This window comes from Melanerpes formicivorus, unplaced genomic scaffold (genome assembly GCF_026170545.1).
Source record: "Melanerpes formicivorus ecotype bairdi unplaced genomic scaffold, bMelFor1.0.p_v2 SCAF_48, whole genome shotgun sequence".
Lineage (NCBI taxonomy): Eukaryota > Metazoa > Chordata > Aves > Piciformes > Picidae > Melanerpes > Melanerpes formicivorus.
In genome coordinates, this window is record NW_027142400.1 from 2,794,128 (window position 1) to 3,947,560 (window position 1,153,433).

General features: G+C 41.4%; 20 protein-coding genes, 3 long non-coding RNA genes and 1 other non-coding gene across 77 annotated transcripts; 15 read left to right on the forward strand and 9 right to left on the reverse strand.

Annotated features, from left to right (window-relative positions):
• Positions 1–9,233: 9,233 nt before the first annotated feature.
• On the forward strand, positions 9,234–14,437 carry LOC137452024 (uncharacterized). The gene is made up of 3 exons (XR_010989941.1): positions 9,234–9,310; positions 13,171–13,222; positions 14,312–14,437. It is a non-coding gene; the product is annotated as an uncharacterized lncRNA (long non-coding RNA).
• A 15,468-nt stretch (positions 14,438–29,905) lies between these two features.
• On the forward strand, positions 29,906–52,606 carry LBHD2 (LBH domain containing 2). The gene is made up of 5 exons (XM_068160186.1): positions 29,906–30,072; positions 39,885–39,994; positions 44,236–44,326; positions 48,079–48,271; positions 49,371–52,606. The coding sequence occupies exons 3-5, from the start codon at positions 44,237–44,239 to the stop codon at positions 49,445–49,447; spliced, it is 360 nt and encodes a 119-aa protein (XP_068016287.1). The 5' UTR covers positions 29,906–30,072; positions 39,885–39,994; position 44,236; the 3' UTR covers positions 49,448–52,606.
• Positions 52,607–116,550: 63,944 nt separating this feature from the next.
• EXOC3L4 (exocyst complex component 3 like 4) lies at positions 116,551–145,388 on the forward strand. Of its 2 annotated transcripts, XM_068160182.1 has the most exons (12): positions 116,551–116,902; positions 118,443–118,842; positions 121,072–121,723; positions 124,102–124,219; positions 125,248–125,373; positions 126,623–126,723; positions 129,000–129,095; positions 131,281–131,395; positions 134,272–134,394; positions 135,114–135,266; positions 136,219–136,340; positions 138,362–145,388. In XM_068160182.1, exons 2-12 carry the CDS (start codon positions 118,488–118,490, stop codon positions 138,522–138,524), a joined length of 2,124 nt encoding a protein of 707 aa, XP_068016283.1. In that variant the 5' UTR covers positions 116,551–116,902; positions 118,443–118,487; the 3' UTR covers positions 138,525–145,388. The 2 variants fall into 2 exon arrangements, with proteins under 2 accessions (XP_068016283.1, XP_068016282.1); XM_068160181.1 differs by lacking the exon at positions 138,362–145,388 and having other exon boundaries at positions 136,219–138,125.
• A 3,079-nt stretch (positions 145,389–148,467) lies between these two features.
• On the forward strand, positions 148,468–174,965 carry TNFAIP2 (TNF alpha induced protein 2). Of its 2 annotated transcripts, none has more exons than XM_068160175.1 (12): positions 148,468–148,830; positions 159,932–160,271; positions 163,213–163,837; positions 166,534–166,648; positions 167,835–167,960; positions 168,759–168,859; positions 168,949–169,047; positions 169,238–169,361; positions 170,335–170,457; positions 171,572–171,727; positions 172,824–172,945; positions 173,340–174,965. In XM_068160175.1, the coding sequence occupies exons 1-12, from the start codon at positions 148,771–148,773 to the stop codon at positions 173,479–173,481; spliced, it is 2,133 nt and encodes a 710-aa protein (XP_068016276.1). In that variant the 5' UTR covers positions 148,468–148,770; the 3' UTR covers positions 173,482–174,965. The 2 variants fall into 2 exon arrangements, with proteins under 2 accessions (XP_068016276.1, XP_068016277.1); XM_068160176.1 differs by lacking the exon at positions 148,468–148,830 and adding an exon at positions 154,821–154,907.
• Positions 174,966–200,776: 25,811 nt separating this feature from the next.
• LOC137452072 (uncharacterized) lies at positions 200,777–258,978 on the reverse strand. 3 transcript variants are annotated; one of them, XM_068160177.1, is made up of 18 exons: positions 258,807–258,978; positions 258,021–258,105; positions 255,940–256,081; positions 251,322–251,403; positions 248,931–249,035; positions 247,990–248,056; positions 224,557–224,870; positions 222,316–222,910; positions 220,559–220,676; positions 216,566–216,640; positions 214,280–214,380; positions 213,154–213,246; positions 211,693–211,825; positions 209,246–209,356; positions 207,630–207,785; positions 204,592–204,713; positions 202,944–203,120; positions 200,777–200,862 (listed from the first exon to the last, which is right to left on the reverse strand). In XM_068160177.1, the coding sequence occupies exons 4-17, from the start codon at positions 251,377–251,379 to the stop codon at positions 202,949–202,951; spliced, it is 2,220 nt and encodes a 739-aa protein (XP_068016278.1). In that variant the 5' UTR covers positions 251,380–251,403; positions 255,940–256,081; positions 258,021–258,105; positions 258,807–258,978; the 3' UTR covers positions 200,777–200,862; positions 202,944–202,948. The 3 variants fall into 3 exon arrangements, with proteins under 3 accessions (XP_068016278.1, XP_068016279.1, XP_068016280.1); XM_068160178.1 differs by lacking the exons at positions 251,322–251,403; positions 255,940–256,081; positions 258,021–258,105; positions 258,807–258,978 and adding an exon at positions 249,857–249,976; XM_068160179.1 differs by lacking the exons at positions 251,322–251,403; positions 255,940–256,081; positions 258,021–258,105; positions 258,807–258,978 and having other exon boundaries at positions 247,945–248,056; positions 248,931–248,948.
• A 217-nt stretch (positions 258,979–259,195) lies between these two features.
• Positions 259,196–266,746, forward strand: EIF5 (eukaryotic translation initiation factor 5). 3 transcript variants are annotated; one of them, XM_068160184.1, is made up of 12 exons: positions 259,196–259,265; positions 259,437–259,629; positions 261,653–261,932; positions 262,166–262,247; positions 262,477–262,649; positions 262,976–263,087; positions 263,768–263,907; positions 264,437–264,595; positions 264,775–264,936; positions 265,195–265,359; positions 265,588–265,722; positions 266,348–266,746. In XM_068160184.1, the coding sequence occupies exons 3-12, from the start codon at positions 261,861–261,863 to the stop codon at positions 266,435–266,437; spliced, it is 1,290 nt and encodes a 429-aa protein (XP_068016285.1). In that variant the 5' UTR covers positions 259,196–259,265; positions 259,437–259,629; positions 261,653–261,860; the 3' UTR covers positions 266,438–266,746. The 3 variants fall into 3 exon arrangements, with proteins under 3 accessions (XP_068016285.1, XP_068016284.1, XP_068016286.1); XM_068160183.1 differs by lacking the exon at positions 259,196–259,265 and having other exon boundaries at positions 259,353–259,629; XM_068160185.1 differs by lacking the exons at positions 259,196–259,265; positions 259,437–259,629 and adding an exon at positions 260,633–260,654.
• LOC137452113 (small nucleolar RNA SNORA28) lies at positions 263,441–263,564 on the forward strand. Its single transcript, XR_010989968.1, has one exon. It is a non-coding gene; the product is annotated as a small nucleolar RNA SNORA28 (small nucleolar RNA).
• An 18,374-nt stretch (positions 266,747–285,120) lies between the features above and the next one.
• On the reverse strand, positions 285,121–297,879 carry LOC137452020 (uncharacterized). The gene is made up of 4 exons (XM_068160076.1): positions 297,270–297,879; positions 297,029–297,147; positions 289,272–289,493; positions 285,121–285,793 (listed from the first exon to the last, which is right to left on the reverse strand). The coding sequence occupies exons 1-3, from the start codon at positions 297,877–297,879 to the stop codon at positions 289,311–289,313; spliced, it is 912 nt and encodes a 303-aa protein (XP_068016177.1). The 3' UTR covers positions 285,121–285,793; positions 289,272–289,310.
• A 71-nt stretch (positions 297,880–297,950) lies between these two features.
• On the forward strand, positions 297,951–357,121 carry MARK3 (microtubule affinity regulating kinase 3). 13 transcript variants are annotated; one of them, XM_068160187.1, is made up of 20 exons: positions 297,952–298,042; positions 305,914–305,952; positions 310,479–310,670; positions 316,128–316,181; positions 323,286–323,334; positions 324,111–324,176; positions 326,565–326,635; positions 331,973–332,029; positions 332,777–333,013; positions 333,097–333,216; positions 333,917–334,016; positions 334,311–334,423; positions 335,191–335,344; positions 336,793–337,010; positions 342,355–342,458; positions 347,037–347,201; positions 347,944–348,201; positions 349,718–349,744; positions 354,306–354,350; positions 356,565–357,121. In XM_068160187.1, the coding sequence occupies exons 1-20, from the start codon at positions 297,992–297,994 to the stop codon at positions 356,908–356,910; spliced, it is 2,466 nt and encodes an 821-aa protein (XP_068016288.1). In that variant the 5' UTR covers positions 297,952–297,991; the 3' UTR covers positions 356,911–357,121. The 13 variants fall into 13 exon arrangements, with proteins under 13 accessions (XP_068016291.1, XP_068016299.1, XP_068016288.1 ...); XM_068160192.1 differs by having other exon boundaries at positions 347,100–347,201; XM_068160199.1 differs by having other exon boundaries at positions 354,306–354,385; positions 356,565–356,648.
• A 21,684-nt stretch (positions 357,122–378,805) lies between these two features.
• On the forward strand, positions 378,806–436,007 carry TRMT61A (tRNA methyltransferase 61A). Of its 9 annotated transcripts, none has more exons than XR_010989959.1 (6): positions 393,505–393,586; positions 396,652–397,063; positions 406,466–406,732; positions 415,785–415,997; positions 429,907–429,992; positions 433,315–435,799. XR_010989959.1 is itself a non-coding variant. In XM_068160212.1 (6 exons), exons 2-5 carry the CDS (start codon positions 396,733–396,735, stop codon positions 429,946–429,948), a joined length of 759 nt encoding a protein of 252 aa, XP_068016313.1. In that variant the 5' UTR covers positions 393,505–393,586; positions 396,652–396,732; the 3' UTR covers positions 429,949–429,992; positions 433,315–435,799. The 9 variants fall into 9 exon arrangements, 7 of the variants coding, with proteins under 7 accessions (XP_068016309.1, XP_068016313.1, XP_068016314.1 ...); XR_010989960.1 differs by having other exon boundaries at positions 435,713–435,789; XM_068160212.1 differs by having other exon boundaries at positions 415,785–415,903.
• On the reverse strand, positions 380,960–388,988 carry CKB (creatine kinase B). Of its 2 annotated transcripts, none has more exons than XM_068160206.1 (8): positions 388,882–388,988; positions 387,091–387,278; positions 386,456–386,610; positions 385,454–385,586; positions 384,372–384,543; positions 382,808–382,931; positions 381,905–382,094; positions 380,960–381,325 (listed from the first exon to the last, which is right to left on the reverse strand). In XM_068160206.1, the coding sequence occupies exons 2-8, from the start codon at positions 387,266–387,268 to the stop codon at positions 381,147–381,149; spliced, it is 1,131 nt and encodes a 376-aa protein (XP_068016307.1). In that variant the 5' UTR covers positions 387,269–387,278; positions 388,882–388,988; the 3' UTR covers positions 380,960–381,146. The 2 variants fall into 2 exon arrangements, with proteins under 2 accessions (XP_068016307.1, XP_068016306.1); XM_068160205.1 differs by lacking the exon at positions 387,091–387,278 and adding an exon at positions 387,739–387,951 and having other exon boundaries at positions 388,882–388,987.
• A 16,258-nt stretch (positions 436,008–452,265) lies between the features above and the next one.
• Positions 452,266–483,588, forward strand: LOC137452082 (uncharacterized). Its single transcript, XR_010989962.1, has 6 exons — positions 452,266–453,584; positions 454,429–454,488; positions 455,660–455,708; positions 456,966–457,102; positions 474,548–474,767; positions 481,970–483,588. It is a non-coding gene; the product is annotated as an uncharacterized lncRNA (long non-coding RNA).
• Positions 483,589–485,657: 2,069 nt separating this feature from the next.
• Positions 485,658–491,041, reverse strand: BAG5 (BAG cochaperone 5). Of its 3 annotated transcripts, XM_068160203.1 has the most exons (3): positions 490,576–490,600; positions 489,333–490,317; positions 485,658–488,626 (listed from the first exon to the last, which is right to left on the reverse strand). In XM_068160203.1, the coding sequence occupies exons 2-3, from the start codon at positions 490,287–490,289 to the stop codon at positions 488,624–488,626; spliced, it is 960 nt and encodes a 319-aa protein (XP_068016304.1). In that variant the 5' UTR covers positions 490,290–490,317; positions 490,576–490,600; the 3' UTR covers positions 485,658–488,623. The 3 variants fall into 3 exon arrangements, with proteins under 3 accessions (XP_068016304.1, XP_068016302.1, XP_068016303.1); XM_068160201.1 differs by lacking the exon at positions 490,576–490,600 and adding an exon at positions 490,935–491,041 and having other exon boundaries at positions 485,658–490,317; XM_068160202.1 differs by lacking the exon at positions 490,576–490,600 and adding an exon at positions 490,892–490,990 and having other exon boundaries at positions 485,658–490,317.
• Positions 491,042–491,162: 121 nt separating this feature from the next.
• COA8 (cytochrome c oxidase assembly factor 8) lies at positions 491,163–498,574 on the forward strand. Its single transcript, XM_068160214.1, has 5 exons — positions 491,163–491,290; positions 491,991–492,188; positions 494,237–494,300; positions 496,217–496,307; positions 498,318–498,574. The coding sequence occupies exons 1-5, from the start codon at positions 491,180–491,182 to the stop codon at positions 498,421–498,423; spliced, it is 570 nt and encodes a 189-aa protein (XP_068016315.1). The 5' UTR covers positions 491,163–491,179; the 3' UTR covers positions 498,424–498,574.
• Positions 498,575–511,646: 13,072 nt separating this feature from the next.
• Positions 511,647–557,499, forward strand: KLC1 (kinesin light chain 1). 6 transcript variants are annotated; one of them, XM_068160227.1, is made up of 16 exons: positions 511,647–511,987; positions 528,548–528,809; positions 531,486–531,716; positions 533,776–533,854; positions 535,225–535,450; positions 535,927–536,014; positions 536,690–536,791; positions 537,464–537,637; positions 537,781–537,880; positions 538,700–538,749; positions 538,854–538,921; positions 540,228–540,336; positions 543,748–543,909; positions 549,172–549,302; positions 553,712–553,778; positions 555,127–557,499. In XM_068160227.1, the coding sequence occupies exons 2-16, from the start codon at positions 528,549–528,551 to the stop codon at positions 555,190–555,192; spliced, it is 1,914 nt and encodes a 637-aa protein (XP_068016328.1). In that variant the 5' UTR covers positions 511,647–511,987; position 528,548; the 3' UTR covers positions 555,193–557,499. The 6 variants fall into 6 exon arrangements, with proteins under 6 accessions (XP_068016328.1, XP_068016329.1, XP_068016331.1 ...); XM_068160228.1 differs by having other exon boundaries at positions 543,748–543,882; XM_068160230.1 differs by lacking the exon at positions 553,712–553,778 and having other exon boundaries at positions 511,648–511,987; positions 543,748–543,882.
• A 12-nt stretch (positions 557,500–557,511) lies between these two features.
• Positions 557,512–574,814, reverse strand: XRCC3 (X-ray repair cross complementing 3). Of its 3 annotated transcripts, XM_068160239.1 has the most exons (9): positions 574,535–574,810; positions 574,013–574,270; positions 573,183–573,265; positions 572,696–572,833; positions 571,626–571,838; positions 568,731–568,885; positions 566,955–567,167; positions 563,797–563,843; positions 557,512–562,771 (listed from the first exon to the last, which is right to left on the reverse strand). In XM_068160239.1, exons 3-9 carry the CDS (start codon positions 573,235–573,237, stop codon positions 562,549–562,551), a joined length of 1,044 nt encoding a protein of 347 aa, XP_068016340.1. In that variant the 5' UTR covers positions 573,238–573,265; positions 574,013–574,270; positions 574,535–574,810; the 3' UTR covers positions 557,512–562,548. The 3 variants fall into 3 exon arrangements, with proteins under 3 accessions (XP_068016340.1, XP_068016339.1, XP_068016341.1); XM_068160238.1 differs by lacking the exon at positions 573,183–573,265 and having other exon boundaries at positions 574,013–574,116; positions 574,535–574,814; XM_068160240.1 differs by lacking the exon at positions 572,696–572,833 and having other exon boundaries at positions 574,535–574,814.
• Positions 574,815–575,061: 247 nt separating this feature from the next.
• ZFYVE21 (zinc finger FYVE-type containing 21) lies at positions 575,062–589,358 on the forward strand. 2 transcript variants are annotated; one of them, XM_068160246.1, is made up of 8 exons: positions 575,062–575,262; positions 580,609–580,659; positions 581,783–581,951; positions 583,632–583,707; positions 584,443–584,534; positions 585,356–585,409; positions 586,798–586,940; positions 588,271–589,358. In XM_068160246.1, exons 1-8 carry the CDS (start codon positions 575,131–575,133, stop codon positions 588,304–588,306), a joined length of 753 nt encoding a protein of 250 aa, XP_068016347.1. In that variant the 5' UTR covers positions 575,062–575,130; the 3' UTR covers positions 588,307–589,358. The 2 variants fall into 2 exon arrangements, with proteins under 2 accessions (XP_068016347.1, XP_068016348.1); XM_068160247.1 differs by lacking the exon at positions 585,356–585,409.
• Positions 589,359–589,456: 98 nt separating this feature from the next.
• Positions 589,457–660,161, reverse strand: PPP1R13B (protein phosphatase 1 regulatory subunit 13B). 6 transcript variants are annotated; one of them, XM_068160223.1, is made up of 18 exons: positions 659,896–660,161; positions 634,404–634,551; positions 626,833–626,952; positions 625,704–625,771; positions 608,047–608,148; positions 606,953–607,127; positions 606,387–606,583; positions 604,537–604,677; positions 603,515–603,695; positions 601,695–601,850; positions 598,291–598,460; positions 597,002–597,503; positions 595,670–596,445; positions 594,015–594,152; positions 593,802–593,935; positions 592,896–593,062; positions 591,828–592,027; positions 589,457–590,942 (listed from the first exon to the last, which is right to left on the reverse strand). In XM_068160223.1, exons 1-18 carry the CDS (start codon positions 659,902–659,904, stop codon positions 590,901–590,903), a joined length of 3,426 nt encoding a protein of 1,141 aa, XP_068016324.1. In that variant the 5' UTR covers positions 659,905–660,161; the 3' UTR covers positions 589,457–590,900. The 6 variants fall into 6 exon arrangements, with proteins under 6 accessions (XP_068016324.1, XP_068016323.1, XP_068016322.1 ...); XM_068160222.1 differs by having other exon boundaries at positions 604,513–604,677; XM_068160221.1 differs by lacking the exon at positions 659,896–660,161 and adding an exon at positions 646,808–646,933 and having other exon boundaries at positions 604,513–604,677.
• TDRD9 (tudor domain containing 9) lies at positions 659,516–760,345 on the forward strand. 4 transcript variants are annotated; one of them, XR_010989964.1, is made up of 38 exons: positions 659,516–659,862; positions 699,067–699,176; positions 704,698–704,795; positions 705,316–705,537; positions 705,800–705,922; positions 708,202–708,282; positions 711,430–711,594; positions 716,272–716,375; positions 717,793–717,851; positions 720,179–720,233; positions 720,366–720,450; positions 721,130–721,187; positions 721,795–721,899; positions 723,066–723,163; positions 723,525–723,656; positions 724,352–724,514; positions 724,602–724,665; positions 725,205–725,268; positions 727,320–727,364; positions 728,289–728,342; positions 729,874–729,990; positions 730,545–730,652; positions 732,032–732,132; positions 732,880–733,047; positions 734,226–734,334; positions 735,649–735,861; positions 737,707–737,796; positions 739,688–739,948; positions 740,411–740,560; positions 741,582–741,652; positions 741,979–742,088; positions 742,257–742,353; positions 742,985–743,123; positions 744,177–744,286; positions 747,129–747,201; positions 755,027–755,259; positions 755,367–755,567; positions 760,263–760,345. XR_010989964.1 is itself a non-coding variant. In XM_068160219.1 (37 exons), exons 2-37 carry the CDS (start codon positions 678,021–678,023, stop codon positions 748,558–748,560), a joined length of 4,065 nt encoding a protein of 1,354 aa, XP_068016320.1. In that variant the 5' UTR covers positions 660,214–661,077; positions 676,943–678,020; the 3' UTR covers positions 748,561–749,281. The 4 variants fall into 4 exon arrangements, 1 of the variants encoding a protein (XP_068016320.1); XR_010989963.1 differs by lacking the exon at positions 659,516–659,862 and adding an exon at positions 660,212–661,077; XM_068160219.1 differs by lacking the exons at positions 659,516–659,862; positions 755,027–755,259; positions 755,367–755,567; positions 760,263–760,345 and adding exons at positions 660,214–661,077; positions 676,943–678,187; positions 748,465–749,281.
• Positions 685,393–689,555, reverse strand: RD3L (RD3 like). 4 transcript variants are annotated; one of them, XM_068160243.1, is made up of 4 exons: positions 689,215–689,555; positions 688,223–688,311; positions 687,289–687,589; positions 685,393–686,437 (listed from the first exon to the last, which is right to left on the reverse strand). In XM_068160243.1, the coding sequence occupies exons 1-4, from the start codon at positions 689,304–689,306 to the stop codon at positions 686,140–686,142; spliced, it is 780 nt and encodes a 259-aa protein (XP_068016344.1). In that variant the 5' UTR covers positions 689,307–689,555; the 3' UTR covers positions 685,393–686,139. The 4 variants fall into 4 exon arrangements, with proteins under 4 accessions (XP_068016344.1, XP_068016343.1, XP_068016346.1 ...); XM_068160242.1 differs by having other exon boundaries at positions 688,223–688,314; XM_068160245.1 differs by lacking the exon at positions 689,215–689,555 and adding an exon at positions 688,547–688,713.
• Positions 760,346–764,470: 4,125 nt separating the features above from the next.
• ASPG (asparaginase) lies at positions 764,471–811,918 on the forward strand. Of its 4 annotated transcripts, none has more exons than XM_068160236.1 (17): positions 764,471–764,597; positions 770,190–770,319; positions 774,409–774,520; positions 776,685–776,750; positions 777,200–777,325; positions 778,764–778,847; positions 779,910–780,036; positions 786,184–786,296; positions 787,822–788,007; positions 790,621–790,734; positions 793,836–793,955; positions 795,134–795,229; positions 796,109–796,272; positions 802,001–802,087; positions 809,426–809,525; positions 809,811–809,869; positions 811,502–811,918. In XM_068160236.1, exons 1-16 carry the CDS (start codon positions 764,582–764,584, stop codon positions 809,862–809,864), a joined length of 1,695 nt encoding a protein of 564 aa, XP_068016337.1. In that variant the 5' UTR covers positions 764,471–764,581; the 3' UTR covers positions 809,865–809,869; positions 811,502–811,918. The 4 variants fall into 4 exon arrangements, with proteins under 4 accessions (XP_068016337.1, XP_068016338.1, XP_068016335.1 ...); XM_068160237.1 differs by having other exon boundaries at positions 764,520–764,602; XM_068160234.1 differs by lacking the exon at positions 764,471–764,597 and adding an exon at positions 765,109–765,334.
• Positions 805,780–808,397, reverse strand: LOC137452093 (uncharacterized). Its single transcript, XR_010989966.1, has 2 exons — positions 808,276–808,397; positions 805,780–805,899 (listed from the first exon to the last, which is right to left on the reverse strand). It is a non-coding gene; the product is annotated as an uncharacterized lncRNA (long non-coding RNA).
• A 13,322-nt stretch (positions 811,919–825,240) lies between the features above and the next one.
• KIF26A (kinesin family member 26A) lies at positions 825,241–953,669 on the forward strand. 3 transcript variants are annotated; one of them, XM_068160216.1, is made up of 19 exons: positions 825,241–825,518; positions 825,673–827,983; positions 828,105–839,424; positions 840,019–840,108; positions 844,666–844,827; positions 847,231–847,461; positions 880,894–881,394; positions 899,225–899,391; positions 922,084–922,267; positions 937,046–937,255; positions 939,179–939,272; positions 939,747–940,009; positions 940,245–940,428; positions 940,729–940,888; positions 942,312–942,474; positions 943,423–946,804; positions 950,147–950,337; positions 951,230–951,380; positions 952,194–953,669. In XM_068160216.1, the coding sequence occupies exons 4-19, from the start codon at positions 840,073–840,075 to the stop codon at positions 952,367–952,369; spliced, it is 6,255 nt and encodes a 2,084-aa protein (XP_068016317.1). In that variant the 5' UTR covers positions 825,241–825,518; positions 825,673–827,983; positions 828,105–839,424; positions 840,019–840,072; the 3' UTR covers positions 952,370–953,669. The 3 variants fall into 3 exon arrangements, with proteins under 3 accessions (XP_068016317.1, XP_068016316.1, XP_068016319.1); XM_068160215.1 differs by lacking the exons at positions 825,241–825,518; positions 825,673–827,983; positions 828,105–839,424 and having other exon boundaries at positions 839,866–840,108; XM_068160218.1 differs by lacking the exons at positions 825,241–825,518; positions 825,673–827,983; positions 828,105–839,424; positions 840,019–840,108; positions 844,666–844,827 and adding an exon at positions 846,771–847,096.
• On the reverse strand, positions 845,120–846,602 carry LOC137452092 (galectin-3-like). The gene is made up of 2 exons (XM_068160248.1): positions 845,772–846,602; positions 845,120–845,145 (listed from the first exon to the last, which is right to left on the reverse strand). Exons 1-2 carry the CDS (start codon positions 846,105–846,107, stop codon positions 845,143–845,145), a joined length of 339 nt encoding a protein of 112 aa, XP_068016349.1. The 5' UTR covers positions 846,108–846,602; the 3' UTR covers positions 845,120–845,142.
• Positions 953,670–1,153,433: the final 199,764 nt, after the last annotated feature.

Here is a 1,153,433-nt window from a genome sequence, read left to right on the forward strand (position 1 = left end):
ACAAGATTTGTGCCTGGACACATGCCTATGCAACCTGATCTAGGCATACCATTCTATGGTTCTATGATAGTGACAGCAAAAGCAGCCTTCTCTTTCCCATCTCACAATGGCATGTGAGGAGAGATGAGAGGCACCCAGTCTCTGCTTAAGGAAGAAAGTGTTTGCACTTTTATGGCAATGGCTGGTGCTGTGCTGCCTGAGGTCTGCTGTCCACTGATGGTGGGTTTGGAAGGTTCATTGGAGAAAAAGGCTGTCACCAAGTGAGGAACAAAAAGTGCTGTTCAGCTCTCATCTCCTGCACTTCTTCAGGGCTTGATTATTTATTGAGGTGGCTGGAAAGGCATATTCATCCTGCCTTCAGTCCAGCTTCTTGCATCTTGTAACCTTTCAACTGGCTGAGCTGGAGGCCAAGTCTGGATGAGGTGTCCTGCTAAAAGATGGCACCTTTCTCTTGAGGGAGGAGATGGGGATCAAGAGAAAAGGAAGGCAGAATACAGAATTAACCAGGCTGGAAAAGACCTTTGAGATAATAAAGTCCAACCTATCACCCAACATCATCTAGTCAACTAAACCATGGCATTAAGTGCCTCATCCAGTCTCTTTTTAAACACCTCCAGTGATGGTGACTCCACCACCTCCCTGGACAGCCCATTCCAATGGCCAATCACTCTTTCTGTGAGAAATTTCTTCCTAACATCCAGCCTAAACCTCTCCCGGTGCAGCTTGAGACTGTGTCCTCTCATTCTGTCACAGGTTACCTGGGACAGAAGAGAGTCTAAGAACAAGAACGAAACTCAGAAACAAGAGGGAGAGAGAGGACTACCAGTTGGAATCAGTGGAGCTCCAACTGGGGAGGGATGATGAGCTAGTTGAGAGCATATGGGTCAAAATTAAAGGCAGGACAGGGGAAGGAGATATTACTGTGGGGGTCTCCTACAGGCCACCTGACCAGCAGATCCAAGCAGATGAGGCCCTCCATAGGCAAACAGAAGCGGCTTCCAGGTCACAAGCCCTGGTCCTCATGAGTGATTTCAACCACCCGGACATCTGCTGGAGGGACAACACAGCAAGGCACCAGCAATCCAGGATGTTCCTGGAATGCATAGAAGACAACGTCCTCCTCCAAATGGTAGAGGAACCAACAAGAAAAGGTGCTATGCTGGACCTTGTTCTCACCAACAGGGAAGGGCTGGTAAGCAATGTGAGGCTCATAGACGGCCTTGGCTGCAGTGACCATGAAGCAGTTGAATTTAATCTCCTCAGGGCAATCAGGAGGAAGTATTCCAAGCTCACGACCCTAGACTTTAGGCGTGCAGATTTTGATCGCTTCAGGGATCTGCTAGCCAAAGTGTCGTGGGACAAAGCCCTGGAGGGAAGAGGGACCCAGGACAGCTGGTCAGTATTCAAGGACCACCTCCTCTGTGTCCAGGAGCTCTGTATACCAACAAAGAGAAAAGCAGGTAAGAATGCTAGGAGGCCTGCCTGGATGGGCAAGGAGCTACTGAACACACTATTACTTAAAAGGAAACTCTACAGGCAGTGGAGAGAAGGACAGGTAGAACAGGGGGAATACAAGGAAGCTGCCCGAGCAGCAAGAGTCCTGGTTAGGAAAGCCAAAGCAGAGTTTGAATTGAATCTAGCCAGGGAGATTAAAGGGAACACTAAGAACTTTTACAGGTATATTAATGGGAAGAAGAAGACTAGGGAAGGTGTGGGCCCCCTCAGAAAGGAAAATGGTGACATGGTCACAAGTGATGAGGAAAAGGCTGAGGTACTTAATAACTTCTTTACCTCAGTCTTCACTGCAAGGGCCTCTAGCCACACTCCTGATGTTATGGAAGACAATGCCAGGGATGGGGAGGAAGAACTGCCCATTGTAAGTGCAGATCAGGTTCGTGATCATCTGAAGAACCTGAAAGTGTTCAAGTCCATGGGACCCGACGGGATACACCCACGGGTGCTGAGAGAACTGGCAGATGAGGTTGCTAAACCCCTCTCTATTATATTTCAAAAGTCATGGCAATCTGGTGAAGTCCCCACAGACTGGAAAAGGGGAAACATTGCCCCCATCTTCAAAAAGGGTTAGAAGGAGGAACCAGGGAACTACAGGCCAGTCAGTCTCACCTCTGTGCCTGGAAAGATCATGGAGCAGATCCTCCTGGAGTCACTACTCGCTCAAAAGAATAGTGAAGAGGTGATTGGGAACAGTCAGCATGGCTTTGCCAAGGGCAAATCCTGCCTGACCAACCTGGTGGCCTTCTATGAGCAGGTGACAAAATTAATAGATGAGGGGCGAGCAACTGATGTCGTTTACCTGGACCTGAGCAAAGCCTTCGACACTGTCCCGCACCACATCCTGGTCTCCAAACTGGTGACACATGGGTTTGATGGGTGGACCACTAGATGGATAAGGAACTGGCTTGATGGCCGCACCCAAAGAGTGGCTGTCAATGGCTCCATGTCCCAGTGGAGGCCAGTGACAAGCAGAGTCCCTCAGGGATCAGTCCTGGGACCTGTCTTATTCAACATCTTTGTCAATGACATGGACAGTGGCATTGAGTGCACCCTCAGCAAGTTTGCTGATGACACCAAGCTGTGTGGTGCAGCAGACACGCTGGAGGGAAGGGAGGCCATCCAGAGGGACCTTGACAGGCTGGAGAGGTGGGCATAAGCCAACCTCATGAAGTTCAATAAGAGCAAGTGCAGGGTCCTGCATCTGGGTCGAGGCAATCCCAGGCACAAATCCAGGCTGGGCAGTGACTGGCTGGAAAGCAGCCCTGAGGAGAGAGACTTGGGGGTGCTGATGGACAAAAAGCTCAACATGAGCTCTCAATGTGCTCTTGCAGCCCGCAAAGCCAATCAGATCCTGGGCTGCATCAGGAGAAGTGTGGCTAGCAGGTCGAGGGAGGTGATCCTCCCCCTCTACTCAGCCCTGGTGAGACCCCACCTGGAGTACTGTGTCCAGTTCTGGAGCCCCTATTACAAGAGGGACGTGGAGGTGCTGGAACGTGTCCAGAGAAGGGCCACGAGGATGATCAGAGGGCTGGAGCACCTCTCCTATGAGGACAGACTGAAGGAGTTGGGGCTGTTCAGTCTGGAGAAGAGAAGGCTCCGAGGTGACCTAATTGTGGCCTTCCAGTATCTGAAGGGGGCCTACAGGAAGGCTGGGGAAGGACTTCTCAGGATCTCAGGGAGTGATAGGACTAGGGGGAATGGAATGAAGCTGCAGGTGGGGAGATTCAGGCTAGATGTGAGGAGGAGGTTCTTCACCATGAGAGTGGTGAAACCCTGGAATGTGTTGTCCAGGGAGGTGGTCGAGGCCCAATCCCTGGAGGTGTTTAAGAGCAGGCTGGATGAGGCTCTGTCCAGCCTGATCTAGTGTAGGGTGTCCCTGCCCATGGCAGGGGGGTTGGAACTAGATGATGCTTGTGGTCCCTTCCAACCCTGAATGAAACTATGAAACTAAGAAAGAAAAGGAGGAGTAGGGAAAAGTGAAGTTGTGTGAACAGACAAAACAATGAAAACCTGAAGGAGGAGACCTGAAGTAGATAGATATTTTGCATTGACTTCCAAAGAGTTCAGGCCTTCTTCCTACTGACTCCCAGTGCTGGATATGCTTTAAATGACTGTCTGATCTTCCTCCTCTGCTCTCTGACTTGTCTTCTGCCACACATGGTTGTTCTTGTTGCACATGATCCATAGAGTCCTTGTGGTCACAGGTGTCTCTTGTCAGTGAGGTTGGCCTCGCAGGGCAGCAGAGTTCCAGGGAGCTGCAGAAATAAAACATCTTCCTCATCAGCATGATGGTGAGTTGGGGACATGCTTCTTGCCTGTGCTCTGTCCCATGCAGGCCCTGTTTAGTCAAGCCCAACTAGCTCATCCACCTTTTGCTCTGGATGAGCAGCTCAGCTCACTCCCTTCACTCTTTCCTTTTTCTCCTCTCCCAAAGGCTCAGTGGTCACCTACCCCCTTTGCTTTTATTCTTTTTCAGGCAAGTCTTAGGACAATCAGATAGCTGCTCCTTTCACAGCCCAGCTCACCTCTTCTGTCTTGCTCTCCATTTTGTTGCTGGCTATTTCTTTCAGACCCTGGCAATGTCACTTCACTAAATAATGTGCACAGTGGGAATAGCCACATTTGTGTTCTGGTCCTCATGCACAGGTACCTTTGCACTGGCTTTTGCTGTGGGAAGACATCACAGGGTCCATTGGGTAGACATACTTTAAGCTGCTCAGCACTCTTAATAAAATTTTGTCTCGGATTTTGGCTGGTCCCACAGGGTACATAAGACATATAAATCCCTTGTTATCTATTTCATGGGCTTAGAAATTTGGGCTATGGCTACACATCTGTGCACCACCTTGTACAGAGTTGGTCTGTGGTCTCTGGCACAGCTGGGCTAGAAAGTACAAAGCCCAGGGCACCTGGGTCCAGAGGGGTCAAGGTATTCCCAGGCATGCTGAGCTGGGTGGGACCAGCAACTTTCTAAGTTCTCCTGATGACCCACTGGTGTTTGTCTACTGACATTTTCTGCACAAGGACTTTGCTTCCCCATTGTGAGCTCTCTGCAGAGGAAATCTGCTTCCCACTGAATGCCTGGCATGCTGCAGTAGAACTGAGCTGGGGCTTCCTCTGTAGGAGAAGGGTTGTTTTTGGATAGCTTTGGAACAGCTGTGTTTTGCCCTTGAGTTAGGAATGCACACTTTATCAGTAACTAAGAGAAAGGAAAGGGAAAGTGTAGGGGAAGATTTGCCCTTGCTTGAGATAGAGAAGGCCATGTTTAATCTTTGACTTGGAAAAGAGTGTAAGCATCTTGTAACTGAGGAGAAAGACTTGGCAGAATTTGGTTGGATGTGCTGAAATACTGTTTTGCTATTTTAACCTATTGTATGACTTAAATACACACATGCCAATAGAGAATAACCAATTAAGATGTGACATATATGCCTTCTGAAAGAATATATAACCTTGCTGTATAACATAATGAATGTCTTTGCCTGGTAACATCTTGGCCTGGAAGCTGTGCTTGTAGTGCCTTTGGGGTGATCGGACACCAAACGCATATTACTACATTCCTCTAGACTCTTTTCAATGGATAATGAGTGAGGTCCATCTTACTGGGGAAATTCACCAGTCTTAATGATACCATTTGGAAATAGCCTTGCCTTTTTTACCAAAGACTTCAGACATTTCTAACAGAAGCAACCTCTGTTAAATTTTCTGAGCAAATGACATGTAAATAGTGATTCTTGCAGGGAAAGGACACGTGCTTTCCTCTTCAAAGTTTACTCTTTGTACCATAAGGCAAAGGAGCTCTTGGACAAATCTAGAACATTTAAGACACAGCTGTGGCCAGGCACATTTCCCCTTGCTAAACACACCAGAGAGCCCAGGGAAACCTGACCTGTGAGAAGGGAAAGGCACAATCATAATTTGCTGGTATCATTCCCCATACATTTTCAGTACTCAGTGATTTATGTTTCTGAATAAAGCACATCGAGCATATTGGATGGCTCAGTGGCTGTTCTACACCAAAACGCCTTCTAGCTCCTTTCTCACATACTGTCACTAAGTCTTATGGAGTATCTCACAAGTGGAAAATGAGGTGGAATTGAAATAAATTGTCCTGGAGGCAGCTGCAGGCTCATGGGTGTTTAACGTGTAAAAGTCTAGCAACCATCACTACACATACAAGATAACCATCTGCCAAAGGTTTGCTTTGCAAGCTCTATACGCTACTCCTATTGTTTTTGTTGTTATGAGGGCTCGAGGTGAGGAGGAAGTTCTTCACTGTGCGAGTCATTCGTCATTGGAACGGGCTGCCCAGGGAGGTGGTTGAGTCATTGTCCCTGGAGGCGTTCAAGGGGAGATTGGACGTGGCACTTGGTGCCATGGTCTAGTCATGGGGTCGGTGTTGATAGGTTGGACTCGATGATCCTCGAGGTCCTTTCCAACCTAAGTTATACTGTGATACTGTGATACTGTGGCTTAGATTCACATAGAAAATAGGATCTGTTTGAATCAGGCACCTTACCACAAGAGAATAAGAAATTGTCCTGCACTCAGCAGCTTGACAGATGAAGGAAGGAAGAAAAGAGAGGCACATGAAAGTTCACTGACCTCCCAGAGTTCCTACAGCAAAGCAGCAGACCGTAATTCACAGCCCCACATCTGCAGGTACGTCCTGAGCCACACACCAGCTCCATGTCCACGGTGAAGCTTTCAGTGCCATAGGTTGCCACTCTCCATTTCCATTTCAGAATGAGTTATGGCTGGAATAAAGGATACAGCTGGGACCAAAAGATGAAGACATATGAGAATAAAGAATAAAAGGAAGGAGTAAAGGAGGATAAGCACATTTTAAGACGATTTTGGGTCACAGGGATGAAAGGAAGGTGTCAGGTGACAGCAGTGCTGATAGTGGCCTTGCAGACCGCAGCATAGAAAAGATACCAAGAGAGACAGAAGAGGGGTGAAAGGGATGCAAAACAGGCACAGGGCCATGGCTAGTGAAGAATGAAGTAAAAGCTGGGATGCATTGAGTCAAGAAGGTCCAGAGGAGCTGTCAGACAGTCTGGGAACCAGGAAGAAGGTGGCAGCTCTATGAAATAGCTGCAAACCAAAGATTTAGATGATTTAGCTAGGTTGTGGTGTGTGTGAAGGATGCTACAGAAACAGGTAGGCTCAACACCATGGGACAAAGTGGAGCAGCAGGGGAAGGAAATGCAGCAGCATTGATAGTGACACAACTACGACAAACATTAGCTTGAGGGGGTGCAGGAAAGAGCAGATGAGTGACAACTATGGGTCATCTTTTTGCTTGGGAGACAGCACATCTGTCCTTAAAACTGGTGGTAAGGCATGAAAGCAAGAGCCTTAACTAAGCAGTTCCCTGTCATTGGGAGCATGAGCGTAGCTGTGAAGCTGAACACGTCATGAAAACCTCAAATTACTCGATTTAACCTTGCAGTCAGAACGATACACCTGGCCAAGCCACTGCTCCGTTTCTTACCCATCCCCGCAGCCCCTTGGGCTGAATGACGACCTGGGCTTGGGGCTGTCAGGCTCCCCGGGGCAGGGGCATCCTGGCAGGAACCGAAGTCGTGCATTTTGGGGAGGCCCACGAGAGGGAGCCAGGAGTACAGGGAAGGCGGCCGCTGCCCGCGGAGCCCCAGGCCCCCGCCCAGCGGCTGCGGTGCGATGCGGCTGCTGGGGGCGTCTGCGGGGGACGGCCTCACGCACATCACGCCATGCACGATCCGCACAGCTGGATTTCCCCCCCGAAGGGTTAATGAGACATTTACGCATCGTTTGATGCTCTCAGCCCCAGGTAAGAGCCGCAGGCAGCCTCGCTGACATCCCTGTGAGCACTCAGAATAAATTTAGTAAAGAGCCATGAATGGCAAGGCTAAACCTGAGGGAAGTGGCAAAGGTGGACACGCTCGCCCTTCTTCCTGCTGCTGCACTACTTCAGGTCTTCAGAGAAAGGGGACTTTGCCCTTGCAAAATGGTGCAGTCGCAGCCCAGCTGCTGTGGCCTCCATCCCTCTGAAGAGGCTATGGGCTGGGGATGGTCCCCTGAGCAGCTCCTATGCCAGATTCTTCTCCTTGCCTGGAATGGTGAAGGGAGGATAAAGGAGTGTGAGAAAACTCAGCACTGCTGGTATGGATGAAAGCTGTATTTTAATCACCCACTGAAGTCTTCACCTCTGCTGTGAACTACATGGGGTTTGGACTTGACCAGGGATGATCCTCTGAGCTCTAATCTCATTGATAAAGGTGAGCACATGCTTGTGCCAAGCCTCTGTTTAAGCACTTTTCTGAATCTGGGCTGCAGAGCTTGCAGCAGGATCTCTGGACCCAAGGGAGCTACATGCACTTATTTGAGGACCAGCCCTTGTATTGCTGGTCTGTGGGAGATGGGGTGCAGGCTTACAGAGCAGGGAGAACATCAGTACCTGTATGCCTCCCTGCAAGAGCTACAAAACTGCCTGCGCTGCAGCAGCTCAGCTGATCAGAATGAAGGAAACTCTTGAGGCTGCATTGGTAACCTAACTATAAAAATTGCTATTTTAAAAAGTGGCTACAGAGGCAAAATACAGCCTTACTGAAACACAAATTAGTATCAGGCTCTCTCCAGCAAGTGTTCAGGGGAAGCATACAGAGGCATACAGAGTTGTTATTACTCTCCTGAAGCTTCCTACCACACTGGGAAAAGCACAGACAGAGCTGGATAAATAATATATCATAATTTTCAAGTCCCAGAGAAGTGACTTGGAGGTAGTTCAAAAGTTCAATGAACTATCACTTCCCCTTGGGTTCTTTATTTCTCTTGCAAAGGATGCTATCAATCTCGATAACTCACTAGCTACCAAAAATAATAATAAGTAAAAGATCATTATGTTGAAATATGTGTTGCAAAGCAGCATAGCAATTTGGAAGATTAATTCAGTCCAGAAGGGGCAATAGCTGCTGGCCAGAGATGGGCTGGACATCAATTACTGCTCTCACTCATTAGTTCCATGGACAAGGATTGGGAAAACACCTGCAGTGCATGAATAATTCTCCTTGAGTTAATACGCTTTCATTCAGTGCTGATTAACTCTATTTATACGTCATCTATGGTGATGAGAGCAATGTGATTCATTCCTTTATTTCTGTAACTCCCTGATAAACTGCATTTATTTGCCACCTCTGACCCCCTCCACGTGCACACAGACAATTAATCCTTCTGAGCCCACGCTGCTGCTGCCATCCCAGGCCCTTCAGTAGCCATCAAACAGCTGCTTCTCATTTTTATTTCCTTCATTTAAAAGCAACTGCTAAAAAATTGTGGGTAAAGGGAGAAAACAGACTGAAATTTCCACTATGATGATGGAGAAGAGTGGGTATATCATGTGTACCTAATATCTGACTCTGTAGGGTGCTTGTCCTGTAGTGAAGCCTCAAAGTTTTAAAGAATAATGATCAAATGTGTTTGGCTTAGGTTATGCCTGGGTGACTGACAGCTGAAAGGCATGACCAGCTTGAAATCAAATGTCTCCATTGGTGTCACTGAGGACTAGCTTGTGTCATAGGATATATTTTTCCACTTTTATTTTTGAGATTTAGTTTATTTTTTATTTCTCAGCTCCTGCTCTTAGTTGGGACTACAGGGTTCATGACCTGGGGCTTACTCTTCCAATAGGCTCACTGAAGCACATCAAGGTGAAACATGGTCTTCTGTGGCTTGCAGGATGAAGTTTGCAGAGATCTCCAGTGTATGAAGTGTTCCAGCTTCTCCATCAGCACAACACTACCCAAACCCAATGGTAAAACATTTCTTAAGCTAGCACACAAAGTAAAAGTATCTGACTGTTTACAAGAAGTTGAGATGCTCTTTTGCTCCTTTACAAGTGGAGATGCATTGCCTAGTGGAAGTGCTAGCTGGTAAAATCCTTCACATGCACAACTGGAGCGCAGACATGTAATCTACCCCAGTCTGTGAACAAACTGAGGAAGGTTGACTTTGATTGTCAGAATCATTCTAGGAATGGCTTAGGTTTTGCTGAGCTAGTGGATGGCATCCATTTTCTTGGAAGCTCCCATCCAGATCTCTAAGTATTGCAGTGCTTGACTTTCCATTACAGCAGGCAAGAATCTTAAAACTGTAAATTATTACCCTGAGATAATTTCCCATCATAGTTACAGAATCCTGGAGCATTTTAGATTGGAAGGAACTGCCAGAGATCATTTGGTCCAAACCCCTGTTCAGAGCAAGAAAAACTTCAAGACTAAACCAGGTTACCCAGAGCCTTTCCCTGTTGAGCTTTGAAATTCTGTAAGGATGGGGATTGCACAGCCTCTGTACATGACCTACTCCAGCATTTGACCACCCTTGCCATGACTTTTTTTTCCCCCTTTGCATATAGTGTCTTATTTTTTACACTTTCTTCCACAACCCTTATCCAACACTTCAGACCTGTGGCATTTCCCATAAACTAAGCAGGAGAAAACTTGGCCTTTCTGTCCTGCCCTGCCCATGCTCCCCCTGCAGCACGAGCACATGTTTTTCTTTTGTGGGACAGGCTGGATTCCCTGTAGGAGATGAAGTACCTCCTCTAATACCTGATCCTCACTACTGAGCTATGAATCTTACTCCTCTGACTTTCTGAGGGCATGTTGCTCTTTTGCATTTTCCTTTGATCATTGTTTCAAAATCTTGGGGGGATTCAGCTGCCCACTCTGTTTATCTTGCTACCCTTTCTTCTCATTCAAGGTCTCTAAACACTTTTCTTAGAAATGAGATAAAAGCTTGCCCTGAGACCCTGACCCTTTTGTCTATTTTCCCAGTCCACCTAGATCTCCTCACTGGCCTTGTCATGCTTAAATGTCATCATACAGTTCATGTAGATGTTTAAGATAGCTTACTGTTCTGCCTCTCCCTGCCTTTCAAACCACATTTTTATTTCCAGCATATCTGAGATCTTTCCTTTTCTCTCTTTGAGACTTGTGCTCAGCAGCCCACTCTGCCCTGATGGCACTTCAGAGACAGGTCACCTTGGCCAAACCTTTGATGAAGAATTTGTTGTAAATGTCTGTGGTGGGTTGAGAGAGAAGGCCTAGCCTTCTCTCCCCCACAAAGAGGAAAAAAACACAGCTAACTCAGCCAGAGAAGCGGAAGGAATGCTATATTTTACAAGCAATGTGGAAAGTCAAGTTAGATATACAATATATACAGTATTTACAATATATATACAGAAATATACAGCAAAGAAAAAAAAAACCAAGAATACAGGAACGAAATTCCCTCCTCTGGACAGAGGAGGGTTCGCCCCCTGTATCCCCCTCTCTCCCCCTACCTCCCTTTTTTCCCAAAAAGGGCTAGAGAGGGAGAAAAGGTAATTAATAAGGATGAAATTTGGTTAGGTCTTAAAAGTGCATGCAGTATTAGTGATTAGTGCTTATCTGGTGTCCAAGGTCATTCTAGCTAGGAGCCAAGAAGCAGACAAGCTGGAAGGGAGAAGGAAAGGAGCGAACTGAGAAAAAACTCCAGCTGCACTAAAACTTAAAACTGCATTCTACCAATCTACCAATGAAATTCATTTAGAACATCAATGTTTTCATTGTCTTCACCAAAACATTCAGCCAGAGTGTCCCAGCACCGTCCCTTTCTTAAAGGCACAGCCTCAAACGGCCACAATGTCCCCCTGCCACTGATGGCTGTGGTGTCTCTGCCAATGCTTTTTGTCATCATCTGGTACCCACCAAATTATAACCAGAGAGTGGTGGAGGCTCATTGCACTTGGTGTGTGTGAGAGTTTGGGGGCAAGAGGGTCAGGGCTGACAAGGGTGGATTAAACCCACCTTTCATCACCATTGTGTCAGGGATGGGTGTTCAGCTTTAGAACTTGCTGGCTCCAGAGTTAGCATCTTTGCTTCCTCCCTATAAGCTAGAAGTAAAAAATATCCCCCTACTGCTGCTCCCACCCACCCCAAATCTAAGAGAACCCTTAAGATGCCCACTGGCAATTTGAGGAGAATAGGTTCAGGCTTTAGTCCTGTGGATCAGGATTGTTTTGCTATGACATGCTGCCTTTACCTGCTTTGGAGGCTGAATCAGAATATATCTGGTTGGAAGAGACCTCAATGATCATCCAGTCCAACCCTTAACCCACCACTGAAAGGTTGACACTAAACCATGTCCCTAAGGTGCACGCAGGCTGCTTAAACACCCCCAGGGATGGTGACTTCACCCCTGCCCCACGCAGATCATTCCAGTGTTTGATAACCTCTACAGTGAAGAAGTATTTCCTAATATCCAGCCTAAACCTCCCCTGGTGCAGCTTGAAACCATTTCCTCTAGTCTCGTCTCTTGCCATCAAGGGGAATAGGCTGGCCTCTTCCTTGCTCCAACCTCCCTTCAAGTAGCTGTAGAGAGTGAATATCTGAGTTAGTCTCCCTTTGACATCTCCTGACTGACCTCTTCAGTTTGAGCCCTCTTTCCTGAGACTTTTCTCAGTCATGAGCCATTGCAAGGCTCCCTAGAACTAGCCCTGGGAAAGATTAGCTCTGAGAAAAATGTTTCCTGCCATGGGATCTCAGCATTCCTCTCCCCATGGGCTCACAATGCTTGCTCAGGTTGCCTGCTCTTGATGTGGTACAGGCAAGGTCAGCAATGGGTGCAAGACCAGGTTTTGGTGGTTGAGACTGGGATCTGCCACTTATTCCTGCCCTGAGCTGCTCAGTGTCTCCTGATAGTGTGAAATATCCCCAGGTTAGCAAAATGAATATTGCATCTGGAGAGGTTTTCTGCCTCCAGAAGACCAGCAGGATGTCAAAGGCTTAAATAAGAAAGAAGGCAGGCCTTAAAATGAGCTTTTTTTTTTTCCCTGCTGTTGTGCTCTGGCATGACAGAGAGATATTTCAGGTGTAAGCAAGGTTGGATAACCATCAGCAGCACCTTGGGTGGCCAAGGGAACACCTATTGGTTGGACATGAAAGGCTTCATCAAACAGCACTTGGGAAAAATACTGTAATTTTGAAAAATTCACCTAATTTGCTTTACCCAAGCGTACTGTTGAAGGAAAGTCATCAGTGCTAAGAGGTGGTTAGATCTGAGAGGCGGCACAACCATCTGCAGATGGATGGACACTGGAGTCAGGCTGGATGGGGATTAATTGCTGTGAGCCCAAAAAATAACCATGAAGGAATAACACAGCTGCTGCAGTAGAAAACAAACCTCTTGGCTTCTCACACCACCCCACACACAGTGGCCGTCTGTCCTCCATCCATTCCAGCTCCCTGTGCCCACTGCCACAAGGCACATCCCAGAGCAGAGCCACAGTTAATGGAGAAGTGATTTGTCTCATAACTGCAGCTTTACACAGTGTGCTACTGTGGGTGTTACAAATTGCTAAGCAGATTTAAAGTGTTCTTTGAGTTGCAAACTGCAGTATTTCTCCACATAGTGATCATTATTCATCCTTTCCAAGATATTGTGGGCCTGATCCTGCAATCTGCACCCCTATTAAAGTCAATGTTGTGGGAGTACTGCCGGCGTACAGACAGCAGGAGTAAGACACAATTAATTTATCCATGAGAAAAAGCAGGGCAGAAAACTAAGTGGGTTTTTTTTTCCCTTTCTTTTTAATTCTCTCTCTTTTTTTTTTTTTTTCCTTCTTTTCTGCAGGCACTTTCAGAGACGTGTGTCTGGATGTGGGCTGTTGGCCAGTACCATACAGGTGTGCTCACAAGCTTCCTTCCTTCCTTCCAAATTCCTTCCAAATTCCTTCCTTCTGAATTCCTTCCTTCCTCAATCTGGGAAAAGCCTCTGACCCTCATTCACTTTCCTTTTCTGAGGAAGATAGCTCAGACCTCTTCTGAAGGAAAAGGCAACTCTCAGCAACTTTTCCCCTGTGTTGTCCCTGCCTGGAGATGGTGATGCTGAGGTGGTAAGCTACTGCTGCACTTCAGGGGGCACAAAATCCAGGAGAGCTGCCATGATGATCTGGGTTGTCCCACTAGTTCTTGTGTCACAGGAATGTGTCTTCTGCTGCAAGACATAGCAGCAGGCACAGGAAGGAGCTGTGACATCTGCTACCTCCATACGAGGATGGAGGCCTTGCAAAGTGCTTGGTTGATGGGGCAACAACAAGCCTTATGACATGAGGTGTTCATGGAAACACCATGTTGCTAAGCAAAAGAATATTGTGCTATGTACCAACTGGAGCATTTTTAGCTTGTGAAATTGCATGCCTTAAGGAGAATTATAACAACTGAGTGTAGAAGTCACAAATGCATGGTCTTGAGGCCAAGGATGAGCTAGAGTCATCCCACCAGGAGGAGGGTGTTTGTGGGTCTGACATTGGAATGCTTGTTGTCCTTAGCAATGGCTCCTGCTAGGCTTTGTATGGGAGCTTCACCATGCTGTGAAACCTCTGTCTCCTTGCCCTAGACCCCATCAGCACAAAGTGGTGCCTGGGCAAAAGTGACCATCTCCCCTTCACTTGTTTCTGAAACCTCTCTAGGATCTTTCCTGGAGTCACAGAAAGCCATGACAAATCTCCTGTCCCCTCCCAGGGAGCAGTGCCATCCAGGAACTTCTTAGGGAGTGAAAAGCTCTGTTAAAAGAATAAGGAAAAACAACTGGAAAAATTAGTTATTTCTCTGTCATGTGCATGTATAACAATGAACCTTGGGACTGAGGCCATGTTAGTCTTAATTACAGCTCTTTAAATATTTATCTAGCTTAATCTGTTCACCTTGCTCTTTAGTCCAACCTATCTGTGGGGCTGACCTTTCCCACTCAGCACCATTTGTGTACTTTACAGGCTTCTGGGAAGCGATTACTTTGCTTTAGCTGAGAGGAGGAAAACGCATCCTACCAGAAGAATAAACCCCAGGCAATATAAGTACAATGTTAAATAAAACCAAGAGGATATAAACAGTCTTCTCCCTCAAAGTCAAGTACGTGGATTCTTAGCTAATGCAAAATCAGAAGATTTCAGGAAAATTAGCCACCAGATAATCCCTGAAGAATCAGCAGACACAACCATGCTTATTTTCCTGTGTGACCTCCATCAAATTGGAAATGGTATCTTCATCAGTAACAGACCAGTACATTAACCCTGTCTTTCACCTCTCAATGTTTCATTACAGCAGGTCTATTTAGGTATAATGGGAATGGCTGGAAGATAGATGAGATTCTCATGGTTGCAATGTGGAATTAGCTGTGCAGCCAATCCCTTCTTTAGTCCTCACATTCAAGTCCTTCTTCAGATACCTTTCTTTCAACAGACCTAGCAATTCCAGGCTGATTTCCAAAGAACTACTCATAAGCTAGATGACTGAAAATATGAAATAATGTTGGCTAATACCCTCGAACCCTGGATCACTCCCACTTTCCATTCTGTATGCTGACTGTCTAGGGTGTAAGACCATGTAGGGACTGTCCCATAATGAGTCTGTGAGGAATTTGACAGTTTATGAGCATTCTACAACACCACTGCTGTAAAGAGAATCAGTATGCCCAGAAGCTCTGGGCAGCTCTGAGGATTTTGGTCACCTTGGCAATTTATCTGCAGAAAATTTCGCAGTGATTGATAAGCTGAGCAAAGAGTGACATCAATGTCTACCTGCAGACACTTCTGCCAGAGTGGTCTTGCCTTCCCAGAGCACTAGACTGGCTCCAGGAGGGCCACCCCTTTCCCATGGCTCATCCTGGCAGTGATTCTCCGGATGGAAAGCAAACATGCTGCTCTGGAGAAGCAGCCTCATCAGGCCCTTAGTGTTTCCATAGAGGAGCAGTGCAGCACTGCTAAATGAACACACTCCTCTCAAGCACTGGAAAATGCCACCAGAGAGCAGATAACATCCCTGATATTACAGGTGAGCTGTACAAATTATTCTGCCAGATAGTGATGGTGAGGTGGAAGATTTTCCCAGAACCACCCTGTTACCAAAGAGGAGCTAGACAAAAGTAATGCCAAGTATTATTTATTTATTTATTATTATTATTATTATTATTATTATTATTATTATTATTATTATTATTATTATTACTCAGAAATCCACCAGGGTCTGCCAAGATAGACATCTGCACTGTCCTCCCCGCACAGTCCTCCATCAGTGCCTCATTAGCAAAGGTAGCTGGTGATGGGTAACAATTTGAGCACTGTTCTCAAGTACCTGGAAAAAAGCTTCACTGAACATGGAATGTAGATATGTGTAAATACATATAAATTACATAAATTATATTTCAATATTTGGACAATATGTAAAACCTTTTTTTCTCCAGGTACTAGCTCTGTATTTTCTTAGCATTCAACCCTCTTTCTGTCTGTACATGCATTACCACTCAAAATAAAGTCATCCAAGACTTACAGGTTTGCAGCCTGCCACATCCACCCTGCAACTATTATCCATACTCTCTGCCTTTGCATACCATTCCTTCCTTCCTGCTGGTTTTCTCAGCCCCAGACATTCGCAGCAGTTCGCATGATGCAAGGTTCAGCACACCACCACCAAGTTGCTTAAATAATGAAGGGCGCTGCAAACCCAGTATGTGTATAGTAGTAATACATCCCAGGCAGAAAAAGTCTCCAGAAAAGGTTTTCTAACTCATTATTCCAGTAAGCTGATTAAGAAGGTGAACTATCAGTGGCGAGAGCTCCTGCAACCAAACTACAGAAGCTGACCAAGGTGTGTGCAGAATTTAGGGTAATGGGAAGTGCCTAGTAAGACTTCTGGGAAAGTCAGTTAATATGCATGATGCTTGTGTTGATCCATAGGTCCTTTGTAAGGGAAATCAAACCCCATATGCCACAGCACTTTCCTGCAAGGCAAAGATGCTCTCCTGGGAGAGACCTGTCTCTTTTCCACTTCTGCAGGCAAGAGAAGAGGAAGCCTGTCAGACACCAGCTCCTGGTATGGTCCTGGTACAACCACTGCCTCTTCAGACAAGACCTGTTTGGGGTCTGGGGAATTTATACCAAGGTAATATACTCCAGTTACCCAGGACTGCCCCATTCACTCTGACATCTGCTGTGGGGGACACATGCAGCACACTGCATGTGCATGTCATAGGGCTCTGTCCCTGGGGAAGCAGCCTGGGGAAGCATCACCTAGTTCTGAAAGGAACTGAAGAGTGGGAAGAAAGGAGGTGAATGGCATTCCTGAAATGTGGGAAAAGAAATATTTTATCATGGTTGCCTTGGAAACTGGGAATGGACAATAAGCTCTTAGAGGTTTTATCATTTCCCTTAGCACTTGTAGCACACAACCTGTGTGAAGAGGAGCATTATCATACACAAGGAAACTGACAGATAGCTGAATGGGAAAAAATGTATGAGAGAATCTGTGCCTCAGTCAACGGAACATATCCCAGCAGATGGGCTGCAGAGGCAACAGGAAGATAGCAATTCTTGAGGTGTTCCTAAAGGATATGAAGAAGGCACCTTGATAGGAGGGATTGTATGGGAAATAAAGAGGTAAATATCTGGGGAGACTGGATTTGTCAGAGAAGCCCATGCAACCCTGGGCACTCACATATTATTCTGGAGCTCTCATCACTGCCAGACCCACTTTAGAATAAACCAGGTTGGAAGAGACCGTCAAGATCATCGTGTCCAACCTATCATCCAACACACCTAATCAACTAAACCATGCAACCAAGCACCCTATCAAGTCTCCTCCTGAACACCTCCAGTGATGGTGACTCCACCACCTCCTTGGGCAGCCCATTCCAATGGGCAATCACCCTTTGGCACCTTTCTGTGGTCCTGTACGTCCTTAGTGTAAATGGCCATCTCTTTCACAGCTGTTTGTGCGCTTTCTCACTGCAGTCTTTGGTTTTTTATTGAACCCATGATGCATTACGTTTCTCACACTGATTTGTTGTGGTGCCTTTGAGTGGAAAAGGTCAAGCAGATCCAGCTCAACCCCTAAATGACAGATCATGCCCATACACCATCAATGCATAAACCAGGAAGACATTTCCTTGGTTACAATGCATTCATAGGCCAGATTCACTCTCTGTCCTCAGCACAACAAACATCCATTTTGTTGTGGTTGTGACTATTTTGGCCACTTTGCAATGGTGCTTTCCCCATCTCCCTAAAATTTTAAACTTTTGCTTCCTGCTCCCACTCACATTCCTGCTCCAATATTTCCTTCAGGATGTCTCTCTTCTTACCCATGTGCAAAAAAACCCTGCAGGCACTTATCACATGAGGCACATCATGATGAGAAATACCCACCCTTCTCATGAAGTACCACCTCCCTCCTATCCATCTTCCTGAAGTACATGCCAAAGGTTATCTGCAACCACCCTACACAAAGCTCACTAATTCTTCCTTCATGATTAAACCACTGAAAAAATGAGCTTCCTTGGTCTGGAAAACAGCTTACACTGAATCCAGATGTCCAGAACAAGAAGAGGAGCTATAATGTTCACATCCTCTCTAGAAGCAAGTAGTTCCTCTCCATCCCCATACCTAGATCAAATTTTGCAATAACACAGTGTCACAGACTTTCCACGTCACATTACTGTCAGTGAAATTTTTACAGTGATTGGGCAGCCTCTGCAAAGCCATAAAAAATATCTTTTCCTGCTGGCAAACACTAGGTATACATGTCTATCATTTACAACCCTTTAAAACCAGCACTTCTTACACATTTCCAAGCTTATGACACAATGGAGCAGAACCCTCCCCATTTCAATTCCCCATGACAACTTTTGATGTAGCTGATATCCCAAGCCCAGATGGTGAATTCCAGATCAGCAGTAAGATGCTAGAGGCATCCACTACTTGGACAGACCCATTCATGGCTACGCTTTTCTCTCTCTCTAATTGGACTTTGTCGTCCAAAAGCTTTGCCAGTGGCAGGGGCCATCCAGTTCTGCACCACTACCTGTGTCCTGCCAGTCATTGTGGTCTTCGTGAACCCTAAACCAAACATTTTGTGAAGTAAAACTCTTCACATAAGCACTCCACAAAGCATGATCTCATCTTCTTACAGTTCATTTCATACAGCTGTATCACCTCAGTATCCAATGTCTCAGGAAACCCCAGATGCAAATTCTTCTGCTTGCCTAACAACAAATGCATGCATATTAATAAATCTTGTAATCGTAGCACTTAGCAGAATGCCCTCCATCTGTGGCCCAATAGACATTTGCAAATGGTGCCAGTAACACTAATGGATGGCAGGAAAGGATGTGAATCATGAGAGTTTGGCAGTTTAATGTACTTACCCCTGATGACCAGTATTCCTGTAGTTTCAGCAAGGTGTCCTGCAATATACTGCCAGTAAATTTGTACAGCACAGAACAGACCAAAGAACTGCTGGATGTCAGGACACCACCCAAGTGGTGACCAAATAGTTCATGGATAAGGATTGTTAAGACAAGCATCTTAGACTATCATAATGAGGAGAGTGAACCAGGGAGTTTGATATAGTGCATACAGAAAAATACCACCCCTGAATAGACATGGCCAAAGATCTAAAAAAGTCAACATCTTTTCTAGCTGGGGCAAAGACATCCTTTGAAATTTAGAAAAATACATGAATACCAGAGAGGGAGAAAACTGCAACCTGTTTTCCTAATTGATAGCTGGGATTGAACCCATTGGTCATTGAGCTATATGACTGTGTTGTGACAGGCATACCATTTGCATCCACTCTTTCACAGTAAGAAGAAACATGCTTCAGCTGCCTTTCTGTAAGAGTGAGGCCTCTCCCTGACTATATTAATATACATAGTGGCCTACAGTGTGGCAACCCAAGGGAGTAGTGAATGGGACCTTTAACTGGCCTTCACGTCTATGTGGGAGCCCAGAGGGTGATAAGTGATGTTGTACCTCAGAACCGTGTGAAAAAGGGTGGGAGTTGGAGATAATGAAATGCTGTTGTGTTGAAGTGGACAACAAAAGCAGTTGAGGGAAAAAAATGCCTGTTAGAATAAAACAAAACAATGAACTCAAGGGTTGGTAGGCTGTGGGAAAGTAGCGTAAAGCAAAGTAAAGCATGTATGAACCTCTCAATAAGTAGCTACTGGGTCCACAGTTCAAGGCCATTCTGTCCCACTTGCGGCAGTGATCACCTCCTCACTGACTGTCTGTCAGTTTATATTTCATCTTCTGTGTTGAGACCAGCAGGCTCTGGAATCAACATACTGCATGCTCAGCAATAACAACATACAGTAAATACGATCTGAAGCAAAAGTTGGTAGAGAATTACTGTTCCTGGTAAACACTTGGGTTTTTTGCCTGATGCAGCACCAGGATAAATGGGCTGTTGTTAGGTTGAATTCTTTCCTTGTTACTAAGCAGGTCTTCCAGTAGCACTTGCAAAGATAAGGGGATCAGATCTCCAAATTCAGGGTGAAAGCTGATCGCTAGATCATGATGTTCCTTCCAAGGTATCAGGTAGTGGCCATTACTTCACACTATTGTGTTAGCTTGGAGACATATAAAATACCCTATTTTCTTCATTCCTAAGACTGAGATTGTTGCCATCCCATTAATATGCCCTTATTCTCTTTTCTTGCTTTTCTTCATTTGATGTGTAACTTTACACTTGGCTTTGCTTGACACTTTGCTGCATAACCTGTATCCCAAGAAGAGCACAAGTGACTGTGGGTCATATTTGTTTGGTAGTAAGTCTAACAGCTGATTGTCTTCCAAGGCTGGTTGGCATATAACAATTTCTATCTTGTAAATCTGAGGACTCCTCTTTCATCACATTGCTTTACAACAGAGATAAGTGTGTCCTGCAAACACATTTCTGGTCATCTGAATATTTTTCTGGATTCACTTTGACTGTGTTCCTTCCTTTTTCATGTTTGCTTTCCACAGTTATCATAAGGAACACATTTGCTGGTAGGAATACTCACCAAGTGTGAATTTGGCATGAAAACACATTTCAAACTCATAATAACATCCACTCACATCACAAAATAATTACAGAAAGTTACACTCACCCACTTGGGAACAGAAACATATCACATCATCAGAATATCAACATCTCCCAAGGAGCTGGCCACAAATGAGACACAGAAGCACAGATTATTCCAATAAATTATTTACCAAGTAAGTCTGAATAATAGCTCCATATGTAAATATTGTGAACTTTTCTCAGACAATCTATGAAGAGAATTTTTTTACCTGTGTTTCAGATGAATTATTCAGCCAAATATTTGGAAAATAAGTGATAACTAGAACTTCTGCTCTTAAAAAAAGTCCTTGTTTTAACCATCTAATCTTGTTAGTAAGTTGGCTTCTGACATAGGAATGAAGCAGAACAATTTCTTCCTGAAGAGCATTGACTATATCTCAGCAACATCCTTATTTAAATCTGGCAGAGTAGTCTTTGAATGCTAGTAACTTTCTTAAATGCTTCAGGTTTGTAAAGTTATGCCTAATATCCAGACACTACATCTCAACACTTGTGCTAAGATGCTCAAGGTCATCATTAACTTGTTTCTCAAAGAGATTCAAGAAATTAATGGAATGAGCTTCAACAAGGCCAAATGCCAGGTCCTGCACTTTGGTCACAACAATCCCAAGCAACACTACAGGCTTGGGGAAATGTAGCTGGAAAGCTGTCTGGCAGAAAGGGACCTGGGGATTCTAATTGACAAGCAACAGAATACGAGCAAGCAGTGTGCCCAGGTGACCAAGAAGTCCAATGGCATCCTGGCTTGTCTCAAAAGTTCTGTGTCTGGCAGGAGTATAGTGGTGATTGTCCCCTTGTACTCAGCTCTGGTGAGGCCACACCTCAAGTATTATGTCCAGTTTCGGGCACCTCAATACAAGAGAGATGTGGAGGTGCTGGAACAAGCACAGAGGAGGGCAATGAAGCTGGGGAAGGGCCTGGAGAATAAACCTTATGAAGAGCAATTGAAGGAGCTGGGGCTGTTTAGTTTGGAAAAGAGAAGGCTGAAGGGATACCTCATTGCTGTCTACAAATACCTGAAAGGACATTGTGGAGAGGCTGGTGCTGGTCTCTTCTCACAGGTAGTTAGTGATAGAACAAGTGGGAATGGCCTCAAGCTGTCACTGGGTAGATTTAGACTGGACATTAGGAAAAGAAATTTAATAGCAAGAGTGGTCAGATGCTGGAATGTGCTGCCCAGAGAGGTGGTTGCATCACCAACCCTAGATGTGTTTCAAGGTCATTTAGATGTGGTGCTTGGGAATATGGTTTAGGGGTGAACTTTGTAGAGTAGGGTTATTGGTTTGACTTGGTAATCCCAAAGGTCATTTCCAGCCTGAATATTTCTATGATTCTGTGATTAACAAAAAAGGTTCCTATGCAGCTTCATTTGTTTCTTTTGCTGGATCACTAACTATTTCCTTCTTTTTGCACCTCTCCTGAGTTATATCACAGCACCCCACTAAGGAAAAGATTAATACATCCTCTGTGTGTGTGTGTGTGTGATCTAGTGACTGTCTTTCAAAACCACATTGAAATGCTTCTACAAGAAAAGGAGCCTGCATCCCCCTTGAGCAACAAAGTCTGCCATCTGGTAGGTTTGTTCTTTATAGTCATTTAGAGGATATTAAATCTTCCTTTGTATGCAGAGAATTAGGTGGTGGAGGAACTTAGCATTCTGTTTAAGAAAAAGAAAAAGAAAAGGGAGAAAAAACAATTCAGAAAGTCATTGTGTCCAGAGAAGAATATTAGAGAGGCATTAAGTAGAAAGACAAAAGGCAAGCCAGCACCAGTTCCTTTGAAAGCAGTAAATCATTCCAACTGGGGTAGTTGGTTAAGTTCATTGTTAGTTGGGTAATTATCATACTTCATTAGAACTTAAGCTCCTAAACATATTTTGAAACAAAATATTTCAAAACAAAGAGACAGGAAGACCTAATAGTGTCAAGGGGAAATAATGGAAAAAATATGTTTCAATATAGCTTTAAGAAACCCATAACCTTCCATTTGCATAGCTAAATTAAGACTTTTCCAAACTGTTCTCTTTGGTCATTGAAGAAATGTTGAAGGTATCTGGCTCCTAAGGGAGAAAAATTCTCCAGACAACTCTTTTGGTTTACCTTGGGGTCTTTCAATGAGCCTCTAACCTGGAGACTAATGGAGCAGGCTAATGCTTACAAATCTGTTGTTTCACCAGATGCCAGGAGCATTTGTCTGGGTGGAGTGCCCCTTCTGTGAAGCTGTTTGCAGACTCTTCCAGCTGTAGGGATCAGGTAAATCCAAACAGAGAGTGAAGAGCTAGCAAATCTATGAGCATGCTGGAAATTCAGGCAAGTCATGCAAGGCCTGATAACCTAAGGCAAATGATATACAGTGATCAATTGTATGCTACTGACATTGTAAAGACATAGACCAGCAGCTTCCAAAACAGGCTTCACAACCCTAGAAGGTTTAATCAGAGCAGGCTAATTTTAATACTGATAACTGTGGTTGGCTTAGGCATTCTGTCTGTAAGTCAGAATTCAAGAAAAAGAAAAGTTGAGAACATTGAGCTAGACAGTACTGCAACAAATTGCAGAAAAGCCCTGAAATTGAAACCCATTCAGGCACCTGTACCAGTGAAGTGACCAGTGCCACACAGAGCAGCCCTGAGCTAATATTTCTAGAAAGGGGGGGAAAAGTGGTAGCAAACAGGAGTGTCATTTTGTGCCATATTGTTGCCTCACACTGCAAACTTACCCAGACTTGCAGGAGTCAGGTAGGCAGGACACAGTTACCTACCTGGGACTACATAATCACCTCAGGTCTATATGAGCTATATGAGAGTTAGAAATTCTAAAATGGGAATTCAACTGCTCTTGAGTTATGGCAAAGATAGAAGCAGCCCTCAGAAAGGCACTATACATCCAAGAATCCTTCATAAAATTACTATACATCCATATGTAGTGCTGACCCAGCACAGGGCATCACCTACCCACAATGTAGATACATGTAAGCCAGGTGGAAGTACCAGATGTATATTGGAGGAGCCTTTCAGCTGGCATCACTACCTGCAGGGAATAACAACCCTTTAGAAGCAGCAGATATCCAAACCCTCCACTATTCCCCTGGATTCACAGAGAGTTGATTCCACCAGACTCATGTGTCAGCAGGTCATAAAAAGTTTTAAGTTGCCTTTTCTTTTCCTGGTGCTCTGGAAGAAGTTGTACTAACAATGAGCCACTGCTTGACAGATCTGAATCCCAGGCTGTTGGGATACAGTGTGACTTCCAACATATTGCTTCCAGCCCCCACCACCCACGGGGAATGGCCTGGCAGGGAGAGCAGCACAGCCTGTTAGGAGGAGCCTCTAACAAAGAGATCCCTTATTGCCTGTGCTCAGCTTAAGGGCAGCACCCGCATCAGCAGCAAGGAAGCTACTTCAGCTTCTTGCAGGTCAAGAGTTCAGAAGCATGGTGATAACTTTATACAATGTTTTGTGCTATGTGGCCCAGACTAAAGGATGCATAATGAAAGGCACCACATCCAAAAAGAATGGAGGGGTTATTTTATCTTGAACTGTAGCTTCAAATCCATGCAGGAATATTAACCCTAGAGGGCTGAAGAAGGAAGAGAACATTAAAAGCCACCAACTGCTGTCATTGGACCTGGCTTCACTCCAAGGTCTGTCAGAGAATAGATTGATTAGAATATATGGTATCCTGGAAACCGTCGGCACCTTCAGCTGGTTATAAAACCATTTTAATTGTCTTGCTACCACCATGGCAACCATACTCTCAGCCACAGCTTCCAGGAGAGGAGATGGGCTGTTGAAGGACAATCTTGTGCCTATTGACCACACCTGATGATATGCAGTGATTCAGATGGGTAAAACCTTGCTCCAGTGTCAGAAGGGACCAAATTTGGAAAGAGAAACAAAGCCAGTACTGTAATGCATGGTAACTCATTATCATTGCCAACATTAAGCATAATAATTTAAACAAACCATTGGTATTACACATAGAGGCTTGTGTCATGGCAATTTCTTCAGGTCTTATCCCACAACAACCCCTGCAGTACTGCACACCCACGTGTGGGGTATGCAGGGCTATATTCCTGCACAGTAGCAACAGATGAAGATGTGTGGCCTCAGAAGTATATCATGAAGTGAAGCCTGAAGGGATAAGGAAACAGTGTAAGCTCTTTGGCCAAGGAAATAAAAGTGTTTTAATAAGAAGTCACTCTCCTCCTTCTGGTGAGTTTTTGATATTTACTATCAGAAAGCTTGGTGCTATTTTACATTATTTTCCCAGCCTGAAGCCCAGTCATGTGAAGCCTCTGTGATTCTCATGCTCAGTGCATGTTAATACACCTTGCCTTCTCTGGTTCAAGCAGCACCATGGCACAACAAGAATTTCTGCCTCAAGTGTACATGTATCAGGCAGGAGCTGGTCTCTTCTTCTGCTGCCTGATTTGTGTGAGAACTGAGTCTGCCCTTGTCCATCTTGCCCGCGCCTGCTCGGACTGAGGAACTGTGCAGCACAGTTTTTCTTCAGGATGTGTATCTGTGAGACTTTACATATTATAAAATGCTTCATTCAGTTGAATTCAACCAGAAGATTGAAGGACTGAGAATTTTCAGTCAGGACTGGGGTGATTAATTTTCTCAGAGCACTCACAAGGTGACCTGCACAGCTGACAACAAGGTACAATATCTCACAATTCACAGTGGGAGGTGTGTCCAGGAGGGACAGCAGCAGTCCACAAAAAGAAGAGAGGTTGGGGAAGAGGTATCAGATTCACAACATTAAATTCACAAGGTTAATGGTTAATGATGCCTTAGCATCATCCATGTTTATCTGATTCCTTTACTTCACCTGAGCCAGCGTGGCTGCCCCACCCCTGCTTCTGCTGTTACCCTGCAACAGAGGAAAAAGAGGAAAGGAAGAAAGAAAGGAAGAAAGAAAGGAAGAAAGAAAGAAGGAAAGAAAGAAGGAAGGAAGGAAGGAAGGAAGGAAGGAAGGAAGGAAGGAAGGAAGGAAGGAAGGAAGGAAGGAAGGAAGGAAGGAAGGAAGGAAGGAAGGAAGGAAGGAAGGAAGGAAGGAAGGAAGGAAGGAAGGAAGGAAGGAAGGAAGGAAGGAAGGAAGGAAGGAAGAAGAAAGAAGGAAAGAAAGAAAGAAAGAAAGAAAGAAAGAAAGAAAGAAAGAAAGAAAGAAAGAAAGAAAGAAAGAAAGAAAGAAAGAAAGAAAGAAAGAAAGAAAGAAAGAAAGAAAGAAAGAAAGAAAGAAAGAAAGAAAGAAAGAAAGAAAGAAAGAAAGAAAGAGAGAGAGAAAGGAAGAGGAAAGAAAAGGTTTCTTTTATCTTTAGCAAAAAGATTTATGGCAAGACACACAGTTGTATACATGCTGTGTGGATGGCCAGTTGCCACCACTCGGCTGATGCACCAACTGCATCTATGAGCAGATACAGAAACTGGACACATACAAGGGCAAGCACTTCTGTAGACATCCACCTTGCAGGAGCTGCATGCCTAACAATGCCTTTGACAATATAATGTCAGATTTTGGCAAAGGCTCAAGGCTGGGGCTTCTCTGATGCAGAAGTGCTGGCGTCGAGGGCTGGCACATGGTCCCTTCCCGATAAACTAGAGAGAGCACATGCGGCTGGTGTCACCCAGGACCTCAGCAATGGCACATCTGACCAAGCTTCCTGGTTCTATATAGGTCTTCATCTTGATTTAGTGTTCAGCAGAGTACCCTTCCCACACTAGTCTTACTCCAGGTCTGAAAATGGAAACCTCTTCTCTTGAAGCCAAGAATTATTTCTGTGATATTTGCTTAATAAAAGCACCTATCAATATCTGGGGTCTCCCAGAATAATTAATAATAAAATCAAATTCAGTCTGTGCAATGTTCAAATCGACTCCCCATGAATAACACTGGCTGACTGGCACTTACCCTGTTCATCATCTAAAAAACCTTTGCTGTCCAGCCTATTTTAGAAATCACAATGGACCAATATAGGGCTTCCAGGAGCCCACATGGAGGATATTCTCGCCACATCCTCTGCTTTCTCAACTGGTATTGTCGTAGGGTTGGGGGAAAGGCCGGGCCCTTTCCCCCCTGCTGTGAGTAGAGGGAAGAAAACTGAAAGGAAAAAAAAATGCACAGCCGGATTAGCAAAGGAGTGGGTGCTGTATATTTACAAAGCAGTTTAGGAAATGCAGGTTTATGTACAGAATTTACAGTATTTACAATATATACAGAAATATACAACAAAGTAGCACAGAAATGAGGGTTCCCTCCTCTGCTGAAAGGGGCTCCCCACCCCTGTATCCCCCTTCTCTCCCCTTTTTCCCCAGAGAGGGTTAGAAATAGAGAAAAAGAGAAACTGTTAATTAAAAAGCAGTTATGTGTTAGAATGTTAGAAGAGGCCTCACGCTTTATCTGCTTCAAGGTCAAGCCTGGCTGAAGGCCCAGAAAGCTGTGAGCCGCAAAGGGGAGAAAGCAAGACTGACCACAAAGCTGCTGTACTCCCAGTTCAAAAGGTGCTTTCTCCCAATCTACCAATGAAATTAGTTTAGATCTGTCTTACATTTACAAACATTCCGCCACAATGTTCCCTTCCTTAAAGGGACAGCCTCAAACGGTCACAGGTATCTAATCAATTTGCCTATGGAGAGAGGTGAATTCTTTACTTGAGACCTCAAAGGAGGCAAGTAAAACCCCAACACCCTCTTGGTGAACACCAGGTAGGTACTGGTTGCTTCATCTGGACACTTTCACTAGCTGTCACAGGCACATATTGAGCTGACAGAGGCATGGACTATATCACAAGTGTTCATGTGAGAAAAGAAGGGTCACATTTCCTCACCAGATACATGGTAGACACAGAGTGGAGGTATTGCTGTAAGAATACCATCATCTGGGGATTTCTCACAATTCAAAGGTACCTCAGCTATCCCCTCTGGCTGTCCACATTGTTCCTTATTATCCATGCTGCTCTATCTGGTAGTGTCCCAGCCAGCTGTTCTTAAATCAGTCTCAGATGGCAGTTGCCCAAAGCCCAGTGGCATCCAAAGAAGTGAAGAAAGCCCTCAGCTGAAGCCCGTCCCTTGAAGGCCCCAACATGCTGGTGGAGAAGAAGGACAGAAAGGCTTTGAGCTGTACTTGTTACCTAAAAGTCCCTCAGGAAGAGGCTCAACTGCCATGATGTATGTGATGAGCAGGAGCAAAGCCCCATTGCACTCTGCAGGACACCATGGTGGCTTAAGGCAGACAGCATGTCCCACAGTACCCACAGGGCTTGGTGCACCCTGTGTGTGCCAGCAGGGCACATCAACCACCCAGGACTGCACAGATCCTGTGGTGGAGACAGGAGCTTAGTCTTTCCTCCCTTGCAGCCACAAACCCAAAATACATAGTTTCCACAAAACTCATTATAGCTTTAAAACATCTTTTTTTAAACTGTATTTTTTTTCCTGACAGCAGTTGTCTTTTGCAGGAAAAAGTGCAGGCAGGAACCTGCTTTTGGGATGTGGAGAGTAGTAGTGGAAGCAGAGGGAAAGGTCCTTCAGTGGCACTACACTGACCCCACCAATCTCCTTGAAGACTTCTGGTGCCACTAGAAACAGAGGGCAGCAGCAGGAGTTTCTCTGTTTCACCCAGTGGAGCAGTTTGCTCAGCCCCATGGCTGAATCTGGTCATGTCCCAGCCATCCCTGCACTACCCCAGTGTCTCCCTAATATCACAGTGAGACCTTCTTTCTAAAGATTTCCTGCAATTCCCAGTGTTACTGGGAAGCTGGTTTCAACATCCAGCCTGTAAATCTACCCTCTACAGTTGCTCTGTCCTAAGACAATGACTCACTGTTATCAGACTGGGAATGAAAGTGCCAGAAACAACTGGCCAGCCCATTTGCCACATTGGAATTCATTCTGAGCACGCTGCTTCTCTGTGTACATATTGTATATATAGGCTCAAACCAAAAGCTACATTTTACACACACTTGCAAAAGGAGTGTGTAAAAAACACACAGTGCAGGAGCAGCTCCTGAAGGAGACCTGACATAACCAGTTCTTGGGTGGCTCTTGAGTTGGGGTCTGTGCCCATAACCCAGCAATGGAAAATATCCAGGTAGACACATGCTCTTTATAGGCTGTGCACAGATAGCTACATATACCATTTGGGAACAAATTGCTTTCACTCCCAAATGGGGTCACTGAGCGTGGGCACAGATCCCACTCATTCAGCATCCTGGGTGCATGAAAAGGTGAACACAACCATGCCAGCACTGTCTCACTGCACTAATTCAATTACCTTTCAGCATTGCCCACGGAAACAGTCAGGTGTCTTCCCTTAAATCAGCAGAAGCTCTTCACCAGCCAAACACGAATCACCCTGAAATGGAGGCTGAGCTCCTGGTTTCCTGACAACTCAGTGTTAGCCAGAGTAAAGGAAATCAAAGATGGGAACACACATTGCCTCCTCTTCCCTTGCCTGCTGCTGGCCCAGAAGAGGCTCTGGCACCCTTGGATTGTCTATGCACCCTGTGCCATCCATGTGTACTGGCACTGGTTTTGCAGGACATCATGTAAACTAAAGGCTAGAAGGGTCTCCCACAACCAATACCCATCTGCACTGTGGGGCTCTGCTGCTTCATCATTCCCTCACATGCTCAGACTGGAAGTGTCACTCTGTGGAAAGGCATCAAAGGGAAGGCTTGTTGTGGCAGCTGTGGTACATGTTCCTCTTCAGTCCTACTGCAGCTGGGGCTGAGCAAAGAGGGGACCCCAGGGGCTGCATCTTTGCCAGCTGAACCTGAAGTTGCAGTCACTGGGTGTGTGGAGGGAGGAAGGCAGGCCTCAGCCCCCTCACACTTGTGCTGGAGTTACTTCCCAGGGGGATGCACGTCAGTGGGAAGGATCACGGTCCTTTGTATAGCCTGTTTCAGGGCCACATCCCTCCATCACTGCTCTCCAGCCTTCTGCCACGAGAGTGCCTCACCCCACGGAGTGTATTTTCTGCCCCTTTCCTCAGATCACAGATAGCAGCAGAGCTGCAGGTGCTTCCCTGATAGCCTCTGTAGTGGGTTTGAGGCAAGCTCCTGCCAGCTCCCTGGCAGAGGAGGAGCCCCTCATCACATCCCTGGCACAGTCTACCTGCCAGCCCAGTGATCTCTCTGGACGAGGTGGTGATGGAATGCTGGCCGCAGGAGAGTGTGTCCCTGCCGCACAGAACTCACGCCGAGGTGGAGCACCCACCTCCTACAAAAGAATCAGAAAACGTTTGTGCCTCCTGAATTCAGCATTTTCTTAGCAGGGACTGCTGCGGGGGTTCGGGAGTCTCGAGTCAGGGGCTCCGCACTTACACGCGTGTCTGCGGAAAGTGCCGGGACCGCGACGGGGGCCGGCCTGGGGCGCGGCGGGGGGGTGTGCCATGCCGTGCCGTGCCAGGGGGGCCGTGGCTGAGCACCGCCCAGCCGGCTTTACCGGGGGAGTGGTTTCCCCGCGCCGGCAGCGGCGGGGCCGGTACGCGGGCTGGGAGGTGCCGCGGCGGCGGTGCCAGCGCCCGGCCCGGGAGGATGCGGACGCGCTGACGGAGCTGCCGGCTCCCCTCTGCCGCGGTGCATGGGAGGCGGGCGGCTGCCGCCTCGCCTCGCTTCGCCTGCCCCGCCGGTGAGCCGGGCCGGGGGGCGGGGGAGGTTCTCCGCCGAGCTCGGAGGAGGGGCGGGTGGCGGGGCGCGGCGGGCAAGGGGCGGCTGCCCCGGGCTGGCTTGTGGCTCCCGGCGGCAACCCGGGGAAGAGCCGCCACCTGTAAGTTCTCCGGCAGGGTGCTGCTTTCCGGGACAGAGCGCCGGTGGCGGAGGCGGCAGCTGGAGTCGGGCGAGGGTCGGTGTGGGGCGGACGAGGAGTGGGGCGAGAGCGGGAGCCGTCCGAGCGCCGTCCGGGAAACTAGGCTCCGTTCCGTGGAGCCGCGGGGGAAGGAAAGGCGGGACGCGTACCTCCGCCTTGGGTCCGTTCTCCAGACCCTTTTTTTTCTTCTTCTTCTACTTCCTTTTTTTTTTTTTTTTTTTTTTTTTTTTTTTTTTTTTTTTTAATTTTCAAACTGAGTAAAGGATATTGAGGAGAATTCACTGAAAAACGTGTTCTCCTTTGAAAAAGAACCACCCAAATTGTTCAGCAGCAGAAAGGACTGCGTGTAGGAATCCTGATGAATGAGCGCAGCGCTAAGGGAGACGCTGGTTTGCGGTCTGCGATCGCCTCGGACGGTCGTTTGTTGCGTTAATTTATTTTTTTTTTCCCAAGGCAACTTTTGAGGCAAGGAAGCGTGTAACAAAGCGCAAGTTTAAGACAATGCTTTTGCTTGCAGCCTAGCTGAACTGGGTAAACGAACACTAAAATCCTGCTTTTCCCATCACGTAGTAAATACCACACATACGATTAGCTGTAGCCAAAGAAAGAACCTACTTTGCTCTCTAAATGAAGACTATGTTTCATTCTGAGGAAGGGGTGTGAGTATTTCCCTGCTGCCAAATGAACATACCACAAAAATTTTCTTTTCATGTGAGACAGAGCTGTGTTTGTAGATCTCTGAATACGGCTACAGTTGCGGAAGCGAGTTAGGTTAGTCTGGACATAGCATTAACCCCTCAAGCTGCCCACAATAAATGATGTACAGAGAGAAATTTGCTTCCATTAATCTTTTCCTGACTGAGATCTTTACTGCAGTTTTGTAGTCAGTGGAGGAAAGGAAGCCCACCAGGATACAAGCTCAGATCTTACTGAAGGACCCAGAAGTTGGTGTTCACACCTGTCCCGTAGCTTGGCTCTCTGCACAATGCTTCCTTATGAGTCTGGAAATGAAGGTGAAGCAGGGAAATCTGCCTGCACACAACCAGGCTCCAGCCAGTGTTTTCCATCTCTTAGATTTAATGAGCAACAAATTTTCTGCCCAGAAAAGAATCCAGCTCACAGCTCAGGATTTTGATAATTAATATTCCATTTAAAAAACATGTTTTCAGAGTCAACATTGTGATTACAGAAAGAAAACAAGCAAATGGGGAATGGAGTGACCTGGTTTCCTTGCTTTCCCAATCTAGCCTGACAATTTGTTGATCAAGTTGAATTTCCTCTAATGTCTCTGGTATATTACTTTAGCAGAAGAAATGAGCGCACAGATAGTCACTACTTTCCTTCCCATCTCACAATGATCTCTTTGTATTAAGCAACAGGCTTTTGCACAGATCAGGTATCAACCCCACAGGCTGAAATTGCTCCTGCTCTCTTATTTATGAAATTATGCCTCTGTGTTTGAGCCTATTTAATCATATCTGTCTATTTTGGAGGGGTGGGTCAGAGAAGTCTTGATCCGAGGAGGATGCTATGTCATGCATGATAGGTGAAGCCCTGATGGGACTTAGAGGAGACCATCATCTGCCTCAGCAACAGCCCTTTACTCCTCAGAGGTGCACATTCTCTGAAAAAAATCTGTAATTAATCAATTCCTGTGTTTTCCATCTTCAAAAGAAGGCTGTATTGCAAACCTCTGGAAAACTGCAAACCAATAACAACCAGGTAGAATGAAAAAGTCTGGCTGATAGCAACAGGTTCCTAAAACCTTATTTCAGCCCTCTGTTTCAGGGTTTGTCCCTGCTTGATCGCAGGCCATTAGGGACTGGGATAACCTCTCCTTCACCGTTTGGGGAGAGTACGACCAGTACCATCCTCTGCAGAGCAGATACCAGTGGTGGGAGAAGCTGCAGTCCAACAGGACTGTTCTCTTCGGAGTGCATTGACCGATCCCACAGCATTTTGCCCCCTTGTCCTCAGAAGACTAGGAGAAAACAGCCCAATTCCAACTCCCCTGTGGAGACCACTGTCACATCTGCAAAATGTAACCTGAATTTCAGCTGATTTCTGTCTCTGATGTGCACATGCGTAAACTGCCTCTGTGCAAACATTTAGGAGACCTCTAGATCCGGAAGGTGCATGCTAATTGGTTGGCAGGAAGACTCATGTCCCTATTAATGCATATCTGCTTTCAGTGTTAATGACTCATTCCAAAGAAAACATACTGCATTTTTATTTTTTTAAATAATTTCTTTATTTTTAGCTGTGTGTTGTCCTCGCCCTCCATTGTGCCCATTCCTACTGCGATAGCACACAGTGTTCTCATATCCTCCATCTCAAGCTAGGGCAACTTTCCATACTTGGAAATTCAATTACGGTGATGGAGTTTTAATTCCTGGAGAAAACCAGCTGCATCGCTGGTGTTAGCTTGTGATGTGGTGACACCTGTGGTTGTGCTGTTAATTACCAAGAGGGAACATTAAAAGTCTTTTTCCACTGTCTTTGTTCTCCAAGGGGTGTCTGATGGGATTTTTGTTTGCCTTTTCTTTTTTTTTTTTTTTTTTTTTTTTTTAAAGAAAGTAAAAAGGGAAAAAAGATAATATAATACTTGTATTAGGTTGGCTTTATTAAATTCTTTGCTGAATACTCAACACTGCATCATGCTACAGCACTGGTAGCACTGCGTTCTAATTTCTCCAAAGTTACAAGGAAATAACTAGTTTATATTTTTAAGTAAATACTGTTCTACCTCCTGTACTTAACCTCTTATCCTAGTCTGTTACCTAAAAGTAAGCCCAGTGACACACTCTCAAGAGTGTTCTTTCACCATGACAGAAAGGCATCAGTCATTTTGCAATCCATTTCCCATGGGCTTTTTTGATGTAAGAATCACCTACTCTGTGTTGATGCTCTAAGGTCAGATTTTTCCCCCACCCATTTGCCCATGGGACTGTGACCTGAATTCAGGACCACCCACAGATATCTGGGGAGTACTGTACAGAAGCACAGGAACCCAATTTTAATCTGTCACCAATTTCCATGGGTGTTGTAAGGTGAGGGACAATTGTGGCATGAAGTATGAGGTATGCAAGAATCATCTTCTAGGAAAGAGCCCAGAAACAACCATTTCTTTCTGAGACCCTTTTTAATAACACTTACTCTGAATTAGTGGGACTGAAGTTCTTACTTGTAAGCTGCTGTTTTCATAAAGTTGTTTTGAAAAATCAAAACCAATGCAAGGTTTGCTGTTTGAGCAGAGCCTGAGAACACTCTCCTCAGCACATGCATTTCTGATCCCAAAAGCAAGTTCTTAGATGAGAGAGTGTTTGCACATCGAGTACCAGAAGAGATACCTCTGAAAACATTCAACAGCTTGTTGAGGCTTATCTCTGATTTTGCTGGGGCTGTTTTCTTAATGAGGTCCTTTTATATCAATTAGCTGCTGAATCTGATGTTGAAAAAAAAAAATCCAAACTTTCTCTTGGCACACAGTTCCATGAGGACTCTGTGGAGATTTCCATGATAGCAAGTTCTACTAGCATTCGGAGGAGCTGGCTTAGTCATTCTTCCCATCTGCTCTGATTCTTCCCCCCTCCACGGCTCTGCACATGCTTTCTGGCTGTATGCTCCTTATCCCTATCTCTGAGTATCCTGGCTGGCTGCCCCACTCTCCTCCCTTGCCATACTTATCCCTTGTGGCATCTTCTGCAAGGAAGCTCAGGTAGTTTAGTGCTGAGATCAAAGAGCTGAAATAAATGAGCTCCTCTAAAGCAGACAGGAAAAGAAAAAACCAAAATCCCACCCAGAAAGCATCCATAGCAAGCAGTGTTGCAAATATCATTTGCAAAAAACCTTGAAATAAATCACCCCTGAATCATGAGATTGCTTTAAAAATTATCATAGTTAAATACAGAGACATTTTAGTTCTTTTTTGCTTCTTCTTTGACCATTTATGAGTCAAGTTTCTAGCTCCTTGCTTTTGCAAACAGAGCCATTAAGAAGTTGAACAACGACAACTAACTGGAAGTTGAGGTTTGTGTGCAGTCATGGCACTCCAAAAGCTGGAGATATAAGAACAACGGCTCCCTGATGTCTTGCTGTGCAACAGCAGGCATCAAGGAGGCTGAGTTAGTGTGATCCACCAGAACCGTGCCCTTTGTGAGCCTGTTTCCTAATGTTGGTAGTCCACAGATGAGTGTTTGAGAAATTCCCAGGGTGATATTTACCCCAGTAGCTTCTTTGGAGCAAGAACAGTGAAAACTGCAGCTCGCTGTGAAGTTCATGGTGAGAGGCAGCACAGCCTGGAAATAGCAGCCTCCTACCCCTTTTCACTCTCCCAAACTACGTGCTGTGTCTCATGCTGAAATGCCTGCTCCTCCACATCGAGAGTCACTTAATCTTGCTGCTTCCTGAGAGAGATCGACGTCTTCTGCAGAGTGCACACTGTTGAGGAGAGGAAGGCAGCTTTGGCCTGCAGAGAGCAAAACTCAAGTACTGTGTGGGTGGCCAAAGACAAGAGCTTCTGAAATGAGGGAACGGAACAGATCTTTAATCTCCAGACTCTGACACATATCACACTTTTCTCAGTTGCTTAGGGAAGAGACTTGCATCCAAAAAAAGAAGTGGGAGGCTTAAATAGGAGTTCATACACGTACACATTTATCTTCTGTGGGTCCATGCAGTAATTTACATTTCTTGAGTCCCGTGGAACCCACGGCACTTCATAAAGTGCATCCATTACAAATGTGCAACCAGGGGAAACAAGGAAGCTGTCCAAGTTCCTATCCACAGTATCCTAAAGCTGAGCCCAGTAGGCAGTCACAGAAATTGGAGGCTGCAGAGTGTCTTTGAGGTAAGCACTTATTTTAGGTTCTGCTAAGGGGCTGAAGCTAGTGTCCCACCCTCAGCAGGGGCACTAGGCAAGGTCCTAGCTCTGAATGGTCCCTCACCTGTGTGGCCTGAATCACTACACTCCATCCTCCTAGGACTCTAACGTAAGATTGAGACAGAAGCACCTTGTCATGCAAAATGCCAACATTTCCTTGCAGGGGTGGGTCTTCTGGAGTCATGTAAGCAGCCCCTTCATGGCTTCATCCACCACAACGACCACAGCCCTTGTCCTAGATCACCCGCTCATTCATCCACCCTGGCCTAGCTGACAGCTCAATCTTCTGTAGCAAATTGGCCCATATAAGGCACCCTATGTTCTTCTGTGTGGAAAAAACAACTTGGACCTGTTTGGTTTTTGGGAATTGCTGTGCAGGGTTCACTGTAGCCCATCAAAATTTTCCACTTTTCAAAAATCAAGCAGTGGAGCATTGCTTCTCCTGCCTAACATCATTCTTATGCATTTTCTGTCCCAATTTCTCTTGTAATAAATAGCAGGGGTTTCTTTTTGTGGCACATACAAAGACTAGACTCCTTGAATGAAAAACAGTTTGCATTTATCCAGAGGCTTTAGTGGGGTGAAGCAAGGAGGGGGAACAGATGACCAAGGCTAAAGTCCTGGCTTGTTTGAGGCACCATCTGAAACCAGCGGGAACTGCATGTGCTTTGATTGCATGGGCAAGATCCCAAGGCTTGGTCTGTACACTCCTCATACATGTGAGGCTGAGCCCACAGAGTGATGTAGGGGACATCTGCCCAGCACAGTTTAAGTAGGGGGCTGGTAAAGCCCCTGAGATTGTCCCACTGAACAAGAAAGGCAGGGATCCCATCTCTGCAGTGCCACAAAAAATGATAAATTTGCATATGGAGCAGTGGTTCAAGGCCAATTTCTGCTGCTTATCTAAACTTATTTGTTAGAAGGTGCACACTCAATGTGGTGTTGTTAGGCTCATAATGTTTCCATGAGTGTTCAGTAGCAGAACGATTAACTCAGGAAGCCCAGGAGGACAGGAAGCTGTATTGCAGCGGACCTGGCACCCTGAGGTTGGTTCTCCTTCTGCCACCCAGTTATTTCCAGCACTGGGGCAGCTGGGAGAGGAAGGGTGATACTTTCAGAGTAGGAGGCATCTCTAAATAAAAGTGACCTGATGTTGTTGGAAGTGCTGCTGCTTCCTGAGGAGCTGTTCAGGGCTTGGCACCACTGAAATGTGGTGCTTCCTTATCAAGAGGCTGATCTGTGGGCTGCTAGGGTTGCAACTTATAGCTGATTCCTGTTTCTGTTTTGCTCAATGAAATGTGCTCACCTTAAAAACATCTACTTTGCAATTCACAGTGGATTTATTCCAAGGAAAGACCTTCACTACTGTGCATGGTGGAGTCCTCTTCAGACACCCAAGGAGAGACAGCCAGGCTAGGCTTCCCACACCCTCCAACTGTCTGGAACTGCTGCACAACATCCTGCTTCTGCTGCCTAGTACTGGTTGTCCACTCATGGGTGGGGAGGTTACCCCTCAGGACAGACCATGTCCTTGTGATGTAGAAACACATAATGTGTTGCAGATGCTTTCCAAGATTGGAGAGAAGCCTGAAGAGCACCTTTCAGTGCTGGGGTTTTGGCCTTTGTGAAGCAAAAGCACACCTTTGTGTAGAGTAGGAAGCTGAAGCCTCTTGATCTGGGGAAAGGGGCCACCACTGAAGTGTTGTTTGGTCTCGCTGGTGGAATGAGCTCTCTTACCATTCCCTTGGTTGTATCTCTGCACACTTTTCTTGGTGATATGTCCCCTAAAGAGAAAGGAGACCACCAGCTCATTGGAGTATCCTTAAATTAACTAGTCTTTCCTGGGAGGAGTAGCCAGGCTCTACAGGCACAGAAGAGGGGTTGGCTGGGCAGTCACAGTATCACAGTATAACTAAGGTTGGAAGGGACCTCGAGGATCATCGAGTCCAACCTATCAACACAGACCCCATGACTAGACCAGGGCACCAAGTGCCACGTCCAATCTCCTCTTGAACGCCTCCAGGGACGGTGACTCCACCACCTCCCTGGGCAGCCCATTCCAATGACGTATGACTCGCTCGGTGAAGGACTTTCTCCTCACCTCGAGTCTAAACCTCCCCTGGCACAGTCCCACTGATCTCTGATACTTGAGACTTCTTGGTCATTCTTAATAGCAGCATGGCTATGTTGCTACTCCTGGAGCCAGAGAAGAATCATAGAAACATAGAATAATTTAAGTTGGAAAAACCTTGAAGATCATAGAGTCCAATCATTAACCCTACCTCCTAAGTCCACCACTAAGCCTTATCCACATTTGCACAGCTTTTAAACAAATTCAGGGATGATAACTCAACCACCTTCATGAGCAGGCTGTTCCAATGCCTGTCAACCCTTTCAGTGAAAAAAATAATTGCCCTAATGCCCAGCCCAATGTGCTCCTCTGGTGCACCTTGAGGCCATTCCATCTTGTTCTATCACCAGTTACTTAAGAGAAGAGACCAACACCCACCTTACAACAATTCCTTTCAGGTAGTTGTAGAGAGCAAAAGGTCTCCCCTAAGAAGCTGGTTATCAAACTGAGGCAAAGGAGGGCAAGTATTTTGGGTGCAGAAGAAGGGTGGGTTGAGTTGGACTAATCAGTAAGGCAGAAAGGTGGGTAAAAGTACAAAGGGACAAGAGGCGATAAACAGAGAAAGGCTTTTCTGGTGTAATTCCCAGACTATTTCCACTGCAGTAAAGGATCGTTGCATGGTCTCAGTAGCCATGCCTTGGTTTTAAAAGGTTAAACAGTATGACAGAAGGAAGGATATTAGTTTATGCTTCCTCTAGTGTCGGCTAAAGAAGATAGCCACATCTATTAGGTAGAGTATTTCCTCTTCAGATAATTAATACATTCTGGTGGTTTGATACACTAGAAACATTGAATTCCTGAATTCTTCAGTAATCTTGACTGGGAAGAGATTGTTCTGGTTTTAAATATGGCTGTGGGGCTGGGAGAAAGGACATCTCCCACACTACAGTCCTTAAGTGATTTGGGTTTTTTACAACTTTCAAGTAGCTGAGCCCTAAGGGCTGACATCCCCTCTCAAACATTGTGTGCACCATAGAACAGAGCTGCCCAAAGCATTGGAGAGGAGATTGGTCTTGGGTCAGTTCAGTCTGCCTTCACTGAGACTGGAGAAGGGTTTCATTCATTTAGTACTGCATGAATCCTTTTGTACCACTAACTAAGCATCTGAAGATACATCCAAATAGCAAGTGACCTCACTTGGACTCCAACCAATGATCACGTGGTGCCTGGTTCATTATCTCTTACACCATTTTTTCTCTCATTGATAGATGACAATGAAATAACTGTTCTTATTACATCCAGTCTCTTCTAAAGGAGAGGTTGAAGGTAGACAAGCTCATGATGAATTTTCCTAGGTTTAATAGCAGTAGTTTTTTTAATGAGTTGTGGGATAAAAATCCTCTTCCCAGAGTATTGGATGACACAGTATCAGATGCTTTCTGGTTTCCAAACAAAAGAAAAGTACTGAATGTAGTAATGAATTTTCAAGGGACAAAACATCAGCCTCTCTGAAGTTGGTTTGGTCATTAGTTAGGAAGGAAAATTGCCAGACAAGAATTAAGCCTTCTGAATTGAATCCTGGAGATGGAGATGCGATTTCCTGCTTCCCTAATTTGCAATAAACATGGCCTGTGGCATAAGAAGAAACTCTAGAATGCAAAGCACAATTTTACCTCTGTCACTGTTTTTGAATAAAATCAGTGTGCACTTAATCCAGTGTTATAAATCTTGCTAGGAAGGCTTCCAGAGCAGGTAGATTTGTTTAATCACTTGGGCTGGAATCCAAACCACTGGAGGATATAAAAGATATACAGTGGTGCCATTCACTTCATTTAAAACACTTTTTTTCCCATCCAAGGAAATAGCTGTGGCTGGCACGAGTATGTATTTGGCAAGCTGTAGGGCTAAACAAATTTCTCAGAAAATCATCTTTGGCCAAGATACTGACTGTATTTCAGCATTGTAACTCCTCAAGCTCTTCAGCTAAAACTTTCTGACAGAGAAGTCATCAGAAATCAACGATTTACACTTTGAAATGGTGGGATCCTCCTCTCTGCTCATCAGGCTCCCTGTTCTGACACCAGTCAAACTATTACCTTCAGTTTAGAGCAGACCTTTGCAAATATCACATCTCCCCTGACTTCTGAAAAAAACATGCAGTGGGTGGTCCTGCTCTAGCCGGGGGCTTGGACTAGATGATCTTTTGAGATCCCTTCTAACCCCTAGCATTCTGTTGTTTCAGCATAGTTTGTCTTCTTTGCATTCACAAGCAGGAATCCTTTCCTTTGGTGTTTTGAACCATGTGTCACCAGGCATGCTCTTTCTGCCAAATAAGGGTATACCTTTTCTCATTTTTTTTTCTAATTTACTTTTCAACTATCATCAAAATTCCATTATGGGAGAATTTCTGCACATCCCAGTTTCAGCAGGTGTTATGTAGTTTACACCAGGAGTAAGACATAGGTGTTTCAGCTAAGAGCTTTGGGTGGTTGTGAAACATTAATTGCCTCAGTAATTCACAAGGTGCTCTATGAGCTGCCTCTTTAGTGAGATAAATCCCATCTGATATAGAAAATCTTACTGGCCTTTGTAGTAGTAGATTTATGCAGCAAGTTTTCAGCAGTGTTCTCACACTGGTCACTTTTATTGTGTGATCTGACTCTGTCATATTGTCTTTTTCAGTCGCTTTGTGGATTTGACAGAGACTTGGTTTTGCACGACACTTCATCGACGACGTGAACGCCTGCAGCAAGGACAGTTTTTGGAAGTGACATCCATTGATGTGATTGAAGGTAATCCACTCTCTCCTGTCATTTCCCTTTGTGTGTCATTTATCCCAGAGAGCCTCATGCAGAGGCCCAGGCATCCCCTTTTCTTCCCCATCCTGACTGGGGAGGTGAGAGCAGGATCAGGCCTCAGTTTGGTGCCTGTCTGAGCATCCTCAATACTACCTTGCTTCAGGTTAACAATTCTTCCTAGCCATGGCTCAGTCTGTCCCATAAAATGTAGTCTTGCTGCTCTTCTTAAGGAAATACTTGCTTGTGTTGCACAACATGCCTGCTTTCCATAGCCACATAATTGCTTCCCATTTTTGAATCCTGAAGCTTCATTCAAACACTGATTTGTCACCAGGAATTTCACAGGTCACTTTTGCCCTCTGTTCAAAACCTGAAATAAAAATCTATGCATTGTTTCTGAGCACTCTCTTATGGTAGGCAGTTTAGCACTTGTCAACCTACATATTGCTCTGTATGTCACTGACCTTGTTAGTGCCATCACAAAGATCAGAAAGTGAGCTGTGCATTTGCTCCATGTCCCTGGAAAATGTGCAGTTCTGGAACTGTAGTAATAGTGTGGTCCTGAAACTGTAGTAATTGCGTCTAAGATAATCTCCTCTAAGTGTAGTTTTCTCACAGAAAAGCAAGAACAGATTTTGCTTTCTTTTTTCCCTAATTGGTATATTTGCACATAATTAAACCTAGGGGAAGTAAATGCATCTCTTAATTCACTGCCACAAGAATTTTAAGGTTCAGAAGAGGTGACTCATCCACCAGAACAAAATTTATTCTTTGTTTGTAAGTGTTATTTATTGCCTTGTTTTGCATCACTATGGCTACTGTATGTCATTATTGATAACAGCATCTACCATACATAAATTGAATGCAAGACTGAATTTAAAAGAGATAACATTTCTTACAATAATTTGCTTGTGTCACTGACTTTTCTGTTGCGTCTTAGTATGCCTCATGTAAAAGTGGCTCAATATTTTTCCATCAGAACTGGCTGAAAAGTAAATCATTCTCCTCCATATAGAATAAAGCAGAATATAGGCTTTTAAAAAGCCCTAAGCACCCAGTAAACATCTTTTTTTGTTTTTTTGTTTTTTTTTTTTTCAATTGGATTCTGCAGTTTTATCAACACTTCAGTCAAGTCCTACAGGTGATTCTGAAATTTCAGGTGACCTGATTTGCAGCAGCATTCTCAATAATTTTATGTCTAGTTACTTTTAGTGCTAAACACTCGGTTAAGCTTGTTAGAAGCATCACTGCTTTCACAGCTCATATAGATTCTCCTGCTTTCCTTTACTGTTTCTGAGTGGAGACAGAACAATTAATCTATTCCAGTTAAAGCCCAATTCTTTTGCCAATTGCTTGGCCCCATGTTCTTTTCTGAGACACACAGAGTACAATCTCTTCTGCCATCCTATTCAATCAAAGCCTTAAGCTGCACAGATTTGGTGAAACGGCCTGGGCTTCAGCAGCTTGTGAGCTGATTCACTGAGGCATCTGCTGTAACTCTGACAGGACTGTCACCATTTCCGGAGCCAGAATCATTTGTCTTTGTCATTTAGAAATAATCTGCAGGGTGTAATGTGGTCTTAGGGAAGGACAGAGCCCATTATTGCTCAATAATAGAATTTCATGAGGTCTTCACAACATCTTTGAGCTCATATGACACATTTAACAGTCCATGTGTGGATGTATATCTCTAATGTCCTGTGGAACAAGGGCACCGAAGTGCTTTAAACACTTGGTTCATATTGAGAGGCTGCTAAAATAAACCAGCCAGCTGTAGATGACTGCAGTCTCCCACTGGCTAGCTGAGACCAACCCCCAGGACACACAGAAGTCAGACATGTCTTCTCTGGGGTAGCCAGGCCCAAGACCATAAATCCTGGCCCCCAAGTAATCCAAGATTATTTCTATCCAGGCACACTTTCCCATTTCCCTTTCTCTGCAGTCCAGGACAGCTGGGAATGGGGTACTGAATTCCAAAAAAGATCTGAAAAGAAAGACATTCCTCTTGGACTTGGTCAGAGCAGTAGGGGTCTGGGCTACTCCGGGTTCATGACTGGGTCTGGCTAACAGGCAGTGTCAAAACCCCCTAGATTAACTATTTCCAAAGAGCTGGGATGGAAAAGAGGGGTCCTGGTGTGTCCCAGTGTGGTTATTCACAGAGGCAGCACTGGAGGATCAGGGGGTATGCAAAAGGATCCCATAGGGACCAAGGCAGAGACTAGGACTGGGATGGGGGAAAAAAAAAATCAAGGTCTGCATGATGACCATGGAGGCAGCTTTGGGAGTGCTGCTTTCATTTTGGGCGAGGAAAGGTCCAAGGGTACAGCTCTGTGCTATTAAATGCTGTCTGGGATGACAAGGACAGCTGGCACAGCTGAGCCTATGGTCATATCTCTGGGAAAGGGTCTCCCATTTCCAGGTGCTTTCAACCATGGGTGCCCAGTGATATGACCCAGTGGATACGGAAGAAATAAAAGCATACGTAAAACAAAACAAAACAAAACAAAAAGTATTTTACTGATTAAGTGGTCTGTGGTGTCCTAATGTGATGTCCTTGTGGAGGGGTTCAGGTCCAAGCAAGGGCAGGGAGCTCTAAATTCTCTTCCTAGTAAGCAGAATCTGTCCCTCTTCTACTATGCCATAGCTCTGGGAAGAATCAAGCTGTGTAAACTAGGGGATGCCGAGATCAGAGGTTTGGTTCAGCCTCTTGCTGAGTTTCAGAGCCTGATTCTGTTCACCTGTTGTGTATGTGTGTGTAGCAGGAAGTGTGCTGTGCTGTTTAATTTGGGGCTGGTGCTTTGGGGTTGTTTCCTAAGCTGATGGATGCCTGTGGGGCCAGGTCCTGGCCCACAGCTGATCTCAAGTGTCTCCTGCACTCTTTGAAATCTGATGCAGTGTGAGTGAATGTCTCTATGACATCACACTGCTCTGTGCTAAAGATAATTAAAGTCATTGTAGAGGGGTTTGTAATAATTTCAGATATTGTAAAATTTAGTTCTGTGGGGTAGTTGGTAATGCAAGCCTGGAACAAGTTATCCTCAAGTTGTTTTAGTTTGTGTTTCACAGTCTTTACAAAGAAGCCTTTTGTGCATGAAGCGGGGCAAGAATTAATGGCAGCATTTAGTCATGCTTAAAGGGGTGCTTGCTGTGGCAGGTGGCAAGGCGATGTAATTGATGATGCCTACAGTGTGTCTGCTGCAGGAGCCTCTGGCAGCCAGTAGCTGCTGTACCTGACAAATAAGAGCTAGAGAGAGTGAAGTGCCTGGGGCCAAACCTTGCTAAAGCTGATGTATTCCCATCCAAAATGAACATGGCCCCTTCAGTCTGTAGGTCAGAGTGGCTCAGGCTCAGTTTGCCCCTATGTTCTTAATATGTATTATGAAGTTTTCAGGCATCCTCAAATTTTTCAGTCGCATGCTGTATCCATAAATCTCAAATGTGAGGGAAATCCTAACACTGTAGGGATGTGCAGCTACCCAGTTGCAGTGAGGACTGCAGCAGCTTCTCATCCTTCTGCTCCAGAGTGCTGCAGTGCCCAGTGGAACTATGACTAGCACTGTAGTGCCTCAAGTGACAAACAGCACAGGGAAATGCTTAATGGACACAGAAGTAGGTTAGGTTCCTAAGTTTCTGATTTCAATGAAATTTAGGTATGAAACCATCCCTGATGCATTTGAAAATCCCACTCAACACCTCTCTGGTAAGTAAAGACTACTGAAAATCTGGCCCTTAGATACAGATACAGCTGAGGTGTCTAGAATTAATAGTTGAAAGAGAAGTTCTGGGTCATGACTAAATGGAATAGACATCTGGGAAGAGCAAATATTGAAGACATTATGACGAGTCAGAATAGGAATTTAATTCAAAGCTGACATTTCCATGAGTAACTTTTTTTCAGTCAACAGATGTAATGTCTGAGTTCATATATCAGTAATAAACTAGTCACTGATAACATTGGAGGACTCACATATACCTGCTGATGCTTCTGGAGCTTCATGGGAGCCCTCTGTGCTGTCCTGCAGCGACAGCTGAGGTTAATGCTCTGTTCCGTGTCACATCAGTCAGCTGTAGCAGTTGGCTTGGAGAGCCAAGGAAAAGCTTCTTGGTGGGCTGTTTAAAAACTACAGTCTGTAACATGATTATTTTAAGAGTATGTAAAGCCAGTGTCTTTTGATAAATTAACTGTAGGCCCAAGCTCAAAGAAGAGTTTTCCCATTCTGCTTTAATATTTGCAGCATGACAGAGGTGATGAACACACGGGAACCAGTGATGGAAGAATTTGCACTCAGCCAGACTCCCGAGGAAGAAGGAGGCCCTTCAAGCCAGGTAATATTAGGAAAAATGGAAAGTATCCCAAGTTGCTTCTCAGAAACAATTTAATGCAACCAGTAACTATCATATATGTAAATGCTGAATTGCAGAACACAGTTGCCGGAAGAACAAGACCTGAAATACATGTTTGATCCTAGTTAGGTTTTATTTTAATAGGTAAGAGTTCTGGAAGGAAGGTTTTGTCAGTGTCTCTGGGGCATGGTAACAGTGAGTGATGCCTGGCCTCTGAAGAGTTGCAGGCAGAGGCTGTTTGTCATGAAAAGTTCAGACCTGAGCTACCATTGTGTGATGAAGACACCCAGCTAGTACTGTACCACAGCTTTTATACAGCCACCCCTGTATGGAACAAAGTTTCCTCAGGCTAAGAGCTCTGTTTTCGAAAGAGAGACCATTTAAAACAATTGTATCATTCACATAAATGGCTGTGACATCATAGCAGCACTGATCACAACCATTTGATGACAGAGGCAAGAGCATTTTCTGGCCTCAGATAGTCTCACACACCCAATCCTGTGCCCACCTGTAGTGGCCATTCCAGCAGGAGGGATCACAGTGTCCTGAGCCCACTTTGTGACAGCCCCTATGCCTTGGTCTGTGCTCTGTGGTTGTGGCTGTGACTCTCAATGTCACTGCTAGGGACAAACCACCTAAATATATACTGGTGGATCTGAACTGCTTCTAAACACAAAGTGTATTGTTCCAAGCAGACTACTCCACTGGCAGCCCTTTGCAGGTTAAAATCAAGCATTTGAAAGCCAGAGACGTCAGAACTGAAATTTTGCAAATTCCTTTCAGATCAATGTGCATGTAAAAATTTTTTATGCGATTAGAGAGTATACCATAGGCTTTCCCATGCCTCATCAACCACACAGGATAGATGTTTCTCACTCAGAGAGTACATTTTCCATATTCTTTTTCCTTCTTTTCACAGAGTCTCAGGGTTTGATTATTGTGTTATTGTACACTGCCCAAACTTTGTGCCAGCTCTGTCTCTACCTACCTGTTTAGGGTTGTTCTATTGTCTGCCTGACCATATAGCCCAGAGATTTCTTTTACCCGTCCTCTCTGGGAGAAGATAGTACCATCCACATTCTGGTAATGGCCACCTGAGGGGGGAAAAAAAAAAAAAAAGAAAAAAGATAAAAAGGCAAAAAGAAATGAGAAGTAACACAAAGTCATTGACGCAGTGGGAAAACTAGGTTTCTTCCAGCAACTTCCAAGCACTCTGGCCAGGAGACCGGTCCTTCTCTTCCTGCGCCTCCTGCCCACTCGTCACACACTCCAGCTTCCTCAGAAAAACACAGTGAGGCCCGACAGGCAGCTCTGCTTCCTGCCAGTCCTGACTCATTCCTGCAGGGACACGGTAAATACTGGGCTCCAGTGGAAAAACACATTGTGTGATTGGTGTGAGAAAAGACCGTATGAGAATGACACAAACAAAAATAGCCAAGCTGCGGCCACATAGGTGCCTTTCCTAAATTTTGTTGATGCCATAATGATCGACTCTTAGCACATTTTTAGATCAGTGTGTGTCATTTCCTAGGGCTTTAGAAAGCAGAAATTTTGTTGCGTTGGATGGCCAGTCCAGGGGGTGGCAGCAGGCTTGGGGACAAGATAGCTTATACACAGCCCTCTGCCACACAAGAAGGCTCAGAAACAGGCAGGGGTAGAGGTCACTGTGATCTGACTGTGCAGTCTTGACAGAAAATAAGGCATTTCTCCCACAATTTTATGGGTGTTTTCTGCCAGCTGAGCTGCAAGGCTCAATGAGCCAGGCTCCACCACAGATATGAAGAAGAGTGCACTGCTCCTTAGAGATGGTTCTGGACCTGTCCTGGCCAAAGAGATTTTACCTTGTCTCCTATTTGGCAATAGCAGGGTCCTGTTAGCAGCTTCTTAAGAATTCATCTCATTTCATACAGATGTTATGAAATGTCTTTCCAAATGATTAACACCACAGGAGGAGACTGTATAATGGGAAGCTGGGAGGCAACTTTTCTGATAGGCAACTTGAGCAGCATTGCTTGATCAGGGTGAGCTACACCCATGTGGGCACAGCTCAGGGAAGTGTTAGAAAGGTTTACCTTCAATGATTCACTTGGTTTAGTTGCACTGAAGGGGCTTTCTCACAAAATAAATGTCTTCCTAATTAATATACACTATTTTCCACCTTTGTTTATATTTGCAGAGAGTAATAACTCACTAAAACAATACCATGAGGAGCAACAGCATAAGAATGATAATTATTGTCCTTCTCTATCTCCTGAAGTCAGATACAGGTATTGCAGCAATGGTAAAAGTATGCTTGCTGCTTCCCAGACACATGGGAAGAGAGCTACCCTTCCCAAGGTCTTCCATCACCATGCTGGCTCTGATGCCAAGTAGGACAATCAAACCCTGAGCTTTTAGAGAAAGCAGCCCCTGGGATGCAGGAAGGTTTCAAAAGCCATGGAGCAAACACTTCCAGTGAGTTATGACACCTCCAAGTCCCTGGCAATGTCCTGGGGAATGTGTGCAACTTTTATGGTGGTTAGGGAATATCTGCCTGTGCTCATAGGAGGAGCTGTGCTGAGAGGCTCACATAACCAGCAGTGCTTAATCTAACCAGAGACCCTGATTCAGTGCTGAATGTGTTGCACATGTGTAAGGAGTTTCTCAGCAGCACACAGCAAACCTGTATCAGTGCCTGGAGCAAAATTGGGATGAGTCTTGCCCTCAATGCCTAGTTCAGACCCCTAATCTTCACCTGAGTTTATTATTACAAATAAAAACCAACCAACCAAAGCCAGAAAACCAACCAAACAAGCACAGGTGCTAAGAAAACAATGCACAAAACCAAAAACAAAGGAAAACTCAGCTAGCATGGAGAGATTAACAACCAGGTATATGAAAGTTTGAGAAGCCAGGAGATAAGTTTTCAGGGAAGCAACAAGAGTTTTTCTCATATGAATATTCTGAAGGAGCTGGAAACAAATAAACAAACAAAAAAACCCCACACAGCCCACCAACAATAAAAAAGCTATTAAAAATAAAGAAAATAAAAATCAAACCAGTGATGTTGAAAACAAGAAAGCACATTCATTTGTTACAATATCCTTCACTAGTCCAGCTTTAACCTCTAATCACTGCATAGTGTTTGACCTACAGCTTCAGTATGACAAATGAAAATAAATGCTGGCACCATCCTCTGTGTAAGGCTGATCTCTAGAGCTACCTGTTTTGCATGACTGCATCATAAAATACAGTGTTTCACATTACAGAAAATAGCTGTGCAGAATGGTGGCTTCTTGATAAGGAAACATGAATATTGCATCAGAGTAAAAAGACAGCAGCTGGAAGTGCCGCAGCAGCCCTTTAGCTTAGCAGTACAGCAATGACCTTTATGCTCTAAAACCCCACCAGAATAGAAACATGAGTGTTTGGCAACATTCTTGCTACACACCAGATCACACAAGTCAAGGAAAGTGTGGTCCCAACACACTGGCAAGCAAAGTTAGTTCTTTGCCCAGAAAAGGGGAGCCTGTGCAGAGGAGAGTGTGCTGAGACCCTAGCCCTTGGACAACAAGGAGCTAGTTTCAGCTGCTTTTGAAATCCTCCCTGTGCACCAGTTTGAAGAGGGATTTTAACGGACATGAGAGTGCCTGTCAAACACAGAAGAATGCTAAGATGGACTGTATAGTCTACTTGCTCTGAATATACATCCCCGGGCAAGGTTTTGACAGATATGTGCCCAAATGTCTCACCAGGCTTTTCCAGACTCACGTGAGAAGTACCCCAAGCTGTCCAAAAGACTGCCATCGATTGTGGTGGAGCCAACTGAGTCTGGAGAGGTGGAGAGCGGTGAGCTGCGCTGGCCTCCTGATGACCTGAAATCAGCAGAGGACAAGGGCCTTCATGGTGACCAAAGAGTCTGTGTCCAGCAGCAGATGGATCTGGAAGGTCTGAATGAGTAATTTTCATCCTCATTCCCCATAAGAAGATAGTTTCAGGTTGTGCCATGCACTGAAGTTGTGTACCAAAGAGCAGTAAGTGCCCAGAAACACCCACACTGGAGACAGAGTCCTGTGGACCAAAAATTTCCTGGTAGCTTTTAAGCTCATGGTATTTTCATCCACATCAGACTCAGTGCTGGCCACTTGCATGGCCAACAGGCAGTTTACTACACACTAGCAGCAGTTCACTCTGGAAAGCAATACACTATTCAATAGCATGTGTTTACCTACCTTTCTCCTAGCATAGAAGCAAAGTGTTAAACAGCTGCAAAAAGCATCACAGTGTCCCAGGAGTGCTTCAGTGTAGCAGGAGCTCACAAACATGTGGATGTGATTAGCAGTGTCACTGCGGGGTAAATGTGGCTAAAGATACGAGCTTGTTGCAAAGCCGCTCGCAGAGGAAATGCTCCACTGTGGAACTGGTTTATATATTTCTGATTCCAGTGGTTGTTTTTTGGTCTCAGCACTCTCCTTTTCTCTTATGGAATGACACGATTTCCATTTCAGTGTTCCAACATTTGCCACCCAAGCACCCAGACATAGCAGCCAGGATGGGGTGCAAGATGTACCTTCTTGTACCTTCAAAGAGGATATTCCAGTTGGCAGTTCTAGGTGGTGGCTATGACAGGGTTTGATCACTCAAGAAGAAATTAGTTATATCTATGACCTGACCTCCAACTAATGCATTATGGCCTCTGTGTTGCTTTTGTGCATTGATGTTAGGACTCATTATGTCTACAGGACAGAGAGATCTGAGCAGTTTCTCTAAGACAGCAAGCAGCCCTTCCACTACAGTGACTGCCCGTAGGGATCATCACCTCATCTCACTAATATCTGTCCTGAGGTCTCAAGTCCCCTGTAAAGCCAGACTGTGATGTGCTCAGAGTTCCCTACTCCATTTTAACTACTGGTTTGCAAGTAGAGCAAATTGTTCATGTCAGGTCTGATCGCCTTAACAGCTCAAATGCCTGGGGGAGCAGGGAATCAAAATGAAGGCTGTTGTACCTGTATGGAGAAATAAATACTTACAAGCCATTTCTTTGCAGATACTTTAGTGCACCCAGCTCAAGAAGTGGAAGGCAGTACAGATACGCTGGAAAGCAGAACTGAAGAGGACGAGTAGGGACTCCACAGCCCCAGAAGTGAAACTCATTGTGAATGTTGTTGGAAAGTTAACACACTCTGAAGACATGTCAAAGTAATCTGTATATAAATCTACAAGGGTTTTATTTAGTTAGTACCTAGTAAGAAGCATCTGGGCTTTAGAACTGTTCTTTTCAACATTTTGATTTTCAGGCTGGGATTCACATTATTTGTTTAATTTTTCCTTGGGAAACAATGGAATGTGTTAGGAAATATGAGATTATCAAGGGAAAAAACATCCTGATTTCAATTAGCACATTTCATTAGTTTTACCTTTTTCAAGCAAGGCTGCTTTCAGGTATCAACAGCAGGGCAAAATGGTTACATTTCTACAGGAAGAATGTCTTAAATCTAAAACCTTTCTTGTTTTTAGCCATTTAAAACTAGCACTGTGATATTAGGGATAATAGATGTAATATAATGTCACCATTTGATTTTTTAACTTTTGTATAGAGACAGAAGTGTAAGATTTGCCTCCAGGCTGCTGCCCCAGGGCAGCCCAGAGCAGCTCTCTCCCTTTGACCAACATGTGCAAATTTGGATGAACCAGCCTTTTCTTAGCCGCCTTTTCAGTGAGGATCATGCCTTTCAGAAATGTTTTCTCGCTGTACATTGACAAAGTGGATTGCTAGTGTTTGTGGAGTGAGGCTGTCTGTTGTAGGCTTGGTCAGGTGGATCGTGCTGTTAGTGCACTCTTCAGGCCCAGCTGTGGCATGGCGTGCGCTCCTCTCCCTTGAAGCCAACGAGATGGCTCCCGCTTCTGCCAGGGTTGGATTTGTCCCATCTTGTTAATAGAAATCATTGTGATAATTCTTTTGGTATGTTTTGTGTATAATGTAGGTGGAGAGGCCCAGCTGTTCCTCCCTTGACCTGAGCCAGGTGGTGGTTGGGGGTGTGTGATGTGAGCTCAAACCTCCCTCCATTTTGCCTGATGCCAGGTTCTCCCCTCTCAGCCAGCTGCAGTAGGAGGGGGCAGAGGAGGGCTGATATGGCAGGATGCAGAGCCGGTTCCCTCCTGCCCAAGTGGCATTGCTGGCAAGAGTACGTGTGCTATGGGGTATGATAAGCCCCTTTGGTTTGGTTTCATGGCCACCTCCTGGAGACCGCAGCTCATGGTGGGACAAGCTGTCTCTGGACACCTCAGGCCTCCAGTGGATTTTCCTTGGGGATCTGGGGGCTGTTTGGACAGGAGTGAACCCCTTCCTGCATGGGGACCTCCCAGAGATTAATTCCCATCATCACAGGAGAAGGAGCCATCTTGGCTCAAAACACTACTCTTTGGACAATGCTGGTGGAGATAGATGATCTGTGTACCCAGAAGGGTTTGACTGTGTCAGTAACCAGTGTCCCATAAGCTATGAAGTTGGCTTTCTCCATCTCTGCAGAGTTGGATGGGGTCTGTACTTCCAATTAATGTTGCAGCTGGAAGAAATTGCTTGCTGCAGGTAGAATGAAATAACAGCATTTCTACCAGTGTTAACTCCCAAGTTGACTTCCAAGTGCATTCTTTTCTCCAGTAATAATTTTCACTAACAGCAACTTTTAATTGTGTGATGGTGGATAAAATTTACTTGCCAGATGTATTAATACATTTATACCTTCTTAGCAACCAAATTTAATATATTTACTTACAAAGAATTCTGTGCAATGAATGTTTAACACAAAGGAAAGAAATTATTTTACTTCAAAGCAACGTTAATTTATGTACAAAACTATAGCTCATTGTTTAGGGTGTTTTGACCCTTTTTATAAGCAGTGTAGTATAGTATAATGTGACACTTAAACTATGCTCTCTCAACTTATGTAACAATCTGTTTTGCCTTCTTGATGTAGACTTTCTTACCTAACCCTGTCACAGTATTACTTTGTTGGATGAGTGGGATTCTGGTCAGAGCATTGGATTTCACTAGAGTAACTGAAGGTTTCAGGAGCACCCCCTAAATCTGGCTGCTTTCCCCATCCCCCCTTCAATGGTGACTGTTTTCTCTTAAAGCAAATGAAGCAAGGCCATGCTCAAGCTACATGTTTGGGTAGCATAGGAGCAGCGAGAGAAGGTTCCTGGCTCAGACCCATCTGCAACTGATCGTGGCAGGAGGAGAGCCTTGCTGGTAAGGCAGCCGGGCAGATGCAAGGTGTTCTTTAAGTGCTACTTCAGCACTGACCATCAAGAAGTTTTACAAAGCTCTTGGGGGAAACAATGACGATGATGACATTTTTTTAGCTATGTGATTTCCTTTCAATCTGCATCTGCCCAGCTTCACGAGGAATGACATTAGACATATCACTTAATTTGCTTTTCACTTTATAAAAGGAAAAACAGTTGTTTGAAACACTTCCCCCAATTTTATGTGCTTTCTATCTGCTTTCAGACACTCCCTGCCTTCCTGCTCTGGATGGCCCTTATGCTATTTCCACCTGAGGTCAATGGCACTTCCCTAAATAAGTTTCCCAAAGAAACAACAAGATTCTACATACACACTGGGAAAAAAAAACGCACAGCACTACTTTTTTCATCCTAGTGCAGCCCATACAGAAATGCCAGTTTTCCTCCTTCCAGCCTAATTACTCCCCTCTCTCCTTTTCTCTCTTTTGGGCTGCTCCCTTGAAGTATTTTACTTGAAGGAAATGGATGCTTCAAACTAAGGCTTTCTCCTAAAGCCGTGTGGCCTCAGTGTAACACCAGGCAAAGCCAAACTCCTCCTCCCATTTTTATTTTTTTGAACTTGGGCCAGAGGCCCTAAAATAGGAGAGCAAGAGAGAAAGTCGTTTTATACAAACAAGCCCTATTTATTTGACTTGCAGGTTTATGAACATCCACTTACTTTGTCTGTGTGCAAGTGTTGTCTCTAATAAACTCAATAGTTGTTTTGTATTTTTTTCTGGATTAAAAGCTTTGTAGAAACTAAAGAGAAAAAAAAAAAAGACATTCAGTCATATTTTTCTAGTCTAGCTTGTAGAATATTTCATGTAGTGCAGAAAGGAAGTTTTATGGAGTAAGATATTGTTGGATTTTGCTCTATTTCGGTTCTTTCTAATTTTGTAAAATGCCACCTGTACATAATACTCAACTAATGTATGTCCTGTAGATGTATTACACCATTTAGCCTATTAAATGCCTATACTGGACCAATTGGAAAAAGTGGTGTACCCACAGTGTCTTGATTTAAAAGAGCAAAAGGTTATTTGTGGTAGTGTGCACCTCCTGTCCTGCCACTAATACAGCTAACACAGGGGAAGGAACCCCATCATAAGCCTGCCTTTGCCCCTTGGCATGCAAATACTTGCAGTGGCCCACTATCCCACATGCTCCTTCAGAGGTAAATTCAGATTTATATCAATGGCAGTTGCCATCTCTGTCTCTTTCCTTCAAACCCTTCTTACATCAGACAGTTCAACACTCACTGCTTCTATCTTGGGATTTTCTTGGTGCTCTCTTTGGTGTGTCCCTTTCACCCTGGGTGGGACCTTGCATGCTGTGCTAGCAGCGAGCATTGCCCCTTTCAATGCAACGCACATTTGTAATATTTTCTGGAAAAGGTATGGTGGAGCCCAGCAGGAACTCATATTACTAGAAACCTATACTCCATGCAAGGAGAGAAGTATTATGTGGCAGAGAAGATGAGAGGCAGTGAGAGTCTTCCACTGAACAACTATTTCCCACCCCCCCAGATAGCAAATTACCAAGAAGCAAAGGATTAGGTAACTGGAGACTGAGACTCCCTCTTATTTTACCAGTTCAAAAGCAGCTCCTGATCACTAAGACAATCAGCACTGCAAAAAAACATTGTTTAGGATCAAAAGCCAGTTTCTTCCAGTCTGTCTGAGGACCTGTCTCTGCAGGGCTGTGCCTTGTGGGTAGTGGGAGATTTTCTGTATCCCAGGCTGGAGGCAATGAGCCCAGTGTTGGCACTGCAGCACTTGCACACATGATGCTTAATGTCACTCAGTACTGAAGTTTCCATGCACCAGGGATGGAAACTCTCATGTCCTGGCATGTATTATCACGAAGGTGGGGTGGCAGAGGAATTGACACTGCTTCCTCACCTCCCTAGGAGCCATCCCTTCCCTCTGGGGTTTTCCTGTGTGTTGTATGGCATCCAGACACGTATAGTTGCAAAGGGTGCTTCCCAATGGCTCAGGGGAAGCAATTTCAACTGATGCAAACTTTGTATCTGTGACAGATCTGTGCCGAGTCCTGGCTGTTCTCTTTCCTTGAGTCTTAAGGCAGAGGGATATTATCTGCAATTAATTGTATAGGATGAAGATGGGAACAGTGTTGTCCTGCTCCTAACATCTAAACTTAAATCCACTGGATCCTCAGGTTCATTTAATATTCTCCCACTGACATAGTATGAGACATTTTCATTTATATTTAATCAGACACCTGCTTTGTGGTTTTCTTTTAGATGTATTCTGCTCAAGATTCCTGTCTAAAGAGCAAATAACATTTCCAGTGGAATTAGTCTTTGTTTAAACCACTAGTAAGAGACAGAAACTGGCTTTTATGATGTTAAAGTGAAAAATGTCACATCTGAATCAGATTGACCCTAATCTGTGTGAATTCTTTCATGGAAAGAGGTGATCTCTGGCACCTACAGGGAGCCATGACTCCCATAACAAAGAGCACAAGCTTCATATTCACATTATAAAAGCTGTTACTCATATGCACTTCTTCCACTACAAATTAGAGCAGGGCATCTTTCTTCCCTTTGTCTTTGAAAATACATTGTGGCTTTAATTTCAGAGATATTAACCTTCCAAAGTTTCAATTTGTTCATTTTTTTGGAAACTAGGATTTTAACAAAATGTTTGTTTTTCTCTCTTCAAAACAAACAAAAAACCCCCAAACACAACAACTTGAAACATTAATATGTTGTGATTTTCCCTTAAGAACTCTGATAAAATATTTTCTTCCATTTTCTCCAACACTTTTACCATGAAGAGTCCAAAACTATCACATCTAACCTTCTAACCTTAGCAGACTTCCTTTCTGGAGACCCTCCCCAAGTCCAGCTAGGACAGTGGGCAGAAACAGGGGAGCAAGGGCCTCTAGGGCGGTGGGGTCACAGAGCAGAAGCTATTCTCCTTATGCTCGGCTTTCAAACCCCAGACCTTAGTGTGCTAAGAAGGACACAGATCTTTTCACCCTGCCTGACGACTCATGCCCACATGCCAAGGGAAATCTGTTTAAAATGCCTGTGATTGCAGTCACTCCAGCCATTAAATGGATGTTTGCAATCAAGCCAGCATTCAGCTTCAGCATGGCTCCTGGAGAGTGACAAATTCTCTTTATGAATTAGTCATTTAATTTACGGAACACAGGTTGGATATTGTCACCCACCCACATGTCCTCCATACCCTTGACAACTGTACCCCCACGCATTACTATTCAGTAGGCAATGAAGCCATATAAACCCCTGGGACTGAGATGCTGCTGGGACATGCAGTCTGTCCCAGGAGCTGAGGAAAGCTCCAGATACCACGGTGCTGGAAACCTAAGAATAATTTATTGTTGCTGTTAACTATTCACTGATGATGATTTGAACAGGAAGAAACAGCAGAGGCACCTATCTCATCAGCCCAGCCTTCTATTGGGTTAGCTCTTCAGGCTGGTAAGGTCTTGCAAGTACAGAAGTACAACTAAAACACAGGGGCAAACCAAAATAACCTGAACATGGGATGAAAAAACAGCAACTCTTATCTTGCTGATACAGATCTTTAACTCATAGCTTGGGAGTGCAAGAGGAAGCAATTAGTTGGTTTCCCCCCCCCCCCCCCAGACATATGACTGAGGCCGAACAAAGTGGACTGAACACAAAAATGGTCTCCACATAGCTGTGGTGTGCACTAGTTCTGGAAGCAGCGTGGTTTGTATAAATCTCAGATGTTCATGTCCATCCTGGTTTGGGTTAATCTGGCAATGTTTTGTCCTGGAGGTGCTGGGACAATGTCCCTTAGAGGGACAGGGACTAATCCCACTCCTGTGAAGGGTCCTTGCAGAGAGGGAAATGCAGCTCCTGGTACCTTTTCCACCATGAAGCCCTTAAGGTACCACAGGAATAAGCGGTCACTCCTACCATGCTGAAACCAAATTTGCTCTGCCAGTAGGAGCAAGGAAAAAAAAATAAAATAGATGGGGTTTGGAAGATTTGGTGCTTAAAGCCTAACTGGAAAACATGAGCAAAGGCAAAGCAGCTATTTGACTCCTGCTGGCCTCAGCACCTTCTTTCTAGCTCAGGGTCTCTCATTGGATCAAACTCAGACCTTTGGTTGCTTTAGCACAGGAGCACACCTCACATTGGGGCTGTGCCTTCCCAAGTGTGATCACAACTGAGAAGACACATCTGAATTCCCTAGTTCACATAGAGGCTAAGGTGCTGCTTCCTATTTATAGCCAGGCTGGGTTAAATAAAGTGCCTTATTCATCCCTGAGGTTTTAAACAAATTCCAGAGAGGACAAAGGGCCTTGTGTTTCTTTCCACACCCTTTTTTTTTCCCCTGGTTTGTACATGCAGAGCTAAGACTTGTTCCAAGAGTGATTTGAAATAAAATTACACAATTATTTGCTGGCTCAGCATGAACGACTGTCCTGCTAGAAGTCATCTGTGTGATTTTCATATGCATTCTGAAAAAAATAAGTCATTAAAATAATACACAGTTTTTACATGTGGCTACAAACCAGCATTCAGATCTACTGACAGAAATCCTCTAAACTTGCTGGCATTTCTCTGGGTTCACTACAGATGAGGGGTGAGTTTGGGTTCTAAGGGGAGGAGAAGAAAAAAAAGAATAAAATTAATTTTAAACCACTGCTTTATAGAAATATTCCACAATATATTGAAATAAGCAGAGCAAGAGACAGTGGTTATCACACTAAGCTGCTGTCCCAAGCTAAGCCAGCTCTCTGGGTCAGCACAGATTTTACTGCACTCTTCAGAGCTCTGGTTTCTAACAGCGTGTGTTCCCTTCTCACCATGCAGAGCTACAGTGTATTTGGGTGGCGGTGCTGCCGGAGGCGCTTCACTGTTAGAACAATGCAGCAAATTATGTTGCTTAGGTGCTTGCATTTCATTTCAGCAAATCATAAAGAACTGATTCAATTCACAAACAACCCAACCGTGTAACCAACTGCCTTGTTTTTGCAATAGGTGATTTTGTCATAACCCAGCAGCTGGCTCTGGTCGTGATAACGACAAACATAATTGAGTCAAAGCTTTCCTCCAAGTGATTAGATTTTAAACTCTGTAGGGTAGTAAATGCCTTTTAGTTGCCTTTTATTAGAAATACCTGTGCAGAGCCCATGGCAGCAGGTTGCAGTCTACAAGCAGAAAGGTCCCCTGCAGTGGGAGGAAACCAACAGAAGAGGCCTACAGTGCCTGTACACACACAGAGGGGTGCCTGCCCTGCTTTGGGGCAGCTGTTGGCATATCACCCCACTTCCAGCTGCTGCCTGCCCTGCTCCCCTCTGCAGCTCACCAAGGAGGGGCCTGCCAGCAGACACCAGCCATGTGGGGGAGCTGGTTTCTTCTGCATTCTCCATGACAGGTGCCCAGGGCCAAACTGAGAGTGGGCTGAGACCAAAGGAGGCAGGTAAAATGGTCCAAGAGCTGCCCAAAACATCTGCCCCAAAGAAAAACAAAAGCAACGTCTCTGCGTCTTTTCCTAGTTGCTCTTGGGTCTCCAGGAAAAGCATAGACAAATAAACTAATTTGTTCTTAAATGCTCAGATGCATTTATACAAAGACATAAAATGTTTCTGCCATGCAGAACTCTGCCAAGAGCTGTCCTTGTTGTTCCAGATTTACAATAAAAACTGTGTGCAAATAACCTAGGTTCACAGGATACAGAACTCCAGAGAGGACTTGGCTAAATCCAGCACACATCAAAAAGTATAGACAGGCTTGATAAAACACCGTGATGTGATCTTACAGAGTCTTAATAGATGGGTGTACACAGCATTAATGCTGGAAGCTATCTTTTGTAATTCGTTTGTAACATCTGCTGGGCAAAGGAGAGAACTAAGAGCATCTTGAGATGTAAATTAACCTGATCCACCAGCTCAGTGCCTGAACTGAAATAATTTGACCTCTTGTGCCTCAGTCTTAGAAAACTGGATGAATGACTGGTTCTCAAAATGAGAACCAGATGCTGCTACATTGGAGCAAAATCTTCCTACTTGTGGAACGATTCTTACTTGAGGAAAATACCACATGGAGCAGGTTTTTGTGCCTTGAACTCAACAGAATGAGAACTCTTAGAAGAAAGCATGACAGCAGGTGGAAGGATAAGGCCCATGAGCAGAACATAGATATCACTATATTGTGATCATGCCTGGAGTGTCCATAAACAACAGAGCTCCTGTAGCAACATGTGCTGTAGGTGATGCACTGCAGTAGGTAGGCTTGTAAGTACTGTACCACTGCAGAGCACTTAATTTACACAAGATAAACACACACAAACAGAAGTAGACATACTGGCACAGAGCATAGGATGCCAAACATTAAATGTTAAACATTGCCAGATTGACCACCACCTTTGCTCCAGAGAAAGATCTCAGAGGAAACTTTAAGAGCTCACACTCCACATTTACTGGATGTTCATGTTGATGTTTCAGGCTTTAGAAGGTACCACTATTTATTCTGGTTTACAGCATCACCTTCCTCTTCAGTTCCCTTTAATAAACCTCAAGATCATGACTAGAATTCACAAGTTGAATTTTATCAGGGCTATGCCAGCACTAATACAGAAAACTTGCACATACCAGTCTTTCTACAGACTACCAGGAACACATAACACTCTGTACGATTAGTTATTGGTAAACTGGATCTTCTCTGTGGATTTTTTAATTTTTTTTCATCTAGAAGATACCACTTGGGCTGCTACCAGCTTGAAGCAGAAGGCTGTGGACGTTCAACATACATGAAAAAGCAGGAGACTTTAAAGTCTAGTGTGAAAACAGCTAATGCAGATGCTCCGCTTCTGTCACAAAGGTATAAACCAACCCCAGCTGTGTCCATGAGGCTGGGCTGGGTCTGGTGTAGTTGTGCTGATGAACCTCCAACCCAATGTTTCTCTGAGACCATGCATGTACAGAAGTAATTCCTTTAACTTTGTAGACCTGCTTCTAGATGGGTTATACACAGAATCTTGGCATTTGGACTCTTACTGGAGCATACTTTCAAGTGGTTGTGGCCCTGTTCATCCGGTGTGCATTTTTGGTAGCTTTGCTGGGCCTCCACTGGGAACTTCCCTCACGTGTCTTCTTGGAGAAGTGAGGCAGCAAAAACAGAGGAAGGATTAAAAAACAGGATGGGATCCCTTACAGTATTGATGTGCTTCCCTCTTCTTTTTGGAAAAGTTTGCAATAGGGCACGTTAGCCCAAGCTGGCTTCTTCTGCACTGGAGTCTGGTAGATACGGCCTACAGCCTGGGATAGAAGTCAGTTAATATGCCCCATCTTTGCTAAGTAACTCATTTTCTGTCTTTAAATTCCTACATGACAAGCACACAAAGAGCATATTAAAAATTAATGCAAAAGGCCCTGAAGATTGGAGCTTTCTGAAAGGCATCCCACAGCAGGTCTTCGTTAGCACATGAGAGCAGATGGACACACTGCTGGGGGGCTGACAGCACATGCAACGCCTCTCCACACTTTCTTCCCCAGTCTAATGCCTCTGAACTTTGTAAGCGACCTCAAAACATCCATAAATAATTCAAAAGAAGATGGATTAACCAGTGGGGAGAGTGTCACTCTGCTGTGCTGTAGGAGTTCCTAGATTGCTGTTCTGGTTCTTGCTTCACCACAAAGCTAGGTGTAGCCACTTCATCTATCTGAACCAAAGTCACACAAGGAGATTTGAATATTCAGTCCCCAAAGTCTCAACCCCTCCACCTTTACGCTGTTGGGAATATCTCCCCTTCCTCAGTAAAGTGCTCTGCTACACACACCTGAGAGGTTCAAAGATATTCTCTTTGGCAGAGTCTAGTCCAGAAGGCAATGTCCTTACAGGACAGATTTTGTCTGCCTCTTCTTAGGGCAGGAGGAAGGTTGCTGGGCAGTTGTTAAGCATTCCCCACTAAAGGCATGGCATGGTGGTAATACTCTGGTTAAAAGCAGTGACACTCTTCTCATTCTCCACCCCCTTTTCACCCCAAACTTGAAAGCAGCAATTTATCTGCCTAGCACTTAAAAAATGTTTCAAACAAACAAACCAAAACCCACCCTACCAAGTAATACTTCTGATGCCTATACAATGTGACACTAAACATTGCTGTTTAACAAACAGGACAAGAATCATTGTATATGATGTAAGAGCAGAGTATAACAACAGTGGGTTTACTCGCAGGTTCTGGAGACAGTAACAGTTTGCACAAAATGCAGTGATGAGGCTGGCATGAGTTAGGAATTACATCTTCAAAACAAGGGGTGAAAACGTGTGTGTAGTTACCAGAAGCTGTTACTCTGCGGTCTTTGACTCTTCTCCTTTTTGACATTTGCTTTCATGTTGCATTTCTGGTGCTGACCTGAGCTTTATACACAAAAAAATAAAATAGCTCAAATATTCTACATTCCTATCAGCAGTTGCCTGATGTTGCTACACACCCATCTCTCCTCTCTAGGACACAGCTGCCTCTGTTGGACATAAACAGCCACGAGAGAGCTGAGGAGCCAAATATGCAGCTGTAGCAATGATCAGCTGCTGGCAGTAACCTTGCTGTCATCCCCAAACAAGTGTCAGTGCTCAGCCCTCTCCAACTGCCACCAAACCAATATCTACAAACTGAACTGCTGCTTTTTCACATCTCACAGGTACCTAACACTTTTCTGTTCTGTGTCCTTTCCATCCCCACCTGCTAAAGGGGCTGACACAATGGCAGCTCCCCATTGCCAGAGTCATTGACAGATGCTTGTGACACCCCTGAGACTCTTCTGGAGTTAGCTTGAACCCTGGCTCCAGATTACAGCACAGAGGGACAGACAGCAAATCTTGGCCAGAGCTACCAATGGGACATGCCTCTCATTTCTGTCATGCTGAGATTTGATTTATGTGGCATTCAGCCTCAGCACTGCCCAGTACCCTGCGTGATGCTGTGAGCTCTCCATCCCTCTGCTCTGTGGCAAGTCACCAGAGCTGCAAACTTGAACAACGTCTGACTGTTTTCTGAGCTTGCATCTAGCTTTGTGTTAACTCTGTATCTCCCTGAATAACCATCCACCATTTATCTCCCACAGCCTGTAGCATCATGGAAATTATTTCTTTTTTCTTATCAAACATTCAAAAGAGAGCCATTTTGCAGATTAAATTGTTTCCAGAACATCTAACAATCTCCACTTCCTTCAACTAAATGTTTTCAAATGGAGGAAAAAAAACAACCGACACAGCTTCGACTACTCACCATAGAAACTATAAACTAAAACAATTCTACTAGTGATTGCAGCTCAGCAGAGCATTTTAGTTAATAGGTTATTTGAGTAAGAGGGATATTTGCAAAACATCGCTGCTAATCCTGCCATTGCTGTATGTGGAAGGGCTCCAGTCAATTTCAGTGAAACTCCACCCATGCACAGTAGGCAGCAGAACAAGGGATACAATGAGCTCTTGCCTTTTATACCAAAATAACCTGTCAGCAGCCACGTTTCAGTGTAAACTAATCAGGAATAAACAGGGGATTTTTTTTCTCCATTGCAATGTAACTATTTTTCACTCTCTCTCCTAGCATAGTAGTTTAGGATTTGCTTTCACATCACCTATGTTGGATGACTATCACTGGCTGTGGGGGAACCAAGGTTGGCCGTAAGTCATGTGGTAAGCAGCCTCTTACACTGCCTCAGGCCAGTTTATCATGCTCTTCCCCTGGTCAGTGATGAGAAAACCTCTCTGACTTTCTTAGCACACATGCAAAATAATAGAAATCCTCCAAGCAGGATTTTTTAGCCTGCATCCTATTTGCAGCTGACTCTACTCTTACTCACCCCTGCTCATACAACTTCAAGTGCCACCAAACTCATGGCAGGTCTTTTGTGCACAGATAAGTGAAGTGATCTCGATTCCACAACAAAGAGCACATCCTTTGGACCAGATTCCTCTTTCTGAAGCAAGACATTCCATTTAGTGCAGGCTGACTTATACCTACTTGTCCTCTGTTTCCCATGAAAAGTCATAAGCTGAGTTTTAAAGGTAAAACTCTAAGTTAATCTATAGCCTGCATCAAGCTTTTCATCTTGGAAGAAGCAAAACCATAAATTTCCCATGCAAGTCCTTCAAAAGTCTTCCCAGTTTTGATTCATTGTGTTTGAAAGTCTTTCTGAGCCAGAAAACGCAGACCTCTCTGGGGTATTAATTTTGAAAGTTGAACAAAACACTGAGGTATCATTTAGAAAGTCTCTTCAACACTCCAGAAGATAAAAAAAACCAAATATGCAACTACGTATATTATATTCCTTCTGACTGAGCGACAGCAGCCTCTGCATCACACAGGCACAGGAATACTCCACAGGAGGCTAGAGTTTAGGAAAGCGAATGTTCAAGATACCAAGTACCTGCTCAAAGAAACTGAAACAGCTTTAACAAAACACATTGCATATTGGAGACACATGTATCAATCTGTGAATCTGTATCTGTGCAGATATTTGCAAAGGCTGGGTGGTCAAGATGCAAGGACCTCTGGGCTGTAGGGTTGTCAACTACAATTGTACAATTGCCTTACAAATGCAAGATTTAAAATGAGTGAATCTGGGTGTGGTGGATTAAAACTGCCACACTGGGCTTGCTAATTGCTTTCTGAAGCTGTGGAAGAGGAGAGGCACTGTGTTTTCAGTCATTTCTCTGCAGCGCAAAGATCTGAGAGCATCCTTTAGAAAATCCCCAAATGGAAATTTTCTGATAGTCTCATGATCCCAGGTGCTGTATTTTCAGAAAGAGAATGAGAGTGCATGATCTAGTGAGGAATAAACCCTATGTTAGTGATACCGCCTTGGAAGCCCGTGCTCCCACACCATTTCAAGTCTGCTCTGTGATGCTAGGGCAGTTCCTGGGTCCCTCTGTGCTAAACTGTACTAGGACTTCAGCTCAGGACCAGATTCCTGTGCAATCTGCAAAACAGCAGGCTCACCAAAGGAGTCATGGAAACTCCCTGGGAGGCACATGGGAAGATGTAGTGCTTGGGAAATGGGAGTCATTACAACCAGTCTGATTTGCATGGGGAAGACCAAACTATACTGCAGGAAATCTCAAGGAAGGCAGTGGTTCAAGTTTCACCTCTCCCAGTGACTTAGACACTGATGTTGAGGGATGTTTGCCTTTGCTGAAAGCTTTCCACCAGAAGTCCTCTTGGGGCCACCCCGGCATTTCTCTCCTCCCAGCACACAGAAGGGCATCCCTGACTGGCAGAGAAAGACATTTCAGGGCCATCTCTCCTCCAGGTTGGTTGAAAAGAACACAGCTCAGGAGCTACTCTCTGGGGAGATATGGGATTAAGGCAACATGAGACTCCAGGATTTCAACCCTTGCTCCACTGAATCCTCACTCCAAAATACTCTTTAATTAACATTTACCTTCCAGCTGGCTGCCCTAAGCAGTAGTCTACAGGATCTTTCTCTTTCCTTCTCTGATGAGCAGCTGTTTGATGTTGCATGCAAAGTGCAGGAGCCTTTTTGCTTTTTATTGTGTTGAAAATAAGCTGCAGCCTCACAACTCCCTAGTGCAATAACCTCTGAGGCAGAAAATGTGGTCAAATCTCCCACAAGATGTGAAAACTCCTGAGGTTTCCTCACATCCCACTGTGTGCATTGACAGCTGAGCCCCTGGGTTGGAAAGCACTAACTCCACCCTGATGCTGCCTCCTGGAGAAAATACTGAGCTGCTCAGACAGAACGGGGACCATGCCAGTGACCTTTTTCAACTAAGAAAAACTGCAGAATAATTTAGACTGGGAGGGATCTATAGACTATATGTGGTCCAACCCTTGTCAAATCATGGCCACCTTTACTGGTAGAGCAGGCTGCTCCTGGCTATGGCCCATTGAACCCTGAACATCCTCATGTATGGAATCACATCATCCTCTCTGGGCTCCTCCTCTCCTGCTTGACCACTCTTGGAGAAGTTTTTCTTCCTTAAGTCCTATCCCTTGCTACAATATGTCACTGTGACCTTCTGCCCTTTCACTACACACAGCTGAGAAAAAGGTTTTCTCTTCTTCATAACCATCAGCTGGTAATTGCAAGACAGGAAGAAGATCTCCCTTTAGACTTCTGAGGACTGGAAAGGTAGGCTTAATAAAAAGATGAACCATTGACCCAGAGTTGGTGCTCAGGACTTCTTGGCTTAGTGATTGGCGCCAACACCAGCCTCCTGGTGACAGTTAGTCAGAGGAACACAGTGCCAAAGTGTCCAGCTTCCACAGGAATAGCTCCTCTGTGTTCCTAGGGGTGGTCAGTTTCTCAGTGCTACCATCTGGACTCTTTAGAGTAGATTTTTTTCCTCATGTTGATCACCTGTCATGAAGATCCTGCTGGAAAATACAGGTGTTTCTTTGACACTAAATAACAATCTTAAAGAAATATGCTGGATGTGATAGGTGTGGAGTAGATGGTCTGCAAGGTCTTTGTGCTGAACCTCTTCAGCCATCAACAGGAGGTTATCAGTCTCCCTTTCTCTTACCTTTATCTGCCTTCTCCAGGCACCCTTTCAAGGATTTTGGGCCAGAACTGTCTCTCTTGAGTCCAGGCAGTTTTTAGTAAAAGGAAATTCTGGTCCTGTTTGGGACACAAACCATAGAAAGCCAGAAGTTGAGACTTCATTTCCATGGTTATTGCTGTAGCAGTGTTACTAAGGACTCACAAATCAATACACTTCACTTCCACCAGGCTTTTCATTGGTAAAGGAGGTGTTTCCACAACACAGATGTGGAGGGAGCCATGGAGACAGTGTGTGTAGGAGTGAAGCTCTGCAGGCACCTCAGATGATCCTTGTCACACCAACCACACTGTGCCTTGACATTGCTAAAAAGCAGTGGAGGATAATAGCTACTGATATTTATTTGTTGGGACAAGTACCCTCTTGTTTTAAAGCCCAGAACTCTGTGCACACCTATACAATACCCCAAATCATTGCAATATGTGAACTCAGATCAAATGGGTAATGCAAATATCCCTTTGTACTTGTTAAGAGGTTAAAGATCTCCCCTCCATACACCCACCCCTGTGTGCCTCTATACATCTGATATGGGATTATAAAACACTGCTGTTATTCCTGCGGGATTTGATTATTTAACATTGTACTGAGCAAAGTTGTCAGAGCAATCCTGAAGGACCAGAATAACTCTTTGTTTCTGAAGTGGTATTTGCAAAATGGGAGCTAAAACCAGCTATTGGCTGGTTGACTTGAAATATTGCTGACCTTTCAGCACACCCAGCAGAGTCAGTCAGCATAGAAATCCCTTTGTCCTGGGTGTGCAGAGTAAACCACCTTCCACTCGTCTCTTCCATTTGACTTTGTTAAACTTTGGTTTAGTCTCATTTGCTTTCAGTCCCCTTGGGTCATGTGTCGAAGGGGAAAGAGATGTCAGCCCCACCTGGGAAGATTGTAAGAGCATCTCCCCCCCTGCCCCATTTCTATGACTGGTTTAGGTGACCCAGAGCCAGTTAAAATTGTAAATGTCTTTTTGGTACTGTTTCCTCCTACACTCGTGGAGGCAAACCTGGAACTGAATGCCAGATGGGAGCCGGGAGATGATTCCCAGTTGGCCAGACTGTCCAGATTTCTGACCTATGTGCCTCCTTCTCCTCCCTGATTTGCTCTTCATACTGCTCAGGGCTTCGCTGGCCAACATACTAATACCTAATACCTCTGACGAGGTGAAGTATGTTATGTCTCAAATCTTAGGCCCATAAACCCCCAGTCCCTGCAACCAATGCTCCACTTCTGTTCCCCTTGTGGTTTAAAAGCCTCCCTTGACCAGAGGTAATTTTATGCTCTGTTTCATGTTGAACCTATAGTGCCATACAAAACAACAAGGATTTAAGAAAGTCCTGCATGGATCTCATGCCCTCTTGTCAGCCATGCAGATGACCATGAGAGAGGTCCCTCCAGCTCTTCTCTACTCAGTGTCTCCTGTCCACCATTACTCCTCACCATTCTCCCACCTCTCTAGATGAGAGAAAAAACCTGGAATGCACAGGAATTAAGGCACTTCACAATCAGGGGCCAACTGATTGTACAGAGACATCAAGAGGAAATTCAGGCAGTAGCTGGAGAAATAGAGTTCTTGTCCAGGGGTGTTGTAGGAATCCTGTAGGAATCCTGTCTACAAATCCTGGATGCAAATCACCTTGTGACTGTATCATGAACTGAGATGTGTCCCAACAAAGGATAAATATTGCTCACCAGACTGCAGCTGCCCAGGAAATAATGGGCAGATGCCACTGCTATTGATACTCTCTGGAATATACATAAGACAAGATCATCTCCACCCATCACGTACCCCGGAAAGGGAGGGTGGTGAGACAATGGATTCACCACCTGGCCCCAATGTGTATTATGTGTGTGGGTAGGTAAATGGAGAAGGAGAAGGTGGAGGCCCCCTCCTTCCTCCTGACCCCTGTACAAACCCAAGGAATACACAGGAAGATTTCCTGGGGGACAACACCTGGACACATACCTAAGGACTGAAAAACTGTATAAAAAGACTCAAGTGATACTGGCAGAGGAGAAGAAAGAAGACAACATCACACCTAGAAACATCACGGGGCAATGCAAAACAACTTGGACTCTGAAAACTCTCTCTCCACCTCTGACCAATGGTAATATAATCCCTTTCCTGCTCTCTCCCTCTTCTCCCTATTCTACTTTTTCCTCTCTCTCTCCCTCCTTCTGTTCTTTCCACTTTATTCTGTTAATAAATAGCCTCACTGTTGATATTTTGGTCTTGTTTGTGCCTCGAATTTCATAATATGGGAATATTCAAAAGAACTGAGTCTCTTTCCTTCTCTGGTCTGAGACAGGTGTTTTCCTGTCTTGACCCATGAGACCACCAGTGGGCAAGTCCAAGCATCAGGGAAGACCCTGTAAGGCTGACTATGTCACACTTAGAAAAAAAGCCTTGTGAGAAGCAGCTCCAACTTTTCCCTAACCACCTTTCCCTGATTTGCCACAGGGAACACTCCTCAGTTTAAAGGATACAAAATGATGTAAGATAGGACATGCAGTGAAAATCTCTTTGTTGGCCACGTTTGAAGGAAACATCTGCTTATGCTGCATCATGAGAGAAGCTCCAGCCAGCATAGACTGGACTCAGAGGTCTGGTAGTGTGCAGAAGTGTCTGCAGGGAACTGGGAGTGTAACGCTGCTTTGATGGTTTTGAGGTAACCATTCCTGCAGTGCACAGAGCTTGTGGAAAGGAAAGGCTCTTAAGGAATTCAGCTGTGAAATTCCTGCAAGTCTTTCATGTGCAAACTGTGATTATACTGAAGGTTCACACATCCAGCTCCATTTAGGGGAGTTTTCACAGAGAAAGGCAGTTACGATACAATGCACCCATCAAATTTCAAATCATTTTTGCAATCGTTTGATAAAAATGGGCCCAACAATTTTTTTGTTCATGCTTTCTTCTCAGAAACCACTTCTTTAGATTCACATTTTTACATGTACAGTAAATATCATATTACCTGTCTCAGAATGTTCTTAGTATTATATGTCAGTACAAACAGGGAAAGGCTACAAACTAAATGAAATGGGGGAAAGGGTCTTATAATCAGAAGCATCAGGCAAAAATCTTGAATAACAGTGAGCATTATCAAGACAGCCTGTAGCAGAACACTGATGGGCTTGTCTGAAGGCCATGTGGCCAGGAAAAATATTCCTAAATGTGCTATAAGAGTATGACAGAAACACCAAAAAGGAGGAACTTGAACATATTAATCAATTTTACTTATTTGGATAACATTCTTCCTGTAATACTAAAAGAAGTACAGAGGTTCTGGTCAGACACTGTGTAAAATATCTTACCATGAAGCTGCTGGGAAGGGACTAATCCTACTTTTAAATTAGCTTCTAATGGTGTTGGGATCAGACAGCAACAATCCCACTAGCCTATCTCAAATTTGGGTTTATGTAAAAGAGACAAAACCGGGAGAAAGAGAGCCTGAAAGCAGAAGGGGATTAGCATCTAATTTTTGAAACTCATCCAGTTTTATACCTAGTTTGATTCACATCAGTGAGGTGCATCACCGTGGCAAAGTTGCTACTCCTTGCCTGACACCTCTGCTGATACCATGACACCAATAGACATTCTTCTTGCAGAATGTGAGCAGCAATGTGCTGCAGATAGATAATTCATTACAAACTGGATCCTCCATTAACCCTTTCAAGTGTTTATACCAAATTCTTGCTTTACTGCTTTGGTGGCCAGTTGTCTTCAGGAATTATCCTCATCAGAATCTGGCTCAGACATCACTGATCCCAGATTTGACTTGCTTGTCTTTTGTTGCTTCACATCCTTATTTCATAATTCTTCAAAGACAAATGTATTCTGCCTGTAACAAGACCATCTGTAGGGGGTTAGCATACAAAGAGCAGATTACCGGAGAATCAAGAGCAAAGCCCGTTTGAGACACTTGAGCAAATTGCAGCTGAAGCAGATGGTATTTAAACAGAAAGTCTGGGTACAGTTAGGGAGGGAAGAGGGAAGCCACAGAGGACATGGAAGACAAACTGACAAGATCTTGTAGCCTTGGCAACACCTTCTCCTGATTGCCCACATCAAATGCAGAGGATAGAGTGCAAAGGAGGTCACTAATCAAGTGCCATCTTCATTTCTGCCACTCTGCTCTGAAGGGCCTTTCTCCTAGCCCATGGAGAAGTGGTGTGAATTTGCCTGGAGGATCAGTGAGCAGCTTAACTACCAGAATAAATAACTCAGGACCTCCAAGATGCTGCATAAAATCATGCCACTGGCAGAACAGAAATATAAATGACACTCGAAGTTTTCAGACACAACTGTGGTCAGGGAGGCCTTTATCTCTTCCCATTTTCTTTGCTCGCTCCCTGTCCCATGATGACACACCTTGGCAGCACACTGGTTCCTGGCCACCCACTGAGCTGGAAGCACCAGTGTTCACAGGTGGCCATGGGGCTGGGGAGCAGCTCACAGCACCAGTAGATGCAAAGAGGCTGTTGCCAGATTCACCGCTCCAAGCATCAACAGGCTGGAAAGCTGAAAGTAACAAACTGGAGTGAGCTTTGCCTTCAGCAATTACCTAGGGAGAGACAGAAATAGGCTGCTGTGGGTCTCAGCCTTATTACCTCCAAGAACATTCAAACATAGTGATATCCTCGGAGACATGGCCCCAAAACTCACACATAGCAAAGCAGAGAAAACCTCCCTCTGGTGCCTTTGGTACAACTGATGGTTGAGATGTAGAGCAAGCCCTTGGAAATCAGCTAAACTGAAGCCCAGAGAGAGCAGGTGTCCAGGAAAGGAGGCAGCACCCTTGCACTAACTTCAAAGATTTGCACACACCAAGCTATTCTTTTAGTAGTCTACAGAGAAAAGCAGAGGTTTCTAGAGAAGATCCATCTCATCTTTAAGCAGATGTTTAAAATGAAGGGAAACAAAGAGGCTCACTACAGGAGATACAAAGAAAACTACATGCAAAACTTGTGACATTGGGGGTCTTGAGAGATTTCCAAGAAAACTGAAAGAGCCACAGATATATTTTCTCTCTGCCCTCTCTTTTTTAATCACCTTGAGCATTACATGGAAAACCATTCATTTAGATGACAAAGACATGCCATTTTTAATTTGATGTCTTTAAACTTCAGAATAAAACTTACTGTATTGCCCGCCAACTTACCTAAAACGTGCAGCTTCAGTACTTTATCTGCAGAAGTGTTTCTAAGGCTTTTTCTGCTAAATAAAGCAGTGGATAAACAACTTGAACAGAAATGTAAGCAGTTCGTATTACCCTGGGGTTGTAGGAGGAGTAAATAAACAAGGAAGATCTACTGGAAGGGAAAGTGTTCAGGGGGGAATGGGTGAATAAGGAGCTGAAAAATCTGAAAGAAAAAATAAAATTGGTTGTTTTCACAGTCCTCCTGAGTTTACACAAATCAGTCAAAGGGAATGTGGATACAGGTTTTTCTTGCAGGCTGCAGTCTTGCAGGACTGAAAAACTTCTGGTCTGTTACTTCGTAGCCAGCACAAGTATAAACCTCTTGCATGAAATTTCCCCATACGCTTGTCTTTCCTCCTTCAGTGATTTCTGCCTTGATGTGCTCCTCTTCTCCCATAAGCAGCACTTTATTAGCAGCATAGGGAAGCACATTTTACATTCTGCAAGTCCCAAACAGGGAACCTTGGTTGGCATCAGAACTCTGATCTTCCCTGGCACTTTAGGCTCAGCTTCTAGGACTCTTCCACTGCTCAGTTTTGCATGTGCCTTACAGTGGCTGAGCGCACCTGCAGCCAACATCCCCCACTCACACTTCCGTATTACTTTGGTGCTGGTGCCATGCACAGCTTCAAACAAAGCCTTTAAATCTTTCCTAAGAGACAACGTGGTTACAAACAACTAATTTTCCCCCCTCCTATTATGGGCTATCGACACAGCTGTTCTTTTTCATCACTCAGCCTATGGAGCAGAAGTATAACTTCAACATGAGAAGAACGTTAATGAAATTTTCTCCTTACTAAACTGCTCTTCTATGTTAATGATGTGCAGTGTTAGATTTGAACAAGTGTCAGCACTCCCAGTGTCTGGAGCTTGAAAGATGAGAGGATCTCTCCACAGACAGAAAGGTGAGGGGGAGAATAGCATGGAAGCAGGGGCAGAGAAGGAGCAGCTGGGAACATTTCCTGGAGCCCAGGGCCCTGCTGTACACAGCTTTGAGCGGCTTAACACACAGGGAGGAACCCAGGAGTTGTGTGAGCAGACACAGTCCCTGTGTCCAGCCTGACTTGGGAGGTCGCCTTCCTCCCTCACAGCAGCAGCTTGGGGCTATGTGGAAATAGAATCAGGGTGTGAGCAATAGTGAAAAGGGGGTGTTAACATGAGGAGTTGAACACAGACCTCTGCCAAAGCAGCAAGCCAGGCAGCTTACCACTGATGGTTACTCCTGTAAGGCTGAACCACTGATATGTTCCTGTAGATGGAGAATCCAAGAGGCTCCATGCATCCCACTCTACCTTTACTTTCCCAGCAGCACCCTGACAGAGGGTATCCCGTCATTCCCTGGGCAACTCCACCACCATATCTAGTGCCACACCTGTGTCCCTGCCCCCAAAGCAGGGTGACACCCTGGATGCCCCAGAAGAAGTAGCAGGGCTGAGCTAGCAATGTTTTCTGGAGATCTTGTCAGACTTCTTATTTTTAAAAAAGTAAAATAATATTTCTCTCTGCCTACGTTGGGAGCATTCTGGGTGGGTTTGCAGCACTGCTTCTGGGAGAGTATCCAACGTCCTCTGCTGTGTTTGGAAAGGGTGGCTCCTACCCCATGGCCAGGCCTGCTGTTGATGACATTGGCAGCTGTGACAGATTTGGCCCATGGACCTTGCTGTCCTCATTGATTTTCATCCCACCTGTTGTGCTTTTTCCACCCAGCCTCCTCCCTCTAGGACAAAGACAAATGTCTCTCAAGCTGCTCCTTGCAGTTGCCTTCACTATTCCCTTCAGGAGCTTGTGCCACACACGCATTCCCGAGTCCTAGTAGAGCCCTGAAGCCACCATGGCCCCTGTTTTCCGGTGTGGCAGCCAGCCATGGGATGCAACCTGAAACCCCTACGGAAGCTCACGCCTGTTTCCATTGCTCTCTAGCCAGGAATTGCCTGTTTTCAGCAGCTTTCTGCACTGCAGTGCTGTGAAGGTCAAGAACAGCCTCTCCCCAGCCGAGGACTGGTCCAGGATCCCACATCTCTCTGGTTATAATAGTGTGAAAATACCATACATCCTGCCACCCCAAGGGAATGACACTGTGTCCAAGCAAGCATGTACAAGGTGTCCAAGCAAGCTCTGAGAACATCCACACCAGTGGCAGAAATGGCCTTGCCGTCTGACTGATCAGGGAGGTCCTGGCCACCTGTAGCTGCCCTTCATGGAATCCCAGCCTCAAGTCAGATGAATCTTCAAGGGACCCTCCTAGCCCTTTTCCCTACTCCAAGCTCTCCAAACAAATAAAAATTCAAGTCAGGTTTTGTGAGCATAATTGAAGAAGAACAGTTCGGCATAGAGCAGAATCAAAATGAGTCAAAATAAAAGTAAATGGTGTTTGCAATTCAGACTGCTGCTACAAAGACAGATTTTCTCCCAGGTTCCCCATCCCACCAGCTGTATCTCCCTGCTCAGAGACCAGTTCTCTCCCTCTCTCTCAATCATTTCCAAGGCCAAGCGCTGTGTCATCCCTGACCATAGAATCATAGAATTGTTTTGGGTGAAAAAGACCCTTAAGATCATTGAGCCCAACCATTATCTAACTCTACCAAGTCTGATGCTAAGCCACGTCCCTTAGCACCACATCTCTGTATCTTTTAAACACCTCCAGGAATGGATATTCAACCAACTCCAGACAAGTCTGTATTTCTCTGGGTCCTCCTTCCTACCCTTCTTGTAGATGGAGATCACATTTGCCAATCTCCACTCAACTGGGACCTCCCCAGCTAGCCAGGACTGCATACAAATGATAGAAAGTGGTTTGGTGAGCACTTCTGCCTGCTCTCTCCACACTCTTGGGTGTATGCCACATGGCCCCACAGACTCGTGCATGTCTTTGTGGTGCAGAGGGTCACTAGCCATCTCCTCTTGGATTATGGGGTCTTTATCCTGCTCCCCATCCCTATCTTCCAGCTCCAAGAACTGAGTGCCTACTGCTAAAAAACTAAGGCAAAGAAAGTATTGAATACCTCAGCTTTTTCCATATCCTCAGCCACTGCGTCTCACCTGCATCCAGCAAAGGACAGAGATACTCCTCAGTTCTCCCTTTGTTGCTAATATATTTTTAGAAGCATTTCTTTTTGTCTTCTAATTCTCTCCCTCCAGAGCCTCACCACTTTGTATTGCTCCTGAGTGGCCTGCCCATTCTTCCATAGACCTTAAACTCTTCTTTTTCTCCAAGCTGCAACCAAGTATCTCTATTCAGCCAGGCAGGCTGCCTTCCCCTCTGACTCATCTTTTGGCACATGATGACAGCCTGTTTCTCTGCCTTTAAGACTTTATTCTTGAAGAATGTCCACTCTTCATGGACAACTTGGCCTTTCAGGACTGCTGTACAAGGGACTCTGTCAACCAGTCTCTGAAACAGGCCAAAATCTGCCTGCTGGAAGTCCAAGATGGCAGTTTGCTGACCCTTCTGTTCACTTCTCCAACAACTGGGAATGCTATCGTTTTGTGATAGTTGCTCACACCAAGCCAAGAGAAGGCTTTCTTCTCTGTGTCATCCCTCACAGACTTTATAGCAATGTTACATTGCAACAGACAGCTCCTTGTGAAAAAAACATAAATCATTTGTCACATTTTTCCAGCATCCAAGCACAGATTTAGACTGATACCTACTGGTGGCTAAGCCCCCCTCACCAACATAATCAGTCACCTGTGCTAGTTGCTGCTTTGAAACCACCTAATTCTAAGACATCTGCATTTCTTATGATAGCAGTCCTTGCTACCTTATTTCCCTGGTTTGACACTCAAACCTATACCAATATATAGCCCTAAGAATCAGCACTGCTGTTTCCCTTATCTTAGGCAGCCATTTCTTGGCATCTTCCAGATGTGACCATAGCTGCTCCAAGCAGTTCAGTGCCCCCAGGCTCATTCCCATCTGTTGTCACAGATCTGACCTTCAGAATCATTCGAGTGGCTTAAAAAACTCTAGTTATCACTGAGTGTGATTCCAAAGTATGTTGAAGTTCTTCTTTTTGGTTTCTGTGCAGTTTGGAGAAGTACTTTATATTTTATACAATTCTGAGAGCTGGAAATTACTTTTTAATTTAAACAGAAGTGAAGCTTCTGCATCTAGTAACTGGGGTTTTAAGAAAGTAGTAAAGATGCACATCACAAGACTTCACAACACTCATTAGTAACAGCCATTTCCTGAGAATATCAAATAGTTGGGTAGCCAAAGGCCAGGTTACGAGATCTGTGTAAAGAAAGGGGAAGTTTAGGCTCGACGTGAAGAGAAAGTTCTTCACTGAGAGAGTCGTTCATCATTGGAATGTGCTGCCCAGGGAGGTGGTGGAGTTGCCATCCCTGGAGGTGTTCAAGAGGGGATTGGACGTGGCACTTGGTGCCATGGTCTAGTAGTCATGACGTCTTGGCTGACAGGTTGGACTTGAAGATCTTTGAGTTCTTTTCCAACCTTGTTGATTCTATGATTCTATGAAAGTGTCACCCTGCTCACAAAAACACATACATCTTTCACATGTGTGTGTGCCAGCTGGAAGGGTGCTTTTGTAAGGAGGATACTTACCCAGATTGCTCAACTGCTCAGGATTTGATTTCCAGCTCCTTAACAGATTTTTCCCTTGAGCTCAGGAAACTGGTGTTCAAACTCTCTGCTTCAGTTTCCCCATTTGAATGCTAAGGAAACTAGTAACCTCTCAAAAGAGAATTTAAAGCAATGTATTCTTGTATTTAAGCTTCCAAAGAACTTACAAAAGGTCCCAGAGAACTATAAATTACAAAACATTATTTTTCATATGAACTTTATCTTGAACCAAACTTTCCTCTTTGACTCACTGTCCTTAGTTGACATTGGCATATTCCATCCTCCATGCCTTAATTGCTTCAATATTTCATAACTACAAGACTTATAAAAATTAATTAAAATGTAAATTAAAAGATAACTTGTGGGCAGATTGCAATTACCATGATTTCATCTTCCACTGTTATCTGCTGTGGTACCAACAGGTCTGTGCAACAGGTGTGCCAATTAATAGCACGTAATAAAGATGTCTGCAGTCATTTACCTCTCTGTGGTTCAAGTTATTCCACAAATACCATCTTGTGCAATTAATATATGAGTACCTGTCCCAAGTGTCCAGCTCAATCAGATAGAGCTCTTCATTCAGCAAGAAAAGAAACATGCCTAAAGCAGTGGGCAAACCTCAAAGAAACCTTACAAGTTATTTTCTACATGGTAAGCAGGTGGCTGCAGAGATAGTTGAATGAAATAGCATAGTAAAAGTTTCATTTTGTCACCATGACTTCACCTCTTTCTAGATGAGAGTAGATTGGCCTTTCCATTATGTCTGTATATTTAGAGCTGTTGAGCTCAACATATCTTCAGGCTGAAATTACCAAGTATCAAAAAGAATGTCAGTAATTAGCTTGATTATATCAAATCTGAAAATAGAGTTGAGGGGATCATGTATTTTCTTGCTTACCTGGAAATGGAAAATAAAACACTACTAACAGGGAGATAAAAAAAAAAATCATCAGAGCATTTCCAATGACTCTGAAATAAGGGCAGTTTATCAACAGTCATCATAAAACCCAGCAGTCTTTTTTGGGAAAAAAAAAAAAAAAAAGGTGGTGGAAACTCAAGTTGTTAAGCGTCAGAAAATCCCAGGGCTTGTGATCTTCACTGTCTGACAAGCCAGAGAAACAGCCACAGCAACAGCAGCATGCCTTCAGCAGGAAAACAGCTGCAGCAAAGGAGACCATTTGCACACAGAGCTGGCTGGAGGCAATGCATAGGGGGTTTCTGGAGTCACTCACAACATGGGTGAAGCTGGAAGGGACCCCTGGCAATCATCTGTCTAATCCCCTGTGCAAGGCAGAATCACAAAAGTGGATTGTTTAGGGCTGTGCTTGATCCAGCTTTTAATATTTCCAAGGATGAAGACACCACAACCTCCCTGAGCAACCTCTTCTGATGCTCAGTCACAGTCAAAGCAGGGAGAAATAGACACCTTCTGTACAAGACATCTTTTGATAGAATACAGAGTTAAAATTTCCTGCTTGTGGGGTGTGGAGAAATGGAGGTTCTGAGTGCAACATGAGCACTGAAGGAAACACTGTCCTGGAGATGCAATAGTGAAACAGCAAGAGATTAAGGTATAGCTTTTGGTCACGTGACAGACTAAAGAAATAAGGAGGCACAACATGCAATAGAATGAAAACAGGTGGAATTACATTATTTTAGGGACCAGTGGTCTACTGGGACTGTGTTGGGCCCCTATTATAAATTCATCTGGCCATGGACAAGTAATGATAGCAGGCAGAGACATGCTGGAAGAGTCATTTCACTACGGGAGGCTCTACTGCCCCAGCAGCAGACTGGAAAGTAAGTGCAGCTGGTGATGATGTTTGTGACTGTCATGGCTCAGAAACCAATGAGGACTGCCAAGAGCCTGGCTGAGTTAAATCTTGCACAGGAAATAATAACACAGAGGTCTTTCAGGCACATAAATAACAAGAGAAAAAGGACCAAGCTGTTCTTATATGTGGTGAGAGCATGGTAAATTTAAAGTAAATGAAGTACCACCCCAAAACCAAGCAAATGTTTTGCTTGAGTGAGAATACTGATACTAAAAATAACAGAGAGGGTGGGCTAAGTAATGGGGATAAAGACAACAAAATGGAAATCATACCTAAAGTAAAAGCATAAATCTAAGACGCTGTTGTGTGAGTGTCAGTAAATGTAGTTGGAGGAATGGACAGCAAATAAGAACAAATACTCTCTGCTAGAGCCTTCTGGCATGTGAATTCTTTGTCCTAGTGTCAAGGCTTCTCAGGGAATTCAGGGCAGTCACACCTAACTAGGCAAGAGTAAATGTAGCACATACCTATCAGGATGGTAGTTTAAAAGGTTTTAGAACACATTCTGAAGAAAGGAGCAACTAAATACATGGATAGAATGGGATAAAAATTAAATGAAATTGTTTTGTTTAACACTGGGAGAAACTAACCTGACCTCTTCCATTTGTTTAAGATTTTTCAGCTATACATTTCATCAGGCTGGAGAACAGCAAAATATTCTGGCAGAATCACACAAAAAATACAGAAAATGTTTAGGGTTGACAGAAGTCAGCAAAAGAAAGTTGAGTTTTGCTGAAAGAGCACTTTCTTACAAACTGTGTCAATCCACCACAGAAACAATCCCAACTTCTAAAACTGCCTGCAACCAGATTCATCTTTGTTTATATTTCCTGTACTATCATAGTACAGCATCTTTGTATTACCCTGGATCCCACTTCCCAGGTTTGCAGGAAGATCTGAATAGAGGAAGATGTCTCTTTTGGGGTGTTTATCGAAGCACCTCCTGAATGAGAAGGTGAAAAGGGATCACATATGGATAGGCTCAGTCACATTTTTTTGAGAAGGGTGCAGAGGTCAGTACCAGTAATGTACTTCTTGAAAGATAAAGGCAACCAGTTTTCTTCCCTTGAGGGATATGAAGGACCTTGCAAAAGAAACCAGACAGGTCAGATGAAGTGGCACAACAAAGAGAAAGGCATAGGAAGGATGCCAAGAGTACGGCACACTCAAAGCACTGATGAGGTCCTAGCATGGCTAGATGTACCCTTTTGTAGAGATGTCTGAGTGCATCTGTCTCACACAGAAAGCCATGGTGCTGTCTGTGTATGCTGCCATTTCCCCAGTTCCTGCAGGCAAACAAGCCCATATTTGTAGGGATGCTGAAAATGTGGCCCTTAATTACCACCTTGAAAGATTAAAAAAAAGGGGGGGGGGGGTGAGGGGGAAAGGGCAGATACATGCTTAAGATTGCCTTTTACGCTGTGGTAGGGTCACTTAAAATCCTTAGTGTTGCTATGGTATGAAAATGTATTTAGTCCTACAGAGACGGGAAACAAAGGAAGAGTGTGCCTGAGATCTGACTGCTCATCAGAGGCACCTCTATGGGAAGCAGAACCAGACTGTGGAGATCTATCCCATCAGAAGAACTTGGTCAGGGCAAAGAAAGGGGGAGAGAGGGGAGAATATCAATGCTTTCCAACTTGTGAATGTGTTTATGCATAGCCATGCCAGAGCAGAACACCTCCGCTTCCTTCTCCACCTTTTAATGCATTTTGCTTTGATTCTTCCACTTGTGTCCCTGCACAAGAATGGCTCCATACACATCCTCAAAAAAACAAACCAAAAACCTAGAATTTTTGTTTTCACAGTTTTAGGGGTTTTTTTCTTCCATTCTCTAGCTTCTTCGAATTGAAGCTTTGAAAGGTTAGGTAGTGGAAAAAGGAAGATTTGGAAAGAATATTTGAACATTGTACTTTCCCTGGCAAGCAGATGGTGGAAAAGTTAAGGGGAGATGCTGATGAGAGTAGGGAGTGGAAAAGAAAAACCTGACTGAAAGGGGGAAAACAAATTATTTTGAAAATTGAGAAGTGAAGACAAGAATCAATATTTTCACATTTTCTGAAATTTCTCATTAAATTCCTGGTTTGCCAAAAAGATAAAAAAATAAACCTCCCATGACTTCCCTCCCTCTTCTCACAATAAATTATATTCCCACTGGGAAATATATCTATTGAGCCCAGGATGAAAACCAAAATAATCCTGGAGCACTGTGTCCAGGGCAAGTAGTGGGTGCAGTGGTGAGCTGGGCTGCTGCCATGCCCATAGGAGAGCTGGCTGGCACCACAGGGTGGTGCAGCCTGCAGCAGTACTCAATGACTGTTCTCAACTGTACTCAGTGATCAGTGATTCATTTTGAGACTGGAGATATTTACAGTCCAAAAGACATCTTTGCAGGGTCCTGCATCCCTCCGTATCTTTGTCACTAGTGTTAATAATGAGATAGATAAGATGTTTATTATATTCATAGCTTCAGCATGGGGCAGGCTGCTCCGTGCTGGATCACTAGTAAATTTAAATTAACCTCCAAAAAAATCAGAAAAAAACTCTGCAATAGAAGTAGCATGAAATTCAATAAGGACAAATTCAAAGTCTCAGCTGCAGGGAGGAACAGGCATTCATATTTATGGGAGGTAAGAAGACAGTTTGGTATCAACTGGGTAGGAAAGGACCTGAAAGTTTTAGTGGGTCACAACTTGTCTGTGAATTAACTTTGCTGTTGCAAAAAAAGAGTCAAAACTGTACTGTAGCATACAAACAGGATTGCTGCTGATAAGGCACATAAAGTAATTCTAGTTTGTCCAGCACTGGTAAGATTTTAGCTTGAGTTGCTGTGTTCAGTTTGGAGGCAATTTAAGAGGGTCATGAACTTGCTGAAGGGAGTTCAGAGGAGAAAACAGCTATCTGAGAAATGACCCAAAACCACAACTTGCAGGAGAAGGTCAGAATAAGTGGATCTGCTCTGCCTGGAGAAGAGAGGATGAGTTCAAAGGACATAAAGAAAAGAAAAAAATACATTTTTTTTTCTGTTTCTACTGTGGGTAGGACAAAAATAATGTCTGTAAATTACAGCAAGACAAATTCAGACAAACCCCACCAGAGCTGTGTGTTCGTAAAAGCAGCAAAGCACTGGAGGTGCTGAGCCAAGGTATAAGGGTCTTCATCTCTGGACATTTACAAAGAGATTTTGACAATTATTTTGAGAAATGACACAAGTATGTCACTGAAGATAACACATTCCACCCAGTTTCCTGTGATTTTTGTCACAGGTGTCACAGCAGTTCAGCAAGTGATGATTTTTTAAAATAGCTCGTGAAAGGCTTGGAGCTTCTTGAAGATGCCCAAACCTCCTCTCTTTTGGCAAACTTTTCCCACTGCCTCAAATTTCCACTGGCTTCAGTGAAATGAGGGCTTGCTGACTGCACTCTTGGACCACATCAATGACTGCTCATAGTCAAACGTCTAATTTATGTCCCAGCCACACTCAGAGGCTCTAGGGTAAAATGCTATTTTTAAAGCCACCATCCTGCCACACTGGAACATTTGCTCGGCAGTAGAGAGTGTGCTCGAAGAAATAATGAGTGTCTTTTTATCCAAGGACTATTATAGCTAATGTTTAAAGTTCACTAAAAAACATGTTTCTGCATATTTGTATGGAAGGTATATTTAAGGCAAACCTCCCTCAAACTTTACTCAATAAGCAAAGAGCACACAGCAATACTCTGCATTTGACATTTCAAAAAGCCTTCTGATGTTCTTTTCTTCTTTTAACAATGGGCCAATTTTCCCTTTCCTGGCTGCCAGCCTGCCCTCACTCTTTCTTTTAGCACCCCTTGAAATTACCTTGACCTCACCTCTAAGCAGTCTTTCACAGGACACTGAATTCAGACAGGGTGGGAGGTGCTGCTGATGGAGGAATGAAAGATCAGACATTAGCTTAGAGGTGAGAATATTATCAATGCTTGCTGCTTCCTGTAACGAAGGCCCTGCAGATCTGTGTGGCCACCATTAATATTGGTCACAGGCCTGTTGCTTTGCAGGGCTGCAAATCTCTGATGCTTTCTGCTGTAGTTCTCCACAAAGAACTGACTCACAGACTGTCATGTGGACACCTATATTTAGGAGGGGAAAGTAAATGCACCAGGTTCAGTCTAAGCCCCTTCCCAGACATCATCTTCATGACACAGCTTACTCTCTTGCTGTTTTACTGCTGACATGACAGAGACAGATGTTGACTGCTGCTGCCACACACTCATCCTCACTAGACTGGCGTTAGGAGACTCTCACAGCTGGAAAATAAGCAGTCTTCTCACTCAGAGGATTAAACACCACTAGGGAAAAGAAATATGAACCTCCTCCTGATAAAAATAGAAACATCATCTACACTGAGGAGCCCAAAACTGTGGGTGTGTCTGTGTTGGAGGAATCATGTTCCCAATTCAAGGGCTCAAGGCCAGAACAAATCTCTAGCTGTGGCTGTCTCGCTTCAGGCCAGGTCTGCTAAGAGTTTGTCACCTCCCAGGGACACCTGGGTGATGCAATAGACAATGGGCTTTGATACTAGGAGCAAACAGCTATGCTCTAGATTTAACTGCTTCAGTAGAGCATCACAACGAGGTCATCTGCTCATCAGTAAACACTGATGAGACTGAAAAAAAACTATTGGCTTCTTGAAAAAAAGGCATAGCCCTGAAGCTTGTGAAAGATTTCTCTTTCATTGTCACTGTGAATGAAAACTATGTTTATCTTTCTGACACTAACCACCACCAATCCAGCCCTGTCAGCTCAGTCCCACTCCACAAAGGTTTCCCTCTGGGGCAACCATCTCCACTGGCTCCTAGCCTAACTTTTGGGCCATGTCTATACTTGAAAGGGTGTTATCTGTAAGTGCAATCCCCATTCTTAAATATCTCAACTCACCCACAGTGTGTTAAGCTCGAACAGAAAAGTACATTCAACCTGGAATAAAACAGATGATGCATGAAAACAGATAGCTGCTATGGAAAAAATAGTTCTGAGTTTCTCCAAACAGACAAGTTTTGAGAATGCCACTGAGCTTGGAGAATGGCATATTCATGGAATGCTGTTCAGAACAGAGATCCAGCCCATATTCACTAGAGTGAAGAAAATTTGTTGGCCTGGGGAAGAAAGGCTCTGCACCCTGTCATCAGTAAGTGCATTTCTGAGAGCACTCTCTTGAAGGCAACTCCTACCTTGCCAGGGCTCAGAAAAATGGGTTATACAAAATTTTTCAACACCCTGGCTCTTCTGAATAATCATCTAGGGACATTTTGTACACACAAGTCCTACAGCTGGTTCACATGGGGTGCTTCCTCACCATCACACAGAGAAAAACATTCAGTGAACATGCTAATGAAAGCCTATATGCACCGTTTACCATGCATGAATGTTACCCAGGACGTGGCAGCCTCTCCTTCCCACTCTCTGCAGCATGAGCCATGGCTCCAAGCCCCAGTCCTAACCTTGCTGTGTGTTCTTACTCCATTTTTTTACAGGTCACAAGTGATTCTTACTGGGTGGTAAGATGAACAGCCACAGTGGAAGGTGCTCATCCTCATACAGCTCCTTCCATACCCCAAGGCAGTAGAGCAGGCTCCCTTTTCTCCAGTGCAAATCCCCACCATTTTGGCTGCAAGCATGTTCACATCAGCATCCCAGGCCTGTGAAACTCAGCGGCCTGTGTGCGATACTGTGGTCCCCTTATGATGTTGTAGATCCCCAAGTCCTTGTTGCTGCTTTCTCACCCAGTACTACAAATAATTTTTTTCCCTTCTGAATTTGCTAGTGCAAGCACAAGCCCTGTTATTTTGGTTTGTGTCTATGGCTACTTGCTGCACAAAAGGAAGGAAGAGGAAGGTCCTACCTCAGTGTGATGTATGGGCAAAGAGCTCATAGGAATTGCAAGAAGATGTGAGTGTGTCTGCTTATCACCTTCCAACTGATTCAAATGAGCAAGGAGGGTTGGAAAAGCACCTAAGTACACTGCTTCAGCTGGTCCTGCAACAGCAGTACACCAGCAGTGAGACCAAGGAATAACCATCTCCTTTCTAGGGAGAACCATCTGCACAATCAACTACCACTGTTTCTGTGTGACCTTTCAAGCCAGGTCAGCTCCAAAGTGTTTATCATTTTGCTCCTAAGAGACAAGTGCCAGCAGCTTGTACAGCCACTAGCAGTGTGATCTGTGCTGGGCCATGAAGCTATGGAAGATAGGAAGAAGTGAGGAGAGAGGAAGACAGACCTATAAATTCAGGCAAGATTTTCACAACTGCACACTTTGCCATTCTCTCAGCCCACATGAGGTGCTCAAGATGCAAAGATAAATACAGTCCAACCTGTACAGAGTCAGTAGTCTCACATACGTGGAGAAGGCAGAAGACCTTGAGAGATTGGTCAGACCCACATACAATGTGTTATGCGTGGCAGTGTCGTGCTATGGGTGACAGCAGAGATTCTATGAGGAGATTTGAACAATGAAATTCTCTGGCTTGATGAATCATTTTCTTTTCAGTAGATTGAGACAACACCCCACTCCAGAAAGCCCAGGTTAGGGCTGTGCAAATAGCTGACATTTTTTTGGCTTTAATCCCAAATAAAAATATTTTAAGAAATCAGAATCAGAACAACCTGGGGGAAAAAAACAACGCCATAAATCTGTTATTCTTTTGGGCTAAGTAGCCTGGTTTGAATCACCCATCCCTCTTTCTCTCCAGTGATAATACAGAAATATTTGTGTATGGTTGCATTCATTTTGAGAAACTTGAAGTGAGTCAAATATCTAAGAAAGAATTTTAGGGCATTCATTTTGATATGAAAAACAAATTTGAGAGCAAAACTTTTCTGAACCATTTTCCATCCTCATCAATTTGAGTAATATCAGTTAGATTATCAAAATACTGTCAGTAAAAAAGTATGCTTTCCAAAAATCCTTTTTGTCCTCATGGAAAAATCATGTATTGTTATTTTTTGTCAGTCTGATTTAGTGCTAGGAGTTATTTGCTGCTCTGTACGATGAAGCAGTTGATGAAGTGTATGATGAAGGGAAGTGGTTGAGTCACTGTCCCTGGAGGTATTTAAAAGACATGTAGATGTGCCAGTGTTAATGGTTGGACTCAAGGATCTTAAAGGTCTTTTCCAATGCAAACTATTCTATTAATACACAGCACAGCCATAGGTGTGGTTATTTTTATGAATACGATGCTGGTAACCTAGTATTTTTTTAATGTTATTAAAACAAATTTCAATCTTCCAGACAGCACCTTTTAATTAGCATTTACTAAAATGTGTTTATAGGTACTCCTCTAAAACATAATTGATTTTCACTTCCTCTAAAGAGCTGCAGGTATCATAAGCATGGGAAAAACCAAGCTGGTGATCAACTATGCCAAGGAAACAATGAAGCAAACTGCACCTACAACGCAGAAAAAAAAAGTCTAAAAAACAGGAACATTCTCCTAGTCTGAAATGACTCAGTTCTAGTCATACTGAAGTCGGAAACAGGAGAAATAAAACCCACTGATCTGTTCTGTAAAGATCTCCAAGGTCTCTCAAAGAGGAAAAAAAGTTCTATAGAACAGAATCGGATAGATGGAATGGAATGAAATGGAATGGAATGGACCAAGTTGGAAAAGACCTTCAAGATCATTGAGTCCAATCTATCACCCAACACCATCCAATCAACTAAACCATGGCACCAAGCGCCCTATCCAGTCTCTTCTTAAACACTCCCAATGATGGTGACTCCACCACCTCCCTGGGCAGTACATTCCAATGGGCAATCACTCATTCAGTGAAAAGCTTCTTCCTAACATCCAGCCTAAACCTCCCTTGGTGCAGCTTGAGACTGTGTCCTCTTGTTCTGGTGCTGGCTGCCTGGGAGAAGAGACCAACTCCCACCTGGCTACAACCTCCCTTCAGGTAGTTGTAGACAGCAATAAGGTCTCCCCTGAGCCTCCTCTTCTCCAGGCTAAGCAACCCCAGCTCCCTCAGCCTCTTCTCATAGGGCTTGTGCTCCAAACCCCTCACCAGCTTTGTTGCCCTTCTCTGGACACATTCCAGCAAGTCAACATCCTTCCTAAACTGAGGGGCCCAGAACTGGACATAGTACTCAAGATATGGCCTAACCAGTGCTGAGTACAGGGGCACAATGACTTCCCTGCTCCTGCTGGCCACACTGTTCCTGATGCAGGCCAGGATGCCATTTGCCTTCTTGGCCACCTGGGCACACTGCTGGCTCATGTTCAGCCTACTATCAACCAGTACCCCCAGGTCCCTCCCTGCCTGGCTGCTCTCCAGCCACTCTGACCCCAGCCTGTAACACTGCCTGGGGTTGCTGTGGCCTATGTGTACAGCCCAGCACTAGAAGCTGTTAACATTGTCTCCAGGGATGTGTCATTTCTGCCTCGTCAGCAAGCCCTTATACTCTCAGCAAGGCTTCCTTCTGTTGGAGTTTTGCAGCCTAGTATATTTTTCTTCCAAAACTCATCATATTCTGGTGTGGGAGACTGCTGTGGGGAGCACAAACAGCTTTATACCCTCCCCTAAAGCAGCATTTATGGTTCCTTTGCACTGGTATCATTTATGGATCCCTTGGGACTCCTAACTCCATCACCTTCCCTTCTCCTAGGCATTACTATTCCCCTTGGACATCTTGAAAGGTCTGTGCGCCTTCTCCCTTGGCACCAAAATTCCTTCCTGGATATAACTCACCTCACCTGGGACCTACACTCACACTCTGACCAGGCTTGGTTCATCACTTGCTGGTTTTGGGACTGTTGATGGACAGCTGTGGTGAGGGTACATCTTACCTGGGGCATCTCAGCTTAGCAGCTCCTCTCCCCTCAAAGACAGCCTGGCTCTGGCTGCTTCCTGACACAGGAAGCACATTATGAGTGCCTTTATGTGAGGAGACTACCCCACACAGCACCTGCATGCTTTGAATTACAGATAATCTTGAATTGCACAGAAAGAAGAAAAATATTTAGCAAAATTATGTAACTGAAGGTTTTAAAAAAGCCTGATGCCATCTGGTTGTGCTATTCTGAAGACCAAAACCTCCTCGAGTCTTTTTAAAGCCATCTATACTGTTTGCAAACTCAGCCAAAATTTTTACAAGATCTCGAATTCCCCGTGCTTGATTTACCTCTTGTCGCTGGATCTGGTGACGTACAAAGCAGCAAAAATATACACTCATGGCAAGCAGAGTATAGAGACAAAAGATACCGTCTATTCCAGCAAAGCAACACATATTTCTGTGTCTGTTATTAGTGTGGCTGTATGTGATTGGTTAACAAACTTTTCTCAAGATTCTTACTGGTTAGTGATAGCATTGCTATGGTTACTTGTTAAGCTAGCCCAGGTGGCTCCTTTATCTCATCTTGCAGTTTCTCATCCTTAAACATTCAGTCCAGGGACTTTCCAGATTCCCAGGGGAACACAGTGATGTTTTTGAGGTCGAACTCCTCATCAGAGCTCATCAGAGGGCCTACAGATTCATCATAGTTTCCCACAGCCTCTGGTGTTTTTTTAACCAACTTTGCCATACCTGGGCATACAGCTCCATTCCACACCTGCCATGTGCCTGACAAAAGCCCTGTCACATTCCTGAAATAGCAGGTACATGTCACCAGAACACTGCAGACAAGCAAGCAAACCAACCAACCAACCAACCACAAAAACCCCACAACCCAACACCCAAACAAAACCACACCACTGAAATACAAGCCCCTCAGACACTACAGATTAATCACTTCCCTCCACTGGCCATCAGGAGACAGATATTTTAATAGCCTGAGCTACAATGGAAACATCATTCCCTAGCTATTATGTTTGCTAAAGCAACTGGGAACTGCAGAGAGCCTGAAACAGCAGCCAGTCATGAACTTTCCCATTAAAGAGAGGATAACTCCATGCCATTTGCACCCAGCTGAAATGTCAGCATGGGAGGGAGTATTGCCCTGAAACAACTCCAGGCCAGCAGCTCCCCACCACAGGGATGGAGCCAAGTACCCAGCAGTGTGGCAAGATGCCAAGAGGTGAGGCTATCCAGCCTTCCCTAGATCAGCTACATATCATCGTTCTTACATCTGGTATTCAAATATCCCTACTCATCACTAACTTTACCAACAAATCCCCAGAAATCACCTCCCTCCAACTGCAAATGAATCTCAAAAGTTGTACATCAGTGACAGCAACTTCTGTGGAAGCCTTTAGCTTTCAATATTGGTTATGTCTCACTCTCCAGTATATTGAAGAAAATAAAGCAATGCTATCAAATGAACTCTGACATCACCTAGCCTGAACCTGAACCCTGCATCAGGGATGAAACACTCACCTGCTCTACTTTTGCATTTGCCAGCACAAATCTGAGCTAGTGACTACCATGGCCAACATACCATGGAAAGACTGTTTCCCTTCAACAGTTTTATGTGTATTGCCTTTCAGCCTCATTACATAAGGTTAATTACTGCCTGCCCTGATGAATTGTGGTCCTTACTCCTTTTCATGCTTGCCTTTGAGACAGGGACACAGGGTAGTCCACCACAGACCATCACACTTCCTCCATTGATGCTCACAGGGGCCCAGACCTGGAGGGAAACTTGGCCTGAAACAAAGCCTGGGACCACCCCATTTACCTCCAGGAGCCTGATTGATGTGCTCCTGCAGAAAGCATGGTCACAGAGCTGCTCTCTTAAGTTGTAGGTCAATGTTGAGAGCAAGTTATTTAATAGTGATGATACAGTCTAACTCTCTTGGAGTAGACTATTAGCTAATAATCACGACTCCGTATGTTTGTTCCTCCACTGGAAAAATTGAGAGTCAAATTAAAATGTGTCCCAGGTGCAGTTCTCTTTATTTATGGTGACTGAGTCAACAGTCTAGTTTTGTCAAGTACAGAAGAACAAAAAAAGACAATAACAACAGCAAAAAAAGCCCCAAAATAACAGCTTTCTAACAGCTTATAGATAACTAAATGGAGGCTGCTGTCACCCTGCCTCCCTCGCCATCCTTGGCCTCCGGCTGCGCAGGGCTGCCCACTTTGTCTAGGATATGTCTAGGGTCTGATAAGACTACCCAAGTGCACCATGAAGGAGATGGAGAAGATGCTAGGATGGATACCATAGGAATATCAGCTTCAGCCATCAGAAGTTGCACTCCATTACTGGGTCTGGGGTTCCAATCAGCTCTGTCCCTGATGGACAGCAGTATTTCTTCTGCTCTCTCAGCCACCTGAGGCTGTGACTAATTAATCTCTATGATGTTGTGATTACAGTCCCAGAGAAAAGCCCTGACACTTACTGTTCCCTGGATAAGGTTCCCACTAGCCTGGGCTTGACTTGCAAGCTGTGCTTGCTAGTCATGTTAGCCATCAAGTGACAGTACCTGGCTGCACCAGGCTCTTGGAAAGCAAAAAAGTTGCTCAGCACATCTGTCACCCCTACCAGCCTGTGGATAAAGATCAAAGACCTGCTTGATCACAGCCATTCTAAGTCTTGCAGTGTGGTATTTTTTCAGCCTCATTTTCCACATCTCCTAGGCATCCTAACCCCCCACTCACTGCACCCTCCTCACTACTGCTCAGAGAGCTGGGGGCAGCTATCTGCAGCAACATGCTGGTTTGTTTTCTCCTTGAGCTGTCACGGTTAACTGAGAAACTCAATAAAGTATAAACACTTCAAATTAATCTTCCAATGAAATGTTAGTTAGCCTCTGTCAACACTGAATTTAATCTACGTCTCATTTGGTCCCTTGCTAATCTAAGCACTGAGTTCTACCAGCTCCATCCTCATCCTCCCTTGGAGGTTACTCATCAAGGTGATGAACATGAGCCCTTGCAGCACTCACTGAAACTCTCCCATCACTGTGAGTGGTAGTTCCTTGTGCCTAGCCACTCTCATCTTGGCTGTTCCAGTCAGTCCTTGTTAGCCACTGGATTGGAGGCTCTTCAGTCAAAGTGAGTCAGAAAAACATTGCTCAGTGAATTGCAAGTTTAATATATTGTGCTGCTTTCAGTGAAAATGTGCTGGGTTAATGTCAAGAGTTCCAGAAAATAAATAAAATTTAACACAGCTTTATATTGGCATTTCCGGGGGGGGGGGGGGAATCTAAATGGCATTTTTACTTTGAAACTGACTGGTTCTTTTTCTTCTTGAAAAGAGAAAATCAACAGGTGGAGAACCACATGGTCAGACAGAAGATTCCCTCCTTCCATCTGTCTCCATATCACACAGTCATAGAATCATAGATTTGTTTAGGTTGGAAAGGACCTTTAAGATATTTTTTTAATACTTAAAACCCACAAATCTAACACTAGCAAGTCCACCACAAAACTATGTCTCTAAGCATCACACCTATATAGCTTTTAAATACCTCCAGGCATGGTGACTCCACCATTTCCCTGGGCAGCCTGTTCCAATGCTTGACAATGCTCTCAGTGAAGAACTTTTTTTCTAGCTGAACCACCCCAGCCTTTGTAGTACATCACCCTGTAAGAGGGAGAGGGGAGAATCTGAGCTACCCACTTTAGTTACAAAAAATAATAAAAAAAATCAAATACTAATAAGGCACTTAACATGGTTATGAAATACCAGCTTCCCAGAAAATTCCACACTACTGATAGTGACTATTAAAGTTCCGGATGAAGTTTCTTCTTCAGCCCAGGACAGAAACTCTGATTAAAGCCAGACAGCTGTGTGACAAACCTGCATTCGAGCTGCTGTCCTCCTGTGGGCATAGAAAATCCCCAGCATAACCAGGGTATTCTCTGCCCTGAACTGGCTCCTCTCAGAGCTTCCCAGTCACCTCTGTCTTTAAAGGGCCTTATTTTGTGTCAGAAGAGTATCACATTTGCATTCTGCTTTCAGGCTAGATCCAGTGCATGTGATCTTCATGGGCTGTAACCACTACATGCACTGATCCCCACTTGGTAAGGCACCATCATCTTTTCCACTTGTAATTAAGACAGACAAGCAGCAGTTAACAGTGCAGAGGTTAATGGGAATGCAATTCGCAATGCACTATGAGCAGCAAAATGGTGAGTGGATGGATGGATCCGTCATTTCCCCTCACCAAGCAGCCATTCTTAGTGAAGGTGTATGTGCAGTTTGATGCCATCTTCCCTTACATGCTTTGAATGCTTTGGTTTGGGCTCTGAGCAAGGTGCTCCAGCCAGAGCTATGTCTGAGTTGCATCCCTTCACAGTTGAGGAAGCAGGGATCCTCTCTCTATCAACTGACTGTACAAGGCAACCCTGCTCCTATATTTGACTCCTCACTCTGTCCTTCCCCTGCAGGTAGGACAGATCAGGAAACCCAGCCACACAAGGGCTGGATGCATCTGTACCGGAGCTGAACACAAAGGAAACACCATCTCACCACTCCAACTTGCTGTCTGGTTTATGCACCAGAGAATTGCATTAGCTCTCAGTCATCAGCACAGAATGCACCCCCTCCTCTTATTGTCCATCACAACCTTCCCCTCTTCATCTCCATCAGCTTTTAGAAGTGTTGACCTCCCTAAAACTCTCTTCTGTGCAATAAGCCTGAGCACAACTCTGCACCTGAAGGGAAGTCTCTATATTGGGTTGTGCTGACATATACAAACTACTTTCTTTAATTTAATTTACAAAAACAAGTCCACTCTGCATCAAGGTCCTCTTCACAAGTTACCACTCACCCAGTATCTACACCTCCAAACTATCAAGATTTGTTTGCAAACTATTCAGAAAGTCAAACAGAACAGGGCAAAGCTCCAGGACAGACTGACTGTCCTCCTAATGTAATTGTCAGCATAACTTCCAGAGATCAGTCAACACAGGAAGACAGCAGCCACCACCTTCAACCAGCAAACTGGAGCTTCAGAGAAAGTATTTCTGGAGAAGGGCTCTTTGGAGAGCCTTTGTGAAAGGGAAAAAATGACCTACCACTGGTGTAAGCTGTTAGTGAAGGGGATTTTTAGCCACTGCCTCCTAAAATAATGCTGTTTCTGTAAGAATCTGTGTGCTTAGCCTGCAGATTCTCAGAGTGGTGTCTGACTTGCCCTGGGACACATATGGGAGGTGTGAGAGGCTTGGCAGGCAGCTCTATTGTTCATGGAAAGGTTGCAGAAGTCAGGCTTGAAGCAGGTTTCACATAGCAAGACCATGATATTCCAGGGGGTTTTTGAGGAGAAAGGAGAAAAGTAGGAGATGCTGACATTTCATTTTCTATCAGTAGAAGCACTGTGAATTGGACATATACTCAAATCCAATATGAACCAGAACTGTATTCCCTTGCTTACCACATGCTGAAGCTTTAATTTTATTGCAGCACCTGATCAGGGTGTCTTGTTTGATGGATTCATGTCACTTTGTTAAGAATTAACTAGAAGCACTGGTATTTCTTGACCATCAGTCAAACTGTGCTTGTAGCAGCCCTGTGAGGGAACAGAAGACAAGAAGATTGGAAAGTCAATCCACAGATGTTCATCAGAGAATTCTCATGCAATAAAGCCTCCTTTAACATCCTTCAGGATGTCTAAAGACTGATAATGAGGAACAGTCAAATCCACCTCCCAAGTAAATCAGCTTTGAGTTGTCTAGGATTGTTTCTGTAGCTTCAGCTGAGCAGGGGCCAGATGTGCAGTATAAGTAAGATGCCAAAACTGCTACTCATTTGTGGCTGGCAAAGGTTGGAAAAAGGTAACAACCTTCCTGGAAGATGTGGTCTTTTAGGTAAAGAAATTTGGGTGGGAAAAAGAGCCTTTGTAGGTTTCCTCTGCCGTTTGGGGGCTGACATTGCCTACATACCAGTGGGACAGGATTTAACTTCTCATGCACGGTAGGAAGAAAAAACCCTGGTTGCTGCTAGTGGTGGGAACCTGCAGTGAAGTTTCCCAACTGATCAGCAGGTTTTAAGGAAAAGAGCTTCTAGACAGGAAAGCAAAGCAGTATAGGCTTTTATTCTTATTATTTTTTGAAGTAGTTTTACAATTTCCTGCCACCGTCTCTGGCCTGGTGTGTGCAGACTTCTGCCCTACAGACTGCTTGGTGACCCCACACCAGCCAGGATCTAACTGTAGAGAGCTTGCTCAGTTGCCCCAGCTGAGATCTCGCCCATGGGCTGGCCAGGAGCCCAGTCTGCAAGCCTTTTCCATTTCCTTCATACTAATTTTGTCCACAATGCAGCAAGGAGATCAGTTCCCAAGGCCTTGGTGCAGCCCATTTCACCCCAGTACAGCCTCTCCTCAATGCTGGCAAGTGACTGTGGAACAGATACTCTCTGCCTAACACCTCTGGGCAAGGTTTTGGGAAGCCTGGCCATGTTTTCCTTTGGAACATACTCTCCATATCCACAAATTACATGAGAAAAGCTACAAAATCAATGACTATGAGGCAGACCCAGAGTCTTCATGGTGGGTCAGTGGCATCACTGAAGAACAGTTCATCCTGAGCTTCAAAGACAGGATCTTGATCACTGCCAAACTCAGGAGCCTGGAAAAATCCCTGCTTTGGTGCCTGCCCTGAAGAACAGGGTCACCTTGAAGATAGCCTTGAAATTGCTTCTGCCAGAGAGCCACAAGGCTGGTGGGTAGAACATGTAGCAGAGTGCCTTGGTTGCCTCTGTGACAGTACATTTTCAGGAAATAGGGGAAGGGAAGCAATTGGACTCATGCCCTGTTCTGATTCTTTGTGTATGAGAGGCTGGAAGTATTTTGTTTTCTACTTTTTTCTTACTTAAAAAAAAATAAAAATCAAACATCAAATTGTGTTTTGGCAGAGGTCTCCTCAGAAGATCTAGAGAAGTGGAGTAGGAGGTTTTGCAGCTTCTGCTGAAAGAGGGAGAGGAGGAGGTGTTGAACTGCAAAGATTTTCTCTTCCAACTGTTGGTTAGGAGTGGAGTTAGATAAATGTTAGCTAAATACAGACTGCTTAAAACATTCTGTAGGAAAAGCAATTCTACTCAAAATTCATCAGCTTTTACATGCACTGTCATAATACTATTAGTTCTCCAGTGAAGAAAAAGCAAACAGGGTAGACAAGATCTGAACTGGTAATGTAAAAACAAGAAACAAAACAAGTTTTGCATCATCTTCATACAACAAAGCCCATTTGTCCTTGGCTTTGCACACTTTGCTACATCTTCCTCTTACCTTAAGAGAAAGGAGCATATGAGACTTGTACATAATCACAGTGCCTTGCCCTCCTTGTACTCCCAGTGCACAGGATCAGGGGGACTTTGACAGTGCCAGGGGTCTAGGAGGTGCAAGCACACAGGCCATGCAGAACTGGTTTCTCACACCTAGAAATGGAGATGAGCATTGGTCCTCTAGATGAAGAAGGTGGCTGATAACTCAGTCTCAGAGGACAGTTACCAGGTACGGGAAAGAGCATGCTGATGGACCACTTACTGGTTCTCTACTGGGTGGTTCTAACCAAACTGGTTTGGCCTGAAGTCTGGACCTCAGAGAGCAAGCTTGGAGCAATAGTCATTGTAGATAGGTTTCTAGAATGTACCTACAGAGATGCTAGCCAGAAAATCAACTTGAGTCATAGGCAAGATGGAGACAGCAGCAATCTGCTCAGCATGAGTGAGTGCAGACAGCCAAGAGTTGGTTTCATCAAACTGAACAACAAGAAAGTGATGAACCTCTAAGGCACCCTGTCTGGAGGAAGAGGGGACAAAGTTTTTGTTACAGCAAGGTTATCATGGCCAACATCTCACAGACAAGATGGGTGTGAAGTAAGGGTAGACAAGGATGAAATAAGTAACACCAGCAGGTCACAAAGAACTGTTTCATTCATTAGAAATAAAGGCAGAAACTTCACCAACAATCACTGGCAACATCTAAATTTTCTCCCCAAGAAAAGTTAAAAGTGAAACATGTAATACCAGGTAAATTTTCTCATAAAGAGCTCACGTGAACATACAAGGCAGCTCTGGACGATATTGCCAGGAACCCAAATGCTTTTTCTTGCCCCTCCCCCCCAGGAATTTTATAAAAACCAAACAAATAAAACTTCTAAGATCAACAAGAGAATTTGTACTTAGAGTGCTCAAATGACTTAGCCACATGGGATCCAGTTCTCAGTAATACTTGCCAGGCATGCAAATGTTAATATTGCAGAGCTTTGTGATTTCCTGAGGATAAGAGGTAAAAGGCAAAAATTATGTCAGAATACCATAAGATAACCCCTCACAAAAATAAACAGATCACTCTGGATAGTCTCACTAGTAAGAGGTGGGAGAAAAAGAGTGATGAAAAACATGTTCCAGACCAATCCTGCAAAAGATCAACAAGAAGAAAGAGCTGAACATTATTGACAAGTTTGCCCTGGAGCATGAGGTGGCAAGCACAAAATGGTATGCAAGATCCCTTCCAATCTTCAGAGACCTGCAGGTGAGCCAGTTGCAAGGAAAGTGGATCGATCAAAACCAACATGGAAATATTCTCTCTATCAAAGACAATGAAAACCTTTGAAGAGAATTTTAAATTCATTATGTTGAACAGATACTACTTGAAACAAAACTCAATTTTATCATCATAATTTGCACATTAATCACAAGCAAATACCACCTTAAGAGGTGAGTAAAGACCCACAGAGCAACACACCAAGGTAAAAATTCCTGCCATTTCCTTCCAGCAGCTTAAAAAAAAAAGACCACTTAAAAAAACAAAAAAAAAGCTTCAGAACAAAGCTGTATCTCCTTAGCTAGGCTGGGAAAGGAATCTACCCCCAAGACTGGGAAAAAAGAGGTTCAAAGTTTCCTCAGCAGATTTAAACTAGTGTAACAATCAGGATGATAGTATGCTGTTGCCTCTTCCAGGGCAATTCTTTTTGCACAACAGCACCAAGCAGAGCCCTCAACACTGTCAAAACAGGCTTCCAGTGCACTTGGGGTTTGTCCTAGTCTTTCATTGACCTTATTTTCCATATCATTTAAGCAAATGCAAGAACAACTGCCATCATGTATCCATCTTATGTTGGCTTTCAGAAAGTCTTTGACAGAACAGACTTTCCTTTGTAGATATTATCCAACACCAGAGCAGTCACACTGGGCCCATCTAGCCCTAGATCCTGGCTTCAACAGCAGCCAACAAGAGATAGAGTAACAAAAAAAAAGCCACATCTGGAATACGCATACAGTGATGTTTTATTTTTTCCCTAGATGCACTTCCCCACCCCAAACATCTGTGACTTAGGGTTTTATTGAGCCAGGAGACCATCATTGTATTTGATTGGCATCAGTGGATTTTCATTTTGCTTAACTACCTACTCTCTTTGTGAATCCTCATAAAATTCTGTCATCTACAACATCTCCTGGCAGTGTGATTCACAGCCAAACTACATAGTGTGGAAAACATTAACCTCTTTTACATTTTGAGCTCATCTCCTGCTAATTGTACTTGATGATTTTCAGTTCCTGTAAGGACAGAAAAACGGTAAGATCATCTCACACTCAACTTTTCCATTGCCTCATGATTTCATAGACCAATTCCCCCTGTTTCTCTCTTCCAGGATGAAGATTTGTGATCTGCTAGAACTATTTAGTTACCTAAACCTAGAGGATTCACACAGACACCAAATGTGATCTTCATTCATGAATTAAGAAGTGTTCAGTACTACCACTGAGTAACAAAATCAGATGTTTCTCCTTCCCTGAGCTGGAACCCATGCTCACTTCTCTGGAGAAATCTGCTTTTTTCATGGCAACTACAGTTCCAGGTCTGCACATTGTGGTTGGTGATCTGGGCTTATGTAGCAAACTGTATCTCCTGAGTGTTAAACAGGATGAGACAGCCTAGTTTGAACCAGCTAGCAGCAAATGAACCTTAAAATCAGAGGGGAAAAAAGTCAGAAGCAGAGTCCTTGTAAATTTCTGAAGCATTTATTTATGTAGGCAGTAGTTTTCCTAAATCTGATGGTTTCACCCATGGTGGACAGCAATTTCATATGCAGGATCAGCAGTGAAATTCCAGCACCCTCTGCACCAAGCTACAGCTCTTCAGCAATACTGCATTAAGCACAGGTCAGAGTCTTACAAGAGAGGTAAGTTCAGCCAACAGCAGTTAATCAGCTTTTTTCATGAATGCTTGCAGCAGATGTTTGGAATAAAATGGACAGACATAATGAAAACTGCTGAGATGTTACAGTGCACAAGTCCATCCACAGCTGTACAAGCAGCACAGGAGAGACTGTCTTACATATGACCTACAAAAGCTGAGCAACAGGGTCTCTAAGCAAACTCTGTTGTAGGCAACCCCCAACCAAAACCAACCAACCAACCAAACGAAAGGCTTCAGCAGTGATTTTATAAGGGAACAGTTTGAGAAAATTACAAGCATTTGTCCATTATGGAGCTGTCTGGTGGGGACACACTCTGCTTCCTGCACCTGGCAGGTGAGACGTGCATCAGAATGACTAGAAGTTGCATCAGAAGTTACCAGGAACATCAGAAACAAACTGATACCAAGTATCATGATCTCTGCAGTATGAGCAAGGCCCTTATAAACTGCCTGGATTTTCTGGCTTGGTATAGCCTTCTTAATATAGCTCTTGGGCTTCAAGATGCTCTAATGAAAAAGACACTGAGCTGTTCATGCAGCTGATCAAAAGATCTGATTTAGTTTTTTAAAATACATCAAATGTAACTTTCAAAATTGCATCTCTGCCTTTGGATTGGTGTATTGAAGTTACTTTGACTCTTGTCTCATGGTATGGGATTACATTTAGGAAAGCAAAGGGAGCCAAGTTTTAAAACATTTTCTATTGCAGGCTTATATAACTTCACAAGATAATATTGCTAGACAACTTCATGTAATAGTTTACAGACTTGTAAGTTCTTTAATAGCATTCCAAATTCATTGTCTGCTAATATCGCCTGACTTTGGAGGAGCCTTGCCAGTTTCCATCAGCCAGGAAATCTGTTCCTTGGGCTCATTCACAGAACATTTGGAGTGTCTTTGGCAAAACACTGGCTTGAGCAAGAGAGGAAGAAGTTACTCTGAAATAAACATCAAAAGTAAGTGTATAGATAGCAGTAAGCAAAATTGCAGGCTAATTTCATCTTTATGGAGACGTACAGGCACTAAAATATCCACAAGATGACATTTCAGCATCTTTATATCCTGACACAAAGCAAAATAGAAGGTCTTGTTTTTCCCTGCAAATGGTCTCAGAGCTGACTGAAGAACAGTGCCACTGGTCTGCTGCAGTGGCCTGAAGAGCACATTTTAAAAACAAAGGCTCCAACACAAAAAAAGTTGCTGTGGTGTTCTTTTATTCTTTCCCTGACTGGTAAGACTTTCCTTTAGAATAAGCACAGAAAGCATTTGATGGGAGGCTTCATAGCCACAGCGCAGTCAGAAACCTACTGTGGTCACAGCTCTGTTGTCACTTTGACAGGTATATGCTAGAGAGAGAAATAACTGCCTGAGATTCTACAGCAAAGCTGCTTGAAGGCAGTCCTCAAAGCCCAGTCATGGAAGCTTGGGGCCTCCTTAAATGATGGGACATGAAGAAGCCAGCAGACCCATCATATAGGCAGCAAAGGCACCCCTCACAGTGGCCATCATCTACAGCAACCTGCCAATTCAGGGATGCAACTCAGGCCCTGCCAGCTCCAAGCACTTCACCACTTCAGGAACTGCAGTTTCAGTAGTGTCAGCCCCAAGTGGTGCAACTGCCTGGTGGTCTCAGAAAATCAGCAGATTAAACAATTAAAGCAGGCTTCCAGTGCTCTTGCCTAACACTTCAGGTTACCACAGGGAAGATGCGCCCCATGCCAGAGAGGATCCTACTGGACCACTGCACCAGCACAACAGCATGTAGACCCAGTCCCAACTCAGGCTAATTATCTCACCCTAAGACCCTCTACTACAGCTATCCTCTTACATAGGGCTTTTTTATCAGCTTTGTGTACTCACCCCTATGCTCATCTTCTGTTCTCCTTCCCTCCGGCTTCTCCTGCCTCTCCAGAGAGTCAGAGGAACAGCTCCCACCAGAGAACAGGCAGGATCACAACTCACCTCACCCTAACATTACATCAAAGCACAAATTCGAGGCATCCAAGATGCACCTTGGTTGGTTTGATTTAGCAATACTGAACACAGCTGTAGAGAAAAGAGCAGTCCCAGCAATGACAGTAGTTAAGGTTAGCTCACATGTGGAAATTATTAGCTGGTCAGAAACATTTATTTACCATTTACTTACCAATTACCATTAACATAAATTGAAAGAAAATAACCCTAAGGAGATCTTAGTGACGCACAAAAAGTTGTGAAGAGGCTTCATCTGCTCTGTATCACTTCTCACCTTCCCAAAGTAATGTAGCTTTACTGATTCCTCTTCAGTGGGGCCCTTTGCTGCCCACTGTCGGTTACACAGTGGTGTTTCACAGATGCCCATGCAAAGAGAAGAGTGATTTCTTGCTGGGATGAAATGAGTGAAGTGAGGTATCCCTGCCCATGACAAGGGGCTTGGAACTGGATGATCTTTGAGGTCCCTTCCAACCCTGACAATGCTGGGATTTGGTGAGGTATGAAGCCCTCAGCAGGGCTGTTTCACCAGTCACCTGCACAGTACAAGTCCCTGCCAGTACAGTATATCAGCAGCCCATCTCCAACCTCAAGGAAGTGTGATATGTTGCTCACTCCCTCGCTTAGATATGTTGGGGCTTTGGGCACAAAGAGGTCACCCATGACCTCTTCCCTGCCCTGTGTGTGAGGGGGAAAAAATCAGCTAACAGAGTCATGGTTCCTTTTGTTTGCCTTCCCTGTCATCACTTTGAGTCACCACACCGAGCCCTGGCACCGAAGCTGGAGCACCAAGAAGTGCTCATGAGTGGCAGGAAGAGGGACCATGATGTACATGAGTCACGATTTTTCCCCCTTGTGTTACTACGTGATCTTCGCAAACAAAACACAGAACACGTTTTCCATCTCTCCTTTTCAAGTCCACATTTTTCTCGAGGAGGCCAAACTCACCTCACTGTGGACAGTGCGTGAAAGCTGCCCCCTATTTCCCATACCACTGCTGATGGTCCCTTGCTCCTGCTCTATGTGTGTCTGTTCCTCAGTGGGTAACAGCAGGATACCAGGAGACAGGAGTACCTTACAGACACTTCTGGGGATGAGCCAAATGTTAGAAGGTTTGAAACCCATGCAAGGCTGCAAATAGAGACTGATCACCATGGATTTACAAAGCTCAGCTAGAAACCCTGAGGCAACTCTCAGGGAACATTGCTTACTTCAAACTTTCTTCACAGACTGGATGAAGAAAGGGAAAAGGTTGTGCACTAGATGCTTTTGCTTTCTGCTAGCCTGTTTCTCCAGTACAGACAAAAAAAAACCAAACCAAACCAAAAGATAAAGTGACCTCTATAGGGAAGATATTTGCACTGAAGAGTATTTCTGAGTCACAGTGGCTCAAGGCTACTGGATCAGCTGCTGGACACTACTAACAGGAGTGGAGTTTACTCATTTAAAACTCACTCATGCTCTTTGGATTGCAAAGGCTGCACACCATCAGTAAGATGCAGCTGTGTTAAGGCAGTGGTAGTCTGGGACTGCAGGAAGGAGTGCAGGAAGATGTATCCTCCCTTGTAGCAGCTGGTGTGTCTGAGGAACTGGACAAACTCCTGCCCAGAATGGCTTTGAGTATCCCATGACTTCTCTGTTTTTGCAGTTTTGTTCATTTAGAGAAGGATGTAGCCTGCAGAAGCTGTGGATAGCACAAAGGGCTGGTATGTAATCTGTTTGGTTCTGCTTAGCTACACTGAATTAAAATCAGTACCCTTAAAGCAGCATAACTCACTTTTAAAGGCACACAGTAATTAAAAGTTTTCTCTCAAAATCATTTTCTCCTGTACATTAAAGGAAACATCTTCTGTCTCTACCAGCACAGGACTCAGGAGCAGAAAGTGAAGCCTGCTTCAGAAAGAAGCTCAGCTTCAAAACAAGCAAAAAAACTTTTAAAAATAGCGGGTTTTCATAGAGCAGGTGGCCGTATGGAACTGCTTGCTGCATGATGTTTTGGATGCTAGAAGTTTGCATGCATTCAAGAGGAAGATGGAGAAGTTCCTGGAAAGGAGCCTGCTGAGTGTTGGCTAAGTGCATGCTGCAAATCACGTTTAGCACAGGAAGCCCCTGAGCCGAAAATGTTTGGAGGCTGGAGGAGTATCTGATGTGTCTGTTTTCTTCTTACTTTCAGAGACAGGGTGCTCAGCTAAATGGGTCTATGATCAGACTGCTATTGTCAAATTTATGCTCTTTTAATACAAGCAGCTCCGATCCAAATCAAATTTACACCAGCATGACAGTGTCTGTTCTTTGAGACCAAAATAAACTATGTGGGACCTGTGCAAAGGAAGGACTGAGGGATGCAGGAATCTAAAATAAGAAACGCAAAGAGAAGACACCTCCTAGAAGCAGCCATGCCACAGAATGCAAAGCTTTTTCTGGATGATCTCCAGTTCTTTCTCTTTCCTCTTTGGTTCCTGTTGAGGACAGCTGCAACTCACCAGCTCCTGGATCAGGATGGTCACAGTTACTTCACCAGTCCCAGAATGAGACACATATGCAGGTTCATGAAAGTACAGAGAGCGGAGAAGCAACTCTTTTTTGAGCTGGGAGCTGCCATTCTTCCTTCTCACAGGCAGCCTTGTTTGTTTGCCCTTGAGTTTCAGCCCCAAGAGGAGGAGCAGAGGGGATATAGATGCTTGGAGTTCAACCATACAGATACTCCCCAGCCATATACATGGGCACAATAAAGCGTCAGTTTTTGTTTCCCTCTGTATTTTGAAAACGGCAAGAAGCAGGTTCCACCGCTTCTGTCTCTTGCCTTGTCCCTGTTTCCTAAACACTGAGTTCTCCCCACCTCTCCACTCCAAGGTAGTAGTGCACATACCCCCCCTTTGGAGACACAAAAGGGAACATCACTTGGCCAGTACCATTCTAAGGTTCTCTGTCCTGCCCAGAGAGGCTTAGGAGGAGTGGCAGAGCCTACTGGCAAATACCTGCGTGTGGGGAAGCATTCAGGAGTTCCTAGGGTTCCTGGCTATTCTGGGCAGCAGCACAATGTTCCTACCACAGGCACAGGGGAACCAATTTGCTCAGTTTTCAGACCTCCTCAGTTCTAAAGACCTTTCAAAACCCTCCAAAAAATAACAGTAATTACACGCAAACCATTGGACGTGAGGTGGACTAAGACAGCAAATGTGTACCCTGGTGTCAGAGTAGCACAGGTCTGTTCCTGCACCGCAGTGAGTGTCACCAAGGTCACCAAGTGCGAGTGAAGCATGAAATCCAGTTGGCAATAGGTAGTCAGTCACAAGAAAGCATCTTCCTGGGGGCTGTTGACATTATTATTCTAGAGCAAGGAACAAATCCTGTGTGTTAGTTACTTAGTAGCTGAAGTTACCATGCCAACTCATATGCTACCTTTTTTTTATTATTATTATTATTGCAAGAGTAGGCAGTGCTCCCTTGAGATCTCACAAAAGGGGAGGAAAAATGTCAAAGTGCCAAGAACATAATGGAATTTCTAGTCTCAACCTTCTTCCCCATAGATCTGTATTTCAGCATACATCCCTTTCCTTCTCATGACAGCAGCGAGGCTAAGCCAAGAGACTCACTGAATGGTAATTTAGTGGCCAGTCCACAATATTGTGGTGCTACACGTCAGTAATCCACAGCTCTCTTCCCCTGCTTTGCACAATTTTCAGGAAACTAATACAAAGAGCTGATGCCAAATGATTGCACAGCCTTCCTTCAATCTCTCCTTGACTTCCCTCCCTGCACTTATTTCTTTGTTCACTGTTTCTCTCCCATCTTTCCCTCTGTCCTGTCCTCTACTGGGAAGATTTTTGTCCCTGCTAGTTTTTTCTCTCTTATGTTTTCACTTGTTTTCCTCCACAAAATTATATTCTTGTCTCTTTCCCCACTCAGTGCTGCCCTTTTTCCATCACATCTTAGGCCCCCTTGCAGAGCATGGGCCTCACCCTCCAGGGGAACAGATGTGGGTGCTACCAGCATGGTGCTGGAAGTTAGTCCATACATGTAATAATTTCAGATAAGCACCAGTTTGGCATGAGGATAAGAAAGCCTTTGATTGTCAGAGCAGCTGTGCCAAACATTGCTGGAGGCAGAGCAGAAAGCTCTAAATTTAGTGCATTTTGATTTCTGACTTGGGACTAAAATCCATCTGGGTCCAAGAAGGGCAGGTGCTGTAGCCACTCCTGTGGAAAATCCAGTGACGTAGGACATATGAAAAGCAAGGGGCTGTGGGGAAGAGATTCAGAAGAAAATGAAACCACCAACTTCTTACCCCACTTTGGGAACCTGTGTTGGGTTGGTGTTTTGAGGAACAACAAGACTCTTGAAAGTCTATATAAAAATAAGTGCATTCATTTAAAAGCAGTCCTGCCTGGCACTGCCTCCTGGCACAGCCAGGAGTCCTTGGCACAGAACTCAAGTGGATTGGCACAGGAGCCACTTGTGCCCATACAGCAATGGTTGGTTGTGTCAACATTGTTGTTTGTTTGGAAGACACGTAGCAGTGACAGGGAGAGAATGCCTGGCATAGGCTATGCAGCTGCAGAAAGCAGGTATGGAAGACAGGGGTCATTGAGCTGCCCACCATGGTGGGATGAGAGGGTCTGGACATCTGCTGTTCCTGCAGCAAATGTGGGTAGGAAGACACCAGCTACCATTTATATCTTTTATTGTATGAAGACACTTGAATCCAGGGTTTATGTTCCCCCCATCAGAGCCACCTCTGCCTCCTAAGAAGGAGAAGCACAGATACTTGAACTAATTTTACACCTTATTTTCTTTAAAACATCCATGAGAACCAGAATTATTGGCCACAGACCTCTACACCAAGGAAATGTTCTCTGACAACTCACCTTGCATCACTTTACTTGGCTTATTTTTTCACATCCCTGGTCAGTTAAGTTCAAGGATCTGATATGAGTTGTGAATTGGTAGCTGGCTGCAGCCAGCACCAAACAGGATGCATTAGTTTGTCCTGGTCAACATCCAAGGCCAAGTTCTGCTTTTTATCTTATTTAACAATCTTGGCTATTGACCATTGTATTCAAATGTGGTCCAGCATAGTGACAACAGGCCATTCAGAGGTGCTCCTCATTTGTTCACAGACAATGCAGCAGGTACACACGAACAATTACTGTGATTCTAAGGTTATGCAATGGATGCTGACACAGCCTTTTGTGGTCAGATTTCACACACCTATTTGATTTTTCCTGTTACTACTGGACCCCACAAGATGTGAAAGCCTGACTAATGGGATTTCTCAGAAGTGCCCAGTGACCAACAACTCTGCTCCCACCAGTGCTGGTGGCCATGAGATAAATCCACGTCAACTTCACAGCACCTGCTCCACTCCAGATATAAGAAATAATTTAGAAGTATCGAGCTCAAGCAGAAGCAATCTTTAGACTCTGGTGATGTTGCTCACAGCAATGAGGACTATCCCCACGTATCAGTAATGCTGAAAGGTTGGAGAGATTGGAGGCTGTGATTCAAGAAATTACACCAGTGCAATTACCAGTTTGCACATAATGACCTGAATCATGGTTTGGGGGAGGGGGTGGGGGGTGTTTTCATCTTGGTGCAGAGCCAGAGCATGGTGGGTTGTACAGCGTGATGCAGTGTGTAGTAAGTCTGAAATTGAACTGCACTTGCACTGAATAAGTTGGAGCCCACAATCACAGCTTGATCAGAAGGTGAATTGCATTTCAGAGTATGATGCTCAAAAAACCCGAAGACATTTAACAGGGAAAATTGAAAAGACTTGTTGGTTATAGTCTTTCAATCTGATAAAAGTCAATAATATATTAAAAATAAGTATTTAATAGGTCAAAGTAGAGGAGATGACTGACAGTCCTCTGTGGTGTGGTACAGAGATAATCACCACAAGGCCAAATGTTTTTGAGTGTCAGTTTAGCAGATGAAACCAGGGAGAAAATTAAAATGCAGAAGATAAAATATGTGATAGCTGCAGAAGCAATACAAATTTGTCTTCATTGTTCATCCTCTGATCTTTTTTAGTAGGCTGGGAAAGACATTTATGTTTGGATTTAAAGTGTGATTTTTTTTCAGTCCCACTGCTATTTTGCAATCCTAGAGAGGGGGGAATTTATATACCTTAGCATCGTCTTCTCCCATCCCTATTCTCCCCTTCCAAGAAAACATCTCTCGAATGTCAGATTAGAAAGCAAATAACATGGAAAACTGGAGTAACGCCCCTGGGGTTTTGCTAATTCAAACACATTTATGTTTGCTTTTGGAGAGAATTGCTAGAAATGGCCTAAAATACAAATTTCTGCATAATAAAGAGCCAAACCTGACTCATACTGGTACTGCATGGTTCCAGCATGCCTGACAGACACTGACCTAGAAGGAAGGTGCCAGCCTCCCTTTCAGAGACTCCTCTGCTTTACAGCACCAGCAAAGCAGTCCCTGGTGCAAGGCTGGGCATCCCCTCTGGCTAGGTGACCTTGTACATATCTAGGAGAGGGTCTGGCTGGCCAAGGTGTACTTGTATGACAGGGGACACCAAAGAGCAATCCAAGCTGCCACCTCTTGCCATCCAGTTCTACCCAAAGATAGCTAAAAGCAAAACAGGCAGAGGGCCAGGAAAGATCAGGCAAAATTTGTGCAAAACACTTAAGAAAACCCCACCCAAAACTGAAAAATATAAAATCTAGTTGAGTCAAATATTGATTTCCCCCTCAGCCACAGATTGCTTGGCATGGCTGCTAGCTTGGGAAATCAGGCAGGAGGGATGCCCCATGGTGTAGTACCAGCCTGCTGTTGGTAGTGAAGCTCCTTCTGGGCTTGCTAAACTCCAAGGCGTCCATCCACGTGGCTATGGCAGAGTTCTGCAGCACTGCTCGTTGCGTGGGACAAGGGTTTGAAGCTGCTGCATGCCGAGGAGGGAGCTGATGCTTCCCTAAGGGAAGAAGGGAAAAAGTCTCCCTCTGGGAAGGGATGATAGTGACAGCCACAAGGAGCTAGGGCCTCACATGGGAGCTTTCTGCCTGTTTCTATGAAGCCCCATCTGCTGACTCCAAATTTGTGGTCTTTTGTTGTTCCCTTCCCAACCCCACCCCCCCCCCAGGTTATTTCTTTCTTGCAGTGGGAAAACCACCCAGTACTGGTGGCATTCAGAAGTAGCAAGGGTCCCAGGCTTCCAGGTAGGAACCAAGTCCCTAGGGGTGATGTGGGTGCTATGGCTACAGCAATGTGCTTGTCGAGGGCACAGGCACAACTGCAAAGTGAGGGGCTGGCTGCAGAGGGCAGTCTCCAGGCAGAAGTAATGCTCCCTGGAAAGCCCAGTTCTACAACGGCACAGCTGAAGCAGGCTGCACAGACACAGCATCGAGAGCTTCATCCATCTCCCTCATTTCCAACTAACGCCAGGCTTTCCACCACATCCTGAGCTCAACAGTGACAACTTTGGCTTTGTTCTAGGAGGGAAATGGTTTAGCACAAGGGCTAACCTACCTGCTCCCCCAACACAGAAGTGAGGGGAAAAGTCACACACACCTCAAGGTTGAGATAAAGAGATAAGGGCTTAATGTAACATACCATAATAACCTTAGTTACCTCAACTAATGATTTAATTAATCTAATAACACGATGCAGAAGCAGCACAGTGAAAGACAGTGGAAAAAAACCACAGCATAAAACAGAAACCCAAAACCAAACTCCCACCTGTTCTGCTGCTATGCCTGTAGAAAAGAGCCAACATCCAAGAACCTGCAAACCAGAAGCAGCAACTGGAACAGGAAGCCTACCATGCTGCAATCTGAACTTCAAGCCCCATAATACTTTGCTCCAGTTATGACTTTCATTTTTTGAAGCTGGCATGACTGCAGCATGGTGTGAATAACAACAGCAGATTCAACTCAATCCATGACAGAAGTGAACTGAATTTTTCTGCATGTCAAGACTATGCAGTGGCTTGTAGAGCATGTCACATCCTCAAACTTGTGCCAATGGTGTTAGAGCAAATTAAACCACAACTGCTGACAAAAAGGAAGAAAGGTGGGCAAGGTTTGGTAGTGCAAAATTATGTGGGTTGCTCAACCTCAGTTGTACCATGGTGTGTTTGGTGCTGCAAAAACCACAGAGCTATCACTCAGAGGAGTTTTCTGTGATCACAGGGACAGAGTCATGGCTGCATCACCATGACACTTGGCCCCACCTTGGCAGAGAGAGGTGAAAAGCAGGGTGCTGGGTTTTGTTCTTGGCAGTCATGTGACGACCAGGACAGCAGTAAGGTCTAGGTTGGCAGGACACAAGTACCTTGATAACTGTTGCCCTCTGAAATCTTTACATTGCCCTCTCCTGCCTCTGCATGTGCTGGATTTCATCTCCTTCTAGTGGGGTAGAGAAAAAAGCTGAGTCTTAAGTCTGGTACCATGATTTGCTTCCCTTTCTGCAAGATTTACGAGAATGGAAGTAAGAGGCTGGCTTTCAAACACAGGAGGAAAGTGTTTATCAGCATTATTCAGAGAATAAAGTAATTATTTTGTGCTTTAATTCTCATTCTACCAGCACTAGAGCACTGCAGAAGAAAGGAAGCAGAGATGAACATTAAAGGAGTGTGACATGCTCTCTGCAAGGGAGAAGAGAAGATGTGAAAGGGGATGTGATGGCTTGTTGTCCTTTGCTGTCACTCACATTGTGCACATGCATGAACACAACCATTGGTTTCAGTGCATGTGGACAGGTTACAATTACAGCATGCTCTGGAGTGACACAGTGGCACATGGAGATAAGTAAATACTAGGTAAATCTGAAGCCTTTTTTTAAAAAGTTCAAAGAAAGTGACTTTTGTCTCCCATGGTCCAGTTCTGCCTTACTGATTTTTGATGCTGGAGTAGACAGAGGCTGTGATGGCTCTGGCAGGCTTGAGTGCATGCCTCTTTACCATGTCTTTGCACCCACTTCTGCAAGAGCCCTGGTGTGGTGGTTTGAGGCTATGCCTTTAAAATTGAATTACAGATTTCAAACAGAAAAATAGAAAAACATAAATAAATCACTATTGGGTGTGAAAAGCATAACAAAAGATTACTTTAAACAAATTCATTGGATAAATGTCTGGGATAAGAGGAGCTGTACCATAACAATGCTTCCCTTTTCTCTTCTGATCTTGGCTGTTTTGCTTCACTCAGGAGAGAGAATATCTGTGCTTTGGCTGGCCTTGGCCAAGTCTAACCCACTGCTTCTCTCTCCAGTCCTTTCTCCCTTGGGACAGGGAGGTAGGGGGGAGCAGTGGAATGGCTTCCCTGGTCTCTTGACTCGGGAGGGGGGGGTTGTGTTGCTTGCATAAATACCTGTATAATATTTTGAACATAGTCATTGCATTCCATTGCAGAGCATAGATTTTGATTGTAAATACAGCTTTGTTTGCTTCTAACTGAGTTGGTCTGGCAAAGTTAATGCTGGGGGTGAATCTTCAACCCACCACACCTGGAGAGGAGGAGCAAAATCCACCAGCATATGTGAGCAATTCATTGCGTCCCTGTCACCACTTCAAGTCAAATTAAACTCTACAAAAAAGAAAATGGTGTTTTTACAGCAGCATTTGTTATGCTACTGTAATTAGCCCTCCATTATAGTCCTGCACACTGAAAGGTTTCAAAACAGGGCTACACAAATCCCTTTGGCCTGATAAAGGAATAAATAGTAGTGAACCAGACCCTTTGGAAAGGGCTGCAGGAAAACAGGACTGACAGATGGCTCTCAGGGCTGAGTGCTTTGGGGGTATTCATATTATACACCCAAATGACTTGACTGCAAGGGTGATGGCCAGCTAGGGTGTGAGCAAGAGTCATTCCCACTGACATCCTTGACAGCTGCTTGTGCTCCCGTGGCTTTGGGGTGGGGGTTCTGGAACCATTTCCTACTGGTCTCCAGTTTTCCATAAGGATTACATATTTAGTAAAATAAAGGACAAACCTCTACGAATTATTTACAATAGCATCATTAAATGGACTCTGTTCAACCAGAAGAGGTACTGGATGTTTTGCAGCTTTGGGAGTGACTGTTTTCAGAGCTTAATACAAGCTATGTCTTAACCAGTTCACTCTGAACAAAGCAACATCATGATTTCCATACTGGCCAGATGCAGACCCTGCAGAAAGGTCTAATCATATCACCATCACCACATACACAAAGTGATGTGCAGCTCACTACAAGTGATGAGCATTACTGTGAAGGTCAGATTAATCACTAGTCACCACAATTCTGTATGATTTTCAAGGGAAATCCCAGGTTGTCTCCATGATTCTCTGCCTTAAATATGTGTGTGGTTTCAACTATTTCAGTTACTTCAGTGGGTGCTGGAAAAGAGGGACTTCTTTCCAAATCAAGTTATTTGGTTCAGGAGTCTGACAACCTTCAATATCTTTGTTGCAGGACCCCTAACAGAGTGACCTGTCCTTCGAGGACTTCCAAGGCTGGGACTGATTACACCAGTGCTTGCACCGACCACAGCTAGAACAAAACCTGTCTGTCTTTATTCTTTCCTCATGGCCCTTTTGCTTTTAAGACTCAGTGATCCTCTCATTATTATCTACCACTGAGGCCAATGTACTTCACTTTATAGATTCAGATACCAGTGAAATATTTGCCTTAGAATATCTTTTACTAATGTCCTGCTCAATATCATGCTGTTTCTGTGGACTCAGTACATAAAGCCTAAGGACTGTTATCCAGGAATGCTGCTCTAGGTAAGTTTATAATGTATGACTCTAGACAGGACAACAAATTCTATTACAGAAATATTTGCAGTCATTTGAAGTCCATTCCAACCCTGACAATTCTATGATCCTGGAGGAGCGATCAATTCTCTTCCTACCTAGCCGGGGGGCCACCAGGCCCCCCGGCCTTTGTTGTCACCACCACCATCACCCAGTGTGCACCATGAAGACTCACCAGTGATGAGAGGAGGATCCCTCTGCCCAGATGGGCTCAGCTTAGGGCTTCTGCCTTTCCTGGTGAAGATTAAAAGGGAAGTGGGTGGGGAGGGCCAAGTGGCCACACCTGGGGTGGGAGGAGAGTCAAACAGAGCCCAGGTGCTCTGGGATTGAAGGGAAAGAAGGGGGAAATGGGGCAGGTGAGGGACTTTAAGGGTGTCATGTAATGATAGGACTAGGGGGAATGGAAAAAAATTAGAAATGGGTAGATTCAGATGGGATGTTAGGAATAAATTCTTCACCATGTGGGTGGTGAGACACTGGAATGGTTTGCCCAGGGAAGTGGTAGAAGCCTCATCCCTGCAGGTTTTTAAGGCCAAGCTGGATGTGGCTCTGGGCAACCTGATATAGTGGGAGGTGCCCCTGTCCATGGCAGGGGGGTTGGAACTAGACGATCCTTGAGGTTCCCTCCAACCCCAACAATTCTATGATTCTAAAACAATTTTACAGTTTAGGCTGGATGTTAGGAAGAAATCCTTCACAGAAAGAGTGATTGGCCATTGGAATGGGCTGCCCAGGGAGGTGGTGGAGTCACTGTCCCTGGAAGTCTTTACAATAAGACCAGATGAGGCACTTAGTGCCATGGTTTAGTTGATTAGATGGTGTTGGATGATAGGTTGGAATTGAAGATCATGAAGGTCTTTTCCAACCTGGTTAATTCTGTGATAATTCTGTGACCACCAGTGTGCACTTGCAGCCCAGAAAGCAAATCACATCCTGGGCTGCATCAAGAGAAGTATGGCCAGCAGTTGAGGGAGTTGATTCTCCCCCTCTACTCAGCTCTGGTAAGACCCCACCTGGAGTACTGCGTCCAGTTCCGGAGCCCCTATTACAAGAAAAATGTGGATGTGCTGGAACACGTCCAGAGAAGGGCCACAAGGATTAGCAGAGGACTGGAGCACCTCTCCTATGGAGACATACTGAGAGAGTTGGGGCTGTTCAGTCTGGAGAAGAGAAGGCTCCAAGGAGACCTTATTGTGGCCTTCCAGTATCTTAAGGGGCCTACAAGAAAGCTGGTGAGGGACTTTTTAGGGTCTCAGGTAGTGATAGGACTAAGGGGAATGGAAAGAAAATAGAAATGGGTAGATTCAGATTGGATGCTAAGAAGAAGCTCTTCACCATGAGGGTGGTGAGACACTGAAACAGTTTGCCCAGGAAGGTGGTAGAAGCCCCATCCCTGGAGGTTTTTAAGGCCAGGCTGGACATGGCTCTGAGCAACCTCATCTAGTGTGAGGTGCCCATGGCAGGGGGGTTGGAACTAGATGATCTTTGAGGTCCCTTCCAACCCTAACAATTCTATGACTATACATTAAAGAGTTTGGGGCAAATCAACCAAAGAGAGTGACCGGGTTCTGACGCTTGCCCTGACCGCAGCTCGGTTATAAACCTTTGTCTGCTTCTCATGAATGAGGCCCCTCTGCCATCACCAAACACCTATCCTTGTGGCAGCAGCGCATTGAGCAAATTATCTCCACACCAATGAGCCTCTGCAGACAATCATTGACACAATAGATTAGAGCAGTTTCAGTAGATTTATGGATTTAGGGTTTATGGAGTCATTGATATGTCAATTAAGCGCTGACTGTCGGAGCCTAACTCTTCAAGTGGAGTCATTATAATCTCTATACACATATAATGATTCCAGTGACAACGTCTTCAGTGAAACCTCAAAAGCACTTATTAGAAAAAAAAAAGAAAAGGGAAAAAAAAAAAGAAAGGTACAGAAATACCTATTTAAATAAGGTGCTAGTTTTCAGGCTTTCCCAGACACCAAAGGTAAGGAAAATTCAGCTTTCCAGAGGATGGATATTCAGGCTGCTTCTGAGATGTTCAGTAAAAGCTACTGTCCCCTTTTCTGGTGCATTGCCGTGTGGGCAATGCAAAGGGTGAAATGCAATGCACCCTCTGGCACCGGGAGAAAGCCACAGACTCAGTGTGTTGTGCAGATAAGAGCTAGCCTGAGCCTTTTCCCTTTCCACCAAACCAAGTGGGTTAGCCCCCTTTTGCAAATAGACCACTGGTTCCATCCCACTGAATCCCATGGAGTCACTCCATGGTGACGAGCCGTGGTGTCAGCCTAATGTTTTGGAAAAGTGTTGAGGGTGGAGGCACAATTATGTAAATAATCCATGATCAGTCATGCACAAAGTACTTCTGCTCTTTGAGGTCTGGTTTGGCAGCTCCTGTGATAAATGGGTTGAGAGCATCCTGCTTGGTAGGATAGCAGCTTCTTTCTGAAGTCAGTGAGCTGTGACATTTCAATCTCAAGTCTGCTCCTAGGGCTGAACTGATGGGCTCCATCCTGGTCTTGCTAATGCTCACTGCTCAAAGTCTTAAACATTTTTGTTATGCCAAGAAAGAAGAAAGCCATTGTGAGAGATCCACTCACACAGGCCTATTTCAGACCTTTTCTGAGAGGAAAGGATGGAAAACTTTGATGTTTGTCCTTCAAAGGCACTAGCAGCTGTCATGGAAAACCCTCCTGGCTCATCATTCTGCATTGAAATGAGCACTCACGTGTTTGTTTCCCAGAGTAATGTTTACTAATCCCAGTTGTCCCCTCCCATGGCTGTGCACAAACAGTGTAAGACACCATCACACACCCATCCCTGAGTCTGGAGCACCCTCTTCTCACGTCTTGTACTTTGAAGAAATCTATCTTCCAAATGCTTCAAATCAAGCCTAGGAACCAGTATTTCCCCTGCAAAAGCCAACCTACAAATCACAGCCTGCTTCTTTCCTGATAGCAGACTTTTCATCTTAGTGCTCAACTTTCCCCTACCTATCCCCTACCCCTAAAACCAAAAAGGAAAACATTGCAGGTGAAGCAATATTTCTCCTTTCACTGCAAACTGCCCTCAGGAGGCAATGGCTGCACAGGCAGATCCAGCCTCAGAGCATGCCTTTGCCTCATCCATCACTGATGATGCTGGTAAAAATATCAGGCTAGCTTCTATGCTGCAATAAATCATCGCAGCTCCAGGGTCTCCTCTGCCCACACAGGCTGAGACTTCAAGCCTACCACAGGGTGAGTGAAACCTGCAGAAACAGAGCAGATTGCAGCACAACCTGCCAAGGCCATGCCAGTTGGGATGCTGAGGCTAAAAGTGGGGATCCAGCATGGCTTTCTGCAGGTGCATCAGAGCTCTGTCCCCCATGGCCACAGGAGTGTCTTTTCCTCCTGGAAGTCTGAGATGGTGAAAAACTTGGGGCTGTGAGTGGTTTGTGGGACCTGCCCCTGCACTTCACCCCCATGATGGAGCAGTACACCTCTGTAGCTTTTTGCTATGTCCCATAGGTGTTACATGGAAGAAAAGAAACAGACAGTAAGACAATAAACAAGAGTAATAAACACAGAGAAGGGAAGAGAGAGCAAATAAACTCCAAACTACATATTCAAAAGGGTCAGGATGCAAAGCAGCAGTGTGAAAGCCTCACAGAGGTTAGTGGATACAGGGCTTTAGGGAGCTGCTGCCCAGCAACACCCCTGCAGATCTGAGCTGTGCATGTCCTTCCCATTATGGCCAAGGAAATCAGAAACCCCTTGAAATATTCTCATGGCAAGAGATCAACTAGCGTACCTCATCTATTTGACCCTCTCAGAGAGGGCAAACTGAATACCTGCATTTCATAGACAGAGAAACTAAGGCAGAGGGCACAGCAACCTGCTCTGGGGGTTGTACTGCTTTGCTATTTCAGCTAAACCCGGATTAAGCCAAAGAAACAGCAAGACAAGCAAAAAGAGGGCCTAAGAAATGGGAAAAGAACCCAGCCCCAGAGGGAGGCAGGGAGGGTAGGAGAAAGGAGGACAATGCCTTCTCCTTAGCCACAGGCAGAGAGGTATCTCTCCCTGCACAAGGCAGACAGGACAGGAACCCTGCACCTAAACCATTGCTCACAGATGCTTGTCCAAATCCATCCTGAAGATCTCAGGTGGTGCAGCTTCAAGAGGCAGAAACTCTTCCCATTGTAGACAAAGGGCAAGTTATCCCCATCCTCTTTCCCACAGCCATCTCCATAGCTGAAATGTGTGGCCCCTCTTAACTGAAACAATCACAGTGTGCTCAATTTCTCTTCAAAGTCCTTGGTTTTTAAAACTCTTAAAAGCTGATGTGACCCCCTGTGTGACTGTGGCATTTTCTGCATCTCCTCCATCCCACTTCAACCATATTTATAGCCATTTTTATGCACCTACAACTTGACAAAACTCCTTGCAAAAGCCACATGGAGAAGCGTGGAGGAATATCACTGGAGGACATCATTGCTGCAAGACTCAAAGCTCATCAAGGGTAACAAGAATTACACTTATCCTGCTTTCACAAGAAGCACCAAAATGTGGGAGACTCCTGCAGCTTTAGTCAGTCCTTACTTTCAGCTGCACTGAGATGACCAGACATTTCACACTGATCAGACCCTTCTCTTCTAATAAACATCAATGGAAAAACTTTGTTTTGAGGTGGATCAGTTGCAGTGTTACTCACATTTCACCCCTGCTACACCCCTGAGTTCTTGTATGAACTGTGCTGGAAGAAAGGGTAAACCAGCATGCAAATAGGAGCTGTCTTTGCAGCTCAGGCTGATTTTAGTGGGTTCCTGCGTGTGCTTCTGAAATATGGCATGTACTCAGGGCTCTACCTGCAAGCTGATATGCATCAACACAGCAAAAGCTGGAAAAAGTCCTGCCTCATGCAGGTCATGGTGAACAATTCTGCATGAGGATCCAGCAGGGACATCTCCACGTATACCTCCTCTGCAATGAAATGGGCCCCAGAGGTGAGCAAGTGGAGGTATCCCATTCTTGGAGAGAGTGGCAACAGTGCAAGAGCATATCATAGAATTATAGAATCAATAAGGTTGGAAAAGACCTCAAAGATCATCAGGTCCAACCTGTCACTCAAGACCTCATGACTACTAAACCATGGCACCAAGTGCCATGTCCAACCCCTTTTTGAACACCTCCAGGGACGGTGACTCCACCACCTCCCTGGGCAGCTTATTCCAATGGCTAACAGCTCTCTCTGTGAAGAACTTTCTCCTCACCCCAAGCCATGGCCATGGCAACCAGGAGAAAACATTCTGGACTTGAGGATGAATTTGTTGCAGCAAAGGAAAAAGCAGAATCCCTTTTCTCACAAACTGAGCATAATGAATACAGAATAAGGCTGGGTCACCGTGGAAACCCCTAAGGCCCTGAAGTTGTCACTTTTTCACACAGTGCAAGGAAAGCCATGCATGCTTGAAAGCCTGAGAGGCAAGAAGCCTCCATTCCACCCTAGTTTTAGCCTGGCTCTGCCAACACTTCCAGAAAAATACAGGTATTTAGGGTCAGGAAGATTGTACATTATTCTCTAATCCTTACTTTATGCCAGCAGCTCTGCATTCCCATCAGTCTGGCATCTGGATATCAGCAACTCCTTGCCACTAATTTCTATCAGTAATTGAACTAATCCTAAAAAGATAGAGAAAACCCTTTGACACTGCTGAACAATGACATTAGAGCCAGAGAAAGGAACTGAGGTCACACATCCAAGTTGTGGGGTACAAGTCTGGTTTTCCTTTAAAGCCAGGCTGCAAATTTCTCATTGAATTTGGTGAAATTTTGGGCTCCCCAGTTCAAGAGAGACAGAGATCTGCTGGAGAGTCCAAAGGAGAGCTACAAAGATGATTGCAGGACATGAACATCTCTCTTATGAACAAAGACTGAGAGAACTGGGGCTGTTCAGTCTTGAGAAGGCTGAGAGGGGATTTTATCAACTTCTGTAAGTGTCTGAGAGATGGGTGAAGGTGATGGTCTCTTTTTGGTGGTGCTCAGCGAGAGGACAAGAAACAATGGGTGCGAGCTGGAACACAGGAAGTTCCACCTCAACACAAGGAGCTGCTTCTTTATGGTGAGGGTGACGGAGCACTGGAACAGGCTGCCCAGAGAGCTTGTGGAGTTTCCTTCTAAGAAGACTTTCAAAACACATCTGGATGCATTCCTGTGCAGCCTGCCCTAAGTGATCCTACTTTGACAGGAAGGTTTGACTCGATCTCTGGAGGTCCCTTCTAACCCTTAACATTCTGTGATTCTGTGAATGCACCTTGCAAAAATTTTGCTACTCTATTGCAGCAGCCATTTGCCAAGAAATGCCTGAACACAGCTCTGAGGCACTGATGCTTTCACCTCTTACTTGTGATTAATTATCACATTTTTGCCTCCTTTTCTGTTTTCTCCTCCCTGGTTTGGTAATGCTGGTGGGAAGGTCCAAGTTCAACTTGTCCACTAGCCTGCTGCTAGCTCAAGGCTGAAAGCATCAATATTCAAATCCCCAGATAGTGATTAATCTGTTCTCATGACTGTGCCTGAAGATTCAAAAGACAATCAAGCTGGTGCTGCTGGGTGGAAGGTAATTTCATGGTGCTTCCTCCAGATGGCCAGATCTTTTCAGGAGCATGTGTTCCCATTGACAGCAGGGCTGAACAACCATACAGAGCATGGCAGGAACAACCGCAGGGAGCACCGCATGAACAGCCGCACAGCTCAGCCAGGATGCTGCGTGGCTGTTGCTGCCTCAGTGGGCGGATTAGCAAAGGCTGAACAGGCGACAATCCAAAGCATTGCTGGGGAAAAACAGTTGGAGGCCACCTACTGCAAGGATTGGCTTTTCTCTCCAGTTCACTTATTTGCTTCAAATTAAGAGCACGCTGGTGAGTTTTTCATCACAGGGCTGCACATTCCTAGAGGTAAAGGAGGAGCACTGTGGCCCTCTGATGCTTGCCAGGGCTGGCTTGGGGGATCCACAGCTCACTGGGGACAGAATGGTGTCCACCAGGTACCCACAACACTAAAGACCATGATCTTTTTACTGCAAAGCTCTCTGAATACTGACCAGCTCCACTGTGGTACTGCTGAAAAAAACATATACCTGATACTGCAGGGCTGTTAAAGGTGGAGTGTGAAGGACCAGGATTCTTGAACACTTTTCTCTGTGGGTGCTATGGAAAGTAGGCAGGGATAGATGTATTATAGCATTTTATTGAACTTCATCACAGGCAGTGTTTTGTTTTGGTTTGTTTTTTTCTTTAAAGCCCTCTCCTGGAGTAGGAGACCCTCAGGTTTCCTTTTTAAAGAAAATTAACCCTCACTACTAGGTTGAGGGTTATGACCTTCTAGCAAAATTGAAGGGACATGGTAAGCAACTGCACAAAATAGTAGATTTTTAAATTCACATGGCCTTATGGGGCCAGACTTCTGGAGTCACCATTGCCCTGATGGCATTTCCAGAAGCAGATGGGATCCATGAGAGCTGGTGTTGGGAGAGAGTACTAGAAGGGGCTGTGGGGAGAGAGGTGACTCAACTGTGGGGTGCATAGCTCCCCTGGGACTGCGTTTATTAGCACCCGAGCAGCACTGGTACTGGCTGTGTTTTGGGATAGCTGACAGCTGCCAAGGAGGTCCAGATCAGATCCCATCTACATTGGACTTGCTCCTGCTCTGGCTACACCTCAGCAGCAGAAAGCCTGTGAGACAGAGAAGGAAATTACTGACCAGGATGGAAAGAAGTTTAGTTGGACTTTGTGTCTGAAGGGGCTTTCCACACCTCAGTGTGTGCCTGAGTAAATAGGTCCCTCCCTTTGTCTCCACCGTCACCCTGACAGACCAGTAGAAGCCTTACTCATGGTTTTCCCCAGCATTGCAGGATGGTCTCTAGCTTAAACATGGCTTTGAAGAGCAAAAAATTCATCACTGGGCCAGTTGGCTGAGGGAGGCTTTAGGCAGGACACCACCCGCAACACCCAGACCTAAATGATGATTTGCCCAGTCCCATCTCGCCATCAGGGTATTTTCCCACCTGTCTGCACTGTTTCTCCTTCTTTTTCAGTTGGTCTTAATTATTCCCACCCCACACACTTTCCATTACCTGGATACAAAGTATCTCCTAGCCATAGGGAAGTTATGAACCTCTCTGTTGCGCTCTGTGCAGCACAAAGTCCAAATGCCACAGAACTTTATTGCATCAGTCTCCCGCTAAAGCCTCTGATCTCCCCTATCACAATGAGAGGTCACCTTCTGGCAGGCTTCTAAAGCAAGTGAATGTTGTTCATGGTATGGTGGCACTTCCTGATTTAGTCCTCTTACTTTACACCAGGGTCTTGGCCACCTCGGACTGCCCAGTGTGCCCAGCCAGACATCCTGGCTCATAGTTTTCTGGGCACCAGATGCTCCCCAGGGTTCAATTGCTTATATCATTCAGGGACAAGCCAAGTGCCTGTTGTCATTTAAACCTTCCAGATCCCTTTTTTTCCTCCTTTGCTTTGAGCTCCCTCCAAAGGGCACAAATGCCCCAGAAATGGAGGGATCCAGGGCCAGAATCTCCATGGAAATAAGTGTCCCCAGGGCAAAGCATGGAGCGGGGAGGTGAATATCTAAATATATAACCACAAGACACAGCACTCCCTGTCCCTCACCCACACATGGCAATCATTCCTGTAAGCAGGCCACCTGTGACCTCTGGAAATGGGGCAGAAAGGGGTGAGTTGCAGCTGTTCTCACGTGGCAGCACTGGGGCTACTTTTGAACCCCCCCACATCCAGATGCCAGCCCCTTTCTGGGGCTGGATCAGGTGCCAAAAACTTTCTCCTCCCAGCTGCCTTGGCCCAGCTCAGCCCAGCAGCTCACCCCATTGTTGAGTCTCTGGTCTGCAGAGTAAATATTTAACCTTAAATTCTTGGCACTTGTTCAGCATTTCTCCCCCACCTCTTCCTTTCTTCCAAAGTGCCCAGGTCTAATGAAAGTGAAACAGTGCTGCAGTCTCTCCTCGGAAGCAAACAGGCAAAGGCCTTGAGCAGGGGACACACACATCTTTTTTAGCACTTCCCACCACCCTTTTCCAGAGGACAAAGGAGGATGGAGAACAGCGCCATTCCTGGAAGGAAGCCCTCAGCCAATACAGGTGTGTGGAATGGTCCGCTAGTCAGCTGAAGCGGACAAACTCATCACGACCTCTGGCCTTCAGAGCTGCTCACCCAACACCACAGCTCCCTGAGATTCCCTGCGGCACCAAGCCTCTATCAGTTTCTGTGGATCACACCTGCATTATCCCAGCTTGCTGCAGAGAGGATCGATTCAGTCCGTACTGGGGTGTGTATTCCTTCTCTTGCCCTGCCTGTGGGCTCATGTCTTTTTGTCCTTCTTCTCTGGCTCCCTCCACTACACAGTTCAGCTCTTTAATAATTTCTGATGCTCCACTCTGGCCACAGAGCTCCTATGCAGGGTTTGAGCTAGTGACTAAGTGCACTTCCTACTGAAATCCCTGGAAAATTAGGTGCCCTTCTTTCCCTCCCATCCTCTGCATGGGCTGTGCTGGGGTGAGCTCCTGAGCAAGGCAATGAATGATTAAATAGTCCCCTGAGAGGGTGTGATGCAGGGTCTGAGCCCCACTGTGCAAGCAGCTCAGCAAACCCACAGGAAGTTCCCGCACTTCATAGCCTGTGAAGGAAACACGCACAAGGGAGCAAATCTCTGGCCAAACTCAGCTCAAGGGCAAATGAGATCTGTTTCCAGAGTGCCAACATGTCTGCTCACTGCAATCATATTTCAATCACTGGTTTCTGCGAGCTGGGCATACTTGAGATAGGTAGTTCCTGTCCTGGGTGTCCTCAAGCAAGAGTTGATTCTAATGATTTTAAATTATATAAATTGATCACTGAGCTGCCTTGAGCCTGCTGTGGGGAAGTGTGGCATTTCCCATCATCAGAGCTCTGCAATGTACAACATCTCTATGAGTTGGTTGTGTTAGCTGGTGACCTGGTGAGAGCCCTTTGCAAGGCATGGAAAGCAAAACCCCTATGCCAGCTCTCAGGGTAGGCTAGGGGGGAACTACTCTGTCTGCAGCAGGGCAGGAGCTGAGCAAGGCAGAGTTTGTGACTAAAGCCCAGAACAATGACAGGAGCACTTCTATTGAAATATGAAAACTTCTGCAGCAGACCCTGTAGCTCATGTAGGGGCTGTCTTGGCCCTCAAAATATCCATTCTCAGCAAGCCAGGATAGAGTCCTCTGAGGCAGAATGAGTAGTGTGAACTCTTACTGTACCATACAGCCTCCTGCACTGTAACCATGACAATTCAGAGTGCTGAGATTGTTGTGGGTTCGATGGTAGGGGCTAGAGCAGAGCTCAGTCACTCACCAAGGACCACTCACCCCTGGGCCACCTTCCAGCAGCAGTAGGTCAGGGACTGAGCAGGGCAGAAGCAGCAGCATGACTGAAAGTTGCCATATCCACATCAGAAAGTGGCAAGGTCTCAGTGAGACTCAGGAAAGGTTATCATTCCTACACGGCTGGAAATCTGCCTAGAAGAAACAAAAGCCAAAATGTACCTTGTTACCAATCAAAACTCTATGTTTACACAATTTTCAACATCTCTGATGTTTAGTGATTCCTTGACACCAGAGAAAAGCTCTCACTTGCCTCATTTACGCTGTTAAGTAGAGCTTTCCAGAGCTAAAACCAGACCGGAGCTCGGTGTCTGTGAGTAGAAACATTGTTTCAGGAGCTACAGGCTAGAACAAATTCCTCAGTCCTTGCATTAGGCCAGATTTTCAGCCCAGGGCTGACTTTGTCAATACAGTAACACCCTTTTAAGAACATCTCATCTAATTCTGCCAATTTATGCATTTCAGTGATTACCACCAACCTGCTTGTAAAGCCCGTTGTTGAAAGGCAAGATGAATGGAAATGCCGAGTTAGTCCCAAAGAGTGTGACCTCAGAACCAGTCTCTCAGACAAACAGTGCAAGTGAGGCAAAGATGGAGGTTCCTTCTGAACCGAGCAGCCCACCTTTCCATGGCAGAGGCATTGGGCTCATTGAAAGAGGTTTTAAAACAATGTTAAGCATTCGGAAATCAAAACGAAGTCTGAACAAAGAGGAAGGAAAGGAAGATACAGGCGCTTGGAAAGGAAAACGACTTTCTCTGCGATTCGCCAAGAACTCTGAGAACAAACCCACAATCTGCAATGGTGTGGAGGAGGTTGGTGAGAAGATAGAAGCAGCAGAGCCCATTCTAGGAAAACCTCTTTCAGGTAAGAAACAAAACCACCAGTGTCATTTGCTTGGCAGGTCATGTGTAACCTACAAGTAATTTGCACTTTGCATGTCTTGGGCCCAAGACAAACTCCTTGGGGTGTTACCCAGCCCAGCATAGGTAGGTTACCTGTTAATGACACAGTCTCAAGTTGTGCCAGGGGAGGTTCAGGCTGGATATGAGGAAGAAGTTCTTTATAGAGAGAGCAATTTGCCATTGGAATGGGCTGCCCAGGGAGGTGGTGGAGTCACCATCCTTGGAGATCTTCAAGAAAAGACTGGATGAGGCACTTAGTGCATGATTGGATAGGGCTGGGTGATAGGTTGGACTGGCTGATCTTGGAGGTCTCTTCCAGCCTGGTTGATTCTTTGATTCTATGCTGCTCTGTAGCCTCAACAGCATTAGTTTAACCATATCAACTACCTACCTATCAACCTGTCAGATGTGTCACCCATTATATCATTATCACCTGTCTGCTGAGCACAGTTTGGGAGCTGCTGTTCTGACAGTATCTAGTACTGTAATGTGGGCTATTCTTACACTATTGCCTGCATTGCACCTCTGAAGTTCTCAGTCTAATGGTTCCCAGACTGTTCTTGGTAAGTTGATGCAATGCTTTGATGTGGCAAAAAAAAATATGGTTTGGATGTGATCTGGTTTGGCATCTCTACCTTGGTTTCTAACTTAGAAACCACCTTGCCAAAATGCAGCTTCAGATACCTTGTTCTCTTACACTGACTTTCCAGCTGTTCTCACAACAATGGTTCTGAATATATTTGTTCTTTGTTTTCCTCATGCTTGTTACTCTTATGAGTTTTGTCAGTGTTATACAGATAGGTCTTAGTCAAATTATATTAACTATCTTCAGCATAGCTCTCACCTTTCCCTAAGTGTGGGCAGACTGCAATGACTTTGATCTTGATTTGGGTCCTGTTTTCCTCCACCTTCTCATGGCAGAGGAAGTACAATGAATCCACCAGGAGACATGGGTTGACCCTTCCTCAGCTTAAATTTCCAGAAAGGAATTCTTGATCTAGTGTATAGGATGTCATGGAGATCAGATAGATGGGCTGACATTACCTCACTGCTATAATTTGCTCTCATGGGCCATGAAGTTATTTACTGCTTTGCACTGATATATTGTGAGGCTGGTAACCTGGTTCTGAGACCATCTCATAAACATTATTAGTCCTTAAAGGTTCATTGATGAGGAGTGACAGGAAGCATTACCATAAGCCCTTTTCATGTCCTGCAATAAACAAACTGAAGAATTACACAATAAGGCCCATCCTGTGCCAAATAATTCCTGATTGGCCTAGACAAGATCAGCTCTGTCAGAAACACATCTCATCCTGAGATAAATATGGCAAGCAATGGAGACTCCATCATGTGCAAGATGAAGCTGCATAATGGTTAATTGCCTTTCAATTGTCTTCCTTCAGCTACCAGCTGGCTGATCTTGTATTGCTAAATTAAAGATCCATTTAGCACCCAATATCACCTCCCTGAATAATTATTCTAGATGGTGATTAAATGATGTTTTCTCACTTTGATAAACAGAACAGAATGTATTCCTTCAGTCTCTCACTGCAAGCACTTGTGCAAACACACGTTTTTTTACTGATTTATCTAGAAGAGATAAAATTAATTGGCACAATGGCCCTCCCTTCTGAATGCAGAAGACACTGTAGCTCCATAGAAGCACTCAGAGCTCTATGCACTGTATACTACATCAATAGTTTGATTATTCAGTGCATTTCTGTCTTCTTATGGATATTCTTACACTGCACAGCTTACTTGGTGCATACAGTATAAAATCTGTGTGCAGACAAGCCCAAGAGCATAAATTAAGGGCATCATATCTTCTTTGAGTGCTCTCAAATTTGTCCATATAATTTTATGTATGTATGTCCCAGAAGCAGTGGCAACATGTGCCTAAATGATGTTCATTCCTTTCTCCTCTTTTAATATTTGCCTCATGTCCAGCATAACAGTAGGATCTCCTGTTCAGAGCATCTGTTTTGATGCTGGAGATGATGAGAACTTTCTGGGGCTCCTCAAAAGCTAGCAGTGCTCTTGGATCTCCTCAACACACAGCAAATGCTCCTTACATTACTGGCAAATAGGCAGCAGTTCTTGAACCAGTAAGGCTTGGAAAAAGAAACAGGAAACTCAGTAGACCTCAGCCACTGCCCTGTCCCAATCTCTTTCTCCCTTCTCTCTGCAGTAATGGAAATCAATGAACTTATTCAGAAAAAGCAACTTTTAGAAGCATTTGCAAGCATCAAGTACTTGGAAGATGAGACTATCGCTGAACGAGATGCTGGGAAATATGTGGATAATCCACAGGAGTTTGTGCGGAAATCCAAGGATGTGGATTTGCTTTATAACTCCATCACAAACACAATACAGTCCATTGTGGTGGAAACACTGGAACAACCCACTGTAGAGGCTACCATGCTGACCTCCCTGGTGACTTTAATTGCCCATGAAGAAGCAGCTCATCCAAACACAGCCAGTGCTGCTGCTCCTGGATCAGATTTGCTTGGCAAGCCCAGGAAATGGAGGGAGGAGTGGAGGAAAGCTATCAATGAGAGTGCTAGAAAAAGAGTCCTGAGGGTACCCATGGCATTAAAGGAAGAAGACAGTTCTTGGCTCGATCTCCACTTAGGTTTCCTTCAGAAACACCTGAGTGAAGACTTAGTGAAAATCAAGTTCTCAGTAAAAAAGTGCTATCCAGAGGAGTACCAAGTGTGTGACACATATGTGGAGGCTTTTCACAAGGCCATAGCCTCACATTTGCAAGCTCTCTCCCACAGACTGATGGAATTCAATGAGCTCCACACCATGCTTGACTGGGTGGCCAACACCTACCTCAGGTAAGATGCTGCGCTTGCCATACTGCCTCAGTCTCCTTTGGAGAGTGGCATGGCCAGAGTGCTTTGAGTGCACCAGGCTATTGCCAGTTGTTTAAACAAGCAAGAGAGACGCAGTCACTTCTACAGTACAGCCAGATAGACAATCTATTAATAGGTGAGGACAAAGGTTTGTGGATAATGCACTTGCTGATTTTCATAGATTTAAACTCTCACATTTTCCCCTCCATCTCCCACTTGCTGTGCTCCAAGGTCAGGAAGCTCCTCCTAGCAGCTCTGGTAAACCTTTCTGCAAATATTTTGCTAGGTTAAGCAGCTGCTCAGTGACTTTTCCAGGCACAGGGAGGGACCTGTTGGGGAGTGCTGCTTTCTTCCTGTTTAATTAACTGTGATGTATTTGGAAACAGTCCACATTACCCACCATGCTCCAGGGTCAGAATCATCTCGAGGAGGTGCCAAGACATCGTCATGTGGAATTAGCCACATTAAAACAAAGGCTCCGGCAAAGACACACCTGTTAGTCAAATGGGAAGTCTGTAGTTTTTAGGATATCTTGATGCTCCCTTAAGTTCAGGGGTGACTAAAATGCTCTAGGAGTTGTGCAGGCATATCAACACCATCCTCAGGGCACCCTGAGTGTGTGGGAGTAAAGGTAGAAATTTCTTACAGCAGCAGTAAAAACTGTGCTGCTGGACATTGCCTCTTTTTACAGACAAAAAGAGATATCTAAGACAGGCACCTGTAGATGATCCGCCACCCATTGCCATTCTCCCTTGTGTGGCCATGCCAGTCTTATCTGGAGAGAAAGTCCTGCGTGTCCTCAGCCCTTGGGACCTCTCCTGCACCCCAACATTACAGGAGACTGGAGCAGAAACAGCTTTCAGCAGCCAGGTTCTGCACCAAAGAAAAGTGCCCCCATTGTATTTCTTTAACTTGCTGTGAAAGAGACTACTGAGAGCCTTCAGCCATTTTGGGCACCACTTACAATCACCTTGTTGGGTTGGGATGTTACCATTTATTTTTTCTATTCTAAAAAGGACTTCATCCCCTCTTGGAACCCATCTCAAAAATGAATTGTGTGACTCAAACTCATTATTGATGCTACAATTAAAACAAGTGAAAAATAAGAAAGTGAAGTGAATAAACTCCATGGGTATACCCTTGAGTTAGTCCTTTCAATCATGGAGAGTTTGTATTTCATTCTGTGGTGTCCTTTGAAATGATCAGCAGACCTCTGAAGCAGCTGGGCTGTGCAATGCTCTGAACATGCAGATATACCTTTCTGAGAGCTCTGAACTGTGACCGCAGGAACGTTAGCTCCGGGATGCTATCAGCAGGCTGAACTTTTTTCTGCTGAGCAGTCACTATGCACCAGCCTGACGTTTTACATGACAGTCCTCACTTGGATCCAAACCCAACCATGGGGCTTAGTGCTGGTTTGGCAATGGGAACCTTCTGTGGTATCAGACAAATGATCAGGCTGTGTGTAGGATGTTGCAGTTATGTTCCCTGATAATCAGGTGACTGCTTGCAACTTATGTCTAATGTTCATTAAGTGCATGAATATTTTCTGCTTTCTCCTCTCCACCTTCATGACCCTGAAAGATGCAGTGGATGAACATGGCTGATTGCAAGGGTAGCACATTCAGTTGTACAGGCTAATAACAGGTTTCTCACCCCAGAGGATAAACAAAAGCAGTCCCTCCCTTTCCCTGATTCCCTGCTAATCAGCAAGCCTGATTACACAGCAATCCAGAGGAAAGTGAGTGGTAAAGTCATGTATCAGCTGAGTGCACTTTGGAGTCAGACTCTGTAGCTGCATGTCCACCCACCACTTGCGTTTGCAGAGGAGTCACAGTTTTGCCATGGTCTGTGTCCTGGGTGTGGGAATGCCTTCCAGAGGCTGGTCTGCAAAGAACAGGACCTGCTCTGCTGCCTCTCCTTGCTGGAGATAACCCACAGGCTGACACAATGCCTGATGTGACACCAGAGAAGAGCCAAGGAGATCAGCTAACTCCAAAGCAGCACACTGCTACAGGAATTACCCTGAGAGGCATTTCACAAGCTCATAGTGAAATGAATCAGCTTCAGGCTGTTTATTTTTAAAAGTAAATTCTCGTAACACTTTTAATGTCCAAACAACTCAGAAGTCTCATGATTTCTAAGGTGGGCTGGAACTTCAGATCACTTTGATTTTGAATAATTAGGATTTTGAATAGCAAGGAAAGATTTTCTTGTTAAAGCTTGAAAACAAGCATCTCAATTTCAGCTTTAAGTATATTTATCACTGCTTAATAATTATGTAGCTCATGCCACATGAATATTCAATCAGTTTACTCACACTCTGAGGCAATATAATTTGTTGGTTTGAATCTTTCCAGTGAACTCTTTCTGGGTCACCCTGATCTCAAACCAGAAGTTAAGACAGAAAACCTGTCCCTGCTGCTAACACCCACTGATTGGGATAAACTGAAAAACAGCTACATTGTGTCTGCAAAGGTGAGAGTTTTGACCTTGTCCCCACACACCACCCATGGAAAGTACGGAAGCCCCAGGGCCTGGGCAGAGGTCTTAGATAGCTACATTATGATTTCTAGCCCAGGTGCCAAGTCCTGCCAGCACCGTGCAGAAGAGCCTTTAATCAAAAGGAAAAAAAGTCCTGAATGCCAGTTCAGGGACCAAAGCATGCTATGAGCCTGAACCTGGTGATCACAGAGCCAAAGGAACAGTATATGGTAGAAGCTTACAGAAAGATCATAACTGGGTTGCATCAGATTGAACTCATTGCAAAGCTAAATGTAAAGGCATTTTAGCTGCTACTTTCACAGTGTGTCATTTTCCACCTGAGGTTTGCCACAAGACAAGTTTGGGCATGTCCCCACCAGAGGACATCCCCATGGGTCAGCTCCTTCTAGGAAGTCCCTTCTACAGTGCTGTTTCTGCTGCCCTCAGCTGGGACTCTGAGTGAGACTGTGTGTTTTCCTGGCTCTTTGCTGCTCTCAGACATTTTCTTGAAAACCATTTCTTAAACAGGGCACCACTCAAGGTGACCTCAATGTACCCAGTTGAATAAAATGAAATCAGTATTGCTCCACTGTGCTGGTGAAAGATCATTTTGTTTCACCAGCAACAAGATTGATTTATCAGCCAGAACATAACAGTGCTGCCACCACTCAGGTGATTGTACTGCCAGACAGGACCAGTTTGATCTTTAATCCTGACCTTGTGCATTGCACATGCTGGTTGACTTTGTAATCAAGCAAACAGCTGACAATATTTCTCTGCCTTGAGTATGATTCCTTCTTGATTTGGGAGTACCTTGCCCCCACACAACACAGCTCTTGAATTTTCCCAAGACCCTCTGAAGACTGACAGGGCCTGGTGCAAGACCTTGGACTCTTCTTTCCTTCTCTCACCACACACACGAACCTTTCACACGTGCCAATGGAGCAAAACACAGCGAGCTGCATTGCTCGTTCTTGCTTCATTGTCCTCAGCTGCATATTTCCTTTCTGTTTAACATTTAGGGGACAATCAGAAGCTATTTTGAAAACATCCTGAGAATGGAGTCCACAGAGAAGTGGGAGAAGGAAGATCATCCAGAAGTGAAGGAAAATCTCTACTACTCCTCACTCTCCTTTGATATTCAAGCGGTATTTAATTAGCTGGGGCAAAGAGTGGGGGGCTTTGTGGCTCCAGGGAAACGGGATGGTTACCTTCTGAGGTGGAGGTACCGCCTCCTGCGATAATTTATGTTAGTCACGCACTGGCAGAATACATTATAGCAGAAAATGCCGTTTATTACAACTTCTAGCTCTCCCGCTTGCCTTCCAGCTGCAAATTAAACCTGCTGTCAATTGTGTCAGCGGCATAATAGGCAACTGTTTTAAAAGTCCTTTTAAATCTCTTTGATTAGAAAGAAAAAAAAAAGAAGGGTGGGGGGAGGTAGAAAGAAAAGGTTTGTTATAAAAAAACCTTTGGCTGAAAGAGCAACTTTGTCCCAGGGCTGCGGCAGCCATGGAAAGGCCGTAGGCTGTGACAGGCACTCCAGTTTAAACAGTACAAAAAATGAAAAGCTCCTACTAACTTTAGGGACTACAGTGTAATAAATCCAGGAGAGGTTTGGATTCATGCACCTTCTCAAAGAGTTGAGTCATTTCAATTAAATAATACCAACAAAAAAGAGAGGGAGACAGAAAGAAAGAAAATCAAGGAGTATTGCCTGCCACCATGACTCTTTTTCCATAGAGGAATATCACACATTATGTGATCACCGGGTAGGCAGGTCTGAATTGGATTAGCAAATGGGTAGGATGCCTCAGGAAGCACCAGAGTAGAACTCCAGCCTTCCCCTCTCTGGAGAGGCAGCTAAGGCTGTGGGAGTGGGAATTAGGGAGGAGCCTCAGTACTAGCAAGACTATAGGGTAATGCCTGATTCTCTGTGCAGCCCTGGTATCACTCTTGAGGAGGGATCTCGTGTGAGTCCCAGGGATGGTGCTTATAGCCACTCTTAGCCTGGAGATGTAGGAACAGCTCAGCTCCCATTGGGTCTCGGGTTGGGGATTTATGCCTCCTGCAAATCCCACCAAAAGAGGAAAATGGCACCAGGGCAGCTCTGGGCTCTAGTCAGCACCCCGTCTAACTCATGCTGGACAGCAGAAGGACACAGGGCCCTTAGGGATGAATGATTGTGTCACAAATCAGTTTGTGCCTCTTGGTCCATTCTGGATGATTATTTTTAAAGGTGCCAGAGATTAGTCAAAACTGCCTGGCAACAACTCAGCTATTTCCCCTTTTGCTAGAGGGACCATTTTTATTCACCAAAGACATGCAAGATCCTTGTGAAAGATGTTTTGCCCATGCTTATCTCATCCACTGGAGTTTTTTCATGCTCTTTTCTAGATCATCGGAGAGCACATGAAGATGTCTAGAGCAATCAGCAGAAGCTTGGAAATTAAAATGCTTGAGCTGTGCCTGGCAGAACTGCATGAATTCATACCAAGGTCACCACTGCTCCAGGCAGCACATTCCTTCCAAATGAATCTTACATTGGTAAAAAAGTAGGGAAAAGGTCCATGTACTGGGCCAGATGCTGGCACCAAGCAGGCACAAGCCTGCTTCTGGGAGAATTAAAGATCACAATAAGTCACATAGTGAGCAAGCTTCAAAATAGTGTGGAGGAAGCCACAAACAGATCTAGATAGGACATTTCAAAGTCCCAAAATTTGGGGTCAGAGTTCCAGGAAGGAGATGCTGGCTGGAAAGGGATGGGACCACTGTGGTCCCATCCATCCAGGACTTTTGTGGCATTGAAGGGTGATGCACCCACAAGGAAGCATCAGTTATGGACCACCTAGACCCTGCTTGCACAAAATGTCATCTAGTTGTGTTCTTCTGAGAGGGCTTTCTCCTGCATCCCTTGGCTATTGGCATAGAAATGACTGATGGGAGCCTCTCTGTTACACTCAGCAAAACATAAAGCTGGGCTGTCTTCTGAGTCTTTTTCAAATGTACCCAGTGTCTGAAGGACACAAGACCCTGCATCTTTGATGAAATATTGTGCTTGGTAGCTTGGTAGTCCCCACCAAGTTATGGTCTCAGATCTTACCCTGCATGACATGCTTTTGGTATGCTTCAGGGAAGACTTTTGGCTTGCAGAGGGTGCCAGCACGTGACATGCTGTCCAACGCCTCTGATGGGGCTGTGTTTTGGGAAGGGTTCATGGCTGTTTGCCTGAGCAACGATCTGCAGAAGAGAAAGGCTGCTCAGCGTTAATCAGCTCCAAGCAAGACTAAAAACAGTCTCAAGCTGTGCCAGGGGAGGTTTAAACTGGAGGTTAGGAAGAAGTTCTACACAGAGAGAGTGATTGCCCATTGGAATGGGCTGCCTGGAGAGGTGGTGGAGTCACCATCATTGGAGGTGTTCAGGAGGAGACTTGATGGGCTGCTTGGTGCCATGGTTTAGTTGTTTAGGTGGTGTTGGATGATAGGTTGGACACAATGATCTCGAAGGTCTCTTCCAACCTGGTCTGGTCTGGTCTGGTCTGGTCTATTCTATTCTATTCTATTCTATTCTATTCTATTCTATTCTATTCTATTCTAAAACCCATTTTGCATTAACATTTGAAGTTCCACACTTCTGGCAGGAGCTGAGCAGGGTGTTTGATAATAGACATTTTGCAGGAGGGTGGGGGGCCCAAATACTGCTTTCTCTGATCATGAACCAAGGGCATTGCAGGTATCCAAAGTGCACTAAAGGCAACACTTTCCCTTCTGAGCCCTCAGCTCTTGTAGACCAGAGATGTATAGCTGTCTGCCATACCCAGAGCAAGCAAGGTGGTTCAAACCAGCTATTTGACCTTGAAGTTTGTCTAGGTTTTTGAGGGAAAGACACTACTGATATTCTGGGGTTTGGGTTTTTTTTGGTGGTTTTTTTTTTCTTGGTTGTTTTGTTTGGGTTTCTTCAATTATTTTTTTCTTAGCTTTTTTTTTTCTTCCTCATCTTTCCTTGTGGGTTTATTTTATTTGTGTTAGTGTTTTTTAATTTTTTTTTTTCCTTTTTTATTTTTTTTTCCAGCAAAATGGGTGTAAAATGTCAGCTGGGGCAGTAAGGGCTCCCAGATGAAAATGTCACTGAAACTGAAGCTTTTTCTTAAATGAGACTGAGATGCAAGTGGCTGAGGCCAGCCTGAGTAGTTTTCTTTAGCTTGACAAAGAATGGGTCCACTAGGCAATGCCTGCCTGAGCAGTGCAGACCTCTCTGTAGAACACCTGCTACAGAGAAAACAGCTACCTAACACCAGGCTGAGAGTATGGAAGGGAAACATAGGTGTGCTCTCTCATTCCTATCTACCTTCTGTTGTAAAATCAACCAGCAGATTATTTATTTATTTATTTATTTATTTTTGGTAAGAGGGCACATATTACATTGTCCTAAAAGCCAGATAAATGAAGAACCAGATTGATGAGCCTGAGTACCACAGCCACAGTTAATCCCTCAGTATGAGGAACAGTCATGGATTCCACACACCAAGATCCCTGGTATGTCTCCAGACATGCTGCATGCCCATTCAGGCAAGCACACCCTAAACACATAATTATCTGCCATCTATTCCACTCTGATGCACATGCATGTTATGACAGCTGGGAAAAACATGTCCACGTACAGAAGGGATAAGTTGGGCCAGCCACCAGTGTCTCCTGCCATTGCAGTGCACACAGAAGATGAGCCATACTCAGTCCCTTCACCATTTGTGTTAACTGCTTGTCTTCTCCTACAGGTTTGGGAAGAAGTTTTCAGCATGGAGCACTGCCCAGGACAGCCCCATCTTTGCACCCTATTTTGCTGCCTACATCAACAGCTTCCATGATCTGGTGTAAGTCTACCACCTGCAAAATGAGCTGCAGTGTTGCTGGGGTATGGGAGGGAGAGAACATCTGGCTAAACTACCATAAAAACAATGACTAAGGTTTCCTGGGGTGCTCTGCTGGGAGGTCAGCCTCCAGTCCTTTCTCTCCTCATGGGGCAATCTTCCCTGAGAGAGGCACATAAAAGTCACAAGAGCAAAAAGAAAAAAGTGGGGTTGGATCTGGTGCTTGCATGAAAGCTTTGAATTAATTTTCAGGCCGTATTTTCAACCTCAGAGAAGAGGGGGTTGGTGGTGGGTTGTTGGTTTTTTTTTTTTCTTTTTTTCCCGTGTTTTTGTTTGGGGTTTGGGGTTTTTTTGGTTCTGGAGGTTAGCAGTATAAACCCAACAACACAGTTTGAAGGCTGCTTTTGGCACTGGGCTGGAGGGAACTCTTTGAAAACACTCAACCTGCAAATAAACTCCTGCCATCGCTGCTGGCAGCAGGAGCTTCTAGGGCTTTGCATGTGTTATGAATTAGTTATTTAAAGGCATGCACTGACAAGGTCTCTGATGAACAGATATGCCCACTGGCTCTGCCTGCCACAGAGTGCTTGCAGGAGAGAGGCACTCTCCCTGTATGCAGGACAATGCCAGTCAGTCTGTGTCCCAGCATCTGCTCCCTCAGCTTGGTGCTATGATGACTTTGCGCTTCCCACCCTACAGCTGCCCTTACAGCTGCAGCAGTGCTCCAGTGCCAGTGCCTGGAGGAACTGGTGCTGTTTGTACAGCATTTGCCCCCTTGGGACAATCTGCAGCCACATGAGGACACAGTCCATTGAAGCCCAGGAGCTCTTCAGCATCTGGGGTCATCCCTGCCGTGCAGATGCAGTGCTTTGGAGGCCAATCCAGCTAATCCACACAGGACTAACACCTGAAGTCTGGCTACCGAAAATCTTGGGTTGTTACCTCCGGCCCATGCAGCTGCATTGCAGCAGGGGTGCTACACGCCATACTATTACTCAGGGGATGCAGAGGGCTTCTCACAGGAGCTGATGGCGGCAGCAGCAGCGAGCACTACCGTCGGGAAGTCTCTAGATGGCACGATCTCTCCAGCAATGCTAACGTCGCTGGGAGCTGGCTTTCTCTGCCTCCTCCTGCCCCTGTGGAAAATTGCTCTTCACTGCCGGGGAATGGTGAAGGAGAAGCCATCGTCAGGCAGGGAGCTGGCAGGTGTCTGAGCGGTAGATTGGCTTCGCTGTGTTTGTTCCCGAGTCGAGTTAAACATTCATCAGCCTAGGGTAATGAGTTGCTGGGCAGAGGCAGATGACGTAACTGCATGATTTTGTGGATGCTGGACACAAACTTCAAATGTTCAGCAGGAGTTATGGACCTGAGCCCTCAGCCTGGGGCAAGAGGGATCCTGTTGTGTGTTTTGTACTGCTGCTCGGACAGCCTCAGACATATAAACTAGCTAGTGTACAGTGGCAGGAACTTGTTCTCTGTGATCAACAGTAGTGGATGTAGCACAACCAAGAACATTTTGGGACCACTAGCATTCTGGTGGTACTACTTTGGTTGCCCCTGGAACATGTTACAGCAGGGCAGGGATGGAAAGTGAGGAAAAAGCCAGAAACTTGCAATGCCCCATACATAATGCTGGTGATTTCATTAACTCGTCAGAAGTTGTATTTTCCTCATTAGTAAGAAGCCTTGCAGAAGCACACACCATTCCTAGGAAATTCCAGAGGTTTCCACCTCCATAGTTCACTGTACCAGCCCTTGCCAGTAGTTGCTGCATGGAGTGAGTCAGCTGGGCTCCAGGGGATGCAGAGTTGGCATCTTTGCCTTCTTTGGCTTTCACTCTCACACCATAAACCCCTCAGTGCTTCTCACTGGGTATCGTTCAGCAGAAGTGTCACTCAAGTGGAAAAGTAACCAGCCTATGCAACTGCTCCTTGTGGTTGAACTATCCCACCTGATAAGGAAATAGGTGATTTTTTAGTCACAGTTACTTGGTTGTGATTAATTTTCAGTATATAGGAATGTAAAATAAGTCATTACTTACACACATTAAATCCTTCCAAAAGGAAGTACTGGATACAGGAATTTCTTTTGGAAATATTGCCTAAGATGCCAATCTGGATAAAATGCTTAGAGCAGTGTAATGGCTTACAGTTTAACATTAACCTATTGGTGCCATCTCTCTCTTTAGGTCAGGGTTAAAAACAGTGTTTAAAGTCAACACTGGGGAACTGGAGAAGACTTTGGCAGGTTTGACAAGGAACTTCACGGATATCTTTTTAGATAAATTGAGAACAAAATCACAGGTAAGAGAATCTTGGCCACATTGAAACAAATGGTTTCAAGCTGCACCAGGGGAGGTTCAGACTGGATGCTAGGAAATATTTCTTTACAGAGAGATTTATCAAACATTGGAATGGACCGCAGTGGTGGAGTCACCATCCCTGGAGGTGTTTAAGCAGCATGTGGACCTGGTGCTTAGGGACATGGTTTAGGATTGACCCTAAACTCGGTCTAGGGTTGGACTGGATGTGATCTTTGAGGTCTCTTCCAACTATATGTTTTCTGTGATTCTGTGATTATTTTGTAAATATAAATATGTGCAGGACCACAGCAGTAGCTGAGGGCCATGGCCCTTCCCTTGTCTTGCCACCTGGGGCTCATTTTGCAGCACAAACATTATGGTCCCACCAGAATGCCTCCCACATGACATGTGTAGAAACTCTTCTTAACTCAGAGCAACACTTCCAGCATCCTGGGAGTTTTTCACTAGGAGCCATGATATACTGTCAAGCTGTTTACTTTAATACAATGGCAACCACAAGGAAAAGGTATTTAGTGACCTCCAGCTTCTCAGGCAAAGTAGTGGGGGTAAACCTTATGCATGGCAAAGCACCAGGGAAGTCAGCTGGACTCCACTGATGGGGCATTTTTCATTTTTACAAAACATTTGTATTCTTCAGGACTTTGATTTACTTAATCATAGATCTGCCATCACAATCTGTTATCAACCTCTTCAGACAGGACAGAATTCATTCTGCTAGAGGTGATTTTTCTAGGCTATTTCTATGGTGAAGAAAGACTGATTCTTTCAGCATGAAAATGCTGAAGTTCTGGTATCAGCTGATAAAGCTCTGGTATCAACTTCTGTTAAGAGGCATAAAAGACAACATATTGCAATGGAGTTTGTGATTTTGGGGTCCTGTAGATGGGACTTCCTGCTCTCAGCCAGCTGGGGGTCACTACCCTTAGCTGGTATAACATGGAGGAAATTAAGGCTTTGGACTCATCTCTTTTCACTCATCCCAATTCATTTTCTAAATGACCAAGCATAACTTTCAGAAACCAAGGCAGTCACTCAACTGCTCCAGTCTAAGCCAAGCCAGCCCGGCCAAGGGGACTTTCCAGTGACAGCAGATCTTGTCTGGGAGCTTAAGGAGCAGGCAAGGCAGGAGGCAAGCCAAGGCATTGAGCAATAGAGCTGAAATGCCATGAGAATTGAGAGCAGCTGAGGCAAAGCAGTTTCTAAACAGCCCTCCAGCAGGCTGGGAGCACAGCAGAAAGGCATGAGTTGGGGAAATAATTGGGAAGGAGATTGTCAGGAGCCTAAAGTGCAAAGGGAATGTGCCAGAGAAGAGATATTTTGAAAATGGCTGTTAGGAAAGTCTCTTCTGGGAGCAACCAGAAGCCTTTAGCAGATGCTGCGGTGTTCCTACGTGAAGGCACATTAGCTATAGAGACCCATCAAGGAAAGCAGCCCACTGAAGACACTTGGTCAGAGCACCTTGTACTCAGGGTAAGTGGGAAATGGTGCCATCACTCCCACATCATCAGTGACCATGAGGCATCAAGGTGGAAGCGCTCCTAGCTGCTATTCCACTACCACTACATCAGAGCAATTGAGCAGAAGGAAAATCCCAGTGAGACTTCAGGCAGACACATGGGTCTGGAGGTAGTACAGAACAGCTCACTGCAGGAGCTGTTAGCAAGAGGATCTTGATTCCCATGTAGAGGAGGCTGGAGAAGTGATGTATTACTGGGCTGATTTCCAACAGATTCACTACCAAATGATTGTCATGTCCATAGCTGATCCAAACCCATATAATGCTAGTGTACATGGTTCCACACCACAGCCTGTTCTACCCATGAGTTTCCTCTGGCTAACATTCACATTTGTTTATTCTTCCATACAGTGGTGATACATATTTATTTACCTAAAGAAATATAGCTGGTGGATTAGAAGGTGGCACAGAGCAAGGAAATGAGGTGTCCCAAGTAAGGCTTTAATGCTAAAGCATCTCCTGCTCAGGGAGTGATGCTTCTCCTGTTTGCACTGGGGCACCTGCCCAGAAAGCAGCCCACAGCCCACTCCATGCTTCTGGTACCTAATTTCTGGTATGTTTTCACACAGACTGGTTGTGCTGTCAGTTGTCTGTAATTTTCAGATCAAGCCTCCTGAGCAAGCATACAACTGAGTGCCTTTGGCTAGCACATCAGCTAGTCAGAACATTATGGGTGCCACCAGAGAGCCAAACATGAGCTAACAGTGTGCCCAGGTGACCAAGAAGGCCAATAATATCCTGGCTTTTATTCAGGAGCAGTGTGGCCAGCAGGAGTAGGGAAGTGATTACCCCCCTGTATGTGTGAGGTCACACCTTGTGTACTGTGTTCAGTTTCAGGCCCCTCACTACAAGAAGGACGTTTTGGTGCTGGAGCAGGTCCAGAAAAGGGCAATGAAGGTGGCGAAGGGTCTGAAGAACAAGCTTTATGAGGAGTAGCTGAGGAAACTGGGGTTGTTCAGTCTGGAGAAAAGAGGGCTGAAGAGAGACCTTATTGCTCTCTACAACTATCTGAAAGAAGGTTGTTGTGAGGTGGGGGTCAGTTTCTTTTCCCAAGTAACAAATGGTAGGACAAGAGGAAACGGCCTCAAGCTGCACCAGGGGAGGTTTAGATTGGACATCAGGAAAAAATTCTTCATCAATAGGGTTGTAAAGCATTAGAACAGACTGCCCAGGGGAGTGGCAGATTCACCATCCCTGGTGTAGATGTATTGCTTAGGGACATGGTTTAGTGGTGGCCTTGGCAGTGCTAGTTTATCAGTTGGACTTGATCTTAAAGGTCTTTTCCAACCTAAATGATTCTATGATTCCATTATTCTATCAGTGAATTGGTCTTTTTTTAGCCACTCTTTAAGAAAATCCTGACCAAGGACTGGATTTTGGCAACGGAAAGGCCAGACTCACTGGCATCAGCAGTCTCACAGTTCTCCAAGCACCTTCAGCACATGAGGCAGCCCAAGGGGCAGGTAAGTGGCTTGTCCCATGCCAGAGTGCAGTGATGGTGGGGGTGACCCACTGTCATCTGCAGGCTGTGGTTCAACCTGCAGACTCATCTCCAGCAGTGGGGGCTGTTTATAACTGTGAAGACAGCTGATGTGGGGGAGTTCAGCTATTACCGCACTTCCACATGAGAGTAAGCAATAGCTTTCCTTTCTGTAGTTTAGATACAGGAACTGTTTTCTTTAAAGAAGAACAAAAAAAACTTTGGTGAACATTACCACTGAACATTGCAATTCCATGAGTTGCAGGTTTATAAGCTCCTTTCACATCCTTGGAGTTGTGAAATAAATTGGTAGGAGACAGCAGCTATTGAAATCTACTTAAAATCTACAAACATCATCAAAACCTACTTTCAAAACAATTCTGAATGTTCCCCTCTGCTACTGAGGAGTCAAACTACCCACACAAAATAGTGGGCTATTGCAGGGTGAGGAGTCCTTCCATGACATTTCCTTGGGCACTGAGTTTGTTCTGTGCCACAGCAAGAGGCCGAGTCACTGGCTCACTGTGGCAGAGCTGTCCTGGGCAGTGCATGCTGATGGTGTCCTGTCTTCATGTATCTGCTTTATGCCCTTGATTGATACTAAAGACCCAAGCCCTTCCCACTAGCCTCTCTCACTGCTGTGGTCTTGCATAGAAACCACAGAAAAAACAGAAGGTTTGCCTCTTTTTTTTTTTTAACCAGGAGCTTCTACATGACATTCATAAGTATGTGGTGAGGGAATACATTGCACAGGTCATCAGACCCAGGCGGAAAATAAACAGGGAGACACGGCAGATAGTGAGCAACAAGATGAGCCAGGAAGCCAGAATCCTTAATGACATGTTCATTGATCAGGTAAGTGAGTACCCTCCTGGAACACCCTGGCTGCCCTTTTTCTGGAGGTGCAAGATCCCCACTTGGCTTTCTGGAGACAGAGATGTCAGGCTGTCAGAGATGGCAGGCTGTCAAAGATGGCAAGCCCCAAGAAATGTAGAAGTCCTTAAAAGAGAACAAGGAGATGGTACTGCAGGTTCATGGTGTGGACTTCCAGCTCGATGGCTGCTCTGCAGCACTGGATTTTATGTGCTCAGCTGGCAGCTCTCTGAGTGCAGTGCCTACGCTGTGGGATCACACTCATCCTGTTACAACTTCTTCCTGGGCCTGTTCTCTTGGGCCATAAAGATGCACCTTGCCTCCAAAAGATGCACCTTGCCTCCAAAAGATGCCTGCCCTCAGTAGAGGTCAGGGACAAGAGTCTGTTGAGAAGGTCCATTCAGGCACAAAGACTGCATACAGGAGGGTGATGGGGAGCAAATTCTGGATGATTGTGTGTTTTGTGACTACACAACATCAGTCTGGGGTTTTCAGGAAAGCCAAATCTAATTAATACATCAGATTTTGTAGAGAGTGAGGTGTCCAGGGCACTCAATCCCACCAAGGTGATTACCTCTCAGAGAAGAGGCAGACAAAATTATTAGGCAACAGGAAGGGAAGTCTCTGGCATCCAACCAGTGTGTCAGATCACAGCCAAAATGTCCTGCCCAGTGTCTGGCTCCTGAGGTGCTTGTGGGCATCAAGGAGCACAGAGTAAAGCTCCAGCAGAGCTACCAGGGGCAGGCTGCCATTGCCACCCAGTGCTGCTTCGGCCAGCACCCTGCTGACCCCCAGCAGCACCTTGCCTGCCACAGGACAGCTTGTCCTACACCAGTAAAGGCAGCCCTCTGTTGTGCTCCGTGCTGCAGGTGAAAAGGTATTTTGCAGATGCTGCACTCCCTGCTGAAATTCCCCTGTGCCTCCTCGTTCACAGGGCTCTGACTCTGGCTGGCTCCTTCCCGCCATACACCACATTGCCAATATCCTTGGGGAGGACAGAAGAGACAAGATCGAGGAGCACGTCAAGGAGCTGTGTGAGGATTATCCAGATATCAGGTACAGGCAATGGCAGGTGCCAGAACTGCTGAGCTCCATCCCAAATAGTGCCAGCTTGTGCTGTGCCTTCGCCAAGCTCTTCAGCTTCTCTGCTGGTAGCCACACAGCCACACAGTCAAGGTGCCAGCAACAGGAGAAATCCCACCGTATTTTTCTTTCTTTATGTCTGTATGCTTTCTCTTTTTTCCATGTCTGTTGGATCATATAATGTACACAAGTTACCTCAAAAGCCTTTTCATTTTAAAATTAAAAGAATAGAATAGAATAGAATAGAATAGAATAGAATAGAATAGAATAGAATAGAATAGAAGAATATAATATAGACATTTCAGTTGGAAAAGGTCCAGAGCAATCATCTAGTGCAACTGACCCCTCCAGGGCTGACCAAAAGCAGGCTTGGGTCACTGGCCACCTGTCCAGGAAGCCTGTTCCAGTGTTTGATTGTCTTTTTGGTCAAGAACTACTTCCTAAAGTCCATCATAAACCCTGTGTAATGCAGATTTGAACCATTGCTATGTGTCCCATCACTGGATACCATTTTATAATTGCAAATGAGCCTTGTTTCACTGTAAAGCTCCAGGCTGCTTTTTAGTGCATCACTAGTCTTAGCCCAGCTTGACAATTTGCAGGCTCCAGCTTTAGGGCAAATAGTTTGTCTCTGTTCCCAGATCTCAAAGTGCAGGAGACATTAACACAGTTCAGCTGCAGTTTCTGACAAGGTCTCAACACAGTCACTACATTTTGGAATAAATTACAAATTTGTTCTTTTGCACTTTCCTTTTGCTGTTCCAAAGCAGCATCTGCAAAATTTAAGGCTGCTGGAAATGTAAACAAATTGACTAGCTCTGTGTCTGGCTAAGCAGCTACATGTCAGAAGTTGCATTCTCTTCCACAGCCCTTCCACCAACCATTGAGAAGGAATATCTATGGTATAGCTTGCAAAAAATTGCATTTAATCAGAGTCATTTCAGAAAAAGGCACTGGGTTACACAGCTCCTGCTGGGTAACATTTGTACCACCAAAATAAACCCTATAGTAAGTAAATTGATCAGAACACTGGATCCTCAAATAATCATGAAAAAAACATCTTCTCAAAACTGAGGATAAAAAATGTCATAAGTATATTTGAGTGGATCAGATATGCTTCGGGCTTATCTGTGTGGGGAAATTCAAGACATGGTCTTGAAAAGGAGTGATTGTTCCTGAGTAATTAATTCCCTAGGTGAACACACCTATCGCACAAGGGGGGGGGGAAATGAAAACAATTAATCCCAGTGGCTTAGACTAATCTGATGAAGGAGGCAGTGCCTGTTCTGGGAAGGACTGGAGGAGGTAAATGGTGGATTGTCAGGCTTAGCTATTTCAAAACAAATTTCCAGGCTGTGGTTTGTGGAACTTTTTTATCATGAGCCTTGGATCACAGCCAGGTTTTTAGGCTCATCCTCTTGGTTGATCTAGTTCCTGACTTTCCATTATTGAGCAATATTATTTTTAACAATGACATTCAGAAAATGAAGCAGAACCTACTGGACCTGCATTGCTTCCTGAACAGGTCTCTGTTAATTCTTCCCCTGAGCTCTCAGAGACGTTGCTGAATTTGTACATACTGAGATTACAGGAACAGGGTATGTTTCCAAGTTGGCTTTCCTATCTCTAATCTAATTAGAGCCTGTCAGCTTCCTAAATATTAGCACTTCCATTACTCAGCTCAAAATAATCATTAAATAAAAGGTCTGCAGCCTCTCGGGAAAACTCGGAAAAGATGTCACGTGTGTGTGGAGATGGAGGAGGAAATTCCCCAAAGCACCAGCAGCAGGAGGGTGGTAGGAGCTAATGCCTGCTGGCTCTGTACCCTCGGGAGGCTGCAGACCAATACTCTGGTGGTTCCTCCAGCAGGGTGAGGGGAAATTCCCCAGCCCTTTGTGATGGGCTTGTTCTGTCTCTGGCATGGTTGTTGGTTGCTTACCTCTGAGCTGATTTTGCTTGCCAGGACTGTGCAAGATCTTATTTTGTTTCTGCAGCAAGAACCACATTCTTGCGGTCCTCGCGCTTCGGGGACTGGGGCACACCAGGAGAATGGCAATTTTCCGGCAAAGCTGCCACACACCGAAGAGTCCTGATGCTGGGGAGGGCAGTACACTCTTTGCTGAAATTGATGCCCCTGTGGTCATCAGCTGCTTCTAAACCAGAACCAGGTCAGCAGTGGGAATCCTCCTTCCTCCTATGGCATAATCCAAAATCTGCTACCCACACTTCTCTCCTCTACAAACACAGCTTTCTGACTGCTGTTGGAAAAGGAGTAGTTTTCTGAGCTTGCTACCCCAAGTCTAAAACCCAAAGGCAAAAGATGTGCCAGGACACCGACCTTGTGTGAGAGTTCCTAGGCAGCAACTCCAGCCCAGGCATTGTGCTTGTCCTATGTTCATACAGATTTTATTGCTAGGAGGCTGCACCGCTGTTTGGTCCAACAGTCACTTTCAGAGAACAGGGGGAAATGAAGAAGGAGTTTACCCAGTGCTATATTAAGGCTTGGACTGTGCATTGCATAATTACACAGCAGCAGAGTGAGAACCTCCTTCATAATTAGTATCCCTGAGCAACCAAGGAGCAGAGCTTGGGAAGGGATGTGGTAGCACTGAAGTCTTATTTCCTTTCCCGTGAATCAGCTGGCCACACTGGCATCACACAAGGTTACCGACATTGTGACCTGACCCCACCAACCACAACCTCTCTGAGGAGACCTTGGAGGATAACCAAATCCCACAGCTGGGACACAGTGCACAGACCACTGTACTCCAGAATGGACTCCGTAGCCCTGATGGTGCTCCAGCAGATTTTCCTCATTCCTGGACTGCCTTGCAAAATTCCTATTGGACCTGTTCATCCCATCATAGTGTCTGTGTGTGGGCAGACACATCTGAATCAGACATGCCATGTGTGAGGTGACTCCTCTGGGAAAAGGGCCATGGTGCCACTAGTCCATTTCCTTGTGTGCACAAACGTGTTTTAACAAGTCTGGTACAATTTGAAGGCAGTATGAAACCTAATGTGAGGTGGACAGTCATGGTGCTGCATCTTGAGTCCTTATCTGGTATAAACCAACATCATCCTGTTGACAGACACAGGGCACTACAAGTTTAATTCTGTGTGGGATCCAAAGCATTACATCCAGTTCCTGAAGGAGAGACTGCAAGAGACATCCAACAGCCTACAACCATGCAAATCTGATTTTATTTAATCCTATTTACCTGAAAGGTTGCCCTCCACAGGAATTCATCCAAGACTCTGTACAGATACATGGTTATGGTCTATCAATTAATGTGATAAATGTGGGCATGGTGTAGCTTTGTGCCCTAATTTCTCTGCTGCAGATCTTAGAGCATCAGCGGTGAGGCTTTTGCATTTCCTTTGCTCTAGTTTGTACCAGCATAATTTTCAGCCCAGGTGAGCAGCAGGCACTGATGACAGGCCAAGGGAGCTGTTCTGACGAACAAGAAATGCAGAGTGCACCTCCACAATCAAGATGATGTGTTTCTCTAAAGAGTACTTTGAAACATCAGGTATCAACTGAGAGCTGGAGGCAGGAAATCTTGGGAGGAATTTTCTGCCCTACATCTTTGCTCACTACAGCTGATGACAAGTCCTGCAAATCCTTGACATGGCAACTGTTTGTATTTGCTGAGGATAAGGAAAAGTAAAATACCACCTGTACCTCCCATTGTGTGTGCAAAGCTCAGGAGCACTTTGGAGCTCCCCATCCCTGTCCTGGGAATGTGGTGCAAGCAGGAAGCCCTGGACTACACCCCCATGGGCTTGTGAGCTCCATCCTCCATCCCAGTTGAAGGGAAGGGTGTCAGCACTGAGAGATTTACATTTAGTGTCAAAAGCATTGATGAAGTGTGGGAGATAAAAAGAGGCTTTCACCTTTTGCACCGGCCTAAGACATCTAAGACTGGATTTTCGGAGGTGTGCAGGATGTGAGGCACCAAAGCCTCGGCAGGAGTTTTTGTGCACCAGAAATTTCCCTCTGTCTGCATGCACCTCTGATCCAAGGCATCTTGGAAATTTTCCTGAGTGCATTAAAAGTACACTGGCTCCTCAATCTTGTTATTTTAGTGGCAGTCTCTCCAGAAAACAGCTGCCTTTACGCAGGCTCCAGCCACCTGGCCCTGGGGTTAGATAAGGCATTTCGTTTACATTTTCTAATACAGGCAAGTTCCTACCCTGAAGTCACAGAGGGAAGCTGGGCACAATGACTGCCTTGTGTCACAGCCTCTCCTGGGACACTCAGGTCCTGCAGCCTGGTAAACCTGTGAGCCCTCAGCAGGAACACAGCCTGCTTCCTCTAAGAACTGCTGCTGTCCTGCTGCTTGCCCTTTGGCAAACCAATTTAAGATCAAACCCCATTAGGGTGAGACTACAGTTCAGTCCCTATCCTGCCCCAGTGACCACACAAGCACAGAAGGAGCTCCAGGGCAGGTGGGGAGCAGGATCCCCTCCAAAAGTGGAGGGTGCTCCATCTGTGCTGTGAGAGCACCTGAGCAAGGAGAGAAGAAGGGCTGTGCTCTCAGTTGTGAGCTGCTGATGGCCAACTGTCCTCTGCAAAACACTCAGTCTTCATTAGGACCAAATTCCAAAGAAAGGCCTCCCAGGGCCTTTATTGTGGAATATGTTGCTCTTGTAGGGAAGTGCCAAGGAGCTCACTTATTACCCGTTATCTCTCTCTGTTGTTTCCCTGTGGTTTCCACCATCAGCCCTATTTCTACCCCAGCACAGAGTTACATTTCCCACCAGGAGATAGAGTTTACCAGGAGACACCCTGCAGGGCCCAAGCTACCAGTGCAGATCCATCCTCTGGTGAATAAGCCTTTCTCAAAAGTATCCAATGAAATGGAAAAGCCAAGCTCTCTCCAGATTTAGTTTCTCAGGGATGAACACTGCATTTCAGGGGGGAGGTGGGGGAACTGGCATAACTTCACAACATTGTGTGGGTGGTGACAGATATTTTATTTGTTTCAGAGGTCTCTGCTGTTTCACAATACCATTTGTTTCTAGTTTGGGAAGAAAAGCAGAGTTTCCAGTACTCTCTGTTAAAGGGAACCGAGCCTCCAGCCAGTGTAGCTCATGAGCTGGTGTTTACCATCTGAGACTGGCCTTTGGGTGCCATCATTTCAGCAATTTCACTTGGTGAAATTTCCTTTCCTGGAAGGAAAATACGGAAAAGAGGCTCACTCCAAGCAAGAAAGGAACAATTCCAAAACATTGCAGTGAAAGCACAGGAAATTGTCCATGAGCTGAGGATCCTAACCAATCAGTCAAAATATTCCACAAAAAACCCAAGTGCCTTCTAGTGCAGCAGTATTATAATGTTTCACTCCTTGCTGTGTGGTATCTTTCAACAAATTGCTCTCAACTAGGTTAAAATCTTGATGATGTTCAGTGAGAAGTGAACTGTAGTGTTACATCCACTTCATGAGCTGGGCAATGTGTCCAGATACTACCCATCAAACATGCCAGGGAAGAAAAGAATTGTCTGGACATTAGTATCTCAGAGGTGTTTGAAAAGTAAAGTTGCATTAGTTTTAGGCTTAAATACTTTGGTAATTATATATGACAGTTTTGCAAAGCACCAGTGTTTGGCAAACATTTATCTTCTGTATTTTGCATATTTCTCCATGAAGTCTTGTCATGGTTGAATTTCTTGCCCCAAAGCCAGTCCTTTTCATTCTCCAGGCACTGGGCAGATGCAGGAGCACTCTGCTCAGCATTTCTGTGATTTTGCTAACAATTACATGACATCCACACTGGGATTAGCTCACCTCTCCCATAAAACCTGTGCAAGAGATCAGTCAGATTGCTGGAGCATTTCTTGGATGTGACATGTTTCGGCTATTCACTATTGCAATAATAAGATAGTGTTGGGGAAAGGCAAAGACTGATAAAAATTAATGTGTGGAAAAAATTGTCTAACTTTTCAAGAACTAGTCACACAGTCACATAACTGTTTGCCTGAAGACACTGAGCAAACAAACTTTGTCTCTGTGTATTCATGTGTCATGCTCTGTACCCTCTGTCAGGGTACAGAGCACTGCAAGTACCCTCTAATACTCTTCCAGTGTAGCACTCTCCATTCACATCTGTAAATTCGTATCAAGTCAGTCAAATATATTATCCTAGAAAAGGGGCAACAGAAAGCAGAGAAACCTCCAGGAAAAGGAAGTTGAATATTTTTACTGCCCAAGTGAGATTCTCAGAATGCCTCTGTAAGAGTTTCTCTGTTGGCTGCACAGAGATTACACCTCCTGCTACATGAGGCAGAAAAAGTGAATGGCAGATCAACATGAGCATCTAAGTCCCAAGACATCTAATCAGGCATAGTTCATATTTGCCCATGCATGAAATTGTGTGTGGCAGCATGAGTAGGACTGTAGCCTGAACTCTGTAATGAGCATGGTGTTGAGGAGCTGCCATGGGCTTTATTACAGGACGCAAGATCATGCCTTGGTTCCCAGGACTGTGAGGTCACTGTCATCAGGCAAGGCAGAACTACTTTATTTTTCTTTTTTTTTTTTGAGAACAGTATTACCCAGTACAGGAAAAACAAATCAAGCTGGAAGGTAGAAAGGGGTGGCTATAGAACTTGCCAAGACATCCCCCATCTACACTCAGCCCCTTGAAAGAAGTTGGTGAACTGTAGCTGAGAGAAAGGTGCTGATAATCACAGAAAGCACAGAAAAAATGAATGGTCTTGCAAACTGCATCCACAGAGAAAGAGAGGTTTGCTTGACATTGCGGAGCAATGGTCTTCAACTTCTTTCTGTCTACAGACTAAAAAAGTACGTCCAGGGAAGGCACAGATCACAGATAGCCATCTTCCAGTCGGGTAAAAAAATTGCTGCAAAAGGCAAGGAACAATCTCTCCTCCATTTTCTGTGGAGTTCAGGCATAGAGAAATGAGCTTCTGCTACAGCATGCAGATGCAAGTAGAATGCAGAAAAACTGCCACTAGTGTTGATGGGGCAGAAGCTCCAAGGACAGAGTGGTGTCCATACTGTCAGTGGCATTTAGCAGCAGGCTAGGCAGATGACTGCAAGAGATGTGCCCTTCTAGGGCTGTAGTGATGTGGGGGACCATGGGGCCATAACCAGTCCCGGGGACTGTTTTACTTTCAGATGCCAGCCTGCAACAAGGGGCAGCATCCTCAGTGGTCCACAGTGCCAACAGCAAGACCAAGACCAGGGAGTTTCTCTTGCCTTCACACACACACCTCCAATAGCATTTTCTGCTGACACACATTACAGGTAATCCCAGAACTGAAATTAAAAAAAATTATATCAAAGTAATCATAAAAATTGGGTATCCTGAGCAAGGCACAGAAAGCTGGGGATTGTTTCCTGAGTGAGGGAACTCATAACTTCACTTTTTCCAAAACTGGGAAAAAAAATGTTTCCTGAAGGAACTCTGCCTTAAATAAAAGCTCACTGAGTAGATAAGAGGTAATCATGGAATTAGTCATCAAGGATTCATTGAGGAGAAAAGCCAAAAAAGCTGGTAGCTTTTGTCTCCAAAAGCGTGTCATTTGCACACTGTCATTTTCCCCTTGCAGTCCCAGTTAAAGTGCAAGAATGCATTACACATACTTTTATCTTGAGAGCTCTTTAAACAAACAGGCCTTGAGCCCTCCAAAGCAGTAGCAAAAGCACACAGTGCCGCTTTCCCACAAGGCTGAATCCACTCTGTGTGTTCTCGCTAAGCAGCCTTTAGTCATCCTCCTGAATAAAGACCATTGCCCAGCATGACATTTGTACTGTCTTCCAGCAGAGGCATGGAGAAAAATGACAGCCCAAGAGGCCAGGCTCCATTTGCCTGTGGTAACAAGCTCTCCCAGAAAGTTTGGGGAGGAGCTGTTATTCAGAGGCACAATTGACTGTGGTTGTTGAAGGATGCAGGAAATTCTTCTGCAGATGATGAACTGGGTCCTGGTGGCATACGGAGAAGGGGAAAGAGAAAATGGAAGGATGAAGTGAGGGAAAGCACTGAGAAATAATTTGTACTGCTCATCCCATATATCTCCTGCCCCTGACTGAGCCCACAGCCCTGCCTTCCACCCGTCTCTGCCCAGCAAGTGACGATGGCCCTGGGAGAAAGGAGGTACCCATACAGCTCTGGCCTTGCATCCCTGACTATCTCAGGAGTGCTTCTGGCCCTAAGAGTGGATATGCAGCTTTGTGGCATCACATGTGAAAAGCCTCTCTGCAGCTCTGTTTTATTTAGGAAGAAAAAAAAAAAGAACACCAGTCCTTTTCCTGGTTTTGTTAACCACATGGCTTTTGCTCGTTTCTTCACTACCAAATAGCACAGAGCCAAATTCAGCCCCAGCACAAGATAAGACAGATCCATGCACCAAGTTGTGGTCTAAATTTTAACCAACAGATGACTCTGTACGAGAAGAAAGAAAAAGAAAACTAACACAAACCCCAAAACAACCACCCTTGAGAGCTTTCAGTGCTGACCACTCTATCAGAGTAGCTTGCTGCACCTTCCCAGGCTGGGCATGACCTTGTCATGACAGCACCTGGCATTGTGGTGAAGACAATATGTGCCACTGAAAGAGAGCGCCTCCCAGGAGGCTCCATGGTGGAGTCCCATATGTGATGTGTCAGCACTGCCAACAGAGAAGGGACTGAACACACCATTTCCTCTGCATCTGGCCTCAACCCTTAGGTCTGGAATTTCTCATTTCTATCAAAATGCCTTTTGCAAGCGATTAAATACCGAAGCAGTACAACTTTGTTTCTTCTGAGTGAGTTAATGTTAAAAAAATACTCTTGTTTTTTTTTTTTTTGGCTTGTGACAGGGCCAGAATACTTGAATAGATGCCTAGTTTTGTTCTATTAAACATCCAGAGCAGGAGAAAATCCTGAGTTAACAGAACTGCCTAAGGAGAGGCAGGAAAACTCCCAGCAATATTGTTCAATTTTCCAGTGTTATTCGCAATCCATTGCAAATAACAACTGCTACATCTCCACAATCAGTTAACCTCAGGCATTTGTGTGTGGATTTAGATGCCATTGTTTCAGTCACGACAAGAAAAATGGATTGCCTTGTTGCTGTTATAGCTCTATTTCTGGGACAATGCTTGCATGGAGTGTACCAAATAGAATCCTCAAAGGAATACTGTTTTCCATAGTTTAAAAAAAAAAAAACAATCTTAATACTATACGTAGCAGCCCTTTCAACCTCTTACAAGTGAAGCTGCTTTTTCCTAACACAGGCAGAAGCCTGAAAGAGTTCAAAATGCACACAGAAGGACTTGCCTTTAAATACTCCCTTGATGTAGGCATTCCAATATGCAGTTTCCTATCCATCACTCATCTTTATTTACCTTAGAGCTGAGCCTCTGTACTGTGATGGGGGTGTTAGAAATACAACCACCTCATCTGATGCTGAAGTGATTTAGGAAGAATCCATTTTCTGGCCGCAGTGCTGCTGGGACAACTCCCAGGAGAGCAAATATGAACAAAGCAGCTTACCCAGACCAGTGGTGCAGGCGCTGCCAGGGCAAGAGGTGGGGGAGAAAAAAAGGTTATCACCCTGAAGAGTCAGCAGTATGTTTGTTGAGGAAAGTGGAATGTTTTGTTGCAAGGTCAGTGGGAATTTCAGTCAGGAGATCTGCAAATCTCATTCAGGAATATGCCGCTATTTACAAAGAGATGAAGAGCCTCTCTGTACTGCCAGTAAAGTCGATAGTAACAACTCTGTTGATTTCAACAGGGCAGGATAAGCAATGAGTTCCTTACTTAGTCAGAGGGTTTGAAACACAGGTTGTTGAGACGTCATAGCCAGTTGGATTTCCCCTGGAAACTTCCCTCTGTGCCACTCACCAAGCCTGAATTTGCTTGGACACACATGAATAACACATTAGGAGAGAGTTCAGGAACAGCAATGAGCCAACCCTGAGGACTCAAAAAGGAAGTCAAAACAGAACTTCTTGGTGTCTTGATATCAAAACCTCAAAAAGAAGCACTACTTTTGCAGCTTTCCTCAGTTTTTCCCTCAGTACTTTCCACCCCAAGCTGGTGGGGAGTTCATGGGCAGCCTTTCCTCTTGGGCAAAAAGAATTGGCCCTAGGCAGTAAGACATGGGGCAGGGAAGGTGCCTGGGCTGGGGGAGAACAACTGCAATGAAAAGACATCCTGATTAGTCTGGCCAGGTCTAAACATGATGCTGCTACCATCCTGAGGGCCAGCTGGGATTTGGTCCCATCCAGTGACCTTTGAGATCAGTGTTTCATTCCTTGATCTAAAATTAGGCCTCTCATCCTCTGCACACAAGCTGCGTGCCAGCCTGAATACAGCCATCAGTGTCTGTGGAGGACCAATGAGCTGGACAGTAGTGAGGACAGACATGCTTTGGCACCAGAATTTAAACATGGATGGGCACATTTCTCCCACACTCGTGGGCAGCAGGTATTTGAGAAACTCTGCTGACATGTCTGAGGCAGCTCTGGCTGCTGAAGAGCTGTTTTGGCAGGATCCAGCTGGCAGCTGAATGGTCTCTTCTTATAAGTAACAAGTGACAGGACAAGAGGAAATAGCCTCAATTTACACTGGATATTTAGACTGGATATTAGGAAAAATTTCTTCACCAAAAGGGTTGTCAAGCATTGGAACAGGCTGCCAAGGAAGTGGAGTCACCATCTCTGGAGGTATTTAAAAGATACATAGATGGGGTGCTTAGGGACATTGTTTAGTGGTGGACACATCAATGCTAGGTTAATGGTTGGACACACAGATTTTTGAAGGTCTTTTATAACCTAAACAATTCTGGGATTTCTTGCAGTTTAACTGGTGAGACAGTTTTCATTTTCATTCCCTCATCCCCTGGCTGTGCTGACCTCTGAGGGCATTTGACTCACAAGTGCCCCCATTTTAGTGACTTTGTGAGTAAAACAGCATGCATCTTGCAAGCATACACACACATGCTTATCTAGCTTTAAAGAGAACTGCTCCTTGTGGGTTTATGCTGCCCTTCTCAGCAGCTGTTAGGAAGCTGTAAGCACAGAAGCAGTGTTATATAAAGAAACAAAAGTAACCTGGGAAAAATGAAGAACTATAGGTAGGAAGTGCTGGAGTGTCTCAAAACCACAATGATAGGAACAACACTGCTTTTCTGTCAGAGGATCTCTGAGGCTTCTCCAAAGCAGCAGTTTCCCAGAACATCTGTGGTACAAGTCAGTTGTAACTCCCTGCTTTGTTTGCCCCAGCCCAAAGCTCCTGCAGGTCTGCTCCAAGTGTCATGTTCAGACCTGTCCCAGACTCAAGCCTGCTGCTGTGGCTCCACAGTATGCCCTCCATTTCAACATGGGAGTGGGATGGCAGGAAGCATGAGTTCCCAATACTCAGGAGTGAGCTGTACTGAGATAACTGAACTTCCACACCAGGAAAAAGCACTTCCAGTTTCCTCCAAGTAAAAAAAGCAAAAAGCTGCACCCTTCCCTGGAGGATGCCCATCAGTCTGCAAGCAGCTCCAAACACAAGCACAATACCTCCATTTTATGGGAAAGGGTGATTTAGCCCAGGCTATAAAGCCACTCAGCTGAAGCAGTACCCAGGGATAGCAAACTGGGAACATCCATCTGCCAGGGCTGTCAGGACAAGGGGACCTCGCTTCCAGCACATGATGTCAGCATGTCAGAGACAGATGGGCCCAGCCAGAAACCTCCAATATGGGCCTCTCCTCCAACCTTCATGTCAAGGGGAAGGTGGCAGAGCAACCTCAAAAATACACACCTCACACAAATCTCAGGCAGAGGGTGCCAGAGCAGCCTCAGAGATAGATGCCTCCTCCACCAGAAATATCATGGGGAAGGTGTCATCAACCTCATCTATGGACCACTCCTCAAGCAGAAATTTCAGGGTGGGGATGCAAACCACACTTGCATACAAGCCCTTTCTTTGACAAAGATTTAGGGTGTTCCTGTCAGATTTGAATCTCTGTTCATTCCTCAGACCTACAGGATTTATAATGCCAGTAGTCAAAATCATGAAAGCTCTGTATGCTTAATTCAGTTCAGATGTGGCTGGAGAGGACAAAACTGTCACCATGTGAGGTTTATTCGACTAGTAGCAAAATTCTTAAAAGAGGTTCATGCCTTTGAAGGTACCAAATAAGAGATTTGCTGCAGATTAAGCCTCCAACAGAAACCTTCTTTGACTAGACCTGGGTAAAACCCACATATTTTCACTACTTAGGGAGGAAGAGAAGGGAGCCAGAACTGAGAGAAGGATGAAGTCATGCTGCAGTGGCTGTTGCTGCTGAATGTGATTAATAAAGGTCATTCTGCCTGGCTTTCACATTTGCGTTCAGCAAAGCCTGGGCATATCAACACAAGCACAAGCACAGTCTTTTGCCTGCAGCAACAGGGTCCATGTTGGAAAAGATTTTGCAGAAGGAAGAGAACTTTTTGGATCTGAGAACACCAGTTTGGGTGAGTCCCTCTATACTTAAAAACATTCTATATTGTTTGGCATTAATATATTACTAGAATTAGCCAACTTGATGAATCAGCTCTTTGTCTACTGAAAAACAACCTTCACAAGGAGTTCTTTGCAGAAAAGCATAGTAGGCTTCAAAGATAGCAGAAATCTGTCCCTTGGTGTGCTCCTGTCACCATTTTGCAAGTCAAAGGGTATTGTACTTAAAACCATATAACTTAACACATATCTATGGACAAAGAATTAATATTATCAAGGGTTGTGGGGCACAAATGAAAATTAAATTCAGCCAGAGAAGTGGTTAATTAAATAAGACGAAAAATGAAAGGTTATATCCTGTCATCTTACAGGAAGTGTCTCAGGCTGACTAGAAGCAAGTTCCCGCAGCCTGAAAGGTTTTGGACTTATGTCCCACATCGTACTCACGAGATGAAGCTGGGCCCTAGGACGTCTAGAAGAAGCCCAGTTAGCTGTAACCTAGGAGATTCTTAGCTCATTGAGACTTAATTCCCAGTTCATTAAAAAAAATAATCCTGCATGAGGAAGCAAAACTGCACCCTAGTGATTTTGGGTATTGGCTGGGAGGAGAAGTTCTGAATTCTCCATCTCTGCTCACCACTTCGTATTTATGTGTTTCACATGAAGTAGCCATGACCTGTTGCAGGAACTTCTCCCACAGCTGATAATACTGTGTGACACAATCTACATGGTGAACTCAAATGCCCTCACCTCCCATTTCCCATGCTCTGCTCCTGCTCCTCGCAATTACTTTCTTATGTTCTTATGTCATAAGGCAAATATTTGGATATATCATCGCAGCTTTTCTGAGTCTGGTAGCTGCTGAAGAAAAAGAACTTGTTTCCATTATTTACAGTCACCAAGAATACTGGAGAGGAATCAATCAAGCGGAAGTAACATATTTTGGTGACCACATAATCCAAACAATCCTTTTGTGACCTAAGTGGTCTGAGTTAAAATGCTTGAGTCTAGAGCTGGATCCATCTTTAGATTTTCCACCAGCTGCTTGCCTGAGCTGCTGACCAGAGACAGTGACTTTTGAGCCGGCAAGTTCCTCCACAGCTTACTGAACTGCATATCCATCCATTCAAGGAGACAAGCAAGAGGCCCCGATGACCTAGCTGCCATTGCTCTGGCTTGCAGATCTGAGTTAGTCTTCAGAATTCTAATATTTTAGCCCTTTCACTGACCCTAAACTCCAGAAGTTTGGAGAGAGATGGATAAATATGGCTGGTGTGACCACTTGGTCTTTTACCCCGCATTTTAATGAGGTCCTGAAATTCTCCTGTGTTACCCCTTTATGCACATGCCCCTACTTCTATCAAAATATCCTACAGTGAGCAGAAACAAGAGGTATTTCTGTGCACATGAGTATACAACTACAACCAGCTCAAGGCACAGCAGATGGAGTCCCCATCACATGCTCCTTCATGTGCTTCCCCTAGTACTGCAGAGAAGTCAGTCACCATGGTTGGCAGCCTTCTCCAACCCCCTCCCTGAGGTGCTGCATACCTTGCCCTCCATCCCATGTGGAAAATCTGATGAAAATTACCTGACCCTGCTTTTCCAGTCCAACTGCACACTGAATGTACTGTGATACTGTGAAAGAAGAAAATAAAGCTTCCCTTCAAAATTAATTTCCCTATCACAGAATCACCAAAGTTGGAAGAGACCTCAAAGATCATCAAGTCCAACCTGTCACCACAGACCTCATGACTAAACCATAGCACCAAGTGCCACGTCCAATCCTCTCTTGAACACCTCCAGGGATGGTGACTCCATTACCTCCCTGGGCAGCCCATTCCAATGGCAAACAACTCTCTCAGTGAAGAACTTTCTCCTCACCTTGAGCCTAAACTTCCCTTGGTGCAGCTTGAGACTGTGTCCTCTTGTTCTGGTGCTGGCTGCCTGGGAGAAGAGACCAACCCCCTCCTGGCTACAACCACCCTTCAGGTAGTTGTAGAGATCAATTAGGTCTCCCCTGAGCCTCCTCTTCTCCAGGCTGAACAATCCCAGCTCCCTCAGCCTCTCCTTGTGCTGCTTGTGCTTGAGGCCTCTCATCAGCCTCATTGCCCAACAATATCTCTATCTCTTATCAATACCTCTTGTTTACAGTCTCTTCATTTTCACAGGTAAGACAAATTGTTCATTGTCTAGTGCAAAAGATCCACAACTTTTTTTTTTTTTTTTAATTAGAATTACATCCCTTTTGTAGGCTCCTACCTGGACAAATTTGGGTATTAGGACTGCTAGTGAGATAGTCTTCAATGCTCAGTATGGAAGAGGTGAATGATCCCTTGCAAGCTTGCTTTTCAAATTTAAGGAAGCATCTGCAAAATTAAGTGACAAGTCTCTGAAGTACCTCTTGCTTTTAAGTGTAGGCTGCAGAAAAGAAACATATCCTGTTGTCATGGTTTAACCCCACAAGGAAACTAAGACCCGCTCAAATGCTTGCTCACTTCCCTCCAGTGGGATGGAGGAGAGAACTGGAAGAATAAAAATGAGAAAACTTATGGGTTGAGATAGAGACAATATAATAGGTAAAGCAAAGCCATGCACACAAACAAAAAACAAGGAATTCATTGACTACTTTCCTTAGGGCAGGCAGGTGTTCAGCCATCTCCAGGAAAGCAGGGTTCCATCATGCATGACACTGACTTGGGAGGTCAAACACCATCATTCCAGATGGCCCACTCCCTCTTCCTTCTTCTTCCCCCAGCTTATTATGCTGAGTATAACGTTACGTGTGTGATATGGAATGTCCCTTTGGTCAGTTGGAGTCAGCTATCCCATCTGTGGGGTGGGGTGAGGAGCAGAATAAAGTTTGACCTAGTGTAAGCACTGCTCAGCAATAACAAAAACATCTCTGTGTTATCAACACTCTTTCCAGCACAACTCCAGAACATAGCTACTGTGCCTGGTAGCATACTAGCTGCTGTGAAGAAAATTAACTCTACAGCGGCCCAAACTAGCATACATGCATATTATGGAAGTTAAATACAAAAGAATGGATTTCTCAAACTCTTCTTAGATACCATAACCTATAAACATCAGTGTAATCCTACACAATACATTCTGAGTAGTTAAGAGCACAGAAAATATCCTGTGCAGCACTAGATATGCATCCCGGTATGATTTGGTTAGCCCCTAGCCAGTATTATATAACAAAACACAAGGTGTCTGTCTCAGAAATGAGGCTACACAGACATGCAATGGTGTGTTGATTTATCAGCAGGAAGTCAAAGTGCAGGTTTGGTTTGAGGTCACCCAAAGGATGACATCTAAGACTCATTTACAGGATGCCTCTTCTTCCCCTGTTTGATGGCAGAATTGCCCTGGTCTCACTGAAGTTAACTTACAGTAGCTAAAGACAAGACCCAGCAACAGATTTCACCATGAAAATCTACTTTGGATTCCACATAAATCATTTTGTATAGATGTTTATCCAAGAAAATAACCAAGGATGCCCACAGATTTGCATCTGCTTTTGCTAACACCAGCCATATCTGGTGAGCCCTCCCTTGGGCTCTCCCACATCACTTGTTGCAGGAGTCTCCTGTAAGTCAGGGACTCCTGTGGTAAACTAAGGATGAGGCATTGATCTCCTATAACAGTGGTGCTGCCAAATGCAAAGACTCTCGACATGTTTAAAGAGGGGTTTCAGTGGGTATGAAACACACATCACTGAACCTCTGCCCACTGCAGATTCTCATCAGCCCTGTGTCCCGCAGAGTTCACATAACCGTGAGAAGTACACAAGAACTTCCCTGCAGCCAGAACAGTGTCCTCTGCCTTCAGACAACCACAAATGCTATCTGCCCATCTATGTGCAGAGCTACTCTGTCTGTGTAACCCTCAGCCCACATCAGCCTCATCGGTGCCTCCCACATCCCTTTGCCTCCTCCACCAGAGGATCATTGGGTGCAGCATTGTAATGGGTTGGGGCAAGCCCCCTCCCCACCACAGGGCAGAAACAATGACTCAGACAAACGGATTGCAAAAGTGATGGAAAGTTTAAATAGAGAAACAATTTAAAAACAAACACCAACAAAAACTTTACAGAGAACCACAAGCACCGTGACAAAGAGAGAGATCCCAAAACATGGCCAAGAACATCCCAGCCCCACCTGGGGGTACACCCAAACCCCCCCCAGGGCTCTTTCCTCCTCCCCAACCCAGCCCTGGGCCTGGGCAGGCCCAAGGGAGGCGGCTCATGCCATTTTACCTAGGCTGCAGCTGGGGACGAAAGAGAAAGTGAAGACCCCGCATGGGCATTTTATAGGGGAGCAGGGCATTATGGGATTGGAATACCTGCCTGTGACCACCCCCTGGGCTGGGCCCACCCCTTGGGACCTCCCAGGTGTGGTCTCTGCAGTGGCATCTGGGCCAGCACCCAGCCTAAACCACCACAAGCATCAAACTCACCTCCAGCTACACTGTGCTGACCCCAAACCAGCTGCAACTGCAGAGGGCAAGCTTCGTGTCTCCCCTTCACAGTGCCATTGGAGGATGCAATGAGGCACAGATAAAGTACTGTACCTTCAGACTGACATGGCACCCAGCATTTCTGTCCTGTGAAAATGGCTGGTTTTGACCACTGTTTGTCAAGCACCAAGGGAACCCAAGCCTGGGGCAATTCCAGAGGGGGACCTTCCACCCTGCTCAGCTGCAGGCTGGCCTGACAAGCATCAGTGTTTTCCAGAGACCAGAAATCAGCAGCTTGCCCATTGGGGTGGCCCCTCTGTTTCTGCTTCCTGTTTTGGCAGGCACTGTTGCAGGGGAGGATTTTTACTCTGCTACTGTGGTCTTTCTGGAGAGAGAGTCCCAGAAAGGAAAGTAGCAGCCCTCAGTGGGCAGTTCACCTGCCAAAAGGCAAAGACTGGGGAGAAGCATCCTCCAGCACCAGGCCTTCTTAGCCAGGCACCTCCTTCTAGCATAAACGTTGGCCCCAGCCCACATTTGCTGCTGGGGGATGCCATCATGATGGGTCTGTAGCCCCCCCTGAAAGTTGTGCAGCCACAAGCAGCATCATGGAAACTCACAGTTCACACTCATCTTCAGGTGTCTGGAACTTTTTTAGAAAAAGAATAATATTGCATTAAACCACAGCTATCAGATACAAAACAGAAATCATCCCAGGCACTGGATCCTCCTGTCTGCTCCGTGGCAGCTTCCCAGGAAGGAGAGAGAAGGTAGGCTCTGCAGGACCACAACAGTTTGATTTTCTGCCTGCAGGACAGCTGGTCAGCCCAGGTGTCACCCATGTGTGTACAGATGTTGCTCCACATTGAGACTATCTAAGCAAGTGACAGCATAGCCCTGGCATCCTTCACAGACCATCTGCAGTGTCCCATACCCCACCCCAGACATCTCCTGGCTGTCCTCCAGCCACCCCTTGCTGTGGCTGCATCTGTTTCCCCAATGTAAGAGACTCACCAAGCCTCCACAGCCAGGGACACAGGTGCCTAGTAAAGGAGGGACAGAAATCAGGAAGCAAATGACCCTTCTGTAAGTGGAAGATAATGGGTTCAGAAACTTTTGGGTGGGGAAGGAAGCCTGAGTCTCGCAGTCCTAGGCAAGGACCTAGCCCACTACACTGAAGGTGCACTTCTCTGAGGAAACTACTTCACCCTGGGCACACCGCAGGACCCTGGTACTGCAGCTGTGCTTTGGGAACACACCTTAGCCCTGCCATCCGCCCGCGACACTGCCCTGCACAGGGAGCACAGCTTTGGGAGTCATCTGCTCCATCCTACTCCGCATGAGGCACCATCTAGAAACCCTCGGGGCAGTGAGGCCCCGTCCAACGGTCCTTGAGGCCACAGGGCGCTGGGGCTCAGCTCCCCTGAGGGACCACCCGGGGCAGACGCCACCACTGCCCACGCCATCCATGCCCGCCCACGGGAGGGCATTCTCGGAGAGAGGCGCACCGGACTTTCCCAGACGCCGGGGCTCCGCCTCCTGGCTCTTTATAGCCCGGCCGCCCAGGAGCTCCCCATCTGTCACACGCCGCCGCCGCCGCCCCTCGAGCCCGCCCGGGACCCGCCGCCGAGTAAGTGCTCCGTGCTGCCTGTCCGTGCTGCGAGCTCGGGACTTTCCCCTTCCCCGCAGGGCCGCTGTATGTCCCGCTTCTCCGCTCCTCCGCTCCTCCTGCTCTTCTGCCTGCCTCCCGGCTCACTCGTTGCAAGGCTAAGCGAGCGCGACGGCTATCGCTGTGTCTGAACGAGGGGAGCAGTGAGTGGAAGGTGCTAAAGGATGGATTCCTGGGCAGAGCAGCAGACTTCAGCCTCACCTTGTAATTACCAGAACAGAGACTGAATCTAACTGCTGCGGGAAGGACAGCAGCTCCAGGCACTTCCCAGGGCTAGGGACCGCAAGACTACGTGTCTGACAATTGCATTGTAACAGCCGAGTCCAATTTCTGTTGCTCATCTCAGATTTCAGGGCATGAACACGGGCTGTGAGCAGGAGTCACACCTCTACCCCCCAACCCCTTCCCCAAAATCCAGAGGCTGATCTTGGGCACCAAAGTATCCTACGCCCAGATCAGGCACTAAGATCCAGTTTCCCAATGACACTTCCCACCTCCTCCTCTGTCTCTGTTCAGAAGGAAGTGGTTTTCTCACAGATCACAGGAAAATAATTGGATTATGATTCACTTAGCCTAACTGCACTGGGAAACCATTATTTTAATGCCTGGATCCTGTGTGGAGTCAGGCGGCCTCTGTACCAGGGTCACTGTACCAACCTGGCACATTTCTGCATTGCCATTTTTGCTATTCTGTGACTATTTGTTTTTCCTGGTCAGGGAAGTCTCACTGCCCCTAGACCTGCCTTCTCCCAGAGCACCAAAGTGCCTGTCAAAATTCCCTTCTGTCCTTGGACACCTACCCTACATCCACCACCTCAGCACCTCAGGCACAAATTGGAGGCTTTAACCTCAGGGACAGGTGTTTAAAGTAGGATTTCTTCTTGAGGCTGCTGTGCAGTAAGGAGGAGACTTTCTCTGAGTATATGGCTAATTTAGAAGCTGTGGTCCCTCACCATCACACCTAAATTCAGAGCAGAAAACCTGAAGATACAGTCCTCAAGAGCTTTCAAAAACCTCCCCCATGAAGGAACTTCAGGACTTGCCAATTCTAGTAGCTTTGTCTTTTGCTGTTTGCAAAATTCTCACTAACAACAAGAGATGCCGGCTAACAGGACTGTTTTCAGTTGTGCTGCAGTAATTTAGGGGAAGCGGAATAGGAGTAGTTAGTAAATCTCTCTGGCATGCCATGAACAATCCCTTGCAGCATGAAAGCTCTTTCCTTTAAGGATGGAAAGGAGAAAACAGGAAGCTACTGTGCCCAGAGCCCAGGCTTTGTCCTTCTGTTCCATGGCTCTGCTCCAGGTGTTTCCTTTGTCCTTACTGCCCACTCCAGAAAAGCTCCAAGCTCCAGCTCAGGGGTGCGCATGCCATACAAAAAACTCACTGAATCCCTCGCCAGCCACCACTGTCCTAATGGTACAGGGCCTCTGTATAGGGTAGCAGAGGATGCTCTGCAAGCCATGCTGCTCTTCTGGTTGGAAACAAGACGCTAGCTGACCATGTCAAAAATATTTAGAACTGAATACTCCTCTGGCACAAACTATAGTGCCACATAATAATGATGATAGCAGTAAATTAGTAACAGTGATGAGTTGGGTTCTAGCTCAGATTTTGACCTTAAATCATTGCATTTTCCTTTACTTGAATTTGAGCTCTATGCCTGGGGAATGATTCAGCATTTCCCAAAGTACTTAACTGCTACAATAATTAGAAGCCTGATGGAGCTTTAGCAGGCTTTCATTTGTGAGTAGAACATGAGCATACAGGAGCAGCCCATGCCCATCTGAGCCAGAGTTGAGGACCAGTCCTGGTATAGCATTTCCTGCCCATGGCCACCAGCCATAACAAGTGACAACTCCTTTTATCTTAGGGTTTCTTGTTCAAATACTGGTTTACTGTAAACTCCTGGAGATACAAACGTCTGCAAAACAGCAGCAACAAACTGATAAACACTAGGCAAGCATTCAAGCTGGCCAAATGTGAGTGAGCATGGTAGCTACTGCCTTGGCAGCCTTACTCACATGCTCAACTCCTTTGGTGTTTATTAGTTCAAGATGGAAAAAGCACACCTTGAAATGCCCATATTGTCAACAGTTGTCATGCTGCTGGTGTGCAGCCCCTGGGCGAAAACATTGGAGCTGATTTTATCTTTCTTCTAATTCACCTGTGGGATATTTTTAGGCAAGTCTGGGGACACACTGCAGATGTTAGCTTTGTTCACTCTCCCAGGGGACCGCAGGGGCTCACTCAAGTTGCAGTCCCTGACAGCACATGCCCAGTTGCTTACTTCACTCCAGGGCATCACCAAGCCCTATGCCTGGCCCTTTCAGAGCATTAGTAGGACAAAGTTCTGCCAGAGATGAAAAACTACACTTTTAACCGGCCTCATCACTCCCTTATGGACTGTTTTGATACCTGATGCTGTTCTGATGGTTTTTAAAGATACATGACATTGATTTTAATATTGAAGAAGAAGTAAAACCATTTTGAAATTCACCTTTCTGATCATCATTCATCAAAATGAAAGATTCTGAAAGTCACTTTGGCCATAGGAAAGGGAGAGGTACTTTGTTTAGAAATAGGTTTTTAAAAGGGAACAAGAGCGAGATGAAAGGTCTCGGCTGAGTCTGTGCTTGAACAAACCGGAAAGAAGAGATTTGGCAGAATGAATCTAAACACAGCATCATATTAGGAAATGCTGGATAGGAAAATATCCCTGCAAAAAATTAGGAAAGTCCCAAACACTTTCAGAGAATCTCTGTTACTATGACTTCTTTTGTTTGTTTGTTTTGTAATGGAAATGTAGCAAAAAGAAACTCTTTTTCACTCTATTTAGGATTCTAGTGAAGTATCCTGACCAAAGTAGCCAGAGTAACTAGAAGTTTTCCTCCCTCCCCAGTAAGTGCACTTGAAGAAGAGGAAGGGGCACAGCTTCAGCCATGGCTCATTGCTGCCTGGCAGCTCTGGTCCCCCATGCAAGCCCTGGGGCATGAGGGCTCTGCTGAACAGTGACCCAAGGCAGCAACCTGGCACCTCTGACAGCCACCTTCGTCCATGGCAACACCTTAAGCTCAGCTTTGCACTTTGCCCTGTGTCACAGACCACCAATGCAGCTAAGAGCCAGCCAGATCATGCACACACCCCTCCCTTTCTCTCCCTCCTGAATGAGTTTTCCTCCTCATTGTGTTTTAAAAGCAATAGCTTTACTAATCCTGCACATGATCCAGCAGCCAAAGCAAGGAGAAAGAAAGTAATGCCAGGCTCTAACTACTCTCTATACCATCTAGCTGCTACCACTAGCTTCAAAGCCCTGGGAGTCAGCAGGAGGAATCACAATTAAAACAAAGCTTCTGTCTTCCAACCAGTTTGCCCAGAAATAACTATCACAGCTTTGTATCAGCATGATACATATCAACAGTATAAATGTAACAGGGGTATTTGAAGATCTCCACATTGTGGCCTTATACCTGAAGCAAAATTCTTCCTTTATTTAAGGCCTGATCCCTCTGCCCTTACACACTACAAGTAAGATTTTTTTTTCATGCAAATGTTGATAGAACAAGAATTGGAAACCATGAGTCATTTTGTTTATTTACAACAGTTATTAATTCATACAGTTATTATAATTATATATAGTTATGCAATTAAATCCATAGCAATCTACTAAATGATACTTTGTACATAAATAATTCTAAATGTGACTTTCTAAAGAAGATATGTTTCAATACCACATTTCTGTTGTTAATTATTTGTAGTGCAGGAGTGTTAATGGTGGAGCTGGGCTCTGGCAGGATAATATCTGTTCAAACAAGGCTAAACCACCCTGATCCTTGTGCCCTGTCACTATTTCCTCCTCAGACAGGTGAGATCAGCCTGGAAATGTGGCAGCACTGGCCACCAGCATCAGTTTCATTCAGCAGCTCTGGGGAAAATCTAGTTTGGTTAGACCCTGCTATCAGCACTTTCCTCCCTCCACCACCCCATTTCACTCATATTTCTTCCTGCACAAGTCATGACGTACACTACAGCCCCACATTTCAACCCTCCCCAAGTCACACTACAGTTGTAACAAGCTGCACTGAGCTCACCTTGTCTTGGGATGCCATAGTCAGCCTGGGACCATTTTAAAAATGAGATTACATAGATTGAGTGGGTTTGGAGGGTCTGAATGCATCCCCAAGCCATTGCAGGAATGCAGGCATCACAGAGAGCAACCAAACCCATTATTCTAACTGGGATTTTTGGGACTAAATGGATAAGACTCATGATGCTCATATCAGGAGATACTACTCTTCTTCCCACACTCCCATCCTTTCAACCAGGTTTTTACATCTGGTATTTCTGAACTCTCAGCTACCTTCTCTGGTAGGTGTCCTCAATAAAGCTAAGAATTTTACTCCTGACTTAAATGGGGACACAGTTAAACCACCAGGACTTTTGTTTAGCAAAGACAGATGTAATCATGACTTGGCAGACTCATCTCATTTTCATTCTGTACTTGCGAACTCAGTGTGCAGTAAGCTACATGGATGCTTCCACAGATTTGCAACCAGATGAGCAGAGATCAGCAAAAATCAGGCCCTGAGGAAGGTGTTTCATGGATGCTTTGAATAGGGCACAGGACTGTTGTCTCATCAAACCATGTCATTCATGTGCAGCACCAGTGCTCACATATGTACTTCCACAACATCCCATGGAAAAGCTTCCAGACAAGCTTGAGGTGTCATATCAGGCCATCTGAATCACTCTCAAAATCACCCATCAATTTTCTCTAAGTTATTTATTAAGGCAGAGAGCTGCTTCCATACTCTCAGGTACCTGAAGTGATGTTGCTCAGGATCTCTTCTACAAAGCTGTGCTTATACCAGATATGTGCAGTGTGCCTCACACTGCCCACACAGGGACAATTAATTTCAATTTTTGTTTGCCATGGCAGTTTTTATGCAAACTGTTATAACCTGAGCATTCTTTTCTGAAATTTACAGGCTAGAAGGAAAATGATGAAAATGCTGCCTTTTTTCCAAAGTGGTCCTATTGGAATACGCAGTGGATCAGAGGGTTGCATTGGTTCAAACACGCAGCTTGAAAACCCTTCAACATCAGTAGCTGCCTGTCCTGAACCTTCTGGAGACGAGATCTGGTCCAGGGACAAGGAGAAGATGAGTGAAAGGCCAGAGGCATCCTGCAGGCCTTCACGTGCATCTTCCATCACAAGCAATGGGAGCTGCATCTCGGCTGGGGACAGCCCTGAAAAAGGGAAGAAAGGCATAAAGGGAATCCTCACAAGTGCACTTAAGAAAATGAAAAAGAACAAGCCTCCCAGTGGTAAGTGCTCTTCTGTCCTCCTTGTACCACCTCATAGGCCATAGTTACCTCTAGAGGAGCAGTATAGGGTGGAAAATTGTCCCCTTGAGAAACAAGGGCCCTGTTTGATTGAAGTGACTTGGCCAAGGAGCCCAGGGAAGGATGGGAAGAGGAGGACATGACCCCATGTCCTAGTTGCCTGGTACCAACCACACACTCCTTGACAATGTGCCATTGCAGCTTTTCTGTCTAAAACAAAACCTACTTCTACCTCTTGTAGGGGCACAGAGATCTGTGGGTGGGTGAGGAACCAAGGAATCCCTCTCTGCTCTGTTGCTCCATGAAACCACCACCCTATGAAATCTATTTCCCCCCTAGAGACAGCAGTGAGCAGCACTCATGGGTCCCTCCCAGGAACATATGAATGTACAGGTCCTACAGTTGCAGGCACCTTGCAGGGTGCTTAGAGATACAGAATCATAGAATCAATAAGGTTGGAAAAGACCTCAGAGATCATCAAGTCCAACCTATCACCCAAAACCTCATGACTGACTAAACCATGGCATCAAGTGCCACGTCCAATCCTCTCTTGAACACCTCCAGGGATGGTGACTCCACCGCCTCCCTAGGCAGCACATTCCAATGGCAAACGACTCTCTCAGTGAAGAACTTTCTCCTCACCTTGAGCCTAAACTTCCCCTGGTGCAGCTTGAGACTGTGTGCTCTTGCTCTGGTGATGGTTGCCCAAGAGAAGAGGCAAACCCCCTCCTGGCTACAACCCCCTTTCAGGTAGTTGTAGAGAGCTATAAGGTCTCCCCTGAGCCTCCTCTTCTCCAGGCTAAACAATCCCAGCTCTCTCAGCCTCTCCTCGTAGCGCTTGTGCTCAAGCCTCTCACCAGCCTCATTGCCCTTCTCTGGACACATTCAAGTGTCTCAATATCCTTCTTAAATTGAGGGGCCCAGAACTGGACCCAGTACTCAAGGTATGGCCTAACCAAAGCAGAGTACAGGGGCACAATGACTTCCCTGCTCCTGCTGGCCACACTATTCCTGATACAGGCCAGGATGCCATTGGCCTTCTTGGCCACCTGGGCACACTGCTGGCTCATGTTCAGCTGGCTGTCAACCACTACCCCCAGGTCCCTTTCTGCCTGGCCTCTCTCCAGCCGCTTCAGCCCCAGCCTGTAGCTCTGCATGGGGTTGTTGCGACCAAAGTGCAGCACCCAGCACTTGGACTTGTTGAATGCCATCATGTTGGACTCTGCCCATCTGTCCAGCCTGTCAAGGTCCCTCTGCAGAGCCCTTCTACCCCCTAACAGATCAACACCTGCTCCCAACTTGGTGTTGTCTGCGAACTTACTAATGGTGGAGTCAATCCCCTCATCTAGATCATCAATAACGATGTTGAATAGGATTGGGCCCAGCACTGATCCTTGGGGAACACCACTAGTGACTGTCCACCAGTCAGAATATAGAAAGTACCTGCTCAAAGAAACCCAGAACCAGAGACAAAAGTGTCCTTTGGCACTTCGAAGGCTCACTTGCTACCTCTCATTACCTGGTTCATAAATGTAGCAAGCTGCATCTTAAAATAAGTTCATTTTCAAGTCCTGCCTCCTTGTCTGGGGGGCTCTTACAAAATCTCACTGGTTTAGTATAAACTATCTCATTTCCAGGCAGCCCCTTATCTGGCTAGTTGGCATCTCTCTCTCCATGTGTCACATTTTCCCAAACTGGTGAGTTTCCTTTTTGACCTGGAATTTCCTTGGCTAAATTAACTCAGTCTACTGAAAACAAGTCCTTCCTGCCTTTGTTCCTACTGCTTCATTGCCCCATCGTCAATGTGTTTTCTTTTTAATAAAACAGCCAGAACTTCTGAAAACATCCAGATGAGATACCACCAATTCCTGGTACAATATGCTGCTATTTTCCTATCTCAGCTGGGTAGTTCTCACTAGGCCATATCTGGGATCATACCTGACATTTTCACCATCGTGTCACCGTAATCTTTGCCAATTCTCCAGACATCTCACTTCCTTCTCCATCTCAAGCTGATTCCCATTCAACTTGCAGAAGAAAACCCTATTTGTTGCTAAGTAACCTTTGTTCTACTGAATTTGATTCTTAGAGTTTGTGCTATTATATTTCAGCCCTATTTTGAATTTACCATTCAAGTTATTCCATTGTTCCTTTATCATGCACCAAGCCCTGAGTTTCGATGTCTCTGAGCTTTGTGTAATCACCAGATTAGTACTCCCAGCTTTTGTGCCACAGTCTCTATGAAGAATATGAAGCAAGATGAGTTTCATGAATAATGAAAACTTTCTCCACCCAGGGTTTTCCATACAAACCTTACACACCTAACAAAAGTTTTCTGGGGACATCCCTTCTAAAGCTTAACTAACAATTTCCCAGATTGCCCCATATTAAGTAACTATCTGTATTTCAGATAATATAGGTCATGCCTATTTATCTTACTTGATAAATGTCTCCTCCAAAAAAATGTCACAGGTCAGACTGTGCCAACCTATTTCTGGAAAACCCATGTGGTATTTCCTCTAGCACTTCTCATTTAGCTACATCTTTCCATCTGCATTTTTCCTAAAGCCATGCTTCTGACCTGAGGTCATAGGAGAAGTGAGATAATAAATAAATGGAACTTCACAGATGTAAATTTTGGAAAAAAATTATAGGTAGTTCATGAAGAGCTGCTCCATATGGAACACACTGGGAAGGGTATTCAAATTTCCATTGCCCCAGTCAGAGGCAAGCTAGAAATAATCTTATCTCTAAATATGTAGAAATATTTCCTGTATGGTGAAGATTCCTAAGATCTAGTGTTATAGAAATGTAGATATTATTTTTTTGCAAAACAAAAAGTAGTGCAGAGACATTATTTTTTATAAAACAGACATTTAAATCTTCACTATTGGTTAAAGAAAGGCTGTTCTTTTTTCATCAGTCAAACAAGTCATGGGTGTCCTTGAAGAGCAAAAGCTTTGTGATGCTGTTCAGCTTCTGATTGTCCTGGAGAAGAGCCTGTCTAGCAAAAGTGAGGAGGGATTAAACACCAGCCAGCAAGACATCGAGTCCGTCCATGAAGTTCTGAAGCACAAAGTCTTCAGCATCCTGAAAGACTCCATACAGCTCGTGAAAACAAACCCAGAACTGCTACAGCAGGCAATAGAGGCACTAAAGGAGCAGGAGAAAGAAGATCAGAACTACACATCAGAGAATCCAACTGACCCAAACCAATTTAGACCTAGAAAATGGAAAGAGATTTGGGTGGCTACAGTAAAGGAGACAGTAGAGTCTCGAATGAAAGACACGAGCCATACTCCTAGAACTGAGAACCTCTCTACAGTTGGCCAGAACCTCCTGCACATGGGAAAGACAATGAAAGAAGATTTGACAGTAGTTGCAAAGTACATTAAACAGCTTTATCCTCCTGAGTTTAAGGTGTTCAGCACGTATGCTGAACTGTACCACAATTATTTTGCTTCTCAAGCAAAGAAAAATGCTGAGTCTTATCTGGAAGACAAGGATATTTACCTTCTCCTCTCATGGGTACACAATATTTATCCAAAGTAAGTGAGGCTTTTACACATTTATTCCTGCTGATCAACACAGGTTCCCTGGCTGCTTGATTTATGAATTGGCATCACTGTGATGCAGTCTGGCACCTGGCTAGGTTTTGGTGTCACTGGCATTGTGCTGATGGACACTAGCTAACCAGGACAGCCAGAAGGGGTGCACTCAAGGCCGCTAGTCTGCCAAGAGCTAACCCAACCATTCAGGCTTCTAGACAGCAGATATGCATGCAGATGTTTTGGGCTTCATTTGTGGGGTCAGTTAGACATGTTCATTGCCTTGATCTCTATTCCAATTGCAGACTTGAATTTATTCTTGGAAAATTCATACATTTCTGCCATCTGGACCAGAGGGCAACCAATAAATAGAACAACCTGCATGCAGTTATCCTGGGCATGGAGGATGTTGCTTAGGTGTTACCCACAGGCTACACTTTCATGGCATTTACAGTATCACAGTATCACAGTATAACTAAGGTTGGAAGAGACCTCGAGGATCATCGAGTCCAACCTATCAACACAGACCCCATGACTAGACCATGGCACCAAGTCCAATCTCCTCTTGAACACCTCCAGGGATGGTGACTCAACCACCTCCCTGGGCAGCCCATTCCAATGACGAACAACTCGCTCGGTGAAGAACTTTCTCCTCACCTCGAGTCTAAACCTCCCCTGGCGCAGCTTGAGACTGTGTCCCCTTGTTCTGGTGCTGGTTGCCTGGAAGAAGAGACCAACCCCTTCCTGGCTACAACCACCTTTCAGGTAGTTGTAGAGGGCAATGAGGTCTCCCCTGAGCCTCCTCCTCTCCAGGCTAAACAATCCCAGCTCCCTCAGCCTCTCCTCATAGGGCTTGTGTTCAAGGCCTCTCACCAGCCTTGTTGCCCTTCTCTGGACACACTCAAGTGTTTCGATGTCCCTCTTAAACTGAGGGGCCCAGAACTGGACACAGTACTCAAGGTGTGGCCTAACCAAAGCAGAGTACAGGGGCACAATGACTTGCCTGCTCCTGCTGGCCACATAATTCCTAATGCAGGCCAGGATGCCATTGGCCTTCTTGGCCACCTGGGCACACTGCTGGCTCATATTCAGGTGGCTGTCGATCAGCACCCCCAGGTCCCTCTCTGTTTGGGAGCTCTCCAGCCACTCCGACCCCAGCCTATAGCTCTGCATGGGATTGCCGTAGCCAAAGTGCAGCATTCAGCACTTGGACTTGTTGAAAGCCATCCCGTTGGTCTCTGCCCATCTGTCCAGTCGGTCGAGGTCCCTCTGCAGAGCCTTTCTACCCTCTAACTGACTAACATCTGCTCCTAACTTGGTGTCATCTGCAAACTTGCTGATGACTGACTCTACCCCCTCATCCAGATCATCAATGAAGATGTTAAAGAGGATGGGGCCCAGCACTGATCCCTGGGGGACGCCACTGGTGACTGGCCTCCAGCTGGATGTGGCACCATTCACCACCAGAAATTTAGAAGTTAAAAGGGTGTAAAAGAGTAAAAAAAAGTAAAAGAAGTTAAAAGGGTATATCCCTGTGAGAGGATGTCATCAGCCATAGGTCACCCTTCATCTTCACAAGCTCTGTATGTTATAGAACTGAAAATATTCCTTATTGTGACTTATAGTACTCCATGTAGCATAGAGAATTGAGGGATCCCATTCCTTAGGTGAAAACCGGTAAATACACCAGCAGTGCTTCCTCTGCTGTTGTAAGGCAATTCAACCTTCACCTCCACTTTTTCCTTCTCATGTTTCATTGATGGAGTATAATTAGTCAGTGTTGATCCTGGAAGTTTTCCAGAGCCAGTGCTGACTCTAGGTCAAGATATGCAGGCCTGAACCAGCAAGTGTTTGGAAATCAGTAGCTGCAAGGAGCTGGGCTCAGCCAGATCAGTGCAACCTGGTGCTGGGGATGGTGTTGGCCAGGGGCAGTGTCTGCTTTGTGGGGTGTTGCCAGAGGCCACCTCCAGGTGACTGCTGAGGTACCACCTCTCTCCATGGTAGGCAACAGAGGGAGCAAGAAAGAGGATGAGGATGGCTGCACAACAGCCTGACTCCAGCTTCCAGTGTCATATCAGAAACAGCCTATGTGCAGAAAGTACAGTGGTGTACCCATGTGGATCTGGGTGATGTGCAGATGCATGACTCAGGTGATGTTCAGGGTTATTCTCTGCAGCTCCAGAAGGAGAAGCTGCTTCCAAATCAGTCTCCACACAACTGCTGGCCTGAGCTTCCCACGGCTGGCAGGTCGCTTTCCTTGAAGCTGGTCAGGAGCACCCAGCTCAGCCAGAATATGGTAGGGACATGACAGCAGGGTATGAATTGCTCCCTCCACTTCCAACTAGCCACAAAACACCAGTTTTCAACTGATCACCTCTTTCTATTGATGGACAAGGTTTGTGTCCTCAGGCTAGACCCTCCTTCTTCAGGTCTCCCATCCCCACTAGAAGGCAATGTTCAGTGCTTAGGAGATTGGCAGAACATGACTCTCTTCCCTGGAATTGCTTGTGGTTCCACCCTCATAGGTCTCACCCCTGGCACAGTCTCCTCAAAGTCCTTCCTGGACTAAGGACAATTTACATTTCCCTCTGTTTTTTCACTGATAGCCTCAAAAAGTGTTAATGATTTGCATCAACAGCTGTCTTGAATTACACTGTCCTTGGAAAAAATGTGATTGTTTGGCTTTTTCATTCCAGAGATATGAGAAAAGATCATGTTTTAGCGGAGGAGTTGGAAAAAGTTAAGCTTGGAAGCCTTTTGCCATCAAGTCTGAGCAAAGACCTTGAAAAGAAATACCTTGACAGTGAAGAGGTGAGAATCTCTTCAATCCCTGAACTCCTCAGAGGAGCTATCACTTGTCCTGTGTACACTTTTCTGTCCTGTGAGCCACACATCCTTCCATAGAGAAGCAATAGCAAGAATGCTTCTATTTCTTTTTTGGGGCCAGATTGGCTTTGTGCTTAACGGGAATTGCAGAGCAAAGTTCTGCTTAGCTCTGGGAGCCATCAGAAAACAACTGCTCTCTCCTCACAAACCTTGTGGTAGGAAGTTGAGGAAAAATCCAACTACAAATCTTCATGGGTAACTTTTCAGTCATCTGTTATAACCCCAGAGGAATTTATGCTCTCTCTCACAGATCATTGATTCAGAATTACTTCTGGTCCCTTCAGTGGTGCCAGATCTTGGGTGAGCACAAAAAATAGAGGTCTGACCTTTAAAAATCTGTTTCTTTGACAGAGAATTGCCTGGTGTGCAGAAAATAATTACTCTGAGTTTTGGATCACTCTTGCTTTAGTGGAAACAAGAAGCAACTTTTATAGTACTCCTATAGCTTAGTGCTTTTGGCATTGGGGGCTGAAATTCCTGGAAAATGAGAAGACAGCTTCCTGGTTTAGCTGGAGCCCATGCTGGTTTGCACATGGGAGATGTAGGTGTCAGGTCTGCACAGACAAGGCACTTGGAGGTCAGAAATACATGACAGCCACCACACAGGCCATTTCCAAAACCTCCTTGCACAGTGTGCATGGGAAAGGTCAAAGCAGAAAGAACCCACGAACAGCCCATTTCACTTTCCAGCACTCAGAAGTGCTTATGGAAAAGGATTGCAAAACCAGGCCCAGAAGATAGTGTGACACACAGGCAGTGCATGTCTGGGGGAATTTGGGCACATGTTGCTGCCTGCAGCCTGCAACCTGTCCACCACTCCCCTTCTCTGCCCTCCAGATCACCATTGGTGCAGCAGGGTGGAAGACAGGGACATAGATCTTGATCTTCATTTCTGCCCTGAAATATTAACTTGCTGTTGCTTGGGTGGATATAGTAAGAGTGTTGTCCTTGCTGCTGTGAAGCAATGCATTGTAACAAAAAGCCTTTATTTCTCAGTCAGAGTGAAGGAAAATGAGCCAGACAAATGGTGGGTGGACAAGTAAAACCCGCATAAGACAGCAGGTACTGCATCCACTTAGTGATAAATGCTGTTGTTTTTCCTTCCCTAAAGGCTACTATCAAAAATTCACTGACCAAATGTTTAGATAAAGAAATCCAAAGATGGAAAGAAGACCAAGAACCAGAGAAACTAAATGGCCATTTTCAGAGTGAACTACTAGCAATATTTGTCATCCAGGTAATACAATAACTGATTGCATCCTCCATGTATTTAGGATTTGAAACCAACTATAGTTAATGCAGGAAAGCAAAATGCTGTGTCACTTGTGTAGGGTGGTCGTGGAGGTGGGTGGTACAGGGGAGCCCAAACCCATGGTCTGGCACACTCCTGGTCTACCATGTGCTGGTAACAAGCATATCTACAAGCAAAATGAGCAGGAAAGCTGCCTTCATTTCTCCCTCTGCAGTCTCTTCTGCACCCCGAGCCAATGCCAAGTCATCAGGCCCTGGGCAATGTAACAGCAGAGAGACAGACAGGTTCAGCTGATCGAGGAAGCAGCATGGTGCTATTGCCCTGCCTTGCTCCCAGGGAGACTCTCATGGGCAGAGCTGCTTTGAGTGCTCACACCCTTTCCCCAGGCTCCACACCTTCCCTTCTCTGGCTGTACAGGGTTAATGGAGTTTATTTTTTTAAGAGATGGTTTCATCTATTGAGGGGTTTGGGCTTGAATTGTTTCTTTAATGCAATTACTGTAACACTTAGCAAAAAAACCCCAAAAAAGTACACACGTGTCACTTTCCCTACTCTCTCAGTCTATAGATTTTCTTTAATGCTTCTTATTCACCTCTTTCCTCATGTGAAAAAGGAGTTCCAAATTAGCTTGAACCCACCAAATAAGTATAATTGTTCTTCATGGTCCCTGGCCTGACCACAGGCAGGTATGGAGGAGGGCTGGGTGCAGGTACTGCAGTTAAGGATCTGTACCGTTTTTGGAGCAGGCAGCATTAAAACTGAACTTGTTTGCTTGTTTGTTAGAGTATCTACAGTGGACAGACACGAGCCAAGGACATCAGTGCCTCGGTGGGTGAGGAGCTGTCACGTCGGCTGTGGAAGGAGCTGCCTGCCTTCCTGAAAAGGTGTAGTAAGATGGCATTGGGCAGCAGGGCTGGCAGAGCTGCCTGAGACACACATTCATCCCCTTCTCCTCTTCCCATCTCCTTTTCAGCTACAAGGATGCTTTTGAAGACTTTAAGGAGAAGAGCAAGAAGCACAGATACTACAAGCCTACACTGATTGCAAATATTAACAACTGCTGGAATTTTAGGTAAGGGTCCAAAAGAAATGGCTTTCCTCCTTCTTCTGCAGGCAACTGATAATAGCATGATAGAGGGGAGGTACTCCAAAATACTTCCACAGCAAGGTCCATCTGCCTGCAGAGGAAGATTTGAAGACCTCTGAATTTCTTTCTCTCTAATTCGAGGACACATCATTCTGACTTTGGTATTTCCTTGCAGAGACTATGCAGAGAAAAACATGTCAGAAAAGGACAACAATAAAGCCATTATCCTCAGCACTCTAGGTGACATCGAAAGCAGTGTCTTTGATGTGCTACTGCAACAGCTGTTTGTCCAGCTGAAGGTACTGGATCTACACTCTACACTCCTGCCCAGTGCCAGGGCTCGGAATGTTCTCCCATTGATTGCCCAAACCTCTGATTCAAGAGCAGCAAAGTTCAGAAGGGCTCCGGGCCAGGTCACCTCTCAACATTGGTTCTAATTTGTACTGCTGCCAGAATACTCACTCATCTCTCCTTGAGCTGGTCCCTCAAGCCTGCAGGCAAAATGGGAGCAGCTACATAAGCATGACTGTGCAGGGAATATAGAATGTGCTGATCACATCTTAGACAAGTGCTGCAGGGAATGAGTCTCAACCTGCCAGCGCCAGTGTTTACACTCCAGACTGTAAGAAGCAATCACAAATGACACCAGCTGCAATTAAGCAACTTTTGGCTTCCTTGTAAAGGTGGCCTGGAAGGCACTTTTGGTTTCTCTTTTTTTTTTTTTTTTTAACATATAACATGCAAAATCATGGTAGAGGGGAAAGTGTAGGAGTCAGGACTGCTCAGACACAATCTCTCCTGCTTCCTCTGCAGGGCCTTTGGGAAGGCATGGCAGAGCAGGGGTGCTTTTTTTATTTTCATATTTATTTACTGTGTCCAAGAAAAATTGTGGTTGAAAAGTCTCAGAATGATTCATTTTCCCTAATGGTTCCATAGATCTCTAATCCAAGATAGTGTGGACAAAACATTTAAAATGTGGAAATTAATAATTAATAATAATAATAATAATAATAATAATAATAATAATAATGAAAAACAACACACACAAAACCCCATCTTCAACATGACCTTTTCAGGCCCATCACAAGCAATCAAGAAGGGAAGACAAACCTAATACAGCCCCTTCTTCCCCTACAAGTCATCATCACATATCCCTGCACAGGACTGTATGCAGTGATGTTGCCATGCAGGATACTGTACAGATAAAAATGCTAACTATACATGTGCATTGAATTTGTTTTGAGGCAACTGAGCAGGTTTTCTTTTTTGCAGCCAATTTATAAGAAGTTTACAGAAAATAAGTGGGACTCCAGCAATGAAGTTATGAATGAGATCATTAAAACCACCAGCAAACATATTTCAGACTTCCGGACCTTAAAGGACCCTTTCTATCATGTAAGTCAAAGAGAAATATGGGAGGGATTCTGGGATGCCTCGTGTGTTCTCAGACTGTGATCCTCTGTGACTAGAGTTGCCTTGACCTGCACTAAGCTGACAAGCTGGACTGGCATTGGAGAGCCCTCTCAGGCAGGATTTCCATCAGCATGTAGTTTAGCTAGATTAGCCATATAAATATTATTCTTCTCCAGCAGAAGCAGACTCCTGTAACTCTGCTGCAGTGTTTTCAGAGAACACCACCCCTGCTGTAGAGAAAGCGCTCTAGGGATCACCTAAATATAGCTTTATTTAACTATGGGGTTGGTTTAGCAGCTTTGAAACATGGATGCAATTGCACAGTTCTGTCTCATGGCTCCTTTGATTGCCCCAAGGACTGGAAGAGGTGCATGCAACTGGGACAAATCCCAGAACACTGAGCCACAAGCACATCTTCATTGGTACTGCAGTATGTATAAAACATCACCACAGAAAAATAAAATAGTATCATTCAGGGTTGGAAGGGACCACAAGGATCATCTAGTTCCAACCCACCTGCCATGGGCAGAGACACCCCACACTACATCAGGCTGGCCAGAGCCTCATCCAGCCTGGTCTTAAACACCTCCAGGGACAGGGCCTCAACCACCTCCCTGGACAACCCATTCCAGGGCTTCACCACTCTCACGGTGAAGAACCTCCTCCTCATCTTTGATTTCCTGCCTCCAATCCTCCAATCTTTTGATTTCCTGCCTTTGTCTTTTTAGTAGCTGAAATAAAATGATGATGTTTTGTCTATTGGAGAGAGGAACAGGAGGAGCAGCATGAATTCCTGTTTCTCTGGAGCACCGTTACTTTTCTGACACACGAAGAGCTTTTCTGTGCTTTAAACTCTTCCCAGAAGGAAACTGCATTTGGAAATTCCCACACTTCATTAGTTTGAGTTTCTCGGCACCAGGGATGTCGTGTAACCAGTGCCTGGAGCATGGCAACCAGTGCCATTCCTGATGTGTCAGCAGCAGCAGGCATTTCATGGGGCAGTGCTCAACATGTTTTTGTTCCCACTTTCCCCCCCCAGTATTTTCTCTTCCCAAAAAAAAGATAGACAAATTATCCCCCCTCTCCTTCCCAACAGGCTATCATTGAGAAGATCCATGCTCGTTTGGTTAAAGAGTACATTGTGAGGCTGCTGAAGAGGAAAGTCAGCCTGAAAAGTCCAGCACAACAGCAAACCCTGGCTCAACACATCTCCAAGAATGCTGCTGACCTGGAAGCCTTCTGTACCAGCAATGTACGTGAGTGCTCACTGCATGAACAACAGCGCAGGGCACAGGCACACTGGAAAACAGGAAAATAGATTTTTTTCAGGGCCTCTCATTAACCTTTCCAAGTCAGCTTAATTTCCTGGAAAGCAGGGCCTGAGGCAGAAAGATGGTCTCAAGTGCCTGCAGGCAGGAAGACTCCCCTGCCACAAGCCTGACCCTCTTCTGGATGTCCTGTAGGCAATAGCTTCCTCTTGAAGATTTATATTATTAGAGCCAGAAAATTTAGCTAAACACTGCATTGCTGTGGTTTCAGTACAGCCTGCATGGAGTCTGGGTTTTGACTCTTCCCCTTTGCCCTTGATTTCCTCTGCTGTTTTTAGATCAGGCAGGAGCTGGAACACGCATGAGGGTTTTCTTCACCAGAGACTTGCTTTCTTTGCATGGCTGAAACACCCTTCCCCATCCTCTGAGATCACTTCCCTCCTTTCACACTTCTAAATCTGGCTGCAAAAGAGCTAAGATAAATCATGTCCTCCACCACTCCCTGCATATTTGACTGGAGAAGAAACAAGCCTGAGCATCACTTGGCATGGGTGGGAGATCAGCCAGCTTATGTCTTGGGATATCCAATGGTCAGAAAACAGGTCAGGTCAAGTGAGTAGGGAGAGGAGTTTGGCAGTGCTGGAGATGCTAAAGGTTGAGTGCATTGCTGGGAGAGAGCAGCATGCAGCAGTGCCTTACCTGGCCCGTCAGTCCTTGTACACACGCTGGGAAGCTTAGAAACTCAAGGAAAGGAAAACATGGTAAGGGTTAGAGCAGAGGGAGTCTGTGGAGGTGGATGCAGAAACCTCAGTCTTACGGGAAACCTTACACCACTTGTGTAAGAGGATTAGAAACCATCACAAGACTAACCCAGTTTCTCCAAAGGCTGGTCCAGGCTAGAAGTATCAATGAAAACAATGAGGCACTTCAAATTGCTGCCATATCCTTCCCCTCCTTCCCCACCATCAGGAAACAGCTGCAGGAGTTAGCTCAACTGCATCCCCTGTGAAGCAGAGCTGCTGAGCTGGTTAGGGGTTTGCACCTCCACGATGCCCTGCTGACCACTTTCTCTTCTAGCAGGGGTCTCAAGCCACGTGGCTGAATTCAGCACTCCCCAAACTGGCTGAAATAATCCGACTTCAGGATTTAGGTGCTATCAAAATTGAAGTTGCAACATTCGCCACAATATACCCGGATATCCGGTAAGAGACACTGAAACAGATTTGCAAATGCTCACATGGAATTTTAACTGAGCCAGAAAACAGTCAAATATGGGTATAGGTGAGGTTCATACAACCTGAGTATATAAACATGGGTGGGGAGCTTCCTGCCAGGCTGTGGCAAACCCTGGGCTGTTAGACAACAACTAATTAAAAAAACCTACTTATATATTCCAAATTCCATTACATTTTTCTCCTTTGCCTTGGAGTTTCTCTACCCCAAACTTCCTGGGACAGTGCTGGGGCCTGTGTAGCACTGCCAGATGCTGAGGTGGCATCTGGCAGAGACCTCAGTGCTCACTGTGGTTTGGGGTCTGCATCCTGGAGCATGGGAGATCTGTCAGAGGGGATAACATCTGCCCATTTCTCTTCACAGCAAAAGGCACCTCGAAGCGTTCCTGCACATCAAGGCCAATTTGTCACGCAGTGAACTGAAAAGCATCCTGGGCTACTTGGCAGACAGCACAGCATCTGCAATGCCTGAGGCTCCACTCTTCTCCAGCATACACATGTCCTAGGCCAAGGCATTGCCTGGCACCTGCTTGTGTTGGACTGTTGTCTAAGCTGAGTTGGAGACTGTCCCCTGAAGCACAGTGCATACTGCTGCCTTTTCCAGTGGAAGGTACTCTGCCCTAATCTGGTGCTCAGCACCTCTGGGTAACACTCTTCTGTGAAGGGCTGGGAGGAAGGTGAACCTGCAGTAGGAGTAGTGCCCATAAGGTCCAGAGCTGCTACTCAGACCAGTCATGGACTCCATCCATGTCCTCCATAGTGCCATCACATTCTCTGCCTGGACACTGCCATGGTGCTCTGACCTCCTTCTACCTCACAGGATGCCATGAAGGCCACATTACTGATTCCTCAACTGGCCCAGACTGAGCAGGTACCTCCTGTGTAATATTTTGTCTTCTAAGGAAATGGAGGGAAACAAAAACTGACGCCAAAATTTAGAGATGTTGGATAAGTCTCATGTGAGCATGCTTGCACCCAAACTGCTTTCATCTGAGCCAGCAGTGGTGGCTATGTTAGGCTGATTGGAGAGGCACCGAGTTTTTAGGTCAGGAGGAAACACAGCTCCAACCATGGCAGGACTCCTGTTGTCCTGCTTCACCGCAGCCCCATCCCCCAGACCTTAAGTTTGGAGTTGCCCCAGCTGCACAGAGTCACAGAAAGGTAGGGGGTGGAATGGACCTCTGGAGATCATCTGCTGTGCCCCATGCAGCAGCATTGACATGGGGCATTGGGTTTTCTGAACTGGCCATGGAGAGCCCTAGCTGGCCCTGCAGCAGAAGCCCAGTCAACACAGCATATGCTTCCTTCATCTCTGTGAGGTGGGGATGCTCAACCTCTCTGGCAGCAGCCAGCCACTCTGCAGTGACCTCATTCAGTGCATCTGCACCAGAGTGGTAACCTGCTAACAGAAGGTTAGGAGAAGCTGCCTGTTGCAATGGATCATGTGGGCTAAGCCCCAGCATCTAGTAAAGCACTTTGGATATTACTTAAGCACTTCTTGTAAAGGAGAGGACTTTTCTAGACCCTGTTAATAACATGGGCTTTGAATGGGTGCTGGAACTGGTCTCAAACAGCATTAAAATATATTGAGCACCCTGTACATGTCACCGTTTCTTTGCTCACTCTTTCTCCTCTTGCTGTGAGGTGTGGTTATGATGTGAAAACAACAAATGCATCTGTTGTTAAACTGTTTTGTTTTTACAGCTTAATTTTGGGGGAAGCAAGTCACTTGCCCAAACAACAATGTGTTTAGTTGAAGATCTTGCCCTTCTGTTTTTCTCTGTTTCAGCTTTTGTACCAGTCTGTAGAAAGTTGGTCTGGAAGGAAGATGCATAATGACTGTGCAAAACATGCAGCACATTTATATGCATAGGCAGTATACCATTGGTGTATTTTTGCATCCAATTTTATTTTTTCTCAGTTAGAGATATTCATTTGCAATGTTTATATTTAAACAGTATTCAAATATGCTAAAAAAATGACTCATTCATTCTGTCTCTGGCTGTTGTTTACTGCGTTACCACATGTAGTCCTACGTACTCCTTCAAAGGGCCAATTTCCACTCTTCCCAGCCTGCTCTGGTGATTGCCACCCACTGGTTTGAGGTAGGAGAGGCCTTTGTGGAATATGGAATACAGATAAGCTGAAAAAGCAGAGACACCCTCGGTTTGTGCTGTATATGGGTCTCATATCCTGGTTTTCTTTGCTGCGTGGAGCAAGGACTGCTGTGCACAGCGTATTTATGGTATCTGGTATAACAAGGTCCAAGATGCCAGCCTCTAAGCACTGCTTCAATCTCAATGTTGAATATTTTTTTTAAAAATACATATTTAACATACATCTCACCCTTTACATCTCACCTGTTATGCCCCTTTTTCCACTTCTGTTGTCTCCTCCTGTTCATAAAAATCTTCATCACACACATCCCACAAGAATTTGGCCCCAGCTGGCCCTGTGGCTCCTTTTAACTTCCTGCTATTAAACCTGTGGCTTTGCTGCTGTCCGCAGTACCATGGACGCAGGAGTCCTCTGCCAACAAGTAATGTTACAAAATTGCACCCCAGGTGCTTTGTCTTCGACCTGCCTGTGGGTAGTGCAAACCTCCCTTTCCTTCCATAAGCACACTCATGCTCCCACAAAAGTTCAGATGCATCATTTAAAAGCTTATTACCCATTATTTAAACATTCAGCCCAGTTAAAATTTAAAGCCAAATGCCAAAATGACTTCTGACAGTGCTGAGCACTCATGACAACCATCGCCTGTTGTGCAACATTTCCTTTCCCAATTAGTGAAAGGTCATGTTATTGCTATAAAGAATTGCATTTTGATTCAGAGAGAGCTGCTAAGGGCCTGCAGCAATGCAGCATACAAGCAGTCACATTGGTCTTACATTAAAAAAAATCCAGCTAGACAAGTAGTGTTATCTCTTTATATAGCATCATTAAGATGGACAAGAGAAAAATGGTTTTGCATACACATTTCATAAGACATATGGAACTGCATTCTGTAACTCCCTTCATCATGCTATGAAACTCCAGCTTTCAGCTCTAATGAGCCCAGGGAACTACTTTATTTATCTTGATATGTGACTCGACATTTACCACAGCATTTATTTGTATGTGGCCTATTACACACAGTCAAGTCTTTTCCCGACCTCCCACAAATGTCTTCTGATAACAGTCAGATCCATACTGATAAATAGCGCTCCTAAAAACTAAATAAATACAAGTTTCTGAGGTCAGTGTGGCAAGATTGTCTTAATCATGCAACCTCTGCTGATGTTGGTGTCTGCCCCTCCTTGGAGGCAGCACAGAAAGCCAAGATGGAAAAAAAAATACAATCAGCTTTATAAAACAGTTAAGAAAACTGGTTCCAGGGCACAGTTGCTGTGGCATTGCCAGCATTCCCAGTCATCATCATTCCCACCAGGACATCAGCCTGCAACAGCCACTGCACTAGACACAGGATGAGCTCACACATGCTCATACACACACTCCTGGCCCCCTATCCATCTGTCCCACCAGGCACTTCCATAATTGGGCAGAAGACTTGCAGTTTGCAGTGAAAAAGATGCAGTAATGTAAACCACTTCAGGCTAGAGGGTGGACTGAGGTTTTAGTTGCCTCTTCTGCTCTTGCAGCAGCAGTTTGCTGCATGCCAGGTCCTGTGGGATAGGTGGGGAACATCTACCTTAGCTGCAAGGAAAGTCAAAGCCAGCCATAAAGCTCCTGGACTCCTTAAATGTCAGCATAATGTAAAAAAAGCAGAAACCTTCTGTTAGAACCTGTTGACAAACTTTGTGGTCTGCAGACCTGGAAATGAAATGTTAAGAAACCAGAACGCCTTCAATTCCTCCCCTTTGAGGCTGGATCTTCTCACCAGGATCTCCTGAGAGATGACAGCACTAGACTAAAGGCCACAGGATTTACTGATGTGCTGATTTTAAGTGAGATGCAGTAGACCAAAGGGCCTTGGTAAATGGGCCTTTCCAAATTCAGCCTACTTCTCCAGGTGGACAGTCCTGGCTTCATTGACAAGCAGGTGACACAGTTCCTCACCCACTAATCAATGTAAAGCAGGAGGAGTACCTGCAATTACATATTCACAAAGGGCGTGGCAGGAATTTGCTGATTTCCATTTGCAAATATTGTATTTATATAGAAGAAAACCTGGAAAGCCAAATGCAGTGGAAAGAAACTGTTAAACCTTGCAAAGTATGGAGTATCCCAAATGAAAGGTGGACCTGCAAGTGAAGATGGCAGAGCTTCCTTCCTCTGGGAAATCAGGGCACACAGGCTGCACATCCTGCATCTCTCAGCATGGTTTCATGTGCTGTCCCATCACATGTGCCTCTGCTTTGCACTGCTTGGGTTATAACCCAATGCTGGGAACCAAATCATAGAATCATAGAATGGTCTGGGTTTGAAGTGACTTCTGAAGGTCATCTAGCTGAACCCCCCCTGCAGGAAGCAGGGGCAGGCTGCTCAGAGCCCTGTTGCGCCCCACTTTGAATATCTCCAGGGATGCGGCCTCAACAGGCCCCTGGGCAACTTGTTCCGGTGTTCCACCACCCTCACAGTAAAAAACCTGTTCCTAATATCCAATCTAAATCTGCTCTTCTCTAGTTTGAAATTGTCACCACTGAGCACTGGGGAGGAAAGGTATTTTGAGAACACTAGAGGCTGGGATACTTGGGTGTGACACTAGCAAAATTATTCTTTGGCACAGTGTAGATTGTAACCCACAACAGTAATTGCTGCCTTCCTGCATGACTTAAAGGAGGCAACACTGCACACTGAAATACTAAATAGCTTTTCTGTAGCCACAATAGAGATACCTAGCTAATGGGTGATTTCAAGAATTAGTCATCAGTGCAGCAGCCACCCATAGCAAATGTCCAACTCTTCAGTGCTGGGGAGGAAGAGAGATCTCACTTCCTGGTGCAAACCAGAGGAAGTGTGATGGAGCAGATGTGCACATTAGGCCATTCAGGTGCCCATTACTTAAGGAACGTTAATTGTGGTTTCTAAAGCAACATGAAGTCTTTAAGGCTATTGTGAAGTGAATGCTCACATCTGCTGGATCATTCCTCCTTGCTACCCAGGGCTTTCTCCTCTACAAACAAGTTTTCAAAAATCTTTTTTTCAACTGACAGAATGGAGGCTTCCCTACAAACTCATTTTTTATGTCTTGCCTGGGTCTTGTTCCTTTAGAGATTTTCAGTTATTTCTTTTACTTCTTCACAAGCCTTAGATGTTCACCACATCTCCCCTCTCAACACTACCCAGTAGTGCCCTTGGACCATGTTCTCCTAATCTTCTCACCCTTCATTCAGCAAATGGGACACACCATGGCACATAATGTACCAGCACACAGAAAGACCATCATTTAAGGATGAGAAATTCATTGCTATTTATCTCAGTAGTTCTCATCAAAGTTGAACAGCACATTTGGGCTGTAATATGTCTCCTAATGCACTACCAAAAGAGCAGGGAGAAAAAAGGGGGGAAAAAAGGACAAAAAAGTTCAATTCTCAAAAGTACTTGTTAATGCTGAAACTGCTGTGGTGGGGAGAGATTAGGTCTGAAAGGGAGGAGGTTATAACAAACTCTTGGGTAGAACAATATTGATCCTGGAGTCATCAAGAGCTATTGAGCCCTATCCAAAAGGCTGGAGCCCTATCCCAAGGGCTGGAGTCCAACGCCAAGTCCCACTGGAAGGAGCAGTGCAGGCTGTAATCTAAGTGTACAGATTAGAGGAAAAGTCAGGATAAAGTTAATAGAGATATGTCCTAGTTAACAGGGGGCTGTTTCTGCAATTCGGTGTCCTTGCAGTCCCTTCTATACTACACCAAGGCTACAAGAAGTGGTGACAGCCATCTGAGCTGTGGGACAGGGACTATACTTTTTATTTTCCTGCACAGCAGACTCCTTTCCTTTGGCAAGGTCCTGACTTCAACTTCACGAAATGTGGTACAAACCCTTCAAAATCTGCATGGGGCTATGCCTGGTTGAAGCTACCCACTCCCTCTGTTTAAAGTGTGGGGGGCAACAGAGTTATTTCCAATACTTCAATTCTGCAGGATCCTGGCAACCACTCACTTGTGACAAACTCGGGTATATAATCCTGGACCACAACAGCCTTAGGGTCCCTTGGTCAAGCAAAAACAGCTGTGAAAGTGATGTGATCTGCAGAGGCCACACTTCATTCAGGAGTGCTATCACTGTTCTGCCCAGGAACAAGTGGTTTGCAGAAAACATCTCTGAGCAGCCTTGTGTCTCTCCCCCCCTGGATGCTTGGGAAGGGGCATTTCGTTCAACCTTTGAGGGATCACAGGACTTGGGGTAACTGAGAAAGAAACCCATAGGAGTCAGAGAAAAAGAAGTGCAAACTGAACTCTTGCACACCCTGGGTGGCCTAGACCTGATCCTGGAGGAACCTTGACAATTTATGAAGATCTCACAGGTAAGACTGTTAATCCTTGACCTGGCAAACACAACACAAACAGTAATCAAGATAACCTTTGCAGTATATCAGTAAGAAAAATATAGGAGGTGCCCCAAAGAGACAAGGTGGCAAAAGTAGAAACTGAGAAGGCAGGAGAGCAGTCTTCAAGTAACTGCCATGCCTCAGGTCAAAAGCCTTCTGTTGGTCTTTGTTTAACTGTCCAGCTCAGCATCTCCTTCTGATCCACTGAAATATCAGAAAGACTAAAGTATTATTATGGAATGCATGAACTGCCTGAGCTCCCATTTTTGTTTGATTTAATTTCTTTACAAGGCCTCTCTCAAGGAGCTCAGATTGCATTTACTTGGGGAACATTTTGTCACATCAGCACATACAGCATGAAATCAATAGCAGCTTATGAAGAAAGACCAAATTCATCTGTTATCCAGAACAACCTCTTAAGCCAACTTTTCTTGGATAGAAAACACAGTTAGGGAAAGGAAAATGTTCCACCTTCCTTCCACTCAACTCAAAACCTCATCCTCTATAACCTTCTGTGCCTGAGGGGGAGAAGTCCATCCCTCTGCGTAACACTATTTCTGTACAAAACCCTGTTTCTGGACAACATAACACTGTTTCTATCCAGGTATGATGTTCTTCTCTCCAGTCAAAGTTTCCACCATCTCATACAAACAACTCTGTACCACAAGCTTCAGTTTACTATTCAGAATCATACTAATTGCACAGTTTCATACATTTCAATACAGCTTGACTTGAAAAATAAACTTTTGCTTTCAGTAGTGCATGAGCAACCCTTCCATGTTAATGTGCAGATTATCATTAAGAGAATCAACACACGGCAAATTTCTGCAATCTGTTTATTTCTCTCCATACACAGAAAAAGATTCTTCATAGAGATGCTTTCAAGAATGATACAGAGGCAATAAAATCTGTAAGGTTTTGAGAGCTGATGCCTGGAGTTGTCATGGATACTCAAGGCATTTCTTAGTCTAAGACTCCTGTGTGCCCTCACACAGATGCTGCTACCATAACCGCTGTCTTTCTTACAGACATGCTGTATCCAGCTTTATGCCCAGCTTCAGCCCTCCAAAGAACACTCTTTTCTGGTAATTCATCTTCCACAGCAAGTGGCCAAATCAAGGTATTTTGTGGGCAAATTCAAACCATGAATTCTGAGCCCCAAGAGCTGATTGTGCCAATGTCTGAAAACTCCTTTCTTCTTCCTATGCTCTGCCACAGCATGTGCTTAGACAGTTCCCAGCATGGGTTTTGGTCATTATTCCTTCTCTTCAAGGAAAATATAAAAAAAAATCAGGCCATGTTGTAAGAGCTGGGACATACTATGAAAGAAATACAAATAATGAATAGAGGAGTTCTCTGTCTTCTCCAGGTTTGTGACACATCAAGAACATCAGCAGTTTTGGTCACAAAATTCCCACCTGATGTACAAAACAACTGAATATCCAGAAAACGTGTGAAAATCTCACAATCTTATTTCTACCACTAGTAGTCAGGACTGGCAATTTAGGAGTCCTGGAATTTTGATTTCTCTGAATTCTGAAGCTTTTGGTGATCAGGGACAAATATATGCAGAGGATGCCCAAAAGGACAAGGGTGGGCATCACCCCCCAGAGGTTGATGTGACTGGTCTCAGGAGCCTTGTTTCATCATTGTTCTCTTCAGGTGTTTCCACTGTGTGTTCCTCTCTAGGACAGATTAAGAAGCCACTCAGGAGCTGGGGGCTGTCACATCTCCTGGTAGCAAAGCTGCTTGTCAGACAACTACTGCAGGATGGAAATTCCTGCCTATGTATGTAAAGATGCTGTAATCAAATGGTTGTCTATCTCCTGGATAAGGATGGAATAGAAAGAGTTCCCAGAAGGAAGATGATACCTGCTTGGATGTCCTGGGACAATGTCAGAAAAGGATGGTTGTGTTGTGAAATGGGAGGGTGGCCTACACCAACATCAGAAGGGGGACCCAGAGCTGGTCTTGGAGCAAATCTCTTTAAATAATGCCTCTGTCAGAGGCTCCTGACAGGCATAAGCTAGAGCACAGGAGCAGGAAGAGGTAAGGAGCCTTGGTGGTGTAGCTCCTTGTTAGTGCATGCAGAGACATTTGACAGCCAGTTGAACATGAGCCAGCAGTGTGCCCAGGTGGCCAAAAAGGCCAATGCATCCTGGCCTGCATCAAGAATAGTGTGGCCAGCAGCAGCAGGGAAGTCATTCTACCCCTGTACTCAGCACTGGTTAGGCCACACCTTGAGTACTGGGTCCTGTTCTGGGCAATGAGCTGGTGAGAGGTCTCAAGCACAAGCCCTACAAGGAGAGGCTGAAGGAGCTGGGGTTGTTTAGCCTGGAGAAGAAGAGTCTCAGGGGAGACCTTATTGCTCTCTACAACTACCTGAAAGGAGGTTGTAGACAGGTGGGGTTGGTCTCTTTTCCCAGGCAACCAGCACCAGAACAAGAGGACACAATCTCAAGCTGCACCAGGGGAAGTTTAGGCTCAAGGTGAGGAGAAAGTTCTTCACAGAAAGAGTGATTTGCCATTGGAATGTGCTGCCCAGGGAGGTGATGGAGTCACCATTTCTGAAGGTGTTCAAAAAAGGATTGGATGTGGCACTTGAAGCCATGGTTTAGTTAGTCATGAGGTGTTAGGAATTAGGTAATAGGTTGGACAATGATCTCTGAGGTCTTTCCCAAACTTGTTGATTCTAGGATTCTGTGTCTTCATTTGCATCTGTCAATGAGCATGTGAAGTGGTCTTCTCAAGTGAAAAAAGAAATTATGAACACCTGACTGGGCTTGTGCTCTTTAACCTGGATTGGGTGACTGCAGTGTGAGGTGACTGGGTAGCAATGGGTTATCCTGACAGACCATGGTATCCTCCTCCAAAGACATGGCAAAACCACAATCAGGGACAGAAGTACCATAACTGAAAGAGGGTAGATTTATTGTGAGGGTGGTGAAACACTGTTGCCCAGATATGTTGTGGATGCCCCCTTCCTGGAAGTGTTCAAGGACAGGTTGGATAGGGCTCTGAGCAGCCTGATGGTGGAAAGTTTCCCTGCCCACAGCAGAGGGGTTAGAACTAGATGATCTTTAACGTCTCTTCCTCCAACCCAAACCATTCTATGATTCTATGATAACGCAGTGATCCAGCTCTACCAAATACTCTTGGCCATGGGCATGACATACAAGGGCAGCAAAAGCATCTCCTGGTGTCGTGGTAGGGCTAAATGGGCCCAGCACAAACCCAGACATATCCTGGAATGTCTAGACATGGTCCCCCGCTCTCCTCTCCCTCTTGCAGGAGTTGGGGTAACGTGGGAAAAGGGACAAAAGGACAGGCCCAAAGATGTCTGGTAAACAAGCCTCCTCCCAGGGTAAGAGCACATGTACTGGCCACTGCTTCTCCCCAACCAGGCCCAAGTTTCTGCCTTTTACTGCCACAGCCTGGCAGAGTCCCTTTTCATTGGGTAACTGTTTGCTGGCTTTGGTTGCCCTATTGGTCCAGCTGACTCTCAAGCAAGTGATAAATATGGTCTAGTTTGTAGTTGCCTTGCCTTGCCTGCTTGGACCTGCCTTGCTTTAATTTTCCTTTCCTGGACTGCCTTGCTTCGAGTTGCCTTGTCCAAGACCTGGGATAGAAGCCATGAGCCTAGTCACTGCAAGCTGAGAATCCATGAGCCTTAGCATCCCAGCCTTGCTTCCCCTTGCAACTAGAATTCGAGCCGTGCCTCAGTTTACCCAGGAGGAGGCAAGAAGTCTTCGCTGAACGTGTCACATCAGCCGTCATCCTGCTGGAGCCAGACCAGCCATCACAGACCGCGTGGCGTTCCCTCTGGCAACCAGCCGTGCCTGGTGCATGAGAGAGCCCCCAAAAGCCTCAACGGCTAATATAGCAGCAGCACCCCCCCTGTTTGGGATAGAACCCTTCATGAGTAATTAATTCATTGCTTCCTTGGCTTAATGGTTCTTGTCAAGTTTCCTCCCCCCTCGGTCGATGCCATTTTGCACCAGGGAATTCTCTCTGTTATTCCTTCCAGTTTGCTAAAAATTGTTATATTACCTGATTATTGTACTTTTGCACTGTAAATATATATTCTAGCTGTATATCAAACCTATTCCATATGTTTCTGGCAATTTTTCATATTAATAAAAAGTTGTTAATATTTTTATTGATATGCATATTTGTCATATGGTTAATTTTATAACTTCATAAGACCCGGGAGCCTGATGGCTCTCCAGTACACAGCTCAAGCTGGGAGCTGAGTGCCTGAATGTGGGCAGAGCCCCTGAATGTGAGAATCACAGCTGCAACTGAAAGCCAGAGAGGCACAGTCTTCAAGGTTAGATGATGACCAGTTTAGGGCCTGTCTCTATATTTGGCAGTGACGCATTTAGCTAGAAGCAAAAACTAATTTTCTATTGATCTGTAGGAAAGACAACCATGACCGAAGGTCACAGGAGCACTGTCAGTGGTAACCCATATGTTGCCAAGGTTCAGACTGTTTGATTCTCCTGTGCTCAGCTCTGAAGAGAAGGAAAAGTCTACAGTCAGCTTGGGTAGCAATTACACCTTTAGCTAAAACCTGCTCTTCCTAAGAGCTATCAAAAGAGATTGTTCTGTGTGAAGAGGGCACAGAGGTATGCAGGGACCTCACAGAGGCTGAGCATCCATCAGAACAGCAGCTGGGCAAGTGCTGTCCTCAGCCTTCCTCCGGCCTCCGCCACAGAACTGTGGGCACTTTGTTTACCCTAACAGAAGCAAGACAGATGGTGATTTTGTCAGCCCAGGAATACACATGCCCTACCAGTCCTCAGTCTCATGTTTCCTCTGCCCTCAGTTCTCTCACTTTTGTCTCCCATCCAACATGCACTTTAGCCTATAACTCTCTGGGGAAGAGGCTATCACATGTGAGACTGGCTTGGTGCTTAGCCAGACTTGCTTTTCAAATATAAGTGGAGCTGTCAAGTATCTCCAACAGCACAGTGGAGCAATGCACACAGATTTCAGTGCCTTGGTCCAGCTGACACAGTCACAATGTGTGTTTACAAGGTCAGCCCACATTAAGCAAAAATAAGGACATCAGGCGTTATTTTTATTGGCCTTCCGCCATGCAATTCAATTGTGTTTGCTTCAGCTTTTGTTTGCTTTAATTTATCCCTCATTACAGGAAAGCATCAGCAAGAGAACTTTGAGCAATCTCAAGTCTCATTAAGTTAACAATGACTGGCAGAAATCAAGCCCAAACAGACTTCTCAGTTCCATCAAAAACCATTTTGCTACACCTATACTTTTAACTACGTGAGAGATTTTGAGTCATGTGCTTCTGTGTAGATTTAAGCATGTAGATAAACTGGACAGGACTGGGCTTCAAAGGCCTTACTGGAACATGCTTTCTGCTTTATATCTCCAGTATAGGGCACTTGACTGCTCCCATTGGAGCATGCTTCAGTTTGCAATGTAAATGGAATTGAATCAGGCCAAAAAAAATCTTAAAGAAGTGAACTGCATTTTTTTCAGGGCAGATGAATAGCAATAACCCTGGAGAAACCACATTGTGCTCCAACTGACTCAATTCACACTTCTCTTTCACTGGGGAAAGAGGTATTTGGCCTTGTTCCTCCTTGGAGCAGCCATCTACTTAGTAGTCCCCTTGTGCCCAGGATCACAGCCCAGTGCTGAGTATTTCTTCTTTCTGTGTGCCAGGGAAAAGAGCTGTGCAACATTTTACAGACCGGGAGATGAGATACAGATGTGGCCTGCCCTTGGACACAAATTTCAGCCCAGGCCCTGTGCACCCTTCAGCCACCAGACCATCTTAGGTTTTCAATCAGGCTAAGTCAGTCAGTTTGGAAACAAAGAATAGTCTCCTGCCATCTCCCTTTCTGCCATCTGTGTATGCGTTGCAAAAAGCAGTAGCAGGATGTCCTTGTGTTGCACGCAGCTGAGCATTGCTGTGAGCATGTCTGGGTTTCACATTCCTTCCCTGGCCACAATTAATGGCTGATTTCTGTTTCAGTGTTGGTTTGATGTTTTTCTTTAACTGTTGCAAAACTTATGTGGCAAGGATAGCAGTGTGCAGGAGGAATAGGTACCTCGTGAATCATATAAGATAGTTTAATCACATACCACACAGATGGTTTCTATTGTATTGGACCATAGTCATTCCATGATTTACATGGGATTATACTTTTACCATATATTGTCACCATCCCTGCTACTCTCTTGATTTACCATCATCTGTGCCCAGATTCATGGTGGGGGTCTATGTCCAAAACAGAGAATCACCACTCCAGCATGGTTACCTATATCCCACTGCCCTTGCAGAAGGACCTAGTTGTATTTTCCTTCTTCACTTGCTGCCCTACACCCCACTGCTGCACACCTGAGGCCTCCCAAAGAGCCAGTCTTCACCCTTAATAACAGTAATATCCAGGGAATAACAGAAACAATGGACACAGGAATCAGAGAACATGTAAAGGTCTTACAATATCCTGTTACTGCAATGAATCCACAGCTCTGCCACAAAAGCAGTAAGCTTGCATTTTCCTCTGTGTCATTGTCACTGACTGCTTGGTGACAAACTCTTAGTTATCCTCTTTGCTGTCTCAACCCATTTCACTTGTTTCAGGTCTTCTTTACTTGAAGCTCTCTGACCTCAAGCAAAGCCAGTGAACTGTTGTCACAGGATTTAACAGCAAATTTCCCATTTCCCTGGCTATGTCTGTTCACATTGAACTGGGATGGCTGCAGCACCCCTGCACTGCTAGACACAAACTGACTCTGCAACACAATCAACACAGATTAAATGGCCACGTGGGCCAGGAAACATGCTCTACCTGTCTGCACCAGCGAAGGACCAGGGTGTGGAAGGCCATTAGATCTTGAAACACCATCTTTTTCCTCAAAAGGCTAGCTCCAGCCAGTTAATGCATTTTATTTTCCTCATGGAGTACTTTGGTGTATTCCAGCAAGAGGTAGGCTTGCTAAGGGCTCCGTTTCACAGCCTTGCCGGTTTTACTTCATTTTCAAATTATGCTTTGCAGACTGGAACATGCACGTTTTCAACTACCTTGCAGAAAATGAAAGACAGAGAAGAGTCACTGTATTCTTGGCCAGGGAGAACACATCAGCCAAGCCAGGCTGGGCAACATGCAGAGGCAATAACCCCAACTGTGCCCTGTGCCCCAGGGTAGCTGCTCACCTTCACACCTTCCCAGGACCTCAGATGACAGCTTTTGCAGGTGATACCAAATGGCTTATGGCCAGCAAAGGTGACCTTATGATGATGAGCAAACAGGTGTTGAAGTGGCAGAGGAGATCTGTGCAAACAGAAACAAAATTCTTCTTTTACATTCAAATTGGAGGAGCCAAATGAGACCTTGGGCAGATAGCTCTGTGGAAATGTTGGTTAATACAAGGAGGAGAGAAGAAATCTCAAATTAAATGTGAGGAATTGATAAGGAGGGAAAAAGCAAACAGATCAGGGACAAGAAATCATGCCATAACAAAACTTCATGGCAACTCCAGCTTGAGGACTGTGCATAGTTTGGGTCACTCTGTCTTAAAACGATGGTTGTAGAAGAGCAGAAGATCCAGAGCAGAGGTATGGAGTTAGCAGAGTCATGGCAGAGCTTGTGGGTAAGCAGGACAGGACTCTTCAGGATGGAAATGGAACAACTGAGGATGGCGGTCTTCAGACTAATGGAGGACTAAAGAGAGTAGAAAGAGGAAATCTGTATCATCCTACATGAAAAGCATCAGATGAAGCTGATAGGGGCATGACTCAGAACCATAATACTGAGGCTTTTTTCACTCAAGGTATAATTAGACTGCAGCAGCTCCTGCTGCAGGATGCTGTGGTTGCTAAAACCTACGCTGGATGCAGAAAGCATCCAGTCAGTGATGGAGAGGGGGCAAGAGGAACTAAATAGCATTGAAAGCTCTTAAATACAGACACTGCTCTGGCTCAGGAAATGTGCACGCCACAAATTACTGTGTCTGAGACAATATATAGGGGTGGATCATGCTTCTTCCATCCCTCCTGCTTTTCCTGAGAATCTATTCCGACCACTGTCATGAAGAGGCCATAGGGCTGGAGAAATGTTTTTCTTGACCCATGCATCTATCCTGCACTCGTTTCCAGACTCCCCAGCTGTTTGAGGCTTGTGGATTGTGTCATTTGGCTCCATACTATCTGAATTTTTTGTTTATTTTAATAATTTTGATGTAGTGCCCAGAGGTTCAGGAGAAGCACAGAGTGCCTCTATGAAAGGTCACCCTCAGACTCTGCCAAACCTCAACCCCACTCATTTTGAATCCCAAAAGTAGCCTGAGAAATCAGATTGCTAAATCAGTCTTCTCATAGCTCTTTCCCCAAAACATCTTCTGTGCTCTTTCTTCTTGCCACCCAGCAGAAAAACAAAGTAAGGCTGGTACTATGTTAAATCCATAAAAAGTCTTCAAAAGAAAGGCACCACACTTGTAAATTCAAGTCAACATTTGCTCACCAAAAGCTCCCTAATCTTTTCACTGGGAAGGTCTGCTTTCATAGAAGCCTGGAGCTCTGCCTCACATCCTGTGTGTAGCGAGGACATGTGTTTATGCTCCAGTCATGTCAACAAGAACAAACATCCCAAGTAAGCATCACTTCTTGGTTTAATGCCTTGAGAAAGCAATGAGTTGTGGGAAATTTCTCAGGTTTTTGGGAGCCTGACTTCCCAGGAAGCAATACAAAAATGTAGGTCCTCGATCCCAAGAAGCTTCTAACTGGGAAGGACCATCCAGTGGCACAAGAAAATATTTTCTGTCCTACCTGGTCTCATCCAGGCATGGTGCAGAAAATAGACTCTTGACTTTGGGGAGATACAGACTCCTCTGGTTTACACTTAATTATGTTTTCCATCTCTTTGTTTGCTCTTTCTCTTAGTACAATAGGTCAGTGTTTAAAAAATATAGAAAAATAAGAGTGTTCCTCACCCCAGTTCTCTGCTCCATCAACCTCCTTGTTACACCATGCCTGGGAGCAAACTCTTCAGACAAAGACCACAGAGCTTTCAGCTTCTGTTTCTTTTCAGGTGGGTTAGAAGTGATGACCCATTACACATAAGCACTCAGATAAGCTGTAAGTAAGCTTGGCCTGGCCACAAGGCTCACAGGATGATGACATTGCTGGAAGTGGGTTCTGGGCCCCCCCAGTTGACCTTCCCATTCAATGCAAGACCATTGCCAATAGCAGCTCAGGTTGCCCATAGTTTTCCCTAGCATAAACTTGGAACACCTCTGAGCAGAGCATCCACTACCTCTCTGGGCTGCATCACCAGGGAAGATGTTTTCCCCTGGTATTGAATCTGAACTTTCTAAACCACAGCCTGTGCTGATTTCCCTTGTTGTATCACCTGCTGCTACTGTCACCCTTGTAACCACCCTTCTTGTAGTTTACAAGTAAATTCCTTTTATCTCCCTTTTTGCCAGCTTAAGCAAGCCCAGCTTCTATAACCTCTGTTCATCAGCCACATGATCTAGACTTCTCCACTCAACCCTTTCCCTAACATCACTGGGACAACTCTCTCCTTCATGTGTTTTCAGAGTGGAGGACTTCAGTGGGGATTCTTCTAGTGAACAACTGTGGTTTTCTGAAACTAGTGGCTGCCAGGACAGGCTGCTGACCCACCAAGCCATCTTGATGTCATCTCCCAACACAACCTTGGCGGAGCTGCAGGAGAGCCAAGGTTCAAGGACAGCTTTTGACGTTGGTATCTATTATCAGCACCTCAGTGGTGCAGCAGTGCTGCTCTGCCTATGCTGGCAGAGCCAAGCAGCTCCAGGTGAACCTGCCAGCAGAGGAACTTGTCCCCAGTCCCCACTTCTGGCCAGAAGAGAGGTATCCAGCTTCATCCTATCTGAGGCAAAAGAGGAATTTCATCAATTCTGAAACCATAAGAGTCCAGCAGTGTGCAAACATCTGAGGCTAACATAAACTCTGCATTTATGAAAATGGAAATCAGATGGTATCTAAGTGAACACAGGTCCCCAAAGGAGCAGCACTTGGTCATTTCTCCACAGGCAGGGGAGCAGGTCCTCTGGGATCTGTTAGACTTTTCCAAGCAAATGATTCAAGCCACACTACAGCCTTGCTTTGACATACTCTTTAAAGCACGCAGAAACATGAGCTTGTGTCGTGCCTGGCATGCCTTGACTGTTTTTAAGGGCTTCTGACAACACGTGATTTCTCAGAATCACTGCTTTTCCCGCAGCCTTCCAGCCAGGCCAGCCCTAAAATAAAAGCCCAGCACTCTGATGAGCTAGGAAAAGGAAAGTCCTAAATACAAGTCTTAATCCCAGAGCATTCAGCTCAGACACTGGTGAAAACCAGATCACACAGGAGCAAGACAACAGCTTGGGTTTGCATGCACAGCCTTGCAGCAAGATGGGACAGGCAAACCCACTACTCTTTCCTACAGCTAGCACACACATGACAAAACATGACAGGGCATGGGGCAGTGGTGCCACAGCTTTAAAATGGAAACCGAGTCACAGTGTTGCTCCCTGACAACTCTTCCCAGGACCATATGCTAAAGTTTCCCTGGGCATCTTGCAGCCTTTTCAGCCTGATGTTCGGCTGCAGAAGTGATTTATCTGCAGTTCACTCACTCAGGGTAGTTATCAATCCCAAAACAGCCCTGTGCTGCCCCAAAGGCACTCAAGTGAGTGAGGCAGCCTGGTTGTCCTCAGCCTCTGGACTATCCTCTTTCTTAGATCTCATATAAGTCCCAGGCTGCTATTTTGGGGAGACACCCTTTTCCTTCTAGCGCCCCCTACCCTTCTGCCCCGCCACTGTTTCCAAAGAGGTTTGACCTGTGCAGCCCTGCTTCAACCCCAGGAATGCCTTTTGTGAGCCTCAGCCTCCATGGACACCCTGGAAAGCATTCTTTATCCCTGCAATTAGTGTGTAGGGCACACAGCTTTCCTGATCCCCCTCTTCACAAGCTGAGAGAAGAGATTGTCCCTGGGCAGAAGAAGGTGCCCAGGAATGGGGAGACCAGAGGGATGCTGTGTCTCAGGACAGGAGCTGGAAAAATTAAATTGATGGGGACAAGTTGCAGCAGATACAGATACAACCCAGAGCAGGTCAGCTTAAGGGGAAAGTGGAATTTAGAGGAGCATGCACTTCCTCACCAAACAATATTAAAGGCATGAAGAAATCTCCCAGTGCAGAGGGAGGATGTGCAGCATGATCAGAATTCAGCTGAAACATACATTCTTTAAGCCTTTGAAGTTTAAGAAGGAATTACAGAAAGCAGACAAATTATTCAGATTCCAGGAGCTTCATGTAAAACTGTGGCACAAGCATCTGGGGACCAACTGGAAAGCTGAAGTGCAGATGCCAATACCAAGGGATAAGAACCAGCAGGGAACCACAAATGTAAGCACTGGGAGGTGCATCTGCTCCAGCATCATCCTTGACTTAAGCAGCTTCTCTCACTCCTCATCATCACCTCCCCCTCCCCAGCCCCCAACAGTTGCAATAGCACCAAGGGAGGGAGACACAAGTAGTGGGAGCTGCTTATGCCAATGACCCTGCCAAAAAAATAAATTCAATAAGATGATGCTAACAAACTGTGTGTCCAATTGCAGCCCAAATAAATGGGAGGCTTCCAGAGGAGGATTTCATCCACCCAATTTGTCTCAGGCAAACATATTTGGAAAACTGGTCAAAGCCATCTAGCAACCATCCACCACCATAGCCAAAAGCAAAGTGGCTCTCTAGGTAAGGGCAAGCAGTGCTGATGATAAAAGAGGGAGAGATGTAAGCCCTGGGGTTGTTTCCTAGAAAAATATTGTTAGCATTAAAGAGCTTAAAGTACAAGGAAAATACCAATACAATAAAATGAGATTGTTTTAATTAAATTTGTTCTGCATAAATCTATTTGCTTTCCCTCCATGGTAGGAGTTTCTTGTCCCTGACAGCAGAGAAGCTGCAGATGTATTCTTTACTTTAGTAAGGTTTTGGACACCATCACAAGTAACATTCATGTAAACAAGTGAGGCAGGGACTTGAACACCGCCCCTGAAGGTAGCAACAGTGAGGAGGCAGTGGAGCAGGACGGGTGACACTGTCAGCCATGGCTTGGCACAGGTCTGAAGAGCACCACACATCTCTCTGGGTGTACAGACCTTGGGCTGGGGGTTTGGTCTTGCAGAGCTTTTTGAAGACAGACATAAAACTGGATGGAGATTCATGACCAGAGTGAAACTGCATGGTGTTTTGAGTGTGAGTCTACAAGAGTCAAGTCTTGGTCAGGTTCATTAATGATTTGGATGCTACAATGCAGAAGATGCTCACAAGATGTTCAGGAACTGCAAGTGTGGTAGCCAGGGATAGGGGACAGTATCTAATCTTGGAGTTATCTAAAAACTTAAAAATTAATAGGATGCAATTCAACCAGAACAAGCACAGCAATGACACAGAAGCAGACAACTGAAAATGGCCCATTCTGTAATAATGCTGCAAAATCCCCAATACTCCGGAGTAATGACAGGTCATGAATGGGTTGTATCAACACAACCACGTGAAAAGGGAAACCTCTAGTCCCTCTAGCTGGGACTTGCAAAGAAAAGTGACGCTTGGACAACACAGAAAGAAACTCCAACTGCTCCAACTGTCATAGTCAGGGCTCAGCTACTGTACAGTGTTTGCTCTTGGCACTCTGGAGTGCAAAAGACAAAGAGAATGGCAGACAGTCCAGAAATGTGATGTCCAAGTAAGCACTGAAGGAACCAGCATAGCTTAATTTAGGAAAGATGGTGGGGCTAGACAAGATGTCCCTCAAACAGGTAAAAAATACTTCTAGGAAGGAATGCAATTAGGGGAAGGAAGAGCAAGGCAAGCACTGTCTTCATGGAAATTCGGCTTGGATACCAAGCCCTGGCCTTATGATGGCAGTTCTTCCCAATCACTCAGGGAACCACTAGCTCAAGGATTCCTCATATGTTTTGAATTCAGGTTTGCCAGCAGCTCCATACTTTACCTAGGGCCCTGTCCAACATGTACATGGGCACTTGGGTCCTGCAGACATTGTCACCCCTCATGCCCCACTGTGACACGTGTCTGATAAACAGAGACATTGCCCACTGTGCCCACACAGTAACCCTGGGATTACTCCTGACTTCTACCTTCCTGGGCTTGTTTTGTTTAAAAATGAGCTGCTGACAGGGCTTGTTATCAATGACCATGCAGGACACAGAACAAAGCGGGACGCTCCCTGTTACGTGCCCACAGTCAGGGACAGTCCCTATAAAGAAATCACCATGGGTTTGGGGTTCAACTTAGTGCACCCTGTTTCTCCCTTTTCAGTGTTATGGGACTCTCTTCAGGACTGAGACACCAGCAGTAAGTGCCATGCATTGGGCACAGGGCTGAGCCAGGGCTAAGGGACAGCCAGGACGGCCACAATCATGAATAAGCAAACCCCCTTTGAAAGGGGACCTTGGCTCCCCAGGCTTTCCCGGGGTAGGGAAGGAACAGGCTCCAGCTGGGGACCCTCTGGGATCAGTTGGTGTTTGGCCAGAGGGCAAGGCCAGGCCGGGGACAGCGCTGGCTCAGCACGTTCGCTCTGGCCCAGGCCCAAGCTGGCGGCGAGCTTCAGAGGGCGTTCCCGCGGGTTTTACCCCCATCTAGCGGCCGGTCCCACCTTCACCCGCGCCTCGCCCCCGAGGAACGGGCGGCCTGGCCCGGGAGGCCGCAGCTTGGCTTCAGCGCGGGGCAGCCCCGGGACGGGCCTGGGGTCTGCCCTGAGAGCAGGCAGCGGAGAGCAGCCCCTCTGCCAGGGGAGCCTCTGATACGGGGCTGAGAAGCACCAACAGACCTTAACAGAGAAAAGGAATTCTGGGGGGAGAGAAGCTGCTGCCTCTCCAACCCAGGGTCCCACCTTGGGGGAGGTCTCTGTCTCTGCAGTTCCATTTGTGCTGCTGCTCCAAACAAGAACCAGCAGACCCTGTCATCAGTGTGCCCTGGGAGCCAGCCTGGGGCCACATCCCAGGCACCTGGACAACCTGCACAAGACGGTTCCTCACAAAATCCCAGCATGGGTTTAGGAAGGGCAGGTCCTGCCTGACCAACCTGATCTCCTTCTACGATCAGGTGACCCGCCTGGTGGATGTGGGGAGGCCTGTGGATGTAGTCTACCTGGACCTCAGCAAGGCCTTTGACACCGTCCCCCATAGCAAACTGCTGGCCAAGCTGTCAGCCCAAGGCTTGGACGGGAGCACACTGCGATGGGTTAGGAACTGGCTGAAGGGCTGAGCCCAGAGAGTGGTGGTGAATGGTGCCACAGCCAGCTGGCAGCCAGTCACTAGTGGTGTGCCCCAAGGATCAGTGCTGGGCCCTGTGCTCTTTAATGTCTTCATTGATGATCTGGATGAGGGCATTGAGTCCATCATCAGTAAATTTGCTGATGACACCAAGCTGGGGACAGGAGTTGATCTGCTGGAGGGTAGAGAGGCTCTGCAGAGGGACCTCAACAGGCTGGACAGATGGGCAGAGTCCAACGGCATGAGATTTAACACATCCAAGTGCCGGGTTCTGCACTTTGGCCACAGCAATCCCATGCAGTGCTACAGGCTGGGGTCAGAGTGGCTGGAGAGCAGCCAGGCAGAGAGGGACCTGGGGGTACTGGTCAATGGTAGGCTGAACATGAGCCTGCAGTGTGCCCAGGTGGCCAGGAGGGCCAATGGCATCCTGGCCTGCATCAGGAACAGTGTGGCCAGCAGGAGCAGGGAAGTCATTGTGCCCTGTGCTCAGCACTGGTTAGGCCACACCTTGAGTCCTGTGTCCAGCTCTGGGCCCCTCAGTTTAGGAAGGATGTTGACTTGCTGGAACGAGTCCAGAGAAGGACAACAAAGTTGGTGAGGGGTTTGGAACACAAGCCCTATGAGGAAAGGCTGAGGGAGCTGGGGTTGCTTAGCCTGGAGAGGAGGAGACTCAGGGGTGACCTTATTGCTCTCTACAACTACCTGAAGGGAGGTTGTAGACAGGCGGATGTTGGTCTCTTCTCCCACGCAGCCAGTACCAGAACAAGAGGACACAGTCTCAGGCTGTGCCAGGGGAGGTTTAGGCTGGAGGTTAGGAAGAAGTTCTATACAGAGAGAGTGATTGCCCATTGGAGGTGGTGCAGTCACCGTCATTGGAGGTGTTCAGGAGGAGACTTGATGGGGTGCTTGGTGCCATGGTTTAGTTGTTTAGGTGGGTTGGATCGGTTGATGGGTTGGATGCGATGATCTTGAAGGTCTCTTCCAAACTGGTCTGTTCTATTCTATTCTATTCTATTCTATTCTATTCTATTCTATTCTATTCTAAAAAGGTCATGAAACTTGGTTACAATAAGGCCCCCGAGGCCATCACAACGGGGGCTGGGGGACCCTGGATCACCCATGCATACTCATGGCAGGCAGAAACTGCAAGGGGTGTCAGAGGATGTCCTCTACCCCAGCAGTGATTGCTCAAGTTGTCTCTCACAGTACAGATAAGAGAGGTCAGCACTTTCCTGTTCCAAGGACCAGGCTGCATACAGTTCCAAGGACCAGGCTACAGACAAATACTGCAGCTGTGGTTGTCCTGCCCATTGCAATGTGCTTTAGCCTCATTCCCAGGCACCATCACCACTGCCTCACCACAGCAGCACCTGGGGCAGGCAGCAGCCCCCTGCCTCCCCAGCTCCACTGACAGACCAGCTCCAAAACATATTCTGGCTGCCCCATCCAAACAGCCTGGCCTGGAGCTACAAAGGGGAGACCCATGGGTGCCTGGCTCAGGTCTGGGAGGTCAAGGGTGCCCTGGAGTGGCTACAGCCCAGAGCTGCATGGGCAGATGACTGCTGCCACCCACACCAGGCCACTCCTGGCATGTTGTCACCCATGCATCAAGGGTGAGGCCACTGACGTATGTGTCAGAACAGCAAAATGAAGTCTGATGCAATGCCAAAGCTTTCTCCATGCTGATGGTCACATGGGTGCTTCACACCAGGCAGAGCACAGCCCCTAGCCTGCACACAGAAGGGTTTTCCCCTTTCTGCAGAGCTCATGTATAGTGGCTTCCCCAGATTCTTTTCAGGCTGCAACACTTTGGTGTGGGCTCATTCACCTTTGCCAGACTCAGCTCTCTCTCCTAAGTTTGGTTCATGCTGTATGACACCCCAGCAGACATAGGGTCTCAGCCAAACAAAAATGGGTCATGGATCATGTGGCAGCCTCTGCAGGAGCCACAGTTAGTGCGTGAGAATGGGAATTCAGATCTTTTTCAGCACTGGGCAGTGTGGAGGGGAATAAAATGACATCATTCAGTGTAGACAAGCCCATTTTGTTAGGCACAAAAGATCAGTGTGGAGAAGTTCAGGGGGTATAATGCAGTGAAGGAAAAAAATCTGATACTCTCTCTGCGAACCATAATTTGCTTTACATTTTTTCTAAAACCTTGCAAGGAAATATAATAAAACAAACCACCCAGACAGTCTGCTCTTGCAAAAGTCCTTGCAAAAACTTTGCCTCAGTTCTGCAACACGGGGATTTTCCCAGCAGCCGTTTTAAATCCAGCCCATTTATTTTAACTGCTGGCAGACTGGCATCCCTTTCAGAACAGCCCATCTGGGCAGTATGCAATGGCCCTTGCCCAGGCTGCACAAGCCAGAGTGAGCAGGGCAGGCAGGCACAGGCAGCAACACAGCCTCATGCTTTCCACGGTGATGGGCAGCACCAAGCAAACTGCCAGTGAGGGAATGGCTTCATCTGGCATGGGCAAGAGGGCAGCAGACAACGGGGCAGCTCAGGAAAGGCATCTGGGAACTAACTGTAACTGCAAGGCTTAGGATAGCAATAGGAGACAGGAGAGTTAATAGGTGTGGAGCTGACATCTGGAACTCAGAGAGAGGTAACTGCTCCGGAGACCCTGAGGAGGAAAAAGGAGAGGCAAACCCATGTGGAACTATATATTTTGGGTATTAATTTTCTGTCACAGAATTGAAACTGACCTCTGGAGCAAAAGGAATGGAGGTGGTGTGGAGGCACTCGGGGGTGAGGACAGGAACTCATATTCTGATACTGATATGGCCTTAGGTCATATTAGTCAAACTAAAACCCAGATTAAGCCATCTAAACCCTTGTCCTAATGGCCTTCACTGCTGCAGGAACCCTGACTGCTGCAGAGAGGGAAGAAATCAGTTGCTTGGGTCCCCACTCTGCAGCAGTCTCCCTACTTCTCCCCTGTGCTCTCACAAGCTCCAGCTGGTTTTATAAAGCACAGAACAAATCCTGACGATCCTGCTCATCACTTTTCTTCACAATCTTCCCACAAAACTCCAGGTTATTTGGCCGGCAGAAATATCTACATGCTCTGTGCGTCCTATTTTACATTAGAATTCCCAACTATTTGTTTTCCTGCAAGTCTCACACCCTGGTAAAGGGCCACTCAGAGTTCACACAGCTGATATACCACGCAGCATACACCCCTGTAATACACCATCTTAGTAATACAAATAATAGAGATAAAAGAGCCGCGGTCCTTCCCATGTCCTAGTGCCACTAGATGGCACCAGGTGCGTACCCTTCCCAGCCCGGGGTGTCCCCGGGAGAAACTGGAAGAAGCGAGGGAAACGTAGCCCAGCCCCTGGTGCAGAGCCTTTGGTGCTAAGGCACATAGCCGTGCCTTCTCCTCCTCCTTCCCGCACGGACCATGGGCTGCTGGGGCAAAGGCATACATCTGAGCCTTGAAATCGAACCTTCATCATTGTTCTGGGGTGTTTCCCCGTGAGAAAATTGCCTGAGGTGGCATTTGCTGTGCTACCAATCGCACACATGCACCCATCCCCAGCTCCCAAGGCTGGAAAGTCTCAAAGGCAGATGTAAGTTATTCTGTTATTAGTTCTAGGATCCCAGCATGAGTTTCCCAGCATTGACAGGCTCCTCTTGGGACTGGGGAAGAAAGGGAGTATACCACAATTTATCTTTTTCTGATCAGCAAGTGACTTGCTCTCTCTGAGGTTTCCTAAGTTTAAGGATCGATTCTCTTCATTACCATTTGTGATCCAACAGAGCTCAGCATGTCCCAAATCTTCAGTATTACCTGCTTATTCAGCATCAGGCCCTTCATTAGCTGTTGTACAATCTTGGCAAACCCACTAAGTAAACTAGGAAGCGCAGGTCACACATCTCAGCAAATGTCTGAGGTCTTTCCTCAGAACTTGCAGCATAATTGAGGAGCATTTTCCACTGTCCTCAGCATCAAACAATGAAAGGTGACCCTCAGAGACAAGAGCTAGTGAGGCTCTGCCACACACAGCACTTCAAAGCAGACAGCCAAACCCCAGCCCTGAGCAGTGTCAGGGACATGGGTGACAAATCATTGCTCACCACAGAACCTGTTGGCCCAGTGCAGAACTGGAGAGCTGATGGACAGGGAGCAGCTCTGAAAAAAAGCTAGAGTATCGAATCACCAGGAGCAGCATGACACTCTCTGCTGCCCACATCCTGGCTGGCAGATCACGGTAGCAGGTGAGCATCACAGTGGCATGACCCTGGAGTCAATGGGATCCCTGTGAAACCTTTCATACAGAGAGAGTGTGGGAAAGGTTCTTTGTGCAGAGAGCTTCTGGTGCTGACCTCCAAGAGATCCTGTCCTGTTCACAACAGTCGAGCTGCTGGACCTGAGGGCAAGTGGGAGATGCCCAGCATGGTCTTGTGGTGGCCCTGGCAGGCTGCCCCTGCCCACATTTGAGGCCACAAGATAATCCTGCAAAAGGATCCTGAGTGTGACCCTGCTTCTCAGCCCTCTGCAGAATGCAGCACAAATCCTACATGAGTGTTTTGACTTCAGCCTAAGGTGAAGGCTAGAGAGGAGGAGGTTGCATCACCGGGGAAGGTGAGGGCAATAGCAGAGGGGGGGGGCCAAACAGGGGAAGTCTCTCATCCCCTTTCCCCACAGCCTTCCCTCCCTGATCACCCCAGATAGCCCCAGGGAGAGACCAAGCATCTCCCTTGCTACTGCCTCCCATACTGAAGACCCACCGGAAGCCTCTACGCACGCCATCTGTTCTACCCAGGCAACTCGCAAGTGGCTGAGGACATCCCTCCTACACCATCTGCCTCCACACCAGGTGGCTTCGCCCCCATCACTCCCTCATGCCCACCCCATCAATGTCCTTGGGCTCTGGAAAACCTCACATGAGCCACCAGTACTAAACCTCATGAACAAATTCAAGTTTTCAGTTGCCCTCTCTAGGGCTGAATGCTACAAACAGGGTGCAGAAACTTTCTGCTTAGAAACCTCACTGGAAGCAGTGCTTCTTTGCACACAGAACAGAAGATGCTGCCCATCCCCTGCCCACACAGCAAGGACAGGCACAGCAGCAGGTGTGATAGCATGGGGCTGGTCCTCAACCATCTCACCCACAGGGTCAGTAGTGGCAAATCTGGAGTCCCCCATGGCTCCCAGCCACGGGTTGCAATCAGAATACAGCCTCATCTGACTGCGAATGTCAAATGGCAGAGACGTACATAGACACCAACATGGACGTGGCAGGAGCCACCTGTGTGCTGTGGGATTATTTTTAGCCCAACCATGACTGAAATGTCAGAGGGGTTTGTATTTGTTTTCTCTGAAAGGCCTGCTGCTTGAAATGCCCACCAGCAGAGGCTGAGTCTGACCCTGATGTGGCAGTTAGGTCTCTCATATTCTCCCGCCCTTGATAAAAACATGCAGTTAGGTGGGAGATGAAGGTGGCTGGCCCAGCATGCTGGCAAGGCTGGCACTCCTCAGAGGGCAGGTATCTAACCAGACCCACAGTCTGACTTGTGCCTACCCTGCCAGGCTGCAGCTTTGTCAGTTCCCCCCAGTCTCCCTGTATCCCAGGAAAGGTCTCACCAAAGTTGCAATGGACAGCTATAAAATGCAAGGGAGACAGGAGCTGAGGCTTTGAAGCAGACATGCCATCAGGAAGGACAGGCAGGTCACAGGATGCTCTCACTGCCTTTTAATGATTGTGAGGGACAGAATGCAACAATGACAAGGTCTCATGGTGGTCTGAAAGTCCACAGATGGCTCCCTGGAGATGAAGCAGACTGTTCCTTACTATTTCTCTGTCACTTGCCCCATGTTCAGTGCTGTGCCAGGAGCAAAGCTCGTGACATTTATAAACCTGTTCTGAGTCCTGCCAAGTTCACAGGACCTCGCCTGTGTGAAATGCTCTGGGCAAGGAAGCTGTCCCTGAGCCAGAACACCCTGGAGTGATGGTAAAGCACTGCAAAGCATAGCAGGACCCACTTGAGTCTGCACTTTCTGCCGGTCCCTGGTCCTGATGTGTCCCCCACCTCACACATTGATGGGTTATGCACAAATTTGCCTCTTCTTAGGGGAGAATGGTTGCTAAGAAAAACACTGGCACATCTCAAGTAGTAGAGGTTTTTTGCTTGTTTACATGGGCAGAGAGGAGCAGTAATGGCCTATATTAACACAATAGCAAAGGAGGGCCTTGAACCAGGTCCAGGTTAGGGATTGCAACTAATCCATAGATAACTGGGAAGAAAAGTCAGTGTTTTCGCAACTAGCGCTGCCTATTTACATCTGAAAACAGCACAGACCTTGCCCAGAGGCTGGGACAAACAGCTTCTTTCAGTGCCTGCTTCCCATGAGGCATTCCCCTCCTCCTCCAAGAGGAAATTTCCAGTAACTGAGGTATAAAAATGAATGCAAGACTCTGCTCCAGAGGCAGCTGAAAAACTCATATAGGAAGAGCTCCCTGTCCCACAGCTAGCACCATGGCAGACTGCCCTCAAAGCAGGCCACAGCCTTTGTCTGTGTGGAATGAGGGAAAAGGGAGCCCTGTCTGCACCCATCCTGGTACAGGTCAGGCTTCAGGGTGTGAATCCAGGTGCTCAAATTCACATCACTGCTGGCACCATGGGCTAGGCAGAATTCCATGATGGAGAGTCCTAGGTCTCTGGAGGAGGTTACAATGCCATGTCATCTGCCAGGGCACCATGTGGTGCAGCAGTCCTTGGTTTCATGTGAGACTGCATGAAAGGATGGTAACAGACACAAATTTGGTGAGGGGCAACCTGCCTCCTTCTCCACACACCACCATGCCACATCCTAGGAATAACCACCAGGACTCAGGTAAGTAACAATCTCTAGGAAAGTCTGAATGCCTTTCTGCCATATCTCATTCCTCTCCTGCCTGGACTTTGCACAGAGGATTGGGATTTGGGACACATGATTTTCTTCATAAGTATAAGAATTGTGTCTTCCATAGCTGTCAGGCTTCTTCATGAATCTGGTTGCATGGGTTCCTGAAGCTTCCAAGGAGCCATGATTGCACGCTCTGCCATGTGGGAGCAAGATCTCATGATTCTCACTGCAGGCCTGAGAGGAACCAAGAAAAAAATTGGGTAATTAAATAGCACTTCTCAGAAGACCAGCAAGAGTCGAACAACAAAAACATCCCTGCTATGCACAGACTCTTGCATGAAATTGTATCAGCATTTACTTGCTGAAAGCTCTAGTTCCTGGGCTACTCTGGCTAACGCAATTCATGGGCCCGTGGCAGTGGGCAACATCCCTGCTGCTCCCTCCTTACTCTGGCCAAACCTACTCACTCCTCTTCTGGAAAGTCATTTCATACTAACATGAAACAAACAAGACAATGCTTTTCCAAAGGCCTCTCACCTCCTCATATGGAAGACACAAATATGCACAACTGTTATGTTTCTGGCTGGAAGAAAGCAGATGATTCCCAATGTACCTGCAGGTCACACCCCAGAGTGTAGCAGCAAACTCACAGGGGCGGGATGGCAGAAGGAAGGTCACCTTCCTTTGAGCTCACTCCATAGCTGATTTCACTAGTACTACCCCTCTTGAGCTTGTGCTACACAGGTGCTTCTACCTCACTGCAAACTCAGCCAGGTCTTCTGGGATTAGGGAGGCTATTTACCCAGGGAACTTCAGCAAATAGGAGATTGACTGACTGACAGTGCTTTAAAAACATGTTCCTGAATATCTTTTGTAAAGTCAAGGTGATGCCATGGATAATTTCTTTAAAGAAGGGCATAAAAGTGGGTGGCTGATAGCCAGTTCATTATATCAGAATCAGTTTTCATTAGGAAAGGAAAACTTACTGCTTCTCTAATTGCTTTCTGCCTCTGCTACCAGGGTAGTCTGTTGTCTGCTTGTGCCTGGAGGCCCCAAATCAGAGCCCTGAGTAGCTCATCCCTGATCTGCTAACATGGGGAACTATAAATAAGTGGTGACACCAGAGAACAGAGGAGGAGCAGGAGGTGGGAAGGGACCATGCTTCTCAACCTGAGATAGTCAGTTGAGTCGGCTTATCCAACAGAAGGTGACTGGTGACATCCTGTAAATATTTGCCAAGGGAACTATTTCTGATAGCCACAGGCTCTGGCCTGGCAAAGATTTAAAATAAATTAAAGAAAATTCTCTGGCTCTAACTTGGACAAATTTGAACTAAAAAGAAGTTGCAGATTATTTAAAGTGAACAGCTGCATGTTCTCCACTAAGAATTATTTTTAAACCATGAGGATCTGCTTAGTTTCAAGATCTGTTGCAGCTTACTCCCCCCTAAAAAAAAAAAAATTCCCCAATCTGTGAATGCAAAGGAATCCCTTGAGAAACTGAAAGGAGATTGCAGGTGCTCCGAATGAGCCCTGGCAATTCAGGCCAGGGGATTTAAGACCTTAGAGTGACAGTCATCCTATGATTTTTATCCCTCCTCCCTTCTGCCACCAGCTGCTGCTGCCAGCATGGAGGGGGCACGCTTCTCTCTGGTGTTCACAGCAGGGCACAGTCACTTCAACGGGACCAAGCCCGCTTTAATTAAAGCAGCTCTCATCGAGGGGGCAGTAGAGGGGCTTACATATCCCTCCTCTCGGCATCAGGGAAGCGGGAAGACCATCGAGGAGAAAATCTTCAGAAAATCCTGACAGGAAGCAGCAGCACTTGCCTGGGAGAACCTGCCCACGCACACGTGGTAAGAGCTGGGAGGGAGCGGATACTGCAGACCCAGCTGTAGGGACACAGACGGGAACATAAGACGACTATGAAGAGCTTTGTCTTCTCCTTTGTCCCTGCTGTAACTGAAAGGCCCATCTAAGCATTTGGAACCCTGCACTATCTACAACACAATGCTTCATGATGGGGAAATTTGCAGGTGAAGAGAGGGAAGCGGGGCCAGAATGGTCACGGAGGTGACCCATCCCTGACGTTTTTAAGGCCAGGCTGGATGTGGCTCAGGGCAGCCTGATCTGGTGGAAATTGTCCCTGCCCACGGCAGTGGGGTTGGAACTAGATGATCCTTGAGGTTCCTTCCAACCCTGACAATTCTGTGATGCTACAGCCATAGTTGTTCCACCTCCCTGTAAGTGGGAATGCCTGTGTCTGTGAAGGCACATGCTACACACAAGTATGCTCACACAACCTCACACCCCTACCTTTGCTAACAGCAGAGGCAGCAACAGAGTCCGTATTTTCTAGGTTTTACTTCTATATCTGCAAAAAGCAAGTTTGTTTCTGATTCCCTGCAGTCATGAAATGCCTTCAAGAGAGCAGCTCTGTCTTCTCGTCTGAGCGAGTCTTTCATGTCCAGCACTGCACTCAGTTGTTCCTTCCTTTCCAAAAGGATAAGAGCACAGATCAGTGAACAAGTCAAGGAAAAAAGAATCTTGCTTCCTATCACTCAGTTTTCCTGGACCAAACTAAAGATTGGAAGCTGCTGAGTTGCTTTTTGCACCTCTCTGGCCATCTAAGAAGGAGGAGGCCATATCACAAGAGCTGTGTGAGATATGGCTGAGCTCATGGGTCCTAAGCCTAGTACACACAGCATCCCCATGAAATGGTGGAAACCACCTCAAGTTTCTCCTAGAAAAAGATCTGTTTCTATCATAATAGGTTTTGGGTAACTCCGCATTTGACCATTTGGAAGTATTTTGTATACCATTTCTCCCCTCAAATGGAGCTGTCTCTTGTTCTTCTAGAGGGCTATAGATGTTTTTGTTCTACATGGCAATACTTCACTGAGTGAGGCCACACCATATATGTTGATTAACAAACAGGGCAAATATATCCAAGCCATTTTTAAGCATTTGGGGATCTGCCAAAAATCAAGAACAGTCCATCGACTCACACCAGGATAACCTCTGAAATTTGGATCAAAACAACATTCTTCTGAGCACTTCCTATACTATATATATAACTATATATTTTTAGAGATATATATCTATTACTATTTATATATGTGTGTGTGTGTGTGTGTGTATATATATTAAGAGACAAAGAATTGCCGTGCTCTATCAGATAAGCAGCTTTTTAGCTCAATAGCTTCTTCAGAAGTAAAAAATGCTTAAGAAAAGAATATAGAAAACAAAGCAAACATAACATTATCTCTCTTTGCAACTGACATTATATTATGTGGTATATCTACCACAATCTCTCTGCTCCCTGTTTGAAGCTATTCACCCTTTTGGCCTTCACAGCATCCTGTGACAGAGAGGTCCACACTGTTAATCATATTAACTTGGAAAAATACAGTCACTAGTAAAAGACACCAGAACAAAAGATAGATTTAATAAACCACAGGCTCTGGAACAAATGCAGTTAGCCGAGACCTCGCCTTCCTAATAGAAGTTGGTTTCATTTCTGTTAAGAGCTTCCTGTGAGAAATTGAAGTATACACCTAGAACTTTGGGGAAATAGTTATACCTGGAAATGGATTAGTGAAGTGTTAAAGCCAAAAGTCAAGTGCTTGGAAGTTATGAAACACCTGAGTTAAGGATGTTCTTGAATCCTACATTTGGCACTCATGTGTCTGTAAATTGTCCGTTCAAGTAGCATTTTTCCACAGCATTCCTGCTTTGTCAACAGCTGGTTCATACACCCTTCACCAGTTAATGTCTGGCAAAGTCATAAAACCTGTTAATCAGCACGCTGTTAATCAGGCAGCACCAAGTGCCTTCAAAGGGAAACATTATGCCTCGCTCAGCACATTGCATAAAGTACCACAAGACTAATATTGCTGTACGTCTTCTGGTGGCAAGTAATCATGCAAGAATCCACAGAAGTCAAACCAATAAAAGTCCTTACCTTAGACCAGGAAATTCTTTGAGAATGGGCAGAAGGGCTATTTTCATACCCTCAGCATCAGAAGTTTGAATAAGTTCTAAAATTGCTTTTATAGGGCCCTTGTAGGGACCAGCTGCAGGACCCTGGAGACAAGAAGCAAAGATGTGCTCAGGACAGGAGAAAGAGTGTACAACATTCAGGGCTGGACTCATATCAGACTGGGCATCTCACTGTGTGGATTAGGATCTTTGCATGACTGTCTGAGGCCATACAGAAGCCTGTTTTCTGTCCAGGGTAGGAGAAAAGAAACTAGAGTATAGCTACAGACTGCTTCCAGGGCACCCAAGTGACTGCCTTCAGCAGCACAGAATCCCCTTTCACATTTCCTTTGGCAAAGCAGGTAAATGTACCTCATTTTTCCCTACATCACCTGTTCTCTCAAGGCCCTTTCACCCTTTGGGAAGTGATTTTGTCTCCAGAGGTAAGCACAGCACAGAACTTAAGTGAAAATAAGATCTTTTGGCCAGGCATGAGGGCATTTCTGCTGCCCTGGAACAAGCCCAGGGGCAGAAAAGTAACTTTTGGGAGAGGGCAAGGAGACACAGAACCTCTAACAGAAAAATAGAAAATGGAAGGCAGGGCTGGACACTGTAAAGGCTATGATATGGCTGGTAGATGCTACATACAGTCAGCTCCCTCTAAACTGGAGCCCACAGAAAAAGAAAGCCTCATCTAGAAGCATGGAGCATTTTTAGCAAAACCATAAGAAGAACAATGCAGATGAACTGCCAAGAGAGAGCTTCAGGTCTTGCTCACACGTTTTAATCAGTGTGGTAATGCGATTACACCGCTTCCCTGAATTATTGATGCCAGCGTGTCAACAGAGACTCTGTGACAAAGCAAACCTGGAGAACAGGCTGCCAAACTGGGGAAGGAGAAGCCCAGTTTGCCCTGATCTCCACAGGGCATTAGAAACAGCAGGCCTCATTCTTGGTGCAGCTTACCTCTGCACTGAAAATAAATTAAAAAATAGTAGTAATATTTGAAGACAGCCTTCTCTCTCTGCACTGCAGACACACAGCATGCCTAGCTCTGCACGGAACACAAGCTCTACTCAGCTCCTAAGGCACTGATACTGTACAGCTTCATACTCGCCAAGCTCACTATTACAAATTGCTAATTAATTTGAAGGTGTCAGATTTAGTTCAACACCACACAGGCAGGCAAGGTCAGAGGTAAACAGCCTGCAATCGAAAAGGGCAAAAGAGAGGTGTCTTCTCAGCAGTGCTCAAGTCCCTTTGACAGCTACTGCTCTTAGGAGAGAAGCAAGGTATTTCCTAATGTGTTTTGAGGACAGAGGGGAAGGAAGAGCCTGAGGATAGGGCAGAGCAGGGCAGGGAGCAGGTGCAGCCTGCATGATAAATTCAGTCCGCAGCGGAGTACATATTTTGCATGCATAACCATGTACCTCATTTGATCAGGCTGTCCCCTGCAAATCACTTATGCATTTCCTCCCTGAGGTTTTCAGTGCTCCCACATCAAATAAAAAAGCAAACAGACTGGGAACACAAGGGAAACAGTGCTAACTAGGCACAGATTTTCTTACCCAAGCTGAATGCAAGGGTTTAGTAGATAATTAGATTTCCTGTATCTCCTTTACACTATAAAACCAGCTTTCCTTGCACTTTATATCCAAAGCTGATGCTGAGCACAGTATTGTTGGTAAACTTCAGAGTTATGATTAGAGCATCCTCCTGCTATTTTCAGTGGCTCAACTGCTGAAAGCATTGACTCATCTGTGATTGATCACTCCAGGAGAAGTGGGTCTCCAGATAAAAGCACTGACAACTTCCAGCTTTCCACCACGAAACCAATGCATTAATGGTAATGGGTCTGACATATTTTCAGGAGCCTACAGATTATTTTGATTTCATTTTAGTCTTTGTGCGAAGTAAGAATTGCTGACAAATGACTTGCAGGGGGATTTGTCTAGGAGAAAGAGATTTTTTTAATCTGTTCTGTCACATCTAAGTCCTGTTACCAGACTGACTTTGCAACCGTTAATATGATGCTCAGCCCAGCTATGCCTGGGCACTCTCAGCCTGCATTTGCAAAATAGCTGTGCCAGGGGACATTGCATGGCAGCAGTTCTCCAGCTGGAGCTGCCACCAGAGGGAATGCTGCTGGCAATGCAGTTCTTGCCCTGGGATAATCAAGGGACTCATGTGACAGCCTGATGGCATCCACAGATGCCGTGTGTGGCACTGCCAATTACACCAGATTATGAATTAAGAAATGAGGCTTTTTAAGCTTCTGAAGTTGCTTCTGCAAATCAGACCTAGGATTTTTCCACAAGTTTCCTTCAAAGGTGTGGCTCTGCTTTTACACCCAACCTTTCCTTTCTACAGTGCATCTTTACCTCATAATGGTGCAAGGTGTTTACCCCCAGAGGAAAATTCATTCCTCCCTGCAGCCATCACCAACCACAATAGCATCAGCCTGTTTCCGCCCATGAGGAAACACTGCAGCATGGGGAAATGGCTCATGCAGCCATCATCCCAGCTCTGAGCAGCTGGGAAGGGCCTGCAGGGAGGGAGGAGGCCAGATGGAGGAGTAACAGCTCACACCCCATGGTCAGGGCAGGAGCAGCCATACAGGGAAATTCAAGGATAAGGTGGAGATGTGGAGCAATTGATTTGATTCATCACTCCAGAGGTTCAAGGGGAAGCACTGTAGGGAGCACAGCTGTTCCTCATCTGCACCCATGCCACGTACGAAAGGTTAACCTAAGGGAGTTGACAGCTTTGGAGCTGTCTTGCCAGTGCAGAGGAGTGTGCCTCGTTCTTATCTTGGTAGCAGGACTGCAAAATTTGCCTCCTCCAGTCACACATTTCAATCCTATAAACTAACAGCTTCTGGCAGATCTGAAGGGTCATCAGCACATCTGATTGTCATGTCTGTGAAGCTGGATATGACTGTAGCATCTGTTGCTTTGAGAGCCTTTTGCTCTGCTGGGACAGTTCTTGATGATGGAGAGCAAAACCATATCAAAGACTTACTAAACACTCTTCAAAGATGGTTTGCAGCATCCTATGATCTTCTTCTAACTTGCTGACAATCCTCCTCCTCTGCACAGAAGATGGTTTCCTGGAAGTGGTCAGGAGGAACTGAACGTATTCTGTAATAATGGTGGCATTGACAGCCTTGACAAGGGCCTGTTCCAGAGCAAAGACACCCAGATTAACTTACCCGTACTGTGCAAGGATCAGACCATACCTACAGGACTCTGACCAGTGTAGACAGCAGATACAGGGTCCATGGAGATGGCTGTCCCATCTCTTTAATTATTCATTTTAAATACCTGGTCTAACATACAGAGTGCCTCCAAACTGTATGTAGATGACCGAAAACAAATATGTTACAGAGACATTCAACTAAAAGCAATGAGACCAGTTAGCTGAGATCACTCATACTCAAGAGCAGCAGTGACACTTGGCCTAGGCCCACTCTAAAGAGCACATCACTTGAGGACAGCTTGGACTACAAAGCCAGATCCAGCCTCCCTGGAGCGTTCCCACTAGACAGATCCCAGGGCCATACCCCTGGGCACAGAGAAGTTGCCTGAGCATCCCTGAGCCACTCACTACCTGCTGAGAAACTCCAGGGCTGACACCACGCAGTGCCTGAAAGGTTGAGGGAAAGTGAGGGTTTCTAAGACAAGACGGGATGTTGCGCAGAAAACACATTTTTGTTAGCAATTGAAATCAGAGCAGTTTTCGGCTGCAGTCCAAAGGTACAGGAAATCCCCACCCTTGTCCAAAACAGACAAAGCAAGAGACAGACAGCTCTGGCACAGCTCTCCAGCACCAAGCTGCTGCTTGCCCAGCACTAATGTGACATAATGTCCAGTGACGGGCTCTGAACAGCAGAACAGTTCCTATTTTGTTCTGTTCCATTACCTTTGCCCATATTTCAAAATGTTAATTAAAAATCAGCACTGGCAAAGAGCCTGCAGAGCTGGGAGGGTAAAAGAAAGGGAGTACAGTGCTCAGGGGAACATGTGAGTCACAGGTACAAAAGAGGGTACCCCAGGTACCAATCTCATTGCCAAAGAGACAAACTCAAGGGTGTTGTAAGACCCTAGACAAATTGTTTTGGCTGCTGTAAAGGTGATAAAACTTAGGTGCTCTGTGAGGTTGTTCTTTACCAACCCTGGTATATTTAACTCTGCCCAAGAAATTATGTCCTTTGGGGATCTGGAACTTTCACCTCTCTGTGTGTCCACTCTCCATCAAAGGGACAAATATTCCTCACAACTAAGGTTGAAGCACATTAGAAGCTAAAAGATTTCCAATACAAAGGCATTGGAGCAGTGATAGGACCAGACACTGCCCGATGCTCCTCCTCTGTATTTGGGTGGTTCATTCAACTTCCACATTTCTTCATTTATTGGCTTCTCTGACAAGACCACAGAAAGGTCCTAGCTGTCACAGTGAAGAAGATAACCACCCCTTTTAGATAAATAAACTGGACTGAGACCACTAGATCTTTAAAAGCCCTTTTAACCACAGACAAAACTGGATCAGATGAATGTTCAAACACTGTGCTGTCCAGAGGTTCAAGTACTAGTCTCAATGATTTTCAGAGTAACGCCGTGTTCTTACTTACTTCTTACCTCATATGTGTCTGTTTTTTTCTTGCCAAATGCCAAAAAGCTTTGCCTTAAGGATTCAAGGATGTGGTGAAAACCACTGTCACACTGTTTGAAGTGCTCCTTCAGCGTTACCTGAGGAAAAGGGACAGACAGAGTCAAAGGGTGCTTGTGCGGACGGCGCACAGACAACAGATGTGGATTACTGTGCTTTTGCTCTTTCTGCTCTTGGAAACAAACTCAACAAGATGCAGCATCCTGTGCTTTCATTTCAAAGAAAACCAAAACATGAAAGAAACAATTCAAACTCAGGAAGGATATATATAAAGTTCTTAAGCCCAAACCTAGAAGACCAAAAACCTATGAAAAATGGGTGGCAATAGCTATAATCTGGGGACTCTGTAAAGTGTGCCCCTACAGGAGGGAGTACAGGAAGAGCCAGTTGTTCTGTGCCCTTCTGCTCTGACATCCTGCTCACAGCATGGCCATTGCCTCTTATTCAGTGGGGAAATAGAAGGATCATTTAGCAGACAGGCAGGGGGTAAAATATGTCTTTCACAATTCAAAAGCTGTGTTGACAAATCCAGAGAAGGACCAAAAACCTGAGTCCTAGATCTTCTGTTCCTCCCCAGGGTTGTCCACACTCCCTGTCAGAACCACCCCCACCTTCCATCTGAATGTGTGGGGCCATGGGGCAGACTGTCAATGAGCTCTGGAGACCAAAACTGTGCAGCGTGGCCAAGGTTTCTTTTGTTATTTTCCTTTTGTCACCTCCAGTATGTTCAAGGGAGCCTGTGCAATGAGCCCAAAAATGCTTAGGGGAGCTTCCCAAAGGAACGTGTAACACCACACACTATTAGGAGTCTGTGATTGAGTGTTATCTGGACATGTAGCCCTGGATACGAATGTGGATGTCTGGGCTAATAGTCTAATATTAGAAAGTGTGAAGGGTGGGGAACTTATCTCAAGGGAGGGATAAATTTCTTGTCAGCCTTCACTACATTCTGACAACCCACCACAGCCTTGGGCTCAGTGAGTTATCACTGCCCCAGGAAGATGCCCAGCTGCTAAGGTTGAGGTGAATTACAACCCTAGGTGTCCAGGTGCCCAGGTGCACCATGGGGTGCACATTTGTAACACATCAGCAGATACAACAAACAGTGGAACTGGCATCCCAAAAACTGGAAAAGATGAAGCTGTCAATGATGAAGCTGTAAATGAGGCACAAAAGCAGAGATTTATTGAATGATGAGAGCAGACGACTCAAGGGGCCTCCAGGTAAAAATAGTGTAATTAGCATGATATCATATGACTAAACAGCTCCTGCTCCACCAACACCATTTTTGCACTCATCACAGAGCCAGGGACAAGACCCTCACCAGCCAAGATATCACACAGAGGAGCTCAGCCCCAGTGAGGAGGCCCAGCCAGCATGGATGATACTGGAGGGGCTATCAACCTTCTTCCTACCTAACCAGGGGGCCACCAGGCTCCCTGACTTTTTCACCATTACCCACTGTGCACCACAGGGACTCACCGGTGATGACAAGAGAGTCCCTCAGCCCAGATGGGCTCAGCTTGGGGCTTCTGCCTTTCTGGGGGAGGAGGGGTGGGGGGAGGAGGGGTGGGGAGAGGAGGGTGGGGGGAGGAAGTGAGAGGGGAGGGGGAAGGAAAGGGGGGAGGTGTTAAAAAGAGGAGTGGGTGGGGAGGTCCAAATGACCACACCTGGGGTGGGAGGAGACTCCAACATAGCACAGGTGTTCTGGGATTTGAGGGGAAAAAGGGGGGAAATGGGGTGGGTGAGGGACTTTTAGGATGTCATGTAATGATAGGACTAGGGGGAATGAAAAAAAAAAATAGAAATGGGTAGATTCAGATGGGATGTTAGGAATAAATTCTTCACCATGAGGGTGGTGAGACACTGGAATGGTCTGCCCAGGGAGGTGGTAGAAGCCTCATCCCTGGGAGTTTTTAAGGCTGGATGTGGCTCTGGGCAACCTGAGGTGTGAGGTGTCCCTGTCCATGGCAGGGGGGTTGGAAGTGGATGATCCTTGAGGTCTCCTCCAACCCCAACAATTCTATGACTTTAAAACAATTTGCAGTTTAGGCTGGATGTTAGGAAGAATTTCTTCACAGAAAGAGTGATTGGCCATTGGAATGGGCTGCCCAGGGAGGTGGTGGAGTCACCATCACTTGAAGTGTTTAAAGTAAGACTGGATGATGCACTTAGTGCCATTGTTTAGTAGATTAGATGATGTTGGGTGATAAATTGGACTTGATGATCTTGAAGGTCTTTCCCAACCTGGTTAATTCTGTGATTCTGTGAAATATACCTCTTCAGACAAGGCAGAGGAGGGTACTGGGCCTGAAGACCAAACTGTGATTTCACTGTTTCCAAATCAGGACATGAGAATGAACTGTGTGCCTGTCCTGCAGTCTGAAAATATTGTGTTAATGTTAGTCTCCCATACCTTGACTTTAGAAGTGACTTTCTGCAGAAAATGCTCCATAATCTCATCTTCCATCCTGTCTAGAAATCCATTTACCTTAACATCCTGACTAGTACTGGCACTGCAAATGTATGTTAGCTTGTGCCAGACAGTCCTGTTACACCAAAAAAAAAAAAAAAGGTATTGATCAGAGCAAATCAGGCTATTGCCTCACACCAAAACTCTCCCACAGTAACCAACATGACTGCCTAGGTAACTGAATGGACATGTGCTCAGGTACAGGGCTAGCTCAGTGACCCGCATCTATCTTTTCGATGGCTTTCATTAAGATACTTACACAAGGACATGAAAGCTTAATGCACACAAATGCCAGTTGTACCCATCACTAGTGAGATTACATCAGTAAAAATTCTAGTATTTTCAAAAATAAGTAGGCATGAAGTGGCCTTGACAAATGGAAGCTACATGAGCATCCCGTGTGCCTCTGACATCCTACAGATTAATTATCTTCCATCAGAACAGTGTTCAAGTCAGCAAATCCTGGTTAAAATAACACCAACTTGAAAGAAGACATTTTACTTTCTGGAAAAGCTCAGTGTATAAATTTGTCTTCCATATCACTGTAAAGAATTACATAAAAGAGCCTCAGAAGAATTCAGTCTAGGATTCAATACCAGCAACACACAAATGCATCAAACAAAACAGCTCAACACACAGCTCCAATGTCAAGCACTGTGCATATTCTGGATTTGGGCCTTTTGCTGACTACAGAGATCCTCAGATAATTTTACACAGGAAGAAGAGAAGCAACCTTGTTTCTCCATTGCTGCAAGCACTTCTGAAATTAACTTGTAGATGCAAACAGCCTCCCCCAGCCTTCTGTGCTTTATTGCTTTCCTCCTTCCTAGCAACCCCAGGGGAAGTCTGGCATGTTCAATTGGGTTTCATTCAGCAAAGCACTTCAGCTTGGGCTCACCCTGAAGTGTGTTAGCACATGCATCTCAGTGCAATATTTATGAAGCTTTCTCATAAAGGAGAATAAGGTCAGGGAAAGGAACCACATCCAGTATGCATCAGATTTGGCCAGGATAACATCCCCACATGCAACACAGCATTGCTGCCTGCTTCCTGCTCAGTGTTGTGGTCGCTAGTATGAGCTAGATGGTGGACCACAGGCCCCTGGAACTACAGAGCCTGGGAGCAGGTGTGAAGCAGCATTACGGTGTTGTCAATGCAGTAGTCAGGGCCCTGGCCTGGGCACAGCCCCAACCTGAGACCCACTCTCACTGGGGCAGCCAGGGCCACTCTGAGGGGGTCTTGCTGGTCACAGCTGGGTCCCTCCATGCTTAAGGTTTTAGTGCGCACAGGGTTGAATGATCAGTTCCAGCTGGAGGTATGGCTGACTCCCTAGCACAGTTAGAAGAAGATCACTCAGCAGAAAATTCATTTTGCTTCCCATGCCACTAGGGTATGGTTTCTAACCTGAGAATGCAGCAGTTCTCCAGGATTCGTAAGCTACTGCAGATCCCTGGGCAGACATCAAGCTGGAGAAAGCGTCTTACTTCATTTCCATAGCTAAATTAAAACAGGAAAACATATTTTGAAGCTGGTGTGCTCCATAATGTATCTGACTGTGTTAGCCTAGCAGCAAATATTCTGTGATGATTTATCTTTTCAGCACACAGTTTCATTCCCCAAGGTGTGATCTACAGCAGGACAAAGATGGCCTCTGTCCTGCACAGCTAGCAAGGAAGGAGAGCACAGGAACAGCACCAGGAGAGCCCTCAAGTTTCTGAGGTGACACTGCTAGGGATTGAGTGGCAGGAGACTCATTTTACCATTGCTGCTGCTGCTGTAACATTTGTTTCTGAGAAACAACAGAGGCTTTACCAATAAAGCTGCAGAATGATGCCTCAGCATGTATGAATAACTCCCAACCTATTGACTGTTTCATTGCTGCTTTGGTCTTCAGAAACAGCTCCTGAACAATTCCATTTTATAGGGTTTTCCTTCCTCTCAAAAGGTGAAGGGCCCAAGATCCTAAATCAAATTTCTTCTGAAATATCCATCTCCAACTGGCAGTATTGGCATTTTCCACTCCTCAGGAAACAGAAAGCAATGCACAAGAATGAAAAGCATACAAATTAAGTCAGAAGAAGTAGTGAGAGGGCATGAGAAGACGTGTGTCATCTGAGAAGCAGGACAGAGCAGAGCTCCTCACCTTCCTAGGGAGCTGGCAGAAAGCACTGTCTGGGAAGCACAGCCAGGGTAGGAAGAGCCAAGCCTGGGCACTGGCCACATGGCTGCCCCTCTTTCTGTTTTTTTTAAAAGTCTGAGCCTCTCCAGAATAAATATCCCCCAAGGTTTTAACCTGTAGAGGCATATCCAGGTGCTTTGTTCCAACAGCTTTAGTCCAACAGCAAATGCTGAGCACGTAAGCAGCAGCAATGTACTGTCTCTCCAGTAACAGCTCAAGGGGAAATAGCCATCAAACTAAGGAAGATCACTGGCAGATCTGGGTGTTCACAGCACTGCCAGTCACTTCATCAGATTTCTTTCTTCTGAGCACTGAGGGCGTTGCCAAGGAAGAAAACAGCATCCTTCCTACCTCTCCAGGAATCTCAGACACTCTTCCAGGCATGCAGCTTCCACCTTTTCGCTCAGGTTCTCGCAGACATGCCAGGCAGCCTCCTTCTTCTCTGTTAGTATCTGGATTTCAAGGCATGAGAGGAGGGCAGAACAAAGCTGTTTGTTCAGTATGTGGTAACAGGGATACATCCCATCCCTCCTGCTGCAAATCCCTCTGCCTTCTAAGCAGCAACTTCTGGTTTTGTTTTGAGAGTCCTTGTGGAAATAAAAGCATTTTTTTCAGAGCTTGATTTTAATGCCTGATCCTACACCTGTGCTACCACTGCTTTCATTGTAGTCAACAGACTGGAGTCAAGTCTCAAGCTCAGGGGAAAGCCCATCTCTACAGATTTCTCTGCTAGCTAGGTCCAGCCTGCCAGCTCAGGTCATACAAAGACCTGCCATCTGCAAGAGCATCTGTGCTTCTGCGTGACTCACCCTCACAGGGAAATTTGGGTGCTGATGCTAGAAAAAGTGTTAGGCAGCTCTGTGTTCTCTGTGCCTCTGCCAGGGTCTCTACCAGGCATGTCTGAGGAAGACAGATACCATCTCCTCAGTCATCACCACTCCCATCTAACATGGCAATGTCTGTTAAACTCCACAGTGCCTGCCTCACCCCATTGACCCCAGCTGAGTGGCAAAGGTGGTTGCAGGGGTTGGGCTACACCAGATAGCTAAAAATCCATCCCATATTGGGCAGGCTTGAGCAGGTGGCAACTTAATGCTGCCCATTAGCTGCTCTGTGGAAACAAAAGCTTGTAAGGCAAGGAGAGCCAGATGGATAAAAGGAGACAGATGGATTTATAGGCTGAGTTCTCCCAGCTCTCTGCGAAGCATCAGCCAGAGACAAAGGGTGACTCACATCATGAATGGCTTTTTCCACTGCTCACAACAGATGCAAAAGTTCATCCAAAGGGACAGGTTAAAATATGCCACCCCAAAGTGTCAGGAAACCATAGCTGATGAGTCTCCATGACACTTTGTTCATTTTGTATCTGATCTTTAAGTGTCAGCCTGAGAAAATTGAGAAGGAGGTAATTTCATAAGGCTTGCCTATTTATCCAGACTTTTCCATCACCTTCCCTAGAGTATTCAAATCTGTCCGCTACATACACAACAGAGCAAAACTACTCATGCGGAAGCATGGCCAGATGTTGCAGATGTGAGGATCACAGCATTCAAACCAGGCTTTGGCCTGGTCCCCATTAGAAACTTTTGCTGTCAGACAGAACCAGGGGGCTGGGGGGGAAAAAAAAAAAAAAAAAGCCATCTGAATAGCTAGTAGCCAGCCTAGCACAGACACATCACGGAGTATATCACTGCTCTGCTGCTCCAGGGGGCACATGGCAAGGCGAGGAGGGAGCAGTCCCCTCTGTAAACCCTGACCTTAGTGCCTAGATATGAGTTGGGCCAGAGAAGTCATTTTTTTACCAGCTAAAGCTGTAAAGCATAGCCAGCTGCTGTTTATCTGCAATGCCTACTGCCAGCCTCCAAGGGGCTGCCTGAGGTTGTCTTCCACCCCAAAGGACCGTGGGACTATTTCCCTCTCATGACCTGAAACTGGACTGCAGCTGGGCTGGTGGCAGCAGAGACAAAGATACAGTCACTACAGCCCACAACCAGTCCCTGCTCTCTAGCATCACTTGAGTCCACATGTAAGCTCCAGGATTTATTTTAAGCCTTCTGCAGGTCTTGATCCAAACACCCTCTGGCTATGGTATGTACTGCTCATAAATTGGCAGTGCGTGCTTCTGCAGCACCCTCGGAGCATTTGCCTTCACTGTGCTCTGAAGGAGTCCCTGATGCTGCCTAACCCGTCAGCACAGCACTTGCAGCTGTACACAGCATGGAAGCAGGTAGCAAGCTGCCTGCATTTACAGTTAGGTATGGGGACCTGCCACAGCTTGGCAATTCTTGCTGCTTTTATTAAGAAGTGCTCTGCAGAACTCGCACAGAGCAGACCAGTTAATGCACACCAGGACTTCCCAAAAGGTTATGTGAAAATCCAAAGATGCAACTTCAGCATGAATCAGCTAATCTCAAGCTCATCCTTTTTTAGTTAAGTTTTCTTTAGCTATGCACAAGAAAAAAGTAAATTTGGGAGCAAACAGATGCAGTTTTAGTATAACAGCTAACTTGCAAGCTTTTAACTAACTGAGCTTAGCCCAAGGCATTCAAAACTGGGTCTTGCCAAATGTCTATGTACTTGTGTGCAAAATCATGATTGCCTCAAAATATGAGAGGCTTTCAATTCTCCCCAGTTTACCTGAATGACTGCAGCATCTGCACAAGGGGGTTTCCCAATATCAAAGGCTTCTTTCAGGGCTTCCCCTACTTCCTTCTAAGTATTAAAAGAAAAAAGAAAAAGAGCAGTTGAGATACGATGGCATTCTTAATGAGTTAGGCTTACCAACTTCTCATTGTGCATTTGGACTAGATGAATTTCTGCCTCTATTATTTCTTTGGCCAGCTGATTTAATCCAGAGCCTGGCTGTTTTCCCGATGACCTAATAACATTGTTCTGTTTTGTTCTACATTGTTTGTTTGAGTTTAAATGATTTCCAGTTTCCTTTCATCCCCATGTCAGCTTGGGCTATCTACAGTTAGTTTCCCTAGTTAGCTTAGCTCAAATGAAGGTGCCTGCAGAGCAAAACAAGGCTTAACAGAGCTCTGTGATGCCAGCTACTGTAGCTGAGGTTTTCCACCCTTCCTAACGCCAACCAGCACCCGCATAAACCAGCCAGCGTTAATTAAAAGCATTCCCTCACTTGAGCCAGGGACTTGTGACTGCAAAGAGGAGCTGGATTAGTGTTTAGAGCTACTGTCACGGGGAGATGAGCCCCATGAGGCTACATGATGGGAAATTTCCCCAGACTTGGCTGGCTTATGCTGGTTTGAATGAGCTGTAAAAACAAAAACAATACTGCAGAGAAAGGACTCATTGCTTAAAACATGATCTGACCTTCATAGAAGCTTTAAACTCAGAAGCCTGGCTAGCTTATTTATTTTCTCATTTCTGCGTCTTCCTCCAATGATATAGAAAAAAAAATGTGAGGTTTATTTTTCCATTTATGTCTTTCTTCTTTTCTGGCTGATGAATTAGCAAATTTGTGGCTGTCACTGAAGAATTTAATCAAAAGTATATTCAAAACAACTGCACTGCCATACTCATTGAAAAGTATTCATCGAAGACAAATAAGCAGCTGCAAACAAACCGAGAAAAATTCCTTTCCTCCTGAGTGCCATCACCTGACTGAGAGCAATTGTGTGAACATCATGTGCTGAGATAACACATCCCAGCCAAGCTGCACAAACACTTCTAACCCGCCCCAGTTGCACAGTAAAATGTGTCAGCTTAAGCCAACACGAAGGTCTCGCTCCCTAGTGAGACAAAGCAGGCGTTTAGTTAGTAACTGCAAGGCAATAATTTGTTGAGCCACGGTACTTAGTTGCTTTGGATCAGATGATGTGTCTGAATTAGCATGAGCTTGCCCGTTTGTAGCTCTTGTGGCGACACCAGCACCCCAGGCACCAAAGCTCCAACATGGAGAGGACACGAATTTCTGCTGTAACAAACAAGCCCATAAATAACCTCCAGTTTTCTCCTTGGTGCTCCCTGTCTGACCAAGATGTGGTAACTCGTGCTGTAAAAGCTTCAGAGTCATGGATGGCCAGCCTGCCAGGGCTTCCTCCCAGACAGCACAAGTGGCTGAGTTATAACTAGAGTCCCTCATCTGTCCACCTGCTGTTCTAAGACATGCAAGAAATTAACATCTTTGAGGCCTCTACATTGTTATGAAGTACAGTCAAAGTTAGATAAGAGGCTTGACATTGGTGGGAGCATACCACTGAGACACTGGCAGGCAGATGGGTAGAACAGCTGCACAGCCTTATTTGGGCAGCAGCAGGTCCTTAGCCCAAATTCTCCAATTTGGAGAAATTCTCAGTCCTTCTTTTGTCTACTTGATAAAATATAAAGGGAGGTGAGGACAGAGGCACAGACCTAAGTGATACTTTGCAAATCAGTCTAAGCTTTCCTCAAGTTTTTGTCCGGGTGTGTATGTCCAGTACTGCCATTTCCAATGTTTTTTGACAAAGAGCCAGTTGTGAGTGAAGGCTGAAGAAGCTGGGAACATACAGTTTATTTTGTATGTCTCAGTATCAGAATCAACCCTGGCATCATGCTGGAAGGTTTGCCTTACTCTCATGTCAAGTTCATCAGTACAGCATGGGCAGGGGTCATGGATCAACAACCCAATTGATGGCACCACCATTTCCAGTTCACCAACCCCTCAAAAGACACAAAGCCTCCTTGCCCTAGACATGTCTGGGCTGAGGGAACACCTGAATGCAGATCTGACTGAGTTCCCCACAGTAGTGTTTAGAAGTGGGTTTGAACCCCTCATAGCATCTGAGCCCTCAGCACCTTCAAATGTGTTCACAGTTCTCATCCCTAATTTGCATTTAAGGTGCTTTTAGTTTGCACACATATCAGGCTGGCACTCCCAGGGACAAGCCTGGGATTCATAGGCAAAGCAGACCATGGCTTATTCTGGTCAGTCTCTTTCCATTTAGAAAAATTTAAACATCCATTGATGTGGCAAAGTATGCACAATGTGCACAGTCACAATGATGTATCACAATCATTAACCGACAGGACATTTGCTCAGTCATTTGCTCAGTCATTGCTTCTCATATATTTGGAATAATGAAGTGCTGGAGTGTCATGGAAAAAGAAATAGAAGGATAAAGCAGATTTTATAAGCTATGCCACTGTGAAGAGACATCCATAATTTTTCCATATGGAGTCAGCTCATGTCCACTTAAGCCCGTTAGCTTGAACATGGAGCTGGTCCTAAGCTGACTGGGATGCTGCTGTATCACACCCCTCAGCAGTTCTGTTCTCTGTGTACAATGAAGCACCATGTAGAGCTGTGGTGTTTCCAGATCCAAGCTGGCAGTAAAACAGAACAGCATGGCACAGGAGCTTGTAACCACTGCCAGATCTAGGTGGACCTGCTCTGCACATGGCGTATCAGAAAAGCAGAAAGCCCCTGGTTAAACAAAAACTTTCTCCAGCCATTAGATTTGAGGGCATTTAAAAATAAAAAATAAAAAATATTTTAATTAAATAAATAAATCAATCATCACTGATAGTCAGCATCTGTGAGGGTTTATCAATGACTCAGTGACATGCTCTAAGATGACCTCACTAGCATTACCCTGTGTAATTTCCTTCACTGAACTATGTGCTAAACACAGAGCTCAATAACATGTGGCCTTCCCCAGGGTTAAGACCCCATAAAGATGCTTAATACTAAACACTCAAATCAGTATGTTTTAAGCATAATGTCATCATCTGGCACCTCTGCTTCAATGTTTGTGACTACCTTTGTGTTCTCCTTGAACCAATAAGCCTCGAGAAAATCTCTGCAATTTAGAGTACTTTCCCTGGGATGATTCAGCATTTTGCTCAGGAATTTCCCTCCCCCTGCTCCCTGGGGGCTATTGGAAATGGAAAGCAAGAGCGAGATGTGTGGTAACTCCCGCTGCTGCATTTTAGCTTTAGCCGAATCTAAAAGGCCCTGCTGAGTTTTCCAAATAGCATGGTTTCCTCTGGAGCTCCCTGTTGCTGCTATAACACATCTTCCCTGCTTTGTATTCCACGCACTGACACAGCATTCTTCAAAGGGGGAGCTTTGCTGAGAAAAGGAGGAGATCCTGCAGCCCTGGAGCTGAGGTCACCTGTGGGATTGCAAGGCATTGTTCCACCCCTACAGGAGGGTTGTGATGGATCTGCACCAGCTGCATGATTTCTTGTGCTGGGTTCTGGAAACAATCTTTGCTGTAACCTCAAGACTTTCAGTCCAGTAGACTGGAGAGGGCTGTGAGAGGTCCACATACAGGCAAACATGGCAGCTTCAATATCCTGCACAGCTGACGCCAAGGGACTATAAAAAATCCCCAGCTGTTGCTCACTATGAGCTCATTAACAGCTGGAGAGAAGACGAATAGCATCTTGAAATGACCTTCATGAGGAAGTGGATTTCACCCATAGCCTCCCTTTCCTCCAGACACACTGGCTTCTGAGCAGAGTACATTGCAGCACTATGAAGGTGCAGCAACAGGATGGAGATTTGCAAATGTCTGAGCAGAACTGGCTCAGATAGCAAGGGAGCAGCTAATTTAACAAGGGCATTCCGTATTTTTAAACTGGGAATAAACCAAGAAGATTAGGGTAAAACTCCTGTGTCCTTACCCGAGTGACTGCAAGTAATTTTTCCTCAGTCTTCAAAATAATCCATGCGAGACATTGTGTGCCAAGGGAAAGGCTGTGCTGAGGAGTCTGCCTGGGTCTCAGAAATATCTCACTGCCACTGTGTACAGAAACAAGAGCTCAGCACAAGGGCAGCTTCCCACTGTTCCACTGCCCAATGCCCACCTGGCACCTCCTCCTTGGCATCACAACCTCACACTAAGCAGTGGGGTTCCCCGTAAGCACCCATCAATGTTTGCAGTGTCAAGCAGCCACAACATGGAAGATCATCATTCTCATGCCATTTTGCCACCCATTCTTTTGTGCTGTTGCTTTCTCTTCTTCCGTATTTACTGCCCAAATTACGCTTTTGACTTGCCATTTGCCTCTCACATTCCCTCAACCTTGCTGCTGAATTTCTTCTCAGGCTTGAGCAGAGTCACCCAAATACATTTCCATGAATGCACAGCTTTACAAATGTCACGTATTCTCTCTGAATGGAATAAAGTGTAGTTATATTCCAGGACACTTGCATCTACACAGGAACTTTCAGTAAGGTTATAACGGTATTTAGAGAGGAAAATCTAAATAGTTAAGTCTGGCATCTCTGCTTTTCTCATTTCCACTTTCTTCACTACCTTCTGACCCTAATACAATCACAGGCTACTATTGCTGTTATTTTTCTTGTTGAAGGAATTCAGCATTTGTATAACACATTTTTTCCTCTCTTTGAGTTCCTCATTATATACTTACATTATGTAATATTTCACCTCCAATTTCATGTAAGTTTTAAATATTTCATCAATCTATTACTCTAAACCAAAGTTTTACCATTTCAAAGTACCAGTAGAAGGGATGTATGCCGGCCATGTGTCTCCCAGATGTCTGAGTTCAGCATGCACCTGCACATACCTACCACCCTGCCTCCCTCCTTCAGGAGGTAGTGAGGGGAACAGCACACCTGATGAACTGCATATGAGCTAACAAAAGGTTTATAAGTGTAATTAATACAAGAGACAGAAAAGCACTAGGCTTGGAGCAAAGCAATCAGATAACCCAAAAGGGCTGAAAACTATTTGAACATGAGTAGATTGGAACTGTGAAGTAGTAAAGCAACCATTGACACAGAGAATCAAATGCCTCATCTACCACTGTCATATAAAAAGAAAGCTTTTGAATTCACACTGGGCTAAAAGGCCCCAGATGTGCTGCTCTTCAATCATGGGAAAAGCCATATCAGTTTCCCCAAACTTGGGCAGGCATTTAATGATCAGTCAAATGTTTTTCCAGTGGTCTGAACACTAATGCAGGAAATATGGAAACAACTGGTCAAACTACAAGCTAAATAGAGCAGCAAGAAAACCAGGGAGACAGTAAGAGAAGTCTGCAGCGCTACATGCTGACATAAAGGCAAGAGAAAATTATTCTGGAGTAAAAATGGATCTTGCTAAAAAAAGGCTTAATGAGAGAAAGCAAATTTATCAAAGAAGCAGGATTCTGTGCATATCCAACAGGTATCCAGAAGAGAAATACCTGCCTACCTCAGGTAAGACCCTGAGCCCAGTACGAAGGATTTAGAAAGAGGCAGTACTGCAATGAAAAAAGGCAGAAAGCACAGAACATAAACCAGGCAGTGGGCAAGTCTAAACTCAGTAAGAGTCCTGAGCATCACTGCATTAACAGGGTGCAGGGACTGTGCTCAGAACTGACAAATAGAGACATAGAAAAAATGTAGAGAAAAAGAAGTCCTTCAAACGTACCTTCTATGCATTTTAAGGCACCATTCAAAAAGTAAAAGATACTGTCTGAAGCTGAAATGGTTATTTTCAGTAAGTGTGGAAAGATGAGAAGACAAAGAGGCATGACAGCAGCGGGTGTAAGTGACAAGCAACCCTGCCTCTTTGAAGACATGACTTCTGTGCTCCAAGTTGGGAAGAAATGTCATTTCCAGCTGACTGAGATGCAAGTTTAGTGCATTCTCATCTGTGTTACTAGAAAAATCAGATGGGGGAATCTGGGCTGTAATGTACTGTAGTAGTTTTTCCTCCAGATCTTTTCTCCAGAAGTTTGGACTCCAGGTGGAAACAGACTCCATCTCTTGGCCACTGCCAAACCACTCTGCTTCCTTCTGTTTCTCCCATTTCAGTGATTCCCCCACTGACTGCAATGGCTCCAGGAGCATCCTACCACTTCCACTGAGTGCTTCTCCCACCACAGTCCACATCTGTTCAGCCAGTAGCATATAAAGCGATTCAGACTTTCCCACATCATCATTTCCAGAATGCTCCAGATGATAAATATGATCACAAGCTTCAGAAAATTTCCCTTGCTCAATGAATCCACAGATGGTTTCCTCTGCAACAGAAAGAATAACAAGACAACTTGTTCACTCCTCTATAGGACCTATCGCTTTAATATCTGAGTCCTGAGGTATGTAGTACCTCAAAATTCCTCAGGATCTACTCAAGATTACCTCACTTAACATCTAGCACCTCCTGGTTTCCCCAGGGCAAGCACTTCCTTTCTTCTTTCTTTTGTTCTTTCTCCTTCAGGCTAACTAAGTCTGAAGACTAACCTTCAGCAGCTTTCTGCATTCATCCCAGCAGACCTCCCCATGTGGGCAATGCAGGTTCATTAATGACAATCTTCCCTTAAGGAAAGTACCTTTTGTCCAGAAGAAAGTTGTGAGAAAAAAAGACATCTTCTGAAAGAGCCAACAGCTGAAAGTCAGGACTGAAAGGAATCCTCTACCTTCTTTACAGAAACCCTGACAGGACCAAAGTGCTGCAAACTCGCTTGCGAGGTCCTCCTCACCTGTTTGCAGCCTGGCATGGCTAAGCAGAGAGTGTCACTCTTGCCAAGGAACTCTCATGTTAGACTAAGTCTGCTCAGTGTAGTCCAGGTCTCTATCTTTGCCAGGACTTTTTAACTAGGCCAAATAACCATGTGTGCTATTTCGTCCACAGGTGGGCTACCTATCTGCAGTGTCTCAGCAACAGGGATTCAAGTAACTCCCTATGACTTAGACACCTGCAAGAAGCTATGCTGGCTGATCTACTGCCCTAAACACCAGACACTCCATCAAGGCAGTTACAAAATCTCTGTAGTTCAGAACTAAGAAGGAGAAGTTTTTCACTGCTGCTTGTTTCCAAAGTATCTTACCCATCACATCCAGCCCACCACCGTGAGTTAAACACAATCTCACCAGAGCTGCACAGAGCCGCGGGGTTTTTCCTGTGCATTTTACAGATGACAACATTGAACAACAAAGGGTTAACAAGATTTGCCCAAAGGTATCTGGAGCAGAGCCCAGAGGAAAAATCAAAGTTGATGAGAACACAGGGAAAGCTAAGCAAGGCCAGAAGCAGCAGGACTCTGAAATCAATTTAGGATACAGGTTTGGGTGTAGAATGAAAAATGAAAGATTATGAGATTCCATTGCATTTCTCATGTATTCTGATTTACCTCTATGAAAACACTTTATCAGTTTAGTAAAAATTGAATTAAACACGAGGGAGGAACATGACACAAAATGGGGAAGGCTTAATGCAAGGATCTTCAGCAAAGCAATGGTCAAGCTGCTCAGGAGGGGTCTAGCAAGCTGCACTTGCCCTGCCTAGATACATACAACACACAAGAAATGTGTACTTGGTGCAATTAGCCCATGTACAACCCCCCTCATCTGTGGAAGAACAGTACAGTCACACCCAACAAGGTGCCAGCCACATGTACATCATCTCCCACAAGACACCTCAGGAGTCTTTGCAGGAATGAAAACAAGAATAGCAAAGAGAAATACTTGTGAGGCAAAGAGGAAGTGAAATATGGAAGTCTCCAGAAGTGTATGGGTAGAGTTCAAAAAGGACAAGAATTCAGGTGAAGCTTGGGGAGGAGGAAAGTGTGAAAGCACCTACTTCAGAAGCTAACAAAAACAAGAGCCTGTAGGGCTGGGAGAGCCAGAGAAGGTGCAGAACTGGACCCAGAGATAACTTCAAGGTTACCTGTAGGTGTCTTTCCCTCCACTGCCTTCCTACTGGTTTCCGTCTTCAGCAAATTCCCTGCCACATCCTCACTGACAGACTTCTCCTTCGATGCTTCTTTCCCAGTAGCTACGACTTTTAGCAATTTGCCTGCCACTGCTTTCAGCTTCCCTTTCCTCTTTGATTCCTGCATCTTTCTCTCCTCATGTGTGACCTTCAGCAGCATCCTTGTATCTTCCCCAGTTGTTTTCTCCCATTCACTGCTTCTTCCAGTGTAGGGTTGCCAGGAATACTTTGTCTTCCTCATGATCCAAGAAGATATCCAGCTAGGAATACTATTAGGAAAAAATCCACAAAACCCAACACAGAACACATAAGAGACACTGCTATGCAAGGTGATTTGTGTGGCTGTTTCCCAGAAAAGTAATTTCTTCAAAGACTTTTTTTTTCCCCCTGTGTGGCTTGTAGGAGCCTTCAGAGAAGTCTAACCTGGTTCATGCCCATGCGGGGTGGGGACATTTTTATAGGCTGCCAGTCCTCTTATGTAATCTCTCTCTCTCTTATAGGAAAATAACGTCAGAAACCTCACCCACAAGCTAACCCCAAGCACTGGGGGAAAGCCAGGGGGATTTTTGGCACTTTATAAATGACTAAAATATCCCTGTGCACTGCCAGTTAGTTCGGTGACAATACTATCAGTTTAAGTGAGTTAATTATTAACATGAAGCATACATCCCTTTCCACCCATCCTATTGTGCCCTGGCTGCACCTGAGCTCTTCTTTGGCAAGAAGATCACGCCTATCTTTGGAGCAAAACTTTCCCCCACCCCACAGCAAGTCTAGTATTAGCCAAAAGGGAAGTAAAGCCCCATAGAAGAGGTGTTTGTTTTCATGCTTTAGCAGCACCATTCAGAGGAGGTAAGAGTGATCGCAGCCTTCTGGACTCTGCAATTTTCCAGCAACCACAGACACTACTATACACACACACACATATCAAAATGGTACATTGCAGCCATACACCATAACTGTGTGCATGTTGCTGTATGTCCAATGTGCCTGCACACATACAGGTCTATTCACCAGCCAGCCTATGAAGTGAAGAGAAAGGAGGTTATGCCCACTCAGTGCAAGGACCATATTGATGTGTCTGGAGCTGTTAAAGGTTCTGACCTGTAATCCTCAGAATGAATTCCCACACAAAATGTACCATTTAACTCCAGGAGATCATGTTTTTGAAGGATATTTAACAAGTTCCTGCATTGCTTTGAGAAAGACACTCTGCTTGGAGATAAGCTAAAATGATGTCCTTATCATGCTCTCTTTGCCAGGTAGTTACAAAATGTTTTTTTAGTCATCTTTTCCATTATCATAAAAAATGAAGTCAAGAACTTGAAGATTTTCATCAGCTGAAGAGAGAGACTTGTCTTAGCCATTGCAAGACGTAATGATTCAAACCCATACACTATTCAAGAATTATTTGTGGTGGGAGTTAGCATTTAAGAGGCAAACTTTCCAGATAGCATCTAGATTAATCTGAATATGTGCAGTCATCTTTCTGGGTTTAACGCCTGCAGTTTCTTCCAAGAGCTTCTACTTGTTCTTGTGACAGTAAAATTCCACTGGTTTCCTAGCTGGAAACCAAGCAAATGTTTTGTTGTTCTGACTCCTTTACTCAGTGCTTAATTCCACCAGCATGTTATCATGGAGCTGTTTGATTCATTAGTAAAAAGAGGCATGAGGAAATAAATACGTTTCATTTGAAAGGACAAGCAGAAATTCCAGTAGTGGTCATACATTTGAGCTGTTGCCAACAGGGAATACTGAGGATGCAAAATTCAGTGTTTCCCAAGATTGTGAAAAATGTTGGAAATGGAGAGGCTTCGTGTACATTCCATTTTGACCTTAATTTTTAACTGGCTGAAGTGAAAATGTTTCCTTTGGAAAGTTAGAGCTGCACTATATATGAATACAAGATGAAGTGAGAGGGTTAGCGCTGCAGAGATGCATTCCAGGCATGCTGAAACCCTTCACCAATATTTTCCTATGAAAACTCCAACACAATGTGTTTATGTTTCACTTCATCAGCATTTTCCCAACAAGCCCAGCTCTAACAAAAACATTTCCCTAGACTTCTCTGTAGAAGGAAATAGGATGTCAACGTGCCGGTCCTTCAAGCAAAATTCTCTGCATTATGCAGATTTGGAATACACTGCAGGTTTAGATTGGATAGTAAGAAAAAAAATCATTACTGAAAGGGTTGTGAAGCATTGGAACAGGCTGCCCAGGGAAGTGGTGGAGTCACCATCCCTGGAGGTATTCACAACATATGTAGATGTGGCATTTAGGGACATGGTTTAGTGGTGGACTTGGCAGAGCTAGCTTAATAGTTGGACTCAATGATGTTAAGAGCTCTTTCCAACCTAAATGATTCCTAAACTAGGACAACATGATGTACGGGAACTGCTGTTATTTCCTCAGAAAGCTTCTTTCAAGGAAGTGCAACATGAGCCCGTGGAAAGAAGGGAGTGACTGAGCAGAGAGATGTTGCTTCATGAGGCTGGGGACATCTCTTACACTATGGCCTACCTCAATCCACTCAGCCAAAGCCATGTTAGACACTCCCCAAGATGAGGGCAACCTCAGGGCACTCTCCCATATGAGCAATGCAGCACCAAAAACCCAGATGGTTTGTCTATTCTACCTTCACCTGGTTCACAAACCAGGGCGACGTGTGTGTATAGACAAAGGTGGTTGCCTAGGGGAACAGTTACCTATGAGGACAGCAGGTTGGGGATGCGCTTTCTGACTGTGGGTGCTGAGTTCCTCAGAAACATGAAGAGATGCCCCACACCTCCTGCTGCAACAGGAGCAGCAATCCACCACCACTCACCCTGCCCACAACTACTTTCCAAAGGCAAGCATAGAAAGATAGCTTTACTGAGGGAGAATTCACTGTACCAGCAGAGCACATGACACTAAAGAGCTGCCAAAATGCTACAGCACCCTGCTTTTCTGGGTCTAAGTGCCTAACAGCACATACAGGGTGCATAGTCCTCTTCCCTCTGTCTGTAATGCTATTTACTGCTCAGGCTAAAGTTCTGCAGCTAAAACATGGGGATAATTTGAATCTCTAGAAACATCTTCTACTGCAGTGCTTCCATGAAGGGTTTTATGCCTACTCAAGTCTCTAGGGAAGCTACCTGTTTACAACAGAGCAGCTGAAAATTGTCAAGATCAAACTAGGTCTTTCACCAAGTGTTAATGTAATACAAAAAGATTGTTTGCTGTTCAAAGCCATAGTTTTGAGCAGGAAAATTGGGGAACTGCTGCCTTCCACCTACCCCTTTAATGGGCTCCTGAGCCACCTACCCAAGGGGAGTCCTTGCAAGCAGGAAGAAGTACAACAGGAAACTGCAAGGACACAGCACCATAACAAGCACAGTTCTGCTTCTGAACAATCTCCATTGTCAGGTGTACCAAATGACCTTCTTCCTCAAAAGACACTTCTTGGAAGCCTGCCCCCTTCTTCTTCCTGGTATTTCAATGCCTCTATTTATCCACAGTGTGATACTCTCCAAGGGGCTCATTCTCCTTCCTGCCCTGACCCTTGCTATACTCACGGCAAAAGAGGAGCAATTTGTCTTACTGGGAACATCCCCAGAGTGCAGGAGTTTCCCTTGTTGCCTGGAGCTGCTGGGAAAGCCCACAGCCTCTCCACGTCACTGAGACTGTCTCTCTACCTCAGAGAAACTGTAACTCCTTTGTCTTTGGGATTTTTCATTAAACAAGTGAGTATCTCAGATAATTTTTTATACTGTTTCCCTGTTGACTTAACTCCTTATATTGCTGCTTCCCTTTTTTTTTTTTCCCTTATAATGATAACATCACTTCATAATAACTGCATTGTGTGCCTGACTTGAACAATAGCTGTTTGGTCTGGATGCTAATCAGATGAAGTCAGACTATTAGCACTTCAAATGAAATGACTTTGCAAGAGTCCAGTTGCATTAATATTCCAATTTCAGCAATGCAGTGATGCTCCTGCTTGCTTTGCAGGACTCCACATGAACACAGTCAGGCATATACAACGGAAACTTTGTGCTCAGTAGCATCTGTTATATGAAATATGCTTGAGTCCTAATACACAGGCTGGATTTGCAGTATCTGAAGAGAGATCTGAGTTTTTTCACCTCCTTCTTTGTTTCCACAATATGCTGGTACTCTCACCACTTTGAACCAAAGTAATGAAAGACTGCAGAAGGGAATATTAATTTATAATGATAAAACATGCAGTGTATGGCACAGAAACATGGTCGTTCCTTAGGATAGAAATCCATGCAAAAGCACTTTGCAAACTATGGTGTAGGCCAGCAATGCGTTCTTCCACCCACACACAGTATCTTTGATTTCTTCAGTGATCAAAGAACAGCCAGTCTGTATTATAAGCAAAGTAAACCTTTTGGAGAGAGAGCAAACAAGCAAACAAACAAGCAAGCCAAAAATATCTTCCTCTCCAGTCTGACATTACAGCTGGCAGTGTCATAATGGTCAGATGCAAGAAGTGACTTTGTTAATTGTGCAAAACCAGCTCTTTCTCACTCTGCAAAACTCATATATTTATTCCTATTTCCTAAGGATAACCTCATTTCCTAAAGAAATTAAACAATACAGCCACAGGTTGTGTGCATGTCTGTGTTCATCTGATGCACTCAAGTGGGTTCTAAGTAATTTTTTACCAATTTGAAAGCTAGTTTTAACCAAAGTGACAGAGGGTGGCTGGTACAAAATAGAACATCCTTGCATGCTTCATGAAAATGCATTGCTGAGGAGGGAGGACAGACCTTCACTGCTCCTGCTGAGCAATAAAACATGTCTTGAACTCAACATGTATTAGATACCAGAGACTCCACCCAGCAGCTCAGTTTGAAGATACACACACATGGTTTCCTTCCTCTGTTGCTCATTTACTCGCCACATAACTTGTGTGTGCAAGAGTAAATAAAGCAGCACAAATATTTAATACAAGCAATGTTTCCCATAGTAACAGCTGAAACAAAGCTGCTTCCCTGCAGTGTGTCCTTTCCCCAGGCTGCATCACATCACCTCCCTGATATCTGTTACCCTGAAGAGCTGCAGGTCGGAGCTAACATGGAGCTGTCGCTGCTGCCCAATGGCCACAGCTGCCACAAAAGGGAAAGAAGTGTGTTTACCTGAGTAGCTCTTCTCCACTTAGCCACTGATTTTTCATCCCATTTAAAAAAAAAAAGCTAATCTGAGACCTGTCCTGCTTCAGATTTGTCTGGAACTGGAGGAATTCAGTTTATTAGGAGAGGATAGACAGATGGGTTGACAGACAGGCTGCATGGTCCCAGCAGTCTCAGAAACTGCTCTAAAGTCCTAAGAAGAAGTTCCCCAAAGAACTGAACACCATCTCCACTCCTGCCCTCAATACAGATACAAAACTCATTTGGCTATGATGTACAATTTGCACCGCCTCTGTTTTTCTCCTGATTGTGAGGACCCCATTCCAAACTGACCTGAATTTTCACTTAATTAATAACCTACTTTGCCATTCTCTTGAAACATTTTTAGCTAATTCCTGGGGATTTTACCTAATTCTAGGTTTTGTTTTGTTATTTTGGGCTTTTTTTCAGAATAAAACAAGAACTGCTTTTGTAGGAAGATGTTTCCCCTTTTGACAAAAACAATAGTAGTAATAAATAAATAAATGAATCACACAACCTCCATAACTTTATGGATGAACTGCAGAAATACAAACAATAGGGATGTTCAAAGTGACCCTAAAAATCCCTGCATTAAAAACATCCTCTCTGTTTAGTAATAGTAGAATAAAGCAATAGTTCCTGAAGTAGCAGCCTAGTCTTTAGTAAAGGAACAGGGACCAAGCTGGGAATTCCCACTCACTGAGGCAAACAACTGGTTTGGCATTACTGGTGTGGAGCAAAAGGGGCACAGCCCTCAGCGCGGCACTGGCACCTGTAGGGGACACAGGAAAAGGAGGTCCACAGACCCAGGTCAGACAGGAAATGGAGTCTGTCAGCTCCATTCCCTCACCCTGTGCACCTTGGTTTGAGGGTTATTTTCCAATTTTGTCACAGACAAGAAGTTCCCAGGGAAAGCAGCCACTCTGGAAATCAACAGGGCTGCAAAGAGAGGAAACTGACAAAATCTGTGTCTGCCCAGGGCCTCCAGAGTCCTCCATGGGCAGCAGGAATACCGTCTGACCTTGTTCTCTAACCATACATATCTCTGTATAAACAATATAGACAACATGCACCCCATGCCAAACTGCGAAGTATGCTGTGCCAATGAGGTGTTTGAAGGACAGGAGACCTGGCCTCTCTGCCTCAAAAGGGATCAAAAAACACAAAAGAAAAAATATTCCAGATGTAGTTTTCATGCCTTATCTCCTACTACTCTGAGTCCACCCTTGTCACTTCAGTGCTCAGAAAGCCCACGTCCTGAATAGCAGCTAAGGGAAGTGTTTATGCCACAGAAAGCACTGCAGTGCAATGGGCTGTCGGTCTGATCATATCCCTAGAAAAGCAGCCACACAACAGCTTGGTTTCTAATCCTATGAGCTATCTGAAGAGTTGGCCAAGGAAGGCTTACAGAGGCAGGTCTGCCAAAAGAAAGCTACAATTTAAATGCTGCTTGCTATCATTGGGATAGAAAGAGCTTTCTAAAAAATAAATTATGGATGTTGTTCGCTGGTGTGGTAAAGAATGCACTACCTCAACCACCTCCATCTCTCTCTTCAAGATGATCCATGAGGTTATCCAGAGGGGTTCTTTTTGCAAAGCTTGTATTATGAATATTCCATCTCCATTTGGACAGACACACCAGAAATTATTTTATTCAAGTCTTTTCATCTGGCTTAGTTTGACAGGATTCCTTTGCACTTTTTGATTCTTTCCAGCAGTAAAAAATTTAGGTTCAACTTCACAGGAAACTTCCTACACACATCTGTATCATAGAACCATATGAATCATAGAGTGGTCATCTAGTCCCAAATCCCTCCTATGGGCAAGGACACCTTCCACTAGCCCAGGTTGCTCATGGCCCTGTCCAACCTGGCCTTGAACACTTCCAGGGAGGGCACATCCATAACTTCCCTGGGCAACCTGTTCCAGTGTTTCACCACCCACATTGTAAAGGATTTCTTCCTAATATCCAATCTAAATGTACCCTCTTCCAGCTTAAAGCCATTACCCCTCCTTCTATCAATACAAGCCCCTGTACAAAGTCCATCCCCAACTTTCTTGTAGGCCCCCTTCAGGTACTGGAAGCCCATTATTAGGTCTCCCTGGAGTCTTCTCCAGGATGAATAGCCCCAGCTCTCACAGCCTGTCCCCATAAGGGAGGTGCTCCAGCCCTCTGGTCATTGTTGTGGCCCTGCTCTGGACCTGGTCCAACATTTCAATGTCCTTCTTGTGTTGGGGGCCTGTCGTAGTTTGGGCTGGGTGCCCTCTGCTACAGGGTGCTTCCTGTGTCCAGAAGTCCAGCCCAGTGGGTGGACACAGGAAATTAGGTTATTTCCTACCATGATCCCTTGCACCACTATAAGTTTCGCGGCGGGGTCTGGCACTTGCTCTTTTCTTCTTCCTCCGTCAGTCGGTAACATGGGGGAGAGATCTCCTGGCCTTGGGCCTTGCTAGGCCCAAGGCCACGGGGGGATGGGCAGTCTCAGATCTGGCCAGCTGAGACTAGCCTAGCAATGGGAGGGGGAAGAGGGAGCCCTGGGGGTCTCGGGTGTACCCCCAGGTAGGGATGGGTTTCTCTGGGTCTGTTTTGGGTTCTTTTCTCTCATCACTGTATCTCTAGTTCTCTGCACGCACTCACTGTTCTATTTAAACTTTCCATCACTTTTGCAATCTGTTTGTCTGAGTCATTATTTTTTGTGCGTGGTGGGGAGGGGGTCTGCCCCAACCCATTACAGGGCCCCAGAACTGGACGCAGTACACTAAAGGGGGGGGGTGTCTCATGAGAGCAGAGTAGATGGAGAGAATCATCTCCCTCAACATGCTAGTCATGCTTCTTTTGATGTAACCCAGGATACAGCTGGGTTGTCCTTCTGGGCTTCAGGAGGACATTGCTGACTCGTGTTGAGTTTTTCATCAACTGACACCCCCAAGTCCTTCTCCTCAAGAACACTTTCAAGCCATTCTCTGCCCAGCGTACATTTGTGCTTGGAATTGCCCTGATTCAGGTGCAGGACCTTGCACTTGGCCTTGTTGAATTTCATGAGGTTGGCACTGGCCCCTGTTTCCAGCCTGTCTAGGTCCCTCTGGATGTCATCCCTTCCTCCCATTGTGTCAGTTGGGCCACACAGCTTGGTGTTATCCACAAACTTGAGAAGGGTGCACTCAATCCTACTGTCCATATCGCCAACAAAGAAGCTTAACAGTCGTCATGGTACTGACCCCTGAGAGATGCCACTTGTCACTCCCTTTGGACAAAGAGCCGTTGACCACAACTTTCTGAGTGCAACCACCCAGCCATTTCCCTATCTAGTGAGTGGTCCATCCCTCAAGTTCATGCTGTTTCAGTTTAGTGACAAGGGTGTCATGTGGGACAGTGTCAAATGCTTTACACAATTCCAGGTAGATGACATTAGTTGCTCTTCTCTTATCCACTAATGCTGTAACTCCATCATAAAAGGCCACCAAATGCACCAGCCATGATTTGCCCTTGGTGAAGCCATGTTGTTCACCATCAGTCACCTCTTCTTCATTTTCCATGTGCCTTAGCAAAGCCTTAAGGAGAGTCTGCTCCACAATCTTGCCAGACAGAGAGGTGAGACTGACTGGCCTATAGTTTCCAGGGTCTTCCTTTTTTTTCTTTTTTTTTTACTTTCTCACAGAAACATTCAGGTTGGAAAAGACCTCAGAATCACCAAGTCCAACTGATAACCCTACTCTACAAAGTTCACCCCTAAACCATATCCCGAAGCATCACATCTAAACACCCTTTGAACACATCCAGGGTTGGTGACTCAACCACCTCCCTTCCAATGCCTGACCACTCCTTCTGTGAAATTTTTTTTTCGTAATGTCCAGTCTAAACCTACCCAGTCACAGCTTAAGGCCATTCCCTCTTGTTCTATCACTGATTACCTGGGAGAAGAGACCAGCATCAGCCACGTCCAGCCCAAGTGCAGGACCTGGCATTTGGCCTTGCTGAAGCTCATCCCATTAACATTGGCATATCGATCCAATCTATCCAAGTCCCTCTGCAGAGCCTCCCTACCCTTGTGCAGATCAACACTGCCACCTAACTTGTTGTCATCTGCAAGCTTGCTGATGACACTCTCTATGTCTTCATCAAGGTCATCAATAAAGAAGTTAAACAGAAGTGGTCCCAACACTGAGCCCTGAGAAACACCACTTGTGACCATCCACCAGCTGGATTTTGAAGATGGAGGCTATGTTTCCCCTTTCCCAGTCAGCAGGAATTTCACCAGACTGCCATGGCCTTTCAAATATGATGGATAGTGGCTTGTCAACTTCATCTGCCACCATGAGCCCTCTTACTTCAGGAGCTGGCAGAGCCTGAGCACTCTGCCACATGAGCTGCAGAGCTGCTGAATTTACTGACTTACCTTTGAGCTGCGAGACAGAATCCTCCCTGCCCACACCAACTGCCTCACCACACCCTGTTCCTCTCACTTTGGGTTGCTGGCACTCCCTGGGGGTGTTTTAATAGCCTGCAGTTGCCCTACACAGATCAGCATATGCCAAGATAGAGACTGAAAATCCACATGACATCATTTGTATGTTTTTCCTGCTGCTGCAAGAGGCATGTGATTGTGCAATTTGCAGTCCCCCATGTTTCAACTTCACCCCACCATACTGACAGGGCTCCAGAAGCACATCTGCCACACATCATCTGCAGGCTAAAACTCCTAACTACAGATTGGCTTCCAGGACATCCTGAGACCTCTCAAATAAGAGCTGGGCATGTTTAAGACTCAAGACCAAACCTCAGCCATTTCTCCACTTGACATTCACGGTGGGTATCTCTGGCTAAACAAAAGCAGGAACATCTGACACACCTGCACTGTCAAAGGAGTTCTTATAGAGGATAGGGTATGTTAATAACAAAACTCAGGGTCGTTAACTTCATTGCTGACATGGCAGACACGTTATTTAGGAGAGGAGGTGAGAGAGAAGATATCAGCTTTTGTATAGACACTTAAAAGAAACACCTAAAAGAATCACATTTTCAGAAATGTTCAGCATCTAGCAAATTCTGTTCTCACTTCTGGACAATCTGAGTATGCTCCATTCCCTCCCCACAGTAAAGCAGGGAGCTGGTTTAGCCGCTAGGCCTGGTAAAGTTCAGTATATCCAGATGCCACATCACACTGTAAAAAGGTCAGTTTTGAAAGTTTTTTGCAACCCCTAGACACTGGAGCCAGCTAGCAACAGTGAGGGGTTTGCTGCAGCAAGAGGAACCCAAAAGGGTCCTAGGAGAGAGTTAATCATCCTCTGAAGCTGTTTCAGAAAAATACCCTGGGGAGGAACTCTGCATGAGCACAAAGAGAAGCATTAAATTTTTATTAGCTTGAGTTCAGGCTGAATAAAGTAGGCCTCCCAAATACATGGTGATAAAACATTTACAATGCATCACCATGTTTTCTTCCTAAACCAGAAAAGCATTTATGCAGCACTAGAAAATTCAGCACTGTTGCATGATGTGGAAGCTCCAGAAGAGGTTTCAACATTTTCTGACCTGTTCTTCTCTTACAGGAATGAAGGAAATACCATCAAAGCAAGAGGTGTGCAAATCTTGGCAGGGGAGGCAACAGATACATGCAAGGCAAAAGAAAGAGCCCTTGTAATGCATTCATCTGCTGCCAGTATCAGGATGTAGCTCATCTTTCCATTGCTTCCCACTCCTCAGCAAAGCGGAGGAAGCGCTATATAAAGAATCAGACACTAACCCAGCTCCTGAGAGCTGCACAGCACATTGGCAGTGCTCCTCTGCCACCTTTATCACAAGCATTCTGCCAGTCTTCATCACTCACAGCAAGTTTTTCCCCACCAAGAAGAAAGAGATGGTCCTTGAGGAACCAAAATTGGGCAATTTGTAAGGATGTTTCTAAATATCAAGGAAATCAAAAAAGGAACCACGACTTTTTCCAATCCTGAACAAGCACATTATCTGTACTGTCATGACCTCAGATCTCCACACACATCAAGAGCTGAGACTCTTGAAGCTCAAATTAATAAAAGAGTATTAAAGGTCACATTCCAACACAGGATTTAAACAAGCAACTATTTTGTTTAATTTCAGAGAGAATATTTAGTCTCTTAGGTGTACACATCTGTTTAATGAGCAGGAAATAATGGTGTGGAGTGTTGTTTGCATGCTCCATGGCTATATGACAACAAATGCCTTGGAGTCAGCAAGGTCTGAAAATGGCATGAACTGCAGATCAATTTAATATAGCTGATCTTGACAGAGAATGGAATCACTGGCTTTTAAGGCAGCTGCCTTGAAGGCTGTTTCTTTGAATGAAGGGGTTTCAGTGGTGTTTTCTGCGCAGGGTTTTAATGGGGAGCTTCCAAGTTCAGTAATAGTTACATGTTCATTGAGGTCTCCTTGGTTGTTACCACAGTCTTCACACTTCAGGGGGGCAAAATGGGTAAATGTCAGCAAAATACAAGCTTTCATGCTCAAAACGTGGTTTATACCAGGATAAAGAAGACTGCACTGATTTTTATGATGAATGAGGCACTCCCTAGCCGTGATTCCTACTAATTTTACCCTTCATAACCACTTAGGTCTACACAAAGGGAAAGTCCAAGAGCTGTAAAATACCTTCTGGATCAAAATGGCTATGGATCCCACTTTGTACAAGTGGACCCAAGTCCTTCATGTGTGCACTTGCCTTCCCCCACCCTTTGCATGTGTAAATACAACTATTAAAATGCATATTAACATTTTTTTTTTCCTCTTGCTTCCCAGTCTCAGGGGACCATCACATGCAGATAAATCAGAAACTCCAAGCTGGACTGTAGTCTTAGACAAAACATACAACACAACAGATCTGCCATGATACAGCAAGTTCCAAGAAGAAGCAGATGTACATTGTGATACTAATTTATTCTAACATTTTTTGAAGGGAAGAGATCAGGAGATATTGATATGTATGACAGGTACTGACTGATCTTTCAAATCTTTGGCATTACCATATGTGCCTGGAAATAACTGTCTGTGCTATTAGTTGCTGTCATTGATGACAACATGTAAATGACTATCTAATCTGCATACACAACTAAATAATTAGATGTTGTATGTAAAAGCAGTTATTTTTAAGTGTGAAATGAGAAAAAAAAATGTAAGCCTTGTCTTCATAGTGTAACATCTCACAAATTAGATACTCTTGAACATAGAGGTACAGGTCTTTGTAACTGTGTGCCACATCTTATGTTAAAAGATGCTATTTTAAAATCACAATCAGTATTTCATGTTATTTATTTTCCCTGAATCAGTAATGCCTGCATCTAGCCATCAGGAAGCTATAGGTGCTGTCCACAAAATGCCTGTCAACTTTTGGACTCATTATCAACAAAACAAGACAGGAAAATACTCCATCCTGCTGAAGGCTTGTCCATTGCGTTCAATGAAGGCTTGATTTATTCTTACAACAGCTGACCCCAGATTCTCTGCCTGAATGAGAGCATTTCCCAGCATTGAGACTGTTTAGAGCCAGAAATTCATGAATTGTTATCATGAGAGAGGGGGATGAGGGGAAAGAAAAGAGGATATAATCTTAAGGGAAAGCAATGGCATCCTTTAGTCATGACAGAGTTTTTTCTGGGTCAGCACAAAGCAGGCTCCAAAAGGCCTCTGGTCTCACTTCAGAGTCTGGAAAGGACTGCAGCCCTCATTTCAGCACAAGCAGCAGGCCAGGCAGTCATGGCTCCATGGAGAGGCTGAGATGTGCCAAAGCTGTAGAGGACAGGATCCCGCAGCAGGGTGGCCTGCTTGCTCCTCCAGAGCCAACAGCAGCTTTCTCAGCAACTCACAGGCAGCTCCTGCCCCTGGGCTGTCAGCAGAGACGCTATGCTGGATCAAGGACTGCTGGTTCACATTATACCAAGAAGAAATTATCCAGAAAGGTCTGCTAAGCCTGGTCACAATGGGATCCAGCTGCAGACAGAGTGCACATCCATCACACCTGGGAAGCTAGGGAGGCCTGGATGAGGCAATGCCATGTCCAACTGGTGAACCACACAGGATATGTCTCCCTCAGCCAGCTCTCCAGGAGATGGAAAGCACATCCTTTGCCATGCAATCATGTAGTAATGATGGTGGTATGTGGCTCAGATGGACAGAAAGGCTGGTCAGCCCTGGAGTACACACCTCTGAGACCTTTGCTTTCTGCCTCTACTACTGATCCATTTTGGCTATGATCATATTCCTCATTTTCCAGAAGATCCTAGTGGGCCCCATCATAAGCCAGATCCACTAACCTTTCCTTTTAACTAATATTACTCACCAGACCAGTGACCATGGGTCCCTGAGGCTTTCCATTACTGTGAAGGATGCCAACTTGATGCCAACCCTTGATGACTGCTGTCATTGCTGTCACTGACACTTCTAGGTCAGCACCACAGCAGCATCTCCCCAGACAGAATGAGAAGGAGTTGGCAAAGAGGGACTAATGCAAGATGCTCTTCACTAATGGAGACAGAAAGCTAAATTCCTATACATAAATTCAGGTCTTCCTACCAAAGAAATATATTGTCCTTTCTCCAGACATGAACATCCTGGACTGAGTCTACAGAAAGAGACTTGTGCTCGTGCAGATCTGCACCGACCGTACCACACAGGCATAACACACATGTCCAGCCCCCACAGAAGGCAAGCAACCACTGTAGGTCATGCTGCCAATGAGCATACCCCCTTTCCCTCTTCCTTGAAACTCCAGAGGAGCAGCTGAGAGCAGAATGTGAGATCTAATTAACTACCTCTCAATTCAGATCTGGTTCAGCAAATGCAAACACAACATCAGGCAATTGGGTTTTCCTCACTGACTTATTTTTTGCATGTCGACAACATGCAAACTAGGTCAGCATTATTCCTACCAAAACATTCACTATGGGTGTTATTTTTAGGAAATCATTGTGGTGAAGGCACATTATGCCCCAATACTGAATCTTGTCCCAGCATGCGGGCAAGTTCCCCCTCCTCCTGGAGGAAGACAAAAGCCAAGGCATTAGCCAGGCTTGCACGCACCCAGCGCATGCAGTGCTTGTGCTTACACCAAGTATGGGCATAATTCTAGCTTCACGCTTTCTATAGGCTGAAGCCAGTTGCTTATGAGAGTGCCCATTGGTCAAGCCCAGCCTCGAGGAATCTATAAGTATCACCCCAGTTGGTGAACACGTTGCCCCCTCATTTACTTTGTCTCTGTGCTTGCTCGAGAGAGTAAGTCTCGAGCTGCAGCCTTTGCCATTGAGCTTATCGTTGTTAGCTTCTGTTATACATGCACGCATACTGGAAGCCTCTGCATTGTTGAAGAAGCCCAGAGGGAGGACCTTCGCTGAGCCTGAGGAGCTCAGCATTGCTACAACCAGTCGTGCCGATCGGAAGAGCCCATCGTGCCACCGGAGGACTGGACCAACCCCCGCGGGTAAGATCTGCCCAGTTGCCGGGGAGAAGGGACTTAATCAATACCGAGTGCCGCTCTCTCAGAGCCGCCGAGTGCCGCTCTGAGCCCTGTGAATTCCAGGGAAAACCAGAGCGTTGTTCGTGCTTGTATTGCACCGGACCCGGGACCACTACGAGAGTCCTGTTGCTCCTTTAACCTCGGTAAAGAGAATCCGCCGCCTAACGCAGCCGCATTCTCTCCCTGAGGCTGTTTGCATCAGCCCCGAGAACCGCCGTGGTTGGGCCGACCCCCGTAGCTTCGCCTGCTTCCGTCGTTCGAGCCCACCTACCGGCCACCGTCGTCCCGCCGTGCCGTGCGAGCCGACTTCTGAGGGCCGATCCCACGGACCGACCCCGACCAGGACCGATCCCTGTTGTCTGAAGGGGATTGAATATTGTCCACGTGCTTTCCACCCACTAGCACTCAGTTCAAAGTATCCGCGTCTAGCAGAGTAAGCGCTGACGCATAGAAAGATTATAATACTGCTGTGTATAGCCAGAAGCCGCCCGCGTCCCGCCGAGTCTCCATCTAGTGGCTAAGCGGCGGAACTGCACCCTTCGTTATATAAATATAGAAAGGGTTTATAGATAGTTCAATTACGTTATAATCATAACACTAAGCCAGTTGTGGAATGTATTTCACGAACGTGCACTAGAACATGTATATAAGTTGGTGATTCATCGGTTATTAATAGTTTGATAATTAATAAAATAATATTTTTCATAATTCATATTTCATATTCATAAATTTAATAACCTCTTCACCACAATATGGCGCAGCGAGCAGGGTGCACAGCTGTGAAATATTTCCATAACTTGGGATACAAAATTACAGCCCCAGACTTGGAATGGGCAAAATTAAATTGTAAAAATATAGATGGCATTTTCGCAAAGCTAAGCGAACCCAGCAGCGAACACGCTGTCCTGATGGCATCTTGTATTATACAGATGCAGGAGGAAATTAAATTCTTTGACCAAAAAGTTTCCCAATTGGAAAGGGAACTGGCAAAGTCAGAGGCACAAAGCCAGAGACTTCATGATTTATTTGAGCTGCACATAAAAGAGACCATGTCTGTTTTCAAGTCTCAATGGCAATCACATGCTACCTATGAAGTAGCCAGGGCACATGACACACGAGAGCCAGGCTCTCCTATTCTGTCTGCTCCAGCTGACAGGCAGAAGCTAGCTGATTTTGATTCAGCAGCTGCTCAGCATCAGTGCATGAGCAATGTTAGCTCACCCACACCAGACAGGTCAGCAGCTACAGCACCAGTGCAGCAAGCCAAGCCAGGCTCCACATCACCGGATGATAACAATGAAGCCACCAGCTTCAACCAGCAACGAATCCCCAAGAAGAAGGTGAGATTCAACTTAGCATCACGAGATGACTCCAAAGCCAGCAGCGGACCGAGTTTCCCACAGCATGGCAGACCAAGGGATAACCAGGGAAACAGAAGCTCCTGCAATAAGGTAGCCAAGCTGAGTCGACAACAGCTTGCACAGCATCCCAGCAACAGAGCTTACTGCGATCCCAGAGACACACAGAGCACCACATCAGACTCAGATTCTGGATGTGAGTCTAGCCCACAGCATCACCGCAAACTGTGGAAGAGCCAAGTTGCTATAGAAGCCAATAAGGCTGAACCCCGCAGCATCCTGAAAGCTAAGCTCCAGGAAAAGACCTCCGAAAGGGAGAGTTCCAGAAGGGACCACAGACCCAGCAAGGAGGGACACCGGCAAAAGGTATACACTGCCAGCCATAAAGTGATACCGCATGGCCAGAGAAGGGAAGAGCAACGCTCTCAAGCATCCTCTTCCACCAACCCAGGCAGATATAAATACTGCACTGGAAAACAACACTCACGAGGTTCCTGCAACCCCAGTAGAGGGAAAGAAAACATGCAGAGTGACAGGGAATGCGCTAATTCACGAGATTCACCTGACTCACTAGATCCATGGTGTTGGGTACTCCTCAAAATGGAATGTCCCGAGGAAGTTGTATTTGGCTTGGAACCAAGGATGAGAAAGAAAGTAGCAAAAACGGTACTCACTAAATTGATAAAAGAAGCAGTGGAAAGAGATTATTCCTCATTTCAATACTGAGGAAGTCCTGTCATAGTGACAGAGCCCATCCTATCAAGGGGGTGGGAAATTGACAAACTCCATAGACACTTTGATAGCTTCAGTGTCATATGGGAATCAAACCCCATCACTCAGTCAAGGGGGTGGTGGGAGATAATTGAGAGTACCAATGTTGGTTTCGGAACAAACATTTGTTCCACACTGCTAAGACAGCTCGCTCTGTTAAGAGTATAGTTTAAAGTTTGTATACTGTTCATATAGTGCTAAGGTATTGTAAGTCACTATGTTTGAAAGTGTAATCTACCAAACAGGTATGATACAGTTTAACCTATATGGGATAAATCTTGTTAAGGGTAATCCATACTCGAGGCTTATACATGCCCATGGGCAAGGGGGTGGTAATGTGGTGAAGGCACATTATGCCCCAATACTGAATCTTGTCCCAGCATGCGGGCAAGTTCCCCCTCCTCCTGGAGGAAGACAAAAGCCAAGGCATTAGCCAGGCTTGCACGCACCCAGCGCATGCAGTGCTTGTGCTTACACCAAGTATGGGCATAATTCTAGCTTCACGCTTTCTATAGGCTGAAGCCAGTTGCTTATGAGAGTGCCCATTGGTCAAGCCCAGCCTCGAGGAATCTATAAGTATCACCCCAGTTGGTGAACACGTTGCCCCCTCATTTACTTTGTCTCTGTGCTTGCTCGAGAGAGTAAGTCTCGAGCTGCAGCCTTTGCCATTGAGCTTATCGTTGTTAGCTTCTGTTATACATGCACGCATACTGGAAGCCTCTGCATTGTTGAAGAAGCCCAGAGGGAGGACCTTCGCTGAGCCTGAGGAGCTCAGCATTGCTACAACCAGTCGTGCCGATCGGAAGAGCCCATCGTGCCACCGGAGGACTGGACCAACCCCCGCGGGTAAGATCTGCCCAGTTGCCGGGGAGAAGGGACTTAATCAATACCGAGTGCCGCTCTCTCAGAGCCGCCGAGTGCCGCTCTGAGCCCTGTGAATTCCAGGGAAAACCAGAGCGTTGTTCGTGCTTGTATTGCACCGGACCCGGGACCACTACGAGAGTCCTGTTGCTCCTTTAACCTCGGTAAAGAGAATCCGCCGCCTAACGCAGCCGCATTCTCTCCCTGAGGCTGTTTGCATCAGCCCCGAGAACCGCCGTGGTTGGGCCGACCCCCGTAGCTTCGCCTGCTTCCGTCGTTCGAGCCCACCTACCGGCCACCGTCGTCCCGCCGTGCCGTGCGAGCCGACTTCTGAGGGCCGATCCCACGGACCGACCCCGACCAGGACCGATCCCTGTTGTCTGAAGGGGATTGAATATTGTCCACGTGCTTTCCACCCACTAGCACTCAGTTCAAAGTATCCGCGTCTAGCAGAGTAAGCGCTGACGCATAGAAAGATTATAATACTGCTGTGTATAGCCAGAAGCCGCCCGCGTCCCGCCGAGTCTCCATCTAGTGGCTAAGCGGCGGAACTGCACCCTTCGTTATATAAATATAGAAAGGGTTTATAGATAGTTCAATTACGTTATAATCATAACACTAAGCCAGTTGTGGAATGTATTTCACGAACGTGCACTAGAACATGTATATAAGTTGGTGATTCATCGGTTATTAATAGTTTGATAATTAATAAAATAATATTTTTCATAATTCATATTTCATATTCATAAATTTAATAACCTCTTCACCACAATCATGTGATTGTCTGAGTTTTATTTATGAGAGCACAGAAAAATCCACTGCATATTTTCTTGTCTGTCTTGCTTGGAATGGTTTGGTTTTTCACTTCTTTGGGTGGGTTACTGAGATCTCAAGCTTTCTTTCAAAAGGCCAAATCAAACTTAATCAAGAGGTCTTGCAAGTTGCATGCCCTGGTGGTCAATAAAACAGCAGTGAGCAAACCAAACCAGACAAGAGCATGAAGACACTACGAAAAGCCAAGACAATGATGCAGGTAACAAGGGATAAGGACATGAAGCAGAAATGTTGTCAGGAGGTTATGGGAAATGGGAATCTAGCAAAGTTTGAAGGATGATAGAAACCATTGAACTTCAATCTTTACAACTGCTGAAAGGACAAACCCAAAATCTCGGTAACTAGACAAAAGTCAGCAGGAGAGCCAAGTTTGGCAATAGAAAACCTGTACAGAGATTCAAATTTATTTTCTGAGACCTTTTCTCAACTCCTTGGTGCAAAAAAACAATTTGAGGCACAAAACTCTGCACCAGCTCCTCACTCAGCAGATTAGTGGTCACAACCCTGACAGATATCCATCACACAACCAAGCCAAGGTGGATCACCTCAAGGGTGAAAGGTTCCCTATGGCCAGTACCTAGCAAGGACTGTGTCCAGGTTTACCTGCTCAGTTTTCATCTGGCTTGTCTGGGGAATCCAGAGTCTTTGCCCAGCGTGTGAGTAAACAGGCAATTCGTGTTCTTTTACTAAACTTGCATGGCCAGCATGAAGTCTGTCTGGTGATAATCCAGACTGCTTCTATAACCAGGATAAAGGCATGGGCAGTGCCCTTCCTCTCAAGCAAATGCAGACATCTAAGATAGCAGCACACCAGTACTGCCTAATTCTCTCTGTCAAGAATGGAAGGAAATCAGAATGAGTAGCTCAGACATCCACATACATGCACTTTAGAGCAGATGAACCACAGCATACATTTCTAAAAGTTAACCAACACAAAAGGTGCCAGAAACTAGCCCCCAGGCCCACAGGTCTGACTTTCCACTCACATGAAAATATTCAGATATATATGAACTGCAAGGGCACAGCATAAGCTAAATGGTTGATGAGTCACCTGCCTTTAGGGAATGCATATCTGGCAATGGCCCCAGCAAAAGCTGCTTGCTAGGGGAAGTCATCCCAGCAGTGAGCCCTGCATGCTTGCTCGCCTCTCCAGGACACCACCACTAGCACAGAGCTCCGGCACAGCTGGGAGACACTGCTAGCTCTTGGCTTCAAAACTGTGCAAGGGTTTTGCTGCTGAGAGGATGAAAGCATGGAGACAGGCTGCTTCTGCCATAGGCAAAAGGGGAGGGTTTGAGCTTGCTGTAAGGGCCTGGTGCTTGCTGACACCTTTTTTGCCTCTGCTCCTGCTCCAGAACTGCTGCCTTCCTGGGGTCCCAGTCACCTCTTTGGCAAGCCACTAACATGTTGTATACACTCAAGTTTAGAAAAGCTGTTTTCATCTGAACTTTGTAACTTATCTCAAGCCTTGAAGGTCTCATCCCAGGTGGCCTGCATTCCCTAAGCTACCTGTTGGTACTGTCTAGGTTACTCCCACCCCATAAAACCATTTTCTGCAAACAGAAACAGCACAAATTAATGGAAAAGGCTAAGTCCTCTTACTTGTGGCATAGCCACTGTGTGTCAGGGCAGTGAGGGAGAACCATATATAGGGATGCTCAGGGGTGTTTTAAGAACATGAAACATATCCTGCAAACTTGCTGGAATGGCCTGGGTGACACAAGCTGGCTGGAGGGTTAGCCAAGTGTCACTGTGTCATCATGTAAAGCTGTGTCATCATCTAAATGACACGAGTCTAACACTGCTCCCAGGAAAACCAGTGGTTTGGCATAAACTTCACAAAGACAGCTTCTTATACCCCAAACTTCCCAATTTTTTTTCCATTCCTCACAGAAGACTTGCCCATGGATCACTTCTGCTACCTATAAGCTGCAACACATCATATGCGATGTTACACAGAATTTGCTGTAGCTATATTCTTCTGAGGATTGGTTCATACAAAAAACAACCATATTTTGTCAGTCACTGACACATGCATTCTCTTATTGCTAAAACCAGCAAACTTGCTGCCTTCAAAAAGAACCGAAGACAGCAATTAGTCACTGCACTCAGTAGTAACAAAAGCTGCTTTCCAGCCATTTCACTTACCCTCCTAAAACTACCCAGCTAGCTGTTGGTGCCAGATTCCCATTTGTCTCAGGAGTGTTTTGTAACAACAGACAATATCTTCTTCTTCACTTATCAGGCTTCCCAAAGGAGGAAGAACTCATGTTACAAAGGAAGGGTCACATAGTCATGTCTTACTAGATCAAGGTACACAGGACTTTCACAAGTCCCTTAGAAATGTCATTATACACAATACCTACAAGGGTTAGGTGCGGCCCAAGGAACACAGTCTGATCTTGGTAACAGAAGAAGTACGAATGAGTGCAGGACAATAGGCACAGGTGGGCAGGTAAACAAAAAGCAGAAGGAGAAGTGTAATGGGAGCCAGGTTATCAGCTGTCCTGTAACAAGAGAGCTGGTGCAGGTCTCCTTTGTTGCCCATCAGAACCATGCATTGTGTCACTGAAGCTCATGGAGCCACCCAAGAAGATAAAACTGTTACAGAGGTGAGAAATGCAAGTCCTCTGATCAGAAAGCATGGGTCCTCTTCTGTAACTGAACTGAGGCTCCCCTCACAGTGCAAAGCTGCCATGAGAGCAGATTTAGGATCACATCATACTGGAACATCCAAGGCAGTCCTAAATTCCCTCATTCTTTAAACATTCTTTCTTTGTGGTGTTTGTTCTTTTGGTGGTTGTTGTTTTGTTTGTTGGTTGAATTTTTTGGCAGGGATTATTTGTTTGGTTTTGTTTGGGTTTTGTTTTGGTGGAGTTGGGTTTTTTGGTTGTTGGGTTTTTTCTCACTAGCAAGAAATGAAGACTTTGTGTCTCTTTTAGGGACAGTAATGTTTTATTTAAAATTGCCTGCTAGCAGCGTGAATTTTACATGACAGAAGGTCCATGCCACAACACCCTTAAACCTCTCCTCTTTGGTCAGCAAGTCTGATTCTGCAGCAAGAAAATGTGGCATAACCCATCAGGAGATTTGGCATAGACACTGAGTCATGTCATTCACAAGCATATCCCTTCTCCCTGATGACCAATACTGAAACACAGCCTGCTCTGAAGCATCACCCTATAGGCCTTCCCAATGCTTCCTACAAAAACCCCCTCCAATGCAGGCTGTTTGGAGATACACAGATGTGAGCAGCAAATAGGATGGCAAACACAGACAAGAACAATAATAAAGGCATAGATATATAAGCAAAACAAGACAGGCAGCAAATCAGGCATACCTTCCCGTGATTTTTAGTCTAGTACAGTATTCTGTTGGTCTGTGGAGCTATGCCTGGTAGTAAATGTCCAGAAAGGACAGTTCTTACAATAAACCAACCCTATTCAAGTCTCAATTAGCTGGAAGATTAGCTGGGTCAGGGATTAACTGCAGACATACACCTCATAGCAACCATGGCTACCCCACCATGCCACCACACACATAACACAAGGCAAATCACGTCCTGGGCTGTATTAAAAGATATGTGGACAGCAGATCAAGAGAGGTGATTCTGCCACTCTGCTCTGGTGAGACCTCACCTGGAGTACTGTGTCCAGCTCTGGAGGCTTCCATACAGGTAGGACATGAACCTGATGGAGCAGGTCCAGAGGAGGGCCACAAAAATGATCAGGGGGTTGGAGCACCTCTGCTATGAGGACAGGCTGAGGGAACTGGGGTTGTTCAGCCTGAAGAAGGCTCTGGGGAGACTCAATTGCCACCTTCCAGTACCTCAAGAGGGGCTGCAAGAAGGCTGGAGAGGGACTGTTTACAAAGGCCTGTAGTGATAGGATGAGGGGCAATGGTTTGAAATTAGAGAAGAGCAGATTTAGATTGGTTGTTAGGAAAAAGTTCTTTACAATGTGGGTGGTTGAGCACTGGAACAGGTTGCCCAGAGAGGTGGCTGAGGCCCCATCCAGGGAGATATTCAAGGGGAAGCTTGACAGGGCTCTGGGCAACCTGATCTAGTTGAGGATGTCCCTGCTCACTGCAGAGGGGTTGGACTAGATGACCTTTAAAGGTTCCTTCTGACCCAGGAGATTCTGATTCTATATAGCCTGTACTAGCTAGGATTTGTTTTTCACTAGGTTACCTCAATTCCATATTGTCTTCAATGGCTGAAAGTTGCCAATACCTAAATGAGCCAGCCAGCTCAAAAAACCCCAACATGCTGTGTAGTCTGCAGAAGCTGTCCCAAGCATTAGGCAGCTGGTGTGCTGACACCATTGCCTATGTGCTGAGTAACGGTATTTCACCGTTTCTTCACACTCCCTTAACCATCTCTTTCCATCTGTTGTTCCTTGTCTTCCACTGGGATTGCATGCTGCTCAAAGCAGGGCTTTCTGTTAGCACCTAGGAGATAATCTGTCTCAGGGCACCACAAAATCAGTCTGATCAATTCATGTAATTATTGGAGTAAATGTACCGAACTGTGTGTATGAATGGGCTAAGCATAGTGTCTGGACGGAAAATTTAACTCAGAAGTGTTACAAACATTATTCTTTCTTGTGTCCATAAACCTAAGAGATGGAGTGGGTAGAAAAAGAGAGAAAGGCAAAGAGACAGTAGACTGGCAGGCAAGTATGTCTCAAATACAAATACACTAAATTATGAGTATACCGATCAGAAGCTGAGAAGAGCTGAGCATTTGCAACTCCTACTCACATTCTCATTCCTTCTTTTACAGCTATTAATTTTGCATGCTTCTCCATTTTGTTTTTGGATCATCTTTCACACACATAGACCAAGACTTGGATCTTATTTTCACGTATCCCAATGACTTACTGGTGTATCATTTGCATGCACAGCTACACCCACAGGCCGAGGCACCTCTTTCGCTGCCTTCTGTACATGATGATAGCACAACTGCGCTGGTCACCAGGACAACACTCACAGCCTGTCAAACAGATAAGAAGTTGGTCGACTGGGTTCATGCTCTGAAAGAGAACAAGACTGCGTCAATAAATGTAGCACACAGCAGTGAACTGCAAATGACATTTGGTTTTTCCCTTAGGGAGCTAGAATGAGAAAGAACATGAAAGCAACAAAGATGAGAGTCTGAAGAGGAGAGGCTTGCTGTCTAACTTTTAAAGCTCCACAGTTAATGGGAAATGGGAAAGCTTCAAGCAAAGAACAGGAATGGCATTCAGACACAGAGCTTATCTCAGTCCTCCCAGGAAAAGGGATGATCTTTGAGTAGACATAACCCAAATTTCCAACAGTGACCTAAGCTACTGTCATACAAACAGGTTCACTTGTCCCAACTTAAAGAAATAAGCATTACACTTCAGGCGTTCCTTTTTCCTATAATTGCCTCTTGTTAACAGCAGCCAGGACTGCTAAAGGACTGTTCTAGCTCATACCAAAACCCAAGGTGTCTCTTGGCTGGACCAGAATCTACTGCAGGAGGAGAAAGCTACTTCTTCCCACAGAACAGCCCCACCAAGCTGAATCCAAAATCAGGGTGTGCCACACAGAAAAACTATTTTGCCAAAGAGGCACTTGGTAGATATGGAGGTCAAACTGTAAATCCAATCTTTTGAATGCTGCCAAAGTTCAGGGAAACACAGAACTGGTATCTCACATGTTCAGTCTTACATCCTCAGGCCCCACAATCCCACAATTTTGCCAACGCAGAAATAGGTAAGATTGCCTGAAAAGAAAATCAGACATAACTGGAAGTCCATTTTATCATGTTAGCCTGTGGCAGGGGGGACATTATAGAGCAAATTTATTAAAAAAGGACTTGTCAGAAGAAGAAGGAATTGTACCTATCTGGGAGAAGTCCAAGAACTCTGGTAAGACCATTCCTTGTAAAACTGGTATGAAATGCTGTCCATTGTCTTTGAGGGATACCCGTGGACACAGCAGGACTTCTGCTAAAGCAAGACTTGCATTAGTTGTGTTCAAGATATGGTCAATAAATGCAGGCCACACCAGTCAAACACTATTGTAAATAGGAACAATGGAGCAATACAAATACCATGATGCATCAGACAGATGCATCAGCCAGTGCTAAAGAGGTAGATGGTAGTTAAAGGTCTCCCCACCACTGCTCCCTGCTTCTTCCTAGATACAGAGGAAGAATTTGTTTCATTCAGTCTCACAGCTGTGATTCAGCAGTAAATTCTGTTATTAGAATGGTGCTCCAGCATTCACCCTCTCTATCCCCTGGCCTGCACATTAGGGAGAGGGGAACTACATAGCCAGCTGCACAAATATGTCTGTTTTGCCTGGGCTGAAATATACACCAAAGTCCAACACATTACCTTGAAAGTGCTTAACTTCTGAGTGCAACAAAGCAATGCCACAGACCAGAAAATGTCAAGGCCCTATAGGCGGGTTTCTGCATTTGCTCTGCACCTCAGCCTAAACAGTTAGGCATAACACAGGGAGACAACAAAGCCTTTCTCAGCAAGCAGTGTGGCATGCGCTCCTGGGTCACCTCAGGCAGCTGTCTGCCTCCTCCCCTTTCCCGTTTTGCTTGTAGCTGCATCCCTTCTCTAGCAAGTTGTGGATACTTAATGCATGCTCACCTTTGCCCTCAGCTACAAGCTGTTTCTGCTTAGCTAATGCTTTTCTTGGCAAGTGCAGCCAGGCAAGGCAGAGTTCAGTTTGCTTCCCTATCAGTTGAAGCACAGATGACTGGCTCTGGGAAATGCTGCAGATATGGCCAAAATGAACTGAAGTAACTTACATGGAGATGTAAATTGCTCTGTGTTGGTACTCGGCCAGTTTGAGTCTGACCCAGGATCAGGTGTCCAGCCACAGCCAAAGGACAAACCAAAATAAACAAACCAAGAGCTTCTTCTGGGGACATACGAAGAGATTTTCAAGGCAGGATTTATGAACAGAATCCTGTCTCTCCTTAAGGTGCAAATGGGTGAAGCTTAGCAGATGGTAAGTAAAGAATTAAGAATCATGACTTCATTTTATATGGTATTTTTATTTATTTGTTGAGAAGAAGCACTCCATGAAAGAGACTGCTATGCAAAACCCATGACTAGTAAATCTCCTTTGATTCACCTGTTCTCATTAGCAGATTTTTTTGGAAGAGTATATTGCACAGCCTCTTGTGCAATAGCCCTGTGCAAAGTCCACAGATGTAGGGAGATGAACCTCCACAGCACTGATCATACCTTCCAAAGATCGATCAGCAGGAATATGTAGGTTGGAATCAATATGGCAAACACAACACTGTTTACAGAGCTGGAGCACAATAACTAAACAGGTAAACATTAGGCAAATCTGCCACAAACCAAAGTAAGCTACAGAGCTGCCTCTTTAAGACTGCTGCTAGGATAAGAGACATTACTGAGCAGTTTACTCCCTAGCAGGGAATGTGGAGGTTTGTACTGACTCCCAACCTACCTAGCAGGCAGTGACTTGGCAGCCCACCGCTACTTTGCCTGCTTTCCTGCTGCTCCAGGAATTGAGTAAGCTGTGAGCAATCTGCCTCCACATGTCACAACATATGCCTTTCCATGCACCAGAATTAGCACGCTGTTGGGCAAGGTGTAAGGGCCAACTTGGTCACCCCTCTGCCCATCCAAACATTTTGCAGGGTGCAGGGTGCAGAATGCAGCAGCTCAGGACCCTCTGCAGAGGAAGTGGTGGGACTCCCTGTCATCTGCAAAGGAAGACCTTTCAGGCTTCATCTGTACAAGTCAGCTGTTCACTGAAAGTCTCTGTGGTAACTGCAGAGAAACTGATACTCACAATTCATTCTCTGTAAAATTAAAGTATTTAGTAAACATGAACCAGTAAACATCCTCCAGAGCACGGAGACTCACACAGACTTACCTTTGCAGCAGATAGACTCAACTATCAAAATGCCTTGTGGCAGCACTCTCTCTGTGCACCAGGAAAGAAAAGCCAGTAGGGAAAATAAAGGCCTACTCTAGCCACAGTAGGTGCTACTAATGTAAAGAACTGGGTATCTACAAACCAAAAAACAAACAACAAGAAACCACCAAATACCACAACAAAATTTATAAGTATACTTCTTTGGAGACATAAGCATTACATCTAAAGCCACTACCAGGAAGGACATCCCAGAAGTAAAGTCTCTGAGTTAAACCAGAACATTATCCACTGGTTTAAAATGACGCATCTCCACAGATTTCACTGAGCTCACAAGCATATTACTTTTGAGATCCCACCTTCACCCTCCATAGCTTCATCTAGAACAGAGAGTTCATCCATCACCTTGTCATCCATTCATCTGTCGACTGTACAAACAATCTGAAATGAGAGGAGTTGTGTATTTATTACACGTTTCTGAATAAGTCATGCCAAATATCTAGGACAAACAATACATTAAACCCCAAAGAACCCTCTGAAAGCTTTTTGCTTGCTGGAGATAACAATGAAAAAGTAACATGATAGGAAGGCAACAGTAAATCATTCATGAGAATGATTAAAAACACTGTGGGTAAGGTGCAGCAAAATAACAATGAAAAAATATTGTGTATTAAGTAGCTCCTCTTTCAGAGGGTGGAGTGGTTGTGAACAACTTTTAAAAGTCTGTCTTTGTGTTCTTCAGTGCAGAGAAGATGTACCAGATGCAAAAACCATATAGAACTGCACAACCACAAGTGACAGCTTATTCAGATGCCCCATGACTACATCAGGCACTGAAGCAAAAATGCTACTGTGCTTAACATGACTTACACAAGTAAGACGTACCAAAAAACTATGCTAAGGACACTAGTAAGTATAAATTATATTCCTAAGGGTTGATTAATCCTTTACACCAGTCAAGTCACTCACATGAACAGGATCACTTTGGAATTCTAAATCCAAATTCTCTCAGAGTTACAGTGCCAAAATATTCCCAGCTACCACCTAATGTAATTCTGTTGTGGGTGCCATGGTTTCCCAGATGTGTGTGGTAGCCACAAATTATGTTATTAGCATTTATTTTAGACCAGTTCAACTCTACAAAAACGTTTCAGGAGAGTTTGTTTCCAAACACCCTCTCAAGTAAAAAGCTCAAAACCAATCAATATGGAGGAGATTTATTTCTTAAAGAGTTTTAAAATAACATGCATGAGCTTCAAGGAAAAACTAAGCCTCTGTTATGCATTTGCACATTCATTTGGGTCTTATGACCTTTCAAACACTGATTTCAAAAACCATTCCAAACGGTAATATCCTTATAACAAAATTCTGCTACCAGTGTGTCTCCTGGGTTGTTCTCAGAAAGAAAAATCTACATTAGGACAATAAAATTGTGCTAGACTTTACAGACATCACCTTGTTTGATCTGGATTCACACTCAAGCGTATTCTTAGCCTTATTTCTTAAAACAAGCAAGATCGATAAGATTGTGGTGTGTGCATCTGTATATGTGCACATACTTCTTGTGTCTCTTTAATCCCATCTACCCACTCCTGAACACCCTGGATAATTTCAGGTACACTGACATTCAGGCACATGAGGCATGGGTACAGATGGGTACAGTGGAACATCATTAGCACTTCAAGTCAGCTTTTATTAGCTATCATAGAATCCCTATCAGCCAAAACCAGACAATTCATTACACCACACTTGGAAACCATGTGTGTTATCAGGTATTTTAATAGCTACTAGTCTGTGAACATCCCAAGCATACATAACACTTGGCATGTGCAAAACATGGAATGAAGATTCTGCCTCTATTTTCTTAAGTACCACTCCTCTTTTTTTTTTTTTTTAGCTTGGCAAATAATTTAACTCTGGTAATATAGACATTTGAACTGCAAACCACCAGAGGATTCAAAGTCTTCAGCACTGTGTCACAGGCCTGTATTATTTGTTTCATTACAAAACGTAATCCCTGTAAGTTTCATTAGGAAGCCCGCATCAGCTGTACTCAAGCTCAAGGCAAAGCAGACCAAACAGGCAGCAAATGCTGAATTACAACCTACAAATTCAGTATTATCCACTACAAAACCTGTATTGCTCTGCAAAACACTCACTTTTGCAAGAGGAGCAACTCTGCAAAAGATATAAAATCAGACCTCAGAGACAAAATCTTTTCTGCTATGTCTAGCTGTCTGACCTCCCTGCCAAGCAGCACCTTCAAAGGTTTAGGTCTGAAGAATACTAAAATAAAATCCTTTGCCTTCAAAACATAATTTTCCTTTGCTTTCAGCATAAGCATCAGAGATACCTTCTCCTCCTGTACTAGATCTGCTAGCAAAAGCCCAAATGGAAACCCTAGCTGGGCCTCAGGACTGCTTGCAAACCCCAGCTCTCCCCAGCAATGCCCTTGTATTACTCTAAAGCAAAGAAACTCCTCCGCACTCAAACAAGCTGAAAAGTGCAAAACATGCTGTAACCAGCAGTGCAGACACTCAGAAACCTGCCTGACAGCCCACAAGAGAAGGGCTTTGACAGCACTTAAGATCTCCAATGTCTGTCCCCAACCAAGAGATCTGAAGATGGGGGTCTCCAAACCGGGGGCTATTATACCTTGCTCTTAATGAAAAGTTGAAAGCCAATAGGTAACTCTAAGCATTCATTACCTTTCTTTGCTACTTAAGATGTTAACATCTGCTGGGAAATCAGTATGGATAATCACAGAACTGGTTGCCAGACCATCAGTGGCCAAAGAGAGTAGATGTATATGTGGAGGCATTGCAAATCACATGACAGTTGCCGTGGACCTGAGCAATTTCTTTAATGAAATGGAAATGAAAGCATAAATTACTAAAATGATACTGGAAGAGAGATTTAACTTAATGCCCAAGCAGACAGATTTTGATGTCTGAAGCCTGGCTATGACAAGTAGTAGGGAAATGTAAATACAGTGGTTGCTAATGGGCATAATGAACAGGCAGCCAGCTTTGATGGGATGTTCTCAGTTGGAAGCTATATTCTCCAGGAACTCCTTATCTTCCACATCCACTTCTCAGCAACCAGATAAATGTAGCAGGCAGATTTTCCAACCACAAGCACAAAACTGCTGGATAATGCTAGTGTTTGTCCACTAGGCCTATGGCCAAAGGTGCTACCTGGACAAACTAAGGAAAGTGGGCTTCTCCAATGCCTATCACAAACACTTTCACCTACTGCTGAGACACACAAAGACAGCTCCCCAAGTCAGAGACATCCCTTTTCCACAGTCCTCCTACCTGTGCACTGCTGAATGCACCTCCTGATTGTACTTCCACCCCATTTGCACTTTCCATTCATTTGCATGAGTTTGCCTGTTTATTTCCCTTTTTAAACACAGACAGCCTGGGCTTAATTGCTCAAAGGATGTTTTATTTTGTTCTTTCATCCAACCAACTACTGTCTGTGAAATTCCCAACAGACTCCTCCCACAGACAAAGAACCAGACAAGTGCAATGCTAAAGGTACATCAAAAGAGGGAAAAAAAAAAAACAACATGCAAAGCAATTCATTTTCCTGCTGAAAATAAATACCACGATGAATGTCCATGGTATCCCAGCAAACACAGTGAGACCACTCAAATAGCCATGGAGTACATGCAGCCTGATGGCCCAAACACCCATTTTTCTGGTACACCGCAGACAATAGCACTGCTTAAAATTCAGTGATGCACGTGACAGCCTTTAGCCCTTCTCTCAGGCCACATGGACAGGTATTACTCAGCTCCTCAGGAAGCTTGCTAGTTCTTCCAGATGTACCAGTTAGTCGAAGAAAAGATCCATTACTGCTGTGATTTTGGAAAAGGCATTCCAGCAAACATCCAAACAGAGCCAGGATACTCTCTGCTCACTGTAGCCTTATTCATTAAAGCCAAAGTGACAACAGGACCCTTAGACTTGATGGTGCTCTGGAAAGCCACCCCCTACTCTGTTTAATACAATATGGTGAATGTACTTGGTGCCAGACACAGTGTTGGTAAAGGAAGGCAGTGGCCCATCCAAGCAGATGACCCAGTGTGTGGGTCTCACATCAAGCAGAGCTAACTGGAGAGTCAGACCCAGCCTCTCCTTACTCTCATTGTGTATACTGAGATGGTAACAAGAGATCTGGGGCAGAGCCTGCCTCATGCTATCAGCCTACACTAAGCCCTTTCAAAACACTCAGACCCAAACACTAGCTGGGAGATTTTAGCATAAATAATGGCTGTATGTACATCTAACATCATACACTTGCTCTCTTTTTTTTCCTTTTACTAATTCTTACACTAGTAATAATAGCTAACAAGAATGAAAATGCTACAAAGCATGGAAAGGAAGGCATTTCACAAAGTGAGTCTCTCCAAGATCACAGAATCACAGAATAGTGGGGGTTGGAAGGGACCTCTGGAGATCATCACGTCCCTATAGGTACACATCCAGACACGTTTGGAATCTCTTGAGAGATGACTCCACTCTCCCCTGGGTGACATGTTCCAGTGCTCCATCACCTTAAAGAAGTTCCTCCTCATATTTAGATGAAACTTCTTATGTTCAAGTTTGTGCCTGTCACCCCTGGTCCTATCGGTGGGCACCACTGAAAAAGACTGGCCCCATCCTCCAACACTTAAGCCTTCACCTCCTACACTTCAAGCCCTAAGTGACAGGATTCCTGATTCTCTGTTGCTGAAGCAGTGGCTCATTTTGTGCTGTGTTGTTAAGTTACCAGGTTAGAGGAGGGGACCCTCTTTCTGAGTGCTGTACAGTCTCAAAACATGAAGGCAGCAATTCCCAGTAAACAGGTTACCACATGCTTTGGGGGTGACACTTTCCACTGTCTGTCTGTTCTGACTGAGGGATGCTGAGCCCAGCCAAGTCACCATGAAGAAACATGGAATTAAAACAGAAAGCTCAAGCCACTTACTGTGATCTGCCAAACAGCAATGCATGTGGAGCTCCTGAACAGTAAACCTAAAACTGACCTCTGTCCTTGCTGCTGATGAGCATCTAGTGTCAATTCTGGTGTATTTTGGACTCACACCTCCCCAGAGGTTGCATATTCAAACCTGGCATGTAAATAATTAAACTTTCTATACACATTGCTGAGATAGGAAGAAATACTACTGCTATTCAGTCTCCAGTGTAACCATACATAACCTGGGCCCCCTTTCCATTTCCTGAAAATACTGAATTTACAGCCAAAGATACAAAGACAACACAAAGAGGAATTACTTACTCAGCCACTAAGGGCTCCTGCCCTCGCTGAACAAAATAACAGCCCTGAACCAGTCGCTGGGAGATAACATATACAGCTTACAGCAGAGAAAAAAGCATTCCTCAAGGCCAAGGTTACCAACTGGCTATTGAAATAGGGTCATGTTTATAGCCAACCACATCACTGAGAAAGGACAAACATGCTGATGAATAAACTGCAGAGAGGACACAAAGTTGTCTTTCAGAGAATATAAACACTCATGATTTTCAATAGAATTTTGATTTTGTAGCATTGTAAGAACTGACTAAGGCAACACAGAACAAACTTGAGTGGTTCAGGGCTGAACTGAATGATAATAAAGCATTCCTGTGAGAAGGAAACGCATCCTAAGGTCCCCTGTAGAAAATTTCCTATTATCAGATGTGAAATCATTTCCCAACCTAGACTTACTAATGCCATTTAAAATGTCACAACTACAGAAGTATATACAAAATCTGCTTAGTTTCTACCAACTAAACACAAAGCACACAGGTGGCCTGTATTTTGAAGGTTACACAGCAATGTGAACCTCAGGATTCAGAAAATCATGGTATTTTTAAGTGTTAGGAAAGAAAATCTCTTTCCATCTTGTCTAAGCCATGAAACAATAAAGTGAACAAACCGTAAATATTCGGTAAAAATGTTCAGAATCCAACATTTACTATTAATGGTTTGGTGGAAAAAAAAATTAAAATAAAAATCAACAGCTAGACACAAAGAATGTTTGGCATAACTTGGAAGAATATGACTTCATCTGGATGGAACCTTTCACAGAAGGAACACTATCTTAAAAGGTATCTCTAACTTGATGACAATTCACATACTGTATTAAAAAATCCTTCTTCATGCTACTAATCCTACCTAGCTGCTCAGTTATTCATTATGGCAAATAGCACCAAATCCAGGGTCTTGTTTTTCCTTTTGCTGCTGAATAAAGTGGTGTTGACAGCAGCATGCTTTAGCACTCTTAACTTCTTAAGCTCAAAGGTGGTGTAGCATGGAACTAAAGCCACTAACAGAAGGCATTTAGCAAGTTACACACATTGCATATTTTCACAGGAAAGGAATTTCTGATGTGCTTTTTTTGCTTCACACAGTTTTATGATTTTTTTTTCCCTGATATATTTTAGAGATGCTTATTTTACCCTGATCCTCTTCCATGTGTTTTAAAAGGTATTGCTGCGTATTTATCAGAGGCATTTATCATACCCTGAGTAATTTTTAACTTTTTCAAATGCAGATAGTGAAGTCCAAGGCAGACTCACATGGCATTTTACAAAACTGTATCCTGGCTACAAAGACTTGCTATTCTATAGGCTGAGAAGAGACATAAAAGTAAGGCAGCAGCCATCATGTTGAAGGGTCTTGTTTAGAAAGCACTGAGAAGCGCACATTTGTCTCTGGCTGCTCCATCTAAGGGAGCAGGATTTTATTAATGGGTAACCAAAAGTGTAACAATAGCCTTGCTTTTGTGATTTGTAAGAAAACCTGATTTATCAGTCACATTTATATTTAAATGCAGTTCTTCTGTACAGCACTCCAAAAATGTTCAAGACATACTTGAAGGTTCAGCAGCAGGTGTGCTTTCTTTGACCACACCAACATCATCAAAATCACCTGGAAACCTACATTTCAAAACTAACTTCAGGCAGGAAGAGATTTAGAGCATATGACATTATTTAATATCACTACTAATTTTATCTTTATTCCCTCTTTTCCTCTATACACCCACAGCCACTGAGAGGCTTTACCTTATTCAGTAATACACAATGACAGGCACAGGAGTACTGCTCTGCTGAGGAGCGTTCATAGGGGTGGGAGAGTTGTTTCATCGCTCTATTGATAAAAATAGTACATTTTTTACTACTTGAACGTTACTTATGTTAGATGCAAAATAGAACACAGGGAAGAAAGGACCATTTTTCTGCTTTTTTAAGCGACTGTAAATTCAAACATGTATGTCATTCAGTTTCCCGGTTCACCCGAGGGCTGACAGTATTTACATTAGGCACAAAGCGTGTGCTCATGGTGATCGTGTCATCCTTCTACAAGGCAGCCCAAGCATTCAGAGGTATCCAAACAAGTCTTTATGACACTGAAGGTAAATAACAGGCTCTTTCCTGCACCCTGAAAGCAGGCTGTACAGGAAAAATACCACTTATTCAGCAACTTAATTACTTCAAATTATTCATAAAATAGTTGTTGTGATGTCAAGCATTCGGTCATTGCCAGTCTATTACGAGTCACAAACCACGCAATGTTGATTCTACAGCACTGCAGACATTGCCTCCCTCAGAAGCGCAGCCCGGAAAGCCTCGCCCCAGCCACGGCCTGTGCTGGCTGCCCCGGAAAGTGGGAGCACAGGCTCCCCGGGGCCCGCTCAGCGCTGCCTGAGTGTCTAACAAGAGACCGGGGAGCCGGACTCGGACCTTTCCCGAGGCTCCAGGCGCAAACTCGAGGGGCCCCTCTAGGACTCAGAACATCCCTATCGGCTCCCTAGAAGGCATAACGGCTCGAAGAAGCGGCCGAGCACGCACCCTGCAGCAGGGCGCGAAGTGGCGCTAGGCGCAGCGTGTGAAGCTCCCGGGAGAATCTGTCAGCGCACGCAGCAGGAAGGCCAGGGAGGCTGAGAACAGCCCGAACTCCCCGACCACGCGGCCGCGGGCATCCCCACCCCCTGTCTTGCCGCACTGACTCAGCCTCCGCAGATCCCGCGCCTCCCCCGGCCAGCGTGCTCTCGCGAGACTCTGTCAACGTAGACGCGATGTCCTCTGGGGCACTTGGAGGGGGGAGGGCAGAAGGGGAGGGAGGCGAAGCCAGGGTGTCTTGATTGATAGTGGTCACCGCCAGTGGGTGAGAGGGGTGTTCAGTCCTCAGCCAATAGCTTCGCCCAAAGACGAGAGACGAGCCAATGGTGGGGGTGGGGGGCGGGGCACACGGCTGGCTGATTGATCCCAGCTTTGGCGTTGTTCAGTCAGAGCGAGAACATTCTAGAGGTGAGTACGAGGAAGCCATTGCTGGGGTCCCATCATCTGCCCCCTTCTGCCTGAGCTGCGTGCTGGCTGCCGCCTCTCCCTCCCCCCCTTCCCTTTTCTTCCCCTTCCTTCTTCTCCTTTTCCTCCCATGTGTTGCCCCTAACGATGCCCCTGATTGTGTCTTGCCCGCAGATTGCCCGGCACTGCTGTCCCTGCTGATACCGCCCGCCCCAGGACGCCGGGACCCGGAGGCAGCGGCGTCCGCCTCCGCCTCCCTCTCCGTCTGGATATAAGCGCCCCCACGGCCCTGTTCTCCTCGCACACTCGGCTTCGTCGCAGCCCGGGGCGAGCAGCGTTGGGTTTATGTCTTTATTGGACGAAAACGGTGAGTTCTGGCACTAGGCAAGGGCGGACGAGAGCAAAGGAAATTGAGAGGAGGGCTTGGGTCCTGTAAGTTGAAGGAAGTGGGTTGGGCATCCTAGGCAGGACCGGGGCGTCTGGTTGTCGGTAAACCGTGGGTAGTGGGGTAAGGTTTTGTGTAACGAAGCGCCTGAGGTCTTTATGGGAGGGAGAAGCAAGAGGAAAAAAGGTAAAACCCCTAAATGCTCGAAAGTTTTAGTTACAACTGTTGGACGGTTGTGTATTTCTGTTTTGCTTCTTACTGGGTTTTGGGGGTTATTCTTTTTTTCTTGCAATTCCGTACCCCGCCATGCGAGGAGACAAGATGGCGGCGGATGGGGCCGCGCCTCCCCGCGCTGTGGGCGGGCGGGGAGGGGGCGGCGGCGGCGCGGGATCTGTGGCGCAGTTACAAACCCGCCCCGGGGCCTTGGTGGGAGGAGGGGGTGCGCCTGCTTTTCGAGGTATAGCCCCAGGGACGCGGGGTGGGGGAAGGCAAGGAGGCGGGCAGCAGTCGTGGAGTGTCCCCCTCTCGTGGCTGGAGAGCGCATGCGTGGCTAGAGGCGACTTCCCCCATCTCTTTTTAGGGCTGACTCAGTCCTTAATTGCTGCATTTATGACTCATCACAGGGCTGGGGAGGAATAGGGGGCGGGCGGGGAAACGATGCTTTGCTTTGAAGTAGGGAGTCTATTGCCTTCCCGCTTTTTCTTCCTTGCATGGCGTTTTGGGGGAGGTAGGAAGGGGGTGGCGCTTGGGATGAGGCGTCCTAGGGACCAGGAGAGGGAGCTTTAGTCTACAGCAGACAAAAGCTGTAATCTGGAAGGAGGGAAAACCGCGTGTTCCGTCCGAGACCTCATGCTGAAGTCACGGAGATACCTGCTTCCTCAGTGCTTCTGCAAGCACGTGCTCAGGTCATATGGTGGCTCTTCTCAGACATCTTGGGGAACAAAGTCCACGGTGTACTTTGTGCTGAGGAAGTGCAAAACTGCATCTCGGCTAATGTAGAACACAAGGCACGTACAGATCTGCTTGCTTCTTGACTGAAGAAATGTACACCTAACTACAGGGAGTCAGAACTGTGTGGAACCAATAGTTGTGCTCGTATGCATAAATACTAATACGGCTATTTTAATGTGTCAATGCTTCTGTCATTGATAACATGACGGTGTGTCATAACACGCATGCTGCAGTCACGGTTGCCTGCATAGTCAGGCAGTTGTGGATTAAGTACTCAGATCTGATTATAGAGACACATGGTAAATTAAATATGCGTATACCGCTTAAGGCAACTTTTAATAGTAGGATTCATCTTCCTTCCCCTACAAAAAATCAACTGGAAAAGCTGCCGCATTCCTCTGTACTTGTGCATTGCTGGCCTTTGTACAGGGAAGCAACTTAAGTCAGACTTCACCGGGTGTTGTTAAGTCAAAATTCAAAAGAAGCTGCTACAAGAATCCCTAAGTGAGAGAATTACCTAATTAACAACTCTTCTCCACTCCGTGTATAAACTGTTAAGCTGCAGATTACTGCTGGTTCATCTTGGATTTCTCAACATTGTGACAGACTTTGGTGTATGTGATAGGTTCCTGCTGTGATGTGGAATTTAAAACTGTTTTCCAGATCTTCTCTCCCGATTAACTGCCCTGCAGCTTGAAACATATCACATGACCCTCTGGGTGCAAGAAACATTAATCTCCACAATAAAATAAAGCATTATTCATTTTTTTTTTTTTTAATTAATGGCAACACTCCTTCAGAACTGAGTTGTACAGAAAACAGTCTTGGCCAGTGTGTTTTGAGTAATAAGAGGGTGGGGAAGTTTGTTGTGTAGTTGAGGAAAAGTTAATTAGCGATGCAATTCAAGGTTGTTGTTTCCAACTCCAAGTTGAAGAAAGCTGCAGCATAAAGAATTTGGTTTGGGTGTCTTTTTTTTCAGTCTAAATACAGCCACTTGTATATCTCATTGGTACAGGTTAGATTAACTTTATTTTCTGTTTGTTAACACTTGCAGAGCTGTTGCGCAGCCACTGGTACCTGTATTGGGGAAACATAGCATACAAGCAAGAACCTTACAGCCTCGGTGGCGAAAATTTTTTCATGTCAGAGACCGAGAACTCTTGCAGTCGTTTATGTCATCCCGTCTTCTCCAGACAGAAGATACCAAAAAACTGCAATCAAAGATCTCTTCATCTTATTGATAAAGCTACTAATAAGGCAAAATGTCTGTCAACGTCAACCGCAGTGTTTCAGATCAGTTCTATCGCTACAAAATGCCCCGTCTGATTGCCAAGGTAACTTACTAACTGTTGGTCATGTTTCACACTACTTTCTGTCTCGATAGAGGAAGAGAGATGTGAGATAATGATATATTCAGACAGTGAGAGGGCAAGAATATGTACTCCTTCCTTTCCAGACTAAGTGCACAGTAGCTTTCCTAAGAAGACACTGCCAAGAATTTTTTATACATGGAAAAGGTCTGTTGTGGTTACTTTATCTCTTAACTGCTTTGTTTGTTTTTTTTTAGGTGGAGGGCAAAGGAAATGGAATAAAGACAGTTATAGTCAACATGGTTGACGTTGCAAAGGCGCTTAATCGGCCTCCAACGTGTAAGTGGTCTGGAGCAATTGCATTTTTTTGTTCTGTGCTGTTAACGTTTGTTGTAGTAGTGTTAAGTAGCTAACCAAGCATTAATAGTATGCTTTCAAGATTTGTAAGAAAGCAATGAGATTATCTTGAGATGAAATAATACACTGTTGCTTCTTTCGGTTCACTGACTTAGTGTTACACGTGAGTTAAGACTTGAGCACACTGGTGGTTATTCCTGTTTCTTTACAGATCCTACCAAATTTTTTGGTTGTGAGCTGGGAGCACAGACCCAGTTTGATGTTAAGAATGACCGTTACATTGTCAATGGATCTCATGAGGCGAATAAGCTGCAAGACATGTTGGATGGATTCATTAAAAAATTTGTTCTCTGTCCTGAGTGTGAGAATCCTGAAACTGATCTGGTGAGTGCTCTCCCATTAGTACTAACTGGAAGCACTTCATTAAATATTTATGGAAGTGCTGCAGAGTTAATAGCTAACTTGAATACCAGTGAGGAGAAAATACAGTATGGAAATGTGTATCTCTGGGAAGGTTTTGCATTTATAGTAGTTCAGAAATTCTGAGCTAAATTGCTACTCCTAGATTTGCTCTGTTTGGGCTGATAAACCATTCAAACATCTGGCTTAATTCTGTAGAGTTAATAGTGTAAACACTGGTTTATACTTCAATGCATAATGTTCTGCAAATGGTATGTTAACTGAAGCTTGGTGGTTTGGTTTTTTTACAGCATGTCAATCCTAAGAAACAAACTATAGGCAACTCTTGCAAAGCCTGTGGCTATCGAGGCATGCTTGACACAAACCATAAACTCTGCACGTTCATTCTCAAAAACCCACCTGGTAAGTGTGTTTTATTTGGTTGTGTGTAAAGGGAATTCCTCAGCATGTGTGCTGTTATTAAAGCAGAAATAATAAATAGTTTGCTCTAGCATAGTGCTAGAGTGTGTTTGTGGGTTAGGATGAAGTAGCTGTGTTCATAGTTCCAATCTGAGCAATCTTTTCCCCTGTGATCCTGTATCCTTGCTAAGTAGATGCAAGTATTTATGGAGAGTTGGGTTTGTCTATGCAGAACAAAACTTGGTAGGAGGAGAGCTGGTCAGTAGGAGCTAGTTACAGTTCTGCCTTTTAAATCAGCATGAGGTAGAAGGGTAGGAGTTAAAATCACTGTAGTAAGTGCTAATTAATTTCTGTGCAAGCAACACTCTGTAGTAAGCATCTAGTTGCCTGCTGCAATTTAAGCTTGCTAGAATAAAAAAGTCTAACCTATTCCAGGGGTCTCTGTTTTGTGAGGTCGCCTGTTATATAGGCTTTGACAAACTTAGGTCGTCCCAAGAAACGAGACTTTAACTGGAACCAAAGGTTTCCCTGGCAAATGTACATCTGCCCTGAATGTCTCCGGGGATGGGACCTAACTTGCTGCCTCTAATAGCATCTGAACTCACCTGGGGGTTTGGCAGAGGTGTGGTAGCACAGTTAGTTTTCTCTACCTGATAGAATACAACATTAAAATTCACTTGCAGAAAGTGGTGACACTGGTACAGGAAAGAAAGAAAAGGAGAAGAAGAACAGAAAAGGCAAGGACAAGGAGAATGGTTCTGTGTCCAGCAATGAGACACTTCCACCCCCACCACCAGAGGAGATTACTCCTCCACAGGTTGTGGTAAGTAGAAGGGAAGGTGGGGAGATAAGGGTATGTGGTGTCTTGATCTGATCTAAAACTTCTGAATCACTGGTATACCTTCAAAGTCAGTATTGCACTGAAAGCTCTTGCTGTATCCAGAGCTTAACTGTTAGAATAGAAATACCTGTCTCTTCTCTATAGCAGCTTTATTAACTCTTCAGTAATGGTGTTTGTACTCTTCTAAGTGAAAGCTGCCTACCCTTTACAAAACAGCTCACCACAAAGGAGTATCTCACAAGCAGACCTAGATAGAGTAGTAAAACTGCACTTAGAAGTAACCGTGCAGATTGCTACAAATTCCAAGTCTAGCTTCCACTGCTTTTCTAGATTTGTCTGTCGTCATCACATTCTGACTTTCAAACCATAGTGTTAGCCTCTTATTTAGGGAAAAATTAAAGGTGCCTGTTTATAACAATGCTCTTATGTCTGTGTCTAGGAAAAGCATTTCACCTATTGCTAAGCTTGCAGAAAAGTTACATGAACCTGTTGGTTTGGGTTTGTTTTGTAGGAGGAGGAGGATGATGATGACTGGGGTGAAGACACAACAGAAGAAGCCCAAAGACGTAGAATGGATGAAATCAGTGACCATGCAAAGAACCTCACACTTAGTGAAGACTTGGAAAGAACAGTGGAGGAGAGAGTCAACATACTATTTGATTTTGTGAAGGTGAATATTCTTCAGTTGTTGTCTTGGTAGTGTCCTCTGCTGTAATTGTAGAAAATAGTGGTAGGGAGACCTAAAAGCAAGCTACATGAGCTTCAACCAAAGTAATGGTTCCACAAGTGGTGGAGGAGTTGATGCAGACCTTGGTATCTTTAAAATACCTGTATGTGTTCTTTTCATAGAAAAAGAAGGAAGAAGGTGTCATTGATACTTCTGACAAAGACATTGTAGCAGAAGCAGAGAGACTGGATGTAAAGGCCATGGGCCCACTGGTTCTCACTGAAGTCCTTTTTGATGAAAAGATTCGTGAACAGATCAGGAAATACAGACGTCACTTCCTTCGTGTAAGCAGTCGCTTCTGCATCTAGTGCAACAGCTCTTGGGTCGTTTTTTTGTGGCACCTACATAGCTCAGTTTTGGATTGCTTGGTGCTATGGGGAAGTGGGCTTTCAGTAAGAGCTTGTTTTTTAAACCAGCCCTTGGCTAGGGAGAACTTCTGGGAGGGATAATTTTAGTATCAAAGTGAAAGAAGCAGTAGCTCTTCCAGAGATGCACAAAAATCTAAGCTAATTTAACTGCTTTTCTTTTCATCACAATTCTAGTTCTGCCACAACAACAAGAAAGCTCAGAGGTACCTTCTCCATGGCTTTGAGTGTGTGGTAGCCATGCATCAGTCTCAACTTATTTCTAAAATACCACATATTTTGAAGGAAATGTATGATGCAGATCTCCTGGAAGAAGAAGTTATTCTTGGCTGGGCAGAAAAGGTAAGGTGTAGTATTTCACATATTCCACTAGCTAAGATCTGAATGCAATGTGATTTCTCCCTACAGGTGTCTTTAAACACCACAAGTTACTTATAGGGGAAACCTGACTTTCAAAAATGGGCTGTTCAGGGGGGTGAGGTTAGAGTTCTGAGTTAGGCTCTCTGTATATTTGAGTGTGAGCTGATGTGAACTCCATCAGTACTGAACAAAGTCTGTGCTTATTTGCAGGCCTCAAAAAAATACGTTTCAAAGGAGCTTGCCAAAGAAATCCGTGTCAAAGCAGAACCATTTATTAAATGGCTAAAGGAAGCTGAAGAAGAATCTTCCGGGAATGAAGAAGAGGATGAAGATGAAAACATAGAGGTAGGCTAAAAGCCTTGTTACAGTGTTTTTGCTGCACTTAGATCTTAGGTAATAGATAAATGACTTTTTTGTAACTGTACAGGTGCATCTTAATGGCCAAAGATAGTCCCTGTGTAATGGTAACCATCTCTTCCACAGTAGTAGTGCATGAAGTGGAAGATTGGTAAGAGGTATTGTGCATAAAGCCTTGGGTTTTAAAGAGTCAGTGGGTGGGTGCTTGTTAGAAAAGCAGGACAAGTGACCACTTCCCTCATGGTTTAGGCCTAGGTACATCTGTTAGCTACACTCCAGCTGACTGGCTGAGAGGTGTTCTGGGTTGGTTTGTTTGCATGTGAGGTGGTTGGTTGGTTTGGTTTTGTTCCTCCCAGTGGTATCTAGAATTGTTCCTGAGCAGGAGATCCTGCATGTTAAAGTGTAGTCATTCTGGCATGCCTGAACTCTACCTTCATGTCAACTGCTTCACTAGGAGGTCCTGTGCAGTGAGTGCATTTCAGAGTTCCTGGGGGCAACTTCTGGCAGTAGACAGAAAAGCTATTAAGCAGGCGGGTGCTGCAATACCTGATGCTGAAATTCTGGTTTGCTTAATGGCAATAGGTGTCATAGTGAAAGTGTCTTGTCTCCACAGGTGGTGTACTCTACAACTGCCAGTGTACCTAAAGTTGAAACTGTGAAGCCTGCAAACAAAGATGACGATATCGATATTGATGCCATTTAAAGTGATGCAACATAGCTTCCAGCATAATAATGCAAACTTCTCTGCATTTTCTGCCAGAAGTGTGATTTGTATGTGCACAAGCTGAAATGGCTTAACATCCTGCTACTCTTTGTACTCTAAAATGTATCTTTTTACTGTGACTGGTCTTGTGTAACTAAGCCTAATACCAAGGAGTCAGCACGTTGGTGAACTGATCTAGTTTGCAACTGGCATGTTCTATTTTGTGTTTTTCTAACTTGTGTTGGACACATACTTGGAGCACATTTATACAGTTGTGGAAATAAAGGATTTGGTTTTGGTCAATCTTGATATGTGACTCTGAACTCCTTTATTTCTTTTCTGAGTAAGTATTAGCACAACTTGAAGTATGCAAGACAAAGGACAAAAATGTCTTGAATGAAACAAAGTTGGAGTCTGTTCCAACAGTGGAACTCTGAAACATGGGCACAAAGCTTGTGTTACATCATCTACACTGTAAGATGTCATAATGCAAAAGGCGTCTGCATTCTAATTCTTGCAGGCTTTCTTGAACAAAATCTTAAATGGGTGTTTATGAGGTGGTGAGGTTTTGTTTGGGGTTAGTTTTTGTGAGGTTTTCCATAGCTCCATTTAAGTATAGTTTGTGGTGCCTCAAGTGGGGCTGAAGGAAACCAGTACCTCTAGTTCATGGACTGCAGTGCTACTGTGCTTCTGGCTATGGCCACTTGAACAGCATTACCATGCCAGATAAACCCTCCAGCCTGGACTGGGGAATGAAAGGGCATTATGTTACCTTGAAGTAATGTGTAGCTGTGGGAGTAAGTTTTTAGGTCCCAAGTGTCAGTGTACCTGATTCTTGTAGTGTGTGAAGAGAGGCTAAGGATGCCTAAATGGGGAAATGTGTCACACGGCTTTGGCCTGGGAGTGTTGGGTCAGTGGGGATTTTGGGGAGTGATTTTAGTTGTTGCCCCTCACAGCCTTTTGCCATGGAAAACAGATTGGTAAGAGTGAGTGACAAATGAGACTTTGGTTTGTTTTCATTTGTGAGATTCATATTGGAAGTTCTGAGAGGTTCCAGTACTCTCACAGCTTCATTTCCTAAATCAAAATTGTTACAGCAGAATTTATTATGAGAGAAAGGGGAAGGTTTTGTTTGCTGGTTACAAGAGCAGTGTTTCGAGCTGCAGATTTTCCTCTCCAAAACAGTGGGATGTAGATCTGCACCTGTTGCCGCTGCATCGCAGGTGGCCCTTGCATCGACTTGTCACTGGGCACCAACAGAGGTGACAGACAGATGAAAGAATGTAGCATTTGAAAGTTGTCTTTTATTTTGGGTGGGTGTTTACTGTTTTTTTGGCCTGGTACTGGTGTAGAAAAATAGATGGGCAGGTAACAGGAAAATAGAGTCTCTGGAACTCTTTTAAAGCAAAAAAGGTAGTTTCAGAAGCTTAGGGGGAGGGTTAAAAACCGGCTGGCATCCAGGTTTCAGCCCTGCGCTCCTCCATCTTTGTATCACCAGGTCAGGCATTAGTAATACACGGAAAAGGAAGCCCTTCGGCAGTATCTCCCAGCCCTGTTGGTGATGCAGGGTTGTGCCTCCCTGCTAGTCACCATTTTCAGTGGGAGGTGGGTGCTTTTATATGGGGCATGTTCTTTGGGTGGGAGTGGGTTGAGTTGGCATTGTTTTGAGCAGAATTCCTGTTTGTGGAGGGGTTAAGGAGAAGCCTTGCTCTTTGTTAGGAGCAGGTCACAGTTCCAGTGTTGAAAAATGGAGCGGTCCCTGAACTAATTGCACAGAAGAGTTCTCTGCAACATGGGCCGTATCCTCTCCTGATTATTGGAGCCTGGTTCTTAGCTAGTGTAGGTCAGCACAGTTCACAAAAGCAATCACTTGTTCCATGCTGATGGTCTGCAGCTGTGGCTTTGCAGATCTGGGTTAATACCCTCTCTAGGATGTGACCAGAGGGTTTCTGGCTGAAGCACGTGTACCATGGTGTTGGCTGCTACCAGCTCTGAACCAATGAAATTTCATTTGGGGCGCAGTTAGTTTTGTTTTAGAGCAGACTTGATTGTAGGCTGCCACCAATGGGGACAATCTCTTTTTCTACCTCAAGGCTTAGTGAATAGCAAGACAAGGTTGTTCTTTTCAGTAGGGAAGCTAGGAAATAGATCTCTCAAAAAAAAGAGTTTTACATAGGATCATGGAACTGATGATGTCATAGTAAAGCTATATGGTCTTGGGTTTGGGGTAAACATGGGGGGGGTGAGCAGGGAGTGAAAGTGTCCTTGTCTATAGTAGCTCACAAGTGCTACCCTAATATTCAGACATGAGGGAGTCTTCTAGAAGCACTGAGGCCACCACTATGATATTCCTGGCTCTGAGTTACATTTCTCACACTATTTTTCCATGCACATCATTGTTTCCTTTTCAGATCATTAACTGAGGATTCCACTAGTCAATAAAAATGAATGTTCATTTAGTGAGCATTTCTTTAGAGAAGGAAGAGGTCCAACTTAGAAGTTTCCTGAGTCTGAGTTTATTTCTGCTGCTATCTGATTAAGATTAACAAGTACATCTTCAAAAGGCAATTTTGTGTTTAGATCCAATCTGCTCCAAGCTTCAAAGAGACTCCTGGCACTTGGAAAGGAAACTGTAAGTGCTGGGTGATTTCCATTGCTTCATACTGTACGCTTTCTCTATTTCAAAACCTCAGTGTGAATGCTGCAATTTGGCAGGTAGAAAGTCTAGCAGCAGGTCCATTAGCCTTGGCTTTACAAATCTTCATCTCCCTTCAGGAGCCCACAATCCTGAGGTCTGCTGCAGCTCAGCAGCCTTCATCAGTGCTTTCTCCTCATCCAGCACAACAGGGAGCTTTGCAGCTTATGGCTTTGTTTGGGGCAGCATCAGGAGCAGATGAAAGGAGTTCTGTGGCTTCAGCTAGGGTTTGAAATCCCCATTGTTGGGTGTAGAAGTAGCATTGCTAGGTCCTACTGTCATCAATAAGAGCCTGAATCTCATCATTAGATGGCCAGGGCCTGGCTCAGCTGGATGTGGTAGATGTGTGTTATATGAAAGGATGCTCTTTGCTCCTGAGAGTACACAGCTCAGGCTTGTAGTGAGTGAGACCATGACAAAAAGTGATGTGAAGGCACTGCAGCAGGCACAGTAATGTGCTGTGAGTGCTTTTTATTTCTGCTCACTGGTAGTGGCTGCTTCAGCTGCTGCAACCATGATGTGATGCCCCCAAAGAGTTCAGCTTTTTAAACAAGGTGCAGTTTGCTCCACAGAGTCACATGAGGCACTGCCACCTAGCTATAATTCCTGCCCTGCTAAGATTGTCTCTTTGGGTTGAGTGGCTCACTGAAGGATCCCAATCCGCACCCAACTCAAGTAGTTTGGTCAATTTGTTGCTGGCCAGATGTACCATAGAGGTAAAAGAGTTGACTTGTAATTCTATGAAAGCATGCTTAGTATATGGTGTATTCCAGTTGTGCAAGTTCTTGACATTTGGAAAGTATCACTGAGAAGTAGTTAATGTAGTGATCTGTAACAAAGCTGTTCTTTCCTTTGAGGGCTGCTACAGGGTGGTAATAAAGATCACAGCAGTTCTGTGCTCTCAGTGCAATCAGTGAACGGAAATGGCAAGGAGAGATGGAACAAATGTAGTCACCCACCAATTAGTTTTCCAAACTGTGGCAGCTATTTTCTTCTCAAACTAATTACTCTAAAAGAACTTTGGAAGGCTGTTGCTGAGGATTGACTCCTTGGTATTCAGTAACAGCACTGAACCATGAAGATGCAGGACAAAACCCCCAGAAGTAGAGACAATAAAAAGCAGCTGGAAAACAATGCTCTTTAAAGTCTTATCTGTGAAACACTCTTTGCATCCTAAATTTTAGCTTACCTCTTAAGGAATTGTTGGAGTTGTCAGGATTACTTACATGCTTGCCGAGCTGCTGTCATTGCCTGTGTTTTTCATTTAGAAGACAATCATCTTGCTGCCATAGAGGTGTCAGAGTTTGTCTCTGAACCTGAATCTGGTGAGGAGCTGTTCTGGGGCCTCTGACCAGCTCTCCCAGGATGTCACTTCCTTAACTGATGTGGACCTGCACTAGCATGTCTACATTGTCTTCCTTAGAGCTGTTCCCGTTGACATTCATCAGGGACTCCCAGCACTCCTGCAACTCCTTAATGTTTTTCAGACCAAAAAAAAAAAAGTCTTGGCTATGAGGTTAAAACCCCAAAAACCAGCAGTTCACCCAATCATCAGCAGTAAAACAGAGGGAATAGTTCTTCCTGTGGTGATCAATGTCATGGAAACCAGTAAATGTTAAACTATCTTTTCCAGACCATGTTTTCTACTTGCACATGCTGCAAAGTTAGCGCTAACTAACTAGCTTAGGTTCTTTAATAGGTTAGCCTCCAAAAAATAGCTGTGCCCTGGGTCTCTGTGAATGGGATTCCAGTGACAACCAAACCAATCCATCATGACAGGGCAGGTCCAGGGTGAAGCCAGGAATCCAGGTCCATAAGGCAAAGGCAGGATCAGCACAGTCCATGGCTGGGCACAGGCATGCCCATGTAAGTGCACAAGTTTTAGAAGGGCCTCAGTCTCAGTGCTAGGGAAGGGAGGCCCCAGACTGAACTTCTTCCACCTCTTTCTCACACTGCTCCTTCTGTGTTGCTCAGTTCCAGTGTTACTTGGCTACGCCATATCAGAGCTGTCCATGAACACAGGCAGCCATGCGCCTGCAAGGACAGGGAAGAGGTTGCAGACTCTGTTTCTGCTGCCCAGAACCTCACATTTTCTCAGACTGGAGTTAGAGAGTGCTGGGTTTTTTCCACTGCTAATCTGATCTCATAACTGTGGTGGCAGATGTGTTTTCTGTACAGTATTTTTTTTCCTCAAGCCGGGGAGAGATGATGCAAAGGAGAGCTCTGGTCCAAGCCTAGTGTCATAGGCATTTCAGTCATACATTGCAGATATGGGAAGCATCAGCACCAGAAACTCCTCAATGAGAGGTTTGTGGGGGTGTTGTGTTATTCTCTCTGAATTTTTGCTTGATACTGATTTTTATATATACTTGTTATTAATACAACCTAGGTAACATCACTGACATAAATGGAGTTTGGCTTTGTATCTGTGTAATTAAGGCAGACATCTGGCATCTTTAAAAGAAAAGTAAGGAAAGCATATTACCCCAGGAGAATCCCATCCTGGTGTTGTCAGAGAATTGTTATTTAATTAATAATCACTCAAACAAGTAATAATCACACTTATGGACAAAATTACAAATATACAAAATTGTGAACAGAGTCATACACATAGGAAAAGACTAAATAAAGAAGGAAAAGACTAAAGAAAGAGATACTGGGGGTTTTGTGTGGCCTCTGAGGTTAGGAAACCTGGATTTAAAGGCTTTTATCTCCAGCCTCTATTGTTCCTTCAGTATCACAGTATCACCAAGGTTGGAAGAGACCTCAAAGATCAAGTCCAACCTGTCACCACGGACCTCATGACTAGACCATGGCACCAAGGGCCATGTCCAGACCCTTCTTGAACACCTCCAGGGACAGTGACTCCACCACCTCCCTGGGCAGCCCATTCCAATGGCGAACAACTCTCTCAGTGAAGAACTTCCCCCTCACCTTGAGCCTAAACTTCCCCTGTGTGCAGCCTGTGTTCATATTCTGTATCACAAGCCAGAGGATCTGGCTGTCCCAGCTGGACATGCTATGGGGCTCAGGGTTGTTATGGTTGGTGGGCAAGCACACTGAGAGGGGAAACAGGCAGCAGAATCTGTGATGACAGGAAAACACTGCTCAGCATTGGGAAAGTCATGGGATTTAAATTAATCTCCTTCCGAATCTTATTTACCGCCTGACAGTTAATTTAGGAGTTTGTGTTCTCCATGCCTTCTCCATGATCAAGATGTTTAGATTTTAGTTTCTGTTTATTCTCCTAAGTAAGATCCAGAATGCCAAAGGAGCAATTTTAAGGAAAAAGTCTCTATCAGTGGACTTTTAACAAAATCTGAAGAAACAGTTTAAATGAGAGATACAATGTGAGCTAGGTCTTGTGAGGTCAGAATGATGCGGCAACCACATCCACTCAGGCTGCTGTCAGAAGCACACAATCTCCAGAAGAGCAAAATCCCTGCTTCAGTGAAGTGATACAGAAAAAAGGGAAGGGAAACCTTTTTCTAAGCAAAGCAGGCTGGGTCCTAACCAATGGAGAACACCACCTTCATCTTGCAGGCAAATGGAGGAGCCAAAGTTTTTCACAAGTAGCACAACTTGCTGAAATCAAGAGTCCAGGAATGAAAAGAACCACAAAATTAGTAATGTGTAGGCAGAACTATTTAACTATGTTCTCCCCATCTTGACTAACAATAAAGAAAATAGGGGATAATGACTCCTTCTGGCCAGCTTCCTAGTCAATCCTGAAGACAGGAGCAATGTATTTGACTTTGGCAAAACTACTGTCACAGGAAGCAAGGGGTGAACATGAAGCCTCTGGATCTGTGCAGCCAGCCTCTCCCCACTAACCAGCCCCAGTGAACGTCCTTATTTGCATGGACCTGGAGATCACCAGCTTTTCAGTTTTGCATGGCCAGGTTTGGACCCCCAGGTAAAATGTCTGCTCAGGTTCCATCCCTTGGGGAAGGTGGGAGCATGTGAACCAGGAGGGAGGCACAAGAAAAGCCAGGCTTAGAATGATGAGCACAGCTGGTGGCATCCTGGTTTGGGTCAGTGAGTAGGAAGCCAGAAGGTGAAGGTGGCTGTGGTATGTGGGTGGTGGAGAAATGAGAGATAACCAGTGTGGCCTTCCTGTTTGGTAATGCCAATGGACTTCTCCCAGGTAAGGGGGTGGTTTTATCTGAGTCACCAAGGGGAAACTGAGTGTTCCTGGTGGGAGGAGAAGTGGGAGAGTAGGTACCTGTTTGTTGCTGAGAGCCTTTTCTGGGGGCGTACAGTAGTGTGTACTGGGAAACTGTGGTGCTTCATGAGGACAAGGTACTGCTGTGGTTGCTTTTTTCACATAGTCTTTTGTGGCATTGTCACCACCTTTGTTCCTTTTTTTTCCCCCTTGGTACTGGGGGGTGGGACAGGAAGACAGAAAGAAGCAGCAGTATCACTAATACCAGAAAACCAGTTCTGCAGGAAAACCTGCAGATGCCTGTGAGATGGGAAAGGAGTGGCTGCACTCATGACCCAACCTGCCTTGCACATAGCAGGCTGTGAGCATGACAGAGTATGACAGACACCTTCCTCTGTCCACCTCATTCCCATGAGCCCATTGTCAGTCCTGGATCAAAGAGGCCAGCTGCTCTTTGGGGCCTCACCAGATAATTTGCAAAGAACTACTGGAGGGCATGTATGCTCCTGGACTACTCCGCCTTTCTTACTCCATGGCACTTGCTCTGTTTTGGCTGCAAACATTCTCTGCCTTGATCAAGAGCTGGTCAGTGGTGGCATATTTTGTTGTCAGTAATGGAGACACCTGTAGCTATCAGAAGACTGACATTATGGAGAGGTCCGTGTCCTGTGGAGGCACCCAGGTATCAGAGAAGCCACCAACGCTGGGAGTTTTACATAATCCACTTTCCCTCCATGAATTTTGTTTGTTGGCAGTAGCAGAGACCCATTTCCCATGAGTGTCCCCAGGCTGTAGCACAGGAGGACCTGGTCGGGGATCTCAGCTGGGACTAACCCTGTTCCCTGCGGTGCCGGTTCACTCGTGCTCCGCCTCTCTGGTGTACTGCGGCACGCAACCTAGGCAGATGGTCGGGTGATTAGAAGAGAACAGGGAGAGATTTTTGACCCACACCCAGCCTGGGTCTCACCTGCGGCCCCGAGCATGCCATCAGCACCTCCACCATGGGTTTGGTTTGGGAGGCACATGCTGCGAATATTGGCGTGGGGTGCAGGAACGGCTCACCTGCGGGAGCGCCAGAGGAGGCCGGTGGAGAAGAAGCTGGGCACAGGCCACCGCAGGGACCCCCTCACTTGCAAGAAGCGCTGGGGCAAGGCGGGTTTCCCGGCATGGGCCCCGCGCACCACGGCAGCCGCGGCCGGGCAGCGAGGCGAGCGCAGACCCCAGCGGGCCAGCTCACCGCGCTGCGCTACCCCGGGCGGCCGCCAGGGGGAGCCCGTGTGCCAGCAGTACTTTTGGCCCCAGCCCCGGCCCTTAGCGGTACCGGGCACAACGGGAAAGGGGGGAAACAAACAAACTGATTAAAAGAGGAAAAAATAATTCAAAGACAATAAGAAAAGAGGCAAAATAAAACATATAAAGCAAATCAAAGAAAAGCCTACAAAATGGACTTATAAAAAACCACTGACAACAAAGAAAACCCGCCCAAACCGTCCTCACCCTACCTCCCATTTTCACACTCCTGAATGTTTTGTGGCTGTGAATCTGCCGAGGCTGGCCGCGTGGCTCACAGCACCTGCTTGGCTTGTATCTCCTGCCACATGTTTTTGGGAAATAAGCACAAAATTCTCTCTTAAATAGCAAGTGGGTTCCCTTCCCTGGCCTCACAGCAGCCCAGTCAGCAGCCCTTGTGAAAAGGGGGGCCTCCAGAGATGCATGTAGCCTTGAGATAGGGAGGTAGCACAGCAGCTCCTTCATCACCCTCTCACCTAGAGTGGCCGAGGCGTTGCAGCAGAGGAGATGCCTGTCTGGAAAGAAACAGTGGGGAGCCATGTGATGGGGCAAGTGGAGGATGTTGATGAGGGTAGTGGAATTAATTATCTCCCAATACTAATGTCGAAAAAGTGTTTGAGGGAGATAGAGAGAGCTACAGCTGTGTTTTCTTCCTGAAGGTACATAATAAGTCAGTGTTACACACAGAGCTTGATGATACCCTCCAATTTGGGTTATGCAAGGACAGTCTTAAACTCCCAGACCATATAATCTCAGTTCACATGCTTGGATGGCAAATGCATACACTTTACACTGGATGATATATTCAGGCCACACAGGCTACTGAATCCTTGGCAGCACTTTTACCTTTAGGAACAGCTAACACAGCTCCATACCTGACAGAACAAGTGCTGCACAAAGGCAGAATCTGAATAGAGGATCCTGCATCCTCTGCAGTGCCTGCCGCATCCTGTTACCCAGTTCCTGACTCTGTTTCCAGGTAACATGTTTTCTGATTGAGCCATTTCACCAGCTGCACTTGCCCATTGCCCAAGTGCACATGCAGCTAGGTGCTTCTTCACCCATATGGGCACCTGTCCTGTCCTGCTGCTGATCTCAGATATTCAACCTCCCTCCTCCAGCACAGGGTGTGGTGGTGGCACTAGGAAGGAAATGGTCCCCTCCCAGGTATCAGTGACTCACCATGCAGCACCTTGCTGTCCTGTGGTCCCACCTCTGTCTTCCTGATACTTGGGATGCTGTAATTACACAGCTCCAAAAAGTTGTATTATCACGAGAGGTACCCACAGCTGCAGGGACCTGCAGAGAAGATAAAATCAATGACCTGGCAACACCAGTTCCTGTTCAGCAGTCCAATAGGGTGAATCCAAGCATTTTTTTTCCTGTTCTTCTGCAATGTTATTTTTCTGTGAATGGGGCACACAGAGCAAAACTTAAACAAGAAGCACAACAGCAAGTGCATCAGCCATGCAGGAGCAAATTGCTCCCTACACGATTCCACCTGAAGCTGCTCCTGTACAGTGGGTAGAGCATCTTGGATTTGCTCGGGCAGCAAAAGAGGTGACACCATGGCGGTGGAGTGAGTTGATGGAGACTGAGTCATCTGGCAGTGCAGAGTGCTGGGAACATCTGCTGCTCTGCTAGCTGCCATCACCTTGGCTCTGGCAGAGACCAGTTCAAAAATTTGCAGCCAGCATCTGGCTGCATCCATGTAGCTCTGCTGAGCACAGGCAGGCACAGCATCCCATACAGAGAGGTGAATCCATGGGGGAGGCTGTGGAATTCATACCATGGGATGTTGCACCTGCCCATGTCCAGTGGAGGGGCTGACCAAACTGCCATCCAAAAAGCAACTGCAAATGAGCAGTGTGTGCAAATCCACATGGCTGACAACTCCGTGCATTGCTTCAACATCTCTGTTTGGCTGACCCAACCTTTCCCACAAGCATCCTGGAGCCACCAAATTCCACTTGTTCAAGGGCTATGGATATCTCCCAGAGATACAGGTATTAAACCACCCCTTGTTTAGGCATTCCCAGGCAGGGTTCCCCCTCCCTATTCTCCCTCCTCCTCCGCAGGCTTTGATCCCAGCAGCTCTGGAAACTAAGCTTTGAAAATACAGTGATTTCACAGATGTGTTGATTAGGAATGAAATTCCATGAAGCAAATGACAACCTCACTGCATTGCCTGGCTCTGTGAGGTTGGAGCTCCCCACCAGGAAACGTATTCACATATTTTTTTGACACATTCAGGGTGTTGTATTATTAATAAAAAATGCAGACAGAACTTCTTAAGAGAAAATGACTTCCAAAGATTGTTTTTTTTCTTTTGTTGCCTTTTTTCCCCCCCTGTGAATCTGTCATCTTTCTTGAAGACAGCTCAGCTTTTCCTCTCTTCTGCAGAGCAAAAATGAGGCATACACTTACCCTGAAGCAGGGACAGTCTCCTGAGCACACAGAAATACCCCAGAGTTTTGCCTCCCCTACCAGGGCTGTTAATCAAGGATTCTGGTTTCATAGGGAAATGTATTTAAATGGAGGATGGAGAGAGGGCTGTGGACCATTGTGGTTAATTCTACAGGAAAATAACCACATCTTGCAGTCCTACGAGGACTAGATTGCATGTAGTCCATCCAGGTGGGATGGGGAGAGAAGTAGATGATGTGGCTGTGTCCATGGCATCCATAATGCCACATCATGATTCTCACTAGGTCTTTCTTATTCAAATACTCCAAAATCCAGCTCTTAAAAGCAGCATTCTCTCCCCTCCCGCCTCATATGTACTAATAGTATCATGCTTTTTTGAGTGCTCCTAACACTATTCTGAGTATATCAGCTCAGGGTGTGATGGAGTTTGGGGGCTGATTCTTCTCATTTTAGCTACTAGGAAAACAGGGATTGCCTTCAGTAGGGGACAAGCTGCTTGAGCCTTGTTCTCCAAGCCCAGGAGAAGTGGGACACTGGATTCAGATTGCCCAGGTAGTCATCACTGCATCTACCAGCCCTTACTAGATCCACACTCCAGTCCACAGCAGGAAGAGAAATATAAGGAGTTAGGTTCCCATTTACATAAACTGCCATTTCCTTTGAGTCTTGATGTCTCAGCATCAACCTGAAGACAATTGTGGGGTGGCTCAGGCTCATCTCCATGGGTGCATTGCTGCCTCAGAAATCGTACCTCAAAGAGCTCAACTGCCCAGCATGGCTCCAGCAGACCTCCTTGTAGCCTGGCCAGCTCTGAGCCATCACACCCAGCAGAGTCCTGTACTGCTTTGCAGGCACCCACCTATGCAAGGAAGCAAACCCAGAAATCTGGGAGTGGTGGATGCAGATGAGGTGGGCCAAGCAGCTTAGAAAAGAGACTAGGGATGATGCAGCATCCATCAGCCTCCAGCACCAACCACTAAGCAGCAAAGACTGAGGTTTCAGAGGAGATTCAAGGAACTCCTTCAGTCTCACAGAACTGCTGCAGGAGGGGAAAAACTGAAATGGGCTGTGCTTGTACAGAGCAGCCACATACTATCCAGCAATCACGGTGCTGCTTTATGTTTCAGACCCACTGGAGAATCAAAGCTGTAGCAGTAGGTGGGACTTTGGAGAGTAACACAATTTGCTTTTCCTCCATATTAAAGTTTCATGGAAGGTTTTTCATGAAGGCTTGAAAAGAAGCTGAGGTGACATTTGCAGAACCTTTTTGCAAGGTACAAATACCTCTGCAGGACAAAGGAAGAAAATAATTCAGCAAGAAACATGGCAAGTATCCATCAAAGGAGTGACCAGTCTCTGGTTGACGTCACAGGTTTTATGAGAAAAAGTTGTAAAGGGCTTTCTGGGAAAAGGCAGAACATTTTTTCCTGGATGCAGTGAGGAAAAAAGAGCTAGGGAATCCATGCAAAGAAAACCTGTCAAAGCAACAAGCCAGGAAAAGAGGTTTTGCATAAGTGCTGAAGGACTTTATCCCTACTCTTCTCTAGCTTATCCTTACTCTTCTCTCTCTTCTCTATTTAAACTTGGGTATTTGGTCTTATTTCCAAACACTGAACAGTAGGCAACAACAGACCTGTAGATGACCTTTTCCACCAGTACTGAAAGGGTAAAACTATTTCTCTTGCAACAGGTTGCCTCCCTTCCCTTGCTTCTGCTTCAAAATCACTCCAGGAATTAAAACCAGCAACCAGCCCTTACATGTGTAGCTTGTTCTGCATAAGATGCCCCACTGGGAGGGAAGTTTTTCTGCTGAACTGCAGGATACCCATTTTGTGCTCCCCAGTGCTCATGTTGCAGCAGCCTCACTCCCTGCATGCATGGATGCATCCCCAAAATGCCAGAGGCTCATCCCCTTCTGCAGCATGGGGAATGCAGGCAGAAGTGGGGCAGGAGGTGGGGATGCAGAATGGGCATGGATGGGATGCAAGTCCAAGCAGCTCCAACCCTGAGTGCCATCACCTGCAGTATGAGGCTGCTCTGCTCTCTCCAGCTGGCTGCTCTCACCCATCCGCATCCCATTCAATCCCATCCCCACAAAAAGCAGCTTGCAGGTGACATCTCTGACACCTCTAGTTCTCTCTCTGCACATTACAGCTTTTCATCTCTGGCAGCTAATAGCAGAGCACTGGGGGAAGGGACTATATGCCAAAGCAGCTTGTCTAAGGCACCTTCTTACTAATAACATTACATGCCCCCCTAACAAGAAAAAGATTATGATATGTGGTTAGAATAGTGACCAGAATAACTCCCCTTTTGCCATGCTGCAGGGGATGCTTTTGCCTCTGTGCTGGTGGCAGGAGGTAGCTCTGTGATGGAACAGAGGACAGAGCCACTTCTATTTGGAGTGACACCACAAAAAGTAAGGGCTGGTGGCAGCATGTGCTTCTGCCAAAAGTCCAGTTACAGGAGTATGCAGGGTAGGCAGCTGCTGTGCAGCATGACAATGCTGGAACAAGGGCAGTAGCTGAATTCATCTACAGAAAGAGCCACCTTTCTCCACACTGTTGCCTGCAGGGTGTTTGCTGCAACTACTGATAGAATCATGACAGTCTTGGGTAATTAGAGGGTGTGAAGCTCAGGCTCATTTGAGCTGTAGGGAACCTCACTTTCCTCCTTCCAAGGGACACTGTATCTCTGAGGAGCTTTGATGCTGTCCTAATTAATGGCTGATTCTGTTGCATGAATGCACGTGTCAGTTGCGATTCAGACAGCAGCAACAAGGTGATGGGTTTGCCCACGGGAGAGGAGAAGGAGTCTTGTCACCCTGGTCCTCTCCAGAGGAGTGGAGAAGCCCAAGGGAGAGTGAGAAGCTGAGCTGCCAGGTGATGCTGTCATTCTGTTAGGTCCTGTCTGCTCCACACTGCTGCCTTCAGGAGCTAAATTCCATCATACCACAGCCATGATTTCAAATGGAGCCAGCGTCCAGGGCCTGGCTCCAGGGATGTGGCAGTGGCAGGAGATTGTGCTTATGGGGGCTTGAGAGACCCTGTAGACTAGTGATGAATGCTCTGTCATGAGGCTACCCATGGGGGTTGGCCCATGATTATCCTCTATACTAGCACCCAAAGCCTCTCATTACCATTTGCTGGCCAGCCTTACAGGCAGACCAATAGCTGTGAAGGATGAACTGGTGGCCCTGTCCATCCATCAGTGCATGGGAAAAAATTGATTCTGCATCTTTTTCTAAAATTCATGGGAGTGCTCAATATGCAGTTCTGCTTCTCCAGAGCCCTGGGTTGTGTGGCAGTGTTTGCTCTGGTGTGCAGCTGCTCAAAGGTGCTGCTGGAAGGGGATGGGGACCAACCTGCACAGGGGAGAGACAGGCTCACCTGGTTTTCCTGGGGGAATCCCCATCTGCTTCTGCTTTCTTCCTCCTGCATAACCTTTTCATAACTCCTCCTGCTTTTTATCTTCTGGACTCATGAAACCGGTGTTAAAAGCAAACACTCTCACCTTTGCATGCCTGGAGCTCCCTGGGGACTGGAATGTACCAGAGCAGTTACTATAGAGTTTTCTAGGGGCTGTCCCCTTCCTTACACCTCTTGCCACTGGTCAGGGAGGAGACACGGGCATGCACGTGTTTCAAAATGTGTCTCATTTTTAATGCATTTATTTTTAGCTTGTTTTTGTGGCCTGTAGAGGATTCCACAGGAAATCCTGCAGCCGTGGGATCATGAAAAGCTCAGGTTCCCGATTGTGTTACATACGTTAACAGAGCTGTGATCTATATGGGGTTTTTAAAAAAGCAGCTATAAATACTTCCTCCAGCTGCACCAATATCCCCTCGTCTCTCTCTTCCCTCCATGGCACCTGTTGACACTCATGTACCCAGTCAAGATTAGCTGCTTTGCGGGGAAGGGAAGCCCAGATTCCGGAGCCATCCTTCTGTGCCCTGTTGCAGCAGCACCTGGCTGGCCCATTTCAGGAGGCCACTTGGGCTGTCAAAATTTGCACAGCCCTGAAGCACTAGCTTCACTGCCAGGTTTGCTTGGCCCAACAAGCAGCTCCTTGGGGAATGAGACCCAGGAACAGGCCTCACATGAAGTGGTGTCATCTGAGCCCCAGGGCAGGTGCAACCACAGCCTCCTGGCCAGACAGCACCACCAGTGTGAGCAGGTTGTCATTTCTCAGCCCTGTTTCCTCCCTAATCTTAGGACAGTCAAGGAAGACGGGGCACAGGCAGGTTTTGTTTTGCAGCCATGAGGTGCACTGCCAAGTCTATCAGTTCTCTCCAGCTGTGGAAGCAGCCGGCTCTTTTGCAGGACCCCTCTGGGCTCACCAGAATGAGTAACGCCTGCAGGCTTGGCCTGTGCTTGTAAAACACAGAGACACAGCTATGCAGCTGGGGTACATGGCATCAAGCATGGGGGAGACGTTTAAGTTCTTTTGGCTGGAGGAAGAGGGACTTCTCCATGAGAGATGGCTATTGGTTTCCTCACCAGCTCTCAGTGTTGTGAAGAAAGGTGCTGCATGGGGCACCCCAGCCTGAGCTAGTACACGTCTGGAGGAAGCCCCAGCCGGGAATATGTCCCATCCATTATGTGATTTGTAGAGCCTCCAAAAACTCAATCCCCAAAACCCCAGTGAGGTGAGATGGAGCTGTGCTAAGGGCCAGTTCCTGCTTCCCTACAAAGATGCCAGCCCTGTGCCATCTGAGCTGTGCCCCTGGTTTTCCCAGCCTCACTTGTCATTCCTGGCTGCTGCTGAGTCAGCCCTGGCCATGCTGGTTGCCTCCACAGCAGCCATGCTCTGCTGCTTTGCAGAAAGCCTCAGCCATCTGGAGGAGTCCATAATAATGAGTTTGCAGACAGCATTCCCCTTCCATGCTGGGATAGGGACAAGACTTTGTTAAAAGTTTGTTTATGCAGGAATAAAGAAAGATTCCTTCCTTTGCCACTTTCTCCACTTCACATGAAGTGTCCTGTCCTGCCCTGCCCTCTCGTCCCTCTCCTACCCTTGTGGGTGAATAATTTATTTCTGACACAACTTAACCTCAGCAGTGGATGGACTTGGACCTGGGTTTCCTGCTCCCTGGGAAAGCTGGAATCATGATGCAAATGGTTAAATTCCTGCTAGTAGAGAAGTGTGACTAGCCCAGCAAGAGCTGTTTGGACATCTTGCTTCTCATTAGCCCATCAGCTTGCAAGCATGGGATGGAGCTTGGCTTGGGTCCCAGAGATGGAGATGAGTGCCATAATTCCTTCACACTCTTCTGGTCCTTGGTTTGTGTGCAGAGTCTGTCCTGGAGCCAGGAAAGCCACCTGATGGAAGTTTAGTTGAACCTGAAATACAAAACACCTTGGCTTTCACAAATGAACATTTGCTGGTGAAAGATCAGCCACTGACTGCATTGTGAGACAGGGCCTGATGCAGGAACTGGGAAATGCATTCAGTTCAAAGTTAAAACAATTTAACCCATTGCTTGAAAACTCTTCTGATCCTTGCCTAAGCTCTCTTAACTACTTCTCTGAGTGTGCCACACTCACAAACTGGCAGCTGGGTTTGTGTCACATCCCTCTTTGCCAGTGTGCAGGACTGACTGCAAGTGAAGCCCTCCTCTCTAGGTAGACCCTGCTGAGATTCTGACATGGGTCGTGTACAAGGGGTTGCTGATGTGTGTTAGCTGTGGGTTCAGTATCCCAGTATTGCTGCAATACACCAGTAGGCAACTGGGATAGCCTTGGGATACCAGCATGAAGAAAAGCACAGAAGGAAATGTAGGATTATGGAGGGCCAGGTGACAGAGGCGAAGGCAAAGCCCTCCGTCAGAAGCAGAGAACAGTAGACTTGAAGGTAAGTTTAGACTGTTTATAGAGATTTCAGATTCAGAACCCAAAAGCCTTGGGGCTTTTTAGTCTGGAGAAGAGAAGATTGAGAGGGGGTTTAATAAATGTTTATAAATATCTGAGGCTGAATGTCAAGAGGGAGGGGACAGGCTCTTCTCCATTGCACCCTGTGATAGGACAAGGAGCAACGGATATAAACTACAGCACAGGAGGTTCCACCTCAACATGAGGAGGAACTTCTTCACTGAGAGTCACAGAACACTGGAACAGGCTCACCAGGGAGGTTGTTGAGTCTCCTTCTCTGAAGACTTTCAAGACCCATCTGGATGTGTTCCTGTGTGACCTGTGATAGATTCTATGGTCCTGCTCTGGCAGGGGGGGTGGACTTGATGTTTGAAGATCTCTCCCAACCCCTAACATCCTTTGATCCTATGATCCTATGAACCAAAACACCAGTGAAGCCCATCTTGGAAGAGCTGTCTTCACACACCACAGGATGCATAAGGGTTGCCCGAGTCCTCCAGCCACCGAGGGCCTCCTGGATCTGGAGAAGGTCAAGACAGAAGGATCAAATGTAAGGAGGTGGGGAAAAAGAACAGCACTGTTTGCTTTCTTCTGCCCTGCTCCTCCCAGGCTGTCACTTTTGTCAAGGCTCCTGACAGCCCTTTCAGCTAAAGTGCACTCGAAAAATGTATGCTGGGGTTATATAAGACTTCAGTACCTTTGGTGACTCACACTCCTTGTCCTAACATGCCATTCCCCCACAGCTCTTGTGTAACCTCATCAGGAAAGCATGTGGTGGCCAGCCCCAGGGATGGGGACCTGCAATGGGGCTGGGGAGCTGCAGTGCGGATGTCCCTGGGGGTCCTCACTCCCAAGGAAATGGAAATCTCATGAAGGACCATCCCACCCCTCTTGCATAGGAAGGAGTCCTGCCACACATTTGGTCCTGCAAACAGAGGGACTGCCTGGGAGATTAAAAATGTGAGATTCACTGGACTAGAAAATTTGTGGTTGGCATCTAAATCCATGAGTTTCCCTGTTGTGTGCTTGTAGTGAAACATCTTACTAGTGCATGTGATAAAAGGGCTTGTTGGTAGGAGAGTAGGAAAGGAGATACTGTCTTCCCTCAGCCAGGAAGCCTTCTTCCCATGGTGAAGATGCCTGAGATTTCTCTTGTTTAATCAGGAAAACATCAGGAAACATCAGGATGGACTGTGGCTAGCAGTGGAAATACTGTCCTTCTTTCTGGCAGAAAAGGAGAATCAGGCTGAGGATGTCAGGGTAGATAAACCCATAAGGGAAAATAACACGTAACTCCCTCTTGGTGCAAGAGGTTTTGAAGGGGAACATGCGTGCCTGTGTATTAGGTAGGGAGTCTGGTCTGGGTTCCTTGTAGCCAGGTCCAGTCTGACACATTTTGCCATTTCCTGCAACAGCATCCCCAGCAGCATAGAGCATGGCAGGGGCTGGCAGAGCAAAGGAGACCTTGTGCCAGCCTCTCTTTCCCTCCTTATTCACAGTCTGTAGCCACTGGAAGAACACAAGTCACACCTGGGCAGCTGCACCATTTTGTGTTGCTCTAGTTTGCTTTGGATTTTCATTCTGCCCATATTCTGTGTTTCAATGTGTGTACCAAAAGTTAAGCTCAAACATCTCAGCCTCTCAAGGCAAAAGAGTTGCTGTAGATGTGGGTATGTTGGAAGAAGACAATGGTGGCAAGTTAGGAGCAAATGCTTCTTCCTCTGAACTCAAACTTCTAAGAATGTTTTGACCTCATCCTGCCTTGCACTTGTGTCTCTCAAAAAAATCAGATACACTGAACAGCATGCTGAAGGTTTGGGTGCTGCCCTCTGACTTCAGGGCCAGCTCATCAGTTGGGACAAGTCAGGGAAGCTGCACAGAAGGCAGTCCAGATGAGTAGATATTTTCCTGATGTCTTGCCAGTCCTTGGTTTCTGTCCAGGACTCCACACCTACCCCAGCCTACTTTCTGGTGCAGAAGTGCAAGGTCTGAATCATGAAAAGGATTCACAGCCTGGCTCATTAGCTGAGCTCAAAAATAAAGTTAATGAAACTCTTCTTGTTCAGCCAAGAATCTGGTTCCCAATGTTTAGTAGCTCTGCAATGGAGTGGTAACATATTGGGGCTGACTCTCGGCTTCATGACTCCACTTTTAGACTAGTGTAAAATCACAGTAACACAGGCATCAGACTCATCATTTATGATATAGTTATAAATTATACAATTTTGCCCCCTCAGTCCATAGCTAGAAATCATCACTTCCCACATGCAGCATATGCAATGCTTTATTTTTAAACAATAACCTCCATCTTTCTAAAGAGTAAAGGCAGAACAAAAAGATGAATTAATGTGACCTATTATTAAGTTATTAAATACTTACAAGCCCACAAAAGCATGCAAGCATTCTGTTTCCTTAGGAAAGAGGGCAACAGGGAAAAAAAAATCAGAGCCAGAACCTTGCCTGGTGAAAAGCAGAAGACACTGGCTTCAGAAGCATCATCTGTTACAGCTGCAGAGACAGTTGCCAGAAAGGCCTCACCATGAATTCCAGCACTGGTGGTGTTGAGGGATGCTCATGAGGAGCAAGCCAAGAGGCAGAAGGATCCACAAGTTGTGTTCTGCTGGCTAAAACCACATGGTCACCATGACCTAAGGAACATGCCACCGCTGTGCCAGCCAACCTCATGGGCTCCTTGGGTGCAGGATGTCTCTGATGCCAGTCGACAGCACTGCCTGCTGTCAACATGGCCCAGTGCTGCTCACTGTGAAACTTTTTCAGTCACTTACATTTTGCCAGGCTCTAACCACCTATGCTGGCAGGCTGCCACACTGGGAGATCCTGGTCAAGGTAGTTTGACAAGGGTGAGCCCGGGGGATGACACGTTTTGTCCTTGACTTTCCGGCAAAGCTCTGAGATAAAGAGGTAAAGAGAAGAGATGTGAGTATCCTGGAGACAGAGAGGAAAATTCTGAGATGGGAGTGGGATGGACAAGGAGAGGCAAGTTAGGATAAGGAGCTGGTGGGTAGGAAGAGAAGAACCTCAGAGGACATGGGACAGAAGGAGGAAAGAGAAGTCTCTTCTCCCCATTAGGACACATGTTCTACAATGCCTGGGATGAATGAAATATTTCCATCTGCGTTTCTCTTCCATCATCAGCTGAAACCTCCTGGTCCTACATCTCACATTAGCCAACACACTGTGGACAGCAGCCTTCCACTGTGACAAATGCTTTGTTAGCTTCTGTGATGCTTCTACCTGGTAGCCTCAGCACTCTAGCTCTGTTGCTGGCCCTGTTACCAAGGCATAGTGGGCCTCCTGGAGACCTCCAGTTTGCATCACTGCAAGCCAGGAGGGCCCACACCTTCTGAAGTGACCTTCAGAAAGCTGAGGTTACACAGTAGGCTGTTCCACAGTTAGGAGATGCCAAACAAAGACTGCCTCTGCATGTTTCTCATTTCACTGTTTCCTCAAGGCTCCCCACCCAGGCTCATCTCCATGAACAAAATGGATGGTTCCCACCTTCAGAAGTATGGCTAAGCAAAAATCCTGCTTGGAGAGATACCTGGAGCAGCTCTGTGCAAACCCTAAAGCAGGTTAACTGCTGAGCTGAGTGGGAATTAGCTCACTGCATTGCACGAATGCATTTATATTGCTCCTGGAAGAGGTATCCCTTCTAACCTAGCTAACCACACAGCACAACTGTGCACCATCAGCATATCCTGACAGACAGCTCTGCAATTTTCCTTTCTCCACGCTGGCCGGCATGTTGGCTTCATGCTGTCTTTACAGCCAATTGAACAAAGTTCCCTTAGACTTCATCATTCTGGAGCTTTGCAATCCCTGTTGAACTCAGGTTTGTCAGCTCCCCTGAGGAGACACTTTCCCCCCACAACTCCACAACCTTGCCACTTCCAGCAGTAAAGCAAAGAGGTTTCCTCTCCCACACACAGCTCTGTGCCCCAGGAGCAGGTCCTGTAAGCAGGGGCCTCTGGAAAGTCAGCATGTGTTCCTCTAATTAAAGCCTGTATCCTAAGGTGCAAGTGTAGAGGGGCCACATGCGAGCTGATTTACTTTGTAGCTTGAATAGTGTTTCTTTAATGTAGGTGGACTGATTTTGGGGTGGGGGGTTTTGTTGGGTTTTGTTTGCCTGGTTTGTGTGTGTGCAAAAAACATAAATAGAACTTAATCTTTTATGCATTTTCTTGTGTCTTCCAGACCTAGAGTGCTTCTCCATCATTTGACATCGCTCCTTGTTTTGAAAGACACACTTATTAGAAAAAGAGATAAGGATTTTTTTCATTGCAGTTCATCATATTCACATACATAAAATATTAAAAGCAGTACAGCTGAACCCAAAACCAATGCAGTACTTTAGAAAATAGTATTAGTCCTTTCCCTAGGTGTTAGAGAATGTGATAAATCCTAATCCATTATACATTATAGCCTCCATGAATTCCCAAGAGGAGTGTGTGTCACACAGATGCCAGGAGGGTTATGGTGTTTTGGCCCTGGCTAGGGGCCAGATGCCCACCACAGCAAACACAGCCCTGTGGAAACAATGTATTTTCCTCTAAAGGGCAGCCCCCTTAAGGGAGCCCTTTAATGTCCTCCAAACAGCACTGCTCACTCATTGCAGTCAGATTTTGATTACAGGTGAGTGCAGGTGTGGTCTCAGGTGGCTGAAGTTGATGCCTCAGACCTTCAGCAATGTCCTCTGGAGAAAAGTACCCTAGTAGGTCATCTGCCTCATATAAGGAGGTAGAATGATTTTCCTCTTCATAAAGGGTATTCTAGAGGCTCATCCCTGCAGTAACCAACTGCAAAACCAAGTAGCATTAGGAAACAAGATCTCTAACCATTCAGGATCATTCCCAGTGTGGGGCCTCATGTGGCTTCTCAGTTAACTCTTCCTTAGGAGCGGAGCATATTTACTCTGAACGGTAATTCTCCCAGTGTTAGTGCCTGCACATTTTTTTCCAGCAGCTACCTCATTCTCCATCCCTCAGATCCATGTGCTTTTCCAGTCTGTCTGATCTTTCATGTCTTGCATATGTGTTCCCTTCCTCCTGTCCCTGTGCCAGCCTCCTGCAGCCTACTCTATCCCAGTCCACCTGATGCTATCCTTCCTTTCACCTCCTTGGGCAAAGCAACAGGAAACAGCACTGTACCCACCTCCCTGCTTACTGGGGTTGAAACCATTTAATGTTAGTGTAGACACATGTAAGTGATTTCAGCAAAAGCTGCTTGAAAAACAGGAGCAATCATTTACTAAATCTTTTAAAATCTGCCATGCCCTCTCCATTCCACTGGCATCTAGTGAGAGGAATCTTTTCTTTGTTCAGAAGTTTTGTATTAAAATATATTGCTGGCTCTTTTTCATGGCTGTTTTGGATCTCTCTTCCTTTTTTCCATCTTGCTACTGAAAGAAGGGAAAAAAGGGGGCTGGGTGGGGTAAATAGTAAAGGTTTCTAAAGCATTTGAAGTCATACCCTTACATTTCTCTCCAACATTATTTTGCTTTTCAAAATCAGAATGAAAAAAAATCTACAACTGATGGGAAAGTTTTAAAGTAAAGGGCTGACTCCTCAATGTTCAGGTGGATCAACCTTCAGTAGCCACAAAAGAAAGTAAAACTAGAACCAGAAGAAAATAAAATATCCTTTTATGGGCATAAAATGTTAATGGGAGAAACGTTAAAGGTGTTAATAGTAGCAATGCCTTATTCAGCATCTCCTATAAACGGAGAAGGGAAGGTTACTGCTGGCAACCTCAAGCAACGACTGGAAGTATTTATTAGCTCAATGGGATCCTGTATTTGCAAAGGTAAATCCTGCCAGCAAGACTTAGTGTTTCATTGCCAGACTAGCAAATAGAACAGACCAAGAAGGTAGGTGGCAAAAAAAGCATCCAATGAGGGCCGTGGAGGGGTTATAAAGCCCCTGAAAGCAGCACTCCCCAGGTAAGAGGCTGCCCTGCTCCCAGCAGCTTGCGGCTACATAAATTCTGAAAGCATTTTTATGAATGGTGAAAGGAGACTTTAGTCCAACAAGTCCCAGGAGCATAAGGCTAAAAAACGGAAGGGCAAAAGGGAAGAAAAGCAATGAATGTTAATTAATGGAATGTAGTTGTAGTTAGATGTTTGTCTGCAAATCACATAGTGCTGCATAACGAGTGAAAAGAAAATCCCTGCAAGCTATTCAGAGCAAAACTCCATGATACACTGAGAAAACTCTTCAGCTGTACACCACAGGCTTAATTTTCTCCAGAGAAACCTGCAACATGCACAAACTTCACTGCCAAAAGGGACTATTCATTTAGTGGGTTTATACAGCACCAGGCACATCAAGCAAGTCATACAGAACTATGTGATTCATGCAGACCACAGACCTAATCCCAAAATGTTTATTGTCAGCAGTCAAAAAAAGGCTAAGCTGTGACTGGCATTGTTCGCCAGGAAGAGGCAGAGCCAGTGCCCTGACTATTCTGGGATGAAGATGTCCTGTTCCTCCGAAGCCTGAGCTCAAAGCAGATCTCTGCTGGGGAGCACCAGCCAAGTTCACTGCAGGGGCAGCTGGGGTGAACCTGGCCCTCACCAGCAATTTCAGATACCTGTTGAGATAAATACAGATGCAGATGAATACAGAACCTGATATGATGACAGTCCTAATTACTGCTTTTTATTTTGATATTAAAACATTTCTTCTAATTAATTTTTTATATGCATCTTGAAAATTGTCCTGCACTTAGATGAAAATTATTAAATATCCTCTCTCTCTCCAAAAGTGTCTTTATGTTCTTGCATGCTATGAATTCTAACCAGGACTGGGCCAACAACACTACTGTGATATTTTTCCAGTTGAGTTTGAAAGTGTTAAGCTTCTAGCAGATAGTTTGCAATCAGCAGCTCATCTTTCCCTAGGAAACAAGCACAAATATGCTATGTATTTCTCACCACCTTAGTGTTCTGAAACAAACAAACAAAAAAGTGATGTTACTATACATCTACAGTAACAGTAGTAAGTACAGGAATGTTTCTTCATCTCCTGGGTTGCTGTCATTGTGTGAGAAGAATGGAAGGCAGAAGATTATCTCTAGAAGAGCAAAGGTGCTTTAAGGCACTGCTGGGGACCATAGACAAGCCTATCTGTACCATGCATTCCTCTGGTCGGTCTTCTGTAAATCTTTTAAATCATCCATGCATTTTAAAAAGACCCTTTGTAGCCATAGTACCAGGTTGCAACACAGAAACTCGAGATAAACATACACAAAATTTTTATTCTCATGTTTTTGCAAAGGTTGTTCACAATTGTAGAGTTAATTCATTGTTCCAAATGTCCCCGTTTCAGCAGAATACAGAATGCAGCTGGCTTTGTCAGGGTGGCTGTCAAGGATGTTCACAATGCATAAGAACATTGTGTCATCTTCAGTAACTTTCTGGGCAATGGGGAAGCTCCAAAGGAAATCAGATATTGGGAAAGGTTTTGGAAAAGGTAGAGAGAAAGATCTGAGTATTTATAGGCCTATCTCCTGACAAGAGTCCCAGCAGTATAATAGAATGACTCATATGGATCTAGATTAACAAAGAGTTAAGGGAGGGAAATATAATTAATGCCAATTTATGCCAGTTTATGGGAAGAGACCCTTTCAAACTGACTTGTTATCTTTCACCCTTGAAACTACATGATTAAGTGATAAATGTAATGAAGCTGATGTAAACCACAATGACTTCTTTAAGACTTTCAATTTGTTGCAGCAGGGCATCTTGATTAAGAAACAGGAACAACACAAACCCAATGTGACACACATAAAACGGTTGCTTTATTAATCATCCCTTAAACACCACCATGGTGTTCCTGGAAGGATGCTTGGGGCACAGCAGGCAGCAGGCACTGCTCCCTGAGTGTCACCCTGGCATGTCTGGCTCATTGTGCCCCTTCATCCATCTATTGAGCCCTCCGTTTTTGCATCCCTTCCCTTTGCTTGCTGGCACACACCAATAACCAGATTTTTTTTAAAATGAGTTGCCTATTTTTCCTCTAGCTCTTTCCTACACTGGGATGGTCAGTCCATTCTGTGAATTTTCAAGGTGGCAACCACTTATTGATGATTTTTTACATGTGGAAAAATGCAATGTAGTCCTGTAACCCGGCAAAATTAGTTCTTCACCTGCGCTAACTGATATTTTCTCCAGGACTGTAAAGAAATGAAAGGATTACTGATAAGCTTTGCAGATGACACCAAGATGGAAAGAAGAGGTGGAAAGTACAGGATGTGTCACTGGTGTGGAGCAAACCAGCTTGCAAAACTCTGTTCAGGAGAACAACAGACATTTGAGTATGACCCAAGTTAAAAATTATACTTGCAAGAATAATGAAGCATAGTTTCCAAGACAGGAGATAATGCATGTGGAGGGGAAAGGTCAGAGATACTGAAAGGCTGAACCACCAAAATTTAGAGTTACAGTACCTGAGAGGGCTAAACAAATTCCTTGGCTGTGGCGTCAGCAAAATGAGGTATGTCACATCTATATTAGGGTTAAAGCTGGAATATCGTGTTCATGTCTGCTATCTGCAGCAGAAACCAAACCGTGGAGATTTAGTCAGAGAAAATGTGCACGCTAGTGCTTACAGATCAGAATAGGGTGTCTTTTGGTGACAGATCCTAACGTTCCAATTTCTTCAGTCTCAAAAAGAGATGGCTGTGGGCTAAGCTGAGTCCTGGCTGAAAGTAAAAGTTTCATCATCCATGAGACAAATGCAGGAGAGATCCCATAGCTGGAAGCTATCATTAGTAGACATATCCAGAGCAAAGGTTCCTAAGGTGAGGAAAAACAATCACATGGACAGTTTTCATGGATATCTTGCCTCTTGCAACACTGGAATGAAAGATACCATCTAAATCAAACACCAGCTACTTCAGGGAAATCCACACAAAGGGTCTTCAGGGATTGGTTCTACTAAAGGTTTGGAGACCATATGAACAAGAACCTGGGCCTTCACCTGTAGTACCTTCAGAGACTACTGAGGCTGAGTGCAAGCTCAGACCTTAACACACTCTTGTATAAACAAGGTGGACTTATGTGTAGATTTGGGGGTACACTGAGCTGTCTATGTAGACATACTTGGAGGTCCCTGGACAGTAGAAGATCCTTCTTAGAGAAAAACAAAGAAAGGTATATCTAGCAGGGATGGTGGCTGACAGGCTCTGCTAACCACTGAAGGTACAAATGGTTAACAACAGGTTGGAGCTGCAGGGTGGATGCCAGATGCTTTGGGGAGAACATGGAGATGGTGAAGGCAACTCTAAAAGCCCCTTGGCAAGTTTCTCCAAGCCATATCCAACTCTTGGGACTTATCACAGGCCCTGGGAAATTCATCCAAGCCATGTACTTTCCATCAGCCTGTTGACAATTTTAGATGTTCCCTTTCAAACAAGTGTAGGCTATACCACTTTTAGATAACCTGTGCCCAGACTCCCTGGAATTCATCTCACTGCTACAAAACAATTACTTCCCACTAACGCTCAGGCACACCGACTATTAATTTGTGCTTGAAAAGATTACGTGCACTAGAGTCATCTATTCTTTTCCTATCATTGTGAATGGAGTCTTTGATTCAGTATCAGCCACACAGGAAATGGCACAGGAGGAATAGTAACATGCATGACTCAGATGGCAAAGCACCCAAAAGGACTTACATTTAACACACAGCTCTGTTGGGGTCATGCACTATTAGGAATGGGAGGCTTGTTATAAACACCTATTTTAGCTTCAAACATACAGAGTTAAATTCTGAGCCAGCATTATCACCAACAGGCTACCTGTCCTTTACATTTCCTTTGTAACTCACAAGGCATCGGGCTTATGGAAATCTAAGGAGATATTTTCAGTCTCCCACTTTTCTAAGCAGTGCTCTTATGCCAATCCATGAGAACAATGCTCTAGATCATCCAGCTCTCCAGAGCAGTGTGGTTCTGCCCCAGACCCTACGATACATATAAGCATTTGTGTCAAATGGTGGTGGAATTAGGGCAGTACAGGCACTTGACAGCATTTCCATCATGAAGGTTTACATCTCATGCACCATGCCATATGGCTCTGCAGGCAAAGCACACTGTGCTTGGCCTTACAGGCAAGGAATTATATGTGTGTCCAGGTACTGACTCTTCTCCTGTATGGAAAGGCAAGTTCAGAAGTTAAATGGGCACAGATCAAAGCAAGAAGTCAACACATACAAAAATCTTCTCTCATCTTTCAGATCTCACTCTCTGCTGGACGTGAAGTTGAGGAGGAAGATCTCTCTTTCCTTTGTTCTCTCTGCTGTCAAAACCACATTTTGCCTTGGCCTTGCAGGGGGTTGCACTTGGGCCTTGTTATAATGGAGCATTGTTGCAGACAGCAATCATTCTTTCTCTATCAATATCTTTGCCATTACCATTTTCAAAATCACACACTTCTTCCTCCTATAAAACACCGTTAGGATTATATATTCTGGGGAAGATGAAGTTTTTAAAACAAATACAAATAATGATTTCAAACACAAGTAAAGATGTTAAAAGATAACATTGATAATGTAACAGTCCTGGAAACCTCCCACTGTGTGTGATTGTCTTAGAAACAAGAAAAAACCCAAGGTGCCAGAATAAGAATGAATAATACTGGTTAGATCCTGTTGATGTAACACATTTTAAAATATGTTTTGTAAATGCTTAAAGAAACACCAAAATGTCACATCACAGCCAACAACTGTATCAGGCCAAACTGATATTTTTGTATTAACTAAAAAGATCTAGTATTTTGGCAGACTCCCAGCTGATGTCACAGCTGCAGCACACAATGAGGCAGCTGTAAGAATTACATTAGCTGATTCTCTACTTGCCTCTACCAACTGACGTCTTTCAGTCCCCAGCCTTTAAAGTAGGTGAGACCAGAAATTCCTCAGTCAGTTTTGCATTTGCAATCTTTCTTCCAGAATTAAGACTCAAGCCCTGTGCATTCAAATGTATGCATATCAATCCTTATGTTTTGTCCAGCAATTGCAATCAGTTCCAACATTCTTTGCTCTGACCACAAATGCTGTTAGTTAGGGTCTAGTCTGTCTGTGCAGTGCAGCATTAAAATTTTCTGTGTTGTGATATTTCATGCCCAGAACTACAAAAATCTAAATTCTCCACCAGAATGATGTAATGTGTATAGTTTCCTTCCATTTCCTGCCTGTGGTGATCGCCAAAAGAGTGATATAAAAAGGGCACCTTAATTAGCAGATCTGCTTCCTACATGTCTGAGTTATGTTCTCCAATTCTACTGGCAAAATCAAGTTTTTACAACTGTTAGCACTGTAGCCAGTGCAGCCCAAAGCCCAATTTCCAGCCTGTTCTGTACAACACACAAATGCTGTCATCTAAGTCCCCCTTACGAAGCCACTGTCACTATCAGTATTGATAGCACAAGAACCAGAAAGCACAATTCTATTATCAGACCGCTTTCTGAGTTTTCAGCCCAAATTCTAGGAAGAAAAAACCAACACTTTGAAATAAACTCATCTGTTTAAATGAAAAAAAAAAAAAAAAGCATAAAATAAAGTAGTTTCCCCTTTCCAGTGCAAGTTTAGATACCTGGAAAAAACAACACTAATCAATGTTGCTGCTTATTGCCAATAAGATGGCAAAATCAGATGACATTATTTTTTGTGGTCTCAAGCATTTCTTCAGAAGTTCTTATTTCAAAATAATTAGCCAGAAACATGACTTTGAAAGACACAAACTGTCCAGCCCCACAATCCCCTTCTCCTTGCACCATTTCCCAGCCTTTTTAAATTTGGACCATGAGAATCAGAAGTGGGCTTTACAGAGGGCAATAGCAGAAATATTCTATCAACAGGCCTAGGATTGTCATCTAACTATTGACCATTGCACAGTTCAGATTTTATCTAAGTGACCACTGCTTCCATGGAATGGCAACCCAAGTATGTGTAACACAGTGCTTAGCTTACGTTACTCCCTTTGTGCCTGTGCACAGATGTTCCACAGATCGCAGTCATGCCAAGGCCCAGGACAGGCAAACCTATAGACGTAGGCAGTATTACTGAGCTTAGTGTGCTGCTCCAACTCTGCAAGTCGCTCCTCAACTCTTATGCCTGCAGTTCAGCCATCTCATGCTGGCTGGAGTGCCTGTGAGTACAGGGTGAGAGCATCAGTCTGGTAAACAACCTGTGTAAACCTTCATCTATTGTTTATCCTGACTCTGTCAAAAATAATTTACAATTTCTTAACAAACACGTTGTAAAGAACATGCACTGCTGGCAACTGAAAAGATGAAGCAGCAGCCCTGTGGCAAAAGCAGAGACAACAAACATGAGAGGGACATAGACTTGCTGGAGCAGGTCCAGAGGAGGGCCACAAAGGTGCAGCATCTCTGCTACAAAGATAGGCTGAAAGAGTGGGGGCTGTTCAGCCTGGGAAAAAAAAAGAAGACTCTTGGGAGATGTTATATTTCAGTGTCTGAAGGGGACCTACAGGAAGGCTGCAGAAAGACTATTTAGAAGGGTATGTAGTGATAGGACAAGGGGCAATGGTTTGAAACTGGAGCAGGGTAGATTTAGGTTAGACATAAGGAGGAAGTTCTTTACAATGAGAGTAGTAAAATACTGGAACAAGCTGCTCAGGGATGTGTTTGAGGTCCCGGCCCTACAGACATTCAAGATCAGACTTGATGTGGCCCTGGGCAGCCTGATCTAGTTGGAGGTGTCCTTGCTGACTGCAGGGGGGTTGGACAAGATGACCTTCCAGGGTCCCTTCCACCACAATGCAATCTGTGAATCTATGAGATCTGGATACTTTGCCTGTCTTTGCTTCAGATTTTATGACTGACCTTGGCAAGCCAGATAAGAGACATATCCCACTCCCTTCTCCGTGCACAAGTGTTCTGCTTGCCAACAGAGACAGCAGCTTTCCTACAAGTACGTACTGCCTGAGCATGCACGCACAGAAACATGGATCATTTGGACAAGAGGCAAATATTCAAATCCAAAATTCCTGTTGTTGACACAGAGCAAGGCATTAGCTTAACTTGAGAGTGAGGAAGGAATATAAAATGCCATACAAGTATACTGGGTTTCTCCTCCTGCAGGTCATGTGTACTGTGGAACATTTTGCAGTCATGATGATGCAGTAACAGAGGAGCAAATTCCTTACTGTGTAGTGTTCAAAGGCTATCTTTCCTTGTTCATGCCTCTAAAAGCAAGGAAAATATTACCTACATTGTAGAAAAGATGTCAAAGCAGAGCAGGTAATTATTTATAAGAGACATAGTTTGCCAGATAAACTATGCTTTATAAAGACAACGTTACCATTAGGCTGCCAGATCCCCAGAGATGCCAATTTTCTACAAATTCCACCAGATCTAGCATGTATTTCCCTTTTCTAGAGGTTCATATTTTCTCTGTAAAGAACAGATTTTTTTTCTACATCACCTACACACTGAATTTATGCAAGTTACTCCTCTTTCTCAATTTCAATCATAATCAGAGCTTCTCATGACTATACCAAGACCTTCCTTGTACACTTAAAAATGCTTGTGCAGAGTAACTACTGGATATACAAAGCACGATTTGATAGCTGAGGCTTCCACCCTGCTCCTCCACATGAACCATCAAGGCGTTACGAAAACGTCATGCTATCACACTGTATGGGTGCCTGGCTGCATCGCTTGAACCCTGCGATCTTCAGCCCCAGCCCCTCCCCACGTCTGAGCTCCCTTCTCTGCCGCACACCATCTTCTGGGCTGGCGAAGTCCAAGGAAGGGGAGAACATGCTATGGCAGAAGACTGGAGGCCCGAACCCCGAACGCCACAGCACAGCGAACACGTTTCTAGACGTCACATACTAGTATTGCTGCTGCCGGCTGTAAGCCAGCGGCAGGGTCCGTGCCCGCCTCCGTTCTCCGGTTGCGGACTGGCTCCCCATGGAAGAGGTGCTGCCGTTTCTCCAGCCACCCTCCACGGCTTCACCCACTCTTCCCCAGGGTGCTCCCTAGCACCAGAACTCCCCACTCCGGCTCACACCGTTCCTCCTCTCACGCCCGGCCTGGCGCAGCGGGGAGCCCGCAGGTCTCCGAAGACCTATTTAAGCGACAGCCCCCCCATTACCAGGCCGCGCCGCCTCGGGGGTACACCACAGTGCAGTGCGGGCGAGGAGCGTCCGAGCGCTGTGTGTCTCCAGGCCGAAGCTCGGGAACAGGGAGGGCTCCCGCTGCCCGATCCCCAGCCTACGAGAAAGGGGGGTGTTGGTGGTACAGGGTGTCACTAGAGGAGGAAGAGCCCATCCCAGCCTCCCGACGTTCCCACCCCACTGCGAACCCTAGTAACAAGCCGCCGGCGCCAGCCTCACCGGTGCGGCCGGGTGGGGGCGGGCCCTTCCGGTTCATGTCGGAGCTGGGCTCGACGCAGAGGAAGCCGGGCGGCCATCTTGGCTCGTCCGGGAGCGGCGGAGGGGCGGGGGCAAGCAGCTTCCCCAGCCTCGGCCGCTGCTCGCGGGGTGCTGGCCTTCTCGGAGCGTGGGGCGGGTGGGTAGAGGTTGGCTGGGATGCTAGCGGCGGCGCGGTGAAGCTGGGCTGCGGCGGCGGCGACGGAAGGAGACAGGAGCTCCTTTGGTGGCGGGCCTGCGCTAGCCGCTGCAGCGGAGAGGGGCCGGCGAGAACAGCCGGGTTGTGCGACGCCCTGCTGCCTCCTCCTCCCCGCCCGCCCTGCGTTTCCCTCGCGGAGCCGCTCCCTCGCCGCCTCCCTTCCCCTGGCTTCATTCCTCCCCGCTTGATGACGCGCCCCGTTCCCGGCTGCTGACCCCCGCGGACCCCGGCCTGGCTGTAGGATGAGCCCGGAGGACTCGGAGGGGGCGAGACTGCTCCGTTTCCTGAGAGGGATCTAGATCGGGCGTGGAGCGCCGCCGGAGGGTGGGGGGCACCGACGCGACGCCGCCCCCCGCCAGTCACCTCGTCCTTCATGGTGGTTCCTTGCGACCACCATCTCCGAGCAGACGCGCAGCCCGGCCCGGGGGCCCGTGTGTGTGTGTGCTTGCCGCCGTCGCGGACAGCGCTGCCGCTCGACTGAAGTAAGATGTCCACTCGGACTCCATTGCCCACGGTGAACGAGCGCGACACCGAGAACGTGAGTACCGCCGGAGTCGGGGGGAACCAGCCCGCGCCCCATCTTGCCCTGGCGCCGCGGGCTTCGGGGACGCCGGCCTGGGGCGCGGCCCGGCGCTACCGGGCCCTGGCTGTCCGGGGTGGGCATCGCCTTGCGGAGCGTTGTTATTAGCCCTTTAGAGCTTGTACTGTGCCCAGTTTGACGGTTTATTTTAAACTAACAGGGTTTTTTAGTATTACCATTATGGTTCGCCTGTTTAGTGGCGTTTGCAGGCGTCCCTCTCCCAACCCGAGTCCCCACGGTAAATGGTTTGTTCGAGTGTTTCTTGGTGGCGAGGATCGGGTTTGCTGTGTTGGTAACGGGGAAGAGAAGATCTGCGGGGAGGTGGTGGTAGGTTGCTGCCTTCTAATATGCAAACTTACTGCTAAAAGCAGACGAATAAATCTCTGGTAAACAGATGGCAATAATTCAGCTCTGGTAGGGGTGGGCTAGGTGACCTAGATAATAGACCTCTTCCCTGCTTAATTTGCAAGGATCTCGATGATAATGACGCTGTTAGACGAGTCACCTGTGCAGATTGACACTAAAAGGGTTTCTTTATTGGTGTTACCTTCCAGATATGGGAGCCTGTACCTCATTTCTTCTTCCCCCTCCCCCTCTTTTTTTTTTCTTTTCTTTGACAAACCACGTTTTAAGAGTTGACATTTTATTTACGAGATTGAATCAAATACTAAATTAACAAAAATACAGGTCGTATGCTAAAGGAAGAAGGAAAAAAGAAAATGTAGTCCTACCACATGAACAGATAACCACAAATGAAGCTCAGTAGGAGACTGCTGTTCTGTAGATGGAAGCTATATTTCTTTTAAATTAAAACTTGATTCTGGTGCATCCTGTCTAACCATTTTTCTGCATAGGCTCTGACATGTCCCCAAATGATAAACAAAAGGGAGTTGTCACTCACTATCGTCTAAAATGAGTTGATAGCGGGCTTTGCATTTAGCTTTCTGTAAGGGCTATCTGATACTCTTTAGAAGACAGATGCTGAGCTTGACAGAGGTGGCTGCTTTTTTTTTTCACCAAGACTGCTTATGTTTTGAACTGGTGCAAAAAGTGGAAACTTCGGTTAAGATCAGGAAAAACTGTTGGATTGTTCCAGACCATAAATAGTCCAAGAAAAGTGTTGGTAGCTCCATTGTTTAAAACAAGACCAGACAAAGCGTTAGAAAACATGCTGCATGGAACAATTACTGCATTACTAGGGATTTAGATTTTATTGACATAATAGGCACTTCTAACTTCTGTGATCTTTATTTGTTTTAGCACTAGATGCAACCTGCAGGCTAAGGGCTGTATTGAACAAAAACCCAACTAAGCATATTTGGTTGTAAAAATCTCAATGAGCTTCCTGCCTTGTGGAAGAAAATTATTAAAATATTATGCAGCCCTTCCTATGCCATAGGGAGAGTAGAAGTTGTAGCATACTCCACAAAATACTATACAAAGTTTATCTGGATAATTGTTGTAGTCTTACAAGCAAGCCTGACTGAGTTTTTCAAGCTCCACGCGTATGTGTGAAGGCCACCCAGTAAATAATTTTAGGAAGTGTTCAGGCTCTCTGATTCAAATTTTGCTATGGATAACTTAACAGTGGAGAGACTTAGCATGTGCTTGAGGAGATAACATTATTCACAAGCTGTGTGTTCTAGCACTTGAAGTTAGATTTCAACGTTCCATTTAAGGCACCTTGTTCCCACTTCAAAATATTGGTCTGATACTTCTCTTTATAATCATAATTTAGCATACATGAGTTATCTTGCTTGCAGAAGAATTGCTTTAGGTTAAGGTTAAGGCATATTTTTCAACTGCTGTAATCTGGTCTGGTGACCACAGAAATACCTGTAAATTGTGATACTGGCAAGAGTGGTTAATCCAAGTGCTCACCAAATCCATTGAACTAACACCCCAGTTCAATACCGAGGAAGCTTTCTCTGGCCATCATCTAAGTAGAAATTCACCCAAATGCATTCTGTTTGCCTTGCTTAAAACTAAATTTAAACGTGACATTTAGTCTGTCTGAATTACCACTACAACTGTGAATGCCAGGGCTCTCTTTCAATACCAAATGTGAAGATTGTGACACTAAACTAACTGCTCTTCCACCCCAAATCTGGGGGTATTGTGTTGAGAGGTAAATTGAGCCTTCTATTCTCTTTCGCGTAAGAGAAGGCTAAATAGTTAATATTCATGGGACTCTTTGAAGCTTGAGTGGACCAAGGCTTAAGAAGTATTCAGCCAGCCTTTGGGCCACGATTGTGGACCCCCTTAATGCCTTCTCTCTCCTTGGAAGATTACCACTGCTGACAAAGGCGTAGCTGGTGTTGAATCTGGTTGAAGTGTGCTGATCATAGCTTATCCATGCCTATACTTGCAGGTTTGAAAATGAAGTTAGCCTCCAGAATGATGTTGAGAGTAAATTATTGTCTGTGCTTGCAGTTAACTGTGTTCAGCGGTTGGCAACTCTTGTTGAATAGACAAGGTCTAATTGTCAGCGCTTGATGTATTTTTTTCAAGGCGGTGTATACCACTTCTTACTGAGGCATGTACTACTGAAGTGGAAATACTGTCACAGTGAGTTTCTCCAAAAGTCACTCACAGCTATCCAGCCTTTAGTGCCTTTGAGATGAAAGAATTTGGCTCCGAGTCACCTGGTTTTGAGAGGAAAGGCATCCCAGATGATCTGTGATCATAGGAACTTCACACTTGGACAGTTGGAAGCTGGCTGTTGGCCCACAATGAGCTGGCTTCTCACCGTGAAGGTAGAGCAGCTCTTCTCTGACCATATCTTGTGCAGCAATGGCTGCCAGCTGCAGAGGGAACAGAAGTGAATGAGAGTATCAAATATTTTCTGTCTTCTGCAGAATTATGTCTTGCATGTGGGAGAAGAAAGCATCCAAGGCAGCAGAGAACTCTTTCATACAAAACTGGGAGACAAGGTAGACACAGAATAACCTTTGGGTGTTACAACAATGAATAAACCTGTTTTACTAGCAGTGAGGAGGAAGAGAGAAGATAGAGCAGGAAAGAGTGTGGAAACTTAATGGGAAAGGAAGATAGATGGTAGAAAAGAGAGATAGGAGAAGGCACAGAGGAATGTGCATATGGCAGGATGGAGGCCAAAAATGACAAAGAAATAGAACCAGAAGGAGCAAGACTCTGGGGAGAAGGACAAATATTCATTAAAAAAAAAAATTACAAATTTGGGAAGAATATAGTGAAACAAGGAAATACAGTTGGTATGGAGATGGGTAAAATTCTTTTTTAAGAGCATGAAATAGAAAAATCTTGACTAAACAGTTTATTTTGAACAGCTGTGGTTTTTTTGGGGGGAAAGGTAACTATTTTGCATGTGTTAGCACTGCAGGCCAATATGAATTAGAAAAATGAAGTAATTTGAGGAAAAGCGAGACTAAAATACTTTATTTCCATGACTGTGCCTAATGTGAAACATTTACTATTGAAAAATACCAGTGTGATGGCAACTGTACTTGTACAAGCCTGTGTGAAAGGATTTTGTGCAGCAGAAGTATCCTAATTGAGTTGTTTGGGGGTTTTTTAGTATTTATTTTAAAAGGTTTAGTAAGGACAGGGTTAGGTTCAAAAATTTACTTGTAAGACACTGAAGGTTAGTGCAGTGTATCTTAGTTTATTACCAGGTAGATATGAAATGCATTAGAGCATTTGCAGGCAATATGCAAGCTTGCATTATTTTATATATTATTTATCAGTCTTCTCCTATTACAAACAGATCTGTAATCAGAATGCTTTCTTCGATAGCATGAAATCCTGATTGTTTGGGTATTTTTGAGAAGGGGCTGAGGTGGAAAGCTTGCCTGTGGCCAAGAGTTCTGGTAGCTTTTCTTCCACAGGGACCATCTATGGCAGGTCCAGTACTGTGTGTGTGTTCATACTAAAAAAATAGCTGATTCGATGGTGTGACATTGTGAGTCACGGACTGCTAGTATTTTCACATTTTGAAGTGAGAAGCTTAATTCTTTAGCTCTGCTAAACAGCTTGTGCCATGTTGTTTAATCACTTGGTTTCACTGTCAGCTCCAACTGACAGGAGGTTGCTAGGGGTGTCAGCCTTGACTGCTGCTTCCCACCTGGGGTTTATGCCAGCACTAATTACTGTGGGGCTGTATGACGAGTCTGGTCAGCTCGCTGATCTGACTGAAATCGGCCCTTAAGAAAAGTGGGTTTATCTCCATTCTGTGTGGCTGCAAATACTGACACAGAAGAGAGAATGGGAATGTCCAGTTCAGCTAGAGAAAGCTAGAAATACTTATTACTATTTGTTTTGCTTTAAGCTAGTCATAGTACAGCAGCCCAGGGCTAAGATAACTTGAGTTGTACCACAACTGCAAAGAGATACAGAACTGCACAATTTTTGAAAGGTGTTTCTGTTCCTGGATACCAACTTTTTTTCTCTTCTACATTATTTCAGTAACTCAGAAAAACTAAGCTACAGAACTTGACTCCAGAAACTATTAAAAAGTCAAACTTAGTTCATGTATTTTGTTAGCACCACTGAATAGGACTTAAAATTGTGGCCTTTAAAGTAACAATTTGAAAAACAGGACACTGCTACAGAAATTGAAAGAAAATAAACAAGGAAATAGGGAATTTTTTAATACCCTAACCTTTGTAGACTTTTTCCTAGGCTTTCTCACCCACTCACCTAATATTCTTGTCTGCTCGGTTCTCCATATTAATTCTAGTCAAAAGACATGACTGCATGTCTCAGGTGACTCAAGTCAAAGGAATTCTAAGAGTGGAAGCATTTGTCTCTCCAGATCTACATTTCATATGATATACAAGTAGCATGTGTCTGCAACTTCCTTTTCTCAGTTAAGTAATGCTGCCTCATGGGTGTCAGCCAGATCAAAAATGGAGGTCACTCTTTTTTTTAGGCTCATGGCATATCAAGGTTGGCTCTGCTTAGTGTGGAGATCATCTGCCACTAAAAATCTTTAGAATGTACTATGATTACTGCTGTTAAAACACAAGCCTGAAGGGTACCGACTACACCTACAATAACACCGCAGTCAATCTCCTGGGTGAAACCCTTGGGTTAAGGAAGACTTCTTGGCCAGTAAAGCAGCAACTAACTGAGCTTCATGTGTGTATATATATACATACAAAAAGAAATTAACTTTCAAATAAAATTTGTTCCTACAGGGTTAAGGCCTGAAAAAAAGTTTTCTATCTGCAAGCTCAATGTGGTCTTTGAAAACCAACTGTGGAGGGGTGGTTTTTTGTTTAGTATGTAATTAACTGACAGTGATGATTCTGGAAACAACTTAGTTGGCAGTATTGTTGGTGAAGAATAGCTGAAGAGCCAAGCATATTCTATTATTCCCCAAGCTGATGTCAATAAATACCCATTTTAATCAGCAGTAAAGAAACTTTGGCTGGAAAGATATGATAAATGTCAGATCTTGATAATGTGAAGCAACAAGAGCTTTTAAAAAGCTTTTCTAACTGGCACCAGACATCTTTTTGATTATATAAGCAGAATTTCATCACTGTTTTGTTGTTCAGTGCTAATGCAGAATTCAGATTCACTCTTTCCTATACTGTACAGAGAGTGAACCAAGCAATGTCAAATGCATTGGCAGAGGCTGTAGTGGTTATGCATGGAGAGGACTCCTGGGCCAGACCCTGTATGTCTGCAAATGGAGCATCGTTTATTTTCTCAGGGCGGTTAGTGCTTTGCTATTGGAGTTCTCCCACTGGTCTTCAAGGCAATGGTGCAAGTTGTCAGTGGCACTTTCTAGTGCTGAACTGTGGCCGGAATTGAGTGCTCCTTCTGCCAAGTCTCCTGTTTGTCAGTCCATACTTTCTGTCTCCATCAGGCAGCTCAACAGCTGGGCCAGGTTTCTGAGCTGTAGCTGCCTTGTTCTGGCTGCTATTCCTGGTTGTTGGTTTTGGTGTATTGGGTGGGTTTTTTGTTTGTTTTGGGGGGGGGGTGGGGGTTGTGGTTTGGTTTGTTTTGTTTTTTTGGGGTGGGGGGGTGGGTTGGTTGGTTTTGGGTTTTTTTTTGCTCTCCCTGATGAGGTCAGGGAGAATAAAGAATGTGTCAAGAGGTATATCCTGTGTGCACTAGAGACTGTATTTACTCTTTATAGTCTTCCTTTAAATGGGTTATTTGGCACACATGACCTGATTAAAATAGCCACTCATTTTCATGAATTGTCATACCAGTTAAACAGATGAGTGCTATGGTAGGCTGAGAACTGCATAGTCAATTCTTCACATTTTCACAACAGAAGCATCCAAATTAGTGTTTTCTCTCCTTTACCAGCTGTAACATGTACTGTGTTGTCTCATTTGCTGAGTTCTCACCTGCTCAGTTGTTTCACTTGATCGCAGCATCCATAATGGTGGGGCTGTAGTACTCATCAGTGAATCTACCTTCATGGACTGATAACTTTCATGCTATGTTGTATATTTTACTTTGTAGAATAGTATTAACAATTTTGTGACATGGAAACCGTGACTGCTCACCTTTAAGAATGATTATGTAGAAAGCTAGTCCAGAAACTGCCTTTGAATTATATATGCCAGAAACAAAGAATTGGATATGCAAACACACCAGCATGGATATACTGGCTCTGACAAAATCCATCTTTCTCCATATTCTGATTTGTGTCCTAGTCAGAGATAGAATGGAAGTAAAATGAGGAAAGTACAGAATATCTTCAACAGATGTCTTTCTGTTTTATAACATAGAAAAATAACGTAATATTTTATAATGTGTGATAACTTAGGGATTCCCAAAGCAGTAATTGGTATATAGGCAATTGTGGTTGTGTGTTTGCTATGACACCTCTTGGTGGTTGCCAGGAATCTCTGTTTCGACTTTCCAGTAGAATTCCTTTGTCAGCAGTTGCAGGATGCCCTACTGTGCTGTTTCACTGATACATCTGTGCAATAAGACACTACCTCTTAATATCCTTAGGGCTAACCTTTTTTCTTTGAGGATATTTGTCAGTGTGTATGTTCTTAGAAGATGTTAATCATAAATGAGAAATAAAATACAACAAATTGTTAGAAACAGCTGCTGTGAAATTGGTTTCCATTTAAAGCACAAAACCAAAACAAAACGTGATATGCTTCTTGATAAGTAAATACTGATAGGGAGTGTGCAGCCATTTACTAATGTCAGTTGCCCAAGTTAGGGTAATTGAGCAGTTTCATTAGTTGGTTGTAGTTTCAAATGTTCTTAAGGAGCAGGCTTTAAGTACAGGGGGGTTTAGAACTAAAATTGCTGAATTGAAGCTGTCACGATTATTACAGGTCTGAACAGCTTTCCAAGAAATTCTATAGTATGACATTGTAATATTTCATGCGAAGATGAGGTAAGAGCTAAGGTAATAATAATTTCTAGAGACTTTTGTAAGATTACATTTTGTTCATTTGGCTGATGAGAAGATAGTTTTCAGTATTGTATAAATACTTTAAAGAAATGTTGATACCATTTGTCCTTTCTGTTCTAGAAAAAAAAACCCTTCCTACTTACTGTAAACATGGATTTTTGGGCATTCTAACTTCTTAAAGTTTTTCAGCTTTTTTGAATGAAGATTCTGTCTCTTCCAGGTTTTTCTCAGCTGTTGGCACCTTCTTAAGCAGTATAAGAACTCGTTATACTCTGCCCTGTGTGTTTCTAATGCTGTAAACGTTAAGATCTCTCTAATTATGCAGACACTGGATAAAGCGAACATGTCAAAAATACTTCAGTTACCAGCACTTTCATACTTCATTTGCTTTTTACTTTCTTTTCTTTTCTTTTTCTTTCTCTTCATGCTGATCATTATCTGGCTATGAAAGGATGTCGGCTCATCATTGGGGGAAGGCTTTTGTGAAAAGGTGGGTTTTGTGTTGTGTTCCAAATACAGCTGGTCTTAGGCTCAGTCCCTCCCACACAGTAGAGTTTCTCTCAAATGAAGATGTTTTACTCCATTTCCTTTTGGGTTTAGTAATACCAGGGTGGGGCTGTGGGGAGGAAGAGAATGCACTTTTTTGTTTGGTTTGGTTTGTTTGTGGGTTGTTTTTGTTTGGTTGGGTTTTTTTGGTTGCCTTTTTTTTTTTTCCCCTGTGTTTGGTTGGTTTTGGTTTTTGTTTTGCTTGGTTGTTGGTTTGGTTTGTTGTTTGTTTTGGTTTTTTTACTCTTCTCTCATGAGAAACCTCATCATGTTGGCATGGGAATGGATAGGGGTTTGGAGAAGTCTCCTACTATGTGCCCAAAAATACCCTCAAACAACCTTTAAAGAATTTTAAAGATTTCAAAATATTTTGAAGTGGAACCTGATGTATTGCAGGATTGAAAGAAGGTCCTTTATTGTCATGAGTAGATTTCAGGAAACTTTAAAAGAGAGTGACTCTGGCTAGCTGGAAGCTGCATAAAGTTCCCAGTATCCTTGCTTTGGTTCCCCACCTGTAGTATAATGGTCTTTCTTTGTGTGAAGGTAAGTATTTTGGGAATCCCTCAGCCACTGTGGATGTCATGAATATTACCTTTAAACAGAACACATCTCCAAGAAATACAGCTCACCTACCACAATGTGTGGAAACTTACTACAAATAAATATGTTTGTTCTAAATCTCGTGATATTAAAACAAACTCCCTTTCTTAATGAAGCCATAAAAATGAAGACTTGGGAAAGAAGCCTGGAATTTAAGAGACTCTTCAGGGGTCAGGAGTTGGAAGGAGGCAAAACCTGCAGCTGAGAGTCTGCTTGGGAAAAGACAAATGTCCTGTGTTGCAGTTGACAGTGTAGAAGATGCTATTACTATTTCTTCAGACTGAGATTTGAGCTGTTTATCTGTTTGCTGAACGAAACTACCTTGGGAAGTAGCTGAGTACAGCCAAATGCTGTACAAGCCAACGCATGACTTGAACTTTTTCTTCATCATCTGTATTTTTGCCTTTTCTCTATACCATTTAGCTTCCCCACCTACCTATCACAGCTTCATGAAAAGTATTTGGGGGGGAGAAACACTTCTATTAATTTTTGAGAAACACATTTATTTTTGACTTTGTACATTTTAGTACTGTATGCTACTAAGCCCTCTTCCCTCTTTTCCATGAGCAAAAAAACAAACAAAAACGTGTTGAAACTGGGAAGCTGTTTTCTGCAGGTTTTAGAAAGGTTGTGTTCTGCTCAATATAATAATCTTACATGCTGATAGATTTACTTACCTGAAGCGAAATAAAGTCTAAATTATTTGCGGTTGCAAATGGTCAGAGTTCTATGGAGTGAAGTGTGGCTATGAGCAAGTCATTTGGAGAGATACAAACTGCTCAGGAACACACAACTTGATATTCGAAAAACCAGAGCTGAAAAAAGTTATATTCTTGAAAAGCGGTAAGTCTAGGTTAGGGTGGAAATGCAAACCTCTGTACAGACAGATTATGTTAAATTTATCAATGCTACTCCAAGTATGGTCACAGCTGTCGATTCCTCCCTTTTAAGTGTAAAGCTGGAAAGCATGAAAAAAATGGTAGGACACAGGAAATCAGTTCTCCACAGAGGACAATCAAGCTGATGTATTAATGGGGTAGCTTACTAGATGGAAGAATGTTTCTTTTACCTAATATTATTTATATAAAGTAGGGTATGAGTAAGATGAGTTCTGAATAGGCTGTACAGAGGTTCTCTGGTTTGTGAATGCATGGTACCTGATGTCTACATCTCAGCTGCCTCATAAGCTAGGTCTAATGCAGTTTATTAGTTCAAGCACAAGACAGCACAGATGTAGATACTCTGTTTGCTTTTGAATCACACAGCTGACGCTGCAGTCTTTGTGTTGAATCTGTCAGCTGGAGAGCCCAAGCTAGTAAGCCTGTGTGGAGGCAGGCTCGCTGTTGCTGAAGCCAGTTTGTGTGCTTGTCCTGCGTGCCCAAGTATGAAAGGGCTGTAGTCAAAATAGTACTGATACACTTCTTTTTCCAAGGTAGGCTATCATCTCTGTGTAGTACAATTTAAGTAGTACAGCTGTATTCCTGGGATACTACACTGGAACTAAAAGTGATCCTTCCTTTTATATATCCAAGAAAGACCCTCATGGTCCTGTACAGAACACTGTGGTCCCTGGTCACTGGGGTAGCAATGTAGGAGTATGTTAGCATCAGCAGTTGCTCATGTTTTCTAGCTGGTCTGAATAATTTGACACTGGAAGGTACCGAAGGAGCTGACAGAGAAGTTCTCTGCGCTGTATTCTGCAAGGTTTGTTAGAAGTCAAAGTTTAAGGAAGTGAAGAAGTTAGGCAGTGCTGTGCCAGTACATAGAGGGATAAGCAGGATGGCCTGAACAACCAGCACCAGCCTGGTATTAAAGACTTGCAAATTAGCAAAATTGTTGATACAGGGTTTTGCTAGCTTTAGTAGTTCTTCCAGATGGGTGACTGTTCTTGACCACCTTCTCCTTGAGAATTATTGATTGATAAATACTCAATTGTTACAGACCAGGTAATAATAATACAGATATTACTGAGAAAAATTAATCCTTATCGAGCACTGAATCTTGACTGGATCTTGTTGCGGGTGTGCTTCCATGTTCCTGTACCGGTTATGAGTGGTTTGGAAGAAATTTATGCTGCTGCTCCCAAAAACTAGGATAAAGATTACTTGGATGTTACATAGGGCAGGTTGGAACAATCACCAGGAGCATGTAATAACCTGCATGTAAGGTAACTCTGCATTTCACTTCAGCCAAATATGAGATCATGAATGTTAGGAACCAGGAATGAAAGTCGGTTATGTGTGGTAAGGGAATGGGAAGCAGTAATTCTTAAAAAGACTTACGGTCACTGTTGGGTGGTCAGCTATAGGTGATCTGCCAAAAAGGTTCTCTCCATGTCAAATAGTGGAGTGTTGAACACAAGATGCAGTCTCTGTGTTTAGCCCTACTGCACCTACTGTTGGCATGTGCAGTTCTAGCATGAACCCCACAAAAAGATACTGAAAAATAGGAGAGGGTTCTGAAAAGAACTACAAGAAATGTTTCCTTATCTTTAATCATTCCTACAGCAGCCTGTTTAGGGAGCTCAATATATATATGTATAACACTTACTAAAGTAAAGAGGTAATGTGATCATAGTGAAGGTAAAGTCAGATTGATTCTCAAACATAGCACCACAGTGTGTGTGTATATTTTTGAAATAGTAGCTATTGAAACAATTTTCCAAGAGCTGCTGTAGACTTCTGTCAGTAGTATTTCTTAAATGAAGTGAATGTGTTTTTCAAAATAATTTGATCACAGCTGTTGCACTCAAATTAACAAACCAAGGAAGTTAAGATGCCAGAGTATATGATCACAAGGTTGCATCAGGTTATTAAATAGAGTGTGGATTTGTTCATTTGTGCCTATACCATGATTGTTAGCTTATGATCTCACATCCTTATGCTACAGTGATTTTCAGATGGAGTTGCTCTGTGTCACATTTTTGGTTGTTCCCAATGGGTTTCAGAGAGGAGGACTAGTAGTAGAGGAGCAAAGTCTGAGATTTCTGGACTAACTGTAGATTTAGCATTTTATCTGCTGTGTATTCAGACATTTACTTCACATTCACAGACTACTGAGGATTTTTAATGAATGTTTTAATTAGCGAAGCTGGCATACAGATTTCAAACATGAGTTGGGAACTAAGGGACACGAGGGGATCTGCTCTTTCATAGACAGGCTGTCAGAGAATGAAAAAATGCTTTACTATTATCTTAGCCATGTGATCTAATGAATAAGGACTATTACAGTTATGAGATACATCCATTTTACAATTAATAACTGTTCAGGGAAACCAAGTGGAAGGAACTTAAGAGATAGCAGTTACAGAGAACTGACATACTGTCTGCAATCTGAGGTTTTATACCTTAGGTAAGATTTTTTCCCTTGTTCTCCACGCTGTCCTGGGTATTTTCAGTCATGAGGTTTTGTAGAAACAGGAGTCTATTACAAGAGGAAAAAAAAGTCCTATGATGTTATCAGTAGCATTATGCTGTCCAGTAAGGGTGAATGTTTTACCTTGTGTGCTTTTGGAAAAGCTTTGTTTGTCTCCTTTCCAAAGGCCTTTCTGCTCTAGTTAGGCCAAGTAATACAAATGTCGAATACCTCCATGTTCTGTAGCTGATTCAGCAGTCTATGTAAGTTACTGTTGTTATAAGTTCAGGTGATGTTCTGCTTGGTCTTTACCTGGTGATGAAAAGGGTGATGTGTTATGAACTGTGAACTTCTTTATTGTCTATACTAGAGCAAAGTGCTGCATGAATCTTAAGCTTCAGCTGGGCCCTTTGAAGGTTTCTTCAAAGGAATTGCTAATGTTTTTCAATGTTGTATGCTTCTTATTGTTGATGTCTTTTATTTCTTAGCCTTACCTGTGTATGGTTTTTATTTCAGCACACGTCCCACGGAGATGGACGGCAGGAAGTTTCCTCTCGAACTGGGCGCTCTGGAGCTCGCTGCAGGAATTCTATAGCTTCTTGTGCAGATGAACAGCCACATATTGGAAATTACAGACTCCTCAAAACGATTGGAAAGGGGAATTTTGCAAAAGTCAAACTAGCAAGGCACATCCTAACTGGCAGAGAGGTAAAGTGGTATGAGTGTAAACAGTAGCAAATTGCAGTAGGTGTAAAGGTTCTCTTAGAATAGTATCATCCAAGTCTGTGAACATTTAGCACATTTTACTAGAGATACTGCTACTGATGTAGAAAAAAAATAGAACTGGAAAACTATGTTTGTTTTTTTTACTTAAAACAATAGTTAAAAAACAATTTCTCTTGAAAACAGTCTTTTAAATTTGTATTTTTGACAAGTCCCTGTCCAACTTAGTTGTGTTCAAGTTTGCTTCAGAGGTGTGTTGCATGTCTTGGACAGTATTGTGTGGTGTAGATAAGCTTTGTCTTGTGTCTCTTCTTAGTGTCTAACTTGGCTCCATAATCAGTTTCTGCATGCCGTTGTAATGTAATTAATAACTTGAGCTTAATGATGATTCTTATTTGGTGAGCTGTCGTGGTGTTTGCTTGTTACAAAGTGTTTCTTGTTGCTGTTTCAGTAATAGCAGCTCTACCTATAGAAAGAGGGAGAAACACCTTGCACCTTGTTGACCTTTTTTTTTTGTGTGTTGCCAAACCTGTCCAATTAAGTAAATGTTTGTTGATATCAGCAAGGACTTCTAAAGAAAGATATGTGGCTGACTGCAACACTTGAAGGGAATTTCTTTTTTTCTGAGCTAATATGGAGTTCAGGGGGACTAGATGAAACAGAGGGAATGTAAGTTTGCAAGATTTGTTGGGAGGGTTTGGGGTTTGTTGTAAGCCAAACCCCAGTTCCAGTGATCAGCAGTTGCCTTCTGGTGTTAGTGCTGGTTTGTAGACAAAGTTTTTGCTTAATAGTTTTTCACTTAAGTTCCCTCCTTAACACAGGGAGTACAAGTATTTTTTGCTATTAGTACAGGTATAGGAGTTGGGAGTACCATGTGCCACACATTGCTTTGCAAAAGTTGAAGTGTATTTTAATTTACTTGCACACAATTGTGTGTGGACCTCTGGTTTATTTTTGTCTGAGATTTTAACCAATAAAGTGCAGTGTGAATGGTGAAAATTTAAAAGATTAAGTGCTAAATTTCCTTTAACTCTTACGGGATAGATGTCACACAGTCTGTTCAGAGCATCAATATTTTGCAGGACATGGGCCTTGGTTGTGGTTACCTAGAATGAGTGGCATTCCTTTGATGGGAACAGTTAATATAGATTTATGGGAATATCTTGAAGATACTTTAAACTTCTTTAAAATTATTGTTTGTGAGAGATTTAATAAAAAATTCTCTTCTTGCTAGGTGAACTGTACAGCATTGATGATGATTACATATTTTTGATGTATATGAGCAGAATTGTTCACAGTACCCTTGATAAGTTTTCCTTGTCTTTCATTTACCCTTGCCCTTATCTGATCAGCCTTTAGATTGTGCTAACCTTTTTCATGGCTGTCACATTGTTTTTAGGTTGCGAACAGCAACAGCGCCTTGTACTTTGTTGAATCTTGCTTTCTTTGCTAACTCATCTCCAAGGTTGCTTATATCAGTTTTCCATTGTATTTGATAGTGCACTTTCACTCCTTCAACAGTCCTAATCATTATGGCTTGACTTCCTGTGCCAAGGCCACTGATACAGATATTAAACAAGATTGTTCCTCAGTCTTGTCCTTGAAAAACTCTTTATTTCCAATCTGAAATCTCTTTTGCCCCTTTTTCTCCCTTTTTTTAAAATTAAAAACATCCTGTGCACATTTCAGTTTATCTAGCTCATTCTCCTAAATGAGGCTTTACAGTACAGATAATCGTATCCTGTGTTTTCATAGGGCACAGTTAACTGTAGGAAAACATGTTACATTTAACCCTTCTGTCTGTTTCCCTGTTTTCTCTGCAAGTTTCTTAGCTCAAGAATTTTGTGGTAAATGGCTCTACTAGAAAAAAACAGTCTGATCATTTCTAAATGTGGGCTGCTTTGTTCTTGGTGGATGTTAGAAACCTGTGCTACAGGAATACGTTTTCATTTCCCCCCCCTTTTTTCCCTTTTTGTTTAAACCTGACACTCTTAAGAATTCCAGGATAATGTTCTTAGTCTGGCTTTAGCTGGAGAGCACTCATCTTCCTGAATTTGTGATTTCCTGCTTTACACACTCATTCCTACTGGCTGTCTTGTCTTTGTTCCTATTCTTTTTGTCCAGCTTACGTACCAAAGTCTAGAGTAGAATGCTTAGTTTTATGAGTCAAGCTCAAATGAGTTTTCATCTATGCTGTATCCTTGCCGTATTTGTACCCTACTTACTCTTTCTTTCTTATCTGTGAGGCTATTCTTAATGTTCTTTTAAGTGTCTAGTTCAGTTTTACTTTATGACAATTCCTTCTTTAAGTCTCTGTGCTGATTAACTTCTAAATCATGCAGATCAACACTTTTCATGTTGCTCCCTGGGGGGAAGGTTATGTTTGTTCAAGCATTCTTCTAGCATAGTTGCAATATGAATTTTCCTGTTGCTTGAGATGCAGCTTTCATATTCCCAATTGGAGTAAGGTCCAGGACTCTCATCTTCATCTGCAGCGTGTTTGCAAGGTGTATGATGAGACTCTAGCCTCAGATGACAGAACGGGAGAAATGTTCAGCCCTTTGTGGGGTGATTAGAGCATCAGCTAATTTGAGGGAGTTGAATTGTCATGCCAAGTAATGTGTGGCCTTCTGCTTACTGCAGTTAGGGTGGGGAGGGTTAGTTCCACTGCACTACAGCTGGTGTTTGGAAACACACTCCTTCAAGGTTCTTTGTCCAGGAGAGTGTTATTTGTAGTCTGTCTGCCCTTTTGAAACCAAGAATCTTTGTTGTAAATCTGCTTTTGTTAATTCTTTGACTCTCTGCCACGTATTTTCTGTGGTAATCTATCAAAGGTTATTTCCTCTGGCAAGTTTTGCATGCTTGCCAAAATTAATCTAAAAGATAAAACTACCTTTTGGTGTTACTGAGCTTATTGGAATTGCAGCCAAAAATACATGTATCCCTTCTGTTCATTGAAGGCATGTGCTCAGTTAGTAGCCAGGAAGCTGAAGTTTCCTAGCAAGACAGGATTCTTTCAGGATCCAAGTCTCACTCCAAGGAATCTGTTTTCATCTTTCTATGCTTCCCTTGGAAAAAGTGAAATTTAAGAGAGGGAACAGGTTCTGAAAAGTAACAGTTTGGACAGTTTGCTCAGTGTCTCAACTTTTGATCACTTTTCTCCTACATGACTAGAACAAGAGTTAATGTTTTAAGTCATGTTACTGTGGATGGTGGAAGCAAAGTTAATTTTAATTCTACTAACAGTCTGACAGCATAGGTGGACTTGCATTGCTCCAACATTGGCCCCAGCACACAATAATTGAAACCGTTCCAGATTAATTTTGTGTAAAGAGAGTAATGTTTCTGCTTTGGAAGGCAATTTGATGCTTTATTAACTGTGCTTAGTAAAACAGAAGATGTTATTTCTCAGGCTTTTGAGAACTATTCTTGAGGGCAGGCTTCCTTTGCTTGTGATTTGAAAAACCTGCTCAAGGCACCTCAAATTGCTCCCTGTTCTGTTGATGAGGTTTGAGTTCTCAAACTCAGTATTGACATGCACTCTCAGTGTTCATGTGGATAGGAATTCTCTGCATTCATTCTGCCTTTAAGGCTATAATTAGTGCACTGAAGAAGTCTGAGTCTGCATGTCAGAAAACTGAAGTGTGTACTTCCCCATGTCTCCAGGGCTGAATTTGTTTGCTAGTGTCAGAGATGTCTCTGTTCATCTGGCACCAATGCACAATGAGAAAGCAGAGCTGTATTTTGCCAAAACCAAATGCCTTTAGACTTCATGGGTTGAAACGAATTCTATGTTCTTCAAAGGCTGACCATAATGTTACATCTCAGAACACAAAGTGCAGCTTCTGAGTGAAATGTGCTACCAAGCCACAGACATTTTCTGTGGCATGAGTAGTCTTGGGACAACAGGTGACTTTCGAATAAGATTATCTGCTGCTGACAGGCAGCAGCCACTCTATGTCCAGCATGGTTGTATGAGAGATTGCTGGAAGTGAATAACTTTGTTACTTTCATGACAATAGTTCAAGAGGCATAATGGTAGAGATAAAAATCTGTCTTGGTTTCATACACAACTGCTAATATAAAAATACCTATTGCTTAATGTGTTCGTCTCTTGTTTGTATTTTTAAAGTGATTTCTCAAGGTTTTGCAATGGAATTTTGCCTCAGGAAATAATGATCTTTGATTTCAGTAACATACCTTAGAAGAAAATGTTCCCTAAAGCAAGAGAATACTTGGATATCTTCTTGTTGACATCTCATTGTATCCTGCATGTAGAAGGGCTCAAAATCTTCAATCTTGATTTCAGGAAACACCTACCCATCACATAATTCTGTGATGCACCCAAGCATTTACTCTGTGTTCCCCTCTTGCCCTCTCCATCATGATTTTGCACACGAATGTAAGGATATAAATTTGCTTTGATGCAAACATTGCCAGCCCCAAGTTAATGAAATGACAAAGCACAAAACAGTGTAGAGAAATGGGAGCTGTTGGAGCCAAAAATTCAAGAGAAGTTGAAAACCTTTGGTTTGCACCAATCTTGCCTCTTTGAGAGGCACCATCTCCTTGGCTTCTGTAGCGTTTCTTCTGGTATGTTTAGTCTCTAATTTAGAAAAGAAAAATGCCAATTGGCATGTAATTCAAGAAAGATTCCCATTTCCTGTTCTAACATCCTTTAGCCAAATTGCATTGCACTGAAGCTCATCTCTGAGCCTATTCATTGCCTCAGTTCTTCAAGTTCTGACTAGTTAGCATGGTATTAAATTTCTCTTTGGATTATTATGTGAAGATTTTAATTTTGTTCTTTAATATTTCTGTGTGGTATTTACTGAAAAGATGAGAACCAGTAAAGGAGTGAAATTGTATTACAATGTATTTTTGTGCAGAAGTGACATTTCTTTTCATATCCATCAGGGAGCAAATTGGTGCAGATATTTAGTGAGTTTCCAGAGGTTAATTTAGTTCTTGCAAAATAAGTGTGGAATTACTTTCAAGTTTCTCTGAAATCTCTGCTTTCAGAAGCATCTTCACAAAATATGAATGTCCAGTCAGTACTATGTAAACTGTTGTGTAGTTACAGTGTGTAAATGTCTGCAGGCACCCTGCTCTCTTATTAGGACAGTGTGGTGTTGGAGCTTCCACTGCACTCATGGGTCTTAATGTCAAGCAGAAGATTTAAGTGAGCTTCTTGTCTCTCTAAGCTTAAAATACAATATTTTGTTTCCATTCTTGTTTAGTTTGTTGCAGTAAATGTAAATTACTCTTTGGCAGTTAATTTCAAGTGTTTTTAGTTTAAATACAAGTATGTAATTTGCTGAAGAAACTTGAGTGACTTTTGTGTAATTTTTGTGTTTTCAGTTCCTGTTAGAGGAATTGACTGTCTTATAATAACGCTGCATAGTTCATGTGGAACATACTGATTATGAACTCTTCCTTTAGGTTGCCATAAAAATAATTGACAAAACGCAGCTGAACCCAACTAGTCTACAAAAGGTAGGTTTTTACATTTAAACTTAGCACTGTATTGTAACTTGTTTTGTTTCACTACCTTCCTCCATGAACCTTGAATGCCTGTGCTGGAGAATCCAAGGCATTGCATACCTTGCACACATCTGACTACTGTATTTAATAACTAGTTTTGTAACAGATACATTTGATAATCCTGCAGTAGTTAGAGATGAACTTGTACAGAGCTATAAACTGAGAAAACAGTGATATCATCAGCTTCCTTTGTCTCCCAAGCAGCCCTGTAGAGAGGACATTTGTGGTTTGGTGTCATGCCCCCATGTCTCCTTCCTGCTGGTCATTTTTTTAAGTGTACAAATAGAAAGCTTGTGTTCTGTCCTCTTAAACTGGCTGTGAAAATACTGCCTCTGGACTGAAGGCCGAGCAGTATCTATGCCTTTCATGTAGTTTGCAGCAGAAAAGGTGATGCAGTTTTATGGAACAAATTGGGGCATGGCTGTTGTGGTTTCTTCCCTCTAGCCTTAAATGTTTAACGTGCTGTTACAGTTGTATTGCCTTATCTATTTTAGTAAGTAGTTATAAATCCTACTCTTTCGTCAGGCAAGCCAGTCTGCTTTGGAGTGACTGCAGGAAGTACATTTAAATGTCACTTTAACCTCAGACTTCTCAAACTGTCCTTTTAAGTGCTGCAGTCAAAGGTTTTATATTTACTATTTTTTACTTTGATTAAAAAAAAAAATCTCATTACAATGTTTCTATTTGAACAAGAGAATAATCAGGATTTACCCGCAAACAAAATGAAATAATATTGTCAGAGTAAACTGGAGAATACACACATTTTGATTTTATGCAAATGCTAAAATGATCATGTCACAGAATGTTTTTATCAGAATGAATGGTGCAAAAGTAAACTGGACAAGCACACAAGTTCTTATATTGAATGGTTTGGTTGAGAGGCAAAGAACATGTAAAAGAGAGGCTCTGTTTGAGCAGTTAGCAGCTCCTACTGACTCTGTAGGCTGGATAAAAGATAAAATGCAGTTCCAGTTTTCTCAGAATTTTTTTTCATCTTAATCCCTGAGGTTATTGGTAATTTCTGGGTAAGCAGGAAAGACATTAAATACATATTAGGTAATAATGATGGATTAGATGAAGTCGATTTGGGTGGCAGATCTATGCAATTTGGAATACCTGAAGAAAATGTTACATTCTTGAAGCATTTGGAAGAGGAACAGAAGCTGTGTGATATGAAGGGGAGGGGTCAGGGCACGGAAAGAATGGCCAGAGAAAAGTAGAGCAGCCATGTATTCAGACAAAAATGTGAAGTCTCAATCCATCAAATGGTGTTATCTTGAGATTGGGACGTAATGCTAGCTTGAGCTTGTATTCGGGTACAAAGCAAACCTTTTACAAGTCACAGGTGTTCAGTTAGCAAGGCCACAAGCTGGCAGTGTGCATGTTGACCCTTTGATTCCTGGGTTTCAGCCTGCTCTGTGTCTACTTATGTCTCTGTAATATTGTTTTTAGTTGCCATTTATAAAATTAGATTATGAAGTGTAATTTGTAAATTGGTCTTGTCTACCGATGGGCTGCTTAAAATAAGAGTCTGGAAGAATAATAGGGTAGAATTCAGATCAAATTTGTGGCAGGAGGTTGCTAATGTGCTCTCCTCTCTAAGCTCATTTGTTACACAAGCACAGAAGAATATTTCACAAGGTATATCAGTGTTGTGAATTCAAAAATTGAAAGTAAATTCTCTTTAAATGCCCGTCTGTCATAAGAAGCAGAGTGAATACACACCACCTTACTTGCCAGTTTTGCAAACTCTTGCCCCTTTTCCTCCAAGCACTCTCAGCATTGCCATAGCCTTCAGTGTATTTGAAGCCAACTGCACATGTGACCTATAGATACAGGGGAAGCTAAGATGGAAGTGCTTCTGATCATGCAGTTCTGGACAGAGTGATAAAATATTTGAGGTATGGTGGGGAGGGAAGGGCTGTGCCCAGAGGAGGGTGTGGTATACAGTGTCTCAGCTGCAGTGGAGCTGCAAACCCTTAGGTGGGGAAGCAAATGGTGATTTAGGCTGCTGGTTCTGATTTCCTTGTATCGCATCTTCCACTCTGATACTTCAGCTGGCAGGAAGAAGTTAACCTTGTTAAGGACTTGCTTTGCTTTCTGGAGCAGTAATTCTTGGTATGCCCTGTCAGTAAGCTCTGGGCGGCTGCTGTCCTTACAGCTCAGTATTCAGCAGCGCAGTTTTTCAGAAGAGTCAAGTTTCTTGTCTGCTGCTGAGGAAGTCTGCGGTAGCCACATGCAGCTACTCCTAACTGTTGTTGTAGGACCTGATTGCTACTCTGCTGCTCATGCTTAGCAAAGAGGAAACTGTAAGCAGTCCTTCCCTATTTTTAACAAAATTAGGATTCTTAGAGCCTTTTACCCATGCTGGTGCTGTTAGTCATAGTCACTGTTCTCCACAAATGTGTTTGTGTACCTGCTTCCAGTGACTATTGGTCTCGCTGGAAACAAGTGCTGATGCTACAGTAGCTGACTTCCTCTTAGACCCCCACCCCCCTCAAAATTTGATTTCTTTCGTTTTGAATTAGCGCTGCCATTGTATGCTTGGGTGCTTTTTTTGGTCAGGTTCATGTAATAGCACTAAAGGACTTTCCATTTTCCTTTTTTAGAACTTGGCTCCTCAGCCAAATGTTTTTGTTCATTATGTGCAGACGTCTTGGTCTTTTTTTTTTTTTGTTGTTGTTAAAGCTTTAAGAGTTCTTAAACATCAGTTTTAATGTGGTCCAGGTACCGTGTCCTTTCTGAAAGTATCAATCAGTATGTTAAAAACTGGAAGAGAGAGATGAGAATTTAAAACATCCAGGCTTTTTTGTTTGTAATAATTTATTTTCTTCCCTATTTTCAAGTTGTGGTTTCTTTGAGGCAAACTTGTATTGTGTAAAGGCTTCCTGCTTGAGGCTCCTAATTATATGTAGGGCATATTTCAGTGAGTGGTTATCAGGAGGAGCCTAATATACTGGTCAAGCTTAATCTGGCTTGTTTCAACATCTCATGAAAGCCCATGCTTTGGGGGATTATTTCCTGGATGTGTTGGAGCTCCACATCTGACAAGTGTACTGATTACTACTCAGTATGTGTCTGTGCTTCCATTGCTGGTTTGTGAGGGGTTTTTGTACCCAGTTTGTCAGCTAGCAGCATTAATTAAATGTAATTCTTTCCCCATATCTAACATGGCTTACAGTCAAAGGACCAGACCACAACAAAGCTGAAAGCCATTTGTTTGGCAGACTGTGGATGTTTGTCTTTGCCTAGAAACATTTGTAGAGCTCCTGTTGATGGAAAATGAGCTGTTCACCAATTTGGGAGTAGCTTTTAATTTCTGTTTAGAAATTGAAGTCATAAGCACAGTTTTCAGTTGGTTGTCTTCCTTTATGGTCTCACTGTGACAAGTTCCTGAACCAAGAAAATTATTTTCCATATTGAGAAACTTCTTATGTCCTCTGACGTTACATCTGCTGCTGCTGTATTCCTGTGGCAGAGAAGCTCAGTTGTGTGGGCTTTTATCACACCTCCCTGTTTGCAGTAAATTTGACTATGTGATGATAATTACTACTTCATTTGCTAGAAGCTGATGAACATAATATTTTGGGAGGACAAAATCTGGGAAATACTTGTTCAGCTTGGTGTGTGAAAGTTGTATGAAGACTTAAATTGTATTCCTCCTTCAGAAATAGACTACAATACAGTGTGAAGCATTTGCAGACATCCCTGTGGAAGTTGCTCTCTGTGTCATAATGCCACACATAACATGTGGAATGACTGGAGGAGCACAATCCACAATCTGAAGCATATATTTATCTCTAACTAAAATTACAACAAAGAATTTGGTGGTACTTGTATCCTATTCTCAAGTATTTGTAATTTCTTCTGGGACAAAGATAGTTGTTGTTTTTTTAAAACTTGTTTCTAGTTGCCCACTTCAACAAATGGCTCACGTGTAGAAGCTACTTTTGACATGCTTCATTTGGGTTAGTAATGCAGAGTAGTCATCTTGTGGACCAATGGTGTATTTAGAACAGCCCAAAATGTGATATGAGCCTGACTGTCACAGCAGGCCGTCAAGTTGTGCAGTGTACAATGGAGGAAGTAGCTATCTCCAGCCAAATCAGCATATTTGATTTAAAAAAAAAAAAAAAAGAAGTAATTAATATACATGATAACGTTGGGATTTTTAGCCTAATTTTTGCTGTCTCATTTTGTGTTGCCCTTGGTTGACTGTTCTTGTTTGGTGGCGCCCATTACAACTGGCTGTACTCCCATACTTATCCTATGAACAGATCTTTTTTTTTTTTAGGTGGGTGAGGTGATAAGTAGGCTAATGGCTGAATAACAGCCAAGGTCTTCATCAGTGCAGCATTGGAGTTGCCCTTGGTGAGAGCCTGGCCCAGTAGGCTTATCTGAGTATTGGGGGTGGAAGATACCAGTGATCGATTGAGAGCAAATTACACAAACTGTACTCAGAACTTTAAAAGCTGACCAGAGGCTTTCAGTTATATAAGCTGTGATTGAAAATGCTAATGGAGTATCCAGAATATATTCTATACCAGTTCAGCTGAGTTGAATGAAAAATAGAGAAAAAAACCCTCAAAACTATAGATTCAACTGCTTTTAAATTTATGATGACCAGAGAGAGTGAAGTAGCTGACCGTGTTTAATTATATACGGAAAAGCTTCAGGAGTAAGTGTTGTGGTGGTGTTTGGGTGTGTTTGTTTAAAAAGGCGGTGTGCTTCCTCGGGGTGGGGTGGGGGGAATTAAAAATGCATGTATAGTTTTTGAAACTCTTACTTTGCAGGACCAAAAGTGTCCTGGCTCAATCAGTGATTTAAGTGGCTTGATGTCTAATGGAGTGTCAGGCACAGACCTGGATAATAAGATAATGAAAAGCATTCTGAAAACTGGGTTTACTTTCTGTTTGTGTAGTGCCATTCACAGCAGTGGCTGTGGTGTGGGGCAGAAGGTCTGTTGAGCAATGCAATAAAGATTGCTCCACAAATCTTGGTCTTTACCGAAATACCAGAAAACATTTTGTTACATTAAAAGACAAAAAGGCAAAAGAATTTTGTTTTGTGGACTCTTTCTTCTTGTTTTCTGTTTGTTTCCTGTATTTCACTTTTTTGCTTTTATTGAGTAAGTACACCTACAGATTTTTGAGTCGTTAGTAATACATGTAGACATATTAAATGTCTTCACTTTTATCTGAAATCCGACCTGAGGCAAATATTGCAGCAGCAATTTTTGCTCCCTTGTCATTAATAGCAGTGCTGTTACCTGTTATTTACAGAACTCTCTCTTTTTCTCCCAAGTTTGCATTCCTGTGGAGCTGTGGATTTCTGTTCTGCTTCAGTCTCTTTACATTAATTTCAATATGTTACATTAGCGATATTTCTGTACAAGTAGGTGTTAGGTTTGTAATAAAACCTCTTGATTACTCCAGCTTTTTGAAGCATGCTGATAGAAAATAATCAAGAGTTAAGAATGGCAACCCTCTGGGGTCTTGGTCTGGCATGGGAGTTGTTGCAAAGGAAAACCAGTGACACAATGGACTGCTGTGTGGTGTACTGTCTAAAAAGGTAATTCTTAGGCTTTTCAGAAGTCAGTAGTATTGGCACTTCAAGGTTGGGTTTCTTGTAGTAATTTTTGTCTTGAGTCTGAACTGCTATTAAAACTTCATTATAAGCAATGTTTTATCCTGCAGTAACAACACACATGGCATTTTTAGTATTGGACTTAGGGATTTATGTGCATTGTATAATTTTCTTTTGTGTAACAGTTTTCAGAGGTGAAAATAATAGCTGGTCAGTAATAAGCTTGTCTTTCACTTGTTAAATGTCATTGCCATGTTATCCTCCAATTGCAGGAGGACAGAGTTTACTGTGTGTCAGGCAAAGTTGAACTCAGTGGAAATAACTGCTCATGCAAAACCCTCTTCACATGTGTATTGGTTAGGGGAGGCAGGAGCGGAAGAAGTTTTTTTACAGTCAGTATGTGCTCTCTGAATGTAACCCTCTTGGCGTAACATGATTCTGCAGCTTGACCTGGGCAGTTGTACTCTCTAACTACCACCTATCCTGCCAAAATGGGTGTGTGGGGTGGGCAAGGGAGCTATAATAGGAAACTTAAAGATGGAAAAGTTGTATTTGGTGAGTTGAGTGTTTTCTGTTAAACTCATTCCTGGACCTTGTGCCATCTCTCTGGGTTAGTACTAGTGTTGCATCAAGGGAAGTGGTCCAATCCTGTTGCATGGGAAGGTGAATGGTGAAGAGGGGGTGGGAGCAGGCTGATCTCTTTGAGTCTGTACTCCTGAAATAATGGCTGCTGGGGTCAGAAAACCACCATTTGTGTTCTGCCCTATTAATTTTGACTAGTACATTCAGTGTGTTGTACTGGCTGAGCAGGCATGGAGGCTGAATGTCTGGCAGTGAAACAGTGGAACTGCAGTGACAAACCCAGGAGCTGATGCCACTATGCCTCAGTCACACTGCAGGAATACTTATGAGGGGCCAAGGGGGAGCCTTGTCTCCCCATCTCCCCTTAACATTTGCTCCTTGATGGAGTAGTTGTGTAACACACTTCTGGTGTGATATAAAGTACCTGATATTTTTAACCTGTGAATTCCTGTTGTTGCACAGTAATTCCATGGCTTTACCAAAGTGCCAAAGAGAGGTAGATACATGCTAGTAATGTAGTGTGGTGGTCTTTAAAAGGTGCTTGGGGGTGGTGGTTCACACATTCTGAAAACAGTATTTTCTGTGAAGAGGAGAAAAGACGGTGTGGAGATGCAGTGGTCAGCAAGATATGTGGGCTCATAATGGTCTTCTGGCCCCAAAAGTCTGCAAACCATAGAGTTGAAGAGCACTTACCACTGGAGTTATGTGTGGGTCTTTTCAATGGAAAGAAGCAGGCCCTTAACTCTTGCCTTCAATAAGTGCTTATTGAATGTAATTGAAATACTAATAGTAATGTTTACCTTTTGTGTTTGTCAAAGTGATCAGGCTTTAGGAATAATGGCTGTTAGCTGTTTCATTAACTTATTTCATGTTTTATGTTTATTTCAGCTCTTTAGAGAAGTAAGAATAATGAAGATCTTAAATCATCCAAATATAGGTACTTTATTTCTTTCACATAATTTCTGACTCTGGAGAAATATGAGCTTTTTCACGGATTAAATTGTTGTGGTATGAGCTTAAAAAAAAATTCTGTTAATTTGCTGTAAAGTAGCAGTGATAAATACTTTTCAGTGCTGTGTACTTAAAAAAACCCCAACCAAACAAAACCAAACAAATAAAAAAACCCACAACAAACCAACCACAACAAAACCAAGCAAAACCCAAAGCCAAACCAAACAAAAATGTTTCGATCTCTCCACAAAACTTACTTGCATAGGTAATTGATAATTTTGGTCCTTCTAAGTACAATACTGATTTTTGACTAAATTCAGCTTCTTAATTAAAAGTAAATGTATACCAAGCCCAAGTCAAGAAATTGTTCAGGGTTTATACATTTAAATCATGTATTGTTGCAGGACTGTCTGCAAAATGACAAGTAACTCATTTGTCACCATGTATGCTAGTTCAGTGCATAAAAATGGCTTTTGTTGATGCTCAAATATGTGGAAGTTCTGCTTAATCTAGTTGCTTTTCCCATGTAACAGCAGCAAAGTATTGTTTCTGGAGAAAGTGTTCTGTGTGAGCTGACCAAATGTGTTACAGTATTTTCCATTTAGGAATGTTAGATAGAAAAAGCCTCTTTACAGTAATAACTGACATTGTCAGGCAGCAAACAAATAGTTGTGGGTGTTTTTCTGTGACAGAATTGTGTGTAGTGCTAATATGATTCTTCTGCAAGCAGTTAAGGGATTAATAAATGGCTTTCTTTTCTAGTGAAACTATTTGAAGTCATTGAAACTGAAAAAACTCTCTATTTAATAATGGAATATGCAAGTGGGGGTAAGTACCTCTCTGATGTGATAAGAAATCTAAACAAACTGCCAAGTGGGAAAAACACTTTTCTTTACCATTTTTTAAAAGCAAATATTAATATCATAATAATGTAAAATATTAAATATTCTCTGGGACTTCTTTGGGCAACATAATTCATTATAACTTTTAAAACCAGCATTTGAATTTATTGCAGCTTGGTAACATTTGCCTCGTTTTCACAGGTCAAAAGCAATGCAAATCTATATTCAATCATCAATTCTTCCTCTCTGTAACAAATGCTGACTTTCTCAACTGATTGTTTCAGCTCCCTTCCTATTTTGTGTAAAATAGTGGGTAAAAAACATGTTCAGATGAGACCTTTCTGACGAGTACTGCAACATCCGGTTTTCATGTTGATGATATTTGCCTATCTTAATCACAGACCTTCTACTGCTAAGAATTGTTAGACTTAAGCTTACACCATTTGAGGAGTTTCAAACATTCATTATTTACTGTGTTGGGGAGGGTAAAATCATGCATCATGCAGTGTCAAATATTTTCACCAGAGCTACAATTAAGATATTTGGGCTTAAGTTACTCCTTGCTGGCTAAAATCTAATAGCACTCAGCCTGTCAATGTGACCCTTCGGTATCAGCAGCTGGGAGTCTCACATAACTGATGCTTTAGTTTTGAGAGGGAGGTGCAAAGACTTTTTTGGTTCGGAGAAAATGAGCATTGAACATTAGGTGGTGTGGTTTAATTAGTACAAATGATGATTACCTGCCTATGTTTTCTTCTAGCAGCTCCCTGAAATATTCAGCCAAGAGTTGTCTAAACAGAAACAAAGTTGTTAAAATGCTGGTTAGTACAGGTATTTGTGGAGCCACCTCTGTGCTGTTTGATGGTACTAGAGTTAAAAGCGAAGTTCTATTGCCATCTAGTGATTAGCTTTTAGGAGGTAGAGAGTCCAGCAGTTCTCTAAAGCAGTGAGGATCCTACGTTGTGTAAGGGAGAGATGCATGCTGTGCTGGTGTCCAAGGCCGTGAGCTGTACCCTTTGCATATGCTGTGTTGCGCAAGACGGGAGTGGCTGTTACTTTCAGTGGCAGGCATCAGTTTCCCGTATTTTCTCTTTATCAAAGTACTGATCTTGCATCATACATATGAACTCTGTGGCTGCAGAATGAAAGAAACTGCAGCTACAACTGCAATACTTTGCATTAATTTGGGATAATTCTTTCTCTGTTGCTCCTTTCCCTGAATTGTGAAGAGGTGTTCAGGTTTGTTCCATCAAAATTTTCAAAGAGCTGTGAGTTACCTGAGTGAATCATTAACTGAAACCCTGCAGAGGGAAGGAAGCAAGGAAAGCTGTTTTGTAAAAATCCTGACATTTGCTCAGATTGATCAGTTGCTGCTTTCCCTACTGTATGACTCTGAGGTTTGAGTGTTTGTTTTTTTCTATTTTGAGTTTGGTGGAGTTGCTTTTTTTCAAAAATGTAGTGACTCAGCCCTTCCTTTGCGAGGCAGCTAACTACAAAACAATATTTTCTTGTTTTTAGAGAATATTTAGATATATAATCCACCTCTAAAGTTTAATTCTGCATATTAGTGAAGAACTTTTTTAAAGCTAGTCTGTTTTTAGGAGTTCTTATGTATGTGACTAAGGGGTTTTGTTAAAGCAAATTTCCCATGCTCTCACAAACATGTCAAGTAGTTCAATGGGCCAAGCAGTAGTTTGTGACATGCTGTAAAATGACTGAATTGAATAAAGGGATAAAATCAAAGCACATCAGATCTTTAGTAATCTCCTTTCAGTCATCCACAACCATAGAACTTTGAGCTTGTTCAGGAGTTACCCTTCTCAGTGTATCTTCCAAGCCTAAGTTAAAGCTAAGATTTCTGGGTTTGGTCAGAACAATTTTATACATTTGCACAAAGAAAAAATTCTAGTGCTGGTATGATGATTATACATTCTCATATGTGAAGCTGTTTGTTTGGGGGGGTTGGAGTTGTTTTGGGGTGTTTTTTTTGGTGATTGGTTTTGTTGTTTTCAGGAGGGTGGTGGTGGTTGTGCAAAAGAAACCTATGTGAGAGTCTGAAGTGGCACATGTCATCTTTATAAAACAGAATTATGCTGCTCAGTTTCTATCGTAAATAATTGGAAGGAAATGTTTGGGCTGGTTTTCTTGTCTATATCTAGTCATTCATGAAGTCTTACTGTTTTCTTGCATAGGAGATGATGGTATAGTTAATTACATAGCAGTTGAATTACATAGCAGTTGTTCCTTGCTTGAGCTAACCTGCAATCATGAAGTTGAAGTTCAGTCATTCCAGTGAAGCTGCTGTGGGCAGCTGTTAGTGAGGACTATCTAGATTCTGAACTTAGAATTAATTTGTCTTGTTATTGAATTGTAGGGGAAGTGTTTGACTATCTGGTTGCACATGGAAGAATGAAGGAAAAGGAGGCCAGAGCTAAATTTAGACAGGTATGTATAGTATTCCTATACATCAGCTTTCCACTCTCTGTTCTTAATGACAAATTGAGTAAAACATCTGTCTTTCATGTTGTTTAGCGTGTTATGGACTTGTATTCTTGAGTGGGGAAGAACTTTGGTTAGAGTAGCCCTTTGAGGGGGTTAGTAACCCATTCAGTGGTGCTAGTTTCTTTAGCACTGTGTCAGGGTATCTAGAAGTGCCAGAATGCAGTGTCTGTGGTATTTGGAAGTGCACTCCATTCCAAAATGAATTTCCTCTGGACTGATCTCATAAATCCTTAGTTTAGCTGGTCTGTACCATTTTGGAAGTTACTTGAATGAAACAGGCCAGTTTCAGAATGCAGATGGTGTATGTAACAGGGATCAGTCCATATCCATCCACTTAAATGAAAAGATTAACAGTTGCTCTAAAAGTCATAGAAAAGTAGTTTCTTTAGTTTTCTTTATGATGGATAAACTACCACTGCAAAGAATTTCATAGATCTGTAAAAAGCATTTCCAAATCTCTGTCTGTGTAGCATATTGACTTTCATTGGCATTTCATTTTTTCTGTTGTTTGCTTCTGTTATTTCCATGCCTTTGGTCACTTGGATAGCCTAGATAATATTGTAAAAAGTAATAAATATCAAACTTCCCTTTATCACTGAGGGTTTCCTGTGTGTAGTTCTGTGCTGTGTTGGGGTAGATGTGATGGGTTGTGCAGCAGCCATTCCTACTTCAGCCATCTCTTCTAAATCCCAGGCTGTTGCCGTGCTCTTTGTAATGTTGCTTGAAGAGCTTCAGAGTAACTTGAGAGGATTTTCTTTACTCTCTCAGATGTGAATATTGAAAACTTCTACTACTATGGTTTGCTGCTCCTTGTCCTCAGTTTGTTTTATCAGGAGCTGTGTGGAAAAATATCTTGCAGTAATTCTATTGGAATGTCATGTTTGTTCAAAATTACCTTCCCCCCCAAACAATTCATCTTCCCTTTAAGTGGAAACAGGTCAAACATGTTTTACAGGTAGACTTAGTGCTTAGTTTTATGGGATAATGTGGGTAGTACAGGATATATGCAACTTCATTTTTCAAAAACAAATGTTGCCCTCTGAACTGAGTATCTGACCCATCAAAAGTTGATTTTCACATACTTCAGATTTTCAGTGCTTTTTTTTTTCTTGTTTTTTGTACTCAAGTAGGCAGAATGCTGTTTCTGAAGAGAGATAGGTGCCCTCACTTGAATGGAGACGAGGCAGGGGGTTCTCATTAGTGCTTGTAAATATCTAAAGGGCAAATGTCAGGAGGATGAAGCCACACTCTTTTCAGTGCTGTCCAGTGACAGGGCAAGGGGCAGTGGACACAAACTGGAATACAGGAGGTTCCACGTAAACGTAGGAAGAAAATTCTTTACTATGAGGGTGGCAGAGCACAGGAACAGGCTGCCCCAAGAGGGTGTGAAGTCTCCATCTCTGAAGGCATTCGAAACCCACCTGGACATGTTCCTGTGAGTAAATCCCACTGTAGCAGGGCATTGGACTAGATGATTTTCACAGGTCCTTTGCACAGGTCCCTTCCAACCTCTCTTATTCTGTGATCCACTGAAATGCATAGAGTATGTTTTAACTTTCTTGTATGTCTTGTCTCCTGGCACAGGCAGCTTTGCTCTTTCCTCGTTCAACAGCTGCCTTCCTGGCCACCAAGCTCAACAACTTCTAGAAGATTTTGATCTCAAAGATGTGATGCTCTTGAGAGCTTCAAAAGCATGAGCACCTGGGGAGGGGGAGGAAGAGAAAAGCCAAGTAATAGTCCAAGGAGAGAAGCTATAGCATGAGCTCATTGTGCTTTGCCAGAGAGAAGAGCATGTGCACAGGAACAGAAACAATTTTGATCAGAGCTTGGTATTTTAGACACTAGGACTCTAGCTATAGGACAGTGTCAAAGGAAACTACATGTTACCAAGTATACGAATCATAAAACTATTCGTTTCACCTTATTGTAGTTCCAGATTAACTTGGTATACCTTTTAGCCATTTGTGGAGGGAGAATGCTCTCTGGAAACCTTTTATCTGATTGAGTACAGCTGTTCTTAGGTTAGATAGGGACTTGAGACATAGTTGTTGTTTGTTTTTGTTTTTCTTCACTTTAACTATCTTAACAGCTGGTAGCTCTGTTTAAACTGAAGAAACAGTTGTGCCATGATATTGAGCTTAATTCTTACAATAGGTTGTATTTTATTGTGTCTTCAGATCATGTTTCTTCTTTGAGTAGATGTGATTTCTGGATCAAACACTTGTGTTTTGTCTGAGAAGGCAGTTCCTCAGTAGCAAGTAAAGAGCAGAATTTGGTAATTCTCTTTTTGCTTGTTAGGAAAAAAATAAAATTGTTACACATACTTAAGGTTTTAGCAGGAAAAAAGAATGTAGAAGGCAGTGATCCTATTACTCCAATCACGCTTGACAAGGACCACGGGAGAGTGTAGAAACACTAAAAATACAGCCATGCTCTGCGTTCTACATTGCAAACTTCTTTTGTGCAGCCATGTGTGAGAAATTCAAATCCAGGAACTTTTGTGTTCTTGTGTCACCTTGTCTTCTGTTACAGACTTCCAAACATCTCTGGTTCAATCTTACCCCCTCTTCTGTAGAAAAATTTGCCCATCTGGATAAGAATTCATTAAAAAATGCAATGCTAAGACTCACAGTAGAGGGTCTCCCAAAACCCCCCCTCTTCCCTTACTGAAACCAGTTAGGTAATGGTCTCCTTCAGTCTTCCCACGGTATCCCTGCAGAGGCAGTTTGGAAATCTTAATGCTGGTAGATGTTAGGACAGATATTGGGGAAAAAAGAGTAGAAAATCCACAAAATACATCTTTACTTCAGTGTTCCATTTAAAAAAAAATTACTTGTGGCAATGTGGAGAGGATCTTGAGAGGTCATATTTCTATCCCTCTGTCATTCATTCCTTATGAAGAATGGTTTCTCTGCCTACAGGTAACTTGCTCTAACTTGTTCTTTAAAATATGTGAATATATAGATTTAAAAAAAAATTTTTTTTTAATCCCTCCCAAGAAATGTATTTCAAAGCTCCAATTGTTATCTCTAGCAAAAAAAAGCAAAAAAGTCTTCTGTTACTTTTCCCCACCTGCAGAGCATTGTCAGATTTCTCACGCTCGAGCAGGTTGGGGCTGAAGGGGGAAGCTAGAAAAAAAGTCAGTCAATCCTGTGCAGCCATGCTTTGTGCTGTTTTTCATTGACTTCTGACTGTTGCTCCTTAATGCAATGTGTATGACATTAATAATTATTTCCCTTCCATTTAGATGGGACTGAATTTTGCAGTCTGTGTGCTCTTTTGTTGCTGTGCACAGTAATTCAAAAGCATCTCTGAAGGAAGCTTTTAATTGTCTGCAAGCCCTTCTGTGGTTAGATAGTCACAGTAAAAGCAGTTTAGGAGTGAGAGGTTACAGTGCCATGTCTCTACCATCCCAAAGTTTGAGGTGTTTGTCATGCTGTCAGCCTTTGGAGCCTCTGCAGAGTGAGCTTGCAACTGTGTCAGTAAAGTAATGGTATCACGGAGAAAGTGAGGAAACCTAAAAGGATGATACAGGTAGTGGTGTGGGAGCACTTTGTCTATTTCAGCAGGTGTAAAAAAACTGAAGTTGGAGTTTGGAATAATAGAATGGTTTGGACTGGAAGGGGCCTTAAAGACTGTTTAGTTCCAATGCCCCGTGACATGGACAGGGACAGCTTTAACTGTTTGTCCTCAGTTTCTTTTATCAGGAACTGTGTAGAAAAGGTTCAGAGTGCTCAGAGCCCCTCTAACCTGACCATACATGTTTCCATGGATGGAGCATGTACAGCATCTCTGGGCAATATGTTCCAGTGCTTCACCACTCATTGTAAAAAATGTCTTCCTTCTAGTAGTCTAAATCCCCCCTCTTTTTACTTTAAAACCATCACCCCTTGTCCTGTCACAACAGGGTCTGCTGAAAATGTCCCCATCTTTCTTGTAGGCTCCATTCAAATACTGAAAGGTCACAATAAGGTGTCCTTGGAGCCTTCTCTTCTGCAGCCTGAACAACTCCACCTCTCTCAGCCTTTCTTCATAGAAGTGTTGCAGCCCTGTGATCATTTTTGTGCCTCTTCTCTAGAGGAAGAAACAGAAAGAAAGTGTAGGGAATGGAAATATTGCAGCTTTTCATACACTAAGGTGGCATTTTGCATGTGTGTAATTCAGTAATACAAGGATACAAAAATCATAACGTTGGTGCTTAGGTTTCAAATGCGCAAGTGACTGATAGGTAGGTCAGGTGTTTGACTTACTTCCACCTGGTCAAACTACTGGGAGGGAGAAGCATTGTGTCTTACACTACAGAAGGATCTGGCAGCTAAGCTGGGCAGTCTCATCATGAATTATTTCTTGCAACATTAATGATACCTCATCTTTCTGTGTTGGACATCTTAATATAGTTATTTAAGTACAGTTAGAGTAAATTATTTTTATGTGCAGTTTCATATATTTTAGGAAGCTATAACATCTGCCTCAATTCCAACCATGTAAGCTGCAAACATACAGTTGGCTGCATTGGTGATCATGTAATAATAAAACTTTGCCTGGGTTTTCCATACATACAGAGCTCTGCAGCAGTGATTATGACTCTAAAGCATGTGCTAGGATGCTGTACTGTACAAATAGCTTACATATAGCTTTGCTATAAAAAGCAGGAAAAAATTAATGATGTTTGGAAATTAGGATGGAAGAAATTATCCTATTACATTTGAGAGACTTGGAGAATTTTTTCCATTGAGCTTGCTACTCTTCTACAGTATTAAAAAAAGCCATAAACCATATGCACTTGGACAGCATACCTTTGTCAGATGCGTAGTTGCTTCTCACTGTGCAAGTTTTGACAAGCTGTTTCCCAGTGTTTTCTTCTAGTAGCTAAACTTGTTTCTTAGCCTTTTTTCTCCATGCTGCAGCATGAAAAAGCATCTCTGGAGAGAGACTCTAAAATATCAGTTTAGAGGGAAAGCTTTTATAGCTGTGTACAGTATCGGAATGGAAATGCTTCAGTAACCTCTCTGAAAGTCATTGTTTCTGCTAGTCTATAATTAGCCACACAGGAAAAACAAAATCCTCTTTCAAGTATAGTAGAAACCAAATAGATCAAATAACAGACACCTGAGTTATTAAGCAATTTTTCTGCAAATTTGGTGGTCAATGTAGTAGTTGGCTATGTAGCTCTGAGTGGGTAAGTATATGTCAGCTTCAGTAGTAAAGGTTGAACTTTTTGATGAAAACTCCTGGTTTTTTGAGATGCCACTTACATAATTGGGCTTGTTTTCTATCCAGATAGTATCTGCAGTGCAGTATTGCCATCAAAAGCACATTGTTCATAGAGATCTCAAGGTAAGTGGAAAATGTGTGAAGTGTGTGTGTGTCAACTTCTGTACTTGTGGATGTCATCTTTATTGTAGTGCTTATTAAGCTGTCTGGGTTTGTGGGTTTTTCTTTGGTGTTTCTGTTTGGGTCTTAATGTTCTAGCAAACTTTGAAGTGTGTTTACAGTATACAACCATTTCAAATAAAAGGAAGAGGACTTGTAAGGCATTTAAATACAAATTTCTGTGGCTACTGAAAGATGGTCTCTTACCCTGTGGTCGGAATTCAAATCTGATACAGGTCAGTTCAATAGAATTATGACACGTTCTGGTCTAAAACAGTGAATTATCAATTACAGTGATGAAACTGAAGTGTAGCTTGTTTGTAGTTTGGCATGAAATGGTATATCCTTTCTTTAAACTGTTCTTTCTGTAGCCACATAACTTGTTTAATGTATCACGGCTTTGTAACTTACAAAAACCAAAACCAATGACAATAACAACACAGCAAAAATAAACGAAAAACCAACAAAAAAGCCCCCCACAACAGAAAAACACCAATCACTTGAAAACACTTCTGCCATAGTCTGAAGCTGTTGTATAGAGACTTTTACAGTAGGGGGTATGTGAATGATAGACTAGAGCACACCTAGAGGCTTTACAAGGCAGGAGCGTTAAGCGTTATTTCAGCCTTTTGCCTTCTGATTAAAAATGAACAATACCATTCTAAATCGAGTATTCTAAGTTCATGTGAAAACCCATTCTTTCTTTTCCAGGCTGAAAACCTGTTGCTAGATGCAGATATGAACATTAAAATAGCTGACTTTGGGTTTAGCAATGAGTTTACAGTTGGAAATAAACTGGACACCTTTTGTGGCAGCCCTCCATATGCTGCTCCAGAACTCTTTCAAGGGAAGAAATACGATGGACCTGAAGTAGATGTTTGGAGTTTAGGTGTTATTCTTTATACTCTTGTGAGTGGATCTCTGCCTTTCGATGGGCAGAACTTAAAGGTGCGTCTTCTTAGTGTTTGGCATGTTTATCTGATGTTTTAAGTGACTTGCTGCTTAAAACTGCTTGTTCTTCTGTTCCTAAGGAACTTAGAGAAAGAGTGCTAAGAGGAAAATACAGGATTCCTTTCTACATGTCCACAGACTGTGAAAACCTTCTCAAGCGTTTCCTGGTGCTAAACCCGACAAAAAGAGGCACTCTAGAGGTAATGGCACAAATAAGATGCATCATAAAACTAGACATTGTATTTTGTGAACTGCATTTTTGAGCTCTAACTTCTTATCATACTGTTTGTGAGTAGTTACTTGGATTGGGTTTGGGAGGAGTGTTGAGTATGTTAAGTTTTTTAAAGATTTTATTTGCTTGGGTTAGAAAACACCTGATTCTACAGTTACTTTCAAAATTAATGTGACATTACATTGCATGTGTCATATAACTTTTCCTGATGGTTACCTTGTGGATTCCTGTATTAATAGATGATCCACCAGGATATTTTACCACATTTTCAAGAGTGAATTGGAAGTACTGGCTGCTAGGTGGTTATGTTGTTGTCTTTTGCCTGCATTTTGTGCTATCAAGGAGGAGAAAGGCCAAGACAATACTGGCTACTATAGACTTCCATAGTTAAGGTTGGACCTACTAAACTCTGCTGTCAGATTTGTTGCACTGCTGCTGTTCTGGTTACAGGCTTGTGGCTTTCAACTATGTGCTGGAATGCAGCTGACTGGGAGGCAGCTTGGCTTGATGTGCTTAGCTGATTCTCCTCACTGGAGCAAGACAAAACTGAATAGGTGCCGGAGCCTGTTCTGGAAAAGGAAAAGTAGAAGTGTCTTTAATGTTTAGTAGATAGGGGAGTTGTCTGTGCTGGTAAGTGTACTGTACTAACTAAATCCTTTCTTTTACAGCAAATTATGAAGGACAGGTGGATCAATGCAGGGCATGAGGAGGATGAACTTAAACCGTTCGTTGAACCAGAACTAGACATCTCGGACCAGAAAAGAATAGGTAATACAGTATTTTTCAGAGTATAGTATTGTTTACATGGTGTGGGTGTTGTTTTGGTTTTTTTTAATTATTACTTTTAATTATTTTTTTCCTCCCTTGCCCTTTGCTGCTCTGTTTGCTGTTTGAAAAAAAATAACTAGTCTTTTTACTATTGGTGTTTCATCAGGCTTATGTTTTCACATTTAATTGGTCTGTTTAATCCTTTAAATGTTCCATTCTTTCTCTTGAACTTAAACACTTAGCTTAAACATCAAGAGTGTTTCTGTCGTTTATAGAATGTTTGTTTATTTTTAGATATTATGGTAGGAATGGGATATTCTCAAGAAGAAATTCAAGAGTCCCTCAGTAAAATGAAATATGATGAAATCACAGCTACGTATTTGCTGCTAGGAAGAAAATCATCAGAGGTAAATACTGTTCTTACAAATGCAAAGAAACAAAGGAGTTGAAGTGTGTCCTTAGCTAAGTAAGAAGCAAAATTTAAATCAGTAATTATAGGCATTGCATTCCTGCACAGAAGTCCATTACACTTAAAATCATATTATTCTAATCATCAGTGTCAGCTGTTCAGATGATGCTGGATTTTTCTCTCACACCATTCTGAGTTAGTAAACTCTTGCCTTTAGGCTCCCTAAAATGACCCTGCTTGCTCAGCAGTTACTCTTATAAAGGACTTTGTATACAGGTTACTGTCGTGTCTAGTCTAGGAGCTCAAGCATGAATGTGCCAGCTGTAAGTATTTTAAGAGAACCAAGAAGCAGGACTGATCAACCTAAAAAGTTCCTGCATTGTAAATTACCTTTGCACATGATGCTGAGAGGGTTTGGCATCAACAGGCTGCTCTTTGTTCCTCTGCTGGCGGAGTTAGTTTGGTGGCTTTTACAAAGTGTGTACTACTCTTGTTAAAATCTGAGCGTAGAGTACTGAAAGTAGAGAGAGCTTTTGGGGTTTTTTTATCCAGTTGTCCTTTGAAGAGCTGCAAATTCTGCTGAACTTTACCTAAGACAGTTGCACAGAAATCAAAGAGAAGTTGAGGCTTCCATGCAATTTCCTTAATGTCACAGAATTTCCTATGTAGCAGAGCTATCATCCTGCTGCTTCCCTCTAACTGCTAGTAGATATTTAATTTGTTTTGTCTGAACTCCTTATTTTAATATTCTCATTTGTATTGTAGTTGGATGCAAGCGATTCAAGCTCCAGCAGCAATCTTTCACTTGCCAAAGTTAGGCCAAGTAGTGATCTTAATAATAGCACTGGACAATCTCCTCATCACAAAGTTCAGAGAAGCATATCTTCTAGCCAGAAACAGCGGCGGTACAGTGACCACGGTGAGCAATTACAATTTTCAGTGTTGTAGAATGTAGTGGCTTCCAGTTCTGTTCCATCTCTGAATTTGTCTCCATCTGCCAAAGGCGAGGAGCGTGACAACAGTGTAGTTCGCAGCATGGTGGCTAAATAATTTACTGAATAACTAACTTCCAAAACCAGCTTCTAGATGAATGTTGAATGCACCAACTTCATTCTTTTATTCTGCCTCGTGCTATCCCTTGCATTTCTCACTGTCCTGGGAAAGACTTGTTAGACAAATGAAGAGAATATTGCAGCCCTCTTTTTTTGAAAAAAAGCACAGTACTCCTCCCCCATGCTCTTGTATGTCTGTTCAGCTTTTGTTTTCTGTTGACACTAGTAGGTCAACTTGTGTCTAAAACTTCAAGAAATGTCAGTTTGGCAGTATTTCTTGTTTCCTGAGGGTAGTGTGACTTGATTGTCCTGCAGGAATTAAATTTCTGAAGAACAGTGACTCGAACAAACTTAGAGCTCTCCCACTTAAGTGTGCAAGACAGTAGCTTAGGGTTTGCTAACTGTCTTAAACATCTTCCTGCTGAAATACTGACTCATAAAAGTAGGCTCTGTTTAGGTCTACTTTTAAATACCTTAAGTGCATTCAAAGGTTTCTTTCCTTGGGGATTTTCCTGAGATGATGGTTACTGTGTTTTGTGATGTTTGTTTATATGTGTGTGTGTGTATTTTGTGTATGGTTTTGTGCATTTTTATATGTGTGTATATACATACAGTTTCTGATATCTTACTAATAAAACACTGTGGTTACACTAACACTCACAAGAAAGTTGATGTATCTTCATGTATGGTCTTCTGAGAAGGTGTAATTGGGGCAGCAGAAAAGCTTGATATCCACACAGGCTTAGATTCTGAGTGTCCAGGAAATCATTAAAGCAAAAGGGAACTTGGAACTGTTGAACAGGCTGCCACACTCTGTCAGGTGTGCAGAAACATTTTTCTGCCCCTGGCACACCTGAGGAAGCTGGTGGCAAACCACTGCTATACCTTCTCAGGTGCCTAGTTTTATCAGAAATTGTCTTCAGCGGCGTGTGCCAACTTTGCGCTATGAAAGGATTGCTTGGTTTGAATTAACTAGTTACCTGTTAAGTGTCTTCAAGATGACTCCAGAGGGTTTTTCCTAGCAAGTGAAGCCAGCGTCAGTACTCGGAATACAAGAAGCCTCCATAAAATTAATAGTCCTCTCATGGAAATCAAGTAGTGTCTTCACATGGAAAGGTTTTTGTTTTTCACAGTATTTTACTGTCTCCTGAAATACATGTATTTCAGTAATTTTAAATAACTGTATTTTTTACAACTCCAAGTGTTAATTGTTTTGATTCTCATGTGTGATACATTTCCATTGTAGTGAAAAAATAGCTACTGAACTGCTGGGAAGAAAAAAATATTTTCCTGTTTCTTTTGTTTGATTTTTAAGCTGGACCATCCATCCCCTCAGTAGTGGCATATCCCAAAAGAAGCCAGACTAGTACTACAGAGAGTGACCTCAAAGAGGAAGGAATTCAGTCAAGAAAATCCAGCAGCAGTGCTGTTGCAGGAAGAGGAATTGCACCAGCTAGTCCAATGCTTGGAAATGCCAGCAATCCAAATAAGGCTGATATTCCTGAACGTAAGAAAAGTTCAGCTGTTCCTAGTGTAAGTAAAAATAATAATATTTTTGTTTTGTTTTGTTTTAATCAAAACCATGAAATATTTTTGGGAGGGGGGGAAAGGTCTTGAACCAGTGATTTACCAGTGGTAGTGATACTACTTTACATTCATCAAGAGTAAATGTAGATGCTGCATATTGTTGCCTCTTTTTACCCCTGCATCAGTCAGCTACTTAAGTTACCTCTTAATCTTCTTGAAGAACTAAGAAGGTATTAATAATTAGCGCTAGTAGCTGTTAGTAAACAGACACAGTTTGAGTACTAAGAATCATTTCAAAAAGAAAATGGAACACAAAGGCTATCCCTTGAAATTTCTTAGAAGTTAGATTACTTCTGATATGAACAACTACTTTTTATGGCCTCTGTACAGAAGAACAAAACCTCTGGTTTTATTATTCTATTTTATAGTGTTCTGTGTAAAGCTGCCTAATTTTTCTTCTTACAAAGGCTATTCCAAGCCATAGTTATATATATTAAGATTATCAAAGATATGTGGCTCTAAAAACTGTTCAAAGGTGTATTTAAAAGCTGTGTGTCTGGCTTCTGTACCTGTGGGCTTCCCCCATCTGCCCCCAAACCTCAACAACAGAAAATCCCACACCACACTGAAGTGTGTAACTGATCTGTAACTGCTCAACAGGGTTGAGCAGTAGGCAGTGTGTCAAGGGAGAAGATCTTTTGCTTGGTTTGGCTTTAACTTGTAGATTCTGTGGTACCTCCCTCTGAGGTAAAGTTGAAAATCGTTTTTCACACAATAGCTCTTGAGTCTTGTAACATGTGATTTATGAAACTTTGGCATTTTCTATTGAAAATCTTCCTTGTTTTGAGAAAAAGTTACTTCCCAGTCCTTTACTCAACTTGCAATTAAGTGATTTCTTTTTCATTATACCTTATCCCACAAAGCTGTCATATTTTGTCATATGTTCTGCACCATTGCTTAAATTAGAACAGAACTTCCTGAGCTCACAGCTTTTTGGCAATCTGAAGCAAAAGAAGTAAAATAAGGTTAATTTTACCTTATTGGCTCTGTATTGTCAGTTGGCTCAGTGGCTGATAGTGACTTGGCTAAAGCCAAAGTTTCTTCAGAAGGACATTGTCTCCTTCTGTAGCAGCTGTTACTCATAAATGTGAACAAGAGCTCAGGATTTTTGGGAACCATTTTCTGATATTTTTTTGTGTGTGTGTGATCTGTCCCTTGTTTTGTTGGGGTTTTTTTTTCCTATCAGTCCAGAAACCCTTTAGGTTTAGTTTCTTCTTACATGACAGTGCATAGCCAGAGGGTCTCAAATATTAGGATAATCAAATCAGTTTAGTCCTTCATTGGACTACACTCAGTATTGTTGAGTGCTTATTTAATGGCTTTGCATCAATGTTACAACATATTTTACGTATCTTTTCATGTTTTGATTTGTATTTCTACACCATCCCCAGATCCTGGGAATTTATTCCAGTAGTCATATGTCAAATTTCATACTACTGTAGCTGAAATAAAATTTGAGCTGATAACTATGGGATACTTCTCATTCAGTGTGCAACTGATATTTTAAAAGCAGTGGTTTAAGGTGATGAACACACAATCAGACTTGTGATGTCCCTTAATTAGTGTTTAAAATTGTCTCTCTTCATGTCAGAGTGTGCAGACTCTTGTGTGTTTTTTGTTTGGTTGGGGTTGGTTTTTGTTTTTTCCCCTGCTAGAGATAATTCTTTCTGGCTCTTGGAAATGCAAGGAGGCACTGACATATTACATAAGTGCTGAACTGATTAGGGAGTTTTATTTCTTACAGTATTGGCATGCATCTATAGGATTAAAAAGGATGTTGGAACTGCTATGCTGTCCTGAAGCTGAAAAAAGTTTGAGGTGGAGAGAGTTTGTGTTCTCACTGAACACTTAGAACTTAAGTTCTAAAATCATAAATATGTTGAGAAAATCACTGAAGGGGGAAAAAAACCTGTTTAAAAACAGATAAAGCAAAAGTGGTCAAACTAATTCTGGCTGGAGACCCTTAGCCACTTATGTGCTGCTCTTGTTGAATAGCATAGCTTACAAGCACACACTTAAGAATAGGAGTTGTGTTATAGAGCAGACAGCTAAGTCTGGAGTTGGAGTAAGGGGCTCCAAGCAGTACTTAGGAAGTTGACAGAGCATTTAAACTCTTGCAAACTAAATAGTTCTGCAAGCTGAACAACTGCAGATCAAAAATCTTCAAATTCATTGGGCAAATACCAAATTAATTACAAAAACCTGCTACAGGAGTTGCCTAGTTAGCAGTGACTAATAACTCCTTGTTTTAGCAACTCCTTATTACTTACAGCTTTCAGTTTGTTCTCTATGCTTGTAATAAGACTGCCCCAGAGTTCTTGGTATGACTTTAAGAAAACTGGAAGAGGAGAATAGATGGTATGTTTGGAATACCATTTAGGACCAAAAAGCATACCAGCAGTCTTAGTAAATAGATCAGTTCTTATATTTTATTCAGAAGCTTATTCACAAAAGTGTTTCATCAGTCCTCACCTCGGGTTCTCTTAATGTGAAAAGAGCCTGCCTAAGCAGTGGGCATGAGACTCTCTAGGAAGAGAGTCTCATTTACCACCAAATCATACTTTGTACTGTGAGTTGACTTGGTGCATATGCTCAGAAGTCTCAACATGTGCTTTTGCAGTGTCAGCACCTCCTGCAAAGAAGGCACATGATGCTGCAAGGATGAACTTATGCAGCCGACCCTAACCCTAGGAGTTGTCATTCCATGGGGAAAGTGGTGCTGTTGACACCGGTTTTAGGCTTCCAGTGCTATGTAGCTGTGCAACTTAGTCATGTTCAGAGATTAATAGTCTGTAGATTTGGCTGCACAAAAAAGTCATAGCTGAAGAACTTCTCAATGAATCATGGAAGATTGTACACCAAAAAGTGTAAAGGCTCCAATACCAGAACTGTATTCTTACTAAAACTGAAATTTGAAAACTTGAAATGCTGACATCTCTTCTCATGACCTCTGAAACCTGAGCCAAAGAGAATTAAAAATGTATACTGATTAATCTGTCTCTGGGTTCCAGAAAGAGCTGGGAAAATGCATCTTCAGAGTCCTCAGTTTTCAGATATGAATACCAAAGCTTGTCAGCTCCCAAACCTGAAAACACATGGCCTTTAAAGTTTGATCCAGTACAGAGATTGTTGTCTTCTCTTTCTATATGTGCAGCATTGCAGCACAGTTTAATGTTTGCGGTCACTTCTCAAGGAACAGGATTATTTATTTAATGTTTCAAGGGGGCAGGTGGAAAGAAGGAAGCCACTCATTATTGTGCATATTTTATACCAGAAAAAGAGTCTGATATTCCGACCTTCATTCTCTAATAACATTCAGAAACACAGAACAAAATAGTTTGTAAATACTAATATATAGTACTTCAGTATACCATTAGTTTGTGCAGGCCCCACAAAGTGTCCTGCACAGTGTGACCTGTTAAGAACATACAAGCAAAACTTGATGTTACACTCACAATTCCATTGCGAGCAAGTTTAGTAAAGAGAGGAGAGTTTGCATATGGACAAATGTCAGAGGAAAGTAGAAGAATCAGTGTTGGTTTTTAAATAAACAAACAAGTTTGAAGACAAGAAGTGTGTCAGGAATAAAGTACAAGGAAGGGGCTAGGAGAGCTTCTGCTGATGCCTGTCACATGCCTATCCTTAAGGAATAGGCAGTGAAAAATACTTGAGAACCCTTGAGACAATAACATGCATTTTACTATTTAATAGCTCTGGAAATCTCAAGTACCCTTGATGCTCTTTGTAGTTAACACCAGGAGGCTGCACAGTTCACTTTCCCATTTTTATTTGTACATTCACATCAAGATGTATAACAAGTCAGCGGTCTTAAAAAAAAAAAAAAAACAGACAAGATGACTTCATTGTTAAATCAGCAGCTTGGGAATCATGGTTGAAATAGTTTGTATTAAGGCATCGGTGATGCTTTTGCTGGTTATTGAGAATACTCCACTTTAACAGTTTTATTTCAGGTTCGGAGACAGGAAAGGTTTGGCTGCTCTCCTTTTGTGCTTTGAACTAGTTTTTCCTTTCTCTTCTTTTTTGTTTTTTTTTTGTCCTCCTTCCCATGACTTTCTACTGTGACCATTTATGCAAAACCTTTCTTAATGCTATTTTAAAAATCCACTGAATTTCCCTTGTCTATCATAGCAGTAATTCTTCAAAGAACTCCAAAAGGTTAGTTGAGCATGAAGTCCCCTGCCTGATTCTTAGTGGCCATCCTTACTCAACATGTGCTTATCCAAGGTGCTGACCAGTCATTCCCTTAAGCTGGCTCCCCCCAAGACTTTCCTGAGCAGTGATGTTTAAAGTTAATAGCCTATTTTGCTTCCTGCTTTGCCCCGTGATCCTTTTCTTTAAAGCCAATTTATAAAGGTTTCCTCCACTTTCCAATCATATGCAGTTTCCTGTGTTATGTTCTTGGGGTGGGGAGAAAATAAATGTAAGGCTTGATGGCTTTTACTTCCTCTACAGCCTGGGGGTGCATGTTTATTTGGACCACCATGTTTTTCCTGTAGTAATTGCATCTAATGTTTTGTAATTCTGTTATCTGTGAATTACCTACCTAGCTTCTCAGTCGTTCCTGGAGAATTGACCGCCAACTTGGGCATATCTCCACCCTCTTTCTCTGTAAAGACAGAGGCAAAGTAATTGTATTTCTTTACTCCCCTCTAAAGTAAGGTCTGTAGTTTAAGTTCCCCTGGTTCTCTTGTCCTCAATGTATTATGCTTGTATTTATATTTTAAAAAATGTCTTGAGTAAAATTCTCTGCAATGTCTCTTTAATTTGACTTTTCCCTGTTTTTAAAACTTGTCTAGTGTTTTATAGTATTTTAATATTTAAAGTTCATGTTTACCTTCCCACTGAGTTTTATCACATTTGTTTCTTAAGTCTTTGCTTTTCCTGTCTTGTTTAAGGGTGTGAAAAGTCTACAGTCTACAAGTGGTAAAGTATTAAAAATGGGCTCTAAAGACATAGGCTATCCAGATGTAGATGAGTGCTATACCTGCTGAGATTGTATAATTCAGAACTTTGATTATTGAAGACTCTAAATTATACTAATTTTGAGCCATCAATATGAACTACAAGAAAAACTCATTAGAATTACTTTTTCTGACTGCGTTGTGCCTGAAAAATACTGGAGGGTGTTTCCATAGTACTCAACTTAATTACTGTAGGTTTAATAACTGTGTAGAACTAGCATGAAGTAAAACAGCCTCTGATTATATGTAGACTTAACCCCAGAAAAGCCTTCTATGGAGAATAACAAGCCTCTGTTTTTTAATTGTAGAATAATACTGCCCCCGGAGCAATGACACGGCGCAACACATATGTTTGTAGTGAAAGAACCACTGCTGATAGGCATTCAGTGATACAAAATGGCAAGGAGAACAGGTATATGAAATGTCTTCCTCTGGTATATGTCCCTTGTCTTCACATTTCCAAAAAAATTATAATGCTTAATTTAAAAATCGGTAATACTGTAGTGTGATTCCTAATGAAAGGTGAGTACAGATCTTTGATGGAGCACCTGTAAGTATGTTGGGTATTTTTTTTTCTGTGCTTAATTCACACAGTCTTTATGCCTTGTATGTAAAAGGAAGCTCATTATTTCTGGTTAATTACATGCCACATTTGTACAGCCTTCAACTCTGTGGCTACACAATATACACTTTCAGAAGAGGCTTGGCTAGTGTTAAAAGTATAAAGTTCATCTCTCTTGGGCTATTCTCTTTCTACATTTCACTCTAAACTGTATTTTGTTGGGATTATTTGGAATACCTTTTTTTCTGCAAAGTCTCAGGGAGAAAAGATGGAACAGTGATAGGCCATTGTCTTGGACTAATAACATTCCCTGCTGATATTCTTGTCGTCTAATTACTTCCCAGTATTTACAGAGCTAATCTTTAGAAGGGAAGTGCTGTTACCTCCATATCCAGAGTGAAAACAATCAGAGAAATAACTGTTCCTCCTGTTTTACTGAATGAAAGCCTGACTGGATGGAATTGGAGTCAACCAGTTCGTGCATACCATAGCCACATCTAATGCCATGCTTCCCTGTGTACCAAAGAGCCTGGCGAGCTGTAGAAAATAAATACAATAATGTACAATAATGGATGTAGGCACTGGGTATGGAGTACCACTTGTGAACAGTACTGATAAATTTCCTGCACAGTTTTAAGTTCCAACCAACTGTTCCTTATAGTTTTACTAGTCTCAAAAGCTGGTAACAATTTAAATAGTTGACTATTGCTGGGAGAGCATCCATATAGCTAGTACTTAATAAAATTGCTTCAGCTTGGAGGAATGTGTACTTCCATCTTCCCAGTTTTCTCCACCCCTTCCTAATGGTATGATACACTGTAAAAGGTGAGAAGAAAATTATTTTGTACTAGTTTATATTTAACTTAGTGAAAGATCTGCCAATTTTTTGCATAGAATTTATCCCCTTCCTTTCATCAGTTTATAAGGAAGAGTGGTGAAGTTGTGGTGTTGAATGGAAGGTCTATCAATGGTCCTTTGTTCGAATTCTGGAGCCTAGGTATTGCTAGAACATGATTTTGACCCTGTCTCTTCCTCCTAGCTTTCTGCAAACTGAAAGTGATTAAGGAAAAAGTCAAGTATAAGTTTGAAGAGTGCCAAAATGCGTAGCTGGCCAGCTGGGCCTGCAGTGAACTGTCTTGTGAAGTGCAGCACAGCCATTTGGTACTGTCTCTTAGTGTGTCTGTCTCGGCCTTCATTGGTTAGTCCTTGTAAATGCTACCAGGTTTATTTAGATTAAATCTCACCATCCTTTCTTTGATTTGATAATAGCTTTTTTTCTTTCCAAACTCTTTTTGAAAAACGGAATCCTTCTCTCCAAAATAGTTTTGATCACATTTGATTACCTGATTTCTAGTTTAAATAGCATTTTTGGTCATCTTTAAACTGATATGTTTGTAGTATCTCAGGCAACTTCTTTATACACTTTAAAAAGTTTCTAGCAGTTGTTTGCAAGGCATGTTTGAGATTCAGGTGTCCCCTTGATTTAGTATGACCTCATACTTCTAATGAGCAATATTTTGAAGTTTGTTATTTTTCTAGCCCAGCTTTGAGTTTCTCAGCGAGCTGCTGTCTCTTGTTTGTCACATGTGGGCATTAAGCTCGAAGTTAATGTTGAGTAGTACTTGGCAGCTATGTTAGTTCTATTTTATATCCATATTGGTTATCCATTTATTGCAAATATAGTATTCAAACATAATTTTCTTACCTTACAAACTTTAGCCTGATTTGGCCATTTGAAATGTCTGAGCATTAATATTTTCCACTGTTGGGGGGAAAAAAAAATCTTTACAGCTTTTATCGCATATTTTTGGTTGCTACTTTTGTTACTCTTTACATAGGGTTAAAAAAAATAGATTGCATTGCTAATTGTATTCCAATTGGAGACGACTCATTGTCTGCAATGCTTCAACAAACTGCACATTCATTTTACCACAGTTTCAGAATTACTGTGATTTGGCACAAAATTCAGAGTTTACATCTGGGTATGTTTTGCTGCTATGACTGGGCAAAGGCTTGACTGATCACAGGAAATGCAGGAACCTTTAATGCAGGATAGATCAACATGGGACTGGCTCTTCAGAATTAATTCTGCCTGCCTTCAGGTTCTTCTGTTGTATCTCAATTGTACGTGCAACTTGTCAAAGTAATTTTAGAAACATGTGATGTTGTTTTCTTCTGTGAAACAAGATCTGTAGGAAAACCTGGGCTTTGTATAAACCCAGGGTTTTGTTAAAAATTATTTCTGTGCTTTTGAAATGTCTGTTGGTGGCAGATGTTAAAGGCAGGAGTAATTATTTTAAATTACTTGTTATAGATTGAATTTTTTTTCCCCCCCATAGCCAGTCATATGCTACCTGTGATCCAGTGAAAACCTGGGAGATTTGTCTTAAAAGCCAAGATGAACACATTAAAAGTCTCTGCTCTTTCTGTAGAGAAGCATTATTGCTGCTTGTTCAGTTTTTATCTTGCACACTGAATTCTGAAGGTGTAGAGACTCAGAAGATTCAATAGTCAGTTAGTGGACCTGATGCAGAAGAAAGCAGTCTTGAAGACCCCATGCCAGACTGGTAAAAGCAAAGGGATTTTAAGTCTCACATCCCTGCTTTAACACATTGTGTGGCTGACACAGGCATTCTGCTGGAGATGACTGTTGGCTTTCCTCCAAAGTTTGAGCATTAATTAACATACTTGGGGACTCAATGAAACACTCTTCATAATGATAGGCAATTGCTTTAAATCTCTGTAACACAAATGATTTACAACAGCCTCAGACTTTTAATAAGCCTTGGCTCTAATTGGTGAGTGTTAGCTCACTGCTTCTGTGTTCCCAGACTGGTAATCCAAGGATGCTGATTTCTAGCAAAGCTTCAGAGGAAGAGATAGAAATGTTTATTATGTACTCTGCTACCTTATTGATACCTTTACCCATCACATCTTTGGAGGCAGGTGATTAAGTAAAACTTGAGTCTAATGTATTGTAAAACTAGATTCTTTCTCCTTCAGCTTCTGCAACAGCTTGAAAGAAAGGGAGGTGGAAGTACTTAAGAAGCTAGTGGCAAATTATTTAGGGGATTACTTGATTTTAGGGTTTTGCTTTTGAGAGGAATCTTCTATTTCCTTACAGTTTCTTAATACCCTGGAGTAATGCAAAAGCTGGGCTGTGTTTCCAGGCTTTGCCGTAGTAGGGCTTGTACTTCACATCCTGCTGGATTCAGTGTTGTAAAGAGATGCAGGTGTGACTGAAGTTTTCAGGATTCTAAAAAGTTAAAGCAAAGTAGTAGATTTTGCCAACTGTTTCAGCCAGCAGATGTGATGTCTGAGCTGTGAGGTGTTTTCTACTAGTGCTTTGGGAGCTGAGCTTTGGAAGTGGGTCAGCTGACACTTGCAGGTGGAGTAGCGTTCCCCTCTCCAAAGTCTGGCATACGAGAGTGGGATAACAGGACTGGAATTTCAGTGTGTGTAACCATAAAGCAACTTGGAAATGAACATGTAGTGTCATGAAACTGTCACTGGTTTCTTAACTTTGAATAGTATTTCTGAATCACAATTGCCTTACTTTTGAAACAAACTTAAGATGAATGATATATGGTGGTGTAGCCTGAAAGGCCCAATTATGCCTTTTCAGTATTCTCCCATCCTTACCATCACTAGATAATGTGAAGCCCAATTTTGGCCAAAGGAAACAAAATTATTTCATCCGCCTATTTGAAGATGTTATACAGCTGGTAGCTTACTGACCATTCTGCAAAGACAGCACTGTGTACCTTTCTTCAAATTCTTAGTAATTTGGGTAATTTGGAGGATCTAAGGATCACGGCCAAGAAATATGAGATGCTTTTCAACAGTCTACCTCTTTCTTCAGAGACCACCAAGTGTTATTATCTTCCTACATGTACAGGCCTTTCTTTTTGTGGGGGGGGATTGGGGGGAGGCAGCCTCTCTGGGCTTGTTAAAGATCATTATATTGTTTTCAGTTGTGCCTGTGAAGTCCCTCAGTTATCAGATGCAGACTGAGATTTGGCAGCTTTTCCAACTTACACTGATTTCGTTTACCACACATACATTCTGAAAACGAAGTATCTCACTGCAGTAATGGAGCTGGTTTTAATGCATTTTTTTAATGTTAAGACCAAATACATGTTACATTAGTGCTTATACCAGTGCTTTGGCCCAGAGCTTGTGAGTTAGTCAGGTTCTGTACATCAAGGAGAGTATCACCACAAACTAATGCTAATGGTAAGAGAATGATACAGCTTTTTAAGGGGAGAATAGGGTATGGTGTTTACATAGCAGAGGGCTGTTGGAGTTCGTGTTCTGTGATAAATCAGTTAATGGAAGGAAAAGTTTTCTTTTTCTCTATGCAGTAGTTTGTTGTTGGTCCATCATGCTCTTCTCTCTGCCTCTGCCTGAACCCACACCCCCTCACAGCCTGACAGAAATGTTCGCTTACGCAGCTAGCCCTGCTTCAGTTTGTACTACATCCTTCTCCAGTGTTCGGCTGCGACATCAGAAGTCGATGTCCATGTCAGCCTCTGTGCACACGAAGATGATGTTGCCTCCAATAGACAATGGCGCAGATAACTTCAGGCCTATGTAAGAACCTGAAATCGTTGTGAAACTAACTTATACCCACTGCTTCTTAACTTTGTGCTGTGGAATTTTAGTCCTAGATTGTTCCAGTACATATTGCCCACAAGATGTGTGTTTCTTCATATTTTATTTTATTTTTTAGTATCGTTTACATTTGTCTTGTGGTGTGTCAGGCTGTCTGTGACATAATCCTGCAGTAATGAATCTTAATTTTTTTCCTAGTGTTAGGAGTATTGGACATTCCCTATTGTCAAAGTTTGTGGGAGACTTTATGTATCCTGAAGGACTTCACAACTTGGAACAGTTTGCTTGTAACGAATTTTGTGTTGGATACTCTCAAATTAGCAAGATTTTCAAAGACGTGAATATATGGAACTTGGAGGGAGACACACTAAAGTTACCTATTGCTTCTCTTTCCTGGGAGGAAACTTTATACTTATCTATCCTCTTACCAGTCTTCTCAGAGAAACATTGTATGCCTAGTTTATCTGGTCTTCTCCAGGATATTCCTGTTACATTTTTCTGCCTATGTAGGTTTCTGTTTCGGCAGCCTTTTTATTCTAACTTCTTAGAAGTTTTGATTCCATACGGTATTGTAATAACGTTGGTATTTCCAGCCGTGGCCTACACATAAAAGTGTCTGCTTATGCTTTACTGTAGAATGTAGTGTTTTGTGTTTCCTGCAGAACTCTAGTGCTTCAGTAAAGGTGTTGTAGCGTATGTTTTTGTTTGTTTTCCTCTCTAGCACTATTCCAGATCAGAGAACTCCTGTTGCTTCAACTCACAGCATTAGCAGCGCAACCACACCTGATCGTATTCGTTTCCCCAGAGGAACGGCCAGTCGGAGCACTTTCCACGGCCAGCTCAGAGAGCGACGTACTGCTACCTACAATGGGCCACCAGCCTCCCCCAGTCTGTCCCATGAAGCAACACCACTCTCTCAGACTCGAACCAGGGGTTCCACTAATCTATTTAGTAAACTGACTTCAAAACTAACAAGAAGGTAAGCCTCTTAGAGTGGTAACATGACATTTCCTTTTTATCAGATGGTAGAAAGAGACCTGGTAGTTCATTGCTTATATGGTTTTGTCCACATTCTCTGATTAATGGCTTAAAACATTCTGCAGCTTAAAATGCACTGGCTTTTTTTTTTCATAGTTCTTTTTGGTTAAAAATACATTTGTTTATAGCAGTTGAATCAAATGGGGTAAAAAGTGAGGCTGTATGGTCTGCGCTGTTTACTCCATGCTCTTCATTCTCCTGTCTGAAACACAGGATCTGCAGAGCTGAAACATTTCAGCTCAGTTCAGTATCTTCTCACTCTGTTTGCATGATCTCATCAGTAGACAGCATAAACTATCATCCCAGTCCTGATATTTAATGTAATGTTAGAAGCTCAGGTTGTGTTTCCCAATCATTTAGGCTATCAGAGTTTCCAGAATATCTTGCTGGTAACAGACAGAGATAAAACAGGTGTAAGGGTAGGGGCAAGAGTCAAAAGCTTCTTTAGGCTGTAGTGCTAGCATAGGTTGTTGTAGAAATAAGTCATCTGCTTTTTGTCAAGTGAAATATTACTTGGACACATCCTTTCAGCTCATTCTTCTTTCTGTACTTTTGTTTGCAATATTCTTTGTTAATTTTCCATCTGACATTCCAAACTGAATTTGCAAGCCTTTCACTTGGTTGTTTAGGCAGCATTCAAACTTCTGTCCTTACCTCAGAGTTTCAACTTCTGCAGTGCAGTGTGGTTTTCTTGAATCTCCCCCCCACACACACTCTTCACAATAATGTACATTCCATCTGGACTTGATTAAATAACATGCAGTTGTAACACAATAGCGCTCTTACAGATGGTTAAGTTTGCACTTGGAGGACCTCTTACAGTTGGGGCTCTGTTCTGTGAGGTTCTGTACAAAATGCTAAGGAGGTGGATAGTGTCATGAAAGGACATGGTCATGCTTCTTTAAATCTTTAAAACCCTTAAAAACCTGTTAATATTTTCTAGTGTTCTCTATGGGGAATTGGAATCCGTTTGGTTATGAACTAATTATGTTCTCATATAGGCAATTGTTTCAACTTCTACCACTAAAATAAGTATTTAAGGCAGTTCTTGGCACAATATGGCTGACTTAATGTTATGAAGGAAGGCAGAAACCTAACCCTGAAGATAAGATTATAGCAGTTACTGTTTTTTTGCTTTCTAGTAGAAATACATGAAGAAAATTGAAACACATTTTTATGTGACCTTGCAGATTGAGTTTTGAAGTGTTTTGACCCCAGTATGTGTTTTAATTCCTAGTAACTACTGGTGGCATATTTCCCAGAAAAATTAAGTTTGGAAGTAGCAATGCTAAGAGTTTGACTCTTCAAATCCTAAATCATCTGCCTAATCTCAGAATGTATTGAATTGTAATTTCATTGTGCATTTTAAGTTTTTGCATGTTTCACTCTAAATAGCTTTTTCCATTTATTTTGTACAAATTTTTTGTTAATTATTATTTTGGCTTAATTTCTTTTAGAAACATGTCATTCAGGTTTATCAAAAGGTAGGATTTATTTATATTTAAAAAAAAAGTGGCTCCTGCAATTAACAAGAGATTTGGCTTTCTAGCCTTGGTTTTCTGAAAACTAAACTTTCTGCTGAGAACTAAAACCTTTCTTGAGAAGGAAAGCATAGTATAAATCCATTAACTCATGATGATACCTGAGAAGCTGTGGCACCCATATAACAAGATGCTAAGCATGCCTTGTGAATTCTTCTTTCTTTGATAGAGTTGGTAGTACCAAAGTAATTCTGTTCTCTGTACTAATACACTTAGCATGCTTATGTTTGAAGAATGAGGTGTTTGATAACAATGATGAAATATAAACAAAACATAGGTTACAAGCAAGTAAAGGTAAGTGGTGCTAAATTAATTCTCTCTCTCCCCCTTTGTTTTATGATATCTTAATTAAAAATCAATTGAAGGTGTTGTCTGCAATTGGTACAATATAAATCAAACTGAACATGGTTATGAATCTGGCATTTTTGTATGCAAGACTGAAGGTGCACTGGTGGTGTCTTTATTTTTCAATGGGAGATACTTGAAGTGAGTTGCAAATGGAGCGTTTCACTTATGCACATTTATTAACAAAAGGGAAAAGCTCAGGAGTCTGATTCACGCTTCAAGCCAAAAGGATTGATTTTAGGTCTACAACTAGGGAATAAATCAAGCTGCTGTATATCTTGTTAATCCATTATGACTCAAAGTTGGTTATAGAACTTTGATCCTTAGATTTTCCAGTAGAATGTTGTGTTATTCTGTCTATAGGTATATCCTGTCTTGGAGCGTCTTAAAGGGTTGTACTTTCAGTTCTCAGCTACTGATAAAAAACAGGGAAATGGGGCCAAAAACTAGCTGCCTGTTGTAGCTTTCAAAATGCATTAATGTAATTTGTAGTTTTTCAGACCATTTCAAGGAAATGCTTAGGTCAGGGAGACCCAAGATGTGTAAATTTTACACATTAGATACAGTCCTTGTTTAAAGCTACGCTATCCAATTAAATGAGTAAATTCCATGCCATAGTAATAATGATCAGAGCTCTTCCAAACATGACTGTTTAGAACTGCTGTTGGTTGGGTTGGCGGGCATTGTCATAGCTGACTGGAGAAAAGAAACATACACCAACTGCTGATCTAAGAAAAGAAACCATCCAACACAGCATGCAGGTGAAACTGACCAGCAGCAGGAGTTTTAAGCTGTTGTGCATCACGAGGTGTATGGTGCATGCCACTTTGTAAGAGAGAGCTTTTGTCTCTCTGTAGTCACTTGGCTTTTAAAACAAAGGATTGTTATCTGTGCAACCTCCCCAACTGGATGTGTAGAAGTTTGTTACACTGGTTCTCTGAAGGAAGATGGGAAATGCTGATATGAGCAGTTTTAAGCTAGAAGGTTACTGTTCATATTTGGGACTTCAAGGTAATTTTTTGATAATTTAAAACAAACATTTCTTTTGACTTAAGGCCAGGAATCTTAGACTGTTGTGGAAAGAGCTGCTACAACTTTCATGGATATGTCTTTTGAATAAAAGATTCGCAAAGTCTTACACCACCTACACAGTACCAGACTGTGCTTTTTAAATTCTGTTTCAAGTCTGTGGTGTTCCTCCATACCTGATCAGCATGTAGGTACAAGATTAAATTGAAAATGTTGGGAGTTTTGGTTGTTCCTTCTTGCTTATGTGCTGTGAATCTTACCTAAGCTCTCTGTCTTTGATACTGAAGGAACTACAATAAGCCAATAGCATGTGTATAAAGTCCTGCAACGTCATTCTAGGGAGTTGAACAGAAGTAGAACCCATAGCCATAAATTCTCTGTATCTCTCTTGTGCCATTCACTGTCCTTGCCAATCTGCATATTGTAGAAGTCTTAACTTTTTTTTTTCTGACAGCAAAAATCATTTTCTGTGTTCTGGATATTATTTCAGCACCTTTACTCCGTTTCCATAAATTGATCTTATTTTAATGTCTTGAACTTCTTTCGCCGTTTTTCTATGTCTTCATTTGGGTTTTTAATGCAGAGTGTACGAAGATGTAAAGAACAGAAAAGACTGCATAACTCAGGACAGATGTATGGAAGCATTCTTATTTTTGAAACCTTTTCACAAACTGTGAGGGAGATGGTGTATAGGCATTGCATGACGAATGAGACCATACGTTTCCCATTCCGTTTGTTCCATTCTCAAGACCAAGGAGCATCTTTGTGCATAAAACTAATTTATGTGAAATTACAAGCAAAACCAGAAAATTTAGAGCATAAACTAGCAATTTGCAGTTTCCACAGAAGTGAAGATTGTTGTATGAACAGTGAGGGGGAAGCCTCAGGGCTGCAGACTTGCAGACTCACCAGAACAATGCTGGCAGTACAGTAAGTAACTGTCCCAAATAACCAATGCTCTACAACTGGACCATAACCATGTCCTTCATGAAGGCAGGAGCATCTAAAGAGATTGATACAAGTCTCCAAAGCCTGGCATGATGGCTTATATTTGGGGGAGCATGTCACCAAATGTAGTTCCTCCTGCTAAATGAATGAAACACTGACTCAAGGAGAAACTGAATAAAATAAGGATGTTCTGAGAAGCTTCCATGAAAGAATATTTATTGTTTCAAATTGACAGATACTTTGTAAATAATGACCTTTCTTAGAGTACAGTAGTTTGGAAACTAAACAGTTTGGCTTAATTTCAACCTAAAAAAGAGTCTTAAGAGTATCCTTAGGGCTTTTCCCTCTTAGACTTTTCTGGACAGATTCCAGTAACAGTAAGACTATTCATTGTTGGGGAGACTGGATATGCTTTCATTTTCTACAACCTTTGGCAAGTTTAAAAAACCAAAAACAACCTCCACAACAACCAAAAATCCTTAAATGCTCACAGAGTTGTTGTTTTCCACTTTGTAGGAACACAGTATGCTCTTTAAAGTCCAGGTACTCTCAATTTTTCAGTTGAGTAGCATTTTCAGATTTGTTGCTTGCTTTGCCCAGTAAAACGAGCATTTTCCAGATCATGTAAAAGGTGTGGATTTGTTAGTATGCATGATGGTTTCTTCCTTCCCATCTACCCCCTTCTTAGTCCTACAGAGCTGTTATGAAAGGTGAGTTCGTGCATTGTACATGCAGACTTAAAACTCTTTCCACCTTGTCTTATCCACCATAGAAAAATCACACAACATCTCATGAAAGGAAAGAGGATGCAGTCTCAAGCTGCACCAGGGGAGGTTTAGGCTGGATGTTAGGAAGAAGTTCTTCATAGAAAGAGTGATTGGCCATTGGAATGGGCTGCCCAGGGAGGTGGTGGAGTCACAGTCACTGGAGGTGTTTAGGAAGAGACTGGATGGGGTGCCTTATTGTTTGCTTGTGACAGCTGTTCATTAGTCAGAGGCAAACACTTCCTAGCAGAGACCCCATTGTACTGTGTGCTGTGCAGTACCTCAGAGTCCAGGGATCCAATGGGGTGCTGTTGTGACAAGCAGCTCATAGCAGAGTGACCTCCCACTTTCTTAACTGTATGTCTCTTGGAATAGAAGTGTGAATTTTGAACAAGGAGCAGGCTCTGTAGCCTAAACTGCAAGTGCTGCTGTTGTGCTCCTTGTGGTGCTAACAGAGTGTCTGTTTCCTCATGAAAGGGACTGCAGAGAGTCAGCTTACAAGTCTGTTCCCTCATCACAACACTGCTGTGCAACAGACAAAGGCTTACTGTCCTAACTTTCCTATCCTCAGACACCTGTCAACCAAACTATTGATTTGTTATTCATTGAAGCTATATAATAACTTAGAGTGGCCTTGATAGGAGCCTTACAAGGGCAAGCAGAATTAATGCTGAGATGTCAAACCATGGTACTGCACTAGTGAGAAGGTAGAGGAAGATGATTTTTCCTTTAATTCTACTCAGTACCGAGCAGGTGTAAAGAGGTAGTGTTCAGCAACATAGCTTTAAGCAATGCAAGAAGACAGACAGCTTAAGCTTCATTTTGGATATGGAACATGTATCTGTGTGGGAATTAATAAGATGGAGTTACCTCAGCTTCAAAAATCTTGGATTTACCTCTAGACTTTTGTTACAATGGATATTCATCTTGTTCTTTTGTATGAAGGCATTTGGTACCTAATAACCTCAGTTCTAACATGCGTGTCAGCACATAGCATGATCAGACTAGTCTCTAAATTTTAGGGTATTTTTTCAAGTATATATTATACTCCCAGGTAAAACTTCTAAATATCACTAGCCTAAAAAAATAACTTATTTATAAATAGTAACATTTTCTGCTTTTAGAAGTTCACCTTTGGTGGGTTCTACGCTATTAGTGTATATAAATACTGTAAACATCTGTAATGTTCTTATTTAAATGCTGTTGCTGTACAGACATCCATTTGGCTGGACAGTATGTTATATTCCAAATTGGGTCTAATGTACAAAGTTCTTTACATCTTTGTTGCTTTGTATTTTAACACACCTTTGGTATGAATACTACAGTATCTTTAGCATCTGCTCAGATATTGTATATTGTAGTATAAGATTTGTCTTCTCTTTCCCACTTCCTTTTGCTTCTGCATTCTTTTCAATGAGGCTCCCGACTGAATATGAGAGGAACGGGAGATTTGAGGGCTCAAGGTGAGGGTAAAATTTTTGTTTAAAATATTTCTTAGGTGAGTTTGAGTTTGAACTTTTATTCCCTTGACTGTGTGGCATAGTGGCTTCAGGCAGAAGCTTTTGTTTTGTGTAAGGCTGTGAAACTAAACAAAGAAGCATTTGTGTCTGCAAAACAGCTATTAAAGCACTGACTGACTTGGTTCTAAACTTTCATCTTTCCTGTTGCCTTTACCCTTGTGTGTTTTGTGGTTTTGTTTGGGTTTTTTGCTCTTTAGTCATTATAATTTGTTGTCGTCTTGTAGATGTGTAGGCAAGTAGTCCTTAGGAACATGTGGGAGCCACTGAAGGATGATAAGATACTTCTTATCTCTAAAATCACAGATAGTTAAACTATTTTCATGTTATACTTTTCTTCCAAGATCTGCATATCAAAAAAATACTAAAATGATCAAACTTGTGCTGGTTCTGCCAATTGTTTTCAAGTAGAAAAAGCTTTCAAAAATAAAATGAGCATTGAATGAAACTTCTGCTCCATGACAGCCTTATTAAATTAAAACCTTAAAGTTAAAACAAAAGTACTCTTTAATGTTCTTGCTGAATTTTACAGCATCCAGCAAATCATGTAGCTGGATTTGACAGCATAATCTTACGACTCTCACAGTTAATGGAAGCCTTTCTAACAGGTTAAAATATGAACTCAGTTATCTCTGAGAAATATATTTATTTAGTTTTGTCCTTGCTGTCACTTTTTCATAATTGCCTGCTTAATGGTGGTAGAAGAAAAGCATTGTGTAACCAGAAATTCATTGCCAAAAATTTTAAAGAGCATCTCGACTTAATACTGTAAATTGTACTTTGACGTTCAACATGAGACCTAAACTGAACAGTTTAGGGTCAGTTAGGTGTTTTCATTAAATACTTAAGCATGACAGTCAGTACATTTAAGCCTCTTGTTCTAAGGACAGGTAAATATGAAGAGGTGACTGACAGTGCTTGCAGATATTCATAAAGCAAATCTATCATATTTTTGCCCTGGAGGTCCAAATGTAGGTCCTTGTTCTTCAGCTGTGTGACCACTTATTTTAATTGAAGTAGATGAATCATTGCAAACTAGAAATTTCTGGAACATTTATTTTCTTTGCCATTCATAACTTTATATTCTTACCAAAGGAGAAGCTTTTTCTAGTTAAATATAATTTAAAAATTGCAGGCTTAGGAAATGCAGCCCCAGTGTCTTGTGCTTTATCTCATAAAAGTATGACCATAGCAGTAGCTTTCTTACCATCTTTACTAACAGTGTTGATGCAGTGTCTAATAGTGACTTCCAACTCCCCTTCCTGTGTTTCAGTCTCGAAAGTGCTTAGCCACATAGCTTGTAGCAGCAAAAAGATTTCATCACTTTACCTCTGCCTTTCATTGTTTTTAAATGCTGGCTAATTTAAGAGACAAAGTATTTCCTCCAGTTGAAGGTGCCTCTATAGTGTACAGTGTCGGGGATCTCTAGTGATTATCTCAAATGCTTACCAGTGCAGGGAGGCCAGAGTGAAACTGAACCATCCCAGAAGTAGGAGGCACGTGCTGGTGCTGTGTCAATAAGTGGGTGACCCTTGGCAAGGTCCCCTTGATCCTGCTGTCCTTCCCCCTGCTTGCAGGTAACTACTGTGGGACTCCATGAGCACTCCCAGTGCTTGATCTCTACCCTGCTTTACAGTATGAGGTGCAGAGAAGCTGCCAAGATCTTGTTGTATGGGCCTCACCTCCGTGGTGTATGAGTGGACACCTCCCATGGGCTGGCACACCCACAGCCTGGACTAAGCACCTTTTTGTCACAAGTCATTGCTATTCGAATGTTCCAGAAACTTCTAGCACCTAGCTGGTGTTTCAGCTGTCCATGTGGTCTGAGAAATAGGAGTTTGAGCAGAAGCTGCTTTGAAATCAAATTGTAGGTGATGCATGTAGTTCCATCTCCGCAAGGTCATTTCCCTCATGCTCCTGACTCCAGTGACTTTCAGTTGTCGCCCATCGCACTGTACCTTCATTTCAGCCCCAGCAGCTAATGCTTTACCTGAGTGTGTGTTTGTACAGCAGCTGGGAAAGCGGGGCATTGTGCGTCAGCCGGAGCCTCTAGATGCTGCTCTAATACCAGTAGTGTGTACTGAGTGTTAGTTTGCTTCATTAACATGAGACCTGGAGAAGGGAGCTGGCTCTGCTAACGAGTCAATTCCTGTCTTTCAGCCGCAATGTAGCTGTGGATCAGAAGGACGAGAACAAGGAAGCCAAGCCTCGGTCGCTGCGTTTTACCTGGAGCATGAAAACCACCAGCTCCATGGACCCCAATGACATGATGAGGGAAATACGGAAGGTCTTGGATGCCAATAATTGTGACTATGAACAAAGAGAGCGTTTCTTGCTTTTCTGTGTCCATGGAGATGGGCACGCGGAAAACCTTGTACAGTGGGAGATGGAGGTGTGCAAACTGCCAAGACTGTCCCTGAACGGAGTTCGCTTTAAGCGGATATCGGGAACATCCATAGCTTTTAAAAACATTGCTTCCAAAATTGCCAATGAGTTAAAGCTGTAACAAGAGAAATAGTTAAGTTGTAAATTAGTTAGCAATTTCAAGTGTTTTTGAGAATTCCGATGGAAATGTATAGAATAACATTTAGGCAATAACTTCTGCATCCTTCTGAATAGTGATATTAAAGAGAAAAAAAAAAAGCTGCTGAGCTGGGAGGGAGAGTTGGACTTTTTTATAAGTGCACTACAGCATTAAAGTTGCCTACTATGTAAAATACTACCCCTTCTGCTTTATTTCCATTGCTCCTAAGTCTTTGACAACAAACTGAAACACAGAATATATTCATTTAAATATGCCTCCTGTTTGTGTGGACGTGTGAATGTACAGTATGTGTGTATAATATATAAAGTATTATATGTAAACAATTCATTTACAACATCAAGCTGTACCAGTACCTCTCTTTGGGCTAATTTTGGTGCTAAAAATTGAAATGGCCAAGGAGGAAACACTTAAGTTAATATTTAAAATAACCGAAGTGATAACCAGGAGTTGCAGGTTTACAGTTCACTGCTGTGTTAAGGGGGGGGGTGGGGGGAGGGAAGTGTGTGAAGGGTTTGGATTTACGGTTGTGAACATTATTAGTCCTGTTTTCTAAGTAGATCTCATGAGATTATTAAAAATTCACTCCTACTGAGTAAGTCTTGCATTATATTTTACCCACCTATTTATTATTTAAGTCTGAATCAAACTTTACAAATGTAGTTGATTTGTGCATTAAAAGTTGGGTAAATGCATCCATTCTTCTGCTGAACTACTAAAACTGTATCTTTGTCCTTTTGGCTCATGGGTATTGATTGCAGCTAAGAACACTTTTCTGTTGGCCCACCATTCCTCTGCAGAATGAGGCAGTCTAAAAGGATGTGCTTAATGCTGACTAGTGACTTTATGTTTTGGACCAAGTTCTCCACCTTAGACTAGGTCAGACTGATACAAAGCACAAAAGAACTCTCAGTTGATTGTATTTTGATGCAGTCTCCAAGTCGGTGCTGTTCTGAGGTGTTGCTGCATGTGTGGCGGCAGCACTGTCCTTTGTGTTGTGGGCACACACAGTATTGGAACCCAAAAGTGGAAATCAGATTGGCTGTTGATCTCCTCTGTTGTAACGTCCAACTTGCTAACTTGCAGCCATAGGCAGTAGCAGTTAGAACTTTTCTTGCAGCACTCTTACAGTGTGCTTGTGCTTTGCTTGGCTCTGGTTGTATTGCTTTTGGTGGCTTTGTGCCAGTTGTGTCTCTGGCTTCTGCTGCTGAGGGAGTCCGCTATTGCTCTTTTAACATGCAGTGTGGAAACCCATCCTTGATGAACTCTCTAGTAGCCACATATCTTTCTGTAGGATACAAAGCTACTCTAGGATTGTCCCCACTGCCATCACTGTGGTGAGACTTAAATTGAGTTTGCAAACTACAATGAAGAGATTTCTTTGTACGTTTTTTCCTACTGATACTCAAGTTTATTTCATCAAGGACTTCTGTTGATAATATCCTGCATTATCTACTTGACTTTTTGTATTAATGTTTTATAGTTATATTTCAGTGAAGCACTTAAGCATGGACATAACATGTGCTTTAAACTGGAGCTTAAGTTTGCATTTTAAAGATGCAGTAAGCTAACAGTTATTGATAGTACACAATTCAGATTTGACCCGAGGTGAAAAGGCAAAATCCTGAGTATTTTGCAAGTTAATTCTTGTCATCTGTAGTCTGTGAAGGCAGCAGACTTGCCCTCTCTTTCCACTTAAGCATTGATATTGATTATGCTAGTTTAAAGGGTAATGGTAGTTGTTAAATGTAGTAAATATCCTCAATTTGCATTTTATTCTTTGTATATTCTGTGTCATGCCATGGCTTGAGAATTCTGGGTGCTACCAAAGTTCACTTGGCTTTCAGTGCCTGTGCTGCTCAGTATGTTTTTGAGGTTTTTTCCCATTAAAACTCCATTCTGTAATAGCAATAAGACATTTCAGGGCAGTCATTCTACTTTCTCAGGTGAATGATCACCTGTCCTCTCACTTCCTACATTTTAAGCACTCCTCCAAATGTGTTTTTTCACCCAGCAGTGCACTTTGTTGTCTGAACTGAAAAAGTGTTCTGATAAATGATGTAAATCTGTATTCACTGGAAGTTCCAAAAGGTTTCATATTAAATGTTTTCTGAAATACTCTCTTCCTACTTCACCTGTTAAATATGTAATTGTTTCTAAAAAGTGCACCAGTATCGTAGTTCCTTTGACATTTGAAGTTTGTACTTCAGTATTTTTCTTAAAGTGTTCTCAACAGGTTCTTTCAGAGTAAATCTGTACTTGAGGTATTTTTTAACAATAACACAATAATCACAAACAGCTTTTTAACAGCTTCCTTCCCATAGGCCTTGTACAACTTACTAGGTGCAAGAAGAAACCCCTGTTTTGTAGCATATTGCATTCTTGCTGTTTCCAGACCTCTAGGAGTGGCCTGGAAAAAAGAAGCTGATTTTAACAGATCTCCAAACAAAAGATGAACTTCTTCCCAAGCACAGCCCTTCTTACTTGTTCACGTTCCTTGGGGTCTCTGTAGGGTTATCAGCACCACTGCTGATTTGACTCTGTAGAGCTGCAGCTGTTTCTTCTCTCCTTAACAGACAAGTTTTAAAAATCTGGGAGGTCAGCATGTGGTGAGGAGGTATCAGCAGGCCTACGTGTTTTGAGATGTGTCTAGCAACCGAGAAGTGGGTTTTATATAATGGCATGACTGGTGCCCTGGAATGTATGGTCCTGAGTGGTGTGTTGGAGGGTATTTGTAATGGGCTTGTGACTAAAGGCTCGCATGGCTAAAATCCATGTCATCCAGCTCTGAAAACAGTGTGGTTGCTGGGTCAGGCAGCGAAAAACGTCTCAGTGTTTGGGTTGCAGGGGGCTGACTGCTTTAAATACAAGTGCTTAAAGATATGTACATTAAAAATAATCTTAACATTGAGCAGGAACAAACAAGTTCAGATAAACTTTCACTCATGCAAACCTTCCCTGTGCTTATGCTTTCAAAAACACTTCGGTCTGTTTGACCTCTTCACAAGGTTTAAGGTCCTCAACCACTGTTGAGGAGAAGTAGAGAGGTAGGTTAAAGGAACAGCTCGTCCTGCTGGCCTGAGTGTTTTGCATGCTACTTCTGTTTAACTGACCCAATCTGGGGAGCTTCAAAGATTTTCAGTACAAATTTGGGCAAGGTTCACTTTTTTCCTGTTGTAGTCCAGTGAAACTTCAGGATCACAAACAGTGAACTACTGTATCCCAGGTTCTTTTCATTGCAGCATTTTTTGGTCAAGATAGATTATTCTAAAAAAAAAAAATCTGAAATTAGTGTCAACATTTTTGTGTTGAAGAAATTAAATCAGAGGTTCAGGAGTCCTTTGACTCATATGGGAATACTGCATCAGATCTGGAATTTAAATAGAGACCACTCCAGTTAAAAGCTCAGATACACATCAGCTATTGGGATAGAGGGTTTTAATCAGCCTTTCCAACAGCTGGTGTGTCATACACAGCATTGTGGATTACAGTTTAATTAGGACTGCAGCAAAGACACAGAACCATTTCCTCTGTTAACCCCTGGTCTGGAGCAGCAGTACCTACATGGCTGCTTGGTTGGACTGGCTTTGGTTCCAGCAGGTCTCAAGTACCTCTCTGGGTAGGTGCAAAGGCCACCTACAAAGCAGTGTCATTCCCTCAGGAGTGCAGAGGTTGGATATTTTTTGCTGTACAAACAGCAGCTAGCTATCTAAGACCATACCTTTTCTTAGTAATCTAAAGAGTTAAATATTGACAGAATCTCAGCAGTAGATGGTATTTCTGCTATTTACAGGGGTCATAGTAATGCAGATTTTTTTTGTTTTCTAACTCACATTGCAGATGTTCAGGAAATAATACAGTTTTGGAAAGCTGATCCCACTACAGGATAAGGTTTAATTTTAAGCCTGTGTTTTAGCAGTTTCTCATACTTTAACTGTCAATACAACTACATTTCTAGGAGTTTCCCTAGAAAAAGCCCTGGAGCTTTCCTGTAAAGATAGGGTCACTTTGCAAGGAGTTACTGGTGCTGCCATTTAACCCCAGGTCTGACATTCTGATGAAGTGTAATTCTAAAAATTCCACCTTTGACTGGAATTTTTCTCTCTGATAGCAGTGAATTGTTTTGTTGATTTCAGCACTCACCATTACTGCTATCACTTCAGAGAAGAAACTGTTGTGTAAGCTTTGGATAAAAGCTCGACCTAGTGCAATGGGTAAGAATGAAACTTAGGGTTCTTCATACCAAAGGCCTGTCAGTGTCCTGCATTACAGCTGCAGCAAATGCTTAGAGATATCCAAGAAACACAAGACAGTTAGTAGAAATAGTAACTGTTCTCTTTGTGTGTGCTCCTCACTTCTGACAAACTTGAGAGCAGGAAAGAACTGTCCTTTAAACATAACCTGCATAGCTCAGTGGTGTTCATGTTCATGTTTCTGCTGGTCTTCCTTTAATGTCCTACCACATACTGCCTCTAAGCAAAGGGACTGGATAAAAATCAAAAGCATGGAGGAGCAGTCTCTTTACCCAGTGCTTCTGAAGCTGAAACATTATGGTATTCTAACCAAAAGATCTTGAAAGACCCATAACTGATCTTATTTTAAGCCTTCTGCAAATGTTTTAACCTTTGGTACAAATGGTGGTCTCTTGTTCCAGCAATATCTGAAAGCAGAAGCTGTGTTCCATTAACAGCTATGGGTCCTGTCTGTATCTGTGCACAGAAGCTATGTCCAAGGCATTGACTGCCCGTTGTTGGGAGTTCACCTACTAGTGTCATTAATGCCTTGTAGGGATTGTGACTTGGCAGGTAAGATGCTCTGGGTGGGGGGTGGAAAGAGAAAGGCTTTTGCCTGATTTTTGTTTATGTCTGTTGAGCACTTGGAACTGAGACTCAGATGTAAAATACATGCAGAGTGTCCATGGTTATGGTTGCTGTGGGAACCACAGCAAGGAGTTTCAAGGCATAGAAATGTTGCAGTTCTCATCCCATTAATACCCTTATGCTATCATTTAATATCCTTATGAAATTCAAAGCATAAAACCAAAATACTCATGCAGTCCATCTTTCCTTGTGCTTGCTGATCACTCTGAATGTATTAGGTGAATAAAATCAGACATTGAATTATCTCATTATGAAAATAATTCTGTTAAAACACAAGGGATATAAAATCAGACAGTAAATTACAATCCCATGATCTCAGCAGCCTGTCTTGCAGGTAAAGTCCTTTCTGCCTGCAGATGCCTCCTACAAGACCTCAGCGTGAGTGTTATAACCAACTCCACACAGCAGTCAGTCTTTCTAAACACACAATTATTTTTCACCTCCCAGTTTACCCGGACAAAATGTCTGAAGTGCGTTCTCATGTTTCCATGTCAATGGTAAAGCCACCAGTCTGATAGGAGTGTGGAGACAGTGCCTGTGTTAGCTGCCCTATGTTGGCGGTGCTCGGAGGAGCAGGAGAGGGTGGCGTGGGGCACCTGATGAAAAGCTAGGGACTGTCATGCCCTGCAGGGTCTGGGCCGGGCCGGGCTGGTGGGGCGGGAAAGTGGGTTAGTGGACGGTTGGTCGCTTCTGCAAGGAAAGTCGAAGTGCAGAGGGCCATTGCAGTGTGTACAGCGGCCACAGGATGTCTCTCAAGCGCAGAAGCATGGATCTCGTTGGTCTTCGTCTGGGAGATTTTGCGAAGAGCTCCGGGGATCGGTTGCTCCACGCCGAGCGGCGATTTTACATCAGCGATTTTCACACCAGTGTTATCATCCAGTCGGTCGATTCTGATTTACAGCTGGAAGTATTAGGGGAGGAAATGCACCACAGGATACCGACAGAAGTTACATATTTTTCAGATTGAAAAATCCCCTTAATGCTACATTGAACTTTCCATGATGTTTTGTTGCTTTCACGGCTGAGATGTAGTTAAATGATCTTTAGCTTTACCCTGGAGAACCTGCAAGGCTGTAAAACTCTTGTCCACTTCTTGCTTAAACCTTGTTCCACTTCCTTTCCTAGAAACAGGCCATGTCAGGCAGCAGGCTTCTTTGGTGAGAGGGGTAGAAACAGTATGCTTATTTAAATCCATTTCCAGCTTTTTAAAGAGTAGGAATCTTTGTTTTCCTGTTGGAAATTTAATTATTGGCGCTTTTTTGCTATTCATCCTCCACTAATCACACCAATCAGCCACACTAAATTGCAGCCAGCCTTTTCTAAAATAACCTGGGATCACTTGCCATTTATATTTCACTGTATTAAGTAACTAAAGCTTTATGCCTAGCATTTTCCATGCCTGCAGTTTGTTTTAATCTTGTCACTTGTGCTTTGAGTAGGCAAGAAGTGAAATTTCCTTATTTGCTTAGGAGTTTTTTTTCAAGTCACATATTTTGCTGCAGATTTCATTTTATTGTAATCAAAGTTTTGCCTTCAGGGATTAATAGTGACTGGTATTAATATTTATTGCTGGGATGTTTGGTTTTGGCAAGTGGGAATGGAGAAGCTGTTTATTTCAGTCAATCTCTACCTTCTTTGTGTCCCTCCTATGAAGGAGGCTTGCAGCTTCCCTTCCTTCCACCAGTCCCAGACCCCATCAGCTGCTGCTGAGCCCTTTCCTGCTCTTCCCAAGATGCCCTAGCACCCTGGTTGTGATGAGAGTCACAGGGAGCAGTATGCACAGACCTCATTTCTTTCTGCATGGCTGTGCAGTGGGAACAGCAAAAGCAGAAATTTGTTCTTGGGAAGTTCCGTTCCTCATCGCCAACCTAGGAGCAGCCACCGCAGAAAAATTTTGCATTTCTTTATCCCTGGCATCTAAAACTTGTTGCTTTCTCCTTGTCTCCAGAGATGACCCTTGGCTGAACGCTTCTTTGAGGTAAAAATCTCAATTTAAGGGACAGTCCCTTTTGAGTTCTCTTGTGGTGTCAGAGCTCCATGAACCTCTGCAGACCAGGTCTGTAAGTGCTCTTCCAGCTGGAGAAAGAGGGCAAGTGCTTCAGGGCCCCTGAAGCATCTCAAAGCTGGTCTGTGGGACAAAGCACGTTACATACAAAGGGATTTCCTCAGTGTTTGGTTGCTGAAGTGACTCTTGAAACCTGGGGGACAAGTAACGGCAAGGCTGTAAATGAATGGTCAGAGTTGGAGCAGTTCCTAAAATAAGAAGGACGGAGAACCATCTCTTCTGGATGTCTTAATTTCCTGGGTGCTTTCCAAACTTCTCATTATGGCATCAAACACCTCACCAGAATGCATAATTAATGAGGTGTATTCTGTAATGTTTGCAGGGCCTGCACAGTGTTGGGCAACATGCATGACAGCAAAATGCCCTAGCAAGGACCCATGGGGGCTCCATGTACTATGGAACAGGGGCAGGACTGTCCTGTTCTGACTCTTCAGGGAGCAGTCTGCTCTTACTGTGAGAGCAGGCTCCTCCATGAGTGAGAGGAAAATCTTGTCCTGGTCATGTTGCTGTAGGGAGCCACATCCATTTTTCCTTCAAATGGCCTTTTGGTTTGACTTAGGAGAGGCCTTAAAAAGAATATTGCAAGGTATAAAGGGAGAGATTGTGGGGAGCTTATCAGTGGCAGAAGAGGAGCTCAGTGAACATCACCTGGAGTGGTCCCTGGTTCATGTGGGTTTGTGCCCAGGTCTCAATATATTATTTCCTATATCATCTCACGATGTATTTGTTGGTGCAAACAGCTCTGTTCCTCCTCTGAGCTCTGTTTTCAAGGGACTTCTGGGCATGTTTATCTCCAGTGCACCTGCTGACTCAGATTGAAGCTGGCTTGCAGGTTCAACAGCTACAGAGAGGACAGATTGAGTGGGCATCAGCAGAAGTGCTCACACACAGTGCAAGGCTACTTAAGGTTTGTTTCTCTGGGAAACCAGCCTAAAAGCCATGACAGTTCACAGAAGGGACCAGGTTTGCTGATCAAGATGCAGCTTTCCTTAAAAGGTCACTTTTCAGGTCAGAACTGTACTCAGGATAAATCTGGATAAAAAGGTGAATTCTGCTGTGGCACAAAAGGGAGCCAAGCATTGGTTTGTGCACCTAATAACCTGGGTAACTGAAAACACCAAAGGCTGTTCTGTAATTTTCCTGCTATTGCTGACATTATTAGTTTGGTCTGCCAGGGTGAATATTACATGGTGTAAGATAGGTTATTTTTTTTTTCCTGACTTTATTACAGATGGAAAATTATGCTGAAGAAGTAGAGAAATGTGGAACCACCTTTGCAAAGTATCACAAGTAAAGGCAGTGGCAAAAACATTTGTCAAGGACAAAAATAAAGCAGAGGGGATGAGAGCCAAGGTTTCTGGGGAGACACTGTTTATTTAACTAGTATCCAGCATCTCTCATTAACTTACTGTTACCTCTACCTTACTCTCTGCTTCTGTCCTTCAGCACCATGTAAGAATAAAGATGTTTTATCCTTGCCTTTTGTCACTCAGATGATGCCTTTTCCCAGTTTTCTGTCTTGAAAGCAGTAGCATTCAGCACTTCACTGCAAAGCTGAGTTTCACTGATTTAGCAGTTGAGCTCTGAGTTCAGGCAAGGCAGTGGATGAAAACAAGTCCTAAATTTGGACTGAACCAAAGATAGACATGTTGCTAAATGGAAACAAAAAAACCTGGAAGTAAAGCTCTGGATCAGGATGGTATTGCATTGACATTTGTGGCTATGCTGATGGCACCTGTTATGCTTGCTGCTGTAGTGTGCCCATTTATCTTTACTTACAGCATGTGCAAGTGTCCTGGGTGGGGACAGGTGGAGCATGGTGGCAGTCACCTCTTCTGTCATATCAGCTAGTTGCAAAGAAAATTATATGTTGCTGAAATTACTGATGCTAGAGTAATCCCATGTGTAGGGCATTGCAGAGGTTGGAGGCAAAATTCCGGCCTCTGAAAGGATGTGATTCCTCTCTGACTCCTCCCCAAGGGCTGTGTGGGACTCTGTGCCAGGGCTTTCTCCTGTCATCAGTGGTCAACCTTTGCAGCTTCTTAGAGCAAGAAGTGTATGCTGGAGACAGAAAATGGTAATTTCTTGCCCTTGTCGAGCAAGTCTAAGGTATAGTGGCCTGCTCCAGCCAGAGCTCTGAAGAGATCCACTGCTACAGTTTTAACCTGCAGAAGCCCTGAGAGGTGGGAGATCCTGATTCACTTTGAATGTGGCTTCCCCGAGAATACAGGAAGTAAGCAAAGGGTGAAGGCAGTGGTGGAGGAGGGTATGCTGGTCCATGTCTGTTACAAGTTCAGTGTTGTTTTCCCACCAGTTCAAAACTTTCTAACATCTGGTCAAATTTCTGTACTTATGGTATGATATCCAAATCTTTCTTGAACCCTTTGCTGGGGCCAGGACAGCTGAAGCCATGTCCTCTGCCCAGGTTGAGCACCCTGCAGCCTGCCAGCATGGCAAAACCAGAAGCTTCCATCTCTCCATGTCCACAGCAGTATCTTGAAAACAATTTGTGAAGATGGACTGACAGTATTAACTCAGCACAGGAGCTAGCTCTGAAGATTACAACGGAGCATACAAAGTCAATACTCACTGCTGTAACTTGCCCTTTCTTTAATTACCCTGTGGACAAGTATATCACTGGAGACATCTCCAAATGTAGGTCATGTTGGCAAGGACCTCTTGTGCAATACTGGCCTTGTCAAACTGATGGTACTGGAGATGGATTTTTCTGGACGCCTCTCTCTGCCTCTTCTCTGAGCAGTGTCTCACACCCCCCCTGGTTGCAAAGCACCCTCCAGCCTGGCTTCAAATGCAAGGGTGAAGGCACGAGATATGGGCAGTCTCTGCAACAGTGACTCTCTTTATGCAGCTTAGGAGGACCTCCACCACTGGCACTCTGGTGAACAGCTTGTGCCCATTCAGAAATCAGTGTATGTTCAAAAAGGATGTGGCCAGCAGAAGGTCTGAGCTCCCAAAAGAGTTTTCAGTTCGCGGGGCAGCAAACTGTGCTTGCATGATGTTGTACAATTTGCTGTTGAGCCTAAAGGGCACACAGCCTCCTTTCCCCATGTTTCTGGGGCAGACAGCAAAGGAAATGAGGTGTAAAACCCAGTAGGAGCTAGAACACAGCCTTGCTCAGCCTTGATGCCATGGGAGACAAAAAGGCCTGCCAGCAATCCCACTCACCAGCTGCTGTGTGGAAAATCCCAGAGTGGGCTGAGATTCAGAAAAAGGTACTAAAATCTGTCTTGGTGGGTGACAGAGGCCTTAACTAGGTCATCTCCTGAAGCAGGAGGCTGAGTAGAAGTGAAGCCAAGCTCAGAAGAGGAAATGCTGGAATGATCTCTCTTTGCTTCTATTCTATTTTGAAGTGGGTAGAATAGTTCAGTGGATTCAAAAATGGAGTAGCAGCAGTGGCTCCCTTTCTCAGCACCCTCCTTCTAGGAGGGTTGTATCAGTTTTCAGAACAGTCACCTATTGTTCTTCCTCCCTGTCTTACAATGGGGGGCCATCTGCATACAACCCATGCACAGTCACTAGCACTTGCCACCACCGCCCGCCCACAGCAAGGGTAAAATCCAGGGAAGTACCTGCAAGAAATAAGATCACCCACCAATATATATTTCTCCAGTTATGGTATTCCACAAAAGAGCACCATGGTCTGCTGTCATCTTACCCCACAGCACAGGGACTGTAGCTGGCAGAGATGGGTCCCACCCCAGCACAGTGGTGAGCTGGAGGGTAAGGAACAACTGCTGCCTAATCATAGCAAAAAGTCTCTTCCTATTTTGGCTGGTTTCATTTCTCTATTCTGGCCTGAATCCAGGCTGGGATGGGGCTAGGCCACTTCCTAACCCTGGTTTCTTGTCTAGTTGTTACACTGACTTCTCCTTTGGTTGCCTGGATGTTCATCTGCTGGCCCCCCCTCAGAAGGAGCTTCTGTGTAGGGCAGGCCAGACTGTGCAAAAGAGGAAGCAAAGGCCCTAGCCTCACACATGGGGAGTGGTGCAGCTTGTGCAAGCGTCTGTCACAAGGCAGGAGGAGTAGGAGTCAGACTCTCCCAAGTCTCAGGTTGGATCTCTTTCTGGCCACCATGGGTGCGTAGGCCAACATGTAGGACAGCAAAAGCTCTCTTTGGTAGATGTAAGAAGAGTAGTTTGAGAAGGTCCCAAATTTTCTTCTCAGGAAAGTAAAGCAATACTATTTCACAGCATTGTGAGAACTTTGCTGACATTTCAAAGAGAAAAGAATGTCCACTGTCAGGAGGGCCTTCAAGTTTCTACTATAGTCGTGCAGCTCAGCAAAGAACTAGGAGACACAATGCATTAACCCCGTGGTTGTTTGTACTGTGTACAAGCAGCTGCTGTGCTTTCTGGAGTTCATAAACATTCACAGTGAGTTCTGGACAGATGGTAGCCAGTGATGTCTCTGGGGAGTCAGAAAGTCTCTTGAATCTTCACTGTAAGGAGCTGGTGTCTGTTTGAAACAGTGCTGGAAAGGGCTGTCCTTCTCACTGACAACCTGTGCTATGGCCAAAGCACAGGCACCTGTGTCAGCTGGACCAGAGATGTCATCCCTGGGTGGAATCTGGATGTATGCTGAAATCTCCCTGGAAGGCTAACTGTGACCCCCTCACCACTGCTGAAGGAAACAGCAAGCTCTTTGGTGAAACCCATAGCCTGCAGAACCCAGAAAAACCTCAACTGATGGCTCTTGTGTAGACTGTCAAATGCTTGAATTCAAGCAAAGTTTTCTCCCTTGGCAGAGAAGGAGCAAAGCCACACCTCAGCTCCAAAATGCATCTCCATTTTCCCTCCTGCAGTTCCCAAGCAGTTCCCAGGTTGGCTGCTGACAGGCTGTGCCTCCTGCCATGGCCACAGCCATAGTCCTTGCTCTCCTGGGCAGCTCCACCTCACATGTGCTGTGCTGCAAACTATATCCCCAGGGAATCCAAGGGAAGGAGCACTTGTTACCAGGAAAGACAGGTTTCTCCAATGACTTTTGAAAAGCCTCTGAGCCCCAGGAGTGGGCTAGGTTGAAGTAATGTGTTCCTGGAGCAGGAACGTGACGGAAGTCAGGAGGAAAAACAGTTATGGAAATAATAACAACAGTGACAATCAGAATAGGTGGGATTGAGCTCAACACAAAGACAGCACGTCAGCTGGAACAGGCATCTGTTTCCGTGGAAAAAGTCATCTGCTGCTGTGATGAGCCTGTGCCCTCCTTGCCTTTGGGGAGCTCTGAGGAGAAGGCGGCAGGAGGGGAGCAGAGGTGGCTCAGTGTGCTGGTGACCAAACCTCTGTCTTACCTAAAGGCAAAGATTGAAGCCTTGGTGTGCCTGCAGTGAAAACGAAAGGAGCTCTTTGTCATTCTCACTGCTCCCAGACAACTTCAGCAATAACATTTGTGAACCTCTGGGACAGGCTGAGCCTCGGTGGGGAGAACATATCGGCAGAAACCCTAAATGCTTTGCAGGAAATATGTCAGGTTTGGCAGTAGGGACCATCTGTGGTTTTAAACAGGTCAGCCTCAAAATGCAGCAGCTTGTGATGGCCCTAGGTTTGTGGCCTGCAGATCGATGGTCTGGAAATAGAGCTCCAAAGATGAGAGGAAGCCTGTCTGCAGCCTGCTGCTGTGAAGTCAGCTCGGACTTGGAGAGCTTGAATAACCAAATCCTGGACAGTGAATGGCTGTACCTTGCCTGCTGGCACCATTCATTCATGGCCTGTGGTGTCCCTGAACCTGGTCCAAAACCAGCTGGGTACTGAGGTCCCAGTGGCAGGTGCTCTCGTGTGACACAACCTTCCTCTCTACAAGCAGTGCAGTCCTCTGCCACCAGCTTTTCACATCTGGTGGATGTTCAACTGACCTGTCCACTCCCCATGGGTGAGATTGTCCTGCAGGATATCAAGAGGCTGGTGGAAGTCCTCTTCTCCTGGGTTGCATTCTTGTCACTTGCACAGTGATGTTCAGGTCACAAAGAATCACTTAGACCTGCACCAAGCCCCTACTGGTGGGGGGCTGCCCCATAGAAGTACCACCTGAGCAGTGGGATGGCAGCTCAGCTCCTGGGACCTGTCAGCTCTGAGGCATGCACCCTTGGCTGTAACAGCACCACCCTGCTGTGTTTTGGAGCCACATTGTTCACAAAAAATGGGCATCCCCCGAGCAGTCCCAAGGTCCTAATGCTACTTGCCAAAGATTTCTGCTGGGCTGCAGCTTCCAGCCTGCACGAACATCAGCCCAGCTGGAGATCAAACAATATCCTTTAATAGGAACAGATGGGCACCCATTTCTAGCACTGGAAGAGAAGAGCATTCCCCACTCAGAGTTCACACACAGGCAGCGTGAGGGCCACAGGGAGACAAGAATGCCCTGATTTGGAAGTGTCTTGCTCGACTCAGCTACTCAAAAGGTGGCTGTTTTCTGCACTTGGGCCAAGGGAGATTTTTTATTTAGAAGATTCCTTGCCTGCTCAGCATAGAGAGAAGTTGAAAGGCACCAGCCTGGGCTCCGGGCCTCTGCCAAATGTGTCTTTGACCTACAGCAGATATGGGTGTTACCAGCCACTTGTCAGAGCCCTCTTGGTACAGGGGGGCTGCAGTTTGCAGGTGCTGCCATTTATGGGGCTCCCACTATCACCCTGATTCGATAGCACTCGCCCAGTGCAGGGGTACCTCTCCCTCCTGGGCCTCACAGCATTGCCTTGCTCCTTGAAGGCCACTGTGGGGTCCTGTCCGGGGCAGTCCCCAGGAAGGGGTCTGCTCAAGCACTCACTAGTGTAAACAGGAGCTGCCTTTAAAAACGAGCTGAACAAACAGCCAAGCTGGAGGGCATCACTCCTGTTTCCATGAGAACAAGCCTGCCAGAGCAGCCCCACTCTGGTCTTGGCTTTCCATCCCTTTTTTCACCCTTTAAGGAGATTTCTCCCTGCCTCTTCCCTGCTTTTACCCTCTTTTCTTTTTGGGGCTCCTTTGGGTGGGCCCTCCCTGTGGTCCTTACTCTCTGCAACTACTCCTGCTGCCCCCAAGCCCTGCAAGCCTTTCTGGGGCAGCAAAGCCACATCCTGTCACCACCAGCATCCTAGGGTGTGGGACACAAGGAGTTCAACACTCTAAAATGGCAAAATTTTCTGGACAAAGCCCAGCACCCAAAGCAAGGAGCTGGGAGGGTTGCAGACCAGGAATCAGCCACATCTATTACAGGGCTTTGTTGATGCCAGCACTTGAGTTGGCGCAAGGGGCTGCCCTGAGCTGATTTAGAAGGTGATGTCCCTTTTTGTGCATTCACCACAATGGTGGGAGGTTACCTGTGGTGGGGACCAGGGTATCCAGTTGTGAGTGGACCACAAGGCTCTTCACCTCTGATAACATGCTTTATACAGTCTTTTCCACTCCCCCCAAAAAAATCTGCAGGCAGGAAAGGCAGCAGGGAAAGGAAAGGTTGATCTCTCTTGAGACCTTTGTACTTTATTTTTACTTTTGTTGTTGAAGTGGTTTTTTTTAATCTTGAGGAAGGAACACACTAAAAAGGGCATAAATAAAATCCAGCTAGTTGGGACAAAAATACTTGGTTGGAATCCTCACACAGGACTGAGTTTGTATGTGAGAGAGACACACAGCTAAGGGAGGATCCTGCATCTCAAGCCAGGATTATTTTTTCAATTAATTTTGTTCTATATTCCATCTGGAGAAGAAGAAGAGTGACCAGGTTAACCCTAAACTCCATAGAGGATGAGCAGGAAAGCAGAATACCACGTCTATGAGCTGCTTGGGTGACCTTGATCCCAGCCTTAGGAAAACTGCTTCTTCCTCTCCGTGAAATGGGGATAATGATGCTCTCCAAGGGCTGGGTAAAAGCTTGCATGATGCTTTGCTAAATGCAACATCATACAAATGCAAAGTACTCAGCATTAAGTCTGGTATAAACTGAAGATCTTGTTTTCTATCCCAGGCTACAGTCTGGTGATTCTTTGTTGTTGATACCCTCAAAGCCCAGCTTGGGATGTGTCCTTCCTCCTGGGTTAGCATGGTATGTGTGTGTCCCAGGGTGTGGCAGGGTATTTTTCTTCCTTGGAAAGGGAATAAAATACTGCCAACCTTCCAGCCCCTTCTAAAATATGCTTTAGCTGCATGCTTCATGCTGAGTGTAAGTGCTGTTGCTTAAAATATATATATATAAAATAAATATGTAAGTATTTAATTTTCTTGTCTGATTTTCCCACTGTCTCAGTGTGCCTTGAGAATAGTCCCTCACTACAGATTACTTTTCTGAGAGGCTCACTACCAGACCCCCAAATACCTCCTACAACAGCTCGTTTGGTAGCTGCAGCCTCTCATCCACAGCCACAGTGTCCTGGGTGTTGGCATAAGTATGGGCTTGCTGTTGCGGCCAGCTTGCTGCTGCTGTCCACAATCACCTCTGCTGGCACTCCAGGGTTCTTCTCAGTGGGGTGGAAGGACAAGAAAGAACATGTTGAGAAACAGCAAATGGAGAATTATGTGCCAAGTTGAAAGATTAGTGGTTGGCTTATTACGTTTTCCCTTGAGCTCAGTATGAAGTAATGCTAAATGACCTGCACAAAAACCAGAAGAGAGGATTAATAAAGGCTTAATGGTGGATGTTTGTGTTTGAGAGTGTCATGGGGCTGAGGGTGCCAGCAAACAAAGAACTGTTTGCCCTTTCACTGGTACCCAGGTTTACAGAGTGCACCAGGTTGGAAGGGACCCTCAAAGGTCATCTTGTCCAACCCCCCAGCAGTCAGCAGGGACACCTCCAACTAGATCAGGCTGCCCAGAGACACATGAAGTCTGATCTTGAATGTCTCCAGGAATGGGGCCTCAACCACATCCCTGAGCAGCCTGTTCCAGTATTTTACCACTCTCATTGTAAAGAACTTCCTCCTTATGTCCAACCTTAATCTACCCTGCTCCAGTTTCAAACCATTGCCCCTTGTCCTATTGCTACGAGCCCTTCTAAACAATTCTTCCCCAGCCTTTCTGTAGGTCCCTTTCAGATATTGAGATGTAGTTACATCCACCAGAATATGCTTCTTAGTACCTTAAAATTGTTTTCCTGTACTTCTTAGTTTTATGAGTCTTAATAACTGCTCACATGCCCACTCAGTATCAAGTAGCTCTTGGGTTTAGAAATGTATTTCACTGTTTCTCTAAATCTTCTTGTTATGTTTATTCCAAATCCCTTTTAAGTAATCTAATATGTGATTTTTGGTGGTCCCTGCTCAGGGCTGGCTTTAACTGGAGGTGAATAAACTGAGCTGAAAGGCATGTCAGTTTAGAATTTAAACAAGCTCTATGCAAGATACTGGCTCACAAGAGAAGTTGTTTTTTGTGGTTCTTGAGCTAAGTTGTATGAAAAACCTCAACACGTGGCCACATCAATGATAAATGAAATGGAAATGATCATGAGAGGACAGTGTACAGGTACCCCAGGAAAGTAATGGCTGTAATGCCATGTAGGCTAAAAACCAAGATATGTCATTGCTGGCTTTGACACTGACTATATAAAGTGTTTGGAAAAGATGCACTGGCCATCTGCTGTTGTTTGCCTCTTCATGGGCTCCAGATGAATAGAATAGGAATAGAATAGAATAGAATAGAATAGAATAGAATAGACCAGACCAGACCAGACCAGACCAGGTTGGAAAATACCTTTGAGACTACCCAGTGCTTGATGTCATTTATCATGAATACTGCTTGATCCTTTATTCCTTATGAAGAAAAACAAAATACAATTTTTCCTGCTTTTGAAGCTGGTTTGTGTTAGATGCAAAAGTCTTCATAGGTGTCATGCCCAAGCACCAGGGACACACAAATCAATTCCACAGTACTTTGAAGGGAGCAGAAGGGGATTGTGGGATGGGGTGCTCAGCCTCTGGAGACATCCTGGTCCCCCCCACAAAGAGAGGAGAGGCACATGGCATCTTACTGACAGTGGGCTGTGGCATCAGGCAGTGATGCTCTTACTCAGGCGAGCCCAGGGCTGCACCACAAAACAGGCCTGTGAGAGGGCACAGGTGACCACCAGCAGAAAACGCTGCTGAGCATCTGCAGCCAGCAGTGGGAAAAAAGGCTGGATGCTCTAAGGTCAGCAGCTGGGGCCAGACTGACAATTCCCCACTGGGGCTGGGGCCTGACTTTGTCCAAAATTTATGTTACAGCCAGGAAGCAAGGCATATGAATCAAGGCAGAGCACTGTGCTGCCACAGAGACTCTCCCCTCTGACATGCTCAGAGACCAGCTGCCCTTCAGCACACAGCAGAGACAGACATTTTCTGTCCACTATTGAGGTTGTCCTCATCACTTTGTTTCACCTCATCAATGACACAGGCTGCTACCCACAACCTGAGGCAGGCAGCTCCTTCCATGCTAAGCTGCATGGTCTCTGTCCTGCTGGCAAGTCTCTTTGCAAACCACAACATTCATTGCAAAAAAACCAACCAACCAACAAAAAAACCCCCACATTCAAAACAAAATACCCCCCCCCAAAGGCCAAACCACCAAGTAACAAAAACTTAGGCTAACAAAACCACCAAAAACACCAAGAAACAAAAGCTTATGGCTTTGACTTGGTCATGTCCCCCATTTGCTGGCTATGGGGTTAGCTCAGCCTTTCTCCTTGATGAGTCCTCAGTCATGCCCTCTTCACAGCATCTCAGAGCATGAATAAGTCAAGAGCACTTCAGTGAGATAACTGGTGGGCAATTTAGCTATTGCACAAGGATAAGAGATACTCAGATGCAAGGTGTGTTACACAGCAACTGCTGCATTAGTGAACTTGTCACATAGCCCTGCGGAGAGCTGGCTGCTGCCACCCCTGCTACCTCTCAGTCTGACTCTATTCCATGTTAATGGGCTCAGGGAGTGCCTTTCATTGAGAACCAGTCTGTATGGTCACCAGTGGCCAGGAGTGTTGGCCAGGACACAATTGTTTGGGACATCACTGCAGTGGGAAGGTGCAGCTTTCCCCAGCACTTACCATCTGCTGCTGGGATGGGACTTCACAAGAATATTGTGGAGAGACCTTTTACCGTCCTTCTAGGATGCCATGAGAGTCAATTTGGGCCAGGGATCAGCCTCTGAAGAACCACGGGCAAAAAGAGGATGTGCCCACAGCACCTGGGGAGCATGGAGGCTGAGCACTAGAGGCAGCAGGGTGCACTGTGGTGGTTGCACATGTGTCCATGCATGCCTGGCTTTGTGTTCCCTCCTCTGCTCTGCTCTGGCCTTCAGGACAGCTGTAAAAAAATCTTCAAGCCTCTCCTGAGGCTTTCAGCAGTGGGAAATAGCTAAGCTGGATTCTTTATGGCCTTTTACATCCTTTAGGTAGGTGCAAGGTACTTCTGGAGCCCCACCAGACACCCTTCCATGGCAGCAGAGAGCTCTCTATACCACCCACCAGAAAGAAGAAAGGAAGTAGTGCTGGCAGCAGCATGTCTCCTTGGCCCAGCAGGAGGCCAGAGGGGATGTCCCAGAGGCAGAAGGCACTTAGTCTATCTCCAGGGGAAAGAGCATCCTCAAAATGCACAATGACATTTTGCCTTAAAAACATGGCTTTAAAAAAAAAAAGCCATGACTGTGCTGTAGTAAGGAGCTGGTGCCATGAGCATTCCTGTCCATCACGGTCCTTTACTCACATTTCCACAAGTATCTCTGCAGCCATCTCTCTGTGGACAAGTCCCAGCTCGAAGACTCTTACAGCAGCAATCCAATACAATGGTATCCTAATGCCCTTTGCTGAGGTCAGCCCACTTGTGGGGGAGTGTGGTCCCATGACTCTCCTGGTGTCCATCCCACTGGAGATCTCTCATCTGATGTCTATTCTGGAGATGTTCAGTCACTCCCAGCATGTCCCTTTGGATTGGCACTGCCAGCATGGGACAGCTCTCCAGCTTCCCTGTAATTGCAGGCACACTGTGCCCAGCAGCCTGGGAACATTGTCAGTCTGAGTGGTGATTAATGATGATTCAAGGGATTTCACCACAGCCAGGGAAGCAGACCAGCCAGTTTCTGTGGGTGGACACAACCTGGCCCATGCTTACTGAAACACCAGTTTTCCTGCCTGACATGACTTCACCACCAAGTGCCCTAAAACCATAATGTTTGCCTCTTGCTGCTGTGGTTGGGTCCAACTTTGTCCCAGGACAGCTGGGCCAGTAAAGCAGGAAAGGCTAAAGAACATGGCCTTTCAGGTGAGTTAGTTTACATATTTTCCAGTCTTGATCAGCCATTGGCCAAACCTCACACCCACCTGGCTCTAAACAGTGAGAAGCTGAGGTCTTTACAAAGAGCTGGGCCTTGGACATGTATCTGTCAAATCAATCTTCAGTTCTGATTTTATTCTGAATATGCATCATGCAAAGCTCAAGGTTACTCATTCTGTATTTTTAGATGAAGCTTTTGCCATTCAGTAAAACCCAAAACATTCCCATTTTTCTGTTACCTTTTCTCTCCATTTTCCCAGATGTTATGTATGAGACATTTTGACACTTTATATCCATATATATAGACACACATATATATTAAAATATACATATATATGCATATGCAAAAATATACATACACACACATATATATGTATGGTTTCTCATAGTCTTACTCACTGGCTGGAGTAGGAAAACAGAAACCTTTGGTAAATTTGGATGTATCTCTGTTTATTTTTACTCTGTCTGGTAATGCAGATTTTCCCCATTAATTGTCAATCCCAGTCTGAGCCACCACTGACAATTTAATTACTAGATGTAGTGGACATGGCTTCTCACCTGGTGCACTCAATCTAGCTCTGTGCAGCATTAGGACAAAAAAAAAAGATGGTCTTTCAAAAGGCAGGGGGTAGCCAGTATCTGCACATCCAAACAGCTCTGCAGCCCAAAGGCAGCCTTCACCCTTCACAGACTTTTCCTGTGCAGCAGCTGGCAGCTCACAGACAGTGGAGCAGAGGTGCTGTGAGGCTGGGAACCCAGAGGAGATGGGCTGGGCCTCAAAACAGAGCTAGGTAGGAGCTTGCATAATTTATGTACAAGAAACACGTCAGAGGCAGGGGAAGAGAATCAAGCAATGCAAGACACCTGGTTCTCATCTCATCTCAACATCCTAGGCTGTAGGGTGCCCTTCTCCATCACCGATCTTGTCTGCCCCTTCACTGGGGACAAATAAGCCCAGCAAAGCCCCAGGACGGTGAAGTGCTTTGCCCACTGGTGGTGGGCCGGAGCAAATGCCCACCCTAGCTTTGTAACTGCAGTTTCTGGGGAGGTGAGAAGGCAGGCTAGCCGGGGGAACACAGAGCAGCTAAATGAGCCTGTTGGCCTGCTGGTTCCCCAGGGGAAAGAGCAAAGCAAACAGGAGATGAAAAGGCCTTGATGCTGTCTCTGTTCCCAGCAGAGTGCCCTGCCCACCACACTACCGCATTTTTTGTGTGTGAGTGGGTGGGTGGAGCAAAAAAAAAAAAGAAGTCCCTGTAACAGTGCTGTTCAACTTATTCCACGTTGCGCAAAAGTATGGCAAGGATCATCTGAGGACAGGCTGGAGACTAAACCTCCTCCCTCCAAGGTGGATGCTGGATACATTAGGCAACAGCACCTTCCTTTTTCTTCTTGGCCTAGTGATGGATTAATTATGTTGGGCAAAAAAGAAATGCTGGAGGAAAGCATTGCCCTGGCCTCAGATGTGACTGGGGCTGAGCTGAGCCAGGCTTGAACTGAGTGAGGATCCCCAGCAGAGCACAGGACTCAGTAGCAGCCTTCCCCACCCTAAGCAGGGCTCTCACCAGGCATCCAGCAGATAAAAACACCTTGCTCCACAGTTTGCTTTCATGAGGAATCACACTTTTTGGTCACTGTGTCCCAGAACAGTGGAGCCTCCTTGGAGAACCTGGACCTCCTCATGAAGCTGCTGCCCTGTCCCTTTACTTGGCTGTGGGCACAAGGAGGAATGCAGGAAGCTTGACCACTTCACTCAGGCCTGGGAGCATCCCACAGCATGGGAGGGTGCCCAGAGTTGATGTCATAATGCTGATTCTACCACTATCCTCCATGTGGCTGAGTCCACAAGTGGGTAAAAGACCACAAATAGTTTTCCAGTAGAAGGCATGAAAGTGGAATAAGGACCATTTATGGGCAGTCTACTGCCAGAATGCATAATGTGAGAGGCAAATGGTTTCCCAGGCAGCTTGATTTCCTGAATAAGAACCTTGGGGTCCCAGTAGGCAACAAGCTGCCTGTGCCGGAGTGTGCAGAAAGGGAAGGGGACTGGGCTGGTTGCTGCTGGCATGGGCATTGCACACAGGCTGGGGCTGGGCAGCTGCTCTCCCGAGGAAAGCAGAAATGTGCAGAAGAAAAAGACAAAGACAAGAAGAAATTCACCTAGAAAATGTTCCAAGAAAGGTGCATGCATTGAGTGGCAAGCCAGCAGCTGACAGACAGCACGACAGCCTATGGGAGCAGGGCATGCAGAGGCAGTGAAAGAGGACAACACAAGGCCTGCATTACAGCTGACAGAACTTGGCTCTTCTCCCTGGCAGGGGGAGAGCAGCCACCATCTCTGCTCCCAATTCTCAGCTGAAATATGGTAAAGCACATGTCTAGGCTGCTTAGCCTGCATGACCCAAAGGGCCTTCCGGCCCCTCTCCTCCCCCAGCCTGCGCCAACCCATGGTCAGCACCTTTTACGCCAACAGAGGAGCTGGTGCACTGCTCCAGGTTTGGTGAGGAATGATGCCATCACCACTGGGTGTGATGCAGGGCATGGGCTCACCCCTCCAGCAGGCTCTGCTGGCCACGCCACCTCCCACGACCTTTGCAAAGCTACATGTGGCTCTGTCAGCAAGGCTAATTACAGTTCCCCCGTATAAAACACAGCAGTGAGTGACACCCTCCCTCTCCTCCCCTCAGTTTAAGGCCAAGGCACTCCTGACCCACAGCAGCGTGCCACTGCCCAGCACAATTTCAGGTGTCCAAGGCACATGCAGGGGTTTGCTACCTACAACCTACTTCCTCTGGCCATGGTACTTGAGTGGCCCACAACAGGAACCCATGCTGCAATGGTGAGTAATGCTGAGAATCAAACCAAAGCTTTTAGGGTGAGAAGGTGGGAGGTTGCATTTCTCTCTTGATCACAGGTTTTTACCAAGTTCCAGCTGGGGTAGGTCTGTGTGTCCAGCCTTTTGCCACGACATATTCATTTTCTGGACTATTTTCAATTGCTTTGTAGAAGCCGAAACAAAAGCACAGTTGTGTTATTCCTCATGGCAGCAACAGGAGGGAACACAGCAAAGGTGGTGGGTGGGAAAGAAGACAAATTAAAAAGAAATATTTTCTACTTGGATGCAAGCATTAAAGACTAGCTTGCTGCTATGACTATAATGTTTTAGCCAGTTATGTGTTCTGTCTCAGAGTGTAGGGACCCAGAGGCTAAAATGAGACAAGGAGATGAGGCAGCTCCGATGGACACAGGAGAAACAAGATGCATAGAGAGAAAGATGTTTTTATTAGTCCAGCTGGTAGAGCTAAAAAAAATAGACAAGTTTTCAGGCATGTCCTTCCATTAGACAATTGCTGTGAGTGCAATAATGACATTGTGTTGAGGAGAGGCACCACTAAATGAACACCCTCTGATTACAAGATGCAGCATCAGCTATTTGCCAAGCGTCTGTGAACACTGACACGAAGCACAGCAGGGGGTAATCTAAAGAATATACAGAACCAACCGGTTGTCTCTTGCACCATGTTCTCTTCCCCGCTCCCACAATCCTCACACAGAAAAATCCCTGTGCTGATTAACTCAAATACAGGAGCATCAGCCAGCACAGAACAAAACTCCTACATGTGATCTCCCCTCCCCAACTCACTAAAATTTGAATCACATAGAAAGATATATTTAAAAAAAATAATCTCATCTGAGATGTTCACTCAGCCTTTCCCTCACCAAAATGTAATTATCTTACCCAAATTGGAGTCATCACTTTGGCTAAGTGACAGCCTGCAATCACAGCCTTAGAAATATCACAGCCTTTACAAAAGAAAGCTTCAGTTTTCTACACAAACCTATATAAAGCTGCATGCTGTGAAGCTATGCATCAACCTTTCCGCTCACTCCCTCTTTAAGACAGGTTTTAGCAGTAGGTAGAGCTACTGAGCAGGTGCTATTGGCTTCCCACCTTGCATGAGCTGCAAAAGCTGTTGTTACCAAGGCTCCACTGGCCCTAATGATCAATGCTTCTGGAAAATGTCCACTTGTAGGTTAACAACGTGATGCTTCCACACACCAAGCACTGTGTACACTGACTACAGCCATTCTGGAGGGCAGGCCTACTTGATGCAACACTGTAAGCTCACACAAGCCAGACCCAGTTGGGGAAGAAACCAAACTACTTAGTATGTTTTAATTGAGTATACTGCTTGGTTTCAGGTTCATGGAACAACTGGTTCATGGGCCAAGAGTCAAGTGAAAGCAAGCTACAATTTCCTGTTAACTGGCAGCTTACAACCTCCCTTTCTTCCCTAGCACAGCTGAAGTCACCTAGAGAGAAACATGAGTTTAAGTTCACCTCACTCCTTAATCCCCAAAGGCAGACTAGGTGTGTATACAGACTCTCTCCCTATCTCTAAAGATGTGATCTCCTCCCCACAAACTGCCTTAGTGTTGGTATTATTATGGGCTGAATCATGATCTCAGAGCATTGCCCTGCAGTCCCAGAAGGACCCATCTGAAAACAGTAAGTCTTTTGTACCAAGATCTGTCTGCCCTTCCTTGCAGGAGTCTGCCTGGCTTGCTTTAGTTAGGATAATGACAGTTTACAGCTGCCATGTACAAGTCAAAGCCTTGGAGGTAGGGCATGTTTGCAGTGACTCATGTTTTAGCACTAGTTCTCAAGTTTACAGCAACTAAAACCAAGCTACAGCTTCACTTTTGACACTGCTTTAACCACACCTCAAGTAAACTGCAGCAGCAGTGACAAAGATGTGCCAGCAAACAAAGCAGTACACCCAGTATAACTAAGAAAACCAAGTCACTTAAACCTCAAAGACATTCAGTTAACATATTGAAGACATCTCAGGCCAAAACAATACTTTATTTTGTTTTCAGCAACATCTCAACCATCAAAAAAATAAACTCTAACACAGATGGATGGAAGACTTCTCTACAGTGTAACTAAGTGGGCTCTGACCCCAAGGGTTTGAACTGGAGTGACATTTTTATTATTCATCCAATAAGTTAGGAACCATGAGAACAAAGTGCTTTATTTCTGAGCTGGCATGAGGTCATCAATGGACTGGCCTTTTTCAAGGCGTTTTTCCATTTCAATGAGCAGCTTCACACCATCCACCACCATCTGCACCAGCTCCACCTCAGAGAAGCCAAGACGATCAGCATTGGAGACATCAAATACTCCTCCCACAGCAGCTGTGTCCACACCACCTAGAGCACAAAATGCAGTTAGTACACTGACCACAGACAGAGCAGGTGAATCTACCTTTCTTGCCTCACTAGCTTGAGGTAGGAACACAGCAAGAATGCTCTCTACAAGCTGCCATTGCTGCCTCACTCCTACATGTAGGGAACTAAAGCTGCAGGTGACTGTCAACATGAGCCACTGAGCATGCCACTAGGCCAGCTCCTTATTCTTTTAACCCATAAGCCATCTAACCTCTGGTCAGAAGTACACACTGTGGCTATTTCCTAGCCACAAGTTAATCAGGATTCTCATGTCTGCTTGTAACAGGAACATCTGCAAGCAGGCCCACCTTATCTGGTGCTCAGAATACCACACAAAAGGATGGATCTAGATATCCAGATACAGTAAGGTCTAAGCATAGCACTGGCATCCCCAACTCCAAGACACAGTGTAAAGGCTGGGCTCTCTTCCTGCTCTTTACAAGGGTACCTTTCCAGATGGTCTGACAGACACTGCCAGCCCAACACATGGCTCTGGCTGTAGTCAAGCTTCTGCAGATGTCTTTGGGCAGCCTGGACTAGGACATCACTATCACTTCTCACCTGTGCCTCGTTTCTGCAGCCTAAGCCTCTTGAGGACTTCTCCAAACTTCTCATGCTTCCCAAGGTTTGGTAGCTTGATATGCACACCAGCACGGAGCCCCGTTCCAAGGTTAGATGGACAGGTCAGGATGTAGCCCAAGTGTGAATTCCACATGAACTCATGGTTTTTGGCCTTGAAGAGATTTTCTATCTATAAATAAAGACAAAATGGATGTTTAGAGGCTGCTCCCTGCCCTGAAGGATCCAGGTCATCCATTAGTGCTCATTTACAGCTTCAGTTACATAGCAACAGCCACAACAGTTTGAAGCTCACATCAGCCACTAAGCCCTTTCCATTTGGAAGAAAGGGCCACCAACATGGGACTTTTAAAGCCTTAACCTTGCTCCTAGCAGTGAGACAGGCCAAGTTTAAGCTACACTATGAATAAGGCACTATCTGTTGGGAAGCTTAATTTAACAGATGTGCCCAAGTGTGGTATGCTAGTATTAGGGAAGAACCTGGCAGGGCTCACGTTCACATCAAAACTTGAAGCTGAAAAAAACTTTCAGTCTATAAACTTCAGTCCAGCTTTGCTACATTCAACCAATTTCTCTTCCCACCCAGGGCATTTCAATGCTTGATTTACAAAGTCACACAAAAAGCCTTTAAGTACAGTTCAGACACCTGGATATGGGTGCCATATCAGAGAACACATTTTAGATTTCATAGTCACAATGCTTTGCCAGTGTAGTAGGTGCTTCAGAGCCCTCAGCTCTGGACTTCCACCAGGATGTTCTCTGAGACCCTGGCAATGAAGCACCACCAGGGAGGATTTTGGAGGAGGCTCAAAGAATTGGCATCCTCAGCTCTAACCAGAGAAACACAAACCATTTGCGCCTACAGCTCAGGCAATATTGATTTACCTGTGTTAGTCCAGTACAGAAGCGGGTAAATACTTCCTTCATGTTGCCACCTTTCTGCATGGAAATAACTCTAAGGTGATCTTCCTCATTGATCCAGACAAGAAAGGTCTTGTTATCATTGTGCCTAGGAAGCAAGGCAAACAACATATTCATCCCACCTGGTATTTTCAAGATAATTGCAACAGCATCAAATTATCACCACTGCAGGTTTTATTCAGAAGGCTCACTTAGTTGCCTCTTCAAAGACATTAATCTTACTCCTCCTATCCATGCAGGATCTGACAGAGTTAAGCTTGTGGTTTTTACCCTGCTATATTCAAGAGGTACTTTGAATTTGCCTTTACGTAAAGAGGTCAGAATGAGCAATAACGTGACATTAGCCAGTCTTACAGTATCAAACTCTAAAATCTAGCCATGCTGCAGAGGGATGATCAGCATAGACTGTGCAGCAGCCTTGTACAGTGATATTCATAATGTCACTATGCTGACAGTGTCTAACAAAGCCTTTTGAGAATTTTGTCCAATTCTGTCAAACTATGTTTTTTCCCCAACAATGGGGAACTAAGTTGAGTTTTTACAATTAATTTTAGATCTGGGCTCTTCAGAGATGCTATAAAAACCTCTGAACACCAGTGGTCCCCTCCTGCCCTAGCTCACAGCTGGCAGCAAGTACTATCATCAATATTTATTACACTTAATTTCTCCACTTGATTAGGATCAAAAATTAACTAGAATGAGGAAAGTTATTTATGCAGACAACACTGAGAATTTACACTTCAGGTCTGTAGATTAGTCACGCTCAGATGACAGTGCTATCTTGTGCTGGCAATCTGCAGGTAGATGATGCAATCTTAAAGGTGACCTACAGAAAAAGCATGCTTCCTCTGGGCTGTAATAAGGCACCTGCAGTAATAAGATTGGAGTATTCCAGCTGATAAAAACCTAGTCACTGGCTTACAAGGGAGCAAGTTAATTATGCTGCAGAAGCTCCTGAGATGTAGAGTTTTATGTAGGTGACCTACATCTGACAAGAAGAGTCCCTCCTTTCCACATCTCTCCCATCAGTCAACTCATGTCACCAAGCCTCTAAGGGCAGGAGAGGAAATCCTATCTCTAGAACAGGTAAAGCCATACTAGCCCAACATCAGTGAGTTTCTGCAAACAGAAGTGATGAGACAAGGCATCCAGCCTGAGGAAAGCCAACACTTTCTTACAAGTTACTCTAAGCTGTTCAGACATGGGCTGAACGTAGTGGCACATCTACTACTTTAGAAGTGATTTACTTTTAATAAGCTGATTCAATTCAATTGTCTGTGCTGAATGGGGAAGCTCTCACTGCAGGCTAGCCAAGCTGCCTTGTTCCTACCAGCTCTGTGTGGTGCATAGTTAACACTTGTCCAAATTCTGCTGGTTTAGATATGACCTCCCCAGAGGATACCACTCAAATTTCTCAGGAGATTCAGCAATATGAATTCAGAAGCTGCCCTTTTGCCCAAAGTATGACCGACAACTGCAATATTTTTCAGGGACTTTGTACAACTCCTCCCCTTCCAGGCATACTCACCAGATACCCCTGGCATCAGGCCAATCTCGTGCCATCCCAGATGCCAACAGAAGAGGAGAAACTGGCTTGTCAAACAAGAAGTGATCATCAATCAGCTGCTGCTGCTCTGCATCAGTCATGTTCCTCAGAGCATAGTACTTCCCCTTGAGATCACCTTCCAGACTACCCAGAGCTGAAAGAGAATCACTTTTAGGTTGGGACCCAAGATACTAAACATTCTCAGCATTTTAAAGACCACACATGAAGTATGGCATCATCTGATCTACCAGGGATTGGCTCCTCCCTTACTTTCATCTGCAATGGCAATGCCTTTGCAGCATTACAGGACACAGGGCAGTATCAGATGATTTATCTGCACCTTCCAGGCTTACACAAGTAGCCTTTGTTCCTTTATAATATAGAATCCTTGCTGCTGCTCAACTGTAGAATTGAAATGCTTTCTTCCATGGAAAATCAAGGTCATGAATATAATAAGCAGTATTATTCTAATCAAGGACTGTTACCCTGACCTTGAGAGTTTTTGGTGCAACTACACTGTCTTCAGAAATGCACCATGAGTGTTTCCTCTCCTCTCACTTAATGGAGGTGAGAGGCAATAGAAAAAACCTGCATCTGAAAAATTCCATTGAGAACTGGGCTTTACTCTAGTCAATTGCATATCCAGAATAAAGACTACACCTCTAAGCAACCTGAATATTAATGAAAGTCAATTAAGGGCAGCCACAAAATACTGCAGCCATGACTCAAGCCCTGAAGTTGCTACATACCTACTACATGTCAGGTTTGAGCCTTAATGAACCAGCCTCTTTCCCCTCACACACAGAAAGCAGCTTTTAAGATCAGCAAAGGTCAACTTAATGCAGTCCAACTTCCCTCTGACATGTGCTCTTGCTCTCAGCTACAGACTGCAATGCTGAGACAGCTGTAACGTAATGAGCCTTTTTCAGGGAAGGCTCCATGTTCAGATTGAGTCTTGATGAAGGCAGCTTTTGCCAACTGCCTCCATTTTCAAACTGCAAAGAACACTTTGTGCAAAGGAATTAAGCAGTTTCCCCAATGTACCCACCCAGTTGTCACTTTACCTTCAACAGAGAGCTTTTCAATAGCCCGCCTCTCTCCACGACTGCAGTGTGGGGGAAGGCAGTACCCACGGATGCTTCTGCCAGTTCTGACACGGGAACTCAGCACGTAATTGGGATCCAGGTCATCACCTCCCTGCACAATTAGGAAACCAGTGAATACAACCCTGTTACCAAGATACCTACCCTAAATACGTGCAGCTCCCATGCATTGAAGCATGCACCTTAGACCTGAGATAATTACTACCTGGCCTGCAAGCCAGTGTCTTACTTCAGGACTATTTTCTTCAGCATTAGCTCAAATATCCATGTAACACAAAGCCTTGTTTCAAGGCTAAGGCTACAAAGACAGGGATACCATCAGCTTCATGTCCACTTCAGACCATAGTCCAGGCTTCTATTACCCCTTTAGATCTGCAATCTAGAGGTGTCAGCACAAGGCAAATTTGTTTCACTAGGGCTTTACTCTTGTGAATGAGAATTATTCACTACTGTAAGCCATACTTTCAAGACAACCTATGGCTAGCAAATCAACATGGCACTAGGAATTTCTAGAGGCTACAGTAATATTTGAAATCCATGAAATGGGCAGAAATCCTTACTCCTAGCAGTAATATTTACTCTCTAGTATGACAGGTGACATTTAAGATCCAAAATGAGGTAGCAGGATATGGTAAGTTTTATGACAGTCCTTGACTCCTAGAACAGTGCTGTTTTGCTTGACTACTGCAGCCCAGTTCAAGGAAATGCATGCTGAATGTCTTTGGCATGACCTGTGCTGCAAGAGCATATGAAGCAAGATCCTGCTGAGTGCCAGCTGCTTGGCTTTACACAGACAAATATCCTGCAGCAGCAAGCTGTTAAGTCTGACTGCACTGATCACAGCTTGTGGACCTGTGCTGGTAAAAAGTGAGGGGACAGACTGAGCAATCAGTTTAGGCAGTTCCCAACAACTTTACCCAGTTCTCAGACCAGTAGGCACCAATAACTGATCAAAATTTATACCTGCAGGTTATCAGCATTCAGGTCAGTCTTGTGCTCATCAGTTGGTTTGTAGCCACCATGCCTGTCTTCAATAACTGGATCAAAGAGTTCCTTAAACACATCATAGGATTCTTCATCACCAGCTACGCATCCTACTGTCATTATGAAGGGATGGCCTGGAGTGGTAATAAAGTCAGAAGAGCTAAGTTTGGGTGATACTTGGCTGTACTCCAGCACAGCACTAACCAGGCAAGTTCTTTAGTGGTAAGTCTAGTCACTTAGAAGTGCACTCTTACATTAAAATATTTGGAGAGACCCTACATTTTACACTTCAGTTAGTAAAATGCAGTGCTATGGAAATCCATAGCTGTTGCCATTAAACCATGCTCATTTGTCAAGCTTGGTTTAGGACAAGTTTGCATAGCATATCCAGTTTCGCTAGCTAGTTTAGACAACCAGATAAAACTTTACATCTAAACAGTCATGCTTTGCTGTAAGCAAGCATGCTTTGCTTTTTGGTTCCTTCTGCTACAGAGCGAGCTGTATTTCTGTAGTCTGCTCAAATACCACCTCCACAAGATTAGTTTCAAGTCACCATATTCAAAAGCACCAGTTACTTCAGCTGGCTCACACAAAATAGTCTCAATGCATTTTACCAGGATTATCAACCCCAGTCTGAATGACATCATCCAGGGTGAAGCCACTGGGCGTGACTCTGTCTCTCAGTTTCTTGTATAAATCCAGGGTTAGAACTTTGGCCATGTGGTTGTTGTGGGTGCTCAGGTCCGGGTACTCCTCATCAGGAGGCAGTCTCTGATTATTTAGTTGGGCCATTTTGATATTGCTAGAGTAAAAATAAATACTGTAATGTTAACATGTAAACACATCTGCTCCCCCTTTTTTCATAGAAGTGCTAGGAAACATCACATAACCAGTTTGGAATAGGAATAGACCAGAACAGCCAGATAAACCGACTTTTTTTTTCCCCTGGTTGTGTTATAATTAGAATGCATTTGTGGGTTGCCTTTTTTTCTTTTTTTTTTTTTTTCTCCAAATGAAAGTATTTAGCAGAGCAGTTACATAATTGAAGTGTCTGGGAATTGATATGTCAGATCACAACAAGGAACACAGCTTGATAGAATAAGGCCTCTTTTAACACAGTCATGTGCTTAGAGCCATTTCTCAATGCTTTACAAGATTTGCCCCTCAGCAGCTCAAGAGCTTTGGGTGCCATTGTCAAGAAGCACTTCCAGTGAGGAGGGAGAACAGATCATTATGCAGATCTAACAGTCCCCGGCTGTTACCTGGGTTGTCAACCCCAGTCTGGATGACATCATCCAGCGTAAATCCACTGGAAGTCTGTTTATCCCTCAACTTCTTGTACAGGTCCAGGGTCAGCACCTTGGCCATGTGATTGTTGTGAGCGCTCAGGTCAGGGTACTCATCAGCAGCAGAGTGCTTCATCTTCAGGAGGTTGTGGCTGTTTGAGAAGGGCATGTCTGACCCTACCGCAGTCACTAAGGGAGAAAGAGGGGAAGCCTATCACTGGGGGCTTGGCAGGCCTCCGAAGTGCCCGGGGGAAAGCCAGGCACCCAGGCAAGGTCACCTTGGCTGTTGTTCCACCCGTGCAATTGCACCCTTGTTGCTACACCACCTTCCACAAGAGCCGGGAAGGAAGAAGGAACAAAGTTCTTCACCTTCACCGGCCTCGTCCCGTCTTTCAACATCCCAGCCGCAAAGGCAGGGGGGATCTCCTCGCTCCTCCGGGGCGCCGCCCGGGTGAAGGGATGCGCCCGAGACCGTGCAGAGCGGCTGTGGCAAACCCGGGCAGACGCCGCCAGCGGTTCTGGGGCGGGGGGGAGCGGCCGAGCAGGCACGGGGCTGCCGGGGGAATAGAGTGGAAGGGGCTCGGCCCCATCGGGACCCCGGCCCTAGCGGCAGGTGAGCGGGGCGGTACCGCGATGCCGTCGGCGAGCGGTCGCGCCTTCCCCCGCCGCTGCCGGGCGAGGGGGACCAGTCGCTCCCTAGCCTAAGGGGAAACACCGCCCGGCGGCTGTTCCCTGACTTGAGAGCGGAGGGAAGCATCCAACAAGCCATTATACAACAGACGGCTCCCTCGGGGGACCTGGCTGGGGCGAGCATATGTAACTACCCTGCTAAATACCGGGTTAATCTGGTTTTAGAGCGGGGCCCGCTCCAGCTGGGGGCAAGCCCGGTAAGCACCTGCGCCGCGCCCCAGTGGAGCTCCGCGCCACGTCCCCCGCCCGGCTGCGCGCGGGCACCCCTGCCCCGCACTGCCCCCCGCCGCACCCACGGACCCGTTCCCGCTCCTCAGCCGAACCGGTTCCATCCCACACAATAGAGAAAAAAAAATAAAAGGTACATAACCCCCCCAAAATGTCAAAATCCTAAAAGCCGCAGGACACTACGGCAGCCCTGGGACTTACCAAGGGCTTCGCAGGAAAAGCAAGGATCTCCACACCCACTGCCGCCCTAGCCTGAGTGGAGCCCTTGCGCTGCCGCCGCGCCTCTTTTATATAGAGCGCGACCCACCGCCCCATTGGCCGCTATTTATAGCCCATTCATTCCATTGGGCCAGGCGCAGGAGGGTGGTGCGAGCACCCTGTCGCTGGTCAGGCCCAGGCTTGCCGCCATTTTGCTTGACTTTGGGGAGCCTGGGGGGTGTGGGAGAGTAAGGGGGGCGACCGGGTCTCTGGGGCTTTACTGAGGCTGTACTGACGCTGCAGACTGGCAACAGCGGCCATTGTGGCTTCTTTAAGCATGTGTAACAGTGTGGAAAACCACTCACACATCCTATCAACCAAGGGTTGTGCATAGGTGGTAGTGCCATTGCTCACCAACACAGGCACACAGCCAGTTGCTCTCCAGGGAATCACACCTTCATTGGGGATTCACTAACAGGTAGAATAATCCACCATCTAAAAAAAAAAAGGCTTTGTAGTACCAGGACCACTATGCCCTGAGTCACACAAATGATTAACTGGCCCCCCAGTTAACTGAACAACAGCGACTGACATGGCTGTGGGTCTGACATTCAGCTCCCAGCACTCCAGAGTGGTGGCCTTGGCCTGCAGCAGAAGGGTCTGGGGCTTGGCCTGTGCCTCACATCCAGCACCTGCAAATTCATGGGTTCACTTAGTGTTTAATCTGAAAGGCAGTAGGGTGGTTATGTAAAGTGCAGTGAGTCTCCTGATTGTGTCACACGCCAAAAAAAGTCAAGCTTTATTGGAGAGTGGCTCATTTCCACCGAAGACAGAAGCTCACCTGAAACTGAAATGGCAACTTCCACTGGTATCCTTGTAAGAATGTGCAGAATTCATCCCAAAACTAAGATGCAGCTGAGAATCCCATTGTTTGTAGAAATAAATGTACTGCAACATTACTTACTATCTTGATCTTTCATAACATCTATACATAACAGTTTATCTTTCTCTGACATGTATTTCTCACAACAGAGCCCATGTTTATCCTCCTGTCCAAATGGAGTGTACTTACCCATGTGAATGTGCATCTAAGCTGCAGAGCTCCTTTGTTTGACAAAGGTTGTGAATGTCAGGAGACATGAGCTGAAACTCTTTGCCACAATTCTTTCAGCACCACAATCAGTACCCTCACCCAACAATGAGCAGCGTGTGCATTTCACAGAACTGCTTAGGATTTTTTTTTAATATACATATAGAGAAAATCATTACAAAATTAAAAGCACAGACTGTTTCAAATAAAAATGTGTTGTGTTGGCTGCCATCCAGATTTTCAAGTTATTCCAGGTCTGGTAGACTGAGATGCTGGGTATACAGATCTCCAGTAGAAGCCAAGGACTCAGCATCTGTACAAGTCTGGTCTCTTACCTCTCATATCAAAGAACAAGTCCTCTCTTTAGGTCTCCTCTGCCTTTTTAACCTCACAAAATATTCCCTTATGTTTTACTAGTCTCAGACAAAGCTCATGCTTCAGAATAGTGTAAATTGCAAATAATGCCATTGTTAAGCAAGTATTAAACGAACGTAAGTGTAAAATCTTACTCAGAACCCTCAAAATAAATCTAACACTGCTGAATGACCTCAGTTGCATAGATCTGATGTGTTTCTTCATGTAAGACAGTCAGGGTTTATTTTTAATTTAGAACAGTAGGAATAAAACTAAGCATTTTCTTGCATCATACCACATTTTTGTGGTGCTTTTCTTCACACACACACAAAAAAAAAAAGTGTATCAGAGCAGGTATGAAGACTCAATTTGTTCATCATTTATTGCCACACAAACACAGAAGCAATCAGCTGTTCTGTATTATAATTGTTGTGTAGATTTGTGGACTCAAGGTCACCTCTAAACCAAAACTGAAGGATCCATTGTATTAATTTGGTACAGTCTTTCCCTCCCAGCCTTGAAGAGCAGGGCATGCCAGCCATTATTACAAGATGGTAGTAGTCTCAATGTGCCATTCATTAAAGCACCTCTGACACAGACACCTCTTCTTCACAAAACTTTTTCATGGAAAGAAGACATGGAAAGAAAGTCACAGGTGTAAACCAACCCAAATATATCCAATTTACATGTTTAATGAACTGTGTGCCCTCTGTTCCCTTTTTCTTACCACTACTTGACAAATTTCTAGCTTGCAGGAAGTCAGAGGTGTCCATTACCTCACTGTGTTTTATTCAGACAGCATTTTCAGATTTCCTGAAAGCTGTGTGTAAATTGGATCCTACCTTTGTTACAGCATCCCATGCCAGCTTCCCTAGTGACTTAATTATAGATGCTGTGCTGTGTGTCAACAGTCTCTGATCAACCATTTTATCTAGCTCATCTGCTGAGAGAACACTTTCTTTGGATAAGCCTGTATGGCCTGTTAGACTGTGATAAAGGCAGCAAAACTTACTTTCCATGCTCAGATATCTTAGTTCATACTGACTTACAGACTATGTTGCCGTTCTCCAGTTCAGGATGGAAAGGTGGGATAATTACTCCAGAGATCTCTGCAATGAGCTTTATCCATGAAGAATTAAGAGAAGTTAATCATGGGCCATGCAGCTAACTTCCTAAGAGGCTTAATTATAAATGTTGTGCAGCATACAACTGCCAGAGGAGATGTACGCTGGCTAGTGAATGTGTATTCTGAAATTACCTGCATGAACGTAAGATGATCCTGAAGACTTAGAGGATAAAGATCTTGAAAATCTAGAATAATATTCCAGGAAACAGCATGGGAAAGTGGTTTGCTACCAACAACTGAATTGTTTCCAACTCCTAATTGACAGGTGAACGGCACTTGAAAATTAAACATAACATTCATGTATCAGTAGATTAAAGAAACTGGTTATAGCTGCATCTGTGCATTAGTTACAGTGCATCATCTGCACTTCTCAAATGAAACTTCTCTTCCCATTTACATTTATTACTTAAAATATATTTGCCTAGTTATTATTCTTGGTGTACTTTTTCACACTGCTTAGGCGGTCTGTTGAGAATTGCTGATCATTTCCAGTGAGCTGAGTGCCTGTGGAAACTAGGAGTTGCTGAGTGTCTTGACCTTGCATACTAGTCAGGCCCACAGTGATCTGAACAGCAGTTCATCATAGGAAAAAAAAGACTTAAGAACATAAACAATGACAAATACAACCAATGACACAAAAAAAAGACAGGAAAAAAAAAATCAGAGTAGGTGCAAATATAAAGACACAGTAGAATGATTGCTAGTCTGAAAAACAGCTGAGTAGGAGTTCAGTTTAAGAAACCTCTGAAACTGCATACATTACATTTAGATTAGATGGAAGAGTTTCATAACGACCTAACAAAGACTGCTGCAATTATGGGCAGGTCAACAGCATCACAAAAAAATATGTCCTCACTGAAGGTAATAGACAAAAATTCCCTTACACATGATGGAATCACAGTATTTTTTCAAAATCACAAAATGTCATCTAAATGGCTCTAAATTACTGTGTTCTTGATTGTGGAAGGATGACTTTTTCTCCACTATTGTCCATTACAGGTTGCAAGTGAATACAGCACTGTGCAGAGCATTATCTGATTTAGCCAGGAACATTACCTGCACATCCAGGATGATTCACATGTTCTCTCTATGCCCATACCCATCCCATGCCAGATGGCCTGGGCTTGTTGCAAGCAGATGAGGTGATATACTCCTCCTTTGCTCCTCTGCCTCCTGGCTACATCCCCCCAGCACTGGTGCATTCAGGGCTCTCCAGTCATAGAATAGAATCGAATCAACAAGGTTAGAAAAGACCTCAAAGATGATCAAGTCCAACCTGTCCTGAACATGAGACAGAAGTAGGAGTTAGTACCATGCTATTTGGAGTTTAGATAACAATTCTGCTATTCCTTAGCCCACATTGTGGTTTCTCCTACAGCCTCATGAAACCCGTGTGATAAACTTGGTCAGCCTTGAGCTGCCTTTCCCTGGAGCAGGCTGCCCTGGGGGAGGGCAGATAGAGCTTTCCGGAAGCCACCTGGCCAGGTGATAGAGGTGAGACCTGGCACCAGAGGCAGAGCCATTCCTGCCAGCGGCCCTCAAAACTCCCCAAAAACATGTTTTATGGATGACGATCATGAGTTCCTATTGGGTTCATTGGTTACTCTCTTCACAGCAACCTGCTGGCCACTGGGACCCTTCAGGTTTCACAATTCCCCTTGCGAAAGCCAAATATTACAATTTCTCACAACTAAGAGGTGTTAAGAAGGGAGGCTGCCCCTTTGCACCCTCACAGCTAGCTGGGACGGCCGCCCCTCGCCGAGGAAGGGCCACTCCGGCCGGCTCGGCGAGGAGTTCCCGGAGGGCTGATGAGCATGGTCAGTGACTGTGCCTTCTCCTCAGCAACTCGGCAAGGAGCCCTGCGAGGGCAGGAGGCTAGGTCGGGGCAGCAGCGGGCTGCAGGGCTGAAGGCCGAGGGGATGGGTGCCTCGATGGGGCTGCGGGCGGCGGGAGCTGGGTCTCACCGCGCCGGGCACTGGCGGCGGCGACTCACCGGCTCCCGGCAAGATTGTCAGGGCGGAGGCGGCGAGGAGGCTGGAGCGTCAGCAGCCTGCGACCGGGGCGGAGGGAGGCGCCGGGCGGGCACCGCGTGTGAGGAGAGCGGAGCCGGGCCTGCTGGCGGGGCTCAGCTCCGGAAGGTAACGGCTGTGGGGACGGGGAGTGCTGGGGGGACGCGAGGCCCAGTGGAGCGGCGGGAGGCTTGGGACGAAGGCGCTCCCCATTGCCGCAGAGCTGCCGCACGGGCCCGTCACGGGTTAATGCTGCTCTCTTGCAGTCTAATCCCTCCTCTGACCTCGCCGGCGGGCACTCTCCCCTTTCCTCCTTAGTCCGTGCTTTTAACCCTCACACTTACACACCCCTCTCCCGACACCCCCACCCCCCACTCCCCCCCAGCAAATACCGAGTTAGATCACTGAACCCTGGACGCAGCCCTGAGTAGCAATGGGGTCTCGGGCCCTCTGCGGCGGGATGATGAATTCCCGTCGCGCGGGAAACGCATTGCCGCCCTCCCGGCAGGGGAGCCGGGCTGCTGCTCAGGGAGCGCGGAGAGAAACGGCCCTTGGGGTCGGCGGGAGGCCCTACGACCCGCGACAGGCTTCCTGCAGTGGCTGGGCAGGGTCCACCAGCCTTCGCGTTACCAAGGGTCCTGCGCGTCCCGGGGGATGAGGCGGTTATGCCTGCCTCCTCCTCCACGGGAGGCTCTCTCAAATGCCGTGTCAAGCAGCCAGGCTTCTGAGAGAGAGGAGAGGCAGCCTGCCGGGTCTGCGCGGAAACTGGTCAGGAGAGGGAGAGGTACATCTGGCTTTTGGTTGAAGGAACACAGTCATTTCAGTGGTTTAATTTGTGAGGCTACGAGGGATCGTCTGGTTACTGAGTTTAGGTCACTGCAGTCCTGGGAAATGTAAAGTTGAGGCAAGCCTATTTGTCTTAGAAAAGTCCTAACCCTTTGCCGCAAACCACTGCCTCATCTCCCCTTCCACTCCACAGCCCCATGTGGCAAAAGTGATACTGTACCAAGAGATCTGTGTGCTACCCAGACAGTAATGGTGGCACAGGTAAGAGCAGTACATGAGGCCCTGCAAAGGGAACGGAAGATGACTCAAAATTGTTTAAAATGAGCACTTTTAGATCATTGTGCCCCATGCCACAGGGGGAGACAAAGAAACTACCAAAACTCATGGACCTCACATTTACCCAAAGTATATTAATATAACCTGCCAGATGAGATCTGAACCCAAGAGATCTGTCTTGTGATATCAGCATACATCGTTATGCCAATTCACTGTGGTAAGTGTAGTGGCTCAAAGGAAGGCAAAGAAACTAGAGGCCAGTTTGTGTAGTCAAAGGGAGAATAATGCTCTCCATGTCCATGCAGATAAGTTGCAGGGACAACTACAGTCTCAGTACTGTGAGAGGATTGGTTTACAGTCAAGTTCTTTTTCAAATAGTACTGTTCTAAGAGCTGAAAACTACATTGCATTAATAGTATCTAGAAAAAAACAACCTACAAGGATCATTTATGAAAGATTGGGACATGAATAAGAAACTCTACATGAATCAGAAGCTATACACCTTGGTTAAGCATTTGTACTATCTCACAAGGTTCAGTATGTATACAATTCTGAATTCATGGGATGCTTTTCTTACTATTTCATCATATGTCCGGACAGTCCAATTCTGCTTTGGTATCTGAATAACTTGTGCAATAAACACATCATAAGCTTTGGAAGTTTTGGCCACAAACACATTTGTTTATCAGTATCAGTAACTAAAAAAATTTAAATCTAGCTACTTAACAGCGAATTAATTTTGGTCAACAAAACCAGGCTAGAATTCAAGCATTGAAAGCTTTTAATAAAAATTACGAAGTAGGACAAGGCTGTTACACGGTCAGTATATGTCATGGTTTCAAACACTTGCTCTGAAACCAAAAGTACTGCCACTTTTAATTACTTCATGGAAGAAATACCAGAAATTTAACTTTCATAGCTTTCTGTTATAGACTTTAATTTCTAACTTTGGGATCACCATTTCTTCATTAAACAATTCTTTCTGTGGACTGATCAACCTGCAGCTTACACAGTTAGCTACCTTGTCTGAACGGCAATACCAGGTTTCAGTCTGGGCTGCCTTCTAGTTTCTGGATTATTTTCTCAAAGATGACAAAATTTAATTGTAATTCTCTAAGCAGTTCTGAGACCATGAGGCTAAAGTGATAGAACTGTTTGCTTTAGCTTGCAAATGGTTGTTTACATTTAGCTCCAGCACAGACAATTGCTTCGTGCCCCCCAATGGCATAGTTTTCCTCATAGTTAATAAAATTTATGCATAAATTAATGCAGATACTACCTTTATCTTGTCTGTAAACCTTGATTTGGAAAACTATTAATTAAACCTTTTCATGGTCCTAATAACTAGTGATTGGTATCTGGGCAAGTAATGGTTATGTTGTAAATCACCAAGGGATAAGCTAGCAGAAGGAAATAAAAGTTACTGCTTACAGCATACTCTGAGAGCTTGTGAACTGGAATTGAACAGAGTGCTGAAGTTGATACTAACACAATCTTTGAATGGTTTGGGTTAGAAGGAATCTTAAAGATCATTTAGTTCAAATGCCCTTGCAATGGGCAGTGACACCTTCCACTATGATATCAGGTTGCTCAACAGCCTACTCAGCCTTGCCTTGAACACTTCCAGGGAGGGGACATCTACAGCCTTTCTCTGCAACCTATTCCAGTGCCTCACCATCCTCACAGTAAACAATTTCTTTCTTGTATCTAGTTCAGATCTACCCGCTTTCATCTTGAAACCTTTACACATTTTGTCTCTGCACTCCCTGATAAAGGGTCTCTCCCCATCTTTCCTGTAAGCCCCCTTTAAATACTAGAAAACCGTTATTAAGGTCTTTCATTTTCCAGATGGAACAGCCTCAACTCACTCAGCCTTGCAAGTTTCTCTGTAGTATTGTGGACCAGGCTGAGTACATGATCATTTTTCCCACAAATGTAATGTAAAATGGGGGAAATGCTAACTGCATTCAAATCTCTGGGATCTTTCCATGATTTTAAGTGGATCAGGAGTACGCTGGTGGGGAGAGATCCTTGAACTTAACAGAGTTCTCCTGCTAAAATCTTATTTGCGGTGTGGTTTTGTTCTTTATTGGGGAAAATATAATTACTTGAGTTTATGTGTGTTGTTTCAGCTTCATCGTGAGCCTGCAAAGCTGTCTTGGTCTTTACTCTCATATATGTGACATCCATCAGCCAACTACAAGACTATCACAATGAGTTTTGTTGAATATGGAGATAGAATAAAGGATGGTGACACAGCTATTGTGTTCTTGGGCCATGAATCCATGTTCCCTGTGAAAGTCCAGCATGGCTCTGTAACTCAGACTAAGTATGGGGTCATCAGACATTCCACGGACCTCATAGGCAAGAAGTATGGCTCCAAAGTGACCTGCAGTAAAGGAGGATGGGTGTTTATCCTTCATCCGACTCCAGAACTGTGGACCATGAATCTTCCACACAGGACACAGATTCTATATTCCACTGACATTTCTATAATCACCATGATGTTAGAACTGAAGCCAGGCTCCATAGTATGTGAATCAGGTAATAATTGATGTATTGAAATCCTTTCTGCAGCTCTAGCACTAACATTTTCATGACAAAACAGATTTGCCCTTGCATTCTGCGAAAATTCTCTTTTTTTCCATTGAGGTACAGTTTTCCCAGCCTACACACTGAGTAAGTCTGTCTCGTGCCTGTGTTACCAGCTGCTGTTTTTTCAACAAGTGATGTTACCTCAGTATGCTGGCCTCATTTATGGGTATACTTTTGGGTATGTTTGATTAATTAATCTTGTTAGAATAAATATATAAACATTTTTCTTTGCCTATTCTGAAACTGTTATACTTCAATATATTGTTAAATACATGATTTGAATCAACATTCAGGCTTTGAAATTGCAGTTTCAGAGAACATTGCAGAGATTAACTAGTGAAAGAGACTCTGATGAACCAATAAGGGAAATAAATTGGCAGTATTTATATAATATGATACCATATAAGTACATCTATTTTGTCTTTTCCAGAATACAATCCATTTGTACCACTGCCACTGTGCACAAAATTACTGTAGCTGTGTAATACAATGTGTTCATCACAGGGCTGTGTTTTGTTTCTAAATTTGGTTTAATTTATTATGGGTTCCTTTATTTTGTTTAATTTGCAAGTAAGGACTGAAATTGTATATTAATAGATCTTCTTCATGGTTAAGTATGATTTATAATAACACCTTCATGACTTTATTACTGCAGACAGTAGTAGGCTTGCTTGATATGAGTGCATCTCTCCAGTTTGGAAAAACACAAACAGGTAGTTTGTCCTTAGTTTTCCTGTCTGTTTCCTATGAGAGTTTTTATGAAGCAGTTTCATACACTTCCCTCCCAAGCATAGATATAGGCAAAGGATCAGCATGACAGGATCGTGCTGCACTGCATTCAGCATTTCATGTTCCCACCCAAGCATGATTTTGGGAAGCTTTTCAGGCATAATGACCATTTTCCACCACAACTAAAACACCACTTGTCTCTGCATCCAGTTGAACCCATTAAGAAACAGATGGTATACGAAGCTTGCTGTATAGCAGCACTTCAAACAGACAAAGCCATATGCAGGAACCTTGCTACTGCTAAAACAGTTGAATGCTTTGTAGGTTGATCAGGCATTTTTAGGGTTGTCATGGAAAGTAGCATTGTTCATTGGACAGCTCTTCACCTCTTCCCCTCCCTGTGTTTAGAGAGGATGGGAAAAACAAATACAGCAAGTTAGGGTGGGGGAGAATTGAATTGCTCTGTGTCCTGCCACACTTGGAATATGTGAGTGTTAAAATACAGAACTGCATGTAAAATGTTTTCAGTAATGTCAAAGGTACCTAGAGAGGATGAAAGTGTTTAAAAAGCTCATCTATCTAAACAGCCAAGAAAAAGAAACACATGATGAGGTGACCTATTCAGATTCCCAGAAATGTTAAGAGTCAAAAGTCTTAGCCACAAACAATCCTTTTTGCTAGTGGGAAACTTGCCAGATTTATTTTAATGTCTATGTTGTCTAAGTGTTGCAACTTTAGCTTACCAGGAGAGGTGAACAATTTTACTAGTGTAATTTTGTTTGTATTGCTTGAGAGATTCACCATTCACAAGCAGACCTTGCTGCCAATTATGCTTACAACTGCCCAGAAGTTGTGATTTGAATTTAAATTTTTACAGGTATTGATAACTGGAGCCTCTGGTGTGATGATGTAACCTGCTTTGGTGCCATTCTAAATTAGGCAGTATTCAGTGATCCAAAATCATTAGTTCTAGATTAACCTTGTGTGGCCTAGATGGAACCAGCCCAATGGTGATTAATAGAAACGAGAGGAAATCTGGTCTAGTCTGCTTCCTGTTGGTGCTGGGTTTAGATGTATTTCGTGCATTAATGAGCATGGAGGTCTGTCTTTTTTATTGGTTGAAATTGAACTGGTAGGCATAGTAGCTGTACAGACTACCAAAGCAGGCACTGCAAACAGGCCAAGCTCTTTTCCTCTTGTCTTACTAATTAAATTGTGAAAGAGTGCCCTGCATTTACCCAGTGTAAGCAAGTAGAATTGTGGATTGGTTTCCACAGCTGTATGAAGAAAAGATGTAGTAAGATGAGATACCCTCTGTGTTATGCTGTAATGCTGTGAATATGATTGTAAATGATCTTTTGTTTATGACTAGAAAAATGCAGTAGAATAACCAGAAGGCTTAATTTTTTTTTTCACTTATATTATGCTGTTGAAATTGATTAATCATAATTTGACATAGCTGATTTATTAATACAGGTTTTACTATTTTTAATGGTCTTCAATAAATACATAAAGAGCAAGCTCGTTAGCAATGCATGCATAATTAAAATGGTCCAAGCACACTCTGTTGATGCTGTAAGAGAGCTCGGCATCTGCTTGATGTTTCGTGCTGGAGGTGTAGGAATACGATCTTCTAATTTCTAATTTATAAAGGTACATTGAGATTTAAAACTGTTAGCACTGTTGCTGGAGCTAAGATCTCTTGAAAGCATTGGTCTCTGGTCTGAGGAGTCCCCCACTTTGATGTTGTCTTTAACAGCTGGAGCTTTCCAGAATTGAAGGATACTTGAGATGGCTGCTAAAATACTTGCAGTGGGTGGCCTAGTAGTGTGAAACTATCATTCTCATCAGGTGACTCTGATAGCGTTTTTGTTTATTGTATGTGCAGCCACTGTCTAGACAAAGGAATAAGCTGAATCTTCTCTTTTGTATGTCACCATACTCTCCAAAACCGATCTTGATGTCATCTTTCCAGGCAAGGCTGTTTGCAGTCCAGTGATTACAGCTGCATGTAGTATATTAACTTAGTTTGGCAACAGATGTTGAGGTTTTTACATTTTAGACTACATTGGACTAATCGGAAACTTTTCAGATATTTTTTCCAAACAAAATTGTGTGGAACCTTTTTTTGTTTGTTTGTGGGGGTTTTGGTTGTGGGGTGTTTATCCCTTTACAATGCCCATAAATTGAGGCCTTTCTACTGACTTCTCTCCATGTGTCTGTCCTAACCATCTAAATTGGCCAGGCAATGCAGTACAGCACTGTGAAACCTCATTTAAACAGAAAAATCTCCAAAATATTTTTGTTATGAGGGAGCATTGTATTTAGACAAAATGTAACCTAGACAGAACCATTCTAATCATTATCCCAGTGATCCTTCAGCATTCAACAAAATCAGGCTCACGTGCAAAAATGTTAATTGGATTTTTTGTGTCACTTCAGCTAAATCCCAAATTCAGAATTGTTAAATTCTGTTTATTGCCACACACCAATGTGTTTATGAGCCCACAGACTGGATTTCTCAAGGCTGAGAACAGTATTCTGGGTCCTCCTAGTTTCTCTGAGGAGTCATGAGAGCTGCTGGCCAGCCTTATACTGGAGCTTTTCAAAAACAGTTATGAAATTTTCACAGTCACAGCCTTGATATATATTTTGTTAAGAGTACCCTCATAAAAAATTAGTGAAGACTTAATCGTTAATGGATACTCAATGAATGATTAATAGTTTATTGCAGAGTCCCCAGCAAGGTAACTGTATGCTTATGACTACTCTGATTTTTGGATAAATACTGGTTGTGTTTACAATTTTTGTGGCATAAGTGTATGTAAACTGTTTGCAACTCTACCTTTAGCATAAACTACTGATCAAAGTTTCTAAGTATTAATTTGGCTTTGAAAAATGCTCATGCTAATTAAATGTGTGTTTTATGATGTCTCCCTTATCTACCTCTTAGCAGCTGTTCAGGTTAGAGTGAGAGAGGAATTAGAAAACTTAATCCTTGGATAGCACCTTTTGAAGTATAAGAAGGGCCTCTTTGGTACAAACATGGGGCAGCATATTATTCTCTTGACATACCAAAGGACTTAACCAAAACTGGCCACATAAGACATCACTCTAATATATTCAGACTTGGGGCTGACCTGCAACGGATGAGTAATGTTGTTCATACCCTGAAGCATTTGTTTCCAGACTTTCTGGACTCACTTTCATCCTAACATTTCACTTGTCTACCACATGTATTTCACCTGCAGTTCTGAACTTAACAATATTATGTCCATTCACAGAAGATCCTTCCCTAAGAATGCCAACTTTTCAGTCTATAAGGAAAAAATCTTTTCAGTTGTCATGTTCTCCTTCTTTTTGTAGGCAGTGTCAGCCTTAAAAACTTCCTTACTATCTTTCTCTCAACTCCTCAATCTAGTCAGTGAACAGTAGCCCTCTCTGATGTGAGCTCCCTAAAGTGCCTAATTCAGCACGGTGTCGACAATAGATAAACAGAAGAAAACCCTAATCTTTTGTAAAGGGAACTTCCTGATTGTGGTTTCCTCATTCAGCCACCAGCTCATCTCCTTCCCTCTCCTCCTCATTCACTTTGTCTCTTTTCTTGCTGTGTCTCACTTCTGCCACCATTTTTGCCCTTGACTTATCTTTACGGTACGATCTTTGGGTTAATTTTCATCAGGTGCTTAATATCTCCTGATGTATTTGCTAAAGATCATTAATGGTTCTTCTGTTACATAAACTTGTCATGTAGAGTGAGCAGTGTTTATCTGTTCAGTGTTTCTTGACAGACACTAGCTGTAGAGTTAACTGTCTTAAGATTAATTTTTCTTTTCCTTCCGTTTTCATGGCTGACTCATGACTTATTATTTGCTAGGTCTAAGTGGTGTAGCTAGGAGACAAATGCAGCAAGACTGTCATTGTTTTGTTGTATTTACTCATTTTAGAATATCTTAGCCAAATTTTGCAGTAGAAACTTCAGTTCTGTAAAAATGTTACTAGATACTGTATTGACTATTCAAGTAATACTCTGCATACTTTTCTTGTTTTCAATCAATATGAACCTAGGTAAAACTAAGGGTAAGAGGAAGTTCTTTTCATGAAAAATAACTGCTGAGCATTACTTTGTGTGACCACTGTTGTATAGATGACATATTGGTAAATTGTTAGGTGACCAACCTCGTCTAGTGAGAGGAATCCCTGCAGGGGGGTTGGAACTGTATGATTTTTAAAGTCCCTTCCAACTCAAGCCATTCTTTGCATGCACTTAAAAGCTTTTAGAGCTTTATTCCAAAATGTGTTTGCTTATGCACTGCCATAAATATCAATAGGTCCTAAATCACAATTCCTAGTTCCTTTTTTAAACAGGACCCATGGTGAGATTTTTTTTAGGGAAGGTGAGACAAGTAATAGCCTGCAATAATAAACCAGACTAAACAGAAAACAGTGTAAAAATGTACTCTCTTTTTCAGCTATCAGTCAAGTGCAATGCTAAATGCTGTGGTAACACTCAGCATTTCTCTTGATAGCATTCTGTGGATCTATACTGTGTTAAAATAGCACATGTTGTTTTCAGACAGATCAGATGTTGTCCACTGCAGCTTTGAAAAGGTGAGAAACAGTCTGAACATGGGCATTGTCTCCAGATGGCTGTGGTGTGTGTAGGCTTCTATGGAAAAGCTGTCACTTGAATAAGCTAAGAGTGAGAAGAATGGATCTGTTTGAGATCAAGGGGAATGATTGAGGAGTTAATTTGTGAAGTATTTCCTGTATAGAGATCAGAAGGAATATCAGTAGGTGTTGAGCTAGAGTCTAGGTGACCACTTGTTAAGATTGAAATCCTTCTAAAACTACAGTGTTGTCTTGGGAGAGGGCAGAAATACTCCTGTGAGCCTTGGTGTATCAGAAGAAGAATAAAGTATGTTTGAGCCCAAGAAGAAGGGAAGGCTACTACAGTGGTCTGCAAGGTCATTTGCCTTCTAACTCATGTGGTTTTAATACAGGCTGTTAATTCTTTAGACTAAGGTGGATCACTTTCCCATCCTCATGCCAATCCCCTACACAGTGCTGCCTTCTCAGATTGTGAGCTTTGAGTATGTTTTGTTTGGGACCACCATGTGGTGTTTCATTGAATGCCTGCAATGCAGATGTCTGCTTTTTGACTAGAGAAGTTAGGATCACAGAACAGTCAGTGTAAAAGAGCATTGTATTTTCCAAAGGCATTAGCAATGACCAAAGTGGTCACCTAAAGTGAGCTCTAACAGCAGGTCTGGTATTAAGAATGTCTTCAGTACCATCTGAATGGCCGTCTTTTTACCTCTCTTCTGTAGAGTTCATTCATGATTAATATGCTGTAGTTAAATGGTCATTGTCCTGTGGCAGAGAGCAAACCATTTCTAAGGCTATTTATAGTACAAGCTGTCAGAGAGGCAGGCATCCAGGTGTAAAAATTGTAAACTGTGCTTGTTCTAGAAGCTATCTTACCTTCCACTTTCTAGGTCAAATCAGGACCATAGCTATTTCACTGCACCTATATGAGACTGGAAATCTATTGAAGTCCATCCAGTTCTTACCTTGCCTCTTCTGATACAAAATACTAATTTTTGAGCATTCAGGACTTTTGTTTATTTCGTATACAGGTAATTCAGCTATGATATTTCACGTTTGGTAGCATTCTAGTTCCAGTCTTCAGTAGTACTCTTTGCACTTTGTTTCTTTCCTGACTGATTCTGTCTCATGCCAAGAATACCTTTCATATTACTTTTTTCAGTAATGATTTTGAAATAAGGACAAAGAGAAACTGAAAATTCAGAAGGTGACAGGAGGATTTAAGTGTTGAATGATGTAGGTTTGCAGGGGAGAAGGTGAATATAAACGTTCATTTAATCATCTACAACATCACAGAACCATGGAGTTGAGCTCTCCTTTCTTTAGGCAGTGCTGATGGGGCTTTTGAGGTTGTATTGAGCACGGACTCATGCTGAACTGCCAGACCCTCTCACATTCTTAATGAATTACATCAAGCTTGCTGAACTAGTTGAGGGTCATCATCGTTTTACAGGGCTGGGGGATGTCGACTTTTCAAGGAGAGATTTTATAGTGATGGGTGATTCATAGTCATCTTGTTTGTTTCCTCCAGTTTCGAGAGTGTTGTCACAGAGAAGGCAGGCAGCATCTTCAGCAGTATACTCATTACTGATGCTAGTGTGATGGAATTTGATATGCTAAAATGTGATACATGTGTATTATTCTCATGTTTGTGGTAGCCAGCCAGCAATAAATAATTCCTGCCAACTTTGTTTTAAAAAGCTCAGTCAGTAATACACCTGCAAGTGGTGACTTCCAACAGTTTAGTTCAGGGTTTGGCTTGGAGTGTTTGTGGATGAAAAAAGAATACAGAAAAGAAGCCAAAAAATATTCCTGGGTTTTCCTGGGATGAAGACAAACAGTATCTTCTGTGGCTTAAAAGGAAAGTGATTAAAAATGTAAAAGTGTATGAACAAGGAAACTGGATCTGTGCACAGGCTGCCTCTCTCTTCTGCCTAGAGCCCAGCTGTGCTGATCGGCCTGTTCATTCCTTTAGGTGAGCAGAGAAAAGTGCAGAAAGTGTGCAGCATTGCCCATTTGAGAGGTAAAACAAATACCATCAGTTTGCAAAAGGTCTCAGATCTGCAGTTCTGCCTTCTGGTGTGAAATGTAAAGGCAGAAATCCCGTAATTTTTGGTATCCTGTTGACAATAGTCCTTCACTCTTGTCCTTAAAAAAAAAAAAATCAATTAAATGCTCTTTCTGTGCTATCCCATGTACCATTCAGTTCTTACAACCATGTGGCTGCTGTGCTACCATTACTCCTTTCAACCAGGGAAAAGCTTATGGGGACATTTCAAGTGCCATGACCAGATAGTTCTTCATGTATGCAGGTGTGTCTTTCGGGGTTTGTTTGCTTTCTTTTAATACTGTCATGAATGTATGGATTTTCACTTTAAATAAACCTGTGTGTCACAGTTTCTCTCTTTTGGAACTCTCTGAGGCCAATGCTAAAACCTGTAGGTCCTACATCCCTGCCTAATCTGCCTCATTAAAGCTGAGGGGAGGGTGCCAGTCTGCCTGTTGGGGTCAGAGCCCTCTCAGAGGGAAGCAGAGAAGTAGTGCTGATTCCGCAGTGCCGTTGATTGATCTGGTGGTAAACATGGGCCCTGAGCTCTGTTTACAGTCTGAATGGCTCCCTTTCAGAGCTGTCTGATTAAATATAGTGTCACGACAGTGTTCCTCCCCTTGTGTGACTAGGGGGCAAGAACCTTGGATCAGTCAGTAAACTCTTGACTTCCTGCGCAGTTATGGAAAGTATTGCTCCAATTAAGCACTTGTACCAGTCCCTATGTCCCCTAATTAATTTCCTTTCTACTAGTTTCTGAGCATTCTCCACCACTGCTGTACTTCAGGTTCTGTCCTTTTTATTTTTTGTTTTGTTTTGTTTTTTATATTTTTGTTAGTTGAAAGAACTTGAAATGTAGCCTGAACAGTCATCGATGATAGCTAGAAATAGATATTTTTTTTTCTACAGAAGAAATGTGTTCCAAGTACAGATTTATAAATCAGTAAAGAGATATCTTGGTGTTGCTGTGGGATTTTGAGTTTGGGGGGGTTATTCTGTTGAATGCCACTTGAGTGAGTAATATGAAATGTGAATCGGTACATGGGTGTTTTCTTCAGTGAAAACGTTAGTTATTAGTCATTCATCTATTTAATACACCAATGGATCAGTTAAAATAAGTTTCCTAAAATACCAGACTAAAACAAGAGGAAAAACTCTGTCTGGATAGTCCCTGGTTGTACATGGGAATTGTACTTACATCTGACTTCAGGTATGTGATGGATCTCACTAGGCTTTGTAAAGGTTGTGTAGGCATGTATGTCTGTAATTCACCTGTGAAGTCAGGTTGTTCAGCCACCATGAGTGGAAGGAGCCCAGAGGCCAGTGGGAGCTGAGGATTGCCAGTGTCTCTTAAGAGGCCTGAGCAAAACAGTCTCCATGTCCTGAAGGCTGTTTGTTTGCATGGACATCAATGGAACTTTCAAGCACAGGCACTTACCAACATCTGACAGGTTGGACTTGATGATCTTTGAGGTCTCTTCCAACCTTGGTGATTCTGTGATCTCTTCTTTGTTTTAATCAAGTATAAGGCTTTGAAAATATGCTAAAATCTTGTCATCTCTTTTCACCCTAGAAGTCTGGCACTTTGAAAAACCCTCTCTGGTTAATTTCCCTGGATTTTTCCTGTCATGTTTATTTCCTCCTGTTCTCTTGTGGCACTTGTCAGAGCTATAGCTGACCCGTGGGATTGTTTTTTCTACTCCAGGGAGAGAGGACAGGTCCTGAGTTTGCCAGATTTTTAATTAATGCTTTGACAACCTTGAAGACCATTTCCTAGATCATTTAGTTCCCCTCTCTTTGTGAAGGAAGGACTGTTCTCTTTCAGTTCTCTTTCAGTAGTTTAACCAAAGGTTTCTGTTTGTTTGAGTTTTGAGTAAGTGTTCAAGTATTCAAGACTAATGGAGACCTTTGGTCTAATGTTTAACCCTGTCAAAAAAAGCACCTAATGAGTTATTTGTCTTTTCTAGGTACAGGCAGTGGATCTCTCTCCCATGCTCTCATCAGGACAGTGGCTCCCACAGGGCACCTGTACACCGTGGAGTTCCACCAACAGAGAGCAGAGAAGGCCAAGGAGGAGTTTCGGGAGCATGGGGTGGAGCATCTGGTCACAGTGACCAACCAGGATGTCTGCAAAAATGGGTTTGGTGTCTCAAACATTGCAGATGCTGTGTTCCTAGATATTCCATCTCCATGGGAAGCCATAGGACATGCAAAGTCAGCCTTAAAAGATGAAGGTAACCACACTTTTTCTGTTCAGGAAGTACTGTGCATGCACACATCTTTGCCTTTGAGCCATATGGTAGATCTGCTCACTTCCACTGTGTGATCACTGTTCTCAAATGTCAGTCTATAGACATTTCTAAGGCTGAAAAACCTTCAAGAGAGGTTTTCAATTTACAGTGGAAGATTTGAAAGGAGAACCACTTTTTCCTGCAGGCCTGTGCTAGCTGCTACAATTAGCATGGGCAGTTCATGAAAAACCCTTTGAACCTTTGTTAAGTGCATTTTGCTAGATCTGAGTTGTGTGGGAAGCAGCAGTAACAATAAATGCTGAAAGCAAATTTCTTTGGCAATTCAGTGGAAAGGTGTTTATGTAAAAGGTGTGCAGACACACTTCAGTCATTGCAGATTTGGACCTATTTAATAGAGCACCCCATCAATAATGTTAAAGAATATGTGGTTATGCTTAAATAGGCTTGCCAATTTCTGCTTTAAATCTCTGATGTTGGAAATGAGAAGTTTGACATTGGTTGCAGTGGGAGTGGAACATAAAAGGTTGTTCTAGTTTATGCCAGTTATTCTGGGATTGCGACAGCAAGTGAGAACTGCTGTTGAGGTCTTGGATGGATTGTGTCAGTCATCATACTTTCATCCTGGAATAAGTTTTCCTCTAACTGATGTTACACTAGTGTAACTGTGTTAGTGTGGACCCGAACTAACTTGTGCCAGATCACTTCCATCCACAAAAGTGACTTTTCTAAACAAGACAGCATGAAGTGCTGAACAGTGCCCATGGTAGGATGTGAGTTTAGTAAAACTCAATTATGTGCCAAGGCCCAGTTCTGTGTTGAAGTAGGTAAGCACAGGCCTGGCTTGAAATGAATTGCTACGCCTTCTTGAAATCAAAGGATTTAAGTTTGTTCTTAAAAGTCACTGAATGTATTACCTTGCTCAGTCAGGACCAGCCCAGCTTTTAGGCTACCTCAACTACTACTGAAGTTCTAGAAAGCTTTCTGATACCAGCATAACACGTCTTTCTCTAAAAAGTGAAAAAATAATGAGACTTTTTAGCACTCTGTACCTGCAAAGGTTACAGCCCAATTTGTAGCTGCTCTCCAGTGTGTCTTGGGAGAAAAATTTGCACTGCACTGTATGATGCCCTTTCCATGCTCAAATTATCTAATCTCATGAGCACAACACTCATCTGACTTCCCATCTTAGAAGGCATTGCATTGCGCAGTCCAATTTGAATTAAGTGGTGCATGTTTAGAATACTAAGCAGTGCTGTGTAAACAGTTCCAAGTTTTGAATCCTTGTCTCACTCCAGCATTTGAAACCTTCCAAAAGGTGTTACAGTCCCAAACTGGCAATACCATCTGATGTACTTTTCTGTGCTATGCTACAAGGTTACAAGTGCTTTTAAATCCTGTATTTTTGTGTTTGTGAAGTGGAATCATGTACTTTATGTACAAGTCAAAAAGGCAAGGTAGCTGATTCTTGGTTCTGTCTTTGCTGCAAAGAGCAACCAGTGTCTGAGATTTGGTATTCGTCTAAGGCTCATCTTCTGGGTTTCATAGTAGCTGACTGAGCCAGCAGCATACTTTTTTATTTTGCATATAAACAATAGCTGGTTTTCATGTAAAATACTGTTGCCTGCAGTAGTAATAGATACAAACAGGCACATTTCTGTTTTCTTCCAAATCATGTGAGTAGTTCTGTTGTGGTTTTATTTTACTGCTGTCAAATCTAAGATATGATAGAAGGGTATCTGTAACTGCTGCCTTTTCCTTACTGCAGGCAGATAATTTTATAGTGCTCCTTTGTTGTGTTTTCAAACCCATAAAGCTCTTCTGCAGTAAGAACAGTCTGTGCACATACTGCTGTTGTTCACTGCCACGCCATGGGTTGGTGTAGTCATAAAATAAAAGTGGAGAAAATGCATCGTTCCACCCCTTTCCCACCACGCCTTCTCTCACATCTGGACAGGGTCACATTTGAGCCATTCACACTGTGGGTTCTGTTGTGATGTGCTGCACAAGCATCACAGCTGTACTGACAGGAAGTGGTAATTTATTCCCTAAAGCCTTAAAGTACTTTGAACAAAAGCAGAGCTAGGTGAATTCAATATAATGCATCAGCTAGCCTCCTCTTTAAAAGGAGTGTTCAGCAGAGACAGTATCTAAGAGAGAGTCCTCAACCTTAACAAAACCTTATCAAATCAGTGTTTTCTCTCCTACTTCAGCTCAAGATCCTGAATAGTTGCAGCTGCTAGTAACGTGAGCGTTAATGATCCTCCTTAAAGAGTACACTTATCGCTCATGTTATGCCTTGCAATAGGCTGTAAATGCACTACTTCCAGTAGCTCAGCCTCCTGTTTAAAGCACTGATGACCCATGGAGAGCTAAAAGAATATAATGGCACGGTTGGTTTGTGACTAGGAGGTTCTTTTCTGTGGTGATGTGCTCTGCCAGCGTTTAGCCTTGCATTTCAGCTGCATCCTCCTGTGCGGATTTCACCAGTCACACTTCCAGCAGAAATGCTGCTGTAATATCTGTCAGGCACTGCTGCACTGCAGAACTTGCTTTCATTTCCAGACCTGCACTGTTTGTCTTTTGCAGTATCTGCTGATTAATGCTTTTCTGTAGTCATAGCTGCTGTTCCCAATATCTGACCTTGGTGGTTTTTGCAAAGTTGCCATTAACCCCTTCAGGCTAAATTTTTGAAGATGAAGAATAGGAAAAAAATTGTGAGGTAACAAAAATATCCTCATTATTCTATGGTTCTTAAATGCCCTGAAACTTTTGACTCACAGTCATCTCACAGCTAAATACTGTAGTGCTTTGAATATAATTCTGCACCCACCTACTCTGCTCTCATAAGTACTGTCTTATTTCTTCCAAGGCTGTGGAAGATGAGGCAGAAACTCATTTGTACAATAATTTTCATAAATATTTTAAATTTTCAGATAAGGATATGGAAAAATACAGCCACATACTAGGTTGGATTAGCTTCTTGCATTATAAATTGGCCTTTGGTGGTGTTTAAATTAACAGTCTGAGTCATAAAATTATTAAAAACACTCATCTTTTATTTCCTTTCTTTCTTTCAAAGATTGTACTCTTAAATTCAGAGTTTCTAGTCCCTCTTGAGGGTTATAAAGCTACTAAGTTATGAGTTTGCCAAACTGGAGTCCTTGAGATACCACCTGTATCAGGTAACATGGCACTGTCAGGCCTCCCCCAAAACTCCTTTGGGAAAGTTCTCTCTGAATGTTTTCCTATTTGTGCCTCTGTGTTTCCTGCCATCAGAGGACCCCTTCAGAGTACTCTGCTCTTTGTAGAAGGAGTTGGTTTTAATTTCCAAAGTCTTACATTTATTTTGTTTGTATGGACTTAAAACAGGTCTTGTTTGCATTTTCCCCTCCTTAGCATAGCCATTGATTGTTGTCCTAACCTGCCAGGTTTGGTTATTATGAGAAATAATATTATCTCATCCTCCAGTAGCCTGTGGTGCAGGTAAGGCATTGCCCTGTTAAGCTGGTTTCAATTTTCATTTGGGTTTGCTTACCTCCTCCCCGGAGCTTTTGGGTAATACCACAGCCATGTAGAAAGTCTCACTGGCTGCTTTTCTTGAGCCCCGGAGATTATTCATGGTCCTGTTTTGAAACCAGCCAGGTGTGACTTTGAGGAGTGGCTGAAATCCCTGACCACAAATCTCACCCATGTGGTATCTGGGTAGGGAGTACTCCAGGTTCAGACACACTGGGAAGAGGGCAGTGAAATCGAGGCTGATGTAGTTTGGGCTCAGTCTACCTGAAGACTTCAGAGGGAATGTGTTAGGGCAGGAAGTGGAGCCTGACAGTCTAGCATACTGTTGTCCTCCACCCATGCAGGAGGTACTCGAGTTGGTATTGATGTTTTTCATGTCCACAGGAGATTGTTTTGGAATAAATGGATGAAGCAATACATGCTTGCTAAAATGTCAGCAATAGCTTTGCTAGTGTGGTACCTGCTTTGATTTGAAGGAGAGGTAACTCAAGGTGAGGTTAAATATCCACAAACTAACTTAACATTGAAGCATATCCTTGCAACATTGAGGGGCTATCTAGTGTGGTGCAAAGCTACCCCACTAGGATCTAGGACTGGGCACTGACCCACAAAGCAGCTTCATCTGGTTCCCAAGCACTGGCTGTTTGCTAAGCCAGCCCCAGTTGTTTTATCTTTTTGGGAGGCATTAACCTAACTTGGATCTTTCAGGGATTGTTAGGTTAGGTGCACAGCATGAGCCTGGCCTGAGTAAAAGTGGTTCTCTGATGTGTCAAGAGTCAAGTAGAATAATTCCTGCCTCGTAATCCATGCTGTGGAACACTGGTCAATGGCCGTTACACAGTTTCTAGGTAGTTTGGGATTAGAGGATCCTTAAAGGAAGTTGTTACATTTTCTTCCCCAGTTTGGAGCCAGCTTAGATTTTAACTTCTTGTTGATGATTTTGCCAGCACATAATAGTGAGCAGGAATAAATTCCTTTTGAAGGATGTATCTACAAATGTAGAGGTTAAGGCCACATTTGCAGAAAATCACATCAAGCTCCTGTTAATGAGCTGGCATGTGATTTGGAGAAGATTTTATTTTCTGAATCAAGAAACATCCTTTAATGTCTTCCAACAGCCAAATCCTCTAATTTCACTTGTCAGGGAAGCTACATCAAATCGCCCACAAGCACACTCACTTAAAGGACGTTCTGTCCCCTTTTACAGAGGCAATATTTTTAGTGTCCTACTAGCACAGAGTAAATGCCACGGTGATGCTACTCAGTGACTCTCCTGCCTCACCCCTACACAATGATAATGCCTGTGTGATTTTTTTACTTCCTTGAGCTCTTTGTAACGTAATCTCCCAATTATGACAATGCACCGAAGTGTCAAAACCCAGGAGCTGTGTTCTTTTACCAGAGATAAAAATGCTGTGTTATATTCTTTACACATCACAGAATAATTTCTAAAATTACAGGCCTTTTTCCCTGGAACTTAATAATGCTGCACTACATATGGGTTTTTTGCATCTTCTGAATAATATTGAGATGATGAAAAAGCCTGTCAGAGCACTTGTGACACATACTGTAATGCATAGAAGTGAGAGCACCTAACTTGGGACATGTTTTCTGTACCGCAAGCATGCATTGGAGTTCTTGTTGATTGGGTAGCACTGCCAGATTTCCCATACTTGAAACCTAATGTAGTTATCAGCTGAATAGAGCTGGTAGAATCCTTGCTTGGAAAAAAAAAAAAAAGGCAGAAAGAATTTTGTTGCTTGGAGCTGCATATAGAAACATACTAGGAACTGCCCCTGAAGGAGGCACAACCTTCAAGGCACTGCTCTCTTGTAAAGATGCAAGGGTGTGTTGCTTACTAATTAGATATTGTCTGTTAAAATGTACTGTGCTCTGTGGATGCAAATCTTCTGTTACCCTGTTCTCTTAAGCCATCTTCTCTAATCGTTCCAGTCTGAATTGTACTTCCATTTTCATATCATTTCAACCCCGTTGCTGGTTATAATGAGTGCCAGGACTGTGTGGGCTTGTTCCAGCCTACGGGTTTGGGAGATTTAACCTTTCCATTAAATGTTTCAAACTAACTCACTCCCTGTAAAACTGAAGGTAGAAAAAAAATTACGGCTTTCATACAGTCTCATTATTCTCTTCTCCTCAACGGTAGCACTTGTCAGATGCATTATACATGAATAAACACATTTTTAGACAGCTCTTCAGATCAAAAAGCTCACACAGCTTCCCAATATGAACAGGATTAATCTCAGATAATTACTATATCAATTTATGATGGCACACAAATCTCATTAACCAAATTTAGGAATGGTAGCTTTCCTAAAAGGAGAGCTCTGAAAGAACACAAACTCTGTTTGTACTAAAAAGTTTCCGTTCAGTTGTTTTCACTGCTCCCTACTCTAGTCCACCCTTGTGATCCACAGACAGAGCAGTGTGTCCCAGCAAGGGAGAGGGAGGGAGTACATGTCTTTTCTTCATTCACTAAGGAATCTGTGGCATGGCAAGTTGAAGCAATGCATATTCAAGTTCTTTAAGCGCTAAATGCCTCTTCATGTCTAAAGGACAAGAGGGCTCTTAGAGAATCTGAAAATTCTGAATGCTGAAATCTAGATTTATATCTGCTTGGTGATTGCAACAGAAAGGGTGTTTGCTAGCTGGTAATCAAGTGGGGTACAGAGAGCAGCCCACAGTGTAGAGAATTCAGGAGCACCAGGTCTGTGGAAGATGGTGGTGTCTCTGCTTTTAGAACACATGAGCAAGTCCTTCTGAGTGCTGGTTTTCTGCTGCTTGAAGTCCACTTTTTTTACTGATCTAAACATACCATGGCAATTGAAGCTTCACAAATCTTTCTGTTTTAGACAGCCTCTCACAGCAATTTTATTTTTGCTTTCCATGCTTTTGCTAATTGTAGCTTTCCAGTCTTTTCTTAATATCTGCTTAATCAAACAATTCCAGCCTGCAAGCAAGATCTGGCCTGCCCAATGGTGTGTCCAGGAAAAGGCAGAAGAGACCCTTCCTCTGCTTGTTAGGCTCCATAAAGATAAATACTCAGTGGTTCTGTTTCCAACCTCTTTTTTAGGTATTTTTATTTAGGAGGGATGTATAATAATAACAACCAGAACATTAGGTATGAAAGGGGGAAAATTTAATTGGCAGAAATACTAAAACCCACTGGATGCTGTCAGTCATATGGAATACCAGCTGTTACTCTGTTTTCTCGCTCTTATACCTGAGAAGCTTCCAGCAGTGCATTAAGTAAAGTAACAGTAGGTTTTTTGTGCTTCCCCTCTGGATATTAGCTCTTGCAGGCAAGAGCTTTCTTCCCTACCAAGCAGCTTGAAAGTATGTTTTCTGTAACTCGCCTTCCTCAAGCAGTCTGCTTTGCAAGGAGACAGTCTGATAAATCATCACCAAGTTTGGAAGTTTGGTGTTGATGTGCTGTGCTCAGCTGACCATCCCGAGGCAAAATGAGGGGTGCTCTGCCTTTAATTGAAGGCTTGACAATAACCGTAGGCGGCTCTGCAGCTTGTATGGCAACAGCTGTGTGCAAGCTTCTTAGTTTTTGACTGTAAATCTAGAGCATGTGAATTCAGAAGCGTAAACATATCTTGAAACCCTTGTAGTCAGAATAAATAAGAGCAAACTTACTGTATATATATTTCCCTTTTTAAATGCAATATAAAACACCAAAACCAAAAAGCCTGAATGAAATAGTAGTAAGTCTCTAGTCTCTCTGCAAACTCTTGCTCTGCAGACAAAGAGTTATTGTGAACTGACATTTAGTTAGGTTAGACATTTGTTCAGTTCCCTGCATAATCAGAATATAACATTTTTCTTTATAACATATGAGCATCATAGTAGCTTTCTAATTCTGTAACAGAAATTTCTTCCCCAGCTTCTCTCTTTTACATCTACATGCACTTCAGAAGCGTGTGTTGTTTGGACAGAAAGAATCATCTGTCTGATACAAAATCACTTTGGTAGCCCTGGCCACCCTGATAAACATAGAAATGTAATTTCATGGGAGCTAACGGACTGGGTGTGCAATTAAATCAGCATCAACAGAGTTGGTTAATAATGACACACACCAGCATTAATTTTGCAGGTGATTATTAGATTTGTTTTTTAATTGTCACTCCAGGGAATTATTTGTCCGGGGCACTTTGTTCTGAAGATGCACGATAAGAAGCGCTGGCTGTGGAGACTTGATTTCAGGATGAAAATTAAATCCTGCTTAGCGTATGGTGGATTAATAGTCATGGAAAGTGTTCTTCCCCAGTCAGTACCCAGCACATCCTTGCTGCACAGTAACTGGAGTGCTACAGTGACGCTTTCAGACCTGATGCTTTTTTTAGAGATGGGACTTTAGAAACGAAGAAGGAAAAAAGGGTAGTTTGAGATAAAGCAGGCTTCATGTAGTTCCAGACTAGCCTCTATTTTTAGCAGGATGCTTTGCTCTCACTTGCATGGGTTCTTTAACTACTTAGACAACTGGTGTTGGAAGGCTTGACTGGATGAGCCTGGGAGAGGGCTGGGAAGGAATGCAAATCAGGTCAGCAAGCGTTTTCATCTATTTGTAATAAGTAAAACAATAGCTGAAGCTACATTGCTCAGTGTTCCTTCCCCCAGCACAAAAGCTTTTCAGGAAGGGCAGTTGCCTTGTGGGACACTATGTCCTGGGTAAAAGCACATGCCCTGGCTTTATGGCAGACAGTGTCCTTATAATTCTTTGATCAGATTTGGCTGTGGCTTTTCAAAGTAAATCTGAATCGTTCTATTCTCAGCTGTTAAGCTGGCATTGTAATGCACAGAAAGTTGTAGGGGGCCTATTAATAGTCTGTATTTAGAATCAAAAATCTGAACTGTGCATAGACAAAGACACAAGTGTCAGTTTATCACTTAAGTCCTATCCTAGAGTTTTGAAGCATTTGCTATAAACGTGCCCAGTGTGATACCCAGTAAACTTGAATGCTCAGGAGACATGCTAGTCAGCTTCACTAAAAGGGTAAAGCCCTAACAGCACTCCATCTATGGCCTGGAGAGATGACTTTATTCTGTACACACATACCATCGTTCTCAAGTAAACACAGCCGCTTTTGTCAGGGGGTGTGCACGCACACTTAGATTCTAATGAAGGCAACTCTGTACAGTGCGTGGAGAATGACTTCTGGCTTTGCGTAGGTGCCAACTTCAGTTTGGTTCCTCAGCCCAGAATGGTGAATAGTGATTCCAAAAGAATTGCAGTTCTGAAGGGATCTTTAATGGGTTTATCATGAACAAATGTGAATAAATTTGCTGTAGTGATTTTTAAAGGTTCGGAACATCTCGTGGAGTGGTCCATGTTTGATTTTGTGCTGACACTTTAAACCTGCATGGAGATTTTCTTGAAGAATGTTTTCACTTTGTATGTGTAATAGTAATTCTGAGGGCTTCTGGGGGAATTTGAAAAAAAAAGTGCCTTGTTTTGGTTTTTGCCCTCTTTTCAACTACCTGTCTCATTTTGCAGGTGGCCGCATCTGCTCCTTCTCCCCTTGCATTGAGCAAGTCCAAAGAACCTGCCTAGCGATGGAAGAATGTGGTTTTACAGAGATTAACACCTTGGAAATTCTGCTCCGAGTGTATAATGTAAGGACAATTAGCTTGCAAATCCCTGACCTTGGAAAAGCAACTGAGGATAATTCTAGCACGAGCTTTGACAGCAGCAACCCATCAAACCAAGGTAGCCTGTGTGCTAATCTGCAGCAAGGAACTGCACAGTTCAAAAGCGGGGTGCCACTGAGGGAGATGGTTGGTCACACTGGATACTTGACCTTTGCCACCAAGAGCCTCTTTTAGTACATGTTGAGTTTGTGCAGTTTGGAGTGCTTTATGTGTTTGTGTGTGCATTCTGTTTTCATGGTTCTTTTTTGTAGGGCATCTGAATTTTTGCTCATCAGGGAATTCCATATATAGTCAGATTTGGTTGGAATATGCTTTGTTTAAATAGCACACAAGCATTAAGCAGAGCAGCATCAAGGGAATGTTGAAACTCTGGAATGGTGCTCCACTTGCTGTCAGAAAGAAGATAAATTAACAGCAAACAGCCATTCACTGGAATGTGCAGAATAAAGATCCCTCCCAATGAGAAGGAAAATCAAACAGCACACTAGTTGCAAACAAATTGGATATTTTTCCTCCTCTTTTCTGAATTACTTTCCCAGGTTTATGTTGTTGCTTTTTTTCTAGCACCACTAGACAGTTTTTCCTAAATTCTGTAGTGTCTGTGTTACTCTTAGGGTATGTGAAAGTGCCTGTTTCGTTCGGTTTAGGTTCCACAAGTTGCAAGGTCATAGGATTGCCATCACAAATGATCACAGATTAATGTTTCCTTGGATAGTGTTTGGCTGCACAGAGGATTATTGACAGTACTCAGGAACACAACTTCACTCCATTCCAGGATGGCACCTATAAATCGCTGAGATTACGTGAAGGTCAGAATAGTGTGCTAATTGTTGGATTTGGTTTGAAATAGTATGTTGCGGCCATCAATTTGTAGCAGAAATTTGAACCTAGATTCATACTGTAACCATTCTCATAGTTGATGAATGCACTGTGAAAATTCACTGAACATCTGGTTAATACTATCTGAACAGCTGTTTGTAAGCAGCGTGGCCAAGGTTCCATTTCTTTGGGTTTTCTTCTGTGCATCATGGTGTACTGTCTTCCTTCAGCTGAACAGCCGATTACTTTTGGCAGAATGTCGGTCTCCCAGTTGCAACAGCAATGCAAACTTAGTAGAATTCTCAACTAGCTTTATTAAGTAAGTTTTCAGACCATTTTCTCTGTGGTCTTCCTTACAAAGCTGGTGGATGTGATGAACCGTTTGAATGTTGGATTAAATTTTGTACTTAAAGATCAATGATGCAAATATATAAAGTTCTTTCTTCTTCTTTGCTATTTAATGAATTCACAAATATTTTTTTTCCAGCCACTAGTCCTGTCTCCCACAGCGTTTAGCTCTGCCTTGCACTCAGTACCTGAATGTATCGATTGCTGTGTCAGAAAAACAGCCATTCATAAACTGCTGCCTGCTAATTTGAGCCTGATATCCCTCCCCCATTTTTGACAAAAATAAACAAAGCTGAGCTTTCAGCGTGTTATAGCAGAACGCTAATCCATAATGGTTTAAAGAAAGCTCAACCGATCACGACAGCAGAGATAAACTGTTGAGCAGATTAAAGGCAGAAAGCAATTCTGTGGACTAAACCAGTTATGTAATTTGGCCTACAGCTCTGGCATTTCTTCGGAAGTTATGTGAAAGTTCTCTTTCTACTGCTGTTCGTGTCCTCCAGAGAGGTGTGCAGTAAGCTGTATGTGTGGCTTGGTAGCTGTCTTGCAGTGCCATGCTTGCACAGGCGTTTCACGTGCTTGTTTGCATGCTTAAACCACCACCACAGGAGCATGGCCAAGGTGCTGACACCAGCCAGAGGAAAGGATGAGGAAATATGTTAATGCTACTACCAGTTTGTTCTTAACTTTCTTCCAGGTGATTCTCATTCACTAACAAGTAGGATCCTCGATCTTGTCCAGGCATAATTCCACCTCTAGACTTGATTCTCTTTTACTGACAGACTTTATTTTAAAATAATGTAACATTTAAGCAGGATTGAAAAGGGGACAAAGTCACATTTTTGTCCTACAAATAGATGTGAAATGGAAATACCAATGTGTCTTCATGGAGCTTGAAACAAGGCTGATGCCTTTTTGCCTACAGAGCCCAATGCAAACCCCCTTGAAATAAACCATTGACTTTGCATCGTCCCATATTGATTTGATGCCTGCTGAGGGAGGGCAAGCATTGCGTAAGAGGAGAAGGATTTAATTTCTGTCTTTGCAATATTAAAAAGGCTTCTGTGTTTTTGTTGCCAATCACAACCGTGGCTGACAGCAACACACCACTTCCTGCTGTTGCTTTGTTGTCAGGGTCACAGGGATGATCCCACACTGTCCAGCATGGACGGTGCTTGCTGCCAGAAGCCCCCACTGTTTAATTCTGCTTGTGATCACCCTTGTTTTACATTGTGGCTAAATCCCTGTCAAAAGTGGTAAATCAGAAGCTTGGGATTTTCCTGCTGCACTGGGAGAATCTGACTGGGCCATGCTTTTTAACATATTTTAGTTTTCAGTCTGGAATGAAACTTATCTTCTTCCAGTCACATGCTGACAAGCAGGATGTTTCCACTGCTGCTCCCTCAGTTGTGGAGAAGCACCCAGTACACAGCTCTGCCCAAGAGCCAGGTTCAGCATGTCTTGTTGTGGTCATGCCTTACAAGCTAGCATGGTGAGCAGTTTTAGACATCTTGAAACCTACAAGACAAACAGTAATGACTAAGATGAAGCTTGTGAAATACCTGAGAGGTCTGCTACTGTTCACCATTTACCTGTGTTTTAATTAAAGCATTACAGATCTGTATCTCACCATGGTTGTTCCTTCTTACCTGTTAGCACAGCACTGTTTTCCTGTGAGATGTGTTCATAAATCCTGCGTAAGAACCTTAAAGGGATAAAGTAGCAAAAATGCTGGAACTCTTCTGCTTGATTTCCTGCTCTCTCTTCTCCTTAGGTACTTTGGGATACGTGATGGTGAGGAGATGGTTTTCCTGGGAAGCGTTCCCAAGATGAGGGTTCTGGTTCACACTTGTTCCCTTGAGAATACATCTGTGCTCCATTAGTCCTGGTGAATGGGATGATTGCGGAAGTCATGGTGACCCAGAAAGGAGGGGGGCCCAGTGATGCAGCAGGCCTAGATCTGCTTGTAAATACTACTGCTCATCCCAGCAGACTCTGCATCATTTAGGTGAACAAGTGCACTGGGCAGCCTAAGTGTTCATGCCTCACCAGCTTCCTGTTGGACAGAGACTGGAGAAATCTGTGTTCTCCTGGGCTGCAGTTTAGTGGTGTTCAGTGCTCCCAGCTCACCTCTGATGCCAGTGCAGGCTTGGAAAAGGAGGGCTGGGAAATGGCTGGCCTCTGGGAGCTCATTACTGGGTTCCTTCTCAGCTTCTGCTTGTGCAAATACAAGAGAGGCCCAGTAACAGCAAACTGGGGGAGTCAGTATTGCATAACCATGATGTTACATCAAAGGTACATGCAGGTGTAACTAGTTGGAGAAGAGGGTTACTCTACTACCAGAAAGTTCTGTCTCTGTCACCATGAGGGAAAGCATTTATATGCTGCTGGCCTGTGGAGTGCTCCTGAGGAACTATGTTGTTCAGATGCCAAAAGAGGGGAGCCAGATTGTGTTATTTCCTTTCTCCCTACGTGACAGCTTCAGAACTGGAATGAATCTGCATCAATATCAACACAAGGAACAAATAAACCTTGAATTAAATAGTCGAATGAAAATAATTCTCCTTACTGGAATCCAACCCTTTACCTGCCTGTCTCACCCAGGAGTTCTGTGTCCTTTAGAAGGCTGTTCAGGATGCACTGTTCTCCTCTGCTGCAGGGCAACAGCTTTGAACTCCAAGGTTAGCTGGGTGATATGCTGATAGAAATAAACATGGAAGCCAGCTGGGAGCACTGGCCTGTCAGGCATCTCACCATACCTGCATGTAGATTGCGCACAACTGTGCTTCCCTTGACAAGGAGCAGTCCCTTCCCATTATCTTCCCCCTTCGCCCTCAAACTCAAAGCTAACAGACGCCTGCTGGCATGCATCAGCTCTTCCTGGCACGGTCAGGCGACTCTGCTTGTACAGCCAGGTTTTTGGCAGAGCCAGGCATGTGGACTGCAAGGCAGGAAGAAGGGCTGTTTTTTGCCACCCCATGTGGACATGCAGTCAGAAAGGCCTTGCAGGTATGGTGGCTGTGAGATGCAGTGATGAGAAGCTGCCTGACTGCTCCTGACCCTGGGCACTCTGCAAGAGTGATATGCAGCCATGGCAACAGCACTGCATCATTCAAGCCCCTGAAGACCTCAGCCTGAAGTTATATTGATGGGGGCTGAGTGGGCCCATGCTAAATACTGTATTGTTTTGTAGTTCTTAAGAGGCTGATTTGCATGAATACTTCCAGTGGAGCTGTGGAGAATGTCTCCCCAGGTGTCTGGATAGCTGCAGGAAATGTGTGAGACCAGGACCCAGCAAGTTCAGAGCTTCTGCTCCCAGAGGTGCTGGCTGAGTGGCCAAAGCTACGTAAGTAGTGGAAGGAGCTTTTTCCATCTTTTTTTCTGAAAGCACGGATATTGATTCGGCACAAAACCCGTGTGCATACCTAGGTCTAGCCAACTAGGAGAAACTGTTCAACCTCCCTTTGAATTAGGCACCATGCAGGAAGGGGAAGTCTGCAGTGGGGTTTTCCTCTCTCTCTTGTTTTGCTTCGGTGGGGCTGTAGGCCCCTCCTTCCTTGAGTCAAAAGTATGTTAGCAGTGGTTACCCTTAACAGAATTGTCTGTAACATAGTGTTGCTGGTCCCTAGGCATGTGGAATGAACGTTTGTAATGACAAAATATTGTGATACAGAAGTTACTTTATTCCACATGGGGGGTGAGGAAGATGATGAGATAGTAGCCTCTCTGGTACTTTTCACATTGGTCCCCCATGCCCTTCAAAAATGCCCACAAAGCACTATTGCAGAATAATAAAAGTAAAATCAAGAGCTACCTTTTCATAGGAGGCAGCTGGATTTGGGAACCAAATCTGCTTGGAGAAAGAAGTGGAAGAAGCAGTAGCTTGCAAGGTAGAGAATGATTTCTTGGAGAAGGCTCCTCCCTTCCTGACCTTTTGCCATGAAAAGGCAATTTCCCAGAAGGTTCCAACTGCTTCCCTTGAAAGTTGCAGGTCGGAAATGCTCATTAGTGAGGATGTCAGTTCAATCAGGCTGTTTCAACAAAGCATGTAGGCTGGGATCTACAACTGATGGAGTGGAAAGGAAGGAGGGAAAGGAAAGGGTTTTTTAAGTACTTGCATTCAGTTCAACCTGTGACATCTATGTCATGTCATGCTCTTGTTGCAAGTGTCACAGTGTGGTTTAAATTATCTTAGCAAAATAGGCAATATACTTACATGGGACACAGACAAGAATCACCCACTTCAATACATTACTATGCAAAACCATGAGATGAGAAAGAGTTTTGATTACTTGTGTGGAGAAATCAAGTTTAACTAAGGTACCAGTTGCAGTGTCAGTATGTTCTCATGCTGTCTTTTTATGTCCTCATCAGATAAGGTGGAACCATTTAAGAAAATAGATAATACTTGAGTAGAATATGTAACTTACATGTACACAAAGCCTCACAGATAGGAAAGAGACTTCCATTTTTTACCACCCAGTGCTCCCAGGAGGATCCTTCCTTGACAAAATTTCCTCATTGATCTTAGTAGAACTTTAAAGAGAGAGAAAATTGCCCATTTTCAGTGGAGAGAGCAGATATTCACATGGTTATGGCTGATTACCAACCTGTGGACATGTCAGAGCAGGGACAGCAGTGCTAAACTACTTAAGGTTTCTTATGTAGGCTGTACCCTCCCTCAACGGGTTGCTGGCATTACATCCAGCCCCTGTGCATTGCTAGCATTATAGCAACACCAAGAGGCCCAGGTGGGCTGAGCACCTCACATAGGGCCTGTCCCAAAGCACTCACCAATGAAGCAAGCCATGGACAAAACGGAGGTGGCATGAGTGGCACTCAGCCCTGCAGCATGTCATCTAGCCCGAGGCTTTCTCCTGACCTTAGGAACTGTGCTGGGTCTTGTGCATTATTCTTCAGAGCATTTTCTGCCTCCAAGGGAATAAATATGCAAGGCTCAATGTTTCCTTCAGACTGAACAAGTGCCTTTGCACCTGCCAGCTACTTCTGTACCACTTCTGACAGAGGTGTATTGTATGAGTCAAGGTGCAACATGCTTCCCCAGGAGAAGAAAATGCGATTCTTCTGCATGATAAATCTCTGTGTGAGACATGATTTCTGCTTTGTAAGGAAACGGCTCCTCATTTCTCATGCAGTTTAATTTGGATTCTGCAAAGATTTACTGAGGGATAGGAAGAGATTTATGAAATGGCTGCAGTAGGAGATGGAAGCATCTGCTACAGTTGTAAGAGTGTGGTGGTACCTCCATGTTAGGGAGCTTCTGGCTGCCTGGATAAAGAGATTTCTCAAATAAATCCTTACTAATTTATTTCAGCAGCATTTCAGCACAAGTCCTTGGCCTGGCTTCTTTGGGAAGGACTGTGCTCATTTTAAAGGCTGATGTGTAAGGGGATTGTGCAAGCCAGTGGTAGGGTGGAAAACAGAACCATATGCCCCACATCTTCCCTCTGCTAAAAGTGTCACAGCTCCTTCCTAAGTAACAGTGCTTTCCTCATGCTAAGCAAGAATTTCCTCCAGAGCAAAGCTCTCACATGGCAGCATCCCATTGCCCACAAGTTCTTGCAGTACCTGGATGCAAATATTAGATAATGTTCACTGTGTCACAACTCATTACCAAATCAGAGCATGCAGCTATAGCACTGCTTAATGATTTTCTGAAACTTTAATTCATTTTATGCTGTAGCCATTTTCATTATTTAGCTTGATTAATTTTATACAGATTAAAAACATAAGTCAATCTCTTTGAAGCAGAAAAGTGGCATTTTAAAAAACTATATTCTATCTCAAGCCTATAAATACATCTGCCTCATAGAAATCAGCTGTTATGGTTGTTCTTGTAGCAGAGAGGATGACTCAAAGAGGCTTATGTTCTGCATTGTTTTTATTAGAGCTGAAAAAAATACCTCAAATTCCCTCAAATTAGAAGGGTCACTGACTATAGATAGATCCTCTGCTTTTTCCCCACCAGCTGAAACATGGCACTGGCTTTGGGTAGATTGGATTCCATGCAGTCACATTGTCTTGCACTTTCACAGAATACCAGCCAGCATTTGATTTCCTTGAGTAAAAATCAACAAAGCAGAAATACCACATAGGCCACTAATTGCTCAAAACATCACATAGCCAGTGGTTTCCTCTCTCCCTGCCCCACTTCATTATAGAGCACCTAAGAATGGTTGAATTCAATTACACACCCCAAAATAATATTAATAGACCATGAATAAGGCTGCAGAGTGACACAGTCAAAAAGCTAGGGAACCCAGTAGAATTAAGGCACTTTCTGAAGTCATTTCTTGTAGGATAAATGAAGTACTGAGTTTGGGGGTAAGGGACAGAGAATAGAGGTCCTAGCTGGGTCTCACAGGAGCATGGAGGTCACAAGCAGTGTCCCCAGCAGCCATGCTGGTACTTTTGCAGTTTGGCATAGTTATAAATGACCTGGAAAAAGGTCTGAGCACTTAGCTGAGGAAGTCTGCTGATGGCACAAAGTTGTTTGTGGCAGTGAGGATGGAGACAGATTGTAAAGAACTACAGAAAGACTTCATGGGTGAGTCCCTCTTATGAATGACCAACTGGGCAATGAAATGCAGGTGAAACACAGTGTAGATAGGGACAAAGGGCTGCCAGGGTGAGGGTAAGGGGGACAACTCTGTCAGGCAGTGTGAGCCAATGGCTGTCAGGTATCTGGTGTTGGGGAGGAAAGCTGTGCTCAGCAACAGCTCGCAGCAGCAGCTGCTCTAGGCTGAGAAACACTGCTGAGAGGAGCATTATCATCCTCTCCAAGGGAAGGACAAGCTTGTTCCTTTTCACAGGAGCTGTTTTAAACTTCCTAGTGGAGCGTGGCTAAATGGAGCTAATGTAGGAGCTCATGCCCAAAGTCCCTCTGTACCTTCCTGGCAGCGGAAGCACTGTGACACTTCAGAAATGTATAATGGCTGCTTGCTGCAAGTCAGTCAAGTTCCAGTTGTGTTTTCAACCATAGTAACAAGATTTATACTTCAAACTCCAGTGCTTCTTAACAGCACATTTGCCCACTTGTAAGATGGGAGGTTTTCATTACAACTTTGTTTCCTAAACATTTGAAAGCCTTTGAAATGCAGAGAGATTGCTCAGCTGTGTCCATAAACACTCAAATTATAACTGACTGGTTTTCTACCCTGCATTAATTCTCTGAGTATGTGTGCTGCTGTTTAGCAAGTGCAGCAGCAGTCCTGTGAGACTAATAATGGAAGAAGCCTCCTATGTGCAGTGCAGACTAGGGAGCTAAACCTTCTGGCTCCTTTGTCCACATTTGTGATGAACCAAGGAGAGCAACTTTTTAATTCAGTGCTTAAATTTCATTCCACCCCAAAACCAAGGACAACAACCACCATGATGCCAGGAGAGGCACTGCCAAGTAGCATCTTGGTGGCATGGATGCTGTGCAACCCCCTTTGTCCTGTGACTGCACCTCCCAGTCCATTTACCTGACCCAGGGCTTGGGCTCCAAGCAGGTGGCTGCATCAGGGAGCAGCCTAGTTCCCCCACTAGGAAGTTCAAGCAACCTCAGGTGATGGCAGGGTTCAACAGGAGCAGTTTGTTTTACAGGCATTAGGATTTTATCACGAGTTTAAGTGGCAGCTCTCTGCCTCAGGAACAGGTGACTCAGCAAAGGCTGGTGATGGTGCTGTGCCCTGCAGGGCACTCCGCAGCTGCAGGGAGTATCTGTTTCACTGCTCCTGATCACAGCTGCCCACAGCATTTCAACTTTTTCTCCTGATGACTATTAAATCCAACTCTTCCACTTCGTTTGGAAAAAAAAATGCAATAAACACACACTACAATTAGCATGCATTTTTTCAACAGCCCAGGCTAAAATCAGGCCTTATGTGCTTGGAATTTATTTAAAATAATTGCTATTTATGCCTTTTTTCTTTTTTTTTTTTGGCTTTTTACCAATCTAATCAGCATAATTTGGCTCTGCTGGAACAAATCTACAGGACTCTAGATCACGCAGATTAAACATGAACTAATTTAGTAGACTTCTGGATCCTTATGTCCACAGCTTTAGAAAAACCTGACAATGCCCATCAGTCTTCCCACAGGAAGAGAAAGACAGAACCCAGATGCACCAGAAAAATGTCCACAGATGCAGATATATGTGAGAAGTCTTTTCAAACAAACAAACCCCCCAACAGACAAACAAAACAAATGAACAAAACCAGAGACGGCAATTAGTATTTTTCTTCTTGTAGAATGATTTTGTTTGTGTGACTTCAGTTTGCTTGTTTCTGGAAATTAGACATGGTTCTGTAAGACCTAATGGTCATAAACCACCACAGAGTAAAAAGGAAAATATAGCAGAAGCGGAGGACAAATACTAAATTCACCCACGAGTTAGTCCAAGCACATCCAAAAGCCATGACGTCAGCAAAAAGAAAAAACTCTATCACCCTGGGAATGAAACCAAAAAATCACTTTGCCAATATGTGAAGCCTTCTTCACTCTGAAAGTCTTTTAAAACTTTCCTCAGAAGAAAACAATAACTTGATCATAAATGTTCCAGCAGATGATGAAGAACAATAACAGCTGCTCCAAAGCTCACAGCAAACAAAGGAAAGTTCCCAGTTGATTTGCTCACTCTTGAATGAGGTCCAAAATTCACAAAATGTCAGAGAAGAGGTAAAATCAGCTGTTGGCCTGCAAGAGTGGTGTTCACACAAGTAAGGAACTAGAATGGTCCATTAATTTTAAGTCCCTTCCAGCTGCTGCCACTGACAGGCGAGAGCCTAAAAGAATGCACTGTAAAAGTGGGTTCAGTGCTGGTCCTGAAGAAAGATGCTGCCTTTCCAGGCTCTGCATTTGATGGGATAACATGGACAAACTTGGAATTAGATCCATCATGCATAAGATGGCATTGTTAAATCACAGGTGCATTAAAGAAGTGGCTTTATGTTTCTGTTTGGGCTAGTCACACACAGTCAAGGTGCCTTCCTGATCCCTCCAGTACTGGTTTTACAGGAGCACTCTGTTGCATTCACTGGCACTGAGCTTATCAAGCTGTAGTCAGGGCTGATTGGGCTGGACAGGCTTTGGTCTTTGATCTGATCTGATTAACATCCCAGACTGTTTCACCTTCAGCAGTTACCCAGGGGATATCCATACATGAGAATGCTCTAATGATTTCCCTTTGTCATCACCACCTAAGGCTTTCCTTACCATGCAAGAGCAGGAGGCTGCCATGACTGCCTGGAGCCCCCCTTTTCATACCCAGTGCAATTAGAGATAATGAGGAAATTGAAACCAGTGGCATCAGAAATGCTTTTGGCTCATTATCTTTGAAATACACATAAAAGAGGCAAGACAGCTTCAAAAACGTGAAGAATGTCCTAGTGCTGGAGACTGATTTTCTCAGTGCAGCATTGATGCCATCCTGGCTGTTGGGGATTCATTGCCACAGAACCACAGCCAGAGCTGGCTTCTGGCACTGAGGCAGCAACAGGCCAAGCTCTGAGCAGCAGAGGTTGTGGTGTTGGCGCAGCCTTGCAAGGAATTTTGGTTCAGTTCAGCTACTCGTAGGGAACTGTGGTGCCATGGAGGGGGCAGCGTAAGCAGTGGGATTTGCTAGCAGAAGGACAAATTCCCCTTTCACCTCTTGAAGACTGGGAGCAAACCTGCTCAGCACAGCTTTGTGCCTTCCCCACAGTTCAGAACAGGTTTCAGTGGGGCACAGTAGCTGCAGAAAGTAAGCAGGAACTCACTGAATCCTAATAACGTCTGCTTCGCTTTCATATCTCTTCCCCCCACCACCACCTGCCAAAAAAAGAAGCATTTGGGAAGTCCCAGAGACTCTTTCCACAGAGTGCTGCTTAAAGTCAGTTTCAGTAAAAGATCACACTTCTCTGTGAATGAAGCTTTAATAGCAGACTTACTTAACAAGAAAATCAAGCTGAAGATAAAATTAACTCTGTTCCTGAGCCTTTCACTGGGTACATGTTTATTCTGTCTTTTCTCACAAAACTGTATAATCTTTTATGTGGGGGGAACCTGTGTTGCCTCATACCCTCTTGGCCAGGTACAATAAATACTCCTAAAAATAATCCTAATGAAGCTTGTGCAAACATGCACATTATAAGCATTCTCATTTCCCAAATTCCTGTCCCTGCCCCATGGAACTGAAATCAGGCTTTTTCCATGGCATGGGTAAAGCCTGTGCACAGGCTGAGCAGAGGCTCTGGATCCTAGTCCTTGCAGTTAAAATCCCTGTGGAATTTGTGTCAATGTATCCAAAGAGCTACTTGGAAATACAGCCCAGGGCTTAAAACCCCCTCCCTCATGCTATTTTTGAGCCCAAGCTTTAGCAGCTCTGAAGCATTTATTTAAATTGCACCCACAACTTTTCATTTTGGTCTCTTTTTAATGTGCCACTTCAAATTTCTTCCCCTTTCTGAGGCAGGGCTTGGGCAGTGCAGTGGCACATGCCCAAGAGCAGGAACAGTGCAAGGTGCTCTTGTAGCAGTGGCAACATGGGAATGACTTTCCCATGTCACAGCTTTGCAAATCTTGATAGGCATGGGGAAGGTCTGTTTGTCCTAAAAGACACGTTGGCACTTAGGCATATGTGAAGGCAATGCCAGCCAGCAGCCTTGGCTTTATCTCCTTAATCACCTTTATAGCTTCACCTGCCTGCATCATGTGCTGTGACTTCAGACCTTAGTTACGGACAGGGCTTTTTTTCATTAAAGGTTTTATCTGGGGGAAGCTAAGAGATTGTACCTTCACCACAAATAATCAAACTCCATCATTAATATGTACCTGTGAAGCAAAGGCTGAACAGCAACATAAAATGCCCCCCATGAGATGGATGTCCCCCAGAGGCAGTGCTGCTGTGAGCTGCAAGAACAGGAGGAGCACACATTCACTGTGCTCCTATGTCCCTATCACCTCTTGGGACACTGCAAGGAACTGATGCTATCCCACTGGAGGAATCATGTTTTCTCACCATGTGCCTCACCATGAGCAAGCAAGGAGGGAGGAGACAATTTCAGAAACCCAAGCCTCAGAGCTGAGCAGGCTTTTCTTTTCACTGAGGAAATTCTAAACCTCAGGAACATCAGCGCTGATTTGGGTAGAGAGCAGAGAGGCTGCTCCCCCTTGGGGAATAAATCCCTCTGGCTGCAGGGAAAATTTCTTGCAAATTCAAAACAAAACAAAAAAAAAATCAAGGAAAATGTGATTAACTGTACAGGAAAGCTTCAGCTGATGAAGCAAGGCCAGAGTCCCTGCTTGCTGCAGCCAAACCAGTCTCCATGTTTGACCTTGGACAGAACATTCAGGTCCAGCGTGGCACTATCATGGGCAAGGACTATGCAGTCAGTCAGCACAGGGCCAGGTACTGGTGCTGGTCCTGCTGCCTGAGCATTCTGCTGTTCATTTGTTATTCACATTAAGCTTTCTAACATGCTTGTTTATTAGTTACTGCTCTACAAAGGAAGCATGGACATGATGATTGATTATATGCCAAAAGCAAACTGAAGGGTGCTTTATGAAGTCCACATATTAGTGGTTTGTTCAGGAAATTAATATCTTTTAGAATGCTTATGTACCTTGAAACAAAGATCTGTCATAAATTACGTAGTTCAGGCCTACAGTTTGTATTTTTAAAAGCCAGGGAAGGATGCAATGCATTTCAGCCTTGTCTCTGCACAAAATAAGCACTCTGTGCCCTTCATCCACTGTGAAAGCAAAGTGTTTGGAGGTCTCTGGAGCAGAGTTGCAATAGCCAAGCTCAGCTGTAATGCATGCTGGCTGGAAGCCAGATGAGCTTCTGGTATTGCAGATTAAAGAGGCAGCAGTGTGAAGCAGCCAAGTGCATCCCCTGCTCCTCTCACCCACACCTCTCTGGCCTGGGTTGCACAGGGGCAATTTTTCAGTTTAGTAAAGAAAGTGTTCTCTTGTTTTTTTCCAGATCTTCACAAGACATAGCCTGCTCTCGATGTAAATATCAAGACTCTAAAAAAACTCTTACAGCACACAGAGCTAAATGAAAACCTCTCTTCCTTAGAGCTGGCACTGGTTAAAAACTCTTAATGAGTCTCTCTTATTCATAAGAGTGCTTTGTTTTTAAAAGCTTGCTGTCTCATATTTAAATAACACCTTTAAATGTGTCTTCTGCATCTTTTCAAATTTGCAACTTTGTTTTCCTCCCACTCTCCCAAGTCCATGTTACGGAGCATACATGAAATGGTCTTGCAGCTCCATCTCTCCAAGGGAAGTCCAACAACTCACTGAATGGCAACTAGGAGGAAATATCAGGGGATAGTAAATTAATGAGAAGAAAGGAAAATACCCAGAGACAAAAGTCAAAGCCAGCCTGTGCTTCCAATGGAAATCACTTAGTCCCATAGGCTCCCTGAAAATCTTACCCAAAGGAATCAATTCATACAACCATCTTTACTGGGCTTTCTCTCTAGCTTCTTTTAAGGTCCAGCCCAGCATCATGTAACATGAACAGCTTGCTACACCTGCATGATGCTGCTCCACATTCTGCCTTCCTGCAAAACACCAAAGAACTGACATTCTCTGTTAATTTTTTTGCAAGCAAGAACTATTATTTTAATTATAGGTTTTGATGTGATTTAATGTCACTCCTGTGCTTTCAAGCACCCTGCTGTGTGCTTTTGCAGAGCAGCAGTAGTATCCAAGCAGCAGTAAGATCTTTATAAACCCTTTGCCCTTGCTAAACAAAGAGGACTTTGATTTTATAGTAAAATTGCATTTGGTGACTACTTTATTTGCAGACTATCCTTTCCCTTCAGCCTACTAGAAAACTCTACCACTGACCTTCAAAGGCTTTTGAATTCCTGTCTAGCAAAGTATTTGCAAGGTAAGCACCTGATTTTCAACCTGTTTGTCAGACCTGCCATTGCTGGCCCCACCTCAGCATGTAACCTTCAACTGTGGAGTCCAAGCTTGCAGTCAGCACTTTTACCACCTGAGCTCTTTTAAATGCCTTTCAACTCTGTTGCAAATGGTAATACTGGTGATAGAGAGCGATTAAAGGCCAATGGGGGATGTCATAGGAACTACAGTATCTCTCTGCCAATATTTTCCAGGAGTCTATTTCCTCTTATACCAGGACATACTTTTTTTATTCTTGTTTTTAATTGATCCGCCTTATGCAAATACTTCTTATCAGCAGATAAATGCACCTGCACCACCAGGTATATGTGATTAAGGAGCCTGGGCTGAGGTGACACAGGGGTGGCACATGATACTGGCACATGGACTCATTCCATCTAAAAAGTTATTTGTACAAACTATAAGGAATGAACTACTAAACACAAATTACCCACTTAGCAGCTTTATAGAGCACCATTGAGTGGACCCTTCAGTGTGCCAGATCAGGACTGGGGCAGGGGGGAAATGTAGCTTAATCCCTTAAACTTCTGAGGCGAACAAAATAATAGGAATGTATATAATATAAAACTTCATGTCTATGCTCCAAGGTGCTATTATGTCACCCAGGAGTTCACAAACAATGCTTCCTTTCTCCTCAGTACAGTCATTTGGGGACCAGTTTCCAAGGCTGCCATGTAGCAAGTGTTTTTTCTCAATGAAACCATGTCCAGGATTTGGGCGTCACTGGAAATCTTCCCATTGACTACAGCTGCCACTGAATTAGCCCCTCATTTCTGTGGATGCCAAAGGAACAAGGATATGTAGTGCTCTGCAGCAGTGTTTTCTGAAAAGTATTTGGAGCACCCTTCCCTCTGGCAACCTTTAGTTTAGCAGATTAATCATCACGCAGGAACAAGAGTAGCTGAAAGATCTTCCACCTTCCTGCAATGAGTTAATTTTCTCCCCTGCTGTATCAGCCGTCATACATCTATATATATTGTCATTAGTTTCTTACCCTCCTCCAGCTCAGAGAGCTGCTTAATCACCGCTTGTCAACTCCTGCCTTGCCATATTTCTGCCTGCTCATTTAAATTCACTCCCTGGGCAGCTAGTAGTAAACCAGAGAGGCAATCAATAATCGTCCTTAACTGGAGCTCAGGCTGCAAGCGGAAGTGTTGTCTAAAACAACAGGAGGAGGACAAATCCTTGTTTCCTTCCCCTGGCACTGCTGACTGCACGTATGCACTGATTCACTTGTCAGCTTGCCATTAGCAGATGTGTTCTCTGGCCCAAAGCTTGTAAAGGAAGAGAGAGGAAAATCATGAACCTGGGCAAGCTGAACCTCCCCTCCAGGCAGGTCTCAGGACATGCTAAGCTTAGGGAGGGTTTGAGTGCCTGCAGTCTGTCCCCTTCCCCAGCACTGAGGAGGGTCCAGCACTGCCTGGCATGTCATGGTGCTGCAGCATCCCACAGGCAGGCTGTCACACCAAGGATTGCCCACAGTACTGTGGTGTCATGCCAGTGTCCCTGCTAAGGGCTGAGCCTTGTGATTGTCCTGCTCAGCGCTGAGTTCACCTCTGGTTTTTGCTGGTGCACTTCCCCACCAGCCCCATATTTCATAGTTTCATAGTTTCATAGTTTCATTCAGGGTTGGAAGGGACCACAAGGATCATCTAGTTCCAACCCCCCTGCCATGGGCAGGGACACCCCACACTAGATCAGGCTGGACAGAGCCTCATCCAGCCTGCTCTTAAACACCCCCAGGGACAGGGCCTCGACCACCTCCCTGGACAACACATTCCAGGGTTTCACCACTCTGATGGTGAAGAACCTCCTCCTCACATCTAGCCTGAATATCCCCACCTCCAGCTTCATTCCATTCCCCCTAGTCCTATCACTACCTGAGATCCTGAGAAGTCCCTCCCCAGCCTTCCTGTAGGCCCCCTTCAGATACTGGAAGGCCACAATTAGGTCACCTCGGAGCCTTCTCTTCTGCAGACTGAACAGCCCCAACTCCTTCAGTCTGTCCTCATAGGAGAGGAGCTCCAGCCCTCTGATCATCCTTGTGGCCCTTCTCTGGACACCTTCCAGCACCTCCACATCCCTCTTGTAATAGGGGCTCCAGAACTGGACACAGTACTCCAGGTGGGGTCCCACCAGGGCTGAGTAGAGGGGGAGGATGACCTCCCTCGACCTGCTGACCACACTTCTCCTGATGCAGCCCAGGATCTGATTGGCTTTGCGGGCTGCAAGTGCACATTGAGAGCTCATGTTGAGCTTTTTGTCCACCAGCACCCCCAAGTCTCTCTCCTCAGGGCTACTTTCCAGCCAGTCACTGCCCAGCCTGGATTTGTGCTTGGGATTGCCTCGACCCTGCAGGACCCTGCACTTGCTCTTATTGAACTTCATAAGGTTGGCTTGTGCCCACCTCTCTAGTGGCTACAAATGCTGATGTCTTGTTAAATACAGTAAAAAGGCATCCAGCCATGTGGAATGGGCTTGCATAACAGCTGTTTTATCCCAGAGGCATTTCGATAATCACTGCATTAATTGTGTCCCAGTTTGAACATTTTAGCACAGCAAAACTAAAAGCAGTATCTGTCTTATGCACTTGCATTTTAAGGCCACTTAAGCATACAAAGCCATGAGAAGTGTTTTTCTTTCCAGCCTTCTCTGCTTGGGATCCTGTGTGTGTCTACAAGTGTTTCCATGTCTTCCTCTTATCACAACATTTTCTAGATACAGTAGGATAGTGGACATATCTGTTGTATTTAATGCCAGTCTGTAGGATGCATCTTCTCCAGTTTTATCCTCATCTGTCTCTGTAAGCCCTCAAAAATCCATGTTCAAAACTTCTTAGATGTTCCCAAGTTCCCCTACAGAGAAAAGTTAGGCAAATTAACATCATGGAATGATGTTTTCCTTATAGACACACCTTTTAGGGAAAATTCAAATTAGAAATAATCTATTATCAAACAAGCAGTATACTTCCTTTGAGTACAACAGGCACTCCATACTAGGAGCTGGGAGAGTGACAGAAATTGGGAACTGGAAAATACAGCAGGTTTTCACTCCTGATTATTCATGGAGATGGTTTAGTGGTAGACTTGGGAATGTTAGGTTTACAGTTGGACTTCATGATCTTAAAGGTATTTTCCAACCTAAATGATTCTATGACTGCACTTCATCACAATAGCCTGAAATGTCTTGGTTGCTTGGTGGGCTCTGCTTGTTTCAGTAGCCTAGTTTGTTCTGTGTTGCACTTTCTAGATGTAGATGCCACTTAATTATTATGATTTTATTTTTAGTTTATCGCTTGTACTCTGACCATTGTTGCTGGCCCAAACTTGGCATGACAATTCTCCTACAAACCACAGAGACAGTTAGGCAAGAAGTCACTTCCAAAGACATTCGACTGTAGAAATGTGATCCAACAGCTGCAAGAAATGGAAGAAGAGAATATTGTAGGAAAAGAGTAAATGAAATGGATGGTTACACAGACTGCTCAAAACATCCTTTCATTCTGGTCAGGTATTAGTCTTGTCTCCAATGATTACATGTCTTCTACTAAAGCAGCCCTAAGAAACATGGTTCTCTGTCTTCCTTCTCCAAATGTGATCTAACATCTTCTAACTTGACACTGGAAGCTGGGAAGAGGAACCAATGCTGCCAGATTTGCAGCTGCCTAGGTGGAGAGAAAAAATAATAATCAAACAATCCAAGCTGATCCATTCCTGTCTCACCATCATCATCTGTTAGCAGAGAGACACTGATTGTCTACATTGCCCTGTCCTACACACCCTGAAAGCAGAGACCTGCACACACAGATGAATCTGGTCAACACTTTTAACATATTTTCCTTCTGCTTCCATCCTTTCTTGCAACAAATCAGCCCCCTGGATGGCTCATGCTGCAGAAGTACTCCACTGCAACAGCATCTAGATGCAACCATAGTTTGAGAGATGCTACCATGGTGCTAGCTGGAAGAAAATATGTCTTGTCAACTCCATTCTCAGATGACAATGTGTCATATGAATCATTGTCATCCCAGCCAGAGAGCACTCAGTGTGAAGGAGAATAAAGAAGATAAGGAGTTCAGAAGAGCACGTGCAGCCCACTCTAATTATTCCCATCTCTAACAAGTCAATGAAAAAAGTGTGAAGCTGAAGAAGGCACACTTCATTCCCTGACACAGCAAGAGGAAGGCTGTGTCAGCAAAACAAAGCTTTGAAAGAAGTATAGAAAGTTGAGTCTGAAGCTGTGCTGGCCACACTGCATCCTTGAGTGACTTTGGATAAAGCAAACCTCTCTTCTGCGACATGGGCATGGTGCCTCCTTTCATGTACTTTTGCCCATCTGGATTTGGTGGTGTTCAAAGTTCTGCTGGTAGATGACTGTGCTCTGCTCAGTGCAGCAGAGCTCCCACCTTAGGCAGAAATCCCCAAAACCTAAATTACATTCTGCATGGACTATGCTGCCCTTTATTAAATGCAGCAGCAAGAAGGCAAGAGGCTCTATAGCAGGCTGAAGATAACTAGAGGTACTCTCTAGGATCAGGAGATACCTGTTAGGAGATTGAAAGTGTCCTGTTTAGTGCCCTTTCTCCAATACAATTGTCACTCCTGTTCAAGAATACCACTTTTTCTATTCTTCCTTCTTGTGTCCACTTTGAAGGGCCTGTGACATTACAGCAAACTGGTAGAGAATGAGAGCATCCAGGCAGTTTTAAGTCAAACCATGCAGTTAAGGGTCTTTTCCCTCTCATTCTGTCAGCCAGGCATACTTATGACCATGTTCTGTTAATGCCTTCTGCTGTGGAGCAAAAGCATCATCTCAAACCCTGATTCAGGGCCTCCATGTCTGGGAAGGAAGAGGTATTTCACAGCCTGATTCAGAACCCCCTGATGCACAGGACTGTGGCTTGTTCCACTCCTGAATCACACTGTTGTGCTCTGATTCAAATTCTCCTGGTCCAGCAGGGAAGTGGGACCACAACTCAGATGTTGTTCACAGGAGGATGATTCAGGACTCCTGTGGACTACAGCTGGGGTGATTTCTCCATCTCTGCTTCTCTGCTACCTACTGGGGGACATGGCTACTGCCTGGGTACTTGAGATGAGCTGTTCTGAGATGCACCTTAAACCAGAGCAAATCAAAGAAGCTGTATGTTCAGACTGAACTGGGCTGAAGTTGTCCCGTGGATAGATGGATGCTAATCCACCTCTGGTGATCACTGCACTTTCAACCTGTTGCAAGAACCTGCCTGGCATGGCCCCTCTTTCTGAGCTGTTGCCAGGTCTTGTTCTGCAGACACTGCTGGATTGATGCCCTTTGCATCCTCCCTTGAAGAATTCAATGAGCTTTTTCAGCATCAGCAGCTCAGGGCTGCTGGGTTTTGTACCTTGTGCTTACACTTATGGGACCTGACAGTGGCTCTTTAATTCTTAATCCTTCTGAGAAGCAGACTCTGTGTTCCTTCCAACTTGGATCAGCCTAGACCTCATTAGCTTTTCTTACCCGGGTATGCCTAGACAAGGTGGCAGACATACAGGCCTGGGAAAGGTTGTGGTCCTCCACTATAGTGTTACTGCATTCAAGGCCTGTGAATTTTACACTAAATTGGAACTGAACTCCTTGGTTTAACCTCTTTGGCTTCCTTGGCATTTCTGATTTCCCTTGGTATGTTTTATGTTTTTGTCCTTTCAGATTTCCATTTATGTTCAGCATGAAGGTTATGGTGGACCACAGGGCTGTCCAAGGGCCCTTATTCTCAGCACTAGGGGGTGTTGACTGGGCCCCAATCCTCCATCTGGGGAGGAGCAACATGTTGCTCATCTGTACATGCTGAGATAGAGTTGGACCACCCTTCTCTTGTGATCTCAAATCTGCAAACCACATTTAGTTGCCCAAATATCTGGGCAAAGATAAAACTAATTTCATTTTAGGATTTAAAAGACGAAAGAAGAAAGGAAAGGGCAAAGGCAGGGGCAAGGACAAGAAGAAAAAAAAGAGAAGAGAAAAAAAAGAAAAAAATAAAAACGAAAAGAAAAGAGAAAAGAAAAAAGAAAATAGAAGAGAAGAAAAGAGAAGAGAAGAAAAGAAAAGAAAAGAGAAGAGAAGAAAAGAAAAGAAAAAAGAAAAGAAAAGAAAAGAAAAGAGAAAAGAAAAGAGAGAAAAGAAAAGAAAAGAAAAAAGAAAAGAAAAGAAAAGAAAAGAAAAGAAAAGAAAAGAAAAGAAAAGAAAAGAAAAGAAAAGAAAAGAAAAGAAAAGAAAAGAAAAGAAAAGAAAAGAAAAGAAAAGAAAAGAGAAAAGAAAAGAAAAGAAAAGAAAAGAAAAGAAAAGAAAAGAAAAGAAAAGAAAAGAAAAGAAAAGAAAAGAAAAGAAAAGAAAAGAAAAGAAAAGAAAAGAAAAGAAAAGAAAAGAAAGGAAAGGAAAGGAAAGGAAAGGAAAGGAAAGGAAAAGAAAAGAAAAGAAAAGAAAAGAAAAGAAAAGAAAAGAAAAGAAAAGAAAAGAAAAGAAAAGAAAAGAAAAGAAAAGAAAAGAAAAGAAAAGAAAAGAAAAGAAAAGAAAAGAAAAGAAAAGAAAAGAAAAGAAAAGAAAAAAAAAGAAAAGAAAAGAGAAAAGAAAAGAGAAAAAAAGAAAAAAGAGAAAATAAAAGGAAAAAAAAAAAAAAGAAGATAAAATAAAAGAAAAACCTTTCCTGCAGAAAGATTTCTAATTCATTTTGCAGAAAGTATTGGATCAGGGTGGGGTGGATCATGAACTTTGGGACTGATCTGGGACTATTGGGACCAGCTGATACCAACACTCACTGTAGCTGCTGTTTGGGCTTATGGAAACTGCTAGCTAGACAGTTTCTCTAATAGAACCAATAGTGATCAAACCCAAACACTCATATGACAGTCACTAAACATAGTGGCATTTGGACATTACCCAGAAGCCTGAGAGTCAAAGAAGAGTAGGATGGATGCCTCTAGCATCGGCTGGCTCTGACTGATGGCACAGGAAAGAGTGAGGGAGTCAGCTCTCCACCTTGAAAACTTTACATCACTGAGGGTGCAACCTCCTGTGAGAAGAATTGTAGCATTGGAAGCCCAGTTCATAGCAGACACCAAGATGCAGTAAGACTGGTAAGCATTTTCAATGTGGAACTTTATACCAAGAAACACAGTTTCCTTCTGCTGTTTAAGTTTGGTTCTATAGAGTAGTTTCTAGTGCAGAAAGGGAAAAAATGCTTGGCATGCCTGAGCACTCATCATGGAAAGAGGCAGGACTTTTCCTGGGCACCAAGGCCCTGTGATTGTTTGCCTTACTAAAAGAAGTGATCCTAACTGGTTTTAACTCTGAAATCCCTGGTGTTTTCCACAGTGCACATCAGACCAGTCTCAGAGAGCCAAAGCTGAATGCTCTGCATGATGACTGCTGGCTCAGTGGGAACAACATACTTGCTGTCTCCCAGTGTGGACAGCAGTATTCCCAGCTTAGGAAAAGAAAAATCTCAGCTCTATGGGCAACAGAAAACAGGCAGGGCCATTTGTCACAGGGATATGGGATGGGCTTTCCAAAGGGACAGGCATGGACTGGAGCCACATTCCACCAGCGTCACTTCTTAAAAATCCACCTTCATTGAGATTTGAGAAACACTTCACTGCTATTTGATAGCTTTTTCTTGGTCTTGTTATACTAAGCATGGCAGGGGCAGAGAGGAGGGGAAAGATGTTTTAAGAAGTTGAGTGTGCTTTCACACCTTATCTTGGGGAACCTGCACTTATGTTACTTATACTGTGGGATTTCAAAATGCACCAGTCTTGGAGACTTAGCACCAGCTCCCAACAGTTAATGAAACACAAAACTGAACCAGGGTTAAGTAATTCTTTGTCACATGATGCAGCTACAATTTGTCTTTCGTTTTCACTAAAGCCAAAGAAGCTGGAATATAACTGTTTTAGTTAAATCAGGACAGAGTTAAGTGACCAATAATTCCACTGCTATGTCAACCCTCAATGTTTATTTTTTTTCCAGAGACAGATTCAGGCTGAGATATTTGCATTTGCTCCCTCACTCTCATGTGATCAGCACTGCATCACTCCCCCCAGTTTTCATGGAGAGGTATGTCTGCAGATAAGCAATCTCTGCACTTAGATTACCATTCTCCTTGCTGAAGAGCAGCCTGAGCACTGGAACAGATCACTAGCGCAGCCAGAGTGCAGAATCCACACCTCCAGGCTGCAGCAACAGCAGAGGTAACAGCCTGACTTTGCAGTGTTAGCTCCCTCCTTCCAGGTATGTTCAGCACCCTTGGGCAACTTTGCTAACACTTCAGGTAAGGCACACCTGAGCAACATTTAAGCCAAATGTAAGCATGCGGTGGTCTGAGTCCCATGCTACTTGAGTGAGAGTGAGGTATCTCCATGTTGCACTTTTTATAGTAAAATATTTTATGGACCATTTTTCCATCAGGGCAAAATGAGTGCATCAGATAGAACTGAGGTAAGTACAGCCCATCTGAATACAGCCAAGCAAGTCACTGGTCATGGGGTTCATGCTGTATCAATAACCTGGGCATCAGCTGATACATGAGTGTAGCTCCACTGGTTTCCATGCCCTCTGCCTGTACGTGTGAACTTTATTTTTGGCTGTGCACCCAAGGCCATTTTGTTGAAAGGATGCAGTATATCACCTCTCCATCACCACTGCACCTGCACCCTGCCCTTTTCACAACCTCAACTTGAGCACAAGCCTGCTGATGCCAAGGGACTCTGCACACTGCAGAGGCCTGCTGGCCACGAAGCCACCCAAGATCTCTTTTTTAAGTTCAGAAATCAAAAGGAAATACATTCATCAGAGAAGTTACAGTTTTAGATTATTCACTGCTCATCTCTGCAAGGTGTTCCTGAATTGGAGAAATCCCATCCTGGTTATTAAAGTCATAATTATCTTCCTTCACTTCTGATTTTTTGGGTCTGATACATGCACAAGTTTCCAGTCCCTGCTTTTTCCTGACCTTACTGAATAACCCTTTTTAGACCCAGCTATTCAGTATCATGCTGCCAGGCTTCACCTTCCTTCAGCAGCTGCATGGGAGCTGATTTACTTGCCCTTTAAAAAAAAATCACCTTCCCCTAGACATTTCTTCTTCTGATTACCCAAACCTTTGTTTCCTTTCTGCTGCCTGATAAGTGCTATTTATATCCACAGCTGCTGAAGTATCGTCTTCCCAACAGCAGGTGAAGAAGATTCTTATCACAGCATATGCTCTAAATGTCTTAATCTGCTTTTTAAAGTCATTTGATGCTACCTGTCTTTTGCCTTGTGGAAACTGCCTCTCTGTATTTTGATGGCATGCACAAAATGACAGGAATGTCCCTGTCAGGGGGGCAAAGCAATGAAAATTAAAAGAAAGCACCAGAACAATACAGCTGACTACAGACTTGAACATGGTGATCCCACTTCCTCTCCCCTACAATGAAGCACTCCAGCTTTGTGGAGAAACCTGCCAGCTATCCTCTTTTTCCTTGTGGGATTAGTTTTCTGATTGCCCATGTCCTTGAACCCACTCACTCCAGTGGCATAAGAGGAAAAGTGGAATCCAGGGGAGGAGATGGTGGAAGAAACACTTCTTCCAGCAACAGCTATCCTATAAATCACTAGAAGTATGCTTGGGTTTGCAGATCTCTGTCTTGGGGTAGTTAACCTGATATAGTTTTAAGTCTGCCCCAGATTCAGAGGAGACAGGTAGAATCATAGAATCAACCAGGTTGGAAGAGACCTCCAAGATCATTCAGTCCAACCTATCACCCAGCCCTATCCAATCAACTAGACCATGGCAGTGCCTTATCCAGTCTTTTCTTGAAGATCTCTAGGGACAGCAACTCCACCACCTCCCTGGGCAGCCCATTCCAATGGCAAATCACTCTCTCTGTGAAGAACTTCTTCCTAAGGATCCAGCCTGAACCTCCCCTGGCACAGCTTGAGACTGTGTCCCCTCATTCTGTTGCTGGTTGCCTGGGAGAACAGACCGATCACCACCTGGCTACAACCTCCCTTCAGGTAGTTGTAGAGAGCAAAGAGGTCTCCCCTGAGCCTCCTCTTCTCCAGGCTAAGCAACCCCAGCTCTCTCAGCCTGTCCTCCTAGGGCTTGTGCTCCAAACCCCTCACCAGTTTCATCACCTTTCTCTGGACACCTTCCAGCATCTCAACATCTCTCTGAATTGAGAGGCCCAGAACTGGACACAGGACTCAAGGTGTGGCCTAACCAGTGCTGAGTACAGGGGAAGAATAACCTAACTTGTCCTGCTGGCCATGCTATTCCTGATACAGGCCAGGATGCCACTGGCTCTCGTGGTCCCCTGGGCACACTGCTGGCTCATGTTCAGCCTACTACCTACCAGCACCCTCAGGTCCCTTTCTGCCTGGCTGCTCTTCAGCCACTCTGTCCCCAGTCTATAGAACTACTTGGGGTTGTTGTGGCCAAAGTGTAGAACCCTGCAATTAGCCTGGTTAAGTCTCATCCCATTGGCCTCTGCCCACCCATACAGCCTGTCAAGGTTGCTCTGCAGGGCTCTTCTACCCTCCAACAGATCGAGACCTGTTCCTAACTTGGTGTCATCTGCAAACTTACTGATGATGGACTCAATGCCCTTGTCCAGATCATCAATAAAGATATTGAACAGGATAGGGCCCAGCACTGATCCCTGGGGGACACCACTAGTGACTGGTTGCCAGCTGGATGTGGCACCATTCACCACCACTCTCTAGGTCCAGCCCTCCAGCCAGTTCTTGACCCATTTCAGAGTGAATCTGTCCAAGCCACAAGCTGCCAGCTTTGCCAGGAGTTTGTTGTGGCAGACGGTGTCAAAGACTTTGCTGAAGTCCAGGGCATCCTGTAAGTGCTGTGTGATTGCACTCAAGATGACCTGTTCCATAACCTTGCCTGGCACTGAGGTCAGGCTGACAGGTCTGCATTTCCCTGGTTCCTTCTTCTGGCCCTTCTTGTGGATGGGCATCATGTTGGCCAGCTTCCAGTCATCTGGGACCTCTCCAGTGAGCCAGGACTGTTGGTAAATGATGGAGACTGGCTTGGCCAGCTCATCTGCCAGCTCTCTCAGCACCCTAGGATGGATCCCATCTGGTCCCACAGACTTGTGAAGATCCAAGTGTCTCAGCAGGTCGCTTACTGCTTCCTCCTGGATTACAAGGGTACTATACTGGTCCCTGGCTCCATCTGCCAGTTCAGGAGACCACTTGTCCTGAAGACAACCTGTCCCACTATTGGAGTTTGAGACAAAGAAGGTATTAAGTACCTCTGTCTTCTCCTCATCTTTTGTTACTATATTCCCCTCTGCATCCAATAAAGAGTGGAGGTTGTCCTTGCCTCTTCTTTTGCCATTAATATATTCATAGAAACATTTTTTATTCTCCTTTACAGCAGTGGCCAGTCTAAGTTCTAAATGGGCTTTTGCCTCTCTACTTTTTTTCCTGCATGACCTAGCAACATCCTTAAACTCTTCCTGGGATATCTCCCTTTTTCCCCAAAGGTGATATGCCCTCTTTTTTTTCCCTTAATTCCTTTAGAAGCTCCTCGCCCATCCAGTCTGGCTGTCTCCCTCATTGGCTTGTCTTCTGGCACATTGGGACACCCTGTTCCTGTGCCTTCGAGAGTTCTTTCTTGAAGTAGGTCCAGCCTTCCTGACCCCCTTTGTTTTTAAGGGCTGTTTCCCAAGGAACTTTCTGAGGTAGTTCCTTAAATGAGCCGAAGTCTGCCCTTCGGAAGTCCAGGTAGAACAGTTGTACAGGAGGTTAGTTGTTTCTGGTCTTGTAGCTTGTGCTGAAAACCTCATCCTGTGCTGCAAACAAACCTCCGGCCATGCTGCAAGCCTTGCACAGACCCAGTCCACACATCTACCTCCAGGCAATCAATCCCAGAGTCAGCAACACCTGCACTACAAAGTCTAGGGTCAGCTTTTCAGCTTCTTCCCTGTGGTATCAAGAGAACCAAACCTGGGAATTTTGAGCTCTGCCATTTGGTTTTCCCACCACAGAGCAGAATTAACCCTGAACTCAAATGGGCTTCGTTCCCTTTTGTGTCTGTCAGGTTTCAAAGTAAATGTGGCCAAAACTGAAGCTTGTGTTAAAACCGATTCTGATATTATCAATTTCACTGCAACTATTGAGAACCTTTTCCATTTGACCTGGCACAACAAAGCCTTCAGGCTTGGCTGCATGACTAGTGGTTAAAATTAAATAGTCCATCCTGGACAAATGAAGAACAGTAGTATTGAATTGGTGGAGAAAGGGGAGTGAGAAAAACTCTGTAGCTTACAGGATGGATTTTGCCATATGGAAATTTGCAAACCAAAGACAGAGGCTATGCTGAAACCTACCCACTGCAGCTATACGTCAGGCAATACAACTGTTATGGACTTAGTCCCACAGGTACCTCAGCAATATGCATCCAAGAGAGCCATTGCAGGATTCAACTTTCAAAATCTATGCTAATCACACTCTTTGGAGTGAACTGATATGCAGCAGTCTTCAGTCTTCAAAAGGTTTGCAATTGTCCTTGTGCTGGAAGAATGAACCAACCACAGCTCTGTCCAGAGAGAGGTCAGTAAATTGCACCCCGGCAAATTGCCAATCTGACAATGGTCTCTGCTGGTTTCAGCTTTATTAGGCTCATTCCAGGCACCAGTGTGATACAGCAATTAGTTCTAATTCAAGCACCATCACCTTGTGCTTGAGTTTAATGTACCTGCATCTCATGTGAGACTGACAAGATATGTCACCACTCTGGGACCTTTCTTAGTCACAATCTACTGCCAAATATTCACAATCTACTGCCAAATATTTTAATGGCTGTCAATGCTAAGGAGTTGCCCTATTTGCACCAGAAGCAACTTGGTGGACCCACTGTAACATGCATGTGAGCAACACCCAAAATAATAATGAAAAGTACAGAACGTGTGATGACGTGTCACATGAAAACAAAAAGCAGACACGGCTCAGATCTCTGAGCAGTCTGCTGTAAAGAGGGACAATAACTCCATATAAAAAGGGTTACAAAGTTATCCATGAAGGGCAAAGGGGAGGAAGTAAAAACAGAACCATGAGAAGAAATTCCTGTAAGAAATTAAGAAGTCGTCTTTGGAGTGAAATGAGCCATCACAAGCAGATCAACTCCTGTAAGGGAGCTTCAACAGCACAGCAAGACCATTGAATAGACTGCAACATGACCATGTGCATCTGGACTTTGAGGGGAAAAAATGCCATCTTTTTGTCAACACCTCTACCAAGACACATTTCTTGTGGTTTTTACCTGCATGCCAGGCCGGCATGCCAGTCCCCATGCATCCCTGACTGACATCAATTAGGTGGCTGCTGTAAAATGCTGTGCCCTGGAAATGCTGTAAACAGGCAAGCCCTCACTTGTGCTTTGGTGATGAGGAAATATCTAGTGATACTTTGTGTGTTACTTGGATCTAGTAACTTTTACTTAAGAAAGTCAGTCCATGTTTGGACCTCTCTTCCTTGGGAAGCCAAGCATAGCACACAGAGAAAAGTCTTGAGAAACCACATGGTAAAAAAAAAAACCAACACAATCCTTGCTGTAGTTGCATTGGGCTCCCGGGAACAGGGATGCTGAGATCCACCAGCCTCATTCCCCAGTAAGCACCATGGGAGCCAGGACGAAGGATGACTCTTTCTCTGCAGCAGAGTCCCTCTGCCCTATGGGCTGAAAATGGCAAGGGTGAGAAAATGCCCTTTGCATTCACCAGGATCTGTTGCTCTCCTCAGTGCAATGTCAGGGCCATTATTCACATACACTTTGTAAACAGAAGTGTTTGCTGCAGTGTGTTCCCAGCTGGGCTGGTTGGAGCTGCCCTGGCAGGGCAAGAGGGAGTGGAGCACTTGACTTTCTTGCACAGCAGGATGTGTCTGGTGGCATGACACCAGCAGCAGCCCTGCCACAGGGTTAGAAGCTCTTTGTTATTCCTGGGTAAAGGTCCAAGTTCTCGAGGCAGGGCTGCAAGGGATCCCTGTCTACCCTTGCAGCCTCCGTGCACATCACAGCATTACAGAATTGTCGGTGTTGGAAGGGACCTCAAAGATCATCCAGTTCCAACCCCCCTGCCACAATCACACTAGATCAGGTTGCTCAGAGCCCCATCCAGCCTGGCCTTAAAAACTTCCAGGGATGAGGCTTCTACCACCTCCCTGGGCAACCTATTCCAGTGTCTCACCACCCTCATGGTGAAGAACTTCTTCCTAACATCCAATCTGAATCTGCACCCTTCTAGTTTTCCCCCTAGTCCTATCACTACCCCACACTCTATCAAGTCTCTCACCAGCTTTCTTGTAGGCCCCCTTAAGATATTGGAAGGCCACAATAAGGTCTCCTTGGAGCCTCCTCCAGAATGAACAGCCCCAACAGCCCTGGAGAGGTGCTCCAGCCCTCTGATCATCCTCATGGCCCTTCTCTGGACACATTCCAGCACATACATATATTTCCTGTAATAGGGGCTCCAGAACTGGATGCAGTACTCCAAGTGGGGTCTCACCAGAGTGGAGTAGAGGGGGAGAATCACCTCCCTCAACCTGCTGGCCACACTTCTCTTGATGCAGCCCAAGATATGGTTTGCTTTCTGGGTTGCAAGTGCACACTGGTGCTCATGCTGAACTTCTCATCCACTAGCATCCCCAAGTCCTTTTCTTCAGGGCTGCTCTCATGCTATTTGTGCTCTGAGCTCCCATGCTGGCACCTATCATCTGTGTGCTTCCCCTTCCTCTTCAAAAAATCTAATTTTCACTCAGATGACCTGACCTTATCCCAAAGGTGGCACACACAGAGACCCATGGCTGTGCCAAAGAGCCTCTGACTGGGTCCAGCCAGTGATTCTTGCCTCCCCTAGCTGCAACAGCCCTGTGCTGGGTAGAAGAACCTCCCTTCCCAGGACAGATTTGCATATTGGGTCAGGCAAGTGTTTCCAGCCACTTACTTCCAGGCCATAACATTATTCATTAAGCTATTTGCAGCCCCCAAATCCTTGGTTGCTGTTTGCTTCTTTCTTACTCCTTCTTCCCTGCTTTGTACTCCCATTTGGCTGTTTGTTAAAAAAAAGTTTCTCTTGGCTGTACTTTCAGTAGGACATTTCAAAGTCAGGCTGAGATAGTATTAAATGAGGATAGATGCCAGGTTCCTTTTCACTAAATCCAAAACTACTAGAATAGCACTGAAAGCTGTAAATTAGGTCAGCTTTGCACAAGAGTTTCCAGAGCCTTTGCTGGGAGCACAGCCTTCCGGTGACTATCACTTTAAACAGATCTGGTGCAGCTTGTCTTGGGGGACTGGTATGATGCAGTGAGACTTCTCCCAGGGCTGCCCCCTCCCCTATATAGACACAGTTTGGGACCCAGTCTGGCTCCTCTGAGGGTGCACAGTCAGGAGGAGGCACAGGAACTCCATGGCACCCCATGGCTGGGGCCTGGTAGCTGAAGAAGATAGTGTGTGTAAATATGGGGCAAGATCTCAGTCTGCAGAGAGGCTGTGCACAGAAAAGATCGGCAGCAGCAGCTCTTGGATGAGCAGCAACAGGCTGAGCAGCAATGCTGAGGACTATGATTGCCTGGAGGAGCTTCCCATCAAGTCCTGTGTATCTTCCAGCCGGTGGCTGTAGAGGCTCAGAAACACCTTTTTGGATACAGCCAGCGAACCAGGAGGATTGCTGGTGCCCAGACGATGCATCCTGTGCCTGCAGGCAGAAGAACAGGCAGCCGCCTGCCTGCGCTCTCTTGCCAGTTAAGCCACTGCCACCTTAGTACACCATGTACAAGGTGAAGCCATTTCCTTGTTCCCTGCAGCAGAAGATTATTAGCTCGCTGGGTTTGGAAATCCGGATATGGGCAGTCTTGTATTCAGAGACATTCCTGTGGAAAAGAATGAATGCTCTTGCACAACTTTCATGACTTTGCAAGAGCACTTGCTGGTGCAACACAGGGAGTTGCAAAGAAATATGCTCCTTCCCCAGAATACTCACTCATCTTCCTCTGCCTTACAGCTGAGGGACATCTTGTTTAGGGATAATGCCTCCGTGTTTAATAGCCCTGGGCATATTTGCCTTTGGTGAGTTTGTCTAATTGCTTTTTGAACCTATGTAACCTTGGGGCAATGTGTCTGTCTCACCCTTCACATGTGGCACAGGCTGCCTCAGCTCACTGGGGACTTCTGCCCCATCCCATGTGGCACTCTCAGTGCTGGATCCTTGCCCAGGGCAGGACCACATCCTCAGCCAGGGACAGGTATACTAGGAGGAGAGAAGGAGAGAGGAAAAGGTCCAAGACTTCAGCCATTAGTGGAAACACAGGAGCATGAGGAATGTAATTAGTGACTTGGCAATGTGCTTGGGAAAGTCAGAGGCACATCAGAGGGGGGAGGAGAAAGGGATCATAGGATAAGCTGGAGAGCAGAGATCATGAAAGCACAAAGCAAAACACAGGTCCAACGTTATTGGGCTCCTGAAGCACAAAGTTGTCCTGGCTTGGGCAACTATACTGCTTCTCTCCTGGTGGCTTCAGGCACCTACAGGGGTACTGGGGTTGTGGGCAACAAAGCTGGTTATGTGAAAAGCTTCTTCAAGGACCTGCAATCCTTTTCAAACCCTTTCTAACCTGAATGCCACTTCTGTGGTTTCTATGGAGATGTCATGAATGGGAGAGAGTGGAGGTCTGTATGTCCTGGGTGAAAGAGACTGTCAAGACCAGTCTCACTCTCTTGCACTTATTACAAGGCTAAGCAAGTAAATAGATACAAATTACCTGGGGAATTTGTCTCACTACCCTGAAACTTGCAGGAAACATAATGGATACTCACACATGGTGTCCCTTTGAGACCTTTGTGTGCTGGAGGCAGGCAATTTGAGGCAGAGAGCAAGGATGGAGAGCTCCTTACCACCTCCAAACAAGCTCCCCAGTGGCGACACGGTCTAAACTGAGAAAAATAACCACTTTCTACCCTAAAAGGCAATAGCAGACCTTCAGCAAAGCCTTGAGTTTGCTTATACTGCAAGAGCAAGCCACAGCTCGGCTCACGGAAGCCACCTGTCCTTGCTCTCTGCTGAATGGTATGGCAGTCCTCACCAGCTGTCCTCCCCATAGTGTGGCCATTGCACCCTGGAAGGGGGTGGTGGGGTGGCATTCTTCAAACAGGAAGGAGGGAAGGCTTGGGCCTTGCCATCGCCCTGTGTTTATTTGCAAGATGCTGTTGTATTTGGATAGAGCTCCAGGCAGGATGTGTCTGCAGTAAACACAGGAAAAAGGCTGACGCTGAACTGAGTGGAAGGGCTGGAGCCGAGTGGAAGGTTTGGCAAAAGTTTCCAGTTTTAATTAAAATGTCCCCTCATGAGGTAGCATGTGACTCCCAAAATGATGGTGGATAAAGGCAGGCAGACTGCTGAGGGCTCCCTCTTCAGGGTGCTCTGGAGGTGCCGTGGTCTTTTCAGTTTCCTACTGGAACTGGCCCGAGGAGATGCCAGGTACATCTGGGAAAGCACATACATGAACTTAAGCACTGAAATATCTCCCGATAATTTTCATTAACTTCAAAATCAAGCATGTGTTTCAGACAGCAAGCGTGTGTTTCAGTGGTGCAGTGCCAGTTGTGAGTAAGCCCTCTTCATTGCAAGTGCTGCTTCTCAGCCAGGGAAGGCACTCCGGGTTGCTGTGCCAGGCCCTGCAGTGTCACCTTTCCCTGGCTCAAAATGGCTGACAGCCTGCACATGGATTTTCCATGGAGCACTGCCCCCTGCTGTGGGCTCACCGTTCCCTCACACTTCACCCTCCACCAACCCTCCCGCTAGAAATAGTCTGCAAAATAATGGTGGTCTTAGGGAATTCTGGCCCATTCACTGCCTGTCTGCTCCATGTCCTGCGGCTATCCCACAGAGCAGAGACTTCCTCAAAATGTGAGGAAGAAGAAATACCAAAAGAACAAAAGGGAGGAATAAGGAGTAGGGCATTCAGTCAATGTATCTCTTTACCTCAATGAAATCTCTGGCTGATACCTGAGATCTGGGGGCATCTGGGCCTGCAGCAGCTGCAGCCCAGGCCTTTGACACCAGGGCTTACCCTGCCGTGGAGGCACATTGTGTGACTAATACAGCAGGTGGGGACAGATGGGACCAGTTGAGCACAGTTGCTGATGCCACTTGGGCAAGTCCACATGTACATGAAGGGCTTGAGCAATTTCACCACTCAACAGGCATGCAGGAGATACACATCTCGAAAGCATCATTTCTTTGTGTTTGTATGATGCATTGGGTTGAACACTCAGCCATGATGCTCAGAGAGTTACAGTCCTGCACAGCAGTGGGAGAGACAGTCCAGGAAAGCACAGGCTGTTCACTGGGAGCACCTCTGTAGAAGAATTGTTCAACAAAATGCTTCTATCAACACTCACAAAGTTTTCCCAGGCAGTCAAGACATAAAACTGTACCCTGGTGATGTTATGTTTACAGCAACCGAACCCTCCCATGTTGCCATCTCACTTGTTGGTGCAGAGGAAGTTGATTTGACACAATGATGTGATTTTCACAATATAATATATATTTTTCTGAGCAATTGTAGGGTTAGTATTTAAAGTCTTCTCAACAATTTAGTCATGCTCAGGCTAAGTCTGATAAACCAAAAGTGTAGTTTCTTGGTAACTTGATCTGTTGTTGAGTGAGTGATCTGCCTGCAGCTGTGCTGCTGGATGGCCTCATTTTTACGGTGGATAATGTATTTCAAAGGTGTCCTCATGTACCATAGAGGTGATACTGTTCTTCTCATTTCTGGTAGATGAACAGAGTAACTAAAGACTTAGCCTTTCACCTGCTGAAGTCCATCACACTTCTGTCCTCATCTTCAGAAGGCAGTAGCAATTTTCAGTTAAAGAAGGAAAAAAGGTAGAAGAATGAAATAAACTCCAGTTAGCATCCAAGCTGGAGGAGGAAAAGCTGCAGATTTTGTAAACAGAGGACACAGAGAGGACAGGAAAGTTTGGAAACCGCATGTGTTCTAGATTAAATGAGCTTAGTGTGCATTTACTCTGAATAAACCATAAAATATCTTCATGAATCTATCCTGCAGTAGATTGTAAAATATTATGTAGCAGATTAAAAAATGACTAATCAGAGAATACCTTGATTGGCAGATAAGAAGAGGTGGCTGCTGTAGTGTGATTCACAAAATGAAGCCTTGGAGCACTGATATCTACAAAAACCAATTCCACCCACATCACAAAGGCACAGCTGCAAGGGAAGGGAGAGGAGAGTTTCTAATACAATTGTAATTGGGACCCTGTGGAAGCAGAGATGGAGATGCCTTTGGGAGGGTTTTTTTAGCCAGGAAAATAGGGTTTTTTGGTTGACATTAATACTGGGAAAATCTGTTGGTGTTGATGAACTGCCAAAGAGTGTGAGAACCACAGGCATTCCCTGTTGGTTTGAAAGACACAAGATTTTGTTCTGCTACCTGGCTTCTTGTTTCTCACATCAGCACCTCACAGCAAAAAGCAGAAGATTTATCTTTATAGTAACAACCATGGCTAAGCTAGGAACTTAAATAGCAAGTACTGAGAAACACCTCTCCTGGCCCAGAAAAGTCACAAAGGCAATGCAGTGTAAAGTATATTTCTGCATCCACCATCTACTTTGCAAAGTCTCCCTGAGAAAGCAGAAAGAAAAAGTTTGGGATTTTTTTTTTTAAACACTTCTGCCTTTTATTTTTATGTTATAACTCACTGGTGCCATTAAATTAAATGTATCCAGGTTAAAGGAGAGTGAATTTATGCAGAGATTAAAACAATCTAACATTACACCATTGAAAAATTACTTGGCTTGCTGCTGAATGAAAGCTCAGTGCTGATCTGCACAAGTATTTCTGCCCAGGAACAAAAACAGGTCTAAAAGACAGAAATGAGAAGACAGCTGGCAGAATGAATTGAAGAAAGAGAGAATGTCAGCTGCCTCTCTGGGGACCAGGCATCTTTGAAATGAGCCTTGCCAGAGAAAATAGAAGTCCTGTTGCTGGGCTTTAGCAAAAGATTAGCAAAGGCCAGATTCTGTATGCCTCAAGGCTGGGATATATCAACATAAGATAAAAGTAGTAAGTGGAGGTGGAATGTAAATGCTCCAGCTCAGCATTAATGCTCATGTCCAACCGATCTCTGCTCCTCAGTGCACCCAAAAGAAGGGGAGAAAGTTTGCTGTGGCTCTAAGACTGGCACCCTTCAAAGCTGAGGACAGTCTCTGGTGTGTCCCTTGTACTAACACCTGCAAAGTACCAGGGACAAGAAACTATGCCCAGTGCATCAGGAAGATGGCCAGAAGGATCCAGTATGGGTCTTCCCCTCACACTCCCATGATGATACCTCAGGTTTAAATAGCGTTTCTCACTGATGAGCCACAGTGTTAGCTGATGTAGGTGGACTTCATGTGAGCTGAGGAGCATATTGAAATATCCCACAACAAGAGAAAGGTTTTTCCTTTATCATGTTGGTGTGATTGAAATCTCAAAGTCAGAAGGGTTTTGGACTGAGGCAGGACCCCAGCCATACTTATTTCAACATGGCTATTCAGATAGGACATGGGCAGTCTTTGTCCTACATAATTGTTTTTGACAATGTATGAGGGGTTTATTGATATATCCAGGAAATAAACCGTGATAGGATGCTTTCTACTACTAGCCATGTGGGCCTATACTGTCACTGCTTCATAGGACAGATTAATAACAGACCTGTACATAGTTCTGTATGGATAAGAATATATATTCATTCCGGTTGCTGGTAAATCCCATTTCAACCATTCTATATAGTTATATGATTACGTCCTTTAGTGCATAAAGTGTACTGGCATAACTGGTATATATGTTTTAGACAGGGAGACATTCAATTTCTGTGCAAGAGTGGCTATCCTGATACAGATGTATTTATATGAGCACATCTGTGCCCACTAAAAAGGAGTTTTGCCACATTAATTCTCTACACAGCCCAGCATAAGGACAACTTCCAGTCAGCAGAAGCTACCAATGAAAATGTGGTCTACTGTAACATGTGCTCTCCTGCAAGACATGATGATCATCCTTCCTCCAGCAACACAGTGGGGTGACTGGTAAGGAGTGTTGAAAAAAACTAAAGATAGGTGACCTCTAATATTGGGAGAGATTCTTCAAAGAAATTGTGTCTTTCCTCCTGTGGAGAAAGTAGAGTTGTTTACTCCTTTTTGTTGTCCAGAAGTAGTGGGTGTAATTAAAGGCAGCAAAAGCATGGCCTGATCTGTTTGCTTCACTGAGAACTTGAATTATATGCCTCGTGCTTTGTTTGGCTGCACCAGAAGCCAGCCCATTTTGCAAGATGACATAAGGCCAGGGTATAATGAATGAATAGTCCCCATTCTAAGGAGCCAGCCTGTTTCCCCCAAGCCACCAGGCCCTTTCAGCATTTGACACTTCTGGAGTCTTTTCCCCATGGGTTTTCCACATTGCTGTTTTTGGGAGATTTCAAAAATGCAGCCTATTCAACTTCTCTCTGACTTTAAAAAAGCCTCCCAACACCACTAACCATCTAAGTGTTTGGTGCTAAATTATCCATCAGAGCTCCTTTGATACCAGAGAGAGTTGATTGCATTGTCTTTAGAGAGGATAAAAATAGTAAACCTCACAGGCAAGGGCAACAGGGAGGGCTGAGGCACAGCTAACAAAGGCAGAAGCACTTTTACTGTGACTGAAGTTGATATCTTGACCTGCAGACAGCAGGGACTGATGAAAAAAATCTAGTTTCTGTAATTGATTGAAAGGTAAACAGCAGTGTCTGAATTCATGCTGATGACCTTCATTTGTTAGGCTTTCAGGAAACAAGACACTGGATACTGCAAATTTGCCTGCTGTAGCCTGAAAACTCCTATCTGCCAGACTAAAACCTCTGCCTGCTTCTTCAGCTGCCCCTGGAATACAACACTGCCTTCCTTTTCAGCTCTAGCACTGAGCTGAGTTCCATGCCCCAGCATTTCAGGAGGCACAATGAGCTCCCCAGACTCTGACAGCTCCTTGCAATTTTTTCAGCTGTTAAATAAGTGGGGTGCTTGTCTACCCCACTCTGCCAACCCCCCGTTTCCTGACCATGCCTCTTCCAGCTGGTCTGCTCCTAATCTGGGCTCTGACATCCTCACTCTGCCAAGGCCATCAGCATCATCCATGCATTGTGGCAGCTCTCTCTTCAGACTTGGCTGAGAACTGACAAACTCATTACTGTTACTTGTAGCCCATAAGAAAGGTTAACATGTAGAGGTAGGATTCACTTGCCAACAGTATGTTCTGAAGCAGGGAGGAGGTAGGATTTGCCTCTTTTGGCCCAGGCACTGATGAACCTGTGGTCACCAGCATGTCACGTGCCGCTTTCCCTGCTCCTTGCAATGGTCTGGCCTGGAAAGCACAGCCATCTGGCAGCTCCTGACTGCAAATGATGCCACTAAAGAAATGAGGATTTCACATTCAGATTCCATTTTTTTACAGAAGTGTCAATCAAATGTGTGCTACTCAGGTTGGGAAGACAGTTTAAGAAGTTTGCCATGATTAATAGAGCTTCATATCAGTTCAGTGGAGAAAAAACAAGGGCATATTTCCCTGCAAGTCCAGGTAATTTTGAGACCAGAATTCAGCTTTCCTGGGGCTAAAGCACTGCATGAGTATAGAAAGGATCCAGTTATCATGAGCATTTCAGAAGACAGCAGAAGAATACAGTGCAGGAATTTCACCTAAGTACAGATCAACATGCAGCTTTGAGTAGTGAGTTTGTATCCTTTATCTAAAGATGCAGATGTGCTCCAGAAGCAGATGAGAATCAGATCTTTTCACTGGTATGAAGGACCAGTGCCACAAGTTTCAGGGATCTGAACCTACATCCTATAGTACAGTAAGAGCTGACAAAAATAGGTAGTGAGTCCTTTACTGTTCCTTAGCACTTTGTAGGGCACTCTCAGAAATCACACACTCCCACAGGCACCACACCCCCACCCCCACCCCCCATTCAGCAGGGATACACCAGGAACCATTTATTTATCTGTGGTCACTTTCTTCCAATATTAAGCATTTATTAATCAATAACTGGATAGCTGTATATCAGAAATGCTGATACTTTGCTATTTCAGCATGGTACATATATCCAATGGGAATTCTTTAAAAAGCAGACAGTGAACCTAGTCCACCCACATGCTTTCTTGGAGCACCTGTGATCTGCTAGCTCAAGAAGTTTCTGTGATCACATCTTACACTTTCATAGAAAAAGCTGTGGATACTATTGGAAATCAGAGATAGTACTAAATTCCACAGAATTTACTCAGGAAGGGTTGATCCAAACCAACCTGGCAAAGTTTCAGCTCTATAGGCCAGCTCCTGAGGCTGTGACTCATGTGAAAAGAGTTCCGTGGTCCTGCGTGGGTGCAAAGAAACAGTATTTGACACATGCAGACATCTGCACTCTCAGAAGGGACCCAAATGGTGAAGATCTGCCAAGTCCCTCCATCGTTCCAACAGCTCAAGCATTTCCAAGGTGAGTGCTGAACTTAGAAGACCATAGGGTGGGGGAAGAAAATGCCCACACTTAGACTGAACTTAGTGCACAGAAACTGTAAGAGCCTTCCTGTTTGTATGACTAACCACAAGTTATATATTCAGCCCTAGCAAAGTTTTTCAACTGATGGAGACACTAAGAGAGAAGAAGCAGCCCAAAATGACCCTGCTTTGTTAGAAGTTACATCTGTAATTTATAAAGCAAATTGCCAGGGTAAATAGTTACCAGTAAGGCTGAATCATCTCTCCATCTTCTGCACATTTTCACTTTGGCATTTGTTGTCCTTCTTCTGTTAAATGAGCAACTGAAATGTATTCGAAACTTACGGCAGTGCATTCTAGCACTTGAAAAACTATTTTAAAGGGGGAAAAAATTAAAACTACTTAAAACTCATCAGTGTAAAGAAAGTACATAGAATGATTCACCTGTGCCATTGTGCATTTTATTCTGTTCTTTAGAACATCAGAAATAATACCTCTGAAGATGCAAAGCAATTATACCTCATTTTCTTTCTGCCTTTCACTGTCAGCAGCTCCCCTAAATACTGATACACAGAGTTTCACTTGGGTGAACTAAGTTTTGATAATTCAGCTTTACATATTTTGTATATGAGATGTGCATTATATCTTGAGATATATATCTCAACCCCAAGATATGTAATTTAGGGGAAAACTGAAGTTTAAAGATGAGCATTTCTTATAGATGGGTTTTGTGAAGATAGCAATGCGATGCCTGGTTTCTGTGTTGGTAAGACTCTATTGGCCTTTTCCCAGACCATTACTAACACTAGGAAAAATGTGTCTTTCTGAATAATCTTCTCAAGGGTACAGTGTCTCCAAAATCTTCGCAAGAAAAGCAGCAAAGGGCTCCAGCCACTGGTAAGGTAAGCCAAGCCACTTCAGTTTATATCCTTTCTGTGGACCAAATGGAAACAAATTGTTACAGATTCAGGGGCAAAGTTATTGATCGTGCAAATTAGCAACTGTTCACTGACTTGAAGAACTTGTGTCAGAGTATGTCAGGATGAAATTAGACCTAAAGCTGGTTTGATGGCTTTAAGTCAAATTCCAAATTAGAAAAAGCTTTAGAGGGAAAAATCAAGATTTTAAAAACCCAAACAAACAACAAAACCCCACAAAACTACATAATGAAAAACAAACAAACCCCCAAACTTTAACCCCAATTTTAATAAAATGTAATAACACAACATAAATCATTTGGAAAATCCAAACAGTCAATGGCTTTCTGCAAACAGACAGTAAAGCAGTGAAACCTGCTTTACTGGGAGCTGAACTTAGGAGTCTTGTGTAGTGCAGAGCAGCCCACATGTGTAACTGAAACTGCAATGGGACCTCAGACTTGGTGATCAGGGGCGGTTTGGAGCAACTACTTGTTTTGCAGAGAGGAGCTGTGCCATGACGCATAGAGCTGTAGGCTTAGTTATTTATGAATCCTTGCGAGATTGGTGGGGATCCTTGTCAGAAACTGCAGAGCATGTTGGAAATGCAAAAAAGGAGCTCTGCTTGTTACACAAAAATGAGGTCTGCTTATTATCCAGTCATAGCAGGACCTCACCTATCTAAGCCATTGATATGCTTCCCCAAACTCTATGAGGTGATGATCAGAAATGTCATGGAGCGTTGCACCAGTGCTAAATTAGGGGATTAATGTCACCTACTGAATGACCTATTCTGGTGCACAACGCAAGTTCATGGACTGAGGTCATCGCTGCACAGCCCTGGAGCACCTGGCCTGCAGGAGTTCATGAGACACTGAGCCAGAGAGAGCACAGAGGCAGACAGGGATGCTAGTGGAAAAGAAATATGTTCTTTGTGACAACTGTCTCCAGCAACCAAGACAGCTGGACAAGCAGGAATATCAACTCAAGGGAAACAAAAGTGAACATAAGCAAGGTTTAAGGAAGGGTAGACAAGGCATGGTATGAATCAGCTATAGATGCTATTAAAGTGTGATTTTAAACAAGTGGATGCAATATTAATAAACAAAGTGCAAAGCTTGTAACTGCTCAGATATAAATGGTACTTTCTGTACAGGAAGCAGAAGATGAGCTCAGGCAGTTATATCCTGAAGGGAGTCCTACAGGTAAGGTCTTTAAGTCCTTCCCTAGCTAGCTCCAAACACAGCCAGCATCCAGTTTCCTGAATGCCAGAGTCACATCAAACTCCTCCTGATAGATCTTTATCTTGCCTGAAGCCTCCCTGGCTGCCATGTCTTGTGGTTTCAGTGATACCTCAGGCCCCCTTGCACAGAGACAGCTGCTGCCTAATGAGGTAGAGGACTTGGCAATACTGGTACTTGAACTAACAGAATTTCCTTGAGCACTTTTGTTCCCCAAATTGCCTGTTTATTTACAAGGGAAAGAAGAACTTGCATTTCTCCCCACCTCAGGGGAACACTGTAGTCAGCTCTTAAATTGCTGAATAGGACAGTCTACTGATTATTCCCCTAACAGAGCTACTCTGGTCTAGCAGAGATACTCTACACAGTCATTTTCTCAATGCCTGAGGCCTCACACTTTTCTAGAGATATCAGTGCTGCCAATGAATTTAACCTAGGGCTTTTAGGGCTCTTTGTTATTCTTCATAACTCACAGGTATGAAATTTGTCCTCGTAACCTCCTGACATTTCAGACCAACACAAAATCACTAGAATACAATGAATCATCAGCTGGCTTAAAAAATCAACCCAGCTGCATGTGTTGTTGTAACAGCAACGGAGGAGCAGCACTATTAAACACTCAGAAGTGTCATTTGTCCCCAGTCTGGTACATTGCTCAAGTCTTTGGGGTATTTCAGACTGATTCCTTTCCATCGTGTCACTTAAGCGGCAAAGGGGAATCTTTTATACGCTGATAAAGGGCCGCAGTAGCAGCTGACGTGATTTATGCTTAATAAAGGCCCTTTAGCGCCAGGAAAGAGGGGCCCTGCCAAATCTCAGGCATCTCACAAGCCACTGCCATTGTCTATGGGGCAGGAGCAGTTTTTAGGTTCCCTCTCCATCTCTGTAAACAAAAGGACAGCTGTACGCTTGGCTGGCTCCGGACGGGGCTCTTTGTGCACGATTAGTACCCTGTGCACATCATTCATGGTTCTTGAATAAAGATGACCTCTTGCAGGATGGGATGGGGGAAAAAAAGCCTCTTTATTCAGCAGAGCTTGAATTAGCATAAGGACAAGGAAATCATTCCTTGGAAGTCACAGGAAGAACTAGATAAATAAATAAGCAAACCACAGGTTCCCTTCAAATAGTGCTCAAGAGTTGACTCTGGGAACTGCAAAATCCACGGGAGGTTGTCCCCACTCCCCATCACTAACACCTGTGCCGCTTCTTGCTCTCCAGTGTGAGCTCTGTATGGCCTAGCCATACATCTGTGGCTGGGAAAATGCTTCATCACAGAGGCTGTGGCCATAAAGGAGCAGAAATGAAGCAAGAATGTGTCCAATGTGAACGACCTGATCTTTCCACCTCTCTGTCAGGTAGGATGATGCCTTGGTCAGTGGCTCTTGGAGTAGCAATAATGTTTGCCTTTATTGTCCCAGTGCTGTGTGCAGAGCGGTGGGTCAGGCAGTGAGCTATGCACACGGACAATGGCATACTGAATTTTTTCACATGCTGGGTTTCTCAGACGATGAAAGGCAATTCAGCAGCTTATCACCATGTATGCTGCTGCAATTAAGAGTCCTGGGAGCAATGGCAAATGAAGCTCTCCTCTCACAGCCCCCTCCACCTCCCATCCCTCCCCCATGCCCATAGGAACAGGCTGTCTCTTACCACCCACCACACTAGCACAACTGGAACCCCTGTAGTTGTCAGTGAGCTCCACGAAATTCACTCTGACCTAGCAGACAGAGGCATGGCAATAAGCACCAGGGTGCTCTCCAGACCAAACCTTCACATCAGATTAGTTTTCATCTGAAGTCATGCTGTGTCAACTGTAATGGCCCTTCTTGTCCTGGAAGGCTTAGCAACAGCAGAGTTAGCTTGGACTTGAAATTAGCTAAAGGCAGCAAACAAGAATGAAATGGGGTTTAAGATTAAATTAAATTCCAAAGTTGTTTTTAATGCAGTGTTGCCAGCACCTTTGGTTTCATCAGGGCTCACAGTAGTTGCTGGTTTTCTGCAGGTCTCACCTCCTAAGAATCATTCTGCTCCATACTTTTTCCTGTTTAACTGCACTCTTTTTGCTATAAAAACAAAACAAAGCAAAGCAAAACAAAACAAAACAGAAAATGTGTCCCAGGCTGTAGTTGAAAGCTCAAAATGGAGGAGGCAAACAAAAGAAAAAATAGATTTTAATTTATTATATATGATTTTCAAGTCAGTTTCATTACTGCTGACCCTCAGCAGCTGGCAGCACAATGAACAAGCCAGGGCCTGCACTGCCACTCATGTAATCTATAGAAGTTTCATGACTCTCCAAAGAAGCTGTAGCAGAAAAATGCATTAAGAACACAAAATAAGACTACTTGCTAGGCTGGCATCGGAATCCTCCAGTGGTCTAGATAACTTTGGGGTGGAGATTAACACAGGCCAACTCTAGCCATAGGTAGCAATGTGATTTGCACAGGTGGGCATTATCCCCCTCTTTCTTAAAAGCATGAGAGGCCAAGTGTCCTGCTCTGATGGTGCGGTTTGTCCCTGGAGAACAGGAAAGTAGGACATTACTGGTTTATGTAAACCGTGCACCCGTGCAGAAGAACATGACATGCTGAAGACATCTGACACCAAAATGCCCAGGAATGTCATTGAAGTAAAAATTCCCTGTTGTGCATTAGTTTTTGGACTTCAAACAACAGAAAATGAGCCATTTGAAAGTTATTTCCATGAAAACCACTTGCATGTTCCTCCCATTTCTGCCTTCTTCCAGCTCCCTGCCCTGCACCTCATGTGTGTCTCATTTGTTTCTCTTCATCTCTGATGGGGAGAAAAGAGCATTTAATGTGTAATAGAGGAGGCTAAACTCAACATTTAGAACAGGTACCTCTGATATATGTGGTAACTACACATCTACTCATTAACAGCCCTATTGAAACTGCAGCAAATCAATTAACAAGTCCGAGCACAATAAATATCTGAACAAGGCTGTAAGAAAGCTCAAGTGCATCAAAGTGAAAACTGTAAACCTGAATGAAGGGACTTCTGGGAAGAGTGGCCAGTGAGAAAAGGTTATTAAAAGAGCTTGTTATTTAAGAATATTATTAATACAAGGGAACTTCTGCCATCCTTACAAGTATTCTGTCTCTACTTGATTACACAAATGCTTCCTTCAGCTCCCATCTGTCTGGTTTTCTGCTGCAGATGAAGTTGACCCAAAGGGAATTTGTAACCACACATCTCCTACGACAAAGCAAGTCTTGCTGCAAATCAGGCAGCACAGCATGGTGAATGCTGCCTAAAGAGGTTCCAACAAAGATGTGGGAACCAAGCCTCCACCATCAGAAAGATTCTCATGTGACAGTTTCTGCTTCCGTCTCATGCAGCTGGACATCTTGGCAGCAGGCAGGCGACTTGGGAGGATGATGTGATTCATGTAGGGTTTTGCTGGGAACATGATCCAACAGGACAAAAATCCTAGTGTATAGTTGAATCAGGTACTGTCCTGGATGCCTGTGGAACGTGAGGGATACATACAAACAGGATGCCTCTGCCAGAGAAATCAGGCAAAATACTGTGGGTTTCAGTAAGAGAATATATATTTATCTCTCATCTTCCATCACTTTTCTATAAGCATTTGCAGATTCACCATCCAGTACAAGTGGGAGTACTCAGGCAAGCTACATCAGTTAGTGTTAGAAAAACCTGGGGCATAAAATGTGAAGTACTAAAGGCCAACAAGAAGTCATAGACAGACCTCCTTCTTGTTTTACAGAAAAAAAGAAAAACAAACAAAACCCCCACAAACAAACAAACTGGACAACAACAACAAATCAAATCCAAACCATAGCGGAATGAGGCTTTGCCAGCTTGAAAGAAAAAGAGAAAATATGTAAGGACAGACTTGCCGGTGAAAGAAAATCCTCACGTGAGACAGAGGGCTGAGACCCTCAATCTATAAGTAAAGCCAGGTTCCACATGACCATCAGATTTCAAATGTGTGGCAACTTTTAAATATGAGCGAATAAGATTAAATAAATAATTTCATGGTTTATAAGGGTCATAAATCCGGGAGATGAGAGGTGGGTAGGAGCTGTACACCAGTCTTTGAATTTAACATTGAAGATTAGCATGGCACCAGGATTATCTGACAAACCCCATGCCAGGTACAGCTGAGCTGGGTCAAAGCAAGCAGTTGAAATTAGTTTCTTACCAAAAGACTCAGCCACATAATTGTCCGAGCATTACACACCCATATGACTCAGGCTCCTACTATCTTCAGCTTTATTCCACAATAAAAAGAAACACAGATGTGAATGTCTACCACAGAGAGGCCGTCTGAGCTATGGCCAGCAGTATTTCTGAGGCTCAATCGTCCTGTATAGTGTCAGTCCAGCAGCTGATTGATGTCTTGCACTAGTCCTCAGTCTTCCAGCTGAGGTAGCTAGCCTTTCAAAAAGGAGATGCTCAGTGTTTCTGAGAGACTTTGCTCTGGTCCCACTACTGGCATTTTGAAAAGATAAAGGCCTGGCAAAGGAAACATGGCATGTGCCTGCAAGTTGCCAGAAGTATTCCCAGCAGACGATGAGCTCAGTGCCTTCACTGGCAGAATGTCAGGTGAGCGTCAGCCTGTGAGAGGTTTGGGGAAGGTTTCCTTCTGCTCCAAGGCACACTTGCTCCAGGTTCTGAAGCATCAGGAATTGAGAGAGGGTTGCAAAGGAATGGGGTTTGTTGCCTCCTCTCCAATGTGCAAATAGTTACCAATGTGCAGTGGTTAATTTTTTTCATATATCCATGGAGCTGACTCCCTGCGATGCTGTCCTGCAGAGCACATACTGGAAGCTTGGAGAGTAGGAAGCAACATGGGAGGGAGTGAGGCACTCAGAGGAGTCTCCATGGCACCAGTGTGACAGGTAGCCTGGAAATACAGGATTTCAAGGGTTGTTTTCTGCAGACTGCATTTATAAATCTTGAGGTTTATAATCTTGCAGTGGGAAAGCTGTGGCACTTTGCCTGTCTCCTGCTGGTTTCATGTGGTCTTTCTTCAGTTTGAATTTTTAACCTGCTTCTTGCTTAAAAGCATTTATTTTAGTGTGGGGCCATGAATTCAGTCTGGTCCGTGGCATGAGCCACATGAAAAGCAATTGCAGAAATTCATATTTTCTATTAGAATGGCATTTGTGTGCCACCAGATGGAAAGAGATGTACACGAGGCCAAGCGTCTCCTGCACTGCCCATGGCTGTGGCATGTCTAGCATGAAAACACAGCTCAAACCATACTTTTTGGAGTATGAACCATCCTCAAAAACCCCAGGAAAAAATAGTTGCTTCAAGCCTCAACACAGTCTTCAAAGCAATGAATGCTAGTTTTTCCTGTAGTATGGCAAATTGATGCAGTGTTTGCAAACATTTGCAAGCATAGCATGGTAAAACAAATGCCACCAGTCCTCCAGCAAAATGCACAATTTATTTTGTATTTCACACACAAATATTTGTTCTGTTCTTTGAGAGCAGCTGAGTGAGAGCAGTGAAGCAGCCTCTCCAACCATCTCCACCCAAGAGCTCTGGCTGTGTCTGGTGTCTCCAGCTTTGTGCGAGCACAGAGATAAACTGAGTGGTCAAACTGGGACCCAGCTTGGCTCCTGCAGTGACAAATCATTCTGTAAAAACTTGTTTTATACAGACTGTTATCTTTCTGGGTGAATAGAAGATTATTTTTATACTAGATAAAACCTAGCAGGCTTTTTTTCTTTCTTTTTTATTTTTCCCTTAAAAGTAATACATAATTTATGGTCCATCCCTTTCCTGTGATGGACAGAAGTAGTAACAGATTCATGAGGGAAATTCAATGAAAAGCTTGTAAGCATCTGCTCTGAGACTATGAGAAGCCCCCAAAACAGTCCCATCTCAACCTTCTCCCACCTCTACTGCTGCCTTCAATCCTGCTGAAAGGGTTACCCCAAGTAACAGGGTCATGGGCACAATGATCAGTTCCTCTGCCCCACAGCTTGCCAGCTTACAACATGGGGAGAGAACATCAGCAAGGGAGTATTTCTTTCCTCCTCCAACCCTCCCAGCACCAAAGCAGCTTACAGAGGATTGCTGGAGGAAACAGATTGCACAAACCATCAAACCACCAGCTAAAAAAAAGTGCAGATAAATGCAAATATGATTTCCTTCCTGTCCATGCCTATTAGTACAGGGTTTTGAGCACAAGTGTATAGGGTAGGGATATAAATATGTTTACAGCTTGAGAGAATCTGCTGCATCACCTCTGCTGCTGCAAGACTAACTGCATGTTCTTGGGCCCCAGGGAGGGCAGCTGCCCTTGCGAGGATAGAGATTATGTGAGAATATGGCTGTGGAGAGAGGTCAGCTTTACAGAGACCTTACATCCTCACCCCAAAAAGGCAGCAGGGGAGACAGGGCAGTGGGACACCAGCCCTAAAGAGCAGAAACACAGCAAGGGCGACGCAGGTGAATGTAGCATCTGCAGGGAGACCCCAGACACGAGGAGGGCTCAGTTCCCTCAGCCTGGGGCACCTCCCACAGCTTCTTAGGTTTCGTGCAGGCAATGAGGAATTTGCCTCTTTTTCTTCCCTAAAGCATTTTTCCACTCATTGTGGCTTCTGTATCCATGCTCCCATTGTTTGTGCCAACAGCATGATCCCTGTCTGAGCAGTAACTGCTTGTATGTACTGACCAGAGCAAGCTCAGTTGGGGAGAGAGTCATAGAATCATAGAATGGTCTGGGCTGAAAGGGACCTCTAAGGTCATCTAGTCCAACCCTCTCTGCCCAGACCCTGCAGATCTCTGTTGCCCATGACACACTTGGGTTCAGCCCTCCCTTCCCCAGAGAGACCCAGGCAGCTCATGTCTCCATCTGATGACTATTGGGAGGATCAATTAGCATACATGAGATGGTTACCTGAGATAGCCCAGGGCTCGATTCAGTGATTCAGGAGCTCCCTCTGTTTCTAATTTTTGCACAGACTTTTAAGACAGAAATGCTAAGCACTACTCATAATGTGTTTGCTGAGAGCCAGATGCATACAACAAACAGGGATGCAGCTGGGGAAGACTCTGAATGGGCACAATGAGTAGTGAGGGAAGGGCTTGGAGCCTGGATGTTAGCAGGTGTTAACAGTGCACATATAGGCTTTATTTGGTTCCCTCTGCAGAAGGTGTACATGGAGGGGGTTGCACCCCAGGGGCCCTCTGCAGCTGCAGGTGCAGCTTCTCTGGATCCTGAAGCTGAATGCACCAGACATTAGACCTGATGTTCCTTTTCCAGGGACCTTCCTGCAGCTACTCTCACCCTGCCACTCTCTCTGTTTCCTGCAGCAATGAGACATAAACATGGAGCTTCTCCAAGGGCAAGCAGGAGGAAAGGGGACATGACAGGGACATTGGCAAGAGAAAGGAGTGCCTGGGGACTGCAGCAGCCCTGCACTCCTACACTAACCCCAGACAGGGATTGCTTGCCATAAAGATTGGGTCCATTTGTCAGACATGGGTGGTTTTATTTCTTTTCCTGACTGAGCTGTGTCTAACTGCCAGCCCATATGTTGGCTCGCTGGCAGCTCTGGGCACCCAGGGTGCAGTGTGCCTCTGGTCAGATGGCTTCACTCACGTGGGGAACTGGCTCTGAGCTGCACCCTCATGTGCTGGCTCTGCTTTCCTATTGCCCGTGTAACCAGCTTTCACTACAGTCCAGTCCTGGCTATGGCATTATGCCCTACCAAGTGTCACCATGGGAGCCTACTACAGCTTACAGGCCTGTCAGGATTCAGATATTGGCCTCTTTGGAATGCTTAAAGTGAACAGAGCAGCCTGCCCCATTTTACAGAGTACTGCTGCCCTGAGTCACAGTCCCACTCTTACATTTAACTGTAAGTTTGCCTTGCTTCTGTGGCAGCTTAATTTCTATTTCCATACCATGCCACCCCAACCTCCCAGCCTGAACACGCAAATATCTGTAAAAAAACAACCCTTGTGCAAGCATCTGTTCCACAATGTCTTATAACCCTAAATGATACTGAAATTGCCAAGCCCAGGACTGCTTTGTGGTCATTATCCAGCTGTGACTTCAAGGGGCTGAGAGAGACGCCATGCTGGAAGCCTTCCCCGCTCAGTTCTCGGGCAGAAAGGAGAGAGAGCTACCAGCCCTGATTAAAAGCTGCTGCTTTTTTTTTTTTTTTTTCTTCTCTAAAGCGGTCTCTGCATGCAAAGATTTGGTTCAAGGAGCATTAAAATCACTGCTGTCAGTTCAGAAAGAAGGGGCTGAAGGAAATCTGGGCCATTGGCATTGTGCGCGGGTTGCTATGGCAATCCCCGCAGAAAGGCAGCTTAATAGGCTTTCTTCCCAGGAAACTCAAAACTGCAGCTCGCGGGCTGCAAAGCGGCGCCTGCAAAAATATTTTCATGAATAGCATCTCTGTGCAAAATTTTGTTGGCCATAGACATCCTCCCTTCGGAAGCAGGGTGACGAGGAAGGTGTTTGAAGATCACCTAGTGGCGGCTGGTGACAGAACGAGGGCACAGGCAGCGCTGCAGAGGGACTCACGGGCGGCGGCAGCGACGCAAAGGGAATGGCGAATTTCACTGCATAAGGCAGGCATTCTGAGCCACTTAACGTACTGTGATGATCAGTATTCACACACGGAGGGATGCTTTAGTAAAAGAGACAGGACCAGCAAGCTGCATCCCTGCAATCTGTGACTCTGCAAAACGTTGTTCCTCAACGCAGCATAACACAAAATGATGCCATCTCTCTGCTCTTCCCTGTAATGTTTACAGTATTCAAAAAATAATGGCATTAGCTAAAATATTCTGGAACACCAGGTGATCACATTCTACTTTTTTTCCGTGAAAGCTTCAGAGAATATCAGTAATTCAAGATTGACCTGAAAAATACCTTAAATACTGTGGATTAGGGAAACATATTTTAACTTAATGGAAAGAGAGAAAGACGAAGGATTAAAACATGAGCCTGTGAGAAAGGATATCTCTGGGCCCTGACAGACCTTCATTTTATGATGCCTGGCGAGTCACATAATCCCCCTGTGCTTCTCTTCCTCTGTGCCACCTGTAAGCCGGTAATATTACAAGCTGTTGTTTACATTCCCGAGTACTACAAGATTTAATAATTTTGGTGTTCTTCTCTGTGTTGGAAATATAGCATATAATGTCAGGGAAAGAAAGGACAGTCAGTTATACGTATCTGTCTTACTGGGAGAATACAAACTGCTCACCAGCCTGGCATATGAAAGATTTTCCTTTTTCTTCACCAGAAAATGCTTTGTGCTTTAGAGGAAACAAACCTGAGTATGTCTCTGCTGAAGCCAGGGAATTCCACGTTATTATATTGTTTAGCACAGAGCTAACCCACAGGTCTTAAAAGGTCACGAGTTAGGGTTAACCTGCTATACCTCTATTTTCCATTTCATCTGCCATTCTAGTATTGTTCTTTCTTGTTAATGTAGGGATAATTAATGCATTAGTTGAATAAAACCTGCACTCATTGCCATAGCTGTGTGGCTGGGGCAAAAAAACCCAAACTAACCACAAACCAGAATTATATTATATTTTAAAACGAGTAGCAAAAATTACTTGGGTGGGATGAGTCAGAGCAACAATAGGTAAGGGTCTGAATGCTTCACTCCCCACTGAGCTTCTGTTGGTCTGCCAGAATTATGCCATTTCCCCATGTTATGTAAAGAGATTACTGCCCTCACAACATTAACAGGAGAGTCTGCACTCCTAATTTTTACATTCAAAGTCAGGTTCAAATTATGAAACTGAAATAAGAAATGTGTGAAGACCCTTAGCATCTGTGACATATTTGTCATCTCAGTCATAGGGAAGTTTTAATAACTAATTACAAAAAAAAAGGGGGAAATTGCATGGACTCCTCCTACTTCTCTCCACTAATGGAGACAAGTCACATGTAGGAAATCCCAGACAAGCTATAGCAGTCCCTTCTCTGTCACCAGTGGACTGTGGTGCCAAGAATATAAACTTTATTAGCTGGGAAAAATTATACATAGACGAGAAAAGCAAGTCCCCCAAATCCCACTGCAAATTGCAATCAAACGTGAGGATTTCTTGAACCTCTTCTTGAGCTTCAGAATCAAACTTCCTTCTTAACTTGATTATATAACTTAGTCAGATTATGTAATACTAAAAATTCAGAAGTTAGTCTGTTCTTTAACGTACAAGACAACAGAAAGACAGCATGGGGCTATCATTTTAGTTAAGTTTTGTACTTCTGAGACACAGCAAGAGGAGAGACTATAGACCTATAAGGACCTCAAGCAGGTCTCTAAATTGAAAGCTACAGTGAATCCAATTTTTTAAAATGCAATTACATGTGATTGTAACTAATCTGCATAAAAGGCAGTTGTTTCACTGCTATTTTTGGCAAGCTTAAGCTTCAACAAGTACTTTTCTTTGCACTTTCAAAAACTACTCATTTGCATTTCTTATTTTCTCACCTTTGTTTCCCTGAAGCCCCAAATGTCAAAGGATCAAAGGATTATGTTATTTGTTACTCTGAACACTCTGCTGGGCCCTTGCTTCCCAGAGCCTCTACTCTGTCCTGTGTTTGGAGCTGAAATACAACTGTATTATCTGAATAACCAGGGTTTTCCTGGATTCAGAAAATCTATTCTTACAGCAGATACAAGGACTTAATCCACTCAGTTTTGCTCCCTGAAAATTCAACCAAAGTTTATGCAGCACTGGCTTGTCTGAAGGCATTCAGAAATTGCCACAAAACCTCCTTTGGAGCAGCAGCTAAAGCCGCCTGGTGATTACAATGGATGAGCTCATGCTTTTCCTAGTAACAAGCTCGTCTTTGTTCAGGCCTCTGGGGATGGGAGATGTGAATGGTAGGGAATACACTGACGGTCAGGGTCAGATGATGCAGGAGTAAGAACTTAAATTGTTTTCAGAGATGGATTGGTTACAAAGGTTAAAAAATTAGGTTTTACAAATATGCTTGGCAAGAAGAGAGAGTTTTGTGCAAAACCCACTCAGCTTCACTCTCTTCTGGGGGTCAGTAGTGTTTGCCCATGCGCTGCAGAGCCTGATCTCTCTCCCAGTTACAAAATTCTGGCTTCAAGCAGCAGAACAGTGATTTTATGGTCTGCAGTGCTGTTCTGCGGTGCTAACGACGAGCCCTTTAATTTCACCCTTCAATTACCATAACTACATTTTTTTTCCTACCAAGGCAACAATGTAGAATCAGCACGCTAGTAATAAACTACTGCTTGTATATCAAACTAGAAGACACCCGGCTACAAAAAATTAAATCAAGGAATGAACCAAAAAGTCACTTTAAATATGGTTTTATTTAGATTTGTCACACACACACACCCCCCAAAAAAAAGAGGAAAAAAAAGGCAAAAGCAGTCAAGTGCATTTCTTGCCACGTGAAACCTCATGCAGAACAATAGCAGGGACTGCAAAAAACTGTTAAATGGCTGAAAAGGTTAAGAAGGGATTTATGTTAGAAACCTGGAGTCCATTAATTCAGGTTCCTATTTTGAGATCAGCTTGGTGGTAGGTGACTAAAACAAAGACAGAAACAAATTCAGAAGAGATGCCAGTTTGCCAGATGCGAGTTTACCAGAGAGAACAAAGAGTGGGATTATTCTGCTTTATCAAAAATATTAAGCCACACAGTACATATTTAGATCAAGAAACATCAAGAAAACATGGAGCTGCTGTACTTCTCTTCTAGGAGTCCTGTATTTTAAAACAATGCTATAAATACGGCTGGATGATTAATTTTGCAGAAATAAAAAAAGGGTGTTAACCTGAAATGAATCACAACTCATGAAGCTTATGTCATATTACTGAATTGAAGGAATTTCCTCCAACCCAGGAACATTTGAGTGATGTCTCTGCTGAACCGCATGCTCAGACTGCCACCTGATGGCTAAGCTTTGCTTTCCTCTCACCCAGCTACCTCCAAAATTTAACAGGGCTATCCATCCTAAGCTAAGAGAAAAAGTCCTGCTTAAATTACAAATGCTCACTTGCTCAGGAAGAGATACCTTCGCTGTTACATTCCTACCTGCTATCGTCAGTTTGATAAAGCAGGCTGGTCTGCTATGGATCTTCATCTCAGTGTGTCTATTTGGGGGCATGCTGTGGCACTCAGTGGGGCTTAGTGGGTCAGAGATTGACGTGAGATGGGGGGACACCTGTCTGGGGAGGATAGGCCTGGGAGATCATCCACTGCTTCAGATCATTCTCCAACAGGAAGGAGTTATCTCCAAGTTTCAGACAAACAGAGGTCTATGGACTGCAAAAGACACTTTCAAAATCCACATTTTGCAGATTAATAGAGCCACCCTCAGTTAATACTCCATTCTGCCTTCTAAAATGTCCCCATATTTGGAAATTAGGATGACTCCTTCTGGGAGTATTTGTTGGAGCCAGGTAACCTCCACTGAGCTGCAGCCTGGATTCTTCTTTATGATGCTGCAGAGGAAACACGAGATTTTTGCCTGATCTCTGCCAACACAGGAAACCAGCCTCTTCAGCAATCTGTGTAGGAGTCAGACACGATCATGTCCTTGGATGCCTCATCCACTCTGGTGAGCACAGGGCCTTGCTCTCACCTTCCCTTGCATTCAACTGCAGGATTTGACAGCAAGGAAGAAGAGTGTTTTATCTTCCACATGGAGGACAGCAAGCATGACCTTGCTTTCTGGAGAGGGGCTGTCCAGAGGCCCCTTCCAGAGACACAATTCTGGATGACTTTTATAAGAAAAAGACCTTATTCTGTCTGATATTCGTGTAGAGGGGGTCAACTTTACCATGTACCAGTACCTGTTTAGACATAATGCAGCCTGAGTTTGGCTTTCTAGCTTGAACAGATGACTGCAGAACAGCTGCAGAGGCTGTTCAAGCTGCCAGAATATAAAATAAGAATGATGAAATAGTGTTTTGTGTTTCTAGGTGTCTCTGGTTCTCAAGAGAAACTGCAGGCAATACTTAGATACAGCAAGTCATGCTTTTATCTTTCCCAAAAGGAACCAAGGAAGAGTTTCATAATTGTTTTTTAAATAACTATATCTAATCTTTGAAACAGTCTCTCCTATTCCTTTACTAGGGCATGAAGCTGACAAGTATGCAAAATAAGTATTCATTAGGGTACCATTTATAGGAAGCCAACATCAAAGACAATTTAATTTTATGTAAGGCTCCTTGAGGTTAAAACACTAATTGCTCTAGAATCTCATACTCCCTAATAAAAACAGAAGCAATAGTGTTCTTACAGGCTGGGTGTATCAGAGGAATACAGATACCGAACCTTATATATAATAAAACAATATTTCACTATGACAGTAGTGAGACACTAGAGCAGAGGCCCAGAAACAGGTGGACTTTCCATCTCTGGAGATAATGAAACCTCAACTGGAAAATACTCTGAGCACCTTAAAAAACTTCAATGTCAGGCCTGTTTGGAGCAGGAAATTGGACTAGATGACCTCCAGGAGTCCCTTCCAACTCAAGTTATTCTTTGGCTTTCCTGACTCCATGATGCAGACAAGGTTTTGTGTCTTTTCATGGACAGGAAACCCATCCCACCCTTGCATTCTGACCATCATAAAACTATTTTAACATTGTCTCTCTTTCCATGGGAAGGCTGCATCAACAGCTAAAAAGTCACTGAGTCATGCAGTGATCATGTCAAGTCCTGCATCACCACCTCTTAGGAAGCTCCTCTAGCATCTGAGGTTGACCCACATTTCAGCAAACTCCCAAAGACTCCCATTACCTTTAAGCAAATGCAATACCTCAAATCCAGCTGACAAAACAGTTTGGGGACTGTATAGCACACCCTTTCCTTTTGAAAATCCCCATTCAGCCAAGGCGTATTTCTTACGCATCATGCTATCTTTTCCACAAAACCTTCCTTCAATCTGTACATCAGAGCTGGCCCCCTTCTAATCATCCAAAAGCAAAGCTGCTTCATTAACAGCAATTGCCAGTTCACCCAGCTGTGCCAAGCTGTAGTATTTCTTGAGCCTGTGTGGACCTTTTCTTTGCCCAAACTGCATGTTGTTTCTGTTGCTTTTCTAAAGCCCACTTGAGATGGACAAAATATACATTCCCAGGAGACCTCTTCCCTACATTCTTTCACAGAAAACACTCCTAAAGTTTTTTACAGGTCAATGTTACATTTATTTTCAAACCTATTTCAGCTTTGTAATTGCATCCTATGGATGCATGATCCTGTGAACACAGTTATATCTGCACAATGGATCTCTGCTGCATGTTTTGACAAGCTTGGAAAATTCTTGACCTAACGTCTCTTTCAGCTCAATTTTCACTTTATATTTGCCTGATTTTACAACTAGTCAGTGTTAACTGCTATGCCCTTCATGGTCTGAAAACCTTGGAGACAGCTTGTGAAGGAACACTGAGACATGTCTGAATGGACACTCAATGTCCTCTTACAGCCAAGGCTTAACTTCACAGATTTCAACATGATGGTGTAAGAGGGAGTGAGCAATCCTTTGGCAACAGGTACTCTGTGGCCAGGCACCTGCTGAAGATGGCAGGCTGGACTGCTGCTCAAATCTGTTGCTACTAGGGGTCCTCCTCAGCAAGGTCCCAGAGGATCAGAGCAGATAAGGCTAATAGCATCCACTGACTATCCTACTGACCCTGCTTAATCTTTTTCTCGTGCTGCCAGACATTATTCATAGACATGAACCAGGGGGTCTATTGCAGTGTTCTGGTGTGACTCCTGCATAGCACAAGCTAGAGTCTCTGCCTACCAAAGACTGGCCCTTTGCCTGCAGCAGAGGAGAATTATTTTCCCCATGTTCTATGAATGTGTATCTTCTAGGACTCAAGCTTGTGACATGCTGCATCATGTAGAGCTACCAGCAAGGAAAATGAATGGGCTGTGTGTCATGCTCAGAGATTAATTAAATAGCTATTGAGTAGCCCAGCTTCCTTAGCTAGCAAAAATCTTTGGGAGGTACTGGGGCACATTGACCTCTGGTAATTTTTCATAGTATCCTTGGTCACCATCCTTTCTCATCAAGGTCACTGAAACATTTGGCAATACACTGGCACTTTTATATCCCCTCAGAGAAGAGTGTGACCAGCAGAACCTCCAGCTGACACCTTGTTCAAAAATCTTGAGGTTCTAATAGGGCCCTGGAGGCAAAGGATGGAAGGAAATGAGCCCATCGTGCTATGCCCTGGGATTTCTGGTGGCATGTTCACTCAAACACAGACTTGCTGAGACCTTGTTTGCTCCTCATCAAAGCAATACCAGAGACAAACCTGCCAGCTGAAACATGGTGTCCTTCACGTAAGCCAAAGCAAGTACCAGCTGTACAAGGACTGACTATAAGTGACTTTGCTTCTTTCCATTAGCTCATGCAAACAGCTGCAGGGCATCTCTGGAAGTTACAGCCCTGGCTTCGGTGGAGTTGAAAAAGAAATGGGAGGAGATCCATGCAGGACCTGGTAGTGTCAGAGGTAGCCTGCAAAAGCAATCACAGCCTGCAGGGGTATTAATGTACTGACAGAAGAAGTTCATAAGTTGTTTCAACAATCCCCCTGCTAATCTTCAGTTCTGAAAGATCTGTGGTTGATATGATAACATGTACAAAGTGTTCAAAGCCAGGAGGCATGGACACCTTGTGCTACTTCTTCAAGTATCCCAAGGGCCCTAAGGAGCCCCCAGGCCAACACACAATCAGAGCAAGGTTGAGCTCACCCAGAGTTTGTGACGCGTCCTTTCCATTCCAGGCTGCCAGGGCCTGGGTAACTCCTGGAGCAGCTCTTCTTACCCAGTCCCAGACTGTCTGAAAGGGTTGTGGAAGGAGGTGGAAATATTGCAGGGGACAAATGCAGGTGGTTGAAGAGACCAGGGTTACAGTAGGGTGGTGACTTGCTTGGGTGTAACTCTCATGAACCTAAATACCTTGACAAAATGCTACTGAAGAGCATCTGGCATGTCTATCACTGATTTTGCTGTTTAATTCAAGACTTTTTAGTAATTCCAGGGAATTGTCTCAGAACCAGAGGGGACATTACATGGCTTGCATGCAGTGCCTAAGGAATTGCTTCAAAGCTCTATCTTAGGGGCTTAGGAGATAGACAGCTCTTAAGGTGGAAAATACAATGGACAAAAAGTGGGCTTAACCTGAAAGACCCCAGTCTGGGCTGCCTCATGTGAAACACAGTGCAGAAAACGTTAGTAGCAGGATTCAGGGCAAACATGAATGTATTGGTGCAGCCCAGGGCATGGGATGAAACTTGTGTTTTGCACAGAGCTGATGCTTCTGAGTTCCTTTTTCATTGTGAAGAATAACAGAAAAGGCCATCTGCCAGGGCAGCCTCTGTGGATAACACAGCCTCAGGAGAGCCAGGGCCTTGGTGCTCCAGCTCACTGGAAGCCTCAGCCCTCCAGAGCATCCTCCACCTTCTGCAGGCTGAAAGGTCAGCAGGTCACACCATGCTGATTTGCACCCATTGCTTCCCCTGTTAGCATCACAGTTTCCTCCTCAGAAAAGAGAGGTGATGGCAGTACCCTGACAAAAATGAATGCAGAAGCACAAGTGAAAACTAGCAGCTGATTACTGCTGTGACCATAGCCACCACTGCTGTCCTTGAGAAGGAAGGCCATGCTGTGAGACTTGGCCTGATGATCTGTTAGCAGGTGAATTTGCAAAAAATCATCAAATATCTAGAAATGACAGGCATCAATTCCCCTTAGACAGGCATCAATTCCCTTTAGTTTGTTCCTCAAAATAAGCACATAAAAAATGTAAATGCTTTCAGATTTCAGACATGAGGATAAATCCAAGTGGAGTCTGGTTTTCCTTCCTGACCTCATCTGGTTGCACACCACAGAGGGTGAAGATGAGCTGTTCTCTCCTGTCGCTCGCCAGGTCTCATCTGCTTCATCTCCACCCCAGCTACACAAATGATGCTCTGCTCTCTCCATCCATAGAGTCTCCCTTACCTGCCACTCAGAGTTGCAAATACACAGCATGGTTACAAGCTGGAGCCACAGCTTGCAAAATGAATGGTCCTATTGGTCAGAGCAGAAAAACCCAGAACAAAAACCCATGACAATTGCAGAGAGTGTTCAGGGAAACAAACAGACAAGTGGTTATCTGCCTATGACTGCCTGCTTCCAGGCTGCGTCTAACCAGAGCTCTAAAAAGTTCTATGGCTATGGAGAGAATTTTTATTTCCCTCCTAAGCCCTGAGCCATAACCACACCAATGCCACAACAGGAGCATGAATGTCCCCCTCTTGCCTTGCAGGTGGAGGGAACATTCTAAAGGACCTTACATTGTTTTGCAGACAGAGGCTGTCAGGCCTGGCTGTCGTTTGTCCTGCCTTGCTCCTGAGGCAGATCAGCACTGGCAAGAGCTGAACAATCATTGTTTCTCCTCTCCGCTTTATATTCAGGGATGTTAAAAAAACAATGCTTGCTGGCAAAATTTGTGGAGTTAACTACAAGAGATCAATAGTTGCTAGAGTTTTATATTGTTTGAGGCTACCCGCCACAAGGATACCAGCTGCTCTTCGCTTCTGAGAAATGTCTATAAAGAAAGCAACACTCAGCTGTTTGGCCAGATGCTTTGTACCAAATGAAAAGTCATTTGCTTCACAAGGAAATGCTCCTAAATTTGGATTCACCTCACCAAGAGATGCATCACTGCTTGCTGCAAAGGTCAGAAGAAAAATCTGATCCTCATGCATTAAATACTGATCTAGGGAGGGTGGGCACTGGTGGAGAAAGAAAAATGCAGTATCAACAAAGGGAAATTAACATTGAGCGGTGCTGTGTGGGGGTACATGTGTGCAGCAGTACATGCTCTGCAGTAAGTACTGTACAGCCCTATTTTTATCACTGACCCAAATACAGCAAACAACACCCAGGAGCTGTCTCCACACAGCAGGGCTGGTTCTTGAAACAATGTCCCTGTTAAAGCATCTGCACCCCTCACACCTATCAGCTTGTATTCAGCATCTCCAGAGAAAGTGGGCAGTTTTCCAGCCTCCTGTGAAAGAGGCAGGATTTAATTCTCTCAGTGCCTGATCAGTGTCACAGAGGGATGAATGGGAAACAAGGTTCAGGGTCTTGTGGGGCAGTGGGGATGCTGTGGGGAATAGGGACACAGCATGTATTAGCTACGGCAACTTGGCTGGCTGGCATGACATGGCCTGAATTCACAGAGACACACCAGAAATAGTAGCAGACAAAGCAGCCAGGAATGAATTAATGCACAGATAAAACACTTGCTGAAGAAACATGAGAGACTTTTGGAGAAACAGAAAGTTATTTATTGAGTAACAGCCTTGGCACATCCAGGCTGGTGAAATGTGCCCATATGTCTGAAGAGAGAGTACCCTAAGAAACCCTGCAAAAACCATGCCAGGGAAGACTGCCATGTAAACACAAACCTACCTGGGGGTAGGTTTAGCTTCTGAAGGTAAAGGACAAATCCAGCACGAGGACAAATGTCTCTAAACTGGTGTCCTGAAGAGACAAACCCCAGAACATGCCCTAACCCAGACAATGGGCTAAGTACCTGTGAATGTGCAAACCTGGACACTTCCTGGGGTCCACATGGTCCAGGAAAACATGTAGCATGTGTAATTATCGTTGTAACACAGCTGTGAACTGTGTGTGCCCCTGCCCATGTTTGAATATGCCACATGCTATAGGTTCAGTTATCAGGTTTCTCTATTACCAAAGGGCATTAACTGTCTTTGGACAGTATTTAAGCCAGCCAAGATGGTAAGCAGTTTGCTTTGTTCTCACTAAGGAAGCAGCAAGAGCCTAAGGATGCCAGAGTTCCAGCTGAAGAGCCTGCCCTAGCAAACAAACCACACGTGGGCCTTGCACCTGAATCAAGGCAACTAACACTCCTACAGCCCGGCGACAGAGCACAAGAGAAGAGAGAGAGCCCTTAGCCCTCTCCAAGCCAAGAGCTGCTTGAATTATAGTCACAGCATGTGGGAAGGTACCGGACAGAGGAGCAAGCTGTGAGTACCTGGTTAATCTGCTACAGAATCCCCTTTGTGGGAAACCTCAGATGGCAGCCCCTTTATTTCCAATTTAAATTGCTGTATTGGAAATTCCCAGATTTGTGCTTAAATCATTTAACTGTCTTCACATGTGGAATGTATTGCTCACAACTGAATAACAGAACCTGTAAATACTTTGCAAATAGCTTCTGGTGGTGTCTGAAGATACCACTGCCAGAACTATTAAATGTAAAATATATAAAATACATATTTTATTACAGCTGGTTGTGAGCAATCTTAGGTGAGACACTGTAAGACTGTGGCTAGCTGGGAGGTTCAAGAATGTGATGCTGGGAGCAAAAATAACCCATTTTGAGAGGTGACTGGATGAGTTTATGGAGAGGGTTTCTACAAAGTGGTGTTCTCAATAGCTAGGGCCACCAGGTAGTGACCCACAAAGTGCCAAGCAGTGCAGCACTGTTGTGTGTTCACTCTGGTCCCTGTGAGGGCACGAGGAGGTACCTACCCTGCGGCTAACCTCTGTGTCTGGGAATGAGCTGACACTCCACTCCAGATGTTTTCGGGTGAAGGGTCTGCACTCATGTCTGGCAGCTGTGGAGCTGTTTACCAATGATTAGAGCAACCAAGGATCTGGAAAGCTGCCCTGGGTGTGGCCCACTGCCTATCGCAGGGACCAAGGGCATGAAATTGCCTTAATTTGCTTAGGCTACTATAAAAACAAGATGGAAATAAATTCTTGGGAGTGCTGCCCTTCTCCATATGCTAAACCAGCAGGAATGGAACAGGTCAGCACAACGTCTTTTACAAGTGCACATCGAGCACTTGGATCAAATCTTTCATTAAGAGTTCCTATGGCCTATTGCTGGTTTACCCGTGCTTATATTCATTTTCTGTTGTTCTTGAAAGGTAAATCTTCTATTGTTTTATCATTGGTAAAGGGAATTTGGTTGGGTCTTCAGGTTATATTGACCCTGAGGGGAAACTCACAGTCCCAGGCAGCATTTTCTCTTCTAAGCAAGCTGTAATGCAGTTAGCATCTTGTCATTCCTGCTGTCACCTGTGCATAGATTTGCACATACAAATTACTTTGCTGGCTAAAGTTACAGCATTTGCAATTCTGCAGCCAGAAACAACTGAGACAAAAAAAAGAGATGACTAAGCATTAGTCTCATGATATTTTTTGAAAGGAACTCTATTAACCTAAGCCTCCTCTTGCTCACTGAGTTTTATAGTGCTTCTCCTACTATGAACTTTTGTGAAGAGCTTTTAAAAAATGTCCTACATGACAGCATTTATGTTGATGAGTTGTATTTAAGAAATCTCAGTCTGAAAAATGCAGATACATTCCTCTACCTTCATTTTACAGTTTCATTCTTGCAAAAATCAATCTTTTCTTCACTGGGCACTCAATGAGAGAAGACATGGTGTCCTATCTGAGCAGTTAATTAGACATCTCACAGCCTCACATCTTCAGAAATTTAACACCAGTGACTGAAGACATGACAGCATCCTATAAACATCTGCCAATGCTTTTTTGGCACTATAAGCAGGCAGGCTGTCATAGTTTCATAGTTTCATAGTTTCATTCAGGGTTGGAAGGGACCACACGGATCATCTAGTTCCAACCCCCCTGCCATGGGCAGGGACACCCCACACTAGATCAGGCTGGACAGAGCCTCATCCAGCCTGCTCTTAAACACCCCCAGGGACAGGGCCTCGACCACCTCCCTGGACAACCCATTCCAGGGTTTCACCACTCTGATGGTGAAGAACCTCCTCCTCACATCTAGCCTGAATCTCCTCACCTCCAGCTTCATTCCATTCCCCCTAGTCCTGTCACTACCTGAGATCTTGAGAAGTCCTCCCCCTCTGCACAGGTCAGGCCACTTGAAGTGAGCAGGGGTTGAAGATTTTGCAAGATTACGTTCCTGATAGCTTTGGAGAACCATGTGTTGCAAGATGGAAGTCAGAGCTGAGTTGTCTATCTAAAGGACGGAGCTGAATCCTGTGCCCTACAAAGCTACCAGCAATAATCACTCTGCCTTCCTCCACCGCCACAATGCCTTTAAACTACACTTCTTTTGTTCTTCTGGATGTTTTGTAAAAAGCTGAAGCCAACACGGAAAGGCAAAGTTCTGCTGCATTCAGTTAGAAAAGTGACAAGTCAGGTTAGCCAAAAAAGGCCTCTCAAAAGCTGAGGAACTCTGCTTTCCTACTCCACACCCCATGACAATACAGTAGCCACTAAGTACTGCAGCTTATTTTAGGAAGTGTGTTGTGCACTCCAGTTATATATAGAAAACAGCAGATTAGGTGGTGTCCTGTTTCTTTCAAGATCCTCATGAGATTTAGGGGACTAGGTACAAGTCTGGCACATGAGCACATCAAACAAAATGAGTATGTAGAGAATGGAAAAAAATTAATTTCTCACACTCTACAAGGCGGCAGCTGTGCATGGTGGGGAGTAAGGATCTGGAGCAGTCTTCAGAAATAGAAAGCTGGTACTGTCCCACACCCTTCCTTCCTAGATGAAACTTATTTCTATCACACTGCAATAACCCTAAAATTAAGGGAGCAAGTTGTTTTAGGCTTCAAAGCCTCTTGGTGAGATTAAAAAGTCACAGCAAGTATCAAATCAGAAAGAAAATCAAGGAGTGGAATGAGAGACTGCTAGGTGTTTCCAGAGGTGCTTTTTCCACCCACAGGGAGGAGGAGCACTGAGATAACATTCAGCAGAGAGTGATCTGCTATCTTTAATGAAACAACAATGGTCCACAAAGACTACAAACATTTTCAACACACCCAGCGTCTTATACAATGGCAGGAAATATCTAAGTGCCTGTTGCAAAGAAATGAAGTGTTTAACCCTTTGACATGAGAAAGGGGTAGCTTTATCCATAAGAGTTGCCCAAAAAGCTACAATTGCCTTATACCCGTGTGTTAGCTGGTTCCCCCAGTTGGGTCAGTGGTCTTACACTCCCGTGGGAGGTGGGAACCCACCAGGGAAGGAGCTTTGCCTTAAAGGGTGACTTCATCTGAGAGAGGGAGGCTGAGTTTAAGCTAAGGTTGACAATCACAAGCAGAGATTGTGGTGCAGCTGTTTGTACAGAAGGGTGATCATCTCATGGAAAGGCCTTGGAGAAAGCAAAATAACATCTCAATATTTATATTAAAAAATCATATTAAATAGAGTCAGTAACCTGCAAACTGCCTTACTCTTTGGGAAGGTTACTCTGCTGTTGGTTGTGGTGACTTACCTTTGCAGTGCTTCCATCCAGATGCACCTAGGGTTGAAGCCAAGGTGAACCACTGAAGTCAAATCATGTGTTCAGACTGAGATAGGTACTCAAGTCACGCACAGCCATCTACCCTACTCCCCACTGTCATCAGTCTAACTCCTCACTGTGCTGGGAATTGAATCAATACATAGAAAGATCTAATCACTAACCCAGGAATCGGCAACTCAAGGGTCAGATATCAAACCAAGATTTTCCCAGGCTTGTGGTATTAGTTGCCACCCACATGTATCTTCTTACTTTGAAATATTATTCCCTTCCATGCCAGTACACAGATCAGAAATACAGACCACACAGAGAAAGCTTCACCTTAAAACACAGCCTCTCAGTCATTAATGTCAGTGATGCAATGCATTGTCTACCTTAATCCAGGTTATGTGGAATAGAATATGTTCATTGTCAGTGAGCTACACAAGCCTATAAAAGAGCACACAAGGAGACTAACTCTATAAAGCAGGCAGCACTCCTATTTTCAGCAGCTGAACATGTAAGGAAAGGTGTGTGAATCATGAGAATGCTCAGCAACATGAAAAGAACCAAGATTTCAATGTGTTTTATTGAGCATGGAGATCTTTTAAAGTGCTCTATTAGAACCTTCTGAGCAGTACTTTGTCTACACAAATATCGGGGAACTTTCTCTGAATGATGCCTCTTCTGGAGGTTTCAGACTGAGTAGCTCAAATATGCCTCCTGCTCTGGTTAAAGACTTTCCCCTCAGTTGCCAGTCTTGATAATTCAGGGAAGAGAAGTTTCAGTCTGCATCCTTTCTGCCTGCTGAACTTTCAGAAGATCACAGGATCAGGAGAGGAACAAAAAAGGATCTGGGTGCTTTTCAAGCATCCATGAAGTTAATGCCTGGCTGTGCAGGAGCCATTTGGCACCTTCATTCACATGATGTGGCGGCATGCACAGCTCCAGGATGCAATAGATGCAGTCATCTTCTCAGGGGGCTGCTTGGCAGTTGGCACAGCCATGGTCAGTGAATCACAGACAGAAGTGATCAGCCATGGCTGACACGTGGAGCCATGGTGCAGGCAGGAGGTTCTGCTCAGCACAGTAAACAGGAGCTCTCACCCTAGCTGCAGGCAGGCTGGAGGCAGAAGTCAGTGACAGGTCCAGGCTTATGCAGGATGATACACTGAACATGAGTCAATCGTGTGATGCTCTCGCAAGGAAGGTGTTCTTGCCTGTACTTATAGGACTGTAATAGCTAAAATATGAAAGGCAATTATGCCATGCTACTAATAGCTAATGACTCTCCAGCTGTAGCGTTGTGTCCATTCTTGGGAATAGTACTTCAAGAAATAGGCCCATGGTGAACATCTTTGGGAGCAACAGAAAGCTAAATAACATGTGATGTTGCTCTGTGATGGAATACTGAAGCTGTTCAGACGATTAATCTATAAAAGCAAATGCTAAAGGGCTAGCAGAGGAAACAGCAATTTTATATGAATAATATTTATTACTTAATTACTCTCCAGATTCATGACAATAGAGCAAGAAAACAATAAAATAATCAGTGTTATTTAAATCTTTAGATGAAACATCAAGTTGTTAGGGAAAACTTGCTAATTATAGAAGCGATGAAGACCTAGAATAGGCTACCTGCAGAGCATGTGGATTCTCTGAGAAGGTTACACATGTATTGGTCATTAATAATCTATTGATATTAATCCTCTTTAAATGCAAAGGTTTTATGAGATGATCCCCTTCAATTCTTTCCAGGCTGATTCTGGGACTCAGTGTCTGCCAGACATGCCAGGCGTGTTCCAAGTTAAACTGCACTTCCTAAGTTTTGAGGGCACTTTCATGGCTCTACTTAACCACATGACCATCATAGCATAGCTGCTTGTCTGTAAGAAATTAAGAGAACGTTACAGCTACTCTAAAGTGGATGTTGCACTAACTTCCAAGGAAGAGTAAGCTAAACAGAAATATGTGGCATACTAGCATATCCACAGAAGAATTAGAAATGTTATGCAAGGCCTCAAAGGTATCTTTGGGGTAATAAAGTCAAGGCAACAGATCACACAGTTTCCTTCAGAAACTGTCTTTTCATTCCTAGGCTGGCTAATTTATATCCATTTGTATTTCTGCCCACACTATCTATTAGCTGAAGTAATTGCTTTTTCATCTTTGATAATACCCTGCTATTTAGAGACAGAAATCGTGTTTTTTTTCCTCTCAGCTTTCATTTTGCTAAGCTACAAAACCCAGCTTTTCTAATATCTTCCACTAAAGCAGGCTCTTCATTTTCCTAGTCTGTCTTGTACCTCTGGTAGTCACTTAGCCTCCCTCGGTGGACCAGAAGTGCCTATGATATTTCAAAGGGGATTTCCCCACTGCCCTGTGCAATGACAGTAATGTTTCCCTTTCTGCACTGGAGATAATGTCTGTAATGAATTGTAGGAACATCTTCATTTTCTCTGTAGCCATATCACAGGGCTGGATGTACAGAAATACTCCAGAAAGCTCTCTGTGAGGTGATGCCGAAACTGAAAATCATACCGCAGTGACCACTCAGATTTCCACATGAAGTTCTGTGCAGCTTCTGTGAGTCAAGATCAATTAACCTTGTACTAAGTATTGCATCTGCTAGTATTCAGTCATATAGCATCATCCTATATAGCATCATCACATAGTAAGCAAGTGGGAATGCAATTGTGTCATAAACGGGTGGATGTGCTGGTATGTGTCTATTTTTGAATCATATGATTAGAAAATGCAGTTACAGGAAGTCCAGACCTTTACCATACTCAGGTCTCTGAGATGTTCAGCAACTGAGCTTGCTGAACAGCTCACTGAATTTATAGGAATGCAGCCTTAGGAGCGGAAATCAAAAGCAAAGTTCCCATGATTTTTCCTTTTGCTGACTTGATCCCTGAATTTTTGCATTACAAACTCTTCAGTGATTCTTAGCTGCTTAATAATTGATAGCAAAACTCATCTAAACCATCATCATGTTTGACTAATCCCTTGATTATTTGATCCCTTGATTATTTGAACTGTCTGATTGGGTCCTTGACCCCAGTCTGCTGGCTGAGTTCCTGACTCAGACCTGCCTCATCACCAGACTTGTAGGGTGATCTGGACTCCTGGCAGAGCCTGAATATTGTCCTGCCCTGCTGTCATTCTGACTTCCAGTGCCATATCCCATTCCTCATCTTGTCCTCCAACTTCTTCTACCAGTTGAGTATATCAGCAGCAGTATTTTTGGGTCACTGTGTTGGCTATTCTATCCTCTCCTGGTTTTTTTTTTCTGTTGTCATAACCTCCTAACATCCTCTTTTACTGTACCAGGAATGAAGCTAATAAAATCCCTTCCAGGTGTCTTGTATCTAAATCTAAATAGCTTCTTCACAACTACCAGAGCCTTGGGTCCACAAATGCATGACACAGGAGCTCATGTGGCATCCACGTAGGTTTTGCAGGTCCCCAGGTCTGAGCAAGTGAATGAAATTAATTTCTGCCAAAGCAAGTAACAAAATGCATCCTGAACATGAGCTTTAAGGTTACCACCAGAGCAGAGAAAGAATTCAGCCACCAGTGGTGGAAATGGTGTCCACAATAGAATTAATAACTTGGGACGCAGCTTGTGCTTGGGAAGAACAAGACAGAACAGAAACAGAAATTAAGAAATTTACCACAAAACTTACCTAAAGGTTTATAACAAAAGGCAGAGACTAAATCCATCAGAAACCCAATAGCTCTGTAGAAATAAAAGAGACAGTAAATTGGCTTCTGCTCTGGAAACTGGTATGCTGAGAAATATTCTAAAACACTGTGTTGGAATGAGGCTTTGTAAAGCAGCCTCTGGGTTTACTGCATTTCAGGTTTGTTTTTTTTTTTAATATTATTTGCTCTTGTTGCTCTAAACTTATTAAACTTATTTAACCCTTTCAGGAATCCACCTTAAAACTTGCATTCTGCAGACTGGCAAGGATCCCTGGCAGCTCCTGGCAATTCCCTGGCTCTCAAAAGGCAACTACTTTCAGTTACTTTAATCTGCCATATGTATTTTTCTGAGTTTATAATTTGAAGGTGGTTGGAAACCACAGCACATGCACCATGTGAATGTTTGTTTGTGTATAGATGCTTAGAGAGACATTTTGTAGGTTATTAGATACTTTTTATTGAGTTTAGTACTCTAATAAGTAAAAATTCAAAGCACATGTATATGTTGTATCAATGTAAAATGCCCCTTTGCACTAAGGCCACAAGCAGTCTGCTGTTTCAACTGATGATTTCAAACACCTTTGCCATGAACTGGGGTGGACTTTCCCTGGAGAAGCTTTTAATCTAATTTGGATACTATTGCATTTGCCTAAATTAACTCATCCTTCCAGCCAAGCAAAATGATCAATTAATAGCTTCTGATCTAAAAAACATTCAAAGGTCATTCCTTCAAACTACACACATTGTTGATGCAAAAAAACCCAAAAAACTAACAGAGGTTGAAAACTTTTCCACGCCCTTTTGACAGGTGACTCATAAATATTGTTAAAATATCCAAACAGCAAAGCAGGCTGGGCATCAAGATGATGCCATAAAGTATTAAAAATACATAGTTCAGCTGTCTACAATTGCATTTCTACAGATGTGATATTATTTTTTTAGACTTCCTTTGAAACAAAGCATCAGACAATGTACCTGAATCTCTACTTCAGGCTAGAAAGTTTAGCCTTAAATGGATTTGGTACTGGAAAAACTCCTGGAAAAAAAAGTACTATTAAGGATTTGCTTTGGGTTCAGAGAGTAGAGATCTTCAAAGGAGCTCAGCTTATTTGCGTGTATTTGCTCATTAGCCAAGCAAAACAGGAGCTGAGAGGCAGTTCAGCTATGGCTTGAAAGCATAAACATATTCTAGACTACAGGCTAGCAGAGAAGAAAAGCTTCTCATGAATGTTTATGCTGGAAATTAGAAGGTTACACAATCCTCACAGCACTGATGCTTTGGAACAACCTTTTACTGTAGGAATGAGGCAAAGCCATCTTAATTATAGTTTAATTAGCTGCAAGGCTGATCCCATGGTTGTCTGTGACAAGAAATGTCAGGATGTGTGGGTCTGAGGACGGGCTCCTTTCTGTGGCATGGCCTTACTTGTCACAGCTGGAACTTTGGGATGCTGAATATTCTGGAAAATCTGGCTTTTACTAGATGTCTGAAAGTGAGCAGGGGCCAATCATTAATAACCATAGATGGCAGAACACTTCAAACCTCCTTTTCATATAGTATTAACAGGGAGCACCTGGAAGATAAAAAGTTGGCATTTTGTCATGTCTCACCCTAGAGATGGGTGGCTCTTGCCCAAAGGCACACCAAAGCTAACCCCCCCCATCAGTAGGAGGTTACACTGTGCCCAGGAGGGATACTTAGGGTGGAGAACAATGTTGAACTACAGGGTGTAAACTTATTCCAATGCAAAAGGGAGCTTTGCTTTGTTAGTTTTTCTTATGCCATAAAAGTCAGTCAAACAACACTTGACAACTTCACTATTTTGTTTTGGTTTATTTTCCTCCAGCCTTTCTTGTCTACTTCTCTGAGGTTTTGATTTGGCTTATCAACCTCTCAATAGTCATGTTCACAAATTTGGTTTTGTGTTATCAGTTCCAGAGTTGATACAGTTGGGGAGCTAAGTAAGATAGGACCTTAAGGACAAGGTCCTGCATCATTGTGTTTCTTCCCTCATGAGATGCTTTTGATTAGCTGCCTGAAATACAGGTTCCACAAGGAACTCCTGTGGGGCAGAAGTTTGTCTGGCAAAACTAATTGCAGAGAAATGGCCCAATTAGGAAACTCATTGTACTTTTCCATTTCTAATGGCAAGCTGCTACAATTTATGTCCTGTAGGAAGAGTTTGCAGACAGAGAAAGGGTTTCTCATTATTTTTGAGCTGTCAGGCAGCACAACTCATGCATTCATCTGGCAGTCACCAGAACCAAATGCTGCAGAAAGAAAGGGTAAGTGCTGTGCAAAGTCCTCACAAAAGCACACCTCATCCTTGGCTTCTTCAGTTAAGAAACAGCTTTCAGATGATATGTACATGCCTACTAATATAACTGAAAGCATAATGTACATAATTGTTTTACGTAGCAAAATAGAATGATATGCAGACCAGCCAACAACTAGTACATGCCCCACTGTGGCTCAGCAAAAGCTTTAAACATAATTTCTCAGCTTCATCTAAAACAGAGCCTGACTGTATTTCAGGGAATTCCCCCCAAGAATCCACTTTCTCAATGAAAGCTCATTAGCAACAGGGACATAGGTGCAGACCTCACTGAAAATGTCAGCTCTGAAACATTTGGTTGTGACTCTAGCAGGAATGCTTTTCCCAGATCCTACCATTTAAATGTGTCCTGCTGGCACACAGCTTAACTGCCACCCCTCCCCAGGCCTTCAATCCACAAGTTCACTCCTATTCTTTCAAATTCTCAGCTGAGAATTCTCCCAAGGAGAGGATACACCTATATGGAAATAAAATACAGTTTTCCAGTTCACACGCCAAAATCTGCCTGTCCCAAATACACACACAAAAATTCTCACCAAGGCAGAATCTCTCCCTTGACAGATGATCAAGACAAACAGGTCAGCAACTGGCTGAGCAACATCTAGGGCCACTGCCCAAATGATTTACTGGTCTTTGAAGAAGGCATTTCCTTCAAATAAGCTATATTGTTAAAAGAGAGAGAAGGAACATAGAGTGAATTTGTTACCCCTAGAACAGTCAGCCTTTATAGGCCTTACTTCTTATCTGATGTTTCTGGGTGAGACTTTTCCAGATTCTCAACATGACTACTTTCTTTTAATTTCTTGAATGCACACTTACTATGTAACATAACAGAGCAAGTGAAAACAATTGGTTTACTTTCCATACACGATTTATTTGCAGTGCCTTCACTACATTCCATTACTAAAGCAGCAAATTCCTACTTGTCTGTAGGAGTTGTTTTTCCTTCAGATATTTAACTATGTGGAAGGGTTGAGCTTGTGAATTACTACTACTGATAATCTTTTAACATTTGTTCCCTAACCCAGGGCTGCAAGACCCACCCATTCATTTTGCTGTAGCTTTGGTGCACGTGTCTTTCTACAAGGCCGTTTGAGTCACCAAACCCACAGAAACGCCCTCCTCTGTGCCTGTTATATTTGCTTTCTCTGCCATTGTATCGGATTAAATCAGACCACGGGAGCTGGCCCAGCAGCAGAAATTGCACAAAGGCAGCAGCTTTCTGGGCAGAAAGAAAGTTTCTGATTTCCATCAGCAGTGAGCACTTGGCTCACTTCATCTCGAGAAAACACAGAGCCATCAGAACACTTATGTCAACATGCCTCCTCCACAGTTTCAAACGAGATTACCTTAACTCCCACTAAAGGTTCTTTAATGCACAGTGACTTTGCACAGGAAGACTTCCTACCATCCATTTTGTAAGCTCATGTATTAAGGCAGCACAGTTCGCTGAAAAGTGGCAAGCCCCTTTGAACTGCCCCAGCTGAAGAATGAAAGCAACAACTGATGTGACGGTTGTAATGCAATGCAGAATGTACAGAAAACCAACAGGCACCAGATTTGGCAAGTAGAGGTAGGCGTGGTTTCCACACAACTTTATTTTCATAAATACAGCAGTGAAAAAACGCAAAGTTTTAAAGGAGGGGAAAAGAAAAAGAAAGGAGAGAGAGCTTTATGTCTATATGCTTAATAAAAACACTTTCTCCAAGACAAAAATCATTTACATTCTGATAACTCACATTCAAAACTAAAGAGAGAAAGGCAGCAGGGCATAACATTCAAATGAATACCTAGTAAAAGGTGCTGATGTGTTTTTATTAATAATCAAGACTAAACCACTGCAATATTTAATCTTGAATTTTTACATTAATACCTTATCCTACACAGCAATAAATCAAGACATATACACCATAAAGAATATGTACACTAATTTCTGTTAAAATGAAAAAGTAGGAATTGGCTGTAACAAACATTTCCTCCAAACTGGTAAGAGGGAGAAACCACTTTAAGTGGAGAGCAACAAAATCAAATCAAATAAAGAAAACTAGTTTAACACACCCCCTACACCCTCCTGCAATTAACAAACAGGAATGAAGATGTAGGATTACCTCTCCCCCAAATATCCAGTCACTTCTTTTGCTCTAAGGTAGATTACACAGCACACAGAAAAGTTACTATACTTCAATATAGTACTAAATTGCAGACTTTTGCAATTTGGTCCATTTAGATTTTTCTGATTATTTTAGCTTGCCATTATTGGAAAGAGAAGTTGAGTGTCCCCAAGTCTTTGGATATTAAAACCAGAAAATTACATTCTTCAACAGAAAAGTAAGATTTTGAGAAATCTGTGCATTATATTTTGGTTAAATATATTTCATTACTTTAAATCATGCAAAACCTCTGACTTAATCCCATTCCAGATTAGGAATGTAACATAAAATCCAAATTTATCAGACTAAAGAACAATGTGGGGGGGAAAAGCTTAATCTACATAATAGCTTGCCACTGAACTCTACTCAATATTACACTGACTTACACATTTGCCTTCTTAGAGACACAGGCCTAACAGTTCATTAAAAAAAAAAATCTAAAACACATACAAATTTAAAATAGAACAGATCTGAAACTATGCTTACTCATCTTTGTGTGAGAGGTTCGAACATTTATTACGCTTCAGGTAACCTTCAAAGAACATGGACACTAAACTGCTATAACAAAATACAAGTTACCACTGCAAACCTGACAGTAATACTAAAGAAAAATTATTAATATCATGACATTATCAAATTCTCTATTTCCTAAAAATGTAAGTGCAAATCAGAAGTTGCAGTTTAAATGTGTAGAAAGCTTGAAATGAGTAAAATCACTCCGGTGCATAACATTATTAATATTCTGTGTTAGAATATTAGCATCTAAATATTAATATCTAAATATAGAGTAGAATCTTAAACAGGGGTAATGATTTTTAGAGATAAGGAGAGATAAATCCAGTGAGGTTATTATCTCTGAAAGAGCAGAGAATCCTCCAACTAACATTTGTGTCAGTGCCAAATGGTGCTTTAGGCACTGTACTTGATTGACGGAATGGATCAGTTTTTGCAAAGCAATCACCTGTACAATCACAAACAAAATTTATTCACACTCGGAAGTTACACAGCCTTCCACTGACATCTCAGAGCATGTTATGAAGCAAACATTCTCTCTTTCTAGTAGCAATAGGCACAGAGGACTTACCCCAAATCCCCCATGTCCACATCAATGCATTCCTTTTTTAAGATGAATCCCTGTTTCCCAAGTTCAATACTCAGGAGTCCATAGAACACTTGTCACCCATCATTTTAAGGTAATTTGACATTTATTACAGTAGGATTATATATACATGTGAGAAATCCAGTTTGCAGAGATTACAAATCGAGCTGCCAATGAACAGTTCCTATGTCTCCATACTACGATGTAAGTTGGTGGTGTCATAAAGGCACTTGTCTCTCACAGACAGTATTGTCTTCCCAAGGCAGTCAAAAATAGATCTAAAAATACTTAACATCCCAAATAGTTTTTACTCTTTGAAGTGGTGCAAATCATCATCTAAAGAACAGGAATCATTAATTCAACATGAAAGAGCTAAGTGCAAAGTATCCATAATTGTATTTTTATAATGAATTGACTTTAATGTCATCCTTTCCAAACCAAAAAAAAAAAAAGAAAAAGCCAACCCAACAAACATGCCATAGCAGAAATGTGATTGGCACTAGCAGCCACAAATGAAAAGGTAGGTGCACACAACAGTACCAGCAAGATTATTTACGAAGTCACTATAACAACAGGGTGGTGAGTTGCGAGACATTTGTCTTTTCCAAGACATGCTTGAAGCCACCAGAAATATCTAACGCTCACTTGCATCGCTAGAGACATCTTTACAGCCAGCTACCTAATTTTACAAAAATAATTCCAAAATGCTCATCCACTTCAAAGTGAATTCTGTTCACCAAATGTGAAGACAAGTCAATTCAGGCCTAACAAGAGTTTAAAAAGACACACAAGCAGCCACTAAATAAAGTTCAGTGCAGTTTTTACAGGTTTATGGATGGCAGTGTGAAATCCTCAAAATCCTAATTATCTGGTTGCTACCTACACACAGGTTTTCCTCCCCAACTCTCAGTACCTTAAAGCAATAATTTCAGAGTTTCCACCAACAAAAGACCTGTTTTTGCAAAAAGGGCTCAGTTATTATGAAAAACAGACATAACTGGCTCTGCCTACATAAATGCTGATTTGCAGCTGTCACTATGGCTCCATTTGCTCACAAATCTGAACACTCCTCAGAAAGTGTGAGGGATGGAATGAAACAAGTACAACCCAAAAGCCAACAGGTTTTTTGCCCTTAACGCTTTGTCATAACAGCACATTAAAGAGTGTATCCAGACTGCTGTGAAGTTGCTGGATGGAGCCTCATGCCTGAATACTAATTTTCATGTCCAGTCTTCTTCAAATAGACTTGCCAGTACTGTACCATGAGGAAGCTTCTGCATCTTTGAAAAACCTGCATTCACTGAACAAGTGTATTAAAACAGAAAGGAAAAAAAAAAAAGAAAAAGAAGCCATTTGATCAAGTATTTAACTACTCTTTCAGAGAATCACATTTCTTTGCTTATAGCAATGACCAGAATTGCTGATGGTGTACTGACAGTTGCCATGGCAAGTGGATGACTGCGTGGGATAGCAGACATATACCCAAGTCAACTGCTTATGCAATCTCCACGATTTAAGCAAGCACAGAACACACCACTTTTACTGTGTGCTAATGATCTGGATAAAGTGCCAAAGGAAGAAATGTTATTCTGTGTTAGGCCATGGCTGTTTCAGTATTCCCATTCATCTGTTTTCATGTCCAGGTAGTAAAGAATATTCTGTGCGAGTTTTACTGCTTGCTTCCTGGCAGCCTTACACCTCTCATCACCTTGTGGATCAACAGCATCAAGTGCTAGAAGCTGTTTTGTAAGAAGTTCTTCCAGTCTCATGTAGTTTTTATCCATTCTGTTTCCATCAAATGAAATGACCTCCTGCTGAATTTGAGACAAGTTTCCAAGAACATTCCAAACTGCTTTATGAGACTGATGTTCAGCAGCAGTTTGCTCAGCATACATTTGCCTTTTTTCAAGTGCTTCCTTCAAATCAATATACGTTATAAGAGTTTGAATTTCTATCACTGCTCTTCTTCTGGCTTCTCTAATACAGGGGTTTTTTCCAGGACTCACCTCATCTAAGCGGGAAATTAATCCTTGCAGCTCTGCTTTGGATCCCAAATACAAATCAGAAGCATTCTCTGTTTTTAAAAGTAAAGAGTTGACTTCCTTCATTTTCTTGCGGATCTCCTCTATTTTCAGAATGGACTGATTCTGTGCCAAATCATAAGCATGAGTAGAATTTCCTTCTTCTTCCAAGTCTAGGTACTTCTGCAATTTATTGATCTCTTCCACCACTTCCTTTCTGTAATTTCTTATTTCTGTGCGGCCACAGACATCTAAAGCATCCAAATCAGCAATGAGGCCGGTAAGCACACAGGATAGGTGCCTGCAGGTATCATTACTACTTACTCCCATCAGAAGCGCAATAAGAGTCCCTCTTGCTTTGTTCACATCACACATTACAGAGTTAATTTTGGAGACAGAAGGATGCACATCATTAGAGAGTGGCAGGGACAGCTGCTGCTTCACACAGCTTTCTATAATCTCCTGAACAGCACATACTTTGGTCAGAGTGCGGTATCTTGCTTTACGCAAAGAAACTTTCCCTCCAGTTTTCACCTGAGTAAGCCTCAATATAATGTCTTGGATACCTTCTTCAAATTCATCACTTATACTGTTACCTCCTTTGTAAAAAGGTGTAATCTCACGTTCCACAAGTGACTGTGCCTCCTTGAATATAGCCTCTATTTCTAGTCTGCGTGGATGGTTTGCATTTTGTTCCAGCTCCTTAAGCAGCCTCTCGGTTTCCTGAGCAGCCCGCTTTCTGGCTTGCTGAATGTCCCCCTTTCCTTCAGTGTCGACAGAATCTATTTCAAAAAGTTGTTTTGTGAGACTCCTTTCTAATTTCTTGTAATCTTGATCAGTAGACAGACCACTGAAGACAGCCACTTGCTGTTCAATCTCTTTGACTTCTTTCTGTATTTCATGCAACCGTTTTATGGATGGGTGTTGGTTACCCATATCCATTCTCTTCTTTCTCCCAGTTTCAGAGGAACTGCAAGGAAAGTGTTAACAAGACTTGCAATTAACGAAGTGCTATGCAAGCACATCACAATTGTCAAGGTATCCTGAAACACTTCAGACTGCAGCTATTTTAAATATCATTAGCAATAGGAATAAATCCACTGTCTGGTATTTCATAGCGATTCCTCTATTTCACACCTTTCTACCGCTCAGTCTGCAGAGGTGTTGCTTTAGTTATCCCACGACCAGCTCAGCGTTTGCTTACAACCTTTAGCCCTCCCTTCCCCACCTGCTCTGTAGCTGAAGGCATCGCAGAACAAACCGCACACCGACGGCCCAGGGGAAAAACAGCGGCAGAACTCGGCCGCCCTTGGAGTGCCTCAGCCCCAGGGCTGGGCTGCTTCCCCGACACAGGCCCCGGAGCCGACGCTCCCCCTTCATCACTCGCCTCCCGCGGCGGCTCCCCCCCGCGACTTCAAGGCAGCAACGCCCTGTCCTCCCTGCCACGGACACGGGGCCCCAACGAAGCTCGGAGGGCACACCCTGGGGCAACCCGTTAGTACCCAATGAAAGACCCACCCCCAGCAGCTTCCTTCAGCCCTCACCCGTAATGCTTCTATCCAGCCCGCCCTGCTCCGGCTGCCTTACCTGCCGGCCACCGCGGCTGAGGTACCCGCTGGCCGGCCCGGCGCAGCGCTGCGCCACGGGCCGAGCAGCTGCGAACCCGGGAAGCCCCGCCCCGCGGCCGGTCAGTGGCGGAGGGAGGCGCGGCCCAGGGACGCGGCCCCTTTCTCAGCACCGCCCACGACCGCGCCGCGGCTCTGCGCTGCGCTCCGAGCGGCCCCGCCTTCGTGACGCGCTCATAAAGCGCTAGGCGTTGCCAGGGGCCGGCCATGGCGGCGACGCGGGTGCTGCGGGGGGGCTGCTACTGCCATCGCCGCCTCCTCTCCTCAGCTAGCAGTGGCCGCCCCACGGTTGAACGCGGGGAGCGGCAGGAGAGCCCGGTAATCCAGACGGGAAAGGGGGGCAGGTAGTTCCTGCATGCCGGAGCTGGCCTGCCGCGGGGAGACCTTGGGGCCTTCAAGGTCCTGTGGAAGGGTGGGCGGGGGGAGGCTGCCCCGGCTGCCCCCGCGGTCACTCTCAGCGTTGCCGCGTGGCTGTGTCCCGATAAAAGCTTGCCTTTCCTACGGCCTCTCCTTGTTTGTGCGTTTTCTGGTGTCCTCGGTGTTCGGGTGGGCGCCGAGTGATAGGGAAAGCAAAACGCCTTTGCAAATGGAGTGATTTTTGCTACTTCCTAAAACCTGACACGAAAACGCTGCACGCTTGTGTGTCCATGAGGCTGCGCGAAGAAGGGAGGGCGTCGGAGGGGTTACGCGCCTGCGAGGTCTTGCTGCCTTGTATTTTAATAGAGTGGAATAACTGCGGTACAGGAATGGTGGCGGAAAGTTGCTTTAAAAAAAAAAAAAAGTTCATCTTCCTTGGAAAAGACTCCTACGGTGTTTTCTCTCTAATAACATTTCTCATTACAAGTAAATTTTAAAGGTCTCCCATGGTTTTCTGTCGGGGTATTTGAACGTGCATCATTTCTGAACTTGCTGTGCTCGGGTGGCTTAAGGCCATGTGGAATTTTGGAATTTAATTCAAATAGGGATATAATTCATAAAGTGCTAGTGTTCGTAATTGAGTTCTGCCTGTGTTTTCAAGGGCCTGGGGTTCAGTCCGCCTGCACACTCCCGCAATGACTGGATCGGCCCCCCCGACAAGCACTCCAACCTGCGGCCGGTTATCTTCTACGTGCCCCCCGAGGAGTCGGCCCTGGAGCGCCGGCTGCGGGAGGCGCGGCAGGAGGCCCAGGCCTGCGACCAGCACTTCTGGGCACGGCACAACCGTGCCTTCAGCCAGGTGAGTCCTCTGGCACACCCGGGGCTACTCGGCTCCTGCCTGCCCGCCAGTAACCTGCAGGGGTTTGGTGCCTGAGGTAGGGTCAGTGCTGCCCACCGTTACTGTCTGGCAGTCAGTACTGTTTCTGTTGATACGCACGGTGTCTTCCTGCAAACTGCTGCTTTTTTTTTTTTTTTTAAATCATTCCTTTCTTTAGGATTATGTACAAATCTAAAGAGCCTGTGTATTTATTATTGGCATATAATGATACTTGTCTTTTTCCACTCTTACTTTCAATGTAAGTTGCTGTAGCCACCTTAGTCAGCTGTTCTAGTCACAGTTGAAAATGATTCTGCATTTCCTCTTGATCTGTCATAAGAGAAATAAGGTACAGTCACCAAGTGGAAATGAGGGACATGCCTTGTTTCATTGGCAGTGTACCCCAAAATGACTAAAAGTGAGGAATTTTCAGTTGTGGTATCTTTTCTGATAGCAGCATTGTTTAGCAGACACTGAATTTTGTTGGAAAACCGGTAACTACTTGGCAGTTCACCATAATTTGTGATGATCTTTGATTACTGTATCCTCCCCAGACTTGCAAAGATCTCAGTGAAATGATGAATTTTGTTTTTTAGTTCCATAGAAAAGATTTTTAAGTTTCAAAGACTTAAGTATAAATAATTATTCTGTTTCCATCTAAGTAATATCAGGGGTTTTTCAGTTACCCAGTGCCGCATGTCTTCATAGTTTCCCTTACAGACTGAAGATTTGGAACCTATCACACAATACTCAGTTCTAACTTTACTCCACAAGTAAGTTTTATATGCTTCAATAGAATAGAATTAACCAGGTTGGAAAAGACCTTTGAGATCCAGTCCAACTTACCCTACAACACTTATCTAATCAACTAATCCATGGCACCAAGCACCCCATCAAGTCTCTTCCTAAAGACCTCCAGTGATAGTGACTCCTCATGTTCTAGTGGTGGTTGCATGGGAGAAGAGACCAACCCCCCCTGGCTACAGCCTCCCTTCAGGTAGTTGTAGACAGCAATAAGGTCTCCCCTGAGCCTCCTCTTCTCCAGGCTAAGCAACCCCAGCTCCCTCAGCCTCTCTTCGTAGGGCTTGTGCTCCAAACCCCTCACCATCTTTGTTGCCCTTCTCTGGACACGCTCCAGCAAGTCAACATCCTTCCTAAACTGAGGGGCCCAGAACTGGACACAGTACTCAAGGTGTGGCCTAACCAGTGCTGAGGACAGGGGCAAAATGACTTCCCTGCTCCTGCTAACCACACTATTCCTGATACAGGCCAGGGTGCCATTGGCCTTCTTGGCCACCTGGGCACACTGATGGCTTATCTTCAGCTTATGATCCACCAGTACCCCCAGGTCCCTCTCTGCCTGGCCGCTCTCCAGCCACTCTGACCCCAGCCTGTAGCACTGCATGGGGTTGTGGCCAATGTGTAGAACCTGGCACTTAAATGCATTAAATCTCATGCCATCGGACTCTGCCTATCTGTCCAGCCTCTCAAGGTCCCTCTGCAGAGCTCTCCTATCCTCTAACAGATCAACACCTGCCCCCCCCCAGCTTGGTGTCATCTGCAAACTTGCTGATGATGGACCCCCTCAGGTGGCTCAGTTGGTAGCGCATCAGACCCGTAATGGGAAGGTCGTGTGTTCAAGCCTGCAGTGGGCAGTAGTGTCCTCTCTAGTCATGAGGTCTGTGGTGACAGGTTGGACTCGATGATCTTTGAGGTCTCTTCCAACCTTAGGAATACTGAAATACTGAAATGACTCGAGCCCCTTGTCCAGGTCATTGATAAAGATATTGAAGAGCATGGGGCCCAGCACTGATCCCTGGGGGAAAACACTTGCATGAATTAAGTGATATGTACAGATAGCAGAATCTAAGTGACAAAGCTACCTGTTTTAACTCGCTAGATTCAGGAAAGTGTTGTATTGACATTTACAAGTACAGTGAGCATTGTTGGTTTTTTCACACTGTTATTAAAAACAATGGCTAACTTCAATAACTGAGTACATCAAATTCTATTGTGGAAAAACATTTTAGGAAAAAGAAGAATTTATTTTCTCAAGACTGAAAGCCAAGGGTCTGGAAATGAGAGATGAAACAGGTTAGTGAGATACTTGTTTATAGCTTAAGATGCTTTCTGAGCTCTGTTTGACTTTGAATTTTGTTAGTTTACACTCTCTTCTGTCACAGTAAATCTTGGTTATCAGTGTTTGTGGGATCATGATAGAGGAGGAGCTCTTCAGAGATGTGCTTGTGAGGGTTAGTTCATCTGTTGCACTCTCCTTCCCTTAATACCTTCCCTGCAGCTGGTGGGAAAGTACTGAAATACTAACCAAGTAATGTAATGATCCTGTAGCCTAAGGAGGAAGGGGCTGTTTCCTTTCACACCTCCTAATTCAGTGAGTTGCCTCAAGTGTGTGTTATGATTGGGTGGACAAATTCACACTCTGGCTTCAGGTCCATAGTGTATACAATACATAAAAATATTTTACCTTGAGGGAAAATAAGACACCACCTGGGGAGACAGCAACTGCTATCTGCATATCTTTGCCTGAGCACAGTTGCTGTAAAATAGCTGCCTCTCTAATTCATTATGTGAAACCGAAGACAAGATGCTTTCGTAACATCAGTGAATTGGTCATTGTACTATGAGGTTGAACAGTTTGCTCATAGAATAATGAGCTGTTCAGTTTAGTAAAGCATCTGCTCTGATGTTCTGTATATCACAGACCATTATTTTTTTCCCCTGTTTGTATCTTGGTGATCAGTGTGCAATTGAGGAATTATTTTAATTAAGTACTGTGTTGCTTAGAAATGTCATTTTGGTGTGGGTTTTTTGGGGGTGGTTTTTCATACCCTAGAAATAAAAGCAAAAATAATAAACATCTACATCCTGTAGAAATAAAATTAGGTTGGCTGCTTGTGTTTATGAAGGCTATTCTATAATACAGCTGCATGTGTATATAAATATAAGAACAATAATAACAAACATGAACAGTTGGAACAAAACCTGCTCTTTTAAGTGAATCAGTTCTGCTGATACCAGCATGAAGAAACTAACTTTAGGTGTGAAGTCAGTAGCCTTCAAATAACCTTAGAGTAAATTCCTCTGGTTGCATGTTAATCCATTGTAATATATTAGATTTGTAAATAATGACAAATAGAATTGATCTATAATTTGCATTTCTGTGATCAGTATCAGAAGCTTTAAAATGCATTTTGGAACAGTAACAAGTCAAATATCACAATTCAATCTTCCTCCTCATATCCATGTTGCCTGAGATGCCAATTTGACCCTTATTTTAGAAACTTTGTAAGTGCCAGAAATTTTGTATAGGAATTACCTGTTAGGGTTGAGAATATTTGCTGGTCTTGCGTTTCTACATCTGTGCTGTTGCTGTAGGTTTTCCTGTTGTGTTCTGTGGAGAGAACCTGTCTCCTCTTGCTCATTCAGTGTCATCTCTTGTACTTGCTTCTTCAGAAAATAATTGTCTACTGTATTGTTAACAAATCTGAAAATCTTGGAACGTATAGTCTTTTTGTTTTTCCTTTATATGTTCCTTAAAATTTATCAACAGTGACAGGAAAAAAAATGTCCTTTTGAAAATGTCACTCATGGATAGTGCTCTTCCTATATTTATTGACTTGCTTTAGAGGGCAAATATGTTACTAAATGACCTTACTTGTGTTATTTTAGACCTCAGCCCCTGAGAGATTAATTTTACTCAAAACATAGATACTCCTAGCTTTTTGCACTTTTTCACAGGGTCTAGTAGTTCCCTAAATAGTCTAAGAATTGATAAACAGGTAATAAGGGCTTAAAAGTTATGCCAACTTCAAGATGACCAGTATTTTTCTTTTGGTCTGCTCCATGCATAACTCTTTTAAAGCTGGAAGATAAAAGCAGATAAAAGATAAAAACTTCTGCAGGAGTCAGATCTAACTCTCCTGCATCTGAACCCAGTGTTTTAATCCAAAGTATTACCTTGACATTGTTATGCCAAAACTTATTTTCAGGTCAAAAAGCAACACTGAATGCAGAAGAAATGGCTGACTTCTACAAGGACTTCCTAAGTAAAAACTTCAGAAAGCATATGCAGTATAACAGGTATGTAGAAGGTATTTATGTCAAGTATTATGTATTACAGTGTAAATCAAAGGCATAAAATCATATTTAAAATTTGCCCCCCCATAGTTGGTAAAGCAACACCTAAAACTGTTTAGAAAATGGTATTTTAAAATGTCCCTTGGATATGACACCACAACTTCAGTTTCTTCTCTGTATTGGATTGAAAGATTATTGAGCTCAGAGGTGTCAGGTTTTACTGGGATCCTAATGGTGTAATGCTAGTGAGAATTCTACCATTACTAGACCTGATCTATTACAAATGGTGGTTTAGGTTTAGTATGTGCATGTACCATAATGTACTATACTGTAAGAACAATTTTACTGTAACAGATTTTTAAGAGATAGTCACATCTTGCCTTGCCCATGGCAGGAGGTGGTGTGGGAGGAAACCTCACCATAAACCTAAGCAATAGCATAACAAGATGGAAAACTAAGAAAAAATCTTTTTAAGAGGATTGTTTTCAAGCAGCTTTTAACTGATGAGGCAGCAATTAGTTTGTCTTAGAACTGGTCATCAGATGCCATTGTTATAGTGACCTCAGGATAGTGTTACCTATTCACAGTAAGAGTTCAGGCTTTGGGCCTAGACATGACCTTTCTTCTTGTCCTCCTGTAAAATCAGGCTGCATCAGCCGTTTCATTGTAGTTTCAAAATGCATAACCATGAAAGCAGTGGAGCTTTTTACGTACACTCTGATTTTTAGGGGTCAGATCTAGAGAACTGTTTTCATTCAGCTGTAAGTTCTTTTGCAGTGTGGCCAGCTGGCCTGAAAACTTTGGCCATTGAAGTGTTGCAGCTTCTAAAACTGAGTTAAAAGAAAAGCAATGACTGCTCATAGATGCTATGAATATTTACTTCAGGATATTTAAACTGGAAATACAGTCTGGTTGGGGGGGGGGGGTGGAAATCAGAAAGATATAGGAAATGAAACATGAAAGGGGAAGAGAAACAGTTGCCATGTTAGCATGACATTTTGATTTAACGTGACACTTGAGGGAGTGGCTCAGTGCTGCTTGTCAGTGTGGTTTCGGTTACTGTCCTTATCGAGAGGTTAGTATTTCAGGTTTGTTAAATCTGTCCATACAAGGTTTCTCAGATCTCAAGAGAAGACCTAAATCCCAGTGTTTAATGTTCCCTGATAATTCTACAGTAAGTACATTCTCTTGCTTCTTGTGCAGCAGTTTAAAAAACTGGAGTGGGATCCTTGTTAGAAACTAGAAAAAAGTATATTTATTTATTTTGTAACAAGGGCAAGAATTTGAAGCAAATTATCAGGGGTTAAAAAGAGCTGATACTGACTATCTTATCTATATCTTGAATTGGTTCCAGAAGCCATGCATACTTCATAAAAGCTATCTAAAGATATAAAGACATACTTTGGCAATATTAAAGACACTCTCTAATTCAGTACCTTTTAAAGATGTATTTCCTGTAAAGGTACTGCATTAGAAACATAATGTTTTTTATATTGGGTTATACAATTCCTCCTTGAAGTGTGATAGTTACTACTTTTATTTTTTTCCCCACCCTTATATGTGACCAGCTGTGGTCTTTCCAGCACATCTTCATATGTGCACAAACAAATCTTACCCCTAGCACAGCACTGGCAGGAAATTGGTCTGGATAGCTTGATGATCAGACTTACTTCTGAAACATGAAAGATGTTTACAATTATTTTATCTTGCCTGATTTAAAATACAATTGGTCATAAAACTACCCATCCCTTAACTTTTTTACAGTTAAGCTTTCAATGTTTGTAGCCTCATAGTCTGCCTGGAATGTGTTTATGGATGCATATATTTGCATAAATCTTTAAATATGTCACCTAACTCTCATTAGGCAGAAAGTGTTGCCACAAAGAACAGAAAAGGCAGGTCATCATTGAATTGTCATTTGTCAATGCCAAAGGATATCTTAATATAATTGTATCCCTCTTTCCCTTTTTTATCTTGTCATGTGCGCTGATTTTCCTGGCTTTGGAACCCTAGAGATTGGTATAAACGAAACTTTACTATCACATTCCTCATGGGACAAGTAGCACTGGTGAGAGCTCTGAGGTGGCTTCGTTGGAAAAAGAGAAGTGTTGGAGGTTAATCACAGTTCCATGAAGAATGCAACATTAACTAGGTCTGCTATGAAATTGTTGTTTATAATGGCATTCAGAGCTTGTATAACTAATGTAGTAATTACTTGGATACGTTTGTTAAATTATGTAAATAAAAGGTGCCATTGGTTTTAATTTATACCCTCTGTGTAGATTTCCTTTACCTTTTATTCCAAGAATATCTAAAGTACTTCCCAATTGAAACACAACCAAGAAAGCTTTAAAAGCTGTTCCTTGTTTATGTTAAATGGAATGTATCAGAAGGGCCATATTTTTAACCACAAAGCCATAGTTCCTAAATAGCATGTGACTCAGTGTGCTGTACCTGAACTTGGGTCAGAGAAAGATGTTCCCACCAGTCCTATTAATATACACAGACAAAAATGTCTCATTTTGCAGCAGTTTTCTGTCTGTGGCAGTAGTTATCTGTAAGTACTACAACATGGCTGAAGAAACAAGTCTGATTTGTGAGTATACATAAAATCAATTCAGAAATCCCTCTTTTCACTGTGATTTGTTTCTTATTTTCAATAAAGATTTAAGGTATGTTTTCCTATGCATTGCTAGTGCAACAGGGTCTTTGTAAATACTTTTAATTAAAAGAAATCTGCTGCCCTTGGAGAAGAGTTCATCTAACCTATGATTAGTAAATGCTGAGCAGTAAAGCAGAAGCATTGCCAGTTTCATCAGAAAACGAAACACGTGGCTGTACGGAGAAGAGGAACACTAATATTAATACACACTGCTTTCTATGGGTTCATTTCTTTCACCAAACGTGCCATTCTCAACAGTATCTCTGAGGCACTCAAAACAACTTGCCTAGAGACATTTTTTTTATACTTTTTTTTTTGCTGTGCAGGTATGCATCATCAGTTGGAAGGAGGCTGGTTTCAGTGAAGTTTTAAATTACAGATATGTGACATTTTAAAAGAATTTTCATTCCTCAGAATGCTCTCCCTGTCCGTTTATACAGTTAATGTTTTTGTTGTTGCTTTTTTTTTTTTTTTAAATAATGGTTGGGGTTTTCTGATACAGTATGTAGTAAGAGGTTTCAGTCAGAAAGAATATGTCTTGTCAGCTGAAGCGTGCTTTCCTAAAGCTATGCTGTGGGGAGGATTCTGCTTTTGGAAATGTCAGCTCAGTAGCTATTGACCTGTTTTTCATATCTAAACGTGGTATCATTTATTCACAGGCTTTTGCAGCTGGAGCAAAAAGCTTTGTCAGTATCAACTGTAATAATTCCTTTGCAAGATGAACTACTAATGGTACAGTACTGGACCACACTTTCATATGATATCATTGGGCCTAAAAGAGTCACTGAATTGCACTTCCGTGTTGTGTACTAGTAAATGAAAAGAGTCATTAATAGGTGATCACCAACACTTACAGGAAAATACTGTTATTTACTACATGGGTACTGTAAAAGGTATCTATTTATTAAAAAGTTACAAATGCCCTGCTTATTCAGGAACAATTTAAAATGGAGTGCTGTGGGTATGTAATGTAATTCTTGAGGGCTTTATACTCATCTCTTGGAGTACATAAGCTTTCATCCACAATGAAAATGCACACAGTTCAGTAGTTCCAATGTGAAAGAATGACTGGACAATATAAGAAAATACCCCTGAGAGGCAGACACCAGAACCCCACTGGACTGGTGCTTGATAGCCATATGATCTGACAGCCTATGCGTAAGATCCCTCAGGTAGTTTCACATACAGTTGAAGTGGGTGGAAGTCAATAAAAAGAAGCATTTTCTTCTGCGCTGCTCACTTTTATTATTAACACAGACATTTTTGTGTCTGCCTCCTGAACCAGATCAGGAAATTGATTCCCTTCTAGAACTAATCCAAGGAAAAAAGTGCTAGATGTCAGTGGAATTTAATATGCCTCATTATGCAAATATGTGTTGACATTGGGGGAATGTGGGAATTCACATGGTGCTTGAATGGTGCTTCAGTCAATTCACAGTTAAAATTGTTTCCTGAACCTGTCATTTTAGTGTTGGTCACCAAAAAACAGCTGGCATATGATGGATCGTACTGGGATTCTGCTGTGAGCTACTTGCTGGTAAAACTCATGATTTTATGGCATTGCCTTCATTAAGACTCTCTGTGGAGCAATGTGTCCCTTAATCTAAAGCCTATTGAAGGAGGAAAATATTTATCTATTTGGTAAGTGTTGAACTCTGATTTAGAATATCTAATAAAGCCACTGAAAAGATGTTATTTTAAAAACTCCCATATGAAATTGAGTCATTACCAAAGCCACATAGATTTAGTGAGATGATTACATTTTCTGAAGGCTGAAAATCCCTATAGTTTCTGCCAGCATTGCATTACTTTGGTTATTTTATTTTTACTCTGAGCAGTTGTAATAATGCTCACTGCTTTCAGATATTGATCATAAATCCTCTGCATCAAAGGAAGAATAAGAAGCTGCCACAGACTACTAAAAATAATAATTTTTTTTATGTATACCAAAGCCTGTTGCTGTAACTGAAGCTAGTGAAATAGATCAAAGAGTGGCTTTTCTGTGCACATTATCAGAGTATAGGAAAAATACAGGGGAGTGTTCTTATCCCTTAGGTATTTAGCTAATCCTGTCACAACAAGCAACAGTGTTTCGTATGTAGTGGTGTTGGCATGTGCCTCTCTATATCATATCTTATGCATTCAGTAAGTGCATAATAATGCAACATTTTGGTAACATTCAAATAATTTTAGTGTGTAGAGACTTAGGGGGGTTATGGTAATGTGGGGGTTTTGCTATTAATTGAATTTCTCTATTGCAGTATTAATAGAATATGACAGGAGTTGTTATTAAGTGTCATACGGAATTGTGAGGTGGACCAACTAAAGGTTGAGTACACTGATTCACAGAATAATAACCTTGTAACTGTAAGGGAAATGCAAGTTACTTTTTCTTAGGAGTTGGTATATCTTAATACTGCATGCACTTATTAATGTTTTTTTATAATCTTGATACAAATATATTCATTATCTAAATCACTTTATGCCTTGACTTTGCACTCATTAATGAATTAACATTTATGTAAGTATTGTGAGATTTAGGTGACTGGTCTTTTCAAATAGCAGATGCTGTGTACTACACAAAAGCAGTGCTTCTGGACAGAAATAAAGGCAAAAGATTACATGATCCCTTTTTAAGTGTGGTCTTAACTTGGGAGAAATAGTATTTTATAGCACTACACCTAGTCAAAATCAGTAAATGTTTGGAAGATGTGGACTCTGTTTCATAAAGCTACTTGTGTTTTACTAGTTCAAACCAGATACTTACTTATTTGAGTTTCTGGTATTTTGCAGGGAAAGTGATTTTGCTTTCTGATGGTTTATGCAGGTTCTCATCCTTAGGGGTGGTCCCATGTGTGTTGTGACCAGGGCATGAGATGGCAGGAGGCAGCAAAAATGATCGTATGCATCTTGTGGGACTGCCAGGAGGCAATTAGCACTCAGCCTAAGCTGGAGTAGCCCTGAAGCTATTCTGATGGACCATGACTGACATGAGTTCCTAGCAGCCCCTATGCTAGTCAAGAATTGCTGGCATTCAGCAGTTCTCTTTCACACCACTGCCTCCAAAGAACCCACTGATATGATTCAGCTGCATAATTGGCTGTGATAACTTTCATCAGCTAAGCCAAAACACATTGACAAGCAAAGCGGAGATTTCAGAATCGTAAGAAATTCAGGTCACTATTCATATCTCACTGTTAAAGAACTTCCTCTTTCACAAATTTTAGCTCTGTCTTTGTAATAAATCCCTGCCTTCAGTTTTTTTCATGTTCCGATCAATGCGTAGCATACATGGCTGATTATAAAGAGTTCCAGAAAAGTTAGTTTCACCTCTGGAATTATTTGAATCATTAGAAATCTGCCTTGATTGCTTTCCAAGTGATTTTATTATTTTGGAGTGTCATATAGAAAACAGAGGGTATGACACAGCACAAATAATTCTGTAACAAACCAAGTCAAGATAATTTTGACCTTAGTAGCTGTAGGAACTATAAGTACTTAGGTAGAAAAGAATTATTTGTCAAAAATTGTGTGAGACCAAAAGACAAAATGGAAGCTAAATTCCAGTGAATATGTATGCAAATGTCTTCTGGGCTTACCAATCTTCTCACATTTACCAAAATAATATTTCTTTGTTAATGTCATGGCTGGAAAACTTAGTTACCTCTGGCCTTATGGAAAACTGCACCATGAGAACCAGAACAAAATACTAAGGTGGTATGAGTAAACAGCCACTGGTGCTAATTTGTATCAAAGGAGAATTCAAGCTCACTTCAAAGGAGAGATCAGTTTTGCCATAGGATATTACAGAGCAATTTTAATTGACATGAGATGCTCAAAATTAATTCATTTGCTATGCTTCTCTGCTGCTTCTTCCATGGTGCTGCTTTTGTTGTAGGGAAAAGAGGGGTCAATACAGTGTGACACCTGGAGACTTGCTGGGCAGGCTTTAGAGTTGCCATGGTATTGCAGCCATAAATCCGATTGCTGTAGGAGTGAGTAAAATAGGCTGATGCTGGGAAAACGTGACTGAAGAGTTGCCACTGGGCAGGGCATGTTTCCTTCTTAGGAAGATTTTTCTCAGGTTTTTGAATCATGAGGTTCACACTTTCTCTAAAAGGAGGAAAGAAGCTTATTACTTAGTGTCTGAGTCTCTATAGGTATTATTTAACAGCTACTTAGCACTCTGTTCAATTTCATATGTACTTAACAATGTAATTTCAACATTTAGTTCTATTATCTATTTACCTGCAAAACAGAAGAGCAATCTCACCCATTTACAATATGTACTTTGTTTCTGGGCACTACCCAACAGAGTTCATAACCAATAACTCAAAGAGAAAGAAGGTAAGTGACATTGAGTGTGCTGGTAACAGCATTCCAGCTTCTTCTGGCTGCAAAATGAGTGGGATGGAAGATGAGAAATGTGTGAACCTTCCTTTGAAGATTATTTGGAGTGCTTTTTGCACTGGTGCATGATAAACCTGGTAGTAACATTTTCAAAGTTGTGTACTTAAGTATAAAGTTATAGGGCATGCTAAATTGCTGCCTATAACAGACCCATTTACTGGGTTGATTTCTGGTCAGCACTAAACACTGATGAAGGAGCATACTCTTATTCATCAGCCTATTCAGTGTGAGTCATGACAATTTTCAAACATATGGTGATGGTGTACTTTGTGGCCCTTCAGCATGTAATAATGAGTGTAACACTGTGTAGGCAGTACATTTCACTTTCATAGCTAATTTATATATACATCAGTTGTTCCCAGCTTTCTCCTAGTGTTGAGACATATTTCAGTTCCTGTTTACAGTTACATTATTTTCAATATGTAGGGCTTGATAAACTATGTAAGACTGCACTATATGTGTATATTTGGAACAATTTCAGTGTATATCAGCTTTCATTAAAACATAAATGGTATTTTAAATAGTAAGGAACAATTTTGTTAGAACACACAAGTTAAAAATCTAAAGTACTGCATATGGCATGGTTCAGCAATTCCCCAGAACTTCCCTAGGAGTCTGTTAACTGATGTGCTAGAGTGAATTGCTCCATGTAATCAAAACACCTCAAACAGACCATGTGTGCAGGTGACACTGGCATTGTAGAAAATGGTGGTGGCACTAATTTTTTTGTTAGATTAATACAAGCTCTGCTTCTTGTGCATTGTGCTGGCCACTAAAATTGGAGGTCAAGGAGCCTTGCTTTAAATTCCTATCTTTAATTATCTGTGAAGCAAGACTACAGCCTCAGAATATCTCTGATGATCTACATGCTGATGATGTAACTCCTTTCTTAGCCAATGTCTGCATAAATTACAACTTACTTACACTGAGACTAGCCTTTTTGGAACAAGAAAAACATTCAGAATATGATGTGATGCAGCAGTATTTGTCAAACTGGACAAATTAATAGCATCCCCTCACTAGTGGGTTTGTTTCTTTGTTTTTCTATACTGATCTCTGAATCACCTATACATGGATGTACAAGGAATTCCTTTCTTCAAAAACTGAGACCCAGAAGTTACATTCCGTAATAGAGGGGGTATACTAAATGTGGACAAGCTAGATCATGGATCCTGTGGTCTAGTCAATGTGGTGATGTCAGGTCATAGGCTGGACTTGATCTTGGAGGTCTGTGATTCTGTGAGGTCAAGGTCACAGGTCCTTGTGGCTGCCTAAATCAGACAGGGATCAGGGAGTATTATAGGACTGGGAAGGCACAAAGTGATTAAAAACCATTCTCTCAATCCTTTCTCATCTGGGTTAACAGACTCTGTTCTACACCTTTTGGAGACTGAGCACAGATCAAGTTCTTGGTAACTGACAGGCCTGTGGGGATAAAACATCCCAACCAGCTTGTAGGAATTAATTGTGCAAGCTTCTCACTAATGTTTTAAGTCTTAAGACTTCATAGCAGTTATGCACACATCTTTTCTTCTGTATCATTGTGAAGGTACAGAAGTAGTGAAGAGTGTGGCCATGGTGTCTCTGAATTTAATCCTTGTCAATGAATTTCTCTGTGAACTTGAAAGTAAGTCACCCATTAAAGCATATTTAAAAAAAATAATTGCACCATAGGAGATAGGAACAGAAACATCTGAAACTGAAGCAAAAACTTCACAGTACATATTTGCTGTGGAGGCAACAAGGAGAGAGAATTCCACCCCCCTGGGAATAAGATTATCCCTCCTTATTCTGCATCTGCTCTATTTCCCAGGAGACAGGATGAGGAACAAAATATCTAGCACAGGCAGTTCTCTTTCCTATTGATTTCTAGAGTGACTCTGCCATTCTCAGCCCCATATACTGTATGCCATCCATCTTGCCACAGGCATATTCACAGAAGCCATTTTCTGTAGAGGCATAATTGGTCATTGGCACAGAAACTACAGAAATGGTTGTCACACAGCAGAAACATTTCCATCTCCCTTTCCCTTGGGGCAAACTGTATCACCATTAATTCCCCAGTCCAGTGCAGCTGAGTACTGCCTTGATTTGAATACCCTCCTAACCAAAGCAAGTGCCCACAATGAAAAGCAGAGGCAAAATGGCCTCCTATTAAAAACAAAAATAAAGGCAGCTTAGATGTCAAGTGAATTTGGTGTAATTCCTTATAGAGTATTAGTTGATAAGGAGAAAAAAGCGCTTAGTGGAAGAACTGAAAGGAGATAAGGGTTTGGCAATTGCTGCAGCTTCAGCTGTGCAGAAGAGTAATATCAAGTGAAAGGGAGATTACTGATAAATCAGACTTGGGAACAATCATTTTCAATAGTGGCCATGGCAAACAACTGCAGCACGTTAGGCTCAAGAAATCTGAAGCAAATGGGAGCAGTGGAAGATGAGTAACTGAGGAGATGTAGAATCTCTCTTATAGAGACTTCAGTTTATTTAGCCAAGTAAATTGATGGTCAAAAGGTGAGAAAGAAGTGCAAAATCTCTAGAGGGGTAAGTGGAGGAAGGAGCAGCTAAGAGGGTTACCCAGGGAAGAATCTTCTTTCTGTACAATAACTTAGACATGCAAAAGTGTCACGTTGGAAGACCTCCTTAGAAATGCAAACACGTAGAGAAATGAGACTAATCACTAGCAACGGAAAAGAGCTGGAAAGAAATGACACAATTTGGCACTAAATCTACTGGTATATATTGCCCTTGAGAGTGAACACTGGAGGACTGAGGTTCTTGGGCAGGAAGGGCAAGATGCCTTCTCAGTTTTCAGTAGAGTTTGATAATTACAAGCAGAAAAAGACCCAATCAGGCAGTTGTCTGTAATGCCTTTTAGACTCTTGACGCTGCATTCTCTCTCATCAATAGGTGCAAGTTTCTACTTGGAAAAGGTCACATACAGGCATACACTGGCATTAGCATTTCTTTGATTAGCACATGCATGAGCTTTAATAAGAGGCAGCATCTGAAAAATTACAACTTCCTTCTTTTCCAAATGTATGTAGGAATCTTAGAATAAAGAGAATCTATCTTTATTATCTCCATGAGGAAGCACCATTTTCCCTGGTGCTGGGACAAGTTTGTCTCAGTCTGTCTCTCTGCCTAATGTTGGTTGGAAAAATTAATGCCTTTCTGATGCTTTCAAAGTCCCATACTAGTTAATGAAGTTATCCCAGATTGACACGGATGCACGACTGACTGCCCTCAGAGGGTGTGCTTTTTAGGGAAAAAGCACTTTTCCCAATGAATCTCTGGAAAATGTAATGAGAAAAAGATACCTAAGTTTCCTTCACCATGGAAAAAACCCTACAATGACTACCAAGATTATCAAGGTAAGAGTCTCACCTGATGTGATCACAAGTAATCTGTCAGCAAAGCCTGGTGAGTTAGCAAATTCTAGCAAAGGAATTCCTTAGCAAAAGAATGCTAACAAACCAGGCAGGTAACAAAGAGCTGGTGTTCAAAGAAAGGGAAGGGGATAATGTAAGTGGCAGTAAAGCAGGCAGTTGGGGATCAGTAGAGGTGAAACTTTTGTTTTCTGCTCCTAGCCAAGTTGTTCCCCAGGTTTGAGTATGGACTACCAAAGACTTTGTGTTTGGAAGAATCGGTCTGTGGAATAAACATTTTTCCTATCAATACGAGGCCTTATCCCAAAGGAAGGGTAAAGAAAATGGGCACAGTCATAGGAACTAAACATATGGGAGGGAGAATAGTAGTACTGTATCAAACACTGAATGTTTTTACTCTAGGAGTGGCCTAAATTGTGATATTCCATCACCAAAGTTTTTATTTCTGCCAAAGGATTTTACACACTTTCTCAATGGTTCAGTGACAAAGGGGATTAATAAAGAAATAAATGTAACTTCCTGTGACTCATACGCAGTGATTAACAATTCTCATATCCTTGAAACTGAAAGCCCAAGAGAGAATAAACTCACTGAAAAATGAAAGTATGGAGGAAGGAAAGACGTAGCATAGACAGAAATTTTTCTTCATGTAGAAACACTAGAAGTTGTACAGAGTGAATATGGAGAAGAGTCCAAGCTAGAAGGGTGTTGGGAGTCAACTAGTAGCTGACTACATAACAGATGCAGGTGAGGAAGAATGTTGCTACATCTTTTAGTGAAATGAGAGTATGGCAGAATTAAAGAAGGAACAGAACTTGCTGGTTGAGCAGAGTGTGTGTGTGTTGGTGTGAGCATTTCCTTGTAGAGGTGGGAACCTACTCCTTGAATGTAGGGAATAAAGATAGAAGTCCAATTATCATAAGCTCTCCTCTGTGAACCTTAACCTATTGGGAATTTTGATGCTTGAAAGTAGAAGAGCATTACAGCTTGTCAAGGGGTGTATTTCTTCGATCCTTAGTACTTCAAAGATAGCAGTGGAAATTTGGATATATAAATATAGCTGTGTTGCTGAAACTGTCTAGTATTTTTCTCTACATTCACATTAATACTGACATGCAAATTCTTCAGTAGTTCACAGCTTTTAAGAAGTTACTTTAATGGTATTACCTGAGGTTTTTATGTCTGATTTTTCATAATCTAATTGTTCTAATTGAATGGGCATCTTAACCTTTCAGTCTGTGTCTTTTGGGCTTTAACAATAGCACAGCTCTGTAATAGCTGGGAGATGAAAAGAATTCTTGTTAGCAAAATCTTGATACCCAGTGCAAGCACCCTGCTCTATTTTAAAGGCAGATGTTAGCTAATGGAATGGCCTGGCTTAACACCTCATGGCTTTTTTTTTATCTCTGTGGATAGAAAATGGCAGAGTTTTTATATGTTATAGTTTTCTAGAAATCTTTGTGACTGCGAAAAAGGAGAGTTCACTTGCATATAAATAAACTTATTGACTTGGGAAGAGGACCATGATAAGTCGTTACTTTATTTAGAACTTTAATGTCATCTCCAACAGTGAGTTCTTGATGGTATATTCGGGCATCTTGACTATGACAGTGAGTCATGGCACACAAAATACAGCCCTTTTACTCCAAAGTGCTTGAATTTCCTAATAACAAGGTACCCCGTGTGCAATAATTGCACATATGCATAAAGGAGTTAGGCTCAAATTGTGCCTGTGTACTTGACACCTTTCACTCTTGAGCACTGATTTTTGTTTCTTCTTTTTTGTAAAGGACATTCTTGTAGGAAATACAAGCTTAGACTATATGCAACTGTCAAGCAACTGTGATGAAGAGCCAGACAAGTTGCTGAATCTGGCCTTTCAATGTTTATTACTGCCAGGATGCTTTTAAACAGCACTTTAGCAGCAGTTGACATTATTCCAATGTAGTGCTTTACTCTAGCCCATATTTATAAAAAGAAGTAATAGATTTTGTAGACTGTAGGATTAGATATAAAGAACTTTTGTTTCTTTTTCAGGAAAGATCCTCTAAACCTGAAGGATTTGGTCTTTTTAATAACAATGGTAAAATCAAATGATCTACACTCCTTAAATGAAGTGAACCTCAATGTCTTTACAGAGGCTTTCTCTATTTCTGGATGTCAGTTAAACCGAATCTTAGTCTGCTGCATGTGTTTGTCACACTGTTGCACCTAAGACCTTAGTATTGCATTAGTTCAATCATTTGCCTTTTTTTTTTCTCTTCCACTGTGAATTACAAACCCCTTTCTTCTGAGAGAGGAGGGAAGTGAGTACATAAAAGACAAATGACAATAAAGAATTCAGCATTGTAAACAGTGTATTTTGAGGCTTTGTTTTAATACCCACTCCTATGTCCCTGGAAAACCATGGTGACTTTGGTGGTGGTAGGCAAAGAGTACTCTAGAGACAGCATGTCTAGATCGTTTATTCGCAAAAGCAGGAGATACAGCATAACTAGTTCCCTAACAGAAGATGGAAAAGTGGCCAGTAAATAGTTCTTACTGCTAGATGAACTTGGATAATTTCTATGTAGATGAGACAGGAAAAACAAGATCCTGATGGAGAGGAAGTCTTACAAATATTTCAGGTCAGGCTTGACAAAGCAGCACACTCACCAAGTCTTTTCTGTGTCTGTCTTCTGCTGTGTGCCATAAACAGAGGGGAATAATACTGCATTCTAGTTCCATTGAGCTAATCAACCTTTCTGCAGGAGGGAGCTTATAGTATATGCTGCTTATGTGGGAAATTGCCAACATGCATACACTTGATTAGCCAGTGTACTATGAATCAGGGTCATAGCTGGAGTACTTGCTTTGTTCTGAGATGCTCAGATCCCTCGGGTAAGCTGTTAATTGCAGGAAATCTTTTAAAGCAAATGCATGATAGGAAGAAAGCAATGAATATTGTTTATTCAAAAGACAGGAGTGGTGCCTTTGAATCACTTCTCTTGCATAATTATGTAATTAGGGCATGTTCTATTTTTAATTAAATCTCTTTTGTATTCATGAAAATTCTCTGAACCTGTGGACCAACTGGCATGACTCTCGTAGTTTGTATAAAGAAATGCCTTTCAATCTTCTTTACTCCCTTTCATATTACTGTACAAACACATAGTTCACATTATTATACATCATGAGCCTGTACTGCCTTGTCACAATATGATGGTAAACCATTAATACATTTTAAATGGAGATGCAGAACAAAGGAAGCTGCTGCTCCAAAATATGAGCATCATAGTTGTTTCCTTGTTGGACAGCTTGACCTGTGTAAAATATCAATTAATTACTGGTAGTCAGAAAGTATACTTAAGTTCCCTCAGTTTTTCAAATCCAACAGTGACGCTATTTCCAGTCTGTAGACAAGCCACATTCCCCTTTGTTTTGTTTCTTGAGGGCTTCTCTGGCTCTTGCTGATTTTCTGCCCCTTTGACAACAGCATTACCCTTGCTTCCTTTTCCATCTTCCTCCTGCTTCTTAGGAGTTTTGCTTTCTTACCTGTCTTTTCTCTTATCTGCCATTTTGGAGACTTCCTCAGTGTTGTATATGAGGGCAAACAGATATTAGCTCTGTTTTCCTTGTGTATTTTAAATATTACCATTTAGTCAAGGCTGGACATTTTGATTTACCACTATAGCCCCTTATGTTTTCATTAACTTATGATTCAAACCCTGTATATACTGCAAGCAGTTAGACTAGATGATTGTTGTACATCCCTTTCAACTGAGCTACTCCATCCTATTCTATTCTTTTCTATTCCTCAAATGATACTGCATCATAGTATTTTGCCCAGACAATAATTCTTTAATGAAGTTAGGCTGTTGCTGTTCCCTGATGATTTCCAGTTTATATTTTACCACTTTGATATACTGAGCTATTTTTTAATCTCAAACCTCAGTTCCTTCTATCTCCTGTTTCTGGGTTTAATCTCTACCTAGTGGAACATAGAGCAACAGGAAGAAAATACTGTGATTGTTTCCTTTCTTTGTGAGAGAGAGAATGAAGTTTGGGAGCTGTAAAGAAATAGTTCTTGTGGCTCTCACAGAAGTCTTTTTTATGTGTAAACCTGTAGAAGAGTAGGCATCTTTCACGTAGTTCAATGTAGAACAAAGGTGCTGAAACATATGGACAGCACTTAATTACCCCTAGGTGGGCTGAAGTACACAATTTGGACGCCAGGCAGCGTTTACCCCGCTTAACTTGCACTGTGATCTGGCTGCATGCTACCGTGCATTTGTCCCAGAGGTGTTCAACAGCACCAGCGTTGTAGGTCCTACTGTCAGCCTGCTTTATGTGGGGAAGCAAATCCCTAAACTTCTCGCCAGGACACTCAAAATGCTAGCCCGCTCTGGAGTAAAAACACCAGTGTCACCAGACGAAGAGTGCCTCGCGGAAATACCAGGTTTTGCTCTCTGATGGCACTTCAAGCAGGCGAAGCCTTAGCAACGTTTAGCATGGCCCCTGCCCTTCTCTCCCGGCAGCCTTGGGGATGTCAGGGTAAAGCCTTGCATCTCAACCACTGAAGGCCTTCATCAGCATCCCTCTCCTCCCTGGGTCTGCGCAGCATCAGCAAACGAGTGGCCGCTCTCTGGGGAGAGAGGGGAAGGTCAGGCGAACCAGGCGCGAGGACCTCCGCTGCTACTGCCCTGCCCGCTTCCCGCGCAGCTCCTATCCCCTCCAAGGGGGAGAGATGACGTCATGGGGTTGGAGAAGGGGGGGCACGGTTAGCAAGAAGGGCGCGCGGGGACTTATGGGAGCAGCCGGGGGAGCCGCCATGTTGGGCGGGGTGGCGGGTGGGAGGAGGCGGGGGAGCGCGGGGCGGGCGTAGGGGCGGTGGCGGCACTGGCAGCGGCAGCCGGGGCGGTGGTGGCTGGCAGCTGTCAGTGCCCACTTCTCCGGGGCCGGGCCGTGCGCCTACCACCACGGTCGCCGGGCTGGGCTGCATCTGTCAGCGCCTCGGGGTGAGGGTGCCGTGGTGCTGACCTGTTCCCTTCCTTCCTTTTTCCCGGTCCTCTCCTATTCCCCCCCCCCCCCCTCCGCCCCCCAAACCCCCTTTTCCTTCCGCCCGCCCATCGCTGACATCCTCCTCCGGTCGCCTCCTCCACACCACCCCCCGCTCCCCGGGCTGCGCGGCCCCCCGCCGCCTCTGTGAGCGCTGCGCACATCGCCCGAGCCTGCAGCACCGAGCGGTGAGCGAGGGGAGCTGTCCGCACCCCGGGGCGGCCCTGCTGGGGGATGGCGGGGTGGGGGGGCAGGTGACGAGGGGGGTGCTGTTTGGGTTTTTTGGGGTTTTTTTTGCCTTTTTATTTGCAATTACGCAAACAACAAAAGGCTGCGCGGGCCGGCTGGTCCCTCCGCAGCGCCGCTGACAGCCAGCCCCTTCCCTGTGCCGAGGGGCGGGGTGGGGTTTTAGGGGATGTGGGGCGGCGAGGTTGATTTTTGGTGTTCTGCGTAAAGCTTTCTCAGCTGCAATTGTCGCTCGGCTGCAGGAAGGAGAAACCCCCCCAGCGGTGATGGGGATCGGCTCGCCTTTGTCCCTGTTTCCTCTCCTGGCTCCCGTCGGTGCTGCGGCTGGGGCCGGGCGCCGCCCTGGGAGGGACCCCGCGCAGAGCCGGGGGTGAGGGAGGCTGCCGGCCTCGCCCCTTCGTTGTGGTCGGATCCTCTCCCTTGGGCTAGCGGCGCTTTGTTTTTACTTCACGTACTTCGCTTGGGGGGTTTGCTCTGTGGCTAATTGGGAAACGGTGAAAGAGGAGGCGAGGGCAGCTTTCTTGGGTTTTGTAAATAGTCACCGGATTTATATATTGTAGGTCACCTACCATGCTGTAGTCGGAGGCGATTTGTAGATTTAGGTCTTGCCAGGTTGCTACACTTCTAAAACAAGGCTTGGTTAGGAACAGGTTATTCTAGCAAAATGACACGAACACATAACTGACTTAAGATAGCTGTATCTTAAGGGGAGAGATTAATTAGAAAGACACTTTAAATTTTCCTGATTCTGGCCTCGTGTTTTCTAATATTTTTTCCCTGACAAGACGCTGGATTTGTAGATCACAAATCACAAGAAGGAACTTCTTTACTCTATTGAATTCTATGTTCTAAGCATGTTTACTAATCAGAACATCATCGCTAGTGTCATGCTATCTCCTAGCTTTTTGGAGGCTACTATATCGATGATGGTTCTCTTACTTGTTTTATTTTTCCTGTTAATGATTTCCATTAGTGTATATGAAATAAATGAAGCAGCAGTATGTGAGTACTGCCCATGGAATAAGAATACAGAATCAGAAAATAAAAACAGCTAGTAAAAGAGCAAAGGTTTGTTTTTATAATTTGCTTTGAACAGCAAGATGATGAGCAAGTGTAATTCATTATATATAATACTTAAAGTTATACATAATAATGCATAAAGTGAAGACTATTAGAATGCAATTTTAGTGTAATTGCAATTGACAGAAGGCTTAATAACAATTACTCTGGGAAGTAATTGTCTCTTTCACTTCCACTTTTGTACTGAACTTCACTTCAACAGGAAACTTACACCAAAAGGGTGTGAGCATTGGAAGATAAAAAGGAACCTTCGAGATTTTGAGACTTAGCATTTTAATTAAAAAAAGCCCAAACAACCTGAAACAAAACAAACCCAAATGCAATTGATTTCAAGCTCTTTGGAAAATAGCTTTAATTTGATTATGAATTACAAAGCTTCAGCAAAACACCATAGAGGATGTTATGATCCTAGGATTATAGATACAATTGGAAGTAACACATTCAGCATTTACTGGCAGTAGAGAGAAAGCTGATCCATCTGGTGATCCTGAGCAGAAGACCTTGCATTTTGTAAGTCACTTGCATGATTATTTTGGTGAGCATGTGGTTTAAGAGAGCCTTTTTATGAAAAAAGAAGATACAACTCCATCAGTTCATTTTAGAGATGCATTTTATATGGTGCAGAATCATGTGGACAAATGCAGGGTATTAAAATTGTCAGTTCCTGAAACTGGCACAACAATGCAGTATTACTTCTGCATCATGTTGCAGTTAAAGTTTGCCAACCTTTCTGTTTCTAAAGGAAGATGACGGACCAGACAATTTCGGTAATCAGAAATTCTGATAGTAATTCAAGCTTAAATTCCCTTCACTTTATCATTAAACATTCTATCATGCGGGATTAAAAAAGAGAATAAAGCTGCCCTTCAAACATCTGTGGAATAGACTTGTTTACTGTTTGTCAAATTACTGTAGTATGCTAAGAGTGCCTTATTAGTGGAAACTGGTTTTTAAAAAGGTGTGTTTGACAAAAGTGGAATTGCATACAGAATTGTTAATTAAATTTGCAAGAGTCTAGAATAAAATCCTCTGAATGGTTTTGAAGTACAAGAATCAAAATAATACTGTACAGACACGTAAGGCATTGAAGAGCAAATGCTGCTTCCTCTATTTATGAAGGCCTTACCATGGTAATGTCAGAAAACCCTCACTTGTGTGCTACGTTTATGCAGTGTATGTATCTCTCTGTATATCAATATATGCATATCTGTTTATGTATGCACATGTACCTACACATCCCTTGCTTAACTGGGAGGTTGGGGAAATGTATCCTGCATATTCAGTTCTGAGCCCCTTTAATGAAACTTCTTGAGATGTGGGCTTGTGCAGTTACTCATTTATCTTTCTCTGCTTGGCCTCTCTGGCAGATGGGCAGTTGGGTTTATTCTAGGATTAACAGCATCTCCTCAGATGCACAGCTCATAATTATTTTAAAACTTAGTGTACAAATTCTTGTTAAAATAACCTTTGTATAGAAGGAGTGGAAAATAAGGAAATTTGGGTAATTTCATTAATAAGCAAAATTGGTGTTTAATGTTGAAGAGCATAGTAATGATAGGGACAAGCACACTAGGTCTGCTTAAACTATCATAAAAACGGACCAGTTCCCTGATGCTTGGAATGAAGTGGCTCGTCACAGGCTTTTTTGTTAATCCAGCCTGTGCAGTACATTGTGTGTCCAAAGTATTTTAAAATTGTTGTATACTAACATCATATTTACCTTGATCAAAGTTTAGGAAAGCATTTCTTTTCACTATTAACTCTCATTTTCCTTAAAACTAAAGCATGATGCATATAATATCAAATAGATACCACATGGTAACCAAGTACCAGTCAAAGACATGATTCTAAAAAACAAAAAAACAAAACCAGAACCATTTTGACTTCAAAGCAGAACTGATTATAGTAATGGAAACCTGAGTCATGATTGGCTTCAGGTATTATGAGGCATTATGACTTTCCCAGTTATTTCTTTAGTGAAACTTTTTTTTCCTGAAAGCAAGCTGTAGAAATAAGTGGATTTTGTTTGAAAAATTACTTAAATGGTGACCATAAAAAGGTGCACTTTTGCTGCCTTAGATTTGCTAAAATGTTTTTGTTGCCTTCATTTTATGGGATTTAAATTGGGCACTTTGTTAGAGGGTCAGGGTTGGAATTACAGATGCTTTCAGTGATGGAGGAATTACTTCCATAGGGTTTTGTGTGAGGTTCTTTGCAGGCATCAGATGACAATATACTTGGGTTTTTTTTTGTGCTTAGAGAGTTAATATATTTAATAATGGCAGGCCGTAGTAAATAGGCAAACATGAGGACTGAGGATGTGTGCTTCTAGTACTCATAATACTTTTCTGAATGTGACCAAGGGAGTTGTCCTCAGAGGATGAATACTAAAGCACAATTAACAAATGAGATGTTAATTTCTTAGCCTATAAAGAAAATTAATTTCTGGTAGTTGACAGTTTCTGCAGATTCAACCAGCTAAGAAAACAGATTCAATTAGTAGTTTGTGTGTGTTAATTTAATCACTGTTTCTTTGAATCCAGTTTATCTCCCATGGATGTAACCGGTCTAGTCAGTAATACTGGGCTTCCTTACATACCAGTAGGGCTGGGATAGTGGCTAATTACACCTATTTACTGTGTGATGCACCCCAGCAAACCATTTAAAAAGTTAATGTTGCACTAATGAATGTAAAGAAGGTCAAGAAACATCTGCTGTAAAGCTGAACTCCTTGGTACTACTAAAAAAGTTGTATCTGAAAATCAGTCTTTAAAGGACAGTACATGTTTTTGAATTAGCAGATAATGGTATATATTAATTTTTACTAATTTGCATTGCATCCAAACACTGATGTTATAAAAGCTTTCTTAAATTCTGTGCTGCTATCTTTTGGCAGCATATTACTGCACTGTGTGTCTCGAGACAGCGTGAGTAGTTAAATGCTAACGAAAAAAAGAGTGCTAATGTGCTATGATTTGTGTGCATATGCCATTCCACAGTGTAGGGGGTGGTTTGAGTTTGGTCCTTCCAGCTGACAGTAGTTGAATGGTTTGCAAAGCCTGTCATGCAGATTAGGCACTAGCAGAGTAGGATATGATGGGAGTTAAGTGTTGGGGTGGTTCTCCTTACCCCTCCCCCCCCGCCTTTTTTCTTTCTTTTTCATTTATCTGCTGAAGAGAATCTTGTGTTTTAAGATTGAGTGCCTTTATGGAAGTTCCTTTATCAGTGTCAGGAAGAATAGTGCAGGAAATTCACAGCCATGTCTTTCTCTTCCAGTCTGAGCAGCTTTCAGAGACTGCTGTTAGTCTCCCATACCTCTTCTATGTTTGCCACGGATTAATTTTACTCACATGTACTGTTTCATGTGTTCATGTGCTTAAATTGGATGCTCCTCCCTGCCCCTCTCCTGCCCCTTCCAATCATTTAGTGTGTTTTAGAGGGAGAAGAGTTGTTTGAAAAAGTGGGATTCTTCTTCTCCTTCCCCCATTACAGATGGTGACTATGTGTAGTCAATGCATCTAGTGTGATGGTAGTTGGAGCATACAGGAGAGGTCGCAAGTTTGAGATAGGAGGATGAAAACCACCTCCTAAAATTCTGCTGACAGAATAGTAATGTATAATCAATATCTAAGGATATAGTTGAACTTTTTCTTCAGTCTCAATGCCAGTTTGCTTAGTTCCATGCTTTTCTCATTTGTTCCATATCCTTTTTCTGTTAACACAGCTCACTGCATGGCAGCACGGTGAAAGAGTTGTATTTTGTCTGTTTCTGTCCTGGCTCTTACCTTGTCTTTCCCCTCACCTCTGACTGAAATACAATCCAGTCAAAGATGCAGATATTTGTTATTTGTTCTTGAATAGTCAAAGTTTTTTTTTTGGACAGAAGAGCTTGTTCTGGTACAGTGATGGAAGTTGTAAATGAACGTGTAGCTGGATGGAGGAGCCTTACTTGTTACCTAACCATAGCCTTGGTGACTGACTGCTTATGGTCTTGTGTTTGCAGGAAGGCAGACCAGGTGATTAAGTGACCATTTCTGTCTCTAAATTCCTCTTTACATAGAGGGCAATAATGTGTGGAAGATAGGAGAATGCACTATTATTTATATTTGCCATTTCCTTGGATGCATTCGGTACAGTGAATATTGCTACACTGAAATATGGAGGTCACAGTGTACAGAAGTTGTAATGATGTTTGACAGCATGCTAGCACATCATGATGGTGGTCTAGAGATCTTACTAGAGAGATCTTCCCAAGGATTTACTCATTCATATGCTAGTTCTGGTGAGTGGTCTATATTGTGACATTTGGGTCTGTGAACCTGATCATTATGCCTGCTGTAAGGCCCACTTAACAAGAGGATAACTACTCCATAGGGCTCTGGTTTGGGAGCATTCTGGAACACAGAATGCTGGTACTTGGTGGGCATTCCGGAGGGCTTAATCATATTTTACTGCGATGAAAGGTAAGATTTTGTTACAGTACTGACAAAGAGTGAAGTGATTCTCCCCTTAGGCTCTGATCTTGTGAGAGCCCACCTGGAGTACTGCATCCAGTTCTGAGAGTGCCCCCACCACAAGGACATCGACTTGCTGGAATGGGTCCAGAGGTGGGCCATGAAAGATGATGAGCTGGCTGAAGCACTTTTCTATGGAGTCAGGCTCAGAGAGCTGAGATTGTTCAGTCTGGAGAAGTGAAGGCTCCAGGGAGACCTTATAGTGGCCTTTCAGTACCTGAAAGGGGGCTATAAGAAAGCCAGGAAGGGACTTCTTAAAAGGGCTTGTAGTTGTAGGATAAGAGGGAATGCATTGAAGCTTGAGGAGGGCAGATTTAAACTAGGTGTTAGGGAGAAATTCTTTACAGTGAGGGTAGTGAGACACTGGATGCCCCCTCCCTGGAGAGGTGGTTCAAGGATGGGATGGATAAAGCTTTGAGAAACCTGGTCTAGTGGAAAGTGTTCTTGCCCGTGGTGGAGGGTTTGGAACTAGATGATGTTTAAGGTCCCTTCCAATCCAAACCATTCTATGAATCTATGAATGTCTTAGCCAGGTGTCCTCATTTTTCAACGATGTGTTATTCAGCCTGTGTCTTTTGAAAGACAAGAGGCACCACAGGATGACTTTGACTCAGTGTCCTGGTAATTTGTTTTTACTTAAATGTATCTCTTTCCCACCGTTCAGAAAAGAGGTAAAAGCAGATTAATGATTCAGTTACTCTAGTGTTAAGCCTTTCTTGGAATTCAGATAGTATCATTTTATCTCACAATACTTTTAAGATAAATTTACATGCTGCATGTTGATTGGAGAGCACACTTAAAATATTGCTGTTCAAATACTTACTGAACTTAAAAATTCTAAGTTTGGAGTTTGTGCAGAATGCAGGTAGAGAGCAAAGATACACAGTGTATTTTTGAAAGTAGCTGCCAGTGAGGTTTAGATAATAGTGCTGTTCTGTAGTTTGTATCACCATCAAATCTTCAGCCTTGCTCAGTTGTTACATAAACAAATGGCTTGGAAATGCCCTAGCTGATTTCCTTGCCCTCCCCCCCCCCCCCCTTTTGTTTCATTTTTGGTTTGCTCCCCCTGCTTCCCCCAAGTCTGGAGGCACTGGGAGCAATACTTGGAAGTGCAAGATACATTTTTTGCAGTGGCACAGTTTTAGGAAGTGACTGTTCTGATGTCCTCAGTACCAGGATGCTTTCAAAACAGGTTTGTCCAAACAAGATGGTTTAAAAACTAATACTGAAAACATTAGTTTTTGTGTCTTTTGTGTCTATTTTCCAGTTAATGTATGATTTTGTTCCCTGTCAGTCCACCAGAAGAGTGGTGTAGTGCAGCAGGATGGTGGGAGCTGTCATGCTAGTGTTATCACAGCTAGTATTTCAGAAGTTCGAAAGGATCACCCAATGCCCCAGCACTGAGATAAATCACAAATGTGAAAGGTCACTGAGAGGGAGTGAAAACTGTAGTTCGGTCCTCAGGTGTGAGTGCACAGAATACTAAACTGACACTGTCAGATGCTGGGTTAGGGCCTGCTGTACTGCTCTCTTCTTCCTGTCCCCGTAAAGACCACATGAGTAAACCCTGCAGATTATGGAGTACTTCACAAGGAAGTTTGTCCCAACGTTACAGGCAAATCTGCTGTTGTAAGAAAGAAACAGTGAATGATGCAAGGTCATTTTTCTAGACCATTGCATTATTTGCTGTGCTTTTGAAATTTGCTAGGTATAAAAAAGCATTACTCTGATAAATGATGATTGCATTTGAAAATATAAATATTGATGTAATACTTAATAGAGTAGAATTACTCCCCTTGCAATAAAATGGATAACACCCAAACTATTTAATTGTGGAACTCTTTTCTATAGTTACTTTGGAATAATCAGCGAGGTGATTTTATGAGGTGGTTTTGTGTTTTGGTTTGGGTTTTGTGTGTGTGTTTGTGGGCTTTTTTTGTTTTTCTAATGGTAGGATAAGCTGGAGAAGGCTGTTTTCCTTAAAGCTGGAAGGGTGGCTGCACAGTTTTTGCATCTTAATGTGAACTATTAGATAGCTTCAAAACTGGCTTTAAAAGTTTGTTAAACCTGAAGGCAGTGTTAGTGGATATTCCTTTTATATCTTGTTTTGGTTCAAATAACCCTTTTGTTCAATGCCCTCAACTGTGTCAGAGCAACGTAATCTGTACTCACAGTCAATTGTCAGCAAAGCTTCCCACACAGATCCAGTAATATGAGGCAAGATGTGCCCTTCTGTGCCCTTCTGTGCCCTTCTTGCATGTGTTTTTTCAGTGATTATAGGTATGTCATAAAAAGTAGATTTAGTTAAGATTATAGGTCTGACGTTAGTAAGTGGAAGCTGATGGGGGTTTTAATGTATTATGGAAGTCTGATGGGAACATTCCTGTGCTTTTACCTAAGTACTATTTAGAGTTAAGATAAATAGATAACATAAACGGGTACAGTTCTTGTCCAAAAATAACAATGCAAAATGAAAGATGCAGAGTTAAGCTAAAAAATAATAAATAATTTTGTCCAGACTATTGACATCTAAAAATTGCAGAACAAGTGGCTTTGAAAACACTTCGATGTTACTGTCTGCTCTATGCCAGTCCTGAAGAGACACTCTGACTGGCTTGAATTAGTCTATTAAAAATGTCTTACCAAGGCTATAGATTTGCTGAAGACGTGGTTGCGCAGAAGGGGACGAGTCTATGAAGAGCCAGGTGGCATTTCCACACGGAGATAATGTGGATTCTTGGAATGCTGAGAGTGAAAACTGAGATTCGATAATCATGGTGGATTTGTAACTCACTTTAAAACCAGACAAAATTTCCTTTCAATCTGTTGAAAGTAGGTAATTTATGAAATGTCTTCATAACTGCAAAATACTAAACTACAATGCTATTTTAAAAATAATTAACCTTGATATTTCCTAATATATAGTTGGTTCTTAGGACAAGCATTTCTAATAAATAAGGGTAAATATAATGACATTCTAAATGATTCTGCATCTGCCTTGTCGTGAATTTAAGTAGGTTTATTCCGGCTTCATGTAACTACTCCTTAACAAAATTGTCATGACTGTATTAAATGATCCAGTGAGATGGACTTTGTGGTCAAAAGCAGAATGCAAATCCTGCGTGGCCCTGGCTGATATATTGTGTTAGTGTTTTAGGCAACAGGCAAAATGTTCTGCTTTTTTAAGGTCTGCTGGTGGCTGCTTGAATGTGATTCTTAGTGTTAGCTTTGAAGATGATCAACAGACACTGTTGACACAGCAGCAGTACAAAAAAGAGGCAGCTCCCTTGCTTGAAGGGATAGGAGGCTGGGTTTGCAGTCTGTCCTTAGAAATTGCATGGTCATAACTGCAATTAACAAACTGACATTGGAGCCAAACAGGTTTGTACTCAGTTCTGTTATTCTGGTAAAGAATGGAGGCTTGGTTTTGTCACAGGTCTGAGGATATTTAATAAGTATGTTGTTTCAAGTTTTGAATAAAGAAAGTATGTACCACCAGACTGTAACAGATAATAGTAACATTTATTAAGAAGGAATTAATAAGTACCTTCTTGAAATTACAGCTTTTAGTGTAGTTCCTCTGGACTCCTAGCTGGGTCTATTAAACTGCCTTAGACACAGGCCTGGCAGATTTCTCATGCACTTGCTCCATCTTTGACAAAGAATAACCTTTGACGTGTTAACAAATGCATGGAAAGATCCTATTTCCATCTAGCTTCATTTGAAACCTGAGATGTTAGTACAGTTTGGGAGTGTATACAGAGAATACATTTTTCTCTTAGGTGCTTATGGTCCATGTGGACTGACTGTGTGGTCCAAACAGATGCCACTTTTCAGAGGAAGAATAATCCACTGTGACTTTAGACTTTAGGGTATGTCACAATTCTGTGTTTTAATCACTATCTATTTTTAGTACTTCAGGGTGGTAAGATATAGTGAATGAGATACACCAAAAAGAGAATACTTTCTCTTGATTCCTTTTACACGAATAATGCAGGTAGGCATAGTAATGCTGCAGTTTGTGAGCAGGGAGAGCAAGGTGGGATTTGGCCACAGTCTGCGGCGTTGTGGAATCCCAGATACGGTTGAATCTAAAAGGTTTTGGCAATAGTTAAATTCTCAGGTCATGTGGATTGTCTTCAAAGGATACAGCTTTGACTCTATCATGATAATTGAAACCCCAGCTAGTGTTTATTCAGTGGAATACTGTCAGGGGATTGACACCATGATAACCTTTTCTTTAAGAGTAGGAGTAATCTGTGTAGTTACAGGACATGTCTTCATTCTACTGAATAATTTTATTGAATTCATGTTTTACTGAATTAACTGTTTCACTCATAATTTTAATGAAAGTACTTTATCTGGTACAAAAGAAGGAAGGCTGATTACTCTGAAGGTTTTTTGTTAGGAATCCTTGAAATGTACAAAAGTACTCATTTCAAAATATTAAGAATCTTACTTAAAAGAATGCAGATTTGATTGCTAAGAAACAGTGTATGCTTCATTAGTGTTGTAGTGTAATATAGAAATGTAAAAGAACTCCACAGTAGTGCAGATCTTCATAGATTGCAGTTTCTCAAAGAGATTTGCTAGCATCACTCTTGGCTGCAGGTTTCATGGTAGCTATTTTTGCTATAATCAGTTTTATTAGCAAATACAATCTTCCAGAGAATCCAAAGATTTTCTCTGTAAGGTATGATTAGCTATTTCTTTGTTTGTTATGTTGTTGTTTTTTAGTGTGATGTTAAAAGATTCCAAGATTTATCAAGGCAAATGTACAATGACTGTGTTCTTTGGCTAAGCAAATTGATAATCTTCTTCCCTTAAATACAGTTTAATGCAGTGGATGGAAGTAATGATAGGCATTGGGATTTCCTAAAGTTTGACACAGGGTTTTTTTGGAGGTGGATGCTGTTGTGATGTAGGGATAGATCTTGTAGCCATACAGCCTCTTCCCACTGATGCCCTGTGGAATGAGTAGGCTGCACTGGGCAGTCTTAGTAGAAAAGAAACAGCCAGTATTCAAGGCTTTTTTAAAAGCACATTTAGTCAAGCTATGCTCACTGTGCATTTCTTCAGAAGTTTGTGAATTTACCTTTGCAAAATATCAATGTCCAGTTTGCTTACCAACACAGATGTGTTGTGATAGGGTTGTAGGTCAAATTACAAATGTGATTCTGAACTTTCATTGGCATACGTGTCCTTGACATTAAAGCACTGCAAATGTCCTTTTCATAGTATTTACTTTATACACCATTATTTTAAACTAAGTGTTTGCAGTTGGCAGACTGCTTCATTGACACTAGTTAGCTCTGAGTTGAAGGCTAGCAGAAGCAGCGCAGCAAGGTTGTTTTTTTGTTTAAATTCAGATGCTTACTAGCTGGAAGTTGATAGAAAAAGTGACTCCAAGGGTTTAAATCTTTTTTTTTCAAACATTTAGTGTACTCTAAGAGACTTTTCTGTACCTTAATATTGGTTGCTAGTCATGTACAATTCCATCTTCTTACCTGCTTCAAGCCAGTGATTTACATCCTCCAGTATTGTTCTCACTGAGTTATTTTTAAGGTAGTTTGTGTATGTGTGCTCAATTGTGAAGACGCTTTCTGAGATTACGTATTTGGAAACCCGAGGCAGTACAGGAGTGCAGCAGTATTCTGTTTATAGAACTGGGTCAGCTAGTGTACTGCAAGTCTGACCTCCAACAGGACACAGTTTCTAGGTGCAGGTCAAGATTGAGGCTTATACATAGAATCATATATAGTATGATGGAAAAAGTGATAAATAGCATTGACAGTTCAGCTACAATCCTGAATAGGTCAAGAGGAAAAATCTACCCAGTTTATTTGTGGGGTCAGAATGTATTGGAATAAAATTCCTAAGTAATTAAAGGGAGGGCAAGTCAAAGAGGAGAAAGGTTATAGATTGTCTTATGTGTGGGAATATGACTTGTGATAGCAGAACTACCCTCAGAGAGAAAGAGAAATTAACATCTTAGATGGGGAAAAAAAATAATACAAGAAGTTAGTAACCACTGTTCTTTCAGAGTTGGAAATTCCTGGCTGTAAACCATGACATCAATATATTCAAACTGGAGTTTTTCTTACCTGAGTCCTTCTACAAGTACCTTTCTAAGTACATGAAAAGAATCCTTGAGTGATTCATTCTTGCCATTGTTTGACTAGTGTGTGTAGCTGAGCTGCCTTCTTCGGAAGGGGTGCAGTAAATGCAGTCTTTTACATAGTATTTGTGCCCCTCGGTAGACTGGTTTCCATCGTTTGCCTTTGTCGATGAGTTTCTTTTGTGCTTGGAAGGCCTGTCATCTTTTAGGGATTGCTTGAGAAGGCAGTTTTCCACATTATGAAGATTAGCAGTTAAAGCAGCTCACAGTGTTTCAAGATGGTGTGTTCAGTGATGTAATGAGATGTGTTCCAGGTCCGAGCAGGGAGTTAATAACTTGTAATTTGCAGTTGGTACAAAATGAAACAAGTGCTTGCCAGATGTAGGACACTGAGGTTTGCCATTTAATTAAGAAGGAACTAAGTGTGAAATTAGGGTTAAAAGCCCTGAATAGGCTGATTATTGTTATGAAACAGTGAACTGATGAGTACATATTGGAGACACAAAAAGTTCAAACTAGTATATATTGTATCTCTGTGGAATTAGAAGTGCTGGTAGATGACAGGGCCTGTAAATATGGCTTAGCCAGTCTTGTTGTAGCTTTTAGTGTTAGGAAGATGATTTTTATGCTTCTGCACAGACACTTTATTCTGTAATTTTCAACTGTCCTGCCTGCAATCTGTATATTCAGAGGGGAAGATGTAGGGAAAATTTGACTTGTCACAGCAGTTTACAGACTTTGGTGGGGATTTTTAATTGTATTTCAAAACAATAATGATGAGACACTAGATACATTAAAAAAAAAATCTTCCAAACTTATAGTACTTGAAACCTGACTATTAAATAATGAAGATATCAATATTGAGAAAGGAAATACTTAGGATGCATGGCAAGGAAATAAAAAATTAAATTAAAAAAATTAAATTGCAACTTTTTGTTTTGTTTTGGGACCCAGGCTAATCTTTAGACAGGGGCAAAAAACCCAGTCTTGTGGTTTTCTTAGAAAAGTGTTCCTCCTTGGTATGCTCTCCTACACAAAGAAGGATTTATATGGTTATGAATTTTGGCTCAAGAATTCTTTGAGGTGATCTGCAGGGAAATGACTTTTTTTAAAGTAGCTGAGTAGGAAAAGCTATTTATGGTTAAGAGATCCTTAAATACAAATTGAACAGCTTAAGAAGCTAGCTCTGATACGCATATGCCTGTAGAATTTAGGAACAAATTGTGATGTCAGAATTACTAGTGTGGTTTGAAGGTTTTATAAAGAACAAAGTACTTACGTGTCTGTATCTTTAATTAGTTTAAGTTGTTTTATATGATGAAGTTATCACAGCAGTTACATGACTGAAAGACAGTAGACTTGGCTCTGTCATCTTTATGTTGCTTCAGTTCAGATTCTGATTCTTGCTATTCAATATCCATTTATTTGATGCTTCATACATCTGCAAAAACCTCTTTAGTAGGAGTCATTGTAGGGCTTTTAATGTTGATCTGTCTGAGTTCATTTATTTTGTGCATTTGAAGAAAATGGCTTAATTTTTTTTTTCCCCAAGTGTTTGTTTTGTTGTCATTTTGGTTTGTTTGTTTTTAAATGTTGGAAAGTGTTAAATGACTTTTCTAGTTTAGCATAGCCTATGTTGTGGTAAGTAAACCAGGAAGGTAATCCTCAAGATCTGCACAGGCACATATTTTATACAATATGTAAACTGCTGAAGCCAGTTGCTTAGTCTGTAACTCTGACTGCATTCCTTTTTTTCCCTCTCATCAAAAATTCTCTTTTCCAGCTGAAGTCTTGTGCCTTTGTTTTGCTTTAGATTTTATATAGAATTAAAAATTAATATTTGAACCTAGAGTTCCTGCGTTAGGTAAAATTTGCAGTGCAGTGTATATAGGATAAAAATGACAGGATCTTAAGAAGCCTTTGACTGTGCCCTTTATTTTCTGAAGGGAAGAAGTAGAGGCAAAAAAGAAAACCAATTATTTTTGAAAAGGGAAGATTGAAAGGTATGGTAGGTATACATCCATGTATACTTCCTGCATGCAAACTTAACCTTTTTGCTTCCTACATGACTTTTGCTGCCTCAAGGTATGCAAAACTAGTTGTTTGATTATGTGTTCAGACATGGCACCACACCTTTACATTACTCTTAAAAGATTGTAGATACTTATCAGTCTTACTCCTACAAATAATCAGATCTGATCACATGATAAATGACATTGATTTTCCTTCCATTTTCTAAAGTACTCTCCTAGGCACAATTATAAAACTGAAAAACATTGTCCAAATATTCTGTACTGTTTTATCCAGATATTATTTAAGCAGAGAAACTACAAAACCTGTACAGAAACACTTACTCCTTTCCTGTCGTCAGGAAAGATAAGGATTCTAACAATTTTCACTAGTGAGGACCTGAGAGTTCTCTCCCAGGTTATGTGAACCTTCACATAGGTCTGTGTCTTGATGTAGCTTTTGATGTGGCACTCCCTGCAGTACAGTTTCTTGTATTAGTAGCTCTGAGGCAGTGAAAGATGGTAGCTCTGATTTAGAATGAGGTGGCTTGAGATGAGAAGCATGTGTTTCTAAAGCAGGTCTGCTGTGTGATGGGCTTTCAGTATATTTTTTGCCTCATTTGGCTTAAATCTGCTTTTCTTTGGTTTAAAAGCTTCTGTACTGGTTTAGCCTTCCTCACTTGGAACTTCCTTATATTCATGAAGAGCTATATGCCTGATGCTATGCGTGAGCTGACAACCTTCTTTCCTAATAGTAATAAATCAGTTTCCATTTCACGCCTTGGGTGTAATTGTGTGCACAGATGTGCCTTTGGGATGAACTCTGTATGTTGGATAGGTACTCCCAGGCTGCATTCTGCTTGAAGGTATCACCATTGTAGTTTGTAATATGCAGGGGTTTTGTGTATTCTTTCTGTAACAGTGACTGTATTCACCACCTAGATTTAATTTGTGTTGTGATTTAAATACACTTAAACAGCAACAAAAACCACACAAAAACCCCAACCCCCCCAGCATCTCTATATGCATTACATACACACATGCACATACTTGCCTTCTGTCTTGAGCGTAGAATATGCTAAGTATAACATACAAAATACTGAGGCATGTAGAAGGAATTGCTACCCCTGTTCGCATAAGGCAGGCAGATGATCACATGCTTACTGTGAAATGTGGCAGAAAAACTCGTTTAAAAAAAAATCATATTTCTCAGAACTTCTAATGAATAGGAGCTTCCATTTTGTGTTGGGGATGTCATCTGCTGTTTGCATTTCTTTATGATCAAAAGTTCAGTTCTTTGCATTCAGGATGGAGATGGTTAATGGAAGGCATGAAAGCATGCTGACGCTAATTAGAGTTGAGCTGTACGCTGAAGTTAGCACAATCCATAACAAGTTTTTGCATGTCTGTCCATGTTGTACAGTAATTTACAAAGCCTACATTTACAAATCACATTAAAAGGCTTTTTTGGTTTTTTTTTTTTTGTACACAGTTTTAGAGAACTTGTAGTTTAAAAAAATGTGATTTAAGCATTCTGGGAAGTAATTCTCAGGTTTAAATGGGATAGGTGAAACTTACCATGCTGCTCATCTGGTTTTGGTGGGTTGATTTCTTATGCCATATTAGATTAGATTTTGTACAGGTGTATATGCTCTGTGTTACATACATCTGTGAATACAAGGCACTTATATTAAGCTGTGAGAAAATCAAATTCACAGCTTCCCTATGCTTTCAGACAACAGATGATTGCAAAGTAAACCAATGTAGTGCACAGCTCTTTTGTGACAGATGGATATGCCTTTTAGATATCACATTGCAGGAGATCATTACAGAGAGGGTAATTTGAGAATATAGAAACAGAAAGAGCAACCTTTTTAATGGAATACTAGAGCAGAAGGGCACATCCTTGGACAGTTGTCATGAAGTGTTGCATAGATGTGTGTTCCTTATGGCACTCTAATTCAGCATTTAAGTGGTTTTATTTTTTTAAGCTTTATTTTTTAGACTTGTTTCTGTAAAAAGTTTTAATACAGTCTAGTTAATACATTTTATATGTTGGTTTAGGAAGGCTTCTCAAGTGTCTTCATAAAGATGTGGTAATTCCCTGCTTTTGAAAAATGTTTGCTACTTTAATCTGAATTACACTTTCTGGTTCACTCAAAGGGCTTAAGTGTAAAGGAGCAATTTCTCAGTTCTTTATTTCAATTACAGGTAATTCTTTTCTTGGAAGCATTTTGAAAGGATCAAGTTATTTCTTTGTCTTCTATTTGTATTTTTACACTGTCATACTAGTTTGTCACTTCAGTAATAGCATCTGTGATGATAAAGCTACCTGAATTTCTAATTTGTGGATATTTCTATTTGTGGATATTTGTAAAGGTAGCTGTAGGTCAGTGGCATCTGCAAATAGCTATACTATAATGTCTTCTATATGCCAGCTATTTTGGTTGTGCACAAACCAGAGTCCTGGATACGCAACCCTGTTCTACCACACTTGTTAGAAACTCTGCTAACATGTTTATACATTTTATTTCTGTTGTTGTTTGGCTTGTGAACTAGTATTAATAGTAAATTGAGAAACAGAAACTGGAAAACTTAAAATACTGTTCAAATATAGGACATAAGTATATTTTTGCACAACTCTTACAGTATTTTTTGTTCTGAAGATACATTTCAAAATGGTATTTTTTAATGACTTCTTAAAGGAAAGCTTTATTCAGTTAAAGAAAATTGCCTTCTCTTTTTTTTCTGGACTAACTAGTGTGTACTCTTCCATTTCAGAATGTATGAAAACATGTCCACAATGGTGTATTTAAAAGAAGAAAAGTTGGAGAAGCTTACTCAAGATGAAATTATTGCCAAAACTAAGCAAGTGATTAATGGACTAGAGGCACTGAAGAACGAACACAATTCAATTTTACAGAGCTTACTTGAAACACTGAAATGTTTGAAGAAAGATGATGAAACTAATCTGGTTGAAGAAAAATCAAACATGATTCGAAAGTCACTGGAAATGCTGGAGCTTGGCCTTAGTGAAGCACAGGTAAAACTGCAGTAGAAATATGGCACTTCAGACTTTGCAGACTGAATAGATATAATGGGCTGAGACATTTATGTTACTGTGTGTTAAGGAAAAAGACTGCTGTAATTAATAGAGGTAGATACTGTGTGTTATCCTGTGTTACAGAACTACTTAAGCATTCATTATTGAACCACTAAAGTTCATAACCGAGCTTCTCCTTGCTTCAGTGAGGCAGTTGCTATTTTCTGTTTAGGTTTTTCCATGGCATTAGGCAGGTAATGTTTGAGTAATTCAGGACCTGGGCACTGGCATTTTAACTCTATACATTTTTGCATGGAGAAGTCTCACACCTACACAGATTAATTTGTTCCAGCCGTTGAGCTCTGCTGTAACCTTAAAATGGTTATATAATCCCACTAAACCAAAGCTGAATCTAAACACAAGGTTGAGATGTGTACAGAATGTGAACAACTTGAACTGATGCAGTAAGGAGGACTCTGAGCTAATTTCTGTGAACTATCTTAGTCGATGAAGGTATCATCTGCAGAAAATGAGTGAAAAGATGCATGTTCAGTCAGGATGGCAGGACCATTTACAGTCCAACTCTAGGGTATTTTGTACTAGGTAAAAAACCTAAAACAATGTGATGCACCACTGCCATCAGTATGAGATGGCAAAGTCTTTGCAGTTGAGTTGAAAATGCTGATGAGTCAGCTCTATATTAATAGGCTTTATATTGTTTCGTAACTGTGCTCAGTCTTCTCATCTGGATCAAGCTATTACTGTTTGGTGATCTGGAAGCTGTGTGCATTGGATCATGGTGAATTGAGGCTTGAGAGAATGAACAAATATGGGTTACCAGACGTGGAAATGTAGAGCCCTTGGACATAATGGTACAGACTATCAGGCTGTAGTGTATTGTACAGGCTTTGATCCTTTGTACTGCAATAAAATTGAAGCTATACGGAATAAAATTGCTATAGTTACCTGTAATGGGTGTGTGTAGAAGATCTGAGAGTTGAATGAGTAAGTTTTCTCTCCTGAACTTCAATGTGATACTGGGTCTCAAAAACGCTAGTTCTGATTCTTGTCTCTATCAGGCTCAGCAGCCTCAGTTGCAGATGTTCCTGTCCTGTGTGCCCCACACAGTGGTTTGTGAACTGTGGTGACTAGGAGCCAAGACATCTTCATTTACTGCCTTCATTGGGAAACCAATTCCACTTCAAACTACTACTCTCAGATGTGATAAGCCTACTCTTCCTGCACGCTTTCAGTTGCATCAGTGTAGTAATTTTTAAAATTATTATTATTTACAGCATTTAAATTAAGAGATGGAAATAATTTATAGATGTTTTTGTGACATGGGTACAGGTATGATGACATAAATGTAGTTCCATGAGAATAAAACTGACTTTGCTGAAGAAGTAATCAAACTTTTCTTTCAGCTAATTCTACAGAGTGAGGATACAAAGGATTGTAGTTTGTTGTAGTAACTTGTACAATGTGTTGCAATATAGGGTCATGTTGAACCTGTGACCACAAATTTCCTAAATGTACTTTCTGGTATTACAAATGCACTGTTTCAGTAAGACCAAGTAATTTAAATGAGTAACAGTTTTGAAATGTGAATAGGTAGGTGCTGAATTCTGGAGATTTGGACTTGGAGTTTTTCTTATGTTTATTGAAAAAAAAAAAAAAAAAAGTAATTTCTAAAAGCTTGACGACTTTTTTGAAGCTAAAATTTCAGTTAAGGACACCATCTGTTTCACATGAAGTGGTTTAAAAACACTTCAAGGTGACACGAAACATGAAAATGAGGAAAATAAATGTTAATAACTTGGGCATGTCGAATTAATCTAAAAGAAGTATTTTTTTATCACCAGTGGCTCATTCTTACAAGATGTATTTGTTTGAATTGTTATTGGCTGCACCATGTGTATTAGTGGGCTATTACATATCCACTGTAGGGAGAGTATCTTCTGTATGTAGTGTGTGACTTTCACTTAGTGAGCTCTTTTCTTGTTTAACTTTGCTTTGCCAAAAAATGCCTGATCCAAGTATTATGCCATTATGGCTTTTCTATTTTTTGTCCTTAATGTGATGCTTCAAACACAATGAAAGTCTGCACACTCACTTTTGTGCATATGTAAAGTGCTTATATAAATTGTGCGTTCAGCTGCATGTTTGTATCTCAATAGGATAATTGTCCCTTTGAAGGATAATTGTTATGCTGAAGTGTTCATCTTTGTAAGGATGTGTATGATTACTTTTCTGTCTGAAAGCTGCTAAATTAGAACTCTATGTTAGTTCTTAGGTTATTTTTATGACCTTTCAAGTTAGAAGTATTACTGCTTCATTTCATGGTAGTGGAACAAACTGGAATTTCTATTTCAGTAATCTAAATCCTAGTTTAAATTTTTGATGTTTTAAGATCTTGAGAGAATTGTAAAACAATTTGACTTGTGACAGCATTGTGGAAAACAGTCATTAGTAAATAGTTCCTCTAGGCTTAAGTCTGGCTGAAAAAACGGTAAAAAAAGTTTGGAGGAAAAGTAAGACCCAGATGTATAAAGAAGAGAAATCTATCTGTTTACCAGGTTTCACAGCTGACAGGTTTTAAATACTAAAAGGCTTTTTTGTTAAATATAGGACTTCATGCCAGAGGAAATACATCGTGTGACTCTTTCTGCTTTTCAGGTGATGATGGCCTTGTCAAATCACTTAAATGCAGTGGAATCAGAGAAGCAGAAATTGCGTGCTCAGGTTCGTCGACTATGCCAGGAAAATCAGTGGCTACGGGATGAACTAGCCAATACACAACAGAAACTACAGAAAAGTGAGCAATCTGTGGCACAACTGGAGGAAGAAAAGAAACACCTAGAATTCATGAATCAATTAAAGAAATATGATGATGATATTTCACCCTCAGTAAGTAGCTGTACAGTAAAACTCACTTTACATTTACATAAATCTGACTAGTTTCCAAGAAGAGACTGAGAGAAGCTTTTTAGTTGTCTCTTACATAAACTTGTCTTGCAGACACTTACTTTGTACCAGGGTCACACAGTTAGCAGAAAGATTCTGAGATAGCAGTTCATTCTAATTAACATTAGAGAGTAAATGTTTTACTGTCTGGAGATAAGTTTTGGTGCTATTGTGAGTGTTTTCTTTTGGGGTTTTTTTTCGTAATTAACTTAGTATCAGCTTAAAACAAACCAACCAAACAAAAAACTGAACCAAAGCAAACATTTCCCTGTGTAAATTGAGCAGTTAAAATAAATAGGGAATGTAAACCTTCTGAGATTCTAAGACCATGGGGAACTTGGTGTTGCTTTGACTGCAAGACAATATTTAATATTTGTTTGGTGAAACCAGTGTGTAGCTTTTTTATCTGTTGAGAATTTACTGAATCCCTTTTCAAGACCTCCTGCTAGATACTGTGATCATTTGCACATTTTCAGTTGTGTTTAGCTAGTCCATTGTATTACATACACTTAGATTCACAGAGAAAACAGATACAACTTTAATTTACAGAAGTAACTTATCACTTACTGATTTTTGAATTATCTGCCCTTCTTCTTGTTATTTTAATTTGTTTCCTTAAGTTAGATGGCACAGTAGAGAAAGGTCTCATTTTGTGCATTCAGGCTTTCTCAGCTTTGTCTTGGAAAGAGGATTTTTTCATAATGAATTATTTCAGCAACTTAATGGTGAAAATGTGTGCATTTTAGTCATGCTTAACTGACTGCTTGACTCATCCTTTTTAGCATATTATGAGTAGCGAGAGTTGGTTTGGGCAGTTGCGTGTGGAACTTCTCAGTGCTATTTCATGTGCTGGCATTTGTAGTTGAATGCTGTTAGTGAAGCCTGTTTACAAAAGGGGCAGAAGGAGGGAATACTAGAATTTTGGTGTACTAACTGTTGGACTGTAATCTGTAAATGGCCTAAAGAGCACCATTATTTGAAGTTTAATTGGCAGGCAGGGTCAAAGCCAGCAAAGCATCTTTGTAGTTTCGCTCACCATATGGACAGTCCCTGTCATTAGCCTTTGAAAGTAGTCAGTGATTTTTGTACTCAGTATGAGGCTGGAAATAGCACACCTAAAATTATGAACTTGCCATCTGGGGTCTAGTTCCATCAATCTGCTTTTTGCAGAGCACCCGCTTTTCCCCCCTTTGTATTTGAAGGCCAGCAGCAATTGCCTTTCTGTGGGAAAAGATACTGGATGGGGAGCCAGTAAAAGAGGAATGTGTTCAGCTCCTGGGTTTTCTACATGCTGAGATTAACATTTCTGAGAACCTGAACTGTTTATATTGTGTAGATGCCACATTTAAGAAACAGGATTGAGGGATGATTGTGGAATTTGGAATTACCATTGGATGTTTAAAATCATTATACACTGATGGATTGTGTATGATTCCAGATGGAGACTGTTGGAGATGAACTTCCTTCAAAGTGTTGGGTTTTTTTTTTGTTTTGTGTGTTGTTTTGCTGTTGTTGTTTCATTTTGAATCTTCCAGAGCACAATTGCAAAGTCTATTATTTGTGCAGAAGCTGAGTACTCAGAAATTGAGGTCTGCTTGTTCCTCTCTCTTGTGCATCTGTAAGTGCATTTATGACTGAAAAAGTACAGCAGACAGTTCTGTATTCAGTAGTGCTCACTCTTCTCTGGGTACTTTCATTAGGTATAATATTTCTGTAAGAATAGCAAATGTGTTCTTCTGTGCTTAAATTGAAACTGAAATCCAGGAGACCTGATTTCTATTCCTGGCTCTTCTGAAGGTGTCCTGTATTGTTTTGGGCGAAAGTGTGTAAATACGCTTGAACATAAGACCTTCGTAAAAACCTCTGTGAGGAAAGTTATTCTGGCCAGTTCCCACATTTTGGGAGTGAGGTTTTTCCCTTGACATTGCTAATTAAGTGGACTGTCTCTTTATGCTTAAGATTTAAGTGTAACAACTTGTTTGGGTTTGGGGTTGTTCTATAGGAGGATAAAGACACGGATTCCACCAAAGAGCCTTTGGATGATTTATTTCCCAATGATGAAGATGACCAAGGACAAGGAAGTAAGTGTAATTCAGGTTACAATGTTCGTGCATTTTTGCAATGCAGAATATAAAGATACCCTTTACAGAAATTAATTCATGCTTGGAGGTCCTCTGGTACACAGTAGGAGTGATGAATGTCTCTGCTAGAGTTAAGGAAACCAGTCACTGATACAGAGTCTATACACTGATAGGATAGATGTGAGGCCTAGATTTTAAAAGAGAGTTTACTAGCAGTAAAGTGACCTCAGTTGAAAACTTGTCCCACAGTTTCCTGTGAGCCTGAGAGTGGAAAAGGTTTGTTCCAAGTGACCAAGGCAGATTCTGAAATACTGAAGGTCAGGACGAGTGATGAATATGTAGTGAAGTCTGAGGCAGAGGTTTGGTAGTATAATTGAAAGAAGCCATTAAATAGATAAGTCTTGCTTAGTGAAATTTTCTGGGTTTTGTATGAGTGCAAAGCTGATATTGTAGAACGTATTGATGCTGTAGTGCATCTGCAGTGTGCTGGCAGTGTAATGGTTCTTAGCTGACAAATTTCTTAGAAAATTTTGCTCAAGGATCACACCTTTGTAATCACAGAATTCAGCTTTTCCTTTATGGGCCCATACAGAAGATACACTGCATTCTTGATAGCCAGCAATAGAAGGAAGATTAGGTTAGTGTTCACCTTGAAGTCCCTCCTGAGCTCATTCTTGCTTCCCTCTACTAGGAAAGTTGAATGTCAAAGCCGTCTGTATACCTGCATAATCCATCTACCTTATTTTCCAATTTTCCGCGTGTCAAAGTTCATGTCAGTGATTTCCTTGACCTCCAGGAAAAACACTGAAATGCTTTAGAGCTTTGATAGGCAGTGGTTGTGGGTGTAGGCTTGAAATTGTATGATTCCACTGACATAATGAGGCTCCCACTTGCTGTGAAAGTGGGATTTTTGCTTAATAGAAAGGCAGGCTTGCAGCTGGAGCCCTTATCCTGTGTAGTGTAGAATGAGAATAAAGGAAAAAAGACAAATAATTTGAGCTTTTCTGCAAGTATTTGACTTGTGTACATTGATGTTCCTGTCCATAAATCATTTGTTAGTGCAAAATTATGATGCAATCTGAAAATTGTTAAAGATTTCCTGAGCTGAAACAGCTTTCAACTTTCTTCATTGGCTTACTACATTTGACCCTTTGAGCTGATTGATATGTAAAATAATACAATACTAGACAGAGTATGAAGAATAAACTGGCCGTATTTTCACTGCTCAAGACAGCATGACTGCTGCGAAGTATGTGTTGCACTGAAGAAATAAAATTCATTGAATTTCATTTTGTGTCATTGGGCAATAATGTTAGATGTTTTAGGTAGTCTTACTTTAAACAACTTGAAATATTATTGATTTCTTTCAGTTCAACAGCAGCATAGCAGTGCAGCAGCTGCTGCCCAGCAAGGTGGCTATGAAATTCCAGCAAGATTAAGGACCCTTCATAATCTTGTAATTCAGTACGCTTCCCAAGGTAGATATGAGGTTGCTGTACCTCTCTGTAAGCAAGCTCTTGAAGATCTGGAGAAGACTTCAGGTCATGATCATCCTGATGTTGCCACTATGTTGAACATACTTGCTTTGGTGTACAGGTTTGTATACTGACATACGTTAAAGACCAGTTGAAAAGTTACTATTTGGCTACAACCTGTTAATGTTCAGAGTAACACTTTTTGCCTGTTTTATTTTGCATCCCATTTATTTTCCTTCCTTTTTTTTCTTAAAACCCTCAAGAAGGTCCTGCCATCATGATAATGTATCCCTATACTTAAAAGTCAAGCAAATTGCTACATGTGCCTTTGCTTTGGAAGTGAAACTGATTTTGCTACTTTATTTTTTCCTACTGAGGGTGCATGTCTTCAGTACCCAGTTACAGAAATCTAGAGGTGTAAATTGGACAGCAGTGTGCATGCTGGTCCTCAACCAGCAAACTGCTGTTACAGGCTTCAGGTTTTCCCCATTTCTAAATGTGTTCTGCATTACACTTTTTTGTACTTAGCAGTCAGATTAATTTTTATTGCTTTCTTTCCTGAGCTCAAAGTACTAATTATGGCTCTTTAAAATTTAGAGACCAGAATAAGTACAAAGATGCAGCAAACCTCCTGAATGACGCCTTGGCTATCCGCGAAAAGACCTTGGGCAAAGATCATCCAGCGGTTTGTATACGTGCAATATTGTATTTTTGGTTGTGCTTTTCATTCAGTTTTTTTCAACTCATTCTAATATTAAACTCAACAGGAATTTTTTTAAGACCTGGCTTATCTCTAGACAGTACAGGTAGGAGGCCTCTTAAATATTTGTAGTACCTTTTGAGCACCACAAATGAGTTGCACATACGTGATTTTTGGATTGCGTAGATTTCCTGTGGGAAATAATTTGTGAAGATTCTAATTTGTGTACTCAAATCACGTCATTAAACTCAGATTGAAGGGATGCTTCTGATTTGGTTTACTGCTGCTTTTAAATGATACATAAATCACGGTTTTGTGGTTCAAATTAAAAGTTAACATGATCTCTCACTTCATGTAGCCTGCGTGAAGTAGAGCAGCAGCTCTGAATGTAGATGTGAGAGGTAACTTTGTGAGAGAAGAACATATGGAAAGAATGTATGCACTGAAAGAAAAATCCACAAATGAAGCTAAAGTACTTAATTTTTTTTTCCTTTCCCTGTTTGTGTATGGGTGCATTCAATAATCATTACTTCTTTACTTGAAAATTTCTGGTAGTCAACCCTGTGCATGAAAAATTTGAAATCAACGTCTTGCAGAAGTTTTGTCATATGTTTGTGTTAGCAAATTGCAGTGTAATTACTGTTTCTGTACTGTTGGCAGGTGGCAGCAACTCTAAACAATCTTGCAGTACTTTATGGAAAACGAGGGAAGTACAAAGAAGCTGAACCATTGTGTAAGCGAGCTCTGGAAATCAGAGAAAAGGTAGGAGTGAAAGAATACAGCACTTTTGGAATGTTTGGTGGCTGGTGGTTTGTTTGTTTGTTTGGTTGGTTGGTTGGTTTTTGAGGGAGACTGCAAAGTTAAACACTTACTTTTTTTCTAAGTTTTGGTTGGGTAGATCTGCCAGATAAGTCACAGAGTTAGCAATGCCCTAGTAGTTACCAGTGTCTGAAATTCAAAACAGTAGTGAATTCCAGGGGGCATACAGAGCTGTTGGAGCACTCAGGGTATATTTTAAATTCTGTATTTGGTAATTAACCTTCTTTACCTTTTTCTTTCCCGTTTGATAGTCAAGTAATCTTGACAAGGGCATTGGAATTAAAAATGAAACATCATTAATATTTTAAGGTTGATTATTCTGTGGCTCTGTGGATATTTAGTCTGTGAGACTGAATACCTGCATCTTCAGGCTTTATGTAATACGCTCTATATAATGTTATACTACTTACATTATTCCTTTAAAAAATGTCCTGCAACACTTTCAGTTTGCAAGAGAGTTGACTCATTTTTCATATATTTCAAATGCAAATTTTGCTTTTGTCATTCTCATGTGCAGTTGATGAGGAGTGCAGACTAGCAGGATATTGCTAAATGATGCATTTCCAAACCCTGACTTGACTGGAGAATGTTTAATATGAGACATTCCTTTTCCAGGTCCTGGGGAAGGATCATCCTGATGTTGCCAAACAACTCAATAACTTGGCTTTACTATGCCAGAACCAGGGTAAATATGAGGAGGTTGAATACTACTATCAGAGGGCACTGGAAATTTACCAAACTAAGCTAGGACCAGATGATCCAAATGTTGCAAAAACAAAGAATAACCTGGTAAGCCGTTTATAAAGAAAATCTAAGAAAAACTAAAAATTTCTGAGGAAATGCATCTTTATTCAGCATGTATTGTATTTATTATTTATCAAGCTAAATAAAACTGTGTACTCATTCCTTTTGGGGGGGTATTTTGTTTCTAGGCTTCCTGCTATCTAAAACAGGGCAAATTTAAGCAAGCGGAAACTTTATACAAAGAGATTCTTACTCGTGCTCATGAACGGGAATTCGGCTCTGTAGATGGTAAGACCTTGAGTTCCTAGATTTAAATGTGTCTCACTTTTGTGGTTATTATGAAACAAAATCTGGAGAAAGTTAATGACATTCTGATTAAAGTTGTTGTTTGCATGAGGTAGACTTAAAAAATGATGTTACGGATGTGTTGAACTACATTCATCGTAAGAAGTAGCATTTGATTCAGAAGGAGCGTTTCTCTTACAGGAAGTAGACTGGATAGGCTTGTGTTTTATGGATTGCATTTCAGGCATCATTTATCATAACCCCAACTAAACCAAATTTTGGCAGTTTTATGGCAGCAGAAAAATGACTTTCCAGTCACAGAAAATGTCAGTGAAGGATTTTTAATGATAAAATAAATGCATTGTTAATATGAGTCCTTCATCGAAGAATGGGGAAAACAACCTGATATTGTGAATTTCACTGTATGGTGAAGTTAAATGCTTTTTACCAACTACAAGTCAGCGAGGAATTTTTGTTGCATTCCATGCCAGTAGTATATGCACCACTTAGTAGATGTCAAAACAATTATGATAAAAGAAAGAAATGCATCTTTCTAGCACGGAAGTAGGCATGTGACAAATCGATAGTAGCACATACTTGACTTCAAAGCTTCTCAGAAGTAACTGTTTCTCAGTTCTGATAAGATTGAAGACAGAATTGTAAAACTGTAAAAGAAGTGGTGCATGTTTGTTTATGTGCTGCTTCTACTGTGGACAATCAGCATTTTTTGGATGGTAATAGTAGAATTTCCTGGTTTGCAACTTTATTTCAGAATAGTTTGTTGTTTCTGTGTTTCTATAATACTTCCTTCTCCTTCATCAGATGAAAATAAGCCTATTTGGATGCATGCAGAAGAGAGGGAAGAATGCAAAGTAAGGCCATTGTAATTTTTTTTGAGCTTTTACCTATTAAAGTTACCAATCAGTTATTTTTCTTCAACACTACTGTACTACTTTTTTTTTTTTTTTTTAATTAGGGAAAGCAGAAAGATGGCACATCTTTTGGAGAATATGGTGGCTGGTACAAAGCCTGCAAAGTTGACAGGTGGGTAATTTCTGTACAGGACAAACCACATGGCAATACCCAGTGTCCAGGGCTGTCAGATTAAAGCAACTTTAAAAGTGAAACCAAACAAGCTGCTTGCTCGAGACTAGAAAAAAATGGTAGTGTTAAAAATTCAGGCTCCAAGATTGGGTTTCAGGAGCACAGTAGCAGTTTTCAAGTCCCAAGGCTGCTTTTAATCTTGACTGGTTAGAATGAGTAAGTAATATAAAAATTTGCCAGTTGTGCTCTTGACAATCTCTCACATAGAAGCATAGGTCACTTTTCATTCTTTTTATTCCATTGGTTGGCATACATGTGCTGCCTGCCCCAGCAAGACCTCTGGAAAGGGCTGGGAGCAAAAAGGAGACTCTGAATAACTGAGCTTCAAGTTTTCTAGCTGGCACAAGAAAACAACATTAAACTACCATACTTCAGCGTTATTTAAATGTCTAAAGTATGAGGAATACAGTTTTGTGTGAGTGAAAACATTTACTTTAAAATGGAAGAGAAACGAGGACTTGGAGATGTGGATTGTAGGTGGTAAAATATTTTTTCATTGCTTGAATTTTGTTCCTCAACTGCCTTTTTTAACGTGCAGTTGGTAGCATAAAAAAACTGCCCCTACCAATGCTCAGTGAGAGATTATTTGCTTCCTCAATGTTTGAATTCTTTATATTTAACAAGCAACAGAACCTTCGTACTGTTGAAATCTGCTCTTTTTTTCCTCCCTCCATCCTGAACTCTGAGTAACATACATTTTGTTTGGTTGGTTTTCATGTACTAGTTCATTCTACTGCATGGGGAAATCTTTTCTCTGCTGTTACTGGGGCAAAACATCACACAATGATACAGTGACTGAGCTAATTCTCATTGTGTCATTAAAACAAAGATGTTCTATCAGAGTGTGAGGCTTGGTAATGGAATATGTGATTTTATTTTCTGGAAGCATCGAAATTAGTTACTTGGAAACATTTGGATTGAGCTAAATTTTCAGATGCATCTGAGAAGCACAAGGATGTAGCACTCCAGCTTTCTCTTGAGTGAATATAGAGGCTAGTTACTGAGTTTGAGTTTCAGGCCTGTTGACTAATCATGGTAGCTGTTAATGAATGTGGAAAAGGCTGTTAAGACCCTTCAATGTACATGAAGTACAGCATGGTATGTTTCAAGAAACTTTATTACATAATTACAAAACTATGATAAATACTGCAGTAATTTAAGTTTTTATTATTTTGTGAGTTGAGAAGAGTTTGGTGTATGTGTTTATGATACATATAAAAACTACTTTTGTGTGTCTTTTAAACAGTCCAACAGTAACAACTACTTTAAAGAACCTTGGGGCACTTTACAGACGACAAGGCAAATTTGAAGCTGCCGAAACATTAGAAGAGGCAGCAATGAGATCTCGTAAACAGGCAAGTATGAAAATTTGTGTTAATGATATGTCTGCATTGTGGCCTTGCAGATTTGCTGCTTCAGTATCTTACATACATACATAATATAGACATTTCTAGCTAAGCAGTGTCTGGTGCTTGCTGTCGTCCTCTAATTTCAGTCTGAGCTACTAATAAAACCGATAACATCTTAACACTTGCAGACTGGTTGATTACTAGGGCACTGGCACCATGTACTGGAGATGTGATTCAAATTGGGGGTGAAATTATGTGGAAAATTGAAGAGAGGAAAACACCGTGCTGGCCAGCAGTCCTCAACTGGCTACGTGCCCTGGGAGAGAGACTAGCTAGGGGGAGAACTGTAGACTTTCTGCTGATCTCCTTTGCCATTAATGCTGTTCTATTTTTAATAAGGAGCTGTCAAACTTAACAAATGTTCTGTTTCTGCTTACAACTGACTGACTGGCACAGACCTTTAGAGCATTATAAATGTATCAATTGCTTTTTCTGTTACTTTAGAAAACCCATGGGATGAATATTACGGTTTGAGGCGGGGCTGTTACTCTTTGATGTGTAGAAGTTCTTTGCTGTCTCTGTGCTCTCAAATCTGTTCAAGTAACCCTTTCTCCGTCCTAGAATGCAGGACAGAGTGTTTGCTGGGATTTATTGACTTTTTAATTTTTCTTTCCCTTTTGGATTATTTGATACAATGACTTTTATAAGGGTATGTAGGACTGGACAAGTAAATAGGGGTTGTCAGGGTCAAAATGGAAAAGGAGCCCAGAAAGTACAAGTGAATTTAAAAAAAAAACAATTTGGAAAGTTCAATTTTAATTTCATTTTTATGCAGTGGTAAGTGGGACATTTGTGTCTTTCTCAGAAGTGGTTTGTTTTGTGGTTATTTTTTCCTATATATCCATGTAAAATTCTAAACTCAAGTTCTACATACAAGTAAACTGCCTTAGATGGCAGACCTCATCTTGACTAATAATGTCCTGGTTACCCTGATTTGAAGTTGTGTTTAGAGAATGCTACTGCAGTGTTTGATGTATATAAAAGTAGATTTCTGGAAAAGGGAGATAGCAAAAATGTTCCTGGCAAAAGCCTCATGCTCTTCTAGTGATAGCAGCAACAGTTTCCTTTGATAGAAGGTGGCATAAGTTCTTCCTTCCACAAAACTGATGGAAAGCTTGTGAATGTTTGCCATATAAAGTTGAGGAAACTGGTAAGAGACAGCTATGAATTTGGGAGAAAAATTCTTCAGCAAGGAAAATTTGAGAGTTGGGGAAAATAGTTGGTAGAGATACTTTATTTTAGTGAGGGTGACTTTGCACATACTTGCACTGAAGGTTTATTTTCAGTGTCGTCATTGAAATGTGACTTGAAAATAAGAAAGGAACTTGCATTTCATCTTAACATACTTGCTTTAGTTCTTACTTTTATTGTTGCCACTACACATGATCATTTTTTACTGTGAACAGACAACCATTTTTAATTACATAATATAATAGTAATAAGAAGACTGGAAGAAAACTTAGCATGTAGTTATTTTTGTTCCTTTTTTATAAATATATCTATAAAAAAACCAAACCAGAGCACCAGCTTTTCAAGTTCATATTTTTACTAGGAAGCTTGGAATTCATTATTTGGGAATTATTGATGTGAGGAACTTGTTTTTGGAGAATCCCTTTTAGAATCCCTGTGAGAGTGCCTGTTCAATCAGTCCACTTCTGACCTGCTTGTACCACTACAAAAAGTGTCTCTTTCTTTTTTTCCATAGACTCTGATGGAGGTTTGCTGCTGCTGCTACTTTATTTTGTTAAGCATGCTTCAAATTTTCATTGGTGCATCACATACCCCTATACCCTTGTACCATAATGTATCACACTGCACACAGCACTAGGTTTTGACATGCAGGAAGCAAGACTCATACTAGAAGCATTTAACACTGTCTTTTTATTTTACACCATTAAAGACAGGGTGAATGCATTTCCCATTTTGAGCTAAAAGCAAAGAGGTACTTTTGTTCACAGGTGTGGAAAAATGTCAGTCCTCCACAGCTATTTTCTCTTTCATGCTTCTTTTGTTTGCTTTAGCTCCTGGGATCTATATGTGAGCTTCTTTGTCCTTCATCTTTTGTGACAGAATCAAACTAACTGGGAAAGTGCAGTTACCTGACCCTTTTTTGTTTCTTTAGTTATTTTTACTATGTGAGATAAATAAGAGACAATAGCTTTGGAACAGAGCCTGGAGCCTGGAAAAGACTCGTGCAAAAGTCATTTTGAGCCTGTGCTTCTCTACTGTTTGAGGGTTGTAGCAAATTTTCTGTTCCATACAGCCAGCTGGAAGTGGACATACAAGACAATTACTATTTTCTAGCTCCTCTGTTTAAGATTTTACCTTATTTTTTAGTGTAGGGTTTTCACAGAAGATATTTCAGCCCTTTTAAGATATTTAAAGGATTATTTGGTAATGGATGGTCATTCTTTAACAGAAAGCAAGCATAGGTTATTGACCATATATAGAGTCTGTTCTGTTAGGAGCTCCTATGAGGACAGACTGAAAGAGTTGCGGCTGTTCAGTCTGGAGAAGAGAAGGCTCCGAGGTGACCTAATTGTGGCCTTCCAGTATCTGAAGGGGGCCTACAAGAAGGCTGGGGAGGGACTTCTCAGGATCTCAGGTAGTGATAGGACTAGGGGGAATGGAATGAAGCTGGAGGTGGGGAGATTCAGGCTGGATGTGAGGAGGAAGTTCTTCCCCATGAGAGTGGTGAAGCCCTGGAATGGGTTGTCCAGGGAGGTGTTTGGGGTCCTGTCCGTGGAGGTGTTTAAGAGCAGGCTGGATGAGGCTCTGGCCAGCCTTATGTAGTGTGGGGTGTCCCTGCCCATGGCAGGGGTGTTGGCACTAGATGATCCTTGTGGTCCCTTCCAACCCTGACTGATACTATGATACTATGATTTTCCATTTGATTCCTTTCTGAAGGATAAATTACATTACTGTGTCAGTATTTTTAAATAATACAACCTGTATCTTAGATGTTAGATGTTCAGACACCTGCAGTGTTCTTTCCAAATGTGGATGAATACTGCACCATTTGGTAGGTGGAAAACTGTGATTAGATTGACTGTTCATGATCTATAAATTGCTTAAATATTAAGCTGGTGGCTGGATGGCTTCAGGTAGGTGACACAAACACTGTGTGACTTTAGCAAGTGTAGGGAATGAAGAAAAGAACAGCAAGCCACTGAATTCCCAAACGACCCATGTCATGCTATGTTGCTTCCCACAGTGTATAAAGGACAACTCAACTGCCCTGTGAAAGCAGGATGGAGTTATGACTTGTTTTGACTTGGCACTATTATTGTGTGTAAGTTGTAGGTTAATACAGCTTGTGATAAAAGGAAACTTTTCCCCGTTTTATCTAATTCTCAGGGTCTTGACAATGTTCATAAACAGAGAGTTGCTGAAGTGCTGAACGACCCTGAGAGCATAGAAAAAAGGCGAAGCCGAGAAAGCCTCAATGTTGATGTGGTAAAGTACGAGAGTGGTCCCGACGGAGGCGAGGAAGTGAGTATGAGCGTAGAATGGAATGGGGTAAGTACAGTACACAGTTAAAATAGCCTAGGTGAAGTGTCACTGTGACAAAAATGGTTGTCCGTGCACCAGCCACCCTCTGTTCAGTAATTTCTTGGATGATCTCCTTTGCATTTTGTAATCAATTAAGGGATTATTAACATTTTGTTTACCATAACATGATGTTAAAAATGGTAATATTTAAACATTTTAAAACATCCTTTCTGTTGTTGTCCTCAACGGTGAAATTTCCTCAAGAATATCAAGCAGTTGTATTTAACTCTGAAGTTGTTTAATGCTGATTGAATGTCCTGGTGATGGTCTGGTGTGCGGTTGCTTGTCAGTGTTTTCTGGCAATTAACTTACGTTTGCCTTGGTCCTTTTGATGCCATATGTGTATTTTAAATGTTTCCTTAAAAGTACTGCATCTGCTGGGATTGCAAAGAATGTTTGCTGTGGAGGTGTATTTTGTGTTAGCAGTTTTAGAGTAAATTAAACTGATCAGACTAACACAAATAATGACAGTCTCCTCCTTAAGCACAGTCACTTTTCAGGCTGCTGTACAATCCATTTTAAGGGGCAGCGGCCTCACATAGCAATGCTAGTAATGTCATGTTTCTTAAGTGAACTACTAATACTGCTTCCCTTGCTTAAGATTTGCTGGGAATCAGGAATTGATTGTATTTGTTTCCCATATATTGACTACACTGTATACACTAATTGTCATAAAATAAAACTACATATATAATGTGATTACATATGCATTTTCCTAACCCTTGGTTTTGTTTAACTAGAAAGACAGTGCAAGCTCCCAGTTAGTGATGTGGCTGATGTAGTTGTTTGCTTCTGTCACCAGCTTTCCCATGCTTTATCCCCTTGCTAGCAATGGGATGTATAGTGCCTTGTTAACTAACTCCCAGCTGCAGTTTTATTATATTTATAAAAGTGGTGTTGCCTGCTTTTGCTTTATGGGAGGGGAAGTAGCCTACTTTGCAATATTGAGTGTTCTGAAGTTTGATTTCCTCTTGCAATAGCAATCTTTTTGTTCCTTATTTTAGCCACATGAGACAGTTTAGCATTCCAAAGAAACCCTGATAAAATTCACACTGCTTTAGTCTTAAAGGAGAATCTTCTTTCCATCTTTGCTTTTGTCTCTTATTTTCTTGGCATTGGTGTTTTCAGTGCCAAGACAGTCAATCAGCATCTATTGTGAATAACACTGCATCATTAACAAAGCCAAAGTAAGGTTGGATAACTCCTTTTTAATTCTCATTTTGCCCATTCAGTGTTAGAACTGTGTACTGTACTCCTTTGATTTTTGCTTGACTTTGCATGACTATATGTTCTAAATGGATTAAACGTTTTTCTGTTATTGACATTAATTAAGCAAGCATGCAGGGTTTGGATTTAAGGGGCCTTCTGTGGAAAAGCAATAAGCAGTATTTCTAGGTCGATAACTTGAATCAAACTTGGTGCTAAAATTTGTCGATCTGAAAAATTAAATTTTGACCTCTCAGGGCAAACAGACTTCTCTCTTTTTTAGCATGCTAAAGTGGGATTGCTTTATTCTCATTTTCATGATTTCTTTTTTCTCCTCTTAAGAGAAGGTATTTTGTATTACATGTCTTACATAAAGTGGGCAACTCACTTTCCCTCTACCCTGCCTGGTGTTCCTATGTCAGTGCTATCCTTTCCTCTACTTCATATTGTGTAATTGGTTTTTTTACCCATGTGTGTTCCCTCCAGACAAAATATTCTGATTCATAAAATAGAGGTGGTTGGTGTATTGTTTTGTTTTTTTTTTATATTGGGCAGTTACTTCTATGAGCAGAACCTGAAGAGAGGCCTGCCTTTTGCCTTTAAATTCTTCTGAAGTGGTCAAGCTGACTGGTTTTTCTTAGCTGTCAGAGAGTAGGTATTGTTTGTAAAGCAACAAATAAAAAACCAACCCAAATTACCTTGGAAGATCTACTGATTGGCTTCCCTATGGAATGCAATCACTAGTAAGCATTGTATTCTTTGATGTAGTGGTTTACATTCTTCCAAAAAGAACCAAAATGCCTACTGTAAGTAAATCTGTTGTTAACTATTAAAATGAACATGCTGAGGTTCATGGGCATGTTTACAGGTTCTGTATAAACTTTGTCCCTTAAAATTAACCAAGGATACTTGGCTGCAAAGAATAACTTGGTCTTAAAAATTCAGGGCAAAAATATCAAGATTTTTATTCCTTAAATTGTTCATACATTAAAAATGACAGTGGATATCTGTAATTGGAGTACTTCAGTTGATCTTCAAGTCAGTTGCAAGGCAGATAAGAATCATGGTATAATAATTAAAGATAATGTTTTTAGTATGAGGAAGTATCTTTACAAAAATCAAACTATATACTACAAAAGGACAAGCTTTTGGGCCTGTCAGACCACTTTCAGGTGTGATATGAAAGCAATAAATTTCCCTACCGCAGACTAGCTGGTAAGAGTCACTCTTCCTTAATGTAAAGTGTCAGGCAGTCAGACAGCGTTGTAGCAGACAACTGCAAAGTACAGGAGATGATAATGGTGGGGAGTTGTAAGTAAAAGTAATAAGGTGATTCTCAGTCAGAGTGGCATAAAAATCAGCACTTAATCTTTGCTATAGACGTAGCTATGTTTGATTTTTTTTGTTTGGTTATTTTTTGTTTGTTTTTGTCTGCTCACACTGGATTTAGGAATTTTTACTGTTTGTTTTTTTATCCTAAGCTCATGTTTTAGAGGTGTCTCGTTAATTACACAATCAGTGTTTAACTGGGAAGTTCAGTGGTTTTATTTCAGATTGACAGTACCCAAAAGCTTGTCTGCTTATGCCTAATGTACTAGTTAGCATAAAAAAAGTTACACTCTGTATCTATCAAATTGATCTTGCCTTTATTCATTGAATCCTTATCACTGCTGCAGCATCACTAGTATAAGACTGTAGGAATAATGAGCCTTTTCACTCATCTCATACTTCTCATGGGAGTTTAGATTTCAATTTCCTGAATCCTGCAAAGCTGAAGTCTCTTTTTAAAAGAGAGAACAATAGATACAATTTAGCTTGAAACATAAACAGCTACATTTTCATCTTGTAATCACTTGGCAGCAAGGCATTTTGCCATTTGCTGTTCATTCCAGTTGCTACAGCTAACGGCTCTCAAAACTGTTACCTTAATATTATCAGTAATAGTTTCTGTACTTAACACTGAGAGTGAAAGGCATGTAAATCGAACCATGGCTTCTATTTGGGCTGGATTCTTTCAGCTTTCATTGCTGCGTTAGAGAAGATACAGAAGTTTCCACTTGGATTATATATGTGTGTGTATATACATACACACAAAATATTCATGAGGTCAGCTGGATTTCATTCTTTAAAGGAGTGAAACAGAATTTTGTCTGGAGGTTGGGTGAGAACACTTCTCTTCTGCAGTTTTGTTTCAAATAAATTCCTCACAGAAGTTAAAGCTGAAATGAATGCACCGTGAATTGTTCCTTTCTTCTGATTTTGTTTTTTATTTGTTTCCTTCCTTTATTTCTGTGTTAATGTCAGCCAAAACAAATAAAATCCTTTCTTTCTTTACAAAATGTAATACTAAAGCTACCCCATCTTAAAGGTGTTTTGTGCTTCATACAAATGCTACCTTACTGCGCAGCATCATTCACGCTCATCCGTAAGTTGCATGTCATGCGTTAGTCCCGTAGGCAAAACCATATAAAGATGAACCTTCTGCTAATTGCAAGGGCCTGCACGGTTTCCTTAAGGACAGTTTGAATACACCAGAAAAATTTATTTGACCTAGAAATACTGTAACCATAACTGTTCAGCATTGAAAACTGTTGAATTTTTCCCAACAGTTTCATTCAGTTTTTCTCTCTCCATTTCTGACAGGCCTAGATGCCTTTTGTGATTCTTATACTGTCTCCTGCATGACGGGCGTGCACCATCTTCAAGCTTTAACTTCTCTCTTCAGTACTGACTGCTGTGTTTTAGCAACCCCCTTAAGATTCTTGTTAGAGCTACACTTTCCTGTAAACTGGCCATTCCTTCAGTGCTGGTGTCTCTTCTGGTTTTCTATCTCTGTACATGTGTAGCTTTGCCAGATATGTATCTAGTCATACAAAATGTTATTACAACCATTTGCTGTGTAATACATTAGTAAAAAACAAACAAACAAAGGCAAAAACAAACAAGTTACAATGAACTTTATAAGTAGCTGTTCACTATGGAAAAAGGTAGTTAAAAATATCACACAAGGTATTATTGAAATGGCATGATGGTGATCATTACGGGAGAAAAACCAAATCAGTAAAAGTAAGGCATGTTCTCCAAGTGCTTTAAAATGTATTTAGAGACCTATTATATGGTTAACATCAATATGGAACTCTGGATGTCTTCTCTTACGATTATTCTAAAGTAGCATTGCTGTTTAGTCTTTGTGTGAGATTTGGGCAATTATGCTTTTCTCTACTAATCTTGGTGTTCAGTGATTTGTGTATTTGTCTTTCTAACTTCTAATAAACTCACTCCAACTCAGGTGTCTGTCTTTGTCTGCTTAGTAGTACTTTACTTTCTGCTTTTACAATTTTTCTCTAATAATCACCTAAGATTTCTATGAAATAAGAAGTGGTCACTTCTAATCTTACTAAACTGTAGTGTTTAGGGTTGCTTTTTTTAAGAGTAAAATCCAGAATTGTGATTAGCTGGAAGTTTCTTTGGATCAGCACAGCAGTGGCAAATGTGAATGAAATGTATGAAAAAGTAATTCCATTGTGCTGTAAGTTTTCCTTGGTGAAAGTTAAAATGAAGGCTAGGAGCTTAGCCATTCATGTTTCTTATAAGAAATATTTTTGTTTAAGGGTTTTAGGATTAAACAGATATGTTTGCAAGTAATACAGGCATGTAGAAAAAAGAAACGTTTTTTTTCTTCGGGTGGTGGAATGCTTTTGCTTGTACTGTGTTAGCCACACTGCGCTCGTGAGCTGGTAACAAGGTGGTGGGGAATGGTTTGACTGCTGCGCTGGGGATTTACTGATTTTTGAATCATGGCTTCAGCATGGCTTCACCTTTTGGAAATCTTTGTTACAGTTCAGAAGGAACCTTCTGTTTGGGTAAAGTTATAGCTACCTGATGTCCTGTGTTAGGTAATTGTACCACGTCTATATTAATAGCAATCTAAACAAAACAGTTTCATAAATTAAATGGTTTTGAGCCAGGTTTGGGGGAGGGCAGCAACCTCTTGCACTTTCACATTTGTTCAATTTTTTTCAGGATGGCACTGGATCTTTAAAACGCAGTGGTTCCTTTAGCAAACTTCGTGCTTCCATTAGACGGAGCAGTGAGAAGCTGGTTAGAAAGCTGAAGGGAGGAAGTTCACGAGACAGTGAACCAAAGAACCCAGGGTAATTATCTATTCTTAGCTGTGCTGGTGTGCCTTCCTTCTGTGCCCCCACTGTAGCCTAGGGCAGTACCAAGGGCAGTGTATTCTTCTTTGCTTAGCTTACTGCACATCATAGATATTTCTATCTTAAAGAAAGATAAAACCAGAATTGTATTTGCTTTTAAGAGTTAACTCAATTATAACAGTGTTGTTTTTTCCCTTTCTACTGCTTCAGCTATTTGAAGAATAGAAAAATCTCATAGGATTATCAGTAAATGTTTGTCACTTGTTTCTCCTTTTCACACAGCAGTGAAGTATCATAAATGTTTCTGGTTTTTTTACAATAAAAGCTTAAATACTGTAAACTCACAACTAACATTCTTGATATATTCTTGAGATACCTTTATGTATTGCTGTGGATATAAACAGCCCTTTTCAGTTTCTGTTTTGCAAATCCACCTTTCAGAGAGTGGAGGAAAATGTTGAGAACCTGAACCTAGTTGTGCATCTCACTGACATTTTGACCTCTGAAATCAGTGTCAAAAGTCTAAAATTGATCTGACTTCTCGCTCTTTCCTGTTTACCATATCATTACGGGTTTGGATGTACATAATAAGATATTAATCATCTTTGCTGTAGAGAAGTTGAGACATTAAAAGGTACTACTGTTATTCATAATAGCATTTGTGGGTGTTCCCCAACATAATTGCTATCAGTTTGGCAGAATTTTTCCCCCCTTGCTGTGTAAAACTGGAACTCAGTTGACAGGAAATGACAATGTGAATTTGAATTTACACTTTAAACTGTAGAACTTGGAGTATCTTCTGATGGAGCAGCTGTCTCTATGAGTAATATAGTAGATGATGATGGTAGTACCTGAGACAAGGACCTGGAGACAAATTCAGGCTGATTTGGTAATCACATTTTACTGTTGACTACCAGAGACTTAAAGCTGAAGGCACTGAATCCAATTCAAGGTGAAAAATACTTTTCTGGTTTTTGATGCATCATTAAGAACTGCCTCTGAGTTGACAGATTGGGAGTAAACTGAAAAGCATGTGATATAGAAGAAGGAAAGACACAAATGTCAAATGATTTAGGGAAAACAAGCAAATGCAAACCAGAATAACTAAAAGGGATTCCTTCTTTAGTATCAACACTTTTAGATGTTGATTTCCTGTTTCTGTTCAGTTCTGTCCAGAGTTCATACATTGTAGTTCAGGTATATTCTTGCACAGGTAGATGCATCTATTCATAGCTAATCTTGCATTTTCTCCTCATTTTTGTGAGACATGGAAAGGTTTTAAGTATCTTACAACTTACTCTCTGTAGTAAGTAAAACTAACTTTTTCTGCAGATAAATTAACTCTTGTGAGTATAGCTGTAGAAAATTATGCTCATGTATAACAAGACATTTGGCTTTGCAGTGTGCTGTAAGAACTCTTCTGCCTTTTTGTCTGCACTTCAGTAGTGTTATTCCATCAATGCAGAAATGACCTTTCCATATTTAACATTAATTATACTGTGGGGTCTGTATCACCAGATTTCCTCATCTAAAGACTTGAAAATACAACAGTATTTTTTTTGCTTTCCCTTTTTTGATAAAATATTTCAGTTTTTCAGATGTCACTGTGGTTGTCAAAGAATAATTGATTCTTAAAACTTGTAATAAGGATATTACCTTGAGAGGCTTTTATGTAGATGTGCATGTTGCCTGTGAAAGATGAGTAAATATTGCAGTTTCTGTTCTTGTAAAATACAGAGTTTTTTAAATCTGGGATTTATATTGCCTGCTTTTAACAACAACTGCAAAGATTCCTAGTATTAAACACTGGCTGTGGGGATCATGAAGCATAGCTGTATATATTGATTTCCCAAAAAGTAATTCTGATTTCTTTTTCTGAAGAAACTTCAGTAATGTATTTTTGTTTGTTTTTCAGTTTAATGACAGGGATATTCAGTTTCTACTATGCAGACCTTTTGGGTTTAGTGTATCTAGTGGCTGAATATTGCAATACTGACATAACAAATACGTCAGTCATTTTTGTTACGAGGTCAGCCAGTCTAGGTGGAAGACTCGTCCACTCTAGGTAGAGGACTTACCTTCCTCCCTCTTTACCAATATGCCTCTGTATTCCCTGCCTGGATTCACACCTGTTACTTACTCTGTGCTTCTGTAAATAGTTATTGACAGTGTGGGTATGGTTGTGAATGAGGAACACTCAAAACAGAAATACATCAGTATCACAGAATGAAAGAAATACTTAGTATTCATGTTCTTGCTTGATAAAGGTTGAAGGGAATAAAGTGAAAACTCATCAGGGAAGTTGATTCTTTAAAACCAAGCAAAAGTCTTTTTGACAAAGAGCAAGTCTCATAAGAACTGTTATTTGAGACATATTTTGCCCGAAGCACGGTATCAGGTGCTTACAGTATTTTAGAATTCAGTCATAATTGAAGCTGGCTTCATTACTGTTAGGTTTGGTCTTTATTTTTTATTTACTTCTAAAAAGTAAGATTTATAACTTAAGAGCAGGATGTTGGACTAGATGACCTTCGGATGTCCCTTCCAACCCAGACCATTCTGTGAATCTATGGAAAAAAGCCTCCATTTTTATTGTTGCTATTACTTATGCACAAGAAAAAACAATTGCCTGCTCCTTGTGCGATCATGTTTCTAACATGGAGGGAATTTAGAAGTGCATTTGCCAAACTGAAGTTCTTAAGTATGTTCATTTAAAAAAAAGCCAAAGCCAACCAACCAAAAAAACCCACAAAAACCCAAAACCAAACCAAAAACTTAAACCCCCAAACCAAACAAAAAACCCCACAAACAAACCAGTATCTCATGGATGATTAAAAGTTTTGTGGTTTTAAATGTTATTTGCATTTCAGCAGGAACCTAAAGTAGTTGTGTGAATTTTTACCAGTGGATTTTCATCTCCCTGTAATGTTTTCCATGAACTTCTGCGCTCTTTTGAAGAGTTTTAGATAACATTTTCTTTGTGTTTTACAGATTAACTTACATTGACTTCCACATATAACCTCTGTTGTACATGTTTCCTTGAATAAATGAGAGGTGTATACCATGCATGAGTCCTTGCTTTGTTGTTGCTAACACTCATGTCAAGTATTTTAAACTGTGTGCATTCTAGCTTTTGAAATGTTCAGCTGTAGTGCTAGGTAAGCTTATGTTAAGTGGCAGCTGTTGCCTGTGTTTGTTAGTGTTTTGGTTCATTGTTCTGCTAAGCCTTTGCTTTATGAAAGCATTTAAAACTCATGCTTCACTTTGACAGTCTTGCTTCAGTAGAAAGAAAAACTGGTTAATATCTAATGTGATCTGTATGGATAAACCTTTCCATGTTTTTGGAAGGCACTGGGAACTTTTGTGTCAGCCAGTTGACCCTAAAGCTTTAGGTAGCACTGCAGGATTGGGGCCTCATTGTCTTGCAAATAGCTAATCAAATATGTACTCGCAGCCCTCATTTAGTATTTCTGACATAGTTAAAGAGCTAGTGAAAAATCAAAGCAGACAGAGCCTTCTAAGCAATGTCCAGACATTTTGAGATAAAGGACATCAGGCATTCCAGTTGTAGGTAGCATGATGGTAGGAGTCTTAGGGTTGATCTTGAATTCCATTACACACTTTAAAATATTCTTCTTAAATTTTGTTTGTGTTTGAGAAATGTAGATAAAGTATTAATCCTTCTCTCAAACAGCAGTGGATATTACTGTTAATGCTGTGATAGTTGGATTGTCATTAACTCCTGTGTAGGTAATTAGTTTCCACTCCCTCTTACCTGTTGCTTTCAATACAGTATGCTAGGGTGGTTGTTACCAGTGCTCAGAGCCAAAAGAGTTCATAGCAGCAACCATCTTGTTTTGCTTCACTTTGAAATGTTCTAAATAAATGCTAAATAAATACTTTTTAAAATAGGTCCTGGAGACTTAGCTAGAAGAGGCAGGAAGTACTGACCCAGTGTTTGTCATAGTTTCCCCAAGTTAGACTCTGCCTACATGGCAAACTTATTAATGGTTCACTGTTTTTTTTCCCTAAACTGTTTGAATATTTTGATGCTTTTACACAAAGCTGCATAAAATCAAAAGTGAGAGTTAGTTAATAACCAAATGATGCAAAGTCAGCGTGTTAATTTGATATGCTTTTAAAATTGAGATTTTGAATTGAAGTGAAATCAGTTGCCTGAAATGTTTAAGCTCTGAGGAGTTTGTTTTGTTGTTATATGTAATTTAGAACAAATACAAACCTAAGCTACGTAATTATCTTAAAAGGTATCCCTCAGACCAGTGTGGGGGCACTGTTAAAACTCCTTTAGCTGTGCATTGCTTGTTGTGATACTTGTGGTTTTAGAGCTGTTAGTTTTCAGCTATTCTGATCGGTTTATCCTTGCATGTTCACTGTCCTGGTTGCAGCATGAAGCGTGCCAGTTCTCTGAATGTTCTTAACATGGGTGGCAAGGCTACTGAAGATCATTTTCAAGTAAGAAGCCCTACAATACTCTTACAAAACTAGCTATCATTAGTAGGGTTTGAGATAAAAAAACTGTATGATGAATAAGAAAAGAACAAACTCCTAGTGATTGACGACATCCTATCTTAGTAAGATGTTTACAGCACATGCTTAAGGCATTGTTCCTGTAACACTGGAGAATTATGCTAACTTTAAGCAAGTGCTGGAGTCCAACCAGTAAAGAGCATTGGCTTTTATGATACTAAGCAGTATCTGGCTTTGAAGCTTCTAACTATTACAGCGGATATGAGTCGGTTGGAATCTTATGTTCTTGTAAATGCCTCTTAAAAATACAAGAGCTTTTAAAGCCCAGTTTCTATGTATTTGGCCCATTTATTGCAAAGGGCCAAACCATCTTAATTGCTCTACATTTTCAGATTCCCCTTAAATGTGACTTCACTTGTTTCTGAGGTTGTACAGGAGCAGTCTCTAAAAGTCTGTCTGATCTATGTTACGCTTCTGCTAATACAAAACCTCCTTATTTTTCTTACCTGTTCATGGTGTGCCCAATTGCTACTCGCCATTTCCTGGTGTTGCCTAATAAGTCACTGTTCCTTAGATTGTCCAATAAGCTAGCAATGTTCTGCATTCTAAACACTGCATTTACTAACACAGTAACTACAACTAATTATAGGAAGATAAAATTGCTTCTGTACTAACCAGATTGTATGAGAGCGTCTTCATCATGGAGCGAGAAAGGCCAAACTGTATGGCTCTCATTCCACCGTTGAGCGGCAGGAAGGTGTCTTAAGTGTATTTTCTTTAGTGAGCGTACGGCAGTGCTCTGTGAAGTGTGTGCAAAACTTTGCTTAGAGTGAAGTTCAGCCCAAACCCCCAAAATCCAGGGTAAAGCACAATTCTTTGCAGCAGCAATGCCAAGGTGCTCCTAAACTGACTCCTTTGTATATCATTTATGCGACTTCCAGAAGAGTGGTTTATTGTTTGTATTAAAATTAGTTCTCACTTCTTGTGAACTTTTGTGGTTCACTCACTATAGACACTTGTGGCAATTCCCATAGATGGGCTCTTGCATTTCTGGCAAGATTTGGGTCAGGATTGTAAAGGGTGTACATATACATAGCAAGAGACCTGTTCAGTATTGCTAATTAAAAGTTGGGGAAAAGGATTTTTATTACATACAGGGGGGGTTGGTGTGGAAGTCCCCTTACCCAACACGAACAAGGCTCGTTCTCCATAGTTCCCTGTATTTGTTTGTTCCTGTTGGTTAAAGCCAGTAATTGTGTGTGTGTGTGTGTGTTTGAACTACCTGGACATCTGATTAATTTATTTACTTGATTTTTTTTTCCCCTTCACACAGGAACGAAATAATTGTCTGACAGACTCGAGAGCTCTGAGTGTCAGTCATACTGATTTGGCGCATTGAGATTCTTGGACAGAAGCTAGCTAATATTCCTTTGTGAATAAAGAAGCACTGAGACCTTCAAAGCTTTGGTTCCTCATCACTATGTATAGGAACACCTACTTTGTAGATTTTGTTGGTTTGTGGTTTTTTTTTTCCCAATGGACTGCTGTTTTTACTTTTCTAAATAGGGGTGGTTTTAAACACAGCATTAGTGGGTATTTTCTTCTAAAGGAAAACTATATAGATGTATATTGCTCATTGCACTGCTCCCATTCATGCTACTTAGGTTGACTTCTTTAATAGATCTGAATATTACAGCAGCCAAAAAAAAAAAGGGGGTAAAAATACAAACATATGTAAAGCATACCAAAATGCAAAGATGTTTGAAAATACAGGCAAAGTTAAATGTGTAGCAGGAAATATATACAGTGCTAGAATGAGAGAAGGATAAATGTATGTGCATTACTGTAAGAATTCAGGTTGTGCATACTGTGGTGGTGGGGCTTTCCTCTGCACCACTGAGTCTTGGGACCTTAGAAACCTGAGCTGGCAAAACAGCACTTAGCCATGGCTTACTTAACCACTATTTAATCTTCCAGAAGAGATGGTTGGGGTTCCATCACCTATAGATAGCATGAATAGCAATACCTCTGACCCTGACTTGGATACTTGTGGATGTAAGTTTTAGGGCACAACAGTTGATGGAGACAGGATGGTTCACATTGATCAGGAGAAATGGAAAATTGACCTTTACCTTGAAGAATATTGAAGTTTTGGACTGCAGCTGTCCCAGAGCAGCTGCCCTTGCTCTTGGGGAAACACAAAGCCTCAGGTTGGTTTTCCTGCTTGTTCACTGGAATTCACAGTCCCATTGTTTGCTGAAAGTGCTCCAGCATTTCTGTATGATGATTCCAAATCCTGCCTTTTTCTGTAATAGCTGATGGCAGCAGAAGCAGGCAACTGCATGCTAGGCTGTTACACTGTGGAGCAGCTTCTGTGCCAAGGACCACTCAAATCCCAAGGGCCTCAGTGGAAGCTCTAGAAGGCTGTAAGTGGCAAGGAACTCGCTTGGCCACATGTCCATGTTAAATCTACTTATGTTAAATATATATGCTGTCTGTATACAGGACTGCTGCTGGAACTATCTCTGTCTAAAGTGTTTTGTAGACACTAGTACCTTTTGCTTTTCTGTAAAGCTTGTAATTTTGTTCTTTTTTTTTTGTAAAAATTGTTACTTTTGTGAGGTTGGTTAAGAAAGTCAACCCCCCCACACCTGTGTGTGTACAAATGTATTTGTGGTTGTAGCTGTGAGGTGGAAAATACCGAATGGAACTGAACTTTGGGAAAAGCTGGAATATTCATTCAAGGTCAGCACCAACTGAAGGAGGTAAAACACAGGGACATCAGCAAGTTTCAGTGTATGAACAGGCTGTGAAGAGTAATTAGAATTAGTACCTTGTAGGAATATGAGACTGGCTTTGCATCTGGTTTTAAGTTGTGTTATAATACCTGATGCAAACAGTTGTGTCTGTAATGCACTTAACATGTTTACCAGGAGGTACCTTATTAGCATCTCTTTAAGGAAAGCTGTGTGTGGCATGCCTGCTACAGAGACAGTGTAGGAACAGGGAGACTGATGCTGCTAATGTGTAGAATGTTTAGCACAGAGTAGTGCAATTCATTAATGAACTTGAGCAAGAACAGATTGTTGCTCAGTTATCTAACAATATATACTCATGTAATGTAGACTCTTGGGTTTTAATCTTTTTATTAAGAGCTTTTTATATTAAAAAAATACATAATATATACTTCTTTTGCCCCTAAAGCAAAACATGTTGTATGCACCCATTGATGAAATCAGTGCTCTGGACAAAGCCTGACTGAGCTAGCTTTGCCCAGGGAACTCTGCATCAGGTTGCCAGATGTCCAACTGACAGGAGAGCCCTGCTGCAGCCCTTGATTCCCTGCACAGCTTGTGCCAGTGACTGTCCTGTCCCACTGGCCGTGTGGCAAGAAACTCACTGCAAATGCCCCTTTCAATCAGCCTGTTTCACACCAGCACGGTGCAACTGCCATAGGAGTGGCTCAGCAGGCCTTGGAACACAGATCTGCAGTCACTGTTTCACTTGGAGACAGTTAAAATCTGGCTTCCAAAAAAAACCCATGGAACTGTTGGAACACAGAACTCACTTTGGTAATAAGGAATCATTTAAAATAAAATGGTGTGGTTTTTGCATCCATCTGTCAGCATTGAAGGAAAATTGGTTTTGCAGCCTTTCTACAAAAACCCTAAAGCCAACAAGGAACCCCCCAACCCTCCCTCCCCCCCCCCCCAAAGAAAAAGACCAACTTGTGTAAATAGCAATAAACTATTTGACCAGGCCAGGTTAGTGTACATGATGTTTGGAAAATGTGAGACTATGGTATGGTGATGGTGAAGGAGTTCTCTTGTTCGGGACCTTACTGTTGGTGGCATTACCAGCACTGTGCTTTTAAATGTTTTAAACCTTTTTACAGTATTTTAAAGTGTGTTGGAAGATTAAGTTGTTGAGCTACTGCTTATTAAACAGTTTTTACCTGTAAAAGGGTTTTTTTTTGTTTGTTTTTCAGAGAGAAAACAAATTTCAAGACTTTTTTTTCTCTAAATGGCTATGGATGATAGCCAGGCCCTTACAGTTATGAACCAGTGAGCTCTTTGCAGTTTGAGAAGAACTTGTACAAAAACAGAGTCAAGTTAACATTTCTTGTGTTTGAATCTGAAGGAACTGTGTGCAGGACATGGTTTGTATGCATTTAGATTTCAGGTGGGCTTCTCAATTGGCTTTTATGTAAGACTTTCTTCTGGAATTTCCTTTGTTCCAGTTGTCACAGTCTGCATAAAGTGTAAAACCAGAACACCCTGTCCTGTAGTTCTTGGGTGTCTTCAGTACCAAATTGAATCAACAGTGCTGATGAAACAGAAAACTGACAAGACATCTTGTTAGGAAAACTGCAACCTTAGCAGCGCTGTTTTGTCTTCAATGCATTTGGCCTTGCCCAGAAGGGTGAGGGTGAAACATCATTAAAAACAAAATAAGGACTCCAGGCTAGCCCACTTCCTCTAGAACCCCCTACAAACAGTGGCTGGTTCTTCTGGGGTGCATAGTCAGCAAGGGTCATACATGGAACTGTTAACTGATGGAAAGGTGCCTGCTGCCCTTGGGTTTGTCTGGTTGTGTGCCAGCCTTTAGGCAATATTTGGTCTTGAGTTTAGACTTTGTAAAATATTACTGTAAAGTGTGACTGCTTCATGATTTGCTTCTCTCCTAGAGGAATATCTGGACTATTGTTGTGATGTTTGTGCTTGCAGCACTGCAGGGATAGAACATAGCACTTAACAGAAACACAGTTGGACACATTCTCTAGAGTTTGTACCTTTTCTTAGAACACCATCTCCACCGTCCCCTCACAAGCCCTCCTGAATGGTAATAAAACGGTTTGAAGTTTGAGAAATATTTGTGCTTAATTGTACCATTTGAATCCAAATGGTACGCTTCTGGGAAAAGCATGGTTCGGTTGTAAATATGTAGCAAAAGGGGGGTGCAGTGCTGCTTTGAAAGTGTTTACAATACTTGATGCGTTCAAGTTACTTTAGTTTCTGTTACACAGGTCATGTATTTTGTCTGGAAGCTGCTATGAGAATTGCATTGCAGGTTATGTCAGCCTGTACTGAGAGAAAAAATGTTGAAAGATGTGGTGCTGTGATGGTTACCCTTTAATTCCAGTAACTTCACTTACTTTGATGTAAACGTCCCCCCCGCCAGTAGCTTAGATCTGTGGGAAATCCAGAATATTCCTGTGATTAATTTTAACATTTTCTTAAATAAACCACTCACAGCAGTCTCAGGACACTGAGCTGTCATGGTCAGAGTTTTTGGTGGGTTTATGTTAAAGCTCAAAGCAGCAAAGCAAGAAGCAATCCACAGTGCCACCATCTGATGACAGAGGTTGAAAGACCTGAGTTGTTGAGAATTTGTTTATTCTCACAGTGAAGTTACAAAACTGCTCTTTACTATGGCTGCTTTTACATGAGAACTGTAGTTGGAAGTTCATGGGATGCTCCAGTTACATCAGAGAGCTCGAGGCTGCTCTAGTGGCTGCACTGGCAAGAAAAGAGAGACTAAAAAGTGTACAGGAGAAACAAGCACAGGGAAGTAGCTTTTAAAATCAGATCAGTCCTGAGGCTCCCTATACTTACACTCAAGTCCCAGTTCAAACATGGAAAGTTACCAAGTCTGTAAGTAAAAGCTTAAATTGCATCATTCCTGCTTGTCTTACCCCAGAAAACTGCTGAAAAGTAAACTTCCACAAATGTTATTTGTAACAAACAGTAGTTCACTGTCTCTTCCTCAAGAAACTTGTAATGAGACTCCGTCCAATAGCTCAGTTGTGTCAATTCTTTACCAAGCACCAATTACTTTGCTTCTAGATTTCCAAAGCAATGTTTTCAGAGCCCAGTATGATCTCCCTGCTTGAAAAAGGCTCTTTAATATATCACAGACCCCTAGATTCATTTGAAACTTCAAAACTTTTTCAAGTGTTAATGTTTCAATGTGTAAAAAAAATATTTAACTGTAATCTGACAGGATAAAGATGATAGAGTTAATGCAGTGTAGAATGTAAATCTTCTTTGTAAAAACTCATTCTTTTTTTCCTGTGTAGAAACAAGTGTCAATTGTGAAATCCAAAGAGAATAAAGCTGTGTCAAGGGAAGCTTCTTAAATTGCATTTATTAAAACTTAAGCATACCTCAACACTTTGACACAAGGCTTCAAAGAGGACAGATGCTTGTGTAGTCTTCATGAGTGCTTGCACCTCCAAAGCTGTACTAATGCCAGACAAACAGTTTTGATTTCTGGCTGGATGTGAGTAACTACAGAAAGGGGCAGAAACTGCAGGTGGACATTCAGTTCCTCAGATTTAAGCTTCCAGCTGGAGAGTTAAGAACCAATGTGGGCAGTGAGAGGAAGACAGTAAGCTGTTACTTGAATTTATTAGTAAAAGTGCTTTTCATCAAGCAAACTGGGACTTGGGTTACAGACCCCCCTCTGACTCTTTAACACATCTCATTGCTGCAAGCAGTCAGGTTGCAGAAAGAGCTATCCAAATACTCCAAAACCAAGGTTAATATGTGTATCAGACTGTTCCGAAGACAGGCTCCCACGATTGGAGCCTGGGCTTTGATTTGGTTTTTGTGGGTGACTGTTCAGATGGAGTTAGACTGACTTCCACTAACCAGCTACACCCATCTCTGGCTTTGTTTTTGTTAAAAATCAAACTAGTAGGACATGATGAGCAATATATTGCCTGAAGTTCCTGTCCCAGATACAGAGGCAAGGGATGGAAGATAATTGGAGTGTTACCTGTGCTGCACTAGTTTACCTTCATTGACAGGACGGCATGGGACACAAGGACTGGAAGACTGAGGGAGCCATGCCTCTGAGCTGTACTGCACTAACTTTTCCCTTAGACTGAGTACACAAAGACTTCAAAGACTCATGGCTTGATTTTTATTACAAAACACCTGAGGCCATGCTCATTTCCAAATACAGAGAATAAAGACATTTAGAAAAGAGACTGAAAGACAATGTTACGCTATCTACACAAGGCACCCTCCAATGACTGAAGATATCTCAGAAGGCACTGAAAGCAACTCATTCTTCTTTCTGCTTGCTTGGAGCTCTCTTTAGCTTCAAGGTGTGACTGTATGTTACCCTCCTGAACTTCCTTGAGACTGTTACACAGTTCCTCTTCTGGGACTTTGAGAGGTCTTCTGCCAGAGAGCTCCAGCTCAGCCCATGTAAAGCTAGGCAAAACTTTCCCTTTCTGTTACCCAGCTGCATCTTTCCACAAGAAAAGGTGGCTGCTGTCTCCTTAGAGTATTACTGGGGTAAGGTAGAAGAGCTGCATTTTTCACTAATATAGTGAACCTGAAGAACATACTGGAATATATCTGGACTTCTACTGAGTAAGAGGCAGTCCTCTGAACCTGTATTTATGGAAGGTTTTATTGTTTACCCTATGGAGAACAAGAAGTTCTCATCTGCCAAAAGAGAGAAAAACATTAACACCCTGGTAGCCTTCTTGTTTGGGCAACTTGTGGGAGCAGGAAGACAGGGGAAAATCTGAGAGTGTGACAAGTATGTAATACAAAATGGCCATTATACACTGGTAAGGTGCATACCCACATACCAGAGGCCAAGCAAGGTCTCTGGCAAGGTGACTTCAATTAGCTGTCTCACTGACTGCAGCAGTGACAAGAAAAAAGCAGATAGCATAGCAGTAATCTGAGCACAACTGAAGATGTGACAGTGCAAAGAAACAAAAAGTGTACAGCTCTAACAACCCTGAGAAGAGTAACAGCTCCATGGAAGGATGAAAACAGCTAGAGGTAATCTTCAGAAGCACAGCTTAGCAAACAGACTATGGTAAGGACAGAAGATGCAACAGTGAGTGCTCCAGAAGATGATGAAGAATGCTGTTCAATTCCAGCGGAACACAGAGGTGTGCAGCATGTTGGGAAGAATACAAAGAGAGCCCTGGCTCTGAAACCACCTGGTTAGAGAGCTTCAGCCATGGGCAAACAGAGCAAGGGGAGGGGAGAGGGGGGATGTAGTTTGGTATTTTTTTTAATGGAAGAGGCTACAGAGATTTTTGCTGTGCATGGAAGGGAATAGAAAGCAGAAAGAGTGAAAAGAACCACTTCAATAAACCAAACCACCCGTAGAAGTTCTATAAAGCTAGAGCTGTCCACCTGGTACAAAACAAGTAAAATTTTAATTCTTGCAGCAAGATGTTGAATATTTTTCTGCTAATTTGTTATTGATCCCAGTATTAATAACAAGTGGTTTTAAAAGACGGTAGCTTCTTTGTGCTGCTTCTGAGGCCCTACAGATAGAATGCTTATAGGTAACAGCAGCCTGAGGGCCAGAAGCAGTAGCAGGCACTATTAACTGGTTCACCCTGATTCCCCTGGGGCCTGGAAACAGAGAAGTACACAACTGCAGTAAATGCTGTTTCTCGAGTAGCATGCTCTGAAACGAAATTAGCAATCAAGCCTCCCTTAACATGGGGATTGCCACATCACACTTTGTTGTGCAGCCTCCCCCTGCCCACAGCCTCACTCTTTCAGAAGACTCCCCTTGTGAGGACAAGCTGGTGACCATACCTACAAGTATAAAAAGATCTTTCACAATGTAGACAAGGCTTAATGTGGTCGTATCACCACTTCTTTGTCTCTCTCTCTGCACTCAGAGTTGCCTTTACTGGTCATTCTTCCTGAAGCAAGGTAGTTTTGGTACAATTTTTTGGATGAAGATGCTTTCATATGTAAAGGAATTATTTTATTCCTTTTACACCTTCCAATTTTACTGTGTAGTAGCAAAAGGACAAAGGAAGATGGGGAGCGAAAACTACTCTTAAAGTCCTCACACTTCCAGCGTGGCGAGATGCAGCTCCAGATGATTGTTCAGGCTGTAACACTCGGCTGACCATCAGTCTCATGAGCAGTTGATTTGCCCAGCTCATTCCAAGTGCTGGAATGACTCTGTTATCCACTAGACTATGAAAAAAAGTATTAGAAGGTTGCTGCGTGTATGAATTTAGTATCAAATACCTTCTGTTGTAACAAAATTGTACTGGAAGAAATGATCTACCATTTCTAGATTTGCAGACAGAGATCCCAGGGTCTACTCACAAACCCATGCACTAGGTTCTCTCTTACTGCAAGGTAACAACTGGAAGAGAAGTACTCCCATACAGAGTAATTCAGTCATTCTTCCGACTACAGCCATGCTGATACCCACCTCTGCCTTGACAGGTTCCCTCTTGCAATAGCAAAATGCAAGAGAAATGGTTAAACTTTGGAATATGTGAATTGTGTAACTGATATCCCTGGATTGCATTCCAAGGTGTACCTAGAAATGTGGATAGAGCACTGCAGACGTGCCACTTTAAACCCAAAGTTAAAACCAAGTTTTTGTTCCTACAAAGTGCAATCTCTCCACTAATAGAATTCCAAGATACCGGGGGGAAATACCTGAACCTTATCCTTGTTCTGAATCAGCTTCTGAATGTGGGGGCCACAACTAACTGCTTTCAAAACCAGCTATGTGTACCTAGCTTATCTAGGGAATCCAGATTACAGTTAGCATTCAAACAAGTATGCATGTTTGAATCCTGTTAATACCTTGGTGTTAAAAGACACTCCTTTTTTTGTTCTTAAGCAACTAACAAAACCAACCAATGAGGTTTTGTTGCTACATTTTTTTTCAAGCAGACAGAAAATGCATAGTTTTAACAGGGACAAGAAGAGATGCAAAAATACTCTTGTGTAAGCAAGTACATCAGCCATTAACTCCAGGGAATTTTTCCCCCTAACTTGCTGATTAGGGATTACCACGTAAGTGTGTATGACAGTTTCTTCCACTTTACAGCACATGAGTTATTGCTGATCTCCAGCAAAAATACAGCATTGTTGGGCAAATGCACTGCTGCTCTTAACACGCTCTGGTAGTTTATATGGGAGCTATAAAAAGTGGAGTAGTTAAGCGCTGTGTGTGTGACCTTCCTGTGCACATGACTTACCTGCAACCACACAGAGCAGCTTCTGACTCGCTCACTGCATCCGTCACCTAAAGCAAGAAAAAGGACATTTGAAGTTGACCTGCAGTTATGCATTTGTTCTTAGCAAGCAGAAGGGCAGGGAGGGGAATGAAGCCAGGAAAATCCAAGTTTGTTGGGTTGCATATGAAGCCAGCCCTTATTCTTTGAAGGTGAACTAAGAGGGAGTTGTGAAGTATTAGCTCAGTTTAAAGCACTACAGTTATTTAGGTGGCTACAGCTTATATGAATTTGACTACTGCCAGATGCTTCATTTCTTAAAAAAACCAAACAACAAAGCAACAGTCGACAAAACAACAAACAACAGTCCCCACCTGGACTGTTCCAAGGCTGTGTCTGCAGATGGAATAGAATAAACCAGGTTGGAAGAGACCTTCAAGATCATTGCATCCAACCTATCACCCAACCCACCTAATCAATTAAACCATGGCACCAAGCACCCCATCAAGTCTCCTCCCGAACACCTCCAGTGACGGCGACTCCACCACCTCCCCGCGCAGCCCATTCCAATGGGCAATCACTCTGTGTAGAACTTCTTCCTAACCTCCAGCCTAAACCTCCCCTGGCACAGCCTGAGACTGTGTCCTCTTGTTCTAGCGCTGGTTGCCTGGGAGAAGAGACCAACCTCCACCTGTCTACAACCTCCCTTCAGGTAGTTGTAGAGAGCACTAAGGTCACCCCTGAGTCTCCTCTTCTCCAGACTAAACAACCCCAGCTCCCTCAGTCTCTCCTCATAGGGCTTGTGCTCCAAACCCCTCACCAACTTTGTTGCCCTTCTCTGGACTCGTTCCAGCAAGTCAACATCCTTCCTAAACTGAGGGGCCCAGAACTGGACACAGTACTTGAGGTGTGGCCTAACCAGTGCAGTGTGCAGGGGCAGAATGACCTCCCTGCTCCTGCTGGCCACACTGTTCCTGATGCAGGCCAGGATGCCATTGGCCCTCTTGTCTGCCTGGGCACACTGCAGGCTCATGTTCAGCCTACCATCGACCAGTATCCCCAGGTCCCTCTCTACCTGGCCACTCTTCAGCCACTCTGACCCCAGCCTGTAGCACTGCATGGGGTTGTTGTGGCCAATGTGCAGAACCCAGCACGTGGATGTCGTTGCCGTTGGACTCTGCCCATCTGTCCAGCCTCTTGAGGTCCTTCTGCAAAGCCTCTCTACCCTCCAGCAGATCAACTCCTGCCCCCAGCTTGGTGTCATCCGCAAATTTACTGATGATGGACTCAGATAAATGGTACAGAAGCCGGACTGCCTCCATTGTGTCTTGTTTCCAATGATTTCACCACCTTTGAAGGCCTGCTTAATGGAGCAGTTTGCCCTTGACTGAAGCCAAGAAAAAATCTACACATCTTGACCTCATCTGTTTTTAATGATTCTTCCACACAAGTTCATCACAAATTGCAGCAAATTAAATTATAAGCACTTCTCTAAATATAAAGTACAGAATGGTTTACTTCAGAGCCACCACCTTCCTTAATGCTGCTATATTCACAATTTATTTCTGTAACCACAGACATGACATCACCTTCCTTAGAACACAGTCCTGAAGGACTCTTTGGTAGCAAATGGCCAGGCTGCAGTCATTCAGTGACCTCCATTATTGTGAGTCAGCATCGATGTAAAACTCCCATCGTGGGGAGGCAGCTGGGATTTAGTCTGGAGAAGAGGATACTGAAGGGAGACCTTACTGCCCTCTACAACTATCTGAGGTTGCAGTGAGGTAGGTGTTGGTCTCTTCTCTCAAGTGATAGGACAAGAGGAAATTGCCTCAAGTTGCACCAGGGAAGGGTTACATAAGATATTAGGAAACATTTAATTACTGAAAGAGTGGTCAGGCATTAGAATAAGCTGCCCAGGGAAGTGGTGGAGTCACCATCACTGGAAGTGTTCAAAAAACATACTGGAAGTGGTTAAAAAAAAAGTGCAGACATGGCACTTTGGGACATGGTTCAGTGGTCATGGTAGGTTGACAGCTGGACTTCATGATCTTAGGGGTCTTTTCCAACCTTAATGATTCTATGATTATGCAAGAAAAAGTTCATTAAAAAATGAGAAGTAACTTGAGGCTGAAATCTAAATCCTCCTCAATCGGAATCTTACTGAAAATAAAACTCCTGCGTGCCTGAAAGCTGTTCAGATTACTGCTGTGTATCAATTCCAACACACTCCCTTCCAGTTATAGCAGGTTTTACACACTGCCCATTCTGTAGTTCCAGAACTTCTGTGGAACAGAAGCAAATTAAACAACAGTTGATGTTTCCAGAACCCCTTTCTTCCTAATATAAAATTCTTCTCTGTGATTTCTCAAGCTCAGCTTTTCTCCCTACCCCTTTTCTTCTGCTGTGATGAAACCTCAGGGCTGAGTACTTACTCCCTTGATGGAAGGGCCTTCCAGAAAGGAAGGTTCCCAATGGTGCCCTGCCTGCACATTTAGTTAGTGCTTTCTCAGATCACAGTGCAAGGTTGAATGCTTCATCTCCAGCATTCACGTGCTCCTAATTTGCAATTAGGCTAAGAGCAGTGGAATGTTGCTTCCACAGGGCAGAAGCAGTGTCTTGCCTAGAATACTCTTTTTGACTAGCATCATTGTGACCTTTTTTTTGTTCAGCTTGAGTCAGCTTCTGTGCATTCTAATGCTTTAGTAATCTCAGCAGTTAGTAATCTCAGCAGTTACTCAAAATGCTGAGCTACACAGAAATGCAGCCAAGTCCCTGGAGTTTCACTGTCTTCTGTGTGGAATATAACTGCACATGCAGAGCACCCAGAGCAATCCTGCTGGCAATGACATTTGAAATTACCATTAAGAAAGAATTCTTAATTTAGTTCAATGCTTTGTGCAGTTACTATACATACCTATTTTGGTTAGCTTTAGTGGACACCCTTTGAGAGCATTAACAGTCTACAAAAACTTAAATGATGTTCTTAAACTTTGAGAATTGAGAATTTACTAAAGTTCATCAGTTTAAGGAAGCTTAAGTTTCCACCAGCTGTTAATATCCAATTGGTTGACTGTGTTAAACACAACATCAAGAAATCTGCATGCACAGATTTTCCCTGCCCTGCCCTAGCCATTTATTAAATGGTCTCTATACAGTGAGAAGCAGTTTAGATGTCATACCTGATTAATGCACATTATTGGAGTCCTGAACTTAGTGCTTAAGCTGTGAAGCTGTGCTCCAAACGTCTGCAGATACCGAGCCTTCGTAACAGACTCCGAAACGCCGAACTCGCATCGAAACAAAGCAGCAATAGAGTCTATGACCACCAGCCGCACCATGCCTCTCGTGAGCAGCAGCGAGATCCTTTTAGTGATGCAGTTGTGAAAGGCATCCTGGCACGGAATACAAATGGTCACCATGAAAACAGCTCAAATAACTCTGCTTGTAAAATCAAGACAGCGACTTACAGGGGTAATTGCTGAAACGCAAGCTGACGGAGTTTCTAGTCATAAAGTGAGTCTGTGGATCTGTAAGTCTCACTAGTAACCACTTCAAGAGAGTGGATAACTTTTATTTTAGAGAGGTGTACACACTACTACTACAGGGTGATTCTCTCCTTTTTCAATAACATACTCTGTAGCTTCCAGAAACTTCAGAAACTTCCAGAACTTCAATTAAGATTTCCAATGAAAGGGAGATGGAGAAGATAGCTGAGCTGCTGCCTGGACCACACATCCAATAAGCAACAAGTGTGCTAATGTACAAGATCTTCTTACACTTGCCAACTACAAATAAAAAACCCCCAACAACTGGAATGATTTAACAAGTGGTACTTTCAAGCCTTAGAGAAAGCAGAACTTCTGATGTTTGAGCCATAAAGAGCTTATTCATGGCTTCTTTAGAAAAAAACCCACAACAAAACAAGAGAAAAACGTGGGTTCACAAGGTAAGAATACAGTACTGAAGTCTGCACCTTTCCTCTCCAGTTCTACTGTCACAGTGTGAGGAAGGACAGATCCTCTATTGTCCCAAGAGGGACAAAAGAATGACACCCACACAAATGGATTGGATAGCTATGGAAAGTTTAAATGGAAAAAGCAATTGGTGTTTTACAGAAATTGCAAAGCATAGTGGCAAAGACAGCCCAAAGCATAGAGTCCCTTACACCACACCCAAAGGTCCCCAACATTTCCCTTCTCCCCACCTGAGGGTGTACCCAAAACCCCCAGGGCTCGCTCTTCCCCCCCCACTTCTAGGCTAGTCTCAGGCAGGCCAGGTCTGAGACTACCTCCCCCTTCTCCTCCTGGCATTAGGCCTAGACAGGCCTAAGAGGCCTGCACTGTTACCCAACAGGGAGCATCTCCCATGGGAGCAGAGAAGGAAGAAAGAGGAAGAGAATGACTTTGCAGACAAATTTATAGGGCTCAGGATTTATGGGTAGACATGCACGCTTTCCTGTGTCCACCTACTGGGTTGGACACTCAGAACACCAGAGGTGTAACTTATGTGGCAGTAAGAGGAGGCCAGGAGTGCCAGGACCTAATTGAGGCATCGTTTTTTGTACCCTTTCCTCCCCTCTGCTGAATCTGCAGTTTAACAGCTCTGATATTACACTGCAAGTTACTCAGGAGCACATTGCCTTTTGCATATATATATATATATATATATATCTCCTCCAAACTCCACGAAGATCTCTCCCTAGAAGCTGCAGCAAAACTAGTAGCAAATAGATCTATCTACTACATTTTAATAAGCATAATTACTCACAAAAATCTAATACATTATTTATTCTACTGCTTATCTTTTAATATATTTCATAATAAACCACTGTAATCAACAGTTCTCCAGCAGCAAATTTGAAAGGTTTCCTGTATAAGAAAAAAGCACCAAACAACCCTGTGGTTACTGGATTATAGTGTAATGATTACACATTCTTAGTTTGTGCTACTACTTACCAGGTCTGCTGCATGCTCAACAAAAATACTGTTTCCAAATTTGATCTTCTGTATGATTTCAGCTGGAACATCTGCACGCAGTTTATGTTGTTGATCTATGAGCTGCTGCAAGCGTTTACTTGGGAATGCATCTTCTGTACAAATGTAGACAGCTCCTACAGTCAAGGAAACCACCTCTGCTGTTACAACCAGGCTTGTTAATGGCACAAAAACAAAGCCATGCACTCTACACTCAAAAGATGGGTGTATGTACCTGGAAATTCATGTTACTGAATCAGTGATGAACAACAGAAAAAACACTCCTGTGACCTTCGTGTAGTTTCCAGGTCCTTTTTCTCTTTGCCTCCTGACACAATTGTATTTCTGCACTCCCCACTAGGTGACACTCATTTTGCACAGCTTCAAGACCTGACCATCTAACCTGGGTGATAATGAGTATCATAAATAGAGCAATGCTGCAGAAGTCTGTTTTGGTCAGAAATGCAGAATACAGCCACTATTCTATGAATAAAATGAACCAACTCAGACAAATCCAGTACACAGTATTTTGATTAATTTCACTCACTGCTTTCAAGTTTCTTGTTTTAAATCTACATATGGAGGGTACTTACTGCCACAGTTAGTAAAGCAGTTTAAAGAGGATCACTCATGCAACCTCAGCCTAATTAACTCTTCCTGAAACCAGCAGATTAGACAAAATGCATTATATTTCCATCACAGTACTGTGAGTGATGCCTCTATTTTTACTGTGGTTTCTGGTTTCTCTATTGCAGAGAAAATTAACCACACAGAAACTGGGGAAATAAAGAAAATATTGCATATATTGCTGTTTAAAAGAACAAAAGAATTAATGTCATTGCAACTAGCCAAAATTATCAGCTAATACTTAGAGGGTTATACACACCAAACCAGCTTGTTACCCAGAATCAGTAGCAAGTATTTTTCCTCGTTCAGAATTCTAATATAGATATGAATTTGCCACATTATATTCATGTATTCCTTATGAATATGGGCATATAAAATACATTCAGCCAACACATGATGGACCATAACTGACATTCTTAGGATGGCAAAAACATAACCTTGAGGCAAGGGATGTCCCACTTTCTGTTTGCTGCCACCCTCCTTGCACTGAGAATTGTAAACAAGATAAGTCAAATGAAACAAACACACAATAAATCTATACCATCTAGAGAAATGTATTTCAGCATCACCACCTAAAAGAAGCTTCTGGCACTAAAACAACTCCACCAACCCACTATAATTTAAAATCATGAGCAAAGTTTTAGCACTGAGATCAGTCTTCCATTGATAGTTCCAGACTTCAGTAACAGTTGCTAAAGGTTGTTCTCCAGTTTCCTGAAGAATAAAACTTCCCATATTTAACATAAACTTTTAATTCTTGTATTTCTCGCAACCAGCTTCACACAATCTATTTATAGACTGCAGAGAAACCAAGTTTTGTGTTCTAAGTTATGCCAGTATCTGCTGCTGTGACTGTATGCAGTTTAACACATGGCAAGACACCACACAGAGTTTAAAAAGTGCAAGAATTAGGATTCCACCACTCCCTTAGCTCTCCGGCTCCTGCAGCAGGATATTTCTACCTTTCATGCCTTTGAAATTCTCAAAAGTTCTGTTCTCTCAGCCCTTCTGCAATGCCCTGGTTTTCTCACAAGAGCACTGATATGGTGGCCATTCTATCCTACCTGCTGTGAAACAGTGAGCAGATGGGGAACACAGAGGTGATGAAGCATAATAGAATCAAGTGCTAAGCATTTAAGGAACAAGACACATCTTCAAATGATGAAAAGCTTTGCCATTTTGTAGCCCTACAAGGAAGATTTTTGCCTGGTACAAGAGACAAGAGTGCCATTAAGATGTCGGGCACCACCTTCTGTACTGTGTTCTGGTTTGTTCCTTTCTTCCAACATACACAGGGAGAAATGCAGGGGTGTGAATGAAAGTTTATTTGCATGCAAACTATTTGCAGCAGTTAGCAGTAACATATGAAGGAAATCAACAAAATACATATGCTTCTTCTCTGATTAATGATGTAACTTAGAGCAAAGTTATGTAAACCACAGAGTAATTACTGTCCTTTAAACAAGATGTTCATTTGAACATTCCATGATTTTTCCACATGGGTGGATATAAGAAATAATTAAGTTTCCCCACAACAAACCACTGTGCTGCCAAATTAAACATAGTGCTGCAAGATCACAGCCAAAACACACCTAAAGCAGAATGCCAGGACCTTGAAATCTCAGAAGTGACAAAAGTTTCCTCTCTTTCTAAAACAGTATATGATACTTAAAAAAAGAGTAAGATGAATGTGATAGCTAAAAAAACCCATACTCTAACCAAAGAATAATCCTATAGACTTTGGCAAGCCCAGCAAAATTGCAGGTAGAAAACAACAGTATCATTCTTCAATTACATCTCCATCAATTTTAGTCAGTAATAATTGCTAGCAAACTAAATATTATTTGAAACCCCCAACTGGGGAATATAAACCATATGCCAGAGATGCTTGTGGAAAAATATCTGACAAGCCATTACCCAGTAAGTCAGTAAGTACTTATGGCAGCAGTATTTTTCATATACTGCCTAGTTTTCATATATGTGTCTAGTTTAACCCAGAGTGGCAGGCAGGTAAACAACAGCCAATAGTAATTTTGTATGAAATGATGTTGTGAAGCAGGGCCTGTGCAGATTATGCTTTCCTCTATAAAGACACTTTACTAAGTAACTAGCTTACTGCTAATGCTACTGCAGAAGGGCAAGACATGCAGAGAATACAGGCAGCTACCTAAATGCACTCACAATGTTCTTAAAGGCAGTATATATTCCCCAAAATGACAAATTAATCAATACTTACAGTTCAGTACTTACCAGACTCCAGTCCACCATATTCATATGGATACTGCACACAAAGGCACAGTTGTAAACTAATCTGAGTCTTCCCAGCAGAACTTTCCCCGGCAAGTTCTGTGATTCCAACTAAAGGAATGCCACCTTTTAACAAAGAATCTAGCACTGAACATCCTAGGCTTAGCTTTTGGTGTTGAGAGGTGAGATGATCTTTATCTTGGTAGAGCTGAAGTGCTGCAGGGATCGACATTTTGTTTTAAAATGGTTAAAAATAAAGGGGGGAAAAAAAAGGAAAGGAGATTCATTTAGTATCTTTCTGTCATACAATGACACAAAATAGAGACTGTACAGCAGGTTTAGCTCTACAGAGGACTCTTCTTTCTTGCTAACAATTTTTTCTAATTCAGCTTGGTATTCCCCACCTCCAGTTTCCCAAAGGACCTACTGAGTGCCTGTTCAGAAATCGACAGTTTACAATGAGCCTCAAACTGTTATCTTTCTCTGCTTCTAAGGAGTGTCTATGGAAAGCTACACTCTGGGAAAGTATTGCCAGCAAGGTTCAAACACAGCAATTATGGAGATGGAAGGCTATAGCAGATTCTGAAACTGCCTTCCAAGCATCTGGCCAAAGCCTGAAGGTATATGCAAATCACCAAGAAATAAATTCTAAGTACAGAGCTGCAATGAAGCATTTTTACTGGAGGAGTATTAGGTCTTGCTTGGTTTGGAATGAGGTGTTTCTATCAAATCATCTTATAATATGATCAAGTAAGTTTTAAACCTAGTCTTAGTCCAAAAGGGAGAGGGGAGCATTTTCCCCTCTCATCCAAGTTCTCCAGACTGGAGAATCATTTTGTCCTGTTCCAGGCAGGCTTAATCCTGAACAATTGACACCCATCCACCTCCATCTACCTTCAAGGTCTCAGAGGAGCTATCCTTAGGAAAGTTAAATAATTTACTATAGCATAGCAAAACCACTTTTAATTTTCAAAACCACATTACTGTGTCAATGAGGAGGTGAAATTTCTTTTCTCATAGTGACAGTATTTTAAGATTTAAGTAAAACTTCCCCCCCAAATTGACTGTATTACCTGTATGCATACTGTTTCTCCTCAGTGTGTAAGAGACTGTTTTCAGTAAGCACTGTATATCTGCACTGGACAATTTCGTCAGCCTTTGCAAGTCTGCACCAGAGAGATTTAAAATCTCTTTTACTGATTTTATGTCAGCTGAAATTAGAAGAATTTTTATAAATACTTTTGTCTTATGCACAAAGGTTTTCCCACTTTCTACTAGTTATTTAATTGAATTTTTTCTACACTGCTTTCCTGTAAGCTAGACGGGCAACAGTTACTTTAAACGTATCAACACAGGCTACAAAATTGTTCGGAAATTATGATTGGAGATGGGGAAAAGCCACGGCTTCTGATTACCCAAAAAACTTGCTTATGAAATACCCAATTGTAGTTCTGAAGTGTTACCATACAGATGTACCCCTTCGCCCACAAACACACAACTATGTACAGGAAGACATAACGGTGACAGATCTACTAGGGAGACATTGGTAAATTAAGTTACCTTTCTTAAGGGCAGCAATTACTTTAGGGTTCAAGTCAAACTGGTCCCAGACCATTTCCTGATACAGCACTGGGGCAAATTACCTGTTATTAAAGTGGCCTTTATCAGATATATATGCAAAAAAGAATAAGCTTAAGTCAACGCGAAAAGTTTGCAGGAACAGTCTTTTTTATCCCTTATCAATTGATTTATCAGTTATCTTAGAAAAACAACACTGATTCAGCTTGTTGGCAGAAATCTCCTCACATATACATTTAATAGGTTCAACTAATAATACTGCAGTTAAGAATTACTAGTAATTTTAATTGCTTGTAATTTTGTGTAGCACTTTTGTTCTGGACTGAAGCTCACAAATACGTTGGACCAGTCCTTGCCATCCTGCCACTCTTTACACAAGCTAGTCACTTGCAAATGGAAAAAAAATCTCAAGCATGTGCAATTTGGAATGATCCAGGACTACTCATGCATTGGATAGTCACTTATCTTCTGATTAGCTAAAGGCAGATTTAGCATTCAAACATTAGATTCAATTTATTTCTTATAACAACATTAAGTAGTCTTTTAAAAGTTTGATCTAAACCAGGATCACTGCCTACAAGGGTACTAAGGGATTTGCTACTATTTTTTTTAGATCATCGTTATGAAGAATTGGTAGCAGACACAGAAGGGTTACATAAAATATATGACTTAAAGGACAATTATTTTTTTTTAACATGAGGCAGGATAGGTTGCTATGGATCCTGGTAACAGCGGATATGCAGAAGCTGGTTCGAGGCAAGCAACATCTATTTACAGCAACGTGCTGACAAGAGATAGACGTCGAAACTTACTGAGACTAATCTCGATTATGATGACCTTCGACCCTACGGACTCCAAACCATTTTGCGGACTCCACTGTAACGAAGCCGTCCCATCGCAGCCACCGTCTGAGGCACTGGGGAAGGGAGGAAAATCACCAGGACCTAATCACTGGAAATTCCGGAGCATCCATGGACAAGGCACCGACAGAAGCTGACACCGACAGAGCACGGTGAGCGGCAACACCCTTCTACGGTCCGTTCGTCGGAGGGCAGCGCGGTGCAGGACGACTGAGGGGGAGCAGAACAGCCGGTCGGGCCCTGCCGTAACATCAGCCTAACAGCCCCCGGCCCAGGAAGAAGACTCCTCACCACAGCCAGCACCCTCACGGGGGCCTTCGATGCGGCTCAGAAGGTGGCTGACAGCGGAGGGACACAGGCAGAGGGGAACTCTCCAGTTCGGGAGCTTCTTGGCGCCTAAGCCGCCACGCCGCCCTCACTCCCGTGACGAACCACCCGCCAGTACAGGCCACAGCCAATCGGCGAGCGGCTTACCTTGACATCGCTAGTCGCAAGCCAATCAAAAGTCCTCAAAGAGGACACTTGTCTCTCCAGTAGCAATCTGTTCCGCGGGACTGGACGGGAAGCGGCGGTGGAGAGGAGCGTTCGCCAAGTGCCGGAGGTAGCACAAGCTACTCGGCGGGACCCGGAGGACACACACTGTCCCACCAGCAGTGCAGCCTTTGCAGAACCGCTCCTCGAAGCCGCGGCCAACCTATCCCGCCCATTGCACGGCACTGCTCGTTGATTGGTTATCACGCTTCCGCGAATACGGAACTTCGGTCCGTGACTGGGGCGCGCCCGCACTTCCTTTCCGGGTTGCGGGGCGGGCAATTTCCGCCGCGCGTGCGCCTTCCAGCGCCCACAGGGGTGGGGAAGGAACAGCATTGACAGCCTCAACCCTCAGGAGACACAGGATTGGCTGAGAAGTCCGGAGCTGGTATCCTATTGGTTGCATGGAGCGGGTGAGCGGGGCGTGGCGGCCCCCTGCTTTCCATTGGCCTTGCCCCGTGCCCGTCTAGGCGGTTATTGGGTGGCGACGCTGCCAGTCTCTTGGGATAGTGTAGCGGTGGCCAGGTTTGAGGGGGAAGATGTCGGGTTGCGAGGCCCGTGATGCCAAGAAGCTGGTGCGCTCCCCCAGCGGGCTGCGCATGGTGCCCGAGCACCGCTCTGCCCGCAGCCCCTTCGGCTTGGACGAGCCGCCCTGGGTGCCTGACAAGGAGGTATCGGTAGTGGGCGGGGCGCGGCGCCGCGCTTCCTTTCCCCGGGGGAGCTTTTCTTCCCCGGGTTGCGCGCCCCAGCGGCTTCCCGGTACCCGCTCGGTCCGCGCCGCCTCGGAGGCTACTGTACCCCCGCTGGCCGGCACACGCCGCGACCGGTCCGAGGTGCCGGGAACAGAGCGTTTGCGATTTCTCTTCTTCCTCTTTCTTGTGGGGCTTGGCTTCCTGGCGCCTGTCTCCCATCGCCGTCCCCGCCGGTCGAGGCACGGCGGTGGTGGTGGGCGGCTGCGGGACCCTTTTTAGCTCAGGGGGTGCCGGGTGCCGCAGGGTCGGCGTTAGTCGCCGCTTCGGGGGCTCACCCGCTTGTCGAGCCCGCCCGGTGCTGCGGAGCGTCCGCCAGGCTGGCTTGGCTCGGCTCCCCTCGCCTCATGGCAGTGGTGGGGATCGCCGGGTTGCGATTTTTCAGTTGTAAACTAAGTTTTTTTGTTTCGCTTAGATCAATAGACTGAAAAGGGTGGGAACGTCACGTGTTCTGCAGGGACGTGTGGCCCTGTCACCAAAATTAGCGTGGAGCTTAATGAGTTAAAAGTGTAGCGAGCTATGCAGCGTTAATAGTGAAGCATTCCCTTTAAATACTTATAAAGGCAACCCTGAAGACCACGTTGATTTAAAAAAAACAAAAAAGTCAGTACAAAGTATTACAGCAATAAAGCTGAGTTAGAACAGCCCCTCGCAGTGTGGATCTTTACAGAGTTAAGTATTGAATAGCTTAGGCTGATTCAGTCAACTTTACTTTCAAATACTTTTCAAGTAAATGATGTCGTATTAGATTTCATGTAATATGCATTATTTATTTACGGTCCCTACAGCTAGATGCCAATACAACTTAGAATCAATTGTTTATTTATTGCCAGCTTTCTGTGGTGTGACTGCATGCCAGTGCATTTAAATGTGTCTGGAATGGAGATTTATTTTAGGTGAGCCAGTATGAATTTAAGCAGGGAGTCATTAAACAAAGCTGTTCTTTGCCAGATACTTACGTGGTTGGTCTGTTTTGTATGGGAACACTATGTCCTCCTTGGTTAGGAACGAGGAAGAAAATTTCCCCCCTACCTTGTATCTCTTCAGGCAAAGTTCTGTGTAAAAGTAGTAATTCTGGAACTCGGTCTGCCTGCAAGGCTTCTGCAACACAGACTAACCGCTACTGTCACAAGGTGTATGGTCAGTTACTGGTTTTGTCCAAAATGACAGCCCTTTATTGGAAAGTGACTCTTTAAACAAGTAATCTGTTAAAGTATCTTATGAGAGTTTTCTCAAGTTACTCTCTTTCATATTTAGGGCATTTTTATTTAGTTATTTTTTTAAAATAACCCTCCTTGTCGTCAGTGGCAGCTGGCTATCTGTCTTTTATGAAGTGTGAATAAGACAAAATTTTCTGTGACTGGAGCTGAGAGTCATTGAAAATAATGTTGCTTGGCTCTTGGGACTCTCACCCAGCTGTCACTGTAGATAGTGTGGTGCACTGGGTGTGTTGCAGATGGGGTGTGTGAGCTCGTAGCAAAGTCTGAGCAGTTGTGCAAGTTGTTTACCCTTTGTGCTGTATGGGTCTGCTTTTGCTGCATTGGTGACTTGCTATGCCCTGTGTTCATGGACCTGGACCACCTGGAAACCTGATTCATGACATCACTGTCATTGGATATAATTTACATAACAGTTAAATGGAAATTAGTTCTTTTCCCCCTGACCTTCTGAAATGTGTTTTTATATTTCAGTAGTCCTTAATTATAGGAGACTGGTTTTGTTAAAAAAAACCAAACAAACAAAACCCAAGGTACATCTGACTCATTCCAGTACTGTAATTCAGCTGAAGATTGTTTTGGCAGTTTATTTATACTATATTTGTAGATGTACCTAAAATATACAGATTTAATTCTTAAATATCAGTCTGACCTGTGTTCTGAAGGTCTATATTACAATTGTACATCAGGTATTTATTCTCCCTAAAATTCAACTTTCCCCTGTAGCCTTTTATTCCATAGGCTGGTGGTGTTGATTTGTAACTGAACGTTGCCTTTTGATCAGACCGGGCGGTATTTGATATGGAGAGGAAGTGTGTAACAGGCAAAGGTTTTGAATGCATTTGCAATCTTGAAATGGAGCTTAAAATGTTGGTCACTTCACGTGCCTTGTGTAACCCTGAATTTTTTTGTTAATCATCATCAGAGCTTAATGATGTTCCTACTAAGGAAATCTTGGACTAGAAAGTAAGTAAAATTTGTATGTTTGAGTGCAGAAGTGACCAAACCTTGTGACTCCCAGCTGTGTACCAGATCTTTATGTGGCTGAGGAACTCTGTGTGCCTCAGAGCTGGGATGTGCAAGAGGAGCTTACAGATGTGGTGACAGTGATTCCCTGGGGCTTCTGCATCCCTGTGGGAGGGAACAGCTTCGGGTAGCTGGGTCCTCTGACTGCTCAGGCTTTGAGAGTTGGCACTAGTTGAGACAGGGCTGCTACACTCAAACTGCTTGCAAATTGTGCATCTTGCCACGCCAGAAAGCATTGTAAACTCAGCCTGCTGTGTGTTTGCATTGTGGTGGTTTCCACTCTGGCATCAACTGTTTTGGTCCCATGGTTATGAGGTGCGATTTGACAAGTTTGTGAACTTTCACATCTGCAGAAGTTCACTGTGTTAACAAGCTCAACCAGGTATATATGCCTTGCATCATGTCTTGAATCATTTTGTAATTGTATATGCAAATAAAGCATATGAAGTATAACTATAGCTTCCTGTCCACCCGTAGTATTTTCATCTCTGGCTGAATCCACAGTAATATGTAAATTTGTTACCACACTTCAGCAAAGGTGTGAGAAGTTCCACTCTATTGGTAGTGAACAAGCTCTCAGTATTTTAGAATTAATAAGAAGGTTCAACATCTGCTTAGATGTTCTTCCATTTTCCTCTTGCTATATGAAGCAATCTGATAGCACAGTGGCGTGTTGATTGTGTGTGAAATGAATGTACTTGTGATGTGCATTTTTATTTCATCTCTTATCCATATATTTTTGTTTCCACTTGACCAAAACACCAGTTTTGCACTATTGTTAAAAAAGTCTGCATCTTGAAACCATGAAAAATAACTCTGGAACCATCATGCTGCCTTCTCTATAAATGTGATTAAAAACCCCTTCAAGCAGAAAAGGGTAATTCAGTACTCTTCTCTCTCTGTCAGCATATGGGTCAATAGGAAGAATTCACCTTTCAAGATGCTCTTCAGCAGAGATCTCTTCCCAGGCAAAGTAGAAGTTGATGTTACACAAATGGGTTCACTTAATTCCGCTTACTTAAAGCATCCAGCCTACTTGTGTAAGAACACTTTTGTAGGAAAATCCCTTTCTCAGATGCCTGGTACCATTTGACTTGTGGTTTATTTATGACTGCTTTATATGGCAGGCAGTGTTACCATGATAGGTCTGGAACTAAGAAATACTTTCTACAGAGCTTGTATTAAATAAGAGGATGGACAACTTTGTTCTTTCCTGAAAAGCAGCTTGTATGTTTAACATAACATTGTGTATGAAATCTGTTTAGGACAGTATTTAGAAGAGCAGATTCTCCCCAGCCCATCCCGCCCCTCCGCCCCTCTAGTTTTTGTGGCTTGTGCTTTCTAATTTCTGACAAAAAACCCCTCACTTCTGCATTAAGAAAATTAGTTGACTCCTGGTAAATTCATACTATAGCAGATTTCTTGCCAGGTTCAGCTCCTAGACAAACTAGTAGGCTACATGTCTCAAAAATGAAAACATTAAATCCAGGTCAGTGTAGATTAAGATGTGATGTTAGCTGTAGAGTACTACTTGATAGAGAGGAAACCTGGGAATGCTGAAGTTGTCTTATGCTGAAGGTTGTTCATCAGTGAATGTTAGAATGAGCTTTTCTACAGCCATTGTGAGAAAAGGTGGCTGGATGCATTAATTCAGTGTTACTGGAAACAATAAAGGAACACCTCCAGTTCTCTTGTGTGGGGTTTAGAAACACACAGCTGATAGTAGCAAAAGCTGCAAGTAGCTATGTTCTGTTTGTAAACCTTCTGTTTAGACATCAGAATGCTTCATATGAACTACTGAAAATTATTACCAATCTTCTGCTTCATAAGAATGTGAAAAGTTTCTAGAGAATTTTTACTTTAGCTGCTGCCATATTTTTGTGGCTATAGTTGTTCAACTTATGACGGTGACTGAGTATCTGCTGAAGGAATAGTCCCTGAAACAGATGACAAAAGCTGTTGAAACCTGAAGAAATCTATAGGGTTAAGTATTGAAATGTGTTAATTAAAGGCGAACAGAGATTACTCTGTGCTTAGCAAATAGCACCTGCTAATCTTAGGGCATGGGTTTAAGGTGCTGTAGTCTTTTAAGGTGAGATAGTCTGGCTTGAGGAGTTTAGGTTTCTAGAGCTGTAAAACTGACTACAGGTTCTAATCATGTTGTTCTGATTTGGATGTTGGGCATAATTTTGCATTAACTTTTGTAAATAAATCTAGCAATAATTGCATTATGAACCTTGAAGAGTGTATTTTGATATGGTGGATTAAAACATAGCATCTTGGTGAAAAATCCAGCTCTTTGGTATAGGACTTTCTATACAGGAAAATTTTAATTATCTAACAATCACTGATTGCTGCTGGGAGTTCAGAATATCAAAACTCTTACCCCTTAAAGTCTATGTAGTTGCAAGAGTGAAACTTCTTCAGTTTCTTAATAGCACTTTTTTGTTTTGTTGTGTTGAGAAGCGTGGGTGTGAGCTTGTTTTAGGCAAGAGGTATTTCAGGACATGACATTTTGTAGCTGGAATAAAAATGATGTCGTAGTTAATGTTCTTCCAAGCCACTATCACGTAGCATGTTTCAAAAACGTCTAAGTATTGAGAGCACTGAAATATGTAAACAAGGCTTCAGAGACTGAGCAGAGCATTACAGTGTAGTATGGTAAGGATGACAATTTAGGTATGTAGACGACTCTGGAATATGTGACTGTCTGGATAGCCAAACATAATTAAGTGTGATAAGTACTCCTGAAATGTAGTTTTGACTGCTGGCAGGGTGCACTTTTCCTTAGGGAAATGAGTTTAGCAGCTTTTTTTGTCCTGCAAATGGGGATGATGTTACTTTACTACATCAGTACTAAATGAAAGCTATCCATGGTTAAAAGGGGAATGGTGGAAATTTGTTAGGTGTGCTTCTTTTTAGAAATTAATGTAAAGTACAACATAAAGCTCAGTCTCTGTATATAGTAGTAGGATTAAAGGTTTAGATATCTTGTAAGTTAATCTTAATTTGTCCTGTTTTCTAGTGCCCAAGATGTATGCAGTGTGATACAAAATTTGACTTCATAACAAGAAAGGTAAGATAAATCAATGAGATATAAATCATTAACTGTTGCCATATCCTAATACAAATAATTGATTTAAAAATGTTGATGAATTCAGTAGATTAGCATGCGAGTCTGATGCAACCTGAAGCAGTTTTTCTTTCTTTTTTGAGGAAAGGTCCTTTTTATTTTAATTCTCTTTGCAATTCTTCCTGTTGCTCAATGTGTAATACAATACCTTCAGTCATGGAGTGTATTTTCTCCTAGTTCTTGTTTTACCATTTAGTTGAATGGGTTAAGAGCATGCTGGTTGATTGGCTTGAGTGTTTTGCTTAAGAAACACTAATTCATTAGGATGCTATGTTTTGCTTCTGTTAGCTTTGGGAATTAAATGGAGGTAACCCTGGGAAATAGGCACTCTGGAGAATTTTGCATAATTGGAAGGAAAGCCTAATGATGCCCAAAACTGCAGCGTACCAGTTCCTTATATCAAGCTGTTCAAACTTGCTTTGAGCTACAGATCAGTTCTTGCTTACCTGGGAATACTTGTTCTGACACAAGAACTTGCATCAGGAAGACCTGCTGGGGCTGTCACACCCTGATAGTGATATGGAGCCAAGCGACTTGTTACAGATTCAGTAGCTGTGAAACACATTGCACTACCAGTTCTGATTTCACAAGTTCATTAGATCTGTACTATACCAGCTGACAAAAGATGAAGATTCTTGTCTTTCTCCATGGAAAAAACTTATCTTCAAGTTTTAAGGTAGAGGAATAGGATCTCCAGTTGAAGTTTCCTAAGATCATTCTGTGGAAATAGGAAGGGACCTAGAAACTACCCATGTTTTTATTGACAGTAAGGTGAAAGACTTACTGGAGAAACCCTTTCAGTGTCTTGTCTGGTCTCCTTTAGAAGCATGCTCACAGAGCGCCACTGAAGGCTTGTAGTGCTGTTGATACTACACTCAGTCCTTAGTGTTCAGAGATTTCTACCATTCCAGAGTTAAATTTCCTTTGCCTGTCCCTCAGCTTGTGTGTTTCACACCCGAGAAACTGTTCTGTTTCTTGGGAAGGAGGAGAGTTAACACAGTTACTATTGTGGAATAATTTTATAAAGTTCCCTTTGTAAATAAACAGAGTGTTCTCTCGTGCTTAGCATCACTGCCGAAGATGTGGGAAGTGTTTCTGTGACAAGTGCTGCAGTAAAAAAGTGCCTCTGCCTCGCATGTGCTTTGTGGACCCTGTGCGCCAGTGTGCTGAGTGTGCCCTCATCTCTCAGAAAGAAACAGAGTTCTACGACAAACAGCTTAAAGTGCTCATGAATGGTAAGGACTGGATGTGTGAGTGGCTTGAGCTCATTTGTATTTATTCCAGGGCTGACTTAAACAAATGTAATCACCAACAGGAGTAATGCTTCTTGTCAAAAAATGCTTCTTGTCTCCTTTAAATACTGGTTAATTGTTCTATTTCTTAATGCCAGTTAGTAATCTGCGTTATCAGTTTACTTAGAGGGAACTTTTTGCTTTCTTGTTTGCAAAGAGTGAGTTAATTAAAGACAAAATAATTTCTAACACCTCTGAGAACAGGCCTGTGCAATTTGTTTATTCTTAAAATAATGCATCTTTTACCCATATTCCTGTCACATTAAGTAAGGATGCAAAATGCTTTACAATAGAGAATATTTTAATATTTTCTACCAAGAGAAAATGCTTGTTTCAAACCTCATCTGTGAGCTTTGATCTTGACTATGGCCTACAGCTATGGTTTACAGAAGATTGTCATGAGTTCTCAATTTTGCATAGCATTAAAGCTACATGCAAGATAGCAGTTTGGCTTCACTTACATTAAGAAAGCTGAGTCTTCAGTTTTAAAATATTCTGTGATTGTTCAGTGCCTTTTGATGGGCTCTCAGCATGATGCTCATGTGTATGACAGGTAAGCCAAACCATCTCTGATTAGTGTGAATGTTCCTAGGGGATTCTAGGTTCAAAAAGGATTATGCACCCCTGTAACCCACAAATCATTCTCCACTCTGCAGTTGAGGGTGTAGATGAGTTTTTAAATAATGTATTTTTAACTGAAGGCTTTTTGTAAAGTTTGTTATGCAGTGCAGTTAAAATCTGAAGTTGTTCCTGATTTACTGTAGAGCTGCAGATCTTGGTCAGAGAGATGGTGGTTGTGTCCTGTGCTGCTTTGATGCTGTTGTCTTTGTCTCATTCTAGCAGCAGTCTGGGGATCTGTGCAGAGAGGCCAGTGGGACTCTGTGAAGTTGTGAAGCAGGCTGTGTGGTTCAGATCATGTAGATGGATTACAGACTCTCTGGCAGGGCTGTACACTGCTCTTTTTTTCATTTCCCAGACCAGCAGTATTTGGATTAGGTAATACAGGGAGCGTGAGGCAGGGAGGAAATGAAGTGGTTAGGCGTGTAGTCTGCTTTAAGTTATGAATCACTTCACTAGCTAAGATGACTTTCCCAATGTCAAAGGGACTGTTTTGTGCAGGAAGAAACATAACACGAAGACTGAAGTTCATTGACCTCAGAGTAAGACACAGCTAGCCTACAGTAATGAAAAAGAGGTATCTTTACTGTTCAGTAAGCATAGAGCTCAAAGTCACATTGTGCTGCTAAGAGTCTTCTGACCAACATTTTTTGAATACTGAAACAGTAGTTTGTATAATGGTGACAAGATTGGGTCTTTAACAGCCTGGTTTTGCCATCTTCAGATCTGTTCTCAGTTTTAAGATTTGTCTTAGATATCATCTGTATTTCTACAACATGGGAGAGAAATTACATAGCAGTTGTGAAAGGTCCTGTGATTCAGAACATGATAATTAAAGATCAGCTTTTTATAGTCAAGTGTTCTGATGTTAATCAGTTTTACATTTCAATTAGTTCCTTAATTCACCTAACCTAGGTATAGTTAAGTAAAACTTAGCTACCCTTTTTGATACCTCATTTTTCCTTCCTAAGTGTTGCATTGGAATACTAAACCATTTCTTTCCAGGTGCTACATTCTTTGTGACTCTGGGAACATCTGGTAAATCTGAGCTCATGGTTTGTCGACTTTCCAACAATCAGAGGTGAGAAAGATGGATAGAAATGGCTCTTGTAAACTATATTATGCTTGCAGCTATATTATCTAATACCCACTGCAAGAGTAACATGCTGTGAGGATACTGGGGAGTGTAATCACACTGCAAGGATAGATACAACATTATCGAAGTAAGTTTGAATTCACTGGCAGTGTAGGTCAGAATGCACTGGAACAGTGGAACTCCACTCATGGCTAATGCCTCTCAGTGCCTTCGGAATATTGTGGCTTTGCCAGCTGATAGGGGGATCATAGGAAGAAGGAGCAGATTAAAATCTGTAACCCCTGAAAAAAGCATGTTTCAGTATGACTCTCAACCCTGCAGCATATCGTTTAACATTGTAGCCAAAGCATTACTTTGGTCATCCCTACCGTGTTGTTGGAGAGAACAATTTAGACTCTGTGTTCTTCAGAACTTCTGAAGAATGCTTTTAATAGTTTGAAAGGGTCTCCTGGAAAAATGAACTACAGGGGCTTGTGGTTGTTAGGGTTTGTTGGTTTGTGGTTTTGTTGTGCTGTTTTTTTGTTTATTTGGGGTTTTTTGTTTTTTCCCTTTAAGTGGAGAACTTCAGTGAAAAGTAATTTTTCCTGCTTGCTTTCTCTCTGCTTCTACCCCAACGACTATATAAACAGCGAGTTGCTGAGACAGTATGCTTAATTTTTTTCCCTTTGAACTTGGTGTTGTAGGAAAAAAAATAATTGAAGTTTTTCTTCTGTTATGTAGATACCTGGTTTTGGATGGAGACAGCCACTATGAAATTGAAATTATACAGATTTCAACTGTTCAGATACTCACTGAAGGATTTACTCCTGGAGGTAAATTTTTCATTTGAATAGAAATTAACTATTAAGAAAAAACACATGAAGTTGTAATTATTGTTTGAGCTAGACAGTGTATTTCTGTGTTACTGGTAACTTAGATGTAACTATGTAGTTACATCTGCTCTCAGAATAGAGTGCAGTGTGTGAAGAAACCCTGTCCATATGCCTGCTGGGATTTTGGGAAAGATGTAAGAACTGAAAAATTGCCTTACAGCTATAAAATGGGAGAGAATCTCAATACATCTGAGTAAAGGTGGTCATTGTTCTGATCCTTTCTCTTGGCTAAATATCTATTGATGAAAAGCTCATAGGAAGGTCTTTGGTGGCTTCCAGTCCAGGATTCAGCTGTGATTTCTCTTCTACTGGTACCAACAACTTGGAGGACAGTGAAAGAGAAACTATGGGGAGAAAATAAATTCTTGAACTATGCTTTCTTAATTTAATTCAAGATGAAGGGGTGTCCAAATGAAACCGGTAACATCTGAATCAGAGCAGCTGCTTACTGCCTCATCTCTCACCAGATTTTAGAGTATTTCAGGATGAACTTGAGTATGATTTCACTGAAATGAGAACAAACAAGGTCAGGAATTTTAATAATTGTTCTGTCACCACCTCTCTCACTGCTGGAATTTTCTAATCAGCCAGCCTGTCTGTGCAATATTCAGGCAGTACAGCATGTTAATTCTAATAAACTTACCTTGGTATTCAAATCAACCAGACGTGTTGCTGAGTTACTTAATGCTCCTGTAGTTCCTTGTTCACTACTTTTCTGACTGCTTATCTTTTTGCCTGCCTGCCTTCCATCCTGATGGTAGAAAAAGATATTCACACTTACACCAGCCTTCTGGAGAGCCAGCATATTACTGAAGGTATCACCAGTTTGAGCATGACTCACCTTAGCATGTTGTCATGGCCCCTTCCCATCTTCCTGTGCTGTTGTTCTGCTTGATCTATAGCTGTTCAACTTATGTTCAAATTGACATGTGTCTGTTTATTCCCACCTATTTAATAAACTGAGAATGAATGTTTTGTACTTTCTGGAGGAGAACTAAAACATTCAAAGCCTTTTTTTAGACCACATGTGCTTATTACCCATGCTGGAAGAGACAAGATGAGAAATGCTATCTTTAATGGAGTACACGATTACTTCAACAGAGGTGTGCTGAATTGTGTACACCAGAAATGAGTAATATGCTTCTTGTCCTCTCCATTAAGGCTTTGCACTGAATAAATAAAACTTAATTGATGGCTTGTGTTTACATATCTTTAAAAGAAATACGACTTTTTGTTGTGTAAGGCATGTTCTGCCTGAGTCAGTAATGTCCTGGAATGCCAGGCCTGGGCAAACCGGTCAGGGCTGTAGATGTTTGATTTCCACTGGTTTAAGTAGTTCTTTTATCTGTTAATATGACCAGATAGACGCAGGGGAGCAAGTGATGAAGCTGCATTTTAGTTTATCCTATATAATAAACACTGCTTGTGGGGTTTTCCTGAAATTGCTTAGACTGAGATTGTTTTGTTTCGTTTCTTGGATATTGCAGTAATGGCCTCCAGGAGCCCTATCATACAGATGCTTTTAAAAAGAACTTTGCCATTAGGCACTCTGTGTGTGGTGGTGCTGGACTGGGGCTCAGCCTGAGCTCTGCTGCTTCAGGAAATGATGCCAATGAAGCGTGGTATCAGAAGCATTTGTTTAATTTCTGTATCATTGTGCTGGTTTATTTTAGTCTCAATGCAGCTAAAGGAAAAGAGATACAAACATCTTGAAATCACGCTCTTGTCAGAGCAATGTCCTTTGGAGTGGACTTCCTTCAGGAAGTAAATGCTGTTGCCAATCACTGTCTAGTCTTGTGTAAGACTCTTTCCCCACCTTTGCCAGGTTTGGAGGAACTCTTCTCTTCTGTGCCAGACTTTGTGTCACTGTATTTGGACAGTACTCACTCAGTTTACAAACTTCAGGCTACAGTAGGAAACTATGGCACCTAGTTAAAAAATAATGGTAATACTGAAACCTAGCTAGTGGCTTCATTTGATAACTTCTACAAGCTCTGCCTCAGTGATTGCCAGAGTCTGCACATTTCCATTGCTGGCTATAATCGTGACCACCTCTGGTGCAGCAGCTGTTAGTCCACCTGCAGTTGATAGTGCTTTGAATTAAGTGATGAGATGGTGTTCTTCAAACATGCTTATTAGTGAGAAGTTGTGTTACTTAGTTGGTAAACCCTGTTGTTGTTAAAGATTTTGTTTCTTTTTTCAGGAGGTAACACTCGTGCCATAGGTATGGTTCTGCAGTACAAAGTACCAGGATCAGAAGAGCTCATGCAGATGAAATTTACAGCTGGTGAAGATCTCAGCTCTAACAAGAAGCTGTCAGCAAGTTGGTTGGCAGCTATGCATAAGGTAAGCAAAGGAGGCATAAGTTAGGAATGAGGAAAATCTTTACATGGGTGCTTAACAGCACTGAAGAGTATGCAGTGTTGTGAGTCTTGTTTTCTTATTAAGGATTTTAGGGCCTTGTTGTGAAGAAAACAGAAGCTCTGGGTGGTTGTTATCAATGTCACTTTAGCTTTATGCTCAGTTATCTGAAGAAGATAAACTACAAAGGGTTTCCCAAGGTCTTACCTGTATAGTTAGGTGGAAAGAAGTAGGAATTACAGACTTTCAAGTTCCTTAGGTTTTTGCTACTCACTGGAGAAGGTGAATATACTTTTGCACCTAAACTATTATTTTCACTTCCTTGTGAAGGTTCAAAGTTGATTTTTTTGAAAGCAGGAACAGAGGTGGGGTAGGATCATGTAGAACACTGTTCCATCTTTTGTTGCTAGACACTGTAAGACTAATCAAACTGAAGTTTTGTAAGTCAATTACAGGAGACAAAACCCAAACCCACTCCAACTAGTTAATCTGATCAATTGATAATTTGAACTGTAATTTATAAGCTGTCTGCAAATGCAAGCATGTGGCTGTTTGCTTCTGTGTCACGTTACTAAGCTCCCCAGCCATCTCTAACCCCAGCATTTAGCTCAGTGTTCAGCACAGTGCGTGCCACCTTGGTACTGGCCTTTAGCACTTCCTTACACCTGTTGTAATTCATCCTTCATAAGCCATTCAACTCCTACAACTGGCATTTTGTGGATAAGCTGAACACCATCCCTCCACTGACCAGTGTTTAGCTCAGTTTTGAATAACTGGTCAGTGTACTGAGACTCCAGAGGTCCTTGTTAACAGCATGTAAAAGGACTTGCACCTATAAAGTGCACATCTGTTTCATTTGCAGGGGGCTGGTTGACATTACAGTTTGAGGCAAGCAGAACACCTCACCAAAACTCTGCAGGGAGGAGGCAGAAGGGGTAGGAGGAGTATAGAACAGAGTAAAATGGTTATTATGGAATATCATAATGGCATATGTTTAGACAGATGAACAAAATATCAGAAATACTACTTCCAGCTTTTTCCAAGGCAGTTTTGATCACAAATGGTCATTTCTGAAGAAGAAGAAACAAATACAAGTTGATCTGAAATCTTCAGTAACCTCAGGTTCTGCATTTAAAGTAACCCAAAACAGTCTCAAAACAAGTGCCTAGCTGTTATTAAATGCTGTAGTCAAAAGAACAATAGAGGACGACTTTAAAGGCTTGCATTGAAAAGGAGTTTTAGAGAGATATGAAGGAGATGAGGTGGCCACAAGTGGAATTTCAGGTAACACAGTGACACTTTGCCTTCCCGATAGGCAACGAAACTTCTTTACGAGTCCCGGGACCAGTGAGAACTGTTGGCCACTTGAGGGAAGACACCATCCTCCATGGACCTGCCTCTCACTTGTGAATTTGAGAGCTGTTAACATTTGCTGTTCTTGACCCTTCCTCATTCCAGCATGGTTCAGCCTGTAAGAACTGGCAAATGCAATGTGAGTGTTTTTCTGAACCATGAGTATTCACTATAGTGTGCAATATGTATACAATTAATGCTTTAAACAGCCTCACCTTTTAAGACTTTGTATATTTTGTTAAGCCTGTATTGGCACTTAATATGAAAGTGACCTGCACTACAGCTAATGTACAGCACAACTTTTATAGTAACAATTCTATATATACTGTTTGCTACAAAAAGCAAACAAATGTCTGTCTCTTCTACAGAGAATAGCTTTTGGGTATAGATCTCAGGTTTTTCCTTCTATCCAAATGTTTAAGATCAATGTACAATAAAAATCTGCCTTAGATATGATTTTATAGAAATCACTTAGGGTTTTTTAAAACATTTCATTTTACACATCTAAATATTTCACCAAATACCACCAAACTGGATTTACATGACCTTGAAACTTAACTTCTGTAATAAATAAGCTTCCAAAATAATTTAGTTTCGTATTTTCTTTTTGGTAATTAGCTTTTGTTAACCTAACTGTAGTACTGTCTGAAACTGTACACAATTTAATGTACAAATATGAATAAATTAACTCACTTATTTAAAAAAACCTGAGGTGACACTCAATTTCACACTATATAACCTCTTTAATCATGACTAATGTGGTCTCTCCTCTCTGAATTAAATCTGACTTTTTTTAAACAGCCTAATTTTAGTTTTAAGTGTGATAATTGGTTCAACTCTTGGGATGAATCCTCTGGCTGCACATGCTGAGCCAAGTGTCCTGCCCTCTGTCTTATGCTGAACACAGGAGGCTCAGCAGTGAGCTTGAGAGCTTTTCTAGACAAGTACTAATTTGTCACAGTTAGAATACTGGTGTAAGAAGGTTCTAAAATGGTGTGGTGAGTAATTTCCTGTGCAGTTGGTGAAGCAACAAGGAAGCATCAGTTACCAGAGAACACAGCAAGCTAGAATTAGTCTGTTCAGGTAGACTGTGATGAAAGGCAAACCCACTGTGGCCACCTGTATAAAAATAGTGGAGAATGCAGCCATGCCTTAGCAGTACTTTATTGTGCACATTTACATGTTCTCTGAATTAGTGTATCATAGGCTCTTAAAATCATCACATTCATGTAGCAAATTCTTCAACAATAATACCCTTTCACTTTTCACCACAATATATACAGTTAATGCTAACCTGTGGTAAAAGCAAGTTACAGCACTGCAGAAATGGATATATAAATTATACACAGAACTTGTACATGAAGAATTAATCAAATTGCATACTGTTACGTGGGAGAAAGTTACAAGAAATATGGCTAAAACTTAAAATGGGAAATTCAAAATATACTTCTGGTATATAAAATCATGTACAATTAAAATTCCAGTGAAGTGCCTTTTTTTTTTCCTTGAAACTACAATGTAGTGGAATTGGTTATTGCATAACTTGCCTTGGCAACAGATGGAGGCTGCCAAGAACCACAGAAACTGTCCTCAAATAAGCTATAGCCTTTCTTCAATCCTTCTCTGAACCTTTTTTCTTTCTTTTCCTTGACCTAGCATCTCCACAACCCTCCTCCTACTTCAGTCCTTCATATTTTCTTTTAGAGTGACTCGGGCAGACTTCAGATTACACAGTATAACCCTTACCAAACTCTTACCCTTTTCAACTATTGCACTTTCATCCATGCAGACATACAAATCCCTTAAGCTGCTGCAAGTTCAGTACTGTTTTGTCCAGAAAGGACAAGCTCAGGTGGTTAGCAGGGGAACCTTTATGTGAGCAGAGGTAACACTGGTGCTGTAGGCTGAATAATGAGAAAATAAAACACCAAGTGAAATACTGTGTAGGGGTTTTGAGAAGTGTACAAATGTTTTGTTGTTTCTCTAGCTTGATGCTAAACGCAAATAGTACTAGATGCTAGACTATGTAAAGCTTTTGTTGGAGTTGCCTAGGCTAGGATTTAAGTGTATAGTATGTTATCACTTAAAATCCTGGCCTTCATCAAGCTTTGGTGACTACTTAATTATGCATATAATAAGTGAAGATCCTAGAACCCAAGGAGTTATCAGTAATGAGAATGTAATGTTCACTGGTATCAAATAAAATGTCCAAAATCCTGATGTGGGACAGTTACTGTGGGGTTAGAACAAACTGGACAGCGTATCTCCACTCTTCAAATGACACCTCTGAACATTTAACACAAGAAAGCTCCTACCATGGAACTTCAACTTAAAACACTGCTTTAGATGATAGTTGGTGCAACACTGTTGGTAGTGGAGGTATCGCTCTCATCAGTGGTGGGTCACATAAAAACGATCCTCATTTACAAACTGCAGATCTTGAAAACCGTGGATGCTGTCCATTTAACAAGAGAAAGCACCATTAAAACTAAACAGCATAGTTTTATTTCTCTGTGTGAAATGATCAAAAACGATGGCTCCAGTGTATGTTTCCAGTTACCAGCACAGTATTGCACTGTTGTACAACTGACTTCAAGCAAGGGTTCGCTGTCTAGGTTTTATTCGTGGATATAACTGTAAAACCAGAAAAAAATGTTAGGTTTTGCATGGCTGATAAACCAAGTTAATTATAAATCAATTCAATTATAACCAAGGGGTGCTTATGAACAAGGAAGGGGTGATGAAGTGTTTTGAGGGTTGAGGTTTTTGCAAGTCACAGCATGCTCTTGGGTAACTTCTGGAAAAACTAACCCAGAAGCAATAGGAGGCCAATGGCTAACTTATTCCTGCAAACAACAGCTAAACTACTACTGTGAAAAGGACCTGCTTCAGTCAGCTGAAGATCCTAGATTAGACCAAAGAATTCTTTTATGTGAGTACAAGAATTCCCTGTCAAGCCCAAGAGAGATTATTTCCTGCTCTGTAAGGTTTTGTTATGCAGTTTGTCATCTTCATTTCTCCACTTGGTAGCCCAACATTCCTGGTCTCTCGTGACAGCAGTGTTTGGTTTGACTGAGAGCAGCACCAATGACTTGCCTACAATTGTTATCTTCAAGGCTCTTCCTGTTTTATATTTGTACATATCTGTATGTTCTATATCTTGTGACAGGTATTAAGAAAAACTTGTTGAAGACCTTCCTGGGCCAAAGCTTTGAGCTGCCTAACAGGGTCACTGCATTTACATAGGTGCCCTGTATTTTAGGCAACAGAGGGGAAAAAATCCTAAAAGATTAAGCTATATTAAATATATTAACTTGTTAAACAAAAAACAGTGCTGCTCTCCTATGCATAGCCTCTCCTTTTTGTTGACATGATGCAGAGAGAAAAAGGAGAATCTGCTCTGGACTATTTTATAGCACTGCTTCCAGACGATGCACAGAGGTATTCTTACCAAAGATCCATCTTGTTGCTACTTTGGGAAGGAGTGAAAAATAGAAGGTAAAGTAAATCAGAACTTACCCCAAGAAGATTTTTAGGCACGTAGCCTTCTTTGTCGTTGAGGCGGGCCCACCACCATTCTGTTTCATTGTCATCCTTGCGTCTTAGAATAGTAATGGCATCACCCTCATGGAATGACAACTCATCATTATTCTGGGCTTCATAATCCCACAGAGCATACACCACACCTTTATTCATCACACCCAACTTCTCCTGCACTCCTGTTTAACAACAAATAAAGAACACAATAGATGGTAAAATACTGTATTTTTCCCTCTCAGGCATTATAGTATTGACACTGGTCCCAAATATTGTTCTCTTACTAATGAAATTTCACTAACACTTTTCAGTACTTCCATGATGAAATGCTTTTAGAAATTTAACTGCATGATAAAACCCAATTTTACAGAATATTTTAAACCACTATAGAGCATAAGGATTTTATTATATATGCACTACAAACTTTACAATCTTGTACTCAAATGAGGATAAAAGTAGTTTTACAAATGTTTGAGCAAAGCAGCTTTATAGAACTGCTGTGTATGTGTTACAGGAGGGCTCCTTATACAGTAGCACTTGAGGCTTTTGCAGATCAGAGTGTCAGGTATACAGAGCCTTAATAAAGCTTATATCCTCTGATGTAAAGCACAAATATGTCCATGAAAGTACTTTTCTTGCAAAATGTCTTTTAGTAATGAAATACAGTCTGCGAGTTAATTATGTTTCTTCATGGGATCTGCTAGAAATGTGGACATCTGGAGGTTGGAGTATCTCTCTCAAGATACTTGACAATCACTGTTACTATCAAAACTTCACCATGGAAGCATTTCCTTGAGATTAAGCCAATTAAAACTTTAAAAATCTGTAACATTAGGAGGAGCCTGTGAAGTAACTCAGAGGACAGAAGGACTATGAGCAGCATAATAATGCAAAGACTATTCTGTTCTTAGCATTTTGAAAGACCATGTATGTGATGAACAGTATTGTCAAGCCTGGGGCCTAAGCATACGTTTCATGCTGATCAGAAAAACAAAAAGGGATGAATTTTACAAAATCTAGAGAAGTTTGTAAAGCAGCATCACAGCTTACCATACAAGAACTGGGAACACTGGATATAACCTTCTTCCATCTCTTCACACTTGTCTGCAGCAGTTTCTATATCACTTATAGTTGAAGCAAAAATAGCTGCCCCAGATTCCACCAGTAGTTTACACAGATGAACACTATTGCAAGAAGCAGCACAATGCAAGGGTGTCCTGAAATAGAGCAAAAATATACACATGAAAAAAAATCTTCTATGTATTTCAACTATTTTGTCTGGCAGTATAGAGCTCAGCCTGTCTGTTTTAAAAGGAAATTGCTTTTTATGATTATAGTATATGTATGCATCATGTAAAACCTGTCAAGCAACTGGAGCAGATTTCAGGATTTACTTGACTTCAGTAAAGCCAAACTCTATGAAATACATGTTAGCAAAAATGTCAATTTTTGTAGCTTACAAAGCTGCTGGGCATAAAAGGATATTATTTTCTATTTGTATTTGAAATGTAAAACAAAGGTGAGAGTGAAACAGATAAGCATAGTGGGGTTTCACATCCCCTTTAGGTGCTTCAGAAGTGCTACAACTATCCATAAGGCTAGATCCTTCAAGAACACAAAAATCTGGTAGGTTATATGAAGATGAAACTTAAATTAACCTATCTCTGTTATTTGATATTTACAGTTTAATTATTTCAGCCCCTGAACAAGAAATGCAACTATACCACTAAGTAAAAGTGAAATGTTGTATGCTTTACAATTTAAGCATTCTTGCACATGAGTTGAGCACAGTGCAACCTTGCATTTGAGTCTGTCAGCACCTAGAGACTGAAAAGTGCTCATTTGCTGGGGATAAAGGGGAGAGAAATTACTCCCAAAACAGGTCTTGACTGAATTTTGAATGTGCATCAAAATGGTGTTTGTCTCACATGCTGAGTTTAAAATCTTGATACTTACCACCCGTCGCTATCTGCTGCATTTACATTTACACCAAAATCAAGCAGGAACTTCACAATGTGGTGATGACCTGCACACACTGCATTATGCAAAGGTGTAATTCCTTCATCATTTGGTTTACTGGGATCATCAACCTATTGAAAACATAAATTAGTTCAGCATTTTTTATCCCCCCTAAACTTTTAAATAGCTTGCTGTTGTTTAGAAGCTCACCTCATATATGATTCGTTGTACAAGATCAAATTCTCCCTCCAAAGAAGCATCAAGGAGAAGGGCCAGTGGATTGAACTTTACTCTCAAACCATGGCCTGTTCTTTCTGAGTTTGGTTTCTTCAAGTTGGTACGTTTTGTCTGAGGAGAGATGAAGGTTGGAAGGCATAATTTCAGGCTGCATAAGAATTACATGTTTCAGCAACTTTTTAACTAGATTAGGAATCCCATTTTCCTTAAATGGTAATAGAACTATGCAAATGTTCCTATTACAAAGTCTCTAAATAAAATGCTCGGAATCCTACATCTTAGTTTAAAAATGAAAAAAGCATCCCAATAAAATTTAGAAGATTCTAATTAAAGACAGTGAGTACAACGAATGAAGTACTTAAGTGAACGGTCTTTGAGCATCAATATCTTCATTGTATCTAATATGAGCTGAATTGTTTCTGGTGGATTGTCTGAGACACTCCAAAATTTTGCTTAAACTAGAAAGCATGATGCAGTTAAGCCTGAATGTCACTCTAAGAGTGCCTTGAATTAGCAAAAGTATTTGCTCTAGGTCAGTACTGACAAGTTACACATTGTGCTGTGGGAAAGAAAAGCACAGAACATGACGCTATTTGTGTCCCATTTTAGCTGGTGTTACCAGAAGCAGCATTCTCAAGATGTGAAACACTTAAATGCATTTTGAGAGTAGTTGGAACATTCACATGTGTCCCTGTCACTTTCCAGAAAAAAATAAGTAAAATAAAGCTTGTATAAGAATGCTTTTGGTCTCTACCAGTGTAAGATCAATTTTAATTTGTGCTCCTGTTTAGTATGGCTATTTCGGTTTGGAAAATAAACCTCTTGCAGTATGAGCAGCATCTGTAGCTAGCATACGCCATTCTCGCAGAAGTATCCTGGCCCACTTGTGCTCATGGAAAATGCACAAGAGGCCTTCTGTACACGGCAGTCAAATTGGAAGAGAAACACAAGGTCCCTACATGAATCAGAGTGGAGATAACTCTTTTAAACCAATGTTAAAGTGAGTCATATTGACAACAAAGAATAAAGTTCAACTTCCTCCCTTTCAATTTTCCATATGTAGGTTTCAGTAATGACAAGTACGTAGAAGATTTTGGTGCAGCTGAAGGAGGGAGTTAGAAAGCAATTCAAATTGTGTGACAAGCGTACTAAATAAACATTTCTGCTGAAACAAGTCAGCTGTGTTGCCGCTGCTGTTAGCCCTGGTCTTGCATCTCTGTGCTGAGGGGAACAGGGCTATGCTTGTCCAGAACAGTTACTTCAGGTTGCTTTCGAATTAAAAAGCTTCCTATAGGCATAGCTCACCCTTAGTTCCATACAAACAGACACCTTTGTAGGCCTGACGAAATGAAAAACATATTTTTAATGGAATTTCAGACTCCATAATTCTTTAAGAATGTATCCCTAAAAAAGTTCTAAAGTACATATGCAACTTCCTGTTGCCTGTAAGGATATTTTCCTTGTTGAACAGCTACAGTAGCTTAGGCTAATCCATTAGTTCTTGAAGCCCCTCTGGTTTTCATTTAGTATCATGAAACTTGAGGCACAAACATAACATTTAACAGAAGCTTACAACCTTCCGGCTAATTCCGTAGTTCACAAAAATGTCTTTTTGCTTTGTTACTTACTGGAGGAAGTGGAGGAGGGACAGCAGGTGGCAGAGGAGTGTCATCTTCTACTGGAGAACTGGGAGAATTGACTTCAGGCGTGGGACTGGGTGACTGTTCAGTTGAAGGAACTATAGCAGGATTGTTGTTGTTATCTTCAGTTGTCTCAGATGTTTGATTTGTTGTTTCAGTGCTTATCAGTTCCTCAGTAGCAGGAGAAGGTAATTCATTATCATTAGCATCTGACGAAGGGGGTGGCTCATCAGGAAGAGGAACCGTAGGTTGCACAGAAATAGGTTCTTCAATATTGCCATTAGTACTAGTGTTACCATTATCAACATCTGCTAAGATGCCTATGAAGTCCTGTGGATTGCTTGGCTGATAAAAGGGAGCACTTTCTATTCCTCCAGCAAGCGTATTGAAGCGCTGATACAATAATTTTTGTATATTTGGTCCACTTGGGCCTTCTGGTTCAGTGATAGAACTACGCTTCTTTAATGGCCTAGGGGCATTGGCCAATTTTCTTCTCAGAGCTTCAAGGTCAGCATCACTTTGATATCGTAGGGGTGAATGCACAATAGGTGTGAGTTTAGTAGGACTGAGAGGACGAGGAATGTTTTCCACATTGCTGTTTTCACTGGGTGGTGGAGCATTTTCCAGCTCTTGATCTTTTTCAGAGACCTCAGTCTGAGGCTCAGATTGTGGCTGTGAGGAAGTCTGGGCAGGCAAAGAACCATGAAGGAACGGCAAGGGTGAGGGAGAAGTTGAACCAGATTGTAGTACAGGTTTTCCATAAACTGAGGAACAGAAAGATGGAAAACAGTGAAGAACTGTTCTAAAATTACACAATATATTTGCAAAAACCCCACATATGTCTCTGTTGCTACTTGTGTGACAGTAACACAGGAAGAAAAAAAGAAAAATTGTATTGGAGCCTGGCAAAACAAAAGAAATACTTACCTGTTGGTGATGCTGCTGCTTACAAGATTCAGAATGTTTTTCCTCTTTCATGAGGAAAGAGCAAGAGGAGAAAAAACTCTCTAGATACTAGTTTTTCAAATTGTTTCTGAAAGTACTGGTATTCAGACTGTATTGTTCTAATTGCATCTCATTTTAAAAAAAAAGGTAACAATGTATGCTTATTTATCACCCCCAAAAGATACCATTATGTATCATTTATCATTATGATACAGAAAAAGGTATCATTTTTCTGACACTGCTGCATACATAAAAATATTTTTGCTTTTCTCACAGATTTAGACAAGTTTTTCAAACTGATACAGAAAGTAAACTAAGATCCATAAGTAGATCTTAACAACCTATTTCAAAAGGAAAGAATAAAACATATTCTACCTGCTTTTACTGATTTATTTAAGGTATTATATACAGCCTGTTGATAGTTCTTCGGTGGTGTTGCTTGCTGAAGATACATTGAGTAGATGGAACTGGAGTTCACTGTCTGTGGCCCTTTTCTGGGAGACTGAGGTCTTGATCCCTTATCAGCTAGAAAAGGTCTGATTGCCACAGTTAAAGGGAGTTCCGGCCTGCCGTCTCCTCCAGGAAACAAGGGGGGACCAGACGGCTGATAGGTAGGGCTGGGAGGTACAGAAATTCTCTGCTGAATCTGCTGCGAAGAGCTGGGCTGATGAACGTTGCTTGGTGGTGGAAGTGGGACAGGTCTTTGCCGATTTGTTATACTGGTGCTGGGTCTGGGTAGGCTGCCATCCTTCCTCCTTTCTAGAGAATTTGTAGAGCCTGTTCCTAAGGGTACGGGGCTGGGATACGTCCCATAGTTTTGAGGCAACTGCTTGCTTACACCAGGAACTGTTGGTGGCACCTTCCCCAGCTCAAGTCCCTATGTAAGAATAATGAAGTGTGTATACCATTAGTTAAGTAAAATACTTGTGAGAATATTCCTCATTCAGCAAAACATACTAATCATCTCATGTGACAGCAAAGGAGCCTATTAGTGCTCCTTAATCACTAGGTATGATTGTGCCTGAATTTTTCACAAGACATGATCATATATTAGGCAGAGACCACTGTTTAAAGGCATCTTCAGATACAACACGTTAATATGAATCCAAAGCTATCTGCATACTTTCAAAGCCTGAATAACTTGTTCTAGGTTCTGAATCTCAGTATCTAGTTGATAATGTATTTGATAACGTACAGTGTGATAACAGAGTTTACCAACACTATTTACAGACAAGGTTCTTATTCTTTAAAGATTACAGTCTTAAATCATAAAGTATGAGAACACCACCAGTGGGTCCAAGGATGGATTTAATGACTTGTTTTTGATGAGATTTTTCAGTGCACTGGAAAAGTGATAAACCACACTAAGGGATGAAAAAGTAATGAAGATTTGAATTATAAGAATCAGAAGGTGGGGAAATGATTAGGAGATGCAAAGGGAGAGAAAAGAGGGGAGCAGATACATAGAAGAACAGGAAGTTAGGAATACAAACTACTGAAGTTGAAATAAAAAATTGTAATGTGACAAAACCAGGAAGTAACAGGAGGAACACAAATAGCAGCAGAGAAACTGAATGTGAAGAACTGAATGGAGCTCTGCTACAAAAGTCAAAAGGTCATAATTTCAGCAAAACATCTATAAATACATCACAGATTAAACCCACCAGCTTATCAGTGCTTCCTAGCACTGAAGTTGGCAAAGGCTGGCTGGATATAGTTCCTTGTTTTAAAGCAGTATCCATGCTTGATTCTTTCCAGTCTGCGTTGGAGATGTGAGGGGGTTTCACCACAGGGGCTGAACTCTGTTTAAGTATTGGCCAATTTCCATCATTAGCTTTAAAACAGACAAAAATACCATGTTTAAGATAAGCCACATCACCACTCTAAACAAGCAAAACAACATATGAAACAGAACAGCTTAGATTCCAACAGGATTAATTTGATTCTAGAAATAGATAAATCACTACCAATGGTAGATTCAGAAATCAATGTTGAAAGCCCAAGCACCACATAGAATAATGGCAGTCATTACTCTCTGACATTCAAATCATATTGAAAATTTTTACAGAAAAAAAGATGGTTACAATTTTGATTTGAGCATTGCATATTCTACTATTAGAAGGCAAACGTTCAGAACAAAAGTCCTTACGGAAACACTTCATCAACATATTTCTTTTGGTACTGTGAAGAGACACTGTCTGTTAAGTCTGTGTAAGCTCTGAGTAGACTAACTCGAAATCTAAGGTATGGTTACCAGCATTCACTTATAACAGGATGTAAAAACTCATTTCAACAATGAGGTGGAACAAGAGCATACATTCCTTTGCTGGAAGTGGTGGATAACTTACCTTTTGTTTTTCTTCAACATACTCACCTGATTAGAATTGCCCCAGAGATTTAATGAAATTTATAAAGTCAGCTGACAGCTTCAGCTCTCAATGTCTAGATGTAAGTCATGGGCTTTTATCTTCATCATATGCAAAAAATTATGTCCAGCTGCACATAAACTGAGGCAGCAAATTTGTAACGAAGTACTAGATGTATTGATACGTTACTTTATTAACTGCATATGACTATTTAGTTTCTGTCCTCCAAGTGAAAAGAGAGTTTAAATACCTTGATAATGAGATCTGCTTTATAGTAGCTAAATAGATCCCCAGGTAAGATCCTAAGGCTTTGATTTGCCTTTAAACATTAAACCTCAGGTTTCTCTTACTCTAGGGAGAGCAGAGATCATTTCTCCTTCCCTGCTACCATAATTATCTTAGTGAAGCACTCAGGATCAGTGAGGATGACATGTAGCACATAACTAACTCTTTTACAAGATAACAACTAAAATGGAGATGGGGGGTGTGTGTATGAAGACTCCTGGACCCCAAAGTAAGACAACATTAAATGAAAATCAGGTATTTAATGGCCAAGTTTACTTTACTTCTTTCAGTTTTAAGCCCTTAGAAAACAGAATCTGCAAGGCTACTTCTAGAATTCTTTGCCATCCTCTATCTAGCAGAGCAGATAGATAGTCCAAGAAGCAGCAGTATGGAAGCATTCTAATTACAGTCAGTTGAACATGACCGATCTATATATAAAAGCACTGTCATCTTTGTTAAGTATCCTTTTTCTTACCTATGGAAATGACAACCTGGAGATTTCTCTAGAATTACCACCCAGTGTTTTCATTATATGAGTGCAAATTCACTCTATTAGCTCATAAACCTATTTATAAGCTTGTTAGAATAATACCAGTTTTAAGTGAGAAAAAAGTTATACCTCTGCAGTTAAGCTACCACAGTAATTACTTTTTCATTTTATGTGCAGACCATTCCTTAATATTAACCTTTCAAATTCAGATAAACTGTGTTCGAATTCTGAGAGATAATTAATTACTTTGGAGTGAGATTTTTTTTTTTTTTGCTGGTTGCTCATTTAAACAATTTTAACACTTGCATGTTTTTGCACTGAGAATATAGTACAAAGTCCAGAAATCACTTTTCACACTTGCAAACTGCAGGAAGTAATGAGGCTTGGTTTTAGTACTGGCAACAGCCAAGAACTGCACAAGGGGTTTTTTGTTTGGTTTTGTTCTTAATCCTCTGGTTATCAAGGGCAAGACTAAGAGAGATGGCTGTCTGAATACTTTGACCCTAAATAATGGCAAATTTTCCAAGTACCCATTGAAATAACGTGCAATGTACAGAATACAGAGGATGTTCCATAACTCCAGTAAGGTTATATATAGTTTAGTAAAACTTTTGTTCTGAAGATCGTTAAAGGTGTTACAACTGATTTGTGTGAAACATGAAAGCATTTTTGCCATAAGCTTAGCTATTAAGAAAGCACTTAGAGGAAAAACAGCCCAAATCCCAAAGAATTTAATTATCTTACCTGCAGACACAAGCCCACTGTCTTCTATTGGAAAGACAGTTATGCAAACGTTTTTTGTAATCCTTTGAATTCCAATTATTAGCACATTCATCCCCAGATTCTGAGACGACAAACTGGAAGTAAATTCAGACTCTCTCTCCTCTAAGTTCTCGGTTTCATTCTACTTACATAAACATCAGAATGTAACTGTTCTCACCTTCCTGGCCTTCCTATTACAACCTGGCAGACTTGCCAACTACCATGTGTTTTTTATGAGTGCACTTCTCACGTACTCCCACAACCCAAGCTGAATCTCAAGCACTTAACTAAGGGACTGTTGCAATCTCTAACTGCAGTGTATGGTGCCAGAGCCTGCGCAATATGTGCCAAGAGGAGGCAGCCAAACAGTGCCTTCTGCTATCTTTGGTTAGACTGAACAGGTCCCAGACACTCTTGCCCATCTGATGGGAACACCCTTCTGACAAGCCCTCACTAGCTCCTGCTCTCAGTCACCCCACTTCAGTCAAATGGTTTCGTTTTCTCTTACAAATGTACCCTTTTCTCTGCCACCTGTGAACTAGCTAACATCTGGTGTATTTAAATTCCCGCCAGTCATGTCCATTTTGCATTTACATAAACAAGACAGGGAGACATGCAGACACAAAAGGTTTTGTGTGTTTTCCCCAGCAACCTAAAAATTTTTGTAGGTCTGGATCCAGTATACTTACTATAGCAACTGAAGTGCACAGCAAGTATAACATTTCAATAAAAGTTAGCAACATTCTTGCTACTGACTTGGATAGAGTGAGGTTTTAATCCCAACTCTGGGGCCATTTCCCACAAAGTAACTCAGGCTAAACCTGTGTGTAATAAATCTATTTAATCTGAGATACACTAAAATATGTTTTGGTGATTGCCATACATTTTCTAATAACAATTAGAAAATTTCAAGTTTTTTCAATGAAGGAAACTTATCCTTAGTACCCTACTCCAAGTACTCTAGGGATGAATTTGCTGGAAATCTGTTTCCTTCAAAGATGAAAAGCAACTTCTCAACAATTTTAAATTTTAACAGCATCTTCTGCATGCCAGACCACAACACAAGTTCTAAAGATGCTGTTTAATATGCATCTGTATGCAAGAGCTCAGATGACCATATTAAAAACTGAGTTCTTAGCTAGCCAGAGATCTTCTATGGACTCACAGTGCTGGGTGTCAAAGAGAGTAGGTGCCAGGCGGATGACATTGTGAACAGCAGACTGAAGAGAAGTGGGAGGTGACAGAATAGGATCCACTATTATGTCTAAATCAGAAACCTTCCAGGTGTCTGGAGATTTTTTCACACACCCACAGTCTGTTTCTACCGGACACATCAAGGCAGATCCAGTTACACAGAAAAAGAAAGAAAAAAAGTGGTGGAAAAATTATAACAATGACAATGAAGAAATCAGAACAGGAACACTCAGATAATGAGAAATAAAAGCATGACAGTTGAAAAAAAAAATTATAATTTTCTTTTCTTCCTGAGACCACATAAGCTTCTCCTCACATAAACAAATCTATCTCGCAGGTCTGTATTCAGGTACATTAGGAGTAATAAACACAGTGTCAATCCCCTAAGGTAGAACAACTATTTTTCTGAAATCAGAAAGTTCTCATTTAGAGATCTTGTAACCTGCAGTAGGTCTAGAAGTGGTTATGTATCTCTTCTGAGGTTGATATTTCCAAAACACTTACTTATTTTTGGTTGGGGAACTTAAAGGTTATGAGTTGTCCTTTCCCATATGTGGAAAAGGAACCCACATCTGAAAACAAAACTGTTGTAAATCTGTCACTTCACCCCACAATTAAGTCATTTCCTCCTTAATATTTTTCCCTAAAACCACAGTGATGGAGTTTGTATAAATTTTCAGTTAAACTAAAGGCATTGCTAAATCACTAATAACAATAGAAAACACTGAGATTTCTAAGTTCTGTTTGTATAGTTTTGCATCCTGTCCTGGTATTCTGAAGCGGGGCATTTGTCATTCTTTCCTGTAGACAGGTTGATGTCTTCCCTCTCTCTTCCTATTTGGAAGCATACTGCAAGCTTTGCTGGAAACATATGTGAATATTGCAGAAACTTTGGTCTAGTGGTCATTGCTTACCTCTGTTTCAGATCTCTCCTAGGAGACCATGTAAACCAAGTCCTCTGGTTAGACCTATGGCATTGTGCATTTTTATTTGCCTCATGCGTGTTTTTCTAGCTAACCATTTCTCTAGAATTCTGATTTTGCTAAGATGTGAGCAGAGAGGTGAGTTTTGCCATGATCAGAACTTAAGGCACAAATATCGTGAACTGCTTCCTTCAGTTTCCAATGTAAACTATTGTTATTAATAACAGTAATTATTAATTATGGGACACATGGGAGCCAAATTCAGACATCAGGTTCTGGGGAATACTCTAGAGGGGCAGCTCCTTCATTAATAAAGGGAGAGACTAGTAAACATCATCAATGCTAAGGTTATTCCATTTCAGAAATGCTTTGAGCACCACAAATTCTCACATCTCGGAGCAAAAAGCTTCCCATACATTTATTCTATTTTTCTATTTAGTCTCCTTCTGAGAGGCAACATTATTTTTCACTTATTCACTAGCTTTGTTTTAGTTGACAAAAAACAACGCATTGTACATAGCTGTTTTTTAATATAGTTTGTCAAAGTTGATGTCATTGTTATATACAAACACACAGCTTAACTGAAAAGCTACTAGAGACAGAATACAGAATCTGTGAAGGAGCACGTGTTCCTTTTAGTGGTGTACTAGCCAGCAAAATGCCAAAGAAACACACAGTCTCCTAAGAAAAACATAATGGAAAGAGGCAAAACCACCTCGTACTGAATGACTAATGTTCGATTCGTAGAACATTATCAAGGCATCTAAAACTTGTGTCTTCCACTATAGAGATTATGCTAACAGCGGGTTTCCTAAGTTACTGCTTTCCAAACCACGTGTATTAATAAACACCACACTTAAGTGCTTACCAGATTTTGATCTTCCGTGTGATGAGCTAGAAGCAATGGTGAGAGACTGTGGTTTAACTGGATCTACTGGCACAGCATAAGTGCCAGCACTCGGAACTTGAATGTAAGGTCCTACTGCTGCCACTCTTCCTGAAGCACTCAAGGATGACTGGGGTGACGAAGTTCCATTAATTCGATTCAGCTAAAAAAGTCAAATTGAAACGTGAACTTCCATTTAATCTAGGCATTTGTGCATGAACAGGCAATCTAGTTTTAATTATCTAGAGCCATGCACTGTAGCTAAGGTACCATAATAATTAATATTCCATGCCTCTACCAAAAAAAAAAACCCAAAACTGTAATCAATACCTCATAAATTAAATTTCTCAGCCACAGAACATCCATTTCTTGTAGAAACCTTTATCTGTGTAAGGTCTCTAGCACTGTGCCTTTCTTAAGCAAATGGACTAAAACAAATTTTTAAATGATCAATTATGTATGGGGTTTTTTCTTAATCAATACCTCCAGCTCAGAATATATATGGAAATCCAGAATTAGTCTCCCTAGTCCTTAAACAAATGATATACTGTGCAAGAGATTTCAAAGTTCCAGACAACTCTTAAGACCAACTTTATCAGACCATTTACATTTTTACTAGATCATTTATATTTATTTTTATCAATTTTCCATATTGGAAGATCAGTCTTTCATAAGTGCCAAACTTTTTATGCTTTCATGCTTTGAAACACAGCCCAGTGTCACATTTTCCTTCCTAGAAATAGCAACTACTACAGTTTTTAGTATCGTATGGTCTGTGCCACAAAAAAGGATACACATTCTGTCTAACTCTCTTTGCTATCTATGGAAAACCTTAAAATAGTTTTATGAAGGCCGCTACTTTTAAAATAGATGTACTTTAGATGTAATTGTATTACTCAGCTGGGAGAAAGTGAGATTCTATGTAGTTCTTATAGGTTCTTGATAAACTAAAGTGTGGCCCTTTTAACAGTTTATCTTACAGGAATGTTTTCTTTTTGACGTGCCTCAACTTTTTTCTTGTACAGTCGTTCACGCAGCTCATTGATTCGCTTGTCCATCATAGCCACCTCCATATTGCGTTTGTTTAAGAGCTCTTTCTGCTGCTGAAGCTTGGAGTTCTGCTCCTGGTTAAGCCTGTTACGAATCTGAAAAACAAACCAAACCACAACAAACTGTTCAGTCAGTTATTTCCTTCTGTCTGTTGTCAAGTGTTAAAAAACCCTAAGCAACTTGCATCAGCAACTTGTTCTGATGTCTCTAATGTTATGCTTCCACATGGCCTGTCAAATTAACATTTGTAACCATGAACAACTCTTAAAAGAAAACAGCAGAAGAATGTCCTAATAAACTAGTGGATACCTATTATACCAATTAAATACAAGCAGACTGCATCCTAAGTACAGTAAATGGGTTGAAGAATTAGGTGTAAAGAAATTTCAGAACTGAATGCCACTGTGAAAAATTAAGTCATAGAAAATGCTTGTTAAAAGTTATGTTTGACCAAGGCAGTTTGACTGTCATGAAAAGCCAGTGATATAAAACTTGTAACAGAAATTATGCTATCTATTCTGTTTCCAGTGCCACATGAAACTTCCTGATGTCTGGATGAGAGGTTAACTGAATTGGTAGTGCAGAGACTGAGCACAGATTTTCCTCTCTACATGGGGATTAAAATGAAACCTTCACAACTGGTCCTGTAGATTAGGGAATGGATTACCTTTATAGTTTAAATCAACCATGACAGATTTTATAATTATTTTTCTTGCTTTCCTGTGGGCATATTTTCATACCTGCAGTAACTCCTGACAGTACTGTCTCAGTGTTCCAATTTTCAGAGTAATGTTACATGCAGAAAAAAGCTTGAAGCAAACTTGTATCTTAATAGCTATGGAAGGGATTAGTATGAAGCACAAGAGAGAAATGTTACTCTTGAGTATCTTTACACTGCGAAATACTTGAGAGGCAGATACGCCTTGTAAAAATGGGGAAAGGGAAAAAAGCATTTATTCCAAATTAATGAAAACATGTGATGGATTATTTTGTACATTGTACATGCTTATATAAAGAAATGAAAGAGACTGATTTCGAAATTTAAATTAGTGTTGAAATATTGAATATATGTTATAGGTGTTCCCTTGATCACAACAAATACAACAGTAAATTAAATAAAAAACTTAAATTCTGACACATCAGCATGTAATTAAGTATTCCATAACTTTGAAGCATAAAAGCTGGACAAAATTTCAGTGTAAATCAGATATTTAATTACTCATGTGAGAACTACACTTCAGATGTAACAGTCTTCTTGGAGGAAGATATACGATAACGATAGAGGGAATACAGTTATGAATGTACTTCAGCTACAGTGCAAGATATAGTGCAGTGAACACAGTGCAGCTTAGACATCATAGCTATGCTTTCACAATTTTAAATGTACTTTTATTCATTGTCCAGTCACGTTTCCATGTTAAGACGGTATCTAAGTGAGTGTGCTGCATCCACTGCTGCAAAGTAGAAAAGTACTGGCATGATTTTTTTTTAATCTGTATTTTAAGAGAAATCAAAACAAATGCTGGATTATGATGATGTTCAGCATTTCAGTATTAGGAACTAAGGAATGCTTTTCAGAACTCTTGCAAGCTTTGTGTCATTATGTGCATGAGAAACAAAAATAGTTGCGAAGATAATTAAATTCTGTTTTAAGGAGGGTTATATGCTAACTACAACCTCACCCATTAACAGCATCCAATACATTAATTTTATGAGAAGTCACAGAACCAAATGTGCACTTGTAAAAGCAATACGACATCTTTTAATATCTGTAGCTATCATCCAAATAGCATCTGTTACTTACCTGTAGCTCTTGATACAACTTTTTTAATTCTACTGCTGCTGGTCCTGTCATTTGTCCATTGTAAGACTGAAACCCATTCAGTTTCCCTTTCCTTAAATCTTCCAGTTGCTGAGTAAGTTGATCCACTTTCAACACTGCAGCCTGTAGCTCCTGCTGCTTTTCTTGGAACATCGCACTTATATGCTCAATTTCAGTTGCTAAAATTAACAAGATCAGAATAAAAAACCACTAAGTAAAGCAGAAGTTGTTAGTATTTTAATTCTACCAGTATTGATAACTTCAAACATGCTGGTTTGAAATCCAGGATATGAATGCGCTAATAAAAATATTGATGTGCAGGGAATTTTCTAACAGAGAATAATTCTGATTTTATGCCTGACTATATTAAACAAACAAAAAGCTATGTCACATACAAATTTCATAGAAACACAACACTCTGTAAAATAAAAAAACACACATTATATCTCAAATCCTGGTTAAGTGCTACGCTAACTAACAACACAACATTACTTGCTAGTAATGCAGTGAATAGTAAATTAAATCAATTACTTAAAAATTCCACATACACAGATTGCCATTCATGATCTTGCTGTAGTCCACTTGTCCTCTCATGGCACGGATTTTTTTCAGCTTTGTCTCCTGGGTTTCAACACGTTCTTTAAGTTTTTGAAGCTTTTCACTCTCAGAAACAGACTGCTGCTGGCGACGTTCTTGCTGCTTCAGGTAACGCAAACGTTGTTCCTGACAAAATGAGGTTTTAGACAAGAGGTACCATTTAGTTAAATAACAAGTTAACCTAGAAAAGATCACTATGATCAATGGAGTTTTTTATTTCCAGGAAACAGAAAAAGTTGTTTCTAGTTAACATCTGTCTTCAAGCAAAGATTCAAGATTTTTTAGTCCAAGTAAATTTTCATATATGTGCAAGTACAACTGCAGTCTGAACACTCAAAACATCTGTGAAGCATCCTCTGGCATTTGTTTTCTGACATTAACACTTTTCCTGCTGTTGCAAAATAAATTTCCAACACTGTTATCCACCTTCCCAAAGAAGGCAAAATATGTCCAACAGACCATTTTAAGCAAGATGACCTACTGTACAATAGCATTCCATTTCTAAATAACAGTCCTTCTCCTGGGCACACAAGAAAAATGTTTCTCTTTCTGCGTGATTTCCATCAAGAAAGAACAACAGAACTGATAGGTGAACATGACAATAACAAAAACATTAAACCCACCCCCCCTCCAAAATTACATTTAAGATTCTTACATCTCAGACACTTCAGAAACATAATACCTTAAAATATATCCAAAGGGAGCATAGTCTGATCTCACACCATTATTGTGCTGGAATGAATGAACTACTAAAGATGAGCCTAGAATCAAGCCTGGTCTATCATAGGCCATGATGCAGGCCTCAAAAAAGAGACAAAACCTAGCAATACTTTTATAAAGACACATGACTTGGTTTGACATAGGTTGTTAGTGTTATTTACACTAAAATGTTGTACACTGTCTAGGTTAAGATTAACTTGGTAAAACAACGTATTTCTCAAGCTATTCCTTGAACTTAAGTAAAATGAACTAGTGTGTTTTTCCGTATCTATGCTTGTGTATGTTGAAGAGATTTTGTATGTTATGATCCATACATCATTATTACCTTAGCAACCAACATTTGCTGTTGATTTTCAATCTGCTGCTGTTGTCGGGCAGCCATATCTTGAAGTTCAGAAAGAGTGAGCTCAACACGTGGATTGCCAACCTGCAGAACACAAAATGTTACATTAATGTGTTTACATACATCAAGTGTTCTGACAATAGAAGCTAAATCTCTGTTCCTCAGAGAAAGGCTGAAGGCTCCCCCACAGTCTTCAGATGAAGAATAATGATGGACGCATGTGAAAGAGGAAGAAGCCTCAGAGCAGAAAGAAAGGACACAGACCATGCAGATATTAGGAACAGAAAAAGCAAAAAGTGGAAAAGCAGATGAAAGAGGAAAACTCTAAAAGCCAAAATAGACAAGAGAAAAAAGGCCTTCTACTACATTTTGCTCTGCTTTATGAAGATCTTCTATAGAACTGGCACACATAGAAACTCACATGCAAACAGGGATTTTAAACAGTAGGATTTTCAGTGTTCCTGCCTAAGCAGCTTTAACTGGTGGTTAGCATTATTTACCTAGCACAAGACAAGATGACGTAAGAATTCTTACATTAAACTGTCACTAAGCTCACACCCAAAGATGGTGTGAATAAGTTTCCTGGCTGATTGAAACTTCTAAGGTAAGAATCTGTGAAAAACAGTGTGTACAAAGTGAAGAAAGGTAAAATTGGTCCCCTTTGCATAAGTAAGTAGCAATTACTGTGTGAAGTTTGAGTGAAGAGGCAAGATATTAAACAGGGCTTTATCATTCCTTTTTGGATTTGAAAATTAACAAATCATTCACAGAATTAGAGAGGCAACTGCCGAAAATTATTTGGAATTTGTAGAATGCTGTGACAATGTGTGAGACCAAATAGTATGTGTGTTTTTTAAATTAATGCATTGTTTCAGTATATTCATTGTTCTATCAACAAATATAATTCAAATCTATACATTAATTTACTTCATTTCAACCACATTTCTTCCTATACAATCACAAGAAAGAGTGCAGTGTAACAAGACAAATTTCAGAAGTTGACATTTGCCAAATACCCGCTTGGCTACTCAGAAAACCAAAACCCTAGAATTGCACAATGTAACCACAATGTCAGAATTTGCACAGAGAGAAAATACCAGCGTTGGAAAATTAATGCTGGAAAGCTAGGAAGTTCAGAATGCCCCAACATCTCAGTGTAAAAGCTAGACTACTGCATTATAAAAATTCACTTCAGTATTTTCACCAAACTACATGACTACGCTATGGAAAAACCAAATTAACATGACATCACTTCCTATCAACAATATAGTCAATACTGCTGAAAAAGAAAAGATAATGTTTTTTATATATTGCTAGATAAAAACTCTGTTTCAAATTAATGTTTACAGAATGGAGTGAATTCTAAATGTTTCACAGATGTAAAAAAATAAAAGGACCCCCACCCCAAGCACCTCCCCAGCTCAATCAATCAAGCATCAGATTATGGATCTGATCAAACCCGATCCCAGAAGAAAGCTGATTCAGCTGCTCTGCTTTTCTGGGCCCACTCCACTACCTTCCAGTGCAGTCCTGTAGTGATTTTGTCTGACATGTCCACTTTGGATAGCTTGTTTCATATTCCTACATCAAATTTCTACTTAGTTAAGCATCAGTTCTCCAATCAATGCATAATACAAAACTGTTCTAAGTTTCAGTCAGGAAAGGAAAACAGTATTTGCTTTAAAATAAGTCATTGCTCCTTTTTTTATTTTTATTTTTTAAACTTCTTCCTACCTGAACTGCAGTAGTATTTCATGTTTCTGCATTCAGGTAAGATATGCACCTCAAGTTCAGTCACTGAAGTGAGCCAGATTCAAACACAAAATTCCTGCGTTTTGGACACCTAATATAGACATGTCAGACTAACATTTCTAGAGAAAGTTATTGTCCCTGTTTGAACATTTCCTACTGAATAAATGATGGAGCAAAATTATAATTCTTACTGGATAGTACAATGGAAACTCCTTTTAATAGTTGACAATAATGAAAACTATTTATAGCAGAGAATTAAAAAAAACCAACAACCCACAACAAAATACCCAATCCTAAATTATGTATTTATTTTCAGTTAGCTATATAGAATAATGGACCTAGAACAAAATCCACCCAAAACACTAATTTTCTATTTTAACACTTTGTTAGTAAACAAAATAACTAAACCAAACCAACCAAACAAAAAAACCCAAAACTTTTTTTTGGTAGTATGACTTATGACAGACAAAAGTCCTAAACAACATTCTTTAACACCAAGTAATTTACACACACTTGTGGCTACCAGGTAGTGAGTCAAAGAGAGACATTTTATTATTAATTACAGACTGAACAGCACTAACTGGGTACGAAAGCAATGAACCTTTTCCAAGTGCCATCCAAAACGCAAATTGTGCTCACTTGGGACAAGCAAACAATAGAAAAAACAGATGCTGTCCCCACAACATGGGCAGGCTCTGCTGACTTCCTTTGGCATGACCTTTTGGCAGACAAACCTAAACCTCTCTAGGTAATTCTTAATATGGACTTGAAAGCTTCCCTCTGGATCACTGATTTTAAAAGTGAAAAAGGAGTGTGTGTGAATTTGCATGATTTTTTCAATAGTCATACGCTCTTCCAAAAACACACAGCTTGCATTGGACTATGCAAAGTGTTTTCAATGCTTCCCTCCTTCGGTCATCAGTTTAAGTTTACAACATCGATAGCTCAATTCTCTATCCAGTACTAATTTCTAGTATGACCCTGTCCAAGAAATACTCCATTCTGCTAAGAAACCTTCTTAAAAATATCCAGATGCAAAAAGTGGTATCTGTATGGGAGTTGTGCATATTTCAAGGTAAAACAGCCATTTAAATAACTGAAAATTACAGATTTTTCTAAATGAAAAATGTAACCTGGAAGGCAAAATGACAAGAAGTAACTGGTTTGTAAAAAACACTGGAAACAACAACCCAGTTTGATCCGGAAATTCAGATTTTTTACTGCTTTAAATAAGCATATTTAAAAGTACATATCACAATGCCTGAAAAAAGTACTGCATTACTTTTTTATTATGTAAAATACAGGAGACTAATATGATTGATGCAAATATTAGCTTCTCCTTGAAGAAACTATTAACTGCTGTAAAATGTTCTATTTAGAAAGTGCAATGTCTAAAAACCTTTTATACACGGCAAAGCACAAAAACACAGGAAACTCTGATAATTAACCATTTAAATATAACGACTCTGAGAAATCTTTTAATGTTTACCTCTCTGAATACCAGCACGTGTCCTTTTCACTTAAAATAACTATGTTATATTTAGGAAAGAAAAGAGGAGGCAGTTGAGGAAACAAACTTTTAAACCTGTAACTTCACTCGCTGTTTGTTCTTTTTCATCCACATGGCAAAAGCAGTGAGTAGATCAAGCAGAACTCCTTTTCAACACCAAGTCAAATATTTTCAGATGGACTGTTGGTAATTTCAGGTCTCCAAAACAGCACAGCATAATTTTTCAAACAGCATGAAAAACGCTGAATCTTTCTCTTGTCATGATCTAGTTCAATCAATTTGTTCAGAGCATTTCATATGAGTTGAGTCTGCTTATAATAATCTGTATGCAAATGGCACCACTGAGAAAAGCCAGTCTCAGTCCTTCTTCAGAACCTCAGGTTATGCCAGGCAAAGAGAGTGCTGCATTTACACAGTTCTTTAATGAGGCTGTTGTTTTCTCAGACTCTTAAGTTTGTGCTGTTCATACTAGTTATTAACAATTTTACCCATGAAGTCACTCACCTCTAATAACAAACATGAGCCTATCACATTTAAGGTCCAGACCTCCTCCTCTCTCCTGCAGCAAGAGAAACCTGCCTCCTACAAAACTGAAAGAGGTACTAAAAAGCCACTACAAGTATCTACTCCTCCAGATTCCACAGATTCATTTGCTACATGGTGATACATCAAAGCAGACAGTTCTGCTGAACTGTAAATTTCTTTTCATTGATTCACAGGAGCATTTACACATAGATATGAACTGCTAAATGAAATGCTATAGAGCAAGCACTGCATTATTAGGCAACTAAGGAAGTATTACCTATGTCTCACACAGACAAGAATACTTTACACCTATATTCCCTATTTCTTAATATTGACAGGAATCTTTTTAAAAATGTAGTTATTTTGTTCAGCATGCACTTTAAAAGGTCGTGATGAGAGACGCAGTTCATAATGAACTGGAGTTTCAGCTTCTGACATTACTCCCATACTACAAGCTAATATTTTACCATTTGATGATTAGTATTTTTGAGACAGGTGAGATGAATGGTAGAGTAGTAATTAAATAGTTCGGGAACCAGTTTATAAGCTGCCTCAAAACAAGTCATAAGTTAGGCATTTAATTAAGAAAAGGAACCTCCTTTAATACTGAATTCTACACATTAGTCTTGTCGCTCTGAAAATTCCTTTACATGTTCCTCCTTCCTCTCTTTCTACTCTTGCACAATGGTGTTCTGTTTATCATCACAAACTCCTCAGTCCACATGCTTCTGAGCTGTTAGGAAAAGGCTTACTCATTGGCAACCCACAACAGTACATGAAAAATTGCACCTGAACTCAAAATATTTCTTTGACAAGCAAAGTGTATGCGAGGCAAGACGTGAAAGCAACAGGGGCATATTCCAGAGGTTTTTGCTTTTACTCCCATCAAAAAACTATCTTCTAAGAGAAATCTGATTATGTCAATACTGGAATAAAAAACCCATGGGACTGATCTTTTAAAATATATACATATTTTTAAAGATTGTAATTAGGATGTGGTCAGATTTTATGCATTTCTTTTCCTCCATGGCTCAGCCACAAAAATACTTATTTAGGATAATTTTCTAAGTTTGTAATAGAAAGTACAGAACAGAAAGTAACTTTGAAAATAATCATGAAATACATACCAAACCCACACCTGAGACTGTTATGATTTCAGAAATAAGAGTTTTCAAGGAAAACAACAACTAGAAGCTTTACAACTGGCAATCTCATCTTTAGGTTCAGAATATCTATCTTACAAGAAAAAAAGGCTGAGGGACTTGGGGCTTTTCAGCCTGGAGAAGAGAAAACTGAGGGAGGATTTTACCAGTGATTATAAATACTTAAAGGGTGGATGTCAGGAGGATGGGGCCAGTGTTTTTTCAGTGGTGCCCAGTGACAAGAGGTAACTTCCTGTGTTCAACAAACTTGAACACAGGAAGTTCCATCTAAACGTGAGGAGGAACTTCTTTACTTTGAGGTTGGAACACTGGGCTGCCCAGAGAGGTGGCGGGATCCCCAGAACCATTCACAGTCCACCTGGACGCAGTCCTGTACAACCTGCTCTAGGTTAACCTGCTCTGGCAGGGGTGTTAGACTAGATGATCTCCAGTCCAGAGATCCCTTCAAACCCCTATCATTCTGTGATACAGCAACACCTAGCTACTCAAATGGTCAGCACAAAGCATAAGGTAACCAATTAATTAGAAATGAACACCAGAACAGTACAAGAATTTACCACTCATTTCCTGCATGCTATCTCTTTGGATCTTTTTCTAGGTTTGCAAGAGTCACCATCATCAACTTACCCTATCTATTTCTTCCTTCTTGTTAAGATAGGTGTTCACACCCATCTCCCACACTATTCTTGAGTTCCCTTCCCAACACCCAGCACTAGAAAGTGTAGGGTTCAAGTGCATCAAGCTTCCTGAAACTGGCCAAGCTCCACCTTCTCCTATGTGAGTTCCTGTACAATGAATCATGGCCAATGAACTCTTTGCCACATGTTTTCTAGTATTTTTCCTATCATTCACATCCATCAATCACCTCTATCCTTACTTCCTCATTTACTACTTTCAGTACTTCAGTACACCCTTCTCTTGTTACAGTCAGAGATGATTCTGAGGTTAAACCACCAATCGCGCAGGTCCAATATAACCTAGATAAAAAATAACCAAGCACCTTCAGAGGAGTGAGAAAATCTGTGTCTTAGTTTCTGCCTTGTAGCAAAGAATGGCCGGTTCTGACATTGGCCATCCAAAAGGCTACTCAAAGTTTTTCTGTTTGTATCCCACTACTTTCAACCTCCCATTAATTTACTGACAATCCAGTATAAAGCAACTACTGAACACAACGCAGCACATACCCAACCTGCAACCCAGCCACACCATTCTTTACATAGGCTACTACTCTAAAATTGTGGCACACATAAGGAACAATTTGGCAAAATGGCCTTTTTAGTTAAAAATAAACCAAACAAAAAAATCCCCTAACCAACAAAAACCCAACCAAACCAACCAAAACAAAGAAAAACAGTCCTTGTCTGAAGTTCTCCACACCACTCTCCTGAAAAAAATATTTGTGATGGTAAAGGTAATGATATCCTCAACCACAATAAATGTGAAAAAAAAATCTACTCTTTATCAAAGCTGGGAAAACACTAGCATATCAAAAGCTACAGATACTGGGGGTAGGGGAACACCCCCCACCCCCCACCCCCCATAAAAACAAAACTCCAATCTTCTGAAAAATACACAGATTGAGGACAAACTGAGTACTGAATTAGAAGCAGAAAAGTGCAAGAGAGAAATCCACAATTTAAAGAACTCACTCCTCCATGGGTGAGTCAACTAATGAAGCACACAATTTTGCCATGGGAAAAATAAAACACCGTCTTCACTATCCTAACAGGGGCCAGAAAGGTACTGCAAGCTGCACCTCACAAGGCTTAAGATGCCTACACAGACATGCAAAGTAAATACTCCAGTTTTACTGCATATAAAGCCTTCGTTTTCCACAATAACAGTAATTTTAAGTTGCTGTTCCTTCCTAGAGCCAATGAGGGAACACAAAACTTGCCTCCACATAAGGATTTTATTGTTGTAGAACTGTTATACTCCATGAATCTATGTAACTACATGACAAAATCAGAACTGACATGTCCGGGAATAGGTATACAAGCATGTGGACCAAAGGAGTAAAGGGTATTACATACAGAGTATCTTCCCATAATGAAGAAGGTACACCAGACTGCTTCCCAGCCACTGAACTCCAGACCAGAGTCAGGGCTCTGACATAGAGCTTCACCTTAGTGGGCAACCTCTGCAGTTTCCTCTGTGCCACATTTGCAGCCAAGGAAGAGCTACATGTCCAGCTGCGAAACTATTAAATTGTGATGGCCGGAAAGAAAGGAATGTCTTGCTTTGCTCACTTAGTCCAGCACAAGATTTCCAAATTCTCCCATGCTACTTGAACACAAGCAGCAGAAGCCCATCAGATGTCTAACTTTTCTCCCTTAAGCCTCATTCAAAGTAACATAATTTAGGAGATGCTTTAACTAGCCCAGTTGGTGACACAGCTTTAAAGGCCCCTGATGAGAACAGTCAGCCACACTTTAGGTACTTGTCCTCAGCAGAACAGCAGTGATGAGGAAAACAAAGATACAGGAGATTATTATACCAGATCCATATTAAACAGGTTTTATTTGAAGTGTATGTAGACTCCTTGTGCTGAGGACTGTGAGAGAACACAGGACATAACACCTGGTGAAGATTGCTGATTCTGACCTCCTTACATTTCTGAAATATATCAACAATCAAATATATCATCAAATTTAAAAATTTTAATAGATTTTGGACCACATTTTCCATAAAACCTCATCCTAGTGCCAAGCACAACAAAGACAACTTGAAAATACCATGTGAAAACACATACAACACTGCAAAAAAAGACAAAAGAAAATAACTGGGTTTATTTAAACTAAAATAGAGTCTTTGCTGTTCTTGACATGGATGACATTATTTCCAGTTTAATGGCTTTATCCCACAGCTCTGCCTTGCATTTTTTAATTGGGTCAGAAATATGCCGATAGCAGAAATCCATTTTAAAGAATCCAATGACAATAGTATGTTCCCTTTTTAGCTTAATGGAAATGAACAAGATAATTAAACCCAGAAAAGGCACCCAGAATACTAGGAATTAAAGGAAAATACACCTAGCATGTGCTGTCTCCTGGTAATCAAATAATCATGAAATTAACATTACAAATGCAATCTGGTAACTTTATTTGGACATTTATAATAAGATTCTTATTTTGTTTGTGGAAATACATTAAAATTTCTTAGAATAAACACATGTCAGTTGTACCACAATTTGCTGAAAAATTACACATTATATCTATTTGATAAAATATTAAGGTCTCTCATAAACAACACTACTTTGTTAGCAATTCCTCCAACTTGCTGATGGTAATAAATCGCTCTTGATAATAAACCATTTAAAGTTTATTCAGTGTTAAGCCACAGACTCTAGATTTCCTGGTTTCCCACATTGCTTTCTTAGAAATTCACAAGTGAGGCTGTCCTTTATTTTGCACAGAACAGCAAAGAAAAGGCAGAACTTCAGAAAAATCAAACTATGTTAAAGTAGATTGTCAAAATTAGAAATAGATTTAAGAATACACTGAGTACCTGCTACATATGGAATAAGCTGCTTATAAAATCACTTCTGAAATATAGGAAAGTAATATCTGGAACTCATTTAAGATACTACTGTCTCTCTTGTCCTTTCAGACACAAACAGCTAGAGGAATCTTAAGCATGGCATTATCGACTTTAGTAAAACTAACAAATTTTGAGAAGTAATTAATTACCTGACTGTTCCTTCCCCACATAATTGTAAGAGAGCACATCTTTATTTGGCAGCATTGCCTATTGGCTGTAAACATTGGTGTTGCTTCAACATGTTTCAACTCCATGTTTATGTTACTTTCTGTCTACGCTAATTGTTTAACTGTTTGCTGCAAGCAAGCCAAATCACTAACTGGTACTATCTTAGGAGCTCTTGCACCGCGTTTTGACTCAGTGTACTCAATAGAAGGTAGGATATTTTTTAATCTTATTCCATATGAAATAAAGGTTTCCCCAAATTCTTTATCAATATGAAAAGCTTTGTCTCTGCATTCATCAGCAATCAGCTAACGGAAAAGGCTAGTGGATTTTGCCAGAAGTAAAAGACCTAATCACGGCAAGATCAAGCCAGCTGTCAACTACAATCAGCTTGATTCATTGCACTTTTCATATTCAATGGAAAATGTTGAGCAATACATAATTCTTTCACAGTTATCAAGTTAAACTTAAAATGTAAGAACACAGACAATTTATCTTAAAAAGCACATGAATTATTAGTACCATTTGTTTTTTTGTAATATTACCAACTCAGTGTGAAAACTGAATATCAAAAAGATCAGGAAAATAATTATTTTTTGTATTTAATTTTACTATTTGAAGTGACAGAAAAACAGTACCACCTGAAATTCAACAGAGATTTTCTTTATTAACAGAGACTAAGATAAAAGGCAAACTGTACAGTCAGACTAGATATCACAATCTTATGCAAATAACCTTTCCAGTGTTTGCTATATGCTTTTTCATACATCCTTCAGCTTCTTCTAAAACACTGCATACAACAAGATGAACACATGAGCCAGCAATAAAGCTAAAGCATGTGTACTATAGAATAATCGAGGAAGCAGCAAGTCAAAGGCTGCAACACGCCAAAAAAAAAAACCACCCCACACCTAAGGATTTTTAAATATTAAAGATTAAAGAAAATAGTAAACCCCAGTAACAATTTCTTATGCTGCTATAAATTATGACATTGTGGAAGATAAAAAAACCCACAAACCCGAAAGGTAAAAAGCTGTAATTTACCTTGTCAAACTCACAAATGACATGCAAGTTCACCCCTCTCTTTGTTGCTTCAAGAAACTAATTCAAGCACAATTCAGTGCACTTGCACAAGAGATCCAGTCAAATGTGTCTCCATAAGGACACTGAGGAACACGTTGTCCAAATACAGTATAGTGAATATTCCAGCGACACATGGAACAGGGTTATTTTTAGCAAGCAAGAAAAGGTATGAGCTGTAGAGTAAGATCATCCAGAAGGAATATGAGAAGAAAAACAAGTTCAACTCCCTTGCTCCTACATTAGCCAGAGGGACTTTCATTTTCTCCACTTTGATCTGAGGAAGGCTGGAGGGGGAACAAACCTAACAACAATTGGATCTGGAGGCAGCTGCACTGACAATAGAGAAATGGAAAGGTTCACTTGCCTGGGAAAAACATGCAGGTGGAAAATAGGTATGCTAGGTGTCCAAAGGCTACATGGACTGGAAACTAAATGAACAAGTCAGTGAAGGTGGAAAGGTGTGTCAGAGAAAGGAGGCCACGGCAGCACTGCCCAAGAAAAAACACAGAGTGTGTGGAAGAGAGGAAACACTAATCTGCAGATGACAGAGCTACAGAAAAGAGAGAATTCTAAAGGTAGCCTAAAAAGGAGCAGTTGGCCTTGCAAGTACTAGAAGGGTCTCCTGCCCAGAACTGAAAAGGTCTTAAAGGGACAGTCCAACTATCAAGCTTTCACAATTAAGCTCTTAGAACTCTGCACTGACACACTGAATTTTTAGACTCTTGTCTCCTGTAAGGAACGACAAAAAGAAAGGCAAGGCCAAGTCCCATCTTCCTTACAATAACTTAGTATTAAAATACTTGGCTTAACTAAAAACAATATTAATGCAAAGCAAACAACTGTGATGAAAGACGTTGGAAGTTTACAGTGCCAGTGCAAGGACTGCAAAAGCACAGCAGTACTTCATGAAAAATAACAAATTAACTTTTAAAGAAACATTTACTTTATGAGCTAATGTGTATAACATCATGTGTCAACTGAAGTACTTTATTCTAAACTATTCCACCTTTACATAAGGGCCAAGCAACTCAGGATCTCTATGTGCAGTGTCAATTCTCCAAATACTTCATTTATTTATAAATTTAGGGAAAAGGGTGAATTGTATTGCTCAATATTCACCATACAAATACAGGAAAATTAGTACCATAGTTAGAGGTTAAACAAACAAACGGACAGGACTTTGCATCCTCCCCCTTCCATGGACATCTCCAACTAAGTATTGCTGTAAAACTCCAAAGCCATGCTTGAGGAAAAGCAAAGTCAGACCTGTAGAGATGTTCACATTACTCTAAAGGTGTAGACTAAGTAAATGGTGGAGTGCAGGTATTTCCTCTTCTGCAGAACAGGAGCCACCTGTTGGCTGTTACAGACCAGAAAACCACATTGTTCCTTGTAGCTTGCTCATGAGAGGAGAAAAACTACAAAGCCTGTGCACTACAAGTGAGCGTGTCTAAGTGGCTGTATACTGCAAGTTTCTCTCATATCCATAGACACCTAGATGGATATTTGATATCCAGAGTTATATGGATCGAAAACTATGTAAATACATGAGATGGTATGGAGGAAAACGCTTCTTTTGCAGTTTTTTCAAGTGGGTTCCAGAGTGTCTCCTGTTTCAAATTAGTTGAACAATCTTTAGACTCCTCAAAAAAATATGAGGTCAGATATTAAGACATTGTTTTCCTGTCATGTTTAATTATGAAAGCACTAGTTTATGACTAAACTATCACAGAATAAGCATGGTGAAACTTATCAAATTGTTGTCATAAACAATATCTTTGTAACTTTGTCCATTTTGGATTGAAGTATATTTGAGATTCAACAGCACATGTCAAAATACTGCTTATAACATTGAAAATTCAAGAATGATGTGATTCTGCAAAGAGGCCTAGGAGTGAGGTACTAGGTCAAAACCATCTGAATTCCCTATTCCATGAGATTACATAGTTAGTTATTAGTCTTGTGTATATGTTACCGTACATAACTACCTTTGACTGAGGTGTGAAGAGACTGGGATTTCTAGTCCAGCAAGAATTCAAAAGCTATTTGTATGCATTAAATTTAGCTTTAGACTGTAATTTTTTTTAACTTCCTAATTTAATTTTTTTCCCTTGAGTGCTTTAGTTGGATTAGTTTTTCTGGTTTTTTTGAAGAGGAAGACACTGCCAGCTGTCTGGAAAATGCTTCAGACAGACTTAATGAAGAAATGTATCAGTCTGAAGAGAATCCAAACTCTACTAAACTGACCCAAGGCTTGAACTAGAAATCTAACAGTGGGGAAGGCTGCTTATAAGGGCAGCAAGGTTCCCCTCTCTGACAGGTAAAAACAGTTTCAGGAATGTATGTCTTAGACAAGGGAACACCCTTGACTATAAGTGACAGCTATAACAATTTTCTCTCCTTAACAAAAGCAGCCAGGAATGTTGCAGCCAAAAAAATTAGGAAAACTTGGATCTGATGCAGCCACCAGGTTTTTTACATGGTCAAAGTGTTGCAGGATGCCTACAAGAAAAGGTCTTCAGAAAAAACTGACACCTTTTCTCTGAAAACTGTTAGACTTTCTTGTGCCGACATTTCTTTTTATAATCTTTTAATGGAATTATTTGCCTAGACTTTGCTGTGAGACTCCTAGAAGAATCTAGATTTCCAAGACTTAACATAGTTATGTGTTCATTTTAAACAGATTTGATTAAACCATGTCTTACTTGAACGACTGCCTTATCAAAGTGCACTGTTAAATGCTGCAAACAGAATGTACTTAATAATTACAAGCTTATATTGAATTTGCAGCTCAGGTTTGAACAACTTCTATTCCAGACTATGCTCTTATCCTTCAACACTTCAAATAGGAAACTTCAAGCAAGTGCATATAATGTATTTCTCATCTCTTGAGGTTACAATGTCTGTTGAAGGCCTGTTCGCCTTTTTCCTCACAGTTAGATTTTGTTCTATCTTTGCTGAAAGCCAGTATCTATAGGTATTTTGCCTGTGCAAATATACTTGCAGCCAACCCTCCCCCCCCCCCCCAGCCACTTTTTAAACTTCTTTATCAGTTGCTTTTTAGAATATATTTTAAAACACTTAATTGAAAAAAGTGTATTTGAACTTCAATGCATTTTGATCTGGCTGCACTTGTACGGATCACACAGTCAAAACTAATGAATGACATGCAATTCTACTCAAGGATTTTGGCATCACATGCAAATCTATCTAAACTCTAAGCCTACAATTCAACAAGCCATACTACTGGAATTCAAATGCACTGTAGCTTTACTGCTGTCATGATGAAATGGAATAAACAGACTGACTGCATCAGACAGCTGGCTGCTCTCTGTCAGCAACCATCCCCTTCTCCTAGGTCAGTAGTTAAGAACTCCTTTGTGTGTACATACATGTAGAAGCTTACCACTACCTGTTAATGAAATTTCCCTGAGCAATTCCCCCAGCATGAAAGCCAAACAGCCTCCTGATGCTAGAACAGTTGGACTTCCCATTGTAATATTTTTGCAAAAAGCCTCATTTAATCTACTTTAATAATTAGAAATAATAAAGCTCATTTTTTGTCAACTAATCAGCACAAAACTCTGATTCCCAGCTTTACCTATTAGTTGCAGCTTCAATACTAAGAAATTTTACAGGAGTGTGATTCTCCCCTTTGGGATGATGGTGATGTTTTCTTTCTCTATGCAAGTTTCTTTTTCGCTGCAGCTACCACAGATTTCACAGTAAGTGATAAAATTGGTTTCCCCTTCATATTTCTTGGCAAAAGCTCCACTTAAGAAGCTTTTGCCGAGGGGAAAAAAAAAATCAAGGAAAAAATCTTATTAGTCTCTCTAAATTGGGGAGCAATTTTAATATTAGAAACAGCAAAAATAAGTTAATGTCAGAATCATACAGAAGATCACAACCTGACATTTTATTCAAACAAACTACTGAGTAGAAAAATAATTTAAATCAAGCAATTATAGCAAACAAGTATTGTCTTAATATACAGACTGTTTTCATTACACTCATCTGCTTCTGTTCAATCCAATCCACTTTACTTCCACCATGCTCCTGTACCCCACTTCTTTTTTCCTCTTCAGCTGCACCTGCTTTCTTGATTTCTCATTCCCAAGAAATGTCTCAGTTATCTGATTACCTTTTCGTCTATGTAACCGTCACAATCTGGCCATTTCTCTTTCTGGGACTTCCTGTAAGTACACGTCTGATCTACCTTTCCTATTGATGACTGGTAGCTGCAACACAACGGGTAGCTCTCCAGTCCCTCTTCTGTCTACCACTGACCCCCTGTGGTTACAACTGTATTTGTTCTGTCTCTGTTTTCAGACCATTGTTGCTTCTATGGAATGAAGTAAAGATTATGCTAGGACGTCTGGAAGAAAGTAAGACCCAGGCACTGTATGACCATTGTTTCATGGCCATTGATCACAGAATCAAAGAACAAATAATGTAGGCACAAATGGTTTCTGGAAGTCACCCGGTTCAATAAGCCCTGCTCAGAGCAGTTCAGACTGCTTAGGACTTTATTCAGCCAGACAGAAATTCCACACGCTCCAGACAGTCTGTTCCACTGTTGGCTACTCTCATTAACAAAAGATTTTCACCAACATTTAATTAGAATTTCACTTGTTACAACTTATGTCCAAAGCCAAATGTCTCAGATACACATGCAAGAGAAAGGAACAGGAGGAAGAGGCAGCTATTCTCAGAGAAGAGAATCCCTCTTGAGATACGGTCCAATCACCCTGGCAAACGGAAATGTTTCATTATGTAAGTCTCATCTCCATATATCTCCACTCCTTTGGGTAGTGGCAGAAAGAGATTACAACATTATTTCACTTCTATGAATGAAAGTTGTTAAAAAAACAAAACCCCACAAAGCCACCTTAGGAATAAGCGAATTTGTCAACTTACAAAATCTCGCACTACTTTTCCTTTAGACTTTGTTATGCAGAAGGTAAAGCTCTCAGATGAGCACTTACAGACAAGTATTCTTTATACAATAATGTATGCTTCACTCGTTGTGAAGACCTAGTCTATTCTATTTTTAACATTAAATCTTTATTTGGAAGATAATCTAATGAAATGTAAACACTTCTATAATGTGATTTCAAGCTAATAATTGTTTAAATAATTGCTGATCAAGCACGTATGTTTCAAAGAACAAAAAAGTCTTACTGCATATAACAAAACAGCAATTAAAAAATTATCCAAATTGAATTCCAGATTAGCCAACTTTTCCAAGACTACTGATGCAAACATTAAAGCAAACATTCATCTTAAAGTTTTCTATGCCTGCCACTTTCAGCTCTATCCAGATATTAATTAAAAATCAATTATTTAATAATTAAAGAAGTACAAATAATAAAAATATACCTGAATGCAGAATATTTGGTAAGCTTTGAGCTGTCTTCAATGTTCCATTGGTTTGCATTATTTTAGGGCTAGTCTAACATTCAGCACGCCAGTAACAATGAATAAGCCTAATGCATTACGTAAGTGTAAGCTGATTAAATCCTTGATCCTGAAGCCACCTCTTTTTACCCCTCCCCCTCTGATTTAAAACTTGGCACAACTAAAAAAAATATATAAATAAAAAAAATTCTTATTTTTACATCCTTTCAAAACCTAATTTGCATCACTTTTGTAATGAAACCCACCACAGTTTACACTACTGTAAACCTACTGGGTTTTAGTCTTTCTTGTGTTTTAATAATTTCCTAAACCTGATAAAAATCCATTTAAAAGTTATCAGTCCCCTAATAAATTTATTTTTGTGACCAAATATTTGATGCTTTAAAAAAATTATATTGACTGTCACAAAGTTATCAAGTTTCCATGTCTGAGCTTTACTTATAAAAACTGACAGCAAATTGAGCTAAATAGGAAGCCATGCTATCATAAACTTTAGTGCTGCCAAGAAGTGAGGTTGTAAAGCCATAGTGCATACGCCAGTCCTAATTTCCAAAGATAGTATCTCACATGAAGCGTATGCGCCATGACTTACACGGAGGAATAGATCAGTGGAGGTCATGAAAGAGTTATGTTCCCTTAGCACATTATAGCACTATGATCTCACTACATTGTCAATATGACAATAGAAGCAGGATAAACGGATCCATGCAGCAGAGGATATCAGCTAGTGCTCTCTACAGAAAAGGAACGTAGAAAGCAATACATGATTAACTGTTTTGAATAGTGAAAAAAATTCCCTCCACTAGGCCCACATGCCATACTCAAAACAAGCTGCCAAGAGCTGAAAACTGACTGAACAACTTCATTGCTACCTATTTTTTTGGGCCTGCATGTGAATTTTAGATGTCAATTATCGAACAATAGATATCTGGAAACTGTCAGTGCTTCACAGAGACAATACAACTATGAACTGGTGAGCCCAAATCTTTTGACATTTAAAAATATTTTAAAATAGTCATAGCTGTAGTGTCTCAGTAAAGGCAGCACAACAGCTCAGAGCAAAAGCAACAATAAAATGCTCTGTAGAGTCTCTCATTAGCACTGAGGATAGGAAAATAAAGAAGAAAGTAACTTTCAGCTCAGGAGTAGATTTTTAATCCATTGTGGTTTTGAAAGAGAAATACCATATTTTCTTGTAAAAAAGAATCACAGAATCACCAAGGTTTGAAGAGACCTCAAAGATCATCAAGTCCAAGCCGTCACCACAGACCCCATGACTAAACCATGGCACCAAGTGCCACGTCCAATCCCCTCTTGAACACCTCCAGGGATGGTGACTCTACCACCTCCCTGGGCAGCCCATTCCAAAGGCGGATGACTCTCTCAGTGAAGAACTTTCTTGTCACCTCGAGCCTAACTTCCCTTGGTGCAGCTTGAGACTGTGTCCTCTTGTTCTGGTGCTGGTTGCTTGAGAGAAGAGACCAACTCCCTCCTCCTGGCTGCAACCACCCTTCAGGTAGTTGTAGAGAGCAACAAGGTCTCCCCTGAGCCTCCTCTTCTCCAGGCTAAACAACCCCAGCTCCCGCAGCCTCTTGTCATAGGGCTTGTGCTCGAGGCCTCTCACCAGCCTTGTTGCCCTTCTCTAGACATGTTCAAGTGTCTCAATGTCCTTCTTAAACTGAGAGGCCCAGAACTGGACACAGTACTTAAGGTGTGGCCTAACCAGCGCTGAGTATAGGGGCACAATGACTTCCCTGCTCCTGCTGGCCACACTATTCTTGATGCAGGCCAGGATGCCACTGGCCTTCTTGGCCACCTGGGCACACTGCTGGCTCATGTTTAGGCGGCTGTCAATCAGCACCCCCAGGTTCCTTTCTGTTTGGAATGTTCAAGCCGGGATTCACTGAAAGCCACCAAACAAGTTGGCTATGTAATGCAGTATGTATTTTAGATTAGAAAGCTACTAATATTTTAATTAAAAAAAAATGTAGAAATTAACTAGGTACATAAAAATAGTATAAAGAGGTAGCTCTGGGTATAGAACTTTTTGTGCCCACATCTGAAGACATCCTAATCTATAGATACATTCTCATGTTTTAACACATGAGATTATGTCATGAATCAATACCAGTGAGAGAAATCAATCAAGAAATACATCTGGACAGCTAATACCAGAATGAAAAAGTAATGGTTTTTTTTTCTTCACAAATGGTGAATAATACAGAGTTAGGTTAGAAAACACAGACTTTAGTAACACTCTTGGGGATTCTCCTATCACATAAGTGAATTTCTAGACAGAAAACTTAGAGTGGTTAATGAAAACCCCATATTCTCCTTATAACAAAACCAAACTGTCAATCAAAATAGATCAAGATCTATGCATTTTCCACCAGTTCCCACCATAGTAGGTCTTGAGAAACAAGAATTTCAAAATACTTGAGTGCAATTGATCCAAAATCTTTAGGTAATAAATTATTACATACCCCATTCTCTGTACGTTTCTCCACAGGTATATTTATGCCGTTTCTTTGATTTGGGGCTTGACGTCCACCTAAAAGTATAGTATCACTCTTAGTGAAAAGTTCAGTTGTCAACAAAATTTCACTCTTCAATCTCTTGTTTTCAAGAATTTTTATATAAATCTTTTAGCTGTGAATTTTTATTCTTCTGCTTCCAACTTTTTCTTACTAGGTTATTCTTTACAAACAATGTAGTCAGCAGAAATAAAGCCTTTATTTCATAAACTTTCTTTTTAAAAAGTACAGACTTGCAGCTCTAGTTTTCTGAATTGTGTTTAGGCAACAATGGCATTAAAGGTAATGTACTGAGCGTAATGACTTAAGTTCCCTATTTCTGTGTCCACAAGAAGCAGTAGCTTCAGTTGAATACATTATAAATGAATGTAGTAGAGAGCTCTTTTCTAATGCCTTATAAAGAACTTTAATCTACAAATTGATCCATAGGTCAATGATTCATTCAAAATCCTTGAATAAATGGTTAGAAGCAACATTTTCCTTGAACATGAAACTCTGTAGCTTCAGGTGTATCTTAAATTTCTCAACGTTCATTAGATTTGTATTGCCCAAAGGAGAGGACTGAGTCTCGAGTCTTTTCACAAATAAGCACAGTCTATACTAGTTAGATCAGAGAATTGAAATCTTTCTTTTTTTCTTATTCTAGTCTTTTAAGAAAGCCCCACTTAATATGGCACTGTTTTATATAAACACTTTTCCTGTAGAACCAAGCAGACCAACAACTTTTTAAGGTGCAAATTATCACCATCATTAAATACATCTGTATGAAAATAATGCAGTAAGCCTCTAATACCCACTAACTTTTCTGGATTAGTATCATGGAAATAGAAACTAACTACAAAAATATTACTCAGACTAGTAGAAATTATTTTAGAGAACGGAATTTGAGAACTTGAATAAATGTGCCAATGAAGAAGGTTTGAAAAGGTTTTGGTGTAAGGAAGTTGTATTACATCAATCTACTGAAGTTCACTGAAAACTGATAATCAAGCTCACTTCAGAAACCTTTTAAATATACTTAGGTAACAATACTACAGGATAAGTTTAGGTAACAATACTACAGGATAAGTGCACTTACTCTGTTCATTGCTTTCAGCTGGTGATTCCTCATGACGAAGAAAAAATTTCACCTCTTCCCTGCGTGGTCCCCATTTCTGTAGGTGGTCATACATCATGTGATCAAAGGGTATGGGACGCTCTAAAAGAACAGTAACAAAAAAATCACAACTATTTTAAGTGAAGTTTTATAGAACTTTAACAATCATAATCCTTTCTAGTACCAATTAAATAAATCCAATGCATTTTATCTTATGCAAAGTCAAAGAAACAGGCACCAAGAGACAACAGTTGCACTGTATTAAAAGCTAGCCCATTACAGTAACATAGCTCACTACCTAACAGCAGTACATAGCCAGTGTGCAAAACTATTCAAAAAATACCAGTGTTTACAAACCCTAATTTAGGAATTCTTCATCCTAACACTTGTTTTTGCACCCTTGCTCCCCATCACCACCAAGATGGACAGTTTGTTCTATTGTTCAAATAATTAATTCAATTTAAACCTCTAGTTTTCCACTCACAATAAAAGCCTTATAATTATATTGACATTTCATCTCCTAAGAATGTGAGCAGGTGTTCTCACTCCAACACACCGTGCCAGACATTAACTTCTAGTATGTGTGGAATTACTGTCAAATCTTTCAACAAATAAAGGGTAAGTTCTATACCCTAGTACGTCATCTTTTTTCCCCACCCAAAGAAATGTAAAACATTTTCATAGTGTAGTTATTTCTTCCAAATTGGTCAAATATATTATTACTAAGAGGATGCATCCTATACATTATTTAAAAATTAAAATACATTTCAGAAGCAAAGTTTTCACTGTTTCCATTATTATACTTGCATTTATTTTTAAGTGTTTTCTTTAATGAAAATCTTCCTAAGCATGGCATTAGAAGATAATCTCCTAATCAGAATAAAGTTATACTAGAAGATATTTAATTAGCTTTCCTATGTGCAACACCATGTCACACCACTATTACTACAAAATGGATGGAAACCCAAAAAGAGTTTGTCATCTTCGCTTTTAAAAGCAAAATGCATTCTGCCCTCAAAACCCAAACCACAGTATCTCCTAGCAGGCAAAGCACCACTAACAATTTGTTATCCATTTTATAATTAACCTATTTGACATGAGAAAACAGAATGATCCCAAGATATAACAAGTACCTTGAGGAAAGCATGGGAAACCCACATCACAAATACAGGTTTTATAAAGAATTTAATCTAAATTTATATGCATTACGAACTATATAGATGTATACATATCTTGATACTCTTGGGATACTTAATTATAGTACTTAAAGAAAAACACATTTGTCATTACTGGATTCACAATGCATTGAACACAATAAAGCATCTTGTCAAAATCTGTCACATCAAATAGGTACAGAGATTAACTCAGTTCAGCCAGAGTTATATCTACATGCTTTCAATGGAGAAGGGTCATTTAAGCCATAAGATATTAATCAGCTAACTGGCTACCTGTCTTCCTTAAAAACAAAACAAAACAAAACAAAAAGAAAAAACCAAACCACAAAACCAAACCAAAAAAATAATATATTTTTCCTATTTGTCACTCAAGTGGACCCTGAGCAAAACTGTCAATAGTTTTTATGCACACAAGAGTAAGGTCAGTGGCTTATTACCACTCAGTTCTTGAAAAGGCATTTTAAAAACATGATTTTCAGGTTTTTCAGCTCCTAAAGTTTCAAGTGCTTTGAAGCATATCCACTAAAATTGCAGCATGAGTCTTCTGAAGATCACAGAGTGTAAAAATATTTAAATGTTTTCATTCAGAGACTTTAGGACACAGAAGATAAGAATCTTTAGGGATTTTTCCCAAATAAAAAAAAATTGCTAGGTAAGCCCAGCAAGAACTGAAGCTTCATAACAAAGTACCAAGAAACTGGATGTCTGAACAGGATTGGGCTAAACCTGGAATGGTGAGGAGTGGCTACAGCATTGCTCCTGGTTAGGCTGGTCTCCCATTAAAAGGAAGGCCCTGATCTTAGGAGTCAGAAAAAAAAAAAAATGAAAAAAATCAAAGATTTCATTTACATAATGTACCTTGAAGAACCAAGGCTAATATTTTTCAGACATGATCATGGAGAGAAACAGGAAATATTTCCTACTGCTTTAGCAAGTCTTCCACAAAAAACAGTTTGGGATACGCTGCCCTAAATTAGACAGAAAACAGGTTAAAATAGTAACAGCAACATCATCACCAAAACTGAGAACAGAAGAATGACAATTCACTGCATGAACCACATGAACCAAATTCAGAAAAGAGCAAGACAAAATGGAAATTAATACTTGACACAATTCATTATGAGAATAGAAGTCCCCACTCCTTCCTTCAGTTTATATCCTTCAAATCCAGAAAAACTGCAGGAAGAAAACAGAATCTCACGTTTGCTGTAAGTTAAGATAGCACAATGGGATATTTTCTGGAAATACTAACTCTTTAAGAATCAAACCCAAAGCAAACACAACCTGCAGTTAAACTTTTCCCAGTAGTCATAACTTCAGGCCTATTTGTCAATGATTGTTTTGACAACAGTATTCCAAACACTAATTTTAAAGTTTCAATAGAAGAGAATGAAGAGAAGATGAAATAGGAGAATGGGAGCAGAGTAACAGCCAACAGACTAGATCCCTATACCTTGACAACACATTCAAAATTATCTAGAGTTCTTATTTTTCATTCATAACTAAGTGTAAAACCATGATATATGCATATATCCATCATTAATTGCAAGAACTGCCTTAGATTTTAAATTGGATGAAAATTCTGAAAGACTTTTGAGAATTAAGCTTGACACCTTTACTTTTAAGGAAAAGTTTTGAGGATGAGCTAGTTTTAAAGTATTCTGAAATGACTGAAAGTCCCTGAAAGACTAAACCACAGATACCGTATCAATGTTTTAGAAGAGAATTGCAAAAACCTCTCTGTTGGAACTGTGGATCCACTATTTAAAGCAATGTAAACTTCAGACTTTATAATCCGCTTTTATCCTGATTACAACTATCCTGCTGTTTGTAATAAACACATTTGTGTCTGCTATACATGAAACCAGAACACAAAGTAATGGATTATCTCCATAATGAGGGAGTTCCCTTCAAGATCAGAAATGAGTCTTACCCCCTCAGGTTTGCAATAGTTCACTTGTAGTAAACAATTATTTCTTTCACAGTCACTCGCCTCTATGTTAAGACTAAATTCAGGAACACCAATACCAACTGCTGAAGGGCATTCCAGATGTAAATGAAGTTAATTGAATACTGGGTGGATTTAAAGATTGAAATCCATTCTCTTTTGGAGTTTCTGGCATCACACCTGTCTTTTGACCTCCTTAAGAACTGCTTTTGCAATAGCTGGGGAATGAAAGACTATTTTGTGTAGTCTTTGGTTTAGTTTTTTTTTTTCCTTTTCTTTTTTCTCCCTCTTGTAGCATGAAAAAATCTGTGCAAAAAGAGGAAGCTTCAACTTGACAAAGTACAAGGTGCTGCAAAATGTACTCACATACCAGGCGTAAACACTATTGACTTTTTCAACTATTGCACATCTCAAGAAACAGAAAAGAAGCAGGAACAGAGAATGGAATATAAAAATCAAATGCAAATAAACCAAATGCTTATGCCACGCAGCTCCGAGAAGAATGAGCTTCTTAATTCTAATACAAACAACACCAAAAAGTATTTTACAACTCTTGGGAAGCTTCTCAACCCTTTCTTTGCCACACAAAAGCAAAGAAAAGCTAACATAAAAACCAAACACACACATTTCCCCAATTGCTAAGATGTTATAACCCTCCTCTGAACTCTAGAAAGCCTATATAATTTTTTGAGTCAAATTTCCATGGATTTTAGTAACATTTTTCTGGAAGACAAATGCCCTCTGTCACCTTCTAAAAATAAAATTGCGTATTTCTCATTTATTTATACATACATGATCAGAAGAGGAAGACTATTAGAAGAGGCAGTATTTTGTTAGATTGATATAGTCCAGAAAATGGGGAAGATTTTGGGTACAGGAACTTTCAGGGGTTTTGTCCCTGATCATAAAACTACAATTTACAAGCCTCATTGCTCAGAATTTGAGTAAAACTATTATTCATTTGGGCTACCTAAGAGGCTGTGGCTACCTGTAGAATAGAGGAGTCGGCACCTTCACAAGAGGACAGAGATCTCTGATTTGTCATTTGTGCAACATGGCTAGACTACAAAGAAAACAGACCACTTATGGTCTGTGACAAAACCTGGGGTGTTTGTTCAACCCATGATATTCTGTGTCAGTTTTGAACTTTACTTTCCTAAATGTCCTCTGAAAGAACATTTGTAGACATCTCGTAAGGATAAGGGTCTACGGGTCAGAGACAGTGCAATAGAAGAGAAAAAAACAAAACACAGAACTTTTCCACTGGCACAACATGTCACAGTTTCACTGCGAATGCTTCACACTTCCCACTCAATCATAATTTAAGTTGGCTATTGTTGTAACTGTTGCATTTAACCGTTTGGACTCTTCCTTACTACACTGGATCTCTGTGGCCAGCAGGAGTAAAGGGAGGTCATTCTGCCCCTGTACTCAGCACTGGTTAGGCCACACCTTGAGTCCTGTGTCCAGTTATGGGCCCCTCAGTTTAGGAAAGATGTTGACTTGCTGGAACGAGTCCAGAGAAGGGCAACAAAGCTGGGGAGGGGTTTGGAGCACAAGCCCTATGAGGAGAGGCTGCAGGAGCTGGGGTTGCTTAGCCTGGAGAAGAGGAGGCTCAGGTGAGACCTTCTTGCTGCCTACAACTCCCTGAAGGGAGGTTGTAGCCAGGTGGGGGTTGGTCTCTTCTCCCAAGCAACCAGCACAGGAACAAGAGGACAAAGTCTCAAGCTGTGCCAGGGGCGGTTTAGGCTGGATGTTAGGAATTTCTTCACAGAAAGAGTGATTTGCCATCGGAATGGGCTGCCCAGGGAGGTGGTAGAGTCACCATCACTGGAGGTGTTTAGGAAGAGACTGCATGGGGTGCTTGGTGCCATGGTTTAGTTGATTAGATGGTGTTGGATGATAGGTTGGACTCGATCTCAAAGGTCTCTTCCAACCTGGTTAATTCTATTCTATTCTGCTCCAGGCAAAACTATTTTTGAGAACTTCAGGGGAAGAGTTCAGTGTAGCTGTTGAGAGTAGCTGACAGAAAAAATGTCATATTTATTCCTGTTAAAAAGTAAAAAAGTCAGGTTGTTTCACTGAGAAATTCATGTACAACAGACTTTAGGGAAAGCAGTTGAGGCCAGCACCATACAGATCTTGCATTTAACAGTATCTTACATTTAAGGATAACAAACAAAATGCTTGTGCTGAAATTCCAGCCAGAGACACTTTAAAACCAGTATGTAGAAGATCCTGAAAAATCCAGAAACATGCACAAGTGTGTAATTTTTGCTTTTCATTTTCTGTGGTTCCACACTTTGAATGGAAGAGGTCTATGTGGTTATCACCTTGAGTATTTAGCAGGGAAGCTAGATATGTGAAAGTTGCTTCATTCAAGTTTAAAAAAAAACCCAAACAACAAAACAAACTTGGGAGCCACAAGCACATTTTTTGAAGTTTGACAAGTCCATTCAACAGGCAGAAGCTCTGGGTAGAGTTCTGCGACTAAACTTAGCTATCTGCACATAGATGTCTATTTCAGAAAACTGAGTGAGCGCCAATGCTCAAAATCAAATAGATAACTACCTGAAATCAGTGTTCTCTGTGCTTTACTCATGTTACTATCCAGATCTCCATTGACAATAATGGGATTAAAGACACATGGTTCACAGGGTAGATACCCAAAATTTACCCTTAGTCTCTCCATCCCTGCTTTCTGGGTAAGTTTTATTTCCCACTTTATAGAAACTTTAAGCTTTAGATAAAATACTTCCTCGATCTTGTAAGTTATTACAGAAAACATGTGCTTGCACTTGCCAGGGTTGCAAGGTCTAAGTGTCCCAGAAAGATGCTGTGGATCACTGTCCCAGTTTCCAGTCACTCTTTGAAGTTAATTGACAACATTCTCTGCATTTTTTAAGAGGTTCACCCTCACAGTATCATGAAAGCAGAATAACAAGTAACGCCATCTATGTTACACCTTCCCAAACAAGACATTAAGGATATTTGAATGCTGTTAAATGCAAGCTGCAGACCCATTTTAGAAATTTCTGTGATGCACTTGGCATCACACACTCTCTGTAATATAACTTCCAATTTAATAAAGTTTTAACCCTCCAAGTTTTATTCTGAAAGACAGCTTCTAACTAAGCATGAACTGATCTTGTGTTCCTAGAACTGCAGACATGCTTAACATCTCCCCCTCTCACTACTGCCTGAACTCTGAGCTCCCACCCAATTAGGGAATTACCTCGAGGCACATTTTCCCCTTACAGTCTTAGAAAAGTTTAGAAAAGAGAATGAGTAGTTCCCGCAGGAGGAAAACAGTCTAAATTGCTAACACTCAAAAGCTGCAAAGCATCTGGACAAATTTGTCTGACCAAAAGCAGGGGGAGCAAGCAGCTGTGTGGTGCTTAGCTGCCAGCTGGGGCCAAACCATGACACCCCTCTATGAAAAATGTAAGAATCCAACATCAAGTTATGACCTTATCAGTCACTAAACAAAACAGGTTACACAAGCAGCTTAAACAGGGGTGATTTTAGTGACTGAGGGATAAGAACTTGCCTGTTATTCTCACCTGTCTACCAATTCTACTCGCATCTATACATTGATGCATTATAACTCTTCCAACCTTAATGATACTGTGATAACCGGGGGGCTTGTATTACATGCAAACTCAAGAATCCATCTAAAACCAGAATTTGTAATAGGGCTGTTTTGTCATTTCCTGAATGAACTGCCCACTCCATTATTGTGTGAAATTGCAACACAAATAGGATATGGGCACTACCACTTGCCCCAAGGGAGCTTGACGTATCTTTGAAAGGAAATGTTCATGAAGAAGCTGGAGATACTGTGTCCAATTCCGGCACAATTCTGTCTGCAGAACATCTGCTATTCATGATATGGAAAGAAAAAATGTGTATTCTCATTCTTAAATTCCAGGTTGTATTCACATGCCCAAGAGTGATGAAATAGGATTGGAAAGAATGAAGGTTGTGGTTTGTACTCACTGACTGTAAGAGAAAAATCACCAAGATTCCATACTTTAATTTAAATATGCTGCTTCTAGAAGTGAAAATACCCTCTTCTCACCCCCCACTTTTCTTCCCCCCATTTTTTCCTTTCCTTTAAAATGAGGATACTGAATATGTGGTTTATGTAGTTTGAAAAAGTGAACTAGAAGCTAGTAACATATATTAAAGGAGCATTTTACCAAAAACTCCAGGATGAGGAAGAAAACAGAGAAGGAAAAAAAAAAAAAAAAAAAGAGTCAAGAATTGCATTCATCTCTACAGATATTGAATTGCCATGCTTTGCATAAGAGTTTGCTAGGAAAAAAAACAAAGTACAATTTGAAATCATTAATATTGAAAAGTCAGTCTTACCATTTCTATCATTTGTACATATATTTAAATCAATTTCTACTGAAGATTTTACTTACCATTTCCACGCCATACTTCAGCCAGATGGCAGCTTCCTTCTCCAGGCTCTTTGCAGAACTCTACTACATCACGACAGGTCGTTTCTGGTGTAATTGGAACTTCTGTCAGAATCTGTTCATTGTTGCTCAGAAACACAGTTAATATCATCTAAAAGAAAAAAAGCAGAATATTTTTTTAAATGGCAAGAATAAAATTATGGGTAAAATTCATAATCCCCCTGAAAATGGAAACATATGTTTATGGTTTGTTACCACAATCCATCAAAGTAGTTCTCAGTTCCTTGTAACTTCGCCAAAGCTTTAGTCTTTTGTGTTGAATTTTCTTGACAGTGCATTGAATTGACTTTAAAAAAACAACACTTGAAGTGGTTTAGTTCTGTCTGAAAATAATACTAGGATGGAAGGAACAAATGTTATGTTTAATGCCTGAAATTATAGCATTTAAATGTTACAGAAAAATACTTTGGCAAAGTAACCTGAAGCTTTACAGGTAGGCAACCCTTTGCAGGATGACTGTCATTTTGGCAAATAGCCTGAAGATACAGTTAGTTATATTTGGTTGAATTGTAAGCCTTTGGTTAACTGGTAAATCTCAGATTTAAAAAAAAAAAAAAAAAAGGAAAGAGAGAAGCAAAAAAATAGTATTTTTCAAGGGACTGCATTTGCTTAGTATACTTGCTACAACTAAAACCCTCTGAAAAGTCGTTTCTATCTGTACTACCCCCACCAAAATCACACTGTACATGCAGCCTTCCCACAGCAGTACTAAGCGTGCTCTCTTCACTCAGAATTATAACATCAAAAGATTACTTTTTCTCTAGTAACTGCTCTCAGCTATTCCAGTTGGAAAGCAGCCACAAAACTGAACATAACTTTCCTTCCCCTCCTCCCCCCTTAACAACATTCAAGATTACTTGACATTAAGGGAAATACAAAGATGAAAAAGTGGGATGAAATCTGTAAAGGAAAAAGCCTAGCACTAAGAGCTACTGCTAATCTGGGTCAATGTAAACTTCTGTTCAAATTCCTTTCTCCACCCTAAATAAATGTGTGCACAAATATAGATACCCAGAGACATTCCCATCCCTCTTCATACTAGCAGGTGTAACTTGCTGCAAAGTTAAACACTCAAAAAACTGTGCATATTAGCTTAACCCAGCCTAACACCCTTGGTGCATACATACTATGTGATCATTAATAACATGTTCATTTGCTACATTCTCCCTATCACGGGCCTCTACTTTACACAGTATCCTCAATGACTTTGTTCTGTAGGTCCTCATGCAAATTACTGCAAAAGCTGTAAGCACACAGCAGCTGAGGGGCTTTTAAGAAGGAAAGTCAATAAAACATTCTACCAAGGAACAAACTCCTAATATGATGATGTTGAAATAATTATTTTTTTTTCCATGAGTGACTCTGGTGGTGAAACAATAAAGGTTGCATTCAAACACACGTATCCCTATGTTACACAAAATCCTCTGAAAGATACTTGACCTTAAGATCCTGCTTAAAATTAAACATACTTTTAACAACTCTCTCTGCATTCTGATTTCCCATCTGTAGCCACAATAGTGTTCTGTACACTCATGGGGACCGAACAGAGAGAATGTGATCTTTAAAGGACAAAGATACCACAATAATAGATGTCCCTAAAGAATAGGACAAAATTAGTCATTTTGTCTGCAAAGTTCTTTCAGATCTTTGCAGTAAATAAAATGTGTCATCACATACTTAACCATAAAGATTCAAGCTAATTATTTAAAAGCTCTTCATTAAATGAGCACTCTCCTCTTTAACAAGGTTGTACTTCAATTACATAAGCAATTCTTGCAACCATTCATCATACTTTTATATATGGGACATGCAGGTGTGCCAAGCTGGAGATGTGCATTACTAACAGCTAGACACTGAGCAAGTGCAGCCTATCTCCTTTAGAAGCAGGCACATGACAAATTCCAAGAAAGCAAAGGGTTCAGGTGCTGGGTCTCCTCATCAGTCCTCCAGACTTCTTTTAGTCAATGTTTCTACTCTCTCTCAGTCTGCCAAGTTAGTACACTGTGTCCTTCAGTTTTCAAATACCTACACTTCAACACAACAGGCAGTCATCCAGGGCTGTAAATACACTAGAATTCACTACATTTCTCCAACAGCAGCATTAAAAGGAGCTGTAGTAAAAGCTACAGTAGAAGCTAGGAGGAAACCACAGAATGCAGCCACAGATAATACTGAAAGTGCCTGTAACCACCTGCTGTAAACAGCTCACAATGTCATTATTCCCTTGTAGATGATTCAGTCTTAATATGCAGTGGCTGTGGAATCCTTTACAGAATAAATACCCAATGTGGAATCTAGTAGTGGAATTTGACCTTAAACTTAAGAAAGAAGAGTCATATATGAACATAAAACAACAGAAACCTTAAGAGGTCATCTAATGAAGTCTCTTGGCCTAAGGCAGGATCAACTACTCTGCAGAGATGCTTGTTTAACCTGTTATGAAAAGTCTTTCATGATGGAAATTCCACCGCTTCCTTGAACCATCCAACTCAGAAATCCAGGATTCCTTTTGCAAGAATTTTCTTAGTCTAGACAAAGCTTTCTTTGACAGTATTTAAATCTACTAGTTCTAGCCACAATGATGTTAGAAAATATTTTTTTTTCTTCCTTCCTTTTGTTCTCCCCTCTGCAGTTAAATTTAAGGAATACAGAATAAACAGAATAGAATAGACCTTTGAGATAATCAAGTCCAACCTATCACCCAACACCATCTAATCAACTAAATCATGGAACCAAGTGCCTCATCCAGTCTCCTTCTAAACACCGCCAGTGATGGTGACTCCACCACCTCCCCGGGCAGCCCATTCCAATGGCCAATCATTCTTTCTATGAAGAACTTCTTCCTAACATCCAGCCTAAACCTCCCCTGGTGCAGCTTGAGACTGTGACCTCTTGTTCTGTCACAGATTGTGTGGGAGAAGAGACCAACCCCCACCTGGCTACAACCTCTCTTCAGGGAGTTGTAGACAGCAAGAAGGTCTCCCCTGAGCCTCTTCCACTCCAGGCTAAGCAACCCCAGCTCCTGCAGCCTCTCCTCATAGGGCTTGTGCTCCAAACCCCTCCCCAGCTTTGTTGCCCTTCTCTGGACTCGTTCCAGCAAGTCAACATCTTTCCTAAACTGAGGGGCCCATAACTGGACACAGGACTCAAGGTGTGGCCTAACCAATGCTGAGTACAGGGGCAGAATGACTTCCCTGCTCCTGCCACACTATTCCTGATACAGGCCAGGATGCCATTGGCCTTCTTGGCCACCTGGGCACACTCCTGGCTCATTTTCAGCCTACTATCAAATGGTACCCCCAGGTCCTTTTCTGCCAGGCCACTCTCCAGTCACCCTGTCCCCAGCCTGTAGCACTGCATGGGGTTGTTGTGGCCAATGTGTAGAACCCAGCACTTAGATGTGTTAAATCTCATGCCATTAGATTCTGCCCATCAAGTAAACTGAGTAAGTTAAACACCATCAGTCCAACAGAGTTATTCATGTCAGTATTCTGAATAGTTTCCCCATAACAACTGATAGCAATTTGGAAATAAAACTCAAGTTTGTAAGAATATCAAGAGACCCTGGCTTTACTGAGGTCATAAATGGATATATACCAACTCTATCATTTGTCTGAAAGACCTGTTATCTTGTTATGAAAGGATAAATGGAGAGGCTTAACACCATGCAGTTAGTTCTACGAGGTTCCCAAGTTTCTATTTTTTTATTGCTGTTAAGACAACACTGGCCTAGGAAACTTGTTTCTTGTATTCAAGATTATCTGTTCACATCTGCAAACAGGCTGAAAAGGAAAGAAAAGCTTTGGAAGTGTGAGTTATCCCATATATAGCAGTCAAATCTCCATAAATTCAGACTTCAACCACTATATAAACTCAGCCCCCTTTGCAAGACCCAGTCAAATCCTGAGGTAACTCAACTATATCACTTTCTTCTCTCAACTGAGAGTGTACCAGTATTGTCTCCTCCAAAGCTGGGTGTCACTCTCAACATCACCTGCAAAACAGCCCAAAGAAATGTATCTCACTAATAAGGAGGGCAAGGTGCTGTAGCCAATTATTGTCATACTACTCATCATGCAAACTAGGTTAAATAAGGATTTATTTTTAACAGATTGCCTGAGTAATACCAGAGGAGCTGAAATAATGTGCTGTGAAATGGTCTGAAACATACAGAAGAAGATTCACAATACTGAGCATTATTAATATATTGTAATATAAATTCACTTTTCCAAGTCAGTGTCATAGCTGTCCCTATTTGTGGTAGGGAAATAAAAGGTGTTTCATAGTGATAAAATAGAAAAAAGCATTCATAAAGCCTGGAAATCTGCTCCTGAAGAATACAAGTGAAAGATGTACATTAAATATATAGTACACCCACTAAGTAAATTTGCTTTATGAAAAACATTCTTAGCAAACATTAGGACACAGAAGAACTGATAAACCCTTTGGTTTCTCTTTTAAATTGGATTCCTAAATAGGAACAGTTTTATAAAACCGATCTTGCAAAGTAAGATCACAACCACTGTAGCATTTCTTTTGATAAACTCTCAGTTCGATCATTCCAAACTTTTAATACTTGGACACAATGTCATACAACAAGTTCAACCTAACATTCATGAGTAAGTCACCTCAGGGCTTCTAAATCATGTAATTTTCCCACAATGAGTACGAAGCTCCAAATCTTACATTTCCCTCATTCTTCTCAACCCACACATGGATGTTACCTGTCTGTTCCTCTTTACTGCTTCTGCTACCAAACCTTCATGAAATCTTATTTCTTCTTACTCTTCTTTTTAACCTCCTCACAAGCTGTAGCTAAGCTATATCAAACATCACAATCTGCCTTCAAAACTACTCTTGTCATCTCACTTATTTCTCAGCTTTCAGATGACCTTCTTCTAGGACAATCTCAGAATGAGTACTCCATGCAAATCTTCTCTGCCTAACTAGACCGCCACCACAAAACCAGAAGATGACAGTACGCTTGTTGTTTCTTATAAAATAGCCTAGAATGCTAAAACTCCAACTGCTGAGGTCTTTCTCTTAATGTTTTTTCCAATAAGATTGTAGAAAAATTAACACATACACACACCAAAAAAACCCACCAACCAATAAATCCCCCCTGCCCCCACCACCACTTTTTGATCTTCAGCCAGCATCCCAAATTAAAAAGAACAAGTATGCAATTACTTAAGTCCTCGTTAACAATATACATGGGAGACAAAAAATGCATCTTACCAAACTATTATCTTATGCTTCCAAGACCAGAAACACTGATGCTTGAGAATAAATTATACACCCACACCTCCATTGCCTTATGCTCAAATTAATTTAATAACTCCGACAGCTGACACAATAAATGTTGTAAATACCATAACACAGTCCATGTACCCTGGACTCCCTACTCCCAGAACATTGAATTATTTAAGAAATCAGACAAGTACTGTATATCAAGACATGTTGGAACATTAGAGTTTAAAACAAGTTCCAGATTATTTTCTTACAGTAATAGTTACATATTCAATTAGAAAAAGAGAAACAGTCAGTCCTGAGGATGAAGATGGTAAATTATTCGGATAGCTTTTTGCCTTACATATAACCAATTTTTAACTAAACCCCACATTTCCAATGAAACCATGGTTCCTGGCAAAAATGGATGAGACATTCATTACTTTTCCTGCAAATAACCTACTCTATGTCCACAACAAAAAAGTAATTTAGAAAAATCACATCTGTGGAAGATTAGCTGTAAGATAATTCAAGCAGAGAAAAAAAAATTAAGAAAAAAAATCCAAGAAAATAAAACTAATTAATGTTTCCCTTTGTGCTATCCACTGCTCTCACTGCCCAAATCTAGATATAGTAATGCCTACCTGATATTGAAGGCAGAGCAGATAATAGATCTTTTAATGTTAATAACTTCTGCCAATTTGAGAATTATAAAGCATGTGATTAGGAGTTAAGAATTTACTGGATACTTAGTATGGCTGAATTCACATGCAGCTATTTAGTCTTAGTAGATTTTCCCTTTGCTTTTCTATAATCTAACCTATATTTCATTGTGTAAAAGTAAGAAAAAACAAAACCCCACAAAATGCCTCTTACAGAAAAAGGGTGATCAGACATTTCAAATGTATCAAATATTTATCATTAAAAGGCTTACACACAATGAACTTAAAGTACAAAACTTACTTCTGTTAGAAATGCCTACTTCATTCTTTCTGTTTCATGGAAACTGGAAGACATTATCTTCTCACCATGTGTTTTCCTCTACAAAAAAGTGTTCCAAAGTATCTATTCATGATCTTGAGCTTTCCTATTTCAGAGCACTTAGTGGTGCCTACAACTCCAAGAAGACAACAATCAGCAAAGTAAATCCCTATTACATAGCACAGACCTCAGCATCTCCCAGGAAGTTTTATTTATTTTCATCCTTAGTTTTGGCGACTGAATCGTCCCTGGGACTTGCTATACTTAAGATGCTATTACAAAAGAATTTAATCCAAAATGTCCAAACTCCTATCTTACTGAAATGTCAAAGCCCCATCATCAAATATGAACTTGGAGTAAAACTGAGGTTTTCAGTTACTACAAAAATTAAACAATGAGATGCAAGGAAAATGCGAAGAGGTGAAACATCATCCCTTTGGTCATGAAACAGACAAATATGCACAGCTCTGTGTGTAGAATGGTGAGAGAAAAGAGTCATCAATTATCTCATGCAAGTTTGCTTGCCTGGAATTCATGCCATTACATAAATCTTGCATCAGCTACAGCTGTAGAAATACTTGGTGCACATTTCAAACACTAAGGTAGAATTTTATTTGCAGTACGCACATTGTCCCTTTTCAACTTAATCAGGTGATGCTTTAAACAACTGTATTTTAAAAGAAACCCGACTATGAAATTATAATCACAAAGCTGCTTTAATTAAAGCCATCTAAAGATACATTCTTGATTCAAGTCATAAGTATTTCTTTCTAGTGTTGAGATTTCGGAACAAATCACAAATAAATCTCTGATTATTATGTATAAAGCCCAGAAAAAAAGTAACAGGATCAAATTATTTCACTTCCCTGTATTAAAAAGAAACATTTAAAGTCCACCTAATAAACAAGTTATTCACCAGCACACTTGTTCCAGTAATTATTTACCTTCAGAATAAAGCTATTATTTTGAAAAATTGATCTGTTGAAGAATTTCTTGCTATACATTTATAAATCTTATTTAAAATAACAGCATCACAACATACAGCAAATTTATTATGTGACTGTGGTTTTCATCAGGACACTTACTTCCCTTTACATCTTTTCCTCTTTCCCATATCCATAGATTATGTAGATTGGTTTGAGTTGTAAGGAACCTTAAAGATAATCTAATTGCAACCCCACCCCGCTCACCCCCCTGCCTACAGGCAGGAACACCTTCCACTAGTCCAGGTTACTTCAGGCCTCATGCAACCTAGCCTTGAACCACCTCCAGGGAGGGGGCATCCACGACCTCCTTAGGCAACCTGTTCCATTGTCACAGCACCATCACTGTAAAGAATTTCTTCCTAATATCTAGTCTAAACCTACCCTCCTCAAGCTTCTATTCATTCCCCATTGTCCCATCACTATATATGGGGTGAGAAATAACTGTACTCAGTTTCTGTATTTCTAAACGAGACTCCTCATTTCCAAGCTCTATGAACTTTGAGTTCAGGCCAAAGTTTAAAGCCTAGTGATGCCTTTTGACTATATTAGTAAAATTCACAAAGGCAGTGCAACCAACAGACTTCAATTTGCAAAGAATACAAAAATAAGTAAAGGTTTCTGCCAAAATGCAGACTTGTGAAACCAACAGCACATTTCCTACTACACTTTCAAATTTGAAGCCAACTTCCTCCATATGGCTTGCAAAAGAATTCACAAAATTGGGAGCAAGTCTCAGACGCTAAAAATGTATAGCAGTCAGCTATGGGCTACTAACAAACATTAGAACCATTAATTTCACTATTGATAAACTTAAATGGGTAAAAGGTTGCTTACAAATACAAACAAGCTAGTATTATTCTTGGGCAGCATTTGCAATTTTGATCAAACCTGAGAATAGATAATGTTGCTTAAATGTGTTTCAAGTATACTTATCTCACAAATGTATTTATTTTTTTTAATAATCTAGTGGTATTAACTTTCTATTTTGCAATCACAGAAAGAAAAAAATAATCCAACTTGATCCATCTTGAGACGCACCTTCATCAGGTTCTGCACAAGACAACTCGGCTATAGAAAACATAACTAGGAGACAATAGTTGTACCAACAGAATTAGTGATGGGATACGAAATTAATTCTCTTGCTTGAAATGTAGAAGCACAGCATTACAAGAAATCCTTGACCAAGATTTTCCTACATTTTTATATGGTCCACATGTATGCAATAGCTTTAAAATCTTATCAAAAACACAGACATTTCATCTTGGAACTTTCAGGACTGCAGCTTTTGCCCTCTTTGATAAACAAGCTTTTACATGTGACAGCAGGTGTTCAACGGGATTCAGATTATTTAAAAACCCTACACCTACTTGATATTTATTTGCTAAAAGGATACTTGCCACATTATCTTGTTACTGAAAGATAAAAAGCTATAGCAACAAGTGTAGATTTGGAATTTGAAGTCTCTTATTCTTTCAGCGGTAGGCTTTTTGTAGGGCAGAGAAGTAAGCCAACATTTTTGGTAGAGGAAGGAAGCAGCAATTCTCATTACACATTTAAATATATTCAACTAAACAAGATAAATCCACACATTATTAAATTAAAGGTATTGCAGTAGTTAATTGAAAGACTACCAAAGCTCTAGGAAAACAGTACCTAATGGAAACAATAGCAGCTAGAAGTTCAATTGTGTGAACAACACAAGCAACCCACAGACTCCAATGGGTGTTCAACAGGTTGTGAGGTGCAAGATACGAATAGGGCTAAAAAAACCTAACTGACATAACAAATATGAAGTTTGTAACACCTCCCTAAAACAGAAGAGTGACACAGTAATTTAGACATAACCCTATACCAGATTTTAGGCTGAACTTTGTTACAATAGGAGACACAGTCAATCCATGGTAGTAAACCACTGCCAGCTCTGCAGACATTATCTTTATAGAAGCTGTTTGTTGGTTTTCACAACATTGGAATGCCTTTGTTTAGGTTCAGATGTTTGTTAAAAGCAAGCAGGAGCTGAGAATGGCTATAGCTGAAAAGGGACAAGTTAAAAGAGTGAAAGAGGTTGTATTACAAATAAAGCTACTAATTTAAAAGGAAAGCTGTCCAAGTGCAATACTTAACATCATTAAAGCAACACAGCCTGAAGTTAGAGAAATCTATAAAGCATGCCTCTTGTTATGTTTTCTGGTGGAAAATGTAATTTGGCATTTGCTACAGAATATGTTCAACATCCCTGCATTGTATTATCTGTTTGCTTGATTCCTAAATTACTACATCTGGGTAAACAGCAAGAGATCATGTTGTGGCTCCTTGATGCAAATAATTCTACCAAAGGACTGTCAAGACACTCGGTGCCATGTAAGAGACTTTAGAATGGAGAGATAATTCTAGGTACATTGACAAATTCTTGCTGAGTACAATTCCCCATCACGCAATAGATATTACAAACAGGTATTTTTCTTCTTTCTGGAACAAGGCTTTGAACTTCTGCTTTGTTTCACTCTTTAAAAGACTGCAGACAACTTAATATATAGAAGTAAATATTCCCACCTTGCAAATGGGTATTCTCTGATTTGTTATAGGACTATTGCAAATGAACCTTTGTTGTGTATCAACCAAGAAAAAAAGAACTTCAAATCAAGGAGTTCTGAAGAAGTCCCAGAGTTTTTCTGACACTTGGTGATTTCTTTATCTTTCAGAGTATTTTTTGCCTGTGAATCTTAGGATGACAAACCTCTTCTATTACTGCTCATCTAACTTCAATGGGATTTATCAAAAGCTCCTTGAAAAACCAATAAAAATCAGCAGACACATTGAATGTGTGTTGATTATTAAATAAAAGAAATTGCTAATTTTAGAAACTAGCAAATACCATTCACTATATTTTAGTAGTTGTTTAGGCCTCTTAATAGGCTAAGTTCTTAAACAATGGAATCTTGCCAAAGTCTTCTTAGAAAACTGCAGCAGGTACTGCATTTACAAACGCATGCAACACTAGTAATCAGCAGGAAAATTCAGAAGTCCAGGGGACAGTAAAACTCCAGATCAAAATAAAACATAGACTGATGCAGTCACCTTTCCTGAAGTCCATTTGTCCATAAACTCTGACAGCTCCATTTCAATAAAATATGAACAGGATGCCCAATTTCTACTGTTCTTCATGCCTCCGACCCAGGGTCCTCCAAACCAAATGGTTGAGAAAATTAAATGGAGATCTACAGTGCAGGGTCAGGTGTGACCCCAGAGTCCCCAGGGAAAAGGACTGAGGAATCGCTGTGACGCTACAACCACCTCTCGTCGTATCAGACCACAAACACAACCTAGTGCTGATGTTGAAAGGTCTAAGCCATTCATAACTGCCAAGGTAATCAGCATGTCATACATCAAATGCATGACAAGCTTTGAACAACAGGTTTAAAATATTAGCTGCGCATTTAATTTCATCAGCTGATATGAATAGTATTCTTTAAAATACTGTTAAATGTTTTACTTTCCAAATCACTACAGAGAACAAGTTATTGAAGAACAATGTAACTGTAGTGCTGTAAAACTTGCAGTTAATTTAGGCGAAATGGCAATAAATTAAAACAAAACTTGATGAATCCAGGATGACTGAGCCTCAGAGATTATTATTACTCAAGAATCTCAGCTTCCCAGTCAGAAAAAAAAGTCACATTCATCAAAAGGAAAGGTTTAAAAGAAAAACCACAACAACTACCACACACAAATCCGAACCAAAAATCCCATACACTGCACACACAAAACCTCCTAAATCCCCAAACTCTACAAAACAGGATACTTCCCCAAAGACTCAGGAATGAGATGACAGATTACTAAAACAACAACAACAACAAATTTTAAAAAAAATTAGTATTTTACTTTTATTGTGTGGGCAGGATATGGGGACAAGTCCTGTTCAAGGATTAGCAATGCCACCAGTTACTTTGAAAGAAAGCTCACACTGATAGCAGAAGGCAAAACTGAAGAGCAGGACTAAGCATGAGGGTTTGGGTTAATTTTCCTGAAAGACAACTTAATCTTCAAAATCCACATGCAACAAAAGCATGCCACAGAATTTCTATCACAATCTATTTCTATCTGAATGTTCTCAAACTATTAAAAATATTTTGGCCAAGGCTATGGAAAGGGAGGTACTAGTGTTTCTATAGTCTTCAGTTCGACCTTGTCCACTGCTACAGCAAAGTCATCCAAAATCCACTGAATTCCAGAAAAGCCTGACCCAACTACTGCACTGAAAATAATCTCCTCAAAAAAGTACAGGATACAAAGACAGGCATTTGTTATTTCCATTTACAGCTTTTCAACAAAACACAAAAAAACCACCACCAACAACAAAAAGCAAAAACAGAAAGTAAAACCAACCAGCCACTACAGCATTTCTGCTAAAGACACTGTGCTTTTTTAAAAGTCCATTAATAAAGGTGACTTGCAGCACTGAGCATCACTTTTTCATTTTATAAACAATGAACAACTTTTATGCAATCTACAGACACCCATATGTAATGTTGCAGCTGGAATCAGCTCCACTCTTAACCTTGAACAGAGTGAAAGAAAAGGAACTGCCATAGCTTTCTCCCACTGAATGGGAAGTATTAACAAAATAACAATTGTTTAGTGTATTTCTTTCAGGGAATAACAACCATTCAGTATTAGATGTAATGTTATCTGGCTTGGCAAAAATATAAGTGAAAAGTGAATGCATGCTTTGGGATCCAATAGGCAATTTGCAGAGTTTTCCTTCCATGAGAGTGGTAATCACATGGAATAGAAAATAACTCTTCCCAGTGTATGACTTTTTTTTTTTTTTTAATGGCAGATTAAAAAACTAAAAGCTGTTCTGTTTTACTCTCAGTTCTCCAATTTAGCTGAATTAAAGAAACCCATGAACAATTTAAAAAGTCAAGTAACTTATGCGAAGTAAAATTAAAGATTTCAGACATTTCATGTGTAGAAGAAACCCATATAAAGCATTCATCTCTGATCTTCAAGTAAAAATCCCATATATGCCCACTCTAACCCACTGCAAGGCTACATTTGCATTACAAAGAAATCCCAAAATGCTTAATTTCAGAGAAAAACAAACAAACAAACAAACAAAAATAACCACAAAAAACAATGTAACCCCACCTTCTTTTTTGTAATTCTGTCCTTTGTCCAGATTTTAGGGTTAAGTCCAGTCTTTTTTGGTAGCCAAGATTTCTCTTTTGATGTTTTGACAATATTCTGAAGAACCATCCTTAAAATATTCTTCATGTGGACAGTTGTGAATAGAAGTGAATATAAAAATATTGTTTAGACCTAAAAACTAACAGAAGTTTCTGTGCAGTAACTACAGTGAAAAACTACTTAAATGGAGTATTTTTGATCTGCTGGCATATGAATTCAAGTAGTAATGACGAGCAGTGATAAGATGTTCTAAAGAAACAAGACAGGCCACAGTTGTGACAGGAACAAGATAGGCTAGATCAAGTTTCACCTAATTAGGCAAGGTTGCAGTGGGTGAGTTCTGCTATTCTCTTGTGCAATAGTAATCTTTTTTGCTGTTATAATAATGACAAACAGTAAGCATTCATCTTGAATTTATATATAAGGCTCTGACTATCTCAAAAGTGACAGAAGTCATTTTCCTGCTGAAGGAAGCAATGAAATGAGCCGAAGTTCCAAGAGCAAATAATCCTAACAACTATCAAAAGACATTCCCAGGACACATTTTCTTAAAACAGGAAAATGTTTTAGAATGGACCAACAAGCTTAAAAACAAACCAAACAACAAACCCACCATGTATTTATGCCTAAAAATACTATATTTCAAATACTACTCCATTCTTGGTGAAGTCTGTCTTCTTCCTGGATGTAATTCAAGCACCAGAGAATATAAACTGGTAAACTATGTTTCCGAGTGCCTCTTCATGTCATGGGACAGTGAATGTTTATCTTCATTCCTGTCAACACTATAGAGGATCCAGAGGGGGGAACAGACAGAAGTGGCACCAACATTGCATTTAGCTCTTACTCTACAATTACTGGAACAAAGCATATTCTCCAGCCTGATCCATTCCCATAATAGCAAAAATGGAGATAAAGAATGAGCAAGTGACCCAAGGAGGTAAAAACAAACAAAACCCAAACAACCAACCCCAAAACAACTTCCCCCTAAAAAAAAAAAAAAGCACCACAAAACAACAACAAAATCCAACCACGCTATTAAAGATCAACAAAACCTGAACAACCCATAGACAAAACCTGAACAACCCATAGCTAAGAGATGTAGTCATGAGCTAGATCTTTTGTGTAGCACCTCACATACTAACTGCAGGAAGGGAAAAATAAGGTGTTCTCAGCTTCATTTGAAAGCCACAGAATTGTTGTATTATCCTTCCCTACAAGCATCAACAAAGAAGAAAAGGCTAGTAAGATACTGTATTTAGTCTGCCTCAAGATTCAGAAAGTCCTGTGCCCCCATAATACATTCTGTAACAAAAACACTCTGATCCCATGCAGTATTCCTTCCTCCTCAGTAAACGTGTTATCATGTTGAGAGGTTTATTGAGAACATAATTGGCAAAATAATTTCAGATTTATAAAATTGCTGCCATTTAAAAAATCTGACTTGCTGCTAACAGAGAGCATCTGAAATAAATGATGATCTGAAGGGTATTTCTTTTAGAAGGATGGAAAAAAATCTAATCTGGTTCTTCTCCAAAACCAGATTGTATCTTTATCTGCTAGAAAAACAAACTGTATCACATGAATAAATATTTGAGAGGAAAAGCTGAGCCTATATTAATACACATAGTGACACTCTTCCAACTATGGCCAATGGCTGAATTCCTCTAAACAAACCCTCAGAACTTATCAAAGCCTTATTTGCAATAGAAAGGTGTGACACATACATGTAGGTAGATGTGTATGGGATGGTCCAACTCTAAAGCCTGCCATCCCTACTGGGTAATTAGGTTCTTTCAAAAGAAGAAAATGAACTAAAATAAACATGTCACTGAACTTCCCTTTTGTCCTGTCCTCCACTCTCCTGAAATAACTGAAAACAACTGTGTGTCATTTGTTAAATCAGATAAATAATGTAAACAATGGAAACCCAGTGCAGGCCCTTATTTTCCCTCATGTAGACTGTCAATGTATTGTTTCCATGTTATCTGATCCAGTGAAGTTATTTGGCTGACTGATTTGTAACTGCTACTGCTAGGGAGGTAAATATAAATACAGAATATATGTAGAGATGAGTATACCACAGCCTCAGGTTGTTTGATATATTACCAGCCTCAAAATTCTAAATTAAAGAAACAAGGGGATTTTTCTCCCCAAAATTAAAAGATGTTTTGAATGTTCAAAATGCAGATTATGTACATGCTGTAACTTAAGTTACAAACCTATACAAAAGGTAAAAAACATTATGTTCCATGAGGACTTGCTCTGTATGACAAAGCTTATACTTTGCAAACCTTATTTATATAACTTTAGCAAAGTTTATGTAAATCATTCAATAGGTAAATGCAGTCTATGGTCCTACTAAAGCATTTAAACATGAAGACACTCACAACTCCTGAAAATCACATGGAATGATGTAGGAAAAAGAATATAAAGTAAACCTGAAAGTATAATTCCCTACAATGCACACAAATTCACGTCAAATATCAATACAAAATGCAAAATTACTTAACATAAAACTATGGATTGAAATTGGTCATTGTGAGCAACTAAGAATACACAGTGAAGCAATGGACAAGGAAAACCAGGAGTTCAGAACCAATAAATTACAATCCCGCATGCAGGATAACACTAACCTTAAATTAAGGCATATTTGTTTTAAGAACTTTTTTCCTCTTTGCTATCCTATCTTACCCTCTCACTATTTTCACTTCTTTCCTCCTCCTGTTTAAGCTATAAATGTTAACTATAAAGCTAAGCCCTTACACATTTGTGGAAAATTAATTTAAACAGACAAGATTACTTCCACATGAAAACTGACCTAGAATTTTGTACTAAAATTTACATACAATTGTACTAGAATTTATATACAATTTACACACATACAAACATTTAAGAGAAACAGCTTCTTTGCTTGCTTTCTATTTTCTTTCAGTTTCTCCAGTAGGACCAATCAAAAATCCATGGATCACATTGGGCAAAGCAAAATAAAAAAAATTAAAAGCCAGAAAAAAATTAACCAAATTTCTCACAGGTCACTGAAAATTAATAATACTTAATGAAACAGATTTATTTATTTCAACTTAGGCAAACCGATACCTACATGGGTAGGGGGCTGGGGTTTATGTAAGGTCACTGTTCTCCTATCAGTGCTACAAAAACAAATACTACTGCTCTCCACCTGATTTAATGAAAAAAAAAAAAAAAAAAAAGGAAAAGTAAAGCCCTGTGCTGCAGTCAGGAATTTGGGGGTGGGAGAGAAGGGGGTGGGGCAGTGCATGTAATAAAGTTGAATCTGAACTGTTTCCATGTAAAGCTTGCATTTTCATAGCATATTCCAATATCTATAAAGCTCTTGCTGAACTGGTGATAAATGACAACAAAATGAAAAGTACACTGCACCAAAGAAGCTATTCAGAAAAACGGACTGGAAAGGTTTCCAAGGGATATGTGCCAGAACAGACACCAATCCATGTGACATCATTTTAAAATAATTGCTTTGATCCTGACACGATTTAGAAGTGTAAAGGAGGTCAACCACTACAGATCTTTTTTTCCCCGCTATCAGAAGTACATGATTCAGACTTACAGCTAAGATCTTCTAAAATTTAGATAACTTGGGACAGTAAAGCAGTATGTAAGAAAATTAAGAATCAGGCATGCTGAGGCATTCAGAGCTGCATGCAGAGATGAGTTTCATAGTTTATTTTTATAAGACTGTTTCAAGAATTCAGTCATCTCCCAAAGTGCACACACAGTCCAACTGTTTGAAGCCTGAACAGTAATTAACCCATTCATTAGCCTGCAGAGTCATCCAAAATTTCATTTCCAAGAACTTGATGGTTTTAAATACCAGCAGGAAAAATCAAACCACTTCTCTGTCAATATATCTGAATAGCAAATTTAATACTAAGAACCTTGTTTGACTGTTTCTAAGCATGCATTTGACTAAACTAAGTATCTATCATACCCATGTACCACAAAAATTGTTTTACAGGATTTGTAAGAAATCGCTGTTGGTCTAGTACTGTCTCAGATGCTCAAATAATAATTTAGCTAAGCTCTCAGTGGGTAACAAGAGTTTTAGGCAAGTAATCACTAGTTGAACTGTATAAACTTATTAGAGATACTAGCTTCCTATGCTGTCCACATCATCACACAATAGATGCTCCAGCCATCCCATTCCTCTCTCTCTAAATGCAAACAGCCTGTCAACCATTTTATTATGGACAACAATTAAACCGTAACAATGTACAAATATCCTCTCCTTATTCTGTATCTTTTCAAAGGAAGAGGCAGGCATATTTATTAAAGACACTGTATGACAATGTTTTGAATTCAAGTAATTTGAAGACCCTTAAGTTTGGCTAGATGGGATAGATTCAAGTCAGGTTTTGACCAATGCACTAGTTATAATTTCACAAGATAGCTAGATACACTTTCTGAAGCTATTTTTTTTCTCTCCCAAGTAGTAAGCATGGGGGGGGGGGGGGGGGGGGGGGGGAAGGGTATAAAACAAAAAAGAGTCTGAACTATGTTACAAACACCATAACTATGTTGAAAGTATCACCTTCAGAAGTAAGAACGCTAACAGATGCAGCACTGCCTTAAATTACAAACTTAAATTGCATTAGGAAATAGGATTAGAAAAGGATTTTCTCATGCAAATGTGCATTCAAAGTATTCAACTCAAAACATTAAACTGTATCTGTTATTCTAAACAAAGACTTAACCCAGCTTCTTTGATAAATTGAAAGAAAATATTTACATGCAGGTAAGCCTGTACTTAAGGGTAATAGCAAACTCTGCTCTATTTCTTTCCCTTTTAAGATGCAGGCAATGCAATGCAGGCAACACTTATCTCCATGAGTTAATAATGCAGCCCTGCCTACTGCCTTTTTTTTATCTAATACTGTAACTCTCACCAATTCTGAGCTGTTCACCTTAGTAGGTCTGGACAGACACACTGTAGGTTTTTTAGGACAATGAGGTTTGCTGGTCTTGAAGTGTCAAAAATTTTATCCCAGGACTGTAGAACACAGAATTAATTCAGATGCTAGTCAATGCACTGTGTTGGTTTACATAGGGGCAACCCATGAGATTTGGGATTGGACAAATTCTCCTTGATCAACCTGGCAGAGACCTCGGGCACTGCATGATTTCCTTGTTTTGGTTTCAGAGAGTAAGGAAGCTACTCTTCTTCGCCATCTGGGACACGGATTACACACCAAAATTACCTAGATATAGCACACCCTATTCATTCACCACCATGGAGTTGTTTAAGGCTGAAAAATCCCAACAATCTAAACTGAAAAAACTGATTACATCCTTCCTGCAATCTACGCATTTCTGTCCTTTCTTGTGCTGGTTCCAGCACACCGAGTTGGTCTCAGTGTGCTCAGCTGGCAGAAAAGTATCCTGGCAAAGAAAAAAAGGCAAACAACTTCCTGCTGAGTTTGCATACTGAAACAGCTCAGCACAGATTCAAATAAATACTAGAGTCAATACAAGAGAGGGGGCAGCAGGGAGGCAGTACTACAACAGTCTTTGCAGTTACATCCATATCACCTACACAAAACTGAAGCCTCACTTTCTTCCATTGTCAATTTGTAAACAACAGTTTAGTCATCTGAAAGCTGAAATCCTTTTGTAAAAGGTTAAATACAGTGTCTGCAACATATGCAAGTTTAGATTAGATTGCTTCCTGCTGAAGTTGGAATTCCTTAAATAAAACAGTTTTATACTACAGTCTCACACATAAATAGAATTCTGCTGCCATGCAAAGCAATAAACTGAAAACTAAAAAAAAACTTAACTGTACTTCCACTAGTGAATAACTAGGCTAAATTACACTATGAATCTCAGAAGATTCATATGGAAGAAATATTCATTCATTCATATGAAGAAATAATGGGCAGAAATCAGAGGGAATGCAGTACCGCAAGTGGGGGTGGGGTGGTGTGTGTGTGGCAACTGCCACCTAAGATTTATTGTTTACCAGAAAACTTAATATCCCTTACTTTCTTCTTTTTCAGGGAAAATGTAAAGTGTTACTGGATACCAAATAAAGATGCGAAAACTGGCGAAACCATAACTTAGCTCAGAAGTAACAATGTTACGGTACTGCAGAGATCTTTAGTTTCGTTTCACTGTTACACTCACCTGTTAAATAGCCAGAGAAGAAAAATTCAAAATATGTTGTCTGGGTTCCAGTTCCACAATAAACTAAACTGAATAATAAAAAAATAATACTGAAAAGGAGAAATTCTACTTCCCTGTCCCCTTCTCTGTTATCAGCGTCAGCCAAGCAGTTTGCTTCCTTCTGTACCAACGCAGACAATACAACAGTCACAATGTAAGCTGATTTATGCACTAGTCCGGTACAATATATTTATATACTTATATATATGTATGTGCATATATATCTCTTCAGCATTCTTTGCATACAACTTCTTTTTACATTTTTAGTGCCCTGTATCAGTTTACTGAGACGGATCAAGTGCAGCCCATTCAAAGCAAATGGTGGGAATGAGCAGCGAGGAAGAGGAAACAGCCTCTTCCCTTGGCCACAGGAAATGGTTAACCCATCTCATCCCTATTGTGAAACCTCAGCCCTGAAAGGAATTCAGTTACTCCAACATCCTACTGCACCACAACAATAAACCCATCCTCTCCAAAGCAAGCAAGGCGATGTGTACTTGCTTCTAAGCAAGATTTAAGAAAAAGATTTTAGGTCACTCCATTCAAAGTGAAGTGGCTGAAAATTGATGTTCAAGACTATTCTTTTCTTCCACTCAGCAGTTCATATTCTTGCTTGTCCTTTGAGTTATAGAATTATCTTTGCCCTCCTGTTAGCACTGTTGCTTTTGACACACAAATCTGCTTCTGAAAGATGGTGTCTATTATTGCACAATACAGTTATATTATAGGCTATCATAAAAAAAATATTTCAAAAGTTAAAAATATTGAGTGCATTCCATGAATATATTGCCTAACACATTGGAGATTATATGTTTCCAAGTTTGATTCTAATGACAGATTTCCAAACTACTAGAAAAAAACGTACCTAACTTAAGTGTTAAAATTAACATTTTGTAGTATTTTTAAGGAAAAAAAACACCACACAAAAACCCACCCTTATAACTAAAAAGATCAGTGAGACAAAGGATTCTAGACAAATGGAAAAGCTGTTCACAAGTGAAGAATGATTTTGAAGTTTTTTGAAATCACCTAATAATATTATTTACCAACTTAGGGAAAAAAAACAACCCAAACTTAAAATCTCATTTTGCTGAGGTATGACACAAGCCCAAGAATAAATCTCCTATATTCAGGCTAACATATTCACTTAGAGTTGAAGTATTGTGAGCTATCCTGTACTAGTAGTTAAAGTGCAGTCATACTAAGCTTTTAATTTAGGTAAAAACATAAGACTTGTAAATTCCAACAGTGAGTCAGGATGGAAAGGGAGTAAGACACCTTCCCCCCCCAAATTAGACAATAATTTGTTTGTTTCTTCAAACCTCCTCAATTATTTTTCAAGATGCCTCCATCTTATAAAGAAAAAAACAAAATAGATATATCCTGCACCTGAACAATTAAAAAGATATTAAACATGAGCTTTAATACTAAGCACAACTTAAGTATGGTTAATGCTGAATATTATGGAAGCTGTTCCACAGCTGTATGTAATCTTAATATCATCAAAAGAATAAGCTACATTAGGTTTTTATAATATATTTCATATCAAATTTGGATATGTTAGATTAACATAACCCAATCTAGGAGAATGGAATTTTTCTGTCTAATACCTTTTCTGTCACAGGTCTGCAATAGGCAACAATCTCATCTATGTCAATATACAAAGAGAAAGTTGAGAGTATCCTCTACCTCAAAAATTTCTCATACGTTTCATTATAATCCACTCATCTATTAGATATAATTATCCTATTTCAGAGAAGCCTATGAATAGTACTTTTTGTGGACATGAAGCTGTTGAACTAATTTTTCTCACAGAATACACCTTATTCTGTCATCCTAAAAAAGCAGTGACACAATCCAAAAATACATGAAATGGCCTTTAAGCTTTGTTGCAATAAGTAATTCACTAATAATGGCTGATAAACTTGCAAATTATTCTCTACAGTCAGTTTAGATTCATTCAGCAAGCAAGGATGATAACAATATTTTTGTTAACTATACAGCTCTGAATTAATTGCAATATATTATATCTCAACATCACTGAAAATTCCTCATATGTATCAAAGTGACACATCTTCCTTTAGACTTTACAATTCAGAATTGTATTAGTGGTGGCTTTGCTAAGGGAAAAGAACAGTGTACACTGGCTTGAAAATATTCTCATTTTACATTAGAGATGAAGCAACACCCACTTTGGACTTTTGGAGAAAGATTTTAGCCTGAATACATAACAAATGTGTACTCACTTGGAAAAAACAGATACCACCAAACAACAAAACCCCCTTTTTCTTATATCACCTGGAAGATAGCTTAATTCAGGAGTAACTACTGCAGCAGATACACATCTTCGGTTTGTATTTTATCAGCCCTGTCATCTGTCTTCATAGGTCTGGAATGCATGTAGCAATTAAGACATTAATGCACACTGTAACACTTGAGATCCACTTGTATATTGTCTGAAGATAAAACATGCATCAGTCTTGGTCATCTTTGTGGAAGAGCTGCAGTGCCACACAACTAACTAGACAAAACAAATAACTCTGCAAACTTCCACTCACACTTCTATTGAAGCACCAAACATAACCACCCAATCCTACATACCTAAGATGCACCCAACAAGTCTTTGGCTCTAACCCTTGCACAAAGTCCCACAAGGTTCCTTCTAGATGTGTCCAAAAACATGAATGCTGACTGCAACCTCACTGATGATAATTTTTCCGAGTTAAGTTAAAGACAAACCCAGAAAACCTCTGGAGCAGTAGGGGCTAGGGGAATATGCAATACTAACTATTCCTTCTAAAAGATTCAGTCTATCAGACAGCATCTACTATCACGTTCTGTTACTGCTTTATTGATGGCGTACAGACCTTACACAGTTCTATGCCTCTACAGCTCATACATGCTGTATGAGAATAACACTCGAAATCCAGGTAGGAAGTAGGAAGTATTACACCCTTCTCAACTGTAGCAGTTCCTTCTTCCATCAAAAAAGCCCTGCTGGGGCAGAATAAAAGACAGAAAGAAGAAAAGTGTGTGTGTGAGTGTGTGCGTGCAATACAATTAGGCTTCTCCAAACAGGTTATAGATTACATAGCTGAAAGAGGAACTATATCCACAATATTTATTTTTGCTAACAAAATACAGCTGTGGCTGTTTCAACCCAAAATATTTCCTGTTTGAAAAGGACACCCCACAGTTCTGGGTTTGTACATTTTATTCTAAGATGCAACAGATACTAGCTCTTTTTTCACTGAAAAAAAAATCACTATATTCAAGGCATATTTAAAGCAACTCTTTTATTAAGTTCCTTAGTAGAGGTGATTTTCAGGATAGCATCATAAGCTCATCACACACAGTCAGTCCCTATATCCTGAAGGCAATGAAAGAGTTTATGATGGATGTGCCTTGTCAGCAAAGAAAAAGAACAATGGGTGAGGAAAGTGCAGCCTACCTCATTATTACTTCTTGAAGCCTAATATGTTCAGGACCAAGAATAGAATTATTTTCATATTTTTCAAAAGCCAAGTAGAGTAAGCAACGAGTAAGTTGGAGCACCTGTCCTATGAAGACAGATTGAGAATTGGTGTTGTTCAGTCTGGAGAGGAGAAGGCTCCAAAGAGACCTTATTGTGGCCTCCCAGTATCTGAAGGGGGCCTACAAGAAAGCTGGTGAAGGACTTTTTAGGATGTCGAGTAGTGATAGGACTAGGGGAAATGGAGCAAAACTACAAGTGGGTAGATTCAGATTGGATGTTAGGAAAAAGTTCTTCACCATGAGGGTGGTCAGACACTGGAACAGGTTGCCCAAGGAGGTGGTGGAAGCCCCATCCCTGGACATTTTTAAGGCCAGGCTGGATGTGGCTCTGAGCAACCTGATCTAGTGTGAGGTGCCCCTGCCCATGGCAGACAGGCTGTAACTCAATGATCTTTGAGGCCCCTTCCAACCCTGACCAATTCTGTGATTCTGTAATTCTGTGAACTTATATGGAAAGGATGCTAAAGAAGAGAGGTATCCTGATCACAGCACCTTTCAGAAAAAAAACCCCTGCCCATGGCAGTTTTGGCAAGGGACAGAGGGGAGGGCAGGTTTCACTGTGGGGCCGGCGGGGAAAAAAAAAATCACTACCACCAAAACACAGGAAAGGAAAACATATATGTCCATTTTCTGTGCTTCAGATATGACTTCATACTTTAAAATGATTGTATAGAATATAAAAAAAATAATCAAAAATGGTGTAAATTACTTCAAATCTGATAAATGCAGGTCATAATAAACTAGAAAAGTCTGATAACTTTTCCTTTTAATTTGTTAGCACAAAACTGTAGTGATATCCATTTGTTACAACAGTTTGAGTCTAACAGTATTAAAGTCTCTTCTTTTGCTATTATATACTTTTGTTAATTATGAAAACAAAACAAAGCAACAACAACAAAAAAAAAAAAAAAAACAGGATCAATGAGGAAAAAAGCTTCTATGAATTCAAGGAATCCCCTCACATAACAAGTTGGATCACTTTTTTCAGAATACAAAATCTCAAGTCCAGTTCTACAGCCATATGTTCACATTATTTTGATATTTTATGTTGAATATTCCAGTAAATAAGGTTGTTTTTTCCATCCAAGAAAGAAAGAAAGAAAGAAAGAAAGAAAGAAAGAAAGAAAGAAAGAAAGAAAGAAAGAAAGAAAGAAAGAAAGAAAGAAAGAAAGAAAGAAAGAAAGAAAGAAAGAAAGAAAGAAAGAAAGAAAGAAAGAAAGAAAGAAAGAAAGAAAGAAAGAAAGAAAGAAAGAAAGAAAGAAAGAAAGAAAGAAAGAAGCAAGCTGCAATGAGAAACTGGAAGACTAAAGCACCATTCACAGTGCCCATTTAAATACATATATTCCTGACTACCTAATACTCTGTCCATAACAGCACCTAAAAGCTCTTCAGAAAAGTAAAATATTTATTATAGGATTCAGACTGAGTAAACTCTAATCTGCAACATTAGTACCACTGCAGCAAGGTAATTTGTTTTTATTAAAATTCAGCTGTCAGTATCAAAAACGCTTTGAAGTGTGTTTCAAAAACATAATAAAAAGTTTGAGTCGCCTAATACCTTTTCGTAAGCACAAACAATTGCTACATTGAAACAACCATGAAGTTAACGCAAGACACTTGCAGAAATACTCAAATGGGTAAAAAATTACCTTTATAAAAAAAAAAAGTCAATCACTGCACTACAGAAGTTGTTGCATTAGCTTGAAACCCAGCACATGGTTTAGTGACGGGAAGCAAATACAATTTGTTCCGACTTAGACTGCCATTAGCACCCTAGGTTTTCCCTAAGAATTTAATGAATGTAAAGCATAACCCAAGTTGTAATGGAAGCTGAAAAGGCTGACAGTCACCTTGGTTTTGCTTTTGCAAGCTAGCATCCATATGTTTATGGCACAAGCCTCTAACTCAGTGAACTTTGTTGCTTGTTTCTAGTACACCTAGTGTACTGAAATTCTTATACAGTATAAACAGCATATTTTGGTACCTAGCAGTTGGAAGTTAAGAAGCATGTCATACTAGTCTGTTATAATATCTGTTTTTTAAATGCTATCTGTACTCTTCAATCTGAAATTTTGCATCTGAGGTATTTATTTCCTCCTCTCAGTCATGAAGCAAAGTTAGAGCACTGAAATTTTGTAAAAGACATCTTTAATAGTCTGAGAAGCATTCTGCTGCAGTGCTTCACAGGCAAACACTGCAGAGGAATTGTAAATAAAAAGCTCATTTTACTGGAATTAGAGAAAACACGGGATATACTCCCTTATATGGACTATCTCATAACCCAACATTTGAGATCAAAAAGAGTTTGAAAGAAATCAACAAAAATAATGTAATTGTTTATTACTTGGTCTCAGAGGATCCTGTCATAAAGCGAAGTCATCAAGAACAACTCTCCTCTGACCACTGCATCAGCCCACAGCAAAAAGGGGGAGGGAAAGAGAAGGGAAGGAAACGAAGAGAGATTCTGTCACATTAGACAATAAAGCTTGTTTACACGAAAATGAAAGGTTTTATCCTCGATAAACGACGGTTTCATAAAAGAAGTGGCTGGAACCGAGGAGGGAGATCTCCTTGCCCGCAGAGGTGGCGAGGCTGAAAATAAGCTCCTGTCTGCACTCGCCTGACAACCAGCCGAAAGGCCGGAGCCGCCTGCCCCAGGACTGCTTTAACCCTTCTTCGCACCCGAGCAGTGATGAATCCGTGTTTGGAAGGGGGGGGGGGGGGGGAACCAACAAAACCAAAAAAACAAACAACATACACACCCACTCATACAAACACAGAAAACGCATCCACGCCTCACATCGGGCCTCGGCGGCGAGCAGCCGGGGTCTTCCCGCCGGCCCCACAGCGGAACGGGCGCTCCCCTCTGTCCCTTGCCGAAACTGCCGTGGGCACAAGAGGGCGCCGAGGGGCGGGGAAGGAGTCCTGACAGGCAGACGCGAGGGGAGAGCCCGGGGGAACGTGGCCCTCGACCTGTCACGGCCGGTGCAATGGTGAGAGAGACTCAGCCGGCAAAGAGGGGCTGCTGCCCTCTTTGAGGAGAGAAGCGGGAGTAAGTTCTGTCCCTCCCCAAACGACAGCCGCGGTGGCGGAGGTCGAGGTCAGCCTTAGCCCCGCTAGGCAGACCGGCGGTACCTACGCAGCACTGCCGCCTTCCGCCCCGGCTGGCCGGGACACGGGCTAGGATGACGGCGGCGCCGCGCACACCATCCGCTGCCAGCGGCCCCGCGGGAAAACGCAAGGCGTCCCACTGCCCGGCAGAGCGGCGCCAGGCTACAAAGGTGACGATGCGCACTCAACCCCTTCCTACTCACCGGCATCATCTCCGTTACTGTTCCTCAGCCAGCTCCACCGAGGCTGTCGCCGTGCCGTGCCGGGCCTCTGCCGCCTCTGCCTCTCACCGTGGCGGACGCCGCACTCACCCTGGCGGCTGTGACAGGTGCCTCCCGCGCGCCTCACTCCCCACAGCGGGCGGGCGGAAGGAAGAGGCGAAGGCGGCGGCCGGGCTCCCGCTCCCACCCCCACTCTCCTCTCCGCCTCTGCGCGGCGGCGGCCTCCCTGCCCTCCTTCCCTGCCTGCTTCCCTCGGCGCTTCCTGCTCCACTCCGCTCCGCCCGCGCCGCCCAGCCAGGGGTTAAACGCCGCCACGGCCCCATTGGCCGAGGCGGGAAGAACCGGGGGCGTGGCGGCGGGCGGTGCGCGCACGGTCAGCGTGAGAAGTGTGGGGGGAGGAAGGAACGCGGGATGTGCGCTTGGCTGCCGCACGTGATCTCGGGCGCTGTGTGGGCCCTGGGCTCGTGTCTGCCTCTGACCACCGTGGTGGGTGTGGGTTCTCTCCGGACCTGCCTTGGGAGCCCTCTGTCCCACCCATTGTCGTGTTTCGCGTAGGCCACGTCCCGCCGGTTCTTCCCGCGGCTCCACTCCGGGCGGGGTCTTCTGCTCCCGGTGTTATGCTGCCCTGTCCCCGGGTCGGGCCTCTGGCGGGTGTTGCCTCTTCTGGGCGGGCTGCCCGGAACGGGTTGCTCGCGGGCCCCAGAGGTGGAAGAAGGGGTAGCGGCCTTGGGCGTTTTCTACTCCTGGAATGCGGGGAACGCAGGGCGGCTCGGCCCTTCCCGACTCACTGCTGAGCAGGGGAACGGCCCCCGTAGCTGAGCGCTGCGACACGGATAAACGGGGGCTACAGGCTGGCTGCGCGGGACCTTGCGGAGGAAGCTGGGCGGGAACCCGAGGGTGGCTGTGTTCCCGTAGGGTCAGCTTGGGAACTGGGGTGGGCGCGCTTTCCAAGAGCTTGTTTCGGTCCACGGGAGACCGCCTTGGTACCTATCTGTTCTTTGTGGCTAGAATAACGTCACGTTTAGCGTCATCCTTATTTTACTGTCCTTTCACTCGTGTGTTATTTGTGAAATGTGATGTACGAAGTTCCCCATAACAGCAGGAGAAAAGGTGCTTTTGCCCAGGATCCTGATGTCAAACTACTTCGGGAATTATCGCTTGAAAGTAAGGTTTAGTTTCCTTTTCTGCTCGTCCCTCATTCTGTAGAGCTACAACAGTAAGATGAAAGTCAGCTTGGAAAAAAATAGACCTCAACTGTTAAGTCAGAACATGACCATATGTTAGTACTGTAGACAGATTTCATATTGTCGAATCTTAAATCCTAATATACAAACTACATCCAGTGCTTCAACTGTTTCGGAGGTGTTCAGGAGGAGACTTGATGGAGTGCTTGGTGCCATGGTTTAGTTGTTTAGGTGGGTTGGACGCGATGATCTTGAAGGTCTCTTCCAACCTGGTTTATTCTATTATTCTATTCTGTTTCTGTAAATGGCCGTTTCCCAGTCCTTGTTACTTTATTTGTAGCACACTGTGACAGCAAGAAGTGAAAAAGAATCACAACTTCTCAAATTTTTGAGGGGAATTTAGGGTTCGTGGTTTTGTGTGTGAGTGTTTGAAGGTAAGCAGTAAGATTAATCTCAAATAGAATTTTGTATGTTAAATGTAAACTTTTAATACAAGACTCTATGACATAATTGTGTAGGTTATTTTAAGATAACATGCATGCCTAAAATTTCATTGTGTGTCCTTGTCAGTGTATCTGTAGGCTCTGGTATCAGCTTTGTAAGGGGTCAAAGCTTCTGTTGCTCTTAATAAATTGGTCTTGTGGAAATAATCTCTTAGCATCACAAGATAATGCTTTGTTGGTTCAAAATTACTTTGCAAGTACTATTCAGAGTGCTACTCAGTGACACTACTATGGTCACACTCATTGTCTTGTAAACTAATTTTACCTTGCATACAGCTTTGGAAACAAGACTGATACTTCAGAGCCAGTAGTTATGTATGCTAAGGGGAAAAAAAAAACAACTAAACAAACCCAAACCCGAATAAGTTCATACTCAACTTTACTGAACAAAACAATGGCAATGAATTGAAATTTCCTTGTCCTCTTACTATTTATGGTGAATTTCTGATTTTTAACAAAGGTGTTGTGCACCTTTTGTCACACATGTACTTTAAAAATTATAGTCTTATTAACCAGCTAATCATTTTGCCAGCAATTCTTAAATGATGGTCTAGGATTTTTTTTGCCCTGTTTTCAATGATTGGTAATAAAACCTAAATTACTGTAAATATTACCCCACTGTTGCTTTTCTATTCCAAGAGCAGGAATGCTGACAATGAGAAGTAGGAGAATGCGGTGTAGACACATGCTAATGGGAAGGAAGGCACTCCTCCATCCAATGCTTCTGTTGGAATCATGGCCTCTAGTATAAGAGTGTCAGCTTTGCCTTGCTTTTGGCAAATGCAGGTTCAGCTAAGGCAGCAACCAGACAGACTGGATACTGTGGACTGAGAGGAAATGTCTTCAAAGGGTAGAATATGTACTTTATATGCAAGTCTGTTCTTACTCCTATTGCTGCTTCCCTTCAAACAAAAGAAATCCCAAACCAAACACCCCCCCCCCCCCCAAAAACAACAACCACTTGTCTCTTCCTTTCCTGTCACCAATTTCCCACAGAAATTAGGGAACAAAAAAACGCAACCAGTATTTACAAATGTGGTAACATTTCTTCTCTTACAGAAGAATCTTTATAGATTTACTTTCAAAAAGGATTATTAACTGCAGTTAATATTGCCAGGCCTCTTATTTGATCATGCACAATGTTACTCTGAGGGCAAGCAGATATTCCCAAAGATACAGGTGGGAGATGAGATTTTCAGGAGTGCTTCTGATGAAATCCCAATTATTACTTGAGTTAAAATTTTAAGTATCTTCTAGCAAAATTTTCAAATGTATTTGAAAGTTTTTTAAGCTACTAGGTCTGAATCTCTCCTTTTTCATGCATAGACAAAAGGGGGGAAATAATCTTTCCTATGCTCTGAGATTGAAGTTTTCTTCAGTTTTGCAGTAACTTATTATGATGCTTTTCTGAACATAAGAAAATGTTTTCAGGCTTTGGAGGTGTCACAGAAAAGTGTTGGATTAATTTAACACACTTTCTTTTCATGTGGTATTATTTTAAATAACCAGTATTCCTATTTGTAGCCAGAAACAGTCCAGAGGTCAAACATTCAGGGTGGGATCCATCTTATCCTATTTTAGTAATCTAAAGTTGCACACATATTCTTTACCAGTCATGTAGGCTCCTTCTGTAGATAAACTGGGATGGGAAGGGAGAGAGGCAGCTGTACAGGCAATCCATTCCATGCTGTGATACTCCTCCCACTATCTAAATCTCTTTCAAGTCTTTGAAGGCGCCTATCTCTCTATTGATTTAAGATGGAGCCTGGATGACTAGCTTAGATTAGAGATCAGACTTTGGGGTGGCTGCAGTTAGGATGGGTTTCCTCACGAATGGCTGAATGAAATCTCTACAAAGCATGGGTTTTTTTTTTTTGGGGGGGGGGGGGGGGGGGCAGGGAGGGATGCATGTATGTGCATTACAAAAATTTTTTTTACATGTATCCTTTCTAAATGGATGCGTGGATTTAAAAGATAAAACATTCCTCCAAAAATTACATTTTGCATTTGCTGTAATGCAGGAGGGACTGGCCTTGAGTAGGTAAGTGATTTTAGAAGGTTGGTCATGAAGTACTTCTAGTTTGCCAGGCAGTAAACGTGCAGTTGCAGTGCTAGGTAACAGATGATACAGACATAAGATTATAAAAACAGTAAGTATTTCAAGGAGAGTTTCACAGCAGGCAGTCTAAAATCTTTAGTGAAATATTGCATGAAGGATCTGTGTATATTTAAAGGAAAGGTATTTTAATTAGTTACTGTGACCTTATGTGACCTCATTCGAGAATCAAGGTGACTTCCTAAGTCTGCAACAATAAGGAATTCATACTGAAAAATAGTCATGTACTGCCATGTTTCAATTCATATATAGCCAACGTATTTTAAACCCCACTAGACCTGTTCAGAGATAAACCAGAAATAGTAATCTAAAGGAAATGCTTTGATGTCTGTTTTGTATACAGTATTTGAGACATGTGAAGAGAAGAAAGATACTTTTTCATCGCTACCTTGTAATATTCTAAAGTAATGTATGCTGGACTAGATGACTAATGTTCTAAAGTTTCCATAGCACAGTCCATTCAGTGCATCATTCTGAAAAGGAGTATAATAATTAAAGCAGGAGTGAAGCCATCTGAGCTGTATACAGCAGAGCTGTGTACACTGCTGGGAATTTGACTGTCTGATGCATCGTGTTTCAGTTCTGCGCTTGGTGGACTAGAGATGTCATTTCTTTAAACAAGAAGAAATATATGCTTAATCCAACACAGGAGTGTGTTTAGTGGAGGATGCTGTGGTCTCAATTGAAATGTGTTGCTATATGCTCTCGTAATAGGTAGTTACTATTTGCTAGCTACAGAAGATACAGCTCTGTAAAACAGATTACATGGCATGATTTTTACAGATGGAAAATCTTGTTCTGTGTAATTTATAAGGATGAAATTAAGTCTTATTCGAAGAGGTGGAGAACACAAAAGCTTAGATGTCCTGGGAGAGCTTCTCTGCTTGTACCTTTAGGTTGAAAACTATGTGGGCTCTCAAGATGTTTCTTTACAAAAATCTATTTTCTGAAATGTTCAATATGCCCATGATGAGTGGAAGTATCTGTGACTACCTGGATGATGGGTTGTTGAAACATTAATTAGTGAGGGATAGACTGGCAAGTCCATTCCTCACACTTTTTTTCCTATGCCACTTTGCTTTGGGTGTTGCTCTCTTGCACTTGGCTAAAGTTTGAGGGGAAGAGGGATGAGTCATCTTTTAAGATAAGTCCAGTCATCTTAAATTATCACTCTTTTTGAGTATTTCAGCCATGTTTAAGCAAATCAAGTGTGCAAATGTTTTTAACAATTTTTATATGAAGTGATTTCAAATATTTCAGCTAAAGGTGTAATGCAGAATTTTGTAACAGATGCATGGATTTTAGCCCATGCTACAAAAATTGTGGGTGGCTAATCTTCAATTTTTTTTGTTAACCATCATCACTTCTGTGTTTAAGATGAGCAACATATTTATTTACTGTAACTGAAAACAATCTACTTTCTTATGTTTAGTGTTGGATCAGATGCAGGTTTGTTTCCATGTTAAATTTGTATTATTCACACCCAGTAATTCCTAATTTGAAATGGGTCTTTGTCAAGAATGTCTTTTTCTTGGTTAGCTTACTTGAGGTAAGTAGATCTAATTAAGAAAAAACATGTAGAGGATACAATGTAATGGGGCTCCCACTTCCTGCTGTTTTACCTGGTGAACTTGAAGAATTACAGCTTGGAAGGGAGATAAGAAAATTATTCTGCTTGATTCTGAAGTCTGGGATATACTAAGAAGTGGATTTCAGCAATTACAGAGAAAAGGCGATATGCAAAGGAGGATTGGAGAGAAAAAAGTGTCTCTGGGACAAAGAATACTTACCTGTAGTCCAAATTAAATGTGTATTAAAAAAAAAAAAGTGATTTGTTTATATTTAGTATTAAAATAACTACATTAAGACTACAGTATTGGAAATAACATTCTTTACCTGTTTTGTGTGTGTGTACTTACCACATATTTTACAGAAGGTACATTTCCTCCACAAATAACAGTAAGAGTATTGAATCTGTTTAAATAAAACACTATTACACCCATGAAACAAGACATAGTTTCTGCACAAAAGATACATAAAAAAACCTAATGCCCTAAGTGATTTTTGGGGCTTTTTGATTACCAAAAATTGTCAAATCATGGCTGTCCTCTATACAGGTGTATATAGTTTATTGTGAATCTGAGGGTTTTACCTCACACACACTTTTTTAATAGGGCATTTTTATAGAAGAGCAGCTGCACTCAGGTAATCTGACCAGCAGATGTAATCCAAGACATCTGCAATGATGTTTTTTTTCCATGTTACAAACAAAAATACTGGATTCGTGCCTCACTAATACTTGAGGTTCATCCTTTCTAGCTGTTTGTATAAATATTGTTTTCCAGGTAAAGTAATGCTGTTCTAGTCCTGGGAACATCAATGACACAAGTTGATTTTGCTTCAAATACCTTATCTCAAAATTTTACTTTCCAGAAACATATTTCTGAATAAATTTTACTCTTGGGGTCCTACAACAAAGTTTATTGCAATTCTTAGCTGCATAAACAGAAGAATGTAACCATAAAGAGAGAATTGAATACAGCATTGATGGAATCCTATTAAAAAGTACTCTGTGGAAAGCCCTAGAAATAGTGACAGTAGAAAAAGTATCACCAGAATGTGCTTAGAATCTTTCAGGTTGAGGATTCAAAGAAGGTATCATAATTTGCAGCTGAATATCAGATTTGAAAGCCTGGAAAGGAGTGTGTTCATCTTTGAGGAATACATGCAGTAGTATCTGACTTTCTTAGGGATGATTAGATGCTGGTTTAAAGATTTGTCTATTGCTTATGTCTTGCACTCAAACCCTGTATCTGTTTTATAAATGGACAAACTACAGCCCAGGGTAAAATAACTTCCAATTGCTGTGTAGAAGTTCTACACATTTTTTTCCATGTCTTCTGTTTACATCCTACACAGGCCTGAGTACATGTTTAAATTATTAGCCTTAATTTTAAAAGGTGTGAGAGTTAGCTGTAATAAGAATACATAATTTGAAAGCAAAGTAAAAATATTTTTACCAAGATTCCTTTCCTAGTTGCATTACTCCAAAAGAATTAACTAAATCAAAGTATGAAAAGTAATTATGTCTTGGTGTTTACTGAAACAAGAGTCAGACCCTTTGTAGAATTGGCTCAACTCTAATTCTTAGCTTGCTGAAAGAAATGCATCCTTTATTTTTGCAGATTAAAGAAGTGTCTTGAGATCCTAGCTGGGGCCAAATGAATTTTCAAGCTGTATGTGATAGAGTATGTGGAATACAAAATAAAGAGTATTTAAAGAGAGAACTGTAATGTCAGGTATAAGACACAGTTTGAGTACACTACATTAAAAGGTACCTGAAAGGAGTAAAGAGTCAACAATGCTGTAAAAAAGTATAGCTTGAGACTGCTATATATATACATGCTCAAGATAAATAATGGAGTTGATTATGGAGGTGGAAATCCTTTTGGTTAGACCCTTCCAAAAAAAGGGACCCTTCCTTGTCTCCTTGATCCTGTATCAAATGCTTCTTCACATTCTAATTCACTTTAATCCTTCCTTTTCCCTCTCGTAATACTCTGGTTGTATTTGGTTTAGTTGTTGCCATTTTGCTTGTTTATATAGCATTCCATATGAAATAACCTCCCAACAACAGTTTCTACTTCATACCTAAAAAAATTCCTCCTTAATTGCAACAATTCTTATATCAAAAGTATGCTAAACACAACAGGTTAAAACAAGAGATGAAGACTACAACTGATACTGCAGGAAAAATCTGTGTAGGCAGAAGTAGTCATCACAGATGGGATTCATTCAGTATACTGCTGTTGGTTCTGCCACCCACATAATCCCCATTATCATTTCCTAGCAAACACACTTCACTAGCTCTGAAGAAATCTATTGTCTGTTCCAGCAGATAGCTGAAGTTGCTATGATGATACAAATATAAAAATATCTAAAGGTCTCACAAATTTTGAAAAGTGAGTTTAGGTTTTTGAAGGTCATAAAAACTGAAAGTGTGTTTTCATTTGATAATAACCAATAATGTAATTTAATTTGAAGAACCACTATCAAATTTGTCCTTTATTACTAAAAGTATTCTTCCTGCAAGTACTGAGTATTAGGATGTTGTGGTATAATTGTTCTCCCTATTCCCTACTTGTTCCTTTGTTTCAATTAATTGATACTATAAACTTGAGAAAGTGATGTGCTGTCACAGAGGAAGGAAGCAAGGCTCTGCCTTTTTGCTGCAGCACAAGCTGACATTTCTGATTTGTATACAGGGTGGAGTCCTGTATTCTTTTTATTCCTGTGAGTGTTGACAGTAATGACAGTTCTTATGGGAGACAATACTTTGATCATGTGCGTAGCTGGGTACGAGGAGGAAACCTGCATGAAATTAAGTAGAAGATGACTTAGAAAAGCTGAGTGACTAAAGGGGAAGCTAGAAATTCTGATTTTTCTGTCCCTACTCACCAAAAAAATAATGCTTTTACGCTGTAATGCAAGTTAGAAAGTAGCTTTGCTGTACACAGGATGAATCCAAATTAGAACAGAAAAAAACCCACCACAAAGCAAATAAAAAACCCCACATCAACCAAAAAATCAACCAACAAAACAACAAACCCTGAGTGCTTGTTTTGCCCTTTTAGAGGGGAAAACCCCCTAGAAAGATGAAAAATTGTCCAACTGGATTCACAAATACTTGTATTGGCACAGCTGTAAGGAGCAAGCACTGGCATAGTGTTGAAACTCCACAAGCTAGTGCAGCTGCCAGAGTACTTAACACTGTTAAACCACAGACCCTTAGCAGAACTTAATTGAAACTTTCAAATAACCAATTCTGGTGGTGGTCAGTTTGAGTTAGGGGAGAGTAAATGTTTCCAAATAGTTTGCCTGCAGCAGTGGAGCAGACTACAGGAATTTCTTGTTTACAAGTTCTTCATAAATTACCAAATCACTCACATAGCTTTACAAAGAGAATATTAACTGCTAAATGTTAGTTGCTAAAGGTCATGGAATTGCAGTATGAAGTGTTTGCTCTTCAAGCACTATCTTGTCACCTCTTGTTTTTCCATTTACTGAATTGTTAACATACTTAATGCCTAAGGGAATTTCCCTTTACTATTCTTTCCTTCCAAGTGGCTTTACAGATTTCCTTGAATGAAACAATAGAGAGTTCAGGTGTTGATTTCCTCAGTTAGTTTCGTTTCGGCCATCTGGTGGTGATGTCACACACAATCACCTGTGTCTAACAAGCACCTGATAGTTTTCCTTCCTTGGGGTCTGAAAGTACAATACGTAGAGATACTAGCTCTGTATCAGGCTGCATTTGTACTACAAACAGTGTTTCGCTATCATGATTCAGATACATAGGAAACTAGTTCAGCTGTTTCAGTTACTTTAGATCACTTCCTGCAACTTTACTCATCCTCCCAATTATCATGAATACACATTTGGGGTATTTTTATCCCTGTTAGCCAATACGTTAAGGAGGTTGGGCCCTGTGACTAATGTTTCCTTGGCTCTGACTGTATTTCGCTGCTCCCCTACAGCAATCTAATACTTTATTAGCACGCGATACTCAGATTTCTAATTGTAGGACATCTGACAATGATCAATGAGAAATCCTGGCAGTAAGTCCGTCCCAGCATAGAGGGGCAAATACAGAAGTACTGTAACAAGACCACATCTTTATTATTCATTAGCACTGTCATTATTAATACATCTTCCTACTGCTGAGCTTTCATGTTCTGCATTGATAAAAAACCCAAACAAAGAACACCCCAAAACAAAACCCCAAACCAAAAAAGAACCCATCAAACAAAAAGACAAACAAAACAAAGAAAAAACCCCAAACGCACAAAAACACCCCAAAATGGCCAAAATGGTGATGCAGTAATTGGAGGAGGCTCTTCAAGCCCTACAGGAGCTTCTTGTTCCATTAACACTACAAAGATAGAAAAAAATCACTGTTTTTATTGCTGATGCCTGATCACAGCCAACTAATGGACTAATGAATGATGCTGAACTATTTTACTACACAAAGTTTAAATGTAGTCCTTTTGTCTTAGAAACATCAGCAATATAGAGGCAGCAGCTAAATGAAAACAGCATGATCTGTCAATGAGTAGTAAGCATTTCCCCTGCTAGTGTCTAATTGTGAATCATGGTGAGTACTACCTCCTAGGATTAAAATCTGGATCTTAAATAGTAATTTGCATAGAAAATGGGTTTGTCAGGACCTGAGGCTCGCCTATATAGACACTTACCTGGAACAGGAAAAACTTTTTACACTTAGCTTTAGCAATCACCCTAGCTATATTTAGAAGAAAAGGCACATCTAAAATGAAGAGTATTCATTTCAAGGGTACTCCTTTGCAATGCCTCTCTACCTAGGACTACACTCCAGACGTTACTGCTGCAAAATAAGAAATGGCACTTTTCTGCAACCTTCACAGAAATTTCTGACAGAGATGCACTAATGGAATAACCAGTTGCAGATACTTCAGTAGCTTTCATAACTCAGACATTACTGCCCAGATGTACTTAAGTCCCTACTAGAAACTCAAGTAAGTCAGATGTCAAGCGGTAAGAGTTGAAGTAGGTAAAATTTACCTAGAAGTGCAGTTAACTCTGCTCCACAGGCAGGTTAGCTGAAGCTCCCCCTTGCTTTTCAATTAACGTGCAGGACATCAGACAGCATGTGGGTATAGCTCAGCCCCAGTGTGCTAGGTTCTAGATAAAGTGCGGCAATTCCTGCAGTGATTAATGTTTTCTTCCCTAGCTTGTTTTCCTTAGCTCTATAATTAGAAAATTCCTAAAGCAGGTCATTTAAACTGTGTGTAGCATCTTAGGAATTGTAACTTAGTGATCATAAATTTGCATTATAAATACACATACAGTTCCTCACCTGGCATAAATTTTCAATCTGAACCACTTATTAACTACACCACAACTTGAATCCACCCTGTAATCACCACTGATTTAGCATCTGTTCATTTGAGGCTCCACTTTCTTCTGGTTTTTATTTTCTTTTCCCCTTCTTCTGGATGCTTTTGTTTTATGTAAAGGAACAAATAGTGAGTTCTTTCTGCAGTGAGGAAACACTGAAAAACCTATATAGAAGTTCCTAAAGTGATGAAATAATCATTGCAAATGTATCGAAGAGATGCAACAACAAGGAACTGCAAGGTGGAAATGTCAAGAAGGCAGGAAAGACAGATGTCGCCTTTCTAAACTGAATAATGCTACACCTGTTTTTTAAAAGAAGCTCTCAGAGAAATCTGGTAATGTTACTCTACTCATAGTGGCTATAGCTATTAAGCAGAAGTATACATTTTGAAGAAATTCAAGGCAACACAACATTCAGAATGGGTACTATGAGCAGGTAAGGTTGTCAAACTTCTGACTATTCAAATACAAAATATTTAACGTATGGCCAAATACTGCAGTCTGAGAGATTAGAAAGCACATTTTAATCAAGCTGAAAGATTTAAGATGTTTCAATGAAGTAATTAAAAAGATGTACGTAAGCATTAAGTCATTAAAATTACTTAAGCCGCTTAATCCTCTCAAAAGCAGATTACACTAAATTTAAACAAACATGACACAAAGCAAAATTTTGGTTTTATACACTATGCATCCATGGTGTAGAACTTGGTGTGTAGAGTTCTGAAAACTGACTTTTATAAGATAATAGAGGTTCCTAGAGTCACTGAAATAAAGTAACACTGTAGCTGGTATTCTAACAGCAGCTATCTGCAATAAACACTGACGACCCATCGTAGTAATACATACATCTGAATTTTCAGGAAGCTGACTTCTTTGAAGTCAATTAAATGTCCATATTAACTGCTGCCACAGTGCACAATTTCATCATTTCTTTTAGGTTCTGAGACTTTCATAAGCTCAAATGGCAGGTGAGGCCCACATAACATCAATTTTCTCACAGAATGTGGGCATGTTATTATTTTGCAGAATTTGTGACCAAAGTTAGAACCTCTCAGAGCAATTCCTTAGCTCCACTGAATATATATTAAAAAAAGGGTGTCACTGATGTGCTTTTTAAAAACATCTGCAAACATTTTGTATGGTGTTTCAGTAAGAACACAGCTTTTTCTGCTTTTAAACCTTGCAGAACTAAGAACTCTTTAAAAAGGGAAGGTTTTTAAAAGAACTTCTTGTACTTCAATTATTGCACCACAAGCTGACAAAAAGCTGTGAATTAAGTCCTCACACTTTGCACACGATTAAATGACACTTTGAAAGTAAATGAAGTCTTTCAAAAGTTTTAGCCAAGAAAGGTATCCATAGGAAAAAAATAAAGAAGCTTGATGCTATTTTAATAAATGTTGGCTAATTCTATTAAGTATAGTTAGAGAAATCTGAGCTTTTTCAAAGTACTGTTGAAACAGTTTAACATGGAATTTAGAAGAATGGTAGACACAAAAAATGCTTATTGTAAAAATTACGCTGCAGTATACTCCGTCATTTTTGTCCAACATGTTTAATTCCTTGTTGCTCAATGGATTTATTCTTTCTCTAATTACACCAGATGGATCAAATACAGTTTTATAATTATCTTCCCTATGGTTGTAACTTGCTTCATTTACAGTGAAGATGACAAATCACGAAATTCATACTCCCAGAAGAGGTCTTTAATGATGGCCAGCACCAGAGGACTCTGAAACAAAGACACAATTTAGACTGTTCAAAGAGTAGAGCAAATCAATTCAGAAATGTAGTTGCAGAACCTAGGACAACTGTACCTACATCTGAGCACAACTGGCACATTCAGCTGCCCTGTCAAATAAAAGCAAACCCCTCAAACTACATACCTACACTTTGCCAGTACTAAAAATCCTCTTTCACAAATTTTAAAGCACTATAGGCAAAACTCCACTCCTCTTATGTTATTATCCTTAAGTCTACTGGGCAGTGTTTTTCACTAATTACATGTTTTAAAGCGCCAGTAATATTTCTGTACACAAAGTGAAGTGGAGCAAATGGGCTATCTATCATGGTACACAAAGTTAAACTGAGATATAGCAACTTAGGAAAAATTAAAGTTCCAATATGATGTCAGAAAACAAACATCCATAAATACCTAAACATTATAGAAGATCTAAAAATAAAAATTCAAAATACAAGTTCAAGCTTCATTGTCTCTTGACAGGTAAAATAGCAGCAACTTTTGAGATAGTGATGATTCATGCAATTCCATTAAATGGTTGTTATTGTTACTTAAAAAACTTCCTCAATCCAATCAAGGCGTACAACTTTCATTCTACTGCTAAAACCTATGCAGGGGACAACTTAAGATAGAGATAGCATCTGTGCAGTTTTGCAGTTGTTACTATGTTATAAAACCATTTATACAATCAAAACAACATATTTGGAAATAGTCTTTAAACATATCCCCCAAACTTACTGAGCTAATTTTTATTACACTTATTTGAAAAGACAACAGGATATTAGATATTTAATACTTACTGTCTGCCACTGCTTTTTTGCCTGGAAAAACAGGGAGGGGAAAAAAAAAAGAACAGTAAAAAAAAAATAATTCTATTTATTTTTTGCAGACAAACCTCAATTAGATTATATTACTTGATTTGCTAATTTAGCTTGAATAAGATTTAACAAATATTCATCAACTTTCCATGTCATTAAACATTATACATTTTTTAAAATTTGTTTGTTTTTATTTAAGCAAGACTCTATGCATTTAAAAATTTTAGCTATCAAGAGTCCTATTGGAATTCAAAAGAAACATACATAAAATGGTTCTATTTTACATAATATATGGATATAGTGATAAGAATACCATTTGCCTTTAAAAGTACAGTAACTTATTTTACAGTGCCATTGTTAGTTGTTCTATAATACTGATTCACAGTGATCAGACAAAAATAAATGGAAAATATTATGCATAAGGGAGATTGTGATATGAGGTTGGACAATCTCCACCCTTGGAAATATTAATTTGAACTACAGATAAAGCCATAAGCAACCCAATCTAACTTTGATATAATGACTTTAAGCAGTGGTTTGGACCAGGTGAGTTCAAGGGGTCCCTTCCCATCTAAGTTCTTCTACAACATACTCTTCTATAGAAACATGTATTATTTCCAAAACTATTCCCCAAACAGTGGCAAGGGTGACAGCTATTAAAAGCTATTTGAACTTTAAAATAATGTTTAGCATACTGTTGTCCCATATTAAAGTTCTGGCCCTCAAAACCCTATACCACCACATCTATTATCTAAGTCATAAATGAAAATAAAAGTAGCATGACATAAACACAAACTTGAAACAATCTTGAATTATTAATCGTGCTTGAAATTAAAGAAGCTAAAGAAAAAGTTAAACACTTTTCTCCTGTCCACCTGTTTACATACAATTAAGATTGGAAGTGTAATTTCACAGTTTTGGACTTACTAGAAGTTATTTGGACATGACTAGACAAACAGCTGTTCCTTTATCAAGCTTGTCTAAAGACTGTAACTTTCCTTGTTCATGACAGCTAGTAAAACTTCTTGACTTGGAATTTTTTCAGTGTAGCCTAAACTGAGGAACAGGCCTCTTAAGAAACCATAACCTGTTATAGTATTCTGCTTTGACCTGGCCCACCCAAATTTACTATTTTTATATTAAATCTTCTGTGTCTTCCTCTGAGAAAGTGATCTGGTATCACCATGGACCACACATTTTAATATTTAGTGATATACCTCAAAATGTGAGGTGCATCAATCCAAAATAAACTATGAGCTTTAGCTTTCATGAGTTCACATGGGAAAACTTTTCAAACACTGGGGTTTTTGCAGATCTTGAGTGAAAAGTCAAAACCATAAGGATTCTTTAAATATACATTTAGAATAAACCAGGTTGGAAGAGACCTTCAAGATCATCGTGTCCAACCCATCAATCAATCCAACCCACCTAAACAACTAAACCATGGCACCAAGCACCCCATCAGGTCTCCTGAACACCTCCCACCACCTCCCCAGGCAGCCCATTCCAATGGGCAATCACACTCTCTGTATAGAACTTCTTCCTAACATCCATCATCCAAGTAAGTTTATAAACATATGCCTCTGGCTACATTTTACAAATTAGATGGGTGTTTTAAAACAAATCCTATGTTACATAATTTTTAGTTACTTATCTTCTATAATTACATTGGTCTTTCAGTAGTTTGTTAGTGTAATCTTCTACACTAAGCATGTTAGAACATCTAAATTACGGCAAAAACCTGTCCTTAAGTAAGAGTGTTAATTTCTTATTTGCTGGCTATTTTCAATGACCGATTTCTACCTGTTAAGGATATTCTCATCTATAAACCTTATATATATATACTATAAAGTAACAGCTAATGCAGACTATACCGTGTAACTTACCGCCATATGAAATTTTGTAATAGGCATAAGCTGTTAATGCTACACCAACCCATATTTCTTGATACACAGTGGTGAAGTAGAATTTCATGGCCCTCAATGACTTGGGAAGCATTGTCTGCACCATCTGAAAATGATAAGTTTTAATGATGAGTTTTACAACTGCATTCTTACCTGCTATATTTTTATATACACATATATTTCATAGAATGGTCTGGGTTGGAAGGGACTTCCGAAGGTCATCTAGTCCAACAACCCCTGCAGTCAGCAGGGACATCCTCAACTACACCAGGCTGCCCAGGGCCCTTTTGAGCCTCACCTGAAATATGTCCAGGGATGGGGCACCAATCACCTCCCTGGGCAACATGTTCCAGTGTTCCACTACCTTCATGCTAAAGAACTTGTTCCTAATATCTAATCTAAATCTGCTCTTCCCTAGTTCAACGGCACTGCCCCTCATCCTATCACCACAGGCCTTTGTAAGTGGCTGCTATTCAGGCTCCCCAGAGCCTCCTCTTCTCCAGGCTGAACAAGCCCAGCTTTCTCAGCCTCCTGTCATTGTAGCGGAAGTGCTCCAACTCCCTGATGAGGTTTGTGGTATACACACACTCCTGATACATAACAGCAGCAGTTTATAGGTCTGAAAAATAATCAAAATTCCCAGACATGCAAAGGTACTTATTCTAAAGCCAAGCTATGAAAATTCAGTTAAGATTACAATTTCTAGGCTGAGCCATTAAAAAAAAAAAAAAAAAGAAAAAGAAAAAAGATACATTACAGTTGATGAAAGGGTTGGAAGATGATTCAATTTATGGAGTAGCAGTAGCTAGGCTCCTCTCTCCCTATCAGTGACAGCTAGAGGAAAGCCTCATCCCAGACAAGGCAGAGAGGCTCATTCCCTGCACTACCAGGTTAATTTACCTTTCCCACTGCTAAGGTATCTCTCCCAGCGTGGTAATTTCTACTCAAACCAGCAAAATAAGTAATGTTAAGCTACTGAATCCATGAGTTATCATCAATATTTTGCTTCAAAATATGCTCCAAGAGCATATTTTCTTCCTTTCTATGAAGCTTTGTTCAAACAAAAAACTGTAAGATGTTTTAAAATTAACCGTAACCCTGCCTTCCATAGATGCTAGTACACTTTCACACTACATAGCACTAAAACACATGTTCTACTGTCTTACACACCATTTCACACCAATAAAGTAACTATTTACAGTTACTAAAACCCAATAAATACAGATATAGATAGTATATGGTAAACCTGAGACCCAGGAAAGAAAAACAGATTTAAACCTCTATGAGGTAATGTTTCCTTATTATTTGCCATTACTAATGTAAAGAATACTCTGGCATACATCAAAGAGAAAAGGACACAAAGGTAACCAGTGTCAAAACAACTGGAAACACCTAGGTTTTTCTCAAATAATGAAAGCATCTTCATAGCAATGAATATATAATTTATCTTTGTTTATGGCCAGACATTTCAATCAAGTTTATTATTGTGGCCTGATTTCCTGACAGAGTTATGCTATCACTGCACCTCCCCCATAGTTTCCTGTATTTGTTGCTTCAGATGAATACTGTGATAACAGCAGTCATTCTGTTGTAACAGAATATGAAGACAGTTAAAACGAGATTGAATAGAAAGAACGTATTTCCCTGACACTATAGAACACAGAATAAGCAATGCTATTTCCAATTAACATCCTGTTAAAATCTGAGAGAGGCCTTTCCCTAAGGCCCCGCTGGGCACGACATCGTTCATGGTTTTTTTTCTGATATCTATTCGATACAACGCTGAATTTGCTTTCTTATTGACCTTCTGTCATGACCCCTCCGCAGCTCGAGGAACCTGCTGCCTGCCCAGGGCCTGACCCACACTGACCCGTACGTACAGGGCGGTGGTGAACGAAAAAATGCAAAGCTCCAGCGCCGCTGGCCGCCCCGCCCGCCTTTCCCAGGCTAAACCACAACTGCCTCCCCGAGACACCCCTGCGCGATGACCGCCAACCAGGGGCAAGGCTCGCTTGGACCGAAACCCACCGTTACAGCCCGGAGCGCACGAAGGTCACCCAGCAGGAACACGCTCCGCTACCGTCGCGAGGGATGCTGGGAAAGAACGCTCCAACGAGCGAAGACCAAGAGAGGCGCCGCCACTGCGCAGCGCCCCCTACGGCGGCGGAGGACGAGAGCGCAACGCGGCTGCGACCAGCCAGGCCTAGGTTCGCGCGGCTGTACCTTTTCGCGGCCCGGGGGGAAAGCAGACTCACCCAACGTATAGGTTCCATCACGTTCCTGTCTCGTACAAGGGCGTTTGCTCGACCCCCCGAGTTCATGTCGCTGCAGAAATCCACACGGGTCCCTCTCGCCGTGTTTTGCCCGGTTTGAACCTCACTCCAACTTCCCGAGAAAGAAGCACAGCAAGCGTCCGGTGCACAGACAATTTCGGGAAGGCCCTATCTCAAATCTTTATGTTGCTTAGAGACTAGCTTATCCTGGAGGACTGAGAGGCACCCTCTGGGTCAGAATCAGGAGAACTGAGACATCTACGTGCCTGTGAGACACATGCTTCAGGAGACGGGAAAGACAGGGTGTCTCGGCCATTGTTCTGTGGGTAAAAGCGGGAAACTGCCCCCCGCCTTTCGTGTCTGAAAAGGGAGGGAGCCTCATCCTGGGAAGATCGCAGGAAGGAACCAGGGGGATGGGTGGGTCCACGCTGCCGAGCTTGCCGCTAAGGAAACTTCTCGGCCAGGCGAGCTCTCACCTCCCCTACACTGCAGCACTGAACGAGACCCCGGGCCGCGGGGTCACGTCGTAGGGGCGGGGCTGCGCCGAGGCGGGAAAGTGGTAGCGGCGGCGCATGCGCCTGTGGGGTGTTGGGGTGTGAGGTGCGTGCGGCGAGTTGTGTACCGGTGTCGTCATGCTGCGCCAGCTCACCGAGGAGCAGCTCAGCGACTGCTTCACTATTGGCAAAGCCGTGACTGCTGTCGAGCTCTTGGGAGAGGAGATGCAGACTGGTGCCCTGCTCAGCAGCCCCCACCACCCCTCCGGCTCCCTTACTGCGCAGGAACCTTTAGCTGTTGGGGGGTGAGTGCAGGGCGCTGGCCTTCTGCTCTTGGCTGCTGGGAGATGCGTCTCGCCCCGGGTGAAGGGCCATCTGTGAGGGCACCGGTGGCCTTGTCATCAAAATCTGGAATAAAACTCCTTAACACTGGGTTTAGCATTAAGGAGCAGCCATTACTTCGTTACACGGTTGCACAAGTTTGGGTTCCAGGAAGTATTCCTACAAATGTAGCACAGTAGCTGAAATTCAGAGAAAATGCATATACAGTAAATTGTATAGCTATACCTCATGTCAACACCTACTTATCCATTGGTTGTTTTTCTGCTTGCTTTGCGTTAAAGGTAAACTTTGTCTTAAGTTTGTTGTGCGTACTTGTAGGATGAGGGGTTTATTTTGAGCAGGGGTCCTCTAGTTAAGAGGTGTAGTTTTTAACATAATAATGCTAGTTTAGTTCATAACACTAGTTTCTGAGCCAAAAAGCTGACTATACTGTTTAGTAAGGTTTCTTACATACTTGTCTAGGATGTTTCAACTATCAAGAATGTCCCCATTAGAAGTCTCTTTCTTCCCTGCTCCATCATATCATGTAAGAGAGAATTTACTTCTGATGATGCACACTTCGTTAGTAACAGCTGCTTTTCTCTCCTGTGTGTTCCTGTGTCCTCAGGTGTGAGGCATTTACCCAGGGTCTGAATTGCCCCCACTAGCTTCTGGCTCTGCGTGGGCTGGAGTAGATTCTAGTCTAACACCGTGGGTAGTGTTTGTGGCTGTAGTCAGCTGTGAAGAGGTGTGGGATTGATACTACTAAAGTATTTTAAGATTTGCTGCTTGCCTGTATTGTCTTGATCATCACTAGGTACACTATGTGCAGGTTTTACTTCCTCTCGGTATACTAAGGCTGGTGTGCAAAACAGAAGCAGTGTTAGAAAAGACTGGATTTATTCAGATTCGGATGTGCAGCTTGGGCCTTTTTGGAAGTAGCAAGCGATAAATGAGATTCAGAAGTAAACTTATTGTTCATTAGGGAATAGTATTTTCACAGAGTATGGTTTTATGCATTTAACTACTGAATCAGTAAGCAACACCAATAATTTGGTCTGGTGTCTTTTCCTTTGTACTCTCTTAACGGTGTTACTGGATTTTATCATGCTGTTCTCAAGTGACTGATTCTCGAATGACTATTGTACAGTACATAAATTATTTGAACAGTCGTTTCATATGTTATTTGTAACTGAAAGCATTTCTTTTATTCCAGGGCTTGTAAGCAAATAATACTGAATGGGTGGGTGCAAACTACAGAATACTTCTGTTCATAAGTTTTTGTGCTGCAAATTTGTGGAAGACTGTCTTATATGTGCTTTTCTTTTCCTTCTTCTAATGTTCCCTTCTAGCCAGCAATTTTGCAGCAGTTAAGATACTGATATCATTTACAGCAGATATTGTCAGTTATTTTCAAACTTAATCTGTTTGCTTCCCTGCAGGAACTTCTGTTTTCTCTGAGTAGTAGTTAAATGTTCCTGAATGGTGTAGTCTAACTGAACTGTATGTGGTCATTACTCTGGCAACCTGAGACATTTAAGTTACCTGGATAAAGGTAGTTCAAGGTATATTGGCATGTCAGTCCTTTGTCATCTGAGAATAAAGTATATCAGAGTTTACAGACAAGGAGAAGAATTTACCAATATTTGCATAGTAGCCTGGTATATTTGGTTTTCACTAGTGCCTGGTTGTTGAAAACAAACAAAAAACCAAACCAAAACATTTTCCACTTGATGCTGGAAGGTATTATGGCAATGGGTAGTACTTGTAGTATTAGGTCAATTTTGGTTTGTGTATCTGTGGCCCCTATATTAAAGCGTTTTGTATACATTTCTATGTATTAAAGTCTTTTTCACTATCAGCTGGAATTACAATCTAGACTGAGTACCTTGAGGGTTGTTTTTTAGTTCTTTTCTTCTATCATGTACATCATTATGTGCCGCTGTGTTTCAGGAGCTCTCTTAAAGGGTGTGCTGGCCTCTGAGAAAAAAAATGGACATTTTGCCTAATGTCATAAGAGCAGATATTTTTAAAGATTAGCAGAGACTGTTCAAGCCACCTGTTCCTGTTCTAGCTTTAAGGAAGGGACAAAAGTGGCACATCAAAATACCTATATACTCTCATCCTTTAGTGTAAGATTGCTGCCACTACCAAGCTCTGGATCTCTGAGAGCTGCTGGGTTTTATGCAAGTAGGTAAAACTTCGCAGAAGTGACTGGGCAGATTTTTATAGGTGGGTTTTTTAGGGTTATTTTTGATGCAAGTGTAATTTCTAAACCCAATATTTATGAGATACCTGGGACTTTTCGGTCTTTGTTTAGGTGCCAGTAAAATTTCAGTAGCACTTGGGAAGGGTTTGACAAAAGATTCTGGAATCCACCAGAGTGTTAAGCCACCCAAATGTAAATAATTAAATTATGAAGATTCATCAAGCCTTGTGTGCCTAGGCAGAGGAAGGTCTTTATCTTTTGGGTAGAGATGCCTCTTTCCATTCAAAAGCCTTGGCAGATGACTGCTTTCTGGGGTTTGATGGTTGTGTTAACAGCGTGAAGTTATTTTTGCAGGTGTGGTGGTGTTGCCTTTTTTTTCTTTCATGTTCTTTGCAGTCTGTGAAAGAGGGAGAAGGGATATGTGTCCTGAGTAGCCACATATGTGAGTGTGGACAGAATTTTTTGTCCTTAGACACATATTTTCAGCATCAATGATGGATGCAATTGTGTGCCACTGCAAAATGAAAATAACCTTTATAAGAAGGAGATGTGGGCCCAGGTGAACCTCATGAGGTTCAACAAGAGAAAGTGCAGGGTTCTGCACCTGAGCTGGAAGAATCCTCACTATCAGTACAGACTAGGGGATGAGGTGATAGCAGCCCTGTGGAAAAGGACTTGGAGATGCTGATGGACAAGAAGATGGACATGAGCTGACAGTGTGCACTTGCAGGCCAATCACATCCTGCGCTGCCTCAAAAGATGTGTGGCTGGCAGATCGAGAGAGGTGATTCTGCCACTTTGCTCTGGTGAGACCTGACCTGGAGTACTGCATCCGGGTCTGGAGCTCTCAATACAGGAAGGACATGGACCTGACTGACCAGGTCCAGAGGCGGGACACAAAAATGATCAGGGGGTTGGAGCACCTCTGCTAACAATGACAGGCTGAGGGAGCTGGGATTGTTCAGCCTGGAGAAGAGGAGCTCCAGGGACACCTGATAGCAACCTTCCAGTACCTGAAGGAGGCCTACAAGAAGGATGGAGAGAAACTGTTTATAAAGGCCTGTAGTGATAGGACAAGGGGCAATAGCTTCAAACTAGATAAGAGTAGATTTAGATTGATTGTTTGGAACAAGTTCTTTAGCATGAGGGTAGTGAAACACTGGAACAGGTTGCCCAGGGAGGTGGCTGGGGCCCCGTCCCTGGAGATGCTCAAGGTGAGGTTCATAGGGCTCTGAGCACCATGGCCATGCTGACTGCAGGGGTTGTTGGACTAGATGTCCCTCAGAGGTCCATTCTACCCAGATCATTCTATAATTCTAAGGTAAGTTTGCTTAGCTGTGTTTGGTTTCCCGTATGTGTTGCTGTTTCACAGTTCTGGGAATGTGCTTACATTTACAGTGTTTTTGCAAAACTTGAAGAATCTTGAAGATTTAATTGTATTAAGACTGATTTTTTTTTTATTTATTAATGTTATGTTATTTACTGTCATCTTAAAGTATGAAGAGCTGAAACCAAAATAATTTCTCTGCTATTGTTGAGGCTGCTTTGACATAATGCTCGATATGCCCTACAAAACTTAGGGAATATAAAACCCAAATGATTACCACTTTTTCAGTTGTGTCTTTGTATTTATTTCAAGCTAGATAAACAATTGATGGGGACTCTCTACTACTTTGTCTAAATTTATTTGTAAGAATGTGTATGATTAACACTAAATTGCTAATGGTAATTACAGGTGTGTTATTAAGCAAGTTTTGTGTTATAACTCTTGTTTTACAGAAATATTACTGAGAACTAAAAGCTTCACATCTCCCTTAAAAGACATACAGAATGTGTTTCGTTACCAATGATACCTCATTTCCCAAGGCTTTTAAGATTATCCTCTTATCTGAACTGCTTCTTGATAGCAGCTTTAGTAATTCAATGTGTTAGGGGAATGTAATAGTTCTCAGAAGTTGTGGTTGAAATTTTCATCCTTAAATAGCTTGTTGATTGACTTTTAAATTCCTCTGTTTATATTTAACTGAATGAAGAAAAACATAGACCCATAAATCCTTCCTTATTATCAGAGCAGTTGTGGTACCCATTAAAATATTTAAAGGCTTAAGTGTGGAAAAGCTGGTTATTCTCTTGTATTTCTTCCATTTCAAGGTGTATCTTTCACCAAGTTAGCCTTTTTTTCTATAATCAGTTGTCTAAAGATATTGTGTGCTATTTGTTCTGCCTGAGAACTATGCAGGTGGGAGATGTTGCCCTTCCAAATTATTACCACTTGTCTTGCTGTTACTGGAGTGGGTTTTTTTGGCTTCTTGCCTATGTCAAAGAATATCAGCTGGGTTAGTGAAAAGAACAATATAGTTTCAGATTACTGCATGCAAATCATGTAGGCCATAAATAAAACGTGCTTGACGAAACAGACTAATCTTCAGGAGGGAAATGGTGACTGGCCTACAGCCATGTTGTTGCTATCTGAGACAGTTGAAATCTCCATGAAAGCTAAATTCCAGAAAATGGATCATCTTAGCTGACAAACAGGTACAGATTCTCTTATAGCGTGTTGTGGTAAAACCAGCAGATTTCTTTTGAAATACTTCAACTTTTTCAGTTTGTCTTGGTCTTACACTTTATTTTTCTATGCTTTTTTAGAGAGGGAGTACATGATACTATCCACAGATATAAGTGCTTGCATTCTATAAAATATAAAAATTCATGTGATTTTAAAAATGGGACTCTGAGCATCCCAATGCAGTTGGGGATGTCCCTGCTTACTGCAGGGGAGTTGGACTAGATGACCTCTAGAGGTCCCTTCCAACCCAGTGCATTCTATGATTCTATGAAAATGGAGGGCATATTTTTACCCTTTGGATAATTTCCCCCCCACCCCCGCAGTTCCCACTTAACCCAGCTCTCCTTTCCCCCAAGTGTGAGCACCAGAACAAGGTACCTATTATCAGTTTCAGCAATAAAATGTGCATATAAAAGTATCTGAGCCTTTCTGTGTGTTTCCTTAACATCGCACTAGATCTAACATAGAATTGGCTATGATGCCTAGATGCATTTTGTAACTGTTGTTCAGCCACTGCTTTTTAGTGTATATTGCAGTTGGTAGCCCATGTCTCTGGACTTGAAAGATTTCATTCACTTTTATTAAAGTGAAATTGAAGTGAAATTTATGAAGAGTGGGTATGTTGTATCTGTGGTAATCTTGTGGGGTTGGTTTAGGGTTGTTTGGTTTTTTTCCTGCTTGTTATCTGCTTATTATTGATGTTTGTAAAAGTAGGCAGACCTTGTATGTATACTGGTCTGCCATTTTCTGTAAACTACAATTTGAAACCTAATTTTTCAGTGCTTTTCTCACCTATTTTGCAACAGAGAGCTGTGAGGATAATATTTTACTAATTTATGTGACTTGACATTTAAGGAATCATGCACTTTTGGCCAAATTGTTTTCTGAAACCAGCATTGTGGACGTTACTTTTCAATGTAATGCTGATTTTGCTAACACCTATTAATACATGTGCTCAGTACTTGTATCTTTTCCATAGGAAAGAAAGGGACTTGAAGTTTAACTCTTTGGGGGAGCTTTAGCTATATCTATATTTTGGTCTGGATGTTTTAGATTGTTTTAGAACTATATGAAAAGAATCTGTTGCTCTTTGTTCTGCCTCAGTAGAGCAGAGTAAGCTGAGATCAGCACTTCTGTTATTTATTCACAATGGCACAAAAGGAGGACAAAGTTTATACCATCTCTGAGGGCAGATATGAATTGCACAGAATCACAGAATTGTCACGGTTGGAAGGGCCCTCAAGGATCACCTAGGTCCAACCCCCCTGCCATGGGCAGGGACACTTTCCACGAGATCAGGTTGCCCAGAGCCGCATTCAGCCTGGCCTTAAAAACCTTCAGAGATAGGGCCTCCACCGCCTCCCTGGGCAACCCTTTCCAGTATCTCACCACCCGTATGGTGAAGAAATTCTTCCTAATGTCTAATAAAAATCTCCCCTCCTCTAGCTTGCATCCACTCCCCCTAGTCCTGTCGCTACCTGGCATCCTAAAAAGTCCTTTGCCAGCTTTCTTGTAGGCCCCTTTCAGATACTGGAAGGCCACAATAAGGTGTCCTAGGAGCTTTCTCTGAACTGAACAACTCAAAGTCAGCGTGTCCTTAGAGGTGCTCCAGCACTCTGATGATCCTCTTGGCCCTTCTCTGAATTTGCATATAGTTGCAAGGTTTTATGTATTTTGTTTATGGAAAGTGGAGGGTGAACTGCCAGTTTTTATTGTTCTAAACCTGATTCACTCTAGTTCACTAGTGCTTTATCAGGTGTATGCAACAGTGCTGATTGTTTTACCTTCTCTGAATACTATGTTCCACTGTTCTTCATGATGAAGTTTTCCAAAGGCTTTTACAATAGTAGTGTTTTCTTTTATGAAAACTTTGTGCCATTTGTTTCACCTAATTTGTGTTACATCAGTAATATTTTCTTTTGTGCATGGGGTCTACAGCTGTGGAGCACAAGGAAATGTCTTTCAGTTGCATGTTACCAAATTCAAGCAATCTGAATGTGGTCTTCACTGTTTGAAGAAAATCAGAGGAGCAGTTTTCCTCCTTGTTTGCACAATAGTGCATTTTGTGAATTGGGTGATGTGAATCTTGTCTGGTTTCTATGATGTAGCAGACAGGTTAAATGGAAATTTGGAGATGGGAGATGTTACATAAGACACAAAAATTGGTGGCATAGTGATGGGAGTCCAATTGGAAATGTAGCAAACGGAGTTCTGGCATATGTTTTCATTGATTTTCTGCTCTAATTGTCTTCTCTGATCATAACTGCTCTGTATCCAATCAGTCATGTAAAACTTACTATGAACTCAGTGATAGACGCTGGCAACCGGGGAACGCAGATTCTTGTTACAGTTATCACCTCTTGCTTTGGAAACAAGTTGTTGACTCTTTTGCTTTCCTAGAAAAGTACTGCCGATTTGAATTAAATGTTTTAAGTTTAATGTAGATTCTGGGTTTCAATCAGCGAACAGAACTATTTGAAATAAAGTAATTCATTATTTTCATGAAGGATAGAGAGCTATTTGTTAAATGCTATTAAATATCAAAAGTTTTTGACATAGTTTTTACCCTTCACGAGACTTCAGCATGTGCAGAGTACAATTCAGAAAAAATACAGAACCAGTACATGCAACATGTTATATCTTCTGACATTTCATTTTATAACTGACTTTTGAAGTTAAATAACTATTCAGCTCCAAAAAAGTATTTAACAGTTTATTTGTTCTAATATTGTATTAAACCATTTATCTTATGCAATATAAAGTTCCTAGAGAGCCTAAAAGCTATGTGACAAATACAGAAGTTTTTGCCTAATGCATTATGGATTAATGCTATTTCAAAATACGGAAAACCATCTTTTCTTATTTAAATACATCAATATATATATTACTAAAAATAAAATGCTTTGGAGATTTTCAGAAACATCTACATTTTTGGCTAAAAGGTGCCTTCAAACACAATATCTTTAAGGAGCTATAGAGATAAAAGGAGAGTTCATATTTTAAGCTTGTTTACTGCATACTAGCTATAATCAAGGGTTTTGATTTCTTTTATTGGAAAGAAGGAAAGCATGTCACATGTTTTATTCCTAGTTTTGTGGATGGCAATCACAAGAAAGGAATGCAAGCAGCTACATAGCTTTTAGAAAGAAAGACAAGCCAACTTAACTTGAAGGGTAGTAATAGGGTAGGTTCCAGATTCTATGAGAGAAGGTGGGAAACATGCTTTGTGTGGTTTTGTCAACGTAGCTTGAAACTGTGGGGATTTCATCTTTGTCCGATTTGTTAGAACCATTTCCATGCAGGCTGCAATGTTCAGAGCAATTTGTATTCCATGCATCTACCAGTGAGTCTTGCTGGTTTCGTCTCTCAATGGTAGTGAGAAAATCTTGTAAAACTTGCTTGAATATGTAAACTATTTCCCAAGGTAAAACATCATTTTCTGCCAAAACTTCACGAAATCTAGAAACAAAAAAGAAAATCTAATCGTCAGTATTGAAAATTCTTCTGTTTCCTCTCTGGTCTTTTGAGAGAAATGGAAGAAGGAGGAAATTACTACATTCTGGTGTCATTTATTCCTTGTTGCCACATTTCCCTAAAAGACTGAGAGGAAAAGAGCTCCAACAATGCACTGGATGTAGTCCAGCTATTATAAGGATTGAAAGCTACTGTTACTGGGCATGCTTGTGCTTTGCCTTTTTTCCCCCCCTCTTCCCTGGCCCATCTGGGTTACTTGATTTAAACTGACTTTGCCCTTAGGTATGTTCTGGGCTTTAAAAGGCATGTAGGCATATTCTGATGTTGTTATGTGTCCCTAGAAAATGTATTTAATATACACTTGGACATAGGAGAATTTTTCTTCATAAAATGTGGATATGGTTAGTTGTTTTTAAAAAAACAGGATTTCGTTGAGGTGTTTTTGTGTGGGGGTTTCTGTTTCTTTTCACTGATGTTTTGGGCATGAAGCAGGGTTTCTGCATAACTATTGCATTAGTGTTTTAATTTGCTTTTAGTTATGAGGTTGCTATTTAATAAGTGTTTGGGATAAATAACAGAAAAAAAACTCAAATTATTTATAGGTTACATGTTTAAGCATGTGAGACTTCCCTTGTTTAGGATTAGACCAGGAAAACTCAGATTAAAACTTCCTTCAATAAAGTAAAGACTTAATTTCTACAAGACCTGTGAAAATATGTTCCGATTCCTGGTCCATGTAACTTTAGAAGAAATAGCAGAGCCAAATATAAACTGGGATTAGGTAAAAGAAACATCCTACTTATGATAGAATACTCAAAGCGAAATATGAAAGTTACCTGCTGAGAACAGTTCCTGTTTGGCAAGGCTGAATTTGTGAACACAGAACTTCCAGCTGCCGTTGCTCTGTTGCTGGAATGGTTGCTTGAGGGTTTTGGTTCTTCAGCCAGTTATAATCCATGCCAGTCTTCTGGACTTTTTGTTCATTTTCAATCTCTTGTATTAACCTTTCACGCTCTTTCAGGTGCCATTTCAATTCCCTCAGTAGGGTTTTTGTAACTACTTCTGATCCAGGGTATCTTGTAGATTTGTAGGGATCATTTTTTGACCATTTCATCCAGCCAAAAAGTGGCATTTTAGCTGTGAGAGGGAAAAAAAACAACAAACCTTATTTCTGTAATTTCTGTCTGTACACTTATACTTCCAATTCTTAGCAACTGAATGTCTAAGGGAAACTATTAATGAACCTAAACTGCTTTATGATATAAATAGTTGCAAGTGCCAAACTATAATGAAATCTGGCAATATTTTCCATCTGTTTCCTGAGTTATCATAACTGAGTAAAGTTTATAACGATTCAAAATGTGTATCTGTCATCTTGTAAACATCTGTATTCGTATTATGCTAGTACATATGGTTTTTAAAAAGCCCACAAGTAAAAACCCAAAAAACCTACAACCACACCTCTTCCCAGAGAAAACGCACACACCCCCCCAAAAAAAAAAACAAACCACCCCGACAAGAGTAAGCAAACAAACAAAAAAAATCCCACCCCCCCATACTTCCAAAATTTTAAGTAACCTGTACATTTAAAAAGTGATTAAATAAGTGCTGGAACTTTGTATGATCTATTTTTTCAACTTCTGTACCAGTTTTGATTTAAAATTATCTTTTTACATAACCTGAAAACAGAAATCTCATGGAATAGGCTTTTAAAGGTTACAAATCATGCAGACACAAGCAGACAAATTGGAATAAGATAACATAAATTACCTTTGCAGTTGTTTGTGGACACTGTTATTTCAGGTGACTTTGCTTGAAGGTCTCTTATTGTAGCATATCCTGTTCCCAGGCTGTTACTACTGCTGGAAGAAAATAAGGATTTTTTTTTTTCTGTTTTGCTTTCTTTTTTTTTTTTTCCTTTTTCATTTACTCAAACTGTGCTTAGAAAAATGACTTTCTGTACTGAATATGACAGTTTAAGCTTTTCTGCTTTTAAAGTTCTTTTTCATCCTCTGTACCAGAGAAAAGTAGTAATCCATTTAACCTAAGATGGTGTCTCAGATACTTTCTACCAAGTCCATTAAGATCTCCTACCTTTGAACCGAGTTCTGCCGATGGCAGCAATTTAAAAAAAAGATGGTAACAATTTCAAATGCTTGTTGCTAAATCCATCCAACGGTATTGGTGATAGTGAGATGAATAATGATAGTCTGAAGCAACTACAGACGTGCTTCTAGCTAAAGTTAAGGCTGTCGTATGATGTGATGCTTGGCTGTGCATAGCTGTAGGTCACAGTTTAGAGCTGTGTTTTTTATGACTGTGGAGTGCTAAAAATAACTATGTTGCTTTTATCAAACTTTGAGGCCATTGAGATGCTGGAAGACTTTTCTCCCATTAAAGGGAGATCAGGCTGTTCTATTGTCATTTTTAAACAGTTAAAAATAGTCTTTATCTAGTAAAGATCATCTAAAACCTTTGTCAAGTGAGCCTTGACAGAAAAGAGCTATTTGACAGTTGCTCAGGATTCTGTTGCTATATTAAATACCTTTTCTACATGAATTCCATCAGTCTCACGGTACTATATTTTTTCATTGCTATGCATAGCTGTTAGCATTTTTAATTAACATTTTAAATATCTTTGAAGAAGCCAGTCTGTAACACCTACCATGTAAGACACATTAATCTAATTGAAGGAGTAGAGTGATAAGGAGATGCAAATTGAGGTCAAATGGATCTAAATAGCCCCGAATTGTAAGTCTTACCGTAGACTTTGCTTCTCTCTCAACTGGCTGTCAGTTGCCTGCTCTGTCTTTCCTTGATGAGTATTTTGAGCATATCCATTTTTAAGATTCATTTACAGAGACGGCACTGTGCACACTAAAGGTCGATGAAGCAGCCATTTTCCGTTCCAGTTATCTGGTCTCTTCCTATTAACCTAAACAGTAGGCATGGTATATGAAATGCTTTCTCTTCTGCTTGCTCTTGTTTTAATGACTGTCTTTGCTCCTGTAAGTATTTTTCATTCCTACTTCTTTGCCTCTACTGGTTTGTTGAACTGTTGGGAGAACAAAGGTTCTGTAAATTTGTTCTAGATGTCATGCAACATAAAGATGACTTGTGTGGCTGTTATTAAAGCTGATACTACTTATACATTGTAAAAATTCAAATGTCATCATTAATCCTCTTCAACTGGAAGGTTTTCCCATTGCATTGTATGTGGTACTAAGAAAAAGGAAGGGACCTAGGTTTATGATGACAGAACTGTCCTGACAGATTTTCAGATTAAACTAAAATGCTCCTTGCCACCTCCTTTGCAGCACAGTTAACATGTCAACACTTTTTCCCCCTCTGTATCAAATCGGAAAGTAAGCTGCTATACAGCATAACCCCATTGTAGTGTCTTTGCAAATTAGTGATGCTTACTGGAAGGTGTGTAGATTAATTAAATCTACAACAGTTTGGGTTTATTGCACCTATCTTTGTGTCATCAAATTTTGTCAGGTAGGATGCTGAGAATGGTGTTACCATTGATGGGAAAAGAGTAAAGCTGAAAATTTGTATTGCTGCTACTTTTTAATGTATTTCAGATCTCTGTGATCAGGACGACATGGCTGTTCATGTGAGACTGGTATTAGGAATTGGAATTTAAATATAGAGTAGTATATTATGCAGTTGCTAGCCAGTGGTTAATCCGAGAAGCTTTGTGGAGAGTTACAATTCCATGCAGCTATCCCTGAAGAGGCTCATGGTTCTGCAGTTCTGTGTCAGGATGGAAGTTCTGACTTTCTGGTAATGGGTCTGTTCCCTGAAGACATTGCTGAGTGTGTCTTTATTAGTAACTAGAACTATTGTTATTATGTAACCTGGGGAAGGGAGAAGGCTATATTTTGATTCCTCTCATTAAGTTTTACGCAGTTTCTAAAACTACAAAGATAAAATTACAAATGATGTGAAGTCTTTACTACTTACCTTTAGATTTATTTTTTTTCTTCCCCCCCCTCCTCTCTTTTGTGTTTGTTTGACTCTTTCCTTTCTTGCTATGGCAGGTCCAGGTTCTTCAGCAAAGAACCTTATTCCAAAACAATAGGCTTACAAGAGCACATGATAATTGAATATTAATAGAATAAATAAGGAAATAAGGGTGGCAGCTAGTGGATAAAATGAGATCTCGATCCTTGCATCCCTGTGTAAGACACAAGGTTATTTCTTTGTATTTTGAAATGGCTATGTGCAGAAAATAACTTAAAAAATCTGTGATAGTGTATTTTTTTCCCTGTGCACTTATTGGTACAAAAAAAACCCCAAATGTATTCCAATGTGTACATGTCTTCCTCTTTCTCCTGTATTCATTATTCTCTATCCAACCCCAAGTAAATGGGAAGTTCACATCAAACAGGTCTTGCTTTTGAACTAATTGTCAGTTCTGCTGTTTTCTCTTCAGGAGTCTGCGTAACCTGGTGTGTAGAGATGTTAGATGACGGGAGGAGAAAAGAGAAATATCTAATTCTTCCTTTTCCTTAAGATGTTTTCTAGATAGCACCTTTTCTAGAAATTCCATTAGCAATAACCAAATGGTTGTATTGCACTGTGTGCATGATTCCACTGCAGATTACTCTAGCTGTGCAAATGAAACACTCATGAGCCACAGAAATTAAGGAAATGGAACATCTTCATGTGGAAGGGCTGAGGGAGCTGGGTCTCTTCAGATTGGACAAGTGGAGACTGAGAGGTGACCATATTGATGTTTATACATATGTGAATGGTAAGTGTCTGGGAAGTGAAGCGAGGCTCTTCTCTGTGGTTCCCAATCATAGGACAACAGGTGCAAGCTGGAGCATAGAAGGTTCCACATCAACACAAGTTAAACCTTCTCCACTGTAAGGGTGACAGAAGAGTGAACTGGCTGCCCAGAGAGGTGGTAGCATCTTCTACTTTGGAGACATTCAAAATCCACCTGGATGCATTCCTGTGTGATTTACTCTAGGTAATCCTGCTGTGGCAGGATTGGGGGGTTGGACTAGGTGATCTTTCAAGGTCCCATCCAGCCCCTAACATTCAGTGGTTCTGTGATTCTCAGAAGCCTTTTTCTGAAATAGTAGTAGAAATGGAGACCCATGAAGAATTTCTAATTGCGTGGCCATGCAGTTAGATGTATTGACTTGAGTCTCATGTGCCTTCAGACCGGATGAATAATAAATGCTTCAATTTGGCTGAATAGAGCTAGCATTCTAAGAGAGAGGTTTGTATGGTAGAGCTTATGTATAAGGTTGTTAAATGCTTACATCAATATGGATGAGCAGTGACAACCACACATGAAACGATGAAGCAATCTCAATGCATCTCTAGCAATGACTGGTTTGTGCTGAGGACTTGTTACGGTTTATGGTGGATGTATTTGATTTCCCTGTGGCTTGTAGCTGTGCTGTTTACAGGACAGCTTGGCTTAGAAATACAGAAGTGAGAAATCATTAAAGTAACTTAACTTCCAGTAGTTATGTGAGTGCACAAAGTATGATTTACATTAAATTACTCTAGAATAGATTAATATGGAAAGGTGTGGGGTTTTTCCCTACTGGCTTCAGTAAACATAGCCATAGCCTCTAATTTAGCAGGTGATTCTTAAAATGACTGACTCCCTGGAGAATAATGAGCATGCCTTGCTGCATGATGTAGAACAGTTCTTACTGGGGCCTTATGTTCTGTTTATTATTTTCGTTCAACTTTAAAATAAATAAAATCTGAGACACTGTTCAGTTATTAGGAGGCATTCTGTTACTAGCTCTTCGAAGAGAAGAGAGTCTGGTGTGGTACTAGTACATGTCATCCTTAAATAATTCCTCTTAAGATGGCACTGCATCCATGGTGGCAGTTACATTCTGAGTGTATTTTGTAGTGAGTTGCAGCTAAACCCAGCATTTCTCCTTAGCTTCAGAGTGGTTTTGTTTAGCCATGTGCAGCTTGGGGTGAAGGTGGGAAAGTGCAGTTCATGGTACTAATCTTTAACCTGAAAATGACTGGTATTCAAAATGTCTCATCTATTCTAAGGAATCCCTCTTTCACCTCTTCCTGTTTGACATCACAGTTGTGAGGGGAAACTTGGTGATTAAGGTAATCTGGAAGTAAATAACCGAAGTAAGGCTGCAAGGATTAAGGATTTATTTCAAAAGCAAGTAATACTTATGTTTAAGTTCTTTAGGGTCAAAACTTTGACTCTTTGCTTGTGAATACTCTTATGGTTTTGTATGTTACCAGCTGCTAGGAGTCCTTAGCTCTGTTGAAGGCACAGCCCAGCTAGGGAGTAAGAATATTTATGTGTACTTGTGATGTAAGTATAACCACAACATGGGTAAATAGCTGAAACTTACCACAGGGACATAGAATGAGTCAGTGTGAGCTGCAAGTTGTGCTGAATATACCTGGAATTTAGCTTTCATCACAAAATAGCAAAACATATCTCCTAAGGAGTACTTGAAAAGTAACAGGTGGCTTTGTGGATGTTTCCACGATGGCAGAAAAGAAGTGGAAGAGTAAAAGCAAGAAAAGCTGGAGTTGAGAGGAAAAACTGTTGAAAGAGTGGTAGGAGAGAGAGAAAATGAAGCAAGTGATGCAAAAGCTGTTACACACCACTTCCCATGAGCAGACCAATGCCTAACCAAACAGTAGATGGCAAGCCGAACTGAACACCCCTCTCTCCCTTTTTTGTTACTGAGCATGACAGTATATGGCATGGAATATCTCTTTGGTTACTTGGGGTTATCTGCTTGGTTGTGCCTCCTATCCTCTTGTATACCCTCATTGCTGTTCACTTGGGGGTGTACAGTGTGAGAAATGGAAAAGGCCTTGATGCTGTGCAAATGCTGCTCACAGCAGTAACTAAAAGATTTGTGGGTTTGATCTATTGCTTTGGTCACAAAACTAAAACCAGCATCGCAGAGCTACTATGAAGGAAATTAACTCTCTCCCAGGCAGACCTAGAGTAGTTATACAGAAAGGTTACCAATGCTGCCAGTCAACTGAGAAAAGCAAGATTTCATTTTTCCAGCTATTCATAGATAGTGTGTTGGGCGATTTGGTTCCATTCATAAATGCATCTCCACTTTGGATTTAATGATCAACTTTGCAGAGCATTTTTCTTCTGATTTGATAGAATAACTTGCTGTAGCTCTTTTAAGCTGCAGACAGATGGTGAGTCTGTGTGCTCTGATTGCTTCAGACAGCTTTTGACTACTGCCTTTGGTTTTTTAGCAACTATGAACAAAACTTGCCATGAGCCTACACGAGAGTCCTCTCGGTAAGATTCTCTGTTTAGTCCTTTGCTGTGACAGCTAACAGCAGTAATAATTCTTTTAAGTGCTAACTGATAGAAAGTTGTGTAAGTTATTGTATTACTGTTGCTCTCTGATGGATAAAATCAGGACAGTTTGTAGCATTAATCTTTCTGGTGCTGGGGGCACTTCACTGATAGGGGAGTTACAGGTGTCAGTTTAAAATTGAGGGGATCTTGCATTTGAAAGGACATTGTGGAGAGGTTGGTGCTGGTCTTTTTTCATGGATAATTAGCGATAAAACAAAAGGGAACAGCCTCAAGCTGCAACAGGTTATGTTTAGACTGGACGTCAGGAAAAAAATTTTCACCGAAAGAGTGGCCAGATGTTGGAATGGGCTGTCCAGGGGGGTGGTTGAGTTACCAGCCCTGGGTGTGTTTAAAGATCGTTAGATGTGGTGCTTTGGGATATGGTTTAGGGGTGAACTTTGTAGAGTAGGGTTCTTGGTTGTCTTGATGATCCCGAGGGGTCTTTTTCAGCCTTGAATGTTTCTGTGATTCTGTGAATACTAGTTTTCATGGGCATTTTTTAAATTTAGTAGTCTCCTACTTGCATTCCATTTTATTTGGAGATTTATTTAAACTGGATTTTACCAAGCTGACAACCAAATGCATTTATTTGGGTGATTTTTTTTTGTTGTTGTTGGTTGGTTGTGTTTTTTTTGTTTTGCTTTTGTTACAGGGTAATATTTGACTTTTTGAAGTTCAGCCAAGTTCATCATCTTTTTGATTAGAGGGAAGGGATGAATTTTGAAGTTTGATTTTTGAAGCTTTAAAAGAGTGTAGATGCTTTGTGATGCTGCTAAAGGATCAGAAACAGTACTTGACAGAGGAACTGTGCTTTTGGTTCAAGTTAATGAACATCCATACTAATTTACAAAATTAACTGTTTCATGTGTGCTAGAGATGTAGTTGCTTTGTGGCTTGTCACCATCTGCCACAAGTTAATAGCTGCTCTCTTCCAAACCATACCTATTTGAGCTGTGGCTTATCTCCAAGAGGAGCCAAATTCCTTGAAGTTCAGCATTTCAGTCTGGTCTCCGCCATAGATAGTAAATGCAAGGATTTGGGCTTTCATCCTGGCATTTGTGGTTGTTTTTTTTTTTTCTTGGATTTTACCTTTGGGTACTGTGAAAAATGGAAGGTTGTACAGAGCTGTTGGTCTGGTAGTTAATACATATTTCTGAGATGTTCAGTTTACATAGCATATCCAAATGTTTGCATTTGAGATTTTCAGGATTTTGTGAAGCAGTTTTAGTGTGCTCCCTTTCTCCTCCCTATTCCCAGCTAGCTAAGGTTTTAAAACAGGAGCTCTCTAGAACTACTGTGAGGAAGAGTTGTGCAAGCCTTTAAGATGCCTATATATGAAAACTTTAGCACTAAATTTAGCTAATTACATCTTAGAACAGTTCTCTTGAGTGGAACAAACAAAGAACCTCATCAGTTCTTCGAGTTAGTCTGTAATAGGCTGTAAATCACTTAAATTCAGAGTAAGTGAAACCTATTAACTAAATACAAATTTTTATCATCTTTCACATTTATGATTGAAACTTTTTTTTTTAACAGTACATTATTTCACTAAAGTTATATTTCTGCAGGTAAGACCAGTCTTCTAGAAGTACAGAGTGCCAACTGCCAGTTAAAAGGAATTTTTAGTATGCCCTTCAGTAAACCCAGTGGAAGGTTATGTACTGTCATGGCAAATGTTCAGTTATGTAAAGTGTCACATTATTTTAATTTCAGAAAAGAGGCTTTGAAACAGTCTACTGTATGTAGCATACTAAAACTGTACAGCAAAATACTGCTCTGTATGCTGTAAACCTAAATACTTTTCCAAGTGATTCTCCACCCCCACCCCAGATCTCTTAAGTAGGTGAACAGCTTGCGTGTGTGATAGAAGCCATAACTTAGGGCAGTGTTTTTCTTGTGAACTGTGAAATGAGTGTCCAGAGTTTTATGTTCAACTCCCAGTCCCAGGTGAACAGGGATTTTGTCAGATGCAGCAGAGCATAAATAAGCAAAAGTACATCTATAACAACTTTATAAATGCAGCCATAGAACACTTTGATTTTTCATTTGCTTATCTGTAAGATGGAAGCATTCTTAAATTTATATGGCCTTGAATAGAAGCTTCTACCCTGGAATTAAAGAATAGAAACATACTTGAAAGTGAATAAGAATGCATCTTAATCCTTGGAATTGTTACATACTGGAATATTTTCTGTATACATTCAGATTTGCTGCTCTTACTTATTCCCTGGAAATAAATAAGATCTGTTCAATTAATGTTTTTTATAAACAGACTTGGACTGTGTTCAGTGTATGCTTTGGCATGGTAGTGCATGATACTGAAAAGAGCCAAACAAATTACATCTCACCATTATGGTTAAGATGGACAATTGATTATATTCTATTTTACGACTTAAGTGTATGCAAAGATGCTTTGATAAATATTTCAAATGCAAACACTTTCTGAGTGTACTCTGTTATGATGGCCTTGTTGGCTTACTAGAGGTCATTCTATAGCTTGGAGAAAAGGAAGACCTTTCTGTAGCTGAACTTATTTTAAGAAAGGTGTCCTCACTGCATTTGAAAGCATTTACAAATGCAAGTGTCAGACATTTCGCTTTTAGTAATTTCTGTGACATGGCAGCTGTAATGTATTTTGTTTGACACTGAATTTTCCTTTAAACTTAAATAAAGAATGCTTAAAAAGATTTTTGTCCCAAATGCTCAAAATTATTTTAAGTAATATCATGTATCTAGATCAGTCACACTTCAGAAAAATGTTACAGCATGGTAAAGAATAAGGAAAGCATCCCATAAGATAATGCTAATTCTCCTTTGAACAGAGGCATGCTGTCTTCTACGTTTTGTTTGTATAGAAAGCCTCTTACTGGCCACTCGTCAGTCTCAAAGTTCCCCTGTCTGCTATTACTGAGAGTATTTTTCAAAATAGGTAGGTCTGGAGAAGTGTACACCTTCAGAGGTAGCTGACAAGTTAGGTTTTACAGATGTTAGGACATGATTTTGTGTGGCTTTGTCCATTTAGAATGAACATAGTATCATATGTTTGCAGGTTCAACCACAGAAATCTGGATTGCTTTTGAGAATAAAACATTTTCTTAGTCTTTTTGAAGTGAGATGGAAAGAATTAAAACCAGAACATCTGAAGTTTCCTGTATTTCCTTAAACCACTAACTTTAACTTTTCAGTAACTGTTAGCCAAAAATGCATTCTCCTGCCTCATAAGTTGGTGGAATTCTGAATGTTTCATATATGGCAAACAGATTTTCAACTGCGATGTTGTACAGTATTTGGGGGATCAAAAGACCCAGGGCAGCCTAAAAGTAGATGAGTGCCAAGGCTGGATTCTGGAAAGCCTAATAACATGCTATATAGCAAGACAGGTGTCCTGCAATGTGAGTTTTCACTCTGTCAGACAGAAGAGAAATGGAGAAGAGATAACTGATGCATTAGACACTTCATTAACAGTCCAGAAAAGTCCCTTTATTACTGTTGTCCTTTTCTAGACTGCAGTGGATTTGAGCTTTCTGAATCTTCTCATTTCTCTGCTATCAGCAAATCAGAAAAATGTTCCAGCCCTTTGTGTTTGTCCAGGTATATTTGGAATGATACTTCCTCCTGTTGGCTTATCAAAGACTACTTGCTTGTGTTGTTCTGATGACTTGGGAGAGTGCCAGAGGGCTTTGTAATGATTTTTTTTATACCCCCCCCCATTTGACTTAAAACAACGTTCTGTAAGCTTTTGATTTTATTACAGCAGCAAAGCTCAGCATTTAAAAAACTGAGAAATTATGCAATGAATGTTGTTTGTTCGTTTCATATGACTATGTGCAATTTTCCAGTTGCATATGATTTTCCCCAAGACCAAAGCCTGATTTGATGCATTGAGTGAGCAATGTTCATACTTAATGACTGGCTATTACATATTTCCTTTGTTCATTGTGTAGCCTGAAGTGTATTTACTGAATGCTGTCTGAAGACAGAAAACCTATGTTCTGAAAGAAAATACCTGGATATTCAAACAAAAAAATACTGTATTCTCACAAGTCACTGAAAGCATACTGTCCTTTTTCACCTGCAGCTGTGCAGGCACACGTTGAAAGCATGTACATACTTCTGTGAACCTGTTTTGAAATGCTTAATACTCCATCTCCCAGGAGCATTTAGTTGAATATATCTTATATTACATAAAGCTTTCTTAGCCACTTCAGCTGCAACTTTAATATTGATGCTTCTGCAAGGTCTTTGCAGCAAAGGAGGAAGGTAGTTCTACATTACTCTTTTATCTTCTACTCTCAGTGGAAGTTTTTTATTGAAGTGATTGGTTTGTTACCGCTTAAGGCGGTTAATAGCTCGATTAATACCTGCTCCTGCCTGAAAGTATTTACTGTCATAATCAGGTGGCTTGTTTTCCTGGGGGAAATTGTACTTACTGCATAACTAAGTTTTGTTGTCAGAATGTATGTCTTGTGCACTCGATAAGACTGGTCATATGGAAATGAAGAATTCCTGGTTATACCACTGAAATCTGTTGCATACAGTGTTGCCAAATGGAGATTGTGTGGCCAAGCTTCATTATGTTACTTTCAATTACTGAATGCTTGGCTTTGATACCCTCATTATATTTTGGGGTTTTACTTGTGTTTAATGTACATTCAGTGGAATAATCTGCTCCATCAACAGTCTGACATGATGCGTATGAACTTTTCTGAATTGTACTTTGGATTCAGGCCTATCATGGAGTGTTCCTTCTCCCACCTGTTCCAGAAGTTAATTGCTAAAGTGTTGTAGTCTGCTTCCTGGAAGTTGCTCCCATAGAGATAGTGCAGAGATGGGTGCATCCTGTTGAACTCTGCATTGAGGGAAAATTGCCTTAGCTTTATAACTGAAATATTGTTAAAATTGGATAAGAAGCCACATCTTGGTGATAAATAACTGGTGTTTCCTGTAGAAGGAAATAATGACTGGATGAGTAGTCTCCAGCAGAGCCAAGCTGGCATAAAGATAGTCTTGTCATAGAGGGTGGGTCCTCTGTAGCATCAGGATACTGTCAATTACTCTATGATGAGAGCTGTGTGACAGTGCCATGTTAAAAATCTTATTTTTCAGATCAATTGTTTTTTGAGTTACTTTAGGTTATTATATAGGTCAAGAAATAAACACAGTTGCATTGTGAACTTAATGTATAATGCTCTTATTCCCAGAAATAACCATGAGTTAGATTAGGAAGCATTTATGAATTTGTCATTTCTTTCCCCTTCAGGCTACCTATCACAGAGAGTGTTAGAACTGAATATGCTGAAGAGTGCAGACAAACTGCAGAGACACAAGAGCTTGCTGCTGTTGGAAATGATCAGCATGTCGTCAAACCAGGTTAATGAAAATAACGTGTGTGCACATATGCACACTTTTTTTGTGTGTTCCTGTTATAAACTTGGATAAACCTGTCCTTTTCTTCCCTGTGGTCTTTCCTCCCATCTCCTTCCCTAAACAAACCACAAAGCCCTCCCCTGCATTTCTTGTTTGTTTTTAGTGCTGTATGTGCATTTGCTTGCTTTGTATAAGGCAAAAGTAAATGCCTTATTTTCTGGAAACCACAGTGTGTAATGCTGTTGCATAGATACATGTACATACATCTTGCTTATTGTATTGATAAATGCAGATATGTGATTGAAATGTATCTGCAAGTAAATAACACCACTCCTTGTATTCATGTCTTTCTCCATTCTGTTTTCCTATTTTCTGTCCGTGTTCTTTCTGTGTATAGTTCTTTTGAAATGCCTTTAGAGATAATTTGATTTCACTTCTTTCCTAGGAGCTCTAGTAAAAGCAGTATAAGGCTGACGCACTTGTCAGGAATACTCAGCTTCAAACTCTTGCTGTGCCTCTTAATTTCCAAATCTATTATTGTAGCTCATCTCCCGGGAAAGGGACATTTTGGTGTTTTGTCTGTTCTGTCATTCTCTGTAATACCTGTTGTATCCTTTTGTTTATATGCCAAAATTTGTCAAATTGAGATTTTTTTTCTAGAAATTAATTCAATTATTCTGCAAATTACGTGACCTCTGGAACTTGGGTAAGTGATGAAGCTGTTTGTTTGGCCTGTCATCAGCTGTGAGAGACAGCAGGTGCAGTTGACCTGTCCAGCTGCACATCTGTCCCAACCACAAAATACTGTCTCTTGTTCACTTGACGTAAAATTTGTAGGAGAAGAGGGGAGGTATTGAATAGTGAAAATGGGACAGTAAAAGGGTTGGAAAAAGCTTTTAATATTGTAGTGCAAAAATGTGGTGTTTCATAGTTTTTAATGTGCTTTACTAGCAAATGAAGGACAAATGCAAGTTGACTGAAATACCCTTGGATATTTCTTTAGTGGTACTGATTAATTCAAGGAATTATTGTAGATCATTTAATGTTCTTCATCTATCAAATGAGAGTTTTACCTGAGGTAGGCCAGCAACTTAGTTTAGCAGCACTGGTGGTCTGTTAATTTTGAAAGGAACTGATGCTAGCAATGTTCCTCTTGTAAAGAAACAGGGTTATAACTCAGGCTTCTTAGGCAGTATTTTCACATAGTCATCCCAGTTCTTTATTTTATAAATACATAATGCTTGTCTATGAAATTTATACCTTCTAATATTTATTCTTCCCTTTCCATTGTATCTTAATAACAACACCTTAAATACTTAAATATTAGCTTTTTTCTGTCCTTTCCCCTGCCCCCAGCCCTCCTACTCTTTGTGTTGTGGTCTGTAGTCTCAGTCGATTGAGGAGCTGTTCATGCAGTGTTCATGCCTGCCTTCTCTGGCTATCATTCTACTCTGAGCTGTGAGGATCTCTGATCAGACTGGGTAGTGACAGGACTGCAAGATTCCTACTGCATTCTTGAGACCAAGCTGCTAAATCTAGATGTAGAATAACACAAAAGATTCAGAAAATCCTAATTCCTGCTGGTATTAACTTTGACTTACAGATGCAGGAATACTATGTTAGGACAATATAATAAAGAAGCTCAGTGAGTGAACTTGAGATTTGTAATGTTTATTTTATAGATTGTAAATATATATGTTAATGAGACTGCTGCTCTCAAATGGTAATGTGTTCATCATGCAGATTTCAAGAGCTCTAAACTATTTCTGACTTTCAGTTATATCAGTCTGGAAGGGCATGTTCTATTTAAGAATAAGCACATTGTCATAAGTGATCAAGGATTTATCTAGACTGGGCCCTACCACTCTGGCTGTGTTGAGTACAAATGTAGTCCAGTGATGAGCTGCTCAACATGGAAATGAGAAGCTGATTTGCCCTGAAGGTGTCAGAATTGAAACGCCTTCTGTTGCTTCTTCCTTTCATTCTTTCTGAATTGCTCTTGTAACTGTAGATGCTATCTTCTATATGAATTTTCAGCCTGTTTTAGATCTTGCAGAGTTAGTAAAACTGTTGTGGTGTTTGCTTGTACCTTGATGTTTTATGAAATTGAGTTTGTATTTTGTGCTTTTCAATTTTTTTTGAATCGGTATAAACTTGTATACTGACAGGATACACAGAACTGCCAAATCTGCTTCTCTGATGAGAAAAATCATCTGGGAACTGCATTAAGAATTCTGACTTCTGCATAACATGGTAGAAATGATACTGCTATGAATAGAAAAAGTGATTAAATAAAAGCAGGAGAAAATTCTTTGTCACAACTGTTACTAGTGCATTATCATTTCTTCCCTGCCCCATGAGGCTAGTTTATGAATTGGTACTGGCTGTTTCAGACTCAGAATTACACCTTTGATTCAGTGAGGTCACAGCATGTTGTGCAGCAGGAAACCTTCCAGAGCTATGCCTATAGAACACTTGCCTACTTCAAGCATCCTATGGAAAACAGATAACACCACTACCCCCAAAATCTGGCTATTCTAAACTGTTTACACAAAGAGTTTTAAGTAAACTTCTGAAGTCCTTAATAAATTATCATCATCTTTTTTTCTTTTTTAAGGATGCTTGTATAATTATTTTTATCAAACTTCTATCTTCATTAATTTCACACAATTAAAAGGGTCTCTTCTTGGTATCTTCTGGATCTTAGGTGAAGTAATTGCTTACAGAGAGGAAGCAATTTAAATGTTCCTTCTGGTTAGGTTTCTGACATATAAAAAAAATTAAGTTATAGAGTTCCTTAAATGTTTTGGATTCAAAACACACATACAAGGAAAATTAATCATAGCACAGATCTTCATCTCAAAACATTTTGTATTCAACATATTTGCAAGCTGAGAATTGCAATGGAGAACAGAAGCCTCATGAGCACAGACTAATTACTTGTGGCATTTTCCTAGGAATTTTAATGTCACCTACAGGCATCCCTCAGCAGTCAACACAGGACACAGAAAACTGTTAATCTGTTTTCTCCAGTCTCGAAGGATAATAACATTTTCCAGGGTTTGGATTACACTCTTCAGGGCACAATCAACAGCAGCTCTGTGTACTTTGCATTATGACTGAAGTAGCATGACTTACTCTGAAGTCCTTGTGCTTTGTGAGTCAGTGTAGGAACCTGTTTCCAGTGCCTTTCCTTTCCCATGAACTTGCTTGCTAATGTAATTACTGTGTGTGTTTGTAGCTCAGCAGAATTATCAGTGGCATAGTAAACATCTTGTCTGACTCACCTAACAAGTACTTTCAAGTTCCATTTTAATGGTATACTTAGGGAAGTTATGGATACCCCCTTCTGGGAAGTGTTCAAGGCCAGGTTGGACAGGGCCTTGTGCAACCAGGGCTAGCAGCAGCTGTCCCTGCCCATGGCAGGGGGTTTGGAATTAGATGATCTTGGAGGTCTCTTCCAACCCAAACCATTCTATGAATTTGTTTCTATGTACCAATGTCCAGCTGTACAGTCTTTTCTGCCTGAACTGGTGAATACAAAAATCTGTTCGTGTGTTAAAGGATCTTCTCAGATTCAATTCAGGCAACAGGTACCGTAAGGAATACATCTGCTGTGTGGGCTACAATAACTGAGATATTGGAAAATTGCTCCTTCCTTGGGCAGTAGACTCTTATAGTCATGGCAGTCAACATATCTCCACAGAACTTCAGTAAGAGAAAAGGAAGTGAGCGTGCAAATTCATCATTCCTATAACTGAATTGTCACTTTCTTTTTGCACTGACTGAATAGAGATGTTTATATAAATGGATCGATATTAATGCTTCTTGTATACAGAAATACTTTGCTTGTCATGAAACAGTGTTTGTGGGCAGTTACATGCTTCCTCAGTTTACTATTTTCAGGTTGGACATTTCAGGTCTTGCATTCTCTGTATCATAGAATCATAGAATGGCTTACACTGGAAGGTAATTGTGGTCATTACATGGAAAACCTGGTAGGAGTGGAAGGCTACATTGCTTTATCACCAATGTGCTGGCACCAACGTCTTTTCTTCCAGCACTGGTCAAATCATGCAGACCTACTGATGTCTCAGTAATGACATGTTTGTGCCACAGGGAAGCGAGTCAGCCTTTGCCCAGTGTTGCTGTGACAGAATGCTACATATGAATATTGCTGTGGAATATATTTAGAAACTCATGCAAAAGTATTTTAAAGAACGCAGTAAATATTTTCAAAGAATGCTGTTACCAATTTCTGGTTTGTATGTGTTTAGTAGCACTAAGTAAACCATTGTGATCACCTATAACTTTTGCATTATGCAGAATTGAGGTAAAAGAACCTTTAGTTTTGAAGAGTGGGTTTTAGAGCTTTATGAAACTGTCTTAATGAATTGTCCAGCTCTTGGAGGTTTCGTTAACATGGAAATGCATCCTTTTGATTTCCTTGAGGAAAGGAAAGTTTGAGAGGTTAGAGCGTGTTCAGATACAGTACAGAGACAAAAGAAGCTGTTCTGCTTGCTTCTCCTTCACCGCTGTTTGAGATTGTTAGTAACCTTTCCAAACAAAGGAAGCTCTAACTGTGCAGTCATGTATCTAGACTATGGCCTTTATTTTACAGTAAATACTTCCTTTGCAAATTCTTTCCCACTGCTGTATGTATTTCTCAGGGAAATAGTATGGCATAAAAGTAAAGTCTTAAGTTCTTATTATTTGTATGCAAATAAGTACATTTTACTGTAGTACCTGGTGAAACCCATTTGAAATAGCACTTCCACTTTTGATTTCAGTATAGTTGGGTTTTTCAGCCAAATTGGTAATCAATTTTGCAATGTACAGTTAAAGTCTTTTCCTGGTTTGCTGTTATACACCTGCCTCTACACTTTTTCAGTCTTTTGCTTTTTGTGGTCAAACTGGCAGCAGGCTGCTGAGCAGATATTCCTGGTAGCACTGCAGAGGTTGTCCTGTGTTACCCAGTTGCAATAGTGACTAACTCTTTCCACGAGACTGTAGAGTCTAGTATCACATTGGAAGGTCATCATGATACTTGCCAGACTTGTAATTGCCAAGTGGTAGAAAACTGGTCTTCCCATCAAATTACAGGTTACTTACTTTGTACAATAGACTTTTGAAAGAAACACCCCGTGGATGCTTGAGTACAGCACATTTTTTGAGTATTGTCAAAACTTCTTGGGAATGAGTAGATTTGGCAGTTGTAATGCAAATAGTGGAAAAATACTGTTGCTTAACCAAGAGAATTTGTATCCAGAATTGTATGTGTCCTTGACACTGACAGCAGCTTATATGCAGAAGCAGTGTTTTTCAAAGCTGTTGTCAGTAGAAAAGCAGCTGCACAAACAGAAAATTTCTTCAATCTACTAGTGTTAAAAGGTATTAATTTTATTAATGCTCATGAGTATGTGGCTCAAATTTGAGAAAAAAATTATTTCAAATACTATGATCAGGTTCTTCTGCTGGTCTTTCCCTTTCTGTGTTGAAATAACTTACTTATTTTTATGCCTAGATACTTCATTGTCTCAGTGTGAATCAAGTAATTACACTTCTATGCCAATAACTTGCCCTAAATGTGTGGATATGCCTATAGCCAAACACAGGCAAGAGGTAATTCTGTTGCACTTTTATCTCATTAGGGAACAAGGCTGAAAATCTTGTTTTGTTTTGTGCTTTGTGTGGTTTTGCTTGTTTTGTTTTGGGTGGGTTTTTTAATGTGTGGGTTTTTTTTGTTTGGGTTGGGTTTTTTATTGGTTGGTTTGTTGTTGGTTTTGTTTGGGTTTTTTTTCAGAAGGAAACTTCTGTTCCTGTTTTAAGCATGGTCCAAAACCTGTGTTTATTATGCAAAACCATTGTATAAAAAAAATCTTAGAGGAAGAAACAGTACTTTTATACTTTCTCTTTACAGGTATTTATGTAGAATACGTGAGCAAGTGCATGCCTGTGTTCTTTTCTGTGATGTTGTGATGTGTTTTAGGAGTCCAGTTATCTACAGATGCTTAGGAGATGATGTAGCAGTGTTTAACAGAGGTTTGATATGTGGACTATAAGCTATTGTTATTTCAAATCCATTTGAAATCTGGTTTGAGTTTTCTGCAGACTTATGAGTTTTCTTGAAAAACTGTTTCAGATAGTGTCTCTGATAGAAAGTAATTCAGTTACAATTGTACAAGGAGCAACTGGCAGTGGTAAGAGCACGCAGATTCCACAGTATGTTTTGGATGACTGTATTCAGCGTTCTATCTACTGCAACATCGCTGTTACCCAGCCTCGGAAAATTGGTGCCAGCAGCATTGCCAGGTGGATTAGCAAGGAACGATCCTGGATGCTGGGTGGATTTGTAGGATACCAGGTATAAGAAAATTTTAAATGGTATTTAAAAATATATTAAAGTACTGTATCTTCTTACTTGATGACTTTCAAGTATATCTAGTGTACTGAACAAATGACATCTCTGGGCTTTAGGAACATGTTTGTACAGAAGCTTTTACAGGTCTGAGTGAATAATTTTTGATGGGTTTACATTATATTTTATTTTGGAGTTTTCAGATGCATCTCCCTGTAGTTATATTTAATATGTGTTCCCGTCTATAATATTTTTCTTAATGTATTAGGTAGGTTTGGAGAACGTTTCCACAAAGGATACAAGGTTGTTGTACGTGACAACTGGAGTTCTTCTTCAGAAAATAGTTTTTGCCAGAAGCCTAGCTGAATTCACGCACATTTTCATTGATGAAGTAAGTTGGTGGAAATAAGTTTCAATATCATATTCATAAAAGTTTCTTCTTTGTCTATTATGCTAGGGAAACACAAAGCATCTTTACAAGAAAGATGTGTGTGTGCATTTTTCTAAGTCGTCTAAGCTAAAATTTCTTGAAATAGGCTTCTTTCGGTGATCCTTTAAGGAATAAAATTTAGAGCTGAAGGTTTGGGGAGGGTTTTTAAGACTGCTTAGTTTTTGTGTGTCTCTCAACAGGTTTTGTGAATTACACCATGTGGATTTCAAAAACATGTCTGGCTAGGCTTTACTAGGAGGAAGCAGCTAGTTTTTACTCATATGGCTATTACTGGCCTTAGAAAAGGCTTCATTCTTCAGGGATGTCCTGAAAAATAAAATAGCCTTCAAAAATTACCTGTCTTCTGTCTAAGATTAACAGTCTACTCATGTGGGTTCATTACTGCTGTTACTTCACTAAAAAGTTGAAGAAAGAAGACTTGTAGGTTTTTTTGTAATTTGTGAGGTTTTACATGTTTCTATGCTTGTTTTTGTGATAAGCAGTATTTCAGTGCTGAGCAGATGTGAAAGCATGAATGAAAAAGTTCTTCACAGAAAGAGTGATTGTCCATTGGAATGGGCGGCCCAGGGAGTGGTGGAGTCACCATCACTGGAGGTGTTTAAGAAGAAATGGGATGGGGTACTTGGTGCCATGGTTTAGTTGATTAGGTGGTGTTGGGTGGTAGGTTGGACTCGATCTCAAAGGTCTTTTCCAACCTGTTTATTCTATTCTAAATTACATCTAGGACTTTAAATCTTGGGATGTAGTGACATAGAAGAGGGCTTACAGGATGGGGGTTTTCTGGCTTTTTTTTTTTTAATGCCCTCTTGAAGTGGCACATTGGAAACCTGGAGCATTGAGCAAATAGTGACACTTCTGTACAAAGTAGCTTTAGGACTTCATTCATGCAGATACAAGAACTGAAAGAAAACCTGAACTGTAATGTTTGTCTTAATGGGAATGATCTGAGCACACTCAATATAATAGAATCTTGCAAACTTCAATGTTGTTAAACCAAAGATTAGGAAGTGCAGATTAGAGATAAAACGCAAAAGTTTAGCAGCACAACATGCATACACAAAGTAATGTTAATTTTCTTTGCTTTGAAAAGTTATTCATTAAGTACAAAAATTAAAGTTTTCTGGCTTCTGACACAGGAGAACAGATTTATCCAGAGAATTAAAAAAAAAACCCACAAATTTGTTTGCTTGGGTACTCTAAAATTACAACTGATGGCATCAGGTTGTACAACATTTCAGGAGCTCCTACCTTTCAAGACTGTTTTGCTTCCCCAACCAAAATTCTAGTCCCTCCTGTTTCCCACATGCCATTTCCCATCCCCCCATCCCTACCTCTACCTCACAGAATGTGATCTTGATTCAGTAGCAACCATTTTAACCACTTCTCTGCCACTGTAATCTTACTTTCATCCCTCTTAAGTTACTGCAGACATTTAAGAACATACCTAAACTAATTTAGGTCTGAAGATCATGACTTCTCATGATGAGACCTTAGTGTCAGCCTGAAAACTGCATTAGCTAAATTGTTTTCATAATGGGGCACCACTGAATGTATCTTTGTTATATTAGAAGGTGCATTACAGGTAATGAATGTTGACCTTTGAAGATTAAGATCCAGAAAAAGCTGCTGCATGTGATATATTTAAACTCCAATTCAAGAAAGGAGTATGATCATCATTGATAATGTTTAGAAGAGGTGTTAATTAAACTGCAAGGAGCAGTCAGAAAAGTCAGATGCTGGGATATATAAAGTCTTGGGTGGAGAATAGTACTTTGGAAAGCAGTTATGTATTTTCATCATAGATAGAAGCTATGAATAGGAGACAGCTTCAGTTTACTTAGCTTTTAGACACACCAGCTTAGTCCCTGCCTGGACCACTTGTGATTTTTACCAGTACAGCTGATGTACTCAGCTTCAATATCACTTCAGCTGTTGTCATTAACTCTAGTAGAACTAGTGGCTTGAGCTCATGATTGGTTATCTAGTCATTCCATAATTTTCATGACTTAGAGTGATGTATAATTTCCACAAAGGGTGACATAGTCATGCATATTTAATATGCATAGTCTTAAAAGCTGTGTTTCCTTCTGTGAAAATGCAGAAAATGTTTTGTTGTTCCATGTTATAAAACCACAACATTAAACTGAATAGCAAAGGAAAAGATTGTGAAAAAGAAGAGCATGCATTAATGAAATTGAAATTGTGGATAATGTCTTTAGGTGCATGAGCGTACCGAAGAAATGGATTTCTTGCTCTTAGTGATTCGTAAACTATTGCATACAAATCCACAGTCTGTAAAGGTAAGTTCAAAGTATATTCTGGTACTTTTTTAATGTAAGAATAATTTTTTTATGTGTTTTTGATCTACTAAGAGCATGTTTTAGAGAACTGACCATACATGTGGCATTATTTTTACTAAAATATTACTTGGTTTGCCATTCCTCATAAGCAAGTAAGCTACAGGGCATTCTTTTCCTGGCTGCTATAATGTGTTCTGAGAGATGTTTTTTTCCTCGTGTTAAAACGCATTAGTTTCTAAAGTCTGCTTAGGGCTAAAAAATGTGAGATGGATATTTGACTAGAATTACATACTGTGTATTGAGGGCAGTGCTTATCCTTGGTTAAGCATGACATATTTAGTCATTGTGGTCTCTAAGTAATGAACTCTTGAGTTGTACAAAATTAAATGCAATTGATAGAGTTAGGCTGACAGTATATCTTCGTGCAGCTGTTTGGGACTGCTGAAACTTTGAGACTATATATTTAAGTGTTTCAGTTAATTGTTTGATTAGTGTGAACTGTTTCTATTCAAAGCAGACATAACTAGAGTCTATGATGACTGATTTTGTTGCTATTAGAAGGTAATCTGTGTTCTTCCCTACAGTCAACCACATTGATTCAAACTCAGATAACTTAGACTTTAGATCTTCCTAGCATGTTCTCACTGAAAGTAACCTTCCAGTTGGCATAGGCTGTGACTGTAAACTTCACATCTTTTCATCCCTTTTCTTGCTGATAAGAAGGCCACTTGTACTTAAATTCAGACACAGTACTGTGAAACTATTCAGCCTTTCTTGGCTTGGCCTACTGAGAATACCAAATAATTTGATCATAATCATTTTGGTAAGATTTTATCCATGATGCTGATTATCTGTTTGGCATTAGTTTCAAGAATCCTTACAGGTCCTGTCATTTCTGTTAAAAACAAAAACCCACCATAAAACCCCCCACCAAACAAAAAAATAAAATTATTTTATAGGTTCCTGAAAGTTTTGTTTTGTTTTTCTATTATTCTGATTAGATCTCTCCAAATTGTCACTGGAAAACTTTATCTGCTTTGTATCCTTCTCTGCAGTTTTTTCTTCATATGATGGTTTCATATAGTATAAATCTGAGACAGTGTTACATCTGAAAGAGGAGTGAGTTTCTCTTTGAATGTTTTATTTTATGATGGAGTTTCATCAGCAGAACAGATAATTCTGTTTAAATCTGTACACTAAGCCCAGTGTCTACACCTTCATCCATTTTCATCCCCTTCTGAAAAACCATAAGGGAAGGGAGCTTTGTTCATGTGGTAAATTAATTTAGAAATTGCACAGTTCTGTTCCCATCTCCTCTAGACTGATGAAACAGATTCCAGTGCAGACATGATTGACTGTTGTATGGTTGATCTTGGTGATACAGACTTGGTGATATAGATACAGTCACAGAAAACTTGTGATTTTAAGAATGGCTGTATTTGGTTGGACCAAACAGGAGAAGAATAGACATTTCCAAGTTCTAGCAAATTGCTATTTAAGGACATCTAAGGCAAGAAGTTGTTACTGTACATATTTTTGGTATTATCTAGTGGGACTTTAGACATATCCACACTGCACGAGTGGTTTTCAACTGCTTCATCTTCAAGAGCTGTCTACTTTGCACTGTGTTCCTCTGCTCCATTGGTCATACACGCTTGCTGAATTTTTGATTCAGGAGTAGAGCAAATTTTTTATATGATGTGACCATTCAGACACACTATTAGGAACCCATTGTTTTTCCTTCCAGTTTGGAAGGACTCTGTGTAGATTATGGCCTGGAAATTATGAAGATTGTGTAGAAGAGGTAATTTAATATTCCTTGCCTCTAACTGCAAATACGATCATTTAGATGGGATTTTGTTTCAGCAGCATACAAGCAGGGTTACATTTCATTTAGCCTATTTTCCTAGCATAGGTGAGCCATGAGGCAGTTCATGATGTAGTGAAACAGGTTTTGTATAATATTTGGAGAATTACATCCCTTCAGATTCCCCCCCCCCCCCCCCCCCTTTTTCAGGATCAGATTAAATACTTCATGACTTAATCTGCCTTCTTCATGTATTCCTTCAGATGGGCTTTGGAGGTGAGCACAGCAGTGCAATGCAATGCCCACCTATCACTTCATTGAGAGGACACTCTTCTATTTCACTGCATCTTTGTCTTGAGTGTTGATGTCTTTATTTCATTCTATTTTTAAATTTATGCAATGTGTTAGAACAGCAACAGAAGACAGACCATATCCTGGTTTATTGCTTAGAGTGGTTGAGGAACCTGATGATAAAGAAGCTGAACATTACACAGTTCATTGTCACTCCTTGGCTCTTCATTCTTTTTGAAGCTGAAGCTGTGTCTTTCTAGCTGGCTGTGCTAAGCGGTGGGAATAAATTCCAAATAGAGGTGTTATAGGGTAAATAGTCATAGCCACTAAGTTACATCATTCCTTTTTGCCTTATTCTGCATGTATCATGTTGTATAACCAGGGAGAAAACAGCGAAGCTGTAAGTTCTGAATATCCTAGTGAATGAAAGTAGTCATCATGGAGCAAATGCAATTTCTTTCCTTCTGTTTAGATAAATACGGGTCAGGAGTATTGGCAGAATAAGCAGCGTGAGGATCTTAGTGTGATCCTTAAGAGTTTTAAGCTGCATAAATTAATTGAAACTGAGAGAAAAACTTATTGACATATTTCAAAATCATTATAGTAATGTTTTAAGGCTTTTTATCAATACAGTTACTGTTATAGGAGTATTCTACAGTTACTCTAACAGGAGTAAGCTCATCTTGATAGACCTAAAGGCACTGTCTAATTTAACTCTTCAGTAGAACAGTTGAAAATACTTAGTGTACTTCTTTTGAGTACTATGTAGCTTGAGGAAGAGTAGGATATATTTGCAGCTTGAGCTTTTACCACAGGAAAGTTTTTCATGTTGTCTGCCTTTGACATCTAACCTGAATTGTACTCTTACAAGTTCTTACCTTTTGCCACATGCTGCATAGGAAGTCTTAAGATTTGTCTTAAATGTGCATAGAGTACATACCTGTAGTAATCAAAATTAGATCATTTTAGCATAAAGTGGAGATTCCAGCATAGCATGGCATTTTCTGTTAAAAATAATGTTTTACATTTATTTTGCAATTTTTTAACAGGTAATACTGATGTCAGCTTCCATCAACTGTGAAGAATTTGCTGATTACTTTGCACTTCCCCTTTCTAATGGTCTGAATCCAGCCTATGTATTTAAGGTGGAAGGCAAACCTTACACAATTGAAGAATATTATCTTGATGATTTGAAACACATTGTTCATTTCAAGGTATGGAAAATATAACTATTTCTGTTGCTATAGTAAGAAAGAATTAGACAATTGAAAGCTGAGCAATAAAGTTACAAATAACCAATTTTACATTACTGTTCTAGAAAAGAATTAAGATATGATGATAAAACAGTCTCCTTACCAGCAGCCTTGGGGTTTTTTTCATGTAATAGAAATGGAATGTAAAGGGCTGGGAATCTTAAGTAGTATGCCACATTTTCTTTGGTAGTTTGTATGTAAGATGAACAATGTAAAAGTCTGTGCAGAAAGTAACATGAGGGTTTATACATCTGTTTGATTACCAACTCGGAGTATTTCCTGGGTTACTTTGTGTTGCTATTATGCATGAGAGGCTGAAAGAGCCTCAGGAGTAGCCACATAGGCCACTGTGGCAAATATCTAATTTTGAGTTACTAAATATGTTAGATATTCACCAAATCTTTGTCAGCCACTTAAGAGCCATTATGGCTGCACTGAAGAACTGCTGCTCTAATGCCTAAGGAGGGCAATGATGTCTGAAGACCCATTTGCTTTGTCAATCCGTGTCTTACAAACTGTGCAGTATTTTTATAGAGCTCCTGACATGCTATTGTATAGCATGTATCTGCATAGTCAATGGATAAGGAATGGATAAGTAAGATCAAATTAGTCTGTTTTTTTCAGTAGAAATTGAATTTACACAACTGTGTGAAAATGGACTTGAGTGCCTGAGCTCCTCCAGTACTACCATCCAAGGCAATGTAAACTGATTAAAGCGAAGTAGAACAAATACACTCAGGCCTTAATAGTGACCAAGCATTCTAAAAATAAGAGGCATGAGACTAACTGTTGGTCAGTTCTAATGTTCTAATGTTAATTCCATGAGGAAAATCAGGACCGTATTTTTCTCACCTATGAATTCTGCCAAAACTGAATGAGAGGAATAAAAGAAACAGGTAGTTTGTGGGAAACTCAGAATAAAACAACTGCTAATGCTGTACACAGCACAGCGTTGGTTAGGCCTCAACACAGGCAAGCTAAAATAAAAAGTTGTCAGCCATTGAGGTTCTTTTAAATGCATGCAATAGTTGATCTGTCAGTTTTCATACATTGGTATGTCAACTCAGAGGGGTAATAGAGAGCAGATTATATAAGATATGATTTTTTTATAAGAGAGACTTTTGGTGACAGGTGACAACAAAAAGATTACTAAGAAATTCAGTGAGAAGTCTACTTCAGTCAAGCTGCATTTGTCATAGCTGTGCTTTGAGCTGAATGTCAGCTGGCACACCTTTCACCTCAGAGATCACAGAACAAAGGGAACTGCTTTCAGTGCTTATGCCTTTTTGTATTTTCTTTTCTCTGTGTATATGAGCATTTAGCTTTGTTTTTAATTTTATGTTGTTTTTATCTATTTCTTTATGTTGCATTGTCCTAATTATAGCCATTCTGTTATTCAGTAGAAGACTCTGGTTGTCCAAGCAGTTACTTTTACCTTGGGGCAACAACAGAAGCACATAAGTGCTCCTGAAGTTTTTTCGTTTTGTTGTCTTTTTCTTTAATACATGGGGAAAAGAGAAGACATTGAATTAGAAAGCAGTGATGTTGGTCTTGCATCATATTTGTTACAGTCTTATGTGTTGAGATGTTTTCTGAATAGTAGTTTTATTTTAAAAATAGTTAAAAATATGGAAGGTCAAAGAAGGTTGTGTAACACAAACAAAAATGAAAGGAAAGACTGAACGTTAAGGCAGTTAATGAGTTAACATTGCCATATGGAAGTAGAGGCACATCTTTTCATCCTGCTAAAATCAAAATCAGTTAGATAACTGCCTGACATACAGGCTTCAGGCTTTAGTTTCTAGCATTTTATTTTTTGCCAATAAAAGCCTGTAAAATTCACATAAAAATACAGAAGCTAAAAAAAAAAAAGCAAACACAGTCTGTACTTTTTATACCCTCTAAGCCCCAAAGAATCAGTGAGACAGGTGTTGATTAAGAATGCAAGAAAGCCGTATTTATAGACAACCACAAAACTCTGTGTAAATGGTTACCTATTACTGTAATGTAGTATTGGAGATATTAATTGAAAATCAACTGTATAGTTAATTCTGTGAGCAGATTTAAAATGTAAGCAGTTAGGGGGTGTAGATGTTAGTCTTTGGCACTAAATCTGTGAAATCACATGTTTATACTTCATACCTAAGGCAAAAAGAGTAGTCCCATTTTTGGCTTGCAAATACAAAAATTCCTTCACATCCCTGGAACTGAAGTCAGAGTCCTTATGAAAAATAGCAAACTCCTGTCAAAAGCTGTTTCAATTACGTTGTGTTGTTTCAGTCAGCTCTGGGGCTTTTGGATTTGCTGTTTATCACATGGTTACTTTTTAATAGGAGCAGCCTTGTATTAAGGAATACTAAAGGTACAATTGAAAACAAAGTTGAAAAGAGAGATTTAAGAGTCAAGCAGAGATAAAAACAAAAAAATTCTGTTAAAGCAGCACAGAAAAGATAAATTCCTTACATTATCACATGTACTGGGGGGAGAAAAGTGCTGCTTCTTGTCTGTACTTTCTCATGGACTAGTCAGGCTTCAGTGGAAAAACATTATTATAGTGTGTGTAAAACGCAATTAAGAAGCTCTGGGATTGACAGAGTTGTACGCTTCAAAGGTCTGCCTGGTTATTTGATTCAAGGGGGTCATAAAAGTGGAAAGAATATTGCCAAGATTTTACAGATCATTTGATTATCCAAGCTATCATTTACCCAGAAAAAATTAGGAAATTTTTCTCAATATTTTCAGAAACCAAATGTGCAGATACCAAGCCATCCTAGGGTTGACATGATGTGAAGTTACACATTGGTTGTTAAGAATTGAAAAGACAAGGACTGAGGCTGCAATAGCAAAAACTGGTGTAAATCAGTGTTTCCAAATGGGTGCTAGCAGTAGTGCTTTTGTGATGCTGTCATGTGTTCCTTCAGAAAGAGAAATGAGTAGAAAAACAGGTAACTACATTTTAACAGCTAATTTAGATACATCTGTATTAGTCAAATCTATGCATTTGCAGGCAAGATTTTGAATTAGATGAAAGCTGCCTTGGTACTGAACCTTGAATTTCAATGTTGTGTCCAGTGCTGGAGCTGGGAAAGAAGCAAATGAAAGGGCATTTCTACTCTCTCTGCCTTTTCTCCCAAGAGCACCTTGGGACAGTAACAGATTAGAGCCAAAACTGTTTGGGTTTAGTTTGGTTGATTTAGTAGTTGGGATTTTTTTAGATTATGATAGCTCTCTCCATCTCACATTCTTGAATAGGTTTATAGGTAGCAGTAATACTTTGTTCTGACTTTCGTTTTGTTTTGTTAGATAGGTAAGTCTTTTTTGCAACAAAGTCTCTTCATTCTTCTGGTCACTGAAGTAGTCAAAATACCTGTTTCAACTGATCTTAAAACCTGATAAAAACTGTAGGTGTATTGTTAGTCCACATCAGTTTCCCCAGCATCACAAATCAAGTATCCCTTGGCTTCAAGAGTTCTTTTACATCAAAAGCTGGCATGTATGATGGCTGGAAACTTAGGCAAGACCTGAGTCACTTCAGAATGAGGGGCAGTTCTTTACAGTGTCACTTTAACACCTTGCAGTCTTAGAATGACCTTTCTCATTCTGAGGTCATGTTTGCCTTTCAGCAGTATTATATTGGAAAGTAACTATTTCCCTGTGATCTAAGTAGCTGGTGCATGTGATTCTTTACTTTCAAACAATAAACCATCTGCTTGTATCCAGAATTTGTAGTCCTCGGATGAATAGGTTTGCTTGTTGTCATGCTAGATTTTTGTCTCACTTCAGACAGTTGAAGGATACATTATATGAGTGATACTCTTATCAGTATGCATATGATGCATTCCGACTTTATTAGTATATCCTTTTTTATTTGCTTTATTACTTACCAAAAACTTGTGCAGAATCCTCATTTTCTAATATGTAACTGTTTGATTACATATGTAGTCTTAATTTTATGCTTGATTAAAATAAGTGCAAATCTCTGTGAAATGGACACAGTTGATAAGTATCTTCCTACATGATCAAGTTCCTGTCTTTACTCTGAAGACTTGATGGCTTGTGTTATTTAAATATGAGAACCCCAGTTTTGTGACAGAATGCTAGGAAAAAAGCATCGGCAGAATCATCATGGCTATATTATGTCCAATAGAACCATAATTGCTTGACAGAATATGACCTAAATGACAAGATATGTAAAATGCAAAAACAATCTAAATGAGAGGTACATGATTTCTTTGGCAATCAGGTAGAGACCTGCCTTATAGCACCTGTGCAAAGTAATGTCTGCTTCTACAAATTCCCCTCCTTGTCATCCTGTTCCCATGGGTCATGATTAGTCTCATGTGCTTAACACATGGATAAGGAGTATGTCCTGCAAATGTTAGGGAGTGGAGTAAGTGCTAGTGCTTATCTTATATAATTAAATATCAGAAGTATTTCTTTAGCATTAGAATGGTAGGATGCTTGAAAGAAAATGTTTATTTGGAAAGTAACGAATGCTCCGCATAATTACTACTTTGAACAGCTTCTGTACTGGGTCAGTTTTAATCAAAAAGCAATTGACAAACTGACACACATAGGTGATCTACAGTCTTTTGTCAGTTATACTGTGCTAACCTTAATACTTTCTTCTGCCCACAGCTTCCTTCGCAAAAAGTTGAGGAACCAGTGATAGCAATGGCAATGTATGAAGCAGCAGTGTCTTTGATTGAGTCATTTGATGAGTTAGAGATGAAGAGCAATAAGTAAGATATAGTTCGATATTTGCAAAGTTGTTCTTTGTGGAAATTATACTAACGAAGCAACAGCAGCAGGTTGTGATTATAATTTACTGGTAACTTCATTTTATATGCATCATTCAAGCCAGCCATGTCATATGGAAACTAGACACTTTGGTGCAGACCAGAGCTGAATATTATTTACATGAAGAAAGAAACTAGGGCTACTATTTTGTATTGTAGTAGAAAATATACAGTAAGCCATGAAAAAAAGAATACTTACAAGGCATTAATTTTCACTGGCTAATGCTTAACTTTCTTTTGAGACAGAAAATAATACAAATTAATATTTACTTATGGTTTTTAAAATGTAAGTTTAGTATCTGAAAACAAAGTTGCTTCTACAACTTTGGTCTGACACTGAGTCCATATTTAGTATAGGGATGCCTTATTTTTCTCCCATTTAATGTAACAATTTCTAAATGTATGATGAAAAACCAGTTTTGTATTAGTGTAGTGTTACATAAACTTTGAAATGCCAAGTAATCTGTACTTAACTGCACCTGAGCAGTTATCAACTGAACCACAGAAGTACAAGTTTTCATGGAGGTACATAAATACAAAAATTTTGGCACTAACTTTTTTTATAATATATAGCAACTTCTGAGCTTTTTTCTTTTGATTATTTCAGATAGGCAATTTTAGTGTAGTTCAGAATAGTCAAACTACCTTTTTCTAATAAGCTACCTTTTGTAAAACAAGATATCAGCATTTAAGCTTTCAAATAATAAAATGGCTATTATGGCCATCCATTGTTAAGTACCTTTCATTAACAAAAAATATAAATTTCTATTATATAGTTTGAGAGTAGAGTTTTCAAACACCTGAAAAAAGTTTCCATCATGAATGATTACAGCAACAACAAAAATTTATATTGCATCCTACGCTGTGTTATGGTGATTTTAACTTCTTGACTCATAACATTAATTGGAGTTGTCCCCCTTTAAGTTTGCAGTGACCTGTAGTTTTTGATTATGGCTAGTTTTTTATACATACAACATGGGTTTTTTTTTAAAGGTATCTAGTGATATTTTTAAAATGTAAGTATATTACTTATGCTTGAAAAATTGCTGAATAAGTTTGCATCGAATTCTACAGTAGAATACTGTATTGTAATTTTAAGAACGTTGGCAACCTAATTTTGATTTGTTTCATTGCTAAATAAGAATGCTTCCGTTTTGATGTAATCTTGGAAGACAACACTAAAGCAATGTTTATGTACCCTGTTTTTCAGAAAGTGTATTTGCAAATAATGTTTTGAATTTCTTCAGGAGTTCTCAATATTACAAGTTATTAAAAATGTGCAGTTTTGTCCTTTCAGAATAAATTATCTGGTGGTAATAAAGACTGAGGTAAAACTAATGAAATTGCTTATTCTTATTAGGGAGGAAAAAAAATTGACTGTTATATCAGAACGGGGAAGTGTGCTAGTATTTTTACCAGGTGAGTATACATCTTAATTTTCTTGTTCCTTGATTGTTGTCTAATGAACTTTGGGGGTTGATTTGTCTGCTTGGGCTCAAAAATACACTCCACTTGCAGGGCAGCTTTCAGTGGGGAGTGCTCTCTGCCCCCTGAAATGCATTTACAGCTGCCTTTCTTGGAGCTACCCTCTTTATAAAATCAATGGTTAGAAGGCATTTCTCCATCCTTGTCACTGTAAAACCCATTCCTGTTTGCTGTTAATGAAGTAGGGAGACTATCTCTATTGCCTCTAGCCTCTCATATTGGTGTTTGGTGTTCTTTCAGACTTCCTCAAGCCTTCCAAGTCTTCATTTCAGGACACAATTACTCTTTTGCACTTTTGGTTCCTAAATCTTTTTTTCTCTTTAACTTTGAAGAGGCAGTGTTGTTTGTTTGTTTGTTGGTTGGGTTTTTTCCTTGGTGGTGGTATTGTTTGGTTTGGGGGTTTTGTGTTTTGTTTGTTTCAGTTTATTGAGTCGTTTGCTGTGGGTTTTTTTTTTTAATCTGTGCTGTGTTACTGTTTAGTAACCTGTCTTTTTGAATGAGCTGATACTCAGGTTTGGCAGAATTTTTGTTTGTTCATATTTTGGCATTGGTCTGGTTTACAACTGGATGTTCAAGACCGATCTTGAACATAGTATTAGCTAATGCTTCTTGAAATTTTCTTCACAGTCTTGAGACAGAAATGGAGAAAAGGGGAAGAGTGGCCTTAGTTAGCAAGAAGGCAGATGAGACAGATTTGGGTAAAAATAACCTCCATGTTTAGGATGCTGATTTTTGAGATGCTTAAGTTTTTTGAGTGCTTACGATTATATAGCATTTTGTATACTGCAAATAACATTGCTATTGACATTTCAAGCTGAGTAGGCATTAGCAACCAGAAAGAGTAGTGTTGTGCTGAGGAGTACTGTTAAGTGGTTTTGCCAGCTGTATCAGTCAGTAAGTAATCACTAGACTGATTAGTAATTGCTATTAATATTGGTTATGCAGAGTCTGCTTCTACCAATCATGGATCAAGCTTCTTTTAATTGTTTTAAAACATAAATTTGGTTTAAGTCTTGATGTCGTAGTTACATAAATGTATGTATGGCAAGAGAGGAAGCATTGCACAGAGGTAGTTGATCAATACCTAGTGGGGATCAAGTAGTTCTGGCAGACTGCATCCAAACAGTCCATATGATGGTGTTCTTATTTCCTCTGTATCTTTATTTACATACTCTAGTTCATGAACAGGCAATTTTTAATATGTTAATGTTAAAAGCAGTCTGTATGGTTTTGTCTGTAGTCCTGAAAATACTTTTCTTAGGGCTTTGTTAATCACTTAATTATTCTGCTAGTTGTTAGGTTTTTATTCAGCCAGTTATTTGCAATCTCAAGTGCTCTTACTTCTCCTGAGCTGTGTAAAGTAGGCTTTCCTGGCTGTGGTCTTCAGGTATTAATGGCATTACTTTTCCCTGTAGTAGCTTGACATGAAGGACATCTGAAACTTTCAGTTTTCCCTCTGATTACATGCTACTTCTCATTCCCCCGCCTCCTTCAATTCACCTGTTCTCCTCCCAACTCTGACTTCTGTTATCTCCCTTACCTGTAGTGACTTCCCTTCATTTTCCAGTTTCAGTCTTTCTGACTCCGTGTTCCCCTGCAGTTGCTTTTTCAAGTCAACCTTGTTTCCACATAAACATAAGGAAAACCATTTTCATTAAGCATGACAGAGCACTGGAACAGGCTTCCCAGAGAGGCTGTGGTGTCTTCGTGAAGGAGACATTCAAAGCCTTTCAATAAGAAGTAAATGAGGCCTCTCTGAAAGGTGGTGGTATTCAGAAAGACACACAAAATTCCTCAGTGATGAGATATCCTGTGGAAGACATGGCTGAGGCAGAAATAGCTCATCTTTTTAAATGTCTAAAATTTTTGTTGGTTTTTTTGTCCTTGGCCCTGCTTTTGGAAACAGCTTGTTTTGGCTGAAATACCCAAATTTATCTTAAAGCAGATATGGAACATCTGGTCAGTATTGTCAGTCATGAAACTGAAGCAAGGGCTAATAGTGCCACTCAGACAGGGCCTTCATATTTAATATTGCCACTTTAGTAAGTGTAAAATTATGCACAGAGACTCTTGAAAAATTGACTCATAGTATTTCAGTGACTCATTACTACCTTTACTATTTAACTCTTCTGTTGATTCATTACCACCTCCTTTTCAACATATATGATAAAAGTCAATTAAGAACTTAAGTAGATGTGAGAATTGGTTTTAGGATTGGTAGTGATCGCTAAAAAGAGAACTCTTCATTTCTTCTTCCCTAGGTTTGAATGAAATAAGCTACATGCATTCACATCTCTCAAATATATTTAACAAGAGGTAAGTTTAACCACATCTGTTTCTGTTCAATTAAACTTCAGCTTTGTGTTCTAAGCACATGATTAAGCACAAAGATGTAATTAATTTTTATATTCTTGCATCAGTAAATACTTAATACATTATTTTTTTCAGGTGGCAAGTGTATCCTCTTCACTCATGTGTGACATTAGAGGAACAAAGTAACGTATTTTTGCCTACAGTGCCTGGCTACAGAAAAGTAAGTATTGTTGAATCATTATTTCTAAGCATGTGAAATCTTTTGCTGGAGTAGTAATAGCAAACAGTAATGTATATAAATTAATATTAGTTGTGCAAACTCAAACCACTGTGTGAGGGCAAAGCAGGTTTGGTGTTTTTCAAGATGTGGACTGATTGCCTTTCTTACTGGGCTGTTGCTTTGACTGCTGTTCAGAGCTCAAAAGAAATGTTATAACAGGAAGTTACCTGTAAATTACTGCATTACATTGTTCTTATCTTTCAGAATAACGTGTCTATTCTTGGCACTGCATGACAGCAGTATGGTGCTGATGACACTGCATGTCAAAGTCCCCCTAGTTTGGGGGTGTCTAACCTGCTTTGTACTCCACTTTTTGTCTAATGTCTTCTTTTTCTTTATCACTGCTGACAGGGTGATGTTTTGTTGTGACAAAGGCATAAGATGATACTTCCATTTTTCCTCTATGTTGTCATATACTGTGCTACTTTATTATGCTTTTTGGACCTTAGAAGAACAAGATACAAGTTTTCTGCTGTACTGCTCTTTTTTTTAGTATTTAGAGCAGAAATAGTATGTTGTCATTATGTTTATATTTCTTCATAGCAAGTTGGTTCTTTTCATGTAGAAATATTTTTTCTTTACTCATTCTTTTTTCTCTTCTATTTCCTTCAAAATGCAGGTTATTCTGTCTACAAACATAGCTGAGAGTTCTGTAACAGTTCCTGATGTTAAATATGGTAAGACATCCAAATCTTATAATATTCTACACACTGCATATGTAATGTTTTCCTTACTTGTGCTGGGCTAAATATCTGTATTTCACCATTTCAAAAAGCATTGCTGTCAGAGTTTAATTCTGACAGTTGTCAAGTTCATTCTTTCACAACAGAGAATTAAGTCTGAATATACAAATAAATACTAGAGCTACTGTTTGAGGTATTGGTTTTAATCTTTAGGGGGATAACTTTAAATACCATAACAAGCAGAATCAGACCTCACATCGCAAGTACCTTAAGCTTTTTATTCACATTCTGGCTATATTTTGAAATAATCACATTAGATTAAAAGAATTCTGGTACAGAACATCTAAATTTGAAATTATTGCTTTTAGTACTTGTAATTTACTCTATTTATAGTATTTATACTAAAATCTATTTGCAGTTCTTTTTGTATTTGTAATATCCTAAATCTGATTGTTTAGAAATCTAATGTTCTCTTGGTTTTCAAATAATTGAAACTTTCTTTTTCTGATAGCACAAAATAAACCAGTATTTTTTGTCCATTACCATGAGGATAAACTGTTTTGCAGCAGTCTTTTTTTTGTTGTTTTCATCTTTCTATCAGTCATAGATTTCTGCTTAATGAGAACTTTGGTTTGTGATGAGGAAACTAATTATCGAAGCTTGAGACTTTGCTGGGCATCCAAGACAAACTGTAATCAAAGAAAAGGTAAGATGATAATTGGTTATGGAAAGGAATTTTAGAAGCTAACCTTCATGGAGAATTCTGTGTTGCTTTTCATTTTATTAACAGTGGAAAGTACAGATTATTTTTTCCAATTATTTTGCCATTATTTTATTAAAAATTATAATTATTTACCTTGTCAGGATATTAAAATGCAATTAAATTACTATGCCTTAATGTTTTCTTTTGCTCAAGTATTTTTAGAGGAATATTTTGTATTGAAAAATACTTGAAGTGCATAAACCATAGAAACCTACAGGGATTCTTTGTTACACAACAATCTTTTCTTGTATTATTGGCCATTTTTAAAAATAGGGGGGTGGGTACTGCTAGGTATTTATTAAGTGCTTCTGAATTCAGCAGTAAAAGAAACTTCCATGTGTATTTATCGCTCTTGTATCATTTGAAATATCAACAGCCTGCCAGTATTTGCAGCACACACACAGCTAAGTAAAATTTCACATTGGCTCTACTAATAAGACATTAGTCTTAAATATCAACATCTTTTAGCTTCCGTTGAGAAGAATAAATTAGGATGATACCTTTGGATACAAAATTACTCTAACTTTTAAATATTACAAAGACTACAAAATTACAGCCTGCAGTAGGTTGACCTTGGCTGAATGCCAGGTGCCTACCCAAGCAGCTCTAGAACTCCCCTTCTCAACTGGGACAGAAGGGGAAAACTGATGATGAAAGGCTCCAAAGTGAAGACAAGGACAGGGAGATCATTCAGCAATTGCCATCACAGGCAAAACCGACTGTCTTAGGGAAATTAATTGAACTTACTACCAATCACATCAGAGTAGGATAATGAGAAATAAAGTTGAATCTTAAAATACTTTCCCTTCCACGTTTCCCTCCTTTGGCTCAACTTGGCTCCCACTTCTCTAACTCCTCTCTCTGAGCAATACAGGGGGGATGGGAAATGAGGCTTGTGGTCAGTTCATCACATGTTGTCTCTGCTACTCCTTCCTCTGCAGGGGAACTCCTCACATTCTTCCCCTGCTCCAAAAGCAAAATAATGGTCAGCCTGCAGCATCAGCTGTTGTGCGCTGCTTAGCTGCCCAGAAGGCTTGTAGATGGATGGATTTTGAACAGCCTGAAGCTTGTTCAGTTTATAAATTGGTGATTTGTTGTTTTATGTGAAGGTCGTGCTGGACGTGTTTCCCAAGGGTATTGTTACAGGCTTGTGTACAAGGACTTCTGGACAAACTTTATTCCAGAGAAGCCAATACCTGAGATACTGGTAAGCTTTTTGGGAACATGTTCTTTTACACATGTGGCCACAGCAGAGCCATTTTACCTTACCTTCTCTGAAGACAGTGTACAGTTTGAATAATTATTAGTAACTCTAATACTGAAGGAGACTCATGTTGTTAAATAATTGACAAAGACCATTCCACATAGTTTTCTTCATAAAGATATGCATTATTGCACTAAAATGGATGCAGATTAGAGATAAGCAATCTGTTAAAAGAAAAACAAAAAAAATCCTCAATTTCACAAAATTTATTCCAGGCTTTACAGAATTGTAGACTTAAACTTTTCTTCATATTAAGCATGCTTCCCGTGTGGGAAAAATAACAATGCCACTATCTTTACTTCAGCGTTGTCCATTGGGAGCTACAGTCTTAAAAATAAAAATGCTTGATATGGGAGGACCAAAAGACTTGCTGTTGACAGCTCTTTCTCCACCAGCTGTACATGACATTGAACGTACCATACTTCAGCTGAAAGAGGTAGGCATTCTTTTCACATTAAGGTAATAAAAATGTACAGTAGAAGTGATTATCTTTGTATTTAGGATTGTAGTATCCTTAGCTGGAATACCAAACAGGAGCTGTGTCTGAAGAATATTTTTTCACATTTGAATGTTATTTGGATACTGTCCTCTTCAGCATAATTTGTGCAGTTATTTCATTACAAGAAGATTACAGTTTCGTCAGGGAATAATGATACTGTTTGTGAACTAACATCTGCGATGAGACAGAATTGGAAAAAAAACATGAGAACTTGAACTCCGTAGGTGAAATGGTTTATTAATAAGTAGCAAAATCATACTTTTCACCTAATAATGTCTAGGGAGCACCCTGATGATCCCTTTGTGATCTTGGTGAGGAAGTTGGTGATTATGCTTTTCAGTTAGAAAGTTGGTATGGAGGTGAACATTCACTGTGTTAAACTTCTCCAAAGTGTGTAAGAAATGGTAATTTTATCATTTGTAGCTTGCTTTTTATATTAAGTGTATGCCCTAGGAGCTTTGGTTTCAACATACTAGGCTTTTAAAATTGATTCACGAAGTTCAACTTAATTACAGTTTTGATACTAATTGATGTTGCTTTGAGATAATTGCTTGCTTCTTGTCTCTTTTGTCACAAATGGGTGTTATCTACTTTGTCAGCTTTCACAAGTGAATCCATTTCAATTTCTTTAGCTGGGAGCATTAACCACCTGTGTGCAAACTGAAGAAAATCCATATGATGGTGAGCTGACTTTCCTAGGAAAGGTATTGGCACACTTGCCAGTGGACCTGCATCTTGGAAAACTGATAGTCCTTGGGCACTTGTTCGGGTGTTTAGAAGAATGTCTTATTATAGGTAACTGAAAGAAGAACATATTTGCAGAGAAAAGTTCTGGCAAGTGATTTGCAGGGTTTCATTTTGGTACTTCTTTTCTTGTTGTAGCTGCAGCCCTTTCTTTGCGGAGTTTTTTTGCTGTGCCTTTCAAACAGCACATCGATGGATACAGGTATAACCCTAGATGTTTTACAACTTCCTGACTAAATATGGGGGCGGAGGGCTGATCTGACCACTAAATACAGTTTTCCTGTATCACAAGTCTTAATTTTTGGTGGAAGTGCCAAGCAGTGCAAAAGGAGGCATTTCCAGGGCAGTTGACATACTGAAATCTGTTTTTATGTCAACCAACTAGTATCACTGAGCTAACTCATCCTCTTTTGGACTATTGATTCTTCATTTTTGCCCTTCTGATGTGAATATGGCTATTAAAATGTTGTGTGGGTTTGGGGTTTTTTGTTTGTTTTTTTAAATGCAAGTTGGTTTGGGTGGGGTTTTGGGGTGGGCTTTTTTTTTGTTTTTCAATCCTACTAATCTTCCCTTCAGTAAGGAGTGAATAAGAACAAGTAATTATAGTAAACGTATTAACCTTATTTATTGAAGTCCTGGAAGGTGATTAGAAGTGTAGCATCCTGAGCTGTATAACATATTCAAGAAATAGGGGGCGGGGAAAGTAAAATTGGTGATAGTTCTTTTCATTTCTATTCTCAGAAACAAACTGTTTTTTGCTGAGAATTGTAAGAGTGACTGTGTTGCAATTGTGAATGCATTTAAGGTAAGTAATTTTTCTTCCTGTGAAATCCGATAGATCGAGGCAGAGCATCTCAGCTTTGTGGGATTGGCACAGTGTTTGTGCGCTGAAATTGTTAAAAGCTTCACATCACTCCTATTGTAGCGATACTTTTTGAAGGCAGTGTCCCACTCTGTAATACTGCTAGTTCTGATTGTCTCTATGTAGTAACCAAAAATAAAATTCCAGAGACTCAGTGGTGTTTTTAGCTCCCTTTTAACCAAGGGCTGTTTGGACCGGTAATTTCTAGTAGAAAGTGAGTTTGGTGTCCTTTCTCCAGACTTCATAGCATTGACTTTGTAATTTATTTTTTTGTTGTTGTCCAAATGTGGTTTTTGTGTACACTTGGCTGGTGGTAATCCAGTACCATGGACAGTAGTCAGCCTCTCTTCCAGGTGGAGCTGGTAGAGCACACAAAGATTTCTTCTGAAGGAACTTGCTATTCAGACTCCAGTGTTTTAGTTATGAATGATCTGACATGTTCTGTAATCTTCTGGAGACTCTGAAATCTTCAGATCCAGGTTGAATTTATTCCATTTTGTGTGTTGGTCTTTTTCCCTTTGGTGAAAGCAGGCACCTCTTCTGTGTACTCATGTCAAATAAGTGAAGTTTATTTTTATGGCATATTAGAGGGCTTGGGTATGGAAGTGGTGGATGTCAGAAGCATTATTTAAAATCACTACATAGTTAGCCTTGATCAAGGTAAGGAACTGCAGTCTGGTGCTTCAATTATACTAATATTGTCCTAAGTAAGCTAAACAATTGTACTAGGAGGTGGCTTGCTGTCAAACTAGAAGTGGATTTTGCAGGCAGCTGTCACAGATTTGCTGCCTAAGAGTGAGATTATCTTCATTAACATTCTGGGTGCGCTAATTTCTCTACCAGTTCTGTTTTCTGGGAGACATCTTTGTTGGAACTGTATCTGAATCACTCAGTTCACTTTTGTCTCAAAGCAAGGAGAAAAGAGGTTCTGAAGGTGGCCTGCTTTATTACAGCATCAAATCATTTAAGTTGTTCTTTTTATTTATGAATGTTTGCATGTGCTTTAATAATCAGGCTGTTTCCTCTCAAAAACCTAGATGCATAGCCTGTTGTATGTTGCTGTGTTATCAGGTAGTTATCGTACCTCTCCCAGCACAAATTAGGACTTTAGTCTTTTAAAGCCTTGAAACATAAAATCCTTAGTTGGCTTTTGGAGTGCACCAAGATCCAGAATCTCTAAGCTACATCCAGAAATTCAGTGACCTAAATGCTATTTTTCCAATTTAGTTGCAGGAGCTGATGGCAAGTTTGAGGCAGTATATGCAATTACAATTAATCCAATAGTGCTTAAACTGCTTTTCAATCTGTAGATGCATGCCTCTAAGCTGACTTGAAGGCAGAGTGGTTATCTTCCTGCAGCAATTCTTGTTCTTTAGCATGTTGTGGTACAACATTTATAACGCTGCCACACTTTCAGGTCTCAAGTAACACATTCTTAGAATCACATTTTGCAGCCACTCCACTTTGTGTACTCACATATGAGCAAAGGAAACCCTGGAGTTCTTGCCCATTCTAAACAAAATTTAGTAAGGCTACTCATCAGAGTAAGAAGTACTTATCTGCATAGGACCCAACCAAGCAAGCCTTGTTTTAGAGTATAATCACTAAATAATAAAGGATTGAAAAGAGCTCAGGTGGTCTGTAATCCAGTCTCCAGCACAGAGCAGGTATAGCCATGAAGGTCTGTCAAAGTTACTAGGTTTTATAGACAAAACCCTCAGAAATCTAATCTAAATTGGCCCTGCTGTGCAGGACATCAGTACAGTTGAAGTCTCCTCCAACCTAAATTACTGTGATTCAGATTTCATTACACTCTTTTATGCTTAAATATTTACAGTCTGGGTTAGCCCCAGGTTTTTAAATGGGTGTTACAAAATGATCTACATGTAGGTATGGAGGAAACTCTGTAGTGTTAAATACAATGTTAATATTGGTAATAAGTATTACTAAAGCACTACAATTTGTGCCTGAATACCACGCCACTTCTTTCTTAGGCATGGCAGGCCTGCAGACAAAGAGGAGAGCTGAAAAATCCTAAGGTTAGTTAAACTTTTTTTTCTGTTAAAGGTTTTCCATTAGATGTTGGACTCCAGTGCTGGAGTGTTTTGTATGCTTAGTAAGAAATTTTTGCTAGCAATCTTTCTCTGTAATGATTAAGATTTAAGATTTTTCATAAGTAAATGGGCTTTGAGAGAACATGAGTCTTTGAATCGGGTGCTGAGAATCTGAAGGCAGTCCTATGTAGTCCCTTTCACATATGAATCAACAGTGGCCAGAGAGTTTGAAACCCAATCTGAAAAGGGAAAGTGAGTTGTAGTTGAAAGAAATATTTTTAATATGCATGTCTTTTTTCCCCCCAAAGAAACACACAAATCTCCCTATCCCCCAAACCCTGAAAGATGGAAGATATTGTGTGCCCATCAGTCACAATCTCTCCCAGTGGTATGCACACAATTGCCTGCAGTCTTCCATTTGTCTGTGTAAGATAAACGCTTTTTTAATTTCTCTGCTTTTTTCAGAGCTTAATGTGCCTTATGAACACCAGTATATAATATACACTGGATTATGATGAGTAGGTCAGAATCTGTCTGATAAGGTTATGCATCCAGATAAACAAGTATGATCTTTTTGGAAGAAATGTCCATCTTAAAGCAGATTCTGCAGTAGCACCACGCAGGAGGTGGACATGTGGGTTTATATGAAAAATGTAGATGACTCATAGCTGCACTGGTGGTAATCAGAGTATAGTTTATTAGTCAAATGTGTAATTGGCTTCTATTTTCATACATGTCATAACATTAGATTGATAGGAATGCAAAGGAAGATGTGAAATGAGCTCAAACTCTTCAGTCACTCTGTATAATTATTTGTGTCCACACAGAACAATGAGAGAAAGCTTGCTAGCACTTGAAGAAACAAGTTTCTGACAAATTTTCATTCGCATTTTTCATGTTCTTTTCCAGAGAGAGCTTGAGTGGGGTCGATCGAATTATATTCATATCAAGAGGATCAGAGAGGTATGCTGCAATAGAAAATAAATTTTTATCAGCAGAAAGATTTAACATCCCATGTTTTCTACTTTTTTATTTTTAAGATCTTGGGTAAACCTCCTGTATTATTACGTATTTATAGAGGTGTTTCTTTTCTTTATGCATTTTTGTATTTTGTTTGTTTGGAGAAAGAGAGGTAGTACTATTAATTATTTGCCAATACAATTTCAGACAGATCAGGCAGAAACTTTATTACCTGTGGTCATAGTGAACACTTGGGTAGTGTTTCCCCCTCTCTTTTCTCTCAAATAGTTGCAGAGACCGTATTTATACATGGTTTCCAAAAAACGGAAAGAAATTAGGGAAGTAACTGTAATACTAACGGAGCCAGATGTCCATTCTTCTGAAGAGTGGACATTATATAGCCATTTATGCATTAATAAGGCCAAATACTCAGAGATGAGAGACATGGACTCTAGCTAATTGACTCTGCAGCAGGACCTTGACAGGCTGATGGGCTGATGGACAGATGGGCAGAGTCCGATGGCATGAGATTTATTACATCTAAGTGCCGGGTTCTACACATTGGCCACAGACAACCCCCTGCAGTGCTACAGGCTGGGATCAGAGTGGCTGGAGAGCAGCCAGGCAGAAAGAGACCTCAGGGTACTGGTTGATAGTAGGCTGAACATGAGCCAGCAGTGTGCCCAGGGGGCCAAGAAGGCCAATGGCATCATGGCCTACATCAGGAAGTGTGGCAAGCAGGGAAATTATTGTGCCCCTGTACTTGGCACTGGTTAGGCCACACCTGATGAATTCTATTCTATTGACACCATGGAGAGATGGCTCTTGGTAAAGCCTGTAGATGTGCTACCTCGAGTATTATTTTAGCTCAGAAACAGGGGTTGAAAGCAGACTGATGACTTTTAGATAAACAGTTTTCTTTTTTTTTTTTTTAACATAAACAATGTTTATGGGTTGGAAGGGACCACAAGGATCATCTAGTTCCAACCCCCCTGCCATGGGCAGGGACACCCCACACTAGATCAGGCTGGACAGAGCCTCGTCCGGCCTGCTCTTAAACACCTCCAGGGACAGGGCCTCAACCACTGCCCTGGACAACCCATTCCAGGGCTTCACCACTCATGGTGAAAAGCCGCCTCCTCACATCCAGCCCCCATCTCCAGCTTCCTTCCATTCCCCCTAGTCCTATCACTACCTGAGATCCTGAGAAGTCCTTCCCCAGCCCTCCTCTAGGCCCCCTTCAGATCCTGGAAGGCCACAATTAGGTCACCTCGGAGCCTTCTCTTCTCCAGACTGAACAGCCCCAACTCCTTCAGTCTGTCCTCACAGGAGAGGTGCTCCAGCCCTCTGATCATCCTTATGGCCCTTCCCTGGACACGTTCCAGCACGTCCACATCCCTCTTGTAATAGGGGCTCCAGAACTGGATGCAGAAGGGGAGTTTGCATACTTTTTTAGACTTCTACAAACAGATTTTGTTTTGATTTATGGACATTTTGGATCTGTTTAATGGGTAACTTAAAGTTCAAATTTCAGGTGTCAGAGTTATTTCACAATTTGAAAGTGCGAGTCAAAGCATTTAACATGTACGTTAATACTCAACCATCTGCTGTGGATCAGGAATTTGTATACAAACAGCGCTTCATTTTGCAGGTAATGTTTCATTGACTTTTCAGGGGAGACCAATATTTGCAATAGTTACAACTGGATTTTCATACAGTAGTACTGATGCACTAGTACACTCATGTTTCAAAATTCTCAGTAGATTTTGAGATTGCAGGTGAAAAAAACTTGTTTTGGACAACTTGGAAGGACATTTAATAATACTTTTACTGGTTCAGAATTTACACTAAGCTAGTCCCTTGTCTGTTCTTTTACTTCTGACAGTTCATCAAAACAACCTCAGGTCATACTGAGCTTAATTCAACAGTGTATCTAGACTAATCTTTGTCAAAGACTAAGAATTAAAGTTTTCATAGAGCAAGTCTACATAGAAGAATTCTGAGCTGAGGTAAAATTGTTCCAGAAATCAAATTCTTTTCATGAAAGGATATTTTGGATACCCATGATTCAATATTAAGCTTGCAATTAGTAATCCCTGGAAAGAGACAGGAAAACAAATCTTCATATGAAAATCTGTTGGTATCTCTTTATGTTGCTAGTGTATCTTCTTACAAGAAAACAAATAAAATTTGTGTTGACTTCAGGTTGTAATAGCTGGTGCTTTCTATCCAAACTACTTTACTTTTGGAAGATGTGACAAAGAAATTGCTATGAAGGACCTTGCTGGCAAAGATCCAAAAACCACTGTCATGGTATGTTAAGAAGGTGAATGACTAATAACGAATCAAGTAATAAAGATATGTAGTGTTTGGGTGGTATATTTAAGTTTTGTTCTGTCTTGGGCAAGAAAAGAAATACTTACCTCCTCTGATCCTCACTTGGTGAGTTGTCTTCTCTCCTATCTCCCTTTAGCATAACAAATACTGTGTGGGTGGGCAGTTTTAGAAGAATTGCTGCAGAGATCTGCCCCTGTGCTATTTTTGCTAGTCTTCCACAGGCCAACAAATTTCATAGAACTAATAAAAGATTTGAAAAATAGCACTGGACTATCAAAGATACTTTTTAAATGACTATTTATGAAATGTGTTATTGCAACATTGCTACTGCTTTGCCATCTACTTGATAGCGTGTTGCACATATGCTTGTTGCTTTTAGGTTGCTCTAATATTGTGCTCTGCTTACTTTTTACCTTCTTTAGAATTTTTTTTTCAGTCAGGGTAAGTGCCAGTTCAAAATGGCTATGCTGATTTTGCAAAATGGTACACAGCCTAAATGAGGAAAATGTTTGGTATATCTGAATTAGGTATAACACTGTAAAATAACCATGACTCATGCTTAAAAAAACTAGACCCACAAACCAGTGGGCCTCAAAGAATAGATTTTATTGGCAGAAGAAAATAATTGAGAAGGTAGGAGAGGAGCTCATAAAAGCTTACTGAGAAGGACAGGAATTTTTTTGTGCGCTTTTCTGATTACCCGAGACAGAGGCTAGCTCTGTACTGAAGGAGACACTGGCATGGTAATACATGGGCACAAACACATTTATGTATGTTTTTAGCATACTATTTAAGGTTATTGAAGCAAAATTTCAGGCTAGATGCAATCTGGTGGAATGAAGATAAGATTAAACTGCTAACTTTAAGGACCTATTTACTTTCAATGTACGTAACAATCTTTTCATGTGTCAACTGCTTGTTATCTTGAAGGAAAAAGTAACTGCAATGTTTTCATCAGTGTCAGTGGTCTTCTTGGGCACAAGTGTTGCAGGTTGCTCAAGCTCTCAATATGAGAGACTGTTCTCACAGCTGTATGGTGTGTATAGTTCCTAATGGTGTGTGACAAGGACATAAAAAGTCCTCTGACTACTTTTATCCTGACCTGGGTCCCATTGTCTACTCCATGTAAGAGCACCTTGTAGGAAGACCAGGAGGTTGCTCTGTCTGTCATCCTTAAGAAGCATGTACCCATCCATAACCATTCTGCAAGTATGTGCGAGCATACTGAGGTATGCTGTTGTGCCATACCTCAGTAATTCACTATTGCAGCTTAGGTGAAGGAGGGAGGAAGCTATTTAGGTGAACTGAATGTGTATAATTGAATGTATCTAAATTTAACTGATTTTTCTTAACAGTTGAGGAATATTCCTCCCTATGGATATCTATACCATAAACAGTTGCACTCACTGTTTAGACAATGTGGGCAGGTAAAATCTATTGCCTATGATGGATCAAAGTAAGTATAAAATACTTTTAACTATCCAGCCTTCCTCATGCTCTCAGTTATGAACGTGGTAATCAATTTCCTTCTTTGTCACAGACGCACTGACAAAATGATTTAATAATTCTCAACACTTCTGAATTCCTTCTAATGTATTGTCTAGGGTAAAAAAGGTGATTTTGACGTTCGATGTGCATTGGTTGGAATAACATTAGATAAACTAGTTGAGTTAGAGACTGCCTTCTATTTTGTCTCTTCTGTTGGCTAACAGTGGACCTTACCTGTAGCTGATTTGTCTGTATTTCTGACTTGTACAAATGAGCTAAATTCAGTATATAGTCAGATGGTTATGCACAACATGAACACAACTGGCTATTTCAGCAAATTGTCTGGCCAACCCAGAGCTACAACTGTCCAAAGTTAATTCATGTAGCCCTTCTTATGCCTTTTCCAGTCTTTCTTTTCTCATGTATATTTTTGCAGCCTTCCTATTTGTACTAAATATGCATAGTAAATCTGATATGTGCTTGTGAGAATGTTAGAAAGTTGTCTTCCAGCTAGCATGACAAAGTTTTAAGGTGCATGAGAGCAGTAGACAAAACCTGTAAGGAACTTGAGTTTTGCCATTTGCTGGACTGACAAGATAGAGACAGACAGAAGAAATAACGGGCTTTGTGGGGATTTTCATTAGGTTTTGGTTTGGGTTTTGATTCCTTGTCAAGTATTTGTTGCAATTTTATTTGGTGGGGTTTTCTGGAACAGGGCTTTTGTGGAGTTTTCTCGTGACCCCATGGAGGGCTTTAAGATTCTTCCTGCAGTGTACCTGTCAGTCAAGATGTCACAACTGAAAATTCCTCTGGAGCTGGATGTTCATTTTCCAGAGGATATTGGAAGGCAAATACAAGATGGGACAGGTGTGAAGTATCAAAGGTAATTGTATGGCATATGGAAAATGGGTTTCTTTGCAGTGAAATAAGGTTTGCTGGTTTCAGTGGGAATTTCCTTGGAAGTGTCACCAAGGAGGACATTTTAAGTTCAAAGAACAGGTGTGTAAACTTCATATAAGCAGAATGCTTTGGCAAGACTTGAAGTAATGTGATTGTGCTAAGTATTTATTTATTATTTAATGATGGTTTAAGAGAACTCTGTGTATGCACTGGGGGGGTTGTAAGGTTCTAGTCCATTTGCCTTTGGTACATCGAATATAGGTGCTCAAATGTATTTCCATTTGTGCTAGCAACAATGTGGGAATTGCTAGTACCAAAATAAATAAGGGATGGCATTTGGAGATATAAAAGAAAAGGAGAAATGGGGAGTATGACAACAGAAACTGGGGAGACATATAACAAAACATGGTGGAGTGTGTGTAGTGCATTTCTCTTGTCTGCGCCTGCTCTTGCTAGAAAAATCTGACTTGTGGGTTTCTTAATTATTACATGCTAACTGTGGTTCTCTGCTCAGGTCATACAAGTAACTTGCTAAAATGATAATCTGCCTAACTTCTGATGGATCTGCAGTCATTTTAATATTTTAAAATAAGAAATCTAAAATAGGGAGGCAGGAGTGGAGTGGAAAGGTTAAAGTGCCCATGAATATGTCAACTTCAGTTGATGGTTCTTAATTTGTAATAAGAAGTTAGCAGTTTCACTGTGCCCAGAACAACACATCTTTGTGAAAATTAGTTTTTGAGAAGAATCCTTCTCAGCTGAAAGACTAATTTGAGTTCTCAGATTTTTTCAAGAGTATTTTATATCTAAAAAGAAAGATGTTGTGCTGTAGTATACTCAGTTTTTCTAAGAGGGAAAAAAGCTTAGCATACCTTCACAAAAGCCCTCACTATCAATTCCCTGGATTTCTAATAAGTCAATGTCACAGTTGCATCTTGGTGTTTTATTTTACTGTATTTGGTTATACTGAGATTCAAACTGTGTCTCTGTAGTATTTTTGTTCTGCATGGTCATTTTACGTTCAAATTGATTTCATCTATTTGTAAACAGAGTCAGTAAGTGTGTAAATGTGCCCTAGGGACACCTTGAGAAGCAAATTAAAATTTTGAGTTTTTACTTGTAAATGAAGCATTCAGTATGTTTATTCTGCGAACTTCTTAGAGTATATGTGGACTATCAGAAGAAGACAGTGGAGCCTGTGGAAGTTTCATTTGGTACTTTACAGCAGTCAAAGATGATCCCAGATCTCCTGTCTATCAAGATAACAGAGGTAAGAATGTCCTACATCTAAAGCAGGTCATGGCTAATAATTGATACTTAGATAACATTGTAGACATGATCCTGTAAGCTTAACTGTGAAGAATTGGGACTAATAATGTTTTTAGCATAGAGCAATCTGTAAAAGGTATGGAGAATATTCTTGGTATAATTTGTAGTAGTTCTTTGTTAAACAGCATGTGGCAAATTTCAGACGTTTAAATATATTTGTGCTTGGCAAAATTTGTGGGATTTTCTAGCAGTAAATGTTAGTTGGAAGTAGACAAATGCAAAGAGGGTTAATGGGAAAGGTAAAATATTTGTGTACACTATAGAAAAGGAGAATTAGTAGGTACTTGGGCCATTTGGCTGGTTAGTATTGATTGGCAGTTTTCTTCAGAAAATATAGGCATGAAAGTTTAGATGAAGTTACAGTACTGCATGCTCACTGGGAAAAGTATTGCATGTACAAATGATGCCGTGTTGGGGGGAACTATATGTATATATAAATATTTCTGAATTCTTAAGATGAGCGTTTGTATGCCTTGTATATACATGCTCCTGAAATAATACTAGTGAGAAAATACAAACCACTGAGCTAGTGGAAAGTATAGGCTGCAGTGTTAAAACAGCTCTTGATAGTGATGCATTTAGCAAGTGCAGAAAATAGCTTCTTTTTGTTCAGCGAGTCGCTCAGACCAAATTTATTCATGGATTTGATTTAGACACATTCCAGTCATGTAACTCTATGCTACTCCTGTTCAATACTAAAGATTCTTTTTTTATTATGAACATTCATTACAGCATCAGAAATGTATTATAAGATCAGTAAGGCGTTTGAAAAGACTACTTATTTTATTCAGTTGTATTTAAATAGTAGTGTGTTCTTGTCAGTTTCTTAAAGGATGGCTAATCCAAGTGGTATATATGCTGATTTGTTGATAGATGTAGCTAACTGCTGCTCCTGCATTACTAAGAGAAGTGCTCTTAATCTGTATGCATCTGTCTAATCAACTGTTTTCTGAATGTTAATTTGTTTTAGAAACATATAGGCAGTCTTTCCTTAATTTTCTGTGTTTTAGTAGGCTTATATCAGGATTTGTTTAGATTGAAAGCGCATTGCAGTTGCACAGCAAGTAAACATTTCCAAATCACATCTAATTACGAGGGAGAAATGCTCACTGCATTATTGCAGTATGAGAACACTCCTGTGTCTGTGTCAGGAGTAGGAGCGCTTTCATTTATTTTGTTTAGATACATTTTATATGCGATGCAGAAGAATGAAATATGAAATCTGATTTTTGTCTTAATTATTTTATACTTTAAGATAGTGGAAGTTGGACACTTCTGGGGTTACAGGATCAATGAGAAAAGTAGGAAAGTACTCCAGGATCTAACTACTGAAATTAACTACCAGAACCTGATGGATTTACCGGTGTCTCCACATCCAGAGTTGGTTTGTCTGGCTCCATTCACTGATGCAGAAAACAGAGGATACTATAGAGCTCGTATTCTGTGTGTTTGTGGAGATTTTGCTGAGGTACAGTAATATGTTATGTCATACTGAATTGATAGGATGTAATTGAGTTAACAATCTTGAAGCTCTGCTTTTGTTTTTTGACTTTACAAAGCACTATGTTCATAATTCTAAATATTCCATCAGAGAAATACATAGAATTCGATCTGAAGATCAGTAAACATCAGTAGAATGTTGCCAGAAATGATGTATGAGGGTGGGTTTTTTTTTCCCCAGAGCATAGGAATATTTTAGTACTAAATTGAGAAACTATTGTTGATACGCTAAAGACTCGTGTGCTGAGGCAGACTGAAGCAAGCTAAAGACCAAAAGCTCCAGTAACACTGAAACTGTGGTAAGGAATGCTGAGATCAGAGTCCAATGTTGCATTGCTGGCACCAGCCCCATCACTTTCTCTTCATAAATATATTAAGATCTATTTGAGTAGTAAGTTTCTTGCCCTCACTGTGTTGGCAGTTTTTAGTAATGCATGACCAATTTGTGTAAGCTGCTTGTTCTGCCAGTGGTTCTTCACCTGATTTACACTTTTTTTCTTTTATTCCCCTTCATTTTTTTCTGTCTTTTTGTTCTTGCATTTCATTTTGCTGATAGAAGCATGTTGTTCTCTGTCATCTTGTGTACCACACTGACTTTCTGTTCACCTGGTCTTCATCTATTTTGTTTTGACCTCAGTTTTAAGCAGCAGAATTATGCATGCTTCCATATTTAGAGCTGTGCCTTTGCTTATGCAGTGACGCTAATATTGCCCTTCCAGCAATGTTTCTCCTCTGCATTCAAAAATACTTCATGTGGTACATGCTACATTTGCCTTTTCACAGTTTTTTTGCATGAATGACCTCCTGTCATCTTATACTCAGTTCTTTCTCCTTGATAAATTTAATTAGAATTGATAAATAATAATGGAATATTTTTAGAAGAAATGGTTAAAAATTCCAAAGGATATGATTTTTAACTTTATTTTTTTTACTTCATACCATTTTGTTTTCTCTGCCCATGTTGAGTTCTTATGTCCATTCAACAGGAGCTTTTTATACCAGTATTTATGTTGCTGAGTTCCTACATTATCAGCAAATTTGTGGGCATGTTTTGACTTTCTGTGTGGGGATCAGTAATGAAAATTAATGCCACTGTTCAAAATTGGTATTCATTTCTCAGTCTGTTGATGTTCTTTTCAGCAGTTACCCACAGATGTTAGTGGTGTATTGTAGGATTTGCCTTTGCACAGCACATTTCTCACCTTGAATATCTTGTTTTCTGAACATAGCTGGTGTCCCTACTATAGAGAAAATACTGAACACTGTCATCCATTTAAAATCATGGAAAATTAGTGAATAATAGTGCTAATCTCATAACTTTCCCTTTGATCCATGTTAATATCTGCTTATCTAAAAGCAATTATTAGGTAGTATCACTCACTTAAGAAATAAGGTTGTATAGTGTGACCATTTTAGGCTGTGCCTTTGAGAAAGGGACAGTTGACAGAACTGAACTTTCTCTCACCACCACATATAGATTTAATTGCAGAAAAAGAATTAGAGCTTTTCAGAGAAATTTCTTTCCTGTATTTAGCAGATTATTCGTGTTATCAATGGATGTTTAAGCCAAGACATCAAATAATATGCATGATAAGTTTTGACCTATTATATTTCTATTATTCTTGAGATTATTTCATGTGCGTGTTTTGCAGACTGAATTTGCTGCCATTTCACTTAAGATTGTGTTGTACTATAGTTGTTAAATTGTTGCTTTGCTTCCTCCCAAGAGTGACACTTCCAATGTTGTGGAGTCTCTGCAGATGCTCTTGTTTTTTCCATTTATTTGGTTTGGTTGTTTTTTTTCTTTCCCCAGGTTTTTTATGTGGATTATGGCAATAGATCAAAAGTGCCTTTAAAGAATCTAAAAGAGATTCCAAGCCATCTTCGAGAGCTTCCCTTCCAGGTAGGTGATGCTATTTACTGCTGTTTAATATGTATTTTCATGTCTCATCTGGCAAACAGAAGGGTACTTCAAAGCATGATGCTTTTCAGAATAATAATGAAGTAACATCTATTTTGCTAATAGGAGTACCTACTAATCACCTTTACTAATAGGTGGTTATGTTTTCTACAGATGTGTACACACAGAGCAATAATTCTCAGTGCAACTGAATTGCATTGCATTTAATTGCAGGAAAAGTTATCTTCCTTGTGTTTTCAGGGATACTTGCAAGAGAAGGTTAAAAAAAGAAAGAAAAGAAAAATCCTGAATTTGCTACCTGACCAGCTATAAAAACCATCATTGTTTGCATTCTGTTGTTTGTTTTTAGCTGCATATTTGAGCTAGTCCTGTTTCTGTGGGGTCAACATAGTGGGATCTTCCCACCTGTAATCGCAGTAATAGTAGCAGTAGAGAGGAAATTGCTCTAACAGCTGCCTTTTGATGCTTGTTGCTTTTGGTTATCAGTTTTTGTGATCTATCAGTTGTATGCGAAGTAGAACACACAAGGAGAATGTTGTTCTGGTTCTGCTATTGCTTGCTTATATGGAAAGCTCAGGAGTAACAGAGCAATAGGTCAGCTTTGCTTCAGTTTAACAAAGCTCTGAGCAAATGATAGAGGTTTATAGAGCCTAGAAAACAGCCCAGAGATGAGAGACTATCAGTGAGTACTTTAGTGTTGAGCTTAGTATCTCTTCTTGCCTGCAAGGCACACGTCTGCATGGGCAAATACCTTGCATACAGTTACTGTGCAGAGTGATTGCTCCATCAAAGCTCCTGCTCTCCTACACTATAGTTACAGAACAAATATGTAGGAGATGCTGGACATAAATTTAACAAAGCTAGAAGTCTCTGGTTTTGCCTTGTGCTGCTGTTCTTTGACCTACTTACTGGCTTTATGTGGATCTTTTCAGGCAGAACTCTCTTGATAATTAAATAGTGATCTGTAACATAAATCTGAGGGTCTTTTAAAATATATTTTCAGAAAAAATACTCTAGAGCTGTATTTACAAATAAAATAGCTAAGGCTTAAAGTGAAATTCTGCTTTCCGGGCCTTACTCAGATATTTTTTAAAGCTAATTAAAACAGATCTATCATACTAACTTTATTCTGAGCCTTTTAATGATGAAAATGAGAAGTAAACAAGCAGAAATATTTTTTTTTTTTATGTTTTCCAACTATTATGTCTTGACAGGGTTAATTTTATTTGTTTTTCTTTTATAATTGCTTTTGTAAAATAAAATTAGTTTTGGCAAGAGGCATCCTTTTTTGTTGGGGGGGAAGGGGGTTGGTTTGTTGTGGGGATTTTTTTTGTTTTTGATTTACTCAAGGGAAATGTATTTTCACCTCAGGCCTAATCTTTTAATGACCAATTTTAATGACTGGCTAGAAAAAAAAAAATTAGGTTTTGTTGTAAATTTACTCAAAGGCATTATTACATATAGTGAGAACTTAATTAACTCTTGCCTGCCAGGGACAGGACAGTTGCAGTGGTCTGGCCACATTTTCCATTACCTTAGTCAAACAGAACCATTGATGGTAAAGACATCTCTACACTCCGTAGATTTTCATGTGGATTGTGAATTAATACTGAATTATCTTGTATTTATGCTGTTTCCCTTGATTCATCAGCAACTATCTACAACATCAAAGCAATACGAGCTGTAATGTGTAACTGAGTTAGCAGTAACTGAATTGGAATTAGGCCGGTAGCTTTACAGCAGTCCTAGGAATGAACATAAGCCACTGCAATAATTAAGTCATTTATAGTTATTAATTCAAACAGTTTGAGAAAAACATTTTCATTCTGGTTCTCTACTCAGGTAAGCATTGTTTTCAATGTCCTTCCTCTAGGCTTTAGAATTCAAGATGTGCAAGATGCGTCCATCTGCAAAATCTCTTGTGTGTGGGGAATGGTGGAGTTACAGTGCTAGCCAGAGATTTGCCTCACTAGTAAATGGCTATACTCTTCTAGCCAAGGTGCATTCATGTGTGCATGGTGTCCTGCATGTGGATGTTTTTCATCACTCAAAGTTCAAAGAGCTTGTGAATATTCGAGATGTGCTTATTGAAGAATGTTATGCTGAACTAGCAGTAGAATCGTGTGAATCACAAGTACGTATTGAGTAAGCTGCCTCTACTTTCCTTCGACTAATGTATTTCAGCTCAGACTGTCCTGAGAAGTTGAGCTCTAGTCTTCACTGATGCCATGGGATTAGGCAAGATTAAAACTTGAATAGGACAATATATTTCTATGTTGTGTTATAATTCATATTGAGCTGTTGGACAAAAGCATTGCTGCTTTGAAACATCTTTTGAAAGAGATGTTTTCCAGGGGATGATTCCATCAATTGGACTGCTCCACTGTTCTTTGAAATGTTGAAAAAATGTAACAGTTTCACAGTTTTAACTGTCTTCCATTTTTATGTTCTATATAATCTGAAAGGTGATAAGAGCATTGGGTTTTGGAGTCATATGCAGTCATGTATGTTCTTTTAGTAGGACCTCAAGTTTGTAAACTTTTTGACAAACATACCAGCTGTGCTGTGGCTTTAATGCTCTTCCATTACTATATAGCAAAGGCACGATTGGCTTGAGAGTTTTTCTTTGGACCAAGTAACAAAAGAAGAGAAAGTGGCTGTACCTTCAAGAGAGAACAAAAAGAATCTCATTGAAAGATTGCTAACCTGTTTTTCTGACAATCAATGTAAAGTGCCAACCCATAAGGTAACTCTGTTTTGGTATGTTACTACACACCTCTGCTTCTCATGCTGTTAGAATGGAGATAATGCCTTTCATAGTGCATTCTACTTTCTACTGGTAGAAAGCCATGTGACCATCATTACAGGCATCTGTTGCAGCTTTTAAAAAGTTTTGAATTCTAGCCTAAGAGCTAATTGAACCAACTTGTCTAACATCCTAAAGCAGCACTTTGAACCACTGCAGAAGGAAGGTGAAGCTGAGATTAATTCAGTATCCACACCATGGTAGTCTCCATTATATGAGCTGCAGCAAAAAGCTGGATTTACAATCCTATTGATTTTTCATGAAATGTGAACATTTTGGGTTTACTACACATAGTGGTTTGTTCTTCCTTAGCTAGTGATAGGTAAGAAGCTAGGATAGGTGGTGCAGTGGACTCTCCAGTAACTGGTAATAATGGAGTGAATGGTTCTTCTGTTGCCAATTCCAAACTCGGAATTTATTCATACTTATATATTTTGAGATACCTAGTCACAACTAAACTGGAGTATAAAACATAAAAATGTGGACCCTATTCTGCATTCCAATTACATGTTTAGCCTCATCTACATTGTAATTGTTCTCATTTCAGATTTTACAAATTTCCAGACTTCAAAGCACCTAATCATGTTCAGTTTACCCACAGGAGTAGTCCTGTTTAACTACTCAGTTACATACATTTTAATGTTTTCATGGTTAAATACCCTCCTCATGTGAACAAAAATAACCTGAATTTGTTAGATGCTCTATGAAGTCTGAACTTATGGTTGTTCTTAAGTGAGATGAAGTTAGAAAACCCCTGCATCTGTGAAAATACAGTATCTCTATTTAGGTGCCTCAAGAAGCAAGGGTAGCTTCAGATGCAAAATGAAAATACTGTTTATCAATTCACTGTTACTCAGCACATGTTGAAATGTGTCTTGGTTTTTATTTATAGAGGGTTTTGATTTGGAGAGATCCAGGTGCTGGCTCCTTAGAATATAATTTGTTCTTTCTCTTTTTGAAGGTGACAGTCTTTGGCCCCTTTACTCCTTATGAGGTGAAATGCTACACTATGACAAGAGTGTCCCAGTTCAGGTAGGAGAAGACTTCTACTGTGAAGTATAGGCATGTTCTCAAATGTTATTTTTGATGAATAAGAAAAACTCATCCTAGTTCTCTTACAGATTTTTACAGAATTTTTATGCATTGAAAAAGCTAAATTGTGTTAATATGCATGCTACTGCTATGTAAAATGTCAAGAATAATTTTATTAAAGTTACTTACAAACATTATGTAGCTATTACAGGCCTGTGTTACGTGGTATTCAGGCAATGTTCAGCCGGTAACTGCTATTTATTGCGATTTCATTGTTTTACGTTTGTATGGTTTTCTAATGTTGAAAATATTTATTTCCTTCTCAGAATGGTTTTGATACAAAAGGAAAGCATAAACTCTGTTGTTGTCTGTGATGCTCCAGAAGATCCCTTTCAGCAGTTGTTGGTTGCTGCTTCTGTATCAGCAAATACAACTGGTAATGCTTAATAAAAACGTTTGGTCAGTTTCTCTAGGCTTTTGTTTTTATATTAATAGCTTTACAAGCTAAATATGTCACTGTAGTTCTATGCTACATCTTGTTGAGGTTTCATTTCCATTAGTTACTCCTTAGATTTTATTTTTTTTTCTTTTCTTTTTGTGGCAGGATCTACAGTGATTTTAGAGGAAACATCTTTAATGCCTCCTATTCCTGGCCTGCTTGCACTCCTCAGTATGCTGTTTGCTCCTGCTATAGAGCTCAGGTATCATGCATTTTAAAAAGTGGTGGTTCTTTTCTTTTATTTGGGATTCTTGAAAATTGACAGAATTTTATTTTTATTTTCTTAATTTAAGTTCTTAATTTTCTTAAATTAAGTTATCTTTATGTTCATGTAATTCTAGTATAGTAGTAGCTAAGATAACTTGTTTCCTGAACTTCTGACTTGATGCTGCAGACTATATGCTTATTATAAGGCAATATAGTTCCTGAAAATCATGCTGAAAGCCTAGAAAGATAAACTGTAGAATCTGGCATGTTTGCAATCTATTTGAGGAGAGAAACCTGAATAAATTTTGTAAAAATTGAATTATGAATTGCTTTAAATTCTTCATCTGTAGACTGTCACTTTAACGTAGTGAAGCTAGCTTTTACTTTTGCAAGTATATGGTTTTCTTAAGTTTTGTGATGGTATGTTTTCGTAACCAGAACTGCAGTTGTGCTTTGTCACTGTATTTAAAAAACAGTTTAATTAGGTGTAAATGCCTCTGAATGGTTTTTAGTTTCTTTAAAACACCTGTATCTTTCTCGGCATGGCTTAGACGATTTCTTTAAGTCTGTCTTTATATGTGTTTAATTTCTGCATTTCTAGGCAAGGCTCTTTTTTCTTCATACAGGGTTGATAAAAGTGGAAAGCATTTTACTGGTGTTCTGTGTGGCTTGGGTTGGAGTCAAACTTGTGGGGCTCCACTATTTCCAGAAAATGACATGGAGCTGACATTTGATGTGCATTTTGGAATGGAGGACATATCAGAGGTAAAACATGCACAAGAATTTTCACTGCGGTAGGAAATAAGTAGAATCCAGTGTGTCAGAGCTTGTCAATTTTTAAGAGTTAGTATAACTCCTTTTAAGCTGTGGTTTTGTTGCTTGGTTTGTTGAAATTTTTTTTTTAGTGTACTACCTGTTTATGGCTTTGGATACTTATCAGAGGAAAAAAAGAGTTACTCTTCCATACACTTTGAAAAAATAAAATACTGTAGAACAATAGTTTGTACACCTTCCAAAACAGCAGCATCAGTTTTGCCCTAGTCAGTTTTTACTAGTCAGCCTAGCATTAATGCTTTGCAATCTTCTGTTGGATTTTACATCTCTAAGCTCTCTGTATCAAGCTTCTTCTCTCAGAGCAGGTCAACTAAAACAATTAAACTCCCTACATTAGTCATTTACAGCCTTTCTGCAACTTGTAGACAAAGATCTGCCAGAGGGAAATAAGTACATACACTGTTCTGCAGAACAGTAAGCTAGATTTGGCCTGTGCTTCAGACAGTGAAAGACCATACATGCCCTCATTAGTTCTTTGTACAGAGCAGGTACAGTAGGTAATGACCAGTCATTTCTAGAGGCTTTTAAAGGACACTGGACATGCTGGTAAACTTACTATGAGCTGTTGTTTGCTGAAAACACTGATTTAGTGTATGTGATGTCTGTATTCATGACACTTTAGCCAGAATGTTAACACCAGGTTGTTGTGCGTTTGAAAATTACGGACAGATATGGATCCTCAAAGCTTTTACAGAAGGAATTGTCTGTTGGATATAATCAAGGCAAGTGGGAACTTCTGGTTTACTGCATATCTGAGTAACCTTGAAGACTGTGATAACAAGTGGCTGAGCATTAATATCTTTGACCAGCTGGAGGAGGAAGCATTTCTAAAGCTTCAGATATTTTTTTTTTTACTTATGTTAACAATATTCTGTTTGAAGTTTGGTGGCATGGGTGCTATAATCACCTTCATGCCAGGATAATATAATCCAAAACTAGTGCTGATTTAGAGCGCCTTATATTCTGTCACTGGTATTTTTACAGATAAACATCCTAAGAACAGCCATTAATAAGCTGCTCTGTGAATGTGCAGTGTGTTCTGGACAAGAGATAATGACACAGCTGCAGGAGAACATTCGTCAGAAACTTCTGTGGTAATAATTTGGTAGAAATAAGATCTTCTGTTTCACAGTCTCAGCAAAACCAAAATAAATGATTGCTTGAAGCATAGCTCAGATTAGGCTTTGGGGAAATAATATATGTTCTCATTTAATGATGCATTTAATTTACTTTGTTTATTTATAAAGCAGTATACTCAACAACTTTAGACTTCTTGTGGAAACACTGGTTCTTCAAGGAAGCCTGATTGCTTAAGAGTCATAAAACCTAGACTGTAAAACCTGTTGTACGGGATACCACTTCTGATGTACCTTTGCTTTGTGCACCCAGGACAAACCTAATAATGTCCTATGGCATGGAAGTGCAGAAAGATTTATATTATTGGTTTTCCCTGTACATTAAATTTAAAGTGTGTGTGTTGCTTTTCCTCCCTTGGCAGCCTTGTGTAGTAGGATAGGTGTTGGCCAACTTAATTGCTAGAAGTTACAGGTTAACTTATTACCTGCTTGTTTTTCCAATAGGCCTCCCTGCTTCTTGTGGAGTGCTTCTGAAAGAACTATTGTGGATCAGTGCAGCCAGTCTTGAGAATTTTTTCAGCTTGCGGTGTGTGGGAAGTGTTTAGGGGAGCTCATTTAGTGTAGTATTCCTGTAACAGCTCCTTCTAATGTCTGCCACTTCTGAGTATGCTGTGAAAAATCTTCTCCTGCATGTAAATGTAGCATGTGCTTTAGTGCTGTCTGCATCAGCAGTAGACGTTTCCCATCCCGACCTGGCTCTGTACTGAACAGATTTTAAAAAGAGCTCTGGCTCTGTGTGAATTAGGAGTTACATTGTGCCCTCAAATATTTGCCTCCTCTGTGAGATGTGCCATTTCTGGCAAATAGAGCTTTTCTAAAGTAACTTTATCCCAAAGTGTGGCACTTCCTCATACTGATAAAGATCAGATGCCTTTAAGTTCAGCTGCCCTTACCCTACACTATCAGCTGGATTATCAGTGAGTGGCTGTGTTGGTGCCAGCTGGAGTTGAACTGTGACACTTGTTTCTGAATGTACATGTTCAGTTAATTTACCTCCTGCCTGTTTTTTTTTTTTTTTTTCCTCCTTCTACCATTCCCATCTATGAAAGGGGGGAGGGGAGGAGGGGGAATTACACTGCTTTTAGTTGAAAGCAAGTACCCATACTTCTAATTTCCGAAGCTCAAAAGAAAATGTGATGTGGGGTAAGTCAGCCTTAACCTTTTGAGGGCACTGGAAATGAAGTTAAAAGAGCATAAACAACTGCCAGATGTGGAGATACCTAAAATGTTGTCCGACCAGCAGACATTTTGGATGTGATGAGGGAGCAGGGTGATTACTTTTGGTTTGTGTGTTACACTGTGCATGCTGTCAGTGTGTCAGCAGCTTCCAGCTGATTCTATTGCAGTGGGTTGTATGTGCTTCCAGAAGCAGTAGTACAGCTTCACAAAGGCTGCAGCTCAGAGATGTATGCTGCTTGTCCTTTCAAGTTAAGAAGAGTGAGGGCTGGCTGACAGCAAGCTGTATACATTTCCTGTCTAGAAGATTTTTGGTAAAATACCAGCTGTGGAGCATGCTGCTGAAGCAATATTTAATTTCCTGTTTTTATCAAAATACCTCAGGCCAGTTGGTGTATGCATTGCCTTTGGACACTGCCATGTAGTGCCATGCTTAAACTTCAAAAATTAACAGTTTGCTTGTGATTCATACTGTAACAAGTGTAGGGAGGAGTCAAGGAAAGTAGAGAGAAGCCAAACCACAAAGCATCTTTGAAGGTGACTGTGACAGTAACGGGAGCTCATGCTTGGACATCAACACTTACACGCTGGATTCAAGGCACAAAAATGTCACTGCTGTTTCTTTAGATATGTGAACACTTGGCTGCTGTTCTGGCTCCTTTTTTTAGTTGATGGTTCAGACAGCTCCAGTCAGTTGTGAGGGGAAGGAGCAGCCTGCATAGGTCCTCAGTGTTGGAATGTTCCCCTGTGCAGTCAGTGTCAACTCTGTGACTTCGTCATTCTCATCACTCTTCTCTGCTGCTTTTTCTTAAGGTTTTTATACCTTTTTGGAGTGGAGATAATTGGAATCTGTGCTTTTACTAATTCTGCCTCAATGATCCTACAGATAGTTTTTATTTTTCAACCTTTTTGAAGAAGTAGTATCTTGGTTATTGTCATGATGTCTTCTGTTCCTTTGTGTAAAATATTTTTTCATTTTGAATACTTTTTTTTTTCTCGATTGTACTTTGGTTTATGTCTTGGAAAAATACTGACCTTTTATTAGCAAGAGTAAATATGTAAAAAATTTATCCTGAACAGTCTTACATAATTTTCTTCCATTTTTCAAAAGCTAGTTTTATTTACAATGTGTCACCACTACTTAAGACTAAAATCAGTGTTTGAAAAACACATCTAGACAGAATTAATTAAAGTCTACTACTGTTGTACTTTGTACAGCTTGAGGAAATAACTGGAGCAGACAGACAATCTATAGTAATTGAGTTGTCATGCAAAACAAAATACTCTAAAAATAACTATATTATACATTCTAGTGCATAAACTGCATAAACTTATGAAATAAAAGAGAGTTTACTTTGTAAATTAAAAATACCTGAAGCATTATTTTCTTTATAAGAAAATACGTTCTGGCATGCTTAATGTCTCTGAAAATTTGTATTTTGGCTTCCTGCATTAGAGGGGCAAAGTACAGAGAAGCAAACAAATCTGATTAACAGGGGAATTCAAGATTCCCTTCAGTACAGACCCCTTGTAAATGCAGAGTTGTATCTAATATAACCATTCTTTTGTCTTTATGATTAATCAAATAATGTGTTTCTGAAGACTTTTTTTGATGTAATTTCAGTTTAATCTGCAAACCAAAGCCTCGAGATAGAATTGTTCCTACATGGTATGAGAAGCCATATGCATGGAATCAGGTAAGAGCATAGAGAAAAAAAAAATTTTCCTTAGGAAGCGTAGTTCAAGATCCACAATACAGTTAAAGTGCTCAAAGGGAAAGGTTCCTTTGTAAGGGTATCTTTAAGAGTATTGAATTTTCAAATACTGATAGCATTTTAGAGTCAAATTTAAGACTTAAGAACTATTGTGTATACATTAGTCTCTATTAATATTTTTGTAGTCTGCTCAGTTTGGATGTTTTGCTTAATTTTGTGTATATATGAATGTTTAGGCTTTTCAAACAGAACACTTCATGATTTTTAAGGGTGAGAGAGACTGTAAAGGCAACTTTTGTTGGATGTTAAAATTTTGTATTCTGTTAAACAACCATGGCCTAAACAAAAGACTGATACACTTGCCTTATTTAGAATTTACCTGAATGCAGTGCATTTCAGTTTTGGTTTGGGTTGCGGTGCCTTCGGGTAGCTTTTCCCTTTTAAAGAGGCAGAAACGTGGCTTGCTTTAGAATGGATCTGGTGGGATCAGATAAGAGGCAAATCTTCTTGAAACCCAGGAAGGGTTCACAAAGCTGAAAATTTTAGCTTCCTACTCTGAAAATCTTGCCTGTCTTTCTGTAAGAAATTCTGCAGGCTAATCATTTCCTCATGTAGATGTGCATTTTCTTAAGTAACAGGGAGTGAGGAATTACTGGTTGCAGGAGTAACATTTCTACATGCACCTCTCCTGTGCTTCTTCCCCTCCCATCCCAAGTCATACAAGTTGAGGGGTACCTGTCTCCTTGAAAAGATTGACAACAGTGAATGAGCACCAAGGGCATGTATTTCTAGTTGACATTCACCAAGGGATTAGGGTGTGTTATGGTATACTGCCTGAAGACAAAATGTTTCTATTTTCATGTTTCAAATTCAGTTATCCTTGCTATTATGAAGATAATCTCCCATTCAGTTATATTGGTGTTTAGCTTCTATAGCAAGTTAATGAATAGACCTTGGATCAGAATTTTCCCCACTGCATCTGAAGAATCTCAGGACATTTTTCTTACATAATCCCATAAAATACTACCTATAGTGCTTTGGAATTGGTTGTGGAATAGTATTCTGACTCAATGAAACCATGAGGTAGAACATTTTTATAGTACTTGAAATGTGTGGCATGGAACTGAAAATTTCTGTATGATTTGAAACTCTCAAAACTCTTGAAGACTCTCTTCCTTAACTATGTTATATAGGAAAACATTCTTAAGTATGTGTTCTGAATTTCATCTTGCTTCTTTTGAATAGGTGGATTCTCAGCATCTTATTGACCAGTCCAAAATGCAGCATGAAAGAGGAAATGGTCTTTATCAGCTACATAAGCTTGTTGTATTGAATGTTTAAGTACTTCCAGAAGTCTTTCACAGGACAAAGTATTGCAACTAGTCTAAAAAATAGTTCTGTCTTCTATATAACCGTTGGACACTTGTTTTGCAGGACTGTTCCTTAAGATTAGTGTGAGGATACTAAACTACAGATTGGAATATGTTAATCTTTTTTTCAAAAGGTTAAGGTTTGCTGACCTTGCACAGGAGAGTTTATGTATAAAACAAATGTAAAGCAGTTTTGGTTTCAATAATACTTCTGTGCAGGTTTACCACAATGTATGGGAAAGACAAAGCAAATCTAGGTTTAGTTCATTGCCTGCCTAAAAGCATATAAGCCATGGAGTGTGATTATTTTTTTTTACACCTCCCCCCTCCCTTAACTGTGAGTAGCATTGCATTTTCCTGCTTAGTTTTGCCACTGGATTTTGAAAAAGCCATACAACAAAGGTGTTTGGGAGGTTTATTAACTAAAAGCTAGAAGTGAAAGGGAACTGATGATCTAGATTGTTCTGATCCAAACTATAACTTCATATACTGGATACAATTTTTTATTGGATTTTCATACAGCAAAATGTAATGAATGCCTTTTTTTTCCTTCATTTATGGCAGAAGAATATTTTTCAGATAGTGATTCATGGCACCTTTGTTTTATCCTTTCCTGTTATATTTGCCCATGAAATCTTTATTCCTAAAAATGAGGTCAGCGGTTTCAGAATAAAATGCAGAAGTTAAATAAATTGTGTTTGCCTCTTCTGTTGTGCAATCGTGCTTAGTAAAAGCTAAATTTAGTTATTAATGGTATGTGATTGCATTCATGAAATACATGAATACACACACAGTATAGGAAAACATATCAATCTGTTCCTGTTCACTCAGTGATTTGAAGATCATGTAATATGCAGTGATCCTCTGAAGAACAGAGAGAATCACAAAAATGTAGTAGATTTAGAGGAAAAAATGGGGATGATTGAAGTGAGAAATTATTTTGAGCCATAAATAACCAGAGAGCCAACCATGTAATAGGCAATTTCTGTGGCTTATTCTAACCATTACTTCCTTAGACCCATTTTACTGATTACAATTTACTAATTGTGAATTAGAAAACATCATATAGTGAGATAGGTTTGATAGAAGAATTGCATCTCAGGTGGCTTAGCCAGCAGTACATCTCAGCTGAGTGTTGTATGCAAATAAGTGTTGCAGTGAAACAGGCAGAATGTCAAGTCTTTGCTTTGCCTGCAAGACAAGGTAATTTGACAGCACCAGAAGGCATGACAATGCAACTGAAGGGATTCTCCTCTTAGGTCGGTAGGAGTAGTATGGTCCTGTGTCCCGGTGCGTTTGTGGGCATGTGCTGCCATCTGCTGAGCAGTTACTGATGTGCTGCTCCTTCCCCTTGGAAGGTCTCTACTGCATGTTGAGACGTTCTCCAGTGGTGCATGTCATAATGAAACAGAATGATTCTTGCTGATGTCCTTAGGATGAGAGGAATAGGGAATGTTAACTAACACCCCACCTGCAGACCAATAACCCATAACCTACCACTGGTCAATTGAGAAATGAGAACTGTGTATTAGCTCTGAATAGCTCACAGTTTTGTTCTGCACTTGCAGATGAGATACCTGGTGGGTTATCCTTGAAGGAAGCAGAGCATCTTACAAGTTAGCCTTGCTGGGAAGTATTACTTACTATTAGATGAAAATGTAGAACTAAAATTTTAAGCTGCAGCAGTTGTATTTTATGGTTTAATTTGGGTTTCAAAGAACACTGCAAAGTTGCTTAAGTTTGAGGTAAACAGCTGCAGGATTTCTCCTTTCAAGGTTAATAATATATGCAGCTTAGGAGAAAAAAGTATTGTAAAAGAGCAGTTGGTTTGTTGCTATATATCCACTCCCAGTCAACCTTATGTCTTTCAGGGGTTACTTCCATAAGAAAAAGGGCTGCTCCCCAGGATTGCTTTTATCTCCCGGTGTTCATCAGCATCTATCAGAATGAGATTTCACTTACTACAGTCTATTAGTGATCATCCACATTTATGTATTTCTTCCACCACTGAGTGCAAGGTAGAAATATTTGAATCCATAAAGGGTCAGATGGGTGCTTCTGAAGTCTGAAAACTTGCATTCACTGTTGTCCATCGTTTCCCTCACAGCTACAATAAAATTAGGTAGTGGTTCTCAATCAAAAGGAATTTTTTGGCATTGTGTATAATTGATTTTGGAGTTTGCTGCCATAGGCTGCGCTCAAAACCAAATATAGAAATAAATACAAAAAGGAATTGGAATTCCAGGGAAGGCAGATCCTTAATAGCTGTTAAAATAAACTGAGAAACTCAACTTCCTACCCTATTGAATTTCAGAACCTGAGAAAATATACTGAAAGAATGCCTATTCTTGCCCTTTTCAAGGCATTTCCTTTTGGTGTATATAAGGGTGGAGAGTATTGTGCATGTATCCTTTTAAAGATGCTGCAACAACATCAGACTAATAATCTGTAAAACATTCTGGAATCAGTAACAGCAGATTTGCCATAGCATGGATATTTACTAGAAGGAGATGTGATTTAACAAAGTCTACATACAAGAGAGCTGGTTCAGGATATGTATGTAGCCTGTGCTTCTTGCTTGTTTTCTGCTGTCATAACTCTTCTTCTACAGGACTCTATTAATAGGAGGTGATGATAATAGAATTGTTTAGGTTGGAAAATACCTTTTAAGACCATCTACTCTAACTGTAAATCTAAGACTGCCAAGTCTATCACTAAACCACATCCATAAGCACCACATCTGCATATCTTTTAACTACCTCCATAGATGGTGACTCAGCCACTTTCCTGGGCAGGCTGCTCCAGTGCTTGTCAACCCTTTGAAGAAGTTTTTCCTAATTTCCAGTGTAAACCTCCCCTCCCTCAAATCTTATGTAGGAAGTGTAGGACTTCCAGGGTGCAGGTGTATCATGCTGCTATAGATATGCCTGGCCAAAAGGATTCCAACTAGAGCCTAAGGTGAATTCAGCTCAGTAGCTGGACATGATTATGGACAAGTAATAACTTCCAAAAAAAAAAATTCTACTTCCTTTGTGATCAATGACTTCTTGGTTCTTCTGTAAATTAATATCTGAAAAGAACTTCAATAAATTAATGTGAGCTAATAATAGATTTGGGAAAGACCCCAGAGTTTCTGGTTTACACTGAAATTTTTCAGTTTGCCTAGAGTACTACTTATTATGGTTACTTGGGGATTAGATGAATTAAATAAGATTTACAGAAGACTTGCCTGCCAAATGATTCTTTAGATTGTTAAATTATAACAAGGATAGTGTCAAAAAACAATAGAACATGTGAAATGCAACACCTTTTGCAAGTCCAGTTCAAAAAATGCACTTTCTGAAATGTGTGACTCTCGAGGAAGTTTGAGAATCCTAAAGTGGAGTATTTTGTATCTGTATTCTGTATCTGCTAGAATTTATGACCTATGATGATCATAGTGAGGGTGTCACACAGTGATCTGGAATTTGTTTGGCTGAACCAACTTTAGTCTTTGTTTGAGGTGTATCATTCTTGCCCCAAGAGAAAATGATACTATTATTCTTCAATGACAAGAAAATGTTTATAATCTTTTTGAGTTCTTTTAAGCTATTCTGAACAGTAATAGCTTAATGAACAGTGTTGGGTCATCCCAAATCAGCTGAAAATGGACCCAGGTGCAGTACAAGTGCAAGAGGCAGTGAGCACAAACTGAAACACAAGAGGTCCCACTTAAACACCAGGAAACATTTATCACTGTGAGCAGTGGCCCTTGTTGCTCACAGAGGCTGTGGAGGTGTCATCCCTGGAGGCAGTCAAAAGCCATCTGAATGTAGTCTTAATTACACAGGAGAATTGAGAAGATCATCTCCAGAAGTCCTTCCAAACTCAACCTTTCTATGGAGGCTTTTCTAAAAGCAGATGTAGAAAAGGATGAAGCCAGTTGTGACACATTGTCTGAGAAATGAGTGCCTGTAAGGAGAGAAAATGGATTTTAAAAACAAGCAGGAATAGTGCTTTCAGTAGTTAAATGCCAGATGAAGACTGGGATATCCAAGAGGACCAAAGTATCTTAAGATGTGCTTCTGAATTTATTTGAAGTAAATTTCTGTGGCTCTGCCCATAATGAAGAAGGGAACTCTGATAACTATGTGTGTGTGTTTAACACAGCCTGTTGGTACACTCTCCAACTTGGGGTATGCAGGTCACCCTATAGTAGCATAATGACCTTTTGTGGTTTTACAATTCTGATTTTTTTAACTAGTATTGATGAAGGTGATGGGCTCTTCATTCCTGCTGAATGATCAATCTTAGGTATGTCTTTAAAATAACTGAGAGAACAAGACAATGTTAAAGGCCTTTTTCTGTAAATGCCTGCAAGCACTAACAGCCTCTCCAGTTCAAAAGTTCCTCTTTAGTCCAGTCCCATAAATCACTAATCCACAGAAAAATAAAATATACAAGACAAGCCCCAACCCTAAAGAGAAGGGAATAAAAGAACTAAAGACCAAGTCTAGTACTACCTCGGAATACTTGGCTATTTTGGCCAAGTCTTCTATTGTCATGTTATATGAATCAAGCAGTAGTGCATATTCTAAAATTGCACAGATAATCCATCTTGGTTTTAGAGAGACTATAAAGAACAAAAGTATGTAATAATAATAAACATGACTACTGTAAACTGTAGCCACTGAGCTACTTCTTACAGCAGATAATATGGCCCTAAGACATAATCTCCCACTAGAATTAACCAGGTTCGAAAAGACCTTTGAGATGGAGTCCAACTTACCATCCAACACTATCTAATCAACTAAACCATGGCACCAAGTGCCTCATCCAGTGTCTTCCTAAACATCTCCAGTGATGGTGACTCCACCACCTCCCTGGGCAGCCCATTCCAATGACCACTTTTTGTATGAAGAACTTCTTCCTAACATCCAGTCTAAACCTCCCTTGGCACAGCTTGAGACTGTGTCCTCTTGTTCTGGTGCTGGTTGCCTGGGAGAAGAGACCAACCCCCACCTGGCTACAATCTCCCTTCAGGGAGTTGTGGACAGCAATAAGGTCTCCCCTGAGCTGCCTCCTCCTCTCCAGGCTAAGCAACCCCAGCTCTATCTCAGTTCAAATAAATTGGTAAACAGTAACTTGAAACCTGGCAGCAATAAAGACAAAAGCTTACACGTCAGTATGAAGTTCATAGCAGCATCAGTGAATTCTTTCAAAAGGATGACACACAGTTTTGAGTTGAACTTGCGGGTTTGCATGCAGACAGAGAAAATACGCAGGAAGTCCTTGCCATTCTGATTCTAGTCTATGATACAAAGGTTTACAGCCTAGTATTTCAAAACATCCATCTCTAGAAGTGTTTTGCTATCATTCATAAGTTTCACTCCAAAGCACCCATTGAGCAAGTCTGAAATCTTGCTTCCAGAAGCACTTCAGTCTTTTATGGAAGCTCGTAAGTATCTTAGACTGTGCTTCCCTGTGTAGATTCCTCATCCTCTGTCATTCACATTTTGGGGGGGGTGGAGGTCTATACTAACATATTACCTTCAGTAACTGTAATAATTTTAGGACTTGCTATCAGCAGCAATCACTTTGGGAATTTCCCCAGTGTATTTCCTACTTTCTTATCTTCTGCTTCATAAATAAAATCTGAGAACTATCTATTCCTTAGAGAACATGTAAAATAGTCTCCCAACTAAACTGGTGATTGGGCAGGAGGAGTCTGCTTGCACATGGTTGCTATCCAAATCAAGTAAAAGTAGTCCAAGAAAGAGCTAACATTTTAAGTTAGAAGAGGAACTCCCTACAGCTATTTTCTATGATCTCTTGCAACATGCACTGTGGAAGATACTCTCTATATCAAGAATTCTACTCTAATCTTGCTAACTTTCCTGTCTTTTTAATGTGGGGTTTCTGTCTTTACTAAAAAGATAGACCCCAAATAGCCCCAGAGATACACATGCATCCTTTGTGCCATTCATTTACTGATTATGCAGTCTAGGTTTTCACTACTAACAGACAAAAAAGAAAAAAAAAAAAAGAGCTTTGTAAATGTTGAATTATTGCTGATGGTTGCACTGATTCTATGTTAAAACACAAGTATCCAGGGAGCAAGTTACCCCTGGGTCTTTTATTCTCTGTTGAGGATGAAAATGAGAGAAGTGAAAGATTCAAAACCCTCTGTGGAGTGCATGAAGATCAAATGCAGGAGGACAAAAGAAAATCATTATAGTGATGGTGTGTGGAACACCTGGGGCTCATCACTCTGGCAGGAGAGAGGAGACAAATTTCATAAGCATCGCATGAAAAGGATGTGAACTAACCCAGCAGTGAAAGAAGAAATTGTGACTGCAATTTTTGGAGAGTAAGAGGAGATAGGTGCCTGCATCCAGAGTATACTGTTTACCTCTCTCCTTCCCCTGAAGTTTCAACTCGCTTCTCTCTGTCCCCAGGTGACCCACTGGAAGGGAGGGACTTGCCTGGGAGAAGTGAAAGCTATAACCCCTCAGGAAGGCACCTGGTGCATGCAGCTCATTTCTGCCCTGCTTACCTCAACTTGTTCTGTGCTCTGCCCCTTCTGAAAAAGCCCCCGGGTGTCCCGTTAGCATAAGAGAGAGCCAAGAGCTCATGCCAAGAAAGAGCTTCCAGAACCTCTTCATCATGAGGATGTGAAATTACCAAATGAGTGAGTATCCTCCCTTGATGGGGTTACTTCTGAGAGGGTCTGTTACACGGGACAGAAGAGCCCCTTCAGCAGAGGCAGTGACCACTGTACTTTCTGCTTCCCCGAAGGATTTGTCTTAGCTTCTACCAGATTAGACATTTCTGGAGCTTGAATGAAACCTAAGTATAGGAGCATCAGAGAAGAGATGAACACCTAATCATGGGACTGTGGTCAGTGCCTAAGGAAAGAGCAATCTATCTTTCTACAGATTGACCACATAATTTCAGAGATTCCCTCAACATCTCTTTGGAAGTATCTTTCTCCTTCAGGTATGTCCTCTTTGCCTCAGGTTTCTTTCCTTTATAAATCTCTTTCCAGTTTCATGTGTTTTTCTGCAGGTTCTTTTATGGTAAGGATGCTCCAAGCCAAACCATACATACTTGGGAGGGTGGGGAGAGAGTTACGTGGGTGTTTTTCTGTTCTATCCCTTTCTACAGGCAAAGGTAGACCCCTGTTACTCTGCCCACTAAAAATGTGCTAATTATTTTCCTAAATCAGCATAACTCCTGTCACCCTGGGACAACAGAATCATGTAGAATCACAGAATAGTAGGGGTTGAAAGGGTGCTCTGGGGATCATCTAGTCTACCCCCACCAGCTAACACAGGTTCACCTAGATCAGGTTGCACAGGAACATATCCAGATGGGTTCTGAAAGTTTCCAAAGAACAGACTCCACAACCTCTCTGGCAGCCTGTTCCAGTGTTTTGTCACCCTCACAGTAAAGTTTTTCCTTATACTTAGACAGAACTTCCTGTATTCTAGGTTATACCTGTTGCCCCTTGTCCTATTCACTGGGCACCAATGAAAAGAGACAGGCCCCATCATCTTACCACCTTCCCTTTAGATATGTATAAACATTGATGAATCCCCTCTCAGTATTCTCTCCAGGCTAAATATCCCTAGGTCTCTCAGTCTCTCCTCACATGAGAAATGTTCCACTCCCCTAATCATCTTTGTAGCGCTCTGTTGGACTCTCTCCAGTAGTTCCCTGTCTCTCTTGATCTGAGGAGCCTAGAACTGGACACAGTACTCCAAATGTGCCCTGACTGGCACAGAGCAGAGTAGGAGGAGAACCTCCCTTTACCTGCTAGTCACCCTCTTTTTAATGCACCAACATTTGTATCCTGGTTTAAACCAATTATCCTAATCCATGTGGCTTTTTCTGACATTGGTGTGTCTCCATCTAATCTGTTGAAAGATGAGTGCAGATGTGCACCATCCTGAGTGTTTCTGTTTGAAAAATAGACAAGAAAATGGAGCCCTAAGAACAGGCTATTTCCTGTAAAACTTAAGTAGTTCAGGAGTTTCAAGGACCAACCCAGGTATTTCTGGAGCTACAGTTCAAAATTTATCCAGACAGGCTCCTCTTTCCCTATCTGTGCTGATATGAAGGCTGTTTCTTATTCAATCAAATAGACTAAAACTTGGGGCATGGATAAAGCCCTGAAAATCTCACTACTGGCGATTTTCTTCCCAAGATTATACGAAGTCTTCACAAATCTCAGATTTAGAGAAACATCTTGTCTTTGGTTAGCAAGCTGCAGCATTTCCATAGTTTCTCCACAGCATTTTTTTTTCACTTGTATCACCATCTGCCTCTGTGGCTGTTTCAATAATCCTTTGTCTCACAAAGTTCTCATTCTGGGCACGTCAGAGTTACAAAGAAGTGAGATGGTTACTGTAAATAAACCTGAGACATCTGACCGTAGGTTAAGCAAGGTAGAGCCTGTTGTGACTGCTCTCATTGTGCTCAATAAAATCGCCTTAGGATAAAGTTTCCATCCCTTCATTATTCAAATTCCATCCCCTGCCATCCTTTTCCTCTGAACTGTCAACTCTCTCTCTGTCTGCATGCTCTTGCAAAATCCATAACCAAGCTTTAGAAATAGGTAGCTCAGATGCCTGCAGCCACACACTGCACAAAGTAAACATGGGCACTCACCTGTACCTCCCAAAATCACATACAGCTAGAAAAGAACAACCCTGTTTTCCATGGAAGTAAATCACTTAAGATGATCATGGATGGCAATTTAAATTTCTACACTCCCACTCAGTGGAGAGTGCAGAGACTGCCATTTTGCAAGCGTTCTATAGCCTCAGCAGGAGATCTGTAGGGTTCATTCAAACCACCCAGAGCCCTGCTGACGCACTTTGGGGGAAAGGAAGTGTGAAACCCCTACCCTTGCTTTGTGATCAGTTCTTGATTTCCAAAAGGAAGGCCAAACTCACTTGAAATTGCTCAGTTTCACAACTACAGGTATATTAGAGGCTAGAACAACTCCTGTCCCTGATTCCACGTGGCAAATGCAGAGTGATAAAATGTCCAGGTGTACTACTACTGCTAGTTCTATCCATTTCTCTTCTGCTGTGTGAAGCTGTACATCATAACAGCATGTTTCTACTGACATAGGCATAGAGCAAGTGCTCTCAAGCACTGCAAGAATCAGTTGAGGGAGCAGAGACAATGTCTCCCTAACCTCTGTTTGACAACTGTCTCTGTGCTTGGGGTAGCAGCTGGTATAGCCAAGAGCCATATGATCTTAAGCCAACTGCACTTTGAAAAGACATAAAAATAGAAGCTGGAGCCAGGTGGAACTCTTAGCACCCCCAGCACCATCAGACTAGCAACAGTCTCTATCATGAGATCACTGCAGATTCATTCCTCTTCCCCAGCTCCCTTACCAAACTCCACCAAAATGCTTTATGGGTGGCCCTTAAAGATACAGAACCCCCTTAAGCAAAACCATGAGCTTAGCTATATGATCAGCCTCTGACCACTCCTTAACCCTGCCATTGACTTTTAACCATCAGATCAGCGAGGAAAGCTGCACTTTCTTGTTGCTTTCATCATTTTTCTTCATTTTGCCTGTCTTCAACATGCTTCTGTGTTCAAAAATTATCTTACACGTTCATCTACCCACCGCACAATCAAATCCATTCCATCTCCCCAAATCCCCTCCCAGAGCTATGAGATTCCCTCTCATCTTGATATGCAGACAGGAATTGTCTTGCTTAAATTGGAGGTAATGTACCAGCAGCATGCAGAGGAAAGGAGAAAACACGTATTCTTCCAGCTTGCTACTGTGGCTGCTTGCCCTATTCAACAGTATAGACAACTATACTGTGAATTACTTCTGGCAGGCCCAAGATCACCTTCATCACCTTCATCACCTTCATCAATACTCGGTAAATAAATCAGAATTATAAGACCACAAAAGGTCATTATGATATTATAGGGTGACTTGCATACCCCAAGTTGCAGGGTGTACCAAAAGGCTGCATTAAACACACATCACAGACATGGTTATCGGAGTTCCCTTCTTCATTATGGGCAGGGCCACAGAAATTTACTCCAAATAAATTCAGAAGCACATCTTAAGATCTTCTAGTTCTCTTGTCTATCCCAGCTCTCAACTGGCATTTAACTACTGGAGACTTTAGTCCTCATTTTCAAAATCCAGTTTCCCTCCTTACAGGCACTCATTTGTCAGAGAATGGGTAACAGATGGCTTCATCTTTATCTACAAAGCTTTTAGAAAAGCCTCTTCAGTGGATTATCACAGAAAGGTTGAGTTTATAAGGACCTCTGAAGATGTTTTTATCAAATCTTCTATGTACCTAGGATCATGTCCAGATCACTTCTGAGTACCTTCAGGCACACATCTTTCACAGTCTCTGTGGGCAATATGTGCCCATGTGTGGTCACCATTACAGTGAAAAATGTTTCTTGATGTTCAGATGGGATCTCCTGTGTTTCAGTTTGTGCCCACTGCCTCTTGCACTTGCACCAGGAAACCATTTTTTCAAAAGAATGTAGGGCTGGTTGTTTCTTTAACTCCGTTCCCACTTGCACTCACTTCACAATCTTTTTAATCCTCTTTGATCCACAATGGTTAACAAGAGTAACTGGCAGAAAGTTCAGTCATTAAACTTTCTTTTTTTCTTCTAAACAAAAAGAGGGAGAACCAGCTGTGACTTTAGACTACCAGGTACTTGTTTCATGTAAACCAATTCAGATAAATAACTTTTTTTTTTCTTTCTTGTGAGATAGATGCTGTTGACCTCTTTTATAAGACTGATTTTCTGAATCATTGGGAATTCTTGGACTCCTGTCTTGTGAAAAAGGCAATGATGCTAGCAGTACTCTTGCTTCCTGTCACTTTGGGACAAGCTAAATTTCAGATATCCATACAATACTCTTAATTGTGGCCTTGTAAATTTTTCATCTAAAGCCCAGTGACAGTTCTGTCTGACAGAGAAGCAGCAACATATTTGCCAGTGGGCTTACAAAATCATTGAGGGAGACTTTAAGTTAGGTCCATCACTGGGTAGAAGCACACAATGAGCTGGCCAACTGGGAAGGTTCTCTCCCATCCAAGGAGGCTGGACAACCAAGGGCCTGTCTCAAGTGCTGGCCTGCATCAAGAACAGTGTGGCCAGCAGGAGCAGGGAGGTCATTCTCCCCCTGTACACTGCACTGGTTAGGCCGCACCACAAGTACTGTGTCCAGTTCTGGGCCCCTCAGTTTAGGAAGGATGTTGACTTGCTGGAATGAGTCCAGAGAAGGGCAACAAAGTTGGTGAGGGGTTTGGAACACAAGCCGTATGAGGGGTGACTTTATTGCTCTCTACAACTACCTGAAGGGAAGTTGTAGACAGGCGGATGTTGGTCTCTTCTCCCAGGCAGCCAGTACCAGAACAAGAGGACACAGTCTCAGGCTGCACCAGGGGAGGTTTAGGTTGGATGTTAGGAAGAAGTTCTATACAGAGAGAGTGATTGCTCATTGGAATGGGTTGCCCGGGGAGGTGGTGGGAGGTGTTTAGGAGGAGACTTGATGGGGTGCTTGGTGCCATGGTTTAGTTGTTTAGGTGGGTTGGATTGGTTGATGGGTTGGACGCGATGATCTTGACGGTCTCTTCCAACCTGGTTTTTTATTCTATTCTATTATTATTCTATACTAAAGAATACAGCTTGGGAAACCAGTAGGAGAAACCAGATGTCTGTGTGCAGCTGAGGAGTTGTGATGATACAAGAATTGGAGATATGATGGAATAGCTCATGTGAAGCACTGTATAGGTACAAGTGCTCTTTCACAAAGACAAGGTGAGGGCTGTGTATGGCTTTACTCTTTGTGTAAAGGGATTAATACAGAGTGCTATAGACTAAGGTTTAGAGACTTCCGGAGTGCTTTCTAGTCAGACTGCAATGGCAACATCATGATCCGTGCCACCTCATCAGAGAGACAGGAGGTGAAAGAAGCTCCCTTCAACTAGTGAGAAGTCATTGATTGCAGGTCCTGATTTTCATGAAGGAATCTACAACCCCAGCATGTGTGTGGCAGTGTGGAGAAGGGACGAGAAATCTGAAAGATTTTATGGACAATGAGAAGAATTCTTTTAACAAAGGTGCTGGACAAGCTAAAGATGCAAGATACTTTCCTTGATCTGCTACTCACAACTACGAAGGAGCTGGTCAGGGAATAACCACATAGCCTTGACTGAGGTGGCTGAGATAGCAATACTTAGGACCCTCAGGAAAAAGTGCAGCTGTTACTACTGGGGAAACAGGGACTGCTGTGATGGGGCTTTTTCTTAGCAGGTGAGTCTCAGATAAACAAGCACTGATTTATGCTGCAGCTACAAAGTAATCCATCTGTTACTAACTAAAAATTAAGCATTAATCAAACATTAGTCAAGGCCTATTAGGTAAATGATACCAGGAGTCTGATGTTGAGCTGTTGGCTGCAATTGCTGCTGCCTTTAGTTCTTGGTCAGGTATTGGTCAGCAAGCAGGTATTACAAATATTTCCTGCTTTGTCAAGCAGTTTTGTGGGGTATCTGGGTGCAAGGCTGTGGTGGTACACACACCACCCCTCACCCCCTTCCCTCGCCATTGTGTTCTTGTTCTAGTACAAAATGTAGTGGGCTGGGATATCTTGGTACTCTCTGATCTAGCCTAATGAGGCAGTGAGTTGAAGCAATCCATTATGCTCCCATCTTGGGTACAAGTCCAGTGTGCTGTAATGACTAGGCACTTCGTAACTGTACATTAAGATCCTGTTGCCTGGGAAACATACCCCTGACTCCTCCTGCCTGGATCATAGCACACTTTGAAGAGTGCCTGCCAAGGTTGCCTGACAAGAAAAAATTGGCACAATGAAAAAGTGCTGACCGAAGTCAATCATACTGTGATCCTGTAATTGCTGATCCTAAGTGAGGCCCCTTAGAGTTCCCTTGGATTGCATCCGATGTGTCTTGGCACCTTCCCATGAGCTGAGATGATTCTCAGGCCAGACTCAGGCTGTCCACTGGTAAAACCAATGAAGGGAAGGACTGTCCACTTGTAGAATCTGATGAAGGGAGAAAGAAGTAATTCACTTCAATTGTATTTTGTAAAATTCTACAGATCAGTAGGTACCAAAGCTTACTATAATCTGCAGAAAAGGAAATAAATTAATTGTGTTGGCATGTATCTCTCTGTATGTGTGATTTGCTCAGAGAACTTTGTTAAATCCTAATCTAAATCACTGTATTGATCATAACCATTTTATTAGAATAGAATAGAATTAATCAGGTTGGAAAAGACCTCCGAGGTCATCAAGTGCAACCCATCACCCAACACCATCTAATCAACTAAACCATGGCACCAAGTGCCTCATCCATTTATTGATTAATCAAGCATTGCTATGTAATCTTATGATTCACCATAACAGTGTTAATGGATTCTAAACTGCTCCTACCTTGACCCAGGACCCACATGTTAAATCACTCTCACCAGAATCCCTGCCCTTGTACCCATATTCTCTGACTCATCAACCACTGGTCAAGTCTGGGACTAAGATTTGATCTAGCTACAATTAGACTCCTCTCTGAGAAAGAGTCTATAAGAGCAAGGGGGGTCCATTCTGAACCTCATGACTCAAGAAGGCCTCCCTTACCTCTTTCATTCCCAGTCTCTATGTAAAATCATTCTAGCCCAACTCCAAGCTGCTTTTCCTTTCTCTATTATTCCCACATAGTAAGTGAGTGAACTTTGCCATTGAACTTTGTTTAATTACATTTTTACAAATTTGTATTAAAATATTTTTTGTATTATCTTTGACTATGATTCTTTAGGTGATTTTAAATACTCCTCCATGATAAAGGCAAACAGGGTACATTTCATGAGTGGGCCTTCAGATTATGTAATTGAGGAAGAGATGCAGTAGACTAAATAAAGGCTCTGACTTTTGTGGAGCAGACTTAGGCATTTCCAGCAATCTAGTAGGCAAGGTATCTTGGGAGGCCATCCTGAAGTGCAAAGGAGCCCAGGAGAGCTGGCTGATCTGGCTGATCTTCAGTGAAAAAATAAAATCAGAATAATAGTCCAACCTGATAGACAGGGCAGGACCACATCAGGCTGGAGGAATGGGTAGATGTGAACCTCGTAAAGTTCAGCAAAGCCAAATGCAGCAAACCCTGTACCTGAGACAGAATAACTGTGTAGATCAGTACGGGCTGAAGACTGAGAAACTGAATAGCAGCTGTGCAAAAAGGGCTTGGGGGTCCTATGGACAAATCAAGTATCAGTTAGCAAAGAGCTCTTGCAGTGAGGAAAGCTAAGAGAAATCTGACAGGCTGGGCTGCATTAGTAAGACAATTCAGCCTTCAGATCAAGAGGAATTATTACTCTTCTATTTGGTATTCGTGAGGCTGTATCTGGAATTCTGTGCCACGTTTTTAGGCCACCCAGTATAAGAGAGATTGACAACTTGGAGGGAGTGCACAAAACGTATTTCTGTTAGAACAGTAAGTTGTAGAAATTGGAAGCAAAAGAAATAGCTTTGACAATGCCATCACATATATTTTTATCTTGAATTTCAGTCAAATTTTATCTAAAAGTTGCAACAGAGGGTACAAATTAAGTTCATATTACCTGGAACCAAAAATCCCTGCCACTTTTCCTTTGGCTTACTGAATAACTCAGGGATTTAGCCTACATGTTTTGCCTCAAGGTATTTCCGTGGCAGCTTGTTCTCAGCTCATGCAGACTGTGCTTCTCAGCAATTACAGTCCTCAGTAGCTGGCTCATGGCTTTTAGCCAGTTATTTTGCTTTAGAATTGGCCAGTGACAACAAATCTCATGACAATAGACCTCAAGACTTAGCAGACTCCCTTGAAACCAGCTTCAGGCTCCTTATACTCCATTTCATGCCTGATCCTCAAAAGAAACTACTACATATTTTCCAAACATGACTCTTAGAAGTCAAAACATTATCCAAGCCAGGCCTTAATACAGATAATTTTGCTTCACTGCAGAGCTTAATCTACCTCCCTTCCCAAAATTAATCTCTTTGAGTCCAGGGTCTGTAAGGGTATCAATTATTTTTGCCTAGACACTACAGCCTAAATTTATATTAAGTTTTGAAGCTTAATGCTTCTGTTTTGAAGCATTTGTGTTGAAAAGGGTTTGTGTCCTTGAGTGCTTAGGAAAACTCTTACAGGAAGAAGAAAGGAGAAAAAAAACCAAGGGATGCCTAGCATGTTGTTGATAACAAACAGGTGAAACATAAACTGGAGCTCTGTTATGAATTTATTACAAGTAACAGGTCTGTTCTCACCAGTTCAGCATTGTAAGTGCTAAGGACTAGAAGAACTGCTGGTATTGTAAGATCAGAACACATCCCTGTTTTCTCTGGCCTCATAAATTTCAGCCTTAGTCCACCTATTTTGATATTAGCAATTCTACTACAGCACTACCATCAGCAGGGCTATGGGCAATAATAGTGTGCCATTTTTCATGGAGCACCTGAAATAAGGTAGATGTGTATGCATTGCCACTTGTTACCTAACCTGTTTCTTCTGTCTTCTCTGCATCAGCCAAGAGGCTTACATATTCCTACTGCATGGAAAAAGTCCATTTCAGGATCACGATATTCAGCTCCTGGTGATACCCAGCTTTTTGCAGATATGGCCAACAGAGAGTTTGTGGCCTAATACTGCTATACAGTCTGCAAGAGAGGGCTGTATATGGATGCCTGATTTAATGTAAGATCAGTCTGGATAGGCTGTGTGTTTGCAGACTTCTGTTGCTCATTCCACAGCCCTCATCTTTGCCCAAGGATACCTTTCCAGCGCCACCCTTATTTTCTGTATCACTGTCATTAGCAGGCAGTATTGTACCAGAATCTCCACACTTGGCCCAGGCCTCGATGTGCAGCCTGATGGTGGAAACTCTCTCCCTTCTACCAAGGAAACCTGTATGCAAGACGAGGGTCCACATTAGGAAGCTGAAATTGTAGGAATGAATCACCTCAGAGGTGAGGTAAGCAAAGTTCCGACCTTCTTCCTCAAGAGCTTTCTGAAAACAAGAGGGTATCAGAGATCTTTTTGCCGGGGCTGCCGTTGAACCCTTTTTTACTCCCTTTCTCCCCTCCAGGCCTAAACTGTGCTGCTGCTCTTTGCTTCTCCTTCAAGCGTGAAAGACCTTGACTTTTCCTCGGGGGTCGAGGCTGCCCCGCGGCCGCAGCGGAGCAAAGTACAAGGGGTGGTGCCGCACGCCGGAGGCGGTGTCGGGGCTCGCCCCAGCCAAGCCCGGCCCATCTCCCTCACCGCCCCCGGGGCCCCGCCGCCCTCCGGCTGTACTTCACGGCCGCCCTACAGCCCGCGAGCTCCGGCTATCGCCACCTCGCCGCGCGCTCCTGTGCACGGCCATGGTGGCTCTCCCCGCCTCTGGGGGCAGCACCGCCGCCCGGGCAGGCCCCACCCCTCTGCCGGCCCGGACGGCAGGGCGGGAAGGGGCGGCCCCGCAGCGGCCCTATAACTCCCCTTTTGCCGGTTGGGTGGCGGTAGCGGTTTCTCAGGAACGGGATGGAGGCAGCAGCAGCAGCGAGACAGCATCCTCCTGGGGTGCGCTCTCTGGGCAAAGCCCTGGCTGGCACCCGTCCCCAGGAGCGCCCCGGCTACCTCCCGGCCTCCACCGATGGCTCCAAGGCTGAGGCGCGGGTGCTGGTCATCAACACGGGCGGCACCATCGGCATGGTGCAGGACGTCAAGGGTGAGGGGGCCGCCGGGGGGAGTGGGCGACGGAGGCAGGCTCTCCCTCCAGTTACGCTGCGAAACCAGGCGAGGGTGGGTGCTGGCAGGGCGTTGGGCTGCGGCGTGCACCGCTTGGTGAGCTGCGTCTGAAGCTGCCGCTTTAAGTGATAGCCTTGCGTTGTGACCGCTCCGCCCGGCGCGGTCTACAGTGAAACATCCCCGGGTTTCTCGTAACTGGTACGAGCGATACCAGAACAGTCTGTACTTTCCTCTACTTCTCTGTTTCTACCAGCTGGTTAGCTTGGCTGATAGGCATCATTGTGACAAGTGAGCCTCATGGCTAGTTAGAGCTGGTTTTAGCAGACAACGTGTTTCCTGAAGCATGACTCCTTTCTGCCTTCTTTGACGTGCTGAAAATGAAACGAGCTTAATCATACTAGTCATGCAGTCTTTTTATAGCCCCAAAAGAGCCACCATCCCAGGCTGCCTCACGTTCCCACTAGGAAGAGCGTGGGCTGTTGGAGTTGTTGGCCACCTAGAGGATTTTCAAGTGGTGACCTGACAGATAGAGCTGATGCAAGTGTGGCAGCAAGCCTGCCGCCAAGCGTCATACACACGAGATCAGATACAGCAGCATCTGTGCTCGCCTGCCTATGGCCAGGCTTCTGCTGCTGTCCTGCCAGCTCTTGACTTCGTTCAAGAGTTTGTTGGTGTGGTTTTTTTTCTGTTTGGTTGCTTTGTGTTTTTTAAATGCCTGTCACCTTTGCATTTAATCTATCAAAGATTTTTTTTTTTTAAAAAAGGTGCATACTTCAGATGATATATGGTGACTCTCCTTTTTGTTTGCATTGTCTATACTAAAATGTCAACTTCTATTTTCCCAGCTTCCTAACACCATTTAAACGCAAATAAAACATAATCCCATCTCATTCTTGTATAAATGACTTCTCATATTGTATGCCTTTTTTTCCTTTTGCTTAAACAAGTGTCAGTCATTAAAACATGTGCAAATAATAATAGTGTCCAAATAATAAAGCAAATGATACTGGCTTGCTGCACCCTGGTGAGGGTTTCATCCTGTTTTTCATACACAGATCTAGCAGCTGAGCAGCCAGAGTACCTCTTTCAGAACATTTGGCAGTGTTTAGTGTTCAGACGGAAGCTGGTGAAAGGGCATGGGAAAGGCAGCTTGTTTCAACAGAAAAAAATGTACTTGCTTTTTTTTTTTTTTTAATTAATCAATGGATAGAAAATACCTGTTTCTAACCATACCTAGAAGTAGAAGTGTTTTATTTCAAGTGAACAGGAGTAGCTCCCCTGAACTGCATGCAGCACCTGCTGAAAGTGAGGAGATCCAGCTAGGTTTACACCTAACTCTTTTCTGTCTAGACTTACAAGCTTTTCTATGGCCTTTATAGGAGTATGTTCCTGTGCAAAACTACCCCCACGTACATCAAATTCCCTGGGCTCATTGTGACTGTGTGGAGCAGTTATCACTGTGGTATCTGATTGTAAACCTCCTGCAGAGGTTCTGCAGTTGGCATGTGCATGTGTGGCAGCACCAGTATTTTTTGGACCTGTTGGACTTTTTGCACACCTACAGGTTACCTCTGCGTGAGTAATCTTCAGAGGATGGATAGTGTATTTCTGGCTATGTGAGTTGAGTGACAACCAGACTTAGCTGCAGACTCTCTCAGTATTCATGTTTTTGCTGTCAAATAAGCTGTTTAAGTGAGTTTAAAAAAAAAAATCATCCTCCTCCTTAATTCTTCCTACAGCATCTTTTTTCTGGCTTCTCAGTAGCTTATTTTAGAAAGAGTATCTTACTGCACATAGTGAGGTTACTGTGATACTAATCTTTGCTTCACCCTTTTGCTTATGTTCCTCCTGGCTGGTGCCTTTGGGGAGATCTTTTACTTGGGCCTGTGGACTGGATCTCTGTCCTACCTTTTACTGAGATAATAAGAATAAAACCACCCAGCAAATATAAGTAGAACTAAGCTGAGTCCCATTTGAAGGATTACTTATCTTGGAATAGAGTCTGCCTGGATGACTTAGTTAATTATCTGTCTTCTCTAGATGTGCTAGGCTGACAAAGAGCTGACTGCTGTAGTCTAAGCCTTTTTCTGTTTGAAAACTATGCACCTCACTTCCGAAAGCTCCAAGTACTACAGCTGAAGAAATTGGCATTTTGACAAACACTTTCTGCTTCTCAGCCTTTGCAAAATGTAATCATTACTTCTGGGCACAGTATGTGGATATGGCATTTCTGTTGATATTCCGATAGGTAAAAACTGGTTTAGTGAAGTCCTTCATGTTCTTCGGCATGGAGAGTTTGTTAGTGTTGGGAATGATGTCCTCAGCCCTTGAATTTTCTTGAGTACAGAGCCCTGCTGACACAGCTGCATCAGACTTTTTCAGCTCCCTGTTCTCTGACGCAGCATAAGTGATGAGATAACACAGTTATTGCTACATGCCAATCAAGATATCTACAGCATCAGAGTGAAAAACAGAGTCCTCAGCTGTAGATGAGACAGAACCATACTTGCTCTCCTCAGCCACATTTGCTTGTTTGCTGTTCTGCCTTAGCCTGCTTTGTGATGCTGGGGTTGGCCAAGTAAAGAAGGAAAAGACAAGAATTGATGAGAGCTATTTGGACAAGTTGCACAGAGTGCCTCTTCTCTGCAGGAGTGAAGTTGCTTCAAGTACTTGGTTAACAGGCTTCGCTCACAAAAGATGTTTTTCATGCATAATGAAGTAGAAGTGTTCTTAAAACAATTGTACTTGAGTTCCCCCATATTTGCTTCTTCAGCTGCAGAGTAGAAAAGACTGCTAAATGTGGATGCATTTATGGGACTGCATAGATTGTAAGTGGGCCATGTTGGATACATCTGCCAAATATCTTTAAAAAAAAAAAAGGTTAAGTTAGTGCAGAATTACAGAAAAATCCCAACAGATTTGTGATTAAGAGTTGAGGAACTGCCCCTTATTAAGAAGGGATTTAAGGATATTAACCTACATCAGCTCTCTGGTTCCTGGGGCAAATACAAAAAGTAAACAGTCTAACCACTGTCAATATTCAGAGCAAGATGAACACTGAACAGACAGAAGAATAATAAGAAAACACTGAGTAAACACTTGAAACTGGGCTGCATTTCGGTGCTAAAATAATTCTATGCCCAAGTGCAGCAGAAGTGGCCATTTGTGATTGAACTAGGAACATCCTCAACAGGAAAAGCTGTGATTATAGCTGAATGAATGAAACATCCGAAACCTGAAAGCGTGTTAAGTATATTCTGTAAAACAAAGTGTTCCAGCAGGAATCCAAACAAAGCCACTCAAATGCTGGTGCCGTCCTGTGAGAGAGTTGGCTGTGAGGAGGCCTGCTACTTCATTTAAGGCGAGCCAGGAAGGAAGTTAGGGAGTTCTTAAGGATTTTCCCATCAGTTTGGAAAATAAGTGGGAAAAGATAGAAATACTGTTGAAAATGTTCTCTGGGCTTTAAAAAATATTTTAAATAAACTTTGCTGTTCGAAAGTGGAGCAAAAAAATCCCAACAGAGCAGATGCTGAATTGGATGAGATTCATGTTTAAACAGCAGAACTAGGAAGTAGCCTCAAATTAGGAATAATTAGAACTAGCAGAGTAGAATAAAGAGATCTGAGAGTTTGTTCACCTTCTGAACAGATGGTATAAAACACATTCACTGAGATCAAACTGAACTGGACAGCAGTGCCAGAAGAGGCTTGAAGTCCATGAGGAAGTACCTCTAATGGAAGTTTCTTGAATAAAAAAGTCTTGAAAAGTCAAAACCAGAATGGCCTCTGCTGGTAAATGCCAGCACTGTTGCTGTCCATCCTGAAAGAGGATACTGGGAGTTGAGTTGCAAGATCCACCAGTGAACTCAGTTCTATGATGCTGAGGACTATAACATCAGTAATTTAGGTCCCTTTCTTTCTAACAGAATGGCGTGTGGATTCTTTTTGACATATGTGATGCAACCAGAATGCCTGCAGATTCCACAAATGCTAGATGTACTTAGAATAATTTAAGACCCAACGGTTTTAGGGCTCCTGCCACGGAGAGTAAGACAACATCACAAGAAGGGACAGAGTTTAAGATCTGCCTGTGGTTTTGGATTTTTTATTCAGCAGCTATGCAACTTCACTACCTCTTGTCAATTGAGATGTTCAGTCATAAACCTGCTAGGGGGAAGGACCTGTTCAGGAGAGAGTGATTTGAGCACTTAGTTAAGACTGTTTTGGGAAGCTGAGGTTTATCTTGGTATATAGATAGATAGATCGTTGCATGTATCTGGCAGTGCACAATAACTACTGTGGGATTTGCTTTACCTTTCTGTCTTACTTTTTTTTTCTGTGAAAATGCTACTGCCACTGACAATGAGATGTAACATGCAACTTTACAACAGTCATACTAGTAGCTTGCCGTTTGTGACAATAACACTGCAGGCTAATAAGCTTAGCTAAACATATCACAACTTTATATTACAAAATAAGGCTCAATGTTTCATAACTCTCTTCCCACCAGGTAGAGAGTGGCTATGGCAAATGTAAAAAGAGAGTGGTAGCTTCTTGCTACAGTTGTAAAAGTTGCATAAATTTTTGCAATTAAGGAGATTTGTAGCATTATTTTTTTACATAAAGGATTTAATTATTTCAAGTCAAGAAAGTAACTGCAGAGATGTATTGCTTATAGTTCATTTTTCATGTTCCTGCAGTGGCAATCGACTATTTAAATTTCATTTGGAAGGCTGGGCAAACTGTTGAATAGCTTGATTTCTTCCCTCCGTACTACATCACTTGATTCCTCCATCCCTGCTCCTTTATTTACTCCCTTTATTCTTTATCTTTAAGGACTTGCTCCTGAGGCCAATAAATTAGTAAGCAACTTGAAAACTATGCCGATGCTGCATGATGAGGCATATGCCCAGGAAACAAAACTGAGCAACTTCCATGAATTTCCAGATAACACATTGGTGCTCCCGTAAGTATATGCTCATTGGAAAGGGAGGGGTAGGAAATAGCTTGTTAATTACATCTCCAAATATTTAATGTGAAGAATACATTATGAGATTAGCAAAAATGTTTCTGTTGACTTAAAAGGAAAAAGCTTTCTGTGTCTGACATGATAGAAAATATCTGTTTTCATGTATTTGCAATGAAGTATCATACAACTGCTTAAGAAATAACTTTTAATTTAGGTAACTATTCTGGGCACCTTAATCCTGCTTTTTTCCCCGTGAATGTTAAAATATTCTATAGAAATTAAGAAACTGTCTATACAGTTCTGTGTGAATTATTTTTGGCATATGTCTGAAAAAGTAGCACCTAATTAATGCGTCTGTGAATGGGCCTCATGGCTTTAATTCTGCAGGCCTTCTGGCTTAAAAAAACTCCTAAGAGTTGATTGTCTTTCCCAAATTTATGCAACATTATGATAATAAGCAATGATCTTACAATTTGCTTTGCTTCTTAACTGCTGGGCAATGATTAATAAGCTTATAGGTTTTATTTAGAGGGCAGTATGCTAATTTGAGATATTCCCCAGCTGTGATGAATGACTCTACTCCTGTAAACATGTTAACTTTGCACAAAGGATGATTTTACACAGTCATTCAAAGATAAATGGGACTATAGTTGTTTTGCTATAAGTGTAAAACTGGATATTCTTTAATCTTTGAGAAGAAAGTTAGGACATACAAAGAAAATGTAAGGTTCATTAATTTATTTCTATTTTGTGTTGAGGTCTCTGTGTAAAGCTTTTAGAAATAACCTTATAAAAGGGAGATAGCAGGAAAGGGGTAGGGGGAAAAAGAAATGAACTCTTGGTGGAGTAGTGTTGATATGAGCATACAATTTGTGCTATATATGATGATATGAAATAAAATGGAGCTCTGTTATGGTACTGTGCTTGTAACAAAATAACTTAAAAATACCTCAAAGGATTTGAAATATAGCAAAACTATACTAATATACCCTTTTGAGTCCTAAATATACTTCTCCTGACACACTTTTCCCATGAAGAAAAGATTAAAACAATTATTCACATGAAAATCAAGGTTTTAAAAAACAATCTTTCTTTCTTTCTTTGTTTTTCTTTTCTGGCACTGCTTAGTGTTAATTTGTTGTTAGTAGTGGCAATGTGCCATTTTCTCTTTTGTGCTACCTGAGTGATATTTTAACTAGGCAGTTGAGAAATATTGTGAGTTTCTCAGGAGAGAGAAAATAGGAGGATTTTGTGAACTTTGTATGCCTGTGTGATATCTTTGATCTAAGAGGAACGATACAGTCTGCTTTTAGAGAGAGGAATAAAAATTGCTATACTAGGCTGGTCTCTGGGGTCAGTATGTTGTGTTGTATTTAAGCAGCACATCCTCAGGAGTTTTCACAGATTTTTTTTTTTTTCCCAACTGACTTCAAAAGTTACTCTTAGCATGCAAATGTAATATCCAACAAGGCAGTTTTTCATATGAAATTTAACTTTCTTTGTTCCATTTGTCAGCTGTTTATGAATGAAAACTACACATTGTTTAAATGCTCTCACTGCTGTATGCAGCTGTCTTGCATACCTCATACAGGGAGCAGGTCTGTAGATATTATTAGCTGAAGAGTAGAATAGAATAGACCAGGTTGGCAGAGACCTTCAAGATAATTGCATCCAACCTATCAACCAATCCAACCCACCTAATCAACTAAACCATGGCACCAAGCACCCCATCAAGTATCCTCTGAACTGATAACTGACTCTTTTTTGCATATTTTGTATTGCTATAAATATATGCAGGAATAGCAAGTGGGAACAAAACACTATTTTGTATTCTGGGGGAAGGTAATCAACTTTTCTGTACAGTAAACACCTTATTTAGGGAACTTTTATACATCCGTGCAGTGTCCTGGTCTTTTCTTTAGCCTTTGACTGTCTACCACTGTAAGTGCTGAAATATCTGTCTTAGTTACATCTGTCAGGGAACTTTACATCACCCTCAGGCAGTGGAAAAGCATTGAGAACGCTCTGAAGGTGATCCTGTTTAAACATGCTCCAGATGGTTGCCTGAAAAGAACAAGCAGGAAGGGCAGAGCTGGCCCACCAGCAGCTTTTTGGTAGCTGTTCATTGACCACACCATGGGTGAAAATGGTGAATATCCTCTTTCAAGCTTCTGAAAGGTAGCATAAAATAGTAGTAATAGAGTTATTGTATTACTCCGAATCTTAACTGCAAAGTTGAATTTATTTGGACAGGTTAGAAAATTCATGTGGAGAAATAAGCACGTTTTGTGGGGTGAAACATGTGCTCTGTACGCAGTTCCTTTGGCTGGCAAATCAAAGGTCCTTGAAGATTCAGATCTCTTGAGATAGACAGATGGAGAAAGGGAGACTTGTGATTGGAGGCAGAGAGGGCAAACAGAAGGCTTAGAGCCAGAGCAATCCTAATGTGGTTGTTCACCATCATCATCTTTGATAAGTCCCCTGTAAATTTGGGGTCGAGTAAGATGTTTAGTGTCTAGACAGTTTTTAATCTTTGACCTTCATCTGCTGGGTAGCACACTGCATGATGTTTGAAAGTGGTATGTTTCTCAGCCTCATAGGTACTTTATCCTATTGCTTGATGTTTTGGTTTGTTTTGGTTTTGTGGGATTTTTTTTCTCTCTTGCATACTTGCTTTGTCTTGTTTTTATCCTACTTTGATTGGTCTTTTCCTAGCTGTCAAGGTTGCACTTGCTCAGTGGCCAATAACTGATTGCCAGTGGGTTGTTTATAGTCCTGCAGTCTCTGATTTCAACCTATGTCAATATTTTACGATACTTGCTACTATGACAAGCTTTAGCTCTGCATTGTAAGAGACAGCTGGTACCATGTAGCAAACTTTCTTACCGAAGTGTCAACAGGCCAAATAGGCTAGGACTGGAATTTTGCAATGTTAGCCTTTTACTAGCAAAAGCAACAGTGCACTTGAAGAACTTAACTAACTAAGAGTTATCGGGGCGACAGAGATGGGAATCAATACGGTTGACCAATATGATCAAGTATTGTTCCTTTATTGTTCCAGTGTTGGAGGTCGATGGTGCAGGCCTATGGAGCAGGCCTGTAGTGCAAGTATAGCACTGTAAAGTGTAGAAGAAACAGGAGACAGGAAAGGCAGAAGTGCGTAGCAAGGGAACTGCTACAACTTATATAAACTCGGAGTGCCTTGTTGGCATAGCTCCATTGGTTCCCTATGAGTGACCACACATTGCACTATTACAGATTATTGGTCCAACTACTAATGACACAACGAGGTTTGTTGATGCAGGTGCATGTCCTGTTGTCCCAAGATAACTGTCCATGTTTATAGCTACCAGTGTCTTGTTTTAGTTACATGCTGCAGGCACAGCACTGTTTTGCTACACTGCTAGCTGGCTATGCATTTATGCTGAGCATGGCCTACCACCATGTCAGGCTCTAGGCCTGCACTGCCAGATTGCTCACACTGCTCATTGCTGGCATTGCCACAAAGAGTTATTTCTGAAATATGAGGTCAGAGAAACTGGGAAGAGTGGATCTTCTAAAGGTCACAAAAATTAATCCCAGTCACAGCTCTCAAGAGAAGATACCATTTGTGTCAGGAAAAAATGTCTGTTTATAGGGTATTGATTTATATTTGTCAAAGGATCAGAAAGTTCTTGCAACCCTTCTGCTGACTTCCTATAACTCTTGGGAGCTTTATAGATTCCTCTCGATACCTTAGGAAGCATTTTTTAAACCTTAAGGCTTTGTATCAACTTTGCTAGAACTCAGTTCCAAACCTTAAAAAATCTGGGATCTTCTTTTCTGTCTTTAGTTTTTCTGGCCCCTCTCCATCTCAAGTTATTGTTATTAAATTTAATTTAGGGATTTGTGCTTTAAACCACATCAGTCCTTGAACTTACAAACTTAGTGTTCTGAATTTTAGACCTTTTTTCCAGACTGACGATGGGGAGGAAAAGTGTGAAAACTATTAATTTAAAGAAAAAGTCAGAAACTATGGACTGATGTTGGCATTAAGATTGAAACTTTTTTTTTTTTTCCCTTTAAACTTTTTTTCTTTCTTCATAGTCTCTCTAAGGAAAACAAAAGAATTTTTTACACAATCCTGGAGCTCTCACCACTGCTTGATTCTTCCAACATGACACCGGATGATTGGGCCAAAATTGCAAAGAAACTTGAGGTACTACTGTGTGGAATAAGAATTAATTTGCTTCAATGAAGCCATCAGTGCATCTAGTATACTTAGTAACATAGAATATTTCAGTAGTGCTATATGGATGTACTTGATTGTTTAAATGTAACTGTTATATGCCTTGCTTGCTTACTTGCAAAGTAACAAGTACTCTGCTTGCAAGGCTTGCTGATTTTATTTTTTTTCCTTTCAAAAATGTTGCAAACTCATTGAAATTATGTAGCTCTTCCAATGCTAAGTCATATCATAATTCCATACAAGAAAATAAATAGGAAAGTTGCAGCTATGATGGAGTAAGATATGTAATATGTGGGTTGATATGTTCTGAAATTTTGACTTAAAGTCACTGTCCAAAAATGTTTAATAAAATCCTTAGGTATAGGTAACTTTAAGTGAATGTTGCTTAGTTACACTTCATTTTAGTGTTGAAGTAGCCTAATAATTGACTATTAACATAAAATAATTCAACTTTTTTGTGCTTTTCTTACTCTGGACAAAGACAGACTTGACTAGCTTTGGCTTTGCAGTCAGCAGAAAAAATGCTATCCTGGTTAGGCTTCCCATAGTGGAAAATGTTTAAAGCCCTGAATATTCCTGTATATATAGATACATTAATTGTATCCTTTTCTAGATTAACAGCATCAGCATTTCTCTATGTCTGTCCCATGTCTGAACTTAGTTGTCTGCTTTTAAGAAAGTAGGAATGCAAAACATTTAAAATACTTCACACCAGGAATTCATATGTAGCTGTTGGAAATAAATAAGTGTGGCATAGTAAGATATTCTCTTCCATTGCTGCTAGCTCTGTGACAGTGAGCTTTGTAGTGTAAATTTCCATGTTTGATCAAGCTGTCGGAATGCATGTGAACAGTAAAGCTGTGCAGGCATTGATGCTGAAGATTCAGCCAGCAGTCCTTCACCTCTAGGTCCTCTAATCCTGAAACCACCAAACCAAGGATGGTGCTCCTCCTATCAAATGCGTCTTTTCAGGTCAGAGAAGAGACAAAGCTGGTGTGTTGGTGGAGAGCCTCTAGGATGGAGCATGCACACAGATGGGAAAAACCCAGGGCCAAGAGTAAAAAGCAGTGATCCCAAGGTGAACAGTGGAGAATTCACCTTTCCTCCTTAGTGGCATATTTGTTTTATTACACAAAAAGTGTTTCTTTCCTGTATGCCATGTGTAGCTTCTCTGTATATAAAAATATGCACTAAGTGTAATCCAAGTGAAAGTGCTGAGAATGGGGAACAAACTTCACTTCAACTGTCTGGCTTCAGTATAGACACTGCCACTTTGTGTTGGACATGTACTTGGCAGAGATGTAACATGCTGATGACTTTCCAGACTGAAACATACTAATGTGTTTCTGTGGGATACATCCTTAAATGCCAGCCTGATCTCTTATGTTATAAAGCTTAAACCAATCTATGTTGTTTTGCATCTAATAAGGTACATAGGGCTGAAAATATTTGTGAGTGTACTGATTAAGTTAGAGAGGGCTATTCTGTAATTTCAGCCCTTCTTGATACTTAATCTTGTTACTGTATTGGTGGATAATTTACAGCATGCTTCCTGCATTGTGCTGTAGTCTGGCCTACAGAAAGATCAGGCAGCGCTGGTGTTGTTCTGCTTGAAACATCCAGTAGGTAGCAACATGTAAGCATGAATATCAGTGAAGACATAGTGAAAGGACAAATAGAAATCTGTAGGTTAGTTTGGAGGTCACCTTATTATCATGAGATGCCAAGCATGTAGCATAAGAATTGTAAATAAAAATAAATGAAGTTCTATGGCAACTCCCCTTTTATTGCCCATGCTGGCACTTCATCTATCTGCTTTGACTTCTGTGTAATCATTTCCATATTACCAAGCTGCATTAGAGACAGCTTCTTTCACTAGTATGTTTACTTTGTGCATCACGTAATAATGTGGGGAGGAAACCCTTTTTCCTCCAAAAGTAGCAAGATGAACCACGTTAGTCATGGTTTTGCCTTTAAAAAAGCTCCTGTGTGGAATTATATGTAGATTAAAGTTATTATAAATTTCCTTTCTGCATCTGTACATGCCTGAAAGTCTAAGGGACTTTTCAAAACCCAGCAAGTGTATGTACCTTTAATGAGCACTAATAAGCCTCTTCACCTCTTTCTGCTGCAGAAGTCACATGTTGCTGCAGAGGATCTTCTCGACAGAAGAGGGCAATCTTACACTGGCAATTTGCCTGTCTGCCACCCGGATTAACTGGACATTTTTTTTTCTATACATTATGATAGCCTTAGTTTGCCTAATCTGTTCCTGTAAATGGTGTAATCCCTAAAGCAAAAGCAGCAACAAGAAATCAGACTATGCAACTAATTTGCATATGTTAACATTTCTGTTTAAAGCCATTGCTAAGCTTTTCTTAATTAGCAGTCTTCTGGTTTAAAAATGCTGCATTAATATGTACACATAGAAGAATCTCTTTGACTATTCTGTAATTGGAATGACTGGCTCTAGTGTCTAATGTCCTGTTAACCCTTAAATAGAAAACAGGATAACTTTGGGAGGAATTGTGTGGTGCTTTTTAAAGAATATGCTGATGCTTGCAACAGTGAAAATAATGCACTGTGTACCCCACTTGCTGATACCAGTACATTACTCTAACAGTGTGGAAACTGCCTCTCCATCTCCAGGAGCATTATGAAAAGTATGATGGTTTTGTGATCCTTCATGGTACTGATACCATGGCCTACACAGCTTCAGCCTTATCCTTCATGTGTGAGAACCTGGGTAAAACTGTTGTTCTGACAGGATCTCAGGTAATGGACTTAATCTGAAGTTGAATTAAAAAGTTTGCTTTCTTTTTTTTTTTTATTTGTAAAACTAGGTAGTATCCTGATTATCAGTGTGTAATTTAGTACAGGGCAGGCCTCAGGCCAGGGTGAGTGAGCACAGTGATGGTCAAAATTAGTGAGAATTGATGGGCTTACCAGCTGAGGATCTGCCCCATAATTTTGTCATTAATGACTTTACAACTCTGTACCAAATCAGACCAGTAGTTCATTATGTCTGGGACCAGATGCTTCAGAGAAAGATACAAGAGCCTCTCATTGGCCATTGTGTATTAATCAGTTTATATGAGAAAAATCTTCCCAGCCTCAGGTGGCTGCTGGTTGTTAGCTGCCTTTTTTTCTTGTAAAGCCCTGAAGCTTACTGCTTTTTGCTTCATCAGTTGTTGTCCTGTTTAATATTACTCATTGGTGCATTCTTTCGTTCTTTCCTTTTTTACAAAAAGCATTAGATGCATTTTTGATGATTTCTGTTCCACAAAGCATGCAGTATGAGCTGTTCCCTTTCCTCTAAGGACTATATTTATTAATTTTCATTCTCTTAGCTGGAGATCAGTCCTTTGCATATTGTCTGAGGGGGAGGGATTGTCTTACTAGAATAGCATGCTTGAATGTAAAATACAGCTCTAATCACAAAGAAGAGATGAAACATCACACTGTAAAATTCCCCTCCTCCATTTCATAACTTCCCTTTCACATGTGGTCTATTTGAAGTCAAAATAGAAAAGTCTAGTGGGGAGCAGGCTCCCACTTAATGTTTTGACATGGGAGAGTCTAGTCGTGATACATCGTATTCACGGTTTTACTTTCTTTTTGGCTTTATTGCTTGAAAATCTGCCTGACATATGATCCAGCAATGGAGCATGTGATGTTTTTTTGTTTTTTTTTCATTGCTAAAAGGACATCTGACTCTTTTAATAGATTGGCAATCTGAAAAGACAAAGAAATCAGCAGACCAAATTTCTGGTTTTCATCTTGTCCTTTTGGTAATAACTTGCTGGCTCAGTTTTTCTATCCTGTGAGGAAAGATGGTGCAAGAGAGCTGTTGTGAAGCCCGTAGTGGCAGTTTTGTATGATCTAGAGGTGTTACTTTTTCTCTGTGCACCCACTTCTTCTCTGTGCCGGCTATTTTTTGTATTTTTCCTGAATCGGTCTTTTAATCTGCTTAATCACACTACAATCATCTCTTGATTAGCTTTTTAAGCACTTAAAGAATTCTGTTTAGCACAGAGAGAAGTCCTGCCATCTGCTGCAGTCTGAAATGGTCTGCAGAAGGAAACTTTATTTGTCATAGATCGTTGTTACCTAAATTATTCATGTACTTTTATTAAATAAGTGGAATATGTTTTTTTCTGCTTTGTAGGCTTTACATAAAGGACAGAGTGTAATTTCAGTCTCTGCTCTTTAGGTGCCCATATACGAGTTGCAAAATGATGGCCGAGCCAACCTTCTGGGGGCACTGCTGATTGCTGGGCAGTTCGTGATTCCTGAGGTCTGTTTGCCTGTGAAGACATCTCAGAAACTGCATTTCTTCCTCCAACCAAGACATATACTTACATACTCAAAGTATCTGGTAGGCAGAAAGGAATTGCACTTAAACAGGAAGATAAAAGGATTCCACTGAGGTAACAGGCACTTACATGGCAAAGCACCTGCTGTTTTCTCACAAGCCATATCCTGTTTTGCTCATATACAATCTGTAAAGACCATCCAGTCTGAAATGTAGCTTGAAGCAGACTTGAAATCAGAGGTTCCCTTGCAAATATGTGGAATCTGAAACACTCCTAAGTCAATTTTAGAATTTCAAAGTAACTTTCAGTTAAAAAGTCTCTCCAGAAGTGGAACAAGCGTATTCTCCCTCTAATTCTTGAAGACTGAAGTGTCAAGGATGTTACATACAATGGAATGAAAGTACCTCCATGGTTTCAGCACCCTGCCTTTAAAGTTGTTGCTGTGCAGCCCAAAAATCAGGAGACAAAACTGGTCAGGTTATACCTCATTTCACTTGTGCCATGTGCCAAAAGCTGCTTCTTGTAAGACAACAGCAATAGCTGACTGACCAAGATCTTCATAATTAATAACAGCTTTGAGGTATCTCTTTTCCTTTGAATTCCACTTGACAAACTTTAAGAGACTTGACAAGGGAAGTATTTATGAGTGGCAACTCTTTTGAAAGTTGTCCTCATTTTCACCAGGTCTTTTGTTAAGGTTTTGGACTATGAATTTAAATATAACTGATGGGCTTTTTAATAAGTCTTATTTCTTTCCTCTATCTCTGAAGTGGACTCAGGCAAATTTGCTGTTTGCTAGACTATGCCTCCTGAGAGGATTACGAAACTAGTTAGCTCTTGACTTGTTTTGCTCTGAATTCTTAAACCAATATGACAGATGTGCCAACTCTTTTTGAAAGGGTAAGATCTGTAAACATCTGCTAGCCTCCAAGTTACTTTAAAGATTTAGAAAACACTTTATAAAGGATGGACTATAGTATTTATCTACTGAATCTTTTAATTACTGGCTTATTCATAGACCTGTTTCTTTACTTGTCTTGCAGGTGTGCCTGTATTTTTATAATAAACTGTACAGGGGAAATAGGGTGACTAAGGTGGATGCTGGGAGTTTCAATGCCTTTTCCTCACCTAACCTGCCTCCACTTGCAAATGCTGAGGTTGATATTACAAGTAAGCAACATCATCTCTTAAGCCTTGTAATTTATGCCTCATGCAATAGAACTCTAGCTGAAAAGGATCTGTGCCTATGTAGTTGAAATGCTGGGTTTGAACTCAAATATCTTTGAAAGCACTGTAGCTTGACTTCAGTTTATCTTCTCTGAAACTGTTTAAATATTAGTAAGACTGAGAATTTGTGACTCAATTGCATTTATCTATTGCATATAGATGTGAGCTAGACTGACTTTGACTAAAGATCCAGGCTAACCAGGGGAAATGTTGCCCCCATGTCATGAAAGTGCTTGCTCTGAAGATCAAAATGAGGGAGTGAGGACTAAAAGAACAAAGAGTTTAATCTTGTTAATGACCATGCTGGATTCCGAGATCAGGCAAAAGAGTCATTGCGGAGTACTTGCGGCTTCAACAGACTCTCTGTTTGATGCATGTGATTGTTAAGATCTTTTACCAGATGTTTTGGATCTGTCTAAATTGCAATCACACTGAAAAGAGCAGAATATGTGTTGTGTGATGTTGGTGTTTTGGTTTTTTTCCTCAGACTCCCAGTAATTTCTGTGTCTTGATTTTTAAGGAGGGGGGAAATGGCATGAAGATTTCAGTACCTATTTGCAAAGTCGTTAACACATAGATGTCTGTTCTCGGATAAATGGTACCCTGTCTTTGTGGGGGGGAGAAAGGAGACACATTTGGAACCTAGCCAAATGAGTTGACAGAAAAAAAAGTTTAGAATTATGTAAACTACTTTTGGATAGGCTGGGAACGTTTTAAAGGAGTAGAACTTGGTGATGGTCTCCTTTATTACAAAAAAGAAAAAAGGGAACAGGAGGAGGTTTCCAAACTAAGTGGGATTAGTGGCAGTAGTTGATGTAGCTCTGTGCCATTCTGAATGGTTCTTACTAGTAGAAAGACATTGTACAATTTGGAAAAATAAACTTTTCCTTTCCAGCTAATGAGTGGGAGTTCCTTAACAAAGTTTCACGATCTGAGTGATGTGTTTATAGCAGCCAGATACAAACTGAGAAAGCCTGGGAATACAGTAGTGGTCTGTAAGACATCTCTCAGGTAATGCTGTTGTGTTACTGTGCCATGGGATCTGAAATCGACAGAAGTGCTGTCAGTTGATTGTTGCAGTTGATGGGGGAGAATCTTTCTTAGGTTTTTATAACTGTATCAAATAGGGTATAAATAAATTCTGTTTACTGGCTGATCAATGGTGAAATCAAGCTGCAAATTGCATGCTATTTCTCTCTTGGATTTGAATGAACTGTTTTGTGATTTCTTGCCTACAGTAGAAAAAGAAGAAAGTTAAGTACTTCCCCTGTCCCATTTTGGTTCCCATTATCTTTTCAGTAGAATACCCCTTTGAGATCAGTGGGGATTTCTGACTTAAAAACTAATGGTGTGATAAGCTCTCTTTTTATTTGATTATTGATAGTTGATTACCCAGTTAGAGTAGCATCACTTACCTAAGATGACAGTGTCAGTATTGAAGGATTGTTTGGCTTTGAGAAAACATAGTTTATAGTATGAGTAATCTACTAGTGCTGCTTTATTTTGTCCAAAGTAATTGTGTGAAACATTACTGTCTCTCTTGAGTTTGCTTGTACAATCCTTATCCTCATAAGCTTTCAGGGAGACAAGGAAGCACTTAGGCTTTTGTAAACCAAACAAATCTAACATCGTACAACTTTTTTTTGTTTCCATATGACTTTGTGTAATATTTCCTAATACTCTTTAGATGTAGTTCTCTTCATAATTTATTTTAGCCATTTTTTCACCCTCTTGCCTCTTCAGGTGAGGCCCTCAGTATGGATATCTGATCTCATCAACTGACTGTGTTCTTGACCCCATCCTTAACTGTTAGAAACACCTAAGAGTCCCATTATCCAGGTTTATATGAGCAAGTTTTTCAGCTTCCTCAAGAATTTCAGTTTAGTACACGAAACTCCTGTAAGAAGTAAGAAATTGTAATTTACTCTCAAGATGAAACCCAGTGCCAGTGTTGGAGTTTTTTTTCAACAGAAACAGAAATCTGTATATGAAATGGACAATATAAAAATAAACAAAAATATTTCTAAAATCTTTAAGATTTCTCCCATATTTTGAAAACAGAAGAGAGGAGGACTGTTTCTCTTGACATGTAAAGAGTCTCAGTATATTTCGTAACTGATTACCCTCCTCTGTTCTCAATTGTTCTAATGAAGCAAATGTGAAACTTGCATTGTTATTATGGCTGGACTTTCTTCATCACACATGTGTGTAACTCCTGGGAGTGGCGCACATGTACGGGACTGTATGAGCCTTTTGGGGCTCCTCTACTCACCAGTCTCATTAGAGAGAAGCTATTTGTCACTGGCCATGTCTGTGTCTTGCTTGGCAGTTCTGGTTATCTTAGTAAAAAGCTCGAGTCATTTATATATTAGGGCAAATGCTTGTGCTCTTCACTGAAGTGCTTTTTGGGCCTCCCCACCCCCACCCCAAGCAGGCATGTTGAGTCTTGCAACACCACCATTCAATTTAAATATTAATTTCAAAAGGTGTGTGTGGATTGTTTTATAACAAACTACCAAAAAAGGGGGTCTATGTTTACTGCCCTTCTTCAGGAATTTGCACTCATGGGCTAGCCTGTGCTCCCCACCCCTTGGATGCCACTGTGAATTGTAATGAACACTGGGGCAGCTTATATAATGGCAGGGCTTGCCCATAGCCCTGCAGAGAATGATGAGAAGAAAGCATTGCTGTTTGTCTGGAGCTCTGCAGTCACAAAAAGCTGTATTTCTTGTTTGATTTCATAACTCAGAGTTCAGCCACCACTCCTAAGGGAGGTGTCGCTCTTAGTTATAAGTTAAAACGTGCATTGTGGCACAGGGCATAGCGGGGTTGTGCTGCTTGCTAGACTGTGTGGAGCTGCTCCTCGTTTTTTATTTTCAGTCAGGTTGATGCTTTTTGTTCTACACTAGCCCTATCACCACAGTTCTGTGTGTGAGAATAAAGCTGAATAAGACAAATATGTGGGTTTAGAGATGTTATTTTAAATGCTGTAGTGCTTGGTAGGGAGGGGGAGATTTGGAATAGCAGAGTATTGTTTGTGATGGTTTTGTTTGGAAGAATAAACAAAAGGCCTTAATAGCTTGAACACAGTCTCCTTCAAGAATGCAATATTTTCTATCCCAAGCCACTTTGGATACACTGTATAAATAGCCATTACCTCTTTGTTTTATGTATATTGCTTTAAAAACTTTCTGGTCTGCAACACGAGTAGCTATTTTACATTTGTTCCTCAGCTTTGTATTGATTTTTACATGATGTGGGACACCATAACAGTTAAACTCTTTACAAGAAAAGGCCATCCAAGTCAGAACAGGTTACTGTTTTTCCTGTGCCAAAAGTGAATATCCTTAATTAGTCACTCTAATCCATAGGATAAAAATCTCTTATGAACACCAATATATGCCTTTTTTTGTATTTCACCTGCTTATGTATGAATTTCTTACTTAAGAACTGTGATTCGTAATATTTTGTTGGTTTGGTTTTTATTTAAGAAAAAAAGATTGCTGTGTATGACCATAGGCTTCAAGACAGATATTTTATTCATTATAATATAGATGCTTGAACTTAGCTATGTGACAGAAATATTCTTCCTGTTTAGGAATGTAATCTTTGAGATGGAGGATGAAGAGTGTGTTCTAAATTTCTTTTTCCCCTGTGTGGTGTTCTGCTTCAGTTACAACAGTTCTGAATAAATCTGAGATGAAGTCAGGCTCTAATGTGTGTTTGTCTTTGGCTCTTGCATCACACTTGCCTTTTGTTCTGCTTTTTGGACTCATTTGTCTAATGGAAAACTGACATCTGTGGAGCCTGCAGTACCAAGCATGTTACGTAGGCTGACAAGGTTCATGACCAAAAGAGTTTTAACTCAGGGACAATCTTTAGTTCATTCCTTTTTTAAAAATACAGTTTGGAATTACATCACTGCATTATGTCTACATGCATCACATTTATCTTGAAGATAAGACATTATTTGGTATTGTGTGCTCCAAGTGTACAGGTATAGGCCTGGTCTAGGTCTGACTTCTGAACCTATCCTCTGATCTCTCTCCTTGGTCTGCTACCTTTGGCAGTATATTAGTGATCCATGTCAAAGCAGGTTTCCTCAGTTCATTCTTCAAGTTTGTTGCAGGCATTAGGGATGCTAATAGATGCCAAACATAATATGCATTTGTGAAGTTTTGGCAGGGACTCCTAGCTTGTGGAGGATAAAGAAAAGAAAGCTCTCATACAATTTTATTGCCATCCCTTCTTACAGAGGAGGCTGCTTGTGAAGAATTAATCTTGTTTATAAGGTTGAAAGGATTGGCTATATTGCTGAATACTGCTGCTTAAAGCACAGTGCTCATGAGTGGACATGGTTAGCCAGGCTTTAAGCAGAACAAATGTGCAGCTTTCTGCACTCACCTGTATAACTCCTGCAAGTCTCTAACTTGCTCTGGAAAGCTAATGGAGGCCTTTAAGAGCTGCTTGGCTAACTACTAAATCCAGCCAGGTGGTTTAAGTTCCATTCAAGCCAGCTTAACACAAAGAAAGGGACTGTAGAAACTATCTATATTTCTATTCTGCTATTCCCAGGGCATTAGGAATCAATGTGCTGAAGCGTGGCTGATTGGACAAATGCGATGCCGAGCCACCTGAGGCCTGTTTAACAATGTGTGCTACTTTTTTAGAAAGAACATACAGAGGCTCTAGATGCTAAGATGGAATGACAATGAGAAAGTTCATAAAGTCTTATAGTGTTAGTCTGTTAGTCTTATAGGTGGCTGCTATTTCTGTCCTGACTTAATGGACTATGTAGTTTTTAGTATCTCTGTAGTGGGGCAAGGGAGCAGGTTTTAGTGGCAGCTTTTGAATGTACTCTTTGGCTGGCTGCTGATTCTAAGAGATTGCAGCAGTAATTGGTGTGAGTAACTCTCCTCATGGCTGAGAGCAAGTCAAATTTATGCATGCAGATCTTTTATCTGTCTTGCTGCTTGGGAGTTTCTCCAAAATCTAAAAAGCTTAAATTGTAATGGGAAAACGGGTAGCTCTATGGCATGGTCTGCATTCACTGAAGCATGACTCTTCGAGCTCTTGGCTGCTGTTTGTTAAACCTATTCCACTGCCTTGTAGGAGCCATCAGTATAACCAGTGCTGCCCAACTACAATACTGAAGTAGTGTAATTTTGAAATCAATAATGCATGACTTGGCTTCTAATAATGCAACACAAACAATTAGTTAAACAGCTGGCTTCTGGCTCTAAATGTATAATCGGAGTTAATTGAATCCTTGCTATTTTATTTAATTGTTAGTAACTACCTAATAAACTCTGGAGGTGATTAGCGGCAATAGTAACTGCATTTGTCATCTCTTACGTCTGGGAAGATGAAGGTCTGTTTTCTAAACATGAATCCAGACTGGTATCTGGCCAGCTACGTAACAATGAAGTTTGGGTCAGTGTGTGACAAGTAAATATTGCACCTATGTTAGACTTGCACAAGATGCTGTTGGTTGAGACTCCCTGAGCACTCTGAACTGGGAAAGCTGGCACTAACAGGACATGTTCCACATGTGAACTGATCAGGTCTAGTACTCAGATGCTTTTTTCAGCTATCAGACTTCTATTTTGAAGAGATTCAAAGAGAGGTATACAGTTTTGTGTCTGACAGATCATCCTGGTCAGTAATTGTAATTTAATTAAAGTATCTATTTTGGAAGTCTTTGCTAAAAAATGCTATTAAACTGAAGCAAGCATACATGTTAAATATCTCCTTGAAGAGCACTAACATAGAAATACTGATGAGTAATACTGATGCATCTTGGAATCTAGACTATTTTGGAGTTAAAGTGAAAATATAACACAGTTGAGCCTGCCTGAAGTATAGCTTTGAGGATGTATTTTGCGGCATCTAACAAGTAAGGCGTGTTGGATCAGCTGCTGTGGCTGCTGTCTTAAATGTGTCTTAATTTCCCCTTCTCAAAAATGCTGTCTTTCATGAATGCCCTACATAAGAAACAGTTTTAAAGACAATGTTGTAAATGCAAAGTGTTACAAGTGTATTTATTATAATAACTTAATATTAAATTTAAAAGGCCATTTTTCTAAACAGTAAACTGGGAAACGGTGTGGAGAGCCAATACCAAAAAGAAATTTCGAGTTCACACCAATATGAACAGGAATGTTGGGCTTCTGAGAATCTTCCCAGGAATCACTGCTGCTGCTGTAAGTTTCACCACTTCATTTTGGAAAAGGGGTGAGATGATGCTCAAAAACTTGATTAGTGAGTTGAAGTAGGGTTAGCAGTATTGTTTGTAGTAGTGGTTGGGGTTTTGGAGGGAAGGGAAAGGATCTGTGTCCTTCTGATTAATGTTTTTTGGAATATCAGAGCATTCAAAGACCGTTTTTGATATGCCATAGGCTATTGATAAAGGTTTTTCAAATATCATTTGTCTAAACCACCTGTGTTTTCAAACTTAAAACAGGGCTCATAAATAGGTCAAACGTGCTTTTCCAGACAGGTTCAGCAGGCTAGAGTGACCATGGAAATGCTCTCTTGCTGCGTATTGAGACACATCAATAGCTATCTTGTAAAAGAATACATGATATGATGGGTGGAGAGAAGTCTATTTCTGCAACTCATGCTTCTTTTTTAAGGTTCATTTTGTTGCACACTGGTGGTTAACCCATGACCCTCAGTATTCATACAGAGCTGGAAATGAGAATTGGAATCTTTTTGCCTTCTGAAATTATTTTGCAGAACTACAGTTTTAGGTAGATTTGTCTTTATGGTTTTGTCTAATACTAGCTCCATTAAACTGACTGGTCTTTTGTGGCTCTTGCCATCTTAAATTGAATCCAGTAGTTTAAGCAGCATTCCTCAATTATACTGTAATTCTTTTTAGGTGGCTATGAACAGATGGAAAGGGAGAGGGGTGGTATATTTGCAATAAAACTCCAACTGCAGTTAGCCTCATGGGGGGTTGCGGCGTATTGCATTTAGCATATGTGATCAGCAGGGAAACGTCTAGGTTGTTTAAAATACATCTATCTAGGAAGAGGACTTTGCTAGGCATTCTCTTACAGTGAGGCACAACAGCAACCTCATTAACAACTGGCCCAGAATATAGTAGTGCCTCTTCCTTTTTTTGACTGCATTAAGTTAAATCAATGGGGTTTTGAGTTGAAAAACTACAGGTTTCATTAGAATGTTCTTTCCTAAAACCTGAGACGCTCTCTCATAGGCAGACGTTTGTTAATAAAGCTCTTTGCTAAAGTAACCTGTCTGGGCAAGGTGGGCATTTTCATCTCAATTAATAATTCTACATTTATTTCATAAGTGTAAATCTACCTTTTTGTTCTGCTGTGGTACAATGGTATAGCCAGTTCACAGCACTTTTTCCCACTGAGGTCATGACTGTAGAAAATAGTAAATATTTCAAATCTATCCCTTTTAGGAATTTTAAAGGAAACTACACAGTGAAATTTACTTTCTTTTTCTTTCTTTTTTTCTTTCGCCCTTTTTTGTTTTTTCTCCTTCCTCCTTCTTCAGTGATATGCTACATTTTGGAAACAGGGAGCATAGAAGGGCATGAGAAAATTGTAAGCCATGAGAACCTGTAAGACTAGAACAAGAATAAACCTTTTTAAACTCTGTGCCATACATTAAAATCTTAATGTGAGTTAAACGCACTTATCTCTCCCCCCACTCCTCCCCTCCCCACCCCCTTCCCATTTTATTATTAAACAGGTAAAAGCATTTCTTCAGCCTCCAATTGAGGGCATTGTACTTGAAACTTATGGAAGCGGCAATGCCCCAAACAACAGAGAAGACTTGCTGGAAGAACTGAAGAAAGCAGCTGAACGAAAAGTAGTGATCCTAAACTGTACCCAGTGCTTACGAGGGGCTGTTAAAACAGTCTATGCAACAGGACAGGTGAGAGCTGTGCAATGATTTCAGACTCTACTGCTGTGCAAAAGAATCATCCCACTGATACAAATTGATTGTGTACTTCTAGTAGTCCCAATATATAAAACCAGATTTATTTAATGTATGCAAGGAAGTGTCTTTCTTGCCGAATAGAAATCAGTTGTGTTCAACCCATGAAAGCTAGCTTAAAGCAGGATTTGTGCAGGTACTATTCAGGGCATTTTGTATTGAGTTTCTTAATTGTGTATTGAGACATGGCTTCACTGGGACTAATAACTCCAAGTCATGTAAGAGGATGTGTTGCATATAGTAGTGTGAAGGAAGCTGGTTTAACTGGCCTTTATAAAAAGGCTACCCACTAAGTAGCTAAGAAGCACTGCCAGAGGATGATTCATCCCCCTGTTTTAGACACCTGGTTTTGTTGGGAGCAAACACCCGTCTGGCAGAGCCAGCCTCTTCATTGACTGTAAGGCAACCTAGATAATCTAGTCTGGTGCTGGAACCTGCCTCTTTAGTATTGGTTTTGACACTGCTTTAGATTTTATTTGCTTCAGAATCTCATATTCTGCTATGAGGAGAAAGAAAAGGAGACTGTAAGATTTTCTTTCCACCTCTTCGGTATCCAAACTCAATGTTTTCTGAATTGGACAGTCATTTGGATATTGGTAAAGCTTTTGCTTAATATGATGGATATGTTTTGAAAAATAATAACGCTTACAAAGATCCTGTGCTCTGTAGCAAATACAGTAAGAATACATAGATTATATAGAACACTTCACACAGAGGGAAGAGAGCAGTAAAGTCAATAGAAAACATCAAACATACTTGAAAAAACACTATGAAAATGTGATTTTCTGATTAAAGCGAACTGCTAAAATGCATGGAAAGAAGTACATTTCCCCCTCCCCTCCCCGTACTCTGGCCAAAAGATTGTCCTAGTACACACCACTAAAATGGCTTTTGGTGCTCTGATCCAGGCTGTTGATATGCTGAACTGAAAAATTCTACTCTGGTCTTACTGAGTGATTGTAAGACTGTGTGGCAATGTGTGCACTTTTGAGTCCCATTTTTTTATATGGAGCATGTATTATGTTGCTTCACCATCTATTGATGGAGGCTGGCTTATTTTCTTGGCATCTTTTGAGGAAAATGCTTACAGAGCCAAGTTCTGTGAAATTACTTCATTGTTTCATAAGAAGCTGCTTGTGTATCATGGGTGAAATCTTGCAAATTGCTGTATTGTTAACTTTACTTTGTTTTTTCTTTAAATAAAATCTTCTGCAGACCTTTTCATATGGCTATGCCATTTTCTACTCATTGAAGCTAGCCAGGTGGGTCAGCTGAGTCCCTGGTTGCCCTTGAAGTGTTCATTTTAATTAACTTAATGTCTGCCCTGTGATCCATCTGCACGATTGAAACTTAAAATTGAGGGGACTTTAGGTATAGGAAGGAATCTGGGAAATCTCTTCCTCCTCTTCTTTCTCAAACCTGCTGAAAGAACTCTAGCTGTTCTTTGGCTAGCTCTGCAGTACAGAAAGTATTTCTCACCTTATTTGTAGTATTTTCTCATGGCACTCTTAAAAATGTTATTCTGAGTCTCTTAGAGGTGGTTAATGAGCTGATTAAGGCTCTGTATCTTGTTAAAAATATTAGTTAAGCTACAATAAGCTTCAAAGTTGAAGTTTATATGCAAGGTATTTAGAGTAAAATGCAGTGTAAAGAACCTTCTGTAGGATGCTTAAGTGTAAGACGTCATATTTTGGCAACGATGAAGATCTGTGGTTTAGAGAATCCCGAGTATTTGCCCAGGTACAATTCAGTGACAAGAGATCTGAGATCTCCTTTGTCTTTGCTCTCTTGCTTACTGTATATTTATGGGGCTTGCTGACCATAGCAAAGATCTTTCTGCTTTTAGCTTTGGTTCAGATAGTTGGGGTTTGTTTTTTTTGTGGTGTTTTTTTCTTGGGTTTGGTGTTTGTTGGTTTGGTTTGGTTTTTTAACTACCAGAATGATAAGATAAGCAGGTCATCTTTTTTCAGTTGTTCTTGTCAGAACTGTATAAATTACATACTTTAGTTGTACATTGTAAATCGTACACTGCTACTGCAGCCTGAAAGGATCTTGAAAACACTCCTGCTGTGAGCAAAATGTAGCGCTGGAATTCATCCAAAGCAATGCCCCATAAAAGAATGGTAAATATGTCTGTGTGAGAACAGCCTACTTGGCAATGTTCAATATGCCACTGGGTTAAAACAGTAACTGCAGCTTTTCAATAAAGGGAATCTGACAACTCCGCAGACAGCTTATATGGAAATTGTAACCTTGCCCTGTAGCATAGTAAGTGACCATGGAAAGCGTTTGAGTGAATTCTTCAATGTTATTGCATGAAGAGGAATTTAAAGTAAAAGTAATCTTTATTCTGCTGTTTCTAGTATTTGTTTGGCATTTGATAACTAAATTTACAAAAATTATAGTGTCAGTAGGAGGGGCAAGAGAGTGGAGGCAGGGGTGCGTACTGCATTCTGTGTAGCTGCTCATCATTCTTACATCTTTTTAATTCATGCATGTATTTCAGAATGCTGTGCTAACTGGAAGCATTACTCTTTTTTTTTTATTCAGACTCTTGCTGATGTTGGAGTGATTCCTGGAGGTGATATGACACCAGAGGCAGCCCTGGCAAAACTGTCATACACTCTCAGCAAGAGTAAGCTTAGCTGGGAGGAGAAAAGGCAGGTAAATATTTCAGTGTGACCTTGAAAGGCTTTAACTTTCTCATCTACTGTGCTAACTTCTTGTGGTAGTTTCAGGCTATGCCTGGAAATTTTTCCACAGATCATTCACAGAAAGCAGTAGAATGTAAATAAGTCACCATTGGGTGTAAAAAGGAAAATAATGATAAGCTCTGAATAATCCCATTGGACATAATGTGAACATTACATGTTTTTTTCCTTAAAGAAGGTACTGTCAGGCAAATGAACATATGTAGATTGGAAGAGAAGAGTTCTCTGCATAAGTCAGGTGAAGACCGTGACTGAGCCACAAAAATACCATATTTAAATGGTAGTAGTCTACCTTGGACATATCTGTGATAAAACCCTATATGTGGAAATTCACATGGAAGACAGAATCTCAGCTCTACTGAAGTCAGCAGAGATCTTGTCATTGATCTTAATGTGGTAAAGATTTTATCCAAGACTCATTCACATAAAGCTAATTCTGAAAATTAATATTGCCTAGAGCTTCTTCCTTTACAGTGTTACTCATGGTGGTGTTAGATTTTTTTTGTTTCTTGAGAAAGAGATACATTTTACAGACATAAAAAATGGGGGATTGTTATATGAACCATTTCCAATTTTAAAATCACACCACCTTTAACAATATTCTTACTGTTCCTTGGTGCCTAATCAAGGCTTTTTTTCCCCAAAATGATATATTTTATGTATCATGTTCCTTTTATGCAACTAACATAGCTCTGAGTTAGATAGGGGAGTCATAATCTGCAGGAATGCATGTGTTTCTGTGCTTGTATATAGTGAAATCATAATCCTGACACTCTGGGAGATTACATCATGATGAGTCACTCTCTAGACTTAAGCACTGCATGCACATGTGCATCTTATGATGGTATTTTGGTTTTCTTAAAACAGAAATTTGATCTTTATTTCATGCTCAGTATCTTCCAGTCAGTTAAGGCAAACATATTTGGATACCTATGAGCCTAAGTACTACTTACCATGCTTAGAGTTTCAGACTTTGAGCTTTCAGTTGTTTGCTAAAGCCCCAAGTCTGAAAAATGAGAGGAGGAAAAGCTGCGTGTTTCTTTTGATGAGGATGGCAAGGGCATACTCTGTGCAAGACCATGCTTGACAGGTGACAGTGCTGTATGAAGAGTATTACATGCATTTATGTATATACATTTTAGAAATAGGCTCTTCACTGATGCCCCTTTGATACACTCACTGACACTGGAACATACATATACTAGCCTTTGGGTTTTTTTTATGCAGACTTTACTCTTCTTATACAGAGGATTATTTGACCTGAGACAGGAGAAACTTTCCCAGCTGGCTTCCTGCCTAAATGTCTGAGTCAAAACTTAATTTGAGGTACAGTTTGCTGATGTGAGATAGCTCAGCAGGTGAGGACTTGGTGATAGGACATTTTAGGTACACAAGGTAGTCCTGCATCTTCACATGCTGCCCTTCAGAATGTGCTGCACAGTGTTTGGGTAGTGGTGCTGGGACCTCTCTTATGTGCTTTGAAAAACAAAATAACTCTTGCAATTTGTTTGAGTTAAGCAGGACCGATTTTCTCATTTGACTCATTGTACAGACCCACAAACAATTGTGTTGGCACAACTAAAGGAGCAGCACACTGCATTGCCTGGGCAGGAATGAATGGTAGAGGCCAGGAGAAGAAGAAAGCCTGGAAATATGTTGTCTGTGGCAATATCTTCAGCTAAACATATCACCAAACAATAGTCTCCCAAGAGACGAAAGCTCTCCTGAAGCTGGCGTGGTTATTTTAGGATTCTCTTTCAACACGAAGAAGCAAGGAATGTGCCCCCAGACACATGCAAATGGCTGCAGAGCTGGTAGGACCGAGTAAGGCATGTAGGGCTTTGCACTGGGTGCATTTAGCACAGGTGCCAATTGCTAAGGTAACCTCTACAAAGCAATGATCTCAACCTGTCAAACACCAGAAGTGTGCCAAAGCAGTTGATATCCTCTGAGTTGCAGGTAGCTGGGACTATTCCAGCAGACAGCTACAAGTGTTGTCAGCACTGGGAGTTTTGTGTTGTTGGGGTTTTGGTGGTGGTGGTGGGTTTGTGGTTTTGGGTTTTTTTTTGTTTGTTTGTTGTTGTTGTTGTTGTTTTTTAATAAAGGGCATGCCTAGACATAAGTAAACCTGGGGCATTCCTCTTTCCAACATCACATCTGTTTCTTACAAACTTTCACAATCGTGCATTTAAAATTTCTAATTGAAATAACTACATGCTTTATAGCTGCATCAGCAACCTTTGGTGAAACAGTGCCAGTATGTAGAATTGTCAGAAATCAGGAAAGCAGTTCCTTAATAACTGGCTTCTCTGTCTGTTCTCCAGGTCACCCAGAACCTGTCTTTTGGAATATTTTCACTTCTTTATTGCCATACTCAAGCACTTTCTACATAGGATTTGACTGACTTTTTGGTTTGTTTTTTTTGTTCCTGGTTAAGTTGGATGTGCCCATCCTGCAGCCTGTTACACGCCTGGTTTAATATTGAATGACTAGTACTACTGTAGATTCTGCATTTAAAGCTGGCTCTATGGCCAGATTTTAAGAACAGCTAATGGAGCTGTTTGAAAATCTATCAAAATACATGATCATCCACAGGCAGCACTGAGCTTTGTTTTGAGGCCTATGTACACTGTCTGTGTAGGAGTTCTGAGGTTTGGGAATGCTAGCACAAGGCAGCATTTCAGAATATTCTGGTTTTCTGCCTCACTCTGCTAATTATTCACTATCTTTGCCTTTTTAAGTAGGCTGCAGCTTACCCCACTAGGAAACTTTTGTCTGCATACTCTAAAAATTGGGGTGTTTTGTCATGTGCTTATTTTGGTTTCTTTACTTTGGAAGAAAAATTTAATTGCCTGTCTCTGTTTTTCCCTCCTTTTGTCTTTTCAAAATTGCAATCTTCATGGGACAGTAACTATTTCTTTAATCTTTTGTCTGCATTCAATTAGTTTCCATAATTCCCCCCAAACAATTTTCTAACTTCATCCTAAGTTTTTTTTATTAAACTACTACCGTATTTTTCTCTCCTAACAAAGGATTTGATTGCTTGTTTTTCAGATGCTGAGTGAGAATCTAAGAGGAGAAATGACTGTTGTACCTAGAGGAGCCAAGATCTCGCTGAGAGATAGCAAGTTTATTCAAGTGATTGCCAAATCTCTAAGTATCAGCAGCAAGGAGGTATATTCTTAAATATTTAAAATTGAACTGATGTAAAGCTGTAAAGTCAGTAAAATGAACCTAGCTTAAAGATGAACAGCAAAGCTGAAAAGAAAATGGAACATTGGACCTTCTTTATTATTCTTTTTTTAGTACAGTGCCACAGCTAACCAGTTGGGTTAGGGAGAAAGGACACAATCACAAACATAACATTAAAATGTTCTTAATTAAAAACATACCAAGTTTTTTTTCCCCTGTCTTTGTAGCTCCATCTTGAGTTTATTTTCTTGTCTGTCTGGTTGCAATAGCAAGTCTGAGACAGACAGTTGCTGTAATTCAGGGTATCAGTAATATAAAAAAGTGCTTTGTATTTTTGCGGTCAAATGCATTGACAGTTTGGAGCAATCCAAATTATAATGGGTAAAAAAGCTTCATTGTACATGCACTTCCAGAAGGCTGATACTGAGGAAGCACTGTACTAGCCATGGTTCAGTTGATTAGATAGTATTGGATGATAGGTTGGCCTTGATGATCTGAAAGGTCTTTTCCAACCTGGTTCATTCCATTCCATTCCATTCCATTCCATGTGTAATTTGTGGTGTTTAGTATTAGTCCTTCCCAACTAGAAAAATCAGAGCACACAGTATTTGTTGAGGTAGAATCATTTGCTTTTCTTTTGGCTTGGTTTCAAGGAATATGGGATTTCTAGTAGCTAATGAGTACTGAATGTATGATTCTTCAGTATGTGTGAGAAATGGGAGAATATTTAGGAGGCCTATAGGTCTTGCCAGTGAAGGCTTGGAAGTACACAGTTAACTGAGGAATGACATAAATGAAGTTGAGCCAATCTTGAGGAGACTGGACTATATGTTTTTTTCCAACTTCTACCAGCACTGTTTCACTTACTGTACTGATGTGTAACTGTGGCAGCACAGAGATGGCAATTTGTGCATGCACCATAAATGGTATATGTAGAGATCAGGTAATTATAGTGATGCCAGGGAGGATGTGAGACCAACAAACTTTAAAATAAGCCTGAAACTTCTTTCCTTCCAAAAATTAAGTGCTACCATTTTTTAATATCCAAATTACTAATTTGGAAACTCTACATAAAAGTTAGGGCAATGTTTTTTTATTATTTGGACATCATTGACAGTAGAGGCAAGGATATTAAATGCTTAATTTTATTTGTTTTTCAGGAGTTAGAAGCTGTAAGAGATGTTTTAATTCCACCTTTGGCTTGTGCTGCAGCTAAACTGGGTGACATAGATGCACTAAGAGCCATAGCAGAAATGGTAATGTAAAAATAACAGTTTGTACAAAATAAGTAATTTTTAAATAGGGACATGTATGATGGGAAGAAGTCATGCTCACTGGGAAGCAACTACCTAAGTCTTATAATCAAGGTGCTTTGACTAATAGAATTTGTTTCTAGGCTCCTCAGTCTTTGCCTTTCAAAACTGGTATGTTTTTTCCCCTACCTGGTTCTCAACTGTTTACATTTTCTTTTGAACTGTGAAAATACAGGTAAATTAAAATGCAAGTTCTTATCTGCTAACTTTGGAACACTTTAAAATGGTTTGTGCTGCTTTCTTTCATTTAATTTTCTTTATGCATATTCATAATATCTAGCTTTTGGATGTAAATCTCTTGCAATTCAAAAAAAGAATTGAAAATGCTATTTATACAAAACACAGTGCAGTGCTAATTCGGGATTTTGTCTCTTGCCATAGCTGTAGATTGGGTTATACCTGAAATAAGAAGCAGGCATTTCCCTGTATCATCTTACACACTTCCCTACCCCCCTCTTTGCTTGGTATATCCTACTCTTGAAACTTGGGTAATTAGTCTCAGGAAAGGATTAATATGTCTTGAAAATAACAAAGTAAAGCAACTAAAATTGGTAGACTATAGGCACAAAGCTATGGTATGACATACTGGAAAATAGAGCATATCCAAAGGGTCTGTAATAAGAATATACGTGCAGGGAAACATGCAGAAGGCAGAATAAATATCTCTTGGTGCTAAAACAACAGTACAAGATAAGCTTTAAATTGACAAGCTTAACACTTTGGTGGCAGAATTAAAACATAGTGTGTGCATCTGCTGTTGTACCAACAACTCAATGTGTAGTCGTTGTCTTCTCAGCATGTGAAGGGTCTGTTCTTTTGCAGGGTGGAAACTTGAGCTGTGGAGACTATGATGGCCGAACTCCACTTCATATTGCAGCCTCTGAAGGGCATTTACCATTAGTTGAGTATTTGTTGACATCTGGGGCCACTGTTTATGCTAGAGACAGATACGGATCTACCCCACTGATGAACGCGATCAAGTTCAGGTAACACCACTCTATGTAAAGTTTATAAACCATTTTGGATTTAAAGTCCATCCCTGCGTTTTGGTCTTTTTGTGTCTTAGCAGTCATATGTAAATGTTAGCTTCATTTCAAAGGATGTGACTCACCTAAATTAATTTAAAAAAAAAAATATTAAATGAAAGCAAACAAGTTGGTATGCATGCAGAGTTTTAGCATAAGGTAACTTGTGACTGCCTTCTCACCAAGACTTCTTTGCCTGATTTCAGGGCTTCACTCTTTGTTATGAGGTTTCCTTGTAAAATAGAGGTAAAGTGATTACTCCCTTTTGACTGTCAGAAGTGAGTGCAGGACCAGGGGTTGTCTGTTCTTTCTACCTTCCCCTTTTTCCATCAAGACCAGGCTGTTTCAGTTGGTACAAAATATACCAGTAGGTTGTCATGTTTTAATCTTTCCCTTCCACCAGTGCTTTCCTGAGTCTCTTGCTGGATGACTTTTAAAAATTTATTTATTGTTTTTATTATTTTTTTCCTTCCACCCACTCATAATTATATGGAATAGCTGCATGGCTCTGCCTGCTTTGTGGATTTCCTCTTCCTGTTGTTCTGTATGTCAGCAGTTCTTGAATGGTGGTCGTGGACATGCAATTTACTGGTGGTCTTCATGTTGTGTAGTTCTGGGGAATGGTTGTAGTACAGAACTTAAAACTTAGCAGTTATCAAAATTTAATTTAAAAATACTTACTTTATATAGCCTGGGAATTCATAGAGCCATTGGTCTTCTAACATGTTACAAACTGCATGCCCTAATCTCTCCTTGTTTCTTTGATCCACTTTCAGCTCCTTATCTCATACTCAGTCTGTATGATGGCAGGAGAGAACCTTTTTCTGTAAAGGAGCTTGGAGTTCATAGATTTCCCCCCCCTGTCCCCCCCCCCCCCCATGATCTTCATGGATGTCTGTCCCCAGGTATTCCCAGAGCTTTCTAATGTTGACAAGTTCACCTGGTCTGTCAGGCTGGAATTAGCTCCCTGGGAGGTCTGACAGTCTGATTTTGCATTGGCTGCAGGAACAACTTGAAGGCTTTTTCTGTCTGGAAGACCAAATGTAGAAAGCGCAACAGACTCTATTCACCTGAGACCTGAAGTCCTGAGTGGCCACACTGTGCTATTGCTGTACCTACTGCACAGTCCTTTATAGCTTTGTAGTTGTTGCTTTATCTCAGGAATATATAAACCCTTCAGTGGCAAACCCTGAAAGACTTAAAGCAAAAACAAGCCCAACAGCAAATCAAACAAATAACCTCGCAGTTGAATACAGGTGGCTCTGGTCCAATGTGAGAAAATGCTAAAGCATTAGATACCATTAGATGTTCCTGCAAATCAGGCACCTACTTTTTTTTTGCCGCACCCATCTACCGCCTGAGGAATTTCACATGAGCTTGTTGTTTGGATTCCTCAGCATTGCCACTCCTGCATTAGACTCCTACTATGACTCTTAAGCTCTTTAAAACTGCACACCCATTTTGATAGAGGGAATTGTAAAAGGAAACTGCACCATAACCATTTTCAGTTTCTCTTTTTGTTTCTACCATTGGAATGAGAGTAAGAGTTGACTTAGAACTAATCTCATAAATGTGTGTTCATGATCTGCTGTGTACTCACACTGCATTTCACACTGATAAGCACATAAAGGGGTATGGTAAAGATCAGATAGCTGTGTATGTGCGTAATTAGATGCGCACTAAAAAAGATTCCTGCTACAGAAATATTTAAGTTCTATTTATTGAACATCTCTATGCTGAACGTGAAGAGATTATCCTGATGCAGTGTACAAAGTGGCAGAGAGGGAAAGGGAAAACTGATCTTAATTGAGCAGTCAATGCTTTAAACTGCTTAGTATTGTAACTTTCTCAGTTTTACTGAATATTGCATCAGCCTAATCCCATTTTATGAGAATTAATATGTGTTTAATTGACATTTAACTGCAGTACAGTAGCAACTCATCTTAAATATAGCTTTCTTCCAGTTTTTTATGTCACATTTCTCAGTGGTTTGCCTTTTAACCTAGCATGAAAATGTATGTAATGATGACTGATTTCTCTTCTCCATTTAATAATTTGTAAGGATGGTGAGGAATTATGTCTTTTCATAAAAGCTTCTTAACATAGCACTGTCACCTGGTGGACTAGCAACTGGATCTGTGTCAGTGATAGATATTTTATGTTTTTTCTTCTTTTTTACTTGAAGTGTCTGTTTCTTTGTTTGTTTAGATGATAAAATGTAGAGTCCCCTTCTAAATAAGAAATAAACTACTGCATTTCCACTTCTTCCTTTGTAACTCTGGAACTTGTATGTAGTCTCACTCACTTCATGCACGAAGCTAAACAGACCACTGTTAATGTAGGCCAGTTGCTTGACATATCAAAATTAGTAGCATTCCTTTAACTTCTTAGAGTGCCCTCAAGGGATAATTCATTTTCAAAACAATAGAATAATATTTTTTTATAATAGAAACTCTCCAAGCAGGAAAATGTCTTGAATAAAAATGGTGTATATTTTATGTAATAAAAACACTTCCATTTACTTGTAGAGCAGTGGTAAAAGGTTGAAAATGGGGAGCTGCTCATACAGTGCTGTGAGAACATCAGATTAGAGGCAGTAAAATTACCTCCCACATAAATATGAATTTAAATATTTGATATTTCACAAGGTTACATTTACATTATTTCAGGAAATCTAAGGCAGAGTGAAAATCTAGCAACCACTGACTCTGGAAGTGCACTGAAGCCTGTTCTTACACTATTTGAGCATAAAATTCCCACTGATACCATGTAGAAAACCAGACAAGTGAAACTAAGCTGATCCTGCCATAACCATTCCAGCTGCTAGAGGAGCAAGTATTAAAAAGAATGAAGCCAGTCAAGTTTGGATACACATTACACCTGCATTTCTTTAAAGAGGTGGTGGAAGGTGTGCACCCTAAGGCCCCAGTCCTGCAAACTCTTACATGTGTGTTAATTTCACATGTGTGATTCATCCCTTTTGAAGTTGATTCACTTAGTAAGTGTCTGCCAAGGCCTAGGATGATATGTACTGTATGGCACCTTGATTCCTGTGAATCCAGAGCCCTCACAAACTGGTAAAAGTTTAGATGTCATTATCTGTAACTCAGGATGTGCTCAGAGCAGTGAGTGTTGAAGACAAAACTGAATCAGTTTGCTATTAACCCATTAAAATATGTATTCAATATGTTGTGTTATCAATAATGGAATCTAGCAAGGAGGAGACACTAGAAACACTTTCTGTCTGGGTTTTTCATTCAGAGAGCAGATAAATGACAGTGGTTGTATCAAAACGCTAACTGAAGTAACATATGCAAAATAGCATTGTTTCTTTAGCCTGTGTCCAACCAAGAGCCATAGCTTGGTAACAGAGTGAGCTAAGAAGAGACAGACCCAGGAAGAGTTCATGGGTGACAATAGCTCCTCAAGTTTTTGCTTATCAGATGGGCCTAAACTAGACAAGCAGCTGTGCACCTCAAGCTAGCATGATGGTATTGGCCTTTCCTCCTCACTTTAAACTGTCACTGTCCAGCAGTTGCTCTCTTCTTGGTTTTGTGCTGTCACCTCAGGACGGGAATAGAACTCACACTGTTTCTAAGGTCATTGCTCATGACATGAGCTGAACTTCAGATCAGTTAAACTGTGACCCTTCTGAGGCTTGTGTAAAGCCACAGGAGAGCAGTGCTTAAAGGAACAACTTCTGAAGACAAGTACCTCTCAAGTGCCAAAGACATAACTATCAGAAATTCACAGCCAGTCTCTTGAAATATGAATAATGCTCTTTGTGGTAGGTACAAGACAGCAGAAGTGGTACTCTGGATAGGGCTTAAGTTTCTGCAGAATGTAGATGTAATTTAGGTGCAAGTAGGAACAAGCTGTAGCGCAACTTACGTGCCACATAGTTTTCATATTGAGTGATGGGAAGGTAAGAAGTGGTCAGTTTTCTTACAGTACCAAATTTAACACTTTGAAGTTATAAATTATTATTATTTGTCCCTATTCTTCCACTCTCTTACCCTTCCCATAACAAGCAGTGGTATACAACACTTAAAACACATCCTCTACACTGAGAAACATGACTTTGAATTAATCCCATTCATTGGGACATTGCACTTTTATTTAGAAAGGTTTTATTGTAAGCACTGTTAGTTTCATTGCTTCACTGCTTAAAGATTTATTTCAAACAACCCCTTTCCTTATTTAAATTTGCTGTATTAAATGTGGGGTAAATGCCCCCCAAATCTGTCTGTGAAAGATTATAGAGTCCCACTCAGAGCAGTAATGGCTGTGTGTTGTAAGTGGGACATGAAGTGCTCTGAAGAGAATCTTACTGCCAGAAGGGAGTAAACAGTTGCAGAAGGGGGAAAGAAAAGCCTGACTGCTGGAATCCAGAGATGGGGACTTCAGAGAAGGAGCACACTGAGGGAAGATACATTGCATGCTTTACTGCATTTTGTCTTTTAGTGCTGTCACATAGCATAGCTTTAATTTTAAAAAGAATCAGTTTAATGCAGTGATTTTGAGTATAAAGTGGGAAATGAGAAATAATCCAGGACAGCTGTTGGAGAGTAAGCAAACACTCCCCATCTTCAGCCCTGATACCCAATGTGAGCTAGAGTGAACCAAAACGTTCTACTTTAATCTATTTTTCAGTCAGCTTTCTTTTCAGCTAATTACTATCCTGCTTAAGATTGAAATAAAAATTTTGTAGATGCAGAATTCATTCTTCCCCACAGATTGAAAACCAGAAAGCTGTGCCATTTTATGATGCTTGTGGATGACTAGCCATGTCATAAAGGACCCACCTGAGAAAATATTTCAGATAACCGAACAAACTTGCAGCATGTGCTGTTCCAGCAGAGCTTTGCCATGAAGGAAAGAAATATTTTGTGGGTTTTTGGCTGTCAATTGAAACAAAGTACAGTAAAAAAAAAAAAATTAAAAAAATCTGTCTGATTAGGTTTATTTTATGTTGGATAAAGGAAAATGATTTCTTTTAGTTTGTAAATTAAGATCTTATACGAAACATATAAGCTTACATAGGCTTAATATGAATAACAGTGAAATAATTTCTAAAATGGAAAGGCACATCGGTACCTCCAAGAAAATGCAAGTGATTAAGCATAACAAGTATGTGAGTTTTCAGGTAATGGGCTGGGAAAAGGTGTGTTTTCATGGGAGGTTCATAATGATTCTTACCACAGTTTTGAAGCCCTAAAAAACATGACTGGCTTCTACATTAACCTAAGATTCAGCACATATCTGCAAGATACCAGTTTTATTTGACTGATATAGATGAGCATTGTATTCTGTAAAATGCAGGAATGATGCTATAGAGTAAATGTTGTCACCATTTGCATGTATTTCAGTTGCTAATTTCAAGTGTTAAATTAAGCTAGGACTAAGGTAGAGCCAGAAATTCTTTGAAGAGAATCATTGTCAGAGGCAAAGTTAATACTTTCATGAGATTAGTATGTGAATGATTTTTTTTTTTGACAGAGGGCAGATCTTTTTATTACATCAGTCACCTTGGAGAAGATTCATTGGTTCTGTGATGGTGGTGAATGCTGACTGTTTCTGTATATGCATAATGTAGGAAAAAACATAAATGTGTGGGGGGGAAACCTACCAATCGAAATATTTTCTGTGTTTTCTTTTTTTCTCCCCCACCCCCCTATTCCTTATATAGGCACATGCAAGTGATTAATTTGTTACGAGAAACAGGAGCACACCTTTCAAGCCATGACTTGGAGAACATTGGAACAGTACTCTGCAGGTAAATGTGATATAAGGTGAGGTGGCCCTAAGACTGGGGTGGAGTGGGATGATTATTCAGAAGAGACTCTCAGCATGGAGATCAGCATGTATACAATTTCAAAGAAACATTTGGGTCCCTGGCACAAGACAGTGATTTCTGTGCTGGACTAATAATATGGAAACGAGTAAAGTGATGAAATTAAGAATCAACAGCAGCAACTCAAGAGAGCTCCAAAGTAGAGAGTATTGTGGGATAACTGAACTGAAAGCAAATACGCCCCATTGTTCCCAAGCACTTTCACCAAAGAAGGATGAAGAGGAAGCTGTGCAAGGTGTGATTAAATACCATCTCTGAGACTAAAGCTGCACACAGTGCATCTTTTTTTTTTATTATTTTCTTGAAATCCACTTTTTGCTCATATGGGAATGGCTTCTACTCTAATTAGCATATAGCAGTGTTCCTAAAAATAACTAAATAAATAGACAAATAGATTTAACCTCAAAACTTTTGAACAACTGCTCAACATCTCTACATACCCTTAAATATAATCCTCTGTTATAGCTGTTTTTCCATACAGTTGCTTTTTATATATGAGGTGTTTTAATTATATCGTCATATATTATGAAAATATATGATGACCACTAGATGGATAAGGAACTGGCTTGATGGCCGCACCCAAAGAGTGGCTGTCAATGGCTCCATGTCCCAGTGGAGGCCAGTGACAAGCGGAGTCCCTCAGGGATCAGTCCTGGCACCTGTCTTGTTCAACATCTTTGTGGGTGCCATGGACAGTGGCATTGAGTGCACCCTCAGCAAGTTTGCTGATGACACCAAGCTGTGTGGTGCAGCAGACACGCTGGAGGGAAGGGAGGCCGTCCAGAGGGACCTTGACAGGCTGGAGAGGTGGGCACAAGCCAACCTCATGAAGTTCAATAAGAGCAAGTGCAGGGTCCTGCATCTGGGTCGAGGCAATCCCAGGCACAAATACAGGCTGGGCAGTGACTGGCTGGAGAGCAGCACTGAGGAGAGAGACTTGGGGGTGCTGGTGGACAAAAAGCTCAACATGAGCTCTCAGTGTGCACTTGCAGCCCGCAAAGCCAATCAGATCCTGGGCTGCATCAGGAGAAGTGTGGCTAGCAGGTCGAGGGAGGTGATCCTCCCCCTCTACTCAGCTCTGGTGAGACCCCACCTGGAGTACTGCGTCCAGTTCTGGAGCCCCTATTACAAGAGGGATGTGGAGGTGCTGGAACGTGTCCAGGGAAGGGCCATGAGGATGATCAGAGGGCTGGAGCACCTCTTCTATGAGGACAGACTGAAGGAGTTGGGGCTGTTCAGTCTGCAGAAGAGAAGGCTCCAAGGTGACCTAATTGTGGCCTTCCAGTATCTGAAGGGGGCCTAGAGGAGGGCTGGGGAAGGACTTCTCAGGATCTCAGGTAGTGATAGGACTAGGGGGAATGGAATGAAGCTGGAGGTGGGGAGATTCAGGCTGGATGTGAGGAGGAAGTTCTTCACCATGAGAGTGGTAAAGCCCTGGAATGGGTTGTCCAGGGAGGTGGTTGAGGCCCCGTCCCTGGAGGTGTTTAAGAGCAGGCTGGATGAGGCTCTGGCCAGCCTGATCTAGTGTGGGGTGTCCCTGCCCATGGCAGGGGGGTTGGAACTAGATGGTCCTTGTGATCCCTTCCAACCCTGACTGATACTATGATACTATGATAAATGCTTGATTTCCTCTCCCCCCATACTGGCCCCAAATTGCAGATTACTCTGAAAATTATAAGGGGGTTTAATGTATTTCCTAAAATTACTTACAATTTTTACTTCATTTATTCTTCTTCTTTCCAAAATAAAAACCCAAACAGAAAAACCACCCCTGAGTACTGGCTTTTATATCAGGACTTGACAGGAAACCATGAGACTCAGAGAGAATAGCCAGTGCTGCATATTGTCTACAAAACTAGAAGGTCAAGGTAAAGCTTATGTGTGGTCTCTGTGAGGGCTGGAATTTGTCTTTTGAGTAGTTTTGGACTCAGTGAATACTATCTGGAGTATTTCCGTTGCTGTAACACCCTTAGAGGAGACCAGGTAATAACACTTCTACTATGAAGTTAAAATATGGGCTTCTCAGGACACTTCAAGTGGTAGGACAGAACAAACCCCTTGGTTTCCATAGTTTCCATCAGCCTAGAAGGCAGGAGTGGCGGCTTAGGGAAGGACACTCACTGCAAATAAATTGGCTCTGCTGCCTCATGTAGAACCAGTTTGGCTAGCTGACCTGGCACTACTATGTGTGTGTTGTTCCCTCCAAAAATAAAAAATATTAAAAAAGGAAAAAAGAACATGAGTCCTTTAAATAAAAAATGGCTCTAATGCTGTTCCATCATTTAAAAGAGGAATATTAACCTTTCATCTGTAATTCATGCTCTCCTGATTTTCTAAGATGATATTTTGTTAAACATATCTTAAACTTGCATTGATAGTAATAAGTTTAGGATAAAAACGGTGTAGATCTTCCAAATCAAGGGCAGGAGTACACTTGTGTCTAGAGGCCGAGTAAGGACTCGGCGCAGAGTGATGTACTCAGGGTAGGAGGCTCTCCCACCTTGGTACAGGTCAGGAGCCAGGACTCTGGCTCTCTGCTGGCTGGTGGCTGGAGTAGTGGCTGGGGGCACACCCACTGACAGCCATCACTGCATAGCCTGTACCAGGAGCACAGCCAGCCTGAGGTAGCAATCAGGCTTCAAGACAGTGCCTAAGTGTCTGTGAATGGTGGCTCTTACACTGCTCGTGCAGAGCTGAAGGGCTTGCTTTCCTCTTGCAGTTCTAGAGGGCCTGAGTCTTTTGCATCAAAGTGGACTTTTTCCACAGAGCATTACTCAGATGTCTAAAAGTTATTAAATCTGAGGTACTGGTGTTTGTCCTCCTGCCAGAATGTCTCAGATACTTTTGGAGTATCCTCAGATGACCTGACTGATACACTCATTTTTCCAGCATGCTCAGGCTCACCTCTGTGTCCTACCTCTTCCCTCTGCCTTTTAAGCCTTCTCTTTGCAGGCACTGGCACCTTCATGACAGTCAGTGTGTTCACACGTTCAAGCTGTTTAAAGAACACTGTTTACAATGTCTTTAGTCTAATTTGGGCTATTTTCCTATATATATCTTGTAATGTGCTGCAATTTGTATCAGTCTGAATTTATCGCCAAAGCAATAAGTGAACTTCCTAGGGTGTTTAGAAGGACAAAGCTACTTACTTTCTGAAAAGCTCTGAGATCCTGCACTTAGCTAAGAACTTTTTGGTCCCATGCAGTTCTCTCTGAATTAGAAGCTATAATCAAGTTTTCCCCCTTGCTACTTAGTTCCTCAAACAAAATGGCTTTCATAAAAGACCGTGAACAGGATTTTTGTGTTCTAATACTGTCTCCTCAGCTTCCTTCTGTTTAGACTCATGATTTTAGAATAGAATAGTTCAGTTGGAAGATTTTGGAGATAAAATAAATGCGTTCCTTTGGCATTGGTGATGTTTGAGAGGGAAAGAAATACCAGCCACAAATGAAGAACTGAGAGCTGAAGAGTATTAGCAGAAACTCTTGTGTAGAAAGTGGAGATAACACGTAAGTGAAGCCAAGATGCTGTAGTTATTAAATTCTTCATGGTTTCATTTGCTGGTTTTTCTTTTATGCAGGAAGTGAGAGGTGTTAGTCTGCTTTTCTAAATCACTTTGTTGATGTTTGGTATCTGGTTCGTGGCTTTATTTTGAACTGAGAAAGTTCTCAGTGTTGGTAATCTGTTAACAATGTCAGAATCTCTTCTCATGTTGCAGTAGTATTGTCATCTGTCTGCAAAACAAAACCATGATGAGATAAATTAGGACATGTAGACATTCTGAAGGCTTGTCAAGTTCTGGGGTTGGTAAACAGTAGCTTTGTGTGTGTTTTTGAAAAGACGAATGCCTGTATAGAAGGCATTGAGATGTTCTGTTCAAGTCTGTACTTCACAAAATTAAATAGTGGCATAAAGCCAAACCAACTTTCTCTTTCATAGTCTTAGATTTCATAAAATGATATGATATAATATACAAGGGTGAAGCATTTAAAAACCAGTGACTCTGAGAACAAGATGCCTCTTCAATCTAGCATAAACTTGAGGGGGAAGGCTGGAGAAGGAAGGATAAATATGACTCTACAGGAATTAGGAATAAGCTATCTTTCAAAGAAGTCTGTCACTATTGAGAGAGATGTGGTGATACTAGCTAAGAACAGCACTCCAAAATGTGTTCAAGATAGAACAAACCATGCCTTGTGCTGGACTTTCAACTTGGTTTTTGCAGATTTTGATTTTTTTTTTAAATCTGTTCTGTCAGGCTGAATAAGATGCCTTTAAAAAAGAAATTTTTTTCCTAATAACTTTATATGGACAGCATTAAAGGAGAATTGCTGAAAAAGCAGAGCTTTGCATCCCTAGGAAACATAAAATCCTAATACCTGAGGAGAAAGGAGGAAATCCCAAGGTGTCATTTCACTGTCCTAGTTACTTCCCAGATCTAGAGCTCGATTGTCCTTTGTCCTTCTAAATTCTCTGAGACCTGAGCAGCTTGGCTTCAGTACCTTGACAGTAACAGAGCACCCCTTAAACAGCAGCTCCTGTGACTCAGTTTGCTTGATGCTATCATGACAGAAATCCCAAACCAGAATAAAATAGAATTAACCAAGTTGGAAATATCTTAGCTCTGTCACTATGACGGCTAATGCAGATTAGCCATGCTGAAACTGTGGAATAGATACGTGGTTTTTTTCCTAAACGCAGTAGTAATGATAGGCAGCACTTCGGGGATTCGGCTAGGTGCCTTAGTAAAATGTGTTAAGTAGCTCTTTGTCAACACAGCAGGTTTTAAACATCCTGATAAGTTTAGATTGAAGTTATTTTTATTCCATTTGATGATATAAAAGCGATGGACTTACTGCTTAGAGCGTGCACTTGTAGTTGGAATTGCTGGCAAAAGTATCTTTGAGAAAAATTCAGAATTCTATGTATATATATTTGACTATATGACAGTGTGTAAAGGAAATGCAGATGTGTTTGGCTTGACTACGGAGGTCTGCAATTGGAGAAAAATACTTTGTGGTGTCCTTGATTAGAATCAACTTAGTGAATAGTAAGTATCTTCTGTTTAGAGTGGCATTTAAATTTTCTTGCAAGCTGCATCACTTTTTATTCAGGTTGCAGTCCTCATAGAATACATTTCTCACTTGATCAGTAAATGGATGCTTCAAAATTGAAGATACTTCTGTGCATTAGAAATGTTCTAATAACATGGAAAGAGAACACCTCACAGTTTTGACCTCTGTCATTGTGGATTAAATTGCTCTTTCTGAACAAGAGCTATCAGGCAGTTAATTTCCAAGTGCGTGCAGTAGCCCCTGTTTATTGCTTACAGTGATGCTAGCTGAATTGTCCAGCTTATATACATCAGTAACACTCCTGAATGTACTGATCTTTGCCCACAAGGGTTTCCACTTTGCACATGGCTGACAGTGAGATGCTGTTTGGTTTTCCTGAGCAGTGTTGGAGATGCTTGTAACTCTGACTTGCAAGGTAGACTTTTCGTTTGTTCCTTAATTATGGAACCTTCCAGTGCCAAAGGCAAGAGATTTGTGTTTCAGTAGTGGCTGCTAAGCAATTTCTTCTCCATCTTACTAATGCTTACACATTTTCTTTACTAATGCTTACTTTTTTCTACAATTTCTTCAAGGACTTCCTCCTGAGGTACATCTTGTTAGATGTACCTCGCCTTCATCTGTTTCCTTGTTGATTGTGAGGGACCTTTTTTGTGATGGCAGTTTTCATTAATGATTTATTGATCCTTTTCTTCATGATGTCAGATTGAAGCACTATTAAACCTCATAGCACCCCACTGTTACTTCCCTGCCCCCCCAAAAGTCCCAGCTATAGATTTCCTGCCCTGCTGCAGGGTTGGTGGCATTACATGGAGGAACACAGAGATTGTTTGCTTTCCTTTTTTGTGCTTAGACTTTGATAGTGCTGCAAGCAAACTCTGACTTTCTCCTCAGACTTCTGCAATTAGAGGCTTCCATTCCCCTGAAAACATTTTTTCAGGTACTTAAGGAGATTCAATGCACAACAGAAGTGATTTTCGCCTAGGATGAGAAGTGAATGTTAGAGCCCTGCTTTCAGAGATTTTTCCATAAGCTTACCTGTCTGCCCCTTGCATCTTTCAGCCTTCTCCACTCTTCATCAGGTCTGCCTGGGTTGGTTGTCATACCCAGGAGCCCATCACCTTACTCTGTCCAGGCTGCCAGCAGTGTGCCTTTCCCTTACAGCGAGCACTGTTTAAGGCAGCAAACTTTGAACTTAATGGGTTTGGGGAGGGCTCCCCCTTTCTTAATGAGATTCAACCTCACTTGATGATTATCATCATGGTTCTGCTGAAACAATCTGTGAGCTAATGGCAAGCTCAGGTCTGAAACCTGACAGATGTTGGTATCTTGAGAAACCTGAAGGTAGTCCTTCCAACCTGCTGTCCACAACCTTGGTACAAATGATCATGCTTTTATTGTGTACAGGCTGTTAGCCTTTCCTTTACCTAAATAGAAGTTTAAAACAAGCCTTAAGTGTTATGGATGAGACTACCAGCAAAATGTGCAAAATTCCAGTCTGGTGTACATTCCTCTGAAAAGTTTAACTAGCTCATTTGTGTATGATTCATTTTGATCCTTGCTATTGCTTGTTGTACATGGCAGATAGAGGTGGTCTTTGAAAAGCTTTCTGTTCTGTGTACTTCCCATTTAAAATATTACAAATTACCTTAAGACTCAAAGAAATGTAGCTACATTACTGTCCAAAGGATATCACATAAATATGCTGTCATTACTTCTCATAGCAAGCATAGCCATGCAAACTTGAGAAGGGGATTTCTTAGCTGTTTTAAGTAAGGCACACTGATTGCTAGCACATCATGTGCTCTTGCTTACTCAGGTGCATCTTGATTTAGCCATTGCCCTCCCCCCAACTCATTTCATGAGATAAATATTGTGTTGTGAAATATGAAACTGCATGACTTTTTTTACCCTTTGGTCATAGTCACACCCACTATGTGAAACTAGCCTGTTGTAAGTACTTATAGCACAGCCCTATTAATTTAAGGAACTGATTCATCTAGCTGTGCTGCTTGCTCAGCTGTTCAAAGCTGTTGTAACAGTGCTCCTTTCCTTACCTCTCTTCCCTGGCAGCCATGTTGAGTCTGCTCTGGTTCAGTGTTTGCCTGCTGAGCTAAGTGACAGGACTCAGAAGCACACCAAAATTGACTGAAAGATTCAGAACCAATATTAATTATTGTTTTTCCAGCCTCACAGCTAAAGGAGATGTGGATGGGCTGTATGCCTGGTACCTAGCTGGTGCAGACCTCGAGCAAACTGGTTATGATGGCAGGAAACCCCTACAAGTAGTAAGTGTGCACATGGCTGTACTCCATGTTGGGCAGCATTAGTTTGGGAAGAGTAAATGATGCTTTGGGAACTGCAAACCAGATTAGAATGTTACAAAATCAAGTCTGGTGCTATTCCAAAGTAATACATTGTTGGAGATAGAATTTTCTCATCTGTGTCAGAGGAATTAAAATTTAAATTGGATTTTAATTATTTTGTGGTTATATGTTCTTGTTTCCCACAAGTAAATATTTGCATGTCCTGGTGCACAGGATGGCAGGATTTATTCATGTTTCTACTTACAGGCAGAGGCTACAGGGCATAAGGAGGTTCTTGACTTCTTTAGACAAAAGCAGTAAAGAAGGTAAGACCTTGTTTTAAAGCGCCAGATTTCTGAAATCTATGGGTCAGCACATACAGGTATGGAGGGGGATTATGTATTTAACCCCTAGTTCACCCTAAACCATGTGGGTTCAGCTGCTGTCCCTGCTATAGTTTCTGACAAAACTCTGAGGACTTTAGCCCCTCTCTACAAAGAAGGATTGGTGTTTATTCCTCCTCCTGCCTGAGCCTGGAAGTGGTTGTTTTATGGTGTGTTCCACAGTGTGGTTCTGAAGCTGGTTGGGAACCTAAAAGATACTAAAAGGCAGGCATTGAGAGCAGCAGTCTTTTTCCTTTGGCCCATTGCAACAAACTGTTCCTCAATCTTGTTTACCTTAGATACACAATGCCTTTTATTGCACTCTTTGCCAGGCCTAGTTTTCAGGGTGCTATACCCACAGCACAGGAGCATATCCTACTCTGGTAGAGCTGCGAGGTGATAGCAGTCATTTGGCTGCACAGTCTCCCACTCAGGAGGTGCTACTGTGGTACAGCACTGCCAGCTGTGTTCTCACTGCCTTTTAAGGGAACACTGTATACCAGTCCACCAGTGGGGCAGATTTCTAATATGCAGGAGTTAGTTGCACTGAACACATGGACTGCAGAAGAATCCCCTTCAACTGAGAGCTCTGCCAGGGGTTTGCTCCCCCTCAGGGCACAGAATAGGGCAGTACCATGGCCTCTGTCTTACTCAGACTTCAGATGAAGCTGCCTGGTTGTCACTGACATGGACTCACAGCACAAATCGCTCCTGTGTTGCTAATACACAGGGTATGTTTCCCTAGAAGTGTGCATGAGGCAGGTGTGAGCCTTTTGTTCAATGCATCAGATCTGATAAGCCTCTCTATAGGAAACTTGTCTGGGCGTTTGACCTCCAGTGCTGTGCTGCAACTGGAGACATTTAGAATGTTTCCCTTTCATTTCCCAGAACTCCTTTCTGATGCAATATGTTGTTGATTTAGGTATCTCTTCACCAATATGTTGGCAAATCTTTGTCCAATTTAAATATTGGGAAGAGATGGTCTCCTTTATTAAATAAAAATTAACATACAATTTAATTAACGGTTTTGCTGCATCCATGGCTACCTTGCCACTTGTGTGTCCCATTTGATCAACGTGAGGGAATTCATGTGTATGTAAGTGGGGAACTGCAGCTGCAAGAATAACATTTTTGATTCATTGTTTACTGGTTTAAATTAACATAGAACAGAATCAGGCAATTTTTACTTTCCTGTAAAGTTTTGAGGGTTTCTTTATTTGAGCCAAAGTAGAAGGATTAGATACAATCAATCTCAAGCATTTAAATGAAAGTTTTCTAATGTCTGAGATGAAGGTGCTAAAAATATCTTCAGAATGATGTTGTGAAGTTATTTCCATTTTCAGTTAAGTATGTCTGCAAAAGTTGTTTCATTTGTAAACCGAAAGTGAATTCGTTAAATCCTCAATTCCTTCATGGATCATCTTTTAATTCCTTTGAACTGAGCCACCAGTAGTGTAGGCAGTCTGAAAGAAGTGTCCAATACCACATGAAAACTTGTTTGAGAGGCTACAAGGTTATTTTTTGGGGAGCTTTTCATACTGCCTAGTTCTAAACATCCATTTTCTGTTTCTCCAGAGGCTGCAGAAGATGGTCACTTCTCTTCAGAAATATCAGCTTTGAACACATTAAGTGGTTATGGGAGGAAAAGAGAAAAGGAACAATGGTAGCTGCACTTGGAGCATACAGGGAAGATAGAGCTTAGAAATATTCTTTATTTAGAATCACAATAAGTTCTTACTGATTCTCTGGAAATCATTTTCTGCTTTATATTTAGTAACTTTAAATATTTTTTGAAACAAATGAGACTCGAATGTATTGCTTTTACTGTACAAGTTTGTTGGGTTTTGTTAAGAGGCCTTTCAAACCTTATGTTAAATCAGTGAGGACAGTATTTCAGACATAAAAAAAGAAATGCTGTGGTGAATTCATACCACGAAAAAACAGTGGATTGTGCATTTTTGGGTTTCAAGTAATAAAATCTCTGAGGAACAATGTTGGTTTCACTTTGTCTGGTTTTTGCAATGGCTTGTATCACTCCAGTTGCAATTACAGCAATTGTGAGTGTCAGTGCAAACAATTGAATCAGTCATGGGCATCTGCCTGCAGTTGTGTACTAATCTTCACCAATGTGTCACTATAAAACCTCACTTAAAATGAGTAGGAGGCAGATGCCATAAAGCATGTTTGTGGGACTGTCTAAGTGAATTGATTGTTTTGTTTCTAATAGCATCTTTCCCACATCCTGACCGGAATATAATCAAGATTGCTACATGCTGGACACATAATTCTGTGGACTGTAAATGTGATCTCAGTATTAACAGACTCCAAATTTAAAGTCCCAACACTTCCACACTAAAGAAAAAAGCAGTATCTACCTTTACAGCTGTGTCTTCCCTAGAATATGTAAGCATAAAGAATACTTCAGGCAAATGCATATATTGAAGATGACAACTTTTAATTTCACCTACAGCTTCTGCTATAATCTATGGGGATTTTCTATCTGCTTCATCTGAAGGGTATCTTTGAAGTGCAGATAGTTTTGTTGTTCATTGGGTTTGGGGTTTTTGGGGGGTTTGGTTTTGGTTTGGTTTTTGGTGGTGTGTTTTGGTGGGGTTGTTTTGTTTTGTTTTTCTTTCTTTCTTCCTTTCTTTCTTTTTTTCTTTTTCCTCTTCATAGTCTTCAGCCTTCCCACAGCTATTCTTACCATGGAGAAAAGTTGCATATCACATTCCCCTAAAACAAGGCAACTATGCATGTAGTCTGAGGAAATGCTGTATATGCTCTAGTTAAAAACAACAGCAACAAAAAAACAACCCAACCATAAACATGTATGATTTCTTTTTTTTAAGGTGAAGACAGTACACCTCATTACTCTTCAAAAGTTTACAACTATGCTATCTTATTATTTACATAGTAGTAAACATACTTTAGATTGAATAAAACTAATACTTCAGTAAATGAGATCTAATAACTAAAGGCCATGTATGTAACAGAGTAATGTTTGTGGAAAATCTTTACAATCAGGAGAAAAACCATGCACTAAATTCCTGCGGTATTTAGACCTGCTATCTTAACTCTTGTCTACTAAATAGTCTAAAAGTTCATGCATTGAACTAGAAAATCCCCAATAAACTGCAAGTGAATTTCTTGAGAGCAGAAACTTTTACTTTATTTTCTAATGATTCTCAGATGCAATAATTTGCCCATAGCAGCATCCACTCCTTATGTCTGTACCAGAATGACTGACTACAGCATATACAATGTATGCTTATACTTTTCAATAAAGGTCATTTGATCTACAGAAAACTTACTAAATAATGTTATTTCTAACACACCCACCTAAAGTACAAAACATACATTTTTTTTTTACCACCTTCTTCTTTCCCCCCACCCCTATTTTCTTTTGAACAAAGGTATTCTGGTGTGAATTGCTGAAATAGGTCTTAACAGTAACACCAAAGTAGGAGAGGTAAGAAAACAATCATCTTCTTCCTGCATATGAACCAGATAAAGCTGCAAATGACGACACTTAGAAAGGTGGTCCAGTAATAAAATTTTCAGTTAGAAGCTCATAAATCTAAAATTAAATTATTTGGGCCGCATTTACAGTGAGAATAAAGCAGCATTAGCTTCTTTCTGTCAAACATTTACAGAAATATGTATCCTGTTATTCTTGCAGGTGCTGGGATTAAAGAAGTAAAAATCACCCAATCAAGGTCAAAGACTTTGGCTCTCGATTCAGTGTTGGGGGTGAAATTCAAATAACATCTTTGAGATTGAGTTTGGCTTGTTAGTCTATTACACCCTTTGCTATCTGCAGTGGATTTAATAATCATAATTATACTCTCTGTGATAACTCCCAGGCTTATGATGAATCTATTTCTGTGTACCAGCCTTTAAGCTTTACATAGTTATTGGTCAAAAGCAAAATCTTGTTATTAGTAAGGAATGAAAATTCTACCTATTTGTTTCAATTACTATAAGCAGACAAGTGTCCTTCATTAGTTAAAGTATGCTAGACATTCCAGAGGTAGCTTAATTTTTAGAAACATCCTGTTTTTTCTTCTTCAGATATCTCTGCAAAGATCAAATACACTCTGCTTTTAAGAAGCAGAAAATTGTTGGATAAATGGTTTTGCAGATTAAGCAGCAATATAGGGCCATTGTTGTAGTGTGATGGTTTAACCCACCCACATTAACAAAAGCTCAGCTAAGCCCAGTTGGAGAAGCGAATGAAGCTGTATTTTACAAGCAATAATGGAATGCAATTAATATATACAAAATACACAGTATTTACAGTATTGTACAAGAAATTACAAACATTTACAAAACCACAGAAATCCTCCTTGGGAGGAGGATTACACCTTGCCTCTCCCCCAACCTCTATCTTCCCTTTTTCCTCTGTTAATTAGAAGAAAAGAGGAAAGCTGTTAGGGGAATTTCAGTTAGCTCAAAGTGTTAAGAAGTTAGTTTTGCTTATCTCGTTTGCTGATTAACGATCTCTGTCCAAGGGCAGCATGCATGCATTCCAGCAGAAAGAGACAGAGTGAGTGAGAACAGAATGTAAGATCGTAAAACTACATCCCACTCATCTATCAGTGAAATTCATTTAGAATTATCGCACTCTTGTTTTCCTTTTTACGCCAACGGTAGCTGCTAGCTTAAAGGCACAGCCTAAACTGTCACAGTCCACCCCTTCTAAACAATTTCATTGGCTGTAAGTAGTGTCCATTTAATCTAAAATAGTATCTACAATTCGTAAGTAAAGTTCACAGTCCATTCTGGCTGTTCTCAGATGTAGATGATTCAGAAGTCCAAGAAAACCAAGAAACAGGAAAAACAGAAAACAATTTCTCTCTTTGCAGATGAAGCAAAGAAAAAGAATCAGGCAGAGGTAAAAGCTGTCCAGCTAGCTCTTGACGTAGCCGATTGCTCATCTATTGCTGGGATGAGCTGCGAGTCCATTCTATAACTTCTGTAACAGCTTTAACTCTAGTCACCCATGATGTCCATGTACCCTTTCATATCTGCATCCAATTCTAGTTACATCTAGCACACACTGCAAGGACCTTCTGTAGATCTGTGCTTGATACACATTGGAATAGCACGTTAGAAGCCGGATAAAGTAATTTTTGTCCTTTTCTTTTTTTTTTTTTTTTTGGTGCAGAAAACCTAGTGATATTTTGTGGTATCAGTTTTTAACCCTTACTGGGACATAAAGATGACATTTCAGTTTCTATTAGAAAACAGCAGTGTCTCCCATTTTTTACGAACCTTCATTCTAATGATGGTGTTTGGCTGTATCTTTCCTTGCCCTAAAAAAATCACCAACATATGAAATGCCTTTTCAGGAAAGTGCACAGGCTCCTGAGACAGCCTCCTCATGTGTGAGTGAGTGTCAGAGAGACTGTAGATCAACAACCATTCTGATGTACACAGTTTCAGCAGTGACTGTAAAACGCCATAAGCCCATGGTCAATAACATGAGGCTTGTAGATGCTGCACAAATGTTGGATTTGTTTCCAGTGTTGGATCTTCTACGTTGCAGTGGTGTTCTGAGAATGAGTGCTAGTGCTGGAGACTCTGCCATGTCTCCAAAGAGGAGACGCAATGAATGCCTCCTGTAAAGTCAAACATTACATCAATTCTAGTTTTCTTCACTTGAAAGCCAACACCCAGCTTCCACTTTTGTTTCTTTTTCCTAATGATCCAGCTAATACTGCCAAGGGATAGGGACTACTTGGCCTGTGTCAGCACTTCCCTACCACTGCAGAAAGCAGGGATTTGCACAACTAACATTTCCAAGTTCCTGTCTGAGTTGAGTTACAGCTTTCCTTTCCTGAATGCAACCACTTTCTTTTTACTGACATTTGAAAACATTAAGTTATTGTTTGGAAATGCTCTTATAAAACTTTTTCTGATGGAAGGGCATTTTTAATTATTAAAAAAATCAGCATGTGCTTGCTCTCTTACTGCATGGCATCTTCATAAGCTGTTAACATCTGTCAAGGCTGGCTGACCCACTGACAAATTGACTGTGTCTGATCAGTATTCGCTGAATTACATCAGCTGTTCAGCAAGGCTGAAGTATCTGTTTGTTCTCCTTAAATTCCTAAATAACTCCAGTTCTGCATATCTTTAACTTAGAATTACTATGTTGTAGTGTGTCTCAGTTATCTCATACAAGGATTTTGGTGTTCAGCAATGCGCAATAACGAAATCTCTCATCTGGAACTAACTCCTTTTATCCTCCTTGAATCAGAGTTTCTTTATTTGCAGTTTTCTGAATGGAGCAATTTACAGAGATTCTTCCAAAAAGACTGTGATTGATTTGGCAGATTCCTGAGTTTTTAAGGTGGGTTCAAGTAGGGAAATTGCTAAGGAGGGAGATGTATACCTTTTACACAGAAGCTAAAATACACCTAGTTCCACCTAAACACGACATATTAATGGGCCCACAGCATGACTAAATTCTGCCATAGATGTAATTCCCTTCTCCAGATACCTGTGCTGATCCCTGCATAGGAGCTACCACAGCAGCATAAGAATAAAACGCTTGTAATTTCTAGCATCAGCATTTGTTAGATCACTGATATATACATGAAGTAATTGTCTGATAGGTGAAAACAAGGAATTCTAAAGAACTGATCAAATATGCACAGTATATGTCATCACAAGCATTGTTGATATATTTATGTTTCTTCCATGTAGACTCTATCAGCAGTATAATCATCTTCCTGACTAGTAAGACTAGTCTTTCCATGCTTCTTTAACAATGTTTTATGCCATTGTGGTGCTTGATTGCATGGTTGTAACACCACTTTCATTTTAGTGAGTCTTAGAAAAGTTACTAATGTAGAAAGCTTGTAAGATATGTAAAATACTCTCCTGAACCATACAAATGAATCTGTGAGACTCAAATGTTGCCACCTTAGATAGTCCATGAGTCAGAATGAAATCTGGTACTACCAGATTTATTATTTGTGCAAAGTGTCTTCCTGAAAATTACATTAGAAACTTCATTAGACACACATTTGTTTACCTGTGATCAGGTGAATGGGAAAAGGCAGAAGCCTGCATCTCAAAAGCGCAGCTGAGACAAGTGTCCTGAACCATAGAACCAAAATGAAATGTCTAGCCTAAACCACACAAAATAGCACTACTTAATATGGCTCTGTTTGGAAGAGTTGACACAAATCTCATGGTGAAAGGATTTGGTTCTTGATGTTCAAATCTATGTTAGTGCCTGTCCAAAATTGCTGCTGTAACAGGAGGACATAACACGTGGGGACCAGGACTCCTCGCAGGCTCTGTTGGCAAGGAAGAGGCAGTGCCCTTTTCCCCCTCACCCAGCCCTGCCAAGACTCGCCTGTTCAGGCACGCTCAGCTGGGGCTTATCTTGTGCACTCCCACTGGTGTTTTGAGCTTCACACCGGCACCTCCCTTCCACCCCAGGATGATGCACATCAGAGAGAGATGTCAGCCAAATCCATGGGAAGGTGCCAACCAACAACATCCTGCAGCTTTGCTCCGCTGCCTCCTCCGTACACAGGCGCTGCCAGGCTTCAGCAGTGTGCAACCTGCTGTGCAGCACGTTGCACAACAAGACAGGAAAAGGCCTAGAGATTGTTCTCTCTCTTGCAGCAGCAGCAGCGATAAATATCACAATAGGTAACCACTGTCTCAAGCCATGGTACTCCTTCACACCTTCTTGGCTTTAAAATGGGACCAGAAGAATGGTGGCCAAGGGAGATATTACCTGGCCAGAACTGCCTGCTTAGTAGCATATGCAGCATTTCTGAGTACAGATGAGCCCTGTTAATTACATGTTTATGTGCATAATAAATGTGTTTCTTCTGTAGTGCCACTGTTGTAAATATTATTAGGCTCTTGTGGTTGGTGTTCAACAGTCACAGACCCTAGTTTTAAGAGCCTATGAGTAAAATTAGATGAGCCTCCACACAGAGAAAGGTGATGAAAAAGGGGGAAGAAAATGACAGGGATGTTTGTTTATGTCAGCTGGTTATTTCTGCACCTTGATTTCTAGTTATTTAACATTAAAGGATTAATTATTAGCATAAAAGGGGAATGACAGTCCTGAAAATTCTGTAACAATTGTCACATATAGCAAAGAAAAGAATTTCAAGATAAAGAAAAAAAAATCTTAATGGCAATCTTTTGCTAGAAGATAAGAAATAATCACAATTAGAACAGAGTTGTAAATTAATCCTATCATATGAAAGAAGCTTCTGCATTGGACAGATTCCCTGAAGGTTTTCCCTGTGCATGAATAATCGTACTTGCATCTTTCAGAGTGTGTTGCCTCTTTGCTGGTTATATTTTACTGTGGATCTTTGTGACCAGGGCCCTGTAAAAGTGGAATTTCGATGGATCAATCTTTTTCTATCGCTCATCTGAATTTCTGATTCCCACTGAAGGGTCAATTTGGGTTGACATGATTCCTAGCACCAATGAGGAAAGACACCCATCAGAGACCCTGCTGACTGACAAGACTGTAATGTGAAAGAAATCAGTTTATTTGGACTGCTTTGACCGTGCTCTCTGCCCACAACTATGTCACCATTCACCACTCGTTTGGAAAGTTCCACATTCAAGGACATAAAACCAGAAATATGAGATTTTGCTAAAACTTGCCATGCTGCTTCAGTGCAAAGTCACACTCTGATTCAGTCTTTGATGGCTTGAACCAACAAATATTTAGGAAATCTCAATACATGGTCAAACCATTAGTAATTACTTCTTTTCTGATGGCCTTGTGGGGCAGGACATGTAATTCTGCTCACCCTGAAAAACCAGCTGGATGGTGAGCATGAAAAATAAAGTTGCTACAAGGTTTGTGATGGCTATCACAATTAGGCATTGCAATCAATTACAAAGCTATTAAAGCACATTTAGTGCAGCTAATCTTAAATATGGATTGCTTGGCTGAAATGTTTAGAAAAAGCTAGTGATTTCAAGTGTCAGCTTTGAGGGTCTCACCTGAACAGTAAAACAGAAGATAGCTGGCATGTAACCATAAGAAGAAGTTTTCCTGAAATTTGGCAAAAATACTACAGATTGCTTATCCAGAGGTCATGGGAAAACAGAACTTGGTAGATTCCGTTCAGATATGCACATCTCCAACTGTCATCTCAACAGCATTGCTGTGGCTCCTAAGCTTCCAGTGGAAAGTCAAATCAAAGTATGAGCTACCCAGGCTTGCAGAATTGCCTCCTTATTGTTTGCAATTGGCTTTTCCTAGCACTTTTTAAGGGCTCTTGTGGTTTCAGTTCAAGCTTCCCATTAATATTGAGCTCTCAGTGCAGAGGCTGATGGATTTCCTAGGAAATGCCTGCTTGACAGCTTGTGCACCATTTCTGCAGCACAAGGAACGGTTTTGACACTTTCTTTCCCTGACTCCCCCCCCAGCTGCTGATGCACAGGTAATTGTACCCACTGATCCAACATCAGTGTGCAAAGCCGTGGGAGCTCCTTATTCTAGACTGGTTATTCAAAGAAAGGAAATGTTTAACAATTAAATAAAAAATATGAAGTAGAAAATGGACAATTTATACTGCTAATTATTATGGAATCAGAATGCCTTGGTTGGAAGGCACCTTTAAAGCTCATCTAGTCCAACTCCCCTGCAGTGAGCAGGCATATCTTTAACTAGGTAAGGCTGCTCAGAGCTCCATCCAATGTGACCTTGAATGTTTCCAGGAACGGGGCTTCTACCACCTCTCCAAGCGGCCTGTGCCTGTGTTTCACCACATTCATTGTAAAAAACTCCTCTTTACATCTAGTTTAGTTTAAAACCATCACTCCTTGTCCTATCAGAGCCAGCTCTGCTAAAAAGACTGAGGCTTTACTTAAAGTCTGAATAAGGTCTCACTGGAGCTTCCTCCATGCTGAACGACCCCAATTCTCCCAGTGTTTCTTCACAGGAAGTCCTCTGATCACTTTTGTGGCCTCCTCTGGACCTGCTCCATGAGGTCCATGTCTTTCCTACACAGCAGCCAACAGAGATGGACACTGCACTGCAGATGAGGTCTCACTGGAGTGGGATAAAGCAGCAGAATCACCTCCCTTGTCCTGCTGGTTGCACTTCGTTTACTGCAGCCCAGGATACTGTTAGCCTCCTGGGTTGCAAGGGCACATTGTTGGCTCACGTCCAGCTTTTCATCTCTCAGCACCTCCAAGTCCTTCTCCACGGGGCTGCTCTCAATCACATCAACCCCCAGCCTGTACTGATGGTGAGGTCCAGGACTTGCTAGCTGTTGTGCTACTGTATAGAGGCTTGGGAAAACTCTTGCTAAAATGAAAAGAGTACATGAATTTGTATAATGTAATTTAGAGAGTTAACTTCTGGAATGAACAAGATGTTAAATCGGGACAAGGAAAATAGCAAAGAAAATAGCCAAGAAGGCCAGTGGCATCCTGGCCTGCATTAGGAATAGTGTGGCCAGCAGGCGCAGGCAAGTCATTGTGCCCCTGTACTCTGCATTGGTTAGGCCACACCTTGAGTACTGTGTCCAGTTCTGGGCCCCTCAGTTTAGGAAGGACATCGAAACACTTGAACGTGTCCAGAGAAGGGCAACAAGGCTGGTGAGAGGCCTTGAACACAAGCCCTATGAGGAGAGGCTGAGGGAGTTGGGATTGTTTAGCCTGGAGAAGAGGAGGCTCAGGGGTGACCTCATTGCCCTCTACAACTACCTGAAAGGTGGTTGTAGCCAGGAAGGGGTTGGTCTCTTCTCCCAGGCAACCAGCACCAGAACAAGGGGACACAGTCTCAAGCTGCACCAGGGGAGGTTTAGACTTGAGGTGAGGAGAAAGTTCTTCACCGAGCGAGTTGTTCATCATTGGGATGGGCTGCCTGGGGAGGTGGTGGAGTCACCGTCCCTGGAGGTGTTCAAGAGGACATTGGACGTGGCACTTGGTGCCATGGTCTAGTCATGAGGTCTGTGTTGATAGGTTGGACTCAATGATCCTCGAGGTCTCTTCCACCCTTAGTTATACTGTGATACTGTGAAGAGTGGTATTACATACTAAATGGGTATGTAAACTTTGTAGTGCTCAGGGACAATGAACTGTCTGTTTAGACAGGGCACATGCAATACAAACTCCTCTCTTGCTAAATTGATCATTTTGGATTCAATAAAAATTTTGTGCATACAGTGGTGGTATTGTCCAAGAACATGTGAATTCTTAGCTTTGTAGGAAGACATTAATCATATTTTAATTTCTAACATGTCTTTATTAATTCAACTACTTCTTGGCAAATCCCTACTCTTGCTAAAAGTTCTCGGCTGGAAAAACATCCCACCCCCATCCCATTTCTCTATAAATCACTCAATGTTACTTAGGCAGTAATCTCAAAAGGCTTCCTATTTATGAGGAAGCATTAGGCCATCTCTCTAGGTGTTTATTAGTCCAAGACAAGTTACTATCAAGCTATTATTATTCTTGCATGTGACACATAGTGGGCTGCTATATTGACAAATGAGTTTGAACCAACTAAAGTAAACAAGAAGTTGCCTCATCAGTGTTTGCTATGAACATATGGAATGCTGATTGCCCAGAGTGGGAGAAAATCCACTTGCACAGGGTTTTTTTCTGTTTACCAGGCTCAAGAATATGACAGAAACTTTAGAGGACATGTCAGAGACTGGGTCTTTGCTTAAAATTCCAGCCTAATTTTAGGTGAGCAATAACCAGCAAGAATAGCAACTTAGTAGGGAAATGATGAGGAAAGTAAAAATGGTAAGAAAAGAAACTATAAGCTTCATGTCTGGGCTTAGTTTGTGTTTGGATTCATTTTATGTTAAGAATTGTCAGATAAAACATTTTGTAGTGCAAGTAATAGTATTTTGGGTTTCCTTCTATGACATTACCTGTGGCGTAAGGTATCGGCAGTAAAGTATTGGCTCCCTTTGCCAAATGAGTGTGGGGATATTGATGGATAATAATGATAGTACCTCCCAGTTATTTTTCATATTTTTTTTTCCAAAGCAAAACTTCCTTGAAATATAATCTTCCTCTTGCTGCCACAGCATTCATGATCTTCCATATTCTGCCAGGCAAACAGCACATCCTTTTATGTCCTCCCACAAGCTTACCCTTCATCTTCACTTCCTCCCTGGCCAGCTCTTTGTCTCTTAAAACCACCCCTGGCATTATGTCTCCTTTTGTGGTGCCCTCTTTGTTTGACACTATCAGGTGATTAGTATTTGCTTACCCTTTCTATGAAAACTCTGTCTGCTGTACAAGGTGCTCAAGACACGCTCCACCTTACAGTGTGCTGCTCCTCCATGTTACAGAAGTGTCAGTGCAATTGGAGAGTTCTCAACACATAGAGCAATGAGTCCACACTGGTGAATAGCATTGTCCTTTTCAATGAGTTTGTGCTCCTGGACTGCAAACCCATGGGAGATACACCTGCTGCTTGCTTAACAGGGCTATTTATTGTACTGTGATCACTTAAAAATCAAGCACAGAACTACTGTAGTCACACACAAGCATCTGAAAAGAGCAGGATATAAACAATACCTGGTTTAACCATCAATAGAAATTAAGGACTAATTACTATTCCTTCTAATACAACTACATTTTCCCCTTTATAGAATTACTGAACCAATTCTATTGTACGTTCACAGAGGAAGAACCAAACCATGAACACACAGCTTACCCCTTGCATGATGCTATCTGCCATTTCTGCTGCCAGGCACCTCTACTTTTCTACTTTTTAAAGCCTTCAGTTATGCTGTGAGAATGCCTAGCTAAAGGAGGTAGCAGGATGTTAGCTTTTTTACTTTTACAATTGGGGGTCTACAAGTGAGAAACAGAATTTATTAACTAATTACATAAATAAATGTTCAATTGCCCACTGCTCTCTAAGATTTTTTTCATAGTAGTGATCCAAGGGAATTTATGCATTGACTAATTGGATCACTTCAGGCCAATAAAGTTCACTTTAGTCACCTCTTACTCCTGTACTTTCTTTTATTATATTCTTCTTTGAAAACAAAACAAACAAAAAATTCCAACCCAAACACTTAGTACGGACAGTCAGGTTACTATTTAGCTGAGTGATATTGTGGAGCTATGGGTGTGGGTTTGTGTTCATCAGGAGCAGGCAAGAGCTGGCAGTATAGTTAGTGAGGAAATACATACATACAAAATGCAGCTCCTGCAGTCACGCTGTGCATACTGTGTACATCACCACAAGAGTGGGAGACCTAGGACGCGGTGTCGCAAAACAAGTGACTCTTCTTACAGGGAGTAAAGAGCAGCCATGCTTTCACAGATTTCCACCCATGGACAGAGGTCACTTTTGAATTAACACCCTCCTCTATCCAAGGCAAGCAAATATCCGTTTGGGAGCAAGAGAAGGTTCCAAAAACCCCTACAGATTGAGCAGTCTGGAAGAATGCATATAATTAGTTTCTGGATTTGAGGCTGAGAAGGCAGAGCAGAAGAGCAGGAGCTGGTCCTTAGCATGAGGTTTGCATAGGCTCCTACAGCAAACTGGTGCACACACCACATTCACACGAGCAGTGCTGAAAGAGCTGCTGCACATTCACAAGGGCTTCTCCTTCCCTTGCTGCTCTATATGGGCATTTCCTCCTGGAATGGCTTTAGTTTTCTATATAAAGGGCCAAAGATCATAGGATCTTGAGCACCAAAATTCATACACAGCTTCTTTAAACGTTCAAAGCACTATATAAACATTAGCGAAGCCTCATAAGATGAGGTAGGTAAGCATTATCTCTCCCTCTCAAGGTGTGGTGAAGTGACTTGGCGGAGGCCACAGGCTGAGTCACTGGCAGAGCAGGGTTTACCATTCACATCTTTTTGAAATGGTGTCTCCTGGGTTGGCTGGAAAGAGTCGCATGTGGTCAGGCAATGCAGGCAGCCTGGCACCACCACCAACCCCAATCCCCACTGCAACTATGGGGAAGCCTGGGGAAGCCTGCTGTTGGTTATCATAAACCCTGTCCTGAGGTAGCAGGGCATAAAGGCCTTTCAAGCTCACCCCACCAGCACAGCTTGTAAGCCTCAGTGAATTAGGTTTCATTGTTACTCTGTCAATGAGGGGAGTAAAATTGAAAGGAATTAATTGAAGAAGCCTGAACTCATGGTTGCCTCCTCAGTCACAGCTAAGGGTGCGACCGACAATGAGCAAACAGCCTGAGTTTTGGAAATTCAGGGCATCCTCTCTGTTGGCTTCCCACCACCTCCAAAAATCAGGCCCTTCTTAACATTCCTGTCTTGGTTTCTTTGTCCTGACTTCCCAAAACCAAGCAGAGTGTTCTTCTCTAGGTCAGGAACACTCCCCAGCAGAAAGTGGGCTCTGAGTGCCTACACTGCTCCTCAGTAGCGACTCCTGAGATGCCTTACCTGGGGAAACAGCCAGTCCATGGGAAGAGTAGGGGATGATATTGTGGTGTTTTTGCATATATTTCTGAGGAAAAAAACCCACCTGACATTCAAGAGAGCACAGCCACCAGTGAACACATCCAGGCTGGGGAGGGGTACACTGTGCTACCCTTCTGGAGGGCAGAGCAGGGCAGCAGGTGGCAATGCCATCAGACCACGCAGGGATGTTAGGGGGCTTTTGCAGCTTGCCTTCCACAGGCAGCTCCTCACATCTGAGAATATTGGCGGTGGGGAAGGAGGCAAGACCAGGCTCTGAACACCTGGGATAGCAGGCAGGGGACCGGCCTCCCCACCTTAGGCCTGCCCAGAGGCAGGCTAGGTGGGAAGCAGCTTTCCTAGCCAGGCGCCGCGCCGTGCCACGCCGGGCATGGAGACTGAGCCAAGGCGGGCGTTCACATCGCGGCGATGAAATCCACTCCCCTCCTCAGAGAACGTGACGGGCCGGTTTAGAGCTGTTTTGTTGGTTTGTTTCTTTCACAGCTCCGGCCAGGCGAGGGGATCAGGGAGGGTGCTGAAGGCAGGCGGCCCGTCAGCGGCAGCTCCTGTCAAGAGGGCGCAGGGTGGAGTCTCTTACTCACCTCCCGGAGCCACCTCCAGCTTCGGCGAAACCTGTTGAGCAGTTTTCCCCGCCTCGGTGACAGGGCGGACGGGAGGAAACGCGCCGCCTTGAAACAGGTTTGTCCTTTTCTACCTGCTGACGTTTGGCTGCCTCAGATGATGGCTGGAAACAAAACCGCCCCGTCAGTGCGAAGGCAGCCTGGAAAAACTGGTCGTGTGAGGGGCGAGGGCTGCATTCCTGGCTGCCGCGGCAGGGGACGGCTCATCCACCGCGAGGTACCCGCGCGGGTATAAAAGGGCCCCACACGGTCAAGCCGAGGCAGAGGGGTGGCCACGGTGGGGAGGTGGGGGAGCGGCCCGAGCTGCCTCTGAGCTGAGTCCTCTGAGGAGTAGTGGCTTTTTCTTGGTTTTCTGGTTAGACTTTTCTTTCTCTCTCTCTCTTTTTTTTTTTCTTTTTTTTTTTTTGTCGTCGTCTTAGTTTTGGGGGCTTGTTGTTCGTTTTGTTTTTTCCCCCTCTTTATAAAGAAAGCTTGTTGCCTTCAAGCTTTCAAAGCCCCCCGCCAAGGCCGGGGTGATGTTCGCGGGACGGTGGCCATGAGTAAGTGGCGGCGTTGACTGAGGAGCGTGAGAAGGGCGGGCGGCAAGGAGGAGGGAGGGAGGGAGGGGGCGGCGGGCCGGGCAGGTCCGGGCGCTCTCCCTCTGGTGCTGGAGCCGGCCGCCCGACAGTCCCGTCTGTTTTGTCTCGTCCCCAGGTCCGCCGTAGCGAAAGGAAGAGCCAAGCCCGGGCCAGGAGCGAGGGGGAAGCGCGTCCCCCGCCCTGCTCCCCCCGCGGACCGCGGCTCTTCAGCCTCCTTGGTGCAGTGGTTCTTAACAGTTCAACAGTTCTCTATCATAATTGTGAAATGTTTAGGACCACTTGACCAGCGAGGCCCGGGCATCGGGCCGGCAGCGGCGGACGAACGAGCCCTTTGGCGCCGCCGGAGACCTGCAGTGCCGGCAGCAGAGGCGGGCCCCGCTCCCGGCCGGAGCGACCCGCCAAAACAGGGGAGCCGCCGGCCCAGCTGCGGGGAGTGGGGCGGCCCTGGGGAAGGTGGAAGCGTACGGGGGATCGGAGGCCAGCGGGAGCTGCCCGGCCTCGCATCGCCGGGATCCCGGAGCACCTGGGAGGGGCGGCGAGAGGGAGGAGGAGGGCCCGGTATGGCAGAAGGGTGGCCGAGCCGCAAGAGCCGGGAATCCCTCTTTGGGGATGGCAGAAAGAGTAATGCCAGTGTAAGCGATTAAAACAAGTTCTTGCGTGTACTGTGGGAACTGAGGAGTATAATACCTTCAAAAGAACAGGTAGGATAAATCCTGCCGCTGCAGCTGCTGTCGGCTGGTCTGTTAGCGGCAGGCTGTCACTATGGGGCCATGTATTTTGTCCTGTATTCGCCTTCTACGTTCAGATGCACAGTTGTTTTGGGGTGGTTTGGGGTTTTTTGTTTGTGTTTTTGGTTTGGGTTTTTTTTGTTTTAATAAATCGGATTGCCTTTTGACTCTTCAGGCTTCATTCTTCAGAGGCTTGCCACATTACCCCTGGTAATATATGCAACATGTATTTGGTAATAGCACTTTATTTCTTTCATTAATTTTTCTTTTGGATGCTCTTCATACTGCATTTTCCATATACAGACTTATTGCAAGTGGTTAAAGGATTATCTGGACTTTCCTACCTTCATCAGAGTGAAGGTATTTGCTTCTTAGACTGTTGCATGGATGGCCTGGTTTGGATGTCCATGGATGTAAGTTGGATGAACCTTAGCTAAAATGCTGGATCTTGCAAAATACAGCTGAAGAATTTTGCATTTTTTAAAAGAGAAGAAAAAAAAATATTCCAGAAGCAGCAATTCTGCCAGCAATTTATTATTTGTAAAAGGATAGCTTTGTAAATGAGAAGTTCATCCTACCTTGTGCTCGTTTTTCTCATCCTTACCCCAAGTGTCAAATGGAACTAGACTAATTCATAAAATGGAATTTTACTACTTTAAATTTGATCAAGGAAACTCAATGAGCCTGCTTATGTCTGTGTTCTAAACCATAAAAACTGGCAAGGTGTATATTCTCAACATCATTTCTGTGGTGCTGTTTGCTCCTAAAATACACCATCTGGCATGAACACAGGATGCATGAGTATGTTTGCAGGTGATTCTGGTCTCACTGAAGTCAAGAAGAGTTCTGGTGTTCCCTACAGTCCAGCTGTGATCTTCAGAGGAGCTTCCAGGAGAAGCTGAAAATATTTAATGCACAGGCAAGCCTGATACATAAAAATGCTTTTTGGAGGCAGCCTAGGAAAAGCATGAATTTTACCTACTGCTGTAACTTAGAACAAGTTAGGCAAGGTTAATTACAGCATAATAGGGTTTAATTTAGCTGGGAATGAGGGTATGGTGGCTGCTAGCAGTGTTTCTCAAACTGCAAGGCTGGCCTCCTTAGGCAAGCTTACACAAGCCCAAGGCAAATGGAAAAACACACTGTCTGGGACTTGGCAAAGGTAGAACCTCTACATCTATTAATGATGATTCCTCATTTGCCAAGGCAATAATGAAAATGGTCTCCCAAGAAAAAAATGAACCAACCTGTCCCACCTAGGGTGTGACAATTCAATACTGTTGGTTCTGGGTCCTAATAAGTGGCGCTCGTTATTGGTGTCTTTGAGCATCTCCCAAATATTTAAAGTAACACCAGTGTTCTGCACACACAGTTCTCATTAATTTCAGCAGGTGTTGTGAACATTTAAACACAGCAAAGCAAAGAGTTGAAAACAGACTTATAAAACATGCTGTGGGTTAGATCCACAGCTGGCTTAAATTGGCACAACCCTGTTAATTATAGTGGAGCTACACTGATTTTGCACCAGCAGGGATCTGACCCAGTGTTTTTTTTGTCTCTTGCCCCATCTTCAGTTAAGTCAGATCCCCTCAGCTAGCTGTATCCAAGCTGTCTGATGGCTTCAGTGGGAATGTGTATGAAGCAGAGTTTCCTGCTTCCAGGGAATCCTCTGCTCTTCTCAGCACAGTTCACGATGATGTAAGTGTTGTATATTTTCCTGTGTTTGAGTGCAGTGTGCCCTAGAAAAGTTTGAAAGAAACATTTCTGATAGGGGTAAGAAAAGAGTTCAGTCTTTTTTTTTTTTTTTTCTTTTCTTAAGGATAGCATCAGTAATTATGGAAGAACAAACCTGGGGAGGTTGTGTTTATGCAAAGATAAGACCTTGATGTTCTTGTACTGGATTGTCCATGCAAAGACGAACCTCCACTGATTACTCACAGAAACTGATCTTTCATTATGATCCATGGCTGAAATCACAGTATTACTGGAATGTTTCTTTTATATATATTTAATTCTGTGACATTTTAAAGGTGTGGAATCAGATTAATTTCTGTCTATTGTTTTTCCTCTTTCAGACTGGGTGAAATCCTGATGACAGGCTTGTAGTTGTCATAAGCTGGCAGTAAGCCATGTGGATGAACAAACAAACAAACAAAATCCCCAACAAATATGCAGTGAAAACCTCTGGGCAAGCAGCCCTTCCTTGTGATATTGTCTAAGCTAAGCAAAAGCCTAAGGGGATGAAGGGAGGAGACTCTTCTGCCAAATTTAGTCAAATGTTGCCCTACAGTTGTAGAGCATGCCTTTAGCTCTCAGACAATACTCCAGTTTCTTATCGTTGGAATCTTGGCCTTTGGATAATAACATTTAATTGTGTTGGGTTTGGTTTTTTCAAGTTTCCTTTTAAAATGAATTGCAAAGGTATTATGGTCAGACTGAAAGCATAGGTAAGCCTTCTGATTCTGGACTAACCCCTGGACTAAGGGGTTGTCTGCTCTGCCCAAGAACAGGAAGTAGAAGCAAATTCCTCCCTCCCCACCCTTTTCTGTGGGCTGCTTAATGCTTTGGCAGCATCTTCAAGTTTCAGTATACACACGGATGTGTTGGATGGGATGCTGATTGGCTGGAGATTTGGGAGGCAACACCTAGTAAAGTATGCATTCAAATCAAATTCATGTTTGAATTAAGAAAGGTGTGCTTTGGGTTGCTCTTTCTTTGTCCTCCACAGAATAATGCCCCTCTGCGTAGGAGCAATCTAGATACCGGTGCTTCTCAGCTATTAAGCAATGCTGTAATCGGGGCATCCCAGACATCATACTTAGATATCATACTTGTTCGTGAACAAGAGGTAGTTGCATCTCTAGACATCCTTAAAAATAACAGTTAAAACTTGGTTTATAAAAAGCTAATTAAAAAAAAAAAAAAAAGTAGTATTCCTAGTAATCTACATTCACAGGGGGTTCATGCATAGCTTCTGGAATGGTACTTGCAATGTTATTCACACAATAATTTCCACTCAGAGAGACCACACATCCACAACTTGAAGGATCAGAAATTTTTAGGCCTCATCTGATTATTTGCTTTTTTTTTTTTTTTTCCTTGATTTGGGGTGGAAAAGATGCTGTCAATTTTGTATCCTGATGATATGAATTAGTGGCTGTACTTCCTGCCCATAAATTGCCAAAATTTCAGACCACAAAAACGGGTGTATTGTGTTCCATTCTGGGGTAGCTATACCAATTTACTCCAGCTCATGCACAGACCTTGAAATTATTTTTCCTTACAAATAATTTTGTGCTCAAAACTCATGATGGAGGATTAAAAAAATGTATTTTCCAAATACAGTTAATTGTCTGTATCAGCAGTTAACAGCATCACTGTGAGATGAATGGGGTGACAAAATCTGTGCTTGATTACAGTGAGGGCATGCTTTTTTTGCTAGCTGATCTGTTTCTGGTTCCCTTCTTTAACCAAAATGTATCTAACAATCTGTGATTTTAGAATTTCCATTACTTTCATTTTAAAGTAGTTCATAGTATCCAACAATTTATATTGGTAGCTGAGGAGTGCTGGTGATTTATCTCATTAAATACTTTTTGCTCTATCTCTGTCTGACATAGAGACAGGCAATGTACATCTCCCTTTAGCTTACATGGCTTCATGTAATTTTTTCTTTCTAATGTTCTTAGACATGCTCAGGTCTCAGATAATGTTTTGTTGTTTTTATTTTTACTGGTATCTGGGAATACCAGTAAAGGGAGTGCCTTTGAAAACATTGATTTCTATAAGCTTATCCGGTAAGGTTGTTATATCTACTGATAGAGCTTACTTCTTTCCCTCATTTTTTGTAATAAATTTGGGTCAGAGTGGGTTGGGGTATGGTAGTATTTGAAGCTGACTACTGTTCTGCCAATTTACCTTTTACTGGATACTTGAATATGATTCACCTGGGGGGGAAAAAAAAAAAAAATCAATGTCTAGTTGCCTGAACTAACTTTATGGTTAGTGCAGACAAATGGTCATTCTCAGGTGTGATTCCTCTCATCTAACTGAATGGCTGAAGTGAGACTCACTGTACTCTAGAAGTACCTATTTTTCTTACTTTGCTAGATAGTGCGGCAGCATCATTACGTCAGCCACAGGACTGAAATGTTGTGGACTATGGCTCCTTGAATCCCCTTGTGAGCCTCCCTGCAGTCATGGTCCAGTACAGGTCTTCTAGCTGTGCATAGATGCTCCGCTCAGTTGGTTATATCCATGTTGCTCCTCAGCTGCTCGGTTTATGTGAATCACCTTTTTTTTCTTGATTCCTGGAGTGCAGTGGGAAGCAATTTTTAGAACAACGGGTACTAAAACCTGAAATAATTCAGTGACACTTTTATAGTAGCTGCATGGAGGAGTACTTGTTCTGTAGTAGTTTAACCTTCACAGTATCATAAAACAGCTGTAGAGCTGTTTTTGGTGTCAAGATGAAATAAATTTATAATAATGTTTAGTTACCACATTTCATCAGTCTTATGCAGAGCCATTTTCGCCTGTAGCTTTTATCCTGACTCCATAATGAACCACAACTGGGAGAACTGGCCTCAAACAAAAAGCCCTGGCTGGGTTTTTTTTGGTGTGACTTGTTGTTTGGTTATTATTTTTTTTCCCCCCAGGAACATTGAGCAGAGTTGATATGGACTAATACCTAAAGCGTAGAGTATTGGCTCTTTTATAATTTTACATGGTTTTAATCTCTTCTAGCAAATGTCATCTTTTCTGAGTCTTGCAGCATAGTCAACCTTATGAACCTGTTTGGTGTGGCTGGTTTATTAATTACCCCTCAGTACCTTGTTAGCTGGTTTTGTTCCTTGTTAGCTTGTTATGTTATATGTTTTTGGTTTGGTTGTCCCCAAAGGCTCTAGTTTCAGGAGAATCTTAATTTAAGATGATTCCTAGCTCTCGTTGTAGCAGAAGAGTTTGGAACAGTAATCTGACAGCACAGAAATGCTCAGAAACTGGTAAACAAATGGAATCAAAGCCATTTTTACTCTTGTGACTTTTGTTGTAGGGTGGGGATGAATCATCCATTATGTACTCTTTCTTCATTTTCTTAGTGCTTGGAATTGGCAATATTGCATTGTAATAAGCCTCTAAAGATGTTCTCTATTAATATTATGACATCGAAACAGAAAGCAATTTTTTTTCTCTTTCACATGGGCTTAAAACCAGGAAAAGGCCAGTTATTTGTGTACGCTGATGGATCATGATTGAAAAAGATAGTAAAGCTGCCATAATCATCTATGTATTTGTCATTTCATTTAAAACCAGTGATTCCCAATCCCAAATGCTGGCTGTCCCAACCTGTGTTTTGCTGATCTTACTACCAAGTCAGAAGGCCTGTGAAGCTTGTGCATGGAAAGATTACTTTTGGTGGGCTGTTGAGAATAGCAGATTAAATTCTGGCAGCAGCAGACCTGGGAAGAAGATTCATTGATGTTTCCATTACCTGTGGGGCAGAATTAGTAAGTATTTGGTTTCAGGCAAAAGAGGATAAAGAGCATGAAGAAGCAGCTCTTTGCACTGAAGTCTTGCTCATTGCAGTGTCTTGAGCTTCTTTCTGAATTTTCCTTCTCAGAATAAGCAACTTCCTGTGCAGTATACTGACTTTTGTGAATCATGTTCCTGGGCACCTTTAATCTCCATGGATGCATGGGATCTAAAAGGCAATTTAGAATTAGGAGAAATTCTGTCAGGATTTTTATTCCAACTTGATCATTTCACTCTCATTGGAGCCTGTATGTAAACTTGCTTCATCGAGCCCTGCTTACCTTACCACACTGACATACCTCGATGTGAACTCAGCAGAGCTGTCCAGGTTTCTATGGGTCTTGCTTTCAGCTTTATACCTCAGCAGCACATTGCCAAATACTAAAGGTCAAAGTGGTGGCATCCTAGGCTCCCTCTAACCAGATTCAGATGCAAAATTGTAAAAGGCTCATGCTCAACTCAAAGAATAGTGTATTGTTTTTATAAACTCAAAGTTTATAAGGCCAGAAGAAGCTATTCACATGACATTGATTTTAGATGGCATGTGTGTGAGGCTTATCTTACTGCACATCTCCAAAAGGAGGACAGAGGACTGTAGTGAGACTCCTGATCAGAATCCCCTTTGCTGTTTGTGGTTGATTGAAACTACCCTCCAACTAATTTGAGAGAATTACCCCCCAAAATAAATTTGCTGGACTAGCTGAGAAGGTTTTGGAAGCAAATGAAGCTGTATTTACAAGCAAACTAAAATCTAGAAATATTAAATGCAATGAATATGTACAAAATATACAATATATGTACAAAACATATATATTTGCAATTTATAAATGACACAGAAAATACTCAGAGCCCCCCTGGATAGATCCAGGGGACCTGTTCACCTCCTCCCCCCTCTCCCTTCCTCTTTTCCCTTACCTCACACAGTAGTCAAAAGAAAGATACCCCAGCAAGTCCACAGGAGAGAGAGGAAAGTTGTGAGCAGAAGCAGCAGAAGAAGAAAAAAGAAAACTGTTTATGCCTCTGCTCTATATTCCCATTGGCAATCCAATGAATTATATAGATCTTATCATTATTTTCCTTTTACATCCAATGGTAATTTGTTTTCAGTCTTTGCAGTCAGGGACTAGGCTGAAGTTCACCCTTCAAACTGAAATACCATTGATGGAGTGGAGAAGACAGTTTTAACTCAAATGTCAGGAGGCAGTGCTGAATACTATAATTGGGATAAGCTAGTTCCCTCTCTTGCATAACACTGCTAATAGGATGTCCCTGAAATATTTATGGTTTGGAGTGGAACACGTCTTTTACAAAGACATGTGGTCCCATTGAAAAAACTAGGGGAATTTCCACAGTCTCTAAAATAAACAGAAGATTCATCACATATAATAATATTGTTCACATCTTCCTTCCCTATTTTTCTTTCCCTAGTAAATACAAACATATTTTTCCTGGCTTTTCTTATGCATTCCATTTTGTAACAAGGGTTTAAAGAAAAAAACAAGTGATCACACTGTTTTAAAAACGGGCACTGGATTTTTATGTTTGAGCAGACTGTGTATTAAACGTCTAATTCCCAGAAGAGGCCAGCACCTTGCAGTCATGCCTTTCCATCCCCAAAACCTAAACTTATCTCCACAATCTGTATTTAGACTTAATTGTCAGGGGTCTAGAAAATCAGTATGTAAGATACTGCATCTTGCAGCCTGTCAGCACCCAGGGACGCAAACGTTGCCAGTATGCACTTACTGTCCAATACTTATCGCATCTGGGCTGTTGTCAGTCTGAATCTGTACAGCCATGACTTCAGATGCTGTTCAGTGATGCTATAGTGATCAGTGAACAGCACTTCTATCACAGAAATTTCATCCTCTGGACATGGCTACATGAAGCAATGAATTATTGTTACTTGTTATTTATTGATCAATACAAGCAAATTCAGAATGTGATTCTATGTGCTTTTGCATGAAGCTGTATTTTTTGGACAGAAAAAGAGATGGCTACAAGTGACTTCCTACTGAGAGCAAGTATCAGTGATCTTCCATGTACTATGAATTCCAGAAAGAGCATAGATTAAGATTATTATTAGCTTTTTATATAATGTATTTTGCATTTTTTCTGAGTATAATAGTAATAATAATAATTTTAAAAGTTATTGTCTATATTCCTTTAAGAGCTGATAGAAGATCATTCAGAGGCATGAGGAGACACCTCTTGGACTTGGGTGCTTCTCACTCTTTTGCCATATTTAGCTGTGCCAGCATTAATATAACTGAAGCAGTTAAAAATAATACTGAGTTGACATAGTTGTAACAGTAAATCACCCAGTCCTGCGGCACTTGCTTCTCATGTGTGGGTTGTTAAAAGAAAAAAAGAAAAACAGAAAGCAAAGGGCCATTTGTGTGATGGAAACCATCATCTTTGCGAAGATAACTTCAAGCAGTACAGCTGAAGAATTTTCTGCTGCTGTCACCATCCCTATAGCTGTGAATCTGACTTCTGAGTGGTTGGTGAGTCCAGGGCAAGTACATGCAACTTTGTATAAACTGGGTTATTCCTGACTCTGTACTAGAAACTGAGCAGCATCTATTATGGATGTGAAAATAAAAGACTTCTGTGGGATGTGGGATAACTGCCTAGCTTATCGTGCAAGGCAAGTTGATTTAGTAGCTTTGGGACCAAGGTCATTTACAATCAGCAGGTGTTTGTGTTCAATGAAGATTTGTGAAGCTGGCCTGCCAAAAGCTAAAGGAAGATAAGATGGCCCTGTTTGGGCTAAAACTGGTGAAGCAAGGTGAAAGTAACAGAAATACCCAACTTCAATACAGATTGTGAGGCCCAGGGTGCCCTAACAAAGACTTCTGCCTATTTAAGTGCAATTTTAATATTAAAGTTGACACCCCTCATATGCTGCTGATATTCAGTACCATCATGCCAGCTTCAAAATGAAAGTGCTGGCTGGAGCAAAGTATCATGAGGCTTGAAGTTCAGCTCATAACATGAGAGGCTTCCCATTCCGTTTGCTACTTCCGCTTTCTGGGTTTTTGGAGTGTTCATCTTTTCCACTGGAGAGGCTGTGAGGCAGGGGGGTGGGGTCACTAGCCTCTGCTTCTGAATTTTGCTGTGCTTTTCTGCAAATAGGATAATGTAATTGTGTATTGTATCATTTGCACTGAAACTCTTTATCTCAACCTAGGGGGCCTTTTGTGTGTTATTTTCCCTGCTGTCTGTGTGAGGAGACAGGGGGGCTTGTGAGAGTGGCCTATGTTAGCCCAGGACCACGCTTAAAGCTATATGACTATGTTACTCAATTCTCCTCCTAAATCATTCTAAATATCACCTAGAAGGCAGGAATGGTCTGAGCTAGGCTATAAAACCCATGAGAGGAACATCTCTCATGAAGTGAGGCAGCAGCTGCAGCAGGTATATGCAGGCGCACCAGTACTAGCATGGTCAAGGATGGTCAATGGGTTGTGCCTCTTTTCCTCTACCCAGCACAATAACACCTTTCTTGGTAAGAATTGCACCTTCAATATGTGGCTGAACTTTTGCTGCATTTCTATTTTATATTAGTGCTATTGGGAAAAACAATAAAAGACAAATGTTAATATTTCCAAATAGTTCCAGCAAGAATCCTGGGCTCTGAAACAGGAAGACTATGGGATCTTACCCATAATGCGACTATGGGGCCAGAAGAGCTACTATGTAACCAGAGGATCCAGGCTCTTCTGCTCTTCATGAAGAGCAGAAATGGTGGATTGACAGTGTGTGGATGGGTGAGTTTAAATGAAGGCAAGAAGTGAAATGGATGCCCTGGTGGAGGAAGAAGAATCAGGATGAATGTGTTATGAGAAGGATAGAAAAGAAAGTGTCTTAGGCGATAATTTACTTTGGGTTCTTTTTCAATGAAGATGTGACTCCTTGCCTCTCTCCCAGAGAGGCATCTGCCTCTGTGTGGGAATGCTACTTTTTCTGGCCTTTTCTTATCTTTCACTTGCCCCCTCTGTTTCCCTATCTTATCCTTCTTGACTTCTTACATCTTCATACATCTTCTTCCTGACTGCATTTCTGAAATTGTGTTTCATTCTGATCTCTTCCTCCAGGCCCAACTGCCAGAAGACCATCAGGGAATAAAGTAAGCTTTGTTGCACAAAGCTGCTGGTGAGTCCCTGTTAAGGTTTAGTTGGCATAATTAGTGAACCAGGGAGATTGCTTCTCCCAGTTATTGTTTTAGTCTTCTGAAAAAGATGTTTCTGAATTCTTTCCTTCCCTACTGGAAGCAAACGTTTCCTTTGTTTGAATTGATGAGTTCATCATTCCTTTAAATGATGAATTTTCATCTGGTATGTGATGGACTTCTTTTGGCTTCATATGCTCAGCAGAGCTGGCTGAATGCTTCTCAGCTATGCAGGCAAAGCAGCCAAAATTTGATACATTTTCCTATAAATAAGAGCAAGGGCCAAATGTCTTCTGCAGTTAGAAGAAAAAATATTGACAGAGACATTCTGGCTTGACATCCCTATTTTTTTTTTGGGGGGAGATGTGCCTGTATGAGAGAGCCAATCGATACCTTTCCCTTACTCCATAGCACAGTCTGTACCTTCTGGACTGGCTTTCTAGACCTCTGGGAAAGGGAATAGAAGCATTGGAGCTCATGATCACTTTGTCATGTCTTATTGACTGATGCTCTCTAGACAACTGTTTACTTTGCCAGTAGCTGGAGCTGGTCATGCTCTTCATTGCCTCCATGCTTGTTGTGTGCTGGTTCCGGATGGCCCAGAGGAGCCTCACATGCCAGTAAAGTATTTGTAGTTTGAAAAATATCTCAGTCTGAGAGGGTGCAGAAAGAGTGCTTTCCAGTTTAGTGAACCATTTGTAGTTTTAAGTGTCATATTATGCAAGAACCTGTCATCACTTTGTTAGTGAGCTTATGACACAAAATGTTTTCCATGTGCAAGACTGATGCTCTTACACCCCCTCTCTGCCATGTTTCACAGAAAATTGCACTCTTTCTCCTTCGCCTTCCCAGCCTGTCAGTGTCTTGACACTGATTCAGCTCTTCACCCTTTCTATCCTACATCAGAGACTATACAAAATGCAGACAAATTTCTGTGCAACCATTGAATAACTCAGAAAAGAAGCTTTTCTGAAGAGGACCCGTTGACGAATTGATTGGTCTAGCCACTTGATTTTAAAGCTTCCTCTAAAACACAGTGTCATGCAGGATGAAAGGAGTGGGACATGGAAAGAAGGGAGAACCATTGATACTCTGCTGATTCATTTGTTTACTATGATATGTGTTTTATTCATTTTTCCTAATGTGCAGAAAGCATGGCTAAATTCCAGCCCTTGCTAGGTAGATATTCCCTGGTGTACTCGACTTTAGGCCGACTTTTCTTTGGGTTTGAGAGGTACCCTTGGTGCAAAGTGGGGCAAGGTTCAGGTTCCCGATCCGTTCCTGGAGGAGCAGTGCCATCTGGTGAAAGCGGGATGCTGCTGCGCTGGGACGGGTTTCAGGCAGCTCCGGGAAAGCTGCTGCTGCAAGGCTGGTATGTGCTCCTTGATTTCTATTTGCTTGAGGTTTTGAATTCAAGGTCCTCTGGTGTAGTTCTCAGAGTTGCTAGTATTTTCCAGTCAAAAGTTCCTGCCTGTTTCTGTGAGTGAAAACTGCTCTGAGGAGACACCCAGATGTTGAAAAACAATTACCTGCTCTGCTCTTTGTCTCTTACTGGCAAAGCAGTAAGATGAGATACCTAGTTTTCTTTTTCTAATAAAATGCATTTAACAGTGAAATCTTTCTGCTTGGTTAAAAGATTGCTAAGGCACGTGGCTTTGTCTGGGGCAATAAGAAAAATGCACTCAAAATCCACTGTGGTGAAGTAAATAAACCAGCAACTTCACGTGGTGCTGGATGAGTTGAGAGGAGATGCAAGAAGCAGCCGCGCTGAGCTCTCTGGAGCACATTTTCTGACTGTGTTCCTTACAATATAATCTTCATTCTGTAGAGGAGGACAGGGGATTGGTGAAGAGGCTGTATTTCCAGGGATGTGTCTGGTATTTTCTCAAGTTGTAAAAGCTGTAAATGCTTCTGCTGTGTGTGGCCAGCAAAGCTGATTCTTTCTTGGATATTTTAATGTTTGTTGTGATGCTGCTTTGCCTTTTGTGAAAATATGGATGTGTAGACCTTGATATTTACTTTTCAAATGAGTTGTCACAAAGCAGGGTGTCCCTGGGAGCACCATATCGAGGAGATGGGGTGCTATTTGTTGAAGGCTAGAGGCCGGGGCTGTTTTGTTTCCTCTTTCTCAGACCTATTCCAGGCACGAAGTTTTCCCTAGGTCCTGTTTGCTGCCCAGGGCACTCACAACCCCACAAGAGGGAACTCTATCTGGAATTACTCCATTATCACAAGGAAGAGGAGGGGAAAGAGGAGAACACTTTGTTAACCTGAATTTGTGCCCCTGCAATGGAGTGAAGGTTTGCCTGTGGAGCCCCGCGGTCGGTGCTCCCGCTACCACAGGTGACTTTTGTTTCTCATGCGGCTAGCGTGGGCTAGGTAACACCACCCTGACATGGAAGAGAGAAGAACCGTCCCCATGCCCCTGCGGGAGCTTCACCAACCCACAAGGAGACTACATCACGGTTTCCCAGCTGCTGCCAAGAGCTCCTGTTTTCCACACCTGCCGCACGCGTCCACCGTGCCCGGGCGGCCCGGTCGCCTTTCCCCGGGACACGCTTTGAGCGGAAGGAGCGGCCTCGGGCGCTGACGCTGTCCAGGGTGCTGAACCTCTGCCTCCCTCCTGGGCCGTGTCCTGTCTCTATCCGCTGCTCGATCCCCGGCGGGAGACAGGGATTCCCGTCCCCAGGCAGCACGGAAAGGGGACCAGGATTTGTGACCCCCGTCCCGCACTTGCGAGGGACTTCTTGGATGCGTGTTCTCTCACCAAAGGAAAAGGTGATTCTAATCAAACGGACAGAGCTTGGGAAAAGTAATCTTTACTCATACCACCCCTTTTAAAACCCGTCCAACCAAACATTAAAACAAGGGAGGATTTTCTGGGGGGCATTTTTGCTGTTCTTCCTAGGGGCTGCTGTGATGCATCTGGGCAAAGGTCGCTGAAATAGTGTTAGAACCATAGGTCTATAGTGCAAGCAGGACACTAATGAATGTGTCTGGGTAGGCTGTTTCAGAGAGGAGGTGGTAGCTCAGACCAATCGCAAGAAACACCTAGGCAAGCAAGTGAGGGCCAGTTTACTGGCATGAGTGTGACAAAATTAAATGGGAGACCATGGACTGTATACTGTCTTTCTTTATGACTTGCAAATTAGAATGTAAATTAAAAAGCTTAAACACAGAGATCCCCATGCCTCCCAGATACAGACAACTGAGCATAAGATTATCTGCAACAGTCTTTCATTAAGCAGTGTCAGGCTTTCCTTCCCCTGACTGTCACCAGTTGTTTACAGATCTTTCGATCTCCTCTTGGAGAGCAGGGTCACAAAGAGACAAGAGACCAATCAAGAGCAGGCCTGAGATCAGCTCTGGGCTGCTAAGCCCAGGCAGTGACAGAGGAGCCAACAAGCTGCTTTACCTGGCCATCCTCTACAAGGTAGGTCATCACCTGCCTGTCTTGCTTCCAGACTTGTGAGATCCACTCTGTGGTCTGAATTGCCCAAAGTGCAGGCAAGACATGGTCTTGGTATGGCAAGGAGCCCTGTCAATGTGGTGGGAACTAAAGCATCCTACAGGCTTCTGACAAGGAAGCACCAGTGAAGTGCACAGAGGGGAGAGTTCTAGTGGTGCAGAGAAGAGCCATCCAAGCAGGCTGCCCAGGAGCAGGACAGACTTACTTAGCCTAGCTCATGTCAAGAACAAATTGAGAACAAATTTGCCTTGCGAGGTGAATTCGGCCACACTGCTCTGTGTGGTCTTGCCAACCCTTCAGACTCATCCTACATGCGCAGCCACCGCACACAGCTTCCTCTTGGAGCCCTCAGGCTGCAGCTGGCGACGTGGAGAAGCCCGAGGGCTTCTTTCTGAAACACCCCCGAATCCCGGGGGTGCCCTAGGCAGCCTGTTCAGTCCTGTAGCTTCACCCGAGCACCGGGTCTCCAGGGTGGCCTCATCCCCATCTGCGCGGGGAGGTGGCTGTGTTTGCTTTTCAGGCTGGTTTCACCGATACGATCGTTATTTTCCTCCCCAGTCTGCAAGGGCTGAAGTTTCCCTTGATGGGCTCAACTGCCCGATCCGCAAATCAATGAAACCCAGCGCCGGCACCTGGAGAGGCCACACAGTAAGCAAGCAAACAAGCCAACCCCAAATAGGCGCCCCCGCTGCTCCCCCCGCACCACCGGCAACGCCCCGAAACCTGCAGCGCCCCGCGGGGAAATCGGCTCCCCTTTACCCCGCCACAGGGAGCGGGTCTGGACCCCCTCGGAACCGCACCCCACGGTTTCCCCACCACCTCTGCACTTCGGCCCCGGGCGGGACGGGGCCGAAGAAACCGCTTCTCGGGGAGGGTAGGGAGGGTGTCCACGGGGTCTTGCCGGGCGCCCCCCCCCGCGGGGCTTTCCCGTCCCCCGCTCCGAGGTTTGGGCTGCGTTTGGGTTGCCTTCGGGGCAGGCTTTGAAACGGGACCTGCCCACATGCCCTGGCCACGCTCCCAGTCCGCTCCGCCATCTACCTCTTTAAAGAATCATTAATTTATTGTGTTTTCCTTATTATGTTTTATTTAGCTATTCATGAGCTGTTTGGTGTTCCCGTGTCTAGGGCTATTCCTGGTCTGCTTTCCTTTTTCTCCCTCCTCCTCTTTCCTCGCTTTGATGTCCTTTTGCATATTATACAAACAAGATCAAAAGCTACTTTTGCCACCTCCGCCTACCTCCTGCAATATTTCCTACGGGAGAAAGTGTGTTTCGGGTTGAAGCACTGCCTTGTTAGAGAGAGCTACTACCTAGCTTAAACCTGAGGGTCGGGGAGAACACATGGGGAGGAGGACACGATGCCAAGTACATGAACTTTAAAGTGAGCCCTATTACTGTGGTATTTAAAGGTCTGATCGTGTCAGATGCAATAGTGAAGAAAAATGTTATGATGGACAAAATGCTTATATTTTCCTGCGTTTTTAATGAGAAGCTTGCCCTGGGCTATTTCCCCGTCTCAGAGGGCAGCAGATGCAGAAGGTCCTTGGGGAGAAGATCTTTGAAATTTCATCAGCATTCATGGGTGACCTAGCCTTTTCAAGCACAATGATAGACATGATAAATCATCTTTACAATGAATTCTAATTATCCTTTATATGGCCTAGATGCCTCTTGAAAAGCAGAAATCTAACATTTCCCCATATTGCTTCCAGATTTCGGTGACGGTGTCAAAAGTCTTGTGTCATCTTTCTTCCCTGCTGTGGGCTACATTGAGTGATATCAGCCCCAAACCCATGAGTGTGCAGGAATCAAACTACTCTATTAAGTTACATGCTTGCCTGTATTGAACTAAATTTAATTCCTTTCCTCTCTTACCCAATGAAATTATGTGGTGCAGTGTAAGATAGGATTAGAAGTATATCATTATAGCAATTAATACTATAATGCCTCCATGATTAGTGTGCTACATTGAATTTCATGGATTTTTGCTCACTGTTGCCTAGATTTCCCTTGGGTCCTCTAGCCCAAATCATTGTATTCTTAGTAAATTAAATGTGAAATCACAGCAATATACTTAGTAATTCCACTATCACCTGTATGGTGTATTAATAAAGGAGTCCAGTGCAACCTGTAAAGTATCACCTTGCAGCATGGGATGCGGGAACTGGGAAGGCAGATTTGTCCCTGCTCTCTTGCCCAGAAGAGCAGTACTGTGGGAGCCCAGCACCACTCACTCCAATCCAGGCCACAGAGGGAATGGGGTTAGGCTTTTGGTTCACAGAGGGAAGGCCTTGCTCCCCCTTGCCCCTTTTTGGCTCTCCCTCACCTGCCTTTCCCCACCAACCCTTGGGAAGGAAGGTGGGGGTGGTCTTTAAAGTGGAGCCTGTTTGAAGTAGCCCTGATGGAAAATTGGGTTATTTCAGAGGTACAGTAATGGCTGTCTGGTTATCTATAGCCAGGGCTCTGTGGCGGGGAGATAAGATATTTATTAAGAGACCCATTTTAGTGCACAGGGATCGCTTTCAGAGGGCCCCAGAAAAATGGACTTTATCTAGTCTATTATTATATACAGTCACCCCGTTGATGTTTTACTTTAGTTTAGAGACCATGAATAAAAGCTAATAACTTTCCCTTCAGCCTGTTTATCTGCAAGACACCTGAGGGCTGTGGGGTGGAAAGATATTTGCTTTAATACGATTGATTGAAGACACTTTCTGGGATTAGTGATGAGGTTGGGATTGCACATAGACCCTCAGTACCTAACTTTCAGGGAATATTTTAGACTCAAACTTTCCCAAGGTCTGTACCAGGAGCTTGGGAAGAGAGGCAAATTGATGGAGAGGGAGGATCTTATGAGCTGGTGGTGGCTTGTAAACAGAGAAGAGCTGGACTCTCCTTGGGGTCAGACAAACATAGCATGAGTGCTTAAACTTGGGTTGAGCTGATAATGTGGGGGATGAGGACAGATGCCTCAGGTCATCTCCAAAGTGGGTAACAGGCCTCCCTGGTTTTCTTTGTCCTGGATGTTTCCAACCCTCTTTCCTCAATGCACAACAAATGACATTTGGTGCTTTGGGGTCTGGTGATGGGCACTGTGCTACCTCATGCTGAGTACTTGTGCTGAGGGCCTGTGTGGGACATTATTTACCTGGATAGATGATGTCCATTCCACCATTTTGCTTCAACTGGTTTTCCTTCCACTCTCCCCTTCATCCTCTTCTTTCCATCTCCTTGGTAATGTGACGTCTTCAAAACACAAGAATCTTCCCAAGCAGGGCAATGCCTCACCTGTGTAGGGAAGGGTAGGGGAAGGCTTTGCATGCAGAGTGGACCAAAGAAAGGCAGGAGGCTGGGGTGGGTTTGGTGGGGGGTGAGAGGATGAGTCTGTGCAATGTAATGCAGGGCCTGGGGTCCTGCAGACTCCATTCCCAAATGGGTTCAGGGACAAGCTGACATATTGGCACATTTCTGGTCTGAGATACCTATGTCAGGAAGGAATGCAACAATGAGCTGAAAAATCACTTCCGCTTTGCCATAAGCATCTCACCATTCCCTTCTTCCTCTCCTCAATCCCAGCACCCCTTCTGTAGCTGCCTATGATGTCTATATTCCACCTTCATTGTTCAGAAATACCCATTAACCCACCTTCCTTGTCTAACACACACAGGCTTATCATCAGCTGGAAGCCTGGAAAAGGTGACCTAGTAAATTCAGAATAAATATTAAATTTCAGAATAAAATTTCCCTTCCCTTCCCTTCCCTTCCCTTCCCTTCCCTTCCCTTCCCTTCCCTTCCCTTCCCTTCCCTTCCCTTCCCTTCCCTTCCCTTCCCTTCCCTTCCCTTCCCTTCCCTTCCCTTCCCTTCCCTTCCCTTCCCTTCCCTTCCCTTCCCTTCCCTTCCCTTCCCTTCCCTTCCCTTCCCTTCCCTTCCCTTCCCTTCCCTTCCCTTCCCTTCCCCATCCTCTTTCCCATCCCCTTCTCTTCCCTCTCCCCTCTTCCTAATCTCCATTCTTCTTTGCTCCTTTGCACTCCCTGTCCCTTCCGTTTCCTTCTGGAGCACCCATGGCCGTGCAGTACAAAATCTGACGTGCCAAGCACAGCTGAGGCCAGGCAGCGAGACGGGCAGTGCTTTGTCAGGGGGAGAATTGTGTGTTTAGTGGGAAGCAGAGGGGAAGAGATTAGCACTCTGTCGAAAGCCACCCCACGATTAGTCGGGCAGCCTGATCCAAGCCCGACAGACCTCGGGGGAGAGCCCCACACCAAGAGCTCTGTCCACAATGGGGATGCTTGTAGGTGGAGGGCGGCCACAGAGGCGGACTGTAGGGAGGGGTCCCCTCTCCCCTGGGGCAGCCATCGGGCACCTGTTTTCTCAGTCCTCTGCATGAGGAGGAGCTCAGTCCCTCCCTGCAGTCCTCAACCACTTCAAACAAAATTAGGCAGAGGGGAAAAAAAAGGAGGAGAAGCTTGTTGGAGAAGTGAAAGGCTGTCGCCCTTCTGAAGAGTGCTTTGCTTGTGCTCCTTCAGGCTTTCACCACCACCAGCCCTTTTTTTCCTTCTCCCCCCCCTTCCCCCCCGCCTTTTTTCCCTCCTAAACTGACTTCACTGACAGCTTTTCCCTCCTTGTGCTCAACCCGGAGGAGGAGAAGAAGAAAGGAAAAAAAATCAAAACCAACAACCAACCCAGCCACTAAACCCACCCAGCAGTGGATGGGGGGAGGCAGGAGGCTCGCAGTGCGGGCTTCTGGCCAGCGGGCGGTGGGAGCCCCCTCGCTCGGCGAGCTGATGGCCGGCGGCGGGGGAGCAGGGTGCTGCCGGCCCCACGCACCCAGCGCAGCGGCCACCCCGGCCCCAGCGCCGGCGGGGCGCTGAGCGGGGCCCGCACCGCGTTCGCTCGTCAGTCAAGGTGCGCTGAAGGGGAGATAAACCGGGAGGGAGAGCGGCGGAGAGAGGCAGACAGAGGCAGGGAGGCTGGCGGGTCTGCCCGGCTGCTGGCTACCTCACCTCGGCGGCGCGCATCCTGGCAGATGAAGGAGTAACTCACCCGCGCCTGGCTTTCTGGCTTTTTTTTTTTTTTTTTTTTTTCCCTTTCTTTCCGTTTTTTCACCCTCCCCCCCCCCTCTTTTTTAAGGGGTAGGAGGTGTTTGCTATTTTATCCCCTTTTTTACTCCTCTGTGTGTGTGTGTATACAAATACATCGCCTCCACTCAGGGAGCTGGATATTTGCAAACCCAAACTATGGCTTTTAAAAATTCGCCCGATGTCTCCAACGCCACGAGGAAAAACCCCAGCCTGCTGGAGATCGGAGCCTTGTGCTTGGACTCCGAGATCATCTTCGGCTTCACCAGCCACCTCCTGCGGAGGAAAGCCAAGGTAAGCGAACCGTGCACCGGCCCAGGGAGTGGTGGGAGCCGGGAGGAGGTAGAGGCAGGGTCCGGCTGCCAGCCCTAGCCCGGCTCATGAGCAGGGGCTGGCAAACTTGGCGGTGCTAAGTTGGCGGCGGCGGTGCCGGGGCCTGTTTCAGCACCACGAACAGTCCCGGCGGCTCCGCGGAGCAGCGCTGGGGCGGGGGTCGGCGATGCCCGGCCGCTCCCGGGGTTCTCCTTCGAGCACCGCGGCGCCTTCTGTGCCCCCAGCTTCAAACAGGGAGTGGGGGCACCGCATCCCGGTATTTCCAGAAAGCCTTTTTTACTTAATAAGAAAAAGTGATATCTCAGCCCAGCAGCATGGCTCTATACCAACCGAGGAGCACACCCCTTTACCCACCCCCCAGTCCTGTCCAACCTCAGACTTGGAGCCACGGGAGCTATTATCCGGTCACATGAAATTTCGGAGCAAATTCCCAGAGACTTGGAGACCCCCAGGCAGGCCAGAGAAGGGAGCCGGGGCACGCCTCCTGGGTGCGTGGGTCAGTGCCAGTCCTGCTTCCCCGTCTGCCCTCGAGAGGACAATCGACAGCCCCCGGGCAACAACCCACTCTTCCCTTGTCTCTCCTAGTCTCCTCCACACTCAAACTTTTCTCGGGCTCCGGGCTGGCTGGGGACAGCGGCCGCAATACCCTCAGGGGTTCTGCCTGCGGTGCCGGGACACACATGGTCTCAGCCCTCCCCCGGGGGCACGCATCCCTTCGGGGTGTGTGCGTGTGGCTTCAGCCAGGTGCTCGGGAGCTCCAGGAAAGTTTAAGCGGAGAGGGAAGGTTCCTTTTGGGAGTAGATTTTTTTCTTTTTTCCCATATATGTTTTTCCCCATTCTTTGTGCTCGACTCTGCTCACATCACCGCAGACCCCGCCCCGCTCTTCAGTGCCACCAGCACCCACCTGCGCGGTGGCGAGGAAGGAGACAGGGAACCGAATCTGGCATCGCCAGCGCAAGCCGCTGCCGCCGTCTCCCGGCTCGGACCCTCCGCTTCCTCGCGGCGTGCCTGGTCCTACTCCTCCGTCCCGGGTGGGACCAGGTCCTCCCGCGTGCGGCGGCGCGGCGGTGCCGGCAGGTGGCACTCTGGTCACAGCGACGGCGGAGGGGCCCGGGAATGCCCCGCGGGGCCGCTCCCCAGGCCTCGGGTACGGCTCGTCTGGGCCAGTGGCCGCCGCTGTCCGCCGCGGGTGCAGCGTGACCGGGTAGCCGACGGGCAGTAATGATAGAGGGGGGCTCATAGCCCTCTGTCTGGGGAAAAAAAAGACCCCTAACAAAATGTGCTAAATAAAAGGGCCGGAGAGGCAGCCAAGTAGACAATTAGCTGTGAACGTTAGTTACTCCATCTGTCAGACCAATTTTCCCATGTAGGACTACCCGTCGGCTGGGGAGTCGGCCCCGGGGAGGGCTGTGCGCCGTGCCATAGTGCATCTGCCCACAGAGCGGGGCTGGGCACCGTACCCCCAGCTCCGCGCAGGAGAGGATAGCCGCAGGGGCGGATCGGGGGAAGTGTGCTGCTGCCAGGCCCCCGATCCCCGTTTGCAGCTGGTCCGGTACCCACAGAGCCCGCTTCGCGCCCGAGACAGGAACAGACGCCTGGGCAGCTTTCCCGCTCCCGGGCTCTGCAGTGGGACCAGCACGCCCAGCCTGGCCCTTTTTCCCTCACTCCCGAGGGACTTGGGTGTTGGAGTGTGAAGGAGGCAGCCTCGAGATTGTCCTCTCTTTGGTTACATCAGTTTGTGACTATCCTGTTAGCGTCACTATAAGATTGCATTTCCCCCCCACTCTACCCCCAACACCAAACCTAAAAGCCAGCCCGCCTTGGCCGAGTTCCCCCCGCCCCGCTTACCGCACCCCACCCGCCCACGCCCAGTCCCGCCTCCCCTGCCCTCCGCGCACTTTTCCATTTTTCCGACGTGCTCCCGGTCCTTCCCCGTGCCGCAGTGGAGACCTCACTCCGCCTCCCTCTCCTAACCCAAACTTCACTCCCTGCTCAACATGGGAGGCAACATCACCTAGAGCGGCAGCCCGGACGGCGGGGAACCGGCGAGATCACTGTTGTCCCCACCCCAACTTTCGCCCCGCCATGGGCGCCGCCGGCCGGCCGCTCCGCCGGGCACCGGGTCTCCTGCATTAGTGGAGCGGGGCACGGGGCTGGGGAGCATCCCCTGCTATCATGATCACGGCCGCCGGCAGGAAAGGTCTGGGACCTGAGCCCAGGGCGCCGGGGGTAAGTTCTTACAACTCTCCTCCCCATGTTTGCATTTCTTTTTCCTCTTATTTCCCCCCCCCCCCCCCGCGAAGGAAGGGTGAGAGCCGCGTTGCCTGCGCGACCTGCGGCGCTGAACTCTGCTGTCTTCGTAGGTCGCAGAGGGGAGCGCGGCGCGGGAGCTTTCCCCGCGGAAGAGGCCGCCGGTCCCCGAGGAGGAGCGCTGCGCCAGCCGCCCGCCGCCCGAGGGAGCGGGGGCCGCCGCGGGTGCCGAGCCGCCGCCGCTGGAGCGGGGCTGGTGCCGGAGCTGCCAGGCCCAGCTGGTCGAGCTGAGGAGGCAGGCGGCACGGCTGGCCGCCGGCGGCTGCCCGCCCAACGCCCCACCGGTAAGTGCGCCCACGCTGCCCGTACCTCGCCGAGCAACGCCTGGAGGTGGCGGGAGACGGGCGTATGGGGGTGTGCGAGGGGCTGCTGGAGCCTGGCATCCAGCCCAGGCAGGGTCAGGTGAGCATCCCTGCGGGTTTGGGAGGAGAGCTTGATGGCAAACCCAGCGATTTTTAACCAAGGAGGGTTCTTCAGAAGTTCATGGATTTCCCCGTCCCGGGCTTTATCCAAAAGCGAAACTGTGCGGCTGGACGCTCTCCCTCGTTACAGTCACCGGCTGCCAGAAAGGAAAAACAACAGCGAGTTTGGTCGCAGGAGCAGGAGAGCGGGACGAGAGGCTGTGCGGTGCTGTGCGGGACGAGCTCTCCGCTTGAGCCCAGCCCCGAGAGCCCGGGTGCCAAAGGAGCTCCCCGCCTCGCTCCGCAGGGGCTGCTACCGTCATCCTTTGCCTCCAGCCTGGGTGATAGAGTTTTGGGGATACCGGCTCGGTGCTGCGCCTGGGCTTTGCAGCACGTTCATACTTCCTACGAGAAGCTGCTCATAGCTGCGGTCCAGCTCCTCCTCCTGAGAGATCAAAGCGAGGCTGAAAAGCACACACTCGTGTTTGTGGCGCTGGAGGAAAGTTTGAGCCGGATGGTTTTGTTGGGTTTTCGCTGTGCTTAAGTGTTCCTCCCTGGCTGAGGGGTTCATTCCTGTCTCTAGTATCACTGGGGCAAGCCGAGGCTGTGTCATATTCCTCTGTTCTGTGCCTCAGGGTGACCCTTTCTATCTGGTTGTGAATGGAACATGAGCATGCCAGAAGTTTCCTTTAACACATGTGCAGCTTTATTCTTGTGTATTGTGGTTGTCTGCAGAGTCTTTCCGTGTTTGCTTTCTATATATCACAGGTCTTTATGATTCTAGTCCCTTTTTCCTTCAGTAAGGACATGTTAAGCAAAACTTTCTGAGCATGATATGGGTGAAAAAATACAGTCTTGATGCAGAGCCTTGCCTGGGCACCTGAACAGATCCTGAGCATTAGCTGACGGGGCAAAATGCAACAGAAGACCCTGAGTTTCTGTTTCAAGGCACACAAAATGTATGTTAGGTTTTTGATAACGTTTGGAAGTAAAGCATTGTTTTCTAAACAATGCTTATCTGGATGTTTGTGAGGAGGAGGGGGGAGGGTCTGAAGAGGAAGCCAAACCCTACTGACCTTCATTTTAATTCAAAGAGTTCCTGTATGATCTGCAGAATTCCCATTGAATCTAAATATAGTTTTGTTTGGAAGTGCATTGTGGAGCAGTGTCTGAATGCACAGTGAGGTTTGTGTTTTCAGACCGGATCCAAAGCCCTTTGAAATCAACAGGAGTCTCTCTATTGACTTGCTAGGTTTGGAGCAGGCTCTTATTTCTGTAGTGTAAAAGGTCACGTATCTTATCTCATTGAATTCAGGACTGCTGGACCTTTTGTTTTCTGGATTGCTACAAATAGTGGAAAGAAGTTTAATTTCCCTTTGTGAAGAACATGTGATAGGCTGCTTCAGTGAGGAGCACATAAACCCCTCTTCCCATTGTTGGGGTGGGCCTCAGCTGTAAAGAATAGTGTCCTATCTGGGAGGGGATCTCTGTCATGGGAAAAGAAGCTGCTGGTGCAGGAGAGTCAGGAGGCCTTGGCCAGGTGTTCAGGTGAGGAGACCTATAAGCAATGCTCTGTTTGTGTGGTCTCCTTCCTGCAAGTCTCAGAGGACCTCCTTGATAAGCACTTGATGATGGGTAAATGAATCCCTCTTTTCTGTGGGGTTTCAAAGCATGCCTAGGTATGTAATAAAATAATAGTCATCACAGTGTCAGAACCTTGACAGGCCTGATCACAGAGTAACAGATACCTGGTGTTTACTTACTGAGTAGTATACACTAGAGTTAGAGGTTTAATTTTTTAAAACACCCTCCCCCTCATTCTCCAATGCCTGTGAGAACTCTAGCCTGATTGCAAACTCAAACCCCCCCTAATCCTGGTGTAGTGAGCAGCTCCTCAGGAAGGAAGATGCAATAAACAATCCCACTTACTGCCTTCTGAGTGTGAAGTAGGCTAGCGGGAGATAACAGTCAGGGGTTCGGCTACTCAGCTGCTGTGAATTGGCCTTGCAGTAGGAATCTGATGCAATATGCTGGCAGTGTGAGCACTCTGTAATGTTTGTGCCAGAAAGACAGCTTGCCTTTTTTTTTTTTTTTTTCTCTTTCTTTCTTGTTTAATTGTATAACAAGACATCTGAAAAAGCAGGTCCTCTCCATAAGAGTTTCATGCCCATATGATAAAAGTCCAAAGAGGTTTTTTTATAAGCTCTTCTAATGTACTGTCAAACTAAGCAACTACTGGATGAGTAAACACCAGAAGGCTACTGCTTGGAGCATGCTGCTCTCAAAGGGTTTACCTTCTTTGCCATAATAATTAAGGGATCTTTCAGCACGGATTCAGAAAGATTTCCACACCTGGTTGAAAACTCTTTGGAAAGGTGGGTGGGTGCCTGGGAGATGAAAGAAGGGCTAGTTTCCTGCTGTTGATACCTTTCCTGATGAAAGAGAGGAGGTGTATTCTCATGCGTGGGGCAGCTGACAAGGGATTGAATTCACATTAGAATAAAAACCCAACACAATGTTTGCAGTCTGCAGGGATAACAAATCTAATTGCTTGAGAGGGCTGTGATTCATGCAATGTTTGTGTTGCTATCCTTCCAATTAGAGGTATTTAATATATATAAATAATTTAAAGTTTCAGTGCTCAGATGATGTGCATTGATTACAGAATACTGTTAGTTGTTTGTGTCTCTTTAAAGTCCTCCACATCTCTGTGGACAGCTGATGAAAAAGATACACCTCTTGTTTGGTGTTAAAACTCTTTAGCAGTTCTCCCAAGTACAAGATTTACTGCACCCTACACTGTTAATTATTTTTTTACTGCTGCTGCCTTTACAGTTTGCCACCACAGTGAGGCCTGTGTGTGAATCAAAATGTAATTTTCATTAAGCATGGATACAAATGAGCAAAGTTTAATCTGAAATGATTCCAGATTAGCATTTTGGTATTGCAGTATCATCGTCAGTTTCTGGGTCATATACTAGCACAGGAAGAAACACAAAAAGGTGCCTTGGTTTATCCTTAATTAAAAGTTTTGTACGTGCCTTGCAGGCTGGAAGGCTGGTAACAGAACAGAAGATCTGCTACCTCTAGGGTTCTGGCTGGTGTGGAGAACAGGTTGTTGTTCCTGGAAGTTGTTGCTGTTGGCAGCTGCGGGGCAATCCATGGCAAAGGGGTTGGTGGTCTCTGTCTCTATCCCAGTTGGCAGATAATCTTGTCACAAAACCACTACAACAGTTACTGCTAATTGGCATCACTGTTGGCAGTTTCAGGGAGAGGTTGAGAACTGAATGGGGGTGTAGATTAAATTAGTAGTAATATTACTTAGCACCTCAAATCTTCACAGTGCTTCATAAATGCTAATTATTTAATTCATTTGGATGATGCCCCTGTTGGGTAGACCCAAATGTGCTGTTATTTGTGAAGAGGTGAATGTCAGAGTAAGGTGCTTGTCTCCAAAAGAGGACAAGCAGGGACTGTCCAGCATGAGAGATGTGCTTCTGCACATCTGCAGCTGCTGGAAGCAAACCCTGCACTCCCTCTAGTGCAGGCAATAGCCTTAAGGATATAAAGTTGCTGTAAAATGGTTTTAGTTTATCCCTTAGGAGCAGAGGAAGAAAGCTATACTTGGTATGAGGAACACACACATTGATACAACTACATGAATGGAAAGGTTTTATACTATTATAAGTGTTTTGGTTATAGAAAAGTACTAATAGCACCTAGAATGAAGGTGGTGTTTTTTTTTTTTTTTTTCTTATCTGTGCTGAAAGGAGGCCAAGACCAGAGGAAGATCCCTTTGGAAGTGATTAGCTTTGAGGATTTGAGATGTTTCTCCCAGCCCAGGGAGGCCTGCTCCTGACCCCGCCAAGTTTGAACAGTTTATATTGTAGATACTGCCAGTGCAGGCAGGTGTCAGAGACAGCATCATGCATACTGTATTGTAGCTTGAGTTCAGCTGAGTGCTTGCTGCCCTGTTTTTTAAGGGGTTCTTTTCTTCCCTGTTTGGTTTTTTTTTTCCTCTCCCTTGTTGCATTTCTGCACTGCATGTTACATGAGGCACATCACTGAAAGGCTTCCAGGAAGTTTGAGGGACAAAGAAGTTGAGTGTGGGCTCTTGATTGCTGGTGGGGTGGACAATGCTTTTCTCCAATACCTGAAAAAACTGTATTTCCAGTTGACTGAGTAAGCTGTGGGTGGGTACAAAGAAGCATAATGCCAGGCCTGGTCTGTAGACAGTCTTGGTGACCAGGACAGGTCATGCCTTTGGTTGCCTAATGATCCATGAATCGTTTGAGGGGGTTTAAGCACATCTTAGCCTGCCATGTCCCTAGCAGGGACACCAGCTAGAGTTGGAGGAAGCCTGTGTTCTCTGGAAAAACGGAGAGGATAGAAGTGGGCTTTGAGACACACTGTTTGCACTGATGTATCTCAGCTGTGCAGATGCCAGGCAGTGCAGTGCTGCTGGATTAAATTTGAAGATGACTGTGGGACTGGAGCATCCCTCACAAGGAAAGGCAAACAGATCTGTGGCTGTTTAGCTGCAGAAGAGAAGATTGAAAGGGGATCTGATCAATGCTTATAAATATTCAAAGGGAGGGCATCAAGAGGATGAGGGCAGACTCTTTTCAGTGGTGCTAGCGACAGGACAGGGGGCACAAGCTGGAACACAGGAAGTTCCACCTGAACGTAACCAAAAACTTTACTTACAGGAGTGAGAATGCTGCAACTGGCTGTCTAGAGCGGTTGTGGAGTCTCCTTCTCTGTAGATACTCAAAACCCACCTGGATGAACTCCTGGTCAACCTGCTCTAGGTGAACTTGCTTTAGCAAGAGGGTTGGAGTAGATGATCTCCAGAGGTCCCTTCCACTCCCACCACACCCACTTCTGATTAAAGCTGTGGTCTCTTGATACACTGATTGCATCACCTGAAGAGTAGATGAAGAACAAAGTTTTGGGAAAGGCATGCTCTTTCCTGTGGGTTTCTCCTCTATGCTAAATAACCCTCACATGTTTCCATGAGAAGCAGAACTAAGGAAGGATGGTTTGTTAGAACAGCTGCTTTGCTCATCTCCTTTGGTCTTCCCATCCCTCTGCATTAATCCCAGCTGTTCTCTCCTTGTCTTTAATGATTTGATAAGAGAGAACACCTTCTCTGCATCTGCACATACACTGCTTGGTTGGCAATAAGGTAGTACTTGGACATCTGGCTTCTCTCAAAGAATTAATAACAGGTGGGTCCTACCCAAATTCTTTTGTGGCCAGTTTGTGAAAGTTGTGGGAGCTTGCGCTGAGCCTTCTACCTCAGCTTCAGGTAATTTTATTGCTTTAGAAGCTGTTAAGGAGGGCTGTCAGCAAGGAGGATTGAAAAAAGGGCAATGGTGCAGTTCTTACTGCTTTGGAAAACTAGTCCAAGAAGACATGCACGGGACTGAGGACTGTGGTCTCAATGTATGAGGGCCAGGTATGCTTTGTTGTTCCCACCTTGGCCACTCTGATGGCATGGTGTTGGCTGGACTAGTAGTAGCAAGGAGAGCTCATGTGATTCCTGGCTGTTAGTGTCTGTCTCCTCAGTGTTGTGGGCACCATTGGGTCCTTCCAGAGCGTATGTTCCTTGTGGAAGAGCCTGGGAGAGGGCCCTGTGTTCTTAGCATTTTCCTGCAGGCTCATGCTTCCATGAAAGAGCAATGATCTGGACCATGTAGGGGTGTCTTGCAACCTTTGAGGTGTATGCCAAATAGGTCTGTGCCTTGAGAAGCATCCACTGACTTTTTGTGAAGTTTTTCGTCTCATGACTCTTGTATTCTTTGTCAGCGTTTTCTGCTGAGTGACATGGTCACCTGGAATTTGAGAGTCCTCTGCTACAGAGAGGCTGTTTTCTTATTTCATATGAGGCCTTTCTGCAACTGAGTTGGTGTGGATAAGTGAACGAGTGGGAGAACTGTCTCTTTTACAGATTCCTTTTTAGAGGAATCAAGCTTTCAGGGCTCTTTTCAAGCACTAGATCAGCTTTAAAGTGTTCTATATTTAACCTTTCAAAAATGCTTCAGTGGAAAAGTAATGCCTTAATAAATATGAAACTATGGGGCATTTTTTTCGAGGTGCACATTTAATATTTAATTTTGTGAGAGAGACTCTTGCAGAGACTTGGCTGCAGAGTGCTTCAGGCTATAAGCTCAGAAGTAGATTCCAGGTACGTGTGCAGTCTAATAACTGGGCTAGTGACAACACCATGTCAAATGTGTTGACACGAGCAGTTCCCTTGTTCCAGTCAGTGCACTAGTCCCCATGCTATATGATAGGCTGTGGAAGCTAATTGTAATGAGTTTGATTTAGATATTTAGGATTTCCAAGCATGCCCTTTTAAAATACAGGTGAGTGGGATTATCCTGCAGCTCAGATGCCCGAGGGAAGAGACCTTCTCTCTGGGGGATCTGAAGTGGGGGAGCAGGGATTGTGCAATTAGCTGAAGGTACTGCAGTCTCCCGGGTAGTTGAGGGTAATTAGTATTGCTCCAGCTCTTTTTCTAGCTAATTCCTTCAGCACCCTGCCCTATTAGGGAGAGGGGAGGAAACACATAAACCATTTCAAAATCCCAGGGGGTGGAAAAGAGCATCTGCTCCTAACATCTGAGGTTACTTTGAACCTGTTGAAATATGTAGTAGCTGCTTTATTGTTTTTGCCAAGTTTCCACCTACAGTGATCCCAACCTCTGAGTTGTTAACTGTGAGGTTGTGGGAGGCAGTAGTCATCCTCCTCTTCCCTGGCCCACAGCAGCTGATAGTGGCTGCTGCCTTGGACCTGGCACTGCAGGATATTGGAGTGAGGATGGCTGAAGCCACCAAGAGATTTTTCTTTCCTAAGGCTGGGATTGCCCACCATGTGCACAGTTGCTGCATGGGTCCCCTGCTGATTTGGTATACCTCCCACCATCATAACTGCACTCTGTGGGTCTGAATTCCTCTTCCTACAGTGAGGATGTTGATGTAGAGAAGAGCCTCAGTTTTGAGCTCTCATATAAATGCTTTGTTGTGAAAAGTGAGTGGAGATTTTACATCACCCTGGCTAGAGGAAGGGAATCTGTCTGGAAATGTGCACACGTCTTATGGAAGGTTTTTCTGTTATGATGATCTTGCCTTTCAAAATTGGATTGCCTTCAGGAGCTAGATCAGACTGCATAATGGCAGGCAGATGTCCACTTGGGAGTATTGTATCCTCTTTTTTCCCCTTTTTATTTATTGGGAATTTATGAAAGTTAATTTGTTTGGATTTCTTTCCCTGTTGTCTGACTTCAGACCTGCAGTACTGGAATAACTAGTTTGTATTTATGTGTCCAGTACATACCCAAGATGAAGGCATCTTTAGGAAGGCTGGAGACTTGTCTGTCATTGGCTGTGCTTGTGATCAGGAACAGGCTGATTTCTTTTACAAATGTCCACTGATTTTGTGTAGTCTTTCAGATGAGTGGCTTATGGGGAAAAAACTTGGGCTTTACTTTCAGAATAGTCATGCCTCCTGCTACCTTTGTTAAAAGGAGAAATTGTGTCCCATTGTAGGGATGCAAGATCTGAATGTAATCCCTAGATCTGTCACTGACTTGGTGAATTTGGCAACCTTAATATCCATGTGCTTAATTTCTGCTATGCACAACAGAGAGAAAATGTTTCCATCTTTTTGTCCATTTCTAGTAATAACTGCTGTGTTTGTGGTGGTGGTGTTTTGTTTGTTGTTTTTTTTTTTTCTTTCTTTTTCCTCCTGTGTGATGAGGATTCTCCCTTGCTTGTATGGCATCAAGCATTATTGACTGCTGTTCTTAGTAGAGCTGACTGCTCCTGTAATATGCATAATAAAGAAGAATATATAATAACACAGGAACACAGAAAACCATGGACTTTGTGACTTGCAACTGAATTTCAAGGGGTTCTGGGGCTAGGGTCTCTGCAACAGCAGCAATGGCAAGCAAAGCCAGGGACTTCAGATAAACTGTGAAGACAGTAAGACTCCTGAAAATCTGCCTGTTCACCAGGAATGGAGTGCTGAGGCTGTGGAAGGGGACTGAAAGTGTTACGTTGTATGTTCAGGCAAAGGGGAGCTTGGATTAAATCTGTGCTGATGCTATCAAAGAGGGGTTTATCTAAATACTGCACTGTGCCTCCTTGTGATGAAACTAGAAAGCTGCATTGTGGAAATGTGGTGTGGCCTTGTAAATCAGAAATACTTTTCAGTGGCCTCAGTCCCTCATACTGCTGTTGAAGTTTATGCCTAAGTGTTTAACTTACCAGGTTTTCATTAAAAGTGTTTTATTTTTAAACAGGAGAGAGGAGGAAAAAAAAAGATGATTTTGTGGAGGAACCCAAAAACAAAGCTTCAAATATTTATTCCAAGTGAGGGGGTAGTGAGGATACGTCACTTTGCAGGAGTAATGTATTCTTCTCTAGGATAACTTAAAGTGAATGTAAATGTTTGGTGTATAGTTCTTTGGACTGAGTGCTTTTCTTTGAAGCTGCATGAGCTTCTAAGGCATAGCTGGCAGATGTTCATTTTCATGTTAGAGAAAAAAATGTTTAAGTGGTATAAATATATCCACCTATTTTAGGCAACAGAGTGCTATTGTTGCATGTTTGTTTTATCATTAAAAGTCTGACTATTGTATGCATCACCCCAACATACAGTGAATCAGTGAAACCTCAGCACTTGCTCACACACACACACACAAAAAAAAAAAGGGCTTAGGTGTACGTAATTATCCTTCTTTCTGAGTCAAGCCTTAAAATCAGTCTTTGATCAGCATTCCTGGAATTTGGCAGGCTCTTCTGGGTTTCATCTGGGGCTGGGCTGTCATTGACATGCATCAATAACTATGCAGAATTGATTGGAATGTGCAAAAATGATCAATTTTCATTTAGCTCTCAGCAAATCTTCCCCAAACGCTGCAGAGGGATCTTTACACTGCTCTGTGAATGGGGTGGGAAGCAGCCTGTACAAAACTGAAATGTGATACTTCCAGCTAGGCTGGGCATTGACTGGCTTTCAGCATTAACTGTGAAAGTGAAGCATTAGCCTTAGTTCTCACAGCATTCAAAGGATTATGTTTAAATGTGTTTCCTGTTTTACCACAACATGGAATTTGTTACAGCGTGGTTTGCTGCTGTCAGTGTGTGTGTATTGATCAGTGCTGATTATACTGTAAAAGGGCAGCGTTTGGCTTTGTTTTAAGTCATTTGGGAAGTTAGATGTACTCAGCTTGTAATGTGCTCTTTTATTGCCTTGTGGATGTGGTGCTGAGGGATGTGGTTTAGGGGCAGTGGCTTTGCAGCAGTGGTGGGATTGTGAGCTCTAGGTCAGTGATCGGACTTGAAAAGATCAAAGGTCTCTTCCACAGTTCTGTGGTTTGGTGTTGTTCTCACTGTACTGTGTGCTGGAGCATGTATTTACTCCTTTTGGCACAGTTTCTTTTCTCCTAGACTTCACTGTACAACACTACAGCTTTGTTTGTAACTTCATCAAGTAGATTTTTTTGTTCAGGGTTTGCCTGCTGTGTTTCCATATTCTGTGGCTCCTGAGTAGTTTAAAGGTGGCAACTGTGCCCAGGGTACATCACAACCTTCTGCAAAGTGGTACTGATAAGTATTTTGAAGGATGTGAGTCTGCTGGGATGGTTGAGCTCAACGAGATCATGCTGGATTGGTGGTACACATCTGATTCTCAAGCCAAAGCAGTGCACTGGGAGCTGTTACCATACCCAGACTACGACATGTCTTTGTGGACTCTCTGGGATGTGGAAGTTTCAACAGCATTGGAAGGAGGCTTGCACAATCAAGGAATCTGTTCATCCTTGTTTCAATGCTTTACTACTTTTGGGTCACCTGTAGAGTCTTAGAGGCTCTCTGTACTTCCTGGTGTGGAGTCATGAAAGCATTCAGCTCTTTTCTTGTTAGCTTTTGAGTCTTCTTGAAGTGCCTCTGGGCAAAACATGCTGGTGTTGCAATAGACCTTCTCTTTAACATCAAATTGTCTAGTGTGAAGTGTCTACTTGTGTCTGCTGCCCAACTGCAGCAAGGCTCCAGCAACCAGTGGCATAGTTCCCAGATTTAGAGGCCAAGAGCTGAACCTTAAAATGTGTTCTGTGCTTTTTCTCTGGAGTGCTTGGTAGATGTTGGTGTGGAGGTGGCTCCAGAAGCCAAGACCACTGCCAGACCTGAGTAACCAGTCAGCAGTCTCCAGATGGGGAGCATCCCACAGAGCTTGTTTTATTGAAGTAATTGATTTTCAGCTGGAATAAACAGCAAAAGTTGGACATATCTAGCTTCTGTTCAGCTGACAAAGCTTGCCTAGTGATGCCAGAGCACCTGGCATCCAAATGATTGAAGGAAGGGTAGGAAGATAGTTGAATAAGCTAATCTCTGTGGTGAGTATGCTTGGGACAAGTGTAGAGAACATACCAAATTCTGCCAGTGTTGGACTGTGTGTTGTGTTGATAAAGCAGCTGAGTTGTGTTAAGAGTTTTGGCCTGGATTTAGTAAAAGTGATTGCTGAACATTAGGAAAAGGGAAGTTTGGCTGACTTTGATATTATTTGAGAAACATTAGGCATGTTGTGATGATGCACCAGTTTTCATGTTGAACATGTGTTTACTTGTATAGGGACCTGGCTACTCCCTTGGTGACAATGAGCATTCCACAAAAAGAGAAGAAGTAGAGTTCAGACTTTGATGAGAATGTCACATAATCCCCACATGCATGCCCTAATGCTGGATGCATTGTGAGGAAGAGAGGGATTCCTGTACCACTGCCTGGCCCTGGACCATCTGGTTCCAAGGAAACATTTACTAGTGATGAGAACATGTTTTTCTAAATCTGTCCTTTGAAGGATGGAGGTGAGGTCCAAATGTCTTCTCCACTGTCATTTCTGGGCAATGCTGGTGCTCCTTTTCTAGTAGATGGATGGGCTGGTTTGTCCTAAATAGCACTTATAGAAGAAGTGCTGCAGAGCTTTTGTAAGCTATCTTGAATGTGGTGCTGTGGGTGAAACACAGGCTAGAATTTGGCCAGTGACTATTTTGCCTTTAGCTTGTAATTAAATAGAATGGAAATCCTGAATTTCCAGTTGAAAATGCTCAGATTTAAGTGTAGTTTGTGTAACTGTGAATGCAGAGGTGCACTACTTTGTTGTCTTTCTCTGAACGTTTTGTTGCAAGAAAGGGAAGAACATCTGACATTCCTCCAACAAGCTCTCACAAGGGTAATTTTGTGTGGATGATTGAGTTTCATGGAAGCACTGTAAGATATTGTCCTTTTGTGGGTTTTGTAAAGAGGAGATACAGTTGAAGTAATTTATAATATGCAGAGTCTCAGCAGTGTGCTGAGAGCGCTGCTTTCAGCAATTACCTGTGAGAATAAAGTAAAAAGCATTTATTATTGATATTCCAATTCCACATATTAAGAAATGTTTCTTCTGATATTGTTAATTTTTTATTTGTAGGCTCCAAAGGGGTGTAGAATAGGACAAATATGGTTGAAGAAGAAAAACATATGAGTTAATGTATTAAGTTTACGTATTTTTTCATTTGATGGATTTATGGTTTTTAATTACACCTTCATGTCTTGCATTGTGATCCCTGGGGGCTCTTCCTGAATTTCTTATAAATATGAGATGCTTCAACCTGCCACTTTGTGCAGTCTTACTGCTGCTTGACTGACCTCTGGTAAAGTTACTTTTAATTTGCATTTAAAATTTGAGACCTCTGCAGAGAGCTAAAGGAGTATAAAAATATTTATGTGATTTAGAGAATTTCTCAGTTTGCCACATTGTGCCTGTGAAACATGGGTTTCTCTGATGCTTGCATAGAATAGTACACTTTGAGGTCAGCATTTGCCTGCTGATCATGAATAGCAACATGCTGGCCTCATCTTATGGCCCTACTGACTCCCAGTGGGGTGTTTGGCAGTGGAAAATAGTCGTGCCTTTGGTAATGACTCTTTGGGGAGCTGTGTCTGAGTTTAGGGACAAGTATTTCCAGAAATAAGTTGTCCTGGATCTCTTCAGTTATGTATGGAACTGGATTTTCATTTCATAGCAGTTTGCATTGTGACTCTTTTATTGAAAGTAGAACCAAACCCTTTTGTCAACAGGTGGAAAATTGATTTACACTGGTGAAACAGAAGAGGAAGACAGACTGCAAAACTGGGTCGATGTCTGTAGCCCAAATCCATCTCTCTGTGTAAACATAATTACCTCTGTGCTTTTTCCCAGCATCTCCTCTTCATTTTTCTGTTCAGTAGGAACATGTTTACCTATATGGGGGGGAAAAAATTAATGCCAGGATCTGTTTGGTATACTTGGTATAACATAGCTTATCCAAGAGACAAGCAACCCAAGCTGATAAAACAAAATTTCTGGAATGAATTTGCCTTGGTTCTGAGATTGAGTGGGAATATTCAGCCAAAAATTGAGCCCCTTTTTTCTGATTTTTTCTGTGTTCTTTTATTATTCTGGTCATGGATCCTCCTAAGCACAAATAGCTCAAGAACAAAATAGCTCTGATTTGTGCTGTTAGAATTTAGTTTGGCTTCAGCTTCTTGAGGCCAAGTCTTTTGATGACATGAAACGTATAAGCAGGGCTAGCTTTTTTGACCCACCCTGAGTTCTTCCCTGAACTTTTTATTGCCTTGGGAAGGCTTGACTCGTGTTGGATTGGGCACAATCAAAAGCATGGACCATATAGCTAAAGAACTGCAATGCAGAATAAACACTTGACCCTGGGAAATGAACAGAAGTGAGGAAAAACAAAGGCATTGTTTTCAGAGGTGAGGCACTGGAAGATCTCTACTTTTCTGAGATTTCTTTCTGTAGTTTCCATTTTAAATTCTCTTGCTAGTCCAGATTAAATCTAATTTTTCTTTCTTCTTGCTATTGGAGCAACATGTCTGTTTGGCAGTGTCAGAAAGTAGTCCAGGGCATTGTCTTCTTACAGAAGGCTGTACTTCTGCTTTCCTTGGAAGCAGTGGAAGGCCTGGTACCGAAGGATGTATCACTAAGCATAATGGTACAGAAGCAGTTCACTTGCATGTAAAGGAGTGAGATGACTATGATTGTTCAAGAGAAAAAAAATGTTGATTCAGTGTGTGAAAAATCTGATTCTTTCTGTACCTCAGAGGTATTTCTTAAGTCTGTGCTAGAGCAATGAGTTAAGGTAATCATGATCTCACAGAGGAGTTAGTTAACCCAGGAGTCTTGTAGCTCAGCTGAGTAAAATGCAGGAGTGACATCAGTGAGAGATTAGAATAAGCTTCATTATCTTCAAAGACTGTTTACTCAATGGTTGGGGAATTGCTGTGTTTGTAGGTAGAGGTAGGAAACCTCCTCAGGCAGACAAAAACTGATAGCATTAAACAGAGCAGTAGTGCGTCTCCTCAAGCATCCTTATGTTGCTTATGTGTTTCTTCCCGGCTGCTGGCTGCCTCTACTTTTGTGTACACCACTGGTATGGAGGCTTTAAGAGACTGCCAAGGTAATTCTGGATGCTAAGCATTGAACCCAGGCACTATCCTTGTAGGTTTCCGGTTATTTCTTCTATGTCCTACTGACTTTGGCCCTATATAAAGTAATTGTATGGACAGTCTGTAGCCTCTGGCTTAGTTTTTCATTGTGTGTCTATAACTATTTTCCAAATTCCTGATGATTTTCAGGGAAGATGTTCTTACAGGGTAGCTTCTGGAAGCATACCCTGAGTTTTAGGGTGTGTGTCTCATGTATGGTGGGGAGGGAAGGGAGAAGGCAGCAGGGAGTGCTGCTATTCAGTGCTGGACTATCAGCAGCCTGTCCTGGGATGTGATGAGTATGGGGCACGTGTCACAGTGCAGCTTTGGCTGTGCTGGGAAGCACATTCTGTTGAGAGAATGGGTCCTTCTGATAACTACCTCCATCTGACACCCAAATGATATGGCAACCTGAGGAAACTTCCATGAATATTGGGGCAGTATCACTTATATTGTTTTCACATATATACATCTCTAAATTTGCTGTAAAATACTGGTTAAAAATATTTTCAAAATCTCACACATGAGCAGTGTTTCCTACCCCTGGATATCTCAGCTATTGCTTGTAAACACATGGAAGACAGGCAATATGTACTTGATTTGGGGAGTTTGGAGGATTCTTGTGCAGGACCTGAATCTCTCCTGCAGAGTTCATTTTGGCAACAGTGAAGTTACTTGTGAACACCAGCACACCCTATAATGTTAAGTTGGAGCCCTCTAGGATATATCTCACAGGAAAGTGTTTAGGTCTTCTGTTTTTCTCATAAAAACAGTCCTGTAAAAGTGGTCTTTAAGGACAATTTCTTCCTCATTGGCATTTTTTTAAAAAAAGACAAAGCAGAGATGCAGTGTTCCAGGCAGATATATTTGTGTTCCCAGCTGTTTTGAATGCTCATTTGATGTTAAGTCTTTGTTCAATCCACTCCTGTGTCATTAATGACTCTGGAGTAAGTAGGTATGCAGAGCTGGAGGAAATCCTGTTTTATACGTCCCTATTCTAGGGGAGCCTCAGAAAGACTAACAATAATGCTATTTGATGAGGTAATGGGTAAGTAGAGTAAGAAATAAAAATGTGATTATTCCTTACCAAAGCAGAAAAATAGCTTATGAAGCACAATGTTGTCTTCGATACGTGTAGATAATCTGACCTGCTTCAGTCTGTGGATTATAGCCTTAACTGGGGCATCTGAAATGGCTTCTTGTAAAGAACCTGTCCCTCAGGTTGTAAAGGAGTTGTCAGCAAATGCTAATGAGAATTAAAAGAAGTAGGAGCCCAGTCATAACCCAGTGAAGTCACTTGAAAGGCTTGTCTTTACTTCAGTGGTCAGTTAATTCTTGCCTGAGGTAGAGGGCTGTGTTGCATAGCTTAGTGTTATCACGAGTCCAGTGTGGGTAGCGGTTCCAGTCAAGATGGTGGGTGGTGCACAGCAAAGCCTTGGGCTTGTACATGTCCTTTCAAGACACTGCTGGAAAGAGAAAATGGGGTCATCCTCCATCTTTTTTTCCCTTTGCTAAATGAGGGAAGTTTAGCAGAAGTATGTGTTTTCAAGAACTAGTGCTCTTGTGGGTATTCCAATTTCTCATCAGATTCTTGAGCGAAGTCAAGGATGGATTTAAAGCTTTTGATCTTGGTCAGTAGATGGACAGCAGGTAGAAAAATGGGACGAAATTTTGGTAGGGGTTTTAGAAACTGTTAACATTATCTGAGAAAAAATGTGAAATTGTGTGTTTTGCATATATTCTTTTTTTCTTGTGGTTTTTTTTCCCCCTCCCCATCCACCAGCTTCCCCAGCATCATGTGTGAGTACAGCAAAACATCTCAACTCCATCCTGCTCTCACTGTCTGCTACAGGGTTCCCTAGGGACCTTAGGCATGTCAGCTAGAATTACATTTTTAGATATACTTACCCCATTTAGCATACACATTTTGCTCGGCTTGTGATTACAGACCTGTGAGTTGCATGCCCCAGAGCCCCCCTGCTGCTGTTCTTCATATATGTAATGGGTTTTATGTGCATTACTCTGGTGCCTGCACTTAAACTGTATTTTTAATCTCTCTCAACCTCCATATTTTTGATTGTGAAACAGCAGTGATCTCTTTTCTTTGAGTAAGTGGGCAGAGTCATACTTGTGACATATTTTAAGACCACTGAGAAGGTATAAACTTATTTCAGTGTGTGTGATTCATCTTGTTTTGCTTTATTTGATTCCTTAAATGTCAGCCACTCTAAACAGTTCCTAGGACTTCACACTTTTATTTGGTGTTAGCTCATGAGAAAGCAGCTCCTGTGCTGACAGAATCTTTCCCTTAAGAATTTGGTGTGTGATATGTTTAGCTGGGGAGAAAACCCAGTGACAGTTCTTCCCCTGAAAGTTGCCATCTTGTGCTCTTGGTTTAATGGTGAAAGAATGCTGCAACATATTTAGCTGTGAAATGCCTCTCAGGTAGTGAGAGACACTTGAGTAATGGCAGAACCTGTGTTCATAACTGGCTGGCACTTGGTTGACCTAAGCTGATGGGTCTATACATAGACCTTATTCCTGCTTGCCAAAAGCGCATCTGATGTAGACAGCTGCTGGGTGTGTGACCCCTTTCAGTAATTTGGGCATGCGTGGGCATGCGCCTTCTTACCTGTTTCACGGGTGCAGCTACCTCCTACGCTTTCTGCTCTCCTTCTGTACTTTTGGAGAGGACAGACCCAGCAGGAGACCTTGTCCTAGGCAGAGGGTGCTCTTGGACCCCTGATGGCAGGAGGGAGCTGGGTACTAGCGCTTGTATTCTGCAGAGGAGCAGATGATCACGGCTCCCTTATGCAAATGGTGGAGTATTTAGGATAAGGGGATGAGGGGCTGAATATGCATTGGGTATACCCAGTATACTGTAATACTGGGTATCATGAGCTTGTAACTGTCTGGTGAAAAGTGCAAAAGGGGAGGATGCTTGAAATATCTTGCTCTCCTAGACCCCAAATTTTTGTCTCCAAGGTGTAAGAGGGAGGGAAACTATCCATAAAAAGCTGCTTTCCAGAAACACTTGAGATCAGTGCCTGATGAGTATGTATCACCTCTAGTGTGTCTTGCTTGTTTCAGGTTATGTTGTGATGGCAGTCCTGATCAGTATCTCATATTAATTTTTTAGAGCATGATGTATGTGGATACACCTACTGCACTCAGAGATTTCACGGCAAGATTAGAGACATGTTTAGGAAGTCAGTAATGAGAGAAAAACACGTAATTAAAAATGATATCAGTTTGGAAGCTCATCCATCTTCAGCCAGCTTGCCGGAAGAGAAAGGAGTCTTACACAATGCTTAGTGGTGGGAAAACACATTTGGCTTTCTACGCTTTAAACAGGAAGGAACTATTTAAATGACAGACTTACAATAGGACTTAGGGCATTTACTTGGGAATGCTGGGTCACATTGTTGCAGCATAATGTTGCAGTAACTTACACTGTGTAAAGTTCAGATAAATCTCATGTTTGATTTCATTTAATGATACCATCAGATTTTAATTTTTTTTTTTAAATGTTTTTGAACTCTATAAAGCAACTGGATCCTTGTACTGAAAATAGCATTCATATTTGGAGGTAGTCAGATTTACATATGCTGAATATTGGCTGTAATGTTATGAAGTTGCACACTTAACAGTTTATTTTTTCCTGAGATATGCCATTTTATGTGAAATATCATAGAGTCTGCAACAGAATTTTAGCTCTTCATCCCCAATGACCATTATAAAAGTGCCATATGCTTAAAAATGTGCCTCACACAACTGTGATTGTTCAGATTGTGAATTTCCTCTCATTTTATGATAGGATCCTTAGTTCAGAATAAAAATATTCTTTAGTAGTAGGAGAAGCACCATTTGGTTGTATATGGATCATTATACAGTGTGGTAACTTTTAAACATTTCTAAGAGTAGAGGTTTGCTGCCATTTTTCATGAATAGCTAACAGTACCTTGTTGTCATTTTTGCCATAGTATGTCCCTAAACTCTATTATCTTTCTCTTTGGTCCAACTTGAAAACACACAGAAGATCTAAGCAGATGTCAGAGCAATATAGCCAGGTGTACACTGTAGTACTTAGCAAAGTTTTAATTGCTGCAGGGATATTTCTAGTTAATGAATTAGTTTATTGAGTGCTTCTCTCTGTTGTGTGTTGTTTGGGAATGAACCTTACAAACAGTATTTTTGGGCTGAGTTTGGCTATTTTATCTAGTGACAGCCTCAGAGTAACCTTGCAGAAGGATGAGCTTTTTACTTAGGCTGTTCATAGTGTAGTTGTCAAAACTGCTGAATTACTTGTAATTACTTGTGTAATTTGAGATTTTTGTTAGAATCATTAAATGCTTTAGAGTTGCGAATCTGATGCAGGGAGGTCTAAACTCAGCTGAGCCTATGGATGTAACCAGTATGTAACAGTTACCCTTATTTCCTCTGTAAGCACTCTGGGGTAAGGCCAAGCGTGGGCCATTAGAAATGGTCAGAGGGCTGGAGCACCTCTTCAGTGAAGAATGGCTGAGATTGGGGTCATACAGTGTGGAGAAGACAAGACTCCAATGAGATATCAGTGTGGACTTTCACCACTTAAAGGGGGCCTATAAGAAAGATAAAGAGAGATTTTTTAACAAGGCCTGTGGCCATAGGACAATGAATAGTGTTTTTTAACTAGGAGAGTGTAGATTTAAACTTGATATAAGGAAGAAATGTGACAAGAATAATGAGATTGTATAACAGGTTACCCAGAGGAGTTGTGGATGCCCCGCTATTAAATATGTTCAGGGTGAGATTGAGTGGGGCTTTGAGCAACCTGATCTAGAGGAAGGTGTCCCTGCCCATGACAGGGATGTTGGAACTATACATGATCTTTCAAGTTCCTTTGCAACTCAAACTACTGTGAGCTTTGGATGGCTGCTGGTGGCAGCTATTGGGTGTCCCCTTGTTGAGAGATGATGGCTGTTATCTCTGAGGAAGGACAGCAGATAAGGAGGCTATGGCTGAAGTGACTCTCCAAAGACCAGCAGCTTGTGGTGGTGCTTTGACTGGGGAGATGTTAGTGCTCCAAGATTGGTGGTCTTGTGTCTGGGAGCTGGAGGTCAGCAGCTGTGATGGAGAGTGTTGGCAGCTCCCTGGCATTCCCTGCTATGCTTACCCACAGAGAAACAGCCATCCTACAGGGGCACAAGGGGAAACACAGTCTATTTTGGCAGCTACTTTGGGGGTCAGTGCTGTTGTGTGTGGGTGGGGAGACATGGAGATGATCTGAAGATCACACAGTATTACAGTATCGCTAAGGTTGGAAGAGACCTCGAGGATCATCGGGTCCAACCTGTCACCACAGACCTCATGACTAGACCATGGCACCAAGTGCCACGTCCAGTCTCCTCTTGAACACCTCCAGGGATGGGGACTACACCACCTCCCCAGGCAGCCCATTCCAATGACTAAGGACTCTCTCGGTGAAGAACTTCCTCCTCACCTCGAGTCTAAACCTCCCCTGGCGCAGCTTGAGTCTGTGTCCCCTTGTTCTGGTGCTGGTTGCCTGGGAGAAGAGACCAACCCCTTCCTGGCTACAACTCCCTTTCAGGTAGTTGTAGAGGGCAATGAGGTCACCCCTGAGCCTCCTCTTCTCCAGGCTAAACAACCCCAGCTCCCTCAGCCTCTCCTCATAGGGCTTGTGTTCAAGGCCTCTCACCAGCCTTGTTGCCCTTCTCTGGACATGTTCAAGTGTCTCGATGACCTTCTTAAATTGGTCAGCCCAGAACTGGACACAGTACTCAAGGTGTGGCCTAATCAATGTAGAGTACAGGGGCACAATGACTTGCCTGCTCCTGCTGGCCACACTATTCCTAATGCAGGCCAGGATGCCATTGGCCTTCTTGGCCACCTGGGCACACTGCTGGCTCATGTTTAGGTGGCTGTGCTCACTGCTCAGAAGCAATTATGTAGTGGGAAAAGATCATGATCCTGTGCAATACAGCAGATTTGTGCCAAAATTAGTCCATAGAGCCAGGATGGGGTCTTTTATGAGCAATATTATGTACTGATGAAACAACAAGAGAGAAAATCTCTTCCCAAGAATTAAATAATTGCTTCATTGATGAAAGGACCCAGCATCTGGCTCTTGTGTTTCATGTATTTTGTCATGTAGATGTAACTGTTTGCTTTGTTCCTGGCAGTAATGTTAACTTATTAATGTATGAACCTGTTTCCAGGTCAGTAGAAAGCTGTGTATAAATCTTTATTACATGTACTTGATTGTCTTTAACTCTAGAAGATAGAATTAGTGTCCAGTAATCATATTGCAGTGCTGTTTCTGATTACACTGGTAGTCAGTGTGCAGTGCAATTCTGGTTTTATAGACTGGAGCTAATGTTATATTGATTAAAATAAAGGATAAACATCAGCCTCTGTTGTTGGCTGCTTAATTTTGTCACCTTTCTGCTGCCCAGTTTCATTGCCTCCTGTAATTCTGAGATGTGACTGCCTGCCAAAGAATGGCTTCTGTTTATAGAGCCTTAAATTTTAGTATGTGGCGCTTCAGGTTGAAATGGATCCACTTTTAGTGTTGGTGGGAAGAAGTGGATTGTGGCAGGGTCTTCAAGGACAGTGACTTGGCAAAGCACTATTACCTAGAAATGTTTTGATCCTAATGTAATAAATAGCTGCTAGTTCCTGTCGTTGTTTCTGTTTTGATTGTGTGCCCAGCTGGTGTATGGTGGAGATAGGATGTTGGGACAGGGCAAGGAAGTAACTGTCAAAAGTGCATCTCCCTTAGGAAAGCAAGAATGTGGATGCATGGTAGAACTGGGGTTTAAATAGCACTTATTTTAACTTGGTTTTCATAGTGCACTGTCCATGTGCAACTTTCCACATGTTGGGTAATGGAAAGTTGGCCCCAGAGGAAGTCACTTTGTAAGTCAAGTTGAGGATTATAAAATCAGTCACTGTTGGGTCACTAATTGGTGTGGAAGATAAGAATTTCCTATACAGTACGATAAGTTCATTGGCTTTCTGGCAGTGTGTGCACAATGAGATGTTTAGCCAATGATATTCTTTCCTGGTTCTGTTGTTAACTCAGGAAAAGCATCAGGTCATTTATAGATACACCCAAATATCTGGTTTGTTTCTGAGCAGTAAGGGGGAGGGTGGGGGGAGTTTGATGTCATGTTAGAATCTACATGTATTTTATGAAGTTTGTTTTCATCTTTTTGTGGCATAATAGTGAAGCTTGGCAGCCACATGGGAATCGTGAAGATTGATTGCTCTTGGTGTTAAGCATCTCACATCTCTGAGTTTATATCAACACAAGCCTTCTTCCAGCAGCAGCATCTGGCTTATTGGCAAGATCTGCGGACAGTTGTTCTGATTGCTCTGGAGATGCCTCTGGCTGTCATGTGGCTGCTACCTTGGCTGTGCTGCTTTGTTATTCTAGCTGGTCCCATTTCCATTTATTTCTTTTTTGGCTTACCTTTGATTCTGATGAAATGCTCCTGAGATTGTGGTCTTGAATAAATCTTGTCTAACTTCCTCATGCAGGGACTTACATGAGATGCTGATGTTAATTTATTTCAGTGATTGTTTGCTGATTGGAGCTGGAGCAATAACATCCCAGTCTGTGCCTTCTGTGCTAGTTTTCCCTGTGAATCACAGCATTGGTCATGTGAAGTGAAAATGCACATCTTTGAGCATATTCTGCCTAATAGGTTTCTCTGAGACCAGAGCTGCAAGCCTAAATCAAATATTACCAGTACACAGCCAGTGTCTGGGACGGCGCTGAGAGTCATGGAACCAGCCACTTGAATTTCTCAAGCTGACCATTTGGGGTGAAGTTTCTGGCCTAGCTGATATAAATTGGCACAGGAGCAAAGAACAGTGTATGTCAGCTCTGGATTCACGTCACCTCAAGTGCTGTACCTGTCTGATTGTATGTTTTTTTTTATTCATATGCCTTGTGCTTTAAAAACATGATTCCACCAGGAGAACTGCATGTTTGGTAGATACATAGGAGCAAAAAGGGTGATTGTTTCTTAAAATACTAAGCATCTATTTTCATTTAATAAGCATATCAGGGTTATTACTTCTGGCTGAAATTAGCAGAGCTGTGATGTGCAGGAGGCCAGAAGAGAGGGTTATCTTCATTGGTCTTTAATGATCCTTTAAACTGCTTCGGCACTGTCCACAATGGGAGTTGTTTGACAAGTTGTCAGATTTCATAAGGGTGTTATCAAGGCATGATAATACAGTTTTCTGGTTTTAAATGTGTAATTACATCTGTAACAGCAATAATAATAAGGCAACATGAGTGGCATGTGTATTTTTTAGTGATTAACCTCAAATTTGACATGTTGCATACTGCCACAAAACTTTGTTTTAAAATGCAGAGGGAAATTTGCACACTAAGATGTAAATTACCTCATCACGCAATAACTACAAACATGAATTTTATGAATTGGAGAGGCATGCTGATGAAAGAATTCATTGCTAGTTTGAAATTAGGAGTGAAATGCTTCAGCTTAGAAGGGAAAGTACCAACTTTGCATTCAGGATGAATGTTGTGAGGGGATTTCTTTAGAGCCCAAGTCTTACTGGGGCTGTAATTTCTCTTGAAAGAACCCTTTCTTCCTCTGTACTTAGCTTTTTCCAGGAGGTGATGAGACAGCTTCTTTTCCAAGGTCCCAGAACACAAATTAAAATAAAAATACCCTTTTATATAGTACCTTCAATTGAATGGAATCATAAATGTATCCTCTGATGTTAGGCATTTGTCTACATTTGTGGAATTTCTGTAGAAGCAACGTTAGATACTGTAAATGTTCAAGAGCTCTGTAAATATGACTGGTAGGATGAGCTAGAGCCTTTCATCTCCTAGTTGCTGGTTTTAATAGGATCTGGCTTGAAGGGTTTTGAAAGTAGTTGCCAGGTATTTGATTGCTCCTGTGTCTCAGGAGATAATTTATTTATTTTTTTTCCCTGTGTGTGAGGAGCCTGAAAGTGTTTACAGTGGTATTTTTGCCAGTTATCTGTGAGCATGTCTACGTGTATGTGTGGTATAAATAGACACATGCTCACTTTGCCAATGTTTTAATACGTTTATCTCCTGTGTCATAGCAGAGCCTATTTACATGGGTTTCAAGATGTTCTGAGTGTGGGTGGAGCTGGCTTTTGTCTGCCTGTGAGCATAGCCATGCTGATTTATATTTGTAGAAGAGAGACCTTAGGCAAGGGGAGTCATTCCTCTGATTGCACCACCCTTTGGATGGGAAAAGTTGCACTGATTGTAGGTTTCACAGGACCACTGCAGGGCTTCTCACCGTAGGGATTACGGGTGAGTAGTAATCACCGGACTGCTGTCACATGAATGTGATTTGCTGGGCTGACAGAGGCAATTCTTAGTTGTTTCTTAGGTCCCATATAAAATGGACAATGTCTTTTGGTCCTCAGTCAGGTGTTACAAGGGTTCAAGGCCAGATACATGCTTTGTTGTTCACAATGCAGCATCGCCATTAAAAGGCTTGTTGCAAGACTGTACGATCAAAGGGTAGCATCCAACCTGCCAAAAATAAAGTTGCTATGGGAAGCCAAAGTACTCTCATGCAAAGCAATCAATTGATCTAACATAGGACTGTAGAAATTGGTTTTGTAGATAAGAGCTATGTAATATTGTTCAGGTTATGGCTGTTGAAGACCAGCAGGATCAACAAAACCAGCAACAAGTATCTTACTACTGATAATAATCTTTTTCTTGCTGTGTTTCTGCATAGTGTCTCATTATGATACTGCTACTAGTTAATGATCCATGAGGTGGTACTAGACACTGAACTTCTCATTTAAAGAAATAGGAGAAGTCTATAAATAAGTTACAGCCATAGAACACACTGAGCTATTTTAAGTTTTCAGGAGCTCTTTCTTAACTAATTGTTATCATTCTTTGTTCAGTGCATATGTTTAGGGGTTTGGTGATCTGTCCATCTGTCATTTCTCTGTGTGTCTGCAGGAAAGCATCACTTTTTTTGTGGTTGTTACTCTTGAAAACCTGATAGAAATGTCTCGGGGTCAGAGGAGCAACAGGTTTAATGAGAATCTTTTTTTGAGGATTGTGTGAAATGTGTTGATAGCAGAACCTCTAGAAAGATCTGGACACGTGCCTCTGCAGGGAGATGTGGATTCATCTTTCTCATGCCAGCCTGTTACAAACATTTCTGATGTACCATCAGCAGCCTTGAGATGTCTTCCATTTGTAATCTGGAATGACTAGTTTGCATTCTTTCCCAGCTCCTTTTAGTGTTCTTTGCAATGAGGTTTTTTTGAACCTTTGCAGGCAGCCTAGTTATAGTAATGCAACTAGTACTCTCTGATTTTTTTTTTTTTTTAGTGTGTGTTTGTTTTTTTGTGTTGTTTGTTTCTTCAGTTCTTCTTTCTGAGATTTTAATCCATCTTGATTACTGTGCTTATTTCCAGGATGTTATGGACAGATGGGAGTGGTTTGACTTACATCATCTAATTTGGATTCCTAATATTACCTCCTGGACCTTAGAGAATGAAATATATCAAATATGTATGTTTTAGCTTTAAGAGTAGATTGAAAGTGGAATATATAGCTGGTATAGTTTTGGGTTTCATGGTGATGGGCAAAAAAATAATTATTCAGGGAGGCATGAAATTAATACAGGAATGCTGCAAGATGGAAAACTTATTGGTAGCCTAGGTTCTTAAAAAGTTATCTAAGGAGAATAGCATTTTGAAGTGTATATTCCTTGTCTGTCTGTGTCACTTGAACCCAAACAACCAGTGTGTTTAAAGAGGCGTTACTCATCTTTCCAAAACTAGGACCATAAGAAGGTAGGGCTGGAAAAAGATCTTCAGATCTTAAAAAAACTTCCTCCATTGAAATGGGATCACACATCTCTTGATCACTTCTCATGGCTCTTTTTCACCTGCTCTTCAGAACTTGTCATGAAAAATTAGATTTCTCAACATCATTTTTGTAGCACTTAACCACTCACCTTTGCTGAAAAGTGGCTTGATTTCTTACTTGCCTTTCCGAAGTGGATACAGCAAGTAGTTGTTCACTGTGTCTCTTTGTTGCTACTTTTTGCATACTGAAGGATTCTGCTCACTTTTCTGTCTTCTAAACTAAATAAACTGCACTCCTTTGAACTTCCCACAACATTTGTGTTTTCTAAACTGCTTTTTGTCCTGTAGACACTCCTCAAATGGTCTGTTTGAATCTACTGTTTATATGGCTGAGATTATACTTCACTCTAATGAAACCTGATTGGAGGATCACTTGATTCTTTGGGCAGTGTCCCCTACCAGCACATGTCCCTTAGGATCTGTGTATTTATCTTTTCTTTCTAATTCAAGATGAGAATAGCAGAATGAGGTCAATTATTCTATGCACCAGCATCTTAACTGAAACCAAGGGACAGCTGTCCATGTTCAGAGATACTGCAGGTTCCAGGACACCAGTTTCCAACAGGTAGCTGATAGCAAATTTGTGAATTTGCTTGCTGAAGTTCCTCTGATGAAGAGTGGTATTATAAAAAGCCACCCAAGGATCCACTTTACAGAGTTGCTGTGTGATGAACAGATTGGAGAGGGAGGTGGTGTCTCACATGTGCCACCTAGTAAGCAAAGGAACTAGAGTAAACTCTTCAGGCAGTATGTGGTCTGCTTGTGGTGGGCAAGTTTTAAATACACTTCATCACTCCTTTTCTGTTCATTGCTCCTTTGAGTTGATTAAGTTCCAACAAGGAGGAGGAGGCAAAATTCTAAACTGCGATAGTACTGCTCAAAGTTAGATATAAACCCAAATTTTTTCAGCCAACAGGTCAACTGCTGTTGAAGCACTTAAACTGAGGCAGTGGCAGTTTAATTATCGTGGAGAAGCTTAATCCTCTTTGTTTCTGGAGACAGACTGCTTAGTGTGGTAACTGTGCACTCTATGCAATGATATGTAGCTTGCACAATGGCCAGTCCTTTGGTTGTGAAAGCTAAATCGTTTCTGTATGGTCCTCAAGTATTCATCTGCAAACAAATAATTGATATATGAGTGAGTGAAAGGCATTTAAAAGGGAGGGATCCAATGCCAAGCACTGATTTTCATAGTTGATTTTAAACCTGCATTATGCTAATAAAGTTCATTTGGCAAATGTGCTGCTAAACATTCTTCTAATTGGATTCAGATGGTTGGACTGAAACACTTGTAGGGTTTGTGCACAGATGTCCTGAGTGGTCTAAGCACTTTTTTCCCTATCTGGTTTTTCTAAGCCAGAGTTGATTTCACTGCGGCTGGTGTCCAGACGTTCTTGAACTCACTCATTAGAGGCCTGTCTGAAACAAACAGGCACAGCTCTAGTGGGACAAATGCAGTTATGATCATTTAAACATGCTGAAGATCTCATCTTGGGCAGGCATGACTCTTCTACTCCATCAGGCTCTCTGGGCTGGGTTGCTGGTCTCCGGCCAGAGTTCATCAGTGAAGAAGTCTATCTCACAAGGCTTATTATTGCAATTTGTCATTCTGGAAACATGGGATAATGCCTAAATAATTGTAATAGCAGAAACTTGTTTGTTTGTTTTCAATAAAATGATGCCAAGAGTTGATGTTTCTGAGGTGTTTTGACAAGGCAGAATATTTTTGGTGTAGTGGTGCTGTGCTCTGATTTTCATCCCTATGCTGAAATTCATAATTACCTTATTATGCGAGCAGCCTGACTGGACTCAAACTGTATGTAGAGTAGGTAGCATTCAGTGTGATGAAGGTATTGGAAAGCATCAGTTTCCCAAGTAGTTATTCTAACACATAATAAGCACAACATAAGCACTCATTTTGCTTTTAAGACAAAGGAGAAGTTGTGACTTTTTAATGCAGTCTAATGAGCAGAGTTTCTGTAATCTGACATACCATGCTCATAGGCCAAACAAAATTTACTCTTTAATTTCAAGGAAGAAATAATTAAGGATGAAAACATATTTATATTTGATTTAAACCTGTCTAATTTCTATCAAATATTTTGTCTGAATTTCTGATAGGTGACTTTTACTTTCAGAAACAGACACTAAGACACAGTTAAACAAAGGCTTATCTGACACCAAAATGTTGAGTGGTGCTGGGTATGAAACCATTTCCCAAACACTTAGCTGTTGTTCGAAATGATAATACTTTAATGAAGCGTTATTTATTTGTTTATTTTAAAAGAGACATTAAAGAAAGGACACAGTGGGTGTTGGAAGGTGGTGTCTTGGTATGAACAAAATCAGTACTGGATTTGCATTGTGAAGTTACATTAAGCCACAGACCCAAGAGGGAAAATTAAAGGATTACTTAAAACCAACAATAAACATGCAAATTAGAAGTCATCATTTTTAAATGAAGTAATACACTATTAAAAATAAGCAGAAAATTACAGACTAGTTTGGATGTGTGGTTTATAGAATACAGCAAATGTTAAAATTGAATGAAATTAAGAAAAACATTTTCCTAAGGAAAGTAAAATATCTGCCTAATTAGATCGTAAAGAAAGGAGATTAAAAGTAATATTTTGTGATACAGTAATTACTGTTTTTCAGAAGTAGTCAGGTTCCTGTGTGTTGATCTAAATTTAACTGTGATAGCAGGTCTCTTTAGGGTCTTTTGTTTTGTTTGTGTCTTTAATTATTTTAAATCACGACCATTGCATTGAATACACTGCATGGCTGTTTGCTCCAATATTTTGCCAACTCATGAAGGCGAATCTGGGAGATCAGTTCATACCCTCCGGTTCTGCGAGGTTAAAAGCCAACTCATTGCAGGGGACTATATAGCAAGATAACAGGAAAGGCGGCTGAAACCATTGGGAGGTGGGTTGAGGTGCTGATGGGAGCCTGAGATGTAAATAAACCAGATTGCTCTCATTTCCTCTTTCCACTGTATTATGCATTCCAATAGCACTATTCATCTTTATGACAGACACCTAGTGCTTTAACTTTACTGCGGGCCACTGAAGTACATTAAAGTGGGCAGGAAATGGAAATAAATAGAGTTCAGTGGAGGCTGCAGAATAACTAAACATACCACAGTCACTTTTAGTGTGGGGTCATGCGTTTTTTAGCAGATTTATTGTATTGCCTGACTTTTGTTTGAAAGATGGGGGCTATTTAAAAGAGATGCAGTATATTTATAAAATAAGTAAGAAAATGTTCTTAGATATTTTTATTTTACTTTTCAAATGCTTGGGGATGCCAGAGATGAAAATAAATTGGATTGAGTCTCAGCTGGATAGAGTCAGTGGGATATGACTGTGCACTACCTGAGGTTGTTGTTAGAAACAGAATAATGGGATTGAAGATTTAAAGAAGTCTTGCTCCAGATAGCATAGGGGGAGGACCATTGGCTTAAATTCATCTTCCCCCTAAAGTTAGTGAAGCATTTGGGTCGAGAGGCTGGCTGAAATTTGACCTTACAAATGGGTGTTTTTTTTTTTTTTTTAGTCCGTGTGTGTTCTTATCACTTTGTCACTTTGGATTACTCTCCTGCTTATTCAGAGGGCTGTTTTCAAGGACAGCAACGTTACACTGGAAGTTCCAGATACCCTTAATCCTCAGGAGATGGGGCTTCTGGTGAATTCTGTTTTTGTGAAAGCTTTGTGTGTTTGTTTTGTCTTGATTGTTTATATTCTGATAAGATTAGGTCAGCAAATGAAAGAATTCACAACATGAGTTGCTTGAAGACTTAACACTCATAGTTTCACTCCCTTGACATAGCTACTTGGAACCTTTTTTTTTTTTTTTAAATAACCCCAAGACTAACCACTCACACAGTTTTTTTCCTTGATTACATTGAGCAGTCTCTGGTTTTGCTGAGCACAGTGTTCTCCTTTTCTTATTTTTTTTTTTCCTATTTTTTTTTCTTTCCCCTGCCTGACTGCCATATAGTTGAAAGGAAGCATCAGCCTTCAAAGTATTTGTTTATATGAAAGATACTAGTGGATATTTCACCATGTCATGTAAAATAAAAAACTAATTTGTAAGCAGCGTGGGAGAAATCTGGAAAGATAATTAAGATAAAAGAAATAATTAACATTGATTCTTTTCCACTGGGAAAGTACATTCCTTTCTCCCAAAACATCCTTTAGAAACGTTGTTTACCCAGGTCTGCATTTAAGTATATATTTCAGTGTAACAGTCAGTGTTTCTTCTTTCTTTTTAATTATCTTTATATCAGGAATTTAATTCAAGATACTCCTCCAGATACACTTGTGTTGCAGGAACTAGTGCCAGGCAGAACTGCAAGTAATTACTGGGGATGGTTGTTGGCAATTTGACTTTTCATCATTTGTTCGTCATCGTTTGTTCACACTTTGTGGATAGTTCCTTGCTGAAAGGATTAGGTTACAGATGGGTGGGTATTACTCCAGGGACTTCTTAAGTGAGAATCCAGATGCTTTGCTGCATCCTCGCCTCTTGGTTAGTTTGGGAGTTACAAGTCAGTAGCTGCAGGTAAGATTTAAAACTTGTATCTATTTTTTTTCTCTTCAGCAATGTCAAAAACTCTCCATTGCTCTGTGTTAACTAAACTAACGATCTAACTGCAAACTTCAAATACTTAGGAAATTACAGATTGAGCTAAAATTTCAAAACATTCTAATTTTTTTAAGTGCAGTGTCACTGAGAGACTGCTTGAGGTTTTCAAAAGAGTTCATCAAGGTCATCTGGTATTGCATGCTTTTGAAAACTTGGCTATGATTTTGGTGCTTAAGCTGTAACAGGGCTTTTCAGTTGCTGGCCTTTGGTCACATCTCAGCCGTTTGAGCATGTCTGTAGTTTCAAAGGCAACAGTTTCAGGACATAGTATTTTACAGTTGTGAGATGTGAGTTCCGTTTGTGACCTACAATGCAGCACATTGGTGTTATCTGTATAGCTGAAACCCTGCATGGTCCTCACTGGATTTCATGGAGAGGCATCAGCAGTGGAGGTACACATCTGAGAGGGAAACACAAAGTAAAATTATTCCTTCTGTCTTTCTTTCTGTTAGCTGTTACTGGATGTGTTTTCAAATATGAGCTATTTTTCCCTATTTCTAGTTTCAGAGAGAGTCTGAAGGCAAACTCCAGTCTAAATGCAGCTGGTGTTGATTTAAGTGAAGACTTTGCCTAGTGGGAGCACAGTCTTGGTTTCCCGTGTTTAGTATCCTGCCTGGTAGAGCTTGGAAAGACTTGCAGAGCACGTCCATGTGCTGGTCCTCACACTGGGCAGTTTGCATGTGTGTGTTTAATCTCCCAGCAGCAGTTTGCAAGCTTGCTTGTGTCTGTAAGAACCACTTGCTGAAAAACAGTGGTTAATTCAGGAGCTTCAGAAAATTCTTGCTCGTAGAAGTATGTGTAATTACTTTGTGCCTTGACCTCACTGGGGGCTGCTGGGCTCCCCAGTGCAGTGGTCCCTAGTGGGACCATGTATTTCACCCTTCTAACACTCACTGGTGTTTCAATGTCTGAAAGTTGTAAGCAAAAGTTAACAGATAGAGGCTGAAATTAGGGTTTTGGTTTCTGTAGTGGGAGGGGAAGCTGTGAATTTTATAGCATCACATATTTTGCTTATCCTGCTGGTTCAGAAGGCAAGAGCAGCATTTGGAAAGTAGGTGTGACAAAGACAGTGTAGTTTATTTATGTTGTGCAGGAGTAAAAGGAGTCATCTTCTTTGTAGCACAGCAGACTAAATTGTATGTTTATTTTTTGTGCCAATTCCCCCAGCAACTTGCACACTCCTTTGTCTGCCTTGCCTCTCTGCCTGCAGAGCTGCAAGAAGGGTGGCTTTAACTGTTTCACCCCTCCCATGTGAGAACCTAACACATTTGGCCACTCAAGTTTTATTTCTTCCCTCTGTAAACCATAAGAGTGTAACTTCCACTCCAGTCTTGTTAGGGCGTGAGCGGCAAAGCCGGGGCTCCCTGGGACCAGACATTGTCACCGGGTAGTAAAACCTCTTTAATGGGGTGGCTTAACTTTTAAGTCATGGTTAATGTTTTTAACAGTAACTTGTGTTTCCTCTGCCCTTCACGCCCAACCATTAGCCAGGTGTTTTTGTTGCACAGAATGGAAAAATAAAAGTAATTTACCAGTACAGCTGAGCCCTTGGTGAGGTGCTGCAGGACGATGGCTGCTGATGCAAGCTGGGCACCACAGAGGCTGGACAAGTGGGTTAAAAGGCTCTTTGTAAATGCTTTTAAGCTTTGAGCACTGAAAGTGAGATGGCTTTATAAATACATATATATATAACCTATACATAAATTAAAAGCTTTAAATTTGGCATGCTGTGTGCTTACATGCTTTACTCTATGTAATTTTCTAAATAAATACAATTTCCAATTTTTTTGTGCTTCCTCCCTTTAATATGGCATCCACTTGATTTCCTTGTAACTGCAGGACAGGCCTGACTCTGATCTGCCTTACACTGTGAACTGTGTTTATGGAGCTAGAATTGGGGTCATTAATTTTCTTTACATCAAAAGAAGTAGTTTCTTTTAAATGAGAAGCTTGTTTCACCTAGTAATTCGCTTTAATTGCTTATTTGAAACTTTTGACATTTGATAGCAATTTAAACATTGCCAGATGAGACTCATGCAGTTGGGACCTGCAGGTGCTTCCTTGTGTGCCCAACGTGGATCAAAGGAGTGAGCCCAGGGATGTGCCTGGCTGCAGATGGGGCACCCAGTATTGGAAGGTGCTGTTTGCTGAGGCTGTTTGAATAGAGGCTGTGTGTCAGCCTCAACAAAAATTTGCTCAGAGGGCTCCCCTTGGAAAGGCTTCTGCAGAGTCAGTGCTGTTTGTATTTCTTGGGAGATTGACTGTGTGGCCTTTGTTTTGCCTGAGGCATAATAGTGCTTGCAGCATGGAGTCTGTATGGTTTTTAAGTCTAACTAACCAATAGCACTTTCTGCTGAAGGGTCAGGAAAAAAGTTTCTAAAATATTAATTACTTTTTTTCCCCTGACTAATATCTGTTAATTTAATATTATTATCTTCTGGGAGGTTTGGAGGGGAAGAATTTTCTTGTTCATGAGGGTGAGCAAATGGTGCAGCTTCAAAAGCATTTTTACTGGGATCTAAACCTCAATAAAGAGGAGACAAAAATGTCTTTCACTTCTAATTTTGTAAACTGGTCATTAACATGAATGCAATTTATTGTTCAGTCAGCAGCAGCAGGAGGAGCTTTCTTTAACCTGAAAAGTATTTTAATTTTTGTTGCAAGTCAGTAAATAAACAATAATTTAGATTATTGCAGAAAGAGCAACTTTTGTTAATGGGTTTTGGCTGTGGGATGGTGTGATATTAGATACACTCACAAGAGTTTCAGTCTCCTCTGTGTCTTGTAAAACAGATTAGAAACTATTGCAGGGGTAGTCCAGCAGCTGATAGTGAGATAAATTCTGTGCTACTCCTGCTGCAGAAGTTAGGCATTGTTTTAGGTCTTTCTGAATTAAGAGCAAAGGGAAATAGCACAGCTGAAAAAGAATGAGCAAAGCCAAAGTACGGTGCTAAGACTTCATGAAAGAGTTTTATTGATGTGCCTTGTAATTAGAGCCAGAATTAGTTTTCTAATAGGACACTCATTTCCTAGAGAGTGATTTCAACTTGGCATAAAATAATACATTTTAAAAAATGAGTACCAATCTGGGGATATCCCAGCATATGTTGGATGGCTGACTCACTAGCTTTTCATGCCCTCATTATTAACAAGCAAATTAAATATTTTCACTTAAAATAATTATACAAACAGACCTTTGGCTGCTCTGTGATTTCATTAAAACCTTAATTGTTTAGAGAGCTTTAGAGTGTGTGAAGTCAGGTCAGTTTTACTGCATGGCATTAGTCTTAATAACAAATTTACAACAGGGACTGGATTTGATCTCTTGACTAATCTTTACAGTAGCAGGCTTGGGACAGGAAGGTGTTTGTGTGTTTTAGGAGACAGGTAACTCTGTCTCTGAAATGGAAACACAGAGCTGGGTTTTAAAATGTCTGGGCAGCCTTAAATTGAACTAGTGAGGGGGAAGGGGTAAAAATTGCCCTGTGGAAGCAAAATAGGTATTGCGTCTAAATCAGCTTAAGTGTAGACATTGTCACACCTTCACACGTGGTTGTAGACTCAAATCTATTTCTCATCAAAGCAACTGTAGCGTAAGGGAATATTCTGGCTATCTGAGTTGGAAAGATCAGAAATAACTGTCCTTGCTAGCAGAGGAGCTAGCTGTGGGCAACACCATATAAACTGTCTTTTTATGCCACTTGATTAATCATTTCTGAGAGTGAGGACAACAGAACATTTAGCAGGACACACACTAATGTTTTGAAGTACTTTAAAGTCTAATTTTCTTGGGCTTAAGGTGATGGTATGCCTTTGAAACACATTATGATATTTTCAGGTTCGACATCTCGGCTAACATTGTTCCTGAGCATGAGAAACACAGGCACATTAGATGTCTCCAAAGGAGAGTTAATTAGAAAAATCAGTATTTATCAAGTACACCACAGCTTCACTGTTTAATTCTGATGGTGATTTTCATGCTGGATCTAATTCAAATGAATTCACTTACAGTTTATTAATCTGCTGTGACCTGTGAGTCTTCTAGGATATCTGGGAGGATGAAAGGCAGAGAATTACCAGAACAGATTTAAAGTGCTTCTGTGGGTGGAGAGCAAATCACAAAGAACTATTCTTTCTTTTTTCCATATTTTCCTCCTTTCTTAATTATCATAACCTGGTATGTTTTTTCTCCCTTTCCCCACTTCTTTAGGACCCACGATTATCAGCTTTAATTTTTGACAAGCTTCAAGTGCCTGAGTATTTACAGAAAAACAGGAATGAAGGAGAGAGCAGATGCGAAACTTGTGCCACTCACTTGAATCAGCTGAAGCAGGAAGCCATTCAGATGATGCACACCCTTAATCAAACCAGCTACCTAGAAATGCCCGACCTCCCACCCAGTGCTGGGGCAGCGACCAGTGTGGTACCCAGGATGGTCACTGTCTCTTCCCAGAGAGACCTGCCACTCATTGCTGGGCCAGTGGGCAGGCAGCCTGGAAAAGCAACAAAACTCTTCTCTGGAGCAGAGAGGAAGAAGGGACTTGGATGGTCTCAAGGCACGAGTGGTTTTCCGAACTCCAGTGTTCAAGTCACAGTGGCCCCCAGTGGCCTCAGCGGCGCTCTGAGCTCCGTCACCATCCAAGCTCAGCAGTACCTTGAGGGCATGTGGAGTATCTCCAGAGTGAACAGCTTCCTGCCTCAGGCTTGTCTAGTAAGTAGTAATTCAGATGCTTGAGTTTTGTTTACATGTGTGGATATACAGAGAAATAAAATTTGAGATGTATACATATTTATGCTAGAAATGATCAGCTAATAGTATTCTAAACCATGTTTCAAGAGATGAAGAGCTGAGAAGAACTTCAAATGATGTTCTGTCAGACATCAAAAGGAATTTGCTTTCTTTCCTCAGATGATTTTGCACTTATCTTAGCTTCACGTACACAGGTGATGCTATTTGGTCGTCACATACCTAGTGACCTGTTTAGAAAAACATAGAAGCCCAAGTCTGTGAAATGTTGGGAGCTCCACTGGATTATATCAAAGATGAGCTCAACCTTCAAGTCTAGCACTGAACTTCTAAGGCTGTGTTCAGTTCAGCAGGTGCTGTTGATAGACTGTGATGGAGAGCATTAATTTTCAGATTAGGTGTGCTGCAAAACAGTTTGCTGTAAAGGAGTAGGTTCAGAAGGTGGCTGCAGAGCCACGTGCCTGTAAATGCCATTGCACTTGGATTTTAAGCATTGATGTTGATTTCTTGTGTTCTCTATGTATTTTAACAACTCTTGCAGGAAAGGAAAAAGATTTGTAGAGGTGCATATTACCTTTTAAAACCAAGTTAATTACAGAATGTGACCATCTATGGAACTGTGCTAAGAAGAATGATGTAGTGACTGATTTTGGCTAAGACTTATTCCTGAACCATTTTCACATGTTAGTGAACAGGGAAGTTTGTCTAATGATGAAATGTCTGTGATTTTTACTTAAAGGCATTGTAGCAGGTCTTGCAAGACCAGGTATGTTGGTACTAAACACATTTAAATGTAACATAATGCCTTATGTGTTGTTGTATATAAACACTACCTAATATTGCTTGGTAGCTTCAGCTGATAGAGCTCTAAGATCAACAGAGATAAATATTTGGGAGTGTTGCTAAGTGGCATTACTTTTGTGGAGTGGTGGTTGTGTTTCTTTCCAGAAAAGGCTTGGAGATGTTTCCTCCCTCCAATGCTTCTCTCTCATATGGAAATTTGTGAATACACATACATCCCACCTTTGAGGGGTCTTCGTTTACATACAGTGAATCTCTACAGATGTCAGACTGCTCTCTGATTATCTTACATTGAGACAAGGGAAAAAGCCCTGGCCCATTCAGTGCTTGATGGTTTAAGAAACTGCTGTTATGAATGTTTTTCTCTAAAATGCTGTTCCATGTGTTAGGGATTAATTTGGCCAATGTAAGGCAAATGTTAATACCTTTTAATTGTCTTTTAAAGTCAGTGTATATTGCAAAGATGTAGGGGAAAAACACAAAAGGAAAGATACTGGGTTAAGACGCCTGCACTCTCTGAAACCAGAAGCATTTCCATTTCTCTGCTTATTCCTTGTCTGCCTTCTTGTCTTAAATAATTAACTATCAGCCAGCTCCAGATTTCTTCCTGCTTAACGATGCAGACTGATAGATGTGGTTTTCCTTAACCACAGCATTATTTTAAGATACAACTGAGTTGCCTCATTTAACCCCTGTGAAGAAAAAGTGTGCGTAATGCAACAGAGCTTAAGTGTGATCTACAAATGTGCAAAGAAACTCAGTGTCCTGAAAAACAGTGACCCTTGATGAAAGGACAAGCACTGTTAGACTGTGAGTGTTGGAGGCTGCTTGGATGTGATCCAGTCATCTGTAGTAATATGGTTTTGGTGTTCCATTATCGTGGAGTCACTACAAGCACAGCTTCCAGGCCAAGACATTACCAGGCAAAGACGTTTACTACATTACACAGCAAAGATATATACTCTTTTGGAAAGCACATGTCACATCTCAATTGGTCATTTTCTACTGGCATGCATGTAATTAAGCCATACAACAAGTCAAAATAACAAAACAATATTTCAACACATCCCCACCAAATTCTGCCAAGTCTTTCTCCTCAGTTACAAGATATTTACATTCTTTTCTAAGTCAAAGATTAAACATGGCCTTCTCTAACTCAAGCAAGGGCAAATCTTCCACTACATTTCCCTTTCTTTCTTTCTCTCATTTACTGATAATGTGTGCTTTTCTAACTCAAGGGCAAAACCTAGCTCTTCCAAAGCTATCTGAAAACAACCCTTCTCTTACAGTCATCTGCAAGGACAGTTTTTATTTAGAAGTGGTTTTTGGAGAGAAGATAGGCTTTAGATTTTGGGATTTTTTTTTTTTGTAGATACTGGAGATTGTGTTGTGCATCTCTTTCCATTCTCTGCTAGTCTGAATTCTCCTACTGCCTTTTGTATTAAGAGCCTTGTGTCTGATAAAGATGTGTGGGTGGGTAAAGAAGCAAGTGCTGCTCCTGTGCTTTTCCCCAGAGGAACCACAGCTGTCAAAGGAGATAGGATTGGAGGGATTTCAGGAATTAGTTAGCATAGCCCTTGCCTAGGACAACATCCAATGCAGGAAACATTCTTGTCTGATGCTCATCTCGCCTTGTCTTAAAATTTTGTAAATATTTGAGTTCCCTGACTTCTGTAGGTAATAAAGGCTGAACTTCCTTTCCTATTAGACAATTTGGTTGATTGTCTTAAATCAATGGTTTGGGAGATGCTTTTGACTATTCTTTCTTGAAGCTGGAGTCAGAATTTAGATTTAGGGTTAGCCCAGGAGAGTGCTGTGGATGTACACACTTTTAGAGACGTTTGTTTTTAATAATCTTTCCCTCCCATCTTCTTGTGGGGCAAAGCTGGTCCAGCTAGAGGAACTCTGGAGCAAGAAGAGTTGCAGTAGAGAGGACGGCATGGAATATACTATTTATTAGCTCTTATATGACTGCATCTTGGAGTCTTCAGTTCCTATTTAGGTGAGATACTTGCCAAATTTAGAAGAAAAATGCGACCCCTTTCCTGGGTAGTTTATATTCTCAGTGGGGTTATGAATTAATTTCACCGTTCTGTAAAAACCTGTTTCACTGGGAATCTGTGGTTTTGCATTGTTTTCTTAACAAAGAGGAGTTCTTGAAACAAGCGCTGAACTCCCTGGTAGGACACTTACCCAGGTGCTTTACCTCTCAGCAATTTAACTCAGTGCTGCATGTGAAATGAGTGTGATTAATTTTCTGAAGATGGGAAGATGGACATAGATAAAGGCTAGGGCTCATCTCACCTATTTTTAGCTGCCAAAGAGATGAGTGTTTATTCCAAACTAGTTACTGAGGCTTCCTTTGTAGTTGTGGGAGAGCAACTGGCATCTCTAAGAGGTACTTTGTCCTTCTCATCTTGGCTGTTTGTCTTGGCTTACCTTGTCTGCTGAAGGTGCCTGTGGCTTTCTGCTGGTGCTGGCAGAGCCCAGGTGGGTGACGCCGAGCAAACCCTTGCATGGGTGGCTGACACAGGGTGCTGTGTGCCCAGAATCTTGTGGGCATGAAAGTACAACTTATGCCAAACCTCAGGAGACCTCATACCTACAAACACTTCTCCAGGATCCATATTTTTTTATTTGTGGTTAGTTGTAATAATGGCAGTAGTGGAATTGTAGGTGGAGAGAAAAAAATGTACTCTTCTCATCTCTCTCACCAAACTAACATATATTACCTTGTAATGTCATTTAGGGTTGCAAAAACACTTCTGGCTGAATGTTTGGGGTCACAATTGTAGGACATTGTAAATTTTTAATGCATGTTTGGAGTTCAAGTGTGAAAAATCCATTATATAGATTATAAATTTTTTGAAAAGGAATGTGGTTTGAAAGCATAGGGTGGCTGCTGCTCAATCTGAAATGATAACCATGGGCTGTGGGATATGTGAAAAGGAACAGAAATTAAAGATCTGGAGAAAGGTCCAGGGAGGAAAGGCTAGAATTTAAACCGAGGTGTAAAAGGTGACAATGTAATCAGCTTCTTTACTCAAGTGGCTTGTTGTGAAAAATTACAAAGAATAATCACCAGTGGCAGAGATAAGTAGCCTGACCAGACAGCAAGCACTGTAGAGGGCAGGGAGATAGCATAACTCCAGGTAAGGCAGCTGATTTGTAGTGGACAACTGACAACTGTAATTAATAAATAGTTTTATATTGATATTTTTTATTCTAGACCTGACAAGTGAATAAAAGATTACTACTCAAGTAAAATATGTTAGCAGTGCTCAGCATTGTACTCAGTTGAAGAGCAAGGGGAGTTTAAGCTTCATAGATGTGTTGGAATCTCTCTGAGAGGTAGAACATTAAAATCACTGAAAATACCTTGTTATACATATTAGAAGTCTCTGCATGTATTGTGGAAAAAGGTCTTACTGTGTGCTTTCAACACTGCATACTGATAACACATTCAGTTATGTACTGCATAAAAGTGGTATCCATGCCATGTGCATAAGGAGATCACAGTGAAATAGAGTTTGTTTTGCAAATTGCTTTTTCTTTTATCTTAGGCACTTGTAATTTGAATATGTACAATAGGTACTGCTTATAAGGTAAAACATTGTGGCTCCTTGAAGCTTTACCAGTTTCTAAGCTGCTTAAAAAATATATTGGAAATGCACTATTAGGAAATTTGCAAAGTTGGAGCACTGGAAAATTGAAGGTGACTTAAGTGAAACTTTTAAACCATACATACATAAAATTGTAAATTTATTGAAAGACCAATGTATGTCCCTGAGTGTAGTCCCAAATTTCAGTTTAGGTCTAAATTTATGGCCTGATTCAGTGAGGTTCAGACGGGGAGGGCTCACCCACAGAACGTAAATATACTGTGAAGTTAAAAGGAATTTTGGTTTTGTTTTATATGAAAAATCTCTTTCAGTCGCAATTCAGGTTCTCCTGTAGTTCCTAGGAATAAGCCTTTTGCTTACCCTAATCTAAAGCAGATGGACTCATGTGAGAGTATGTAAGCCTCTGCTGACTTTCCTTAAATCCTCTTTGTCTGTTTATAACAAGGAAGACTTACATTTTGGTTAGAAGATGCAATAAAAAGCTGACTGTGGAAACCAGATGGATGACAAGATTTACTTTCCAGCATTTACTTTTTTACTTGGATAAATGTCATACCAAATGGATTTTAAAATTAATTTAAAAATTCTTTCTTGATAACTTTCTCAGTGACCTTTTATTAATACAATACATGAAATACATTTTGTAACGAAACAATTAAAATGCAGTGCTTTGACCGTATATCTTATCTCTGAGACATCTGGATGACTTTCAGCTTTTGGACATTTCTCAGACTTCTTTTATTATAACATCTCAATTCTGTGTAAGTCAATAGCAAACCCTAAACCTGTGGTGGGCCCAGGACTGCATAGAGGTTTTTCTGATTTCCCTTTAGCTTAAGTGGTGTTGGCACTGCTGCTCCTTGTAGAGGAAGTATATAAAGGAAAAGGGGTGGCAAAAAAAAAGAAAGCTTCAAAGCTAGTGTTGGTCATTCTCTGTAACAAGTCTGAACAGCAGGAGGAAACCTTTTGATCCAAGTTACTAAATGCTTTCTCATACTAATCTAATTTATAGCGCCTATGGAAAAGTTGTTCCTGAAACTTACGTCTTGGCTGGGCAGTAATGCCTTGCATTGCACTTTACTGCCTTAGCAAATACACATGGAAGGATGACGCTACTACTGGCACCACACATTCAGTCAGTGAAACCTTGCCCCAGGAGCCAGGTATCAGACCAGCTTAGAAAGTGTTCATTGGGAAATCGATCTTAAACATGTTTTGTTGCTAAGGTCTTCATACTTGTTTTGTTGTAGATTGCCCCCAGTGTAGGATGCTGAAGGTGAAAATGAGATTACTTTTTAATGTGTTCCCAGAGTGACTTAAGAATCATCTTAAGAGTTGACAGAAAGGGTAGAACTAGGTCTAACCAGGTTAGAAAAGACCTTTGAGATCACCAGGTCCAACCTATCACCCAACACCATCTAATCAACTAAACCATGGCACTAAGTGCCCCATCCAGTCTCTTCCTAAACACTTCCAGTGATGGTGACTTGACCACCTCCCTGGGCAGCCCATTCCAATGGCCAGTCACTCTTTCTGTGAAGAATTTCTTCCTAACATCCAGCCTAAACCTCCCCTGTTGCAGCTTGAGACTGTGTCCTCTTGTTCTGTTGGTGGTTGCCTGGGAGAAGAGACCAACCCCCCACCTGGCTACAACCTCCCTTCAGGTAGTTGTAGACCACAATAAGGTCTCCTCTGAGCCTCCTCTTCTCCAGGCTAAGCAGCCCTAGCTCTCTCAGCCTCTTCTCCTAGGGCTTGTGCTCCAGACCCCTGGCTGCAAGACGGAAATGAGCAATTTTTTACGTGAGGGTGTGGACTGCGTCTCTTTATGTTGTGTTTGACACTTCTGCTATAGTATCAGTTTTACAGGTGTGGGACAGGGTAACTCAGCCTCTCTTGTGGCTCAAATTACCACCTGAGAACAGTTCTTTTGATGCTTCATCTCTCTAGGCTATGCAGTTGTTGTTACAGCACTCACAGGGAAACAAGTCCATACTCGCCTTTCCTGGCAATTCAAGTCAAGAAACAATAATAATGGATGTTGGCCCAGACTTCACCTGCACTTGTCAGAGGTAAATTTAATATGAGAAGACTTTAGAGATTATGTACAAATGATAATCTGCTGGATTAATTTTTAGCCCACAGGTCATTCTCTCATCCAGCAAGTGTAATGTATACTAAAATAAGATAAAAGCTCACCTAATTTTTTTACTCAAATTATGTACATTTTTGACTCTTTCCATTAACTAGTTTTTCAGGGATGACCTTTTCTGTTCATTTAGTTCCCTTCAGCTTCTTTTGCTTCCCACCGATCCATTTATAGTGTGCATGTGCTCTACTATGAATTAATTCTCCAAGGAACTGGAGAATTTTGTTTGTTAATCAATGCATCCTACACCACACCAGCATTATAAATCACCTTACAGGAAAGGTTCATGTGTTTTTGACTGGAGCTCAGCATTTGAGAGAGACTACATGTCTGATGCAGAAGTGCTTTAATGAGGCTGTCCTTGCTCTGCACTAGTGACATTGGTTGTTGAGAGTGGGCTGCAGCTGAACAATGCCCTTTGGTTTCAGAGGTTTATACAGCAGAGAAACCAGAGAAATTCAGATGAAGCTCAGACCTTAGTCATGTGCAGGCTGGTGGAGAGCAAGTTTTCTGCAGTGGTCTCTTTGTGCCACATGGAAGGGAATGATTTGCATGGTTGGATGCAGGTATGGATTGTCCAGTCTTCCTGCTTGTGTAAAACAGGTTTGTGAACCATACATGTTTTAGAAAGTGCTTTGAATTTAGCAGCTCCATAGGGTGTATGCTGGAATGATGACATATTCAGTCTGTGGCCCTCCAGGTAGTCAAGCTGTGTACACTGTGATCACTGCTGAAAGCATCTACCATTTTTTATTGCATGAATGGTTGAGCATGTGGCAAATACTGATGCTCTTTGTTACTTGCAACTAGAGTTACTGAAATGCCCTGGGTGGTAGCTTCTGAAAGATGTTTTAAAAGCATCGGTGGAAAATGTATCTACTTTTGTGTTTCAGCACTTCGAAGAGAATTTATGATGTATAGATAGAGCTCATAGATGTTCCAAGCATTTCATATATGTGTGTTTAATGGAATGGATTGCCACTTTACTGAACATAGCATCAAATCAGCTCTGCTAATTGAAAAAGATTTTTCACATTATTGCTAATGATGTGACAGTTTTGTTAGAGATGGTGCATAAAAATAGTGCTACTTGAAATGACATTAATGTACGCATTTAAATTCCTTTTTTCCCATTTATGTGCATTATTGATTTTATTTCATTGTTGAAGAGGTAATGGATTTATAATTAGGATACAGTCCCCGTAATCAATGATGAGATTATTAAGCTTATAAATAGAACTTTAAAACTACGATGAGGTAATTTCCCTGTGTAATGAAGGATCAATAATGAGAGGTTAACTTTGAATCTAAAAGTAGTAGATTCAGGCATGAAACACTTCCAGAGAAGTGAGTTCATATAAATTATTATACAAAATGATGTTGTAGTAAGGTATTTTCTAATACATACCTACCACTGTCTGAAAACGGGATGAGTTTGTTCTTTTCTGAAACCTTAGTTGAAAGAAATGTTTGAAAGCTGCTGTAAGGAGGAGTCCATTGCTGTGGTTTTGGTGTTGCTGAGTGAAGATAATGGATCTGCCATTCAGAGCCTCCCCTTTCTGCTTCCCAAAAGTGATGGTGGTAAAGCTGGGCAAGGCAGTTAGTAGTTGTACTGGGAAGATTAGCAGTTGAAGAGTGAAGAAGGGGAGATGGGCCCCTGTGATGCACGGTTTGGGAATGGTCTGAGTGTGTTTGGCTCATGCAGAGTAGCTGTGTAAACATCTCCTTGAGTCTCACCAACTTCTCCTGGTGATCCTGAAGTACTCCTGGACGCCTATGGGAATAGTGCAACCTTCTGTTACTAGATAAGCTGAGAAAGACTCTAGTGAGGAGACTGTGTGGGAATGATAAGAACATTAGAAATATCCTACTGGGTCTCAGCTGTAGTCTGTCTGGCCCAGGGCTGTCTCCAGCAGTGCAGCTGGAGATGGTGCTTAGAGCTGTGGAGCCTGTCTGCTTTCTGCAGTCTGCTGTACTCCCCAACATGCACAGTTGGGGAAGTCTCAGGGACAGATCCCTGTCTGTTCCCCTTATAGGCTTTCTGTCCAGGAATTTATCTAGTTCCTTTTTGACTCTGCTGGCACTATCTGTCTCCATGGCCTCCTGTGTCAGCAGGTTCCATAAGTTCACTATCCCAGTGCAAAGAATTGCTCATTTTTTTTCAGCTCACCCACTACCTCCAATACCTTGTAAAGCTCAGTTGGACCCCTCTCACCCTTCCCCTTTCTAAACAAGAGTCCCAGCCTCTTTCATTTCTCCTCCTGAGGCAGCTGCTCCATCTTCTTGACCATTTACTTTCTTGTCCCTTATTCCACTACCTCATCTTGAGATGAACTAGGACTGGTACTCAGTATGTGGACATCCTCATTGTTCTTCGTACCCTGCTTTGTGATGTCCAAAATTTGTTTGGCGCTTTTTTTGTCTGCTGTTACATCTTGATTTCAGAGGAGCTGCCTCAACGACCCTTAGACTTCCCAGGTTGTAACTGCTAGTTTTGAGTTCAGCAGCGGTTTAGGTTATGTTCTCCTTATCTACATCTGATCTCACCTGATACTACTTTGCCCACTTGCATTTGGAAAGTTCTCTGGCAATTCCTCAGTGTCACGGCATTTGGCTACTTGAGAGAGCTTTGGGACATTTATAGGCTTGAAGATTTCAGTGTAGATGTGGTGAATCATGACTCATTGCATCTGGATCACATGGTTCCCACATGGGCAGTAAAGAGCAGGTAAGGAGAGAGCAGCCACCATAAAAAGAGCAGCATCTACACAGCTCCATCCCTAATCTGGGACCTTGGTGTCCTTCAACACGCAATATTCAGAGCTCCCCCTGTGTTTGCAAGCTTAATGCTGTTTCATGAGCTTGCCTGTAACTGAATCTTGTGCTCTAGATGTGAGTGTAGTGAAGACCCAGTTTTTATTTTAGTTAATGAGGGCTTGTACCTCTTTGAGCAAGATACTAGTCATTGGGTGCCCTGCATGTGGTAGCTGTCAGGCAAATTGATCCCAAGAGATGTTGTCTTTAAAGCAGTTACATCTAATATACAAGCAGTTAAAGCATGATTGAAATAGAAATGAGGGACAACAGTCTGTGTCTACCTTTGCCTTTATTTACTGACACTGTATGTCAGTCATTACAACAATATAAAGATTGTAACAAAATTTGAGACCTATATTTCTTGGCAACATGGTTATTCCATTTTGCTGAGTAGAGAGTAATCAAGGCACAGTGAGATTTTGATTGAGTTGCCTGAAAACATTGAGAAATTTTTTTGCCATAAGGAAGGTGGCACAAGTTCACCAATTCAAAGCTCTGTATGTGTCCTGTGTGTTGCTGCTATTAGACACATCTGGCCTCTGGAAGTCAGTCCTAATGGAAAAGCGTTTGTGTTCCTGTAGGAAACCCAATCCTAAACTGACAGACATTTGCATTATTATGAGCTTGTTAATGAATTCCTTTGCTTGCTCATATCAGCCTCTGACAAAAAGCGGGGATTCAACTGTATATTTGTCCACTTGAATAAGCAGTTAATTTTTAATTTCAGCAGCAATAGTAAATTAAAACATCCAGAGCAGTACAGAACTGTAGGTTTTGGCTTTTTTTGATGTGCATTGTAACCTATTGTCATACATGTTAACAGGGAGGGCTCTGGGCACTGCTTTCTGATGCTTGCCTGGAAGCATTGCAATAAACAGTTCCTCTAGCCTGTCTGTTTTAAATCCACTGCACTGTGAAAGTCACAGTATGAGAGTATTTATGTGCAGCTGGATCTATGTCCCTCTTCACTTCTTTTTCATGTCCTCCTGACTTTCCAGGTCATAAGTTTACATGAACAAATAGGAGGGTGAAATCTGTATGCCTGGTGGTCAGATAGTTGTGAAGAAGGTGGAAAAGGGCATCACTTGCTGCCTCTTTTGGTACTGGTGTCTTGAGTGGCTGAAATGTGAAGCAGCTGGTCCATTGTTGCATAGTGGCATCTCTGCCCTACCAGAGCCCTGGCTACAGAGACCTTCCATCCTGAGAAAGTAGGCATTCTCTAGTTGCAGTCTTGCCCAAGGCCTGTCCAAAACCCTAATAAATTTCTCAAGGACCAAGGAGCATGGCTTAGGAAAAATCTTAGTCAAACTGAGATTCAGAGCCCCTAGTCAGAGAGGAACAAGCTACTGCTTCTTCATCCTTGTGCTACCAAGAACAGCAGCACTGGATGGAGCTAGGTACATGTGCCCTGCATTTGGAGGATGAGGTCCTTTTTTGTGCGTGAACCACAAACTGGTAGTGATTTTGAGTGGTGAAGATCCAAACCCTTAACCTGTTTTAGTAATTCTGATATTAAAATGCCAAAACCCAAGGACCTTGAGGTTGTCTTTGAGTCTCCCATATGACTTTCCAGTCTGTGAGAGCAGATGTGCCCTCCTATTTCTATTTGATCATACTTCTCTGTGATTTTTCTCCTTCTGCGTCAGCCAGGCATTAGCAATTCCTGTACCTGAAAACCTGTTTTGTGGGCTATTATGCTCTGCATTTAGTTTACGCTAAATGTGAGATGCATGTAAAAGTCTGAAACTACAGGTTTAGGTATTCTTGTTTCCACATCACAACTGCAGGTTATAAAATGACTACAATAACTCATTGCATTTATAAAGTGCCCAAGATATTTTATAATGCACCTTGCAGAATATTGTCAAATGGAAGTGAGTTTATCCAGAACAGGTTTCACTTCAACCTGGTGTATAGGGCAGTCAGTCAGGAGGAGGTATTTCACATAGAAGGCATGTGGAGGACTTGCTTGTACTTATTGAAAAAAAGGATTTGTAGCATGAACATTACCCACATAGAGAATTACATCACACTTGTTCCAGTTAGTGGCAGCAGGTAGTAAAAGTCTTATCATGAATCATTTAGGGGGAAAATTATTGTTTTATCATATTCAAACAGTAGATGTAATATATTGAAAAATCATTAGATCAAGCAGCTTTTTATAATTTAGTTGACTGTGATGTTCTAGTCTGAAAGGGGAAAATAGTAAGTTAAAGCAAATACTCAAAATTCTTCAAAAAGAAAAATATCTAAATCCCAGTATGGACACAGGTTTGATCTTGCTAGAGCTTCATCTGCAATTCTCTGTTGAAGCTCTGCTGAATGTTTTCCTATGGTACTAATTTTGTGAAATAAATTGTGTTAAGTTCTGACTCTAATTACACAAATGTCAGACCCGTTGATGCTTTTCTGATTTTCTTGATTCCCTCTTCTGTGAATCTGTTCTTGATACTTGTGTTTGGACATGATATCTGATTATTTTGTATCTCTATCCAGCCTTCTGTCTGTACTATACTGCAATTATCCATTTTTTTTCCCTGGATTTTTATATTCCCATGTTTTCCTTGCCTGTCACTGGGCATATATTTTGTAGACAAAATGGCAGCACCTAGCTTGGCTTCTTTGGATTCCTGGCCAAAAGTCAATGTTCAGGGAAAGGAAATATTCAGGAAAATGGAAATATTTTTTTGGCTTTGCAGTTCAATGTTGTAAAAAGTTTGCTAGGATCATAACTGTCCTTCAGATGGTAATGGCAGTGTACTGTGTACAGTGAAATTTAATCTAGGGCCAACTTCTCTACAGTGTAATTTTGGTCTAGTCTGTCTTGTTTAAATCTGGGCAGATGTTTCCTGCCATCTGGTCACAGCAGGGAACTTGCATGCTGGGAATCAGGAATGGGGCAAGGGATGCCCCTGCTCTGCCCAGCATGCCTCCATGGTCTGAGGATGTCAGGTCTCCTCTGTATCCTCTTGCCCTCTCTCCCAGACTTTGGCCATCTTAACTGGGAACAGATTATACTGTCATTGATTTTTGTGGCCTGGCCCAATTCAAATGCATATGTGGATCCTGCCAGACAAAATGCAGCTCTGCTCCCATACTCTCAAGACAGAAGCTGGGACCCCGTACTGAAACGCTTCCATCCATGATATAGGCACTGATATAAAGCACTGAGACATCATTAATTCCTGCATATGCAGAATGCTTGATGTGACATTTTCAGATGTTATTGCTGTGCTCTTCCTAATACCAGTTTTTAAGTGGCTTTGGAGAGAGCAGAGGGAAGGGATCCTATGAAACAGTTTTGGAAATCCTTCCTTCAAGGATTAGCTGGTTTCAAAAGGGTTAATGGCTTGTATCCAGCAAAACTTTTCATAGAAAATTAAAACAAACATTGATATCTGGATGCAGCTGCCTACGACACTTCAAATATTCAGTGCAGACAGTAACACTTTATAGTACCAAGCTTGGAATTTCTGTGTTTGACCAGGAGTAATTTATGAAAATGTAGTAAAAGGTGAAGCACAATTTCCTCTCAGCTGCAGGCTGGAGTCCTCTCTGTGCACACTTTAGTACTTTAAAACATTGTGCAAAGTTGCTTCCATTCCTTTAGCAAATTTTTCCACATGCAATCCCCAGAAGTGCATGGGTTGAGGTGAGAGGTGCATAGGAAGTAATTCCTGTATTTAGCTCAAATCCGAATCCCTTTTCTCTTACTCATACCTCTTCAGCATCTATAAGTGACACAAACTGAAACCTTGTTGTAATGAACTAGAGTGTTCAAGAGGGTCCCATCACTTGTCTTTAGCTCTTCTGCTGCAGGAAATTTCCTCATACATGAGGCCTCCTTCATCAACTAAGACATGTAGCTGTCTCAGGAGAGCTGAACATGGTTGTAAGAAAATTCTGCCACTTTGTATGGTGCAAGCAGTCCTTGAGGTTAATTCTAAGTTCAAAAGAATGTGGTTTGTGCATTTTCAGCTTCTCACCATGCAGCAAGTCTGATACACAGTTGGACCAAATGACTCTCATATTCTACAGTTCTATGATTCTATGACCAATGTTACCTCTGTGTTTAAGAATATGAACTGGATAACTGAAGACTTAAAAAAGATCATTTGTCTTCTGATTTTATCTTGCAGCCTTCTCTGCATTTTCACCTCATTCTCCTTTCATGCATGCACAGAACTGAGAATAAAAGTTTCAAATTTACCCAGAAATTATGGATGGACTTCTGAAAAGTGTCTAATGTAGCAATGGCAATTTGCAGACATCCAGCATAGGTGTGTTCATTTGGAAAGTATGTTCACCATCTAGTAACTGAAATACCAGGTTTGATTTAGGTATTTAATGTTAGATGCCTGTAATGTTCATAATCATTGGTCTCTTAGAAATGTAGGTTTCTAAGTTCTCAAAGAAGTCAAAAAGCAGTTAAAAATGAATGTATGGCACATATTGCTCATCTTTTTAAGGTATGAATAGCTTTTACAGGAACTGATCTGTTAAGAAGTTCCAGTCAGTTTTTGCAAATCTGTTAACTTTGCTGTAAAATTCACTGGAGTTTCATTCTAACTCTACAGATTTCATATTCATCTTTAGATTATGCCATCATTTAGATTATGCATCGGTTAAAGTGTGATTGATTAGAAACACATTGCTACTTCTGCCTCCTTTTTTCAAGATTTTGATTACATCTGATTTTCTTTCTTGCAAATTCTGGTTGTCTAATATAGCACCTGTTGAATGGAAATAACAGAAGATTAATGGTTGTCTTCCTGGCAGAGCATAGGGGATTATTCAGACACTGTGACAGCCTTCTAGTGGTTGCTGGTTGGGTTTGCTTATAGAATTGTAGAATCATAGAATGGTCTAGGTTGATAGGGACCTCTGAAGGTCATATAGTCCAACTCCCTCTGCAGTAAGCAGGGGCATCCTCAACTAGATCAGCTTGTCCAGAGCCCTGTTGAGCCTCACTTTGAATATGTCCATGGATGGGGCCCCAGCCACCTCCCTGGGCAACCTGTTCCAGTGTTCCACTACCCTCATGGTAAAGAATTTGTTCCTAACATTTAATCTAAATCTGCTCTTTTGTAGTTTGAAGCCATTGCCCCTCATCCTATCACTGCAGGCCTTTATAACCAGTCTTTCTCCATCTTTCTAGTACCAGTACCCCTTCAGGTACTGGAAGGCTGCTATCGGGTCTCCCTGGAGCCTCCTTGTCTCTAGGCTGAACAACCCCAGCTCTCTCAGCCTGTCATTGTAGCAGAGGTGCTCCAACCCCCTGATCATTTTTGTGGCCCTCCTCTGGACCTGCTTGGTCAGGTCCATGTCCTTCCTGTATTGAGGGCTCCAGACCTGCATGCAGTACTCCAGGTGAGGTGAGATCAGAGCAGAGCAAAGTGGCAGAATCACCTCTCTTGATCTGCTGGCCACACATCTTTTGATGCAGTGCAGGATGTAATTGGCCTGCAAGTGCACATTGTCTTCTCACGTCCAACTTCCTGTCCATCAGCATTTCCAAGTCCTTTTCCACAGGGCTGCTTTCTTTCACCTCATCTCCTAGTCTGTATTGATAGTGAGGATTGTTCCTGCCCAGGTGCAGAACCCTGCACTTGCTCTTGTTGCACCTCATGAGGTTCACCTGGGCCCATCACTCCAGCCTGTCCAGGTCCCTCTGGATGATGGCCTGTCCCTTTGGTGTATTGATAGCACCACTCAGCTTGGTGTCATCGGCAAATTTGCTGATGGTACATTCAATCTTACTGTCTATATCACTGATAAAAATATTAAACAGTACATGTCCCAATATGGACCCCTGAGGGACACTGCTTATCACTTCTCTCCATCTGGACTTCAAGCCATTGAGCATTACCCTCTGGATGCAGCCATCCAGCCAATTCCTTATCCATTGAACTGTCCACCCACCAAATCTGTATCTCTCCAACTTGGTGAGCAGAGTGTTGTGGGGGACCCTGTCGAAGGCCTCATAGAAATCCAGATAGAACACATCCATATGTTGTCCCTTATCTACTGACATAGTCACTTTATCGTAGATAAGCCACTAGGTTAGTCAGGCAGGATTTGCTCCCAGTAAAGCCATGCTGGCTGTCTTGAATCACCTCCCTGTCCTCCATGTGCCTCAGCATGGCATCTAGGAGGATCTGTTTCATGATCCTTCCAGGCATGGAGGTGTGGCTGACAGGTCAGTAGTTCCCAAGGTCCTCCTTTCTACCCTTTTTAAAAATGGGTGTGATGTTTCCTTTCTTCCAGTCCCCAGGGACCTCACCTGGCCATCATATCACTGTGTGTGGCAGGTCGACTTGCATACTGCTCCAGAGTTTCTGGTGTAGATTTCCTGGTCTGTAAATTGCTAAGTCATTAGTAAGCTCCACTTACTATTAGCACTTGTGTCGGTTCACGTCACTCGGAAGTTTGGATGTCACATTGGATTTTTCCAAGCCTGCATGTTTTAGAATAGAATACATCAGGTTGGAAGAGACCTTTGAGATCATCATGTCCAACCCATCATCCAACACCATCTAATCAACTAAACCATGGCACCAAGTACCCCATCAAGTCTCCTCCTAAACACCTCTAGTGATGGCGACTGCACCACCTCAAAGTCTTCATTACTCCATCATTTAGTTTCCAGCAATTAATCACATGAGTAGTTCCTTTTCTAAGCATCTCTGTTCCTGGATGTTATTGCCAGTAGATTGTGGATGGGATAGACAGGCTCCTGTTTTTAAGCATTTGTTCCTGTCATAACATTTCTTTGTGTCAGTCTTGACTCTAGCAGTCCTCAGTCTCTGTTTTTCTGCCTGCAATGCTAAGAAATCTGATCTTGTGAGACTTCTGTATTATGAAGTGAAGGGTTTTGCAGAGGGTTATTCAAAGTTTCCAGTTAGGCTTCTAGGATTAAATTAATCCGTGTAAATATTATTCTGTGTCTCAGCCTCAGACTTCTTAGGTAGGCTTTATAAAAGTAGTCTATGATAAAGCATTAGTCAGCTACTCCATAATACTGACAATAGTATTAATCTTTTAAAAGCAGACATTTAAAAGAGCTGGGTGCACTTTCTTCTTGGTGACTTTGCTGGGTACTGGGAATTCAGTGCTCAGCCCATGGGAATGAGTCCAGATGAAACTCCAGGTGGCCTTTCATGCACCAGTTGAACAGTAGTCAGTTGGTGGATTTCCACCCCCCTGCCCCTACTTGGTACCTAATAACTAGATTGCCTCAGTTCTCGTGAGAAAAACTCTGTTTGGGTTGTCAGTGCGTGAGAAAATTGAGGGTGTGTATGTAACTGGAAAGGCCCTGTAACCATCTCTGCATATCTCTAGTTATAAAATATGATCTATGGCAGCACAAAATTTAAAATTTTGTGGCATCCTAGGAAGTATTTAATTGCATTTGTGCTTCATTACAAGGCTGTCTCCTTTGGTGGAATTTATTTTAGCTAATTAGTTGGAAATGTCAAAGTAATATTTCAGATGACAGAAACATCATATATTATCATACATGAAGCAATTAACTCTTTTGACAAATATTTATTGTGGTGTCGTCTTTAATTAAATCTTCAGTGCTCCTAGACATAGAGCAGGTTCTCCCAAAAAGGAGACCTTCCCAGCACTGTCAATGACCATTTGACTGATGGGGCTTAATTGAATTTGGTACTGAGAGAACTGGTGGCCTAAACATGGAGATATCAACAAGACACAATTTCACAATATATGTGTCTGATATTTTGGCAAAATCCCAAAGTAATTTTCCCCCTCCAAACGTTGTGTCAGATATCACAGATGCATTATTCTGGACAAGGTGCATCTCCAATAACTACTGTTCTTCCACTGGAACGATTTGCAGGAGGAAAAAATGTCGTGTGCTTGTGCTGCTAAAACAAACAATACTGAAAAGCAGAGCTGTGTATATGTTTTGCAATATCTTATTTTTTTATTTTGCTCTTAGTTGTTCATGTGGAAACATGTTACAAATGTGACTTTTTGGTTAGTTCCTCTTAAACTGATAGGTCTTGTAGATGATGTGCCACTGAGAAATAATTCCTGACAGTTATAACTGAAGCAGATAAACAGTTCTGCCAGCTTCCAAATAACACTGTAAAACAAAAGGGTTCTGCTTACTGTTTTCTATTTCTTCGTGCCTGTCAAATTATTTAACTGTGCATTACCCATCACAAATGGCCTCTGTATTTTTTTGCTCATCTGCTGTGGTCATGGTTTTTACCTTCCTCTGTTGCAGGACCTACTGTGGTATGCTTGTCCAGCTGTATAATCCCCCAGCCTTCACCCTTGAAAAGATACTCTTGGATTTGCTGTGTGAGACTGCCCTGTCATAGCTGTTCAGCAAGTGCATTAACCCATACACCTGTTGTGTTTGTTTTTCTTTCAGGCAGAAACAACACCAGAAAGTGGCCGAGATGGTCCCAATGTTCAGATCAGCTTAGGGCAGAACAATTCTGATCCCATGGCGGCAGGCAGCTTGGCAGCCTCCCAGAGCATGGTTGCTCCAGCCGGGGTCTCGGCAGGTACCTCAGCTGCGGCTTCATTCTTCATAAGGTAGCTTTTCAGCTTTCTAGTTTTTGTAACTGCTCATGGGTCTTCAAATGGTTGTGAAACGCTGTTGAGTTTTTGCTGTGGGTAGAAGGTGTAGTGTTTAGTTCTGGATACTAAGAGGTGGAGTTGGTCAGCTATCATGACCCAGGCCTTCCACTGCCACTTTGGAACAGGGATGTGATGGTGATGTCCTATTTTTCTCTCTGAAGTCCTGAACAGGAACCTCTGTTGACCAAAACAAATGTCTAGTCCTTAATGGCTATTACCACCTGTAGCAAGTCCATTATTCTGCTGAATAAAAGTGCAAATAATTTTTTTTTCAGTAGTTGGTAGCAACAGTTAAAACAGTTTTAGATGCTCTATTATTTTAGCAGTAGCATAGGACAATCTTTTTTTCCCATTCTTGGGTCTTATAACAAAAATGATGTGTTAGTTTTGTTTGTGAAATGTTTGTTGTAATTAGCAATGTTGATTAAATGCAATACGCTGTCAAGCAGATGGTATTTAAAACAACAAAATTCAGGGCTTTGTACTTGCATTCCAAACTCCTTTTTTAATTCAAAACTGAACATGTTTTGAGACAATATTGAAAAACGTATGTCTGTGAATGGCATTAAAGTCAAATTTATGCAGAGTGGGAATCCTTCTTATCATGTAATCACTATGGTAATTGTTTTGTTTCCTTTGCCTCGATCTTTAAAATGTTTTGCACCATTAAATAAATCATGTGTACTATATGTTACAATCTGACCTCTGAAGGAGCTCAGCTTTCCAAGTCCTGTTTTCAGAAGAACATAGTACAATTAGTCTTAAGGATTTTATGCCCACACATCTCTGTCCACAGCAGGTTGAGAAATGACTGCCCCAAGAGTAATGTGTGTAAAGCTCTGTGCTAAGTGTAGGTTTAAAGTCAACACAGAGAAATGGTTGCCTACAGAGGATGATTTGTTTCATTTTAAGATAAGTGTCTGAAATCAGTGGGAGTGGAGAGGAAAGGTAAGGGGAATAGATCAGATACCTCTTTTCTTGGTTAGTTACTCGCTCAAAAGAATAGTTACTCGCTCAAAAGAATAGTGAAGAGGTGATTGGAAGCAGTCAGCATGGCTTTGCCAAGGGCAAATCCTGCCTGACCAACCTGGTGGCCTTCTATGAGCAGGTGACAAAATTAATAGATGAGGGGCGAGCAACTGATGTCGTTTACCTGGACCTGAGCAAAGCCTTCGACACTGTCCCACACCACATCCTGGTCTCCAAACTGGTGACACATGGGTTTGATGGGTGGACCACTAGATGGATAAGGAACTGGCTTGATGGCCGCACCCAAAGAGTGGCTGTCAATGGCTCCATGTCCCAGTGGAGGCCAGTGACAAGCGGAGTCCCTCAGGGATCAGTCCTGGGACCTGTCTTATGCAACATCTTTGTGGGGGACATGGACAGTGGCATTGAGTGCACCCTCAGCAAGTTTGCTGATGACACCAAGCTGTGTGGTGCAGCAGACACGCTGGAGGGAAGGGAGGCCATCCAGAGGGACCTTGACAGGCTGGAGAGGTGGGCACAAGCCAACCTCATGAAGTTCAATAAGAGCAAGTGCAGGGTCCTGCATCTGGGTCGAGGCAATCCCAGGCACAAATCCAGGCTGGGCAGTGACTGGCTGGAAAGTAGCCCTGAGGAGAGAGACTTGGGGGTGCTGGTGGACAAAAAGCTCAACATGAGCTCTCAATGTGCTCTTGCAGCCCACAAAGCCAATCAGATCCTGGGCTGCATCAGGAGAAGTGTGGCTAGCAGGTCGAGGGAGGTGATCCTCCCCCTCTACTCAGCCCTGGTGAGACCCCACCTGGAGTACTGTGTCCAGTTCTGGAGCCCCTATTACAAGAGGGATGTGGAGGTGCTGGAACGTGTCCAGAGAAGGGCCACAAGGATGATTAGAGGGCTGGAGCACCTCTCCTATGAGGACAGACTGAAAGAGTTGGGGCTGTTCAGTCTGCAGAAGAGAAGGCTCCGCGGTGACCTAATTGTGGCCTTCCAGTATCTGAAGGGGGCCTACAGGAAGGCTGGGGAAGGACTTCTCAAGATCTCAGGTAGTGACAAGACTAGGGGGAATGGAATGAAGCTGGAGGTGGGGAGATTCGGGCTAGATGTGAGGAGGAGGTTCTTCCCCATGAGAGTGGTGAAACCCTGGAATGTGTTGTCCGGGGAGGTGGTCGAGGCCCCGTCCCTGGGGGTGTTTAAGAGCAGGCTGGATGAGGCTCTGGCCAGCCTGATCTAGTGTGGGGTGTCCCTGCCCGTGGCAGGGGGGGTGGAACTAGATGATCCTTGTGGTCCCTTCCAACCCTGAATGAAACTATGAAACTATGAATCCTCTCCCAAGTACCCATCAGCACAGCTTTCATTATTGTATTTCATATTGTGGGTATGAACAGTGTGATTTAGCTTAATCTACTTTGTTTCAGTGTGAATCTCTATGTCATAAGTAAATGTAAAGATTGTCACTTTCACTGGGAAATCCTGAAAGTAGAATATCCTCTGTGGAACTGAGAAAAAGAAATCAATGCCTAATAATAAGAAATAAGACCCAAACCCTTTTTCTACCAGTAATGCTTCTGTCACTGGTCAGCAAACCTCAGTTCTGGTTTTAATGTAAAATGACAGATCCTTACTAATGTTTGTCATTGGCTTGATTCAAAGATGCTTCAACTCAGCAACAAGACTGAAAATGACATCATTGTACGTTGGATCAGGCCCTGATGGTTCCTCATGAATTTATCTTTGCCTTGAGTTTTACAGCTATGTGCCAGCTAAAACGTTTAAAAACCCATTAGTACATTGCTTATTCCCTATCCACGTTTCCTTTGTTCAGACTTGACAGTCCTGAAATTTTTTTTTGGTACAAAGCACTTCTGTTTCTTTTCATGTGATCATTGGAGAAAGAGACTTAAGTAAGAAATAATTTTTTCCTTTAATAGTTATCAGTTATCTGAATTAATTTAGTAGCATTTTCATCATCTTTTCATGAATCAAAGAATCATAAATTGCTGATCAATGCATTCTAGCATTCATTTCTCAGTATTCTGGAGTCTAAGAATCATGGGTTACCTAAAAGCAAACATTCCAGAAACACATTTAGTTATGACTGTGATTAAAAAGACACTTTGATTTTGAAACAGAGAAAAATCTCACAGTGGCTAGGGGAGAGAGCTCCCTTACCGATACCTGGTAGTCATGAGTATGTTGAGCAGGTCTGTGTGTGGCTACTGCTGCACAGTCCTAGCAAGTCTGCTTCGCCATTATTGGCACTGACCAGATGAGAGGCTTCTTCTCCTACTGTTCCTTCTCTTCCAACTCCCCTTGTCACTGGGACCTTACAGGTAGAAGTTTCTGTGATGAGTCTTCCTCCTGCCCTTGAGACATGCAGTCCTCAGCAGAAGGGGAGAGGAAGAGGAGGAAATGTTCAGTGATGACTGAGAGATAAATGTTGGCAGAAACTGCAGTAGAAGTGACTTACACAGAAACCACAAGTACTGGTATATCAACATTTTTTTTCAGTGCTGATGGCATGTCAGGCTTCTTTGCTCCAAGTTTTCCAGTTCCCTCTCCTTTTTAACTTAACACCACCCTGCCTTGAACATTTTCAGGGAGGTCATCCCTGCCATGAATCCTTCACAGCAGCATCTACTTCTCTGTCCTTCGTCTCTCTGTTCAAATAATCCTCTCTCAGCAAGCACCCAGAGATGAAAGAGGAGTCATATCACTAGTGTTATGCTGTAGTCCCTATTCATTGTATTTGCTGATTCTTTCTTGACCATGTTTCTCTCCTCAGCCACTTATGTTCTGATCATGGCAGGGCCAGTGTGTTGTTATTTGTGTTACACAGAGCCTGGCACATTTTGTTTCTTGGAATAAATGGAATTAATATACTGACAATCACAGACATTACTATTCTTACCCCCCCCCCCCCCCCCCCAAATCTTTGACCACTCTGACCAAATCTGCTGAGTACCTCCATCTTTTCACAAGAGCCTTTATGGAAAAAAGCTTGGGTAGAGAACTATTTTGTTATAGAAACAAAGTAGCTAGTAAAAATCTGCATGTGTATTACCATTCAGTGTACTGGAGTGCAGTTAGTTACTCTGGAAGACAAAGGTCTTCATATGGTGCCTGTGTAAACCACATCTGTGGTATGCTTAGCAGCTACAACATGAGATAAAGATTTTGTTCACATGACTAAAGGATTCTGGTCTTGTTCTTCATGGGACAGCATTAACTGTATTGTGCAGGTCCTAACATAGTTAGCTTTTGACCTATGATGTGGTTTCCTGGCAGGAAATGTGTCTTTTTTTTCACATTAAAGCTAGTCTCTTTTTGGTTAAATAAAACACTTTGACTCTTGCTTGTGGGCTGTCTTGTGTCTAAGGAGGGGGAGGTCTGTGCTAAGGTTTTCTTGGTTGGTTGATTGAGTTTTTACACCAGTTTGTTCCTCAATGAGAGTCATAGCTTTTTGTGTGTAAGATCACAAACTCAAAAGCGTGTACAGAGAGTTCATGTCCTCACCTGGAAAATAACTAAGATCAGCAAAATGTTTACCTGGTGATAAGAAGTACACATGGTTAAAATGAGTATTTTTAAGATAGTCTTTGCAGGGAATACATTGATTTTGTTAAGCATATGTGCAACCCCAATCTACATATTCATCCAAAGCTCTTTCTCATTTGAATGTCATATTTAATTTCTTCAAGCTTAATTATGTTCTGCTTTTAAAAAGAAATGCAAAGTGTCTAGCATGGAAGTGCTAAGTATTCGAAATCAAAGCCAAATACTAGAGCCAACAGACAGAAGGGTATTAAGAAATTAAATCAGTTTTAAGCTTTTTTCCTCACTCTGATCTGTTATAGAAGAAGGAAAGCTTTGATTTACATCTGACTGTGTCACACAAGCAAATTGCCAGACATTACTCAATGGTCATCTTAGTGAAGAACCAGAGGATTTAGCAGAAAATGCAGCTTCTTAGTAGGTCACTGCCAGAATAAGAAAGGCAGAACAAAAAGTGCAACTCCTGGGCAGAGATGACTGTTAAGAGGCTCCCAGTTTACCCTTACAATACAGGAGAAGTTTAATCTTGCATTCTTAGATTTAAGAAGAATCAACTGGGCTTTGTCCCTTGGTGTGGCATGAGCCATGCTTTGCTTAGTGCTCCACAGTTTATGCCTTTTTCAATTTCTTTCTTTTTTCTTTTGTATAAGGAACCTGAACAAACTTTGTATTACTAAGTGAAAGTATGTGAGATAGTTCTAGGACCCTTCTGTGGGCTATGCTTGCAACTGTGTAAATATTGAAATCTTAGGGTACAAAGCTGTCATAAGCTGTTGGGTTTTTTTGGTTTTTTTTTGTTTGGTCACCTGGACACCCGGGGAAGAGAATAAATGGTGTTTCCAAGAACAGGCAGGAGAAGGGCAATGAGGAGGAGGAGAAGTGGCATGCATTTGGGAAGAGGTAAATGGGCTATATGCCCAGAAAGAAAATATCACTCCCTTAGGAGGAAAATCAAGGACCCTGAGAAACTGAAGCCATCAAAGTGTTTTCAGCTTGTTGGTGGCTGGTGACAATAGTGGCGGCTGGGTGTCATTATGGTATTCTAGTGAGAGTATGGATGTCTGGCCTTGGTGCACAAGAACAAGCTGGAAGGACGGTTTGAGCAGTGACAGGGCAGCTAGGAGGAATAAAATCTATTCAGATGAAAATATATATAAAAGCAAGCAACCCTGAACAACATTGAGCAGAAGACAGCCTATTAAGTCACTCTTCTTAAATTTTAACCTTTTTTTTTTGATGTTGGGTTATTTTCACATCTTTTCAAAGTGATTTGGACGCAGTGTTGCACTTGCTGCTGTGGAACTACTGCCTTTGAAATAGGAAAATTGCGGATACTTTACCATGCAACTGCTGCTTTTGTTTAATGAATTAGTCTTCCAAACACAGCACTCACTATGCCCTCACCATTTTTCAGGTTCTAAATTATTTCTAGTATTGCTGGGTTTTGCTAGATTAAAACCATTTAAGTTAATAAATCTCTAGAATCACGGTGATGAATCACACCCATTATCTTTCTACTCTCATCTTACTCCTGCATGTTTGGGAAAGCTTTGTCAATTTAGACATGATATAAAACATTACACATGGTATGCTTTTTACAACCAGCTTTTCTTGACAAGATATACAATCTCTGAGTAATGTAATTGAACAACTTAAGAGTTAAAATAAGCATGATCGTCTTTTTCTAGATTTAGGATATTTAATTGTATTTTAATGCTTGTGAGTTGTGGATTAAAGAATCTAATTATTCACTAATGAGCAGTAATGGTACATATAAACTAAGGGTCACTATCCTATTAGAGGCACCTGATGATTCACTGATAAGCATTTGGTCATTAGATTGACCATAAAATACAGTCAATAATTGAGGTTACTCATAGAGCAGACACCTTATCAGCTTTCGGCATGGTGGGACAGCTTGTCAGTACTCTGTGGACTGATTGTGCTGTGACTGAGCATATGATTAGGGTATTGAAGCAGTCTGTATCTAATGAAACTGCAGGAAAGGCATAGCAATATTAGCACAACCACTAAATGACTAATGTGTTTTTGTTCCAAGCCTCAGACACTTCAATTAGTTCCAATAAACTCTGATCTAGTGTAGTGGTAGGCAGGGAATTCAGATATTTTGTGTACGAGCTTTCATTACACTAGTCAAAATTTGTAACATTTCGGGGACAGCTGAAATCTGTGTGGCTTTGAATGAAAAATGATGGGAATAATAAAGGCTGTCATTACCATTTATACTTTTTTTTTCAGTTTAATTTTTGCATTCTTTCAGGTTCAGAATATTTTCTGAGACAATGCCTAGTGCCTGATTTAAAAGATGAAACTGACAGCAGCAAATTAGATGTCTACATATTCAGCTTTAAGGTCCATTCATGCAGTTCATCTACACTTGTACATATGGATCTACAGTTAGAATGGGTCCTATTTTGTGCCTTCTGGAACATTAGTCAAATAGCCTAGTTCTTGAAGGCTTTTGTAGACATATTGATTTTACCATGCTTCAAACTGTTGCTGAGAGAATAACATCAATCTATTCTTTTTTTTTTTCCATGAGGATGCCTTAACATTCATAAATTATTTAATATGGAAAAGGATGCAAAATGCCTTTTGTCTTTCTGAACTCCTATTCAGGCTTCTGTGATGCAACCTTGGAAAGTAACCATAGAAACATGTTAAAAGCATCAACGAAAATCAGTAGTTTGGTTTGACAGTGATGCAAATTCTATGAAAGAAGATTATAATGTATTAGGAACACTTGAGGCATATATTACTGCTAACCTGTTAAGCCTGATTATTCCATGACTATCAGTACTTTCGGAATTTAATGCAGGGGAAAAAGGCACAAAATTTGAGACGTACTTTTAAAAAGAGTTGTCATGTTTAAGTTCTTCCTAGCTAAATCACTTCAGCACATCATTCTCTGTCCTGTTCAAAGCTAAGCTCATAATGTAGTTCACCATGTCTCTGTTTTTAACAGCTGTAAACTTTTCCCCTGCACCCTGCTGGGATGCACTGGTATCCTGGCTTTGTGCAGAGCTGGCACAATTTAAATCTCTTTGACAGATAAAGTGGATATCTGAGTTATGAGTAAGCAGTAGTTCAAAAGGTGAAGGAAATGTGTGACTCATTGGATCTTGAGTTAGACCTTTTTGTGTTGACCTGTGGTAGTTAAGCTAGTCTGTGAGGTTGAAACAAAAGTCCTTGCTGTAGTTACAAGTAATTGTAATAAATTCTTGGTGAATGATAGGTCAAGGGAATAAGCAGATCTTAAATGCTCCACAATGCCCTAGTTTCTCTTGCTAGCATTTGGTCACTGTTGGAAGCTGGTCAGGAAAGGTGATTAGGAATTTGCATCTTGGGAAAGAAGAGATACATATGTGGAGATGAAGTGGAACAACTAGCCATTTCAGAGCAAGTCAGATACATAGTTAGCCTTTTCCCCTTAATGAATCCCCTCTCTGAATCTAGTGGGATGGAGCAGCCTGGTCCCAGCAACCTGGTCCCAACAATTCCTCCTCACTGCATTGTGCTGATGAGGGGAATGTCTTCCTGGCTCCATTTTCCTCTCTGCATGGAACCCAGAGAGAGCCAGAAATCCCTCATACAGGTGTGGAAATGGAGATGGAATGTCTGCTACTGAAGGGCTTGCCTTGTCTTGCTGATGCCATGCCACGGCTGCTGGAATGTAGTTGCTAGCTGTCCCTGAGGAGTAAATGTGACCTGTGCATAGCACAGTGCGATGCAGAAACAGGAGATGGGGCAGGGGCTGCAACACGGAGCAGTATCTTGTATCATCTTAGGGCAGCTTAAGCTTTCCAAGTTGCTGTGGCAGCATAATACTGTCTGTAATCAAGCACAAACAAAAGAGTGTGTGCTTTAGGTATATCCCATTTCACGTTAGCCCCTAAGGAGGATAAATTAGATGATAAGCCTGAATTTAGTAGGCTTTGTTCTTGGAAACAGCAATGGCTCAGGACAGCATGTTTAAGAGCAGACCATCATTACTGGTATCATTGCTAATGCTGGATCATACATCTGCACAGTGCTTTGTCAGCACGTGGTGAGCCAGGCTTCCTGTGATGAAGGGCTCATCCATGATGACTGAGAGACTGATGGGGAAACAGAGATGACACACAGAGTTCAGCAGAAGGAGGAGATAGAGAAATTGGAGTAGCTGAGCAATGGCCATTTGGGAATCATTGGCTTGGAAGACAAAGCTCCCTGTATTAGGGAGCTGGGGATCAGGAAAAGCATCAGTGTCAGGGAGACGTTTGGAAGGAGAAGCCTCATCTAGATAGCACGGGGTTATGTGGGAGCAGGGTGGGCTATGCTGGAGGTGGCAAAATGAAGGGAGCCTGGTACTAGTCAGATTGGCAGGAAATATACAGAGAAGAAAATATGAAAAGGAGGAAACTGAAAGATTTAGTGATGTGGGGACCTCATGCTGAGGTCAGGACTTTGGAGAGGATGTTGTAGTTCTGTACTCCAGCTTCACAGCAAAAGCAGAACTTGTCTCTAGTTGATCTTTATCATGTGAGGCCATTTTTGTCCACCATGAGTGCCTTGATGGATGATAACACAGGAGGTACTGGAGCACCAGAGACAGGCACCCGCCCCTTCCCCCCCACCCCCCGCCATGGCCCACTCCCTCAGGAAGTGTGACTACCCAAGATAGAATTTATTTGTAGTGGTAAACAGTGGTCAGTGGAAGGGATTTTAAAGTAGGAAAAAGTTTGAAGTGTTTGTGGATAATCTTAACTGGAGTTGGGCAGATATTTCTTCTTACTTTCTCTTCTCTGTTAGTCTGTTTCATCTGCTTTCCTCAATTTTAATATTTTCTCCCTTAAGGATTTTTCATATGACCCTTTCCATATTTTCTTGTTCATCTACAGCTGAATGCACCTGCTTATTCTCCTTTCCTGAACATATGGAATTGCACTGTTGTCTAGCAACCAGAGTCTCTTTTTCCCTTTGGCTTCTTCCCTTCTTTCTGCCCTTCCTAGCTTGTAAAAAAAAGTGCCTGCTTCTCCCCCATACCAGCCTTCCCAATCTGCCTGCCTTTTTTGTTCCTGGACTCTTGAACACCACTGCTTGCTCTGATTCCATTGTTTGGGACTCCTGAGCTTGGTGGCAGTGGCAGCTGCACTGGTGTTTTGCTGCAATGGGAATGGAGCATTCCATAGGTAAAATGATAATGGTGACTTTCCTGTGGGGATGTAATTTGACAGTTTGCACCTGTTTTGCAAATTTATTAGTGACTTTCAGACTCTTCCAATAACGTACTTAACCATTTTAATACTTCATTAAGACAGACTTGGCAGGTGAAATAAGAATATCAGACTGGTAGTTAATTGAATATTTATTTCTCATGGCTGACTTACAGACACTCTGAAAGTCAGTTTAGAGTACAGCATGTGGTTTGCAGAGTAAAGGCACTTTCAAGTGACACTGTCTCTATTCTGAGCTAAACTGCTTTGCTTGTGGCAAAATACGACATGTCACATTATCATTTGTAACAAAAATGAAATGTCAAGCTGAAATAATGCACCAGCACTGTAGCTGCAGTACTTGGTCAACTGCAGGATTGCTGTGAAGGTACTTTTAAATTCTCTGTGAAAGAACAGTGAATTTTTGCTTTCTAAAACTTCCCTCATCCTTCCTGCTGAAGGATGGAAAATATTTCTTTTTGTAGAACGTTTCAAAGAATTTAGCCAGTACCTCACTTGTGTAAGTTATTGTTTTGCTGGCCATCACAGGGTGATGTTCTTGGGGTTGCCTTCTGCTTTGTTGTCCTTTCTGTGTCCTCTGTGGTTGAAGTCACATATTAAGATGCACTGCCCTATAGAGTTATAACTGGGAGGAAATGACTCTGGAAATGAATCAGCATAAGATTAATCTGAATTTTATTAGTGAAGCTAGTTGAAGTCCAGGGAAATCTTCAGAATATTCCATGTAAAGCGTCCTGAGCAGGTCTTCAGGAGTTGCTTATTTCTTCTGAAATTTGAAATTACCAACTTTTGGTCAAAAATAGTCAAATATCTGTCTGCAGTGATGGAACAGCATACACCACATTTTCCTGCTAAGTGCTATTCTAAATAGTGCTGCAATTTCAGCCTATTATATGTCTGAGAAGTATAATTTCAGAACTGATGTCAGTTAAATAAATCACAGGAACACTGGGCTTTAAGAAGCTCATATAGCACTCCTCTGTTTAAAAATACTCATTGTGAGGCAATATAGCTTTTGTACTTGAATGACTTGCACTGCATCATTTAATGCTGTCAGTGACCATTTAACTTACTAACAGTAGGAATAAGTAAATGCTCCCCTGAGAAGTTATTTGCTTGTCAGTATAGGTGTTAAGCCTTTGACTAAACATCTGAAATAAAACCCAGCTGAAGCAGGAGTGGATCCTCTGTGGATTTTTGGGATATGCACTAAAATGTGGAACTAAAGGAGCTGGAGGTGCTGAGAAAAAGTATGTCTGTGGGATTGGCTTGTCAGGGCAAAGTCACATAACCTGAAAACATAACCCACTCCATAACTTTTGTGGTAAAGGAAGAAGGCTTTATAGTCACAGATGCTAACTTGTATTCAGACTGCCATAAGTGATTAGAAATGTGAAAATACAGAAATTCTTGCTTGTTCAGTCCCATATCCTGTGTTTTATCTCATCAGTTACACTTGAAAATGTGCCTGTTTCTTCCCTGGAGCAGCCTGAATGAGCAGAATACTTTTGTTTTTCATACCAGATCGTTTCTGATGAATAGCTTGGACTGTGGTATTATTTGTAGGAAAAATAATTTATTGCCTGGCAAGTAATTTTGATACTAGCTTCCTTTTGTATGCAGAGAGCTGATATTACAGGGTAAAATTTACAATTATCTATGTAGGTAATTAATAATGAAAGACTAGTTCCTGTTTCATTACTTTGTAGTTTAAAAAATATATTTATTACTTTTTCTTGATAGAATACAAATGAGACTGGAATTTTATTTTGCTCAACCTAAGTCTGCGTCTCACTGGCAAATAAGTCCAACTTTTGCCCAACAAGAGGCCTTAGATTGATGTGGTTCTGTCTACTTTAGCTCAGTTAGTTCACAAAAGAGAGCAAGGAAATATTGCTGGCATTCAGGTAGCTGTATTTTCCATACATAGCTCTGCATGCAGCATGCAGCCCAGGAACTGACATGTTTCTATATTAGGTGTTGACAGTCTTGCTTACATAAAGATTAACCTACGTAGGTTTTCAGCAGTTTGTCATATGGTACAATTGTAAACAGTGAGTATGGAAGTACAGAAATATGTTCTGCTCTTGCTTTGTTTAACATCGTTAGTGAACAGAGCTGGAAATGGTATGTGGCAGGCTGTGGTGACTAGCTGTTGTTCTGGTATATATATGTATATTAAAAAAGTCAGCTCTTGAGCCTTGGTCCTGGCTGCTGAAGCAGTGTTCTTTGGCCAGAAAAGTGTCTTAAATCTGCAAGCTGAAAAGAATATAGAGGTGACATCACTCATGACAGTTTTGCAGCATCAACCTCAGAAACTGCTGGTTTGGGAGAGCAAAACCAACAGACTATACCAGTGCTTGTGACCTTTGGTGGAGCTCAAACCTGTGGAAAAATTATGAAGAATGGTGAAAATTCCTTCTCAGATTACTATATGCAAATGGATTGAATGCATGAAGGTGGCCTTGGTAGTTTGTTTCTATTTAATAATGTGCAGCTGAGAGGAGGGATCAGCACTTGGGTCTATATAGAATAAGGAAGCTCTTCTGATGTCAGGGGTACCCTGCAGGTTTGTTTTAATGTGTCATCTTCAGAGGTCTTTTTGAGTTTATCTGAAGGTGGCTTTGCTTGATCTTTCCGTGTGGTGTCTGAATTCAGGTGAGTTTTTATTGTTCCTCACTGATGCATGAAACCTTAACTCCATCCTTCATGAAGATGTGAACAGAGAAGAGGAAGATCAACATGGATGGTCAGAAATCAATGTAACTTGGCCTTTGAGGAATGGTTGGAAGAATGTGGGCTATTTTGTTTGTAAAAAAGAAGACTGGAATTTGATACTTGTCTTGATACAGGTAGCAGCTGCTGCACAAGGAAATAAGCTCCTCTGGATGTCTGCTGGGGAGGTGAGAGGAAAATAAGGAACATTTTTTCCATCAAGTCAGATTTATGAGAGATATGAGTTGTGAATTTTCTAACAGTAGGTCTACTTAAAAAAATTGAATTGGTTGCCTTGGGAGGCTGTGGACTTGCTTTCACTGGATATTTCTAAAAATAAATTGGACCTGTATAGATTGGAATGTATTAGATAAAGTTCATCCTACCATGGAGCACTGGGAAAGTGTAGATGGCATCTTAAAATCCCTTTTGGACCCATCTCTTCGGATCAGCTGTGAGCAGATGATGTTCTAATATGTCAGTATAATTGATTTTTATTTCTGTATTGCTGAGTTTAATAAGAAAAAGAAAAATTAGGAGATTATTCAAAATGAGAAGGTGAAAATCAAGCCTGAATCATAGTATTATGCTATATTCAAGAGACAAAGTGTGAACTCAGTCTCATAATATTGGCTTGGTAATGTCCTGACAATACTGGATATGGTTTGTCAGTTTGGAATGTTTCAGAACAATAGTTTTCTAATGAAACTTTTTTTTTTTTTAATTTATTATTTTTACATTTACCTCTGGTATTGGGGAGCAAATGCCCTTTTTCATTGTCTACCTTTCTAATTTTACAACCACAAACCAGACAGTATTAGTCATAATGAAATTAATAATACCAACCAAGTTTATTCTGTAAGTTGTGGAAGGCTTAGGACATAGTGCAGGAGGGTGTATTGTAGGACATCCGTGTATTTGTTGTCTGTATTAATGAGTAATTAAGGAAACAATAACTGGAACTGCAGATACAATGACAGACTGTGACTTTCCCACTGCTTCCTTTGGAGCTGGTTTACAGTGGGAATGGCCTGGGATATTGGTTTTGTGGCAAAGGAGTGGTACCTTACTGGGCTGGGAATTGAGAAAGTTTGGAGAAGTCTTGCTTTAGAAGACTAATTCCCAGCCTAAACCTTTGTCTGTAATTTTGCAAGCTTTGCAGAAGGTTCAGAATCAGGATAAAAATTTCTCCCATGATGTCTGTCAACCCAAAACTCTTGAGTAAATGTAGTCTTGAGTAAACTCCAAAGTTCAGGATATTTAAGGCTTGGACTGTACACTGGCCTTGACACTCTCTGTGAAGCCTTTGAGCATTCTCACAAGATGAATAATGACAATGATCCCTGAAAGATAAGGCTGGCTAATGACACTAAAATTGTTAATATGTAGTGAGTTGTGCTGAAATGAACGTGCAGGAGGTTTCTTTTATTATTTTTGTCACTGGAGCTTAAAAGTGGGAAACAGGACTCCCAGTTCTATTTCTGAGTTGCGGCAGGTTGTAAACCCATGTGTGAATTAAGCCCTCTCTAGCTCAGTTGATTCATTTCTAGTATGTGTTTCAGAGTATATTTTGTATCACTCTTCCTTCTGAAGCCTAATAAATTCCACAAAGTGTTAAGCAAAGAAATTATAATTTTGCATGGTTATGAAAGTTTCAAATCTTGTTTTCTTTTTCATGGAGAAATTATGCCAAGAAGGATCACTATTCTTTAGGGATTTAAATTGTGCCGTTTACTTTCACAGCTATAATGGGCAGAACGTGTGCATTGAGTGTAAACTAGAAGCAGCTTGCTGCACATCAGACTATCTGAAATGTCATGTTAACTACATAGGCTGAATTTAGAATAAAAATTACATCGTTCTTTTAATGGGCAGGCTTTGTAGCTACTGTTTCACAGTCTTATTCCCTAAATGCTGAGCATTATGTAATTTGTCTGGCCACGGTTTTCCTCAGTGGTCTCATCCATGCATGGCAGAAAACCCAGTAATCTGTAAATTATGTGGGGGAAAGAACAGGTTAGAGACTGTCCCTTGTCATTTGATATTTGAGTGCCCCTGCATGTGCCATATATTAGTTTTATTTTCCACTGTGACACCTTGCTATGAGAAAAGAACTCTCCAGAGCATCTTAAAAGACATCTTCTATTAAAGATGGAGTTAAGCAAAATGCTGGCAGTAGATCTCACAGCCATAGGTAAAAATAATATACAGGAGTGTCTCTCATGCTTTAATTGGAAGAGAGGCAGAAGAGTGTGGAGCTTGTTTTCCCTTGCAAGAATGTCTTGTAGAAGAGCAGTTGGTGGAGAGCGAATGGGGAGAGTGAAGGTAGGTGGAAAATACCCAAAAACCCAAATGACAATAATGCTTAAGTTTTGCATAGCATTCCTTACAGGTCATAATTTTCCTTGTGAGGAAGCAGAAGGTGATACTGGAGAAGGTCAGACAGCCCCCTGTGATGCTGAAGATGGATGTTAGTGCCTCCTGTGCAAGATAAAACTTGAGAAAAAGAAGCAAATCAGAAATAGACATGGCACACAATTAGGCTCCTATTGAAATTTATCTGATGTGAGCCTGATTTCTCTCTTGCTGATGCTAAGCAAAAAGGGCTCGGTTCATGTAAGCTTTGTCTTCCTTCATTCTAAGGGACAAATTTCTCCTGAGAAAAGGAATACTGGAGAAAAACAAGGAGCTGGAAATCTAGGTGTAAAGTCAGTAATGGCTTGTTGAATAAGGACTGCAGAAAATCCAGCATTCTGGAGCATCTCAGTAGTGACTCCCTGTCTCATGAATTTTGCTGAACTAAGAAGTTTTGTGAAGCTGGATTTTATTTAATTTAGTTTGGCCTATTGTGGTAGTTTGAAATCTGTAACTAAATTTAAAAGGCATAGCCTGAAACCATCACACCTATGTTCAAAACAGCCTGGCCTATGTTTTGGCCTAGTGAGTACCTGACTGGTTTGACACCAAGTTGGTGCTGAAGATAAGCGCCTGAGGACTGATGAGTCTTTGTGCTACTTTTTGCCTGGACTGGTCCAGGAACTCAATCAAATCAAATGAAGGCAGCTACACAACTGTCTTTCATAGTAGCTAAAGCATTGACTGTGCTTTTTGTAGGAGCTGAGGAGGAGTTACTTCAATTTGTGTTCAGAGTCTACAGTTTGCTAGTGATGTTTAGTTTTGCCTTAATTGCCCTATTGTCTCCTCCTTGAATTTTCCCTTTAAGAAAAAAAACAAACTGAAAAACCAAACTCTTTGATAGTGCTGTGCAAGATGCCTGTAATGTTCCAACTTGAGAAACAATCTCATTTAATGTTGTGTAAAGTAATTGGTGCACCAAAACGCAGGTTGTAATTAAGCTTTGTGCACTGCTGCCTGAGAAGAGATGCTTTTCAAATGTGAACCAAAACATCATTATTAGTGCAGTTGGCTTGCTGCCCATCAAAGCACCGATTATTTTCTACAACAGCTACTCCAGTTCCTCTGCTTTTTCAGTTTCCTGTTATCTCTCATGGACATCAGCAGTCTGTTTGCCAAATTTCTTAGTAAAATTGTGGCACTTCAGACTCACAGGAAGAGGACTTATCAGCACTATAGCAGTTAATTGCTTTAACTAGCATATGGCACTGTCCTTTGAACAGTGGAGATGTAGAGACTGCATGAATACTACTGAAAGTGAATCAATTTGAAAGTTGTTCTGTCTTGGTTGGGAAGTTAAGACAACTAGTAAAGGATTTCGTATCTTAGATCTGCTTTTTGAAATGGTCCAAAATGATTACTGAGCTATTTTGAGAGATGCTATACTTAAAAAGGCTGAATGTTCTGTTTATTTGTTTATATATACTTTTCTTAGCTTAGTCTTTTTGGATTCATTTATTCATGGAGTGCTAGTGCATGTGTAGGTGCTTGAATATACAGTCTCTGAATAAATTGGTCCTTTGCTTCTTGTTCTCTTTCGCTATATGTTTCCCAGAGGCTCCTTCAGACAGATCTATTGAAGGAACAATTATTTCATCAGGATTTAATGTATATCTTGACTGCACTTTGAAGACATTCTATTGAGGAGTTTTTATAATTTCAACAAGGGATCATAGCATGTAAACAAGGAAATAAACACTATATTTCATATTAATCAGCATGATGATTAAATAATAATCACAGTTGTTAATTGGTACTTGGAGATAAAGGGTAATGACTGTTTTGAGCTCCACAATGAAAGTGCCAACAGGTAGAGGCTCTTTTTTTGTACAATAAAGCTGCATATAATTCAGAAGGCATTATGGTTCTAATGTGCAGCTGCAACCATAGTGAAATTATACAAATGTTTGCCTGGTGTCCTATTTCAGGCATATGTTTTCATACTGAATGAGGTATTAGCAAGGGATTTGGGATTTAGGCAGTTAAATCAGTTCTCATTGCCACTGAAACCCATGCTTGTAGTGTTTTGCTTCTCTGTGGGATGCTGTTCCTGCTGCTTTCAGGATGTAGCAGGAGTCAAAAGCTGCTTCTTTCCTCAGAGGCAGAAGTCCAACTTGTCCCACACAGGACAGTGGCTTCTGGCTCCCTCCAAGTTTGGAATTAGAGCCTGATTCTTTTTCATCACATGAGTCTTTGTCTCTTTCTAAATACTGCAGTATTTATAGAGGGTGAAGGAAGCAGGTAGGTGGTCTACATCTCCAGAAATTGATGAAGTTAAAAGGTGTAAGAGTTTAACATTCAAGCTTGGGAATATAGAGCATAGGACTGGGAATTTTGTAGATCTGTATTGAAAGTCCTGCCTCTTGTAATAACTAGCTGTCAAGTCTTGACCCAAATGAGTGATTTTGCTCCTCAGACACAAGTTCTTTGTACTGTAACTCATTTGAAGCCAATAGTGCTCCTGGAAGAAAACATGCAGCCCTCCTGCCCTCAGTGTTCATTTTTACTCCTATGCCATAAATACAAGCAAAGGAAGGGTTTACTTCTCTGATCAGCTTACTAAGCTAACTCAGCCTGAGGCTGTCTGATGATGAGATTTGTGGCAAGGTTAGGGGTCTAGATTTACCCTGAATTAGATATGACAGCAAAGCACTGCCTTAGTTACTCCGTATGTCTGTTGCTTATAATACTTCACAGATGCTAGTGCCAGTTTGATCTCACTGAAGAATAATTGAAGATCCTGGGCTGAAAGACATGACGGAAATGTAAAGTAGCCATTGTATAGAAAAAGGATTTTTTTCATCACATATTATAAACTAAGTTGTCCAAAATGACTAGCCTTTATGTTGCAAGTGTAGACCAGAATAGTGATTTGTCCCTAGAAGACTTCTTGGTATCTCATGTTGCCCACAGATGCTGGCAGTGTAACACTTTGTCTTTTTGCTGGCTTTGAGAAGTATCACAGTATCACTTAGGTTGGAAAGGACCTCGAGGATCATTGAGTCCAACCTATCAACACAGACCCCATGACTAGACCATGGCACCCAGTGCCACGTCCAATCTCCCCTTGAACGCCTCCAGGGTCGATGACTCAACCACCTCCCTGGGCAACCGGTTCCAATGCCGAATGACTCGCTCGGTGAAGAACTTCCTCCTCACCTCGAGTCTGAACCTCCCCTGGCGCAGCTTGAGACTGTGTCCCCTTGTTCTGGTGCTGGTTGCCTGGGAGAAGAGGCCAACCCCCTCCTGGCTACAACCACCTTTCAGGTAGTTGTAGAGGGCAATGAGGTCACCCCTGAGCCTCCTCTTCTCCAGGCTAAACAATCCCAGCTCCCTCAGCCTCTCCTCATAGGGCTTGTGTTCAAGGCCTCTCACCAGCCTTGTTGCCCTTCTCTGGACACACTCAAGTGTTTCAATGTCCTTCTTAAACTGAGGAGCCCAGAACTGGACACAGTACTCAAGGTGCGGCCTAACCAAAGCAGAGTACAGGGGCACTATGACCTCCCTGCTCCTGCTGGCCACACCATTCCTAATGCAGGCCAGGATGCTATTGGCCCTCCTGGCCACCTGAGCACACTGCTGGCTCATATTCAGGTGGCTGTCGATCAGCACACCCAGGTCCCTCTCTGTCTGGGAGCTCTCCAGCCACTCCGACCCCAGCCTATAGCTCTGCATGGGATTGCCGTAGCCAAAGTGCAGCACTCGGCACTTAGACTTGTTGAAAGCCATCCCATTGGACTCTGCCCATCTGTCCAGTCGGTCGAGGTCCCTCTGCAGAGCCTTTCTACCCTCTAACTGACTAACATCTGCCCCTAACTTTGTGTCATCTGCAAACTTGCTGATGACTGACTCTACCCCTTCATCCAGATCATCAACGAATATGTTGAAGAGGACAGGGCCCAGCACTGATCCCTGGGGGACGCCACTGGTGACTGGCCGCCAGCTGGATGTGGCACCATTCACGACCACTCTCTGGGCCCGGCCCTCCAGCCAGTTCCTAACCCAGCACAGAGTGTAATGGTCCAATCCACAGGCTGACAGCTTAGTCAGCAGTTTGCTGTGGGGGACGGTGTCAAAGGCCTTGCTGAAGTCTAGGTAGACCACATCCACAGGCCTCCCCACATCCACCAGGCGGGTCACCTGATCATAGAAAGAGATCAGGTTGGAGAGGCAGGATCTGCCCTTCCTGAATCCATGTTGGCTGGACCTGAGCCCTTGGCCATCCTTCAGGTGCGCAGTTATTGCTGCCAGGATAATCTGCTCCATCACTTTCCCTGGCACTGAGGTCAGGCTGACTGGCCTGTAGTTACTAGGTTCCTCCATCCGACCCTTCTTGTGGATGGGGACCACGTTGGCCAGTTTCCAGTCATCTGGGACCTCACCGGTGAGCCAGGACTGGAGGAAAATGATGGAGAGTGGCCTAGCTAGCACATCCGCCAGCTCTCTCAGCACCCTAGGATGGATCCCATCTGGTCCCATGGACTTGTGGATATCCAAGTGGCTCAGCAGGCTTAACAATTATTCAAAGTAATGTTAAAAGATAGCACACAGGATGCATTCTGGTGGAAAACCTGACTGCTTATGGCCTGTATGGGTGTACTCTTTGCTGGATAAAAAATTGGATGGATGGCCACGCCCAAAGAGTGGTGATGAATGAAATTAGATTCAGTTGGTGGCTGGTCACAAGAGATGTAGTCTACCTGGACCTCAGCAAGGCCTTTGACACCGTCCCCCATAGCAAACTCCTGGCCAAGCTGTCAGCCCATGGCTTGGACGGGAGCACACTGCGATGGGTTAGGAACTGGCTGGAGGGCCGAGCCCAGAGAGTGGTGGTGAATGGTGCCACATCCAGCTGGCAGCCAGTCACTAGTGGTGTGCCCCAAGGATCAGTGCTGGGCCCTGTGCTCTTTAACATCTTTATTGATGATCTGGATGAGGGCATTGAGTCCATCATCAGTAAATTTGCTGACGACACCAAGCTGGGGGCAAGAGTTGATCTGCTGGAGGGTAGAGAGGCTCTGCAGAGAGACCTTGACAGGCTGGACAGATGGGCAGAATCCAACGGCATGAGATTTAACACATCCAAGTGCCGGGTTCTGCACATTGGCCACAACAACCCCATGCAGTGCTACAGGCTGGGGTCAGAGTGGCTAGAGAGCAGCCAGGCAGAGAGGGACCTGGGGGTGCTGGTTGATGGTAGGCTTAACATGAGCCTGCAGTGTGCCCAGGCAGCCAAGAGGGCCAATGGCATCCTGGCCTGCATCAAGAACAGTGTGGCCAGCAGGAGCAGGGAGGTCATTCTGCCCCTGTACACTGCACTGGTTAGGCCACACCTCGAGTACTGTGTCCAGTTCTGGGCCCCTCAGTTTAGGAAGGATGTTGACTTGCTGGAACGAGTCCAGAGAAGAGCAACAAAGTTGGTGAGGGGTTTGGAACACAAGCCCTATGAGGAGAGGCTGAGGGAGCTGGGGCTGCTTAGCCTGGAGAAGAGGAGACTCAGGGGTGACCTTATCACTCTCTACAACTACCTGAAGGGAGGTTGTAGACAGGCTGATGATGGTCTCTTCTCCCAGGCACCCAGTACCAGAACAAGAGGACACAGTCTCAAGCTGCGCCAGGGGAGGTTCAGGCTGGAGGTCAGGAGGAAGTTTTACACAGAGAGAGTGATTGCCCATTGGAATGGACTGCCCGGGGAGGTGGTGGAGTCGCCGTCATTGGAGGTGTTCAGAAGGAGACTTGATGGGGTGCTTGGTGCCATGGGTTAGCTGTTTGGGTGGGTTGGATTGGTTGATGGGTTGGACACGATGATCTTGAAGGTCTCTTCCAACCTGGTTTGGTTTATTCTAATAAAGTTTATTCTAAAGATGTTTCTCAGGGCTCAGTGTTGGGGCCTATTCTCTCTAGTATTTTTAACAGTGATCTGGACAAGTGTATTGAATGCACTCTCAATAAGGTTGAAGATGATGCCAATTTACATGAGTGTTTCAATCTGCTTGAATTTAGGGAGGCTCTGGGGTCTGTCCAGAGGGATCTGGACAGGCTGAATTGATATCCTAAAGTCAGTGATACGAGGTTCAACAAGACCAAGTGCTGAGACCTGTGCTTAGGTGACACTAACCCCATGCAACACTGCAGGCCTGGGGGAGAATGGCTGGAAAGCTCCCTGGCAGAAAAGGACCTGGGGATGTGGGTTGACAGCCATCTGAACATGAGCCAGCAGCACGCTCAAGAGCATCCTGCCTCGTACCAGGAATAGTGTGGCCAAGCAGTACTAGGAAAGTGATTGCTTGACCCATTGGCACTAGTGAGCCTGGTCTTTGAATACTGGATTCAGTTTTGGGCCCTTCACTGTAAGAAGGGATTTGAGGTGCTGGAGTGCTGGGCAGCAAAGCTGATGAAGGGTTTTAGAGTTCAAGTCTTATGAGGAGTGGCTGAGGCAACTGTGGTTGAGGAGAGATCTTTTTGCTCTCTAAAAATATGTGAAAGGAGGTTATAGTGAGGTGAATGTTGGTCTCTTCTCCTAAGAAACAAACAATAGGACAAGAGGAAATGGCCTCAAGTTGCACCAGGGGAAGTTTAGCTTGAACATTAGGAAAACTTTTGTAATTGAAAATGTTGTCAAGCTCTGGAACAAGCTCCTGAGGGAAGTAGTGTTATTGGAAAGACTAGTAGATGTAGTACTGAGGGACACAGTTTAATGGTGACCTGTCGGTGCTGGATTAAGGGTTGGACTTGATGATCTTGAAGGATTCTTCTAACCTAAATGATTCTGTGATTCTGTACTTTTACAACATGTATCTAAGGGTGAACTATCTAATGACAATCTCAGAGGCAAATCACACATCTTATTCAGGTGTCAAATATTTCCTTGGCTGAGATTTCATCCTCACTGCCATCTCCAGTTGCCTAATGTGTGCTTACTCACATATAGTTGTTCTGCTTTGCAGGATAATTGTTTTTCTCACGTTGGTTTCTATGTGGAGTCAAGTTTCTGTTTTTGTTTCTTGCTGTACTCTTTGGTGTTGCTGATGGGGAATAGCAGAAAAAATGTTTATGTTCTTGTTCTCACATGGAAAAATGTTACAATTTAAATAGTATCTTTTAATTTTCTCTTCTTCATCTTCTGTGTTTTGAATTTCTGCATTTCAAAAAGCAGGATCATTATCATTCAAAACATTAAAGCATGTCTTTTTAATAGCTTTCCCTTTTAATGTGAAAAAAATGGAATTGAGGAGGGAAAACCAATCTGTCTTGAAGGAAATTCTGTGTTATCTAAGAATTTTCAGTGCAGCCAACAAGAGAGGATCTTGAGCTCAGCTGACTTGGAGTGTTATTCTCTGCCTTGAGTAACTTGTAGAGTACAAAGAACCACTTTCATGTTATCACCAGCAAAGTCCATCTGGTCCTGCCAGTGACAAGGAGATTATTTCAGCTTTTTATTACGTCAGTGAGAGTTTAGCATTTTAGGATTTAGCAGTCAAGCTGTTGGGGGAGAGAGGGGGAAGTTAGATTATAATTGAAACTCTGCAGGGGGAGACATTAACTGAATATTTTGCCAGAATCTTCCTACCTATATTTCCTTCCATGAGTCTCCTGATAGTTTATCCTTATGAAATCAGGTTAGAGCGCAATGACTTGATTTGTTAAGGAGGTGGTGATGACAACGAGCATCTGTTTGTCTGGTCCAGATTCTCATTAACACCTAGTAACATTGTCCTTTCTTACTATTACTTTTATACAGAGCAGCACAGAAGCTTAACCTGTCTTCGAAGAGAAAGAAATACCATCCGCCCCTGCCACACATGCACGACTTCTCTATTTATGCTACTAACTTTAGTGGCATCCTGCAGCTCTGTCCTCCCCCAGCACCACCATGCCTTCTGAGAGCTGTGTCAAAAATCAAGGACAACCCTGGCATTGGAAAGGTAATTTTGGATTTCAATTTTTAAAAGTAGCTTTCTAAATGAAATTTAACAGGACTGGAAGCTTTCAGCCTTGAATAAGCTGCATAGGCTCAAGGGAAGAAATTAACTGTGATAGAGAGAGAGCCACATCCATTTGAATGTACCTGCAAGCTGTTATCTCCTGTTGACTTTGGAAAGAGATGGCAGGCTCAGTGCAAATTCAGTGCTAGAATGTCAGCATTCTTGAAGCCAGTTAACATCACTGACAGCAACATTGGTGAAGGTTGTTTTGTCCTTCCCTCTGCTGAAGAGACGAAATTTCCTTTGACATCACTGGTCCAAACCCAATGCACATACAGGCTTTACCTTTGGCAGAAGTAGTCTCTGTGCTGCCAGCAAGGCCCAGCCACTGGTGCTGTGTGTCTGCTCATGTTAAGGAGATACATTGAGGGGGTTTTGTTTCCCTCTACTTCACGTGTCACTGTACATCATGAGTGTGGAAATGAAGTAGCAAGAGAGAAATAGATGTCTCTCCAACTCAGGAAATACAGCACCTTTCAAATGGTAACAATCTTTGCTAATTTTATTTAAAATTAATTAAAATACAATCCAATTATTTATAGCTATTTATGAGTGTTCAGTCATCCACACAGCAGAGCCTGAATACTTATTTACATAGGCTACAAGATATTAGCATTTGAAGGTAGAACTGAAGTATGTAACGTGCACAGGAGAGCTAAAATATGCACCTTGAGTAACCTCACAAAACAGCATTAACATAAAGAAATTGTCAGCTTAAATACCTATAGCTGACACCGTTACTCACGGAAAATAGTCTGTATTTCTTAAGGTAGTGAGTTTGTGTTAAATGTAAAAAAAAGGGGTAATTTGAGCCATTTTAAGCAGCTGGAAACACAGAGAGGAAAATGGGATTTCTTTTGATTTCCTTTTTTTTGTTTGGGGTGTTGGAAAAGAGGATGTAGTATTAAATGGTGGAATATGGCAAACGTTGCACAGTAATGTAGAGATTCCCAGATGGAGGAAGGTTTGCTGAGTAACAATCTATGTGCTAGTTTTAGCAGAGCCCATTTGTTGTGCCTGCCTCTATGGGGTTTAGACATTGCATCAGAAATAACAGGGAACATGGTCCTGTTGAGGCTTTTTGCCTTAGGTAGGCTTTTAAGGCATGCCTGTACCCCCTTGTGCAGCTCAAGAAAACTCTGCACCTCATTACACTTGTGCCTGTGCTTATGCATAGACAAGAGACTTCAGGCTTCTTTTCGATGCTTTGGGGGTGGTCAGTGGAGCTTACCAGCATGACTTAAGCCTTGTGGAAAGCTCTTGTTTATCTGATGTCTTCAAACACATCAACAAGGGTTATTAAAGATCAACTGTATGATCCTAGATGGTAGGAGGTTGTATTCTTTGGCTTATGTGGTCTACCTACTTTCTTCATTAGTGAGTACAACAAAGGGTTTTCAAAGGAAAGAGCACTACCAGAATGCCAAGGGACAGGCAGCTTCTCCTCCAACATGGGATATATGTGTAGCATGCTAGCAATGTGGGTGGCATTTCTCTCCTGCCTGGCACACCACATCAAGAATTTTCAGACATTATGGGTCAGCACGCCGCTGTTGACACTAGAAAGTCACTGTTTACCTCTCAGCTGAAAACGTTATTGAATATACTGTTCATTTGAGCTCAGGGTTCCAGCTGTGTCCTTCTTACTATGTACTTTCTGACCATGATTTGGAAGAATTTTCTGCCATTTGAATAATCTCTTTAGTTCTCAAGATCTAGGCCATCCAAATGGTGATGGCCTGTGCTCCTCAAAATATAAAGTAAATAGGCATGCTCTCCAATCCAGTTCCAAAGAATGCAGTATCTATTAAATGCCTGTCTTAACTGATTCCTCTTTTGCAGCTTTAGAAATTACATTTACCCATTAAAAAAATGCAACAACTGCCATACATATATCTACACAAATTAAATCTCATGTATCCTAATTCTTAGAACTTGTCATCAAAGGGTTAAGTGTCAGTCTTATATAGATATCCTTTTAGTACTTAAACACTCATAGATACACCATCTGAGCTGTGCCAAGTAGCTTTTGGTAACATTTAACCCACTGTGTAGAGACATTCTCCATTATAATTTCCTCTTCACCAGCTTCTGCTGATCAAGATTTAGTCAGCAAGTATCTCATTAGGAGGATGATGAGAATAAAGTAATTAGCTATCTTCCTTACTCATATCATAGCAATTGAGAGAACAATCAGCAAACGCTGGCACATGAGCTGCGGTCCTCTGTTAACTTCAGTCCCTCCACTTTAGTTACCTTTTTCCTCATCTTTTTCTTGCAGCCTGTAGTAAGTAGAAGATACATGCAGGGGACAGAATCAGTGATGATTCTGGAGTCACTTTTTCCTACAGCAGCATCTGTGGCTGTTGCTGGAGCTCTCCTTGGTTTGTGTGATTGTTCCCAGGTCAACAGTGTCCCTCACCTTACTACTACTGTGTGGTTACTGTGACTTAAGCAGCTGGTGGGTTAGCCTTTTCCTTCCTCACTTTCTGACTTGCTTGCTGCTGTTTTGTCTTTCATGGTTAGTTAAGATGTGGAGGACTGGTTCCTTGCTGCTTTCAGCTGTACAGGTAAGACAAAAAGCTCAACATGAGCTCTCAGTGTGCACTTGCAGCCCGCAAAGCCAATCAGATCCTGGGCTGCATCAGGAGAAGTGTGGCTAGCAGGTCGAGGGAGGTGATCCTCCCCTCTACTCAGCCCTGGTGAGACCCCACCTGGAGTACTGTGTCCAGTTCTGGAGCCCCTATTACAAGAGGGATGTGGAGGTGCTGGAACGTGTCCAGAGAAGGGCCACGAGGATGATCAGAGGGCTGGAGCACCTCTCCTATGAGGACAGACTGAAGGAGTTGGGGCTGTTCAGTCTGCAGAAGAGAAGGCTCCGAGGAGACCTAATTGTCGCCTTCCAGTATCTGAAGGGGGCCTACAGGAAGGCTGGGGAAGGACTTCTCAGGATCTCAGGTAGTGATAGGACTAGGGGGAATGGAATGAAGCTGGAGGTGGGGAGATTCAGGCTAGATGTGAGGAGGAGGTTCTTCACCATGAGAGTGGTGAAACCCTGGAATGGGTTGTCCAGGGAGGTGGTCGAGACCCCGTCCCTGGGGGTGTTTAAGAGCAGGCTGGATGAGGCTCTGTCCAGCCTGATCTAGTGTGGGGTGTCCCTGCCCATGGCAGGGGGGTTGGAACTAGATGATCCTTGTGGTCCCTTCCAACCCTGAATGAAACTATGAAACTATGAAACTATAATGTAGCAGAGCTGATGGGCCACCCAATTACTATCTAACTTTGCTGTACTAAACTGAGAATAACTCCTTGAGGATCAGTGCTGGGCCCTGTGCTCTTTAACATCTTTATTGATGATCTGGATGAGGGCATTGAGTCCATCATCAGTAAATTTGCTGATGACACCAAGCTGGGGGCAAGAGTTGATCTGCTGGAGGGTAGAGAGGCTCTGCAGAGAGACCTGGACAGGCTGGATAGATGGGCAGAATCCAACGGCATGAGATTTAACACATCCAAGTGCCGGGTTCTGCACATTGGCCACAACAACCCCATGCAGTGCTACAGGCTGGGGTCAGAGTGGCTAGAGAGCAGCCAGGCAGAGAGGGACCTGGGGGTGCTGGTTGATGGTAGGCTTAACATGAGCCTGCAGTGTGCCCAGGCAGCCAAGAGGGCCAATGGCATCCTGGCCTGCATCAAGAACAGTGTGGCCAGCAGGAGCAGGGAGGTCATTCTGCCCCTGTACACTGCGCTGGTTAGGCCACACCTCGAGTACTGTGTCCAGTTCTGGGCCCCTCAGTTTAGGAAGGATGTTGACTTGCTGGAACGAGTCCAGAGAAGAGCAACAAAGTTGGTGAGGGGTTTGGAACACAAGCCCTATGAGGAGAGGCTGAGGGAGCTGGGGCTGCTTAGCCTGGAGAGGAGGAGACTCAGGGGTGACCTTATCACTCTCTACAACTACCTGAAGGGAGGTTGTAGACAGGCTGATGATGGTCTCTTCTCCCAGGCACCCAGTACCAGAACATGAGGACACAGTCCCAGGCTGCACCAGGGGAGGTTCAGGTTGGATGTTAGGAAGAAGTTCTATACAGAAAGAGTGATTGCGCTATGGAATGGGCTGCCCGGGGAGGTGGTGGAGTCGCCGTCATTGAAGGTATTCAGAAGGAGACTTGATGGGGTGCTTGGTGCCATGGGTTAGCTGTTTGGGTGGGTTGGATTGGTTGATGGGTTGGACACGATGATCTTGAAGGTCTCTTCCAACCTTGTTTGGTTTATTCTAATAAAGGTTTATTCTAATAAAGGACCAGTCCTTATTCTCCTCAAGGGGATAATTTCTCTGAGCACAGATAGGTTGGCAAGTTTTAATTTCCTTTTTTGTAAGTAGAGTATAAGTTGTGCAAGAGTGAAAAATAGAGTAACAATCTGGAATCAGGAAGCTTCCAAGATACTTCAAAGGGAGCAATGTGGCTCCCTTTATGAGAAGTTGGTGTGGTGAATATGTGATCTGTGTGGAAATACTGTTTATTGTGAGTAAGGCCTGAATGCTGCAACTAGTTATTATCATTAATGATGCACTCTAGGTAGTCTCATTTCTTTTGTAAATCTTTTGAAAGCTTAGAGCAAAGAACATGTTGAAACATTTAGGATGACTGATATGATTTGCTTTCTATATTTCCCTTGCAATGGTATTTCCTGGCATTTTCTTCCCCTCACTGATGCTTAAGGTTGTCTTTATCTGGTATTCAATAAATTATAAGGGACATAGGAATGGAATGTGGAAAGGGTGATGTCCCTTGGGAGTCAAAAAGGGAATCTGGAAGTATCTTGTGGTAAGGATGACTTTCAGAACAGGAAACTGGACAAAGTGGTTGAAAAAAAATAAATACAGAAATTACCAGACAGGAATTAATGTGGTATAGTAGGGATCAGTTGATGAAGCTTTTATAGGTGATACACCTATGTTAGTGTTCTGTGGAAGAGTCAGCGAGCATTTGAGTGAGATTGATCTGACTGAGTGTATTAGGATTTTGCAAAAGCTTTTGATAAGTGCCCTGACCTAAGTTTACTTAAAAAAATACAAGCTTTTATGTATTCTCTTGTGGTGTAATGACTGGTAAGAACTAGGAGGATAGATTTCACACTGAAGCAAAGTTAGCAGTGGTGTCATGTGGAGGTTCATGCTCTTTGGTATCTTACCAAACTGTTTGAATGAGGTGCCATTGTGGAAGACGCAGCATTAGATTTGTTATCAAAGAAGTCTGAGCTTCTAAAGAAGTAATTTGTTGACTGTTCAGGAGGCAAAAAGATGAAGCATCTTTAGGGGGTCTCTATGAGTGATACAAATACATTTGCTGCTTTAGGCTCGTAGTGCTTAAATAGCAGCCACTTTGTTTCTTTACTAGGCTTCCTCCTTGAGGTAACATCTTTAGAGATCTTTAAGAAAGGATGGTAACAACTGAAAAAATGTGAGAGTTTTCCCTACTTTCTCATGTATATATTTTTAAATTACCTTCTCAGAGGGGAACTATTGCTGTGACTGAGCAATGGAAGGGCTGTATTCTAAGACCACAGCATGCAATAGCAGCAACAGTATATATTTTGCTTCTGGTACAGACTTGAACCCCAATAAGCCTAAACCTTTGGGAAAAAACCTTACCAGACAAATTAATATCCATTCCTGGAATTTTACCTTCTAACTGAGTTGGTCTGGCAAAGTTAATGCTGGGAGGAAACTTCAACCCACCACAATTTGTCATGCATTTTTAAAGATGCCCTACCGTGACTATTGGCTTACCTCACCAAAGAAATTTCCTTCAGCCAAAGCACTGATTCAGTGAGGAACTTCCTCATGCATTAAGTCTTTTAATTTTTTTCCCCTCAAAGTTAAACACATGAATAAGAGTTATTTTGAACTGGATTAAGGGACAGTGGAATCTAAAGAACTGACTGAATTGAGTTTAGGCAACATCAGGAATATCTTGGGTGTTTCTGTCGTGATTAAAATTGGGCAGATCCTGTTACTGATTGTGGGACCTTGAGCTTGTGGGCTTGATGGACATGCAGAGAAGGGAAGAGGCTTGAACTCTTGTTTCACTTAAGATGTGAGATTATAGCAAAGGTAGTAACTGTTCATGGTGAGAACTGCTGGAAGAGGTAGGAATGTGGGAAGATCATCATGGCGTTCTTGAATTTGAACTAATTTATTGATTATTTGAGTCCAAGACCTCAATTTCTTCTCAGTGTGTATCATACAGGTCTGCTGTGGTGAAACTGCTATATGGCTTTTATGCTTGAATAAATTTAGAGACTCAATATATATTATCAGAGAACATGTATGTCTGTCTTTCAATTTCTAATTATAATTTCTCATGGTTTCAGGTATTTTCATGGACTGTGGGAAATATATGTCTTACTAATTTCTTTAACATTTCACAGGTGTGAATTTTCCCCCTTTTCATAATTTCAGCAGGAGTTTGTGGACTTGTCCTATGAAGCAAACCTTTAATTAAGCCATTTGCTTCATTTTCTTTGCTAAGCATGCAAAATGCTGCACACTCTCACAGATGCTTGCAAAGTTTATCAATATTCAGGAATACCAAGCAGAGAAAAGTTTTTATTTAAAAAAAAGAGAAAAATTAGAACTTTGTGTCTGCTTGGGACTGGCATTTCATATTATCAACAATTATTAAGCTCCAGTGCATAAATGAAAATCCCTGTACCAATTCAGACTGGATACTGAAAGAATTTTGCTCACTACTGATAAATGTTTTGTGGCAAATGTCATACCTTTCTCCTGAATGTGCCCAAAACATCACAGTCCAAGTCATTTAGCTGAATCCTACTTAAAAGGCAATGATCCGGTGCAGTATGATTCTTGTAACTGAATCATTTTTGTGGTCTCTCTGGGTGTTATTAAATTTAATGTCAGAATAGTAGGAAAGACGTCTGAAAGCCGTTTAATATTGTCACTGGAAAGAAGTTAGATTATGCTCAATTTCTGACATTAATGTGCTACTTAAGATAATTTATCGTATTGTGGTATTAAAAAAGACATCCTTTTTACAGTAGCTGCTGTGTAGCATTCTAATTTGCTATTTTTCTTTAGCATGGTAGGAAGTCTTTTTTATGCAAAATGTTTTTTTTTTTTTTCCCAGGGTTCTATTCAGTTCATTCTTTATAGTACTACATTACTTATAACAGCAACTTTAAGTGCTTGTCTCTTTCAAGGATCCTGTCAATTTTTTATGTTAGAATGACAGAATCCTCCTATGTGAGACAATTGAAGAGCATTTAAAGAGAACCTGAATTGTCAGACATGTTTCTTGGGCAGGTATATGCATACTGGTCTCCATTTATGTGTTTTAGACATTTACTTTCATTTATGCTAAGGTACTGCTAATTTGATTTACTGATCACGCAGGCTTTTCTTAAGTGTGCAGTATGGCCTATTCACTGGTTCTTATGATGGTTTGATGACAGATAACAAATAGGTACTTAATTTTGTTATATTTATTGCTGCATTGTTTCCTAATGACTAAAGTGTTATTTATGATATAAATCATGCATCTTACTAAGTACTCTTTTATCAGCATATGTGATCCTGTATCGTTCCAAATGCATATATTCCTGCCAAAAAGCCTTGAACTGCTTAAACAAAAATATGTAAAAAAAATAGGTAGAAATACATAAATACTTCGTTTTCACCTTTAAAAATGAAAAAGTTTTCTTCATGTCTTCTGGGACCAGCGAATCAATTGTTCTCTAATACAGTACAATGCAGAAATGAATTTTTCTTTTTTTTTTTCTAATCAGGTTCTCCCAGGGGAGCTAGGTAGTCTGTGCTAGCATAGCAATTTTGCATATAAATTTGCCATCTATTGGCAGTGGCAGTATATGAAAGACTTGAAAGAACTACCCACAGTAAACCAGTTTAGCAAGGGTTATACATCTGTCAGTTACAATTAAATCCACAAAAAATATTGGCTCTGAACTAGGGCTTTTGTAATTTTGTTTACACCATAGCTGAAGAATAAGTTATTTCATTGGAAAATGGTCTTTAGTCAAATGTGAATTCCTTGTAATTTCTTGCTGAGAAATCTTAATTCAGAATGGTAGATGTCTAAACATAGCTATTTAATTAACCTGCTGTTATGCACCATTTTGTGAGCATTGAACAAAATTAACTTCCCGGCTGCACCATGCCTGTCAAAGATCGTATTTCCAGGGAACATTTAGTGTCCATTCAAATTTGATATAATGACATTTATTGCTAAAGACCAAATTGCTTTTTCATTTAGGGATTATGATACTGCTGTATTACAGAATAGGGTCAGCATTTTTAGAATGGATTCCAGTATAGCACCAGCACTTTCCCAAAATACAAAGGCCAGACTTCTTGTCAAAAAGGCTTGAGCACATCTATTTTAAAAATTTTGCAGGCTTTTTAATTAACTCCTGCTATTTTTTACTTCTCATTATGTTTCATTTGAATCTTGACAACTATACAAGCATCAAATTCTAACAAAGCATCACTATGAACACATGAACATTGCACATACATTGATTTCACAGGAGGCACCATATGTTACAGTTATGCCTCTACTAACATATTTGGCTGGGTCAAGGTCTTAATTTCCTCAGCATTCAAAATGCCATGGAGTCTAGTTATTTTAGTGAATTAGTGGAAACTTCTCTGTCTACATGTCTGCCCCAAATTAAACCTCTTAAAGTATTTGGCATCCTGCACCCCACTGACAGATGAATGATCAGCTTTCTGAGATGTATACAGTATTTTTTGCATTCGTTGTCCAAACTGTGTAGTGGGGGTCCACCATAGTTTTAGGAACAGAAAATGATAGTCTTGGGAACAGAATTCAAATAATCTGGTTCTTTAAGTGTGAGATGGTCCTTCCTCTTCCCATGGTCTCAAGGCTAATAGCTCTTCCATCTCTTTTGATTACAGCATAATAACCAATGTCAACCTGACTGTCTCAATCTCATGGCTTTTCTGTCTAAGATTGTGTAGTATTGTGTCATTCTCTCCTATCACTGGCTCTTTTCTCTACAAACCCAAATTTGGATGTGATTTCTTCTGGGACAGCGCATGCCTGTGTGTTCATTGATGTTTGACTTTTCTGGTGCCCTATTCAATTCAGCATTTCCAGAATGTATGGGCTGTAATAGACAAAACTGCTAGCTTGCCTCTAGCCATTAGTCTCACATTCATGTCTTGCTGTCAAAGAGCTGCTTTGAAATTTGGGGTTCATTACTTTTTAGTCTATCTCTTTTTCCAAAACTGCTTTCCATAACTGACATATGTCTGATGTTCTGCACTATCTTGACCAGTCCTGAAGCCAGCAACCAATTTTGGCTGCTATGACTCCTATGTTCTGTCCTTCTCAACTTCAGCTACTTCAGCATGCAGGAGGAGGTCTGGAAATCATGAGTCCACACAAAGGGAGGGCATGGGGACAGCACTACTAGGGAAGGTTACAGCATGGAAACAGCAACTGCTATGTGATAGTAGGGCAGAAAGTCTCTCCTTGTGACCCTTAGAGGTGATCCTTGGGTAGAGGTAGACATTAGCAATGGAAGAAGGCAGCTGTAAGAGGAGGAAGTGCCGATACCACCCAGGATGTATATTCCTCAGTTTCTGAGGAATTGTTGAATATGCATTTAGATTTGAATTTCATAAAGGCCAAAGATGTCCAGGTCTAAAGTTTTGTCTCAAGACTCCAAAATATGTATTTGAGTGTACTATATGGATTTGTGGTTCTCTAGCGGTCTCATCAGATGTTACTAAATCTGTGTGGTGTTTAGCCTCAGAGTACCTCACATAGCCATTTTCCTTTACATAGGGTACTCTTTTTTTTCACCTCTCATTTTTTTGTGTCAGAAATCCACCCTTTGCCAATTCATCTACCATAAAATTCCTGACATATGCATAAAATTGTGGTATGATTTTGGGGTTTATGCTTCATCATCCATCCACTGGGTTTGCTCTTACACAGCTGCGGCAAATAAATTCTTGCTTGTGGATACTTGTAACTTTTCTTGTTAATTGATATCTAATGTAGGCTGACAAACAGATAAACTTCAAACAAAAATTTTAATAAAAATCCCTCAATTGCTCTGCATCTCTCTCCCAGCCTTTCCAGTGAATGTTAAAATTACACCCACTGCTGTGCCATGCATTTCTATGGCTTTTCCAAATTAGGTACTCATTTATTTTTAAAAATTATTTATCTTTTAATGGCATACTCAGGAATATCTGCCATCTTCTCTTCCCATACACTTTTGATTTTAATAGGGTTTCCTTCAGCAATTCCGCTGGCCTTCTGGTTCTTGCAGAAATGTGAATTTGGAAAGTTCAGCCGTAGTAGAGTGTTAACCCCCGGTGTACACAGCCCACCAGATTAGCGTCAGTTAATTAATGAGATACTTCAGTGGTTTGCATGATTTAGACTGTCTTCAGGCACTGAGAAAAATGTGGAAGTATTGTGATGTTTGCATTTTTTATTTTTGTTTGCAGAAATTGCACTCAAATGCAAACCTAGCCTACTTTCCTATCAACATCCTCATTAAATGGAGCCTCTATTCAATATTCAGTGTCTGTCTGTCTGTGTATGAATTCTTATATCCTTCATAATGATAAACTTCCACGTGTAATTTTTTTCTTACACTGCATCTTTCTGTGGCATTGAAGTAGAAATACACAAAAGGGGGAAAAAAAAAAGAAAAAGAAAAAAAAGGACATAATAAAATTCTCCAGTTCTAAAAGCAAGGATCACCTCCATCACAGGATGGATGTGCCATCTTAAATTTCCATGAGGAGTCTAACAGTGGTCAGGGCAGAGATGCCTTGAGCCTCAGATGGCTTTTTTGTTTTTTTTTGGTATTCTTTCTCTTTCTTCTCTGTTTATGCCCTACACCTTGCCATTACTTTTAACTCTCTTTCCCCCTCCCCCTTGACCTGTTGTTATTTTCAGACCTAGCTTATTCTGCCATTTCTTCATTCATTCTTCTCTAAGTTTCTTTGCTTTGTACAACTGTTAGCAGTAGCTGGTACCACTGCAGTTGAAAGTGACCACCTGAAAGCTGGCCATGCTGTTGAGCAACTGCCCACACAGGGTGTGATTCTGAGTGGGCCTGAAATTAATTTTATTGCACTTAATTCTAGCAATTCATATTCATAAACAAATAAAAGCATTAGAATGCAGTGCAGGTATTGCTGCTTTGCCCCTAGTTGTGTGTCAAAGTTACTTTAAGATTTACAGGTTCCCATGTGTTTTTTTAATCCTCTCTTCTCTGCAAGCCCTTGTATCTATATGATTTCCTGCACAGCACGTTGCTGTCTCTACAGGTGAGAATGACTTTTGTATGACAACTAGACAAAGAGACCCAGGAGAAGATGCAGGAACCATGCTGGCTCTATTGTACAGTGCTTTTTCTGCACTACTTATCCCAGAAGAATGCTGGGATGAACTTCAGAGCTGAAAACATAAACCTGTCACTCCTGTAACACAGGAAGGCAAGAAGTAAAAGAAGAATAAACAGTTTAACACCAAACCTTTCTTTTACATACTTAGGAGTGTATGCATGCACCTGGGATCTGCCTGCACATAGTTTTTGCTGTTGCTGAGGGATATGTTTGAATAATCTTTGTTCGTACTTTTGTGGGCCTTTCTGCTTCATTTATAAGTGAAGTCAGAGTCTGGCTCAGCATATGCCTACAGGTTTTGGAGGGCATCACTTATATATAGATGTACTGGGCAGAGGAACTAAATTTGAAATCAGTGTTTTTCTACTCTGCAAATCAGCTTTTATACACAAAACACTAAAAGAGGAATTCCCTTAAGCTGCTTTTCTCTTTGCCCTCCCATCTGCCTTAAAAGCTCACTTCCACTGTAAAAATGAAGCTGACCCTAGAGGCCTGTTAAGTTTGGGATGTGATCCATTATGGGGAGCTACTTTAGTATTTGTCTGCTTCAGAGAGGTGGTCTCAAAAAGCTGATGTGACACACAAGGATTTTCTATGGGTGAAGCCATCTTTGTGTTAGAGAGAGCAACACCCTGATGGAGGTAACTTGCTGTTTAGGTCAGGAGTAAACCAATTTTCCTCTTATCCAAGCTCTGGCTGCTATAATCTAATAATAGGTGGAAGAGAGAAGAGAAAGGACTATTTAGGGAAGTGCTTTGGAAACAGCATGTATTTTAAAATTCATTTTAATCAAGTGACTCTGAAGTGGGCCTTTGTACTTACATATTTATTTAGGTTTTGTATTTATTTTTTTTTTCTCCTGAAGGGAGGTTATTTTTCTGAGCACCTTGGTAGCATGTCAAGGTTGAACTAGCAGGCTGATACACAAAGCTGACTTCATGAAGCTTTTATGGGGAAACAGCCTTGAGTGTGTCACCTCTGATGCACTTTCCTTTTGAAACAGCTGTTTCATTTATTCTAAGGTTTGCTTATTTTCTAGGACTGTTTTTAATATTCATATCACTATGAAAAGGGAAAGAAAGGAAAGTGTTGAAATCAGGGGACTGCTTGAGTCAATAGGTGGAAGAATTTGCTGATACATTTGTTGGAGCCTCTGCTGTGTTTACTGGAGAAGTCAGTTGTTTCTTAACCTCTTTGTTTGCAAAACAATGCTGGAGAAAAGCTTTTATAGCCACTGCATGGAAAATATTTTCTATGAGGATGCTTAAGTAATTATGCAGAGATGCCTGTGTGCAGCTTAGCCCTTGTAGTAAGAAGGAGCTGGAAAAATAAAACAGTTGAGGACCTAAATGAAATCTTCAAATTGGCCATCTCCTCAGGTGATAAAGGCAGACACAGTTCAGCACAGTGCTTACTGATGAACTGACTCATGTGCTGTGGATCATTCTGGTTTGAGTATTATATACATTATGTTGTGCCCACTGGGTGCAGGTGTGCATGCCATCACCTTTCCATCTTGTCTGATATGGAGGGCAGTCCTAGTCACCCTGTTCTGGTCTCTGTTTGTTGCCTGCATTTCCCATGTTTGCTGACTGCAAAACACTCTTTCCTTCCTTTGTTTGTTTGTTGTTGTTTCAAGTGTAATAAGTGTACAGCATTTTAATGATGCAATTTTCTGGGAATATAGTAAGTAGCAGTCAAATTGCTCTGGCAGACTTATTGTTATATTTAGCAATAAAAAGTTACTGAAAAGGAGGATCTTACTATCAGAGATATGTAATTTCCAGCCCAGTTTTCCCATGCAGCTTCCAGCTCAGGGCTAGAATCATTGAATCATTTAATTTGATGATCTTAAAAGTCTCTTTCAACTGTTAACCCGACACTGCTAGGTCACTATTAAACCATATGTACCTGTCTTTTAAATACCTTTTTAAATACTGCCACTTTCTTAGGCAGCCAGTTACAACCCTTTCTGTGAAGAATTTTTTCCAAATCCCCAATCTAAACCTCCCCTGGTGCAACTTGAGACTATTTCCTCTTGTCCTATTGCTTGTTTCTTAGGAAAAGAGACCAACACTTATGTAACTGCTGCCACCTTTCAGGTAGTTACAGAGACTGATGAGGTTTCCCCTCAGCCCCCTTTCCTCCAAGCTGAAGAATCCCAGCTCCTTCAGCCACTCCTCAGGAGACTCATTCTCTAGACCCTAAAGAAGGGCTTTGTGCCCTTGTTTGGACAATCTCCAGAACCTCAATGTCTTTCTTGTTGTGAGGGATCCAAAACAAACATAGAATTTGAAGTGCAGTCTCACCAGTGCTGAGTGCTGACCTTTCAACAAGCAACTGTGTGCTCTGTGAAAGGTGTTTAAAAAATGCTGGCTCTGTCCTGGGAGAATTTCATAAGGATAAATGGTTGTAAGTGGGTGTGAGGCAGTATTCCACTGTTTTTCAATGTAATACTATGGTTTCCAGGAAACTTAGAAGCAGCAGGTGTGCAGCCTTTGCTAAACTTTTGTGAGACCCAGTCACTTGACTCCCAGAAGCTGCTATGGAAATCATGGCCAATGCCTGAGCTCTCTAAAAATGCTGTCTAAAATTGCCATGTGTAGGAAATCAGCATTTGCAGTGCTGCAATAGAAAAGTACTTTGTGAGTGGTTTCTTTACAAGATTTTTGACCTTTTAATATTTGTTTTGGGTTTTTTCCCTCCCTTTTTATCCCATTAAATCTGCAATTAACCACCAAAGGGCCTAGCCATGACAACATAAATGCATCTTACTGGGAAGCCTCTAAGGGAAGCAGATTTTATTAGAAGAATGTAAACAAGGAATTGGAAGTTTCTAGATTTAGTTCAGTTTGAATGTACTAGCTTTCTGAGCCTTGCATTATCCAGACTGATTTTCAAAGTGGATTGGGTTGTGCTTTTGGTTACACTGAATTCTGTAAAGGTAGGAGACTAGAGTTTCCTTTTTATTTAGCCATGGTATTGCACCTACAGTTGGATTGTACCTGTAGATCAGACATTTATTAATTGAAATGGTAAAGGTGTAATAGAGTCAACCAAATAGACAAAGTGCACTTTCCAAACCAAGTTCACTGAAGATACCAGGGTGGAATATGAGCTGGAAAATCTGGCTCTGGTTTTGTCCCACAGTTGTCCTGACACACCTGAATATTACAAATGAATGTGTCATGGGAAGGGGAGTGGGTTTAGGAAGAATGCTTTGCATGATGTTTATCTGTAGCTGGGAACTCTAATTGTTGTTTTCTTCTAAATTCTTGCAGGTGAAAGTGATGGTAAGAATTTGTCCTTCTCAAGGAGCACATGAAACATCAGAATCCATGTCCTTTCTGAAGGTTGACCCACGAAAAAAACAAATAACATTTTATGATCCAGCAGCAAGTGGGCCTTCCAATGCAGGTCACCGAAGAGGTGTTGTTGCTGTCCCAAAGATGTTTGCCTTTGATGCAGTTTTCCCCCAGGATGCTTCGCAGGTATTGGAGTCACTCACATAAACCTGAATCTTCTTATGGCCACTGAATTTGATTGCCTGAAGAGTTCTTTCTGGTTCTGGGGAATTTTATTTGAATGAGTTGCCTTAATGCGTGAAAAGACATTGTAACTAATCGACAAGTGGGTAGATTCTTACATTTTCCCTTTATTCAAGATATAATATTAAGGAATAATGGCTGGGGAGATGGATTTGCTGACTAAATTATCTTCCTGTGTTTTCTCTTGTTAGAGAAAGACACATAGCCAATTTGAAATTCACTTTTCCATCCAGTTAGGTTTTAACCCACTGCTTCAATAGAAAATAAACATGCTTAACATTAAACTAAATGTTCATTTTAGGAGAATAGATACAGCTAACTCCATGGGATTGCCATGCTGAAATAGGGAGCTTTTATATTTTCCTCTCCTTTTCCTATTTGTTTAGCGTGTGTTTTTGACTGATTACTTTGTCTTCATGGTTGCGTTGCTGATGGTGCATATTTTAATTTTGGCCTGCAAAACATTCTATTTCTATAGTAGCAGCCTCAGACCTGAAATCTGAAACCCAGACAGGATGGCTGGTATTTGCATGGGTTGTGGGCTGCAATATATATGATGAGATTGTACTCATGGGTGCCTGACATTTCCACTGGGAACAATCTTTGGATCAGAAAAAAAAAACCAACAAAAAAGTCCTAGAATAGCTTTGAAAAGAAGAACAAAATTCAGGGGTGTATGAAGAATGACTTTAAGTTGGAACTGCTGATGAAAATTAGGGTGAAAAAAACACCACCAAACATCCAAAATTAAAATGGTATATTAATGTTGAGAAAACAAGACAATATTTGGTTCAGAATCTGACCCTCTGACTTTCTTCTAGGATTTTTTTTTTTTGGTCGTAGGCTAGAGACATGAAAATATCTATTAGGCCCAATTTCTAGACAAACACTAAAGATGGAGAACAACTTTCTACAGACATGCTTAAACCAATGCTAACCACTTCAGAAAGCTGGATTTAGATCCTGCATAACCTGACAGTGTCTTTGTGCAGAAATAAGCAACAGTGATCTCAACATTAGACCAGAACTGGAAGTTGCTTTTTCTTACTTGTGTTGCCAGACCTGCTGCAAAGTGATCATAGGGTGCTTTTCTGATGTTTTTGGCACCCATCTTTCAGGTTCCTGACCCCTGGTTTGGACTAAGCACTTCAAGGTCCTTGTGGTTGGCCTACTGGGTTGTCTGTTTGTGGTATTTCTGGGTGATGCTGGGCAGTGCAGCCACTTCTGTGCTGGCATCATGCACCTGCAAACAGAGCCTTATCATTTCACTGTAGTTACATATTTACCCCAACCTTCTCCTCTGCCCCTAGTTGCTGTACTTAATAGATCATCTTTTTGTATATTTGAAACCTTCACTGATGTGGATAAACTGGATTTAGCACACTCAAATATTTTAGCAAGTTGTCTTTACTGATAACAGCATTTCCTCTAGAAAAGGAAAATGTGATACTGTGATACAAAGTCTTATTCATGGATCTTAATGCATTTTCTCCAGTCTTTCTAATTCCTGTGAGCATTCTTGAGTAGCTTAATTTCAGTGGAGTTGTTACTATTGCTGAATAGATTTGGCTAAGCTATTATATCAGCAGGAAGCCTGGTTGGATAGCATTCAGTTTGCTACATTAGTCATAGAATCAATATTCCTAGAAAATTGGTTTAATAGAACTGGAAACTATTTTAGGCTGGAGTACCATATTTTATTATTTTTTTTAAGACAGTATAGTTAAAAAATAATAGGACAGGTGCCATAAAAATGGGGAGAATATTGCGCCTCAAAAGTATTGAGTCATTCATTTCATTACAGAAGAATAGTAAAAACCATAGTAGTATATGCTCTTACTTACTTGTCTGCAATCTTTCTTTCAGGCTGAGGTATGCTCTGGAACAGTAGCAGAAATAATCCAGTCTGTTGTGAATGGTGCAGATGGCTGCATATTTTGCTTTGGTCACGTCAAGCTTGGTGAGCTCCCAAATTCGTTACAGTTAATTACTATGTCAGTGTGGTAATTACATGCTGTCAGCTCCTGGAACAATAAACCTGGAGTATATGAATAGATTAGAATTTCTTTTTAATTAGCTTTGCAAACTTATCACGGTTTATTTCTACACTGGGATTGTAAGTTTTAATTTGAAAAGGTAGAATGTAACATCAGATTAGTTTATTCAAGAGGAAGTTTGTATAGGTGCATTATGATGAAAATCTGAAGATCAGAGATTTTTTAACATTAATCTGCTGTGGGTCTGAGTTACAAAAATTACAAACCTAATTGAATAAAAAACAATGGATTAATAATTAAATAGTCTTAATTTCTGCCTTTAGTCCTTCCTGTTATCTGTGTAGTGCTTGGCATTGCATGTAGTTTACAGTGATGATATGAAGAGACGCTGTCTTGTAAGAGAAAAGTGAATTAAGTTCATGTTCTTTTCCTTCTAGGAAAATCTTTTACCATGATTGGGAAAGATAACTCCACACAAAGCCTTGGTATCATCCCCTGTGCAATTTCTTGGCTCTTCAAATTAATCAATGAACGTAAAGAAAAAACTGGGACTCGTTTCTCTATTAGAGTATCTGCTGTGGAGATCAGTGGCAAAGATGAAAACCTTAAGGATTTATTAGCTGAAGTAGCCACTGGCAGCCTTCAGGATGGCCAGTCTCCCGGGGTTTATCTGAGGGAAGATCCAATATGTGGAACCCAGGTATAATGGATATCGCAACATAGATTTTTCTGAGACTCTCCTCTGCTTTTATCTGACAACAGTTCTGAAAACTTTTAAGACAGTAAGAAAAAAAAATTGCTTTTAATTTATAAGCCTTTTTCCCATGGTGTGCATATTGTTTCTCCTAGTGCCCTAGAGATTTAGCTAGTTCAGCAAAAAATAATAAAACAAAATGCCCCTGTGCTAATTAGTCAATTTCTTGTTTTTATTCAAGCTTCAAAACCAAAGTGAGCTAAGGGCCCCGACAGCAGAGAAAGCTGCCTTTTTCCTTGATGCTGCAATTGCTGCCAGAAGTACCAGCAAACCTGAATGTGAGGAAGAAGATAGGAGAAATTCACATATGCTCTTTACTCTTCACATATACCAGTATCGCATGGAGAAGAGTGGCAAAGGAGGAAGTATGAATCTTCTTACCATATTGTTTGTTTTTAAATGATGTGGATTTGGGTTAGTTTAAACAATAATTTGTAATAAACTTCGAAAGAAAAAGTGATGTGAACCCTCAAGCCAATCAGGTCACCTTGAATTTTGGCAGCTGTAGCTAATATCTGGTTTCTTTACTATTAATATTTAGTTTGGTCATTATTTCATGCTGTCATCATTATTTTCCGAATTTGAATATATTTTGAATACCAAAGTTGGCTTGAGTCCATGCAAGAATATGATGTACAAACGTTTTCCCCCCCTTTTTGCTTTAGTGTCTGGAGGACGCAGCCGTTTGCATCTTATTGATCTAGGGAGCTGTGAAAAAGTGCTGAGCAAGAACCGAGATGGAGGAGGGTCTCTCTGTCTGTCACTCTCTGCCCTGGGCAATGTAATTCTGGCCTTAATTAATGGTGCTAAGCATGTGCCATATAAGTAAGTGAATTGTTGTCTGTATTGTCTTAAATTTGTGGCTGATGTTAAATTAGCAATGGATTGTGTCAACAATTTACTGTTTACTTAAGATGAAGTTGAAAGAAGTTCTATTAGAGAGGGCTCTGTCTTCTTTTAAGGTCACTTCTATATCATAGGTACTTATATCTATTCATATACCTGTCTATATGCATATACACAACTTTTTAAAATGTCACCTAGGAACATGAAGTTCTTCATTACATAGCTGAAAACTATATGCACATTGCTATATACTTAAGTTGAGTGAAAAAAGTTGAGGAAATGGCCACAATGTTCTATCTCCTTTGTGTGTCCTGGATTTGGAATTTAAACTGGTCCCAGCCAGCTGGTCATTAATGAACAATTCCATCAAAATGTTATAGGATTTTCTCTCCTTTTTCCAAATGAAAAAATTACATTGAAGTTTTAAAGACTGAGAGAGTTTGTAAAGTATGTACAGCAAAGACTGTATACCTTTTCAAATGCTACATATTTTTGACAGGGAAAAAAAAAAGGACACCTCCATGTTGCACATTTGTTTAGCAGAAGTGAACATTAAGGTGTGTTCCTCTGTGAAGTGTACTTGACATTAATGTTATGTGAAGCACACCTGTGGGGAGCCCACCTTAAAGACAACAGCCACATTCTAAACACTCTTACCAGAACTTGGCCTTCAGTCCTTAAATTTAATTACTTCTTGTCTTCATGCATTATAACTTTGTGCTCTTGTTATCAATCATGTCATTTCACATATTTATCTACTGCTGCATCTCAAACAGGTGTACTTTCTTTCTATATTAGGCAGAGAGGTAAATTCCTCAGGCTAGTTGCTATGTTTGTGGATGGAGTGGAGGATGTGGGTTAGAACAGAGAAGGGCAGATCCTCAACTTTGTCACTTGCCATGGCTTAGTGAGCGACCATGATGGTAGTCTCCACGTGTTGGTCCAACTCAAGGGTGTAATAGGAAGCAGTGTCCAGGGTGCCCTGGGAATAGGTATCTCGGAGACCAGTGGAGGACAAAATGTCACCTGTCTTATGACCTTTGCTGTCCATGGTGGATGATCTGCATCACCAAGAAAGCTTTCAGAGAGAAATTCTGCTTCCCTTTTCCTACCGCAGAACAGACAACAGCAGACAGACTGGAAAATAGATTAGTTGGGGTGGCTCTGGTAACTGTACTGCAAATACACAGGCAGATAGATAATGAAAGTATTGGTATTTTTGTATATGTACATTTAGATACATTTTAAGCATGCTCAAATAATAGGAGCATATTTCTTATCTGCATGTACCATACATGCATATATCCTATGAGAGTGAAAGCACAGCTTGTGATGCAAAAGTATGCAAAAAAAGAGATAGTAATTTCTTTAAATTATCTTAGTATTCTCATTTGTTGCACAGGGACAATAAGTTGACAATGTTGTTGAGGGAATCGCTTGGGAACATCAACTGCAGAACTACTATGATTGCACATATTTCTGACTCCCCAGCCAATTATGCAGAAACTCTCACCACCATTCAGCTTGCATCACGAATCCACCGAATGAGAAAGAAGAAATCCAAGGTTGGTTCATAAAGAAGCAGAAATTAATTAATTTGAAAATGAGTTTTCGTAGCCTCTCAGTGGGGGAACATGGGATTTCTCAGCACTAAGAAGTAATACAAAATGCATAAAGGCTCAGGAGAGGAACTGACAAATGACTTGGCAATGAGCCATCATCCCACCCCCAATCCTTAATCCTGAAATTCCCTTATTTTTGTTACAAACACGTATTCTTTCTTTTCTTATATGTGGAACTGTCTCAAAAGCTCCTATTTCTAGTAATTAAAAACCAATAAGGAAGGAACAGAAGGTTGTTGAAGAAAGACAATGTGTAGTATTTAAGGGAAACTATTTGAAAATATAGGATTGTCATATTACTTCTAATACAGTTTTCTTCAGTTAACACAGCCTGCTCTCACAAGCCCCGCTCCCGAAACACAGATGGGAGGGGAAGTAAAACACAAAAACATCCCCAAACTCTGGGTTGAGGCTTTGCTGGAAATAAGATAGTACTATGCACAATTCATGTAGCCCATTTGCAGAAAAACACAGCAAAATGCAGAAGCAGTAGCAGAAGCCAGCAACCTCCCCTACCCCCTGACCCACAGCCCACCCAGCAGAAAAGACTGACACCCTAAACACAGTAGCCAAAACAGCAACTGGAACAGAAAGCCTCTCATGTTACTTTGCTCCAGCTACCACTTTAATTTTGCAGCTGGCATAATGGCAGCATGATAGTGAATATCATCATCAGATTCAACCCAACCCATGACAACAGTAAAATCTATGTAGCATGACCTTGTTATTTTAAATCACACTCTAACATTTTTCCACTAGGCATAGTTGTGATAGTATGCACAAAGCACGGAGTATATATCAAACCCCACCATTTAATCAACTACAGGTACATATAAATATACTTATGTATCAATTAATACTAATAACTTCTCCCTTATTGTTCATTTGCAGTATGCCTCCAGTTCATCTGGAGGAGAGAGTTCATGTGAAGAAGGACATGTCCGAAGACCACCCCATTTGCGACCATTCCACCCAAGAACTGTTGCCCTTGACCCTGACCTTCCTGTCCTGAGTATATCTAGTGATCCTGATTATTCCTCCAGCAGTGAACAGTCTTGTGATACTGTCATCTATGTTGGTCCCAATGGTGCAGCTTTATCTGACAGAGAACTGACAGATAATGAAGGTCCTCCAGAGTTTGTTCCCATAATCCCATCCCTAAACAAGAAGAGAAGTAAAGACAATTCTGCTACTGGTAGGAGTTCTGACAAGGACCATTTTAAATGCAACACTTTTGCTGAACTGCAAGAAAGGTTGGAGTGCATTGATGGAAGTGAGGAACCCATCAAATTTGCTTGTGGTGAAATGTCTGTTGTGTCTAATTGCAGCCCAGTCCCTGGAGGTACAGAAAATGCACAGTCTAAGCTGATAAAGGAGAAGATATCTCCTCCTTCTGGAGGAATTAAGAAACCAGTTCCACAAGAAACTATATCCCCCAAAAAAGGTCATAACCTTCTTTTCCAGGCTGTTGCACCAAGGGGCAACAATAGCAATTGTCATGAGAAGAGCACGTCTCAGTTAAAAACAGAGCTTTCCAAGCCACAGAGCAGAACTGACAACAAAATAATAGACTCGATACTGGAGGGAGAGAGAAAGACAATCACTGATTCTCTGCAGTCCTCAAGGTGTAGCCCTTCAAGGAATCTGGAGCAGAGTAAGGCCACAGCTGAATGTGTCATTAATGAAAAGTCCTTGTATGGAAAGAGACCTTTACCAAGCCCAGCACCTCCACCTCCACAGCAGAAGGAGCACGTATTGAGTTTGAAAGCTGAGAATTTGGAGCTGGATAACAGCAATGCAGTTTGGACTCCACCTGTGGGAATGAGCAAGCAGATGGGAAACAAATCTGAGCAAAACTCTGTAGGAAGTATGTTCCTGGTTGGTAGCAACACCCAGAATCAGTCAGGTGCAATAGAGGTCCACAGTTTCAGGTCAGCATTCAGAGCAAAATGTTTTGATCGGGATATACTAACCACCACTGTGACTTTGCAGCAGCCTGTTGAGCTGAATGGAGAGGATGAACTCGTTTTCACTGTAGTGGAAGAACTATCCATTAGTGGGATTATGGATAATGGAAGACCTTCCAGTATCATTAGCTTTAACAGCGACTGCTCCCTTCAGGCCCTTGCATCGGGTTCAAGGCCAGTCAGTATTATCAGCAGCATAAATGATGAGTTTGATGCGTATACCTCACAGGAGACTTCTTCTGGTGTAAATATTGATATTGTTGTGCCCTTTGCTAAGGATCCCTTTACCAGCAGCAGACGTTCCTCCATCAGTTCATGGCTTAGCGAAGTCAGCATCTGTACAATTGAAAGTGATGGAGCCCAGTCTAGTGACAGTTTTGTTGCACAGTCATCTTACAGCTGTAACAAATCTGAGGAACACTTCACCTTGGATTCGTCCCATTTATCAGTCCCCCTGAAAAGTGCTATGAATGACAGTGGATTTTGCTTCTCTGAACTGGAGAGTGAGAGCTTGAATTCCAGCAAGTTGTCCTCAGGCATCAACAAAAGCCCTCAAACCCCTGAAACTACCAAAGCATCTCAGATAAAAAGTGCTTTTTGTGTCACTGATCAGCCCGTAAAAATAAAATTTAGTAATTCTCATGATATGCCTGTGATAGAAACCATACATTCTAGTCTTCCTAGAAGAACAAAAACTACCTCGTCTTCAATCCACAATAATACTCTCCTCAACTATAAAGAACTGCAGAATCCGCATGGTATATTTGAAGATCCCTGGTTGCTGCGTGCTGATTATCAGTCTGAAGCAAAACCTGCAGACTCACTGATGTCTGCAAAATCTCACACATTTGGTACTGAGAAGCAGCCAGGAAAACTTGCCCAGTGTTTTGGTGCAGCGTCCAAGCCAACGAAGTCACAGACTATGCTTGCCTGTTCTCAGAGAGTTGTGGATGGTTGTGAAATGGCCTGCAAATCCTCCAGTGGAACTGCAAAGAAGTCAGAAGTTGCAATGAAGATGCCACAGCTGAAGAGGGGAGCCACTACACTGGGAGTGATGCCAGTGTCACATGCTAACAGTACTTTGCCAGAGGCTGTGACCCGGGGAAATTCAGATGCTCCCTTGGCCACTGGCAGCTTGAAATCATCATTAGGAAAGAAGAGCACACCACAGAAGTCAACTGTGTTGCCCAGGCCAAGTGGGCCAACACCGCCAACACCTCCTGTACGCAAATCAAGCCTGGAGCAGAAACCTGTTGGTCTGGGTAATGGTGGGGGGAAAGCCTCTGGCCTGGACTTTGCTAGAACTGCCACACCAAAGGCTGAAGATGAAGCAGATTTACAGTTGAAAGCTGGGTCTTACTTTGGTGAAAGTGCCAACAGCAAAATTAATCTGAGGGGTGACCACTCTTTGCCTAAGATGACATCCAGTTTAAAGACGAAGGCGTCAAAGAATGAAGCCATGCACCGCTATGGGAGCCACATGTCCCTGGAGAGGTGTGATAGCCTGACATCGGTTGGATCCAAAGCAAGCGTGACAAGGGAGAGTGGGACCATCAACAACCGTGCAGGGCGCTCCGTCCCCAGGCTGGGTGTCCCCACTGTTGCCTCTGGTGTGGGTTTACCACCAGCCTTCAACACTTCTGTGCCCGGTAAAAACAACCAGGCGAAACCCACAGCTAGCCAGAAGCTTCAAACAAATGGGAATAAAACTCGAGGCCTCTCCACCAGTGGGTCAAAGTCTCTTAGTTCCTCTATGAAGTCTCTGGCACAGCCTGCAGGGAAGGGCTCTGGCATGGCCCCCAATGGGAAGGTGGCCCCTCGCTCCGTGCAGCCTGTTAGTGGCAAACCTGGCCGAGGAACCATCATGGGAACCAAACAGGCCATGAGAGCAGCCAACAGCCGTGTGAATGAGCTGGTGTCAGGTGGCTCTGGCAAGGTGGGACACTTCCGAGGTTCCACTGACTCTGACAGTGGCAATGACAGTGGCATTAACCTCAGTGATGAGAAATCGCAGATCCCAGTACTGCCATCTCCATACAGCAAGATAACAGCTCCCCGGCGGCCTCAGCGGTACAGCAGTGGACACGGCAGTGACAACAGCAGTGTCCTGAGTGGAGAGCTGCCACCAGCCATGGGGAGGACAGCTCTGTTTTACCACAGTGGGGGCAGCAGTGGCTATGAGAGCATGATTCGAGACAGTGAGGCCACAGGCAGTGCCTCCTCAGCACATGATTCCATGAGTGAAAGCGGAATGTCGTCACCGGGCCGGATGAGGAGCCTCAAGTCCCCAAAAAAACGATCAACAGGTAATAAATGAAAGGGAAGCTGACTGTGTGTCCAATTGGCACTCCAATGTATCCCCAGGGATGAAGGCTTTGTGTAGTGTGTCTGACAGAAAGGGAACAGAGATCTGGGGAAACACCATGTAGGGAGGTGGACTGTCTGCAGGCATTTGTGTGTGCATATGTATTGCAGCGACAGCACATACTTGTCATTTATTTCACTTCAAAGCTGCAGGTGTGACACAGGTGCTGCAGCAGAAAGGGCAGTAGAGGCGCCAGGTGCCCTGGGGCACTAGCAGCCTCCCTGCAAGGGAGGAGGCAGAAAATGGTCACCAGCAGATGAGGAGATATTCCTTCCACCCTCAGCAGGGTTGGCAGCAAGCACAGCACCAGGGCAGCCCAAAAATAGGAATTTTATGGGTGGGTTGGAAAAGGTGAGGGTGCTGGCTAGGCTTGATGTGTTTTTGTGAAGATCAGGTGCGTGTCAGTGAAGACCGGTGAGAGAAAAGCAGTGAGGAGCTTGTGTACTGTGTCAGGACAGACATTTCTTACCATGCCATGCAAAGGTGGGCTTACAAGAGCCAGGTCTCTGTTCTTGCCCTCCAGAACCTTTCCTAATGGCTTTTGCAGTTGGTGTTCATTAAGTGCTTCCAGTTGTAGCCAGCTTCAAAATCAAGCTCATATTACAGCTATTACAGTATTCATTTTTACTAATCTAAGTTAAAGTCCTACTATAGTATCAAAGAATCGCAGACAATCAGTGCCATGCAGCTAATGACAAGCAGCCTTGTTCAGCAACCTAAGCACAGACCATTGGAAATATAGTAGGAACTAATACTAGCAGTGCACTGAATCTGAGCTTTTGATTGGAAAGTGGTAATCATTGCAGTCCCTGTAGACACCCATTAGACTCAATTCTGGTAGCAAAACCAAATGAGTTAAACTGAAGTAGATCTCATGGTGCTTTCTGGTCAGAGCAACTGAGTTGCTTCAGCAAATGATCAATCATTTTGGGAACTCAGGACAAGATTTACTGGACTTCTTTTTCCATAGCATAACAACCTTTTAAACCTTTCCTACAAATCAATATTTACAGCTGTCTAAGTTGCACACATATTGAGAAGGCATTAGCTGCTGATGGATTTGTATTTGCTTTTGCCCTAGGAAATGCTTGTAAGGTTTTTAAAAATGACAAACTATTTCTTTTTCTAATTGAAATTTCACTATATCAGTAAATTATGTATTCCCTCTTTTGGAGTGTTGTAGACTTTGAAACATTAAATAATATGTTTTATACATGAAATGAGGTTTCCTAGGAAGTTCATGAACTATTTCTTTAAAGAGAATAGAATAGAATAGAATAGACCAGACCAGGTTGGAAGAGACCTTCGAGATCATTGCGTCCAACCCATCAACCAATCCAACCCACCTAAACAACTAAACCATGGCACCAAGCATCCCATCAAGTCTCCTCCTGAACACCTCCAATGATGGTGACTCCACCACCTCCCTGGGCAGCCCATTCCAACGGGCAATCACTCTCTCTGTGTAGATGTTTGGTGCAGGCCCATTATTGGCCTAAAATACATTGTAATCCTTGCAAAGTGTTAGAGATTCTTGGAATGGCTTATGTTGCTCCAAACAGTGTAGTAAATATGCAAACTCTGAATTTTAGGACAGGTCCAACTCCCATATATGTGACTGAAAAGCAAAACCTGCACTGGTATAGTAGGATATGAAATTTGTCTGCTTAGTTACAGGATCAGAGTTACAGTGGATGATTTCAGCAGGCAAGACTATAGGGATAATTCCGACTAAATGAATTGGGGTTTTGAGAGTGATGAACATAAGTCGTAGAGGTAGAATCAACTCTTCCCTTTCTAAAACATTTCCATTTTGATTATTCTTGTTACACAGAAATTAGCAAGGATGCCATTCAGAATTACAGATATTTTTCTTAAGAACATGGAAAGCAGGTAGCTTTTCAGGTGTTAGTGCAGATTTGTTGCTTTGAGGTTACCTGCTAGGATTTTGTCTCCTTCTTATGTTGAAGTTTGTGGCAGGGCTTACCTGACAGCCTTAACCTGCACTTTACTGTAGAGGTCTCAGCTCGGAAGGTATTTTGTCAGCAGTGACCTCTAAGCAGTACTTTCTTGTCTGTTTGATGTTCTCCCTTTTGCAAGAACACCAGAAGAAGTAAGACTCCTTACCTCTGAGTTGATTTCTGTAAGAGGAGACACTAAATTTATTGTCACACATCACCCAAAAGATGCTTATACTTACTGCTACCATGTGACCTTTCAGCTTGTTTCTTGTAGCCTTCAACTTTCCTGTATACCTAGGATTGGACTGCAGTCTTTTTAACATTGCCTGACCAGTTCTATGCATGTACTTATCCTTGACACCCATAGTGTAAAGGTCAGCCTTTTAGAGAATGAAGAGAGACTTACAATTGCAAAAAATGCTGAACACCAAAGTGCCAGCTCTTGTGTGCATGAGAACCAGCATTTTTGAAGGATGTTAAGTCAATCTCTGCTTCATGAAACGTGAGCCCTGGTAGATGCATTGAGGTAGCAATATGCTGTTAGTAAATCTGGGAGCCCTCTGGCTGAGGAATTTGTGAGTTTTGTCATGCTTTGAGCTGCTGGGTGCTGTTGCAAATGGGTGATGATGTGCCTCGACGTTGGAGATGGTTCAACTTGCAGCTTGGTTGGTTGCTGCCTTCTGAATGCCTCCCAATCCCACAAAGTCATTGAAAACTGATAGTATTTAGCACCTTAAAACATTGATAATATCTCTGGAGGGAGCTGTGGAGCAAGCAAAGAGGTAATACAATGATCCTAGGTAGCCTTGCGTGGCGTGAAGTGGAGGAGCAGGAGATTTCTAGATTTGCCTGCCATTATCTGTATTGGTTTTAAGTTACTCACAATCTCGGTGCCATGGTTTAGTAGTCAGGTCTTGGGTGACAGGTTGGACTTGATGATCTTTGGGATCTTTTCCAACTTTATTGATTCTATGATTCTATTCTATGATTGCAAGGTAATGAATACCATTGTAGCCCACCAAAGAAAAATTAATCTGGACAAAATATTTGTTGCAAGAAGAGAATAAAGAAATGATGCTCGGACATCTGCTTTTAGGAGAGGAGCTGCTGTTACTGCCATCCATGAACCAAGTGAAACATAGTTTGCCAAGGCAGTAATTCAATTAACAGCCTGAATTTATTTTACTAAAAGAAAAAGATCAAGAGAAGCATTTCTTCCTAACTATCCTGAGACCCTAGATCTCTCTTTAATTCACTGTAGTACATTCTGCAGTTTTTTGGTCTTTTTCAAGTCTGAGGAATGCTTGTCTTCTGTATTTTAGGTCTCCAGCGCCGCAGACTGATTCCTGCTCCCCTGCCAGATGCTGCCTCCTTAGGAAGAAAACCCAGTGTCACTGGCCAATGGGTTGATCTACCACCTTTACCAGGCACTTTAAAAGAGCCATTTGAAATTAAAGTTTATGAGATTGATGATGTGGAACGATTACAGCGACACAGACAGGAGGAAACTGAGGTCAGCACATATTTTACAACAACTGTAGACAACTTAAATTACAGTATACACGGAGAGTCCTTGCTTGAATGCTAGAATGGTGTTCAGGAAATTGATTGCAATTAAAGCACTATAATTATTAATTTTACAATTCATATGTTGGGGTACCCTTAACAGAAAATGAAAATGATTACTGTCTAAAATTAATTGTGTCTAACATGACTGATGGTATAAGTGGAAGTTACCAATGAATACGTTATGAGAAGACTTTATAATCTCAGCCTGGATCATGAAACCTTACAGTCTCCCTCAACGATGGGGTCATTAACTCTTTATGTAAATGACAGGATTCTATTAAATCAGGGATATACTGAGTTTAATTTACTTGTAATTGGAAAACACTTCAGCTAAATCTATTTTGGAGACTACGATTCAATGTTCTTCTGATGCATTTTTCCCATTTCTTTCATAATAGCCTTTCCAGGATGTTGAGAAGGTAGGAATGCTTTTAAGAAAATAAGTATTCATGTGTTTTAGGATTAAATACAACTTTTAGCATTATTATTAGGCTGTGTTTATCTTCTGCACTGCTGGAAAAACAATTCTTCTTCAAAACCCAGTAATTTCACATTGTATTATGAGATGTTTGCTAATGCAGAGAAGTGCAACAAATGCTCAAGTGATGTAGCGTGCTGTTTCTCGAGATTAGAATCCATTAATGTAAACTTCAAAGAGAAAAAAAAAAAGAAAAAAAAATCAAATACCCTGCCTGAACACACCAACTCCACAGACAGGCAAAACAACCCACCTGCTAACTCTCTCAAGTAATAAGCTGGGAGCAATTTGTGTCAAACTGTTGGAAGTCATCTTATAACAGGAAAATTCATAAAAGGGCTTTTCTGTGTCTTAAAAGGGTCTAATGTATTTCCATACCAAGCTGAAGATACTAGAAAGGCGCCAGCAGCGTATCAGAGAAGTAAAAGCAAAGCATGAAGTTTTGAAGGAAGAGCTGGAAGAAACAAAGTGCAGGTTGATGATGGATCCAAATAAATGGAAAGAGGACTGTAAGTATTTCACAAAACCAGGAGTATTATCCTCCTGTAACAAACTTTCAGCATGCGAGCAGTCCCACTGGAAAGTTAAGTGCTTGCTAAGGCATTTTGCTGAACTGAGCCATAAGATATGCTGTAGCTCCGTTTGTATTTCTCTGATAATTTATTCAGTGCGGAGTGCTACTCCCCCTCCAAACCAACCAGAAAAGAATATCACAACAATGTAAATACTCACTGTGATCCTTATTAATGTTAAATATTTGTATAACCTTTAATTATCCTTCTATCATAGAGTCACAGAATCATATAACGGGTTTGGTTTGGAAGGTACTTTAAAGATAATCTAGTTTCAATCTACCTTGTCATGGGCAGGGACACCTCCTACTAGACCAGGTTGCTCAAGGCCCCATCTAACTGACCTGAAAGCTTTCAGGATTGGTGCTTCCACAACTTCTCTGGGCAACCTGTTTCAATGCCTCACCACTCTCATGGTGAAAATTTTCATCCTGATGTCTAATCTAAATCTAGCTTCTTTGAGTTTGAAGCCAGTACCTCACATCCTGTCACTGCATGCCTTTGTAAAGGGAATAGCTGTTTCCATATCCCTGTTACAGCTGGGAAACTGAGGTATTAGATTTGTTCACAGACTGAGTGCTTATTAAATGGAGCATCAAGGCAGAGTTTGCTATCTGATGGGAAAAAAAAGTGAAAAAAAAAATCTTGGTTCAAGAGAAATAAAATTGTACTCTATATTGCTTGCACCCATTGTGATAGGAAAAATGTTTTGCTATGAGATGTTTCTCTTACAAATTTTTTGTCTGACAGTTGAAGTTGATCCTGATCTCGATAAGGAGTCACAGGAGTACCTGGAGGCACTGGAACAAGTGACAGAGGAACTGGAGCAGTGTGTTAATCTGTGCAAGTCACATATCATGATAGTGACGTGTTTTGATATTGGAATAACGGATGCACAAGATGGAGTAAGGGAATTGGAGGTCTGAAGAAAGGTTTTTCAAGGGACTGAAGGAAGTGAAGCTGGTCCGTCTGATATGAAGAAGTAAAGAGTTAAAGTAGCTGGGAAGTGAAGGAGGAAAGGTGAAGACTAAAAAGCAACAATGAATGTTGTAAGAGAAAGAAACAGCTGAGGGATGGAATGTTCATAAATCATTTGGTGCCTCAATGTGACCTGAACTGTACAAAGATAAAAGTAGGATCAAGTGTTGCTTCTACCAGAGGGAAGCAAAGAAATTTAGTGCAAACCAAGATGTTAATTAACAAACAAACAAACATGCAATGGAAGTGCCTTTAAAGTTGATTTGATTTTTTTTTTTTTTTAATTTGGTGCTAGAATTAAAGCCAGCAAACCTAAGCAGACCACAAAATGTATTCCTACGAAATATTTTATACTGTATAGTGTATTTATGACTATATGTAAAAAATGAACAACATTGTAGCAAAAGCAATAAGTAAATTATGTTTTCATACCTGAACTTGCCTTCTTGTTTCATAGAAAAGCTGTTTTATGTAGCAGAATTAAAATTGTATTATAATTGTTTTCTTTGTTAGGGTTCAAGATATTTTTATGAACATTTATCTATTGAAAAGGTGTATTATGGCATTTTGAGGTGATTGTTTTACCTTCAGGTTTTGTATTATTACTTTTTCAGATCAAAAGAAATGTTTGTTTTCCATTTTATATATACATATATAGATATATATTAACTGCTTACCTACTTCCTTGGTTACTAACCTCAGTTATCACAGACCTGGTCTTTTTGGAGTTGTAAACTTAACACGAGGAAGTCTACAAAGGGCACTGTGGTTTGGTTTGGTTTTCTTTTTTCCTCTCTGATTGCAGGAATTGAGAATTGTTTATTACCAAAACCATAAAACAAGCAAAAAAAAAAAAAAAAACAGGAGCAAAAACTTTTTGTAAATGTTAAGTTAGGTCCATATTTTTATATAGTTTTGACTATAAATATAGCATTTGCATTTTGAACTTTTAAGACAAATAGTATATCTTTTTACAGTTTTTCTAAGGAAGGCAAACCCTCAGGATCAAGTTTATACATGCTGCATGAGATTTGTGCTTTTTTGAAGGAGGCCACTTAAGTGTGGAAACTATTGATAAATTGTTGCCAAACAAATACTTTTGAAAAGGTTTAATAGTGTATGTAATACCACATTTCATAACGAATCATATTTTCTAATCATCTTCCTTTTTATGGTTTTTTCAAATCCTTTGTACAAATATGTATTATAACAGCTTGCTTCTGTTTTTATCTGTGAATAAAAGAAACATCTATTGTTATGATTGTTTCTTGTTACATGTGTGATTTTAACATTCAGAAGAGAGGATGGCCTGTGGTACATTCTATTAAATGTGATGTTACATTATATTATCACCTTGCCCAAGAGAGAGAACTGGAACCAAACTTTTGACATTAGTCATCATAAGCCAATTGGGAAAGAGAGGCAACATACCAAAGGGTAACATAAATAGCATTGATAATAATTAAATCCTCTTGGCACTTTGTAGTTTACAGAAAAAGACCTGTGGCTCACATGCATGTTCTCCAATTAAAAATGGGTTTAAAAGCACAAGAAAACTTTAGGAACTGAAACCACACTCTGCACCCCATAGGTCCATCATAACAAATGACTAAATGCATTTTTCTTTGATACTGCTGCATTTGCTCTCTGGTTACACAGTAGCTGTGTTAGGTCCTCATCTCCCACTGATTCTGAATGGAGTAACTCCAGGCAGATTTAGTGTAAAGCTGGTGCTTATAATGACGCTATCTCCAGCTGTTTGGCCAAGTGGTCTGTAATATGTGAAATTTTCCTCTCTTTTTCTCTCTTTACATAACGCTAACAGCATGGCATCCAAACACTAAATTCTCTTTGCCTTCCCAAGAGGCATATGAGAGGGTGTTAAATACTTTCCTTCTCATTCAGCAGCTAGAGAAGGGGAAGAATGAGAGCAAGAGTTTCATGGTTTACTATGTGACTTTGCATGTGGTACAAAGGATGCCCTGATCTTACCTACCTCTCTGTGATTTATCCCTGGAAAAGGGCGCACCATATTTCATACTGAAATTTGGCACTGGGTTAGGTTGTATGGAGGGGAATATAGAATCTAGAATTTCTAGAGGATCCCCTTGCTGATATCCTTGCCAGATAAATTTATTAAGTTGTAAATTCCTGCTGTATTTACTTTATGTATGTATGTGTTTCAGTTCTTCTAAAGATGGAATCAAACTATGTAGTGATTAAATATGTTGTGGGATTTTTTTTTTCAGAGCAAGGATCAGATAAATGTACATATAAAAAAAGGCAGCAGCAGCATCCTGAGGGACAAGTATTTCTTAGCAAAGCGGGAAACTTCCAAACAAGACACCCAAAGGAGCATATATTTATGGGAGCTCTGCATTGTGGTGCTAGGATTTGTTGTGGTAACACTGTACCGCCCTCAGGAGATGCAGGTCTTAATGGTGATGCAGTCAGATGAGTTGACCTGTGGTATCCTCTGAGCCCTGGTCACAGTAGGGCTGATCTCACAGTAATCATCCATCCCAGTTTTTATAAACCTGATAATTTGTTTAAATATTCTACTATACAGTGTTTGCCTGTACTGTTTAATGCTTAATTTCTAACTATGGTTGTATTTGGCACAAAGTGGGAAAAGAGCCATTTCAGGGCTGCTTAGTTCCACATCAATATGACAATAGCATGCGTATTAAATGCATTTAGCCTCTGGCTTAGAGACACAAAACAAGCCTGACATGCAAAATGAGGTGAGGTACTGATGGATGAAATAGCAGACTATTCCCTGTGCAAATACTGTTCTTTATTGATAGTTATGATTAGTGAATATTTTTCATATCTCAGAGATGGTAACATTCCTTTTTTTCTGTGTGTCTTATGGTTACTTTAGCAGTTCTGTCCAGTTAAAATTTACACAGGTATATGCTAAAGTGATGATTCATGCCTATTTTGTAAAAGGCTCAGTCATACAAGGTTAGAAAATTGTAATTGCAAAATTAAGCTGATGCTTTATTTCTTTAAATCTATGTGGCTATATTATGATTTAAAATAGCCATTAGATTGCACATTTAAATATGGTATCAAATAAAACCTTAGAACACCTCTGGTGTTGGAGAATCGCCTGAGTTACTTTTGGCAAGGCAAATTGAAGCTAGAAGTCTTTCTCCTTTGTTTGCAGATCTTCCTATGAAATCATTCATCTCTTCCCTGCTAGGGCAATACTTTCTAGGTCCCTTTTAATGGTCCAGTTTAGCAAGCAGATCACATCATGCTTATTTCCCCGCAACAGGGAATGTGTATTGATGGCTGCTGGTTGGTTGTTTTTTTTTAATCAGTGCAGTGGTGACTCTAAATAAAGCCTGAAGATTAAGTTTCAGAAAGTGGGATGTAAATTCCCTTTTCCTCAAACCCACCTCTCACAACATTTCATTAACCAGAAGGCCAGCATATGAGAGGCTGGGAAGGAAGGAAGAGGTCTTTACAGTTTCAGTCACATGTTCAGGCTGCTTTCAGGAAGACATGAAGTGTGGACTGGAACAGAAATCAAGTGAGAATGCAGGACTCTAATCCAGTGACCAGGGACTCAGAAAAGTGAGGAGAACCTATTATTCTGGACATGGTCTCCAAGCTTACTTTTGTATTTTCCCATCCAAAAGGCACAGTCTAATGTATAAAACTGCTGCTGGGAAGTGGAATTTCAACTCACTTGTCAGAATGTGTATATTGGATAGGTAAATTGGAGGAGTCAGTAGCCACTCATGTAAGCCGTGCATTTGCTGACCAAAATTAAGTGGTGTACATCTGTGGAGACACTGCCACACTGCTAGAAGTGTTTGGAAATGTGGTTATTGCAAACATAGATTCCCTATAGAGAAATCGGATGGTTTATGAGCAAAAAGTCATTTAATGTATGTGTTAAATGTGTGGGGTTTTTTATTATTTATTTTTTCTTTTACTTTACAATGCTTCTGGTCTAATCGGTTCCAGCTAAGGCATTTTTAGGACACTCTAAATGCAGTATTAAAATATCATTACTAAAAGAGAATGCAATAGAAATATGAGATTATTTGTCCTTTTCTCAGCATGCAGAAAGTGTTTCATTTATTTCTATTTCAAGGTAGCCATGTATTCTGTTTCTAGTTATAAAGCCGTGTTTTCCAGTCACTTGAATTTTATTTTTAAAGCTGTGTGTGGAACATAACTCCCCAGGCAGCTGTTCTATATTGTGGCTATAGGCAGGGTTTAAGGCAAAAATGTTAGCCATAAGATGATCTCTGTATCATATATCCAAGCTGGCAGAATGGGACACAAATAAGAAGGAGTGCCATATTTGGGACCCAATTCACTAGAGCACTTAGGCACCTGTTTAAGCAAGCAAGTAAATCTGGTTTGTATCCAGCAACAGCAATGTCCCATTGACTTGGAATTTTTTTTTTTCTTTTTGCTCCAGGGTTTCAGATGGTGTAAATGGCTTCAGCAGTGGTTCAGTGGAGCTGTGTTGACTTTCGCCAGATGAAGATCTTACTGAAAATATTTTACTTATGAGTGGTATTGGGGAGAAAGGAAAGAATAATTCTGTTGATGTGCAACAATATCACGAGTGCAAACTGGAAGGTGGAAAATACCTCCCAGGCTGCTCCTATATGTAACATCTCATGGCTTCATGCAGAGTTTGACTTGCAGAAATCTGTTTGTGGAGTACATATAAGAAGACATAACTCTTGACAGTGTAGATGTTCAGAGAGATTTATTATTGGACCTGCGGGTGAGCTGCCTGATGATAGGGTGTGTTTGGCACAATGGCTTTTGTTTAGTTGATTTGTCTTCCAAGTGGACAGCCCAGGTCCTGGTTTGAGCCTGTACAACTTCATTCTTCGAAGGTTTTGCTTCATTTATTTCTTTAATGTAAACATTTATGTGGGAGCTTCCTATCAGGACTCACAAAGGACTTACTGCAGTGCCTGATCTCCCTATGATGGCTGAAAGAGCTTGTCCTGATATGTGAAAGTCTTGTTTTTAGCGTTTTGCTCTTGAACTCAGTGAAAAAAGAACCTGGTCTTACAGCAATAGCACATGACTAGAAGGGGCAAAACCTTCAGTCCCAGCATCATGAGAAAGCAGGTTCATGCTTCCTTGTTATCTGGCTTTTCTATTTGAGGTCATTAGAGTGTCTTAGATTCTGCCCTTCAGAGTGTCAGGGACCTAATCAGGGCTGAGAGCTCCTGACACAGCTCACGTGACTGTATTTAAAGCACATTTTAATTGATCCGACCTTGTATGGGAAATACCTTTGGAGTCCTAATGTGCTTCTCTCTGTGAGGCAGGCACAGTGCTCCAGGGCACAGGCAGTAGAGAAATAAGCAGTCATTTTAGAGTTTGGCCTTTGACTGGAAAAACTGACTTTTAAATATTGGCTCGCTGAGACCTTTCCCTGCATCTGTAACAGTGACCCTCCATTTGTCAGCACCTGGCCCAGATATACCGATAAATGCTGCTTGTTTTGAAGGGTGCCACTCATTTTGGTGTACATTACCATTTAAATGACTTACATTTGTACCTAAAGGCTTCAGGCTCATGAGGCTAAGTGCTGTACAAACCCATTTTTTTAGCCCAAATAGGGTATGAGGAGGAAGGACAAAGTGGACTACTGTGTTTTCCTCCAAATTGAGCATGTAACAGTTCTTAAAATATGTCTCTCATGATGTTCTTTTCTGATTATGGAGCAAAACCTTCAACCACAGCACTTGAAACCCTGCAGATGGGTTCCAGTGTGGTATCATTTTCAAACAGCTCTGTTTTCAAGGTGAAGATATGTTATTTACCTGTATGACAGAAACTGAGGCAAAGGAAAGCTTTTCCCTTAGATTTTGGTGAGAGAAACCAAAGGAAGAAAATGTAATAATGTATGCAAATAAGAGAAGGAAGAATGCACCAGTGCCTGGACTGTGCGTTGCCTTGCAAAGCTGTGCATTCTAGGCAGGCACAAAAGAGTGGAGAAGACTGAAGGCAGCCATGTGCTGCTCCCGCTCCCATTTATATCCTTGGTCACATTTCTGCTCGGTCTTAAGCAGACAATTTGCAAAACCCCTATGTATAGCATCAATGCAGCAATGTTATAAAGCACTTTTGCAAAGACAAGTCTCTGTGTTCTGTAGGACATAATCTATTTTTCTTGCTGTTGCCTCTTTGTATGTCTTGCTTGGTCTCTGATTTAATCTTTGGTATCTAAAGTAGCTAAACTTTTTCTTCCAACTCTTCTTTCCTAATATTTCAGTTGTAAATGCATTTTGCTATTAGTGCTGTGCAATAGGAGCTGGCCCTTTCCAGGAATGGATGCAACATAAAAAGAGAAGTGTTGGTGAAGGAAAGCAGCCTGGTAGAAAAACTGGGAATGGAGAAATGAGGGAAGGTATTCTGGCTGTGTCAGAATGGACTTTCAGATCTACTGACAACCCATGGGATGGTTTGCCATAGGGACTAAAGATCCCTTTTTAGGTGTGTAAATTGTAAATGTAGGTTTGAAAGTTTCATAAAAATTACTCCTCCATGATGCTCATGGTATGGATGTGATATCTGAGTCACTGATGTTATAAGATCAATTAATACCGTAGATACGTTGGGAATACAGCCAGGAATTTTGGTTCCATATGCATCAGGCATACAGCTGTGCAATCCTTCTCTTCCAAGGCCTTTCCCTATTGGTTATGTTAATAACCAGGCTGGAAATGAGCATAAAAATTTGATAATACCATATGTAAACTAACTTGGAACCTTTGGAAATGCTAGCACCCTACCTTTTCTTCTCTGGCAAAAGCCTCTTTCTGCTTCTTGCATACAAGCAGATAGCAAATATTTTTCCAGCTGATACTAACTCTAGGACCCATGCAAGTTGTTGCATGCACTTCAAGAGGCTTCCACTGTGTTGCTATTTACACAGAGATCTGATCCTTTGCAAGAGGTGATTTAACTGTAATCTCCCACAGCAACAAACTGCACAGGCAGTAGTTCTACTATTTGTGTATAAGTTTGAGATATGGCAGTAGTTCAACAAAGCCAGCGTGCCTTTATGTTTACAAATGTGTTGCATCAGCCTTGCCTTTGTTGTGCTATCATCTTATCAGGATGAGAGACTCATGTGTTTTGCCAGCCTCCAGTGCATTGGCACATACGCTTCCAAGGGAACTGTTGCTGCTTTTCATTTCTGGAGTCCACAAGTGTAGGCTGGGGGAGAGAGTCAGTTCATGATTGAAAAGCTCCACTGGTTGGCAGAAGTACAAGTGGCAAACAGACTGTAATTCACGCTCTTTTGCTAGTTTCCAGTCTTTGGAAAGTGCCAGGTATAGTTTTAGCAATGTCACAAGTGTCAGTGCTAGCATGGCAGGACCCTGTTAGCCACCTGAAACCTCTCCAGCTTTTGTCCTTGTTGCACTGCAGTTGGTGTTTCTTGTACCTTAAGTTTTATACCAGTTAACATAAAGATGGGGGTTTTGTTAGCATTTAAATGCATCAGATGGCAATCACTCCCATTGCCCAGAGGGATGAGGGCCTGATGAGGAAATAACAGACTTCACTGTGCATGTGGAACAAAGAGTTGAAAAGGTGGTAGTCTGTTCTTCTGGCATACAGGAAGGGGAGGGGTGACCATGTGGATGGTCTCAGCTTTGTACTGTAGCCGGTTTAAGTGACTACTTGTCAGCTCTGGCAGTGTGCTGGTGACTCATCACACCTAGAAATTCAACAAGTGTTGGAGATTTGCTCTGTATAAAGACAAATTGCTCTTTCTATATGCTTTATGTTGATTTTTGCCTGAAGTTGCATGATGAACCAAGGGTAGCATTAATATATTTCGTACCTTAGCAAACAGTTTTGGTTTTTTTCCCCTCATTTTGTCCAAACTTGAAATTATCCAGAGGCCTTTGAAAAGAAGCACAGCTTGCTTTTTATATTCGGTGTTTCAGACATGTTCTGACTGCATCATAAAATGACAATAAGAAAACTGCAGAACTACAACAAAAGAAACCTTGAGGCTATTAGTAAGTATCTCTGAGTTTATTGTTCTCCCAGTACCACTTCCCTACACTCCAGTAACAGATTATATTAATGCAAGAGAGCTTCGGCCCTTGGTTTGCACTTCAGGCTGTGTATGGGATCTGTCAGGAACAGCAGAGAAGCATGATTTCTTATGGACTTAGAATAGCTCCCCTCCATCCCCTCCCACTAAAGTCGAGCTCCTGACATTCCCAGTGACAATCCCAGCAGACAAAAGACAGCATATACTGCGGCTAGTGCACAGCAATTGCTGCCACGGGGATTGCATGATGCCTGACTTACATCTGCCCTTCTCTTGGTGGAGGAGTTAATTTCCTCCTCGATCTTGCTGCCAGTGTTCATGAAACCCTGTGAGAATGTAATTATCACTGAGATTTCTGCCCTTGCTTAGATTTGTTTGATGTTGGCCAAACCTCCTCACAGTTGCTGGGGATAAAGGGGTGAGTGGTGAGATGTACTGTAGCTGTTAGAGGAGTTCCTACATACTGTATGAATCTAAATAATTTGCTTTCAGAGCTCAGCATGGCATTAAAACAAAAGTACACGATGAAGCTACACACTCCTGTGTGATTCAGTGACTTCTAGTCCTAAACCTGAGGTCATCTCCTGTAATGAGATTCAGCTGAGAAAGAGTTTTTCTTTTCTCAGTAAATAACACCTTTCTCTGCTTCCAGGAATGAATTATAAGTAGTTCAGAAGAGAGGATATTGGTGCAGTGGGTCAATTTGTGTTCAGTGAGGTTAGGAAAGCTGAAAATGACTGTCCAGAATTTGCTTACGAGGATTTCTTACAGTTCCAGATTCTGGTTACAGATTACACCAGTCTAGTTTATCTGAAAGTATACTCAAGTAAATTTAGTTTGTTTAAACTTATATCAGTATTGCTGAAAGGAGGATTTGGTCCTTAGGCCTTAATTCAGGAAAGCAACTGTGTTTAGAAAGGATGCTTACACACTAGCTTAGCTCACTGCCGTGTTTCAGAAAGCCATTTTCTAATTTACATCCTTCACCTGCATTATTGAATGGTAGTGAATTAAACGGAGGTGAAAACAATACATGGCAATACATGTAACTTCATTGTCTTTAATAAGGAGTGCTAATTTTACACCTGTTAAGGACTTGATAAAGAGCAGTGTTGGCAGTGCTGTGCCTTCTAGGGTAGATGTGCCCTTGAGTCCTGACTTTTTCACTTGCTTGTGCTGCTGAAGCATTGTGACAGTGAGATGTGGATTTTGTTTGCTGCTGGGCTTTCTACAGTATTATCCTGCCTCTCCCATGCTGCTAGCTGCTACATGGATGACTCTTTTGGGAGCACACAAACACTATTTTGACTTGCACCCCTGTGTAAATGGTTTAAATGGCTTTCCTGACCTGTGTGATTGGTCCAAATGTGAGGAAAGCATTTGAATAAAAGTCTTGGCTTGCACATACCTTTGTCTCTGGAAGTAAGGGTAGTCATGTCTCAGCTTTGGAGGAGTTCTAGTGAGAATTTTTCTGAAGTCACTAATTGAACAGGCCATCTGCTGTCAGGGGGAGGGTTGAAAAATGGTAGATATTGTCTTAAGTGTGCATAATCCAATTTTTGTGTGTGAATACAGCCTTTAATCACCAGTCTTGCAAAGTGAGGCATCTGTTTCTGAATGGAAATAGCTGAGACTAATCGGACTAATTCAAGTCTTTCTGCAAAAGGCCTAACTAATCAACCTAATATATTGGGGGGAAAAATTTTTGTTTATTTGTTGCCTTTACAGTAAGGAAGTTGATGAGTCTTTTAATCACTTTACATGGTAATTGCAAAAGTTGGTGTAGAGCTTTGTTTACAAAATATGCCTGTTCTCATTTGTTGCTACTTCAAAGCTCTCACTGTGCTTAAAGAGAGAAGAAACTGCTTATGTGTGTATTTTCTACCGGAGTTCTCTTACTCTCATAGTAGTGCAAAATGTTCTGTTAGTTTGAAATAAAGCTTAGCCTGAAGTGGATGTGAATTCTTCCCATGTAAGTTGTCAGTCGGAACCAAAGCATTTAGTCTGAGAAAAGCTTTTAAGTATTTTCTCATGTTATTAAGGAACACAAAAACTTCATTTTCAGGGCTGCACACTGTGCTGTGAAGAAAAATCATTAGTATATGTATTTAGGTGCACAGTGCCTTAGTACACTTTGCAAACATTGAAGCAAGCTGTTAGAAGATTCTTACTGAGGGTACACTGAGGAAAAGGAAAGGCACAGAAGTCAGTTAAGTTAGCAGGCTTTGCTCCTTGTTTTTCGCTTTGGCTGTTGGAAAATACAATGCATCACAGAGCTACTACTCTAATACTCAAGAAGAAATGTTATTTACAGGGCTAAAATGTGATTCTGAAAAAAAATACTCATCATTGTAAAGCGAGCAAATCTGAATTCTGCTAATCTTGTCTCAGATGGGAATTCACTGATATTTGTTCAGTTGGATGTTGTCACATTCCTGGAGAAAGCTGATGTGGACTAAATGATTCATTTTATTATGAGCACAGACACACATTCAGGCAGAAAACTGTGGCAGCAGAAAAAACAAAACAAACATTGCTTCGCTTTGTGAACTTGTTAAAATAAGTTGTTTTATTTGCTGCTGTTGAAAGCTGGAACAAGCCTTCCTTATATAAGTTTCAGATAAACCCTGACATTTCATGCAGCCTCAACCCTGGGCAGATTATTAACCCTTGCATGAAGTTACATTTTACTTCAGTCTACCATGTAGTGAAAGTTAGTTATATACCTAAGCCTTTATCTTAATTATCATTTGCCTACTGTACTAGGGAATGGTTTACTGTGCCAAGGGCAAAAAAGAAACAACCCTCTGCAGTTCTATTCTGTAAGTACTGATGGGGCCAGACCTGTTTCTTAAAAGTTCTTCTGTTGCCCTTGCAATGGTAACATTCGAAAAGAGGAAATTCTGGTGTTGAAAACAGTAATTAAATAATGTCTGTTGTTTCTTATAGTTGTAGTGAAAAATACCAAAGGGAGAAGTCAAGAATAAGCCAGTAAGAGTTAACATGCAAAAGTTTGGCATTATACAAAGTGAGAAACACATGGCAATTTCCAAATTACTTTTTTTTTAACTTAGTTAATATTTTGCAGAGTGTTTGCATGTGCAATACTGATCAGTAATAAGATCTAGTCTACCCAATTCTTTCACCAGCTAAATAAAATGTTCTCCAAATAAGCATAGATTGTCATCTTGGCTTTATCTCTCCTTTCCCCTACTCTCTTTCAGAAAGGCAGCACTATAAGGTTTATGGGATATATTGGGGATGTTTCTTAACTCCTAGGATGCATTGTAGCATAAATAATTTTACTAAATTATGTTACTTGAATACTTGCCATGGTTTAGTGGTGACCTATCAGTGCTAGGTTAATGGCTGTAGATGATGATCTTGAAAGTCCTTTTCAACCTAAATGATTCTATGGTCTAGTGACATTTGTTAAATGTAATGTCTTTAGCATTCTCTTGCTGGAGCTGAAATAATAGGAACCTGCTTGGTCACTGGGCTGTTTAGTAAATTTGCACTCCTCATGAGCTGAGAGGCTCAGAAGCACTTTTCTGGAAAACACAAGGCATAGGCAACTTGTTAATTTTTTATTTCTTTTGCACGTGCATTGGCACAAAGGGAAGGAAACTGTTGTGAATGTGAAAGAAATAGAAGGAGCATTTAGGGAGACTAAGTTAAAAAGGCAGACTTTTTTTTTTTTACAGCAAAGTAATTGCCTGCTGCTGTTTGGTGGCAAGGCTTGGTGTGCATCTTCTAGTACTGTCCAGAACAGTACCCTAAATTCTCCTGAGAAGTAAAGAACTTGCACTAATAACAACTATTGGGAGCACTATTTCTCTTGTTATTTGGTTACAGTATCTACCACGATTGATGTAGTGTACATTTTTGTTTGTTTGCGTATGGTTTTTTGTACTTGTTGGGGTTTGTTTTTGGTGTTTGTTTTTTTGTTTTTGGTTTTGGTGTTTTTTTGTGGTTTTTTTTTTTTTTGAGCATGCATATGAAGACTTAAATATGTGGGAAGACCCTTTCCATCCTCAAACGGCTTGGTAGTAACAACATTCTTGCAGAGGAGGTGAGATCATTGTATTCTCCTCAACTTGGCAGTCTGCAAGAGCATGAGGTAAGAAGCTTTTGTCACTCAATAAATTAGGATATACATTATGAAAGTCAGCTCTGATTAAATTTGCCATTTTCTAGCTATCTTCTGGTGTGCCGCCACTTGCTGTAAAGTAATAGCTCTTGTGACACAGAAATATAAGCCTGTCTAGCAAGGGCATGTAATATAGTCCTCATCCTGATTCAATATTTGTTTAATAATCTCTCAAGGCACAGTTGTGATCTCTGACTCAATAGGCTGAACATGAGCCAGTAGTGTGCCCAGGTGGCCAAGAAGGCCGGTGGCATCCTGGCCTGCCTCAGACATAGTGTGGTCAGCAGGAGCATGGAAGTCATTCTATCCCTGTACTCAGCACTGGTTAGTACTTAGTACTGTGTCCAGTTCTGGGCCCCTCAATTTAAGAAGAAGATTGAGACACTTGAATGTGTCCAGTGAAGGGCAACAAGGCTGGTGAGAGGTCTCGAGCATAAGCCCTATGAGGAGAAGCTGAGGGAGCTGGGGTTGTTGAGCCTGGAGGAGTCTCAGGGGAGACCTTATTGCTCTCTACAACTACCTGAAAGGAGGTTGTAGCCAAGAGGGGGTTGATCTCTTCTCCCAGGCATCCAGCACCAGAAGAAGAGGACACAGTCTTAAGCTGTGCCAGGGGAAGTTTAGGCTGGAGGTGAGGAGAAAGTTCTTCACAGAAGGAGTAATTTGCCGTTGAATGTGCTGCCCAGGGAGGTGGTGGAGTCACTGTCCCTGGAGGTGTTCAAAAAAGGATTGGATGTGGCACTTGAAGCCATGGTTTAATTAGTCATGAGGTGTTAGGTAGTAGGTTGGACTTGATGATCTCTGACTTCTTTTCCAACCTTATTGATTCTATGGTTCTATGACTCAGAAGTGCCAAGATTGGAATACTCTTGGTGTTTGGGAAGAGAAGAAACTTCATACTTAAAATTCTTGTCCTTTTGGGATTTTTCCAGTCTCCCTTGAAGTGACTTAAGGTTGCTACATGCATATAAAACCAGGTGACCTTAAATTTTACAATAAAGGTAAGTTTTTGTTTTGGTAAAAGTTAAAGGCTTTTGTAAAACTAGGCTTGCATGGTCTATTCAGCCTTAATCATCTGCAGACACCTGAAGTGACTTGCTTCCTACTCTAGGTTCGTCTTCTACCTGAATCAGAGAAAACAGATTTGATAGTAACACTCGCACCCTGCTCTAATAAGTGCCCCTTTGAGGCTGTTCTAATCTGAGTATTACTTCATAAATCTAGTACTGTCTGCAGAAGCTAAGGATCTTGTCTTTTTTCTCACATCTACCTTTGTTCACATATCATACCTTTAAATTCTGGCATTTACATAGGGCGTTGCAAAACCTGTACACATGCATAGGGATTTAAAATGTACATGAAAATGTATGCACTTTTGCCCATGTATGATTTCCCTCGCTGATTAAAGATGTTCTTTGTGCTACAAGTTCAAGTTTCTTAAGATTAAGTAGTGCATGTGTACATAAAGAAAAGACTGCTTAAGACAAGTGAATCCATTCAGCCAAATTTGTTAGTTCAGGTTTTTGGGATCCTTCCCATTTACACAGCCTCAATAGATTCTACAAACAGGGATGCTGACAGATGAGTATCTGGTTAAGGGCTAAATGGAAATGGACATGTCTTTAAGACAGTTTTAGACTCTTCTTATGTTGCAACAGTTCTGGTGCTGAAAAGTTTTGAGAGCAGTTATACTGGCTAGGGAAGAACTGGGATTTGGGGACAATTATGTCTTTTTCTTTGAACACAGATACTTCTTCAGATTTCCTTTTATGGGAGAAATTCAGATTCTTAGGCTGTATCCTTAACAGAGGTAAAGCAGCATGGCTTTATGAAAGTCAGACTGACACTGCCTCTACAGCATCTGTCTTTAAGCTTGAAGTATTTTTCAATAGTTTGCAGAGCAAAAGATGTGTGCTTTCCTCTAAAAGACATTGTGTTCTCTGTGGAGCTTCAGTGACGAGCAAAGAGAAATCTTTCCATTTAAACACCTACAATTTCTGTTGATGGTAATATGCTGATTCTATAACTGTTTCCATCTCTCAGAAGGATCTTAATATTTCCTTGAGTTTTGGGACACCGTTTCATCTGGATCTAGTAGATGGATGTAGATGTCATGGGGTCTTTAATTTTCACTCCTTAGATTCATTCTCCTTTCTGATTAATTTCTCTATGGGGTGTCTGCCTTTTACATCATGGCAAATGGAGTGCCAGGGGGAGGGAGATGTAATGTTTTATTAGCAGCCTCTGTTTAATGTAACAGTGCTAGTCCTGTGAACTAAAGATGCTATCAAATGTAATTCCCCTGAGATGAGCAGACTTTCTGATATGGGGAGAGCTGCAGAAAAACATATGCAGGCTGTAGAGGAAAGCTTGAAAAGCCAAATCTTTTCTGTACCTTTTTGTTTGAAGCATGACCCAGAGATCTTTTCTTAAAGTTTGCTTTCTTTAAAAGAAGGAAATATATTTCAATATATCAGCTGATTGAATGAAAAAGTTGAATCTAATGTGTGATATGAATTGTACTGCAGTAACCCTGGAAATGTATCAAAGAAATCAACATAGAGTATCAGGAGGCGATTTAGATGAGATTTGTGCTGATATTAAGCAGGTTTTTGAATAAGTCTGTTGAAGCACAGAACTGACAGAGTTATGAAGTCAAAACAAACAACACTGCCTTATGTCTCTTTCACATCTTTAATTCTATAAGAATGAGGCCCTTATTGCTGCTTCTGTAAGTTTCAGGTCACTGTTTCCCTCCAGTTAGTATGAGATGAGGTGGCAGCACTGGTGCTAAAGCACACAGGAATAAGTTTTTATTCTAGCGCTCTTCTCTAGGAGAGGTTAACTGAGCTCACCCCATGAGCATTTACAAGTTTTTTCCCCAAATCCTTCTGCTTTATTACTTATGTCTGGATGCCTCAGTCGTGACGAAACAGAAGCTGCATAAGCAAAGGATCATAGGGTATCTATATGGCCCCGATAGGTGTGAGCAGTAAGTTGTGATGTGAAGTTACAGTGAACTAGTATGAACTTACCCACATTCTTGGGGCTCCAAGACTGCTTTGGTGTGAAATCATTTAATATTTTGAAAGGAAAGTTGGAATAAGCTGACTCATGTAAAGTGTATCTACACTAGGGGATGGTGTGTGCTCTCCTAGAATTAACCTGTACTTTAGATTGTATTAAGACTAAGCGGTTGGAAATCTGGAGAGGAGTTTCTGGCTTTCTCTACTGCAGAAGCAGTACTTGCTCATGCTGTGAGACAGTTACTTTGATAATTTCTATCCATACATAATGAGGCCCAGATCTTATGCCTATCTTAGTTTCACCCAATTTCACCTTGGGACAAACCTGGAAATGTTTGGAAGCATGCCAGTCACAAAACAACAAGTATTTGGGGAAAAGTGGCTTCGTATCTTCCAAGAATCAATATGGTGCTTAGCTATTAAGCAGTCTTCATTTTTATTATCATAAAGAATGTTTTGAATCTGAGGGCAAGATCCTTAGCTTCTCAATCTCTGCTTTTGCAAGGTATGGTACAGTAAATGCATCTAACTGGAGTATTATGAAGTTTATGGTAATTATTAAGTATTCCTTGAGAAACCTGAATGGAATATACCATAGAACAATGCAACAATGATAGCTTTATTGATCAAAAAGTGTTTTGTTTAATTTTAGAGGAGCTTAATTTTATCAGCATATTTTATAGACGGTACCAGCAGAGAGCTTCATTGTTCCGAGACCCTGCTACTTTGTAAAACAACAATGCAAATGTTATATTGCCAAGTCAAATTTACCTTAACCAGGTGTATAGTCAAGGACTTAGCACATCCTTAGTCATGTAAATAATTGCTTTTAAAATGAAGGTGATGTTCTAAAAAGAACTAAGGAACTTTTTAGTACCTCTTTTCTAGTTAGAAGGGGAAAAGTAATACATATAACTGAAACTTCCAATGGAAATTCTGATGCCTAGGTTCTGCATGCGATATTGAGCTTGAATCGGTGGCATTTCCATGTAAACCTACTTGTCACGACAAGTGCTCCATTGAAAATCCCCACCCTGTTCCTCCCATTCATTTCTTTAACACCATGGCTTCCACTGATCTATGCTTTCCCTGTCCCTCTCCTCTTGTGATGGCATTATGACATATAGGGAAGCCCATCATAAATTGGTATAGTTTTATTACAAAAAAGACTGATTTTTTAAATTGCATTTTGCTGTGAGTTTTCCAGAAGCTCTCCAGAAGGATTACTGCTGTGCAAAGGTAGGCGCATTGTGATCACTGACATGCTCACTCCTTCATGCAGGAATGCATCCAAGTGGGTTTTGAATGTCTCCAGAGAGGGAGACTCCACAACCCCCCTGGGCAGCCTGTTCCAGTGTTCTGTCATCCTCACAGTGAAAATTTTTTTCCTCATGTTTCCATGGACCTTCCTATACCTCAACTTCCATCCATTGCCCTTGTTATTGGGCATCACCAAGAAGAGCCTGGCAATCACCCTTTACACATTTATAAACATTAATGAGCTCACCCCTTAGTCTTCTCTTCTCCAAATTAAAGAGACCCAGTTCCCTCAGTCTCTCCTCATAAGGGAGAGATTCCACTCCCTTAATCATTTTTGTCGCTCTGTGCTTGACTCTTTCAAACAGTTCCCTGTCCTTCTTGAACTGAGGGTCTCTGAACTGGACACAGTATTCCAGATGCAACCTCACCAGGGCAGAGTAGAGTGGGAGAAGAAACTGCTTGTGCTGCCCATCACCTCACTGGATTAATTTAGACTGAGTGTAACTCACTGAAAATAAGGCAAATTGAGACTGAGGTTTGAACAGAGTAAATATTTTATGTTAAAAAAACCACATCACCAAACCCAAAAGTAAAAAATACCAAAACAAATAAAAAAGCCCCCAAGAAACACCACCATCAAAAAACAACCGCCAATCACAAATCTTCACCTTCTGTTTGTGTATCTATGTCCCTTTTCTTAATGCTCAAATTAGTGATCAGAACTGTGAGTAATTTAGTAATAAATGAAGTATAATTCCCTGACTTGAAAGTGTTTTTCTGATGACCGGCAGAAAGGTTAAAGCTGGTAAACTTATTTTAAAGACATGCTTCCAGATCACAAGCCTCTGAAAATGAATGTTGGGTGCTTAGAAGAGCTTTATGAGCATGCTTTTGTTAAATAGCTTCTCTGATCTTGCTTATTCAGTCTTTAAATTAATGTGTAAAAGATGCCCATAAGCAACCAGCAGCTGAATTGACTGTGATTAGATGGATTATTACTATTACTCAGCCCAACAAGTTGCTATATGTTTTGTGTACTCAAGCAAATTTTGCTGTGCAGGCAAGTGGAACAATATGTACATGGGCTAACATAAAATCCTTCAAAATATCCTAGGATTAGACAAACAGTCTTATGGAGTTGAAATAGAAATGAATTGCTTGGGTTTCTAAATTAGAGGCTTTCTGGCATTTAGGTACACAAATAACTTCTACCTCAAAAGATTCTGTTTAAAACAAGCATCGACTATGTTGCTCCTTTTCTCCCCATGCTGAGAAATAGGAGCTTATTTATCAGAGCATCAAACTGATTATCTGCTGTAGGGACTCATTTAAAGAGGTCTGAGGACTCCACTGGGTTGTTGTGTTTGACTGAATTCATTTCACACCGTAAAATTCCAATATCTTTGCTCTAAAAGCCCTTAACTATTTTTTTTTCCTTGAGGTGAAGTAGTGAGGAAGTTCTTAAAGTTTTGAAGCCATGTAAATTGTCAAAGTTTGTAATGATCCCTGGTGATAAAGTAACACTGGAGGGTCTGTGTCATATCACAAAGAAAAGGCTTTGCAATAAGTGAAACCATGAGCCAGGTCCTGTAACCCAACACTCCTTCCTGTGGTCTGTACTCTGAGCTCATACTCTCCATACGAAGGACTGAGTGCTGTTGCTGATGGACTGGGGTGAAGCATGCTCAGGTCTGCCTCCTTCAAACAGTTACCCAAAGGATGGCAGCTGCATTAAGGTGGCAAACCTTTCTTCTGTAATTTCTGGAGAGTTCTGGAGCTCAAGCTGAGATAAGAATAGAACATTTTGAGAATGGCAGGCAAACATGGCTTTGATAAAGGGTCTAGACCTGTAGATTTGTAGATTTGTCATTTGTCAAGATACAGCAACTGTATTACCATTGAGGGAATTGTAGGAGTAAGACCAGGAAGGTACTGGGAATGAAAGAGGAACTAGGAGGCTCTGAGGTACTCTGTTCCCATGGAACCTTTGAGGATTTCATGTTGAGTTCCTCCCCACACCTCGGGTTAGAATGGCAGCTCTATATCTTGCTCTGCTCTGCAAAATGTGTTTTAATATCTGTGTGCTTTTTTAGATAATAGTTCATCAATCATTACCTAGGAGGAAACAGATAATTGATGCCCATACTGCAAGACTGGTAATGGCCATTAAGACAAGTCCTTATTTCATCATTTCCAGGTGTTCTTTGGGGAAATTCTATATAGCAGGAAATTCAAGTCCTCAGTCAAATAGTTGCAACAAAACCAGTGTTATTTCAGTCAGGGGACCTTGCTCTGAAATAAACTATAAAAATTCAGGAGAATATTTTATTTCCTATTTAAGCTGTTGAGGAAAGCACTTCATCATTTTAAGGCTCACTGACTGCATTGTGACTTATATATGTTTAAGTGCTTTATTGACTAGAGGTATATTCCCTGTGAGAGACAAACACTCATTGACTATACGTGCGTTGGTTCAAGGGTCTCCTATCTGGTCCAGATTTGCTTTTGTATCTTTTGAATGGTAGTGTGTTGGAGCCCAGTATACCTCTGCTCCAATTGTTGAGTTTGGACAAGAGAAGGAAACTGTTGTAATTGATGCAGCTTCACTTTGTCTATTCTCCCAGGGTTTGGGAGAATATATTTGCTCATGGCAGTTCCTTGGATAGGTGATAGCTGGAGATCAAGAAGGCATACATTATTTGAAAATATGATATCAGCACACTAAAATGCTGTGGTATTTTTTTGTGCAATGCTATAGTGAGTCTGAATCACATTGTTACTAGAGTAGAATCTGCTGAATGGGTAGGGGAGTGCACCAGTATGATGATGATTTTTGTCCTTTTGCAGTGATTTGTGAACAGCTTACAGAGAAAATAAACATTCTTCTGTATTTTTATATTACTGTAAATCCCCTCCAGGGTTGTTTGTTTTCACATTATGCTGTCTTGAATCCCCTTGCAGCTGAGGCTTCCCTGTGCTATTGTGAGCAGCCCAAACTAAGTGTTTATAATCAAAACAGTGCAGGCAGAGAAATGGTGGGAGTTGAAAGACATATGGAATGACATTTCCAGGCACACACTTGTCTGCCCCCTGCACAAACTCTCTGCTGCATATTTCAAATGCACATTCAATGCATGCTGCATAAGTGTGAAACCAAAGTCTAGATAAAAGCTTCAGAGTTGTTGGCCCTGAAAGTGAGGCAAGTTGAAAGTTAGACCTTTTCTATGTGAGTTTTTGTCCTTTAATACGCTATTGTGATTTGCCATGTTGATAAAGATTCTGAGCCAAAGTAAAGACAACAAACGGCACTTAACCTTAAAAATATCCACTCAGTGGGTAAAACATAGTTAAGTAGATCTAATGTCTAAGTTAATCTTCAGTCATCTGCTTAAAGCTTGAAGATCAATGTAGTTTAATCGTATTGCATGCCATCAGTCAAATGTAAAACCAAGTTTCCTTTAAAAAAGATTAATTCATTTCCAAAAAAACATATAATAATGTAAAGGAATTTTGATTTATATATCTATATTATTTTTTCCTGAGATCTCTTTGAAGGTTCATTGAAGTAAGATTTCTGTTTATATTATATTAGAGTTGACAGAAGGGGGGAAAAATAAATAGCCATCTGCTAATCAGCTTTTCTCATAATAAAACCAAATCTGCAGTTTCCCTAATTCAAAGGGCACAGAGCACTAACTTTTCAGGGCAAAAGCTACTTGCGGTACAGGGAGTCTGCTTTCATCTTGTAGAAAATAAGTTTATGGAAGATCCTGATTGTGAAATGCTGCTGCTAAACTCACTGTAACTCTGCTTTTCTTGAAGTACAGACTAGCCTTTGCTAGATTCTGCAGTGTGCAAGGCTTGTAAAAAAAGGTATGAATTAACATAGTCAGATGCATAAAGCTCTGTGCCAATGTCCCAAGCCTCTTTACGTTTAAAAGCCTTGCAGTTGTTAGTGAACCAAATCCAACAGATGCTTCTGAGAAGCAGTGTACAGCAGACATAAGGGATGTAGTTTTGTGAATGTGGATGATCTGGAGCTGTGGGCAGGCTCCAAGTGCCTCATTTTCTAAGATGAGTAAAATATTAGACTAGTTCCTCTTTCACTACAACTTAGTTCTGCAGAAAGAATGTACTATGAACTAGAAGTTGTGGAAGGAGGTAAGACTAGATGACTCCGTAAAGTTTTGGGTGCGGATGGTATGCGCTGCTGTTGAATTGTATGTTGTGCTGCCTGCTGCTTTTGAATCCTTCTGCTGTGGGTATAAATTAGAAATCACAGTTTATCATGATGATGATGACAATGATTCTCCCAACAACTAAATGCTTATGTGACAAATACTGAGAAGTCAAAAAACCCCAAACCCTCACAAGCAGACTGGTGCCCTATTTTTCCCTGCTGCTCTGTCAGAAACCGGGTCTGTGGAGCGAGGACAAGCAACTCGTGTTGGAGTTCATGGCTTAAATTCATCAAGCCTGTTTGAGCTCAGCAGTGCCACGTTTAACTGGGTCTATTGTGAGGCTGTGGACACAAATGGGGAAAATAACTGTCAAACTGGAATAGAAATAGGGAATATGGTAGTGTATTTTCATGTGACTTCTCCATGTTGACATGGGGATTATATGGATGAATCAACAATATGACATGACCATAAAAACTCAGAACATTTATATGTGTTTTCTTTTTCAGACATTTGCTTCTTTTTGAAAAATTTCTCAAGTTCCTCAACTCCTTTGGGGAAGGGGTGTACATGTGGAAATCTTCATTCATTGTAAACTTCATCTGCTTTACATTTGGAATGGTATAGATGAGTATTTAAAAGTTAGTGTAGATTATCCTCTCTAACACACCAGGGTTTGTTCAGCCTCTCAAAGTCAGTGGATTTTTGTATTTACCCTCTATTTTAAGTACCACATAAGCAGAAAAATGAGCTGTTAATACAGGAACAAAACTGGTTCAGACTTCCAGAACTAAAATAATATGATGTACCATGGATTTGGTCTGTCTGGACTGGAATGCTTTCTGTTCTTTTACATGTGATACCTACTGTTAAGATTTCTCTTGTGGCTGCCCTTGAAGTAGAATGAAATCAACTATTCCCATGATTTCCTGTCAGATCCTCAGGGATTTCTTTCCCTTTCCCATATTTTAGGAAAGAGCTGATGAAGGAACTATCATAGAAAAGAGATTCCCTTAAGGAACTTGAAATGTATGGCTTTTCTCTCTTCTACTAGTGCTGGATTAATGTAAAATCTAAGTTTGTTTTTATCTTTTGATTTTAATTGCTTGGCTGATGCTAGTTGCCAATATCCTATTTTTGCTTAGTCTACAACATGCTGATGCCCATCTCAGTGGGATACCATTGCTTGTAGTATCTGTTCAACCATGAAGCTTATGGGTAACAACACAAACTGCATAAAGCACTTAGTGCCATGGTTTAGTTGATTGGATAGGGTTGGGTGATTGGTCAGTCTTGAGGATCTTGGAGGTCTCTTCCAACCTGGATGATTCTGTGATTCTGTGAACAGAACATCAATAACCAGCTGAGAAGTGACTCATGTAGACTATATGTATAGACATGAATTCAAAGTCCGGTGTGTAATTCTGGTTCTAAAACAAGCTCTGTCCATGTACTTAGCAAGTCCTTTTTTAAAGGTTTATTTTAGCCTACTTCTATGAACACTGTTTAGAATAAGTAGGTAGGTGAATGTTGGAGGTCTTTGAATTGCAGTTCCAAGAGATTTAATTTCCACACCAATTAAGATGTGGTAATATCTTTAGCTAGTAAAAGGGAACCTCGTAAGGAGAGGAGTGCATCAGTTTAATGTTCATATGGTAATTACCTATTTTGGGGTGACATTCAATGAATTGAAGTTCACTGCTGTTCGTTTTATCCTTTTGTGTGGGGATTGCTGGAAGAGAACATGTACTTAACATTTTGGGATGTGACAAAGGAAGAGAAAATTATACCCCTTGGCTATGCTCTTTTGCTCTTTTATTTTTACCAAGGTGAAATTGTAGTATATATCAGATGCTAGCTACAAAATACATATAGAATCCTTTTGCTTTCCATTTGAAGAGAAATTAGTCATTCAGGTTGCAGAAGCATTTCTTTGGTGGGTCAGAAATTTTTCAGCACCTACCACTCCTTTCTTTGAACATTTGTGGTTATTTAGACTGTGCGGTTACTTTGCAGCAGCCAGTAACTCAGTTGACCTTGGTGAAATTGAAAGTAGAGCAGATATTCAATTTACATTAATTCCCATTATACCGGGATTCCAATTTAATCTGTAGATGAAGGATTTGTGAGTTGTTTTATTCTATTTAATATGAAAACAATATCAACACATCTCTGATTTTTAAATGGAAATAATTGTTTCCAAAGAATTTTATTGGGAATACAAGCCTTAGTTTTCATCAGTGGAAGCTGGTATTTATCTGCATTTTTCTCTCTCTTTGATTCAGAATTTGAGAGTGGACAGGGAATGGGTGTTAACAATGGTAGAACATAAGGTTTCCAGCATCTTGGGAAGCTGTGGTGTGTGTAAGATACAGATCAAATATGTCTCATAAGGTTTCATGAAAAACTAGCAGTAGGGAGGGAAATTACATGCAGCCTTATTCCCATACTGTGAGTCTATTGTAAAATGAATGTACAAGAGAAAAGTGACCCCATTGTGTCTTCAAGTTACACTAATCTATATAAAACTTGACATGAATTTTCTCTGCAATTTTTTTTCTACCTCTAGAAATCTTTTTACAAGGTAGGTAGGTCTCCATTTTAAAAAATCAAGAAGTTCATGCCTGAGGAAATATAAATAGCAAGAAAGGAAGGGAAAATGGGCAAAGAAAGAATTTGGATGCTGATAACAATGGAGCTTGAGAGGCTTGGTTAGCAGCAGTTCTTGTCAGACACAGTGCAGAATAGCAGGAAGCTCTTCAGGGAGGCTTTCTTGTGTTGCTGAGAGGAAAGAAGGACTGTTTCTTTTGAAAAATGGTCATTCTTGGATAGTGTCATGAGAAGTGAAGCCTTATTGTTATTCCTCTAGCATATTGCCAACAAAGATGCCCAAATAATTTTAAAATGTCTTAAAAGTTAGACCTTGAAAATTCATCATAGGTCAGGATTTGCATGAAGGAAAAGAGGGAAGAGTAAGATTATTGGACCAAATTATCTAATCCAAATTGATGAGGAGGTGGGTCTCTTGAAATCACTAGTTCTAGTAGTCATTGGTCTGGCCCATTTGCCATTGCTTATTTTGCTTGAGTCTCTAGTATCTTACAAGGACTACAGTCTTGCTGCTGACAATGAGTTGGATTAGTATATTGGGAAAAAATACAGCAGATAATTATAGTGGGTATAATTTTTTAGTTGTTGTTTTTGTGGGGTGTGTGCTATTTTTTTTAACCCAGTTTTGTGTAATTTTCTACAGAATGTTTTCTGAACTGATCATAACAGCAATGTCTGCTGTTGAAGTGAAGCACCAGAATCTCAGTCTAGCATAAATGTACAGTGAAGTTAGTTTATACGTTAGTTTATACCAGCTTGAGGATCTGTCTCAGTTTTCATTGTTTTGACAGAGATTTCATACAAAAAGAACAGAGGCCAACAAAAGTGGCTGCAGTTTGAATCAGTCTGCAAACAAGTCTTCATGAGGAACTGTACTAGGTGGACTGATCTGTGTCTGAAACCCATGAAATCTACTGAGAGTCCAGCCGAATTAATTGTCGCAAATTTGGATCATATTCAGTGATTTTTGTCTAGCTGAGATATTTTTATTTTTTTTAATGTAAAGGCTTTCCAATTTGTCTAAAACTGCAGTCCTCATCTTAAAATTTTACAAAATAACAATTAAAATATTTACAGGGTTACATCCAAATTAAGCAGAAAAGTTTGCTTTGAAATGGAGCCATACACCATTTCTTAACTTGTTCTTCCTCTAATATTATGTGATAGTTTGTCTTGGGGTGATTTAACCTTTTGTCCTGATTTTTTTTTTTATTTTATTTATTTATTTTTTTTTATTGTAAAAATGTTGCTTGCTACATCTGTTAACACAAGAGCAGGAACTTTCTGTCAAACTTAGAAGACCACTCCTGAGGAGCAGTAGTGTTATAGGAGGTACTCAACATATATTACAGCTGAAAGTGACATTGTTTGTGGAACAGAGCTGTGACGCATTCTCATCTCTAAAGAAACTACTTTAACAGAAGGGCAAGATCAGACTCCCCCTCACTCAGATTAGAAATTTTGTTATTAAAATGATTCTTCAGAGTATCTTGCAGTGTCAGAAATCAAAGGTCGTAAAGGTAGAAGGCAAGGGTAAAGGCAGAAGGCAGGGCTTACTTATTTTTATCCTGCTGCTCTAATTAAAGGGTCAGAAGCAACCAGAGTCCCAGTTCCCTTTGGTTCTCAGAAAGCCTCTACAATGTATTTTGGAAGGAATGGAGAGAAGGGAGGATAAAATAGCCATGTCCTTCTGACTGATGATCTTTTAAAGTCTTTGATCACTATCTACTTGATTTTTATGTCTCTGTTTTGCAGGAGGAAGGAACAGTGATTTATAGAAAAGGACAGGAAGGAATGATGATGATGATGTGAGTTACAGAAAAAAATCAAATGTCAGTCTTAGCTCATAATTTCCTGCCTACTGTTGCTTTAATGTTAAAGTTGGTTTAAAGACTGTTCAAAAGTATGTTTGCTTTTAAATGTCTCTGTTCTTTTCTTTTTGTCTTCCTTCCCTCCCCCCCTATTTAAAAAATGTATTGAGGAAACAAACTGAGTAAGTGTTTTAGTGAGTATAACTGCAGCCACACTTGGGGCTCTGCAAGCAAGTTGTTGAATCTCATCAGTCAAAGGGAGTGTTTATGGACAAAGAGGTGGTATGTGCTTTGTATCAGTGTACCTTGTCTAGGATGCAATGGTCTTAGGGTATATTACAGGCTGACGTGCTGCAGGAATCTTGGGGCTATTCTAATGTGCTACAGCATCATAGCTGCTGCTACCCTCCGTTCGTTGCACTGAGCTCTCAGTAATTTGTGGCTTATGCTGGAGGCTGTGACGATGTATTTCTCTATATACATATATATGCACATATTTATGTAAACATAATCAAGACCAACTCTGTGTGGTAGGTAATTGATTTACCTTACTCCTGCTGCTAATTTGCAGAACTTATGGCTATAAGCACTGAGGCTAATAACAGAGATTCCTGAAACAATTATACTGTCATGGTTGAAGCTCAATTGTGCATGGGTTGAGGTTAGTGAAAAAGCAAAGCTTTGCTCACTTGGTTAATAATGAAGGTCTACTTGCTGGCTGCAAGGTCTGAGTATTTTGTAACCTTGTTTTGTACTTGCTGTATGCAGCTGGGTGAATTGCCTGAAATGAAAGGTAGAGTGGGAGTTAGTACTTGAAGATTTGCCTTCCAATTGCATCTTCAGAACATCAGGTGAAATAATGTTATTTGTTGATTGCAGAAATGGTAGCATGGGCTATGTTTTGAGTGGAGTCAGCTCTTTCACTCTTAAAAATAAGCACTGGCATTTCCAGCTTTTCAGCTTTTGTTTAATTTAATGTTAATCTTAAAGCCATCTTGACTTGTTTCATGCTAGGACCTTAAATTCCTGGCTTAGCTTTTTGGTAAGAAGTTTGAGAAAGTTGTTGAACTGCTCAAATGTCTTCAAACTGATGGTAACAATGGTGGCAACTCTAACAGCTTCCCAAAAGTTGGAAGCATGACTCTCTTTGAAGGTGGATAACAGGTTTCATTGTGCCAGCTGCAGAAGATGTGGCTTGCAGCCTTTGGTTAATTTGTCAAGATTACCTATTGTGATTTTTTAAAAGATCTAAAATTAGCTCTTTCATGTGGTCTATGTCTGCTTCTATTATTTATATAAAAGTTGCTTCTGAACAGTATGAGCACAAAATTATACCTTAAAATTAAGCTCTTTATGATTATTACCACTGCCAAACATTCATAACCATTAGTTAAAAAAAAAAAGGTTTTTAAAAAAAAGTATCAAATATGAGCTAAAGGGAAACTTTAATGGTGAACTGAAGCCCTGAAAACAGGCTCAGGTAATGACAACTATTACAGTAGGAAATAATGATCAGTGGTGTTATATAATGCACAACATATCTTTCCAGCCAGGCTGGTGGCTAGCTACTGCCTTCTTAAGACATCAGAAAATTTATCTTTCATTCTGCTGTAGAGGAACCATTTCTGACAAAATTGCTCAGAGGCAGTGACTGCAACACCATGGAAGCAAATAGAGTGCAATCAGTTTGTGGCTAGGTAACTGACATTACTGGGACCCCCAGATAGCTGTACTGACAAACTGAGGTTTTACATGTGGTGCGGGTGAATGTACATTGTTAAAAGGTGCATATCGCAGAAGGGTAAATGGAAGTTCTTTCATAAATAGTTTTTCTAAACCTTGTTAAACGCTGACATTCTGTCCTTCTAATTAAAAAAGCCGGCATTTATGGCTGAGTGTAACTGAAATGGGAGGTTTTATACACCTTTTTATACCTTGACATGTGGTGAGGGAAAATATCACTCTGTCTTTATCCATGTGCATCATCTGTCAGAGGGCAAAGTTTGTCCATTTTTCCCATGCATGTAGGTTTCATTGTTTGTGTAGTTTCTGTGAACATCCACATTGCTCATCTGTATCTGCTTTCTCTATTGAACCTAATCATGCATTTTTAGGTGATGAGTACTAATCTAGTGGCCTGTGTATAATAAAACAACTGTGCATGCATTGTAATGGCATATTTAGCTGAGTGATCTTGCTTGTCTTGTTGTGCTTCTGCTGTTGCTAGTAGTTTCAGAATACTATTACAATACACATTGGCCAGTACATGGATCATGCCTGCTCCCAAGTCTGTTGGGTTGGGAGAGCAAGTTCTGGTGCTTTATGCATGTTTAATTACTCTAAATATTTAATTTCTATTCTAAAATTGTCTTGCTCATTTTGCTGCTGCACCTTAGCTCTGCATTTTAATCCTTTTCTCTTTCCCCGCCCTGTTTTTTTTGTGTACATTTGTGATGTTTGCAAATGATCAACTATAGCTCTCCCCAAATGCTAGAGACTCACTGATAAATATACTCAAGGATTTGAAAGTCGAAAGATGGAATTGTGCTTCTTGGTCTTTTGGCTAGTGGAGGTTTTAAACGTCATATGGAATGTTTAGTCTCTGAGGATAGATGTGAGCCACTACTGATTGTACATACTCAGTGCTGGTTATGACTGAACTATTAACAGGTCTGCTATTTGACTAAAGCAAGGATCAAATGTAAATGGGAGGGAAAAGGAGACTAGCTAAAAGTGTAACATTTAAAATGTGATTTTTATAACTTGTAGAGTAGATTTGAATCTATGCTTTCAGCTCTGCAGTCCAGAAGACTTGTGTTGTTTGTGGGGTAAGGATAAAGCTGATGATGCTGGGATTCAAAGCAGAAGGTTCAATTTTAGTTTTGTAGAATTTTATGCTGATTCCTCAGTAAAAGTACATTGCTGGCTGCTTTTCACATGAGTGAAAGTCTATACATATTTGACTCTAAACCCAGGTTTTACTTTAGATACTCTAGACCTCCAGTATCATGCCATTTTTATCTTTACCAGACTGTCCAGAGAGCTATTTGACTTTCTTTTTGGGCTAGGACTGGCAAATGCAGATGTCTGCTGGAAATTTCACTAGTAACTCCTGCACAAGAGATTTCCATGCCTGTTAAAGTCAGAGGCTATTAAAAATACATGTTTGTACATGAAGGGGCATTTTAATGGGGAACTAGAGAAGCATTAAAATATCAATAACCCTTTAAGTGTGCTGTTTCCAAAATTCTCCTTAAAACAAAACCATCCTATGGATCCAGTAGGAATACCTCCCCGACATCAGAGGTGTGGATGAGGAAGTTCAATTACTTGTCTTGTGTAATGCTTTCTGAATCCCTAATGGCAAATGAGGGAAAACTAACTCCATGACCTAATGACTCCTCTTCATACTCCTTGGTGAATTCCAAAATTGACTTGCTACTTAAAGAAAATAGCAAATTTTATATTTAAGGAAGTATCTTCAGCAGGCAACATACTGGGTAAAGGTGAAATTATGATTTCTTTTAAAATCTATTTCTTTTAATGTAGAACCAGAATTTCAAACATTTTATAATACCCTGGATAATCAACTTAGGCAGACATCTCGTTTGGTATTTGTCAGAAATAACTATTTGTATGCAATGTACTGGAATACAAATCTGCCAATCAGGTGTGTTGACTGCTATTTCAGATGTATACTGGAAAAAACAATTTCCCTTTAAGGGGAAAACACAGTATTGATCTTACTTAATTACTATTCCTTTCCCATATTTAGACTGACTAGAAATTCTAGGTGCACTATAAGGTTAATTGTATCTATTCACATAGCAGTAAGAATATGTGATTAAACTAATTGAATAAATTTTAATTTGCTGAGGCATCTTCCTACTTCGCACACATCTTAATTGCTTGAAGTTTTCTGGAATCTACTTTGTGCTCTTCTAGAAAAAAGTTTGAAATACTTTTCTTTTTTTACTACTGCACTATTGTTATTTAGGAATTATATATTTTTTATGTATTAGGCCCCATCTGAGTTGACTATGCAGGGGTGGTTGGATATTGCAAAAGCAGTTTGTTTGGGATGCTCACTTTGCCCTAATAAATGTTAATGTAATTTTTGTCTCTGTGGTACTAATGCTTGGGAGTGGCTTTCTTTTTTAGGGACTACTCTTTGGTCCTATGAAAAATGTCAATAAGAGCTGAAATGCAATTTAAATCCTTAGACAAATATCCTAATGAGTTTAGTGAATTGAGACTCGTGAACAAAAACAGTGGGCATAAACTTTATCAAGATTTTTCAGTCTCTACCTCTTCTGGAAACATCATAGCTAAAGACAAGTTATAACTGGATTCTCCATATGATGGGAACTCCAACCAGTATATCTCTTGGAGCAGCTATGTCCAAATGCAAGTTTGTTCATAGCATGCTCATGTTCAAGGTTTCCAGGAGGGCAGAAAGCTTTGGGGTTGCCTTTAAACGGTCTTTAAATGTGGATCTCTGGACTTCAGTCTTACTATCAATTCAGATAAGATAGACCCAAATAGACTTGACATTCTGTTTTCTCCTCTGCACAACAGCTGTATTCAGGAGCAGTGTTACAAGGAGAGAATTATCAGTCAGTGCTAGGGCAGAAAGTTATGTAAGGGAACTGCATTTCTGTGCAAAATACTGTTCTCAGGTAATGAGAATGAATTATTACCATCTTATTCAGTTTAGCTGCCAAAGGTTTGGCTGCTTGTAGAAGTGTGGGCTAAAGGAATCCGAGAGTCATGACTATTATTTACACAGGGTTGTAAGTAAATATATCATGTGAATGCTTTTGACTAGCTGCAGATATAAGTGACTCTTCTTGCTGAATCTTGAAGGCTCTCTGCTGAGGTCTGTAGACTCCTGTACTGGGAAAATAATCTCATTTTTTGTGAAGGCTTTTTAAATTATAGGATTCTGATTTCAGTGTGCATGCTTCTATTTGGCCTTGAAATTACACAACAATATTTGCTTTCCTTGGGCTTGAATTTTTGCTTGTTTACTCTTTCACAAAAACAAGGGAGTGTGGTACTAAAATAGTCAGTTCCTCAGCTGGCATGAATCAGTGTAGTTCCACTGGCTGCCCTAATTTAAATCCAAATTTTATCAAGTAATTTCAAATTGGGTTGCAGAACGAATTAAGTCTATATATAAAAAAAAATTAAAAAATAAATAAATCCTTGAGTGCCTAAACCTGAAGTCTAATTTTCCAGTAGAAAGGTGTCAGCTGCTACCTTGTACATTCTCAACCTCCTGCTAGCTGCTTATGGCTCAGTAACTGGTTCTGGCTGTGAAGCAGACACTTGGCTACTTCTTTGGCCAGCAGAGAAGAAATTTTGGCTGCTGGCTCTCTTGAAAGAGCAGAGCTATATAATGAGGAAGTTATAAAACAAGATGATTAGGTTAGGGTCGCAAAATATTGTAAATAGGAGCATATTGGTCTCTCTGCTGTTTGTAAAGCTCTTTGTATGTTGGCTGGCCAGCTTCCTGGATGTCTGTGTTGCCTTTACTGTTCAGCTGTCTAAGGGTGATGTATAAGGGTGTGAAAAATAAACTATTGGTGACCTTTTGTATTTACTAATGTTTGGAAAAACTATTTTCCTGAAAATGTTTCCTTTCAGGCTTTTATCCTATTTTCAGCAATAGTCTCCTCTGTCCAGCTTCTGCTTCCAGAAGTCTTCGTAGCATAGGATAGTGCAGAAGAATTGCAGTGACCAGTACTTAAGTTTAGAATAAAGCTTTTAATCCATTTATTTCTGTACAGCTTCTGCTTCATCTGAAAATTACAGGTGCCTCTGAAAAGCAAATATTAAATAATAGTCTACCTTGTTAGAAGATTCCATGCCAGGAAATGTGAGCATTTGCCAGAACTGATTTACAGGCAAGACTTGGTGTTTACATGAGAGCTTTTTTTCTTCACAGGTGTAAACTGGCTTGGTTCTTTTACATCCCTGAGGAGTTGAAAGATATAGGTACAGGAGGTGCTGGGTGTACTGGGCTGAGGGCAAGGGTCAACCAAGTATAAGTATAGCTCATTGCACTGTATCTGCATTGTGCGTGTGAGTTTCAAAATAAGGTTGAATCAGAGCGTGTAGGGCTTTAATGCTGAGCCTGGAAGAAATTTGTACTGCTATCTTCTTTGCCCCAATGCTAATTATGATGGATCCCACATTCATTCTTACAGACTTCTCCAGATCTTTTACTAGCTGGTCTTTTGTAATTATTTTTTGCTGCTGGATGGAAACACCAGGGTAATTGTGGAAGTTCCACTGACACTTGTGGCACATCCATAAATATTTGGTACACTTGGACAGGAAGACTGAGCTTTTTTAAAGCTTGGTGCTCAACACCAGCCAGTACCTATCCAGGTGAGTTGGGGAGAAAGTGGTAATAACCCCAAATCTGTCTGTGGAAACAAAGTGAAGGAATATGCTGTGTAAAACGTCATTAGCCTGTTATTGGGATGCAATAGCTCTACAAGGCATAAGATGCTGTTTTCCCCATTGTCACCTAGGAATGTCCACTTGTAGGCAATTCCACCAGGTTTGTGGCCTAACAGATGGTCCTAGCTAATGAAAAGTGTCCTTTTAATTAGTTCATCTAAAGACATTTGTTCACACTGGTGGGCTCTCCCAATAAAGTTTCAGTGACCAGGATCTCTGTTGCTGGCTTCCAGCAGCCACCATCTGTTTGGTGGCAGAAACTGGCTGTGGTATCACTGCATGTATTTCCCACTCCAGTGGGCTGGAAACAGGTTTAAAGCACAGGGAAGGAGGGGGTAAAGGTCTCCCAGTTACTGCCTACAGCAGTTTAAAAGATTTGGCATCCCTGTTTCAGACCTAGGATTACAACAGCTTATCCTGCTATCTCTAGCAGCAGTTTTGGAAAGCAGCTTTAGAAATCACGCTCATTTCCTCTGGCAGCAATTTTTTAGTATTTAAGAATACCTTCAGTGTACTTTCTAAGGCTCTTTCTTATGCTGTTGGCCTGTTTCTTAATTGAATACTGAAAATCCCTCTATTTTTAATGACTGATGGAAAATAATCTAAATAATTGGAATTAGAAATGCCATGTCAGTAATGTTTTTCTGGGAGTACAGGAGTTTGTATGCTAAAGAAACCTCACTGGCTGCATATTAAAGGGAAACACTTAATGGCAACATTCAAGTAAAAATTAGGAGGGCCGATAGGGAATTGGAGTAGTACAATGGAAGATTTCCAAGGCCTTATTGCCCGTGACTAGTTTTATTTATGTCCTCTTCATACTGACAAACTAGTTCAGTTAAAGGGATAATTAAACTGGGGGGAAATGACAAAATTTCCTGGAGAAGAAACACAGGCTACTGATGAGACAGGAATTGTGGGAATACAGCATCGTTCAGGATAATTCCAAAGGTAAGTGTTGTTTACATATTCAGCCTACTTACAGCCCTTCCCTGTACTCCTTCCAGATACTCCCTACTCCCAAAACCTTCACAAACTCTAACTCAATTTTTCGTCAAACTTCAATTTTTGGGTTTGTTTATAATGGGAGTTTTCCCAGAAAAGGTCAGTGGAACTACTAGATCTTGTAGTTTCAAAAAAGATGTCTTGAAAGGTTTGAGCTGAAAAAGTCGGAAATCTGAACAGTTCAGAAAGATTTCAAATCATTGTGCCTGCCACCTCCTTCCTCACCCTCCAAGTAAGTATAGCTGTATGCCATTTATTTTCTGGTTTCTGTGTTTTAATCTTTCAGTCCTTAAGGTTTTGCTGAAATGATTTTTCAATATAAAAAGTAAGTCACTGATGCCAATAACATTTCTCTAGGAGGTAATACCTAAAAATAATCCCCCAAATTATGAAGCATACTAAAATAGCAAGATTTGGCAACATTGTCATAACAGTCAAAGGCAAAAATCTGGTAGATGCAGTAGTGCACATTCTTGATTATTGGATTAATTTGATTATTTCTTTCCCCACTGTGTTAATGTGATCAGATTTTGATTAAATTACTTGCCTTTCTCAGATGGCCCTGAGGGCCACCTTGAGGTCATATCTACTCCAGCTGTCAATATTACTTGTGGAAGTCCTTCAGACTACATTTCCCTGTTGTGTGGATATTCGGCTTTTTGTTAACATCATATTTACTTTCAGCAGACAAACGTGCCTGGCCTTTCCTTGGAAGGGCCCAGGTTTTCATTCCCCAGGGCCAAATTGGTTTAAGAGGCAAGCTCACACCAGAATGTGGTAAGCCACTTCACAAATGATGGCTCCCATTGCCAAAGCCTACAGCTTGGCTAACTGTGAAGTTGCTGATTGTGCTGAAACCCTTATTAACACAGTACCTCAGTTGTAACTTTTTGTTGCTGAACTGCCTAGTCGGGGGCCAGAACCCTGATGTTTTGAGTGCTATACGAACACACACATTGCTGTATCCTAGCTTCAAGAAGTCTGTTAAGTACAAGATGGCAACAGGCAGTGGTGAACAAAATGATGATGCAGCTCCAGGCAGACTTGGCTGTAGTTACAGGCCAGTGTCAACACCACAAGCAGACATGATCACAAAAATTAAAGGAATATTATGATAACCATGAAGCAATATGTATTTGCAAGCTTAGTAATGATTATTTTATTGGCTCATGAGTTGCCTGTAGGTAGAATTCAGGTGAGAAATGACATTTAAGAACTTCAAAATAAGAATGCTTAGATAAATTAATGAAAAACTTCTACATGAACTGCTAAACCAGAAAAGAAACCTCTGGTTAGGGAAACACTAAAACTGGAGAATTTTTACTGTACATTTACTCTTCTAATACTTTTTTCATGGTGTCCACTGCTAGCGATGGATTGCAGTAAGACAGATTTATTTAATTGGTATATAAAGTGATTGATATAAGATACACTTGGCTTGGTATACTTTGATTTGTTTCAGAGTAATTTTGATATTATATGTATCTATATCTATATCTAGATATGAAATCTGTTGCTTAAGATACTATGCTAAACCAAGGGCTAGTGTGTGATATAGACCAGTCTCCATTTGCTCATACCTGGAAGATTGGAACAAACAGTTGAAGGTGGCAATGTATTAAATGGCTAAAAGTAAGATTCATTAGATGGTGTCTGTCTCAAGCTGACTACTTGAAGAAACCTCTAGCAACCATGCGAAGTCCACCAAAGCCAGTTCTGTACTTGTACTGTGAAGATCTTCCAGAGGGTATCATGGGGTGTGATTAGGAAGGAGAATGCAAACATAACTTGGACACCATTGAAGATGACTTGTGAGGGCCAGATTCAAGGTGGAGGTGTCAAGCCTGACATCTATCTTTATGCAAATTTTAGCTAGGAAGAGGTACTGGACTGATTTTGAACTGGAAGAAACTGTAAGAAAGAAGTCCAAGTTAATACAGATAAATGTTATTAGCAGTTTTCTGTTGAAACCACAACTACTCATAGGGCCATATCTATCTGAATGAAATATTTAACCTGGAAGGCTTTTCCCAGCTCAAGATTAAGTTTTGGGAGAAAGGAAGTAAAGTGCTGCTGAGTTCCTTTGTAGCCCTTAGCACAATACGAAAAACATTAATTTAGGTGATATTTAAAATAACTGTTCTGTTGATTAAATAGACTGAGATTTTCCTGTAGAGTACCTTTGCAAGACTTATTGTCTAGCCTGAGAGAGATATCTCTGTATCTGGTTTAAATGAAGATAACAAACAATCTCAGACAGGATGGTCTGGCAATGAATGCTCGGGATTTTTTATGGCATGGGAAAACTCATTCTCATCCAGTTCTACTTCAGACAGGCAACAGCACAATTACTGTTTGAGATTTTTATTACTTTAAAAAAAAAAAGGTAAACTAAAGTGGAGGTGGATTTTGTAAAGACCAATTTTAAATTGCATGTAATTTAAGGGAAGAAAGATTCCAGAGGGAGAGATATTCATAACAAGAGCAAAAATGAGGTGCAAATGGGCACAGGGCAGATGTCAATTACTGATAAAACAATGGGCTGAAGATCAGTGATGAGAGAAGCAATAGGAAGTGAGACACAGGTGAAGACTGATTTCAATAGGATAAGAACAGAGGTTTGATAACAAAGGTGCTTGTTCTAAGTGCTACAATATCTAGCGAAAGTCATTAACTCTGAGTTGATGACCTGGCAGTCTACAGGTCATAATCTTGGAAGTTTTCAAACAGTCTTTGTCTCAAGCCAGTAAGGTTTTGGGGGTTCATTTGAAATAGATATTGTAATAAACTTTTTATTTCATTTATTTATTTTTAGTGAAAGGCAATCACTTTAGACCTGTAATCAGTTACTTTTCATGGTATTGAACTTTTTATTGTGTTTGCTGTTGCTGCAACATTGCTGCTTCATTTTTTGGGATCATATGTCATTGCAGGCGAGTCTAGCTCACAGGTGCATTGTTTTTTCTGTGTTGTATCAAATGCATAGACTGAATTCAAGTGAAGTTGGGGCATTCTTTCCTCAGTAGATTTAGGCTCAAGGTTAAGTAAAAATGAGATATGGTTTTGGCTGGTCTCTTGGGCTTGACACTGCCTTTGCAAAACTCCCTGCTGAGAAGAGTTTGTTTATAAGCAACTTGAAAGGCAAATTCTGTGGTGTTAAAGCAGAGTATTATTTTAACCCAGGAGGTTCTGTTTATCTGAAGGATACATACAGCAACAATTCTGAGCTTCTTTCATCCTCCTTCTGATATGTTGGAATGTTTGTAGGCTTTTCTCCTAGAGTAAATAGCTTTCATTACCTCTAACCATGGAGCTGGTTTCTATGTAAAATATGCCTGAAAATCCTGACCAAGTTAATTCTCATGTTGCATATGCTCAGATTTTCCCTGTTGCTATCACTAGTTGAGTTCTGAAGATTATGGTGGCTTGCAGAGGTTTTAGTTGAAATTGCCTACAGTCAAGGAATATCTGAAGATAGGAGCATGCAGTCTTAACATCTTTAGGAGAGGTGCAGCAGTGCACATTTGTTCATGGTCACAGAATATCAGGCAAGGATTCAACTCTGCTCATTTAACTGCTCCAAATAGTAGATGATGCAATCTCCGATGCTCTTATCAGAAATATCATATCTACAACTTGAGCAGGTATCTGAGCAATTATGAACAGTAATGAAGGTTACTGGATTTTCTTCTGAGATTTAGTTGTGCTCAAATATCTGTATTTGCTTTTCAAAACACTGATTCTGCATCACATAATAGAAACATCTTGGTCAGAGAACAAATTTTGAAAAGTGAAATCTTCTTTTTCTTTATGGCATAGTGAAATATATATTTCCTTGAAATATATCTTTTATTGTGTGAACTGAAGCTAGATTGAAGCTTCAGTGTCCAGAAGTTCTCTGTGATTCTGAAAATGAGCGAAAAATCATCATAAACCTTGTGAAATGTCATAAAAAAGGTCATTAAAATCAGCAACTTTCTATGGAACAGCATCTTTGGACAGAAAAGGCGTGGCCAGAACTTCTCTGTGCAGAGCCATTCATTACTATTCCAGCCTGTGTATTTCATGTTTTTTTAGATTTTTTTGTGGCTTGATGTTTTCCAACTCATTAAGTTCCTCTGTGAAGCAGCATAAATCAGCAATATACAGAACAAAAAGAGGAGGGGAGAGAATGTGAAAATGGGTTGCTGAGAGCAATTAAAAAAAAAGTCATAATTACAATACAAATTGAAAGCCAATACAAAGATATACTTTCCTCTTTGTTTAGCTGCCTTCATCTGGGTTACCTTACTCTCTTCTTTCTTGCATGTTGTCTATTTTAGTCATAAGGCATGCACAAGAAAAGTTAATTTTAGCTTTTGTGAGTTATGGTTGTGCCTTTCATTTTCCTGCAGATGTTCTGCACAGCAAGATGGGCTTGTTTGGTCTGTTGCATTCTGCCCACAGAACATTACTAACAGGCAGCTGTGCAGAAACATCTGGATAGCTTGACTTGAAAGCATTTTGATTGTGTGCATGTGAATGTCTTTCTCTGGCTGTATGGGCATATGTAGTGCATTCCACAAACTACTGCTTCTCTGGCATGAGTGGCGAAGGACTTTTTTGCGTTTCTGTCTTTTTGGGGTTTTCCTGCCTTTTTTTTTTTTTTCTTTTTACAGTAAGGCTGGAGCACACATGAGCTTTTATTTCTGGGATGGAGGAGTGAGGGGAGAAGTGGAAGTTGCTTGATCTCACCAGAGACATTGGCTGTCTGCTTACCAGTGTGCCTAGGCTCAAACAAATGATGGTGTACTAGAATGATCTACTGGAACTTAAATGCATCCAGGTTATTATAGAAGCATCAAGCAAGTTCCCTGCTTTTTACACTGCTGCTTTCTTTTGACATCTCCTTTTATTCCTCAGGTCTTCCCCATCTTCCCCAAAATGACCTTTCCCCAGTCTTAGCATTATTTCAGACAGAAGCTTCAAGGATTTTTACCATTCCAATCTGTTCAATATTGTAGCTTCTATGGCACATTTATTAAAAAATCAGTGGATCTGTATGCTTTAATCCTTTTAAGTGGAGTTGATCTGGATGCTGGTTGTTTGAAGTGTTTGGTGAAAACCATCCTTCATGAGTTTCTATACACTGATCATCATCTTTGCTTTGAGGAGCTTATTGTCTAAGCATAAACACAGCTAAGTTTCTTCAGGACCTGGAAGAAGATGTGCCAGCAACATCTCTTTTTCTGCTCTGGTGATGAGCAATTTGACTCTTTCAGATAAATTTGATTGGGCATCTTGTAACAGGCCATTGATATGATCCTTTTCTGGCAAGATTTGGTCCATCTTTTACTGAGCTTAAGGGTGTTTTCTGCTGATCAGGGAAAGCTATGCTGCTTGTGCTGGAGTGGTGTGGATTTTTTCTCTCTCTCTCTCTATCTCTCTCCCCCCCCCCCCCCCTTTTCCCAATTTTTCCCAATTGCCCTCTGAATTCTAATTTAACGCTGTAGTGTTATGTAACTACTCACTTCCAATTTTTTCCAGGTGGTTGTGGCTAATGGGAATCCTGAGGTTAAATTCCTGGCTGTATTTCAATATGGTACAACATCTTTTGCTTTTTCTGTTTCCTCTTTTTTTCATCTGTTTCCAGGTCTTTAATAATCTCCTAATTATACAGCTTACAGTTGTGCTGGCAGGGAGAGCTGGTGACTGAAACCTTTAAAGGTTTATGATTTAAGCACCTTTAAAGACTTTTGTTTTTTAGTGCTGTTGTACAGTTGTGAAACCAGAAGTGTCTAAAGCCATTGACTTCCTATTTAACTTCATTGTAAGCTTGAAATGGCTAATAACCCAATTAGGCAGGGAAAGACCTGCCTTTCTACTGGTTCTGCTGGTACACCTATGCAGTAGAGCAGGTTATGACATGCTTGTGGTTTTATCTGGCCAGATGTGAGCCAGATGTGAACAAGTATAGCCATCTTAGATGCTGTGCTAGGAAGTCTTCTGTCTCAACTAATGCCAGTTTATTTTGGCTAGACAGAGAGTGGAGATGAAGGGAGCATAAGATGTGAAGCCTTTCCTAGCTGTACCTAATGGCAGCAGCTTTTCTCTTGATGGAGAAACAAAGTTTGCTTTATCAAGTGTTCGTATATAAAATGCAGCAGGCCATGACTAGCTTCAGAAAGTGATGTGTGTGATTGTCCATCTTGACCTTCTCTCTGGTTTTGCTTATTAACAATCAATTCGCCCTGTTTTCTATATATGTGTTTTGTTGTGTGTGGTTTTTTTTTGTTGGTGTAGGTTTTTTTTCCCAGTAATTGCTTTTTCCAGAGGGTCTCAAAACAAGCTTTATTATTACTCCTCTCTATGTATATATTTTCTGGATACATTTTATCTCACAAGTCGCCAGTTGCTGCTGTCCACTGGATGAGAGGAAGTTATGTGAATATGAAAACTTCCTACTTTGTGCCTCCTGTTGCCTTTTTTTGGGTGTGTACACTAAACAATGTTAAAGGCTTTACAGTAAATATCATTCTTATGATACACAGAAAGATACAATTAGTGCAGAATTTTGAGTAGTTCAGGTGTCAGAAATGCAGCCTCAAAAGCCAGTTTAGTCTTACTTTGAATAATCAGCCTATGTCATTAGATAGAAAGTGTTTAATTCCTAAAATTCAGACCTGTTCTTGGCAGTTTGATGTTTGCTAAACACACACTGTCACCATTAATTTAGCATGTTGGTGTTCAGAGTTGTGCTCATGAATTGATTATTCTAATGAGCCAGAAACATCACAGAAATTAAAAACCTTTTAATTTCCTTACAACTTGTGGCTTACTTTTATCTAAAAGAGCTGTGTTGAACTAGTGTCTACTTAGATTTTCATCTAAGGAGTGAAAGCACAAGCAAGACACATACTTATTTACTTTGTTTACTAAAAGGACCAGGAAATTGAAGAAAGCTGAGTGGATATTTTGCTATTTCTGTCAAGAAAATTCTTTTCATGCAATTACAATTCTTTTTTTTTGTGCTAACAAAATAAAGTGCTGTCAGCCCAGCCTTTATGAAGTACAACCTAAACTGAAGGAGAAATCTTAGAATAAATAAGCAGTTGCTGACCTTGGGGTTTTTTTTTGAAGGTAAGGCTGATGTTCCATCACTAGCTTGACTGGCCGTCAGAATGGTGGCAAAGTTTGTTATAGAATCTCATTTGATCATTGTGTGTTATGTATTTATTTTGAACACTCATTTCTTATTTTCTTTCTTTTTTTATTTTTTTAATTCTTTTTGGTGTGTTTGTGGTCACCTTAGTGAATGCTAAGTTGCATAAGCAGGTAGTAGGATAGGGCCTTTCTTTTCTTCATTATTTGCAAAACAGTTGAAAAAGATGATCTTTATATTGAGATCTTACCTGTATCTGTGTAAGATGCTGAACTGCAGTCTGGGTTTGGGCTAATCTCTGTCTTTTATGAAGTGCTCCCAACTGCAAAAGTAGTGTCTTGTAAGCTCTCCTCATGACAAACGTAACTAGTGAAAACTGAGGATTCAGTAGTTCCGGAAGCTGCTCTAAGTAATATAAAATTGAAAGTATAATTTTCTTGGGTTTCCAGTTTAGATTTGAAACAAGTCCAAAAGGACTGTTTTGAATACAGAGATTTGTACCAACACTTAGTCTTCTTGTCCAATAACTTGGAAGAAGGTACGGATGTCAATATGAAGTTGTAGTTCATGACTAATAGAATGCATATTGTTCTTTGACAGCTAGTTACAGTGAAAGTTTATGTACATGGACAGGCCCTGGAGAGGCAGTTTTCTGTTAGCAAGGTTTGCAAATATTTAGAATAAGCTACACTTTATCTGTTTAAAGTGATTTGATTGTTGCTTGTCCAATGTATAGAAATTATTTCCTTTAGCTCTTGTTGTGGGACAAAACACTGTTATCCACTCTGGACTCCTGTTCTTTTTAGGCAAAGACCCTTTAAAAAGTCCAAGAACCACGTCTCTCTGTTTTATTAATGGAGCGAGGTTTAAATCCTGCTTGACCTGTGAAAATCTGAAGACCGTCTTACATGTGTTAGTAACATCCAGATTGGATTAGTGTAATTCTCTGTTTGTAGTTCTGCCAGCATCATCATTCAGAAATTACTGCTTCAGAACACAGTAATGAGAATGATCTCTGGCGCTGAAGAAATAAGCAAGCTAAACAATCCAGACATCTCTCTTCAGAGGCTCCCAGCTCTGACAAAACTGGCTGGAATGTCTGTTTTCTGTCTTAAACTCTTAAATGATTAAGTTCCTAATTGTTTGACTGGGTGTCTATGTAAACACAGACCCAGCCATTTTTGAGTTAATTCTGGACTTCTGGAACTAAAAAGCAATACTCAATAGATAAAATGCAATCAATTTGGGTGAAGTGCTTTTCAAATGACCTTCTTTGCTGTGAATTTTCTATGAGAGTTTGTTACATTTGTTTCTTCTTGGTTAGAATTAGTAAACTCCTCTGCTAACTGTATGTCGTGGATTTTAGGATTACTAATCTGAAGAGCTACAGCCCTACTTTGGGATACTTTCTTAGTTGTATTTGAAGTCTACAGACTCAGTCTCAGAGGGTGTAGTTTGGTGTGCCTTACTGAGACAGGACACATGAGGAGCATATCTATTTCTGTTCTATTCACTTGTAGTTTGGCACAGAACAAAAGTAAATGCTTAACTTTAACCACATGCTTCACTAGAACAATAGAAAATGTTCAAATGCTTCCCTAATTCCTTTCTGGAATTAGGTTGTATTGAAGCTTTTATGCTTTTGCAAGCTAAATGGCATTTCTTTATATTATTTTGTGCAACCCCCTCCTGGAACATTTCTTTTTCTGAAAATATGGAAAAATCACGCACCAAGGAGAACATAACAGTGTGTGCTTCTGTTTTCTGCTGGTTCCACACATACAATCGGGTTCCCTCTCTGTGACCGTCTTTTTAAACAACTGATGCCAGAGGGTAGAGACCAGTGACCTTGTGGAAAACCTTGCTTAGTTTAAATGCTATCCTCTCTGTTTTTAATTTATCAATATACCTCTACACCTGTGTAATACAAAAAAATAGGTCAATGTTAAGTTTTTAACCTTCCCAGATTTGTAGTCATGGGTGTTTGTTGTGAGCAATGTTAACATGCTTTCTTTGCTCTTAGACAAGAGACGACAGAGGTGCATGTCACGGGGACTTTCCAACAGACTATTTATTCCCTCTTGATTGGGGTTTATCAAGCCACCAGTACTGTGGCAGTTACTAGTACAAGTAGTACTTATACTAGTACTCCTACTTTCATATTTCCAAAATTCTATCACAGCAGTGAAACTGGAGGAACATAAAGCTTCCCAAGTGTTTCTACTTTTAATGTAACTTCCGTAATTATTTTTTGAAGGTACAACTACCAAACACTCCTCCTCTGCAGATCAATTTTCTACAGTCCAGTTTAGTCTCATTTATAAATTATTCCTTGACTTTCCTGTGTTGGTCAGATAACCATTTTTGTCAAATGCATTTTTAAGAATAATTCTGTTCTAATAACACATAAATAGCTTGAAAAGAAAAGCAAGTAATAGATCATTGGAAATTTGAGTAGAGAAGACAAAAGGACATTTCATCAACAAAACAGGCTATACCAATGCCATTCTTTCTGTATCATGCTTATAATTCAGCATACTAGATTTTTGCATAGAAGACCTAAGAAAGCTTATTCTTAATTTCTTCTTACAGAAGATTTTTAAAGTCCTGAGAGGTTTTGCCTTTCAGTGCCTTTGGAAATTGTGAATTCAGCAGAATAGGAACTTGTTCACAGAATAGACCAACTTAAGCAGAACTTTCCTGGGTTGAGAGAGTTGAAGAGCGTGAGCCACCCCAAAATGAAAGAATCAAATTTTCAGATTGCAATAATTTCAGGAAAGGGACTAGAGATCATACTTATAAATGGCAATGTAGTAACAAGTACCTCAGCTAATTTACAGTGGTCCCCACATGTATGTTTTTCATGTAAGCCAGATCTGAGACAATTTGAATTTGCTTAACCTGAAGATTAAAATAGTAGATGTTTCTAATTAGCTTATAGTTGGCTGTTTACTAGGTTTGGAAAAAGTTGAGGACATAGACACAAGCAGGTTACTCAGCATACATCAGGCCACAAAAACTGTTTGCAAGATGTCCCAGGACTGAGGTAAGCTTGAAAAAACTTAATTGAAATATATTTTATTTGACCAAATTCTGCGTGCCACAAGATGTTCCTCCAAAGCATGTCAAACAAAGTCTATGGCCTTTCAGTACCTGAAGGGGGCCTACAAGAAGGATGGAGAGAGACTGTTCACAAAGGCTTGTAGTGATAGGATGAGGGGCAATTGCTTCAAAGTAGAGAAGAGCAGATTTAGGTTAGATATTAGGAACAAGTTCTATACCATGAGGGTAGTAGAAGACTGGAACAGTTGCCCAGGGAGGTGGTTGGGGCCCCATCCCTGGAGATACTCAAAGTGAGGCTTGACACGGTTCTGGACAACCTGAGTTGAGGGTGCCCCTGCTTACTGCAGAGGCTGTTGAACTAGGTGGCATTCAGAGGTCCCTTCCAACCCAGACCATTCTATGATTCTATGACTTGACATCTAGTCTTGTATCCAGTGCATGTGACTGCATTGCATGGATAGGTTGCTGTCATACAACAGCGAAAAATTAAAATCACATCTCTGTTGCCCATGTGGGACACACTGAGTAGATGAGATGCAAGAAATCCAGATTTAGGACAATCTTACAAGATCTTCTTTGAGGTGGGGACTTGCTGCAGCACAAAATTGAGATAGATTTCCCATGGTGCTACAACATTATTTTGTCTCCCAGCACAGTGAAGTACTCTGATTAAGCTGCTATAAAGGGCAAGAAGGAGAGGTTAGAAAAAAACCAGAATGTCTGTCTAGGGATGCAGCTTCCTTGCACATTTTAAGCCCCTTATATTGCGGCTGATTTTGTTTAAACACATGATACATGTTGCCAGGTTTTACTTAAAATTCTATTCCTTCAAATGATGTTAAAATGTTGCAACAATTCAGCTGGGAAATGTGCAGTACAATTTATTTCCTTTTAAGGGTTGAGAGGTCCTTATCTAATGTTTCTAACAGTTCATCTCCCTACCTCAGACTGTGCCTTTTATTTCAAGAGAAATTGCAACAGATTTAATGAAGGGAACATTCTGAAACCAATTTTCGGTATTCTTTTCCTAAAGGGATTAAACTGTTAATGTAAATGTCCACAATAAAGCAATACTCACACATATGATGAAATTTGAGATCCAATCATTTTCTGGCATTCACACCCTTGGAAAGAGTTGATTGAAATTAGTGCACCCTTCATGTGCCCCTGCCTTTTCTCTCATTTTTTTCCACACTATTGAGAGCACAGAATAGAAATTCCACTGGATTGTATCTAGTTTAACCCCTGCAGTAGACAAGTTATAATGAACCTCATTTTGCTCGAGATGGTGGTGGTTGTACTGTAAACCTGCATCAAGGTACAGAGTACAGTGATGGAAATGTGTGTGATGGAATTTTTGATTATGGGGTCTAGAGACCATTGATTTTTCTTCCCAGTAGAAATTTTAATTTTATAAAAGTAAAGGAAACAAACATACCCCACCCCCCCACCCCCATATTCCCATCTAGAGTCAAACTACACATCTTTTTGGTGTCTGATGGGAACTGATAAGGAGGCTTGTTAGTTCTCGGTAGCCTTACACGTGTATTGCATCCCATAAACCAGAGATGGTATGAAAAGAAGTAGATGATGAAAAGATTAGTTGTTAGAGACCCTGAGGCTAGTTCACAAAAATTATTTTTGAAATGTTTATGCCTGTACGAAAAGCACCTGAAAGAAGCTTTAGAGATTGATCATGAGGGATTTGAATCACCTTGGTATTGATTGAAATAATAACCATGCAAAATCCAAGGAAGGCAGGCTTTTAGAGCTACTCTAGTGTAGCACTGCTTCCATAATGCAATTTGTTGAGTGGTCAATATAGCCAAAGGATATTTTGGACCTAATTCTTGGAAATGAACCAAGTGCTTTATGATTTAATAAGGCTAGAAAATGGGTACTACTTGTGTTGGAGTAAAACCTTCTAGTGCTATCATCCAATTTGAAATACTTGTTAAGGGAGAGCACTAGATGAAGCAACACAAAAGTGACTTTGAGAGACTGTAAAATGCCCTGAGGTATTTTGATTAGAATTCATCAGTTTACAGCACAAGAGAAGGATGGCAGTTGGAGGGATTGCAGCTGACATTCATCCCAATTGCACTGAATAAGTGTGTGGGCAAAAGGGCACTGGATATCCTTGTGGGAAAGCAGCTCAAAGCAGGATGTAAGCAACAAGTGTGCAGCTTTTCAACATACAGTTGGCTGTATAAACAAACCTGTTTTAAAGATAATTAAGGATACATATGAATACTGAACATGGAGAGCCATGCGGTACAATCTAACCTGAGGTCAAGGGTTTTCCAAATATATTGACAGTGACATGCAGGTATGTAGAGAACCGATTCCCTGGGGAGCTAGGGGCAGAGCTGAAGATGGAGAATGAAGAAATAGCTGGCATTCATCTTTTGAAAAAGCAAAAGAGGATGTACCTGTCTTTAGAGAGAAGAGATGCTTCTCTGTCAAGGGGATGAGTGAATTTGCTTAAAATTTGAAGGGGCAAGTGAAAACATGTAAACACATCAAGTAGCAGAGGACACGCTTATCAAACATTTGATACTGTTTGGAACTGGGGAGAGGGGAGGAGAAAAGGCAACAGATGAAGCCTTTACCTGAATGAGGTTAGTATATTAGTATTCTTTAAAATTAGAGAAAAAAACCCAAAACCATAGAATTTAAATGTCACATCGAAACTGTCTTCTGTCCTAAATGAGGAGCAGGATATATTACACCACTTTTGAGAAAATAATTTAGCATATTATACCTTGAGAAGAATTTAGTAATTTTCCCTTGAGAAGTTCCTGAGCTGTTGTCCATATTTTGTCCATACAGAAGAATCTGTACATGCTCCTATGTGTAGGAACGAATATTTGTTCAGACTTTCTGACTTTCTTTTATATGATTCAGGATAGAATATAGTGTGTGATGCTGCTTATTGTAATGTGTTCAGACCCCTGGCCCAAGCAGCCTGATTCTGGTGTAAGAGCATTTGTAATTCTTTGTGAGAATTGTATAGCAAAAGCAACAACCAGAGATCATCTGTTTAACATTTATTATGCAATATGTGAAACAATACTGTGAGGTGTGATGAGGACCACCCCGTAGCAGAGTTATGGGCAGTCTGAAATTGAATTTAGGTCTATCTTGTGTTTAAACAAAACAAAAATTTCATAGATGTTATGGGTCAGTCTGTGAAAACATCTGATTGTAACATCTTTGAAGAAATGTTTTTTTCTAATGTCTGTCAAACTTGTCTCACTCCTTTGGTATGATTAAAATAGACAGGATTTCCAGTCAGATGAAATCCTGCTTATGTTAGCCCTCAATATAGTGAAACAAAACCACCCCAGAACAGTTGCTCAGTATGATCTGTACCATACAATGTTTCAGCAGCAGAGACATTAACTGATTGGTTACAGTAGTAATAATCTCTCTGATGGCACCTGTTATCCACACACTTCTGTATTCAGCAGACACTGGTAAGAAAGAAAGAAAGAAAGGAGGAAAAATGACTTAAAATTTCAAACTTAAAATGCTTGTGTTTCTGATGGGAAGATAATGCTCCCAGCACCCACCCTGCTCATTCTGAAATTCTTAAGAGTTTTTTTTCCATTTTAGTGTCCCTTAGCACCTCTTTAATTTGCTTGCCCTAACTCTTTACATTTTGTGTACACAAAATGGCATCTTTTATTTGTTGAATGTAAAAGATTTGTTACATAAAGTATATTATTTCCACCATGACTGCTACCTGATTTTTATCTCAGGGTAGTGGAAAATGTAGTTTCTTGGGTAATGGAGCAAATTAGGGAGTATGTATTGAAGGGAACAGTCACGCTATACTGACCAGGAATAGTATTTGGTGGGTTGACTACAGAAATTTCCCTGAAGGCATCAGCCTAGTTTATGACTGTAATCAAAAACAAAATAACAGGCAAACTGGAATTTTGTGGAGGCTAAGAATGTGGATAAAATTTTCATCACTTCTGTACCAAGTAGAATTATTTTTTTTTTCAAATGTATTATCTTCAGATTGAATTGTGTTTTACTGTAGAAAGATGCACTGTGTTTTGAGACAGCATAACAAAGTTATGATTGGCATGATACCTATATTTGACTGTCTTTTAAGGGTAGATTGAACTATGTATTTGGATTGGCATGATACCTATATTTGACTGTCTTTTAAGGGTAGATTGAACTATGTATTTGGTTTGATTTTATTAACTGTAGCAGAATTATTATTATTATTATTATTATTATTATTATTATTATTATTATTATTATTATTATTATTATTATTATTATTATTATTTTCTGTTTAAATGTCAGCTCATGCAGACAGCTAATTCTTATTTGGTTTGGTCAGATAGTGAACTTCTTTTAAGCATCCTTAAGCAACTGTGTTCATCAGGAGTTAAAATTGCATTTGATGCTACTTGGGAAGGTGTTTATTTGTAGTTGAGAAAAAGCAAACAGTACTGATCAGTTAATCAAAAAAGTGATGCAGTGACCTCAGGAAACTGAAGCACATAGAGCCCTCACACATATCTTAATAATGAAAAATGACTGAACATTAAAGAAAAGCTCAGGTCCTGCAAGTATTAGTATTTTGACAGCACTCTGTTCTTATGCCAAGCCCTGTCAGCTTCAGCCACGTAAGTTCATCAATGTGCTTACAGAGCCAGGGTGTGTACAAGCAGAGAATAATAGATATGTCAAACTGGAAAAAGCTTTGAGAAATAACTGAGTTGAATGCTCTACAATGACACAGTATGGCTCTCCTTTGCCGCTGTTAGGAATCTTCATGCACATGTAGGGACAGTATAGGAGGCTATCTGGCCTCTCTTGTCAGCCTGACTTGAGTGAGTCACAAGCTTTAGTGGTATAATGTTGGATAACTTTTATTTTTTTTTTCTTGGAAGGCTTAGGGAAAGGCTAGAGTTTGGTTAAAGGGCACAGATGAAATATGTCAGAGAGAAAAGCAGTGAAAGGAACCAAGTGACTGGAATTATTTTTCATTCCATAGTTGAAAGTAGATATTTTGTCATGGTATTCTTAATTCTAGCAGTCCATTTCCTTAATGGAACGAAGTGGTCAGCTTGTATATGATTCTGTAATTACATATGGGAATATTATGTTGACAAACAAGAACTTATTGCTTCACCAGCGTTTTGAAGTATCATCCACTCTTCACGATGAAGCATTTATAAAGCAGACAGTACTTCCAAAGCATTTCATTTTTGCATGACTAATTGCATGTTATAAGTTACAATGGCAATTTGTTTCTCTTGAAAGATGCTGCCCATATCTCTCACTCCATTTATTGATTTGTCTGGAAACAGTTAATGAAAGGACAGTATTTGAGACACATTTTTATTCCAAAAGCATGGTGATAGGAACATCAATAATTGCAAGACAGTTTAAAAAGGGGGGAAAAAAAAGGGCCCAGTTTTGTCAAAAGATGATCTGATAAACACACTTGCAACTCTGGTTTCTTCTAGGGTAGCAATTTGGGAACAAACATGTTTCTCAGTAAAAACTGCTGGTTCTGAGTGCCTGGGAAAAATGTTCCACAAGAAAGACCAATTTCCTTGTTCCATATACTGTCTCCTTAAATATCTGCCAGGGAGGCAATACATACACAGATTTTTGGCCTGTCCCAATGTTTCCCCTAACTGCTACATATTCACTAAAATGGGGTTCTAAGAAAATAAAAGCCACACAACTTTCTTACTGTACAACAGCTGGAAAACACTAAAATGAGCCCATGATGGATAATATACAATCAATAACGTATTTCTGGAGTTTTCTGAGAAAAAAATCTAGCCTAGTAGAATTAGCAAACTCTTCAGAATTTCAAGACTATTCTTCTTAATAGTAATTGGCCACTTGAATCCTCATAAATATCTTGATAATAGTTTCACAGAGGAGAAATAGGTCTTTAATAACTACACACACTTTTCTGAATGCTTTCTCTCCTCAGTTATTCCTCTTTTGTTGGGTCCTGACCTTTACATTTGGTATGTTTTCTCTTGGTAGTACTGGTGTAGGCTTCAGTCATGAGTGAGCTTAATGCCTTTCAAGAACTGAATGTAAATATTTATTTTTCTGACTTTACCTTGACAGTGAAGTGTTAATTTATTTCTTTAGCTAGGCATTTAGTTTTTATAAACTATAAACAACATGAAAATCGCAAACTGTTAAGTTGGTTTAATGAATCAAAATGTGAACTCTTGATCTTACTCATTAAGGGAAATGCTGAATGTGAAAGAGAAAAGAGGTGATGCCTAAAAAATTACTGTGTTGGAAGAGACTGGAAAATGGCCATGTAAAGAGCTTTTCCTGAGCATCAGGGAATATGGCGATCCTCACAGGAGCAGATAGTGAGAAAGAACCAAAAATATGCCTGGAGCCGTATTATGGTTATCCAGCCTTGCAAGGATCTGCATTTATTTTGCAAGCAGATGATGGGTCTTTTCTATTGAGTTTTAACAGAAATCTCCAAAGAGATTCAGTGCTAAATATTTTTAGGATGATTGTCAGAATTTAAGGCTTTGTTTTCAGAGCTACTGTGTGCTGTTCTGTTGAAGATGAATTTCTTTACTTGAACTCTAGGTTGTATGTCATGCTCTTGAAATCAGGGTTTTTTTGCATGCTGGTTTTAACTATTGAAAAGATCAATCTAAACCTCATAGACTTGAATTCTTATTTTTTTTTCTTTTGGAGTAGCAAGTTATCTAAAAGCTGAGTTGCTTATGAAAGAGAAATTAATTCTGGGAAAACAAAGCACATTGCGTTTTGTGGAATGGAAAGGGAGGAAGGGAGAATTGTGTGCTCTGCACTGACCTTCTGTATATCAAATTTAAATGTTTCCAACACTGTTTATAATTCTTTGTTGGCATATGTTTAGAGGGAAAGAACCATAGGAATTGGTGCAATAGATTAGATTAACTGCCTATTTAATCTAATATACTGTTTTCAATAGTGGACAATACCAGATGGATTGAAAATACATGAGAAATTTCACAAAGCAAAGTGGTAGCTTCTGTCACTTAATAGGTTAAGCCTTGTAAATTTATGCTTTGTATTTATTAAAATCAACAACAAAAAACCCCAAACTTGCTTAATGTGAATGTTTCCTTCAGACTCTTGTCTCAAGGAGGGAAGCAGACTACAGTAATAGATTTATTCCCTTCAGGCCAGGAGACTGTTATTTTTTTTTTCTTGCCGAGACGCACTGTCTCCCAGCTCCGCTGTGGGAAGGCAGAACTCTTCCCCTCTTCCCCTTTCTTGGTGCATCATCACAGCGGTGTGAAAAGCTTCTGCTGATTGTTTGAATTCCACAGTCAGTATCTAGATGAAGTCCTGTAATGGATGATACAGAAAAATCCAAGGCAGATGGTGAAGATCTGTTGTCCATAATATCTGTGCATTGTCTGCAACCTGGGACTTTGAGTAACATTATGAATAGCAATACTGGAGTTTTTGATAAAAACCAAAACAAAACTCCCCAAATATTTGTGATGTTTAATTATGCATTGAATGGGGGGAAGGCTGCTGAGAACCCCCATGCATGGTGCTGAGTACTGATAAGTGGCACAAATATTTAGGACTGAAGAACCTTGAATGGGTGGTTTCAGAGGTGTTTTGCTCCACCTGCACCAGACAAATGCTGAGCTCTGCTTCACACTTTCCCCAGTTAAACTGGATGCACAAGCTACCAGTCACATCCACCCTTGATGTACAAAATTCACTCCAACACTTGCACACTTGCTTATAGCAAAGAGGACACACTGACTTCAGTACTGAGATCTTTTCAAGGCCAGTATAACTACAGTGAGTTTTAAGGACCATTTGAGAATTGTTCAGTGGAGACAAAAGAAAACTCAAAGTTGTGTAGAAAAAGCTTTTTTTATACAGAAGCTGAGGAGAAAAAGAAAGGTAACTTTAATTTACCTCTTTTTTTTTTTTTTTTCAAAGACTCCTAGTGCGTCACTTAATTTGACATATAATACGTTATTGTTATGATAGCAATATTGTTGTTCAAATCATTGACATTTGTAAAGCAGATATAGTAAGGCTGAGCAATGTCTTCACTGGGACTAAACTGACCAGAAATTTTATCAGGGCAGAGGTGTTCCAGGGTAGGAGCAGAAAGGCAGGATGTTGCTGCTCCCATAGGTTGTGGGGCAATTCAGTACTATAGCCTTAGACAATTTCTTAGTCCTTTTGTGGTTTACACTAAGGCAAATTCAGATGGAGGCTGCAGACAGGGCTTCACTCTTCATGTGTGTTCCTGAGGGTAACACCGTGTTATGGTCCAGAAAACCCTAGTGAAGAGCCACACGCCTTAGTTCTGGTTATCTTTACCGTGCTGCAGAAATAAAAAGGCTACACAACTAGATGATAAATTTAAATGGAAATTCTATTTACAAAAGGGCATATGCAAGGCATTCAGGTAGAAGTAATACATCTACAAATTAGGCTGACACTACCAGGCCAAAATCTTCTAGAATCCTCCACCCCTACCAGACTCAGCAGGCCTGTAAGCCAACCAAAGCTGCACTCCCTACCTCAGACCTAGCAGGCCTTGTGATGCATCTCAAAGATTCTCTTGACAGCAAGAGCTGTCTCCCCCACACAAAAAAAGAGATAAAGAGGTATAGGAGCGCTTCTCAGAAGGAGGGGAGGAGGGAAGAGAGGAGAAAAGATATCAGCTAGACACTGCCTTAAATAGTGGAGACTTTGCATGAGCAGATACAGGAAGAGTTTGTTCTTGTGGAGGTGCTAAATAAGTAACAGTAATTTAAAAATGTTAGAAGCATGTATCATCCAAAATGGAAAACAGTATCTAGAAGCTAGTGATAAAAGTGAAATAATCAGTGAGTTAAGTTTCTGTTAATAATCTGCTATTAAAATGCTAACAAAGACAAGACAAAAGTAGAAAGGATTAAGGAAAAAAAAAAAAGAGAAAAAAAAGAAAAAGCAGATGAGTTAGGGTTGAAAGAGATAAAAAGAATCAAATTGCTCCATGGTATTAACTATATATGTTGAAGAATGAGTATGTCTTAAGGTCTTGCAGGAAGTGGTGTTAAGATTTTGTTAGAAATAATTATATATATAACAAAGTGCTGTTTCTTCCCTATGTGTTCAGGCACATGATGGTGACATCACAAAATGACTTGCAGAGCATACTTTACCCTGCATAACATACAAGGAGACCTGTGTGCCTACTGATACCCTGCAGAATGGTTGTAGCAGAAACTATAGAAGGAACAATTAAGAGATGCCAAAGTGGTTGTATTAGGGGAAGATGTCGAGAGAGGTAAACTCATTTGACCTATTTTACCTTTCACTATCTTTATGGCCTGGCATCAAATTGCTTCTGTGCAGCCTTCTTTTTAGCTATGCCATAGTGGCTTTTTTAAATGTGTTAGGTGGCAGCCCAGGTATGCAAACCTGGGCACCTCATTATGGAAATTGAAGTGACTTGTCCTGGGTCTTAAAAGAAATTTCTGCTAGTACATTTAAGACAAATATCTTACAGCTAGGGAAATGTCATTACAATAATTTTTAAAAGGAAACCACTAAAAAGCAAAGACTGTAACATATGATTGCGATGTGCTGTTTTAAGGCACCCAGACAATTGCTAAATAGAATAACCCACATTTGTTATAACATTCCAGTTCTCTAGCCATTGCCGATATGTTAGATTTTCTGCCTTGTTGTGATGGCAGGCCAAAGCACATTTTTTGAATTGCTTACATCTGCTCTTGCAGACATGGAAGTAAGGGCAAATTACTGGTTTAGCTGCTTGGTTCATAGCCTTATAAGAAAAAAAACAAAAACCCAAAAAAACAGCTGAAGGCAAAAAAATTATAGGTCCTCTTTAATTTTGCTTTGTGATAACACTCTGAAAGGGAGTGTTCTTGTGGCTTTGCTTAATAAAGCTTGAGACAGTATTTATTTGTCTGGTCATGTAATACATACTATACTCTTTGGAAGATCTGCCAAGAATGGCTTATGGTAATATATTGGCTGCATGATGGAAGCATATGGAGCAATAGCTCTGGAGCATTATCCAGAATGATAGGCTGCTTCTCAGGTGTTAGCTGAGCAGTTTTAATAGCTGCTTTCACATGTTGTTCTGAAGTAGAATACAGATTCAGTTATTAACTGTGGTATTCTACACATGCAGTGTCACCCATTGCTAATGGAACTTACACATACTGGGATAACTGAATCATGACTAAGAAACACATGCAGGTGTCACAAAATTTGTTAGACCTAATCTTGCAGAACATTGAAGATTATTTGAAATGTCTTGAAATACATGAGCTAAAAAGCAGAGGCATTAAGACTGATTAGCTAAATTTAAGTGATCTCTAGCAGTTAAAAATTAAATGTGCCTACTGAAACATCTGAATGAGATATTCCTGTGTTTTTTGTGTTTTGTAACCATGGATTGAACAAGGAATCCAACAAATTATTCAAAAGTCAGGGTTACCAGCTTCATTTTCTTTCTATCTGTAAGGAGGTAACATGTTAAGTGACTGAACCTTGCTCTTCTGTTCATGAACAAATGCCCCACGAGCCATAATTATTCACCTATTTTGTAAAACTGTTTGTAAAACTGTTGCGTCTTTTTAATCTGGACAGTAATGCATTATTCCTTCTTTAAGTAGCAGAAAATTGATTCTTTATGATTAAGCAGATCAAATATCTGCTGAGACCATATGAACATAATGCTGGCTGCAGGCAGGATTTACCTTGGGAGCTAAGAGGATGAAACACCCCTACTACTACTACTAATTGACATAGTCTACCCACTGTGGCTTTTACAAAATTATATTCACTACATAGCTCTGTAGTCTTTACCCTTCAGGTCTGGGCTTTCCCAGCCTTGCATGCCAGAGACTTTTGGAGCAAGCATGCATGTTTGTGGTTCTTGTTCTATGACTGCTGTGTAGTAACCTGCACTTTGGAGAACAGTCTTGTTATTAAAGGTTGTAGAAGAGGAGCATTTTAAGAAAGTGGACAAAGAAGTGCAATGAGAATGATAAAAACAAAATTAACTGAGAAAAACAAAAATGTCATCAGACATGAATGGAGTTTGAAAGGCAATGTGGAATATACATATTGCAAAAAACTCTTTGAACGCTGGGTGTTTTCGTATCTTCAGTCCACTACTTCACCATCAAGATATCTAGTGACAAGGGTTGATTTCATATAAGTCACCACAACTTCCTCAGAGTGGGGATAGTATCTGCCATTGTAGCTGTAAGAAATTATTTCTACCAGAAGAGAAATAATGGTTTACAGTACATCAACTTGGTTTCAGGATCACACAAAACATAATTTACATGAGCTCTCATGACAGATAGAGACTGTAGGTGTTGCTAAACTTATTGAAGCTGAGACTAGATTAGAATATTTTTTAAATGTGAAAACTCTTTGGTAAAGAGTTTCCATGATTTCTAGGGTTTGTTTTCAGTTTAGAGTTACCAATATTTACTTCAAAAAGTATTTTATAACTGGCATATTTGATTTGATCTTTGGCTGTCTCCAAGGGAAATTACAGTACAGAGTAATGAAAAAGGTCTCAGGCTGCCCCAGCACCTCAGCTACCATGCACAGAGATGCAGAGAATTAGATGCATGTACAAGTGCAAATTGACTTTTAATTTCTGGTTGTTTCAGTCGAAGTTACGGATCTTGTTGAGGTTTTCAGCAGGACTCTGTCATAGGTTAATGCTGTTTTTTAATCAGAAGTTATTACAAATTAACTTAGCTGTGGAAGGAAATGGCAGTGAATGACAAGTTGTTAGGAACATTTTCTTCTAAAGGATCTCTACAGTCCAGAGTTACACATGTTCAAAAGTGCTAGATCACAGGGTAAAGACATGAATGGTAGTTGCACACCATGAGCCTCAATAGAAGCTTGCTGAAGGTTTTGTTTGTTTGTTTGTTTTTGTTGTTTTGGGTTTTTTTGTGTTTTGTTTTGTAAAATTCAGCTAGTTTTGACCAGGGGTTTAGAATCACAGATAACTGCAATTTTTGTATTTCCTTCTGAAAATGGGGTAAAGAATCTGTGTTTAAAGAGTGCATGAGCAAAGATTTTGTGATGCTCACTTAGGAGAGAAGATTTAAAGGCCCAATATATTGGTGTCTGATCAGGGGGGTTTGAGATGTGAGAATGATATGGAGAAGCATAGGCCTGTGTGCTTGAGTGCTTTCAGGACAAAGAGAAACCCTCCACCACAGCACAGGGAAGTTTCTTGTAACTGTGGGGTAATGAAAGAAGAAAACTGGAACATGTAGCAGGAAAAAGGCATTCACAGTCAGACTGGAAGATGTCTGAGAGTGTTTCAGGAGAAACACCAATGTTCTTATCCTGTGGGATATTTAAAACCCAGAAGCTGTTGGAATCCATAGTGGAGAAGGTTGCTGGTCTGATGCAGAGTGAGGAGATGAATAAATCCCTTCTATTTTGCTTGGAAAAAAATAGCTTGATTTCTACATCCCAAGCTGATGGCACCAAGCCAGCAGACACAGGAAAATATCCTTGGAATAAATGTAATACTTTGTGAGATTTGTTCAGTGTGAAAACTAATGATATCACATTTTAAAAGGAGAAGTTTTAGAAGTGTCCCCATAGGAAAGCTCTTTAGATTGAGGTATAGATCTGCTTAATTTTTGAAGAATGTTTCTGAGACTGACAGCTTGGACATGACCACTGGAAATTTTATCTATTGTCGGGGTACTGCAATGCTGGACATAAGGTCAAAACAAAATCAGATTCAGTCTTATCACTGTCACTTATTATAAACCTCAGCAAAAGATGAGATTCAAATGTGATTTCAGTGAACCTAGAGCTACAGTTTCCCGTAAACTTATTATTTGAAGGCTATTAGCAGTTCAATGAAAGTGGAAATGTAGCACAAAATGTGATATTTGAAACCCCTATTAGAGAATCAGTTTTGTAATTCATGGTGAGAAGTGCATTTATTTGAAAAGCGAGGAACTATTTTTAGCACCTGCACAGAATTCAAAAGGAAGAGGTGGATACAGCATGTGCAATTAAACAATCAAATCTAGCGCTTAATTAAATTGTTCAGTTAAAGGATACTACACTTCCTAAAACATCAGAAATAATTATTGATCATCAAATATGCTGCCACTTCTGGATTTGTCATCATCTGAAATTGGTGAATTATTCATGGATTTCAATTTAATACTGTAAATGCTCATTCTGATGATCAGTATGTGTCAAATATCTTAATGTAAGTTGTTTTATTTATTGTTGTTTCAGTGCAAGTCCTGGCCTGCTCACACTGCACGCTTGTCTTTCCAGAGTATGACAAGTCCTTCAGATGTTTCTTGGCAAAAAATCACAATAGCTTCTCTGAAAGGTGGTGCATGAGAGAAGGTGGATTTAAGATATATAAATTATATGATAAGGTGTTTTTTTTTGGTGGTGGGTGGTTTTTTGTGGGTCTCATTTTTTTTTTTTTTGGCTTTAATACACTGCATGGGAGAAAGGAAAAATCCTTCACAATCAAGATTCCATTGGAAGAGAAAAGCCAAGAACTGCTCTAATTTATCACAATATTTGCATATTTTGCATTATAGTTGTGCAACCAGGAGAGATTTAATCCTACCTGTAAGTATAGCTTCATAAATGTATTATAAAGCTTTCAAAAATAATAAAATCATCTGAAAATATACAACCCTGGTAGGCATTTCAAATGTATTACTTCTACTCTGTTCGCTGAATATTTATAATCACACATTTGCACTTTTTGATAAGAGTAGTTTAGCGAACTTTTCATTTAAAGGCCTTATTTCTTCCCCATATCAGCTGGACTTTTATGTCTGAGCCAATACACATATTTGTGAAGAATGAACCCCCAGTGAGAGAATGAGCAAACAAAAAGGAGATTATTGAGTCAAAACCTAGCTTTTTCAACTATTTTCAAATTTACTTTGTAGTTTTCTCTCAGTGCCTGGAATCCATCTTAAGGTAGGACCTGTTCACATGAAATGGATGCAACAACAATTTCTGTGGTGACGTAAAACATGGTTTATTTACCTCTAGGATATTCTTCTTGTATTAAAAGTGGCAAAGCAGTTATACTGAGACAGAGAATGGAAGTGTTTTTTTTTTAATCCCTCTTTCACTGTTTTCTCTTGTACTGCAACACCTAGGTGAATGATGCAACTCCTATAAATCTAGACTTCAGGGATAGTATTAGTCGTGTTAAGTAAGCCCTTTCATTTCTGGGAAGACAGATGAAGATATTGGCACATCCATGCAGCCTGCAGATACTTTGTATGGTTGTTGAATTTGCAAAATTCCATCCATCCAGTGACTGTAATTATCCCTTTGTTAGAAGCTCTCTCCTCCCTGTGCGGTTTGAATCAGTTCAGACAGTGGGATATGTGAACCATTCTAAACCCATTGATTTTGAATTGAAAGAAGGCTGTCAGGAAAATAGGAAAGATGTTATTATTTTCTCTGACTCCTTGGATCTGTACTGACTATTACAGAACTGAAGTAAGGAGATGAAAGGTAGGCGTGAGACATATATCTAGGACTCCAAACCAAAGAATTAGGGTCTAGGCTGAGTGACAGGTTCTTGCTTTATTGCCATTAGGGAGATATTTGGGGAGGTATCTTTCTCCTTCAGTAGTACAGTCAGTTCTCATAGTTGCTGCCCTTTGTATTTGGGCAGTGGCCTGCCTATTGTATACTTGGCTGATGTATCTGTTGTCAGTTGAAAGTTTGGATAGAAAATCTGTGGGGGACTAGATCTACACCACTACTACTGAGGAACTCTTTATGTTTACCAAAATCTGTGAACGGCACAGATTTGCCAATGAAGCCACCCTGATACTGATTTCACAGACCTTCAGCAGCTGGTAGGACAGGGTACAGATGACTTTCTTCACTGTAATCTCAATAGAAATATCATTTGGTCTACTACATACATGCTTTCTAGATACCCCACATCTATGAGGGCTGAGAGAATGGGAAGCTCACAACACTCTTCTGTGAGGAAGTCAGAGAAGAAGGCAACAAACCAGCAATTGCTGCCACACCATTAATGTCCAGTACAAAATACAGCTTTGGGAGACCATGTGCCTGTCATTATATCCTGTAATTTTTACAATACACTTACAAAGTGAGGTTTCTATGGTTTTACCCTTCCTGCTGCTCAAACCCTCAATTGGTCTCAAGTCCTTCAGCGACTTTGCATTTGAAATAGAGTGACAGAGTTTAACTATTCTCAAAATAGAAAAATGTAGGTTTAAAAAAAGTGCATCTGGATACTTTTTTGCTTTGTTTGAAAGTGCTTGTTTACTTTCTACAATTGAAAAGCATCTTCATCATGAGAGTATCTAGGCCAAATTACAGCATTTGACTTCAAAGTAACATTCCAAACAGACAGGAATTTATGTCTCCCTGTAAACAAATAGGCTACCCCCCCAAGATTTTTATAAGAAAATCATCACAAAGGAGAAATGTCTTAAACATCACAGTAATCTAGAGTGGCTTGTATGCTCTTCCTGTGGAGGACTTTATAGCTTGTTTACTGTGCTGAAATCTGTCTCTCATTTTACCAACTGCTTCCCAAGATGTTGACTTTGTCTAACCATATCCCCTTCATTCTTCACTGTTTTATTTCCTGCCAGGATTCTAGAGTTTGCATGTTTGCGTTATGTGTCCTTTGTAATTTTTTTCCCCTTCCCAACAGAGTTTTCTATTTCTGCCTTCTAGGCTAAATGGTCATTGCCAAAGATGGTAGGTTGTGCAAAAAATTTGCCTTACCTCCATAAACATGCAGACAGTAATTGCATCAAGATATTGGTTCAGTGAGTGATGGTACAAATATTCAAGTGGCATCATTTAGTGTTTCAAATACTTGAGGCTCAACAAGCGATTTAGAGTTGGTGGATCAACAGCAGCAATGAGTATTGTGACCAGTGGAGTTATGAGGTAGATGTATAAATATACTGTATTTGAAAGGCATAAAATAATGTATCTTAAGGTCATAAGCTAGCAACAAACATCTGGCAAGGTCAGCAATGGCTTTTCCTGTCTCCAAATCATTGTTTTGCAGTTGTTTGTGGTGATGTTGGCTTGGAAGGTCCAGAGAGAGAAGATTATTCTTATCTTAAATGTATGGCTAGCGAATGAGTCCATGTAAAAGCAGACTTTGGACAGTTCTGTGCTGTTTCCAAACCCATCTTCCCCAGCTTTGCTAGAGCTGTTGAGAGAATGAAGCTGTACTATTTTTCACAGGGACCTCAGATATTTTATGAACTGCAGCCTGATGTTCACTATGATTCTCAGGAAAATTAACTAACCCCTCTTATAATCATTCTTTTAAGCCAAGGTGAACTTTCAATTCTTGTGAATGTTAAAGAGTAAATTAATGCAATTTAAAAATTTGTTTGCACAACAATTGTAATGTATTTCACTAATCTATTTAAGGTTATGTTCAGACCAAGGTCTCAGTGTTGTTGTTTCATCTTTACATACAAACCTTGTGTACAGCAGTGGTTAGTAGTTGTTGCTTTCTAGAAATGCAGACATGCTTTGATGTGATGAGTGGTGTATGGTTGATAAAGGAATGAAGACTGCTGGTTGCTAGAGGAATCACAAGTAACACACTTAAAAGATACAAAATACTTACAGTTGAATGTGTCCAATGCATATTCTGTCTTTTGTGAATATAGTGAGGAGTGCCTTTTTTCAGGGGATGATTTGAAAAGCGTGACCTCCCTGCTAACAGCAGAACAAATCAGTTCAAGGAGGCCTTTGAAATAAAATGTATACAACTGTAAACTTCAGACCTGCGAGCTCAGGTATGTTAGAGGTTCTTTTTCTAATCACCATTTTCTGGAACAGATATAAAACAAAAAATGGGCTTATTTCCACAGGAAATGCAGACTCCCCAGTGCAAAATCCTTGTATTTTCAGCAAAACTTGCTAACATGACAAAATAGTTGAGAGATATAAAATGATTGTATTACAGTTTGAAGGGGGAACTTTTGCCTAGATCCTGACTGCAAAGACTTAAACTAAAATAAATTACCATTGGATGCAAAAGGAAAATAATAAGGTCTATATATTTAATTGGATTGCTAATGGTATATAGGACAGAGGCATAAACAGTTCTTTACTCTCTTTTCTTCTGTTGCTTCTGCTTGCAACTCTCCCCTCTCTCTCTTCTTGTGGCATTGCCAGGGTATCTCTGTTTTGACTACGGTGTAAGGTTACAGGAGGGAGGGAGTCAGGGAGGAGGTGAACAGGTCCCCTGGTTCCAAACAGGGGGGGTCTGAAGAGTTTCTGTGCTGTTTATAAATTGTGTAGATATATATTTATTTTTTTTTTTTTGGGTATATATGTTGTATATTTTGTACATATTCATTGCATTTCATATTTCTAGATTTTAGTTTGCTTGTAAACACAGCTTCATTTGCTTCCAAAACCTTCTGAGCTAGTCTGGTAAATTCATTTTGGGGGGGTAATTCTCTCAAATTAGTTGGGGGGTAGTTTGAACCCACCACAGACTGAAACAGAAAAGAGACAAAAAACTTGAATTCAATTATAGGCTATTGAATAATTGCCTCTCCCATTGAGGTAGAATGGCCAAACGACATGGCAGCTGCTGGCCCACATCTGGCTTCTTCAGTCTGACAATGCAGGTTCACCTTTACAGCTTTCCTCTGGCATTCTGACCCTGGAATACAAAAAGGATTATTGTCACTTTAACTCAGTGATGACTTTATCCTAATGTCAGTTTCCCTGTATGTCTGGGTTTGGGAATCAACTGCTGTTACTTCCTCTCCACACCTTAGCCTCCTCAACTACCCAGGGGTGAGTGTAATGAGCATGGGAATAACCAAGTTGTATTTGTATTACTCATTTCTATTGTGCAAGGGAATGGTGGAAGACAGACTGCCCATAAACATCCCTAGGCACAGCAGCAGAACTGTCTGAATGCTACAGTAGTCCATGCTCTTTTAACAAAGCTAGAATCTGCTTCTTTTTCTGGAAAAGATACTACATGCAGCATGCTGTTTTCTCAGTTTACCTCCTAGCATGGCACAGGGAAGGGCTGAGGCAGGGACATAAGCAGTGCTCAGTCCTTACTTTTTAGAAGCAGTGGTGCCAACCCTACCTCTGTTGAATTCTTCCTTTTGAAATCTTTTACTGATCTAAACACTGCTAAGTCTAAGTTGTAGTGTCTTTTTTCCTTTTCTCCTGAAACACCAATCAAAGTAAACCCAAACCATTTTCATCAAGAATAGTGTAAGGTTGAGAGTGGAGATCTTTTGAATTTTCCCAGGTAAAATTTGGGGAGGGAGGCAGAAATTGCATTGGATTTAATGAAATTAGATATTTTGCTCCAGCTGGTCACATCAGAATGTCATATAGTTCACTGTCCATTTACATCTGGTCAGCTTCTATGGCCCCAGATAGGAGTTTGGTTTTTTGCACCTCATTTTGCTGCCCTTTCCAGGAGTCCTTTCCTTAGCCAGTTTATATCTCTTATTACGTAGCATGAAGGACTTCTGCCAACTGTGACTTTGTAAGAATCCCATGATAGATAATAGCTGTACAGAGGCTGGGAGGTGCAGGTTGGCTGGGCACTATCTTGTCAGAATTAAAGCCTAAGGCTCTATTGCAGTTCCCAGAATGGATTTAGGTAGATATGGCTCTTCATCAAGATACACTTCCAAAAAATAGAATATGTAGACATATTTGTTTTAGGGTCCAGAGTGTGTTATGTCCATTCTGTAAACTATTTTATATTTTGGCTTTTTATCCCATTTTGGGGAGTAAAAAAAAAATAATTTTTTATTATTATTTTTTAATCTGCTACCTACTAGTAATCCTAGTTAGGATGAAAAAGTCTGAGATCACTATTTCAGGTCAGAAGCTTTATTTAGTTAACATTCCATTTATTAAAATACTTTTCTTAAGGTGTATCTTTTAATTTAGAGATATTGCAAGGAATGAGGGAAAGAATTCTCAAAACACTGATTAGCCAGTGATGCCAAATCATAATTCTGGTATGATTTACTAAAACTTTAGAGTTGGGGGTCTGTTTGGATTTTCCCTATGCATATTTCCCATTTGTTTCCTGGTGGTAAAATTTGACATATATAGTTGCAATTTGGGACCAATGATGTGCAAAATATTGTTTAGATATTTTTTGGTGCTCCTTTACAGTTATATGAATAAACAGCATTACTGCTGCTGCCTTGCGCTTTTATAAGGATTTTTGGTAGTTCTATGGCAAAACATTTGTGGGTAAGCAATATTTATTGGGTTTGTTGGTGTTTGTTTTCTTTTTCTGTTCAGTGGGAGTATAGTGGTATTGCAACCTTGGTAAAACTGCTGCTGGGTCCGGACCACATTACTCTACCTGGGCTCCACGCACTTGAACCTCTCTCAGGCTTCCTGAGATAAGCAGGCTCCAAGCAGCTGCAATCTCACCTCTGTGGCTACCATCCAGAGGTGCAGATCTTTTATTTAGGACTGTGAGTGTCTGTGGTTAGGTTAGTCTTACTTTCTCTATACTCTCTGGTAGTGTAAGCACGTTTTCCAGAGGACTATTTGGTTTGCAATTAGGACACTGGATATTGAAACAAGTCTACAAGCTCCACAAAGGCTCTGATCTAGTCCTTCTGTACAAGATAAGAAATAGCCAGTCTATATTCTGGATACTCAAATTGTCTCTTTGTGTGTTTGCTCCCAGAAACGTGAGCAATATACTGGGGACAGTTGAACTGGCTGCCCTTCAGGGCAGGACTGGTGTGAGATGGTGAATCTAGTGTGTTGTGATGTATGAACTCCAGGGTGGTTACTGGGTTTCAGAAGTCTTAATCTATTATGCAGTATGAAGACACTTCCAGATATCAAAGAAACAAATGGAGTACATTTTCTTTCCTTTTTGTTGTTGTTGTTTTGTTTTGTTACTCTTCAGTGTTTTGGGGTTTGTATCAGAGTCTCTGGGACAATCTGGTTTTGACAAATTTTCTTCAAGTTTTGGAATATGTCCCTGAACTGCAAATCTAAATCCACTACCAAACTTCCCTGAAATATGTTTCTTTTCCCTGTCTCAGGTTATATGGTGAGGCTGATAAGACATTGAAGATTTCAGCAGACCTTGTATAGAATGCAGTCTGACAACCTGGTTTGCACTGGATGGCAATTGTCTTTTCCCTATAAGCTTTCCAGCTCAGCTCACCATCATCAAGAGCTAGCAAACCTCCTTTGTTAGCCTTGCTTCAGATGTAAGAGTCTTGATAGTTGTCTCTTGAGGGTTTTATCTCAATATGGAAGCACAATATGCATTTGAAATGTAAAGAGAAGTTTCCAAAGCAGTTGGTAGTCTAACACAAGGCGGGAGAGAGAATCCCTGTGAACAGCCATAAGGCTTAGACATACAGACAGACGTAGACAGATTTACTGCATTGGCACTAATACTTTCAATCTTTTTTACAAAAAGAAAATATTGCCAAGATGCAAATATATACACATGGTAGCAATATGTTCATGAGGAAGTGTAGTTAAGTTAATTACTGGAGTGGAGCTGCATGGACTGTGTGTTACACAGATGGACTGTACGATACACTGGCACCTTTAAGTATGCAGATTCCCACTGAAGTGGCACAGTTTAATGACTCGCTTGGATTAAAGCTGCTACAACCTATTGTCCCAATAATCCAGGATTTAAGCATGCTGTAATTGTATGTATCATGCATGAAAAAGCAATTTGTAGCTGTGGAAAGTTCAACGCCGCTCCTAGCTACTTAGCTTTCTGTTTTCTTTATGCCCAAGAGCCAAAGTTTGAGTCTTAGCTGTGTGTGCCGCATACAAACACTGATTCCTTTCCTTACTCTTAATATTGTGAGCTAGAAGTAACTCCAGTGAAGTCCATGAAAGGGGAGCCAGCTTGGGTCTCTTCAGCAATGAGATAGTGCTTGTCAGTAGGATCTGCTTAGTGTCGTGCACTGCGGGTTGCCGCACATGAGCCTTGCTTGTGTTTATTCTCTGTCACAGAATGATTTGGGATAATAGGCTGAACCCATCTGTTCCCATTTTAGGATGCTTTTCTTTCCTTTTCAAAGTCTGTCCATAAATAAACACACAGGGAAAAATACTGTGGTGTGAAGCACACACAATGAGGTCAGCACAGAAGGTCCTGCCTCATGTCTGCCGGCACTGACATGCTCAGCTATTGCAGCATACACCATACCTAACCTACGCAACATTACCTATGCAACAACTTCATGCCTAAATTGGAGAGTTACTGGAAAGATCTGTGTGAAAAGAAAAAACAACACCCTTTTCCAGGAACTGCTTCACTCCTCTTGGATTTTTAGGGCATCTCTATAGCTGCACTATTTTGCTGTGCCAGGTTCATACTGAGAGTCTGTGTGGGTTGTGCACAGATCATGGAGGTGATGTTTTGGGTGAGAGAGTGTGTTATCTATCTTCTGGCACACGTGTAGCTGGGAAAGTAGAATTGCTTTCACAGCACTCAAGGAAAGGCACCACTTCATCCTTATGTTTGGCTGTGGTAGAGTGTGGAAGGGACTTTCTGGGGTAAGGAGATAGTCCTCTATAGCGCAGCTTTCATTGAAGAGAATTTTATCAAGGCAGGGGACAAGGTGCAACTCAGCAAAACATATTTTTAGCTGCCTGCATGCTTGTAGCATTTCCATTTCTCCACTGTGAATTTTGCCCTATGGCATTTAAGGATTTTCCTTATCCTGAGGTGCAGTTGATTATTGCAAAGAAGCTGCCTGACACTGTTTCTGTCACAGACTTCTAGCAGATTAGCATTCCCTGTAAGAACCACAGAATGGAAGGCTGTGAACCCAGTCTGATGTGAGTGGTTGTACATTGGTACTACCTAATTCTTACAGTATTAAGGTAATTACAAAACATGAGATTTCACAAAATTAGACAGCTGATTGGACTGAGAGTATCAAAGTTATTTCTTCTCTCATGTTGATTTGAACAGTGCTTTTGGCTACTACATTTCAGTAATCAGCTTAGCTAAATTTATTTTGTGTGTCTGATGTTAATGGATGACTGTTTGTTATTATTTTAGGTTGAAATCCACTGCATCTGCATGAAACAGGGAAGTTGTCAGACTCCAGAAGCTGCTAGGCAGAGAGGTGCCAAGGAGTTGAAATCCGCACTCATAAGTGTGCAGCTGTAGGAGAGCACCCAAGTGCATGTCACTTCAGGCTGGCGCAGCATATGCGAGTCTATCAAATCCAGGTGTTATGACCTTTGGGACCTGCACAAATATGAATCATGACCCCATTAAACTTTGGAAATTGTTCCTTTGTGGTTATGGCAGCTATTGGAGATGTAATGGTTCTGTGCTATGGTTCATACACGAGTGTGCCATTTGCTCCTTTCCCTCTACTCCAGGGATGGGTCTTGCAGTATATAAGGCTTCTGCTGTCCTCATTTATGGGCATTTTACAAATATGATAAAATGAAGAAATGACAGAAAAGTGAAGTCTTTGGTTAGAAACGCACTTCAGCTGGATTGAGACAGTTCACACAAGATGGAATTGTAGACAGTCTTTTTTTCAGATGCTTTTCTAGTTGATCCAATTTATAATCTGTCCCTGCAAACATGCCGTTTCTAATAGGTTCCATATGCCTCTAAGCCTTCCTGTTATTTCCTCCTTTAAAGATTGCTCTGTTCAGCAAGAAGTCTGCCACTCTGCAGCTTGTCTAAGGGTTCTTTTTTTAAGAACCCAAACAAAAACTGGAAGAGGGCCTAGGATTAGATGCCATTTTTACAGTCATTCTTCATAGCTAACCTCAACCTCCATTTTGATGCTGCTGATGGTAATACAAAGATTCTGTTTAAAAGACATATGCTAAAGTAAGAAAGGCAGGATGAGGTGTTCTGTCAGCCAAAAGTGGCCACAGTAATACGAATGAAGAGCTCAAGGTGTACGGTTGTTGGTGTTAATACAGTGCTTATCGTCTTCCTAATGTGTAATCAAATGCTTATTATATTTTATTATTTTTATTTAATGCTGAGTCTAAACTGCTCTCATGCTGAATGATTTCATCCTGATTCCAGAGAATGGTTCTGTAAATACTCCTTCTGGCTGGTTTTTATGGTCTGTGAATATGGAGGGGTTTTGAAAGCTCATTGCTGCTTTACTGCCCACACATATCCCCTTCTATTCCCTATTTTGCTGCTGTCTCCTCCTCCCTGCATTAATCCTCCATTAACATCATAACACACTAATGAAGGATGTCAAGGTCACTCCTCTGGCAGCAAGATTCTGCAGCTATGGACAATCAGGTTTTTACACTGAATATACCAGTCCTGGTTTTTATGGAAAGGAGATTAACAGGGAAAATATGACTGCCAGCTGAGCTGCTGATTCTCTGTAATTTTCACACTGAAATGAATGAATTGTGCAAAGCCAAATGCCCTGGCCATGACTGAGGCTGTCTCCCTTCTGTGCTGTTTTAAGTATCTAACCAAAGAAGGTTCACTAGTTAATAACCTGCTAAATTAGCTTCATAGGATGGAAAAGGTGGGAAGCTGAACTGTCTGCAGCAGTATCTTCCCATCTCCTGTGACCTTTCTTCCTCAGTTCTCTTATCTCATAATGGTTAAAAGACACAACTCTATTTGAACCTTCATAGGGATAAGATGGGAAAAACCAGTTGGTATGTTGACATATGAATTACTATTTTTAATTTGTATTAGATGATCTGCTACAGCTTGTAAAGTGCCACAGTAGGCATCTTACAAATTGTGAGAGGGAGTCCTGCCAACACAGTTTATGATCCAGACAGACAACATAGACCAAATGCAAGAGAGGCAAATGTCACCTTTACTATGTGTTTCTGGAAACTGAAGACCTGAGAGAGAGTTTCTTCAAGGTTGTTGGCAGCTTAAGAAAAAGATGCATGGATTGAAGCCCCACATTCTGAGTTCTGAGACAATACCTTATGCATTAGACAAGAATTTATTCTAAATTACTTTTGAGTTCCTCCGTTTAAATTCCCCAAAGAAAGTAGAAGTTTGAAAAGGAATATGCTTTTTGAAGTGACTTGCAAACTCTGAGTGAGACACCTCTTAAAGAGCTACCATGAAAATCAAGTTAGTGTCCAAAGGAAAATATTTTTTTTAATTGGCATAGAGCAATCTTGATTGGATTCAGGGAGCCCAATTCTATACTGTATTTGCTGTTTATATATTCTGAATTAACCAAGTTGTACAAAACTTATTACTGCCTAGAGCAGGGAGGGCTCTGTGAAAATTCAGTGTCTAGCAGCTGGGACATTAATGAGAAGTGGAAGAAATGCAATTTTTCCCTTTAAAAGAAAGAGTCTTCTCTTCTTCAAATCCAGGAATACTCACATGAGATGTGGTTTGATTTGCTGCAACAAGACAAAGGAGAATTTAAGCTTCCATGAGTTACCCATGAAAGTACTCGTCACCAGATGTATAAAATACAGGCTCTTTTCTTTGACTGATTTGTATTCATAGGGGACAGTCAAGGAACTGAATTGTGTATTTTGCTAACAGCAGTTAGCTTGTCCAGACCACAGAACTATCCAACTGTTGTGAATTAGGTGGGAGGGGAGCAATTCTTGTAAAAGGTCCCCAGAGATTCATGTTTATAAATTCCATCTAATAGCTATCTAATATCAACAAGAAGATGTCAGTATCAACAAGTGACAAATTAGTACTGGAATATAATGTGTTAAATCTTGCAGAGCCATCACTGACTAATGAGGACTGACCTTTGCAGCAATATATACAGTCAGTTTATTAAAGCAGGGACAGAGCAATCTCTAGGCTTTTGGTCAATCTAGGTTGCTCAGGGCTGAGGAATTTCCATTTAAAATATCTCTTCAGGTGATAAAGACTGATTCAATAGAGATCGTCTAATAAAGAAAATGCTGGAAGCTACTATTAAATTCTAGCTTCTGTCAGCTTAACAGCAAAAACTTTTAATGAGGAAACCATTAAAGTTGACCTAATGAATCAGAAATGCTTTTCCTTCCTGGCTAATTATAGAGTGCTTAGAATATCTTTTGACATATGTAATTTAGAAAATATTGAGTCCCTTGCTCTTGAAGGAGACCTGTTGCATAGCAGATAACTGGAAAATGCTGTCCTGGGAAGGATGCAGGGTTTGACCTGGATTCGCTGAGGGGTCTCCATGGTCAGGTGGGATGGATGTAGAGGACAGATGAGTGGATTAAATTAGTGGTTGATATGTATAAATATTGCTTTTTTTGAAGTGCTGTGGTTGTGGAGGAACACAGTAAGACACATGATGGATAAGAAAGATTGCTGCATATATCTGGTCTGGAAAAGAGCATCACGATAATGTCTGAGTAAAGCAGAAAATACACCAAGATATAGTATTTACAATTGCAAGCGTGAGTCAATACATTAAAATATGTCACTGAAGATGATGTTTGCTGTTTGATTAAAGGTGTGTGCTTGGTGAAGTATTAAATTTGTTTGTTGTTGTTGTTGTTTTTTTCTATTAGCAATATATTGTGGCAGCGATGTTTACTGGTGTGACCTAGAGAAAGTTTGTTGATATTACAGTAACATCCATAGAACCCAGCTAAGAAACAACCTTCACTAGTGTTGTCAATTCTTGTTCTCTTCTCTACAAAATTGTAATTTCTGAATAGACAGGCTAGATAAAAGTAGGAAACCATTCCTGCTTGGCAGATGTAATGAAGCACAGAAAAATGCAATAATTTATCAAAAGTTGCAAAAGAAATTTGCATTGGAGCTAGAAACAGAATTTGGATTTTAGGGAGTCTTAATTTAGAAATTAAACTGCAGCCCTAGTCTGTATGTGAGGCATGATTTATGATCATTGTAATATATTTATATTTTAATATCAAATTTCTTGTGTTGCCAGGTCTAATCAGGGCACATATGGAACTCTGGCACATATAGGACATATTTCCAGGATATTCAAGTTCTTAAAAGAACCCTGATAGAGAAATGTAAGGTGTTTGGATTTGTAATTTGATTTATCAAAATGTACTGCATAGTAAAAATCATGACCCAGTTTATAGAAGTCAGCAGTTTAAGAGAAAACCCAGATGTGCAACTTACTACAAATAGAGACTCCTGTGTCTATGGCTTGCAGAACTCTAAACCCCTTCCCTTGGGATTAAGAGCCAAAACCTCAAGTTTAAAAGTGAAAAATGCACAAGTTATGTATAGAAATCAAGTAAGATGAGGTGGAAAGGCACTATAGTTTTAAACTGTAGTGAAGTACAAGCAACTCTTTGGAACAAAAGCCTTCTGTTTTCAATGTCAGTGCTATACTTAGATTTAAAGATCTTTAAAACCTTTATTTAAGGGAATAACTTTATGCTTGATTTCTAGCAAATTACTTTGTTTTTAAAGCTTAATGGGAGCTCATAGGAGGTAAGAATTTATTCTTTATTAAACTAAGAGATTTACTCTGATTTACTCTGTGGTGGGTTTTTTTTTTGTTGTTTGTTTGTTTTGGTAGACTTAGAGGCACATCTGAACATTTCCTTTCAGATTTTTTCTAAGGTAGTATCAAGTTGGCTAAAATGAGCAATGCTGTTGTAGGTTCCAGTAAGCTCCTGAAGGGCTGATGGTGTTGGGTTTAAGGCTTAAGTTGGTTGAGTTTTTTAGAGTAATCATGTTTTCTGTGTGCAATTCACAGGCACACTGTTCTGGAGTTGTCCTGGGGGTGAGAGGTTTTCTGTTATGTCCCACTCAGGGGTTCATTATATCCCACAGGTGTCCTGAAGAGATCATCTTGCAAGGGAAGTGATAGCTGGAGTTGAATAGCTGAGAACCAGGTTCACTGTAGAGCCCAGGTTTGTGGTGTGGCCAACTGCTGTGATGGGCAATAATGTAAGTGGAAACAATGTCTGTGTAGGTGTAATGTTAAATAGTTAGGTTGTTTTAGGCTGGCTTGGTCACTTTATACTGACCATATTTATGTCAGCTGGAGGCTGTTAAAGCCTTGAGCTGGCTGTAGCACAGCTGATCATGGAACCTTACTGATTTAGCCATTGACACAGGTGCAAGTGTCCAATGCTTGGATCATCATCACAATGCTACTCACTATGGTAGCTTCTCTGACGGCTTGGCCAGTTTCCAGGCAGTGACTCTATCTTTAGCCAGGTCTTGGTCTTCTCTGCAGGTCTGGCGTTTGCAAACCACATACTCCTTCATGTGCCCAGTCTTGAACTTACTGCTGTTGATGCTAAACTGCACCTAGGAAGCTGATGGGTCTCATTAAGACCAGACCCTCAAAGAAGATGAGCTTAAGGCTTGCGGCACTGAAGCGCCTCTCCTGCTCCAGCAGATGTTTGGGTAGTATGATCTCCAGATGATGTTTTTTGTTACTATCTGTGACTACAAAACAAGGAGGCCAGGCTCATCTGTGCTGGGCATGCATGAAATATGGCCTTATCTGTGGGATGAATGGGAAATGGAGATGACTATGTCTGTCTTGCATCCTGCACATGAGACATGACAGACTAGCCTCTCTGCTAGCCCCTTGGTAAGCACAATTGAATGGAGCTGTGATGGAGAGTGAAGAGGCTTAATCTTTAAAATAGGAGATAGTGCCAAGTGACTAACGTGGCAATCTTTTGTCTTTTACTCAAGGGACTTGCCATTACAGTAGTAAAGATCCATCTGTACTTAATTTCTTAATATTTTCTTCATGCTGCAAATACCACATATCCAGCATGAATAAATTTCCTTTATCCTCCTCTCTTAAAAATTTGAATGACTCAAACTTGGAACACTCTTCCTTTGTTCTCTGCCTTTTGAGCCTTGAGGATTATGTGTGTCCTGAGCTTATTTGTCAGGAACTTTCTTTCCTAATTGCATAATTCTCTATTATTAGCTCTAAATGTCACAAGGACTCACAATAGTATCCCAGATTTTCACATGTGGGGTTCAAGTCCGAGGCAAATCTGCAGTGGGATATTTTAGAAGCAACTTCTGTCTAATCTTTCTCTGTGCGTTATTTGAATTTCAAGTGAATACATAATTTAACATAGAACTATTAAGAAGATTTATGGTTCTGTGTATTTCCTGTATATTTAACATTCCAGAATTTTGCACTGGGCCTTCTGGTACTGTTTATTTTCTTAGGGATGGTTTTTAGGCTATAGGCATTAATAATTTTATGACCAAGTGTTCCTAACAGATGGCTTTATGGGCTGTAACAACCACCAAAGAGCAGTGCTGGGGAGCAAAATGAAACCATATATAATACAAACAGTTGTGTGCAGGCTTGCTGTAGGTCACAGAAATACCTAATTTATTGAATATCCTTCTGTAAAGTAGAGTTAGAAACACCAGCTAAGACTGGAGCCAAAGGGACTTGATCTGGATATTATTAGTAGTATATTGTTGTGACTTGGAGAAGTGTGTAATTGGTACCAGTTGCAGGGGGCCTCCTCCCTCTCCCTCTTCCCTTTCTGAGTTTCTCACTAGAAAAGGCCTATAGATTCATGGCTTGTTATAAGTTAGTGTGTGTGTGTTTGCAGACAGTATATGGTCTGTTACCCCTGAAAATAGAGTAGCTTATTGACTTTTGGGCAAATGTGTGAAGAGGAATGGAACATGTGTGATAGAAAGTGGTCTGACCCATTTGTTGTGGAAGTCAATGGGGATAGTGGTACTACGCTGCTCTGTGTCTTGTAAATCTTCACACAGTTCATTGTGGTAACTGGTAGTCAGTTTTTTCTTGTGTCTGTTCTCTGTTAACGTTTTTCCAGATCTGAGGTAAAAATCCAATTCTGTAGGCCAGTGAAAGTTGTGTGAGACACAGATTCACCAACATTGTTTTAAAAACTAATTATTTTAAGAGAAAGCTTGTGCATATTGACATGGATGAAGTTTATGTACATCATCATGAAAGAAGCACGTTATAGGCTTGTAATCTAGAAACCTTTTTGGGTGTATGCCCAACTCTTCTGTTGGAATACAAAGGCCTTGTGATTCACTGGCAGCCTCTGATATACCAAATCAGGAACTTATCACTGATCCCACAGAAGTAATGCCAAGGCTTACCTTATCTTGACAGGACTGGATTACATTCTGTTGCATTTCAATAATTTACAGAAATTGCAAATATCTCCTTTGTAAATGGGAATGTAACTTGTGGCATGATTAGGGGATCTCAGACTATTGCCCACTATTTAATGACTGCAAAAACCACAGGGGTCAGGAAAAATGAAACCATTTGGTCTCCCAGATAACTTGACCAGTTTAGTAATCTTGGTATGAATGTATCATCTGTGCTTTTTAAAGTACCCCAGGAAAAGAGAGAGAGTAAAAGAGGGAAAAGAAAGAAATAAAAGTGCTATGTGGCTTCTTGAGGTTTAACTTTGAGATGGTCTTTAAGGTATGCAGTGATAATGACTTGTGATAAAGATGTTGTACAGCATGATTAGTGGGGGGGAAAAAAGACCCATTATGCTAATCTCTTTAAAAAAAGGATGTTTGTACTAAAACCAGTGGTAATCTTTACAATTTCAAATTGTACAGCCTTGAAAAACACGTGGTGTGACTGTTTGAGGCCAAAAAATTATTAATTCTTTGAGTAGTTCTTGTTGACCAGAACACCTCTGTAAATTCTCTGTAAGGACATTAATGCCCGTTTCTTTCATATATATGATCTGATGATGTAGTTCAAGATGCTATGCATTTGGAATCACTTGAGTTTTGTTTATACTAAAGAAATGTTTATAAAACATATTTTAAGAATAAAAAGAAAAATAATTTTATTGTCTCTATTTCTTTTTCCATTTAAGTGAAGTAAAACAAATGTGAAGATTGAGATTAGGCCTTAATAGTAGATATCATTGTGTATGGGAATGGATGCATAAGAAAGTGTTTAATAATATGCCATTACTACAGAAGCTATATTTAGCTTTTCATATTTCACTATAAGCTGTACTGTCACTAGGCTACATTAGTTCTTCCTTTATCTGATGGATTGACCTCATCTGAACCATTAAAAAAAGACACCTTTTGCTTAGTTTTAAAATGTCGCTCATGAAGCAGATACAGTTTGGACTTCTGGATAGCAGGTTTTCAGTGTTGTCTCTGAAACTTGAAGCTGCTTTCTATGCAGATGTCAGTAGAATCCAAATCATAGCCCTACAGCAGGATTTGAAAGACTGGTTCACTTTACATCATTTTTGTCTGTAATGAAGCCATACTGTGCCCAAATGGGCTACTCCAGAGACAAAACTTCCAAAATATTTGTCTAGAGATCATGAATGCTGCAACTGGAAGGAGGCTCTGGTGATGATGGATAGGAACATTTCAACTTGCAATGTACATAATCATTTTGTGGTCTTGAAGACATGGAGGTGGGAGTATTGTTGAACTCTTCAACTGGCAAGGGGAAGCCTGTTAGTGGCAGTACTATAAAGCAGTTTCTTCTGAAAAACATTCTCTGACTATCCTGGTAAACATGATGTGACCTTAGTGTACAGAGTAGTAGTGCACAGTCTTCTATCAGGTGATTCTCTGTACAAAGCAGACTATCCTCTGTCCTTCTCTTAATGCCAGATAAGCTGATGGCAGGACAACAACCACAGGCTTAAATTTTGCTATTGCTAGGAGTACTTACTGTCTTTCTACCTGGTACCTCTTTGTACTTTGGGGTGTCTTTAAAGTGACCATCTATTTCATGTGATGTTTCAGGTTGCCATGAAAGAAAATCATGGAAGTTTTATGTTTTTGATAGCTTTCCTTAAAAGTTTCTACTGTCCATCAGGGAAAACATCCAGATTTTGTAAATTAGCTTTTTGCTAATTTATAGATGCTACTTTGTAGTTAAATGATCCTTGTTTTGAATCCTCTGTGTTTTTTCTCTTGTTAACAAGTGATAAGAGAGTTGTCAAATTAAGAACATTAGCAATCCTGATATGTCAGGAGCTCCTATAGGTGTTTCAATCAAATAGTGCTGTGATCACTGGGGCTAAAAGCTAATAGGACTACTTTGTCTTGGGGTCGTTTCCACACTACATATTACATTCTGCAGATTCTGATACCTCAGAAAGCCCATGAGAATGTGTATGTTATTTAGGCTCCCCCCACCTCTAATCCACATCTAGCAAGGGCCTTTTTGGGCAGCTGTTAGTGGCATGTAACGTGCTGTGTGCTGCGTGTGTTGGATTATTAGGCCTTGTCAGCATCCTCCCTAGGCTGGATATCCAGAAGCCACTTCTATCTTTCTTTTTTCACCCTGCTGCTGTGTGGTCCTTTTGAATAATCTTGTATCTAAATTAAAAAGAGTGAGTGAGGGAGGTCGGATGCTTAGAAGAAGGAAATGTTTTGTTGATGCTTGCAGGGTAAATGTAAACATAAATAGTAGTGCTATGTGTATGCCTTTCTACTACAAACAGCTCAACTTGCAGTATGACAGTTAACATGATTATCAAATATTCATACTCTGTTCAAGTATGCAATGATGAGCTCAAAGAACATCACTCATCATGAGCTTGTCGGTGTATTATTCATGCACTGAAGAGATGATATCTTTAGACAGTATTTTTAATGTGCACACTGTATATTCAGAAATGTGTCTTATTTACACTTATTTTTTTGTGAGGCTTGAATAAACAATTGTGCTGAACTTCACCTTCACCTGTGTGTGAGAATAAAAAACTCCAGTCCTCTCTTTTGGAATACTTGTACCTTGATTTAGATTAAGGTCTTTAAAAGCTTCTTCCTGATAAGGTGTTCCTAAGTGACTTTAATACAAACACTTACTGAGGTGGCAATGTTTTGATGTTACGTGTATTACTAGTATTGTTTACTGCTCATGTTTCCATTTTCACAACATTATCAGGGCTTTTTCATGTGCAAAGCACACCAGAACCTGAGCTAGGGTAAAGCTGCCCAGTTTCAGTGAGTCTAACTACTTCTGTTTGGCCACATGGGGCAAGTAAATCAACTTTTATCCAGTTTAACTATGGAAATGAGGTGTCTGAAATCACCCTGAGAATATAAATTTCTGTTCCCCAATTTTCCCATAAATGTTTGAACTTGTATAATTTTATCAAAATACAACAGGATAGTAGGAAGCTGAAAAATATTGAAGTCTTATAAAAATAAAGTAAATTTTTTAACCTCCCAAATAATTATTTCAGCCTCACATCAATTAAGAGATGATAATTAATTTGCAGTGTCCATTCACTTACTGCTGGTCTCCATCTGACCACTTGGGAGGCACACAATGCTTGGACTCCTAGTCAGGGAGTATGTGTATAATTTAGGGCAGATTGCAGCTCAAACCATGCCTTGCCCAAGGGGGAAGTTAAATAAAAATAAGATTCTGGTCTTAAAATGAAAGTGAGTGGGTTCCAGACTGTTACCTTAATTCAATTAATTTTTAAGAAATTAGTCAGCCATGAGAAGCAAATGAATTGAAAAGAAAGCATCATTCATTGCTCATGGAACAGTGATTGCCATAAATTTTGCCTTTTCCACATCCTGACTTTATCTGCAATGACTTCTTATGCCATGGTCAGGAATGAGTATTATCCTAAAAAGCCTAACCCAGGTTAGATCAGATGCAGACCCCACACTGATTTCTAAAATGCCATGATTCTGTCACTTGTCTTTCAGTATGTTTGCAGAAGGCTTTACTCAATGGGGCTCTGTAGTTTTAGTGTGCATACATGATTAAAGCAGGTTATTTTTCACTACTGTCATACGGAAAGGAATTTCTAAGAGGAATATTTGAAGTTACTTGTCTCTGTCTAAATAGACATAATTACACAGAACAGCTTCACTTTAAGAGATGATCAGTAGTCTCATGTTCTAATGTTAGAGCAATAAGAAAAGAACTCTCCTTGTGGGCTGAAATGTGGATTTTCTTGCTGAGCTGAGATTCCTGCAAGATGGGAGTCAAATTTTTATCCATGATCATTTTTCTCCAAATACTATTTTCATGCCTAGTTGAGTTTGCATAATAACTAGACAGAAATTAATGTCTAATATTCACTATTTTCCAAGATGCATTTTTATGCATATTCATTCTCTAATAATCTTTATTCAATGTTAAATCCTCTTTACAGTTTATATCCAGCAGTAGGAAATATTGATTAATAATCTTTCTCATATGAACTCTAATAGGATGTTACAATGATAAAGAGCTTGTAATGTGTAGCTGTGCAATTTAAAATGCTCTCTTGCAGTAGTACATATCAAACTTCTGTGTAAGGTAAATTTATTAAAAAATAAGAATTAATACAAAAGACAAACTGAGCCCTTTGGTTTGGTTGTTAGATGAAAATAGTCTGTGAAAAAAGCAATGCCAAAGCAATCTTATGCCCTCATAAAAGCCCAAACCCTAATATATGAAATGGCTCTGAAATTAGCTTAGTGATCCACTAAGGACATTTAATAAATTTACACTTGAATTCCTTAACATTAGATAAGTACAAGGTCTAGTCTTCAAGGAGTCTGAGCCATCTAAACAAAAAAGAATAAGGCAAGGCAGAAGGCATCGATGAAGTGAGAGTGTTAGAGATAAAAGATGGCCATAGAAATAAACGTTTACTTGGGCATTTTTTTTTCAGGTAGGAAGACAGTATTAATCATGGTCTCAAAAACAAGTAATCAAGAAAGTGAAAATGCTATCAGCGTTGAAGGTAATTGCAGTGTTTAATATGCTCAGGTCTGAGGATCCAGATAATCTCTACCTTAGAGATTGCTTTATAAATTTGCAATTTTGGCAGCAAATATTTCCTCTGAAGCCATCTAAGAGTGAGATAATAAAGACCAAATCTGATACAAATCGTGAAGAAATGGTGGCAGATTATAATGTACTACAAGTTCGAGGCAAAAATATTTGAATAACAACATAAATAGGAAATGACATAAAAAGTATAATTGGTTTATAATAGGTAGATTTTTGCCAGACTGAAATAATGGTGTTTCTTGGCTAAACAGAAAATTTCAAGATAAAGACAATGGCATTTGTTCATTGTAATATCCACTACAATGCCATGTGAGGATAACTGGTTGGATTGAAGATGACATTAAGAACAAAAACAGGGGCAAAGGAGATGAACTCAATCTGAAACAGTTGCCATGGATAGACACTGGGTTGTTTAAGGGGGATGAAGCATTTATTTTACTGAAGGAGCATTGCTTAACTTATCAACAGGGGTCTTTTCTGCCTATGAAACATCAGGACATGGCACCTGAAAGTCTGAAGATCATTTCAGGGTGGAAAGTAGGCCTCTAGCAATCAAAATATTGTAGTTCTGGATCACTCTGCTGAATACAGTAGCAAGAGAAAGTAAAGCCTTTAATAATTTTGAAATGAAGAAGCATTAGTTTATTTCCATACCAGTTTATTTCCAGCTAGGAAGAGGCTGAGAGTATGTTCCAGGGCTCTTGCTCAGTAAGATAAGAAGCTTCATAAAGCATTTCTTCAGAACTGTTGGAGGACATATTTGGTCATGGAAAAAAAACCTAAGATCTGCATGAGCAGATCAGTGAAGGTTTGATGGTCGTTATCTTCTTTCAGCAGGTAACAGTACTGTGAAGCATCATGTTTCTGCAAAACTTCTATTGTGATAATTTCTTGGGTCTAGATTGCTGCATAGGTTAAAGAGAAATGGAAAAAAATCTTGCAAGCAAATAACAAGCAAGATAGATTTTAATGATCTATGTGACAGCCTTGGTCTTAGGCAGGTGGCTCTACAGTTTTATTTTTTTTCCCCCTCACATGGCATGCATTATTTTAGAAACAATAAAGTAATAGTGATGTAATTATTTTTTTCCTCACACTTGTAAGTATTAACATTTTTATTTTTTCAAGTTTTTATTTTAAAAATGAATACAAAAATGTTAAATGGTGTTATGTTTACCTTAGTACTTTCACAGTTTCATTAGTACAGTATTATATACTGTTGTGAATAATACTTTGTAAGCTTATTCTATTGTTGGCACTTTTACTGACTGGTTTTATGAGAAATTTTTTCTTCTTGTGTCCTGTGTTTTAAGAACTGTCCATTTTAGTGAAAGTTTCAGTTAGTGCTTTTCTTCATGATCCAGAGAAATTCAGCAAAAGTTGGCCAAGCTACCTCAAATGAAATATATTGCTGATACAAATTGAATCACCCTTATTTACTCACCTGCTTATGTCACTGAAAATGACAAAATGGACAATATGTATGTAAACTATTAAACTAGGCTTGGATGGTGGTAGAAACGTCAGTACTTCAGAAACTTCATTCAACCTTAAATGCCTCTCACCATCATACAGCACTTGCTTGTGTGTTTATGTGAGCTTCTTACTGTAATATCCAATATCTTGCTGCATTTCAAGAAATAATCCTATACTAAAGCAAAACTGAGGCACTGGTATGCAACACAGATCTCTGTCCAAGTCTGGTAGGATGTATGACAGGTGTTACATATATTCTGCATCTGAGCCTGTTTACCAGTAATTGCAATATGAGAATAGACATGTTATTGATGCTGTACTTGATATAATTTAGTCTATTTAATTTACCTTAAAAGAAGGAAGTGTTATTTTTCTTCATAGTCCGTGATTTCAACAAATTGTGATTCTTTGCATACACTGAAATTTGTGGCTTTCTCTTAGTCAGACAGGGACATTAGAATGATGATAAGTTTGTGAAGCATGAATTTTTGACTTCTGGCTTATGTTACCTATGAAAGCAGGTAGCACAACAGAAAAATGTACAGGCGATCCTAAAATGAGATCAGAATCTGATTTCAAGTTATTTCCTCCCTTTTATTTTCATGTACTAATTTCCACATCTTCTCCTAGTTCTTTCATCTTTGTGCACCAGTGTGTCAGCACTGCTGTCCCTATTGTGGTGTCCTTCTGTGGCATCTGGGCGTGGAATCTGATCAGTGTCTGGGAGGCGAGAGAGAGATTGGACACCAGGGATAGCTCAGGTAGGCAAGAACCACTTATTTCTCTTCACGCCCACCATTCTTCTGTTTCTGGTTACTGCTCCTGTGTTGTGCTGCCTCATCCACTGAAGAAGGTCGTTCCTGATTGCTCTGCAAGGGCTGAACAGGGAAAACAGGTTTCTTCATCTGATGTCAGATTTGCTTTTATGTTTCCAAGATTTTCTGCTTTAGGTTATTAACTGCAAATGCCAGTCTTTCCAGAGCTCCTTGCAATTTGTTTCACAGAGGTTTTGTGCCTTATGTCAGATCTGTTTCCCTTTCCCCTCCAGTGAGAGTGCGTATTGCATTCCTTTTTATTTCTGAGGCCTCAGGGAATCGCACAAGTGGTGTGCGTATAGCACAGGATTGGCAGAAATCTACAGTTCTGTGAGGTTGCTGCTGAGTTGCTTCTCCTCCAACAGTGCAGCCCTGCCTTCACCTGGGAGTGTGTACACTGTGGGAGGTCAATGCAGCCTTCTTCCAGGAAATACGTGTGTAGATGCTGTGCAGCATCAGATCTCTTCACAGCAAATTCATCAGGATAGCAGTTGGACTGAAGTTATGTCAGGAGGTAGTAGTTCCACAGTAGCACATTGCATATATTTTTATATACATATATATATGTATGTGTGTGTGTGTATTTGCTTTACCCTGGCTCTTAAACACCTTCTTAGGTTGTGCTGTGCCACTAAACCAAGATGAGGGATCACAAGTTTTAGCTCAAAAGGATAAAATCATTAAAGCTGGCCTTGTAGAGGGAATGACATGGGAAATAACTTATCCCCTTTTTCCTTCTGTTAGTGATAAAAATTTATAAAAAGTAATATTCTTTTTGCATCAGAAATACTAGTCTGCCACTGGCAAGACAATAAGAGGATAAAACTCCAGGATTTGAGAGAGTGAATGCTGAATTCATGAAGGGGAATTCTGATGAAAAGCATTGGGCCTTAATGATTAATCACTGGGGAAGGAAAGCATTTAACTGAGGTGCAGAGTGCTTCCTTCCTCAGCCTGCTCCTGCCTAGAGGAAGACTCCTGCATGATTCAGGCAGTGTCTTTGCGAGGCTGCTTTTAACTGTGTCACTGACTCTTGTTGCACCCTGAGCAAGACCTGCGAGAATAGTTGGAATTCACTGTGGGGTATGACCTAAGGGGGAGCAAACTTCTCTACTGTGGTACAGAAGTGGTACAGAAATCATGTGCCAGCATGACATGCCTCAGTTTTGGCAAGACAGAGTATATCCAGTAGGTCTTTTGGGAAACATCAAACTTCATATTTCAACAAATCCCAGTACTCTTCAAGTTTCTTTAAATAAATCTTTAGGCTGTATTCTACCAATAAAAAGTGTTTATAGCCACAATTTATGTACCCTTTTAATAACATATTTAGAAGGAATTTTACCTCCACTAAATCTTGAGTGTTCTAAGATAATTAGATTATTAAGCAGCTTTAGTCACCCTTGAAATATACTTTGGGTTTCAGGAACAAATTCCCCATTCTCTGAAGGAAGATGTGTGCATCAGACTTATAAGGAGTCTGTGATTTGCATTTAGTTGCTGAGAACTCAGTCTAGCTGGAGACAACCTCTGTGCCTGGCCCTGCACTTCAGCTCAGCCTGAGAACAGAGCAAAGAAAAGGTGTGGGAGAACTGCATCCCCCACCTCAATGATGCATAGTAAAACTGTGTAGCTGGTAGGGCTGGGATGACGTCTGAGAGGCAGGAGGCACAAGATGCCATGTCCTTCATTTCTGTTCTCTTAGGCTGGCATACAATGAAATGCTTTCAGAGGTGAAGAGCACATTTCCCGTGGCCAGAACATACTTTCTCAGTATTTTGCTATTAAAACATTTCTTAGTACTGTTGCTTAAGAAGAAATTCTCCCTTGTATGCATGAAATCCAGATTACTCAGTGAGACATAGCAGCCCTAAATCCCACAGAGATGAACAGACTGGTCTTTCCAAAGTGAAATAAATAAGAACAATACAGCATTGTAAATCTCCTACAATCTCAGAAAATAGATACCCTTATTCTATTGGGTAAAATAGTACAGATAAGCATTACAAAGTAGAGCAAAGCCATCCTAATTATATTACCTTCCAGTTCTAGTCTGATCTACTTGGCTAATATTGATTTCACTTTGTATCCCATTTGAGTTTACAAAGGCAAGTGAATTAAGCCAATGTACTTAATTTTGATGCCTATCTGTGTGGAGAAAGAAGAATATACATCTAGTGGAGATCTTACAGGGGACAAATCCTCCTATAGGTTTTTCTTGTGCTATAGGGCAGCATTAGTCAACCAATGTATGTGTCTATGCAATTTAGGAAAAGAAAAATCAGAGATGATTCACAATAAAAAATAAATAAATTTCAAAACAGCCTACTGAAGAGCTCATTATTTGTACAGCAAAATCCATATATTGATTTCATGCTCTGTATGTAGAATGTGGATAAAGATGGCATTTTGAAATTTGGCAAGAAATTCCTCTCTGTTTCTTAGGATTATCCTTTGCTATTATTGTTCTTTAAAAACAACACTACTTATATGGATATAATCCATGACCATCTACGGTAATTTAACAATCTGTTCTCTTGACATCAGTGCTCCCTATGTCCTAAGTAGAACAGAATAAAGAAAGCTGATCTGGTTGTAGTATATAGGTAAAGGGAACTTTAAAAAGGAGATGATTTTGCTGAAACAGAAAGGAAAAAAAAAAAAAAAGCTTATACTTATCACATGAACCTGGAAGATTAAATATCATGGCATTAAGAATCTTTTAGGATTAGAGATAGACAAAACAACTTTGAAGAGTAAATTCACTGAGAAGAACAGTTTGGCAGCTCAAACTTGGGATGAATTTAAGAAGATTGCTTTATCTTTGTGAAAGAAAGGAAAGGAATAACAGTACCCATTTTCAGTATTTTTTAAAGGAAACATTTTGATTCTGTTTTGGAAGTGTGCTTACATAGTAGACTATATATAATTTCTGAAAATAAATAAGGAGAAAAAAAATGCCTTTAGGTCACCCTGAAGCCTTGGATTTTTTTATTTTTTTTTTTTATTTCCCTTTTAAATTCTCTTGATGAGCAAAAATCTATTATTCACACAGTGGCAGCCAGAATTTGGTCAGACATTTATGGGCAACAAGAACACCCAATGTTTTAACCCTCAGGCTCAAGAACACCTTGTGTAACTTCTGAGCCATTGAGCTGTTAATGATATTTACTCCTGGGAGAGAAGTATATGGTTTCTGAGCCCAAATAGTTCAATAGTGGTCTGAGGTAGAGACTAGGTTTTGTTAAACAAAGTAGGGGCTGCAGCTCAGTCACACAACTCTGGTTTCACAAGAACATTAGATACTAGTCTAGAGCGCTAGAGATAGCTTTGTTGCAGGTAATCTGTGAAGGCAGGATACTGTCAGGCACAAACTGCACCCCCTTGCAGAGAACTGAGTGCTATATAGGCATTATTTGTCATCTGAAAATACAGAGCCATTGCATCTTTTACTTATACCGACCCAGGTCTGTTAGTGCAGTGCTGGACTGAAAGGAAAGTCAAAGAATTCACTGCAATGTTTAGAATTTACATATGAAACATAATTACAACTAGTCACAGGGCAACTAAAGAATAGGTACACACAGCTTTTGCATAGGCTTCCTTGCCTTCCTTGCCTTCCTTGCCTCCCTCCTTTCCTCCTTCCTCCTCCCTCCCTCCCAGCAAACAGCCCAAGGCTTCATATTTCACACTCACCTTTTTATAAAGTAATAAATTTCTGCACATTGTAATACAGGTGGGTGACTAATTAATATGAATGTGTGAGAGCTGGGCAGCCAACCTAGAGACCACCCAGAGTTCTTTGAATTTGCCTCTGCTGTTGACAACCATAGCTATGACTAATTAGGGTTACTGTCAAATATTCAGCTTTTGTAGTGTCGGCAGAGCTGTGTACATCTGTATATATACAATAGCATGTTGCAACCTCAATTTTATAGCTTTAATCCTAGCTCTTTTTTTTTTTGTTTGTTTGTTTTATTTTGGTTTTTTATTAAATTTTAAGTCAGGAACACTTTGGATACCCATATCTTCATTACAAATTGAGTTTGCCCTTCTATCTTGGTGGATGTTATTCTCTACCTTATCTTGCAGGCTGTGCATACACAAGTTTTTGATAGGGACTTTATTCTCTTGTGTTAATTTGATATCAGGCGTTCAGAAAATGACCCTATTCTAACAAAAAACCAATTAAAATATACCCTGACACAGAGTATTAGGGCAGCTATTTGTGTTAGCATTCTAAAAGTGTCTGTCAGTCAATGCAAATTGTATGACTGGAAAAGGCAGGAGTTGAATGAACTGGTATGTGAATTCAGGCAATTAATTTTCAAATTTTCAGAGAGAAAATAGGCAGACAGTCTTTGATCTCTGTTGATTTCCAAGAAGGAAACCCCAAGCAGTGTGCACTCATTTATTTTATGGTGTCCTTAGCCTCTGGAACTATTAGCTTGTGCAAATGAAACAATTCATCTGGATTTCCTGAAAAATCTCTAGATTAAAGTATTTTTTCCCCCCTGCTCATTGTGTTCCTAAATTTCCTAATTTCACACTGCTCACCCTACTCTGAAAGTCCTTCTCCTCATGTAATAACTGCCCTGAGCTTTTTACTGCTTGTAAGCTGCTGGTCGTTCCGTGCTGTTGTTGCTTGGGATGTTTAGCAGTGTCTTGGGTGCTGAATATGTAAGATGGTACAGCCTCACTGAATGAGGCTGTCAGCTTTCTCCCTGGCAGGTTTCCTATGTGGTGATCTCATGCTAATTTAGGCCAGTCAAGGATTACCATTTCTGTTCACCCTAACAAGTGATTTGAGGCTGTTATTTTGGAATTTCTGAGCATGGCTATTATATCTGGAGAGGAGCAAGTGCCTCTGCATTCTTGCCCTTACTTATCATTATCATGACAGATAGAGACAGACATACACAATATGTTGTACTAGAATTCATGCTGTTGCAATGTCTCTCATGTCATTTTGAAACCCAAAACCTTCACATGACATCTGGTGTATAATAAACACTTCAAAATCATTGAGAGATGACAAGGACAAAACCACATTTATTATGATTTTTATAGGTTTATTAAAGAGGGCAAAGTTTAATACCAAAGTTTTTGTATGAACCAGTGCTCTGAGTCTCATGTTCTTGAATGTCTTGCCACAGTCTCTAGGACAAACCTTTTAGCTGGGAACACTGCAATAGTCCTCATTCCTTTCTTCTGTTTTGACATGCTTTATCAGAGGAGCAGGATGTGAATGGTAGAAGAACCAAATTTGCCTTGTGGCTCAGTATCACCTATCAGCACTTTTTTTGAGAGAATATGACCTCAGTCTTCATGTTAGCTGAGCTTCCATGAATCACAGCTTCCTCTTCTCGTTGGTAGATCTCAGGCTATTCCTTCTTTGTGTACAGACAGCACTCTGTAGGCTTGCTGTCAGAACTGGCTTTACTTCTTTTCACATATATTTGTCCATTCAAGAAAACACAAGCTTTTGTAATAATTTTTTACTGTGTTATTTTAGCCTATGGCTTGTAGGCATAGGATGATGTTCTCATGTGTTTTCCAGTGTTTCTTTTAATAATATATTTCATGGAAAAAAGAATTAGGGTAGTCACTGTAAGTAAATACAAAGAGTAAAATTGTTTTAATGTAATACAAAACTAGAACAGTGGATGATTACCAGATAATGTAGTCAAAGGATTTTAAATAATGGTGTATTTATCCAAGATGGCAACATTACTCTGTGGTGTTGGATTGTAATACACATTTTAAAACTAGCAATCTGTTTACTTGGGACTGCTTTCACTGGAAATGTCTCTTTCATGGACCTGTGAAAGACTCAGTTCAACCCATTCACAAAGAGCTGGGTGGTGACCTGGTGTTAAAGGCAAAGACCTGAGAAAATACACATAGGTATTTATGCACAATGCTCTAAATGCAAAGAGAATAAATACAAACAAGGCTCAATGAATGGCCCGACAAACAGTACCTTCAACTAGAAAATCTGCAGCATGAGAGAAACATTTGCAGTGCTTATCTGGATGAATGCCAACCCCCCCCCATAATTAAGTAGTATTTTGCAGTGAAATGCACACCATGCCGCTGAGTTTCCAAAGCAAGTGAGTACACCTGAATGAGATTAGAGGATTGTACATTTTTTAAAAGGTTTGATTGTTTTGTTGTTGTTGTTGATGTTGTTGTTTTAAATTTTTTTAACAACAACAAAGCAGCTTGTTAGGTTGAACAGTAACTTGACACTAACACCTACCATCGTTGGTAAAGAAATCTAACTGCTAGGTTACTGTTCTTTAAAAGAGGAGAGAAGAATGACCTTGTTCTCTGAATTTATTCACTCTCTATGGCATTGCTCAAGGGGGAGGTTTCCTCACATCAGCAATTGCTTAAATGGGAGATATGCATATTCAAATTAATTTACTGCATTATTGTAAAAACATAATTATGTCTGCTTTATGCTTAAAACTTTATTGCCATTCCAGATGTTCTAGCTTTTTTCCACAAACCTCATGAATATAGCCTGCAGAACCCCCTGTCTAAAAAAATGTCTGAGTGAATAATTTCATACTAAGTTGTAATCTTTTATAAATTCCTTCAAGAAAGTGTAGAGAACAAATGCAAAGAGCAGTGAGTCAGAATGGGAACTTGCCCACCTATCAGATTCCTGTTTTGCTGATGGTAGGTTTTTTCTTGGATCAGTTGGCTTATGTGTTTCTTCACCAAGAAAGTCCTGACCTGTGTTTTTGATAAATGACAAGGATATTGCTGGAAACATTTTCTGTTATCACCATTTCATGAGGTGATAATTTTTTTAGCCTTGATGATTAATAGTAGATGATTTATCATATTTATATGAGTGGCAGAGGAGAACACTCTAATAGTGTTTTGTCCTTGTTACAGTGGCTACTGTAGAATTATGCAGTAAGAATCCCCCTCGTCTCCAAGTTGAATTCTGAGTAGATGAATCAGACAAAGGATATGATAAAAATATCATTAACCTCATTTTACATTCAGGGACCTGAATCAAAGAGGAAAGAAATGATTTCCCTAGGGTCTGTGGCAGAGGTGTGAACTGAAACCAAAGTTCCCAAGCCCTGGACTCTGTTTATTACTTAGTTGTATTGCAGCAAATAGATGTGTCTGTTTCAAGGACCAAGGACTTTCTTTGCTTGATGAATCTTATGCTTGCGCAGGAAAAATCAAAGCAGGTCCTGTCCAGAGATCTTGTGGTCCAAGTACATAAAACCTTCACCACAAGGGTGTTGCTTTTCTTTTATTTGACAGTCTTGTTAAGCCTACCCTGGGAGATGCTGCCATCACAGCGTTATAATAACAATGTATGAACTCTTCTAATCAGAAGGGATGTTTTTATTTTATATATTAGGGAAAATGACACAATATGGTCTCCTTCAGTGTGAGAAATCAATGGTATATTTATAGAAAGGAAGGCATCTGCTTCTCTCTAATGGCAAAAGTAAAGGTATCTCCTGAAAAGACAGTAAGGTAATTTTCTTTTGAACTTTGCATATTCTGTTGAAATAGAGATGAACTGGGAAGATAGTCAACATCCAGTGATAATGCTGCATTTGAATTCCTTGCTTGAGAATCAATTTACTATGTGCAAAAGGTAATATGCTTCCATACATGGGTATGTGAATTTGACAAAATTTTACGGGGGCTATTCTATAATTAATTTTCTTCCTCAGGCAGTTAGATAATGTCCTTGATATTTATATAGCACTTTTTGTTCATTATCTTGGTTTCAAAGAGAATGGAGTCCCTAGGTTTGGCAATTGGTCAGACAGACCAAATGAACAATCAAGGTCAAGAGTACATTAAATTAGGAATAGTCCTGTTTCGATAGAAACATGCATTCCTCATTAAGGCAGTCATCATAGCAAATGAAATTATAGTCCTATAAATCTGATTGTGTCTGTGCTAGAGTGAGGTAGTGTCTCACTGTTCAATTTCCCAATGTACAAACTGCCATATGCTGCAGGAATTTGGAAACCTTTTCTGTGGCAAAGAGGAAAGAAGATCCTAGGGCAGTAGATGTGACAATGAATGAAAAAACTGTGAATATGTTGAAGGATGACAGAGGAATTTCTTTTGGTGACAAATCTACTTTTCTAGCCCATTTCTTTAAAAGAAATTGAACAGGGAGTGTCTGCCACCTTTTGCTGCCTATCAGACTGAGTATAACATTAATTTAGGAGAAGTCATCTCAGGAGCAGGTTTGGCTAGGAAAGGAAATGAAAGACTAGCTCCTCTGAAAAATATCTCTTTATCTGCTCACAGTATCTGAGCAGTTAAAGAATTTCAGTGATGTTTCATCATCTCTCCCTTCGTTAATGCATTTTCCAAAGAGACAAGAAGGATAGTTTAGAAAGATAAATACAATTGATGATGTAATGAAAAAAATCAGGAAACAATTATAAAACCTTCTTTATGAAATGTTTTATGAGACGGTATTTGCATCTGGGGAGTATTAGAGTAAATATTGTGCAAGGAAATTAGTTTTAATTTCATGCTAACGGAAAAATCAATTCAGTTCTAATTAGGTTATGATTTTAAAAATACAATCAGGCAGTCATTTCAGCGTTTTGATTAGATTGCCCTATCGTTTGTTTGGGTTTTGATAAATACTACTTCAAAAAATGCCTTTCAACATGAAAGCCGATCTGCAGTAGAACAGGCTTGATTTGCGAGAGTTATTCTAAAAGCAATAGTGTTAAAATTATTTAAGTGGGCCATTGGCTGCAAGCAATTTTAATGTAGTCATTAGAACTCTAGTGTTTTAGCCTATGGCACAATCTTATGCAGGTGTGATTGGAATGAGTGAGATTATTGCTGCTTTAGATTTAATCTGTTCAATAAGATTTTGCAACTTCTCTGGCAGAAACAAAAATAAAGTGTTGTTTTTTGTTAATTAATACTTGTAGGGAAATGAGCTGAAGTCATTATTGCTTCCTGCACTTGCATATACAAGTGTTTTTTGACCTTGCAACATGTGAACTGGTAAGGCTTTCCACAACTTCTTATATAGCATATACCCTGAGAGAGCCAGAAAGTCAATCACAGCTGCATGTTAAGACTGTGATCTTTAAGCTGCCTTTGAAAATTTCAGCCAAGATCATGATATGAAACTATCTCAAACCATAAAATTGACAAATATGTGAATTGTGTGCATATGTGTATACTATACACACATACTATACATAAAATACAGTCTATGGAATGTGAAATGTACAGAAGAGAACATTACAGCCTGTTTAAACTGCCATTAATTTAAAAACAAGTCTTAAAGAAAAAAGAATGGATACCATTGTCACCACTATGTTCCTGCATAATTCTCTCCCTTTGTGTATGGTTCTTATTTGAAGAAATTAAGTACTGTTGTTCTCTGAAAGGCACTGCATTTGTTTTGTGAGCTTAGTTCCACAGCTTGGCCTCTGTGGTGAACCATACTGGGAGATGAAATGGTGGTGATTTCCTGTCACTTCTCTATATTCTTCGTATACCTACTCCATCTTCTGTGTGTGTTTTTCTGTCCTTTTGAGTGACAAGTGCCTTTACTGAACAGTATATTATAACCAAAATGTCTTGTGCAAGAGCTAAAACTGCAAATACTGGCATTAAAAATTAATATGGTTGTCAATCACATGTCCACTTTTGCATGTGGTACTGCTTGAGGTAAAAAAAGGACATTGCTGTTAAGAGATCTAAGATTATTTTTTGGGATATGCCCAGACTTTTGTTCTAGGTTAGCTGTAAGGAACATTATATAAAGTTGATGAAACAGCAACAACAACAACAAAAAAGGCAATGTACCTCTATATCATCAATAAGGAATATAGACCTGTTTAATGAATCACTATGAAAAGGAGAAATGGGGAAGATGTGAGGCCATGCCATTTCTCCAGAGAGTTTCTTGATAAGAAATCTATGTGAACTGTAATGGAAAAATTACAAATCATACACCAGTTAAGGTTTGACGTTTAGTAGATGCCAGTGATTTGCAGGAATTTTGTTTGTACAATAAACTGCCTCCTGAGGCAAGCATTTTGTTTCCTAGTCCTATTCTCCAAGTATAAGTAGATACAGATCTATTCTTTTAACTCTCTAGAAAGAAGTGACAGTTGATAATATATTTTTAATTAGCCAAGAAATCTGTTAATATTTATGTGATTGACACATGTACTGGGTTGATTTGCACAGATGAAATGCTTAACATGTTCTGAATGAGAGAGACTACGCATGCACCAGAGTGATGAGAGATGTTTAATATCATAAGAAGGTTTTTGAACTGAGATTCAAGCTCCATTCATTGCTCTAACAAAATTTCAGGCTCAAACATATTCATAGATCTCAGACTTCTCTTCTGCTGTTTAATATTTTTATTAGTAATATTAGTGGGATCCCTTCCAACCCACAACAAAGAAGTTTCTTCACATGTTTTGGTGGGACTGTGCCTGTGTTTCAGCTTTTTCCTGTTGTTCCTTGTCCTATCACTGGGCACCGTCACAAAGAGACTGGCATCTTCATCTTGACACCCACTCAGATATTTAGAGACATTGATAAGATCCCCTCTCATCTTTTACCTCTCCAGACTAAACAGTCCCAGGTCTCACAGACTTTATGAATATGAGAGATATTCAAGTCTCTTCATCATCCTTGTAGCCTCTGTTGGACTCCCTGTCTCTCAAATTGGAAACCCCCAAACTGGATACAGAACTCCAGGTGTGATCTCACTAGGGCAGAGTAGAGAAGGAAGAAAATGCTAGTAATCCCCCTGGTACATAACTTGTATGAATCATGGCATCCTTTCATGGCTCATTTGTGCCATTGTAGCTAAGGGAACTACAAAATGTGGAAATGGATGAGGCTTTGGCAGGTGTTTATCATAGCCCTGAACCTGCTCTGAAGTGATCCCTCTTCCTCACAGACCACATTTTTGCTGTGCCTGGGTCCCTGGCCAGGAGACTGCTACCAGACACAATGCTGAAGCAAGCCCAGCTTCATGCCTTCATGAGCCCAGCTCTGCAACAGGCATGGGAAAAATCAAGTCCTACAGCTGTGCTAAGCTGTGCTAAGCTGTGCTAAGCAGACCAAGTCATCTACACCAGATCAAAGGGCTAATCTCCGTGCAGCTGGTCTTGGCTGTTTGCTTTCTTCTTCAATAGTTTTAGCTAAAATGGAAAGTAGCACCCGAATGACCTCATGCCCAAGGGCTGCACCAAAACAGGGGGGCACAACTTGGGGCTGGGGATGGACCCACCACTGGGCAGGGAAAGCTGTGACCCTGGGGCTACACTGGGCCACTCAAAAGGAGCCAAAGGCCTGGCCTGGGCCTGCTGCTCTTGCCACCAATTGCCACTTCCACCAGAAGGTTCCTCCAGTGCACTGATGAAAACTTCATGATGCAAATGGTGGATGAGGAGCACTGCTGGGTTTTATACTCACTAACAAGGAGGGTCTGATTGAAGCAGTGAAGGTTGAGGTCAGTGTTGGCTGCAGTGACCACGGCATTGTGGAGTCTTGTGTGGTAGAAACAGAATACCAAGCAGGATCACAACCCTGGACATCAACAGGGCCAGTTTCATGCAGGAAAAAAATTAGAGAGGCAAAAAGACAATATAGAGCTTAGACTGGCAACTGTTGTGAAGGACAACAAAAAAAATTCTTCTACAAATGTATTAACAGCAAGAGGAGGGGCAAGGAAAACCTCCACTCCTTGGTGGACATGGAAGGGAATATAGTAACAAAAGATGAGGAAGAGACAGAGGTACTTAACATCTTTGCCTCAAATTTTAATAGCAGAACAGGTTGTCTTCCAGACAACTGGCCTCCTGAGCTGGCAGATGGAGACAGGGAGCAGTATCGTTCCCCTGTGATCCAGGAGGAAGTCGTTAGAGACCTCCTTAGCTGCTTGGATCCCCACAGGTCCATGGGACTGGATGGGATCCATCCTAGGGTGCTGAGAGAGCTGGCAGATGAGCTGGCCAAGCCACTCCACCATTTTTCAACAGTCCTGGTTCACTGGAGAGGTCCCAGATGACTGGAAGCTGGCCAATGTGATGCCCATCCACAAGAAGGGCCAGTTGGACAAGCCAGGGAATTACAGACCTGTCAGCCTGACCTCACTGCCAGGCAAGATTATGGAAAGGGTCTTCTTGTGTGCAATCACACAGTACTTACAGGATGGCCAAGGGATCAGGCCCAGCCAGCATGGATTTAGGAAGGACAGGTCCTTGCTTGACCAACCTGATCTCCTTCTATGATCAGGTGATGGCCTGGTGGATGTGGGGAAGGCTGTGGATGTAGTCTACCTGGACTTCAGCAAGGCCATTGACACCGTCCCCCATAGCAAACTCCTGGCCAAGCTGTCAGCCCATGGCTTGGACAGGATCACACTGCGATGGGTTAGGAACTGGCTGGATGGCCGAGCCCAGAGAGCGGTGGTGAATGGTGCCACATCCAGCTGGCAGCCAGTCACTAGTGGTGTGCTCCAAGGATCAGTGCTGAGCCCCATGCTCTTTAATATCTTTATTGAGGATCTGGATGAGGGCATTGAGTCCATTGCCAGTAAATTTGTAGATGACACCAAGCTGGGGGCAGGAGTTGATCTGTTAGAGAGCTCTGCAGAGGGACCTTACCAGGTTGGACAGATGGGAAGAATCCAATGGCATGAGATTTAACACATCTAAGTGCAGGGTTCTACACATTTGCCGCAGCAACACCATGCAGTGCTACAGGCTGGGGTCAGAGTGGCTGGAGAGCAGCCAGGCAGAAAGGGACCTGGGGGTACCAGTTGATAGTAGGCTGAACATGAGCCAGCAGTGTGCCCAGGTGGCTAAGAAGGCCGATGGCATCCAGGCCTGTATCAGGAGCAGTGTGGCCAGCAGGAGCAGGGAAGTCATTGTGCCCCTGTACTCAGCAGTGGCTAGGCCACACCTTGAGCACCTTGAGTCCTGTGTCCAGTTCTGGGCCCTTCAGTTTAGGAAAGATGTTGACTTGCCGGAACGAGTCCAGAGAAGGGCAACAAAGCTGGCGAGGAGTTTGGATCACAAACCCTATGAGGAGTGGCTGAGGGAGCTGGGGTTGCTTAGCCTGGAGAAGAGGAGACCTTATTGTTTTCTATAGCTACCTGAAGGGAGGTTGTAGCCAGGTGAGGGTTGGTCTCTTCTCCCAGGCAACCAGCACCAGAACAAGAGGATACAGTCTCAAGCTGCACCAGGGGAAGTTTAGGCTGGATGTTAGGAAGAAATTCTTCACAGAAAGAATGATTGGCCATTGGAATGGACTGCCCAAGGAGGTAGTGGAGTCACCATCAGTGGAGGTGTTTAGGAAGAGACTGGATGGGGTGCTTGGTGCTATGGTTCGGTTCTATTCTATTCTATTCTATTCTATTCTATTCTATTCTATTCTATTCTATTCTATTCTATTCTATTCTATTCTATTCTATTCCTATTCTATTCTTTCTAAGCTCCACCCTGCCAGACTGGCAGGATGCTAGAAATGATGCACTTAGTGGCATGGCAGCAGCCAACAGGAGAGGAAGAGGATCTCCTGAGCTTGCTGAGCTTTGCTCATTCCAAAATAATCAGAAATACCTCAGTGTGGTTAGTTTAAAAATATACTTCTTATCTCCACAAATACAGGATTTTTTTATGTTGTTTAGATGATGCTGCCAGCTTTGGAAAAGAAAAAGAAATGGTGTCCCAGCTAGTTACAGTGATAGAACTGCTGAGCTAAATCTGGCAAATATTAATGTATCTGGAATGTACTACTTTTCTATTCAATGTAATTAAATATAATTAAACATATTTCTAAGAAACTTTTCATTGTATCTGGTCTGAATCAGTAGAACTATAAACTCACTGATAAATTTTAGCTTCATTTTCTCATAATTTATAATTTTGTCACTTCTTGATGCTGCTCTATAGTGAGTAACAGAGGTGTGAATTGATTTTCATGGAGTGGCTTGGAGTTTAATCTCACATAAATGAGTGCATGCTTTGACTGATAGATTTACCTTGCCAGGAGTTCCCACTTTTTCTCAACTAGTGGCCTGCAGAGCTCTGCTTACAGGGTTAAGAAACTATTCAGCACAAAGAAAGGTTGCTTTAAATGGAGTGACAATACTCCAAGATGCTGGGAATAAACAAAGAAAATTACTTGATGATATATCATAGGGTTTACCAGAACTGTTATCTGAGTTTTATCGCCTGCATAGCAAGTCTTGTGCTTAATTGATTTATATTTCTGAATGTCATTGTACCTGCATTAATCCTATATTGGATCTTGCTACAAAAGTCAAGGAAGTTTGGGCTGAGAATGGATGTTAAAAAGGATTGTGTGTTAAAAGTAAATGTTAAAAGGAAATGATATCTGTAAGGCTCAGAGCATGGAACAGAAGATTCACAAGCCTTGCAGAAAGTTGCTTTATTATTCTAACCTGTAATCCCTGCTGTGAGGAATGCATCTTTTCAAGCCCATGTATGGGATGTTTCTCTGTGATAAGAGGAAACTGTAACAGGTTGACTGTAAACATTTACAAAGTACATTACGTAATTCTAGTGCAAAGACAGCAGCATGACTTCCAACCTTGTTTTGAGAACATAGGGTTTCCATCTTATTATCTCTCAGTGTCTTTGTGTTCTCTAATCTGTGGAATAAACTGATGTTAATATGACATTTTGAAAATTGCAGTCAGTATTTTCAGCCAGAACCAAAGATTTAATGAAAAAAAACCCAAACCATCAGTGACTTGCTGAATTTTTAGGTCAAGCAAATTGTTACTTGCTAGAATGCTATTGAAGGACATCAGTTTTCTTTGTGACAGTTTCTAGCCCTGGATCCAATGGAAGGCGCAATGAATGTAATGAATATCAGTGGTGTGTGATCCATGAAATTACATGTGCAGGTATGATCTGTCAAGCTGTGTTGCCGCTTCTAGATAAAAATAAAATAAAATAAAATAAATATGGTGGTGGCAAAAAGGCAACTTGTAATACAGTACACCAACCACAGTGGGAATTCGAGTCTGTCTGAACCTGGTGCTTCCTTCATTGAGGTCTTTCCACCAGCTGTCAGATTGCGTTGCTTCTCTTCACTGTTTCATGAATTCGGAGGTGTATGTTGATTGTGTTACCACTTCAGAGGCTCTGACAGCTTCAGGCAGAGGCTTGGTGTTCAGTTTCCCCCCTGTGCCTCAGCCTATAGAAAATAAACTGAAGATCCTTGCATTGTTAATGGGGACTAATTAGACATTTTTCTTCTTTACAATGGTATGTGTATATTTGCTTGACATGAAGAGCCATTTTATTCATCTGAGCTAATGGAAGACAGAGTGAAAAAAAATCCATGTAGGTGTAGAAGTGCCTTACTGTTATACTGTGGAGAAGGGGGGCAAGCTGTGACTCCAGGATATATTTTCTTGGGTACGTCGGTGATAAAAGTGTTAATTAGAGAAGACTGAGATTTTGTGGTGCTTTTTTTTTTCTTTTTTTTTTTTAAATTTTCTAGTTTAGAGGGGAAATATTTTACACAGCATACATGAAGATACACGCCAAATTGAAACTGACTCAGTTGTGCTTTCTTTTAAATAGATAATTTTGCATCGCTAGTGTTTCTCAACGAGATTGCTCTTTAAATAGATTTTACAGGTTGTTTTTGTTACACAGCTCAGAGAGTGGCTAGTCCCTGTGCAGGACTGGGTAAAGATTTAATTCACAATTTTATTTTTTTATGAAATACCTACTTTTTTATTCATTCTATCTCTAATCATCATAGCTGCTGATGGCAAAGTGAAAAATAGTCTTCTTACGTGAAGACAAAAGGAGAAAATTAGAAATGTGGTGTGTCTGAAAATTAAGATGTTTGTATTTTTTAGCTTCTGCTGCCTGTAAAAACTGTATTTATTAACTATATTGCTAGAGCCACTTATGGATCATTTGTCAATTTTAGAAAAAGAATTTTAGAAACCAAACACTCATTGCTAAATAGCCTTTTATGAGAACAGAAGGATCTCGAGATAATAGGCATTTGTTCCAAAACAAAACAGTTATTTGTTCAGGGTATGGAAGTTATTAATTATTTACAACTATTCCTACCTCAGTTCTACCTCTAGTTAAAATTCATGGCCTAGGCACTCATCAAATATTGATTTTTACCGAAGTTGATGCTTTCCCTTTAACATTATTATAATGAGGGATAAAAATCAAATTGCCTTCACTGAAACTCAATCATTCTCACAAGCCATCTGCATTGATCTTTTTTCTAGGTTTTACCATAAATTATTCTATTCAATTAAGTAAACCCCACACATAATGACATTTTGTGAACTAAATAATTTATTGACTATTTTTAGCTAAACTTATCAGGCTCTGATGCACAGTTATTTTCATAACATTAATAGTAATATATATATAACCCCCCTGCAACTAAATGTGTGTCAGATTCTTTGTTTGGAAAGACGAATCACCTGGGAGGTAGAAATATTCTCATTTACAAAAGAAACAAATTCTGTCATTGTCATATATGGAGTGACTCAGTGCCTTCTCATTAGCAGAATGAGGGGGCTTGCATGCAATGCTTTCTGGTGATAAAATAATTGCAAAATAATTGTCAGTTGAAAATGGTGCTATTAGCAACAAGGATCGTAATTAAATTGGTAACAATTGGTCTGTTTTACAGTTGACTGGTAAGATGTGATGAATATAGAAGCTCCTTGGTAGGGTTCAGAATTTTCCTCTCTGTAGTGTGATGGCTGTGCTTCTCTGTGTGACATACATCCTTGTCACCTCTTGACAGTTCCTGTGGATATCTGCCCATTTCCTAAATGAGTTTTGTTTCACATTTGAAAAATCATTCAGTTCCTCTAGACCAAGCAAGCAGAAGGATACTACCTCCACTTGATAAGTCTGTATTTTGTGAGTGGCTGCTTTGAGCACTAAGCTGGATGACAAAGTTTAGATACTAGTGACAAAACAGGTGGGTGGGTGGTTGTTTTGAAGTGCATGGATTTTAGGAGAACATTGTCATATCTGTAAAGGTATAGTTGGGTTACATTTAATCACATATGAAAAGCTTCTCTTGGGTATATACAGGGAATGCTTTCTGTGCTGTGTGCTTGGCAAACAGACTGGATGCAAACAAATTGTATTTGATTGCACAAAATACACTTAAGCGCTGTGGCATGTATGTAGATCCACGTCTTTATTGGAGGCTCCACTGAATGTGGAAGTACCTGTGAGTAATCAGGGACAACACTGTGGCCTAGGGAGACTTTGGAATGTGTACTGTCACATGCAAGATTTTGCGAGTGCACCGTATTTTGTTTTGTTTTACTTTATTTTACTTGGGGAGTGTCAGTAGTTACAAAACACAAATCAGCTTGTAGAGCAGAAGTTAGCACCTGGAAAATTGTGTAGTTTTGTTAAGTAATTAAGGAAAAGTTACTGTTCTTCTTTCCTCTTTTTTAGCATGATCCATTTAATGTGAAGGAACAGGCAGTGTTTTTAATTCCATCTGGGAAGAGAGTTCCTGTTTGTTTATTTCACTGCTAATCAGCCTCTTAAAAACAAAATACTTTGGTCTCATCATAGTGAAGGGTTACTACTGTTGTTCATAATGTCCTGCAAAATCTGAGTAAATAATGGATCTGCAGGTAATAGGAAACCTTAAAGTTTAAATACAAAAGCATGTATTGATTTAATCCTCCATTAAACCAGGTCCTTTTGTGGTCCAGTATCTATGCATTAAAATATGTAACCCAAACACAAAATACCACTTTGCTTTGCATACTGCTTGGAGTTAGTCTTAGAAGAAAACAAAACTCACTGTTGCTCTGTCTATGTGGACTTATTTGTGCTATTGTCTTTGTGTTTGGGTACTGCCTAAGAATATAAAGCATCCAAATTTGCTGCCCTGAATACTTGCACTTTTCAGCTTTTTCCTGACATATTTTGCTGGTGAGCTGCTGCTCATTAAATTGGACCCTGCTCCTTCTACTATTTTCAGACTGCTGGATGAGAAATCTGCTTTTAGTGTCTCATGTTGCTCTTTGTTGTGCTTTTTGAGCAATATGTCACAACTTTCACCAAGAAAAACAGCAGGACAAGTTCTTTCTCCCAACTCCTACCTCATGTTTTCATCTGAGAGGTGAGAGTCAAAGGCCTTGCTGGCCTCTCCCTCCATCTTTTGTGCAGCATAGTGTGATCTTGTAGAGATTTGACCTAAGGTGAATTAACCTGAGCATGAAATGCTATCCTGAGCTCCTTCATGTCCCCTTCACGTCCCACCTGAAATGAGTATCTGAGATTCTGCTGTTGTCCAGTCCTTACTTAGCTGTGAAGGTAATCAAGTATTCAGCTGGATAGTTGTGGTTGAGAATCCATAGCATTTGTATCAATCTATTGTTACTTTAATTTTTTGCACTTTGTGATGGTGGTTGGCCATATAGATAATGCAGGGTTCATTTCCTTCTACTGTTGCTTTATTAGCAGCAGTGGGGTGTTAGGCTTCTTAGTTTTCATTCCACTTGTGATTCTTTCCTCTGAATTAATGGATATTTAGAACAAATCATTGTGAGGTTGGCAGCATATCCTTCAGGAAAAAAAGGAAATCATTGTGAATGAGATTCCTGTCCATTATTCACATACCTTGTGAGGCTGCTATGCATGTAATGTGCTGAGGAAGTTTGTTTGAACCACAGAAGGCATATGCCTGACTGACATGCCCAAGTGCTATACAAAAATTAGCAAAGAAACTGATGTAATTGATGCCTGTATTCTAGCTAATATGAAATGAACAAGATGAAGTCATGCTGAGACATATTGTAAAATGTTAATTATAAGAAAAACTACCATTGGATTGGCTCCCACTGCTCCTCATTTATGATAAGGAAATTCCTAGAGGGAAAAGAACAAAAGTAGCTGTGCTCTCCCTTTGTGATCTTCCTGAGGAATTAGTGCAAAGGTAATGTAGTGTTGGACTTCTCTGTATGTACTGATAGGTACTTACTCATCCTACATGCCTGGCAAAATGAAGGTATAACCAGATGATTTCTTATTCCCTTTGAGTCATGGACTGAGTTCAATCTGCTGCTGTTATTCATACCATGCTGCAGTCATGCCAGCTTCAAGTAATGAAAGTGACAACTGGAGCAAATTATTATGGGGCTTGAAGTTAAGGTTGCAGCATGGGAGGCTTCCTATTCTGGTTGCAGCTTCTGGGCTCCAGGTTCTTGGGTGTTGGCTCTTTCTCTGAAGGCATGATGGTGAAATGGGTGGGAGCTGGGTAGCTGCTGGTTCTTCTTTTCTATTTTATGCTGGTTTTCTCATTGTATTTCACTGTACTTCTTCTGCAAGTAGGCTAAGCTAAGGTAATCATGCACTGTATTATTAGATTACTAGCTAAAGTAATTATGTATTGTGATTATGATATCTTATGTTATATCAAACTCTCTATCTCAACCTTGAGTTTTGTGTGTTACTTCTCCCCTCACTTTTGTGTTGGGGGAGCAAGCAGGTTAGGCCTTGAGCTAAATCATTACACTCTGTCATATACTTTGCCTATACTGTCTCATGTAGAAGCATTTCTCAAGTCCTGAGCTACCTCAGCCACATTTTGGCCCATGCTTGGGGCAGGACCTGAGCAAGCACCAGCCCCTTCCTGGTTCCACCAGAGGGATTGCAAACGCATGGATCTGGCAGGAGCCTTTGTGTGCTCTGAGGCGAGAAATGTGTGTGCAAGAAATCAAAGCCTTAAACTTACTTCAGGATGACCATCACTGCAGTAACAGACCATAATCTTGTAGAGGCAACTACCTTTCAGGTGTCTGAATTGGAACAGAGGAGCTCTTCCCTTCCATGGGAATTTTGTTTTGTAGTGAGCAGTGATTGAAGAGAGGATATGAAAAGGATTGCAGTAAGCCAGGGGATCAGGATAAATAGAATAGAATAGAATAGAATAGAATAGAATAGAATAGAATAGAATAGAATAGAATAGAATAGAATAGAATAGAATAGACCAGGTTGGAAGAGACCTTCAAGATCATCGCGTCCAACCTATCACCCAACACCGCCTAATCAACTAACCCATGTAACCAAGCACCCTGTCAAGTCTCCTCCTGAACACCTCCAGTGATGGTGATTCCACCACCTCCCCGGGCAGTCCATTCCAATGGGCAATCACTCTCTCTGTGTAAAGCTTCCTCCTGACCTCCAGCCTGAACTTCCCCTGGTGCAGCCTGAGACTGTGTCCTCTTGTTCTGATGCTGGCTGCCTGGGAGAAGAGACCAACCTCTGCCTGTTTACAACCCCCCTTCAGGTAGTTGTAGAGAGCAATAAGGTCACCCCTGAGTCTCCTCCTCTCCAGGTTAAGCAGCCCCAGCTCCCTCAGTCTCTCCTCATAGGGCTTGTGTTCCAAGCCCCTCACTAACTTCGTTGCCCTTCTCTGGACTCATTCCAGCAAGTCAACATCCTTCCTAAACTGAAGGGCCCAGAACTGGACACAGTACTCGAGGTGTGGCCTAACCAGTGCAGTGTACAGGGGCAGAATGACCTCCCTGCCCCTGCTGGCCACACTGTTCTTAATGCAGGCCAGGATGCCATTGGCCCTCCTGGCCACCTGGGCACACTGCAGGCTCATGTTCATCCTACCATCAACCAGCACCCCCATGTAGCTCATTCCTTCCTAAGTCATGCTGGTGCTGGAGGAGATCTTCATTTTTGCCTGACTGCAGTACATTGCTGTGGCTGGGACTATAGCTATGGTCAATTCAAGTGCTCTGGCACTGTCCTCTTTCCAGCCTAACTTTGGGAATACTTTAAACCAGCTCAAGAAAAGACACTACCCTGGTGTGAAGAGCTGTGATGTGGAAAGGCTTCTGCTGTGCTAATTGTGCAGGTTTGAATTTGCTTGGGTGCTGTCTGTGTGGCTGGATCATTTTAATCTTCCCACAGATCATATACTGATATGACTGATATCCTGCAAGCCACATGCTTTGATTTCACCAACCAGTGTATAGATTCAGCTGACTTGTTACTGTAAAGACTAGAATTGAATGGGAAACAAGAAACAGTCCCTGCAAATCTGCAGCTACCAGAAACATAGTTGATTATTACAAGAGTAGAGCAGCTCCTTTTGTAAGTAACATGGTGTAGCTGGTCCTGTAGCTGGTTCTGTATTTAGTCACTCAGTTTAAAACAGTGTGGATAAAAGCTAAATCCACAGGCTCAATGGCACTAGCCTTAGTAAGTTATTAGTGCCTGTTCCCTGGAGAATATGAACTGTGATACAATTCATTATCTTGATTTTCAATCTAGAAGAGTCTGATGAAAGTCTAGCCATGAGCTTGTAAGCCCTGTGTACTAAACTATGTTGGGCTTTAGCCAAAGTGACTTGTTTGATTTTGATTTCAGAAGGCTTTCCCATTTTCTGCTTGGTTTTATTTCTAATTACATTGTGTACACTAGAATTCATAGATTCCTTTCCTATGAATGGCATGCATTATTTCTGTCTTAAAAGCAAAAAAAAGGTGAGTTGCCCAATGCATCTCTAGTTGAAAAAGTCTACTGTGTACTTGAACCATTCTTTAAATGTCCTTCAGCTGACAGCTGAGCTAAAGCTCAAACTGTTTAAGTGGAAGATGTTATGTCAGATTGTTAGTGATAATGGTCTGGAGTAAGGCTAGGCTCATTACATTCTAATATTCATAATATTTCTATGAACATTCTTGCATTCCCAGCAAATTTCCTGTAGTAATAACACTTGTTCAGAAAGATAGTTTAACAAATGTACTTTACTCCTCTCTTAATTTCCAGAAAAATATTTTGGTCTTTTTACGAGTGGGAAGAAATGTGGAAAGGTTCAAATAGTAAGGTTGGTTTTGTTTTTTTAAGAGGCTTACACTTTGATTATATTGCTGCCCATTACATTCTTTGCCGAAATGAAAAGCAGAATGCTTGATGTACATAACTCTTATTTTACATGTTCTTTACTCAGGAAAGTTTTACCTTAGCCAAATACTAGTAATAAAAGTGAAAGAGTTCTGGTTGAGAATAGAATAGAATAGAATAGAATAGAATAGAATAGAATAGAATAGAATAGAATAGAATAGAATAGAATAGAATAGAATAGAATAGACCAGGTTGGAAGAGACCTTCAAGATCATTGTGTCCAACCTATCATCCAACACCACCTAATCAACTAAACCATGCAACCAAGCACCCTGTCAAGTCTCCTCCTGAACACCTCCAGTGATGGTGATTCCACCACCTCCCCGGGCAGTCCATTCCAATGGGCAATCACTCTCTCTGTGTAAAACTTCCTCCTGACCTCCAGCCTGAACTTCCCCTGGCGCAGCCTGAGACTGTGTGTTACAGCTCTGAGATCTCAAAAAAATATGTTTATGGGCACCTGCATACTTTCAGAAACATAACAGTGTTACACACACATATGATCATATATATTGCACCAAGATAGGTTACGTTACATGACATACTATTCTGGAGCTGTCAAAGAACCAAATTCTATTGTCCTTTATCATTTTGTTTCTGCAGGTGAGTGGAGGTGTCATTCCCCTGAAAATCAGACCGCTGAGCCAGAAGTAAAATTTTACTTCTATCGAATAAGATTGCTGTAACCTTCTATACAGAGTAACCTTCTATATAGAGGTATAAAGTTGTGTTTAGCTCTTAAAAGCCACCTTGCTGCAAGTTAACCTGGTGCTTGCTATGCTTCAGGTGGCTCTGTACATATTACTGCTTGGGACTAATAGTCACGTCGCAAAAGATGTTCTGTCAAAGCATTGGCTACAGTGAGAACTGTGGGTGTGTTACTCTGTGCTGGTGTCCATAGCAATCTTTGTTTTTCCCCATGCTGTAATGTTATGTGCTGTAGATGTCACAGGAAATGCTAAAATCACATCTTTTGATCTTCAGTCCTTCCTTTATGAAAAGCCATATGTCTCTGTCTGTGGAAGTGTCACATTTCATCCTGCTGATCCAATTTATTCAGTCTGAACATTTGGCTTAATGCTTTTAAAAAATGTATTTTCGCTGTACAGATTCTTATTTGTGTGATGATCTGTTCCTCTTAAAGATGAATGAAGACTTGTCAACAAATAATCTACCCAATATACTAGAATCTGATCCAAAACCTCATTGACATCAACAGAAAGACTCTTACAGACTTCAGTGGTCTTGCAGTGTCCTTTTCATGCTTCCTCAACATCTGTAAAGTTTTAGAATAGAAATATTTTTCCCCACAAGTTGTTGTTGTTGGGGATTTTTGTGTGTGTGTGTTTTGTTATTCTTATTTAGTTTGTTTTGTTTAATCTGTGCAAAGATGGGGAAATATTGAGAAAATGAAACTAGAATTGTGCAGTTTAGATGTAGTTTGACAGATGGGTGCTGCCCTGGAAAAGCAGCCATGTGCCTATTGTGAATACCTGTGGGTTTAACTTTAGATATCCTGAAATCAGTGGTACTTTGAACATTCCCTTGCTCTTCCTGCATGGTTGTGCTGAACAGGCTCCAGCACTACACATTACCCTACATGCCTCGACCCATGTGTGTCAGAGCTGTGCTCTTTGCTGGCAAGCAGACAGATCCACTCAGGATCCCAGATGGGAACTCCAGAGCCTGGAAAGCTGGAGGAGTGTGGGGGGTGAATATTTAAAAATGGCTGAGCCCTTTTTTCCTTCCCAGAATGTAGCTACCTCTGGTATCTCTAGTGGATCTGTATTACAAGGCTCTGGCCAGCCTGATCTAGTGTGATTTGTCCCTGCTCATGGCAGGAGGGTTGGAACCAGATGCTCCTTGTGGTCCCTTCCAACCCTGACTGATACTATGATACTACTATGATACCAAAGTTATGTTTATAGTACCTCCTCAAGAGAAACGTTGTCTTATAGAATATTAAATAATAATCAGAGCACTAAAAGGTTGCAAGTGGTATGTTTCAGCAAAATAATTGGGGAAATTCAGGTGTACAATTACAGGATTTCATTTGATCACATCTAAACAAAGTAAAACCAAGTGCTTTGCCTTGAAATGAAGAGAGAAACTTGGACAATGAGTGCCCAGCTGATGTCTCATAGTGAAAACCTGGAGGAAAAATCTACTTGAACCAAGCATGAAGGCAATGGGACAAGCACCATCTCTTCTCCACTCATTGAAAGTGTAAAATTAATGCTCTAGGACAGCCTAGCTGCCACAGAGAGGGCTAAGGAAATTTTGCTGCCAGAACTGCACAGACGGTGAGGGGAAACCTGTTTTTGTGGGAGGCAGAATAGAATAGGATTAACCAGACTGGAAAAGACCTTTGAGATCATCAAGTCCAACCTATCACCCAACACCATGAGAGTTTTAGAAATCCACACAAGCCTAAAGAGCCTGGAATTGCTTGGATTGATGCTCCTTGAATTGTTGTGGTGAAAGGATGAATGAACATCTGTCTCTCCCTAGATGATGTGTTGTGCTTGAAGTTGTGCACTTCTTTTAGGAAAGATTCACATGACATGAGGAAACCCTGTGTCCCAAAAGCCTGATGTTATTTAACTAGAATGAAAGGACTTGATCATAATGATTTGAGGCTTTAGGATTTAAAAACCCAGTCCAAAATTTTACATGCTTTTTGTCATTCTCCTTTTAGAATGGCCATTACATATTATTGTCCTGCCATGTAAGATTAGTGTTTGGGACAGATCTTTGACTGCTATAGTGAGGGCATGGTTATTTAGATCTGTGTGGAGTTAAGGTCAGTTACAACAGGGAGGGTGAGGCCCTGTACTTATTTTCTGAACATGCATATCTTATGAGAAATTAATAGGAAGTAGATATATGACCCTGGTAAGCTTTCAGTTTATTATTGTTGCTTTTTGCCTTTTTTTTTTAAATGCATGACTGCTTCCTCACCCTGAGCTGAAATGCAGAAACCTTTTCTCACTGTCTGTTGTGTGTTAAGGTGAAGGTTGTGGTTTACTTTATTGCTAGGTAGGCAGACAGCATGCTGTGAGACAAGAACTTTGAATTAGGAGCATTAGAAAATGGATTTGAGGAAAAGCTTAATGAAAGATCAGAGGGAAAAAAGGAAGAAAGAAAAAAAATATCAAATTACACTTTCTCTCTGGTAGGGAAACCAAGAGATCCATCACATCAAGCAAATAACAGTTAAGCAAATGATGAGACTGCTTGCTTTTCCTACCAGTGTTTTAAATGTCACTGTTCTTTATTCCCTTTTTTCATTTTTTTTTCCCCCTCCCTCCCATATTAACTCAGAAATGATGATGCACCAGCATGTCTCATTATGACAGCAAAAGATACTTCTCTTTGCAGAAGTGAATTTAAATGAAAACAAGTCCTGAGGGCAGTGCACATCAGCTGTAGGGAAAACCGTGGTCTGAGGTGGCTGTTGGAGGCTGCCCATGGCAATTTGTGGGTTTCTGAGCAAACAGGCAGAGCTGATGAGAGCACCTGAGTTGCTGGCAGGAACAAGCAGTGACAGCTAAATCTGGTTATTCTCAGGGAAGAAAAGAGAAGAAATTAAGGAAGTGAAAATACAAGGAAGCACACTATTACTATTTAAAGGAAATACCCCATGGCCATGGCATGAAGCATGCTGCTGCTGACCAGTATATTAATGTCAAATAGTCATGACTGAGACTCAAGGTAGAGGTAATCCAGATGAGGTAAAGCAGTGAATACAAGCTTCAGAAAACTCAGATTTTTGTCATTTGTCATTTAGCAAAGGTAACTTTTCTCCCCTTTCCTGTTTGGAAGAGGATGGATCAGTCCCTTTAAGGTAAACTGTGTTTCCTTGACACCCTAGAATTCTTGTCTCATTGGCCTCAACTGAAACCACAGGTTTCATTGTTGGTTAAAACATACATTACATGTCTATAGGGTAATACCATTCACTCAAGTGAATTCATACTCTGGCTCATTAATATGCAGTGAAAATTGTGGCAGGAGAAATGCTGGTAAAGAGAGGTCTGCAAATATTGTCATATTTCTGACACTTTTTCTGGGTTGGCTCTTTCTCTAACAGAAGGCAAGGTGAACTGTCTAGAAAGATGTCTCTAAAACATGCAAATCACCCCTTGAAAATGTCTGAACTAATGAAAAGGTAGGAATGAAATGAGCTCAAGGCCCCAGAGCATCTTCTGTTATGGAGAAGATGCAGAGGTGGCTGCAGGAGCCAGGTGATAATACTGCAAATTCCTCGATGAGGAATTTAATCCATCCCACACAGACTCAATGATTGCCACAGTGAGAGTGAGCAGGAATGAAGACTGAGAGAGCAGGAATGGAGCCTGAAATCTCATAGAGTGAGGGGAATTTATTGGTATTGCCAAAATTGAAAACTCCTAGCGAGTTCCTGTCAGGCTGATTGAGGAGTTGAAAGGAAAACAAGTCACAGACCCCCAAGGTGTCAGGCAGTTCGCAAGCCTCCACTGCACAGGTGTCAGCTCTGAGATGGCATTTACCCATCACTCGCCTGTGATTTTGCAAGCCACTGAGGGCTCTGCAGGACTCCAAGGGTTACTCAAGCGTACCAAGGGCTGCAAATCCACCTGCACAGAAATGGTGCCTCTTCCTGGAGCTGGCACAAGGGGCAAGCAGCTTGGAAATTAAGCCTTTTACAGAGACAGATAAGCACTGCAAGTGTTTGCCTCACAGCTTGGTGTATTTGCTTTTAGTAGTCCTGAGATGTTCTTGATTACTGCAAGTTTAGAGCGGTGCAGCACATAGCTTCACACCTTCAATCGGAGCTCTGTTTTGGTATGTGTGTCAATGCAAGGCAAAGGAGGGAGGGCCATCCAAAGGTGATCTGAATTCTCTGAGGAGCTATGAATTAGAATACCATGGTCTGATTCATTTGTGTGTTGTAAAGAATGGGCTGAACTTCAGTAAAAAGTATCAAAGGCAGATATGGAAACTCTTAGTAGGAGACTTTTTTTTTTTGTAGGCACTGATAGAGTTCAATCAGTTACAAATGGGTAACTGTATTCAGGTCAGAGATGTCTAGCTGGTGGGGGGAATGGGGCTGGATCCAGCTGGAGAACATTCGTGTCTGGTCCTGAAGTACAGTGATGTTTGTTTACTTTTTTTTTTTTTTTTTTTGCACGTGGAGTCATCTAGAGTCACACTCAACCATCAAGCCACCATACCCAAATGGCTCTAGATGATGCCTGGCAAGTTCTTGCATATGTCCCGCTTGGCTGATAGGGAGTTGTGTGCTTAGTGACCATGGCACCAGGAATTGTTCTTCACTTTGTGTTCTAGGTGGCATTGAAATTCGACAAAAAAGTGAGCTCGTGTGTAGGTTCTAGTGGTGTAGAACATTTTATTGATTGTGTTTGAAACACCAAGGCACTGGGTGGCTAGTTTTAAAGAACTGATATTTTAATAATGTCTCGTCATTAAGAAAAATGTTATTTCTGAGATAGACTTTGATTAATATTTATAATTAACTTCCATAATTTAGAAGCTGGACTTTAAAATATAAGCCTCAAAAGATTTCCATGTGATTTCTGCCATTGTCTACATATGAAAACCTGGTTTCCTTGCTCAGAAGATGAGATTTGGGGAAGGGAGCAAGGTTTGATGCCTGTATACTAGATTTCAATTGTCATATGAAGCCAATTTAGTTCCTAATTTGAGCATAGGTGACAGATTGTTGGCTCTTCCACAAAGGTAAATAACAGGTGAACAAATAAGGAATCCTAATTCTGAAATAAAATTATACAGCTAGTATTAGAGAGTCCTTAGCCTTTGAATGGTTTAAGGTCACCTGAGGAGGCATAAATTAAGGAGCTCTCTTCTGGTGTGAAGTAGCAAGCCTGCACAAAGCCTTAAGGATAAGTTAATTTTCTTCACTATGAGGAAAAAAAAAAAAAAAAAAAAAGATTGTAATCACAAGAGGTGGGAAAGTCTACCTCCAGTAAGCTTTCTGATGATAGAGAATGCAGTATCTTTAATTGCTAGAGGGAAGTGGCTAGGAATTTAATAAATAATAAATTGTTGTAATCCCTTGAGGTCATCACAGAAATATGCATTAAAATGATGGAAATAATATACTGGGTCACAACCTCAATAGATTCTAGAGCTGATAACAAACAGTGAACTAGATAGAAATCTCAGTCAGAAATATCTTCAAAATTACATGATACAAAATTATTACTTAGAGAAAGAGACAAATGTTATTACCAAAAAGCTCAAAATAAGTACCTGGGGGAAACTGTAATTCATGCAGAAAAGGACTAAATCAACATCATTTAGCCTTTTCAATTTAGAATGAGCCAGGCACTCCAAAATTTGTCTCTCACAGAAACATTCTTGTAGACTAAATATTCCTGTTGAGGCAACTGTTGCTAGGTTTATTCAGTATATTTCCCCTTTAAAAAAGTGCTACATTTTGGTTATAAAAACCTCTGATAGATACAACACCTGGAGGAAAACACTGAAATTATGAAGATCCAGAATAACACCTGGCTTGCCAGAAAAGTGAGAAGATGGATTCTTTTGAGTACTCCATTGAACTAAAGAAGTGTCATCAATAATATAAAGATCATTTAAACACGATACAGACTAAAGGAAAATGGGTTGACATACAGCTGCAGGGATATATACAGCGTTCGAATGCCAAAAGCTAATACAAAGCTTGATTGAAATGTACTACATAAGCTGTAAACTGGAAATATCATATAGAGTGTGACAATTTCTTTCCAATTATGTTTGGTAAAAGTGGAAATCGAGCTCTTTAAAAGAATAGAAGTATTTCCACTGACAGAAACCTGCTTTGAAAGAGAGAAGTTAATGATGCTGTTGATAGCACCTTTATAGGCTGGCTGTTTAAGCTGCAACTCCGAAAAATGCCTCTTTCATTTAAGGCTTATGGATATTTTCACTGGAAGTAATGCTGGATCAGGGACCTAGTGCATAGCAGGTTTGAAGCAAAGCCATTAATGGAAATATGAGAGACAATCTGATTGTCCAACATAACATGTGGTGGTCAAACCAGCATCTTGTAATACAACAGGAATATCCAATACAGAGGGAATGGTAAAACTGTGGGTTCTGTTACTACATCAAAATTGGCGAAGAATTCTATGGTTCCAGGCTTGATATAAATATACAGGGTTAATTTCTGTTTCTATATCAGCTGAGCTTTGGATAGGCTAGCTAGGATACTCAGAGCAGCCCAGCTGCCATGGCTTAGAGCTCCCAACATGTTAATAGAGGTGAAATTGAGAGCTTCCCTGAGCTCTGTCTAGAATACTGATGGCCCAGGGTTCAGGTGTATGTGCTCTGTCCTGGAGCTTGATGCAAAAACCACTTGGCTTCAGCGCACAGATAAGCTCCTGGTCTTCCTGTCAGACCAAGAGCAGCAAGACTAAAGAGTAGCAAGACTGTCAGACTAAAGAGCAGCAAGAAACACAGTTGGTTATAAAGAGCTTAGCTCACTTTAATCTTGCTTCTGTGAGGTTTTTGGTTGAATACTTGTGTCTTTGGGAGCCCTATTAAAATCCAGGTGGTTTTGCCAGTTGGCCAGTTGTCACTTTAAAGGTGAGATGAAACTGTGTGGAGGAAGGAGGGAGGTGTAATGAATGCATAACTGTGTAGAGTGCTTAGGTAGTTTTAAGTTAATGGGTTTTATATTCTTAAACAAGTTACAGGGAGTAAATAAGCTGGAAAATACATTTAGTTAGCTGCAGTTTCCACCAGTGTGCTACCTAGCTGTTTTCAACAATACCCCCTAGGCAATATGGTAGAAATGGGTCAGTGTATAAATGTTTTCTCCCCTCTACCAGCACTGCTGTAAATTCTGCACTCAACCTGCCCCCAGCTCTCCTGGCTACTCTAGCCTTCCTGCTTTGCCTCTGGTAGCTTGGGATCTATTGTTCAGCAAAGATGGCTTGAGATGAATGGAGACTATCATGGGTGAAAACAAAACTGTTATGGCTGCAGCCTGGGGAGAAGACGTTGTCAGATGGCAAAAAAAGAATTGGGGATGGGGAGAGGAGATAGAAGGAAAGGGCGGGGTGTGTGTCAGGCGGTTTGCATTCTTGCATTGTATTAAATTCCCACTTGTCACAGCGTGGAAGCCTCTGGCATCCTGACCCTCACAAATACAAGCAGACGTCCCCAGGCAAATCCTAGCCCATTGCTGCTCCTTACAGCATCGACATCCTTTACACACAGGGGTACTTACCACAAATGTAGTTTTTTATCATTTATGTATTTTGAATATCTTAAATTCTCTCCCTCCCCCTGTTCTAATGATCTTAGAGGAAAAGAGAGAATGAATTTAATGCACTTACCATTTGAGCTTGGAGCTATAGATATCCACCTAAAGTCCAAGTTTTGCAGGTTTTGTTTACAGCTTTGGAGTGGTTGGAATGATATGCCAAAGCACTGGGTATCCAGAAGCTGCCTTGGAAATAAATGGTAGCTGTTGTGGTGCTTCTTGCTCTTGGAAAACAAAGCATTTATTCAGGTAGTTGTATGATACGGATTTAGGAAGAGTAACTGTTGGCACTGGTTTCTAAAATGGTTAGCCCAAATTCCCTAAACCAATACAAGTGTGACAATGTACAGTCATACTAACAGCATTGAGGAAATAATAGTCAATTACAGCATCACTAGTGGAAAGGGAATTTAAAAGCCCTAACCTATTTAAAACCTTAGTAAAAAGTGAAACCAGAATTTTAAATCCTGAAATTAGATGGGAAGCTTGTAAGAATCTGGCTCTTTTGAAAATGTTACCCAGTATCTCTGTGTTAGTAAAATACCTGTCTTGGGTTAACACACCCTACTCTCCCAAGCTCTTCCTCCCCCCCCGCCACCCGTTTGAGACGGAGAGTTTAATGAAATGATAAGATGCACAGTTACCTTAGCCTATTTGCAGAAAAAATGCATCAAAAAAGGCAGAAGCTAGCAACTCCCCTACCCCACAACCTGCATCTCACCTAGTGGAAAAGACCAACTGCCCAGAAACCAGAAGCAGCAACTGGAAAAGGAAGCCTCTCACGCTACAATCTGAACTTCAAGCCCCACGATACTTTGTTCCAGCCAGAAATTTCATTTTGAAGCTGGCATGACAGCAGCATGGTATTGAATATCAGCAGCAGATTCAACTCAGCCCATGACGATGCATGGCAAGTTCAGTGTTAAAATGCTTGTTACGCTCCTTCAGCAACTGCCCTTCTGACCCAAATGTATTTGACTTATAGCTACCACCTCTAACATGGAAAATGGAAACCAAATCACAGAAAATTTCAATTAGAAAATTGTAGAATCATCTGAGAATATTTAGAGACCCCTGAACCATAATCTAAATTTTACTGAAATTCACAAACCCTTTTAACCATTAGAAAAGAACTTGTTTCTCTAGAAAAGCTTTTCTTTTTTATTGTTGTATTACTCCCCCCATCCCCCTTCTTCTCAGAGTACCATAAACAAATATAGAGATCTCTCTCTATTTTGCCTTCTTTTCAAGAGAAGGAGGAAGACAATAATGAAGAGCTGAGTTGCCTTATGAGGCCTCTTGAGGACTGTGAGACAACACTTTGGGTTCCAGGAATGATCTTGGTGGTGAGGTGGTGGAGTCACCATCATTGGAGGGGTTCAGGAGGAGACTTGATGGGGTGCTTGGTGCCATGGTTTAGTTGTTTAGGTGGGTTGGATTGGTTGATGGGTTGGACGCGATGATCTTGAAGGTCTCTTCCAACCGGGTTTATTTTGTGTATTCTATGTATCTTTGGTAGCTACAATGGTCTGAAAACAAGACACTCCTCTTTCCAAGTACTTGAAGGGAAAAGAGCAGAAATTAACTGAAGGATAAATGGGAGAGGTGGTAACCCTGTTGAGCAATGCAGTAATACACCCTTTCCTCACAATTCTTTCCTACTTGGGTGGGTAAGTAACACTGGAAGTTAGTCACTAATAGCAAAATAGGGTGGTGTCTTTATCTAATGGGTGTCCCCATTTTGAGATTAATTAATGTTTAATCTGTTTGGAACATTTGTATATTTTTGTATCAGCATGTTTCCAACCATATTTGTGGTTTTTTTTTGAGCTTAGAAATATAGTAATTTCCATAGGCAGTCAGCTGGCAAGTGTATACCAGCCTCATTTGCAGAGGAGCAGACAGACAGACACTCTTGGAATTCCCATGGGTCTTTTTCTAGTGAACTGGAGATATTTTTACAAATTGCCTTCCTAAACAGTAACATACAGCTTTGTCAATGCTTGTTTTCTACACAATATACTAGTTTTTCCGTTTTGATAGTAAGAATTTAATTTACATAGACTTTACACATAATTATGATGTTTGGTACCTATTGTTCAGTACATGTAAAGATCAACATCTTGCTGTTGGTGATACTACAGTATTTTTTCTTCTGTTTCTTGTTGGTGGTTATGTATGAGAACATAGGGTAGTTGTTTCAGCCCGACTGTGCATATCTTTATACCCCAAAAGATGAAAGTGCCCTTGGAATAATGTATGACCTAGTAGGTAATTTTAAAATCTCCATGTAGTGTTAGATTTTGGTATGGTGCCTTTCATTGAGGGATGCTTTAAAGCAAATATTTTTTTCCAACTGGTTGTGATTTTTGGGTACTTTACTAAACCTTCTCTGCAAGAAAGCTGTTTCCTGTGGATTACTCTAGCACAAGGCTGAACTTGCCTTCTCTGGGTACCTTTTCCAAGATTTAGAAATAGCCCACAGACTAGTTCCCAAAGGCCCATAGAGGAGACATAGAGCAATAATTTTATTCAGAGTACCTCATTTTGTGTGGAGCACAATGTGAGTGAAGAGAGGAGTGGGTCATTAATATACATTAGCATCCAAGAAAACTAGTATTTATACTTTCTCTGCACTGGAAAAAACTTAATTCAGCTCAAATTACTTAGATAATTAGAATTAATAAAATAGAGGGACCACTCAGGAATAAGGTTCTCAGGATGGTTTTAGTCAAGTCAGATATAATCAGTGTGCTTACATATGCAACTGAAAGAATTTTTACTCTTTTATTAAACAGCTTAAAAAATTTAACATCTAACTTGTCATGGACTATAAGGAGGTAATGTTAACAACAATAGAAAAAAGCAGATTTTTAATCTTCTGTTAGCGTTTTTCAACAGAGGACAATTTTGTGCTAGTAATTTTCCTAAAAACTTCCTGTCACTCCTGATAAACAGAGATCCTTACTGAAAATTTGTTTTATTAACCATACTATTAGCTCTTACAATAGTCATTACAAACATTCTAATTAATACAGCTTGCTCTGATTTGCTTCAAGAACATTATGTTATGGTTGACTGGAAACGGCAAAAAGTTGATTCCTTTTGTGTTGAAAGAATAGTCACAAAATGTTTTTCTCTTTTGGCCTAGGTTTGGGAAATTCCTTAGGGACTCTAATGAAATCTATGAGTAATAAGTAGTCCATCAGCGGTAAATGTGGTGGGGTGAATTAACGGTCAGTTTTCTATCATCTGCCAGATCTTTGGAAGACCAGATTTATTCAGTCACTGTGATAATGTTGTGATTGTACATGTTATGAAATCCCATGTAGGAATGCAAAATTTCATGAGAACTAAGTCCAGCCTTTTCTTGTTGTGGAATGGCTGTTGTGAAATTGCCCTCTTCCAAGTAGTTTTTGAACTTCAAGTGATAATGCAGTTGATGGTTAATGTCGCATACCTCCATAAGCAGATGGACTGAAAGAATTTTAATAACTCTCTGAATCTAAATGATCATTCCTTCCACATTCTTTGTGGCTTCATGGTGTTTATGATAATTCATGCTCAGGATCCAATCTATACAGTTTATCCAGCTGTGCCTTTGATGTCTGTACTGTGGTCTCAAGGGAGAGAACTTGTGAATGAGCCGTTAGTGAGCGACACCCAAGGGGTTATGACATCTTTAACACAAACTCATCAGCATAAGGTTTTTCCTCTGAAATGGATTAAGCAATTTATTTAGCTATAAAACCCAGAAAACTGGTTAAGTGAATTTTACTGGGGAATCAATAAAGTAATAATTGTGTGGTAATATAACTGAGGCTGAGGTAACCAGCTTTGGGCTCCTTTTCTTTGTTAATCCATTATTCCCATCCTTTTTATCCTAGTACTTTTTGAATAGCCACAAGTTATTTTTAATGAGAGAACTGAAAAAGCATATTGTTAAATCTTTGAGCATGCTGACTTTTGTATTGTGAAATCCTTCCTTCTTGCCTTTGCAATAGATGCAAAAAGAACCCATCCAGAATTTAACTAAAGTTTTATCTCAAACTCATATTTTTGTATTTTGCTAAATTTTTTCCCCATTTATATTTCATAAAATGGCTTCCTAATCCTATCTGAGACATGCCTGTAAGCTAAAGATAAATATGTAAAACTTACCTTTGAATTCAATGGCATAGAACGATTGCTGCTTTTTTAAAAAATAATAGAAAGTCCCTTGACATTATCCTTAGCAGTGCTTCAGAACTTGCACTTATGCTGCAATTATTACAGTTACACAGACATTTTTTCCTTCTGATAATTAAGAGCAAATTAATTTAAAAGAAACTTCACTTGTTAGGCTGTTATAAATATCGAGAGATGACATTGTTAGAACAAAATAGACCTTCATACACCCGTTATTTCACACTTCTATTTTACAACAGGTTAGCTAGATTTAGCAATCTGCGTATTTAAGGGATTAATTTGTTTTCAAAATTCTTTTTCCCTAAAAAAGTATGATAAAATCTCAACCACCATCAGTTATGTTCTGAGAGTTATTTCTCACAGACGTGTTCTTTTTGAAGCATTAAAATTTTCCAGATCAGGCTGTATTATCAATTTAAGAATTTTGTACATATATGTGAACAGAACATGCATATCTGAACTACAGGAAAGTTTAAAAAGGTAAGACTGGAGGTCTTTTAAAAGAGAATTATTTTCCTTTTTCTAAGCTATTAAATGTCTCTGAGAATCAAGTTTGTAATCGGCAGGAATGAGACTGAAATTATATGCTGAATAATGAAAATAACCAGAGCAGTAGCAACATCTGTTGGAATGAGTTCATGCCCTTTGTGGAAAGTAAGCTAAGTGGTAATATCCAGGAGGGCCAAATAGATGATGACAAATGCAAATATTGGGCTAGTATTTCAGAGTGGATCTGCTTATTTTGAGAGTGGTCTGTGCTTCACGCTAAGGTAGTTTGGGGCTATAGAAATTTAATAAGAGAAAAAAAAAACAACAGTGTACATGTTGAAAGGACTGGTCACACGGGGAAAAATTAGAGCTGGTTGGAGAATGTGGATGTGTTTTATCCATCAAACCCATCAATGACTATGAAATATAATTTTAACTTTTTTTGTTGAGAATTTCAAGTTACTGTCGGGGTCTTTGGGAGTCCCTTTTGGAGCTTGCTTAGCTCTTGGCTGGACATGTACTTGTCTTTGTAGTGTGGCAAAGCAGTGGGAGACCCCTACTGAATGAGCTTATGAGGAAGGAAAGACAAACATGCAGCTCTGAGATGTTATTTTGGTATGCATTAGGAAGCACTTTTCATTTTCCAGCACTCAGCTAAGTTCTTGCTCCTGGAAGTTTCCATGGTATGTCTCTGTGATAGATGAGACAGGATCTTTGGATAGCATCACCCTGATTATTTAATTTCCTGCATGTGAAAGAGAACCTTATTTGCACAGGGCCAAACAGTAGCATAATAACCTGTATACCAGCTAAAGTAACAGCCCTTGTACATTTTGCTTCAAAATGTAAAATGTTGCCCAGGATCAAGTCTAAATTGATTTAATTATTTATTAATTTAAAAATCTCTGTTTTCCATTGGAGAAATGCAGAGAGGAGGTGGAAGCAGTTTTACATGTCTCAAAGCAAGAAAGTTAACCCCAGATGCAGCAAATTACAGCACCAATGTTAGCAATTTGCCAGCTGGAGCCTTTCAGTTCAGCATTCTCCAGGGGAAAGTGCTGACCACCTAATGTGCCCCCATGTATATAAATACTTCAGGACTCAGTTCTGCATGCATTTATCCTTGACAGGGGAGCAGCTTGTGCATAGCTTTTTCAGCTCTGAAAGATGTGACTGGATCCAGATGTCTAATGCATCATTCAGATATCCTGAAAGAACAGGATTTCCCTCAAAGCAGAAGCTTTCTGTCCTGTGTGTCATTTATGCATAAAGTGTCACTGCAGACAAGTGTTGCTGTGACCCACTTCATGAGTGTGAGATGCTTCCCATCCTTGTTGGAATAAACTGGGCAGAGTAGCCTTGTCAGAGGTGTGGTCCCTTGGGAGCTGGTTGCCTAAATGTGATTTTTATACATCCAACCTGCTTTAATATCTGTATGTAAAATCTTCACCCGGGGATGTCAAGTGTATTTTGTGCTGTTCTCTGGAGAATTCCATAAAACAATGATTGGATTAAACAGTATTCATACCTAAAAGTAGTTTTTCACATCCAGCAAAGGTTGATATTGATAAGATCCCCCATTCAATAAATTCTTCTAGTACAATTTAATGCCAGATTACTAATCTCTGTTTGATTTAACTGTTTCAGAGGCCACTATGTGAAAGACTGGCAGTAGAACACAATGGAGATGAAGACAATGCTCATGGATCTGGCACAAGGCTGGGAGTTGGGCCTAATTATTCCAAAACTTATTTAATTTGAATCTAAACCTATTAGTTCTCATTTCCTGCCTGATCCCTTGGTTTTTTTTTTTTTTTGTTGTTTGCTTGTTTGTGTTTGTTTTGGTTTTGCTTTGGTTCATGCTGTGGTTTGTGCGTTGTTTTTTGGTGTGGGTTTTTTTGTTTGTTTGCTTGGTTTGGGTTTTTTTTGGTGGGATTTTGTTGGGTTTTTTTGGTGTGTGTGGCTGGTTATCTCAGAAACCTCACATCCCATTCCCCTTCAGGGATACTTCATGGATTTTGTGCTTTTATCTGAGACTGAGAAATGATGAGCTGAAAGGCAGCTTGAACTATTTGTGTGTAACCGTGGAAGATTTGTGTGAACTATCTGGTTCTCTTGTATACTGTACAAGTTGTGTTTTCTGACTGTTTGGAGGTTCCTTGGTCTGATAAGCTCATACTAGATTGGGCTTGTGCAGTAAAGTTGTATGCAGGTAGGAAAAAAAAAAAATCTGTGAAGGCATTTGATATGAAGATTCAGACATAGGGTTGTGTCTAAGGGAAAGGTATGGCCCTGATATGGCCGATTGTGGAGAAGGACAGTTATGCAGTTAGAGAGGCCTGTGATGTCTTTTACTGATGTGCATGTTGTTGATGCTTAGTATGTAATAACCAAATACAGGGTAGGAAAATAGAAGGGAATGTTGGAATTGTGAATGCCAGTGTCAAAGTTACTCCTCATATGACTTAACCTAAGAGCAGGTAAAGAGCAGCCCCAGGAAGGGAGAGTCGAAACTGATGAGAGAATGTCACTGTTCCACGTGTGTTCCCTGGTGTGATTTCACCGGTATCAGCAGAAAGGTGCTAATGGAGCATCTGTGCTTTATCAGCGGAAGATTTGAGATAAAGTATCCTACTGAGCTTGATGACAGGGACACTCTTTCCTACAGCTATTCTAGTGGTTGACAGCAGAGAAATTTTGGATATGCTCCTTTCCCTGATTTCCACAGAAAATGGTCCTTGTAAAAAATGTGTTTATAATATGAGCCTGTATGGATTCAAGATATATGAAAGGCTTGAATGGAAGCAGCTTTTTTTATTTATACTAAGTTTTGTACTATAATTTCAGTATCTTAAAAATGACTGAAATTTTAAGTCATGTCTCTATAATTTCTAATTATGTACCTAATATAGGGATGGAAAGTGAGTGAGGAATGTTCCTTCCTTTATTGGCTACAGAATGCGCAAATGAGATAGCAGTAGAATCAAGACTGTCAAAACAATAAAAGGAAGTGTTAACACTGATAATTATATTATGGAAACAATTTGAAATCCTTGGAGGGTGCATTTTTTAATGATGTATTGTAAAACAAATTGTTTCATGAGAAAGTCGTAAAACAATAAAATAATTAAGATATCTTTTATCTGTCTGCTGCTGTCTGTCTATGTGTGTGGTCGGAGGAGTTTTGTGAGTATTAACGGGGTACATTTACATTCTATTTTTAGCAATTGTTTCCACTGCTAGTGTGTTTAGAAAATAGAATATTTCCAATCCAATAAAAAAAAAAAATCAGTTTGAACCATAATGTAGTTGTTGCTGCTCAACAGCTTAGTAGACCTCATCTCTTCAGACTTGTCCCCAAGTTGAGGCTGCAACATGATCTTGATCTAGGTTACAGCTGGATTTGAGAATTCTGATAAGGGAGAGTCCCAGACAGTGTAAGCTGGCTCAGGTTCTGAATATGTGCATAAAAAGCAAATTGAAAGCAAAACTGTGGTTCTAACTAGTTTGATAATTTCTTCCAGTTGCTATATTATGAAATATTATACTGAGCTAAGAGGTGATCACTTTGTGCACAAGAAGCTCTGAAAATCCCTCCCTCTTTACAGGGAGGCTTTTAGACTGGTTCTGAGATGCCAAAAACTGAATTAGATTTTTGGTGGTTCTTTTAATTTTCATGCCAAATAAGATTCTGGTTCTAAGGGCTAGATTCTATTCTCTTTTCCACTGCAGGCTGTTCTTTCTCCTTGCTGTGTCTCGTTTCTTTCAATGGGATTACTGCAGTGTAAAGCCAAGCTCTGTGTTAGACTTGCCCAAAGTGATGAGGAAAAAGGCAGCTGCTTTTCTGGAATTACTGGAAATAGTACAGGTGGATAAGATCAAGGAATAAATCCTGGCAACTATTCTTGTGTACAGTGGATCTCTTTAATTGAACACATAGTGAGTAGAATATGGTCCCAAATGGTAGATTTTTGTGGCTGCTGATACCAAGAAAGAATAATTTCAGCCTTCAGACAAGTTCCCTTTTCTGAAATTAATCTTACATCTACACTTTGAGCCAAATAAACTCTATCTTTTCCCACTGTAAAAGTGGGAAAGAGATAATCTTCTTACTATGTCTGCAGTCTGTCTGTGTCTTATCAATTAAAGCTTCTTTAAAAAGATGGGGACCTTCACTTTTTATGAGCACCTGTGTACTCACTAGGGACAGAACTGTATGGATTAGGGTTACAGGAATCTCTAGGAACGTATCTTTGTTCTGGGATCAACCAGTAATAGGGTTTTATGTAGAAGGAATAGCAAAATTCCTAGGGGATTTATTCCAATTACATCCCCAATTAGGACAAAAGAGTTTTATTTTAGTTTGGTAGGATTTCTGAATCCTTAGCAGTTATAAACATTTGTTCCTTTCTATAGCAGCGCTAATTAACATTGCTAAAATTTACTACAGGCTTTCACATTCCCAGACAAAGAGCTGTCATTAACCAGCTGCAATTAACAAGGGGGGTGTAGGGGGAGGAAGGTATTTTTCATAAGTTATTTCAGCTTTCAAAGAATCAGTCTTAATATTGGAACTGGATAAGAAATGTGGGTTGATTCCTAACCATTTACTTTTTACAAAATTAATCATCATTTACAGAAATAAATTTTGAGTTTACATTAAATATTGTGCGTCCCTTCTGTCTTTATTTTCAGCTGAAAGATGCTGCTGAGTTAGTTATGGAAATATTGTACAGGTCTTCATTAACTCTTCACTGAAGAAGAGCCTGATACTGCTGCTCAGAGCTAAAATATTCTCTCATAAGATCTCACCATATTTTTAAATTACTGTTCAGAATAATAAGGTGCTCTGTTACCCTTGTAACTTTGACAGATGATAGTTATAAATTTCAGGTACTATGGTTCAGATAGAAAGCTAATTGGGTGTTTGTGAACCAAATGTACAAGTGTTGACTGCAGGTCCATGCTTCGATGCTACTTTGATGTCTCTTTTCAGAGGTTAAATCCTCTGTTTTGAAATACGTGTGTGCACTCTATTTCTCTTTTGTGGATATATATATATTTTCAGGCAAAAACATAATTCAGCTTTGCATGAGGTGATAAAGCTTTAGCAGTTACCGTTGGGTAAATGCATGCATTCTCTGTAAAACCTGGGTTCTTATGGAAGAACTTTCTTCAATTTTAGAAAATATGGACATTCACAGGTAGAATTCCCTAAACAACAGCACCTCTGCTTTGCATCTCTGACCTTCTCTTCTGTATTGCTAATAATACATTGATAGAAGAGAGGGTGTCTAGGCACTTTGGTGTTGGTATGTGCCTTGTGAATTTCTGCATCCTCATACCAGCTCTTTTGTTGCTAGACATAACCTCTAGTCCTCAGTTTATTATGCTAGAATGTATGGGTGAATCTGGTAACTTAGTTGTATTAATTTGATTTTATTTGTGGAGTTTGCACACCGACCAAGAATCAAGCATGTACTTAAACACGTTGTTAAGACAGAGCCTGACTTGTGACGCTGTAGTGATGTTTCTGTAAATCTCCTTGTTCTGACAACAAATTGTTCACTTCAAGCCATGTCTTAATGATGGCAACTCGTGTGAAATACGAATGTTGACATTTCTACTGAGGTGGGATTGAAACTGAAGTGATATTAAATCCATCATCCAAAAGAAACATGGAGTTGGAAATAATTATACATAGAGGAAACACAGAATTCATTTTTTAGATTAATAATTGTAGGTATTGAAAGCCAAAAAGCTACTGGACTTTTAGAGAATGAGATTAAACAATTAAGATATCTCCCCACTTTTGCTGCTTTCTGTAGGTTTGTGTGAAGCACATCCCTGACTCAAGGTCTGAGAAGTATGGTGATAGAGCACTGAGATGGGTATTTTGTGTAAAATTCCTCTACATTGGATGAAGGACCAAGTCTCTACAAACTATTTAATGCCAATGCGTTAAACATGGGCCTTTGTGCTTGCCTGCACAGAAATGGGTAATCTGATCCGAATCAGTTTTTTGCTGCTTCAGTCAGATCTTTTGGTTTTCGTTTGATTTCCGCCCCCCATAGCTCAGAGGAGCTCAGGTTACAAGTGAGCAATGGTTATGAACCATATTTATTTCTATCATCTCGTGCTCATAGTCCCTCTTGGTTTTTTGGCAGTGGAGAAAGCCTCAGGAGTCAGATGCCTCTATTCTTATATAAGTATCATGGCCTAAAGAACAATATAGAACACATAACATTGGTTTTGGTTCATTATTTTCACACTATTCCTGCATTTAGAGGATTGCAGGGTGAAGTTTGCTGTGATTTCACAAATATATCGTCAAATGGTGTCCCACAAACTCACTTGTTGAAGGAAACAAGCCAGGAACCAAACTCTACAAAACTTGAACCTTGATTTTGTTCATTAGGTGTTGTTAATTTACTTCTTTCCCCTGAGGGAAAACAGTAAACCAGATGTTTTGTAATGTTATTCTGGAAATCTGTTTCTAATTTTCTAGAAGAAATCCAAACTCTGTTTTCCTTTTTCTTTGAATATTAAAATAAATATTTCAACACAAAAGAAAGTACAGCTCTCAGATGCCATTCCTTCAGAGATCTACCACACTCTTAGTGTTTAGCTTGCATTTTTTTGAAGTCCCGTTGTAAGCAGAGAATATCAAAACCAAATGTGAGGTAACCTATCTTCAGCCATGGATGTTTCTAAGCATGTCTGTCGTGCACTGACACTGCTGGCACAGCTGGTACTATGTACGCCACAGGAAGCATTTTTAACACTAAAATAGGAGTGTGACAGGTGCACACTTTATTAGAACTTTCTTTTATTGTGCATTAGTGGAGAGAAGAGAGCTAGCTGCACTTTTTAACAAGTCTTCAAGTAAATGGGAAAACAAATGAAGGTCCGTGGTACATACTTGCTAGCCAAGTATGGGTAGCCACAGCAGCCTATTATTTTCTCTGTTTTAAATAGACTTTTGAGCAGCTGCACAGTCAGAACCACTCATTCTTTTTTATGAGCTTCATTTGCATTTATACTCTTCCCTGCTGTTGTTTGAGTACGCCCCTCTCACTTGTCCTAAATCTACAACTGCACTGGGTGCACTTCAGTAGCTGTTTCCTACTGATATATTGATTATCACAATAATTACATTCTGGATCTGTATATGGGTTAACAGAACCAATTTATTTGAATTTTTTATAGGGGGGGGGAGGGGGAAACTCTCCACAGCTAATTAATGCTACAAAGATGAATCTAACTCTACTCTTTTCTCTCTTTTGCTTTCTTTTACTTCCCCCCATTTAAGTTTCTGATGGGCAGAGCTTGTGCTACAATCATGTGTGGTGACAAAATGCACGATGGTGTCATCTAGTAAATTTTCATATTCACCTCCTTATAGGACTTTTTTTTTTTTTTTTTTAATTAAATCTGGTTTCTTCTTGAGAGGATGCTGTTTTAATTCCTGATGTGGTGTCATACAGTGGGCCCTGGTTCTGTAGACAACTCGTGTGCAGCCTGATGTGCTTACTGCTGTCAGAGAGGCAGGCTCCTTACCTGGAGCATGCTACAGAACTGGACCATGGATATTAACCCACCAGTTCATAACTGGAGGAAGAAACTTTTGTGTTTTTTTTTTCCCCCTCACAACCTTCCCGACAGGATTATGTGTCTGTGTGAATTTCATTCAATGTGACAAAGAGTTGGACACTTTCCATAATTTTAAGTACATAACACAGCTGAACCTTTTAATGTCACTTTCTTTCAGTGTTGCTTTCTTTTAATTGTGGAAAGTTCCAGATATCTTTCTGACAAACCTTATCTGAAATTCTCTTATCTCAAATCGGTAAGTTGCACCTGTATGATGCAACTCCTTCACAGTTTTTTGCAGCGGATTAAAAGATATTTCTAAATAGTCAAACCTCTATTTCATTGCTATAAGCTATCATGGGAAACTGGACAGTGTGTGGTGATAAATTTGCAGAGTAATGAGACTTTTAGCCTTTCATATCTAGACCACCTTTTTTAATTCAGGGTGTGGAGAGTTTGAAAGCTATTACCACTGGCTGGTGACTCATTTCTGGTTTCTCTAAATTGAGATAATATCCATTGCCAATGGATTTTGATATCATCTGCAATGATAATTGTAGCACAGAAGTCACAGAAATGTGTATTACCATCATAACCTTAACGAGGACCATACTTCTCACAGTGTAATAGGTCCTATGGGAGGTATTGATCTAGGGAATATCCATTTTCTTTTTCTGGTGTTTTTAATAGTGTGCCTACATCAGGATGCTGGCTTTACTATTTGCCAAGACTACTTCTTCCATGAATATGGAAGATGACTTAAAAATTATCAGGAGTGACTCTTCTCAGTAGCCCTGAATATTTTTCAGTGATGTCTTGCAACAAGCAAACTTCCTTGACAAAACATTTGAGGGAACAGGGCAGATCAAATTTGTAAGGAAAGGTTAAGTTATAAAGATGTTTAAATATTACAAATAGAATTTAAAAATGGACACAAAATCAAAGGCAATTTAATGAGGGCAACATAAGAAAAAGTGTTCTTTGAGCTTGAGCCAGGCTCATTGAGAGGTTATGCAGCAGTTTTCTGGGCACTATGATCCATAATTTAATCTTGAGCTTTTAAAAAAGAATTATGTTTAGACTGGAAGGCAGTAGAGTATAAATCAGAGCTTCCATTTCAGAGAAGCTTAAACAGCTCCAAAGATTAAGTAGAAGATATAAAATTGTTACGATATGTTTGTTATGGGCCTTCAAGGAAAGTGGTGAAGCAAGCCAAACGGCAAGGTTATTTCAATATCAGGAGAAAAGATTCCATGCAGTCTAGGCACAACTCACAGGTCTTGGAGCTGAGAGCTCTGGATGGGAGTACCCCAGAAGTATTCAGAAAATTTTCATCAGAGGTACTGATGGAAGTAAAGAGATTTTCAAGCTCTGTGTTCAGCATATACCTGTTGTGGATCTAGACACCAGATACCTGCAGGAGACTTGAAAAATTGCATAAAGGAAAGAACTCAAGAAACTTAACTTTACCTGAGACCTGAGTGGTTGGCTGCCATGCCAGGAACAGGACAAACATGGTAAGTTTTGACTTTATTAAGTTAAAAAACGATGAGTAGTCCAGACAGACCAGGAAAGCTGTACTTCTGAGATTGCTGCAAATGTGAGTCCCGACTCCTTCCCATGGTGAGGAAGAATACACAAAATCTGGAGTGTAATTTATAACTTTGCGTCATAATTCCTGTGTAATTTTGAGCAAGGTGCTTAGTCTTTGGTTTTTCAAAGGCAGCAAGTGGATGGAGGAGTTTGGACTGCTTTGAAAATGCCACCTATAATCTTTTTATATCTCACTTCTCACAGGCAAAATGGCAGAATAAATCTGTTCTCTGCTTCTGCTTGTCTACTGCCTGTGAGTTCCTTGGAGCAGGACCCACCTCACTTCAGGGTGTGGACAATATATTGTGCAGTGGTCCAGGAATAAGCTGGAGTCAATAACATGTAGTAGTTAGGTAACTTTTGTCACTGATAAGGGCTCCTTTGCTTTTCAGTGATGGCATCTCAAAATACAACCACATTCTTGTCCATCTAGAATACATACCCCTTCTTCTACACATGAAGCAAATCAGATACATCCAGAGTTATGGAGCGCTGTGCATTTTGAATGGAAAGGGATGTAGTTGCCCCATTTTCACTGAGGCCTTGGGAAACATGGTGAAATCTTGAGGTGACATCATGGAAAATTAATCTGTGCAAGCTTCTCCTTTAGGGACAGATTCCTTCATCTCACTCTAAACAGCATTACAGCTCTGTATCCTATTCTAAACTCATTATAGTTACTTGTTTTACTATTCCAAGCTGCATTTTTTTCTTCCTACAAGGTTTTAGAGTTGTTTCAGTTTAGGAGCGCTGACAGTTCTTTACAAATATTCCTTGCAGTACTAGTTCCCTTTCACTTTTGGAGTTGAAGCAGACTTTTTGGAAAAAAATTAATCTCCTTTTGGAGTAAGAAATTGCACTCTGGAGATCAGTCCTGTGAGGAAAGACAGCAGCAGGAATAGTTAGCAAATATATGGTCAGAGAAGTCAAACCTGGGGGATGGTGTGATTTATGATGTTACCAAGAAGAAAGAAAAAAAGCCAAGAGAGATGTTGAAGTAGAGAGGAATAGTTAATGTGGCATAGATAGAAGGATGGAAAGGAAGGAAGAAGCTATAAACCCCGATTTGTGAAAATAAATAAGGTGAAAATTGTTTATTCTTCTGTGTTTAGATGAATATTTCTGTGGTTCCTTGAGGGTAATTTAAGGGCTTTGTTATGCTGAGTAGAAACTGTGCAAACAATAAAAAAAATCTTGTTGGCTGATAGACCTTGCAATTGGAGATTATACTTCTAAATCTGAAATTTCCTTTCCCTAATTAAAGAAACTGTCATGATCACATATAACTGCAAAATGTAAGCTTGCTTTGTAGTGGACTCCAAAATAATGAAACCTTTTTCAAGTCCTTGTAGTGAAGAGTGAAAAAAAACTAATCAATGTTTTTCACAGAACATTCAGGGAGAAAAAAAGCATCTCTCTGACTTGATAGATAAATTTCCTTTCAACAGTGATCACAGTTGATTTCATTTTCATTGTATATAAAGTTTCATAATTTTAAAGTGTAAATATTGATAATATATAATGCATCCTTCTATAAGCAATGACACGGAAACATTAATGTGTCTTTTCCATTACTTTGTGTCTTTTCTTCTTTCCTTTTTTATAACCTCATTTGCTATCTTTTCCTATCCTTCTTTTAAGTAAGACTCTAATATTTATTTTTTGCTGGAGTTGCACACTCTCTGAGTAACATACAGTTCTCTGATCAGTTCACTCTGGGATGATGTGATCATTGCAGTTCATAGAGTATGGTATGAAAAGAGCTTCTCTCATAAAATCAGAGGGACGCAGAAAAAGCATTGATGATTTATGTTGGCTGAGATTTTTAACCAGAAGCTTTGAACATGCAGTAGCTGTTATTTACTCTATGTCACCATCAATCCTAGGCAGGAAAGACTACTAAGGGCCTTCTCCTTGCAGGGCTGGCATTCTTTCACACAGTTCCCACTGCCCCATCTTGACTCCCTTGCCTTAGCTACTTTAAACAAAAATGCTCTCCTGTGCTGAAATGGATGGCCTGTGTAGAAGGGCTTTTTAAATTATCTTGAGTGCATGTGGAGTCTGGAAAATTTATATTTTATGAGTACGGTCCTACTGCAGTTTTATGACAAAATGAGTTAACCAGTAAAATATTCTTTGGATCATCTTTACACATCACTATTTTTTACTGTAATGGCTTAACAAGTTTCTGGTATATATTGCTTTTTCTAACAGTCTGACAAGCTGGTGTTGAATAGCTATCTGTGTGGGCTGGCCTATAAGACAAGATGCTTTGACACACTTCAGGCTTTGGGAATCATGTTGCCACTTGGTATTTGAGGGAAGGAAAGACTAAACCAAAAATAATTTGGATTACTTTAGTGTGACTCTTACTATGCAAACTGTGCTAGTCTTGCTTGTAGGTACACTTGTCAACACAATTACACCAGGAAAGTGACTAGTGACTGCTCTAGGAAGTGAGGGATTTTCCTATGGGGAAGGTGAGGACATGCAGTTGCCTGGAACACGTCCCAGGTCGAGGTGGTCAGATGTACAGAAATCTCAGCCGAAGCTTTCTTGCCTCCTAACCTCTCCTAAGATACCTGTCTGGTGGTATCAGGTGTAATAGGGAGTGAAGAGTCATAGAAGGTGAGATTTGGACAGCAGGCTGACATGAGGCATACCTGGTCTTTGAATGTCCACTCTGCTTTGTGCATTTATGGTGAAATCCTAGGCTTTCAAATCTTGATGTTTGCTGAAAGGGAGTGGCTCCTGCCCAGTTACAGAGAAGGAAACTGCTTGCTATCCTAGTCAAATTCCTTCCTGTCAAACTTGACAGGGTAAGGAAATAAACTCTCTGCATTTTAGTAAAATACTCTTTGCAGTTGGTTTTATTCAGTGTCCTTTCTGGAAAGCAAATTGATTTCTGGAACATTTGTAGGAAAGAGAAATGAATAATGCCTCAACTAACAGAGACAGGAAACTGATGACAAGAATATTCCCAGATTATATAAAACACAGAACTTTTATTTCTGCTATATGTTGCTTGTAATTTCTGATAATTCTTAAAAGAATATTATGTTTAAACAGGAACTTTCTCCCTCAAACTACCTTTCCTGTATTGTAGACAGATGAGCCCCAGTTTAGGAAGCATCAGCACTGAAATTAAGGGCTGCACATAGCCATTCAGATAAGGGAGATAAAAGGACCTTTTCCTTTTGCACATGACAGTGAAAATACGTAACACTTAGGTTACCAACTTTTTATTTCTTCTCTCTTCCCCCCCCCCCCCCCCCAGCTTGTGGCAACACAAGTGATGTCTCATCACTGAAGGTTACTGAAAGACAAAGACATCTGTCTGCTCTTAAAACCTAGGTACAGCTGTTGCTGTAAAATTAGTACTGTAACTTATTAGGGATTCACTGAACTCTGGAGATTCCGTTCCTGACTAGAGAGAAAGAAGATACAGGGTGGCATTACTAGCACTTGAACCATTATAATCACCATTCACCATTAAAGTCCTTATGATTTCATAAAGGGATTTGCTGCCTGAAGAGATCATCCAGTAAAACTAAGATTTAGTGGGAAAGAGATCAACTGTGGTTTGGTACCAAGAGATTGTTGAAGAATTAGCAATGAACTGAAAGTGGGAATAGATTTTAAAACCTTAAGTGTATCAAGTGTATCCTTGAGACCTATTCTCTTTAAAAAAAAAATTATTTCTTTTCTCTTGGATACATCAGTTGAAGTAACACCAGCTCTCTCAGAGAAAGAAATAGATGCTGTCATTTATGGCTGCGCAGAGAGGCCCACAGCAGAATGATCTGGCACACATAACTTCCTGATTTTGCATCAAAATAAAAAAGCACTTGTTTTGAGTCTATTCTTGATAGTCACTGACATTTTTACTCTGTCTCCCTATCAGTTCATTGGAGGACTTCTAGGGAAAGACAACTCCAAAGGACCGGCCTGCCTTTGTTAGTTCTATCCAGTCCTATGAAAGAATGATATTATTTGCCTTTAATATGCTGGAAAGCACTGTCTTTACTTCAATAACCTTTCAAACAATGCCTCATGTTTCAGTGCAGAGGCCAGTACTGATTTTTTTTTCATTGTTTTCCACTGGCATGTAAGGGCCACAAATGCAGTACAGATTAGTCGAGTGAAAAATGGGGCATGCATAAAATTGTACATGGGAAATAGCATAATTCTGGTATTTTAAGCTTTCTTCTATGAAGAAGTGATAAATGGGTTTGGAGGGCAAGGGAGTACTATGCTTACAGAGACTTCCAGAAAGATCAGGGGAGAAATAGTCACCTGCCCTGGACTGAGCCTTTCTGAAACACAGAATCAGTTCCATTTGTAAAGGTAATTCTTGCTTTGCTATTTCATTGCATATTGCTTGAAAACTGAAAGCTACGTTTTTGCATAGCATCTCAGTGATGCATGCCTTTTAATGCATTATCCCAGACTTATTGTGAGCTTAAAGGGGTCCATGATGTTACAGTATGTGATGTAAATTCATATGCTGCTATAATCCTTGAACAAACCATAGGCCAAAGCCAAGATCATTTGGCATTGCATATGAAAGGACAACAGAAATATTACGTATCATTATAACTCAAATGTGATGATAAATCTTTCACAAAACTGCAAAAGCAAAGTACAAGTAAGAAATTATTTGCCAAAGATACAAACCATTAAAATGTGATCATGAAATTACTTAATTCTTGGGATGTTTGGGAGACTACTGAGGTGCCAGGTTACAACATTCTTCTGGAGACATGTTTCTATTAACTACAAACCAGAGATAATAGATTCTCATCTCTGTAACTTGAGGCAAATGTGTATCTGCTTGTATGTATTTGGAAACAAATATTTTGTATGACTGTACTGGGATCGATGAAAGCATTGCAACTGATTTCAGCGGATTAAACCTGGTTTTGAGATGTATCTCTGTGCTTTAGTAATCTTTCAGCCCTTAGGCAGCAGCTCAGGTAGAGATAGTAAATTTTTTTGCAAGTTTATTATTGTTGTTCTGTTGACACTTCTTATCAGTGTTTCGAACTTGCACAAATGGAATGAGGAACATGGACAAACTGTGAAAGCCAAGAAGTATTTCCAGCTGGTTTTGGTGAGTGACCCTGGACTGAAATGCAGGAATCGCACTGTTTGGTTTGCCCTCCTGTGTCTAATTTGGTTGCAGTTCAGAGGGCCAGAGTTAGGAGCTTACAGCCATGATTAAATGTTAGATAGCAGTGCTGTGTAAGCTGGCTTTAGCGGTCTCTGCTTTACTGTGCCAGCACAGCATTTGTGTGGCTGTGCAGTGAAATGCATCAGGGCACTGATTCTGTTGAAAGATAATTTTGAAAAAATAGAAGTAAAATTGAGGAAAGAATAGTTTGTATTCCATCTGGATCAGTTCCTGATAAAGTTCACAGTGTTACTTGTGGAAGCTGATCAGGCACAGCTGAGAGAGCAAACCAGGAGCAGGAGATAGCTGGTACTGTGGCTGAGGAAAAAGGTTTATCTGCTGAGGTCTCTGTATTCTATAGGGAGAAAAGGCGTGGAGGGCCAGCCAGTGCACATAATGAGGGGTCTGTTGGAATAACCTCCTCAGACACTTGTGCAGGTCTCTGCAGGACATGAAGCACAATTTCATTTCCATTCTTGAGCTAAAATACTGTAAGGCTACCTGATTTACCACAAAGGACAGAAAGATGTATGTCTACTTTGGTGAAACTTCCAGTCCATTTTTACAGATTCAGCTTGTTTAGATAATTTTGACAAGATTCTGTCAAATTCTTCAAGTTTTCAGTGCGTCTGGCTCAGTGTATCTGATACCTTTTGGTCTGTGTGGGGAAGAAAGAAAATAACTTGGGGTGGGAAGGGGATGTGGTGTGGAGAGAATAAAACATCTTTGGCCTGTCAGTACTTGAGATAGTGCATGTGACTCCTGTGCACTTATATTTCTGGAGTTAAATTTGAATGTTCTTAAACATTGACAAAAATTCAATGCAAATTTGAGATGTTAACGAGAAACTTAGAAGCAGCCCTTAGAGAAGCAGGAGCATAATCTATATTTTCCTGGTCTGACCTGAATGGATCTGAAGACTTTTATGCTGGGATTCCTGTTGTGGAGAGAATTACTGTCCCAAATGATGATAGCACTTTTGCTCCTCATTGAGGCATCTTGGGGAGAAATGCATTTAACTTGTGAGGCTCTAAAATGCTGTGACAGTGGGAACCATGGAAGTACAATAGATAGAGCTTAGCCCTTGCATGCATCCGTCTCCTGCTGCCTTCTTCAGAGAGGGAGATATTTGCTCTCATTAAGACATGTCTGTCTCAGAGGAAGCATTTCTTTGTGTCCTTAGCAGTCTTCATGACTCCCATACTTGGAACAGTTTGAGTTTCTCTAGGACAGACCTCAGCAAAAGTTTCTGGGTTTGTTATGCACCAGGGCCCCAGTGACGCTGTGTGAATGGCATCTTTATAGACTCCTTTATAGCAGGAGCTTCCTGGGTGGATGGCAGTCAGGCTGCAAGTTTCCCAGAGTTCAGACTTCTCTGTGGTTTAGATCTGGTCATTAAATCATCTATGTTTCTTTGAAAAGGCTGAGTGTGCACCAAGTCACTCCTTTCAACATAGCATGTCTAATGACTTGTGGAAAGCATATACTGAAGGAAAAAGCTATTTGATTTAAGTGTGTGTTTGGTCATTTAGCACACAAAAGACCTGACATGTGGCTGTGTTCCTGAAGACAAAGAGAATGATGCATGGTGTTTGCAGTTATTTATTTATTATTTTTTTTTTGTTTACATCTCTACCTTGAATAAATAACCGCTGAATTCACAGTGTTCGTAATAGTAAACATGTATTGGGCTAACTAGTAAGCATAGATTTGAACACCAAAACAGTTAAAAGTCCTGAGTTTGCAAAAATGCCATGTGTATGTCTTTATGTGTACATCTGTGTGTACATAAGGATTGTTATATTGTGAAAATGGGCACACGATGTGATCTGCCCAATCTCAAACTGGGGACAGGAGTGAACAATCTGCTCTCAATCAAAATAAAATGCTTTCTGTGCAAGCAATGTATATAGAATATTTTTTAAATATACATGTGGGAAAGTTGGGATTTATTTTATATATATATGTTTAAGCACTTAAAATAACTAATTTCTATGTATTTTAGTGCTAACTCAGGGAGGGTGAGAAATGGTGTTTGTGATGGCTGCAGATAGGAACTAATTTCCCTCTCAGTAAAAATATATACAATTTCTCTTCAGGTGAAATCTTTATCAAATCAGTGTGAACTTTTCCTTGCTATCTTCTTTCCTATGCTCTTGTAGCGAAAACTAAAATGCCCTCTTGTGTAGGTTAGCATTTCCAGGCCTCTACAATGCTTATCTAGCATAGCAGCCAGACGAATAACATAGCACTCAGCAGGATGAAGCAATGGATTTTAATATGGTGGAGGCAATCATTTGAAAGAAGAGCAAAGTCAAATAATTTAAAACCATAGAAACAGTTTGTGGATCATTGAAAAGCAACACATTTGGAACACAGATGGCTGGTTTCTCTCCCCAAAAAAAACAAATGATGCAAAACCCCTTCCTTTGTTAGTTTTATGCAGTATTTGTACTGACTAGCTGGTCAGAGCTCCTCATGGACAAACGCAAATGAGGTCTTTTCACTGATAAGCACTTAGTTTTAATTATTTTTAACAGAATCAGAGATGATGGTCAGGAAATTTTTGGAAAATAGGTGTGGTTTTATTTCCTCTGACAAAATTTCTTCTTGTTAACAAAAATAATTCACTTAAACCGTGAAAAATGAAAAATTATGTGTGGCTGAGTTAGGAACCCTATGGTACTTGCTAATGTTGAGAGCAATGGGCTGCTTTCCTAGCTAAGTCAGTGGCCACCCAGGGGAACAAGCCAAGGATTTTGCAACTGCATGTGCTTGGATAGGATCAATCTCTTCAAAAAATGTCAGCCACTTACTACACCAGACTTGCTCAATTCTTGAATCCTGTCATTGAAAGCAAGCCCAGGACATGAGCAGACCTCTCAATCTACTGTTGTCTTAGTGTGTAAGACCTCCAGTCTTCATGTCATGAACACATCAGGTATGGGTTACATTGCAGCTGTGTGTCATTGTGTGGGATCATTATCTTGGGAAGGGATCACAGCATGAGCCTGTGACCATGTAATTAGAACTCCTTGAATGTGGTATGCTAACACACTCAATTAGGAAGGATTTAATCCAACATGATAGCCTCCTAGGTCTTCCTAAGAGTGAAGTCATTCTACTACCCTGCAAATGGCCCTTGTCTTGGTCTTCATATGCACAACTGGCAGCACTGGATTAAGGGCTAGTGCTTTCATGCTGGCCTTATGCATGCTTCAGGAGGACAACTAAGAATTTCACCAGCCTTTTCCTGCCTGTGTGCAACAGTTTGCAATGAACTACTTATATTTTGTTCCTTTAATACAACAAATAGTAACCCTTGTTAGATGCAGGGTGCCTGAGACAACTAACATGGGAGAGTGTCTGGGTAACAAGTTATTTTAGAAACAAGGAAATAATTAAGTCTGCATGGAATTGTCTGCCCCAGAATCAAATAAGTGTGTAAAACGTCTGCCTCCATCTTATACCTTCACAAACAGTATCAACAAAATTATCCTTCAGTTGCTGGGCTTGTTTTATGGTGTATCATTGTCTCCAATGGCCATGTGTGCGCTACGTGACATGGGGGCACAGCACCATGGTTGATGCTGTTAGCGGTCATCACTCTGGGAGAAGCTGGAAAAAAAGATTGAACTTTTTTGATCTCTCTTTTTTCCCTCTACACTGATTATTTTAAGGAAGAAACAAACCAAGAAAGATAAGGACTTCTAGAAAATTATTTATTCCTGGTTTTCTTGTGTTCCAGCATATTTCTTATTATGCTGTAGTGAAGGATATTATTTTTTTTTTTGGAGCCATGCACCTAATCAGTACGTGCTCCACAGTATTCCCATCTTGTACCTAGTGAAAAGGTCATGCTGTGCCTGACAGCTAAGAGCATTTCCTCAGCAGTGGCTTGTCTCCTCCATTGCTGCCTGCAATTCATGTAGCATTGTTTCCTGAACTTCCCTGGTGCACATACCTGTTTCGCTGGCAGCTGTTCTGCTGTGCATCAGTGGTTCAACTTGGAAGCTGCAAAATTTTCCTTTCTACTCAGGAAAAAAGCACAAAAGCTTTCTTTCAGAAGGTTCATGACTGGGCAGCTCAAGGGAAGTTGGAAGAGTAGATTAGGGTGATGTCTGGCTTGTGAAAAGTTCCGTCAATCTCCATCAGACTGGCCTACCTATCTTCCAGCACTACATTGCTACTGAAGCTCTGTGGAAGCTCAATGCCTATTTTCATTTACAAGTTCTTCCAAGCTGAGAGGGTTTGAAAGGGGAATAGATTGATTTGCCATTAAACCCATGAAAATAGATGCTTTATGCTCAGCAAGGCTAGTAAAATGAAGGTGAGGAGAATGGTAAATAGAAAAGTCTTAATAGCACAGTGTTAAGTTGTGGGAATGTGTTTGCAGATAAAGAGACCATAAGAAGGTTGTGTAGTCCTCTACTAAAATAGCTGCGTGAGATAATATGAAGGAACCATGTCTTAGAAAGATGTGTAAAGTAATGTTTCTGAGATTGCTCAATCAGATAAAAAAATGTGCATGAAGGGAAACATAGCACCATGATTTCCAGCTCCCTTTTGAAGAAGCCTTTAATTATGTTTTATGTATATTTAAGTTTATGTGAAACTATTATGAGTAAGACAAGTATTTCTTTCATTCTTTGCTTTTAACTTTCTTTTATTAGGAGTTGTCAAGACAGTTCCAAGCCATACCCCTCTATCTGACAACTTTGATCTTTAGAAAAGTTCATACTGGCTTGAAGTTTTGTCTTATCCTTCAACAGTTTGATGGGTGTAGAGCACCCACTTTCATAGTATTAAAGTAAGTAACTAAGTATTAAGACCGGATGAATTTATTCAGATACAATAAGACCTTGTGCAAATTCTTAATCAAATCTGGGAAATTCTGCAGGTTGTGAAATGTTTTGATAAACTCACTCAAGCAGAAAAAAAAGTCAGTTTTGCCAGCAGCTTAGCACTTCCTCATTTCATCTGCAGCTGGAGGTAGTGACACTGGAACATAGTGAATAAAGAACCTTTTTCAAAAACTATTTTTAATATCCTTCAGTTATGAAGGGCATTCTAAAATGATCAGAAATTACATATCTCTTTTCAAAAGAAATATCTGGATGTTTCATGTTCTGGTACTTTTTCTGGTTGGATGACTAATTCTGCAACAACTTATTCCTTCTTAAAGTTATTTTCTCAATAAACATAGATACACTTCCCCCCCCATGTAAGATCTGTAGGAGCCTGAAGGTGACCATTGAGGGCAGTAATGCTTAAGATCCAAATGGACAAGTTTTAAGTGCTGATTTTTTCCAGTCCCACTTCAATCAGTGAAGAAACTAGCACTGCTGTAATGATGAGTAGATGCTCCCAAAGACAGGCAAATATTAAAGGTTGACAGTCTTCTGGGAATCACATGCCCTTCTTATGAACTGCTGGAAATATGCTTCATCATCAACTGCATTCTGTGGATAGATGCCAATTATATGAAAGCCCATCTCCCTAGATCTGTTAGTGTTATTTCAGTGCTTGGGGGCTGGAGCTTAATACAATATGCTCTTTTCTTCTCTGACTGGTAAAGCAGCACAAAATAGAATTATTAGTATAAATACACGTTGCCTGCAAAATGTAAATCCAGCAATTAGACTTTTCCCTAGTGGTGTGCTCTAATGAGTGTTACCATATTCTTTGTGTTGCTGTAGGGAAGCAGTGGGTGTAGCAGTGGGGCTTGGCTAATTTACAGGGGAATCCTCAGGATACAAAATTTTTCCTTGATAAGAGGAGAACCAGCTTGTATTCCAAGCAACATTTATCTCAGGCAAGCTTGCCTCCTAGAAGTACAGCACTGGGAGCATCACCATTTACAGTTTATGATATAGTTTTTGAGTCCTTCTGATGTGTGCAGCTAGTGAAAACATTTATGGAAGGACTTACTCAACCTTTTTTAGTCTCAAAAACCTCTGTAGGTGTAGAAAAGCTCTGAGCAAAAAAAGAGGTAAATGGAGAAGGTTATTTGACCCTTTGAGGAGTTTACTTTTCCTCTTTTGGGTTAAAAAATAAATTTGCCATTACCACTTTATGCACTGTGCAAAACTGTTGATATTTTATGCCTTGATTTTTGTAATTTATGGCCCTGTGTTGAGTGCCTTGGTTTCTATTTGGTATAATGACTGTATTGTAATTATAGATGGGAAACATTTGGTAAAGACATGGTGGAAAATGCTTCTAATCTGAAAGTAAAATGTTGGAACTATCTTGTCAAGACATCTACCTTTGTGTGACTTCACTGGAAAAAAGTGACCCATGGTAATCAAATTATGGTTGTGATAGGCAGACAACAAAGTAAATATTGGAATGGATTGTTTGCCATCTTCAGTTTAAGCAAGGGACCTTGACAGCATTATTTCACTGAGGCAAGCTGCTATCTATCTATCTATCTATCTATCTATCTATCTATCTATCTATCTATCTATCTATCTATCTATCTATCTATCTACTCATTCTTCCATCTGCTGAGTTAGTACTTTGTGTTGTTGGAGGAACTCAAGGGATGCTGACAGTAAACTTCAATCAGATCTTGAGAGTGTTGAGTGATAACTGTTCACTGTCTGCTTGATCTTTTTTTCCACTCTCAAAGCTCTCTCTGTTGGTTGGAGACTGGCAAAATGAAACTAATGTGGAATATGTTCCTGAAAATCAGGCTTGATACCAAGGATTTGGGGTCATGGTTCACAGATATAAGCAACATCTGAAATATGATAATTTGTTAAATTTATGTGATAGTTAAGAAAAGACAGAAGATGTATATGACATCAGGGTGAATGTATGTGCTAAATAATCTTGAATGCTTTGGTCCATTTTCAAATTTCTGTGTGGTTTTAATTATATATTCCTGAGAGTGCATCTAAGGAGTTTTCTGCAGGCAGAAACTATTTTTTCTTCTATTTTAAGCCAACCAAAAAAATGTCGAACTGCATTACAGAAGGATACACCCTTACTAGTGATATAATGTACCCTGGTGATTAAACCTATCACTGTGTGTTCTGAGACAGCCATGTTGTACAGAGTATGGTTGTTGAGATAGATCCATTAATTTCAATGCTACAAAATTTAACTTCTTTTTAAGAAATGGGGAACCTGAGCCTTAAGCAATCCCATATCAAGTTTTGAAGCAGCTGAAATGAAAGTATTTAGTGAAAAACTTTTGGGAGCCTAGGTAAAATGTTTAGTAAATTCAGGTGAATTCAGGATGTCTCAAGCACAGGAAATACAAGAATTGTTTTCCATAGTAATTTTTGATTCCTTCAGACTTCATGTGGAGTAAATAAATCTGGGATAATGTTTAATTTTGCCCCAATGAAATCAGGGCAAACTTTAATCTTGACAGCAGGAGAAATGACATGCTTTCTGGGCTTGTATCTGAGATAAAGTAGATGAGAGGCTGGTGACAGGACTTGAGCACAGCCCTATGAGGAGAGGCTGAGGGAACTGGGTTTGTTTAGCATGGAGAAGAGGAGGCTCAGCGGAGACCTTATTGCCCTCTACAACTACCTGAAAGGAGGTTGTACCCAGGTGAGGGTTGGTCTCTTCTCCCAAGCAACCAGCAGCAGAACAAGAGGACACAGTCCCAGGCTGCACCAGGGGAAGTTTAGGCTCAAGGTGAGGAGAAAGTTCTTCACAGAGAGAATAATTTGCTATTGGAATATGCTGCCCAGGGAGGTGATGGAGTCACCGTCCCTGGAGGTGTTCAAAAAAGGATTGTACATGGCACTTGAAGCCGTGGTTTATTTGCCAGGAGGTGTTAGGTACTAGGTAGGTTGGGGTTGATGATCTCTGAGGTCTTTTCCAAACTGGTCAATTCCCTGGAAGGGATCCATGATGGACCAGTCTGACCCTGAAGGGTTGCACCTTGTGGAAGGGACTGCATAGCATTTATTGAAGAACTATAGCTCAAAGGAAAGGGTCAGGTTAGAGAAGTTCATGAAGAACTGTCTCACATGGGAGGGACCCCATTCTGGAGCAGGGTCAAAAAAAAACAAATGTGAGGAATACTTTCTGTGAGGAGGAAGAAGCAGCAGAGAGAATGTGTAATGGATTGCTGCAACTCCATTTCTCATCCCTCCATGCATTCTGGGGAAAAGAGGCAGAGAAATCAGGAGTGAAGCCGAGCTCCGGAAGAAGGGAAGAGTTGGGGTGAGGTGTTTTAATATTTGGTTTTATTTCTCATTATCCTACTATGATTTGATTAGTAATAAACTGAGCTAATTTTCCCAAGTTGAACCTGTTTTCCCTGTGATGGTAATTGAGTGATTTCTCCCTGTCCTTATCTTGACCTACAGGCCTTTTGTTACATTTCCTCTCCTCTGTCCAGCTAAGAAGGGATAGAGCAGCTTTAGTGGATTGGCACCTGGCACTCAGCCTGGGCCAACCCACAACAACAGATGTGTTAACAGTGTTCAAAGACTTAATTTGCAGACGCTATAGAGTAAGGGAAGAAAGAAAAACTGAATAGCAAACATTAATGAGGTAGGACAAGCTGCAGTGGAGACAGCATTGGCACTCTGTTCTTTTGGTCTGTGATTTTGAATGAGTGGGTGTCTGAACTTTGCTGGGTGGCAGGCAAATGCTGGAGATGATGTATTCTCTAATTAAAAATTCTGTTGTGCCGCTGAGCTGAAAAGAGCAAACACCAAGAGAATTTGGACCCTTTTTCTGTCTTTCCACCCTCTATTTCTGGAGCCCTGCAAAGAGCAGGAACGTAGCAGGCAAATTAAAGTTAGTGCTTTGCTTTTAGAGAAAGGTATCCTGGTGGGAACAGGGGCTGCTCAAATATCATGGTCTGCTTCCCACAGTAGCTGCAGTCTTTTGCCTACTGTGTGGCAACTACCCACCCTGATGGCAAATTCTAGTAAGTTAAAATAAAATGGAGTTGATCTGCATTTGCCTTGCAGTGAATGCCTACTGGGTTGTGAGACTGGAAGAGACGTGAAAGGGATGCTATTCATTATTTATAGCCATTCCTATACTGCTTATCACCATACTGTCTATAAGTAAGCAACATTGACAACGCTCCAAATGTGAGATAAAATTTTATAATGCATTAATAATACCATTCACTTGTCTGTGGTGTCAGCACTTGTGACTGAGATGACTTAAAATGGGAAGATGAGAGAAGTGCCATAGCTCAGTGAGGGTGGAAATCTGCCACCACAGAGGAGGAGAGAGTGGCAATGAAGATGGGGAGGGGCAGCACACTCAGCAAAGGGAGAAGCCACTCCACAGGGGCTGGGGTCTGCCCTGGAGTCAGGGCAGCAAAAGACAAGGTGGTGGTTCAGCAGCTTTGCAAAAATGAATGTGTTTAAAAAATGTATTCAGAATAAACAAGAATGTACTTGAACTTAATTATTTAAGGCTTTCCATGCCGCCCTGCCATATACATATGAACACATGCAGAGGCCTGTGTAGCTCCTGGTCTGAGGTAATGACAGTAGATGACCAAACCTGGAGATTGCCTTGTTAAAGTCTGCAGTTCAAAGCTGGCACCTGGACTAATGAAACCTCTGTCCCTCCACCCCCTTGTTTTATTATGCTGTTCTTCTCTCTTGTCTAGCTCTGTTCCCTTTTCCTGCTTTTAATCTAGAAAAAGGCAGCTCATATATCTCTGTGTTAGCACCTTTTGCTGATGAGGAAGGATGAAGAAAGTAGGACGGTCATAAGCAGAGCCAGGAGAATATCCACCTGAAGCAGCACTCCTTTCAGCCAGGCCTGCAACCAGATTAAATATTTTCTTACTAATCCCTTCAGGAAGAAAGAAATACCTTCCATTTCTACTACCTGTCCATGGTTTATTACTTGTGTGACCTCCTAGTGCAGATTTGGCAATAAAGGTCAAAAAGAAAGAAGCTGAGAAACAAAGAAGTTTCTTCAAGGTTGTGGTTGATTTAGGTTGGTTTGTAGAGGTGGATGGCATTCCTTTGACAGGGCAAATTGTCTGTTTCTAACTACCATGTTCCAGTCATCTCTCTCCCCCATGTGCAGAATTGACTGTGTGTTTAGTGTACTCCACATTTAAACTAACTTTCTAGCTGGAGTACTTACTTCATAAACACCTTCACTGAAGTCAGTGCAGTGCAGTTTATTTACCGATAGTATTTAAGAGAAACAATGGACATACTCAGTTGTCCCACATAGAGATAATAACTAGATTATTAAATAAAGGTGATGTGTTTGAATAAACACAGAAAAATAAGGTGCCAGCAAGTGAGAATCCTCCTGTCAGCTAAGATGCCTATTTCTCTTCTGTGCCAGCTGATGATATTTTAGCTGTACTGAGTCTTTCCCTTGGAAAAGTCCATGGTTGGGAGTATCTGGTATCTTCCTAGAGCAGATGATAATGTTTAGAGAGGAGCTGTGTGACATTATGAATCTTGCTAGTCAATTATTGCATATTTGTTATCTCCCCCCTTGTGGATAGATATTATGGGACTTCATTTCACCCAAGGTGTCCAGGATGTGACAAATCAGTAGCAGGAAAATCCCAGAGCGTTGAAAACAAAATTTACTGTGAAGAATTCACACTCAAACTACTGTAGGTTTTACAAATACACTCTGCAGTCCATAAATCCTCAGGCTTTAAGGGAACAGATAAGCTAGTGCAATACATCCATAGTAGTTTAAGAGTGACAGATAGTATGGTGGGCAGAGCAGACAAGGTTTAGTCAGTGTGATGGTGTGTGTTGCCACTAAGATGCTTTCAGAAACTAAGGCTGGAATTGTCTTTCACTGAATGTCTCAGTTTAATGCTAGAGTGGTGCGTGAATTTCACAGTTAAAGCTATCAGGATCTGTAACTCCTTTAGAGGATTAGTACATTTGTTTATAGTGGAGATTACTGAATTATATTTTATTGCCTTTCTGATAATTTCAGCTATAAAGAAAACAAAAATTAAAATAGTGCTAACTGTAATTGTAAGAATGACCCTCTCAGTGGCTTCTGGTGAACATGTGTGGTTTTATTACTTTGGCTCAGGAAGAACAAGAACTCTAGCATGGAAGGAACTACAATGAATTCCTCTAGAGTAGATGGCTTTCAGTTGGTACAAAATACCTTAAGCCAGCTCTTGTGCCATTCACCACATATTGGCATGGTCTCTATGGGAAAGGGTGATGTGAAAACAAAGTGCACCATGCACTTTCTAGTCTGCTGAGTTTCGAGTAGAGGTTTGGGTTTTATTTGCTTGGTTGGATTTGGTTTTGTTTCTTTTTCTTTCAGTTCTAGGTAGACTTGTATGAACTTACAGCTTCCTTGTGAATATGAATTTTCATGCAAAATTCTGAGGGGTTAGCCTCAGATGTGTTCACAAAGGTGCTCAGATTCCTTTTTTCTCTTTGCTAAGAAGTTCTTCTGGCATGTTGATGTGTGGAAGAACACTTGTCATTTTTTTTTTTTTTTCTTTTCTATTTTTTTCCCCCAGTAAAAGTCCTTGGTTCCGTCACCACAGATTACAGGTCAGCGATGACACTGAGAGCAGAGGGTATGTTGCAGTGGGAGGAGTACAAGAATTCCAAGGTTGCTTCCTGGCAAAACAGGAAAAAAGGGAAAAGAATGGTGGTGAACTACAGTAAGAGAGGCAGGCAGCTCTCTTGCAGTGCAGGGCATGCTTCACAATTTCAAGGAACTGACTCACCTTTTAGATATTTTATAAGATGAGCTCAGTAGGATGATGCAAGCATTGGCAGCAGAAGAGAATGTTTTATTTCTGTTGGCTCTATCCTATTGTCTGATTTTGCTAATTGCAGTAGCTTTCACCATCAGAGACAAATTACAGAGGGTATCTACAAATGCTGGGAAGATAATTTGAATTTTTCACAAGCATCAATGCTTTAAAAGTGGAATTTCATAAATAAAATTTACTTCTGTGTACATACTGAGAAGGACATATACATCAGATATCTGCATTTTGGATTGAATTCCAAAAGGCATTAAGCTTTAGAATTGAGATAATTAGAGCTGATTTTTTCAACACTGTGTCTATAATACCGCATAGAGGGTAAATGTCAGAGAAGAGCAGACAGGCTAAATGACTGTGGCTTGAGACCTTGCATGCTTTAGCAAGGAAAACAAATGCCAGTATCAGTAGTAGAATTTTTTTGGCAGCTTCTCTTTTCTCATAGCTGCCCCTACCCTTTCCAAAAAAATTTAAAATTCTGGCTAGCTTGGTAACATAGACAGCATTAAGCACCTGTGTTCCAAACAGGCATGTGTGTGTGTGCCACTACTGATCCATCTGTGAAACATGGCAAATGCCAGTGAGGTATGCAAAGGGGGTATGCAAAGCACATGGCATATACCCAGTCATCAAAATCTTGAACAAACAGTGCTACATGCAATGAAGCGACAAGAAGAGATTCAAAAGCTGTCTTTTATTCTCTTAGGTTTTCCAAGAGTAAACACCACTGAGAAGCATGTGCCTGACCTAGGGCAAATCCTTCCTCCCCAGTGTTACAACTGTTTATCCAGGTTCTCCCCTTCTGCAGATGGAGTCAAATTTGGCAAGGAAGGAACTCTGATTCCCATGTTTTAAAACAGAGTTGGTATTTTATGGGCTACACAGAGAGGGTTATCTTAAGGTAACACTGTGCAGGAAGATAGGAAAATATACTAGAGCATCACTGGAAAATGATGGTAAGAGAAAGTGGAAATGTGTCTGAAATATACATGGCAGAGCAGTTAATTCCCCTCTTTCCTAAGATATCAATTGCAAAAAGGCAGCAAGTCTAAGATGGAACAATGAACAGACGTTGTTGGGAGACAGGCTGTTTAGAGTTTCATAGCCATCATTTGGCTGTTGCCTTGGCATTGGTGCATGTTAACAGGGTCTTTGTATATAGCTCACAGGAATCAAAGTGCTGCTATACCTTTGTAAATCAGTCCAGGTTGGACTCGATGATCCTCGAGGTCTCTTCCAACCTTAGTGATACTGTGATACTACTGTGATAGTATGTTCATGACATTGTGTGGTAGTGTAGTGCGGGTCAAATAGTTTTCACTGCAGTTTCCTTGTGCTTGGGGCAAGTGTTGGCCAGGTGCAGGTATTCCAGGCTGTCTCCCACATGCAGATCTGGGAGCTGTCCTACATACCTTTGTTGTGCAAAGGGTATGAGTAGCAGCTTTCCCTATCCAAAAAGATGCAGAAGACCAAACACAGAATGCTGGTTACAGCTATGCAAAGTGCCATGTTTTTATCCATGGGACTGTAGGAAACATCACGTCTGAAATTTTGGAAAGGTTTGAGTTTTGTCTGCCATACCAAAGCCCATGACCTAGTTTGAGACGAAAGTCTGTCAGGAGTCATACTCAAGGGATCAGGGTAATAGTTCAGGATTTAGAGAAATAGATTCTCTTTTCTTGTCTTTCATTGATCAGTTAGCCTTTCCATGCTCAAGTACTCATCTTGCCAGGACTAGTCCTGAGTGTGTTGGAAGGATAAATAAGTTAAAAGATGAGACGGTCAGATTTGTACTGAGGAAGCCAGTGATGGTGCAGTATCATAGCTAGCTAGACCTTAAGTGCAATTTTAAGTAGAGTGCACTACAGAATGTATATTAATAAAATATGAGATGATAAAAGTCTGTTTGCAGTGATCCTGGGTGGTTTTATTTCCTGTAATCCCTTTGAAATAGCAAGAATGTAGCAATTTTAGCTTCTTCATTAAGTGCATTATGTAATCCTGCGCAGGCTAGTTCCTTAAGCATAGAAACAATCTACTTTACAGTCAGTGTGGACAATGAGATGCCCCAGAGCATATTTAAAACATAACTCCCAGACACAATTACTTGGTTTAAAGGGGTCTGAGCTACATTTATTGTTATGGAAAAGCTCACCAAAATATGCAAACAAATCCTAGTTATTTCTATTAAATTCCTTTCTTAGCACCTGAATAATAGGACTAAATGCTAGAAAAAGTTGAATTATTTTTATGATGACTAAAATCTGCCTCTTTTCCTCATGTTTAGCAAGACAGCTCTAAAAATATTTTTTTTCTCAACTTTTCCCCCCTACTTTCCCAAGTATCTATTGAGTAGCAATTGCTGACTGAATTTGGCTATTTCCTCAACATTGGTATTTGAAATTAAGTACAATATATTTAAAAGCAGCGACATTGCACCAATGAATATACAGTAGATAGTGTGTAGAGTCTACTTATACATACTGTACGCAGACACAAATACATGCATCTTATGTGCCTCTATTTCCAGATATGCAAATTGTGTATTTATTGTATGCATGCTATTTAAAATAACACCATTTTAAAGAAAACTTATTGTAGGGAGCAGCAGTTTCAATAATGTTTGCTGAATGGAAAGCAACAGACACTGTTAAAATGTAAAAGACTTGCAAATGAAATGCTGTCTCATTGCACCTTCTCTTCTCTGAGAATGTATTTTTCATGTCTGGATTTACAGAGAGACCTCTCAGGAGAGTTAAGAAGAAACCAAATAAAACCATAGCATCTCTGTTTGAAAAAGTCTCTGGGAAAGATTGTGCAGTGCTTAAATCCTGTTCTGTTGTAGCAGGTTTTGTGGATGCCAGGTTGATGTGTTTCAATAATTTATTTATTTTTTTTTAGTTTTAAAAAGACACAATGGTGAAATATTATTTTACCTATAATAATGTACAAAAATGTTAATGTAAGAAAGAGAATTCTGCTACCCTTTTAATTTTGTTTATTTGTTTTGGCATTTCAGTGTCTCATGATAAAGTGATGTCTTAAAATATGTGCAACTAATATAGTTCAAGATCTCCTCTTTGTGGGGAGAGGGTACAAGGGCTGGCAGCTGATCTTGAAAAACCCTTAAGACCCTTTGGTTAGTGATCGGAAACAGCTGCAATATCTACAAGGACCTGTCAACACAAAAGAGTGGTCATAGTAGAGGGCAAGCAGCAAGAGAAAAGTTACCTCTCACAGTCAAGCCTGTGGTTTTTCAGTGTAGAAGGTCAACCTCTTTCTGAGCAATCTAGTTTTAAAAACTGTTTTGGGGGGATGTCGTGTAGTTTAACACTGTCAGAAAATTATCCTTAGAGATAAAGGGGGTGAAAAGCTGAGAGTGAGGAGAGCTTTCTGGTAGTGACATGCCTGGGGTCATTTGATGGGAGAGTGGCTCTCACCCCTCATAACACCCATGACTTCCCTCAGCCTTCTCTCCTGCTGTTTAACCTAAATTTCCCTGTTCTTAACATCACGCTGTTGCTACTAATGATACCTCTGAGCTATGTACTAAATTATTCTTTCTCTGACTTTCAGTTCTTCCTTCCAAATACATGAAGAGTTTCCAGCAATGCTTTCAGCATAGATGAGCTGAACTTACAACCAATTATTGTATTTAACTGAAGCCCAAATGATCTTAAATCTGAGAGAACTTCACAAGTTCTCAGGGCTAGCTGAAGAAAAATGTTTTAAATTAGTTTTATCAATAATTTCAGTGTTTTTCCTCATTTTAACAGTTATATCCTGTTGTAATTTGGAGAAAAGGCCTTATTTTTTTTTGATAATGTGATCACAAAGAACACCTGTGCCGAAGGAAAAATGAGACTAGGAAAAGTTGCAAAAAGAGAATGACAATGGGCTTTCTCTTAGTAAAAAATAAATGAGATATTCTGAAACCAAACCAAACCCAACCCAACTTTGTAAATATAAATTACATAACATTATGGGTATTACATTACATTATGGTTATTACATTACATTATGGGTAAAAAGTCATTTTGTATTAAAAGAAAAAGGAAAATAAAAACATCATCCAGTTGTACCCTACACAATGATTGTTCACATGTGCGTGAGGAATTTGGTTAGTGAGTTCAGCACCAAATGAGAGCACTGTGCTCTTTGTGGTCAGGGCAGTGAAGATGACTGAGGTCTGTGAGGAAGAAGTTGCTGGAATTTCTTGCATGAAGGATCCTGTCCCTGAAGTCCAAACTGTCTGAGGCTCACTTTTCTGCCACCTGAAAAAGAGTGGAGCTATGCTGAGGCTCAGGGATTCTTTGTATTCATGAGTATTCATGAGAATTCACCACTAAAGTAGTTTTTGTCTCAGAGGAGATCAGCAAGCAGGGGGATTATATGTTCCTTCACTAATGAGAAGTATTATTTTTTTACTGCTTCTTTGACAGAAGCATCAAGTCAAGAAGACCTAGGTCTGTGTTGTATTCAGTTGAGTAGGGATTGTCCCATAATTGTTTTGAAACTTTGTTAAGGGAGAGAATTTGGATTTGATGTTATTTTGGTATCTCTGAGAGTTACAGATTCACCCCTCCAATACTGCATGGAGGTTGGAGAGTCTACCAGTGTTTCTAACAGCCAGTTGCTGGTCCTTAGCAGACTCTCCCTTTAGACTGAGACTTGAATACATAGTGCGTTAATTTGTGCTTTTGTGGATACATCATCTCAAATGTCCATGACTTTTCATAAATTCAACAGTGGAGTCTCTTGTCTTCCTCTGGTCTAGCAGTTTTCTGTATCATCTGTTCAGTCTGCGTCTTAAAGCCTCTTGGATTCACCATGATCCTTTCTATTAGCAGAAACTGTTCAACTTGTCCGTGGGAGCTTCATCTGTGTGGACGCAGTTCTGCTCAACTGTCTAATGCTTTTATTTTCCTTTCCAGATCTTAAGCAGTAGAAGCTTGCTTGCTTGCATTTTTCTATTCCAGTCTTATGTCTTCTAAATTGGTTGGTTTCATTGTTCTGCGCTTTATAGGCCAGACTGCGGTTCTCAGATTATTGCTTCCAGAAAGGTAAGGGGGCATTTAACAAGGACGTGTTGAGGAATTTAGAAGTTTCTTTATAAGTGGAGGGAGGTTTTAAGTTTGAGGTCACTGAATCTAACTGCATTAGAAGGCAGCACAGTTTCTCACTGCCATGGTCTGAACTGAATAGTGGTTTGGGGAGGGGAGGAGTGTTGCGTGCAAGCTACAGAGAGCATATGCAGCTGAGTAACGTATTACTGCATGCACTGCTTCCTTCCTTCTGCTTCTGCCACGGTATGATCGTGGACAGTTGAGTTTTACTGTTTGGGGATGCTTCAGTGAATTGAGTATTGGACAGAATGGAAAAAAGGACTGACATCTGAGAAAAAGAATAACTGCTCTGGGATGTAGCCTTTTCCTGGGATGTATGGATGAAAAATGCAGCTCTGCAAAATGGATTTTGATATATTTTCCTTTCCTCTTGCATTCACGGAAAGTGGTTTTGCACAAGGAAAATATATATGTTAACACACAAGCATACACACAGAGCTTCTAAGTCAGAGGCTGCATGCCTATTACTGAAGGTACAGTGCTGCGTGTACATTATTGTTGACCTGAGTCATTCACATTTCTTTGAAACAGCCTTATTCTTTCTCACTTCTGGTGCTCTATAGTAGTGAGCACTACTGGATACAGAATGAAAATAAAGGGTCCTTTTCTCTCAAGTGCAGCTATATTCCCCTTATAACGTATTTTAAAAGGCACCAGGTTTTATTGCTAGTACTGCATGATATAAAATAGAGAAAATAATTGCTGGGGCAGACTGGGTGTGGATGCTAGCTCTTTCACTAATTTAAACTCTGAATATCCTTTCAGTTATCCTTTCAAATGAAAACAAATTTTCCTACGTCATCTTAGGATGAATCTGTTTCTTTTAAGATGTGTGTTTTGCTTCTGTTCCATTTTTCCAGTTTTGGAAGTCCCCAGACTGAAATAACTCAAGGTGGGAGAGTCTTAGGAAACAGTCTCCTATATACTGGCTCTGTTTTTATTCCTGCTTGGGCATCTGCTTATCTGGAAGCAGGGATACCTTTGGTGTGACCCGAGGGTAGCCACTCTTACATTCATATTTCATCTGACAGTGGTTTGAATTCACAGGAAATAATCCTATAATAATTTCCTCTTTCCAGTGACAGACATACTTGGCAACAACTTGAAGAGGTATGAGCTTGCAAGTCCTTCACTACCCATTTCCTGTGTGCTCTCCTAATGCTAGGAAGGACACAACTCCAGTGATTCACCTAAAAACTTCTTGGAGGCTGCTCACATGGCTTGAGTTCTTTAAATACAGTGATGCTTTCTAGATTCAATGTTTAAAGCAGTAAGAGAACAAGGCTTCGTCTCAAAGAAGGAAAAATGAGAAAGTTACATATGTCCAAGTAGTCTGTGGAAATAATGCTGCAGCTTCTGAGAGCTGGAGGTCACTGAGCTGGGTGAACAAAGTAGATGAGCACTGGAGGCACCAGGTCTGAAAGGCAAGATGCTTGATACTCAGCATGATTGATATGTCACTACTCATGCTATTTCTCATTCTTCCTTTACCTTTGTTGGTTATCCCAGGGTGGGGAGGGTCATTAGTCCACAGAAAGTCCCTGTGATTACTGCTTGTGGGAGAGGAAGAGAAATGACTTGCCAATACTTTTCTGAGGGACTCAGGAGATCCATAGTGAAATGAGGAAAGAAACTTCAATGTCTCCTGTTTCAGGGAACATCTCCACTCATCTATGGAAGTGTAAAGCCTGTTGGCTTTTCTCCACCCCTCCCACTATCTGAGGGTGAGCCAGCTCCAACTGTGCAGACCTGCAGCTGTTTCTGAGCCCAGACTAGTGGGCAAGTCTGGGAGAGAGGGATATTTTAGCATGGGAATCAAACTGCTTGCACATCTTTAGGACCTGACCTGGGTTATGCCCCAGTGATCAGGCAGTGCTGGATGTGCCTGTGTCAATATGTGCCCAGTGTGATATGCAGGGCATCACTGAGCCTCCTGAGTCCCCTACCTGCACTAAAGCTCATGGGCTCTGTCACTGTGTTTATGTGCAAATAAAGTATTACACTGTGCTGGAAAGGCCTTTCATAGGCTTTCAATTCCTAGGATAGGCACCAGAGTGTACAATGTCCTACTGGCTGCAGGACTGAGTCAAACTGAAAATCAGATTAAAAATCTTGTATTATTTTTTAATATCTTCTGTTTCTCTCCATGTCTTTTCTGACAGTCTTTTAACGGCTGGGAGTTAATGATGAGGATGAAGTCAGTTAAGTGGTTACCTCGTGGCTCTTTCCATCACTCTTGTGTGGCTGGCCAATAAGGACTAGTCTGTGTGAGGTCTGCAAATAAATGTCTGTTACCTCATGAGGAATGTAGTGCTGGTGTAGGTTCTAAGAAAGCAATATATTTTCCAGAGGTGTGTCTTGATGTGTCTCCTTTGCCATCTAATCAGCTCCACCACATGTCAGCTGATTCTTCTGATCTCTTATTTGGTATTTATTGGTTCCTTTGACAAAATCACATAAAAGTACTCCTCTTTTTCAGGACTGGGTGGGAATTACGAGATTCGTGACTAAGAATGAGAAACCCAGTAAATTCTGAAATTCCACAATTAAATTTAAATCTTGTTTAACTCTTCCCATTAGCTTCAACACGTGAAAATCTTCCTCTGCCTTCTCAGAGAGAAACTCTGGACAAAATTCCTTTCTGTCCCTCCAGAAGAAATGAATTGGATCCATAGCCCACTAAATTCACCATGAACCTTTCACAGACTCTCTTTAAGAGACTGGCACAAGGCAAAACCAATGTGTGATGCTCCTTGTTTTTCACACAATCCCTGTTGCACATGAAAAATGAGATTAAGGGACTTAAAATTGTGATAGAGATATGAATGTGGATAATTCATTTTAATGATGTGATATCCTTCCAAGCTCATTGTGTGGTACATGCTAGTGCTGGAAGCAGCTCCAGCATTGTTTTGAGTAGTGTTATGAGAACGCTGAACCTTTGACCTTGTTTCTCCTTTGTGCCTGTAGAAAATTCCCTAATGGCACAAATTATGGAAGATGCCAGTCTTGACTCTGGGAACTCTTGCACACAGTCCCTCTTCCCCTCTGCATTTTTTCCCCTACTGAACCTGTCAGACTGTGAGGAGAAGATAATCTTCATTTTACACAGGGGAAATTGGATACAGTGGAAATGTATCACAGTAGTGAAAAAAAAAAAGAATCTACAAATAACCCCCTTCAACATGGTGTTCAGATGTGAGGAAGATTTTTTATTCCCTCCTCACCCAGTCCTTGCTGGTGTTGTTTCTGAAGTATGCTAAGAGGAATAACACCACCTCTTCTATCTCAGAGTGGGAAATCAGCAAGTATAATACATGCATGTGCATAAAATTCGGCAACGGGAGCTATTGCCAATTTAAACCATTGTTCTCCTAATTTGGAGGAAAAAAAGACCGTCTTACTGTCTTTATAGTAAAAGCCTCAAACAGATTAGGTCAAGTCTCTGCAGACAAAGTAATTCTGTGGTGCTTAAAATGATAGGAACTAATCTCCATAAAAGCTGAGTCCAGGGGTATTGGCTATTAACGATATCTATATGCTATAGGCAGAGGAGAAGATAAGAGGTCCAGCTCATAATGAGAAACGATAACTCTACACACTTTGTTTACAGTTTACCCCAAAGACCACAGATTAACACAAATCTCAGAGCATCTTTATTACTGCACTGCATTGGAGAGGGGGCTGCCAACAGAGGACGGAATTGCTAAGTAGGCTGGGACCATCTGTCCTCTCAAGGAGGTGAAAACGTGCATGATTGAGTGACACCTGCTTGTCAAGTATGGCCTGCTGGGAAATTTTCTCTTGGATCACTGAGCTCAGAGTACATTACCTGCATTAAAATCAGACAAACAACCTCATCAGCATTATGCATTTAAAAAAGTCATGAAAATATCAAAATAAAACATATATTCAAGTTCTCTAGCTCTTGCAAGATTAGGTGCTCATTTTTGTTTTCCATATTGGCAAGCTTAGTTTCTGATGGAAATGGAGCACTTAAAATACAAAATTTCTGTTGTATTAAGGATCACAGGAGATAAACAAACAGGCAATACAAGCTGGGTTGGTCTTCTATTCTCTTTCGTTTGTTTGCAGGGTTGTTTTTATTTTTCATTAAAAGCATTGTGTTTTCACTATAAAACAAGTCTTTACCGACTTTGCAGGGATAAAAGCACTGTCCCTATGAAATGGAATAATTTTGATTGCACTTTGTTTTTCAATTACACTCTGCCTAATGCAACGAATTGCCCCTTTTTAAATATTTAACCACTGTGGAACGTATCTAAGCAATGTCTAAAAGTACATAAAAAAGGACAGGAAAATATGGGATGGCACCTGTGTCTGAACTCACGCTGTTGGGAAGAAAACTACTCTGTCCCCTCTTTCACTTTCCAGTACAGATCTTGATTTTCCTCTCTTATGTGGTAATTAGCTTGATCATTAGAACTAAGTCTGGATGCTACTGAAAATCATATTTGTTTTTATCAGTGCCTGTAATAAAGGGTACATTTGTATCAGGATTTGACCTTCAATGTGATTTTTTTTTTTTCCCCAAATTAAGGGTCATCTGCTTTTTATTAAATAGGAAATATTGTTATGCTTATCATCAAGATCTCAGTATTTGATTCCAGTTAGTGGTTTCACCTGTTAAATTCCAGAGTTATAGACACACACAAAAAAAACCAACATTGAAAATATAAAAATGACAGAAGGGGAGGAAGAGAGAAAGAGAAAGTGGTTAGCAGTAAATGCGTATCCTGAATAAATTGTACTAATCACTCCTATTGCAAAATAGCTTGTAGTTCTGTTGTTGTTTAATAAAGAAGTAATTCTATGAACCTGGATTATTAAAGCTTATTAAAGACAACGAAAAAACTTTAGTGGATATGGAAGCAGGTCCTTGCAGTACTAAAAAGGCTGGTATAGTTCAGTTTTCCATTTTCTGGTCAGCAAATAAAGTATGCTTCTTCTGCAATGTACAGCAAAGATCATGTACTTTACCTTCACTGTGAGTGCTGAAGCAGCCTGCTAGCACTATAGTACAAGTGTTATGTATATGTACATTTCTCTCTGACAAAAGGTACAGCAGAAATACAAGAAAGGATCCATAGTTTTCCCACAGGGTCATCAAGTCCTCCTGCTCATGTCGATGAGAGACTTATCTGTCTATAAAAGGATCAAGTTTAGCTCAAGAGAGCTCTAGGATCACACGCCTTACTGTTCCTAGGAGGTCCTACTTGAATCAATTCTTGTCCCCCACAAAGATTTCTTTTAATTCACCATAACACTGGTCCTTCTGTCTGTGGGGTGGTAGGATATCTGCAGGCAGGAGGAAGCCCTGGGAGCACTGGGTACTACTCTGGCATTGCAAAACTGTAAAGCTTTTTCTGTCGGTTATATGGTAGTATCTTCCAGTGCAGCATGAGTTCTGGAGACCAAAGGAGAAAGTGCCAATTCCTATCTTTGTGACCACTGATGATATAAATTATGCTGATCTGGAGTTATTTGAGGTCAAAGATTGGATCCACCATATGCTCACTCGTGTTGGCTGCCCTGATTGAGGAAGGTGATGGAGCCTTTTCAGTCCTGTCTGCACATTTCTTCAATCACCAGTAATGGTGGTTTAGGTTTTATTTTTATTGGTATTTGCTGGATGTCACTGGGCTCCTGTCCGCCTCTAGAAATTTCCTTCAAACAATGCAAGAGAAATGAGCTGAGCTATGGTAGTGTAAAACAAGCAGAATTGAAGTGAAGAGTGAGGTCCCTTGCTCTTAAACAATTATCTCACCCTCTGTGCTGTGTAGCCTTCCTGGCAAGACATGCTGTATTTCTAAGGGATTAAATGATTACATTAACCTAAACACTTCTGTAGTGACCTCACTCTGGCTGTTGCTATGCTTACCTGCAAATACAAAAAACAAGTAGAAGAGCTGGTGAGTAGAAGAGTCCAGGGAGTCAAGAAAAATCTTTTTTGTGAGGAGGACTGTTCACACAGTAACTGTGGATTATTTTTTTTTTATTTTTTATTTTTATGTTTAATTTTTGTGCTAAGTTATTTAGACTGGTGTGCTGAAAAACCAACTGCAAAGCATCTTCTTTTGTGTGTGACATTTTAGATCCCATGCTGTGGCTTCTGATATCCTTGTTGGTAGCTCAAACTGAGCCTGCAGGTATGGGTTGACACTGATAATGTTTCTTTTTGGTTGCTAGGGTGAGATGAGAAAGCATTTGATATGGAAGTGCTATCTGCTACTAAAGGTGATGCTAGGTGTATCATGCTTTGTTCTCAAGGGCTTCAGTTGTGGACTTTAGGTAATTTGTCAAAGCAGATTCCAGGTGTGTTGTTACTGCTCTTCATTTTGTTATTCCTGAACATACTTTTACTTTTTCTTTCCAAATGACTGATTTCAGAATATTAACTAACAATTCATTGATGAAAGAGTGACTAATATAAAAAAATTAGGAATATATGCTGGAGGGTGTTCTCATGTCAAAAAACACAGTTGAAAACAATTAATTTTATTCTGTATCAATTCATCTGCCATCTCATCTTCAGCACACCTGGAGCTTTTGCATTAAGTGTTGTGATTAATATCTGCCAGATATGGTTTGTTTTCTCACTAATTCTCTAGCAGTATGGAAGTCCTGTGAAATAAATGCCTTTTCTTTCTGTCAGGGGTATCTGACTCTATGTTTGCTAGAGATAGTTGTGTTGTCTTAAGGGGAGTGGAATTTGGGCTCACACAGAATCACATAATCCCTATGGCTGAAAAAAACCTCTGAGATCATCAAGTCTGACCACTGTCTAGCCCTACCAGGGTCACTACTACACCATATCCTTGGGCATTCTATCTAGATGGCTTTTAAATATGTCCAGGGATGACAATTCAACCACTTCCCTGTGGACAGCCTGTTCCAGTCTCTGATAACTCTTTTGGTATAAAAGTTTTTCCTCTTGTATCTCCCCTGGTGTAACTTGATGCCATTTCCTGTTAGCCGTTGGAATGGGCTGCCCAGGGAGGTGGTTGAGTCACCATCCCTGGCAGTGTTCAAGAGGGGATTGGACGTGGCACTTGGTGTCCTGGTTTAGTAGTCATGAGGTCTTGGTTGACAGGTTGGACTTGATGATCCTTGAGGTCTTTTCCAACCTTATTGATTCTATGATTTGGTGTTTTCAAAAGGAAACTTATCCTCCCAGAAAAAAACTTTTTGTCAAATCTGGAATAATCTGTGGTGATAGAGGAACACAGGAAGGGCTTTCACTTTTCTGCTCGTTTGTCTTCCCAGCAGGTACCAAGGACACTGTGGAAGCTATCTCATTAGTTCCCATACTTAACTGATAACAGATCATGTTTGTCCCAGAGACAGCTTCCTGAAAAATTTTGGAGCCTGAAAGCCCATGCTAGTAGCTACTGATCCTGTAACTCCTGATAAAGCTGGGTTTCCCCACTCCTTTCAGCCTTCTTGTTTCTAGTAAAGAAATTGTCCAAGCTCTAGGAATCCCGAGTTGACAGATCATGCCAGCTTTTTAGACAGACTGACATCAGCTGTGTTTCCTAAGATTCACATGGCTCCTAGTTTTGAATTGACTACCCTGAGAGACTATCTCAGAGGCTGGCATGGGGCTTGACAGTGTGACTATCATGCAGATAGTTTGAGGTCTACTGGGTCTGCAGCTCTGGCACAGCCAGAGAAATGCTCCCACTGCTGCTGGGGACAGTGGTGTTTGGGCAGTTTCTAGGGCTGCCCAATTTGGAATGCATAATTGGAGAACATCTGTTTTCTAGAAAGTTTGAAGGTTTGTTCCAAACTGTGATGAAATCCCTTTTTTTGATAAAGGCATCTATGTCCAAACAGAAGTTGGTTTTCTCTTTAATTTCTGTAGAGCCTGTTGCATGGTGTGTAGCCATCACCTGAAAAACTTAAAATCTTCCAGACAACCTTCCTGTTTGCAGTTAGCTTTAAAGGAAGTTTATTTGAAAGCATCTGGTTTTACAAACTGGTCATTACTAGTAGGGCTGTCATTGCATTCTTTTGGTTTTGGAACTTAAGATTTGATTTCTATTGATATGAAGGCTACTCTATGCCAATCTCACTGTTCAAACAAGTCATTCAGTCAATATAAATATATTTTGTTCCCACCTTGAGGTATGTTTTCATCACCAGAAATGTTTACAGTAGCCTGTGTTTAAATGGGAATCAGGGTTTTGAACTGCAAATATGTTTACTATGGTAAAGAAATACAAAGACACCTTGGGCTTATTCTGGGTTCATTAACAGATGAAGATACCATGACTTCAGTGGTTTTATTCTCAGTCTATGGAACTGTAACTAAGAGATCCTTTGTCCATGTTTTCAGTTCTGATACAGGCAATAGAGGGGGAAAAAATTATTTCCTTGGTCACATTTAACAGCTCCCTTCTATTGTTCCCCACGTGCATTTAGCTTTTGTTCTTGTTTCTCTATGTTTTCATTTCTTTGAACAAATGGATTTTAAAAAATCAAAATAAAAATGAAAGCAGCATTCAAGCAAATGGCTCTTGTTTGAAACATAAAAAATGAATAGGGCCATGGAACAGGCTGTAACATGCTTTCAAAGCTGATTGTCTGAAATGCTGGGGCTCTACTCCACCCCCTCTCTTCTGCAGTTGTGGGCTTGAAAGCACCTCAGGCAAGAGACTGTTGGAGCAGCAAGAGCTATGAAATTTTTGTTTGCATAAATTCATAATTAAATACTCTGGTGTGAAAGAGATGAGGAAAAAAATATTTTCCCTGCTGCTTTGCAATTTTAAATTGGTTGGTTCTTTCTGTTGGTGGGGACAGCAAAATATGGTCAAACCTGAAAATGGTTCTGTTTATGTGAGAATGCAGCAATGCTTTTGCTCTTGCTTTACATGTACAGAATGTACATTTAGAGAAGCACTAAGGGAGTGTATCATTCAGAGAATGGGAATCATAGAGCAATTAATAATTCAGGTCACTTGTACTCTGACAAGCTCAATACTATGACATCAATCTTGAAAGTGTACGTAGGGAAGTATAGTCCATCAATCACTTCATTCTTCCATCCAATTGTGAATAATTGTTTATTTCAGTTGGTTTTGCTGTTTGTTTTTTTCCCTCTGGAAAACCAACTTTTAAAAGCTCTCAGTGGAATATTTTCCCTTGAGAAAGCATAGCTCAAGTAATTTCTCTCATAGGCTTAGCTGATGTAGAATGATACAAAATCTCAGAATATACTCTCTGTGTGAACTAAAATATACTCTGGTAATTGCTCCTAGATTTTGTCCTATGTGTGTAACTGTTTGTAGGAACTGCACACTTCAGATTCTATAGTTAAGGTTTTCTATATCCAGATCTTTAAAAGATTTAAACAAAAACATGATGGCTTGAAGTACTTTTCCTATTTCAGGTTATGAGGTGAGTTGGTAGTGTTTGTAAAGTGACTGAGGTACTGAGAATACAAATGCATTCAGAATTAGGCCCCTGGACCAAGCCACAGCCAAGTTTTAAATTACAGATTACTCTTGAACTGGTATAGTAGAGACCTGAGCTTGGGCATTACAGATCCAGCCCTTTATCTGGTTATCCAGTTTAAGTGCACTGTCTCTAGGTATTGTTCCTTCTTTGATATTTTGATGCCAATAATTGCCTACCTCCATTTACTGCTGTTTTCTTGTGCTGGATGCACCTTTCCTAAAGCCTGCCTTTCCATGAAAATACCAGTTGCTAACATCCATAAAAGAGACTGTTACTTTTAGAAGTACAGGTCAGGATGACATGCCCTGTTGCAGACACCTGTGTAACTGTTGTGGTCCAGGGTCCATAACAGCAGCCTATAACCCATGAAATTTGGGTTATGCTTGCAGGCTTGCCACCAACCAGCTGTAATTTGCAGCAGGTCTTCTACTTCTCCATTGTTTTGCTCACATTTTTATTCTCTTTGTGTTGTTGGCTGCAGGTTTATTAAAGAGAAAGAAAAGAAAGGCAAAGAAATTATAGCTCTTCCCTGTCTATTGGCAAGGCCCAGGGTGGTACACAGTTGGACCATGCGGCAAAGGAGAAACCTGAGATCTTTCCCTGCTACCAAACAGTTACACTCATATGTTCCAATCTTCTTTATTCATCTAAGAATAGTAAGTTTTTGGGAGCAAAGATGTAAAATTATAGAATCAAAAATATCTCAGATTTGGAGTTCTTTTTATTGCTTACTGTTTTCCTTGCAGAACAAGTTAAAAAAGTTAAGTAGTCTGAGTTTGGTTAAAAGTATTAATTTTAAAGGTAGTTGAAAGGAATACTTTTAAGCAAACTCAGATGCAGGTTAATATTTTTTAAATATACCTTAACATGTAACAATATGGTTCTGTGAATCTCTTAACACAGTACTGATCTCCATTTAGATGAGCTCATCCAGCTTAAAGAAATTTAAATAATTATGATGAGAATGCAAAGCTTGTTCTTTGGCTGCTTTGCGAAAGGGTGCTCTGTTTCAAATCAGTGCCAGTCTGGAACCACAGTCACTGCAGCCTGGACTCTGCTGGCAAATCCTCGTGACCTGCCTCTCACTGTTTCCTAGACAAAACACAGATGCTGTAGGAATTTGTTTAGTGGGGGCTTAATTGCAAAGGAAGAATTCTTGTGGCCACATCTGCAGTGTTTCTCTCTGGAATTAGGCTTGATGGAGGTGGAGAAGCAACATCTTGCAGGTAAACCAGGTGTGACAGATTTGTGGTTTCAAATGGATGGTCAGTTGGAGGACATTGATGTTCTGTTCCAGCTGCTTAGGGCTTACTTTTGCTTACAGCCCTGAAGTATCAGAAAGCACCCCAAAAAATTGAGGAAGAGATATAAGAGATAGATTAAAATGATAGGGGGGGGAGGCATCTAAAGATGTGACTGCAAAGATATTGCACTATGAGGATGAAGGCACAGAAAGACAGCTAGAATCTGTCACATGTCAATCATATAAAGGGTACAAAGCATATGCAACACAGTTAATGCTCTGAGCAAAGGGGGGAAGAAAAAACTGGTCTCTGGGTATTAATTATATACTGAGCTGCTAATAAGTTGGAGACAGTGTGAGCATCAACTTCTGATATATACCAGCCTTGGAAAACAAATACAACGAAGGATAAGACATTTTAGAGTAGTATAATATTAACCAGGGCAGTCCAGGAAAAGTTAGTAAGGAGTGCTGGCACTGCACCTGTACAAATACTCCTGCCCTTTTCAGGGCACTTGCTGGCAGTGATGCACAATAAAGGTGCATTGATCTGTTTTATCTTCAAACTAGCAGTAAGGTCTGAAATACTAAGTGAACCGAAAGATCTCATTAAGTTCTGCTATCAACAAGAGTCTAATGTAAAAAAAAAAAAAAAGAGTTAAAAAATCCTAAGCATCATCTCAAACAATCCTTCTCTCATTATCTCAGCCCTTCCTGGAGAAGATCAATAAACAATTTGCATATTTTTTATCAATATTTAATGTAATGCAGCAGGATGCTTTTGATGGCTTGGGTCCTTCTGTGCACACTTTTAACATGACAGAGACTAAGAGCCCAGCAGGTGCTCAGGTGCTGGGGTCAGTTCCTAGTTAAAAACATTAGGGATTGGTCTGGCTAAATAATCTACAGCTGCCCGTCCAAGGGCAGAAGTGAAAGCTCGGAGAGCATGGTGATGAATTTTAACGATCTGTGAAGACAAATGAGCCTGAGCTGCCATGCAATTAGTGGGCTGTGGAAAGATGTGTTGGGTCTAAATGAGGGACATGATCTGCTCTTGACTCTCAGTGTGGTAGGAGCCCTCCCTCTGAAGGCCATAATGAGGAAGGTAGATGAGATCCCAAACAGGTTGACAGAACAATTAAGGGGAAAATAAGAGCTGGTTTAAAATGCAATTTTGCCATTGATGGCACACATACAAACAGATCTTCCCCCTTAAGAAGCATGTGCTCCTCTTCAAAAGTGGGTATGTGCTCAGGGAATTCCTTTCACTCCTTGTGTACTTAAAATAAATATATACATATATGTAGTTTTCCCTCTGAATAAATAATTACTTAAATATGAAAATAGTTTGGAATAAAAGTTTTGGTTCTGATCTCATTTACTGAGATGTAAATTGGGTGTAGCATCTCTGAATGGTCTTCAATGAAAATGTATTCCAAGGTGGTGCGTCTTGTGGAGATCTGTGTTTTGTTCTGTAAACAAAAGGCAATTTCCACCTGCTGATCAAACTATCATTTGAGTCTGCTTAATTGAGACTTTAAAGCTTTTTGATGAATGTGGGGTCTTAAAAGAGCTGAAGGAGAGGTTCCAATGAACTGCCTGAGGAAAGTTTTGGAGTTATTCCTCTGCCTCTGAAAAAGTAGAAACAGGTGTATTTGTTAAATGTGCCACAAGAAAAGAATAAAGATGTTAACAATATTTACATTCTTAGAGGTATCAAATTTTAATTACTAGATCGATTTCAGAAGACCAGAGATAAGCTGAGACTTTACCAATTTAATTAGAAAAAAAAGGGTAGCACTCAGATATTACAAATAATTCATCAGGCAGGACTAATCTGTTCAATAAATCTAGTCTTTCTCTGCCTCAAAAATTTCAGAAAGAAGAAAATAACTTTCTTGAGCAATGTTCATTACTTGAATATATTCACTTAGGTTGATGGTAGAAAATGATGTTAGATGTGATGTTGAATCTGTATTTTTTTGGTAGAACACATTTGACAATTCTACCTCATTAGACAGAGACAGCTTTCCACATAGATTACACAATGTTGGTGCCTTTGCTGGACTGGACAATGTCACAACCAGTGTGAACACTTGCATGTGCAAATTGAAAATAGGTTTTTACAAGCAGAGATGCATGTTGTGGTATCTTAGTCAATTCATAGTCAGTACTGAGCTGATGAATGTAGTCAGTTTGATTTTCCTGAGTTTGCACAATGCAGTGGCTGTTATGGTTGTGGAGTATTATAACAAAAAAAGTAACAAAATGAACAGAGGAGAAAATTCATGTTCAGAGTCAAGAAAGATACAGAAAATCTTCACAGGGTTATTCATAATCTATGAAGAACAAAGAAGGTGAAAGTTTTCTAAGTAGCCACACAGATTAGTAGGGCCCAGCCTGATTCTTGGTCTAAAATACAATCAAGAGATGCTTATGTTAATGTTCAAGTAGGATGGAAACATATGGAAATAAGACAGAGATTGTTATCTTTTTCCCGTGCTGTTCAGAGAAACATCTACAGCTTGATGGCATGCATACACAGCCTTTTGTAGCCACATGATGTGGGAAGCGACAGAGAAATCCAAGAAATGGTGCCTTCTGGGAAAATACAGTATTTTCACTGTTTAGTTTTCTTCCATCATTGGTTTTGTTACCCATTGCTCCATATAGAAGAGTGAGCTATCTATAAGTTGTACTTAAGCCCCCAAGAGCCTGGAAACCAAGACTTCAAGCTGTGTATTTCTATTGTGAACCACTACTTCGTTATACACAGATTCAGAGCAGACAAGGACAGAAGAATTGCTTTAGCTTTGAAGTGCTTGGTGAAGAAGAATCCAAACCTGGGAAAACAGAAATATTTTACATTTCTATACCACTGCAGTAAAAATATTGCTTGAACTCTAGTTCAGTTTTTAATTGTTTAATTTGCTAGAGTTTTCTGTTTTACAATAAAGAGTTCACTTTATTAAACGTATTTTTCTCACCATTGTTCTTTAGGTCAGCTGGTTAACATAGTAGCTCAAACATGCTAGTCTTATGCATTCATGCAGATCTATCTTTCAGAAATTTTCCATTTCCACACTTTATATTCATAAAGAATGTTAGGATGTGCTGACAATAATTGGGATATTTAGATATCTGCTTTCATCTAGGAGGGGGAAAAGCAAGAAAAAAAACCACAAAATCCAGCACAAACCATAAAATTAACATAATTTTATGCACCCCTTGCCTCAATGTAAATTAAGTTTTGTGCTAGTCAATAAAAGGAGTTAGTGGTACACAGAAATCCACAATTTCTCTTTATTCAGTACGTGAACATGAGAAGGCACTTTCAACTAGGATCAGGAAGAGATGACCGTTGACTAAGAATAGCACCTTTGCTGTTAGAACTCTGCCTGAAGGCTAGGTGAGCCTGGTTTAATGAATGGATCAATTTGCCTTTTCCTTTTCAGCACTTTACCTTCCTATTGCTGCTTTTCTGACTAAATCTCTAAATATTGAACCAAATCCCAGGTAATGGAAAATCTGGCCATTTATTGCTCATGAAGTTTGCTGAATAGCCAAAAGCAGTTCTTAGAAAATGAAAGTTACAGAAACTGTGCATAGCTGAGGCTGGTGGGAAACTGTGCCATAGTTCAAACTCTGCTATCTAGGGAATACTAGAGACCTTTGATAGTTAGGATGTTACCTCTACATTAAAGGGATCATTGGCCCTTTCTGTCAAATTTAGTGAAGGGCGTAAATTCTTTTCTGAGTCAAAACAAGGCAGTTCTGTGAATTTACAGAATCCAAATTTAATGGACACTTTGGGAACATGATCCAGTTCAGGTGAATGAACCCTTAAAGCACTTGGCCTTGTCCTTTAGGCTTAGTCTTGAAGATATTCAATATACTTGTATATTGTTAGAAGGACAAAGCTAAAAATAGCAACATCTGTTGATCTTAACATAGAAGTTCTTCTGCTGTTGATACTGTTTGCCTTATTTTGCCATCCACTGAGCTGCTCAGTTGAGAGCCAGACTGTATTGCAAACTAAGTTTTCTACTGCATGGCCAATGAGTGACTATTTAACACCCTCCAGATGCTAAATAAAATAGATCTCTGACTGGTTAGCAGAAGTGAAACAATCTGGGAGATGTCAGCAGAGGTACTTTTCATTGGTCTTTTGAACTGGATTTTGAATGAGGGATCCTCAAGCTAATGAGCACTTTTATAAAACATTTTGAGCTCTGTTGATGAAAATTGTGCAATAGAATGGGATAACGAGGATTGCTAGCACTGAATATAGCGGAAATTAAAAAAAGATGTCTAGTAAAGTTGGTATAATTTCTGAAATTACTTGAACTATGAATTATTGTACTTCTCGAAGATTACTGTTATTGATTGTGGCCTAGGTATGTTTCAACTGTTTGATCCTTTCCTTGCCATCTTTTACTACCTTTAAAGTGATAATGAAAAGGACTGTTGGTTAGTTCTTTGGGATTTTCCATATGCTACATTACACATTTCATTTTTTTCCCTTTATCTCTTAGGAGCCAAGGTGTGACTATTTTACTGTGGTTAACAGGTGGATGCCCACCAGAAAAGATCTACTGAGTGCACTGAAATGTCTATGGTGGGAGCAAATGGTTCATCATCTGGCCCTAAAACACAAGGATGAACTTGTGTTATTCACTGGGAGACACAGCTTCATACTGGGATGCTGGCTGCAATATATGAAGATTGCAATGTATGAAGATTTTGCTGTGGCTATTAATATTTTAGGTAGAAAGACCCTTTGAAGCCAACAGGATCAGATTTGGAATAAGTGAAAGGAGTTGTGGAATCCTGATCCTTGGAGATACTAAGAAAATCAACTGACTGATCAATACCTTGACCAATCTGTTCCAAGCTCTGCTTTTTTTTTGGTTCAGGTAACTTACAGAGGTCTCTTGTCGAATTAGTGATTATAGGATGAAAACAAAAAAGGCGGCAAGGTTGGGCCCTGCAGTACTTACAGAGAGACTTTCTAAATATTCAGAAACTCCATGTAGGTTACATGCCCTCTGTGAATTTCATTGCTTAACAACTTTAATATGTAATAAAACATCAATGAAATCAAATTTTCCATGGAAATATTCTGAAGTGGGCCATGGACACATGCTAATAGGTTCTGACTAAGGGCTTTGAAGTTATGTTGGCCTATTTGTGTTGTTTTGTTTCATTGAAAATGAGCAATATTTAACATGTAAAGTTTGACATATGACAAATGAGGCTTGTGACTTACCAGTGGCATTAAAGCCATATGCTTGACTGTTGCAGCTTCTCCCTGACTCCAAGCACAAGATTTTGTATCTTGTTTGCTTTCCTCTCTCCCTATCAGTTATTTATCAGCTTTGGACTACTAATGCTCAAAAAAGGAAATGTAGTGCAGAGTTCCTAGACCAAAATGCTGGCACTGTTACACAGCACAGAGAACTACTGTGCAGCTATTTCAGGGTCTGGAAGGAGCGTGGCTGTGTTGGTATGGTGGCTATACTAAGCTTCACCTCTTGCTGAAGCTGGTCAGGATGGCTTTAAATCTAGTTTGTTGCAAGTTGTTCTTTGAGCTCTGCCCAAAGGCAGGCAAGCTGAACAAGTAAAGCTGACCTTAAAACACTAGCTTGTTTCTTAACTTTCTTTAAGATAAAAACATGGAGCAACTTCCTCTGCTATGAAAAGCAGTGGAGTAGTTTTGTTTGTCACTTGGAGATACATTCAGCTGGCCTTAGCTTGAGCACTTGTTCAATCTCGTGCTACAAGCAAGAAGGGGATAAACCAGAAGAAGATGGTATAGTGAAACATTGAATGAACAAGAACTGTTTAGTCTATGGAAGAAAAGTCTGATGGGAATAAGCTGAAAGTCTTCAAATGCATAAAGCCCCTTCTACTGGAGTCAGGAATCAGAGAATATTAGGGGTTGGAAGGTACCTCCAGAGATCATTGAATCCAACTCCCCTACCAAAGCAGGATCAAAATTATCTTTTTTCCTTGTGTGACAGTAGTAAACAAGAACTGAGGCTCTTGAACTGAAGTAAAGATGACTGCAATGAGGATTGAGGATACATATTAGAAACAACATTTGAACAGTAATACTATGAGTATTGTAATAAGCTTACGTAGAGGATGCACATTGAACAAAAATATTATGATAATTCTATTGTTCCTTCCATTCCAGTAACTGTCAGTTTCCACAAGAAATCTGATTCTGACAATTCCTCTGAGGCAGAATGCTCTGTGAGAAAGTTTAAATCCTGGTTTCTCTGCAAACTTGTGTGTCATCTTTGGCAAAACTGAAGAAATTCTAGGCAATTCTCAGTTTCCAAATGAAGAGAAAAATTGTGTTTCCTTTCTCCTTTTGCTTTGTCTAATTGGATGACAAACTTCTGGGATAGGATTGCAGTGTCTTTGTACAAATCTAAAGAATTAGAGCTGTGTTCTGTCAGGATTCACAGACATGTTGTAGATATGAATATGCTATTCATGATTTTACAACTTCATTCTGTTTTCTGCCCTGTGTTCTTCCTGTTGATTGTACTTCAATCTAGGAATATCCCAAGGTCTTCAGCAGTTTTTTCATCTATTTTTCTCTGCCTAATAATGATTACTTTTCTTGTCATGCATCAAAGGTGGCATCATCTCCACCTGGAATTAATTCAGCACATTTGTCTGCATTGTATTTTTTCAGCTCCTTTGGCTTCTGTTGAAGTAATTTTAAGTAATGTTTATTTCATCTAAATTAAGGATTTAGATGTAGATAAAAATAAATAATAATTGTTTATTTACACTGTGGTGGACACAACTTCACAGTTAACTGAACGAGGTCTCACTGGAATTATTGCAAAGATTTCTGTTGACCTCACTATATTATTCTGGTTTCTTATATTTGTGCTCATCAATCATATTCCTTTGGTGTAGCCCCAAATCTATTTTGTACTCTATAACTTTGAGATAAAATGTTGGCACTGCCTGTCTGAGCAGGACTCAGCAAAATTCTTATAGGTTTCTCAGTGTCTTTCAAATCCCTCTGTGTCCTAGTCCATAAACTTTCCGCCATATATTACCTTTAAAAAACCCATGGAGTTAGCTGTGGGTTATACTTTAGCACCATACCAGTGAGCTGAAGGATTTGGCTGTTAATTCAGATATGTTATCCCTAGTAGTTATAGCTGGTGCGTCTTATGACCTGCAGGTTTCCTGCAGCTCCTGTGAAGTGGCTTTTCCTTGATTACATTCCTTCATGGATGGAGATGCATCCATGCACCATTAATTAAAATAAATGCACCTTATTAGAGAAACAAATAAAATCTGGTTAAAGGATAGTGAATATTTTGGTGCCATCCACACTTCTTTGGGCTTAGACCAGGCACTGTCATGCCCACTCAGAAATCTAATTGATCTTCAAGGACAGTTGCCACGAGTGTTTGAATGGCCAATTACCAGGGAGAAAAATTCCTCTCCAACTTTCTGTTACCTAGAAGAAAATTTTGGGGCTAGTTTTCAGTATTTGATGGTGCTTGTGCTCTAAGTAAAGAGAAATGACCTTTGCAGGCAGCCTGGAGATTAATGCAGGTATTCATGCAGTTCATTTGCCTGCATGAAAAAGGCCTTACCTCTACAGAGAGGACTCTGTTTACTACTTTATAGATCTGGCTGTGAGGCATCCAATGTCTGCTCATGCTTTTGAAGCTGCACAGACAAGAGTTTGAAAGTGATAAGAAGCAAAAGATTCTGCTTTTATAGGCAGTTTTTGAGGGCATTTCAGTGAGAAGGTTCAGGAAAAGAACTGGTGTTATTCAGCCACATCACCTGAGCCTTCTCACACATGTTGAATGTGAAGAGTCTCCTGAGGAAAAAAAAAGAAAAAGAAAAAGAAATAACCAAACCAAACCAATCAACCAATGAAACCCAACATAATCTATGCTTTTCTTGAATACAACACTGACAATGTTTGCTAAGTTTGGGCTAAAAGTATCCAGTGGATCAGGACCTTCCAGGAGTTATCTACTCGACCCTCTGTCTCTGAATTGTGATGCTTATTAGGTTAAATTGAATCATCTAACTGCTTGGATTTACTTTTCTTTTCAATGGATGAAAACACCTATGTTTAGAGATGCAGGGAAAGTAGTCCAGAATTCAGACGTGTATGGGTGCAGGCACAGTTAGAGACATTACTTCCTAAATTACACTGAAGTCCGATGTTTAGGGGACTTACAGTGGTCCAAATCTCACACTATACCCTACTTTGTGCTACAGTGCATAGAAGCAGCAGCTTTCTATATGACAGCAATAAGTGATTTCCACATTTGTTTCATAATTTTGTTCAGATTGTTATGGTCCATGGGTTTTGGATAAGGCAAGATAGTGCTGCCAGAATCCTTTGGCGTGATATTGCTGTACCACACATCCAAAAGGCAAAAAAAATATCCAATGCAGATGGAGTCCTAACATAACATCTTCTGACTCCCTTAGAGCTGGAAACAGGTGGCATCCATTAAAAATCTTCATTACCCTATCTCAAACCAGTTCCAGCTGCAGCTTGCCCACTGTAGGAAAGAGAAGATCCTTTAAGCAGAGCTGTAAGAGTAACCAGTTATTAAAGGGGCCTGGTTTGGGGGGGCATGATGGGGTTGTGCATAGTTCTGGGTTTTTTTTTGTGTGGTTTTTTTTTTTGTGTGGTTTTTTTTCCCCCTTCTCCTTCTATTAGTAGATCTATTGCCTTTGCTGATAGCTTTGTGAAATACTACAGATAAATTCAAAATATACAACTGAGAGTGTCTAGTAAACTGGTGCTTTGAATCGGTGATTTCAGACTCTGCTTTTGTGGAAGACAAAAAATATTTTCCCCCTGTTTCAGCAAAATATCCTTCCAAAGTAAGAACAGCTAAAAAATGGTCTCTCATATTTATTCCCATTCTCAGAGGTGAGGAGGTCTTTCCTTGTTCTTATTTTGTTTTCCAGGCTGGTGCTAAGCCCACTCCTGAGACCCTGGCTGGAGACATACAGCTCAGTCCTGAAGGAGTAACAAGGCAGATACAGTAATGGAAGAACCTCCTCCCGTATGGCATGACAGCCTTTCTTTAGACCATTGAAATCAATAATTTCAGCATTTCTTGTGATTAGTAAAGCTTTGGGGAAATATTTTCACTGCATATAAAAGAGGACATGCATCTGTGCCTTTAAAGGATGAGGCAGACTCAAAATATTGCCATGTGGCTTGCAAGTAAAAGACTGCAACTTCTCCCTAGTGTGCTTGTGTTCACCAGATTCATCAAATCTAAAACAAATTATGATTTCCCAGGCTATTGTGTTTAACAAAGCTTTAGAGACATCAATTGTCTTATTAACATTTATATTCCTTTTTTTTTTTTTTTTTTTTTTTTTTTTACTAGTATTATCTCAGAGAAATTAGGGAAAGCTGATTAGTATTTGAGATGGTGGAAAGAATATTTTTTTATTCTTAGTGCTTAATGAATTCTGTTGATGTAGCCAAAGATTTATATGTATAATGAAATCACATATTTCCTCATGTTTTAAAAGATACTTTTTTTTCTGACAAAGTGGGGAGAGAGTATGCAGTGCTGAGAGATGGTGAGAATGATTTTTCTTTTATTCTAAAGAAAATCTGTAAAATTTCCAAGAAAATATTTGGATTATCTCTATTAACCTGCATCTACAGAGTGACATCCACTGACAGATTAAGAGTGCTAAAGCAAGTTTTATCCAATGTACAAGCCTAAAAAAAAAAAAAAAAGCAAAAAAAATTTCCTTTCTTATCATAGTGTGTACACAGCTTTAGTTTTCTTCAAGATGGCCTATCCATCACAAAAGATAAACGATTATTGTGAATCACATTACAAAGTACTATGCAAGATTGACCAGACCAAAATTGGAACACCCATTCTTTCCTTAACTTCCTCAGTCCACAGATTTTATTATTTTTAATTATTAAATTATTATTTTTTTAATTCTAGAAGCACTTTTCTAATTTCTGCAGCTTCTGTGGTACAAAGAAGAAGGTGTGGACACAAAACCAGAGCAATTAGTATGTTTTCCATGTGATTAAAGCATCCTTTTAAGAGGCTGTAAACAAACTCTTGCCCATTTATCACAGGAATATTCTGAAGATTCATTAGTGTAAACCTGTACTGCCTGTAAGACTTCACAATAGAACTCTTATTCCTAGAATTACAGCCCATAATAAAACCACTTTGAATCCCTAAGTGCATCCTAACTATGAAGAGCATTATCAGGTGTAGGCATCAGTGGGGACTTTATGTGCCTGCGAATCATAGGAAGTAGCTGTGGCACCATAAATTCCTTCATTCAGGGATCATTTTGTCTCTCCTTGGTGATGGTTAGGAACAAATAATTATATTAACTAAATATAATGCATATCACATATCAAGTAGAGGCAATTGTTTCCAGTGGGGTTGCTGTTTCCCATAAGTTTTAAAAGAATACTCTAGGTTTCACAGTAAATGAACAAATAAATCATGTTGCCCACCTCTAAAAATTTTCTTTGACCTTTGAGGCATGATTCTGCATGATGTATGTATGAATTGAGGAGAGATAAAAGACAAGAGCACTCTTGCTTTGGACTTTTTTGTATTACTAGCTGTTGCTCTATTATATTTGAGATGAATGCAATAAACATCCTCTTGCTGAGCATAACTTGTATACAGATCATATGGTGTGATCAAAACCTAGCCACTGTAATGTTTATTCTGCTTTTTAAAATAATGTAAACAAAGCAGAATATTTGAATTCAGTGATTAATATTCTCATTTGATTGTGCATCTGTAGATTTGTACTTTTTGCCTTCTTTCCACAGAAGATATGCTGGGATGAACTGCAGCTAGATATATATGACACAAAAATGTAATCACATTATTTTACTCTGCAAGATGCATATAGGGCTCCACAATATTCAGCCTTTTGCAGTCACAATCCAATTCATATCCATCTGCATCTCAGTATATCCACCATGACAGACTGGTCCATGCTGAGCTGGATACTGCCCTGTCAGGTCTGCTTTCTCCGATTACCATGTCCATACTAACAGCTGTATGTTACTTTGATTAGTGCTGTGTTCACAAGAAGCTTCTCTTTTGAAATTCTCTGATGATACATTGGGAAGATACTCCAAAACATCCAAATTTTGGTCTTTTTTCTGTACATTTTCTGAAACATATCAGTATTGTCACCATAATTACTCAAACAGCCGAGTGTTTATCCTCAGTCTCACAACAGGATGAAGCATTGCTTGACAAGAATGATAATGCTGGAACTTTCAGATATTTGTACTCAGAAAATGGATGGGCTCAAGGTTTGCCTAGCAGTCATTTGTTTATCAAATGTGACTGAGAAAACTTTTATGAAAAACAAGGAAAGCCTCTCATCTGTGAGAGAAAAGTATGAAATTAACTGTAATCTTGTATTAGTATTTCTTAGCAACAACTTTGTAAGCCATTTTGTGCAGAAAGTCCAAATCTTAATTTAAATGGTACCATTTTGAAAGTGTATTTGGCATGGGCATGCATGGATCAGTTCTCTTTGTAAGAACAATAGGGAAGGAAAAGTTTTATCACATAGGATGATTGATGCAGAGTAAATTAGACATTCAAACAGAAACAGACCATATGGAGGAAGACATTAAATAATTGAATATCCTAATACTCTGAAGCAGTTATGTCTGGTCTCTTTGCACACTAAAACTGAGCTTACTGATTGTCTAGTGCTGTTTCTGGATTTCACTCAGTAAAACCTGGCTGTATAGGAAGACTGAGATACTCTTGCAGATGAGTAGCTGGGATGTCAGCTAGCTCCTAAAGCAGCTTGTAAAGTCTTTGGCTTGTCATTACCTCACCTAATATGCAACTGACATTAAAACTTCCCCTAAAGCAATACATTTAATTGCATGCTCTGCTAGAAGAAAGTCTAATTGGTCCCAGATTTATTCTATCAATAAAGACAAAATGTTCTATTTTACTTTTCTGATCTAAATACAAAGCATTCAGAGAGATTGCTAGACAAAATCTTTGTTGAAAGGGAATGTCTTGTGTTAGTTATGCAAATAATAACTGCTTATACCAAACAATATCTTTTAATATATCTAATCTGTTTCTCAGAAGAAAATCTTAGTTAAATATTTTGCATGCTATGTTCTAATATGATTAATTTGGCTGTTTCAATTATTGCCTTATTTATTACAGTGTACTATCGGAAAGAGCACTAAATGTATTTGTAGAACTGTTCATTACCATTTTAGAAAATAATGACAAGGTTCTTTAAATGGTGCTGTTGTGTTAATTGACAGGGTGGAGTTTTATTCTCATGGTTCGATTTTCTAAAGAACAACAAAAAAACCCAATAAACAAACAAATACCAGACAGAAACCCGGGCCCCTTTTCCTTCCTGTTCTGTTTAAAGACCTATAGCAGCAAGAATGAAACATCACCAAACAATTGCATACCCCCAGTCCCAAGAGAACCAATGTATTTTATCAGCATTTACAATGAAAAGAATAAATATCAGAATCTCAGTATTACTGTAGCTTCAATTCTCCTCCCCCTGCATTATATTTCTTTTTTTTTTAAACTCATTTTAGAGAGCTGCAGGTTACAATTCCCAGCTCTGTGCAGGAGCCCTAATAATGGGTCAGAATTCACAGGCACACACACACTACATGCACGTACGCCTTTTTTCTTTCTTTCTTTCTTTCATGGAACAGCAAAATATATTATCTTGGTAATTCTCTATTCACTGTGTTACACCTCTTCCCACTAATCCAATGCAGAACCAGATTACCAACGAAGCCTTTTGAAGCCTTGATGTTATTTTGCTTGATAAATTGGGCACAAGACTAAAATTGAAAAGAAATCCTGTTTTTATTATCGGAGACAAATCTAGCAAGCAGGAAGCATATGTTGTGCTTTGGACCACATGCTGGGGAGAGGGAGCTAGAGGGCTCTCACACCAATCAGTTACTTCAAACAATACCCGGTGTCCACCTGGGACAAAGCCTTTGCCATTAGTCTTGACTGGAGCAGCCCTCTAATGCCACCAGGCAGCCCCAAGGAGCAGAGAAACCCACCTGACAAAATGTCACAAGGAAAAAAGATAAAAAAGTAATCAATATGTTGGATATTGATTTGCATTATTTTTTTATTTATTTTTTTTCTTACAATGAAAATCAGGAATGTGCTGATCAAATGGCGGGGGAAGGGGCATGTTTCAGGAGCTAGCAAAAGGCTTATGTGAAAGCTTTAATGTTGGTGAGCTAATGCAAGGATCACAATAAATGCATGGGCTAGCAAGCACTGTGTTTTTCAAAGGACAGTGTTGAGTATTGATCTGTATTAGAAATGATAATGAGGTTATTTTGTGCCACGGTGAAATACCTTAACTGTTTCAGTGCTTCAAATGCATCAGAGTTAAAGCACTGGAGCCTATGAATTTTTAATGCCTCCAACTCTACTTCCTAATTTTTTTCTGTTTTCCCAATAGCTATTTCAGTCTTATATTCCTGGGCTATTGCAGCTCCTTCTTCAAACATTTTCAGCTTCCCATTTCAATGTAACTACTAGTGAAATAGTAGCTACTTAAATCCTCCCCCACAGAAAAGACCTTTTCTTTGCTAATGTCTCACAGAGTCCTTCACATTTAAAATATTTTTAGTAAAGTACAGAAATGAACCTTTCAACTTTTCCAAACAGAGATGCCTACAGAGAACACAGCCCATTCTTGGTAATTTATTCTGGCATTAACTTGACTTCCTTTGTTTCGATCAGTAGAAAATATTTCCTAATTCTGCAAGACCCTTTTGCTGATTTGTGTATATGTAATGGTTGCTTGGTTAGTGAAGCAATGTGAATAAATTATTAATGTGAAGGCCAGATTCTTATTTAGTATAACAGCCCAACATTTGTAATTGGGCTAACTGAGGCTAGCAGCAGCAGTATCATGTAGCATGACCTGGAAAGGAAAGCTTTACTGTTATAACTTGTTGAAAAGCTAAACCAAAAATCTTATCCTACAGCTCCCAGAATCTCAAATTTCTTATGAATATTTTTCTGTTTTTCAATCTAACTTGTTTCAAATTATTAGTTGGAAAACAATATATAGTAGGAGACTCAGTTAAAGTTGATTTAATCTTTGGTGCTGTACATCAAAAGATTTTGTAAAGAAAACAACTTTTTTTCTTTTCTTTTTCTTCTATTTGTACTGATACTGTTTGGGTATTATAAGCCTATTTGCTTAGCTAAAAGTATAATCCCTGGCTAGCATTCAGAATTCAGAACATCATCATTCCTTTTTCTTTGTAGCTGCTCCAGTAATAATAAAGCCCAGAAAACTATAAGCAGTAATTCCTAGGCACTCTAAGCTGAAGTCATCTCTCATTCAAAATGAATAACTGTCACAAATACTGTAACCTGGTTCAAAAAATTGAGCTAAGGCCAAACCAGGTATGTATTGGAATATATTGCTATCCTTGTTACTGTGAATATAGTTATATTTTGCAAACATACTTTTCTTGATTTAATTAGACTAGAATTACTCCCCATTTCATAGAATGATGGTAAATATTTCAAAACCATGGATTTTTCACCATTTTCAGATTCTGTACATTACAAGAGTAGAGAAGCAATGATGATTTACTGCCTCTGTTGACCCAGACTTGTGGGTTTAAGTAGGCTGTATTTTCTCTAGGAAGTGTTGTTGCTAAATAACAAGGACATTATAAATTATATCCCAAGGGCAAGATATTAGAAATGGTTGGTGAGAGCTGATGTTTTTATCACCAATGTAAACAGGAATTAAGCACCAGTAAGTGCTTCTGGGAATGCTCCTGTTAAAATTCTTTCGTTTCCTGTGGCCGATGATATCAGAAAACTGTGACCCATTTATGGTTTTTCTCTTGGTTATAGATTGATGTATTTCCCTGCTTCTAATGTATATTAGTTTTCAGACTGATTGTGGGTTGAGTTCTTGGTGCTCTTCCATCTGTGACAGTACATGTAGGGGTTGATGTGCAGAAGCAACCACATTTCTTTGGTGTTATTCTTGATGGGGCCTGTGACATCTGAGGTCATGCCTAGCTTGTCTTGCCCAGCTACTTTCCTCTTTCTACACTAAAATTAGTATACATGAAAACTTATTTCTGGCAGGCAGCTGTTCTAGCTTTTTATTCTAGGGCAGAGGGGTAGAAATAGCAGAAGGAGGGAATAAAGAGGGCTGGTGCCTTCAAAGGGATTTTAGGTATGTGAAAGGAAAGTAAAAAATCAATTACCTAAAGTGCTAGACAAGAACCACTGTGATGTATCTGGTTACAAAAATCCTGCAGAGCACTGCCTTTCCATTGTCAGTGAGATCAGAAAAGAGAAACAAAATTTTACTATTTCAATAATCAATTCTTCATGCATTGAAAAGCAAACAAATAAACCCTCTCTGATTTTTTCTTAAGTTCAATCATTGATCAAAGTTAGTTGTATCCAATTATTACATCACATGTGTTGACGTAAGGTTCACAATGTGGTTTATAACATCTTAGTTATGCTTTCCCAAGCAACCATGACATCCCATTTATCACTATCTAGCTGGAGATATTTTGAAATACAGATAAGCTGTTAGCTATTAGAGTAGCAGTGCTCAGGAGCTCCTTTTACTGATTTACAGCCTGCCCCAGTATGACTAGCTATTTGCAGAGGTCTAAGAGTAGGAGCTGGTTTTATGAACCACAGTCATGTTTTTCCTTTGATTTCACAGGGGCCTTTGAGGGGAAAAAAAGGCAGCAGAAAAGGTCCCAGGTTATTCTTGTCCCAAGCATGTGCTGTGACCGCAAAGTCCTGCTGTTTCTTTATTAATAACTTCATTGAACCGTAACAGATTTAGTAATATTCTATGCAGTGTCCTATTATTAACTGCTCTTTATTCTGAGCAAAACCTGTTAGATACAACTCTTTGTTTCCTGTTATTTAACTGGGATTTAATCCTTAACATGGCACTGCTTTTCATCTTATGGTTCCCTTGAAAATCTCCAGTGAGAGACTGTCAAAACCCCCTTGAAATTTCAAATAATTTACACCCACTACATCCCCTTTACCCAATATTTTATGAACCTTTGTAACACATTCTAGAAGGCAACAGGGCACAACTAACTGTTATGAGAGCTCTTCTGGTGTCATCCTGTCAGTTGATATTTATCTACATGCAGTTGTTCTCTATTCGTAGTTGCTCATTCCCATATGTTTCCCTACTGGTGAAGTGACCCCTCAAAACTGGATGTCAAATGCTTTCTGCAAAAGCCATTACAGAGGAATATTCAGTGTGATTTTCAATAGGGAGTGGAGATTTTGGAAAACATGTTGACTCAGGTGCTCTGAATGCAGCTGAAGTGGTAAGTCTGAATGTGCAAAAGCTTATGCAAGTGAAAATATGTTCTAATCTGTAGATCTGTGCTTGTTCAGAAATTAGCACTGCCTCTCAGGGTGTAGTATGGGGGATGTCTGCATCATTTCCATGTGGTTTTAAGTAACAGCTTTCTCTTCACTCCTGCTTTGTGCTCTTCCCTCAATATCCTGTAGTTTAACAAACTAGGAACTTCACACAGCAATGCTGTCTAGCCTGTAGAGCTGAAATGGAGATGGTTTCCAGTTTGATGAGTAAAGAAGTCACACTGGGGATGATGGATAACCACTATTCAATCCAAATTTCACCCTTTCATTAATCTATGTCTTGCGATGGTTCACTATTCCTGTACTTCCAGTTCTCTCAGTTGACTGGGCTCCCTGACAAGCTCCACAGTCAGATGGGTCTTGTTCTTACCTCTCTCACTCTGACCTTTTTTCCCATCTCAAGCTTTTGATGCCTTTCCTGGAAAAGTGTCAGTATTAGCTTGGGCTACCTTCTAATTCAACATTGCTAACACATACTGTGCTACCTCTCAGTCCTGCTACAGAAACTACTTTGTGGTTCCTGAGCAATTTACTTTGTGCCTAAGCTACTCAGCCTCTGACCAAAGCTTCAGCCACCTGTGGGTGGGTTCCAAGCTATTCTAAGTGATTCAACTGTCACTCAATTTTCCTGCAGTCATCTTTGAAGTGTTTACTGGGTAGAAACACCCACTGAGACATCAGATACTCTTCTGCTGAATGTCTTCAGTCATGTGAAGCCTTCAAAGGGGGATATTCTGAAGCAATGATAGTAGAGAGGCTATTACTTTAAAATGAGGAAGGCTCTATCCTAACATCCCTGCTGATCACAATGACTTTTAGAAAATCATACTTTCTGCCCATCAAAGAAAAACACAGAAAATGTTTCAGCCAGTGACTGCTACTAGTTTGGTGTAAAATAAGTCTAAGAAGGTTACCTCCAACATAGCTGTAGCAGTTAAAACCACATAAACAGTTGGACTTAAAAATAACTTTTCTTCAAAATCATACACGTCCTGCATTTCCTAAAGGCTTTATGCTATGGATACATTGTTAATCTCTGGAAGTTTGGAAGATCTTGGGAAAGGATCCTACAGAATTTCCTGTAAAGGTTTGTACTAATTATCTGAAATTCAAATTGTTTCACAAAATCAAAGGGGAATTAAGATTTTAATTTCTTTCTCCGCTTTTGTTTTTCTTCATTATTTGACAAAGCCTGGAGAATAATCCCATCTTAAACATGAATATAAAATAGACCTAACAGATGTTCTGTCTGCTACAGAATTTTATTTCAGCAGGCATGGTCTGTATGTAATATGTACTCGAAGGTCAAAGCATGGGGTATAAAAATACAAAGCCTTGGTACTATTTGATTATATTTACTTCTATTTTTTTTCAAGTGAGTTTAGTGAATTATTAATGGTATTTGCTTAAAACAAGCGTAGTGCTGGCAAGCACCATCCAAATACCAACATTGCAAAAGTACCTCTGTTCTGACCTACAGCATCATTTCTTTTCCTCTTTCCCATCATTGTGGAGCAGATCCTACCAGCCCTGTGCCAAATGGACTTCTGTTTTTCCAGTGTACACAGCAGCTGGAATTAAGTGGCTGAGGACCTTTGGACTCCAAAGCCTGGGATGTTTTTCTTCTGCTACTGTCCAGTGGAAGAAGCTGGATTTTGGGGTATGTTCTTTTTTAAGGTGAATTGTATTTTACAAGGACTCTGTGTTTTATGTATTATCACCTTGACTTTGCTGCATTATGATCTTGGATTAGGAGTTGAGTAGCTTTCCTATGCTGTTATTCTCGAAGAGACTTCTTGAGCAGATGGATAGTAGGAATGGGATATGGACCCCACCTCTACTGCTGTATAAAATGAAATGTGCCTAGGGTTTTTTGATTAAAGGAATGCTTGCATTTCTCCTCTCCACACCTTCATTTGGGTGATGCTTACTGCATCTACAGTGAGAGAATAGACAGGGCAAGGCAGCAGGAGCCTGCTCTTCACCTCTTTGAAGAGCTCTGCTGCATTAGGACCTGCAGGGCATCTAGATTAGTCATCCCTTTCCCTTCTGAGTAGCTTAGCTAAGATCTGTGACTCGATTTCTGAACATCAGCCAAACTTTGTGGGGTCTAAAGCTGACTTGTGTAGATGCATGGAAAGCATGCAAAGCTCAGTGGCTTTTTATGAACAGGAAATGTATGTTGTTTTGAATAGAATTAAACTTTTCCCCAATTCCCCCTCCCCCCTTTCCTCTTTAATTTCCTTTGGAAAAAGGAGATAGAACCTCTTAAAGGACTCTTGATTTTTAAAAAAGCTTTATCTCTGTGGACACTTCTGAAAACTGGTGAGAGAAGTGGAGAGGAGAGAAGGGGGAAAAGACCTCCTAACCACTATTTTACTGCCTCCTGCCTGGAAAAAATGTAGAAGGTATTTGGAACATGTGAAAATGTTATATTTATATTAACTTTTTTCCCAGATAAAGAGTCTAATATTTTAGCCAGCTGTGCTTTTGCTCTGAACAGTTTGCCATGTGGCTTCAGGATTTTCAGGTATCAGGAATTTAAAAAGACACTTATGTCAACCTCCTTATAGATTGTTTTGAGTTTCAGCTCAAGTAACACTGTCCACAGAAGTCAGAAGCATCCAAATCCAGATTTCAAACACTCCAGATTCAAGGTCATTCTTTGGTCTTTTGTTTTGGCTGTAACTGTGGAATTTAAACCCATTTAATAGGACTTTAAAATTCTGTTTCAGGCCATCCAGTTTGTGTGTTCTCTTTTTGTCCTGAGCACATCTCAGCATGTTTCCTAAGTTATTTTGAAGAATATCCATTGGCTTCTGAGGTCTTTAAACAGTTCTGATCTGTTTCTCTTAACCTAGGTTTTTGTTAAAGTTTTATTTTCTTCTGTTTTTCACATGCATACAAATATGTGCATCCATTAATAGTATAATAATGAATTTCCTTTAATCTTTTTTTCTTTTAATTTATAACGGTGGTTGTAAAAGATGTACACTCCTCTAAAAGAATTTCAGCTTCTTTGCTGACACATTATTTTCTCAGTTTGTGCCAAACCTTGCTTAGCTGTTTTAACATTAGCAAGAGAAAGCCTTTCACACTGAGGGAATTTGTAATCCAATCAGGTACCATACGTCTTTGAAAAGAGGAAAATACAAAGACAAAGACAGAATGTGATAGAATTTTATTTAATGCATTGGCATGAAATGTAAATACATACTGCATACAGATATGGACTTTTCTATCTCTGATATGAAATAATTACCCTAGGGAGGTCTGTCTTATATAACCATTCAAATATGTGATTCAGGTGAGGTCCTCTTAATACTAAAGGTCATCCACCAAGTATAAATGTGAATGTTTACTTAGCGACAGGTTTTATTTTAACTTAGAACAAAAGACAAGAAATTGCTTTTCCCCCAAAGAGAATTAAAGTACTAATTATTTTTGTGAAGCACAGAAGATACCACAGTATACATAGTATCATTCTCACAATTTTTTTTTTTGAGCCTGGACTTTCATTTGGCTGATGGAATCTAGTCATAAGCTTGGTGACCTCCATAAAATAGGAGGCTCTTCTACCTATCTGTAGCCAACCAATTAGTGTTATCAAAGGATTTGGTTTTAACACTTGGATATCTGAAATATAGTATACTATTCATGGCTTTCCATTGTACTCCCTGTCTTCATGCTTTCATGACATTGATAATTGTCTTTACATAAGAAGAACAGTAATTAAGACTTCTGCTCTGTAGTCTAGCACCTAGTTTTCCATGCAATCTCTAGAATTTGCAAGGAGTAGTTTGGCTATTACTTTTCCTAAAGTGCCCCACAAAATCCAGAAACAGCACCTTTTTTTTTTTTTTTTCTTTCCTTTTCTTTTTGTGGTAGGAGGTGTGTTACATACAGTATTTCAGGATACATATAGTATTTCAGGAACTTGTGATCTTCAGCTGTGATCTTCTCTTTGAAACTTCTGGCATATAGAGAATCTCTTCACCTTTCTGTGCCTTGATGCCTCCCTCCACTTCTAAAAAGGGGGTAGTAACACTTGATTGTCTCTAGAGAATATGCATAGCTGTATACACTTGTGTTTTCAAAAATGCTTTGAAAGTATAAAATGAGTTATTCTGCGAGGGTTGACAAGGCCCTTTTTCATGATTCAACAGGAATTAGACTGATCTGGTGCTGAAGCAGAGGTTTACCATTGGCTTGGGCACTAAGCAAGTAGAATCAGAGCCTCATGCAATACCCATCTGCAGCACTTACAGCTAGCAGTGTGTAAAGCTGGAAGTGAAATGGATTTGTTGACCATACCCTCAGAGGCTTATACTCTCTCCCACAATAGTGTACTAGAAAACACTATCATCTGAACAGCAGCTCATTAATTGTCTTCTCTTTCCATTCGTGACACTTGCTGACTCTGTGGCATGTGGCAGGAGATCTCCTATCTGCAAATGATCCAAGCAAGATTTGCTTCTAATCTCTCCATAGGGTGGCAAACTGCATCTCTAAAATGCTGCACTTCCATGAAGGATTTCCTGTTGCCAGTTGATTTGCTTTCCACTGTGGCAGCATTGTTTCCCATTTCTTAAGAAATTACCACTATGGTGACAGCAAGTGATAGCACTGTGTGCTATGTCTTAACTCAAGAAGGGATCTCAAACAGCTGGCCTTACTATAGTCCTTTGGATATTAAAGTGAGGTAACATTTTTTTTTACTTTAAATTTTATTTTTCCCCTAGTAAAATCTGCTGGAGGTGCCACATTCTGTTCCATTTCTAGAAACAAACATCTCTGTTCTCTTAATATGTCCTCTGCAGCTACACAAATTCTTTTTAAATCAAAATACACAGAGTAAACTGTCTGGGAAAGAGAAATATTCAGAGAACAACCATGCACGCTCCTGTAATTCAAATTAATTTTTAGGGCTCATTCAAATTCAACTCAATCTTTGTATTATCTCGCAGTGACTCTGAGAGGATATGAGCCCATAGCAATGATACAAAACATGAAGTTTTGGGTTAAAAGGAGCATAGGAAACTCACACAATTTGCAGATACTGTAAACAGGCTATTTCTGTGATTTCAATGAGTTCTAGAAGAAAAAAAATAAATCAGTGGGAATGGATAATGGAAGAAGGTCAGAGGTAGAAGAAGGAAAGAAGACTTAGAAACCAAGACATTTTGAAGCTTTGTTTCAATTCTGTTTCATCAGGGAATATCATGGATAGACCAGGAGTAAAATTACAGTACAGAAAGGTGAAAAAGAAAAAAAAAAAAAAAAAAAAAATCAAAGAAATCAATGATAGAAAAAAAGTCTGAAGACTGGAAATGTCTCTGTGTTTTACAAGGGGGATTGATAAATATGCAGGCCAGACATGGAATGATAAATGAGTCCTTTCCTTATACTTTGCTATCCTGAAGGGAAAAAAGGGACTAAGGAAGCATTTGGACAACTTTACTGCTCTGTGAGAGACTTACCTGTGGGAAACTCTACAATTGTGAGGGGAAAAAAAAACAAACCAACAAAAGCCAGAATGAACCTCTGCTTGTGTCTGAATTAATACCACGTAAAAGGGAGCAGAAAATGGATGATGAAGTACTAGTGGGCATAAAACAAAAAGCAGGTGGGGAGCAAATTAATTGATCAATTTTTATAGGTGCAGAAGAGAAAACCAGGGTATGTGATTTTGAAGGCTGAAATGTCAGCAGCCTACAAGCCTATGAAAAATAAAATCAAACAAACACAAATGGTAATACATAAGGGGCATATTACTGCCTGATGGCACATACGTTACACTATGACAGGAAGCATGTGCACAGCCTAAAAGGAAAGTATGTGAGTTTCAGATTTCATGGAAAGTGACAGTACCATATGTAGTGGTTAATGAGTTTGTAGTTTGCTAACTGTGCCTAAAAAAGCTTATACAGCTGCTTAGTGAGATCAGCTAGAAAAAGCTCTTCCTAATTCTCTTAGTGGATGGCTGGTTCAAAGAAGGAAGCACTTAAAAATCTCTGACTATATCATCTTTATTGTTTTGCATAGCATCTAGAAACTTGAGTCTTTGGCCCATTGTGCTAGATGCTGCACAAGCACTGGAATAGCAGACTGCTCCAAGGAGTGTGTTTTCTGAGTTTCTTTCTCAGTAAAATTCTGTTGGACTGGGTATTGACTGTGGCTCCCTGCAGAGACTGGTAGGCAAAAAATAACATAAACATTTGTTACCTTCAGTAGAGTTCAGAAATTCACACAATTCATTCACCTCACTGTGTGATTTCAGTTGAGCTACTCATGGCTTCAGTGGGGTCATGTCGGAAGAGATGGGCTTTGACAGAGTTGTGAAGGTTCAGTACTTTGTAAATCAGTTATATTTGTCAGTAGAATCTGTGGTCTTTGCTTTTCACATTAGTGAGATTGTTGTGAACCCCCTGTAAAATATTCATTGCAAAAAATCAAGTTGTTTGAAAATGGAAATGTGATTAGAAAGGCTTTCTGCAAAATATGACATCAAATTGCTGAAACAGCTGCAAGAAAGAGCAGAGAGATGTGTGATGTACTTGGATTGCAGGGAATTAACAAACAAGGTTTTGATTATCATAGGCAGGTGCAAGAGATGCGCTTTTCCACAGTTACTCTTCAACATACATATTGACCACATGGTGCATGAAAGTGGATCAAGCAAACTGTAGCAGCAGCAGCAGCGTAAAAAACACATAATGACTGTACAGAAGGAACAATCTAAGCAGGGAAGAATAGATTAAGGCAGTCTTATTTGAACGTAATTTGTTCCTTTGTGAAAATGCTCAAGATCTTAAAAGCTTTGGTAAATGCCTTTAAGGGAATATGACAGAAAGGACTGAAAAAATCAATAGTCTTGATTCTTTTTCTCCTAGTTTGCATTAGTGTAACCTACTGGCTGAGTCTGTGTAATTTGGATGTCATCTAAATTTGCAGTTCAGACAGACTGCTAAATGTAGCTCAACAAGACAGAGGCTTGTCTGTCTGATTGTGACTAATGTAGAGAAAATGAGGTGTCTGATAGGGAGCTCAAAACTGCCATTCCTCATGTAAACTGGAGATTACAATTTTTCATTCCTTTTCAGTTAGAAATTACATCAAGAGACAAAGCACACATGGAAAATGCACAGGAAGTCTGGCTTTTGTGTTGACCATTTTTTTGCAAATGCTGTAGCCTTCTTTGATGTCATAAAAGATTAACCAATTAGGGAATTAAGGAGAAAAATTATTTTTTTGGGTGTCATTAATCAAGATTATTTCCTTTACCCTAGGGGGAGGAAATACCGTAGGCAACAAACTGTAATAATGCTCAATGAGCTCTAATTTATTTGAACTCTTTTCCCAGCAGAAGCTGTGGAACGTTTTTCTGAGTGCATTCACAGGACTGTTCTTTAAGCTGCTTAGGCCTGGCCAAAGAAATTGTAGAGGAAATTAGCTTCTGCCCCTTTAATAGCTGGGGTGGGAGATGAGAAAGCATGTCTTTAAAGCAGTGATGTAGAAATGGGCTGACACAATGACAGCTTCTTACACATCTCTTTTTATTGAATACAGGAAGACATAAGATCCTTCTAATTGCTCATTTTCTACCTGCCATACAGGACAACAGGAGGAACAAAAGAAAAAGAAACAACACTTGTCAAATGATTCTAAGGATCTAATTCTCACAAAAGCATGTCCAAATGGACTTTGTAATTTTCTGACATGTTATACGACAGACCCATCTTGTTTGCTGAATGTTAGAAAAAGAATAGAAAATGTTAATTCTCCAGACTGCTATCTCACTTTAAATGGAGTCTCCAATCTGAAAACATGTATGGATACATTTTACAGGCTCCCCAAAGTCAATGATTAAGGTGATCATTTGATTAAACCTCCAGCATGAATTTGGAAAAGTAACTGGCTGAATGAATACTGGATTCTGCTTTACATCTTTTTAAACCTTGTCTCAATAGCTAGCAGAAAGTTTATTCTGTGCATAATTAAAGCAACCACACAAAAGGAAAGCTTATTGTAATGGAAAATGTGGTGTCACCTCTCAGAGCAAAGTGAACTGTTGCATTAACCACAACATAGCTATTCTTGGAGACTGTTCTGAAACCAAAGGGTGCGAATACTGTCCTTGGCTTTAAATGCACTGCAGGAGGCACATAGAAAACATCTGACTGAGTATTCAGTGAGTACCAAAAAAAAAAAATAATAATGGGAGCAAGATGAGGAGTTCAGTCTAGTCTGAAATTAATTGAGAGGAAGAGGAGATTTCCTGGTTTTGGAAACATTTGGTTATTCATTAACATGCTTTGCTTTCTTTTCCTTGGAATCTATTAGTTGGATAAGGTTTGGGTATTCCTTCTCCCTCTTTCCTTTTTGTATTTGTTTCTTTGTTTTGTTACTTCCCAAGATGATGCAGGGTTTCTTTCCATCTTTCTTTACTGCCTTTCTTTTTTTTTTTTTTTGTTCTGGCAAAACAATTTCTTTGTTAATGTGTGTGGATTTTTTAAGTTTTATCGGTTTTGTTTCAGTTCCTTGAAACAGGAGCTCTGGAAAGCATTGCATTTTAAAAGCATTCTGGGATAAATTTTCAAAATTTCCAAAATTGCTTTGGTATGACACTACCTGAAGAGAAAGAATTCATGATTTTACTTAAAAATAATTATTTGCCTCAATGTCTAACTAAAACATAGTAATTTTTTAGAAAACCATTTGAATTAGAATATTGCAAAAGTTTAAAAACTGCCAAAAGAGAGAATGCTCTGACCATTGTGGTGAGACAAAATATATAAAAAGAGTTAGTAACTTTTGTAAGAACAAAAAACATAATAGAAGATATCATCCAGTTTCCCCAAGTGGTCTGAAGTAGGTGTAGCAATCCTGACAAAAAGACAATTACAAGATAATCCAGAGACCAAATCCTCGGACATGGATGGTTTTGATATTGAATTTCCCTCTGCTTTATTTTTCTCAGGGTAGAAAAATTGTCATCCTCCCCACTGTATCCATGTTTGCATTGTATCCACATATTCATCCAGAAATTTCAACTTGTTTCTGAGAACTGAGGTGACAGATGCTACTTCAGTCTTAGACAGAATGCAGTACTGTCTTCAGGTAGCAAAGCGCTATGAACTGTGGGCTTGTTTCCTAACCTTGAAGTCACTAAGGGTGGAAAAAGATATTTCAGAAGGTCTGGCAGCTAGACAGTGAAAATTCAATCAGAAGGGATTAGAATAAACACACAGGGTTTGATTGTGACAGAACCCAGAGGACAGAACCCAGTATCAGCTCTCGTGTTGCAGCAGGCAGGGAGATGCTGAGGCTGATATCTCTGACTAGGTCCCACCACTTCTTGTTCCTGGGTCCCTGCATGCAGGATTTCCCCCTAACCACTCAATTCTCCTTCCAGTCAGTGCCATTTGGCACAGCTGTGCACTGTAGTCAAGGCTCAGCTGGTTTCTTATACCAACAGAATCCTTCTTTCCCAGTGGTCCCTAACAGCAAGCAAGTAGCCTGTGTGGTGACAAGCTGTGGCCTGGAACCTATAAAAAAGAAAGGTGAAAAAGGTTTGTATTCCTTTGTAGTATTATTTAATACTAAAGCCACAAAGAATCTTGCAGCTGACTTGTAACAAAGGAGCTATTAAATTATCAGTAATTTCAAGAGAGTTTTTGCTTTCTGGGAATGTTTACGATGGTTAGCTCACGTTTCTGAAAACTTCTTTTCAATTGAGAGTGTGAAGTAGATGTATAAAGCATCTTACATTCTTCCTGAAACAGAGGTAGGAGTGTGATTATGAGAAGGCAATCCCAAAATATTGCATAAGTTGAGATAAGATGGCTAGAATTTGCTACATTAATTCTAAGAGCATACTCCATGCCCTAATACATTTTGCTTAGATCTCAAGATGAAAATGTTAAGTGCAGGGACAGGATTTTAGCTGTCATACATCTTCACATGCTTCTGTTTGCCAAGATCTAAATGGTGGCATGTGAAACATGTCTGGCACTTTGTCCTATGGTCTGAATTTATGGTTACATTCACTTCCTCTCCTCATTGCATGAAACCTGAAATGCAGAGACTGGAAAGTTATGGTCTCTTGCTGTAGTTGCACTGAATGTGTAGAGCTAACAGTCCTTCAGCTCTAAGGCCTCTTCCAAAAGTGCTTTAAAAACAAGAGAAGTCTTACTGACCTCACTGCATTTTAGACAGGAACTTGGGGATACTAAGCACAATTATTTCACTCGAGGTATAGCTGAATTTGGTGTCTGAGCACCAAATGGAAAGGAAGGAGGAAGTCAGAGGTAGAAAAGGTAAAGCTGAAATCCTGTTCCTGATACAGCCAGTGGAAGGCTTATTTCATGTGTTGGTCTTCATCCAATATAAATCTCATTCCTGTCAGCCTCCTGCAGTTTTTGAAGGCTTCTTCATTTTCTCATATGTAATAAAACAGCCTTGACCTTTAGGGAGAAAAAAAAATACTTAAAAAATTACTTCATCTGTTAAGAGGACTATAGATGTCTAACTCAGAGGGGGAAAGCTCAACAATCCAGACTACCTCTGTGACAGTAAGGAAGAGTTGAAAAAGCTCATCTGTCCCCAGCACTGAGCATTTGAGTGAAACAAGGATGAATGAGAAACACCAGTGTCCAAAATTAAACAACTAGAATTCAGTTTTGCTGATGGAGAAGGGAAACAATAAAGCAAACTTACATTCTACTCATTCCACAGTATTGGTATCTTTCTTTATTTTTTTTCTTGAGTGCAGCTGTCTTAGCTCATGACTTCAATGAAACTAGAAAGCATTAAGTCATTTCCACCTTTGAGTGGGACCACTTTCATATAGAGTGGCTGCTGGTGTTCCCCTCCTTTTCAGAAGAGATTTTGTGTAAGAATTATATCCTCTTGGTGAGTTCCAGCCAAAGGTATGTTGGCAGCTAGCTAAAGGCCCTATTTTTCTCACTACTGCAGGACACTGGCAAGTCTCCTCACTGCTTAATGCCTCAGTTTGTCAATGAAAAACAGTATGGGTAATGTTCTTACTTCCTTTAGTACAGGACTTGAATGCTATAGAATGATGGTATTTTCTGGGCATGCTGCTTTTAACTTTTATTCTTTAAAATTAGATTAAATACTTCTATTAGATAGTATTACACTTCTGTTCAATTGGAAAACTTGCTAGCTGTCTTTTGTCTTTTGTTGCTGTTGTTTTTGTTCTTTTGCACTCATTTCACAATTTTTAATATTGAATTATTATGATGGAATTGGAGGGGGGTCCATCAGTGTTAAGGTAGTGCTTTGCACTCTGTCATCTATCTTAATCAAACCAGATTGTCTTCCTTTTTCCTCTCCTTAGTGCTTTATTTCTGAGTTCTGTTCCCTCATTTGCTTTATCTCCAGTTTATTATATTTATTTTTCTGTACATTTTAACAATATTTTCACATTCCTGTATTTTCCTTATGTCTATTTAGTTTTCAATTTTAGCTTTTTTTCATCGGCCTCTAGTTTTATGACAGTCTACTGAGAGAATTAAAAGCAGTAGATAACAAACTCAACCAACTGAATTTTTGAGGAACTTTTTTCCCTGTAATAGTGATGCATATTGCATATCTTTATATTATTTGCATTGAAGTTTGGGACAATCTTTTGCTTCCTTTATCTTTTTCCAATTAGTTTAAATAACCTTTAGTAATTCCTCAGTGCACAGATTAGCTAGTTGTGTCATTGTTCTGCTGTCCTCTTTGTGTCCTTTAATCCACTGGCATATTTATAAATTCGGACTTCAAATTATTTGGCAAGGAAGAGTTGAATGTGTATAAAACAATAGCATGAAATCCCTCATTTTCAGGAGCAGGTGAGGGAAGTAATCGGACTCATTCTTGGCATTGTACTTCCTCAGTATACTTTCTTTGTAGACTTTTATCTTCACCACAGAGTAATTTAAAAGGTTTTGTAATGAATCTTGAGGTGTGAGCTTGCTGTGAAAGTTTGACTAGCACTGCTGCTCTGGCCTTCTTCTGTGGAACACTAGCAGATTTTAGAATATGCATATTTCTGTATAGTTGGTACTTGGGAAAGATATACCTGCCGTACATCACTTTCTTCAGCACAGTCCTTTGTGGTGTTTTTGTTCTAAAGTAGTGAATATTCTGGGTTCTCTGAAGTTGGTGATTCTTTAAAAGTGTATTTTAAGCATTTTAATTCTGCCAGCTGACAATGCAGATCCCAAGGACATTCTGTTTGAGAAAGAAGCTCTGGAGTGGGTCTTAGGCAGTACCTAACACTCTTATGTTTTTTGAGCCACCATTTGCTCCTTGTTTATTTTCATTCGTTACTGTGAGTCACCTACAGCCAGCTCCTCTCTCGCATACTGAGTGATCAATGCACATTTGGGCTTTTCATAAACACTTGCTCCTGTGACCTCCTCAATAACATTACCACCAAATGAATTATTTTCCCCCTTTCTCTGCCCTATTCAAATTCTCTATGATGGTAGTGATGCTTGGAGCCCAGTTCTGACCTGTAAGATACACTTAAGGAAACTTTTGGATATGGCCCTTCCTCCCAGCTATTCATCTTTCAGCACCACACATTCTCCAGTAAAAAACATCCAACAAAACCAAAACAGACCACCAAACAAGCAAACAAAAACAACAACAAAACACACCAAAACCAACAAAATACCCACCCACCCACTCAAAAAACCCACACCCTTCCCCAAACAAAACAAAACTAAATAAACAAACAAAAGAAGAAAAAAAACAACATAAAAGACTTAATTACCAGCAGTTTTGGAAATTTTACCTTTTGAAAATTAATCAGCAAAGCAGTGCCTTCAGTTTTTCACAGGCTAGTTGAAGATGTGGGTTTGCACTTATCCAGCACTTTCCTTTTAAGTTTACTGCAAGATGGTCACCACTGGAGCAAAGGCTAACAGAAGGACAGTGGGCACCCAAACAGAGACCACACACAAGCATGCAGATGTTCAGGTAGGTGGCTGCAGTGAGTGCTGGAGCCTGGCACTCGATATGGAGGATGGAGGGAGCAGCTCCTGTTTCAGGTGTGAGCAGGTCAGTGATCTGATGAGCATGGTGGTCAAACTAAAAGAAGAGGTGGAAAGGCTAAGAGCTAGAAGAGATGGCGAGCAGAAAATTGACGATTCCCATAATGTAATCTCTTCTAAACCAGAACAGGGGGTAACACTTTGGGGAACAGGGAGTTTGATACCTTCCCAGCAGCAAGATTCTCAACCTCCCTGTAGTAACACACATGAGCAGGGCCAATGGGAACAGGTCTCTGCCCGACGGAAGAAATGCAAACAAAGGAAGTCTGCTCCTGTGAGCAGCACGCTGCCTCCAGTGCAGTTACAGAACAGGTATGAGGCTCTGCAGGGGGAACAGGTCATTGGTAAGGTCGAGGGCTCAAGAAGGTCAGAAGCTGCACCAATGACAGGTTGCCTCAGGCCAGCCATCAAAACTTACCCAGAAAAGAAACCTCGCAGGGTCATCGTCATAGGAGACTCCCTACTGAGGGGAACAGAGGGCCCAATATGCAGGCCAGGCCAATTTCATAGAGCAGTCAGCTGCCTCCCTGGTGCCCAAGTAAAAGACGTTGTAGATAGAATTCCCAACCTCGTGACTCCTTCAGACTACTACCCACTGCTGGTCTTTCAGGTGGGCAGTGACGATGTAACAATGAGAGGCTCACAATCTATTAAAAAAGACTTCAGAACCTTAGGGCAAATGCTAAAGGGATCAGGGGCTCAAGTCGTGTTCTCTGCCATCCCTCTAATGTCAGCAATGGATGAGGACACACTGAGGAAGGGCCGATAGATCAATTCATGGCTCAGGGGCTGGTGCCATCGACAGGGCTTTGGGTTCCACAATCATGGATTGGTTTTCAAGGCACCTGAGCTGAAAACAACTTATGGGACACACTTGTCCCAGAGGGGGATAAGAATCCTGGGGCAGGAATTGGCAAGGCTCATTGATAGGGCTTTAAACTAGATTTGAAGGGGGAAGGGGTTAATAGTCTCCTGCTGGCTGGTGACAAACAGAGGGGCAGCTCACCAGCAGTAGAGAGAAGGAGAGCTGGTAAGGGCTCTCAACTTGCTGCCCTGAGGCAAGCCACGAATGATCCACCAGGACATTCTGTGGAAACCGAGGGGATTTGGCACAAGAGGAGGACAGGGCCAGCCCAGCTGAAGTGCTTCTATGCGAATGCGCGCAGCTTGGGCAACAAACAGGATGAGTTAAGGGCCACTGTGCTGCTGGGATGCCACGACAGAGTGGCTGTTACTGAAACTTGGTGGGATGAATCCCATGACTGGGATGTAGGGATAGATGGGTATAAACTCTTTAGGAAGGATAGGCAGGGAAGGAGAGGAGGAGGTGTTGCCCTCTATGTCAATAGCCAGTTGGAATCAGTGGAGCTCCAACTGGGGAGGGATGATGAGCTAGTTGAGAGCGTATGGGTTAAAATTAAAGGCAGGACAGGGGAAGGAGATATTACTGTGGGGGTCTCCTACAGGCCACCTGACCAGCAGATCCAAGCAGATGAGGCCCTCCACAGGCAAATAGAAGCAGCTTCCAGGTCACAAGCCCTGGTCCTCATGGGTGATTTCAACCACCCGGACATCTGCTGGAGGAACAACACAGCAAGGCACCAGCAATCCAGGATGTTCCTGGAATGCATAGAAGACAACTTCCTCCTCCAAATGGTAGAGGAACCAACAAGAAATGGTGCTATGCTGGACCTTGTTCTCACCAACAGGGAAGGGCTGGTAAGCAATGTGAGGCTCAGAGATGGCCTTGGCTGCAGTGACCATGAAGCAGTTGAATTTAATGTCCTCAGGGCAATCAGGAGGAAGTATTCCAAGCTCACAACCCTAGACTTTAGGCGTGCAGATTTTGATCGCTTCAGGGATCTGCTAGCCAAAGTGTCGTGGGACAAAGCCCTGGAGGGAAGAGGGACCCAGGACAGCTGGTCAGTATTCAAGGACCACCTCCTCTGTGTCCAGGAGCTCTGTATACCAACAAAGAGAAAAGCAGGTAAGAATGCTAGGAGGCCTGCCTGGATGGGCAAGGAGCTACTGGACACACTATTACTTAAAAGGAAACTCTACAGGCAGTGGAGAGAAGGACAGGTAGAACAGGGGGAATATAAGGAAGCTGCCCGAGCAGCAAGGGTCCTGGTTAGGAAAGCCAAAGCAGAGTTTGAATTGAATCTAGCCAGGGAGATTAAAGGGAACACTAAGAACTTTTACAGGTATATTAATGGGAAGAAGAAGACTAGGGAAGGTGTGGGCCCCCTCAGAAAGGAAAATGGTGACATGGTCACAAGTGATGAGGAAAAGGCTGAGGTACTTAATAACTTCTTTCCCTCAGTCTTCACTGCAAGGGCCTCTAGCCACACTCCTGATGTTATGGAAGTCAAAGCCAGGGACGGGGAGGAAGAACTGCCCATTGTAAGTGCAGATCAGGTTCGTGATCATCTGAAGAACCTGAAAGTGTTCAAGTCCATGGGACCCAACGGGATACACCCACGGGTACTGAGAGAACTGGCAGATGAGGTTGCTAAACCCCTCTCTATTATATTTCAAAAGTCATGGCAATCTGGTGAAGTCCCCACAGACTGGAAAAGGGGAAACATTGCCCCCATCTTCAAAAAGGGTAAGAAGGAGGAACCAGGGAACTACAGGCCAGTCAGTCTCACCTCTGTGCCTGGAAAGATCATGGAGCAGGTCGAGGGAGGTGATCCTCCCCCTCTACTCAGCCCTGGTGAGACCCCACCTGGAGTACTGTGTCCAGTTCTGGAGCCCCTATTACAAGAGGGATGTGGAGGTGCTGGAGCGTGTCCAGAGAAGGGCCACAAGGATGATCAGAGGGCTGGAGCACCTCTCCTATGAGGACAGACTGAAGGAGTTGGGGCTGTTCAGTCTGCAGAAGAGAAGGCTCCGAGGTGACCTAATTGTAGCCTTCCAGTATCTGAAGGGGGCCTACAGGAAGGCTGGGGAAGGACTTCTCAGGATCTCAGGTAGTGATAGGACTAGGGGGAATGGAATGAAGCTGGAGGTGGGGAGATTCAGGCTAGATGTGAGGAGGAAGTTCTTCACCATGAGAGTGGTGAAACCCTGGAATGTGTTGTCCAGGGAGGTGGTCGAGGCCCCGTCCCTGGAGGTGTTTAAGAGCAGGCTGGATGAGGCTCTGTCCAGCCTGGTCTAGTGTGGGGTGTCCCTGCCCATGGCAGGGGGGTTGGAACTAGATGATCCTTGTGGTCCCTTCCAACCCTGAATGAAACTATGAAACTATGAAACTGTAAGTTCTGCTTCTTCGACAAGCTACTTCAGAAAAGTCTAACTGTACATGATAAGGAAGTAAATTTGATGCACAGATGGTCCAGTCGCCTTTGTAATTATCGTATTGTGCCATTAGGTACACAAGGGTTTCATTTGCTTAAGATATATTTTTCTTGTAATTGGAATCTATCATGGCAGTTTGGCTTGTCTGTTTTCTGGTGGGCAAAATGTTTGTGTAACAGGTTTATTGGAATATGTTGAGCGCAATGCAAGGATATTTTTTCCCCCTATTTCCCAATAAAGATTAAGTCATGGATAATATACAGTACTGTTGGCTAGAGATGTCATAATGCTTATTGAGGGAAGCATTCTGCGGGAGGTTAGTGATTTTGTTTTTTAAGAATCAGTTTCCTCTTAACATTAAATAGAGAAAGAGTAATTATTTGTAAACTGGTCATTCCACCTTGCTTGGGGTAGAAAATAGCATGGCTTCTACAAAAAGATGAAAAAAAACCCACCAAAATGCTTAATCATTTGGCTAAAGGAAAACCCCTATCTGTTTTTGTCAGTTCCTGAGATTTAATTAAAACACAGAGGTTGATTCCAAATCAAAACGATGCCTAATTATCACAAGTGCTAATTATAAGTCTTGATTTAACTGAATGACTAATAGAACAGAATGGAAAATGCCTTTCCACTAGCAAACAGATTTACTGACAAATGAAGCAGGATGCAAATTGAGGGCATCTTTTAGCCTTTGAAATCCTGCTTTACCTCTGCTGCGAATAATAAGTGGGAATTGTTTTAGTCCGTACTGGGGTTTGTTTGTCATGAAATTCTGGTTTCTGTTTGAGGCCATGAAAATAGAAAATGAAAATAGGGTAAATACTTCAGTCCATGAATACTTTACTCTTCAGTGACATATTTTAAATATATGAATATAGCATAAAGCAGGAAGTCAGCCTGCTGGGTGCATACTTCCAGACAGCTACTGAAATCAAGCTGAAAGTAAAATACAGGTTTCAGACATGAGTACTCTGTAAGACAGGCATTTATAAAATATTTATACCTGAAAGTGGTTTTGGTCAGCTGTAGATACCAAAGCAGAGCCTGTTGTCAGAAACCGTGTTCACTTCACATGCTGGGAAACTCAATAAATTGCAGTCGTAGTAGTGATAAATGGTACAGGTTTTCAATTTTGAACTATAGAGATGAGGCATTTTGTTTGCATCATTCTTTGCTATGTGAAAAGCCAAGCCACTGGTTTGCTTCATTCCAGAGATTTGATATGAAACATGGCATAAAATTTCAAATCATCCAGGAAACTTGTCACTAATTCAGGGACAAATCCAAACAAGGAAATACACCTAGAATAACTGAAGCATTTATTTGGAGATGTATGAGAGAAAAAGGATGTTTGAAGATCTAAGAGGATTTTGGTGGCTGATGGTGTCATAAACATTTAGTCCCCAGACTTGCAAATAATAACTATCTACCTAATTCTGTGTTCTTGGCATATTCTGTGAAGGTAGTAGAATTGCAAACAACTAGAAAGTCAATGACAAGCAAAGCAGTTTTGCACAATTGGAAGTTATGATCCAAAGATCCTCTCTACTTCCTTAATTTGATTCGTCTGTCCATTTCTGTCTTTTCATCTATTTATTATTTTTATTTTGCTCGTACCAGATGATCAGAATATATTGCAAATTTCAAATTTTCCAAGTTTAGGTTAACATTATTTTAATTTACTATTATTCTCTACATAATTATGTTTGTACTAGAGAATAAGGAAGAATTCTTGTATTCCCCTTTAGAAAAAAAAATGTATTTCCAGGTGAACCAGATTAATCTGAAGATAATAGTAACAGTACTATGCCACTTTACACTCATATTACTGCTTGAATTGCAGCACTTCAGAGTAACTTCAACCTTGAGTTTCTCCTGGAACATGGATTGTTATCACAATTGCATAGATGCAGTAAGATGGAGGGCTGAATTACCTTAAATCTACACAGTAAGTCATCAAATAAATGTTTGTACATGAAATGTGTTGACTCAAGTCCAGTTACTCCAGGTACAAGCTTTTAGAGTACCCTATCCTTCACTCTCAAATCAGTTCAGTTCTTTCATTCAATGGTGGTTTTGCTGGAAGTCAGCTACCTGAATGTACACCAAAATCTGGATGACTTCTCTAGATGAGTACTAGTAACGACATCAGACCAACCTCACCTTCATCTTAGAAAAATGCAGTTCTCATAACTACCCTGTGATTTGGTCAGGTTTGAGTCTGTCTTGATTTCATTGCACTTCTTATTGCTCCTTTGCTACTGTGAGAATAAAACATATTCTTTTCCAGATCCCTGGGCCCCATGGGTCTGGTGCTGTGCATAGCAGATCTGCCTGGGAGTTGGTCATTTCCATTTCATGACAACTGTTGCAAAGAATAGGCTGCTTTTTCTTTTCTTTTCTTTTCTTTTCTTTTCTTTTCTTTTCTTTTCTTTTCTTTTCTTTTCTTTTCTTTTCTTTTCTTTTCTTTTCTTTTCTTTTCTTTTCTTTTCTTTTCTTTTCTTTTCTTTTCTTTTCTTTTCTTTTCTTTTCTTTTCTTTTCTTTTCTTTTCTTTTCTTTTCTTTTCTTTTCTTTTCTTTTCTTTTCTTTTCTTTTCTTTTCTTTTCTTTTCTTTTCTTCTCTTTTCTCTCTTCTCTCTTCTCTCTTCTCTCTTCTCTCTTCTCTCTTCTCTCTTCTCTCTTCTCTCTTCTCTCTTCTCTTCTCTTCTCTTCTCTTCTCTTCTCTTCTCTTCTCTTCTCTTCTCTTCTCTTCTCTTCTCTTCTCTTCTCTTCTCTTCTCTTTTATTTTCTTTTGATATTAAATTCCACATGCAATTTAAACATGCAATTCCAAGTCTTAATCCAAGAAGCACCATTGGGAATTGATGAGTGCTCTCCTCAATGGGAGTGGGATTCGTACATCAGCCCCCTGGCGTGTTACAGCATTACGTCAGCTACTTATCAGCAGCATTTTTCTACTGTTTGTATTCAGATGAGATTAAGTCCCAGTATGATTTTATTCTGGCCTCCTCTAAATTAGATTAGTGCAAATCAATTGAATCTTTCTTTCAAAGAGGTAATTTGTTGCAGGTATCTTGCGGTATCTATCACTGAAATGGGATCAGTTGATACAGCGTTCAACAAGGTTCATCAGCTATACTGAAATGAAGTGGTGTGATATTCATTAAAAATTGTATTGTTTCTGTGGCTGTTGAAATTCCTTTTGGGTAAGATACTACATCTGACAGTAGTCCAAAGCAACAGTTATTTACTGGTGTTGGATATTCATTTTGGAAAAGAGCTGAGTTGGAAATCATGCAAGCATCTGTTACATAGTTAAATTAGATAATGTAAATGTTTAGAAAATGCAAATTAAGCTCACAATAATTAGTAATGATGTTTTTCTGCTTTTATTAATAAGGTAATGCTTCTGGCAATTACATTTACATTTCATATGAAGGTTCACAACACTGGAACAATTGACTATTTAGAACAGCAGAATTTAGGGTGAACTTGTAATCTGCACCATGGGTTTCTCACAGAACTAGAAACCACTTGCCTCTGCTTCTTATCACAGAACCATCACCTTTTCTTGATATGTCTGATTCTGGGACAAAGGAGAACCATATATAATTGTGAATGACTGTATTATCATTTGCATACAAAGGCCATTCTACACATTTTGAAATTAGAGACAGTCTTCTGTGTGCTTCTTTATGGATATGCCACATCTGTCCTGTACAGTGGGAAGGAATCAAACAATGGTCAATTTAAAGCAGCCTTGATATGGCATACTGCTTAATTTAAATGTTCATTTGCCAAAGCATGCCCTTTTTGATATATCTAGGACCTGCTCATGGCTGACATCTAAGTTTGTGTTGTTGGTATAAACCAGTCCAAAATCCTGGCAGAGGCACACTGAATGTTAACAAGCCTTCATTAATATTGATATGTAATTCACATGGCAGCAAAAAACTGCATTATTACCTACTATTGTTATTGTTCTGTCATTAATAATCAATGAGGATGTGTGGGTATTGAAATTCTCTGACTTCTGAGTACCCCAGTGGTCCAATAATAATAACAAAACCTATGCTAGAGTTAGTGGGAGCTTAGTGCTATGTGATAGTCAAGCTCTGCTTTGTTTTATGAAGGTTTCTGAGCTCATACAGACATCTCTTATGGAACGGAGAGTGCCCATACTTTGTTCTACCTTCAGAAATCTCCCACATCTATACATGAAGGTAGTAACCCTCCTCTATAGCTCCATACTTGATCTCTGCAGGAGAGAACTGTCACAGGAAGTGATTTTATACCTGGCTGAAAACAACCCACCCTCTTTCCTCCTAGTAAAACACTTATGCAGTACCAAATCAAATAGCAGTCTTTTTTTTTCAGCTTCAGTTATAAATAAGTTGGGGTTTTTTTTAAGATGTGAAAGACCCCATTCACACTAAGCTTTTTTTGAATCAAGTATTTGCTCATCTGGGCTGGCTACATAAATGTGTGAACAGAGAATCACTTTGCCATTTGTATGTATAGAAGGTATTGTGATGCAGTATTTGTGCACATGTGCAGGGTATGATCTATTGAGACACAGAGAATATAGCTTCATCCATGAATGTAATTGCATTGACATCAGTGGGACTAGCTGCAATGCATAAAGGTAAGTATATACATGAAGTCCATGCAGGCTGAAGGCCTCAGTGTGTAACTTAAAGGATCAATTTTTCAAAGACTTAACTGAGGCTGTATTTTCACTATATCAGTGCAGTGCTTTTCCACTGAATTCTCATCATTTTTCTAAGGAAGCTCTATGCATCTTGAAAAGTCCATTGTCCTGGAACAAACCATAGATTTCTTGATATCCTAATTTATTTATGTATTTATTTACAAAATGCAAATCTAAGATCTTTCAAAGGAATCAGCATGTTCCTTGCACTACCATATATTACTGGTAGCTACCAAAATTAAATACATCCTTATTTCAACAATTTATAGAGACAAGAACTTTGTGTCTGCTTCCTGTGGCAGTTGACAGCACAAAAGCAGGCAGTCCTGTTCCCCTCTTTGTACCACGATTTTCCCAGCTGAATGCATTGCAGTCAAGCTTAATGCACTCTAGTGAATCCCAAGGTACAAACCAAGTCTCCAAATGAAACCACAGTTTCAGAGATGGATTGTGACTATACAACAACCTGCCTCTTGTCTCTTGTAGCTGTTCCATGGTGCTGGAGGATTTAGATTTCTCTTTTCATCCTTCTCCAAGATGAGTGCTTCAAATTCACTCAGTGTTTCCCTGTTAGACCAGTTTGTGTAAGGCATCTCCAAAGGGTTCCCTTACTGGTTACTGCAGAATAGCCTAGGAACAACCTGTTTTATGTCCAGGTGTCTCATACTACTTCTACTTACTTGCAGCCACAAGTGGGTAGTAACAAAAAACTACAGTGCAGGCAGATTAGAATGAGAAATAAGGTGTGATATATTGTCTAGCTAGTTCTTCAGTGAACTGCTCAAGTGCCACATACACAACCTGCAGTGAGGCACATGAAACCAGAGCTCTTTGCTGGCCACTTCCCTCACTTAGGCAGTGTTAGTCAGCAGCTGGGAATGGAGTAAGATTTGAGATGCATTACCAGATGTACTTTGAAAGGTTTTGTTTAGTGCTTCTATACCACTCATAATTCATCTTGAGTAATATCTGTACCATGCCACCAGCTGCTCTTTGTTTTATAGCAATGTCATTAGCTCACTACAAGAAAATGACAATGAACTCGAAATACAGCTGGGGTGTTAGTGTAGTAACATAACACATAGAAAGGGATAGAGATCAAGTGAACATGCAGAAGCACTTGCTCCAGGATATCCGAAACAATAAATGTCATCCTGGAGAGCTTTATTCTACCCACGGCTCATAAAATACTCAAGCCTTGTTACAAGTTTTGACCATTTGAGATGATCTGTGTTTCTTCTCACCTTCTAGACCCTGTGTAGGCATTCAGAATTTACTTATCTCGCACCTCAGTCATCAGCAACATTTCTTCAGTGACAGACTTTTTTTTTTTTCCCCCAAGCTCATGCTAGCTGTTGAATCTTTTTTTGTTGGCTTTCACCACATGGAAGACCTTCTTTTCTGTATCTGATGATAATGGATAAAAAAACACCTGGAAATAAATACACAGATTATAATGGAATGGAATGGAATGGAATGGAATGGAATGGAATGGAATTAACCAGGTTGGAAGAGACCTTTAGAGAGCATCGACTCCAACCTATCATCCAACACTATCTAATCAATTAAATCATGGCACCAAGTACCCCATCCAGTCTCTTCCTAAACACCACCAGTGATGGTAACTCCACTACCTCCCTGGGCAGCCCATTTCAATGGGCAATCACTCTTTCTATGAAGAACTTCCTAACATCCAGCCTACACCTCCCCTGGCACCGCTTGAGACTGTGTCCTCTTGTTCTGGTGCTGGTTGTCTGGGAGAAGAGATCAACCTGCACCTACAACCTCCCTTCAGGGAATTGTAGGCAGCAAGAAGGTCTGCCCTGAGCCTCCTCTTCAACCCTAGCTCCCTCTGTCTCTCTTCACAGGGCTTGTGCTCCAAACCCCTCACCAGCTTTGTTGCCCTTCTCTGGGCACGTTCCAACAAGTCAACATCTTTCCTAAACTGAGTGGCCATGAACTGGACACAGTACTCAAGGCGTGGCCTAACCAGTGCCAAGTACAGGGGCACAATGACCTCCACACTGATTATTAGCATGACCACGTCCTACTTCAATCTGTTTTGTACTTAGCTAGTCTTTTCACTCAGCTTTAGCTCCTAAGTCTAAGCTCCAGCAGTTTCCCATACATATTGTTATTTCCCCGTCTTTGAGGTTATAAATCCCCCTAAACTTACTGCTCTGCATCAGTACTACCCTTAGTTTTACACAGTGCACTTTCCTTTGTATGGGAGATGTTTTATTCTTAAAAAGACAATTTTGCAATGCTTTACTGTAAATGATGCAATGTGAGATCATATGCTAACGTCTGGATAGTGGCAGTCTCTAGTAGCTTGATCTGAAATTAATGGTACCCAGCCTGGTAGTTTGTGCAAAATGTAGCTGATGATAAGTCCATTTATCCTTTTGTATTCCCAGCTGAGATTCTCAATGCCCTCTTTTAATCAGAATTTAAAGTGAGTGACATGCAATCAGGGAGAGTTTTTAGAGAACAGTAAAATGCTTGTCATTTTACTTGTGCACTTAACATGGCTTCATTTTTTTTTTTCACCAAATAACAATGGCACTCACAAGTGCAAGGAGCTACCAGAAAAGCCTCAGCCAGTCTGCCTAATGTTGAACAGGCCATTTTGCTGGAGCAAATTTGCGGTATTTCTCTATGTCTGCAGATTGACTATAAGACGGTGTGGTCACCTGTTATGCTGGAGCCAAGGAGAGCTCATTGCTATCCGTACATTCTCTTGGCCCCAGAAGTTAGAAGATTAAAAGTGTTTTACAGGGAAGTTTAGGAAGGATGTTGACTTGCTGGAACGAGTCCAGAGAAGAGCAACAAAGTTGGTGAGGGGTTTGGAACACAAGCCCTATGAGGAAAGACTGAGGGAGCTGGGGTTGCTCAGCCTGGAGAAGAGGAGACTCAGGGGTGACCTTATCAGTCTCTACAACTACCTGAAGGGAGGTTGTAGACAGGCGGATGATGGTCTCTTCTCCCAGGCACCCAGTACCAGAACAAGAGGACACAGTCTCAGGCTGAGCCAGGGGAGGTTCAGGTTGGATATTAGGAAGAAGCTCTTCATAGAGAGAATGATTGCCCATTGGAATGGGCTGCCCAGGGAGGTGGTGGAGTTGCTGTCATTGGAGGTGTTCAGGAGGAGACTTGATGGGGTACTTGGTGCCATGGGTTAGCTGTTTGGGTGGGTTGGATTTGTTAATGGGTTGGATGCAATGATCTTGAAGGTCTCTTCCAACCTGGTTTGGTTTATTCTAAATAAAGGTTTATTCTAAAAAAAGTATTGACTGCTTCTGTTGCCGTCTCACTTTAGAAGTTTGATTTTTAAGCCTTTTTTGTATTCACTGCCAAGAAGTAGGTGTTTACTAATGCCCTGCATGTGAACTGTGAAATGCATGTCATCCCTGGGATGGAAAAAAAGGGTTTCAGCCCTGTTCTAGCAAAGTAACCAACCTTCAGAACTGCATACCTAAGTCCTGAAGGCTCACAGGTGCAAAATGAATGTTACAGAGATGAGTGAGGAAAAGACAAGAGGCAGTCTAGACAAGTTTCAAGAAAGACAAACCAGAGAATTGACTGGAGTCTACTCATGCTGCACTGTCTCTTCCATGATGTTCCATCAGCCTTCATAGTCTCTGTAGGTTTGTTTCATCCCAGAAGGATTCAGGTTACCCAGAAATCCGTATGTTGGCCCAGACATGGGAACTGCCTTAGCTTTTCCACCAGTGTGATCTGCTTGGCCTGGCTGGGCAATGCATAATGTGTATTGGAGATAAAAGCAACAAAACCACAATAAAGACAAATTTGCAGTAGACAGCACAGCATGCATCATCAAGTCTGTCTTGAAAAATGGCAAACACCCCCTAAATTTTAAAGATACAGTGCACAGTAAGGAAAATCACAACAATTTCATGAGCCACATGAACCAGAATCTTGATTTATGAAAGTAATTGCTGTGTTGTGCTTTCTTCAAAACTTATTTTAAATATGTTTAAATAATGCTGTATAATTTTAGTCTTTGCAGCTCATTTTTCCAATTGACAGAACCATAGATGTATAAACCATCATATTACGGGGAATCATACTTAAACCTAAACCTATCAATATTTTTAAGTGAATCTGTATATTAATTCAAATTAGACCTCCTACTGGTTTAATGCTGTAACCAGAGTAAAACAGTCCCAATACATCATGTATTATAAAAGATACATACCCAGGATGCTGTTAAGCTGATCACTATTATTTTTAAGTTGACACACTGCATTTATATTTTTGATATGACTTTGTATCATCTGCCTGTTAGCTAGAGCTTTGAGAAATACAAAAATGAGATGCATAATAATTTAGGAATCTATTTTACATATATTTTAAAATATTTCAACATGCTGATTAACTTTTGGGGTCTTTTTGAATCTTAGCATTTGTGCAAAGATCTGGTACAACGAAAATTTATGTAGCTTTCTTAGAAATAATACTTTATCTTTTGATATCTGATGACAGAACTGATTTGAAAAATCACATTTCCTTCCTGGAAAAAAAAAACAACAACCAACAAACAGTAAAACATATAGTTGCTGACCTCAGTGTACAAAGGGAAAATAACCCTATTCCTGACTGGCCAAGTGACTAAGGAACTTAAAATATAATTTTAAATCAGTCAAGCTTTAGTTAGTGTTCAACAGGTAATATATCCTGGGTGAGGATTTCCAAAGGGTTCATGAGACCTACATTAGTGGTTAGCCCAAATTTAATTCTGCTGCCTATAGACGTGTAAGCTCTTTCTGAAGGACACTTCTGTGGAAACCTTGGGTGCTTTGACATTTGTAGGACTGTGAAAGGAATATGATCCAGCCAGGGCCACTCAAAAAAGACAAAATCAGACAGAAATGTATACATAATGGTGCATTAAAAGTCTGACATGATTTTTTTTCAATAGTTTTTAACCACCTTCCTTCAGCTTTTTATCTCCTTGCTCCTTCTCATGCAGAAAAACCTTCTTTTCCTTTTCTCTTGTTGAGGTTGGAAATATGCTGAGGACTGAACTGAGATCTCACCAGTTGTAAGGTAGTGCCATACTCTTACATGATCAGCTAATGAGATAATGAATAGTGTCTCTGTATGAATCTGCAACAATACAGGACAAATCCATTCTGTGTTGTTACACTGTAAGTTCTGTTAGATTACATACAAAAGGTTGCAGAAATGTCAGGTATGTTTCACAGGTTTTCTAAGCTTGATTTGACTCTCTGCTTTTACATGAAGGAAAGTAGAGGTGCAGGAGAATGAAGGGCTAAGGAGAACAAAAATAAAAGTGGGTTTGAATTGCAGGTAGAAATTTAAAAGGCTATAAAACCTGTTTAAAAACCCAAAGCCAGAGAGGATAGCTAGTGACACGTTTTTAACAGCAGACAGATTTAACGGCAAAGACGCAAAGCATTTCTGTGTTTAACTGTGCTTACAATTAATCAACTTTTAATTCTGTTCATTAAGCTTCATTATTATGAAGCAGTGTATTATAGTCACAAAGGAGTGGTTTTGATTAAAATTTGAAGTGGAGCAATTCAAAAAGAATATTGCCACCGAAAAGAGCTAAGCAAGATTCATGTACAGGAATTATCCCACAGTAAGTGCAATAGAGGTTCTCTTTCTATATTGGAGGAGAATCTGGGTGTAGTTCCTGGGACCACCTTATTTGTCTTACATAACTGTGTGGTATACGTGTGTGTTTGTAAAACTACATAGCACAGTTTCATATACAGCTGCAACACTGATTTTCCCTATTGCAAAGCAGCTCAGGTGGCAGTGTGATGGTTATAGTTGTTGTGGTGTATGAATAATTTTAGTTACCTTAACATAAACAAGTAATAGAGTAATTTTCTCAAAGCCTTATTCCAGCAGGAAATTTCCTGCTTCAAGGAGTAATTTCTGAACCATTCCCTTTTGCTTAAAGCCACTTGGCTTGTGAATTTTCTTAATGCTCGATTCAGTTTTCGCTAGATTAAGAAATCCCAAACAAAACTGGACTGAGATTATGTGCAGACTTTCTTCAATGAAAGCTGTGACTAACTAGCTTGGAGCAGCATGTCTCAACCTGTAACAAAGGATTTGCTCTAATGTTAGGGCAAGGGAAAGTATTTTGTTAGTTCTCGATCCTATAATGAATCTGAATCCAAGCCTAGCCAGTACCTCTTCCCATTCCTCTTGGATGTTAATGTCATCAGCCAGCTCTGATTATTTTCACTCTTAATTCCTCTTGACTTGTTTCAGAGTTGTCCTACATACATGCTTTTTTTTCTCATTGACAGTGTTCTGATCATCAAAAACCACTCAGCAAATGCTTCCCCTTGCAATGAACACATTTGTTTCCCTGTTACCCAGGGAAAATTGCACAGGGCAAATCTCCAAAGGCGACCATTCTGAGGTTCCAGCACATGTTCCATGTTGTGTAGGATGAGGGATTGGACTTTTTTAAAGGATCCATTTCAAATCTGAGGAACTTTTTGCCTTTCAGGTGAATGCTGCAATTAGGAATGCAGTTGGATGTATGAAGCCAAACATAGACTCTGGCCTCAGGAAATTCATGGCTCTTGTTTCCTCTGGATTCCTTGGGAAAATGTGCCTGTTGTGAAATCTTAATGATATCCTACCTTTAGGAATTGCTCCTGCTGCCTTTCTCTCACTTACATAATTACATGTGCTCTGTTGCAATCTCTAATGAACAATATTCAGGACAGGCCAAAACTTGTTTGCCTTATTGACACAAACAGTCTGATGGAAAGCCCTGGGATTATTGTTGTGAACAAACTCTGCAGGGTGTAGCCCAGTTTTTCCCTGCTTTAACACTCAGTTTTGGGGAATATTCACAATGCCTAACTAAGGAGCAGCATTCTCTGAGCACACAGACATATTTCTCTGTGTTCCTCTTGACAATGAATTCAGTTTACTAGCCAGAAGACGCTGTTATTTGCTAAAAAAAAAAATATTTTCTATGTAAAAATTTGGCTTTATACCATGTCTTCAGATGGTGACAATAATCTTTCAAATAGATCAGATCTCTGCTCTTCTGAATTTGGAGTAAAATCAAATGTGCATCTTTGCTGATCCTGGCCAGTGCTGTTAAGGCAAGGCAGTGGAGGCAGCTGCTGCCTGCTGCAGGCTGCTGGATATTGAGAGGTGTAATGAAGTGAACTGGGTCCAGCAAAAGCTCATGAGGCTGCTGCTCCTCCTAGTACAGCCACGTTCCTAACCCGGGGATGCTGCCATCCATATTGTTTTGTTAATTCTCTACTGACTGAGTGTGGCCGGTTGACGTTGTCCCCTTAAGAAAGGGAGTATGGTGGACGGAAGTTGGTAAACGGAAAGAATAATCTAAACTAATTTCATTGGTAAAGTGGGAGGAAGCACCTTCTGAACTTTCCTTTCCTTTCAATTTTCTTTCCCTTTACCTTACAAGGGGGAAGGGAGGAGGCTTCTTGGCCTTACCCTTCCAACCCACTACACTGAGCTATCTTAATTTTGACAGGAGTCTCTTTCCAGAGAATTTCAGTTGGAGTCAAGAAAGTGTGATCAAAACTCTTTCTTTTCCAACAAATGGCTTTTTTATTATTTTTTTTCTGGAAATGTAGTAGTAAATATGTCTTTCAATTAGTTTTACTATTTGCTGTATCGTTTGAAACTAGTCAGAATGCTTTTAAACTAGCTTCTTAAAGGCTGATTCAAT

Coding starts and splice junctions, on each gene's coding strand:
- LBHD2 (XM_068160186.1), top strand. CDS start 44,237: ATGACAGAGGTGATGAACACACGGGAACCAGTGATGGAAGAATTTGCA. Junction 44,327..48,078: donor AAGGAGGCCCTTCAAGCCAG/GTAATATTAGGA, acceptor ATGTCTCACCAG/GCTTTTCCAGACTCACGTGA. Junction 48,272..49,370: donor GCAGCAGATGGATCTGGAAG/GTCTGAATGAGT, acceptor ATTTCTTTGCAG/ATACTTTAGTGCACCCAGCT.
- EXOC3L4 (XM_068160181.1), top strand. CDS start 118,488: ATGAATGGAAATGCCGAGTTAGTCCCAAAGAGTGTGACCTCAGAACCA. Junction 124,220..125,247: donor GCTACATTGTGTCTGCAAAG/GTGAGAGTTTTG, acceptor TTTAACATTTAG/GGGACAATCAGAAGCTATTT. Junction 134,395..135,113: donor TGAGGCAGCCCAAGGGGCAG/GTAAGTGGCTTG, acceptor TTTTTTAACCAG/GAGCTTCTACATGACATTCA.
- TNFAIP2 (XM_068160175.1), top strand. CDS start 148,771: ATGTTGGAAAAGATTTTGCAGAAGGAAGAGAACTTTTTGGATCTGAGA. Junction 148,831..159,931: donor ATCTGAGAACACCAGTTTGG/GTGAGTCCCTCT, acceptor TGAAATTTACAG/GCTAGAAGGAAAATGATGAA. Junction 170,458..171,571: donor TAAAGGACCCTTTCTATCAT/GTAAGTCAAAGA, acceptor CCTTCCCAACAG/GCTATCATTGAGAAGATCCA.
- LOC137452072 (XM_068160177.1), bottom strand. CDS start 251,379: ATGGATGACAAGGTGATGGATGAACTCTCTGTTCTAGATGAAGCTATG. Junction 214,381..216,565: donor CAGATGCTGCAGTCATTCAG/GTAAACTGGGGA, acceptor CTTGAAATCCAG/ATACTAACAGAGAAGAAGGA. Junction 211,826..213,153: donor GAGAACTGCTGCATTCTCAG/GTTAGAAACCAT, acceptor TTGGTGTAACAG/GACTGTCTGGCACAAGCTAA.
- EIF5 (XM_068160184.1), top strand. CDS start 261,861: ATGTCTGTCAACGTCAACCGCAGTGTTTCAGATCAGTTCTATCGCTAC. Junction 264,596..264,774: donor TACTATTTGATTTTGTGAAG/GTGAATATTCTT, acceptor TTCTTTTCATAG/AAAAAGAAGGAAGAAGGTGT. Junction 264,937..265,194: donor ACAGACGTCACTTCCTTCGT/GTAAGCAGTCGC, acceptor TCACAATTCTAG/TTCTGCCACAACAACAAGAA.
- LOC137452020 (XM_068160076.1), bottom strand. CDS start 297,879: ATGAAGGACGAGGTGACTGGCGGGGGGCGGCGTCGCGTCGGTGCCCCC. Junction 297,148..297,269: donor GCCCCCACCCGGCCGCACCG/GTGAGGCTGGCG, acceptor CCTTTCTCGTAG/GCTGGGGATCGGGCAGCGGG. Junction 289,494..297,028: donor CCCCGAGGCGGCGCGGCCTG/GTAATGGGGGGG, acceptor TTATCTCAACAG/GTATCTGAAATTGCTGGTGA.
- MARK3 (XM_068160187.1), top strand. CDS start 297,992: ATGTCCACTCGGACTCCATTGCCCACGGTGAACGAGCGCGACACCGAG. Junction 310,671..316,127: donor ACATCCTAACTGGCAGAGAG/GTAAAGTGGTAT, acceptor CTCTTCCTTTAG/GTTGCCATAAAAATAATTGA. Junction 332,030..332,776: donor TTGTTCATAGAGATCTCAAG/GTAAGTGGAAAA, acceptor TTTCTTTTCCAG/GCTGAAAACCTGTTGCTAGA.
- CKB (XM_068160205.1), bottom strand. CDS start 387,931: ATGCCCTTCTCAAACAGCCACAACCTCCTGAAGATGAAGCACTCTGCT. Junction 385,587..386,455: donor TGAATGCTGATAACCTGCAG/GTATAAATTTTG, acceptor CTAATTGTGCAG/GGAGGTGATGACCTGGATCC. Junction 382,932..384,371: donor CCTGATGCCAGGGGTATCTG/GTGAGTATGCCT, acceptor CTTGCTTCCTAG/GCACAATGATAACAAGACCT.
- TRMT61A (XM_068160208.1), top strand. CDS start 396,733: ATGAGTTTTGTTGAATATGGAGATAGAATAAAGGATGGTGACACAGCT. Junction 397,064..406,465: donor CTCCATAGTATGTGAATCAG/GTAATAATTGAT, acceptor TGTCTTTTCTAG/GTACAGGCAGTGGATCTCTC. Junction 406,733..415,784: donor GTCAGCCTTAAAAGATGAAG/GTAACCACACTT, acceptor CTCATTTTGCAG/GTGGCCGCATCTGCTCCTTC.
- BAG5 (XM_068160201.1), bottom strand. CDS start 490,289: ATGGATATGGGTAACCAACACCCATCCATAAAACGGTTGCATGAAATA.
- COA8 (XM_068160214.1), top strand. CDS start 491,180: ATGGCGGCGACGCGGGTGCTGCGGGGGGGCTGCTACTGCCATCGCCGC. Junction 492,189..494,236: donor ACAACCGTGCCTTCAGCCAG/GTGAGTCCTCTG, acceptor AAAACATTTTAG/GAAAAAGAAGAATTTATTTT. Junction 496,308..498,317: donor AAGCATATGCAGTATAACAG/GTATGTAGAAGG, acceptor TTGGAACCCTAG/AGATTGGTATAAACGAAACT.
- KLC1 (XM_068160227.1), top strand. CDS start 528,549: ATGTATGAAAACATGTCCACAATGGTGTATTTAAAAGAAGAAAAGTTG. Junction 537,638..537,780: donor CAAAAACAAAGAATAACCTG/GTAAGCCGTTTA, acceptor TTTTGTTTCTAG/GCTTCCTGCTATCTAAAACA. Junction 549,303..553,711: donor AGTGAACCAAAGAACCCAGG/GTAATTATCTAT, acceptor TCCTGGTTGCAG/CATGAAGCGTGCCAGTTCTC.
- XRCC3 (XM_068160238.1), bottom strand. Junction 572,834..574,012: donor CATAATCGAGATTAGTCTCA/GTAAGTTTCGAC, acceptor TTCTAATTTCAG/CTGACATAAAATCAGTAAAA. Junction 571,839..572,695: donor GAGAAACAGTATGCATACAG/GTAATACAGTCA, acceptor CGATCCCTGCAG/CACTTCAGCTCTACCAAGAT.
- ZFYVE21 (XM_068160246.1), top strand. CDS start 575,131: ATGTCGGGTTGCGAGGCCCGTGATGCCAAGAAGCTGGTGCGCTCCCCC. Junction 583,708..584,442: donor CGACTTTCCAACAATCAGAG/GTGAGAAAGATG, acceptor TCTGTTATGTAG/ATACCTGGTTTTGGATGGAG. Junction 585,410..586,797: donor GAGCCAGCATATTACTGAAG/GTATCACCAGTT, acceptor TTCTTTTTTCAG/GAGGTAACACTCGTGCCATA.
- PPP1R13B (XM_068160221.1), bottom strand. CDS start 646,933: ATGAAGAATATTTTAAGGATGGTTCTTCAGAATATTGTCAAAACATCA. Junction 634,552..646,807: donor ACAGAATTACAAAAAAGAAG/GTGGGGTTACAT, acceptor TTTTTCTTTTAG/ATGATATTAACTGTGTTTCT. Junction 626,953..634,403: donor TGAAGTATGGCGTGGAAATG/GTAAGTAAAATC, acceptor CTGTTCTTTTAG/AGCGTCCCATACCCTTTGAT.
- TDRD9 (XM_068160219.1), top strand. CDS start 678,021: ATGCTGCGCCAGCTCACCGAGGAGCAGCTCAGCGACTGCTTCACTATT. Junction 717,852..720,178: donor TGTGCTAGTATTTTTACCAG/GTGAGTATACAT, acceptor CTTCTTCCCTAG/GTTTGAATGAAATAAGCTAC. Junction 723,164..723,524: donor AGCCAATACCTGAGATACTG/GTAAGCTTTTTG, acceptor TCTTTACTTCAG/CGTTGTCCATTGGGAGCTAC.
- RD3L (XM_068160242.1), bottom strand. CDS start 689,306: ATGAATCTTAAAAATGGATATGCTCAAAATACTCATCAAGGAAAGACA. Junction 687,590..688,222: donor GTCCACAAACAACTGCAAAG/GTAATTTATGTT, acceptor TCCCTCTCACAG/CTAAAATGCCACTTTTTGGC. Junction 686,438..687,288: donor ACAGGAACTGTTCTCAGCAG/GTAACTTTCATA, acceptor TTTTGTTTCTAG/ATTTCGTGAAGTTTTGGCAG.
- ASPG (XM_068160234.1), top strand. CDS start 765,148: ATGGAGGCAGCAGCAGCAGCGAGACAGCATCCTCCTGGGGTGCGCTCT. Junction 776,751..777,199: donor CTTACACTGGCAATTTGCCT/GTCTGCCACCCG, acceptor CTCCATCTCCAG/GAGCATTATGAAAAGTATGA. Junction 788,008..790,620: donor CAGTCTATGCAACAGGACAG/GTGAGAGCTGTG, acceptor TTTTTTATTCAG/ACTCTTGCTGATGTTGGAGT.
- KIF26A (XM_068160216.1), top strand. CDS start 840,073: ATGAAACCCAGCGCCGGCACCTGGAGAGGCCACACA. Junction 940,429..940,728: donor GAAGAGTGGCAAAGGAGGAA/GTATGAATCTTC, acceptor TTTTTGCTTTAG/TGTCTGGAGGACGCAGCCGT. Junction 946,805..950,146: donor CCCAAAAAAACGATCAACAG/GTAATAAATGAA, acceptor TCTGTATTTTAG/GTCTCCAGCGCCGCAGACTG.
- LOC137452092 (XM_068160248.1), bottom strand. CDS start 846,107: ATGAGCCCCCCTCTATCATTACTGCCCGTCGGCTACCCGGTCACGCTG.